At 43.5% G+C, this 1,038,728-nt stretch overlaps 5 protein-coding genes, 1 long non-coding RNA gene, 4 other non-coding genes and 2 pseudogenes across 14 annotated transcripts in view; 5 read left to right on the top strand and 7 right to left on the bottom strand.

Annotated features, from left to right (window-relative positions):
• LOC126426655 (vitellogenin receptor-like) overlaps window positions 1-15,056 on the top strand; it is a 155,988-nt gene extending 140,932 nt beyond the window's left edge. Inside the window, exons 39-43 of the mRNA XM_050088541.1 lie at window positions 1,718-1,955; window positions 3,332-3,509; window positions 11,518-11,636; window positions 12,013-12,230; window positions 14,826-15,056. Coding sequence (XP_049944498.1) covers window positions 1,718-1,955; window positions 3,332-3,509; window positions 11,518-11,636; window positions 12,013-12,230; window positions 14,826-14,967 — 895 coding nt within the window. The 3' untranslated portion in view covers window positions 14,968-15,056. The remainder of the gene's footprint in view (window positions 1-1,717; window positions 1,956-3,331; window positions 3,510-11,517; window positions 11,637-12,012; window positions 12,231-14,825) is intronic.
• A 50,086-nt stretch (window positions 15,057-65,142) lies between these two features.
• LOC126427225 (probable cationic amino acid transporter) lies at window positions 65,143-611,389 on the bottom strand. The gene is made up of 15 exons (XM_050089463.1): window positions 611,267-611,389; window positions 522,629-522,834; window positions 433,841-433,994; window positions 281,182-281,412; window positions 256,554-256,762; window positions 237,549-237,720; window positions 217,257-217,440; window positions 165,911-166,035; window positions 157,198-157,346; window positions 134,110-134,321; window positions 133,035-133,037; window positions 118,966-119,227; window positions 88,924-89,162; window positions 78,668-78,795; window positions 65,143-67,827 (listed from the first exon to the last, which is right to left on the bottom strand). Exons 2-15 carry the CDS (start codon window positions 522,827-522,829, stop codon window positions 67,538-67,540), a joined length of 2,559 nt encoding a protein of 852 aa, XP_049945420.1. The 5' UTR covers window positions 522,830-522,834; window positions 611,267-611,389; the 3' UTR covers window positions 65,143-67,537.
• Window positions 517,831-517,904, bottom strand: Trnat-ugu (transfer RNA threonine (anticodon UGU)). The gene has a single exon. It is a non-coding gene; the product is annotated as a tRNA-Thr (tRNA).
• Trnat-ugu (transfer RNA threonine (anticodon UGU)) lies at window positions 518,268-518,341 on the bottom strand. The gene has a single exon. It is a non-coding gene; the product is annotated as a tRNA-Thr (tRNA).
• On the bottom strand, window positions 518,705-518,778 carry Trnat-ugu (transfer RNA threonine (anticodon UGU)). The gene has a single exon. It is a non-coding gene; the product is annotated as a tRNA-Thr (tRNA).
• Window positions 611,390-643,120: 31,731 nt separating the features above from the next.
• Window positions 643,121-643,238, bottom strand: LOC126427479 (5S ribosomal RNA; annotated as a pseudogene).
• Window positions 643,239-695,706: 52,468 nt separating this feature from the next.
• LOC126427486 (5S ribosomal RNA) lies at window positions 695,707-695,824 on the bottom strand (annotated as a pseudogene).
• A 52,093-nt stretch (window positions 695,825-747,917) lies between these two features.
• LOC126426909 (uncharacterized) lies at window positions 747,918-755,270 on the top strand. The gene is made up of 4 exons (XR_007576457.1): window positions 747,918-748,207; window positions 751,031-751,088; window positions 752,653-752,763; window positions 754,788-755,270. It is a non-coding gene; the product is annotated as an uncharacterized LOC126426909 (long non-coding RNA).
• A 16,116-nt stretch (window positions 755,271-771,386) lies between these two features.
• Window positions 771,387-815,384, bottom strand: LOC126426847 (ankyrin repeat and KH domain-containing protein 1-like). 3 transcript variants are annotated; one of them, XM_050088866.1, is made up of 9 exons: window positions 815,254-815,384; window positions 810,471-810,643; window positions 810,309-810,356; window positions 802,782-803,358; window positions 800,560-800,712; window positions 799,031-799,108; window positions 794,378-794,518; window positions 782,778-782,927; window positions 771,387-772,453 (listed from the first exon to the last, which is right to left on the bottom strand). In XM_050088866.1, the coding sequence occupies exons 2-9, from the start codon at window positions 810,556-810,558 to the stop codon at window positions 771,775-771,777; spliced, it is 1,914 nt and encodes a 637-aa protein (XP_049944823.1). In that variant the 5' UTR covers window positions 810,559-810,643; window positions 815,254-815,384; the 3' UTR covers window positions 771,387-771,774. The 3 variants fall into 3 exon arrangements, with proteins under 3 accessions (XP_049944823.1, XP_049944824.1, XP_049944825.1); XM_050088867.1 differs by lacking the exon at window positions 782,778-782,927; XM_050088868.1 differs by lacking the exon at window positions 800,560-800,712.
• Window positions 815,385-831,830: 16,446 nt separating this feature from the next.
• Window positions 831,831-924,891, top strand: LOC126427143 (ankyrin repeat domain-containing protein 17-like). Of its 2 annotated transcripts, none has more exons than XM_050089369.1 (4): window positions 831,831-831,958; window positions 902,296-902,878; window positions 910,418-910,570; window positions 924,494-924,891. In XM_050089369.1, exons 2-4 carry the CDS (start codon window positions 902,313-902,315, stop codon window positions 924,876-924,878), a joined length of 1,104 nt encoding a protein of 367 aa, XP_049945326.1. In that variant the 5' UTR covers window positions 831,831-831,958; window positions 902,296-902,312; the 3' UTR covers window positions 924,879-924,891. The 2 variants fall into 2 exon arrangements, with proteins under 2 accessions (XP_049945326.1, XP_049945327.1); XM_050089370.1 differs by lacking the exon at window positions 831,831-831,958 and adding an exon at window positions 888,305-888,361.
• On the top strand, window positions 900,049-900,122 carry Trnat-agu (transfer RNA threonine (anticodon AGU)). Its single transcript has one exon. It is a non-coding gene; the product is annotated as a tRNA-Thr (tRNA).
• A 52,230-nt stretch (window positions 924,892-977,121) lies between the features above and the next one.
• LOC126427189 (mucin-17-like) lies at window positions 977,122-1,030,753 on the top strand. 2 transcript variants are annotated; one of them, XM_050089412.1, is made up of 10 exons: window positions 977,122-977,218; window positions 985,032-985,204; window positions 985,319-985,366; window positions 992,363-992,939; window positions 995,012-995,164; window positions 996,616-996,693; window positions 1,001,280-1,001,420; window positions 1,012,498-1,012,647; window positions 1,024,615-1,024,758; window positions 1,030,237-1,030,753. In XM_050089412.1, the coding sequence occupies exons 2-10, from the start codon at window positions 985,117-985,119 to the stop codon at window positions 1,030,712-1,030,714; spliced, it is 1,857 nt and encodes a 618-aa protein (XP_049945369.1). In that variant the 5' UTR covers window positions 977,122-977,218; window positions 985,032-985,116; the 3' UTR covers window positions 1,030,715-1,030,753. The 2 variants fall into 2 exon arrangements, with proteins under 2 accessions (XP_049945369.1, XP_049945370.1); XM_050089413.1 differs by lacking the exon at window positions 995,012-995,164.
• The last annotated feature ends 7,975 nt before the right edge of the window (window positions 1,030,754-1,038,728 follow it).

Genomic DNA, 1,038,728 nt, shown 5'->3' with positions numbered 1-1,038,728 from the left:
AATCTATTTAACACACTGCAGTAAGAGCCTGTTCATTGATGTGATGCAGACCCTTTGACTTGTTCTTAAATTCAGGTAGTTTCTCTCGTGAAGTTGACACACGTTTGTTGAATTTTATGTTCACTGGCTAACAAAGTTATTGCTTTGAATGTATATTGCTGATTTGGGCTTTCTTTGATCTTAGTTTAGACTGACACTTCATTGCTGGATCAAAATGGAAAAACAAATCAGTCACTTATTTCTTTCCAAGAAATTTGGAGCATTTTGCACAATGTTATGTGTCAGTACACATTCTAACAAGCTCCTTTTTGTTAGATGGTATGAATTTTTGGCACAAGTTTTGTGCACATAATTTCCTCTCGGTAAATTGGTTATGTATAATTTTCCCTAAGCATTCTTTGTCAGTTGCTACAGTTCCAGCAATTGATTGAATACTCTACTGATAGTCAGATAAAATGGTATTACCTGCTTTTTGATGTTGAAGGAGATACTGAACACGAGTTCTGTTAAATGCCTTCTGAGCCACATTTGAAACCCTTCAATCATATAAAGGATAGTCTTTGGCATACACTTCTTTTAGTAAGATAGTTTTTAGTGACAATTTTTTCCAAGTTTCATATGGAACTAATGACAATTCATTTATCTTGTATTACACATTTCTATGGCAAAAGAAAACAACAGCTTTTACACAGAAGTCACAAAGATTGGTATAGCCACCACACACAATTTCACTGGGAAGGCATTAAGCTTCAGCTCTTGTTTTTTTTTTTTTGGCACATGTACTCTCTGACAGCCACATCTTGTGTAGATTATATCCTTCCTGGATGGGCACCCAGTAATGTATCATTAGGACACTTTTGAGAAACAAGTCTATTGCAGACATGGATAACTTTGTCGGTAGTTTATTTTTGGCATTTCATTTATAGATAAATCTGCCAATGGACAAACCTTGACTTTGACAAATAACTTCATGAAATAGTACTTGAAAGCAACCTGACAAATGACCTTCAGGCTTAAGAATTGCAGTTGAAACACTTCAAATTGACAGATAGCTATTAACTGAAATAGCAGCCTGGCTTCAATTTTGATGACTGGCCTAACAAAAGCTAAGCAGATCTAGCTGCTCCTAGAGTAGTTTCTAATCAGGGTGCAGCTAGTAATATATATTCATACAATCTTAATTGGTAATAACAAATGCCAAAATGTTTTACATTTACACTTATATACTTTGTTTAGACACAATATTAGGCAGGTACTACTTTTGTCAAACTTCTAATTAGTTAATCTTGTCATGTTAGAATGCTTGACATTAATTACCATGCTACAATGGTGCACACACAATACTCACTGTGACATGGGGCCAGTGCAGTTAATGCAAGTGTGAAATAAATATATATTGCAAACTCTAAGCCTTTATAAGACACTTGTCAAATGTCAAACATCATTTGCCACTAATCTGTAATGTTCAGCTGAGGGTCAACCCATGACACTAAAGATTACCTCAGTAGGCAAAGACTTGTAGCTCAGTCTCTGCCTGGACTCAGTGGGCTCAAAACTTGAACTTGGACTCTTATTCTTAGTGCTAGTGGTATGTGTCAGTAAATTTTGCCTACTGTTGACCAGTGCAGGGTAAAAATATTTCATTGGATAAGGTATTGTGAACCCCTTACAGATGCCACAACAGAGGTATTCAATGTTCCTGTGTTGACTGTTCCAGATTTCTGTTTTGGACTGAAATGAGCGCTTTAGTAGAAAAAGGAGAGGCCGGCAGTATCAGGAGGGCAGACCTCGCCGGAGGCGGCCGGACGGTTCTCGTTCAGTCGGGTCTGGGGTCGCTGAGTGGCCTGGCCTTGGACACAGTTCGGCGCACCGTCTACTGGGCGGACGCCTCCTTCCAGGTCGTAGAATCGGCGACGTACGATGGCGAAGAGAGGACGGCAGTATTCACGTCGGAGGTGAGATTCGGACCTGTTTCTCCAGACACTGGACACTTCTCAAAGTAGTGCCGAGTGTTAAGCACATAAGGGACTGGCAGTAACAGGACAGTACAGCTCGATAGTATTATACAGAGAGTTCCACGTTACCCAGGTTAATGTGGACTAGTCCAAATGGTTAATAAAAAACAGACAATTCATTATAAGTTTCTTCTAGAATCTGTGTGTGAAAATGGAAAATTAACTAGCACTCTTTTACATGGTACATTTCAAAGCCCACTACCAAACTTGTTGCTTGTTGGAAACTTAAAATGTATTCACAATATACACCTAAAGTATTTTACGTCATTGCCTTCAACTCGCTTGTGGAGACTAAATTGTCAAAAACTTAGTGTTTACATGTTCTTTTTGCTGGAACAGCAAATATCTAGCACAAAGATAATGTTCAGGTTGTGTGTGTGTGTGTGTGTGTGTGTGTGTGTGTGTGTGTGTGTGTGTGTGTGTGTGTGTGTGTGTGTGTGTGTGTCCAAACCTTTTATTGTAGGCTATGAGAATGTAAAGCTACCTTTCTACTCTTTTTTGGTAAAGAGATGTCGGCATTGTCTTTCTTTGTGTCAGCTGAAGGGAGAACTCAATGTTTAATGTGGCGGAGCTTGTGCTGTTGCCCATCCCAGCTAAAAAGTGACACTTCAGCTCTAATTTAAAACACAGCATATAAGCACTATGCATTAAGACATGCCACACACGGTTATCATTCAAATGACACGTGCACGGAATTCTTGCTTCTCAGGTACTACCATTAACCTTAATTGACACTATTTGCTCAAATCAAATATCCACATTGTCAGAACTGGGCCTGATTAGCTGGTTGCCGAAGAACTCTTCCTAGTAGATTGTGTATAATTACACACTCAGTTGCCATTACGTGGCAGGTGAGAGATCTGAGAAGTTTTGTTTAAATGACAATCTGAAACAGTGCTCATTCAATAACCATCATAGGTGCTATTCCCAAAAACCTGTGTATCCACATGACTAGCTGCTGCCGTGGACACAGGACCTGGGTTCAGCTCCTGGTACCTTTGAGGTACAGATGTCTGCAACGAGGTCACTCGGCCTTCAGGCCAGATAAGCTGTTAATGCTGCAGCAGCAGTAACATAACTGATTCGTCTGATAGTGACTGGAGGATTAACATGCTGATTACATATCCTGGTCATAGATGCTTTCTTGTTCTGCATTACAGGCAGTAGTCACAGAACAGGCTTAAGGCCTGATCCCTGCGTGGTGGTACTGTTAAAGTACTTACAACACACTTCAGCTACGTGAAATCTTAAATTTCCTAATTCCGTTACTGAAGCATATGCATTCTCCGCTTTTTCAACCCTTCTGTATTTCACAGGTAAAGAGACCCAAAAGACTGGTGCTGTTTGAGGACAAGCTGTACTGGTTGCCAGAGCATTCGGGCTTTCTGATGCAATGCAAGCTGTTCACAAAGGGACAGAGGTGTCGGAGCATCCATATAAATGTCTACGACGGAGACTACCTGACCATAATGCAAGAGTCACGCCAGAGAGCTGGTGAGTACTATGGTGTGTACATGTAGATGTCTGGGACAGGACCTTGGGATATGGAAGAAGTTGGTGTATCTTAATGATGCAAATTGCAGACATAATGTTTACTGTATAAACAATACTGTTTAATGCTATTAACAATGGGGTAAGCTTATGTTGCTACTCACCACATTGAGAAGGTAGTAATAGACAGGTACAGTGAAAAATAAAGTTGGAGATATATGCATTCTGTGAGTAGCAATTATTTTGAAAGTATTTTCATTCCTGACTTGCTATTTGATTCTGTGCAATACTATGTGCTTGTGCCAGATAAATCTAGCAAAGTGAACTACAAAGCAAGCTTTGTATCCTCAAATAGGTTTGGTTTACATTGTTAGTAGCTAAATATCAGGTACCCCAAAATTTTACTTGAAAGGCTTTCACACTATATTCACCAACAGACAGTGTTAATGTACTTCCACTTCAGTGCATCGGAGGTTAAAGTACTGACTTTAACAAAAGTGTGCAGCAGGAGTGCTTGCTAAGGTAACATCTTGTGTAATTTTCACTCATTCTTATTACTCGACACACTCCCTAATGTCACAGGTTTCATGGAAGTTGATTAGCTACAATAGAACCTAAGCCATAATCATGTACTTCCATTTTTAGCAGTTTATTAAACACCCAACTCAATGCAGCTAAAAAATTTGTTAGGAAGAAAGTCAGTGTAGATAGTTTGTCAGTACTACTGAGTCCATGTTTGAAACAGTTTCAACAATGCAATGTGGACTTCCCTTATGCACTTCTCACACAGCCCAACACTTAATGCATGCAGCACTCTCGTATTGTACAAAGTAGTACAAGGCAAAGGGGGCAGATTGTGGCTGTTGTGGCCATAACCAATACTGCCCCACATGCTGCTGAGTTGAAGGTTGTACTGCTGTCACGTGGCCCGTGACACTTCAAAAGAGTGGTATATTCAGCACATCTGTATTGGATTCTCACAAAAGTGCTTTTTCACGGACTTCACTATCCGGGGGTAAGATGAATTTCACTGCACCATGTGATGAGTATGAGAGTCATGGTGGGTACTAGTAACAAATTTAATTCCTCAACTCGTGTAACTTTGTAAAATTGATTTGGGCGTTTCTGAAAACGGTAAAATTTCTACACGCATCATGACGACGTGCATTATGTCACAGTGACATGACATGTTGAGAGAAGCTGCCACTTATCAAATATACAGGCCAGATCTTGCAAAAGTGCAGGTTGGCGCAACTGAGGAATGTGCAGTGAAAACTAGGAAAGCAAGCCCTGCACAGGTTAGTATCACCAACGCAAAAAACTTTACATCAAGAAAACACAGTTATAGAACTTAGTACTTTACAGAGCAACACATAAGATAAAATGTACAGGTTCCACATAGCACTGAACATTGACTGGACAACAGTAATACAGGTTACAGAAAAGGCCGAGCAATCATTTGTGAGCACTCAAGTAATACTGTTTCTTTAGTGGTTCACCAAAGTGCACCAGGGGGCCGACCCATTGGGCTTCTAACTGGCCTGTGAACTGTATGGATGTGTTTTCTGAATTAGTGTCATGGGTGAAGAAACATCTTCAGTACTAGGTGTCTGTTTAAGATGGGCTGTGAAATTTACAGCCACAGAATTTCCGTATATAACATGCTTCTGTATCTGGGATATAGACCATACTGTATATTCCAGTGCAAGAGTTTGTAACAGGTTGCTGGTAGATATTAGGAGGAACTGAAGATTCAGAAACAGTCTTGCTGACACCTGGTTTATTGTAATACTTAAGACATGGTTACATTCTGTAACTGCAGTGTTTATGTGAAGATGGTGTGACTTGGAGAGCTATTACCTCTAACCCAATACTGTTTAGAGGATGTCAAACTACATGTTTCAGCGATCTAGTTTCCAAACTTTTTTGGCTACCAATTTCAGCAATTTACTACAGTGATTTAACTGAAATTGATAGCCAAATAAAATAAGTTTGGAAACTGGACAGCTGAAAGGTGTTGGACGTTGTGTATCGAACAGCAGTCTTGCAACCACATCTGAAAAAATGGACAGTCTGTTTGGAGGGTTAGACAGAAACTCATTAATAAGTGGCAACAGTGGCTTCTTGAAAGTAGTTGTTCTGTCTCCTGATACACTCGAGCAAATATAAATTTTAGAAGCAGTTTTCATTATTTGACTGGGTTAGTACTAATTATTGCATCTTGACTACAACAGAAATATTTGAGTGGTGATATAAAATACAGCTGTTCCTCCTTTGTGTTGTTGTTGTGGTCTTCAGTCCTGAGACTGGTTTGATGCAGCTCTCCATGCTACTCTATCCTGTGCAAGCTTTTTCATCTCCCAGTACCTACTGCAACCTACATCCTTCTGAATCTGCTTAGTGTATTCATCTCTTGGTCTCCCCCTACGATTTTTACCCTCCACGCTGCCCTCCAATACTAAATTGGTGATCCCTTGATGCCTCAGAACATGTCCTACCAACTGATCCCTTCTTACCGATCCCTTCTTCTGGTCAAGTTGCACCACAAACTTCTCTTCTCCCCAATCCTATTCAATACCTCCTCATTAGTTATGTGATCTACCCATCTAATCTTCAGCATTCTTCTGTAGCACCACATTTCGAAAGCTTCTATTCTCTTCTTGTCCAAACTATTTATCGTCCATGTTTCACTTCCATACATGGCTACACTCCATACAAATACTTTCAGAAACGACTTCCTGACATTTAAATCTATACTCGATGTTAAATTTTTCTTCTTCAGAAACGCTTTCCTTGCCATTGCCAGCCTACATTTTATATCCTCTCTACTTCGACCATCATCAGTTATTTTGCTCCCCAAATAGCAAAACTCCTTTACTACTTTAAGTGCCTCATTTCCTAATCTAATTCCCTCAGCATCACCCGATTTAATTTGACTACATTCCATTATCCTTGTTTTGCTTTTGTTGATGTTCATCTTATATCTTCCTTCCAAGACACTGTCCATTCCATTCAACTGCTTTTCCAAGTCCTTTGCTGTCTCTGACAGAATTACAATGTCATCGGCGAACCTCAAAGTTTTTATTTCTTCTCCATGAATTTTAATACCTACTCCGAATTTTTCTTTTGTTTCCTTTACTGCTTGCTCAATTTATTTATTTTTATTTAGCGTATGGCTAATACAGACATATCATGACATTACATATATATATATATGAATATAATGGAAGGAAACATTCCACGTGGGAAAAATTATATATAAAAACAAAGATGAGGTGACTTACCGAACAAAAACGCTGGCAGGTCGATAGACACACAAACATACACACAAAATTCAAGCTTTCGCAACAAATTGTTGCCTCATCAGGAAAGAGGGAAGGAGAGGGGAAGACGAAAGGAAGTGGGTTTTAAAGGAGAGGGTAAGGAGTCATTCCAATCCCGGGAGCGGAAAGACTTACCTTAGGGGGAAAAAAGGACAGGTATACACTCGCACACACGCACATATCCATCCATCCACACATACAGACACAAGCAGACATATTTCAAAATATGTCTGCTTGTGTCTGTATGTGTGGATGGATATGTGCGTGTGTGCGAGTGTATACCTGTCCTTTTTTCCCCCTAAGGTAAGTCTTTCCGCTCCCGGGATTGGAATGACTCCTTACCCTCTCCTTTAAAACCCACTTCCTTTCGTCTTCCCCTCTCCTTCCCTCTTTCCTGATGAGGCAACAATTTGTTGCGAAAGCTTGAATTTTGTGTGTATGTTTGTGTTTGTGTGTCTATCGACCTGCCAGCGTTTTTGTTCGGTAAGTCACCTCATCTTTGTTTTCATATATATATATGTACATATTGGCACACAAGAAACTTAAGTTTGTTTTTACAACTGAATATCCAGTCCTTCAATCCAGCGCACTGCATCTGGAGTTGCTAGCAGGAAGTCCTCTTTGGCGCCGTGATAGGCTCGAATCCTGCATTCACTGACGATGTGGTGAACAGTCTGGTATGGAGCCCCGCAGTCACAAGCTGGATCAGGCAGCTTGTTCCACTTAAAGAGAGCATCCCTGCATCGCCCATGGCTGGTACGGATTCTGTTGAGAGTAGACCACGTCTTGCGTGGTAAGTCGAATCCACTTGGAAGTTTAGCACCTGAGAAGATGTTATGCAGGTGCACATCTGTCACTGCTTGCTCAATATACAGATTGAACAACATCGGGGAGAGGCTACAACCCTGTCTTACTCCCTTCCCAACCACTGCTTCCCTTTCATGTCCCTCGACTCTTATAACTGCCATCTGGTTTCTGTACAAATTGTAAATAGCCTTTCGCTCCCTGTATTTTACCTCTGCCACCTTTAGAATTTGAAAGAGAGTATTCCAGTCAACATTGTCAAAAGCTTTCTGTAAGTCTACAAATGCTAGAAACGTACGTTTGCCTTTCCTTAATCTTTCTTCTAAGATAAGTCGTAAGGTCAGTATTGCCTCACGTGTTCCAGTGTTTCTACGGAATCCAAACTGATCTTCCCCGAGGTTGGCTTCTACTAGTTTTTCCATTCGTCTGTAAAGAATTCGTGTTAGTATTTTGCAGCTGTGACTTATTAAGCTGATAGTTCGGTAATTTTCACATCTGTCAACACCTGCTTTCTTTGGGATTGGAATTATTATATTCTTCGTGAAGTCTGAGGGTATTTCGCCTGTTTCATACATCTTGCTCACCAGATGGTAGAGTTTTGTCAGGACTGGCTCTCCCACGGCCGTCAGTAGTTCCAATGGAATATTGTCTACTGCGGGGGCCTTGTTTCGACTCAGGTCTTTCAGTGCTCTGTCAAACTCTTCACGCAGTATCATATCTCCCATTTCATCTTCATCTACATCCTCTTCCATTTCCATAATATTGTCCTCAAGTACATCGCCCTTGTATAGACCCTCTATATACTCCTTCCACCTTTCTGCTTTCCCTTCTTTGCTTAGAACTGGGTTTCCATCTGAGCTCTTGATATTCATACAAGTCGTTCTCTTATCTCCAAAGGTCTCTTTAATTTTCCTGTAGGCGGTATCTATCTTACCCCTAGTGAGATAGGCCTCTACATCCTTACATTTGTCCTCTAGCCATCCCTGCTTAGCCATTTTGCACTTCCTGTCGATCTCATTTTTGAGATGTTTGTATTCCTTTTTGCCTGTTTCACTTACTGCATTTTTATATTTTCTCCTTTCATCAATTAAATTCAATATTTCTTCTGTTACCCAAGGATTTCTACTAGCCCTCATCTTTTTACCTACTTTCATCCTCTGCTGCCTTCACTACTTCATCCCTCAAAGCTACCCATTCTTCTTCTACTGTATTTATTTCCCCCATTCCTGTCAATTGCTCCCTTATGCTCTCCCTGAATCTCTGTACAACCTCTGGTTCTTTTAGTTTATCCAGGTCCCATCTCCTTAAATTCCCACCTTTTTGCAGTTTCTTCAGTTTTAATCTACAGGTCATAACCAATAGATTGTGGTCAGTCCACATCTGCCCCTGGAAATGTCTTACAATTTAAAACCTGGTTCCTAAATCTCTTACCATTATATAATCTATCTGATAACTTTTAGTATCTCCAGGGTTCTTCCATGTATACAACCTTCTTTCATGATTCTTAAACCAAGTGTTAGTTATGATTATGTTGTGGTCTGTGCAAAATTCGACCAGGCGGCTTCCTCTTTCATTTCTGTCCCCCAATCCATATTCACCTACTATGTTTCCTTCTCTCCCTTTTCCTACACTCGAATTCCAGTCACCCATGACTATTAAATTTTCGTCTCCCTTCACAATCTGAATAATTTCTTTTATTTCATCATACATTTCTTCAATTTCTTCATCATCTGCAGAGCTAGTTGGCATATAAACTTGTACTACTGTAGTAGGCGTGGGCTTCGTATCTATCTTGGCCACAATAATGCGTTCACTATGCTGTTTGTAGTAGCTTACGCGAATTCCTATTTTCCTATTCATTATTAAACCTACTCCTGCATTACCCCTATTTGATTTTGTTTATAACCCTGTAGTCACCTGACCAGAAGTCTTGTTCCTCCTGCCACCAAACTTCACTAATTCCCACTATATCTAACTTCAACCTATCCATTTCCCTTTTTAAATTTTCTAACCTACCTGCCCGATTAAGGGATCTGACATTCCACGCCCCGATCCGTAGAACGCCAGTTTTCTTTCTCCTGATAACGACATCCTCTTGAATAGTCTCCGCCCGGAGATCCGAATGGGGGACTATTTTACCTCCGGAATATTTTACCCAAGAGGACGCCATCATCATGTAATCATACAGTAAAGCTGCATGCCCTCGGGAAAAATTACGGCTGTAGTTTCCCCTTGCTTTCAGCCGTTCGCAGTACCAGCACAGCAAGGCCGTTTTGGTTAATGTTACAAGGCCAGATCAGTCAATCATCCAGACTGTTGCCCTTGCAACTACTGAAAAGGCTGCTGCCCCTCTTCAGGAACCACACGTTTGTCTGGCCTCTCAACAGATACCCCCCCGTTGTGGTTGCACCTACGGTACGGCTATCTGTATCGCTGAGGCACGCAAGCCTCCCCACCAACGGCAAGGTCCTCCTTATGTTCCATATTTTAAGATACACAGAAGGAACAATAGCCTTTCTATAATTTTGTAAATGTTGTTTTTGTTTCATGTGTTCACCATCCTTGGATCTATAGCATAAAAAGTACAGGGTAACAAACTATATGGAAAAAAAGGTGAAGTGCAAACTATGGTTGTGTGTGTGTGTGTGTGTGTGTGTGTGTGTGTGTGTGTGTGCGTGCACACATTTCATTCAACATGTAAACATCACTACAGATACTTGGATTTAGGTCTACCAACGTAGATGGTGATGTGAAGACAGTCGTTCTGCATGACCCACTGAAGTCAGAACACCAATGCTGCCGATGACCTCCTGAATAGCTGTATTCTGCTCAGCAATGGTTTTGGTGTTCAACCTGTCTCCAGCATAGCTCTGTAAAACAAGTCACATGTGTTTAGATCCACAGAGTATAAAGGCCCATGCCAATGGCCTCTTGGTCCCCCACCCCCTTCACCAAGCCAGAATGGTGTCCCCAAGTGCTCCTCCAGGACATCACTCGTGAACTCACATCTTGTTGAAGTCAGGGTCACTTTGGATAATGGGATGAAATCATCCCAAACCTTCATGTACCTTTCAGTAGCCACAGTGCCATCAAGGAATAGTGCACTTATTATTCTGTGGCTTGGCATTGCACACCACACCCATTCAGGATGAAGAAACTTGTCAGTAATGAAATGCAGATTCAGTACCCCCAAATCCATGCAGATGGTGGGATTCATCACTAAACTGTATTAACATTTAAATTGTGTTGGTGAATTCAGTGGACAATAGTGTTAGTGAAATAAAACTGCTGTTCCAAGGCCATGGGGCTTAATGACTAGTACATATGAATTTTGTATGGGAAGAGATGCAGGTCTTCAACAATAATTTCTTGCAATGTCTCCCGATTCCCACCTCTTGTAAAGCTCATCTAATTTCCTGGGGCTGATTAACACAGCATGTCTTCTTGGTCTTTACAGGCATTTTAACCCTTTCTTCAGATGTCCGACATTGCCAACACCGTTGTCACGAACACCCCCTGTTCTCTAACTTGTGACTCAAATTCTTGATAGCATACTTGGACCGGTTGTCTTCGGCTTGAACTCGGGTGCAAACTTCCTTCGAGCTGTAGTTTGGCTGTTACTGCTCGCATAGTAGGCCTTAAAGTGCTATACACAAGGCCTGCCGTACTGTGACCTTTTCACGTGCAAATGGCTGACAACACTTGCACGGGTGCATAATAATTCCCATCATGTCCTGCGGCCAAATGTGCAGTTTGAATGTCTGACACAAACTGTTTAGAAGTTACAAAGATTTTATTTTGTATAGTTTAATTGCCATTCTGTAAATCTAAAATATGTAATGTGCCAATACAAAAATAGAAATAACTGCCATTGTGACTTACAGGTGTAAACCCCTGTGAGCATCACCGCTGCTCCCACATGTGCGCAATAACTCCTCGAGGGGCCAAGTGCTTGTGTGCCGATGGGCAGATCGTAGGTGAAAACATCCACTGCAAGAATGAGGTAAGGTTTCTGCAGCAGGCTCTCTCGAAACACAGTAGTGTCGAGCAATTGGGACTGATGTTTGACAGCACATTGATAATAACTACAGTGCTGAAATAATACATGGAGACAGACCTGCTAGTCCACTATGTAGAATGGTTGATATTGGCAGTACTAGATACAAGCAAAACACAACCATTGCTGGTTCTAGTGTGTCTGCCCTAGGATATATACCAGATTCCCTTCAGTTCTCAGGAACAATTTACTTTCAGCTCTTGATGTTGCCTGGCACTACTGCAAGTATTTAGCTTCTAAATATTTACCATCCTGCTGGTGCCTCGTCTCTTAAATTTATTAGCAGAAATGGGACATCACTGAGAACTTCAAATGCTTGCAGGGTGCGAAGGTCTCGGAGCCAAGATTCTTCCTCCCGGGAATTGTGGACGGTTTGAGAACAGCTACAGTTGCTGACCAGCCGAGCGGTGTGTCTGAGGGGACGAACACCACCTCTGTGGTGATAGCACTCGTGATCGTGCTCGTGGTGGTGTGCCTGGCAGCTGTTGTGTATTACATATACAAGAGGCAGCTGGTCACATTCAGGGACTTGGACTTCAGGTATGTAAAATGTTGGGAGCTTGCTAAACTGTGTGTGTGTGTGTGTGTGTGTGTGTGTGTGTGTGTGTGTGTGTGTGTGTGTGTGTGTGACTAGCAAAACTGTGCTGCTTAAATTTATCCCAGTCCAAACAATACATTGTGCTGTTGAAGTGCTTTTATGTAATTATGTAATCTTTCAAGGTCTTTGATTGCATAGTAGTGATATAAGCATATACGTGTTGCAAAATACACGGGTGGGTAAGGTTTGTTTGTCTTAATACAAAAGCAAGACCTAGACCTGTATTTCAGTCTTAGTGGAGTGCTATCGCCTTGGTAAATCTCAAATCTGTCGTCATCCCTGAGGAAGAGAGAATACGTTTTTCAGTCCAGCAGGCTTAAGTTTCTTCTTGACTTACTGTTTCACTGTAAGATGACCCAAAAGGCAAGATTTCCTCGTATATGGACTAAAAGTTGATTCCTTGGCAACTTTAGCCATTGACTTCTAATGGCATCAATGACTAGTTGCAATTTACACAGCTTGTTTACTTGAGCTCCCTCTGGAGGTAATTCAGTATCGACAAAATGAATGTTTTGTCTGATTGAGGGGAAACTTATCTAGATAGGCACTCCCTCACAGGTGATACGACAGAAGATTTGCCCAATATATCGGTAATATGGGGTCAGGATACACCCCGTTACTAAGTTCATGCCAAAAACTTTAATTCCACGGCAGTGGTGTTTATGGACTTTCCGTCTTCCTTACACATACAAATAAAATTAATCACTAAAGTAAGCAGCCAAATTTATAAATGTCCAAAATTGGTTTAAGGTTTAATCTAAATGGAATTTATGCAGTTAGTTTGGGCATGTTCCGACAGGGAATCATTTGTGACACTAGTTTGAATTGAGGTCTTTTGAAGTATGATGTGGTTTGGATGCAAACTTCTGATTGTGGAACAGAAGCCTCCTGCTTATAGTTGCAACAGGTAATTTGTCTTATCAATCACATGCTTCAGAATCCACTGCCATCCACGACGTTGCACAATAACTGACTTAGCTGAAAATAGTTACTGTTACTGTCACTGGAGAAGATACTTATCTTGGAATCCTCCAAAATACTTCTTAATCAGTTAACCTTAAAGACAAAAGGATTCGTTTGTAGAGTTCAGGGCAAATATCTACTGTACTGAGGTTAGTGTCAAAGCTTGGAATCATTAATGCTGGAGACACAAGATCGTGCTACTCCAATGATAAATGATTAGAAAATCCAACTGGCACTTCACGCACTTCTTTAGACACCATACATAAAGTGAAATTTTCTCAGTCTAAAATGTTACCTTAAATTAATGAAATGGGGGAAAATACATTCTGCTTACCTCGGAGACACACAGCTCCTTCTCGCTGAAGCCTGAAACAATCTGCTGCCCTCTGGTGGTTACATTATGGAACAAAACGGCTACCAAACCCAAGCCAGGAGCCCACAGTTGTTGCAGTGTGGAGGTTGCAGAAAAGTGATGCATTTGAGGCACAGCAAATTTAAAACTGGACCCACACAATTGTGGGCACTAGGGTGGAAAGGGTCACAGATACATGTTAAAACTTAATTTTGGGTTCAATAACTAAAAACTTAAACCTTTTACTTACAAACATGATGCAGACAAAGATAATTTATACCTCAAAGGAATTCTTTAATGTTCGAAGAACTTGTTTGATACCCTTACACAGTAGAACTTGAGCATCACGCATGATGATTTATTACTTCATTCACAACATACTTTCCAGACAGTATCTATATACTCCTGAATGTGCTTGCAGAACTACATAATTATGTTTACAAGTTTTGATGTTAACTTTTGTCTCTAGTTCTTGGGTAAAAGTGAAACTAACAAAAGCAATGTAATTACGACTTGGTTATAAACCATAAACGTTTTACGTGCCTAATGTAAAATATTTCACACATAAACTAGCTTTTAATCCTATTTGAAGCTAATTTATACATGGGCATCCAATTCCTTAAAGAATTAGGAGTGGTGGGTGAGGGTGGTGGGCAGTTTACTGATAAGACTTGAACAGTAAAGATTGCAACACTGACTCTTTGGGACACCACACTTCACCATTGATGGTACTTATTTTAATAAATAATCCTAGCTTATCTGTATCAAATTCGTGTAACCTGAAGCCTCTCTTGTATCACTCTAACATCCTGTTAAGGATACCTCTGATACTGTGTTCCCATTCATTAAGTAGCTAGAGAGAGATTAAAGAAACGTCAAATTTGTGTGTTGTGTGTGTGTGTGTGTGTGTGTGTGTGTGTGTGTGTGTGTGTGTGTGTGTGTGTGTGTGTGTGTCAGATTAGCAAGATAATTTTAAGTAGTCTGCACATGACCTGTCTTTCCTGAATCCTGCCTGGTACAAATCTCTTAAGTGAGCCTTTCTTTTATATTTTGTATGGATATAAATTTCTTCTGTTGACCTCATCCTAAACATGTATAAAAGCAGTTGGGAACTGAGATGACTTTAAACATAACTTAGTTAAAGGTAAATTTTTCATTCGAAAATTATCAGTTGGTGAAGGAACCTTTTTGGTTGATACACATCACTGTAATTCTTTTTCAGGATACGCTTCCAGAAATCTGGATTTACTGCTAGCAGGCAGCCTAAATCTTCAAAAAGTGCCAGAGCTTCTGGTTCTGCTGAACAAGAGTTTGTTAATCTAGTAGAGGAAGAATTCATCTCAAATGGTGCAGGTCAAGAGTGAATGTGTGATATTGCTATTTCAAAGTTAGTTGAAAAAATGTGCATTTAAGTTTCACATGATCTCTAAGTTTGTTTTCTGCTTAGTTAAAACCCTACAGACCTCTGTAAATGAGTATTTGTGAAAATATTGTAACAAAAGCAAAATAAAAAGTTTGCAATAAACAAAAGGGATAAAGATCTAAATTTATTTTCAATAAATACTTTCTTCCCAGTACGAAGACACGATTAATACATACTTCTGAGCTTTTTATTTTTTGGGAAAATAAAATATGAAAATTTGTCAGCTAGAACATTATTACATGAAATTCATAAATTGTCAATACTTGTATGGAAGACTGAAATTTTTTTATTACTTTGAAATTTTCTTCTACAACCCCATCCTAAATGTTCTAAAAATTTCATGACACATTAGTTGGGCATTGTATTTAAAGAATGCACAGAGTAGGCTATACTTGTCAGTACAAAATATAAAGTCTTTTAGGTCAAAAAATCATGGACACTTTAAATATTTAAAGTTGACAGCTAAGTCTAAGAAAATGTGCAAAACTGGTATTTCTGAATCAAAAAAATTACTTCACAACATAAGTGAGTGGGAAAACATTTCATAATTTTGTTCAAAGTATTTTATAAAAGATAAAGAATATTTATACCTGTTTTTCTTTTTATATTATTCACAAATCATAATTGTTTTGTCATAATTTTACTTACTTTCAATTAATTAAAATTGTATCTGCTTCTCAATGAACTTGTATATCTGAGCTTGCACACAAAGATGATCCAACAAGAGCAGTACTTTAAAATGAGAGCTGCACACTGAACTTTTGATTGCTGTTTGAGAGCATTAGCAGGACCATCAACAGCTTCACGCTGGGATTAAATATCGGTGCAAGATTGAGACCACCTCCTGCATCACATGGACTTTCCATGACCTGTTGCTGAAAATTTTAATTTCTTAGTGTACTGCTGTAATAATTTTGGTTATGAGGAGTAGAATTTTGAGAGACTAATTTTAAAATTCAGGTGGTTCTTTTCCACTGAGATGTTTCTTCTCTTATTGATCTTGTCATATATATTTTACCTTTCTAACTTCACCATTTTAGCAGAGATAACATCAGCCTAGTTAAAACTTTGCCTACTGCAGTCTTTGTATTCTAGGTAGGTAATATCCCAGAGCAACAGTTGCCCACAGTAAGAATCTGGGCATGCCCAAATACCTTATTTTAAGAGAATTTTGAATAAAATGTGAGGAAGAGGGTATGTACTTGTCTGCTACTTAGAGTAGCTACCCAGTGTTGTCAGTAGCTGTAGTAACTTTGGCTTCTCAGTATAGGTGGCTGTTGAGAATAGTATTTAGGTTTTGAAACAACAAATCTCATTTCATGCACATGACTGTCTTCAGGCTCTGCACAAAGTGCATCTACGTTACAATCCACAAAGGTTTGAAGATGTTGCTTGTATGAAACTTGTTTAAATTTCTTCCACTTTCCTTCTTACATTGTTTTCTTGTTTCTTACCTTTCCTGGATGTTTAAGGGGGAATATAGTAGGGGCTACAGCAGAAAAACTAACATTCAATGCATCAACTACTTCATACCTAGGAATATAAACATTTGCACTGTCATTTAGTTTTGTGTCCATTATTACATTTATGCAGACATCTTTCCAGGTTTTGTGTAGGCCGTCATAACTGTTGAAATAGTTGCTCTTGAAATATTCAGCAAGTTGGCTGTCATGGTTACTGATCCTCCAGCTAATCAGGTCTCCACAATCTGCCTTCTCTGGAACTCTGTTAGGTCTTTCATTGCACTTTGACCTCAGCCTCTGAACGCAAATACGAAGTCTGCACTACTCGTAAACAACCTGTGCTGATGACTAATCCGTACTGAACATGCACGGTCCAATGCAATATGTGCCTTACCTGCATTGTTGACCAAACACAACCATTCCATTACTACCACTGTTAAAATTATTTTGTCTATCCCTGTACATACCGTGGACACACAAAAATATGAACTTAAGAGCCAGCCTTAGCTCAGTGCAACTTTATTACTCAATCATTTATCTGATTATTTTGAATCTGATAGTACAATTAGCATGGAAACTGTAAATTTGCAAAAATATCTTTAACTGAAACAATCGTGCAGTATGGCTGCATGTTGAAGAGAGCTGAGACACATTTTGGTTTAAGGGCATATACAACTCAATTCTGCAATTTTTCAAGTAATTTCATTTTTGCTGAAACATAGAGGATTTTCTAGAGGTATTAGAGATGTGGAAGTAATGGTAATGGGTGACCTGAATCCACAGTTAGGCAAAGAAAGCCTAGGGAAGGAGATAATTGGCCCATATGGATATGGGAGGAAAAATCAGAGAAACTGGTGGATTTCTGTGAAAGAAATGGGATGTTTGTGGGCAACACGTCGTTCTGTAAAAAGAATAGCAAAAAGATGAGACATGGATGGGGTGATGGACAGGTGAAGTCATCGATTACTTTCTAGTGGAAAAGAAAAATCGGAGACAGTTGACAGATGTAACTGCACTCAAAGGAGAGGCATTTGATGGAGATAGTGGTGGTGATAGGTGAGATTCTATGAATTGAGACATAAAGGTAAAAAAGTGTGAAAAATAAAGGATGGCATGTTACAAGAAAAGTTTGAGTTACTTAAGCCCTAACACCAGAGCATGACAACATGGAAGAGGATTGGGGTAAGTTCAAAGAAGCGTTTTGTAAGCTCTGCTGAGAAGACATGAGGCAGTGTGTCCAGAAGAGTAAAGGAAAAAGACACCGTGGTGGAATGAGAGGGTGAAGCAGGCAGTAAAAGATAAGAAAGCCTGGCATTAATGGAACAGACCGAACAGCTGAAAGTAAAAGGAAATACCAGGATAGTAAAAGTGTAAGAAAATGATAGCAGAAAAATAAGAAAAGCTGGGAAAATTCACCTGAGGGTTGGAAAAGATCTTACTAGTGGTAAGACGATGATATATGGAGTTAGAGTATGAGGAAGGAAAAACTTGCAAAAGCTAAAAGAAGAAAGCGGAGAGCTATTAAGCAATGACTAAATGTGAAGACGGCAATGGAAAGGGAATAGACGTATGGCAGGGGTATGAAAGAGGATATAACGATGTTGGAAGTGGAACTAGCTCTGACAAAAATGAAAACAGTGAAGGCACCTGGGATAGATGAAATTACTGTGGAGATGAAAAGGCAGCTGGATCAGTTGGACTACAGTGACTATACAGACTAATAAGATGTATTTGGATCCAAAAATGTGTACTTGAAGAATGGGAAAGCAAATCACACACACACACACACACACACACACACACACACACACACACACACACACACACACACACACAAGTAGCAAAATAATGGAGAGGATACTGGAAAGAAGAGAGACGAAAAGTGGAAGGGCAGTTCGAAGAGGAGCAGTATGGCTTTCATGGTAGATCAGCAGTGGACTCCCAGTCTTTAGTATGAGACAGTTGATGGTAAGACATTGGGAGCTCACCCCCCCCCCCCCCCCCCCCCCCGGGGGGTGCACAACTCTTTTGTGGATACGTGGGTTGCGAGCACGAGACCTCGAGCTAATGTGGCCCTCCTTTCCGTGCTGCATACCTTCCTTTTCCGCATCCTTCCCTATCCCCCATCTTCGTACCCCCCCCCCTCCCCACACCTCTGGCTCTTTCCCCCCCTCGTCGGCCCCTCACGCCCCCCTCGGCCCCTCACGCCCCCCTCGGCCCCTCACGCCCCCCTCGGCCCCTCACGCCCCCCTCGGCCCCTCACGCCCCCCTCGGCCCCTCACGCCCCCCTCGGCCCCTCACGCCCCCCTCGGCCCCTCACGCCCCCCTCGGCCCCTCACGCCCCCCTCGGCCCCTCACGCCCCCCTCGGCCCCTCACGCCCCCCTCGGCCCCTCACGCCCCCCTCGGCCCCTCACGCCCCCCTCGGCCCCTCACGCCCCCCTCGGCCCCTCACGCCCCCCTCGGCCCCTCACGCCCCCCTCGGCCCCTCACGCCCCCCTCGGCCCCTCACGCCCCCCTCGGCCCCTCACGCCCCCCTCGGCCCCTCACGCCCCCCTCGGCCCCTCACGCCCCCCTCGGCCCCTCACGCCCCCCTCGGCCCCTCACGCCCCCCTCGGCCCCTCACGCCCCCCTCGGCCCCTCACGCCCCCCTCGGCCCCTCACGCCCCCCTCGGCCCCTCACGCCCCCCTCGGCCCCTCACGCCCCCCTCGGCCCCTCACGCCCCCCTCGGCCCCTCACGCCCCCCTCGGCCCCTCACGCCCCCCTCGGCCCCTCACGCCCCCCTCGGCCCCTCACGCCCCCCTCGGCCCCTCACGCCCCCCTCGGCCCCTCACGCCCCCCTCGGCCCCTCACGCCCCCCTCGGCCCCTCACGCCCCCCTCGGCCCCTCACGCCCCCCTCGGCCCCTCACGCCCCCCTCGGCCCCTCACGCCCCCCTCGGCCCCTCACGCCCCCCTCGGCCCCTCACGCCCCCCTCGGCCCCTCACGCCCCCCTCGGCCCCTCACGCCCCCCTCGGCCCCTCACGCCCCCCTCGGCCCCTCACGCCCCCCTCGGCCCCTCACGCCCCCCTCGGCCCCTCACGCCCCCCTCGGCCCCTCACGCCCCCCCCTCGGCCCCTCACGCCCCCCCCTCGGCCCCTCACGCCCCCCCTCGGCCCCTCACGCCCCCCCTCGGCCCCTCACGCCACCCCCTCGGCCCCTCACGCCACCCCCTCGGCCCCTCACGCCACCCCCTCGGCCCCTCACGCCCCCCCCCCCTCGGCCCCTCACGCCCCCCCCCCTCGGCCCCTCACGCCCCCCCCCCCCTCGGCCCCTCACGCCCCCCCCCCTCGGCCCCTCACGCCCCCCCCCCTCGGCCCCTCACGCCCCCCCCCCTCGGCCCCTCACGCCCCCCCCCTCGGCCCCTCACGCCCCCCCCCTCGGCCCCTCACGCCCCCCCCTCGGCCCCTCACGCCCCCCCCCCTCGGCCCCTCACGCCCCCCCCCCTCGGCCCCTCACGCCCCCCCCCCCCTCGGCCCCTCACGCGCCCCCCCCCCTCGGCCCCTCACGCGCCCCCCCCCCCTCGGCCCCTCACGCGCCCCCCCCCCCTCGGCCCCTCACGCCCCCCCCCCCTCGGCCCCTCACGCGCCCCCCTCGGCCCCTCACGCGCCCCCCTCGGCCCCTCACGCGCCCCCCTCGGCCCCTCACGCGCCCCCCTCGGCCCCTCACGCGCCCCCCTCGGCCCCTCACGCGCCCCCCTCGGCCCCTCACGCCCCCCCTCGGCCCCTCACGCCCCCCCCTCGGCCCCTCACGCCCCCCCCCCCCCCTCGGCCCCTCACGCGCCGCCCCCCCCCCCTCGGCCCCTCACGCGCCGCCCCCCCCCCTCGGCCCCTCACGCGCCGCCCCCCCCCCCTCGGCCCCTCACGCGCCGCCCCCCCCCCCTCGGCCCCTCACGCGCCGCCCCCCCCTCGGCCCCTCACGCGCCCCCCCCCCTTCGGCCCCTCACGCGCCTCCCCCCTTCGGCCCCTCACGCCCCCCCCTTCGGCCCCTCACGCCCCCCCCCCCGGCCCCTCACGCCCCCCCCCCCCCTCGGCCCCCCTCAGCCACCCCTCGGCCCTCCTCGGCCCCTCACGCCCCCTGCTCAGGGTAGACAGGTAGGACATGTACGTACCCCCTAGTGACGGCCAGGCCCAGGGAGGGGTGATTACCCGAGCTGTTACCTTCTGATAGTGCCGATTGGTCCCTCAGTCCGTTTCTCTGGAGGTGTGACCTGAGGTGTGAACAATAACCTAAGGCGGGAGTGCCCTCAGAGGGACCCCACAAGGGAGGGGCGCGCCATCGGAGATGCTGGCAATTGTGGGGGATACTTTTGCAATGGTTTTCTCATCTTCCACTATGTCTGTTCACAAGCGCAAGTTCACGGAGTCTCTGTCACAGACAGACTTCCATCGTTGCCACAGTTCCTCGTTGTTTCTCGGTCTGACGAAGGCACGACTTCTCCACGGTCAACCCTTTCATTATTCAGAAAGGTGTCGACGCAATTGCAGGTCCTGTAAAGTCTTGTTCCAGATTACGAAATGGCACCTTGTTGTTTGAAACAGTCAGTGCCCTCCAGCCACAAAAATTGTTGTGTACTTCACTGCTACACACCTTCCCTGCCCGGGTGGAAGTGCACCACACTTTAAATTCCTCACGTGGGGTCGTTTATACACGCTCCCTCGATGGATTGTCTGACAAGGAAATTCAACACTACCTATCAGACCAGGGCGTAACGGCTGTTCATAGTCATGAAAAGGGTTGACACAAACATCATTCCAACCCGTAAAGTCTTCATGACATTTTACAGAGTTCAACTCCCATCAAAAATCAAAGCTGGCTATGAGATAATTTCCATTCGCCCTTACATCCCAAACCCTAAGTGTTGCTATCGGAGTCAGCGGTTCAATCATACCAGCCAGTCCTGTTCCAATCCGGCCAAATGTGTTACGTGTGGCAAGAATGCCCACGAGGGTGCTTGTCCACCTCCATCCCCTCGTTGCATCAACTGTATGGGTGACCACGCTGCTTCCTCTAGAGATTGCCCCATTTTTAATGACGAAAAGCTCATTCAGGAAATCAGAGTGAAGGAAAAGGTGTCGACCTTTGCTGCTCGAAACTTATTCGCCAGTCGAAAGCCCACTGTGCCTAAGACAGGTAAATACAGCACTGTCCTTGCCTCTCCTCGGCCAACAAAGGAGGCGGCCACGCTGACTTGCGACCTCACCTTTAGTGACACGGTAGTCAGATCGGCCAGCGCAAAGATCGCCCGTTCAACCTCCCCACTTTCGCCTGCTCACTCTATGGCTCACCCTTCATCGGGTTCTGCTACATCTTGAGCCCAAAAGTCAGACACCAAGCCTTTGAAAAAAGAGCATACTCGTGAAGATTTTTTACGTACCCCAACTTCACAACCATCGCTTCCTTCTTCTTCTAAACATCATAATTCCAAGAAGGCTAATAAGAAACCCAGTTCCTCTCCTTCTCCGCCACGGCGTGTCTCATCTACAGCACCACCTGGCGGAAATCGCCCTCGGCCGTCTTCTGTGTCACCGAGGCGCACTGCTGGCAGCCGATCGACCGGCCGATCGCTGGTGGGAGGAGCTGCTCCTGAACAACCTATGGATCAGGATCTTCTGCCTTCGGCTGAATGCCATTCCAGGCTGTCGGTCGCAAGCTCTGAGCAGTCGTTGAGTTGACGGCAACCTTGGTCACATTCCTCCATTTTCTTTTCACCCTATGTTCATTATCCACTGGAATAGCAGCGGCATTTGAGCCAATCGGGATGAATTGTCGATCTTCTTACGATCCTACTTGCCAGTCATCTTCTGACTTCAGGAAACAAACCTGCGTCCCCACGACCGCTTTGTTTTTCCCCCATTTTCAGTCCATCCGATTTGATCTTCCCTCTGTTGAAGGCACTCCAGCACATGGAGGACTCATGATTCTTCTCCATAATACTCTCCATTATCACCCAATCCCCTTAAACACTTCCTTCCAAGCTGTCGCTGTCCGTCTTTCCCTTTCTGGATACACCTTCTCTCTTTGTACTGTATACCTTCCATCGTCCACACCAATGGCACGAGCTGATCTCCTTCATCTTCTTGGTCAGCTTCCACCCCCCTATTTGCTGGTTGGGGACTTCAATGCCCACCACCTGCTTTGGGGATCTCCACATCCTTGTCCACATGGCTCACTATTGATATACGTCTTCCACCAAGCGGATCTTGTTTGCCTCAACACTGGGGACCCTACATTTTTGTCTGCCTCCACGACAAATTTTCTCTCATTTAGCTCGGTGCTTCGAATGGTTCGCCCTTGATGATACACACCCGAGTGACCACTTTCCATGTGCGCTTAGACTGCAGCCTCAACTGCCATATATTCGCCTGTGGCGCTGGAAGTTTGCCCACACCGATTGGACACTTTTTTCGTCTCTAGCGACATTCGATGACCGTCACTTTCCTAGCGTCGACGATGAGGTCACACATATTACAGACGTTATTCTTACAGCTGTGGAACGTTCAGTACCACGCACTTCCGAATTGCCCCGGCGCCCCCCAGTTCCTTGATGGAACAAGGCATGCCGTGACGCAATACATGAGCGGTGACGTGCTCTTCGCGTTTTCCGCCACCATCCTACTTTGGCCAACTGTATCCGCTATAAGCAGTTCCGTGCGCGATGCTGTCGCGTCATCCGCGATAGCAAGAAGGCAAGCTGGGACTTCTTTACTAGCTCATTTAACACCTTCACTCCCTCCTCGGAAGTTTGGAGTCGGATTCGACGGTTATCAGGCGCGCCTATTTCTCCCCAGTCTCTGGGCTCACTGTCGTGCATGATACGTTAGGGGACCCCGTCGCAATTCCAAACTCATTGGGTAAACACTTTCCTGAGATTTCGAGCTCTTCAAATTACCCGCCAGCGTTTCTCTGGAAGAAACGTGCAGCGGAAGTGCAACCTCTTGCTTTCTCCTCTCAAAATCGCGAAAGCTATAATACTGTTTTCTCCATGCGGGAACACCAACATGCACTCTCTTCTTCTCGCTCCTCGGCCCCAGGACCGGATGGTATCCACGTCCAAATGCTGTTGCATTTATCAACCCATAGTCTGCGTTACCTCCTTCGCCTTTATAATCGAATTTGGACCGACAGTACTTTTCCCAGACGATGGTGGGAAGCTATCGTCGTTCCTGGTCCGAAACCTGGAAAGGACAAACATCTCCCCTCTAGCTATCGCCCCATTTCTTTCACGAGCAGTGTATGTAAGGTTTTGGATGTTGTTGTTGTTCTTGTTGTTGTTGTTGTGGTCTTCAGTCCTGAGACTGGTTTGATGCAGCTCTCCATGCTACTCTATCCTGTGCAAGCTTCTTCATCTCCCAGTACCTACTGCAACCTACATCCTTCTGAATCTGCTTAGTGTATTCATCTCTTGGTCTCCCTCTACAATTTTTACCCTCCACGCTGCCCTCCAATACTAAATTGGTGATCCCTTGATGCCTCAGAACATGTCCTACCAACCGATCCCTTCTTCTGGTCAAGTTGTGCCACAAACTTCTCTTCTCCCCAATCCTATTCAATACTTCCTCATTAGTTATGTGATCTACCCATCTAATCTTCAGCATTCTTCTGTAGCACCACATTTCAAAAGTTTCTATTCTCTTCTTGTCCAAACTATTTACTGTCCATGTTTCACTTCCATACATGGCTACACTCCATACAAATACTTTCAGAAATAACTTCCTGAAACTTAAACCTATACTCGATGTTAACAAATTTCTCTTCTTCAGAAACGCTTTCCTTGCCATTGCCAGTCTACATTTTATATCCTCTCTACTTCGTCCATCATCAGTTATTTTGCTCCCCAAATAGCAAAACTCCTTTACTACTTTAAGTGTCTCATTTCCTAATCTAATACCCTCAGCATCACCCGACTTAATTTGACTACATTCCATTATCCTCGTTTTGCTTTTGTTGATGTTCATCTTATATCCTCCCTTCAAGACACCATCCATTCCGTTCAACTGCTCTTCCAAGACCTTTGCTGTCTCTGCCAGAATTACAATGTCATCGGCGAACCACAAAGTTTGTATTTCTTCTCCATGGATTTTAATACCTACTCCAAATTTTTCTTTTGTTTCCTTTACTGCTTGCTCAATATTCAGATTGAATAACATCGGGGAGAGGCTACAACCCTGTCTTACTCCCTTCCCAACCACTGCTTCCCTTTCATGTCCCTCAACTCTTATAACTGCTATCTGGTTTCTGTACAAGTTGTAAATAGCCTTTCGCTCCCTGTATTTTACCCCTGCCACCTTCAGAATTTGAAAGAGAGTATTCCAGTCAACATTGTCAAAAGCTTTCTCTAAGTCTACAAATGCTAGAAACGTAGTTTTGCCTTTCCTTAATCTTTCTTCTAAGATAAGTCGTAAGGTCAGTATTGCCTCACGTGTTCCAGTATTTCTACGGAATCCAAACTGATCTTCCCCGAGGTCGGCTTCTACTAGTTTTTCCATTCGTCTGTAAAGAATTCGTGTTAGTACTTTGCAGCTGTGGCTTATTAAACTGTTAGTTCCAGGTTTTGGATCATATGGTGAATTGCCATTTAGCTTGGTGGCTGGAGTCCCACAGTCTTTTAACACCTGCCCAATGCGGTTTCCGAAAGCATTGTTCTGCAGTTGACCATCTTGTTGCTCTCTCCAATTATATCATTAACAATTTTCTCCGGAAACGCCAAACACTAGCAATATTTTTTGATCTGGAGAGAGCATACGATAGCTGTTGGAGGACAGGCATCCTCCGCACACTGTTCTCTTGGGGCTTTCGAGGTTGGCTGCCCTTTTTTCTTCGCCAATTTATGGCAGAGCGCACATTTAGAGTGCGGGTGAACACTACTCGCTGCTGTACTTTCTCCCAAGAAAACGGGGTACCCCAGGGCTCCGTTCTGAGTGTTGTACTGTTTGCCATTGCCATAAATCCAATTATGGATTGTCTCCTTCCCGATGTCTCGGGCTCCCTCTTTGTGGACGATTTTGCGATCTACTACAGCTCTCAACGGACCAGCCTTCTTGAACGACATCTTCAAGGATGTCTCGATCGCCTCACTCTTGGAGCATCGCAACAGGCTTCCGCTTTTCTCCCAGTAAGACTGTTTGTGTTAATTTTTGGCGACGTATGGAGTTTCTTCCACCTTCCTTACATCTAGGACTTGTCAACCTTCCATTTTTGGATGTCACTAAATTCTTGGGTCTTATGTTTGACAGAAAACTCTGCTGGTCGTCCCACGTTTCCTATGTTTCGGCTCGCTGTCGGCGATCCCTCAACACCCTCCGTGTCCTGAATGGTACCTCCTGGGGAGCGGACCGAGTGGTCCTTCTCCGCCTCTTTCGCGCCTTAGTGCGCTCGAAATTGGACTATGGAAGCATAGTTTACTCCTCTGCTCAGTCGTCTATTCTTCGGCGTCTCGACTGTATCCACCACCATGGATTATGTTTAGTGTCTGGAGCTTTCTACACCAGCCCTGTGGAAAGCCTTTATGCTGAGACTGCTGAACCTCCGCTGTCCAACCGGCGAGCAGTCCTGAGTCGTTATGCTAGCCATCTGTCTTCCATGCCTGCTAATCTGGACCATGACTTTTTTTTCAACGCCGCCTTGGATTTAAGGTATGCAGGCTGCCCTTCCTCCCTACTACCTCCGGGAGTCTGCTTCTGTCAACTGCTCCATTCTCTTTCCTTCCGCTTTCTTAAAACTTTTTTGAGAACTTGGGGTACAGCACCGCCTTGGCTCCCTCCCCGGACCTGCCTGCTCCGTGACCTTTGTCAATTTCCCAAGGATGGTACTCCTTCACTTGTTTATCGTTGGGCATTTGCTGCTCTATGTGTACAAATGAAGGAAGCAACATTTATTTACACTGACAGCTCGAAAACATCGTTAGGTGTAGGGAGTGCCTATATTGTTGGCGACACCCCAAATCGATTTCGGCTTCCCGACCAGTGTTCGGTTAATACTGTAGAGCTTTACGTTGTTCTCCAGGCTGTCCACTACATCTGTCGCCATCAGCGGATACAGTATGTTATCTGTTCAGATTCTCTCAGCTCTCTCCTCAGTCTCCAAGCTCTCTACCCTGTCCACCCTCTGGTCCACCGGATTCAGGACTGCCTCCACTTGCTCGACTTGGGGGGCGTCTCTGTGGCGTTCCTCTGGATCCCAGGACACGTTGGTATCTGTGGAAATGAGGCGGCCAATATAGCAGCCAAGGCTGCAGTCTCTCTTCTTTGGCCAGCTATTCGCACGATTCCCTTCGCTGATCTACGGAGTGTTTTATGTCGTCGTGTTACTCTTTTATGGCACGCACATAGGTCGACACTTCCCAATAGTAAATTGTGGGACCTGAAAGCTCTTCCCTGTGCTAGGATCTCTTCCTCCCGAACGCGTCGTCGGGAGGAGGTAATTTTAACTAGACTCCGGATAGGGCACTGTCTTTTTAGCCACCGACATCTTTTAAGTTGCGATCCTCCCCCACTCTTTCCACACTGCTCTCAGCTGTGGACGCTAAGACACCTTTTACTTGAGTGCCCCTATTTTACTCCGTTACGCACCCGTCTACAGCTGTCGCCTGATATATCTTCCATTTTAGCAGATGGCACGCGCTCGGCCGATCGCGTTCTCGAGTTTATTAGTGCCAGTGAGACGACGTCAGTCATTTGAAGCTCCTTTTGGGGACAACCAACCCCCTTCTATAGTGGTTTTTTAAGCTTTCCTTCTATTTTTAGTTTCCCCAATTTTGTGAGTTTCGTTCCCATTTTTGCCTTTTCCTAAGTCACAGACTAGGCACTAATGACCGTAGCAGTTTTGTGCCCTAAAACCATAACAAAAATAAAAGTAATAATTGGGAGTTTGGGAAAGATCTGGTGATGACATTTCTTGACCTAGTGAAAGCATGACAGTGATCCCAGGGAAAAGGTATAGGCAACTTAGAAGAGAAAGGGAATTGGAAAGCAAACACTTGAAGTCATCCAGGCAATGTATGAAAAAAGCTCTAGTTGCGTGCAGACACCAGTTGGAAGAACTGAATGGTTTAAGAATGTTATGGGACTAAGACAAGGAAGTGTGATCTCACCACTACTATTTATAGTGGTGATGGATGAAATAGTCACAGATGAAAGAAGCCCATAGAGGATGGGAGATGAAGCTGTTACTATTTGTGGATGATATTGTGGTGTGGGGAACATGCAGTATGCAAATAGACATCCTAACTGATAACGTTGAGAAATATGGAATGAAATTTAGTGTGGAGAAAAGCAAGACCATGGTGGTAACCAGAGGGGATAGAGAGGGCAAGTGACAAATTCATATTAAGGGGCGGTATATTGAAATAGTGGACAACTTCAAATATTTGGGAAGTTTATTAATGGGGAATGCTTGTTGGGAGACAGAAATTAGCAAAATAATACAACAGAGAAGTACATTTTATCAGTGTGTGATGGGCTTGGTGTGGGGAAGGGAAGTGCCAATGAGGTGATACAAGACTTACTTCACACCCACACTAATTTACGGCTCAGAGACTTGGACTATGACTAGAAGAGAGTAGAATAAAATCCAGTGAAATGAAGTTTCTGAGAAGTATGCTAGGGAAGACGAGGAGAGGCAGAGTGAAAAATGAGATGTTGGGAAGGAAATTGGAGTGGAGAAGTTGACTGGAAAAATTGAAAATAATACACTACTGGCCATTAAAATTGCTACACCATGAAGATGACATGCTACAGACATGAAATTTAACTGACAGGAAGAAGATACTGTGATATGCAAATGATTAGCTTTTCAGAGCTTTCACACAAGGTTGGCGCCGGTGGCGACACCTACAACGTGCTGACAGGAGGAAAGTTTCCAACTGATTTCTCATACACAAACAGCAGTTGACTGGCGTTGCCTGGTGAATCATTGTTGTGGTGCCTCGTGTGAGGAGGAGAAATGCGTACCATCACGTTTCCGACTTTGATAAAGGTCGGATTGTAGCCTATTGCGATTGCCGTTTACCGTATCGCGACATTGCTGCTCGCGTTGGTTGAGATCCAATGACTGTTAGCAGATTGTGGAATCGGTGGGTTCAAGAGGGTAATACAGAATGCTGTGCTGGATCTTAATGGCCTCGTATCACTAGCATTCGCGATGACAGGCATCTTATCCGCACGACTGTAACGGATCGTGCAGCCACGTCTCGATCCCTGAATAAACAGATGGGGATGTTTGCAAGACAACCACCATCGGCACGAACAGTTCGACGACGTTTGCAGCAGCACGGACTCTCAGCTCCCAGACCGTGGCTGCTGTTACCCTTGACGGGGCATCACAGACAGGAGCACCTGCGATGGTATACTCGACGACGAACCTGGGTGCACGAATGGCAAAACGTAATCTTTTTGGATGAATCCGGGTTCTGTTTACAGCATCGTGATGGTCGCATCCATGTTTGGCGACATCGTAGTGAACGCACATTGGAAGTGTGTATTTTTCATCGCTATACTGGTGTATCACCTGGCGTGATGGTATGGGGTGCCATTGGTTACATGTCTCGGTCACCTCTTGTTCGCACTGATGGCACTTTGAACAGTGGATGTTAAATTTCAGATGTGTTATGACCTGTGGCTCTACCCTTCATTAGATTCCTGCGAAACCCTGTATGGGCCTTTCTGAATACAGAAAATGTTCTACTGCTGCCCTGGCCAGCACATTCTCCAGATCTCTCACCAATTGAAAATTTCTGGCCAGTGGTGGCCGAGCAACTGGCTCGTCACAATATGAGTCACTACTCTTGATGAACTGTGGTATCGTGTTGAAGATGGGCAGCTGTACCTGTACACGCCATCCAAGCTCTGTTTGACTCAATGCCCAGATTTATCAAGGTCATTACTACGGCCAGAGTTGGTTGTTCTGGGTACTGATTCCTCAGGATCTATGCACCCAAATTGCATGAAAATGTAATCACATGTCAGTTCTAGTATAATATATTTGTCCAATGAATGCCCGTTTATCATCTGCATTTCTTCTTGGTGTAACAATTTTAATGGCCAACAATGTAGATTAAAATGGTTTGGGCATGTGGAGAAGATGGGAGAGGGAAGAATACCAAGGAGGAGGATGGAGTTCAAGATTGAGGGCAAGAGGCCAAGAGAAAGACCGAGAACAAGATGAATTGATACAATAAAGATGAGTTTACGGAAGAGAGCCTGATATGGTACCAAATTGTGGAAGAAGAAAGGTGGAAAGACCGAGTAAAGTGGTGAAGTACCATTGATACCCCAACCCGACCATATGTTGGATAGAGGGGAAACGAAATGATGATGATCCTGTATTAACTGAATTTAAAATTCAGAGGGGCCTGCCATGGATCATTGAAATTCTGTGGTTACTAATGAGAGATTTCAGATTAAGACTACATACCTTAGTTAGCTTCGTTTTGTGACTATTACAGCGCCATCTATCACAAAGTGAAATAGTGTTCTTGTATATTTCTGTGTTTGTAATGAGCAAAATTTTCTGTAATCCAAAATTCTACTGGTCCTTGTTGTTAATCTAAAACAGTTAAATCCAGTCTACCCATATTTTTAAATCATTATATAATTTGCAAAATGTTTGTTCTTATACTAGTCTTCCAGGAGTCACCCCCCCCCCCCCCCCCCCCAACCTCACATGCTGAGTGAGTCAGTATGCAGTGAGTTCATAACAGTTAAACCTATGTATGTTGGTCTAGAAGATATTAAGATTCTAGCATTACTGTGCTCAGTTGGAATTTCATGTCCGTGAGTTCATCCAATAATTATGTAATAGCTGAAACTGATTAACCTCACACAAATTCACCACAGAAATTAATGACTGAATCAGACTTACACTAACATGTGACAATGTTGAGTGATGAAAATGCAGTCTTGCTTTGCTCTTGTGGTTACTTTTGGCGATTATTCAGTCTGACAAACATTCTGATATGTTAAAATTTGCACAGAATTTACACAGTGATCTGGTTTGACCTATGTTGATTGCTTATTTTCCACATTTCAAAAATTGTGAACTGTTGGTGGGTGGTTACTGCACTTGGACTGCAACTATAGAACTGTTGTCCAGATGTAGTATGTAGCTATTTATTTCTGTATCAGACTGAAGTAAGAGTGACCCGAATGGGCCATGAACAGTAGTTCAGATAAGTGTTATTACAGTGTTCGAGGTTAGTTTTGCTGTGCACTAAATTGAAAATAGCCTACTTGCATCGCAAACTTATCACCTACTTTTCTAAAGTGGTGCTGGCTATGGAGGATGTCTGCACAGGTGGATAGTGTAGGCTACAATGTGTTCAGATTTGACTTTGTTGTTAGCTTTCAATTCTGAACTTGCTGCAGCTGTTAAATAACTTTCGTTGTTGACAATGTTGGTGCAGATACACACTTAACCACTCCTGATGTTCTTCTTCCATGCAAATCTTAAAATTTTAAGAAATTTCAGCTTCCTGTGAAGAAAAACCCACATCTTTAACAGGTGCTTCCACTGTATCTCAATGTACAATCACTTATTGTAGTTGGACATTTAGTAAGAGGGAAACAACAATCGTATGTACAGTTTATCATACATTTGACAAATGATATTTTTAGGCAGCTCTCTGGACTACTACTGTTCTACCATGTCACTCAGCATTGTCATGGTACAAGGAATTTCTCAGTGATGCACTGCACTACTCCAAACTGGGTCACTGGTTAATGGAGGTTATACAAACACAAAACAGATACTGCTGCTTGCGGGGAAAAAACTGCCGCACCTTGAAAAACTTGCAGTGTCCACCTGTATAAGCATTACATGGATCACAGATGTCGAAACCACAGAAAACTTTCTTTCCTGAAGTATTAAGTAGTTTCAGCTATTACAACCATACTCGTCAGCATCTATGAGGCATGTTTTCTTAAGTAAGTACTGTTTTGAAATTAAAAAAAGACGTGCTAAGATACCTCAATAATTTTATTTTTACATGAAATTTTGTACCTTAATCTATGCACTGATGCAATTACAGTCTGATTCTTCCTTGTTTACTTTGTGTACTGAGTGTTTAAGATGCCTCCGATAATCGTGAGTCCCGCCGACTGTGAAGTACGGCCTGTTATAAGATTTTTAGTGCTAAAGGGGTTGATATTTATCATGAGATTTGTATGGTTTATGCAGAAAACATTATGAGTGATGGAATGGTAAGAAAGTGGGTGAGAGCATTTAAAGATGGCCGCACAAATGTGCACGATGAACAATGGAGTGGGCGTCCTACAGTCGTTAATGAAAGTTTGGTGCAGGAAGTGGACAATAAGGTGAGAGAAAACAGACGCTTTATGATTTCCTCCTTGCAGGATGACTTTGCTAATGTTTCTCGTAGTGTTTTGTGTGGCATTATGACCGAGCACTTGAATTACCGAACATTGTGCGCACGTTGGGTACCGAAAATGTTGACGGATATGCACAAAACCAACCGTTTAGACAGTGCATTGACATTCCTTGAGCAATACCACAATGATGGTGATGATTTCTTACGCCAAATTGTTACGGGCGATGAAATGTGAGTGGCTTACGTCACACCAGAATCAAAGCAACAGTCCGTGGAAATTGAGCAAGGGCATCGTTTTGCTGCAAGGCAATGCCCGTCTGCATTTGATGAATCAGACCAAAGATCTCATTACATCTTTTCGATGGGAAACTCTAGATCACCCTCCGTACAGCCCCGATCTTGCACCTAGTGACTACAATCTGTTCCTGCATTTGAAGAAACACCTGAGCGGTCAGTGTCTTCGAGACGATGATGAAGTCAAAACGGTGGTGATGCAGGGTTAACAAGTCAGGTGGCAGACTTCTATGAGGAGCGTATTCAGAAACAGGTACAATGTTATGACATGTGCCTCAATATTGATGAAAATTATGTAGAAAAGTAGATTAAGGTTCAGGATTTCGTGTAAAAATAAAATTATTGGGATATCTTAGCCCATCTTTTTTTTAATTTCAAAACATTACTTACTTAAAAAACATGCCTCATAGTTAGAAGTAGAGCAATGTATCACTCTGCCAAAGTTAAGCCACAGCTTGTACATAGTAGTGGAGATACACATTCGATGCTAAGTGTCTAGGCCATTCTCTCAGGACCCTGTTGGGATGGTACAAAGAGGGGCTTTGGTACGATTGTTCCGCTCCGCAGACACTTATCCTGCTGATACGTGTATCAACTTTTACCTTTTGATGTATCGGAGTCACCGTTTTCAATATTACTCACCATAGTGGACCTGCTACCAGTGCCTCTAGACTGTGACATGTCCAATTGACAATGGACTTCAGATGTAATAGGAGTGGATGCTGAAAGAGATCCCCAGTGTATTCAACCCACTAAAATGGACACATGTGCAATACCTCTTCTGTATTGCAAATACAATCTTTCCACTGTACCCCTGTGTGTGAGCAGATGTCTTTACCTGAAGAATAGATCATACGTATTTACGTACTGATATATTACAGAATGACAGTTCTCCTACATTCAGCTGTTGTGGTATTTACATTATCACACACATCCGCACTCCACACTATGGCATCAAAGGCACCACAGAGCTGTGATGCCGAAGCATAAGCAGTCCTCCAAGGCTGGTGGAAACACCCACTCTGTCCCACCTTATCAGTATTCAGAGTTGACGTTTTTTACACCCAGTCGGCACATACAGGAAAGCAGAGAGCACACAGAGGATCGTTCCACACTTAACTACCTAAATGTTTCTGGATTCTACAAACATTTTTAATTGGCCTTGCAACTTACCAGGCAAATGGCATTCACTAATAAATGATTGTGCCTGTCAAATGCCAATAACTGGAACCAATGCTACTTTCCCACAGAAGGGCAAGTGAACATCCTAAAATTAGCAGATGGCTTGTTTCAGAGTGCATTTATGCTAGGAATGTTGATATTTTTAAAAATATTGGGAATCTGATATATAGATATTTAAAAAATATCATCAGCACTTGATATATAAAAAAAAAGGTATCAGTATATTGGTGGAAAAATTACTGACATGCCTGCCTATAAAAATATCAACTGTGCATTGTAAATATATTGCTAGTTTTAGAACTGTGTATTTAAGTATTGATTTATTATTAGATATTTTGTAAATTGACAAGCTAGCAGCCTGCCTATCCCTCTTAGAGCAACAATTGAAAGGAAAATGATGCACATTCACACTTGATGATAACCACTTTATTAACAGTGGTAACTGCTTGTAAGTGTCAAAATAAAAGGTGTCCGACGGATCTGTCGTTCAGTTTCGTCATGTATCAGATTTGTTCAGAGCAATGTGTCAACTTCCCTGTTTTCTTTTTTTTCCCCTCCACTTCTGCAAACGCCAAAGACCTAGCAGTTATAGTGTCAAAATTGCATGGTGACGCTAAACATTGCAGTTTCTGTCAGTAGTGCAGATTACATCAGCATTTCTCCTCACACGTCTCTGGAAACGGCAATGACCAACCTTGTAATTTAGATTTTTGTTCATCATTTTCAGCAACTGTTTCTTCACATTGGAAATCTAGTTATTTCATTCAGACTGCCACCCCCACTGCGATCAGAGTTCTTCTTTAGTGCCACATATGCTTACTTCGTACAGTCAAAGAGAAAGATTGGACAGAATGAAAGCTCGGAAAGTAGTAAGACTCCTTCACACAGTGATAATAAATAAAATCACGTACTACTACAATTTCAAAAGAACTGCAAATATTTTCTGAAAATTGTGAAAAATATAATATAAAATCAAAATATTGGCCCTCGATATCACCATTTTGATATTGATATTTCGGGTAAAAATATTGCCAATATGTACCAATATTTTTTGGAAAAAAATATCCATATATCGGAATATTGATATTTTATCAACACCCCTTATTTACACCATAATGCATATTATATCAAGTGGCCAATGAATCTGTCCATGAATTATGAAAACGAACACATTAACACTTTACAAAACACTTGATTGAATAACAATTCACAACCAAAGATTCGTCAGTACAATATTATTCCAAGTACAAACTGAATTGCTGATGTTCTGCAAGTGCATGGAAAGCACTTTGCGGACAAATTACATACTTGTGAACCCAAAAATGAAGGACATCACATAGTGCTCAAAAGACAACTGGCTACTGGTATTTCAGTCCTGACCTCAAAACAGACTTCCAGAGTGCCATACTCAGCTCACATATGCGAGCAGCACTTTGCTGCGTAAACAGTCTTACCTGATCAGCTGGATGCTCTCAGTTCAGTAAGTCACATGACCACTACCCTAGTCAAAACTCCATCTGCAGCCAACTACATTTGTTCACGAATGATCACTTATATTTAGCATTTAAATCATATTCACTGAAATTATTTATCACAAAATTTAAACTTTCTTCAGTTCATAATTGTTATAAAATACACACTTTCTTTATTTAAAAAAAAAAAAAAAAAAAAAAAAATCGTCATCTCTGGACTCCACACACACTAGTCTTACTATATTTACACCTTCCATTTCAACACTGCATTATTCAAATGTTATTTTTTCTTTTTAATACTAATGTTTAACTTGTCATTCAAAAGACAGTTAAATCTTATATGGATTAAAGTAGAAATGTTTTGTTTTGGATGGTTTGTCTTGGCACTTATTTTGTTTAAATCATTTTTCTCTCTTGTTGGAAAATTATTGGTGAAATTTCCAACAGTATATATATGTTACAGCAGATGGTGCCACATATATATGTATCACAGTGCAACACTGCCCACTGCCCCCTGTTACCTGACAGCCTGAGAGGTTACAGGTGGAACATGTTACATGAATGTATGCCCTATGTAGCCAATATGCCACGACTGCAATATTTCAGAATGCTACTCAAAAATAAGAGGACCATTACTCTTTTTTGTAAGAAATGCCACAAAGCGTGTTCACTTAAATATTTCATATTCAGTGACTCCCAGAGGGTTCTGCAGTCTCAGTATAAGCACATTATTGTGGTTAACTTTAACTGAGCATGTGGTGTTCCTATCACTAAAACTCCATCACAGTAAAAATCTGTTGGCAATGCTCATTGAGAACATGGAAAACATAAAAAGGTTTCCTTCTATCACCAACGTGAAGAGTGTGCAAGAACTCTAGTGGATAGGGATGGCAAATGAAAGCAAATGTCTAGCAACAAATTTCATGTGAAATGTACCTCATGACTCTTTCATCAATATTGGACACACATTCCTTGGCATTTTATTTAAGGTGTAGCATTTGTTTGGAACAAGCAGGAATGAGTTCCTCCATAATGTAGTGCATATTGTTTAACACTCTCAGTACAGACCCAGTATTAATCCATGTCAGCAGAATCCTGGCAATTTTGGCTGTGTTCAAAAATTTATATCTTGGAAGACATTGAACATATAAATACAAAATTAACACTATTTTAAGTACATGAGGGGAACTTCCCTCCCCCCCCCCCCCCAAAAAAAAAGGAAATTTGCCATAACATCTTTATTTCCTAATATTTTTGCACCAAATTAATTTTGATCACCTTCAAAGTATTCTCCATTGACCACAACACACTTCTTCAAACGATCCTTCCATTGTTCAGAACAGTTTCTAAATTCATTTATTGGGATGTTCTTTGTCTTCCAGCAATTTTTGTTTTACTTCCTCCACAGTGGCATAGCGCTTTCCTTTAATGTCCGTTTTGAGTTTGGGGAACAAAAATAAATCACAAGATGACAGATCCGGTGAGTAGGGTGGGGGATTCAATCGATGTCATGCAATTTTTGGTCAAAAACTACTTTACGGAGAGAGTAGTGTGAGCCAGCCCATTGTCATGATGGAAGAACCAGCCGCCTGTGCACTGAAGATCTGCCATTTTCTTCAGATACTCTCCCTAAGTTTCACGAAACCTCCAGGTATAACTCCTGGTTGACAGTCTGATCCAGGGGAATGAGCTCTGCGTGCACAACACCTCTGCAATCGAAGAAATAAATGAGCATTGTCTTGATGTTTGACTTCACTTGGTGAGCTTTTTTGGGATGAAGAGAGCCAATTGTCTTCCATTGGCTTGTTTGCTGCTTTGTTTTGGGATTGTATCCATTGGACCATGACCCATCACCAGTAATCACCTTGGAGAAAAAAATTCAGGGTCCTCTTTGAGCTGATTTTGAAGCTCAAAAGATGCCTGAAGTCGACATTCCCTTTGCTCATCTGTGAGAAGGCGAGGGACAAATTTAGCTGCAACCATTCTCATGTGCAAATCTCTAGATGAAATCCTCTGAATTGAACTTGATTATATTTCAGACATTTCACAGAGTGGATCAGTGGTTCATCAAAGGTCTTCACGAATGAGCGCATTGATTTTCTTGACATTTTCGTCACTCCTTGGTGCTGAGGGTGTCCTGGATGGGGATGGTCTTCAATTGACATTTCTCCATTTTTAAAACGTGAAAACCACTTTTAAACTCTGGTTTTACTTATGGCAGTGTGCCCATAAGCAGTCTTAAGCTTTACAGTAGTTTTTGTGGCTGATTTTCCCAACAGGAAACAAAATTTCACAGCCACGCGTTGCTCTTGACAATCTGCCATCACATTTTTGCTGAAATGAAAAAAGTTGTTTTACTAAAAAAACTCTCACGGGTGAGACACAACTTTGCACACTGACTCGTGTGGCATGACCGTGATGGATACCTGGTCGAACAATGGTTTCCTCGCTCTCTCCCCCCAACGCAGCCCAATTCCAGTTACTTTTGCGTCCCCACTCATGGACAAATGATATTATACATGACAATGTTTTCTAAAATTAAAAAAGTCATACATTCATATGGGTAGAGTAAATGAATTCACAAATATATAATGATTAGTGCTGAATACTCTATTTGAATACAATAGCACTTTCTAAATGGATTTATACATAATTTTTGCATGAAATATTTTAAAACAGGGTTCCGTACACAAGGCCATACAGCACTGTTTGCACTGATAAAGTGTCCTCTTGTGAGATGCTTTCCCACTTTCTTTGAGTTTGAAGGTGGTAAATGTTGCAGTAAATGCCTTTGTGTCAGTGAGCCTACAGATCCGTTTTGGTTATTTGTAGCTGTTGGCAAGGTTGGTAATGAAATCAGTTATTGTCATTTTCTTGCTCTGGAATGTACTGTGTTACCAAAATGCATTGACTACTCCTAGTAGGAGCAAATGAAAAAAGTTTCCACCACCATTTTTCAGTTCTGTGCCTGACACACACTGTACTGCAGTCACCTTCAAAGACGCTTGTATCACCCAAATCGTCTTCACTATCTAGAGCATTGAAAGGGTCTCCTAAATTTTGCAAATCGGCAATTTCATCATCAGATAAAATGTGACGTGCCATTTCTCTTACACCGAATACTGATAACGTGCTCCATCTGCAGGCAAAAACAGTGACTCATAACGAACAAAATACTGTGAAAATGAGATGTACATTTGTGCCTACTATCTGTGCAACTAATGAATAACAGTATAAGCATTGTATAATTAGTGTCAATGGTGCAAAAACAATGTGAAGTGCTTTTAATTAAAAAAAAAAAAAACGCTGGCAAGTAGAACTTACGGGCTTGGCACTTTCGGAAGGGAGTACATCCAGTGGAATCTGAGGGCTCAGTACTGAAAGAACCTCGACATCTGCAGTGGGCCGGGCAAGGTAGATCCACATGCCTACCTCAACAAATCACTCAATATGATTCTGTAAATGTTTCTGTTGCAACACCTTAACATTGTCACACCTTTAGAGCTATAATCTTACCTGCAGCCATTTGCACTTCACAACTGTGAGGTTGCAACAGTGCCAGCTAGCTGTCAGTGGTCTTGTTATGTCCTCTCAACTGTAGTGCAGGTGTGACTGATTGTTTCTACAGCAGGTGTCATGTGATTATAATTAGAATTGCGGGGTTTGTAGTGCTGCAGTGCAGGCAATATACTTTGCAGAACACTGGAATGTCGTAGGTGCATTGACCAGGAAAAAAAAAGTACCACTTTCTGCCACAAGGCAAAAACTTGATGCTGTAAGCAGTCCAAATGTGGTGCAGATGCAGGGGCAAGGAAAGGTGATACATGATCAAACACATAACAGTGGTTTTGGCAGTTTATTAGGATATGGTCACAAGTTACAATATGTGTTCGATATGGTCTCTCAGCTAACCAGCGTGCTACATCTGTAGCATGGCACGGTTGACAGTTGTTCACAGCACATCTGGTGTAATCGGAGTGATATTTCCACGGGACTGGAAGAAGGCCCAGGTCATAGCAATCTACAAAAAGGGTAGAAAATTGGATACACATAATTACCGGCCAATTTCACTGACATCGATTTGTTGTAGAATCGTGGAACATATTTTGTGTTCAGACATAATGACCTTTCTAGACTCTGAGAAGCTCATCTGCAGAAACCAGCACAGTTTTAGGAAACAGTGGTCATGTGAGACACAGCTGGCCCTCTTTGTGCATGATATACAACAGGCTCTAGATACTGGCTCCCAAGTTGATTCCATATTTCTCGACTTTCGAAAGGCATTTGACTCAGTTCCTCACTGCCGCTTGCTACCAAAAGTGCATGCTTACGGTCTCTGTGATGACATATGTGGTTGGATAGAAAGTTTTCTAACAGACAGGGAGCAGTATGTCATCCTGAACGGGGTGAATTCAACAAACAAGCGTAACTTCAGGTGTGTCCCAGGGCAGCGTAATAGGTCCTCTGCTTTTTACGATTTACATAAACGATCTGGTTGATGGTATTGACAGCAGCATTAGACTGTTTTCTGATGATGCTGTAGTCTACAACAAAGTAGTATCACATGAAAGTTGTGAACAAATCAATGAGGATTTGCAGAAAATAAATGTGTAGTGTGATGACTGGCAGTTGTCTATCAATATTAGTAAGTGTAACCTACTGCATAGAACAAGGCAAAAAATCCCCATTAATGTACAAGTACAAAATAAATTCCCTGTCTTTGGAAGCAGTAACGTCCATCGAGTATCTGGGTGTGACTGTTCGAAATGATCTCAAATGGAATGATCAGATTACACAAGTAACGGGTAAGGCGAACTCTAGATTGTGGTTTATTGGTAGAATCCTGAAGTGATGCAGTCCTTCAACAAAGGAAATAGCTTACAATTTGTTAGTTCGTCCAGTCTTGGAGTCTTGTTCATCTGTATGGGATCCTTACCAGTTGGGTCTGATTCAAGAGATTGGGAAGGTCCAAAGAAGAGCAGCAAGATTCGTGACTGTTACATTTAGCCATAACGAGAGCGTTACAAATCTCATAGAAAGTTTGAAGTGGGACACACTCGCAGATAGATGACGCGCTAAACAGAAGGGGCTGCTCACTAAATTCCAAAATCTGATCTTCACAGAGTGTAGAGCATATATTATTACCACCAACTTTCAATTCACACCATTCAAAGATAAGGGAAATGAGAGCTCGTACTGAGGCATTTAGACAGTTGTTTTTCCCTCACGTGATCCATGAGTGGAACGGAAGGGAGGAAATATGACTTTGGTGTGAATTCTGCCCTCCGCCACACACCGCTTGGTGGCTAGCAGCATATATATGTATATGTAGATGTAGAAATATATCTAAAAACTGCTGGCAGGTCGATAGACACAGGAGAGGGTAAGGAGTCATTCCAATCCCGGGAGCGGAAAGACTTACCTTAGGGGGAAAAAAGGACAAGTATACACTCGCGCGCGCGCGCGAACAAACAAACAAACAAACAAACAAACAAACACACACACACACACACACACACACACACACACACACACACACACAAATACACACACACACAAACACACACACACACACACACACACACACACACGCAGACATTTGTAAACACATTTTTTTCCCACGTGGAATGATTCCCTCTATTATATGTAGATGTAGATGTAGACATGTTATCCTCCAGATTGGGAGTAGCCTGTATACATCCCTGGCAGACACAATCTTTCAAGTTCACAACCAGAAGTCATACAGATTCAGGTCAGGGGATCTGCAAGCCACTCATTATGAAGTTGGCTGGAGATGATACAGTCATTATCTAAGGTTTCTTGAAGCAAATTTGCATGAAAATAGTGGTATTGACACAGTTGCATTCTTGCAAAGCTCAAATTATGTGTTGCAAAATGAGGTCCTCATGAATGCAGATGTCATTGTACACCTAACAGGCCTATGAGATGTCATCTCCTCGAAGAGAAATGGACCGAGAGTCAAGGAGCTTGTGAAACCACTTCACACAGTTATGTAAGCTGAGTGCAGTGTGATGGAGTAGATCCCCACACAGTACAGTTCTGTGCAATCATGACACCGTACAAAGTAAAATTTGCCTAGTTCGTCAAAAGAATATTCCCCAGCCGTGTCATCCATTTCCGTGCCTTTCTTGGGACTTTATTCGGTGCACATTCTGAATTTTGCAGGGATACAAAGGACCTGGAAGAGCAGCTGAACGGAATGGACAGTGTCTTGAAAGGTGGATATAAGATGATCATCAACAAAAGCAAAATGAGGATAATGGAATGTAGTCAAATTAAATAGGGTGATGCTGTGGGAAGCAGATTAGGAAATGAAATGCTTAAAGCAGTAAATGAGTTTTGTTATTTGAGGAGCAAAATAACTGATGATGGTCGAAATAGAGAGGATATAAAATGCAGACTGGCAATGGAAGGGAAAGCGTTTCAGACGAAGAGAAATTTGTTAACATCGAGTATAGAGTTAAGTGTCAGAAAGTCGTTTCTGAAAGTATTTGTATGGGGTGTAGCCATGTATGGAAGTGAAACGAGGACAATAAATAGTTTACACAAGAAGAAAATAGAAGCTTTCGAAATGTGGTGCTACAGAAGCATGCTGAAGATTAGACGGGTAGATCACATAACTAATGAGGAGGTACTGAATAGAATTGGAGAGAAGAGAAATTTGTGGCACAACTTGACTAGAAGAAGGGATCGGTTGGTAGGGCATATTCTGAGGCATCAAGGGATCATCAGTTTAGCACTGGAGGACAGTGTGGAGGGTAAAAATGGTAGAGGGAGACCAAGAGATGAATACACAAAGCAGATTCAGCAGGATGTAGGTTGCAGTAGGTACTGGGAGATGAAGAAGCTTGCACAGGAGAGAGTAGCATAGAGAGCTGCATTAAACCAGTCTCAGGACTGAAGACTACAACAACAACCAGCATGAAATGCACTCCAAAATCTTTATAGAGATGTTGACCAGGATAGAGAGAATTCCTGTGATGTAGCTCAAGTGCTGGCTGCAGGGTTTGAGGCATGTGCTACACAGTCAGCTATAACTACAGCAACTCCTTTGATGACTGCCATGAGAATGGGCCACCATCCTCTTGCTGCTGCATCTCTTAATTCATCTGCTTCTTCAAATTTCTCGATCATATTCTTCAGCAAATTTATTGACATGGAGCCTCTTTGCAGCTATTTGCTGGTGATGCTTGTGCATTGCAGTGCTACTACTGCTGCCACTCTGATAAGACAACTTTACCAGGAGTGCACAGTCTTTCTTCTCAATAGTCATTACGTTTCGTGCAGAAAACATAATTCTTCTTAACATTTCACTCCAAGAGTTACTTCACAAAAGAAATCAAAACCTACATCAGAATACTGATATCAGAATGGGAAACATTTCTCATTCTGACTGCTTACAGCACCATATTTTTACCTGATGGCTGGAAGTGGAACTATTTTTTGGGTGTTCTCTATGAGTGTGCAAATTAATGAACATACGTATGTTGTTTCAGTGCTGTGCGATGTGTACAGCCCACAGTACAGCACTCTATCACTGTCAGTTTAATCGTAACCATCCGGTACCATGAAAATAGTGAGTAGTCACAAAATAGTCAAATGTTTTTGTGTAATAAAATTAATTCTAGCAGTTTAAATTGCCAAACCACCTCACAGTAACATTGTTTTGCTGCAGGTGACAAGCTATATACTAATGTAAACAGTTGTAAGGAATGTAACATGTAGATGACACTTAATAATCACTATTGACAAAAAATGTTGTAGGCCTTATTTCCATTCAAGTAGTTATTATTTGAAACATGTTTGCATTTTAGAGACCTGAATAAAAGTAGCTCTAACAATGGCACAAATGTGTTAAAATATATTTAGGCATTAAAAAAACTAGTCTTTTGTGGAATAACTGCACCTGAATTTGCTTAATTAAACATTTTTTGAAGGCAACGACAAAAAACTGTTATCTGTATTATGAAATGAATGACATGCAGATTTCTATATGTCCTTTATCATCACAATTATAAAGGACAGCATGATATGATGCATTTCATAAAATGCCATAGTTAAACGTACATAATTCCAAGCATCAGAAACAAAAGCAGTTTACAAGGTTGCTCAGTACAGGCGATATTATTACATTGAATCTTTGCCTAAGTTAAGATAATTACAAGGGTAATCCCAAAAGCAAGGTCTGTTATTTTTTTTATAAGTACAGAACTCTATTTGCATGGCAGTTGGTCACACTGTTACGAAGAGTGCTTCACACTCTGTGTGCAAACATGCGCACACTGTGCTGAGGCGCTCAGTCTTGGCTAGGCAGCCATTGAGAATGAAGCTCTCATTGGATGTTACCGCCAAGTGTGAATTGCGTTCTGTTATTCGGTTTTTGAACGCAAAGGGCACTGCGCCGATTGAAATCCGTCGCCAATTGACAGAAGTGTATGGTGAGCTGTGTACGAATATCAAAAACGTTCGTAAGTGATGTAGAGAGTTTGCAGCTGGTCGGACCGAAATTCACGACGAACAAAGGAGCGGGAGACTGTCAATTTCTGTGGAGACAGTGCTGAAGGTTGAGTAAAGCATGCGTGAAGATCAGCGGACCACCCTGGATGATCTCTGCACGTTGCTTCCTGAGGTTTCTCAAAGCACCACTCACATAATTTTAACAGAAACATTGAACTACCAGAAGAGGTGCACAAGATGGGTGCCACGCATGCTGACTGGAGACCACATGCAGCAACGAGTTGATACTTCCCGCACATTTCTTCACTCTTGCAGCTGAGCAGGACAACCTTCTGGACTCAATTGTCACGGGTGACAAGAACATTTGGGCGGAAAGTGGTTCAGCTCCGATGACGAGGTGAAAGAAGAGGTTCATAACTTTCTGAACAGCATGGTGGCGAGCTGGTATGACGTGGGTATACAAAAACTGCCACAGCTTTTACAAAAATGCATCGACAGAAATGGTGATTATGTCAAAAAATAGCTAAATGTTCAAGCTGTAAACTGATGTAAACCATTGTAGAAATAAACAGGTCTGTGTACTTATAAAAAAAAAAATAGGAGACCTTACTTTTGGGATTACTCTTGTAAGTCAATAACACATTAAGTACCAGTAAATTATCACAAATTAGTATCTGGCAACCAGGCTGCTGAATTAGTAGTAGAACTCTCAATCATTTGTCTTAGTCACTTTAATAATGGCAGTGTGCTGTAGCCAGTGCAGCTATAAGTCATTGTGGGTATGTACTATTAATGACTGTGAACTGCTGAATGATAAGTTAATGCCATGACACTTTTGAGTTTATGAAATATTATTAACTATGATTTCCAACTCTTGCACATGCTTTACCAGTGATAATTCTGCATTACATGAAGTAATCAATGTCAGCCATGTTCTGCAAGAGTGACTCCCATACCAGTTCATATCCCTCCTTTTAACTGTTTCAAACTCACTTAAATACAATCGTGCTCTTCGTGCCCACCCCAGACTTGACATATTCCATATTATTGAATCCAACAATACGTTTTTTCCATACTAATTGTGCTGCAGTTCTGAGGGAACCAATGGCAGAAGGAAAGGTACATTGTTCCTGACTAAGATGAATGGTGTTCTTACACTCCACCACTGAAATTATTCAAAGTTTGGAAAATACAAAAAAGAACCTTTTCGAAGCAAAAATGACACCCAAATGCTTAAACTTCAGCAGCTTACACCAATATCAAACTCATTTAAATGACAGTGAAATAATGAGTCACATTTCCCACCATTGATCCTTTTCTAGTCTTAAATTTATAAAGATTTATTTGCAACATACTAACATGTCTATTTCTTTAAGAAGGCATTAATACTTCTGTGATAAAAGTGTTTAAAAGTTGTGTAAAAGGTGGAATGATATGATTAGAATGGTTTATAAAAGTTGCCAAGAAGTAGAAAATGAACTCAAGATCATGTGGAATGGATATTTTGAAGAACTGTGGAACGTAAATGGAGACCTGGACAAGGAAGAAGAAATTGAGTAAAAGAGAGACTGCAAGAGCAAAGAAAAGGACTTTACATAGAGAGAAGATGCACTGAGGAAGATGAAAGGAGGGAAAGCGTCAGATGTAGATAAGCTGAGTACAGAGATTGTGAGAGCAGGAGGAAAGTCGGAGATACAATGACTCTATCAAGTGACAAAAATTCTGTGGAAAAAGAGGAGGACCACAGAACACTCAAAGATTGTCCCAATCTCCAAGAAAAGTAATGGAAAAGAGTGCAAAAATTATCAGAGGATAAGGCTGGTGAGCCATTGTGCCACCTGTCTGCATCTAGTATAAACCATGAATTAGTATGAACGTTTTTCAAATGTCTGTGAGGCATGTAACTGAGGCAGGACGTGGGGACCATCCTGGTGTTCACCTAGTGGGATGTGGAAAACCGCCTAAAAACAACATCCAGGCTGGCCGGCACAGCGGCCCTCATGGTTAATCCACTGGGTGGATTCGATCCGGGGCCGGCACGCCTACCCGAGTTCAGGAAGCAGCGTATTAGCACTCTCGGCTAACCTGGTGGGTAGAGTGCAGATTATTACAGTTTGTGTTAAATAGTAAAACCTCTCAGTAGAACATACTTCCACAACACACACTGTAGCTGTGTGCCATACAGTAAATCGTTGTGACGTAACAGTTAACGAAACCTAATCTGTGTTCTGCTAACTGCTGGAAGCTGCAAACCTGACACAGCCACTTTCAGCTTGAGTGACAGCACTGCTGTATCTGTATTTGATGGGTTAAACATTACGGCGTGCATTAAAATTTACAGAAATATGTTGAAACGTGGTAGAGAAACATGTTGTAAACAATTTGTGCTCAAATTCAACCTTAGTGAAAGAAAGATGAAACAAAACTAGATTGTCACTAACCTTAATTAAATGCCAATAGCTGTCAGGATGTAGTTTGCTTGTTGTCTATTTTCTGTTCCTATTTGGTGCAAGGGAAAATACTGTTTATCTACACGTGTAGTACAGGGTAACAACTGCAGTCATACAAAGATTCTAACTCACAGAGACCAGAGGAAAGTGTAACATCTTGCCAATGAATACAGATACGTTTTGACCAGTTCTCAAGGGAACATTGTAAACACGTGGTGCTGAATACTGTGCAAAAAGGTCATTTCTCACGGCAGCAGATAAAGCTGCACATCTTTGATGGACCAAACTAAATAAACTGGCCAGTAAATGGTTGGAAGCATGCAGTGTGGTCAGAAAAGTCATTGTTTTTAAAATGATGTGAGGTGTCAAGCACACCGATGGTCTAATGAGACATTTTAACATGATTGTGACCCAGTGCAATTCATTTCGGTTTCACATAGTGTCCAGATCCGACTATTGGAGCACCGGAACATAAACAGAGCACTGAGTGGGAACAGCAATGATGCAACTCAAGTAGGCCCATGTGAGGTCATCTGATGCCACAGTCTTTGATTCATTACCAAGAATAAAGTGCAGTTGTGTTGATGGTGTGAATGAAGCGGTCTACTGCCTGTCGAATCTCTCGAACAGATCTGAAGCGAATGTCACAAAGTGGTTCCTTCATCTTTGGAATCAAATCAAAGTCACAAGGACTCAAGTCCGGGGAGTATGGTGGATGGTACAGTACTTCCCAGCACCATCGACCGAACAGAGCAGCCACAGCTTGCGCTGTATGCGCCCCCACATTGTCGTGCAAAATGACGGGTGGGTTCCGCAGAAAGTGTCACCGCTTCTTTCGCAAAGCTGGTCGCAGGTGATGCTCCAAAAACGAACAGTAATACTGTGTATTGACGGTTTGCCGTGGAGGAATGTAATGCATTAGGATAACACCATCACAGTCGTACACAAGAATCACCATAACTTTAAACCGCTCCATTCGCACCGTCAACAGAACAGGCTCTGCTAACGGTATACTACGCCTTCCACCTTGCTGTCAACGGGTTCTACACAATACTGGTGACTACTTTGAACAGTAACAGGTGCAAACATGTAACTCTTTTGTATTGGTTGTGAATAAATAGTTGCCACTATTTAAGTTCCATACCTCGTAAAGATTTAAATGTCCCCACACAAAAGTATCGAGTGTTATGGACTAAAATTAGTGTCTGTTTTTAATGCTATTTTCTGTTTCAGAATTGAGACTTAATAATAAGGCATGCATTCAAAAGAGAATAAAACAGCTATAATCCCAGTGCCATATTTACCCAACTGGTTCATGAGAACTGAATAAATTAAGCTTATGAAATAGTAATAGTTCACAGTGATCCATTAAAGAGACAGAACTTACCTTTAATAATCACTTTCTGCATCAACTCTTCTCAAACAAAATTATGTGGCTAAAAAAGGGAAACTGTCTTTCTTCTCAGCATTGTCTGTTTAATACCCATTACACTATACTCTACTTGCAAATATTTCTAGAGTAGCTGGTCTTTCACCATTGGAAGCAAAGTAATTTTTAAACTGATGGACTGAAGTCTTCGTTCCCTGCCACTTTGACTCAAAATGCATGAGGCAGTCATGCAAAAACCATTAAAAGTAACATGTACTTATATTCCTGCAAAACCAATCTCTGAAACTGAGTGATAACCATTCATAATGATTTGTTTTTGCAGTATCAGGAAGGACAAGACCTTACATGTTACAATAAAACAAGGCATGTTGTCAACTATTACATCCTACCATAAAATGCAAATTAAAACATATATGATCAGTGTTAAGAAATAAAGACATTCTCCCAGAAAATAATATACAGTTACAAAATTGTGTGTGGACAACTAAAAGAGCAGAATATTTTGTACTCTGTAGAAGTTAAGGATTGTAAAAAGAAAATTTCCTTTGGACAGTTAATTGTAGACTCATATTCATGGATGGTACTATTGATATTGTGACATGATGTATTAGTTCTTAATTAGGTATCCATTAAACTGAAATGTTATTTGATGCTGTCATATTTTTATAATATTATTAAAGCAGGAATGTGTAACTATTGTACTGTATCTCCTGGGGTGGTCATGAATTTGAAATTTATAAGTGCCATGTGGTGATAGTTATTGTATGAATAGCTGGTGCTGTGCACCAAAGAGTAATCAAATGCATTGTGTTGCAATATATTCCATGGAATTCAAGATTCTGTGACTGAACATATTTAATTTTTTTTTCTTCTTCTGTTCATGGATTTGAAGAGGAAAGAATGATTGTCTGAGGTTCATCTTGCTGTAACAGTCTATGTAAGTTGTAAACAAAACTAAAGTATAGTTGTTCATGACTTTAATTTTGTGTACAGTACACAATGACTTGTAAACCTAAACCTTGCTTGTCCTGGGTAGACATGGCCTTAACAGAACATTGATCATTGTTAGGTGCCATACTAGGAAATAATTAGTAATTTTCTTGCAGCTCATCTTCGATACATGCCGCCAGTTAGGACACTAAATTTTCTTTCAGATTCCATGAGCTATGTGGCCACTACGAATTATTTAATATATTTCATTTCCGATTTTCTCAAGGTTGCAAGATAACATCCCAGGCAGAAGGGCCTGCTCACAGGATTCTATCTCTAGTATAACATCTCATCTGCAAAATATTACACTTGTTGTCTTATATTGGTATTCGAGATGAAACCACGATCTGAAGTTACGGGTTATATTAGGTCACATTGAACTGACCTATGAAATATTATCTGGTGCCATCAGCACATGAGTTTTAACTATACTTTTGATACATGTTGAGGAATATCTGTGATGATTCAAGAGAGAGACAATTAATTATTCATAACCTCGTAACCACCCTGAGTACTGAGCTAGTTTGCTGCTCCACATTGGGCTAAATTAAACTACATTACACTGTTTATGGCATTATTAGAGTTATTTCTCTTTTGTTTTGACATTACTTTATTAAAAGCTATCAAAGCATATACAGAAATTAAATTAAATTACATTACACTATGTCCACTTGTGTGAACACTCAGCTTGCAAAAGTACTGTTTAAATTGACTAAATTGTGTGAATGTAACCCTTAAAAGTGGTATGCACGTAAAGAAACCCCTTAAAATCACATTTTTCTGTAACTGTTCTGATTCACCAGGGCATGTGTGATTTACTGGTATAATGAATGTAAAGTGAATATCGGTAACTATATGTAAAAAAATAAAACTCCTAAGTTTCTTCACACTAGAAAGGAAACTGCTTCACTATTTAATATTTTACAAAAACCTGACAAGTAATGAGGTAAATTGTACAGTAATGTGATTCCCACCAGAACTCATACTGTTATGATATGAAATGTGCTGAGCTGGAAATTTGCTTTAGAGTTATAATGGAGTATTGACCTTTGCTATATTCTGTCACAGCATATGTTTTGCCTGAGAAGTAGAAAAAAAAGCCCTTTACTGTATGAATCTCTGTTGTCTTGCAAATGAGCAAATAATGTTTGCAAGAAACACTAGCAGTGAAGATGATCGTTTCAGTAACACAACATTACTTTAAAAACCCTATGAAAGTTTTGTAACCTGACAATCTCTTCTGTTATTTACTTTACCTACAATAAAACTGGAAGAGCAATTGAATGGAATGGACAATGTCTTGAAAGGCATGAACATCAACAAAAGCAAAATGAGGATAATGGAATGTAGTCAAATTAAGTCGGGTGATGCTGAGGGAATTAGATTAGGAAATGAGACACGTAAAGGAGTTTTGCTATTTGGGGAGCAAAATAACTGATGATGGTCGAAGGAGAGAGGATATAAAATGTAGACTGGCAATGGCAAGGAAAGCGTTTCTGAAGAAGAGAAATTTGTTAACATCGAGTATAGATCTGAGTGTCAGGAAGTCTTTTCTAAAAGTATTTGTATGGAGTGTAGTCATGTATGGATGTGAAACATGGACGATAAATAGTTTAGACAAGAAGAGAACAGAAGCTTTCGAAATGTGGTGCTACAGAAGAATGCTGATGATTAGATGGTAGATCATGTAACTAATGAGGAGGTATTGAATAGAATCAGGGAGAAGAGGAATCTGTGGCACAACTTGACTAGAAGAAGAGATCGGTTGGTAGGACATATTCTGAGGCATCAACGGATCACCAATTTAGTATTGGAGGACAGCGTGGAGGGTAAAAATCATGGAGGGACACCAAGAGATGAATACACTAAGCAGATTCAGAAGGATGTAGGTTGCAGTAGGTACTGGTAGATGAAGAAGCTTAGGAAATATAACAATAAAAGTTGTAAATATACAAGTGGTCAAACTTTGAAACAATTTTATTGAAGCAACATATTGTTTTTACAACTTCAAACAGAACATTTAAATAACAATAAAAATAACAAATTTGGTGTATCATTCGTAGTCAAATATTAACTTTATCTCGTCTTCCTTCTCTTCTTTCCTCAGCCCAAATTTCCACATACACTTATGTTCAGAAAAAACACAGAAAACCTACAATGACTAGAGATAGGATGTTCATATTCACAGGACACATATATTAGTATGTTCTGCAGAAGTGACTAGCATTTGAGCCATGTCGGCTCGTGTGTTCGAGATCAACATCGATATCACAGCACAACACCAATTACCAGTAAAATGTCCTGTGGCTCTTGTTGTCACTATAAATCGAAGGGAATTGATCAGTGTGACTTGAGGAGATTTGCAGAATGCCTCACAGACATATGCGCGAACTATACCGTCAAGTCAGTGACTTTGAAAGAGGGTGCATTATTGGCATGACAGGACGTGATGCAGCCATCTGGGAAACTGCTGCTCATGAGGGACGAAGTGTTTTTCCAGTGCAACGGGTGTAAACAGAATGGTTGACGGAAGGCCGTAGAACGCTACGAGATGGGTCAGGTGGCACCACCCAGACCATCCCCTGAGAAGATCGACACCTCATCCGAATGGCATTGCAGGACAGATTTGCATCCTCCTTGGCTCTGGCACAACTGTGGAACAGTGAAACAGATCGTACACGTGTGCATCGTCCGCTTCTCTGCCTACCTTTGACATTGATGAGCAGAAATGTACTAGGTGGCATTGATGTATGGAACGATGTCACTGGAGACAGGAATGGAACCAGATAGTGTTTTCAGACAAATTCAGGTTCTGTCCGTTTGAAAATGACGGGCGCATTTTGGTTCGCCACAGCAGGGGGAGCAGCATCACGGTGACTGCATTCACACGAGACGTACAGTGCCAGATTGACAACTTTATCATGTGGGGGTGTTATCAGGTACAACCACAAATCACAGTTGGTGCATGTCCAGGTCCCTGTCACCTATGTGAATGACATCCTGTGACCCACAGCTATACCGTTTCTGCACAATATCCCAGACGCCATTGTTCAGCAAGACTCTGCACAGCTGTATGTTGCTACACAAACACATGCCTTCTCGGTGTCACAGGATGCCTTTTTCCCTGGCCTGCCAAATCACCAGACTTGTCGTCGATGTGTGGGATAGGTGAAACAATGGGCGCAGCCCTATCTTATTGCCAATGATCACAGGTGAACTTTGGAACCAGATGACTATACCATAGGATACCATCTCCACATTATCAGTGCTTTTTTTCTAAAAAAAAGTTTGAGGGTACTCCGACATTGGATATAATGCAGCGAAAATTACTTATAACTGAATGTGGTATCGAACACTTCAGTTTACATCACCTCTAATGAAGCACAGTTTGTTAGTTTTCTGCTCATCCCTCATGCCCAACTTAACTTACAAGTTGCAACAAAAGACAGGACACACTGTAAAACTTTGCACAACCGACAAGAACGGAACAGTAAGCGCAAACAAATAAAGAATAACAAAACAAAGGCAACAATGAATCGCGAAGGATCGTGGTAGTGGGACCGTAGAGATATGTATCGATAGCTTGGTGTTTGAGTGTATGCATATCCGTTTAGCACTACCATCACCCACTATTAGCGGGCGAGGGCACTACACGCTTGTCAAACTGGCTGCCAGCGATTCGGTTGTCGAGAACGGTTGCCGCAGCTTCAAAATGCTTGAAACAGTCAATGACATCGTTTTTACCACGAACAACTGTATCGTTCCGTATTGCAATTACCAACATGAAAAAATGAAATAAAAAATTTACGTCTGTGAAATAAATTTTTTGCACTCTTCCCAAGTTCTCAACATCGCAAAAAAATTACTTTGTAGACGAAAAAGTTTAGGGGCACTCATCCCCCAGAAAAACAGCACTGCACATTATACATGTCAATGCCATCACACACGGAACAAGTTATCAGGAACCACGGAGGACCCTGCACCTAGACAAAAGGATACATGCTGGCCCGAAGTGAGTGATATGCTAGTCATTTTTGCAGAGCATACTAATGTACATTTCCTGTGAATATAAATGTCCTACCTCTAGTCGTTCAAGGTGTGCTGTTTTTTTCTGAACACAACTTTATTTGTATACTCTTACCCTGAGTTCATACACAAGGGGAAGGAGGACCTGAGAACTTCTTAACAGTTCTGCCATTCTGTGCTTCAGTCAATTCTTTGTCTCAATATAATGTAGACTAATAGGAGTTGATGTGCCTGTGAAACTAACATTCACTTTTAAGCACAGTTCAGTGGCCACAGCATACAGTGTATGGACATATGACATTGATTGCTGTTGCAGGAGATAGTCGTCTGAGATACCAGAGAACTTGACACTTTATTTGTCTCAGTTTCCTTTAAAAGATTCAGTGTCAGTTAATTATCTGGCCCCATTTGTATAACTGTTTGACGAAATAATTTTTACTTAGGATCTCATCAGTGCTGATAAGCTGGTTAACTGAAGGTAAGTGGCTTCTGGTGTAATTTCCATGCACGGAGTAGTAATTATGCACATTATGTTAGAACATTAGTCTGTAGTGTTTGTTGACATAAATTTACAAATCAGTCATAAAATCAAAGAAAGTTAAGAAATAAGAGAGACAGTACCACTAATATATAGTATACCTTAGAATGTTAAAGTGTATTTGATCAGCCCTATAGTTTAGATCATTGCATATAAGTTATGCACAGGACAATTTTGTGACACATTTTGATAGTCTCAAGAAGAATATTTGATAACTGTAATCCTGAAATTGGAAAGCTAAAATGAGACAACAAAAATTTATCAAAAGAGAAGACAAATATGAAAATGAATATGATGTAGTCCAGATGCCCATGTGTGTAAGCACTGTATCTTACACTGCAAACTCTCAGTCCTTTTGTTTTTTTTATTTATTGTATGTACTACAGAGATTTTTTGTTAAGAGTTTATGTGTCATGTATGTCACATGAATACTCAGAATGTGCCTACTAGAAACAGTTTCAAATGACACAATCTTAAATGAGACACAATATGTATTGACTTTTAACAATCTTTATGCAACTATAATAAGCATTTAACTTTCAATGAACAGCAAACTGAAAGTAGTCTTTCATTTGAATGGTTTACATTGTGTTGAAAAGTTTTGTGTTTAATTTATATTTATGAATGTAAGTTCTGCCTATATGTAATAGATATTCTATGAATGTAACTTAAGTGTTATGTTGTTTTGACGGTACAATTATAAAGAAAACAGCTTAGTTTTATGTTATGGTAAAATATTTAGACCCGCCATTCCCAATTTTGTAGAGTGGTAGTTTACAGAAAAATTATTGTAATGTGATTTAAAGCTTTTCTGAGAATCACTAAACAATGGATATCAACAAAGTTTAATGGAAGACATCTCTGTATCAAGGACATATCTGTTTGGGCTCATTCAAACAAGAGAGGTGAACTGTTGAAGCAGGATTCTAATTATTTGCACCCTGTTGTTAATAAACTGTCTAAAATTAAAATTTTGGGGAGGAAACGGCACGTCTGGATCATAGTAACATATGAAAGTAAAAGATAGATAGAAGTGGTTCTAATGTAAACAGATTTTGAGTACTTGGCCTAGCAATATATTAGAATATGCAGTTACTTGGACTGATGGAACGCTGTGTCACATTCAGATGTGGAGAAGAGTTAAGATGTTCCTTGAAAATCTGTAGGTGATAAGAGGAATGATAACTGCAACCAATATTATGAGATTTATTTAATTCACTAATTTACCAACAGAGGAAAACATTTCAATGAGAAACTAAGGCCAAAGAATATAACCAAGATTATGAGCCTTCAGTCTCTACTAACTTAATGATTTGATATTAGTAATGCAATTTATCCCCACAATTTTCCCACTCCTACTCACACATTTCCTTTAGCAGTATTCCTCTGTTGTTTGACATTTGAGTAATTCTACCTTAATCACGTTTCCCTTCCTCCTGAATATTTGTTAAGTCTCCTTTTTCTCAAGGAAGAGACCTGTGGTCCCAACAATCTACTGTTTACTATTTATGTGTTTTTCTTACGTGTGCTGTCCTCACCACCATTAAAAATTAAGTTCAGTTTTACATGTGTAGGAAGGGCAGGCATGTTTAAGAAACAACTAATGTTTTACCTACACATTTCAAATTCAAATTGACACTAACTGTGATGTGGTTTTAAGCTTGTAAGAATTCTCGTATTATTGAAGCTATTAGTAGAGTGTTTGTATGGCAATACTTATCTTGTAAAACATTGTGGTTCCACTACAGCAGGAATCCAAAAATGCTATACCTATGTATATAGCAATACATATAAGGAATTTGGTCTCCCTGGACAAGAGACATTAGATCATAATTTGAATCTGTGCCTGATGTAACAGAGACTGTTTATTTGTTACAAAAAACCAGGGCTCTAGTTGAGGCAGCTGAGACTGTGTGCGGAAGAACTAGCACAAAGAGGAGAAGTAAGGAAACCCCATGGTGGAACAACATATGTAAAGAGGCAGTACTTCGAAAGAACAAAGCCTTCAGAGAATGGTTCCAGACCCGAACAGAGGAAACTAGGGTAAAATATAAGGAAAGCAAGAAAGCGGCACAGATCATAGTAAGGGCGGAGAAGAAGAAGTGGATGGAAAAATGGACAAGATTGTTAGAAGAGGACAGTGAAGGGAACAAAAAAGTACTTTACACCGTGGTAAGAAATAAGAGGAACGACAGAAGCGAGTGCCTGAGGATCATGGATACTAATGGAAGAGTTGTGGAGGAAATGCATGAGCTCAAAAAGATTTGGAAGGAGTACTTTGAAGATCTGTTGAATGCAGTCAAGCGGGTAACTAACAGCGATGGAGAGCCTAAGGCAGCAGACTATTATAATAGTGGGGAAATTGGTGATCTAACTTGGAATGAAGTGGAAGAAGCCATAAAGAGGAGGAAAGGGGGCAAGGCACCAGGTTGGGACGAAGTAACAGTGGATATGATACGAGCAGCAGGAGAAGTAGGAACCCAGTGGCTATACAGAGTGCTGAGGGTGGTGTGGAAGGAGAACAGAATTCCTGAGGATTGGAAGAAAGGAATTATAGTCCCGATCTTCAAGAAATGGGATAAAAGGAGATGTGAGAACTACAGAGGAATCACCCTGCTATGCCACTGTGGAAAAATCTATGAAAAGATCCTGGAGAAGAGAATAAGAAGCAGTATTGAAAGTAGACTGGAAGAGGAGCAGTATGGTTTCAGACCGGGAAGATCAACAACGGACCTCATATTTGCGGTAAGGCAACTGCAGGAAAGGCACTATGAGTACGGGAAGGACTTAATCATGGCCTTTTTAGATATTGAGAAGGCGTATGACAGTATCTATAGGGACAAGCTCTGGGATGTGCTGAACGCAAAAGGGATAGATGAAGAGATAACACGAAAAGTCAGAAAAATGTATGAGGGAAGTGAGAGTTGTGTGAAAGTGGGGAGGGAACGTACTGCATGGTTCAAGCTGGAAAATGGGCTGCGACAGGGAAGTGCACTTTCGCCTTTATTGTTTATTATTGTTATGGATGAAATCCTACAGCAAGTATCAGATGCAACTGGAGATCATAAAATAAAAGCAGTGCTTTTTGCCGATGACCTGATGTTATGGGGAAATCGCGAGAAGGAGGTGCAAGAGCAGTTAGATGTATGGGAGGCAACGGCAGCACAATATGGAATGCATTTCTCTGCAAAGAAAAGTGAAATAATTGTCACAACAAGGAAGAAGAATAGGCCAAATGTGGATATAAGTTGTGGAGGGGAAAAGCTACAAGTGGTAGAGAACTTCAAGTACCTGGGAAGCGTGATTGAAAGCAAGGGGGGAAACGCAATGGAAATAAATGAAAGGTGCAGAAAAGCAGGGCAGTTCTTCAAATGCATTAGGGGGCTTATTTGGAGCAAGGAGGTGCCACAGAAATCCAAGGGAATTATATACCGAACCTACTTTGTCCCCATATTGGCATACGGAAGTGAGACATGGGTAATGCACAAAAGCGACAAAAGTAGAATACAAGCTAGTGAAATGAAGTTCCAGAGGAGCAGGTTGAGTGTAACAAGACGAGACACATTGCGAAATGTGTATGTGAGGGAAAGACTAAAGGAGGAACCAGTACAGGACAGGATAGAAAAATCAAGACTGCAGTGGTATGGACACATGAAGAGAATGGATGAGGGAAGAATTCCAAAGATCTGCAACTGGAGGGGAAGAGGCCCAGGGGAAGACCAAGGGATAGATGGGTGAAGGGAGTGAAGGAATGTGTGATGAGAAGAGGAGAGAACTGGACGAAGGTGGAAGAGGGGGAATGGTGGAAAGACAGAACACGATGGAGAGGCTTGTGTTCCCAACAGACCCAGCCAGTGGCTGGAAACTGTCCAAGATGATGATGATGATGATGAAAACCACCTGAAGCAATGTTCATGATTTTCTATGTGTCAACTGATCTTAGTAATTTCAAAAAGTGCAAACAATTAGAATGTCTTTTCAACAAGGATTATATTATAGAACACAATGTCATGTGATATTTAATATTGACAGACTACATATTATGACACTTTACAAAGACTATATCAAACAACATTAGGAGAACACTGTGGATTACCAGTAAGGCAATTTTTTTTATGGACTGATTTTTAAGACATGGAGGCATGCAATATGAAATGTGATGCAGAAGGAAACAGTGGTTCTTGGTTAAGCAATGACAAAGACCAAACTTACACTGACATGTATAGAATTGTGTAGTTCATATTCAATACAGTTAGAGGCTGACAGAGAGAAAATTTGGGGCTGTTCTATGGAACCACAGTAAATGATGCCCTTCAAAGAATGCAGCTGTCATCTAGCTATTTGTCAACAAAGTTAATGAGGAGATTACACAAGATGCTGGTAATTTGGGTATATATAACTCTTTTTACATAAAATTTTGGTAGAACAACAATTAGTAAAATGTGACCCCTTACTATTCAATGCACCAACAATGTTGACAACTGCTTAACTGTCTCCATCCTGATGAAATCTTCAGCTGAAAAACTTGAACATGTAGAAATGTCTCTAGAATGAAATTTTCACTCTACAGCGGAGTGTGCGCTGATATGAAACTTCCTGGCAGATTAAAACTGTGTGCCGGACCGAGACTCGAACTCGGGACCTTTGCCTCTCGCGGGCAAGTGCTCTACCGACTGAGCTACCCAAGCACAAATCACACCCCGTCCTCACAGCTTTACTTCTACCAGTACCTCGTCTCCTACCTTCCAAACTTTACAGAAGCTCTCCTGCGAACCTTGCAGAACTAGCACTCCTGAAAGAAAGGATATTGCAGAGACATGGCTTAGCCACAGCCTGGGGAATGTTTCTAGAATGAAATTTTCACTCTACAGCGGAGTGTGCCCGCGAAAGGCAAAAAAGGTCCCAAGTTCGAGTCTCGGTCTGGCACACAGTTTTAATGTAGAAATGAATCATGATGTGCACATGAAACGGAAATTATATATTCAATCTTTTCTAAGAAAAGAATAAAAGAAATAGCTTTTGAAAGTAATTTGTATATGGATGAAGTTGGCAGTCGTGTGTGTGAGGTGTGCTTGCTTGTGTGTGTGTCTTTTACTAATGAAGGTTGTGGCTAAAAGCTTTATGTTAGGTGTCTTTTAATTCTGCCTGTCACCAAATTGACATGTCTTCTTTAGGATAAGTAGCAATCTGCCTTTTCCTACATTGTCGAATTTGCATGTATGAAATACTTATGAAGATCTGAACATTACTATGACAGCCACATTTACTAGCCCATGAATTATGAAGTAATGTTCCTACCACATCTCAAATCCCCATGAAAGATGATCCTTGTAGAATTTTATCTATCAGTCTAGATACAATAAAGCAACTAGGTTTCTACAGAATGACTCAAGTAGAAGAGAAGTGTGCTGCAATTTACAAATGGCATTTGCATAGTCGAATTGCTTGAATGAGGCAAAGAAGTAAAAATATATTTTAATATTTCACAACATAATAAGAATGTAAGACTGCATGTCAATATTTAAAAGCATTTGTAAAAAAACATAGGCTGGAATTAACCGGTGTATGTTAAAACATTTTCTGTTTAATTTTAGATGTCCAATCAGTAGATGATGCGTTAAAGTACAACAAAAGGTAATAATAGAAAGCAATGGTGCTGCACCATGGTAGTAACAGTATAATTATGTTTATTTACAGCATGGATGAAACAATTATTATCACAGACATTAAAAGTGCATCATTACAAGTAATGTTTCAATGGAAACAAATCTATTTAACATTATTACATATGGCTACATTATACTTTTGACATCAAAATCATTCCTTTCTTTGTTTTGTTCACAAGATTAACCTTTCGCCATGCTTAAGTGATGATAATCAAAGTCACATGTGTTTGGAACTTCTATGCAACATTTTCTGAAAGCCTTCAAAGAACTAAAAATGTTATTTGACTGTAATACAAGTATTTACATACTTGGTGAGAACTAACTGTGATAGGACCAGTCATTCTTGCAAAACTACAGTTTTCTGAAATTTATGTACCTTTTTCTAGTTTCAATTGTGTTACATTGCTCCTCAGTTGAAAGGGAAAAAACTAAGTAAAAATCAAGCATTGAAATTCATAAAACCATTTTCAAATAATATTTTTAAGTTAAAACTAGAATGTTTTCTATGCGGAAGTTAGAGAGGATGAAAATTCAGCATATAGAGATTAAGAGGATGGAATTATTTGTAAAAAAAAGGCAGAGAAACTTGTTACAACATATTATACCTTAAAATGTAGCAATAGCTGTTGCTTTGTAGCTTTTTGTTTTGCACATTGTACACTGAAAATTTACTTTCTGCTTTTTACGCCCTTGAATCCATTATATTATTTCTATAAGTGTGTGGAGCTTGCATCTGTATTTTCATTACCTCTAACACCCTCTGAAAATGGCAATACAGTAATTTGCCATAATATGTTGTTCAATATGCACAGTCATATGATAACTGGAAAACTGAAATAACAATTGCTCAACATTTTATGCTGTTATGTTCCTAGATAAGAAGAAAGCTACACATTTATGTAGCAGGTATTTTGAAACACTAGTAGCATGTGTGTACAGCCTGCTTTTATGCTCTTACTATAGATCATGTTGTTATGTGTGTGCTGTTATTCATTTGAAACAAAGTGACTCTCTCAGGAATACAATTTGTCGAATCATGCTTCTCTGTTCTGTAGACACATTTCATTTATGATGTAGGATGCTTGAAACCAAACAAATGTGTCTTCATCTAATGCCCTTTTACTTCCATTATGTGCAATTCATGAAGGGCAGTTTCTGTGGGATGCTAAACTATGTGTAATAAGTTTTGAGCTGCAACAAGTGAACCATTAAAGTCCTCTCAATTTATTAAGGACTGCTTCATTTTGCAGTTAGAAAGTTAATGCTACAATGTTCCATTTCAAAGGATATGTTCTGGGAGACAAAGCTGGATCTGAATTCATTAGCATCTCTCTCCCTATCACATTGTTTAAACATGAATTTGTCATTCTAAGATAGATAATGCATGAGATTTTAAACACGAATGGTACGCAAAGTATCTGTGTCCATGTTGCATCGAATTTATAACATCATGTACTGATGGCATCATTACAGAAGCAGCTCAATCATGTAATTCATTTCCAAATATTTCTAAAAGACCAGTCAGTTTGCAGTTCTATAAGCCCATCATTTTTCTATGATTTCAGAATCTTTAGAAAAAGCAATGTTGTAAAGAGAATGGGCGTGCACCATAGGATGATTTAATCATGCACTGACCATGTACCATTAGTATATGAGGTACATGTCTCTGTGGCTGTTCATGAATCAGCTCATCAGTCTATTGTCCTTCCAAGGAGAAATATGAGAACAGATACAACTTACACAGATTCAAAAATATCTGTTCTTTGAGAACACAATGCATTAGATAGATTCAGTTTGAAAACAGATATAGATTTCATCATTAGATGCTTCCAAACAAAATCTGTCGATAGAATTCTTCATCCTGTGTACTTGCTTTCTAGGCAAATGCCTATTACAGCACAATAATTTATTAATACACGTATTTCTAGCACAACTACTTCAGAGTACACATGTTAGGTGAAAATATCAACAACAAAAATTATGATTAGTGAAGTATAAAACGATTTAGCAGTATATTGATAGAAATTGGCTAAAGAAAGAGTGTGGTGAACATTTTAGGCAAGTCAAATAGTCCTGGAAGGATAGTTATAAATTAGTTAAATTAAATGCTACTATTAGTGTTTTTAGGGCTGTTATAGGAAGGGAGGAACTCATCTCTCCTACTGACTGTCAAAATTCGAGGGCAAGTTTTTATTTATAGACTCAACCAGTCTGTTATTTTATTAAATATTACTGAGTAGACAAATTTGCATTGATAATACAAACACTGAAATAACATATGTTTAACTTCTTATAGATATAAAGTTAGAAACAAGAACATTTATGAGATTGTTTTTTGTATCAAAGTGCTAAACTTCATGAACCAAGGCATGTCTTCTGTAAGTTGAAATCCATTTGCAGTTCAATCATTGGGACTAGAACTGAGGCCATTTTCATATAGTTTTATAAACCCACCTAAGCATACCATACTTAAACTTGAATCTCAGTGCCCCATACAACAAAATAAACGTAGTACAAAGTAACCCATTTTGTAGCAATGCCACTTACTATAAGATTTGAATATCTTGGTTCCTTTCTGTTAAGCTCAGTGGCATGATCCAATATGAACTCTTGAAGGAAAGCGTTTGGGTAAATGAATAGGCCTTCTCATATTATAATCTCTCTGAAGAAAAGGAAACTCCTCTTCAAGCAAAAAATCTAAGATTCCTCAAAAGTGTAATATACTTTAGCGGAATATAAACATTGTATTTGTTACTTACTAATCAAAATTTTTTGGGGAGCTAACTGCATTTCGAAAGTTGTTCCTCTCCTAATGAAACTGTGGGTATGAATAATGCCAAACTAAACATCGGAAGAGGTAATACGTAGACTAGAATTATAGCAGTGAAGAAATATTAAGAGATCGAGGAAGATAACAGTGAACCAAATTTAACAATTGTCCTCCATGATCTGATTGTAAATTGCTATGATATTAAATGTCTCTCATTGGAGATAATGAAGCTATTATTATCTGTCACACACATCAAAAACATTATTTAGACACACGAAATATTCCACAAAGGCAACATACATATCTTGAACTGCATATTTTCAAGTCTATATACAGTGTAAACAAAAAAATTATGAACATGTTTGCAGTGCAATATAAACCTTGTGTCAATGATATCTGGTATGACTTCAGCACTGGGAATAATTGTTATTATGACTCATGTAACACCAAATCATACTTGGTTTTTGAGTGGCATTTTCGTGTTAATCTTAAGCAAATGGTCACCTTGTTCATAGATACAGTAAATGTGACATGTGACAGCTTTTCAAATTCTTATCAATACTAGTGTTGATATCACTGCCATATACCATGATTTTCCTGCATCTGTCTTTTTCTTGAAGGAGCTATTCATATTTTGTACAACAGTCATATTGTAGGGTTATTAATACTTGTATTACTACTCTCTATACACAATTAACTTCTTAGAGCTGTCTGGTATTAGGAATGGGACAGATCTCTTCACAAAGATAAACTCAGATTTAAGTGATAGTACATGCAAACTATTGCTTAAGGGGAAGCAAACTCTCACAGAAGTCATTAATTATTTGAGAAGAGGAATTGCAAGTAATAGACATGGTACAGAGAGTTTACCTAATCCTTAAAGCAAGATCAGTTAGCTTAGTGTCAAAAGTAAGGTTTTGAATAAATAGTAATTATACACATCTTAATCAGCAAATTGCTCAAGGTCATTTGTGGTCCAAGGGCATAAACCATTTTAGTAGTAAATGAAAACTACAGCAAGTGACACGATACAAAATTTTTTGAATATACACTACAGCCACATTTCTTGTCGGAGTAATATCTGTGTATCTTTAAATAAATGGGTGCGCACACAGGTCAGAACATCATAGAAAAGTTTAGCAATTATGTCTAGTTGATCATAACTGTTAATAATAACTAAGAAAACAGTTTTAAGGTGACAGGCAGCAACTTAGCCACCATGTTTTATATGGGTTACCATCAGTGCCTAGAGCTCTCTAACAATTAAAAAAAAGGATACTTTTACCCTCCAGACTGTGAACTCTTTATGCTGTGCTTATGCAAGCTATTTTCCGTTACTTGACTTTAAGAGGAAGGCTTCTAGGGGTAACAGGAAGAACTTTGGAATCGTCAGTCAGTACACATTACAGCAAGTTGCAGAAGGCTAAAATTACACAGGAGAACAGTTACATTCATGCAGGAAGAAATACAATACAGGAAGGCTGCACAGTGTGATATGGCAATTTGTAATCCAAATTGCACACTGGAGCAGTGCGGTGGGCTTGTCCGTCTGAGTAGCTCAGATTGCTGTCCATCTCACGAGGGGCTTCAGTACATTTTTTTGAAAATATATTGACACACACATAGAATGCAAAAGCCAAGAAAAATAATGGCAAGAAGATTATTATGATCTCATACTTTTCAATTAGTTTTCTAACCCATTCTACAGTCCGAAAATCAGAAAATTCTTTCTTTCTTTAAAATTATGTAGGCCATACGTTTTACTTATAAGTGACATGCACACTTCCTTGACAGCAAAGCAAAGGTATACAAATTGTTTATGTACTGTCAGAGAAGTACTGTCATTTTAACAATTTTTTTGTGCTGTGTCAAACTTGGAAAGCCTGCTGGACTACATTTTTAATTGCTTCTTGTGTTCTAGCATTTGTTTACAGTGAGTTATTTTTAACTGTTATTGTAAATCATAAAGCATCTTCTTACTTTTTGTTCCTGTAGAGTATGAACTTAAAAGATATTTGTCAAAATGTACTCAAACTACATGTACAGTTTGTAGTATTCCATTCATAAAATCTAAATAAACCTGTTGTATCAACAGGTTTTTCAGCTGGTAAGTTGCTCTACAGATATCTTTCTCTTAGTACGTTAACTGAAGTTGCATTTGTAGAGCAAAAAATACAAGCAATACTAGGAATGGACCATCTGTTTCACCCTAATATGCAGTAAATTTATGTACTAAATTGTGAAAGTATAAAAAAGAATTCATTGTTGACGGAAGTCCAGTTTCCAAGTTTGTACATGACTTTTCTTATGCAATAACTGCTATAAATAATAATATATTACAGTTATATTACTTCTTGTTTCAAAATATTACAGGCACTGAACATTGGTTGGCATATTTTCTAACTTTAATTTCACAGATTACTTCACTACTCATATACTCAGTTAAACAAGACAAGGATGCATTCCCACCATTGGACAATATTTACACAACATTTATGATGGGTTTTATAGTGTAACATTTCTTCATCTTGCTTAATAATTCAATGTTTTAAAGAACATTGCGAAATACCTGCCTTAAAACGTGCATTACAGTTTTACGATACTATAACATGAATGTAAGTTCTTTTTTACAACTGAAGTAAACTCTTTATATACTGTTTTTGTTATTGCAATAGATCTGAATCTCATAGTTTTGGTAGTGATGATAATAATAATAATAATATTTATAACATTAACAATAATACTTTTATGGTTATTGCATTTTCTTTTCCATTAATGCATATGTATACAGGTAATATTTCTACATATCACACACTTAGAATTTTGTAAAAATCATTTGTATTTCACTCTCCAAGTGGAATGATGGTAGTATTTCTTAGGGTGACTGGGTGTGGGCTTGGCAAAGGGAGGGGACGTGGATTGTTGTGAGAGGAGGTACGAGTAGTGGATGTGAAGCAAAAGAAGAATAAGCAAATGCAAATCAACTGCATTCTTATCACTTCTTTCTAAACTAGAGAATATAGGGAGAACTGTGCAGTGCTGTTACAAAAGGGTAATAATCCTGTTAAATTTGATCATTTTAAAATGATTTTCTTCTTAGCAAAGGAAGCTACTTCTGTTTCATCTATATTATGAAGTGCTCCTCTGATTTTGGTTTAAAGTGCAGAGTCTTATCTTTGTACAACTTAAGCTTCAGTACAATGTTGCAAAGGATTTTGTGTGACCAGCAAAGAAGTGTTCAACAAAAGAAAAGGAACATGGCGTGTGCCTCAAGTATTTTTTAGGAAAAATGGACTTTGTAAGTTAAGGTTTTTGAATAATGACACTCTTGCTATATAAGGAAACCTACTGACATAAATTATGAAATAAATTCAGTGGTGCTTTGATTTTCGTTGTAACTATCACCCAAAAACCTCAGAATATTTTTCCTCTTTGACATCTATGATATAGTACACTGTGGAACAGAACAATTGGTCAGTGCAAGAAAACTTGTTTACTACATTCCATTTTTCCAAAAAAATATAGTTTCTTGCTTCCTTCGTTCTATGGAAGGTAAATTTAAATTACAAGCTCCATTTACATCAAAACATCAGAGTTTTTCTTTCAGAAGCTCTTTTTTTCAATGTTTTTGCCTCAGTCTTTTGCAAAATACACTACAATAAATATTTTTTCTAATCAAATGAGATTTAAACTCACTTAACTACTAGGAACTAAAGGGCAAGTACTTTACTAAATAAATAAAAAATATTTCTCCATTTGAAGTACCTCTTCTCAAAAAAACTATCATGTCTGCTCTACAGAACAATGATATGGAAAATTCACAGCAATAAATTTATGAGATGTTCTTTTTCTGTTTTTATTCTTTTTTAGTATTCTGTACCAACTAGTAATCTGTAATTTTCTTGCAGTGAGATCTTCAAAAAGTTTCTGAATGGAAGTGTTGTTTACTTATTAAAATCACTGGTTCAATAGAAGACAACACATATAGAATATTTAAGTTGAATTAAAGCTATCATAACACACAAGATAGTTTAATACCAAAAATATATCGTCAATGAATTCACACTTTGTTGAATCTTTGTTGTAGAAGACACTGATAAAGAATAGAAAAAATTACATCAGTGTGTCATGAACACTGACCAGTCACTTTCTTCCTCTAATCAGCAACCAATGATTCATAATGTGACTAACATGATTGAAAAAGATTCTCCATCACTTAAAAAAAAAGGACACATTTCCAGTCATCAAGAGATAGTTAAAAAGTAAGAAGACATGCATTTTTAAGTTTACTTCTAGGAGAAACTAGAAACTTAACTAGGGATTTACAGCTAGTAAACAAGAAAAAATACTCGCTTCTCTCACATAGTCCTCAAAGAAACAAGGTTTCATCAATGCATTGGATATTGTGCCTGCTCAGTATGGGGTGAGCTTTCCCACACATTTTATATTCCAGGATGGAAGGCTAAGTGGGAACTTGAAGCTGCGTTGTGCTCTGTTGGTATACTTTGTTCATCCTCTACAAGATGGAAGCCTTGGCACTTGCCAGTACTACTGCTGAATGAGGCCAGCAAATTACCTACGAGGGCTCTACTGGTACATGAAATTCAGTGCTGGTATAGATCAAGATGCAGTATTATTTTTGATTTGGACAGCTGTGATGCAGATGTAAAGATAGCAAGATGAACACTACCTATACGTCAGTACTTGTCAATACTAATTTTTTACAGTCAGTGACGTTTGCGTGCCAATCCAGGCCATAATCGTCAGCAAGATACAGGGATCCACTACTGTCCCAAAAAGCGACATGTATTAAATGTTATAGATTCCTGCCGAAATAAATCAAAACTAGCTTCATTATCAAAATATACTTTTTACTTTGATTTCCCAGTATTGTGTGTCCAATACTTTTATATGAAAAACTGAAAAATTGGTTTTGTTTCTGCATTAACCATTTTGTGCACATTACAACTACGTACATGGTATCTTCGATATCTTCAGTTACCTTACACTCATTCCTGCATATAAGATAACTTTCATTCATTGTCAGCCATTCAGTCTTGGCAGATGAGGGGCCAGTTTCTGAAAAGACCTATTGTACCCATCAGCTTACCAGTATTTCATAGGTAAAGTACTATGAACAGTATTTTATTTCCTTCTTCTGACAGTTTCAGCTTGTATATTGGTATTCTACACATACGGCCTAAGTGTGATGAGTAGGAGTGAATTACCAGTACTTAGTCAGTGCACAGTTGCACACTGTTATGCGCCACTGAAACATGACGGAGTTTCCTCTACAACAGCAACGGTAATCGGATTTCATAGTTCATACGATGTAAGAATGACATTGTGAACAACTGGCCAAGTAGTGGGAATTACGTGCCATCTTACAAGTTCAGCAGCTAATGCGTGTATGTATTGATTCTCTGTTACTGTCACATTACACTGTGGAATTAGGTGACGCCTGAGGGTTTAGTTGATTAAAGAGGATGGTTATCTTTATTTGTGCACTTCTTCATTGTGAAGTGCAAGTGTTGTGTAACATATATTTGTGTAGGAGACATTGGTGAGATGATATATATATATTACTGTTTTTGTATTGTTGATGGCAGTGAGAGACAATGGGAGAAGTGTCACCTCATCAAGAAAGGCTGTGGAAATGTGATGGTCAGATCACCATCAACACTGTCACATTCCCTCACTCTGAGGTGTTTTGCACGGACAGTTTTGGTGCTGTTACCTCTTTTAACTGTATTACCAAAAAGTTCTGGAAATTAATATTGCTGCAATTATCAGGGCATAACTGAACACCTCTACACAAAACACAGTTGCACAAGCATGTCAGTAGCTTTCATTACGAATGAGTGTAAGGTCTCAACATTTACATCACAGCAAGGTTTGATGACTGAAATCAAGCAGTAAATGCTAGGAAATACTCCAGTTACAACAACCCAAGATGTTCCTCAGAAAAGGAGCTGGACAGTGGAGTCTAGAGCCATCCCCTGACACATCAAAATGGATCCTCTGTGCTACATCACAGCTGTTCATATTGCCTCTATGTCAGCTAAGTAACTGGCGAATCTGCAGTCGTTCGACAGTCAAATTCACTGCCGATCACTGCTTCACACGATGAGACAGTTTTCCAGGCTGCTTCAGCCAGTTTGTCAGCAGACCGAAGACGGGGATGTTCCGTGCACCGTTTGACGTATGCAGACTCCCCAGACACCACACTCCACGCAGTCCATCTCGTCACTGACCCCATACGCGAGCAGGCACCGGGAACCCGGGCACCGGTCATACCGCCCCCACAGTCTCGCCCGCCACAGCTGCCGGTCACCTCACTCGCCATTCACCACTCGCTCGGTCTGTGGCACGTCAGAGCAGGGCCCCGAACCCCAGCTGCTACGGTCCTGCCTCCACGACGGCCACCGCCTCAATCGTCCCACGTCGGAAAATGGGTCGGCGGAACGAACAGATCGGAGGCCCTGCCAGTCGCCGCTACGGGTGCCGAGCCCGCGGTCTGCACTGGCACCTGGGGCGTCTGCCTGGCGGGCGACACGGACATCTCGATGCCGCCCCCGGTGTCGGAGCCTCCGCCGATGCCCCCCTGGATGCCGGACACGGAGCGCTGCTCCTCCTCCTCTTGTTCTTCACGGAGTCTCTGTTGTTCTTCCTCCTCCAGTGTGCTATGTTTGATGCCGTAGTAGAAGTACACACCAAAGCCTGTCGGAATTTTAGGTACGTCAACATAATGTACATATTAAGAATGAAGAGCTTGGACTTTTCAATATAAAATGGCAAGCACAGAACGTACATAAATAAAAGTAAATTTCATATCTACATCTACATCTACATCCGTACTCTGCAAGCCACCGGACAGTGTGTGGCGGAGGGTACCTCGAGTACCTCTATCGGTTCTCCCTTCTATTCCAGTCTCGTATTGTTCGTGGAAAGAAAGATTGTCAGTATGCCTCTGTGTGGGCTCTAATATCTCTCATTTTATCCTCACGGTGTCTTCGTGAGATATACATAGGAGGGAGCAATATACTGCTCGACTCCTCGGTGAAAGTATGTTCGCGAAACTTCGACAAAAGCCCGCACCGAGCTACTGAGCGTCTCTCTTGCAGAGTCTTCCACTGGAGTTCATCTGTCATCTCCGTAACGCTTTCGCGATTACTAAATGATCCTGTAACGAAATGCGCTGCTCTCCGTTGATCTTCTCTATCTCTTCTATCGACCCTATCTGGTACGGATCCCACACTGCTGAGCAGTGGGCGAACAAGCGTACTGTAACCTACTTCCTTTGTTTACGGACTTCGTTTCCTTAGGATTCTTTCAATGAATCTCAGTCTGGCATCTGCTATACCGACGATTAGTTTTATATGGTCATTCCATTTTAAATCAATCGCAATGCATACTCTCGGATAATTTATGGAATTAACTGCTTCCAGTTGCTGACCTCCTGTATTGTAGCTAAATGATAAGGGGTCTATCTTTCTGTGTATTCGCAGCACATTACATTTGTCAACATCGAGATTCAATTGCCATTCCTTGCACCATGCCTCAATTTGTTGCAGATCATCCTGCATTTCAGTACAATTTTCCATTGTTACAGCCTCTCGATATACTACAGCATCATCCGCAAAAAGCCTCAGTGAACTTCCGGTGTTATCCACAAGGTCATTTATATATATTGCGAATAGCAACGGTCCTACGACACTCCCCTGCGGCACACCTGAAATCACTCTTACTTCGGAAGACTTCTCTCCATTGAGAATGACATGCTGTGTTCTGTTATCTAGGAACTCTTCAGTCCAATCACACAATTGGTCTGATAGTCCATATGCTCTTACTTTGTTAATTAAATGACTGTGGGGAACTGTATCAAGCACCTTGCGGAAGTCGAGAAACACGGCACCTACCTGCGAACCCGTGTCTACGGCCCTCTGACCCTCGTAGACGAATAGTGCGAGCTGGGTTTCACACGGTCGTCTTTTTCAAAACCCCGTGCTGATTCCTACAGAGTAGATTTCTAGTCTCCAGAAAAGTCATTATACTCGAACATAATACGTGTTCCAAAATTTTACAATTGATCGACGTTAGAGATATAGGTCTATAGTTTCGCACATCTGTTTGACGTCCCTTCTTGTGTCGCTATATTGTACCGAGCAGAAGAAATATGAAAACGAGACATATGAATCAGTTGTATCTACGTATGTTGGGCAAAAATGTGGAAACACTGCAATGCTTGAACATAAATACAGATGATAGCCAAGCTTGCGTATTGTTCTGTTGTATTTGACCACAAATCACACGTGGGAGGCATTGGAGCTAAGTGAATTTGAATGTGGGCAGATTGTCGGTGATCGTACAGTGGGTGCTTCTGTGCTCGAGCTTTCAAAAGGCACCGTATAGAAGATTTATGTAACACAAACAGGGAAAGCAGGAGAACATTATCTGCTACGTCACAACATGAACGTAAGTCTGTGTCGAGTGATTGTGACAGACGGGGTCATTGAAGAGGATTGTGATGAAAAATACGAGGACGACAGTTGCCAAAGTCACTGCACAACGGAATGTCACACTCTTGCAAGCCCTCTTAGCACTAAAACAACATGGATGGAGCTCTATAAGGTGGGAACTGTGCGGTGAACTTGAATTCTAGAAGCACTCATCAGTGTTGCAAATGACTGTAGCAGGAAAGCATGGCACCAAAGCCATGAAACCTGGACTACGGGGCAATGGAAGAAAGTCATTTGATCGGATGAGTCTTGTTTGACGCTGTTTCCACCTCGTGTCCGAGTTTATGTCCCAAGAGTGAAATATAGCAAAGGTTTGATGAAGATTTGGGCAGTCGTATTGATGTATTCTGTGGGCCACAAGGCTACTTTGCAAGGTCATTACTGCCAAGGATTACAAGGGGCATTTGAAAAGTCCGTGCAGAGTCTGAGGGATGACACCACCAGCGTGTATCGAGGTCATGTTTAGTCAGTAGCATCTTTGAAAGGAACGCACACCAAGTTTCACCACATTGGTCTATTTATTTGTGTCGGGCATTCGTGTGAATCAAGGAAAAAGAATTTCATGTGGTGATTAAACATTACTTTGTGAAAGGCAATACACCTCAGGAGACTAAAGAGAAGCTTAACAAACATTATGGTGACTCCGCACTTTCCATTAGAACAGTTTATAAGTGGTTTGAAAATTTTCAGAGTGGCCATACGGGCACACGTGATGCTGAACGTTCTGGATGCCATGTGGAGTTTACGACTCCAGAAATCATTGATAAAATCCATGTTATGGTTTTGAATGACAAAAGAGTTAAGGTGCGTGAGATTGCTAGTGCAGTAGCCACACCGAATGAATGGGTACATAATATTTTGCATAAACATTTGGACATGAAAACGCTACCCGCAAGATGAGTTCCTTGATTGCTTGCGTTTGACCAAAATTGGAATCATGTAAAGTGTTGCAAGGATGGTTTGCAGCTATTCAGGAAGAATCCGCAGGACTTTAACCGTCATTTCGTCACTGTGGATGAAACATGGCTACATTACTATACTCCTGAGACCAACCTGTAACAATGGGTTACCAAGGGAGAATCTGCACCAAAAAAGGCAAAGACCATTCCTTCGGCCGGAAAGGTTATGGCGACTGTCTTTTGGGATTTGCAAGGGATAATCCTCATCGACTATCTGGAAAAGTGTAAAACTATTATAGGTGCATACTATTCATCATTATTGAACCATTTTAAAACTGAGCTGCAAGAAAAACGGCGGCGAATGGAATGCAAGAAGTCCTTTTCCATCACACACCTCAGCGGTTGTGGTTGCAAAAATAATGGGAATAGGATTCCAACCTGTTTCACGTGCCCCGTATTCTCCAGACTTGGCTCCCTCGGACTACTATTTGTTCCCCAATTTGAAGAAATGGCTGGTGCAACAAAGATTTTATTCAAACGAGGAGATGATTGCAGGAACGAATAGCTGTTTTGCAGACTTAGACTATTCTTATTATTCGGAAGGTATCAACAAATTAGAACAGTGTTGGACGAAGTGTATAAGTCTAAAAGGAGACTATGTCGAAAAATAAAAAAGGTTTACCCCAAACACATACGCAGCTGTTATTTTTGCATGGACTTTTCAAACACCCCACGCATGTGACCATTTTGGCTGATCGCATCCATCCTATGGAGCAAAAAACATTCGTCTCCCATTGGTGATGATGTGTTCCAAGAGGACATGGAGTACTTGTTCACACAGGTTGCATTGTACACGACTTGCTTTATGAGCACAAGGAGGAACTGTCACATCTTCCCTGGCCACGACAGCCGTCAGATTTCATTATTATTGAGACTTTGTGCTCTACTTTGGAGAAAGAGGTGCGTGGCTGCTACCCATTACCTGAACTTGCCACTTTTTTCCCCTGAAAACCATACAGACCTGTTTCTCCATTTTGAAATGACTACAAGCTATTTTGAGTGCCAACAGTATTAGGCATGGTAATGTGTTGTATTTTTGTTGTGTACAAAGACAAGTCACAGAATTCAGAATCAATTTCTTCGAGAAAAGCCCGGAAGTGACAGTGACTTAGTGTATGTCACTGAATGAATTACACCCTGGACAAGGGCCCTTACAAGGTGTTTGCAATGGTGGTTTAACAGAGTCTGTATCCAACATGAAGCGAGAGCACATCTTTAGATCCTAGCATATGAAGAAATCTGTGTCTGTATATCAGGAGCACTGAAAGACCTGAGTCGAAACAAGGCCCTGGGAGTAGACAGCATTCCATTAATTACTGACGGCCTTGGGAGAGCCAGTCCTGACAAAACTCTACCATCTGGTGAGTAAGATGTATAAGACAGGCGAAATACCCTTAGACTTCAAGAAGAATATAATAATTTCAATCCCAAAGAAAGCAGGTGTTGACAGATGTGAAAATTACCGAACTATCAATTTAATAAGTTACAGCTGCAAAATACTAACGCGAATTCTTTACAGACGAATGGAAACACTGGCAGAAGCCAACCTCGGTGAAGATCAGTTTGGATTCTGCAGAAATATTGGAACACGTGAAGCAATACTGACCCTACGTCTTATCTTAGAAAATAGATTAAGGAAAGGCAAACCTACATTTCTAGCATTTTTAGACTTAGAGAAAGCTTTTGACAATGTTGACTGGAATACTCTCTTTCAAATTCTAAAAGTGACAGGAGTAAAATACAGGGAGCGAAAGGCTATTTACAGTTTGTACAGAAACCAGATGGCAGTTATAAGAGTTGAGGGGCATGAAAGGGAAGCAGCAGTTGGGAAGGGAGTGAGACAGGGTTGTAGCCTCTCCCCGATGTTATTAAATCTGTATATTGAGGAAGCAGTAAAGGAAACAAAAGAAAAATTCGGAGTAGGTATTAAAGTCCATGGGGAAGAAATAAAAACGTTGAGGTTCGCCGATGACATTTTAATTCTGTCAGAGACAGCAAAGGACTTGGAAGAGCAGTTGAACGGAATGGACAGTGTCTTGAAAGGAGGATATAAGATGAACATCAACAAAAGCAAAACGAGGATAATGGAATGTGGTCGAATTAAGTCGGAAATGAGACACTTACAGTAGTAAAGGAGTTTTGCTATCTGGGGAGCAAAATTACTGATGATGGTCAAAGTAGAGAGGATATAAAATGTAGACTGGCAACGGCAAGGAAAGCGTTTCTGAAGAAGAGAAATTTGTTAACATCGAGTATAGATGTAAGTGTCAGGAAGTCGTTTCTGAAAGTATTTGTATGGAGTGTAGCCGTGTATGGAAGTGAAACATGGATAATAAATAGTTTGGACAAGAAGAGAATAGAAGCTTTTGAAATGTGGTGCTACAGAAGAATGCTGAAGATTAGATGGGTAGATCACATAACTAATGAGGAGGTATTGAATAGAATTGGGGAGAAGAGGAGTTTGTGGCACAACTTGACAAGAAGAAGGGACCAGTTGATAGGACATGTTCTGAGGCATCAAGGGATCACAAATTTAGCATTGGAGGGCAGCGTGGAGGGTAAAAATCGTAGAAGGAGACCAAGAGATGAATACACTAAGCAGATTCAGAAGGATGTAGGTTGCAGTAAGTACTGGGAGATGAAGAAGCTTGCACAGGATAGAGTAGCAAGGAGAGCTGCATCAAACCAGTCTCAGGACTGAAGACAACAACAACAACATGTCAGGATGCTGGAGACTGGCGAAATTTAGAGATGGAAGTCTTCACTTGAAGCAGGAATGAAAGTTCTCGTGACAAGCGGACATTTCTTTCCTCCAATAATACTCGAGGGAGTGTGAGTGGTTCACCACACGAGTTCTGCTCTAGAAGCTCCACTGTAAGGTTTAATGATTGCACATACTCCTAGTACCACCAGCAGTGGGGCAAAAACTTTCTGTGGTCTATATGTTTTATCAAGCAAATTCAAGTGCCATCTGCAGGCAGGATGAATTGACGCCATGGGCCGGGTCTGGTCCATGGGCCATAGCTTGGCAACGTCTGTACTGTGGGTCCTTTATGAATGATATGGAGATATTTGTATTTTACTTTATTCTATATTGTAATTTTCAAAATTGTGACTATGAAAATCATTTTCTACTGTATTTTACTACGGCTACCTGTTATACCATCTTTGAAGCTGCAGGGTATTTTATGGATGCTATGCAGGTTCAAAAATGGTTCAAATGGCTCTGAGCACTATGGGACTTAACATCTAAGGTCATCAGTTCCCTAGAACATAGAACTACTTAAACCTAACTAACCTAAGGACATCACACACTTCCATGCCCGAGGCAGGATTCGAACCTGCGACCGTAGCAGTCGCGCAGTTCTGGACTGAAGCGCCTAGAACCGCTAGGCCACCACGATGCAGGTACCTGTATAATTTTATAGTCTCAGGCAACTTCATTGGCAGTGTGGATACAGTTGCATGAGACTGTAGTGATGTGTGTGTGAGTTGCGTTTGTGTGAGTGAGTGTGCATGCCTGTGTGTGTGTGTGTGTGTGTGTGTGTGTGTGTGTGTGCGTGTGCGTGCGTATGTTTCTGTTGTCTATTCTTGACGAAGGCCTTAAGGGCTGAAAGCTTTCTTTGTGACAGGCTTTTTATTGTATATTGTAATATTTGAAGTTGTTTCACCCGTTGGCAGTTTTCACTGTATCCTGGCTATGTAACTTCCGAATTATGTCCTTTGTGGCACTATATTTACCACCTGAAGGTGGCAGGGGTAAAATACAGGGAGCGAAGGGCTATTTACAACTTGTACAGAAACCAGATGGCAGTTATAAAGAGTCGAGGGACATGAAAGGGAAGCAGTGGTTGGTAAGGGAGTGAGACAGGGTTGTAGCCTCTCCCCGATGTTATTCAATCTGTATATTGAGGAAGCAGTATAGGAAACCAAAGAAAAATTTGGAGTAGGTATTAAAATCCATGGGGAAGAAATAAAAACTTTGAGGTTCGCCGATGACATTGTAATTCTGTCAGAGACAGCAAAGGACTTGGAAGAGCAGCTGAACGGAATGGACAGTGTCTTGAAAGGAGGATATAAAATGAACATCAACAAAAGCAAAATGTGGATAATGGATCGGGTGATGCTGAGGGAATTAGATTAGGAAATGAGACACTTACAGTAGTAACGGAGTTTTGCTATCTGGGGAGCAAAATAACTGATGATGGTCGAAGTAGAGAGGATATAAAATGTAGACTGGCAATGACAAGGAAAGCGTTTCTGAAGAACAGAAATTTGTTAACATCACGTATAGATTTAAATGTCAGGAAGTCATTTCTGAAAGTATTTGTATGGAGTGTAGCAATGTATGGAAGTGAAACATGGACGATAAATAGTTTGGACAAGAAGAGAATAGAAGCTTTCGAAATGTGGTGCTACAGAAGAATGCTGAAGATTAGATGTGTAGATCATATAACTAATGAGGAGGTATTGAATAGAATTGGGGAGAAGAGAAGTTGTGGCACAACTTGACTAGAAGAAGGGATCGATTGGTAGGACATGTTCTGAGGCATCGAGGGATCACCAATTTAGTACTGGAGGGCAGCGTGGAGGGTAAAAATTGTAGAGGGAGACCAAGAGATGAATACACTAAGCAGATTCAGAAGGATGTAGGTTGCAGTAGGTACTGGGAGATGAAGAAGCTTGCACAGGATAGAGTAGCATGGAGAGCTGCATCAAACCAGTCTCTGGACTGAAGACCACAACAACAACAACATTTACACATGGTCCATTATTGTCTTAATAGAGCTTGAGTCGATTAAGACTAAACAGTGGTTTAATTTATTTTATTTGTCACTGTGCAATTTGTAATGTTATCTTTATGATATAAGAACATTTCTTTAGATAATAAACATTCTGGTCCCTTGTGTGCACTGCAACCAGAGGCCTCTGGTGTTTTTACCTGGCAACTGCCGGTGTATTTGAGCATCAGGTCTCTCTGCACTGTTCAGCGTAGTTTGTTTACTGCATGTTGAACTATCAGGATTGTCTGTTATGGGTATTTCCAAGCATGTATATATGACTGCATTTTTTTTAAATTCTGAGATGGTAAGAAACCTTTCATGTAATTTTTCATACAAGAATCGCTGCTTATATTCATGCCTCATTTTTTATAATCACTGTAATATCTACTGTAACGTTGTTTTTACAGGATGGTTTGAAAACAGACGTAATGTCTGAAACTAGTTACCACCAATAAATAAAGGATACTTCTTAATGCAGCTTACGGAATAATTCCAGTCATTCATTTCACAGATACTGAGGGCACAACAAATTACCAAACTATATAAATCACAGGTGTAGAAAGTCAGCAATAAGAATGTGGACATCCCTACAGTATCACTCCTATTCAGTAAGTAATATTAGGATGATATGTAACAGCACATATGAATATTTTAATTAGTGATTTATAAAATAATTTATGAAACTCTTGGCTGATAAGTACAAGTTTAATTATGATCCATAAATTAGAATTGGCAAGGAAAAGTAAAATCAGTGCCCATGTCTTTAGATTTCAGATATTCCAGAAACATTTATGCTGTCATGTACTACAAGCTACATTGACCATCTGCTGCCGTAAGCATAAAATAAACTTATAAACATATTTTCTCAAAATCTTGTCAGTGTAAACCCATCTTAAGAGTGCTACAGCGTAACTTCCAGTTATAATTACGAACCGTTCAGAAAGTTCTTGCTTGAGAACCATTCCTTCAGCACACTAAAACTAGACTAGTTTGGCCTGTGAGAATTGGACAGAATACAGTGGCTCAGGAACACCCAAACTGGTTAGCAAACTTTCTCTTGAGATAACAATAGTCTGGTCTGCACAAATCTTAAGTGGGCTGACCCGTTTCATTGTCCGTCATTCAGGCGCAGGTGGCAAAGTTGTTAAATGCATCATTTGCCGCATGCAGCCACATTGATATTTCTCCAGTGATGATGTGTCCCAGAGGCTGTTAATTCTACAGAAATATTTAGTTGCCCTAATACACATTTTAGCTGCATTTTTCATGACGTTTTTGAAGGGATAGTTGTTCTTCAGCACAGAAGCTGAGATTTCTGAGAGTGCAAAGCAGATTGACTATTTTCTAGTTACTCATGTAAGTGTCCTGCTGACCACTGTTGAGTGAGTGGTAAGAAAGGTTGTTTATGGGCATTGGTAGGAACAGCTAAAGACTAACAAAATGAAGAATATGAAACCCACACCGCATTAGTTAGCTCCCTCCCTTATCATACTAACGAACATTAGTAACCTTTCCTACGAAGGGGATATTACGTAGTCCTATATGGTTACATATTAACACATTAAGGTCTAGGAAATGGACTAGATTAATAACATTGTCTAGAGAATAGCACTTCATAACAAACTAACTGAGGCAACTGCGATCACGATTCCCATCACTTCGTATTGACAAACAACTTGTCTCTTCTGGATAAGGCAGGTCACATGTTGCTTTTTTAAACTTCAGTTATTCCATAGATCATACTATTATGTACTGAAAGAACAAAGATTGAATACAAAAAACAAAACAAAACAAAAATATTTTGGGACATGCTGTCCAATTACAGGTTTGTTTCTGTACAAAATGACTAATCATTTCTATTCAAGTATTTCTCTACGGCATAGAAGGAGTTGTTATAGACAATCATCTTTAGTCTACATATGAAAACACTTCTGATATCTTTCTGACATTTGTTTCCACTGGTAGATAGTCAAGAAGTTTTATGAAACTTCCTGGCAGATTAAAACTGTGTGCCGGACCGAGTCTCGAACTCTGGACCTTTGCCTTTCGCGGGCAAGTGCTCTAGCAACTGACCTACCCAAGCACGACTCACGCCCCATCCTCACAGCTTTAATTCCGCCAGTACCTCGTCTCCTACCTTCAAAATATTCTGGAGAAGTTTTATAGTTGAATATTTCATCCTTTTCTGTACAAAAGTTAGATTCATTACAGAGTAATGCATATAGTATTTCCATTCCTCTCATACTCAGCTGGATTGTTGACAAGTAGTTTTTTTTAATGAGTAGAAGCATTGTGAGGCTGTGGTTTATATTCTAATGTGGTTAAGGAATTACTTACAAGATGTACCCTAAACATAATTCTAATTACTTTCTTTATATCTAAAAACAAAGATGATATGACTTACCAAACGAAAGCGCTGGCACGTCGATAGACACACAAACAAACACAAACATACACACAAAATTCAAGCTTTCACAACAAACTGTTGCCTGTTGAATTTTGTGTGTATGTTTGTGTTTGTTTGTGTGTCTATCAACGTGCCAGCGCTTTCGTTTGGTAAGTCACATCATCTTTGTTTTCAGATATATTTTTCCCATGTGGAATGTTTCCCTCTATTAATTCATAATTACTTTCTTTTCTGCAGTAAATATTTATTGACAGAATATTATCCCATATGACATCAGTAAAAGAATACCTGTGAAATATGTTAACTTACTGACTTATGTATCCGCAAAGTTGACATTTATTCTTATGGAAAAGTAGCAGGCCTACTATATGATTTTTTTTTTTCAGTTTAAATTTTCCTCAATGTGTACACCTACGGAATTAATACTTTGTACCCTTTTTATCATTTCTTGTTGGTATGGTATGTTGATAGGAGGTGAGATGGTTTTGATGTACAAAACTGGATGAGCAATGTTTCTCCACAGATTAATCTAGCCCATTTGTGCAAAACCAGCCACTAACATTAACAAACATTATTATTTTCTTTGTTGATGCAGCTTTGCTCAGCTTCACAACAATGCAGACAGGATTAATTCTGCCTCCTGGTTCAAATAAAGTGGCATATCATTAACAGAAAGCAAGAACAATAGTGGGCCAATGATCGAATCTTGTGGGAGCCCCATTGTAATTTGTCCCACTGCAGATGATATGGCCCCCTCTTTGCTTTGCTTTACTGGAATAAGTTAGGACAACTTCCTCTGATAAATGGTACTGGTGATTCAAAAGTGTTATACGTGACATCTCGCTACAAGGCCCGGGATAATCGCAGTGGTCAGTTGTGCGACGCACTCACCGATGGCCATCCAGACGGTGAAGCGCACCAGTGTGAGGATGGAGAGCTTGAAGATGAGGTAGATGTTGACAGTGACAGCCACTGCTGGCACGAATGGCAAGCCTGGTGTCATGAAGAGCAACGTCTTCCTGTCGGCAATAAACAAGACACGTAACACTAGTAGGTCAGTGGCGCACCACTGGGACCTGCATCGACTGCTGTTCCAAAATGTGTAAAGAAAGATATTAGGCCTATGTCTTTGAGAACAAGCAATCACATTAGCATTTAGCACCAATGATTAGACAGAAAATTTTAAGCACTTTGTACTGTTTTACGAGGTGCATTCAAGTTCTAAGGCCTCCGATTTTTTTTCTCCGGACTGGAAAGAGATAGAAACATGCGCACTGTTTTAAAATGAGGCCGCGTTCACTGTCAATACGTCCCAGAGACGGCAGCACCGTACGGCAGATGGAATTTTACCGCCAGCGGCGAGAATGAGAACGGTTTTAAATACTTAAAATGACGACATTTTCCTTACTTGAACAGCGTGCAATCATTAGTTTTCTGAATGTGCGTGGTGTGAAACCAATTGAAATTCATCGACAGTTGAAGGAGACATGTGGTGATGGAGTTATGGATGTGTCGAAAGTGCGTTCGTGGGTGCGACAGTTTAATGAAGGCAGAACATCGTGTGACAACAAACCGAAACAACCTCGGGCTCGCGCGAGACGGTCTGACGACACGATCGAGAAAGTGGAGAGAATTGTTTCGGGGGATCGCCGAATGACTGTTGAACAGATCGCCTCCAGAGTTGGCATTTCTGTGGGTTCTGTGCACACAATCCTGCATGACGACCTGAAAATGCGAAAAGTGTCATCCAGGTGGGTGCCACGAATGCTGACGGACGACCACACGGCTGCCCGTGTGGCATGTTGCCGAGCAATGTTGACGCACAACGACAGCACGAATGGGACTTTCTTTTCGTCGGTTGTGACAATGGATGAGACTTGGACGCCATTTTTCAATCCAGAAACAAAGCGGCAGTCAGCTCAATGGAAGCACACAGAATCACCGCGACCAAAAAAATTTCGGGTAACCGCCAGTGCTGAAAAAATGATGGTGTCCGTGTTCTGCGACAGCGAGGGCGTAATCCTTACTCATTGCGTTCCAAAGGGCACTAAGGTAACAGGTGCATCCTACGAAAATGTTTTGAAGAATAAATTCCTTCCTGCACTGCAACAAAAATGTCCGGGAAGGGCTGCGCGTGTGCTGTTTCACCGAGACAACGCACCCGCACATCGAGCTAACATTACGCAACAGTTTCTTCGTGATAACAACTTTGAAGTGATTCCTCATGCTCCCTACTCACCTGACCTGGCTCCTAGTGACTTTTTCCAACAATGAAAGACACTCTCCGTGGCCGCACATTCACCAGCCGTGCTGCTATTGCCTCAGTGATTTTCCAGTGGTCAAAACAGACTCCTAAAGAAGCCTTCGTCGCTGCCATGGAATCATGGCGTCTGCATTGTGAAAAATGTGTACATCTGCAGGGCAATTATGTCGAGAAGTAACGCCAGTTTCATCGATTTCGGGTGAGTAGCTAATTAGAAAAAAAATCGGAGGCCTTAGAACTTGAATGCAGCTCGTACTTTTAAATGAAAACATTTTAATTTATGCTCTACCATGATTGTCAGTAATATTAAGCGAAATTACAACTTTACTGTTACCAGTCACTGGTAAACAGTATACTTTAGTTTCATTTGACAATTTTACATATTTTGCCTATCTTTAGCAGCAGAACAATTTGAAATATACATTAGAAGTATGTCGTTAATCATAGTAAAATGACTACATACACAAACGGATAAAGAAACAAAAATGAATACAAAATGTAACATGCCAAGAATAGTATCTCAGTGTGTGTGGCCAGTAATACAGTTCATCTGCATAAAACTTTCTGACAGCCTTTGGTGGATGTAAAATGGCTTTAGCACTCAGAAATTACACCACAGCTGTGGATCCACACGTGAGACAAAGAATCTGAAAACTTCCAAGAGTGCACTGTATCTGGTAGAAAAGTAGTTCAATTTAGTTAGGTACAGATTCATCTTCTGCTAAGGTTTTTATACAATTGATTTATTGATAATTCACAGTCTAATGATAAAAAAACGTAGTTCCTGTAGTATTTAATGTGCTGGTCAACTTATATGTTAACTAAACAGTCTCACAATCTATTATTAATCTACATTTATTGCCCAGTCTTTAACAAAATGAGGTTTTCAGTTTATTTCAATTGTGCATATTTCATAATATGTTTCGATTAATCACCTTTAGCAAACATAACTTCGAGGATTGGTTTTAAAGCTAGCAAATTGTTTTCCAGAAAAATGCCAATTTTATATTTCAGAAGAAAAACTGTGTTAGTTTATATAAATTTATTGTGGAACTCTAGGTAAGAAACTTTACAGTTCACTATTCAGTTTTGGAGGGAATATCAGATTTAATGCGTTATCTGCAAATATTAAAATTAAATATTCTTAAAGAGACTATAGCATTGTTATAAAACTGTTTTTTACCAAATTACATAAATTACAACTGTTAGAGGAAAATATTTAGTTTTTTGTTGTTTACAAATGGATTGCAAGTTTATGGTGTAATTCGTAAGACAAATCTGTAAACTATGGTATATCAACATTGTTATGTATAAATTTTAGGTTAAAAAGAAAAAGCTAATTCATGATGACATATGTAATCATAATTTACATATAAAAAATTAATGAGCACCTTTCAAATTTGACATTAAAAGTGTAAGTGTAGAAATCATGTATTATCTTGTAATTGCGACATTGTCTAACTGCATCCGAAGTTTTAAAATCTATGATTTATAAATGCTTCATCTGTAACAAATAGTAATGTAGACTATGTAGGCACCAACTTTGCCACAGCACAGACGAGTCTATAAGCAGAAGTCAAGTGTTTGTCAGGCTGTAGTAGTTCAGTTGGTGAAAAAATTATGCTGATGGACTATCAATATTAGAAAATAAGGTTTGTATTCCAAAATAAAAACTCAAAGAAGATGTAACTTACCAAACGAAAGTGTTGGTATGTTGATAGAGACACTAACAAACACAAACACACACACAAAATTCAAGCTTTCGCAACCCATGGTTGCTTTATCAGGAAAGATTGCTTCATCAGGAAATAGGGAAGGAGAGGGAAAGACGAAAGTGTGCAGATGGATATGTGTGTGTGTGTGCGCGCGAGTGTATACCTGTCACTTTTCCCCCCTAAGGTACGGTAAGTCTTTCCGCTCCCGGGATTGGAATTACTCCTTACCCTCTCCCTTAAAACCCACATCCTTTCGTCTTTCCCCCTCCTTCCCTCTTTCCTGACGAAGCAACTGTGGGTTGCGAAAGCTTGAATTTTGTGTGCGGGTTTGTGTTTGTTAGTGTCTCTATCAACATACCAACGCTTTCGTTTGGTAAGTTACATCATCTTTGTTTTTAGATATATTTTTGCCACGTGGAATGCTTCCCTCTATTATATTCAAAATAAAAACTCAGTTAGATTTGAGTATTTGTAGGTATGTGAAATCTATCTCTACTTCTCGTTCTCACACAGTTTTATAATAAGTACAATTAATTTGTGTGTTGTGAAGTAACACATTATGTCAATATAGCAAGAAAGCCGTATGCCATTTTTTGATTGGCAGATTTCTAATCTGAAAGGATATTCTACCTCCACACACAGTGGCACCTTTGGATGTGGTGTGTGAGTTATGTTTTAGTGTACTTGTTAAGTATTGATGATATTAATGGGTGTATGGATAGTTTGGTGTCATGTTTGTGTTGTATGATGATGAAAGAAGGGACAACTTTAAATCTGGTTCTCCAACGGCACCAAGCGGGTCGCTGTGCATAAGGTCCTCATCCAGTGGATGGATTGTAGTCTACAGAGGCACATCAGTGCGCCTTGTGACACAACATACAGATATTGGTAGTTTAATAAAAGACTTTCGTGCAAAGTCTTGCTATGAGGGACACCACTCCAATACTTGCTGGTCAAATACTGCTGGCAAAACTCCATGTTTGAAACCAACTACATCCAATTTCAGCATTGCTTCACAGGCATGCACTAGTGATGTGATAGGTATGGCTAAATCAGACTCTGGTTCCACATTCACCACACAAATGCAATGGCAGAAGTACCTCAGTGCTGGTTTGTGGGTCCAAGTGCCGGCAACTGGTTCCTCTTCGGATGAGGGAGTATGGCGGTCATACCCTTTGCCAATGCATCTTTTCAGTGAGTTTCTCAGATGGTGTGAGTGGCATAACGTACGAGGGTGAGTCAAATGAAAACCTTAAATTTGTAATGACAAATCGAAATTTCGCGCCGTTATCCTGTAAGTTAGTAAGAGTGCTACAAACAGCGTGCAGAATGTCCTGTAGGTGGCAGCATAGTGCAGATGCACACATACCGTCGCAGTATCAGTATAAAGATGGCCGCCCCACTTGCGACTTGCACCAGGGAAGAACAGCGTTCTGTTATTCGGTTTTTGCGTAGTGAATGTGTGAAACCTACTGAAATTCATCGACGAATGAAGGTTCAGTACGGTGATGTATGTTTGTCGCAGCAGCAAGTCTGCGAATGGAGTAGGAAGTTCACAAATGGTGTGACTTCAGTGTAAGATGCTCCTCGTCCAGGTCAGGCACAACGAGTTGTGACTCCACAGAACATTGCAGCAGTTGAAGCCATAGTGAAGGAAAACCGCCGAGTGACACTGAATGACACTGCAGCATGTTTACAGATTAGTCACGGGTCAGCACACCACATTGTGCACGATGTGCTCCAGTTTCACAACGTGTCTGCAAGATGGGTGCCACGGCAGCTGCCTCCTGAAATGAGAGAACGACATGTCGATGCTCGTGAAGAACTTCTTTGGCGCTTTGAACGAGAAGGTGATGGCTGCCTTGCAAAGAATCGTTACTGGGGACGAAGCTTGGGTACACTTCCACCAACTGGAAAAGAAGAGAGCGAGCAAAGAATGGTGCCATTCCCCATCACCAAAATCAAAGAAGTTTCGAACAGAACCATCAGCAGGGAAGGTCACGCTGACTCTCTTTTGGGACGAAAAAGGTGTCATTTTGGAGCATTACGTGCCTAGAGGGACCACTGTGACCAGTGCATCGTACACAGCTCTCCTAAAAAATCATCTGCAGCCTGCAATCAAATCAAAGTGACGTGGATTCCTGTCAGTAGGTGTCCTTTTGCAACATGACAATGCAAGGCCCCACACTGCCTGTACAACAGTTGCAACAATCACAGACCTGCATTTTGAGTGTCTTCCTCATCCACCATACTCACCAGACCCAGCCCCAAGTGATTTCCAAATGTTTGGACCACTCAAAGACACAATGGGAGGAAAAAAGTTCCGTTCTGATGAAGAGGTACACCGCGCGGTGCATAATTGGTTGCACGGACTACTAAAATAAATTTTTTTCTAAAGGAATTTATGCACTTTGTAAGTGCTGGAGGACTTGCATTGAGCATGGGGGAGATTATGTTGAGAAGTGATACAGCTTTGTACCACTTCTGCACAATAAATAATATTTAAAAAAATATTTAAGGTTTTCATTTGACTCACCCTCGTATCAAGCGCTGGTTGGAGGTCATGTAGTTGAGTCGTGCAGCATTAGTGCAAGTGAAAAATAAACTACAAATATTTCATTAAACACAGACTTGAGATACTGGATGGATTAAACAAAAGGTTTCGAATGCTAGGCATCTTTTTTGATTTAAGTAAGGTGTTTGATTATGCTGATCACAAAATGTTGCTCCAGAAGTTTGGACCATTGTGGAATACGGGGAGTAGCTCACAGTTGGTTCACATCTTACTTTAAAAACAGACAGCAAACGGTCATTGTCCACAGTGTTGAGAATAGCTGTGATATGGGTTCTGAGCAGGGCATGGTCAAATGGGGGGTGTCCCCAGAATCAGTGCTGGGGCCACTCCTGTTCCTTATTTGCATAAATGATATGCCTTCTATTGTTACAGATGATTCTAAAATATTTCTGTCAGCTGACGACACTAGTTTTGTTGTAAAGGATGTTGTTTGAAACACTGGCACTGTTACAAATAGAACAGTTCATGATGTAAGTTCATGGCTTGTAGAAAATAAACTAAGGCTAAATCACAGTAAGATTCAGTTTTTGCAGTTTCTTTCACGCAATTCAACAAAACCTGACATTTTAATTTCACGGAATGGGCATATGATTAGTGAAACAGAGCAGTTGAAATTTCTAGGTATTCAGACAGATAGTAAACTGTCATCAAAAGCCCATACTCAGGATCTTGTTCAAAGACTTAAGGCTGCCATTTTTACTACTCAAACGGTATCTGAAGTAAGTGATAGTTTGACATGAAAAGTAGTCTACTTTGCTTATTTTCATTGGCTTATGATGTATGGTATTATATTTTGGGGTATCTCTTCCCACTCTGAAAGAATATTTTTTGCTCAGAAATGTTTGGTTTAGGCAACAAGTGGAATAAGTTTGCGAATCTCTTGTTGACCCCTGTTCATTAGTCTGGATAATCTGACATTCGCCTCACAATATATATTCTTTACTGTCATTTCTTTCAACAGTACCAGTTTATTCCCAAAAATTAGCAACTTTCACAAAGTTAATACTAAGCAGAAACCCAATCTGTATTTGGATCACATTTCCTTGAATCTTGTGCAGAAAGGTGTGCAGTATACTGCTGCATCCATTTTCAACAAGCTACCACAAGAATTCAAAGATCTTAGCAGTAACCTACATGTTTTCAAATCGAAACTGAAGAGTTCCCTCATGGGTCACACCTTCTATTCTGTGGAGGAGTTAAGCTGATTCCTGTGTTACATTGTTGATTGCATCTACATGAACTGATGGCTTGTCTTTTTTCGGGTTCATAAACATTTTCTTTTATTTGTTACTTTTTTGTTGTAATTTAATGTACTCGTATGTTCCATGACCTTGAAGAGTTGCTCCTCCAATTGGTCCTACAGAAGAAGACACATAAAATAAAATAAAATATAGATAAATGTGGATAATTTTGCCATTCTTTCTGAAAACCTAACAAATGCTGGAATACAAATCAATTTCTTAGAAGAAATAGCCAACAAAGTAGGTTTAACAATATCTGTAGAAAAAACAAAATTTATGACAAATATAAAAAATGCTCCGGAATCCCTAGCAACGGATATTGGCCAGATAAAGAGGGTAAACAAATTTAAATATCTGGGAGAAATAATCCAAGAAAATGGATTAGAAAAATTCGCTATAGAAGCAAGAGTACATAAAATGGAGAGAGCTTATGGAATAACTAGGAATGTCTACAACAAAAGGTGTCTGTCTAAAATTTGAAGATACCGCACTACAACGCAGTAGTAAAATCAGAATGCCTTTATGCAAGTGAATGTTTATTACTGAACTACAAAATGGTTCAAATGCTTCTGGGCAGTCCCCTAGAACTTAGAACTACTTAAACATAACTAACCTAAGGACATCACACACATCCATGCCCGAGGCAGGATTCGAACCTGCGACCATAGCGGTCGCGCGGTTCCAGACCGTAATGCCTAGAACTGCTCGGCCACACTGTTACTGAACTACAAATTACACAACTTGAAGTCCTAGAGAGAAAAATCATTCAAAAAAATACTTGGGCCACCAAAAAATACAGAGGTATGGAAATTAAGAAGCAATGAAGAAGTTTATCGCAACATAGAAAACATAAATGAAACACTATGAAAGAGGTGACTACTATTTTTTTGGAAATTTATACAGAATGAACAGCGACAGGTTAACCAAAGAGATTTCTAAATAGCTTTGGGACAAGCCAACAGTAGCCTGGATTCAAGAATTTAGAAAAGATTAGGAAAGAAACAACATAAGTGAAAAAGATGCATCAGAAACAGAGAGTTTCAAGAGGAAAGTGTTAAAAATGGAAGGATTTCAAGGCAAGAGGCAGAAGAAGACAGGGTCAAAATGGTCCGAGGAGAGAAAAATGATATATAGTGAAAATACACTCCTGGAAATGGAAAAAAGAACACATTGACACCGGTGTGTCAGACCCACCATACTTGCTCCGGACACTGCGAGAGGGCTGTACAAGCAATGATCACACGCACGGCACAGCGGACACACCAGGAACCGCGGTGTTGGCCGTCGAATGGCGCTAGCTGCGCAGCATTTGTGCACCGCCGCCGTCAGTGTCAGACAGTTTGCCGTGGCATACGGAGCTCCATCGCAGTCTTTAACACTGGTAGCATGCCGCGACAGCGTGGATGTGAACCGTATGTGCAGTTGACGGACTTTGAGCGAGGGCATATAGTGGGCATGCGGGAGGCCGGGTGGACGTACCGCCGAATTGCTCAACACGTGGTGCGTGAGGTCTCCACAGTACATCGATGTTGTCGCCAGTGGTCGGCGGAAGGTGCACGTGCCCGTCGACCTGGGACCGGACCGCAGCGACGCACGGATGCACGCCAAGACCGTAGGATCCTACGCAGTGCCGTAGGGGACCGCACCGCCACTTCCCAGCAAATTAGGGACACTGTTGCTCCTGGGGTATCGGCGAGGACCATTCGCAACCGTCTCCATGAAGCTGGGCTACGGTCCCGCACACCGTTAGGCCGTCTTCCGCTCACGCCCCAACATAGTGCAGCCCGCCTCCAGTGGTGTCGCGACAGGCGTGAATGGAGGGACGAATGGAGACGTGTCGTCTTCAGCGATGAGAGTCGCTTCTGCCTTGGTGCCAATGATGGTCGTATGCGTGTTTGGCGCCGTGCAGGTGAGCGCCACAATCAGGACTGCATACGACCGAGGCACACAGGGCCAACACCCGGCATCATGGTGTGGGGAGCGATCTCCTACACTGGCCGTACACCACTGGTGATCGTCGAGGGGACACTGAATAGTGCACGGTACATCCAAACCGTCATCGAACCCATCGTTCTACCATTCCTAGACCGGCAAGGGAACTTGCTGTTCCAACAGGACAATGCACGTCCGCATGTATCCCGTGCCACCCAACGTGCTCTAGAAGGTGTAAGTCAACTACCCTGGCCAGCAAGATCTCCGGATCTGTCCCCCATTGAGCATGTTTGGGACTGGATGAAGCGTCGTCTCACGCGGTCTGCACGTCCAGCACGAACGCTGGTCCAACTGAGGCGCCAGGTGGAAATGGCATGGCAAGCCGTTCCACAGGACTACATCCAGCATCTCTACGATCGTCTCCATGGGAGAATAGCAGCCTGCATTGCTGCGAAAGGTGGATATACACTGTACTAGTGCCGACATTGTGCATGCTCTGTTGCCTGTGTCTATGTGCCTGTGGTTCTGTCAGTGTGATCATATGATGTATCTGACCCCAGGAATGTGTCAATAAAGTTTCCCCTTCCTGGGACAATGAATTCACGGTGTTCTTATATCAATTTCCAGGAGTGTATGAAGGAATACTGGAGGAAAAAGAAAGAACAACAAAGAAAGAAGCACTGAAATTGGTGTGTGGTCCTTAGATGACCCAAATGAAGAAAGAAGAAGAAAATACAGATAAATACTACCCCCATACTAACTCCTGTTGTAATTGGAGAAATTCACAATAGAAGTTCCGATATTACTTATATGGACATATCTACATATAACATGATTTTTTAGTAAAAGTAACAGCCAAACGCGGAAAAACTGTCATTTAAAAATACTACCTGACTGAGTTCCGTGCAAGAATCTATTTGGATATTAGAGATTGTAATGATTTACCAATTGAGTTGCAGATGACCATGTCGGTACCTCTCCACATATTTCAACAAAGGGTATAAGAGTTACCTACTATTAATCATTTCAAACAAAACTGTAACACTCAGAAAAAAAGTAAGGCATTAAATAAATGTCTAATAAATTGACTGTAAATGCGATCACAAAAGTAAATTGCAACAGCAAAACCAGCTGTGGAGATAGTACCGACAAATGATAGAAATCTCGAGTGAAGACCGACTTTCGGCTAAGCAATTCGAGTCTTGCTCTAGCACAGCACTACTGTTCAGTCTGTAGAAATGTCCTCGTCAAAGGGTCAGATTTACCAAAATGAGCCACTGGGCTGCAAAATCAAATTCACCGACCGAAGTCCGCGGGGAGACGTAGTGCCAATACATCTATTCAGTGAATGTGGAATCAGAATCTGACACTGACCCACTGCCGAACTCAGTTTGTGCCAGGTCCCGAGTAAAGCTGAGTACCTGTTCTGGGGCTTCCTCGAGATGGCGAGCAGCACGCCGACGATGGCGAGCACGGTGATGGAGAGGGCCGCAGCCAGCCAGGAGCCTCCGCTGCCCCCGGAGGCGGCCACCGTGACGTCCAAGATCAGGATCAGCACGTACAGCACGCCCACCATCTTCATCACGAACATGCCCGACTCCTCGGTGGCCGGGCCCGTATCCACCCAGGGGAAGATGGCCGGGCACAGGTACGTCGCCGCCTGTCGTGGACGAGTGGACGGTGTAGCGCCGGCTTCTTACACTGCCGAATAACTTTTCTGTCAAAACTAAACTAAACTCCTCCCGAACAAGCCACGAAGGCCCGACGGTACCGAACGGCTGCCGTGTCATCCTCGGACAGTAGGCACCACTGGATTCAGATACGGAGGGGCACACCGTCAGCACACCGCTCTCCCGGCCGTATGTCAGTTTCCGAGACTGGAGCCGCTACTTCTCAGTCGAGTAGCTCCTCAGTTTGCCTCACGAGGGCTGAGTGCACCCCGCTTTCCCACAGCCCTCGGCATACCGGACAGTCACCCGTCTGAGGGCTAGCCCGGCCTAAAAGCGCTTAACTTCGGTGACCAGGACGGGAACCTGTGTTACCCCTGTGGCGAGGCTGTTGCCAATTTTTCTGTTAGAAAGTATAAATAATATAGTTCTTCTAGAATTCCTGAGTGTTCGTCTGATTCAAATCGTAAGTTCTCCACAATATTTCACCAAAAAGAATTGTTGGTATTCTTGTGGTTCCTAATGACTGTTGCTCTGCTCCGATTGGTATCCTATACAGGGTGTTACAAAAAGGTACGGCCAAACTTTCGGGAAACATTCCTTACACACAAATAAAGAAAATATGTTATGTGGACACGTGACCGGAAACGCTTAATTTCCACGTTAGAGCTCATTTTAGTTTCGGCAATATGTACTGTACTTCCTCGATTCACCACCATTTGGCCCAATTGAAGGAAGGTAATGTTGACTTCAGTGCTTGTGTTGACACGAGACTCATTGCTCTACAGTACTAGCATCAAGCACATCAGTACGTGATGTTTTGATTGGGACCCATGTTCTTCCACCTACGCTCAATGGAGCACGTTATCATGATTTCATACGGGATACTCTACCTGTGCTGCTAGAACATGTGCCTTTACTAGTACGGAACAACATGTGGTTCGTGCACGATGGAGCTCCTGCACATTTCAGTCGAAGTGTTCGTACACTTCTCAACAACAGATTCGGTGACCGACGGATTGGTAGAGGCGGACCAATTCCGTGGCCTCCATGCTCTCCTGACCTCAACCCTCTTGACTTTCATTTACGGGGGCATTTGAAAGCTCTCATCTACGCAACCCCGGTACCAAATGTAGATACTCTTTGTGCTCGTATTGTGGACGGCTGTGATACAATACGCCATTCTCCAGGGCTGCATCAGCGCATCAGGGATTCCATGCGACGGAGGGTGGGTGGACGTATCCTCGCTAACAGAGGACATTTTGAACATTTCCTGTAACAAAGTGTTTGAAGTCACGCCGGTACGTTCTGTTGCTGTGTGTTTCCATTCCATAACTAATGTGATTTGAAGAGAAGTAATAAAATCAGCTCTAACATGGAAAGTAAGCGTTTCCGGACACATGTCCACATAACATCTTTTCTTTCTTGGTATGTGTTTCCTGAAAGTTTGGCCGTACCTTCTTGTAACACCCTGTATACGATGGTTGTTACCCCCTCCACTATTCTGCTCCTGTTGCTGTACTCATCCCTTTGGAATGTTGTCTCCAACAGCTTCAGGTCAGATGGGAGAGTGACTCGATTGTGGAGGGTTCGCGCCCTGTGAACAAGCGTACATGAAAGAGCTTCAAATCCCACAACTCTCAGAATTAAGGTCTCTTATGGACACTTCTTCACATTGCATGAACTATCTGCAAGCAAGACAGTGTTTCAACTGAGCTAAGACACCTGGAGACAACGCTATGAAGGAACGGATAGAGGTAATAAGCAAGTAAGGCGTATGTTCAGACAGGTTGTTGTTTGACAACAACACGAAGAGAAAGATGAGCACAAATAACTTGCATGCATCCCATTTGTGAGCAATTCCTCCATAAAAGCCAGCAGAATATTGGATCAACAAATTGTCAAATGTGTACTTCTCCCATCCCCTAAGACCTTAACACTGCTAGGTCAGTGAAGGATGATCCAGTCCTTCACAAACCAGTGGTCTAGAAAATCCCCCACCAGTGCAGCATACCATACAGTCTGGATAACGTACACATAATACAAGAGAGGTACCATGACATAGATGCCACACTGAATTACACCACCAAGTCAGCCACGGCCGGCAATGGTATTACTATAAATTACAATGAAACAAAGATACTTAGGCAATCTTCCTCATTCTCACATTGCATGATTAAAGAGGCCATTTAAATTAAGGTCCAAGATGGTCTAAGTAAAACAAATGAAAAAATTAAAGACATTAGTTGGCAGTGGCGACTGATTTATATCAATGGGGAAAGTCGAAAATTTATGGTGTACTGCAATTGGATCCCGAGTCTCCGGCTTACTGGGCACATGCAGTAAGCTCTATGCCATCCAGACACAGTGGTCAACACAACTGCATGGACTACCCAGCACACATCCTGTCAGACCCAAATTCTCAACTTATCCACACACTACTGATGTAGCTCCCCTTGCTCATTATCCTCACTACTCGTAGCATTTTGCCATTTCCCATAAGAGTTTGAGCTTGCTATGCATCTGCACTGAAGTGATCACTGGCCGTCATCACCTCAATTATACAGGGTTATTACAAATGATTGAAGCAATTTCACAGCTCTACAATAACTTTATTATTTGAGATATTTTCACAATGCTTTGCACACACATACAAAAATTCAAAAAGTTTTTTTAGGCATTCACAAATGTTCGATATGTGCCCCTTTAGTGATTCGGCAGACATCAAGCCGATAATCAAGTTCCTCCCACACTTGGCGCAGCATGTCCCCATCAATGAGTTCGAAAGCATCGTTGATGCAAGCTCGCAGTTCTGGCACGTTTCTTGGTAGAGGAGGTTTAAACACTGAATCTTTCACATAACCCCACAGAAAGAAATCGCATGGGGTTAAGTCGGGAGAGCGTGGAGGCCATGACATGAATTGCTGATCGTGATCTCCACCACGACCGATCCATCGGTTTTCCAATCTCCTATTTAAGAAATGCCGAACATCATGATGGAAGTGCGATGGAGCACCATCCTGTTGAAAGATGAAGTCGGCGCTGTCGGTCTCCCGTTGTGGCATGAGCCAATTTTCCAGCATGTCCAGATACACGTGTCCTGTAACGTTTTTTTTGCAGAAGAAAAAGGGGCCGTAAACTTTAAACCGTGAGATTGCACAAAACACGTTAACTTTTCGTGAATTCCGAATTTGCTGCACGAATGCGTGAGGATTCTCTACCGCCCAGATTCGCACATTGTGTCTGTTCACTTCACCATTAAGAAAAAATGTTACTTCATCACTGAAAACAAGTTTCGCACTGAACGCATCCTCTTCCATGAGCTGTTGCAACCGCGCCAAAAATTCAAAGTGTTTGACTCTGGCATCGGGTGTCAGGGCTTGTAACAATTGTAAACGGTAAGGGTTCTGCTTTAGCCTTTTCCATAAGATTTTCCAAACCGTCGGCTGTGGTACGTTTAGCTCCCTGCTTGCTTTATTCGTCGACTTCCGCGGGCTACGCGTGAAACTTGCCCACACGCGTTCAACCGTTTCTTCGCTCACTGCAGGCCGACCCGTTGATTTCCCCTTACAGAGGCATCCAGAAGCTTTAAACTGTGCATACCATCGCCGAATGGAGTTAGCAGTTGGTGGATCTTTGTTGAACTTCGTCCTGAAGTGTCGTGCACTGTTATGACTGACTGATATGAGTGCATTTCAAGCACGACATACGCTTTCTCGGCTCCTGTCACCATTTTGTCTCACTGCGCTCTCGAGCGCTCTGGCGGCAGAAACCTGAAGTGCGGCTTCAGCCGAACAAAACTTTATGAGTTTTTCTACGCATCTGTAGTGTGTCGTGACCATATGTCAATGAATGGAGCTACAGTGAATTTATGAAATCGCTTCAATCATTTGTAATATCCCTGTATATATGTAGTGTCTGTTCTATTGGACACCACATACACTGGGTGGTCCTAAACTATGAGGGTTGGAACGTTAACAGTGGCAACTAGTTATTTACAGCTCGTACAAAACAGATAAGTGTTTCAAAGTTTTACTGACCTTCAAAGTAGTAACAGCGTTGTGTATAATCCATTGCCAGCGATGTGGAAGTCATAGGATACTCTTAGCAGTGCCAGTTGTGTTGACAGTTCGAGCAGCGCGGTCTATTGCCCAACAAATTTGTAGTGTTCTGAAGCAAATGCCGTGAAGTGTTTCCTTCAGAAATTGAGTTGAACTCACTGGGGTTTAAGTCAGGGGAGTGCAATAGGTGGTACAGCACTCAGCAGCCCCATCAGTCAGACAAATCAGTAACAGCTTGCACTGTACGTGCTTCAGCATTGTCCTGCAAAATGATGGTCAGGTCCTGCAGAAAGTGTCCTCACCTCTGTCTCTATGCTGTTCAATTTTGGAACACACGCTACGACCAGCTTAGAGACAGAAGTGATGACACTTTCTGCAGGACCTGACCATCATTTTGCAGGACAATGCTCAAGCACGTGCAGTGCAAGCTGTTACTGATTTGTTTGACTGATAGGGCTGCCTACTGCACTCCCTTGACTTAAGCCCTCCTGAGTTCAACTCGATTTCTAAACTGAAGGAAACACTTCACGGTATTCAATTCAGAGCTGCTACAAATTCGTCAGGTAATAGACCACGCCACTCTAACTGTCTACACAACTGGCACTGCTAAGAGTATCCTACGACTTCCACATTGCTGGCAATGGGTTATACACAATGCTGGTGACTATTTTGAAGGTCAGTAAAAGTTTGAAACACAGATCTATTTTTTACGAGCTGTAAATAAACAGTCGCCACTATTTAAGTTCCAACCCTCCTATATGACAAAAATGTAAAGGCTGATAGGGAGGACATAGATAAGCAGATTTCATATAGGAATGTGTGTGCGGTAGTGACACATTACAGTGCTAGCCTGTACAGTAGTATGAATCAGAGGAAACTGAAAAGACATGTAAAGACAAATGACATCAGAAATTTATTAATAGTTTACAAGAGGCACTTGGAAGAGTGGCCACTGACAGAGATACACATTTCACAGCAACAGCACATTTATCAGCGAACATTAGAAAAGACATCAGGCATGTCAATAATCTGTCCAGCAGCAACAGATACGTGGGCAATGAGATATTCTTCAGGTGTGATAGGGCTCTTGTACACCAAGCTTTTCATATGACACAACAAGAAAAAATTCACAGAGGTTAAATCAGGAGAATGTGGGGCCCAGGGAATGGGACTGCCCCGTCCTATCCACTGCTGGCCGTAGGCAGCATCCAGGTGATTCCTGACGTTTCAACTGAAGTGAGCTGGGGCTCCATCCTGCTGGAACCATATTCATCTATGGACAGCTACAGGAACATTGTCCAGAAGTACAGGTAAGATCTCCTGTAAGCAGATGATGTATGTGTCACTAGGTAGAATGTATGGTCCAACTAAGTTAGTATGCACAATGCCTGCCCAAACATTAATGGAAAAACCTTTGCATCATCCAAGACAGGTTTTGTGAGTGTGAGGATGAATTGTTACTTCCCAGTCCACCACAGCCACCAGATCTCAATACTACCAAGTCTTTGTCGGCTACTTGGGAGAGAAGGGTGTGTGATCACTATCCACTTCCATCATCATTACCTGAATTTGCCACTAATTTTCGGGAAGAATGGTATAAGATTACCTCAAAAACCATACAGGACCTTACATCTTGGGTTGTCGGGTGTTCTGCCGGATATCAGCGTCGTACTTGCACGATATTTCGGTCACGTAGCTCATGGCCTTCATCAGGTGCGACCAGAGACTGCTCCTCGAGTGGACCTGGTCCAGTATTTATGCCTATGGCCTTCCCCCTCCACCAACGGCTGCAGGCGCTTCCTCTGTGGTCCGCGCCCATTCCCTGCGACCTGCTGGAGCGTTGCAGCTCCGTTTTCCGTCCGCTGCGGTTCTAGGTGTTCCCTCTGCGGTCCGCTCCTGGGGGTTTCATCTACGGTCTGGGTTACCAAGCGTTCCCCCTGTGGTCCGTGCCCGCTCACCACGACCTGTTGGAGCGTTTCCGCTCCATTTTTCGTCCACTGCAGCTCTGGATGTTCCCTCTGCGGTCCGCGCACACCAGTCCCACTTCTGGGTGTTCCATCTTCTGTCTGGTGCGCCTGGCAGTCCGTCAGGGGCTCGTTTCCCATCTCCATGTCTCTGGTTCTTCCGTTTGTGGTGTTGCAGCTGGCCCCGTTGCTCCTTTAACAATTCCAGAGCCGGAACCCAGGCTCTGCTTAGCTGGTACCCTGTGTCACGGTTCATAAGATCGTCAGCCATTTTAATTTCTATCGATTCTCTTATAACACTGTCCCAAAATCTGGGTGTTTGTGCTAGAATCTTGGTATCCTCATATTTCATGGCATGATCTAGTTCTAGACAGTGTTCAGCAATGGCTGACTTAGTCACCTGTCATAATCTAGTGTGCCTCTGATGTTCTTTGCACCTAATCTCCACAGTTCTTGTCATTTGGCCAATGTAGGATATGCCACATTGACAAGATATATTGTAAATCCCTGGTTTTCGTAACCCCAGGTCGTCTTTGACATTCCCCAGCAGTCCCCCGATCTTGTTGGATGGACAGAAAACACACTTGATATTGTGTTTACGGAGGATCCTACTGATTCTGGCAGAAATAGAGCCAGCATAGGGCAGATATGCCACCTTCTTTGCTTCATCTTGGTCTTGTTCAGGAACCTGTGGTATAGTGGCTGGTTGGAGTGCCCTCTCAATTTGTCTGTCCGTGTATCCATTCTTGGAGAAAACTGTTTTGAGACGTTCTATCTCCATAGGTAGATTCTCTTGGTCTGACAGGGCACGTGCTCTGTGGACCAAAGTCTTCAGAACCCCATTCTTCTGTGCAGGGTGGTGACAGCTGCTGGCCTGCAGATATAAATCAGTGTGTGTTGGTTTTCAGTACACACTGCGGCCAATTGATCCATCTGCTTTCCTCTGGACTAGTACATCCAGAAATGGCAGCTGGCCATTCTTCTCCAGTTCCATGGTGAACTTGATATTAGGGTGGCATGAGTTAAGATGTTCAAGAAACTCATTGAGCCTGTCCATCCCATGTGGCCAGATCACGAAGGTGTCGTCCACATACCTAAAGAAGCATGTGGGTTTAAATGTGGCTGTCTCCAATGCCCTCTCCTTAAAACTCTCCATAAACATGTTGGCAACCACAGGGGACAGTGGGCTGCCCATAGCTACACCTTCAGTTTGCTCGTAATATTGGTTTCTGTACAGGAAATACGTGGATACCAGTGTATGACTGAACAGGTCCAACAGAGCACCGCCAGATTTCTCTGCAATCAGTTCTAGTGAGTCCCTCAGTGGGACCCTGGTGAACAGCGATACCACATCAAAACTAACCATGATGTCCGAATCTGTGATGTGCAGTTGCTTGAGGCGTTGCAGGAAATCTTCTGAGTTGCGGATGTGGTGAATACATTTCCCCACATATGGAGACAGGAGACCTTTCAAGTACTTGGCTGTTGTGTACATAGGTGCCCCAATATTACTGACAATAGGCCGTAGGGGCACGCCCTCCTGGTTTATTTTAGGTAGACCATACAGTCTAGGCGCTTTTTCCTGTAGTTGTCTGATGATCATATCGGGCATCCCTGTTTCCTGCAAGAGAGCACTAGTCTTCTTGGCCACCTTGTCCGTGGGGTCACACTCCAGAATTCTGTATGCAGGGTCCTCCAGAAGTTGCGTACTTTCTCATTATAATCCACCCGCTGCAAGATGACGGTGGAGTTCCCTTTGTCTGCTGGCAGTACCACAATGCTGTACCTGAAATGGGTACGTTTCTAGGGGTCGTAGCAAAGTTGAGACCCTTGCTGTGGCAGTACCACAATGCTGTTGTCTTCCCACAGTTTCTTGAGTGCAAGCCTTTCCTCGGTTGTGATATTCAATTTCGGCAGCCTGGCCTTGGTGAGGGCCCTGCAGGTCTCTCGGCGGACTTCCTCCGCCACATTAGGTGGAAGTGTGGTTGCAACTTGCTCTACTGCACTGACGAAACCTGAAATGGGTATGTTTCTAGGGGTCGTAGCAAAGTTGAGACCCTTGCTGAGTAATTGTCAGTAATATTGGGGCACCTATGTACACAACAGCCAAGTACTTGAAAGGTCTCCTGTCTCCATATGTGGGGAAATGTATTCACCACATCCGCAACTCAGAAGATTTCCTGCAACGCCTCAAGCAACTGCACATCACAGATTCGGACATCATGGTTAGTTTTGATGTGGTATCGCTGTTCACCAGGGTCCCACTGAAGGACTCACTAGAACTGATTGCAGAGAAATCTGGCGGTGCTCTGTTGGACCTGTTCAGTCATACACTGGCATCCACGTATTTCCTGTACAGAAACCAATATTACGAGCAAACTGAAGGTGTAGCTATGGGCAGCCCACTGTCCCCTGTGGTTGCCAACATGTTTATGGAGAGTTTTAAGGAGAGGGCATTGGAGACAGCCACATTTAAACCCACATGCTTCTTTAGGTATGTGGATGACACCTTCGTGATCTGGCCACATGGGATGGACAGGCTCAATGGGTTTCTTGAACATCTTAACTCATGCCACCCTAATATCAAGTTCACCATGGAACTGGAGAAGAATGGCCAGCTGCCATTTCTGGATGTACTAGTCCAGAGGAAAGCAGATGGATCAATTGGCCACAGTGTGTACCGAAAACCAACACACACTGATTTATATCTGCAGGCCAGCAGCTGTCACCACCCTGCACAGAAGAATGGGGTTCTGAAAACTTTGGTACACAGAGCACGTGCCCTGTCAGACCAAGAGAATCTACCTATAGAGATAGAACGTCTCAAAACAGTTTTCTCCAAGAATGGATACACAGACAGACAAATTGAGAGGGCACTCCAACCAGCCACTATACCACAGGTTCCTGAAGAAGACCAAGATGAAGCAAAGAAGGTGGCATATCTGCCCTACGAAAACCAGGGATTTACAATATACCTTGTCAATGTGGCATGTCCTACATTGGCCAGACGACAAGAACTGTGGAGATCAGGTGCAAAGAACATCAGAGGCACACTAGATTATGACAGGTGACTAAGTAAGCCACTGCTGAACACTGTCTAGAACTCAATCATGCCATCAAGTATGAGGATACCAAGATTCTAGCACAAACACCTAGATTTTGGGACTTGTTTTAAGAGAATCGATAGAAATTAAAATGGCTGACGATCTCATGAACCGTGACACAGGGTACCAGCTAAGCAGAGCCTGGGATCCGGCTCTGGAATTGTTAAAGGAGCAACGGGGCCAGCTGCAACACTACACAAACAGAAGAACCAGAGACATGGAGATGGAAAATGAGCCCCTGATGGACTGCCAGGCGCACCAGACCGAAGATGGAACATCCAGAAGTGGGACTGGTGTGCGCGGACCGCAGAGGGAACATCCAGAGCCGCAGTGGACGAAAAACGGAGTGGCAACGCTCCAACAGGTCGTGGTGAGCGGGCACGGACCGCAGGGGGGACGCTTAGTACCCCAGACCGTAGATGAAACCCCCAGGAGCGGGTTTGGTGGGCGCGGACCGCAGAGGGAACACCTAGAACCGCAGCGGACGGAAAACGGAGCAGCAACGCTCCAGCAGGTCGCAGGGAATGGGCGCGGACCACAGAGGAAGCGCCTGCAGCCGTTGGTGGAGGGGGAAGGCCATAGGCATAAATACTGGACCAGGTCCACTCGAGGAGCAGTTTCAGGTCACACCTGATGAAGGCCACGAGCTACGTGACCGAAATATCGTGCAAGCACGACGCTGATATCCAGCAGAACACCCGACAACCCAAGATGTCATTAGATCGCCAGGAAAGCCTGAAGAGTTACATACAGGACCTGTTCTTGTCCATTCTGAGGTGACTTGAAGCAGTTTCAAAAGCTAGCAGTTTTCCTCCATTGTATTATGCATGGTAATGTGTTGTGCATAAAATAAAATAACATTAAAATTTTTTTGTGCACAGAAAGGATAGAAGAGGTTCGGCATGTGGATAATACTGATACCGAATATTGATATTCACAATATACATAAATGACCTTGTGGATGACATCGGAAGTTCACTGAGGCTTTTTGCGGATGATGCTGTGGTGTATCGAGAGGTTGTAACAATAGAAAATTGTACTGAAATGCAGGAGGATCTGCAGTGAATTGATGCATGGTGCAGGGAATGGCTATTGAATCTCAATGTAGACAAGTGTAATGTGCTACAATATAGCAGGTCAGCAACTGGAAGCCGTTAATTCCATAAATTATCTGGGAGTACGCATTAGGAGTGATTTAAAATGGAATGATCATATAAAGTTGATCGTCGGTAAAGCAGATGCCAGACTGAGATTCATTGGAAGAATCCTAAGGAAATGCAATCCGAAAACAAAGGAAGTAGAAGCATGTTCGCCCACTGCTTAAATACTGCTCAGCAGTGTGGGATCCGTACCAGATACGGTTGATAGAAGAGATGGAGAGGATCCAACGAGAGTGGTGCGCTTCGTTACAGGATCATTTAGTAATCGCGAAAGTGTTACGGAGATGATAGATAAACTCCAGTGGAAGAGTCTGCAGGAGAGACACTCAGTAGCTCAGTATGGGCTTTTGTTAAAGTTTCGAGAACATACCTTCATCGAAGAGTCAAGCAGTATATTGCTCCCTCCTACGTATATCTCGCGAAGAGACCATGAGGATAAAATCAGAGATATTAGAGCCCACACAGAAGCATACCGACAATCCTTCTTTCCACGAACAGTACGAGACTGGAATAGAAGGGAGAACTGATAGAGGTACTCAAGGTGCCCTCCGCCACACACCGTCAGGTGGCTTGCGGAGTGTGGATGTAGCTGTAGATGTAGACAGAGGCATCCTTCGGAAAATGGAAGACTACAGTACATTTGAATTTACGCAAACACTTATCTGCAAGAAACAACCATACCCCATGAATTTCACACAATTTGACTACACATCAAAACTAGGCTCCCACCAGCTGTTGTAAAAAAAAAAAAAAACTGCGGAAATGCAAAATCCAGACATAATAATGGCAATGGAACAAAATAGCAATCACAATCATTTGGCTGTTTCGAGATGAATGGAGACCAATAAAAGTATAGGGTTGTGTTTTTCCCCAAGTTTAATGAACACAACAGATACACATAATAAAGATTTTACTCATCAATAATATATTCTCCTTCACTATTTACACTGCCAATGCTGGGGTGACTTTTTGTTCCCGGGACTAGAGAAACCATGTGGTTTTGTGGCAAAGAACCCATCCAGCCATGTCCAGACAGCATTTTCTTCAGAAAAGAAGTTCCTTGAAGATTGTTCGATACAGAGCAGAAAAGGGTGTGAGATCAGGTTAGCAAAGTGGGTGCCGAATTACTTCCCAACCCAACTCCTGTATGGTGTTTTTTTGTCAGTTTAGCTCTTTTCCTCAACTTCATCAATGAGCTGCCATTCTGTATAACACAAAAAAGCTAACTGCACCCAGTTTGCTGGTGACACAACCCTTATGATTGACAAAACACCCAACTGCAGTCTTGAGAACACTGCAACCACTTTATTCAAAGAAGCTCTAGACTGGTTCCCCTCAAATGGTTTGTTACTCAATGCGAACAAAACTCAATTTACTCAGTTTCAAACAGCAAATAAAAAACAGGAAAATACTGAAGTAAAATGTGGTGACAAAGAAATACTGAGGGCTGTCTTCCAGATTCCTGGGACTACTCATAAAAAACAATCTAAACTGGCCAGTTCACATCAACCACCTACGTAAAAGACTGAAATTTGCCATTCGCTTAATTTCATGTGGTTATGACTTCAAAACAATTAAAGCTGAATACCTAGGATATTCCTATTCACTTATGACATAAGCAGTGTGCGATTTGCAGGGAGGGATGGGGCGGATTTCCCCCCTCTGCATCAGACCATCCCCTCCTCTGGTTTTAGTTTATGCATCCCAACTTGGGATGTTATTTTCCCACGCACTGGAGTAAAACTTTACATATAATTTAAATTTGTGGAGCCGAACACTGAAGATTTTTGATAAGTCTTACTATTAATACTATTAATATGTTTCAGTTTTCTATCATCAGAATAAGTACAGCTTTTCACAAATGTGCCTCTACTTTTCGAATTCCCCTCGTATACCTGTATGTAGATGATTTTGTAAATAAGCTTTACCTATAATGTACTTTTAAAGATGTATCAAGGGATGGCTTTTCTGATAGTGCATACGCGTGAATAGTGAGTTTCGGCATTAACATCTATTTATAAATAACTGTTTAACCATGGGTAACACCATGGTCCAAGCTAGTAACATATGTAATTATAATAACCCCCTAAGACATCCCCCCCACTGTTAAAAGCACAAATCGTACCCCGGACATAAGGCCATATTTTGGGGTAGCCAGTCTCAAGCAAGCAAAGTTTTCATTGCACAGAAAAGTGTCATTAGAATTACGGCTCGAGTGCATCCCAGATGCTCTTGCAGAAACTTATTCAAACAGCTCAGGATCCTCATCAAGCCATTTCAGTACATTTTTTCACTATTGCACTTTGTGAACAATAATCATACAATTTACAAAATAAATAGTGAATATAATGATCATGATACAAGAAGTAGGCTAAATATGATCTTCACAAAGATATAAAAAAATCTCAGCATGGCACAGGGAGTACATAATTCAAGCACAAAAGTATACAATAAACAATCATTTCATGTTAAATCAATCACTGGGGATATGTCTAAATTCAAATAACAGCTGAAACTTTATCTTTGAATAGTTCTTTCTGTTCTTTACAGGGACTTTTTGACAGCGTGTAACAATTAGCTGCAATGTGTTTCATTTTAAGCATTCCTATAAGAACAGACTATGTAGCACTGGCATATCAATCTACGACAGAATGCTTTTTTATAAGTATTAGAATGTTATACTTATAATTTATTTGTGCAATCATTATTACTACTATAATTAGTGTGTTTAAACATTTGAACCCCATGTATCTGTTTATATACGATTTAGTTTGTAAGCCTCGTGACCATTTGGATATGATTATACTGTGTTTCCACAGAAACTGAAAATTTCTAAAGTCTTTCCACAGTTGAAAAAGGGTGATAAGCTTAAAATAAAAAAACTACAGACCTGTCTCACTTCTCCCAACTTTCTCTAAGGTTTGAGAGATACTAATGAAATATAGAGTCACACATTATCTTAATATCCACAATCTGATAAACAGTAATCAGCATGGATTTCAAGCTGGGAGAAGTACCGAAACAGCTGTACTGGAATACACAAAAGAGAGAAAAAGTGTAGTTGGGATAAATCTAGATCTGTCAAAAGCCTTTGACACTGTTGACCACAGCATACTTTTGGAAAAGCTTGAAGCTATAGGTATCAGAGGACCAGTAAAAAAGTGGTTCGAGTCTTATCTGGAAAAGAGGATGCAGGTGGTTGAAGTTACAGCACCAAATATTAATCAAAAAATTAAACTAAGATCAGATCCAACGGAGGTCACAGTAGGTGTACCCCAAGGAAGTGCATTAGGCCCCTTGCTGTTCCTCATTTACATTAATAAATTGAGGTGTCAGAGAGAAAAGCTACAATCATGTTATTTGCTGATGATACTAGTTTAATAGTTAGTGATATGAAGCAGTAATTGTACATTACTGTGGACCATGTCCTACAAGATATACAAAAATGGTTTAGTGCTAACAAGCTAACACTGAATGCAAAAAAAAACAATTATGTGCTATATGGAAAAATAAGTGAACAGGACGACCTAAATCCCACCATCGAGGGCAAACAACTTGAAAGAGTACAGTGTGCAAAATTCCTGGGTATGCACATTGATAAGAAGATTAATTGGAAGGACCATGTGGTGAACTTAGCACTAAAACTAAATTCAGCATGTTTTGTGCTTAGAATAATTTCAAGAGTTTGTAGTAATGACTGTACCAGATTAGTATATTTTGGCTATTTTCAGTCCATTGCATCCTATGGGATAGTATTCTGGGGAAAAACAAATTGTCGTCTAAATGAGATTTACATATTACAAAAACGTGCTATTCGGATAATGAACCAAAGCCCACCTCAAACACATTGTAGGCCCCTTTTTAAAGCATTGAAAATTTTAACAATTCCATCATTATACATTCTGAAATGTCTGTTGGTGATCAAAAGAAATCAGAACAAAATGAAAACCAATACAGACTTCCATAATTATGATACACAGCAATGTAAAGATCTCCACATACAAGCTGTAACAAGGACCCGAAGTCAGAAACATGTATGTAATCAAGGCATCAAGCTTTTTAATGCACTACCAAAACATATCAAAGAGCTGGAAAATGAGGATAAATTTAAAACTGTTATAAAGAATCACGTACTTGACAAATGTTATTACAGTGTAAGCGAATTTTTATGCTCAGCTGTATTAGAATATAAAGAACCACATGCTTGACAAATGTTACTACAACGTAAGTAAATATCTCTGCACAACTGTATAAGAATATATGTTTAAGTTAATGTGACAAATGAAATTACATCAGTGAATATGTCTGTCAAGCACATAAGAAATTATATTATAAAAACACTTATTAGTTGTATTAAACATAAGATAGATTCATATGAATTCAGCAAAGATAAAAATTTTTTTAAGATATTATATAGTTGTTAAAATGTACCCTGGCAAATCCTATATCACAAATGTGATCATTGGGATGATAATAAATAAATAAAAATAATAATCTGGCAAGTTCTACATCCCGGCGATACACTTGCATCAAGGATCTCTGGAACACGAAAACAAACAAAATAAAATAAATACTCTTCGAGAAGATTGATGTACTCAACAGTAGAGTACTAGCGTCTATCCGACTTAATCACCCATATGTGCAAATGACAGGTGTGCAACTTAACGAATCCATGCGGTTCATTAGTTGGTCAGCACAATCTATTTCCATACACTGGTTACGTATCTCATCTCACATCGCACCTCCCGATATTAGACGGAAGAACACGCTATTATGCGAATACCAAAAGGTCTTTCATAGCCGTGGCCTTCCTATATTAAGTGATGTGTTCTCTGTGGAACGAAAATGAATGAGATCGAGACATCCTAGTCTTGTCAGAGCCAGGATTCTTACTGAAAATGAATTCAGTGCCATCGATGAATGGAAATTGTAAACTACATAAACCACCCTGATAGTCACCTATAACTATTTCCATTTGTATTATACAGGGTGTATGAAAAAGAATCATCCGATTTGGCACGTCTATATCTCTGAAACTAATAAACATATGCAATAAATTTTGTTTTTTGATGAACAGGAAACTGAAAAAGTTTTATCTGTACCTTTTCACAGGTGTACAATATGGCCCCCTTGAGATGCACGGCATATGTAAATTAGGTATTCAAATTGTTCCCACATTGCAGTGAGCATGTCTTCAGTTAGTTACAGCTGCTGTTATGCGATGTTCAGTTGATTCATTGTTGTTGGTAACGGAGGCACATAAACAGAGTCTATTATACACATCCACAAGAAATAATCACATACAGTCAGGTCCGGTGACCTTGGAGGCCAATAATGTAAGGCTGAATCATTTGGTCCAGAGCGACCGACCCATCGTTCAGTAACCCTTTATTTAAAAATTCCCGCACTTCAAGATGCCAATGTGGCGGTGCCCCATTCTGTAGGTAAGCGAAGTCGTTCGAATCGGTTTACAACTGTGGGAAAAGAAAATTCTCGAGCATATCGAGATATGTGCTTGCTGTAACAGTGTTCTCGGCGGATGCGTTCCACGTCTGACTCGGGTCGAGCCGGCGATTTGCCTATACGCAAATAACCTGTTTCTCGAAACTGTTCATGCCACTGTCTAGTGCTCTGTGCTGTCGGAGAATCCACACCACACCTAATACGAAAGTCACGCTGAACAGTTATTACTGACCCGGACTACGCAAAACGTAGAACACAAAACGCTTTCTTTCTCCCGACACCATTTTCACTAGAGTAGAACTGAAGTGGGTGCATGCACACTGCTGCTACCTAGCGGAACCCATGTAAAACAGTGTGTTCTTTTTCCAACAGTACATTGTTCAATTAATATTTCAACAAACAACATAACAGTTATCACTTTTTAAAATCGGATGATTGTTTTCGATATATCTTTGGAGAGCTGTGCTGAAGCGTTGATATGAGGCAGTTTAGTAAACTTTGTAAATGTATATTTTGTTTTGTGATTCAAAGACTGTTACTATATGCTGTGCAGTAAATGCAGTAACACCGAAGTAAGGTCTCACTGCCCATATCGACCTAATTTATTGCCTAACGACTTGTTTTTGTAAAGTGGAAACAGCAAAAAATGTGCAGCCACACACCAAATCAGCACCACTGGAAACTGTGACAAGATCTTCAACACGAAAACGCAGACCTCCAGTCCACAGCCAGGATTTTTTATGGGCAAGAACACCAGTAGCTCCCTGCTAGCAGCAAACCAAAGGAAAACAGGTGCTGAGCAAAATTTTCATGAACCAAAACTACAAGAAAACCCGGTGAGTGGTGTCAAAAATCATTCCATTGGAAAACAGTCACTATTATCCTTTAAAATATTACACCATAATGTGCAGTCAATGTTTAATAAGTTACTAGAAATAGATCTCTTCCTAAAAACAAAGCCACACTTAGATGTTCTCTGTATTACTGAACACTGGTTAACAGAAGACAAAATTAAAAAAACCCCACTTGGCGAATTTACTCTAGCTGGTTATTCTTGTCGGAACAAAAGGAAGGGAGGTGGTACAGCAATCTATGTCAAAAAATATTTAAGATACAAAAGCCTCACAAAGTACAATAATATGCAAATAGAAACAGACTTTGAATTCTCCTTAATTATCTTAACAGACTATAACCTATTGATACTGAATATATATAGAGCCCCTGATGGAAACATCCAAACCTTCAAACACTCCCTCGAAGCACTACTCACAAAAATTCACTCACTAAACAAAAATCTATTAATAAGTGGAGACTTTAATATTGACTTCCTCACACCTGGAAAAAACAAAGACGAATTGTTGAATATTACAAATTCATTCAACCTATCCCCAACTGTAAACACACCAACCAGGATCACAAAAAATTCAAGAACAGCTCTAGATCAGATTTTCATAAACACAGACAAACTGCACCACTCAATCGAAGTCATCAGCACAGGTTACAGTGACCATGAAGCCCAAATACTAACAGCGAATTTAAATTACATAGGACAATATCCCACAATAACTAAAATGCAAAGGCAATTTAATGATGATAGTATAAGGCTTTTTAACTATCTGTTAAGGGCTGAAAACTGGGCAGAGGTCTATAAAGAAAATGATGTAAACTACATATTTAATTCCTTCCATGAAACATTTCTCCAACACTTCAATACTGCATTTCCACTGAAATCCAGGAAAATCGGAAACAAACACACAAACTCATGGGTAACAAAAGGGATAAGGATTTCCAGCCAAAAAAAGCGTGACTTAAAAAATCACATGAAACACCATGACGTCGATGATCAGTTTAGGTCATATTGTAAGACCTATTTTGCAATCTATAGGAAAGTTATCCAACAAGCAAAAAAATTATACAATGATAAATTTATAAAGGAATCTAACAATAAAATGAAAGGCTTGTGGACGGTTGTAAAAAATGAAACAAACAGTAAGCAGCATGTTATAAACAAAACATTAAAACTAAACCTAAATGATGAAGTCACATCAGATCCCCAAAAAATAGTAAATGGTTTTAATGACTATTTTAGCAAAATAGCAGAAAACCTGATAAAGAACAACTGCCACAGACCAAATGCTCAACACCAAACACTAATAGAAACCGCACCGGTACAGGCATCAATGTTTCTTCACAAAGTCTCCAATCCTGAAGTACTTACAGTTATAAAAGGACTAAAGAATAAGTACTCCAGTGGTAGTGACAATATTCCTGATTTAATTGTTAAGAAATGTGGAGAATCCATTGTAGAACCCCTAACCCACATAATAAATGCATCCTTTACAAACGGAGTTTTCCCTGACATACTAAAGACTTCTAAAATTACCCCACTTCACAAAAAGGGCTCTAAAAATGATGTAGCCAATTACCGGCCCATAGCACAACTCAGCTCATTCTCAAAAATATTTGAAAAATTATTTTACACCAGATTGGAAGACTTTACTAATAAACTATCCTTATTGACAAAACACCAGCATGGTTTTAGAAAGCAAAAGACAACTACCACAGCTATTTATGAATATCTCAACGAAACCTTAAAAGCACTGGATAATAAGGAAATCACTACTGGTATCTTTTTAGATTTATCCAAAGCGTTTGATGTAATTGACCATACCATACTCCTTAAGAAGTTAGCAAATAAAGGTATAAGAGGAATTGCAAACAAATGGTTAGAATCTTACCTGTCAAACAGATTTCAAAAAGTTGAAATTAATTTTGAAAAAAAGAATACAACCACCCATCAATCTACTGTCCACTCCTCTGACACAATGCCTATTAGATATGGTGTGCCACAAGGCTCAATCCTGGGACCCATACTGTTTCTGCTATACATTGATGATATAAGCACAAAGCTTGCTACAGGACATACCACACTATTTGCCGATGACACAAGTATTCTAATAACGGGTACTGATACAGAGGACCACAACCAAAAAATTAAACCGCTTATGTCGTCACTCAGCAAATGGTTCAACGAGAACAAACTGATTATAAACATACAGAAAACAACCTACATCAACTTCAGACTCTCATCCCAAAAACAAGAAATGCCTGATGTGATTCTAAATAACCAAGAGCTTATGTGTGTGGACTCTGTCAAGTTTCTTGGCATATGGCTTGCAGAAAATCTTAAGTGGGAGACACACACAAATTATATCTCAAAAAAGCTCTCAACTGTGTGTTACATTTTAAGGATACTCAAAAAATCAGTCACAAAATCTGTTCTCATACATGTATATTATGCTTACTTCCATTCTACATTACAGTATGGAATCATATTTTGGGGGAACTCACCTGGAGGTAGATATATTTTCAAAATGCAAAAAATGGCAATACGCATAATATGTAATCTAAGACATAATGAATCATGCAGACAACATTTCAAAACAAATGGCATTATGACACTGCCCTCTGCTTACATTTATAATATCATCTCATTTGTCAAGTCATACCTGTTAAACAATGACTGCACACTAAAATTCAATGGAGATATTCATAACTATGCAACAAGGCAGCAATCTGACCTACATATGATTCAGTCCAGAACTACCTGCTACCAAAAAAGTGTTTTAAATGTTGGGATAAAAATGTATAATAATTTACCCAATGAAATCAAAGCAACAAAGAACCCAAGAGCCTTCACACATAAGTTAAAAAAATATCTCTTGGACCATTGCTTTTATGCAGTTGATCATTTTTTTGAAAGGGGTTAAAAATGTAAAAAATATGATAAATGTTCAATTAGGTCTGAAAATTATATACTGTGCATGTCTATGAAATACACTGGACTACTTTACTATTACATTTGTATTGGCTGTTTGTATTTTACCATAAAACATTTGCATTTACTGTTTTGTTAAAGATAGCTAACTTCCTCATTGCAAAATAATGTAAAAACAATTTATTAAATATTACCTGCAAATATGTTCCCTTGCCCTATCCAATATCGTATGTAAAACCTTACATCTCTTTGATTTGTATTAACTGTTTTGTTGAAGAAAGATAATTTCCTTGCTACAAAATAATGTAAACATCAATTTGTAAAAATTACTGTAATTAGCTCTCTTGACCTATCCAATATCATATGTACAGCTGTACAATACTATGATTGCCTGGATCAATAAAAATACAATACAATACAATACAATGTGTGGACAGGGACTTTCATCACCTCATGAAACTGCTGAATGCTGCCGAAACCGCATTGTTAAGCTAGCAACATCAGAGAGGATACGATGTCTCGAGAATTTGTACAAATTTTAAACTGGAATACTTTGAGAAACAATAAATGACTTTGCTTTTTCATATTGAGCAAACAATTTTTTTTTCTTTTACTAAGACATGGTTCGCAGAAGTTAAAGCATGATAAATGTTCCTTTTTTTCTTTCTTTTTTTGTTACCACGTGCTATGGTTTTTTGTGGTTGTCTATGTTTTTCGTTGCAGTCGTTTTTGTTTCGAAGTTTGTCATTTTTCCCGTAGTCCCATTATGTTAAATGTGAAAACGTGCACTTTTCAGTCTTTCACTGTCACTGTTTAACCCTTCTACTTACACAGTTTTTTTTATTTCACTGACTACCACGGGATACACAGACTCCAAGAAATTTACACATATTGGCAGTATTTTAACGAACTAACATAAAAACGTACATTACACATGTTCAAATTAACAGTCATCATTCCATTTTCATGAATGTTACATTGAAGAAACAAAGGAAGAAATTAAATTGAGATTATATTGACCCCAGTGGTACTAAGTGCAAAAACCATGAATAGCTTTTAATGGATTATAACCTAAAGAAACGAACCAAACACCAGGGGACACAACTGACTCAGAGGGAAAAAGTGGTGTATTTTGAAAATAATAGTCCTGAAAGCAATGAAGATGTGTATTTATTATGCGCTTACGGGGTCATATTGACCGCAGTGGTAATAGAAGCGTTAAAAAGTGACAAACTGCACCTTGTAATCTTTTAGCATCACTGTTTAAACAGCGAAAAATCTGCCGATTTGTAACCTTTCACTCTGATCGTAAAGGGTTAAACTGTGCAGTTTTTCACTGTTTAACGCTCGCAGCAGCACTGCGGTCAATATAATGTCATAAATACATAGGAAATACGTATGTACATCGTTTTCAGAACTACTATTTTGCAAAATATATGACTTTATCCCTCCGAGCCCGTTGTGTCCGCTGATATATGGTTCATATTTTTAAAATTTGTAGCCCACTTTTTCACAGTGAAAGTAATGGCGAAACTAAAAAACTGACAAATTGTGAAACAAAAACAACTGTAATGAAAAACGTAGACAACCAGGAAAACCACACCATGCGGTAACAATGGAATGAAAATAAAAAAAGGTACTCATGATGCAGTAACTTTAGCAAAAATCTATCTAAAATAAGAAAAAAAATCCTGTTTAGTGAAGACGATCTCGGCCAAAAGCATATGTATTTGCAAGCAAACATGGAAAACGACCTTCAATCTTATAAATAAAACCGCCTTTTCTTGTTGCAACTTAATTTATTTTTCGCACACTCGTTTCGCCTTTTTCTTGCTCTAAGGCATCTTCAGTGGAATCTATTACGATACAGTTTTGTTGTTTTTAGATTATCAAACAGTTCACATCTCGTTTTTTTATTTAATTAAGTAATTACTTACAGTTTGCTGTGATGTGCGTTCTGTCTCAAATGGCAAACTGTAAGTAATTACTTAATTACATTATTCTTAGATTGTTGTTGTTGTTGTGGTCTTCAGTCCTGAGACTGGTTTGATGCAGCTCTCCATGCTACTCTGTCCTGTGCAAGCTTTTTCATCTCCCAGTACCTACTGCAACCTACATCCTTCTGAATCTGCTTAGTGTATTCATCTCTTGGTCTCCCTCTACGATTTTTACCCTCCACGCTCCCCTCCAATACTAAATTGGTGATCCCTTGATGCCTCAGAACATGTCCTACCAACCGATCCCTTCTTCTGGTCAAGTTGCGCCACAAACTTCTCTTCTCCCCAATCCTATTCAATACTTCCTCATTAGTTATGTGATCTACCCATCTAATCTTCAGCATTCTTCTGTAGCACCACATTTCGAAAGCTTCTATTCTCTTCTTGTCCAAACTATTTATCGTCCATGTTTCACTTCCATACATGGCTACACTCCATACAAATACTTTCAGAAATGACTTCCTGACACTTAAATCAATACTGGATGTTAACAAATTTCTCTTCTTCAGAAACGCTTTCCTTGCCATTGCCAGCCTACATTTTATATCCTCTCTACTTCGACCATCATCAGTTATTTTGCTCCCCAAATAGCAAAACTCCTTTACTACATTAAGTGCCTCATTTCCTTATCTAATTCCCTCAGCATCACCCGACTTAATTAGACTACATTCCATTATCCTTGTTTTGCTTTTGTTGATGTTCATCTTATATCCTCCTTTCAAGACACTGTCCATTCCATTCAACTGCTCTTCCAAGTCCTTTGCTGTCTCTGACAGAATTACAATGTCATCGGCGTACCTCAAAGTTTTTATTTCTTCTCCATGAATTTTAATACCTACTCCGAATTTTGTTTCCTTTACTGCTTGCTCAATATACAGATTGAACAACATCGGGGAGAGGCTACAACCCTGTCTTACTCCCTTCCCAACCACTGCTTCCCTTTCATGTCCCTCGACTCTTCTAACTGCCATCTGGTTTCTGTAGAAATTGTAAATAGCCTTTCGCTCCCTGTATTTTACCCCTGCCACCTTCAGAATTTGAAAGACAGTATTCCAGTCAACATTGTCAAAAGCTTTCTCTAAGTCTACAAATGCTAGAAACGTAGGTTTGCCTTTCCTTAATCTTTCTTCTAAGATAAGTCGTAAGGTCAGTATTGCCTCACGTGTTCCAGTGTTTCTACGGAATCCAAACTGATCTTCCCCGAGGTTGGCTTCTACTAGTTTTTCCATTCGTCTGAAAAGAATTCGTGTTAGTATTTTGCAGCTGTGACTTATTAAGCTGATAGTTCGGTAATTTTCACATCTGTCAACACCTGCTTTCTTTGGGATTGGAATTATTATATTCTTCTTGAAGTCTGAGGGTATTTCGCCTGTCTCATACATCTTCCTCACCAGATGGTAGAGTTTTGTCAGGACTGGCTCTCCCACGGCCGTCAGTAGTTCCAATGGAATATTGTCTACTCCGGGGGCTTTGTTTCGACTCAGGTCTTTCAGTGCTCTGTCAAACTCTTCACGCAGTATCATATCTCCCATTTCATCTTCATCTACATCCTCTTCCATTTCCATAATATTGTCCTCAAGTACATCGCCCTTGTATAGACCCTCTATATATTCCTTCCACCTTTCTGCTTTCCCTTATTTGCTTAGAACTGGGTTTCCATCTGAGCTCTTGATATTCATACAAGTCGTTCTCTTATCTCCAAAGGTCTCTTTAATTTTCCTGTAGGCGGTATCTATCTTACCCCTAGTGAGATAAGCCTCTACATCCTTACATTTGTCCTCTAGCCATCCCTGCTTAGCCATTTTGCACTTCCTGTCGATCTCATTTTTGAGACGTTTGTATTCCTTTTTGCCTGTTTCACTTACTGCATTTTTATATTTTCTCCTTTCATCAATTAAATTCAATATTTCTTCTGTTACCCAAGGATTTCTACTAGCCCTCGTCTTTTTACCTACTTGATCCTCTGCTGCCTTCACTACTTCATCCCTCAAAGCTCCCATTCTTCTTCTACTGTATTTATTTCCCCCATTCCTGTCAATTGCTCCCTTATGCTCTCCCTGAATCTCTGTACAACCTCTGGTTCTTTTAGTTTATCCAGGTCCCATCTCCTTAAATTCCCACCTTTTTGCAGTTTCTTCAGTTTTAATCTACAGGTCATAACCAATAGATTGTGGTCAGAGTCCACATCTGCCCCTGGAAATGTCTTACAATTTAAAACCTGCTTCCTAAATCTCTGTCTTACCATTATATAATCTATCTGATACCTTTTAGTATCTCCAGGGTTCTTCCATGTATACAACCTTCTTTCATGATGCTTAAACCAAGTGTTAGTTATGATTATGTTGTGCTCTGTGCAAAATTCTACCAGGCGGCTTATCAAACAGTTTTCATTGCGTTTCTTTATGTAATTAAGTACAGTTTGCTGTGATCTGCGTTTACTCTCATCTGGGAAACTGTAACATGACGTGAACTGGAATGAGATTTTCACTCTGCAGCAGTGTGTACGCTGATATGAAACTTCCTGGAAGATTAAAAATTTGTGCCAGACCGAGAGTCGATCACAGGGCAAGTGCTCTACCGACTTTATTTTTGATTTTATTTTGTTCGTTTTCGGTCGCTGCATCTCATCGGTGGGGACGTCGTAAAACACGCTTTTAAGTTCGTTGTTGATCCATTAACTCAGTTTTTTTTATTACAGAGGACAGCGAACCCTCTGACCGAACACGCTGAGATATCGTGCCGGCTCTAGCGCCCCGTGAGTCGTTCGTGGGTAGCTCAATCGACCAGCGAAACGCAAAGGTCCCGAGTTTGAGTCTCGGTGTGGCACACAGTTTTAATCTGCCAAGAAGTTTCGTGAAGTTGACTGTTTGATAATCCAAAAATAACGAAAGTGTATCGTTATAGGTCCCACTGAAGATACCTTACAAGGGGACCTCCCCATCGCACCCTCCTCAGATTTAGTTATAAGCTGGCACAGTGGACAGGCCTTGAAAAACTGAACACAGATCGATCGAGAAAACAGGAAGAAGTTGTGTGGAACTATGAAATAATAAGCAAAATATACAATGTGAGTAGTCCATGTGCAAGATAGGCAACATCAAGGATAGTGTGAGCGCAAGAGCGCCGTGGTCCCGTGGTTAGCGTGAGCAGCTGCGGAACGAGAGGTCATTGGTTCAAGACTTCCCTCGGGTGAGAAGTTTACTTTCTCTACTTTCGCAGTTATGATCTGTCCGTTCGTTCATTGACGTCTCTGTTCACTGTAATAAGTTTAGTGTCTGTGTTTTGCGACCGCACCGCAAAACCGTGCGATTAGTAGACGAAAGGACGTGCCTCTCCAATTGGGACCGAAAACGTTTGATCGCAAGGTCATAGGTCGACCGATTCCTCCACAGGAAAACTCGTCTGATATATTCTATACGACACTGGTGACGGCATGTGCGTCACATGACAGGAATATGTTGTCGACCCACCTAACTTGTACACTTGGTGAATGGGTAAAAAGATTCTTCTATCTTGCCCGATTTTGGTTTTTTGTGGATCTGATAATTACTCCCAAAAAAGTGATGAAAATATAGGAGTTTGTCACATAAACTGTAACAAATGAATGCAACAGTTTCACAGTCACACAGTTTTCCCTGTGCTCTGTCAAAACATATGTTTTTAACGTTTTCAAATTTTTCCCTGTATAGAGCGTCAAATCCTGCATATGTCCAAGCAAATCTGAACATGTCCTGGAATTTTGGAAAGCGAAGTTGGTTTTGTGTGAGTGCGTGAACTTTGGTAATTGTCTGAAAATAAAAAAATTAAAATTTTCACAGGAGGGAAAACTTGAACCGAGGACCTCGCCTCTCGCAGCTGCTCATGCTAACCACGGGACCACAGCGCTCCTGAGCTCACATTATCCTTGATGTTGCCTATCTTGCGCATGGACTACTTAGTTTGTATATTTTGCTTATTTTTTTCATACTTCCACACAACTTCTTCCTGTTTTTCGATCGATCTGTGTTCAGTTTTTCAAGGCCTATCCACTGTGCCAACTTATAACTAAATCTGAGGGGGGGGGGGGGGGGTGCGATGGGGAGGTTCCCTTGTTAGAGCAAGCAAAAGGCGAAAGGCGTCTAGGAAAAAGAAATTAAGTTGCAGCAAGAAAAGGCGGTTTCATCCACAAAACAAGTATTTCTGCGCTTGCTGCGGAGGATGGCCACGCGAACAAACTTGACATTTTTCTTTCGCTGTTGGTGTGAAAACTTTTAAGGGGAGCCGGAGGTGCTCAAATCCAAAAAATTACGATTTTTTTTTTTTTTTTTTTTTTTTTTTTGCTACCGAAAATTAGTTGGAACATTCCTCTTTAATGTAAACTTTGAATTATTGTTCTACTCGCCCTAGAAGTGGAGTTATTACCATTTTCCCCCACGCCTGCAGAGGAAATGGGCGGCCGCTGAATGCATCTAACATCCTCTCGTGACTTCCTGGCGAACTGCTGTGGATTTTCTCGGCCTGTTACGCATACAGCGCCTTTATGTTACGCATACAGCGAGTGTGCAAGGGTTGGCTACGTTGTTTTCTGTGACAAATATTACCCGTATTTCCTTACAGCTTACTCCTATTTTCCTCAGAATTTCGAACATCTTGCTCCATTTAATATTGTCGTACACTTTTGTTCTGGTTACGATGCCACGTTTTAGTAACCGTGTATATAAGAAGAGGAAGAACGTAGGGAAAAGAAAAATAATACTAATACCGAGCTGCGGTAGTACAATGAATGAAATGAAATGTCGTGTGGCTAGGGCCTCCCGTCGAGTAGACCGTTCGCCTGGTGCAGGTCTTTCGATTTGATGCCTCTTCGGCGACCTGCGCGTCGATGGGGATGAAATGATGATGATTAGGACAACACAACACCCACTCCCTGAGCGGAGAAAATCTCCGACCCAGCCGGGAATCGAACCCGGGCCCTTAGGATTGACAGTCTGTCACGCTGACGACTCAGCTACCGGGGGCGGACAGTACAATGAATAAGAGCGCGGAACATCGTCTCTTTGCTGTTTACCGTTTCGAATTAGTTCAGTGTTGCGCCTGTTGTTGCTAGTATTATACTTCTTGTGTAAAGCGGGTAATATGCAGTATGTACAAGAATCAGGAGGGAACAATAAAACCAATTTTTCATGACTTAGCACAGCCAGAATTGTTACACAAATGTCTACACGGGAAGACGCAGAATCCTAATGAGAGCGTAAACAGTTTGACTTGGAAAGTGATTCCTAAAAGGGTGTTTGTAAGCATAAAAACACTGCACTTTGGCATTTATAATGCAATAGCAACCTACAACCAAGGAAACAGTGTGAAGTGTGAAGTTCTAAAGGCATTAGGATTTACAGCTGGGGTGAACACTGTACGAGCACTAAGAAATATTGACAGAGAAAGGATAAGAGGAGCAGAAAGAAGAGAAAGGCATATGAAGCATGATGGAACAACAGGCCAGAAAAGAAGACAGAAGAGGAAGCTTTTGGAGGATAAAGAAGAAGACCCTGATAATCCATCCTATAGTGCAGGAATGTATTGAGAAACTTTGATAGCCATTTCCCGTAAATTAGAATTTTTCGAACATAAGGAACATTTTCTCAAAATCCACTCAAGCTAGAGAGATGAAATTTTTATACAGCACTCCTAGTGGTCAAACTTACAGGGCTATTACAAATGATTGAAGCGATTTCATAAATTCACTGTAGCTCCATTCATTGACATATGGTCACGACACACTACAGATACGTAGAAAAACTCATAAAGTGTTGTTTGGCTGAAGCCGCACTTCAGGTTTCTGCCGCCAGAGCGCTCGAGACTGCAGTGGGACAAAATGGCGACAGGAGCCGAGAAAGCGTATGTCGTGCTTGAAACGCACTCATATCAGTCAGTCATAACAGTGCAACGACACTTCAGGACGAAGTTCAACAAAGATCCACCAACTGCTAACTCCATTCGGCGATGGTATGCGCAGTTTAAAGCTTCTGGATGCCTCTGTAAGGGGAAATCAACGGGTCGACCTGCAGTGAGCGAAGAAACGGTTACAGAACACGTGTATCTGGACATGCTGGAAAATTGGCTCATGCCACAACTGGAAACCGACAGCGCCGACTTCATCTTTCAACAGGATGGTGCTCCACTGCATTTCCATCATGATGATGTTCGGCATTTCTTAAACAAGAGATTGGAAAACCCATTGATCGGTCGTGGTGGAGATCATGATCAGCAATTCATGTCATGGCCTCCATGCTCTCCCGACTTAACCCCATTGATTTCTTTCTGTGGGGTTATGTGAAAGATTCAGTGTTTAAACCTCCTCTACTAGAAATGTGCCAGAACTGCGAGCTTGCATCAACGATGCTTTCGAACTCATTGATGGGGACATGCTGCGCCGAGTGTGGGAGGAACTTGATTATCGGCTTGATGTCTGCCGAATCACTAAAGGGGCACATATCGAACATTTGTAAACGCCCAAAAAAACTTTTTGAGTTTTTGTATGTGTGTGCAAAGCATTGTGAAAATATCTCAAATAATAAAGTTATTGTAGAGCTGTGAAATCGCTTCAATCATTTGTAATAACCCACTACATTGTAACACAGCCATTTGGCAATATGTTCAGTAGTTTCATTTCAGTTTAATTATAAAGCAATTATTTGTAAAAAAAAATTGGGTCATTAATAAAAAAAAAATAATTGGAAGGAAACTAGAAAAGATACTCCAAAATCCCTCTGTCATAACTGCAATAGTAAACCACTCTATATGTACAGGGTGAGGCAGTGAAATGGCACGATTTCGATAGTGGTTGTCGGGCGCGGAGGGGGGTTGCGAGAGTGGGGGAAGTGACCTTGGGCGTCTAGAGTGGTGGAAGTTTCAGTAGCCATGGAGCGTTGCTCGAGTGCGCAACGTGCATATGCCGTAAAGGCATATTACAAAAACGCGGATAGTGTGGTTGGTGCTCAACGCGCCTTTCGTCGTGAATTCAACCTGCCGCCACGGGCTCCCGTGCCATCAAGGAAAGCCGTTCTCCTTTGGGTTAAAACCTTTGAAGCTACTGCTAGCACAACAAAGAAAAGAGGCGGCAGCACAAAAACAATCCGGACACCCGAGGACATTAATCGTGTGCGCGAAGCGTTGGGACGAAGTCCACGAAAATCCGCGAGACGGCACAGTGCAGAACTTGGTCTCGGCAATCGATCAGCAAGACGGATTTTGAAGAGTGACCTTCACTATCATCCATACAAAAATCAGGTAGTGCAAGCCCTTAAACCTAATGACTACAATAACTGTATACGCTTTTGCCAGTCAATGCTTAACGTTATTGAACGAAATGAAGAAAGAGTGCATAACTTATGGATGAGTGATGAAGCCCACTTTCATCTTAGTGGGTACGTAAATAAGCAAAACTTTAGATATTGGTCCTCAGATAACCCGCACGAACTTCATGAAAAACCTCTCCATTCCGAAAAAGTAACAGTCTGGTGCGCAATGTCATCTCGTGGAATCGTGGGGCCCTATTTTTTTGAAGATGAAGATGGCAACACAGTGACGGTAACCTCTGGACGTTATGCTGACATATTGACCATTTTTGGTCTGCCTGGAATTGATCGACATGATCCAGATGCTGAAACACTCTTCCAGCAAGATGGTGCAACAAGCCATACTGCTAATGTCTCAATGGAATTGCTCAGACTTGCATTTCCACGACGTCTAATCAGCAGGAATGGCGATTTCCCCTGGCCTGCCCGTTCACCAGATCTGACGGCACCAGACTTTTTTCTTTGGGGCTACCTCAAGTGCAAAGTCTTCCAGGAAAATCCACAAAGAACAAAAGAAGACCTGAAGGAGCGAATTCGACAGGAAATTAACAACATTCCAGTACAGATGCTACGAAACGTCATGGGACAATTTCATCTCAGGCTTAGGCAATGTGTGCAAAACCAAGGACGACATCTCACTGACACCATGTTTAAAAAATGATTGTTTTTAAGTTAAATCTTTAATTTCCACTCTTGTACTTGAGATCCATGTTCAACTATTATGATTTTACTTGTAAATAAATCTTTGGTGGTTTTACAAAATCGTGCCGTTTCACTGCCTCACCCTGTAAAAAAAAAAAATTCAAATTTTTCTATTTGGCAGTTTATTCATAAATGTTCCTCAAACTTGGTGATTTTAACATGGGCAGCATAGGCAACTCCGGCTCCCCTTCGCACGAGATGCCAGCGAACAGTCAGCGAGTGCGTGGACTTACGTGGAGGCGGCGTCCGATGTAGCCGAGGCCGGGGGCGGAGACGCCCGCCCCCAGGCCGGAGCCGCCGCCGAGCCCGAGCCCCAGGCCGCCCCCGCCGCCCCCGCCGGCGCCGTGCAGCGAGCCGTAGAACTTGTTCTCGCTGCGGTCGGACACCAGGAACTGGTCGTCCCGCATCGACAAATCTTCCTCGGGCTCCTCGCCCGGGTACGTGTCGTCGCTGTCCGGGGAGCTGCAGAACACACAAAGATGGCGCGTCACGTCACTCATCAACCCACAGTCAAAGCAGTCACGTCCGTACTTCAACCCTCCGATCAACTGAAGTAAGCAGTTCTCATAATATGCAAAGATCAGCAAATTCCTCAAACTGGGGAACTATCAAGAATGGGGTTCCACAAGGGTCGCTCTTGGGTCCTTTGTTGTTCTTAATATATATTAATGACTTGCCATTCTATATTCATGAAGAGGCAAAGTTGGTTCTCTTTGCTGATGATACAAATATAGTAATCACACCTGACAAACAAGAATTAACTGATGAAATTGTCAATAAAATCTTTCAGAAAATTACTAAGTGGTTCCTTGTAAACGGACTCTCACTGAATTTTGATAAGACACAATACATACAGTTCCGTACAGTAAATGGTATGACGCCATTAATAAATATAGACCTTAATCAGAAGCATATAGATAAGGTAGAATATTCAAAATTTTTAGGTGTGTCCATTGATCAGAGATTAAATTGGAAGAACATTGATGGTCTGCCGAAATGTTTGAGTTCAGCTACTTATGCAATAAGGGTCATTGCAAATTTTGGTGATAAACATCTTAGTAAATTAGCTTACTACGGCTATTTTCACTCATTCCTTGCATATGGCATCACATTTTGGGGTAATTCATCACTGAGGAATAAAGTATTTATTGCACAAAAGCGTGTAATCAGAATAATAGCTGGAGTCCACCCAAGATCATCCTGCAGACATTTATTTAAGGATCTAGGGATATTCACAGTAGCTTCTCAGTATATATACTCTCTTATGAAATTTGTTATTAACAACCAAACCCAATTCAAAAGTAATAGGAGTGTGCATAACTACAATACTAGGAGAAAGGATGATCTTCACTATTCAAGATTAAATCTAACTTTGGCACAGAAAGGGGTGAATTATACTGCCACTAAAGTCTTTGGTCACTTGCCAAATAGTATCAAAAGTCTGACAGATAACCAACAAGTATTTAAGAAGAAATTAAAAGAATTTCTGAATGAAAGCTGTTTCTACTCCGTAGAGGAATTTTTAGATATAAATTAAGAAAAAAATAAAAAAAAATTATAAAAAAATTAAAAAAATAGAAATAAAAAAGTTGTTATATTAACTTAATTATGTTGTTAAATTAACGTAATTCAAAATGGTTCAAATGGCTCTGAGCACTATGGGACTCAACTGCTGTGGTCATTAGTCCCCTAGAAGTTAGAACTACTTAAACCTAACTAACCTAAGGACATCACACACATCCATGACCGAGGCAGGATTCGAACCTGCGACCGTAGCAGTCGCACTGTTCCGGACTGCGCGCCTAGAACCGCGAGACCACCGCGGCCGGCGAACGTAATTATGTCATGTATTGGAAAATTCGACTCGCTCCTCATAATTACGAAATATCGTATTCATGATCCATGGAACTAGTATTAATCTAATCTAATCTACAGTGAAGGGTCTGTCTACATAGCTGGCCGGCCGGTGTGGACGAGCGCTTCTAGGCGCTTCAGTCTGGAACCGCGCGACCGCTACGGTCGCAGGTTCGAATCCTGCCCCGGGCATGTATGTGTGTCATGCCCTTAGGTTAGTTAGGTTTAAGTAGTTCTAAGTTCTAGGGGGCTGATGACATCAGATGTTAAGTCCCATAGTGCTCAGAGCCATTTGAACCATTTGTCAACTTAGCTGCGTTAGCAACGTGGCTCAGTACTGTGCTGGGGGACCCAGGTTCGATTCCCGGTTCTCAGCCATTGTGAGGTCAACATACGTGGTCTGTTCAAAATATTCCGGAACATTCGTAATTTCCCGCCAATGCTGTATTGGGCCGAAATGTGGTTGGCATCCCTGTACACGCCCGTGTTTAATGTAACAGTAACAGTACAGAGTCTGCCTCCATAGCTGAGTTGTTCAAAAATGTGTGGAATCTTATGGGACTTAACTGCTAAGGTCATCAGTCCCTAATCTTACACACTACACCGAGCGTGGTGGCGCAGTGGTTAGCACACTGGACTCGCATTCGGGAGGACGACGGTTCAATCCCGCGTCCGGCCATCCTGATTTAGGTTTTCGTGATTTCCCTAAATCACTCCAGGCAAATGCCGGGATGGTTCCTTTGAAAGGGCAAGGCCGACTTCCTTCCCCGTCCTTCCTTAATCCGATGAGACCGATGACCTCGCTATTTGGTCTCTTCCTCCCAAACAACCCAATCCTTACACACTACGTAACCTAAATTATCCTAAACACAAACACACACACCAATGCCCGAGGGAGGACTCGAACCTCCGCCGGGACCAGCCGCACAGTCCATGACTGCAGCGCCCTGGACCGCTCGGCTAATCCCGCACGGCGTAGCTGAGTTGGCAACGTGGCTGAGTGCTGTGCTGGGGGGACCCGGGTTCGATTCCCGATACTGTCAGTGATTTTTCCTCGGCGAGAGGATTGGACCAGAGTACTCTCAGCCATTGTGAGACCTACATACGTGGTCTGTTCAAAATATTCCGGAACATTCGTAATTTCCCGCCTATGGTGTGTTGGTGCGAAATGTGGTTGACATCCCTGCACACGCCTGTGTTTAATGTAACAATAACAGTAAAGAGCCTCCTCCATAGCTGAGTTGGCAACGTGGCTGAGTACAGTGCTGGGGGACCCGGGTTCGATTCCCAGTACTGCCAGGGAGTTTTCCTCGGCGAGAGGAGTGGACCAGACTGCTCTCAGCCATTGTGAGACCTACATACGTGGTTTGTTCCAAATATTCCGGAACATTCGTAATTTCGCGCCAATGGTGTGTTGGGGCGAAATGTGGTTGGCATCCCTGCACACGCCCGTGTTTAATGTAACAGTGACAGTAAAGAGTCTGCCTCCATAGCTGAGCTGGCAAAGTGGCTCAGTACTGTGCTGGGGGACCCTGTTTCGATTCCCAGTGCTGCCAGGGATTTTTTTCCTCGGCGAGAGGACTGGACCAGAGTGCTCTCAGCCATTGTGAGACCTACATACGTGGTCTGTTCAAAATATTCCGGAACATTCGTAATTTCGCGCCAATGGTGTCTTGGGGCAAAATGTGGTTGGCATCCCTGCACACACCCGTGTTCAATGTGCTACTGCTGGAAGTTCCATAGTTGTATGTCTGTTAGTTATTGTTCACTGCTGTATGGAGCAGGATACTGTGTGGCACAGTTTGCCAATTTCGGGACGGCACAGTTGAGGAGCAACGCGCCTGCATTAAATTTTGCGTGAAACTCAGGAAAACCTTTACACGCGTGGTTCTAGGCGCTACAGTCTGGAACCGCGCGACCGCTACGGTCGCAGGTTCGAATCCTGCCTCGGGCATGGATGTGAGTGATGTCCTTAGGTTAGTTAGGTTTAAGTAGTTCTAAGTTCTAGGGGACTGATGACCGCAGCAGTTAAGTCCCATAGTGCTCAGAGCCATTTGAACACCTTTACAGAAAATGTTGGGGGAAGCCTACGGTGATGAGTGTTTAAGCCGTACTGGGTGTTACGAATGGTTCACACGGTTTAAAAATGGCCAGAAAGAAGTTAAAGATGATTTGTAAATAATAGATTTCAGCTATAAGTCGTCCTTTGGAATTTTTATTGGCAGATATAGATTTCAGCTAGAGACCAGCCATTCTCAATGCACTATCATTTTTGGTCAAGCATGTAATGCCTTTTGGTCTGGCTTCATCCACAGTTTTCTCTTTAAAACAACAAGGATCAACTCACAGCTGAGGGCCCAATGAACTGTGGATGAAGCCCGACCAACAGGCATTACATGCATTGACCATAAATGATAGTGCATTGAGAATGGCTAGTTTCTAGCTGAAACCTAGATTTGCCAATAAAAAATTCAAAAGGACGACTGATAGCTGAAATCTATTGTTTACAGGTCAAAATAACAGTCGTTGCCTGCAACAGCCTCTGAATGGAGGGTAACTTGACGAAGTTAAAGATGACCTCCATTGAGGACGACAACGCTTATGTCAGGAATGTCAAGGAAATTGTGCGGGCCAGTCCAAGACTGACTGTCCGAGAGATTCCAGAAGAATGCAACATTTCACTTGGATCATGCCATGAAATCCTCACACAGCGTCTTGGAATGCATCGTGTTGCCTCCAAGTTCGTCCCACGGTTCACGAGTCGGGACCAGAAAGACCTTCACCTCGCAATCTGTGAAGAGCTTTTGAATCGCTCAAATGAGAACCATATGTTCCTTAAGAGAATCATGACCGGTGATGAGACGTGAATCTACTGTTATGGTGTTGAGACCAAAGGGCCGGGGAAAGTTCTCCGACACCAGAAATAGCTCGTCAGTGAAATAAAACAATCCTTTTGTTTTACATTCCTGTTTAGAAAGTTCCGTAATTCCAGTGGTATATAATAAGTGATTTCGCGTAATACATTAAATCTCGTAAAATTTAGTATTCCATTTGTTTACTAGTAGGTCGTGCTTGTCCACTATATGTTCGCAACGTTTTGCATTAAGAAAATTTAGATTAGCATTGTTATTTTTCAGTATTTTATGTAATATGATGTATATCCTATGTAAAAGTCTTTGCTATTGTATACGCCAGTTTCAGCATAAAATAAGCAAGGTTTTGTGGATAGTTACTCATAAGAAATTTTAAACTTTTAATTGTTAATTTAATACATTTGCAATGTAGTTTTGTAGACTTGATTGTTAAAGATACGTATAAATAGGAAGAGCACAAGACTCAAGAATGCACAGTTGGAGACAGTTTTGAGACGCAACCACTGTGTCGCACGTCTGTGCAATAATGTAATTGCTGTAGTACAGTATTGTGACTATGTAGCCTGTTATGAGGAGTGGGATCCCACTAAGAAGAAATGGTGCAGCTTGTCATAAATAAACCACTATAAAACGACTTGGTACCTGGATCATTTCATGGAATTCACGTAACTTGATCCAGTTAGCAGAGGAAATGGACCGAGGCAACGACTACTACAGCAGCAGAAGCAGCAGCAGCAAACAGATTACTCCGAGTTACACCGAACTAAGATACGTATAAGAAATCAACTGAACTATATAAGTGTCACTGCAGAACTAATTACTAAAGTGTAATGTTTTGGAAACTGTTCTAGCAGTAAACATTTGCATTTGTCTCAAAGTAATTCTACGGGCAACGGCCTTGTCGCAGTCTATACACCGGTTCCCGTGAGATCACCGAAGTTAAGCGCTATCGGGCGTGGTCGGCACTTGGATGGGTGACCATCCAGGCCGCCATGCGCTGTTGCCATTTTTCGGGGTGCACTCAGACTCGTGATGCCAATTGAGGAGCTACTCGACCGAACAGTAGCGATTTCGATCAAGAATACCACCATAAAGACCAGGAGAGCTGTGTGCTGACCACACGCCCCTCCTATCCGCATCCTCCACTGAGGATGACACGGCGGTCGGATGGTCCCGGTCGGCCACTCGTGGCCTGAAGACGGAGTGCTCAAAGTAATTCAATGAGTGGTGACGGCCAATGTGATCAGTAAGAAACACCCCCCGATCAAACGTATCTTGATGTCAATGGGGCACAAGAGTAACAACAAAGTTTTGAGGTTTTTAGTTAAAATCAAATAATCTCTTTCCGATGTCGAAAATTTTCGGCGCAGCAAAATTTCACTGTCTTCACCATGTATCAAAAGTTTCGTTACATCAGGTCAGGTCAAATGTCAAAGCCATGCTAAAGCCCGGTCCACACGCAACGATCTGTCTGCGCAGACATCGGCGCAAATGTCTGTACATGCAAAAGATCGCTGCAAATGTGGTGTGTTCACACGACACAAACCCCAATCTACTACTCGCCCGCCACCTGTCGGTATAGAAAAGAAATATCAGTGGCAAGCGACTACGCTCCCCTTAAACGTCAAAAATTTAATTCAGTTATTTGGAAATATAGAAATGGAGGAAGTTCTGTTGTGGTCTGTATTCGCAACTTGTGCTGCAAAAAACATCCAGACCAACCGCAAGAAACAGAGAAAGCGGTCAAAATGGTGTAGACATTAGCTGCTAAAGCAAAAGCAGTTTTCTCACGTAAATTTACTGCGAGAGTCGCAGGGCGAACCTAACGACTGGCGAAATTATTTGCGGATGATGTCGAAACTTATAATTATCTCTTAAAGCTTGTAACCCCTCATATTATGAGACAAAATACTTTTATAGAGAAGGGCAATTTCTCCTTATGAACGGCTGGCGGTAACATTAAGATTCCTAGCAACAGGAAGGAGCTCCAAGGATTTGGAATTTTCAACTGCAATATCGAAACAAGAGTTGAGTGAAGTAATATCCGCAATTTTTCAATTAGAGCATTGTATGCTGCTGTCTTTTTGTCTCTGTCACTATATTCTTTACTTTTAATCTTTCACAAACATGGGTGGTTTCTATATATTTCAATGAACTCACTTACAAACTCTCGAGAACACTGACATCAGTCATTTTAATGCCCTGTGCGCACAAATACAAACACTAGACTGAGCAAACAGCTGTTTCGCGCCAGATTTGCGGCGATCTCCTGTCCACACGCTCCAACTTGTCTGCGCAGATGTGGTTTGAACCCACAGATTTGAGAGGTTTCGCTCAAACCTCCAACTCCAACTTCCAGGTTTGCACACGCCTCGGGTTGGTGCAAATCTTCTGTCCACACGCAACGATCTGTCTGCGCAGATGTGATGTGCGCAGACATTTGCGCAGACAAATCGTTGCGTGTGGACGGGCCTTAATGATTATCTTTGACTTTGAAGGGTTGGTTCATCTTGAATTCGTACCACAGGGACAAGCTGTTAGTCGATGGTACTATGGGTCAAATGGTTCAAATGGCTCTGAGCACTATGGGACTCAACTTCTGAGGTCATTAGTCCCCTAGAACTTAGAACTAGTTAAACCTAACTAACCTAAGGACATCACAAACATCCATGCCCGAGGCAGGATTCGAACCTGCGACCGTAGCGGTCTCGCGGTTCCAGACTGCAGCGCCTAGAACCGCACGGCCACTTCGGCCGCCGATGGTACTATCGGAGCGTGTTGCGACGCTGCTACACAATGTGAGAAGGAACCGGCCGTAAATGTGGCGAAACAATTCATGTGTCTTGCATCACTGTAACGCAGCACCCACACTTTCATCCCTGTTGGTGCGAGACTATTGCACAAGAATCGCTATCACTGTGCTACCTCTTCTTCTGTACTCTCCAGATATGGATCCTGCAGACATTTTTTTTTTTTTTTAATTTCCAAAGGCGAAAACCCCGTTGAAAGGGCGAACATTTGCGACGATAGACGAGATAAAAGAAAGTTCGCAGACGGCGCTTCGCGCGTTAGAGAATGAGGCGCACCAAGACTGCTTCCGGAAATGGAAACGAGGGTGGCAGCAGTGCATCAATTGTGAAGAAGAATATTTCGAAGGAGACCATGCACAATAAGTGAAAGGTAAGCACAGAACAGATTTATGGACCAAATTTCGGGATGTTTTGAACAGACGTCGTACTTGACTGACAAGGGGAGGGCGCCAATTGTGAAATTCAGATTCGATTCATACTGCGCATAATAAAAGCTCATGGCCAGAGGTGTAATGTGGCAAAGCACCAAGATGCACTTCTCAGCCGTTGTCGAGAAAATCGACAGTTAAAAGAAACTGTTGCGGTGAAATACTCTCTACGACTAATAATTTTTCACAGCGTCGTGGCGCAGCGGTAAGCGTTCGGGTTTGTAATCCGAAGGTCGCCGGATCGAATTTCGTGCCATGCGATTTTTTTTTATTATTAGTTTTTTGTAATTCAAATATATATATATATATATATATATATATATATATATATATATATATATATATATATATATATAAAGTATTAATGAATTACTTATGCATGCTGGTGAAGGCGGATCGCTCTCCAATTGTACCGCCTCCATTTTCCCGTTTTTTTTTTTTAACAGGGTGTACCAAAGCTCTCCCGTCCCCACTGATTTTCGACGATGTTATAAGTTGCGCTAGGGACCGCATCTACCTTCTTTCGAAGTTAGCAGGCGACTACGCTGTTATGCGGCGGCTCGTTTCGGCCCATTCAACATCTGTCCATCAAGTGTAACGAGCGAGTAACGGAGTTTATATTTCATACCTGCCACGGCGAATTTGTGTTCGTGGGGTCTCTATTCCAATTCGAACGTTTGACTTACGCTATACGTATTCGTTTCGGAATATCGTTTCTACGTCTTCCGTTAACTATACGTGGTTAACATTATAAAGACAATTAATAACATTTGTGAAATACAACTTTGTTTGCGGAAAATATAATGATGTTCGAAGTCGCCAGTTTTTCCACGACAAACGACTTTCAACAACTTATTATATGCATAATTGTTGCAACTGATTGCCGGGAATTATATATATATATATATATATATATATATATATATATATATATATATACATTTGAATTATAAAAAACAAATACTAAAAAAAATTGCATGGTGCGAGATTCGATCCGGCGACCTTCGGATTACAAACCCGAGCGCTTACCGCTCCGCCACGACGCTGTGGGAAATTATTAGTCGTAGAGAGTATTTCACCGCAATGGTTTCTTTTAACTGTCGATTTTCTCGACAACGACTGAGAAGTGCATCTTGGTGCTTTGCCACATTACACCTCTGGCCATGAGCTTTTATTATGCGCAATATGAATCGAATCTGAATTTCACAATTGGCGGCCTCCCCTTGTGAGAGGTAGCGGCTGCGCAACACGTCTGCTGCAGAAATGAATACGGATCCCTACTTACGAAAAAATATCTACATCCATACCCCGAAAACCACGGTACAGTGCGTGTCGGAGGGTGCCTTGTACCACTCCTGGTCTTTCCTTTTCCTGTTCCACTCGCAGACAGAGCGACGGGAAAACGAGTATCTATAAGCCCCCGTATCAATGCTGATTTCTTGTATCTTATCTTTGCTCTCGTCATTCGAAATGTATGTAGGCGGCAGTAGGATCTTTCTGCGGTCAGCTTAAAATGCTATAAATTTTTTTCAGTAGTGTTCCTCGAAAAAAAAAAATAACGTCGCCTTCCCTTCCGGGATTCACATTTGTGTTCGCAAACCATCTCTGTAACACTAGTGTAATGTTCGAAATTACGGGTGACAAATTTAGCAACCCATCTCGGAACTGCTTTGATGTCTTCCTTTAATACAACCAGGTGCAGATCCCAGTGTAGCATTACATGAGTAGGTCCAATATAGTCAGATCTACTTTGCGTCACGTGAGTGTAGGGGAGTCGAAACAAGCAGTGACCATTGACGTCATATCAACTTGAGATTTGTTTTATACATGTAATTCATTTCTAAATTTTATTGATTATTTGCACAGTAAAGAATTTAATTATGTTCAACATTTAATAGATAATGAGTTTTAATTAGACAGATATAAATATATTTTGGCATAGCAAATCACCTTCATTGGATCAGGCGTGATATGTTTTCTCTTTGTAAGAACAAAAACTTCCGTGTTGCTCGAGTCATAGAGTAAATATCTCTGGAGTGAGCATTGCGTTCTGCGCATGTTGTCAACATTAAACCAGGATTGTCACGTGATCTCGGGACTTCGCTGTGCCCGTGTGCTTTCTGCAGCGTTTGAAGTTTTATAATACCAAGAGTTTTTGTTGTGTTTCACCGTTTGTTGATAGTGTCATAGCGATGGTGAATTACGTTATTGCTACGGATGGAAAGAAAAATATGTGAAAGGAGGGATAGTAACTTTTCATGGGTACATTCCATATAGCTCTAATTATAGTTTTCATTTTAGTAAGAGACACTGTATACGTTTAAAAATTTCGAGACGCATTATAATTAAGACTTGATTCTGTAGACCTATTTTTCTACGCTTTTATGACTATATAATAGATATTATGGCTCTTACAAAAGCTTACAAACAATCGCTTCCTCTCGTAAATTTGCCAGTGGAACAGGAAAGGAAAAGCTTAGTTGTTTCAGTAAATACTATCCTCCAGGCATTTATCAGTGACTTGTCAATTATGTATACAGATTACTCCGTCTACTATTTATTTAATGAACTGGGAGCAAGTACTTAAAATGCGTTAAATAAATACCTCAAAGTGCCACCAGTAAGAAAAATTGTGCTTTAGGCCGCAAAAACGAGAAAATAAATACGCAGAAATACAAGAAAAAAGGACGAATTAGCAGGGATATAATCGCTAATGTGTGGCAAATTCGGTGTTTTTCGGACACTTGCAAAAGTACTAGCGTACTGTCAAGTCGTTAGGCAAGACTATCACTGCAAAATTGTACGTCAGGCTCTGTAATACTATAAAGTGCCGTATCATACGGAAAACTACCAAAACTCGAGTGCATCTGAACTGTGACACCTATCGCAAAGAAGCAGAATGCAATATCACTTGCCCTTAAAAGTTACGTAGCTGGTTTATTCCCGGTATCAAGTGGATACTGTTAAAATGTCTTCGCAACATATATAAATAATCCACGACACGTACGAAAAGAATCCGTCTGTACTAGGGATGCAGTGACATTCGAAATATACAGGGCGCTATACGAACAAAGACACGACGTCCCGAGATCACGTGACCAGGCCGGCAATGTATGTTGACAACACAAAATCTGTTCTGCGCATGTGAGTGCCTCTATGGCTCGAGTGCGCGATCACGTAGTGGTCGAGTGCGGATCTGCTGTAACTTTGATGAATGGGCATAGAATTGTTGATTTACAACACGGAGTTGATTTAAAGATTATTCTAGGGAACCACGGCCCGACTTTAGTTCAAACAAATCGCGCGCGAATTGTCAAATATCGGCGCAGAGTTTAAGATACGCGGCTGGATATCGGGCGTTATCGTCGCGTATGTGATTCATTAACATTAACCGCAATTTACGGACATCAGCTTGATAATAACTATCAAAGACGTATAAGAGCGGCATGGTAATCGTCTTGATACTTAAAGCAACAAGACTTCTGGTCAGGTGACTACAGGGTTATAAACACAAAATCAAATAGGGGGAATGCAGGAGTAGGTTTAATAATGAATAGGAAAATAGGAAAGCGGGTAAGCTACTACAAACAGCATAGTGAACGCATTATTGTGGCCAAGATCGACACAAAGCCTATGCCTACTACAGTAGTACAAGTTTATATGCCAACTAGCTCTGCAGATGACGAAGAAATTGAAGAAATGTATGATGAAATAAAAGAAATTATTCAGATTGTGAAGGGAGACGAAAATTTAATAGTCATGGGTGACTGGAATTCGAGTGTAGGAAAAGGGAGAGAAGGAAACATAGTAGGTGAATATGGATTGGGGGACAGAAATGAAAGAGGAAGCCGCCTGGTAGAATTTTGCACAGAGCACAACATAATCATAACTAACACTTGGTTTAAGAATCATGAAAGAAGGTTGTATACATGGAAGAACCCTGGAGATACTAAAAGGTATCAGATAGATTATATAATGGTAAGACAGAGATTTAGGAACCAGGTTTTAAATTGTAAGACATTTCCAGGGGCAGACGTGGACTCTGACCACAATCTATTGGTTATGACCTGTAGATTAAAACTGAAGAAACTGCAAAAAAGTGGGAATTTAAGGAGATGGGACCTGGATAAACTAAAAGAACCAGAGGTTGTACAGAGATTCAGGGAGAGCATAAGGGAGCAATTGACAGGAATGGGGGAAATAAATACAGTAGAAGAAGAATGGGTAGCTTTGAGGGATGAAGTAGTGAAGGCAGCAGAGGATCAAATAGGTAAAAAGACGAGGGCTAGTAGAAATCCTTGGGTAACAGAAGAAATATTGAATTTAATTGATGAAAGGAGAAAATATAAAAATGCAGTAAGTGAAACAGGAAAAAAGGAATACAAACGTCTCAAAAATGAGATCGACAGGAAGTGCAAAATGGCTAAGCAGGGATGGCTAGAGGACAAATGTAAGGATGTAGAGGCCTATCTCACTAGGGGTAAGATAGATACCGCCTACAGGAAAATTAAAGAGACCTTTGGAGATAAGAGAACGACTTGTATGAATATCAAGAGCTCAGATGGAAACCCAGTTCTAAGCAAAGAAGGGAAAGCAGAAAGGTGGAAGGAGTATATAGAGGGTCTATACAAGGGCGATGTACTTGAGGACAATATTATGGAAATGGAAGAGGATGTAGATGAAGATGAAATGGGAGATACGATACTGCGTGAAGAGTTTGACAGAGCACTGAAAGACCTGAGTCGAAACAAGGCCCCCGGAGTAGACAATATTCCATTGGAACTACTGACGGCCGTGGGAGAGCCAGTCCTGACAAAACTCCACCATCTGGTGAGCAAGATGTATGAAACAGGCGAAATACCCTCAGACTTCAAGAAGAATATAATAATTCCAATCCCAAGGAAAGCAGGTGTTGACAGATGTGAAAATTACCGAACTATCAGCTTAATAAGTCACAGCTGCAAAATACTAACACGAATTCTTTACAGGCGAATGGAAAAACTAGTAGAAGCTGACCTCGGGGAAGATCAGTTTGGATTCCGTAGAAACACTGGAACACGTGAGGCAATACTGACCTTACGACTTATCTTAAAAGAAAGATTAAGGAAAGGCAAACCTACGTTTCTAGCATTTGTAGACTTAGAGAAAGCTTTTGACAATGTTGACTGGAATACTCTCTTTCAAATTCTAAAGGTGGCAGGGGTAAAATACAGGGAGCGAGAGGCTATTTACAATTTGTACAGAAACCAGATGGCAGTTATAAGAGTCGAGGGACATGAAAGGGAAGCAGTGGTTGGGAAGGGAGTAAGACAGGGTTGTAGCATCTCCCCGATGTTGTTCAATCTGTATATTGAGCAAGCAGTGAAGGAAACAAAAGAAAAATTCGGAGTAGGTATTAAAATTCATGGAGAAGAAATAAAAACTTTGAGGTTCGCCGATGACATTGTAATTCTGTCAGGGACAGCAAAGGACTTGGACGAGCAGTTGAATGGAATGGACAGTGTCCTGAAAGGAGGATATAAGATGAATATCAACAAAAGCAAAACAAGGATAATGGAATGTAGTCTAATTAAGTCGGGTGATGCTGAGGGAATTAGATTAGGAAATGAGGCACTTAAAGTAGTAAAGGAGTTTTGCTATTTGGGGAGCAAAATAACTGATGATGGTCGAAGTAGAGAGGATATAAAATGTAGGCTGGCATTGGCAAGGAAAGCGTTTCTGAAGAAGAGGAATTTGTTAACATCCAGTATTGATTTAAGTGTCAGGAAGTCATTTCTGAAAGTATTCGTATGGAGTGTAGCCATCTATGGAAGTGAAACATGGACGATAAATAGTTTGGACAAGAAGATAATAGAAGCTTTCGAAATGTGGTGCTACAGAAGAATGCTGAAGATTAGATGGGTAGATCACATAACTAATGAGGAAGTATTGAGTAGGATTGGGGAGAAGAGAAGTTTGTGGCACAACTTGACCAGAAGAAGGGATCGGTTGGTAGGACATGTTCTGAGGCATCAAGGGATCACCAATTTAGTATTGGAGGGCAGCGTGGATGGTAAAAATCGTATAGGGAGACCAAGAGATGAATACACTAAGCAGATTCAGAAGGATGTAGGTTGCAGTAGGTAGTGGGAGATGAAAAAGCTTGCACAGGATAGAGTAGCATGGAGAGCTGCATCAAACCAGTCTCAGGACTGAAGACCACAACAACAACAACAAACTTAAAGCAAGCGAGAAGCGATTTACGGTCGGGATACGACAAATATTAATCATTGCATAGTCAGCTTGTTGATACGTTGCTTAGTAACTGACAAACGGACAGTGATAGAATTATTGAAACGATCTTTTAAGTATTAATGACCACTACACACACATCAGAAACTAATTGCTCTCACTGTCAGTGACTTCTGGATTGGATGAGTTTTTTTTTTAATTTTTGCTAACTGGTATTAATAAACTTTTTTCGAGGTTGAAACTTTGTCAATAGTGTCGTGCTCATTCAGTTTAGTAGAGCTATAGATAGTACTATCTACGCTGCTATTTATAGTTTTAAAAGAAAAGAGAGTACATACCTGTTTTTTTTCTTTTGAGAAATGTTCGCACTTCAGTCGTCAGTGTTCTCAATCCAGAGGCACGAGTGACGCTCCCTCACAGCACTACGATATCGAGAACCACCGCACACGTGTGCCCCCTTCTCACTACATTTCTGCATTGAAAACCCTGAGATATAGCCGCGGTACGAAGAAGGAAGAAAGAAGAGGAAAGATCAGCGAAAGAAACGGAGCAAAGAGAGAAGGGGAGGTCACACCAGGCACTTGAGCAGTACTCAAGAACAGGTGTCACCAGCGTCCTACATCCGGTCTCCTTTACAAATGAATCACGCTTCTCTAAAATTCTCCCAAGAAACTGAATTCGGCCATTCGCCTTACCTACCATAGTTCTCGCACGCTCATTACATTTATGGCGACAATGCTTCTCGCTTTACAGTACCTTTCATCCTAGGCACATTATTAACTCTGTTAAGAAGAAATGTGAATAGCGCTAGTGACATTCTCAGATGGTTGAAATAACATCTCAGATCTTCCAGAGCAATCTGTTTCATCAAGATCGCGGAGCAACTGAAGTGACTGTTTTTTATCGAATCTAGAGCAGAAACATGTCTTTCTTAAGCACAGTGATTTCAAGCAGAGAAGCATTATCTGTGCCGCTACTCGTGGAGCGGCCAAGACATTCCCTGCAGAGACGATTCCAGCACTCGCGAGACGACGAAACCTTGAGTGAACGCTCGTGTCGCCGTGTCTACAGCAGTACACGAAACCAGTTTCACAAAATTGGTTCCATGAAACCAGTTTCGCGAAATAGGTTTCACGAAGCATGTGTCGTGAAACTGGTTCCACAGTACGAGTGTGGCCCACCTGCGGGTGACGCGGCGCACCATGACGCGCTGGTGGTGGGCGCCGTGGTGCGAGAGGGGCGGCTGCCCCACCACGCCGACGCCGCCCATGCCGACGCCGGGCGCCGCCACGCCCACGCCCGTACCCAGCGTCGTGGCTCCGCCGACGCTGCCACCGCTGCCTCCCAGCGCCGCTCGCAGCTGGTCCGGCTGCAGCTGGTTTCCGTACAGCACCTGCCACAGAGACGCACACTCGCCTCGTCATACAGCCAGCGCTACGAGGCAGCAGTTGTAAAGTTTCAGTTACCAGTTACTCTTCTTTGTAAGAATGCTGACTTTGGCGACGATAACACTGAATAAGATGATGACGATGATGATGATGATGATGACTACGACGTCATTCTGAATGGAGAGAAGTCTTCTGAAGTAAGAGTGATTTCAGGTGTTCCTCTGGGGAGTGTCATAGGACCGTTGCTATTCACAATATATACACTCCTGGAAATTGAAATAAGAACACCGTGAATTCATTGTCCCAGGAAGGGGAAACTTTATTGACACATTCCTCGGATCAGATACATCACATGATCACACTGACAGAACCACAGGCACATAGACACAGGCAACAGAGCATGCACAATGTCGGCACTAGTACAGTGTATATCCACCTTTTGCAGCAATGCAGGCTGCTATTCTCCCATGGAGACGATGGTAGAGATGCTGGATGTAGTCCTGTGGAACGACTTGCCATTCCATTTCCACCTGGCGCCTCAGTTGGACCAGCGTTCGTGCTGGACGTGCAGACCGCGTGAGACGACGCTTCATCCAGTCCCAAACATGCTCAATGGGGGACAGATCCGGAGATCTTGCTGGCCAGGGTAGTTGACTTACACCTTCTAGAGCACGTTGGGTGGCACGGGATACATGCGGACGTGCATTGTCCTGTTGGAACAGCAAGTTCCCTTGCCGGTCTAGGAATGGTAGAACGATGGGTTCGATGACGGTTTGGATGTACCGTGCACTATTCAGTGTCCCCTCGACGATCACCAGTGGTGTACGGCCAGTGTAGGAGATCGCTCCCCACACCATTATGCAGGGTGTTGGCCCTGTGTGCCTCGGTCGTATGCAGTCCTGATTGTGGCGCTCACCTGCACGGCGCCAAACACGCATACGACCATCATTGGCACCAAGGCAGAAGCGACTCTCATCGCTGAAGACGACACGTCTCCATTCGTCCCTCCATTCACGCCTGTCGCGACACCACTGGAGGCGGGCTGCACGATGTTGGGGCGTGAGCTGAAGACGGCCTAACGGTGTGCGGGACCGTAGCCCAGCTTCATGGAGACGGTTGCGAATGGTCCTCGCCGATACCCCGGGAGCAACAGTGTCCCTAATTTGCTGCGAAGTGACTGTGCGGTCCCCTACGGCACTGCGTAGGATCCTACGGTCTTGGCGTGCATCCGTGCGTCGCTGCGGTCCGGTCCCAGGCCGACGGGCACGTGCACCTTCCGCCGACCACTGGCGACAACATCGATGTACTGTGGAGACCTCACGCCCCACGTGTTGAGCAATTCGGCGGTACGTCCACCCGGCCTCCCGCATGCCCACTATACGCCCTCGCTCAAAGTCCGTCAACTGCACATACGGTTCACGTCCACGCTGTCGCGGCATGCTACCAGTGTTAAAGACTGCGATGGAGCTCCGTATGCCACGGCAAACTGGCTGACACTGACGGCGGCGGTGCACAAATGCTGCGCAGCTAGCGCCATTCGACGGCCAACACCGCGGTTCCTGGTGTGTCCGCTGTGCCGTGCGTGTGATCATTGCTTGTACAGCCCTCTCGCAGTGTCAGGAGCAAGTATGGTGGGTCTGACACACCGGTGTCAATGTGTTCTTTTTTCCATTTCCAGGAGTGTATAAATGACCTTGTGGATGACATCGGAAGTTCACTGAGGCTTTTTGCAGATGATGTTATGGTGTATTGAGAGGTTGTAACAATGGAAAATTGTACTGAAATGCAGGAGGATCTGCAGCGAATTGACGCATGATGCAGGGAATGGCAATTTAATCTCAATGTAGACAAGTGTAATGTGCTGCGAATACATAGAAAGAAAAATTCTTTATCATTTAGCAACAACATAGCAGGTCAGCAACTGGAAGCAGTTAATTCCATAAATTATCTGGGAGTAGGCATTAGGAGTGATCTAAAGTGGAATGACCATATAAAATTAATCTTCGGTAAAGCAGATGCCAGACTGAGATTCATAGGAAGAATCCTAAGGAAATGCAATCCGAAAACAAAGGAAGTAGGTTACAGTACACTTGTTCGCCCACTGCTTGAATACTGCTCAGCAGTGTGGGATCCATACCAGATAAGGTTGATAGAAGAGATAGACAAGATCCAACGGAGAGCAGCGCGCTTCGTTACAGGATCATTTAGTAATCGCGAAAGCGTTACGGAGATGATAGATAAACTCCAGTGGAAGACTCTGCAGGAGAGACGCTCAGTAGCTCGGTACGGGCTTTTGTTAAAGTTTTGAGAACATACCTTCACCGGGGAGTCAAGCAGTATATTGCTCCCCCCTATGTATATATCACGAAGAGACCATGAGGATAAAATCAGAGAGATTAGAGCCCACACAGAGGCATACCGACAATCCTTCTTTCCACGAACAATACGAGACTGGAATGGAAGGGAGAACCGATGGAGGTACTCAAGGTACCCTCCGCCACATACCGTCAGGTGGCTTGCGGAGTATGGATGTAGATGTAGGCGTTTGGTTTGTGAGGCGCTCAACTGCACAGTCATCAGCACCCATGCAAAGTCCAAATTTTTTTCACAGTCCAACCGAGCGATTGTCACGAAAGATGATGAAATGATGGAGACTAACACCCAGTTCCCAGGCAGAGAAAATCCCCAAACCGGCCGGGAATCGAACCCGGGACCCCGTGATCCAGTGGCAGGAACGCTAGCCACTGGACCACGAACTGTGGACTGAATAAGACGTCCTTGGGCTCTCACTAGCCTTAACTGGTTAAAATGCTTTCGATCAAACACGCTTTGGGCATTGTCTAGTGGAATGGCTGCTGATGTGTTGTTGGTACCAGAGGGGCACACATTCCACTGTCGACCTGCCCATGATTGCCTGTTAGCCAGGCAGGCAAGCCAGCCCACATTATCAGCAGAACGGAAAGGTTGCTTTAATCCCGTCCAAGCCAGGTTCTGCCCAACCCAAGCAGGCTACAGGACTTTTGCTTTCCTGCTCGTCTTCCCACAGTGCTATGCTACGCAGCAGTTTATTGTGTCTGCACCCATTGTACGAGGGGCGTTTGAAAAGTCCATGCAAAAATAAATACTACTTACGTGATGGGGTAAACCTTTTTTATTTTTCGACATAGTCTCCTTTTAAACTTATACACTTCTTCCAACCCTGTTCTAATTTGTTGAATCCTTCCGAATAATAGGAATTGTCCAAGTCTGCAAAATAGCTATTACTTGCTGCAATCACCTCCTATTTTTAATGAAATCTTTGCCCCGCCAGCCATTTCTTCAAATTGGGGAACAAATAGTAGTCCAAGGTAGCCAAGTCTGGAGAATAGGGGGGGGGGGGATGTGAAACGAGTTGGAATCCTATTTTCAATAATTTCGCGACCACAGCTGCTGAGGTGTGTGCTGGTGCATTGTCGTTTTGGAAAATGACTTTTTTGCGGTCCAATCTCCGGCGTTTTTCTTGCAGCTCGGTTTTCAGACGGTCCAATAACTATGAATAATAAGCACCTATAATAGTTTTACCCTTTTCCAGATAGTCGATGATTATCCCTTGCAAAGCCCAAAAGACAATCGCCATATCCTTTCTGGTCGAAGGAATGGTCTTCGCCTTTTTTGGTGCAGATTCTCCCTTGTTAACCCATTGCTTACATTGTTGTTTGGTCTCAGGAGTATAGTAATGTATCCGTGTTTTATCCACAGTGACGAAACGGCGATTAAAGTCCTGTGGCTTCTTCCTGAACAGCTGTAGACCATCTTTGCAACACTTCACACGTTTCCGTTGTTGGTCAAGCGTGAGCAGTCACAGAACCCATCTTGCGGATAGCTTTCTAATGTCCAAATGTTTATGCAAAATTTTATGTACCCGTTCATTCGAGATGCCCACAGCACTAGCAATCTCACGCACCTTAACTCTTCTGTTATCCATCACCACATCATTTTTCAAATGCCCCTCGTAATATTATGAATTGCTTCCGGAAGTTGATGAAAAGTCTTTTTTAAATCCAAGTATCTCAAGACAAGGCTCAGTGTAATATATATTAATTTTGGGTCATTGTAGTCCAGAAAATGGTGGATTTTGTTTGTCCTCTTTTTTCCTTTTCAGTTTACGAGGGTGGTTTGAAAAGCTCTGGGAACAGAATAAAAAAAAAATACTTACATCACTGAAACATTTTCTGTTTTTCAATGTAGTCTCCTTGTAGATTAATGCTCTTAGTTCAACGATGTTCCAGTACCCTGATTCCATCTCGAAAATGAGTTTCCTCCAGGCCTGCAAAATGGTTGTCAACTCAAGCTATCAATTCTTTGTTTGAAGTGAGTCTTCGTCCACCGAGAAAAATTTTCAGTTTTGGGAAGAGATGGAAGTCTGACGGAGCCGTATCACGTGAATAAGCCGGGTGCGGCAACAGTTCATACCTTAGTTCGTGTAATTTTGCCATGGCGACGGCACATGTGTCCGGGCGTGCATTGTCTTGATGGAAGATGACATTCTTCCTTGCTAAACGTGGCCTTTTTTAGCATATCGTTTGTTGCAATTTGTCCAGGAGGTTAGTATAGTATTCTCCAGTAATGGTTTGCCCAGTGGGGAGATAATCTAGAAACAGAATCCCCTTCGCATCCCAGAACACTGATGCCATGACATTTCCCGCCAAAGGAATTGTCTCTGTTTTCTTTGGTGGCGGAGAATCAGTAATGTTTCGACTGCTTTGACTGTTCTTTTGTCTCTGGAGTATAGTACTGCATGCAAGTTTCATCTGTGGTCACAAACCGGCGCAACAAGTCTTGTTTGTTTCTCCTAAAACGGGCCAAATATTGTTCCGATACGTCCATTCTCGTGCATTTTTGATCCAGCGTCAAGAGTTGTGGTACCCATCTTGCAGATAATTTTTTCATTTCTAATTCTTCAGTTAAAATGTGATATACCCTTTGAGATGACATCTGGCAAGCATGAGCAATTTCACGCACTTACGATCGGCGATCGTCCATGACCATTTTGTGCACTTTTGCAACGATTTCTGGAGTAGTGACACATATTGGTCGACCACTGCGCAGATCATCGTCTAAGCTCTCCCGATCAAATTTAAATTCATTGGTCCACTTGGCAACAGTTGAATATGAAGGAGCAGAGTCCCCCAGTGTACTCAGGAAATCGGCACGAATGTCCTTTGCTTTCATACCTTTCTTTACGAAGTATTTAATCACTTGTAAGGTGTCAGGCAAATCCAAAACCTTCCATGAAAACCCTGACATGATAAGCAAATCCAGCAGTATGTCACATAGCTCCGAATAAATCCTGACATTAAATTAACCAAAGTAATACGATCAACGAGTGAGCAAATGGAATACCACAGACTAACACAAGAACGCCTAAATGCATGTCATACCTTCCCACCGTGAGACAGACGCAGTTCCGAGGGAAGAAACGAGAACAGAAGCCGAGAGCAGAACCGTGTTAAGCTAGAAGGCCCTGTGATAACAGACAGACACCCACTTCCTGGCTGACTGACAGGACCACCCCCCAGCGCATGTTAAAAGATAGAGCCCTCCAGAAGAACAGTATAGATCTTCACTAAAAGGGCCACACCAGCTGCAAGTTTTAGCGTGAGACTTTTTCACGTCTCTGTTACATTGCAAACGTTAAAAACATTGCCCCACCACGGCTGATTGGTCAGTTGAAAACACAGCGAGATAGCTTTTTTTAAACCAACTTTGGTAAATTGTAGTAAGGAGAAGTTAGGAGAGAGTTGCTTCCGAGACAGCGAGCTGTTGTGGAGCTGCGCCGCCCGCCACCCCCTGATGCTGCCTAACCAACGACAAGGTAATGAACGCACGCGATGCCACATTTTCACTGAAAACTGCAGAAGTCTCATCTGTTACATCCCCTTTTTACGTAATACTAGTGTCAATCGTCAATTAAATCTCATGGTATTCACATTTGCTACCTGAAGTAAAAATCTGAAACGCGATGATTTTTCTGTTATATAATTATTGAGAAGCCACATCAGCCACTGTAATTTACAACAAGTTAGATAAGTAATTAAAGATAATTGAGGGTCACTGTAGACCATTTTGATAGTTTTCTTTTTTATGAAACTTAACTTAAATCTAGATTATAGATGTGATATGGTATAGGTCATCCTTCGATCCATTGTAGAATTTGGAAATCCATTCAGGGAATATTCGTTCACATTTTTGTTGAACACAGTTGGTTTTTATCATCCTGTATTAAAATATTTCCTTTTATCAATAGTGCAATTTAAAAACAATGTTTTGTGAGTAGAATAAAATTTCCAATGGTAAACGTAACTGCTTTTGCGACGTTATTTTACCAGCTAACTAAACATAGGAAAGCCTTGAACCCCTTCCACTAAATTTAGTTAGTATTAAGATTCTTTTACAGGGAGTGCAGTGGAGCTGACGCTGAAATCATTAAGTATTTGGTTATATCATCGCTAGTCTCACTGAACTCTACATGTCATGTGTGGTCTGGCGTCTCCTTACCAGCAACAGGTCCCAGGTTCATACCAGTCAATTCCCTAAAAAACGCGCACAGAGCGTCTTTGCGCGAAAGTGGTAGGGAGACACGACTTGGAACAAACAGACACCACGCAGAATGTTAGACACTGCTCGAATCTCGATTTTTTTCCATCTTCGCAAATCACTACGCGAGAGCAACAGTCACGTCACCGCCACAGCTCCCTCCCAAGAGCACTGACGCGGCACGTGTTTACAGGCAACAGTCCGTCCAATGAACTTCACGTGGGCAACTCGTAGCGCTACCGCTGACCTCTCGCGGTGATTCCGAGAACTCTTCAAACCACCCTCGTATTTCTGGCTTATTTATTTATTTCGATACGAATGGATTTCTCTGTAACTTCTCTCACTTTCGACAGGTACTACCTATCATAAGGTCACGTGCTTTCTATAATGAGCAAAAAAAAACTTTCAAAGTCGAGATCCTTTGCACCTAAGAATCTGAACATGACTATTATACTGCAATACTTTTAAAGTAAGGTTTTTGAACTCTAATTTCTGTAACCTTCGTGGGTTCCACCCACATACGAGGTGCGACAATAATGAGACTGATCTGAAAAAAATGTTGCTTACCGTTTTAGTCAAGTTTGGTGTTGTCTCCTACAAAGTAGTTCCCTTCTGATTGCACACACTTTTTTCAGAGCTTCTGCCATTGATGGTGACATTTCTGGAACTCATCTTCTATAATATCCTTCAAGACCCTCGTCACAGCTTTTTGGACACCTTGTGTTGTTTGAAAATGGTGTCCCTTGACCGCCGTTTTGACTCTTGGAAATAGAAAAAAGTCGCACGGAGCGATATCTGGTGAATGAGGTGGCTGTGTTAGTACTGAAATTTGTTTTGAGGTTAAAAATTGCTGTACTGACAGAGCAGTATGGGATGGCGCATTATCGTGATGCAGAATCCAATTATCAGCAATGTTGGCACGGACATGAAGAACTCTTTTACGAAATCTTTCTAAAATCTCTTTCTAGTAATATTGGTTAGCTGTTTGTCCAGGAGGCACCCACTATTTATGGACAATTCCGTTGGAATCAAAGAAGCACACAAGCATGCATTTCACTTTTGACTTTCACATGCGAGCTTTTTTTGGTCTGGGTGAACTCTTTGAGCACCATTGCGAACTTTGGCGTTTTGTCTCTGGATCGTACTGAAAAAACGAACTTTCATCGCCAGTGATAACACAGCTCAACAATTCTGGATTGATTTCTGTTCTAACAGATCAGCTGCCACATTTTTTCGTGTTTCTTGCTGTTGTGGTGTGAGATTTTTGGGGACAATTTTTGCACAAATCTTTCTCATACCAAGATCTTCAGTCATTATTAGACAAACCGTTTCTCGAATGATGTTCAGTTCTTCTGCAATTATCTTCACGGATAATCTTCGATCAAATAGAACGAGTTCACACACCCTGGCCAAGTTAACATCAGTGCATGAGGTTGATGGTCGTCGACTGCGATCTTCACATTCAACATTCCTTCTGCCTTCACTAAACATTTTACACCAATGAAAAACTTGAGCTCTTGACATAAACTCCTCCCCAAAAGCCTTCTGAAGCTTACTGTAAGTTATCGTCGCGTTTTCACTCAATGTAACGCAAAAAGAAATGGCACACCTCTTCGCAATACTATGCGGTTCCATTTCCTTGACGAGAGACACAAACACGTGTTAACTTATTACAGCGCAACTCACGATTGAGCAGTTACATCGATGTGCTGCTTGGACTAGAAACAGCTTATAGACCGAGGTCAAAGATATTGTGCCTACGCAAGCCTGCAGGGTTGCCACATCTTGCAAAGAAAGTCAGTCTCATTACTCCATTGTCGCATCTCATATCATTCCAGGTATACCAATTTCAACCAGTTTTTCCAGAATGTGCACTATCTGTTTTCTGAATTGATTCGAAGTTACTAAAATAGTTCATTCTAAACTACCCAATTACATCTTATCAAACAAGAAGTTCATTTTTTCATATTATGCTAATGTAAGAGGTACATATCCGAAAGAAGGAGCTTTTCTTTCATACTAAGATTATGTTGCATTCCCTGAGAATGTCGTTTTTACTGAGCAAACTGTTTTTCCTTTTTCAGTCAATGCCTGCACCAAACTTAGAAAGTCTATGTACTGGTAAATAGCCTTAAGTTATTAGCAAACATTTTCACACACTTGTCAACCATTACAGCCTTGTCCTCTCTCAAAATATTTATAGACTGAGGAAGTTGCTGATCAAATTTACAAACATTTCGTAACATACTCGAGGTTCCCAAAGCATTGCAAGGCAACTATCAAATTATTTGAAACTGTCTCATACAAAATGCGACAACTTTTCCCATGTTCGACTTGGGCTCTGTTTCGTGAATGGTATATATTCCCAAATCCTTAATTTCTCCTCAACCTCCTTTAAGTTTGGTTTCTTAATTTTGCTGCTCCTATTGTTACATACATGGGCTGCAGTGAAACTTCCTGCACAAATATATGGCTAATCTCTACTAACACCGGAGTGACAGCACAACCTGTTGTGTGATTCAGCAGGCGGAACACGTCCCTTGAACCTTTCGTGGCTAGTGGAAACCCAAGTTGGCCTGCTTTAACCACTGTAAAGTAGTTTCCATTCCGGTAGGTTGAGCTGGTTTAATGGTTGTGGCACAGTGATACGGGCAAGCAGGCTGGAAGGGGAATTTGTACGCCTCTGGCTGATATGGCCTTATGTACTTTAACTGCTGGCTGTGATGTCACTGGTACTCACGGCATCGCCACATATGTGCACAGGTTGACTCCCAGACAGACAGTCCACAGCTTGTGGTCTCGCGGTAGCATTCTCGCTTCCCGGGTTCGATTCCCGGCGGGGTCAGGGATTTTCACCTGCCTCGAGATGACTGGGTGTTTATGTTGTCCTCATCATTTCATCATCATTCGTGCAAGTGGAAGAATGGACTGCGAAAAGGTTGGCAATTTGTACAGGTGCTCATAACCGCGCAGTTGTCTGACAGACAGACAGGCAAACAACAAAGTTATTTGATAAGGGTTCCGTTTTACAAGTTGCGGTAGAGAATCCTAAAAATCGCCAACAACACCATCAAAAAAGATGGCGGCCTGCAACTCAGCACGGAGTGGCATTATGCGATCAGGAGGTAGATGTGGCAGCATCAGACATGGAGTCAGCATATATACATAGGGGTGCTGTGAGAATGGGCCTCACAAGAAATAAGGGCTCTGCAACAAAATGGAGACATCACACTAGTGGCCTTGTCTACCATATACAGGGTGTTACAAAAAGGTGCGGCCAAACTTTCAGGAAACAAAGAAAGAAAATATGTTATGTGAACATGTGTCCGGAAACGCTTACTTTCCATGTTAGAGCTCATTTTATTACTTCTCTTCAAATCACATTAATCATAGACTGGAAACACACAGCAACAGAACGTACTTTGTTACAGGAAATGTTCAAAATGTCCTCCGTTAGCGAGGATACGTGCATCCACCATCCGTCGCACGGAATCCCTGATGCGCTGATGCAGCCCTGGAGAATGCCATATTGTATCACAGCCGTCCACAATACGAGCACGAAGATTCTCTACATTTGGTACCAGGGTTGCGTAGACAAGAGCTTTCAAATGCCCCCATAAATGAAAGTCAAGAGGGTTGAGGTCAGGAGAGCGTGGAGGCCACGGAATTGGTCCGCCTCTACCAATCCGTCAGTCACCGAATCTGTTGTTGAGAAGCGTACGAACACTTGGACTGAAATGTGCAGGAGCTCCATCGCGCATGAACTACATGTTGTGTCGTACTTGTAAAGGCACATGTTCTAGCAGCACAGGTAGAGTATCCCGTATGAAATCGTGATAACGTGCTCCATTGAGCGTAGGAGGAAGAACATGGGGCCCAATCGAGACATCACCAACAATGCCTGCCCAAACGTTCACAGAAAATCTGTGTTGATGACGTGATTGCACAATTGCGTGCGGATTCTCGTCAGCCCACACATGTTGATTGTGAAAATTTACAATTTGATCACTTTGGAATGAAGCCTCATCCGTAAAGAGAACACTTGCACCTAACTAACCTAGTGACATCACACACATCCGTGCCCGAGGCAGAATTCGAACCTGCGACCGTAGCGGTCGCGCGGTTCCAGACAGAAGCGCCTAGAATCGCTCAGCCACAAAGGCCGGCGACTACAGGGAACTATGGAGACAAAGAATGGGGCCAGAAAAGGCTACCTAGAACATCCTTAGAATGGTCAGAATCTGGAAGAAGACCAGTTGGAAGACCACAAACAAGATGAAGAGACCAGGTGAAGGACGATATGAACCTAGAGGACTGCAAAGGGAGAAGATGCTAAATGATGGACTGTGAGAGAAAAGAGGCTTGGCTCAGTTTATGACATGCACAAGCAGAAGCGTTTCAGGAAGAAGAAGAGGAAGAATAGCAAATGTTAAATCATACGCATTTATACAGATTTTAATGCAGGTGCATTTAGCAATTAATGTATCAAGAAAATTAAAAATGTTATATATTCTTAATTACCTGTGTAAACAGTGAAACAATTTTCATACCATGACACTTTGATTCGACGAATCATCGTAAGTATTGTCAGAAAACACTCCCATGAACTATGGCGTCTAAGGGATGGCAGTTATCTCCGAAACAAGAGGTTTTCGGTTATGCTGGCTTTTCAGCGCCAGTTTAAATTGACTATTAAAACCGCTCAAAATAACCGGTATCTTAAATAACTGATTTTCAGTTTTCCTGTAATAAACGTAGAAGTTGAACAAAGATGGAAGAATTTTGACTCTCGCAGTTACAAGGTAGATACATTCCAAATATAAAATTAAACACGCAAATAAAACCATTCGCTGCTTTTCTGGAAAAGTGATCAGTGGCTGAACACTACAAAAAAAAAAATCCACAGTATTCTGCTATTGATTCTGCACTCATGCTCATACATTAAGGATAATGCTGATACATGGTGAAACAACGCTCTGGTGGGCGGTTTGCGGGTTTAAATCACCTCGGGGTATGACCGTGCGGTGCATTTGACCTGTGGTCGTCGCACGGTGGCGCTGGCAGCAGTCCACATACGCACAGGTGTGTTGGTGCTGTCAGAGTACGGTGCAGCGAGTAAGTGTGCAGACGTTTTCAGACGTGCTAATGGTGACTGTGTGTTGAAAGCGGCTCAAAGAACACATATTGAGGGGTAAAATACTAGGGCGACTGGAGGCTGGTGAAACACAGCAGGTCGTAGAACGGGCCCTCTGTGAGCCACAAAGTGTGATCTCAAGATTATGGCAACGATTCCAGCAGGCAGGAGACGTGTCCAGGCGCCACAGTACGGGACTTCCACAGTGTACAGCACCACAAGAAGACCTACATCTCACCATCAGTGTCCGCAGACGGCCACGGAGTACTGCAGGTTGCCTCGCTCGGGACCTTACCGCAGCCACTGGAACAGTTGTCTCCAGACACACAGTCTACAGACGACTGAACAGACTGGAGACCTGCAAAGTGCATTCCACTGACTCCTGGTCACAGGAGAGCCCGTAAAGCGTGGTGTCAAGAACACAGTACATGGTCATTAGTACAGTGCTCCCAGGTTATGTTCACGGACGAGTTCAGGTATAGTCTGAACAGTGATTCTCGCCGGGTTTTCATCTGGCTTGAACCAGGAAGCAGATACCAACCACTTAATGTCCTTGAAAGGGACCTGTATGGAGGTCGTGGTTTGATGGTGTTGGGTGGGATTATTATTGGTGCACCTACACCCCTGCATGTCTTTGACAGAGGAACTGTAACAGGCCAGGTGTATCGGGACGTCATTTTGCAGCAGTGTGTCCGCCTTTTCAGGGGTGCAGTGGGTCCCACCTTCCTCCTGGTGGATCATAACACACGGCCCCATCGAGCTGCCATCGTGGAGGAGTACCTTGAAACAGAAGATATCAGGCGAATGGAGTGGCCTGCCTGTTCTGCATACCTAAACCCTATCGAGCACGTCTGGGATGCTCTCGGTCGACGTATCGCTGCACTTCTTCAAACCCCTACGACACTTCAGGAGCTCCGACAGGCACTGGTTCAAGAATGGGAGGCTATGCCCCAGCAGCTGCTCGACCACCTGATCCAGAGTATGCCAACCCTGTGTACGTGTGCATGATGGTCATATCCCATACTGACGTGAGGGCACATGCGCAGGAAACAGTGGCGTTTTGTAGCACACGTGTTTCGGGACGATTTTCTCAACTTATCACCAATACCGCGGACCTACAGGTCTGTGTCGTGTGTGTTCCCTATCTGCCTATGCTATTAGCGCCAGTTGTGTGTAGTGCCACGTTGTGTGGCACCACATTCTGTAATTATCCTTAATTTATGAGCATGAGTGTAATTTTTTTGAAACTCTGTTCAAAAGTCATGTGGTAATCAGAATTCGTACTACTATTTGGCCATTACGAATAGTCAGTGTTAAAGGGTGAAAACTGTGGTTGTAGAATATTTTTCATGGGAATTTCTCCGTTTTCGAGGACTATAAACAGATAAATGCATATTATGTAGGCACAGAGAGCAGATCAGATACTTTCTATTTTTATTGTGTATTATGAATGAATTGTTGTTAAATTTTCAATTTATTACTGTTAACACAATTATCTTCCTCTTTTATCGTTTCATAGAAATCGTAGACAAATCTTTAATCCTTTAAAGTAAATGAAGGATTGTACTTCACTGTTGTGCCACTTCGTAAAAATATTTCGAGACTAGGGTTGGTGCCACTCTGCAATCCAATGGATGTCCGGCGACGAGAGCGCGAAACTGCCGAATGGACCAGGAGGTGGCCATGTGTTGCACACTGCACATATACAGGTGGAAAAAAAAATTGTGTCACGAACTTTGATTTTATCCATACTGGATGAGAGGTTGTGGTTGTGAATGTCAGTGTTAAAAAATATATCGGCTCAACCACTTGTTTATAGTGTAAAACACTAAGATTGACGCGTTTCGGAAGTCAAGCTTCCATCATGAGAATAATAAAAAGTAAAAGAACATGTTAAAACTCGCTAAAATGGAACATGCACCAGGCACAACAAAACTGATAATAAAATTAAAACACCGTGGCTACTTCCCTTGTTGCAGCCGTGTCTTGGCTCTGAGCACTATGGGACTCAACTGCTGAGGTCATTAGTCCCCTAGAACTTAGAACTAGTTAAACCTAACTAACCTAAGGACATCACACACATCCATGCCCGAGGCAGGATTCGAACCTGCGACCGTAGCGGTCTTGCGGTTCCAGACTGCAGCGCCTTTAACCGCACGGCCACTTCGGCCGGCCGGCCGTGTCTTCCAAGGTGCATCTCCACATAGTCGTCAAAATATAAAAAACTCTAAAATGATGTCGCCTATGGTGTTCAACATCTAACCACATGGCTCTCTCCTCTATCGTCGTAAACCGCCCGTGCGTCTTCGTTGATACCACACACCACGTAGCCAAACACGACACTGAAACGCGAGTGAGCTCACGCGCAAGTAAACAAGGAAGTCACAGATGTCTATACAAACAGATACGTATACATGTTCCAAGGACCTCATGAAATGATGGTATCCTGCCAATTGCTAAAAATGTAGTTACTAAAAGAAACCAGTGAAATGTTTGAAAAAATTATTTGTATCACCAGTTAGCTGTCCATTCAGTGTGTTCTGATTATCCATGCTATGTATAGTAATTTCCAGCTGTTGTAGTAGATCCAGCTTTTTGCCTTTGTCCTGTCTATGTAAAATTACGAGATCCTGATCTATTCCCAACATGGGGTGTCCCGTTTCCCAAATATGCGTGGCTACAGCTGACTTTTCGAAATTATTAAACCGGAAAGCATCGCTATGTTTAAAGTACGTTATGTATAGGTTGTCTGTTTGTATAGACATCTCTGTGACTTCCTTGTTTACTTGCGCGTGAGCTCACTCGCGTTTCAGTGTCGTGTTTGGCTACGTGGTGTGTGGTATCGACGAAGACGCACGGGCGGTTTACGACGATAGAGGAGAGAGCCATGTGGTTAGATGTGGAATACCATAGGCGACACCATTTTAGAGTTTTTTATGTTTTGACGACTATGTGGAGATGCACCTTGGAAGACACGGCTGCAACAAGGGAAGTAGCCACGGTGTTTTAATTTTATTATCAGTTTTATTGTGCCTGGTGCATGTTCCATTTTAGCGAGTTTTAACAGGTCCCTTACTTTTTATTATTCTCATAATGGAAACTTGACTTCCGAAACGCGTAAATCTTAGTGTTTTACACTATAAACAAGTGGTTGAGCCGATATATTTTTTAGCATTGTGTCACGAAATGTTAACCCTGGATAGCTGTTGCCAGTAGGAATCAAAATTACGAGGGCAGTTCAATAAGTAATGCAACACATTTTTTTTCTCGGCCAATTTTGGTTGAAAAAACCGGAAATTTCTTGTGGAATATTTTCAAACATTCCCGCTTCGTCTCGTATAGTTTCATTGACTTCCGACAGGTGGCAGCGTTGTACGGAGCTGTTAAAATGGCGTCTGTAACGGATGTGCGTTGCAAACAACGGGCAGTGATAGAGTTTCTTTTGGCGGGAAACCAGGGCATCTCAGATATTCATAGGCGCTTGCAGAATGTCTACGGTGATCTGGCAGTGGACAAAAGCACGGTGAGTCGTTGGGCAAAGCGTGTGTCATCATCGCCGCAAGGTCAAGCAAGACTGTCTGATCTCCCGCGTGTGGGCCGGCCGTGCACAGCTGTGACTCCTGCAATGGCGGAGCGTGCGAACACACTCGTTCGAGATGATCGACGGATCACCATCAAACATCTCAGTGCTCAACTTGGTAGTGCTGTCACAATTGTTCACCAGTTGGGATATTCAAAGGTTTGTTCCCGCTGGGTCCCTCGTTGTCTAACCGAACACCATAAAGAGCAAAGGAGAACCATCTGTGCGGAATTGCTTGCTCGTCATGTGGCTGAGGGTGACAATTTCTTGTCAAAGATTGTTACAGGCGATGAAACATGGGTTTATCACTTCGAACCTGAAACAAAACGGCAATCAATGGAGTGGCGCCACACCCACTCCCCTACCAAGAAAAAGTTTAAAGCCATACCCTCAGCCGGTAAAGTCATTGTTACAGTCTTCTGGGACGCTGAAGGGGTTATTCTGTTCGATGTCCTTCCCCATGGTTAAACGATCAACTCTGAAGTGTATTGTGCTACTCTTCAGAAATTGAAGAAACGACTTCAGCGTGTTCGTAGGCACAAAAATCTGAACGAACTTCTCCTTCTTCATGACAACGCAAGACCTCACACAAGTCTTCGCACCCGAGAGGAGCTCACAAAACTTCAGTGGACTGTTCTTCCTCATGCACCCTACAGCCCCGATCTCGCACCGTCGGATTTCCATATGTTTGGCCCAATGAAGGACGCAATCCGTGGGAGGCACTACGCGGATAATGAACAAGTTATTGATGCAGTACGACGTTGGCTCCGACATCGACCAGTGGAATGGTACCGTGCAGGTATACAGGCCCTCATTTCAAGGTGGCGTAAGGCCGTAGCATTGAATGGAGGTTACGTTGAAAAATAGTGCTGTGTAGCTACAAGATTGGGGAATAACCTGGTGTATTTCAATGCTGAATAAAACAACCCCTGTTTCAGAAAAAAAATGTGTTGCATTACTTATTGAACTGCCCTCGTACTAATGTTGTGTACGTCGACGACACACCATTTTTAAACTACGGAAACTTGGCACCACGCGCTCTGACTGGCTGTGGGATTGCCCTGTTGCCGTTTGTCGGTTGACGGGCAGAGCTATGGTTGACGGTTCACGCACACAAACGTCGCTCGCCCCTCACTGCCCCAATGTATTACACACACGTATAGGTCTTGCTGTTTGTCTCCACCACACGTCAGAGGCATTCACACGTAAGCTTCGCTTCTTCGGAGCACACAAACGTCACCTGCGATTTAGTCACACAGTAAGCATAGCGGCACTGTATTCCTCTGAAGAACAACGAGACATATGGCAACAGGAACATTAATGTCTCAGCAATGCTGTACCAGTTCTTATGGCATCTTTTTGTTGCTCGTTTCTGTCGGCGTTGTTAATAAAATAGCCCATTTTTTATAATAACGCAATATTTCAAACCGACGCAAATTTTACAAATAAAAGTCACTCCCTTTGTGACAAAGTTTGAATTCAAAATGAAAACTTTTAGCATTGTTGCTTTGGCTAATAGATATTTCGGTTTTCTTACTAGGCTGTAAGAGGTCCATGTTTAAGGAATTTGTTGCTAGCGCACTCGAGCACATGCAGTTTCGATGGATTGCTCCATGGAGGTAAGAATAGAGGGAGACGCCGTGACGTCACAGCTGTGAAGAAAACATTGCTGCTGTAAGCTCGCTTTTGGAAGGATTTTGCGCTATTATGGTGACTTGTGTGCTGTTCGGATGTACGAACCGTTCTGATTGTGATGCGAAATCGAAGGGAATAACATTTCATGTATAAGTTGTGTCGTTAAGTGTGATTTTACAACTTCATTGTGAATGAACGTGTGCTACATCGGTACTTGTACTATAGCGTGTTTTTCTCCTGTATGATTTTAGATTTCCTAAAAATGAAAGTCGGAAAGCTCTGTGGGAGAATGCCGTGAGGAGGAAGAATTGGCGTGCGTCTAAATGGAGCACTATATGTTCTCAGCATTTCCGAGAAGAGGACATAGACCGAACTTCCATTTCAACAGTAAGGCTCCGAGAAAATGCTGTACCATCAGTTTTCCCTACACACCCAAAACATTTGCAAAAGGTATGTTAATTCAAAGAATTAAAGTCTTAGTTTTCAGGTTCACGCTTCAGTATAATACGTACGTATCGTCGATAATCGAAGTGTTGAGTAACTCACTTTGTCTTCATCATGTACCAAATTAAAAGCTAACACTACATTAACTGGCGTAAAGTATAGGCCCAAACAGGACACTGTGTAGATTTGCCATTCTATGTACCGTATTTCAGTAAATATTGGTGGTAATGAACAGTGTTCTCCAGCAGTGTAACGTAACTGAAATGTCCCAGTACGTATTACAAACAAGATGTATTTATGGGGCTTTGGAGGGAGGGTATAGCTAACGTAGTTTTCAGTTTGTATTATTTAGTTTGTGATACACGATTATTAGTGAATTAACAAAATTGTATCGTTTACATTGAAGGCTAGCTATTCGTAATATTACATTGAAAACTGTTTTTAATCAGAAGAAAAGCGGAATTTCGCCTTTCAGAGATTTTATTTGAAACAAAAACTTTGAAACAAACAATCTGATGACGTTACATGCGTATATGGTGCAATTAGCGACTGTAATACACGCAGCGCTATAGCACACTGGCAATGTTTTGGTCAGAGTGTCATGGCAGCGAGCCACGCCCCCATGGCTTCAAACGTAGTACGGCTGGGATACGTAGCGCCATCTCCCCTTATTCTTACTTCCATGGATTGCTCACGCGCTGCCTGTGATATGTAAGCTATAAGAGAATCTCAGACCAGAGAGCAGTGTTGGCTGCAGTAGGGACTGTGTGTCAGTAGGAGTAAGTAGTTGGTAGCGAGCAGTCTGGTGTATCGAGTTGGCTGGGCCGGTCGTGGGGAGCGATGGCGGAGCCTGAGCGTTGTAGTATAAGGTAAAAGCAGCCTCGCGCATATGTACTATTGTTATATCAAGTCCCATGTAAATGTTTAAAAAGATCTCTTAATAATAATATTTTTTATAAAAATTAACTTTTGACAATCATTCATCTCAATTTAAAGAATTTAGTAATTCCTCCAATCCATGGTCATCCCGATTATTGTAAAGAAAAATCTGTTGTTTCCTTTTATACATGACAAATCTATCGGCCAGCATCGCACTGGGCTGTGCCAGAAAAATTTCTTATAGGAGCGGATATATACGCGTTATCCGGCGACTTCATTGAGGTAAGAATTTTCATTTTTTATTCAGAATGATTTTTCAGGGCCACGACGCAGCGCTGCAGACGTCCAAAATTTACCAGTTTAAATTCACAGTCAATTATTGAAAGGTTATAAGTGAGTCACATTTTTATTATTCCTAGGTTACGGAACAATAAACTGTTGGAAGGTTACGCTGAATGTGAATGAAATAAATAATTATATTGTTTTTACTGTTGGGAGGTTACGGAATTTTTTTGTGGGGAGGTTATACTGAATGCGAATGATATAATTATTTATTTCATTTTACTGTTGGGAGGTTACAAGGTTATTAGTAAGACATAAATGCCTGCCGCAACAGAGAGCAGATAAATACCCCAAAATACCGGTTATTCAGAACTAAAATACCGCTGTCGGTTTTAACCAGTCGGTTTTTCCCATTCGTACGGCGTCTCCTTGAGGAAGTAGCGGTGGGGCTGCGAATAAAGTACAGTCGGCCGCGTCTTCGTGATCCAAAATTTGGAGCAGACTGTAGTGCAGCCGAGATTTCATACATCGTACACGTAAATAGCAACAGTATTCATTTGGTGTTTAGGTCTGCAAAAGGCCAGATTTGAGAGAAACTCCGTAACAGTTTGGACAGGTTATCTTAACGCCGCTATCGCTAGCTGCGATGGGCAGTTGCATTTCGTAACAGCTAGAGCTGTTACAAATGCATCACACTTTGCCAGAGACGCGATAGTCTCACTGAGTGCGCGGTGGACGGACTGCAGATCGCCTCACGAATTAAGAGGAACCATCCCAGCATTTGCCTGCAGCGATTTAGGGTAATCGCGGGGAACCTAAATGTGGGTGGCCGGAGGGGGTTTCGAACCGTCGTCCTCCCGAATGCGAGTCCAGTGTGCTGACCACTGCGCCACACAGGTCACACCAATATTCAAGATAGGAAACAGGAGTAACCCATTGAATTACATACCCATATCACTGACCTCAATATGTAGTAGGATTTTGGAGACTCTACTCGAACATTATCAATCACCTTGAAGAAAATGACTTATTGATACATAACCAACACGGATTCAGAAAATATCATAGTTAGCTCTTTATTCTCATGAAGTGCTGTCGACAAGGGATCCCAGATCGATTCCATTTTCCTAGATTTCCAGAAGGCTCTTGATACCGTTCCTCACGAGCGACTATTAATCAAATTGCGTGCGTTTGGAGTATCGTCTCAGTTGTGTGACTGGATTCGTGATTTACTCTCAGAGAGGTCACAGTTTGTAGTGATAGACGGTAAATCATCGAGTAGAACAGAAGTGATATCTAGCGTTCCGCAAGGTAGTGTCACAGGCCCTCTGCTGTTCCTGATTTATATAAATGATCTAGGTGATAATCTGAGCAGCCCCCTTAGATTGTTTGCAGATGATGCTGTAATTTACCGTCTAGTAAAATGATCACGCGATCAATTCCAATTACAAAATGATCTAGAGAGAATTTCTGTATGGTGCGAAAAGTGGCAATTGGCACTAAACAAAGAAAAGTGCGAAGTCATGCACATGGGTACTAAAAGAAATGCGATAAATTTTGGGTATACGATACATCGCACAAATCTAAGGGCTGTCAATTCGACTAAATACGTGGGAAATACAATTACGACCAACTTAAATTGGAAAACCACATAGATAATATTGTGGGGAAGGCGAAACAAAGACTGCGCTTTGTTGGCAGAACAGTTAGAAGATGCGACGAACCCACTAAAGAGACAGCCTACATTACACTTGCCCGTCTGCTGGAATATTGCTCCGCGGTGTGGGATCCTTCAAAAAATTGTTAAAATGGCTCTGAGCACTATGGGACTTAACATCTGAGGTCATCAGTCCCCTAGACTTAGGACTACATACACCTAACTAACCTAAGGACATCTCACACATTAATGCCCGAGGCAGGATTCGAACCTGAGACCATAGCAGCAGCGCGGTTCCGGACTGAAGTGCCTAGAACCCCTCGACCACAACGGTCGGCGTGGGATCCTGACCAGGTAGTATTGACGGAGGACATGGAAAAAGTGCAAAGAAGGGCAGCCCGTTTCGTGTTATCACGCAATAGGGGCGAGAGTGTCACTGATACGATACGCGCGCTGGGGTGGCAGTCACTGAAACAAAGGCGGCATTCTTTGCGGCGAGATGTATTTACGAAATTTCAATAACCAACTTTCTCTTCCTAATGCGAAAATATTTTGTTGACACCCACCTTTGTACGGAGAAAAGATCATCATAATAAAATAAGAGAAATCAGAGCTCAAACGGAAAGATTTAGGTGTTCCTTTTTCCCACGCGCCATTCGAGAGTGGAATGGTAGAGAAGTAGTATGAAAATGGTTCGATGAACCCTCTGCCAGGCACTTAAGTGTGAATTGCAGAGTAACCATGTAGATGTAGATGTAGACATCGATCGGTCTTTACTTTGGTAGGGACGAGAGCTGAGTGGTTGTATTGTATGTAAACCGGAGAGGCGCCATCCCCGCCGCAGCCGCACTGGTCTACAACGCCACGACGACTACCGCAGTCCACTTCACCCCTCCGCCGCCCCACACCGAACCCAGGGTTATTGTGCGGTTCGGCCCCCGATGGACCCCCCAGGGAACGTCTCACACACTCTCGGATAGAGTAATGGTGGTGTACGCGTACTGGAGAACTTGTTCGCGCAGCAATCGCCGACATACACTCCTGGAAATGGAAAAAAGAACACATTGACACCGGTGTGTCAGACCCACCATACTTGCTCCGGACACTGCGAGAGGGCTGTACAAGCAATGATCACACGCACGGCACAGCGGACACACCAGGAACCGCGGTGTTGGCCGTCGAATGGCGCTAGCTGCGCAGCATTTGTGCACCGCCGCCGTCAGTGTCAGCCAGTTTGCCGTGGCATACGGAGCTCCATCGCAGTCTTTAACACTGATAGCATGCCGCGACAGCGTGGACGTGTACCGTATGTGCAGTTGACGGACTTTGAGCGAGGGCGTATAGTGGGCATGCGGGAGGCCGGGTGGACGTACCGCCGAATTGCTCAACACGTGGGGCGTGAGGTCTCCACAGTACATCGATGTTGTCGCCAGTGGTCGGCGGAAGGTGCACGTGCCTGTCGACCTGGGACCGGACCGCAGCGACGCACGGATGCACGCCAAGACCGTAGGATCCTACGCAGTGCCGTAGGGGACCGCACCGCCACTTCCCAGCAAATTAGGGACACTGTTGCTCCTGGGGTATCGGCGAGGACCATTCGCAACCGTCTCCATGAAGCTGGGCTACGGTCCCGCACACCGTTAGGCCGTCTTCCGCTCACGCCCCAACATCGTGCAGCCCGCCTCCAGTGGTGTCGCGACAGGCGTGAATGGAGGGACGAATGGAGACGTGTCGTCTTCAGCGATGAGAGTCGCTTCTGCCTTGGTGCCAATGATGGTCGTATGCGTGTTTGGCGCCGTGCAGGTGAGCGCCACAATCGGGACTGCATACAACCGAGGCACACAGGGCCAACACCCGGCATCATGGTGTGGGGAGCGATCTCCTACACTGGCCGTACACCACTGGTGATCGTCGAGGGGACACTGAATAGTGCACGGTACATCCAAACCGTCATCGAACCCATCGTTCTACCATTCCTAGACCGGCAAGGGAACTTGCTGTTCCAACAGGACAATGCACGTCCGCATGTATCCTGTGCCACCCAACGTGCTCTAGAAGGTGTAAGTCAACTACCCTGGCCAGCAAGATCTCCGGATCTGTCCCCCATTGAGCATGTTTGGGACTGGATGAAGCGTCGTCTCACGCGGTCTGCACGTCCAGCACGAACGCTGGTCCAACTGAGGCGCCAGGTGGAAATGGCATGGCAAACCGTTCCACAGGACTACATCCAGCATCTCTACGATCGTCTCCATGGGAGAATAGCAGCCTGCATTGCTGCGAAAGGTGGATATACACTGTACTAGTGCCAAGATTGTGCATGCTCTGTTGCCTGTGTCTATGTGCCTGTGGTTCTGTCAGTGTGATCATGTGATGTATCTGACCCCAGGAATGTGTCAATAAAGTTTCCCCTTCCTGGGACAATGAATTCACGGTGTTCTTATTTCAATTTCCAGGAGTGTAGTGTAGTTGAGGCGGAATAAGGGGAACCAGCCAGCATTCGCCGAGGCAGATGGAAAACCGCCTAAAAACCATCTACAGACTGGCCGCTTCACCGGATCTCGACACAAATCCGCCTGGCGGATTCGTGCCGGGGACCAGGCACTCCTTCCCGCCCGGAAAGCCGTGATTTAGACCCCACGGCCAACTGGGCGGGCATGCTGAGCGGTTAATGAGCGAGGTGTGGGCCGGACTCACCTGTCCGTTGCTGAGGTTCTCCTTGGTGGGCGAGCCGCGGATGGGCGTCCGCAGCGACTGGGGCAGCAGCTCCACCAGGTTGGTGGAGTGCGGCTGGTAGCGCAGGATGAGCACGCACGTCGACACCAGCGTGTACGCCAGCAGCGTCCCTGCCACACACCACAGCAAATCTCGCACTTGCAGCACTGCCAAATCTGTTCATCAGTCCGAGCCGACCCTCCTGCCGTACACTGAAGGGCCAAAGACACTGGTATTCGAGTGCCATACCACGTCATGTTGAGGCACTTCTGCGTGCCTGCGGCGGCCCTACACGGTATTAGGCAGCTCTACCACTTTCTTTGGCTCTCCAGTGTACAGATGCTGTGAGAGCATGCACATTGGATCATCAAGACATTTTTTACCTTTTCAGAATGGATTCACGAAATGTATTCCACTTGTAGGTCTTCAAATGGTTCAAATGGCTCTCAGCACTATGGGACTTAACATCCGAGGTCATCGGTCCCCTAGAACTTAGAACTACTTAAACCTAACCAACCTAATGACATCACACATCCATGCCCAGAGGCAGGATTCGAACCTGCGACCGTAGCAGCAGCTCGGTTCCGGACTGAAGCGCCTAGAACCGCTCGGCCACAGCGGCTGGGTACTTGTAGGTCTATTTTGTGACTTAAGAGAATACGATGTCAAATACACTATGTGATCAATACTATCCGGACGCCTGACTGAAAATGACTTACAAGTTCGTGGCGCACTCCATCAGTAATGCTGGAAATGAATATGGTGTTGGCCCACCCTTAGCCTTGATGACAGCTTCCACTCTAGCAGGCATACGTTCAATCAGGTGCCGGAACGTGTCTTGGGGAATGGCAGCCCATTCTTCACGGAGTGCTGCACTGAGGAGAGGTATCGATGTCGGTCGGTGAGGCCTGGCACGAAGTCGGCGTTCCAAACATACCAAAGGTATTCTACGGGATTCAGGTCAGGACTGTGTGCAAGCCCATCCATTACAGGGATATTATTGTCGTCTAACCACTCCGCCACAGGACGTGCATTTTGAACAGGTGCTCGATCGAGTTGAAAGATGCAATCGCCATCCCCGAATTGCTCTTTAACAGTGGCAAGAAAAAAGCTGCTTAAAACATCAATGTAGGCCTGTGCTGCAAAACAACAAGGGGTTCAAGCCCCCTACATGAAAAACACGACCACACCATAACACCACCGCCTCCGAATTTTACTGTTGGCACTACACACGCTGGCAGATGACGTTCACCCGGCATTCGCCATACCCACACCCTGCCGTCGGATCGCCACATTGTGTACCGTGATTCGTCACTCCACACATTGTTTTTCCACTGCTCAATCTTCAAATGGTTAAGTTCCTTACACCAAGCGAGGCGTCGTTTGGCATTTACTGGCATGATGTATGGCTTATGAGCAGCCGCTCTACCATGAAATCCAAGTTTTCTCACCTCCCGCCTAACTGTGATAGTACTTGCAGTGGATCCTGATGCAGTCTGGAATTCCTGTGTGATGGTCTGGATAGATGTCTGCCTATTACACATTACGACCCTCTTCAACTGTCGGCGGTCTCTGTCAGTCAACAGACGAGGTCGGCCTGTGCGCAGTCGTTCTGTAGGCGTCCCTTCACGTTTCCACTTCGCTATCACATCGGAAACAACGGACCCAGGAATCTTTGGGAGTGTGCGTACAGACGTATGACGCAAGTGACACCCAATCATCTGACCACGTTCGAAGTCCTTGAGTTCCGCGGAGCGCCCCATTCTGCTCTCTCACGATGTCTAATGACTACTGAGGTTGGTGATATGGAGGCAGTAGGTGGCAGCGCAATGCACCTAATACCAAAAACGTATGTTTTTGGGGGTGTCCGGACAGTTTTGATCACGTAGTGTATGTACTTACTGCCAGGCGGAATTACGACTGTCTGGAAGACTTTTTTCTCCTGCAAGGAGCCTGGGACATTTTTACGACCACCCAACTGCAGTAGATACGAAAAATAGAATAAGGCTATTATTTTTAAGTGGCATTACTTTCGGCGGTCCTCTATGTAATGCTTCTTTTTTTGAACCTGAAAAAGGAACATTTGTGACTGTAGCAGTACTCAATTGCTTTTCCGAATGTCTGAAGCTCTGTCAGTGGTTGAAGGGCAGAAAGAAATTGAGGATATACAGCTGACTGCAGAAAATTATGAGAGATCATCAGCATCCGTGGGTTTGCACTGTACCGTGGAGGGATTTCGGTGCCTTGGCGGATAGCTCGTCGGTTCAGGCAGTACGACAGAACATTAGCCACACCTACTGAAGTGCTAATATCTGTTTCACCAGAAAACTCTGTCAGCTGGTTGTGCGTGATTCCTAAGGGAAGTTTACTTGTGCCGTCAGAAGCATGACTTGAGACAGTAAGCGAATTCGATGTGACTTTTGCTCAGCCTCATGGCAGACAATTTGTCTAGAGAAAGGGCCGTCATTACGAACTTGCGTGCAATACTTGCTGAGCTGTTCCTCAATATACACGAAGAGATACTTAGAAGTTACGCTAGAACTCGCACATTTATTCCTTTGTGCTGGCTTTAATTAAAAGACAGAGTAAGCATATCTGAGATACCAGAACGAGATTTTCACTATGCAGCGGATGTGCGCTGATATGAAACTTCCTGGCAGATTAAAACTGTCTGCCGGACCTAGGCTCGAACTCGAGACCTTTGCCTTTCGCGGGCAAGTGCTCTACCGACTGAGCTACCCAAGCAGGACTCACGCCCCGTCCTCACAGCGAACCTTGCAGAACTAGCACTCCTGAAAGAAAGGATATTGCGGAGACATGGCTTAGCCACAGCCTGGGGGATGTTTCCAGAATGAGATTTTCGCTCTGCAGTGGAGTGTGCGCTGATATGAAACTTCCTGGCAGATTGAAACTGTGTGTCTGACCGAGGCTCGAACTCGGGACCTTTGCCTTTCGCGGGCAAGTGCTCACCTCCAACTGCGCAACGCTACGCGCTGTTCACATCCAACTGCCCAACACTACACTGGCGAATATTACAACAATGCCAACCAGCCACAGACTGCACACAGCACAGCCAGTGAGTGATTTTCATACAGAGCGCTAGGTGACGTTACCAACATAAAAACCTAAACAGCCTACTTACACAGTTTTGCATGTCCCAAATCACAGGCAGAAGGAGCCCACTGGCCAACCTAGTGTGTTATGAGTACGTGATGTGAAGTGGGGCCCATGGCTAAACGGAGGCACACAGCAGCATATAAATAGGTGTGGGTTTCTAACGAGATTCATTCAAGTGTGGCAGCTCTCCTGGACGGCGTTGCTTGTCACACCACCAGCTACACGCAGCGTTCCAGTCCACGGCGGGTCGCCAGTTCGACTCTCTGAGGCCGACGTGGGGATGGTAGCAAGCCAGCAGGATGGGAACCAGGTTTTAAATCGTAAGACATTTCCAGGGGCAGATGTGGACTCTGACCACAATCTATTGGATATGAACTGTAGATTAAAACTGAAGAAACTGCAAAAAGGTGGGAATTTAAGGAGATGGGATCTGCATAAACTGACTAAACCAGAGGTTGTACAGAGTTTCAGGGAGAGCGTAAAGGAACAAATGGCAGGAATGGGGGAAAGAAATACAGTAGAAGAAGAATGGGTAACTTTGAAGGATGAAATAGTGAAGGCAGCAGAGGATCAAGTAAGAAAAAAGACGAGGGCTAGTAGAAATCCTTGAGTAACAGAAGAAATATTGAATTTAAATGATGAAAATAGAAAATATAAAAATGCGGTAAATGAAGCAGGCAAAAAGAAATACAAACGTTTCAAAAATGAGATCGACAGGAAGTGCAAAATGGTTAAGCAGGGATGGCTAGAGGACAAATGTAAGGATGTAGAGGCTTATCTCACTAGGGGTAAGATAGATGCTGCCTACAGGAAAATTAAAGCGACCTTTGGAGAAAAGACAACCACTTGCATGAACATCAAGAGCTAAGATGGAAACCCAGTTCTAAGCAAAGAAGGGAAACCAGGAAGGTGGATGGAGTATATAGAGGGTCTATACAAGGGCGATGTACTTGAGGACAATATTATTGAAATGGAAGAGGATGTAGATGAAGATGAAATGGGAGATACGATACTGCGTGAAGAGTTTGACAGAGCACTGAAAGACCTGAGCCGAAACAAGGCCCCCGGAGTAGACAACATTCCATTGGAACTACTGACGGCCTTGGGAGAGCCAGTCCTGACAAAACTCTACCATCTGGTGAGCAAGATGTATGAGACAGGCGAAATACCCTCAGACTTCAAGAAGAATATAATAATTCCAATCCCAAAGAAAGCAGGTGTTGACAGATGTGAAAATTACCGAACTATCAGTTTAATAAGTCACGGCTGCAAAATACTAACACGAATTCTTTACAGACGAATGGAAAAACTAGTAGAAGCCTACCTAGGGGAAGATCAGTTTGGATTCCGTAGAAATATTGGAAGACGTGAGGCAATATAGACCCTACGACTTATCTTAGAAGCTAGATTAAGGAAAGGCGAACCTACGTTTCTAGCATTTGTAGACTTAGAGAAAGCTTTTGACAATGTTGACTGGAATACTCTCTTTCAAATTCTAAAGGTGGCAGGGGTAAAATACAGGGAGCGAAAGGCTATTTACAATATGTACAGAAACCAGATGGCAGTTATAAGAGTCTAGGGGTATGAAAAGGAACAGGTGGTTGAGAAGGGAGTGAGACAGGGTTGGAGCCTGTCTCCGATGGTATTCAATCTGTATATTGAGCAAGCAGTGAAGGAAACAAAAGAAAAATTCGGAGTAGGAATTCAAGTCCATGGAGAAGAAATAAAAACTTTGAGGTTCGCCGATGACATTCTAATTCTGTCAGAGACAGCAACGGACTTGGAAGAGCAGTTGAACGGAATGGACAGTGTCTTGAAAGGAGGGTATAAGATAAACATCAACAAAAGCAAAACGAGGATAATGGAATGTAGTCGAATTAAGTCGGGTGATGCTGAGGGTATTAGATTAGGAAATGAGACACTTAAAGTAGTAAAGGAGTTTTGCTATTTGGGGAGCAAAATAACTGATGATGGTCGAAGTAGAGAGGATATAAAATGTAGACTGGCAATGGCAAGGAAAGCGTTTCTGAAGAAGAGAAATTTGTTAACATCGAGTATAGATTTAAGTGTCAGGAAGTGGTTTCTGAAAGTATTTGTATGGAGTGTAGCCTTGTATGGAAGTGAAACATGGACGAGAAATAGTTTAGACAAGAAGAGAATAGAAGCTTTCGAAATGTGGTGCTACAGAAGAATGCTGAAGATTAGATGGGTAGATCACATAACTAATGAGGAGGTGTTGAGTAGGATTGGGGAGAAGAGAAGTTTGTGGCACAACTTGACTAGAAGAAGGGATCGGTTGGTAGGACATGTTGTGAGGCATCAAGGGATCACCAATTTAGTATTGGAGGGCAGCGTGGAGGGTAAAAATCGTAGAGGGAGACCAAGAGATGAATACACTAAGCAGATTCAGAAGGATGTAGGTTGCAGTAGGTACTGGGAGCAGCTTGCACAGGATAGAGTAGCATGGAGAGCTGCATCAAACCAGTCTCAGGACTGAAGACCACAACAACAACAACAACAACAACAACAGAATTTTCTTTGTTTCTCTGCCAGATCTCTTGTGAGGTGTGACGGTAGTGAGGGTAATTGGCAGTGGTACTACGTCAGTTGTGGCTAAGTTGGAGATTTGAGTAGCTCAGGATATCTGAATGGCCGACGTGGTCAAGGCGACCATTCACGAGATTATAGTCACGAGTGACGATGTAGTCGGCTCAACAAGGAAACGTGTAGGGCGTATGCTGAATGGTGAGCTCCGAAACACTTCTGCCTGCAGCAGCATTTCAGTCTGTGGTCAGGACCGATTCAGATCGCTGCCCAACCAGCCCGCTTAACAGAATGGGCAAGCCTGCAGCCTGCGCGTTCTGTGGCGAGGCTTGGACGCGCAACGCCTCGTCGCCCACTCTGGTTCACTGTCGTCCAGACACTTTCCACGGAGGCTCACGTCAGCAGCTCGACAACGAGCGAGCTTCGCCATTTCCAAGACGCTCGTTGCCAGGCGGCAGTCCATAACAATCTGACCCTCCTCAAAACCGGCCATGTCAGTAGACTTCCCCATTTGTAGTCCCTGTCGTCGATCGATTGCATCTCCGTTCGTCTGTATTCCACTTATATGCGTTCCTTACCGCTTCGTATGCCTACAACACTACCAGGTGGCATTCAAAGCTGTCGTGTAAACTGGCCATAGTTGAGCCGTGGTAAAATTTGCTGTTTTGAAGAGTGCGCCGCAGCGCGTAGTGTGAAGCAGTCGCTCTCCGTTTCTGGCGGTGGCGCCGCTGTGGCAATCGCAGCTTTGGTGTCTTCCTCTGGTGGGAAAGCGCAAAGGTGGCCTGCTCACGTGCTTTTAAGGGGCCCTATGAGCTCGCCAGTTTCCCCCCGAGTCCTTTTGTACTCCCCTCCTCTGCCTTCCCCACTCCCTGGCACGTCTGCTCAGCACCCTCCACCCCTCTTATGGATCCTCCTCTTCCATTGGCTCCTTTCCTCCCCTCCCCCTTCACTTTTCACTTTTCCTCTCCTTCCCCCCCCCCTTTTTCCCATCATCTGACCAGTTTCCCCCTCCACCTGCTCTCGGGTGTGGTATGTCATATTTGTGCCAACTTTTAGTGCAGTGTTTAAGTGAGTGTTCAGCGTTGTGCGTCCTTCCACAGTGTTACGAACAGAAATCATGCTGTCGCTGGGTGTGCTTTTTATATCTCTTGCGAACAGAACCCAGACTGTCGCCGTGTTTTTTTAATTGTCTGTCTATTATTTTTCTGCTTCCTGTGTATTTTTATTAGCATCATCCACCCTGTGTTTTATGTTTTACTCTCCAGAATTTTCTGCCATTTTACCTTTAAGTCACAGATTTTCTCGCCAACTGTTATTATTTTTTATTACCTTCATCTTTTTAAAACAAATTCTGTAGGCTCAAGAGCGGCGTAATAAGCTGCTGCCAGCCCGCCCCCTTTAGTGGGAATCGAAACTCAATAAAGGAAAAAAAAAACTCGCCAGTTGGGGGTGAGTCTGATCAGTTGCTCAGCCGGGTCAGTGTGGGGCAGTCAGTGTCTGTCTGTCGTCCGGAGTGCCAGTATGTGTTAGGCCGTCAGTCTGCTCGCGTTTGTTTAAGCAATGATCATTGGCGTTCGGATCGATCGGTTGGTCGGTCGCGCACTGAGACACGAGATGACTTGTCCGCCTTGAGCGTCGGCGCATGTGAGCTCGCCGCGTGAGTCCAGTGGGCCGCGGCGTATAGCGAGGGGTAGTGGCTTCGCGGCCGACACGAGACCAGCAGGAGTCAACCCACGACATCGGTCTGGCCGGCGCGAGCTGCGACGCCGTGAGACGGGAGATCGGCGCGCCTCCCTGCGTCCGTTGAAGCGGCTGGCAGCGGACGGTTCGGGAGAGCGATTTGGGGGTGCTGCGCGCGGTCTTCGCCATAAATCGATCGCAGCCGCAGTTATTAGAAGTTAAGTGATTCGAGATATCTTGTTTCATTTCACTTGTTTTCTTGGTCGGTCTCTCGTCCCCAGCTTGCTCGTCTGTCTCTCGTCCGCATTTGTAGGCAGTTAGTGTCTGTTGTCGGCCTGCCGTACGTTAATAGCTGGCTCTGTCATGTTTGTCGGATTCGGTGTTAACGAATTTATTGCTTGAAGTGTAACGGCCGAATTCCTGAAATATGTTTTTATCTTGCCTATCATCTTGAGAGGCGGTATATATGTAATGTAGAGCATGTTTGTATATTTTATGTAAGACTGCATTTCATGGGTATAAAGTTGCCACACTTCCACCGTAAGGTTTTTTTTTAAAATCGAGTTGCACCTTCGGTGGCAAGTAATTTTTTTAAAATATTAGTGTTCTGTACCATTTCCATCCCTCCTATGGGGTGCGTAATTTATGTGCTGTTAAAATTTTTAGTTTAAAATAATCTAGTGTGTTCCAGATTCGGACCAGTGTAGTCTTTCAGAGGTCGTCGTGAGCGGTCGTGACTACGGCCGTGTCAAAAGGGAGCGGCAAGGTTCTCAGCCCTAAAGCTCATACTGTCAAAATTTGTTCTTTCTGCCTCTCAATAAATTGTAACTTGATATTTAGAGGGTGCTTTCTGATTATAATTTTAAATCTGTTCAATAAAAAAGGGCTTCTAGGAATAAAATTTCCATTTGTTGAAAGATATTTAATTTGTTTTCATCAATTACCCACTCGCAACTACTTCCACGCCCACATAGTGTGCTTAAATGTGTTAATGTTCTTGATGAATCGCTAGTAAATAAAGTAAATTCTTCAAAAAAGGTTTTGAAAATAAATTCACGGTTCAATAGTGCTTTCGCTCATCAGTGAATCTGAACATACAGACACTATGACCTTAGTAATTGGTTACTAAACCTTCATACTCTAGTCGATATCGGCCAGTACCAAGTAGCATTAGTGAGTAATTCCTCGGTACTTGCAGTTTCGGAAGACGAGTCCTTGCTAGAGCCGAGTGAAGGCAGTCACTGATCTAAAATAGCGAGTCAGGAATTACAGGAACCAGAATTACATCGATAATAGATAACGGGCGTATCGATTTGTTAAGGTTTGAAGCACTGCAGGCGGGGTCAGTACTCACCAATGGACATCATCTCGACCAGCACCTCAAGCTGGATGAGCAGGGCTGCCAACGCAGCGGCTATCCCAGAGCTGAAGGTTGCTATGGCTGGGGTTCCCGTAGCCTGCCACACGCGAGACAGTGTCCTGTAAACAACCACGACACACATTAATTTACAAAACAATTTTCGTCGTTAATTAAGGGTCTGCGTATGGCATAGATCCAGCTCTGGACGTCCGCTGAGTGGCCTTTTAACACGACTCACGTTTTATGCTTTGCCGGATAGATGACGGCTGGCGTGTAAAGCAGAAAACGTCTGTAAGCAAAGAACGAATGAGTGTTTTCGTCTGGGGAATGTTTTCAAAAATGGTTCAAATGGCTCTGAGCACTATGGGACTTAACATCTGAGGTCATCAGTCCCCTAGAACTTAGAACTACTTAAACCTAACTAACCTAAGGACATGACACACATCCATGCCCGAGGCAGCATTCGAACCTGCGACCGTAGCGGTCGCGCGGTTCCAGACTGAAGCGCCACCCCGGCCGGTGGGAATGTTTTCGTGGCATTCCGTGGGTGATCTCGTCATTCTCGAAACCACAATGTACCCACAGAAGTATGCATCTATCCCCGGGGATCATGTCTACATCTACATGGATACTCTGCAAATCACATTCAAGTGCCTGGCAGAGGGTTCATCGAACCACCTTCACAATTCTCTATTATTCCAATCTCGTACAGCACGCGGAAAGAAGGAACACCTATATCTCTGATTTCCCTTATTTTATTGTGGTGATCGTTCCTCCTTATGTAGGTCGGTGTCAACAAAATATTTTCCATTCGGAGGAGAAAGTTGGTGATTGGAAGATTCAGTCGCAACGAAAAACGCCTTTCTTTTAATGATTTCCAGCCCATATCCTGTATCATTTCTGTGACACTGTCTCCCCTATTTCACGGTGATACAAAACGTGCTGCCCTTCTTTGAACTTTTTCGATGTACTCCGTCAGTCCTACCTGGTAAGGATCCCACACCGCGCAGCAGTATTCTAAAAGAGGACGGACAAGCATAGTGTAGGCAGTCTCCTTAGTAGGTCTGCCACATTTTCTAAGTGTCCTGCCAATAAAGCGCAGTCTTTGGTTATCCTTCCCCGCAACATTTTCTGTGTGTTCCTTCCCATTTAAGTTGTTCGTAATTGTAATACCCAGGTATTTAGTCGAATTTACGGCCTTTATATTAGACTAATTTCTCGTGTAACCGTAGTAAACGTGTTCCTTTTAGCACTCATGTGGATGACCTCACAGTTTCCGTTATTTAGGGTCAACTGCCACATTTTCGCACCATTCAGATATCTTTTCTAAAGCGTTTTGCAGTTTGTTTTGATCTTCTGATGACTTTATTAGTCGATAAACGACAGCGTCATCTGCAAACAACCGAAGACGGCTGCTCAGATTGTCTCCAAACTCGTTTATATAGATAAGGAACAGCAAAGGGCCTATAACACTACCTTGGGGAACGCCAGAAATCACTTCTGTTTTACTTGATGACTTTCCGTCAATTACTACGATCTGTGGCCTCTCTGACAGGAAATCACAAATCTAGTCACATAACTGAGACGGTATTCCATAAGCACGCAATTTCAGTACAAGCCGCTTGTGTGGTACAGTGTCAAAAGCCTTCCGGAAATCCAGAAATACGGAATCGATCTGAAATCCCTTGTCAATAGCACTCAACACTTCATGTGAATAAAGAGCTAGTTGTGTTTCACAGGAACGATGTTTTCTAAACCCATGTTGAGTGTGTGTCAATAGACAGTTTTCTTCTAGGTGATTCATAATGTTCGAACACAATATATGTCCTAAAATCCTGCTGCATATCGACGTTAACGATATGGGCCTGTAATTTAGTGGATTACTCCTACTACCTTTCTTGAATATTGATGTGAGCTGTGCAACTTTCTAGTCTTTGGATACGGATCTTTCGTCGAGCGAACGGTTGAATATGATTGTTAAGTATGACGCTAATGCATCAGCATATTCCGAAAGGAACCTAATTGGTATACAGTCTGGACCAGAAGACTTGCTTTTATTAAGTGATTTAAGTTGCTACACTACTCCGAGGATATTTACTTCTACGTTACTCATGTTGGCAGCTGTTTTCGATTCGAATTCTGGAATATTTACTTCGTCTTCTTTTGTGAAGGCATTTCGGGAGGCTGTGTTTAGTAACTCTGCTTTGGCAGCACTGTCTTCGATAGTATCTCCATTGCTATCGCGCAGAGAAGGCATCAATTGTTTCTTGCCGCTAACATACTTCACATACGACCAGAATCTCTTTGGATTTTCTGCCAGGTTTTGGGGGAAAGTTTGTTATGGAAACTGTTATAGGCATCTCGCATTGAAATCCGCGTTAAACTTTGAGCTTCTGTAAAAGATCGCCAATCTTGGGGATTTTGCGTCTCTTTAAACTTGGCAAGTTGTGTCTCGTTGTTTCTGCAACACTGTTGTAACCCGTTTTTTGTACCAAGGACGATCACCTCCGTCTTTTGTTAATTTATTTGGTATAAATCTCTCAATTGCTGCCGATACTATTTCTTTGAATTTAAGCCACATCTGGTATACACTTGTATTATTAATTTGGAATGAATGGAGATTGTCTCTTAGGAAGCCGCCAACTGAATTTTTATGCGCTTTTTTGAATAGGTATGTTTTTCGCTTATTTTCAGAGGATTTGGGGATTATAATATTCAGTCTCGCTACGACAACTCTGTGTTCACTAATCCCTGAATCGGTTTTGATGCTCGTTATTAACTCAGGATTATTTGTTGGTAAGACGACAAGTGTATTTTCACGACCGCTTACTATTCGCGTGGGCTCATGAACTAACTGCTCGAAATAATTTTCAAAGAATGCATTTAGCACAATTTCGGATGATATTTTATGCGTACCTCCGGAATTAAACATGTATTTTCGACAACATATTGAGGGTTAATTGAAGTCACCACCAACTATGAGTCGGGCACGTGTTTGAAATCAAACTCAAGTTTTCTTTGAACCTTTCAGCAACTGTATCATCTGAATTAGGAGGTCGGTAAAAGGATCCGATTATTAATTTAATCAGGTTGCCAACAATGACCTCTGCCCATACTAACTCACAGGAAGTGTTGTTGTTGTTGTGGTCTTCAGTCCTGAGACTGGTTTGATGCAGCTCTCCATGCTACTCTATCCTGTGCAAGCTTTTTCATCTCCCAGTACCTACTGCAACCTACATCCTTCTGAATCTGCTTAGTGTATTCATCTCTTGGTCTCCCTCTACGATTTTTACCCTTCACGCTGCCCTCCAATAGCAAATTGGTGATCCCTTGATGCCTCAGAACATGTCCTACCAACCGATCCCTTCTTCTAGTCAAGCTGTGCCACAAACTTCTCTTCTCCCCAATTCTATTCAATACCTCCTCATTAGCTATATGATCTACCCATCTAATCTTCAGCATTCTTCTGTAGCACCATATTTCGAAAGCTTCTATTCTCTTCTTGTCCAAACTAGTTATCGTCCATGTTTCACTTCCATACAAGGCTACACTCCATACAAATACTTTCAGAAACGACTTCCTGACACTTAAATCTATACTCGATGTTAACAAATTTTTCATCTTCAGAAACGCTTTCCTTGCCATTGCCAGTCTACATTTTATATCCTCTCTACTTCGACCATCATCAGTTATTTTGCTCCCCAAATATCAAAACTCCTTTACTACTTTAAGTGTCTCATTTCCTAATCTAATTCCCTCAGCATCACCCGACTTGATTCGACTACATTCCATTATCCTCGTTTTGCTTTTGTTGATGTTCATCTTATATCCTCCTTTCAAGACACTATCCATTCCGTTCAACTGCTCTTCTAAGCCCTTTGCTGAAGTATCTACTTCAATTTCGCTACAAGATAAACTACTTGTTGCATGCGGTTTGTTCATCTTCGGCATGGTGGCAATCACCAGCAACACAATGGAATGTGTCTGCAGTCTGGAGCCGAGCGACCGCTGCGGTCGCAGGTTCGAATCCTGCCTCGGGCATGGATGTGTATGATGTCCTTAGGTTAGTTAGGTTTAATTATTTCTAAGTTCTAGGTGACGGATGACCTCAGAAGTTAAGTCGCATAGTGCTCAGAGCCATTTGAACAATTTTTTTGAATGTGTCTGCGTGTGTGGTTCAAACAACTCCAGGATGAGTTTGCCATCCTCCCTTGACCACCAGACTCCCCAGATTCAAACACATTCGAGTATCTGTGGGAACACCTCAGCAGGGCTGTTCGCGGCATAGACCCTCAAACGAGAAACGTAGGGGAACTTGCCACGACACTGGAGTCGCCATGAATCCACATCCTCTGAGAACCTTCCAGAACCCCATTGCCTCTCTTCCTGCACGTCTTGCAGCGGTCCGCTACTGCAAAAGTGGTTATTCAGGCTTTTGGCTGGTGGTCACGTAAACGACACTGGACATATGTACACTCATCAAAAAAGTCCCCCCTGCTCTCCATACACACAGACGCATTAAAAAAAGTTAAGCATTAATTCCAATCCCAAAGAAAGTAGGTGATGGCAGATGTGAAAATTACCGAACTCTTAATTTAATAAGCCACGGCTCCAAAATACTAACACGAATTCTTTAAGACAAATGGAAAAACTGGTAGAAGCCGACCTCGGGGAAGATCAGTTTGGATTCCGTAGAAATGTTGGAACACGTGAGGCAATACTGACCCTGCGGCTTATCTTAGAAAATAGTTTAAGGAAAGGCGAACCTACGTTTCTAGCATTTGTAGACTTATAGAAAGCTTTCGACAATGTTGACTGGAATACTCTCTTTCAAATTCTGAAGGTGGCAGGGGTAAAATACAGGGAGCAAAAGGCTATTTACAATTTGTACAGAAACCAGATGGCAGTTATAAGAGTCGAGGGGCATGAAAGGGAAGCATCGGTTGGGAAGGAAGTGAGGCAGGGTTGTAGCCTCTCCCTGATGTTATTCAATCTGTATATTGAGCAAGTAGTAAAGGAAACAAAAGAAAAATTCGCAGTAGGAATTAAACTCCATGGAGGAGAAATAAAAACTTTGAGGTTCGCCGTTGATATTGTAATTCTGTCAGAGACAACAAAGGACTTGCAAGTGCAGTTGAACGGAATGGACAGTGTCTTGAAGGTGTAACGCCGGAAATGCATATTCTCCTATTTCCATCTATTGTACTATAATTTGTTTTCCTTATTTTTGTTACCTGAATATATGACATTTCTGTGTCTACATATTGTAATTGCTTTACTGTTTGGATATATATATATTTATGCACTTATGTCGATGTATAATTGGTTTGTTTCGTAAATATTATTTGTATTTTTACGCTGGGTCTTGCCTAGGGAAAACTGCTATCGAACGATTACATCGATAGGTCGTGTGAAGACTCAAAGTGTGTAGGATCTTTGGGAGTGTTAACTCTGCCGCGTGGAGCGCGGGCAGAGCAGAAGGAGTCTGGCTGGAGTAGCGAGTGGAGCAGGTGTGTTGTGTGACGCTCCCGCGAGTTGCCGCGCTTTCGGGGTTTGGCAGCATGTAATTGCGCTCGACTTGCGATGATAGTTTCTGACATCGTGTCGCGGACGGGAAACATTAACTAGCGCACATCAAGAGCCCGTTTCGCCTGGTGACCGTCTCGAGAAGAAGGCGCGCCAACATCCAGCTTCTGCAACAGCGACGGCCGACAATGAGTGACTGTCGCCACCTCCTCGACCGACGGCTTCAAACCTTCAATCAACCGACAAGGAAGACTGGACGCACGTAAAGTTTTAGAGCTGTATGGCAGACCTCAGCTTTTAATCTTGTTCCATTTTCGTAACTATAATTACAGCAACTTAGCATGAACGTTTGTTGCTCATTGTCCCAATTGCATTATCAAGCAGAGTCCCTTCCTTTTCCGAAATGAACCCGAGTGTCATTGAAATTCAAACGCCAGCATTAAAGTAATATTCTATTTCGCTGCTTTAATTTCAAAGTTCAGTTAAAGTCTCAGAGCTGGCTACAATATTCAGATTACACAAGCACGAATTAAGAGTGCGAGCTTTGTTACCATATTTTAGCTTACCTGTGACTGCAGCTCAGCTTGGTACGTACTACATTTTACTATTGTTAATTGTTCAGAATCATTTAATTCAAGATCAAAGTTAAATCTCTTATTTCTAAATTGCGTAGATTCAAGTAGCTTTTGAAATGATTGTTGAGGTAGTCCAAGACTAACCGTATTTTACTGGATTTCGATGTGCTTCAGAAAGAAAACTCACTATTAACTTCAGTCACTAAATTAACTTTCGATTTTCCGGTTTTATTAATTCTTTTGCTAAATTAAGTCAGAGTGTAGCGAAATTTATTACTTCTGACAAACTTTCAGATTTCACACTACACGTGTCAACCTTCAGTTGCCACGCTTCTAGTGTTAATTATATGTGTAATAACCTTTCTTTTTCAGTTACTATAGTAATTGTCCTTAGGACTGGCGACCGTGATTTCCCCCAAATCTCAAATATCTAATTACCGCTAGTTAATTGTTAACGTAACGGCCGCACATTTACTTTCTTTATTAACTTTGCCCCTTTTCAAAATTAATTTCCACCAGTTTCATTTGCATTTTTCCTTTCATTTAGATGTAATCCTTTCCTCCCTCTTTACCGACAGATTAACTTCGGTGACGATTGCTTTTCCCAAATTTCCATTAGGTACACGCGGTTTAATTTTTCACTGTCATTAAGGTCGATAAGTAAGGGGGGAGGTTACACGTGGCGACCTGGTGACAGGACAATCTTCAGATTTGAGGTTGTTCTGGACACGAATTTTCTTTGGTGCAAATGTCGTAACAAAGTACTGGTTACGTACAGGCCGTTACGTCAGCGAGAATAAGTAGTGGGAGTAATCCTAATTACATTTGAGATTTGTCATTTATATTGAAAATTATTAAAATGAGTGAAGGCAACAATTACCAAAATTTCGTAGACTTGGATACGGAACAATCGGTCGAACAGTGGGAAACGCGCACGGCGGTTCCCATTGTTCAGGGGCAGGCGGCTAGCATGAAAGACGCGACCGCCGAAACGCAACAAAGAGCAGAAATGGAATTCCAAACTTTAGAAAATGTTTCGGAATCGGAAGCGAAAATCAAATCTGTACCCCTTGATGATGAATACGGGGGAACATGTATAGAGGAACCAGCTACGGAAGTAAAACCGGTAGTCTCCGGGAATTTAACTGATTTATTGAATGTTTTGATTAATGAAATCAAGAGTCAATCGGCAGAAATTATAGCTCTGTCTGCCAAGCAAGAAGCTCAGTCTGAAAAGATTGAACGAAAGCTAGACAATCAGAACAAAGCTATTAATGTTGTTAACAACAATGTTGGAGTTGTTAATACAAAAGTTGATAAAATCAAAGAAGATATTGTTGTAATTAATACCGAAATCGGTAATCTTAAACAGGAAATGATAGGCGTTCAGGCGGAAATTGCGAGCATAAATACTCGTTTTGATTCCGAAATTAGCAGAATCGAGAAAAGTGTAGGAGAAGCAGTTGCTCCGATCATCGAGAATAAGGTGACGGAACAAATTCAATTAATGAAAAAAGAGGATCAAAAGAAGGTGGAAACTTTAAAGGCTGTAGTGTCCGAAGTAGACACTAAAGTGAGGGAGCAGGCTAATATCTGCGAAGAGAAAAAGAGGGAAGTGGAAACGCTTGCGACAACCACTTGCCAAGTAATTACGAGGGTGTCGGAATTAGAAAAGAAACTTGACGAAAAACAGAGCTATGTGCCAATCTGTGCACATAGTTCGGAATTGTTGACGAAAGAGGAGCGGTTCGACCCCTTGAAAAAAGGCGGTATACACGCGACGGATTTCATTAAAAATTGTGAAAGAGTTTTACCCAGATCATGGACTAATGAGAGAAAAATTAATGCGGTTATTGATGTGCTGGCTGGTGATGCCAAGCGTTGGGGCTTAAACCTCAACATTACGAACCTGACTTTTGACGAGTTTAAAAATTTGTTTCTGGCTGAATACTGGTCAGAGCAAAAACAGCAAAGTGTCTGGCGCGAATTTGTCGTATCGAGGCCTTTCGATGCGAATTCGAGCGGTTCGATGAGGGAGTTTTGTGAGGGCTGGATCCGCAAGTTGGAATATTTGCGTGATCGCCGCACGGAATCCGAAATAGTCTGGGAACTCTACAAGAAGCTTCCAGATGATACAAAACGCTACGTAGGAAGCAATTATAGGACAGTCAATGATTTCCTGGAAAGAGTTGAGGACGAGGACAATTGGCGCAATAATCGCGACAGTGGTAGAGGCCGTGGTAACAACAACGGGTACCACCCCAACCATAACAACGATAACCATGGGAATAATGCATACCGCAGCAATAACAATAATGGTTCGGGCCGTAATAACAATCGGTACAATGCAAATGATAACAGGAATGACAGAAACCAGTATCATACTAACGTGATACGGGCTTCACAGAATAGTAATAACGCCAGAGGGTGTGATCAGCCGCCTCAGCAGCATCCGGGGAGCGTATCTGCTGGGACGAGACAGGGAAACCATTAGCCGCGCCGGTGAGGGGCCGAGCGGGCGTGGAGAAATTTTGGCGGCCCAATAACAGGAGAAAACCCAGGTATCGTCATTATGAAAATTCCGTGTGGAATAATCAACGGCGGGAGAGTGTGCCAGTGTTAGGAGAAAGGAGTGCGCCCACAAGTAGTAGATCAGCTGTAGACACGGCAGTAGGAAGTACATTCACTGTCAGTGAGAACAATTTAAGTAGTGTTCCGGAAATCGATTATAAAGTGGCAGCTTTAATACCCACAGCGGAACTGGAGATTGAGTTTAAGAATGATTCGCAATTGTTGAGAGAAGATCAGATGTCGGATAACACGTCCGTCATTGAGCGAGGGGATGCAGAGAGGGATGAGGTCTGGTTACGGCAGTTCGGTCGCTTATACGACGAACTAAGAGATTATAGGGGCCTGTACGGGAGAAGTGTTTATAGGGAGCGCGGGCAGGATTTGCCGCGTCTCGTCCCACAGGAGGATAGTAGTTGTGAAGTGATAGAAAGTTCTGGCCCTAACCGGCAGACTTTACTAGAAATAGTTGATGTTAATGGGGAGCACGAGCAAGATGCGTCGTGTTTCGTCCCGCAGGAATTGAATGTTGAAGTAGTAACGGAAAGTTCTGGCCCTAACCGGCAGACTTTACCGAAAGTTGTAGTGGTAGAAGTAGCCGACCCATCCGACGCAAACCTCCAGTTTAAACATTGCGAGAGTATTAAGGAGAAAGATTACGAAAATTTTAGTGATAGCCGGACACGATTGGTAGAAAAGCACATAGATTACAGCGTGTATGAGGTTAGAGCTGACATTATACAGTCAGACGATAGCAGTGTGGGTTGCGCAGATCCAGAGGAAGTAATTTCAGATGCTACTGGGCACATTCCTCCAGGTAGATTGGCAGATGAGATCAATCTGACCAAAGTGGAATCAACGAAGGTGACAATTAGTGAATTGATAGCAAAGCAACACTCACTAGTTGACGAGTTACAGGAAAAGGTTTCGGTATTGGAGGCGAAGCTAGAGACTAAGCCTCAGGACAAACGTGTTGAAATTAAAACTGTATGTGAACAGAGACTGAAAAAGCCGCCAGATAAACCGGATTTAGGATCAAAGCCGGATGGTTTTTTCTGGAATGACCTGGATATAGACGAGGATTTACTGTGGGAAAATAAAGAAACAGTCGAGGACAAGTGTAGACAGATAGTAGTGTCTGTTAATATGCACGACCTACAACTAAACGTGTTGATTGACACCGGTGCAGAATTGAGTGCTCTATCTGGGAAAATATTTGAGTTACTGAAAGACAGACCTGGCATCGTACTTATGCCAGTAATAGGAGTGAAAATTATCGGTGCTACTGGGAAGGCCAGTAAACCGGTCACAAAACAGATTTTTGTCAACTTCGAGATATGTGGGGCACGATTTGAGCAAGAGTTTGTCGTCGTGCCAGACTTAACTACGGAAGTAATAATCGGGTTAGATTGGCTATTAAAGTACCGTGCAGTGATTAACTGCGAAAGCAAAACTTTGACATGTACGTCACAAGACAAAACAATAGTAGTTAGTTTTGACGAGGCAGGAGACGGTGTGCATAGGCAATACCAGCCTATACACATTGTTAACTGGCCGAATGACATTGACGTAGGAATGGGTTTGGACTGCCGTAACATGAGGAATTTCGGCATTGACAAAAGTGTAGAAAGTGAATTGGAAGAGATAATCAAATTCCCTCCACGGATTAACATTAGTATTGGTGTGAAAAAAGATCGTTTGCGAGAAGTAATGAAGCTAAAAGCCGATGCTCGCATACGTCGTCATGACGCTAAAGCGCGTTTTGCTAAGTTTGCAATCGGAGACTTAGTACTTGTAAAAGCTCATGAGAAATCGAGCGAGATAGACCATGAAAACTCTAAATTTAAGTTTGTTTATAATGGACCATATAAAGTCATTGGTATGCCTCACACAAATGCTTACGGAATATTGTAGACTTGAAATTGTACCAACCTAGGATCGATTAATACCACACAATGGGTAATTTATACAGTATGTAAAATAGAGTGTAAGATTTAACGATTTGCTAGATTGCCATGCTTTTGACTGACCAAGGTCATTAAAGAAGTTGTAATTAATAAGTAATTAATTTTGATTAATCAATTTAATTTTAATCAATTTAATCATGATCTAATCAACTGAAAAATCCAAGCTGCTAGTTTAAGTTTTCAGCTGAGTCACAGTAGATTAAGCAATGTAAATATGATTTTGTAACTAGCTGTAAGATTTCATGAATATGTGTTTTACTAGTCATTGCCGATGTACTTAGACGCTGTTTTAAGTTTCAGGCTTGTACATGTGTGATGATGGACAGTGTTGAGTTATCCACTGTGATAGTGTTTATGGACTCCTTGAGATTACTCGGGAGTGAGTTTTTCCGAAAGAATTCAGTGAAACGGACGTTCTGGAAACGCCGTCACAAGGGCGAGTGAGATCAAGCGTGCCGCACACGCGGGCGCAACAATACTGGCGAGGCGAGCCGCTGTCGGCTCTTGTGCCGCTGTTGGCTCTTGGGCCGCTGTCGGCATTCTTTGTACTTGCGAGTACGGAAGGCGGAATCGTTTTTCTTCCTGGACAGCTGAAAGAATTCTATTGTCAATATTTATGTTTTTTTCGATCTGATGTGTATTATTTTCTTGTTTAGCGTTAAGTAGATTCTCGTGACGAGAATATTAATTATGAAAAGGTTATATAAAATGTGTAGTCTATTTAATTATTTATTTGCGTATTTTGATCTACCTGGTTTTATGACCATGCAATCTAATTAATTTTGCAAATAGTATTCCATTCCTCATAGTGTTACGAATTTTAATGATTTTGGAATAGCTAAACCATTTTCTATATTTTCTATGAATTTTAATATGTTGTCAACCTGTTTTATTTTGATCAAGATGACAGAGTGGAATAAGATTAGGAGTGTCTCCACTCAATTATTATGGTCTAAAAAATTGATTTATGGTTAATTAGACGAATGCTAAATTTTGTTGATGTTTTGAGCATATGCATTTCCGCTGTTTCTTTTTTTGGACATTTTCTGAGTCTGTTTACGTTACACGAACATCCTCAGACAATGTGGGGCACGTGTAACGCCGGAAATGCATATCCTCCTATTTCCATCTATTGTACTATAATTTGTTTTCCTTATTTTTGTTACCTGAATATATGACATTTCTGTGTCTACATATTGTAATTGCTTTACTGTTTGGATATATATATATTTATGCACTTATGTCGATGTATAATTGGTTTGTTTCGTAAATATTATTTGTATTTTTACGCTGGGTCTTGCCTAGGGAAAACTGCTATCGAACGATTACATCGATAGGTCGTGTGAAGACTCAAAGTGTGTAGGATCTTTGGGAGTGTTAACTCTGCCGCGTGGAGCGCGGGCAGAGCAGAAGGAGTCTGGCTGGAGTAGCGAGTGGAGCAGGTGTGTTGTGTGACGCTCCCGCGAGTTGCCGCGCTTTCGGGGTTTGGCAGCATGTAATTGCGCTCGACTTGCGATGATAGTTTCTGACATCGTGTCGCGGACGGGAAACATTAACTAGCGCACATCAAGAGCCCGTTTCGCCTGGTGACCGTCTCGAGAAGAAGGCGCGCCAACATCCAGCTTCTGCAACAGCGACGGCCGACAATGAGTGACTGTCGCCACCTCCTCGACCGACGGCTTCAAACCTTCAATCAACCGACAAGGAAGACTGGACGCACGTAAAGTTTTAGAGCTGTATGGCAGACCTCAGCTTTTAATCTTGTTCCATTTTCGTAACTATAATTACAGCAACTTAGCATGAACGTTTGTTGCTCATTGTCCCAATTGCATTATCAAGCAGAGTCCCTTCCTTTTCCGAAATGAACCCGAGTGTCATTGAAATTCAAACGCCAGCATTAAAGTAATATTCTATTTCGCTGCTTTAATTTCAAAGTTCAGTTAAAGTCTCAGAGCTGGCTACAATATTCAGATTACACAAGCACGAATTAAGAGTGCGAGCTTTGTTACCATATTTTAGCTTACCTGTGACTGCAGCTCAGCTTGGTACGTACTACATTTTACTATTGTTAATTGTTCAGAATCATTTAATTCAAGATCAAAGTTAAATCTCTTATTTCTAAATTGCGTAGATTCAAGTAGCTTTTGAAATGATTGTTGAGGTAGTCCAAGACTAACCGTATTTTACTGGATTTCGATGTGCTTCAGAAAGAAAACTCACTATTAACTTCAGTCACTAAATTAACTTTCGATTTTCCGGTTTTATTAATTCTTTTGCTAAATTAAGTCAGAGTGTAGCGAAATTTATTACTTCTGACAAACTTTCAGATTTCACACTACACGTGTCAACCTTCAGTTGCCACGCTTCTAGTGTTAATTATATGTGTAATAACCTTTCTTTTTCAGTTACTATAGTAATTGTCCTTAGGACTGGCGACCGTGATTTCCCCCAAATCTCAAATATCTAATTACCGCTAGTTAATTGTTAACGTAACGGCCGCACATTTACTTTCTTTATTAACTTTGCCCCTTTTCAAAATTAATTTCCACCAGTTTCATTTGCATTTTTCCTTTCATTTAGATGTAATCCTTTCCTCCCTCTTTACCGACAGATTAACTTCGGTGACGATTGCTTTTCCCAAATTTCCATTAGGTACACGCGGTTTAATTTTTCACTGTCATTAAGGTCGATAAGTAAGGGGGGAGGTTACAAAGGGAGGATATAAGATGAACATCAACGAAAGCAAAACGAGGATAATGGAATGTAGTCGAATTAAGTCGGGCGACGCTAAGGAATTAGATTAGGAAATGAGACACAGTAGTAAAGGAGTTTTGCTATTTGGGGAGCAAAATAACTGATGATGGTCGAAGTAGAGAGGATATAAAATGTAGACTGGCAATGACAAGGAAAGCGTTTCTGAAGATGAAAAATTTGTTAACATCGAGTATAGATTTAGGTGTCAGGAAGTCGTTTCTGAATGTATTTGTATGGAGTGTAGCTTTGTATGGAAGTGAAACATGGACAAGAAGAGAATAGAAGCTTTCGAAATGTGGTGCTACAGAAGAATGCTGAAGATTAGATGGGTAGATCAGATAACTAATGAGGAAGTATTGAATAGGATTGGGGAGAAGAGAAGTTTGTGGCAGAACTTGACTAGAAGAAGGGATCGGTTGGTAGAACATGTTCTGAGGCATCAAGGGATCACTAATTTGGTATTGGAGGGCAGCGTGGAGGGTAAAAATCGTAGAGGGAGACCAAGAGATGAATACACTAAACAGATACAGAAGGATGTAGGTTGCAGTAGGTACTGGGAGATGAAGAAGCTTGCACAGGATAGAGTAGCATGGAGAGCTGTATCAAACCAGTCTCTGGACTGAAGATCACAACAGCAACAAGCATGTAATTGGTTCTTCTGTCTTTAAATGAGAGAGATGTCTTCTACTGAATTTTTTGACTATACAGAATACTACACGCAGAGGAAATTACACTGCATTCTCCTTGAACCGGTTATGAAATGACAGAGAACCTTTATTTGAACAAACAAAAAAGATGCAAGTCATACAAATCGAGAAACATGAAATGGTGTGTTCAGTGCACTGTTCAGTAACGTGTAGGTCCTCCACAAATCCTCAGGCACTCTTGAATGTGATGGGGCATGTTCAGTACCAACTCTGGGCTCAAGAGACATATTGTCCTAGTGTTCAATGCGAGCATTCCTGAGAGCTCCAATCGCTAATGGAAGATGCCGATGACTAGACAGCGCTCTTCTGGTCAAGCTCCACACATGCTGTATGCAGTGCATATCCAGTGAGTATGCTGCCCAGCCTGTTCTTCAGATATCATGTCCTGTCAGACACGGACACACAATGTGAGCACGATGAGGTTGGACGTTATCACCCTGCAGAGTGAAACCTTCCTATACAGTCTCTACAAAACAACTGACTATGGGTTGGAGAATTGTTTTCGTACACTCCAGCAGTCATGTTGCCTTCAATTGCAAAGAATGTGTAACACCGAAAATGCAGGATGCATGGCACCTGCTACCGATATATATATACACTACTGGCCATTAAAACTTCTACACCAAGAAGAAATGCAGATGATAAACGGGTATTCATTGGACAAATATATTATACTAGAACTGGCATGTGATTACATTTTCACGCAGTTTGAGTGCATAGATCCTCAGAAATCAGTACCCAGAACAACCACCTCTGGCCGTAATAACGGCCTTGATACCCCTGGGCATTGAGTCAAACAGAGCTTGGATGGCGTGTACAGGTACAGCTGCCCATGCAGCTTCAACACGATACCACAGTTCACTAAGAGTAGTGACTGGCGTATTGTGACGAGCCAGTTGCTCGGCCACCATTGACTAGACGTTTTCAATTGGTGAGAGATCTGGAGAATGTGCTGGCCAGGGCAGCAGTCGAACAATTTCTGTATCCAGAAAGGCCCGTACAGGACCTGCAACATGCGGTCGTGCATTATCCTGTTGAAATGTAGGGTGTCGCAGGGATCGAATGAAGGGTAGAGTCACGGGTCGGAACACATCTGAGATGTAACGTCCACTGTTCAAAGTGTCGTCAATGCGAACAATAGGTGACCGAGACGTGTAACGAATGGCACCACATACCATCACGCCGGGTGATACGCCAGTATGGCGATGACGAATGCACGCTTCCAATGTGCGTTCACCGCGATGTCGCCAAACACGGATGCGACCATCGTAATGCTGTAAACAGAACCTGGATTCATCCGAAAAAATGACGTTTTGCCATTCGTGCACCCAGGTTCGTCGTCGAGTACACCATCGCAGGCGCTCCTGTCTGTGATGCAGCGTCAAGGGTAACCGCAGCCGTGGTCTCCAAGCTGATAGTGCGTGCTGCTGCAAACGTCGTCGAACTGTTCGTGCAGATGATTGTTGTCTTGCAAACGTCCCCATCTGTTGACTCAGGGATCGAGACGTGGCTGTACGATCCGTTACAGCCATGCGGATAAGATGGCTGTCATCTCGACTGCTAGTGATACGAGGCCGTTGGGATCCAGCACGGCGTTCCGTATTACCCTCCTGAACCCACCGATTCCATATTCTGCTAACAGTCATTGGATCTCGACCAAAGAGAGCAGCAATGTCGCGATACGATAAACCGCAATCGCGATAGGCTACAGTCCGACCTTTATCAAAGTCGGAAACGTGATGGTACGCATTTCTCCTCCTTACACGAGGCATCACAACAACGTTTCACCAGGCAACGCCTGTCAACTGCTGTTTGTGTATGAGAAATCGGTTGGATACTTTTCTCATGTCAGCTCGTTGTAGGTGTCGCCACCGGTGCCAACCTTGTGTGAGTGCTCTGAAAAGCTAATCATTTGCATATAACAGCAACTCATTTCTGTCGGTTAAATTTTGCGTCTTTAGCACGTCATCTTCGTGGTGTAGCAGTTTTAATGGCCAGTAGTGTACATTTGCCGACGTAACATATTTGACTGATGAAGATTGCAAGATCAGAGGTTAATGTAGGCACGAGATAAACCATTACGGATGTGAAATGCTGGTGTACTACTAAATGGTGTAATCCCCAGAATGTTGACTTGAAGCATGGAGGTGTTGGATGTCAGTTTGGGCAATATAGTTTCATGCCTGTTCAGCTTGGTCAGTGAATATAGGGGCGGTTAATGCTGTTTGTGAATGATGCTGGATTTGTCATCTGATGATGTTCCATATGTGTTCGAGTGGAGATAGTTCTGGTGATCAAGCAGCCCAAGGTAACACGTCGACACTCTGTAAAGTTACAACAGCGATATGTGGATGAGGATTATCCTGTTGGAAAACACGCCCTGCTGTGCTGTTCACGAGTGGGAGCACAACAGGTCGAATCGCCCGATTGACATACAAATTTGCAGTCGGAGCGCAAGGGATTACCACGAGAGGGATAGAAAAACCAATGAAAATCGCTCAAAAGAGGAAAGGCCGCTGCACCTGATGGGATACCATTTCGATTACACAGAGTACGCGAAGGAACTTGCCCCCATTCTTGCAGCGGTGTACCGTAGGTCTCTACAAGAACGTAGCGTTCCAAAGGATTGGAAAAGGGCACAGGTTATCCCCGTTTTCAAGAAGGGACGTCGAGCAGATGTGCAGAGCTATAGACCTATATCTCTAACGTCGATCAGTTGTAGAATTTTGGAACACGTATTGTGTTCGAGTATAATGACTTTTCTGGAGACTAGAAATCTACTCTGTAGGAATCAGCATCGGTTTCGAAAAAGACGATCGTGTGAAACCCAGCTCGCGCTATTCATCCACGAGACTCAGAGGGCCATAGACACGGGTTCCCAGGTAGATGCCGTGTTTCTTGACTTCCGCAAGGCATTTGATACAGCTCCCCACAGTCGTTTAATGAACAAAGTAAGAGCATATGGACTGTCAGACCAATTGTGTGATTGGATTGAAGAGCTCCTAGATGACAGAACGCAGCTTGTCATTCTCAATGGAGAGAAGTCTTCCGAAGTAAGAGTGATTTCAGGTGTGCCGCAGGGGAGTGTCGTAGGACCGTTGCTATTCACAATATATGTAAATGACCTTGTGGATAACATCGGAAGTTCACTGAGGCTTTTTGCGGATGATGCTGTAGTATATCGAGAGGTTGTAACAATGGAAAACTGTACTGAAATTCAGGAGGATGTGCAACGAATTGACGCATGGTGCAGGGAATGGCGATTGAATCTCAATGTAGACAAGTGTAATGTGCTGCGAATACATAGAAAGAAAGATCTCTTATCATTTAGCTACAATATAGCAGGTCAGCAACTGGAAGCAGTTGATGCCATAAATTATCTGGGAGTACGCATTAGGAGTGATTTAAAATGGAATGACCATACAAAATTAATCGTCGGTAAAGCAGATGCCAGACTGAGATTCATTGGAAGAATCCTAAGGCAATGCAATCCGAAATCAAAGGAAGTAGGTGACAGTACACTTGTTCGCCCACTGCTTGAATACTGCTCAGCAGTGTGGGATCCATACGAGATAGGGTTGATGGAAGAGATAGAGAAGATGCAGTGGAGAGCAGCGCGCTTCTTTACAGGATCATTTAGTAATCGCGAAAGCGTTACGGAGATGATAGATAAACTCCAGTGGAAGACTCTGCAGGAGAGACGCTCAGTAGCTCGGTACGGGCTTTTGTTGAAGTTTCGAGAACATATCTTCACCGAGGCGTCAAGCAGTATATTGCTCCCTCCTACGTATGTCTCGCGAAGAGACCGTGAGGATAAAATCAAAGATATTAGAGCCCACACAGAGGCATACCGACGATCTATCTTTCCACGAACAACACGAGACTGGAATAGAAGGGAGAACTGATAGAGGTACTCAAGGTACTCTCCGCCACACACCGTTAGGTGGCTTGCGGAGTATGGATGTAGATGTAAATGTAGCTGTAGATGTAGATGTAGAGTCGTCTTGCTGCTGTACATAATCACATACCAGACCGTACATAACTCTAGGTGTAAATACAGTGTGTCCATTATAATTATCCGGGCTGTTATGCCGTGGTCGGTTGATGAATTCTGTGTCAATTCCCAACGTTTCGTCCCCGTCTGCGGGAGACATCTTCATGGGGGTCTGTAGCTCCATGGAAGGTCCAACACACCCAGTCAGTAGATGTTTCCCGCAGCCGGGGACGAAACGTTGGGAATTGACACAGAATTCATCAACCGACCACGGCATGACAGCCCGGATAATTATAATGGACATTTCCGGCCGTGAAAGTCTACATTTTAGTATGTACATTGTGTTAAGCAAACAGACAGCTTGGTTGCAGGCCCTGAACTGGTCTCCTTCTAACCAACACACGGCCATCACTGGCACCGGGGCACAACCAGCTTTCATCAGAAAACACAACAGACCTTCCACCGCGCCCTGTAATGACCTCTCGCTTGACATCACTCAAGTCACAAAAGGCGGTGGTCTGGGGTCAGCAGAATGCACGCTACAGGGCGTCTGGCTCGCAGCTGTCCTTTAGGTACCCACATTTGCGAAAACACACTTGACCTCCTAGCCACAAACAATCCAGAGCTAATAGAGAGCATCATGACTGATACAGGGATTAGTGATCACGAGGTCGTTGTAGCTAGGCTCAATACCGTTTCTTCCAAATCCATCAGAAACAAACGCAAAATAATTTTATTTAAAAAAGCGGATAAAGTGTCACTAGTAGCCTTCCTAAGATACAATCTCCATTCCTTCCGATCTGACTATGCAAGTGTAGACGAGATGTGGCTCAAATTCAAAGATATAGTAGCAACAGCAATTGAGAGATTCATACCTCATAAACTGGTAAGAGATGGAACTGATCCCCCATGGTACACAAAACAGCTCCGAACGTTTTTGCAGAGGCAACGGGAAAAGCATGCAAAGTTCAGAAGAACGCGAAATCCCGAAGATTGGCTAAAATTTACAGACGCGCGAAATTTGGCACGGACTTCAATGCGAGATGCCTTTAATAGGTTCCACAACGAAACATTGTCTCGAAATTTGATAGAAAATCCGAAGAAATTCTGGTCGTATGTAAAGTACACAAGCGGCAAGACGCAGTCAATACCTTCGCTGCGCAGTGCCGATGGTACTGTTACCGACGACTGTACCGCTAAAGCGGAGTTATTGAACGCAGTTTTCCGAAATTCCTTCACCAGCGAAGACGAATGGAATATTCCAGAATTTGAAACACGAACAGCTGCTAGCATGAGTTTCTTAGAAGTAGATACCTTAGGGGTTGCGAAGCAACTCAAATCGCTTGATACAGGCAAGTCTTCAGGTCCAGATTGTATACCGATTAGGTTCCTTTCAGATTACGCTGATACAACAGCTCCCTACTTAGCAATCATATACAACCGCTCGCTCACCGACAGATCTGTACCTACAGATTGGAAAATTGCGCAGGTCGCACCAGTGTTTAAGAAGGGTAGTAGGAGTAATCCATCGAACTACGGACCTATATCATTGACGTCGGTTTGCAGTAGGGTTTTGGAGCATATACTGTATTCAAACATTATGAATCACCTCGAAGGGAACGATCTATTGATACGTAATCAGCATGGTTTCAGAAAACATCGTTCTTGTGCAACGCAGCTAGCTCTTTATTCGCACGAAGCAATTGCCGCTATTGACAGGGGATCTCAAGTTGATTCCGTATTTCTAGATTTCCGGGAAGCTTTTGACACCGTTCCTCACGAGCGACTTCTAATCAAGCTGCTGGCCTATGGGGTATCGTCTCAAGTGTCCGACTGGACTCGTGATTTCCTGTCAGGAAGGTCGCAGTTCGTAGTAATAGACGGCAAATCGTCGAGTAAAACTGAAGTGATATCAGGCGATCCCCAGGGAAGCGTCCTGGGACCTCTGCTGTAACTGATCTATAAAAATGACCTGGATGACAATCTGAGCAGTTCTCTTAGGTTGTTCACAGATGATGCTGTAATTTACAGCTTAGTAACGTCATCCGAAGACCAGTATCAGTTGCAAAGCGATTTAGAAAAGATTGCTGTACGGTGTGGCAGGTGGCAGTTGACGATAAATAACGAAAAGTGTGCGGTGATCCACACGAGTTCCAAAAGAAATCCGTTGGAATTCAATTACTCGATAAATAGTACAATTCTCGAAGCTGTCAATTCTACTAAGTACCTGGATGTTAAAATTACGAACAACTTCAGTTGGAAAGACCACATAGATAATATTGTGGGGTAGGCGAGCCAAAGGTTGCGTTTCATTGGCAGGACACTTGGAAGATGCAACAAGTCCACTAAAGAGACAGCTTACACTACTCTCGTTCGTCCTGTGTTAGAATATTGCTGCGCGGTGTGGGATCCTTACCAGGTGGGATTGACGGAGGACATCGAAAGGGTGCAAAAAAGGGCAGCTCGTTTTGTGTTATCACGTAATAGGGGAGAGAGTGTGGCAGATATGATGCGTGAGTTGGGATAGAAGTCATTAAAGCAAAGACGTTTTTCGTCGCGGCGAGATCTATTTACGAAATTTCAGTCACCAACTATCCCTTCCGAATGCGAAAATATTTTGTTGAGTCAAACCTACATAGGTAGGAATGATCATCAAAATAAAATAAAAGAGAGGTCAGAGCTCGAACAGAAAGGTTTAGGTGTTCGTTTTTCCCGCGCACTGTTCGGGAGTGTAATGGTAGAGAGATAGTATGGTTGTGGTTCGATGAACCCTCTGCCAAGCACTTAAATGTGAATTGCAGAGTAATCATGTAGGTGTAGATGTAGGTTCGCTGTGTCACTGTGGTGCCAAGTGCTGTTCAAATTGCTGCCGCAGATGCAATACAATGCGCCAGAGACACATGCATCTCTGCAGTACTACATGGCTTTACTGAGTCTTGTCTTCTTACGAGCGTATATTCTCGTCACCACCACTGCCAGCAATCAGGTACAGTGGTTACATTCCTGCCAAGACTCTTTGTAGTACAGGGTGTCCCAAAAAGAATGAGCCGATTTTAAATAGAATTATTTACTAGAAAGAAGGGCTTAACACCAACAAATTGCATACTAAATTACTCAGAAAAGGCAGAAGTTTATAAAAATCCATCATAAGTGTTCAATATGTCCTCCATTGGCACGGACGACATCTAGCCGATAGCCGAATTCATCCCAAAGTAAGCGTAAGTTGTCTTCTGACACTGAAGCTACAGCAGCTGATATTCTGGTTTTTATCAATGTCACGAGCTAAAGGAGGAACGTAAACACATTCTTTAACATATCCCAACAGGGAGAAATCACATGGAGTTAAGTCAGTGGACCTAGGAGGCCAAGAGTGTAAAGTCTGGTCTCACGGCCCTGTACGTGCTATCCAATGTTGGCATTGAGAAAACTGCACACGTTGTTGTGGCAGTGCAGTGGTGCTCCATCTTGCTGATAGATGAAATTGTCAGAGTCAAGTTGTGAGAGTAACCAGTTCTGTGGCATTGCAAGTTATGATTGTCCTGTTACGGTGTTTTCCTCAAAAAAGTAGGGTCCATAGGCCTTGCTTTGCGAAACGACACAAAAAACGTTCTAGAGCAGGGGCGGGCAGGAATCCTGCACGTGTGCGGTGCACTTGCACGCGTGCAGTTAACAGGTGTTCCGCGTGCACACAGGGGCAAGCTGGCCACCCGCTTCTCTCCCCTCCCCACCATACCCTCTGTCCGCTCCTTCCCCTGTAATGCGTTTTGTTTCCTAGCTTGCTTTATTGAGTGAATGAATAAGGTTAGTAGGAGTGCTTGAAAGAAATCATGGTTTGAAAGAGTACCTATTACCTACGATACGTTTTATTTAATTATCACACGTGGAGTTTACAATACGTTTAATATCTGGAACAAAATTTCTACATACAGACAACCACAAACAGTTACGTAAATTTTCATCACTGATGTTTGCTCTTAACCGAGACTTATTAATTCAGCAAATGGTTTTCCAGCTCTCGCTATATTAAGCGCAGTCTTATAACTTGCACATACCGCTGGGCTATTATTGTTGTCGTCCTGAAAACTTGAAAACAGTGCTCCATAAAATGTTAGATCAGTTAGATGAGAGACATGACGAGAGAAAGTCGCAGATCTCTCGTGACAACAGCAACTACGACAAATTCAAATGGCTCTGAGCACTATGGGACTTAACTGCTGTGGTCATCAGTACCCTAGCACTTAGAACTACTTAAACCTAACTAACCTAAGGACATGACACACATCCATGCCCGAGGCAGGATTCGAACCTGCGATCATAGCGGTGGCGCGTTTCCAGACTGTAGTGCCTAGAACCGCTCGGCCACACCGGCCGGCCAACTACGACAGATTCAAATGGCTCAAATGGCTCTGAGCACTATGGGACTCAACTGCTGTGGTCATCAGTCCCCTAGAACTTAGAACTACTTAAACCTAACTAACCTAAGGACATCACACACATCCATGCCCGAGGCAGGATTCGAACCTGCGACCGTAGCAGTCGCACGGTTCCGGACTGCGCGCCTAGAACCGCGAGACCACCGCGGCCGGCACGACAGATTCATCTGGTATCGTCAGATCGCTCTTCTTAATCTCAATGAATTCCCCATCCGCTCAGAATCCGACAATAAATTGTACTCGTCCTTGTGAAATTTATTATAATGGCCTTCAATACTAAACTTCCGTTGACCAGCGAGAATACTGCCACATATTAAACATTCCGAATTTTCACGTTTTTGCACAAAGAAAAAATGATTCTCCCATTACTTTTTAAAAGATAGCAAATCTCCACTTCTCCGTTTCTTGAAATACAACGTTCCCTACGTAGTGCTCGCTTCGCATCAACGTCCGCAGCTTAGCCTGGCACTACACTGCCGCAACCTGCCGGCTGTCGCCACTGCCCCGGTCGACGCCTGCACGCGAGCAGCACACGTGCAGTGCTGTGCGCTCATGAGCCGCGTGCAACGTTTGCCCGCCCCTGTTCTAGAGCATTTCTTCTGAAACTCAAGACCATGCCGATTACATCTAGCGCTGTTTCAGTTACCTAGTGACATTTGTCTCAATATTATTGCAAGTTAAATGTAAATGTCGTGTGACTAGGTCCTCCCATCAGATAGACCGTTCGCCGGGTGCAAGTCTTTCGGTTTGACGCCACTCCGGCGACTTGCGCGTCGATGGGGATGAAATGATGATGATTACGATAATACAACACCCAATCCCTGAGCGGAGAAAAATCTCTGATCCACCTCGGAATCGAAGCCAGGCCCTTGGCATTGACATTCTGTCGCACTGACCACTCAGCTACCGGGGGCGGACTATTGCAAGTTAAAATCAGCTCATTATTTTTGGGACTCCCTGTATAACAGAAAAAAAGTCCAGCTTCTCGTAGCCCTATCGAGACGACCTTGTTCAAAGTATTTTGTGCCTTAAAGGCATTCTTGACTAACATCTACTCTCCACGGCCAATCCCAATGCTAACTAACGCTAACGACTATTACTACGTGTATTTGAAACAGACCTAATTTGCATCCCCACAGTGCCAATAGTAACGCCACTCTGATGCATCATATTTCAGATATAGAAACACGCATAACCAGCCAGGGTAGCAGGGAGCGCTAATGCGCTGCTTCCAGGACTGGGGTAGGCGCGCCGGCCCTGGATCGAATCCGCCCGGTGCATTTACGACAAAGGACTGGTGCGCCGGCCAGACTGGATGAGCTTTTTAGGCGGTTTTCCACATCCCACTAGGTGAATACCGGGCTGGTCCCCACGTCCCGCCTCACTTAACCCAACTAGCAGAAATCTGAAACACGTTTGCACTATTTCAAGGTTTACACTAGACACAGCCAGCTGGGGTACACTATTTCCGTCCCAGGGGGTACGGGATGGTGACAGGAAGGATATCTGGCCACCCTCTGAAACTAACATTGCCATAGTAGCAACACAGACCCGGCAGCTGAGTACTGCAGTCCCACCAGCGAGGGCGCTGCCGATGGGCGGTGTGATCCTTCTGTCTCCGCGAGTGCAACGCTGTGGCTGTGGCTAAGCCATGTCTCCGCAATATCCTTTCTTTCAGGAGTGCTAGTTCTGCAAGGTTCGCAGGAGAGCTTCTGTAAAGTTTGGAAGGTAGGAGGCGAGGTACTGGCAGAAGTAGATCTGTGAGGACGGGGCGTGAGTCGTGCTTGGGTAGCTCAGTTGGTAGAGCACTTGCCCGCGAAAGGCAAAGGTCCCGAGTTCGAGTCTCGGTCCGGTACACAGTTTTAATCTGCCAGGAAGTTTCATATCAGCTCACACTCCGCTGCAGAGTGAAAATCTCATTCTGAGGAGCTACTTGATTGAGAAGTAGCGGCTCCGGTCTCGGAAATTGACCTACGGCCGGGAGAGCGGTGTGCTGACCACATGTCCCTCCGTATCCGCAACCAGTGCTGCCTGTGGTCTGAGGATGACGCGGCGGCCGGTCGGTACCGTTGGGTCTTCATGACCTGTTCGGGAGGAGTTTAGTTTCTAGTTTCGGAAAAGCGTATACGTGTTGTGAGAAGGTCCTAGAGCACTGCCTTGTGGCACGCCCGGGGTTACAGCTCGTTGAGCACAGTGTTGCTGGGCACATAGGGAATGAGAGGGCGGCAGCGGGAGCCGGCAGGGTAGGTGTGTACGGCGGCGCTCTATCCCTGCGGCAGCCGTCCTTTATGCGGGGGTGGGTGTCGTGCCGGCGGGCTGTAAACCAAACAGCGTGCACTGCTGGCTGGGTCGTGGCGTGTCGCGGAGCCAGATAGCGCCGAATTATGGCCTCCCCAAGGCCGGTCTCCCTCCAGCAGTACACAGCTGTGGCTCACCAGCGCCTGCAGTAACTCACTCGCCACACACGACCCAAGTCGCCCACCCCGGCTGTCAAACCACGTGTGTGCTGCGGGGTCGTTCATTCACAAAGTGCCCCCCCCCCCCCTTCGGATGCTAATGTTCCTATAGTTCAATTCTTTTATCTTGGCGGTTCGCGCATGCGCGCCATAGAGTAAATATCTCTGGAGTGAGTATTCACATGCGCAGAACAGATTTTGTGTTGTCAACATACATTGGCGGCCTGGTCACGTGTTCTCGGGACGTCGTGTGTTTGTCCGTATAGCGCCCTGTATATTTAGAATGTCACTACATCCCTAGTACAGACGGATTTCTTTCGTACGTGTCGTGGATTATTTATATATGTTGCGCAGACATTTTAACAGTACCCATTTGATACTGGGAATAAACCAGCTACGTAACTTTTAAGGGCAAGTGATATTACATCCTGCTTCTTTGCGATAGGTGTCACAGTTCAGATGTACATTTTTGCAGTGATAGGAGAGCTGCATCAAACCAGTCTCAGGACTGAAGACCACAACAACAACAGTCTTGCAAAACGACTTGACAGTACGCTAGTACTTTTGCAAGTGTCCGAAAAACACCGAATTTGCCGCACATTAGCGATTATATCCCTGCTAATTCGTCCTTTTTTCTGCTATTTCTGCGTATTTATTTTCTCGTTTTTGCGACCTAAAGCACCATTTTTCTTACTGGTGACACAATAAAGTATTTATTTAACGCATTTTACGTACTTGCTCCCAGTCTATTAAATAAATAATAGACTGAGTAATCTATAAACATAATCGTCAAGTCACTGATAAATGCATGGAGGATAGTATTTGCTGAAACAACTAACCATTCCCTTTCCTGTTCCACTAGCAAATTTACGAGAGGAAACGATTGTTTGTAAGCTTTTGTACGAGCCGTAACATCTATTATATAGTCATAAAATCGAAGAAAAATAGGTCTACAGAATCAAGCCTTTATTATAATCCGTCTCGAAATTTTTAAACATACACAGTGTCTCTTACTAATATGATAACTATAATTAGAGCTACATGATATGTACCCATGAGAAGTTACTGTCCCTCCTTTCACATATTTTTCTTTGCATCCGTAGCAACAACAGTAATTCACCATCGCTATTACACCATCAACAAACGGCGAAACACAACAAAAACTCTTGATATTATAAACTTCAAACTCTGCAGGAAGCACACACGCACAGCGAATTTCCGAAAACACGTGACAATCCTGGTTAAATGGTGACAACATGCGCAGAACGCAATGCTCACTCCAGAGATATTTGCTCTATCATGCCGGTCCAGACGCGGGAGATTGCTGCGTTGCCAGTTGTACGCGCCAAGAGAAGCAGCGCCACAGTATAGTATAGTTCGCAGACTTACGTTTAGGGGGGAGCGCGGAGTTTATGAAGTAAAGCCACCACGGCCGCATTAACCCTTTCGCTGCTACAGAGACGTGCTCCCCGCATTCCGCGCTGTGCGCGATTTTGTCATCACTGCACTGGTCGCCTGTGCAGACACACGGTGTTCCGACTGCTTTGACACACTTTATCATTCGATTTCACAAAAACTATTTGGCCCAAAAATTTGATTTTTACACATCTTCTTGACTGATACCTTCCCCCCATAAATGACTTAATTTTGTTTCGATGTTCAACGCAGTTATTGTGCAGCATTAGATGTAGTAAACCATTGCACGAAATTTTGAACAGTTTGCAGAGCTAAATTCCACGGGGTATACTTTCCGTGTGGTCGATTTTAGTTGTCACTAGATATTTCAAAAAATTACATTCAAACGACTAAAATTCATGAATTAAGACACTTCGATATTCTTTTTAAATAAAGAAAATATTAGGCACTGGACAGGGTTAGAACTCAGAACCTTTCACTCAGCAGCCAATCACTTTAACTATTACGCTAACGCAACTCATCTTTTAATAGACCTCATAGAGGACTTTAAAATGTCACGCAAAATACCATCAAACATTGTTGGTATGACTATGTATTACGTTTCGATGAAGTACAATAGGAAATAAACAATTACGGCTGTTCTTTATTGCGAAAAAGCGGTTCCTGAGAATGATGCAAACACCTTTCCTTGCTATCGCCTGAATTAGGAGGCTTATTACTTGTTTTTTTTTTTTAGTTAATTGATAGAATATGAAGCAATTGGTATAAAGAAAGCTTTTTCCAAACTTTCTATAAACGAAAGTCTGCTATCAAGACAGTGCTTTTGTTCAATTACTTTATTTATGACTGAATGTTTCTAAAACTGATCACACTCGTCCGTGCTCTGCTCTGCAGTCGAGATCAGGCAACGTCGTTCTCTCTTCATTGGCTGACTGTGTTTTGTGACGTCAGATGCGCAGAACGAACTTAAACTCGGCCGCCGTCATAAATGACGCGCACTTTAGCAGCTACACAGACTCTGGTAGCTCAGGGGCCCTTCGAAAAAGATAAAAGGTTCTGCATCTACATCTACATTTATACTTTGCAAGCTACCCAACGGTGTGTGGCGGAGGGCACTTTACGTGCCACTGTCATTACCTCCCTTTCCTGTTCCAGTCGTGTATGGTTCGCGGAAAGTACGACTGCCGGAAAGCCTCTGGCGCGCTCTAATCTCTCTAATTTTACATTCGTGATCTCCTCGGGAGGGGAAAGCAATATATTCGATACCTCATCCAGAAACGCACCCTCTCGAAACCTTGAGAGCAAGCTACGCAGCAATGCAGAGCGCCTCTCTTGCAGAGTCTGCCACTCGAGTTTGCTAAACATCTCTGTAACAGTATCACGCTTACCAAATAACCCTGTGACGAAACGCACCGCTCTTCTTTGGATCTCCTCTGTCAACTCGACCTGGTACGGATCCCACACTGATACTCAAGTATAGGTTGAACGAGTGTTTTGTAACTCACCTGGAGGTTAGGGCTTAATGTCTCTCTGTCGGCCAGGTTATTGATTCACCCTCACAATACCTACGCACTTTTCCATAACGTGAATTATCAAAAGAAGGGGGAGGGTGCCTTATCACGTTCAGTCCTGATGTATCATATACACTGAAGCGCCAAAGAAAATGGTGTAGGCATGCATGGATATGTAGACAGGCAGAATAGGCTGGTGCGGTCGGGAACGCCTATATAAGACAACAAGTGTCTGGCGCAGTTGTCAAATCGGTTACTGCTTCTACAATAGCAGGTTATCAAGATTTAAATGAGTTTGAACCAGGTGTTATAGTCGGCGTTCAAGCGATGGGATACAGCATCTCCGAGAAGTGGGGATTTTCCCGTACTACCACTTCACGACTGTACTGTCAATATCAGGAATCCGGTAAAACATCAAATCTCCGACATCACTGCGGCCGGAAAAAATCCTGCAAGAACGCGACCAACGACGGCTGAAGAGAATCGTTCGACGTGACAGAAGTGCAACCCTTCCGCAAATTGCTGCAGATTTCAGTGCTTTCCCATCAACAAGTGTCAGCGTGCAAACCATATAACGAAACATCATCGACTTGTGCTATCTAAGCCGTAGGCCCAATCGTGTACCCTTAATGAGTGCACGACACATTGAACTGTTGACGACTGGCAACATGTTGCCTGGTCGGAAGAGTCTCGTTTCAAATTGTATCGAGCGGATGGACTTGTACGGCTATAGAGACAATCTCATGAATCCATGGATCCTGCATGTCAGCAGGGTACTGTTCAAGCTGGTGAAGGTTCCATAATGGTGTGCTGCGTGTGCAGTTTGAGTGCTATAGGAACCCTGATACGTCTAGATACGACTCTGACGGGTGACACGTACATAAGCATCTTATCTGATCATTGGACTTCTACGGCTATAGAAACAATCTCATGAATTCATGGATCCTGCATGTCAGCAGGGGACTGTTCAAGCTGGTGATGGCTCCATAATGGTGTTGGGCGTGTGCAGTTGGAGTGATATGGGGCCCTTGATACGTCTAGATACGACTCTGACGGGTGACACGTACGTAAGCATCTTATCTGAACACTTGCATCAATTCATGTCCATTGTACATCCAGACGGACTTCGGCAATTCCAACAGGACAACGCGACACCCCACACGTCCAGAATTGCTACAGAGTGGCTCCAGTAACACTCTTCTAAGTTTAAATATTTCCGCTGGCCACCAAACTCCCCAGGAATGATCTCTATTGAGCATCTATGGGATGCCTTGGAACATGCTGTTCAGAAGAGATCTCCACCCCCTCGTACTCTTACGGATTAATAGGCAGCTGTGCAGGATTCATGGTGTCAGCTCCCTCCAGCACTACTTCAGACATTAGTCGAGTTCGTCCCACGTCGTGTTGCGGCACTTCTGCATCCTCGCAGGGGCCCTATACAATATTAGGCAGGTGGACCAGTTTCCTTGGCTCTTCAGTATATGATACCTCCAGGTTTTATTTTTTCAGCCGTTTACGCAGCTGCACTTTTCCTGCCCTGTGGTATCGTGTACTGCAGACATCATGCTTGAGATAGCTCACCTCTTCGTCCTTCTGCCGAGTAGGATGAGTTGAAGGCACTGACTGGCAATTTCTGATTCCGCAACTGCGCAGCATGTCTTGCCAAAGTACAGGTAAAGACACATCTTTTTCTAATTATATGTGTTTTCACATGGCTTACTGTCGTATTACAACTATAGAGGTATCCCTCACTTAATAGCGAACTATAACTTAACGTTATAACGTATTTATAAGCTTCAAACTTTTGGGTATCACGTATGACCCCTAGCAGACATCGTGTACGTCAGCTGAAGTGCGATTATATTATATTCTACACTACTGGCCATTAAAATTGCTACACCACGAACATGACGTGCTACAGACGCGAAATTTAACCGACAGGAAGAAAGAAGATGCTGTGATATGCAAATGATTAGCTTTTCAGAGCATTCACACAAGGTTGGCACCGATGGCGACACCTACGACGTGCTGACATGATGAAAGTTTCCAACCGATTTCTCATACACAAACAGCAGTTGACCGGCGTTGCCTGATGAAACGTTGTTGTGATGTCTCGTGTAAGGAGGAGAAATGCGTACCATCACGTTTCCGACTTTGATAAAGGTCGGATTGTAGCCTATCGCAATTGCGGTTTATCGTATCGCGACATTGCTGCTCGCGTTGATCGAGATCCAATGACTGTTAGCAGAATATGGAATCGGTGGGTTCAGGAGGGTAATACGGAACGCCGTGCTGGATCCCAACGGCCTCGTATCACTAGCAGTCGAGACGACAGGCATCTTATCCGCACGGCTGTAACGGATCGTCATGGCCATACTGGCGTATCACCCGGCGTGATGGTATGGGGTGCCATTGGTTACACGTCTCGGTCACCTCTTGCTCGCATTGACGGCACTTTGAACAGTCGACGTTACTTTTCAGATGTGTTACGACCCGTGGCTCTACCCTTAATTCGATCCCTGCGAAACCCTACATTTCAGCAGGATAATGCACGACCGCATATTGCAGGTCCTGTACGGGCCTTTCTGGATACAGAAAATGTTCGACTGCTGCCCTGGCCAGCACATTCTCCAGATCTCTCACCAATTGAAAACGTCTGGTCAATGGCGGCCGAGCAACTGGCTCGTCACAATACGCCAGTCACTTCTCTTGATGAACTGTGGTATCGTGTTGAAGCTGCATGGGCAGCTGTACCTGTACACGCCATCCGAGCTCTGTTTGACTCATGCCCAGGCGTATGAAGACCGTTATTACGGCCAGAGGTGGTTGTTCTGGGTACTGATTTCTCAGGATCTATGCACCCAAATTGCGTAAAAATGTAATCACATGTCAGTTCTAGTATAATATATTTGTCCAATGAATACCCGTTTATCATCTGCGTTTCTTCTTGGTGTAGCAATTTTAATGGCCAGTAGCGTACTTTGAAACGTTTCCTAAACTTTTTTTTCGGTTATATGGTTAACCTCAAATATTTAACATGTTAACTCATTTGTAAAGTAATTTGAAATTCGTAGCTGTTTCGTGTACCGGAGTTGGACTTTTTTAAAGAATCGGGAGTTTACTGGTTACTACCAGGTGGTTATAATAAAAGTGCAGTTACTCACGGGGCTCCCGTGTGAGCTATACTTATCGTGTGGCAGCGAAACTAGGTAAACATGCTAATGTCTTAATGTGGAACCGATTTAAGCTTGAAAAAAATTAGTTCCAATTCTGGCCACCACGTGGAAATCTGGCGCTGTGAACGCAAGATTGACATACAGAAATTTTTACTATTGAAAACAGTCTTGATCACAATTTATTTAGTATGATGACTGGTTTCCACCACTACTGTGGTCATCTCCCGACAAATGAGTAAGGACCTCCTTTTGCTGTAGAGTAGTGATTCTCCAGCAGAAGGAGGTCCTTACTCATTTGTCGGGAGATGACCACAGTAGTGGTGGAAACCGGTCATCGTAATAAATAAATTGTGATCGAGACTGTTTTTAATAGTAAAAATTTGTAACATATTGATCACTGTCACTCCCAGAATGTATTCAAAAGTAACATACAGAATTGTTTCCATATCTAATAGTTTAGTGACGAGACACAGACAGAAACGGTCAAACAAGTGAGAAAGGCATAATACTGATTTTATTATTAACCATGTAGTATGAAAACGGTAGTTACCACACAGATGCGCTCTTCCAAAGCAGGAATCACATGCAGTACAGGGAGGTCTCGATAACGTGTAGAGATCATGGTACACCCGACAGGTTGTCTGGGAGTGTTCTTTTAAAAGAAGAATGGACCGGGAATTAAGGTACTTATGAATCCACACCACACAATCACATATGGGGAGCGCAACGGCTCTTCGTGCACAATACGTGGTTCAACAGTACCCACATGTGCCGGTTCTGTTTATTCACTGCAACCTGTAGTTTAAAATGTGCCTCGTTACTCCATTGAGTATTGCCCAGTCACATGTCACCAACTTCGGTCCCTGCTAAAAACTGAAGAGCAAATTCAGGACGTTGCTGTGGATCGTGAGATTCCAGTTGCTACAAGACCGCATAATTTTGACCATGGGATGGACAATTCTCGTGGCACTCCATGAGCACTGCCGCTAACATAGCCAATAACTTCCGCTGGGATAGGACACCTTCTCCTCCAAATGCCACACCGTACTCACCACATGTTTGCGAGTTTCATTATCATTTTCTTTAAAACATTGGATGAGATCTGGCTTTCCTCAGACTTTTCAGTCGGTGATACTCTCTCAGTGCAGCTCTGTAATTGCTGCAGTTCAAATAAGACGCTTTCACTAACAACACACGATCTCTCTTCTCGATAGCCACACTGTTTGCTACACTAAGGTCATCCGAAGACCAGTATCAGTTGCAAAGCGATTTAGAAAAGATTGCTGTATGGTGTGGCAGGTGGCAGTTGACCCTAAATAACGAAAAGTGTGAGGTGATCCACACGAGTTCCAAAAGAAATCCGTTGGAATTCCGTTACTCGATAAATACTACAATTCTCGAGGCTGTCAATTCAACTAAGTACCTGGATGTAAAAATTACGAACAACGTCAGTTGGAAAGACCACATAGATAATATTGTGGGGAAGGCGAGCCAAAGGTTGCGTTTCATTGGCAGGACACTTGGAAGATGCAACAAGTCCACTAAAGAGACAGCTTACACTACACTACACTCGTTCGTCCTGTTCGAATATTGCTGCGCGGTGTGGGATCCTTACCAGGTGGGATTGACGGAGGACATCGAAAGGGTGCAAAAAAGGGCAGCTCGTTTTGTATTATCACGTAATAGGGGAGAGAGTGTGGCAGATGTGATACGCGAGTTGGGATGGAAGTTATTAAAGCAAAGACGTTTTTCGTCGCGGCGAGATCTATTTACGAAATTTCAGTCACCAACTTTCTCTTCCGAATGGGAAAATATTTTGTTGAGCCCAACCTACATTGGTAGGAATGACCATAAAAATAAAATAAGAGAAATCAGAGCTCAAACAGAAAGGTTTAGGTGTTCGTTTTTCCCGCGCGCTGTTCGGGAGTGGAATGGTAGAGAGATAGTATGATTATGGTTCGATGAACCCTCTGCCAAGCACTTAAATGTCAATTGCAGAGTAATCATGTAGATGTAGATGTAGACATTATGGCTGGTCAAATGGCAGCGTGGATTGTCATACAAACAGTGTACAGCCCCGGATTTGCATGTGGTGGCCACAACTGGGACCAGTTTCCGCCAGATTGGCACCTCGTGGCCTTAACTAATTTGTTTTTCAGCGTAAATCTGTTTCGCAATAATGCATTGCCATGTCTACCAAGTTTTGCTGCCATACGATAATTACAGCCCACACTGGACCTGCACGTAGCTGCATTTTAGATGTAACCACCCTCTGCATAAACCACAATGCTATGCCATTGTGTATTGAACAGGGGACCTAGAAACAATGGAGAGCCTTCGTCCCGCCATAGCCCTCAGTGGCAGTGGTTCACAACCCCACAACAGGCCACAGCAGTCCACCCACCCCTCCGCCGTCCCACACCGAACCCAGGGTTATTGTGCGGTTCGGCCTCCAGTGGACCCTTCCCCCCCCCCCCCCCCCCCTTTCACCCAGGAACGTCTCATACCAGATCAGTGCAACCCCAAATGCCTACGTAGTAGAGGAATGATGGTGTACACATACATGGAGACAGTGTTTGCGCAGAAACTGCCGACACAGTGTAACTGAGGTGGGACAAGGGAACCGGCCCGCATTCGCCGAGGCAGATGGAAAACCGCCTAAAAACCATCCACAGGCTGGCCGGCACACCGGACCTCGACACTAACCCGCCGGGCGGATTCGTGCCGGGGACCGGCACGCCTTCTCGCTCGGGAAGCAGCGTGTTAGACCGCGCGGCTAGCCGGGCGGGATATTCTATGCCGTTGGTCACTCCCTCTTCCCTCATTTACAAAGATGCTGCTTGGGTGCTGACGCTTACGATTGTTAAATGGCTCTGAGCACTATGGGACTTAACATCTGAGGTCATTAGTCCCCTAGAACTTAGAACTACTTAAACCTAACTAACCTAAGGACATCACACACAACCATGCCCGGGGCAGGATTCGAACCTGCGACCGTAACGCTCGCTCGGTTCCAGACTGAAGTGCCTAGAACCGCTCGGTCACTGCGGCCGGCAGACGTATATCTGCAGTAGTTTCACAGAACATCCAGAGAAACAGAGAAACTTGAAACGAGCAACAAAATCTGTTCATACGCGTGCAGCTAAATGCGCTGAACTCGGTGGAGACGTTCTGGACATTTATTGTGAATCTGTTATGAAATTCCCGAATGAGTAGAGCACTTGCCCGTGAAAGGCAAAGGTCCTGAGTTCGAGTCTCGGTCGGGCACACAGTTTTAATCTGCCAGGAAGTTTCTGTTATGAAATTGTATGTGCATTGTACAACTTCCTTGCAGGGATGCCAACCACATTTCGCACCACCACACCATTGGCGCGAAATTACGAATGTTCCGGAATATTGTGAACAGACCACGTATGTAGGTCTCACAATGGCTGAGAATACTCTGGTCCAATTCTGTTGCCGAGGAAAAATCCCTGGCAGTACCGGGAATCGAACCCGGGTCCCCCCAGCACGGTTCTCAGCCACGTGCCAACTGAGCTATGTAGACAAATGGTTCAAATGGCTCTGAGCACTGAAGTCATCAGTCCCCTAGAACTTAGAACTGCTTAAACCTAACTAACCTACGGACATCACACATATCCATGCCCGAGGCAGGATTCGAACCTGCGACACTAGCGGTGACGCGGTTCCAGACTGTAGCGCCTAGAACCGCTCGGCCACCACGGCCGGCTTACGATTGTTGACATATAGTTGTTATGTAATGGAACAACAGACAGATTTAAACAACCCACTGACCAGTACATAGTTTTCTCGTTCAGTCGGATTTTTTCTGTTGAATAAAACAACCATATGAAAATAGTCTATGTCAACAACAGCTATATCAATGTTTTTCACTCATTCTGTCAATTCTGTCAGTTTCATTGGTTTCAGTTCATGTGAGATAACTGGCTGAGATGAATCTCTGACAGTTACGGCAATCGCCAGGTTTGAATGATTTCACCTACATATTTTTTTAAGCCTTCTCAGTTATACATGAACTGTGAGTAGGGCTGACAACGTTCTTAGAGGCAAATAATGTAATTTATTTCAAAGATACATGAGTAAAAAGTAGACAGTCCGCAGCTCGTGGTCGTGCGGTAGCGTTCTCGCTTCCAACGCCCGGGTTCCCGGGTTCGATTCCCGGCGGGGTCAGGGATTTTCTCTGCCTCGTGATGACTGGGTGTTGTGTGATGTCCTTGGGTTAGTTAGGTTTAACTAGTTCTAGGGGACTGATGACCTTAGATGTTAAGTCCCATAGTGCTCAGAGCCATTTGAACCAACCAAAAAGTAGACTATATTTCCAAAAATGATTTTCAAAATTTATGTTTTATTTTACTTAAATACGAATTTTTCATACTACTGACATTGAATATCGGTTTCATTCTAGGTTTTGAAAGTATAATAACTCATGCCACATTACAAATTTATGTGTAAATAAGCGAACAAATAATTTTTTAATTTAAATTCATTGATTGCTATCATGTCAGTTTCCCTTATGCTGTTCATGGAAATGTGAATTAAATTTTAGAAAGTTGCTTCTTACTAACTCATTTTGTAATATGCATTCATACTGCGCAAAAAAAGCACTGAATTAATGTTTACTCATCTTAATGTTACCACTAAACTCTCGTCAGGTGATAAACTAGCTCTCTAATTAGTATTTTGTTTTTGTAATATTTTTCTGGAATAGTCACAAGTAAGATATCGAATGATTTTACAGTCTGATGGAATTACATTTTCCTGTACACATATGAGTCTCAATTTTATCTTCGATAAGGATAGAAGCTGAAGTAATGAATTAAAATTTCTGCTACAGTTGGGACTTGACCCCGGATCTCCTGAGTGGTAAGCAAATGTGCTAGCCATTTTTTTAAAATTTTTTTTTTGTTCGTTCTTGATCGTTGTGTTTGGTCGTTGCGGACATCACATGACATCCATTTTTTCTTTTGGTTGATCCTTCCACTGTAGTTTTTTTATTACACAGGCCAACCGGCTCTCTGACCAAACACGTTGAGCTACCGTGCCGGCGTGCCATTGCCTCACTGTAACACTGCAGCCGCCACCACTGCACGGCCTACACTAGTCCAACGCCCGCCCCAACACAAATTTCAGTTCCTACTTCTTAAATCGACATTATTGCCAGGGCTCTCCTACAGTGGAACAGCACCCGAGCTTTACATAATGGTGAAATCCTGGCTGTACATAAGGCTTCAACCAGGGTGTTAGGGAGGGCGCTGGACTAAAAATCGTGCAGGTATGCTATGGTCGTGTATTGGTTAGCCCACCCGCCAAATAAGCAAGAGGCATGGGTACACGTCCAGGCCCTACCATAAATTTTAATTCATTGCTTCAGCTTCTATCTTTTTTCTGGTCATCAGTCTACTGACTGGTTTGATGCGGCTCGCCACGAATTCCTTTCCTGTGCTAACCTCTTCATCTCAGAGTAGCACTTGCAACCTACGCCCTCAATTATTTGCTTGACGTATTCCAATCTCTGTCTTCCTCTACAGTTTTTGCCCTCTACAGCTCCCTCTAGTACCATGGAAGTCATTCCCTTATGTCTTAGCAGATGTCCTATCATCCTGTCCCTTCTCCTTATCAGTGTTTTCCACATATTCCTTTCCTCTCCGATTCTGCGTAGAACATCCTCATTCCTTACCTTATCTGTCCACCTAATTTTCAACATTCGTCTATAGCACCACATCTCAAATACTTCGATTCTCTTCTGTTCCGGTTTTCCCACAGTCCATGTTTCACTACCATACAATGCTGTACTCCAGACGTACATCCTCAGAAATTTCTTCCTCAAATTAAGGCCGGCATTTGACATTAGTAGACTTCTCTTGCCCAGAAATGCCTTTTTTGCCATAGCGAGTCTGCTTTTGATGTCCTCCTTGCTCCGTCCGTCATTGGTTATTTTGCTGCCTAGGTAGCAGAATTCCTTAACTTCATTGACTTCGTGACCATCAATCCTGATGTTAAGTTTCTCGCTGTTCTCATTTCTACTACTTCTCATTACCTTCGTCTTTCTCCGATTTACTCTCAAACCATACTGTGTACTCATTAGGCTGTTCATTCCGTTCAGCAGATCATTTAATTCTTCTTCACTTTCACTCAGGATAGCAATGTCATCAGCGAATCGTATCATTGATATCCTTTCACCTTGTATTTTAATTCCACTCCTGAACCTTTCTTTTATTTCCATCATTGCTTCCTCGATGTACAGATTGAAGAGTAGGGGCGAAAGGCTACAGCCTTGTCTTACACCCTTCTTAATACGAGCACTTCGTTCTTGATCGTCCACTCTTATTATTCCCTCTTGGTTGTTGTACATATTGTATATGACCCGTCTCTCCCTATAGCTTACCCCTACTTTTTTCAGAATCTCGAACAGCTTGCACCATTTTATATTGTCGAACGCTTTTTCCAGGTCGACAAATCCTATGAAAGCGTCTTGATTTTTCTTTAGCCTTGCTTCCATTATTAGCCGTAACGTCAGAATTGCCTCTCTCGTCCCTCTACTTTTGCTAAAGCCAAACTGATCGTCACCTAGCGCATTCTCAATTTTCTTTTCCATTCTTCTGTATATTATTCTTGTAAGCAGCTTCGATGCATGAGCTGTTAAAGCTGATTGTGCGATAATTCTCGCACTTCTCAGCCCTTGCCGTCTTCGGAATTGTGTGGATGATGCTTTTCCGAAAGTCAGATGGTATATCGCCAGACTCTACACACCAACGTGAATAGTCGATTTGTTGCCACTTCCCCCAATGATTTTAGAAATTCTGATGGAATGTTATCTATCCCTTCTGCCTTATTTGACCGTAAGTCCTCCAGAGCTCTTTTAAATTCCGATTCTAATACTGGATCCCCTATCTCTTCTAAATCGACTCCTGTTCCTTCTTCTATCACATCGGACAAATCTTCGCCCTCATAGAGGCTTTCAATGTATTCTTTCCACCTATCTGCTCTCTCCTCTGCATTTAACAGTGGAATTCCCGCTGCACTCTTAATGTTCCCACCGTTTCTTTTAATGTCACCAAAGGTTGTTTTGACTTTCCTGTATGCTGAGTCTGTCCTTCCGACAATCATATCTTTTTCGATGTCTTCACATTTTTCCTGCAGCCATTTCGTCTTAGCTTCCCTGCACTTCCTATTTATTTCATTCCTCAGCGACTTGTATTTCTGTATTCCTGATTTTCCCGGAACATGTTTGTACTTCCTCCTTTCATCAATCAACTGAAGTATTTCTTCTGTTACCCATGGTTTCTTCGCAGCTACCATCTTTGTACCTATGTTTTCCTTCCCAACTTCTGTGATGGCCCTTTTTAGAGATGTCCATTCCTCTTCAACTGTACTGCGTACTGCGCTAATCCTTATTGCTGTATCTATAGCGTTAGAGAACTTAACGTATCTCGTCATTCCTTAGTACTTCCGTATCCCACTTCTTTGCGTATTGATTCTTCCTGACTAATGTCTTGAACTTCAGCCTACTCTTCATCACTACTATATTGTGATCTGAGTCTATATCTGCTCCTGGGTACGCCTTACAATCCAGTATCTATCTTTATCAAAGATTTTACAGTCATTCGTAAATAACCAAAACATTTGTCTTGAAATTCCGAAGTTGTTTGTACAACTTATTGCGATCACGACGTGCAGTCCTGTCACGATGCCTTGTAGACAGCAAAATGGTAGTTCATGCAACAGTTCATATTTCAAAGAAACATTTTTTTGCCAGAAGCATTTTCTGACTTGGTATTGGAAGAGACTTTTCCATAGCGCAAGCGAGCGGCTGCCATCGATGCTACAATGTTGACACCACGCATCCAAGCGCTCAACACCAGCTAACAAGGGGAGACCGCCAATTGTGAAATTCAGATTCGATTCATACTGCGCATAATAAAAGCTCATGGCCAGAGGTGTAATGCGGCAAAGCACCAAGATGCACGTCTCAGCCGTTGTCGAGAAAATCGACAGTTAAAAGAAACCGTTGCGGTGAAATACTCTCTACGACTAACAATTTTTTACAGCGTCGCGGCACAGCGGTAAGCGCTCGGGTTCGTAATCCGAAAGTCGCCGGATCGAATCTCGCGCCGTGCAATTTTTTTATTATTAGTTTTTTGTAATTCATATATATATATATATATATATATATATATATATATATATATATATATATATATATATATAAAGTATTAATGAATTGCTTATGCATGTTGGTGAAGGCGGATCGCTCTCCAATTGTACCGCCTCCATTTTTCCGTTTGTTTAACAGGGTGTACCAAAGCTCTCACGTCCGCACTGATTATATATACATATATATAATTCCCGGCAATCAGTTTCAACAATTATGCATATAATAAGTTGTTGAAAGTCGTTTGTCGTGGAAAAACTGGCGACTTTGAGCATCAGTATGTTTTCCGCAAACAAAGTTGTATTTCACAAATGTTATTAATTGTCTTCATAATGTTAACCACGTATAGTTAACGGAAGACGTAGAAACGATATTCCGAAACGAATACGTATAGCGTAAGTCAAACGTTCGAATTAGAATAGAGACCCCACGAACACAAATTTGCTGTGGCAGGTATGAAATATAAACTCCGTTACTCGCTCGTTACACTTGAAGGACAGATGTTGAATGGGCCGAAAAGAGCCGCCACATAACAGCGTAGTCGCCTGCCAACTTCGAAAGAAGGTAGATGCGGTGCCTAACATCGTCGAAAATCAGTGCGGACGTAAGAGCTTTGGTACACCCTGTTAAACAAACGGAAAAATGGAGGCGGTACAATTGGAGAGCGATCCGCCTTCACCAACATGCATAAGCAATTCATTAATAGTATATATATATATATATATATATATATTAGAATTACAAAAAGCTAATTATAAAAAAAATGCATTGCGCGAGATTCGATACGGCGACCTTTGGTTTAAAAACCCGAGCGCTTACCGCTGCGCCACGACGCTGGAGAAAATTATCAATCGTAGAGAGTATTTCACCGCAATGGTTTCTTTTAACTGTCGATTTTCTCGACAACGGCTGAGAAGTGCATCTTGGTGCTTTGCCACATTACACCTCTGGCCATGAGCTTTTATTATGCGCAGTATGAATCGAATCTGAATTTCACAATTGGCGGCCTCCCCCTGTAAGTCAAACGGTACCCACACACCTAGGCAGTTGTGTTCCGTGAGGCCGAAGCATTGCGGGACCTCTCGACTCGAGCATTAGACTGGCCTGCTCCGAGTCCTCACCTCGGTCCTGTTGAGGATTTATGGGACATGCTGGACAGACAACTTTTGCACACGTCATGTAGCAGGCATGCAGAGGTCCTTACTGAGGAGTGGGAAAAGATTCCAGTAGAAAATGTTCGCAGGCTTGTCATGAGCATGCCTCAAAGATGTGAGGCAGTAACACGGACACTTAGATGGCCTACTGGTTACTGAAATACACGGTGTTACAAAAAGATACGGCCAAACTTTCAGGAAACATTACTCACACACAAATAAAGAAAAGATGTTATGTGGACATGTGTCCGGAAACGCTTACTTTCCATGTTAGAGCTCATTTTAGTTTCGTCAGTATGTACTGTACCTCCTCGATTCACCGCCACTTGGCCCAATTGAAGGAAGGTAATGTTGACTTCGGTGCTTGTGTTGACATGCGACTCATTGCTCTACAGTACTAGCATCGAGCACATCAGTACGTAGCATCAACAGGTTAGTGTTCATGACGAACGTGGTTTTGCAGTCAGTGCAACGTTTACAAATGCGGAGTTGGCAGATGCCCATTTGATGTACGGATTAGCACGGGGCAATAGCAGTGGCGCGGTACGTTTGTATCGACACAGATTTCCAGAACGAAGGTGTCCCGACAGGAAGACGTTCGAAGCAATTGACCGGCGTCTTAGGGAGCACGGAACATTCCAGCCCATGACTCGCGACTGGGGAAGACCTAGAACGACGAGGACACCTGCAATGGACGAGGCAATTCTTCGTGCAGTTGACGATAACCCTAATGTCAGCGTCAGAGAAGTTGCTGCTGTACAAGGTAACGTTGACCACGTCACTGTATGGAGAGTGCTACGGGAGAACCAGTTGTTTCCGTACCGTGTACAGCGTGTGCAGGCACTATCAGCAGCTGATTGGCCTCCACTGGTACACTTCTGCGAATGGTTCATCCAACAATGTGTCAATCCTCATTTCAGTGCAGATGTTCTCACAATCAACATGTGTGGGCTGACGAGAATCCGCACGCAATTGTGCAATCACGTCATCAATACAGATTTTCTGTGAACGTCTGGGCAGGCATTCTTGGTGATGTCTTGATTGGGCCCCATGTTCTTCCACCTACGCTCAATGGAGAATTTTATCATGATTTCATACGGGATACTCTACCTGTGCTGCTAGAACATGTGCCTTTACAAGTACGACACAACATGTGGTTCATGCACGATGGAGCTCCTGCACATTTCAGTCGAAGTGTTCGTACACTTCTCAACAACAGATTCGGTGACCGATGGATTGGTAGAGGCGGACCAATTTCGTGGCCTCCAAGCTCTCCTGACTTCAACCCTCTTGACTTTCATTTATGGGGGTATTTGAAAGCTCTTGTCTACGCAACCCCGGTACCAAATGTATAGACTCTTTGTGCTCGTATTGCGGACGGCTGTGATACAATACGCCATTCTCCAGGGCTGCATCAGCGCATCGGGGATTCCATGCGACGGAGGGTGGATGCATGTATCTTCGCTAACGGAGCACATTTTGAACATTTCCTGTAACAAAGTGTTTGAAGTCACGCTGGTACGTTCCGTTGCTGTGTGTTTCATTCCATGGTTAATGTGATTTGAAGAGAAGTAATAAAATAAGTACAAACATGGAAAGTAAGCGTTTCCGGACACATGTCCACATAACATATTTTCTTTCTTTGTGTGTGAAGAATGTTTCCTGAAAGTTTGGCCGTACCTTTTTGTAACACCCTGTATATGTTTTGCTGCCCTATGTGATCTAAGTAAAGGGGTATACACATTTCTTACGGCACTCTGCCCAATTTCTGGTCATGTCACAAACATGTGTGATGAGAAGAGAACACGATATCTACATTTCTCTAAAATAAGGGTTACATTTTCCAGAACAAAAGTCTGTTCCACTCGAAACATTCCTGACAAAATAGTGCAGGTACTTAACATATCGCCCCTTTAATTTTTAGGGTGCTGGGCCTCAACAATTAAAAAGAAGCATTATACGATCGCTTTGCTGTCTGTCTCTGTCTGTCTGATTCTTAAGAACACCTTTCCTCTCGAATGGGTACACATGTCAGGTTCAACTTTATGTTACATGTTTCCTTAGCGGTGTAAGAATTCTTCTAAGTGCCGGCCGGGGTGGCCGAGCGGTTCTAGGCGGTACAGTCTGGAACCGCGCGACCGCTACAGTCGCAGGTTCGAATCCTGCCTCGGCCATGGATGTGTGTGCTGTCCTTAGGTTAGTTAGGTTTAAGTAGTTCTAAGTTCTAGGGGCTGATGACTCAGATGTTAAGTCCCATAGTGCTCAGAGCCATTTGAACCATTTGAACCAATTCTTCTAAGTCAAAAAATGGCTGAAATGGCTCTCAGCACTATGGGACTTAGCATCTGAGGTCATCAGTCCCCTAGAACTTAGAACTACTGACACCTAACTCACCTAAGGACATCACACACATCCATGCCCGAGGCAGGATTCGAACCGGCGACCGTAGCAGTCGCGTGGTTCCGGACTAAAGCGCCTAGAACCGCTCGGCCACAGCGGCCGGCTGAAATTTGTCACGAAGCAATGTTTCACAGTACAAATGAACGAAAACTCCGAAAACCGTTAATTTGTAATTTTATAGCACCAAAAAGTTGTTTTTTTTCTTTTGTAAAGAGACCCTTTTTCCCCACAACAGGCTGGCGTATCAAGTTCAAATGTATGTCACATACTAAGGCCTGTTGTCCCTTGGCAGTGCAAAAATTTTAAGCTTCTAAGTCAATTCATTCAAAACAACTGGTTATTCGTGTCACATGTGTTGAGGTGACAAAAGTCACAGCATACTTGTTAACACAGTGTCGGACCTGCTTGCACAGTTCGACGCTACGTGGACTCAACAAGCCGCTGGAGGTACCTGGCAGAAATATTGAGACTCGCTGCCTCTATAGCCGTCCATAATAACGTGTTGCCGGCGCAGAATTTTGTGGACGAACTGACCTCTCCATTGTTGTTGTTGTTGTGGTCTTCAGTCCTGAGACTGGTTTGATGCAGCTCTCCATGCTACTCTATCCTGTGCAAGCTTCTTCATCTCCCAGTACCTACTGCAACCTACATCCTTCTGAATCTGCTTAGTGTATTCATCTCTTGGTCTCCCTCTACGATTTTTACCCTCCACGCTGCCTCCAGTACCAAATTGCTGATCCCTTGATGCCTCAGAACATGTCCTACCAACCGATCCCTTCTTCTGGTCAAGTTGTGCCACAAACTTCTCTTCTCCCCAATCCTATTCAATACTTCCTCATTAATTATGTGATCTACCCACCTAATCTTCAACATTCTTCCGTAGCACCACATTTCGAAAGCTTCTATTCTCTTCTTGTCCATGTTTCACTGCCATACATGGCTACACTCCATACAAATACTTTCAGAAACGACTTCCTGACACTTAAATCTATACTAGATGTTAACAAATTTCTCTTCTTCAGAAATGCTTTCCTTGCCATTGCCAGTCTACATTTTATATCTTCTCTACTTCGACCATCATCAGTTATTTTGCTCCCCAAATAGCAAAACTCCTTTACTACTTTAAGTGTCTCATTTCCTAATCTAATTCGCTCAGCATCACCCGACTTAATTCGACTACATTCCATGATCCTCGTGTTGCTTTTGTTGGTGTTCATCTTATATCCTCCTTTCAAGTCACTGTCCATTCTGTTCAACTGTTCTTCCAAGTCCTTTGCTGTCTCTGACAGAATTACAATGTCATCGGAGAACCTCAAAGTTTTTATTTCTTCTCCATGGATTTTAATACCTACTCCGAATTTTTCTTTGGTTTCCTTTACTGCTTGCTCAATATACAGATTGAACAACATCGGGGAGAGGCTACAACCCTGTCTCACTCCCTTCCCAACCACTGCTTCCCTTTCATGTCCCTCGACTCTTATAACTGCCATCTGGTTTCTGTACAAATTGTAAATAGCCTTTCGCTCCCTGTATTTTACCCCTGCCACCTTTAGAATTTGAAAGAGAGTATTCCAGTCAACATTGTCAAAAGCTTCCTCTAAGTCTACAAATGCTAGAAACGTAGGTTTGCCTTTCCTTAATCTTTCTTCTAAGATAAGTCGCAAGGTCAGTATTGCCTCTCTATTACGTCCCATAAATGTTCAGTGGCATTCCTATTCGGGCAATGTGGGTGATCAAACCATTTGTATGAAACGTCCAGAATATTATTCAAATTAATCGCGAACAGTAGTTGGCCTGTACCATGGTGCACTGCCATCAATAAACATTTCATCGTTGTTTGGGAACATGAAGTCCATGAATGACTGCAAATGGTCTCCAGATAGTCCAATATAAGCATTTCCAGTCAATGATCGGTTCAGTTGGCCCATAGGACCGAGTCTATTGCATGTACACACAGCCCACACCATTATGGAGCCACTACCACCTTGCACAGTGCCTTGTTGACAATCTGGGTCCATGGTTCTGTGGCGTCTGTGCCACAGTGGAACCGTATCATCAGCTCTTACCAACTACAATCAGAGCTCATCTGACCAGGCCGCGGTTTTCCAGTCGCCTAGGGTCAATGATGAAAATAAAAGAAAGGTTCAGGAGTGGAATTAAAATACAAGGTGAAAGGATATCAATGATACGATTCGCTGATGACATTGCTATCCTGAGTGAAAGTGAAAAGGAATTAAATGATCTACTGAAGGGAATGAACAGTCTAATGATTATACAGTATGGTTTGAGAATAAATCGGAGAAAGACGAAGGTAATGAGAAGTAGTAGAAATGAGAACAGCGAGAAACTTAACATCAGCATTGATGGTCACGAAGTCAATGAAGTTAAGGAATTCTGCTACCTAGGCAGTAAAATAACCAATGACGGACGGAGCAAGGAGGACATCAAAAGCAGACCCGCTATGGCAAAAAAGACATTTCTGGCCAAGAGAAGTCTACTAACATCAAATACCGGCCTTAATTTGAGGAAGAAATTTCTGAGGATGTACGTCTGGAGTACAGCATTGTATGGTAGTGAAACATGGACTGTGGGAAAACCGGAACAGAAGAGAATCGAAGCATTTGAGATGTGGTGCTATAGACGAATGTTGAAAATTAGGTGGACTGATAAGGTAACGAATGAGGAGGTTCTACGCAGAATCGGAGAGGAAAGGAATATGTGGAAAACACTGATAAGGAGAAGGGACAGGATGATAGGACATCTGCTAAGACATGAGGGAATGACTTCCATGGTACTAGAGGGAGCTGTAGAGGGCAAAAACTGTAGAGGAAGACAGAGATTGGAATACGTCAAGCAAATAATTGAGGACGTGGGTTGCAAGTGCTACCCTGAGATGAAGAGGTTAGCACAGGAAAGGAATTCGTGGCGGGCCGCATCAAACCAGTCATTAGACTGATGACCAAAAAAAAAAAAAAAAGGGTCCAACCAGGATGGTCACTGCTCAAGGCAAGGTGGTGCAGGCGATGTCGTGCTGTCAGTAAGGGCACTCGCGTCGGTCGTCTGCTGCCATAGCTCACTAACGCCAAATTTCGCTGCACGTGGTAGCCGTCCGGTCTAGGGCACCTCGCCATGCTTCACGCGGCTCTTCCCGTCGGAGGTTCGAGTCCTTCCCCGGGCATGGGTGTTTGTGAGTTAATGTAACTTCAATTAAGTAGTGTGTAAGCCTAGGGACTGACGACCTCAGCAGTTTGCCGCCACAGGAACTTACTACAAATTTCCAATTTTTCCAAATTCCGCCGCACTGTCCAAACTGATATGTTCGTCATACGTCTGACATTGGTTCAAAAATGATTGAAATAGCTCTGAGCACTGTGGGACTTAACATCTGAGGTCGACAGTCCCCTAGAACTTAGAACTACTTAAACCTAACTATCCTAACGACATCACACACATCCATGCCCGAGGCAGGATTCGAACCTGCGATCGTAGCGGTCGCGCGGTTCCAGACTGTAGCGCCTAGAACCGCTCGGCCACACCGGCCGGCGTTTATGAGTTATTTCACGCAGTGTTGCCTGTCTGTTAGCACTGACAGCTCTATGCAAATGCTGTTGTCCTCGGTCGTTAAGTGAAGGCCGTCGGCCACTGCGTCGTCCGTGGTGAGAGGTTATGCCTGGAATGTGGTACTCTCATCACACTATAGACAATGTGGCTCGCGGAATATTTAACTCCTAAATGATGTCCGAAATGGAATGTCCCATCCGTCTAGCTCCAACTACCATTTAGCGGTCAGAGTCTGTTAATTTATGTCGTGTGGCCACAACCACGTCGGAGACCTGTACATATGAATCCCCTGAGTAGAAATGACACCTCCACCAGTTTGGTGTCCTTTTATACCTTTTGTACGGAATATTACCGCCATATGTATACGGGGTGGTCCATTGATAGTGACCGGGCCAAATATCTCACGAAATAAGCGGCAACCGAAAAAACTACAGAGAACGAAACTCGTCTAGCTTGAAAGGGGAAACCAATGACGCTATGGTTGGCCCGCCAGATGGCGCTGCCATGAGTCAAACGGATATCAACTGCGTTTTGTTTAAAACTAGGAACCTCCATTTTTTATTACATAGTAGTATAGTAGGTAAAGAAATACGAATCTTTTAGTTGGACCACTTTTTTCGTTTTGCGATAGATGGTCCTGTACTAGTCACAAACGTATAAGTACGTGGTATCACTTAACACTCCGCCAGTGCGGGCGGTATTTGCTTCGTGATACATTACCCGCGTTGAAATGGACCGTTTACCAATTGCGGAAAAGGTGGATATCGTGTTGATGTATGGCTATTGTAATCAAAATGCACAACGGGCGTGTGCTATGTATGCTGCCCGGTATCCTGGACGACATCATCCAAGTGTCCGGACCGTTCGCCAGACAGTTACGTTATTTAAGGAAACAGGAAGTGTTCAGCCACATGTGAAACGTCAACCACGACCTGCAACAAATCATGACTCCCAAGTAGGCGTTTTAGTTCCTGCCGCGGCTAATCCGCACATCAGTAGCAGACAAATTCCGCGAGAATCGGAAATCTCAAAAACGTTGGTGTTGAGAATGCTACATAAACATCGATTGCACCCGTATCATATTTCTATGCACCAGGAATTGCATGGCGACGACTTTGAACGTCGTGTACAGTTCTGCCACTGGGCACAAGAGAAATTACGGGACGATGACAGATTTTTTGCACGCGTTCTATTTAGCGACGAAGCGTCATTCACCAACAGCGTAACGTAAACGCGCGTAATATGCACTATTGGGCAACGGAAAATCCACGATGGCTGCGACAAGTGGATCATCAGCGACCTTGGCGCGTTAATGTATGGTGCGACATTATGGGAGGAAGGATAATTGGACCCCATTTTATCGATGGCAATCTAAATGGTGCAACGTATGCTGATTTCCTACGTAATGTTCTACCAATGTTACTACAAGATGTTTCACTGCATGACAGAATGGCGATGTACTTCCAACATGATGGATCTCCGGCACATAGCTAGCGTGCGGTTGAAGCGGTACTGAATAGCATATTTCATGACAGGTGGATTGGTCGTCTAAGCACCATACCGTGGCCCGCACGTTCACCGAATCTGACGTCCCCGGATTTACTTCTGTGGGGAAAGTTGAAGGATATTTGCTATCGTGATCCACCGACAACGCCTGACAACATGCGTCAGCGCATTGTCAATGCATGTGCGAACATTACGGAAGGCGAACTACTCGCTGTTGAGAGGAATGTCGTTAGATGTATTGTGAAATGCATTGAGGTTGACGAACATAATTTTGAGCATTTACTGTGGTATTTACAGGTAATCACGCTGTAACAGCATGCGTTCTCATAAATGATAAGTTCACAAAGGTACATGTATCACATTGGAACAACCGAAATAAAATGTTCAAACGTGCCTACGTTGTGTATTTTAATTTAAAAAACCTACCTGTTACCAACTGTTGGTCTAAAATTGTGAGCCATATGTCTGTGACTATTACAACGCCATCTATCACAAAGCGAAAAAAGTGGTCAAACTAAAAGTCATATTTATTTACCTACTACACGAATATGTAATAAAAAATGGGAGTTCCTATTTAAAAAAAACGCAGCTGATATCCGTTTGGCCTATGGCATCGCCATCTAGCGGTCCAACCATAGCGCCATCTGGTTTTCCCCTTCAAGCTAGACGAGTTTCGTTCTTTGTAGTTCTTTCGTTTGACGCTTATTTCGTGAGATATTCGGCTCGGTCACGATCAATGGACCACCCTGTATATGCATATTGGTGAGGTATGACATTCACCGTGAAAGGTCTCTGTTTGATTCCTTTCATGTTAATTTCTTAAATCTGTTGTCATTTACGGCATACATTCCATTTCTGAATTTACTGTGCTGTTTCTGACTCCATCTCGGAGGAGACTGAGTAGTGGAACGTGTTACTTTTACACATAAACAAGAACGATCTGTCACACTACTACACTTCAAAACACAGTTTATATGTAATTCATGTCACACAGTCTCATACGGAACCTACATCTGCTTTCTTTTATATACTGTATATGATAAGATACTGTCATCCCCCTTCCCTTCTGTGTGAAAGGATGAATGAGCAAATGTATTCCTAGTTGCATGCTTGATGGTAGCAGACAAGCCTGTCTGCTAGAGAACAGTAGGACCAACGTCGGAACAGGTAGCTACGCTTTCTAAAAGCAGAGAGGTTTCTATCCTTAGTATGGTCCTGTCCATCCCTTGTCATGTTGGTATAGGAAGCTGCCTCTCTGGTCACTTCCGTTTGTCTTTGTGAGCCACCCTCAGGAAGGGACCACGGCAGTCTGTCCGCAACGAGCGTCTGAAGTGGTAAGATGTCCGGCTAAGCGCGTCTCTACTAAGTCCGTAGGACAATGGATTTCTTAAGTTCAGCCTAACTGAAAATTTAATCACCTTTATTTCAGGTTTAGATCTAAAATATCTAATGTTATCTTAAATTGCAACACTGTAATTTTAGTGTGAAGTTCAAAATAATATCTTCCGGTAGTTGCTTTGTCACTACTTTGTGAGTAAAGTGGAACCACGTGTTGAGGATCCGTAACTCTAACTACCATCATCAATCTTAAATGCGAATGTGCGTGAGATTATAACGTCTCGTCTTGACCATATTTTTCAATATAGCAACTTTTCTTTATGTTCAACCCACGTGGGGTGTACTTTGTGAGACCAGTACCACGTGCTTATACAACTGTTTGACCCGTCAGGTTAATAGTATGACGACAGTAACCAGTTCGAGGTTTTTCTTTTGTAAATTGCGTTTCCATGTAATTTATTTTAATTATCAAAATTATTGTGGAGTTATGCTCGTTGCGTAAACCAAGTTGACCAAATGTAGCATGTGGTGCAATCATCAAAGCAGCCCTCAGCTATTCTTTTCGGGAAGATTTCACAGAGAGTTAGTATGAATTTAGTATACCAGTGTGTGGTAATTTCACGACGTAACTTCTTTGGGTGAAAATTGAATCGGTTGGTTGTGGTTAATTTCCTCTTGCATATGTTTCAACGTTCTTCGTGTATTATTTTATGAATGCAGTGTTATATGCAATCTTGACTCCATATTTGATGTGTTCTGTAAGATTACAAACTCACGTTTTTACAATCCTAAATAAGGCACCAGTTATGAATCAAGTTTAATATGCTGAAAATTTAACGGAACAATGATCAATGTTAAAATAAATTTCCAAATATAAACTGATTTATTTCTTTTTATTTAAATTCTATTTTTATATATATATATATATCGCCGGTTGTCGTAAGATGACTATTTAAAGATTATAATTAACGTTAGTCTGGTTGGCAATTTAGTAAACTAGACTGGATACCTGGTGAAACAGTTGCTCACAAGGGAACCTCCCCATCGCACTTCCGTCAGATTTAGTTATAAGTTGTCACAGTGGATAGGCCTTGAAAAAGTGAACACAGATGAATTGAGAAAACAGGAAGAAATTGTGTGGAACTATGAAAAAAATAAGCAAAATATACAAACTGAGTAGTCCATGGGCAAGATAGGAAACATCAAGGATAACGTGAGTTCAGGAGCGCCTTGGTCCCGTGGTTAGCGTGAGCAGCTGCGGAACGAGAGGTCCTTGGTTCAAGTCTTCCCTCGAGTGAAAAGTTTACTTTCTTTATTTTTGCGTAGTTATTATCTGTCCGTTCGTTCATTGACGTCTCTGTTCGCTGTAATAAGTTTAGTGTCTGTGTTTTGCGACCGCACCGCAAAACCGTGCGATTAGTAGACGAAAGGACGCGCCTCTCCAATGGGAACCGAAAACATTTGATCGCAAGGTCATAGGTCAACCGATTCGTCCACAGGAAAACACGTCTGATATATTCTATACGACACTGGTGACGGCATGTGCGTCACATGACAGGAATATGTTGTCGACACACCTAACTTGTACACTTGGCGAATGGGTAAAAAGATTCTTCTATCTTGACCGATTTAGGTTTTCTTGTGGATGTGATAACCACTCCCAAAAAGTGATGAAAACATAAGAGTTTGTCACATAAACTGAAAATAAAAAATTAAACTTTTCACGCGATGGAAGATTTGAAGCAAGGACCTCTGGCTCTGCAGCTGCTCAGGCTAACCACGGGACCACGGCGCTCCTGAGCTCATATTATCCTTGATGCTGCCTATCTTGCTCATGGACTACTCAGTTTGTATATTTTGCTTATTTTTTCACCGTTCCACACAACTTCTTCCTGTTTTCTCGATTGATCTGTGTTCAGTTTTTCAAGGCCTATCCACTGTGCCAACTTATAACTAAATCTGAGGGGGCTGCGATGGGGAGGTTCCCTCGTCAGTAATGCAAGGTTAACTTCGCCAGATAGCTCACAGCTTTTAAACCGCTTTTATTGTTGAATATCAGCAGCGCTTTCAGAACTACATAAAGCATCAACATTACAAACGTTTCAGGTTTCGGTGAGATACGCACCGGAAGATGAGTCCGTCCTGGGCCATGGCGTAGACGATGCGCGGCATGGGGAACATGGAGCCGAACATGGAGACGGTGAGTCCGGCGAGCGCGCCCACGGCCACGATGCACTTGCACTTGTAGGCGCCCACCTGGCCGAACATCTCGACCAGCGCCGAGTCGGCGTCCACCTTGTTGTACGGCACTGCGGGCACACCAAACAGGCCGCGCTCAGGATGCGCTCCAAGGGGGCTGCAAGACTGGGCCGCTCGCGCCGGTACACAACACAGGGAAACAGGGGCCGTCTGCGCAATGCGCACACCAGCGGTGGAAAAGGAACTCTTAACAAAACAAAAAAAAAAAAAAACTAGAGTTGCTTATTCTTGTGGATTGAATTCTCAGTATAGCTGCAATGTTGGCACTCTTCAGCATTTGAATAAAATACAGGGTGCATCAAACAGAGTGATCCGATTTTAAAAATCGTAACCACAGTCATGCTCATAAATTAAGGATAATGCTGATTGATACATGGTGAAACAACGCTCTGGTGGGCGATTTGCAGGTTTAAATCACCTCGGGGTATGACCGTGCGGTGCATTTGACCTGCGGTCATCGCACGGTGGCGCTGGCAGCAGTCCACATACGCAGAGGTGTGTTGGTGCTGTCAGAGTACGGTGTAGCGAGTAAGTGTGCAGACGTTTTCAGACGTGCTAATGGTGACTGTGTGTTGAAAATGGCCCAAATAACACATATTGATGACGTTATGAGGCGTAGAATACTAGGGCGACTGGAGGCTGGTCAAACGCAGCGGGTCGTAGCACCTCCGTGTGCCACAAAGTGTGATCTCGACATTATGGCAACGATTCCAGCAGACAGGAAACGTGTCCAGGCGCTACAGTACTGGACGTCCGCAGTGTACAGCACCACAAGAAGACCGATATCTCACCATCAGGGCCCGCAGACGGCCACGGAGTACTGCAGGTAGCCTCGCTCGGGACCTTACCGCAGCCACTGGAACAGTTGTGTCCAGACACACAGTCTACAGACGACTGAACAGACACGCTTTATTCGCCTGGAGACCTGCAAGATGCATTCCATTGACCCCTGGTCACAGGAGAGCCCGTAAAGCCTGGTGTCAAGAACACAGTACATGGTCATTGGAACAGTGGTCCCAGGTTATGTTCACAGAAGAGTCCAGGTATAGTCTGAACAGTGATTCTCGCCGGGTTTTCATCTAGAGTGAACCAGAAACCAGATACCAACCTCTTAATGTCCTTGAAAGGGACGTGCATGGAGGTCGTGGTTTGATGGTGTGGAGTCGGATTATGATTGGTGCAGGTACACCGCTGCATGTCTTTGACAGAGGAACTGTAAGAGGTCAGGTGTATCGGGACGTCATTTTGCACCAGTATGTCCGCCTTTTCAGGGGTGCAGTGAGTCCCACCTTGCTCCTGATGGATGACAACGCATGGCCCTACCGAGTGCCATCGTGGAGGAGTACCTTGAAACAGAAGACATCAGGCGAATGGAGTGGCCTGCCTGTTCTCCAGACCTAAACCCCATCGAGCACGTCTGGGATGCTCTCGGTCGACGTATCGCTGCACGTCTTCAAACCCCTACGACACTTCAGGAGCTCCGACAGGCACTGGTGCAAGAATGGGAGGCTGTACCCCAGCAGCTGCTCGACCACCTGATCCAGAGTATGCCAACCCGTTGTGCGGCCTGTGTACGTGTGCACGGTGATCATATCCCATACTGATGTCGGGGTACATGCGCAGGGAACAGGGGCGTTTTGTAGCACACGTGTTTCGGGACGGTTTTCTCAACTTATCATCAATACCGTGGGCTTACAGATCTGTGTCGTGTGTGTTCCCTATGTGCCTAAGCCATTAGCGCCAGTTTTGTGTAGTGTCACGTTCTGTGGCACGACATTCTGCAATTATGTTATTTTAGATGTGTGCTTGAACAACTCACTGTCGGAAACAGCGAACTCTAGAGTTACTCCGGTAGGTAGCAGCAGTGTATGCGGACTTCAGTTCTACTAAAAATGGTGTCGGGAGAACAGAAAGCGCTTTGTGTTCTACTGTTCAGCGTGACTTTCGTATTAGGTACGGTGTAGATCCTCCTACAGCACAGAGCATTAGACGATGGCATGGAACAGTTCCCAGAAACAGGTTGTTTAAAGGCAGATCGCCGGGCCGTCCCCGAGTATCTGACACATACGTAGAACGCATCCACCACAGTTTCACGAGGAGTCCGCAGAAATCCGTTCGCCGTGCAGCTCGACAGCTCAAGGTGCGCCCGAAGTCCGTCTGGCGTGTGTTGCGTCGACGTTTACACACGAAATCGTACACAATTCAGCTACTGCAAAGATCTTCGTGAAGATGACAAACAACAGCGTCTGCAGTTCTGTAAGTCCGTTCTTGGCAACTTGGAGGATGACAGTTTTCTTCCACGCTTAGTGTTCAGTGAAGAGGCAACATTCTATTTAAATGGAAAGGTGACGCGTAGTAATATGAGAATATGGGGTATGGAGCAACATGAGAGGGACTCTCCAAAATTTAATGTCTTGTACAGTTTCATGGGAAAATGCGTACCGTCCGTTTTTCTTTGCCGAGAACACTGTTACAGAAAGCACATATTTCGATGTGCTTCAGAACTTTCTTTCCCCACAGTTGGAGACGGATTCGAACGACTTCATTTACCGACAGGACGGAGCACCGCCGCACTGGCATCTGGATGTGGAGGAATTTTTAAATCCAAGGATTACTGCACTATGAATCGGTCGCACTGGACCAAATGATTCAGCCTTACATTACTGGCCTCCAAGGTCACCGGACCTGACTGTATGTAATTACTTCTTGTGGCGGTTTATAAAAGACTGTTCACGTGCCTTTGTTACCAACAACAATGAATGAACTGAGACGTCGCATAACAGCAGCTGTGGAAGCTATAACTCAAGACATGCTTTCTGCAGTGTGGGAACAATTTGAATACCGCACTGACGTATCCCGTGCATCTAAAGGGGGGCATATTGAACACCTATGAAAAGGTATGAGAAAAAGCTTTTTGAGTTTCCTGTTCATCAAAAAACAAAATTCATTGTATATGTCATAGTTTCTGAAATGTAGACGTGCCAAATCGGATGATTCTGTTTGATACACCCTGTATTTTGATCATACCGTCTGTTTCACAATTCATGTTAAACACTTCTGGAGCTTGTAGAGGGGACTTAGTAGATCAAGTTTAACACAGGAAGCCATGTCCCGAAAAGTCACCAAGCGCTACAGAGCATCAATGTTATAGGCGCCGTTGCCTGTAAATTTATGTATACAGGGTGTTACAGAAAGGTACGGCCAAACTTTCAGCCGGCCGCGGTGGCCGTGCGGTTCTAGGCGCTCCAGTCCGGAGCCGCGCTGCTGCTACGGTCGCAGGTTCGAATCCTGCCTCGGGCATGAGTGTGTGTGATGTCCTTAGGTAAGTTAGGTTTAATTACTTCTAAGTTCTAGGGGACTGATGACCTCAGCAGTTGAGTCCCATAGTGCTCAGAGCCATTTGAGCCAAACTTTAAGGAAACATTCCTCACACACAAATAAAGAAAACATGTTATCTGGACATGTGTCCGGAAACGATTAATTTCCATGTCAGAGCTCATTTTAGTTTCATCAGTATGTACTGTACTTCCTCGATTCACCGCCAGTTGGCCCAATTGAAGGAAGGTAATGTTGACTTCGGTGCTTGTGTTGACATGCGACTCATTGCTCTACAGTACTAGCATCGAGCACATCAGTACGTAGCATCAACAGGTTAGTGTTCATCACGAACGTGGTTTTGCAGTCAGTGCAATGTTTACAAATGCGGAGTTGGCAGATAATTTGATGTATGGATCAGCACGGGGCAATAGCCGTGGCGCGGTACGTTTGTATCGAGACAGATTTCCAGAACGGAAGTGTCCCGAGAGGAAGACGTCCGAACCAATTGATCGGCGTCTTAGGGAGCACGGAACATTCCAGCGTATGACTCGCGACTGGGGAAGACCTAGAACGACGAGGACACCTGCAATGGACGAGGCAATTCTTCGTGCAGTTGACGATAACCCTAATGTCAGCGTCAGAGAAGTTGCTGCTGTACAAGGTAACGTTGACCACGTCACTGTATGGAAAGTGCTACGGGAGAACCAGTTGTTTCCGTACCGTGTACAGCGTGTGCAGGTACTATCAGCATCTGATTGGCCTCCACGGGTACACTTCTGCGAATGGTTCATGCGACAACGTGTCAATCCTCATTTCAGTGCAAATGTTTTCTTTACGGATGAGGCTTAATTCCGACGTGATCAAATTCTAAATTTCCACAATCAAAATGAGTGGACTGACGAGAATCCGCACGCCATTGTGTAATCACGTCATCAACACAGATTTTCTGTGAACGTTTGGGCAGGCATTGTTGGTGATGTCTCGATTGGGCCCCAAGTTCTTCCACCTACGCTCAATGGAGCACGTTATCATGATTTCATACGGGATACTCTACCTGTGCTGCTAGAATGTGTGCCTTTACAAGTACGACACAACATGTGGTTCACGCACGATGGAGCTCCTGCACATTTCAGTCGAAGTGTTCGTACGCTTCTCAACAACAGATTCGGCGGCCTCCACGTTCTCCTGACCTCAACCCTCTTGACTTTCATTTATGGGGGCATTTGAAAGCTCTCGTCTACGCAACCGCGGTATCAAATGTAGAGAATCTTCGTGCTCGTATTGTGGACGGCTGTGATACAATATGGCATTCTCCAGGGCTGCATCAGCGCATCAGGGATTCCGTGCGACGGATGGTGGATGCACGTATTCTCCCTAACGGAGGACATTTTGAACATTTCCTGTAACGAAGTGTTTGAAGTCACGCTGGTACGTTCTGTTCCTGTGTGTTTCCATTGCATGATTAATGTGATTTGAAGAGAAGTAATAAAATGGGCTGTAACATGGAAAGTAAGCGTTTCCGGACACATGTCCACATAACATATTTTCTTTCTTTGTATGTGAGGAATGTTTCCTGAAGGTTTGGCCGTACCTTTTTGTAACACCCTGGATAGGGTGATTCCATGATGATGTTACAAACTTTTCATGCTGATGGAGAAGGACAAATGTATCAATTTGAGGTCAGGCTCCCTGTAACGCAAACGAAGGTCTCGAGAGTTATATACGAAAACCGTTTTGATACCTCTGACAGTGGAATACATATACTATTGTTGCTAAAGTTGTGGCTAGGCAACCTTCAGAGATGATGATAATACGGACAAAAAGAACAAAATATGGGCTCTAAAATGCATACCTGAGGAGATACGACCACTTGGTCATCTTCGCTACTGTGAAACCCATCTCCCCTATTGAACAAGTGGCCACAGCTCTTAATGTAGGCTGTTACGGTCGCAGGTTCGAATCCTGCCTCGGGCATGGATGTGTGTGATGTCCTTAGGTTGGTTAGGTTTAAGTAGTTCCAAGTTCTAGGGGACTGATGACCACAGCAGTTGAGTCCCATAGTGCTCAGAGCCATTTGAACCATTTTTTTCTTAATGTAGGCATGTTAGATCCCGTGTTTACTCGACAGTTATTATTGTTGTGGTCGGTACCACCCCCTCTCAAACTTGCCTACCCTACAATTTTAGCAATAACAGTGCCAACACACGTATTCCACCTTCAGACGTATCGGAACGGTTTTCGCTTGTAAGTTCCGACTCGTTCGTTTCCGATACAGGGACCCTTACCTCAAACTGATACATTTATCCTTCTCCATCTGCCTAGAATGGTTGTACCATCATCACGAAATCATTTGTGTCTACATACATTTACACTGGCCGTCGCCTATAACTTTCACGCTCTGTAGCATAGTTGGGTGACGTTTCCGGACATGGCTTTCTATGTAAAACTTGATACACCAAGCCCCCTCTACAGTCTCTAGAAGTATGTAACACGAATCGTGTAACACCCTTTAAGAAGCAGTGGATTTAAAACGAGACAGATGGAAAAAATGTAACTGAACTCTTTATTATTTCTAAGGTAATCGAGTAACTTTTAAGTTATTTTCAACAATTTGGCTGTTACTTTCGATATAATAAACAGTTTACTTACTTTTTACCATCTGTACCATTTTCATATGACACCCTTTATATGTTGACAAGAATAAGAATAATTATTTGGAGTTCGATGAGATAAGGATATGTATTGATTTGAAACCGTAAATGTGATAGTGCTTTATGTGCTCAGTAACGTTTGCTAGAGAGGGAATTGGGTGCATGGGGGACACTCACAAAAATACGTGTAAGCTGTACGGAAAGATGCAGTTTGTTTGTTAGCTGCATGTGCCATAAATCATTTCAAAAAGTCTTTTATCGAATGATGTGGAATCATTCATTTGACAGGTGAACCTCAGATATGATTACAATCAACATTAATGAAGACATTAGTTTCTAGTCCTACTCATGCCACTACAATTAAAAACTTTTTTTCTTGGAATATGAACAAAGACAGAAAAATAAGAAATAATGACCACGGATAAAGTCATCGCATTAAAAAGGGTGTAAAACGATGAATCAGCCTTTCTCAACTACCGTTGAATCTGTACATCGAAGAAGCAATGATGGAAATAAAACATAGCTTCAGGAGTGGGATTATATTCAGGACGAAAAAATGTCAACTATAGGATCGGTGATTCCTACCATCAGCGGAAGTGTGGAAGAATTACAAGACATACTGCTCGAAATTAACAACACCATACTCCTAGAGTATAAACTGAGAATAATACAAAGAAACACAAAAGTCATGAAACGTAGCAGAAAGCACATCAGTGATGATATCAGCATCAAGAGCGGGCTGACTGAGTAGAATTTCGTTCACCAGGAAGCAAAATAACGCAAGGCGGACGAAGCAACGAGGACATGAAAAGCAGTTTATTACACGAAAAGATAGAATTCCTGCCAACAGAAGTCTACCAGTACCAAACATTGGCGTTAATTTGAGGAAGACATTTCTGAGAATGTATGTCTGCAGCACAACATTCTACATTAGTGAAACATAGACTCTGGGGCAACCAGAACAGAAGAGGATCGAAGCATTTGACATGTGGTGCTATAGAAGGATGCTGAAAATTAGGCTGACTGATAAGATAAGCAAGAGGAGGTTCTCTGGATAATTGCCAAGGGTGCAAATATGTGGAAAACCCTGAAAAGAAGAAGGGACAGAATGATAGGTCGTGTGTTAAAGACATAAGGGAATAACTTACATGATACAGTGGATTCCGGAAACAGCGATCGTGTGAGACCCAACTCGCTTTATTTGCTCATGACACCCAGAAAATATTAGATACAGGCTCCCAGGTAGATGCTATTTTCCTTGACTTCCGGAAGGCGTTCGATACAGTTCGTCCCTGTCGCCTGATAAACAAAGTAAGAGCCTACGGAATATCAGACCAGCTGTGTGGCTGGATTGAAGAGTTTTTAGCAAACAGAACACAGCATGTTCTTCTCAATGGAGAGACGTCTACAGACGTTAAAGTAACTTCTGGCGTACCACAGGGGAGTGTTATGGGACCACAGCTTTTCACAATATATATAAATGACCTAGTAGATGGTGTCGGAAGTTCCGTGCTGCTTTTCGCGGATGATGCTGTAGTATACAGAGGAGTTGCAGCATTAGAAAATTGTAGCGAAATGCAGGAAGCTCTGCAGCGGATAGGCACTTGGTGCAGGGAGTGGCAACTGACCCTTAACATAGACAAATGTAATGTATTGCGAATACATAGAAAGAAGGATCCTTTATTGTATGAATGTATGATAGCGGAACAAACACTGGTAGCAGTTACTTCTGTAAAATATCTGGGAGTATGCGTGCGGAACGAATTGAAGTGGAATGATCATATAAAATTAATTGTTGGTAAGGCGGGTGCCAGGTTGAGATTCATTGGGAGAGTCCTTAGAAAATGTAGTCCATCAACAAAGGAGGTGGCTTACAAAACACTCGTTCGACCTATACTCGAGTATTGCTCATCAGTGTGAGATCCGTACCAGATCGGGTTGACAGAGGAGATAGAGAAGATCCAAAGAAGAGCGGCGCGTTTCGTCACAGGGTTATTTGGTAAGCGTGATAGCGTTACGGAGATGTTTAGCAAACTCGAGTGGCAGACTCTACAAGAGAGGCGCTCTGCATCGCGGTGTAGCTTGCTCGCCAGGTTTCGAGAGGGTGCGTTTCTGGATGAGGTGTCGAATATATTACTTCCCCCTACTTATACCTCCCGAGGAGATCACGAATGTAAAATTAGAGAGATTCGAGCGCGCACGGAGGCTTTCAGACAGCCGTTCTTCCCGCGAACCATACGCGACTGGAACAGAAAAGGGAGGTAATGGCAGTGGCACGTAAAGTCTCCTCCGCCACACACCGTTGGGTGGCTTGCGGAGTATAAATGTAGATGTAGATGTAGATGTAGATACTAGAGGAAGATTGAGAGGGAAAAAACTGTAGGTGATGATACAGATTGGAACAGATCCAGCAAATCACTGAGGACATTGGGTGCATGTGCATGTCTGAGATGAAGAGGTTGGCATGGAAGAGGAAGTTGTCGCAGCCCACATGAAACCAGTCAGATTAGTGGTCACCCAAAGATGGTTCAAATGGGTCAAATGGCTCTAAGCACTATGGGACTTAACATCTGAGGTCATCAGTCCCCTAGAACTTACAACTACTTAAACCTAACTAACCTAAGGACATCACACACACACCCATGCCCGAGGCAGGATTCGAACCTGCGACCGTAGCAGCAGCACGATTCCAAACTGAAGCACCTAGAACCGCTCGGCACAGTGACCGGCACCCAAAGATGAAATGCGGAGGAAGTGCTATGACAAAATGTGAGGAATGGGTATTGGGAAAGGTAAGAAACTGGATACAGGTGGTAGGAAGTGAGTAGTATTGCAGTTATTTGGAAAATGGGTGGGTTGGATCCTCCATCTTAAATGGAATGATGTAATTGTGGCAGTGGAGAAGGCTGGTGAAACTAGCGTGCAGAAGGACTTGGAGGGTATGAATAAGCAAGAGGGTGAGACAGCAGGCCAGGGCTCCAGAGGATGGGAGGAGATGGTGGGGAGGTTGGGAATCCCTGATAAAGGCTTTCCAAATGTTTGTGGAAGTTTGTGAAATTTCTCACATGGTAATTGATATGGGTGCGGGAGGGTAGGCAGACATGGTAACTAAGTTGGAGTAAATGATAAGGGAGAACACGGCTGGACTGGGAAATTTAAAAGGTGTAGTGATACATACAACATGGTGGTGAGATGGATGAAGACCTCGAAGGTATGTATGATAACCTTGGTATTAAGCAACATGTTCAGCCAGTTAGTAATTCTATTACTCTGCTTCTCTTTCCAGTAGTAAGTAAGTATTTCAGTGTTCTAGATTTGGTGAATCATATTGTTGTTGTCTCCTATATAGACGTCTCACAGGTACGAAGTTGAGCTGATTTTCTTCTCTATTTATTGTCTGGGTTTTACAGGACTGATAAAGAGGTACTGGGCTGTTATAATTAAACTTTCCCTGTTTAAGACGTTATAACACGGAAACTACACTACTGGCCATTAAAATTGCTACACCAAGAAGAAATTATTATACTACAACTGACATGTGATTACATTTTCACGCAATTTGGGTGCATAGATCCTGAGAAATCAGTACCCAGCACAACCACCTCTGGCCGTAATAACGGCCTCGATACGCCTGCGCATTGAGTCAAACAGAGCTCGGATGGCGTGTACAGGTACAGCTGCCCATGCAGCTTCAACACGGTACCACAGTTCACCAAGAGTAGTGACTGGCGTATTGTGATGAGCCAGTTGCTCGGCCACCATTGACCAGACGTCTTCAATTGGTGAGAGATGTGGAGAATGTGCTGGCCAGGGCAGCAGTCGAACATTTTCTGTATCCAGAAAGGCCCGTACAGGACGTGCAACATGCGGTCGTGCATTATCCTGCTGAAATGTAGAATTTCGCAGGGATCGAATGCCCAAGGGTAGAGCCACGGTTCGTAACACATCTGAAATGTAACGTCCACTGTTCAAAGTGCCGTCAATGCGAACAAGAGGTGACCAAGACGTGTAACCAATGGTACCCCATGCCATCACGCCGAGTGATACGCCAGTATGGCGATGACGAATACACGCTTGCAATGGTCCTTAACCGCGATGTCGCCAAACACGGACGCGACCATCACGACGCTGTAAACAGAAACTGGCTTCATCCGAAGAAAACACGTTTTGCCATTCTTGCACCCAGGTTCGTCGTCGAGTACACCATCGCAGGCGCTCCTGTCTGTGATGCAGCGTCAAGGGCAACAGCAGTCACGGTCTCCGAGCCGACAGTCCGTGCTGCTGCAAACGTCGTCGAACTGTTCGTGCAAATGGTTGTTGTCTTGCAAACGTCCCCATCTGTTGACTCATGGATCGAGACGTGACTGCACGATCCGTTACAGCCGTGCAGATAAGATGCCTGTCATCTCGACTGCTAGTGATACGAGGCCGTCGGGATCCAGCACGGCGTTCCGTATTGGCCCCCTGAACCCACCGATTCCATATTCTGCCAACAGTCATGGGATCTCGACCAATGCGAGCAGCAATGTTGCGATACGATAAACCGCAATCGCGATAGGCTACAATCCGACCTTTATCAAAGTAGGAAACGTGATGGTACGCATTTCTCCTCCTTACACGAGGCATCACAACAACGTTTCACCAGGCAACGCCGGTCAACTGCAGTTTGTATATGAGAAGTCGGTTGGAACCTTTCCTCATGTCAGCACGTTGTAGGTGTCGCCACAGGCGCCAACCTTGTATGAATCCTCTGAAAAGCTAATCATTTGCATATCACAGCATCTTCTTCCTGTCGGTTAAATTTCGCGTCTGTAGCACGTCATCTTCGTGGTGTAGCAATTTTAATGGCCAATAGTGTAATTACCACACGAGAACCAAACTTGGTAGCTTTAATGTCAAGTACATGGGGAACAGATATACTGCAGAATCGTTTCAGTTGCAATCCTTCTGTTGTGCTGGTACGGTACATCATACCATTATACACTGGTACCCCTACTGCTACAATAGAGGCTCAATTGGCGCCCATGAGTGTCAAGAAGCGCAGGACTGCATTCTGCTCAGCAGAACGAAGCAACACAGGTATAATGGCTACCTCTCTTGATATGCTGCGCTTCAGATCAGAACATGTGTGAGTGTTGCCCTAGCAAACCCCGTGCTTCAGGTAGCCCCACAACCAGATATTGCAGGCAGTGAGATCAGGTGATCGTGCGGGCCAAGCATTTAGAAACGATCGGCTGATATTTCGTGCACCATGTTGCATGAAAACTGTTGAAGCGTCTCTTTCCTGTAGGGCGGGTATGACGTGCTGGCGAAGCATATCACAGTAACGCTGGCCAGTCACACTGAACGTCTTTGGTCCACCTGCGCCAACATGTTCAAAAAATAATGGACCAATGATGAATGCAGTCGTAAAGGCCCACCATACGGTGACGCGTTCAGCATGCAGAGGAACTTCATGCACGGTGACGGTGTGATTTCCACAGTTATTATATGTATTCACCAGAGCTGTCAAAAGAAAATGAGCTTCGTCTGTCCATAGGATGGTCCAGGGCTAGCCCTAATCGACTTCAGTCCTTGCAAGAAAGTGGAGAAAGAAGTCAATACATCACTGTGTGTCCTCCAGTAGAAGGTGCTGTACGATATGGGTCTTGTACAGATACCATTTTAGAATGGTTCGAAGCTCCTTTCGTACAGTGGACGACGGGATGTTCAACTGTCGTGACACAGCACGCGCACTGCCTGATTGCCATAGCAACGGCGATTTCATCAACCAGCTGTGGTACAACCGGCCGTTGGTCTCCTCCCGGAGCGACACCCAGTTATCCAGTTGATTCCGACTTGTTCATCACGCTCCGCACTGCAGGTGGAGAAAGACGACCCTTCCGTAATCCTTTCAGCCGGCGACATTCTCGAAGAGCACCTGCAACATTACTGTTGTTCTGATAACAGAGCTTCACCAATAATTCGCCGCTCCTTTTGTCCAGGCTCATGTTGACACGTCAGGTGTGCGACACTGTGAATCACGATATCTGCTTTTTAAGCATCCGGTCGCCATTGTTGGAACTGGACGGTGGCGCTGTAACACATGGAAATCATGCACCCCATCTACATCTACATCTACATCCATATTCCGCAAGACACCTGATGGTGTGTGGCGGAGGGTACTTTGACTACGTCTATCGGTTCTGACTTCTATTCACGTCACGTATGGTTCGTGGAAAGGAAGATTGTCGGTATGCTTCTCTGTGAGCTCTAATTTCTCTAATTTTACCCTCATGATCTCTTCCCGAGAGATACGTAGGAGGGAGCAATATGCTGCTTGACTCCTCGGTGAAGTTATGTTCTCAAATCTTCAACAAAAGCCCGTACCGAGCTACTGAGCGTCTCTCTTGCAGAGTCTTCCACTGGAGTTTATCTATCATCTCCGTAACACTTTCGCGATTACTAAATGAACCCGTAACGAGGTGCGCTGCTCTCCATTGGATCTCCCCTGTCTCTTCTATCAACCCCATCTGGTACGGATCCCACACTGCTGACCAGTATTCAAGCAGTGGGCGAACAAGCGTACTGTAACCTACTTCCTTTCTTTTCGGATTGCATTTCCTTAGGATTCTTCCAATGGATCTCAGTGTGGCATCTGCTTTACCGACGATTAATTTTGTATGGTCATTCCACTTAAAATCACTCCTGATGCCTACTCCCAGATAATTTATGGAATTAACTGCTTCCAGTTGCTGACCTGCTCTATTGTAGCTAAATGATAAGGGATCTTTCTTTCTATGTATTGGCAGCACGTTACACTTGTCTACATTGAGATTCAATCGCCATTCCCTGCACAATGCGTCAATTCGATGCAGATCCTCCTGCATTTCAGTACAATTATCCATTATTACAACCTCTCGATGTAATCGTTCGCAAAAAGCCGCAGTGAACTTCCGATGTTATCCACAAGGTCATTTTATTTACATTGTCAATAGCAACGGTCCTACGACACTCCCCTGCGGCACACCTGAAATCATTCTTACTTCGGAAGACTTCTCTCCACTGAGAATGACAGGGTGCGTTCTGTTATCTAGGAACTCTTCAATCCAATCACACAATTGGTCTGATAGTCCATATGCTCTTACTTTGTTCATTAGACGACTGTGGGGAACTGTATCGAACACCATGCAGAAGTCAAGAAACACGGTATCTATCTGGGAGCCCGTGTCTATGGCCCTCCGAGTCTCGTGGACGAATAGCGCGAGCTGGGTTTCACACGATCGTCTTTTTCGAAACCCATGCTCATTCCTACAGAGCAGATTTCTAGTCTCCTGAAAGTCATTATACTCGAACATAATACGTGTTCCAAAATTCTACAACTGATCGACGTTAGAGATATAGGTCTATAGTTCTGTACATCTGTTCGACGTCCCTTCTTGAAATCGGGGATGACCTGTGCCCTTTTCCAATCCTTTGGAACGCTACGCTCTTCTAGAGACCTATGGTACACCGCTGCAAGAAGGGGGGCAAGTTCCTTCGCGTACTGTGTGTAAAATCGAACTGGTACCCCATCAGGTCCAGCGGCCTTTCCTCTTTTGAGCGATTTTAATTGTTTCTCTATCCCTCTGTCGTCTATTTCGATATCTACCATTTTGTGATCTGTGCGACAATGTAGAGAAGGAACTACAGTGCAGTTTTCCTCTGTGAAACAGCTTTTGAAAAAGGCATTTAGTATGAGTCTTTTACAGATACCATTTTAGAATGGTTCGAAGCGCCTTTCGTACAGTGGATGAGGGGATGTTCAACTGTCGTGACACTGCCCGCGCACTGCCTGACGATCGGGCATTTGTCGCAGCGTTGTCTGCCGTAGCAACAGCCATTTCATCAATCACCTGTGATGCAACAGCTCGTCGACCTCTTCCCGGAGCGACGCCCAGTTCTCCAGTCGATTCAAACTTCTTCATCACGCTCCACACAGCAGGTGGAGAAAGACGACCCTTCCGTAATCCTTTCAGGCGGCGATATTCTCGATGTGCAGCCGCAACATCACTGTTGTTCTGATAAGAGAGCTTCACCAATAATGCGCTGCTCCTTTTGTCCAAGCTGATGTTGACACGTCAACATGTGCACCTGCGACTGGTCAGGTGTGCGAGACGGTCAATCACGATGACTGATTGCAGCATCCGGCCGCCATTGATAGAACTGGACGGTGGCGCTGTAACGCATGGGAATCATGCACCCCATCTACATCTACATCCATACTCCGCAAGCCACCTGACGGTGTGTGGCGGAGGGTACTTTTAGTACCTCTATCGGTTCTCCCTTCTATTCCATTCTCGTATTCGTGGAAAGAAAGATTGTCGGTATGCCTCTGTGTGGGCTCTAATCTCTCTCATTTTATTCTCATTGCCTCTTCGCGAGATATACGTAGGAGGGAGCAATATACTGCTCGACTCCTCGGTGAAGGTACGTTCTCGAAACTCCAACAAAAGCCCGTACTGAGCTACTGAGCATCTCTCCTGCAGAGTCTTCCACTGGAGTTTATCTGTCATCTCTGTAACGCTTTCGCGATTACTAAATGATCCTGTAACGAAGCGCGCTGCTCTCCGTTGGATCTTCGCTATCTCTTCCATCAACCCTATCTGGTACGGATCCCACATCGATGAGCAGTATTCGAGCAGTGGGCGAGCAAGTGTACTGTAACCTACTCTGGACATTAATGCTGCCAAGTTTGGCAAAGTTCAATTGTAACCACCCAGTACATTTGGTTAGAAGAGGGAGTGACATGATTTGCGTAAAGCTAGAGGGATCTCTCAGACTATTGGAGGCTGAGATGGTTGACAAGTAAAGTGACAGCTTCACAATACTGGAGTATGTAGTGTCCCTTTTGTAATATTCACCATTATCGAGGTGAAACATAAATAAAAATGACTGTATGTGACTCAAAATGAACTGCAAACATCGATTTATCTGCGAAGGCTGATAATACTAACTGTAAAAATATACAATACAGATCAATAGATGCAGAAAAGACATTATTTTTATTGTATGAGATTATAATGTGTAAGTAATTAAAAGAAGTATTATTATCTTTGTGAGAATATAAAAACACAATGCAATGCTCATTCTTCTGCTTAGTCTGTTTTGTTCTGTTCGTTCTGGTGTTAGCTGGAATAAGGTACGCAAGCTATTGTGCTGCGCTAACATTTGTTTCTGTCGTAACGTAATTGCAAATATTTAATGGTCTAAACTGTGTCCTAGTAAGAATATCTTAGTATAAGGTGATCTCCGTGTGTTATTTCAAGAATCTAAGCCACATTTATCTTATGAAAAGAATATTTAACGAAAATTATTTAGCATGTTTCCAGCTGCTGCGGAGCGAGTAGCAGTGATCTCTGACTGTTAACAATTAGCCGCCATTCCGCGGTACAATTAAAAATATTTTTTCACAGCACAATGTCAGATGGCCGGAGCGGAAGAAATTATGTAAAAATATTCAGTGAGATTAATTGAAGGAATCCAGTGAAATAATTTTATTAAAACTTGTCTATTTTCTGTAATAGTATTAATTTCAGACCAGTGAACTGGAGCTGATTAATAGCAGGGGGGCGCAGAAAGCTATGCGCAGAAAGCAACGTGTTTTCTCAGTTGTGCGCATGACGTCACGGTGGAAGCAGCTGTGCCAAACAGTACACAGTTCGAATTGTGTGTGATTGTTTTTCTTGTGTTGTTTTGTGTTTGAAGGAGTATTTTGATTGAGTTCTTTCTTCTGAGGTACTCAGTCAACAGCGGAAACATTCGGAATTCGGGAGTGTTAACGGTTTTTGCTGTAATTGATATTTGATTCGGAACTGAAATACACTCCTGGAAATGGAAAGAAGAACACATTGACACCGGTGTGTCAGACCCACCATACTTGCTCCGGACACTGCGTGAGGGCTGTACAAGCAATGATCACACGCACGGCACAGCGGACACACCAGGAACCGCGGTGTTGGCCGTCGAATGGCGCTAGCTGCGCAGCATTTGTGCACCGCCGCCGTCAGTGTCAGCCAGTTTGCCGTGGCATACGGAGCTCCATCGCAGTCTTTAACACTGGTAGCATGCCGCGACAGCGTGGACGTGAACCGTATGTGCAGTTGACGGACTTTGAGCGAGGGCGTATAGTGGGCATGCGGGAGGCCGGGTGGACGTACCGCCGAATTGCTCAACACGTGGGGCGAGAGGTCTCCACAGTACATCGATGTTGTCGCCAGTGGTCGGCGGAAGGTGCACGTGCCCGTCGACCTGGGACCGGACCGCAGCGACGCACGGATGCACGCCAAGACCGTAGGATCCTACGCAGTGCCGTAGGGGACCGCACCGCCACTTCCCAGCAAATTAGGGACACTGTTGCTCCTGGGGTATCGGCGAGGACCATTCGCAACCGTCTCCATGAAGCTGGGCTACGGTCCCGCACACCGTTAGGCCGTCTTCCGCTCACGCCCCAACATCGTGCAGCCCGCCTCCTGTGGTGTGGCGACAGGCGTGAATGGAGGGACGAATGGAGACGTGTCGTCTTCAGCGATGAGAGTCGCTTCTGCCTTGGTGCCAATGATGGTCGTATGCGTGTTTGGCCCGTGCAGGTGAGCGCCACAATCAGGACTGCATACGACCGAGGCACACAGGGCCAACACCCGGCATCATGGTGTGGGGAGCGATCTCCTACACTGGCCGTACACCACTGGTGATCGTCGAGGGGACACTGAATAGCGCACGGTACATCCAAACCGTCATCGAACCCATCGTTCTACCATTCCTAGACCGGCAAGGGAACTTGCTGTTCCAACAGGACAATGCACGTCCGCATGTATCCCGTGCCACCCAACGTGCTCTAGAAGGTGTAAGTCAACTACCCTGGCCAGCAAGATCTCCGGATCTGTCCCCCATTGAGCATGTTTGGGACTGGATGAAGCGGCGTCTCACGCGGTCTGCACGTCCAGCACGAACGCTGGTCCAACTGAGGCGCCAGGTGGAAATGGCATGGCAAGCCGTTCCACAGGACTACATCCAGCATCTCTACGATCGTCTCCATGGGAGAATAGCAGCCTGCATTGCTGCGAAAGGTGGATATACACTGTACTAGTGCCGACATTGTGCATGCTCTGTTGCCTGTGTCTATGTGCCTGTGGTTCTGTCAGTGTGATCATGTGATGTATCTGACCCCAGGAATGTGTCAATAAAGTTTCCCCTTCCTGGGACAATGAATTCACGGTGTTCTTATTTCAATTTCCAGGAGTGTAGTTAGCGATAGTGGACAGCGGAATTAATTTTTACAATGCCAGGCTGTGCTGTAACGGGCTGTTTTTCCTCCAACTGGAGCACAAAGGGAACTGACGTAATGTATCACAGTTTCCCGCGTAATGAAACATTACAAAAACTATGGTTGTCGAAATGTTGAGGGAAAGACAGTGTAAATGTTGCGCATGCAAGAATACATTCTCGCCATTTCGCAGAAACAGATTACTTAAGGGATTTACAGTCTGAATTGCTTAATTTGCCCCGAAAAAGAATGCTCAAGCCAGATGCAGTTCCTTCGCGCAATTTGCCGTGCAGTAGTGCGACTGTCAATGTGTCACCCGCAACAGAAGACAGAACCAAACGGTATAAGAAACGAGAACTACATAAGAAATCTCTGGAAACTCTGGAAAAGCTGTCACCAAATAAGAAACATCATAATAAGAGCACATGTACAGATGACAGTTTTTTTTGGGCACATAAAGTTACTTTGATGAATACTATAGCGGCTTTAGAAAGAAGGAATGCTATTCTTACAAACAAGTGTGTGCAACTTCGAGCTCTTATGTAAATTCATTTCAATGCGATTAAATGAATAGTTTGTGATTTATTTGAGCCGAGGTTTCGAATTTCAAGTGTGTGTCAGTGTGGTTGTGATCTGACATTTTACCGATGTGTGAGGCATAAGCTGCGAAAGAATATAACTCATCAGCTTTAACTGTAATATTTTAGCAGCAGAAAAGCTGTTTAGACATCTCATTTCTGGTATAAACAAAATCTTCCGCCGAAAACTTGACGTAAACGCGCATGCCGTGTCGTCTGCTTGTGAGCGCTTGCTTCCACGCTGACGTCACTAGGCCAGCCAATGGCAGAGCAGAGCACTTACTGCCCAACCTTATTATTTAGTAACCTTGATTAATAGTACGCTATAGCATTTACAGTAATTTTTAGGGAGCCTAGCGCTCGATAAAACCAGATATAATACGTAATTGGCAAGCTACGAAATTCATTATTTTGCTTATTATATCTCTTTTGTACTTTTTTTTAAAGCTAAACGTAAAAACTAAAATCATCATCATCATCATTTAAGACTGATTATGCCTTTCAGCGTTCAGTCTGGAGCGTAGTCCCCCCTATAAAATTCCTCCATGATCCCCTATTCAGTGCTAACATTGGTGCCTCTTCTGATGTTAAACCTATTACTTCAAAATCATTCTTAACCGAATCCAGGTACCTTCTCCTCGGTCTGCCCCGACTCCTCCTACCCTCTACTGCTGAACCCATGAGTCTCTTGGGTAACCTCGCTTCTCCCATGCGTGTAACATGACCCCACCATCTAAGCCTGTTCGCCCTGACTGCTACATCTATAGAGTTCACTCCCAGTTTTTCTTTGATTTCCTCATTGTGGACACCCTCCTGCCATTGTTCCCATCTACTAGTACCTGCAATCATCCTAGCTACTTTCATATCCGTAACCTCAACCTTGTTGATAAGGTGACCTGAATCCACCCAGCTTTCGCTCCCATACAACAAAGTTGGTCGAAAGATTGAACGGTGCACAGATAACTTGGTCTAGGTACTGACTTCCTTCTTGCAGAAGAGAGTAGATCGTAGCTGAGCGCTCACTGCATTAGCTTTGCTACACCTCGCTTCCAGTTCTTTCACTATGTTGCCATCCTGTGAGAATATGCATCCTAAGTACTTGAAACCGTCCACCTGTTCTAACTTTGTTCCTCCTATTTGGCACTCAATCCGTTTATATTTCTTTCCCACTGACATTACTTTCGTTTTGGAGATGCTAATCTTCATACCATAGTCCTTACATTTGAGATCTGGCTCTGAAATATTACTTTGCAAACTTTCAATCGAATCTGCCATCACAAATAAGTCATCCGCATATGCGAGACTGCTTATTTTGTGTTCACGTATCTTAATCTCACCCAGCCAGTCTATTGTTTTCAACATATGATCCATAAATAATGTGAACAACAGTGGAGACAGGTTGCAGCCTTGTCTCACCCCTGAAACTACTCTGAACCATGAACTCAATTTACTGTCAACTCTAACTGCTGCCTGACTATCCATGTAAAGACCTTTAACTGCTTGCAAAAGTTTGCCTCCTATTCCATAATCTCGTAGAACAGACAATAATTTCCTCCTAGGAACCCGGTCATATGCCTTTTCTAGATCTATAAAGCATAGATACAATTCCCTGTTCCACTTGTAACACTTCTCCATTATTTGCCGTAAGCTAAAGATCTGGTCCTGACAACCTATAAGAGGCCTAAACCCACACTGATTTTCACCCAATTGGTCCTCAACTAATACCCGCACTTTCCTTTGAACAATACCTGAGAAGATTTTACCCACAACGCTGATTAAAGAGATATCTCTATAGTTGTTACAATCTTTTCTGTTTCCATGTTTAAAGATTGGTGTGATTACTGCTTTTGTCCAGTCTGATGGAACCTGTCCCGACTCCCAGGCCATTTCAGTTATCCTGTGTAGCCATTTAAGACCTGACATTCCACTGTATTTGATGAGTTCCGACTTAATTTCATCCACCACAGCTGCTAAAAACTAGCTTCACTAAAAATCAGTAAGAGATCACGATAAATCAAAGGACAAACAAATTTACTAGGAGAGTGTTTCCTCTAAAATATATTAGTTACACTTTTTTTTTTTTTTTTTAAGAGATGTATTACACTGGGGAGACTCAGTTTGGGGCATCAGCTGTAAAGAAGAGATCGTATGGATGCTCGAAGAATGTAGTCGGGAGGGAAATGTGAGAGTGGGTATTGTTAGTTATTACAGTTTGAACAGCTTCGAAATCTCGGAGATGGAGCCGATCGAGCACGGGGAGTCGCAGCGAATGACGCACGGAGCGCAGTAACTGGAGGCAGCGGCTGTCGAGGGAAGGCGCGACTCACCGATGAGCGTGAGCATCATGGAGGAGGTGACGTAGGCGATGAGGATGACGACGAGCGACGCGACGATGGCCAGCGGGATGGAGCGGCGCGGGTTGGTCGCCTCCTCGCCGGTCGTCGCGATGATGTCGAAGCCGATGAAGGCGTAGAAGCAGGTCGCCGCCCCCGTCAGCACCTGCGGCACGACACGTGGCGGATCAGCGGGCAGTCAGCGGTCTCACCAGCCAGCTGCTTCCACAAAGCCAAAATGGTTCAAATGGCTCTCAGCACTATGGGACTTAACTTCTGAGGTCATCAGTCCCCTAGAACTTAGAACCACTTAAACCTAACTAATCTAAGGACATCACACACATCCGTGCCCGAGGCAGGTTCCAGACTGTAGCGCCTAGAACCGGTCGGCCACTCGGGAGAAAGTCAGACAACTAAAACCTACGGTTGGTTGATCGGCTGGTTGATTCGGGGGAGGGGACCAAATAGCGAGGCCGTGAGTGCCGTCAGATTATGGAAGGCTGGGGAAGGAATCATCCCGGCATTTACTCGAAGCGATTTAGGGAAATCACGGAAAACCTCAATCAGGATGGCCGGACGCGGGTTTGAACCATAAAATCTGTGAAACGCTTCAGAAATCACTGCAGCTAAACGTAATTAACAAATCACACAGTACGTGAAAAAAAAACTGCAAAAAAGAATGTTTAACCCTCCGTTACTCGCGCGAAAATTCGTGACATCGTCACTCGCGCGGATGACTGGTGACATCCGCAAAGCAAGCGGTCTTTATGACTGGTTTCATGATTTTTTGTTAAATATAAATATAATACATACTTTGCTGGTTTGCTAGGAATACAGGGTGTTACAAAAAGGTACGGCCAAACTTTCAGGAAACATTCCTCACACACAAATAAAGAAAAGATGTTAGGTGGACATGTGTCCGGAAACGCTTAATTTCCATGTTAGAGCTCATTTTAATTTCGTCAGTATGTACTGTACTTCCTCGATTCACCGCCAGTTGGCCCAATTTTCACAATCAACATATGTGGGCTGACGAGAATCCGCACGCAATTGTGCAATCACGTCATCAACACAGATTTTCTGTGAACGTTTGGACAGGCATTGTTGGTGATGTCTCGATTGGGCCCCAAGTTCTTCCACCTACGCTCAATGGAGCACGTTATCATGATTTCATACGGGATACTCTACCTGTGCTGCTAGAACATGTGCCTTTACGAGTACGACACAACATGTGCTTCATGCACGATGGAGCTCCTGCACATTTCAGTCGACGTGTTCGTACACTTCTCAACAACAGATTCGGTGACCGATGGATTGGTAGAGGCGGACCAATTCCGTGGCCTCCACGCTCTCCTGACCTCAACCCTCTCGACTTTCATTTATGGGGGTATTTGAAAGCTCTCGTCTACGCAACCCCGGTACCAAATGTAGAGACTCTTCGTGCTCGTATTGTGGACGGCTGTGATACAATACGCCATTCTCCAGGGCTGCATCAGCGCATCAGGGATTCCGTGCGACGGAGGGTGGATGCATGTATCCTCGCTAACGGAGGACATTTTGAACATTTCCTGTAACGAAGTGTTTGAAGTCACGCTGGTACGTTCTGTTGCTGTGTGTTTCCATGTCATGATTAATGTGATTTGAAGTAATAAAATGAGCTGTAACATGGAAAGTAAGCGTTTCCGGACACATGTCCACATAACATATTTTCTTTCTTTGTGTGTGAGGAATGTTTCCTGAAAGTTTGTCCGTATCTTTTTGTAACACCCTGTATATTGCCTGAACGGGCAGTTTCCTCTAAATGCCAAAAGCTATTCGTCAACATTAAGATATTCACTAAGTGAAAAATATTTTTGGCAATTGTTCGTGAATAGTTCAAGTACCTCTCTGATAGCTGTGACAGCAGCCAACTTGTCAATCTCTCTGCGAACACCTCTATCACGGATATTATCAAACCTGAGACATCTCAACATAAACCTGAATCGGTTTCCACTTATGCATAAATAACATGATTCAAGTCCGTTTCCCTTTGAGTTATCCCACATTTTCTCTACCGCATCTGTTTCTTTAGTGTCCCTTTCGCTAGAGAAGTTACCACAAACTTCACTGATGAATATATTAGTGCATGTTGCGATAATGCTTATTATGTTTGCATCCAAAAACAAATCCAGAATTTCCATTTCTTTTTTATTCGAGCTTGATTGTTTGGTCCAGGCAAATGCGTAATAAAATTACATGATCTACTTCTAACACTGGTAGGATATTTATTTTTCCTCCGTTTAGTTATTCCATCTTTCCCTAAAAAAATTCATCCTCTTACTTCTTCCTGTAATTCATATTCATCATTATCTGACACTTCTTGTTCTGTCCGCTCCCGGTAGCTGAGTGGTCAGCGCGACAGACTGTCAATCCAAATGGTCCGGGTTCGATTCCCGGCTGGGTCGGAGATTTTCTCCTCTGAGGGACTGGGTGTTGTGTTGCCCTAATCATCATCATCCCATCCCCATCGACGCGCAAGTCGCCGAAGTGGCGTCAAATCGAAAGACTTGCACCAGGCGACCGGTCTACCCGACGGGAGGCCCTCGTCACACGACATTTACATTCACTTCTTGTTCTGTTCCTGAATCATGACCGCTTTCATGAACAGAATCCTGTCTCTGATTCCACGCTATCACTGCGAACATCTTCATCACTCAGCTCACTGAACCGTTCCACCCATACATTAGGATCTCTACTACACTCCGTCCGAGGTTTTTTGCCTTTGACATTTCTTCCACAATTTAAAAATAAAGAGAATACTAGGTAACATGGAAGGTAACTGTTTCAATAAGTCTAAATTTACGCACATGAAAGATCGATTGTATCTAGGAAAGCAATAAAGTAATACAGACTTACTTTGTTTCAGACTGTGGCAGCACAGTTCACGTGGATGACAAGCGTCGTCGAGACTATAATAATGTTTCATAAACAATGTATCTTTCGTAACTGAAAGCCAACAGCGATTGGAGCTAACAGCCGGAGAGTTAACAGAAAGGTACTGAAAACGGCGCGAACTGAATCCAGCCCTGTCAGACAAAATCATAGACTTACTAAATAAAAACTAGACCGCGCATTGGCGCTAGTGTCGCGTCCCCACATTGAACGCGATAGAAGCCGCCATTTGCAGGGAAACAGTGCGTAAACATGGTACGTTCGTGAGCTGCTTTTAATTGTAACAGTAAGAATTGGAGCAAAGACGGAGACGGAAACAATGTTACATTTCACAGGTCGGTCATTTCTGGTTGTTTGTTACTTTCTATTACTTGTATATAATATTTTCATAGAGAAATAATACATCATGAGCGTTTGTTTCTGTTTAGGTTTCCCCTTACAAATGATTTTCTTAATCGGAAATGGATTGTTGCTACTCGGAGAGAGAACTTCCAACAGACAGCAAATCATTTGCTGTGCTCTCTTCATTTTGAAGAGAATTGTTACATGGAAAATTATGTAAATAGACGTCAACTGAAGGACGATGCTATACCGACAATATTTGGATTTCCAACTCATTTGAAAAAGGTGTAGTGTCCTGGAAATCGTGCAATATAGGCCTAGGTTAAATAGTGTGGAAATACTGTCAGTGTGTATAATTTTGAACGTTCCTTTTCAAGGTTACCAAGGCACTCAAATATATATTAATTATGAATCAGAGGAAGGTCGAATAATTGAGTTTAGATACTTAACATGTGTTGTCAGGTGGTGATTATACTTCGTAAATAGTCAAATATTTGATCAAATGTTGCAAACGTAACCACTTTCAGAGATGCTATCAGTGTTAAAAACTAATGTGCGAATGAAATTCCTACGGTATTTAAAGTGATATGGGTTATTACAATTAATCATACCAAAATTCGAGTGTAGACAATACTGTGCTAAACAAAAGTAACTGTGCAAAATGTACACAGTAGTTGGCAGAAAACAAACAGGACCTGACAGGAAAATTACGTGAATTAAATAATAATCGTACTGTCTGCTACTTTAAAAGTTTCATGTAATTATCTAATGCAAATAGCTAGGTGTAAACTCGCTCCACCTTGTCAGGAGAGAGCCTTACATTCTTAAATTTCGCATCTCTATGCAGACGTATTTCGGAAATTAGGAAACTTCATTCATTTAAGTATACTTTTAAAATAGACTCGAATACTCAGTATTTTTTAAACAAACATGTGTTTAATTTGTGCTTCAGTTTGCTCTTGTTGCGTCTCATATACTTCAAATCACAACCCCAGTACTAAGGATTCATCCCTGCAAACGGCGGCTATCAGCTGCTTCAATCGGGGGACAGTTGCCTCGCTTCTCCGCTACGGCGTGGTAGGGGGCTTGGACAAAATTGAGCGGGAAAGTCACGTGGGTGAGGAGTGCATACGCGCGAGCAACGGAGGGTTAAGTGTTTTGTCTAAAAGTAAGAAATGAACAGCATTAGGTAAAATATACGACTGGCTTCTGAATCATGGTCAAAATCGTGATCAGTAAATGAGGCACTGATTGAGAATTTCAACTTCAAAGTTCAACTTAGAATTTTGAAGAACACTAGAGGACATCTGTCTGGTGTAAAATCACTCTATGGCCTCCTTATCTACATCTACGTGGATATTCTGCAAATCACATTCAAGTACCTGGCAGAGGGTTCATCGAACAACCTTCACAAATCTCTATTATTCCAATCTCGTACAGCGCGCGGAAAGAATGAACACCTATATCTCTCAGTACGAGCTCTGATTTCCCATATTTTATCGTGGTGATCGTTCCTCCCTACGTAGGTCGGTGTCAACAAAATATTTTTCGCATTAGGAGGAGAAAGTTGGTGATTCGAATTTGGTGAGAAGATTCCGTCGCAACGAAAAACGCCTTTCTTTTAATGATATTCATCCCAAATCCTGTATAATTTCTGTGACACTCTCTCCCCTATTTCACAGTGATAAAAAACGTGCTCCCCTCCTTTGAACTTTTTCGATGTACTCCGTCAGTCCTGTCTGGTAATGATCCCACACCGTGCAGCAGTATTCTAGAAGAGAACGGACAAGCGTAGTGTAGACAGTCTCCTTAGTAGGTCTGTTGCATTTTCTAAGTGTCCTGCCAATAAAACGCAGTCTCTGGTTATCCTTCCCCGCAACATTTTCTACGTGTTCCTTCCAATTCAAGTTGTTCGTAACTGTAATACCTAGGTATTTAGTTGAATTTACGGCTTTTAGATTAGACTGATTTATCGTGTAACCAAAGTTTAGCGAGTTCCTTTTAGCACTCATGTGGATGACATCACACTTTTCGTTATTTAGGGTCTTCTGCCACTTTTGGCACCATTCCGATATTTCTTCTAAATCGTTTAGCAGTTTGTTTTGATCTTCTGACGACTTTATTAGTCGATAAACAACAGCGTCATCTGCAAACAACCTAAGACGGCTGCTCAGATTGTCTCCAAAATCGTTTATATAGATAAGGAACAGCAAAGGGCCTATAATACTACCTAGGTGAACGCCAGAAATCACTTCTGTTTTACTCGATGACTTTCGGTCAATTACTACGAACTGCGACTTCTCTGACAGGAAATCACATATCCAGTCACATAACTGAAACGATATTCCATAAGCATGCAATTTCACTACGAGCCGCTTGTGTGGTACAGTGTCAAAAGCCTTCCGGAAATCCAGAAATACGGAATCGATCTGAAATCGCTTGTCAATAGCACTCAACACTTCATCTGGATAAAGGAACGATGTTTTCTAAACCCATGTTGACTGTGTGTCAATAGACCGTTTCTTCGAGGTAATTCAAAATGTTCGAACACAATATATGTTCTAAAATCGTGCTACATATCGAGGTTAACGATATGGATCTGTAATTTAGTGGATTACTCCTACTACCCATCTTGAATATTGGTGTGACCTGTGCAACTTTCCAATCTTTGGGTACGGATCTTTCGTCAAGCGAACGGTTGTATATGATTGTTAAGTATGGAGCTAATGCATGACCATACTCCGAAAGAAACCTAATTGGTGTACAGTCTGGAGTAGAAGACTTGCTTTTATTAAGTGATTTAAGTTGCTTCACTACTCCTAGTATATTTACTTTTATGTTGACAGCCGTTCTCGATTTATGTCACTAATGTAGGTCCATCTTACGCTGCTGATTTCGTGCATCAGCCAAAGGTGAAAGAAATAGCTCCACAACCTACTTTATTACTTCAAAAAATATTTGACATTTTTTCAAAATTTTTCTAATTTCCAAGTTTTGTTCAAAAATATATGCAACATCAAGGATAGAATGAACTCGAGAGCACCGTGGTCCCGTGGTCAGCGTGAGCAGCTGCGGAACGAGAGGTCCTTGGTTCAAGTCTTCCCTCGAGTGAAAAGTTTACTTTCTTTATTTTTGCGTAGTTATTATCTGTCCGTTCGTTCATTGACGTCTCTGTTCACTGTAATAAGTTTAGTGTCTGTGTTTTGCGACCGCACCGCAAAACCGTGCGATTAGTAGACGAAAGGACGTGCGTCTCCAATGGGAACCGAAAACATTTGATCGCAAGGTCATAGGTCAACCGATTCCTCCATAGGTAAACACGTTTGATATATTCTACACGACACTGGAGACGGCATGTGCGTCACATGACAGGAATATGTTGTCGACCCACCTAACTTGTACACTTGGCGAATGGGTAAAAAGATTCTTCTACCTTGACCGATTTAGGTTTTCTTGTGGATGTGATAATCACCCCCAAAAAAGTGATGAAAACATAAGAGTTTGTCACATAAACTACAACAAATGTATGCAACAGTTTCACAGTCGCGCAGTTTTCCCTGTACTCTGTCAAAACGTATGTTTTTAACGTTTTGAAATTTTTCCATGTGTAGACCGTCAAATCCTGCATAAGTCCAAGCAAATCTGAACATGTCCAGGAATTTTGGAGAGCGAAGATGATTATGTGTGAGTGCCTGAACCTTGATAATTGTCTGAAAATAAAAAATTAAACTTTTCACTCGGGGGAAGACTTGAACCAAGGACCTCTCGTTCCGCAGCTGCTCACGCTAACCACGAGATCACGGCGTTCCTGAGCTCACATTATCCTTGATGCTGCCTATCTTGCTCATGGACTACTCAGTTTGTATATTTTGCTTATTTTTTTCATAGTTCCACACAACTCCTTCCTGTTTTCTCGATTGATCTGTGTTCAGTTTTTCAAGGCCTATCCACTGTGCCAACTTATAACTAAATCTGATGGGGTTGCGATGGGGAGGTTCCCTTGTTAGTACCAACTTTCCAATACCCTCGTCATAGAAGGCAGCCGACTGCACTTTTCGCCGATTCTCTACGCTGATCTCCATTTCGTTGTCTGTGCCAAAACGTTGACTTCATAGCTGGTGGTTCGTGTCAGCACAGATGAAAATCAGAGGGATCGAAGTCTGTCCTGTGGTCAAACCTCCCTTCGAAAGCGCTGCTGGGACGTGCTCATTGCCCCTGAAGAGTGCGGCCGAGAACTGTCATGAAGAAGGACAAGCACGGCAGGTGTGTCGTGTGGGCTGCATCAAGTCAGGGGAAATCTCTCAGGGGCACTCATACTTGGCGGGCATCCTTACGCGCTCACTGTGAGCTCAGAACTGAAAAGACAGACGTCATGCGATCAACAGGCATACGAGAGACACTGTCCTAAACAACTATGCAAAGCTTTATCGGATTTTCACAACAGTTTCCATTTCGCGACCGATCGGACCTTACTTCTGCGATACGCCTCGTATAATACACACACCAAAAAAAGTTTTGCATCATCCCGGTTCCCAGAACTCCTGAAGATAGATAGTAAGCTGTTGTGGAAAGCCCATGTTCAGGATCTTGTTCAGAAACTATATGCTGCTTTATTTATCATTAGAACAGTATCTGAAATAAGTGACAGTTCAACACGAAAAGTGGTCTACTTCGCATATTTTCATACGCTTATGTCGTACGGTATTATTTTTTGGGGTAATTCTTCTGATTCAAAAAGGGTATTTTTTGGCTCAAAAACGGGCTGTTCGAGCTATGTGTGGTGTAAGTTCAAGAACCTCTTATCGACCCCTATTCAATAGTCTGGGAATTCTGACATTGCCCTCACAGTATATATTTTCTTTAATGTCATTTGTTGTTAGCAATATTAGCCTATTCCCGAGAGTTAGCAGCTTTCACTCGGTTAATACTAGGCAGAAATCCAATCTGCATGTGGAATGCACTTCCTTGACTCTTGTGCAGAAAGGAGTGCAATATTCTGCTGCATCCATTTTCAATAATTACCACAAAACTCAAAAATCTTAGCACTAGCCCAAACACTTTTAAGTCTAAACTGAAGAGTTTCCTCATGGCTCACTCCTTCTATTCTGTCGAAGAGCTCCTGGAAGAGCTGAAAAATTCAGCTAATTCCAGTGTTACATTGTTGATTTTCTTTATTTAAATTTACGAGTGGTCGCCTGCATATGTTTCTTATATTTCATTTTATCTGTTTCTACTATCGTATTATAATTTCATGTATTGACTCGTTCCATGACCATGGGGACTTCTCCTTAATTTGGTCCCACGGAACAATAAGTAAATAAATAAAAAATAAAATAAAATAGACATTGACTGTGGACATTGTATCACAGACACAGTCCGTTTGTTCTGAGATGTTACTAAACCTGTCCAAAGATGTAAACAACCATGTATGAGCAGCGCCTTTAGATGGAGGGGGTCCGACAGCCCATCAGTTCCAGTCATTCCACCAGGAAGGAGGTACACAGCTCGTGTTCTCTGTAATTCAACCATGCCTAGACGGTCAATGCCGCGGTTCGATCGCGTCCGCATTGTTACTTCGTGCGGATTATGGCTCGGAGGAACCCTGACAGCAACGCCGCCATGTTGAATAATGCTTTTCGTGCAGCCACAGGACGTCGTGTTGCGTCTCAAACTGTGCGCAATAGGCTGCATGATGAGCACCTTCACTCCCGACGTCCATGGCGAGGTCCATCTTTGCTACCACGACACCATGCAACGCGGTACAGATCGGCCCAACAACTTGCCGAATGGACCGCTCAGGATTGGCATCACGTTCTCTTCACCTATGAGTGTATCATATACCTTCAACCAGGCCATCGTCTGAGAGGTGTTTGGAGGCAACCCGGTCAGGCTGTACGCCTTAGACACACTGTCCAGCGAGTGCAGCAAGGTGGAGGTTCCCTGCTGTTTGGGGTGGCATTATGTGGGATCGACGTACGCCGCTGGTGGTCACGGAAGGCGCCGTAACGACTGTACGATAAATGAATGCGATCGATAGTGCAACCGTATCGGCAGCATACTGGCGAGGCATTCGTCTTCATGGACGAAAATTCGCGCCCCCATAGTGCACATCTTGTGAATGACTTCCTTCAGAATAACATCGGTTGATTAGAGTGGCCAGCATTTTCTCCAGACATGAATCCTATCGAACATGCCTGAGATAGATTGAAAAGGGCTGTTTACGGACGACGTGACCCACCAACCACTCTGAGTGATGTACGTCGAATCGCCGTTGAGGAGTTGGACAATCTGGACCAACAGTGCCTTGATGAACTTGTGGATAGTATGCCACGACGAATACAGGCAGGCATCAATGCCAGAGGACATACTACCGGGCTTTAGTGGTACCGGTGTGTACAGGAATCTGGACCACCACCTCTGAAGGTCTGGCTGTATGATGGTACATCATGCAATGTGTGGTTTTCATGAGCAATGAAAAGGGCTGAATAGATGGTTATGTTGATCTCTATTCCAATTTTCTGTACAGTTTTCTGGCCTCTCGGAACCGAGGTGACGCAAAACTTTCTTTTAATGTGTGTAAATGCAAATCTTTCAAGTGGCACACGACACGTTGTTGGATCCATTTTCAAATGTACTATATTTTAAAAAGTAAGAAAAATCCCTATAGTAGACTGCTACGACTTCAAAGTCATGTTTTTTATCTGGTGGTCACGTAAATGACGCGCAAATGTACTAGACATAGTCAACGACTCCACACCGGATATAGACAATGTGATTATACGTGAATACGCTTCACTATAATTATTTGTACACATTTCCTGTCATTTTGTTTATTGTAATCATACCATACCTGTTCTACACACAGTGACGAAATAATTTTTAACAGGTACAATGCCTTCTAAAGAAGACAGTTTTAAAACTGTCGAAGCCGTGTTCAAACTTTGTTGTTGTTGTGGTCTTCAGTCCTGAGACTGGTTTGATGCAGCTCTCCATGCTACTCTATCCTGTGCTAGCTTCTTCATCTCCCAGTACCTACTGCAACCTACATCCTTCTGAATCTGCTTAGTGTATTCATCTCTTGGTCTCCCTCTACGATTTTCACCCTCCACGCTGCCCTCCAATACTAAATTGGTGATCCCTTGATGCCTCAGAACATGTCCTACCAACCGATCCCTTCTTCTAGTTAAGTTGTGCCACAAACTCCTCTTCTCCCCAATCCTATTCAATACCTCCTCATTAGTTACGTGATCTACCCACCTTATCTTCAGCATTCTTCTGTAGCACCACATTTCGAAAGCTTCTATTCTCTTCTTGTCCAAACTAGTTATCGTCCATGTTTCACTTCCATACATGGCTACACTCCATATAAATACTTTCAGAAACGACTTCCTGACACTTAAATCTATACTCGATGTTAACAAATTTCTCTTCTTCAGAAACGATTTCCTTGCCATTGCCAGTCTACATTTTATTTCCTCTCTACTTCGACCATCATCAGTTATTTTTCTCCCCAAATAGCAAAACTCCTTTACTACTTTAAGTCTCTCATTTCCTAATCTAATTCCCTCAGCATCACCCGATTTAATTTGACTACATTCCATTATCCTTGTTTTGCTTTTGTTGATGTTCATCTTATATCCTCCTTTCAAGACACTGTTCATTCCGTTCAACTGCTCTTCCAAGTCCTTTGCTGTCTCTGACAGAATTACGATGTCATCGGCGAACCTCAAAGTTTTTACTTCTTCTCCATGAATTTTAATACCTACTCCAAATTTTTCTTTTGTTTCCTTTACTGCTTGCTCAATATACAGATTGAAAAACATCGGGGAGAGGCCACAACCCTGTCTCACTCCTTTCCCAACCACTGCTTCCCTTTCATGCCCCTCGACTCTTATAACTGCCATCTGGTTTCTGTACAAATTGTAAATAGCCTTTCGCTCCCTGTATTTTACCCCTGCCACCTTCAGAATTTGAAAGAGAGTATTCCAGTTAACATTGTCAAAAGCTTTCTCTAAGTCTACAAATGCTAGAAACGTAGGTTCGCCTTTTCTTAATCTTTCTTCTAAGATAAGTCGTAGGGTCTATATTGCCTCACGTCTTCCAACATTTCTACGGAATCCAAACTGATCTTCCCCGAGGTCCGCTTCTATCAGTTTTTCCATTCGTCTGTAAAGAATTCGCGTTAGTATTTTGCAGCTGTGACTTATTAAACTGATAGTTCGGTAATTTTCACATCTGTCAACACCTGCTTTCTTTGGGATTGGAATTATTATATTCTTCTTGAAGTCTGAGGGTATTTCGCCTGTCTCATACATCTTGCTCACCAGATGGTAGAGTTTTGTCATTACTGGCTCTCCCAAGGCCATCAGTTGTTGTAATGGAATGTTGTCTATTCCCGGGGCCTTGTTTCGACTCAGGTCTTTCAGTGCTCTGTCAAACTCTTCACGCAGTATCTTATCTCCCATTTCGTCTTCATCTACATCCTCTTCCATTTCCATAATATTGTCCTCAAGAACATTGCCCTTGTATAAACCCTCTATATACTCCTTCCACCTTTCTGCCTTCCCTTCTTTGCTTAGAACTGGGTTGCCATCTGAGCTCTTGATATTCATACAAATGGTTCTCTTCTCTCCAAAGGTCTCTTTAATTTTCCTGTAGGCAGTACCTATCTTACCCCTAGTGAGACAAGCCTCTACATCCTTACATTTGTCCTCTAGCCATCCCTGCTTAGCCATTTTGCACTTTCTGTCGATCTCATTTTTGAGACGTTTGTATTCCTTTTTTGCCTGCTTCATTTACTGCATTTTTATATTTTCTCCTTTCATCAATTAAATTCAATATTTCTTCTGTTACGCAAGGATTTCTATTAGCCCTCGTCTTTTTACCTACTTGATCCTCTGCTGCCTTCACTACTTTATCCCTCAGAGCTACCCATTCTTCTTCTACTGTATTTCTTTCCCCCATTCCTGTCAATTGTTCCCTTATGCTCTCCCTCAAACTCTCTACAACATCTGGTTCTTTCAGTTTATCCAGGTCCCATCTCCTTAAATTCCCACCTTTTTGCAGTTTCTTCAGTTTCAATCTGCAGTTCATAACCAATAGATTGTGGTCAGAATCCACATCTGCCCCTGGAAATGTCTTACAATTTAAAACCTGGTTCCTAAATCTCTGTCTTACCATTATATAATCTATCTGATACCTTTTAGTATCTCCAGGATTGTTCCAGGTATACAACCTTCTTCCATGCTTGGAAGGTAGGAGACGAGGTACTGGCAGAAGTAAAGCTGTGAGGACGGGGCGTGAGTCGTGCCTGGGTAGCTCATACCGTACTGTAACCGTTGTCACCTTATACAGGGTGTTACAAAAAGGTACGGCCAAATTTTCAACGAACATTCCTCACACACAAAGAAAGGAAATATGTTATGTGGACATGTGTCGGGAAACGCTTACTTTCCATGTTAGAGCTCATTTTATTACTTCTCTTCAAATCACATTAATCATGGAATGGAAACACACAGTAACAGAACGTACCAGCATGACTTCAAACACTTTGTTACAGGAAATGTTCAGAATGTCCTCCGTTAGCGAGGATACATGCATCCACTCTACGTCGCATGGAATCCCTGATGCGTTAATGCAGCCCTGGAGAATGGCCTATTGTGTCACAGCCGTCCACAATACGACCACGAAGAGTCTCTACATTTGGTACCGGGGTTGCGTAGACGAGAGCTTTCAAATGCCCCCATAAATGAAAGTCTAGAGGGTTGAGGTCAGGAGAGCGTGGAGGCCATGGAATTGGTCCGCCTCTACCAATCATCGGTCACCGAATCACTTGTTGAGAAGCGTGCGAACACTTGGACTGAAATATGCAGGAGCTCCATCGTGGATGAACCACATGTTGTGTCGTACTTGTAAAGGCACATGTTCTAGCAGCACAGGTAGAGTATCCCGTATGAAATCATAATCACGTGCTCCATTGAGCGTGGGTGGAAGAACATGAGGCGGAATCGAGACATCACCAACAATGCCTGCCCAAACGTTCACAGAAAATCTGTGTTGATGACGTGATTGCACAATTGCGTGCGGATTCTCGTCAGCCGAAACATGTCGATTGTGAAAATTTACAATTTGATCCCGTTGGAATGAAGCCTCATCCGTAAAGAGAACATTTGCACTTAAATGAGGATTGACACATTATCGGATGAACCATTCGCAGAAGTGTACCCGTGGAGGCCAATCAGCTGCTGATAGTGCCTGCACACGCTGTACACGGTACGGAAACAACTGGTTCTCCCGTAGCACTCTCCATACAGTGACGTGGTCAACGTTACCTTGTACAGCAGCATCTTCTCTGACGCCGACATTAGGGTTATCGTCAACTGCACGAACTGCTTCGTCCATTGCAGGTGTCCTCGTCGTTCTAGGTTTTGCCCAGTCGCGAGTCGTAGGCTGGAATGTTCCGTGCTCCCTAAGATATCGATCAATTGCTTCGAATTTCTTCCTGTCGGGACACCTTCGTTCTGGAACTCTGTCTCGATACAAACGTACCGCGCCACGGCTATTGCCCCGTGCTAATCCGTAAATCAAATGGGCATCTGCCAACTCCGCATTTGTAAACATTGCACTGACTGCAAAACCACGTTCATCTACATCTACATCCATACTCCGCAAGCGACCTGACGGTGTGTGGCGGAGGGTACCCTGAGTACCTCTATCGGTTCTCCCTTCTATTCCAATGTCGTATTGTTCGTGGAAAGAAGGATTGTCTGTGTGGGCTCTAATCTCTCTGATTTTATCCTCATGGTCTCTTCGCGAGATATACGCAGGAGGGAGCAATATACTGCTTGACTCTTCGGTGAAGGTATGTTCTCGAAACTTTGACAAAAGCCCGTACCGAGCTACTGAGCGTCTCTCCTGCAGAGTCTTCCACTGGAGTTTATCTATCATCTCCGTAACGCTTTCGCGATTACTAAATGATCCTGTAACGAAGCGCGCTGCTCTCCGTTGGATCTTCTCTATCTCTTCTATCAACCCTATCTGGTACGGATCCCACACTGCTGAGCGGTATTCAAGCAGTTCGTGATGAACACTAACCTGTCGATGCTACGTACTGATGTGCTTGATGCTAGTACTGTAGAGCAATGAGTCGCATGTCAACACAAGCACCGAAATCAACGTTACCTTCCTTCAATTGAGCCAACTGGCGGTGAATCGAGGAAGTACAGTACATACTGACGAAACTAAAGTGAGCTCTAACATGGAAATTAAGCGTTTCCGGACACATGTCCACATAACATCTTTTCTTTATTTGTGTGTGAGGAATGTTTCCTGATAGTTTGGCTGTACCTTTTTGTAACACCCTGTAGACACATTGGCTCACACCTTCGTTTGTAGAAAGAACATAGCGATATGGAACTGGACGAGGAAAAACTTATCGATTATTAACAGGACGACAGAGAATGCGATGACTGTGGACGATGTGTGTGTTACACACGGACTGGCACTTGTTCCCTGCCGCGAAGAACAATAGTTGTACCTGGCTGCTCGGACAATGTGCGGACTACATTGTCACGCAACAACATGCAGACCTCAAAGCATTCATTTTTTATATTCAGGAAGAACGTCATAATTTGAAAAAAAACATCATAAGTATAAACAGTTGTTCAAAAACTTTCTTACTTGCACTTTACCTCAAAACTGAGAGTCACCCCATATTGTATTAGTTCATGTTCGGAAAAGCAAGCTTGACAAAGGCACATGTACAAACACACCAGTAAAGAAAACTTTAAACAGTTAAAGGAGAAATGTTATGTAATTTATTGGAAAAATCTTTTCTTTGCTTTAAACTGACGGTTAAATATTGCTGCGAAGTAAATTTCATTTTCAAATGGTGAGAAGCTACCACTACAGAAGAAGCAACTTTCCTTCCTTTTCTTTACGTTTATTTGTTGTGGATAGGTTTCATGCGCAACATTCATTTGGATATTAAAAGAAGAAACCTTCTACATAAGTGTGATACCCTCCTCATATTCTGATGCACCCGAACTGGAAGAAACGATCTTTCAGAGCGTGACGCTGAGAGTTCAGAGTAGGTAAACAGAGAAACCCAAACTCGGGAAACCAGAGTGTGGATACAAACCTGACTTGAAACGGAAAAACAAAAAATGGCTCTGAGCACTATGGGACTCAACTGCTGTGGTCATTAGTCCCCTAGAACTTAGAACTAGTTAAACCTAACTAACCTAAGGACATCACACACATCCATGCCCAAGGCAGGATTCGAACCTGCGACCGTAGCAGTCGCACGGTTCCGGACTGCGCGCCTAGAACCGCGAGACCACCGCGGCCGGCCGGAAAACCAAGAAACTATTCTCAGAGAAGACCAACTTGAAGCAGTCACTGAGTTGGGATTTGTCATACGGCGAAGGCGAGCGTATACACTATACGCAGATACAATACCCAGCTGATCGACGGCTGTCCCCCGAGAGAGGAAGCCTTAAGTGGGGTAAGACTTAAAACGGGCCGACTTGGAGCAGGAGAGGTACCACAGGACATTTTAATTTCCACTGTCTATACTTTTACAAAAAAATTCATGAAACTTTAACAGCATGACCAGGAAGGATTCAGGATTCATACTCATAGCAGTGGAAGCTCAAAAACGTAACAAAACACTTTTTTTTTACGTGTGAAATTTCATCTTTTTTTCACTTACTACTGGCTGCATTTGTTGCTATAGGTACACTTTTCTTCCTAAATAAGAGAGATTCTTCGATGACTTTTGCACAGCATACAAACCATAGTTACAGGTGCATGAAACTCCAGAAGTTATTTAATTTATGAAAAAATGAATGAACTGTTACATTTTAAACTTCATGTTTAGAAAAAACTCAACTTTTATAGTTAATTATCTCAATTTTTCCACAGTTTTTTAATAGATTTGGAAAATTCTAGAATTTCATACACCTGTAACTACTGTTTGTATGCTATGAAAAATTCATCGAGGAATCTCTCTTACTTAGGAAGAAAAATGTACCTATAGCAACACATGCAGCCAGCAATAAGTGAAAAAGTGATGAAATTTCACTTGTAAAAAAAAAAAAGGTATTTTGCTACGTTTTTGAACTTCCACTACGATGAGTGTGAGTCCTCAATCCTTCCTGGTCATGGTGACAAAGTTTTATGAATATATTTGTAAAAGTATAGACAGTAGAAATTAATATGTCCTGTGGTGACTCTTCTGCTCCAAGTCGGCCCGTCTGACGTCCTACCCCACTTAAGCTGTGCATCTACTGCAGCGATTACGATCTTACAATGAAATAATGGAATGAATACTGAATGCCATGTACGTCTTTAAAAGTTGGCGGCCCGAGTTCGATTCCCAGCCGATGCAATTTTTTTTAATGAGGTAGAACACTTATCTCAGAAAGGGAAAAGTCCCGAGTTCGAGTCTCGGTCCGGCACACAGTTTTAATCTGGCAGGAAGTTTCAAGAATCAAGGAAGTGTTATAGGCCCTGTATTGTTCCTGATCTACATTAACGACATAAGAGACAATCTGAGTAGCCATCTCAGATTGTCTGCAGATAATGCTGTCATTTACCGTCTTGTAAAGTCATCAGATGACCAAAACGAATTGCAAAATGATTTAGATAAGAAATCTGTATGGTGCGAAAAGTGGCAATTCACCCTGAATACAGAAAAGTGTGAAGTCATTCACACGAGTACTAAAAGAAATCCGCTGAATTTCGATTACGCGATAAGTCAGCCAAATCTGAAGGCTGTAAATTCAACTAAATACTTAGCTATTAGAATTACAAATAACCTGAATTGGAACGATCACATAGATAATATTGTGGGTAGAGCAAACCAAAGACTGCGATTCATTGATAGGACACTAAGAAGGTGCAACAGGTCTACCAAAGAGACTGCTTACACTACACTTGTCCGCCCTATTCTGGGGTATTGCTGTGCGGTGTGGAATCTGCATCAGGTGGGACTGACGGATGACATCGAAAAAGTACAAAGAAGAGCAGCTCGTTTTGTACTATCGCGAAATAAGGGAGATAGTGTCACAGACATGAGACGTGAATTGGAGTGGCAATCATTTTAAAAAAGGCGTTTTTCATTGCGACGGGATCTTCTGATGAAATTTCAATCACCAGTTTTCTCCTCCGATTGCGTAAACATCCTGTTGGCACCCACCTACATAGGGAGAGTGGGTCATCACGATAAAATGAGAGAAATCAGAGCTCGCACAGAAAAATTTAAGTGCTCGTTTTTCCCGCGTGCCGTTCGAGAGTGGAACGGTACAGCTTGCAAGTGTTCCATTAAGACTCGGGTGTGTAGCCGCAAGAAATGTCCTTCTTCTTCTAATATTTCGGGTGTATAACGTTCAGCCATCTTCAGAGTGAGCCGCAAGACTGCCGCTCCAGTGTTTGCTTCGTCCCTTTATACTCGTGTACCACGCGACTGTGTGTACGGCGCCTTCCTGTGTCCGCAGTTGCGCGGTACACGAGTATAAAGGGACGAAGCGAGCACTGGAGTGGCTCCCCTTCCCCCACCTCCTCCTTTTCCTTTAAAGGATAAGGATCCTGTACACCTCCCGCAAACTCGATCCTCCTCATCCGCTTATCTCACCCATCCTCTCCCACCCCTGCCCGCTGCCGCGCCTGTATTCCCACGTCCCACCCGGTCTCTATCTCTCCACCCTCCTTACCCTCTCCCAAGGTGGCTTCCACCAGCTCCCCCTCCCTGATGATGTCCTCCTCCCCTCCATCTACCCCTCCAATCAACTTTGATCCTCCCACTTCCTGTGTCCTTTCCTTTAGGCACCCTCCCTTTCTCTTTCCTTTTCCCCCATCCCCTCCCTCCACCCCTCTTCTCCCGGGCTTCCCATCCCCCTTCCACCTTTCCCCTTCTCTCCCCTGCCCATGGCATCTGCTCTCCCCTCTCCCTCTCCCGCCCCCCACTCCTCCTCTCTTGGCAGGTCCCTGGACTCATACACCGTTAGTGAACATTTGCGCACTGGAGATCAACGCCTCGTGTTCTGTGTGTGCCGTCGTTTGTGCTTAAGTGGTTCAGTGTTATTCGTTTTGTGCTCCTATGCTCACGTGTGACAATTTTCGTCTCTGTCTGTGTCCAAGTGTCTGAACAATTTTATCTTGGACTCTACGCCCGTGAACGGCACCTTGTATTTTAAAAAGTGTTTGTCTCCGTTTATATGTCCGCCATCTTTTTTTCTCTAATTGTCTTCATTTGTGTTTCTCCGCGGCCAAAGAGCGGCGCAGTATGCTGCTGCAGGCCTGCCTGTAAACAGGTTTCAAAATTACAATAAAGAAAAAAAAAAACTGGAGAGGCAGTCTTTGCGGCTCACTCTGAAGATGGCTGAACGTTAAACAGCCGAGATATTAGAAGGAGAAGGAGATGTCTTGCGGCTGCACACCCGAAACTTAATGGAACAGTCTTTGCACCGCCAAAACCTGAAGACTCACAGCTTCAAGATGGTTCACTGACCCCTCTGCCAGGCGCTTTATTGTGAATAGCAGAGTAATGACGTAGGCGTAGATGTACTCCACACTATGTCACAGTAGGCAAACACTTTCTACCACCAGATAGTTGAATTTTACGGTAAAGTGTATCAGAGAGCTAAGAAGGAGTTGAGTTTGCAGCTACGTCTACAAAAGTAAAGGCAGACAGGCGCTGCGCACGAGAGAGCTGAGCGGACTCACCCCGGACCAGCCGAAGGGCAGGAAGCCCTTGTGCTCGGACCAGTTGCGGCCGTCGACGTAGAAGAGGCCGGCCGACATGATGAACACCCAGACGGCCAGGTTGATGGCGTTGAGCACGTTGTTGAAGATGAGCGACTTCTTGACGCCGGCCGCCATCAGCAGCGTCATCAGCAGCGTGATGAGGCACGCCAGGAAGTCCGGCGGCCGACCTGCGGCGCCGTCCACGTCAGCATCAGCGGCGCTCTACACAACACTACCCTGTCGCCGAGGACACTCGCTACTCTGCGCCGTACTGCTAAAATACGGACCCGCGTCAACTCCAAACTAGCAGATTCCTTTTCATGTTCAGAACCGGTGGTAAGGTCCTGTACTCTTTCTCCGCTACTGTTCCACCTACACATTGCAGAAGCAGTCAAGGAAACAAAAGAACAACTCATACGTGTCATTAACAATCAGGGTGAAAGAATGAAACTTCCTGGCAGATTAAGATCGTGTGCCGGACCGAGACTCGAACTCGGGCTCTTTGTCTTCCGCGGGCAAGTGCTCTACCAACTGAGCTACCCAAGCACGACTCACGCCCCGTCCTCACAGCTTTACTTCTGCCAGTATCTCGCCTCCTACCTTCCAAACTTTACAGAAGCTCTCCCGTGAACTTTGCAGAACTAGCACTTATGAGAGAAAGGACGGTAGAGCACTTGCCCGCGAAAGGTACAACCTCCCGAGTTCGAGTCTCGGTACGGCACACAGTTTTAATCTACCAGGAAGTTTCATATCAGCACACACTCCGCTGCAGAGTGAAAATCTCGTTCTGGAAACATCTCCCAGGCTGTGGCTAAGCCATGTCTCTGCAATATCCTTTCTTTCAGGAGTGCTAGTTCTGCAAGGTTCGCAAGAGAGCTTCTGTAAAGTTTGGAAGGTAGGAGACGAGGTACTGGCAGAAGTAAAGCTGTGAGGATGGGGTGTGAGTCGGGTAGCTCAGTTGGTAGAGCACTTGCCCGTGAAAGGCAAAGGTCCCGAGTTCGAGTCTCGGTCTGGCACACAGTTTTAATCTGCGAGGAACTTTCGTATCAGCACACACTCCACTGCAGAGTTAAAATCTCATTCTGGAGACTGTAGTCTTTCTTTGCTACTGTCCAACCTCTACACCAAAGAAGCAATTGAGGAAACAAAAGGAAGATTCCGGTGTGTCATTAATTAGCATGTGTCCTCGGAGTCATTCGCGACGGCATACTTGAATAAAACGTTCTCGGTTTTCCAGCCGCGTCAATTCGAATAAAATCCTCGAGCTTTCGACGGCCATCTCCGCCATCGTCATCAGGAGTTGACTGACTGCCGGGGCTGTTTTTTTTTTCCTTTATTGTATTTCGATTCCCCCCTGGAAGGGGGCAGGCTGGCAGCAGCTTATTACGCTGCTCTACAGCCTAAAGACTTTTTAAAAATGTAAGAAGAAAAGAAACAAGAAAAACACGCAATAAAACGGTGACTTAAATTGTAAAACGGCGGAAAATTGTGGAAAGTTAAAACATAAAGCAAAAGGGGTTGGCAATGTTAATAAAATACACACGAACCAGACAAGTAACATAGTAGACACACAATTAAAAAAACATGGCGACAGTCTGGGTTCTGCTCGCAAGAGATAAAAAATCACACCCAGCGACAGTATGACGGTATGATGGCCGTTCGCAACACTTCCCAAAAGACATACAACACGGAAGACTCACTGTAAAACACTGCACGAAAATGTCGGCACAAAGAAGACACTCCCTAGCCAAGGGCAGATGGGGGGGGGGGGGACCTGGATGAGGGGGAAAACAAGGAGGGCGGAAAGGGGTGGGGAACCAAAGGAGGGAGAGGACTCATAAGAGGGGCAGGGCAGACACAAGAGGGAATGGGAAAAGGCAGAGGAGGGAAGTGCAAAGGGACTCGAGGGAGACAAGGGGGGCAGAGAGAGGGTAGGTAGGGAAAAAAAAGGATGGAAGGGGGGGAGAGGGAGCCCAGGAAAAGGATGGAGGAAAGGAGGGGAGTGAGGATCAGAGTTGATAGGAGGGAAAATGGAGGGAGAGAGGGCATGATCCGGGAGGGGGAGTTGATGGAAGCCACCTTAGGAAAGGAGATGAAGGGTGTAGAGATGGAGGGTAGGGGGGACACAACAGTGAAGACGTGGCGGGTGGTGGGGATGGGAGAGGAGAGGAGCAACCAGGGGGTGAGGGAGATCAAGGCGGCGGAAGGTGTAGAGTATGCCGATATGTTTGAGGGAAAGGAGCAGATGGGGAAAGGAATGAGATCATAGAGGATCCACATGGGGGACGAGAGGCGTATACGGAAGGCGATGCGGAGTGGATGACGCTCGCAGATCTGGAGGGACTTATAGAATTTGGGGGGAGCAGATATCCAGTTGGGACTGGCATAACAGAGGATGGGACGGATTAAGGATTTCTAGGTGTGGAGGACGGTAGAGGAGTGCAACCCCCATGTCCGGCCAGAGAGGAGTTTGAGGAGATGGAGGCGGTTGTGGGCTTTGGATTGGATGGAGCGGAGATGAGGGATCCGGGTGAGGTGGCGGCCAATGGTGAGGCCGAGGTAGGTGAGGGTGGGGGTGATGCGGGCAGGACGGGTGCAGACAGTAAGGGAGAAATCCAGGAGCCGGCGCGTCTGGTACATTTGTTACATTACATATGCACATACTGTATTAAGTAGGTTTTTCTGATTTGCTTTTATCTCTAAAAATACTTTGTTAAGAACTATAGTTGTCAAGGTTAAAATCTTTACCTTATCAAAATTAACATACACAATATAATTACCGTTTTTGTACGATCGCAAACAAAGGGCGATTTCTATATCCACGGCGCTTGTGTAGACTTGTTTTCCTCCGTGGTCTGCTTCCGTGGTTCCCGCTATTTCGGTGCACTCAATCACGAACAATGAACAAAACTTAGACATCCTACATAGAGCTCATAAGGGACCGTTTCTTCACATTTTAGAAGAAGTTGAAATACAGGGCGTTACAAAAAGGTACGGCCAAACTTTAGGAAACATTCCTCACACGCTAAGAAAGAACATATGTTATGTGGACATGTGTCCGGAAACGCTTACTTTCCATGTTAGAGCTCATTTTATTACTTCTCTTCAAATCACATTAATCATGGAATGGAAACACACAGCAACAGAACGTACCAGCGTGACTTCAAACACTTTGTTACAGGAAATGTTCAAAATGTCCTCCGTTAGCGAAGATACATGCATCCACCCTCCGTCACATGGAATCCCTGATGCGCTGATGCAGCCCTGGAGAATGGCGTATTGTGTCAGAGCCGTCCACAATACGAGCACGAAGAGTCTCTACATTTGGTGACGGGGTTGCGTAGGCAAGAGCTTTCAAATAAATGAAAGTCGAGAGGGTTGAGATCAGAGCGTGGAGGCCACGGAATTGGTCCGCCTCTACCAATCCATCGGTCACCGAAACTGTTGTTGAGAAGCGTACGAACACTTCGACTGAAACGTGCAGGAGGTCCATCGTGCATGAACCACATGTTGTGTCGTACTTGTAAAGGCACATGTTCTAGCAGTACAGGTACAGTATCCCGTATGAAATCATGATAACGTGCTCCATTGAGCGTAGGTGGAAGAACAGGGGGCGCAATCGAGACTTCACCAACAATTCCTGCCCAAACGTTCACAGAAACTCTGTGTTGATGACGTGATTGCACAATTGCGTGCGGATTCTCGTCAGCCCACACATGTCGATTGTGAAAATTTACAATTTGATCACGTCGGAATGAAGCCTCATCCGTAAAGAGAACATTTGCACTGAAATGAGGAACCATTCGCAGAAGTGTACCCGTGGAGGCCAATCAGCTGCTGATAGTGCCTGCACACGCTGTACACGGTACGGAAACAACTGGTTCTCCCGTAGCACTCTCCACACAGTGACGTGGTCAACGTTACCTTGTACAGCAGCAACTTCTCTGACGCTCACATTAGGGTTATCGTCAACTGTACGAAGAATTGCCTCGTCCATTGCAGGTGTCCTCGTCGTTCTAGGTCTTGCCCAGTCGGGAGTCGTAGGCTGGAATGTTCCGTGCTCCCTAAGATATCGATCAATTGCTTCGAATTTCTTCCTGTCGGGACACCTTCGTTCTGGAAATCTGTCTCGATGCAAACGTACCGCGCCACGGCTATTGCCCCGTGCTAATCCGTAGATCAAATGGGCATCTGCCAACTCCGCATTTGTAAACATTGCACTGACTGCGAAACCACGTTCGTGATGAACACTAACCTGTTGATGCTACGTACTGATGTGCTCGATGCTAGTACTGTAGAGCAATGAGTCGCATGTCAACACGAGCACCGAAGTCAACATTACCTTCCTTCAATTGGGCCAAGTGGCGGTGAATCGAGGAAGTACAGTACATACTGACGAAACTAAAATGAGCTCTAACATGGAAATTAAGCGTTTGCGGACACATGTCCACATAACATATTTTCTTTCTTTGTGTGTGAGGAATGTTTCCTGAAAGTTTGGCCGTACCTGTTTGTAACACCCTGTATACACGTACAAAAATAAAGATCCGGATTTAATTCTCAACGAGGAACGCGAGTTCAATCACAAAGCCTATTTTGGTCTTTACGACGACTTACTGAGATGGTCATTGTTGCGTATAGAAGTCCAAGCCGAAGGATGAGAGATGGTGCACTGTGAATAAGCTGGAAGATGCGTGCAGCGCGTGGCGTCTTTGACGGGGCACTCCTGCACGGCCCTCTTACCCACGGCGGCGTACGTCAGACGACTGAACGGATCGCGGCTCAACACCGAAATAGCCCGAACCACGGAAGCTGACCATCGAGGAAAACAAGTCTAGACCAGAGCCAAGGATATAGAAATAGCCCTTTGTTTGCGATCGTACAGAAACGAGAATTATATTGTGTATCTTAATTTTGACAAGTACAGATTGCACCTTGACAACTATAGATCTTAACTAACAAGGGGAGGCCGCCAATTGTGAAATTCAGATTCGATTCATACTGCGCATAATAAAAGCTCATGGCCAGAGGTATAATGTGGCAAAGCACCAAGATGCACTTCTCAGCCGTTGTCGAGAAAATCGACAGTTAAAAGAAACCGTTGCGATGAAATACTCTCTACGATTAATAATTTTCTACAGCGTTGTGGTGCAGCGGTAAGCGCTCGGGTTCGAACCTCACACGCCATGCAAATTTTTTTTTTAGTATTTGCTTTTTGTAATTTATATATATATATATATATATATATATATATATATATATAATTCCCGGCAATCAGTTGCAACAATTATGCTTATAATAAGTTGTTGAAAGTCGTTTCTCGTGGAAAAACTGGCGACTTCGAACATCATTATGTTTTCCGCAAACAAAGTTGTATTTCATAAATGTTATTAATTGTCTTCATAATGTTAACCACGTATAGTTAACGGAAGACGTAGAAACGGATACGTATAGCGTAAGTCAAACGTTCGAATTAGAATAGAGACCCCACGAACACAAATTTGCTGCGGCAGGTATGAAATATAAACTCCGTTACTCGCTCGTTACACTTGAAGGACAGATGTTGAATGGGCCGAAACGAGCCGCCGCATAACAGCGTAGTTGCCTGCCAACTTCGAAAGAAGGTAGATGCGGTCCCTAGCGCAGCTTATAACATCGTCGAAAATCAGTGCGGACGGGAGAGCTTTGGTACACCCTGTTAAACAAACGGAAAAATGGAGGCGGTACAATTGGAGAGCGATCCGCCTTCACCAACATGCATAAGCAATTCATATATATACGAGGGTTATTCCAAAAGTAAGGTCCGATTCGCCGTAACTATTGAAATTTGGCGCCAATGACAAAACACGCATGCGCGCCGACTCCCGGCAAGCCTTGCGCGTCAAACGCCGCCATTCGCTTTGTTACTGTTGCTGAGTGTAGTTCACAGTGTCACTTTACAATGTTTAAGACAATTGATCAGCCCGCCGATTGTGAAGTAAGGGCAGTGATACGGTTTTTGTCTGCAAGAAACAGTTCAGCGGCGGAAATCCATCGGCAGATTACTGAAGTGTACGGTCCTAACATAATGAGCGACAGTAAAGTGCGCAAGTGGGTGCGAGCTTTTAATGAAGGACGGGATAATGTGCACGATGAACCACGGTGTGGCCGACCATCAGTGATTTCAGACGATTTGGTCAATGCGGTTGACAAAAAAATTCGTGAAGATCGCCGATTCACTATTACAGACATAGACATGCATTTTCCGAATGTGAGTAGAACAACTTTGTACAGAATTGTGTCTGAACATTTGAAGTTTCACAAATTGTGTGTCCGTTGGGTTCCCAGGCTGCTTACTGAGCCCCAACGAATGAAAAGAATGGCTTTTGCTCTTGATTTTTTGGAGCGATATCATAAGGAAGGTGACAGTCTTTTAGACAGTGTTGTCACAGGGGATGAGACATGGGTTTCTCACATCACTCCAGAGTCTAAACGTCAGTCAATGCAATGGCGTCACACGTCATCGCCAGTCAAGGTCAAGGCAAAGCAGACAATCTCAACACGTAAGGTTATGGCGACTGTGTTCTGGGATAGACGTGGAGTATTGTTAGTCGACTTTATGGAGAGAGGAACAACGATTAATAAAGCCGCCTACTGCGCTACCCTGACTAAACTTCGACGTGCAATCCAGAATAAGCGACGTGGTCTTTTGTCGTCTGGAATCTTGTTGTTGCATGACAATGCCAGACCCCACACTGCAAATGAAACGCAAGCTCTGATCAAGAAATTTGGATGGGAACAGATGGACCATCCTCCTTACAGTCCGGACCTGGCGCCAAGTGATTTCCACCTGTTCCGTTACTTAAAGGAGTTTCTCGGCGGCAAGCGCTTCGACACAGATGATGAAGTGAAAGAAGCAGTTAAGGACTGGTTATCGTCACAGGCGGCCGATTTCTATAACATGGGCATTCAAAAGCTTGTTGAACGATGTGACAAATGTTTAAATAAGTATGGAAGTTATGTAGAAAAATAGATAAAGATGTAAGGAATGTAAATAAAACAATTGTTTTGAAAAAACATTTTAGTTTTGATTTTTTTTTATAACCGGACCTTACTTTTGGAATAACCCTCGTATATATATATATATATATATATATATATATATATATATATATGAATTACAAAAAACTAATAATAAAAAAAAAGTTGCATGGCGCGGGATTCGATCCGGCGACCGTCCGATTACGAATCCGAGCGTTTACCGCTGCGCCAGGACGCTCTGGAAAATTATTAATCGTAGAGTATTTTATCGCAGCGGTTTCTTTGAACTGTCGATTTTCTCGACAACGGCTGAGAAGTGCATCTTGGTGCTTTGCCACATTACTCCTCTGGCCATGAGCTTTTATTATGCGCAGTATGAATCGAATCTGAATTTCACAATTGGCGGCCTCCCCTTGTAAGTATTTTTACAGATAAAAGCAAATTAGAAAAACCTACTTAATACAATATGTCCATATGTAATGTAACAAATGTAACGGACGCCACCTGTCGGTAATAGTTTTATAATTAATATAAATGACGTGCATTCTGCTAACCAATTTAATGTGACGCAGCATGTGAAGGTTGTTGAGTGTGGACGGGTTACTCCTGTAACCGAAATATCAGGTACGTTCTGGTACATTTGATGCTGATCAGATAAGACGAAATAGGCTTCCATTTGTGGAACAGTAAATCAGTATCATTATCATTTCAGGCCTGAAGATGGTTCTAGAGGAACCGAAACCGGTCATGTGAATAAATATTTTGCAATCAACACGGATTATAAGTAAGACTGCCATTACAGGAATGAACAGTCTTGTGAGACTGGCAAGAACACGACAAGTGCCAATACCCGATTTCCCAGAAACTTCGCTGACTGGGAGAGGAATCAAAGTAAGCTACCACGTCCCTCGACTTACCTGTAGGCACTCGACAGGCGGAATTACTGATAGCCTTGGGAGAACCAGGCATGACATAATTCTTCCATCTCGCGTGCAAGATGTATGAGACAGGCGAAATACCACCAGACATCAAAAAGAATTTAATATTTCCAATTCCAAAGAAAGCAGGTACCGAACTGTCGCTGTAATAAGTCACGGTTGTAAAATACTAATCCTTTACAGAAGAATGGAAAAAAACTGGTAGAAGCCGACCTCAGGGAAGATCAGTTTGGATTCCGTAGAAATGGACGAACACGTGAGACAATACTGACCGTACGTCTTATCTCAGAAGATGGGTTAAGGAAAAGCAAACCTACGTTCATAGCGTTTGCAGACTTAGGGAAAGCTTTAGACCAGGGATCCCCAAACTATTTTGGACAAGTGACCCCTTTTCCAAAATGAACTGTTACCTCGGACCCCCATGGCCAAATTACCTACTTTTAAGATCAACCCCCTTATTCATAATGGTTCAAATGGCTCTGAGCTCTATGGGACTTAACATCTGTGGTCATCAGTCCCCTAGAACTTAGAACTACTTAAACCTAACTAACCTAAGGACATCACACACATCAATGCCCGAGGTAGGATACGAACCTGCGACCGTAGCAGTCGCGCGGTTCCGGACTGAGCGCCTAGAACCGCTAGACCACCGCGGCCGGCCTTATTCATAATGGTCCGCTAACTTAAAACAGCTGCTACAGAGTGTTATTTTTCATTCTGACTTAGGACAATAGAAGAAGACAGAGTGAAAATTAGCAATGCTTTAAGTTAGCAGACTATTATGAATAAGAGGGCCTATCTTGAAAGTTTTAAATAAAAACTTGTGTTAATTTAATAAGGGTCGATTTGTAGACCTCGTCGACCCCCAAAATCGGATTTCGTTTATGTCGACCCCTAGGAAACCGATATCGACCCCAAGGGGTCGATATCGACCACTTTGGGAATCCCTGCTTTAGACAATGCTGATTGCCGTACTCTCTCTGAAATTCTGAAGGTAGCAGGGGTAAAAAACAGGGAGCGAAATGTTATTTTCAACTTGTATAGAAACCAGACGGCAGTAATAAGAGTCGAGACACAGGAAGGAAAGCAATGGTTGAGAATGGAGTGAGAGAGATTCCACATTTCTAGATTTCGGGGAAGCATTTGACATGGTGCGCAATTGCAGTCTCTTAAGAGGACCACACCGTGGTTCTGGTCGAAAAAAATCCATTTTCGGTTTTCATCATATTTCGATAGATTAACGTTTTATTACTCTGAAAAGGATTTTCCTGAAAAAAATTTTTTTCGAGCATTTAAAGACCATTTTCCTACCATGTGTGTTTATGTGCCAAGCCCACTTTTCGGTCAGCCACTTTTCTGCATATATTTTAGATCTTTATATCCCCAACATTGCACGTTAGGGACTTTTTTTTATTCCCGAGTGTGCTGCCTATTCTTGGAATGCAACGGTCGGTGTTCTTTTGTTTCTGCTGTTTGCAAACAACACGCTTTCAAACACGCAGTTAGTTTTGTTCAAGTGTGATTGCGATTAATTGTTACAGAAAACTTGCAGGTATACTATGGGCAGGCAATTAGGAGAAATAAAGAAAATCTGGAGGCAGTGAAGACAGATGTTTGGGCGATATTCTTCCATAAGTCGTCTACTCACGATAAGCCATCTCATGGATTGTGTCCCTCAGGAGAAAGTTCGTGGTGCAAATACAATAGGGCTCAGGCAACTGGAGAATCTTATTCTCACTATAATTATCTTCCTGCTGCTGTTATTACAGCAATTAAACCTATTTTCAGAGACTTGGCTCATCCTGACCTTCTAAGGAAATGTCTGCATGGGCAGACACAGAACCCAAATGAATGTTTCGACAGCTGGAACCGCCTTCCTAAAACTGTATTTGTAGGCATGCATACAATGAAACTAGGAGTTCATGATGCTGTTATTACATTCAGTTGTGGTAATATTGGAAAGTGTTGGGTACTGAAAAAGCTGGGAATTAATCCTGGTGAAAATATGATCACTGGGCTGCAACAGTTCGAAAAAATGAAGATAGCCGATGCAGACAGGTCTGCATCTAACACGGCCAAGAAAGCAAGACAAACATCCAGGAAGGCGAAAAAGAAGCTTGGAGACCTGCTAGAGGCCAAAGAAGGGCCATCATATGCAGCAGGACAGTTTTAATTAACTGTAAGTAACAAATTTGAAAAGTTTTTTCTTTTAAAGTCAATTTGCCGCAAATTAAAATTTTCAGTACATATGCCCCGTTGTATCAGAAACTATCATAGACAAATGAATGAAATTTTCAGAGACTCTGCATAACATTAAAAGCCACCTCTGGTACTTGTTGTTGTGGTCTTCAGTCCTGAGACTGGTTTGATGCAGCTCTCCATGCTACTCTATCCTGTGCAAGCTTTTTCATCTCCCAGTACCTATTGCAACCTACATCCTTCTGAATCTGCTTAGTGTATTCATCTCTTGGTCTCCCTCTACGATTTTTACCCTCCACGCTGCCCTCCAATACTAAATTGGTGATCCCTTGATGCCTCAGAACATGTCCTACCAACCGATCCCTTCTTCTGGTCAAGTTGTGCCACAAACTTCTCTTCTCCCCAATCCTATTCAATACTTCCTCATTAGTTATGTGATCTACCCATCTAATCTTCAGCATTCTTCTGTAGCACCACATTTCGAAAGCTTCTATTCTCTTCTTGTCCAAACTATTTATCGTCCATGTTTCACTTCCATACATGGCTACACTCCATACAAATACTTTCAGAAATGACTTCCTGACACTTAAATCAATACTGGATGTTAACAAATTTCTCTTCTTCAGAAACGCTTTCCTTGCCATTGCCAGCCTACATTTTATATCCTCTCTACTTCGACCATCATCAGTTATTTTGCTCCCCAAATAGCAAAACTCCTTTACTACTTTAAGTGCCTCATTTCCTAATCTAATTCCCTCAGCATCACCCGACTTAATTAGACTACATTCCATTATTCTTGTTTTGCTTTTGTTGATGTTCATCTTATATCCTCCTTTCAAGACACTGTCCATTCCATTCAACTGCTCTTCCAAGTCCTTTGCTGTCTCTGACAGAATTACAATGTCATCGGCGAACCTCAAAGTTTTTATTTCTTCTCCATGAATTTTAATACCTACCCCGAATTTTTCTTTTGTTTCCTTTACTGCTTGCTCAATATACAGATTGAACAACATCGGGGAGAGGCTACAACCCTGTCTTACTCCCTTCCCAACCACTGCTTCCCTTTCATGTCCCTCGACTCTTATAACTGCCATCTGGTTTCTGTACAAATTGTAAATAGCCTTTCGCTCCCTGTATTTTACCCCTGCCACCTTTAGAATTTGAAAGAGAGTATTCCAGTCAACATTGTCAAAAGCTTTCTCTAAGTCTACAAATGCTAGAAACGTAGGTTTGCCTTTCCTTAATCTTTCTTCTAAGATAAGTCGTAAGGTCAGTATTGCCTCACGTGTTCCAGTGTTTCTACGGAATCCAAACTGATCTTCCCCGAGGTTGGCTTCTACTAGTTTTTCCATTCGTCTGTAAAGAATTCGTGTTAGTATTTTGCAGCTGTGGCTTATTAAACTGATTGTTCGGTAATTTTCACATCTGTCAACACCTGCTTTCTTTGGGATTGGAATTATTATATTCTTCTTGAAGTCTGAGGGTATTTCGCCTGTTTCATACATCTTGCTCACCAGATGGTAGAGTTTTGTCAGGACTGGCTCTCCCACGGCCGTCAGTAGTTCCAATGGAATATTGTCTACTCCGGGGGCCTTGTTTCGACTCAGGTCTTTCAGTGCTCTGTCAAACTCTTCACGCAGTATCGTATCTCCCATTTCATCTTCATCTACATCCTCTTCCATTTCCATAATATTGTCCTCAAGTACATCGCCCTTGTATAGACCCTCTATATACTCCTTCCACCTTTCTGCTTTCCCTTCTTTGCTTAGAACTGGGTTTCCATCTGAGCTCTTGATATTCATACAAGTCGTTCTCTTATCTCCAAAGGTCTCTTTAATTTTCCTGTAGGCGGTATCTATCTTACCCCTAGTGAGATAGGCCTCTACATCCTTACATTTGTCCTCTAGCCATCCCTGTTTAGCCATTTTGCACTTCCTGTCGATCTCGTTTCTGAGACGTTTGTATTCCTTTTTGCCTGTTTCACTTTCCGCATTTTTATATTTTCTCCTTTCATCAATTAAATTCAATATTTCTTCTGTTACCCAAGGATTTCTACTAGCCCTCGTCTTTTTACCTACTTGATCCTCTGCTGCCTTCACTACTTCATCCCTCAAAGCTACCCATTCTTCTACCTCTGGTACTACATTCATTAATATTCTCCCATTAGGAAGCTCACAAAAATATTTTCTGCAGAAAAAATTAATATTTCTTGTTAATAAATTTAAAAAAGTATTTCTTAAAAACTATAAAATGGAAGAAGTAGATTTTAGTACAGTTGCGTATTAGCATCATGTAACATATAGTAAAAATATTAAGGTCCTGCATCAAATAGTTTTTTTCCGAAATGGGTCAAATACTTGCCTAAATTAACATGGGTTAGATAGGCAGGTGTGGTCCAATTAAGGAAGATAGGAGCATGTGGAATAAGTTAACAAATATATGAGTGGTTCAGACACTTTGTAAGCAATAGAGCCCAGTATGTTGTCCTCGACGGCGAGTGTTCATCAGAGAGAAGGGTATCGTCAGGAGTGCCCCAGGGAAGTGTGATAGGACCGCTGTTGTTATGTATACAGGGAGTTACAAAAAGGTACGGCCAAACTTTCAGGAAACATTCCTCACACACAAAGAAAGAAAATATATTATGTGGACATGTGTCCGCTAACGCTTAATTTCCATGTTGGAGCTCATTTTAGTTTCGTCAGTATCTACCGTACTTCCTCGATTCACCGCCATGATTTCACACGTGATACTCTACCTGAGCTGCTAGAACATGTGCCTTTACAAGTACGACACAACATGTGGTTCATGCACGATGGAGCTCCTGCACATTTCAGTCGAAGTGTTCGTACGCTTCTCAACAACAGATTCGGTGACCGATGGATTGGTAGAGGCGGACCAATTCCGTGGCCTCCACGCTCTCCTGACTTCAACCCTCTCGACTTTCATTTATGGAGGCATTTGAAAGCTCTTGCCTACGCAACCCCGTCACCAAATGTAGAGACTCTTCGTGCTCGTCTTGTGGACGGCTGTGATACAATACGCCATTCTCCAGGGCTGCATCAGCTCATCAGGGATTCCGTGCGACGGAGGGTGAATGCATGTATCCTCGCTAACGGAGGACATTTTGAACATTTCCTGTAACAAAGTGTTTGAAGTCACGCTGGTACGTTCTGTAGCTGTGTGTTTCCATTCCATGATTAATGTGATTTGCAGAGAAGTAATAAAATGAGCTCTAACATGGAAAGTAAGCGTTTCCGGACACATGTCCACATAACATATTTTCCTTCTTTGTGTGCGAGGAATGTTTCCTGAAAGTTTGGCCGTACCTTTTTGTAACACTCTGTATACGTAAATGATCTGGTGGAGAGAGTGGGCAACAATCGGCGGTTGTTTGCTGACGATGTTGTGGTGTACGGTAAGGTGTCGAAGTTGAGTGACTATAAGAAGATACGACTTAGATAAAGCTTCCAGTTGGTGTGATGAGTGACAGCTAGCCCTAAATGTGGAAAATGTAAGTTAATGCAGATGAGTAGGAAGATCAGACCTGTGATGTTCGGATACAGTATCCCCAGTGTCCTTTATGACACAGTCACGTCGTTTAAATATCTGGGCGTAGCGTTGGAAAGGGATACGAAATGTAATCAACATGTGAGAACCGTGGTAGGGAAGGCGAGTGGTGGACTTCGGTTTCTGCGGTGAATTTTTAGGTAGAGTGGTTCACCTGTAAACGTGACTGCATATAGGACGCTGGTGCGACCTGCTCTTGAGTACTGCTCGAGTGTTTGGGTTACGCACCAGGTCGGACTGAAGGAATACATCAAAGCGATTAAGAGGCAGACATATAATTGTGTAGGCTTCCGCAGTCGTAGTCAGTCGACATAAAAGTTTTCTGTGTTTGGTACCGCGTCATAACGTAAAAACTACTGCCGCTGGAGAAAAACCAACGTTTCGGACACGATTGCAGCGGCGTTCTTCTGGGTCTAATCGCTGCAATTGTGGCCGAAACGTTGGTTTTTCTCCAGCGGCAGTAGTTTTTACGTTATGACACGGCACCAAACCCAGAAAACTTTTATGTCAAGAAGCAGACAGTTAGATCTGTTACCGGTAGGTTCGAACAACGCGTAAGAGCTAGGGAGATGCTTCAGGAATCCCTGGAGGAAAGGCGACGTTTTTCTCGAGAAACACTACTGAGAAAATTTATAGAACCGCCGTTTGAAGCAGGCTGCCGAACGATTCTACTGCCGCCCAAAACACACTACTGGCCATTAAAATTGCTACACCAAGAAGAAATGCAGATGATAAACGGGCATTCATTGGACAAATATATTATACTAGAACTGACATGTGATTACATTTTCACGCAGTTTGGGTGCATAGATCCTGAGTCATCAGTACCCAGAACAACCACCTCTGGCCGTAATAACGGCCTTGATACCCCTGGGCATTGAGTCAAACAGAGCTTGGATGGCGTGTACAGGTACAGCTGCCCGTGCAGCTTCAACACGATACCACAGTTCATCAAGAATAGTGACTGGCGTATTGTGACGAGCCAGTTGCCTCGGCCACCATTTACCACACGTTTTCAGTTGGTGAGAGATCTGGAGAATGTGCTGGCCAGGACAGCAGTCGAAGATTTTCTGTATCCAGAAAGGCCCGTACAGGACCTGCAACATGCGGTCGTGCATTATCCTGCTGAAATGTAGGGTTTCGCAGGGATCGAATGAGGGGGAGAGCCGCGGGTCGTAACACATCTGAAATGTAACGTCCACTATTCAAAGTGTCGTCAATGCGAAGAAGAGGTGACCGAGACGTGTAACCAATCATACCATCACGCCGGGTGATACGCCAGTATGGCGATGACTAATACACGCTTCCAATGTGCGTTCACCGCGATGTCACCAAACACGGATGCGACCATCGTGATGCTGTAAACAGAATTTGGATTCATCCGAAAAATGACGTTTTGCTATTCGTGCACCCAAATTCGTCGTCGAGTACACCATCGCAGGCGCTGCTGGCTGTGATGCAGCGTCAAGGGTAACCGCAGCCACGGTCCCCGAGCTGATAGCCCGTGCTGTTGTAAACGTCGTCGAACTGTTGGTGCAGATGGTTGTTGTCTAGCAAACGTCCCCATCTGTTGAGTCAGGGATCGGGACGTGGCTGCACGATCCGTTACAGCCATTCGGATAAGATGCCTGTCATCTCGACTGCTAGTGATACGAGGCTGTTGGGATCCAGCACGGCGTTCCGTATTACCCTCCTGAACCCACCGATTCCATATTCTGCTAACAGTCATTGGATCTCGACCAACGCAAGCAGCAATGTCCCGATACGATAAACCCCAATCGCGTTACGCTACAATCTGACTTTTATGAAAAGTGATGGTACGCATTTCTTGTCTTTACACGAGGCATCACAACAACGTTTCACCAGGCAACGCCGGTGAACTGCTGTTTGTGTATAAGAAATCGATTGTAAACTTCCCTCATGTAAGCACGTCGTACGTGTCGCCACCGGCGCCAACCTTGTGTGATTGCTCTGAAAAGCTAATCATTTGCATATCACAGCATCTTCTTCATGTCGATTAAATTTCGCGTCTCTAGCACGTCATCTTCGTGGTGTAGCAATTTTTGTGGCCATTAGTGTACATTCCCTGTAAGGTTCAAATGGTTCAAATGTCTCTAAGCACTAAGGGACTCAACATCTGAGGTCATCAGTCCCCTAGACGTAGAACTACTTATACCTAACTAACCGAAGGACAGCACACACGTCCATGACCTAGGCAGGATTCGGACCTGCTACCGTAGCAGTTGCGCGGTTCCGGACTGAAGCGCCTAGAACCGCTCGGCCACAGCGGCCGGCTTCCTTGTAAGGAGAAATTAGAGCTGATATGAAGGCATATAGAAAGTCGTTTTTCCCTTGCTTTATTTGCGAGTGGAACAGGAAAGGAAATGGCTAGTAGTGGTAGAGGGTATATTCGCCACGCACCGTACGGTGGCTTGTGGAGTGTGTATGTAGATGTTGCTGTAGACAGGGTTGTAACCTATCGTCAATCTGTACATTGAACAAGCAGTAAAGGCAATCAAAGAAAAATTTGGAGTAGGAATTAAAGTACAGGCAAAACAAATAAAACTTTTGAGGTTTGCCGATGACATTGTAATACTGTCAAAGACAGTAAAGGAGTCGGGAGAACAGTTGAACGAAATGGACAGTAACTTGAAAGAAGGATATAAGATGAAAGTGAACATAACAAAACTAGGATAATGGAATTTAGACGAATTAAATCGGGTGATGCTGAGGGAATTAGATTAGGAAATGAGACACTTAAAGTAGTGAAGGAATTTTGCTATTTAGGGAGTAAAATAACTGATGATGGTCGAAATAGAGAGGATATAAAATGTAGACTGGCAATGGCAAAGATAGCGTTTCTGAAGAAGAGAAATTTGTTAACATCGAGTATAGATTTAAGTGTCAGGAAGTCGTTTCTGAAAGTATTTGTATGGAGTGTAGCCACGTATGGAAGTGAAACATGGACGATAAGCAGTTTGGACAAGAAGAGAATAGAAGCTTTCGAAATGTGGTGCTACAGAAGAATGCTGAAGATAAGGTGGGTAGATCACGTAACTAATGAGGAGGTATTGCATAGGATTGGGGAGAAGAGGAGTTTGTGGCACAACTTGAAAAGAAGAAGGGATCGATTGTTAGGACATGTTCTGAGGCATCAAGGGATCACCAGTTTAGTACTGGAGGGCAGCGTGGAGGGTAAAAATCGTAGAGGGAGACCAAGAGATGAATACACTGAGCAGATTCAGAAGGATGTAGGTTGCAGTAGGTACTGGGAGATGAAAAAGCTTGCACGGGATAGAGTAGCATGGAGAGCTGCATCAAACCAGTCTCAGGAACGAAGACCACAACAACAACTCGACCGTTTCCGAGAAAATGATGGTCAAAGTTTTCGAAGTACTTTTTGTGCCTTTTAGGGAGTAAAGGGTTCAAATGGAGCGCAAGAACGCTGGCTAACGTCGCAGATTCGCAGTTTTGCGCCCTGTGTTCGAAACGGGAATATTACTTTTATTTTTGGTTTTTACTTATCCGCTCAAGTCCGTAGAAGAGTAGTACACGAATGTTTTCCACTGTATGTCGAAATAACGTTGTCCTTCTTTCGTCAACTAATGGTACAATCGGTGAGTAAATTAAAGGAAAGAAAGAAAACAATTAATGAATGGAAAAATTATTTGAAACTGTTCACGATCAGTACCATAGAACAGAATTAACGAAATATTCCTGAAGAATAAACATGACAGTAAAAGAAGGAAGAATTTCTACAGGAGTGTAATACAAGAACATGAGAATTTAAAAAGATTGGAAGATCTTAAAGTACCACAACTCTTGTATATATTATACAATAAATGTATCACACTTATTGTGAAACCGAGTCATAATTTTGGAATTCAGATAACACACTCGTTTCGCCTGACTTGATAATAAACATTCGTGAAAGAGGGGGAGGATGAGATTAGCGTTTAACGTCCCGTCGACAACGAGGTCTTTAGAGATGGAGCACAAGCTCGGATTAGGGAAAGATGGGGAAGGAAGTCGGCCGCGTCCTTTCAAAGGAACCATGCCGCCATTTGCCTGGAGCGATTTAGGGAAATCACGGAAAACCTAAATCAGGATAGCTGGACCCCGGTTTGAACCGTCGTCCTCCCGAATGCGAGTCCAGTGTGCTAACCACTGCGCCACCTCGCTCGTTAACAATCGTTTCACTACTGCGGACAGGGTTTGATAAATGACAAAAATAAAATAAAATAAATAAAAAAATGATAGGGATTTGGATAGGGCATGAAAAAGCGAGAGGCCGCGATATTAGGCTCTGTGTCACGAGCTGTGCTGAGTCTATAGCGCCCTAAAAGGCAAGTACAGTACGCCTAAAATTTTGAAAGTCGACTTCTCAGAAACGTTGACTACGAGGGGCGTTTGAGAAGTCCGTGCAAAAATAAAAACTACCAACTTACGTCTTTGGGGTAGACCTTTTTTATTTTTCTACATAGTCTCCTTTTAGACTTTACACACTGCGTCCAACGCTGTTCTAATTTGTTGATCCCTTCCGAATAATAGGAATTGTCGAAGTCTGCAAAATAGCTATTAGTTGCTGCAATCACCTCCTCGTCTGAACAAAATCTTCGTCCTGCCAGCCATTTCTTCAAATTGCGGAACAAATAGTAGTCCGAGGGAGCCAAGTCTGGAGAATAGGGGGTATGTGAGACGAGTTGGAATCCTATTTCCATTAATTTTGCGACCACAACTGGTGAGGTGTGTGCTGGTGCATTGTCGTGATGGAAAAGGACTTTTTGCGGTCCAATCGCCACCATTTTTATTGCAGCTCGGTTTTCAAACCGCCCAATAACGATGAATAATATGCACCTATAACAGTTTTACCTTTTTTCCAAATAGTCGATGAGGATTATCCCTCGCGAATCCCAAAAGACAGCCGCCATAACCTTTCCGGCCGAAGGAATGGTCTTCGCCTTTTTTGGTGCAGATTCTCCCTTGGTAACCCATTGTTTAGATTGTTGTTTGGTCTCAGGAGTATAGTAAAGTATCCATGTTTCATCCACAGTGACGAAACGACGCTTAAAGTCCTGCGGACTCTTCCTGAACAGCTGCAAACCATCCTTGCAACACTTCACACGATTCCGTTTTTGGTCAAGCGTCAGCAATCTCTGAACCCATCTTGCGGATAGCTTTCTCATGTCCAAATGTTTATGCAAAACATTATGTACCTGTTCATTCGAGATGGCCACAGCACTAGCAATCTGAAGCACCTTAACTCTTCTGTCATCCAGCACCATATCACGGATTTTATCAATGATTTCTGGAGTCGTAACCTCCACAGGGCGTCCAGAACGTTCAGCATCACTTGTGCCCATATGGCCACTCCGAAAATTCTGAAACCACTTATAAACTGTTCTAACCGAAGGTGCAGAGTCACCGTAATGTGTATCAAGCTTCTCTTTAGTCTCTTGAGGCGTATTACCTGTCACAAAGTAATGTTTAATCACTACACGAAATTCTTTTTCGTCCATTTTTTGACAATCACTTGACTTCCGTGATTCACACGAATGCCAAACACAAAGAAAGAGAGCAATATGGCTGAACCTTGGTGTGCGTTGTTTCCAAAGACGCTGCTAACTAAACATGACCTCGATACGCGCCGGTGGTGCCATCTGTCGGACTCTCCAGGGACTTGTCAAACGCCCCTCGTATGTACACACAGGCCAAGGCACGTGTTCGCTTGCTCTGGTACCTCTTCCACTGAGCGAAGTCTCCCGGGTATCTGCGTGTGGCACTTCCCGTGTTCTCCTCGTGAGTGTAAAGCAATGGAAGTGGGAAGTAGTGAGGAGTACTGGAAAGGCTGGCACCGAACTTAACGTAAAAAGTGGGAACCACGTAGTAGACGAAGTGCAGTAATTCTGCTACCTTGCAAGAAAACAAGAAGCTGTTGCACAATGCAAAGAGGCAAAGCGAGGGCGTATTGATGTACACTTCAATTTTTGGTATCGAACATGCTCTGCCATTTGACTCACCATAACAACTGCAAGTTGCAACCCTGTGACGAAACGCGCCGCTCTTCTTTGGATCTTCTCCATCTCCTCCGTCAACCCGACCTGGCACGGATCCCACACTGATGAGCAATACTCGAGTATAGGCCGAACGAGTGTTTTGTAAGCCACCTCCTTTGTTGATGCACTCCATTTTCTAGGGACTCTCCCAATGAATCTCAACCTGGCACCTGCCTTACCAACAATTAACTTTATATGATCATTCCACTTCAAATCGTTCCGTATGCATACTCCCAGATATTTTACAGAAGTGTTTGTTCTGCCATCATATAATCATAAAATAAAGGTTCAGATGGCTCTGAGCACTATGGGACTTAACATCTATGGTCATCAGTCCCCTAGAACTTAGAACTACTTAAACCTAACTAACCTAAGGACAGCACACAACACCCAGTCATCACGAGGCAGAGAACATACAATAAAGGATCCTTCTTTCTATGTATTCGCAATACATTAAATCTGACCCTTAACATAGACAAGTGCAATGTATTGCGAATAGATAGAAAGAAGGATCCTTTATTGTATGATTCTATGATAGCGGAACAAACACTGGTAGCAGTTACTTCTGTAAAATACCTGGGAGTATGCATACGGAACGATTTGAAGTGGAATGATCATATAAAATTAATTGTTGGTAAGGCGGGTACCAGGTTGAGATTCATTGGGAGAGTCCTTAGAAAATGTAGTCCATCAACAAAGGAGGTGGCTTACAAAACACTCGTTCGACCTATACTCGAGTATTGCTCATCAGTGTGGGATCCGTACCAGGTCGGGTTGACGGAGGAGATAGAGAAGATCCAAAGAAGAGCGGCGCGTTTCGTCACAGGGTTATTTGGTAAGCGTGATAGCGTTACGGAGATGTTTAATAAACTCAAGTGGCAGACTCTGCAAGAGAGGCGCTCTGCATCGCGGTGTAGCTTGCTCGCCAGGTTTCGAGAGGGTGCGTTTCTGGATGAGATATCGAATATATTGCTTCCCCCTACTTATACCTCCCGAGGATATCACGAATGTAAAATTAGAGAGATTCGAGCGCGCACGGAGGCTTTCCGGCAGTCGTTCTTCCCGCGAACCGTACGCGACTGGAACAGGAAAGGGAGGTAATGACAGTGGCACGTAAAGTGCCCTCCGCCATACACTGTTGGGTGGCTTGCGGAGTACAAATGTAGATATAGATGTAGATGTAAGTACAGCGTGACAGTTATTGAACTATAGGGGAAAAAAACGTAAATTCGTTACAAACTGGGGGGTGCACACACTTTATTCAACATGTAAACGTCACTACAGATATTCGGATTTAGGTTATGGCATGTTCGACATATATGCCGTCATCGGCCATGATGTGGCGCAGACGAATAGCGAAATCCTGCATGACCCGCTCATGTGTCGGAACATCGATGCTGTCGATGACCTCCTGAATGGCTGGTTTCAGCTCAGCAATGATTTAGGGGTTGTTGCTGTACACCTTGTCTTTAACACAGCCACACAAAAAAGGAGTCGGGTGTGTTCAGACCCGGAGAATATGGCGGCCAATCGAGGCCCAGGGCAGTGGCCCCTGGGTACTCCAGAGCCAGAATGCGGTCCCCAAAGTGCTCCTCCAGGACATCAAACGCTCTCCTGCTCCGATGGGGTCGAGCACGGTCCTGCACGAACCACATCTTGTCGACATCAGGGTCGAATTTTTTTTAAATACTTGATAATCTACCCCCCCCCCCCACCCCTTTAAAATGGTCTCGGCATTTAGAATTCATAATAATAATAATGATACCCTACTGGCTATTAAAATTCCTACACCACGAAGATGACGTGCTATAGACGCGAAATTTAACCGACAGGAACAAGATGCTGTGGTATGCAAATGATTAGCTTTTCAGACCATTCACACAAGGTTGGCGCCGGTGGCGACACCTACAACGTGCTTACATGAAAAAAGGTTCCAACCGATTTCTCATACACAAACAACAGCTGACGGGCGTTGCCTGGTGAAACGTTGTTGTCATGCCTCGTGTAAGGAGCAGAAATGCATGCCATCACGTTTCCGACTATGATAAAGGTCGGATTGTAGCCTATCGCGATTGCGGTTTATCGTATCGCGACATTGCTGCTCGCGTTGGTCGAGATCCAATGACTGTTAGCAGAATATGGAATCGGTGGGTTCAGGAGGGTAATACGGAACGCCGTGCTGGATCCCAACCGCCTCGTATCACTAGCAGTCGAGATGACAGGCATCTTATCCGCACGGTTGTAACGGATCGTGCAGCCACATCTCGATCCCCGAGTCAACAGATGGTGACGTTTGCAAGACAACAACCATCTGCACGAACAGTTCGACGACGTTTGCAGCAGCACGAACTATCAGCTCGGGGACCGTGGCTGCGGTTACCCTTGACGCTGCATCACAGACAGGAGCGCCTGCGATGGTGTACTCGACGACCAACCTGGGTGCACGAATGGCAAAACGTCATTTTTTCGGATCAATCCAGGTTCTGTTTACAGTATCATGATGGTCGCATCCGTGTTTGGCGGCATCGCAGTGAACGCACATTGGAAGCGTGTATTCGTCATCGCCATACTGGCGTATCACCCAGACTTATGGTATGGGGTGCCATAGGTTACACGTCTCGGTCACCTCTTGTTCTCATTGATGGCACTTTGAACAGTGGACGTTACATTTCAGATGTGTTACGACCCGTGGCTCTACCCTTTATTCGATCCCTGCGAAACCCTATATTTCAGCAGGATAATGCACGACTGCATGTTGGAGGTCCTGTACAGGCCTTTCTGCCCTGACCAGCACATTCTCCAGACCTCTCACCAATTGAAAACGTCTGGTCAATGGTGGTCCAGCAACTGGCTCGTCACAATACGCCAGTCACTGCTCTCGATGTACTGTGTTATTGTGTTGAAGGTGCATGGTCAGCTGCACCTGTACACGCCATCCGAGCTCTGTTTGACTCCATGCCCAGGTGTATCGAGGCCATTATTACGGCCAGACGTGGTTATTCTGAGTACTGATTTCTCAGGATCTACGCATCCAAATTGAGTGAAAATGTAATCACATGTCAGTTCTAGTATAATATATTTGTCCAATGAATACCCTTTTATCATCTACATTTCTTCTTGGTGTAGCTATTTTAATTGCCAGTAGTGTAATAAAAACCACTACACAAAAAGGGAGATAAGACCAACCCAGACAACTACAGAGGAATCTCTCTCCTAGATTGCACATACAAAATTCTATCCAAGATCCTATATGAAAGAATCAAGGAGCAATTAGAACAGGAGTTTGGGGAATATCAGGGAGGTTTCAGACCATGGAGAAGCTGTGCAGAGCAGATAATTAGTTTAAAATTGATTATGGCATACTACAAGAAACAGAACAAACACCTGGCAATAACATTTGTAGATTTTAAGAAGGTATATGAGTGTCTCCACAGACCTTCAGTATTAAAAATTTTAAGAAATCTAGGATTCCATGCAAAACTAATTAACATAATACAACTCACTCTAACCAACACCATATCAAAAGTGAAGTTTAGAGGAGAAATTTGGGAACTATTCCTCATAAAAACAGGCATAAGACAAGGTGACTGCCTATCACCATTACTTTTCAACTGTGCACTGGAATACATAATGAGAGAATGGTACAAGGACAATCCAAAGATGATAGGAATTGAAAGTGCAAAAGATGATATTAGCTTAAACTGCTTGGGATTCGCTGATGATCTTGCTCTCCTAGTCAACACCGTTCAAGAAGCCAGGCAACAAGTGAAATCACTACAAGAAATAGCAGAGGAAGTAGGCCTTAGAATATCATTTGAACAAACGGAGATTATGCGATCTGATCCACCACTTGCAAACAAAATTGCAATAGGAGAACAGGAAATCAAAATTGTTGATAATTTTAAATATTTAGGCGAAATAATATCATTCAATCTAAATGAGAAGCCATCATGGCAGAATAGAATAAAAAAACTGAACTACGCAAATTACATTACCAAAATTACATACAACAAAAAAGCCTATCTATAGATGCAAAATTAAAACACTATAAAACAGTTACACAATTAGAAATAAAGTATGCAGCTGAAACTATCTTCAAAACAACTAATACAGCAGAAATTGACAGAATACTAAAAATAGAAAGAAGAATAATTAGCACATGTATAAATGAACAGTATAAAATAAATGGACATTGGAGAATAGTATCAAATGAAACAGTATATAAGAAAATAGAACCAGTCATGAGCACAATCAGGAAGAAACGCATCTCATTCTTTGGACATCTGATGAGAACTCCAGAAAACACAATTAGTAAAAAAATAATACAAAAATTGTGGAATAGCAAGAGCGACATTACATTGATCACAGAATTTAAGGAAGATATAAAAGAACTCCAAATTGCAGTAGATGACCTAAAAAGCAAGACAGAGAAAACTAGAATACTGCAAGACCCGCAAACCAGACTACAAATGAAAATCAATAAAAGGAGTACAGGAAGAGTTGTCTCAGATGAAGGAAGAAAGAAAATATCTGAAAGAATGATGAAATATTGGGCAGACGGAAGAGCAAAACACCTTTCATATAAGAATAGACTCTAATAATTATATTACCTAAATATCATGTTGAGTTATTGTTGAGTCAAATTGTATACCTGTGTAGCAACTTGTTTACAACTTTGTATTTTTGACTAGAGTGGTCCAATGAAGGCCATGAAATAAATAACAATAATAGAAAGCATTGGAGCTGTGGATCCTGCTGTAAAGGAAACACAGAAAATGAAGGCGGGTAGTTTTGGTCTCGGAACTGAGCCTTGTGGTACTGACTTACCGAACATTGTGCCGACGCTGGAGGCGACGCCCCGCGACACGGCGCCGCCGGCGAGGGCGTCCAGGCAGGCGGAGAGCGCGCAGGCGCAGGCCGCCGTGCCGATCAGGTACTCCAGCACCATGTTCCAGCCGATCACGAACGCCACCAGCTCGCCCACCGTCACGTACGAGTACATGTAGGCCGAGCCCGTCGTGTGCGGGACCCGCACGCCGAACTCCGCATAGCACGCGCCTGCGCACACGCAAACACAAACACTGGTCGGTTGGCTGGTCCATTTGGGGGAGGGGACCAAACGTAAAAACTGGTTGGTTGGTCCATTTGGGGAAGGGGACCAAACATAAACACTGGTTGGTTGGTCCATTTGGGAGACAGGACCAAACATAAACACTGGTTGGTTGGTCCATTTGGGAGAGAGGAGCAAACATAAACACTGGTTGGTTGGTTGGTCCATTTGGGGGAGAGGACCAAACATAAACACTGGTCAGTTGGTTGGTCCATTTGGGGGAGAAGACCAAACATAAACACTGGTTGGTTTCTCCATTTGGGGGAGAGGAGCAAACATTAACACTGGTCGGTTGGTTGGACCATTTGGGGGAGGGGACCAAACATAAACACTGGTTGGTTGCTCCATTTGGGGGAGAGGAGCAAACATAAACACTGGTCGGTTGGCTGGTCCATTTGGGGGAGGGGACCAAACATAAACACTGGTTGGTTGGTGCATTTGGGGGAGAGGAGCAAACATAAACACTGGTCAGTTGGCTGGTCCATTTGGGGGAGGGGACCAAACATAAACACTGGTTGGTTGGTCCATTTGGGGGAGAGGAGCAAACAAACACTGGTCAGTTGGCTGGTCCATTTGGGGGACAGGACCAAACATAAACACTGGTTGGTTGATCCATTTGGGGGAGAGGAGCAAACATTAACACTGGTCGGTTGGCTGGTCCATTTGGGGGAGGGGATGAAACAGCGAGGTCATAAGTCCCATCGCATTAGGGAAGGCCGGGGAAGGAAGTCGGTCGTGCCCTTTGTAGCACCTCAGTTCAGTTTACAGTGACAAAAGCTACAGAAAGAATAATTTAAAATTAAGAATATAATTTTTAGAGGGGAAAATAGTGTAGAATCAGAGCTCGGTAATCTCAGATCAAAATTATAGTACCAGGTGATCAAAAAGTCAGTATAAATTTGAAAACTTAATAAACCACGGAATAATGTAGATAGAGAGGTGAAAATTGACACACATGCTTGGAACGACATGGGGTTTTATTAAAACAAAAAAAAAGAAAAAAACAAGGTATTGCTAGGCGTGTGAAAGATCTCTCGCGCGCCTCGTTTGGTGATGATCGTGTGCTCAGCCGCCACTTTCGTCATGCTTGGCCTCCCAGGTCACCAGACCTCAGTCCGTGCGATTATTGGCTTTGGGGTTACCTGAAGTCGCAAGTGTATCGTGATCGACCGACATCTCTAGGGATGCTGAAAGACAACATCCGACGCCAATGCCTCACCGTAACTCCAGACATGCTTTACAGTGCTGTTAACAACATTATTCCTCGACTAGACCTATTCTTGAGGAATGATGGCGGACATATTGAGCATTGCCTGTAAAGAACATCATCTTTGCTTTGTCTTACTTTGTTACGCTAATTATTGCTGTTCTGATCAGACGAAGCGCCATCTGCGTGACATTTTTCGAACTTTTGTATTTTTTCGGTTCTAGTAAAACCCCATGTCATTCCAAGCATGTGTGCCAATTTGTACCTCTCTATCTACATTATTCGATGATTTATTCAGTTTTCAAATTTATACTGACTTTTTGATCACCCGGTATATCAGCAAGTAAGAACCTTCAACATTGCAGCATGTCAGCAATCGTTCGTTAATATATTAAAAAACTAAAATCCCGCCTCGATTGCGAAAAAAGCACCTAGTGTTAACCCAGGTTTCGGCGTAGATAACTACACCTTCTTCAGAACAACAATAAAGCCCACGAGTGCTTAAGAAGACCTTTGTCAACGATTAAAAGAACATGATAGCTACACATTTATAAACGAAAACGAAAAGGAAAACACAAACAGTACATATGTACAAAGTCAAAACCACTACTTAACTTAATAGTGTACGCTCCACCTCACACCGGCCTGTTCGATGGGCCATGACCCGCCATAAACTGCCGCTACAAACGGTCGCTCACTTACAAGCCCGACCCGCTACCTATGCACATGCGCAAGACAAGGGAAGTTACTTGAATACGCATGAGAATACGAATACGAGAAAGTTTATACATGGGTTGGGGCTAAATAGACAATATATTCCCAACCGTGGATCAACGTATATAAAAAACTGGAATGGATAGAATAAGTGACGAGCTAAATAGGAGATGAAACCTAAAAATAACCGCACACGGTTGCTTATGCTAGGAAACAAACATATATGAAGCTACCTATGACAACAGGAGGAACTTTTAAAAACTATTCCTAAAGCCATAAGTTAGCCTGGGGAGGGGGGGGGGGCTGAGGGGACGTAATCTAAAGACGTCGTGGTAATAAAGATATAGGGATAAAACGTGAGGTGTTCAACGGGCTAAAATCACCTTCATCGTAAAGGGAAAATGAGGATAAAAAGAAAGAAGATGAACAGCTTCCTAGCATAAGCAACCACGTGCGTTTATTTTTAGGTTTCATCTCCTATTTAGCTCATCACTTATTCTATCCATTCCATTTTTTTATATACGTTGATCCACGGTTGGGAAAATATTAGCTATTTAGCCCCGACCCATGTATAAACTTTCTCGTATTCGTATTCTCATGCGCATTCAAGTAACTTCTCTTGTCTTGCGCATGTGCATAGGTAGCGGGTCGGGCTTGTAAGTGAGCGACCATTAGTAGCGGCAATTTATGGCGGGTCATGGCCTATCGAACATAGGCCGGTGTGAGGTGGAGCGTACACTATTAAGTTAAGTAGTGTTTTTGACTTTGTACATATGTACTGTTTGTGTTTTCCTTTTCGTTTATAAATGTGTAGCTATCATGTTCTTTTAATCGTTGACAAAGGTCTTCTTAGGCACTCGTGGGTTTTATTGTTGTTCTGAAGAAGGTGTAGTTATCTACGCCGAAACCTGGGGTAACACTTGGTGCTTTTTTCGCAATCGAGGAGGGTTTTTAGTTTTTTAATATATCAGCAAGTAGTTTAACTTCTAAAAAGTCTCTTCGGGTTTGCTGCCGGACCCTAAAATCAACTTGACTCGATATTTCGGCGATCCAACTGGTCGTCATCTTCAGGAGGATGCTGCTTCTGCTGATGAGTCCCGCTGAGAACTGACGCCAGGTTGCAAATCGACGTCCTACAGGGTGTCCAGAAAAGGGCTCCCTGATTTCAAAATTAAATATCTCGAAAACAAAGATCAATAGAGGAGTGCAGTAAACGGTATGTTTATTGTGAAAGCTGTAAGAAGTTTATACAGCAGTTTGAAGTAATAGTTACAAAAGCTGCTAACTGATGGCGCTGTACGCTGTACAGCCCATATCAGCATACATAAGTGAAATAATCGTATGAAAACAATCTTTGCAAACAATCACATCACAATGTTTTCAAAATGTTCACCATTGGCACTACAGAGGTGGCGCAAACGAAGAATGAAATTCGCCATCACATTTCGTAGTGTCTCAACCGAAATAGATTCACATGCCACAGAGATCGCCGATTCGAGCTCGTCCAGCGTGGCGGGATGCTTCGGGTAGACCGTGTCTTTCACTGTGCCCCACAAAAAAAAGTCACAGGGAGTCAAATCCGGTGAATATGGAGGCCAATCCACGCCTGCATCAGTAAATTTGGGATATTCCAAAGCAGTGACTCGATTCCCGAAGTATTCCTCAAGAAAGCGAAACACTTGTTTGGTCCGATGTGGTCGGGCTGCATCTTGCATAAACCATTCAGTACCTGGTCGATCCTCTAACGCTTGCTGTGTGGCGACAAATTGTTCCAAAATTGCAACGTAACGTGCACCAGTGACGGTTTCTCGAATGAAAAAAGGGCCAATAATGCCTCTGCTGCATACTGCAGCCCACACAGTAACTTTAGGAGAATACAGGGGTTTCGCTTCACACTAATATGGCTTTTCGGAACCCCAAAATCGCCTGTTCTGCTTATTCACGTATCCATTCAGGTGGAAGTGTGCTTCATCTGTAAACCAGATGCAGCCAACATCAAATCCTTCACTATCAATCATTGTGAGCAACTGATTAGCAAAGGCAACCCTCTGTTGCACAGCTCGTACGGCTACGGCCTGGTGCGTTTGAATTTTGAATGGAAGCTAGTGTAGGCACTTTCTCAGTATTTTCTGCGTGCTGGAACGCTTCAAACCAGTCTCAGATGCAATTCTACGGACGGATGACATTGGATTTCGCTGAATAATTCCAGAAACTGTGGGATATTTTCAGGCGTAACTGCGGTTTGCTTGCGGCCAACATGCCCCACTAGATCATCAGTTACGCTGCCCGTTCGTTGAAATTTTGCGAAGAGCGTACGAATGGTTTTCGCATCGGGTCCTTTCGGAACATTAAATCGTGCTTGAAAACTTCGCCTTGTTGCCGTAGGACTCTCTTCTAACCTGTGGTACTCTAGCACCAGAAAAACGCGTTGTTCAATGGATAACACGGTTTTAATGTCTTCCTTCGGTACGCTAACCTCCTTTCACGTTTCAATGGTGGCACTGATCGCTCTGGGCTTCGGATCACTATTTATACTAGGCATTGCGTATGGCGATTACAGCGCCATCTGTTAGCAGCATTTGTAACTATTATTTCAAACTGCTGTATAAACTTCTTACAGCTTTCACAATAAACATACCGTTTACTGCATTCCTCTATCGATCTTTGTTTTCGAGATATTTAATTTTGAAGTCAGGGAGTCCTTTTCTGGACACCCTGTATGTAATTGGACCGTTAATGGAATCGTCGTTGTAGCTTTGATATTTCGAGTGGATAATTAAGACTGTGGAGCCTCAAGTGGCAATCAACGCGTCTGAGTAAATGCGGCTGTGGCTGGTGCTGCCAGGCGAAGCGACTGTGGCGCCAGGGGTGGCGAGTTCGGAACTCCCTGGGGCAGCCACGCAGGGGACACGTGTGAGGAAGGGCGCGAGGCGGGCCGCCGCAGGGCTGCCAACGCAAACTCGTTAGCAACTTGGTGCCACGTCGCCGCACTAGGGACGGCGCGAGTTGGGGGAAGTGCCTGGCGGGGCGCAGCGAAGTTGGCAGCGGCGCGGCTCACTCGCGGTTGCCGGCTTCTCTGAACAGTGAAGGTCGGGACTAGTGATGGGCTGAACTGCGATTTTCCGATATCAGTGATTTCTGTGAATGCTACTTTTCAGTATCTGTTATTCTTAACTGTGATTTGTCGCAGTTAAGAGTCGCAGTTAAGGAACCTAGGTCGTGTATCCCTCCGCCACTGCTACGAGGTGCATTCAAGCTCTAAGGCCTCCGATTTTTTTTCTAATTAACTACTCACCACAAATCGATGAAACTGGTGTTACTTCTCGACGTAATCGTCCTGCAGACGTACACATTTTTCACAACGCTGACGCCACGATTCCATGGCAGCGGCGAAGGCTTCTTTAGGAGTCTGTTTTGACCACTGGAAAATCGCTGAGGCAATAGCAGCACGGCTGGTGAATGTGTGGCCACGGAGAGTGTCTTTCATTGTTGGAAAAAGCCAAAAGTCACTAGGAGCCAGGTCAGGTGAGTAGGGAGCATGAGGAATCACTTCAAAGTTGTTATCACGAAGAAACTGTTGCGTAACGTTAGCTCGATGTGCGGGTGCATTGTCTGGGTGAAACAGCACACGCGCAGCCCTTCCCGGACGTTTTTGTTGCAGTGCAGGAAGGAATTTGTTCTTCAAAACATTTTCGTAGGATGCACCTGTTACCGTAGTGCCCTTTGGAACGCAATGGGTAAGGATTACGCCCTCACTGTCCCAGAACATGGACACCATCATTTTGTCAGCACTGGCGGTTACCCGAAATTTTTTTGGTGGCGGTGAATCTGTGTGCTTCCATTGAGCTGACTGGCGCTTTGTTTCTGGATTGAAAAATGGCATCCACGTCTCATCCATTGTCACAACCGACGAAAAGAAAGTCCCATTCGTGCTGTCGTTGCGCGTCAACATTGCTTGGCAACGTGCCACACGGGCAGCCGTGTGGTCGTCCGTCAGCATTCGTGGCACCCATCTGGATGACACTTTTCGCATTTTCAGGTCGTCATGCAGGATTGTGTGCACAGAAACCACATAAATGCCAACTCTGGAGGTGATCTGTTCAACAGTCATTCGGCGATCCCCCAAAACAATTCTCTCCACTTTCTCGATCGTGTCGTCAGACCGGCTCGTGCGAGCCCGAGGTTGTTTCGGTTTGTTGTCACACAATGTTCTGCCTTCATTAAACTGTCGCACCCACGAACGCACTTTCAACACATCCGTAACTCCATCACCACATGTCTCCTTCAACTGTCGATGAATTTCAGTTGGTTTCACACCACTCAAATTCAGAAAACGAATGATTGCATGCTGTTCGAGTAAGGAAAACGTCGCCATTTTAAGTATTTAAACCAGTTCTCATTCTCGCTGCTGGCGGTAAAATTCCATCTGCCGTACAGTGCTGCCATCTCTGGGACATATTGACAATGAATGCGACCTCATTTTAAAACAATGCACATGTTTCTATCTCTTTCCAGTGCGGGGAAAAAAAATCGGAGGCCTTAGAACTTGAATGCACCTCGTATTTCTGCGATTTCTGCTACTTGTGTGATTTCTGCGACTCCTGCGATTTCTGTGACTCCTGCGATTTCTGTGACTTACCACCGTATGAAAAAAGTTACATCTGTCCACACAGAAAATTGCATCTCAACAAACCTGTCATTGGTAAGTATGTTTTAGGTTTGGCTTTACTTTTGTTTTAAAGAAACAATTGTGAAAATATTAATAGTGTATTTAATATGTAAGTAGCCATACAGTACCGTAATAATTCGTGTTTAGAAAATGAATTCTAACATATTGTTATGTTCACAGGTACCCGAACTACATTTCAGTCACTCAGTAAAGTGATAACTCAAAATATCATTGTCAACAGATCTGGAGAAATTGCCACTGCATCTTTAGACCGTTTTCATCAGACGAGATGTTAGTTTCTAATTGTTTTGATGGACTTAATTACTTCAGTGAGATCGTTCTTGCAAATGTGAAATATACCCTATTGAGTGACTTTCATTACAGCAAATATTAGCAAATCTACTCTGTCAATTATATTGCTTGTAATTAATGACAGCAAAAATTGTTTAATAATCCTTGTGATTTTGCAGACACAGTTCTGACTCTGATTACTGGTTGCTGTACGTATCTATCCACATCAAGGCTGTTGAGAGAGACTCGTGAAGATTCAAGACAGCTCTTAGAGGATGTGCAGTTTAAAAGTGACATAATTGTGAAATAAGTGTGCAGATGAGTGATTAAACTGTGTTTTATTGAAGTTGTTGTGCGATTTTAAAGGAATAATAAATGTTAAATACAGTGAGTGAATAATGAAAATCTCATTTTCAACATGTTAAGCCATCCTATACCTGTAATTTTCCGCCACTTATTTATTGGTAAACACTTGTTGGAGAGTGACATGCCCCCCCCCTTTCTCCACAATCTTGGTGTGACACAGACCTGTAACATACCCCGAAGTCTACAATATGCATTTTGAGGCTGTTGATATGAAAGTGGGAAGTACAAATATTCCAGTTAAATCAGGAATAGCTTAAGTGCATTACTTGAAAGTAACACAGGAAAAGCTTACTTATGTAGGTGGTAGTAGTGTTGGCAAAAAGTTCTTGTGCTGGATTTGCCATGTAGAACACCAGGTGTAAAACTTTTCTACCGAGTCTTGAACTGTGTCAGAACAAAAGTGAGGCATTCATATGACTCAATAATACTGTTTTCATTTCACTACGCTTATACAGATGTCTGAGTTCTGCTGTGTTCATATTGCAAAGTCCTGTAGGCATGTGGAGTATTAACCAAAACTGTCATATTGGAAGCAGAATCAAACACATTTGTTACGTTTCTTGATATTTTCAGGAGAAAAAGGCAATGTTGCTTCTTACTAATGTAATACATTCAGAGTCACAGCTGTGTCAGACCAACCATAACTGGTGCTGAATGCGCATGTCGTCATATAATATGAAGGGCTTATTTCAACAGTGGTACAAGTCCATTACCTCCACTTTTCTGTCTATAATGCTTCTGCAATTAATGATCCAACAAACATAAATGAAGCTTCATCTCTAGCAAGAAGCCATATGAAACTTCCTGGCAGATTAAAACTGTGTGCCCGACCGAGACTCAAACTCGGGACCTTTGCCTTTCACGGGAAAGGCTCCCAAGTTCGAGTCTCGGTCGGGCACACAGTTTTAATCTGCCAGGAAGTTTCATATCAGTGCACACTCTGCTGCAGAGTGAAAATCTCATTCTGGAAGAAGCCATTTGCTTGAATATTTCTGGTACCTCAACTGCAGATTTTTCAGCGTTCATTTAACTTTACGACTCTGTATCTCAAAATGAACAAATGGCTCTAAATGGATCTGAGCACTATGGGACTTAACTGCTGAGGTCATCAGTCGCCTAGAACTTAGAACTACTTAAACCTAACCAACCTAAGGACATCACACACATCCATGCCCGAGGCAGGATTCGAACATGCGACCGTAGCGGTCACGCGGTTTCAGACTGAAGCACCTAGAACCGCATGGCCACCTTGGCCGGCCAAAATTAACAAAAATGGACTTTTACCACTACTGAAATAAGCCCTTCATATGCACACACAGCACATCGATCTCGTGAGGCACAAGGCTCTCATAACGAAGTACGTACGTCGGTCAACAGATGGCACTAGGAAAGGAATGTTAACTGCGCTTTTTAGTTGCTACTTGCGACTCTTAGTTGCGATTTGTCACAGAAATCGCAATTTGACAATAGCGTAGTATGAACTTTGCTCAACAGATGGCACTGCTAATTGCACTTTTTAGTTGCTACTTGCGACTTCAAGCCGCGACATGTCACTGAAATCGCAGAAAGCAGTACGGAATTCGGCCAACAGATGGCTCAAGGCGTTGAATGTGAAATGCTACTTGCGACTGCTAACTGTGACTGAAATCGCAGTTAGATTTTGTAAAGTTGTTATTGTGATATCTGTGACTTCTCAACCACTGTGATTTCTAACAGATACGCGATTTCCTGCCCACCACTAGTCGGGACACACACTTCCGGGCCGTGTCAGGGCCGAGCGTGGGACGAGTTACGGCCGTGCTCCGGTCCGTTCCTGCAGGCGCCACACATGACAAAATGGGAGTTTCCAAACTTCACTAGATCTTTAGATGGGAAGCACGTAACAATACAGGCTCCAAACAACTCAGGAAGTCTCTATTGGAATTACAAACAAACATATTCCATTGTGCTTCTTGCTCTGGTTGACCCATGTTATAATTTTATGTGGGAGCGCACGAAAATTCTGGTGGAGGCATTCTAGTAAATTCAAACCTTGGAAAGTCATTGGAAAACAATACGCTTAGCATCCCCAAGAGTAAGACTTTACCCGGAACTGATGTTGAACTTCCAATGGTTTGTAGGCGATGAAGCTTTTCCTCTCAAAGCATACTTGATGCGACCATATCCTGGCAGGAACTTAACAAATGACAAGGTTATGTTTAACTATCGTTTGAGTCGGGCAAGAACAATAGCCGAAAATGCATTCGGTATATTGCAATAGAAGTTTCGAATATTTAGAAGACTCCTTCAGGGAGATCTTAATAACCTTGCAATGATTGCGACGGCTGCGTGTGTGCTGTACAACTTTATTCCAAAAATGGAAGGTTATAGGGTGCCCGAACAGAGGATGGATCAAAAGGAAACTGCTGAGGGATCCGGAAGATCATCAAACCGAAACCTACCTCAAATTCGTGGGAGATCAACAGATGCTGCATTTGCTGTAAGAGAGCAACTCAAAAAATTCCGGAATTCTCCACAAAGGACTGTGGAATGGCAAGAACATGTCGCCTTGGCGATATAACGATGACATAAACCAAACATCTGTTTGTAAAATAAAAAGTAAATAAATATCTTTCGGGTATTAAAAGTTGTATAGTTTTTATCTTACCTTTGGCTTGTAGATCTGTTGCAATTGTCTTCCAAACTCTGTCTTTGTACTCGATATTCCTGTAGTTTTCACTTCCCCTATCGTAAAGAACAGGAAACTTACGAACTTCTTCTATTAGTCGTTCCACATCCGTGTTTTGTACACAGAACAGCCTTGCGCAGTTGCACAGCTCAGAAGACAATTCTACAGTCAGGCCGTGTCCGTCACGTGACAAATTAAACACGGCGAATCGCGCCCGGCCCGTTGACGCTCCCCCGTGCACGGCCCGGTCAAGTGGGGCCCGCTGCGCCACGTTTGTTTTAATGACGTATTCCGTTGTCCGGGGGACGGCCGATAATCGGACGTGTCTCGGCACTGACACGGTCTGGACATGTGTGTCCCGACCTTGAAGCCAGCTGCCTGAGGACGGAGCGTCTTCACACGGTACGTGAAGCCCGACGTGGACGAAGAGCCGGACCGAGTTTTGTCACTTCGCAACCCGGAATTTAACGTCGCGGAACACTCTCGGTTGTGAAGGGCAGGATCTGATGCGTCAGAAGTTCGTTTCACGGAAAGGAAATGGCCATCGAGATGCAAGATGACTTGGTAAGTCACAAACGCTATTAGGAAAAATAAAACTCACATAATACTAGGTATGGAAAGTTTCTTAAAAATCGAAATTGACAGCAGTGACACATCTGGAGGAAATCTAAACAAGGAAAGACCACTGTAAGACGTGTCCATGTGCTTGAGGACAATGTTATCGAAATGGAAGAGGATGTAGATGAAGATGAAATGGGAGATATGATACTGCGTGAAGAGTTTGACAGAGCACTGAGAGACCTGAGTCGAAACAAAGCTCCAGGAGTAGACAACATTCCATTAGAACTACTGACGGCTTTGGGAGAGCCAGTCCTGACAAAACTCTACCATCTGGTGAGCAAGATGTATGAGACAAGAGAAATACCCTCAGGCTTCAAGAAGAATATAATAATTCCAATCCCAAAGAAAGCAGGTGTTGTCAGATGTGAAAATTACCGAACTATCAGTTTAATAAGTCACGGCTGCAACATACTAACGCGAATTCTTCACAGACGAATGGAAAAACTAGTAGAAGCCAACCTCGAGGAAGATCAGTTTGGATTCCGTAGAAATGTTGGAACACGTGAGGCAATACTGACCTTACGACTTATCTTAGAAGAAAGATTAAGGAAAGGCAAACCAACGTTTCTAGCATTTTTAGACATAGAGAAAGCTTTTGACAATGTTGACTGGAATACTCTCTTTCAAATTCTAAAGGTGGCAGGGGTAAAATACAGGGAGCGAAAGGCTATTTACAATTTGTACAGAAACCAGATGGCAGTTATAAGAGTCGAGGGACATGAAAGGTGTGGTGTCACCGCCAGACACCACACTTGCTAGGTGGTAGCCTTTAAATCGGCCGCGGTCCATTAGTATACGCCGGACCCGCGTGTCGCCACTGTCAGTGATAGCAGACCGAGCGCCACCACACGGCAGGACTAGAGAGACGTACTGGCACTCGCCCCAGTTGTACAGCCGACGTTCATAGCAATGGTTCACTGACAAATACGCTCTCATTTGCCGAGACGATAGTTAGCATAGCCTTCAGCTACATTTGCTACGACCTAGCAAGGCGCCGTATTCAATTGATAATTAGTATTATGAAGCATGTACCGTAACGAGAGATGTTCTACAATTGTGGATTAAAGTTAAGTATTCCAGAAGCTACGTACTTTTCTTTATAGCATTCATTACGTATCCTGTTTCAGACCTCACGCTAGCCTGCGCGAGTTTCAGCGCGTGCCTTTCGGCTTCCTCTCATTGTGTCTAGGCTGTCTTGTCTAGACACAACAAAAGGGAAGCAGTGGTTAGGAAGGGAGTGAGACAGGGTTTTAGCCTCTCCCCGATGTTATTCAATCTGTATATTGAGCAAGCAGTAAAGGAAACAAAAGAAAAATTTGGAGCAGGTATTAAAATCCGGGGAGAAGAAATAAAAACTTTGAGGTTCGCCGATGACATTGTAATTCTGTCAGAGACAGCAAAGGACTTGGAAGAGCAGTTGAATGGAATGGACAGTGTCTTGAAAGGAGGATATAAGATGAACACCAACAAAAGCAAAACAAGGATAATGGAATGTAGTCGAATTAAGTCGGGTGATGCTGAGGGAATTAGATTAGGAAATGAGACACTTAAAGTAGTAAAGGAGTTTTGCTATTTGGGGAGCAAAATAACTGATGATGGTCGAATTAGAGAGGATATAAAATGTAGACTGGCAATGGCAAGGACAGCATTTCTGAAGAAGAGAACTTTGTTAACATCGAGTATAGATTTAAGTGTCAGGAAGTCGTTTCTGAAAGTATTTGTATGGAGTGTAGCCATGTATCGAAGTGAAACATGGACAATGAATAGTTTGGACAAGAAGAGTATAGATGCTTTTGAAATGTGGTGCTACAGAAGAATGTTGAAGATTAGGTGGGTAGATCACGTAACTAATGAGGAGGTATTGAATAGGATTGGAGAGAACAGAAGTTTGTGGCACAACTTGACCAGAAGAAGGGATCGGTTGGTAGGACATGTTCTGAGACATCAAGGGATCACCAATTTAGTATTGGAGGGCAGCGTGGAGGGTAAAAATCGTAGAGGGAGACCAAGAGATGAATACACTAAGCAGATTCAGAAGGATGTAGGCTGCAGTAGGTACTGGGAGATGAAGGAGCTTGCACAGGATAGAGTAGCATGGAGAGCTGCATCAAACCAGTCTCAGGACTGAAGACCACAACAACAACAACAACAACATATCAAAAGTACAAAAGAGGTAACTATCAAACGAAAGAGATAAAATAAGATTTATGTACATCATGTCTCTATTAGATGTTAGGGCGGAACACGTTTTCAAACTCACCGAGCAAGTTAACATAAAAAATGGCCATTTTAGAGTCTTGTCCCCTCTTGGATAAATTTCTACAGTCGCTCACGATAACAGGCGACCCATGTTTTTCGTAAGCCAGGTCACAGCCGTGACGCGGAAGAAAAACTTCCGTGAGGTAAGAGGATTTCCTGGTGCAGGTCGGCTTCAGACGGGCGACAGTTCCGAGGTAAAGGAAGGCAGCAAAGCTGTCTGGCTGGGCGACCCGTCGCGAAACAAAAAGAGAGACCGGGAGAAGTCTTTGAGCTCCGCAAAGGGGGCTGGTACAGGCTGCCCAGAAAGTCTGCACTGCCACACCGAGCGCGCATAGCCTGCGTTGCTGTACCGGGTGATCAAAAAGTCAGTATAACTTTGAAAACTGAATAAATCACGGAATAATGTAGATAGAGAGGTACAAATTGGCACACATGCTTGGAGTGACATGGGGTTTTACTAGAACCAAAAAAATACAAAAGTTCAAAAAATGTCCGACAGATGGCGCTTCATCTGATCAGAATAGCAATAATTAGCATAACAAAGTAAGACAAAGCAAAGATGATGTTCTTAACAGGAAATGCTCAATATGTCCACCATCATTCCTCAACAATAGCTGTAGTCGAGGAATAATGTTGTGAACAGCACTGTAAAGCATATCCGGAGTTACGGTGAGGCATTGGCGTCGGATGTTGTCTTTCAGCATCCCTAGAGATGTCGGTCGATCACGATACACTAGCGACTTCAGGTAACCCCAAAGGTAATAATCACACGGACTGAGGTCTGGGGACCTGGGAGGCCAAGCGTGACGAAAGTGGCGGCTGAGCACACGATCATCACCAAACGACGAGCGCAAGAGATCTTTCACGCGTCTAGCAATATGGGGTGGAGCATTGCATTTTTTATTTGGTTCTAATAAAACCCCATATCATTCCAAGCATGCGTGCCAATTTTTACCTTTCTATCTATATTATTCCGTGGTTTATTAAGTTTTCAAATTTATACTGACTTTTTGATCGCCCACTATATAGATGACGAAATGTGGTGTGAGTTACCTGTGACAGATGTTACATTCGGTACCATTCCCGTGGGAAAGACCGCCTGCATAATGCCACTGCTCCGTGACTGGCTGCTGTGTTCGAAGCAAGGGCGCCAAAACTTTAAAGTATAGTTATTATTATTAATTAACCTACTCGTTGGAATGACTTCACTTTTTAATATAAATATCTCTCAACAGGTGACTATCAACCAGTCATTTTAGAATTATTAAAAACAATTTAAATCAAAAACAAAAGACTGACGAAATTGCAGACGAAGCATTTCGGAATCGTTCGGGTGACGCCTTTTCTGGTATGGCGCGCGAAGTGTTTCGGGCTGTTCGTCACTCTGGATTAGGTAGTCGAGAAGAACAGACACGTTGTCTGTCGTAGGATGTGTTTCCAATTTTTATTTAAGTTCCTGTTCGTCACCCTGGATTAGGCGGTCGAGATGTACAGTCATGTTGTCTGTAGCAGGATGTGTTCGTCAGTATTCAGAATTAAAAGATTCACTCCGGTAGTCAAATGCTTGGTTCAAATGGCTCTGAGCACTATGGGACTTAACTTCTGAGGTCATCAGTCCCATATAACTTAGAACTACTTAAACCTAACCAACCTAAGGACATCACACACATCCATGCCCGAGGCAGGATTCGAACCTGCAACCGTAGCGGTCGCGCGGTTCCAGACTGTAGCGCCTAGAACCGCTCGTCCACCCCGGACGGCTCACTCCGGGTGTCATGAGGCACAGACACGTGCCACAAATAGTGTAAAGATACATTTTCGTAAACATTGTGTTTGATCATGTACTTTGCTGTAGCAGAAGGTGTTGTATTAAGACCATGTAGTCTTGTCGTGTGCCTATATTAAAATATGCGAGTGGCATCCCAAAGAAGTGATACATTATTTCAGAACGGAGGATGCTAAGTTCACCGGACTTGGATACGATGTGACGTCATTATGACGTATACACGCTACATCGAAAACGATAGAAACCGTATATCGACTATTCGACTTTTGTGAACTTTCGAGAGGTTGTGAGAAGGTACCGCTGTGCTCTGCGCAATTCGTTTAGATGTGTTTTGCGTTCCTTGCGTTTAAATCGTGTATTGTACTGTGTGTGTGTCCTGTGCGTTGTTTTACGTTGCTCGTCTCTAATTGTGTGTTCAGCATTCGAGAGACTAATGAGAGAAAAGCTGAAAAGAGTTCAGCATCGATGACGACGGGCAATTGCGTGGTTATTGTGAATCTCAAGCAGAAATTGATGTACTTCTGACCCAGCTGAAGTGCGTCGGTTATTCGTACTCGGTGAGAAGAAGCACTCAGCAGCCAAAATCTTTAGATGCGTCGAGACACTAACCTTTCGTTTACATTGAGAAATCCACTTCCCCTCGTATTTCATCTCCGGTCGACGATTTTTCTTCAACACTGCCTCATATTTTTCTTTTTAAGTTCGAACTTCAATCATTCTACACATCAGTCATTACTGGACACTAAGGTACCTGTCTCTGCGGTCCGAGTGTAAAATTACTTGGAATTATGGTTGATAAAAGACTATCTTGGGATGGACATATAAATTACTTAGCTAACAAACTTGCACGAGTTCTGTTTCAGCTATATAAACTAAGAAAAAAAAAAGTCAGCAAGAGTATGCTGCTACAATCTAATATGTACTGATAAGACCAATTGTATGAAACCATAATAAAATTTTGATAATAAATAAATATTACTTTCGGCTTAAGCATTCAATACAACAATCACACAATCTAATCTCGTCGGGACATAAGAAGACTTCACTTTTTTTACGAAACGTGTTGTCCGTGGTGTTTTCAAGGCCACGGTCAGGAATATTTCTATTAATATCCAGCTCTTTTATTTTGACGAAATACATATACGCTGCCACACTGAGCTGTTATCAGAATCGAACGCGTCAAAACAAACCACTAGCTGACGACAGTTTAGAATCTCGAACGTTCGTAAAAGTCGACAGGTGTGTTAATCGACTAAAGCGTATATACGTCATAATGACGTCACATCATATCCAGGTTGGGTGAACTTAGCATCCTCCTTTCAGAACTGAACCTTGCCAAAAGTCAGTTTCAGCCTCAAGATAAGGAACCTACGATCTGCGTGTTGTTTTCTGCGCTGGGGACATCAACTTGAAGACAGAAGGTTAGTGAACTATTACAGAACATTCGTGTTCCACACAGTGCAGTGGAAACAACTAGGCACCTCAGGTGTACTGCATGCACAGAACAAAAGTGCTCGGTGACACGTCACCTGCAGTAATGCAGAGGCGGTAAAGGAGGATGATCGTTATTGACACCAACAATCAATCCAGTCTTCCTTTCCTGCCGTAATTAGCAGCTAATACTTTTCCTGTCATAATTGTTAACACAACACTTTCAAATGAGGCTTATTAAAGCGACCTCGCACTCAAGGTGTTACTTGTTACTGCTAACTGTGCGAAGCTGGGAGGGGTCGTTATTACGGCTGTGGAAAAAAATATTGATATATCGGTACATCGATATTATTAACAAGAAGCACCGACATATGTAGGAGATATTCCTTTTCCCGAAATATCAATGTATTGGTATCGAAATGGCAATATCGAGTGCCGATATTTTTATTTTATATTATATTTTTTCGCAATTTTCGGTAAATATATGAAATTGTACTAGAATATACACTATTGACCATTAAAATTGCTACACCAAGAAGAAATGCAGATGATAGACAGGTGGGTATTCATTGGACAAATATATTATACTAGAACTGACAAGTGATTACATTTTCACGCAATTTGGGTGCACAGATCATGAGAAATTAGAACCCAGAACAACCACCTCTGGCCGTAATAACGGCCTTGATACGCCTGGGCATTGAGTCAAACAGAGCTTGGATGGCGTGTACAGGTACAGCTGCCCATGCAGCTTCAACACGATACCACAGTTCATTGAGAGTAGTGACTGGCGTTTTGTGACGAGCCAGTTGCTCGGCCACCATTAACCAGACGTTTTCAATTGGTGAGCGGTCTGGAGAACGTGCTGGCCAGGGCAGCAGTCGAACATTTTCTGTATCCAGAAAGGCCCATACAGGACTTGCAACATGCAGTCGTGCATTATCCTGCTGAAATGTAGGGTTTCGCAGGGATCGAATGAAGGGTAGAGCCACGGGTCGTAACACATCTGAAATGTAACGTCCACTGTTCAAAGTGCCGTCAATGCGAACAAGAGGAGACCGAGACGTGGCACCCCATACCATCACGCCGGATGATACGCCTGTATGGCGATGACGAATACACGCTTCCAATGTGCGTTCACCGCGATGTCGACAAACATGGATGCGACCATCATGGTGCTGTAAACAGAACCTGGATTCATCCGAAAAAATGACGTTTTGCCATTCGTGCACCCAGGTTCCCCGTCGAGTACACAATCGCAAGATCTCCTGTTTGTGATGCAGCGTCAAGGGTAACCGCAGCCACGGTCTCCGAGCTGATAGTCCGCGCTACTGCAAACGTCGTCGAACTGTTCGTGCAGATGGTTGTTGTCTTGCAAACGTCCCCATCTGTTGACTCATGGATCGAGACGTGGCTGCACGATCCATGACAGCCATGTGGATAAGATGCCTGTCATCTCGACTGCTAGTGATACGAGGCCGTTGCGATCCAGCACGGCGTTCCGTATTAGCCTCCTGAACCCACCGATTCCATATTCTGCTAACAGTCATTGGATCTCGACCAACGCGAGCAACAATGTCGCGATACGATAAACCGCAATCGCAATAGGCTACAATCCGACCTTTATCAAAGTCGGAAACGTGATGGTACGCATTTCTCCTCCTTACACGAGGCATCACAACAACGTTTCACCAGGCATCGCCGGTCAACTGCTGTTTGTGTATGAGAAATCGGTTGGAAACTTCCTCATGTCAGCACGTTGTAGGTGTCGCCACCGGCGCCAACCTTGTGTGAATGCTCTGAAAAGCTAATCATTTGCATATCAGAGCATCTTCTTCCTGTCGGCTAAATTTCGCGTCTGTAGCACGTCATCTTCGTGGTGTAGCAATTTTGATGGCCAGTAGCGTAATTTTACTTTCACTGTATGAAGGAGTCTTCCTGTATTATGAGCTATGATCACTTCCAGTCTTTCTCTTTGACTGTGTGAAGTAGGCACAAAAGAAGAAGTCCGATTTTCATAGGGCGGTGACGGTATGAATGGAAGAACAAGATATCCTAAGTGAAGAAACAGCAGACAAGACACGTTAAAATACAATTTTTAACGCAACTAGTGTGCTATTTCTCCACATCGGGATTCTCCAAAAACAGTTGCTGAAAATGATAAACAAAGATGTAAATGACGAGACTGGTCTTTGCGGTGGATGGAGACGTGTGAGAGGAAATGCTGACGTAATCGGCCCTCGGCGCTACCGACATAAACTGCAACGTTTAACTTCAGCACGTAATTTTGACGTTATAACTAATGGATCTCTAGCGTTCGCAAAAAAAAAAAAAAAAAAAAAAAAAAAAAAAAAAAAAAAAAAAAAAAATCCGATATGTTACAAAACTGAACGACAGGCCCATCGGACACCTTTTGTTGCCCCACTTACACGGAATTACCATGGTTAGCGAAGTGGTTATCGGCAAGCGTGAACGTGCACCGTTTTCCTTTCACTTCTTGCTCTAAGGGTAACAAGCAGGCTGCTAGCTTGTTGATGTATGGAATTTCTAATAATGAATCACTACTTAAATATACTGCTCTACATCCAACAATTTATTTACAGTGTGCAGTCGGTATTTTTATAGGCCAGTACCTCGATATTTTTTCCATTGATACACTGGAAAGCCAAAGAAACTGGTACACCTCCCTAATATCGTGTATTGTCCCCGGAAGCACGCAGATGTGTTGCAACACAAAGTGGCATGGACTCTACTAATGTCTGAAGCAGTGCTAGAGTGAACTGATATCATGAACCCTGCAGCGCTGTTCGTGAATCTGTGAGAGTACGAGGGAGTGGATATCTCTTCTGAACAGCACATTGCAAGGCATCCTAAATATGCTCAATAATTGTTCATACCCAGGGAGTTTGTTAGCCAGTGGAAGAGTATTCCTGCAGCCACTCTGTAGCAATTCAAAAATGGTTCAAATGGCTCTGAGCACTATGGGACCTAACTGCTGTGGTCATCAGTCCCCTAGAACTTAGAACTACTTAAACCTAACTAACCTAAGGACATCACACACATCCATGCCCGAGGCAGGATTCGAACCTGCGACCGTAGCGGTCACGCGGCTCCAGACTGGAGCGCGTAGAACCGCACGGCCACTCTGGCCGGCTCTGTAGCAATTTCGGACGTATTGGGTGTCGCATTGTCCTGCTGGAATTCCCCATGTCCATTGGGATGTACGAGGTGCATTCAAGTTCTAAGGCCTCTGATTTTTTTTCCAATTCACTACTCACCCGAAATCGATGAAACTGGCGTTACTTCTCGACGTAGTCGCCCTGCAGACCTACACATTTTTCACAACGCTGACGCCATGATTCCATGGCAGCGGCGAAGGCTTCTTTAGGAGTCTGTTTCGACCACTCGAAAATCGCTGAGGCAAGAGCAGCACGGTTGGTGAATGTGTGGCCACGGAGAGTGTCTTTCATTGTTGGAAAAAGCCAAACGTCACTAGGAGCCAGGTCAGGTGAGTAGGGAGCATGAGGAATCACTTCAAAGTTGTTATCACGAAGAAACTGTTGCGTAACGTTAGCTTGATGTGCGGGTGCGTTGTCTTGGTGAAATAGCACACACGTAGCCCGTCCTGGACGTTTCTGTTGCAGTGCAGGAACGAATTTGTTCTTCCAAACATTTTCGTAGGATGCACCTGTTACCGTAGTGCCCTTTGGAATGCAATGGGTGAGGATTACGCCCTCGCTGTCCCAGAACATGGACACCATAATTTTTTCAGCACTGGAGGTAACCCGAAATTTTTTTGGTGGTGGTGAATCTGTGTGCTTCAATTGAGCTGACTGGCGCTATGTTTCTGGATTGAAAAATGGCATCCACGTCTCATCCATTGTCACAACCGACGAAAAGAAAGTCCCATTCGTGCTGTCGTTGCGCGTCAACATTGCTTGGCAACGTGCCACACGGGCAGCCGTGTGGTCGTCCGTCAGCATTCGTGGCACCCACCTGGATGACACTTTTCGCAGGTCGTCGTGCAGGATTGTGTGCACAGAAACCACATAAATGCCAACTCTGGAGGTGATCTGTTCAACAGTCATTCGGCGATCCCCCAAAACAATTCTCTCCACTTTCTCCATCGTGTCGTCAGACCCGCTCGTGCGAGCCCTAGGTTGTTTCGGTTTGTTGTCACACGATGTTCTGCCTTCATTAAACTGTCGCACCCACGAATGCACTTTTGACACATCCGTAACTCCGTCACCACATTTCTCCTTCAACTGTCGATGAATTTCAATTGGTTTCACACCACGCAAATTCAGAAAACAAATGATTGCATGCTGTTCAAGTAAGGAGAACGTCGCCATTTTAAGTATTTGAAACAGTTCTCGCCGCTGGCGGTAAAATTCCATCTGCCGTACGGTGCTGCCATCTCTGGGACGTATTGACAATGAACGCGGCCTCATTTAAAAACAATGCGCATGTTTCTATCTCTTTCCAGTCCGGAGAAAAAAAAATCGGAGGCCTTAGAACTTGAATGCACCTCGTACCTGGGTGAAGCCATGGGTTTTACAACAACACGATAAAAGCATTCAACAAAACTTGTTACGTGAGCTTGTATTGGAGGACGTCAAGTCGTAGATCAATTACTTAAGAATGGATGAGCATATGTTTGTGTATGTGCTCAGTGAAGTGTATCCTCATATCACAAAGCACAATACTCACTTAAGAACTGCTACATCTGCAGAAGACAGGCTCACTGTAACACTCCGATTCCTTGCTACAGGAGAGGGTTAGGTTAGGTTAGGTTAGATCAGGTTGGGTTAGGTTATGTTAGGTCAGGTCTCCAATCTTCTTCATCTATTTTTGTACTCAGGGTGCCTCACGCTGTAAAGCGCCTGATCAGCTTCACGCATCTCTATTAATTTTGTACTTGTCGGCACACACCAATTGTATTTACCGGCAATGGTTATAAAAACACTACAGACGACAGAATGCAGCGATGCTAGCGCTCCATGTGGTAACATGTCACATTACAGTGAACAGGAGACAAGCGGCTTCTTTGATCAAATCTACAGCGAGGCCCGAGATTTGATCAATTATTGGACGACATTTGACAAAGTTCCCTATTACACCATCAAATATCTTTGACAAAGATAGTGGACAAAGATATTTGACAAAGAAATTTGATAGTGTAATACCGGCCTAAACATGCGCTCGCCGCGCGCGCTGAGGCGCTCAGTCTTGGCTCGGCAGCCGTTGAGAATGGAGCTCCCGTTGGATGTTACCGCAAAGCACGAATTGCGCGCAGTTATTCGGTTTTTGAACGCAAATGGCACTGCGCCGGTTGAAATCAATCGCGAATTGACGGAAGTGTATGGATGTATATGGATGTCAAAAATGTTAGTAGTGAAGAGAGTTTGCAGCTGGTCGGACCGAAATTCACGACGAACAAGGGAGCGGGAGACAGTCAATTTCCGAGGAGGCAGTGTTGAAGGTTGAGCAAAGCATGCGTGAAGATCGGCGGATCACTCTGGATGTTCTCTGCACGTCGGTTCCTGAGGTTTCCCGAATCACCGCTCACAGAATTTTAACGGAAACATTGAACTACCGGAAGGTGTGCTCAAGATGCGTGCCACGCGTGCTGACTGAGGACCACATGCGGCAACGAGTTGATGCTTCCCGCGCATTTCTTCACCGCCTTGCAGCCGAACAGGACAGCTTTCTGGACTCAGTTGTCAGGGGTGACGAAACCTGGGCATACCGCTTTACACCTGAGACCGAGCAACAGTCACGCCAGTGGCGGCAACCTTCTTCGCCAAAGCCGTGGGAATTCAAACAAACACAGTCTGCCGGTAAAGTCATGAGAACCGTTTTTTTGGATCGGAAAGCGGGTATTGTTGGTCGATTTTATGCCCACTGGGACCACAATTAACGTTGACAGTTACTGTGAGTCTCTGAAAAAACTCAAACAGGCAATTCAGAACCGGAGAAGAGGAATGTTGAGCAAGGGCGTACACATTCTCCATGACAACGCTCGCCCACATATCGCTCATCAAACAGTTGCTCTCCTGCAACAGTTTCGGTGGAACATAATCACCCACACACCCTGTAGTCCAGTGACTACCACCTGTTTCCTAGGTTAAAAGGACATTTGGCCGGAAAGCGATTCAGATCCGACAATGAAGTGAAAGAAGAGGTTCATTAACTTTATGAGCAGCATGGCGGCGAGCTGGTATGACGTGGGCATACAAAAACTGCCACTGCGTCTACAAAAATGCATCGACAGAAATGTTGATTATGTCGAAAAATACCTAAATGTTCAAGCTGTAAACTGATGTAAACCATTGTGGAAATAAACAGGTCTACGTACTTACAAAAAGAAAAAAAATAGGAGACCTTAATTTTGGGATTACCCTCGTAGGCAAACAAGCTAAACCATAGAAAACCAAGAACAGACGAATACCAGTACCAACAACGCAGAATCTCTAGGTCCAAATCCATGGAGCAATCTGATGTTTTGAATTGCCCGGAGTGTGTTGAAGTCTACAAGGATCCTAGTGCACAGGACTGGATTAAGTGTGGCAATTGCTCCCAATGGTGGCACGAAGAATGCACAGGTTATGAAGGACACGGTGAATTTTCTTGTGGTTTGTTAGTACAGAGCAACACAGCTAGCTCTTTATTCCCATGAAGTAATGACTGCTGTCGACAAGCGGTCTCAGATCGATTCCATATTCCTAGATTTCCAGAAGGCTTTCGATACCGTTCCTCACAAGCGACTGTTAATCAAATTGCGTGCATATGAAGTATCGTCTCAGCTGTGTCACTGCATTCGTGATTTCCTCTCAGAGAGGTCACAGTTCGTAGTGATGGACGGTAAATCATCGAGTAGAACAGAAGTAATATCTGGCGTTCCGCAAGGTAGTGTCATAGGTCCTCTGCTGTTCCTGATTTATACAGGGTGTTACAAACAGGTACGGCCAAACTTTCAGGAAACATTCCTCAGACACAAATAAAGAAAAGATGTTATGTGGAGATGTGTCCGGAAACGCTTAATTTCCATGTTAGAGCTCATTTTAGTTTCGTCAGTATGTACTGTACTTCCTCGATTCACCGCCAGTTGGCCCAATTGAAGGAAGGTAATGTTGACTTCGGTGCCTGTGTTGACATGCGACTCATTGCTCTACAGTACTAGCATCGAGCACATCAGTACGTAGCATCAACAGGTTAGTGTTCATCAAGAACGTGGTTTTGCAGTCAGTGCAATGTTTACAAATGCGGAGTTGGCAGATGCCCATTCGATGTACGGATTAGCACGGGGCAATAGCCGTGGCGCGGTACGTATGTATCGAGACAGATTTCCAGAACGAAGGTGTCCCGACAGGAAGTTCGAAGCAATTGATCGGCGTCTTAGGGAGCACGGAACATTCCAGCCTATGACTCGCGACTGGGGAAGACCTAGAACGACGAGGACACCTGCAACGGACGAGGAAATTTTTCGTGCAGTTGACGATAACCCTAATGTCAGCGTCAGAGAAGTTGCTGCTGTACAAGGTAACGTTGACCACGTCACTGTATGGAGAGTGCTACGGGAGAACCAGTTGTTTCCGTACCATGTACAGCGTGTGCAGGCACTATCAGCTGCTGATTGGCCTCCACGGGTACACTTCTGCGAATGGTACATCCGACAATGTGTCAATCCTCATTTCAGTGTAAATGTTCTCTTTACGGATGAGGCTTCATTCCAACGTCATCAAATTGTAAATTTTCACAGTCAACATGTGTGGGCTGACGAGAATCCGCACGCAATTGTGCAATCACGTCATCCACACAGATTTTCTGTGAACGTTTGGGCAGGCATTGTTGGCGATGTGTTGATTGGGCCCCACGTTCTTCCACCTATGCTCAATGGAGCACGTTATCACGATTTCATACGGGATACTCTACCTGTGCTGCTAGAACATGTGCCTTTACAAGTACGACACAACATGTGGTTCATGCACGATGGAGCTCCTGCACATTTCAGTCGAAGTGTTCGTACGCTTCTCAACAACAGATTCGGTGACCGACGGATTGGTAGAGGCGGACCAATTCCATGGCCTCCACGCTCTCCTGACCTCCACCCTCTCGACTTTCATTTATGGGGGCATTTGAAAGCTCTCGTCTACGCAACCCCGGTACCAAATGTAGAGACTCTTCGTGCTCGTATTGTGGACGGCTGTGATACAATACGCCATTCTCCAGGGCTGCATCAGCGCATCAGGGATTCCGTGCGACGGAGGGTGGATGCATGTATTCTCCCTAACGGAGGACATTTTGAACATTTCTTGTAACAAAGTGTTTGAAGTCACGCTGGTACGTTCTGTTGCTGTGTGTTTCCATTCCATGATTAATGTGATTTGAATAGAAGTAATAAAATGAGCTCTAACATGGAAAGTAAGCGTTTCAGGACACATGTCCACATAACATATTTTCTTCCTTTGTGTGTGAGGAATGTTTCCTGAAAGTTTGGCCATACCTTTTTGTTCAAAATGGTTCAAATGGCTCTGAGCACTATGGGACTTAACATCTATGGTCATCAGTCCCCTAGAACTTAGAACTACTTAAACCTAACTAACCTAAGGACAGCACACAACACCCAGTCATCACTACCTGTTTGTAACACCCTGTATAAATGATCTAGGTGATAATCTGAGCAGCCCCCTTAGAGTGTTTGCAGATGACGCTGTAATTTACCGTCTATTAAAATCATCAGACGATCAATGTCAATTACAAAATGATCTAGAGAGAATTTCTGTATGGTGCGAAAAGTGGCAATTGGCACTAACCAAAGGAAAGTGCGAGGTCATCCACATGGGTACTAAAAGAAATTGGATAAATTGTGGGTATACGATAAATCGCACAAATCTAAGGGCTGTCAGTTCGACTAAATACCTAGGAATTACAATTACGAGCAACTAAAATTGGGAAGACCACATAGATAATATTGTGGGGAAGACGAAACAAAGACTGCGCTTTGTTGGCAGAACATTTAGAAGATGCGACAAACCCACTACAGCGACAGCCTACATTCAGTCCTCTGCTGGAATATTGCTGCGCGGCATGGGATCCTTACCAGGTAGGATTGACGGAGGACATCGAAAAAGTGCAAAGAAGGGCAGCTCGTTTCGTGTTATCGGGCAATAGGGGTGAGAGTGTCACTGATATGATACGCGAGTTGGAGTGGCACCTACTGAAACAAAGGCGGTTTTCTTTGCGGCGAGATCTATTTACAAAATTTCAATCACCAACATTCTCTTCCGAATGCGAAAATATTTTGTTGAAACGCACCTACGTAGGGAGAAATGATCATCATAATAACATAAGACAAATCAGAGCTCGAACGGAAAAATTTAGGTCTTCCTTTTTCTTACGCGCCACTCGAGAGTGGAATGGTAGAGAAGTAGTATGAAAATGGTTCGATAAAGTGTCAATTGCAGAGTAACCATGTAGATGTAGATGTATATACTCTTTGACTACACATCCCGTACTCTTGCCATACGATGCCGCTAGGAGTACAAACGACCAGTGTCTTACATATGTTGAAATTTGTGTCAAAAGTTAGGCAGCTTTTAGCTGATATACCCCTGTTGTTCCCAAAGAAACCAGAAATAATCAGTTATAAAAATAACTTTGTTGTAACCTTCTAATCTACTACATATGGGCAGTTACATACTGAGTGCGTACTCGACCTCCCCATACTTATTTTGTCTCCATTTGTCTAGATTATATTTGACTTCTTTTTATACAAACGATCCACGAATACCGGCCGGTGTGGCCGTGCGGTTCTAGGCGCTCCAGTCTGGAACCGCGCGACTGCTACGGTCGCAGGTTCGAATCCTGCCTCGGGCATGGATGTGTGTGATGTCCTTAGGTTAGTTAGGTTTAAGTAGTTCTAAGTTCTAGGGGACTGATGACCACAGCAGTTGAGTCCCATAGTGCTCAGAGCCATTTAACCATTTGATCCACGGAACGTGACACTAAGTCGGATAACGATACAGTAATTTCCTCCGTAGAGCGGTTGACGCAGAAGTTGTGGCCTAATCAGATGATCGCGAACTGTGCTGCATGACACGTTTTTGTTTACGAGTGCGCCGGCTTCTAACTCGGACTCGATAGGTAGACGACGGCATGTGCCATGCCTCCAAAGTCGCCAGACTCAAATCCCACTGATTTCTGTGCTTAGACCAGGGCCGGCCAAACGCTGCACAGTGTGCAGACGTGCGGAAGCGCTGCACATGCGCGCACGTGTGCAACAGCGACATCTGCTATTAGACATGTGTCCTAAATGAACGGCGGCGGCTCCACTTCCCTGTTTATGTGGTACAAGCAAGAGCTTGTTTGTGAAAGATTTTTCTCGGCGATGAAACTGAATAAATCAAGGTTTCGATAAAGCATAAGTGATGAAAATCTCCAGCAATTGCTTGCGTTTGTCAATAAGCCGTGCTTTTGTGCCCGATATTAATTTCTCATGACCAGTGATAAATGTGTTCGGATTTATTCCTTTCGTAATTAAAAATTACTGTTAACTAATTGTGCACTATTGCCTCATTCTGCTCCATGTTACATTATTATAAGGAAAATTGGTCATTAAACCGATTGTTCCAATGTATACTTACATTTAGGGGTTTTTATTAATGTGTGAAGGACTACGCTCAGCTGAAGTCGATAAAACATAACACTCATCTAATTGTCGGTTATTATGCAGATTTCAGACGGAACTGATGAAAGATGTAGCAATAATGGTACTGAAGTAACAGGTCTGCGGTTATCATTCTGTTCAGAGGTCAGTGAGACAGAAATTATGTGGGTGTAAGTCAGGGCACCGAGAATTAGTTACAGGAAACCTTGCATTAGTTTAATGTTATTTGAAATCATGAATAAGTTTCGCTGGAAGTCGCTATTTTTTTTTTTCCTTTATTGAGCTTTATTGTGCCCGACCGAGACTCGAACTCGGGACCTTTGCCCTTCGCGGGCAAGTGCTCTACTATCTGAGCTACCGAAGCACGACTTACGCCCCCTCCTCACAGCTTTACTTCTGCCAGTATCTCGTCTCCTACCTTCCAAACTTTACAGAAGCTCTCCTGCGAACCTTGCAGAACTAGCACTCCTGAAAGAAAGGATATTGCGGAGCCACAGCCTTGGGGATGTTTCCAGAATGAGATTTTCACTCTGCAGCGGAGTGTGCGCTGATATGAAACTTCCTGGCAGATTGAAAATGTGTGCCGCACCGAGACTCGAACTCGGGACCTTTGCCTTTCGCGTGCGAGTGCTCTACCATCTGAGCTACGCAAGGTAGGAGACGAGGTACTGCCTGAAGTATAGCTATGAGGACGGGGCGTGAGTCGTGCTTCGGTAGCTCAGTTGGTAGAGCACTTGCCCGCGAAGGGCAAAGGTCCCCAGTTCGAGTCTCGGTCGGGCACACAGTTTTAATCTGCCAGGAAGTCTCATATCAGCGCACACTCCGCTGCAGAGTGAAAATCTCATTCTTGAAACATCCCCCAGTCTGTGGCTAAGCCATGTCTTTGCAGTATCCTTTCTTTCAGGAGTGCTAGTTCTGCAAGGTTCGCAGGAGAACTTCTGTAAAGTTTGGAAGGTAGGAGACGAGATACTGGCAGAATTAAAGCTGTGAGTACCGGGCGTGAGTCGTGCTTCGGTAGCGCAGATGGTAGAGCACTTGCCTGCGAAAGGCAAAGGGCCCGAGTTCGAGTCTCGGTCGGGCACACAGTTTTAATCTGCCAGGAAGTTTCGTCCAGTTCTGTTTTGATTTGTACTGCAGTCCAACCCTTTAGTAACAGTACGGAAGTCAATCGCAGTCGGCTCATTGACCAATTCAGGCGGCTGTTAACAATGAACTGCATGCTGTATATTGTTGAAATTCCTTATACGCTCCTTGGAACAAGCAAGCTTACCAGCCATGAAGGCGCAACAGAAAGTTCCATTCTTTCATGGAAATTTACAAGAGTTACCCGGACACCCTCATATATGTAGATATTCACTGAAGAGCAAAAAAATCTGGTACACCTCCCTAATATCGTGTAGAGCCCCCACGCACACGCAGAAGTGGCGCAACACGGCTTGGAATTGTCTCGACTAACGTCTGAAGTAGTGCTGGAGGGAACTGTCACCACCAAACCTGCAGGGCTGTCCATAAATCCGTAAGAGTACGAGGAGATGGCATCCCAGATATGCTCAATAATGTTCATGTGTGGGGAGATAGGTGGCCATCGGACTCAAAAGAGTGTCCCTGGAGCCACTCTGTAGCAATTCTGGGCGGGTGGGGTGTCGCATTGTCCTTCTGGAATTGCCAAGTCCATCGGAACGCACAATGCACATAAATGGATACAGGTGATTAGACCGGATGCTTACGTACGTGTAACCTGTCACAGCCGTACCTAAACATATCAGGGGTCCCATATCACTCCCAACTGCAAACGCCCCACACCATTACAGAAGCTCCACCAGCTTGAATAATCCCAAGCTGACATGCAGAGTCCATGCATTCATGAGGTTGTCTCCTTACCCGTACACATCCATCCGTTCGATACAATTTGAAACGAGACTCGTCCGAGCAGGCAACGTGTTTCCAGTCATCAATCCAATGTCGGTGGCGAGGCGTAAAGCTTTGTGTCGTGCAGTCATCAAGGGTACACGAGTGGGCCTTCGGCTCCAGAAGCCCATATCGATGATGTTTCGTTGAATGGTTCTCACACTCACACTTGTTCATGGCCCAGCACTGAAATTTGCAGCAATTTGCGGAAGGGTTGCACTTCTGTCAAATTGAACGGTTCTCTTCAGTCGTCGTTGGTCGCGTTCCTACAGAATATTTTTGCGGCTGCAGCAATGTCAGAGGCTTGTTGTTTTACCGCAGTCCTCATATTCACGGTACACTCGTGAAATGGTCGTACGGGAAAATCTCCATCGCTACTTCGGAGATCCTGCGTCCCATCGCTCGTGTGCCGACTATAACAGCACGTCCAAACTAACTTAAATCTCGATAACTTGTCATCGTAGCAGCAGTAACCGATCTAACAACTGTGCCAGACACTTGTTGTCTTACATAGGCTTTGCTGACTGGAGCGCCTTATTCTGCCTGCTTACACGTCTCTGTATTTGAATACGCATCCCTATACCAGTTACTTTGGCGATTCGTTGTATATGGAGAGAGTTATGGGTGCTGCGAAAAGCTCGGGTTCCCATAGTAAATTAATGTGACAAGTGCACTGGCAACGATTTATGCAACAGAACTGTCGCAAACTCATCCTAGTTACTTTTTTTGTAATTCAGTTTGATTGGATTTTGCTGGAAACAATATTGCCATTGGAATAGAATATCACGGTCAGCGAAGACGATTAAATGTTAACTATGCAGGTATTTTATACATATGTAAAATTACAAATGGCTATCAGGGTGTTCTGAAATTCCTGCTACAAATCTGTAGGAGTTGTAGAGTGGATTGAGTAAAGAATATTTTGAACAGGAACACATGTCCGAAAATGTACCGTTTCGTGCTACAGCCATTCGAAAACATGTCTGCTAGGTAGGTATGCAACAGGGGAGTCATGGGGGAGGGTGGTTACACCCTATCGGCTGATGTCATTTGACGTCTGTCTTACCTCTGTGACCTTATCGAGGCTCATTCACTGTGTCTGTGAGTGTCAGAGCAACATGGCAGGGTACACGTTTGCAGGACATAACAACACTATCCTTTTGAATGGCGAAGCGCATGTTAATGTTCACAGATAATGATGTTTTTATTTATGTATGAGACAGACAGTACCACATAACTGGCATATTGGCATGTCACAAATGTGCGTTTCATGAGGTGCATTCAAGTTCTAAGGCCTCCGATTTTTTTTCTCCAGACTGGAAAGAGATAGAAACATGCGCATTGTTTTAAAATGAGGCCGCGTTCATTGTCAATACGTCCCAGAGATGGCAGCACCGTACGGCAGATGGAATTTTACCGCCAGCGGCGAGAACTGTTTCAAATACTTAAAATGGCGACGTTTTCCTTACTTGAACAATGTGCAATCATTCGTTTTCTGAATTTGCGTGGTGTGAAACCAATTGAAATTCATTGACAGTTGAAGGAGACACGTGGTGATGGAGTTATGGACGTGTCGAAAGTGCGTTCGTGGGTGCGACAGTTTAATGAAGGCAGATCATCGTGTGACAACAAACCAAAACAACCTCAGGCTCGCACAAGCCGGTCTGATGACACGATCGAGAAAGTGGAGAGAATTGTTTTGGGGGATTGCCGAATGACTGTTGAACAGGTCACCTCCAGAGTTGGCATTTCTGTGGGTTCTGTGCACACAATCCTGCATGACGACCTGAAAATGCGAAAAGTGTCATCCAGGTGGGTGCCACGAATGCTGACGGACGACCAAATGGCTGCCCGTGTGGCACGTTGCCGAGCAATGTTGACGCGCAACGACACCACAAATGGGACTTTCTTTTCGTCGGTTGTGACAATGGATGAGACGTGGATGCCATTTTCCAATCCAGAAACAAAGCGCCAGTCAGCTCAATGGAAGCACACAGATTCACCGCCACCAAAAAAATTTCGGGTTAACCGCCAGTGCTGAAAAAATGATGGTGTCCATGTTCTGGGACAGCGAGGGCGTAATCCTTACCCATTGCGTTCCAAAGGGCACTACAGTAACAGGTGCATCCTACTACGAAAATGTTTTGAAGAAAAAATTCCTACCTGCACTGCAACAAAAAGTCCAGGAAGGGCTGCGCGTGTGCTGTTTCGCCAAGACAATGCACCCGCACATCGAGCTAACGTTACGCAACAGTTTCTTTGTGATAACAACTTTGAAGTGATTCCTCATGCTCCCTACTGACTTGGCTCCTAGTTGGATTTTTCCAACAATGAAAGATACTCTCTGTGGCCGCACATTCACCAGCCGTGCTGCTATTGCCTCAGCGATTTTCCAGTGGTCAAAACAGACTCCTAAAGAAGCCTTCGCCGCTGCCATGGAATCATGGCGTCAGCATTGTGAAAGATGTGTATGTCTGCAGGGCGATTACGTCGAGAGGTAACGCCAGTTTCATCGATTTCGGGTGAGTAGTTAATTAGAAAAAAATCGGAGGCCTTAGAACTTGAATGCACGTCGTAATAGAGCTGCTACCTCAATTTTCTTGAACAAACTGTATTGTTTGTGAGCCAGATGAAGGCGACAATTGCCGGTCTAGAGCACTGAAAATGCAAAGTCGCATTGTCCAGATCGTCCCATGTGCCAACGACTCTGTGTCTTGTACCATTGTATAACCTGAATGAAATTTTCACTCTGCAGTGGAATGTGCACTGATATGAATCTTCCTGGCAGGCCAAAACTGTGTGCCAGACGGAGACTCGAACTGGCAGAACTGAGGCTGTGATGATGGGTCGTCAGTTGTGCTTGGGTAGCTCAGATGGCAGAGCACTTGTCTGCGAAAGGCATACTGTTTTGATCTCCCAGGAAGCTGTACGTCCTATCTGCCGACGTTAGCTGCCTCGTCCAGTGTAGCGACAGGTTACGAGCGGTGTTTGTATGTACGTGATTGTTTCTTAGAGACTGTAAAGCAGTGGAGACGCAAGATGTAACAAAGCAGGTGGTAGAAGCCGGGTGCTGTGAAATGTACTGCAGGCGGCCGCTGAAGGAGGAGCGGTGCGGGAGATATTCATTTATTCCGGGCTGCGTCCTGTAACCTGGCGCCACCGGGTGCCTCATTAGCAGCTGGGCCATTCAGGGGCAGAGCGAGCCACTGTGGCGCTGTGTGCGCTCTCTAATTGGGCTAATCAGGGAAGGGATTAAAAGGGGGCCAGCAGTGAGAGAGGAGCAGAGAGGAAGGTCCGGGGCAGGAGGTTTAGCGGTGCGGTACTGCAGTCTGCAGGAAGGAAGGGGAGAACTGAGTGAGAGGTGTAGAGGAAGAAATTGGTGGTGGTAGCGAGCAAGGAAAGGGGAGGGCTGCGCTCGTTAATTGGGATAATCTGGAGAAGGATGGTCGGGCAGTGAGAGAAAGAGTGGAAGGAATGTCTGAGATGTAGTGGCGAAGCGGTGTAGTTGTGCGGGGTGTGTGGAAGGGAGGAAAGAATTGAGAGGTGTAGAGGAAGAAGTTGGAGGTGGCGAGCAAAGAAACGGACGGGCAGGGAAGGATGCCGAGCTGAGGTGGCGGCAGAAAGCTGCGGACGTGACGGTGAGAAGCGGCGCCGGTGAAAGGAGGGGGGAGGGGGGGGAGGAGGCTAGAGGTGGGGGAGGCAGGTTGGGGGAGGGGCGTGGGGTTGGGGTGGAGGGAAGGTGGCGCCGTCTTGTCGTGACCCGAGACGGCAATTCAGACGCGCCGGCTGCTGGCGTGGGGCGCGACGGAGGACGAGAGTTGCGGTCGGGGGAGCAGCGGTGGCTGCGTCGGAACTTTAGGAGCTGTGGGAGGAGGGGGAGGGAACTGGAGCCGGGAATGCGGGGGCGGACATCGATCGCGGCAGACTTCCTTCCACGGCGCGGCGGCGCCAGTCAAAAGCCACTCGGCGAGCGCAAACTCCGGAGCCACCAGCGGCCGCCCCATTCAGCAGAGGGGCTGTGGGCAAACTGGCCTCGCACAAGGCCGGCGTCGCGTCTTCTATTTTAGGCGCGTTTCTACGGCGCAGAAATAACGCACCAGCGCCTCTGCTGCCGTTGTCATCTATCCTGAGGCGGGAAGCTGGAGGGAATATATGTAGAGAAAATTCGAAACTAAAACCAGTTGCTTTCAATTGAAAGAAAATCAGCCCCCGGTCACTATTTTTAACAAATTAACCTGGTTGCGACAGTGCAGGAGTGTCTTCCTCAGAATTTAAATCAAAGAATGCTCTATATTCTATAACATGATCACATAATTATGACTAAAAACACGAACAGCTGATAGCATGAATTTCTTAAAAGTAGATACCTTAGGGGTTGCGAAGCAACTCAAATCGCTTGGTACGGGCAATTCTTCAGGTCCAGATTGTATATTGATTAGGTTCCTTTCAGATTACGCTGATACAATAGCTCCCTGCTTAGCAATCATATACAACCACTCGCTCACCGATAGATCTGTACCTACAGATTGGAAAATTGCGCAGGTCGCACCAGTGTTTAAGAAGGGTAGTAGGAGTAATCCATCGAACTAGAGACCTATATCATTGATGTCGGTTTGCAACAGGGTTTTGCAGCATATACTGTATTCAAACATTATGAATGACCTTGAAGGGAACGGTCTATTGATACGTAATCAGCAGGGCTTCAGAAAACATCGTTCTTGTGCAACGCAGCTAGTTCTTTATTCGCACGAAGTAATGGCTGCTATCGACAGGGGATCTCAAGTTGATTCCGTATTTCTAAATTTCCGGAAAGCTTTTGATACCGTTCCTCACGCCCGCATCTCGTGGTCGTGCGGTAGCGTTCTCGCTTCCCACGCCCGGGTTCCCGGGTTCGATTCCCGGCGGGGTCATGGATTTTCTCTGCCTCGTGATGGCTGGGTGTTGTGTGATGTCCTTCGGTTAGTTAGGATTAAGTAGTTCTAAGTTCTAGGGGACTGATGACCACAGATGTCAAGTCCCATAGTGCTCTGAGCCATTACCGTTCCTCACAAGCGACTTCTAATCGAGCTGCGGGCCTATGGGGTATCGTCTCAGTTGTGCGACTGGATCCGTGATTTCCTGTCAGGAAGGTCGCAGTTCGTAGTAATAGACGGCAAATCCTCGAGTAAAACTGAAGTGATATCAGGTGTTCCCTAGGGAAGGGTCCTCGGACCTCTGCTGTTCCTGATCTATATAAATGAGCTGGATGACAATCTGAGCAGTTCTCTTAGGTTGTTCGCAGATGATGCTGTAATTTACCATGTAGTAAGGTCATCCAAAGACCAGTATCAGTTGCAAAGCGATTTAGAAAAGATTGCTGTATGGTGTGGCAGGTGGCAGTTGACGCTAAATAACGAAAAGTGTGAGGTGATCCACACGAGTTCCAAAAGAAATCCGTCGGAATTCGATTACTAGATAAATAGTACAATTCTCAAGGCTGTCAATTCAACTAAGTACCTGGGTGTTAAAATTACGAACAACTTCAGTTGGGAAGAGCACATAGATAATATTGTGGGGAAGGCGAGCCAAAGGTTGCGTTTCATTGGCAGGACACTTGGAAGATGCAACAAGTCCACTAAAGAGACAGCTTACACTACACTCGTTCGTCCTCTGTTAGAATATTGCTGCGCGGTGTGGGATCCTTAGCGGGTGCGATTGACGGAGGACATCGAAAGGGTGCAAAAAAGGGCAGCTCGTTTTGTATTATCACGTAATAGGGGAGAGAGTGTGGCAGATATGATACGCGATTTGGGATGGAAGTCATTAAAGCAAAGACGTTTTTCGTGACGGCGAGATCTACACTCCTGGAAATTGAAATAAGAACACCGTGAATTCATTGTGCCAGGAAGGGGAAACTTTATTGACACATTCCTGGGGTCAGATACATCACATGATCACACTGACAGAACCACAGGCACATAGACACAGGCAACAGAGCATGCACAATGTCGGCACTAGTACGGTGTATATCGACCTTTCGCAGCAATGCAGGTTGGTATTCTCCCATGGAGACGATGGTAGAGATGCTGGATGTAGTCCTTTGGAACGGCTTGCCATGCCATTTCCACCTGGCGCCTCAGTTGGACCAGCGTTCGTGCTGGACGTGCAGACCGCGTGAGACGACGCTTCATCCAGTCCCAAACATGCTCAATGGGGGACAGATCCGGAGATCTTGCTGGCCAGGGTAGTTGACTTACACCTTCTAGAGCACGTTGGGTGGCACGGGATACATGCGGACGTGCATTGTCCTGTTGGAACAGCAAGTTCCCTTGCCGGTCTAGGAATGGTAGAACGATGGGTTCGATGACGGTTTGGATGTACCGTGCACTATTCAGTGTCCCCTCGACGATCACCAGTGGTGTACGGCCAGTGTAGGAGATCGCTCTCCACACCATGATGCCGGGTGTTGGCCCTGTGTGCCTCGGTCGTATGCAGTCCTGATTGTGGCGCTCACCTGCACGGCGCCAAACACGCATACGACCATCATTGGCACCAAGGCAGAAGCGACTCTCATCGCTGAAGACGACACGTCTCCATTCGTCCCTCCATTCACGCCTGTCGCGACACCACTGGAGGCGGGCTGCACGATGTTGGGGCGTGAGCGGAAGACGGCCTAACGGTGTGCGGGACCGTAGCCCAGCTTCATGGAGACGGTTGCGAATGGTCCTCGCCGATACCCCAGGAGCAACAGTGTCCCTAATTTGCTGGGAAGTGGCGGTGCGGTCCCCTACGGCACTGCGTAGGATCCTACGGTCTTGGCGTGCATCCGTGCGTCGCTGCGGTCCGGTCCCAGGTCGACGGGCACGTGCACCTTCCGCCGACCACTGGCGACAACATCGATGACCTGTGGAGACCTCACGCCCCACGTGTTGAGCAATTCGGCGGTACGTCCACCCGGCCTCCCGCATGCCCACTATACGCCCTCGCTCAAAGTCCGTCAACTGCACATACGGTTCACGTCCACGCTGTCGCGGCATGCTACCAGTGTTAAAGACTGCGATGGAGCTCCGTATGCCACGGCAAACTGGCTGACACTGACGGCGGCGGTGCACAAATGCTGCGCAGCTAGCGCCATTCGACGGCCAACACCGCGGTTCCTGGTGTGTCCGCTGTGCCGTGCGTGTGATCATTGCTTGTACAGCCCTCTCGCAGTGTCCGGAGCAAGTATGGTGGGTCTGACACACCAGTGTCAATGTGTTCTTTTTTCCATTTCCAGGAGTGTATGCCAAAGGGCGTTAGTCAGAAAGATATGTAAGATAAAGAAAAGTGATGGCGAGCCACTAAGGGCTGCTCTTTACTTGCGTGGTGCAGCTTGTAAACGGACTGGGGTGCCCGCGTTAACAAATGCGGCCAGGTGAACACGGCACAGCAGCGAGCGCCCCATCTAGTAGCTGTAGATACAATTAGGCTACTTCACATTGAAATATGGGCAGAAATGATTGTAAATAAACGGTATTTGGCACATAATGGAAAGCAATGTTTGTTTGATAGTAGCATACTACATAACATTTTGTCTACATCAAAGCTTATAACACTAAGGTAAAACATGAAAACATCATTATGAAACTGTAGATAGGACTGAATGACAACTTGTAGAAAGCAATATTGACGTGAAATGCAGTCAAGAAACATTTGATAATTGAAAAACATAGGACTACCTCAGAAGGAAAAGAATATTTCGGCAATCTGCACAAGGAGACCTGATGTCAGATATCGAGTAACGGCTTTATACCGTGTGTGTGTGTGTGTGTGTGAAATCCTATGGGACTTAACTGCTGAGGTCATCAGTCCCTAAGCTTACACACTACTTAACCTAAATTATCCTAAGGACAAAGACACCCACCCATGCCCGAGGGAGGACTCCAACCTCCGCCGGGACCAGCTGCACAGTCCGTGACTGCAGCGCCCTAGACCGCTCGGCTAATCCCTCGCGACACGGCTTTATACCGTTGAAAAAAATTTTGTTACGTAGGTGTAGCTGTTCCTTAACAATGAGGCTATCCTCTCCAGCAAGATGTTTTTAAAATCTCTAATTCTTCTAGAATATCTAGTCTATGCCCTTTCTTTTCTGTGTCAAAATGTTGCTATCGAATGACATGTAGTTAGAAGATGGTCGGCAAAAGACGGATTTTGGGGCTAGTGCCATTTTTCCTTAGCAAGTGTTCTTTATATCTGGTAGTGTACTTATACTCTATCATACATTTTTAGTCATAATTCTGTGATCATGTTATAGAATATAGACCATTATTTGTTTTATATTCTGAGGAAGACACCCCTAGCAGTGTCGAAACCAGGTTAATTTCTTAAAAATAGTGACCGAGGACTGATTTTCTTTCAATGGCAACTATTCACGGTCTCTGGACGTGCAGCCATGTACAAGATTTTCCACTTGCTTTCATCTGAGTAATACCATAGCCAACAGTGAAATGAACACACAGGGAATGTGAAGAAATATGGGCACACCAAAAAATACAGCAAATTATCGTGCGTAATACGGTGTAGGAAAACCACTGGATCTCAAAACAATTTCCAGTTTTCTTGCAATGGATAAACACAGGTCCTATATGGTTTTTAAGGGAATCTTATACCGATCTTCCTGCAAAATAGTGGGAACTTCAGGAAACGGTGATGGTGGTTTATAACGGTCACGCAGCGTTCTGTCCAAAATAGGCCGAAAAGGATCAAAACACTTAGATCTGGTGACGGCAGTGGCTAGGGGAGAAGTGACGCTTCGTCCTCACGTACAGAAAACCAGTTCTGGACGATGTGAGTTCCTCCAATAAGAGCCCTGTCGTCTTCGAATACGGCACACATGTTCACCATTGGGAAACAAACATTGTACCAAGGGAAAGACCTGATCAGCCAAAATAACCATGAATACTTCTTGAGGGTATTTTTGTTCTTAAGGTTTTTAACATGGCTGCCAATCAGCGACTGTTGTATAGTACAAAATTTTGAAAAACACAGCCCTCAAAAAAATTCAAATGGCTCTCAGCACTAAGGGACTTAACTTCTGAGGTCATCAGTCCCCTAGAACTTAGAACTACTTCAACCTAACTAACCTAAGGACAGCACACACATCCATGCCCGAGGCAGGATTCGAACCTGCGACTGTAGCGGTCGCGCGGTTCCAGACTGTAGCGCCTAGAACCGCTCGGCAACAACAGCCGGCACACAGAGTCGCGGACACAATTAATTTGTAACCTAGGTTTCTGTGTCACAAGCCACACCTTCTTCGGACAAAATTAAAACTAAATGTTACAGCATAACCTACCAAAGAATACGGAAGCTGCGGTCATACCTGAGAGCGTCAGATAGTCGGAATTAAAATAAAATGCCACAGAGGTGCAAGCCACTGTGGGCTGCCACGTGTCCTCTGCTACAGTCAACACAGAAGTGAAACATCGTGTGACTTGTGCGCCACGGCAACTTCAAGACTATACCGCCATCTGGTGGCTAATTGGTAAAACAAGCTATTTTGTAAACATCTCTCGTATCTGCAGGGAGGGAAATAAACAAACACCTGAACGATGTTCATGAAGTAATCACAATAGCGGGATGCTGCATGACATAAAATACACCTAATGAATGACTGACTGTAGTACAAAAATTCCAGAATAAATGCACAAAGAAGGCATATACGAAATAATCCATTAATGACATCACTGCTTGCTATAATATACTATTAAGAAGTAGAAAGGAAAGGTATCTCTAAATCTGCAAGAATTAGTTGGTACATCAAAGTGTTAGATCTTGTCAAGAAGCGGCTTTAGACCATTGAAGTAACTTCTTCCGCGCAGCTGCACCTGCTCGTTGAGAAAAAGTCCGTCATTCGAAAGCAAATGCTTGAAAATTTCCAGCTCCTCCAAAATATCAACTTTACGCCCTTTTTTTTCAATATGCAAAAATTTCCAGCTTCTCAAACCGAGCGAGGTGGCGCAGTGGTTAGCACACTGGACTCGCATTCGGAAGGACGACGGTTCAATCCCGTCTCCAGCCATCCTGATTTAGGTTTTCCGTGATTTCCCTAAATCGTTTCAGGCAAATGCCGGGATGGTTCCTTTGAAAGGGCACGGCCGATTTCCTTCCCCATCCTTCCCTCACCCGAGCTTGCGCTCCGTCTCTAATGACCTCGTTGTCGACGGGACGTTAAACACTAACGACCACCCACCACCACCACCAACTTCTCAACCCCTTTAGGGGTTGCGTTGACTGTAGCAGAGGACACATTGGAGCCACTAGTGGCTTGCACCTCTGTTGCATTTTATTTTAATTATCACTACCTGACACTGTAACAGTTAGCTTTAATTTTGTCCGAAGAAGGTGTCCCCAGCTCACAAATTAATTGGGTCCGCGACTGAGGGCTGTGTTTTCACAAAATTTTGTATTTTTGTTCTGTCGTTGCAACTACAAAAATGTGTGATTTTTTTCACCACACGTGTTTCGCTTTATTGAGGTAAAGCATCATCTGTAATTAAGTTATTTGCTTATTTGCTTTTAGATCGACAAACAGTTCGTTAAGAAAAAGTTGATTTGTACTGGGTGGCCCAAAAAGGATGGTCGGATTTGAACTGCGTAGTACCATTGAAAGGTGAGGAGGGGGGACCACTGCCGGCCGTCTGCAAGTCGGCCATTACACCCAGTTTGCCACGAGATGGCGCAGTGGACGGTCGAGCATCGTGTTTTTGCTGTGGAACAGTTTTTCAGAAATGATGAATCGTTTATTACTGTGCAACGATTGTTTCGACAACGTTTTGGTGTAGCGCATGATGGACCCATTCCAGATCGCAGATCCATATCACGTTGGGTGACTGCATTCCGGACAACAGGGTCTGTCAAAAGTGGTAAATCTACAGGGCGTACACGTACGGCAGTTACTCCACAGAACATTGATGATGTTAGAGCATCAGTGCTGCAAAGCCCGCATCGTTCCACTAGGTGTCGTGCTCAAACTTTAGGCCTCAGCCGTAGTTCGTTGCAGCGTATTTTAAGCCGTGAGTTACAGTTTCACCCATACAAAATTATGATCACGCAAAAGCTGTATGATCGTGATTTTGAGCAGCGAAGACGATTTTGTGAATCAATGCTTGACATTTTGTACTCTAATAATGATGTTGTGCTTCTTATGTCAGATGAAGCCCATTTCCATTTAGACGGCTATGTCAATAAACAAAACTGCAGGTATTGGGCAGCAGATAATCCCAGAGAATTGCACCAAAAGCCTCTTCATAGTGCTAAGGTAACAGTCTGGTGTGGAATTTCAAGATTGGGGATTGTTGGTCCTTATTTTTTTGAGGAGAACAACGCTACAGTCACAGTGAACTCGAAACGTTACGTTAACATGCTACGTAGCTTTTTGGTGCCGAAACTGCGAGAGTTACATGTAAATCGAGATCGAATTTGGTTTCAACAGGACGGGGCCACGGCCCACACAGCCAATGACTCCATGTGTGTTTTAAGGCGGATGTTCCCCCACCACATCATCTCGCGTTTTGGAGATGTCCACTGGCCCGCGAGATCAGCTGACCTCTCAGCCTGTGATTTTTTTCTTTGGGGATACCTAAAGTCAAAAGTCTACGTAAAGAAGCCCCGAAACTTAATTGATCTGAAGGAGGCAATCAGTGCGGAAATTATGGCAATTCAAGAAGAAACAGTAGTGAAAGTGATGGAAAATTTCGAGGAAAGACTTGTGGAATGCATCACCGAGGAAGGACACCATCTTCCGGAAGTCATTTTCCGTACATGATTTTTTGTGGTTAGTTCTTTTAATTGGGTGCCTGGGAGCATTTAGTTACGTAATTGAATAAAATTAATTTGTAAAACTGATGGAGTTATAGTTATTTAAAATGTGACCATCCTTTTTGGGCCACCCTGTACTTACGGTGATTATTGGTTGATTTCTCGCTTACATCAGGAAATGCCGTCTGCTAGCACAACGTGGTTTTCCTGCGTCAGGCTCTGATAATTTTGGTATAATTTTTAGATGTTCTGCAGCACTATACATTTCCTGTGTTTTTCACAGCACACATATGCAGACTACTTTGTTCTGTTTGTTTTTGTACTTCAAGTATGTGTTGTCGTTTGCGTTTTGTAGTGGTGCCAACATAACATTTCCACTACTTTTTCTTTAACCTACAACATTAAGCAAGCAAGCAGTAAAGGAAACAAAAGAAAAAATTTGGAGTAGGTATTAAAATCCATGGAGAAGAAATAAAAACTTTCAGGTTCGCCGATGACATTGTAATTCTCTCAGAGACGTCAAAGGACTTGGAAGAGCAGTTGAATGGAATGGACAGTGTCTCGAAAGGAGGATATAAGATGAACATCAACAAAAGCAAAACGAGGATAATGGAATGTAGTCGAATTAAGTCTGGTGATGCTGAGGGGAGAAATGAAATAAATATCCTTTGGTCCCAAAAGGGTAATAGGATGGGGGTTACGTGTTGACTTTGGCAGCCATATCGCGGTATTCCATGGGTCTCAAGGCTACCATGCATTGTCGCGTTACCGTCAAGGAGTATTCATGGAATTCTTCATTTGTGTGGCCGTAGGGTCCATAGTTGCTTAGTGAAGGAAACAAAAGAAAAAATTCGGAGTAGGTATTAAAATCCAAGGAGAATAAACAAAAACTTTGAGGTTTGCCGATGACATTGTTATTCTGTCAGAGACAGCAAAGGACTTGGAAGAGCAGTTGAACGGAATGGATAGTGTCTTGAAAGGAGAATATAAGATGAACATCAACAAAAGCAAAACGAGGATAATGGAATGTAGTCGAATTAAATCGGGTAATGCTGCGGGAATTAGATTAGGAAATGAGACACTTAAAGTAGGAAAGGAGTGTTGCTATTTGGGGAGCAAAATAACTGATGATGGTCGAAGTAGAATTAAATAGAATTGCACACATACAATAATCTAATTTAGAAAATGTTGTTGTTGTTGTTGTTGTCTTCAGTCCTGAGACTGGTTTGATGCAGCTCTCCATGCTACTCTATCCTGTGCAAGCTTCTTCATCTCCCAGTACGTACTGCAACCTACATTCTTCTGAGTCTGCTGAGTGTATTCATCTCTTGGTCTCCCTCTACGATTTTTACCCTCCACGCTGCCCTCCAATACTAAATTGGTGATCCCTTGATGCCTCAGAACATGTCCTACCAACCGATCCCTTCTTCTAGTCAAGTTGTGCCACAAACTCCTCTTCTCCCGAAGTCTATTCAATACCTCCTCATTAGTTATCTGATCTACCGATCTAATCTTCAGCATTCTTCTGTAGCACCACGTTTCGAAAGCTTGTATTCTCTTCTTGTCTAAACTATTTATCGTCCACGTTTCACTTCCATACATGGCTACACTCCATACTAATACTTTGAGAAACGACTTCCTCACACTTAAATCAATACTCTGTGTTAAATTTCTCTTCTTCAGAAATGCTTTCGTTGCCATTGCCAGTCTACATTTTATATCCTCTCTACTTCGACCATCTTCAGTTATTTTGCTCCCCAAATAGCAAAACTCCTTTACTACTTTAAGTATCTCATTTCCTAATCTAATTCCCGCAGCATTACCCGATTTAATTCGACTACATTCCATTATCCTCGTTTTGCTTTTGTTGATGTTCATCTTATATTCTCCTTTCAAGACACTATCCATTCCGTTCAACTGCTATTCCAAGTCCTTTGCTGTCTCTGACAGAATAACAATGTCATCGGCAAACCTCAAAGTTTTTGTTTATTCTCCTTGGATTTTAATACCTACTCCGAATTTTTTCTTTTGTTTCCTTCACTAAGCAACTATGGACCCTACGGCCACACAAATGAAGAATTCCATGAATACTCCTTGACGGTAACGCGACAATGCATGGTAGCCTTGAGACCCATGGAATACCGCGATATGGCTGCCAAAATCAACACGTAACCCCCATCCTGCTACCCTTTTGGGACCAAAGGATATTTATTTCATTTCTCCCCAGTCAAGGTTTTATGGCATCAGCACGTTTTCCTGTTATGGGCGTCTGCATTGTGCATTTTGGAATAGCAGCTCGACGTGCAAATCCCCGCTTATGAACACCCTTCGTGTTGTTTTGCGAGTAGTAATTGACGGAAAGTCATCGAGTGAAACAGAAGTGATTTCTGGCTTTCGCCAAGGTAGTGCTACAGGCCCTCTGCTGTTCCTTACCTACCGGTGTATAAATGGTTCAGAAGACAATCTGAGCAGCCGTCTTACGTTGTTTGCAGATGATGCTATCTTTTATCGTCTAGTAAATTCATGAGAAGATCAAAACAAACTGTAAAACGATCTGGAAAAGCTTTGAACATAGCTGCAAAGGTTCAGTGACCGTGTCAGAATTATATTGTAACAAATAAGCCCTCGGTCGCAAATATTAAGTCAAAATTGACCTGGTTTCGACGCTACTATGAGAGTCGTCTTCAGAATTAGACTAACTATTCTAAAAGATATTAGGTGTGGTTTCACCGTCAGATATAAAGAACATCTTTTGAGAAATAACGGCACCAGTCCCCTAAATTCATCCTTTGCCGATCATCTCTTAATTACTGGACATGTACCTAAAGCCATAGGCGATAACAATATTCTGCATACCGAAAAGAAGGAGCGTAGGTTAGATGTCTTAGAGGAATTGGAGATTTTCAAACATCTCGCTCGTCATGATGGCCTCATTCCCAACGAACAGCTGCAGCTGCGAAATAAAAACTTTTTCGACTGTATAAAGCCGTTGCTTGATCTTTGATTCAGACTTCCTCATGCAGTTTACCAAAATGTTGTTTTCCTGTCACATCTTTGATGTTTTCTTGTATGTCATAAGTAACGTTTTTTACGTTACAAAATGTATCTCTATTTAAAGCAGATAAATATGTACTTCATCCTGTTATTATTAATCCTTACGTTATGCCTGAATCAGCTGCATCACAATTTCATGTGTCTGATTTTGAGTGTACAGTAGCCTAGTTGTTTCTGCGGCTACTAGATGGCGCTCGTAGCAACACCACGTTTACTTGCCCACACTTTCTAGAGTGGGCGCCTCAGTCTCGTTGCAACCCTTGTCCACAGTACGAGCAGCCCTTAGCGGCTCGCCATCTCACAACTGTTCACGACGTCGCCTTTCCGGCTCAGATCTTTTTTAATATGTGACTTGTAAGTACTGCATCTTTTCGAGTCAAATTTTAATTTATTAATGTACTATATACCTAATATGTTTTAGTACAGTTAGTCTAATTCTGAAGACGACGCTCATAGTAGCGTCGAAACCAGGTCAATTTTGACTTAATATTTGTGACCGAGGGCTTATTTGTTACAATATGATTTGGAAAAGATATCTGATTGGTGCGAAAATTGGCAGTTGACCCTAAATAATGAAAAGTGTGAGCTCATCTACATAAGTGCCAAAAGGAATCCGTTAAACTTCTGTTACACGATAGATCAGTCCAATCTAAAGGCCGTAAATTCCAGTAAATACCTAGAAATAAGAATCACAGAAAACTTAAATTGGAGAGAACACATAGCAAATGTGCAGAAGGCTAACAAAGACTACGTTTTTTTGGCAGAACACTTAGAAAATGTAACATGTCTACTATAGAGACTGCCTGCATTACACTTGTCTATCCTCTTTTAGAGTACTGCTGCGCGGTGTGGGATCCTTGCCAAATGGAATTAGCGCAGTACATCGAGAGAATTCAAAGAAGAGTAGCACGTTTTGTATTACCGCCAAATAGGGGATAGAGTGTCACTGATATAATACAGGATTTGGGGTGGACATCAATAGAAGAAAGGCGTTTTTTGCTGCGACGGAATCTTCTCACGAAATTTCTATCAGCAACTTTGTCCTCCGAATGTGAAAATATTTTGTCGACGCCGACCTGCATAGGGAGAAACGATCATCATAATAAAATAAGGGATATCACAGCTCGCACGGAAAGATATAGGTGTTCGTTTTCTCCGAGCGCTGTACGAGATTGGAATACACTACTGGCCATTAAAATTGCTACACCACGAAGATGACGTGCAACAGACGCGAAATTTAATCGACGGGAAGAAGATGCTGTGATATGCAAATGATTGGCTTTTCAGAGCATTCACACAAGGTTGGCGCCGGTGGCGACACCTACAACGCGCTGACATGAGGAAAGTTGCCAACCGATTTCTCCTCATACACAAACAGCAGTTGACCGGCGTTGCGTGGTGAAAAGTTGTTGTGATGCCTCGTGTAAGGAGGAGAAATGCGTACCATCACGTTTCAGACTTTGATAAAGGTTGGATTGTAGCCTATCGCGATTGCGGTTTATCGTATCGCGACATTGCTGCTCGCGTCGGTCGAGATCCAATGACTGTTAGCAGAATATGGAATCGGTGGGTTCAGGAGGGTAATACGGAACGCCGTGCTGGATCCCAACGGCCTCGTATCACTAGCAGTCGAGATGACAGGCATCTTATCCGCACGGCTGTAACGGATCGTGCAGCCACGTCTCGATCCCTGAGCCAACAGATAGGGAGGTTTGCAAGACAACAACCATCTGCACGAACAGTTCGACGACGTTTGCAGCAGCATGGACTATCAGCTCGGAGACTGTGACTGCGGTTACCCTTGACGCTGCATCACAGACTGGAGCATCTGCGATGGTGTAGTCGACGACGAACCTGGGTGCACTAATGGCAAAACGTCATTTTTTCTCATGAATCCAGGTATTGTATTTTTTGGTGTGCCCATATTTCTTCACATTCCCTGTGTGTTCACTTCATGGTTGGCTGTGGTATTACTCAGATGAAAGCAAGTGGAAAATCTTGTACATGGCTGCACGTTCAGAGACCGTGAATAGTTGCCATTGAAAGAAAATCAGCCCTCGGTCACTATTTTTAACAAATTAACCTGGTTGCGGCACTGCTAGGAGTGTCTTCCTCAGGATTTATAACAAAGAATGGTCTATATTCTATAACATGATCACAGAATTATGACTAAAAATGTATGATAGAGTATAAGTACACTACCAGATATAAAGAACACTTGCTAAGGAAAAATGGCACTATCCCCAAAATCCGTCTTTTGCCGACCATGTTCTAACTACATGTCATTCGATAGCAACATTTTGACACAGAAAAGAAAGGGCATAGACTAGATATTCTAGAAGAACGCACTTTGGAAGCGTGTATTCGTCATCCCCATACTGGCGTATCAACCGGCGTGATGGTATGGGATGCCATTGGTTACGCCGCCGCGGGATTACCCGAGAGGTCTAAGGCGTTGCAGTCATGGACTGTGCGGCTGGTCCCGGCGGAGGTTCGAGTACTCCCTCGGGCATGGGCGTGTGTGTTTGTCCTTAGGATAATTTAGGTTAAGTAGTGTGTAAGCTTAGGGACAGACGACCTTAACAGTTAAGTCCCATAAAATTTCACATACATTTGAACATTTTTTGCCATTGGTTACACGTCTCGGTCACCTCTTGTTCGCATTGACGGCACTTTGAACAGTGGACGTTACATTTCAGATTTATTACGACCCGTGGCTCTACCCTTCATTCGATCCCTGCGAAACCATACATTTCAGCAGGATAATGCACGACCGCATGTTGCAGGTCCTGTACCGGCCTTTCTGGATACAGAAAATCTTCAACTGCTGCCCTGGCCAGCATATTCTTCAGATCTGTCACCAACTGAGACCGTCTGGTCAATGGTGGCCGAGCAACTGGCTCCTCACAATACGCCAGTCACTACTCTTGATGAACTGTGGTATCGTGTTGAAGCTGCAGGGGCAGCTGTACCTGTACACGCCATCCAAGCTCTATTTTACTCAATGCCCAGGCGTATCAAGGCCGTTATTACAGCCAGAGGTGGTTGTTGTGGGTACTGATTTCTCAGGATCTATGCACCCAAATTGAGTAAAAAGGTAATCACATGTCAGTTCTAGTATAATATATTTGTCCAATGAATACCCGTTCATCATCTGCATTTCTTCGTGGTGTAGCAAATTTAATGGCCGGTAGTGTATATACGCGTTGTGCTTGGTGTTCTAGGAGTAAAAGGGATGATGTCTCAGAGTGTTCGGACAGATTGCTGTATGCCCTATCAAATAAGAAACACTAGTGAAGTATTCAATGATTAATCTGAAGGGGTAACGCGTGACGTCTTCCCAGACCTAACATAGGAAAAAAACAGCGGTAAAGCGTTTACCTGGAAACCTAGAAGTCGCGGGGTTGAATCTCGGTCAGGCCACGGATTTTTCTGTCTCCGTTTCATTCTAGCCTTCACCTCTCAACGATGTGAGGAGTCGTCAGAAAGAACAGTATTTCGGATTCCATGTTAAACTACAGGCCTCCTTTCCCTGTTTGGATAACCGAGGTAGTTTAGGGACACACAGGTCGCCGAAGTGGCGGCCAATGAATAGACTTGCACCGGGCCACTGAGCCACACGAAATAAAAATAGTAATAATTATTATTATTATTCTTGTACAGAAGCCTAAGAGCACAAGTACGCGTCCAATTTTTTCAAGTCTTAGTAGGTACAGAGGTGATCTATAAACGCAGATAGCAAGACTTCCCACCCTTTACCCTTCCCACTTTGGGTCGCAGACGAGTCTTCCCCACCTGTGTAGAGCGAAGTTGATGAAGCAACAACAGAGAAAATACACTCCTGGAAATTGAAATAAGAACACCGTGAATTCATTGTCCCAGGAAGGGGAAACTTTATTGACACATTCCTGGGGTCAGATACATCACATGATCACACTGACAGAACCACAGGCACATAGACACAGGCAACAGAGCATGCACAATGTCGGCACTAGTGCAGTGTATATCCACCTTTCGCAGCAATGCAGGCTGCTATTCTCCCATGGAGACGATCGTAGAGATGCTGGATGTAGTCCTGTGGAACGGCTTGCCATGCCATTTCCACCTGGCGCCTCAGTTGGACCAGCGTTCGTGCTGGACGTGCAGACCGCGTGAGACGACGCTTCATCCAGTCCCAAACATGCTCAATGGGGGACAGATCCGGAGATCTTGCTGGCCAGGGTAGTTGACTTACACCTTCTAGAGCACGTTGGGTGGCACGGGATACATGCGGACGTGCATTGTCCTGTTGGAACAGCAAGTTCCCTTGCCGGTCTAGGAATGGTAGAACGATGGGTTCGATGACGGTTTGGATGTACCGTGCTCTATTCAGTGTCCCCTCGACGATCACCAGTGGTGTACGGCCAGTGTAGGAGATCGCTCACCACACCATGATGCCGGGTGTTGGCCCTGTGTGCCTCGGTCGTATGCAGTCCTGATTGTGGCGCTCACCTGCACGGCGCCAAACACGCATACGACCATCATTGGCACCAAGGCAGAAGCGACTCTCATCGCTGAAGACGACACGTCTCCATTCGTCCCTCCATTCACGCCTGTCGCGACACCACTGGAGGTGGGCTACACGATGTTTGGGCGTGAGCGGAAGACGGCCTAACGGTGTGCGGGACCGTAGCCCAGCTTCATGGAGACGGTTGCGAATGGTCCTCGCCGATACCCCAGGAGCAACAGTGTCCCTAATTTGCTGGGAAGTGGCGGTGCGGTCCCCTACGGCACTGCGTAGGATCCTGCGGTCTTGGCGTGCATCCGTGCGTCGCTGCGGTCCGGTCCCAGGTCGACGGGCACGTGCACCTTCCGCCGACCACTGGCGACAACATCGATGTACTGTGGAGACCTCACGCCCCACGTGTTGAGCAATTCGGCGGTACGTCCACCCGGCCTCCCGCATGCCCACTATACGCCCTCGCTCAAAGTCCGTCAACTGCACATACGGTTCACGTCCACGCTGTCGCGGCATGCTACCAGTGTTAAAGACTGCGATGGAGCTCCGTATGCCACGGCAAACTGGCTGACACTGACGGCGGCGGTGCACAAATGCTGCGCAGCTAGCGCCATTCGACGGCCAACACCGCGGTTCCTGGTGTGTCCGCTGTGCCGTGCGTGTGATCATTGCTTGTACAGCCCTCTCGCAGTGTCCGGAGCAAGTATGGTGGGTCTGACACACCGGTGTCAATGTGTTCTTTTTTCCATTTCCAGGAGTGTAAATATAATACTGGTACCGGACATATGTCAGCGGCAATTGTCATACAACTAGGAAAAACGCGTTTGCTTCCTTGAGCGGACGTCCGCGGGAAGTAGAGCTGCCCCCCCCCCCTCCCCCCCTTCCTGCCGTCTATAGAGTGTTCTCTCGCGCAAACGGACGACAGGGCGACTGCTCGGGAACTTTGCCAACATGGCGCAGAGCCCACAGCGGACAGATTCAGGTCGGGAGAAGCTGCAGATTCACAGTAGACATACTGGCCCAAAAGCGAAGGGTTTTTGTTCTAAAGCATTCATTAATAGAGTAGAAGATGTCAGGAAAACGTCTATATCACTACACCCCAACCCTGTTCATGGCAACCGGCTCCTCTTAGAGGGTTGCCTACCTAACGGCTACCAGGGGCAACACAAATAGTCATTCAGTATTCCATACAACTATTGCCGTAACTACTCATTAACATGAATTTTCTCTGTGTATATAAGTTAGTGTCCCGAGAACGAGGTGATGCAGTGGTCAGCACACTGTACTCGCATTCGTGAGGACGACGGTTCAAACCCGCGTCCGGTCATTTAATTTAGGATTCCCATGATTTCCCTGAATCACTTGAGGCAAATGCCGGGATAGTTCCTTTGAAACGGCGCGGCTGATTTCATTCCCCATCCTTCCCTAATCCGATGGGACCGATGACCTTGCTGTTTGGTCCCCTTCCCCAAGTCAACAGACCAACCACGCAGCGTCCAGACTGACTTAACTCGCTGACTTGTCATCGCCCAGCCCAACTCGCTAAGGACAGAAACTTGAAATTTTCAGAGAGTGTTGATGTTATACAGTAGGCGTCGTTTCCAAATGGTTCAAATGGCTCTGAGCACTATGGGACTCAACATCTGAGGTCATCAGTCCCCTAGAACTTAGAACTAGTTAAAACTAACTAACCTAACGACATCACACACATCCATGCCCGAGGCAGGATTCGAACCTGCGACCATAGCAGCAGCGCGGTTCCGGACTGAAGCGCTTACAACCACTCGGCCACAGAGGCCGGCAGGCGTCGTTTTGAGAAGGGATTTTTCGGTAGTCCAAGCGGGGTGAAATAAGGAATGAAGGGTTTTTAAAAATATGTCGCGATTAAAGCAATTTTGAAGCTGAAACTACGAAAATTGCTCTTTTGATTCTCGGTCAGAAATAAAGAAATACGTGTTTCAGTACTTTTTGGAAGTTTAATCTCTAGGGGGTAGGAATGAAACAGTAGGTGCAACTTTTTTTTGAAGATGAATAATTATTAGAGAACTACCAAAGTATTTTAGAAGTTACGTCTACGAAAACTGGTATTTCACTTCTTGGCTAGAAATTCAAGAAAATACGTGTTTCAGTGTTTTTGGAAATTCTACACCTAAGGAGGTGTAATATAAGATGCAACGTTTTACGAAAATATTTCATTATGGAAGCATTTTTAAAGCTAAATCTGTGAAAATTTGAATTTGACTTCTTGGTAGGAAATAAAAAAATTGTATTTCTCTGTTTTTGGGAACTCAACCCCTAAGTGGATAAAACAGGGCTATACTGTTTTACTGACTCATCATCGTGCAGCCCAAACCGCTAAGGAGGGAAACTTCGAATTTCGAGAGGGTGTTGATCTTATACTGTAAGCATCGTTTAAGAAGGGATTGTTCGAAATTGTACTCCTAAAGGGATGAAATAGGGGTTGAAAGGCTCTTTGAAAATATGACGCTATTAAGACAATATTGAAGCTAGACCTACGAAAATTGGTATTTGGTTTCTCAGTCAGAAATAAAATAATAGGTGTTTCAGCACTTTAGGAAATTCAGTCACAAAGGGGGTAAAATAGTGAGCGAAAGTTGTTTTCGAAAATAAATCATTCCTAAAGAGATAATGCAGTTTAAAAGCTACATTTACATCTACATGGATACTCTGCAAATCACATTTAAGTGCCTGGCAGAGGGTTTTTCGAACCACCTTCACAATTCTATATTATTCCAATCTCGTATAGCGCACGGAAAGAATGAACATCTATATCTTTCCGTACGAGCTCTGATTTCCCTTATTTGATCATAATGATCGTTCCGCCCTATGTAGGTCGGTGTCAACAAAATATTTTCGCATTGGGAGGAGAAAGTTGGTGATTGGAATTTCGTGAGAAGATTCCCTCGCAACGAAAAACGTCTTTCTTTTAATGATTTCGAGCCCAAATCCTGTATAATTTCTGTGACACTCTCTCCCATATTTCCCGATAATACAAAACGTGCTACCTTTCTTTGAACTTTTTCGATGTTCTCCGTTAGTCCTATCTGGTAAGGATCCCACATCACGCAGCAGTATTCTAAAAGAGGACTGACAAGCGTAGTGTAGGCAGTCTCCTTAGTAGGTCTGTTACATTTTCTAAGTGTCCTGCCAATAAAGCGCAGTCTTTGGTTGGCCTTCCCCGCAAAATTTTCTGTGTGTTCCTTCCGATTTGTGGTCGAGCGGTTCTAGGCGTTACAGTCTGGAACCGTGCGACCGCTACGGTCGCAGGTTCGAATCCTGCCTCGGGCATGGATGTGTGTGCTGTCCTTAGGTTAGTTAGGTTTAAGTAGTTCTAAGTTCTAGGGGACTGATGACCTGAGAAGTTAAGTCCCATAGTGCTCAGAGTCATTTGACTCATTTTTGAAGCTTCCGATTTAATTTGTTCGTATTTGTAATTCGTAGGTATTTAGTTGAACTTACAGTTATTAGATTTGACTGATTTATCGTGTAACCGAAGTTTAACGGATTCCTTTTAGAGCTCAGACAATATTCCATTGGAACTATTGACGGCCGTGGGAGAGCCAGTCCTGACAAAACTCTACCATCTGGTGAGCAAGATGTATGAAACAGGCGAAATACCCTCAGACTTCAAGAAGAATATAATAATTCCAATCCCAAAGAAAGCAGGTGTTGACAGATGTGAAAATTACCGAACTATCAGCTTAATAAGTCACAGCTGCAAAATACTAACACGAATTCTTTACAGACGAATGGAAAAACTAGTAGAAGCCAACCTCGGAGAAGATCAGTTTGGATTCCGTAGAAACACTGGAACACGTGAGGCAATACTGACCTTACGACTTATCTTTGAAGAAAGATTAAGGAAAGGCAAACCTACGTTTCTAGCATTTGTAGACTTAGAGAAAGCTTTTGACAATGTTGACTGGAATACTCTCTTTCAAATTCTAAAGGTGGCAGGGGTAAAATACAGGGAGCGAAAGGCTATTTACAATTTGTACAGAAACCAGATGGCAGTTATAAGAGTCGAGGGACATGAAAGGGAAGCAGTGGTTGGGAAGGGAGTAAGACAGGGTTGTAGCCTCTCCCCGATGTTGTTCAATCTGTATATTGAGCAAGCAGTAAAGGAAACAAAAGAAAAATTCGGAGTAGGTATTAAAATTCATGGAGAAGAAATAAAAACTTTGAGGTTCGCCGATGACATTGTAATTCTGTCAGAGACAGCAAAGGACTTGGAAGAGCAGTTGAATGGAATGGACAGTGTCTTGAAAGGAGGATATAAGATGAACATCAACAAAAGCAAAACAAGGATAATGGAATGTAGTCTAATTAAGTCGGGTGATGCTGAGGGAATTAGATTAGGAAATGAGACACTTAAAGTTGTAAAGGAGTTTTGCTATTTGGGGAGCAAAATAACTGATGATGGTCGAAGTAGAGAGGATATAAAGTGTAGGCTGGCAATGGCAAGGAAAACGTTTCTGAAGAAGAGAAATTTGTTAACATCCAGTATTGATTTAAGTGTCAGGAAGTCATTTCTGAAAGTATTCGTATGGAGTGTAGCCATGTATGGAAGTGAAACATGGACGATAAATAGTTTGGACAAGAAGAGAATGGAGGCTTTCGAAATGTGGTGCTACAGAAGAATGCTGAAGATTAGATGGGTAGATCACATAACTAATGAGGAAGTATTGAATAGGATTGGGGAGAAGAGAAGTTTGTGGCACAACTTGACCAGAAGAAGGGATCGGTTGGTAGGACATGTTCTGAGGCATCAACGGATCACCAATTTAGTATTGGAGGGCAGTGTGGAGGGTAAAAATCGTAGAGGGAGACCAAGAGATGAATACACTAAGCAGATTCAGAAGGATGTAGGTTGCAGTAGGTACTGGGAGATGAAAAAGCTTGCACAGGATAGAGTAGCATGGAGAGCTGCATCAAACCAGTCTCAGGACTGAAGACCACAACAACAACAACAATGGATGACCTCACACTTTTCGTTATTTACGGTCAACTGCCACTTTTCGCAACATTCAGATATCTTTTCTAAATCGTTCTGCAGTTTGTTTTGATCTTCTGATGATTTTATTAGTCGATAAACGACAGCGTCATCTGCAAACAACCTAAGACGGCTGCTCAGATTGTCTCCCAAATCGTTTATAATGATAAGGAACAGCAAAGGGCCTGTAACACTACCTTGGGGAACGCCAGAAATCACTTCTGTTTTTCTCGGTGACTTTCCGTCAATTACTACGAACTGTGACCTCTCTGACAGGAAATCGCAAATCCAGTCACATAACTGAGACGATATTCAATAAGCACGCAATTTCACTGCGAGCCGCTTGTGTGGTACAGTGCCAAAAGCTTTCCGGAAATCAAGGAATACGGAATCGATCTGAAATCCCTTGTCAATAGCACTCGGCACTTCATGTGAATAAAGAGCTAGTTGTGTTTCACAGGAACGATGTTTTCTAAACCCATGTTGACTGTGTGTCAATGGACCGTTTCCTTCGAGGTAATTCATAATGTTCGAACACAATATATGGTCTAAAATCCTGGTGCATATGGACGTTAACGATATGGGCGTGTAATTTAGTGGATTACTCCTAGTACTTTTCTTGAATATTGGTGTGACCTGTGCAACTTTCCAGTCTTTGGGTACGGATCTTTCGATGAGCGAACGGTTGTATATGATTGTTAAGTATGACGCTAATGCATCAGCATACTCCGAAAGGAACCTAATTGGTATATAGTCTGTACCAGAAGACTTGTTTTTATTAAGTGATTTAAGTTGCTTCACTACTCCGAGGATATTTACTCATGTTGGCAGCTGTTCTCGATTCGAATTCTCGAATATTTACTTCGTCTTCTTTTGTGAAGGCATTTCGGAAGGCTGTGTTTAGTAACTCTGCTTTGGCAGCACTGTCTCCGATAGTATCTCCATTGCTATCATGAGAGAAGGCATTGATTGTTGCTTGCCGCTAACATACTTCACATACGACCAGAATATCTTTGGATGTTCTGCCAGGTTTCGAGACAAAGTTTCATTGTGGAAACTTATAGGCGTCTCGCATTGAAGTCCGCTCTAAATTTCGAAATTCTGTAAAGGATCGCCAATCTTCGGGATTTCTCGTCTGTTTAAATTTGGCGTGTTGCTTTCGTTGTTTCTGCAACAGTGTTCTAACCCGTTTTGTGTACCGAGGAGGATCAGCGCCATCGTTTGTTAATTTATTTGGTATAAATCTCTCAATTGCTGCCGATACTATTTCTTTGAATTCGAGTTACATCCGGCCTACACTTATACTGTCAATTTGGAATGAGTGGAGATTGTCTCTCAGGAAGGCGTCAAGTGAATTTTTATCTATGAAAATTGCATATTGACACCCCAGAAAAAAAAGAAAATGTTTCATTGTTTCTGGAAATTCAACCACGTAAGGGAGTAAAATAGGGCATCAAAAGCTTTATGGAGTTATATGTTGTGAAAGTATTTTCAAGGCTAAACCAATGAAAACCTGTATTTGGCTTCTCTGTTAGAAAAAAAATATGTTTCACTGTTTTTGGAAATTCAACCCCCGCATGAGTGAAACAGGGAATGAAAATTTTTAAGGAAATATGTAGTTACATTTGAAAATTTTTAAAGCAGAATCTATGAAAAGTGGTGTTTCACTTCTAGGTTGGACATAAAGAAATACGTGTTAGAAGATGGAAGCTTTTATGGAAAATCACACAAGAACGAAAACGACATAATTGACAAAAACCTCTGACTCCAGCTTTTTGGTCAGAGGTACATTCAGAAAACACCATGGATTTAATAAGCGTGAAAGGTTTAGAAGCTGTTCAAGTCTGTGAACAACATAAAAATTCGAGTAAGGAAAAAAAATATATGCAGACAGCGAGCGTAGCAGCAGGCTCTTAGCTAGTGCTATGTTAAAGATTTTAACACAGTTCTAAGTCACGTATTACAATTAGAAAATGTGTATATTTCTTGAGGCAGAGGAACTCATGGCGTGGAAATTACCCGGATTATAGTCATCCAGTATTTGAGAATGAGACCACTTACAGGCTTGCGAAAGATCTTACACAGGATTTGAAACGTTTCCTAAACTTTTTGCCTGTGACACTCTCCACAAAATGAAGAAAAGAAAAAAAACGTTATCGTTTACTACGGGGTGTTCAAAAAGTCTCTCCACAGTGCCATATGATTGCTAGCCGCGCGTGCCGTATGTCGCAGTGAATATTCCGAAATGAAACTCAGGGAAATACAAGTTATTAATTTATTGAATATTCATTTTTACTTACAAATTTTCACATGTTGGAAGTGTCCCCCCTGTTGTTGAATACACAACTCAAATCATGTTTCCAAACACAAGCTGCAACATTTCTTCTGTAACAGAAGCAGTGAAAGTGGATATTGCAGTTTTCAATTCACCGATGGATTTTGGACGGTTTTTATAGCCAGTTGCTTTCGCTGCACCTCAGAAGAAAAAGTCAGGTGGTGTTGCGTCAGGCGATCGTGGAGGCCAAAGTCCCTGTCAAATAATGCGATCACCAGAAACATCAGCACATTACACAATTGAAGCACCGGAGGATATTAGACGGCGGTTAACTGTGCAGTGGATCGGCAGAGACGGCCCAATTAATTGGCCCGCTATGTCGCCGGATTTGACGTCGCCGCGTGGGGTTATTTGAAAGGTAAGGTGTACCAGCAAGTACCAACAGGCCGTGAAGACACGGTCGACCGCATCAGAAACGCCTGTGCTGACATTCCCGCAGATATCTATCGTGTGTGCGGTCATTTGAAAAGAGGACCGCTAAGTGTATTGAAGTTGGTCGTACTACATTTACTTACTCTAATTGGAAAAGTAGGGTAGCGTTCGCTTCGAGCCGAGGCCTCAGTGGCGCATCAAGTCGACACCTGTTCGATACGTCGGAGGAATACAGCGTTGCGAATGGGGTTTCCAATTAGAAAGTACGAAATACTGGCCTGTCCTGCCCCCGTAACACGGACGTGGGGTTCCACGTGCCACTGAATACTTAACAGCCATTGAGTAGCACGTCGTAAATTACCACAGTGTTCGCATTTCTGTTCCTCCAGTTAGTGTCATCTGTGGCGAAACCGAGAAAATGTCAGACAAAATCTATGCACACTGTGCCGTAGAATGGTAATCTGAAATTTAAAAAAAAAACGGGGTTCCCATGAAGATTTAAAAGTTAGTGTCATCTGTGGCGAAACCAAGAAAATGTCACGCAAAATCTATGCACACTATGCCGTAGAATGGTAATCTGAAATTTACAAAAAACGGGTTCGCATGAAGATTTAAACGTTGCCCCCACCACCCACACCCTGGTTGCGGTAGCGGGTGGCGGGTCAACTGAGGTATGGTTGGATGTCCCCTTCCTCCGAGACAAATTAGAACGATAACTTTTTTCGATCCGATCTGTAGTGTTCGATATATTTCAGTGTCTTCTGTTAAACTGAACACCTCGTATACTGTGATAGGTAATGTCCCTATAACACGCCCATGGTACATCCTTGCAGTCACTTTTACGTGTGAAGACTTCTCCCCGTTCAGAATGACATGCTGTGTTCTGTTTGCTAGAAACCCTTCAATTGAGCCGCAGAGGTGGTCCGATTTTCCGTACGCTCGTATTTTGTTCATTAGGCTCCAGCGCGGAACTGCATCGAATGTCGTCTGCAAGACGAGGAGCACAGATTTGGTTTCACACGCGGCGGCGTTATCAATTACGGCTGGCACTATAAAGAAGCACTACAAAGCACACGTCGGCAGCAGCGATCTGAAAATGGCGAACGTGTCTTCTCCGTGAATAAGAGTAACTCCCGCGTACGCTCGGAACTGCGATCGCACCGCTGCCGCGGATAGAAATAGAAACGGAACTTACTTTGTGGACGACCCTCGTATTAAAATTGTCCAAAAAGCCTACATTTTTTCCCTTAGGAAGAGTTTCCATTCCTCGATAATGAGGCTGCAAATGTGATGACAGATTTTGATTCGTTTAGGACGACCTTTTTCCGATTACGAACCTAAGTCACGTTTATGTGGCAACCTGAGTGCGCCGGCCGGGGTGGCCGAGCGGTTCTAGCCGCTTCAGACCGGAACCGCGCTGCCGCTACGGTCGCAGGTTCGAATCCTGCCTCGGGCATGGATGTGTGCGATGTCCTTAGGTTAGTTAGGTTTAAGTAGTTCTAGGGGACGGATTACAGATGCTAAGTCCCATAGTGCTCAGAGACATTTGAACCATTTTTGAACCTGAGTGCAGAAAATCTGCGAGATTGTCTGCGTCTGACTGCACCCTGGCAGTTTCTTGCACATATGAGTGTTGTTTATGCCAAAAATAATTCAGTAATAGTGGAACTACATTGACCTGAGTAGCTGCATGCCCTCGGGAAAAATTACGGCCGCAGTTTCCCCTTGCTTTCAGCCGTTCGCAGTACCGGCACAGCAAGGCCGTTTTGGTTAGTGTTGTAAGGCCAGATCAGTCAATCATCCAGACTGTTGCCCCTGCAACTACTGAAAAGGCTGCTGCCCCTCTTCAGGAACCACACGTTTGTCTGGCCTCTCAACACATACCCCTCCGTTGTGGTTGCACCTACGGTACGACCATCTGTATCGCTGAGGCACAGTAATAGTGGAACTACATTGACCTGAGTAGCTGCATGCTCTGCACTGTGCTCCACTATTCATGTGGGTAGAACAATGCTGAAGATTAGATGGATAGATCACATAACTAATGAGGAGGTATTGAATAGAATTGGGGGGAAGAGGAATTTGTGGCACAACTTGACTAGAAGAAGCGATCGGTTGGTAGGACATGTTCTGAGTCATCAAGGGATCACAAATTTAGCATTGGAGGGCAGCGTGGAGGGTAAAAATCGTAGAGGGAGACCAAGAGATGAATACATTAAGCAGATTCAGAAGGATGTAGGTTGCAGTAAGTACTGGGAGATGAAGAAGATTGCACAGGACAGAGTAGCATGGAGAGCTGCATCAAACCAGTCTCAGGACTGAAGACAACAACAACAACAACAACAACATTGACCTCGGTGGGAGGCTGCTGCTGTGGTGAGAGATTGAGCGTCGTCTTCTGTAGTACCTCCCATTGGTTGTTGCGGATGTGCTATCGATTCGCGTTGCCTGGCTATGGCACGACGATGTCTGGACGATACCAAAGTAAGATGAAAAAATATTAAAAAACAGTGTTAGGACAAGGAACCTTGATAATATGAAACAAAAACATCATTTCCCTCAAGACTATATTTTTAACCCCAGAAATGCAATAACTCGACTATTACCACTTCATACTAGAAAGCAGAAAGATGGAAGGAGTTTATAGAGGGTCTGTACTTGAGGACAATACTATGGAAATGGAAGAGGATGTAGATGAAGATGAAATGGGTGATACGATACTGCGTGAGGAGTTTGACAGAGCACTGAAAGACCTGAGTCGAAACAAGGCCCTGGGAGTAGACAACACTCCATTAGAACTACTGACGGCCTTGGGAGAGCCAGTCCTGACAAAACTCTACCATCTGGTGAGCAAGGTGTATGAGACAGGCGAAATTCCCTCAGGCTTCAAGAAGAATATAATAATTCCAATACCAAAGAAAGCAGGTGTTGACAGATGTGAAAATTACCCAACTATCAGTTTAATAAGTCACGGCTGCAACATACTAACACGAATTCTTTACAGACGAATGGAAAAACTGGTAGAAGCTGACCTCGGGGAAGATCAGTTTGGATTCCGTAGAAATGTTGGAACACGTGAGGCAATACTGACCTTACGACTTATCTTAGAAGAAAGATTAAGAAAAGGCAAACCTACGCTTCTAGCATTTGTAGACTTAAGAGAAAGCTTTTGACAATGTTAACTGGAATACTCTCTTTCAAATTCTAAAGGTGGCAGGGGTAAACTACAGGGAGCGAAAGGCTATTTACAATTTGTACAGAAACCAGATGGCAGTTATAAGAGTCGAGGGACATGAAAGGGAAGCAGTGGTTGGGAAGGGAGTGAGACAGGGTTGGAGCCTGTCTCCGATGGTATTCAATCTGTATATTGAGCAAGCAGTGAAGGAAACAAAAGAAAAATTCGGGGTAGGTATTAAAGTCCATGGAGAAGAAGTAAAAACATTGTGGTTCGCCGATGACACTGTCAGAGACAGCAAAGGACTTGGAAGAGCAGCTGAACGGAATGGACAGTGTCTTGAAAGGAGGATATAAGATAAACATCAACAAAAGCAAAATGAGGATAATGGAATGTAGTCGAATTAAGTCGGGTGATGCTGAGGGAATTAGATTGGGAAATGAGTCACTTAAAGTAGTAAAGGAGTTTTTCTATTTGGGGAGCAAAATAACTGATGATGGTCGAAGTAGAGAGGATATAAAATGTAGACTGGCAATGGCAAGGAAAGGATTTCTGAAGAAGAGAAATTTAACACAGAGTGTTGATTTAAGTGTGAGGAAGTCGTTTCTCAAAGTATTAGTATGGGGTGTAGCCATGTGTGGAAGTGAAACGTGGACGATAAATAGTTTAGACAAGAAGAGAATAGAAGCTTTCGAAACGTGATGCTACAGAAGAATGCTGAAGATTAGATCGGTAGATCACATAACTAATGAGGAGGTATTGAATAGACTTCGGGAGAAGAGGAGTTTGTGGCACAACTTGACTAGAAGAAGGGATCGGTTGGTAGGACATATTCTGAGGCATCAAGGGATCACCAGTTTAGTATTGGAGGGCAGCGTGGAGGGTAAAACTCGTATAGGGAGACCAAGAGATGAATACACTAAGCAGATTCAGAAGGATGTAGGGTGCAGTAGGTAATGGGAGATAAAGAAGCTTGCACAGAATAGAGTAGCATGGAGAGCTGCATCAAACCAATCTCGGGACTGAAGACCACAACAACAACAACAGGGGATCATGGAGGAATCTTATAAGGGGGACTATGCTCCAGACTGAACGCTGAAAGGCATAATCAGTCTTAAATGATGATGATGATGATGAGTGAAACTGCAAAGCAAACCTATAGTAATTGATTCGGGCCCCGTCCACAATCGTAAGCCACCCTGCCTTCCTTAATTTCCAGGTTTCAGCTGGCCTGGTAGCTTTAACGACCGCAGCGGCTGCAGTTGTCGTGCACCGTAGAGCTAGCATCTTCCGACGCAGGGTCCTGGGCGTCGTGCCATCTCGGCAACGACCCGAGACGGTCATACGTCACCGCCGTGCGGCGAGACAACAGATTTTCTGTCCCCCTGGCAAACGACGCGGAAAATGTGCCGCGAGCAACGATGGATCAACATACAGTATACGCTGCCTCAGAAAAAACGAGAAGCGTACAAAAAGAGTGGAGGAAACGAAGTGAAACTTCACAGTTTAAGAGGTTTGTGACGGTATTTCAGCGATTAGAGAAGCGAGCCATATATGCAGACAGTTGGGCAGTACGACTCCAGTTATCAAATTGACGTTGCACTCTGTTTGGCCCGGATGCGTAGGACGACACAAAGCAGCTGTATCCTTCTGAGGCAAGCTGGGCCTACAACTGTCTAACTGAGATGTTATTTTATTTTATTTCGAAAGGTACCAGTTTCGGCATTCCACCATGCGAGCTTCAGGACCCATATGCATCTCTCCAAATAAGCGATAATGTCATATAGTGCCATAAATCCTAGGATGTCGTGAATTCAGTCGTTTCACTAGTGCTTCATTCGAAGACTTATGGCACTATACGACATTATTGCTTATTTGGAGAGATGCATATGGGGCCTGAAGATGGCATAGTGGAATGCCGAAACTGGTAGCCTTCAAAATCAAATAAAGTAACAAATGGTTCAAATGGCTCTAAGCACTATCGGACTTAACATCTGAGGTCATCAGGCCCCTAGACTTAGAACTACTTAAACCTAACCAACCTAAGGACATCACACACATCTTTGCCCGAGGGAGGATTCGAACCTGCGACCATAGCAGCAGCGCGGTTCCAGACTGAAGCGCCTAAAACCGCTCGGCCACAGCGGCAGGCAATAAAGTAACATCTCAGTTAAATGGCTGTTACAGGGTGTCATTGATATTGACAATTAACCAGCTGATGTCCCCTGTCCATGGTGGATCAGCACAGACTGCTGTAAATGGACACTGACACTGGGATGGGTTGACATCTGAGCTCGCCCCAAACGTTGTTCTATCAGATCTGCGGACCTAGTTGGCCACAGGAGTGCCTCGGTATCACGCAGGCAGTTGACAGAGACACGTGCTGTGTGTGGACGAGCATTGTCTTGTTGAAAAATGGAATCGAGATCTTTTTGCACGAGAGGTAACAGATGTGAATGCTGCATGTCCAAGATGTACCACTGTGACGTCAGAGTTCCTTGGGTCATCAACCAGGCGTGACCTGAAGTCACACCCAATGGCTCCCCACAGCATAAAGCTGATGTCCCCTGTCCATGGTGGATCAGCACAGACTGTTGTAAATGGACACTGACACTGGGATGGGTTGACTTCTGAGCTCACCCCAAACATTGTTCTATCAGATCTGCGGACCTAGTTGGCCACAGGAGTACCTAGGTATCACGCAGACAGTTGACAGAGACACGTGCTGTGTGTGGACGAGCTTTGTCTTGTTGAAAAATGGAACCGAGATCTTTTTGCACGAGAGGTAACAGATGTGAATGCTGCATGTCCGAGATGTACCACTGTGACGTCAAAGTTCCTTGGGTCATCAACCAGGCGTGACCTGAAGTCACACCCAATGGCTACCCACACCATAAAGCCGCGAGTAACACATTGTACCTCAACAAGACATTCGAAGAATGGGACCTCTTTCAAAGTTTCCGTCATACTCGCCAACGATGGTCGTCTGGCGTAGTGCGAAACCCTGATTCAAGTGACACGTTCCATCAGCATTCCATGGTTCCCCACCACAGCAACATTCCATACACAGTGATTTGTGTTGTGGTGTAAAGATCAGCCTACAAATAGGACGGTAACTGCCTACACTGGCTGCTGCTAGCATTTGACCAATGGTGTAGGATTACGCAGAATATTGCAGGGAGTCTATTGTAAGTAGGCTGTTTAGGTTTTTGTGTTGGTAACGCCACGTAGCGCTCTATATGAAAATCACTGACTGTGCTGTGTGACGGCTGTGGTTGGTTGGCATTGTTGGAATATTCGCTACTGTAGTGTTGGGCAGTTGGATGTTAACAGCGCGTAGCGTTGCGCAGTAGGAGGTGAGCCGCCAGCAGTGGTGGATGTGGGGAGAGAGATGGCGGAGTTTTGAGAGCGGACAATCTGGACGTGTGTCCGTCAGAAAGAGTAAATTTGTAAGACTGGATGTCATGAACTGATTATATATATATATATATAGGGCTTGAGCCCTTAAATTATTTGTTGGTGAGTGGCCTTCAGCCGAGTTTTAATATCTCTTAAATTAATGTTCTTCTCTCGCCCTTACGGCGTGCCGTTCGAGAGTGGATCGGTAGAGAGACAGCATGAAGTTGAACCCTCTGCCAGGCACTTTATTGTGCAAGAGTAATCACGTAGACGTAGAAGGCAAACATTGTTATGTTTTGTATGGGGCTTTCAGCCCAATCTGCAAGAAGTGTTTTAAGGTAAGGCGTTCTGCCTTTTGGTTGAAACTCCTCTTATTGCTTAATATGCGACCTCCAGCCTAGTTCCATTAAAATTAAATTGCTAAGGCCTTCAGCCGATTAGATTGAAGATTTAGAAAATATTCTTGGGTGAAACCTCCAGAAGAACCTTGTATTTCAATTTTGTTTAAGCCTTGTGTCTTGGATTTTGAATGTGGCCTTCAGTCGAACTAAAGTTAATCAAAGGAGGTCGATTAAAGTTTTGAGTGTTTTGCATCCTTGTTTTAATGTTGTGTGTTGATAAATAAAGTTTGTATGTTGAATGCAACTGGCAGGAACTGATTTTGGCCCCTTTCCACAACCTAATCCGCTCTCTCCCGCTAGCGCAAGGCGTTTCGGCATTTTATGGTAGTAAAGCATGGTCACTTGTAAGACCGGAGCAGAAGAGGATCGAGGTGTTTGAAAAGTAGTGCTAAAGAAGAATGTTCAAAAGTAGGTGGACTAACAAGGTACGGAATGACGAGGTTCTCTGCAGAATCGACAAAGAAACAAAAATTTGGAAAATACTGCCAAAGAGAAAGCATTATGTCTATTTCTCATAATAGAAGGCAGGTAGGGGACGGAAAACATGTAAGGGGCGCGAGATATGGATGGTTTTAGCTGGAGACTGGAACGCCTCGAGAAGTCAGCGGCAGAGCATTACAGTCGGTATGGATGACTGTGATCTGGTAGTAGGTTCACGTTTTTCCAGCTCTCTTTGTATTTCTCTTCGTCATCAGCAAGCTAATCCAAATTTACGTCCACTGTGGATGACGAACTACGACTGTGATTTAAACTGGCGATTTATCTGGTAATGAATATGCAATCAGTCGCTTTTTTTCGACTTATTCAACCATGAACATGTTTCCGAGTCACTGGAGACTGGTTATCAGATGACTATATTACAAGAACGTTATATTGTGGACCAAGTTTAGCTATATGCAGTGCTTGTACTACTGGCGAAAATGACGGAAATTTAGTAATCGGCGACGAAACGTTTACGAATCCAAAATCTTTTTTATGTTTTAGGTTCAAATGGCTCTGAGCACTATGGGACTTAACTTCTGAGGTCACAGTCGCCTATAACTTAGAACTACTTAAACCTAACTAACCTAAAAACATCACACACATCCATGCCCGAGGCAGGATTCGAACCTGCGACCGTAGCGGTGCGCGGTTCCAGACTGAAGTGACTAGAACCGCTCGACCTATGTTTTAGGTACTAAGTGTACTGCCTTGTGGTGTCCATATCAGATGTCTTCAGCCGGCTGGTGTGGCCGTGCGGTTCTAGGCACTTCAGTCTGGAACTGCGTGACCGCTACGGTCGCAGGTTCGAATCCTGCCTCGGGCATGGATGTGTGTGATGTCCTTAGGTTAGTTAGGTTTAAGTAGTTCTAAGTTCTAGATGACTGATGACCTCAGAAGTTAAGTCGCATAGTGCTCAGAGCCATTTGAACCATATCAAATCTCTTCCTATAATGCACATTATTAAGCTACATACACAAATATACACAGTACTTAGCTGTACTTGATTTTACACTGATTCACAGAAAGTAAACACTATGTGTTTTTACAAAGAATGTTGATATGATGGATATGGCACTTTACTACATCATGGTCTTCGGTAAGAGATACGTTGTATTATAGTACAAATATTACTAATACAGATTTTACATCAGTAAATGTTGCTAGATTCACGAGTGTCTCTACATTGGCAGCAAAATTTTAATATGGGTTAACAGTTATACAGAAGGTAAACAGATAGAGTGGAATATCTAATACATGATTAAAAACTTTTTATAAGTTACAGATTATACGACGTATCTCTTGCCAAAGACCATGAAGTATGTGGTGGTACATAAAAAAATAACACTTTTTTATACGTTTTGTAATTTCCTATTCTGTTGCAGAACTTGATTTAAAGAGAAATGGTCACCATTTGCACTGGGTTCTGACTTCGGCTAGTATGAGACTGTTACGCAAACTCAATATCACTATAAGCATTTTCGCATCTGCTGTGTGTACGTACCAATTTTTGAAACACAGCGCGCGACTCGAAATCTGTGTATGTTGGGCGGAATGCGTAATAAAATAAGTTCTCAGGGGGCCTGATGCCAAATGGTTTAATTATGTACCAACTTAAAAACGACAATTAATATCTGAGATATTTCCGTTTTCATGAAAAGTAATAAATTTCTATGTTTATTTTTCATTACCAAGGAAAGCTAAGGAGATTCTCGTCATCTGTCGTTAAGTGGCCAATCTAAAATTTACCGGACTCAATGCAAAATAAATATTAATGATTGAAGCTTTAATTTTACTGGCTTTAGAATATTGAATGAGAAGAACAGAGAGCTCTCCTGCATTTATATTTACATTTAAGAAGTGAAATAACAGGAATAATTGTTTTGCCGGCGTAATGGCCGACCTATGCTGCAAGAGAAATGGTGGTCCCCTTTGGAGCACATGCTAAAAGAACAGATTTATACAAAATATTGATTCACTCATATGAGAGCTGCCTGCTGTACAAAAAGTAAATGTTATTACATGGAAGTATTATTTATATTCTGAATAGCTTTGCAGAACTTGCACACAATTATATCCAGCGCCTATCATCCACATAAGAATCGAAGACAATAATGTCTCTGGTCTTTTTTCTTTGACAACCATATAAAATAAAGAAGGTTGTAAGGTGGCTATAATTTCACACCTTACAAGCACTCATCCACATATAGGGCTATTACAAATGATTGAAGCGATTTCATAAATTCACTGTAACTCCATTCATTGACATATGGTCACGACACACTACAGATACGTAGAAAAACTCATAAAGTTTTGTTCGGCTGAAGCCGCACTTCAGGTTTCTGCCGCCAGAGAGCTCGAGAGCGCAGTGAGACAAAATGGCGACAGGAGCCGAGAAAGCGTATGTCGTGCTTGAAATGCACTCACATCAGTCAGTCATAACAGTGCAACGACACTTCAGGACGAAGTTCAACAAAGATCCAGCAACTGCTAACTCCATTCGGCGATGGTATGCGCAGTTTAAAGCTTCTGGATGCCTCTGTAAGGGGAAATCAACGGGTCGGCCTGCAGTGAGCGAAGAAACGGTTGAACGCGTGCGGGCAAGTTTCAAGCGTAGCCCGCGGAAGTCGACGAATAAAAGCAAGCAGGGAGCTAAACGTACCACAGCCGACGGTTTGGAAAATCTTACGGAAAAGGCTAAAGCAGAAGCCTTACCGTTTCCAATTGCTACAAGCCTTGACACCCGATGACAAAGTCAAACGGTTTGAATTTTCGGCGCGGTTGCAACAGCTCATGGAAGAGGATGCGTTCCGTGCGAAACTTGTTTTCAGTGATGAAGCAACATTTTTTCTTAATGGTGAAGTGAACAGACACAATGTGCGAATCTGGGCGGTAGAGAATCCTCACGCATTCGTGCAGCAAATTCGCAATTCACCAAAAGTTAACGCGTTTTGTGCAATCTCACGGTTTAATGTTTACGGCCCCTTTTTCTTCTGCGAAAAAAACGTTACAGGACACGTGTATCTGGACATGCTGGAAAATTGGCTCATGCCACAGCTGGAGACCGACAGCCCTGACTTCATCTTTCAACAGGATGGTGCTCCACCGCACTTCCATCATGATGTTCGGCATTTCTTAAACAGGAGATTGGAAAACCGATGGATCGGTCGTGGTGGAGATCACGATCAGCAATTCGTGTCATGGCCTCCACGCTCTCCCGACTTAACCCCATGCGATTTCTTCCTGTGGGGTTACGTGAAAGATTCAGTGTTTAAACCTCCTCTACCAAGAAACGTGCCAGAACTGCGAGCTCGCATCAACGATGCTTTCGAACTCATTGATGGGGACATGCTGCGCCGAGTGTGGGAGGAACTTGATTATCGGCTTGATGTCTGCCGAATCAGTAAAGGGGCACATATCGAACATTTGTGAATGCCTAAGAAAACTTTTTGAGTTTTTGTACGTGTGTGCAAAGTATTGTGAAAATATCTCAAATAATGAAGTTATTGTAGAGCTGTGAAATCGCTTCAGGCATTTGTAATAACCCTGTACTTTGCTGTGATCTACAAACACACGTATGCATCATTTGATAGGTTGTACATCGTATACGTGAATATTTAAAGAGACTGATATTGTCACGTACGCCTTATAAATAATTGTTAACGCTTTTGCATGAAAGGTGATGGAGTGTCTTTATTATCAAAACGGCGTAATGCATTATTGCCTATACGAGGAGAGGCTGGAACGCCAATGGAGGTGAAACAGCTGGCGGAACTCAAGCCCTGGGTGGAAGGCCCACACAGGTGTTGGTCCTGCTTAAACACTGGAAGTAGCCAGACGGACGTCGTGGCACCTGAGTTCTGGAGCACAATAGGGTGACGACCGGCCGGTCTGTAGCCGGACTGGACGGATAATCGGGGACTCTGCAAATCCTGGACGCAGCTGGGACGAACGAGGAAGCGTCACCTCAGAAACCACGCAGGCTGGGTTATTTCCAAGGGTCTTTACTCAGAAGTGTACCATTGTACGAGTATAGGTATTGCCTCGCTAACTTTCCGCGCTGGACGACAAAAGACTAAAATATGGTTGGTCGGTGTTGGGAAGAATCTGTAGAGACGGAGAATATGCCGTGGTTTCGGGAATACGATTAGTTTTCGGAATTACGATGGTGGGGAGCCGAGCCTTGCTGGGAGGCCAGCGGTGGAGGGGCGAGGTCTTCCGTTCTGACAAGGGAACCTCCCCATCGCACCCCCCTCAGATTTAGTTATAAGTTGGCACAGGGATAGGCCTTGAAAAACTGAACACAGACCAATCGAGAAAACAGGAAGAAGTTGTGTGGAACTGTGAAAAAAATAAGCAAAATATACAAACTGACTAGTCCATGCGCAAGATAGGCAACATCAAGGAAAGTCTGAGCTTACGAGCGCCTTGGTCCCGTGGTTAGCGTGAGCAGCTGCAGAGCGAGAGGTCCTTAGTTCAAGTCTTCTCTCCCGTGAAAAGTTTAACTTTTTATTTTCAGACAATTACCAAAGTTCAGGCACTCACACATAATCAACTTCGCTCTCCAAAATTCCAGGACACGTTCACATTTGCTTGGACATATGCAGGATTTGGCAGTCTACACACGGAAACATTTGAAAACGTAAAAAACGACATGTTTTGACAGAGCACAGGGAAAACTGTGCGACTGTGAAACTGTTGCATTCATTTGTTGCAGATTATGTGACAAACTCTTATGTTTTCATCACTTTTTTGGGAGTGATTATCACATCCACAAGAAAACCTAAATCGGACAAGGTAGAAGAATCTTTTTACCCATTCGCCAAGTGTGCAAGCTACATGGGTCGACAACATATTCCTGTCATGTGACGCACATGCCGTCACCAGTGTCGTATAGAATATACCAGACGTGTTTTCCTGTGGAGGAATCGGTTGACCTATGACCTTGCGATCAAATGTTTTCGGTTCCCATTGGAGAGGCACGTCCTTTCGTCTACTAATCGCACGGTTTTGCAGTGCGGTCGCAAAACACAGACACTAAACTTATTACAGTGAACAGAGGTGTCAATGAATGAACGAACAGATCGTAACTTTGCGAAAATAAAGAAAGTAAAATTTTCACTCGAGGGATGACTCGAACCAAGGACCTTTCGTTCCCCAGCTGCTCACTCTAACCACGGGACCACCGCGCTCCTCGGCTCATATTGTCCTTGATGTTGCCTATATTACGCATGGACTACTCACTTTGTATATTTTGCTTATTTTTTTCATAGTTCCACGCAACGTCTTCCTGTTTTCTCGATTGGTCTGTGTTCAGATTTTCAAGGCCTATCCCTGTGCCAACTTATAACTAAATCTGAGAGGGGTGCGATGGGGAGGTTCCCTTGTGAGCGCCCGTGTGTGACGGTCGCTCAGTATCAGCTTCTCCTTGGTACGGACGGAGTTGCTGTCTTTGCTCTCAGGAGAGTTTATAGTTAAAACAGTTAGGAACTGTACTGTTGCGAACATATACGATCTGGACTTCGCCTTCGGGCTGGAAGTCGTGGTTCAGTACGCAGCGTTCAGCAGTTGGGAGCACTTCCGCTTCCAAAACTTTCGTTGAGACGTAATCCGAACTCTGTGACTGGGAGTTGGCGTTTCTCGTCTGTAGAACACAGAGAGGAGAAGACAGTATTAGAGTACAGTAGTCAGAGGACCGCCTTCTGCCGTCCTAGTGCTTGAAAGAGTTTTATTTTGTGGCTGGAGTTCTTCCATTGTTGCAGACGAGTACGAGAACCATCACTTCGACGCACCGAACTGTAATATCGCAAATTACTTCGGCTTATTTGGGCTATAAAGGCAAACAGCTGCGATCACATTAGTTTATTTCCACTGAGGTTCCACACCACCATAGATCATCTTTGAAGTTAGTGTGTTCTAGATTTTGGTACGTGGATGATGTCAGTCATTTAGCGTTAATTATATTCGATTGCGAGGCCATAAAAAGGTGCACAGTTGGGCAACTGATCAGCAATTTTCATAAGGAAACATAGACATTTGCAAGAAAGGGTTGTTTTTATAATCTGCAATAAATGTTTAATAAGAAAGACCGTTTAGAATTTTGTAGCATTAGTTACCTTTATCATTCATTTATGTTTAGGTTGTTAAAGAGCATTAAGAGATCCTAAGATCCGCTTCAGGGGGATAATCATACAGAGGCAAATCATCATTTTAGCGTTCATTATTTTCCGTTGTGCACATTCAGTTTACACCCCACTGGAGTAGCATCTTGGAATGTTCCATAACATTATCTTTACTTCTCTAGATTTTTCTAACAAACGTTAATGTTCTTCGCACAAAACACATCGCACTTTAACACTTCTACAGTCACGTGACGAATTATTCATTAGAATACAAAAACTACATCTGCTTTTTTAAAATAAATGTATGTGGCATTCCGCTACAAGTAGTAAAGTGTAATATCTATCATATGCATATTCTTTGTAAAAACAGCCAGTGTTTACTTTATGTGAATGAGTGCAAAACTAAGTGTAGCTGTGGTGTGCGTGCTGTAAGACCTTCGGTACACACACCATCAGATTATTTGACTTGTCGCTCTAATGAAGTAGGCGAGTGTCAGCAATATGTCTCGTGGTCTTATCGTGGCGTGTTTATCTTCTGCTGTTCGGTCAGACAATACAAATGCCACTTGCACACTTGGAGTAGCAGATTGACGGTGACTAACTTTAAACAGAACTTGATTAATTTTCACAGACGTTTATTAAAATAATAACAAGCATAAAAGTTACTTAACTTGGTTCTGGATGCTATTTATAATTGACAATCTGAAGTGCCTTTGGTATTGGTAAGTTAATCTTATTCTCACATGTATCTCTGATACTTGACAAAAGTGTCTATACATTTATCTTCATGGCTATGTACAGGAATATGGTAATCTTATTAGGCGCAGACTGAAACTTGACTACAGACTAAGGCACACTGACTAATTGGAGGTCTGTACACTCGTTATAATACCTTGAGCATTCAGGTATCACTGCGCGAGTGTGATCCGCGAGGAGAAAAGGTTCTACGTTAGCAGCAATCTCATTGGCTGTGTGACATATTAGTACGCGGACTGGCGGAAGCAGAATTTGGTCCGTCTGTAAGGCAGCGCCATCTCGTAGTGCGGAGACGGACGAGCGCTGCGCCTGCGCTGTTGTGCTTAGCGGGGCGCGCTCTAGTGGGGAAGTTGTGTACGCTCTGACTACGCGGAACTATACACACAACAGTAGCTAAATACTGTGTATATAGCTTAACAATGTACATTGTAGGAAGAGATCTGATATGGATACCAGAAGGTAGTGCACTGAAACTACCTAAAACATAAAAAAACTTTCTGGATCGTAAACGTTTCGTCACCGTTTACTGACTTTCCGTCATTTCCGCCACCAACACCGGCACTGCATCTAGCTACACTTCGTCCGCAGCATAATGTTGTCGTCTCACCATCTGGAGATGAGCCTGCAGTCGCTTCAAAACTCGAAAAGCGAGTGCTTGCATATTTGTTGCCAGATAAGTCGCCAAGCTAACCCCAAGTAGCGGAATCTTCACGAGATGGCCTCCCCCGCGACCGCTTTCCGTGCTGGCAATGAGAAATGAGAAGCGCGCGCCGCCTTTTGAGCCCTTTAGGACGCAGCCGTAGCTCGTCACGCGGACCGCGTTAGCTTCCTGACAGGGCGGGGTCCGCAGTGTGCTTTGTCCGGCTCCGACAAAAGCTGTTGACCGCTGCAGCGCGCCTTTGTTTCTGCGCGGGAGCGCTTCGCTTATTTACGCGGGCTGCGAGCGGGCCGCCTGCAGTATTTACGACCCTCCTCTGCGACCCGAGCAGCGCCGGCGAACCGAGTGTGCGTCGTCCTAGCACAAGGAACTGTGCAGTGGGAGGTCGGCAGCCCCGGTCTCTACGATACTTCCGAACCGGGGAAAAACTTGATAGTGGCGCCCCCAGACCTACCCCCCCCCCCCCCCCCCCCCCCACGTCACCCCCTCGCGTTTGAGATAAGACGTCAAAAATTAAAAAAAATAGATTTTTCAAAAATTGTTCATTTTGTAGCGCACGTCTTTCTCAAGTGTTTCATATATAAAACATATGTTCCGAGGAAATGTAAGACATCTTATTTGCTGTTGTTGTTGCCGGCCGCGGTGGCCGTGCGGTTCTCGGCGCTCCTGTCCGGAGCCGCGCTGCTGCTACGGTCGCAGGATCGAATCCTGTCTCGGGCACGGGTGTATATGATGTCCTTAGGTTAGTTAGGTTTAGTAGTTCTAAGTTCTAGGGGACTAATGACCACAGCAGTTGAGTCCCATAGTGCTCAGAGCCATTTGAACCATTTGCTGTTGTTGTTGTTGTTGTTGTTGTGGTCTTCAGTCCTGAGACTGGTTTGATGCAGCTCTCCATGCTACTCTATCCCGTGCAAGCTTCTTCATCTCCCAGTACCTACTGCAACCTACATCCTTCTGAATCTGCTTAGTGTATTCATCTCTTGGTCTCTACGATTTTTACCATCCACGTTGCCCTCCAATGATAAATTTCTGATCCCTTGAGGCCTCAGAACATGTCCTACCAACCGATCCCTTCTTCTTGTCAAGTTGTGCCACAAACTCCGCTTCTCCCCAATTCTATTCAATACCTCCTCATTAGTTATGTGATCTACCCATCTAATCTGCAGCATTCTTCTGTAGCACCACATTTCGAAAGCTTCTATTCTCTTCTTGTCTAAACTATTTATCGTCCACCTTTCACTTCCATACATGGCTACACTCCATACAAATACTTTCAGAAATGACTTCCTGACACTCAAATCTATACTCGATATTAACAAATTTCTCTTCTTCAGAAACGCTTTCCTTGCCATTGCCAGTCTACATTTTATATCCTCTCTACTTCGACCATCATCAGTTATTTTGCACCCCAAATAGCAAAACTCCTTTACTACTTTAAGTGTCTCATTTCCTAATCTAATGCCCTCAGCATCACCCGACTTAATTCGACTACATTCCATTATCCTCGTTTTGCTTTTGTTCATGTTCATCTTATACCCTCCTTTCAAGACACTGTCCATTCCGTTCAGCTGCTCTTCCAAGTCCTCTGCTGTCTCTGACAGAATTGCGTCATCGGCGAACCTCAAAGTTTTTACTTCTTCTCCATGAATTTTAATACCTACTCTAAGTTTCTCTTTTGTTTCCCTTATTTCTTGCTCAATATACAGATTGAATAACATCGGGAAGAGGCTACAACACTGTCTCACTCCCTGCCCAACCATTGCTTCCCTTTCATGCACCTCGACTCTTATTACTGCCAGCTGCTTTCTATACAAATTATAAATAGCCTTTCGCTCTCTGTATTTTACCCCTGCCACCTTCAGAATTTGAAAGAGTGTATTCCAGTCAACATTGTCAAAAGCTTTCTATAAGTCTACAAATGCTAGAAACGTAGGTTTGCCTTTCCTTAATCTTTCTTCTAAGATAAGTCGTAGGGTCAGTATTGCCTCACATGTTCCAACATTTCTACGGAATCCAAACTGATCTTCCCCGAGGTCGGCTTGTACCAGTTTTTCCATTCGTCTGTAAAGATCCTCGTTAGTGTTTTGCAGCTGTGACTTATTAAACTGATAGTTCGGTAATTGTCACATCTGTCAACACCTGCTTTCTTATTGGAATTATTATATTCTTCTTGAAGTCTGAGGGAATTTTGCCTGTCTCATACGTCTTGCTCACCAGATGGTAGATTTTTGTTAGGACTCGCACTCCCAAGGCTGTCAGTAGTTCTAATGGAATGTTATCTACTCCTTGTTTCGACTTAGATCTTTCAGTGCTCTGTCAAACTGTTCACGCAGTATCGTATCTCCCATTTCATCTTCATCTACCTCCATTTCCATTTCCATAATACTGTCCTCAAGAACATCGACCCCGTATATACCCTCCATATACTCCTTCCTCCTTTCTGCTTTCTCTTCTTTGCTTAGAACTGGGTTTCCATCTGAGCTCTTGATATTCATGCAAGTGGTTCTCTTTTCCCCAAATGTCTCGTTAATTTTCCCGTAGGCAGTATCTATCTTATCCCTCGTGAGATAAGCCTCTACATCCTTACATTTGCCCTCTAGCCATCCCTGCTTAGCCATTTTGCACTTCCTGTCGATCTTATTTTTGAGACGTTTGTATTCCTTTTTGCCTGCTTCACTTACTGCATTTTTGTATTTTCTCCTTTCATCAATTAAATTCAGTATCTCTTCTGTTACCCAAGGAGTTCTACTAGCCCTTGTCTTTTTACCTACTTGATCCTCTGCTGCCTTCATTATTTCATCCCTCAAAGCTACCCATTCTTCTTCTACTGTATTTCTTTCCCCCATTGCTGTCAATTGTTTCCTTATGCTCTCCCTGAAGCTCTGTACAACCTGTGGTTCTTTCAGTTTATCCAGGTCCCATCTCCTTAAATTCCCACCTTTTTGCAGTTTCTTCAGTTTTAATCTACAGTTCATAACCAACAGATTGTGGTCAGAGTCCACATCTACCCCTGGAAATGTCTTACAATTTAAAATCTGGTTCCTAAATCTCTGTCTTAAAATTATATAATCTATCTGAAACCTTCTAGTACCTCCAGGGTTCTTCCATGTATACAACCTTCTTTCATGATTTTTGAACCATGTATTGGCTATGATTAAGTTATGCTCTGAGCAAAATTCTACCAGGCAGCTTCCTCTTTCATTTCATAGCCCCAATCCATATTCACCTACTACGTTTCCTTCTCTTCCTTTTCCTACTGTCGAATTCCAGTCACCAATGACTATTAAATTTTCGTCTCCCTTCACTAACTGAATAATTTCTTTTATCTCATCATACACTTCATCAATTTCTTCTTCATCTTTAGAGCTAGTTGGCATATAATCTTGTACTACTGTAGTAGGCGTGTAAGACACGTTATTTGGTGTTAAGTGTGCTAAAGTGCACTGCCACACCTCTTGACACAGCATTCTTCTATCGAATGTCGCTGGGATTCAAGCGTGTATATTTTGTAACGGAAGCCAGGACGCTGGAAATTTTTCCTGTGGTGTTCCTCCTGCTACTAGTAGGCCGGTTTGACTTCCTAGAAACATGACAAAAAAAACCCTCACAATTAATACTGGGTGGGGTTGTTGGGATTGTTTCTGACTGCGAGAAGAAGAACTATTCAGAAGATTTGCACTCTTTATTGACTATTAGCTACTAACTATCTCTTTTGTGTGACATAAAATTAAATAATAAAACGAGTAAAGACAAGGGACATGCAAGACAGTACACATTTCTTCAGTCCTTAGGTCCCAGCAATTATTTTTTCCTCTAATCATGCTACAGCTTTACACGACGCGCTTTCCTTTCTGCGAAAGAATGTATTACGTCATCAAAGTTCGTCAGACGTTCTGCTACATGAGAAATCAAAATGTCGTTGTCTAAATATTGGAACTGCCGTTAATACGAATAGTATCTAAGGCTCGTGAGGTTTCCCGATTTGATTGCGTCTATTTTGTCACTGTCTGCTAGTTAAAACGAAACAGGCCTTTCTAATATTCCAACAATTGTGACACACGCCAAGTAAATGAGACTGTTTTGACACAAATTGTCATTTTTATGTCCCTTATTTACATGAAGAACAAGACAGAACATAATTCACAAAGTACCAATATCAAATGCCTATTAATCCTACAACAAGCAAAAAGTCTTGTGTTAGGAAATAGTTTCGCATTTTACTCATATGCTCCAGTTTCTCGAGCATCTGACCGAAAAGTAGTAGTAGGATGAAATTTTGATATCAAACTGGAATCGTCATAATCTTCTATATAATTTGTGTGATGCCCCATTTATCCTACTTCTTAGTTCTTTACAAACAATCTTGTCATCACAAATTCTGTACCTATTCCTGCCATTGTCAATACTTATTCTCTGATTAACTTCCCTAACCCGCGAGAATGACACGTACAGTTATCCCGGCTTTATTCTCCAGTTAGGCGTTATTACGTGTTCGTAGAACGCGTTTTCCGCGCTATTCCGAGACAGAACGCAAAGTACCTGCTAACCGGGGACTGTACAACTAGCAGCGTAGCGATCTGGCAAAAAATTTCTGTAAAAATTTCATTTTCTTGCATAAACCAAGATGATAACATGTAATCTTTCTTACCTGTTATTCCCGTTAGTCGATTATTTGCACTCTGGTACTCTGAATCTATGGATTCAGCGATTGCCATTCACCCTTTCGGATTTATTTGGCTCAGCTCGTGTAACACCTTTCCCTTTTGCCAGCGGGAAAGTTTTTTTATTTCTTCATGCCATCGGGATTCCTCTGGCAGAGACATGACGTACACAATGCACGCATTCAAAAATCAACTTATGATTTGAAACTTCCTGGCAGATTAAAACTGTGTGCCGGACCGAGACTCGAACTCGGGACCTTTGCCTTTCGTGGGCAAGTGCTCTACCATCTGAGCTACCCAAACCCGACTCACGCCCGGTACTCACAGCTTCACTTCTGCCAGTACCTCGTCTCCTACCTTCCAAACTTTACAGAAGCTCTCCTGCTAACCTTGCAGAACTAGCACTCCCGAACGAAAGGATACTGCGGAGACATGGCTTAGCCACAGCCTGGGGGATGTTTCGAAATGACATTTTCACTCTGCAGCGGAGTGTGCGCTGATATGAAACTTCCTGGCACATTAAAACTGTGTGCCGGACCCAGACTCGAGCACGGGACCTTTGCCTTTCGCGGGCAAGTGCTCTACCAGTTTGGAAGGTAGGAGACGAGATACTGGCAGAAGTAGAGCTGTGAGGAGTGGGCGTGAGTCGTGCTTGGGTAGCTCAGACGGTAGAGCACTTACCTGCGAAAGGCAAAGGTCCCGAGTTCGAGTCTCGGTCCGGCACACAGTTTTAATCTGCCAGGAAGTTTTATATCAGCGCACACTCCGCTGCAGAGTGAAAATCTCATTCTGCCAACTTATGATTTGTTCAGAAATGAACTTAGAATGTGTTCAAAAATGTGCAGAAACCAACAGGGAGCGTTCCAAAATCATAGGAACAATCGATGTACCAATGTGCGCTGGATGCTAGGTGCTTTGTGAAACAAGGGTTTTTTCTTCAAGAATATACATTTCACGCCCACTGAAATTGCCGCACGGGACAGATACATCGGTTGCCCCTCCCCCAACCCCCTCTCCTTAAATCCAGGCCTGGACCTGCGGTAGTGACCTATCTGCATGTTCCGCAGATCTACATCTACGTGATTACTCTGCTATTCACAATAAAGTGCCTGCTGGCAGAGGGTTCAATGAACCACCTTCAAGCTGTCTCTCTACCGTTCCACTCTCGAACGGCACGCGAGAAAAACGAGCACTTACATTTTTCAGTGCGCGCCCTGATTTCTCTTATTTTATCGTGATGATCATTTATCCCTATGTAGGTGGGTGCCAATAGAATGTTTTCGCAATCGGAGGAGCAAACTGGTGATTGAAATTTCATGAGAAGATCCCGTCGGAACGAAAATCGCCTTTGCTTTCAATGATTGCCACTCCAATTCACGTCTCATGTCTGTGACACTATCTCCCCTATTTCGCGATAATACAAAACGAGCTGCCCTTCTTTGTACTTTTTCGATGTCATCCGTCAGTCCCACCTGATGCGGATCCCACACCGCACAGCAATAGTCCAGAATAGGGCGGACAAGCGTGGTGTAAGCAGTCTCTTTAGCAGACCCGTTGCACCTTCAAAGTGTTCTGCCAGTGAATCACAGTCTTTGGTTTGCTCTACCCACAATATTATCTATGTGATCGTTCCAGTTTAGGTTATTTGTGATTGTAATCCCTAAGTATTTAGTTGAATTTACAGCCCTCACATTTGTATGATTTATCGCGTAATCCAAATTCAGCTGATTCCTTTTAGTACTCATGTGAATAACTTCACATTTTTCTTTATTCAGGGTCAATTGTCAGTTATCGCACCATACAGATATCTTATACAAGTCATTTTGCAAGTCGTTTTGATCATCTGATGACTTTACGAGACGGTAAATGACAGCATCATCTGCAGACAATCTGAGATGGCTACTCAGATTGTCTCCTATGTCGTTAATATAGATCAGGAACAATAGAGGGCCTATACCACTTCCTTTGCGAACACCGGATATTACTTCTGTTTTACTCGATGACTTTCCGTCTATTACTACGAACCTTGCTGACAGGAAATCACGAATCCAGTCGCACAACTGAGGCGATACTCCGTAGGCACGCAGTTTGGTTAGAAGACGCTTGTGAGGAACGGTGTCGAAAGCCTTCTGAAAATCTAAAAATATGGAATCAATTTGACATCCCCTGTCGATAGCACTTACTACTTCATGAGTATAAAGAGCTAGTTGTGTTTCACAAGAACGATAGTTTCTGAAACCGTGCTGCCTATGCCTCAATAAATCGTTTTCTTCGAGGTACTTCATAATGTTCGAATATAGTATATGTTCTAAAACTCTATTGCAAATCGACGTTAGTGATATATGCCTGTAATTATGCGGATTACTCCTACTTCCCTATTTGGGTATTGGTGCGACTTGAGCAAATTTCCAGCCTTTAGGTACGGATCTTTCTACACTCCTGGAAATTGAAATAAGAACACCGTGAATTCATTGTCCCAGGAAGGGGAAACATTATTGACACATTCCTGGGGTCAGATACATCACATGATCACACTGACAGAACCACAGACACATAGACACAGACAACAGAGCATGCACAATGTCGGCACTAGTACAGTGTATATCCACCTTTCGCAGCAATGCAGGCTGCTATTCTCCCATGGAGACGATCGTAGAGATGCTGGATGTAGTCCTGTGGAACGGCTTGCCATGCCATTTCCACCTGGCGCCTCAGTTGGACCAGCGTTCGTGCTGGACGTGCAGACCGCGTGAGACGACGCTTCATCCAGTCCCAAACATGATCAATGGGGGACAGATCCGGAGATCTTGCTGGCCAGGGTAGTTGACGTACACCTTCTAGAGCACGTTGGGTGGCACGGGATACATGCGGACGTGCATTGTCCGGTTGGAACAGCAAGTTCCCTTGCCGGTCTAGGAATGGTAGAACGATGGGTTCGATGACGGTTTGGATGTACCGTGCACTATTCAGTGTCCCCTCGACGATCACCAGTGGTGTACGGCCAGTGTAGGAGATCGCTCCCCACACCATGATGCCGGGTGTTGGCCCTGTGTGCCTCGGTCGTATGCAGTCCTGATTGTGGCGCTCACCTGCACGGCGCCAAACACGCATACGACCATCATTGGCACCAAGGCAGAAGCGACTCTCATCGCTGAAGACGACACGTCTCCATTCGTCCCTCCATTCACGCCTGTCGCGACACCACTGGAGGCGGGCTGCACGATGTTGGGGCGTGAGGGGAAGACGGCCTAACGGTGTGCGGGACCGTAGCCCAGCTTCATGGAGACGGTTGCGAATGGTCCTCGCCGATACCCCAGGAGCAACAGTGTCCCTAATTTGCTGGGAAGTGGCGGTGCGGTCCCATACGGCACTGCGTAGGATCCTACGGTCTTGGCGTGCATCCGTGCGTCGCTGCGGTCCGGTCCCAGGTCGACGGGCACGTGCACCTTCCGCCAACCACTGGCGACAACATCGATGTACTGTGGAGACCTTACGCCCCACGTGTTGAGCAATTCGGCGGTACGTCCACCCGGCCTCCCGCATGCCCACTATACGCCCTCGCTCAAAGTCCGTCAACTGCACATACGGTTCACGTCCGCGCTGTCGCGGCATGCTACCAGTGTTAAAGACTGCGATGGAGCTCCGTATGCCACGGCAAACTGGCTGACACTGACGGCGGCGGTGCACAAATGCTGCGCAGCTAGCGCCATTCGACGGCCAACACCGCGGTTCCTGGTGTGTCCGCTGTGCCGTGCGTGTGATCATTGCTTGTACAGCCCTCTCGCAGTGTCCGGAGCAAGTATGGTGGGTCTGACACACCGGTGTCAATGTGTTCTTTTTTCCATTTCCAGGAGTGTATGAGCGAGTGGTTGTATGTAACTGCTGAATATGGAGCTATTTTATAAGCATACTCTGAGGAGAACATGACTGGTATACAATCTGCACAGAAGGCCTTGCCCGGGGTCAGGGATTTTCTCTGCCTCGTGATGGCTGGGTGTTGTGTGATGTCCTTAGGTTAGTTAGGTTTAAGTAGTTCTAAGTTCTAGGGGACTGATGACCTCAGATGTTAAGTCCCATAGTGCTCAGAGCCATTTGAAGGCCTTGCCTTTATTAAGTGATTGAAGCTGCTTTGTTACACCGAGGATATCTGCTTCTATGTTTCTCATCTTGGCAGTTGTTCTTGATTGGAATTCAGAAATTATTACTTCGTCTACTTTGGTGAAGGAGTTTCGGAAAACCGTGTTTAATAACTCTGCTTTAGTGGCACTGTCATCAGTGACTTCACCGTTGTTATCGCGCATACGCTGCCTGACAAAACACTCTTAACTGCCCAGAAGGGGAGGGTGGAACTAACTGATAGCACACGGACTGAGAGGGCTCCTACTCGGCACCATGAGACCACTGGCCACTGTGACTGATTGCATCCCCTATGGTATGGATATAGGCACTGAAATGGCTGCAAAGGTTACGGCATAGTCCTTGTACCACCACCCAAAACAAACTGGCCCACAGCTATTGTAACTGGTCACAGTCCTTGTATCCCCTCCCAAAACTAACTGGCCCACAGCTATTGTAACTGGTCACCGTCCTTGTACCACCACCCAAAACTAACTGGCCCACAGCTATTGTAACTGGTCACCGTCCTTGGACCCCCTCCCAAACCTAACTGGCCCACAGCTATTGTAACTGGTCACCGTCCTTGGACCCCCTCCCAAACCTAACTGGCCCACAGCTATTGTAACTGGTCACTGTCCTTGGACCCCCTCCCAAACCTAACTGGCCCACAGCTATTGTAACTGGTCACCGTCCTTGTACCCCCTCCCAAAACTAACTGGCCCACAGCTATTGTAACTGGTCACCGTCCTTGTACCCCCTACCAAAACTAACTGGCCCACAGCTATTGTAACTGGTCACCGTCATTGTACCCCCTCCCAAAACTAACTGGCCCACAGCTATTGTAATTGGTCACCATCCTTGCACCCCCTCCCAAACCTAACTGGCCCACAGCTATTGTAACTGGTCACTGTCCTTGTACCCTCTACCAAAACTAACTGGCCCACAGCTATTGTAACTGGTCACCGTCCTTGTACCCCCTCCCAAAAGAAACTGACCCACAGCTATTGTAACTGGTCACCGTACTTGTACCCCCTCTCAAAACTAACTGGTCCACAGCTATTGTAACTGGTCACCGTCCTTGTACCCCCTCCCAAAACTAACTGGCCCACAGCTATTGTAAATGGTCACTGTCCTTGTACCCCCTCCCAAAACTAACTGGCCCACAGCTATTGTAACTGGTCACCGTCCTTGTGCCCCCTCCAAAAACTAACTGGCTCCACAGCTATTGTAACTGGTCACCGTACTTGTACCCCCTCCGAAAACTAACTGGCCCACAGCTATTGTAACTGGTCACCGTCCTTGTACCCCCTCCCAAAACTAACTGGTCCACAGCTATTGTAACTGGTCACCATCCTTGTACCCCCTCCCAAAACTAATTGGCCCACAGCTATTGTAACTGGTCACCGTCCTTGTACCCCCACCCAAAACAAACTGGCGCACAGCTATTGTAACTGGTCACCATCCTTGTACCACCACCCAAAACTAACTGGCCCACAGCTATTGTAACTGGTCACCGTCCTTGTACCCCCTCCCAAAAGAAACTGACCCACAGCTATTGTAACTGGTCACCGTACTTGTACCCCCTCTCAAAACTAACTGGTCCACAGCTATTGTAACTGGTCACCGTCCTTGTACCCCCTCCCAAAACTAACTGGCCCACAGCTATTGTAAATGGTCACTGTCATTGTACCCCCTCCCAAAACTAACTGGCCCACAGCTATTGTAACTGGTCACCGTCCTTGTGCCCCCTCCAAAAACTAACTGGCTCCACAGCTATTGTAACTGGTCACCGTACTTGTACCCCCTCCCAAAACTAACTGACCCACAGCTATTGTAACTGGTCACCGTCCTTGTACCCCCTCCCAAAACTAACTGGTCCACAGCTATTGTAACTGGTCACCATCCTTGTACCCCCTCCCAAAACTAATTGGCCAACAGCTATTGTAACTGGTCACCGTCCTTGTACCCCCACCCAAAACAAACTGGCGCACAGCTATTGTAACTGGTCACCGTCCTTGTACCCCCACCCAAAACAAAGTGGCCCACAGCTATTGTAACTGGTCACCGTCCTTGTACCCCCTAGGAAAACTAACTGGCCCACAGCTATTGTAACTGGTCACCGTCCTTGTGCCCCCTCCGAAAACTAACTGGCTCCACAGCTATTGTAACTGGTCACCGTCCTTGTACCCCCTCCCAAAACAAACTGGCCCACAGCTATTGTAACTGGTCACCGTCCTTGTACCCCCTCCCAAAACTAACTGGCCCACAGCTATTGCAACTGGTCACTGTCTTGTACCCCCTTCCAAAACAAACTGACCCACAGCTATTGTAACTGGTCGCCGAACTGGATACTGCCAATAGAACGGAGTTGATATCTGAGAAGGAAATCTCCCCAGGGGTGCGATCGGCTTTTTGAAACTGTCTATACGACGATGTGGGTTAAGATCTCAGGTATCACGCATTGCAGCCATTCATCATGGTGGGCTCTCGTTTGCAAGTAACTCCTGATAAAAAGAAAAGAGATCGGAATTTTATGTAATAGTCAATAGCGTTACAAAAGTCGAGTTATGGACACTGTTTGCCTCGTGTTGTGGACAGAACAACAGCTTCAGAAGCAGGAGGTTGAAGCTCGAATCTTGACAGTACACAACAAATTTTTGTATTTTTAAATCTTCATCGAAATTACTTCGATCATTATTCTTATTCAGTTAATTGCTCTAAATGTAGTTTTTTACTTGTGTTCCTTTGTCACATCATTTTAGTCATCATACGAGCTTTTTCGTTTTTTTTATATCACTCTTTTTCCAATCCGAAATTTTGTGAATATGAATTTAATTATATTTACCTATTATAGAGGGTGGTCCATTGATTGTGACCGGGCCAAAAATCTCACGAAATAAGCGTCAGCCGGAAAAACTACAAAGAACGAACTCGTCTAGCTTAAAGGGGAAAACCAGATGGCGCTATGGTTGGCCCGCTGTTGGTGAATGACGCTTCGTCGCTAAATAGAACGCGTGCAAAAAATCTGTCATCGTCCCGTAATTTCTCTTGTGGCCAGTGGCAGAACTGTACACGACGTTCAAAGTCGTCGCCATGGAATTCCTGGTGCATAGAAATATGGTACGCGTGCAATCGATGTTGATACAGCATTCTGAAAACCGACGTTTATGAGATTCCCGATTCTCGCGCAATTTGTCTGCTACTGATGTGCGGACATCATGATTTGTTGCAGTTCGTGGTTGACGTTTCACACGTGGCTGAACACTTCCTGTTTCCTTAAATAACGTAACCATCCGGCGAACGGTCCGGATACTTGGATGATGTCGTCCAGGATACCGAGCAGCATACATAGCACACGCCCGTTGAACATTTTGATCACAATAGACATACATCAACACGATATCGACCTTTTCCGCAATTGGTAAACGGTCCATTTTAACACGGGTAATGTATCACGAAGCAAATACCGTCCGCACTGGCGGAATGTTACGTGATACCACGTACTTATACGTTTGTGACTGTTACAGCGCCATCTATCACAAAGCCAAAAAAGTGCTCCAACTAAAACATTGATATTTCCTTACCTACTACACTAATATGTAATAAAAATGGGGGTTCCTATTTTTTTAAAAACGCAGTTGATATCCTATGGCAGCGTCATCTTGCTGGCCAACCATGGCGCCATCTGCTTTCCCCCTTCAAGCTAGACGAGTTTCGTTCTTTGTAGCTTTTTCGTTTGACGCTTATTTCGTGAGATATTTGGCCCGGTCACTATCAATGGACCACCTTGTATATACGGAAACATTTCTACACTCCTGGAAATTGAAATAAGAACACCGTGAATTCATTGTCCCAGGAAGGGGAAAGTTTATTGACACATTCCTGGGTTCAGATAATCACATGATCACACAGACAGAACCACAGGCACATAGACACAGGCAACAGAGCATGCACAATGTCGGCACTAGTACAGTGTATATCCACCTTTCGCAGCAATGCAGGCTGCTATTCTCCCATGGAGACGATCGTAGAGATGCTGGATGTAGTCCTGTGGAACGGCTTGCCATGCCATTTCCACCTGGCGCCTCAGTTGGACCAGCGTTCGTGCTGGACGTGCAGACCGCGTGAGACGACGCTTCATTCAGTCCCAAACATGCTCAATGGGGGACAGATCCGGAGATCTTGCTGGCCAGGGTAGTTGACTTACACCTTCTAGAGCACGTTGGGTGGCACGGGATACATGCGGACGTGCATTGTCCTGCTGGAACAGCAAGTTCCCTTGCCGGTCTAGGAATGGTAGAACGATGGGTTCGATGACGGTTTGGATGTACCGTGCACTATTCAGTGTCCCCTCGACGATCACCGGTGGTGTACGGCCAGTGTAGGAGATCGCTCCCCACACCATGATGCCGGGTGTTGGTCCTGTGTGCCTCGGTCGTATGCAGTCCTGATTGTGGCGCTCACCTGCACGGCGCCAAACACGCATACGACCATCATTGGCACCAAGGCAGAAGCGACTCTCATCGCTGAAGACGACACGTCTCCATTCGTCCCTCCATTCACGCCTGTCGCGACACCACTGGAGGCGGGCTGCACGATGTTGGGGCGTGAGCGGAAGACGGCCTAACGGTGTGCGGGACCGTAGCCCAGCTTCATGGAGACGGTTGCGAATGGTCCTCGCCGATACCCCAGGAGCAACAGTGTCCCTAATTTGCTGGGAAGTGGCGGTGCGGTCCCCTACGGCACTGCGTAGGATCCTACGGTCTTGGCGTGCATCCGTGCGTCGCTGCGGTCCGGTCCCAGGTCGACGGGCACGTGCACCTTCCGCCGACCACTGGCGACAACATCGATGTACTGTGGAGACCTCACGCCCCACGTGTTGAGCAATTCGGCGGTACGTCCACCCGGCCTCCCGCATGCCCACTATACGCCCTCGCTCAAAGTCCGTCTACTGCACATACGGTTCACGTCCACGCTGTCGCGGCATGCTACCAGTGTTAAAGACTGCGATGGAGCTCCGTATGCCACGGCAAACTGGCTGACACTGACGGCGGCGGTGCACAAATGCTGCGCAGCTAGCGCCATTCGACGGCCAACACCGCGGTTCCTGGTGTGTCCGCTGTGCCGTGCGTGTGATCATTGCTTGTACAGCCCTCTCGCAGTGTCCGGAGCAAGTATGGTGTGTCTGACACACCGGTGTCAATGTGTTCTTTTTTCCATTTCCAGGAGTGTATGTTCTCGAAACATCAACAAAAGCCCGTACCGAGCTACTGAGCGTCTCTCCTGCAGAGTCTTCCACTGGAGTTTATCTATCATCTCCGTAACGCTTTCGCGATCACTAAATGATCCTGTAACGAAGCGCGCTGCTCTCCGTTGGATCTTCTCTATCTCTTCTATCAACCCTATCTGGTACGGATCCCACACTGCTGAGCAGTATTCGAGCAGTGGGCGAACAAGCGTACTGTAACCTGCTTCCTTTGTTTTCGGATTGCATTTACTTAGGATTCTTCCAATGAATCTCAGTCTGGCATCTGCTTTACCGACGATCAACTTTGAATGATCATTCCATTTTAAATCACTCCTAATGCGTACTCCCAGATAATTTATGGAATTAACTGCTTCCAGTTGCTGACCTGCTATTTTGTAGCTAAATGATAAGGGATCTTTCATTCTATGTATTCGCAGCACATTACACTTGTCTACATTGAGATTGAATAGCCATTCCCTGCACCATGTATCAATTCGCTGCATATCCTCCTGCATTTCAGTACAATTTTCCATTGTTACAACCTCTCGATATACTACAGCATCATACGCTAAAAGCCACAGTGAACTTCCGATGTTATCCACAAGGTCATTTATACATATTATGAATAGCAACGGTCCTACGACACTCCCCTGCGGCATACCTGAAATCACTCTTACTTCGAACGACTTCTCTCCATTGAGAACGACACGCTGCGTTCTGTTATCTAGGAACTCCTCAATCCAATCACACAATTGGTCTGATAGGCCATATGCTCTTACTTTGTTCATTAAACGACTGCGGGGAATTGTATCAAACACGTTGCGGAAGTCAAGAAACACGGCATCTACCTGGGAACCCGTGTCTATGGCCCTCTGAGTCTCGCGGACGAATAGCGCGAGCTGGGTTTCACACCATCGTCTTTTTCGAAACCCATGCCGTTTCCTACAGAGTAGATTTCTAGTCTCCAGAAAAGTCATTATACTCCAACATAATACGTGATCCAAAAATTCTACAACTGATCGACGTTAGAGATATAGGTCTATAGTTCTGCACATCTGTTCGACGTCCCTTCTTGAAAACGGGGATAACCTGTGCCCTTTTCCAATCCTTTGGAACGCTGCGCTCTTCTAGAGACTTACGGTACACCGCTGCAAGAAGGGGGGAAAGTTCCTTCGTGTACTCTGTGTAAAATCGAACTGGTATCCCATCAGGTCCAGCGGCCTTTCCTCTTTTGAGCTACTGTAATTGTTTTTCTATCCCACTGTCATCTATTTAGATATCTACCATTTTGTCATCTGTGCGACACTCTAGATAAGGAACTACGGTGCAGTCTTCCTCTGTGAAACAGCTTTGGAAAAAGTCATTTAGTATTTCGGCCTTTAGTTTGTCATCTTCCGTATCAGTACCATTTTGGTCACAGAGTGTCTGGACATTTTGTTTTGATCCACTTCAGGCAAATGCCGGGGCGGTTCCTTTGAAAGCCGCGTGGGATTAGCCGAGCGGTCTATTGCCGCTGCAGTCATGGACTGTGCAGCTGGTCCCGGCAGAGGTTCGAGTCCTCCCTCGGGCATGGGTGTGCGTGTTTGTCCTTAGGATAATTTACGTTAAGTAGTGTGTAAGCTTAGGGACTGATGACCTTAGCAGTTAAGTCCCATGAGATTTCGCACACATTCGAACATTTTGTTCCTTTGAAAGGGCGCCGTTGACTTGCTTCCCCATCCTCCCCTAATGCGGTGGGACTGATGAGCTTGCTGTTTGGTCGCTTCCCCCAAATTAAGCAGTCAACCCCCGCATTGTAAAGTTCATGATGTTTCGGCGCACCTGTGTAGTATCGAGAAATATGTTGCAAATTTCGTGTCTGTTTAGAACAGATATTGCCATACTAAGGTGCTCGTCATTTACTACGACGGCAGAGTTTAGGTTCGTTCTGCGCATCTGACGTCACAAAACACAGTCAGCCAATGAACAGAGGACGACGTTGCCAGAGCTCGACTGCAGTGCAGAGCACGGACGAGTCTCTTCAGTTTTAGAAACGTTCAGTCATAAATAGAGTAACTGAAGTAAAGCAAAATCTTGCTAGCAGACTTTCTTTAATATAAAGTTTGGAGAAAGCATACTTTATACCAATCGCTTCATATTCTATTAATTAATTAAACCAAACTAGCAATAAGCCTCCTAATTCAGGCGATAGCAAGGAAAGGTTTTGTATCATTCTCACTAACCGCTTTTTCGCAATAAAGAACAGCGGTAATTGTTTATTTCTTATTGTACTTCGACGAAACGTGAGTAATTCATAGTCATGCCAACAGTGTTTGTCGGTATTTTGCGCGATATTTTTAAGTCTTTCGCCGGGAGAGCTATTGAGTAGCGAGTTAGGTTAGTGTAATGGTTAAAGTGTATGGCTTCTAAGCGAAAGGTTCTGAATTCAATCCTTGTTAGGTGGTTGATATTTTCTTTAATTAAAAACAATATCGAAGTGTCTTACTTCCTGAATTTTATTCGTTTGAATGTAAGTTTTTGAAATTTCTAGTGGCAACTAAAATCGACCATATGGAAAGTATACGCCTTGGGATTTAGCTCTGCAAACTCTTCAAAATTTCGTGCATTGGTTTACTACATCATCGAAACAAAATTAAATCATTTATAGGGGGAAGGTATCAGTCAAGAAGATGTGTAAAAATCAAATTTTTGGGCCAAATAGTTTTTGTGAAATCGAATGACGAAGTGTGTCAAAGCAGTCGAAACACCGTGTGTCTGCACAGGCGAGCAGTGCAGTGATGACAAAATCACGCACAGCGCGGAATGCGGGGAGCACGTCTCTGTAGCAGCGAAAGGGTTAATGCGGCCGTGGTGGCTTTACTTCATAAACTGCGCGCTCCCCCCTAAACGTAAGTTTGCGAACTATGCTATACTATGGCGCTGCTTCTCTTGGCGCGTACAACTGGCAACGCAGAAATCTTCCGCGTCTGGGTGGGCATGCGTGAACCGCAAAGATAAAAGAACTGAACTAAAGACGGTTGCTCTCGGGGTAAAAGCGAGGCTGCTTAAGAATTCTTGGTAACCAGAAGTTGAAAGCTCCTTACTGAGCAGATCTGCGTTTGACGCCCCGCTATACCGCTTTTACTTTTTGAATTCTTTCAGTGCGACGACCTCGGCTCCCACCCTTCGTCGGCGCACAATTTGATGCGAACCTGACGTTTATTTTTGAAAACGCCCCTGGCAACAGCTTAGAGTGAAAGGGGTTGATGCGCAGCATGAATGCGAAGTAGGGGGGAGGATTAATGAACGCCGCAATCAGCTGTCTGTCCAGTGTCTGCGCAAGGGAGTAGTGGAAGGGGCGGGGAAAGTGTGTGGGGGGGGGGGGGGGCGAGTGACGTAGGGGCGTGATCAAAGGGCAGTGAGGGAGAGACCCCTGGCGGTGGCTGGGGGAACTAACTACAGCTCCACCCCCCCCCCCCCCCTCTTACAGCCACAACTGCCCTTTCATTACTCCCCTACCTCGCTCAACTACCTCATTAATTAATTACTTCAGAGCGGAAAGGCTATACCAAAATCCCAGAGCAGACGCGCTTTAAGGGGGATGAGAGATCAGAGTATCGAAATCCGTCCAGAAAAGGCAATCCCAAGGACGGTACGTAGTTTTAGGGGAGTCTCTCACTGGCGGTTTTAGTCGGAGCCGTCAAGTGGGATTACAGCGTTGGGAGGGCGTGCTGAAAACTAATGTCTCCGAATCTTTTATGTGAAAACTCTTTAAGATTTTCAAACGAAGCAAACTTTATTGACATTGACATCCCCAACTTTAGTAGTCCTGTCTTCCTCAGTTGCGTGTAATATTACGGTATATTGATAATTTTTACTTATGGACCGTCTGACAGTCGGCAGCAGAAACCAAAACATTGCACTGAAACAAGCGTTCATAGTGCTGTGGAATGTGGGAAAAAAACCGCAAATTCGCATTCACAAGAAGAAGAACACCAAAAGTGCAACAGGAGCGTAATATGTAAGAAATTGTCCACGCAACCTGCCACTGATGATGTCTTGCAGAAAATAAAGGCGAAACGCGTATGGCACTAAAATTGTGTTTTATTCAGTTGCTGTCAGACGGTCGTTAAGTAAAAATTATCAGTATACCGTTTATTGACATTCTACACCTTTATTCTTCACATCTATACACACCCTAAGAAAAAAAGAAGGAAAAAGAAAAAAAAGAAGGAGTTATCTGAATGGGATGGAAATCGGTAGATGTGATGTATCTGTACTGTCCATTACAATTAGCCGGGCTGTTATGCCGTGGTCAGTTGATGAATTCTGTGTCAATCCCCAACGTTTCGTCCCCGTCTGCGGGAGACATCTTCAAGAGCGCGTGATGGTTGGGTGTTGTGTGCTGTCCTTAGGTTAGTTAGGTTTAAGTAGTTCTAAGTTGTAGGGGACTGATGACCATAGATGTTAAGTCCCATAGTGCTCAGAGCCATTTGAACCATTTTTTCAAGGGCGTCTGTAGCTCGATGGAAGGTCCAACACACCTATCGGGTCGGCCGGTGTGGCTCAGCGGTTCTAGGCGCTTCAGTCTGGAATCACGCGACCGCTAAGGTCGCAGGTTCGAATCCTGCCTCGGGCAAGGATGTGTGTGATGTCCTTAGGTTAGTTAGGTTTAAGTAGTTCTAAGTTCTAGGGGACTGATGACCTCAGAAGTTAAGTCCCATAGTGCTCGGAGCCATTTCAACACCCACTGGCTCGCTACTGACTGCCGCTAAATTCCGTGTCCGCGCGCTCCCGCGCCGAGGCGTGACGTCACGTGTTTTGGAAACGTCAGTGCAATTGGCCGCTGTCTGCTGCCGTCGATCGCCGCTTCCATCACCCAGTAGTGGACGGGTGGTACACGTCTTCTTCAACACCGGCATCCGTATACCGTTTAATTTCACGCCCTCCTCCTTTCGATTGAAATTATTAGGGTGTTTGGCGATTTCGATTGCCTCCCTGTAGAGCCTTTCGTAATGTCCGCTTGTGGTGGTTACCTGGCTGGAAAGCGTGCTCCGCAACAGCTGATCGTGCCGTTTCTCCTCTTCTTTTGTACGTATACTCACGTCTACTGACAAACATACTGCGCAAGTTTCCACTGCTTGTCCTCGCGCTTGCTAAACCCCACTTTCGTCAGTAACGTCGCCGGGTTTCTCCTCAACCGAGAGAATTTGGCACGATATCGCTCAAAGAGGACCTCCAACGACTCTAGCAATCAGTGCAAAGCCCTGCAACTGCTTGCAAAAGGGCCACAGATGGACCAACGCCGCGCGGGATTAGCCGAGCGGTCTGAGGCGCCGCAGTCATGGACTGTGCGGCTGGTCCCGGCGGAGGTTCGAGTCCTCCCTCGGGCATGGGTGTGGGTGTTTGTCCTTAGGATAATTTAGGTTAAGTAGTGTGTCAGCTTAGGCACTGATGAACTTAGCAGTTAAGTCCCATGAGATTTCACACACATTTGAACACATTTGATGGACCAATGCGTCACTGACTGGCTCAGTTTGTGGAACTCTTTCTGTTGAACAGATTATCCAGTTTTTCTGCAACTGTAATCCTTCGTTTATCTGTACATGCACACCAGATCTGCCGATTTTCGTCCCATTCGTAATATTCCTTTTTTTGTGCGCCGACCATGTTTTTTGTCTTTGTGGGTCATGACTGATACAGGGATTGGTGAACACAAGGTCATTGTAGCGAGGCTCAAAACCATATCAACCAAAACCACTAAAAATAATCGCAAAATATACCTATTTAAAACAGCACATAAAAATTCGCTTGATGTCTTCCTAAGAGAGAGTCTCCATTCCTTCCAAGCTAATTATGTACGTGTAGACCAGATATGGCTCAAATTCAAAGATACAGTATCGACAGCAATAGACAAATTCATACTGCATAAGTTAATAAGAGACGGGGATGATCCACCATGGTACACAAAACACGTCAGAACACTGTTGCAGAAGCACCGAAAAAAGCATGCCAATTTCAGACGAACGCAAAATCCCCAAGACTGGCTAAGTTTCACGGAAGCTCGACATTTAGTGCGGGCGTCAATGCGAGATGCTTTTAATACTTTCCACAATGAAACATTGTCTCAAAATACGGTACAAAACCCAAAGAGATTCTGGTCGTATGTAAACTACACCAGTAGCAAAAAAAAAAAAAAAAAGTTAATACCGTCACAGCGCGATAGCGATGGAAATGTTACCGATGATGGTGCCACTAAAGTGGAGTTACTAAATACAGTTTTCCGTAATTCCTTCACGAAAGAAGACGAAGTAAATATTCCAGAATTCGAAACCAGAACAGGTGTTAGCATGAGTGACATAAAAGTAGATATCTTAGGTGTTGCGAAACAAATCACTTCAGAAAGGCAAGTCTTGCGGTCGAGATGGTATACCAATCAGTTTTCTTTCAGAGTATGCGGACACAGTAGCGCCTTTATTAGCAATCATATACAACCGCTCACTTGACGAAAGGTCTGCTCCTAAAGACCGGAAAGTATCACAGGTCACACCAATATTCAAGAAAGGAAATAGGAGTAACCCATTGAATTACAGACCCATATCACTGACCTCAATTTGCAGCAGGATAATGGAGCATATACTGTACTCGAACATTATGAAACACGTTCAAGAAAATGACTTATTGATACATAACCAACACGGATTCTGAAAATATAGTTCTTGTGCAACAAAGCTAGGTCTTTATTCCCTTGAAGTAATGAGTGCTGTCGACAAGGGATCTCAGATCGATTCCATATTCCTAGATTTCCAGAAGGTTTTTGATACCGTTCCTCACAAGCGACTATTATTCAGATTACGTGCACAAGGAGTATCGCCTTAGTTGTGTGACTGGATTCGTGATTTCCTCTCGCAGAGGTCACAGTTCTTAGTGACAGAGGGAAAATCATCGAGTAGAACAGAACAGATATCTGGCGTTCCGCAAGGTAGTGTTCAAAATGGTTCAAATGGCTCTGAGCACTATGGGACTTAACATCTGTGGTCATCAGTCCCCTAGAACTTAGAACTACTTAAACCTAACTAACCTAAGGACATCACACACATCCATGCCCGAGGCAGGATTCGAACCTGCGACCGTAGCAGTCCTGCCGTTCCGGACTGAGCGCCTAGAACCGCTAGACCACCGCGGCCGGCCAAGGTAGTGTCATAGGCCCTCTACTGTTCCTGATTTACATAAATGATCTAGGTGATAATCTGAGCAGCCCCCTTAGATTGTTTGCAGATGACGCTGTAATTGACCGTCTGGTAAAATCATCAGACGATCAATTCTAATTACAAAATGATCTAGAGAGAATTTGTGTAGCGTGCGAAAAGCGGCAATTGGCACTAAACAAAGAAAAGTGCGAGGCCATCCACATGGGTACTAACAGAAATCCGATAAATTTTGGGTATACGATAAATCGCACAAATCTAAGGGCTGTCAATTCGACTAAATACCTAGGAGTTACAATTACGAGCAACTTAAATTGGGAAGAGCACATAGATAATATTGTGGGGAAGGCTAAACAAAGACAGCGCTTTGTTGGCAAAACACTTAGAAGATGCGACAAACCCACTAAAGAGACAGCATACATTACACTTGTCCGTCCTCTGCTGGAATATTGCTGCACGGTGTGGGATCCTTACCAGGTAGGATTGACGGAGGACGTGGAAAAAGTGCAAAGAAGGGCAGCTCGTTTCGTGTTATCGCGCGATAGGAGTGAGAGTGTCACTCATATGATACGCGAGTTGGGGTGGCAGTTACAGAAACAAAGGCGGTTTTCTTTGCGGCGAGATCTATTTACGAAATTTCAATCACCAACTTTCTCTTCCTAATGCGAAAATATTTTGTTGACACCCACCTACGTAGGGAGAAATGATCATCATAATAACATAAGAGAAATCAGAGCTCGAACGGAAAGATTTAGGTGTTCCTTTTTCCCACGAGCCATTCGAGAGTGGAATGGTAGAGAAGTACCTTACTGGCCATTATAATTGCTACGCCACGAAGATGACGTGCTACAGACGCGAAATGTAGCCCACAGGAAGAAAATGTTGTGGTATGCAAATGATTAGCTTTTCAAAGCATTCACACAAGGTTGGCACCGGGGGCGACACCTACAACGTGCTCACACGAGAAAAGTTTGCAACCGATTTCTCATACACAAACAGCAGTTGACCGGCGTTGCCTGGTGAAACGTTGTTGTGATGCCTCGTGTAAGGAGGAGAAATGCGTACCATCACGTTTCCGACTTTGATAGAGGCCGGATTGTAGCCCATCGCGATTCCAGTTTATCGTATCGCGACATTGCTGCTCGCGATGGTCGAGATCCGATGAGTGTTATCAGAATATGGAATCGGTCGGTTCAGGAGGGTAATACGGAACGCCTTGCTGGATCCCAATGGCCTCGTGTCACTAGCAGTCGAGATGACAGGCATCTTATCCGCACGGCTGTAACGGATCGTGCAGCCACGTCTCGATCCCTGAGTCAACAGACGGGGACGTTTGCAAGACAACAACCATCTGCACGAATAGTTCGACGACGTTTGCAGCAGCACGGACTATCAGCTCGGAGACCGTGGCTGCGGTTACCCTTGCGCTGCATTACAGACAGGAGTGCCTCCGATGGTGTACTCGACGACGAACCTGGATGCACGAATGGCAAAATGTCAATTTTTCGGATTAATCCAGGTTCTGTTTACAGCATCATGATGGTCGCATCCGTGTTTGGCGACATCGCGGTAAACGCACACTGAAAGCGTGTATTCGTCATCGCCATACTGGCGTATCACACGGCGTGATGGTATGGGGTGCCATTGGTTACAGGTCTCGGTCACCTCTTGTTCGCATCGACGGCACTTTGAACAGTGGACGTTACATTTCAGATGCGTTACGACCCGTGGCTCTACCCTTCATTCGATCCCTGCGAAACCTTACATTTCAGCAGGATAATGAACGACCGCACGTTGCAGGTCCTGTACGGGCCTTAGAAAATGTTCGACTGCTGCCCTGGCCACCACATTCTCCAGATCTCTCACCAATTGAAAACGTCTAGTCAATGGTGGCTTGGATGGCGTGTACAGGTACAGCTGCCCATGCAGCTTCAACACGATACCACATTTCATCTAGAGTAGTGACTGGCGTATTGTGACGAATCAGTTGCTCGGCCACCATTGACCAGACGTTTTTCAGTTGGTGAGAGATCTGGAGAATGTGGTGGCCAGGGCAGCAGTCGAACATTTTCTGTACCTAGAAAGACACGTACAGGACCTGCAACATGCGGTCGTGCGTTATCCTGCTGGCATGTAGGGTTTCGCAGCGATCGAATGACCTGTAGAGCCACGGGTCGTAACAAATCTGAAATGTAGCGTCCACTGTTCAAAGTGCCGTCAATGCGAACAAGAGGTTACCGAGACGTGTAACCAACAGCACGCCATACCATCACGCCGGGTGATACGCCAGTATGGCGATGACGAATACACACTTCCAACGTGCGTTCACCGCGATGTCACCAAACACGGATGCGACCATTCGTGATGCTGTAAACAGAACCTGGATTCATGCGAGAAAATGGCGTTTTGCCATTCGTGCACCTAGGTTCGCGGTCGAGTACACCATCACAAGCGCTCCTGTCTGTGATGCAGCGTCAAGGGTAACCGCAGCCACGGTCTCCGAGCTGATAGTCTGTGGTGATGCTAACGTCGTCGAACTGTTCGTGCAGATGGTTGTTGTCTTACAAACGTCCCCATCTGTTGATTCAGGGATCGAGACGTGGCTGAACGATCCGTTACAGCCGTGCAGATAAGATGGCTGTCATCTCGACTGCTAGTGATACGAGGCCGTTGGGATCCAGCACGGCGTTCCGTATTACCCTCCTGAACCCACCAATTCCATATTCTGCCAACAGTCATTGGATCTCGACCAACGCGAGCAGCAATGTCGCGATACGATAAACCGCAATCGCGATAGGCTACAATCCGACCTTCATCAAAGTCGAAAACGTGATGGTACGCATTTCTCCTCCCTACACGTGGCATCACAACAACGTTTCACCAGGCAACGCCGGTCAACTGCTGTTTGTGTATGAGAAATCGGTTGGAAACTTTCGTTATGTCAGCACGTTGTAGGTGTCGCCACCGGCGTCAACCTTGTGTGAATGCTCTGAAAAGCTAATCATTTGCATATCACAGCATCTTCTTGCTGTCGGTTAAATTTCGCATCTGTAGCACGTCATCTTCGTGGTGTAGCAATTTTAATGGCCAGTAGTGTAAATAGGTGATCACTTGACGTCTCAGAATGCGTCCTATCAACCGATCGCTTCTTCTTTTGGTCAAGCTGTCCCATACATTTCTTTTTCCCCAATTCTCTTTACTACCTCCGCATTAGTTACCTGATCTTCTCATCCAATCTTCAACATTCTTCTGTATCATCACATTTCGATAGGTTCTATTCTCTGTGTAATCTATTTATCATCCATGTTTCACTTCACTACATGGTTACACTCTATACAAATACTTTCAGAAAAGACTTCCTGTCGCGGGCCGTGGTGGTCTAGCGGCTCTAGGCGCGCAGTCCGGAATCGCGCGACTGCTACGGTCGCAGGTTCGAATCCTGCCTCAGGCATGGATGTGTATGATGTCCTTTGGTTAATTAGGTTTAAGTAGTTCTAAGTCTAGAGGACTGGTGACCTCAGATGTTAAGTCCCATAGTGCTTATAGCCATGTAAACCATTTTTTTTCTACAGCTACAAATGCTACACCATTAAGTTTGCCTTTCCTTAATCTCTCTTCTCACAGAAGTCATAGAGCCAGTATTGCCTCGCGTCTTCCTACATTTCTCCGGAAACCAAATCATTTTGCCCTGAGGTCGGCTTCTACCGGTTTGTCCATTCTTCTGTACAGAATTCCTGTCAGTATTTAGCAACCATGACTTATTAAACTGACAGTTCGGTAATTTTGACAAGCACCTGCTTTGTTTGGAACTGGAATTATTATTTCCTTCCGGAAGTCTGAGGTTATTTCACCTGTCTCATCTAGTTCACTTGATGGAAGAGTTGTGTTATGGCTGGCCCTCTCAAGGCCATCAGTAGTTCTAATGGAATGTTATCTACTCCCGGGGCCTTGTTTCGACTTAGGTCTTTCAGTGCTCTGTCAAATTCTCGCATCTCATCTTCATCTACGTCCCCTCCATTTGTTTAATACTGCCCTCAGGTACATTTCCCTAGTATAGACCCTCTACATACTCCTTCGGCCTTTAAGCTTTCCCTTCTCTGCAAGCAACAATATGATAAAGACAAACATAAAAATTGTCCATGAAAAGAAAGAGGTACAGGGATATAGGTCACTTATTTCTGAAATCAGTACCAAGCGCAGGGAATCTAAGCCGAAATTGATGCATGTAAAATGTAAAGAAAATATTCTTATTTTTAGCCTGTCGTTTACTATTCTGACGTCTAAAAGTTGGCGGATTCAAGCAGTATACCGCGTCCGTCCTAAAAGTGGGTTAGAAAAAAAAAAAAGTGGTTTTAATGCTTCAGATTTTCTACATAGTACTCCCCACTTGAGGACAATACACAGAACGTTGATGAAACCACGTGAGACTGTGAGAAAAGTCCTTCTTTAGCATATTGTTCAATTCGCGCCTCGCACTGACTTTAAGTCGGTTGGGTCGTCAAAGCTTTTACCTTTCGCGAGAGTTTCTGCCCCGTCCGTTTGTGGTCGCTTCGTAATGGTGTCACGAAGTCCCTCTGTTCGTAACGGTTCTTTCCAGAAAAGACTCGTCCGCGTTTTGCATTTCAATTAAGTGGCGGCAGGCAAGCACGCTTCCTGTTTACTTTTGTTCTGGAGGCGAGGTATGGCGAAAAAACTTTGCGCAAACTTTTCTCTTCTTCAAAACATTCTGGAGAATATCCTGCTTCATTTTAACCTGCGACGCAACAGTGCTGACACCCTAAGTTCCACGTCCAAGACTTATCACTGCCCACTCACAATTGGCATCTGTTGTTCACAATCGAGGAGTGTAACCCAAAAACTTCTTTACAACTTATACCGAAAAGATCTACTTCAGGACATTATTCTGGAAATGGAAGAGGATGTAGATGAAGATGAAATGGGACATATGATACGAGGGCTATCCACAAAGTACATTACGTTTTGGAATTAAAAATAAATAAAGTATTGGAAATTTTTTTTATTATATACAGATGAAAGCCACACTTCAATACTACTTTTCTACATAGTTGCCATTTAAATTAAGGCACTTATCTTAGCGATGGACGAGCTCGGAAATTCCTTCGTCGTAAAATTCGGCCGCCTGCGCCTTCAACCACGTAGTTACCTCTTTTTTGAAGATGTGCGTCGTCATCAAAACGCTGCACAGCCAACCACTTCTTCATTGCTGGGAATAAGTGGAAGTCGCTCGGTGCCAGGTCGGGACTGTACGGCGGATGAGGAAACAACTCCCACTTAAGAGATTCGAGAACTTCACGAGTGGCATTTGCCGTGTGGGCCCGGGCGTTGTCGTGAATCGGCAAGATCTTTGAGCCCAACTTTCCCCTGCGCTTGTTTCGTATTGCTCTTCTGAGGTTGTGCAGGGTTTGGCAATACCTTTGAGAGTTTATTGTAGTGCGTCTTTCCAGGAAATTCGCAAAAATCACACCTTTTCTGTCCCAAAAGACAGTCATTACGTGGCTGAAGGCGCAGGCGGCCGAATTTTACGACGAAGGAATTTCCAAGCTCGTCCATCGCTACGATAAGTGCCTTAATTCAAATGGCAACTATGTAGAAAAGTAGTATTTAAGTGTGGCTTTCATCTGTATATAATAAAAAAAATTTCCAATACTTTATTTATTTTTAATTCCAAAACGTAATGTACTTTGTGGATAGCCCTCGTACTTCGTGAAGAGTTTGACAGCGCACTGAAAGACCTAGGTCGAAACAAGGCCCCGGGAGTAGACAACATTCCATTAGAACTACTGACAGCCTTGGGAGAGCCAGTACTAACAAAACTCTACCATCTGGTGAGCAAGATGTATGAGACAGGCGAAATACCCTCAGACTTCAAGAAGAATGTAATAATTCCAATCCCAAAGAAAGTAGGGGTTGACAGATGTGAAAATTACCGAACTATCAGTTTAATAAGTCACAGCTGCAAAATACTAACGCGAAGTCTTTACAGACGAATGGAAAAACTGGTAGAAGCCGACCTCAGGGAAGATCAGTTTGGATTCCGTAGAAATATCCGAACACGTGAGGCAATACTGACCCTACGACTTATCTTAGAAGATAGATTAAGGAAAGGCAAACCTACGTTTCTAGCATTTGTAGATTTAGAGAAAGCTTTTGACAATGTTGATTGGAATACTCACTTTCAAATTCTGAAGGTGGCAGGGGTAAAATACAGAGAGCGAAAGGCTATTTACAATTTGTACAGAAATCAGATGGCAGTTATAAGAGTCGAGGGGCATGAAAGGGAAGCAGTGGTTGGGAAGGGAGTGAGACAGGGTTGTAGCCTCTCCCCGATGTTGTTCAATCTGTATATTGAGCAAGCAGTAATGGAAACAAAAGAAAAGTTCCGAGTAGGTATTAAAATCCATGGAGAAGAAATAAAAACTTTGACGTTCTGCGATGACATTGTAATTCTGTCAGAGACGGCAAAGGACTTGGAAAAGCAGTTGAACGGAATGGACAGTGTCTTGGAAGGAGGATATAAGATGAACATCAACAAAAGCAAAACGAGGATAATGGAATGAAGTCGACTTAAGTCGGGTGATGCTGAGGGAATTAGATTAGGAAATGAGAGACTTAAAGTAGTAAAGGAGTTTTGCTATTTGGGGAGCAAAATAACTAATGATGGTCGGAGTAGAGAGGATATAAAATGAAGACTAGCAATGGCAAGGAAAGCGTTTCTGAAGAAGAGAAATTTCTTAACATCGAATGTAGATTTAAGCGTCAGGAATTTGTTTCTGGAAGTATTTGCATGGAGTGTAGCCATGTATGGAAGTGAAACATGGACGATAAATAGTTTGGACAAAAAGAGAACAGAAGCTTTCGAAATGTGGTGCTACAGAAGAATGCTGAAGATTAGATGGGTAGATCACATAACTAATGACCAGGTAATGAATAGAATTGGGGAGAAGAGGAGTTTGTGGCACAACTTGACTAGAAGAAGGGACAGATTGGTAGGACATGTTCTGAGGCATCAAGGGATCACAAATTTAGTACTGGAGGGCAGCGTGGAGGGTAAAAATCGTAGAGGGAGACCAAGAGATGAATACACTGAGCAGATTCAGAAGGATGTAGGTTGCAGTAGGTACTGGGAGATGAAGAAGCTTGCACAGGATAGAGTAGCATGGAGAGCTGCATCAAACCAGTCTCTGGACTGAAGGCCACAACAACAAACATCCGAAAACGGTATATCACAAGAGCTTTCAGTTTCAATTTCAATATTAAACATAGTGTACAGTAAACGGAAAGACAATTGGAAGCAGACTGGTATATTTAATTAATGATGCTGCGTGCCATATAAGTAGTACGGGTGGTTAAACGCAGAAATACCAGACACAGCTGTGTGTCTATGCTCTTTCATCCAAAAATCAGCTAAATGCCAAAAGCAGTTTCAGTCTTAGTAGCAGTATACTACTTGAAACAAATTCAGATATCAAATATCATAAAATTATCTGAATTTTTTTTATCCAGGTATGGTATCATTGACAACAAGTTTTCTTTTGTTTTTCTTTGCGCTTCAGTTCTGTTGATTGGAAAAATGGAAATGAAGTCCCATGCTTCTTTACAGAGCGTAGGGGAACGATGCGGGAGACCCGCACCGCCTTACTAGGCGAGGTCCTAGTGGATGTGGTTTGCCATTGCCTTCCTCCGACCGTAATGGGGGTGAATGATGAAGACGACACAACAACACCCAGTCATCTCGAGGCAGGAAAAATCCCTGCCCCCGCCGGGAATCAAACGGAGGTGCTCGGGAAGCGAGAACGCTACCGCTAGACCACGGGCAGCGGACGTTCCGTTGAATACTGGTATTATATTTCTGACGTCAGAAACCTACTGTCACTTTTTTCAGAGTATTAACATTTTTTTGAAGTTTCCAGTGCTCTGAATGTATATTTAGCTTCTATGCCTCTGGGACCCCTTACTGCGAAGCGTACCATCCGTACTTTAGACGCCTAAAACTTTTTTGTTGTTGTAAAGGAGTCAGCAGCAGAGCGAATAGTGATGAATTTTTTTTGACTTAAGTCAGTGATTCTAAATTTATATCAATGCATGCTGTCTTGGCTCCCGGCCAAGAGAAGTCTACTAGTATCAAATACAGGCATTAATTTGAGGAAGAAATTTCTGAGAATGTGCGTCTGGAGCACAATATTGTATGGTAGTGAAATATGGACTGTGCCAAAAACCGAAACAGAATAAAAACGAACGATTTGAGATGAGGCACTACAGACGAATGTTGAAAATTAGGTGGAGTGGTAGGATAAGGAATGAGGTGGTTTTGGGCAGGATCGGAGAGGAAAGGAATATGTGGACAACACTGACTGACTGGCGCGACAGGATGATGGAAGATCCGTTAAGACATCAGGGAATGACTTCTTTGGTACTAGAGGAAGCTGTAGAGGGTAAAAACTCTAGATGAAAAGAGAGATTGGAATACATCCAGCACTTAATTGAGGACGTAGGTTGCAAGTGCTACTCGGAGATGAAGAGGTTGGCATAGGAGAGGAATTCGTGGCGGGCCGCATCAAACCACCTAGACTGACGACAAAAAGAAAAAAAAAGGGAAAGTTTTCTACTTTGGAGAGCAAAGTGCGTGATCGCTATATACCCTTGAAAGCCGTACAGGACCTGTATTTTGCCATTCCAAGTCAGCTGCAAAAGCTGTTTCGAATGCCAACGGCCCTCCTACACTGTATTGCTGCATGGCAATATGTTATATTTTTTGTGTTTCCACATTTTTCAATAGGCCACGTATGTCCATTTCACGTTTGGCTAGGATATTACTCACAAGGGGACGCCACGACATTAGAATCACGCATTTACTTCAGACCTTTTACGCCTTTAGTAGGCCATTGAAACAACATGATGTGCAGCAGAAAGGTGTGCTACTCTGGTAATTCCGAGAAAATCGCAAGAGAAGTTTTACGCGGCTGTTATACACTGCTGGCCATTAAAATTGCTACACCAAGAAGAAATGCAAATGATAAACGGGTATCCATTGGACAAATATATTAATCTAGAACTGCCATGTGATTACATTTTCACTCCATTTGGGTGCATAGATCCTGAGAAATCAGTACCCAGAACAACCACCTCTGGCCGTAATAACGGCCTCGATACGCCTGGGCGTTGAGTCAAACAGAGCTCGGATGGCGAGTACAGGTACAGCTGCCCAAGCAGCTTCAACACGATACCACAGCTCGTCAAGAGTAGTGACTGGCGTATTGTGACGAGCCAGTTGCTCGGCCACCATTGACGAGACGTTTTCAATTGGTGAGACATCTGGAGAATGTGCTGGCCAGGGCAGCAGTCGAACATTTTCTAAGGCCCGTACAGGACCTGCAACATGCGGTCGTGCATTATCCTGCTGAAATGTAAGGTTTCGCAGGGATCGAATGAAGGGTAGAGCCACGGGTTGTAACACAGCTGAAATGTAACGTCCACTGTTGAAAGCGCCGTCAATGCGAACAAGAGGTGACCGAGACGTGTAACCAATGGCTCCCCATAACATCACGCCTGGCGATACGCCAGTATGGCGTGTATTCGCTCTGCTGCTGACTCCTTTACAACAACAAAAAAGTTTTAGCAGTCAAAAGTACGGATGGTACGCTTCGCAGTAAGGGGTCCCAGAGACATAGAAGCTAAATATACATTCAGAGCACTGGAAGCTTCAAAAAAATGTTAATATTCTAAAAAAAGTGACAGTAGGTATCTGACGTCAGAAATATAATACCAGCTATTTTAATGGCCAGCATTGTATAACAGCCACGTAAAAGTTCTCTTGCGATTTTCTCGGAATTACCAGAGTAGCACACCTTTCTACTTCCACATCATGTTGAAGCTGCATGGGCAGCTGTACCTGTACACACCACCCAAGCTCTGTTTGACTCAATGCCCAGGCGTATCGAGGCCGTTATTACGGCCAGAGGTGGTTGTTCTGCGTACTGAATTCTCAGGATCATCCGCGTCATTTGCTTAAAACTACACGAGCTTTCGGCCAAGCACTCTTTGCCCATCGTCAAGTGATATGACTGCCAGTGGGCTGTTGTTGCGTTCTTATACACGCCAGCTGCCGGCTGAGACGTCACTGGTGCCCGTCACATGTGCGGATGCGACCATCATGCTGCTGTATACACAACCTGGATTCATCCGAAAAAATGACTTTTTGCCATTCGTGCATCCAGGTTCGTCGTCGAGTACACCATCGCAGGCGTTCCTGTCTGTGATGCGGCGTCTAGGGTAACCGCAACCACGGTCTCCGAGCTGATAGTCCGTGGTGCTGCAAACGTCGTCGAACTGTTAGTGCAGATGGTTGTTGTCTTGCGAACGTCCCCACCTGTTGACTCAGGGATCGAGACGTGGTTGCATGATCCGTTAGAGCCATGCGGATAAGATGTAAGTAGGCTGTTTATGTTTTCTCTATGTAAGTAGGCTGTTTATGTTTTCTCTATGTAAGTAGGCTGTTTATGTTTTCTTATTGGCAACGTTACGTAGCGCTCAATATGAAAATCACTGGCTGTGCTGTGTGCAGTCTGTGGCTGCTTTGCATTGTTGTAATACTCGCCATTGTAGTGTTAGGCAGCTGGCTGTGAACAGCGCGTAGCGTTGAGCAGTTGGAGGTGAGCCGCCAGCAGTGGTGGATGTGGGGAGAGAGATGGCGGAGATTTGTAATTTGTCATGAACTGCTATATTTATATATGATGATATCAAGGTAAATACATTGTTTGTTCTCTATTAATATCTTTCATTTGCTAACTATCCCTATCAGTAGTTAGTGCCTTCCATAGTTTGAATCTTTTATTTAGCTGGCAGTAGTGGCGCTCGCTGTATTGCAGTAGCTTGAGCAGCGAAGATTTTTGTGAGGTAAGTGATTTGTGAAAGGTATAGTTTAATGTTAGTCAGGGCCATTCTTTTGTAGGGAATTTTGAAAGTCAGATTGCGTTGCGCTAACGAAATATTGTGTGTCAGGTTAAGCACAGTCATGTTGAATTGTTCAAAGGGGACGTTACATATGTCGACCCTTAGCCGAGGATACCTCACTGGAATCTTCTGATTTTTCTTGTAGTTTGTGTAATTAGTGTAGATTTTGTTTATTGCTAACGCGTAATTATAGAGAGAATTTCCTTTGTAGTTGCAGTCTTTCATTGTTGTATAGTAAAACAGTTGTGGCATGCATGTAAATTTGCACCAAGTATTTCGCAGCTGCGCTTGAATTAACTAGGTATTATTTTCAGTGCTATGTTAATGTGTTCTCTTATTTTTGATCTTCAAATTGTGTTTTTCTGTGTTGTCGTGTGAAATACTGTGACAATAATGGCGTGTGAAAAACGTAATACTAGGCTCCAAAGTAAACTGAGAAATGACAGTGAAAATGAAAGCAGCATGTTAGCGCCACCGAGTAATGAATTAACTGATGTTCAAAGTAGTAATTTGGTAATCGTGCATAGGGAAATGGAGCGGGCGGCAAACAATGGCACGGACAGTGAAACAATTAGTGAAGAGGGAAGCATTATCGATCGATCGGTCGGCAACATCTCGCCTCAGGAATCCGAAATGACAGGACACAATTTTGCAAATACTGTAGATTCAGGTTTTACGTCCTCACCGTTTTCTCAAATGAGTCAAGACACATTTTCCGCTTGTCAAAATGTAAATGTTTCCGGTGCAAATTCACTGCCGAAAAGCACTGAGGAACATGTTTCAGACACCAGTGCATTGTTATTACAGTTAATGCAACAAATGGGACAAAAGCTACAAAAGTTAGACACAACGCTTGAACAAAATCAGAAACAAATGGGACAAAATCTTCTAAAGTTAGACACAATGGAACAAAATCTTAAAAAGTTAGACTCATTGGAACAAACTCTTGAACAAACACGTGAAGATTTAACTACTGAGTTACATAACATTGAATCGAAATGTCAAAAAGTCTGTAATGACGTAAAAACTCAAATTTGTGAGCATTTTCAACCTATTTTTTCGCGGCATGAAAATGCATTACGGAATCACGAAGCAGCCATAAAAGAACTGCAAACTATTGTTCATGAAAATCATGAGACCTTGCAAGCTAAATTTGACTCAGTTGCATCTACCGATTCGGTTACGCAACTTGCAAAAACTCAGGAAAACTTAAAGGACACAGTAGATACTCTGAAACTTGGTTCAGAAAAACACACTGAGGAAATAAGTACACTATCGGATAAAGTAGCCGAACTTTCAGATCAGTTCACTAACTTATCTACAAAGGTAGATGATGATCTGAATGACACGACACCTGTAGCCTTCACTGACACAGAAGAGTATGAATTAATTAGGAAATTCAAACAAAATCAGAATCAAATTAATACGCAACACCAAAGAGAAATCCGGGAAGTACAAGATCAGCTGACACAGGTAATACAAGAATTACGTATTTCAGAGGACACTCGCGCCCCAATACGGGAAGAGGGACACAGAAACACGGAAAAGCCGCAAAATAATAACACAGGGCATTTCGGAAGTTATGAAAGAAATTGGCAATGTGCACCGAATTTTGAGATGGAACGGCCGACACGACCTAACAATGACCGATATGCGACTCGCCGACATGACGATTTTGACTATAAGCTGTTCATTACTACACGTAAATTCAAAACATTTAAGAATTCTGGCAACGACATTCATCCACAAGCATGGCTCCATCAATTCTCTCATTGTTTTCCTCCCAACTGGTCGTTGGAACACAGATTAGAATTTATGTGTGGCTACTTAGAGAATGAACCAGCTGTAAGAATGCGATCGGTCATTCACGATTGTCACAGTGAAGGAGAGTTTTACCATGCCTTCCTCTCAGCATATTGGTCTCGAGCCACACAAGACCGCGTAAAACATAGCATCATAATGATGAAACATTTCGAACAATGTGAATTTTCCAGTCTTGTCAAATATTTTGAAGACATGTTGCACAAGAATCAGTACCTGTCAAACCCATACAGCCCCTCAGAACTCATCCGCATTTGCTTAATCAAATTACCTGAACATTTACGGCATATCATTTTGGCAGGACGTTGCAAAGACGACATTGAAGCTTTTCAGGGACTGTTACAAGAACTAGAAATTGACACTGATAATCGAGGAACGCGAAACCAGGAACACAACAATTACAGGTCACATCCGTCGCAATTCCGCGATGAAAGAAGTAATAACTTGACACGACAAGGCTATTCTCACAACACAAATCGTGACCAAAACAGACACCACCCATATGACAACCGTTGGCAGAGTAGTAATAACTACAGGGAGAGATCAACTCTCCGTGGTAATGACTATCACAGAGACAATAAGAGAAACAGACAATATGGGAACCAAAATAAATACTATCAAGGGAGACAGAATAACTTTAGACGCAACGGACCAGCGCGCAGTTACGATTCAGGGAGAAATTCTCCACCATGTGACCGACAAGAAAGAAACTATGGCATCTACCGACATGACGACAGACGATATGATCGTAACGACAGACCTGAATTGCATCAGAACTGGCGGGATTCAAACAGAGCAGGGCCCTCTCGTCACGGTGAATTCGTAGAAGTTAGGTCTCCTAATCCCAATAACGACGCGCGCCAACAAAGGGACAGGCAATGACTCGCACCGCAGGCAGCCACCTGCGCCGGCTGGCTCAGAGAAAAATAACATAGACGCTAACATTAAGAAAAATTCCAGTATTCTTTAACGACGTATACCGCATGATAATTGCGTTGAAGTTGAAACGCTGCGCACTAGAAAGGGTAAAAGATTGCAATACATTTCACATGTAAAACCGTTTATTGAAAGATAATCTGCTTTTTAACTTTGTCTTTGCCATAAAACTTTTCACTTCACATTACTAGTATGCTTGTCAGACTTAAGAAACTGTTAACATGCAACAATGTTTGAAGTTAAATATCCAGTCTAGAACCTACGGAACATTTTTAAACAGAAATTACGAATGCATTGTTATAGTGAACAGACGACACAGTGTTGTATTTGTACATTCTTGCTTGTTAATTGCACGATTACGTAACGACTATCAGGCTTACATACTTAGGACACATACTGGTACTGCTAATGAGATTTTAATGCAACATTTTGGTTTACTTGAAAATACATTCTGGGTTTAATGTACTTTCTGTGAGATACCAGACGACAGAGTGATTAGTTTATGTGACAGATACACGATTTTATCACGACGCTACTAATGAGTGACAATTTACAATGTTGCTTTTGCGCTATATCTGTTTTATATCTGCACAGTTTTTCTGAATTATTCTGGAAAGTAAAACAGGTTTTAGTAGTAACTTTTGTGGTATAGCTACAATGAGACTGCCTTTTCCGTAGCACAACAATACGTTACAGCACAGTGCTTTCCTCATCACGGCAATAAGCGTAATAACTAAGACATTTATACGCAAAGCATTTCACTTTTGTGTATTATGAGGTAAGTACATTGACTTCTGCAGAACTTAGCTTTCGGAGGACGATAACTACGACACTTCCACAGAGATTATGTTGCAACAAGACGCACATTTAGCGCTACAGGACACGTATTTGAGTGATTGATTATGTACTTAAAATATTTATTTTTAAAGATATTTGGAGTACAATGATACAAAGGTTTTCTGTGATACATTTCATTCCATTGCTGTAATCTGTAACACCTGAGGGTATAATTACATTAATCCTCAGGGGGGTACACGCTTACTTTGTGTACCATGTGTGTGGCAACCACAAGGAACCCTAGCTAATATGGTATTTGCTTATACAACTTTACACATCGGTACCATATTTCTCTAACACACAAATTACACAGCTATCTGATCATTTAACTGAGAGATAAACATTTTTTTTTACTACATCAGTGACACATGTTTACGCGGTACACGGTTGGGTAACTTCACACTTATGGAACTGTATTTTGTCTGTACTTTGTAAACTGTTCATATTTTTTCGGAATCATTGTGATACTATGAGAGCTTTGAATGATGTATTTGGTATGAGAACATGATTTTTAAAGTACGTTTGAGGCAGCTGACACTTTTGACATGAGCAGAGAATTTTTTTAGGCTTAGAAATTATTGGAGGAAGTTACGACGATTTTGAGATTTGACTGAAGTGTTATGATGTTATTATTACGATGACGATGTGTATCATGTTGTTGAGGAATGTTTATTATGCTACGTATTTCTCATGATGAAATATTGAAGAAGTGTCGACGAATATGTATATGTATAATGAGGCAAGGAATAATGAGTAGTGTTTAGGGACTCTGATTTATGAAAAGGATGTTGGAAACCAAGAAACGTACTTTAAGAGTTATGAAATGTGTGTGTAAATGTGTGAATGTATTACAATGCAGACGAAAATTTTTTTGGACACTATTATATCAATAGCATTTTGTTTCTACAGGTTTGTAACGCAAATTCTTGACCTGTGAAATATTTTTATGTGAGACTGTCACTGTAGCGGAAACTGCTGTCATAAATATTTCCGTAAGAAAGTTAAGTGACCCCCTGCACGTAATGCGTCGCGGGCACCCACCTGGGCGACAGCCGCCCGAAAAAAAAAAAAAAAAACCAAAAAAAAGAACAAGTCATTAGTGAGTGCCTCATCAGAAGCACAGGTAGAAAAAAAAAGAAAGGGAAGGCCATTGTCCGCGCTACTGACATTTGCTTGTTGAAAGCATACTGTGGAGCTCGTAATTTATGATATTTACTGAAATGCCTACTAAAATGACAAGAAATATTTTTACATCTGCACACCTGATTATGACTACTGTCTCTCTAGTTGAGAGATTTTTCTACTAACTTATGAAATGACACATGGCTATTGAACGATGTTCTTATGCTTTGTTGTGTACATAGTTGCTTAATTCATTTGATATCTAGTTTCTAGCTGCACTGCTGCATTGGTTCAAATAAAATTTTATAGATGTGCTAATATACATATTTTCTGTCTACAGATCCTGTAAATAATAGTTTTGTGATATATTTCAAAAAAATGAGGGAGCACAATTAGATATTTCCCTTCACAGGAACTGCATACATAATTTTCTTTACAATATTTGGTAATTTATTTCATAGAGTAAGTTATCGTGATACATCACCTTAGTGTTAAGATGTGACATAGGTATTAGACATGGCCATTTTTACTGTAATATTTTTTTTGCTTGAGCTATGTCATGTTTTGATATAAGTTATTACATTTGCTGCTGCTAGCTTTGCCAATCTGTATTTTTTGTCATTGCTGCTTGTGTTAATTGTTTTGTGCTGCTGCATTGCCTTGTCCCTTAGTTTAGCATCTGAGCTCAGTAGATTTAAGTTAGGTTAAGAGGGGGTAGCCTCTAAGAGAATGAGTTGCGATGAATTGGAAGAAATGCATTGAGAAGTTATACGAAAAAAAGTACAGAAAACAGGTTTAGGTAGAATTTTCTTGGAAATAAATGTTGAGGTAAGAAATGTGTGAACATATAAATACAGAAAGCATGCTTAAATAGAATTTTTTTGGTGGAAACAAAGGATGAAATAAGAGGAAAGATATATGAAATTTTGGGTTGGACTGCAGTACCACATGTTACACTGAAAACGAACCCTGTCATTTCCTATTGGTGTTATCCCACTATGTGTTTGTGTACCCTTGTGTATTTGTTTTCTTCCTGTCTCTGTGTAGTTTCATAGAATTTTTTCTTCTTTTAATATTAAGCTACATTCACTATGATGAGGAATACTGTTATCCTCAAATATAATTTGCATTAATAATATGTTATTTACCTTGTAAATATGCTTAGACATTATTTATTCTGGTTTGTTGCTCACATGTGAAGGTGATGTTTCAAAAGTTCTTGTGATCTTTATGTATTTACTTATGTCATAATTCCTGTAACACTGACGTATATGTCTATTTCTATTCTTTTGTAACGCCTGTTTTACTACAAATGTTATCTGTATTGTTATGTTCTTTAATGATGTATTTTGTACCTTTGTAATTGTATTCTCATGTTATAATATTGTAATTGACACCAGTTCATCAAATTAAGTAACTTGTAAGCATTCCTTTCACTGCACACGTTTCTGTTGGTCATAGTATATGGACAATATGTGAGACGTAGGGACTGTTAGTGTTTGCACGTGTGTTACTAATTCAGCAAGGGACTGGATAACAGCATTGCTGGTTCTAAGGACATTTCAAACAAATTTTTTTGTGAGTGGACATGTGATGGTTTATGGACTTGCCATATTCTCCACAAGACTCTTCGAGGGTTATTGTGCACCTGCACAGTCGCAACAGATGGCTGCTTGCCGTCTCTACCAGGACTACAGTGGGTCTGCACCTTCGATGGCCCACCAATACCGTAATCTCTACAAGGACTACAGTGGGTCTGCACCTCTGGTGGCCCACCAATACCATACTCTCTACCAGGACTACAGTGGGTCTGCTCTGTGATGACCTACCTACCAATATTCTTCCAAACTACGACTGACTCTGCTGTGGGTTTGCTCTGTTGTGGCCCATTATCTGTCAGCATGTCGCTATTCTACTGTTATGTACGATTAGGACTGTCTTTATGGACTGTGAGAAAATTTGAGCTTTTGACCAACGTTGTATCAATAAGTGTGTGCATTTTATATCTTTGTTACTGTAATTGTGAAAAATTTTTGTCAAATCTGTATTGGCCAGTGCCGAACACCATTTGTAAAAATTTTTGTGGGGAGCATGGGGGCTATGTAAGTAGGCTGTTTATGTTTTCTCTATGTAAGTAGGCTGTTTATGTTTTCTCTATGTAAGTAGGCTGTTTATGTTTTCTCTATGTAAGTAGGCTGTTTAGGATTTCTTATTGGTAACGCCACCTCTGTATGAAAATCACTGGCTGTGCTGTGTGCAGTCTGTGGCTGCTTTGCATTGTTGTAATACTCGCCATTGTAGTGTTAGGCAGCTGGATGTGAACAGCGCGCAGCGTTGCGCAGTTGGAGGTGAGCCGCCAGCAGTGGTGGATGTGGGGAGAGAGATGGCGGAGATTTGTAATTTGTCATGAACTGCTATATTTATATATGATGATATCAAGGTAAATACATTGTTTGTTCTCTATTAATATCTTTCATTTGCTAACTATCCCTATCATTAGTTAGTGCCTTCCATAGTTTGAATCTTTTATTTAGCTGGCAGTAGTGGCGCTCGCTGTATTGCAGTAGCTTGAGCAGCGAAGATTTTTGTGAGGTAAGTGATTTGTGAAAGGTATAGTTTAATGTTAGTCAGGGCCATTCTTTTGTAGGGAATTTTGAAAGTCAGATTGCGTTGCGCTAACGAAATATTGTGTGTCAGGTTAAGCACAGTCATGTATAATTCTTCAAAGGGGACGTTTCAAAGATGCCTGTCATCTCGACTGCTGGTGATACGAGGCCGTTGGGATCCAGCTCGGGGTTCGCGATAGACTGCAATCCCACCTTTATCAAAGTCAGAAACGTGATGGTACGCATTTCTCCTCCTTACACGAGGCATCACAACAACGTCTCACCAGGCAACGCTGGTCAACTGCTGTTTGTGTATGAGAAATTGGTTGGAAACTTTCCTCATGTCAGCACGTTGTAGGTGTCGCCACCGGCGCCAACCTTGTGTGAATGCTCTGAAAAGCTAATCATTTGCATATCGCAGCATCTTCTTGCTGTCGGTTAAATTTCGCGTCTATATCACGTCATCTTCGTGGTGTAGCAATTTTAATGGCCAGTAGTGTATAATTGATGTATCTGTCCGTAGGTACTGAATATTGAAGTTCATGGTGGTTTAATGGTTAGCGTTCGAGCTACGTAAGACGAACGTATATGAGGAGACGGTTCGATTCGAACTCAGATCTTCATTTTTGTAGTAAAAGTGTAAATTCCATTCTGTTAAAAACATCTTTACCTACACTATTCGCTCTTGGTACATTAGCAATGTCTCACTACTACGCAGGTTAAATGGGTCAAATGGCTCTGAGCACTATGGGACTTAACATCTGAAGTCATCAGTCCCGTAGACTTAGAAGTACTTAAACCTAACTAACCTAACGAAATCACACACATCCATGCAAGAGGCAGAATTCGAACGCGCGACCATGGCGGTCGCGCGGCTGCGGACTGATGCGCCTAGAATCGCTCGGCCATAGAGGCCGGCGCTACGCAGGTTAACTGCCAAATGGAGCCTGCCTCTGTGTCTGCAGCTCGAAGCGTCGACATGCAAAGCAGTTCCGTGTACCTTACCAGACTGCGTGTCTAAGAGATTCTGCAGATCATGGCAGGCATACATTTTCAGGAAAACTCTATGCATTTCTTCAGTTACTCATCGACAGTTATAAACATGTACGAATGCAGAGTCTCGGGGCGATAACTTTGAATAAAACGTTCTCGGGTTTCCAACCGCCTCAGTTGCTTAAAACTACACGAGCTTTCGGCCAAGCACTCCTTGGCCATTGTCAAGCGTTATGACTGCCAGTGGGCTGTTGGTGCGTCCTTATATAAGCTAGATGCCGGCTGTGACGTCACTGGTGCTCGTGACATTGCCATATATGGACATGTTTTGAGTCGGCGTTCGATGTGCCCTCTTCAACCGCGCGATCGCTGGATGCCGTGCAGCTTTCGATACGTTGGCGACAAGTTCGGCAAGGACGCGAGAAACTAGACGAGTTTTTGGAACACCTCAATTGCATCAACAGTGATATCCAGTTCACCATGGAGGTGGGAAAATGTAACGCATTGCACTTCCTCGACGTCCTTGTCCACCGTAAAGGAAATGGGTGCCTTGGCCACAGCGTCTACAGAAAACCCACCCACAGAGAGCTGTACCTGCACGCCACCAGCACAGAAGCGTACAGTATTATAAACATTGGTGCATCGTGCAGGAGTAATATCAGACGACAATAACCTGCCACACGAATTGAGCCACCTACGCAAGGTTTTCAGGAATAACGGCTACAGCACCCATCAATTGAAAGAAGTGATTTCTGGCAAATATCAGAATAAGACCACCGATGAAGACCAGGAAAATAAACTTGCTTTGTTGCTATTCTGTGGTTCTGCGTCGGGCAAGATAAGCCGCCTGTTGAAAAGACACAAGATCAAATCGATCTTCAGGCCTCCAACGAAAATCCGTCAATTACTGAGACCAGTTAAAGACGCCGTAGGTCTCAGAACACCTGGAGTCTGCGAAATACCTCGTGAGTGTGGCCAGAAGTACATCGGACAAACAGTGCGCACTGTGGAAAGAACATGAGAGGAATTAGCGCCTACGCTATCCAGAGAAATCTGCGTTAGCTGAGCATGCGTTAGAAAACGGTCACCACATAAAATTTGACGATACCTCTGTCGTGGCTAGCACTAACGGCTTCTGGGACAGTTTAATAGAGGAAGCTATTGAAATAAAAATTATCGCCAACACCCTGAATGGAGACGGTGGCTTACAGCTCAGCGCTGCGTGGGATCCAGCGATCGCGCGGTCCAACAGGGCACATCGAACGCCGACTCAAAGCATGCTCATACAGGGTGTCCAGAAAAGGACTCCCTGATTTCAAAATTAAATTTATCGAAAACAAAGATCGATAGAGGAATGCAGTAAACGGTATGTTTATTGTGAAAGCTGTAAGAAGTTTATACAGCAGTTTGAAATAATAGATACAAAAGCTGCTAACAGATGGCGCTGTAATCGCCATACGTAGTGCCTAGTATAAATAGTGATCCGAAGCCCAGAGCGATCAGTTCCACCATTGAAACGTGAAAGGAGGTTAGCGTACCGAAGGAAGACATTAAAACCGTGTTATCCATTGAACAACGCGTTTTTCTGGTGCTAGAGTACCACAGGTTAGACGAGAGTCCTACGGCAACAAGGCGAAGTTTTCGAGCACGATTTAATGTTCCAAAAGGACCCGATGCGAAAACCATTCGTACGCTCTTCGCAAAACTTCAACGAACAGGCGGCGTAACTGATGATCTAGTGGGGCATGTTGGCCGCAAGCAAACCGCAGTTACGCCTGAAAATATCGCCACAGTTTCTGGAATTATTCAGCGAAATCCAATGTCATCCGTCCGTAGAATTGCATCTGAGACTGGTTTGAAGCGTTCCGGCACGCAGAAAATACTGAGAAAGAGCCTACACATGTTTCCATTCAAAATTCAAACGCACCAGGCCATATCCGTACGAGCTGTGCAACAAAGGGTTGCCTTTGCTAATTAGATGCTCACAATGATCGATAGTGAAGGATTTGATGTTGGCTGCATCTGCTTTACAGATGAAGCACACTTCCACCTGAATGGATACGTGAATAAGCAGAACAGGCGATTTTGGGGCTCCGAAAAGCCATATTGGTGTGAAGGGAAACCCCTGTATTCTCCTAAAGTTACTGTGTGGGCTGCAGTATGCAGCAGAGGCATTATTGGCTCTTTTTTCATTCGAGAAACGGTCACTGGTGCACGTTACGTTGCAATTTTGGAACAATTTGTCGCCACACAGCAAGCGTTAGAGGATCGACCAGGTACTGAATGGTTTATGCACGATGGAGCCCGACCACATCGGACCGAACAAGTGTTTCGCTTTCTTGAGGAATACTTCGGGGATCGAGTCATTGCTTTGGAATATCCCAAATTTACTGGTGCGGGCATTGATTGGCCTCCATATTCGCCGGATTTGACTCCCTGTGACTTTTTTTTGTGGGGCACAGTGAAAGACACGGTCTACCCGAAGCATCCCGCCACGCTGGACGAGCTTGAATCGGCGATCTCTGTGGCATGTGAATCCATTTCGGTTGAGACACTACGAAATGTGATGGCGAATTTCATTCTCCGTTTGCGCCTCCTCTGTGGTGCCAATGGTGAACATTTTGAAAACATTGTGATGTGATTGTTTGCAAAGATTGTTTTCATACGATTATTTCACTTATGTATACTGATATGAGCTGTACAGCTTACAGCGCCATCTGTTAGCAGCTTTTGTATCTATTATTTCAAACTGCTGTATAAACTTCTTACAGCTTTCACAATAAACATACCGTTTACTGCATACCTCTATCGATCTTTGTTTTAGAGATATTTAATTTTGAAATCAGGGAGCCCTTTTCTGGACACCCTGTATATGGCGATGTCACGGGCACCAGTGACGTCACAGCCGGCAGCTAGCTTATATAAGGACCCACCAACGGCCCTGCCGCTGGCAGTCATAACGCTTCACAACGGCCAAGGAGTGCTCGGCCGAAAGCTCGTGTAGTTTTAAGCAACTGACGCGGTTGGAAACCCGAGAACATTTCATTCAGTTATAACCATGTTTGTTTTAATGATTAAATTTAATCAAAAATAGTAAGTAGTCAAATAACACGAGATTCACTAAAACTTCATGCAAACAGGCGTGGTTTTTGTTCAAATGTTCAAATGTGTGTGAAATGTTATGGGACTTAACTGCTAAGGTCATCAGTCCCTAAGCTTACACACTACTTAACCTAAATTATCCTAAGGACAAACACACACACACCCATGCCCGAGGGAGGACTCGAACCTCCGCCGGGACCAGCCGCGTGGTTTTTAACCCTTTAATGTATAGTGTAGCAGATCAGCCACAGACTTCATTACTTCGATGTATGCTATACTGAGCAACATCTTGTAAGAAATTCGTTATGTAGCTAAGTGTATACCTTCTACGGTAGCTGCTAAGCTCCTAGTAGTTCAACATATCGATCGTAAATGGCAGGATGAACTGAACCAGTTCGACAATCAGCTGTGTGGATGTTCTGCCGCGCGTGTGTTTTGGCGGAAAGTAGAGACGTTTTTTTGGTGTTTGTGGACTCATTTGTGGATTTGAAAATTACTTTTTTATTTTGAAAACGCAAGTTGATATGCTGTACACAGTTAATTCGAGTGTCTTTACGATAGATTTGAAATTAGGTCTGTTTTTGTGTTTGTAGCGATTGTCAACAATAATTCTTTGTTTTTTACGTAATGTAGGCACTATAAACTAAACGTTGTAATTTTTACAGCTTGAAGTAAAAAATCATGCATTTAAGGGTTAGTTGTACTACCTCTCAAGTGTCGTATAAATTAAATAGTATGACCTGTGATGAAAAAAATATATGTTAAAAAGTTAAGTTTGAGCAGGAATCTAACCGTCGCCTTATACACTTTCGTCTAACGAGGCTCGAACGCTAACAACTTTTTTTTCTTTTTAATCTCATTTTGTTCGTTATTGGTCGTTGTATTTGTTCGGGGCGGACGTCCCATGACGCTTGTTCAAGTTCATCGTTCATCCATTCACTCATTTTTTTTTTTTTTTTGTTAGAGAGGGCCTAAAAAAAAAGCTCAAATGTGCGTGAATTCCTAAGGGACCACACTGCTGAGGTCATCGGTCACTAGACTTACACACTACTTAAACTAACTTATGCTAACAAGGGAACTTCCCATCGCACCCCCCTCAGATTTAGTTATAAGTTGCCACAGTGGATAGGCCTTGATAAACTGAACACAGATCAATCGAGAAAACGGGAAGAAGTTGTGTGGAACTATGAAAAAAATAAGCAAAATATACAAACTGAGTAGTCCATGTGCAACATACGCAATATCTAGGATATTATGAACTCAGGAGAGCCGTGGTCCCGTGGTTAGCGTGAGCAGTTGAGGAACGAGAGGTCCATGGTTCAAGTCTTCCGTCGAGTGAAAAGTTTAATTTTTTATTTTCAGACAATTATTATCTGTCCGTCCGTCCGTCCGTCCGATGCGAGGTAACTGCGCCGTAGTATGGGGACGTTGTATGAAAACGAGAAAAAACATATGTTTTGACAGAGCACTGGGAGAACTGTGCGGCTGTGAAACTGTTGCATTCATTTATTGCTGTTTATGTGACAAACTCTTACGTTTTCATCACTTTTTTGGGAGTGATTATCACATCCACAAGAAAACCTAAATCGGGCAAGGTAGAAGAATCTTTTTACCCATTCGCCAAGTGTACAAGTTAGGTGGGTCGACAACATATTCCTGTCATGTGACGCACATGCCGTCACCAGCGTCGTATAGAATATATCAGACGTGTTTTCCTGTGGAGGAATCGGTTGACCTATGACTTTGCGATCAAATGTTTTCGGTTCCCATTTAAGAGGCACGTCCTTTCGTCTACTAATCGCACGGTTTTACGGTGCGGTTGCAAAACACAGACACTAAACTTATTACAGTGAACAGAGACGTCAATGAACGAACGGACACATCATAACGTTGCGAAAATAAAGAAAGTAAACTTTTCATCCGAGGGAAGACTTGAACCTAGGAGAGCTCGTTGGACAGCTGCTCACGCTAACCACGGGACCACGGCGCTCCTGAGCTCAGATTGTACTTGATGTTGCCTATCTTGCACATGGACTACTCAATTTGTATATTTTGCTTATTTTTTTCATAATTCCACACAACTTGTTCCTGTTTTCTCGATTGATCTGTGTTGAGTTTTTCAAGGCCTATCCACTGTGCCAACTTATAACTAAATCTGAGTGGGGTGCGATGGGGAGGTTCCCTTGTAAGAACAACACACACACACACCCATGCCCGAAGGAGGGGCCGCGCAATCCGTAACATGGCGACTCAAACCGCGCGGCAGTGGGTCTCCCCTTGTCAGATGGAAACCAAATGGATTCACTGATTTTCAGGAAGAACGCTATAAGATTATCTTGAAAACCATTCATAACATGTTATTTGTCGATTCCGAGAGGACTGGAAGCGGTTTTGAATGACGAGTTTTCTACACCGTATTATGCACGCTGTGTGTGGTGCTTGCATATTTTTGTCACCCGCTGTAGATCGACAGTGAGAGTCCTCCATTCAGTAATAATTTTGTAAAAGCAACTGTTATTCTCCAGAATTCTGGAAACATCCCCTAGGCTGTGGCTAAGCCATGTCTCCGCTATATGCTTTCTTTGAGGAGTGCTAGTTCTGCAAGGTTCGCAGGAGAGCTTCTGTAAAGTTTGGAATGTAGGAGACGAGATACTGGCAGAAGTATAGCTGTGAGGACGGGGCGTGAGTCGTGCTTGGGTAGCTCAGTGGGTAGAGCACTTGCCCGCGAAAGGCAAATGTCCCGACTTCGAGTCTCGGTCCGGCACACAGTTTGAATTTGCCAGGAAGTTTCAACTGTTATTCTACTGTGTGGAGATGAGCCAACGGTTCTTCTACGAACTACCAACATTTAAGCTGCAATGCAGTTAGCAATCTCACATACGTGAGCTGAGCCAAACACGCCACTTTCGAGTGCTGTGAGAAATTGTTCTCGGCCGATTGTTGTCCAATATGCGACGGTATCGCTGCAGAAAACAAACATTTCGGGGTGATTAAAAAGCAGCTTCATTCGAACTGCGTTAATAATCTCTCCGAATGGCGGGTAATATACTAGTATTTACCGCTGCGCGGAATGCGTATTTGCACTGCATACGTCATCGCTGCGGAGTTATTTGCACAGTCCCGAGGGAAAAGGCAAACACTTCGATTATTTCCTCGCCTGTACGACAATAACTAATTCTCGAGAATGGTTATTCAGAGTTATGCCGTTACACAACAAGCACGCAAATATTGTGGATGTCAGTAAGCTTTCAGCATCAACACCAGCGATTTCACATCCATTGCTGTAGTGGTGGTCTGCAGATGTACGCGCATCTGCTTGTGTTCCAACCCCACCTTCCAACGCCATCTCGGTATAAATGACCTGCAGATATCGTTTGAAAATAACAGAAGTACGAGGGCGTTTGAAAAGTCCGTGCAAAGTCCGAGAGATGGCACCACCAGCGCGTATCGAGGTCATGTTTAGTTAGTAGCATCTTTGGAAAGAACGCACACCAAGTTTCAGCCATATTGGTCTATTTCTTTGTGTTTGGCATTCGTGTGAATCAAGGAAATCGAGTGATTGTCAAAAACTGGACCAAAAAGAATTTCGTGTGGCGATTAAACATTATTTTATGAAAGGCAAAACGCCTCAGGAGACTAAAGAGAAGCTTGATAGACGTTACAGTGACTCGATTAGAACAGTTTATAAGTGGTTTCAAAATTTTCTGAGTGGCCATATGGGCACAAGTGATGCTGAACGTTCTGGACGCCCTGTGGAGGTTACGACTCCAGAAATCATTGATGAAATCCATGATATGGTGATGGGTGACAGAATACATAAGGTGCATGAGATTGCTAGTCCTGTCTCGAATGAACAGGTACATTATATTTTGCATTACCATTTGGTCATGAGAAAGCTATTTGCAAGATGGGTTCCACGACTGCTCATGCTTGACCATAAACCGAATTGTGTGAAGTATTTCAAGTATAGGAAGAAGACACATACGGATTTATACCTTCATGCACAGAGTTGCCACCACCCAGCACAACGCAACTCAGTACTTAACACACTTGTGCACAGGGCCAAGTCTATCTGCTCTAGGGCAAATTGAAGGCAAACTCGTAATAGGGGGAGACTTCAATGCCAAACACCCTGACTGGAATTCTAGAGTAACCTCCAGAGCAGGCGCCAAACTGCAACAACTAGCGCGCACCCACCAATTCGAAACATGGGGTCCAGTCGAGCCCACACATTTTCCGAAAAACGGAAGCAGGCCCGATGTGTTAGACATAGCTCTCACTAGGAGGATCGCAGGATTTGTGACCGCAAGGACAATCAACAGAATGTCCTCCGACCACAACCCAGTGATTTTAGAAGTCGATGTGGGAGAATGGGTAGCACTCCCACGGTACCAGACTTCTTACAAACGTACAGACTGGGAGCGATACCAAGAAACTGTCGCCTCTGATATCGCTCGCGCTCCGCCACCTACTGCCGAAACAGTAGAACAATCGCTACAAGACCTAACAGGCACCATCTTGCAGGCAGCGGAAGAAGCCACCCCTCCACAAAGGGATGGCCCACCGCCGCAAATACAGCTCCCGGAACACTTGCTAGCTCAAATTCGACATAAGAACAGAGTGGCAAAAGAGTGGAAGATCACCAGAAATCAGGCCACCAGGAGGCTGCTCAATCGTCTACAGAGAGAACTGAAGGTAGCGCTCAATGAGCACAGAAACCAGCAATGGCAAAACCGCCTCGCAGCTCTCAAAGTAGACGATCATACACTTTGGCAAGCAACCAAACAATTCACAAAAAGACGCGCTAGGATGCCGCCACTGCACGGCGAGCGGGCACTGGTCTACAGCAACGCTGAGAAGGCCAACGCCCTCGCCGACTCCTTCGAGAAGCAGTTTCAAACGGCAGAACCCGAGGATGAAGAGCATGAAGAGGTAGTCAGTCGTCAACTGGCCGTCTTCCTCAATGCTGAGGAGGACCCAGAGGACGAACCCATACTTTTTGCCCCCGAGGACGTGGCAAGAGTAATCAGGTCCCTCCCTACAAAAAAGGCGCCAGGGCACGACAGTGTCACAAACCAGTTAGTCAAAAAACTCCCACCCACAGCGATCACACACCTCGCGAACGTCCTCAACGAGATTACTCGATCGCGTGTTTTCCCAGCTTGCTGGAAACATGCGGAAGGGGTCGCGATACACAAACCAGGGAAAGACCCTCTATTCCCGCAGCACTACAGGCCGATTAGCCTCTTGCCAACACTCAGCAAGATCTATGAGCGCCTCCTGCTAAAACCCATACAAGAACACATTACCAGAGAGCAAATTCTGCCGGATTTCCAATTTGGATTCCGGCAGAACCACTCTGCCCCACAACAGGTCATGAGAATGGTTGAAGCAGCCACAGAGGGCTTCAACCACAGAGGCTACTGCGGGATAGTGCTACTAGACGTAGCCAAAGCCTTTGATTCAGTATGGCATAGAGGGCTACTCTACAAGATGTACTCACAAGGGTTTCCAGGGAGCATAGTTCAGCTAATCAAGAGCTACCTCGCGAATAGGACTTTCTCTGTCAAAGTAGAAACTGCCACCTCCACCAGAAGGCGTATTCGTGCTGGGGTGCCACAGGGATCGGTCCTGGGGCCCATATTGTACAGTTTGTACACTGCGGACACTCCAACGGCCCCCCTGGTGCACACCGCGCAGTACACAGACGACACAGCCTTCTACACGAGAAATGCGAACAAGGACCTGGTCATTCGTAGCCTACAAAGGGTTTTAGACGACACAGAAACCTGGGCCCGTCGCTGGCGCATCACCATCAACTCTGAGGAGACACAGGCAATGCTGATTACCCGCAGGCTCGGAAGGTGCGAACCTCCACAACGTCCCCCCCTCCACCTCCACCTAAATGGAATCCAACTCCCCTGGCGCAGAACCGCCAAGTACCTTGGCGTAACCTTGGACTCTCGTCTTACGTGGAAACCCCACATAGACGAGGTCCACAGGAAGGTCTGCGCCAGAATGTCCATCCTATACCCTATCCTGAACACAAACAGCTCCCTTCCCTGCCCAGTAGCAGTAAATGTTTACCAGGCCCTGATCCGGCCAGTAATGGAGTATGCGTGCCCTGTCTGGGGATACGCGGCAAAACAGCACCTGGACAAACTCCAGAGGCTGCAGAACCGCGCCCTCAGGAGGGCACTGCACCTACCTCTTGGATTCCCCACAGACGACTTGCACGCCGCAGCCGAAATCCCACTCCTGAGAGAGCGTTTCCAGGATCTGGCAAGGGCCTTCTATGAAGGTTCTTCCAGATCCGGAAATGCACTGATCCACTCCCTAGGTCGGTATGACATGTCCCGCGATAAACAAAAGCGCCCTATGACGATCTTCGACGATTAAGTCGAAGAGAAAATCCCAATACCCAATCCCTAATCCAGTTCCTTCCCATATATCACCAATCATCTCGCCTACCTCAGGCAAGTACCAGACACACTCACAACAATTCATCATGTATCACAGACACCAAAAATATATAGAAAAATCACACACACATGTACACAGGGGAGTAAAAGCCAAAAGGCTGCAAACTCCCCCTCACACTTCCCCAAAGAGGGGAAAGTATAAGATGAAAGCAGGCAGCATCTCGACACTTCGCTTGAAGATGATGGGTACGAAACCCTTCGAAACGTTGCGAGAAGACGACGCCTTTACTCGGCTGATCACCCGAGAAGATTTCACGAATGGAATACGCCGAGAAAGTCTCAAATCACATTTAACATACCTCTATGGGGAGGATATCCATCGCAGCTACCAGATGCTACAGAAACTACGACTCAAGACGGGCAAGCTGCTTAGCAGACTGGCCTTCTTACAACGGTGTCGAGATAAAGAGGTGTTGCCGAAATTTGCCAACCTGCGACACCCTGTGAGCACGACAAGATCCAGACGCATACTACAACGAGCCGGTGCGGCCCTGGTGCGCGAACACATACGGGTCACCAGGCAGGAGTTAGATAAGAACGCAAGGATGCTGCTTACTCAACACCTTCGACTGGCATCCTATCTCCCACCACACACATGGGAGTGGATCGACGGAAACACATATACAAGCAGTGAGATCCACAAGAGAAAAGCCACGGAAAAACAATGTGGCAAGTTCACCAAACTGTCTGGAGCCCGGCAACATGCCGACCACACAACCAATGCCAAGACTGTCATCAATCTGGCAGGCAAAGAACTGGACGAGACCACAATATCAGTGCTGTCGAGAGGACTTAATTTTGCTCCAGTACCCAGGACACTACCTAAGCGAGACATTATCAGCAGCATTGAGCAAGCCGTGCGCGGCCTCCCTACGGAGGCAGCTGAGGAAGTTAGGAGAGAGACGTGCAGGGTCCTGGAGAAGGCAAAAATGCCCAAGAACAACATAACGTCTGCTGAATGGAAGGCTCTTAAGGCCCTACGTGAGGATGAGGACACTGTCGTTCTAGCTGCTGGCAAAGGCAATGCCACGGTGATACTGAGGAAAGAAGATTATTGGCAGAAGATAAACTCACTGCTACAAGATACTGCCTACAAGCAACTGGACAAGGACACGACAGCTTCCGTGACTCGCAAGACCATCGCCTTGCTCAATGACTCTGGACTGGAAAAGGACGTCATCAGGAAGCTGTACCCCAGAGCACCGGCACCACCACGGCTATATGGGCTCCCTAAGATCCACAAAGACGGAGTTCCATTGCGACCCATAGTGAGCACCATCAACTCACCGACATATGGTTTAGCCAAGTACCTAGCACAACTGCTCAAACCGATCGTGGGTCACTGTGAGCACCATGCCAAGAACTCGGCGGAGTTTGTGAAGGTACTACAAGGCTTTCGCCTGGATAAAGAAGATCATCTTGTCAGCTTTGACGTCACCTCACTCTTCACACGAGTACCGCTGGAAGACTCCCTAGCGCTGCTCGAAACACGCTTTAGTGAGGACACAATAAAGCTGTTCCGGCATGTGTTAACAAACACCTACTTCAAGTGTGGAGGCAAATTTTATGAACAAGTGGATGGTGTAGCCATGGGGTCCCCCTTAGCTCCAGGCATCGCTAATCTTTACATGGAGCACTTTGAAGACATAGCCCTGGACACCGCCCCATTGAAACCTAAAGCCTTCTACAGATATGTGGATGACACTTTTGTCGTGTGGCCACATGGCAGAGAGAACCTGCAAGACTTCCTGCGACATCTCAACAGCACACACAGCAACATACAATTCACCATGGAGGTGGAAGAAAACGGAAGCTTGCCCTTCCTTGACATTCTAATCAAGAGGCACCCTGATGACACCTTGGGTCACGCTGTGTACAGGAAGAAGACACATACGGATTTATACCTTCATGCACAGAGTTGCCACCACCCAGCACAACGCAACTCAGTACTTAACACACTTGTGCACAGGGCCAAGTCTATCTGTGATGATGACAGCCTACCTGCAGAGTTACAACACCTAAGGAAGACCTTCCGCAGCAACGGTTATAATGAGACGCAAATCTCGCGCGCCCTACGCAAGAGCAGGAAGGTAGACACACCAGAAGAAGAAGATGAGACCAGATGCCTGGCATTTCTACCATACGCGGGACCGCCAACAGCCAAGATTGCACGCATTCTGGAGAAACACAACATCAAGACAATTTTTCATGCCCCAAGTAAAATTAAGGACATACTTGGCTCAGTCAAAGACCACCTAGAACTGGAGACTCTGGGCGTATATAGTATTGAATGTGAATGTGGTACGAAATACACTCCTGGAAATGGAAAAAAGAACACATTGACACCGGTGTGTCAGACCCACCATACTTGCTCCGGACACTGCGAGAGGGCTGTACAAGCAATGATCACACGCACGGCACAGCGGACACACCAGGAACCGCGGTGTTGGCCGTCGAATGGCGCTAGCTGCGCAGCATTTGTGCACCGCCGCCGTCAGTGTCAGCCAGTTTGCCGTGGCATACGGAGCTCCATCGCAGTCTTTAACACTGGTAGCATGCCGCGACAGCGTGGACGTGAACCGTATGTGCAGTTGACGGACTTTGAGCGAGGGCGTATAGTGGGCATGCGGGAGGCCGGGTGGACGTACCGCCGAATTGCTCAACACGTGGGGCGTGAGGTCTCCACAGTACATCGATGTTGTCGCCAGTGGTCGGCGGAAGGTGCACGTGCCCGTCGACCTGGGACCGGACCGCAGCGACGCACGGATGCACGCCAAGACCGTAGGATCCTACGCAGTGCCGTAGGGGACCGCACCGCCACTTCCCAGCAAATTAGGGACACTGTTGCTCCTGGGGTATCGGCGAGGACCATTCGCAACCGTCTCCATGAAGCTGGGCTACGGTCCCGCACACCGTTAGGTCGTCTTCCGCTCACGCCCCAACATCGTGCAGCCCGCCTCCAGTGGTGTCGCGACAGGCGTGAATGGAGGGACGAATGGAGACGTGTCGTCTTCAGCGATGAGAGTCGCTTCTGCCTTGGTGCCAATGATGGTCGTATGCGTGTTTGGCGCCGTGCAGGTGAGCGCCACAATCAGGACTGCATACGACCGAGGCACACAGGGCCAACACCCGGCATCATGGTGTGGGGAGCGATCTCCTACACTGGCCGTACACCACTGGTGATCGTCGAGGGGACACTGAATAGTGCACGGTACATCCAAACCGTCATCGAACCCATCGTTCTACCATTCCTAGACCGGCAAGGGAACTTGCTGTTCCAACAGGACAATGCACGTCCGCATGTATCCCGTGCCACCCAACGTGCTCTAGAAGGTGTAAGTCAACTACCCTGGCCAGCAAGATCTCCGGATCTGTCCCCCATTGAGCATGTTTGGGACTGGATGAAGCGTCGTCTCACGCGGTCTGCACGTCCAGCACGAACGCTGGTCCATCTGAGGCGCCAGGTGGAAATGGCATGGCAAGCCGTTCCACAGGACTACATCCAGCATCTCTACGATCGTCTCCATGGGAGAATAGCAGCCTGCATTGCTGCGAAAGGTGGATATACACTGTACTAGTGCCGACATTGTGCATGCTCTGTTGCCTGTGTCTATGTGCCTGTGGTTCTGTCAGTGTGATCATGTGATGTATCTGACCCCAGGAATGTGTCAATAAAGTTTCCCCTTCCTGGGACAATGAATTCACGGTGTTCTTATTTCAATTTCCAGGAGTGTACATCGGACAAACGCAGCGCTGCATCACGCAGAGGCGCTCGGAACACATTAGAAATGTACGCCTTGGTCAGACAGAAAAATCGGCGGTAGCGGAACATAGCCTTAACGAAGGACACACCTTCCTCTTTGAGGGTACGAAGAAGCTGTGTGACGCTAAAGGATTTTGGGATTCAGTTTTCAAAGAGGCTGTAGAAATTCGGTTGAACAGCAACCTGATCAATCGAGACACTGGTTTCCAACTTAGTACAGCTTGGAATCCCGCAATAACTAAAATTAGAAGAGAACGCTCCGGCACGAAGACGGTAGCGGCCACAGACGTATTAGGAACCGGCAGGGACTCGACGCCCGGTCCGCGCCGCGAACCCTCCACCACTGGCGCGGCGGCCGATTCCGCAGGTACCTGATTGGTCGGCGCCCGGAATCAGTCACTGGTCCAGGAGCCTTTATAGGACCGCGCAACACAGCATCTCGACACTTCGCTTGAAGATGATGGGTACGAAACCCTTCGAAACGTTGCGAGAAGACGACGCCTTTACTCGGCTGATCACCCGAGAAGATTTCACGAATGGAATACGCCGAGAAAGTCTCAAATCACATTTATTTCAAGGATGGTTTGCAGCTGTTCAGGTCCGCAGGAATTTAAGCGTCGTTTCGTCACTGTGGATGAAACATGGATACATTACTATACTCCTGAGACCAAACAACAATCTAAACAATGGCTTCTCGAGGCAGAATCTGCACCAAAAAAGGCGATGACCAATTCCTTCAGCCGGAAAAGTTATGGCGACTGTCTTTTGAGACCTGCAAGGGATAATCCTCATCGACTATCTGGAAAAGGGTAAAACTGTTACAGGTGCATATTATTTATCGTTATTGAACCGTCTGAAAACCGAGCTTCAAGAAAAACGCTCGCGATTGGACCGCAAAAAAGTCCTTTTCCATCATGACAATGCACCAGCACACACCTCAGCAGTTGTGGTCGCAAAATAAATGGAAATAGGATTCCAACTCGTTTCACATCCCCCCTATTCTCCAGACTTGGCTCCCTCGGACTACTATTTGTTCCCCAATTTGAAGAAATAGCTGGCAGGACAAAGATTTTATTCAAACGAGGAGGTGAGTGGAGCAACTAATAGCTATTATGCACACTTGGACCATTCCTATTATTCGGAAGGGATCAACAAATTAGAACAGCGTTGGAGGAAGTGTGTAAGTCTAAAAGGAGACTATGGCGAAAAATAAAAAAGGTTTACTCCAAACACGTAAGTAGATTTCACTTTTGCACCGACTTTTGAAACGCCCCTCGTAGTGACTAACATCGTAGACAAAACTCTAGACTCTGAACTGTGGACGCACTGACGGTCCTGTGCAAACTTAATTATCTATAGACAGTTCACTCGTTCCGAGAACCTCAGCAATTTTTGCCTGTTAAAGACGTTGTTCCTTGCTAGATACCGGACCTGGGAATCACAAGACTTTCGAGAATATTTTAATTTTTAACTCGGGTGAAAACAACGAAAGAAATGCTTTTTCGTGAATTACAATGATAAATTAACATATTTCTGATTTTTTCTTCCGTTACTTGTACTACGAAACCCCGCTTCAAGCCAAATTTCATGATTTTAGGTCAATTGGAAGTATCCTATGGGTTGTAATGAGTAAGTCTGCTAGTATCAAATTATGTGACGTGGATGGAAGTAACTTCTGATTACATTGACTTAGCATTTTCACGTTTTTACACCACGAAGGAACCATACATCCAAGTAGGTGATATGAATTTCAACTTAATACGTGCTTCCATTGCTGAGAAATACATGGATCTTAATAGACGTAAAGACAGGCAGTCGGACAGGAAGCAGAAAGAGGAGTATTTGTATAACGGCAAATTCACGTTTTTCGGATTTTTTTCTTTTCTTGTAAAGTGAAACCTTGCTTCTTACCAAATTTCATGATTCTGGTTCAACAAGTATGCTATAAGTATTGAATGAGTTTACGAGTACAAAAATATGTGACATAAATGGCCATACCTTTTTATAGCAGTAACTCAGAAGCTTCCATTTATTACATCACCAAGGGATCGTAGTTGATACGTCTTCCCATTCCTGAGAGAAACAGGTCTAAACAGGCGGACAGACACACAAACAGTCGGATAGCAAATGACGAAAAAAAAATATTTTTCTCTCCATGTAATTACAAATTCACAATTTTCGAATTTATTTCTTTTGGTTTTATTGTGAAACATTCCCTTTCGTCACTTTTTACGATTCTAGTTCAGTGGGAAGTACTCTACAGGCTTTGACAAGAGGCCGGCCGCGGTGGCCGATTGGTTCTAGGCGCTTCAGTCCGGAACAGCGCGACTGCTACGGTCGCAGGTTCGAATGCTGCCTCGGGCATGGTTTAAGTAGTTGAAGTAGTTCTAAGTTCTGGGGGACTAATGACCTCAGATGTTAAGTCCCATAGTGCTCAGAGCCTTTTGAACCATTTGCTTTGACGAGTGTTAATATCAGAATATATATATGATCGTAGATACGTTAAGAGAAGGTAAAGCTACGTATCTAGCATTTGTAGACTTAGAGAAAGCTATTGACAATGTTGACTGGAATACTCTCTTTCAAATTCTGAAGGTGGCAGGGGTAAAATACAGGGAGTGAAAGGCTATTTACAATTTGTACAGAAACCAGATGGCAGTTATAAGAGTCGAGGGGCATGAAAGGGAAGCAATGGTTGGGAAGGGAGTGAGACAGGGTTGTAGCCTATCCCCGATATTATTCAGTCTGTATATTGAGCAAACAGTAAAGGAAGCAAAGGAAAAATTCGGAGTAGGAATTAAAATCCATGGAGAAGAAATAAAAACTTCGAGGTTTGCCGAACGACACTGTAATTTTGTCAGAGACAGCAAAGAACCTGGAACAGCATTTGAACGGATTGGACAGTGTCTTGAAAGGAGGATACAAGATGAACAACAGCAAAAGCAAAACTATAGGATAATGGAATGTAGTCGAATGGAATCAGGTGATGCTGAGGGAATTAGATTAGGAAATGAGACGCTTAAAGTAGTAAATGAGTTTTGCTATTTGGGGAGAAAAATAACTGATGCTGGTCGAAGTAGAGAGGATATAAAATGTAGACTGGCAATGGAAAGGAAAGCGTTTCTGAACAAGAGAACATCGAGTATGGATTTAAGTGTCAGGAAGCCATTTCTGAAAGTATTTGTATGGAGTGCAGCTATGTATGGAAGTGAAACGTGGACGATAAATAGCTTAGACAAGAACAGAATAGAAGCTTTCGAAATGTGGTGCTACAGAATAATGCTGAAGATTAGATGGGTAGATCACATAACTAATGAGGAGGTATTGAACAGAATTGGAGAGAAGAGAAATTTGTGGCACAACTTGACTAGAAGAAGGGATCGGTTGGTAAGACATGTTCTGGGGCATCATGGGATCACCAGTTTAGTATTGGAGGGAAGTGTGGAGTTTAAAATTCGTAGAGGGAGACCAAGAGTTGAATACACTAAGCAGATTCAGAAGGATATAGGTTGCAGTAGGTACTGGGAGATGAAGAAGCTTGCACAGGATAGAGTAGCATGGAGAGCTGTATCAAACCAGTCTCTGGACTGAAAACCGCAACAATAACACATGGTCATACATTTTCATTACATTGAATTAGAAGGTAATGTTTATTCCAACTCCAAGGGACCATGGACTGTGGTGTCTCACATAAATGGTGTTGTTGTATGTCTACCCGTTCCTCAGAAAAATCGGTGTTAACAAACGGACAGACACACAGTCAGGAAGAGGAACAGTAAAGGTGATCCTTTAAGAGTTCTGTTTTAACGACTGAGGTATGGAACCCTAAGACGAACAGGACAAGCGAGAACTTAAGGAACGAATGAATTATCCTGAAGTCAATTTATTACAGTTCGCCCACGATCTATATCAAAAAGTGCGCTTCACAGTATACTAAACGCTATATCACTGTGCAACGGTTCTGAAGGCCAGTAGTGAGGTAGGCAGCTGAAACCCTATTCCTAAATGTAAACAAATGCCTCGCTGAAGAACTGGACAACAAAATAAATAAATAAAATGAAAAATAAAAAAAAGAGAATAGCGCAGAAACACTAGGACAATCATGGGATACAATTACAAGAATGTTATCCGCCAAAATAGAAAAAGAGATGCAACAAGGAAGCCTACATGAGAACAGAAAAAAAATTACAGGCGCAGTCACCAAAAAATGTATGCGAATTCACAGTTCACCTCTAACGAATGGATGGGAACAGGAAGAACTTCCTTTTTATAGGGTTCCATAACTCATCCGGAAAAAACACAACCCTTACGGGATCACTTGATTGTCTGGCTGAATGTGTGTCTGTCCATCTGTTAAAAACCCTTTTTCTCGGCGTAGGTAGACATATCATGCTGAAATTTACATGACATACGAATACCTACCGTCCCTTGAGTGTGTAAAAATTTGCAGCTTCAAAGTGAATGCGATGAGAAAGTAGGGCCGTATATACAGGGTGTTCCATTTATCCGATGGCCGGCTGCCCGGGGTATTGCAGGCCCGCCATGGAAGCCGCACCTGCCGGTCGAATGGGTCCCACGGGAGGGCACTAGCCCCCCCCCCCCCCACTCTGCCTTTTGTGGGTTTTAGCCTGAAGGCCATACAGACATACTTGTCGGCCACCAGTGTCATTGGAGCAGTGTAACAGGCATCACGAGTATAACGCTGAAGTTTGCGAATTCAACAATGGCAACAGTGAATTATTCAGTTCCACAACAAGTGTTCATTTACGATTCGTGTGTGCATACAGAGTCTGCTCGTGCTGTTCAGAGATTGCCTGAACAGAAGTTGTTAGGTCTTCGAGTTCCGAGTCGTGATGCAGTTCGCAAAGTAGTTAGTAAATTTCGTGAAACGGGAAGTGTTCAAAAATGTTCAAATTTGTGTGAATTTCTAAGGGACCAAACTGCATAGGCTATCGATCCCTAGACATACACACTACTTAAACTAACTTATGCTAAGAACAACACACACACCCATGCCCGAGGGAGGACTCGAACCTCTGGTGGGAGCGGCCGTGCAGTCCGTGACATGACGCCTCAAACCACGCGGCCCCTCCGCCTCAAACGGGAAGTGTTCTGAAGACAAGAAGCGTAAACGACGATATACAGTGCTCATTGAAGATCGTCTCGATGACATTGCACACGACCTGGATAATTCCCTAAAAAGTGTCTTAGACATATTTTGAAGCAAACACAAATATCGTGCACCTCTGTACAGAGAGGTGCTAGGCTGCTTGGTCTAGGGCCCTATAAGGTATCAGTAGTACAGGAATTTCGGCCTCGTGATCCTGCGCACAGGGTTAAGTTTTGTCACTGGGTTTTAAAACAAGTGCATGACGATGAAATGGATCCTTACCTCATTGTGTTTTCAGATGAGGCTCAGTTCCGTTTACACAGGTATGTTAATTCATAAAATTGTCGACATTGGAGCTTGTGCTTCATGAGGAACCCCTTCGCGATAGGAGTGCGGCGCGCAGTTTATCACGGTACAGCCCCCCCCCCCCCCCCCAGAACTCATATGAAATGTCCGATACCACCATTTTTTGTATGCATCCGGATAGTTATCGGACAATTCAGTGCTTCCTAAGGCCTTGTATGCGTGTCTTTATATGTATCATTCTGTCCTATTCGATAAAAGACTTGATATTCATTGCAAAGGAATGTGGAATGTTCTAGAAAGACGTGCGTTGTCGTAATTATTGGTGGATTGTTGTCATTGATAAAATTATGTACATACACTAAATTAAGTAACTAATCAAGAAATTGAAGTAACAAGTCCTTAGCAATAAATAACTAGAGACTGCAGGGATGTTAGCAAGGAAAATCAATGCTTCTAATTAACAAAATGGTAATCTAAAAATCCAGTAACAGAAGACCTCACTATCTTGAGAAACAGCTTAAAAGTTATTACCAAGCGATGTATTTTCATTTGTTATTTATTTTTATGTCTTCCTCTGTAATTAATATTCTTTGTAATTAGATTTCTAATTCAGTCTCCAATTGTTTACATCTCACAGTTTTCCAATTTCCTGAATTTGAGGCCATATTTGTGCATTTTATGTATGTAATCGGATAAAGCATGAGCTCTGTACTACCAAATCGAAACTGTAATTAATTACGTACCGTAACTAAAATAATATGAGAGACATTACTCTAATTAAAGTTCAGAATAATTTTCGTATGTAAAACTAAAGATATTACTATAAAATATTGACACAGAATATTGTATTTTATACCTCATTCGGCTGTATCATCAGTTCCTTTACGTTTTGCAAATTTTAATTGTAACATCAAAATTGTACAAAATTAATAATGCATTATTTTGGAAGCTATTGTTAAAATTCTATATAAAGCGATGCTGCAATGCTGCAAGTCGGTCAGTTCTCAAGTTACTTTTCGAAGTCAAAGAGGTCAGTGAAGTCTGTCGGTGTTTTGTTTATATGACAAGTGTGCAGTTCTGATGTCATTAATGTGTACAAATTTTGTGAAGCATGAAAATTTTGCATTAATTCATCAATGCACCAGGCAGAAGAAACTTAAGTAGCATTTAACATGAATCGTTACAAGTTACTGGTGACAGAGTAACAGGCGCATTTTTTTTTAATGACACAGTTACAGGTGAAAGATATTTGCAAAATATTTTGTGACAGGTTTTTAATGAACTGAGTGAAAGAGAACGAGGTTCAGCGTAATGAGATTTTGACTCTGCAGCGGATTGTGCGTTGATATGAAACTTCCTGGCAGATTAAAACTGTGTGCCAGGCCGAGACACGAACTCGGGACCTTTGCCTTTTGCGGGCGAGTGCTCTACCAACTGAGCTACCCAAGCACGACTCACGCCCCGTCCTCACAGCTTTGCGTCTGCCAGTACCTCGTCTCCTGCCTCCCAAACATTACAGAAGCTCTCCTGCGAATCTTGCAGAACTAGCACTGCTGAAAGAAAGGATATTGCTGAGAAATGGCTTAGTCACAGCCTGGGGGATGTTTGCAGAATGAGATTATCCCTCTACAGCGGAGTGTGCGCTGATATAAACTTCCTGGCAGATTAAAACTGTCAGCTGGACCGAGGCTCGAACTCAGGACCTTTGCCTTTCGCGGTCAAGTGCTCTACCAACTGAGCTACCCAAGCACGACTCACGCCCGGTACTCATAGCTTTACTTCTGCCAGTACCTCGTCTCCTACCTTCCAAACTTTACAAAAGCTCTCCTGCGAACCATGTAGAACTAGCACTCCTGAAAGGAAGGATATTGCTGAGAAATGGCTTAGCCACAGCCTGGGGGATGTTTCCAGAATGAGATTTTCACTCTGCAGCGGAGTGTGCGCTGATATGAAGCTCCCTGGCAGATTAAAACTGTGTGCCGGACCGAGACTCGAACTCGGGACCTTTGCCTTTCGCGGTCAAGTGCTCTACCAACTGAGCTACCCAAGCACGATTCACGCCCCATCGTCACAGCTTTACTTCTGCCAGTATCTCGTTTCCTACCTTCCAAACTTTACAGAAGCTCTCCTGCGAACCATGTAGAACTAGCATCCCTGAAAGGAAGGATATTGCTGAGAAATGGCTTAGCCACAGCCTGGGGGATGTTTCCAGAATGAGATTTTCCCTCTGCAACGGACTGTGCGCTGATATGAAGCTCCCTGGCAGATTAAAACTGTCAGCCGGACCGAGGCTCGAACTCGAGACCTTTGCCTTTCGCGGGCAAGTGCTCTACCAACTGAGCTACCCAAGCACGACTCACACCCGGTACTCACAGCTTTACTTCTGCCAGTACCTCGTCTCCTACCTTCCAAACTTTACAGAAGCTCTCCTGCGAACCATGTAGAACTAGCATCCCTGAAAGGAAGGATATTGCTGAGAAATGGCTTAGCCACAGCCTGGGGGATGTTTCCAGAATGAGATTTTCCCTCTGCAGCGGAGTGTGCGCTAATATGAAACTTCCTGGCAGATTTAAACTGTCAGCCGGACCGAGGCTCGAATTCGGGAACTTTGCCTTTAGCGGTCAAGTGCTCTACCAACTGAGCTACCCAAGCACGACTCACGCCCGGTACTCACAGCTTTACTTCTGCCAGTACCTCGTCTCCTACCTTCCAAACTTTACAGAAGCTCTCCTGCGAACCATGTAGAACTAGCATCCCTGAAAGGAAGGATATTGCTGAGAAATGGCTTAGCCACAGCCTGGGGGATGTTTCCAGAATGAGATTTTCCCTCTGCAACGGACTGTGCGCTGATATGAAGCTCCCTGGCAGATTAAAACTGTCAGCCGGACCGAGGCTCGAACTCGAGACTTTTGCCTTTCGCGGTCAAGTGCTCTACCAACTGAGCTACCCAAGCACGACTCACGCCCGCTACTCACAGCTTTACTTCTGCCAGTACCTCGTCTCCTACCTTCCAAACTTTACAGAAGCTCTCCTGCGAACCATGTAGAACTAGCACCCCTGAAAGGAAGGATATTGCTGATAAATGGCTTAGCCACAGCCTGGGGGATGTTTCCAGAATGAGATTTTCCCTCTGCAGCGGAGTGTGCGCTAATATGAAACTTCCTGGCAGATTTAAACTGTCAGCCGGACTGAGGCTCGAATTCGGGAACTTTGCCTTTAGCGGTCAAGTGCTCTACCAACTGAGCTACCCAAGCACGACTCACGCCCGGTACTCACAGCTTTACTTCTGCCAGTACCTCGTCTCCTACCTTCCAAACTGTGAGCTGTGAGGATGGATCGTGAGTTGTGCTCGGGTAGCTCAGTTGGCAGAGCACTTGCCCGCGAAAGCCAAAGGTCCCGAGTTCGAGCCTCGGTCCAGCACATAGTTTTAATCTGCTAGGAACTTTCGAGGTTCAGCATTTTTGTCAATAGGATTCAGCAACAGCTCAAACAGCGTACGGTCCATCAGTAAACACTTCCGGGCTAAGTTGCCGTGGTCGATCTGTAGAACTTCTCCCTGACGTTTAGTTCTCAGCTACGGAGAACATCTTCCGAGGTGAGTCGACGACCAAACTTCCTCGGAAGATGTTCTCCGTAATTGAGAACGAAACGTCAGGGAGAAGAAGTTTTACAGATCGACCACGGCAACTTAGCCCGGAAGTGTTTACTGATGAAGACGCCGGCCGTGAAAGCCTACATAAGTGTGTGTTCCTTTGCACGCAGTTGACGATGTGATCGATGAAAGAGTGATTACTAACGATATCAGGCCCGCTAGAAGTCCTGATTTAACTCTGTGCGATTTTTATTTGTGGGGTACACTGAAGGACAAAGTCTACACAATAAACCCCCACACGATAGAGGAACTCAAGAACAACATCCGAAAATCGATTAATTCAGTATCTCACAGAGAATTACATCGTGCGATTAATAATTTCTTGAACAAATGTCAGAAATGCGTGGAAAATAGTAGTAGGTAGTTCCAGCGTCTGCTTGCGTGACATGGCTGAGTACACAGTTTATTTGCTTATATTTTAAATGTAGTCATGTCGTACTGCAGCAGAAGATGGGCGACATGACGTCTCGTCGCCCAGCAACGGAGCCCTCGCTGCCAGGCACCTACTGCGCCGTACAGGCGCCCATCACGTAAATGGAACATCCTGTACATTGCATATTTTGATACTCACAATCATAAAAAGCTATAGACCTATAATTACACTACTGGCCATTAAAATTGCTACACCACGAAGATGACGTGCTACAGACGCGAAATTTAACCGACAGGAAGAAGATGCTATGACATGCAAAGAATTAGCTTTTCAGAGCATTCACACAAGGTTGGCGCCAGTGGCGACACCTACAACGTACTGACACGTGGAAACTTTCCAACCGATTTCTCATGCACAAACAGCAGTTGACCGGCGTTGCCTGGTGAAACGCTGTTGTGATGTCACGTGTAAGGAGGAGAAATGCGTACCATCACGTTTTCGACTTTGATAAAGATCGGATTGTAGCCTATCACGATTACGGTTTATCGTATCGCGACGTTGCTGCTCGCCTTCGTCGAGATCCAATGACTGTTAGCAGAATATGGAATCGGTGGGTTCAGGAGGGTAATACGGAACGCAGTGCTGGATCCCAAGAGCCTCGTATCACTAGCAGTCGAGATGACAGGCATCGTATTCGCACGGCTGTAACGGATCGTGCAGCCACGTCTCGATCCCTGAGTCAACAGATGGGGACGTTTGCAAGACAACAACCATCTGCACGAACAGTTCGACGACGTTTGCAGCAGCACGGACTATCAGCTCGGAGACCGTGGCTGCGGTTACCCTTGACGCTGCATTACAGACAGGAGTGCCTGCGATGGTGTACTCGACGACGAACCTGGGTGTACGAATGGCAAACCGTAATTTCTTCGGATGAATCCAGGTTCTGCTTACAGCATCATGATGGTCGCATCCGTGTTTGGCGACATCGCGGTGAACGCACGTTGGAAGCGTGTATTCGTCATCGCCATACTGGCGTATCACACGGCGTGATGGTATGGCGTGCCTTTGGTTACATGTCTCTGTCACCTCTTATTCGCACTGACAGCACTTTGAACAGTGGACGTTACATTTCAGATGCGTTACGACCCGTGGCTCTACCCTTCGTTCGATCCCTGCAAAACCCTACGTTTCAGTAGGATAATACACTACCGCATGTTGTAGGACCTCTACGGGCCTTTCTGGATACAGAAAATGTTCAACTGCTGCCTTGTTCAGCACATTCTCCAGATCTCTCACCAATTGAAAACGTCTGGTCAATTGTGGCCGAGCAACTGGCTCGTCACAATACGCCAGTCACTACTCTTGATGAACTGTGGTATCTTGTTGAAGCTGCATGGGCTGCTGTACCTGTACACGCCATCCGAGATCTGTTTGACTCAATGCTCAGACGTATCAAGGCCGTTGTTACGGCCAGAGGTGGTTGTACTGGGTACTGATTTCTCAGGATCTATGCACCCAAATTGCGTGAAAATGTAATCATATGTCAGTTGTAGTATAATATATTTGTCCAATGAACACCCATTTATTATCTGCATTACTTCTTGGTGTTGGAATTTTAATGGGTGCTAGTGTATTTCAGAGTGTGTGTGTGTGTGTGTGTGTGTGTGTGTGCGTGTCTGTGTGGGGACACAGCTGTGAGTACCCCAGCTGGTGGATGAGGTTGTGAGTGCTGCCAGCAGAGAATTTGACTCTGGTCTGCCAATCAACTCGAATGAGAGTGTCCGCACGTTCCACCATTGAATAGTCACAGCTGTGTGTTGCTGGCCGGCCGGCACGCAAGTGATGGGACAGGTTTGCGCGACCTTGTCGTGTTGATGACAGACACCTCGCCCTATGACTCACCGTGCTTTTGTTCACAGCATGGTTTCCATAGGCATTCTTCAATGCCTATAAATATTTGCGATGGTGTATTTTCTGTCAAAAGAAAATCAGTGACAGCTCTGTGCTTGGAACGCACTTCTGTTACAGATACCATTTTGAAGGCTACATATAGTGTGGCTACTTATTTCATCTTCATGTAACTATAGGGGCTGAAGGGTAAGTAATCCACAATGTCCTACAACAAAATTTTGCTTTTTTTTTAACCGAAATTTGTCGAGAAAAAAGGTATGTGTTGCATCACATATTGAAAGCCCCTCGCATGTATCATGTTCCACGCCACTCACAATAACACTTGCATCGTGTGAAAAACAGAAAGCTTTTTGAGTGATTTTCAATGTTTGGTAGCAGGTCAGTGTTAAAGCAGAGAGGACAAGAAATAAATCACCCATAGGAGATGTCACACTAACACCGCCTAACAAAGACTCTAGAATTGATAATGGACTGTATTCAGCGAGGATTGAAGTCCACAAGTTTGTCCAGGGATGTTGTACAGACCTGAAGAGATTCAGTGATGATTATGTCACATACAGGTACTGATGCTGATTGCCCGCTGTTCCAAATGGTCCCAGACATTGGCTAGAGGATTCAGATCGGGTGGTTTGGGAGGCCAGTTGGCGTGCGATAGGTTCGACAAACAGACGGCGTATCCGTGCAGCGCTGTCATCACGGCTGTTGTCTTGGAAAAGTAGAGCGCCTGCGGCACACTCAGCATGGAGGTGTAGAAGGAAGGGCAATGTTTCGTCACCCAGAATGTTGAAATAAACATCGAGGTTAACGTTCACAGTAACCACAGCGAATGGGCCCGGGTCATTGGACTAAAAGTATCCCCAAAACGGCCCAGAGCCCCTTGTGATCTGAACTACAGCTTCCACACGAAGCCGGTTAGACTACTAACTGGGCCGGCCGCGGTGGTCTAGCGGTTCTAGGCGCTCAGTCCGGAGCCACGCGACTGCTACGGTCGCAGGTTCGAATCCTGCCTCGGGCATGGATGTGTGTGATGTCCTTAGGTTAGTTAGGTTTAAGTAGTTCTAAGTTCTAGGGGACTCATGACCATAGATGTTAAGTCCCATAGTGCTCATAGCCCTTTGAACTACTAACTGGGTAGTCACTTCGACTCGACACCTTGCGTCATTTGAGGAGAGGCGAGATGGTGACTCGCTGGACCAGACTACACCTCTCCAGTGAGTCACTGTTCAGGTTCTGTGTTGTTTAGACCTTTGTACAAAAAAAATGGTTCAAATGGCTCTGAGCACTATGGGACTCAACATCTATGGTCATCAGTCCCCTAGAACTTAGAACTACTTAAACCTAACTAACCTAAGGACATCACACAACACCCAGCCATCACGAGGCAGAGAAAATCCCTGACCCCGCCGGGAATCGAACCCGGGAACCCGAGCGTGGGAAGCGAGAACGCTACCGCACGACCACGAGATGCGGGCGACCTTTGTACATTTGCAGCTTGTTGTGTTTCAGAATATTCCTTGGAACACAGACGCCTTATCCCCCATAATGTGAAATGAGAGATTTGAAAACGATACTGTAACGCCGGAAATGCACATCCTCCTATTTCCATCTATCCAAAAAAATGACTCCGAGCGCTATGGGACTTAACTTCTGAGGTCGTCAGTCCCCTAGAACTCATAACTACTTAAACCTAACCAACCTCAGGACATCACACACATCCATGCCTGAGGCAGGATTCGAACCTGCGACCGCAGCGGTCGTGCGGTTCCAGACTGTAGCGCCTAGAACCGCTCGGCCACTTCGGCCGGCTTTCCATCTATTGTTCTATAAATTTATTCCTTATTTTGTTACCTGAAGATATGACATTTCTGCGTCTTTATATACTGTAATTGTTTTATAATTTGTATATATATATATATATATATATGCATTTATGTCGATGTGTAATTCGTTTGTTTTGTAAATATTATTTGTATTTTTACGCTGGGTCTTGCCTAGGGAAAACTATGTTATCAAACGATTACATCGATAAGTCGTGTGGAGAACCAAAGTGTTTAGGATATTTGGTAGTGGAGGAGGAGGGAGGAGGAGATTAGTGTTTAACGTCCCGTCGACAACGAGGTCATTAGAGACGGAGCGTGTAACGCCGGAAATGCATATCGTCCTATTTCCATCTATTGTACTATTATTTTTTTCCTTGTTTTGTTACCTCAAGATATGACATTTCTGTCTCTTTATATATTGTAATTGTTTTACTGTTTGTATATATATATTCATGCATTTATGTCGATGTATACTTGGTTTGTTTCGTAAATATTATTTGTATTTTTACGCTGGGTCTTGCCTAGGGAAAACTGCTATCGAACGATTACATCGATAGGTCGTGTGAAGAATCAAAGTGTGTAGGATCTTTGATAGTGTTAACTCTGCCGCTTGGAGCGCGGGCAGAGCAGAGGGAGTCTGCCTGGAGTAGCGAGTGGAGCAGGTGTGTGGTGTGAAGCTCCCGCGAGTTGCCGCGCTTTCGGGGTTTGGCAGCATGTAATTGCGCTCGACTTGCGGTGATAGTTTCTGACATGGTGTCGCGGATGGGAAGCATTAGCTGGCGCACATCAAGAGCCCGTTACGTCTGGTGACCGTGTCGAGAAGAAGGCGCGCCAACATCCAGCTTCTGCAACAGCGACGGCCGACTGTCGCCACATCCTCGATCGACGGCTTCAAACCTTCAATCAACCAACAAGGAAGACTGGAAGCACGTAACGTTTTAGAACTGTATGGCAGACCTCAGCTTTTCAAACTTTTAAAATTGTTGCATTACAAAATTACAGCTACTTAGCATGAACCTTTGTTGCTCATTGTCCCAAGTGCATTACCAAGCAGGGTCCCTTCCTTTTCCGAAATGAACCCGAGTGTCGTTGAAATTCAAACGCCAGCATAATTCCATTTCACTGCTTTAATTTCAAAGTTCAGTTTAAGTATTCATAGCTGGCTACAATATTTAGATTACTCAAGCACAAATTAAGAGTGCGAGTTTTGTTACCGTATTTTAGCTTACCTGTGACTGCAGCTCAGCTTGGTACGTACTAAATTTTACTATTGTTAATTGTTCGGAATCATTTAATTCAAGTTCAAAGCTAAATCTCTTATTTCTAAATTGCTTAGATTCAAGTAGCTTTTGAAATGATTGTTGAGGTAGTCCAAGACTAACCGTATTTTACTGAATTTCGATGTGCTTAAGAAAGAAAGCTTCTTATTAATTTCAGTCACTAAATTAACTTTCAGTTTTCCGGTTTTATTAATTCTTTTGCTAAATTAAGTCAGAGTGCAGCGAACGTTATTACTTCTGACAAACTTTCAGTTTTCACACTACACGTGTCAACCTTCAGTTGCCACACTTCTAGTGCTAATTATATGTGTAATTACCTTTCTTTTTCAGTTACTATAGTAATTGTCCTTAGGACTGGCGACTGTAATTTCCCCCAAATCTCAAATATCTAATTACCGCTAGTTGATTGTTAACGTAACGGCCGCACATTTACTTTCTTCATTAACTTTACCCCTTTTCAAAATTAATTTCCACCAGTTTCATTTGCATTTTTCCTTTCATTTAGATGTAACCCTTTCCTCCCTCTTTGCCGACAGATTAACTTCGGTGACGATTGCTTTCCCCAAATTTCCATTAGGTACACGCGGTTTAATTTTTCACTGTCATTAAGGTCGATAAGTGAGGGGGAGGTTACACGTGGCGACCTGGTGACAGGACAATCTTCAGTTTTGAGGTTGTTCTGGACACGAATTTTGTATGGTGCAAATCTCGTATCAAAGTATTGGTTACGAACAGGTCGTTACGTCAGCGACATTAAGTAGTGGGAGTAAATCTAATTATATTTGAGATTTGGCATTTATATTGAAAATTATTAAAATGAGTGAAGGCAACAATTGCCAAAATTTGGTAGACTTTGATAAGGAACAATCGGTCGAACAGTGGGAAACGCGCACCGCGGTACCCATTGTTCAGGGGCAGGCGGCTAGCATGAAAGACGCGACCGCCGAAACGCAACAAAGAGCAGAAATGGAATTCCAAACTTTAGAAAATGTTTCGGAATCGGAAGTGAAAATCAAATCTGAATCCCTTGATGACGAATACGGGGGGACAATTAAAGAGGAAGCCGCTACGGAAGTAAAACCGGTAGTTTCCGGGAATTTATTGAATGTTTTGATTAACGAAATCAAGAGTCAATCGGCCAAGCAAGAAGCTCAGGCTGCCAAGCAAGAAGCTCAGGCTGCCAAACAAGAAGCTCAGGCTGCCAAGCAAGAAGCTCGGGCTGCCAAGCAAGAAGCTCAGTCTGAAAAATTTTAATGGATGCTGGACAATCAGAACAAAGCTATTAACGTTGTTATCAACAATGTTGGAGTTGTTAACACATAAGTTGATAAAATCAAAGAAGATATTGTTGTAATTAATACCGAAATCGGTAATCTTAAACAGGAAATGATAGGCGTTCAGGCGGAAATTGAGAGCATAAATACTCATTTTAATTCCGAAATTAGCAGAATCGAGAAAAGTGTAGGAGAATCAGTTGCTCCGATCATCGAGAATAAGGTGACGGAACAAATTCAATTAGTGAAAAAAGAGGATCAAAGGAAGGTGGAAACTTTAAAGGCTTTAGTATCCGAAATAGATACCAAAGTGACGAAGCAGGCTAATACCTGCAAAGAGAAAAAGAGGGAAGTGGAAACGCTTGCGACAACCACTTGCCAAGAAATTACGAGAGTGTCGGAATTAGAAAAGAAACTTGACGAAAAACAGAGCTATGTGCCAATCTATGCACATAGTTCGGAATTGTTGACGAAAGAGGAACGGTTCGACCCCTTGGAAAAAGGCGGTATACACGCGACGGATTTCATTAAGAATTGTGAAAGAGTTTTACCCAGATCATGGACTTTATGAGAGAAAAATTAATGCGATTATTGATGTGTTGGCTGGTGATGCCAAGCGTTGGGGCTTAAACCTCAACATTACGAACCTGACTTTTGACGAATTTAAAAATTTGTTTCTGGCTGAATACTGGTCAGAGCAAAAACAGCAAAGTGTCTGGCGCGAATTTGTCGTATCGAGGCCTTTCGATGCGAATTCGCGCTGTTCGATGAAGGAGTTTTGTGAGGGCTGGATCCGCAAGTTGGAATACTTGCGTGATCGCCGCACGGAATCCGAAATACTCTGGGAACTCTACAAAAAGCTTCCAGATGATACAAAACGCTACGTAGGAAGCAATTACAGGACAATAAATGATTTCGTGGAAAGAGTGGAGGACGAGGACAATTGGCGCAATAATCGCGACAGTGGTAGAGGCCGTGGTAACAACAACAGGTACCACAGCAACCACAACAACGATAACCATGGGAGTAATGCACACTGCAACCATGGCACCAATAACAATAATGGTTCGGACCGTAATAACAATCGGTACAATGCAAATAATAACAGGAATGACGGAAACCAGTATCATACCAACGTGATACGGGCTTCACAGAATAGTAATAACGCCAGAGGGTGTGATCAGCCGCCTCAGCAGCATCCGGGGAGCGTATCTGCTGGGACGAGACAGGGAAACCATTAGCCGCGCCGGTGAGGGGCCGACCGGGCGTGGAGAAATTTTGGCGGCCCAATAACAGGAGAAAACTCAGGTGTCGTCGTTATGAAAATTTCCTATGGAATAATCAACGGCGGGAGAGTGTGCCAGTGTTAAGAGAAAGGAGTGCGCCCACAAGTAGTAGATCAGCTGTAGACACGGCAGTAGAAAATACATTCACTGTCAGTGAGAACAATTTAAGTAGTGTTCCGGAAATCGATTATAAAGTGGCAGCTGTAATACCCACAGCGGAACTGGAGATTGAGTTTAAGAATGATTCGCAAGTGCTGAGAGAAGATCAGATGTCGGATAAAACGTCCGCCATCGAGCGAGGGGATGCAGAGAGGGATGAGGTCTGGTTAAGGCAGTTCGGTCGCTTATACGACGAACTGAGAGATTATAGGGGCCTGTATGGGAGAAGTGTTTATGGGGAGCACGTGCAGGATTTTCAGCGTCTCGTCCCGCAGGAAGATAGTGTTTGTGATATGATAGAAAGTTCTGGCCCAAACCAGCAGACTTTACTAGAAATAGTTGATGTTAATGGGGAGCACGAGCAAGATTCGTCGTGTCTCGTCCCACAAGAGTTGGATGTTGAAGTAGTAACGGAAAGTTCTGGCCCTAACCGGCAGACTTTACCGAAAGTCGTAGTGGTAGAAGTAGCCGACCCATCCGACGCAAACCTCCAGTTTAAACATTGCGAGAGTATTAAGGAGAAAGATTACGAAAATTTTAGTGATAGCCGGACACGATTGGTAGAAAAGCACATAGATTACGGCGTGTATGAGGTTAGAGCTGACGTTATGCGGTCAGACGGTAGCAGTGTGGGTTGCGCAGATCCAGAGGAAGTAATTTCAGATGCGACTGGGCACATTCCTCTAGGTAGATTGGCAGATGAGATCAATCTGGCCAAAGAGGAATCAACAAAGGTGACAATTAGTGAATTGATAGCAAAGCAACACTCACTAGTTGACGAGTTACAGGAAAAGGTTTCGGTATTGGAGGCGAAGCTACAGACTAAGCCTCAGGACAAACGTGTTGAAACTAAAACTGTATGTGAACAGAGGCTGAAAAAGCCGCCAGACAAGCCGAATTTAGGACCAAACCCGGATGGTTTTTTCTGGAATGACCTGGATATAGACGAGGATTTACTGTGGGAAAATAATGAAACAGTCGAGGACAAGTGTAGACAGATAGTAGTGTCTGTTAATATGCACGACCTACAACTAAACGTGTTGATTGACACCAGTGCAGAATTGAGTGCTGTATCTGGGAAAATATTTGAGTTACTGAAAGACAGACGTGGTATCGTAGTTATGCCAGTAACAGGAGTGAAAATTATCGGTGCTACTGGGAGGGCCAGTAAACCGGTCACAAAACAGATTTTTGTCAACTTCGAGATATGTGGGGCACGATTTGAGCAAGAGTTTGTCGTCGTGCCAGACTTAACTACGGAAGTAATAATCGGGTTAGATTGGCTATTAAAGTACCGTGCAGTGATTAATTGCGAAAGCAAAACTTTGACATGTACGTCCCAAGATAAAACAATAGTAGTTAGTTTTGACGAGGCAGGAGACGGTGTGCATAGGCAATACCAGCCTATACACATTGTTAACTGGCCGAATGGTATTGACGTAGGTATGAATTTGAACTACTGTAATGTGAGGAATCTCGGCATTGACAATAGTGTAGAAAGTGAATTGGAAAGTATTGTGGACGGTGTGTCAAACGTAACACACGAACAAAGACGAGGCCTGTATGAAGTAATAATGAGGAATAAGAGTGTGTTTTCAGACAAACCGGGACTTGTGGAAGGATATAAATGCAAGTTGCATGTAATTCCGCACGAACCATTCTTCGTGAGACCGTATGCTATACCGCTGTCCAAAAAGGAAGCAGTGCAACGGGAGATAGATAAGATGATCGAATGGGGAGTGATTGAAAGAAGTACGAGTCCATACAATAACGGTTTGGTCATTGTAGCAAAACGGGATGGTAGTGTGAGTATTGTGATTGACGCACGCACGTTGAATAGGGTCGTTCAACGCGAAACAGACAGACCAGAGAGTATGGAGGAGATTTTGCTACGTTTTCATGACGTTAAGTTCATGACTAGCCTCGATCTGACGGCTAGTTACTGGCAAATAGAACTCGAAGAAGAATCTAGGCCATACACCGCCTTCTTGTTCGCGGGCAGGTGTTATCAGTATAGAGTACTGCCGTTTGGACTTAATATATCTGTGTCCGTATTCATCAGGGCCCTAGATAAAGTGCTAGGACCGGCTTTGAGTTCAAGATTAACTGTATATGTTGACGACCTATTGTTGGCCGATGCCACTTGGCATGACCATTGTGACCTGTTAGATGAAGTTTTTAGAGCATTGCGCCGTGGCGGAATGACTCTAAAGCTAAAGAAATGCGAATTTGTGAAGCAGGAACTGAAATTTTTAGGGCATGTAATTACCACTGCTGGTATTACGAAAGACCCAGAGAAACTAGAGGCAATAAGGAATTGTCCTCCACCCAAGTCTAGGAAACAGTTAAAAAGTTTTCTAGGGCTCACAGGATTTTACCGTAAATTTGTAAAAGGACAAGTGTTTAATGATGAAAATTTGAATAACCTCTTACGCAAAAACGTTCCGTTTGTGTGGACTGACGGGTGTCAGACCGCTTTCGAGAGATTAAAAGACGAGTTGTTAAGATCTAACATACTATTTCATCCTGATTTATCGCTATCCTTCCATCTGGGAACGGATTCGTCGAATTACGGGGTGGGGGTAGAACTGTTCCAAGAAGTTGGTAAAGGAGAGGATAAGGAACACCGGACGATAGCGTTCGCGAGTCGAACTTTATCAAAAAGTGAGCGAAACTGCACGATTTCTGAGAAAGAGTGTCTCGCTATCGTGTGGGGATTCAAGAAGTTCAAGGGTTACCTATGGGACCGTAAGGTGATTGTTCATACGGACCATAAGGCGCTCACTTATCTGAAGGATTGTAAACTACTTCATGAAAGACTGACTAGGTGGTCGTTGTATTTACAGCAATTTAACTATGACATCTGTTACGTAAAATGGACCGACAATTGCGTAGCGGATGCGCTGTCGCGGTTGCCCGAGTCTAATCAAGGTCTATTGAAAGATGAGGCAGATGGAGTGGTCAAATTGTACTATTTTAAAGAAGTTGAGGGACGTAAATTAATAATGAACATCTGTAAGAATCTACGTCGTCATCAGAACGAGGATGGTTGTTTGAATATGGTGAAAACCCGATATGATGAAAAGAGTCCAGAAGGAGAGAAATTAAGGAAGTATTACAAGATATACGATCATATCTTGTACATACGTAAGGGTGAAGATAGTAATATTTGGCGGGTATGCTGGCCCAGCAAATACGTCACGGAAATAATAGACTACTACCATTTGGCGTATGGTCACTGTGGACCAAAGAAATGTGCGGAAAAGCTGAGTGAAGTAGTGCATTTTAACAACATGTTAAAACGCGTTACTGACAGAGTGAAAACTTGCGATTTATGTCAGAAGGTGAAGGTTACCAACTGTACGGGTCGTGGTCCTATGCAAAGTATAAGGCCTAACGACACCTTTGAGTTACTGTGTGTGGACTTGTACGGACCTTTGCCCAAGTCATCAGGAAACTTTGCCTACATTTTAGTAGTGCTAGAAGCTTTTTCCAAGTTCATCAAGCTATACCCGATTAGGAAAGCTACAGCCAAAGCGGCCTATAGCAAGCTTGTGAACGATTATTTTGTTCATATTGGTAAGCCCAAGGCGATTCTATCAGACAATGGGGCACAATTTACTTCTAAGTTGTGGAATGAAGGCATGGAAAGTAATGGGGTCGAGGTGATCCATATTTCAGCTTATTGTCCGGCTGGGAATCCCGCTGAGAGGTATATGCGCGAGCTAGGCCGACTGTGCCGTACCTATTGCCATCACAACCATAGGGCATGGGGCAAATATGTAGCAGTATTTGAGAGAATTATGAACACCTTGAGACATGAATCTACGGGATTTTCTCCAGAGGAAATCCTGTTGGATGACAGAAGTAAAAGTTTAGTGGAAGAGATAATCAAATTCCCTCCACGGATTGACATTAGTATTGGTGTGAAAAAGGATCGTTTGCGAGAAGTAATGAAGCTAAAAGCCGATGCTCGCATACGTCGTCATGACGCTAAAGCGCGTTTTGCTAAGTTTGCAATCGGAGACTTAGTACTTGTAAAAGCTCATGAGAAATCGAGGGAGTTAGACCATGAAATCTCTAAATTTAAGTTTGTTTATAATGGACCTTATAAAGTCATTGGTATACCTCACACAAATGCTTATTGCTTAGAGTATCCAAGCTCTGGAAAACTATTAGGTATACGGAGCATTGTAGACTTGAAATTGTACCAACCTAGGATCGATTAATACCACACAATGGGTAATTTATACAGTATGTAAAATAGAGTGTAAGATTTAACGATTTGCTAGATTGCCATGCTTTTGACTGACCAAGGTCATTAAAGAAGTTGTAATTAATAAGTAATTAATTTTGATTAATCAATTTAATTTTAATCAATTTAATCATGATCTAATCAACTGAAAAATCCAAGCTGCTAGTTTAAGTTTTCAGCTGAGTCACAGTAGATTAAGGAATGTAAATATGATTTTGTAAATAGCTGTAAGATTTCATAAATATGTGATTTACTAGTCATTGGCGATGTACTTAGACGCTGTTTTAAGTTTCAGGCTAGTACATGCGTGTGATGATGGACAGTGTTGAGTTATCCACTGTGATAGTGTTTATGGACTCATTGAGATTACTCGGCAGTGAGTTTTTCCGAAAGAATTCAGTGAAACGGACGTTCTGGAAACGCCGTCACAAGGGCGAGTGAGATCAAGCGTGCCGCACACGCGGGCGCAACAATACTGGCGAGGCGGAGCCGCTGTCGGCTCTTGTGCCGCTGTCGGCATTCTTTGTACTTGCGGGTACGGAAGCAGGAGTTGTTTTTCTTCCCGGACAGCCTATGTGAAAGAATTCTGTTGTCAATATTTATGTTTTTGTCGATCTGCTGTATATTATTTTCTTGTTTAGCGTTAAGTGGACTCTCATGACGAGAATATAAATTATGAAAAGGTTATATAAAATGTGCATTCTATGTAATTAATTATTATTTTGCGTATTTTGATATACATGTTTTCTATGACCATGTACTATGATTAATTTTGTAAATAGTAGTACTTTTCTTGATACTGTTAAGAATTTTGATTTTTTGAATAGCTAAACCATTTTCATTATTTTCTATGAATTTTAATATGTTGTCAACCTGTTTTCTTTTGTGTAAGATGACAGAGTGGAATAAGATTAGGAGTGTCTCCACTCAATTATTATGGTCTAAAAAATTGATTTATGGTCAATTAGACGAATGCTAAATTTTGTTGATGTTTTGAGCATATGCATTTCCGCTGTTTCTTTTTTAGGACATTTTCTGAGTCTGTTTACGTTACACGAACATCCTCAGACAATGTGGGTCACGTGTAACGCCGGAAATGCATATCCTCCTATTTCCATCTATTGTACTATTATTTTTTTTCCTTGTTTTGTTACCTCAAGATATGACATTTCTGTCTCTTTATATATTGTAATTGTTTTACTGTTTGTATATAAATATATTCATGCATTTATGTCGATGTATAATTGGTTTGTTTCGTAAATATTATTTGTATTTTTACGCTGGGTCTTGCCTAGCGAAAACTGCTATCGAACGATTACATCGATAGGTCGTGTGAAGAATCAAAGTGTGTAGGATCTTTGATAGTGTTAACTCTGCCGCTTGGAGCGCGGGCAGAGCAGAGGGAGTCTGCCTGGAGTAGCGAGTGGAGCAGGTGTGTGGTGTGAAGCTCCCGCGAGTTGCCGCGCTTTCGGGGTTTGGCAGCATGTAATTGCGCTCGACTTGCGGTGATAGTTTCTGACATGGTGTCGCGGATGGGAAGCATTAGCTGGCGCACATCAAGAGCCCGTTACGTCTGGTGACCGTGTCGAGAAGAAGGCGCGCCAACATCCAGCTTCTGCAACAGCGACGGCCGACAATGAGTGACTGTCGCCACATCCTCGATCGACGGCTTCAAACCTTCAATCAACCAACAAGGAAGACTGGAAGCACGTAACGTTTTAGAACTGTATGGCAGACCTCAGCTTTTCAAACTTTTAAAATTGTTGCATTACAAAATTACAGCTACTTAGCATGAACCTTTGTTGCTCATTGTCCCAAGTGCATTACCAAGCAGGGTCCCTTCCTTTTCCGAAATGAACCCGAGTGTCGTTGAAATTCAAACGCCAGCATAATTCCATTTCACTGCTTTAATTTCAAAGTTCAGTTTAAGTATTCATAGCTGGCTACAATATTTAGATTACTCAAGCACAAATTAAGAGTGCGAGTTTTGTTACCGTATTTTAGCTTACCTGTGACTGCAGCTCAGCTTGGTACGTACTAAATTTTACTATTGTTAATTGTTCGGAATCATTTAATTCAAGTTCAAAGCTAAATCTCTTATTTCTAAATTGCTTAGATTCAAGTAGCTTTTGAAATGATTGTTGAGGTAGTCCAAGACTAACCGTATTTTACTGAATTTCGATGTGCTTAAGAAAGAAAGCTTCTTATTAATTTCAGTCACTAAATTAACTTTCAGTTTTCCGGTTTTATTAATTCTTTTGCTAAATTAAGTCAGAGTGCAGCGAAAGTTATTACTTCTGACAAACTTTCAGTTTTCACACTACACGTGTCAACCTTCAGTTGCCACACTTCTAGTGCTAATTATATGTGTAATTACCTTTCTTTTTCAGTTACTATAGTAATTGTCCTTAGGACTGGCGACCGTAATTTCCCCCAAATCTCAAAAATCTAATTACCGCTAGTTGATTGTTAACGTAACGGCCGCACATTTACTTTCTTCATTAACTTTACCCCTTTTCAAAATTAATTTCCACCAGTTTCATTTGCATTTTTCCTTTCATTTAGATGTAACCCTATCCTCCCTCTTTACCGACAGATTAACTTCGGTGACGATTGCTTTTCCCAAATTTCCATTAGGTACACGCAGTTTAATTTTTCACTGTCATTAAGGTCGATAAGTGAGGGGGAGGTTACAAGCGCAAGCTCGGATAAGGGAAGGATGGGGAAGGAAGTTGTGGTGTCACCGCCAGACACCACACTTGCTAGGTGGTAGCTTAAATCGGCCGCGGTCCATTTAGTACATGTCGGACCCGCGTGTCGCCACTGTGTAATCGCAGACCTAGCGCCACCACCAAGGCAGGTCTCGTGATACGAGAGAGCACTCGCCCCAGTTGTACGAGAACCTAGCTACCGACCAGATGTACGAAGCCTTTCTCTCTCATTAGCCGAGAGACAGAATAACCTTCAGCTAAGTTAATAGCGACCACCTAGCAAGGCGCCATTTGTATCAGTGCCTATAGCTTACGAGTATTCAAGAGAGATGTATTCCAAGGACTAATTAAAAGATAAGTAATAAGCACCTACATACATTTCTTCTTATTCATTTATAAGTTCTCATGTTCCAGACTTCACGCCCGTCTGCGTTAGTCTAGTGTGCATTTTCAGCCATCTCAACTTCACGGTGTAGGCCCAGCTACCGACACAACAGAAGTCGGCCGTGCTCTTTCAAAGGAACCTTCATGGCATTTGCCTGAAGCGATTTAGGGAAATCACGGAAAACCTAAATCAGGATGGCCGGAGACGAGATTGAACCGTCGATCTTTGGTAGTATTAACTCTGCCGCTTGGAGCACGGGCAGAGCAGAGTCTGGCTGGAGTAGGGCGGTGGAGCAGGTGTGTTGAGTGACGCTCCCACGAGTTGCCGAAGCGCGGTTTGGCAGCATGTAACTATGCGCGACTTACTATGATAGTTTCTGACATGGTGTCGCGGACGGGAAGCATTAGCTGGCCCACATCAAGAGCCCATTTCGCCTGGTGACCGTGTCGAGAGGAAGGCGCCCCAACATCCAGCTTCTGCAACAGCGACGGCCGACAATAACTGATTGTCGCCACGTCCTCGATCGACGACTACAAACCTTCGCCACGCGGGATTAGCTGAGCGGTCTTAGGCGCCACAGTCATGGACTGTGTGGCTGGTCCCGGCGGAGGTTCGAGTCCTCCCTCGGGCATGGGTGTGTGTGTTTGTCCTTAGGATAATTTAGTCTAAGTACTGTGTAAGCTATTTTAGCTTACCTGTAACTGCAGCTCAGCTTGGTATGTACTAAATTTCACCATTGTTAATTGTTCAAAACCATTTAATTCAAGCTCAAAGTTAAATCTCTTATTTCCAAATTGCGTAGATTCAAGTTGCTTTTCAGATGATTGTTGAGGTAGCCCAAGACTAACCTTATTTTATTTTATTTCATAGTGCTTCAGAAACAAAGTTCACTATTAATTTGAGTCACTAAATTAACTTTCAACTTTCTGGTTTTATTAATTCTTTTGCTAAATTAAGTCAGAGCATAGCGAAATTTATTCCTTCTGACAAACATTGAGTTTTCACACAATACGTGTCAACCTTCAGTTGCCACGCCTTTAGTGCTAATTATATGTGCATTAACCTTTCTTTTTCTGTTATTATGGTAGTTGTCCATAGGACTGGCGACCGTAATTTTCCCCAAATCTCAAATATCTAATTAACGCCAGTTAATTGTTAATGTAACGACCACACATTTACTTTCTTTATTAACTTTACACTTTTTTCAAAATTAATTTCCACCAATTTCATTTGCATTTTTCCATTCATTTAGATGTAACCATTCCTTCCTCTTTACTGACAAATTAACTTCGGTGACGATTGCTTTTCCCAAATTTCCTTTATGTGGTGTGCGTACAGTAAGACCTTCGGTACACACACCATCAGATTATTTGACTTGTCGCTCTAACAAAGTAGGCGAGTGTCAGCAATGCGTCTCGTGGTCTTATCGTGGCGTGTTTATCTTCTGCCGTTAGGTCAGATGATAGAAATGCCACTTGCACGCTTAGAGTAGCAGATTGACGGTGACCAACTTTAAACAGAACTTGATTAATTTTCACACACATTTATTAAAATACTAACAATCATAAAATTACTTAACTTGATTCTGGATGCTATTTACAATTGACAATCCGAAGTTCCTTTGGTCTTGATACGTTAATCTTATTCTCACATATCTCTGATACTTGACAAAGTGTCTATACATTTCTCTTCATGGCTATGTACAGGAATATGGTAATCTTATTAGGCGCAGACTGAAACTTGACTACAGACTAATGCAGTCTGACTAATCGGAGGTCTGTACACTCGTTATAATACCTCAAGTGTTCAGGTATTACTGTGCAAATGTGATCCGTGAGGAGAAAAGGTTCTACGTTAGCAGCAATCTCATTGGCTGCGTGACATATTAGTACACGGATTGGCGGAAGCAGAATTTGGTCCGTCTCTAAGGTAGCGCCATCTCGTAGTGCAGAGATGGACAAGCACTGCGCCTGCGCTGTTGTGCTTAGCGGGGCGCGCTCTAGTGGGAAAGTTGTGTACGCACTGACTACGCGGAACTCTGTACACAACACTTTAGGTACACGTGGTTTAATTTTTCACTGTCATGAAGGTCGATAGGTCAGGGGGAGGCTACAATCCAATCTCGAAACTCATTTCTCATCCAAACCGAATATTTCCAGACTAACAAGGAAACCTCCCGATCGCACCCCCCTCAGATTCAGTTATAAGTTGGCACAGTGGATAGGCCTTGAAAAACTGAACACAGATCAATCGAAAAACAGGAAGAAGTTGTGTGGAACTATGGAAAAAATAAGCAAAATATACAAACTGAGTAATCCATGTACAAGATAAGCAACATCAAGAACAATATGAGCCTAGGTGCGCCGTGGTCCCGTGTTTAGCGTGAGTAGTTGCGGAGCAAAATGTCCTTGGTTCAAGTCTTCCCTTGAGTGAAAAGTTTGATTTTTTATTTTCAGTTTATGTGACAAACTCTTACGTTTTCATCACTTTTTTGGGAGTGATTATCACATCCACAAGAAAACCTAAATCGGGCAAGGAAGAAGAATCTTTTTACCCATTCGCCAAGTGTACAAGTTAGGTGGGTCGACAACATATTCCTGTCATGTGACGCACATGCCGTCGCCAGTGTGGTGTAGAATATATCAGACGTGTTTTCCTGTGGAGGAATCGGTTGACCTATGACCTTGCGATCAAATGTTTTCGGTTCCCATTGGAGAGGCACGTCCTTTCGTCTACTAATCGGACGGTTTTGCGGTGCGGTCGGAAAATACAGACATTGAACTTATTACAGTGAACAGAGACGTCAATGAACGAACGGACAGATCATAACGTTGCGAAAATAAAGAAAGTAAAATTTTCATCTGAGGGAAGACTTGAACCTAGGAGCTCTCGTTGTACAGCTGCTCACGCTAACCACGGCACTCCTGAGCTCAGATTATACTTGATGTTGCCTATCTTGCACATGGACTACTCACATTGTATATTTTTCTTATTGTTTTCATAGTTCCACACAACTTGTTCCTGTTTTCTCGATTGATCTGTGTTGAGTTTTTCAAGGCCTCTCCACTGTGCCAACTTATAACTAAATCTGGGGGTGCGATGGGGAGGTTCCCTTGTAAGTCCACTCACAACCCGTAGAAACCAGTAATAGAAATTGTGAAACAGATTTAATAAAAAAAAAAAAGAAGCAACAGACCTAGAACAATACCCTGTGGCACTTCCCACTTCCATGTACCAGTACAAATTCAGATTTACTCCCTCTTTGTTAACACTGAAGAGGACACACCTGCTTTCCACCCTCCAGATATGAAGCTCCAGAGCGGTAAGCACGGGAGCACGGGAGCACGGGACGTGGGCACTGACTATGGTACTCACCAGAGAAGATGGAGGCGATGGCGGCTATGATGAAGGAGAAGATGACCCCGGGCCCGGCCACGGACTTTGCGACCATGCCGGCCACCAGGTACATGCCGGTGCCCACGCAGGACCCCACTCCCAGCGAGGTCAGGTCCAGCGTCGTCAGGCACTTCTGCAACCAGCAACAGGCGGCGCCATTAGTCTCTCCACGTGTTTGTTCACAGGCGTGGTGCAATTTCTGCTCGCTAAAACTATGTAAAACTAAAACACCGTAGGCTCTAAAATTTTTTATTCGTCAACTGGAACAGAGGAAGACTACATCGTAGTTCCTTATCTAGAGTGTCACACAGATGACGAAATCGTAATCGAAATAGATGACAGAAGGATAGAAAACAATTAAAACCGCTCAAATGAGGAAAGGCCGCTGTACCTGATGGGATACCAGTTCGATTTTACACAGAGTACACGAAGGAACTTGCCCCCCTTCTGGCAGCGGTGTACCGTCGGTCTCTAGAGGAGTGTAGCGTTCCAAAGGATTGGAAAAGGGCACAGGTCATCCCCGTTTTCAAGAAGGGACGTCGAACAGATGTGCAGAACTATAGACCTATATCTCCAACGTCGATCAGTTGTACAATTTTGGAACACGTATTATGTTCGAGTATAATGACTTTTCTGGAGACTAGAAATCGACTCTGTAGGAATCAGCATGGGTTTCGAAAAAGACGATCGTGTGAAACCCAGCTCCCGCTATTCGTCCACGAGACTCAAGAGGGCCATAGACACGGGTTCCCAGGTAGATGCCGTGTTTCTTGACTTCCGCAAGGCGTTCGATACAGTTCCCCACAGTCGTTTAATGAACAAAGGAAGAGCATAAGGACTATCAGCCCAATTGTGTGATTGGATTGAAGAGTTTTTACATAACAGAACGCAGCATGTCATTCTCAATGGAGAGAAGTCTTCCGAAGTAAGAGTGATTTCAGGTGTGCTGCAGGGGAGTGTCGTAGGACTGTTGCTATTCACAATATACATAAATGACCTTGTGGATGACATCGGAAGTTCACTGAGGCTTTTTGCGGATGACGCTGTGGTGTATTGAAAGGTTGTAACAATGGAAAACTGTACTGAAATTCAGGAGGATGTGCAACGAATTGACGCATGGTGCAGGGAATGGCAATTGACTCTCAATGTAGGCAAGTGTAATGTGCTGCGAATACATAGAATGAAAGATCCCTTATCATTTAGCTACAATATAGCAGGTCAGCAACTGGAAGCGGTTGACGCCATAAATTATCTGGGAGTACGCATTAGGAGTGATTTAAAATGGAATGATCATATAAAGTTGATCGTCGGTAAAGCAGATGCCAGACTGAGATTCATTGGAAGACTCCTAAGGAAATGCAATCCGAAAACAAAGGAAGTAGGTTACAGTACGCTTGTTCGCCCACTGCTCGAATACTGCTCAGCAGTGTGGGATCCGTACCAGGTAGGGTTGACAGAAGAGATAGAGAAGATCCAACGGAAAGCAGCGCGCTTAGTTACAGGATCATTTAGTAATCGCGAAAGCGTTACGGATATGATAGATAAACTCCAGTGAAAGACTCTGCAGGAGAGACGCTCAGTAGCTCGGTACGGGATTTTGTTAAAGTTTCGAGAACATACCTTCACCGAGGAGTCAAGCAGTATACAGCTCCCTCCTACGTACATCTCGCGAAGGGACCGTGAGGATAAAATCAGAGAGATTAGAGCCCACGCATAAGCATACCGACAATCCTTATTTCCACGAACATTACGAGACTGGAGTAGAAGGGAGAACCGGTAGAGGTACTCAAGCTACCCTCCGCCACACACCGTCAGGTGGCTTGCGGAGTATGGATGTAGATGTAGACATGTAGATTAAAATTTCGTGAGAAGATTCCACCGCAACAAAAAACGCCTTTTTGTAATGATGTCCAGCCCAAGTCCTTTATCATTTCAGTGACACTCTCTCCCCTATTTCGTGATAATACAAAACGTGCTGCCCTTATTTGAACTTTTTCGATGTACTCCGTCAGTCGTATCTGGTAAGGATCCCACACCGCGCAGCAGTATTCTAAAATAGGACGGACAAGCGTAGTGTAGGCAGTCTCCTTAGTAGGTCTGTCACATTTTCCAAGTGTCCTGGCAATAAAGCACAGGATTTGGTTAGCCGTCCTCACATCATTTTCTGTGTCTTCTTTCTAATTTAAATTGGTCGTAATTGTAATTGCTACGTGTTTAGTTCAATTTACGGTCTTTAGATTTGAGTGATTTATCGAGTAACCGATGTTTAACGTGTTCCTTTTAGCACTCATGTGGATGACTTCACACATTTCGTTATTTAGGGTCGACTGCCACTTTTCGCACCATTCAGATATTTTTTCTAAATCGGTTTGCAGTTTGTTTTGATCTTGTGATGACTTTATTAGTCGATAAACGACAGCTTCATCTGCAAACAACCGTAGACGGTGCTCAGATTGTCTCCCAAATCGTCTATGTAGATGAGGAAAAGCAAAGGTTCCTTGGGGAACGCCAGAAATCACTTCTACACTCCTGGAAATTGAAATAAGAACACCGTGAATTCATTGTCCCAGGAAGGGGAAACTTTATTGACACATTCCTGGGGTCAGATACATCACATGATCACACTGACAGAACCACAGGCACATAGACACAGGCAACAGAGCATGCACAATGTCGGCACTAGTACAGTGTATATCCACCTTTCGCAGCAATGCAGGATGCTATTCTCCCATGGAGACGATCGTAGAGATGCTGGATGTAGTCCTGTGGAACGGCTTGCCATGCCATTTCCACCTGGCGCCTCAGTTGGACCAGCGTTCGTGCTGGACGTGCAGACCGCGTGAGACGACGCTTCATCCAGTCCCAAACATGCTCAATGGGGGACAGATCTGGAGATCTTGCTGGCCAGGGTAGTTGACTTACACCTTCTAGAGCACGTTGGGTGGCACGGGATACATGCGGACGTGCATTGTCCTGTTGGAACAGCAAGTTCCCTTGCCGGTCTAGGAATGGTAGAACGATGGGTTCGATGACGGTTTGGATGTACCGTGCACTATTCAGTGTCCCCTCGACGATCACCAGTGGTGTACGGCCAGTGTAGGAGATCGCTCCCCACACCATGATGCCGGGTGTTGGCCCTGTGTGCCTCGGTCGTATGCAGTCCTGATTGTGGCGCTCACCTGCACGGCGCCAAACACGCATACGACCATCATTGGCACCAAGGCAGAAGCGACTCTCATCGCTGAAGACGACACGTCTCCATTCGTCGCTCCATTCACGCCTGTCGCGACACCACTGGAGGCGGGCTGCACGATGTTGGGGCGTGAGCGGAAGACGGCCTAACGGTGTGCGGGACCGTAGCCCAGCTTCATGGAGACGGTTGCGAATGGTCCTCGCCGATACCCCAGGAGCAATAGTGTCCCTAATTTGCTGGGAAGTGGCGGTGCGGTCCCCTACGGCACTGCGTAGGATCCTACGGTCTTGGCGTGCATCCGTGCGTCGCTGCGGTCCGGTCCCAGGTCGACGGGCACGTGCACCTTCCGCCGACCACTGGCGACAACATCGATGTACTGTGGAGACCTCACGCCCCACGTGTTGAGCAATTCGGCGGTACGTCCACCCGGCCTCCCGCATGCCCACTATACGCCCTCGCTCAAAGTCCGTCAACTGCACATACGGTTCACGTCCACGCTGTCGCGGCATGCTACCAGTGCTAAAGACTGCGATGGAGCTCCGTATGCCACGGCAAACTGGCTGACACTGACGGCGGCGGTGCACAAATGCTGCGCAGCTAGCGCCATTCGACGGCCAACACCGCGGTTCCTGGTGTGTCCGTTGTGCCGTGCGTGTGATCATTGCTTGTACAGCCCTCACGCAGTGTCCGGAGCAAGTATGGTGGGTCTGACACACCGGTGTCAATGTGTTCTTTTTTCCATTTCCAGGAGTGTATTTTACTCGATGACTTTCCGTCAGTCACTATGAACTGTGACCTCTCTGACAGGAAATCACGAATTGTAAGGGGTCCGTAGGCTCTTACTATGACTTTGCACTCGGCACCGGTCGATAGGGCGAACAATCGATTGTGACGTGTTGCGAGACCGAGTGTCGAGATGCGCCAGAGTGGTTGGAGGGAATGGTGTGTGTGGAGGCCATTATTGGAATACAGGGTTTTTAACCGAAAAGGGTGTCACCATCGCCGTGGGTAGACCCCTAAATAATAAATGAATACCGGGAAAGTGATGAAGTATCTTTATAAAAGTGATCAGAGACGTTACTAGTGCCGATATAGAGTTTCGCGTCTGCCGCGCCGGCCTAACCTTGGATTGCAGTGTTGGATGCAGTGATGGATTAGCGGGTGACGATAATGGAAAATGAAGAAAGCCTGTGCTGAGATTAGCCGTAATTAGATATGTATGACGAAGGCAGTGGCTGTCTCCTTTTTGTGTTTTGAGAAGAATATAAGTTCGTAATTAGTAAAACTGTGTTGGTGTTCCTTATTACCTGACATTCAGTATTATAGTATTGAACAGGATGAATTGGAAAGTAACAACTTCCGTAGCAGTCAATTCCAGTTACCATCCCCGTTAGGTTCACGGTCATGTTAATAATGCTATTCGATCAGATCAGGTCGGGATAAAAACGGAGGTGTTACAGAATCCAGTCACATAACCGAGGCCGAGCGGTTCTAGGCGCTTCAGTCTGGGACTGCGCTACCGCTACGGTCGCAGGTTCAAATCCTGCCTCGGGCATGGATGTGTGTGGTGTCCTTAGGTTAGTTGGGTTTAAGTAGTTCTAAGTTCTAGGGGACTGATGACCTCAGATGTTAAGTCCCATAGTGCTCAGAGCCATTTGAACCATTTGAACCACATAACTGAGACGATATTCCATAAGCACAGAATTTCACTACGAGCCGCTTGTGTGGTACAGTGTCAAAAGCCCTCTGGAAATCCAAAAATACGGAATCGATCTGAAACCCCTTGTCGAGAGCACTCAACACTTCGTGCATATCGCTTTCCCATGATTTGCCACAGTGCGTGGCGTGGGTATCATAGGACATCACTCCTTATCATGGCTGAAAAGTGACTGCTGAACACTACGTTTCACTCCATCCTCACGTTTTATCTCTCATGCGACGGGGTACGGGTTCGATTCCGGCCGAGTTGGGGATTTTCACTGCCCGGGGACTGGGTGTTTGTGTTGTTCTCATCATTTCATCATCATCATCATCGTCATCGTCATTCGTTGCTTTGGCTAGATTGGACTGTACAGGCGCTGATGACCGCGCAGTTGAGCGCCCCACAAACCAAACATCATCATCATCATCATCGTACTGTCATTTTTCAACAGGATAATGCTGATACAAACATCACGTGTCTGTATGACTTCTCCCCATGATGTAGAGGTACCCTATTGACAACCAAGATCCACAGATCAATCCTCCATAAAGCACGCGTAGAGCTAGCTGGGATGTCGTGTCTGTCCCAATGCCAGGATGCAGGACATCAACGACCAGCTGAAACAGCCTGCCTCGGGATAGCAAACAGGGACTTTAAGACACCCTTCCCAACATCATCAGTGCAGGCTGGATGGGGTGCAACGTCATACTGCTAAATGAGTTCATACAGCCCAAGTTCCTCGTAAATCTCATTCGAATTTATAATAAATGAAATAACATCACATGCCCATCCATCCATTAAGTTTCATTTCTTTCCCTGCTTCCCGTCTTGGTGCTTCTTTTGTCAAGCAGTGCAAAGCTCTGTAAATATGCTAAATTGTGGATAGTGACAGAAGTTTTATACTGGGCAAATAAGGAGATATTACAACGCAAGTTTTAAGAAACATGTCAGAAAAATCCAGCCACATTCGGCACTCTCCTGAAAGAGAAGAGCCTCTCCGTAATAGGTGTGAAGAGCTAATGAAAAGTGATCATCAGCTAAGGAAAACTACGCGAGTATGCGACCCAGGAAGAATTAATAGACGCAAAGTTAGCAATGTAATGTTTATCGAATTTTGTTCTAATACCTATAAATACTTTCTTTTTTTGGTTCCACGGGTGGCCCCACTCTGTTGTTATTTCATGCTGCATGGTAGAACGGTAGCGAGGTTCCTTCCAGGACAGTTATAACATATAAGGACTACTATGGTTTTGTGAATATTAAAGGTTTCTTTTTCTCTTACCTTCCTTAAAAAAATAAAAAAAAGTGGTTAACGCAACTGCCTAATAAGCAGGAAAGATGGTAGACGACTTGCTTGCGAAAGGAAAGACCCGGGTTCGAGTCTCGGTGAGGCACACAGTTTTAATGTGCCAGGAAGTTTCATATGAGCGTACACTCCGCTGCAGAGTGAAAATTTCATTGTCTTGGTTTTTGTTTAAAATCTACATGGAACCTGCTGTCTCCATTCTCAAGGAACAGAGCCACTGAGTTAATGCTATACTACTGGCTATTAAAATTGCTACACCAAGAAGAAATGCAGATGATAAATGGGTATTCATTGGACAAATATATTATACTACAACTGACATGTGATTACATTTTCACGCAGTTTGGGTGCATAGATTCAGAGACATCAGTATCCAGAACAACCATCTCTGGCCGTAATAACGGCCTTGATATGCCTGGACATTGAGTCAAACAGAGCTCGGATGGCATGTACAGGTACAGCTACCCATGCAGCTTCAACACGATACCACAGTTCATCGAGAGTGGTGACTGGCGTATTGTGACGAGCCAGTTGCTCGGCCGCCATTGAGCAGACGTTCTCAGTTGGTGAGAGATCTGGAGAATGTGCTGGCTAGGGCAGCAGTCAAACATTTTCTGTATCCAGAAAGGCCCGTACAGGACCTGCAACATGCGGTCGTGCATTAACCTGCTGAAATGTAGGGTTTCGCAGGGATCGAATGAAGGGTACAGCCACGGGTCGTAACACATCTGAAATGTAATGTCCACTGTTCAAAGTGCCGTCATTGTGAACAAGAGGTGACCGAGACGTGTAACCAGTGGCACCCCATACCATCACGCCGGGTGATTCGCCAGTAAGGCGATGACGAATACACGCTTCCAATGTGCGTTCGCCGTGATGTCGCCAAACATGGATGCGACCATCATGATGCTGTACACAGAACCTCGATTCATCCGAAAAAATGACGTTTTGCCATTTGTGCAACTAGGTTCGTCGTCGAGTCTACCATCGCAGGCACTCCTGTCTGTGATGCAGCATCAAGGGTAACCGCAGCCATTGTCTCCGAGCTGATAGTCCATGGTGCTGCAAAGGTCGTCGAACTGTTCGTGAAGATGGTTGTTGTCTTACAAACGTCCCCATCTGTTGACTCATGGATCGAGACGTGGCTGCACGATTCGTTACAGCCGTGCGGATAAGATGCCTGTCATCTCGACTGCTAGTGATACGAGGCCGTTGGGATCCAGCACGGCGTTCCGTATTACCCTCCTGAACCCACCGATTCCATATTCTGCTAACAGTCATTGGATCTCGACCGACGCGAGCAGCAATGTCGCGATACGATAAACCGCAATCGCGATAGGCTACAATCCGACCTTTATCAAAGTCGGAAACGTGATGGTACGCATTTCTCCTCCTTACACGAGGCATCACAACAACGTTTCACCAGGCAATGCCGGTCAACTGCTGTTTGTGTATGAGAAATTGGTTGGAAATTTTCCACTTGTCAGCACGTTGTAGGTGTCGCCCCCGGTGCCAACCTTGTATGAATGCTCTGAAAAGCTAATCATTTGCACATCACAGCATCTACTTCTTGTCGCTTAAATTTCGCGTCTGTAGCATGTCATCTTCGTGGTGTAGCAATTTTGATGGCCAGTAGTGTACCTCATCTGTTGATTATTAATTTCACTATCGATAACTTCTAACGTCGGTCATCTTTGGTTCGTGATTATGCTAGTGTTTACAGTGTGTGTATGACTGTTGTCTTACCGGAGTATGTCTGAAAAAAAAAGATTCAAATGGGTCTGAGCACTATGGGACTGAACATCAGAGGTCATCAGTCCTCTAGAACTTAGAACTACTTACACCTAACTAACCTAAGGACATCAGACACATGCGCCGGCTGGTGTGGCCGAGCGGTTCTAGACGCTACAGTGTGGAACCGCATACTGCTACAGTCGCAGGTTCGAATGCTGCCTCGGGCATGGCTGTGTGTGATGTCCTTAGGTTAGTTAGGTTTAAGTATTGTTAGTTCTAGGGGATTGATGACCTCAGAGGTTAAGTCCCATAGTGCTCAGAGCCATTTGAACCATTTGAACATCACACACATCCATGGCCAAGGCAGGATTCGAACCTGCGACCGTAGCGGTCACTCGGTTCCAGACTGAACCGCCTAGAACCGCTCTGCAAAACTGGCCTGCTATCTCTGAAAACTGAGGCTCCGAATTCCCTTGCACAGCGCCTACTTGCAGCAGTTTTGCCTGGGATATGGCATGGTGTGCTCGTGTCACAGGCGGTTGTCGACGATGTCAACCGGCTGCATTCCCGTACGTTATCTGAATGTAGATGTAGGATAGTGAGAACGCGTTTGGTCGCGCTTCGCCTCCGGGAAGAGGTGTGAGTTTCAGCAGCGCACGCCAGCCTAATGGAAACCGACACTCTGGCGACGACGCCTGCCGATCGATTGGCGCCGGAAATGACTGGAAACGGAGTTTGCCGGCGGGAAGCGGCGCCGCTATTAGGGTCGCTCCGTTACGCCTGAGCGGCCCAGCTGACGGGCACTGCAGAGTCAGCGGTGGTGCAAGCGTGGGGCCTAACCGACCGCGTGCTAGTCGGCGGCCGGCGCGCCAGCAGCAGCGACGGGGGAAACCCCGCCTGCCGCATTTGACGCCCGTCCAATGGGGCTGAGCCAGCTGCGGCCGTCAAGACCGCACGTGTAGTATAACTGTGTGATCTTAGCTTTCCCGGCGAATTAACTGTTTGCACTGTCCTTGGGTCTCCAGACGGGTGCAGTCGTTTTCAAACCACTATATTTCGACAGCGTTCCTTGCTGTCATCTTCAGGTGATACCTGCAGACTGTCGCTGCTGAATCTCCTCCCCTTTATACTCTCATCGCTCCCCACCCCTTCCCCCGCATCCTGCCGCATGGGGGGGGGGGGAGGGGGGGGAGCGATCACAGTATAAAGGGGAGGAGATTCAGCAGAGACAGTCTGCAGGTATCACCTGAAGATGACGGCACGGAACGCTGTCGAAATATCGTGGTTTGGAAACGACTGCACCCAGCTGGAGACCCAAGGACAGTACAAACATTCATGTAACTGATTCGCATCGATGGGCAATGAATCCACCATCTTCAGCGCAGATGAACAGTCATGTTTGATCTTCTGTGGGAATTTCGAAGGACCGAGTATGGACATGGACTGCGGACAGATGGCGCTAGGTGCGAATGTGGGTCGACCATGGTCACTGTTTCCATCCTTTGTACCGATCGGTGCTGTAGGTTAGCCTCGGTAGTGACGTCATTTTCGGTTCTCTATCTGAAGCTGTTATTCTGTAAGCTTCTGAGACGTGTTACCGATCAGTCCCGCCGCCGATTTTCCGACAATTGTACGAAGAGATTGAGAGTTTCCATGCCCTCTTTTGCATGTCACCTCTCATTTTCATCAATTTTATTATTGTTCTACGTCATTCACGGTGGTAACAGACCGAATAAGGTTATCGTAATGACAGTATTTGTACTGAGAGCTCAAAAATACTTTTCACTTGATTCCTATGCGTGTTGGGTTACTTCCCTGTGTGGCCTGTGCGAGGCGAGCATCGGGGGATGCGGCACACTGCGTTTCCAATTAGGGGCTGCACTTCCCCGAATTCTGAGGGGTTCGCACAATGGGCTTAAGTGCCTGGCTGAACGACTGACGTCGGTCGAGTTTCGCCTATTCTATGCAGGGTGAAGCGACCTGCGAGACGTCTGAGTGTCGCCACAGTTCGTGTGATTACTGTTCCGGCGCGTCCAGAACGAAGATTCCTGGCACCGACTGACTGCATTTTCCTCCTGATTCTGAGAATACTTGTGGACCGTGCCCTGCTGGATGCGACTGTCTGGCCAGTGGTCTAGGCAGGTTGTTTTCGTAGCCACTCAAATGGCAAGTTCAGTGCCCTCAGCTAAATAGCAGAGGCATGATTGGTCAACTTTAAACTGAGGCTAGTTGACGTCATAAAGCCCTGCTCGAAACTGGAGGGGCTAGCCACAGTGGCCGAGCGGTTCTAGGCACTTCAGTCTGGAACCGCGCAACCACTACGGTCGAAGGTTCGAATCCTGCCTCGGGCATGGGTGTGTGTGATGTCCTTAGGTTAGTTAGGTTGAAGTAGTTCTAAGTTCTAGGCGACTGATGACCTCAGAAGTTAAGTCCCACAGTGCTCAGAGCCATTTGAACCATCAGGGAGAGGCTACAACCGTGTCTCACTCCCTTCCCAACCACTGCTTCCCTTTCGTGCCCCTCGACTCTTATAACTGTCATCTAGTTTCTGTACAAATTGTAAATAGCCTTTCGCTCCCTGTATTTTACCCCTGCTATCTTCAGAATTTGAAAGAGAATATTCCACTCAACATTGTCAAAAGATTTCTCTAAGTCTACAAATGCTAGAAATGTATGTTTGCCTTTCCTTAATCTTTCTTCTAAGATAAGTCGTAAGGTCAGTATTGCCTCACGTGTTCCAACATTTCTACGGAATATCAGATGATATATCGCCCACCGCATACGTTCTACACGCCAACGTCAATAGTCATACGTTCTAAAACATAGCAACAAAAATGTAATAAACGGGGGCGGAGATATGGTATAAACGTCACAGTATACTGACACAAGGAAGTTGTGTACGACGTGCCGATCAGCGACGTATTGAAATGATTATGTAGGTAGTTGTGCAAGTCACGGATTGTTCGGTATAAACTGCGGGATAATGATTCACTCTGCAATTTAGTTGATACACTTTCGTATTGCGGGCGGATATGCTGTCAAAAGCGCTGCGCCGTGATCTATTAGTAATGCGTAAATCTGAAAACTATTCTCTAAGAAAAACATTATGACGTCGGGTTACGTCACGCGTTAACGGAAAGCAGCGTGTCTTGGATTCGTCGTAGCACGCAGATAAGGAAATCGGAAATTTCTCTGCAGACATCGATCGTTCGTGTTGTATTCAGCAGATAGCCAAAATCAAGGAGATCAGCAAGATTGTTGGTATGCACGCTCAAGGATCACTGACCAACGACGCGGACGTCGACGACTCGCTAGCAGTATTAGGAAAGTCGAGACATTGGCAAAGAGGCGCTGTGTATTACGTTGTCCTAATCAGTGATGTAAAAAGTCATTATGCACAAGCAACAGTAATTTTTCATGGTTATTAATATTGCGTAATTGTAAATTGTCATGTTGCAATGTTATTTTTATTTCTTTTCAATAACAACATCCAAAATAACACTTATATCTTGGCTTCGTTCATTAAATTGCTTCTTTGCATAATCATAGTAGCTTTGCAAAGCCATTAATTTCCAACACTGTCATTATTGCAAATAATTGCTACCAGCACTAATGAGATAAAAGTTAAACTGTTTTGACTCTCTTCATTCGCTGTTCCATTCCAGTGCTTCTTTATTTATGTAGTTTGCACTGTTTCTCTGCGTTTTCACGTTTTATTGTTTTGCATTTAATATCGTGTAGATTGTTGTGATGTACCGATGGAGTTCGCGCGCCACCTAATTAGTAGCACGGCACTAGATGTTCAGTTTGTTTAGGGGAACATCCGATCAGTAGTAACCTGTTTAATTTGGGCTAATGTTGATTACTCGTTATCTTATAGCTTTTAGGTAATTACTGGCATCCGTGAGTGTAATGTTCAGTTAAACCAAGGAAACAGTATTGTTTGTGTCATTGAGATTAAAATTTCCAGGCACGAGGAATTAGTGGAGACGGATCGTCTTAGGTTCTTTGCTGATGGGGCTACCGTCTATCGTCTAGTAAAGTCATCAGAAGACCAAAACAAATTGCAAAATGATTTAGAAAAGGTAGCTGTATGGTGCCAAAAAATTGGCAATTGACCCCAAACAATGAAAAGTGTGAGGTCATCGACACGAGTGCTAAAAGGAATCCGTTAACTTCGGTCAAATCTAAAGGCCATAACTTCAACTAAATACCTGGGAATTATAATTACGAACAACTTAAACTGCAAAGAACACATAAAAAATGTTGTAGAGGAGGCCAACGAAAGACTGAGTTTTGTTGGCTGAACACTTAGAGAATGTAACAGATCCAATAAAGATACTGCCCACACTACGCTTGTCCATCCTCTTTTTCAATACTGCTCCGCCTCCTGGGATCCTTACCAGATACGATTAACGGAGTATGTCGAGAAAGTTCAAAGAAGAGCAGCACGTTTTGTACTATCGCGAGACAAAGGGAATGACCTATACAGCATTTGGGGTGGACATCATTAAAACAAAGGCGTTTTCGTTACGGCGGAATCTTCTCATGAAATTTCAAGCCAGCCTTATCCTCGACGTGCGAAAATATTTTCATAACGCCGATCTACATTAGGAGAAACGATCATCATAGTAAAATAAGAGAAATCAGAGCTCACACGGAAAGATATAATGTTCGTTTTTTCCGCGCACTGCTCGAGTGTGTAGTAATAGCGAATTATTGTGAAAATGATTCCATGAACACTCTGCCAGGCATTTAAGTGTGATTTGGAGAGTATCCATGTAGATGTAGCTGTGAATGTCTGAGTAGATCAACACAGTCGGTTCTAGCTCAGTGGACGTTCTGGAAGGTACTGTTTCGGATAATATTGCTACATTTTGCCATACCACTGATCCGGTATCTTCACATCTTTATCCATACAGCAAAGAAGCAGAGACGGGAAAAAATAAAGATTCAGGGATGGAATTGAAATTCAGGGTGAACGGATATGAACGATGGGATTCGGTGCTATTTTCAGTGAAACCGAGGAAGTGTTGCAATATTTATTAAACACAGTGAACAGTCAAATGAGCACATCCAATAGACTGTGTGAAAGCTGGAAACGGAAGTGGTGAATTTGTGATAAACTTGACATTGTAACTTCTGACCAAGAACTGAAAGAATTCCGCTACCTTGGAAGCCAAATAACACATAATGGACGAAGCGAGGAGGATATCTACATCTACATCTACATCCATACTCCGCAAGCCACCTGACGGTGTGTGGCGGAGGGTACCTTGAGTACCTCAATCGGTTCTCCCTTCTATTCCAGTCTCGTATTGTTCGTGGAAAGAAAGATTGTCGGTATGCTTCTGTGTGGGCTCTAATCTCTCTGATTTTATCCTCACGGTCTCTTCGCGAGATATACGTAGGAGGGAGCAATATACTGCTTGACTCATCGGTGAAGGTATGTTCTCGAAACTTTAACAAAAGCCCGTACCGAGCTACTGAGCGTCTCTCCTGCAGAGTCTTCCACTGGATTTTATCTATCATCTCCATAACGCTTTCGCAATTACTAAATGATCCTGTAACGAAGCGCGCTCCTCTCCGTTGGATCTTCTCTGTCTCTTCTATCAACCCTATCTGGTACGGATCCCACACTGCTGAGCAGTATTCAAGCAGTGGGCGAACAAGCGTACTGTAACCTACTTCCTTTGTTTTCGGATTGCATTTCCTTAGGATTCTTCCAATGAATCTCAGTCTGGCATCTGCTTTACCAATGATCAACTTTATATGATCATTCCACTTTAAATCACTCCTAATGCATACTCCCAGATGATTTATGGAATTAACTACTTCCAGTTGCTGACCTGCCATTTTGTAGCTGAATGATAAGGTATCTATCTTCCTATGTATTCGCAGCACATTACACTTGTCTACATTGAGATTCAGTTGCCATTCCCTGCACCATGCGTCAATTCGCTGCAGATCCTCCTGCATTTCAGTACAATTTTCCATTGTTACAACCTCTCGATACACCACAGCATCATCTGCAAAAAGCCTCAGTGAACTTCCGATGTTATCCACAAGGTCATTTCTGTATATTGTGAATAGCAACGGTCCTACGACACTCCCCTGCGGCACACCTGAAATCACTCTTACTTCGGAAAACTTCTCTCCATTGAGAAAGACATGCTGCGTTCTGTTATCTAGGAACTCTTCAATCCAATCACACAATTGGTCTGATAGTCCATATGCTCTTACTTTGTTCATTAAACGACTGTGGGGAACTGTATCGGACGCCTTGCGGAAGTCAAGAAACACAGCATCTACCTGGGAATCCGTGTCTATGGCCCTCTGAGTCTCGTGGACGAATAGCGCGAGCTGGGTTTCGCACGCCCGTCTTTTTCGAAACCCATGTTGATTCCTACAGAGTAGATTTCTAGTCTCCAGAAAAGTCATTATACTCGAACATATATAGATGAGACAGAAGCAAAGAGGGCATTTCTGGCCAAGACAAGTCATCCGGTATCAAACATCGGCTTTAATTTGAGGGAGAAATTTATTACAGCATGAATATGGTGTGCAGAACAGTACGGGAGCGAATCATGGGCTGTGAGAGGAGTTGAGAAGATGACTTGAAGCATTTGAGATGAGATGCTATAAAAAAATGCTGAAAACTAGGTGTACTGACGATAAGTGAGAAGGTTCTCCGCAGAATCGGTGAGGATAGAAATATGTGGAAAACGCACACAAGAGGATGGGACAAGATGATAACGACATGTGTTAAGCTGTCAAGGAACATGAAACTTCCTGGCAGATTAAAACTGTGTGCCCGACCGAGACTCGAACTGGGGATCTTTGCCTTTCGCGGGCAAGTGCTCTACCAACTGAGCTACCCAAGCACGACTCACGCCCGGTCATCACAGCTCTACTTCTGCCAGTACCTCGTCTCCTACCTTCCAAACTTTACAGAAGCTCTCCTGCGAACGTTGCACAACTAGCGCTCCTGAAAGAAAGGATACTGCGGAGACATGGCTTAGCCATAGCCTGGGGGATGTTTCCAGAATGAGATTTTCACTCTGCAGCGGAGTGTGCGCTGATATGAAACTTCCTGGCAGATTGAAACTGTGTGCCCGACCGAGACTCGAACTCGGGATCTTTGCCTTTTGCGGGCATGTGCTCTACCAACTGAGCTACCGAAGCACGACTCACGCCCGGTACTCACAGCTTTACTTCTGCCAGTACCTCGTCTCCTACCTTCCAAACTTTACAGAAGCTCTCCTGCGGACCTTGCAGAACTAGCACTCGTGAAAGAAAGGATACTGCGGAGACATGGCTTAGCCACAGTCTGGGGGATGTTTCCAGAATGAGATTTTCACTCTGCAGCGGAGTGTGCGCTGATATGAAACTTCCTGGCAGATTGAAACTGTGTGCCCGACCGAGACTCGAACTCGGGATCTTTGCCTTTTGCGGGCATGTGCTCTACCAACTGAGCTACCGAAGCACGACTCACGCCCGGTCATCACAGCAGTCAAGGAACGTTCTGCGTTGTGCTAGACGGATCCATAGAGGGTAAAAACTGTAGAGGAAGACAGAGACTGGGATACGTCCGGCAAATAACTCAGGACATAGGTTGCTGATCACCAGACTCTGCTTGTCACGGGACTTTTCAGGATTTATGGATTCCCTTAAACCTGAGCTCTCCACTGACTTGCGTTCTCTGTAATTCTGAGCACATTTATAAAACATATAAGAATCCATCTTTCATTATTTTATAATTTTCATCTGAGATGAAGCGGCTGGAAAAGGAGAGTAAGGCTTAGCAGACCGCATCAAACCAGTCAGGAGACTGATGACTAAAAAAAGAATTAACAAACAAAAAATTTAAAAAAATAGAAATACAACGCTGTGTTCGTACGGTTCAGGCCCGCGCCGCAGATTTTTCATGAAAATATCGGGATGAAATCAGTCCAAGTGTTTCGTATTAATATGTAATGGAATTATCACTCTCTTTAATGCAATGATTACAGAAAAGATAAATCACAATTTTGCACTGTTTCTGGGTGCTGTATGGGCGATGGGCCAGCCACGTAATCGCTTTGCACCGCTTTTTTATTTCCATTTCGCTGTTGGCGCAGCTCTGACGTTCGCTTGTCACGGGACATTTCTGAGGCCTTCTGGATTCCTTTCGAAGAGACCTTTCCATCGCCTTGCGTTTTCTATAATTCTGAGCACATTTGTAAAACATGTAACAAGCCATCTTTCATTATTTTGCAATTTTCAATGTAATACCGATTTTCACATTTGTTCTAGCGAATATTTTCCTAATGTTCTTTTGTCTAAAACTGACATGGTGAGACCGTGGCTGTGTACAATTAATATAGGTTGATTCTTACGAAGAAGAAGACAGCAACCAGCCACTATTAATACTGGTATTTATTTAAGTAAATAACGCCGTAACCGGTTTCGAACTGACACGTTCATCATCAGACGGCTGTTCACGAGATTTGCAAAATTTGTAAAACTGAAATCTTTGTGTCTGCTTCACATGCGGCAAATACTTTTTGGTGTGTGTGTATGTGTGTGTGTGTGTGTGTGTGTGTGTGTGTGTGTGTGTGGTGCTTTGCACAATATGGTGCTGCGCAAATCATATAAGTGCTGCATATATTTTGGAATATTTGAAAAATACAATCCTGCAAATTCGCAACAAAATCTCGTGGAATTTTCGATGGCATCAACACACCAAGAATATTTCGCCACAGTGGAAGAACAATAATCGAAAACTGACGATTATGTAAACTGTATCTTGCAAATCTCGTGAACAGCCGTCTGATTATGAACTTGTCAGTTCGAAACCGGTTTCGGCGCTATTTACTTAAATAAATACCAGTATTAATAGTGGCTGGTTGCTGTCTTCTTCTTTGTAAGAATCAACCTACATTAATTGAATATTTTCCTGCCTTTCATTGAGTCGCAGTAGTTATCTACAATGTCTTCACAATGACGTCTGAGTCAATACCCTAGCTAAACGCATTTCCATAGTACACGAATTTATGTCTAACTGAACATGAAGTTTCTTCCTACACAATCGTACGGATGCGCTTACGCTCATGGAATGACAGCATAGGCAAAACACATACTTCGGAACCTACACTTTGAGACATGACCTATCCAATGCGTACACAACCATTCTTTATGTGTTATTAGCCTCATAGATATTAGCGATTCTAATCTATCTTTTGTCACACAACAAAGTTCGACAAATCGGCGAATAAGCGTTTTCACTTCAAAAATAAATAATCTACACTGCTATACAAAGAAAAGCCATTGTTGGGGTTTTACCAAAAATCTCAGAAAATACTAGACCGATTTGCAACAAATGTTTATACGAAGCTCTAATGAACATTCACATGGAAACAGGCTACCATATGTAGCCTCTGCCCATATGAATGTCCTTTAGAACTTCGTATAAAAATTTCAAAGCTGACTGCGAGGAATAAAATGCTCTGCTCTTCTGTGAATACACTGATGGAAAAAACTTCCCAACACCAAGGAATAACTAATGTAGTGTAATGAAATTTCGGGAACACATTTTCCTGTTCTTGTTGTTGTCTTCAGTCCTGAGACTGGTTCGGGCGCTGATAACCTCGCTGTTGTGCGCCCTAAAACACTAATAATCATCATAATAATCATCATAATCTGAGACTGGTTTGATGCAGCTCTCCATGCTACTCTATCCTGTGCAAGCTTCTTCATCTTCCAGTACCTACTGCAACCTACATCCTTCTGAATCTGCTTAGTGTATTCATCTCTTGGTCTCCCTCTACGATTTTTACCCTCCACACTGCCCTCCAATACTAAATTTGTGATCCCTTGATGCCTCACAACATGCCCTACCAACCGATCCCTTCTTCTTGTCAAGTTGTGCCACAAACTCCTCTTCTCCCCAATTCTATTCAGTATCTCCTCATTACTTATGTGACCTACCCATCTAATCTTCAGCATTCTTCTGTAGCACCACATTTCGAAAGCTTCTATTCTCTTCTTGTCCAAACTATTTATCGTCCATGTTTCACTTCCACACATGGCTACACTACATATAAATACTTTCAGAAACGACTTCCTGACACTTAAATCTATACTCGATGTTAACAAATTTCTCTTCTTGAGAAACGCTTTCCTTGCCATTGCCAGCCTACATTTTATATCCTCTCTACTTCGACCATCATCAGTTATTTTGCCCCCCAAATAGCAAAACTCCTTTACTACTGTAAGTGTCTCATTTCCTAATCTAATTCCCTCAGCACACTCGACTCAATTCGACTACATTCCATTATCCTCGTTTGCCTGTGTTGATGTTCATCTTACATCCTCCTTTCAGGACACTGTCCATTCCGTTCAACTGCTATTCCAAGTCCTTTGCTGTCTCTGACAGAATTACGATCTCATCGGCTAACCTCAACGTTTTTATCTCTTCTCCATGGACTTTAAAACCTACTCGGAATTTTTCTTTTGTTTCCTTTACTGCTTGCTCAATATACAGATTGAGTAACATCGGGGACAGGCTACAACCCTGTCTCACTCCCTTCCCAACCACTGCTTCCCTTTCATGTCCCTCGACTCTTATAACTGCCATCTGGTTTCTGTACAAATTGTAAATAGTCTTTCGCTCCCTGTATTTTACCCCTGTCACCTTCAGAATTTGAAAGAGAGTATTCCAGTCAACATTGTCAAAACCTTTCTCTAAGTCTACAAATGCTAGAAATGTAGGTTTGTCTTTCCTTAATCTGTTTTCTAAGATAAGTCGTAGGGTCAGTATTGCTTCACGTGTTCCAACATTTCTGCGGAATCCCAACTGATCTTCACCGAGGTCGGCTTCTACCAGTTTTTCCATTCGTCTGTAAAGAATTCGTGTTAGTATTTTGCAGTTGTGAGTTATTAAACTGATAGTTCGGTAATTTTTACATGTGTCAACACCTGCTTTCTTTGGGATTGGAATTATTATATTCTTCTTGAAGTCTGAGGGTATTTCCCCTGTCTCATACATCTTGCTCACCAGATGGTAGAGTTTTGTCAGGACTGGCTCTCCCAAGGCCGTCAGTAGTTCTAATGGAATGTTGTCTACTCCCGGGGCCTTATTTCGACTCAGGTCTTTCAATGCTCTGTCAAAATCTTCACGCAGTATCGTATCTCTCATTTCATCTTCATCTACATCCTCTTCCATTTCCTTAATATTGTCCTCAAGTACATCGCCCTTGTATAGACCCTCTATATACTCCTTCCACCTTTCTGCCTTCCCTTCTTTGCTTAGAACTGGGTTTCCATCTGAGCTCTTAATATTCATACAAGTGGTTCTCTTATCTCCAAAGGTCTCTTTAATTTTCCTGTAGGCAGTATCTATCTTACCCCTAGTGAGATAAGCCTCTACATCCTTACATTTGTCTTCTAGCCATGCCTGCTTAGCCATTTTGCACTTCCTGTCGATCTCATTTTTGAGACGTTTGTATTCCTTTTTGCCTGCTTCGTTTACTGCGTTTTTATATTTTCTCCTTTCATCAATTAAATTCAATATTTCTTCTGTTACCCAAGGATTTCTACTAGCCCTCGTCTTTTTACCTACTTGATCGTCTGCTGCCTTCACTACTTCATCCCTCAAAGCTACCCATTCTTCTTCTACTGTATTTCTTTGCCCCATTCCTGTCAATTGTTCCCTTTTTAAGTGATTAACGTCGCAAATTCACAGCATAATGCAAGCATGAGAAAATCCAATGCAAATGTGAAAAGCTAGTACATTAGTGATCGACCTAACCCCAAAGGTTAATGCTGTTTGTGGATGACGCTAGAGCTGTCGTAGGCGCAGTTCTAGGCCGCCATGTTGTTAGCTACAGCTAGCCACGAAACCAGTTATGAGAATCTTTGGCTGTGTGACGGTACGTCACATAAACATTGACATTTTTATCGGTTGTAAACATAGAGTAAATATATATGGAGTGAGCATTGCGTTCTGCGCATGTTGTCAACATTAAACCAGGATTGTCACGTGATCTCGGGTCTTCGCTGTGCCTGTGTGCTTTCTGCAGCGTTTGAAGTTTATAATACCAAGAGTTTTTGTTGTGTTTCACCGCTTATTGATAGTGTAATACCGATGGTGAATTACGTTGTTGCTACGGATGGAAAGAAAAATATGTGAAAGGAGGGATAGAAACTTTTCATGGGTACATTCCATATAGCTCTAATTATAATTTTCATTTTAGTAAGAGACACTGTATACGTTTAAAAATTTCGAGACGCATTATAATTAAGAATTGATTCTGTAGACCTATTTTTCTAGGTTTTTATGACTATGTAATAGATATTACGGCTCGTACAAAAGCTTACAAACAATCGCTTCTTCTCGTAAATTTCCTAGTGGAACAGGAAAGGGAAAGGTTAGTTGTTTCAGTAAATACTATCCTCCATGCATTTATCAGTGACTTGTCAATTATGTATACAGATTACTCCGTCTACTATTTATTTAATGAACTGGGAGCAAGTACTTAAAATGCGTTAAATAAATACCTTAAAGTGCCACCAGTAAGAAAAATTGTGCTTTAGATCGCAAAAACGAGAAAATAAATACGCAGAAATACAAGAAAAAAGGACGAATTAGCAGGGATATAATCGCTAATGTGTGGTAAATTCGGTGTTTTTCGGACACTTACGAAAGTACTAACGTACTGTCAAGTCGTTTTGCAGGACTATCACTGCAAAAATGTACTTCAGGCTCTGTAATGCTATAAAGTGCGGTATCATACCAAAAACTTCCAAAAATCGAGTGCATCTGAATGGTGACACCTATCGCAAAGAAGCAGGATGTAATGTCACTTACCCATAAAAGTTACGTAGCTGGTTTATTCCCGGTATCAAATGGATACTGTTAAAATGTCTTCGCAACATATATAAATAATCCACGACACGTACGAAAAGAATCCGTCTGTACTAGGGATGTAGTTACATTCTAAATATACAGGGCGCTATACGAACAAAGACACGACGTCCCGAGATCACGTGACCAGGCCGGCACTGTATGTTGACAACACAAAATCTGTTCTGCGCATGTGAGTGCTCACTCCAGAGATATTTACTCTATGGTTGTAAACCGTAATTAAGTATTTTATGAATATAATTATTGTAAAAGATACAGTTAATGTTCTTGAAACAACTGATATGCAGCGATAATTAAAGAGTAGCATCTTTATTTAATGTCTATGAAAATAAAAAGGGATCAAAAGAAACGCGATTGTACGGCCGAGGAGGAAGGACGTATTTTGTGGTACACACACTGTTTTGTTTCGCTATACGGAAGGCAGCCATTGAGCGGCTACACATATTTTACGTAAGTTATTTGTATTTCTGCTTAAATAAACTTGTTATTATTATTAGAAAATGAATTTCTTTGTAATAGTTGTCACCTCAAATGCTCGCAGTGGCTAATTACTTTTAATAAGCATTTTTAAGTAATATCCGCTGCGAGAAGCTCATCTTCCGATGCAACCTCTGACGGCCATTACGCGCCGAAGTATTAATTTATTTTTCAGTGTTAACAGTAACTGTAAATGCGAGAGATTTCGTTATAAGAACCTTTTTAAAATTGCAGCATATAATTAATTTACGTTAAAATTCATGTTTTTAAATTATACAGATTCCATGAATTCAGTAAGTTTTATCTTGGCGCTCCACGGCAACAAACGAAATTCTCTCGAGCCTTGCTTTGCAATCAATAAATAGGAATTAACAAAATTACATTCAATTCAGTTAACGGCAACTATATTTTAGTTATCACGTTCAAAATCTAAAGTTGGTACATGAATAACTGAGGCCCTTCATATATATATATATATATATATATATATATATATATATATATATATATATATATATACAGGGTGATTCAAAAAGAATACCACAACTTTAAAAATGTGTATTTAATGAAAGAAACATAATATAACCTTCTGTTATACATCATTACAAAGAGTATTTAAAAAGGTTTTTTTTTTCACTCAAAAACAAGTTCAGAGATGTTCAATATGGCCCCCTCCAGACACTTGAGCAGTATCAACCCGATACTCCAACTCGTTCCACACTCTCTGTAGCATATCAAGCATAACAGTTTGGATAGCTGCTGTTATTTCTCGTTTCAAATCATCAATGGTGGCTGGGAGAGGTGGCCGAAACACCATATCCTTACCATACCCCCATAAGAAAAAATCGCAGGGGGTAAGATCAGGGCTTCTTGGAGGCCAGTGATGAAGTGCTCTGTCACGGGCTGCTTGGCGGCCGATCCATCGCCTCGGGTAGTTGACGTTCAGGTTTCATAACTAACCTTTTTCGTAGGACTCTCCATTGTGGAATTCGCAGCTCTCTGCTAGCTCTGCGAGTCGATTTTCCTGGGTTGCGAACAAATGCTTGCTGGATGCGTGCTACATTTTCGTAAGACTGATATTACACTATCATATTTCTTTGTCAAAGCTGATGTATTAAATATTTATGTCAAAGAAATTTGATGGTGTAATAGGGAACTTCGTCAAATCTCGTCTGTCGCCAAATAAATATGATCAAATATAGGGCCTCGCCGTTGATTTGATCACAAAAGTCGTTCGTCTTTTGTTCAGTGCAATGCGAAATGTGTGGTGTCACCGCCAGACACCACACTTGCTAGGTGGTAGCCTTTAAATCGGCCGCGGTCCGTTAGTATACGTCGGACCCGCGTGTCGCCACTATCAGTGATTGCAGACCGAGCGCCGCCACACGGCAGGTCTAGAGAGACTCCCTAGCACTCGCCCCAGTTGTACAGCCGACTTTGCTAGCGATGGTTCACTGTCTACATACGCTCTCATTTGCAGAGACGACAGTTTAGCAAAGCCTTCAGCTACGTCATGTGCTACGACCTAGCAAGGCGCCATATTCAGTTACTACGAATGTATTCCGAACAGATAATATTGTGAATCATGTACCGCCAAGAGCGACGTTCATCATTAATGGATTAAAGTTAAGTATCAAACTAATTATGTCCGCTTTCTGAATTCTCATTCCTTGTCATGTTTCAGACCTCACGTCAGTATAGTCCTTCCCTCCTCACGCCAGCCTGCGTGAGCTAAAACGCGTGCCTTTCGGCCTCCACTAGTAACACGGTGTGGGCTCTTCTGCCAACCACAACAAAATGTAGCCGCTTGGAGCGCCGGCGTCGCTAGAGCTATTTGACGTCTCTCTAGTGCCTTGTAAAGTCAGCAGATGATCAAAACGACTTGCAGATAGATTTAGATAAGATATTTGTGTGGTGCGAAAAGTGGCAGTTGACCCTGAATCGCGAAATAGAGGAGATAAGTGTCACAGACATGATACGTGAATTGGAGTGGCAATCATTCATTAAACCAAAGGCGTCTTTCGTTGCGACGGGATCTTTTCATGAAATTTCGATCACCAGTTTTCTTCTCCGATTGCGAAAACATTCTGTTGGCACCCACCTATATAGGGAGAAATGATCATCACGATACAATAAGAGAAATCAGGGCTTGCACAGAAAAACTTAAGTGCTCGTTTTTACCGCGTGCCGTTAGAGCGTGGAACGGTAGAGAGACAGCATGAAGGTGGTTGATTGAACCCTCTGCCAGGCACTTTATTGTGAATAGCAGAGTAATCACGTTGATATAGATGTTTTCGTAAACATGGCTTCAAAGTTGGTGTGTTCCTTCTACTCTTTTTTTTTTTAATCAACTTTCTTCGACTAGGTTGGGGGAGGGGTTTGGGGTGAAGAACCCTTACAGCGCATGCTGTTAATTGTGTGTTGATGGGCGGGTGGAACATGCTCCAGGTGACATATGTCCACAACCACAACGACAGAGCCATCCACCTATAGGTCTGGAAACATCCAAGCAGCCGGAATAGAGGATGTGTTCACACAACTAACAAATTCTTTCTTAGCTTTCCATCCTACTTTATCTATTTTTGAACTCTGGATGCCACGAGGTAAAAAGCGCTTCATCTGTTTCGTACTTTTTATTAATTTTGTAGTTGTTGAAACACTAATTCCATTAATTAAATTATTCAAAAATAAAAATAGTTATTGTTGCCCATAAAGTGTACCATATACTTATTTACATTTACATATTCTCCCTTCAAAGCTTTATAAATCGCTTCACACTTTTCTGGAATTATTTTGGTTAATGTGCAATGTGAAGAGTTTGACAGAGCACTGAAAGACCTGAGTCGAAACAAGGCCCCCGGAGTAGACAACATTCCATTAGAACTACTGACATCCTTGGGAGAGCCAGTCCTGACAAAACTCTACCATCTGGTGAGCAAGATGTATGAGACAGGCGAAATACCCTCAGACTTCAAGAAGAATATAATAATTCCGATCCCAAAGAAAGCAGCTGTTGACAGATGTGAAAATTACCGAACTATCAGTTTAATAAGCCACAGCTGCAAACTACTTACGCGAATTATTTACAGACGAATGGAAAAACTTGTAGAAGCCGACCTCGGGGAAGATCAGTTGGGATTCCGTAGAAATGCTGGAACACGTGAGGCAATACTTACCCTACGACTTATCTTAGAAGCTAGATTAAGGAAAGGCAAACCTACATTTCTAGCATTTGTGGATTTAGAGAAAGTTTTTGACAATGTTGACTGGAATACTCTCTTTCAAATTCTAAAGGTGGCAGGGGTAAAATACACGGAGCGAAAGGCTATTTACCATTTGAACAGAAACCAGATGGCAGTTGTAAGAGTTGAGGGACATCAACGGAAAGCAGTGTTTGGGAAGGGAGTGACACAGGGTTGTCGCCTCTCCCCGATGTTATTCAATCTGTATATTGAGCAAGCAGTAAAGGAAACAAAAGAAAAGTTAGGAGTAGGTATTAAAATCCATGGAGAAGAAATAAAAGCTTTAAGGTTCGCCGATGACATTGTAATTCTGTCAGAGACAGCAAAGGACTTGGAAGAGCAGTTGAACGGAATGGATAGTGTCTTGAAAGGAGGATATAAGACGAACATCAACAAAAGAAAAACGAGGATAATGGAATCTAGTCGAATTAAGTCGGGTGATGCTGAGGGAATTAGATTAGGAAATGAGACACTTAAAGTAGTAAAGGAGTTTTGCTATTTGGGGAGCAAAATAACTGATGATGGTCGAAGTAGAGAGGATATAAAATGTAGACTGGCAATGGCAAGGAAAGCGTTTCTGAAGAAGAAACATTTGTTATCATCGAGTATAGATTTAAATGTCAGGAAGTCGTTTCTGAAAGTATTTGTATGGAGTGTAGCCATGTATGGAAGTGAAAGGTGGACGATAAATAGTTTAGACAAGAATAGAATAGAAGCTTTCGAAATGTGGTGTTACAGAAGAATGCTGAAGATTAGATGGGTAGATCACATAACTAATGAGGAAGTATTGAATAGGATTGGGGAGAAGAGAAGTTTGTGGCACAACTTGACAAGAAGAAGGGACCGGTTGGTAGGACATGTTATGAGACCTCGAGGGATCACCAATTCAATATTGGAGGGCAGCGTGGAGGGTAAAAATCGTAGAGGGAGACCAAGAGATGAATACACTAAGCAGATTCAGAAGGATGTAGGTTGCAGTAGGTACTGAGAGATGAAGAAGCTTGCACAGGATAGAGTAGCATGGAGAGCTGCATCAAACCAGTCTCAGGATGATATTGCAGTGCTGCGTTGTAAACTAGAATAGTTTTCTCCTGTAGCAAGAGACCCCAGTGCCACAGTTCGCCTCTCCTCTACTTCTACAGGTATAGCAAAAAAAATGGTTCAAATGGCTCTGAGCACTATGGGACTTAACATCTGTGGTCATCAGTCCCCTAGAACTTAGAACTACTTAAACCTAACTAACCTAAGGACATCACACACATCCATGCCCGAGGCAGGATTCGAACCTGCGACCGTAGCAGTCGCGCGGTTCCGGACTGAGCGCCTAAAACCACTAGACCACCGCGGCCGGCAAGGGGGTATAGCATTTTTCAAGAGAGTATTGTGTTTTGTAATATGAGAAGCCATTTTACTTAGCAAATATTTAAATACGCTCGCATCCATTCGCAAGTAATTCATATATAAAACTTGACGTCCTCCACTTGCAGTTCTCGTAACAATTTTTGATGAACGCTTTTATTATCTCGACTTCATCCAAGTATGTTTCCTTTTTTCCCACGGCTTTTCTTCCAAATACACAGAGAATACAACCGTGGTACTTGCAACTGCAAGTTGTTATGTGCCATCTTGAAATTTGACGAAAAATATGACGACAGTGTAATACGCCTTTTTAGCGCGACGTCAGAGATCTTTGTCAAAGAAATTTGGCGAATATTTGACCATATTTCTTTGTCAAAGAAATATGATTGTGTAATACTGCCCTAAGACGCTGCAAAGGTTGCGCGAGATCCTGGTATTTTTCGCACTAGCGTTTTCCTACAAAAGAGACGAATTAAGTTAAACAAAAGAGTATTTACGTTTTACAATACCTGTACGAAGGAAAAGCCTACACTATGCATAACCACGTGGTTTTTATATTTGTGAGCGAAGAAAACATTTCAGACACACCAACAGTCAGAATCGACACTAAATGCCTCAGAGAGTGGCATAATGGTATCAGTGAAACCACCCTTTCCTTGAGGCGTTTATTCCCACACATTTTGCAGTCGGAAACGACAGTTCATAGTGTTATGAGCAACAAGATCATTTCTCGATCAATCTTTGACACTCCTAACACACCACAAACGTTTCAATCCTTCTCTAAGGACATCATGATCCAACAAACCAGTGAACACAGAGATCGCAGTGTGAAGGCGATTTTTCCTGTGGTGTACAGGGAAGAGCCGAATAGACAGTTCAAAACCTTTCGACGTAATTTTAACGCGACCCGAAACGAGAAAGGGTGTTTAGGGTCTTTCAGCTCTCCTGCTTTGCGCCGCACTGCGGAGTGATCACAGATGGATGCGGCATTGAGAAATGCCTCAATAAGATGGCCACATACTGACCGGTACCTGCATAAAGATTCTAACCAGTACCGCAGACAGAACAGAGGGGTAATTAAAATGTGTGGAGATAGGGCACAGAAAATTTATGAACTGACCGACTTACAAGCTTGAACATCTACGGTCAACATTCAAGAAGAATGGTTATTCTAACAAGGAGACAGATAGAAAACTTCAAACTAGAAAGGAATCAGGACCAATGAGGAATGACGGAAAGTTTTCCTTCCATTCATCAGTATGGTTACAGATCGCAGTGGGAAAGTGTTGAGCAAGTATGTTGTGGGAACTACTTTCAGACCCACCATGAAGATAAAAGAATGTTTAAGATTGGCAAAAGATATATGATATCCTTGGTAGTTGTGGACTGGTTTATATTGGTACCATAAAAAGAGAAGTGTTAACGCCCGTCTCATTGAACACAAGAGAAGTTGCCACCTAGGAGATAGGGACAAATCGGCTGTAGCAGAACATCTGAACCAAAAGGGTGATCATGGAATAAAACTCACTGAGGTGAGTGTCGTATCAAAAACATCACATTTTCATTCGTGTATGTTAGAGAGGCCATTGAGGTCTATAAATGCATAATAATTTTAACAGAAAAGAGGAAGACATTAAATTAGACAAAATTTGAATGTCAACATTGCAGCATAAGAAGGACGATCAATTACTTTCAATTCAGAATGTTGGAAATATATACTGTGGTGCCCTCTACACTGCCTGTGTAATAGGTGCTCCCTCAAGTTCTGTTTGCAGTTAGCCATTTTACATATGAAGATATCACCCACAGTCAGAAAGGAAACATTAGAAGAAAGTTTTATACATTGACCACGGCTTAATAGCTCAGAATTTTTAAGTGATGTCAGTACCAGTTGCTAAAGCTTGACTTGTAAAAGAAAACAGTTTGTCAAATTTACTAGGTATGATAAATAATGGATGCTGTATAGCACATGTTTGTGAGAAATTTTGATAGACAGCAGATTTGAAAAGTTAGTGGATATTGTTCGTATTAATGTTTCATTGTGAATATTTAGCGAAAATGAGTTTTATCACAATTTGTCATACTGTGTCATGAGTTTCCATAACTATGGAAACTACAATCAAGGATAAAAAAACAAATGGCACTGTCAGTTACCAAAATGGGAAAGGTGTTTTGTCTTGCCGAGGCTTGCATTACATGGGAAGAGGTTAAGATGAAAATCAATATTCTATGCCCAGTATACATTTGGGATTGTAATAAAATAAAATAAAAAATAGTAGCTCTCTGGTTCCTCCAGTTATAATGTTTATGTTCCCATGTTTTGGTATTTTAATGAACTGCCATGAGAGGAACAACTAAGACAGAATAAGTTTTTGCATACTTGTGCCTACATTTTGAGTGTGAGGGTGAAGTAACTCAGTTATTAAAAATTTAACTGTCCTTTCGGGAAAGTTGATGTAGTCGTCAGGTTCTGAGTATATTATTCCCTGTAGCAGATTTTCATAAGTATATTTCTCTCTCAATTTCAAACAGTTCCTTGAGCAGCACCTCAAATTCTTTTTCATATTCATACAAAGTGCTAAAGCCTTCCCCTCCCCCCCCCCCCCCCCCCTCCCAGTTTGGTCAAAACCTTAGTGCCACCCATCCTCGTTTGTTGAGCACTTTAAAAATTTACCTGCACAAAAAAAAAAAAAAAAAGGAAAACCGTGACGGGAGTCCTATGTCCCTGCAGGTAGGCAACCGCTTGTCACCTTTCCATTCTGGCATGCCTACTAGCAGGCGGTCAGAGTTATAACCAAGGGTTTTCTCTGTACAGGCACATTTTTAAAATGCTGAACAGACGCGGCAGGGCGCACTGTCGGTATTGTCGAACTGCGGTCTTAAGAGTGGCACTTGAAGATAGCAAAGCGAAAGTTTTAAATTACACTTTCAATAAATTGTTCATACAGGAGAATCGTACAAACGTACCGTCATTTGACCATTAGACAGACTCCATGGTCGACAAAATAATAAAGGATACCTGTGTAGAGAAAGAACTGAAAGATTTGAAAGCAAATAAGTCAGCAGATTCGGATGGAATCCAAGTTTGATTTTACGAAGAGTACACCACGACACTGGCCCCTTACCTAGCTGGCATTTACCGTGAATCTGTCGCCGAGCACATAGTCCGAAGCGAATAGGAAAAAGCCTAGGTGACTCCAGTACATAAGGAGGGTAAAAGAACACACCCGCAAAATTACAGACCAATGCCCCTAACTTCTGTTTGCTGCAGGATCCTTGAACATATTCTCAGTTCGAATGTAATAAACGTTCTTGAGCCTGAAAAACTTATGTTTATGAGCCATCACCGTTTTAGAGAGCACTGATCATGCGAAACTGAGCTTGCCCTTTTCTGGTTTTCTGACATGACATACTGTGGATGAAGGACGACAGGCAGATGATTTCTAGATTCCCGGAAGGCGTTTGACACGGTACCCCATTGCAGGCTGTTGAGGACGGTACGAGCATATGCAATAAGTTTACAAATATGTGAGTGGCTCGAAGTCTTCTTACGTACACTTCTGGCCATTAAAATTGCTACACCACGAAGTACACGTGCTACAGACGCGAAATTTAACCGACAGGAAGAAGATGCTGTGCTATGCAAATGATTAGCTTTTCAGAGCATTCACACAAGGTTGGCGACACCTACAACGTACTGACATGATGAAAGTTTCCAACCGATTTCTCATAAACAGCAGTTGACCGGCGTTGCCTGGTGAAACGTTGTTGTGATGCCTCGTGTAAGGAGGAGAAATGCGTACCATCACGTTTCCGATTTTGATAAAGGTCGGATTGTACCCTACCGCGGTTGCGGTTTATCGTATCACGACATTGCTGCTCGCGTTGGTCGAGATCCAATGACTGTTGGCAGGATATGGAATCGGTGGGTTCAGGAGGGTAATACGGAACGCAGTGCTGGATCCCAACGGCCTCGTATCACTAGCAGTCGAGATGACAGGCATCTTGTCCGCACGGCTGTAAGGAATCGTGCAGCCACGTCACGATCCCTGAATCAACAGATGGGGACGTTTGCAAGACAACAACATCTGCATGGACAGTTCGAAGACGTTTGCAGCAGCACGGACTATCAGTTCGGAGACCGTGGCTGCGGTTACCCTTGACGCTGCATCACAGACAGGAGCGCCTGCGATGGTGTGCTCGACGACGAACCTGGGTGCACGAATGGCAAAACGTCATTTTTTCGGACGAATCCAGTTGCTGTTTATAGCATCACGATGGTCGCAACCGTGTTTGGCGACATCGCAGTGAACGCACATTGGAAGCGTGTATTCGTCATCGCCATACTGGCGTATCACCCGGCGTGATGGAATGGGGTGCCACCGGTTACACGTCTCAGTCACGTCTTGTTCGAACTGAAGGCACTTTGAACCTGTGGCTCTACCCTTCGTTCGATCCATGCGAAACCCTACATTTCAGCAGGATAATGCACGACCGCATGTTGCAGGTCCTGTGCGGGCGTTTCTGGATACAGAAAATGTTCGACTGCTGCCCTGGCCAGCACATTCTCCAGATCTCTCACAAACTGAAAACGTCTGGTCAATGGTGGCCCAGCAACTGGCTCATCACAATACGCCAGTCACTACTCTTGATGAACTGTGGTATCGTGTTGAAGACGCATGGTCAGCTGTACCTGTACACGGCATCCGAGCTCTGTTTGATTGAATGCCCAGGCGTATCGAGGCCGTTATTACGGCCAGAGGTGGTTGTTCTGGGTACTGATTTCTCAGGATCTATGCACCCAAACTGCGTGAAAATGTAATCACATGTCAGTTGTAGTATAATATATTTGTTCAATGAATACCCGTTTATCATCTGCATTTCTTCTTGGTGTAGCAATTTTAATGGCCAGTAGTGTAATAGATCCCAGTATGTTGTCCTCGACGCCGAGAATGTTCATCAGAGACGAGGGTATCGTCTGGAGTTCCCCACGGAAGTGTGATAGGAGCGCTGTTGTTCTCTGTACATATGTATGATTTGGCGGACAGGGTGGGCAAGTCTGCGGGTGTCTGCTGATGATGCCATGGTATACGGTAAGGTGTCAAAGTTTACTAGAATAGAAGATGAGTTGGACAAAATTCCAGTTGGTGTGATGAGTGGCAGCTAGCAAGCAACAAATTCCTTAATCATGGACCTCTTACAATGTGGAAAAATGTAAGTTAATAAAGGCAAGGACTCCGGTCCAGATTGTGTACCAGTCACGTTCCTCTCAGAGTATGCTGATAAAATAGCTCCAGATTTAGCAATTACACTCCTGGAAATTGAAACAAGAACACCGTGAATTCATTGTCCCAGGAAGGGGAAACTTTATTGACACATTCCTGGGGTCAGATACATCACATGATCACACTGACAGAACCACAGGCACATAGACACAGGCAACAGAGCATGCACAATGTCGGCACTAGTACAGTGTATATCCACCTTTCGCAGCAATGCAGGCTGCTATTCTCCCATGGAGACGATCGTAGAGATGCTGGATGTAGTCCTGTGGAACGGCTTGCCATGCCATTTCCACCTGGCGCCTCAGTTGGACCAGCGTTCGTGCTGGACGTGCAGACCGCGTGAGACGACGCTTCATCCAGTCCCAAACATGCTCAATGGGGGACAGATCCGGAGATCTTGCTGGCCAGGGTAGTTGACTTACACCTTCTAGAGCACGTTGGGTGGCACGGGATACATGCGGACATGCATTGTCCTGTTGGAACAGCAAGTTCCCTTGCCGGTCTAGGAATGGTAGAACGATGGGTTCGATGACGGTTTGGATATACCGTCCACTATTCAGTGTCCCCTCGACGATCACCAGTGGTGTACGGCCAGTGTAGGAGATCGCTCCCCACACCATGATGCCGGGTGTTGGCCCTGTGTGCCTCGGTCGTATGCAGTCCTGATTGTGGCGCTCACCTGCACGGCGCCAAACACGCATACGACCATCATTGGCACCAAGGCAGAAGCGACTCTCATCGCTGAAGACGACACGTCTCCATTCGTCCCTCCATTCACGCCTGTCGCGACACCACTGGAGGCGGGCTGCACGATGTTGGGGCGTGAGCGGAAGACGGCCTAACGGTGTGTGGGACCGTAGCCCAGCTTCATGGAGACGGTTGCGAATGGTCCTCGCCGATACCCCAGGAGCAACAGTGTCCCTAATTTGCTGGGAAGTGGCGGTGCGGTCCCCTACGGCACTGCGTAGGATCCTACGGTCTTGGCGTGCATCCGTGCGTCGCTGCGGTCCGGTCCCAGGCCGACGGGCACGTGCACCTTCCGCCGACCACTGGCAACAACATCGATGTACTGTGGAGACCTCACGCCCCACGTGTTGAGCAATTCGGCGGTACGTCCACCCGGCCTCCCGCATGCCCACTATACGCCCTCGCTCAAAGTCCGTCAACTGCACATACGGTTCACGTCCACGCTGTCGCGGCATGCTACCAGTGTTAAAGACTGCGATGGAGCTCCGTATGCCACGGCAAACTGGCTGACACTGACGGCGGCGGTGCACAAATGCTGCGCAGCTAGCGCCATTCGACGGCCAACACCGCGGTTCCTGGTGTGTCCGCTGTGCCGTGCGTGTGATCATTGCTTGTACAGCCCTCTCGCAGTCTCCGGAGCAAGTATGGTGGGTCTGACACACCGGTGTCAATGTGTTATTTTTTCCATTTCCAGGAGTGTATGTACAACCACTCTCTCACACAAAAAAAGATCCGTACCTAAAGACTGGAAAATTGCTCAGTAACAACAATACCCAAGAAAAGGGAAGTAGAAGTAATCCGCTGATTTACAGGCCTATATCACTAAAGTCAATTTGCAGTAGGGTTTTGGAACATACGCTGTATTCGAACTTTATGAAGTACCTCGAAGAAAACGATTTATTGACATAGAGTCAGCACGGATTCAGAAAATAGCGTTCTTCTGAAACACATCTATCTCCTTATACTCATGAAGTAATAAGTGATATCGACAGGGGTTGTTAAATCCAATCAAACTGCGTGCCTACGGAGTATCGCCTCAGTTGTGCGACTGGATTCGTGATTTCCTCTTAGAAAGGTCACAGTTCGTAGTAGTAGACACAAATTCATCGGGTAAAACAGAAGTAATACCCGCCGTTCCCCAAGGAAGTGTTATAGGCCCTCTATTGTTCCTGATCTATATTAACGACATCGGAGACAATCTGAGTAGCCGTCTTAGATTGTTTGCAGATGATGCTATAATTTACCGTCTTGTAAAGTCATCAGATCATCAAATCGACTTGCAAAATGATTTAGATAAGATATCTGTATGGTGCGTGTGGTGTCACCGCCAGACACCACACTTGCTAGGTGGTAGTTTAAATCGGCCGCGGTCCATTTAGTACATGTCGGACCCGCGTGTCGCCACTGTGTGATCGCAGACCGAGCGCCACCACAAGGCAGGTCTCGAGATACGGAATAGCTCTCGCCCCAGTTGTACGACGACTTTGCTAGCGACTACACTGACGAAGCCTTTCTCTCATTTGCCGAGAGACAGTTAGAATAGCCTTCAGCTAAGTCCATGGCTACGACCTAGCAAGGCGCCATTAGCCTTACATAGTTTGATAGTTATCGTATGAAATGTCTCATCAAGAATGCTGTATTCACATGAAGGAATAAAAGTTAAGTATTCGAGGAGCTGCATACTTTTCTTATTAGCATTCACTACTTATCCTGTTCCAGAATTCACGCCCGTCTGCGTTAGATAGCGTGCATTTCGGCCTCCTCTATCTACAAGGTGTTGGCACATTTGCCAACACATCAGTGCGAATAGTGGCAATTGGCCCTGAATAAAGAAAAGTGCGAAGTTGTTCACATGAGTACTAAAAGAAATTTCGATTACGCGATAAGTCACACAAATCTGAGGGCTGTAAATTGAACTAAATACTTAGGGTTTACATTTACAAATAACCTAAACTGGAACGATCACATAGATAATATTGTGAGTAGAGCAAACCAAAGACTGCGATTCATTGGCAGAACACTTAGAAGGTGAAATAGGTCTACCAAAGAGACTGCTTACTCTACGCTTGTCCGCCCTATTCCGGAGTATTGCTGTGCGGTGTGGGATCCGCGTCAAATGGGACTGATGGATGACATCGAAAAGGACAAAGAAGGGCATCTCGTTTTGTATTGTCGCGAAATAGGGGAGGTAGCGTCACAGACATGATACGTGAATTGGAGTGGGAATCATTAAAACAAAGACGTTTTTCGTTGCGACGGGATCTTCTCATGAAATTTCAATCACTAGTTTTCTCTTCCAATTGCGAAAACATTCTGTTGGCACCCACCTACATAGGGAGAAATGATCGTCACGATAAAATAAGAGGAATCAGGGCTCGCACGGAAAAATTGAAGTGCTCGTTTTTCCCGTGTGCCGTTCGAGAGTGGAACGGTAGAGAGACAGCTTGTAGGTGGTTCATTGAACGCCCTGCCAGGCATTTTATTGTGAATAGCAGAGTAATCACGTAGGTGTAGATGAGTAGGAAGATCAAACCAGTAATGTTCTGATAAAGTGTGTCCTGCTTGACGCAGGCAACTCGTTTGAATATCTGGGCGTAGAGTTCCAAAGTGATATCAAGTGCAACGATCATGTTAGACCTGTGCTAGGGAAGGCGTCTTGTGGACTTCGGTTTATTGGGAGGATTCTGGGAAAGTATGGTTCACCTGTAAAGGACACCGCATATACGACGCTGGTGCGACCTACTCTTGAGTACTGCTGGAATGTTTGGGATCCGTATCAGGCCATCGAAGCGACTCAGAGGCGGGCTACTAGATTTGTTATCGGCAGCTTTGAACAACGCGTAAGGGTTACGGAGATGCTTCGGCAACACAAGTGGGGATCCTTGGAGGGTAGGAAGCAGCATGGGTTTCGAAAAAGACGGTCGTGTGAAACCCAGCTCGCGCTATTCGTCCACGAGGCTCAGAGGGCCATAGACACGGGTTCACAGGTAGATGCCGTGTTTCTTGACTTCCGCAAGGCGTTCGATACAAAATCAAATGGCTCTGAGCACTATGGGACTTAACACCTATGGTCATCACTCCCCTAGAACTTAGAACTACTTAAACCTAACTAACCTAAGGACAGTACACAACACCCAGTCATCAGGAAGCAGAGAAAATCCCTGACCCCGCCGGGAATCGAACCCTGGAACCCGGGCGTGGGAAGCGAGAACGCTACCGCACGACCACGAGCTGCGGACCGTTCGATACAGTTCCCCACAGTCGTTTAATGAACAAAGTAAGAGCATATGGACTATCAGACCATTTGTGATTGGATTGAAGAGTTCCTAGATAACAGAACGCAGCATGTCATTCTCAATGGAGAGAAGTCTTCCGAAGAAAGAGGAATTTCAGGTGTGCCACAGGGGAGAGTCGTAGGACCGTTGCTATTCACAATGTACACAAATGACCTTGTGGATAACATCGGCAGCTCACTGAGGCTCTTTGCAGATGATGCTCTAGTATATCAAGAGCTTGTAACAATGGAAAATTGTACTGAAATGCAGGAGGATCTCCAATGAATTGACGCATATAGCAGGGAATGGCAATTGAATCTCAATGTAGACAAGTGTAATGCGCTGTGGATACATAGAAAGAAAGATCACTTATCATTTAGCTACAATATAGCAGGTCAGCAACTGGAAGCAGTTAATTCCATAAATCATCTGGGAGTAGGCACTAGGAGTGATTTCAAAATGGTTCAAATGGCTCTGAGCACTATGGGACTCAACTTCTGAGGTCATCAGTCCCCTAGAACTTAGAACTACGTAAACCTAACTAAGGACATTACGTACACCGATGCCCCAGGCAGGATTCGAACCTGCGACCGTAGCGGTCGCGCGGTTCCAGACTGTAGCGCGTAGAACCGCTCGGCCACAGGAGTGATTTAAACTGGAATGACCATATAAAATTAATCGCCGGTAGAGCAGATGCCAGACTGAGATTCATTGGAAGAATCCTAAGGAAATGCAGTCCGAAAACAAAGGAAGTAGGTTACAAAATGGCTCTGAGCACTATGGGACTCAACTGCTGTGGTCATAAGTCCCCTAGAACTTAGAACTACTTAAACCTAACTAACCTAAGGACAGCACACAACACCCAGCCATCACGAGGCAGAGAAAATCCCTGACCCCGCCGGGAATCGAACCCGGGAACCCGGGCGTGGGAAGCGAGAACGCTACCGCACGACCACGAGCTGCGGGCTAGTACGTTACAGTACACTTGTTCGCCCACTGCTCGAATACTGCTCAGCAGTGTGGGATCCGTACCAGATAGGGTTGATAGAAGAGATAGAGAAGATTCAACGGAGAGCAGCGCTCTTCGTTACAGGATCATTTAGTAATCGCGAAAGCGCTGCGGGTATGATAGATAAACTCCAGTGGAAGAGTCTGCAAGAGAGACGCTCAGTAGCTCGGTACGGGCTTTTGTTGAAGTTTCGAGAACGTACCTTCACCGAGGAGTCAAGCAGCATATTGCTCCCTCCTTCGTATATCTCGCGAAGAAATCATGAGGATAAGGTCAGAGAGATTAGAGCCCACACGGAGGCATACCGACAATCCTTCTTTCCACGAACAAGGGAGAACCGATAGAGGTACTGAGGCTACTCTGTGCCACACACTGTCAGGTGGCTTGCGGAGTAGTAGATGTAGACGTTGGTTTCGTCAAAGAGCATTGAGAAAATTTGGAAAACCGGCATTTGAAGAGGACTGCCAAAAGGTTCGACTGCTACCAACATACATTGGGCGTAAGGAGCATGAAGATAAAAGTAGGAGAAATTAGGGCTCATACGGAGGCGTATAAGCCGTGGTTTTCCCCTCGCTCTCTTTGCGATTGGAACAGGAAAGGAAGTGGCAAGTAGTGGTATGGAGTGCCCTCCGCTACACACTGTACACTGTACGGTGACTTGAGGACTATCTATGTAGATGTAGAGGGACCCTCTGCCGATTCATTCACGCATGTGTCAATGTCGTACCCCCCCCCCCCCCCTCCCCTCTCCCGAGCCCGTGATCATGCCAAAGGACGGCGCGAAAGAGAAGGGCTGAAAAAGCGTAAGCACTTTCTCCCGCTCCGCATCGCGTTAAAATTACGTCGAATGCTTTTGGATTGTTCCTAGTGGATCCACACTCTACACCAGAGCAAAAATTGCGGTCGCACTATACTTTAAAGGGGTGCGATTACGTCCAGAGAAGTTGCTGGCCCACAATGTTATTAGGGAAGGGTTGAAGCTTTCGAGAGAAGTCAGCAGCGTGAAAGATTGTCGAGAACGTCTGCCTCTCGCTCACTGCACTGTGAACTAGGACTGTCGATATTTTTAAAAATATGTGGAATTCGATATATCGACATTTATGATATTCATTACTTGCCTCTGACAAATCAAACCGAGTTATCGACATATTTACGGTCGTAATATCGACGTATCGGCCAAAAAGAATATCGGCTGCACGTTGTAAATATACTGCCAATTTTACAGCTGTACAGGGTGGTCGGAAATCTCCGTTACAGACTTCTAGGACTTGTAGAGGGGAGTGAGTACATCGTATTTTGAATAGGAACCCATGTCCGGAAACGTCACCCAACGACACTACAGAGCGTCAAAGTTATAGGCGCGGGCGTGTGCAAAGGTACGTATACACGGGGTGATTCCGTGATTTTGTTGAATGATGGAGAACGATAAATGTATTAATTTGAAGTAAGGATCCTTGTACCGGAAACGAACGAGTCGAAAGTTATAAACGAAAACCTTTCTGACACCTCTGACAGTTGAATACATGTACCGGTTCTTATGTTGGGAAGAGAGTAGGGCTGGTAACTTTCAGTGGTGATAGTGTGGACAAAAACGAGAAAAAATGTCCAATAAACGTGCGCTCTAAATTGCGTACCTGTTTTGACCATTCGTTCATCTTCGCTAATGTGAAACATATCTCCTCTACTGAGCAAGTGTTCATAACTGTTAAGGTACGCACTTTAGAGCGCACGTTTATTGGACATTTTTTCTCGTTTTTGTCCACACTATCACCACTGAAAGTTACCAGCCCTACACTCTTCACAACATAAGAACTGGTACATGTATTCAACTGTCAGAGTTATCAGAACGGTTTTCGTTTGTAACTTTCGACTCGTTCATTTCAGGTACAGGGCACCTTACTTCAAAATTAATACATTTATCGTTCTCCATCATCCTACAAAATCAAGGACTCACCCCGTGTATACGTACATTTACAGACGCCCGCGCCTATAACTTTGACGCCTTGTAGTCTCGCTGGGTGACGTTTCCGGACATGGATTCATATTCAAAATACGATGTACTCACTCCCCTCTACAAGTCCCAGAAATATGTAGCGGGAAGCCGGCCGGGGTGCCCGAGCGGTTCTAGGCGCTACAGTCTGAAACTGCGCGACCGCTACGGTGGCAGGTTCGAATCCTGCCTCGGGCATGGATGTGAGTGATGTCCTTACGTTAGTTATGTTTAAGTAGTTGTAAGTTCTAGGGGACTGATGACCTCAGAAGTTAAGTCCCATAGTGCTCAGAGCCATTTGAACCATTTTTTTGTAAGACAGCACAATTTAACTACAGCAAGAAGAAACACAGAAAACGGGTGAGAGAGACAATGATACTATCATCTCCTTTGCATTCATATAAAAATATCTGAGTGAGATTCGCATTACGATTCTGCGCATGCACTTTTCTGAACAGAGGTTTAAGCAATGCACGAGGTTGTGCGATAGTTATTTAACATACTAACTGCGTCTCCTACTTGCAAACGGCCGAACTAGAGCACGTGGTGCATTCCGAATCAAACTGTTGAGCTGCTTTGTAGAAAGCGCACGCGAGAACAGATACTCTTGCAGAAATTATAGCTCATTAAACGAGAAAACTGTTAAAATAAAGCCAATTGCGGTGCCGTGGTGGGCCAGAAGGGTCATTGATTACCAAACACGTGGCACAAAATCGACACACACAGACAAAAGTAACTTCCCCAAAATATAAGATTAAAAATCATACTCGCTTCGATACAGTACGGTTGAAGTGATCCTAACCAGCTTTTCCTAATCAGATATACCATTTGAAGTTCTATTTCATCGTTGTTCAAAATCAACAAAGTAACTCCCACACTTTTAAATCAAACACCCAAAATTCGCCTATTGAAAGCAATATAATTATGACACATTCGGAAAAATAACTCGCTTCACACGCTTCAGTTAAGCTGATGTTCTTAAGTATTTGAACAGTTAAACACAACGAAGTCCTAACTCAACCTGCTTCCTATCACCTGAACCCCCACCACCACCACCCTTAAGAGCTACGATCCGTACTCATCAAGGGTTCACCGAAGAGTCGAAGAGTGCTGCTTTCTCTTTCGAGATTACCTAGCTCCCCGTGCAGCGGAAGCTACCAGAGGGTCAGCCCTCCGTCACCAACCTCACACACAAAAACAGCCCTCGACTAAGATGGGTAAACCTCTCTGTTCAGGTATTGGAAACCTTGGTTGGTCATCCTGTGCTCTCCTTCGAACGAGAAGAAACATCGTCTGCTCCCAGCCCACTGGACTCGCATTCGGGAGGACGACGGTTCAATCCCGCGTCCGGCCATCCTGATTTAGGTTTTCCGTGATTTCCCTAAATCGCTCCAGGCAAATGCCGGGATGGTTCCTTTGAAAGGGCACGGCCGACTTCCTTCCCCATCCTTCCCTAATCCAATGAGACCGATGACCTCGCAGTTTGGTCTCTTCCCCCAAACAACCCAACCCCAATGGTCCCAGCAAAACCGAAACACCACATTAAAACACACATATAACATTCAATAGGCCTTATTTGAGTGCTCAGTCTTTCTGGAAGAGCTCATGAATTGAGCTGTAATCGGGTTGTTGTTGTTGTGGTCTTCAGTCCTGAGACTGGTTTGATGCAGCTCTCCATGCTACTCTATCCTGTGCAAGCTTCTTCATCTCCCAGTACCTACTGCAACCTACATCCTTCTGAATCTGCTTAGTGTATTCATCTCTTGGTCTCCCTCTACGATTTTTACCCTCCACGCTGCCCTCCAATGCTAAATTTGTGATCCCTTGATGCCTCAAAACATGTCCTACCAACCGATCCCTTCTTCTAGTCAAGTTGTGCCACAAACTTCTCTCCTCCCCAATCCTATTCAATACCTCCTCATTAGTTACGTGATCTACCCACCTTATCTTCAGCATTCTTCTGTAGCACCACATTTCGAAAGCTTCTATTCTTTTCCTGTCCAAACTGGTTATCGTTCATGTTTCAATTCCATACATGGCTACACTCCATACAAATACTTGCACAAACGACTTCCTGACACTTAAATCTATACTCGATGTTAACAAATTTCTCTTCTTCAGAAACGATTTTCTTGCCATTGCCAATCTATATTTTATATCTTCTCTGCTTCGACCATCATCAGTTATTTTGCTCCCCAAATACCAAAACTCCTTTACTACTTTAAGTGCCTCATTTCCTAATCTAATTCCCGCAGCACCACCTGATTTAATTTGACTACATTCCATTATCCTCGTTTTGCTTTTGTTGATGTTCATCTTATATCCTCCTTTCAAGACACTGTCCATTCCGTTCAACTGCTCTTCCAAGTCCTTTGCTGTCTCTGACAGAATTACAATGTCACCGGCGAACCTCAAAGTTTTTACTTCTTCTCCATGAATTTTAATACCTACTCCGAATTTTTCTTTTGTTTCCTTTACTGCTTGCTTAATGTACAGATTGAATAACATTGGGGAGAGGCTACAACCCTGTCTCACTCCTTTCCCAACTACTGCTTCCCTTTCATGCCCCTCGACTCTTATAACTGCCATCTGGTTTCTGTACAAATTGTAAATAGCCTTTCGCTCCCTGTATTTTACCCCTGCCACCTTCAGAATTTGAAAGAGAGTATTCCAGTTAACGTTGTCAAAAGCTTTCTCTAAGTCTACAAATGCTAGAAACGTAGGTTTGCCTTTCCTTAGTCTTTCTTCTAAGATAAGTCGTAAGGTCAGTATTGCCTCACGTGTTCCAGTGTTTCTACGGAATCCAAACTGATCTTCCCCGAGGTCGGCTTGTACCAGTTTTTCCATTCGTCTGTAAAGAATTCGCGTTAGTATTTTGCAGCTGTGACTTATTAAACTGATAGTTCGGTAATTTTCACATCTGTCAACACCTGCTTTCTTTGGAATTGGAATTATTATATTCTTCTTGAAGTCTGTGGGTATATCGCCTGTCTCATACATCTTGCTCACCAGATGGTAGAGTTTTGTCAGGACTGGCTCTCCCAAGGTCGTCAGTAGTTCCAATGGAATGTTGTCTACTCCTGGAGCCTTGTTTCGACTCAGGTCTTTCAGTGCTCTGTCAAACTCTTCACGCAGTATCGTATCTCCCATTTCATCTTCATCTACATCCTCTTCCATTTCCATAATATTGTCCTCAAGTACATCGCCCTTGTATAAACCCTCTATATACTCCTTCCACCTTTCTGCCTTCCCTTCTTTGCTTAGAACTGGGTTGCCATCTGAGCTCTTGATATTCATACAAGTGGTTCTCTTCTGGTAGTAAAGTGAATACGTTGTACCGAATGCGACAAGCGCCTTATGAAACGACTTCACAGAGACGTTTCAAAGTGTTGAAGTTTTTGCGAGGTGTCAGTGGCGTCAAAGATTGCCGAGAACCACTTCCTGCTGTTCACTGCACTGTGAACCGCCACTTTCGCCTATAAAATATGTGGGAAACAACAAGTCAGGGAAAGGGGCGGTGTCGTTGACGCCTTTTATGCCACACCTTAAGGCCTTTTCGTGTCCATTCTGGGCGGCGGTGTGCCTGAAATTCATTCGTGAGTCAAACACAAGAAAACCGCGTGATTCCAACGCCGAGTGCCGCGGTTCTGACCTACATCCCAGAAGTGTCAAAAGAAGGTGTCAGATGTGGGAAAGAGTGTGTGCGACTATCTTCCGTCCTGCGACACGTCCATCGTGCCGTTGGCCAGATTTGTGGTGAAATTCGGTGCCAATCTGACCTCATTAAGGGGAGCCGGAGGTGGTCAAATCCAAAAAATTACGATTTTTTTTTTGCTACCGAAAATTAATTGGAACATTCCTCTTTAATGTAAACTTTGAATTATTGTTCTACTCGCCCTAGAAGTGGAGTTATTACCATTTTCCCCCACGCCTGCAGAGGAAATGGGCGGCCGCTGAATGCATCTAACACCCTCTCGTGACTTCCTGGCGAACTGCTTGGGATTTTCTCAGCCTGTTACGCATACAGCGCCTTATGTTACGCATACAGTGAGTGTGCAAGGGTTGGCTACATTGTTTTCTGTGACAAATGAAGCGCTAATAGCGCGGAACATCGTCTCTTTGCTGTTTACCGTTTCGAATTAGTTCAGTGTTGCGCCTGTTGTTGGTAGTATTATACTTCTTGTGTACAGCGGGTAATATGCAGTATGTACAAGAATCAGGAGGGAACAATAAAACCAATTTTTCATAACTTAGCACAGCCAGAACTGTTACACAAATGTCTACACGGAAAGACGCAGAATCCTAATGAAAGCGTAAACAATTTGATTTGGAAAGTGATTCCTAAAAGGGTGTTTGTAAGCATAAAAACACTGCACTTTGGCATTTATGATGCAATAGCAACCTACAACCAAGGGAACAGTGTGAAGTGTGAAGTTCTGAAGGCATTAGGATTTACAGCTGGGGTGAACACTGTACGAGCACTAAGCAATATTGACAGAGAAAGGATAAGAGGAGCAGAAAGAAGAGAAAGACATATGAAGTATGATGGAACAACAGGCCAGAATAGAAGACAGAAGAGGAAGCTTTTGGAGGATGAAGAAGAAGACCCTGATAATCCATCCTATAGTGCAGGAATGTATTGAGAAACTCTGATAGCCATTTCCCGTAAATTAGAATTTTTCGAATATAAGGAACATTTTCTCAAAATCCACTCAAGCTAGAGAGATGAAATTTTTATACAGCACTCCTAGTGGTCAAACTTACATTGTAACACAGCCATTTGGCAATATATTCAGTACTTTCATTTCAGTTTAATTATAAAGCAATTATTTGTAAAAAAAAATTTGGGTCATTATTAAAAAAATTAATTGGAAGGAAACTAGAAAAGATACTCCAAAATCCCTCTGTCATAACTGCAATACTAAACGACTCTATATGTAAAAAAAAATTCAAATTTTTCTATTTGGTAGTTTATTCATAAATATTCCTCAAACTTAGTGATTTTAACATGGGCAGCATAGGCACCTCGGGCTCCCCTTAACGCACCTTACGTGAGCTTCTGAGTTTCTTCTTCTTTCTTGGCTCTACAGTTCACGATGAGCCTCGGCCTCTTCTACAATTTCCTTCCATCTCTCTCTCCAGTTTCTATTGCCCGTGTTCCTAAGATCTTGGATTACTCCATCTCCCCATCTGGCTCTTGGTCGACCACGTCCTCTCTGCCCTCCTGGCTTTCCTTGTAATACTCTTTTTGGTACTTCTGTATCATTCATGCGAGCTCCATGTCCCGCCCACTTCAGTCTGGATGATTTCACTATCCTTCTGATGGGTTGGTCTTTGTATATGGTATACAACTCGTGCTTGTATCTCTTCCTCCATCTTCCTCTTCCACAGATTGGGCCGATAATTCGTCTAAGTACCTTTCTTTCAAATGCATCCAGCGTTTCAATATCTTTAGCTGTTAACGTCCAGGCTTCAGAGGCATATGTAAGCACTAGTAGTACAAGTGATTTATGCATAGTTAATTTCGTGGGAAGGGAGTGAGACATGGTTGGAGTCTCTCTCCGATGTTATTCAATCTGTATATTGAGCAAGCAATGAAGGAAACAAAAGGAAAATTTGGAGTAGGTATTAAAATCCATGGAGAAGAAATAAATACTTTGAGGTTCGCCGATGACATTGTAATTCTGGCAGAGACAGCAAAGGACCTGGAAGAGCAGTTGAACGGAATGGTCAGTGTCTTGAAAGGAGGATATAAGATGAACATCAACAAAAGCAAAACGAGGATAATGGAATGAGGTCGAATTAAGTCGGGTGATGCTGAGGGAATTAGATTAGGAAATGAGACACTTAAAGTAGTAAAGGAGTTTTGCTATTTGGGGAGCAAAATAACTGATGATGGTCGAAGTAGAGAGGATATAAAATGTAGACTGGCAATGGCAAGGAAAGAGTTCTTGAGGAAGAGAAATTTGTTAACATCGAGTACAGATTTAAGTCTTAGGAAGTCTTTTCTGAAAGTATTTGTATGGAGTGTAGCCATGTATGGAAGTGAAACATGGACGATAAATAGTTTGGACAAGAAGAGAATAGAAGCTTTTGAAATGTGGTGCTACAGAAGAATGCTGAAGATTAGATGGGTAGATCACATAAATAATGAGTAGGTGTTGAATAGGATTGGGGAGAAGAGAAGTTTGTGGCACAACTTGAGTAGAAGAAGGAATCGGTTGGTAGGACATGTTCTGAGGCATCAAGGGATCACCAATTTGGTACTGGAGGGCATCGTGGAGGGTAAAAATCGTAGAGGGAGACCAAGAGATGAATACACTAAGCAGATTCAGAAGGATGTAGGTTGCAGTAAGTACTGGGAGATGAAGAAGCTTGCACAGGATAGAGTAGCATGGAGAGCTGCATCAAACCAGTCTGAGGACTGAAGACCACAACAATTTCGTGGTACAAGTCAGGAGCCTTGAGGATAGAAGTCTTGTTAGGGCAAAATAGGCTCTGTTGGCCAGTATTAATCTCTGCTTGACTTCAAAGGAGGTATCATTTAGATGTGTAACTGTCGAGCCCAGATACTTGAAATGTTCAACTCTCTCAAATGTATAATTGCCCATTGTTATTGCATTTGGCATATTTTCTCTATGTGCTTTTCGAGCTGCCATATATTTTTTTTGTTCATTAATAATTAACCCCATGTTCCTACTGGCCTGTTCAAGAGCTGTAAATGTCTCTTCCATTGCTTTTTGGGTTCTTGCTATTATGTCTATGTCATCTGCGTAGGCCAGTATCAGCACCGATTTATAGAAGATCGTTCCCCTATTCAGAAGGTTTGCGTTTCTCATCACCTTCTCCAGGGCGGCATTAAAGAGAAGGCATGCCAATGCATCCCCTTGTCGCACTCCATATTTAATACTCAATGTATTGGACATCATTCCTCCTATTCTTACACTACCTTGTGTTTCGCTCATTGTCATTCTCACCAGCCTTACCAACTTTCTAGAGACTCCCAGTTCATCTAGAGCTTCATATAACTGCTCTCTATTTATGCTATCATAAGCTGCTTTGAAATCTATAAAGAGGTGATGCGTGCCAACTCCGTTTTTCTTATCCAAGATTTGTCTTAAGGTGAATATTTGATCTATGGTTGACTTCCCAGGAAGGAACCCGCGTTGGTTCGGCCCCATCTCCCTCTGTATGATTGGCAGTATTCTGTCGAATAGTATATTAGAGAGTATTTTATATCCCAAATTAAGTAGTGTGATCCCTCTGTAATTGTCACACTCCATTTATCTCCTTTCTTATACAGGGTGTTACAAAGAGGTACAGCCAAAATTTCAGGAAACATTCCTCACACACAAAGAAAGAAAATATGTTATGTGGACATGTGTCCGGAAACGCTTACTTTCCATGTTAGAGCTCATTTTATTACTTCTCTTCAAATCACATTAATCGTGGAATGGAAACACGCAGCAACAGAACATACCAGCGTGACTTCAAACACTTTGTTAGAGGAAATGTTCAAAATGTCCTCCGTTAGCGAGGATACGTGCATCCACCCTCCGTCGCATGGAATCCCTGATGCGCTGATGCAGCCCTGGAGAACGGCGTATTGTATCGCAGCCGTCCACAATACGAGCACGAAGAGTCTCTGCATTTGGTACCAGGGTTGCACAGACGAGAGCTTTCAAATGCCCCCATGAATGAAAGTCAAGAGGGTTGAGGTCAGGAGAGCGTGGAGGCCACGGAATTGGTCCGCTTCTACCAATCCATCGGTCACCGAATCTGTTGTTGAGAAGCGTACGAACACTTCTACTACATCTACATTTATACTCCCCAAGCCACCCAACGGTGTGTGGCGGAGGGCACTTTACGTGCCACTGTCATTACCTCCCTTTCCTGTTCCAGTCGCGTATGGTTCGCGGGAAGAACGACTGTCTGAAAGCCTCCGTGCGCGCTCTAATCTCTCTAATTTTACATTCGTGATCTCCTCGGGAGGTATAAGTAGGGGGAAGCAATATATTCTATACCTCATCCAGAAACGCACCCTCTCAAAACCTGGCGACCAAGCTACACCGCGATGCAGAGCGCCTCTCTTGCAGAGTCTGCCACTCGAGTTTATTAAACATCTCCGTAACGCTAGCACGGTTACCAAATAACCCTGTGACGAAACGCGCCGCTCTTCTTTGGATCTTCTCTATCTCCTCCGTCAGACCGATCTGGTACGGATCCCACACTGATGAGCAATACTCAAGTATAGGTCGAACGAGTGTTTTGTAAGCCACCTCCTTTGTTGATGGACTACATTTTCTAAGCACTCTCCCAATGAATCTCAACCTGGTACCCGCCTTACCAACAATTAATTTTATATGATCATTCCACTTCGACTGAAATGTGCAGGAGCTCCATCGTGCATGAACCACATGTTGTGTCGTACTTGTAAAGGCACATGTTCTAGCAGGACAGGTATAATACCCGTATGAAATCATGGCGGTGAATCGAGGAAGTACAGTACATACCAACGAAACTAAAATGAGCCCTAACATGGAAATTAAGCGTTTCCGGACACATGTCCACGTAACACCTTTTCTTTATTTGTGTGTGAGGAATGTTTCCTGAAAGTTTGGTTCAAAAATGGCTGTGAGCACTATGGGACTTAACATCTACGGTCATCAGTCCCCTAGAACTTAGAACTACTTAAACCTAACTAACCTAAGGACAGCACACAACACCCAGTCATCACGAGGCAGAGAAAATCCCTAACCCCGCCGGGAATCGAACCCGGGAACCAGGGCGCGGGAAGCGAGAACGCTACAGCACGACCACGAGCTGCGGACCTGAAAGTTTGGCCACACCTTTTTGTAACACCTTGTATATGGGACATATGATACCCTCTTTCCATTGTTGGGGCATTTTCTCCTCTTCCCCATATTCTGGTGACCATTTTCAGAAGGCTTCGTTCCAGCTCTCTGCCTCCTTGCTTAAACAGTTCTGCTGGAATACCATCTGTCCGTGCCGGCTTGTTATTTTTCAATTTCTTCACGGCAGTTTTCACTTCTTCTATGTATGGTGGGGTAGTGTTGTTGTCTGGGTCCTCTTCCCCATTCGTGTCTGTTGGGTTCTCTGGTATAGTTATTCTAGGGTTGAGGAGACTATCAAAATACCTGCGGCATCTTTCGCATATTCCCTTCCCTTCACTTATTATATTTTCTGTCTCATCTTTTATTAAGCTTGTTTTACTACCAAAAGGCTTCCATGAAGCATTCACCTCTATATAGAATTTTCTTATTTCATTTTTGCTTCTCATGAGCTGTGGCGTTTTTATCGCATATGTCGACACCTCGCTGTTTGAAGTGTCGCCGAACCCGAGCCTGATGTCACAGGGAACCATGCGTTTGGACGATTAGAGAAGAAGCTTCGAGACACGTCTGAGCCAAATTTCAAATTGGTAGCAGGTGTTGACAGATGTGAAAATTACCGAACTATCAGTTCAATAAGTCACAGCTGCAAAATACTAACGCGAATTCTTTACAGACGAATGGAAAAACTGATAGAAGCGGACCTCGGGGAAGATCAGTTTGGATTCCGTAGAAATGTTGGAACACGTGAGGCAATACTAACCTTACGACTTATCTTAGAAGAAAGATTAAGAAAAGGCAAACCTACGTTTCTAGCATTTGTAGACTTAGAGAAAACTTTTGACAATGTTAACTGGAATACTCTCTTTCAAATTCTGAAGGTGGCAGGGGTAAAATACATGGAGCGAAAGGCTATTTACAATTTGTACAGAAACCAGATGGCAGTTATAAGAGTCGAGGGGCATGAAAGGGAAGCAGTGGTTGGGAAGAAGAAAAATTTGTTAACATCGAGTATAGATTTGTGTCAGGAAGTCGTTTCTGAAAGTATTTGTATGGAGTGTAGCCATGTATGGAAGTGAAACATGGACGATAACTAGTTTGGACAAGAAGAGAATAGAAGCTTTCGAAATGTGGTGCTACAGAAGAATGCTGAAGATTAGATGGGTAGATCACGTAACTAATGAGGAGGTATTGAATAGGATTGGGGAGAAGAGAAGTTTGTGGCCCAACTTGACTAGAAGAAGGGATCGGTTGGTAGGACATGTTTTGAGGCATCAAGGGATCACAAATTTAGCATTGGAGGGCAGCGTGGAGGGTAAAAATCGTAGAGGGAGACCAAGAGATGAATACACTAAGCAGATTCAGAAGGATGTAGGTTGCAGTAGGTACTGGGAGATGAAGAAGCTTGCACAGGATAGAGTAGCATGGAGAGCTGCATCAAACCAGTCTCAGGACTGAAGACCACAACAACACGTCGAAATGGGAAATAATAACAGGGTTGCGAAACTGTGTTGCAGAGTGCAGTATCCGCGCTATAGAGTAAGCCAGGGGTCCAGTTGAGAGCTAAGTATAGGGTAGAGGCGATTGCAATAGCTGCTGCTTATGAATATTGAGGCGGTGCGTCACGGTTAAGTGGCAGACCGTGTAATTACTGAAGTTGGGGGTGTAGGTGGGAAGGTGCGAATACATTACGCCCAGAGTTTTCCGAGCAGTTACCAACTTTCAACCGTTCATTTGCAAGTTTCCTAATTAAAGCAGATCTCTTCTCACGTCAGGTTTGCCCAGCCCCTGTCTCGAACAGGTGAAAGGAGGCAAGGGCGAGAGATTACATTTTGCTGTTTTTCTCTAGTCTCTTCTTTGATTCCGTTGCTCCATCTGCACTATGAGGAAAATAAAACTGAGCTGCTTAATACACCGCAGGATCAAAAAAAAAAATTGATCCAGTGACGGTGTATACCATCTGGGGAATAGTAGATGTCCTGATGATGGTTTCAGCGTCGTCCACCAACGGTGTAGTGGCATAGCAAGCAGAGTGCCATCTGTGTCTACCCTTCAATAGGGAATACTCAGAGCTAGAAGGATCAGTGTGGAGCAAACGTGTGAAGCAAGGAGGCAACCCTGCCACGGAGAAGCACTCTAACAGCCAACTGAGCGAGTTTGAAAGGAAGCAAATTCTGGCTGTCTGATTGGTCGGATGGTCCTTTTGGAGAATTGGCACTCAAGTTGGACATACTGAGTCAGGCGTGCAACGACGCTGGCATCAGTGTTCACGTGTGCATTCTCACACCTGGACGTCCACCCAGCACAGACGCCCGCCAGCAATCGCCGCATTGTAAGGCAGTGGTGGCAGATCGTACAGCATAGATACGAGGTTCAAAATGGTTCAAGTGGCTCTGAGCACTATGGGACTTAACATCTGATGTTATCAGTCCCCTAGAACTTAGAACTACTTAAACCTAACTAACCTAAGGACCTCACACACATCCATGCCCGAGGCAGGAATCGAATCTGCGACGGTAGCGGTCGCGCGCTTCCAATGGTGAATCGAATTCATGGTTTCCATAGGCTCACTTTCGTGTCTGTTGTGTAAATACATTGCTGGAAAAAAATTAGTACACCCATTTAGAGGTTTCCAATTCAGTGAAGATTTATTGTTGTAACGGTCCAAAAGGAGTACATGAAACGATTACATTTAAAGACTAGTATCACATGCGGTTCAGAGGTACCAGGTATTGATCCTTGCTGAAACACCTCCACAGGCGGCAATGCAGGTGCCGACTCTGGCATTCAGTTGATAGTACAGATGCCGAATAATGTCTTGGGATACGTTATGCCACGCCTGGTCGACCTGTTCATGTGGTTCTGTAAGAGTTGTCGATTAATGTCCCATCATATCCCAGACGTGCTCCATTGGCTACAAGTCCAGAGATCATGCTGGCCAGAGAAGCTGCTGCATCTCTTCCAGAGCACATTGAATGTCACGAGATGTGTGTGGATGAGCAACACATCACCTTCCTGTGGCAATGATGGCAAAAGAACAGGTCTGACAACATGTGGCACGTACCGAGCGCTGGCTGGTGTCCCTTCCAGAAACATCGAAGCTGAGTGAGAGTTGTGGCTCATCGCTCCCCAGGCCGTAGCAGTCGCGCGGTTCCGGACTGAAGCGCCTAGAACCGCTCGGCCAGATAAGAGGGTTGTCAGCGCAGACGTGTCAACGCTAACTGTTACGGACCGGTTATTACTGTGGGACTATGGCCACAGACACCTCTATCCCGTCTTCCACTTACGCCACAGCATCGATGTACACGGCTTGACTCGTGCCGTCAGAGAATCGCTTGGAATGGCACACTGCGGTCTTCAGCGATGAAAGGAGGTCCTGCCTGCATGAAAGTGTTGTTTGTTTTCATATATGACATAGATCTAGTGAAAGATGTCTGTTCTGTCGCTTGTGCCTTTTTCCCGTGGGAGGCAGGGTCGACATGGTTAATCGGATTTGGCAGTGCTCAGTTTTAAGGGCCATCACAGAAGTTGGGAAGGAAAACATAGGTACAAAGAAGGTAGCTGCGAAGAAACCATGGGTAACAGAAGAAATACTTCAGTTGATTGATGAAAGGAGGAAGTACAAACATGTTCCGGGAAAATCAGGAATACAGAAATACAAGTCGCTGAGGAATGAAATAAATAGGAAGTGCGGGGAAGCTAAGACGAAATGGCTGCAGGAAAAATGTGAAGACATCGAAAAAGATATGATTGTCGGAAGGACAGACTCAGCATACAGGAAAGTCAAAACAACCATTGGTGACATTAAAAGCAACGGTGGTAACATTAAGAGTGCAACGGGAATTCCACTGTTAAATGCAGAGGAGAGAGCAGATAGGTGGAAAGAATACATTGAAAGCCTCTGTGAGAGTGAAGATTTGTCTGATGTGATAGAAGAAGAAACAGGAGTCGATTTAGAAGAGATAGGGGATCCACTATTAGAATCGGAATTTAAAAGAGCTTTGGAAGACTTACGGTCAAATAAGGCAGAAGGGATAGATAACATTCCATCAGAATTTCTAAAATCATTGGGGGAAGTGGCAACAAAACGACAATTCACGTTGGTGTGTAGAATATATGAGTCTGGCGATATACCATCTGACTTTAGGAAAAGCATCATCCACACAATTCCGAAGACGGCAAGAGCTGACAAGTGCGAGAATTATCGCACAATCAGCTTAACAGCTCATGCATCGAAGCTGCTTACAAGAATAATATACAGAAGAATGGAAAAGAAAATTGAGAATGCGCTAGGTGACGATCAGTTTGGCTTTAGGAAAAGTAAACAGACGAGAGAGGCAATTCTGACTTTACAGCTAATAATGGAAGCAAGGCTAAAGAAAAATCACGACACTTTCATACGATTTGTCGACCTGGAAAAAGCGTTCGACAATATAAAATGGTGCAAGCTGTTCGAGATTCTGAAAAAAGTAGGGGTAAGCTATAGCGAGAGAAAGGGTCATATACAATATGTACAACAACCAAGAGGGAATAATAAGAGTGGACGATCAAGAACGAAGTGCTCGTATTAAGAAGGGTGTAAGACAAGGCTGTAGCCTTTCGCCCCTACTCTTCAATATGTACATCGAGGAAGCAATGATGGAAATAAAAGAAATGTTCAGGAGTGGAATTAAAATACAAGATGCAAGGATATCAATGATACGATTCGCTGATGACATTGCTATCCTGAGTGAAAGTGAAGAAGAATTAAATGATCTGCTGAACGGAATGAACAGTCTAATGAGTACACAGTATGGTTTGAGAGTAAATCGGAGAAAGACGAAGGTAATGAGAAGTAGTAGAAATGAGAACAGTGAGAAACTTAACATCAGGATTGATGGTCACGAAGTCAATGAATTTAACGAATTCTGCTACCTAGGCAGTAAAATAACCAATGACGGACGGAGCAAGGAGGACATCAAAAGCAGACTCGCTATGGCAAAAAAGGCATTTCTGGGCAAGAGAAGTCTACTAATATCAAATGCCGGCCTTAATTTGAGGAAGAAATTTCTGAGGATGTACGTCTGGAGTACAGCATTGTATGGCAGTGAAACATGGACTGTGGGAAAACCGGAACAGAAGAGAATCGAAGCATTTGAGATGTGGTGCTATAGACGAATGTTGAAAATTAGGTGGACTGATAAGGTAAGGAATGAGGAGGTTCTACGCAGAATCAGAGAGGAAAGGAATACGTGGAAAACACTGATAAGGAGAAGGGACAAGATGATAGGACATCTGCTAAGACATGAGGGAATGACTTCCATGGTACTAGAGGGAGCAGTAGAAGGCAAAAACTGTAGAGGAAGACAGAGATTGGAATATGTCAAGCAAATAATTGAGGACGTAGGTTGCAAGTGCTACTCTGAGATGAAGAGGTTAGCACAGGAAAGGAATTCGTGGCGCGCCGCATCAAACCAGTCAGTAGACTGATGACAAAAAAAAGGGGGTGGACAAATGCCCTTCCTGTGGCCACCTTGTATCCCCCAGGATGGAATCAGTGTACCGCAACTGCCTGCCACTAGTGTGATCCATGGAAAGCTGTGACTGTGCTCAGATGTCTGTGAGCCGTGTAAGTGAGGCGCAACGTGGGGACCAGCCCGGTATTCACCTAGTGGGATGTGGAAAATCGCCTAAAAATCACATCCAGGCTGGCCAGCACACCGACCGACGTCGTTAATCCTCCAGGCGGATTCGATCCACGGCCTACCCGAGTCCAAGAAGCAACGCATTAGTGATCTCGGCTAACCTGGCAGGTGGGTCAGAGCTGTCTTGTAGAGTGAAATCGTCCGAGACACACTGGCCCCACATGAGGCCTTATGGTCTGGGGAGCGATGAGCCACAACTCTCACTCAGCTTCGATGTTTCTGGGAGGGACACCAGCCAGCGCTCGGTACGTGCCACATGTTGTCAGACCTGTTCTTTTGCCGTCATTGCCACAGGAAGGTGATGTGTTGCTCATCCACACACATCACGTGACATTCAATGTGCTCTGGAAGAGATGCAGCAGCTTCTCTGGCCAGCATGATCTCTGGACTTGTAGCCAATGCAGCACGTCTGGGATATGATGGGACATTAATCAACAACTCTTACAGAACCACATGAACAGGTCGACCAGGTGTGGCATAACGTATCCCAAGACATTATTCGGCATCTGTACTATCAACTGAATGCCAGAGTCGGCACCTGCATTGCCGCCTGTGGAGGTGTTTCAACAAGGATCAATACCTGGTACCTCTGAACCGCATGTGATACTAGTCTTTAAATGTAATCGTTTCATGTACTCCTTTTGGACTGTTACAACAATAAATCTTCACTGAATTGGAAACCTCTAAATGGGTGTACTAATTTTTTTCCAGCAATGTGTTTACACAATTGACACGAATTCGATGCACCAATGGAAGCGCGCGACCGCTACGATCGCATGTTCGAATCCTGTCTCGGGCATGGATGTGTATGACGTCCTTAGGTTAGTTAGGTTTAAGTAGTTCTAAGGTCTCGGGGACTGATGACCTCACATGTTAAGTCCCATAGTGCTGAGAGCCATTTGAACCATTTGAAACAAAGGGCTGTGCGGCACGTGTTACAACATGCACTGGAAGAGGAACATCTTCGGAGCGCTGTTGATCTTTGCCTAAGTTAGGATAACCATTCATCAGATACCTAGAATATGTAACGAGTGCAAGCCAACACTTTGTTCAAAATTTGTCTGGTTCATTACTCATATATCGAGTGAAAGAACATCTACACTTGTATGCAAACAAAACTGCTCATCCAAATTGATATTTTCACATCGGGCATAACACTAAAACGAACTGGAAACGAGAGGTTTTTATACACAGGTAGCACATGCAAACCGATCTATCCTTAGTCTTTGGAAACGTGTCTCCTTTTCATCAAATTGTATAAACCGCAACATTTCTGTGAGTTTGTTTACACGTCAGTACATGTCAAAATAACCGATGGCGATCATGGGGAGCTTTGAGTGACACTTTTCAGAAAGGCCCTAAAAGCATAATTTCTTGCAGACGTGAACCTGACAAATACGTATTAAAAATCATAGAAAATGGGAACTGTAGAATAAAGCCTTTGTAAGGAATAAGTCTACTAAAACAGAGTACCAGTGCAATTGGCGGTTTCAGTCCCTCTAGTGTTAGTAATTAACGCCAAAAGCTGACACGGGTGGAAGTGTACGATGATGAAAAGAAACAAAACCTTCCAGCGAACATGAGTCCGCCAACGAGCAGCAAATTGCAATATGTGACGTGCTAAAGCGGTATTGTATTTCTTGTTAAGGCAGGACATCGGTGTAATTTGAGCCTAATTACGCGAGGACTTGGTTTCAAATACATCCACATTAACTTGGGCAGTACGCCATTCCACACTCAGTGACATCACATAACCACACATTTCCATTTCTCTCGCAAACCCCTCATTTTCCGACTCATGCTTACTGAAACGCTCTCGTTTCTATCGTTACAAATATGTTTGGGGAGGCCGCGCGAGCAGATGGCGGTCTAGGGGGGGGGGTCTCTGGGCGCTCACAAGAGAAACCCCCCATCGAACCCCCCCCCCCCCTCCCTCCCTCAGACTTTGTGGTAATAGGGTCCAACGGATAGCTGGTCAAGAACTGAACATAGATCAAGCATGACAACAGGAAGAAGGTGTACAGAATTGTGAAAAAAAGCAAAACAGTGGTCCAAGCTTAACAAGTATTCAAGCTTCGCGGTAGGCTCGTGAAATGGAAATGAGCGTTTGGCGTCATTGGCCGGGAGGCCCCTTCCTGGGCAGGTCCGGCCGCCTTGGTGCAGCTCTTACTACATTCGACGCCACATTGGGCGACCTGCGCGCCGTATGGGGACGAAGTGATCATGAAGACAACACAACACTCAGTCCCTGAGCGGAGAAAATCCCAGACCCGGCCTGGAATCGCACCCGGGCCCCGGGTCACGCTGACCACTCAGCTATCTTTTTCTTTTTTTTTTTGCCATCTCATTTTGTTCGTTGCAGTTTGTTGTATTTGTTCGTGGCGGACGTCCCCTGCTGCCAGTTGAAGTTCATTATTAATCCATTCACTCAGTTTTTTTTATCACAGTCGGCAGCTAACCGTATGACCGAACACGCTAAGCTACCGTGCCGGCCAAAATGATGAGGATTAGGACAACACAACACCCAGTCCCTGAGAAAATCTTCGACCCAGCCGGGAATCGAACCCGGGCCCTTAGGATTGGTATTCTGTCGCGCTGACCACTTTTTTTTTTAATTTTTTCTTTGGGCCGCCCTTCTCCCCTCACAGCCCTTCCAAACGCTCACTTTGTTTTGCTTTCTTCGGCTAGCTTCTATGCTGTTCTCGTTATTATTATTATTATTATTATTATTATTATTAAGAGTCCATCCTTCTACCAACTTTTTTTACTTTTTTATTTTATGTAGTTTTTTTATGTTTTTGAAGCCAAATCCTCATTTTTCTTACTTTTTTGCGAGTGCTCGGCCACCTCTCTTTATATTTTTTAAATTTTTTTTTATTTATTTTCTTTTGTCGGCTTCCTATTTTTTCTGTAAGCCGGATGCCTTAATTACCTTTGCTAACATAAACGAGAATAAATATTTCTTCTTAATATTAATTGAAGGACGTGAATTTTCCTCTTGATAATGGAAAGGCAAGTGTATTAAAAGAAACTGAACATGAAGTCTCTGATCTGTGCCGGCTGGAGTGACCGAGCGGTTCTAGGCGCTACAGTCTGGAACTGCGCTACCGCTACGGACGCAGGTTCGAATCCTGCTTCGGGCATTGATGTGTGTGATGTCCTTAGGTTCGTTAGGTTTAAGTAGTTCTAAGTTCTAGGGGACTGATGACCTCAGCAGCTAAGTCCCACAGTGCTCAGAGCCATTTCTCTCATCTGCATAAGGAAAACATAAAACATTGTATCGCCTTGAAAAACGTTTTTTAGAACTCAAAACTTCTGTGCTTATGGCATAAGATGATTGAAAATAAAATACATAAAATTTGATGTCTAATTTCTTCATGAGGATGTAGTCCGGTGCGTCTTGCCACGGACTTAATTTCTTTTCTGTAGTGTCTCGTGAAATGATCGAAGACATTCCGGTTCCAGTTATCTGTAGTCATGCTTGGCTGACATCTCTGAATTCCGAACCAGTTGTAATCCATTATTGTTCTCTGTATGATTTTATTCCATGATTCTATTTAGGAAGCATGCGTCATTTTTTTGGTAATCTTTTGTCCGCTTGTGTGGATGGTTCTGAGTCGTTAAATGCACGCAGTAATCTTCTTCGCTTTTATTTTCTGCCTTCAAGATACAGTGTGCCCTTTTAGCCAGTTAGCAGCATTTCTTTTCGTTTTAGGATATGGCACTGCGTCTGGAGTCAGAAAATCTGCGGCTGTGAAAACGGTTGGAGATGTTCTGTTACATCTACATCTACATTTATACTACGCAAGCCACCCAACGGTGTGTGGCGGAGGGCTCTTTACGTGCCACTGTCGTTACCTCCCTTTTCTGTTCCAGTCGCGTATGGTTCGCGGGAAGAACGACTGCCGCAAAGCCTCCGTGCGCGCTCCAATCTCTCTGATTTTAGATTCGTGATCTCCTCGGGAGGTATAAGTAGGGGGAAGCAATATATTCGATACCTCATCCAGAAACGCACCCTCTCGAAACCTGGCGAGCAAGCTACACCGCGATGCAGAGCGCCTCTCTTGCAGAGTCTGCCACTCGAGTTTGCTAAACATCTCCGTAACGCTATCACGCTTACCAAATAACCCTGTGACGAAACTCGTCGCTCTTCTTTGGATCTTCTCTATCTCCTCCGTCAACCCGATCTGGTACGGATCCCACACTGATGAGCATTACTCAAGTATAGGTCGAACGAGTCTTTTGTAAGCCACCTCCTTTGTTGATGGACTACATTTTCTAAGGACTCTCCCAATGAATCTCAACCTGGCACCCGCCTACCAACAATTAATTTTATATGATCATTCCACTTCAAATCGTTCCGCACGCATACTCCCAGATATTTTACAGAAGTAACTGCTACCAGTGTTTGTTCCGCTATCATACATTCATACAATAAAGGATCCTTCTTTCTATGTATTCGCAATACATTACATTTGTCTATGTTAAGGGTCAGTTGCCACTCCCTGCACCAAGTGCCTATCCGCTGCAGAGCTTCCTGCATTTCGCTACAATTTTCTAATGCTGCAACTCCTCTGTATACTACAGCATCATCCGCGAAAAGCAGCACGGAACTTCCGACACCATCTACTAGGTCATTTATATATATTGTGAAAAGCTGTGGTCCCATAACACTCCCCTGTGGTACGCCAGAAGTTACTTTAACGTCTGTAGACGTCTCTCCATTGAGAAGAACATGCTGTGTTCTGTTTGCTAAAAACTCTTCAATCCAGCCACACAGCTGGTCTGATATTCCGTAGGCTCTTACTTTGTTCATCAGGAGACAGTGCGGAACTGTATCGAACGCCTTACGGAAGTCAAGGAAAATAGCATTTACCTGGGAGCCTGTATCTAATATTTTCTGGGTCTCGTGAACAAATAAAACGAGTTAGGTCTCACACGATCGCTGTTTCCGGAATCCATGTTGATTCCTACAGAGTAGATTCTGGGTTTCCAAAAACGACATGATCCTCGAGTAAAAAACATGTCCTAAAATTCTGCAACAGATCGACGTCAGAGATATAGGTCTATAGTTTTGCGCATTTGCTCGACGACCTCTTTCAGGATTATTGTGCAGTTCCGCCCCCGGTGGATCGTCTCAAAAAATGGTTCAAATGGCTCTGAGCACTATGGGACTCAACTGCTGTGGTCATCAGTCCCCTAGAACTACTTAAACCTAACCAACCTAAGGACATCACACACACCCATGTCCGAGGCAGGATTCGAACCTGCGACCGTAGCAGCAGCGTGGCTCCGGACTGGAGCGCCTAGAACCGCACGGCCACCACGGCCGGCTGGATCGTCTCAGACCAGACGAGTGTAGCCCCTATGTTTGCGTGGTAGAGTGATGGTGGTGTACGCGTACGTGGAGAACTTGTTTGCGCAGCAATCGCCGACATAGTGTAGCTGAGGCGGAATTAGGGGAACCAGTCCGAATTCGCCGAGGTAGATGGAAAACCACCTAAAAACCATCCACAGACTCGCCGGCTCGCCGCACCTCGACACATGGGACCAGGTGCTCCTTCCCATACAGAAATCCGTGCTTTAGACCGAACGGCTTACTGGGCGATCCTTCTGTGCTATACTGTAGCAGTTCTTTCTATGTATGGTCCGAGTTTCGTTGAGCTAGTCATACACTACTGGACATTAAAATTGCTACACCACTAAGGTGACGTGTTACAGACGCGAAATTTAACCGACAGGAAGATGCTGGGATATGCAAATGATTAGCTTTTCAGAGCATTCACAAAAAGTTGGCGCCGGTGGTGACACCTTCAACGTGTTGACATGAGGAAAGTTTCCAACCGATTTCTCATACACCAACAGCACTTGACCGACGTTGCCTGGTGAAACGTTGTTGTGATGCCTCATGTAAGGAGGGGAAATGCGTACCATCACGTTTCCGGCTTTGATAAAGGTCGGATTGTAGCCTATCGCGATTGCGGTTTATCGTATCGCGACATTGCTGCTCTCGTTGGTCGAGATCCAATGACTGTTAACACAATACGGAATCGGTGGGTTCAGGAGGGTAATACGGAACGCCGTGCTGGATCCCGACGGCCTCGTATCACTAGCAGTCGAGATGACAGGCATCTTATCCGCACGGCTGTAACGGATCGTGCAGCCATGTCTCGATCCGTGAGTCAGCAGATGGGGACGTTTCCAAGACAACAACCATCTGCACGAACAGTTCGACGACGTTTGCAGCAGCATGGACTATCAGCTTGGAGACCGTGGCTGCGGTTACCCTTGACGCCGCATGACAGATAGGAGCGCCTGCGATGGTGTACTCGACGACGAACCTAGGTGCTCGAATGGCAAAACGTCATTTTTTCGGATGAATCCAGGTTCTGTTTACAGCATCACTAAGGTCGCATCCTTGTTTGGCGACATCGCGGAGAACGCACAATGGAAGCGTGTATTCATCATCACCATACTGGCGTAGCACCCGGCGTGATGGTATGGGGAGTCATTGGTTACAAGTCTCGGTCACATCTTGTTCGCATTGACGGTACTTTGAACAGTGGACGTTACATTTCAGATGTCTTACGATCCGTGGCTCTATCCTTCATTCGATCCCTTCTAAACCCTACATTTCAGCAGGACAATGCACGACCGCATGTTGCAGGTCCTGTACGGGCCTTTCTGGATACACAAAATGTTCGACTGCTGCCCTGGCCAGCACATTCTCCAGATCTCTCACCAATTGAAAACGTCTGGTCAATGGTGGCCGAGCAACTGGCTCGTCGCAATACGCCAGTCACTACTCTCGATGAACTGTGGTATCGTGTTGAAGCTGTATGGGCAGCTGTACGTGTACACGCCATCCGAGCTCTGTTTGACTCAATGTCCAAGCGTATCGAGGCCGTTATCAAGGGCAGAGGTGCTTGTTCTGGGTACTGATTTCTCAGGATCTATGCACCCAAATTGCGTGAAAATGTAATCACAAGTCAGTTCTAGCATAATATATTTGTTCAATGAATACCCGTTTATCATCTGCATTTCTTCTTGGTGTAGCAATTGTAATGGCCATTAGTGTATGTAGCTTAACAATTACACATTATGTGCAAGTTTCTTTTGTTCTTACATTTTACAGAACAGTGTATTGTGTTTGTGTGTGTGTGTTTTTGTGTGTGTGGGTGGGTGTATGTATGAGAGAGTGTGTGTGTGCTCGTGCAGTGAGAACACCCACGAGGCAGCATATCCATTCAGCAATTAATCTCGTAGCGGGCTGAAGCACCGCACCGCCGTGTTTCCAGAGCTCTCCCGCCCTGGCTGTAGGCGGAGCACGTAGAGTGCGGAGCGATAAATTTTAATTCCGCATGAAATATTTAGGAGCCGAATTTATCTCCACTGGCCGGTGCTACGAAGCCGGCTCGCCAGTCGGACGAATCACCGGCGCACTGCCTGCTACATCTCTTCAATTAGCTCTGCGTGGAGTTGAATCTCGGCGGGCAATTACATCCCTAACGGAGATTTCACACCACCACATCCACCGTGCGCAACATTTACAAATTACGACGCCTGTACGCTTCGTGGCGACATGAAACATTGCTGACACGTTCTAGCCGTTGTGCTCTTTCCTGCAGTGTATTCATAGTCTTTAGTCTGTGTTTTGTTGCCGTTTTGTGGCGTTACTAGGAGCACAAGTTGTATTACTAACTGGGGGAGGGAATGACATTTGGATCACAGATACACTTCATACTTTTTACACCTTTAGTAGGCTGTAAAAACAACATAGTGTGCAAGTGGTAAGGTGCACTATTGTGGCAGTTCCGAGAAAATCGCAAGAGAAGTTTTACGCGCCTGTTTATGTGTGTTACGTACCGGGTGATCAAAAAGTCAGTATAAATTTGAAAACTGAATAAATCATGGAATAATGTAGATAGAGAGGTACAAATTGACACACATGCTCGGAATGACATGGGGTTTTATTAGAACCAAAAAAATACAAAAGTTCAAAAAATGTCGACAGATGGCTCTTCATCTGATCAGAATAGCAATAATTAGCATAACAAAGTAAGACAAAGCAAAGATGATGTTGTTTACAGTAAATGCTCAATATGCCCACCGTCATTACTCAACAATAGCTGCAGTCGAGGGATAATGTTGTGAACAGCACTGCAAAGCATCTCCGGAGTTATGGTGAGGCATTGGTGTCGGATGTTGTCTTTCAGCATCCCTCGAGATGGTCGATCACGATACACTTGCGACTTCAGGTAACCCCAAAGCCAATAATCGCACGGACTGAGGTCTGGGGACCTGGGAGGCCAAGCATGACGAAAGTGGCGGCTGAGCACACGATCGTCACCAAACGAAGCGCGCAAGAGATCTTTCACGCGTCTAGCAATATAGGGTGGAGCGCCATCCTGCATAAACATGGTACGTTCCAGCAGGTGTTTATCAGCCAGGCTGGGGATGATGCGATTCTGTAAGATATCGGCGTACCTCTCACCCGTCACGGTAGCAGTTACAAAACCAGAATCACGCATTTCCTCGAAGAAAAAAGGCCCGATAACGGTAGATGTGGTAAATCCAACTCATACCGTGACTTTCTCGTCGTGCACGTCAGTTCTACGATTTTCGGTAGTCAAAATTCTGAAGTTGTGGGCGTTGACAGACCCTCGGAGCGTGAAATGAGCTTCGTCGGTCCACAACACGTTACTCATCCAATCGTCATCTTCCGCCATCTTCTGAAACGCCCACACCGCAAATGCCCTCCGCTTCACTAAATCGCCAGGTAACAGTTCACGATGCCGATGGATTTTGTACGGATAGCATCGGAGGGTACGCCTCAGTGCCAACCAAACAGTAGCGTACGAAATGCCGGTGCGACGTGCGACTGCACGAGCGCTGACTCCCTCGTGCATAGACGAACCCGCTACAGTCTCCATTTCTTCCTGAACTGTCTCAGCAGCATTGCGCCTTGTGCTCGGTCGGCCACTACGGGGTCTATCGTCTAAACAACCCGTGGCTTCGAACTTCGAAATCATTCTCGCCGCAGCCGCATTTGTCAACAGACCTTTACCCGTTCGAATCCCCTTCCTATGGCGATAGGATCGCACCGCTGAACTAGCACATTCCCCACTCTGATAATACAGCTTCACTAAAAGCGCCTTCTCAGGTAACGTCAACATGCTGCGACTGCTGGAGAATTTGATTCTCTCTCTTTTTTTTTTCTTTCTTTATTGTATTTCAATTCCCCTTCGGGGCGGGCTGGCAGCAGCATATGCGCTGCTCTTCAGCCGAAAGGCATTCAATAGAAGACAAAAATAACAAAGGAGAGAATATGGTGAACATAGATATAAAAAAGGGGAACATCATGGAAGGCAATAGACAAAAAACGGGGTGACTGTAAAATGGAGATAAAAAACTGTTTAAAAGTAGCACACACAAAAAGCCATGCACTGCGACAATTAAAAGAACACAAGGCACAGTATGACTGGAGCATAAAAGGTATCGACGGATGTCGTAGCACATAACAAACACTGACAGCGAACCTCAAGGCAGTACACAATTAAAATCACACCTCTTGACGCACAGGAGAAACGGCACTAAACACAACACTGATGTGGCACACTGATGATGATCAATACAGAGGATCTGCCAGGCGCTAGGAGATGAGGGAGACCTGAAGAAGGGAGGGAGGGGAAGAGATGGGGGAGGTGAGCGGGGGGTGCGCGGAAGAGGGCCAGGTAGGGAGGGATGTGGGAAGGAGAGAGGCAAGTATGGGGTGTAGGGTCTCAGGGAGGGGAGGAGGAAAATCCGCTCTGGGAGATGGAGGGGAGAGGAAAAAGGGGGCCCTGGGGAGGGGGGGGCAACAAGGCCGGGTTATAGTTCGTCATCTGGGAGGGGGAGGCGCTGGAAATTGCCCTGATGAAGGAGATGGAGGGTGTGGAGGTGGAGGTGGAGAGAGGGAGGGATAGAGCGATAGAGGCGCGGCAACGGGCCGGGGGTGGAGAGGAAGAACCAGAAGGTTGGGGGGGGGGGGGGGTCAAGCCTGCGGACAATGTAAATGACGCGGAGATGTTGGAGGAACAGGAGGAGGTGGGGGAAGGGGATCAGTTCATACAGGAGCCGTGTGGGGGAAGGAAGGCGGATATGGAAGGCAAGGCGGAGCGCATGGCATTTGAGGTCCTTGTAAAAGCGGGTGGGGGCGGAGATCCAGGCTACGCTGGCATAACAGAGGATAGGACGGATGAGGGATTTGTAGGTGTGGAGGATGGTAGAAGGATGCAATCCCCATGTCCGGCCAGACAGGAGTTTCAGAAGGTGGAGGCGGGAATGGGCTTTCTGCTGGACGGTCTGGAGATGAAGGGTCCAGGTGAGGTGTCGGTCGAGGGTGAGGCCAAGGTATTTCAGGGTGGGGGTGAGCTGGATGGGACGACCATAAAGGGCGAGGTAGAAAGCATGGAGGCGAAAGGAGCGAGTGGTGCGGCCTATGATGATTGCCTGGGTTTTGACGGGGGATTCTCTCTCTCATTACAGCTCCTTTTATACACGATTTTCATGCGCAGTCACTGCCGTTTTGCTGTCCAGCGCCATCTGTCGAACATTTTGTGAACTTTTTTTTGTTCTAATAAAGCCCCGTGTCATTCCAAGCATGTATGTCAATTTTCACCTCTCTATCTACATTATACCATGGTTTATTAAGTTTTCAAATTTATACTGACTTTCTGATCACCCAGTATCTGTACGTAGCCGCGAGACGTTAGAGTTGATGGCGGTCAATTAACTATTGTTCGAACTGTGCAAGACGAACGTGTATTAGGCAATGGTTAGACTCGCACTCAAACTTGAGTATTAATCTATTTTTTGGTCACTGGTCATACTATTTAATTTATATAACATTTGAGAGGTAATACAGGGTGTATCAAAAAGAATCATTCAACTTTAAAAAAACCATAACTGTTATGTTATTTGAGATATGTATGTGAACAACATACTGTTGGAAAGAACAAACTCTCGAGTTTTACATGGTTTCCGTTAGGTAGCAGCAGTGTGCGCCCACTTCACTTTTCGTAAAAATGGTGTCGGGACAACAGAAAGCGTTTAATGTTCTACGTTTTGCGCAGTGCGCGTCAGTAATAACTGTTCAGCGTGACTTTCGTACTAGGTATGGTGTGGATCCTCCTCCAGATCAGAGCATCAGATGATGGCATGGAACAATTCCGAGAAACAGGTTGTTTGTGTAAAGGCAAATCGCCGGCCGTCCCCGAATGTCTGACACGGACGTCGAACGCATCCGCCACAGTTTCACGAGGAGTCCGCAGAAATCCGTTCGCCGTGCAGCTCGACAGCTCAACAGCTCAACATGCTCCCAATCTCCGTCTGGCGCGTGTTGCGTCGACGTTTATACGTGAAAGAACACAAAATTCAGCTGCTGCAAGCTCTTCGTGAAGGTGACAAACAGCAATGTGTGGACGGAATGAGATTTTCACTCTGCAGCGGAGTGTGCGCTGATATGAAACTTCCTGGCAGGTAGGAGACGAGGTACTGGCAGAAGTAAAGCTGTGAGGACGGGGCGTGAGTCATGCTTAGGTAGCTCAGATGGTAGAGCACGTGCCCGCGAAAGGCAAAGGTCGCGAGTTCGAAACTGAGTCCGGCAAATAGTTTTAATCTGCCAAGAAGTTTCAGCAGTGTGTGGAGTTCTGTAATTTCGTTCTTGGCAAGATGAACGATGACAGTTCAAATGGTTCAAATGGCTCTGAGCACTATGGGACTTAACATCGATGGTCATCAGTCCCCTAGAACTTAGAACTACTTAAACCTAACTAACCTAAGGACAGCACACAACACCCAGCCATCACGAGGCAGAGAAAATCCCTGACCCCGCCGGGAATCGAACCCGGGAACCCGGGCGTGGGAACGAGAACGCTACCGCACGACCACGAGATGCGGGCGAACGATGACAGTATTTTTCCACGCTTAGTGTTTAGTGACGAGGCAACATTCTATTTAAATGGAAAGGACAACCGTCTTAAAGCGACAATATCGGGTACAGAACAAGCACATGAAGTTGTACAACATGAGAGGGACTCTCCAAAATTTAATGTGTTCAGTGCAGTTTCCACGGGAAACGATGTATGGTCCATTTTTCTTTGCCAAGAACACTGTTACAGAAAGCACATATCTCGATACGCTTGGGAACTTTCTTTTCCCACAGTTGGAGACAGATTCGAATGACTTCATTTACCAGGTTGCGACACCGCCACATTGGCATCTGGAAGAGTGAGAATTTTTAAATCAAAGGATTACTGAACGATGGATCGGTCGCGCTGGACCAAATGATTCAGCGTTACATTACTGGCCTCCAAGGTCACCGGACCTGACTGCTGTGATTATTTCTTGTGGGGGATTTGCAAAAGACTGTTTATTTGGCTCCGTTACCAACGACAATGAATGAAGTGACACATCGCATAACAGCAACCGTGGAAGGCTGGCTCCAATGGTTCAAATGCCTATGACCGAGCGAGATGGCGCAGTGGTCAGCACACTGGACTCGCATTCGGGAGGACGACGGTTCAAACCCGCGTCTGGCCATCCTGATTTAGGTTTTCCGTGACTTCCCTAAATCATTTCAGGCAAACGCGGGGATGGTTCCTTTCACAGGGCACGGCCGACTTCCTTCCCCATCCTTCCCTAATCCCACAAGACCGATGGCCTCACTGTTTGCTCTCTTCCCCCAAACCAGTCCAATCCAATCCAAATCCAAATCCAAATGGCTATGAGCACTATGCGACTTAACATCTGAGGTCATCAGTCCCCTAGAACGTCGAACTACTTAAACCTTACTAGCCTAAGAACATCACACACATCCATGCCCGAGTCAGGATTCGAACCTGCGACCGTAGCAGCAGCGCGGTTCCGGACTGAAGCGCCTAGAACCGCTCGGCCACTGCGGCCGGCAGCTGTGGAAGCTATAACTCAAGACATGCAGTGTGGGAACAGTTTGAATGCCGCATTGAGTTATGCCGTGCATCTCAAGGCGGGCATATTGAACACCTATGAAACGGTATGAAACAAAAACTTCCCGTTCATCAAAAAACAAAATTCGTTGTACATGTTTATTAGTGTCAGAAATATAGACATGCCAAATCGGATTATTCTTTTTGATACACCCTGTGTAATGGAAAAAATCACATGTATTTGCATGAAGTATTTGGATGAAGTTGTTTCAATTTATGATTTCTGTGTCTGCCTGACAACTACCATAATGCAACGTGTGACGTCTAGAGCATATCCGACGAGTAATTCTACGTTACTCTTGTGGTCTGGCACACTGTCATTTGCTATATTACTGATGGTGAATAACGTCATTCGCGTCATTATTTATCTAGGTCTGACTTGGTCTTTCCAAACCAGTCCCTCGTTTTTAAAAATTTAGTTAAAACTAGTAAGAACCTTCAACATCGCAGCGCGTCAGCAATCGTTGGTTAATATATTAAAAAACTAGAAACCCGCCTCGATTGCGGAAAAAAGCACCTAGTGTTAACCTAGGTTTCGGCGTAGATAACTACACCTTCTTCAGAACAATAAAACCCACAAGTTTATAAATGTATAGCTATGGTGTTCTTTTAATCATTGACAAAGGTCGTCTTAGGCACTTGTGGGTTTTATTGTTCTGAAGAAGGTGTAGTTATCTACGCCGAAACCTAGGTTAACACTAGGTGCTTTTTTCCGCAATCGAGGCGGGTTTCTAGTTTTTTAATATAAAACTAGTGAGCCGGCCGGTGTGGCCGTGCGGTGCTAGGCGCTTCAGTCTGGAACCGCGTGACCGCTAAGGTCGCAGGTTCGAATCCTGCCTCGGGCATGGATGTGTGTGTTGTCCTTAGGTTAGTTAGGTTTAAGTAGTTCTAAGTTCTAGGGGACTGATGACAACAGATGCTAAGTCCCATAGTGCTCAGAGCCATTTGAACCATTTTTGAAAACTAGTAAATAGTCAAATATCATATTAAATTCAACTTCATGAAAATTTACGTGTTTTTTTTCCACTGTATTACCTTTCAAATACTGTATTATATAAATTAAACACTGTGACCAGTGATGATAAAAATATAGATTAAAACGCAAGTATTCGCGGGACTCGAACCGTTCTCTCTTCTACAACCGTTTTGCATCGTCGAGACGCTAGCCATTTTTTTTTGTCTGATTTTGTTCTATACTGTTCATTGTATTTGTTCGGGGCGGACGTACCATGACACCAGTTCAGGTTCTTCGCTGACCCGTTCACTCAGTCTTTTATTTCGCACGGTTATAATTTTAAGAAGAACTTGGGTAATTGTTAACAGTAGCGTATTATTTCCTTACTGCTAACTCTACTCGCAACACAACTTGTAACAATATTCACTGTTATATCACTGACTCTGTTCTGTACGACTTCATACACAACGACGAGGAGAGGTGGGTTTCAGAGTGGTGCAACACCTGGCATCGTAGGAACGCTGAACAGGAGCAGAAATTGTACACGACGCGAAGGACACTCAAACAGTTTAAAATCAGATGTGGTACAATAGTCTATATTAAACTGAGTGGAAGTCCAACTCCGCATAAGCTGTTCATTGAGTTTTTCCCTATATGACGACCGTCTTCATATCCTGGAGGTACACTACTGGCCATTAAAATTCCTACACCAAGAAGAAATGCAGATGATATTCGACAAATATATTATACAAGAACTGACATGTGACTACATTTTCACGCAATTTGGGTGCATAGATCCTGAGAAATCAGTACCCAGAACAACCACCTCTGCCCGTAATAACGGCCTTGATACGCCTGGGCATTGAGTCAAACAGAGCTCGAATGGCGTGTACAGGTACAGCTGCCCATGCAGCTTCAACACGATACCACAGTTCATCGAGAGTAGTGACTGGCGTATTGTGACGAGCCAGGTGCTCGGCCACCATTGACCAGACGTATTCAATTGGTGAGAGATCTGGAGAATGTGCTGGCCAGGGCAGCAGTCCAACATTTTCTGTATCCAGAAAGGCCCGTACAGGACCTGCAACATGCGGTCGTGCATTATCCTGCTGAAATGTAGGGTTTGGGCAGGGGTCGAATGTAGAGCCACGGGTCGTAACACATCTGAAATGTAACGTCCACTGTTCAAAGTGCCGTCAATGCGAACAAGAGGTGACCGAGACGTGTAACCAATGGCACCCCATACCATCACGCCGGGTGATACGCCAGTATGGCGATGACGAATACACGCTTCCGATGTGCGTTCACCGCGATATCACCACACACAGATGCGACCATCGTGATGCTGTAAACAGAACCTGGATTCATCCGAAAAAATGACGTTTTGCCATTCGTGCACCCAGGTTCGTCGTCGAGTACACCATCGCAGGATCTCCTATCTGTGATGCGGCATCAAGGGTAACCGCAGCCACGGTCTCCGAGCTGATAGTTCGTGCTGCTGCAAACGCCGTCGAACTGTTCGTGCAGATGGTAGTCGTCTTGCAAACGTTCTCATCTGTTGACTCAGGGATCGAGACGTGGCTGCTTCATCCGTTACAGCCATGCGGATAAGATGCCTGTCATCTCGACTGCTAGTGATACGAAGCCGTTGGCATCCAGCACGGCATTCCGTATTACCCTCCTGAACCCACCGATTCCATATTCTGCTAACAGTCATCGGATCTCGACCAACGAGAGCAGCAATGTCGCGATACGATAGACCGCAATCGCGATAGGCTACAATCCGACCTTTATCAAAGTCGGAAACGTGATGGTACGCATTTCTCCTCCTTACATGAGGCATCACAACAACGTTTCACCAGGCAACGCCGGTCAACTCCTGTTTGTGTATGAGAAATCGGTTGGAAACTTTCCTCATGTCAGCACGTTGTAGGTGTCGCCACCGGCACCAACCTTGTGTGAATGCTTTGGAAAGCTAATCATTTGCATATCACAGCATCTTCTTCCTGTCGGTTAAATTTCGCGTCTGTAGCACATCTTCGTGGTGTAGCAATTTTAATGGCCAGTTGTGTACAATGCTTTTACAGGCTTAACAACAACTTGTTTGTAAAGTAATTAGAGGTTGGTAGCTGTTTTTACACCTTTAAAGACTCGGAGGAGGGCTTTTGCTATTCCATAATTCAACAACAGACCGTCGTGAGTGATATAGACTATAATAACGCATATCTGTTCCACGCCCCTTCTTGAAAACGTAAGCAACTTGCGTTCTTTTTCCAATCGCTTGGTATTGTTCGATGCTCCAGCGAAACGAAAAGGGAGTAAGTTCGTTCACATAACCTCTGTACATCTCATTCGGTAAGAATTCCTTTAAATTCTTGATTGATTTTGGTTTTGCCATTCCGCGATTCCTTACTTCACTACGAATATATATTATTTCGCCGTTCGAGAACGATCGAAAGGAGGTACTGTATTACGATCATCGACAGCTGAACTAGTTGTTAAGGTTGCATCAGATATTTCGGCGTTTCTTTTTTTCGCGCTTCATTGACAATATAGTCACTGAGGGACTGAATAGATTATTTCGTCCCGCTTTCTCGCTTTATCTAAAAACAAAACTACTTAGCGTCTTCGGTCAGATCGACTGGTACCAATTTAATTTCCAATTTCAATTGACTGGGAATAACAGGCAACGAGTCTCAAAATACAGTTTTATTAAAACTTAATCATTGTTCCCACAGTTTCGAAACTGTCTTCTTACGCAAAATTACAGGAAGTGTTTAGAAATAATTGCAGAGGAGCATACTCAAGTGCGTTTTTGTACATACTGCAAAGAGTTTTCTATATTTCCATGAGCTTGAGGACTCTTTAAAACCCATTTAACTTTCGTGTCACACTTTTTAGACCCCCTCCCCTCTCGCTCTTTTCAACTTTTTAGTTAAAATGTCAATCTCGTATTGAATATGTACGTGTTAAATAACACTGACTGTTGACATTGTACCACAGACACAGTCCCTTTGATTGTTCAGAGATGTCACTAAACCAACCCAAAGATGTAAACAACCATGCATGAGCAGCGCCTGTTAGACGGAGGGGGTCCGACAGCCGATCAGTTCCAGAGACTCCATCGGGAAGGAGGTACACGGCTCGTGTTGTCTGTAGCTGAACCGTGCCCAGACGGTCAATACCGCGGTTCGATCGCGTCCGCATTGTTACTCTGTGCCAGAAAGGGCTCTCAACAAGGGAAGTGTCCAGGCGTCTCGGAGTGAACCAAAGCGATGTTGTTCGGAGATGCAGGAGATACAGAGAGAGGCAGGAACTGTCGATGACATGCCTCGCTCAGGCCGCCTGAGGGCCACTACTGCAGTGGATGACCGCTACCTACTGATTATGGCTCGGAGGAACCCTGACAGCAACGCCACCATGTTGAATAATGCTTTCCGTGGAGCCACAGGACGTCGTGTTAGGACTCAAACTCTGCGCAATATTCTGCATGATGCGCAACTTGACTACCGACGTCTATGGCAATGTCCACCTTTGCAACCACGACACCGTGCAGCACGGTACAGATGGGCCCAACAACTTGCCGAATGGACCGCTCCGGATTGGCATCACGTTCTCTCCACCGATGAGTGCTGCATATGCCTTCAACCAGAGAATCGTCGGAGACGTGTCTGGAGGCAACCCGGTCAGGCTGAACGCATTAGACACACTGTCCGGTGACCGATAGTGCAAACATATCGGCAGCATATTGGCGAGGCATCCGTCTTGATGGACGACAATTCGTGCACCAGTTGTGCACATCTTGTGAATGACTTTCTTCAGGATAACGAAATCACTCGAGTAGAGTGGCCAGAATGTTCTCCAGACATGAACCCTATCGGACATGCCAGGGATAGACTGAAAAGGGCTGTTTATGGACGACGTGACCCACCAACCACTCTGAGTGATCTACGTCGAATCGCCGTTGAGGAGTTGGACAATCTGGACCAACAGTGCCTCGATGAACTTGTGGATAGGATGCCACGACGAATACAGGCATGTATCAATGCCAGAGGACATGCTACCGGGCATTAGAGGTACCGGTGTGTACAGGAATCTGGACCACCACCTCTGAAGGTCTGGCTGTACGGTGGTACAATATGCAATGTGTGGTTTTCATGAGCAATGAAAAGGGCTGAATAGATGGTTATGTTGATCTCTATTCCAGTTTTCTGTACAGTTTTCTGGCCTCTCGGAACCGAGGTGACGCAAAACTTTCTTTTAATGTGTGTAAATGCAAATCTTTCAAGTGGCACACGACACGTTGTTGGATCCATTTTCAAATGTACTATATTTTAAAAAGTAAGAAAAATCCCTATAGTAGACTGCTACGACTTCAAAGTCATGTTTTTTATCTGGTGGTCACGTAAATGACGCGCAAATGTACTAGACATAGTCAACGACTCCACACCGGATATAGACAATGTGATTATACGTGAATACGCTTCACTATAATTATTTGTACACATTTCCTGTCATTTTGTTTATTGTAATCATACCATACCTGTTCTACACACAGTGACGTAATAATTTTTAACAGGTACAATGCCTTCTAAAGAAGACAGTTTTAAAACTGTCGAAGCCGTGTTCAAACTTTGTTGTTGTTGTGGTCCTCAGTCCTGAGACTGGTTTGATGCAGCTCTCCATGCTACTCTATCCTGTGCTAGCTTCTTCATCTCCCAGTACCTACTGCAACCTACATCCTTCTGAATCTGCTTAGTGTATTCATCTCTTGGTCTCCCTCTACGATTTTCACCCTCCACGCTGCCCTCCAATACTAAATTGGTGATCCCTTGATGCCTCAGAACATGTCCTACCAACCGATCCCTTCTTCTAGTCAAGTTGTGCCACAAACTCCTCTTCTCCCCAATCCTATTCAATACCTCCTCATTAGTTACGTGATCTACCCACCTTATCTTCAGCATTCTTCTGTAGCACCACATTTCGAAAGCTTCTATTCTCTTCTTGTCCAAACTAGTTATCGTCCATGTTTCACTTCCATACATGGCTACACTCCATACAAATACTTTCAGAAACGACTTCCTTACACTTAAATCTATACTCGATGTTAACAAATTTCTCTTCTTCAGAAACGATTTCCTTGCCATTGCCAGTCTACATTTTATTTCCTCTCTACTTCGACCATCATCAGTTATTTTGCTCCCCAAATAGCAAAACTCCTTTACTACTTTAAGTCTCTCATTTCCTAATCTAATTCCCTCAGCATCACCCGATTTAATTTGACTACATTCCATTATCCTTGTTTTGCTTTTGTTGATGTTCATCTTATATCCTCCTTTCAAGACACTGTTCATTCCGTTCAGGTGCTCTTCCAAGTCCTTTGCTGTCTCTGACAGAATTACAATGTCATCGGCGAACCTCAAAGTTTTTACTTCTTCTCCATGAATTTTAATACCTACTCCAAATTTTTCTTTTGTTTCCTTTACTGCTTGCTCAATATACAGATTGAAAAACATCGGGGAGAGGCCACAACCCTGTCTCACTCCTTTCCCAACCACTGCTTCCCTTTCATGCCCCTCGACTCTTATAACTGCCATCTGGTTTCTGTACAAATTGTAAATAGCCTTTCGCTCCCTGTATTTTACCACTGCCACCTTCAGAATTTGAAAGAGAGTATTCCAATCAACATTGTCAAAAGCTTTCTCTAAGTCTACAAATGCTAGAAACGTAGGTTTGCCTTTTCTTAATCTTTCTTCTAAGATAAGTCTTAAGGTTAGTATTGCCTCACGTGTTCCAACATTTCTACGGAATCCAAACTGATCTTCCCCGAGGTCCGCTTCTATCAGTTTTTCCATTCGTCTGTAAAGAATTCGCGTTAGTATTTTGCAGCTGTGACTTATTAAACTGATAGTTCGGTAATTTTCACATCTGTCAACACCTGCTTTCTTTGGGATTGGAATTATTATATTCTTCTTGAAGTCTGAGGGTATTTCGCCTGTCTCATACATCTTGCTCACCAGATGGTAGAGTTTTGTCATTACTGGCTCTCCCAAGGCCATCAGTTGTTGTAATGGAATGTTGTCTATTCCCGGGGCCTTGTTTCGACTCAGGTCTTTCAGTGCTCTGTCAAACTCTTCACGCAGTATCTTATCTCCCATTTCGTCTTCATCTACATCCTCTTCCATTTCCATAATATTGTCCTCAAGAACATTGCCCTTGTATAAACCCTCTATATACTCCTTCCACCTTTCTGCCTTCCCTTCTTTGCTTAGAACTGGGTTGCCATCTGAGCTCTTGATATTCATACAAGTGGTTCTCTTCTCTCCAAAGGTCTCTTTAATTTTCCTGTAGGCAGTACCTATCTTACCCCTAGTGAGACAAGCCTCTACATCCTTACATTTGACCTCTAGCCATCCCTGCTTAGCCATTTTGCACTTTCTGTCGATCTCATTTTTGAGACGTTTGTATTCCTTTTTTGCCTGCTTCATTTACTGCATTTTTATATTTTCTCCTTTCATCAATTAAATTCAATATTTCTTCTGTTACACAAGGATTTCTATTAGCCCTCGTCTTTTTACCTACTTGATCCTCTGCTGCCTTCACTACTTTATCCCTCAGAGCTACCCATTCTTCTTCTACTGTATTTCTTTCCCCCATTCCTGTCAATTGTTCCCTTATGCTCTCCCTCAAACTCTCTACAACCTCTGGTTCTTTCAGTTTATCCAGGTCCCATCTCCTTAAATTCCCACCTTTTTGCAGTTTCTTCAGTTTCAATCTGCAGTTCATAACCAATAGATTGTGGTCAGAATCCACATCTGCCCCTGGAAATGTCTTACAATTTAAAACCTGGTTCCTAAATCTCTGTCTTACCATTATATAATCTATCTGATACCTTTTAGTATCTCCAGGATTGTTCCAGGTATACAACCTTCTTTTATGATTCTTGAACCAAGTGTTAGCTATGATTAAGTTATGCTCTGTGCAAAATTCTACAAGGCGGCTTCCTCTTTCATTTCTTCCCCCCAATCCATATTCACCTACTATGTTTCCTTCTCTGCCTTTTCCTACTGACGAATTCCAGTGATCCATGACTATTAAATTTTCGTCTCCCTTCACTACCTGAATAATTTCTTTTATCTCGTCATACATTTCATCAATTTCTTCATTATCTGTAGAGCTAGTTGGCATATAAACTTTTACTGCTGTAGTAGGCATGGGCTTTGTGTCTATCTTGGCCACAATAATGCGTTCACTATGCTGTTTGTAGTAACTAACCCGCACTCCTATTTTTTTATTCATTATTAAACCTACTCCTACATTACCCCTATTTGATTTTGTATTTATAACACTGTATTCACCTGACCAAAAGTCTTGTTCCTCCCACCACCGAACTTCACTAATTCCCACTATATCTAACTTTAACCTATCCATTTCCCTTTTTAAATTTTCTAACCTACCTGCCCGATTAAGGGATCTGACATTCCACGCTCCGATCCGTAGAACGCCAGTTTTCTTTCTCCTGATAACGACGTCCTCTTGAGTAGTCCCCGCCAGGAGATCCCAATGGGGGACTATTTTACCTCCGGAATACTTTACCCAAGAGGACGCCATCATCATTTAATCATACAGTAAAGCTGCACGTCCTCGGGAAAAATTATGGCTGTAGTTTCCCCTTGCTTTCAGCCGTTCGCAGTACCAGCACAGCAAGGCCGTTTTGGTTAATGTTACAAGGCCAGATCAGTCAATCATCCAGACTGTTGCCTCTGCAACTTCTGAAAAGGCTGCTGCCCCTCTTCAGGTCAAACTTTATTAAACTTATATTTTGCAACTGGTTGGCTGTTATTTCCAATCCATTGAAGCTCTTACGTCTTCAGATGCTGAAGTGCAGCCACGTTCGAAAATCTTAATCCTTTCGAATTCATCGAATACTTATGGCATTGCTGAGATTAACACTCATTCTGGCTTGTGTGAAGAGAAGGTTTAAGTCTGTGACGAAATTCTCTCTGCTTTCGTAGCAACTCTGACTCTGAAACACGACTGTTGAATTGCAGCCGTACTTCACCCGTCGCCCATAATGTCGGTCGCCAGATGAAGACCCACAGAATATTGCCCAATGCTTTCGAATTTTGTGCTCCAAGTAATCGTCTTCAAAAGATGAATATTTGACATCGGCTGCTCAGATACTGTGCAGTTTGTTTGCTGTCACTCTTACTAAGCAAAACTATTTATACCTCTGCCACACCATTTTCAACCTGTGAGGAAATATATTTTGATCGAATTCTTTACAACAGCTGTTCCAGTCTGGTCTCGTAATATGCCAATGAATTTCTGCCGCATTCAGACGCGTTAATAAAACTAAATGCAACAGGTTTCTGCGCGGGTGGGTGGGGAGGGGGGGGGGCGAGGCACTCAATTCTTCATACAACAAATAAACGTCGATATTCTATAGCTACGTGTGTTTGCCAGTGGTTATTTATACTGCTGAGCCACACTGTTTAATTTAATTTACATGAACTGTAGTTACTAAACTTCATTTATTATAAATTTCTTGTTATTTCAAGTGTTTAGAAATTACACAGATATTTGACATGTTAGTAATGAGCTACATACCAAAACATGGCGCTTATTGTTCTCTCTTACATACTGGAAACAACGAACACAAATACGAGGGTCGTTCACGAAGTACCGAGAGAGGTGGCGCAGTGGTTAGCACACTGGACTCGCATTCAGGAGGACGACGGTTCAATCCCGCGTCCGGCCATTCTGATTTAGGTTTTCCGTGATTTCCCTACATCACTCCAGGCAAATGCTGGGATGGTTCCTTTCCAAGGGCACGGCCGACTTCCTTCCCCATCCTTCCCTAATCCGAGCTTGTGCTCCGTCTCTAATGACCTCGTTGTCGACGGGACGTTAAACACCTATATCCTCCTCCTCCGTTCACATAGTAAGTTCAGTTCCTACTTCTGTCAGCGGCGGCGCTACGATCGCAGTCCCGAGCATGCGCGGCAGCTACTCTGACTCCAGGAGAAGACATGTACGCCATTTTGAGATCGCTGCTGCCGACGTGCGCTTTGTAGTGCTTCTTTATGATGTCAGCCGTAATTGAAAATGCCGCCGCATGTGAAATCAGATCTGTGATTCATTTTCTAAATGTAAAGAAAGTTAAACCAAAGGAATTTCATCGGCAGCTCTTCGAGGTTTACAGACAAAATGCTGTGAGTGATTCAATGGTTAGAAGATGGGTCAGACTGCTCAATGAAGGACGTGATCAAGTGCACGATGAAGAACGAAGTGGATGCCCGTCTGTGGTTACTGACCAACTGGTTCACACGACTGAAGAGAAGATTAAGCACAACCGTAAGTTTACAGTTACTGCTCTTATATGGAAGTTCCGCAAATCTCACGATCACTAATTCACGAAACTGTTACTGAAAAACTGAAATTTTGAAAGCTTTGCTCAAGTTGGGTACGCAAAATTCTTACTGAAAAACGCAAAAAACAACGGATGGGCTGTGCCCTCAGTTTTTGATACGCTGCAGTGAAGTAGGCGATGGTTTTCTTCGTCGGATAGTCGTCGGGCATGAAACTTGGGTATGGTACGACACCCCTGAAACAAAACGGCAATCAGTGGAATGGAGGCACACTTCGTCCTCAACGAAGCTTAAGCCTAAGCAAATCTTGACACCTCGAAAAGTCATGTGCACCGTTTTATGGGACAGAAAAGGCATTTTGCTGATTGATTTCTTACCACAAGGCCAAATAATCAATGCACGCGGTTACTGCGAGACCATTAAGAAATTGCGCCGCGCAATACAGAACAAGAGGCGAGGATTGCTGTCAAAAGGTTTTTTTTTTCCCACGATAACGCCCGACCTCACACGACGAATGTGACCGAACAGCTCTTACGGGAATTTCACTGGGACGCGTTTGATCATTCTCCATACAGCCCGGACCTCGTTCCTAGCGACTTTCATCTCTTCCTACACCTAAAATCTGTCCTTGGTGTGTCCCCAGCTCGTGGTCGTGCGCTAGCGTTCTCGCTTCCCGCGCCCGGGTTCCCGGGTTCGATTCCCGGGGGGTCAGGGATTTTCTCTGCCTGGTGATGACTAGCCTGTTCTGTGATGTCCTTAGGTTAGTTAGGTTTAAGTAGTTCTAAGTTCTAGGGGACTTATGACCATAGATGTTAAGTCCCATAGTGCTCAGAGCCATTTTTTTGTCCTTGGTGGTCACCACTTCAACGGTGATGACGAGCTGAAAGAACGTGTTACCACACGGTTGAATATACAGGCGGTAACCTTTTACGAAGAAGGCATACAAAAACTTATACCACGCTATGACAGGTGCCTAGAAAATTTCGGAAACTATGTACAACAGTAGTTTAACAATTGCAGATTTTTGTACAATAAATATTATTTCTGTATCTGTACACGTTTGTTTTATGTAACCAAACGGAACATACTTCGTCGACCACTCTTGTATAGAGAAATGGTAACCTTTTTGCCTCGACTGTTATTAGACGTATTTATTCAGGACGTTTTCGGTATGTTACGCCATTCTCAAGTGAGGTCCCACTGTAAAGTGTGTGACTGCATGATCACTCCTTTTAAGAGGGAAGTACTGTCAACCATGTATACATACAAATAACTTTATAGCTAGGGCAACCACAGCTAAAAAACATGCACATAATATGAACAGTCAGATGATATAAAACCGGCGGAGATGGTAAAATAGTCTACATCACAACTCAAAGCAAGATCAGATCCGCAACAGCTGTTTACTGTGTTTTTACTATATAACGACCGGTGTCATATAACACTTATACCTCATGTGCAAGCAATAAAGGAAACAAAAGAAAAGTTCGGAGTGGACATTAAAATCCAGGGAGAAGTAATAAAAACTTTGAGGTTCGCCGATGACATTGTAATTCTGTCAGAGACAGCAAAGAACTTGGAAGAGCAGTTGAACAGAATGGACAGAAAGGCGGGTATAAGATGAACATCAACCAAAGCAAAATAAGGATAATGGAATGTAGTCGAATTAAGTCGGGTGATGCTGAGGGAATTAGATTAGGAAATGAGACACTTAAAGTAGTAAAGGCGTTTTGCTATTTGGGGAGCAAAATAACTGATTATGGTCGAAGTAGAGAGGATATAAAATGCAGACTGGCAATGGCAAGGAAAGCGTTTCTGAAGAACAGAAATTTGTTAACGTCGAGTATGGATTTAAGTGTCAGGAAGTCGAAAAATGCCTCTGAGCACTATGGAACTTAACATCTGAGGTCATCAGTCCCCTAGAACTTAGAACTACTTAAACTTAACTAACTTAAGGACATCACACACAACCATGCCCGAGGCAGGATTCGAACCTGCGACCGTAGCGGTCGCGCGGTTCCAGACTGAAGCGCCTAGAACCGCTCGTCCACTTCGGCCGGCTCAGGAAGTCGTTTCTGAAAGTATTTGTATGGAGTGTAGCCATGTATGGAAGTGAAACATGGACGATAAGTAGTTTGGACAAGAAGAGAATAGAAGCTTTCGAAATGTGGTGCTACAGAAGAATGTTGAAGATTAGATGGGTAGATCACGCAACTAATGAGGAGGTATTGAATAGGATTGGGGAGAAGAGAATTTTGTGGCACAACTTGACTAGAAGAAGGGATCGGTTGGTAGGACATTTTCTGAGGCATCGAGGGATCACCAATTTAGCATCGGAGGGCAGTGTGGAGGGTAAAAATCGTAGAGGGAGACCAAGAGATGAATACACTAAGCAGATTCAAAAGGATGTAGGCAGCAGTAGGTACTGGGAGATGAAGCAGCTTGCACAGGATAGAGTAGCATGGAGAGCTGCATCAAACCATTCTCAGGACTGAAGACCACAACAACAACAGCAACCTCATTTGCCACGAATTCCAAGGTTCAAGTGCACGTTAGAACTTGTCACTCCTCGGTAAGACACTGGATGAAAGGGCAGATGGGCATCCGATTCGAATCAAACATCATCCCTAATACACTGAAGAACGAAAGGAACTGGTACACCTGCCTAATATCGTGTAGAGACCCTGCGAGCACACAAAAGTGCCACAACACGACGTGTCTGAAGTAGTGCTGGAGGGAACTGACACTGTGAATCTTGCAGGACTGTCTATCCGTAATAATACGTGGGGTGGAGATCTCTTCAGAACAGCACGTTGCAAGGCATCCCAGATATGCTCACGTTGTACGTACGCTTGTGTTCACCGCTCCTCGCGTGAAACCTTCCTCTACCTGCGGTCCGGCTAATGGCTAATTGCCGAGCGACGCTGCAGAAATCCGTTCCAGAATAGCACAAGCTGCTTTCTCCCTAGAAATGCTAAAGGACCATGCGTGACGAGTGGCTGACGCGTAGCTACATACCATCGGAAGCGAGTCACGAAATAGCTGATGGCTCTACGTTCCCTTTCGACTGATTCGTCATATTGCAGTAATGTACGTGATTACTGTTTCAGTGCTATCCACCCCAGAAGGTGTTATCCATCCACCAAACCTCTTTCTCCAACTCAGATAAGCGATGTCAGTCAATCATTACGTGGTAACCAACAGTGTGCCAGTGGAAGGATGGGATGGAAAACACACCATCGATCTACTCTAATAATAAGCATCACAGTTCCTAGTGTGAACAGTTTTAGCAATTTTACAGTAATTTCAACACCGACCAATGATGTGACAGCATGTTTCCCAATTTCAGTATGATAGCTAAACCACCCCTTCTCCACTTTGCGAATACATAGAAAGAAAGGTCCCTTATCATTTAGCTACAATATAGCAGGTCAGCAACTTGAAGCAGTTAATGCCATAAATTATCTGGGAGTACGCATTAGGAGTGATTTAAAATGGAATGACCATATAAAGCTGATCGTCGGTAAAGCAGATGCCAGACCTAGATTCATTGGGAGAATCCTAAGGAAATGCAATCCGAAAACAAAGGAAGTAGGTTACAGTACGCTTGTTCGCCCACTGCTTGAATACTGCTCAGCAGTGTGGGATCCGTACCAGATAGGGTCGATAGAAGAGGTAGAGAAGATCCAACGGAGAGCAGCGCGCTTCGTTACAGGATCATTTAGTGATCGCGAAAGCGTTACGGAGATGGTAGATAAACTCCAGTGGAAGACTCTGCAGGAGAGACGCTCAGTAGCTCGGTACGGGCTTTTGTTGAAGTTTCGAGAACATACCTTCACCGAAGAGTCAAGCAGTATATTGCTCCCTCCTACGTATATCTCGCGAAGAGACCGTGAGGATAAAATCAGAGAGATTAGAGCCCACAGAGAGGCATACCGACAATCCTTTCCACGAACATTACGAGACTGGAATAGAAGGGAGAACCGATAGAGGTACTCAAGGTACCCTCCGCCACACACCGTCAGGTGGCTTGCGGAGTATGGATGTAGATGTAGATGTAGATATCATTGCGAACGTGGATAGATGACTGCACAGTACGTCCATTCAGTGTTAATTCTCGAACACACACACAATCAAAGCATATCAGACAGAGCTCTACATATTTCTAACGCCTCGAGCATAGTGCTTAATTTACGATCTCTCTGCGTATGAGAGTCACAGAGAATTCTCGTGTCTGAGGGTAAAATTAGAGAGTGAAAGACTCTCATCATACTGTCATTGACCAACCAGCCCTGCAGCACAGTTAGCGAATTAATCTGCAACCGACCAGAAGTAGATCGCTACACTCCATCTCTCTTGAAGGAAGGGAACTTTCCGAGTCCTCACCCATCCAAGTGCACAAGATTTCTCGAGATGCCCCCATGTCGAGAAGGTTAGCACTCCTTGTCGATGTATAGTATCAGATTTCAAAGTGTCGTGATGTAATAGCACATGGTTAAGAAGAACAAGAAACGAATGATTTTTATGCGCAATGGAGCTCCAGTCGGATGGAGTTCGACGCATTATGACGTAAATCAACGAAGCTATCAACTCTAAAGCAATGTTCTAGAGTCTAGGATCGGTACCTGGAAGGTATAGGTAAGGGAGAACATAGACACACGCACTCCTATGGCTACCACGTTCCGCACTTAAAACGGGCTATAATGATAGATCGCCTGCATTTTCAACCTATCAGTCGTGCGGAATTTAGCGCAGTTAATATTCCAATGTAAGAAATACATTAAAATACATTAAAATTGCTACACCAAGAAGAAATGCAGATGATAAACGGGTATTCACTGGAAAAATATATTATACTAGAAGTGAAATGTGATTACATTTTCACGCAGTTTGGTGGCATAGATCCTGAGAAATCAGTACCCAGAACAACCACCTCTGGCCGTAATAACGGCCTTGATTCGCCTGGGCATTCAGTCAAACAGAGCTTGGATAGCGTGTACAGGTACAGCTGCCCATGCAGCTTAAACACGATGCCACAACTTATCAAGAGTAGTGACTGGCGTATTGTGACGAGCCAGTTGCTCGGCCACCGGTGGTGAGAGATTTGGAGAATGTGCTGGCCAGGGCAGTAGTCGAACATTTTCTGTATCCAGAAAGGCCCGTACAGGACCTGCAACATGCGCTCGTGCATTATCCTGCTGAAATGTAGGGTTTCGCAGGGATCGAATGAAGGGTAGAGCCACGCATCGAAACACATCTGAAATGTAACGTCCACTGTTCAGAGTACCGTCAATGCGAACAAGAGGTGACCGAGACGTTTAACCAATGGCACCCCATACCATCACGCCGGGTGATACGCCAGTATGGCGATGACGAATACACACTTCCAGTGTGCGTACACCGCGATGTCGCCAAACACGGATGCGACCATCATGATGCTGTAAATAGAACCTGGATTCATCCGAAAAAATGACGTTTTGCCATTCGTGCACCCAGTTTCGTTGTTGAGTACATCATCGCAGGCGCTTCTGTCTGTGATGCAGTGTCAAGAGTAACCGCAGCCGTCGTCTCTGAGCTGATGGTCCGTGCTGCTGCAAACGTCGTCGAACTGTTCGTGCAGATGGTTGTTGTTTTGCAAACGTCCCCATCTGTTGACTCAGTGATCGAGACGTGGCTGCACGATCCGTCACAACCGTGCGGATAAGATGCCTGTCATCTCGACTGCTAGTGATACGAGACCGTTGGGATCCAGCACGGCGTTCCGTATTACCCTCCTGAACCCACCGATTCCATATTCTGCTAACAGTGATTGGATCTCGACCAACGCGAGCAGAAATGTCGAGATACGATAAACTGCAATTCCGATAGGCTACAATCAATACCTTTATCAAAGTCGGAAACGTGATGGTACGTATTTCTCCTCCATACACGAGGCATAACAACAACGTTTCACCAGGCAACGCCGGTCAACTCCTGTTTGTGTATGAGAAATCGGTTGGAAACTTTCCTCATGTCAGCACGTTGTAGGTGTCGCCACCGTCGCGAACGTTGTGTGAATGCTCTGAAAAGCTAATCATTTGCATATCACAGCATCTTCTTCCTGTCGGTTAAATTTCGCGTATTTAGCACGTCATCTTCGTGGTGTAGCAATTTTAATGGCCAGTAGTGTATATTTCAAGCGGATGACATACATTCTTCTTCCCAGTTTCTCTATGATATACTATGTTATCGAACCGTAAAACGAGAAAACCACTTCCTTAAAACATTGGCTCTATGTGATGTGAGTACAATATAGCTTTCCGGAGATGTATAGCACCCACTGTTCATATCTGATCACGGTTCGGAAATTATACTATGCCTGCACCAGCCCTATATGAAGTGATCGCTAGCAACGGCGAATACCTCTTACAAGGAAACAGATAAACGCATAGCAGCAACGTCCAACATGTGAAAATTACAAGTCACTCCGTCACTAACTCTGTAAACAGCACATCTGTCAGGCAAATGTATACACGGGGATTGCAGTGCCTTGCAAGCACCTACCGCTAACTTAGTGATGAAGGTGAAGTCTTGAATTTACACCCAAGATGCGACAGGGGGATGGAGTACATCACATGAATCATAGTTCGTTTAGAGGAATGTGCCACGTCTCATCACACATGAGATGGAAGTCCTCTGGTGACTGACAGGTTTACTGTTAACGATCACAAGTAGACAGTGCTTTAAACCACATACAGAACACGTGGCTGTATTCGAGTCGAACGCATATTATGTCACGTGACTGATGCATGCTGACAGAACAGTGGAAAAATTGACCTGCAGCAACTTCACACATCTCTAGAATGTATCATCAGTCAACCATTAAATCGTACTTCGTTAGAGCTCCATATCAATCGATCACCCCATCTACTCTCCGTTACCCTTTAACACAGATGCATGTAAGTTTAGAGGCGGATGGTTGTCAAACACAGTAGTCAACTCGTGTGTATCACTGACACCTCAACAGACATACAGTATAAAGCTGCCTCGCAGAAGAAAAAATTGACTGCGTCCCTAATTCGCTTCGCTTCCATGTCGACATTTTCTCGGATTCTCCTTGCTGCCACATACTCGCCCCCCACGTACAAATTGCTCTGCGCGAACCAGAAGATACGCAAGTACTTCCTCAAGTTCCCCGCATTTCGGTGTATATCGGTCAATTTTTAGCTATTCATCCGTTACTTTTCGCAATTCTATCGATTTTTCTATGTCAGTTCTATCCACGCAATCATGACATAACCTCTCGTACTGTTTATATGAAGACAGTAACTGTTCTTGAAAGAACAGTTACTGTTGATGACCGTGCAGCTTTTCCCTGGAATAAATGATGACTAACTGACAACCTCAGCTGCCGACAGGTGTTGTTGACATACCTCGATGTGGACAGCTGAAAATGTGTGCCCCGACCGGGACTCGAACCCGGGATCTCCTGCTTACATGGCAGACGCCCTATCCATCTGACCCACCGTGGACACAGATGAATAGCGCGACTGCAGGGACTTATCCCTTGCACGCTTCCCGTGAGACTCACATTCCCAACTGTCCACAATTCTACATATATATTGTACCTTATAGACATTTGCCCATCCACTCATTACTCGCGCACGCTTTGGCGATTCCCGTAAGAGTTTGGGCAACCTGTGCGCATTCGCACAGACGAAGGTCGATGGCTGGGTAGCATTTAACTATATATATGAAGACAGTAACTATACTTGAAAGAACAGATAATGTTGATGACCGTGCAGCTTTTCCCTGGAATAAGTGATGACTAACTGAAACCCTCAGCTGCCGACAGGTGTTGTTGATATACCTCGATGTGGACAGCTGAAAATGTGTGCCCCGACCGGGACTCGAACCCGGGACCTCCTGCTTACATGGCAGACGCTCTATCCATCTGGGCCACCGAGGACACAGATGAATAGCGCGACTGCAGGGACTTATCCCTTGCACGCTTCCCGTGAGACTCACATTCCCAACTGTCCACAATTCTACATATGTATTGTACCTTATAGACATTTGCCCATCCACTCATTACTCGCGCACGCTTTGGCGATTCCCGTAAGAGTTTGGGCAACCTGTGCGCATTCGCACAGACGAAGGTCAATGGCTGGGTATCATTTAACTATATATATGAAGACAGTAACTATACTTGAAAGAACAGATAATGTTGATGACCGTGCAGCTTTTCCCTGGAATAAGTGATGACTAACTGAAACCCTCAGCTGCCGACAGGTGTTGTTGATATACCTCGATGTGGACAGCTGAAAATGTGTGCCCCGACCGGGACTCGAACCCGGGACCTCCTGCTTACATGGCAGACGCTCTATCCATCTGGGCCACCGAGGACACAGATGAATAGCGCGACTGCAGGGACTTATCCCTTGCACGCTTCCCGTGAGACTCACATTCCCAACTGTCCACAATTCTACATATGTATTGTACCTTATAGACATTTGCCCATCCACTCATTACTCGCGCACGCTTTGGCGATTCCCGTAAGAGTTTGGGCAACCTGTGCGCATTCGCACAGACGAAGGTCAATGGCTGGGTATCATTTAACTATATATATGAAGACAGTAACTATACTTGAAAGAACAGATAATGTTGATGACCGTGCAGCTTTTCCCTGGAATAAGTGATGACTAACTGAAACCCTCAGCTGCCGACAGGTGTTGTTGATATACCTCGATGTGGACAGCTGAAAATGTGTGCCCCGACCGGGACTCGAACCCGGGACCTCCTGCTTACATGGCAGACGCTCTATCCATCTGGGCCACCGAGGACACAGATGAATAGCGCGACTGCAGGGACTTATCCCTTGCACGCTTCCCGACTGTGCTGCCATGTAAGCAGGAGATCCCGGGTTCGAGTCCCGGTCAGGGCACACATTTTCAGCTGTCCACATCGAGGTATATCAACAACACCTGTCGGCAGCTGAGGGTTTCAGTTAGTCATCATTTACTCTCGTTCTGTGTTCTAAAATTGCTTGTAAATGTAGCGCATCTGCCAACACCTAGCCCAAATGCATAGATCGGGAGGTGTAGCACAGCAGTGTAATCGATTGTGTCCAGTCACCTCCACATTTGGAGAGCGTTTGCTTTGTTTTCTGTACGTCTGTGTATATACATATGTCGCAGATGGCTACCAGGATCCGTAGTAGACCCGAGTTAGCGTCCAAAGGTGGATCCGCCACGTGTTATATCTGGACTGATGTTTGGAGGCGGATCCACCACACATCACATCTGTGACAGGGTTCACAGGTAGACCAACCACGCGTTACATCTGGACACGTATTCTATCTTCGAAGTTTGGTCCACCATCAGAGGGGACTGGGTCCTGGGAGCCGTCTGTGACACATACATATACACAGACATAAAGAAAACAGAACAAACGCTCTCCAAATGTGGAGGTGGCTGAACACAATCGATTTATCTGATCTACCCATCTAATCTTCAGCATTTGTCTGTAGCACCACATTTCAAGAGCCTCTATCCTCTTGTTGTCTAAACTGTTTATCGTCCATGTTTGACTTCCATACATGGCTACAATCCATCCAAATACTTAAATCAATCCTCAGTGTTAACAAATTACTCTTCTTCAGAAACGCTGTTCTTGCCATTGGCAGTCTACTGTCATCAGTTATTTTGCTCCCCAAATAGCAAAACTCATTTACTACTTTAAGTGTCTCGTTTCCTAATCTAATTCCCTCAGCATCAGCCGATTTCATTGGATTGCATTCGATTATCCTCGTTTTGCTTTTGTTCATGTTCACCTTATATCCTCTTTTCAAGACACTGTCCATCGATTCAACTGCTCTTCCAAGTCCTTTGCTGTCTCTGACAGAATTACAATGTCATCGGCGAACCTCAAAGTTTTTATTACTTCTCTCTGGACTTTAATTCACACTTCAAATTTTTCTTTTGTTCCCTTTAGTGCTTGCTAAGTATACATATTGAATAATATTGGGGTTGGCAACAGCCTGTCTCACTCCCTTCTCAACCTCTGCCTGCCTTTCGTGCCCCACGACTTTTATAATTGCCGTCTGGTTTCTGTTCAAATTATAAATAGCCTTTCGCTCCCTGGATTTTACCCTTGCCCTCTTAAGAATTTGAAAGAGACTATTCCAGTGAGCATTGTCAAGAGCTTTCTCTAGGCCTACAAATGGTATAAACGTAGGTTTGCGTTTTTGTCTTCTACGAGAAGTCGTAGGATCAGTATTGCCTCAAGTATTGCTACATTTCTCCTGAACCCAAACTGATCTTCCCCGAGGTCAGCTTCTACCAGTTTTTCCAATCTTCTGTAAAAAATTCGTGATAGTATTTTGCAGCCATGGCTTCTTAAACTGATAGTCGGTTATTTTTCACAAATGTCAACACCTGCTTCCTTGAAGTCGGAGGGTATTTCACCCGTCTCATACATCTTGTTCACCAGATTGAAGAGTTTTGTCATGTCTGGCTCTCCAAAAGCTATGAATAATTCCAACGGAATGTTGTCTACTCCTGGCGCCGTGGTCCGACTTAACTCTTTCAGTGCTTTGTCAAATTCTTAACACAGTATCATACTCTGTTCCCATCTTTACCTACTGCGTGGTCCTCTAGTCGTGGCCGGGCCAAATATCTCACGAAATAAGTGTCTAACAGAAAAACTACAGATGGCGCTATGGTTGGCCCGCAAGATGGCGCTGCCATACGTCAAAAGGATATCAACTGCGTTTTTTAAATAGAAACCCCCATTTTGTATTGCATATTCGTGTACTACGTAAAGAAATATGAATGTTTTAGCTGGACCACTTTTTTCGCTTTGTGATAGATGGCGCTGTAATAGTCACAAACATATGGCTCACAAATTTAGACGAACAGTTGGTAACAGGTAGATTTTCTAAATTAAAATACAGAACGTAGGTATGTTCGAACAGTTTATTTCTGTTGTTCCAATGTGATACATGTAGCTTTGTGAACTTATCATTTCTGAGAACGCATGCTGTTACAGCGTGATTACCTGTAAATACCACATTAATGCAATAAATGCTCAAAATGATGTCCGTCAACCTCAACGCATTTGGTAATACGTGTAACGACATTCCTCTCAACAGCGAGTATTTCGCCTTTCGTAATGTTCGCACATGCATTGACAATGCGCTGACGCATGTTGTCAGGCGTTGTTGGTGGATCACGATAGCAAATATCCTTCAACTTTCTCCACAGAAAGAAATCCGGGGACGTCAGATCCGTTGAACGTGCGGGCCACGGTATGGTGCTTCGACGACCAATCCACCTGTCATAAAATATGCTATTCTGTACCGCTTCAACCGCACGCGAGTTATGTGCCGGACATCCATCATGTTGGAAGTACATCGCCATTCTATCATGCAGTGAAACATCTTGTAGTAACATCGGTAAAACTTTACGTAGGAAATCAACACACATTGCACCATTTAGATTGCCATCGATAAAATGGGGGCCAATTATCCTTCCTCCCATAATGCCGCACCATACATTAACCCGCCAAGGTCGCTGATGTTCCACTTGTAGCCATAGTGGATTTTCCGTTGCCCAATAGTGCATATTATGCTGGTTTACGTTACCGCTGTTGCTGAACGACGCTTCGTCGCTAAAATAAACGCGTGCAAAAAATCTGTCATCGTCCCGTAATTTCTCTTGTGCCCAGTGGCGCAACTGTATACGACGTTCAAAGTCATCGCCATGCAATTCATGGTGCATAGAAATACGGTACGGGTGCAATCGTTGTTGATGTAGCATTCTCAACATCGATGTTTTTGAGATTCCCGATTCTGACGCAATGTGCGGATTAGCCGCGACAGCAGCTAAAACACCTACTTGGACATCATCATTTGTTGCTGGTCGTGGTTGACATTTCACATGTGGCTGAACACTTCCTGTTTCCTTAAATAACGTAACTATCCGGCGAACGGTCCGGACACTTGGATGATGTCGTCCAGGATACCGAGCGGCATACATAGCACACGCCTGTTGGGCATTTTGATCACAATAGCCATACACCAACACGATATCGACCTTTTCCGCAATTGGTAAACGGTCCATTTTAACACGGGTAATGTATCACGAAGCGAATACCGTCCGCACTGGCGGAATGTTACGTGATACCACGTACTTGTATGTTTGTGACTATTACAGCGCCGTCTATCACAAACCGAAAAAAGTAGTCCAACTAAAACATTCATATTTCTTTACGTACTACACGAATATGTAATAAAAAATGTGGGTTCATATTTTAAAAAACGCAGTTAATATCCGTTTGTCCTATGGCAGCGCCATCTAGCGGGCCAACCATAGCGCTATCTGGTCCCCCCCTTCAAGCTAGACAAGTTTCGTTCTTTGTAGTTTTTTCGTTAGACGCTTATTTCGTGAGATATTTGGCCCGGTCATTTTGTTGTTTTAATGGCCTGCTGAAGGTTTGTATTACGTTAGAAGCAAATAAGTGACCCCAACGTCGTGGGTACCCCTTGTTGGAAAAGTGCTGTGCATACAGGTGATAAGTTGTCGTGGCTTCCCCTTGTTATAATTTAGCTGTGCATACAGGTGATAAGCTGTCGTGGGGCCCCCCTTGTTAGAAACTTTCATGCATACAGGTGAGAAGCGGCAGCCAGCCTACCTTGAGCTTGAGCTTCTTCTCGGGGTGGTCGGCGTCGGAGCGGGTCGTGACGACGGCGGGGGCGCCCTTGGTGGCCGGCGCCGCGTCGCCCTGCATCGACTCCACATTCTTGGTGCGGATGAGCTTGCTGAACAGCGTCAGCCCGTCACGCTTCAGCTCTGCGCGGTCCACGTTGCCCAGTGCGCCCAAGTTCAGCTTCATCGTGCCTGCACACACAACGCAAACACGTTCAGTATCCACACATGCACTGCACACATACACTGAAACGCCAAAGAAACTGGTATAGGCATGCGTATTGTAACACAAGGATATGTAAACTGGCACAATACGGCGCTGTGGTCGGCAACACCTGTATGAGGTGAGAAACCAATGAAAGATTCGAAAGCAAATAAATCAGCAGCTCCAGATGGAATCCCAATTCGGTTTTACAATGAGTTCTCTATGACGTTGGGCCATTGTATAGGCTACGTTTATCGTGAATCTCTCATCCGGCCCAGAGTCCCTAGTGACTGAAAAAAGTGCAGGTGACTCCAGTACATACGAAGGGTAAAAGAACAGACCTTCAAAATTACAGACCAATATCCCTAACTGGTTTGCTGCAGGACCCTTGAACATATTCTCAGTTCGAATATAGTAAATTTTCTTGACACTGAGAAGTTTATGTCCAAGAACCAGAATGTTTTTAGAAAGCATTCCTTCGGCGAAATTCAACTTGACATTTTATCACATGATATACTGCGAACTATGAATGAAGGGCAACAGGCAGATGCAATATTTCTAGATTCCCAGAAGGCGTTTAAGACGGTGCCCCATTGCAGCCTGTTAAGGAAGGTACGAGCATATGGAATAAGTTCCCATATACGTGAGTGGGTCCAAGAGTTCTTAAACAATAGAACGTAGTATGTTGTACTCGACAGCGAGTGTTCATCAGAGACAAAGGTATCGTCAGAAGTCCCCCAGCGAAGTCTGATAGGACTGCTGTTGTTCTCCGTATACCAAAGGATTTGGCGGCCAATGTGGGCAGCCATCTGTGGTTGTTTGCTGATGAAGCTGTGGCGTATCGTAAGATGTCGAAGTTGAGTGACTTTAGGAAGATACAAGGCGAATTAGACAAAATTTGCAGTTGGTGTGATGAATGGCAGCTACCCCTAAATCTGGAAAAATGTAAGTTAATGCGGGTGAGTAGGAAGAACAAACATGTAATGTTCAGATACAGTATTACTAGTGGCCTACTTGACACAGCCGGCCGCTGTGGCCGAGCGGTCCTAGGCGTTTCAGTCTGGAAACGCACCACTGCTCTGGTGACAAGTTCGAATCCTGCCTCGAACATGGATGTGTGTGCTGTCCTTAGGTTAGTTAGGTTAAAGTAGTTCTAAGTTCTAGGGGACTGATGACCTCAGATGTCAAGTCCCATAGTACTCAGAGCCATTTGCACCATCTACTTGACACAGTCAAATCATTTCAATATCTGGGCGTAACGTTCCAAAGCGACATGAAATGGAACGAGCATTTGAGAACTGTGGTAGGAAAGGTGAGTCGTTGTCTTCGGTTTTCTGGGGAGTGGTTCACCTATAAAGGAGACCGCATATAGAAGGCTGGTGAGACGTGTTCTTGACTACCGCTCGAGTGTTTGTGATCCGCATCAGGTCGGATTGAAGGAAGCCGTCGAAGCAACTCACAAGGGGAGGCCGCCAATTGTGAAATTCAGATTCGATTCATACTGCGCATAATAAAAGCTCATGGCCAGAGGTGTAATGTGGCAAAGCACCAGGATGCACTTCTCAGCCGTTGTCGAGAAAATCGACAGTTAAAAGAAACCGTTGCGGTGAAATACTCTCTACGGTTCAAAATTTTTCTACAGCGTCCTGGCGCAGCGGTAAGCGCTCGGGTTCGTAATCCGAAGGTCACAGGATCGAACCCCGCCGCATGCAACTTTTTTTATTATTAGTTTTTTATAATTCATATATATGAATTATATATATATTGTAATTCAAATATATATTTGAATTACAAAAAACTAATAATAAAAAAAAGTTGCATGCCGCGAATTAATGAATTGCTTATGCATGTTGGTGAAGGCGGATCGCTCTCCAATTGTACCGCCTCCATTTTTCCGTTTGTTTAACAGGGTGTACCAAAGCTCTCCCGTCCGCACTGATTTTCGACGATGTTATAAGTTGCGCTAGGGACCGCATCTACCTTCTTTCGAAGTTAGCAGGCGACTACACTGTTATGCGGCGGCTCGTTTCGGCCCATTCAACATCTGTCCTTCAAGTGGAACGAGCGAGTAACGGAGTTTATATTTCATACCTGCCACAGCAAATTTGTGTTTGTGGGGTCTCTATTCTAATTCGAACGTTTGACTTACACTATACGTATTCGTTTCGGAATATCGTTTCTACGTCTTCCGTTAACTATACGTGGTTAACATTATGAAGACAATTAATAACATTTGTGAAATACAACTTTGCGGAAAACATAATGATGTTCGAAGTCGCCAGTTTTTCCACGACAAACGACTTTCAACAACATATTATATGCATAATTGTTGCAACTGATTGCCGGGAATTATATATATATATATATATATATATATATATATATATATATATATACACATTTAAATTACAAAAAACAAATACTAAAAAAAAAAAGTTGCACGGCGCGAGATTCGATCCGGCGACCTTCGGATTACAAACCCGAGCGTTTACCGCTGCGCCACAACGCTGTGGAGAATTGTAAATCGTAGAGAGTATTTCACCGAACGGTTTCTTTTTAACTGTCGATTTTCTCGATAACGACTGAGAAGTGCATCTTAGTGCTTTGCCACATTACACCTCTGGCCATGAGCTTTTACTATGCGCAGTATGAATCGAATCTGAATTTCACAATTGGCGGCCTCCCCTTGTCAGAGGCGGGTTGTTAGATTTGTTACTGTTAGGTTCGAACAACACATAAGTGCTATTGAGATGCTTCGGGAACTCAAATGGGAATCCCTGGAGGCAAGGCGATGTTCTTTTCGGGAAAACTGTGGGGAAAATTTAGAGTGCCGGCATTAGAAGCTGACTGCCAAACAATGCTACTGGGGCGAACGTACATCGTGCATAAGGATGACGAAGATAAGGTACGATGAATTGGGGCTCATACCGAGGCATATAATTAGTCGTTTTTCCATCGCTCTATTTGCGAGTGGAGCAGGGAAGGAAATAATAGTAATACAGGGTACCCTCCGCCAAGCACCGTTCGGTGGTTTGCATGGTAGCTATGTAGATGTAGAATAAACAACACAAGACACAACAAAAATGTTCGATTCGCTTGTGGAAATTTACCAGACGTATCAAACCATCCTCGTACTAGGCGTGTTTTTTAAGTAAGTACCGTTCTGAAATAAAAAAAAAGACGTGCTAAAATATCTCAATAATTTAATTTTTACATGAAAGCCTGTACCTTAATCTACGCACTGACGCCATTACAGTCTGATTCTTCCTTGTTTACGTTGTGTACCGAGTGTTTAAGATGCCTCCGATAATAGTGAGCCCCACCGACTGTGAAGTAGGGACTGTTCTAATATTTCTTAGTGCTAAAGGCCTAAATGCGGTCGATATTCATCATGAGATCTGTACAGTTTAAAGAGAAAACATTATGAGTGATGGAATGGTAAGAAAGTGGGTGAGAGAATTTAAAGATGGCCGCACAAATGTGCACGACGAACAACGGAGTGGGCTTCCTTCGGGCGTTAATTAAAGTTTGGTGCAGGAAGTGGACAATAAGGTGAGAGAAAACAGACGCTTTACGATTTCCTCCTTGCGGGGAGACTTTCCTAATGTTTCTCGTAGCGTTTTGTATGGCTTTGTGCCCACGTTGGGTACCGAAAATATTGACGGATGTGCACAAAACCAAACGTTTAGGCGATGCATTGACTTTCCTTGAGTGGTACCACAACGACGGCGATGACTTCTTAAGCCAAATTGTTACGGGCGATGAAACATGGGAGGCCTACGTCACACCAGAATCAAAGCAACAGTCCATGGAAGTTGAGCAAGGGCGTCGTTTTGCTGCAAGACAATGTCCGTTCGCATGTGGCGAATCAGACCAAAGATCTCATCACATCTTTTCGATTGGAAACTCTAGATCATCCTCGGTACAGCCCCCAACCTTGCGTCCAGTGACTACCATCTGTTCCTGCACTTGAAGAAACACCTGGGCGGTCAGCGTCTTCGAGACGATGACGAAGTGAAAACAGTGGTGATGCAGTGGTTAACAAGTCAGGCGGCAGACTTCTATGAGGAGGGTATTCAAAAACTGGTACAACGTAATAAGTGCCTCAATATTGACGGAAATTATATAGAAAAGTAGATTAAGGTACAGGTTTTCATGTAAAAATAAAATTATTGAGATATCTTAGCATGTCTTTTTTTTATTTCAAAACGGTGCTTGCTTAAAAAACAGGCCTCGTACATACAGGGAGGAAGGCAACGTTATACACTACTGGCCATTAAAATTGCTAAACCAAGAAGAAATTCAAATGATAAACGGGTATTCATTGGAGAAATATATTATACTAGAACTGACATGTGATTACATTTTCACACAATTTGAGTGCATAGCTCCTGAGAAATCAGTACCCAAAACAACCACCTCTGACCGTAATAACGGCCTCGATACGCCTGGGCATTCACTCAAACAGAGCTCGGATGGCGTGTACAGGTACAGCTGCCCATGCAGCTTAAACACGATACCACAGTTCATCAAGAGTAGTGACTGGCGTATTGTGACGAGCCAGACGTTTTCAATTGGTGAGAGATGTGGGGAATGTGCTGGCCAGGGCAGCAGTGGAACATTGTCTGTATCCAGAAAGGCCCGTAGAGAACCTGAAAGATGAGGTCGTGCATTATCCTGTTGAAATGTAGGGTTTCGCAGGTACCGAATGAAGGGTAGAGCCACGGGTCGTAACACATCTGAAATGTAACGTCCACTGTTCAAAGTGCCGTCAATGCGAACAAGAGGTGACCGAGACGTGTAACCAGTTGGCACCCCATACCATCACGCCGGGTCATACGCCAGTATGGCGATGACGAATACACGCTTCCAATGTGCGTTCACCGCTATGTCGCCAAACACGGATGCGACCATCACGATGCTGTAAACAGAACCTGGATTCATCCGAAAAAATGACGTTTTGCCATTCGTGCACCCAGGTTCGTCGTCGAGAACACCATTGCAGGCGCTCCTGTCTGTGATGCAGCGTGAAGGGTAACCGCAGTCGAAGTCTCCGAGCTGATATTCCGTGCTGCTGCAAACGTCGTCGAACTGTTCGTGCAGATGGTTGTTGTCTTGCAAACGTCCCATTCTGTTGACTCAAGGGTCGAGACGTGACTGCACGATCCGTTACAGCCATGCGGATACGATGCCTGTCATCTCGACTGCTAGTGATACGAGGCCGTTGGGATCCAGCACGGCGTTCCGTATGACACTCCTGAACCCACCGATTCCATATTCTGCTAACAGTCATTGGATCTCGACCAACGCGAGCAGCAACGTCGCGATACGATACACCGCAATTGTGATAGGCTACAATCGGACCTTTATCAAAGTCGGAAACATGATGGTACGCATTTCTCCTCCTTACACGAGGCATCACAACAACGTTTCACCAGGCAACGTCGGTCAGCTGCTGTTTGTGTATGAGAAATCGGTTGGAAACTTTCCTCATGTCAGCACGTTGTAGGTGTCGCCACCGGCGCCAACCTCGTGTGAATGCTCTGAAAAGCCAATCGTTTGCATATCACAGCATCTTCTTCCTGTCGGTTAAATTTCGCGTCCGCAGCACGTCATGTTCGTGGTGTAGCGATTTTAATGGCCAGTAGTGTATGTACCGCTGGTGGCTTAGCCTATGGCGGAGAAAATGTGTTCGACCTGCAGAGAGTTCTCAGCGGCACGGTCGGAACTGGGACGCGAGGACTGGTCTCGGTCTCGCAGTCAGAAGTGAGGCTGCAGTTGACCGCCGGAACAAGAGCGCGCCGGCAAGTGGACGACAGCGCCGGGGGTTCTGCGATTGCCTGTCACGTCCACCGCGCCTGCCCAATTTGACTGCTCTGTCTGCCACCCCAGCTCCGTCCCCAGAGTCCTATCCTCCCCACTCTCCCCTCCGTCCTCCCTCCCCCCCGCCCGCCGTCGGTAGACGCTGCAGCTGCCGCCGCCGTTGTATTGATCGCCCCACGCTCTGCTTTCCTTCCCCCCACGCTTCAAACATCCCCTCCTACACACTACGCCCCCCACGCCACCTTCCCCCGCTCTCGTGGCGGCCGGCAGACGGTATTTCCGCCCCCGCATCGCCACCCCGCCCGCCGGCCGGAATAAGCTGCGGTGACGTCAGGCGGTGCCGCTGCGGCCGTCTACAATTATAGAGCGCCGGGGCCGCGCCACGCACACCCTCCGCCACTCACCGCCGCCACGTGTCGGCGCGCCTACGGCCTGGGCCAGCCTCGCGCCTTCAATTGCGGGGGCGGCTAATCGATTGGACCAGCAAAAGCGGGGGCGGCGTAGGCAGAGGCGGCAGCACCGCGACCCGTGACCTGCCCTCCCGTTCGGCCGCTCTTGCTAGCGTGTAAGTGATCCACCAACGTCACACGGACCGACGGCTCTATACAGGGTGTTACAAAAAGGTACGGCCAAACTTTCAGGAAACATTCCTCACACACAAAGAAAGAAAAGATGTTATGTGGACATGTGTCCGGAAACGCTTAATTTCCGTTTTACAGCTCATTTTATTACTTCTCTTCAAATCGCTTTAATCGTGGAATGGAAACACACAGCAACAGAACGTACCAGCGTGACTTCAAACACTTTGTTAGAGGAAATGTTCAAAATGTCCTCCGTTAGCGAGGATACGTACATCCAACCTCCGTCGCACGGAATCCCTGATGCGCTGATGCAGCCCTGGAGAATGGCGTATTGTATCACAGCCGTCCACAATACGAGCACGAAGAGTCTCTACATTTGGTACCGGGGTTGCGTAGACAAGAGCTTTCAAATACCCCCATAAATGAAAGTCAAGAGGGTTGAGGTCAGGAGAGCGTGGAGGCCACGGAATTGGTCCGCCTCTACCAATCCGTCAGTCACCGAATCTGTTGTTGAGAAGCGTACGAACACTTCGACTGAAATGTGCAGGAGCTCCATCGTGCATGAACCACATGTTGTGTCGTACTTGTAAAGGCACATGTTCTAGCAGCACAGGTAGAGTATCCCGTATGAAATCGTGATAGCATGCTCCATTGAGCGTAGGTGGAAGAACGTGGGGCCCCATCGGGGCATCACCAACAATGCCTGCCCAAACGTTCACAGAAAATCTGTGTTGATGACGTGATTGCACAATTGCGTGCGGATTCTCGTCAGCCCACACATGTCGATTGTGAAAATTTACAATTTGATCACGTTGGAATGAAGCCTCATCCGTAAAGAGAACATTTGCACTGAAATGAGGATTGACACATAGTCGGATGAACCATTCGCAGAAGTGTACCCGTGGAGGCCAATCAGCTGCTGATAGTGCCTGCACACGCTGTACACGGTACGGAAACAACTGGTTCTCCCGTAGCACTCTCCATACAGTGACGTGGTCAACATTACCTTGTACAGCAGCAACTTCTCTGGCGCTGGCATTAGGGTTATCGTCAACTGCACGAAGAATTGCCTCGTCCATTGCAGGTTTCTTCGTCGTTCTAGGTCTTCCCCAGTCGCGAGTCATATGCTGGAATGTTCCGTGCTCCATAAGACGCCGATCAATTGCTTCGAACGTCTTGATGCCGGGACATCTCCGTTCTGGAAATCTGTCTCGATACAAACGTACCGCGTCACGGCTATTGCCCCGTCCTAATCCGTACATCAAATGGGCATCTGCCAACTCCGCATTTGTAAACATTGCACTGACTGCAAAACCACGTTCGTGATGAACACCAACCTGTCGATGCTACGTACTGATGTGCTTGATGCTAGTACTGTAGAGCAATGAGTCGCATGTCAACACAAGCACCGAAGTCAACATTACCTTCCTTCAATTGGGCCAAGTGGCGGTGAATCGAGGAAGTACAGTACATACTGACGAAACTAAAATGAGTTCTAACATGGAAATTAAGCGTTTCCGGACACATGTCCACATAACATATTTTCTTTCTTTGTGTGTGAGGAACGTTTCCTGAAAGTTTGGCCGTACCTCTCTGTAACGCCCTGTATACGCGATCGGCGCGCGCCTAGCGGCGTCAGACGGAAAAAGACAAACAGCTGCCGCGCTCAACATAGGTAACAGTTGTGTGGCAGATATCGTCAGACGATTCGAAACTGAGGACCGTACCGACTGTATACCGCAAAAGGGCCAGCTGCCGAAGCTGCATGCACGTAACGGAAAATAAAGAAGTAGTCCACCCAGATCAGCACGTGAGCTGCTAAACGAGACTGGCTACAAGGTACATCCTTAAACGATTCGAAGAACATTGAATGAAAGTGGCTACTATGGAAGAGTGGCTAGGAAGATACCGCGTGTGAATGAACAGAATCGAAAGAAGACATTGTACTTTGCCAGGGAGTTTATTACGAAGGATGGATACGGTGGCACGACGTGATTTTTGCCGACGAAAGTAAATTTGAAACGCCCCTTTAGAAAAATCAATGAATTACTTTTCTGATAGACCTCTTACATTATTTGATCTTAGTTCAAATGGCTCTGAGCACTATGGAACTTAACATCTGAGGTCATCAGTCCCCTAGAACTTAGAACTACTTAAACCTAACTAACCTAAGGACATCACACACATCCATGCCCGAGGCGGGATTCGAACCTGCGACCGTAGCAGTCGCGCGGTTCCGGATTGAAGTGCCTAGAACCGCTCGGCCACCGCGGCCGGCATTATTTGATCTTCAAACAGCTGAGCAGAACTGAACGTACTCAGACATTTCTCTCTTTACTTTTTCTGATCAACACTAAACCGTCACACAATATTTTTGGCGCAACGCAATCTTACTTTCAATAATCTCTAGAAAAGAATGGCCCTGACTAATAATAACCTATACCTTTCACGAATCACTTACCTCACAAAAATCTTCGTTAGTCGAACTACTGCAATACAGCGAGCGCCACTACTGCCAGCTAAATAAAAGATTCAAACTACTGAAGGCACTAACTACTGATAGGCATAGTTAGCAAATGAAAGATTTTGATAGAGAACAAACAATGTATTTACTTTAATAGTCTTCAAAGGTCATAATATATATATCAGTTCATGACATCCATTCTTACAAATGTACTGTCTCTGATGGACAGACGTCCAGATCGTCCGCTCTCAAGTCTCCGCCATCTCTCTCCCCACATCCACCACTGCTGGCGGCTCACCTCCAACTCGCAACGCTACGCGCTGTTCACATCCAACAGCCCAACACTACAATAGCGAATATTCCAACAACGCCATCCAGCCACAGACTGCACACAGCACAGTCAGTGATTTTCATACAGAGCGCTACGTGGCGTTTCCAACATAAAAACCTGAACAGCCTACTTACAAATTTAACGTTTTTGGGTCGGAGGGACGAAGCATGGTTTGGCGGAAGAAGAGCGAAGAATTTACAGTCGCAAATATTAAACCGACTGTATAGTAAGGACGTGGCAGCGTTCTTGTCTGGGGCTGTATATCAATATTTGGAACGGTCGAATAGGTGTTCATCGACAGTATTAAGGACAAATATGTCTGTTTCAACTTATTAAAGAACAATTTTCGGAAAACTTCTGAAACCATGGGGATATCAAACACGTTCAAGTTTTACCAGGACAATGACCCGAGACATAAGGCTCGCATTGTGCAGGAATATTTGTTGTACAATTGCCCCAAAGTCCTACAACCGCCACCCCAATTCCAGATCTCAACCTCACTGGAAATGTGTGGGGAGAACTGGAGCGACGTATAAGAAAAACACCAGCGTCGTGCAACAAGGAAACTCTGAAGCGTCGAGTAAAAGAAGAATGGGACAGTGCTGCCAAAACAGAGTTACTAAACACAGACTTCCGAAATTCCTTCACCAAAGAAGACGAAGTAAATATTCCACAATACCAATCAAGAACACCTGCCAACATGAGTAACGTAGAAGTAAATATCCTCGGAGTAGTGAAGCAACTCAAATCACTTAATAAAAGCAAATCTTCTGGTACAGACTGTATACCAATTAGGTTCCTTTCAGAGTATGCTGATGCATTAGCTCCATACTTAACAACCATGCACAACCGTTCGCTCGACGAATAATCCGTATCCAAAGAGTGAAAAGTTGCACAGGTCACACAAGTATTCAAGAAAGGTAGCAGGAGTAATCCAGTTAATTACAGGCCCATATCGTTAACGTCGATATGCAGCAGGATTTTAGAACATATATTGTGTCCGAACATTATGAATTACCTCGAAGAAAACGGTCCATTGACACACAGTCAACATGGGTTTAGAAAACATCGTTCCTGTGAAACACAACTAGCTCTTTATTTACATGAAGTGTTGAGTGCTATTGACAAGGGATTTCAGATCGATTCCGTATTCCTGGATTCCCGGAAGGCTTTTGACACTGTACCACACAAGCGACTCTTAGTAAAATTGTGTGCTTATCGGAATATCGTCTCAGTTATGTGACCGGATTTGCTATTTCCTGTCAGAGAGGTCACAGTTCGTAGTAATTGACGGAAAGTCATCGAGTAAAACAGAAGTGATTTCTGGCGTTCCCCAACGTAGTGTTATAGGTCCTTTGTTGTTCCTTATCTATATTAACGATTTTGGAGACAATCTGAGCAGCCGTCTTCAATTGTTTGCAGATGACGCTGTCGTTTATCGACTAAGAAAGTCATCAGAAGATCAAAACAAATTGCAAAACGAATTAGAAAAGATACCCATATGGTGCAAAAATTGGCAATTGACCCTAAACAATGAAAAGTGTGAGGTCATCCACATGAGTGCTAAAGGGAATCCGTTGAAATCCGTTTACACGTTAAATCAGTCAAATTTAAAGGCCGTAAATTGAACTGAATACCTAGGAATTACAGTCACGAACAACTTAAGTTGGAAGGAACACATAGAAAATGTTGTGTGGAATCTAACCAAAGACTGCGTTTTATTGGCAGGACACTTAGAAAATGCAACAGACCTACTAAGCAGACTGCCTACGCCACGCTTGTCCGTCCTCTTTTGGAATACTGCTGCGCGGGGTGGGGTCCTTACCAGATGGGACTGACGGGGTACATCGAAAAAGTTCAAAGAAGGAAATCTCGATAAAGGGGACAGAGTGTGGCTGAAATGATACGGAATTTGGGGTGGACTTCACTAAAACAAAGGCGTTTTTCATTGGGGCGGAATCTTCAATTATCAACTTTGTCCTCCGAATGCGAAAATATTTTGTTGACGCCGACCGACATAGGGAGAAACGATGACGATAATAAAATAAGGAAAATCAGAGCTCTCAGGGAAAGATATAGGTGCTCGTGTTTTTCGCGCGCTATACGGGGTTGGAATAGTATAGAATTGTGATGGTGATTCCATGAACCCTCTGCCACGCACTTAAATGAGATTATCTGACTATCCATGTAGATGTAAATTCTTTCTACCGTAAGGTCGTTGCTTTATATTTCGGGAGGTGGTAGTACGGAGCAAAACAAGAAAAAAATATCTGATAAACGTTGGCTGTAAAATGCATACTCTAAGAGCTATGAGCACTTGTTCATCTTCGCTAGCTTGAAACAAAAAAAAAATGTTCAAATATGTGTGAAATCTTATGGGACTTAACTGCTAAGGTCATCAATCCATAAGCTTACACAGTACTTAACCTGAATTATCCTAAGGACAAACACACACACACCCATGCCCGAGGGAGGACTCGAACCTCCGCCGGGACCAGCCGCACAGTCCATGACTGCAGCGCCCAGACCGCTCGGCTAATCCAGCGTGGCAGCTTGAAACACATCTCTTACATTGAAAATATGCTCATAAGTATGAAGGTGTGCGTTTTTGGAGCCCGCCTATTTACTAGACATTTTTTGTTGTTTTGGTGTAAGGAACCTGACCCTAAAGTTTGTCGGTATGCACAAAAAAAGAAAAAAATGGAAAGAAAAGGACGACGTCGCACAGCGAATGAATTATCCGAATGGGACGAAATCGGTAGATGTGATGTACGTCTACAGACAAAGAGACGCCTGCAGCCGGCCTGTGTGGCCGAGCGGTTCTAGGCGCTACAGTCTGGAACCGCGCGACCGCTACGGTCGCAGGTTCGAATCCTGCCTCGGCCATGGATGTTTGTGATGTTCTTAGGTTAGTTAGGTCGAAGTAGTTCTAAGTTCTAGGGGACTGCTGACCTCAGATAAGTCCCATCGTGCTCAGAGCCATTTGAACCATTTTTAATACATAAGCAGGACCTACTTCCAAGAGCATACACCTGTGTGCTTTGCTACAGCATCTGACCAATCATCGCAATTGTGTTTGTTTAAATCAGGTTTATTCTTATGATGAACGGATTATAGTAGGGGGAGTGACTACGTACTATTTTGAATAGGAGCCTATGTCAGGATTCGTACCGTTCCCGTTCTACGACCATTTTTGAAGATGCGTACAATTTCAGAAAAAAATTTGGATTCCAGAGAAACAACTTCACAAACTGAGCAAGCCAGTAACGCTTTTGTCCACCTCTGGCATTTATGAAAGCATTTACTCGTCATGGTATTGATTTATAGATTGTTTTAGATGTACCCCTTAGGGATATCACACGAAATTCTATTCAACTGGAGCGTTAGATTGTCAAAATCTCGAGGTGGTTGGAGGTCCCTGCCCACAATGGTTCAAAATTTTTCGGCTGGAGAGTGATCCAGCGACCTTGCTGGCCAAGGCTGGGTTTGGTAAGACAGGCAGTAGAAACTCTCTCTGTCTGCAGCGGGGGGGGGGGGGGGGGGGGGGCACTGTCTTGCTGAACTGTAAGCCGAGAATGGCTTGCCACGAAGGACAGCAAAAAGGGGGGGGGGGGTAAATATCGTCGACATATGGATTTGCTGTGAGGGTGTCGCGGGTGACAACCAAAGGGGACCTGCTGTGAAAAGAAATCGCATCCCAAATCATCTCTCCCAGTTGTCGGGACATACGGTTGGCGACAATCAGGCTAGCATTCCACCATTGTCTGGGCCATGTCCAGAGACGTCATCGCTGGGCATCGGGGCCCAGTTCAAAACAGGACTCACCACTGAAGACAATTCCACTCTAGTCAACGTAGCTCTAGGCGGAATATGTCCTCACTAAACAGTCTTGGTGGTGTACAGAGATCAGTGGCAGTCAGTGCAAGGGTCGCTGTGACCTCATCCCCTTACAGTGGGCCACTTGTTAATGGTCCTTGTGGTCACTGAAGCCCCAGTTCCACATTGGATAGGTGCTACCGATGAATCCAGGACTCTGAGTGTCTCTAGGTCTCTAGGCCACTCACTTCATTCTTGACACTGAGCTCGTCCACGGTTCTCCCTTTCCTGCCAACATCGTTGTATAGTCGCATCACGGTTATTCAAATATCGAATTACACAGCCTCTCTCAGATCATCACCTGCGTTCAAGGTGTTTCTGCAAGAGCGTGCAAAAATTTAACAGGACAAAGAGGATGCTCCACTGAACAATTTGAGGGAGGGAACCTGGGGTTAGAGAAGCCAGCTTAAGGAATAATTGTATTGTTGCTGTATATTAAATGGGGGCCTAGAAACGATGGAGAGGTTCCATCCACACCGCAGCCGCAGTGGTCCACAACTCCACGACGACTGCCGCAGTCCACCCCATCGCCGCCTCACACCGAACCCAGGGTTACTGTGCGGTTCGGCCCCCGGTGGACCCCCCCCCCCCCCCCCCCCAGGGAACGTCTCACACCAGACGAGTGTAACCCCTATGTTTGCGTGGTAGACTAATGGTGGTGTACGCGTACGTAGAGAACTTGTTTGCGCAGCAATCGCTGACATAGTGTAGCTGAGGCGGAATAAGGGGAACCAGCCCGCATTCATCGAGGTAGATGGAAAACCGTCTAAAAACCGCCACAGACTGGCCGGCTCACTGGACCTCGACACTAATCCACCGGGTGGATTCGTGCCGGGGTTCGGCATGACTTCTCACTCGCGAAGCAGCGTGTTAGACTGTATCCCCTGTTTACCATCCCTACCAGCTGCCTCGTGAAATTGTGCTACAGCATCACAAATTCATCCAGCAGGTTACAGTTCTGCATTTTCTGTCGATATGCGTATCAATATCGATTTGCGACCAGATAACTGCTTCGTGGTGCATCTTCTTTTTTGTTTTTGTTTTTTTGTTTCTTTTTTTTTACTGTGTATTTTTCAAATAGTATTTGAAGTTTTCTTAGTTGCTTGCCGGAGCACGATTAAAACATCGAAAAAGAAGCACTGTCGAATTTTCTGCAAAACTATGTTTACGTGTGTTTACTCACTGGCTAGCTCTCGTGCCAGGGACGAGGTTCTCTTTCCCGTCCGGAAAGCCGTTCGTTACACCGCGTGGCTAACTGGGCGGGCTCAAGGAGTAATACTAATAAAACCACATTACTGTGTACTTTATTATTTACACTAGTTACACTTAACTGCAAATTCCGTCATTGACACAATAAATGTACCCTTTGTACTGTATCTTACAAAACAACCACAACGCAAGGGTGGCATCACATCACAGACAGCTATTTCTGGCAACTAATTCTACAATTCTGGCGACTAATTCCATCTCCGTATTCGCTGTGGTCTCATACACAGAAAATAATCGAGGGGATTCCGCTCAGGTGACCTCGCTGGTCATGGAATAGTACCCCCCCCCCCCTTCCAATCCAGCTACCAGGAAATACTGCACTGCTCCTGGGTGTGCAGAAATATGTGAGGCCTTGAGTTGTCATGGAGGAAGAGAAGTTATGTGTATTTTCGTCGACCAACACACTGAAGTACACTGGTGATCGTTGCACCGTGACGGAGGACATCAAACAGAATAACCCCTTCAGAGTTCCAGAACACCGTCGCCATGACTTTACCATCTGACGGTGCGGATTTGAACTCGCCTGTGAGAATGTTCAACAAAACATTGTTAAGAACGTCCCCATAACGGAAGCAATTCCTTACAGGTGGTCATTTGCTGTTTTTCGTGGTCTTCTGTTAAGTGGCGGGGAACGCCCCAACTGGTTCAAAAATGGCTCTGAGCACGATGGAACTTAACATCTGAGGTAATCAGTCCCCTAGAACTTAGAACTACTTAAACCTAACTAACCTAAGTACATCACACACATCCATGCCCGAGGCAGGATTCGAACCTACGACCGTAGCGGTCGCGCGGTTCCAGACTGAAGCGGCTAGAACCGCACGGCCACTCCGGCCGGCGCCCCAACTGGTGGGCGAGTGTGTCAGCAGTACCAACAGAGACATGCAGAAGTGCGGCAAGGTGTTTGAGTGTGATCCATCGTTCACTTCGAATGAGAGGGTCCACACGTTCCAACATTGCAAGAGTCACCGACGTGTGTGGCGGGCCGGCATGCGGGAGATGGGACAGGTTTGCGTGACATTGTTTCGATAATAATGGACACCTCGCCCAACCACTGACCGTGCTTCTGTTCGCTGCCATGTCCCCGTAGACATTCTGCAAGCGCTTATGAATATCTGCGATGCTCTGTTTTTCCGCCAGTAGAACTCAGTGACAGCTCTCTGCTTGAAATGCAGCTCCGTAACAGACGCCATTTTTAAGGCTAAGTATAGGGCCGTCACCTATCAAAAATTAATAAAACTATAGGGGTTAAAGCGGGAGTATTCCACGCTGTCCCACGACAAATTCCGTATTTGTTCAAACGAAATTGTTCGAGAAAAAAAGTGAGTTGCCTTACTTGCTGAACGCCATTCGTTCGTCCTTTGTCTTTAAAAAAGTGAGCAACTCTAGTTGTGGATCACGTATAACCGAAAAGAATGGTTCAAATGGCTCTGAGCACTATGTGACTTAACATCTGAGGTCATCAGTCCCCTAGAACTTAGAACTACTGAAACCTAACTAACCTAAGGACATCACACACATCCATGCCCGAGGCAGGATTCGAACCTGCGACCGTAGCGGTCGCTCGGCTCCAGACTGTAGTGCCTAGAACCGCACGGCCACTCAGTCCGGCTCCTCCCACTTCTTTCTTGTTATTAACTATGCACCGAGTCATGTTATCTGGAAAATTTTCAGTCCATCCACTTACCTCCTCCAATATAGCGTAAGTGCGTATTTTGTTGACTAGGGTAAGCAGGCGAGGTAAGCAGGCGAGGTGAACACTTTATACGCAGCCGACAAGAACATCCTACTGACCTCCAGTTGAAGGAGACGGAATGATAAAGTTTTATCGACGAGCAGCCGTTAATTCCATTAAAAGGTTCCCCACTTTGCTCTGATGAGACAGCGAACACGCCATTAATGTATTCCGCTTCGCTGTTTGAAAGCACACACGTCGCGTGTTCCCCAGTTTGGAGAGATACCATCAGCCAACTGGCTGGAGAGCTTGGCATTAGCTTAGCCGAGGCTGTCTACAAACGACGCGTCCCTCATTCCCATGTATCCCACCGCACGTGCTGAGTACTGGCTGAAGCCGAACTCAACCGGTTAGTGAGTGACGCGTTCCACAAATCATTCAAACGATTCTTTTATCCAAATAATGACGAACAAGATAGTTTCCAGTGTATACAGGGTGAGTCACCTAACAGTACCGCTGGATATATTTCGTAAACCACATCAAATACTGACGAACCGATTCCACAGACCGAACGTGAGTAGAGGGGCTAGTGTAATGGGTTAATACAAACCATAAAAAAATGCACGGAAGTATGTTTTTTAACACAAACCTACGTTTTTTTAAATGGAACCCCGTTAGTTTTGTTAGCACATCTGAACGTATAAACAAATACGTAATCAGTGCCGTTTGTTGCATTGTAAAATGTTAATTACATCCGGAGATGTTGTAACCTAAAGTTGACGCTTGAGTACCACTCCTCCGCTGTTCGATCGTGTGTATCGGAGAGCACCGAATTACGTAGGGATCCAAAGCGAACGGTGATGGACCTTAGGTACAGAAGAGACTGGAACAGCACATTACGTCCACATGCTAACACCTTTTTATTGGTCTTTTTCACTCACGCACATGTACATTACCATGAGGGGTGAGGTACACGTTCGACGGGCGTTTCATAGGACGTGGAGGACGCATAAATTGGCCAGCCTGTTCTCCTGATCTTACACCTCTGGACTTCTTTCTGTGGGGGGTACTTAAAGGAGAATGTGTACCGTGATGTGCTTACAACCCCAGAGGATATGAAACAACGTATTGTGGCAGCCTGCGGCGACATTACACCAGATGTACTGCGGCGTGTACGACATTCATTACGCCAGAGATTGCAATTGTGTGCAGCAAATGATGGCCACCACATTGAACATCTATTGGCCTGACATGTCGGGACACACTCTATTCCACTCCGTAATTGAAAACAGAAACCACGTGTGTACGTCTACCTCACCCCTCATGGTAATGTACATGTGCGTCAGTGAAAAAGACCAATAAAAAGGTGTTAGCATGTGGACGTAATGTGCTGTTCCAGTCTCTTCTGTACCTAAGGTCCATCACCGTTCCCTTTGGATCCCTACGCAATTCGGTGCTCTCCAATACACACGATCGAACAGCGGAGGAGTGGTACTCAAGCGTCAACTTTAGGTTACAACATCTCCGGATGTAATTAACATTTTACAATGCAACAAACGGCACTGATTACGTATTTGTTTATACGTTCAGATGTGCTAACAAAACTAACGGGGTTCCATTTAAAAAAACGTAGGTGTGTGTTAAAAAATATACTTCCGTGCATTTTTTTACACTAGCCCCTCTCCTCACGTTCGGTCTGTGAAATCGACTCGTCAGTATTTGATGTGGTTTACGAAATATATCCAGCGGTAACGTTAGGTGACTCACCCTGTATAAACATCATTACTGTTAACATTAACGAACATGTAATTTCTAGTCATACGCAAGCAACTACATATGCCTGCCTCTCTTTCACCGACTTTATACGATTGAATAAAAGATAAAATCTTTGTTGCTGCCTATTGAACTCTTTTTCTGAACCAGTGGCAGCTGAAATAAAGGGCGACGAAGGTCTTTTTCTCTCCAACGTTCTACGTATGGACCACATTGTTCTTTTCAAATTGTGATGAATTATTTATGACACATATGATGAGAAATTACACTGAAGAGCCAAAGAACCTGGTAAACCTCCCTAATGCCGGGCGGTGTGGCCGAGCGGTTCTAGCCGCTTCAGTCTGGAACCGCGCGACCACTACGGTCGCAGGTTCGAATCCTGCCTCGGGCATGGATGTGTGTGATGTCCTTAGGTTAGTTAGGTTTAAGTAGTTCTAAGTTCTAGGGGACTGATGACCACAGATGTTAAGTCCCATAGTGCTCAGAGCCATTTGAACCTCCCTAATATAGTATAGGGACCCAGCGACCACGCAGAAGTGCCGCAATACGACGTGGCATGGAATCGACTAATGTCTGAAGTAGTGCTGGAGGGAAATCACGAATCCTGCACGGCTGTCCATAAATCCGTAAGAGTACGAGCCGTGGAGATCTCTTCGCAACAGCACATTGGAAGGCATCCCAGATATGCTCAGTAATTGTTCGTGCCTGGGGAGTTTGGTGGCCAGCGGAAGTGTTTAAACTCAGAAGAGTGTTCCTGGAGCCACTCTGTAGCAGTTCTGGACGTGTGGGGTGTCGCATTGTCCTGCTGGAACTGCCCAAGTCCGTCGGAATGCAAAATGGACATGAATGGAAGCAGGTGATCAGACAGGATGCTTACAAACGTGTCATTTGTCAGAGTCTACTATGTGATTCTATATCTACGTGATTACTCTGCTATTAACAATAAACTGCCAGTCAGAGGCTTCAGTGAACCACCTTCAAGCTATCTCTCCACCGTTCCACTCTCGAACGGCACTCGGGAAGAACGAGCACTTACATTTTTCCGTGCGAGCCCTGATTTCTCTTATTTTATCGTGATGATCATTTCTCCCTATGTAGGTGGGTGCCAACAGAATGTTTTCGCAAACGGAGGAGAAAACTGGTGATTGAAATTTCATGAGAAGATCCAGTTGCAACGAAAAACGCCTTTGTTTTAATGATTGCCACTCCAATTCACGTATCATGTCTGTGACACTATCTCCCCTATTTCGCTATAATACAAAACGAGTCGCCCTTCTTTGTACTTTTTCGATGTCATCCGTCAGTACCACATGATGGGGATCCCACACCGCACAGCAGTACTCCAGAATAGGGCGGACAAGCGCGGTGTAAGCAGTCTCTTTGGTAGACCTGTTGAACCTTCTAAGTGTTCTGCCAATGAATCGCAGTCTTTAGTTTGCTCTGCGCACAATATTATCTATGTGATCGTTTCAATTTAGGTTGTTTGTAATTGTAATGACTAAGTATTCAGTTGAATTTACAGCCTTCAGATTTGTGTGACTTATCGCGTAATCGAAATTTAGCTGATTTCTTTTAGTACTCATGTGAAAACTTCACACTTTTCTTTATTCAGGGTCATTTGCCACTTTCTCACCTTACAGATATCTTATCTAAATCATTTTGCAAGTCGTTTTGGTCATCTGATGACTTTACAAGACGGTAAATGATAGCATCATCTGCAAACTAAGATGGCTACTCAGATTGTCTCCTATGTCGTTAATATAGATCAGGAACAACAGAGGGCCTATAACACTTCCTTGGGGAACGCCGGATATTACTTCTGTTTTATTCGATGACTTTCCGTCTATTACTACGAACTGTGACCTTTGTGACAGGAAATCACGAATCCAGTCGCACAACTGAGGCGATACTCCGTAGGCACGCAGTTTGGTTAGAAGACGCTTGTGAGGAACGGTGTCAAAAGCCTTCTGGAAATCTAAAAATATGGAATCAATTTGACATCCCCTGTCGATAGCACTTATTACTTCATGAGTATAAAGAGCTAGTTGTGTTTCACAAGAACGATATTTTCTGAATCCGTGCTGACTATGTGTCAATAAATCGTTTTCTTCGAGGTACTTCATAATGTTCGAATACATTATATGTTCCAAAACCCTACTGCAAATCGACGTTAGTGATATAGGCCTGTAATTCAGCGGATTACTCCTACTTCCCTTTCTGGGTATTGCTGTGACTTGAGCAATTTTCCAGTCTTTAGGTACGGATCTTTTTTTGTGTGAGAGAGTGCTTGTATATAATTGTTAAATATGGATCTATTTTATCAGCATACCCTGAGAGGAACCTGACTGGTATACAATCTGGACCGGAGGCCTTGCCTTTATTAAGTGATTTAAGCTGCTTCGTTACAGCGGGGATATCTACTTCTATGTTTCTCATCTCGGCAGTTGTTCTTGACTGGAATTCGGGGATATTTACTTCGTCATCTTTGGTGAAGGAGTTTCGGAGAACCGTGTTTAATAACTCTGCTTCAGTGGCACTGTCGCATCTAAACGTATCAGGGGTCCCATATCAGCCCAACTGGACACGTCCCACACCATTACAGGGTACATTAGTGGACCTTCGGCCCCGAAAGCCCGTATCGATGATGTTTCGTTGAATGGCTCGCACGCGGACACTTGTTGATGTTCCAGCATTGACTATATATGACGGTAGTATCTGTTCCCGAAAGAACAGTTACAGTGCATGACCATGCAGCTTTGCTAGAAATGAAATGATAATTAAATGGACCCCAGCTGCAAACAGGCGTTGATGTACTTCATTGGGGACATGAAATTGTGTGCCCCGACCGAGACTCGAACCCGGGATCTCCTGCTTACATGTCCATTTAATTATCATTTCATTTCTAGCAAAGCTGCATGGTCATCCACGGTAACTGTTCTTTTGGGAACAGATACTACCGTCATATATAGTTCACAGAAGAGCTTCTGTGAAGTTTGGAAGGTAGGAGACGAGGTACTGGCAGAAATGAAGCTGTGAGGACGGGTGGTGAGTCGAGCTTGGGCAGTTCAGTATGTACACTCCTGGAAATGGAAAAAAGAACACATTGACACCGGTGTGTCAGACCCACCATACTTGCTCCGGACACTGCGAGAGGGCTGTACAAGCAATGATCACACGCACGGCACAGCGGACACACCAGGAACCGCGGTGTTGGCCGTCGAATGGCGCTAGCTGCGCAGCATTTGTACACCGCCGCCGTCAGTGTCAGCCAGTTTGCCGTGGCATACGGAGCTCCATCGCAGTCTTTAACACTGGTAGCATGCCGCGACAGCGTGTACGTGAACCGTATGTGCAGTTGACGGACTTTGAGCGAGGGCGTATAGTGGGCATGCGGGAGGCCGGGTGGACGTACCGCCGAATTGCTCAACACGTGGGGCGTGAGGTCTCCACAGTACATCGATGTTGTCGCCAGTGGTCGGCGGAAGGTGCACGTGCCCGTCGACCTGGGACCGGACCGCAGCGACGCACGGATGCACGCCAAGACCGTAGGATCCTACGCAGTGCCGTAGGGGACCGCACCGCCACTTCCCAGCAAATTAGGGACACTGTTGCTCCTGGGGTATCGGCGAGGACCATTCGCAACCGTCTCCATGAAGCTGGGCTACGGTCCCGCACACCGTTAGGCCGTCTTCCGCTCACGCCCCAACATCGTGCAGCCCGCCTCCAGTGGTGTCGCGACAGGCGTGAATGGAGGGACGAATGGAGACGTGTCGTCTTCAGCGATGAGAGTCGCTTCTGCCTTGGTGCCAATGATGGTCGTATGCGTGTTTGGCGCCGTGCAGGTGAGCGCCACAATCAGGACTGCATACGACCGAGGCACACAGGGCCAACACCCGGCATCATGGTGTGGGTAGCGATCTCCTACACTGGCCGTACACCACTGGTGATCGTCGAGGGGACACTGAACAGTGCACGGTACATCCAAACCGTCATCGAACCCATCGTTCTACCATTCCTAGACCGGCAAGGGAACTTGCTGTTCCAACAGGACAATGCACGTCCGCATGTATCCCGTGCCAACCAACGTGCTCTAGAAGGTGTAAGTCAACTACCCTGGCCAGCAAGATCTCCGGATCTGTTCCCCATTGAGCATGTTTGGGACTGGATGAAGCGTCGTCTCACGCGGTCTGCACGTCCAGCACGAACGCTGGTCCAACTGAGGCGCCAGGTGGAAATGGCATGGCAAGCCGTTCCACAGGACTACATCCAGCATCTCTACGATCGTCTCCATGGGAGAATAGCAGCCTGCATTGCTGCGAAAGGTGGATATACACTGTACTAGTGCCGACATTGTGCATGCTCTGTTGCCTGTGTCTATGTGCCTGTGGTTCTGTCAGTGTGATCATGTGATGTATCTGACCCCAGGAATGTGTCAATAAAGTTTCCCCTTCCTGGGACAATGAATTCACGGTGTTCTTATTTCAATTTCCAGGAGGGTAGATCACTTGCGTGCGAAAGGAAAAAGGCCGTAAGTTCGAGTCTCGGTCCGGCACACAGTTTTAATCTGCCCGGAAGCTCCCCGTGCATAAGCAGGAGATCCCGGCTTCGAGTCCCGGTCGGGGCACACATTTTCAACATGTCCCCAATGAAGTACATCAACGCCTGTATGCAGCTAGGGTGTCCATGTAATTATCATTTCATTTCCAGCATTGAAATCAGCAGCAGTTTACGGAAGGGTTGCACTTCTGTGACGTAGAACTATTCTCTTCAGCCGTCGCTGGTCCTGTTTTTGCAGGATATTTCTCCGGCCGCAGCGATGTCGAAGATTTGATGTTATGCAGGATTCCTGATATTCACGGTAAACTCGTGAAATTTTATTACGGGAGAATGCCCACTTCATCGCTACCTCGGAGATGCTGTGTCCCATTACTCGTGCGCCGACTATGACACCACGTCGAAACTCACTTAAATCTTGATATCCTGCCACTGGAGCAGCATTAACCGATCTCACAACTGCGCCAGACACTGCTTTTATACAGGTATTGCCGACCGCACCGTCGTATTCTGCCTCTTTACATATCTCTGTATTTGAATACGCTTGCCGTTATCGGTTTCTTTGACGCTTCAGTGTTCAAAAAAGTGCTTAAATGACAAATGGTTGTTGTGGTATGTTTCCTTTCGAAGTTTTACTTAATAAATGTACTGCATCGCACCTAATTCAATTCCTCAAGCAGAAGTGTCTGAAACAGTCGTAGAACGGGAACTGTATGTATCCTAGCATGGGCTCCTTTTCAAAATATTATGTACTCACTCCCCTTTACAAGTCACAGAAGTTTGTAACGGAAATTTCCGAACACCCTGTACGTTCCAAACCCCATCACAAGTCGACGTCCGTGCTGTGGGTCTGTAATTCAGACCATCAATCCTGTTTATTTTTTTGAGATATGGTATGAGGAGAACAACTTTCCAGTCTTTAGGTACAGATCTTTCGTCGAGCGAACGATTGTATATGATTAATAACAAGGGAACCTCCCCGTCGCACCCCCCTCAGATTTAGTTATAAGTTGGCACAGTAGATAGGCCTTGAAAAACTGAACACAGATCAATCGAGAAAACAGGAAGAAGTTGTGTGGAACTATGAAAAAAATAAGCAAAATATACAAACTGAGTAGTCCATGCGCAAGATAGGAAACATCAAGGATGATGTGAGTTCAGGAGCGCCTTGGTTCTGTGGTTAGCGTGAGCAGCTGCGGAACGAGAGATCCTTGGTTCAAGTTTTCCCTCAAGCGAAGAGTTTAATTTTTTTATTTTCAGACAATTATTATCTGTCTGTCCGTCCATCCGATGCGAGATTACTGCGTAGTATGGGGACGCTACACCTAAACAAACATCGAAACACATATTCCTGTCATGTGACGCACATGCCGTCACCAGTGTCGTATAGAATATATCAGACGTGTTTTCCTGTGGAGGAATCGGTTGACCTATGACCTTGCGATCAAATGTTTTCGGTTCCCTTTGGAGAGGCACATCCTTTCGTCTACTAATCGCACGGTTTTGCGGTGCGGTCGCAAAACACAGACACTAAACTTATTACAGTGGACAGAGACGTCAATGAACGAACGGAAGATCATAACTTTGCGAAAATAAAAAAAGTAAACTTTCCAGTCGAGGGAAGACTTGAACCAAGGACCTCTCGTTCGGCAGCTGCTCACGCTAACCACGGAACCACGGCGCTCCTGAACTCACGTTATCCTTGATGTTGCCTATCTTGCGCATGGACTACTCAGTTTGTATATTTTGCTTATTTTTTTCATAGCTCCACACAACTTCTTCCTGTTTTCTCGATTGATCTGTGTTGAGTTTTTCAAGGGCTATCCACTGTGCCAACTTATAACCAAATCTGAGGGGGATGCGATGGGGAGGTTCCCTTGTAAGTATGGAGCATTGTCTGAAAGTCACGTAACTGGTATACTGTCTGGAATGGAGGACTTGTGTTTATTTAGTGATTTGATGGGAGTTAAAATCTTATACATGTTCGTTATTTACGAAAGACATTCATGTCTTGACCCGAAAGTGATTCCAAAATCGTATTTATAGATATGTATTATTGCAATTTATAGTAAAATAATGTTTCCTGTTTTTTTCTATAAAGATATACCTCTTGTAATCAAAGTCGTAATGACATCGTTTGACCAGCGTCATTTTGCTAAGACAGCCAAATGGAAATTAACAACGTGTAGTGTCGGTAAACAAGCGATGATTATATAAGTCTGTGGCGCTTGTTGGATACCACAAAATATGAGCATCTCCTTCTATGTGCGTCTGTATTAAGTATATGATATTTAATTAAAACGAGCAAGTCGACTTTATTTAGAAAAGCACATCTCATTGATTCCTGTGGTAACAACCATTACTCTGTATGAATATTTGTGTCTTTCTGTTCACAGCCAATAAAGAAAGGATTGTTGACCGGACACGCGGATTCTTTCGTTACTTATTTGAATTTAAGAGATCGAACTGCCGATCATTTCTTTTCATTCCCTGCGTGTATCTTTACGTAACAATAATGTTAAGCTGATCGGTCAATTATCGTCGAACAATGACGTTGGCAGTCGTTTCAGTGGCCTTATTGTCTTCTGCCACACGATATTATTGGACGGCGACGTAAGTGGGTGTTTAATTCACATCTGTTATAGGTAATAATTAATTTTATTTTCTCATATTTTTTGCTTACGTTATCGCCTATGGGCGTTTTCTCTCGGACGTTACGGAAGTGTACAACAATCAATAATTTTCTTTGCTGTGACATACTGGGAAAGTTTGGCTTCATAGAGATCTCCCACAATATTTTCATGCACTATAAATTGATAGAGAGAGAGAGAGAGAGAGAGAGAGAGAGAGAGAGAAATGTTTCAGAATCGGAATCCCCTATCTCGCGAAAGGTCAATTTGCTAACCTTACTATTCTTTCTAAACTATTGTACCTGGAGCATTTAAATTTTGACAGCTATTTTCAGCATGCATTGTTTCTTTGTTATTGATATAATATTTATACAATTTTTATCCTTAAGCAATTTTAATTGAGGAAAATTTCACCTAAAGCACCCTAAATCGAGACGGCCGCTGTGACCGAGCGCTTCAGTCAGAAACCGCGCTGCTGCTACGGTCGCAGGTTCGAATCCTGCTTCGGGCATGGATGTGTTTAGGTTAGTTAGGTTTAAGTAGTTCTAAGTCTAGGGGACTGATGAGCTCAGTCCCATAGTGCTTCGAACCATTTGAAGCAGTTTTTTCCATGATTCAAAGAGTAAGCCAATTCCTCTCAAGATAGTAGCCCGGTGGCAGCTTTCAACTATTTTGTGGCATTTCTGGAAATGTGAACGTTATTCGTATAGTGATTTCTAAGATATAGTTCCGTGCACCGAAAATGTCAAATACTGGAAAATGCGATTAATTTATAATGAAAATTCATAAGTATCCTTTATTTTATTATCAACAGTGTGCAGCAGAGTATTCAGGGTCATCTTCTTCTTCTTCACCTCGTACCTTTCTTCTACTTGCTGCTCTTGCTTTCTTCGTATTACGTTCAGCTGCATGCTGTGCCTTGCTTGGTCGCACTTCGTCCGCAGGCTCAACACGAACGATGTTAAGCCTCTTCATTATCTTTACTCTACCCAGGTTACCATCGCCGAATGGAATAACAGCATCACTGACTTCTTATTTCAGAGGCGGCCGGAGTGGCCGAGCAGTTCTAGGCGCTTCAGTCTGGACGCGTGCGACCGCTACGTCGCTGATTCGTGCCTCGGGCATGGATGTGTGTGATGTCCGTAAGTTAGTTAGGTTTAAGTAGTTCTAAGTTCTAGGGGACTGATGACCTCTGATGTTAAGTCCAATAGTGCTCTGAGCCATTTCAACCATTTGAGATTCTTATTTCAGTTTTATCCCAACAAGTACACACGAGTCCACGTGAGGTTGATTTGGTTCTGGAAGCAAACTAAAGGGCATTTACTGAAATGATCAGGGTGCCCAAAGTCTCTCTATATTGGCTTCATTGCTTCAATAATAACCACTGGTATAGAATTTTTTATAGTGATAAAGAACTCCAGCAGGTTGTCATTATGGAGACGTGGCTATACTGCGAGAGCGATAAGAAATTACACCTGTAGATTCACTTACAATCGGGTGCTTTTTAAATACGAGGTGCATTCAAGTTCTAAGGCCTCCGATTTTTTTCTCCGGACTGGAAAGAGATAGAAACATGCGCATTGTTTTAAAATGAGGCCGCGTTCATTGTCAATACGTCCCAGAGATGCCAGCACCGTACGGCAGATGGAATTTTACCGCCAGCGGCGAGAATGAGAACTGTTTTAAATAAAAATGGCGACGTTTTCCTTACTTGAACAGCGTGCAATCATTCGTTTTCTGAATTTGCGTGGTGTGAAACCAATTGAAATTCATCGACAGTTGAAGGAGACATGTGGTGACGGAGTTATGGATGTGTCGAAAGTGCGTTCGTGGGTGCGACAGTTTAATGAAGGCAGAACATCGTGTGACAACAAACCGAAACAACCTCGGGCTCGCACAAGCCGGTCTCACGACACGATCGAGAAAGTGGAGAGAATTGTTTTGGGGGATCGCCGAATGACTGTTGAACAGATCGCCTCCAGAGTTGGCATTTCTGTGAGTTCTGTGCACACAATCCTGCATGACGACCTCAAAATGCGAAAAGTGTCATCCAGGTGGGTGCCACGAATGCTGACGGACGACCACACGGCTGCCCGTGTGGCACGTTGCCGAGCAATGTTGACGCGCAACGACAGCAGGGATGGGACTTTCTTTTCGTCGGTTGTGACAATGGATGAGAGGTGGATGCCATTTTTCAATCCAGAACCAAAGCGCCAGTCAGCTCATTGGAAGCACACAGATTCACCGCCACCAAAAAAATTTCGGGTAACCGCCAGTGCTGAAAAAATGATGGTGTCCATGTTCTGGGACAGCGAGGGCGTAATCCTTACCCATTGCGTTCCAAAGGGCACTACGGTAACAGGTGCATCCTACGAAAATGTTTTGAAGAAGAAATTCCTTCATGCACTGCAACAAAAACGTCCGGGAAGGGCTGCGCGTGTGCTGTTTTACCAAGACAACGCACCCGCACATCGAGCTAGCGTTACGCAACAGTTTCTTCGTGATAACAACATTGAAGTGATTCCTCATGCTCCCTACTCACCTGACCTGGCTCCTAGTGACTTTTGGCTTTTTCCAACAATGAAAGACACTCTCCGCGGCCGCACATTCACCAGCCGTGCTGCTATTGGCTCAGAGAGTTTCCAGTGGTCAAAACAGACTCCTAAAGAAGCCTTCGCCGCTGCCATGGAATCATGGCGTCAGTGTTGTGAAAAATGTGTACGTCTGCAGGGCGATTACGTCGAGAAGTAACGCCAGTTTCGTCGATTTCGGGTGAGTAGTTAATTAGAAAGAAAATCGGAGGCCTTAGAACTTGAATGCACCTCGTAATTATGCCTCCCAAGAGATCGAAGAAACTACGTCACTCAGTACAATAAGTACGGTTGCTATGGCAATGATACCAACGAAAAGATCAAATTTTGTACAACAGCGGAATCAAATCTACGGCCTTCTATAGGGGATAGGCAAAATAATGTGAACAGTGGTAGTAATTGGATGGTCGTGTTTGACGGTCAACAACGCAGCTAAGGACACGCATCGCTCTGGACTGTGCGTGTTCAGTAGTGACTAGGCATCAGTGCAGCCTGTTCACACATCGTGTTTGCATCCAGAAGCCGAGGTCGACGTCCAATGAAAGACCTAACAGAGTTCCAAAGACAACAGATTGTGGGGGCCCGCTTAGCAGGAGCATCAGTAACCGAGACAGCCAACTTACTGAATATTTCGAGAGCAGCTGTTTCAGTCATGACAGCCTACACAAAACATGGAAAGACACCATCGTGTAAACGTAGTAGTGGGCGAGCTATCAGTTGTAGAATTTTGGAACACGAATTATGTTCGAGTATAATGACTTTTCTGGAGACTAGAAATCTACTCTGTAGCAATCAGCATGGGTTTCGAAAAAGACGATGGTGTGAAACCCAGCTTGCGCTATTCGTCCACGAGACGCAGAGGGCCATAGACACAGGTTCACAGGTCGATTCCGTGTTTCTTGACTTCCGCTAGGCGTTCGATACAGTTCCCCACAGGCGTTTAATGAACAAAATAAGAGCATATGGACTGTCAGACCAATTGTGTGATTGGATTGAAGAGTTTCTAGATAGCAGAACGCAGCATGTCATTCTCAATGGAGAGAAGTCTTCCGAAGTAAGAGTGATTTCAGGTGTGCCACAGGGGAGTGTCGTAGGACCGTTGCTATTCACAATATACATAAATGACCATGTGGATGACATCGGAAGTTCACTGAGGCTTTTTGCGGATGATGCTGTGGTATATCGAGAGGTTTTAACAATGGAAAATTGTGCTGAAATGTAGGAGGATCTGCAGCGAATTGACGCATGGTGCAGGAAATGTCAATTAAGACTCAATATAGACAAGTGTAATGTGCTGCGGATACATAGAAAGAAAGATCCCTTATCATTTAGCTACAATATAGCAGGTCAGCAACTGGAAGCAGTTAATTCCATAAATTATCGGGGAGTACGCATTAGGAGTGATTTAAAATGAAATGATCATATAAAGTTGATCGTCGGTAAAGCAGATGCCAGACTGAGATTCATTGGAACAATCCTAAGGAAATGCAATCAGAAAACAAAGGAAGTAGGTTACAGTACGCTTGTTCGCCCAATGCTCGAATACTGCTCAGCAGTATGGGATCCGTACCAGATAGGGTTGATAGAAGAGATAGAGAAGATCCAACGGAGAGCAGCGCGCTTCGTTACAGGATCATTTAGTAATCGCGAAAGCGTTGCGGAGATGATAGATAAAGTCCAGTGGAAGACTCTGCAGGAGAGACGCTCAGTAGCTCGGTACGGGATTTTGCAGAAGTTTCGAGAACATGCCTTCACCGAGGAGTCAAGCAGTATATTGCTCCCTCCTACGTATATCTCGCGAAGAGACCATGAGGATAAAATCAGAGAGATTAGAGCCCACACAGAGGCATACCGACAATCCTTCTTTCCGCGAACAATACTAGACTGGAATAGAAGGGAGAACCGATAGAGGTATTCAAGGTATCCTCCGCCACACACCGTCAGGTGGCTTGCGGAGTATGGATGTAGATGTAGATGTAGATCGTCGTACGCTGACACGAACTGTGTCAAAACAACACAAAACTACGGCGGCTAAAGTGGCTGCAGAGCACAACAGCCATCTTCGACACCCCGTATCTATCGACACTGTCCACCGAGAACTCCATAAAGCGAATATCAGTGGACGAGCTGCTATACCCAAACCATTACTGACGACAACCAACGCAAAGAAGGGCGAAACAAGGTGCCAGGAGCACAGATCCTGGACGGCTGATCAGTGGAAACACGTTACGTGGTCCGACGAGTCAACGTTTTCGTTATTTCCAACACTGGGCCGGGTTTACGTCTGGAGAACGCCAAAAGAAGACTACAATCCTGGTTGCTTGATTCTAACGGTTAAACATGGAGGTGAAACTGTGATGGGCAGCCATATCATGGTGATTATGTGAACATTTCAAGTTATCAGGTGCTCCCGATGATTCCAATGGTGTTCCCCAACAGTGATGCCGTATTTCAGGACGACAATGCACCCATTCACACAGCCAGGACAGTACAGTTGTGGTATGGGGAGCATGCAACTGAACTGCAGCGCCTGGTCAACACAGTCCCGGACTTGAACATTATGGAATCTTTTTGGGCGGTATTGGAGCGCAAACTCAGGGGCAGATTTCCGCCTCCCTCGTCGCTACAGGAGATAGAAGAGGTTCTGATCGAAGAGTGACATAACATTCCACTGGAGACTATACAATCATTATATGCCAGTATTCCAAGAAGCGTCGGAGATGTATAATGGCCATTAAAATTGCTACACCAAGAAGAAGTGCAGATGATAAACGGGTATTCATTGGACAAATAAATTATACTAGAACTGACATGTGATTACATTTTCACGCAATTTGGGTGCATAGATCATGATAAATCAGTACCCAGAACAACCACCTCTGGCCGTAATAACGGCATTGATACTCCTGGTCATTGAGTCAAACAGAGCTCGGATCGCGTGTACAGGTACAGCTGCCCATGCAGCTTCAACACGATACCACAGTTCACCAAGAGTAGTGACTGGCGTATTGTGACGAGCCAGTTCCTCGGCCACCATTGACAAGACGTTTTCAATTGGTGAGAGGTCTGGAGAATGTGCTGGCCAGGGCAGCAGTCGAACATTTTCTGTATCCAGAAAGGCCCGTACAGGACCTGCAACATGCAGTCGCGCATTATGCTGCCGAAATGTAGGGTTTCGCAGCGATCCAATGAAGGGTAGAGCCACGGGTCGTAACACATCTGAAATGTAACGTCCACTGTTCAAAGTGCCGTTAGTGCGAACAAGAGGTGGTCGAGACGTGTAACCAATGGCACCCCATACCAGCACGCCGGGTGATACGCCAGTATGGCGATGACGAATACACGCTTCCAATGTGCGTTCACTGCGATGTCGCCAAACATGGATGCGACCATCGTGATGCTGTAAACAGAACCTGGATTCATCCGAAAAAATGACGTTTTGCCATTCGTGCACCCAGGTTCGTCATCGAGTACACCATCGCAGGCGCTCCTGTCTGTGATGCAGCATCAAGTGTAACTGCAGCGATGGTCTCCGAGCTGATAGTCCGTGCTGCTGCAAACGTCGTCGAACTGTTCGTGCAGATGGTTGTTGTCTTGCAAACGTCCCCATCTGTTGACTCGGGGATCGAGATGTGGCTGCACGATCCGTCACAGCCGTGTGGATAAGATGCCTGTCATCTCGATTGCTAGTGATACGAGGCAGCAATGTCGCGATAGGATAAACCGCAATCGCGATAGGCTACAATCCGACCTTTATCAAAGTCGGAAACGTGATGGTACGCATTTCTCCTCCTTACACGAGGCATCACAACAACGTTTCACCAGACAACGCCGGTCAACTGCTGTTTGTGTATGAGAAATCGGTTGGAAATTTTCCTCATGTCAGCACGTTGTAGGTGTCGCGACCGGCGCCAGCCTTGTGTGAATGCTCTGAAAAGCTAATCATTTGCATATCACAGCATCTTCTTCCTGTCGGTTAAATTTCGCGTCTGTAGCACGTCATGTTCGTGGTGTAGCAATTTTAATGGCCAGCAGTGCAATAAACAATTCCCATGTAAGTACAGGTATTCACATTATTTTACCTATCCCCTGTATACGAGGTGCGACAATAAAGTAATGAGACTGATGTGAACAAAAAATGTTGTTCACCGTTTCAGTCAAGTTTAGTGTTGTCTCCTTCAAAGTAGTTCCCTACTGATTGCACACACTTTTTCCAGCGCTTCTGCCATTGATGGTAACATTTCTGGAACTCATCTTCCGTAATATTCTCCAAGACCCTCGTCACAGCTTTTTGGACATGTTGTGTTGTTTGAAAATGGTGTCCCTTGACCGCCGTTTTGACTCTTCGAAATAGAAAAAAAGTCGCACGGAGCGATATCTGGTGAATGAGGTGGCTCTGGTAGTACTCAAATTTGTTTAGAGGTTAAAAATTGCTGTACTGACAGAGCAGTATGGGATGGCACATTATCGTGATGCAGAATCCAATTATCAGCAATGTTGGCAAGGACACGAAGAACTCTTTTACGAAGTGTTTCTCAAATTTCTTTGTAGTAATATTGGTTAACTGTTTGTCCAGGACGCACCCACTCTTTATGAACAATTCCCTTGGAATCAAAGAAGCACACAAGCATGCATTTCACTCTTGACTTTGACATGCGAGCTTTTTTTGGTCTGAGTGATCCTTTTGAGCACCATTGCGAACTTTGGCGTTTTGTTTCTGGATCGTACTGAAGAAACCAACTTTCATCACCAGTGATAACACGGCTCAACCATTCCGGATTGATTTCCGTTTGCTCTAACAGATCGGCTGCCACATTTTTCCCTGTTTCTCGCTGTTGTGTAGTGAGATATTTGGGGACCATATTTGCACAAATCTTTCTCATACCAAGATCTTCAGCTAGACGAACCGTTTCTCGATTTATGTTCAGTTCTTCTGCAATCATTTTCACAGATAATGTCCGATCAGATCGTACGAGTTCATGCACCCTGGCCAAGCTGACATCCGTCCGTGAGGTTGATGGTCGTCCACTGCGGTCTTCATCTTAAACATTCGTTCCGCCTTCACTAAACATTTTATGCCAACGAAAAACTTGAGCTCTTGACATAAACTCCTCTCCAAAAGCGTTCTGAAGCTCACCGTAAGTTGTCTTTGCGTTTTCACCCAATTTATCTCAAAAAGAAATGCCACACAGTTGCGCAATTTTATGCGGTTCCATTTCCGTGAAGAGAGACACAAACACGTGTTAACTTATTACAGCACAACTCACGACTGAGCAGTTGCATCGATTGGACCAGAAGGAGCTTATAGACCAAGGTCAAAGATATTGTGCCTATGCAAGCCTGCAGGGTTGCCACATCTTGCAAAGAAAATCAATCTCATTACTTTATTGTCACACCTCGTATGTAATGTTGTAAGATGGCAAGAACTATGCCCCTTACATGAAGTCATTAAAGATCACCGAACTCACGTTGAGTGAACAGTAGGGCTGAACAAAAATGACTGAGAAGGCACAATGCATCTTGCAGAGGGTATAGTATGGACGTATTGGAAAAATTAATGTCGGGTGATGGTTTTAAAGTAATTCACGCGACATGAAAATTTTGTAGACACGCGTCGATTTACTGGAGGCTAGTTTATCCCAGGGAAGTATTCAGAGTTGACCGTGGCCGGCGGGGGAGCAGCGAAGGGAAGCGACAATAGGCAGCTTAGGGCGGCTCAAGCTCTGAGAAAGCGGTAACTGGGCGCCGCCTCCAGCTGCCTTAAGATGAGTGACAGTGTTGGGGTGGTTGACCCCATGCTGGTGTACCGGGAAGCAGACGGAGAACTTGTACGCCTGTTGATAAATGTCCGTCATCCCGTTTTCAGTGAAACATGCGAGAAAGCCGCGCAAAGCTACGGTGGAGCGGTCAACAGAGGCTAAAATATGCGTGTTCATGACTAAAGTTGAGAGGAAGGGAAATTTTGTGGGAATTTGTTCACTTCCCAGAGCAGGCATTGGTCGGCGCTGGGAAGCGGCGCATAATTAACGCGACTTGCGCTGCAATTGACGTAAGTGATTTTGCTGGAGGGGAAACATAGGCGAAAAGTGGACTGGCAGAAGTCTCCGTAAAAGTCTTCCGTTCCCAGCTTGCCTAGTGTGCGGACGTGGCGTTCTTTACTCAGCTTGCCTGAGAGAGATTGAGCATCTCTGCAGCTTAGGACTTAGCAAACGGAACGATCGAACTTGTAATAGAAAGTTTTGGTTCAGCTGTGTACTGAGCAAGATAGCTAGGAGTGAATAGACGAGCGCAGCCTTGCAGCACCACGAGGCCGGCCGACGTTTGCACAACGACACCGCCCCGCCACGCTGAATTCGATGATATCGCACCCCCTCCGGCTTGAATTAGGCCACTGGTTAATTTGTTGGATCACGTCGGCAAAGTTTCCACGAGGGTTTCATGGGCTGTGTGTTGGCGGATTCTTCTCACACTTCGCATTACACCTGAGTCAGTCGATAGGAATTAATTTTGATTTATCGCGCGCTTTACTCCATGTACACGCAATTTATTACCACTGCCTGATAGGAGGGTGATGTAATGTGATGATTGAAGGTCGTGAGTTAAAATAAATCTGTGCTAATCGACTGCATCTGTTTTCAGTCAAGTAGTTGAAATCCCAAGTCACTTTCTTAATTAATATTATGTTCAAAATTTGCATCTGGTGTTCAATAGCTGAGTATAACATCAATGTGCGCCCCTTTTTAATTAAAAGGGATCAATTCTGAATCAATTAATGTCAACACTGCGACCGCAGTTCAATGGTTCAAATGGCTCTGAGCACTATGGGACTTAACTGCTGTGGTCATCAGTCCCCTAGAACTACTTAAACCTAACTAACCTAAGGACACCACACACATCCATGCCCGAGGCAGGATTCGAACCTGCGACCGTAGCGGTCACGCCGTTCGAGACTGTAGCGTCTAATACCGCACGGCCACTCCGGCCGGCCGCAGTTCAATCAGGAGTCACAGGGCCTTATTACTTTCTTTGCGTTATCTGACATTGCGGAAGTTTTGCACTCTCTGTTGATCTGTTAGACAATTACCTGTGGTGAACACACGTCAAAACCAGATAAGTGACGGGTGGAGTGTTCCAATGTTTTCGAAAATGCGAAAGTTTTTGAATACGAGCATCTCACAAGTTGGGTAACGTTCATGAGCAAACATAAAATTTTGAAAAATGAAATTAAAATATTTCTAATTAGAATTTCTTAACAATTATCTCACTAGGGGTAAGATAGATACTGCCTACAGGAAAATTAAAGAGACCTTTGGAGAAAAGAAAGCCACTTGTATGATTATCAAGAGCTCAGATGGAAACCCAGTTCTAAGCAAAGAAGGGAAAGCAGAAAGATGGAAGCAGTATATAGAGGGTCTATACAAGGGCGATGTTCTTGAGGACAATATTATGGAAATCATGTAGATGAAAATGAAATGGGAGATACAATACTGCGTGAAGAGTTTGACAGAGCACTGAGCAACCTGAGTCGAAACAAGGCCCTGGGAGTAGACAACATTCCATTAGAACTACTGACGGCCTTGGGAGAGCCAGTCCTGACAAAACTCTACCATCTGGTGAGCAAGGTGTATGAGACAGGCGAAATACCCTCAGACTTCAAGAAGAATATAATAATTCCAATCCCAAAGAAAGCAGGTGTTGACAGATCTGAAAATTACCAAACTATGAGTTTAATAAGTCACAGCTGCAAAATACTAAAGCGAATTCTTTACAGACGAATGGAAAAACTGGTAGAAGCCGACCTCGGCGAAGATCAGTTTGGATTCCGCAGAAATGTAGGAACACGTGAGGCAATACTGACCCTATGACTTCTCAGAGAAAATAGATTAAGGAAAGGCAAACCTATATTTTTAGAATTTGTAGACTTAGAGAAAGCGTTTGACAATGTTGACTGGAATATTCTCTTTCAAATTCTAAAGGTGGCAGGGGTAAACTACAGGGAGGGAAAGGCTATTTACAATTTGTACAGAAACCAGACGGCAGTTATAAGAGTCGAGGGGCACGAACGGGAAGTTGTGGTTGGGAAGGGAGTGAGACAGGGCTGTAGCCATTCCCCGATGTTATTCAATTTGTAAAGGAAACAAAAGAAAAATTCGGAGTAGGTATTAAAATCCATGGAGAAGAAATAAAAACTTTGAGGTTGTAATTCTGTCAGAGACAGCAAAGGACTTGGAAGAGCAGTTGAACGGAATGGACAGTGTCTTGAAAGGAGGATATAAGATGAACATCAACAAAAGCAAAACGAGGATGATGGAGTGTAGTCGAATTAAATCGGGTGATGCTGAATTAGATTAGGAAATTAGATTAGGGAATTAGATTAGGAAATGAGACACATAAAGTAGTAAAAGAGTTTTGCTATTTGGGGAGCAAAATAACAGATGATGGTCGAAGTAGAGAGGATATAAAATGTAGACTGGCAATGGCAAGGAAAGCGTTTCTGAAGAAGAGAAATTTGTTAACATCGGGTATAGATTTAAGTGTCAGTAAGTCGTTTCTGAAAGTATTTATACGGAGTGTAGCCATGTATGGAAGTGAAACATGGACAATAAATAGTTTGGACAAGAAGAGAATAGAAGCTTTCGAAATGTGGTGCTACAGAAGAATGCTGAAGATTAGATGGGTAGATCTCATAACTTATGAGGAGGTATTGAGTAGGATTGGGGAGAAGAGGAGTTTGTGGCACAACTTGACTAGAAGAAGGGATCGGTTGGTAGGACATTTTCTGAGACATCGAGGGATCACCAATTTAGTATTGGAGGGCAGCGTGGACGGTAAAAATCGTAGACGGAGACCAAGAGATGAATACGCTAAACAGATTCAGAAGGATGTAGGTTGCAGTAGGTACTGGGAGATGAAGCAGCTTGCACAGGATAGAGTAGCATGGAGAGCTGCATCAAACCAGTCTCAGGACTGAAGACCACAAAAAAAAACAAGTTTTCCACCATTTTAAGCAAGAAATTCGATATTATCTTATTTTTTTTCCCATTTTGAGGCATTCGAATTCCCATCGAGTTGCTTCGCTGCAGTGAGCTGCTTAAAAACACAGTGAGAGGGATTTGTACTTTCTGTGGATGACTGATAGTAGTTAGCGATGATATTTATTTCGTGCGGCGAACGCTGACGCTCATTAGCGCGTGAAGCGGCTGCAGGTGTGAAACGGCGCATCGCCAATACAACAAACACGCGCCATATGTCACCGGTGCGGACGTGGCGAATACGTCAACAGGCGGCGGCGCGTGACGTCAGCGCGGCACTAAATCACACTTCCCACAGACCTGCCGGGCGTACGTCACACTTTTCCTTTCATTAGCCGTGAAATATGCCCGAGCGCCGTCGCGCCCGATCACAATATACCGACAGACGTCGAGGGAGCTACGGCCTGTGATTAATGGGTTCTCCGTACATCTGCAGAGGAGATGAACGGGTTCCTGTAAACCACACATGTTTGCGGTGGGAGTCGGTGCAGGTGGTTCCGTTTTCTGAAGGGACGCAACGGCCGACGTCGTTAGCCCTCACACCACTGAAGTGTGAAGGCCCAATGAAACAACACGTTTACTGGTAAACCTTCCGGGATGTAAGGTCGTTGTCCATGAAACTCTTCAGCTCCTAACGTTTCGCCCAGAGCTGCGCTGGACATCTTCAGAGGGGTGTTTCTCCTCCGGTAGGTCTTGCCGACTGACGGGTCGGACTTTTTTTTTTCCTTTATTGAGTTTCGATTCCCCCTAAAGGGGGCGGGCTGGCAGCAGCTTATTACGCCGCTCTTCAGCCTACAGAATGTGTCTTGAAAAGATGAAGATAATAAAAAATAATAACAGTTGGCGATAAAATCGGTTCGATTCCCGGCGGGGTCAGGGATTTTCTCTGCCTTGTGATGGCTGGATGTTGTGTGCTGTCCTTAGGTTAGTTAGGTTTAAGTAGTTCTAAGTTCTAGGGGACTGATGACCGTAGCAGTTAAGTCCCATAGTGCTCAGAGCCATTTGAACCATTTTGATAAAATCGGTGACTTAAAGGTAAAAATGGCAGAAAATTCTGGAGCGTAAAATATAAAACACAGGGTCGATGAAGCTAATAAAAAACACAGGAAGCAGAAAAAATAATAGACAGACAATTAAAAAAAAACACGGCGACAGTCTGGGTTCTGTTCGCAAGAGATATAAAAAGCACACCCAGCGACAGCATGATTTCTGTTCGCAACACTGTGGAAGGACGCACAACACTGAACACTCACCTAAACACTGCGCTAAAAGTTGGCACAAATACGACATACCACACCCGAGATCAGGTGGGGGAAACTGGTCAGACGACGGGAAAAAGGGAGGGGGGTGGGAAGGAGAGGAAAAGTGAAGGGGGAGGGGGGGGAAAGGAGCCAATGGAAGAGGAGGATCCATAAGAGGGGTCGGGGGGGGGGGGGTACGGGTCGGACGTCTGAGAGCGACTTATATATCGTAGAAAGTGGGCGTGGCCAGAGTTACACGTGATATGCACAGATAAAAGATAAACGCGCTCCTCTATCAGCCTGTGGCGTATATAAAATTCCGTGTACGTGTGGTAAAGTTTATATTGGAACAACAAAAAGAACCGTAAATACACGGTTAAAAGAACACAGAAGTCTTTGCCGATTAGGGAAAACAGATAAATCGGCTGTAGCAGAACACGCTTTTCAGTCAGGAAATCATAAAGTGAAGTTTTCCGAAACAAAAATTTTATCTACGACGACGAACTATTACTCACGGCTTTGTAGATAAGCAATTGAAATATATAAACATAAGGATAATTATAATCGGAAAGAAGAGACCATGAAACTTAGTGATATTTGGACAGTAGCACTACAGAATTGCTAGACAGTTTCACCCGTGACGACATTACGATCGATAGTTAAGTTTTATCTCTGACAAAGATTATCTCTGCATATCACGTGTAACTCTGGTCACGCCCACTTTCTACGATATATAAGTCGCTCTCAGACGTCCGACCCGTCAGTCGGCAAGACTCACCGGAGGAGAAACACCACTCTGAAGATGTCCAGCGCAGCTCTGGACGAAACGTTAGGAGCTGAAGAGTTTCATGAACCACGACCTTACATCCCGGAAGGTTTACCAGAAGATATGTCATCCGGTCGTGAAAGCCTTCATACTATGAACACATTCACTGTTGAAACTTCCTGGCAGATTAAAACTGTGTGCCGGACCGAGACTCGAACTCGGAACCTTTGCCTTTCGCGGGCAAGTGCTCTACCAACTGAGCTACCCAAGCACGACTCACGCCCCGTCCTTACAGCTCTACTTCCGCCAGTACCTCGTCTCCTACCTTCCAAACTTTACAGAAGCTCTCCTGCGAACCTGCAGAACTAGCACTCCTGAAAGAAAGGATATTGTGGAGACATGGCTTAGCCACAGCCTGGGGCATGTTTCCAGAATTCTGGCAGAATACTGGCAGAAGTAAAGCTGTGAGGACGGGGCGTGAGTCGTGCTCGGGTAGCTCAGTTGGTAGAGCACTTGCCCGCGAAAGGCAAAGGTCCCGAGTTCGAGTCTCGGTTCGGCACACAGTTTTAATCTGCCAGGAAGTTTCATACCATCGCACACTTCGCTGCAGAGTGAAAATCTCATTCTGTAAGTTTACTGTTACCAGTCACCGTTTTATTTATCTCCACAACGCGTTTCAAAGGTTTAAACCTCCATCATCAGGTGGATTTACATTAGGTGGTAGGACATTTGTGTGTGTGTTGTGTTACGATTTTTTTGGAGGAACTTCTGGCACTGTCTAGTGGAGAAACAAGACACTATTTCAGAACATCGTTCTGGGTTTCTTCTGACAAAAAATTAAACTTATATCTAACGGTAAACATAAAATAAGTAAAATAGAGTACCTCCAGTGGATGAACACCAGATGACAGTATACATTTCTTAGACCTTACCATTAGATACTGCGTGAAGAGTTTGACAGCACTGAAAGACCTGAGTCGAAACAAGGCACCGGGAGTAGACAACATTCCATTGGAACTACTGACGGCCTTGGGAGAGCCAGTCATGACAAGGCTCTACCATCTGGTGAGCAAGATCTATGAGACAGGCGAACTACCCTCAGACTTCATGAAGAATATAATAATACCAATCCCAAAGAAAGCAGGTGTTGACAGATGTGAAAATTACCGAACTATCAGTTTCATAACTCACGGCTGCAAAATAATAACGCAAATTCTTTACAGACGAATGGAAAAACTGGTAGACGTCAACCTCGGGGAAGATCAGTTTGGATTCCGTAGAAATATCGGAACACGTGAGGCAATACTGACCTTACGACTTATCTTAGAAGAAAGATTAAGGAAAGGCAAACCTACGTATCTAGCATTTGTAGACTTAGAGAAAGCTTTTGACAAAGTTGACTGCAACACTCTCTTTCAAATTCTGAAGGTGGCAGGGGTAAAATACAGGGAGCGAAAGGCTATTTACAATTTGTACAGAAACAAGATGGCAGTTATAAGAGTCGAGGGACAGGAGAGGGAAGCAGTGGTTGGGAAGGGAGTGAGACAGGGTTGTAGCCTCTCCCCGATGTTATTCAATCTTTATATTGAGCAAACAGTGAAGGAAACAAAAGAAAAATTCGGTGTAGGTATTAAAATCCATGGAGAAGAAATAAAAACTTTGAGGTTTGCCGATGACATTGTAATTCTGTCAGAGACAGCAAGGGACTTGGAAGAGCAGTTGAACGGAATGGACAGTGTCTTGAAAGGAGGATATACGATGATCATCAACAAAAGCAAAACGAGGATAATGGAATGCAATCACAAAAAATCGGGTGATGCTGAGGGAACTAGATTAGGAAATGAGACACTTAAAGTAGTAAAGGGGTTTTGCTATTTGGGGAGCAAAATAACTGATGATGGTCGAAGTAGAGAGGATATAAAATGTAGGCTGGCAATGGCAAGGAAAGCGTTTCTGATGAAGATAAATTTGTTAACATCGAGTGTAGATTTAAGTGTCAGGAAGCCGTTTCTGAAAGTATTTGTATGGAGTGTAGCCAGGTATGGAAGTGAAACATTGACGATAAATAGTTTGGACAAGAAGAGAATAGAAGCTTTCGAAATGTGGTGCTACAGAAGAATGCTGAAGATTAGATGGGTAGATCACATAACTAATGAGGAAGTATTGAATAGGATTGGAGAGAAGAGAAGTTTGTGGCACAACTTGACTGGAAGAAGGGATCGGTTGGTAGGACATGTTCTGAGGCATCAAGGGATCGCCAGTTTAGTATTGGAGGGCAGCGTGGAGGGTAAAAATCGTAGAGGGAGACCAAGAGATGAATACACTAAGCAGATTCAGAAGGATGTAGGTTGCAGTAGGTACTGGGAGATGAAGAAGCTTGCACAGGATAGAGTAGCACGGGGGGCTGCATCAAACCAGTCTCAGGACTGAAGACCACAACAACAACAAACATTAGAATAAAGAATAACAGACATAAGTTTGAAATTTGTCAGAAGCCTACCACAACACATATTACAATCCACAATTCCTCTTGTCAGCCGGCCATGGTGGCCGAGTGGTTCTAGGCGATACAGTCTGGAACTGCGCGACCACTACGGTCGCAGGTTCGAATCCCGCCTCGGGCATGGATGTGTGTGATGTCCTTAGGTTAGTTAGGTTTAAGTAGTTCTAAGTTCTAGGAGACTGATGACCTCAGCAGTTAAGTCCCATAGTGCTCAGAGCTATTTGAACCACCCTTTTGTCACCCCACAGCACACAAAACGGCAGCATTCCGGTACACGATCAATAGAGCTATCCAACTACCACTCCGAAGACAAATGTGATCGCCAGCCGGAGTGACCGAGTGGTTCTAGGCGCTACAGTCTGGAACCGCGCGGCCGCTATGGTCGCAGGTTCGAATCCTGCCTCGGGCATGGATGTGTGTGATGTCCTTAGGTTAGTTAGGTTTAAGTAGTTCTAAGTTCTAGGGGACTGATGACCTCAGAAGTTAAGTCCCATAGGGCTCAGAGCCATTTGAACCATTTGAAGAAATGTGATCAACAAAATAATAAAACAAACAGCTATTGCAAATGGTTATAACATCTCCATAGTAGACACCCTAAAATAATAATGGTAAAGCAATCACAACACAAAAAACAAAACGAATATAACATCTTCCATTCAATCCCATTTCTAGGTAACATTTCATATCAGATTGCCAATGTCTTCAAACGAAGAGGCATAAGCATATCCTTTACAACAGACAACAAGATTGGACAGATGTTACCCCACAACATCGGCACACGAAACCCACTTCATCACACAGGTGTGTACAAAATTGAATGTTTCGACTGTGACTGCTTCTGCATAGGCCAGACAGGCAGATCATTTGAGGTTAGGTTCAAGGAACACATGGCAGCACTAAAAAACCAAAAATGCCACCAAACAAAAAACCTGAATCCATCTTAAATGACAAAAATGACAATACAGGGTGAGTCACCTAACGTTACCGCTGGATATATTTCGTAAACCACATCAAATACTGACGAACCGATTCCACAGACCGAACGTAAGGAGAGGAGCTAGTGTAATTGGTTAATACAAACCATAAAAAAATGCACGGAAGTATGTTTTTTAACACAAACCTACGTTTTTTTTTTAAATGGAACCACGTTAGTTTTGTTAGCACATCTGAACATATAAACAAATACGTAATCAGTGCCGTTTGTTGCATTGTAAAATGTTAATTACATCCGGAGATATTGTAACCTAAAGTTGACGCTTGAAACATCCGACGTCCAGTTGCGTGTTGTAACAAACACGGGCCACGGTCGGCGAGCAGCATCTGCAGGGACATGTTTACGATGACGACCGTGTTTACGAGTGTGGCTGTAGTGCACTGTTGTGGTTTGGTCTAGCTGTCGCAGTGTCCGCATGTAGCGCTTGCTGCTATTGTTATTCTGCATTCGTCTCCGCACGCAGACCAACTGTAGTACACCGTGTTACCAGACGTCTGTGATAGTGTAGTGTTGTAGGAACTGTGACCATTCGAACTCTGAAAAGGCGGAGATGATACTCATCTACGGCGAGTGTCGACGAAGTGCAGCTGAAACCTGCCGGGTGTATGCAGAACGGTACCCGGACAGAGAGCATCCGACGTGCCGCACATTGCAAAACATCTACCGCCAACTGTATGCAACAGGTATGGTCGTAGCACGCAAACGGGTCCGTAACAGGCCCGTCACAGGAGAAGCGGGTGCAGTTGGTGTGTTAGCTGCTGTTGCCATGAACCCACACACGAGTACACGGGACATTGCGAGAGCCGGTGAACTGAGTCAAAGTAGTGTCATGCGCATACTGCATCGTCACCGCTTTCACCCGTTTCATATGTCGCTACATCAGCAATTACATGGCGATGGCTTTAATCATCGAGTGGAATTCTGTCAATGGGCATTAACAGAGAATGCGTTGCAGTTCTACCTGTTTACCGATGAAGCGGGTTTCACAAACCACGGGGCAGTGAATCTGCGGAATATGCATTACTGGTCCGTGGACAATCCTCGCTGGCTCAGACAGGTAGAGCGACAGCGACCGTGGACTGTAAATGTATGGTGCGGAATCATTGGCGACCACCTCATTGGTCCTCACTTCATTGCAGGGGCCCAAACAGCTGCAACATACATCGCGTTTCTACAGAATGATCTGCCAACGTTGCTCGAAAATGTCCCACTGGAAACGCGTGGACGTATGTGGTATCAGCATGATGGTGCACCTGCACATTCCGCAATTAACACTAGGCTGACCCTTGACAGGATGTTCGACGGGCGTTTCATACGACGTGGAGGACGCATAAATTGGTCAGCCCGTTCCCCTGATCTTACACCTCTGGACTTCTTCAGTGGGGTATGTTCAAGGAGAATGTGTACCGTGATGTGCCTACAACCTCAGAGGATATGAAACAACGTATTGTGGCAGCCTGCGGCGACGTTACACCAGATGTACTGCGGTGTGTACGACATTCATTACGCCAGAGATTGCAATTGTGTGCAGCAAATGATGGCCACCACATTGAACATCTATTGGCCTGACATGTCGGGACACACTCTATTCCACTCCGTAATTGAAAACGGAAACCACGTGCGTACGTGTACCTGACCCCTCATGGTAATGTACATGTGCGTCAGTGAAAAAGACCAATAAAAAGGTGTTAGCATGTGGACGTAATGTGCTGTTCCAGTATCTTCTGTACCTAAGGTCCATCACCGTTCCCTTTGGATTCCTACGTAATTCGTTGCTCTCCGATACACACGATCGAACAGCGGAGGAGTGGTAGTCAAGCGTCAACTTTAGGTTACAATATCTCCGGATGTAATTAACATTTTACAATGCAACAAACGGCACTGATTACGTATTTGTTTATATGTTCAGATGTGCTAGCAAAACTAACGGGGTTCCATTTAAAAAAACGTAGGTTTGTGTTAAAAAACATACTTCCGTGCATTTTTTTATGGTTTGTACTAACCAATTGCACTAGCCCCTCTCCTCACGTTCGGTCTGTGGAATCGATTCGTCAGTATTTGATATGGTTTACGAAATATATCCAGCGGTAACGTTAGTTGACTCACCCTGTATATGCAAGTGTCATCTCTGTTTTCAGCAACTGCCTACATCATTAAAATTGCACACACACACACACACACACACACACACACACACACACACACACACACACACACATACCTTAATATTTACCATAAATATTTAGTCATGCTACCGTGACAGCCGCCAAGAGTACAAGAGATGACCCTTAGCGAAATGATGGGCACCCCATCATAAACCTGACATATGAAGCTACAAGTTAAGCAAAAATGAAGTTTTATTACTGAATAGTTTCTGTAAAATCGTTTGAGAAAGATCGCACAGCGCGCGGCTAGAGTCTGTGATGGCAGCACGTCGCTGACTGGCCAGAAACGGGCAACGTCGGACAGCCCTGCCAAACAAACGAACGAACTCACCTAGCGCTTTGTACGAAAATTTTCTAAATAGCTTGGCCACTGCGGGTTTGAGAGCGCGAGAGGGGGAATACTTCCATTGTTTGCCTTCCAGTTGCGACAACTCACGGGCGTGTGCGACTTGCGTCGATTAGCAGCTACGGCGTAGATCTTGTCATGGAAGCAACATGGATGCGTAAATACGCATTACAGAAATGAACCGCGCGTAATGAGGTACGTATTTGTTGCGAGGAATACAAAATTAAGTTAAGGCTGTTGTAATACAACGCAGTGGGTAGAAGAAAATAGACATCAACAACATTTAGTAAACATTTGAGATCGATTATCGAAATTTTCTCCGGCGGGAAGAGTATTAGATGAGGTTTCGGATGGCGCCGACTTCTTCTCACGATATTTCGGCTGCAAAACCTCTAGACATCGTCAGCCACCTTCAGAATGATTGTCAGCCGAAATATCGTGGCAAGAAGCCGACATCGCCCGCCTGCAATCCCGAAACCTGTCGAACAATTTGTGGTCGTGCATCGTATTGAGTAATGCTTTTAAGGGGAGCCGGAGATGCCTATGCTGCCCATGTTAAAATCACTAAGTTTGAGGAACATTTATGAATAAACTACCAAATAGAAAAATTTGAATTTTTTTTACATATAAAGTGGTTTAGAATTGCAGTTATGACAGAGGGATTTTGGAGTATCTTTTCTAGTTTCCTTCCAATTATTTTTTTTATTAATGACCTAAATTTTTTTTACAAATAATTGCTTTATAATTAAACTGAAATGAAACTACTGAACATATTGCCAAATGGCTGTGTTACAATGTAAGTTTGACCACTAGGAGTGCTGTATAAAAATTTCATCTCTCTAGCTTGAGTGGATTTTGAGAAAATGTTCCTTATATTCGAAACATTCTAATTTACGGGAAATGGCTATCAAAGTTTCTCAATACATTCCTGCACTATAGGATGGATTATGAGGGTCTTCTGCTTCATCCTCCAAAAGCTTCCTCTTCTGTCTTCTTTTCTGGCCTGTTGTTCCATCATACTTCATATGCCTTTCCCTTCTTTCTGCTCCTCTTATCCTTTGCCTGCCAATATTTCTTAGTGCTCGTACAGTGTTCACCCCAGCTGTAAATCCTAATGCCTTCAGAACTTCACACTTCACACTGTTCCCTTGGTTGTAGGTTGCTATTGCATCATAAATGCCGAAGTGCAGTGTTTTTATGCTTACAAACACCCTTTTAGGAATCACTTTCCAAATCAAATTGTTTACGCTCTCATTAGGATTCTGCGTCTTTCCGTGTAGACATTTGTGTAACAATTCTGGCTGTGCTAAGTCATGAAAAATATCACCACTGTCACTAACATATTCACGAAATCTGTCACTTTCACCAGTCAGCTTCTTGCTAGAAGATGTCACAGGGCTATGGCCGGCCATGTGTTGCTTAGCAGAAGAACGCACTGTTTCAGTAATTGTAGTATCGCAACTTGGTATTAGTGTTAATTTTCTTTTCCGTTCGTTCTTCCTCTTCTTATATACACGGTTACTAAAACGTGGCATCGTAACCAGAACAACGCTTTACACAAGAGGTATAATACTACCAACAACAGGTGCAACACTGAACTAATTCGAAACGGTAAACAGCAAAGAGACGATGTTCCGCGCTCTTAGCGCTTCATTTGTCACAGAAAACAATGTAGCCAACCCTTGCACACTCGCTGTATGCGTAACATAAGGCGGTGTATGCGTAACAGGCCGAGAAAATTCCAAGCAGTTCGCCAGGAAGTCACGAGAGGGTGTTAGATGCATTCAGCGGCCGCCCATTTCCTCTGCAGGCGTGGGGGAAAATGGTAATAACTCCACTTCCAGGGCGAGTAGAACAATAATTCAAAGTTAACATTAAAGAGGAATGTTCCAATTAATTTTCGGTAGCAAAAAAAAAATCGTAATTTTTTGGATTTGACCACCTCCGGCTCCCCTTAAGAGGTGTACAGGTTTGCGCGACCTTGTTGCGATGAAGGCAGACGCCTCGCCCAGCGATTCGCCGTGCTTTTGTTCACTGACACATTCTGCAAGCGCCTGTGATTATCTGCTATTCTCTGGTTTTCTGCCAAAATGACAGCTCTCTGCCTGGAATGCACCTCCGCTGGAGCCATTTCGGTGGGTCGTATCTACCGAAAGTTCATGCAACTATCGGGGTTGGTTGGTTGATTTGAGGGCTTGGTCCACGGTCCCATCGGATTAGGAAAGGATGGGGAAATAAGTTGGCCGTGCCTATTCAAAGGAACCATCCCGGCATTTGCCTGAAGCTATTTATGGTATCAAGGAAACCATATGGGGAGGTTCACTATCTTTGGCCCGAAAAAAGCATGTTCTTTGAGAATTTTTTTCTCGGGATGTTTTACAGATATCAATGTCAAATTTGGTCAAATTGTTTACTGATATATCCTCTACTAACTGAAATTTTTTCGACCGCTAATGTCGAGGAGCAAAGGCGGAAGTGCCGTCGGAACGAAACAAAATTTCGATGTGGACCCCCACGCGCGGTATGTCACAGGACAACCGGCTCGTCTGAAATCAAAATTGAGTTGACGTTAGCGAAGTATATATGATTCTTTAGGCGCTGTACCTCGCTTAAGTTATTTGGATAACAGGAAACAAAATGGTGGCCATTTGAAAAAATAGGTTTTCTTATCGATTTTTCGGCTTCGTCGGCCAAGGAAAAATATTTGTAGGTGATGGATCGGAATAAAAGTGGTACAGTTCCTACACAATTTAGTCAGCTTCTTCGGAAACAAAGAACCATGCCAATCGGTTCAGTAGATTTGAAGTTACCATACCGCGCGATTAAAAAAAAAAAAAAAAAAAAAAAAATATTACGAGAAAAACGCGTTTGAAGTTTTGAATACATATAAATGCAATATTATGCAACGTACGTTCAGTCTGCTATTCCGGGTGCATAAACTAGTCCTTCCTCTTCCTCACAGAGGGCGTTCTGCTCGACCTGGGCCATCCTGCGCTGCTCCAGAGCCGCTCGTACGGCCGCTGACAAGCGGTTTTCGGCCGCTCGAATCCGGTGGTCGTCCGAATGCTTGGCGAACTGCGTCGAATAGAGTCCCAGGGAAACGTCCATCGTTGTCACGGTCTTCATAATTGCTGAACACCCTTCGTTGAAGCTGCTCACTGCCAGAAAAGTCGCAATCTCCACAGTCCTCGCACCTGAATGCAAATTCTTGGGGGCTAACTTCGAAACACACGCGTTCAAACTTTCATTCGAATTTTGTGTGTTTCCTCCCAAGCACCGATACAATAACTCCTCCTCCGAAACAAAAAAACTGGTGCGTGAAAAAGGTCGATTTCAGGCAGGTGCATTTTTTTGTTCAACCTGGCCTACTCTGTGCAGCCCCCAAGGATCAAATCGCGTTACATAACTTGTAGGAACATGAAACGTATTGACCTTGATGCTCTAACAGCCGATTGCTCAGAAATCTCATGGCATCAAATAATCAGAAAACCCACAATCGACGGCAAAATTAATGAACTTGGTGATAAGCTCACTGCCCTCTATGACAAACATGCACCTGTGCGCACAATCCGTGTAAGAAAATCTCCTGCTCCATGGCTGACAGCTGAATTACGTCAAATGATGACTAATAGGGATGCTGCCCACAGGCGTTTCAAGGCAGATCCGAAACCCGAGCGTTTCGAAGAATATAGAAAGCTACGGAACAGAGTGAAACAATGCATTCGCAATGCTAAAATCAGGCACGCTCGCTCCCTTGTATGCAGCGATCTGACGCCCACGACTCTATGGAAGAATCTCCGTAGCTTGGAGGTCAGAAAGGCAAAATCGGAAACTACTTTTCATGTGTCTGCTAACGAATTAAATGAATTCTTCTCTGCACCTTTGAATACCAGCACAGCTGATAATTACCGTCCACAAGAATCCCCAAACAGGATAACTAACAACGATACCTTCCATCTAAAACATGTAACAACAAATACGGCAAGAAAAGCAATAATGAGAATCTCTTCTGATGCAATAGGCAACGACAGTATCGGTATAACCATGATTAAGAATGTTGCCGATATCTTAGTACCTGTCTTAACTGACATATTTAATTTTTCCCTCGTGAACGGAATATATCCCACTGCATGGAAAAGAAGCCTAATTCGACCCATCCCTAAGATCGAAAACCCGCAACTGCCTAGTGATTACCGACCAATTAGCATACTGCCTGCTGTTTCCAAAGCGCTTGAGTATATTGTTCATGACCAAATCACTGAACACTTGCATGAATTCAGGCTATATGACAAATTTCAATCCGGTTTCCGTAAACATCACAGCACAAACACTGCTCTAATTAAAGTAACTGATGACCTGAAATATGCCATCGACAATCGAAAGGCAACAATATTGACGCTACTGGACTTCAGCAAAGCTTTTGACACTGTTAACTTTGACATATTGCTCAGAAAAATGCAACAGCTTAATTTCTCTGATAGTGCAATGAGATGGTTTGAAAGCTACTTAAAAGACAGACAGCAATGTGTTGTCTGCATAAATGAAAAATCTTCCTGGAAACATGTTTCCTCGGGAGTGCCACAAGGATCAGTCTTAGGACCACTTTTGTTTTCTTTATATGTCAACGATATTTCGTCGGTTCTGTCCTCCTGTAAATATCATTTCTATGCCGACGACCTCCAGCTCTACCTAAGCGTCAGACCTGAAGATGTAAACACTGCAATCGCTCAGATGAATGATGATCTGTCTTCAGTAGTGAGATGGGCGAAAAACCTGGGGCTTAAACTAAATGCAAAAAAGACGCAAGTAATCTTAATAGCCCATCAGAAATTAATAAGTTCAGATTTCCGCGAACGGCTACCTCCAATTCTGCTCGACGGTACTCCAATACCATACCAGAAAACAGTGAAGAACTTGGGTGTAACTTTGGATGAGCATCTCAACTGGGCGGAGAATACAGTCGCAGTGTGCCGAAAGACGTCTGCTTGTCTCTATGCTCTCAAAAAGTTTCGGAACATATTTCCACAGGACTTGAAACGCCAGCTCGTGCAAGCACTCGTTCTACCGAACCTCCACTATTGTGATGTGATTCAACAAGGCATGAGTAGTGAAAACAAAAGACGGCTAGAGCTAACCATGAATGCCTGTGTGCGTTACACCTGCAACATTCGCCGATATGATCATGTTAGTGCTTCATACTCCGAGCTAGGGTGGCTGCGGCCGGACAAATTGCGTGACTACCACACTCTATGTCTACTTCACCGACTCCTCATCGCGCAAGCACCCCAGTACCTTGCTTCAGAGATTAAAAACCTGTCATGTCATCATAATCGAAACACGAGGTCACTCTTATTTGGTATCCTAACTGTGCCCACTCACAAAACAAAAACTTTTGCAAAGTCCTTCTCAGTTGCCGCTGTCCGCCTCTGGAACAAACTGCCCCTTACCTTGCGCAAAATTCGATCTCCTGCTGCTTTTAAGAAGAAGTTGAAGCATTTCCTACTATCATCCTCACAAAGTTCTCCACAAAATTAATGTACAAGGACAATCCCCTCATCTGTCAAATAGCAAAGCTAGCGTCTCCTATCTTGCTCCTGAGATGCCTTCCTCTTCATCTTTCTCTATTAGCCACGCAATCTTCTTTTCCTTTATATTTCCTTAATTATGTTTCATCATGTCTCTATTCTTCTCCTCCCCTCACCATGAGTCTCCCTCAAACTCCCTGCTGCCGGCACTCCTATCTAAAATCTGTCTCTTCAATAATGTCTAATTATAACAGTACTTGTGACCTAAGAATACAAACTCTATATGTATGTATTTTTCCAGGTGTACCTTTCAAATTGTTTATTTCACTTTTTGTACTAGATGTAGTTTAACATGCCTACTAAAACATATGAATGTAAAATAAGTAGAATGCCTGGTTAGATGTAAGAGAGGGCCTGATGGCCCTAATCTTGCCAGGTTAAATAAATAAATAAATAAATAACAAACATTTCCGTCCCGTGTTCGGAAAAACCGTTTTACGAGTGGATTCTAAACACTTTTATCGAACGAAAAATGCGTTTAAAAAAGAAATCTATTTTTGATCAAAAATAGTAAACCTCCCCTTAAATAGAAGCACAGTAACTGTTATTCACTCAAACGGACAACATAACAACACTTTGTCAGACAGTTAAACTGTCACAACTTTCAGGATGCCGAGGGGGGTATCAATCTGAAAGAGAGGACAGCCGTTAGGGAGTTTTCCGAATACTGCTTCCGACTTATCGGTCAGTACTTAAGGGCCAGCAGCCTACCTCTCGCGCCCTTATTATAGCTAGCACGTTGTTGGTTCATAATTCACCAGATTACGTGGGTCACCAGTTAATTATAAGGCAGACAGACAGTGCTGTCTCATTATTTCAGTGTTGGCTCTTGAGCAAAAATATTTGGCGACCACGGTTCGAGACAAACAGTGCTCTCAGGCCAATCACACAAGTGGTTCATCATATCCCGGAAGCCACCTAATGGTGTGTGGTGGAGAGTACCATTTGTACTGCTGACTGAGCCATCCCACTCTGTTCCACTCGTGAATAGCGTGTAGGAAGAGTGATTGTCGCTAAGCCTCTATATTGTAACGTAGAAGAAGCTGTAATTAGATGAATGACGAACACTAACTTCACTTAACGAAGGTTTATTCAGCTCTTGCACATACAAGAGCGCGGAGCGAACGCTTCCGGCCAGAACACATACAGTATACAGGGTGGTCCATTGATAGTGACCGGACCAAATATCTCACGAAACAGCATCAAACGAAAAAACTACAAAGAACGAAACTCGTCTAGCTTGAAGGGGGAAACCAGATGGCGCTATGGTTGGCCCGCTAGATCGCGTTGCCATAGGTCAAACGGATATCAACTGGGTTTTTTTAAATAGGAACCCCCATTTTTATTACATATTCGTGTAGTACGTAAAGAAATATGAATGTTTCAGTTGGACTACTTTTTTCGGCTTTGTGATAGATGGCGCTGTAATGGTCACAAACGTATAAGTACGTGGTATCACGTAACATTCCGCCAGTGCGGACTCTATTTGCTTCGTGATACATTACCTGTGTTAAAATGGATGGTTTACCAATTGCGGAGAAGGTCGATATCGTGCTGATGTATGGCTATTGTGATCAAAATGCCCAACGGGCGTGTGCTATGTATGCTCCCCGGTATCCTGGACGACATCATGCAAGTGTCCGGACCGTTCGCCGGATAGTTGCGTTGCTTAAGGAAACAGCCACATGTGAAACGTCAACCACGACCTGCAACAAATGATGTGCCCAAGTAGGTGTTTTAGCTGCTGTCGCGGCTAATCCGCACATCAGTAGCAGACAAATTGCACGAGGATCGGGAATCTCAAAAACGTCGGTGTTGAGAATGCTACGTCAACATCGACTGCACCTCTACCATATTTCTATGCACCAGGAATTGCATGGCGACGACTTTGAAAGTCGTGTACAGTTCTGCCACTGGGCACAAGAGAAATTACGGGACGATGACAGATTTTTTGCACGCGTTCTATTTAGCGACGAAGCGTCATTCACCAACAGCGATGACGTAAACCGGCATAATATGCACTATTGGGCATCGGAAAATCCACGATGGCTGCGACAAGTGGAACATCAGCGGCCTTGGCGGGTTAATGTATGGTGCGGCATTATGGGAGGAAGGATAATTGGCCCGCATTTTATCGATGGCAATCTAAATGGTGCAATGTATGCTGATTTCCTACGTAATGTCCTAGCGATGTTACTACAAGATGTTTCACTGCATGACAGAATGGCGATGTACTTCCAACATGATGGATGTCCGGCACAAAGCTCGCGTGCGGTTGAAGCGGTACTGAATAGCATATTTCGTGACAGGTGGATTGGTCGTCGAAGCATGTCCACCGGATTTGACGTCCTCGGATTTCTATCTGTGGGGAAAGTTGAAGGATATTTGCTATCGTGATCCACCGACAACGCCTGACAACATGCGTCAGCGCATTGTCAATGCATGTGCGAACATTGCGGAAGGCGAACGACTCGCTGTTGAGAGGAATGTCGTTACACGTATTGCCTAATGCATTGAGGTTGACGGACATGATTTTGAGCATTTATTGCACTAATGTGGTATTTACAGGTAATCACGCTGTAACAGCATGCTTTCTCAGAAATGATAAGTTTACAAAGGTACATGTATCACACTGGAACAACCAAAATAAAATGTTCAATCGTACCTACATTCTGTATTTTAATTTAAAAAACCTACCTGTTATCAACTGTTGGTCTAAAATTGTGAGCCATATGTTCGTGATTGTTACAGCGCCATCTACCAGAAAGCGAACAATGTGGTCCAACTAAAACATTCATACTTCGTTACGTACTACACGAATATGTAATAAAAAATGGGGGTTCCTATTTTAAAAAATCCAGTAAGTTGATATCAGTTTGATCTATGGCAGCGTCATGTAGCGGCCAACCATAGCATCGTCTGGTTTCCCCCTCCAAGGTAGACGAGTTTCGTTCTTTGTAGTTTTTTAGTTTGTCGTTTATTTCGTGAGATATTTGGCCCAGACACGATCGATAGACCACCCTGTATATACATCTACAGAGGGTTCCAGTACAATGATTCTTGACATTTGTGGATACTTCTAGAATGCACTCGAGACGAATATAGAAATTAAAATTGTACAGTCCAGGTGAGTTTTGAACTCACGGGCCTCCATGCAACAAGTTTAGTATAATAACCACTGCACCATGCTGCTACTCAGCTTCTTCTGCGACAATATTGATTCTAATTTCTCGAATTATCTCCTCGTGATCATTACGCGAGACGTATGTGTGTGTGGGGGGGGGGGGGGAGGGGGGGGGAGGGGGGGGGGGGGAAGTGATATGCTCTCTCAAAACTTTAGTAGTAAATCTCTCAGTGATGCACAACTCCTCGCTTGTTTGGAGTTCGTGGAGCATCTCCGGAACGCTCTAGCGCCGACTAAACGACTCCGTCACGAAACGCGCCGCTCTTTTCGCTGGATTTTCTCTATCAGTCGTACCTGGTAGGGATCCCAGATAGATGAACGGTACTCAAGAATAGGTCGAATAATGAATCTGAGTCTGGCGCCTAATTCTTCCCACTATCTGTTTTATGTGGTCATTCCAGTTAAGGTCGCTCTGGATAGTTAGCCCTGGATATTACACGGTAGATACTGCTACCAGACTGGAATACTCTCTGTCAAATTCTGAAGGTGGCAGGGGTAAAATACAAGGAGCGAAAGTCTATTTATAATTTGTACAGAAACCAGAAAGCACGTATAAGAGTCGAGGGGCATGAAAGGGAAGCAGTGGTTGGGAAGGGGGTGAGACAGGGTTGCAGCCTCCCCCGATGTTATTCAATATGTATATTGAGCAAGCAGTGAAGGAAACAAAAGAAAAATTCGGAGTAGGTATTAAAATCCATGGAGAAGAAATAAAAACTTTGAGGTTCGCCGATGACATTGTAATTCTGTCAGAGACAGCAAAGGACTTACACGAGCAGTTGAACGGAATGGACAGTGTCTTGAAAGGAGGGTATAAGATGAACATCAACAAAAGCAAAACGAGGGTAATGGAATGTAGTCGAATTAAATCGGGTGATTCTGAGGGAATTAGATTAGGGAATGAGACACTTAAAGTAGTAAATGAGTTTTGCTATTTGGGGAGCAAAATAACTGATGATGGTCGAAGTAGAGAGGATATCAAATCTAGTCTGGCAATGGCAAGGAAAGCGTTCCTGAAGAAGAGAAATTTGTTAACATCGAGTATAGATTTAAGTGTCAGGATGTCGTTTCTGAAAGTATTTGTATGGAGCGTAGCCATGTATGGAAGTGAAACATGGACGATAAATAGTTTGGACAGGAAGAGAATAGAAGCTTTCGAAATGTCGTGCTACAGAAGAATGCTGAAGATTAGATGGGTAGATCATACAACTAATGAGGAGGTATTCAATAGAATTGGGGAGAAGAGAAGTTTGTGGCACAACTTGACTAGAAGAAGGGATCGGTTGGTAGGACATGTTCTGAGGCATCAAGGGACAACCAGTTTAGTATTGGAGGGCAGCGTGGAGGGTAAATATCGTATAGGGAGACCAAGAGATTCAGAAGGATGTAGGCTGCAGTAGGTACTGGGAGATGAAGAAGCTTGCACAGGATAGAGTAGCGTGGAGAGCTGCATCAAACCAGCCTCAGGACTGAAGATCACAACAACTGCTACCAGTGGTTTGTCATCAATAGTGCAGCTCTATAGTAGTGTATCTCTTCTTCCTATGTATGCGCAATATGTTACATTTATTTACGTTCAGAGTCAACAGCCAGAGTCTGCACCGTTGTCTGTTGACAGTCTGTCACCACAAGCTCACGAATTTTTTCAGTATTTTCGTCGAATCGGGCAGCTGATGGACGTCAGAAAACGAGGTTTGTCATCAAACGACAGGTCGCCATTTTTAAATCGAGCGAACCGCTCGTATACATGAGTTTTTCCCATAGCGTCATCTTGGTAATCTGTTTTCGACAGTAAAACAGTTTCAGCAGCATTTTTGCCCACTGGAGAACAAAATTTGACAGCTGCAAGTTGTCCACTCAAACTCGGCATCATAAAAAAAAGGAACAGGAACAGAACAGCGCTAGCAAAAACAGTCATAGCAGATGAACGGAAGAAGCCAGATCGACAACACAGGCGTCACTGAACTGGCAATGCGTTGCGCAGTACACACCTAGCGGCAGAAATGCATACTACACAAGCGCTGCCTACAGTAACGTTATTCTACATCTACATCTACATTTATACTCCGCAAGCCACCGAACGGTGTGTGGCGGAGGGCACTTTACGTGCCACTGTCATTATCTCCATTTCCTGTTCCAGTCGCGCCGGCCGCGGTGGTCTGACGGTTCTAGGCGCTCAGTCCGAAACCGCGGGACTGCTACGGTCGCAGGTTCGAATCCTGCCTCGGGCATGGATGTGTGTGATGCCCTTAGGTTAGTTAGGTTTAACTAGTTCTAAGTTCTAGGGGACTGATGACCACAGATGTTAAGTCCCATAGTGCTCAGAGCCATTTTGTTCCAGTCGCGTATGGTTCGCGGGAAGAACGACTGCCGGAAAGCCTCCGTGCGCGCTCGAATCTCTCTAATTTTACATTCGTGATCTCCTCGGGAGGTATAAGTAGGGGGAAGCAATATATTCGATACCTCATCCAGAAACGCACCCTCTCGAAACCTGGCGAGCAAGCTACACCGCGATGCAGAGCGCCTCTCTTGCAGAGTCTGCCACTCGAGTTTTCTAAACATCTCCGTAACGCTATCACGGTTACCAAATAACCCTGTGACGAAACGCGCCGCTCTTCTTTGTATCTTCTCTATCTCCTCCGTCAACCCGATCTGGTACGGATCCCACACTGATGAGCAATACTCGAGTATAGGTCGAACGAGTGTTTTGTAAGCCACCTCCTTTGTTGATGGACTGCATTTCCTAAGGACTCTCCCAATGAACTTCAACCTGGTACCTGCCTTGCCAACAATTAATTTTATATGATCATTCCACTTCAAATCGTTCCGTATGTTCCCAGCTATTTTACAGAAGTAGCTTCTACCAGTGTTTGTTCTGCTATCATATTATTGTACAATAAAGGATCCTTCTTTCTATGTATTCGCAATAAATTACATTTGTCTATGTTAAGGGTCAGTTGCCACTCCCTGCACCAAGTGCCTATCCGCTGCAGATCTTCCTGCATTTCGCTGCAATTTTCTAATGCTGCAACTTCTCGCGAAAAGCCGCAGGGAACTTCCGACACTATCTGCTATGTCATTTATAAATATATTGTGAAAAGCAATGGTCCCATAACACTCCCCTGTGGCACGCCAGAGGTTACTTTAACGTCTGTAGACGTCTCTCCAATGAGAACAACATGCTGTGTTCTGTTTGCTAAAAACTCTTAAATCCAGCCACAAAGCTAGACTGATACTCCGTAGGCTCTTACTCTATTTATCAGGCGACAGTGCGGAACTGTATCGAACGCGTTCCGGAAGTCGAGAAAAATGGCATCTACCTGGGAGCCTGTATCTAATATTTTCTGGGTCTCGTGAACAAATAAAGCGAGTTGGGTCTCACACGATCGCTGTTTCCGGAATCCGTGTTGATTCCTACAGAGTAGATTCTGGGTTTCCACAAACGACATGATACGCGAGCAGAAAACATGTTCTAAAATTCTACAACAGATCGATGTCGGAGATATAGGCCTACAGTTTTGCGCATCTGCTCGTCTCCATCTTTTTTTTTCGGCATTCCTTGAATTGTTGAAGGTACATCGACGGCACGTTAAACCCTGATCTCCCTTTCCTTTACTTGAAGCTATGGGTATCGAATCTCTCCGCCGGCCACCGTGGCAGAGCGGTTCCAGGCGCTTCAAATGGCTCAAATGGCTCTGAGCACTATGGGACTTAACTTCTGAGGTCATCAGTCCCCTAGACTTAGAACTACTTAAACCTAACTAACCTAAGGACATCACACACATCCATGCCCGAGGCAGGATTCGAACCTGCGATCGTAGCGGTCGCGCGGTTCCAGACTGTAGCGCCTAGAACCGCTCGGCCACCCCGGCCAGCTCTAGGCGCTTCAGTACGGGACCGCGCTGCTGCTATGGTCACAGGTTCGAATCCTGCCTGGGGCATGGATGTGTGACATGTCCTTAGGTTAGTTAGGTTTAAGTAGTTCTAACTCTAGGGGACTGATGACTCCAGCTGTTAAGTCGCATAGTGCTCTGAGCCATTTGAATCTCTCCACCAAACCTTAACTGCTCACTCGTGGTGGCCTCCATAACCACCTGGTCTGAGTAGCGTAATTTTGGAAGCCGCCGCTGTATTCGGGCGGCGCTGCTGGTCTGGGCAGAGATGCTGGGAGGGTCCGATCCCCGTAGTTGGGGGAACCCCCGGAGGGCGACACGACTGACACATTAGCGGCGAGAGGGAGGCCAGGCGCGAAATTGGCGGCTGTTATTCTGGCTGCGGTAATTCGGCGCCGATTAGCCGGATATTAGCTCGGTGCCCATCACATCACATCAGATGACATCACACCCCCCACCGCCAGCCATCCCCCCCCCACCCGCGCCAGGCAGACATGTACCCACCCCCCACCACTGCCGGGGACAAATCGATTGGCCTACAGCCCACAGCCGACCGCCAGCATACAAATAGCTGCTTACCGCAGCAGCAGGCAGAGCCGGCGTGGGCGCGAATTAATGGCCCCAGAGTCTACTGCACTGCTCTGGAGGATTTCGCGCCACAGTGCATGTTGATCGCTGATAACCTCCACAACTGGGGTGTCCAACCTTTCAGCTTAACTGGACCACAATGGAAGAACTACTGGCCATTAAAATTGCTACACCACGAAGATGACGTGCTACAGACGCGAAATTTAACCGACAGGAAGAAGATGCTGTGATATGCAAATGATTAGCTTTTCAGAGCATTCACGCAAGGTTGGCGCCAGTGGCGACACCTACAACGTGCTGACATGAGGAAAGTTTCCAACCGATTTCTGATACGCAAACAGCAGTTGACCGGCGTTGCCTGGTGAAACGTTGTTGTAATGCATCGTGTAAGGAGGAGAAATGCGTACAATCACGTTTGCGACTTTGATAAAGGACGGATTGTAGCTATCGCGATTGCGGTTTATGGTATCGCGACATTTCTGCTCGCGTTCGTCGAGATCCAATGACTGTTAGCAGAATATGGAATCGGTGGCTTCAGAAGGGTAATACGGCACGCCCTGCTGGATCCCAAAGGCCTCGTATCACTAGCAGTCGAGATGACAGGCATCTTATCCGCACGGCTGTAACGGATCGTGCAGCCACGTCTCGATCCCTGAGTCAACAGATGGGGACGTTTGCAAGACAACCATGGCTTACCATTATATAATCTATCCGATACCTTTTAGAAGAAGAGAAATTTGTTAACATCGAATATAGAGTTAAGTGTCAGGAAGTCGTTTCTGAAAGTATTTGTATGGAGTGTAGCCATGTATGGAACATGGACGATAAATAGTTTAGACAAGAAGAGAATAGAAGCTTTCGAAATGTGGTGCTACAGAAGAATGCTGAAGATTAGATGGGTAGATCACGTAACTAATGAGGAGGTATTGAATAGCATTGGGGAGAAGAGGAGTTTGTGGCACAACTAGAAGAAGGGATCGGTTGGTAGGACATGTTCTGAGGCATCAAGGGATCACCAATTTAGTATTGGAGGGCAGCGTGGAGAGTAAAAATCGTAGAGGGAGACCAAGAGATGAATACACTGAGCAGATTCAGAAGTATGTAGGTTGCAGTAGGTACTGGGAGATGAATAAGCTTGCATAGGATAGAGTAGCATGGAGAGCTGCATCAAACCAGTCTCAGGACTGAAGACCACAAGAACAACAACCTTTTAGTATCTCCAGGGTTCTTCCATGTATACAACCTTCTTTCATGATTCTTGAACGAAGTGTTAACTATGATTAATTTATGCTCTGTGCAAGATTCTACCAGATGGCTTCCTCTTCCATTTATTACCCCCAATCCATATTCACCTACTATGTTTCCTTGTCTCCCTCTTCCTAGTCTCGCATTCCAGTCACCCATGACTATTAAATTTTCGTCTCTCTTCACTATCTGAATAATTTCTTTTATCTCATCATAAGTTTCTTCAATTTCTTCGTCATCTGCATAGCTAGTTGGCATATAGACTTGTACTACTGTCATAGTCGTGGGCTTCGTGTCTATCTTGGCGACAATGCGTGCACGATGCTGATAGTCCGTGCTGCTGCATACGGTTAGGGAAGAATGGCGAAGGAAGTCGGCCGTGCCTTTCAAAGGAAGCATCCCAGAATTTGCCTGAAGTGATTTAGGGAACTCACGGAGAAACTAAATCAGGATGGTCGGTCGCAGGTTTGAACCTACGAATGCGAGGCCAGTGCGCTAACGCCTGCGGCACCTCGCTCGACTACCGACAGTACTCATAGGTGGCAGTTATAAGTGCCACTTCTGATCAAGCGATTATGCATCGTTGTATATCTTAGACAGCTAGGAAGCGCACAACACTCTTCCCCATTGCAGGCTGTTAACGAACGTACGTATGGAATACGATCCCAGGTACGTGAGTGGCTTGAAGATTTCTTAGGTACTAGAACGTAGTACGTTGTTCTCGACGGCGAGTGTTGATCAAAGACGATCAGGGAAAGCCCAGGGAAGTGTGACGCGGCCGTTATTGTTGTGTCAGAAATGATCTCATGGACAGGGCGAGCGGGAATCTGTGGCTGTTTGCTGATGATGCTGAGGTGCAGGGGAAGGTGTCGAAGTTGAGTGAGTGTACGAGGAGACGAGGTGACAGACAAAATTTCTAGTTGTTGCTAGCGCTGTCGCGGAAGTATCGATATTTCGTGCAATCTATCGTTTCCTGATAATGTCGATGTATATCGGATACATAATCTTCACCGACGTATAGGTATCGAAATGGCAAGATCGAGTGCCAATATTTTTATTTCATATTTTGTTTCTTTCACAACGTTCGGTAAATAATTGAAATTGTTGTTTTGAAATTGCAGTAGAGCAGTGAGTGAAGGAGCCTTACTACTTTTTGAGCTTTCATCAAGTCCAGTGTTTCTCTTTGACTGTGTGAAACAAGTACAGATGGCACGAAGAAGAAGTCCGATTGCAATGGTGTGAATGAAATAACGAGATATTCGATGTGAAGAAACAGCACACCAGTTGCGTTTAAAAAACAATTTAGCGTGCTATTTCTTCTTTAAAAATAGTTGCTGACAATGATGAACAAAAATCTAAGACCCGGGGTCGAGTCCCGGCCGCAGCACAAATTTTAATTCGCTTCTTCAGCTTCCAACCTTATCGTAGAGAAATTAGAGGCTTAAATGTCTCAGGGAAAATTTAATTTAAGATCTATACGATCACATGTAATGCAGCACTTCTCCATTACGCCCAATACTGGAGGTGCTATGCTTATGTCGGAGAGCACTGGTAATAGTGACAATATAAGGGGAGATGTGAATTAGAGTTTGTGTTGGGGAGGGTATTTGACTTGGGTAGTTCTTGCAGCTCTGTTGTCATACTGCTGTAGTGGTGTAATGGTCAGCAAATGCGCCTTAAAAAAAATAAAAAAAAAGAAAGCAAGAAGACCTGGGTTCGAGTCCCGGCCGCAGCACAAATTTTAATTCAATTCTTCAGCTTCCAACGTTATCGTAGAAAAATGTAAATGACAAGATTGGTCTTTGAAGTGGGCGGAGACGTTTGAGGGTGAATCATAACGTAGTCGGCTCTCGGTGCTACCCACAGAAACGGCAGTGTTTAGCTTCACCATACAGTTTTCACACTACAATTGCTTGTTAGCTGGCATTTGCAGAAATGAAAAACAGTCAAGTTGACAAAAAGTGCTCCGCACAAATCTGATAGGTGACGAAACAGAACGGTGGACCCATCGGACGCTTTTCATTGTGCCACTTACATGGAGTTACCGTTTTTATCAAAGCGATTATCGCCAAGCATGAACGATCGTCCCTCTCCTTTCAATTCTTGCTCTAAGGAAGAAAGACAGGCTGCTAGCTTGTTGATGTACAGAATATGTAATAATAAATCAATAATCAAAAGATACAGCTCTAAAACTGCCAGTATATTTACAATGTGCAGCCAATATTTTTATTGACCTGTAAGTCGATATATCGATATTTTTCGGTGTTTCGACGGCCGGCTATAATACTTTTTGATATCGATGTATCGGACCCGATATTTTTAAAAATATTAACAGTCCTAGTTGTTGGGATGAGTTGCAGCTAGCCCTAAATGTAGAAAAATGTCAGCTAATGCAGATAAATAGGAAGAAAAATACGTAATTTTCAAATACAGCATTAGCAGAAGGCTGCTTTACCCAGTCATGTCTATTAAATATCTCCACATAACGTGCGAAACTACGTGAAACGGAACGAGCACGTAAGAACGGTGTTAGCGAAGACGACTGGTCGACTTTGGTTTTTTACAAGAATTTTTAGCATATTGCGGTCCTTCTGTAAGCCACCGCGTCCGGCCATAGCAGCCTCCACCGAAGAAGGTCCCACGACCGACGAGCTGTCTTCTGCGATGGGGACGCGACTTTACAAGACGACAGGTTGGTGGAAAGAACGGTTAGGGACTGTCATTCAATCTCTCCAGCTTCCAGATCTGACCTCCAACACGACAAGGTATAATTTTATAATAGGGAGCCCTAAAAATCACCGCCAGTGTATGTGCTAAGAGTGTGACAATACTCTTTATGCGATTCCTGCGTCTCTCGTGACATCTAGCGGTCAATGTCGCATTACGTCGGAATGTTAGTTTATAAATGTATAAAAGAGCAGCCCCAGTTTTAATTAACTCCTGAAAACAGTGTAAATATTTTTACATATATCAATAAACCTGTGTATTAATTGAAAGAAACGGTGTGCTAATGAAATGATGTATTATTAATATTCAAGAATTATTTTCTAAAGAAGCATCTGTGAGTTAAAATGTGTAAAGAAAACTCTGTGAAACTAAATGTAGTCGGTAAATTCGTTTGTCTAAAGGCGGCAGAACCATAGAGTAAATATCTCTGGAGCGAGCATTGCGTTCTGCGCATGTTGTCAACATTAAACCAGGATTGCCACGTGTTTTCGGGACTTCGCTGTGCGTATGTGCTTTGCTCAGAGTTTGAAGTTTATAATATCAAGAGTTTTTGTTGTGTTTTCACCGTCTGTTGATAGTGTAATAGCGAGTTGTTGCTACGGATGCAAAGAAAAATATGCGAAAGGAGGGATAGTAACTTATCATGGGTACTATGTTTAAAAATTTTGAGACCCATTATAATTAAGGCTTGATTCTGTAGACCTATTTTCCTACGATTTTATGACTATATAATAGATATTACGGCTCGTACAAATGCTTACAAACAATCGCTTCCTCTCGTAAATTTGCTAGTGGAACAGGAAAGGCAATGGTTAGTTGTTTCAGCAAATACTATCCTCCATGCATTTATCAGTGACTTGTCGATTATGTATATAGATTTGAAAGACGGGAGACAGATAAATTCAATAGAATGGGAGTCTGTAATTGTCTTCGTATAATATGTGCGGCCAAACCTTTTGTTTACTATAAAGTTCCAGTAGGAGACCATGTTAAGTGTGTCTAGGACACGGAGAATGATTATGTGTCATTTATATTTTAGTTCCACGAAGGATGAACAATGAGTAAAGACGTGGCTCCAGAAAATAAGGAGGAGTAATTTTGTCCCCACAAAATATTCCAAAGTATGTTCAAAACACTTTGAAGGGTAATGTTTAGAAAGAGAAAAATTTGGACGTGTGCGGCTGAAGGTAGATGCTATACCAACTATTTTTAATTTTCCACAGCACCTACTACCAATTTCTGCATTCTGCTTAAATACATTTTCTGCACAAATCAAATAAAAAACACAATAGTGTAGCTAATCGAAGTACACATTCATCTTCTTTGGTGTATTTTGCCTTCAATTTATTTTCTTCACCATTTGATTAAGAAGCGTAAAACATTAGTGAACATGTCCCCAAACTCTTTCGTTTGTGTAACTTTCCACTTCCCTTAATGGTGTTATATGGGTTGACTGTTACATGACCAACTGTATTTGCTTTACCGTATATTTATTCTCCGATCGCCTTTTCTCCCCATTCTTACTCAGTCTACTATTTATTTGATAATCTGGGAGCAAGTAAGTAAAATACGTTAAATAAACACTTCAAAGTGTCACCAGCAAGAAAAATTGTGCTTTAGGTCGCGAAAACGAGAAAATAAATACGCAGAAATAGCAGAAAAAAGGACGAATTAGCAGGGATATAATCGCTAATCTGTGGCAAAGTCGGTGTTTCTCGGACACTTGCAAAAGTACTAGCGTGCTGTCAAGTCGTTTTGCAAGATTATCACTGCAAAAATGTACGTCAGGCTCTGTAATACTATAAAGTGCGGTATCGTACCGAAAACTACCAAAAATCGAGTGCATCTGAACTGTGACACCTATCGTAAAGAAGCAGAATGCAATATGACTTGCCCTTAAAAGTTACGTAGCTGGTTTATTCCCGGTATTAAATGGATACTGTTAAAATGTCCGCGCAACATATATAAATAATCCACGACACGTACGAAAAGAATCCGTCTGTACTAGGGATGCAGTGACATTCTAAATATACAGGGCGCTATACGGACAAACACACGACGTCCCGAGATCACGTGACCAGGCCGGCAATGTATGTTGACAACACAAAATCTGTTCTGCGCATATGAATGCTCACGCCAGAGATATTTACTCTATGGGCAGAACACGTAACTGCATTCTTGACAAGCACGCTTGCGCATGTGTCCTTGAGCAAGCAAGCATTCACTAATTCCAGGTGCCTACACATGGCTCAGGCATGCTTGTACAAGCATTAGCTTGTTTACCAGAAAATGTCGAGCTCAGACGACGATGCGCTGGTTTGGCAAGCTTTTTGCTTGTGTTATAAAAAGGAAAAAAACAAAAGATGACATGTGATATGTCGAATAAAGAGTGGTAAAAGAAACGAAAACATTGATCCCATGTTAACTATTCGGCGTAGACACGCTATAGAAACTATCTTACATACTGTTGATCTTCTTATCTCTTTTTCTATGTAAATAGTGTGTTCTTTGACTTGACCTACAGTACAGTATAATCTTCGTAAAGACTGTAATTTAAAAGAACCAAATGAAAATTGCATTAAGCCAGATCATTGACAACTGCGCTTGCACAAACCTCCCTGTTCTTGGTACACACGCTCAAGCATACACACGCTTGAACGCTTGCACAAGCACGCATAATCGAAATTCGATCAAGCATCAAGCTGCTTCCAAAGTCCTGATGCTTGCGCAGATTTATCATTCACACTCTCAAGCACGCTTTCGCAAGCGTCTTTGTCAAGCATGCAGTTACGTATGGGGCCGTCTTAACGATATAAAAGAAGGGGAACGCCACTTGTTCTCTCTCTCTCTCTCTCTCTCTCTCTCTCTCCTACCGAGGTAAGTTGTGTGTCACTTGCGTAAATTGTACGCTTTTGTTGAATAATTAAATTCTTTTGACGTTAAGTATCCCTGTTTCACTTCAAAATCCCTTTCCTTGCTACCTATGTTGTAAGTGATTTTATTGTGCCTTTTTTTAAGTCCAGTTTCGGACTGCATCGAAGAGAAGTACTGGCGCATTTTTTGGTGACCAGGGCCGAAAAGTATTGATGGGCCTTTATTCACTATAGTTTTATCCTCTACTCTCAAGAACGTTCTCGTAAATGAGTGGATAGTCAATATATTTAAACCAGTTGTTTTATACACGAACAGGTTTATAAGGATAGGAGGAATGAGTGAGTATTTATAGTATAGTGCTAGAGTTTAGTCGTCCAAGTAAATGCGTGATTAGGCGTTTCAATGATTATGGGACCATTGCTTTTCACAATATATATAAATGACCTAGTAGATAGTGTCGGAAGTTCCATGCGGCTTTTCGCGGATGATGCTGTAGTATACAGAGAAGTTGCAGCATTAGAAAATTGTAGCGAAATGCAGGAAGATCTGCAGCGGATAGGCACTTGGTGCAGGGAGTGGCAACTGACCCTTAACATAGACAAATGTAATGTATTGCGAATACCTAGAAAGAAGGATCCTTTATTGTATGATTATATGATAGCGGAACAAACACTGGTAGCAGTTACTTCTGTAAAATATCTGGGAGTATGCGTGCGGAACGATTTAAAGTGGAATGATCATATAAAATTAATTGTTGGTAAGGCGGATACCAGGTTGAGATTCATTGGGAGAGTCCTTAGAAAATGTAGTCCATCAACAAAGAAGGTGGCTTACAAAACACTCGTTCGACCTATACTCGAGTATTGCTCATCAGTGTGGGATCCGTACCAGATCGGGTTGACGGAGGAGATAGAGAAGATCCAAAGAAGAGCGGCGCGTTTCGTCACAGGGTTATTTGGTAACCGTGATAGCGTTACGGAGATGTTTAACAAACTCAAGTGGCAGACTCTGCAAGAGAGGCGCTCTGCATCGCGGTGTAGCTTGCTCGCCAGGTTTCGGGAGGGTGCGTTTCTGGATGAGGTATCGAATATATTGCTTCCCCCTACTTATACCTCCCGAGGAGATCACGAATGTAAAATTAGAGAGATTAGAGCGCGCACGGAGACTTTCAGACAGTCGTTCTTCCTGCGAACCATACGCGACTGGAACAGGAAAGGGAGGTAATGACAGTGGCACGTAAAGTGCCCTCCGCCACACACCGTTGGGTGGCTTGCGGAGTATAAATGTAGATGTAGATGTTGTTGCCTTGTGTCAACCGTTGACTAGATTACGTAAAACAATACGAGAGCTATACTTTGTATACCTTACTGTGTACTCTTCTTTAGTAATTAGTTATTAGAGGAACTACAGGTATTTTACATATGTGACGAAGTGTTTTGACTGACAACACCCTGCTTACTTCTATTTGTAGCAGTCTTATATACGTGATCGTTCTGTTACTAATGCAGGTCTATTAGAATTAGATTATTTTAGACCTGGGTTACGGCCTTAAATGAGGCACCGACATTGAAATGGTACATTTTGGCGGCGCGTTAGCTTACATTTCTCTTGTTGGGATGAGTAGATTAATGAACTGACTCATAGGTATTTATTTTACACCATTGACTACTTTTTACTATATTAACTGTGTTCCATACCATTCTTACAGTTCCTCCTCACTTGTGTTTCGCATCATTATGAATGATGTTGTTTCTGTAACCTATTTCACTTTGTTACTTTATACTGATGACGATACAGTGTTATGCAAACGTAACTCCTTTCCACCTTTCCAGCCTTTCACTATTTATAAACAATGGAATTTTACCTTACATATGTCTGATTGGCAAATGCATATTTTCCTTCCTGTTAGTTAAATCGTGGGCACAAAGAGGGGCTTAGGATGTTATTATTCGGTTTTAACACAATTTTAGTACTGTTTCTTGCCTATATTATTATCCCTACGAGTAACAGTTTGTCACCTAGACTTATATATACCCCCATGTTTATTCAAATGTCTGGTATTGGTCTATAAAGGAAATAACTGTGCATATATAACCTCATTTCTAATTGTTTGTACCATGTAAATCGCTAATGTCAAGGTAAATTGCATCTTAGTGACAATGAACGAAATGTAACTACTTTTAATGAATTTATCCTTTATACAGGGTGATTCACCTAACGTTACCGCTGGATATATTTCGTAAACAACATCAAATACTGACGAACCGATTCCACAGACCGAACGTGAGGAGAGGGGCTAGTGTAAGTGGTTAATACAAACCATACAAAAATGCACGGAAGTATGTTTTTTAACACAAACCTACGTTTTTTTTAAATGGAACCACGTTAGTTTTGTTAACACATCTGAACATATAAACAAATACGTAATCAGTGCCGTTTGTTGCATTGTAAAATGTTAATTACATCCGGAGGTATTGTAAACTAAAGTTGACACTTGAAACTTCCGACGTTCAGTTGCGTGTTGTAACAAACACGGGCCACGGTCGGCGAGCAACATCTGCAGGGACATGTTTACGATGACGACCGTGTTTACGAGTGTGGCTGTAGTGCACTGTTGTGGTTTGGTCTAGCTGTCGCAGTGTCCGCATGTAGCGCTTGCTGCTATTGTTATTCTGCATTCGTCTCCGAACGCAGACCAACTGTAGTACACCGTGTTAGTGTAGTGTTGTAGGAACTGTGGCCATGGTGTATTCGAACTCTGAAAAGGCGGAGATGATACTCGTCTATGGCGAGTGTCGACGAAATGCAGCTGAAGCCTGCAGGGTGTATGCAGAACGGTACCCGGACAGAGAGCATCCAACGTGCCGCACATTGCAAAACATCTACCGCCAACTGTATGCAACAAGTATGGTCGTAGCACGCAAACGGGTCCGTAACAGGCCCGTCACAGGAGAAGCGGGTGCAGTTGGTGTGTTAGCTGCTGTTGCCATGAACCCACACATGAGTACACGGGACATTGCGAGAGCCGGTGGACTGAGTCACAGTAGTGTCATGCGCATACTGCATCGTCACCGCTTTCACCCGTTTCATGTGTCGCTACATCAGCAATTACATGGTGATGACTTTAATCATCGAGTGCAATTCTGTCCATAGGCATTAACAGAGAATGCGTTGCAGTTCTACCTGTTTACCGATGAAGCGGGTTTCACAAACCACGGGGCAGTGAATCTACGGAACATGCATTACTGGTCCGTGGACAATCCTCGCTGGCTCAGACAGGTAGAGCGACAGCGACCGTGGACTGTAAATGTATGTTGCGGAATCATTGGCGACCACCTCATTGGTCCTCACTTCATTGCAGGGGCCCAAACAGCTGCAACATACATCGCGTTTCTACAGAATGATCTGCCAACGTTGCTCGAAAATGTCCCACTGGAAACGCGTCGACGTATGTGGTATCAGCATGATGGTGCACCTGCACATTCCGCAATTAACACTAGGCTGACCCTTGACAGGATGTTCGACGGGCGTTTCATAGGACGTGGAGGACGCATAAATTGGCCAGCCCGTTCTCCTGATCTTACACCTCTGGACTTCTTCAGTGGGGTATGTTCAAGGAGAATGTGTACCGTGATGTGCCTACAACCTCAGAGGATATGAAACAACGTATTGTGGCAGCCTGCGGCGACATTACACCAGATGTACTGCGGCGTGTACGACATTCGTTACGCCAGAGATTGCAATTGTGTGCAGCAAATGATGGCCACCACATTGAACATCTATTGGCCTGACATGTCGGGACACACTCTATTCCACTCCTTAATTGAAAACGGAAACCACGTGTGTACGAGTACCTCACCCCTCGTGGTAATGTACATGTGCGTAAGTGAAAAAGACCAATAAAAAGGTGTTAGCATGTGGACGTAATGTGCTGTTCCAGTCTCTTCTGTACCTAAGGTCCATCACCGTTCGCTTTGGATCCCTACGTAATTCGGTGCTCTCCGATACACACGATCCAACAGCGGAGGAGTGGTATTCACCCGTCAACTTTAGGTTACAATATCTCCGGACGTAATTAACATTTTACAATGCAACAAACGGCACTGATTACGTATTTGTTTATATGTTCAGATGTGCTAACAAAACTAACGGGGTTCCATTTAAAAAAACGTAGGTTTGTGTTAAAAAACATACTTCCGTGCATTTTTTTATGGTTTGTATTAACCAATTACACTAGCCCCTCTCCTCACGTTCGGTCTGTGGAATCGGTTCGTCAGCATTTGATTTGGTTTACGAAATATATCCAGCGATAATGTTAGGTGACTCACCCTGTATAATATGTTTATAATATATTTATTTTGTACAATAGCTCACGGGCTACTGATGTCTCACATTGTTTTATGCATGGTGTGTTATATAGGTCCTGAAGATGGCGTCGAAGCAACGTCGAAACTAGTAACCAAATAAATATGAAATCTTAAATACAGCTGGAGGAGTTTCATTTTTAATAAAAATTATACCAGCTGATTTCCCACCATCATCCAATTTAAATATGGATGTACAAAGAAAACTATTAGTGTTAATTCGGCGTTTAATCCACCAGATTGTAATTCATACGGCCCTGAGATCGTTTTTACCGATATTTTCCTTTCAAAATCCGAGCAACGTTATTACGCGGACCCCGTAATATTCAGGTCGGTCTTTGGCCTCCAAATAATGTCACCTACAAACGCACACGCCGGTCTGGTGTAATGACGATGGAAGAAGGCAGAGTTCAGCTTAATTAGGGAGTAAAATTTTTGAGTGCCATGTTTTATCATTTCAATAGTATTGGCTCCAACTGAGAAAGAAACGTACATGTAGTGTTCTCAACCAGTACTTACCAATAATTCAATGCTTTCTAAAAAGTCGAGTCATGTTTACAAGCAGAGATAAAATCTATTAACACTCCATTTTAATTAATTAAGAAGCCGACATCGGGGAAGATCAGTTTGGATTCCGTAGAAATACTGGAACACGTGAGGCAATACTGACCTTTCGACTTATCTTAGAAGAAAGATTAAGGAAAGGCAAACCAACGTTTCTAGCATTTGTAGACTTAGAGAAAGCTTTTGACAATGTTGACTGGAATACTCTCTTCCAAATTCTAAAGGTGGCAGGGGTAAAATACAGGGAGCGAAAGGTCCTTTTTACAATTTGTACAGAAACCAGATGGCAGTTATAAGAGTCGAGGGACATGAAAGGGAAGCAGTGGTTGGGAAGGGAGTGAGACAGGGTTTTAGCCTCTCCCCAATGTTATTCAATCTGTATGTTGAGCAAGCAGTAAAGGAAACAAAAGAAAAGTTCGGAGTAGGTATTAAAATCCATGGAGAAGAAATAAAAACTTTGAGGTTCGCCGACGACATTGTAATTCTGTCAGAGACAGCAAAGGACTTGGAAGAGCAGTTGAACGGAATGGACAGTGTCTTGAAACGAGGATATAAGATGAACATCAACAAAAGCAACACGAGGATCATGGAATGTAGTCGAATTAAGTCGGGTGATGCTGAGGGAATTAGATTAGGAAATGAGACACTTAAAGTAGTAAAGGAGTTTTGCTATTTGGGGAGTAAAATAACTGATGATGGTCGAAGTAGAGAAGATATAAAATGTAGACTGGCAATGGCAAGGAAAGCATTTCTGAAGAAGAGAAATTTGTTAACATCGAGTATAGATTTAAGTGTCAGGAAGTCGTTTCTGAAAGTATTTGTATGGAGTGTAGCCATGTATGGCAGTGAGACATGGACGATAAATAGTTTGGACAGGAAGAGAATAGAAGCTTTCGAAATATGGTGCTACAGAAAAATGTTGAAGATTAGGTGCGTAGATCATGTAACTAATGAGGAGGTATTGCATAGGATTGGGGAGAAGAGGAGTTTGTGGCACAACTTGACTAAAAGAAGGGACCGGATGGTAGGACATGTTCTGAGGCATCAAGGGATCACAAATTTAGCATTGGAGGGCAGTGTGGAGGGTAAAAATCACAGAGGAAGACCAAGAGATGAATACACTAAGCATATTCAAAAGGATGTAGGTTGCAGTAGGTACTGGGAGATGAAGAAACTTGCACAGGATAGGGTAGCATGGTGAGCTGCATCAAACCAGTCTCAGGACTGAAGACCACAACAACAACAACTCTCAATAATATCTTTTTTTTTTGTATTGAGAAACACTAGAACGTGTGGATGTCCGTATACTTCTGACGAGACACTGTTACCGACGACTGTGCCGCTAAAGCGGAGTTATTGAAAGCAGTTTTCCGAAATTCCTTCACCAGGGAAGACGAATGGAATATTCCAGAATTTGAAACACGAACAGCTGCTGGCATGAGTTTCTTAGAAGTAGATACCTTACGGGTTTCGAAGCAACTCAAATCGCTTGATACGGGCAAGTCTTCAGGTCCAGATTGTATACCGATTAGGTTCCTTTCAGATTACGCTGATACAACAGCTCCCTACTTAGCAATCATATACAACCGCTCGCTCACCGACAGATCTGTACCTACAGATTGGAAAATTGCGCAGGTCACACCAGTGTTTAAGAAGGGTAGTAGGAGTAATCCATCGAACTACAGACCTATATCATTGACGTCGATTTGCAGTAGGGTTTTGGAGCATATATTGTATTCATACATTATGAATCATCTCGAAGGGAACTATCTATTGATACGTAATCAGCACGGTTTCAGAAAACATCGATCTTGTGCAACGCAGCTGGCTCTTTATTCTCACGAAGTAATGGCCGCTATCGACAGGGGATCTCAAGTTGATTCCGTATTTCTAGATTTCCGGAAAGCTTTTGACACGGTTCCTCACAAGCGACTTCTAATCAAGCTGCGGGCCTACGGGGTATCGTCTCAGTTGTGCGACTGGATTCGTGATTTCCTGTCAGGAAGGTCGCAGTTCGTAGTAATAGACGGCAAATCATCGAGTAAAACTGAAGTGATATCAGGTGTTCCCCGGGAAGCGTCCTGGGACCTCTGCTCTTCCTGATATATATAAATGACCTGGGTGACAATCTGAGCAGTTCTCTTAGGTTGTTCGCAGATGATGCTGTAATTTACCGTCTAGTAAGATCATCCGAAGACCAGTATCAGTTGCAAAGCGATTTAGAAAAGATTGCTGTACGGTGTGGCAGGTGGCAGTTGACGCTAAATAACGAAAAGTGTGAGGTGATCCACACGAGTTCCAAAAGAAATCCGTCGGAATTCGATTACTCGATAAATAGTACAATTCTCGAGGCTGTCAATTCAACTAAGTACCTGAGTGTTAAAATTACGAACAATTTCTGTTGGAAAGACCACATAGATAATATTGTGGGGAAGGTGAGCCAAAGGTTGAGTTTCATTGGCAGGACACTCGGAAGATGCAACAAGTCCACTAAAGAGACAACTTACACTACACTCGTTCGTCCTCTGTTAGAATATTGCTGCGCGGTGTGGGATCCTTACCAGGTGGGATTGACGGAGGACATCGAAAGGGTGCAAAAAAGGGCTGCTCGTTTTGTATTATCATGTAATAGGGGAGAGAGTGTGGCAGATATGATACGCGAGTTGGGATGAAAGTCGTTAAAGAAAAGACGTTATTCGTCGCGGCGAGATCTATTTACGAAATTTCAGTCACCAACTTTCTCTTCCGAATGCGAAAATATTTTGTTGAGCACAACCTACATAGGTAGGAATGATCATCAAAATAAAATAAGAGAAATCAGAGCTCGAACAGAAAGGTTTAGGTGTTCGTTTTTCCCGCGCGCTGTTCGGGAGTGGAATGGTAGAGAGATAGTATGATTATGGTTCGATGAACCCTCTGCCACGCGCTTAAATGTGAATTGCAGAGTAGTCATGTAGATTTAGATGTGTCTCCCCAGCTTGATTCCAGTGCGCTGTCCTCTGTTGCTCCTTAGCTGGCGGTTGATATTTCGCTACTTCTCCGTGACGCCCGGGTGGTGTCTGCGCGAAATACGAATAGAGTTTTAAAAATCCATCCCTGCCGTGCCTTTCCACGCCTCTCCCCTCTCAGCTCTTTCTCCTGCCCTACTTCAACCTCGCCCTTTCTCTCCCTGACTGCCCTCCGCTTCCTTAACGAGTTTGCAACCAAGCGCGCGAATGTAATCTGGCCGCGTGGCGGATCATTAAGGTGCGTTACGTAACGCCCCCACTGCACATGCGCGACTTCACCAGTGTGTGTGTGTGTGTGTGTGTAGCGTGCTGCACGCGCCCCACTACACAGGTGGTTCCTCATTTACCGCAGCGTACCGACTGCCCCATTCAACCCCTCTGTTTTCGTGCTGTGCTCTTTGCTTCCTTCCCGCTTCTCTCTTTTTTCCCTTCTCTGCCGCTCTCTCTCTCTTTTCTTTTTACGTGAATAATGCTGCGTAGAAAGCCACACGCTGGCTTGATTATTCCGCACCGCGCGGATAAATGAGGTACTGTAGGAAGTTGTGCAAAATTTCGTTTTTCCGCTTCAATTTCGACGGCAAAAATCGTTCCGTAAATGAAAGCTCAGTGTTTTCTCGTGTCAGTATAGCGTTCTCAGTTTAAAAACTCAACCACGTTTACGATTTAGGTAATTCATATTTACTTTCGCTGTCGGGAATCAAAGCAGGTGATTTCACTTTCGCAGCTAAGGACTCACATAACGACTGTGGAAATGAAAACCTAGCGACTCCACCTGGCTGCGATACCTCGTAATTCCAGTAAGCAGTAACTCATTTATCAAAGAGAGATTTGAAAGTGAAAGGATTGCTCTAATCTGTCAATAAGTAGGCTTCTACTGTACAGTTATACATGTAGCACCTTTATCTGTCTCACTTTGTATTATTTTTAGGAAACGGTTTTTGCTTCTCCTCTAAAATGTAGCAAAATGGAATTAAAAGGTTTTCATTGCAAACCATCGATAAAAGTTATGTAAAGCTGCCATCAACAAGGCGGTTGGTTTGGTATTACTGTTTGTTCCTTTCCCATAACTTGCCCTCCTAAGCGTCTAAGTCAACTCGTTTAATACGCTTATGTGATATCGTATTATTTTTTGGGGTAATTCTTCTGATTCAAAAAGGGTATTTTTGGCTCAAAAACGGGCTGTTCAAGCTATATGTGGTGTAAGTTCGAGAACCTCTTGTCGACCCTTATTCAATAGTCTGGGAATTCTGACATTGTCCTCACAGTATATATTTTCTTTAATGTCGTTTGTTGTTAGCAATATTAGCTTATTCCCAAGAGTTAGCAGCTGTCACTCAGTTAATACTAGGCAGAAATCAAATCTGCATGTGGAATGCACTTCCTCGACTCTTGTGCAGAAAGGAGTACACTATTCTGCTGCATCCATTTTCAATACGTTACCATAAAAACTCAAAAATCTTAGCAGTAGCCCAAACACTTTTCAGTCTAAACTGAAGAGTTTCCTCATGGCTCAGTCCTATTCTGTCGAGGAGCTCCTGGAAGAGCTGAAAAATTCATCAAATTCCAGTGTTACATTGTTGATTTTCTTTATTTAAACTTACGAATTGTCACCTGAATACGTTTCTTATATTTCATTTTATCTGTTTGTACTATCGCGTTATAATTTATGTATTGACTCGTTCCATGACCATGGAGACTTCTCCTTAATTTGGTCCCACGGAACAATAAATAAATAAATAAAAAACGTCCAATCCACATAACATCCTCTACATCACATCATTTTTTTAAAAAATTCTTAGCTCTAATGGTGCACTATTAGGGACATCAAATTATACAGCACAGCTTAATGCATACGCAAGAAAATTGTATTCAATTAAGAAGAATTTGGAATGAAAATAGCCATCGACACAAGGACTAAAATGAACGTATTAATTTGCTGTATGGCTGAATGCCATTCATTTGTGTCGTTCTGCGTTTATTTGATGGGTGGAGTACCAGTTTCACATCCAGGATGTTGAGTTTCACATTCAGGATATTTACTTTGCGTGTATGCGCTCAAACAAGCGGACAACGAAATAAATGGAAATCATAATGCCACAATAACACGTTAGGTGACAAGTGAAACCTTGCGTTTTGTTACGAAATATAGAGAGATATTACAAATGATTCATCTTCACATTTCTATATTTTCCAAAGTGTTGCACATACACGGTTCAGTCACATTAATGTGACCAGTGCCTATGTTCCACGTCAACGTGGAATAACCAGTCGCAGGTGGCAATACTAACAGTGGAGCGTATAAAAAACGTACCGCTGTGGCCGAGCAGTTCTAGGCGCTTCAGTCCGGAACCGCGCTGCTGCTACGGTCGCAGTTTCGAATCCTGCCTCGGGCGTGGACGTGTGTCATGTCCTTGGGTTAGTTAAGTTTAAGTAGTTCTAAGTTCTAGGGGACTGATGACCTCAGATGTTAAGTCCCATAGTGCTCAGAGCCATTTGAACCATAAAGTTGTGGAAGGTGTGAAGCTGGATTATATGAGGAATTTACTAGTTTTAATGATGCAGTTAAATGTGCTGTCTCTTTAGAGGGTAGCGTTAACTAGAAATGTATAAAAGTTTTAAAAACTTTGAAATGAAATAACGTCAATTTTGAAACCTTGCATAAGCTGGTAGGTTATGTTATGAGTATATCACGAGGTAATGCTCACACCGAGATAGTATTTTCTCTCAGAGGCAAAGAAATTGGTACACCTGCCTAACATTGTGTAGGGGCCCCGCGAAAACCCAGAAATGGCGCAGCACGACGTGGCATGGAGTCGACTGGCGTCTGAGGTAGGGCTGGAGCGGACTGACACCACGAATCCTGCAGGCCTGTCTATTAAACCGCAAGAGTACGACGGGGTGGAGATCTCTTCTGAACAGCACGTTGCAAGGCATCCCAAATCTGCTCAATAATGTTCATGTCTGGGGAGTTTGGCGACCATGGAAGTGTTTAAGGGGCTCCGGAAAGGCTCAAAATCATGCAAACTTCAATTTTTACTTTTTTGCGTTTTCTGAATCTGCAGATTATTACCTTTTAATAGATATATAATTTATTCAATTCCGAAGACTACAACTATTTTTAAATTTTTTTTGAAATGTGTTCTACATGGGCGTGACCCACTGTGGCGCTGTTAAACTGCTGTCAAATGGTGTTATTATTAACGTCCGTGTTCATCAGGTACATTTTAGTGATGTGAGATAAAGTATGTGTTGTGGCTAACCTGTGATGGTTCAATATATATCGCTGGTGTGATTGTCGATTGTTTCATGTTTATTTACTCTGTCGTTATCTCGAAAATATTCGTAATTAATTCTGTTTCTTGAGTCTCTGTGTTGTTGAAGTATAATAATGAGTAAAAGTAAAGTTATTAGAAATCCTCTGAAGGCTTTTAAGAAAAGGAGAAATGTTGGAAAGGCAAAGGTATGTGTTATTACTGTAAACAATAAAGACGATAACCAAGTGAGTGAACCTAACCTCTCAAGTACACCTGCCCATAGCAGCCAAAGTGGGAAAGAAAATACTTCACAGAAGAAGCTTGGTTCAATGAGTGAAAACTATGAATGTTTTATGGGTGAATCGGATGTGAATGAAATATTTGATATGTCGGTTCTGAAAGGAATTTTTTCAAACCGTGTAAGATGTATTCATTGTAGTGAAGTTGGTCTGGAACTCTCCATAATAAAGCACGTAGGACTTGCTAGTGAAATAGAACTCAAATGTGATAAGTGTTCATACATGACCACCTTTTGGAACAGTGTTGCAGTAACTGCAACTGAAGAAAATGGTAGCAAAATCTACGAACACAACAACGAGCGATGCTTGCTTTGGACAAGGAACGCCTTCGGGCTGCAGACAGGGCTGCAAAGAGTCTAGAAATACAAGCAAGAGTAAACAGGAGGAGGAACAAGAGGAAGCTGGAGGAAGAGTTTGCAGAGGATGAAGATAATCCATCCTATGGACCTGGAATGCACTAAAAAGTTAATCCAATCTTTGTCGCTCGATTCCCGAAACTTTTCTCATACTAATTACATGTTTTCTAAGGATCTTCCAAACATATTTGTTTCAAACTTTCAGTAAATGTTACACAGTACCTTCTGCATAATTTAACACAGCCTTTTTCCAAAAAACTGTATATTTTTGAATATGTAAATAAAAAATTGCAAAAAATGTTGTGAATTTTCATTACAATTGAAAAAAAAATCATCTTTAATAACTGAACTAAAATTTTGTAAAATCCCTGTGTTAAGTTGTAGCCCATATTCCAATAAATAATCTGTAAAAAGTTCAACTTCCTACCTCAAATACTTTGTGAGGAAAGATGTAATTTATAAGCGTTATTTTAACATTGCAAGTATAGGGCGTTCCGGAGCCCCTTAAGCTCATAAAAATGTTTCTGGAGCCACTCTGTAGTAATTCTCGACGTGTGGGGTGTCCCATTGTCCTGCTGAAATTGTCCAAGTCCGTCGAACTGCAAAATGGACATGAATGGGTGCAGGTGATCAGACAGGATGCTTACATACGTGTCACCTGTCAGAGACATATCTAGATGTATCAGGGGTCCCATATCACTCCAACTGCACACGCCCAATACCATTGCAGAGCGACCACCACCTTGAACAGTCTCCTGATGATATACAGGGTCAATGGATTCGTGAGGTTGTCTCCATACCCGTACACGTCCGTCCGCTCAATACAATTTGCACGAGGCCAGTACTAACAAAACTCTACCATCTGGTGAGCAAGATGTATGAGACAGGCGAAATACCCTCAGACTTCAAGAAGAATATAATAATTCCAATCCCAAAGAAAGCAGGTGTTGACAGATGTGAAAATTACCGAACTATCAGTTTAATAAGTCACAGCTGCAAAATATTAACACGAATTATTTACAGACGGATGGAAAAACTGGTAGAAGTCGACCTCGGGGAAGATCAGTTTCGATTCCATAGAAATGTTGGAACATGTGAGGCAATATTGACCCTATGACTTATCTTAGAAGAAAGATTAAGGAAAGGCAAACCTACGTTTCTAGCATTTGTGGACTTAGAGAAAGCTTTTGACAATGTTGACTGGAATACTCCCTTTCAAATTCTGAAGGTGGCAGGGGTAAAATACAGGGAGCGAAAGCTATTTACAATTTGTACAGAAACCAGATGGCAGTTATAAGAGTCGAGGGGCATGAAAGGGAAGCAGTGGTTGGGAAGGGAGTGAGACAGGGTTGTAGCCTATCCCCAGTGAGACTGGATGAGAAGATGAGACCATACGAGACTGGAATAGAAGGGAGAACCGATAGAGGTACTGAAAGTACCCTCCGCCACACACCGTCAGGTGGCTTGCGGAGTATGGATGTAGATGTAGATGTACACACTTCGGTAGCTCACTTTTAAAATATGTAGATGACTCTGTTCTAGTTAACATCAGTTTAGCTTCGGTCATGGAGGAGGGGATTATTTCAGGATCATAAAAAATACATATTTCGTTAATTGTTTATTTCGTTAATTGTTTATTAGTAACATACTGTTAAAGAGACACTGTTATGTTCAAAAAATTGTTCAAATGGCTCTGAGCACTATGGGACTTAACTTCTGAGGTCTTCAGCCGCCTAGAACTTAGAACTAATTAAACCTAACTAACCTAAGGACATCACACACATCCATGCCGGAGGCAGGATTCGAATCTGCGACCGTGGCGGTCACGCGGTTCCAGACTGAAGCGCTTAGAAACGCATGGCCACACTGGCCGGCCACTGATATGTAAAATGTGTTCAGAACCTGAAAATATTGTACATGACATTCGTTGTGAAAAGCCACATGTACTAATACTATTCAAATTTTTTGATTAATTTAGCTCAAATGATTTGAAACATACAATCTTCTATAAGAATAAACTGAAAAAATATGTGATTTTCTTTTTCTTTCAAATAGGCGGGCTTAAAGTATACCCCCTTGGGTACTGCTAGGGTTAAAGAATCGGGGATTCTACGCTGATGTTGTAATCAATCGCCCGTAGTTAATGGTTTTGGCCATCTGTAGCCAGAATCTCATTTCCAAAATCAGTGGAGTGTTTACGTGGCCAACGAGAAGTGGTATTGGGAAATCGGTTTACAAAAACCGGATTCGGGAGCTCCAGCTAAACGTGGTAAAAGGGTGTGTGTGTGTGTGTGTGTGTGTGTGTGTGTGTGTGTGTGTGTGTGTGTGAGTCCACTTGTCGAGCCACGTGGTGCCGTAATAGAATTAGAGAGAGAGAGAGGGAGTGAGTGAGTGTGTTGGCCAGACTGCGTGGCCCGTCAGGGCGGCCAGTGGAAGCCGTTTATCCGGGGAAGCCCCGCAGTGGCTGAAGGCGCCGGTGGTGGGGGAGGTTAGCCCCGGGCCGTGCTCCACGCAGGCAGCAGGCAGCCACTTTTAAGCAGCTTGACCCCACTTGCCCCTCTCGCCTGTAGGGCGCCCTGAGTAAGCGCGCAGAGGGCACCACTGTGCGAAGGGGCTAAGGGCTAAGGGCCAGGTGTCTCCACACACCACGCAGCTGCGGTGCCACGCCGCGGACGACCTGTGGCGTACAGCCGAAAAGAGGAGGAATCGTCAGCGCTGGGATTTCACCCGGAACAAGTCCCCCCCCCCACTCGGTTTTCCCGGTCATTGTTCGGCGCCTGGGAATCGTTTCAGATGGCCCACGTGGTATTTAACCATTCACTATATCTATTACGGTCAGGTGAATACAGGGCTATAAATACAAAATTAAATAGGGGTAATGCAGGAGTAGGTTTAATAATGAATAAAAAAATTGGAGTGCGGGTAAGTTACTACAAACAGCATAGTGAACGCATTATTGTCGCCAAGACAGACACGAAGCCCACGCCTACGACAGTAGTACAAGTCTATATGCCAACTAGCTCTGCAGTTGACGAAGAAATTGAAGAAATGTATGATAAGATAAAAGAAATTATTCAGATAGTGAAGGGAGACGAAAATTTAATAGTCATGGGTCACTGGAATTCGACAGTAGGAAAAGGGAGAGAAGGAAACATAGTAGATGAATATGGATCGGGGGTAAGAAATGAAAGAGGAAGCCGTCTGGTAGAATTTTGCACAGAACATAAATTAATCATAGCTAACACTTCGTTCAAGAATCATGAAAGAAGGTTGTATACATGGAAGAACCCTAGAGATATTAAAAGGTTGTTGTTGTTGTGGTCTTCAATCCTGAGACTGGTTTGATGCAGCTCTCCATGCTACTCTATCCTGTGCAAGCTTCTTCATCTCCCAGTACCTACTGCAACCTACATCCTTCTGAATCTGCTTAGTGTATTCATCTCTTGGTCTCCCTCTACGATTTTTACCCTCCACGCTGCCCTCCAATACTGAATTGGTGATCCCTTGATGCCTCAGAACATGTCCTACCAACCGATCCCTTCTTCTGGTCAAGTTATGCCACAAACTCCTCTTCTCCCCAATTCTATTCAATACCTCCCAATTAGTTATGTGATCTACCCATCTAATCTTCAGCATTCTTCTGTAGCACCACATTTCGAAAGCTTCTATTCTCTTCTTGTCTAAACCATTTATCGTCCATGTTTCACTTCCATACATGGCTACACTCCATACAAATACTTTCGGAAACGACTTCCTGACACTTAACTCTATACTCGATGCTAACAAATTTCTCTTCTTCTAAAAGGTATCAGATAGATTATATAATGATAAGACAGAAATTTAGGAACCAGGTTTTAAATTGTAAGACATTTCCAGGGGCAGATGTGGACTCTGAAAACAATCTATTGGTTATGAACTGTAGATTAAAACTGAAGAAACTGTAAAAAGGTGGGAATTTAAGGAGATGAGACCTGGATAAATTGACTAAACCAGAGGTTGTACAGAGTTTCAGGGAGAGTATAGGGGAACGACTGACAAGAATGGAGGAGAGAAATACAGTAGAAGAAGATTGGGTAGCTCTGAGGGATGAAGTAGTGAAGGCAGCAGACGATCAAGTAGGTAAAAAGATGAGGCCTGGTAGAAATCTTTGGGTAACAGAAGAAATATAGAATTTAATTGATGAAAGGAGAAAATATAAAAATGCAGTAAATGAAGCAGGCAAAAAGGAATACAAACGTCTCAAAAATGAGATCGACAGGAAGTGCAAAATGGCTAAGCAGGGATGGCTAGAGGACAAATGTAGGGATGTAGAGGCTTGTCTCACTAGGGGTAAGATAGATACTGCCTACAGAAAAATTAAAGAGACCTTTGGAGAAAAGAGAACCACTTGTATGAATATCAAGAGCTCAGATGGAAACCAAGTTCTAAGCAAAGAAGAGAAAGCAGAAAGGTGGAAGGTGTATATAGGGGGACTATACAAGGGCGATGTATTGAGGGCAATGTTATAGAAAGGGAAGAGGATGTAGATGAAGATGAAATGGGAGATATATTACTGCGTGAGGAGTTTGACAGAGCACTGAAAGACCTAAGTCGAAACCAGGCCCCGGGAGTAGACAACATTCCATTAGAACTACTGAGAGCCTTGGGAGAGCCAGTCCTGACAAAACTCTACCATCTGGTGAGCAAGATGTATGAGACAGGCGAAATACCCTCAGACTTCAAGAAGAATATAATAATTCCAATCCCAAAGAAAGCAGGTGCTGACAGATGTGAACATTACCGAACTATCAGTTTAATAAGTCACGGCTGCAAAATACTATCGCGAATTCTTTAAGGACGAATGGAAAAACTGGTAGAAGCCGACCTCGGGGAAGATCAATTTGGATTCCGGAGAAATGTTGGAACACGTGAGGCAGTACTGACCTTACGTCTTATCTTAGAAGAAAGATTAAGGAAAGGCAAACCTACGTTTCTAGCATTTGTAGACTTAGAGAAAGATTTTGACAATGTTGACTGGAATACTCTCTTTTAAATTCTGAAGGTGGCAGGGGTAAACTACAGGGAGCGAAAGGCTATTTACAATTTGTACAGAAACCAGATGGGAGTTATAGAGTCGAGGGGTAGGAAAGGGAAGCAGTGGTTGGGAAGGGAGTGAGACAGGGCTGTAGCCTTTCTCGATTTTATTCAATCTGTATATTGACCAAGTAGTGAAGGAAACAAGAGAAAAATTCGGAGTTGGTATTAAAAGCCATGGATAAGATATAAAAACTTTGAGGTTCGCCGATAATTCTGTCAGAGACAGCAAAGGACTTGCAAGAGCAGTTGAACGGAATAGACAGTGTCTTGAAAGGAGGATATAAGATGAACATCAACAGAAGCAGAACTAAGATAATGAAATGTAGTCGAATTAAGTCGGGTGATGTTGAGGGAATTAGATTAGGAAATGAGACACTTAAAGTAGTAAATGAGTTTTGCTGTTTGGGGAGCAAAGTAACTCGTCATGGTCTAAATAGAGAGGAAAAAAAATGCAGACTGGCAATGGCAAGGACAGCGTTTCTGAAAAAGAGAAATTTGTTAACATCGAGTATAGACTTAAGTGTCAGGAAGTTGTTTCTGAAAGTATTTGTATGGAGGGTAGCCATGTATGGAAGTGAAATGTGGACGATAACAAGTTTGGACAAGAAGCGAACAGAAGCTTTCGAAATGTGGAGCTACAGAAGAATACTGAAGATTAGATGGGTAGATCATACAACTAATGACGCGGTATTGAACAGGATTGGGGAGAAGAGAAGTTTGTGGCACAGCTTGACCAGAAGAAGCGATCGGTTGGTAGGACGTGTTCTGAGGCATCAAGGGATCACCAATTAAGTATTGTAGGGCAGCGTGGAGGGTAAAAATCGGAGACCAAGAGATGAATACACTAAACAGATTCAGAAGGATGTAGGCTGCAGTAGGTACTGGGAGATGAAGAACCTTTCACAGGATAGAGTAACATGGAGAGCTGCATCAAACCAGTCTCAGGACTGAAGACCACCACAACAACAAGTCCCACCCACTCGACCCCCAGTTTTCCCGGTCTTTGTTCGGCGCCTGTGCATCCTTTTAGTTGGCCCACGTGGTTTACCGCTTTCGGCTTCACTTGGAGTGAGGGTTAAATTAATATCTTGCTAGTTCTTAAATTTGCCACACAGTTAAAAGACACTTTACAAAAAACGTGCACAATTGGTCTGAGCTGTGCCAGGTACTTCCACAGCAAACATAAGAGAAAACGATTTAGCACTGAATTCTTTAAATACGAGAACTCAGTATTCAGATGAATAGCCTATGAAGAAACATACAGGGTGTCCGAAAAGTGTTTCCCTGATTACATAAACTGACAACTCAGGCTAGATGTAAGATACAAATATGAAAAAAATGGTTCAAATGGCTCTGAGCACTATGGGACTTAACATCTGAGGTCATCGGTCCCCTAGAACTTAGAACTACTTAAAACCTAACTAACCTAAGGACATCACACACATCCATGCCCGAGGCAGGATTCGAACCTGAGACCGTAGCAGGAGCGCGGTTCCGGACTGGAGCGCCTAGAACCGCTCGGCCACACTGGCTGGCTACAAATATGAAACTTGTGTCGAATTGTTTACAACTATCAAAGTTTTTTTTCTGTTTTAGGTTCGCAGTACGTAAGAAGTGGATGAGGTGTCCTGTGGTACCACGAGACACGATCACCAACCACAGTGCAGAGACACTTCCAGATAACATTTGGAAGGAATCCACCTGATGTCAAGAGCATTAAAGCCTGGTATGAGAAGTTCAAGAACACAGGACCGGTTGTTGACCTTCCGAGGTCTGGTCGACCGAGAACCTCAGCAGACAGGGTGGAAACTGTAAGGCAGTCTTTTCTGCCGAAGAAATCGGTGCGCAGTGCCTCACGTAAATTACAGATGCCAAAAAGCTCTCTCCGTGACATTTTACACAAACGTTTATTGTTTCGTGCATACAAAGTGCAAATCGTTCAGGCCTTGTTGCCCAATGGCAGTACACGTCGATATGACTTTGCGGTCGAAATGCTATCATGTATTGAGGACGATGATGGCTATCTCAGACGAATTGCCTTTTCCGACGATGCGACCTTTTTTGTCAGTGGAGTAGTGAATCACCATAATGTGGGCATTTAGGGTTCACAACCCCTGGTGAGGTCATGGAGTGCACCAGAGGCAGTCCAAAGGTGAATGTTTGGTGCACGCTATTGCACGATCGAATTATCGGGCCATTCTTCTTTGCTGAGGCTATCGTCACATCTGCAGTGTATCTGGACATGTTGCAACTGTATGCTGTTCCTCAGCTGCTTCAGTATCACCCCGACGGCTTGTTTCAGCAAGACGGTGCAGCGCCTCATTGGGGTTTGGACGTCCGTGCCTATCTCGATATGACCTTTCCTGGGCGATGGATTGGTCGTGATGGGCCAACGGTTTGGCCTCCACGCTCTCCTGACATAACCCCATTAGACTTCTTTTTATGGGGTTGTGTCAAGGACGAGGTCTACCGAACACGTGTACCAGATCTTGAAACCCTGCGGCAACGGATAACCACAGACGTTGAATCGATCCCTCCAGTGATGTTGGCTAATGTGGGGATGGAAATTGAATATCGCCTATATGTGCTACGTGCTGCTGTTGCCAGGACTCGAACCCAGGTCTTCTTGCTTGTTCAGCGGAAACGCTAACCACTGCACCACACAGCACGATTGTCAAGATCCCTGCACGAACTACCTTAGCGCAGTGCCCTCCCCAACACAAACTTCAATTCATTTTCCCTTACATATTGTCACTACTGCCAGCTTAGGTAGTTCGTGTAGCAATGTTGATGGTCGTGCTGTTGTGGTGGAATGGTTAGCATTTATGCCTAACGAGCAAGAAGACCCGAGTTCGAGTCCTGGCTACAGCACAAATTGTAATTAATTTCGTCTGCTTCTAGCATTATTGCAATAGAAAGGTTTCTGTCCTGCTCTGCGGCCATATATAGTAGAGAAAAAAAATTGACCCATCCAGAAGGGTAGGATGAAGTGGGATGAAATTACAAGGATTGAGAAGATATGTGCCTTTATTTCAAGATTACACAATCGAATTAAATTTATAAGAATGATATGAGGCGTCTGTCCATCGACATCATGTAGTCAGGCTTACCCCTTCAAGGAGCTCCAAGATTTCGAAGGAGCAGTAACAATACAGACACTCTAAGACAAAATTTAAAAAAAAGAAAGTACCACGAAGCAATTATCAGAATGGATAGACGTCACGTACATGCCCAGACAAACAATCTTATTGTTTTTTATTCAAGATAAAGAGCTTCACAAACTGAGCAAATGAAAAACGCGTTTGACCACATCCGTTCCTTACGCAAGCGGTTATTCGGCTTCGCAGTGATTGGCAGAGTTGTCGGGTGTCCTTCTGTGGGGATGTACTGCCAAATTCTGTCCAACTGGCGCGATGGATCGCCCTGAGCTGGTTGGAGGGCTGCTGACCAACGTAGGGTTTGGCTAGCAGAATGACAAGCGGTAGACTCTCGCCGTGGACGGGCATTATCTTGCTGAAATGGAAGTCCAGGACGGCTTGCCACGAAGGGCAACAAGACGGACCCGTGCTGTAAGAGAGCTGCAAATAACAACCAAAGGAGTCGTAATACGAAATAAAATGGCACCGGACACCATCACTACTGGTTGTTGTTGTTGTGGTCTTCAGTCCTGAGACTGGTTTGATGCAGCTCTCCATGCTACTCTATCCTGTGCAAGCTTCTTCATCTCTGAGTACTTACTGCAACCTACATCCCTCTGAATCTGCTTAGTGTATTCATCTCTTGGTCTCCCTCTACGATTTTTACCCTCCACGCTGCCCTCCAATACTAAATTGGTGATCCCTTGATGCCTCAGCACATGTCCTACCAACCGATCCCTTCTTCTACTCAAGTTGTGCCACAAACTTCTCTTCTCCCCAATCCTATTGAATACCTCCTCATTAGTTATGTGATCTACCCATCTAATCTTCAGCATTCTTCTGTAGCACCACATTTCAAACGCTTCTATTCTCTTCTTGTCCAAACTATTTATCGTCCATGTTTCACTTCCATACATGGCTACTCTCCATACAAATACTTTCAGAAACGACTTCCTGACACATAAATCTATACTCGATGTTAACAAATTTTTCTTCTTCAGAAACGATTTCCTTGCCATTGCCAGTCTACATTTTATATCTTCTCTACTTCGACCATCATCAGTTACTTTGCTCCCCAAATAGCAAAACTCATTTACTACTTTAAGCGTCTCATTTCCTAATCTAATTCCTGCAGCATCACCCGACTTAATTCGACTACATTCCATTATCCTCGTTTTGATTTTGTTGATGTTCATCTTATATCCTCCTTTCAAGACACTGTCCATTCCATTCAACTGCTCTTCCAAGTCCCTTGCTGTCTGTGACAGAATTACAGTGTCACCGGCGAACCTCAAAGTTTTTATTTCTTCTCCATGGATTTTAATTCCTACTCTGAATTTATCTTTTGTTTCCTATACTGCTTGCTCAATACACAAATTGAATAACATTGGGGAGAGGCTACAACCCTGTCTCACTCTCTTCCCAACCACTGCTTACCTTTCATACCCTTGACTCTTATAACTGCCATCTGGTTTCTGTACAAATTGTAAATAGCCTTTCGTCCCTGTATCTTACCACTGCCACGTTTAGAATTTGATAGAGAGTATTCCAGTCAACATTGTCAAAAGCTTTCTCTAAGTCTACAAATGCTAGAAACGTAGGTTAGCCTTTCCTTGATCTTTCTTCTAAGATAAGTCGTATCGTCAGTATTGCCCCACGTGTTCCAACATTTCTACGGAATCCAAACCGACTTTCCCCGAGGTCGGATTCTACTAGTTTTTCCATTCGTCTGTAAAGAATTCGTGTTAGTATTTTGCAGCCGTGACTTATTAAACTGATTGTTCGAAGACTTAGCCAATATTAAGTGACTTAAGCTGATTCGGTATGTCTTCTAAGTTAGTCATGATGGCAGTTTTTCTAGTAGGGGATTTTAGAGTATTTACCTCGCTTCTTTTGTGAAGAAGTTTCGGGAAACCCTGCCTTCATCATCACTTTGCGAAAAAACCTTACATGATAGGAAGATACCCTCAACATTTCTGAACTTCGGATTTAAAAAGAAAAAAAAAAACATTAGGATCACCTAAAATTATTAAAAAATGATTGCAGAGGATAAATTTGTTGATCTGCGTAGTTCTCGCATTTATCTGCCCTTGCTCCCCTCAAAACTGCAAGTCCGTCGTATTTGGTAATATCAGTTCCAATGGTTCAAATGGCTCTGAGCACTATGGGACTTAACATCTGAGGTCATCAGTCCCCTAGAACTTTGAACTACTTTAACCTAACTAACCTAAGGACATCACACACATCCATGCCCGAGGCAGGATTCGAACCTGCGACGTAGCGGTCGCGCGGTTCCAGATTGAAGCGCGTAGAACCCGCTCGGCCACCGCGGCCGGCGGTAAAATCAGTAAAACGTGGGGTATGCTTGTAACAGGAAAAATGAAATTGTTACGTAATAGCGCCGACTCATCGCCACCGCATGTGTAACTTAAACAAAGGCCGTAATTGTAGTGATAGCAATCACGGTAGGCGCGCATCGCGGCAGTCGGAAATAAAGGCGCGCGAACAATAGACGCAGGATGACACCCGCTCCCTGATTGGCCAGAGCGCTCCAATCAATAACACCCACAGTTCTGTGCGCGGGAGCCACAAAGGTGCGCCCCTGCGGCCAAACCCGTACCTTATTGTTCGCCGGATTCAGAGCGGTCCGTCAGCAGTCGATTGCAATCGGTCTCGTTCAATCGAGGATGTGTGTTATCAGCACTTTGTGTGCTATTCATTTACCAGTCGGAAGAACTCCCATGTCACAGAAGACTCGCTAATTTTATTGAACTTGGCGGTTATTTTATTTTCTTTGCTATTCCAGTTGGAAGTATAACACACGGCACGAAAAGGAAGCGGTTCTTGAGAAAGGAGTGAGGTGGGGTATTTGCCAATTCTCGATTTATGCTATCTTTGCGTTCAACAAGCAGTAAGGAAACCAAAGGAAAATTTGGAAAAAGAATTAGTTGTTGTTAATGTGCTCTTCACTGATAAGACTGAGCTGATGCAGCTATCCACACGAGTATTATGTACCCGTTCATTCGAGATGCCCACAGCACTAGCAATGTCACGCACCTTAACTCTTCTGTCATCCATCACCATATCACGGATTTTATCAATGATTTCTGGAGTCGTAACCTCCACAGGGCGTCCAGAACGTTGAGCACCACTTGTGCCCATATGGCCACTCCGGAAATTTTGAAACCACTTATGAACTGTGCTAATCGAAGGTGCAGAGTCACCGTAATGTTTATCAAGCTTCTCTTTAGTCTCCTGAGGCGTTTCGCCTTTCCTAAAGTAGTGTTTAATCACCACACGAAATTCTTTTTCGTCCGTTTTTTTGACTGAAAGGGTACAGTACCGCCCGACATTGAAAATATGTACAACATACTTCATTATATTTGTCAGAACAACACATTTTTTTGTAAAATAACTCAATTTCAATTAATACAGCGAAGCTGGATACCAGTGTGGGAAAGAATGACAATTTATTTATTTAATTGATCACATGTGCACTCCCACAAAATAAGTCCCTACATCCAGTTTGGTGAGATCTGTGAAATGAATGAATGTATGGTCGTCTGCTAACCGCAGATAGTGAATGTGAATATATGATCATCTTTGAGACGGTACTTGGGTCACCTTTGGTGGGACCAAAGAGATGAAATTTACCTGAGCTTTGAGCGCCTGAAATGTGGCTGACCAATATGGTAGCAAGGTGCTCCCCCACTTCAGCAGAGGTGCGAGAGGACCTGAAGAATGGCCATGTTTCGGCACTCTGCCGCTGGATCTTGTGCTGTTAAGACCTGTCTTAGTTGTGCTCCCTAATGACGAAAGAGTGGAGACATGGTATGCATGCGGAATATTTAAGAGTAGTTTGGAATAATAATTTCTCTATTTCAGGAACTTTTGTGGGGAGAATTAAATGTCAGGCAGGTAGTATTAAGGGGACCGTAGTGATCTTCGGAAGTGACCAACGGTCACAATGAAACCACGTGTAGCAACAAGTTGAAATACTTCCGGGTGCTAAAGTTAAGCTGAATTACTAGCGTGTGTACTACAAGTTGAAATATTTAAGAAATGGCGTGTGCAGGACTTGAAATTAGAGACGAGTACTTCCACGTGATGAGTACTGTGTGAGTCTCAATCTGTGTATGAGACAAAGGATAAAGAGAAGTACTCGTCCATGGTATCAGTTGAGGACTCGCGTGTGTGATGTTCTTAATATTACTTTGCGTGTTATGTTTCCGTGTGACGCTTGATTCAAACTATAATACTCTGAGAGAGAAACAAGGTGAGTCAGCCGTCTATCCAGCAACGCCACTTAGCTTGCATTGCACAGGAAGACGTGCATATATCTCCAGAGTTCATAGCAGGAAAGAAGAATTACGAAGTGGGGCAGTGTCGTGTGAAACTGGGATAAATACTAATTGAAGTGGGAAAGCTGAAAGTGATAGTGTTGTGACTATTTGCTGTGTTGTATTCCATGTCGTAGTGTGGTGTATGTTATGTAATTTGGGCATGTGTGGTTTGCATGGGAGAGTAGCAAGGTAGTTTCAGGGGTAGTGGATTATGCTTGTTCCTTTTGTACCGCTCGGTCTGGAGGAAAGTTTCGTGATGATGATTGTGAGAGTCGAAGTGTGATATATAATAAAAGATCCACTATCCTATCCAGAAAGTGCACTGTAGCGTTAAATAATTACGAGACCATAAGATAGAGAATCACCAATGTAAAGCCATGCCCACTGGGCGGAATTTCTCATGTGTTATTGTTGCAGGTTATAGAATTTGTGTGTTTAGGTTATAGAATTTATCGGAATAAATAAGATAGTGAAAAGAAAAAGGTTGGTGGCCTTTTCCTTCGAATTGTATGTTATCATGATGTCCCGAATTTATAATGTGTGCGCCATTCATATTCAGTGCGATGGCCACGTTTTGATAAAAGCCGTTAAATAAAAGAAAAAAGAAAATGTGGCATTGCCAGTGCGTAGTGAACAGTCAGAGTTCTGTCAATTACTGATAGTCAGATGTGCGTTTCCGTTGCGTATTATTCACATAGGAAGATAATTTGTAACTTAATTGTGAGTACGAGGGTTCATGTTACTCGATAAATAAGAATGAATCCACTCGCTTGGCAGACCACTCATCTTGCAGGCCTGACTGCTTGATGCCACAGTATGAGTCAGGCATGTGGGTGCCTCTCATGACAATCACTCGACTCCCTCGATTCACACGAATGTTTACAGTTAGAAGAGTTAGGCACTGTACTGTTGCGAACCTATACGATTCTGGACTTCACCTCCGGGTTGGAAGTCGTCCTTGAGTCCGCAGCGGTCAGTAATTGAGAGCACTCCCTCTGCCTATACTTAGTTGAGACGTTATCTGAACTCCGTCCTTGTGGCTGGGAGTTTGCGTTTCTCGTCTGTAGAACACAGAGGGGAGAAGACAGTATTAAAGTAGTCAGAGGACCGCCTTCTGCCGTCCTAGTCTTTGAAAGAGTTTTATTTTGTGACTGGAGTTCTTCCATCGTCGCAGACGACTACTAGAACCATCGCTTCGACGCAGTACACACGGTGATATCGTAAATTGCTTCGGCTTATTAGGGCTATAAAAGCTAAACAGCTGTGACCACGTAGGTTATTTCCACTGAGGGTCTACCCCATCGTAGATCATGTTTGGAAGTAGTGTCTTCTACTATTTGGTACGTAGATAACGTCAGTCATTTGGCGTTATTTATGTTATATCGCGTGACTATAAAAAGGGAGCAGAGTTAGGCAAGTGAATAATAATTTTACTAAGGAAATATAAACATTTGTCAGAAAGGGTGTTTTTTAATCTGCAATAAAGGTATAACAAGGAACAACGTGTATCATTTAGTACAGTACTGGCCATTAAAATTGCTACACCAAGAAGGAATGCAGATGATAAACGGATATTCATTGGACAGATATATTATACTACAACTGACATGCGATTACATTTTCACGCAGTTTGGGTGCATAGATCCTGAGAAATCAGTACCCAGAACAACTACCTCTGGCCGTAATAACGGCCTTGATACGCCTGGGCATTGAGTCAAACAGAGCTCGAATGGCGTGTACAGGTACAGCTGCCCATGCAGCTTCAATACGATACCACAGTTCATCAAGAGTAGTGACTGGCGTATTGTGACGAGCCAGTTGCTCGGCCACCATTGACCAGACGTTTTCAATTGGTGAGAGATCTGGAGAATGTGCTGGCCAGGGTAGCAGTCGAACATTTTCTGTATCCAGAAAGGCCCGTAGAGGACCTGCAACATGCGGTCGTGCATTATCCTGCTGAATTCTAGGGTTTTGCAGGGATCGAATGCCCAAGAGTAGAGTCACGGGTCGTAACACATCTGAAATTTAACGTCCACTGTTCAAAGTGCCGTCAATGCGAACAAGAGGTGACCGAGACGTGTAACCATCACGCCGGGCGATAGGCCAGTATGGCGATGACGAATACACGTTTCCAATGTGCGTTCACCGCGATGTCGCCAAACACGGATGCGACCATCACGATGCTGTAAACAGAATCTGGATTCATCCGTAAAAATGGCGTTTTGCGATTCGTGCACCCAGGTTCGTCGTCGAGTACGCCATCGCAGGCGCTCGTGTCTGTCATGCAGCGTCAAGGGTAACCGCAGCCACGGTCTCCGAGCTGATAGTCCGTGCTGCTGCGAACGTCGTCGAATTGTTCGTGCAGATGTTTGTTATCTTGCAAACGTCCCCATCTGTTGACTCGGGGATCGAGACGTGGCTGCACGATTCGTTACAGCCGTGCGGATAAGATGCCTGTCATCTCGACTGCTAGTGATACGAGGCCGTTGGGATCCAGCACGGCGTTCCGTATTACCCTCCTGAACCCACCGATCCCATATTCTCCTAACAGTCATTGGATCTCGACCAGCGCGAGCAGCAATGTCACGATACGATTAACCGTAACCGCGATAGGCTACAATCCGACCTTTATCAAAGTCGGAAACGTGATGGTACGCATTTCTCCTCCTTACACGAGGCATCACAACAACGTTTCACCAGGCAACGCCGGTCAACTGCTGTTTGTGTATGAGAAATCGGTTGGAAACTTTCCTCATGTCAGCAAGTTGTAGGTGTCGCCACCGGCGCCAACCTTGTGTGAATGCTCTGAAAAGCGTCTTTAGCACGTCATCTTCGTGGTGTAGCAATTTTAATGGCCAGTAGTGTAGTATTAGTTGCCTAGATCATTCATATATGTTTAGATTGTAATTTATGGTATCAAAAGATCCTAAGATCTGCTTCAGGTGGTAGTCAGACAGGACCAAATCTTCATTTTAGCGTTTATTATTTTCCGTTGCGCACATTCATTTTACACCCTCCTGGAGTAGCATCTTGGACGGAATGGCCAGTTTGGGTGCTGCCGTTTGAAATGCATTGCAGAATGTTTTGGCGGGACGGGACGTGACTGAGGGTTACATTTTTACCGACTGAGGCACGGAATCCTAAAAGTTTTTAAATCCTCTAAAACATTCTTCCAATCCATACGTGGCATACAGCAAACCAGTTCTTAACAGTATTGGTTAAGGGCCAAATATTTGGCGCCAATCAGGCCTTTTAGCAGTTATGAAATCGATGTTATTAATGTAATCCTGGAGCTCTCTTAATTCTGCCTAAATATGAGCCCTGTTCCCCTCTGATCTTATGTCGTCTTCTTAGCCAAGCCATTAGGTTTTTTGACTCAAATAGGATACTTGCGAGTTTGCCGCTTTAAATGATGACGCATTTTACGCATTTCAATGTAGCTATAAAAAAAGAGGGGGGGGGGGGGGAGTTTACCCGCATAACATCCGTCTTCCACGTTGGTGTGTATTTTTTAAGCCTAATAATTTTAGTTGTATTTTATAAAAAAAGTTTACTTGCTATAAGTTCTAGCTCCGAATGACGCAGTATTGAGTGTTATATGGGTGGCCTCTTTATCTGAAATTACAGTCCTGTGTTTTTAATGTTCTCGTTCTAGTGGTATATGATACGAAAAATCTGTTTATGTACTGCATCTGTGTGTTGTACAGGGTGATTCAAAAAGAATACCACAACTTTAAAAATGTGTATTTAATGAAACATAATATAACCTTCTGTTATAAATCATTACAAAGAGTATTTAAAAAGGTTTTTTTTCACTCAAAAACAAGTTCAGAGATGTTCAATATGGCCCCCTCCAGACACACGAGCAATATCAACCCGATACTCCAACTCGTTTCACACTCTCTGTAGCATATCAGGCGTAACAGTTTGGATAGCTGCTGTTATTTCTCGTTTCAAATCGTCAATGGTGGCTGGGAGAGGTGGCCGAAACACCATATCCTTAACATACCCCATAAGAAAAAATCGCAGGGGGTAAGATCAGGGCTTCTTGGAGGCCAGTGATGAAGTCCACAACTTTTCCCTTTGCACAAACACCCATTCTCTGTAAACTGTTTATACCAACGTTTAATACACCACCTATCAGGAGGTTTAACACCATACTTCGTTCGAAATGCACGCTGAACAACTGTCGTCGATTCACTTCTGCCGTACTCAATAACACAAAAAGCTTCCTGTTGAGCGGTCGCCATCTTAGCATCAACTGACGCTGACGCCTAGTCAACAGCGCCTCAAGCGAACAAATGTACAACTAAATGAAACTTTATAGCTCCCTTAATTCGCCGACAGATAGTGCTTAGCTCTGCCTTTTGTCGTTGCAGAGTTTTAAATTCCTAAAGTTGTGGTATTGTTTTTGAATCACCCTGTATTATACACCTTGTTTTCTCATTTTAAATTTACCGCCTTCATTTATATTTTACTTCGCCAAAATTTTAGGATAAGTTATGCACAGGTGTTGCCCCTAGTAATTCCATCTTATCAATGTTTTATGTCCATTACATTTATAAAGTTTTAGTGGGTATGTATATCCAGTTCACGATATTTCATTCTTATCACTGCTGCGTCGCAGCGCCACATATTGAGGTGATTCTGCATTAGGCTTCAGTACTGGCACACGACGCTGGGGCGCATTATGCTTACTACCTGAGCCCCATCTTACTCTTTTACTCGCTCCTGTGAACTTGAACGGGTTATGCAGATCTTGGTGCCTCTCGCGTCCATCTAGAAAAGGTAATGGGTGGTTCAAATGGCTCTGAGCACTGTGGGACTCAACTTCTGAGGTCATTAGTCCCCTAGAACTTAGAACTAGTTAAACCTAACTAACCTAAGGACATCACACACATCCATGCCCGAGGCAGGATTCGAACCTGCGACCGTAGCGGTCTCGCGGTTCCGGACTGCAGCGCCTAGAACCGCAAGGCCACTTCCGCCGGCGAAAAGGTAACGATTTTACTATTTTATATTTCTATTTTTACTGAGTTTAACGAAGGCGATGTTGGCCTGATATATTTGACGGTGCCCTTTGGCTACACTGCCTAAAGGATCGTTCTACGAAATACCAAATTAAGGTATTTGCTCTTTCAACAGGTGATCTGTTTATACATGCTTATAGGTTATCCAAGTCTGCACAACGCGATCGCGATTCTTAAATAGATGTACCGGGTGCTCAAAAAGTCAGTATAAATTTGAAAACTGAATAAATCACGGACAAATGTAGATAGAGAGGTACAAATTGACACACATGCTTGGAATGACATGGGGTTTTATTAGAACAAAAAAAAACAACAAAAAAACGGAAGTTCGAAAAATGTCCGACAGATGGCGCTTCATTTGATCAGAACAGCAATAATTAGCATAACAAAGTAAGACAAAGCAAAGATGATGTTGTTTACAGTAAATGCTCAATATGTCCACCGTCATTACTCAACAATAGCTGCAGTCGAGGGATAATGTTGTGAACAGCACGGCAAAGCATCTCCGGAGTTATGGTGAGGCATTGGCGTCGGATGTTGTCTTTCAGCATCCCTCGAGATGGTCGATCACGATACACTTGCGACTTCAGGTAACCCCAAAGCCAATAATCGCACGGACTGAGGCCTGGGGACCTGGCAGGCCAAGCATGACGAAAGTGGCGGCTGAGCACACGATCATCACCAAACGACGCGCGCGCAAGAGATCTTTCACGCGTCTATCAATATGGGGTGGAGCGCCATCCAGCATAAACATCGTACGTTCCAGCAGGTGTTTATCAGCCAGGCTGGGGATGATGCGATTCTGTAACATATCGGCGTACCTCTCACCCGTCACGGTAGCAGTTACAAAACCAGAATCACGCATTTCCTCGAAGAAAAAAGGCCCGATAACAGTAGATGTGGTAAATCCAACTCATACCGTGACTTTCTCGTCGTGCACGTCAGTTCTACGATTTTCGGTAGTCAAAATTCTGAAGTTGTGGGCGTTGACAGACCCTCGGAGCGTGAAATGAGCTTCGTCGGTCCACAACACGTTACTCATCCAATCGTCATCTTCCGCCATCTTCTGAAAAGCCCACACCGCAAATGCCATCCGCTTCACTAAATCGCCAGGCAACAGTTCATGATGCCGATGGATTTTGTACGGACAGCATCGGAGGGTACGCCTCAGTGCCAACCAAACAGTAGTATATGGAATGCCGGTGCGACGTGCGACGGCACGAGCGCTGACTTCCCCGTGCATAGACGAACCCGCTACAGTCTCCATTTCTTCCTGAACTGTCTCAGCAGCATTACGCCTTGTGCTCGGTCGGCCACTACGAGGTCTATCGTCTAAACAACCCGTGGCTTCGCACTTCGAAATCATTCTCGCCACAGCTGCATTTGTCAACGGACCTTCACCCGTTCGAATCCCCTTCCTATGGCGATAGGATCGTAATGCTGAACTGGCACATTCCCCATTCTGATAATACAGCTTCACTAAAAGCGCCTTTTCAGGTAACGTCAACATGCTGCGACTGCTGGCGTATCTGATTCTCTCTCTCATTACAGCTCCTTTTATACACGATTGTCGTGCGCAATCATTGACGTTTTGCTGTCCAGCGCCATCTGTCGGACATTTTTTGAACTTTGTTTTTTTTTTTTCTAATAAAACCCCATGTCATTCCAAGCATGTGTGTCAATTTTCACTTCTCTATTTACATTATTCCGTGGTTTATAAAGTTTTCAAATTTATACTGACTGTTTGATCACCAGGTATTTGTTCTGTTTTCTATGTAGATAACCCGAAGATGCCTAAATAGGGCGAAACGCGTCGTTGAAAAATAAAAAAACTGAAATTGCAGCAGCCGGTCTGAATGACCGTGCGGTTCTAGGCGTTACAGCCTGGAACCGAGCGACCGCTACGGTCGCAGGTTCGAATCCTGCCTCGGGCATGGATGTGTGATGTCCTTAGGTTAGTTAGGTTTAATTAGTTCTAAGTTCTAGGCGACTGATGACCTCAGAAGTTAAGTCGCATAGTGCTCAGAGCCATTTGAACCATCTGAAATTGCAACCATGACTGTTTTTAACCAATCCTCTAAACACTATAAATATGTGTATAAGTAAAACTTTGAACATAGCTGCTAAGGTTCAGTGACCGTGTCAGAATCATATTGTAACAAATAAGCCCTCGGTCACAAATATTAAGTCAAAATTGACCTGGTTTCGACTCTACTATGAGCGTCGTCTTCAGAATTAGACTAACTGTACTAAAACATTAGGTATATAGTACATTAATAAATTTAAAGTTTGTACTGACTGGAAAAGATGCAGTACTTACAAGTCACATATTAAAAAAGATCTGAGCCGGAAAGGCGACGTCATGGACAGTTGTGAGATGGCGAGCCGCTAAGGGCTGCTCGTACTGTGGAAAAGGGTTGCAACAAGACTGAGGTGCGTAGGTTAGATGTCTTAGAGGAATTTGAGATTTTCAAACATCTCACTCGTCATGATGGCCTCATTCTCAACGAACAGCTGCAGCTGCGAAATAAAAACTTTTTTGACCGTATAAAGCCGTCGCTTGATCTTTGATTCAGACTTCCTCATGCAGTTTACCGAAATGTTGTTTTCCTGTCACATCTTTGCTGTTTTCTTGTACGTCATAACCAACGTTTTTGTAAGTTACAAAATGTATCTCTATTTAAAGCAGATAAATATATACTTCATCCTGTTATTATTAATGGTTACGTTATGCCTGAATCAGCTGCATCACAATTTCATGTGTCTAATTTTGAATGTACAGTAGCCTAGTTGTTTCTGCGGCTACTAGCTGGCGCTCGTAGCAACACCATGTTTACTTGCCCACACTTTCTAGAGTGGGCGCCTCAGCCTTGTTGCAACCCTTGTCCACAGTACGAGCAGCCCTTAGCGGCTCGCCATCTCACAACTGTTCGAGACGTCACCTTTCCGGCTCAGATCTTTTTTAATATGTGACTTGTAAGTACTGCATCTTTTCCAGTCAGTACAAACTTTACTTTTATTAATGTACTATATACCTAATGTTTTAGAACATTTAGTCTAATTCTGAAGACGACGCTCGTAGTAGCGTCGAAACCAGTTTTTGTGACCGAGGGCTTACTTGTTGCAATATTGTGTATAAGTCGTTTTTTTCGTCGTTTGGTTTCTGTATTTCATCCTCTCCCTCCGGTACATTGGCATGCTCGGAGCAAGAACCTCGCGCTGTACAACGGCGGTATCCGCTCGAAGGCTCTGAGCACTATGGGACTTAAGATCTGTGGTCATCAGTCCCCTAGAACTTACAAGGGAACCTCCCCATCGCACCCCCCTCAGATTTAGTTGTAAGTTGGCACAGTGGATAGGTATTGAAAAACTGAACACAACAGGAACTATGAAAAAATAAGCAAAATATACAAACTGAGTAGTCCATGCGCAAGATAGGCAACATCGAGGAGAGCGTGAGATCAGGAGCGCCGTGGTCCCGTGGTTAGCGTGAGCAGCTGCGGAAAGAGAGGTCCGTGGTTCAAGTCTTCCTTCGAGTGAAAACTTCAATTTTTTGTTTTCGGACAATTATCAGAGTTCAGGCACTCACACATAATCAACTTCGCTCTCCGAAATTCTAGGACATGTTCAGATTTGCTTGGACATATGCAGGATTTGACGGTCTACACACGGAAAAATTTGAAAACGTTAGAAACATATGTTTTGACAGAGCACAGAGAAAACTGTGCGACTGTGAAACTGTTGCATTCATTTGTTGCAGTTTATGTGACACACTCTTATGTTTTCATCACTTTTTTGGAAGGGATTATCACATCCACAAGAAAACCTAAATCGGGCAAGGTAGAAGAATCTTTTTACCCATTCGCCAAGTGTGCAAGTTAGGTGGGTCGACAACATATTCCTGTCATGTGACGCACATGCCGTCACCAGTGTCGTATAGAATATATCAGACGTGTTTTCCTATGGAGGAATCTGTTGACCTATGACCTTGCGAGCAAATATTTTCGGTTCCCATTGGAGAGGCACGTCCTTTCGTCTACTAATCGCACGGTTTTGCAGTGCGGTCGCAAAACACAGACACTGAATTTATTACAGTGAACAGAGACGTCAATGAACGAACGGACAGATCATAACTTTGCGAAAATAAAGTAAGTAAACTTTCCGCTCGAGGGAAGACTTGAACCAACGACCTCTCGTTCGGCAGCTGCTCACGCTAACCACGGGACCATGGCGCTCCTGAACTCACGTTATCCTTGATGTAGCCTATATTGCGCATGGACTACTCAGTTTGTATATTTTGCTTATTTTTTTCATAGTTCCACACAACTTCTTCCTGTTTTCTCGATTGATCTGTGTTCAGTTTTTCAAGGCCTATCCACTGTGCCAACTTATAACTAAATCTGAGTGGGGTGCGATTGGGAGGTTCCCTTGTTAGAACTACTTAAACCTCACTAACCTAAGGACATCACACACACGCATGCCCGAGGCAGGATTCGAACCTGCGACCGTAGCAGTCGCGCGGTTGCAGACTGTAGTGCCTAGAACCGTTCGGCCACACCGGCCGGCTCGGTATCCGCTCGACTGGCGATAAATAAAACAAACGCCCCCCACGCAGCTCCAGCTCGGCACACCGCCGCCCCCGCCGCCGCCCTGTTTACTTTCGCGTCGGCGGCGGAAGAATGACCCGCGGCTGCGGGGGCGGCAGCGCGCGACCTTCAGCTATTTATTTTTTCCGCTCCCCTGCTCGCGCACACCTTCCCCTACCCCTCCCGCTCCGCCGGTTTCCTCCGCTCGACCGGCAGGCGGCTCCACCGTCGCAGGACCGTGACGTCATAGCTGGCGCTGTGCAGTCCGGCCGGCCCTGTGACCTTTGGCTGCAGCCTGTGTGTGTGTGTGTGTGTGTGTGTGTGTGTGCGCCCTTGGGACATCCGTGCAAAGGGAGGGGTGGGGGTGAGGGAGTGACGTGTAGGCGCGCAGCCCGGCCAATCAATGGCCACCCTGCAACATCCCGCGGAAGCGATCTCCGTCGCGTATTTCTTCCTGCCGCCGGCCCCTTTTACGCCCTCTGATCCCCTTTTCCTCGTTCGCCCTTTGTCTGCCGCCTCGCCCGACTGCCTGCTGCTCCCATTCTGTTATCCGGCGCGTGCGCAAGCGGCGCTCCTTATTGGCAGTAGCTGCTGGTCCCGTCCACAGCGGGGCAACGCCGACTGCGCCACTTACGAGGGGCTTTTGAAATGTTCGTGCAAAGTCAGAGAGGTGACTCCACCGGCGCGTATCGAGGTCATGTTTAGTTAGCAGCATCTTTGGAACGAACGCACACCAAGTTCCAGCCATATTTGTCTGTTTCTTTGTGTTTGGCATTCGTGTGAATCAAGGTTATGGCGACTGTCTTTGCGCATTTGCGAGGGATAATCCTCATCGACTGCCTGGAAAAGGGTAAAAATATTACAGTTGGGACCGCAAGAAAAACGCTGGCGATTCGACCGCAAAAAAGTCCTTTTCCATCATGTCAATGCACCAGCATACATCTCAGCAGTTCTGGTCGCAAAAAAACGGACGAAAAAGAATTTCGTGCGGCGATTAAACATTTCTTTATGAAAGGCGAAACGCCTCTGGAGACTAAAGAGAAGTTTCATATTCATTACAGTCACTCTGCACCTTCGATCAGAACACCTTATAAGCGGTTTCAAAATTTTCCGAGTGGCCATATGTCCACAAGTGATGCTGAACGTTCTAGATGCCTTGTGGAGGTTACAACTTCAGAAATCATTGATAAATTCCATTATTTGGTCATGGATGACAGAAGAGTTAAGGTGCGTGAGATTTCTGGTGCTGTGGGCATCTCGAATGAACGGGTGCATTTTGCATAAACATTTGGACATGAGAAAGCTATCCATAAGATGGGTTCCGCGATTGCTCACGCTTGACGAAAAACGGAATCGTGCGTAGTGTTGCAAGGATCGTTTGCAGCTGTTCAGGAAGAATCCGCAGGACTTTAAGCGTCGTTTCGTCACTGTGGATGAAATATGGATACATTACTACACTCCTGACACCAAACAACACTCTAAACAATGGGTTAATAAGGCAGAATCCGCACCAAAAAAGGCGAAGACCATTCCTTCGACCGAAAAGGTTATGGCGACTGTCTTTCGAGATTCGCAAGGGATAATCCTCATCGACTATCTGGAAAAGGGTAAAAATATTACAGGTGGGACCTCAAGAAAAACGCAGGCGATTGGACCGCAAAAAAGTCCTTTTCCATCATGACAATGCACCAGCACACGCCTCAGCAGTTGTGGTCGCAAAATTAATGGAAATAGGATTCCAACTCGTTTCACATGCCCCCTATTCTCCAGACGTGGCTCGCTCGGACTACTACTTGTTCCTCAATTTGAAGAAATGGCTGGCGGGACAAAGATTTTATTCAAACGAGGAGGTGATTGCAGCAACTAATAGCTATTTTGCAGACTTGGACAGTTCCTATTATTCGGAAGGCATCAACAAATTAGAACTGCGTTGGATGAAGTGTATAGGTCTAAAAGGAGACTATGTCGAAAAATAAAAAAGGTTTACCCCAAACACGTAAGTACTTTTTTTTTTTTTTGCACGGACTTCTCGGACGCCCTCATACATCTCGCGACTCACCCTCGGACGGACATTTCTCTTTGTACATCATATCGGTCCGAATACACTGGTGTGCAAAACTTCAGGACCAAAGTAACTTGCCATGGTGTGTCACTGCCAGGAAACGTAATTAATGGACAGTAATGGACTTTGTGTACGTATTTCATTGAAGAGTGAAAGAAACTGGTACACCTGCCTAATATCATGTAGGGCTCCTGCGAGCATGCAGAAGTGCTGCAACACTTTGTGGCATGGAGTCAAATAATGTCTGAAGTAGTGCTGGAGGGAACTGACACCATGAATCCTGAAGGGCTGTTCATAAATCCGTAATAGTACGAGAGGGTGGAGAAATGTACGGTCCCCCTGAATAGGTCAGGCGTGCACTACACGCAGGAAGCGGCTACAAGGGTAGCGGAGTACGTGTGGAGTGCACATGTGGGTATTTTAGGTTAGAGACTTCCCTCCATAGGCACGACAAGACGCCTCCTGAGACGCGGCAAGGTAGGAGTAGGCAAAACGCAACACGGTATGACAATATTAATGTAGTAATAGTAAACTGCAGGAGCGTCTATAGAAAGGTCCCAGAACTGCTCTCATTAATAAACGGTCACAATGTCCACATAGTACTAGGGACGGAAAGTTGGCTGAAACCAGACGTAAACAGTAATGAAATCCTGAACTCAGATTGGAATGTATACCGCAGAGAGAGGCTGGACAGTGAAGGGGGAGGCGTGTTTATAGCGATAAGAAGTGCAATAGTATCGAAGGAAATTGACGGAGATCCGAAATGTGAACTAATTTGGGTGAAGGTCACGGTTAAAGCAGGCTCAGACATGGTAATTGGATGTATCTATAGGCCCCCTGGCAGCAGCTATTGTGGCTGAGCACCTGAAGGAAAATTAGGAAAATATTTCAAATAGATTTCCCGACCATGTTATAGTTCCGGGTGGAGATTTTAATTTGCCGGATATAGACTGGGAGACTCAAACGTTTATAACGGGTGGCAGGGACAAAGAATCCAGTGAAATTTTTTGAAGTGCTGTAACTGAAAACTACCTTGCGCAGTTAAACAGAGAATCGACTCGTGGCGATAACATATTAGACCTTCTGGTGACTAGCAGACCCGAACTATTTGAAACAGTTAACGCAGAACAGGGAATCAGCGATCATAAAGCAGTTACTGCATCCATGATTTCAGCCTTAAATAGAAATATTAAAAAAAGGTAGGGAGATTTTTCTGTTTAGCAAAAGTGACAAAAAGCAGATTTCAGAGTACTTGACGGCTCAACACAAAAGTTTTGTCTCAAGTACAGATAGTGTTGAGGATCAGTGGACAAAGTTCAAAACCATCGTACTATATGCATTAGGTGAGTATGTGCCAAGCAAGATCGTAAGAGATGGAAAAGAGCCACCGTGGTACAACAACCGAGTTAGAAAACTGCTGCTGAAGCAAAGGGAACTTCACAGCAAACATAAACATAGCCAAAGCCTTGCAGACAGACAAAAACTACCTGAAGCGAAATGTAGTGTGAGGAGGGCTATGCGAGAGGCGTTCAACGATTTCGAAAGGAAAGTTCTATGTACTGACTTGGCAGAAAATCCTAAGAAATTTTGGTCTTATATCAAAGCGGTAGGTGGATCAAAACAAAATGTCCAGACACTCTGTGACCAAAATGGTACTGAAACAGAGGATGACACACTAAAGGCTGAAACACTAAATGTCTTTTTCCAAAGCTATTTCACAGAGGAAGACTGCACTGTAGTTCCTTATCTCGATTGTCGCACAGATGACAAAATGGTAGATATCGAAATAGACGACAGAGGGATAGAGAAACAATTAAAATCGCTCAAAAGAGGAAAGGCCGCTGGACCTGATGGGATACCAGTTCGATTTTACACAGAGTACGCGAAGGAACTTGCCCCCCTTCTTGCAGCGGTGTACCGTAGGTCTCTAGAAGAGCGTAGCGTTCCAAAATATTGGAAAAGGGCACAGGTCACCCCCGTTTTCAAGAAGGGACGTCGAACAGATGTGCAGAACTATAGACCTATATCTCTAACGTCGATCAGTTGTAGAATTTTGGAACACGTATTACGTTCGAGTATAATGACTTTCCTGGAGACTAGAAATCTACTCTGTAGGAATCAGCATGGGTTTCGAAAAAGACGGTCGTGTGAAACCTAGCTCGCGCTATTCGCCCACGAGACTGAGAGGGCCTTAGACACGGGTTCCCAGGTAGATGCCGTGTTTCTTGACTTCCGCAAGGCGTTCGATACAGTTCCCCACAGTCGTCTAATGAACAAAGTAAGAGCATATGGACAATCAGACCAATTGTGTGATTGGATTGGAGAGTTCCTAGATAACAGAACGCAGCATGTCATTCTCAATGGAGAGAAGTCATCCGAAGTATGAGTGATTTCAGGTGTGCCGCAGGGGAGTGTCGAAGGACCGTTGCTATTCACAATATACAGATGATGCTGTGGTGTATCGAGAGGTTGTAACAATGGAAAATTGTACTGAAATGCAGGAGGATCTGCAGCGAATTGACGCATGGTGCAGGGAATGGCAATTCAATCTCAATGTAGACAAGTGTAATGTGCTGCGAATACATAGAAAGATAGATCCCTTATCATTTAGCTACAAAATAGCAGGTCAGCAACTGGAAGCATTTAATTCCATAAATTATCTGGGAGTACGCATTAGGAGTGATTTAAAATGGAATGACCATATAAAATTAATCGTCGGTAAAGCAGATGCCAGACTGAGATTCATTGGAAGAATGCTAAGGAAATGCAGTCCGAAAACAAAGGAAGTAGGTTAGTTGTTCGCCCACTGTTCGAATACTGCTCACTGGTGTGGGATCCATACCAGATAGGGTTGATAGAAGAGATAGAGAAGAACCAACGGAGAGCAGCGCGCTTCGTTACAGGATCGTTTAGTAATCGCGAAAGCGTTACGAAGATGATACATAAACTCCAGTGGAAGACTCTGCATGAGAGACGCTCAGTAGCTCGGTACGGGCTTTTGTTGAAGTCTCGAGAAGATACCTTCACCGAGGAGTGAAGCAGTATATTGCTCCGTCCTACGTATATCTCGCGAAGAGACCATGAGGATAAAATCAGAGAGATTAGAGCCCACACAGAGACATACCGACAATCTTTCTTTCGACGAACAATACGAGACTGGAATAAAAGGGAGAACCGATAGAGGTACTCAAAGTACCCTCCGCCACACACCGTCAGGTGGCTTGCGGAGTATGGATGTAGATGTAGATGTAGAGGGTGGAGATCTCTTCTGAACAGCACGTTTCGTGGCATCCAAGATCTGCTCAATAACCTTCATGTCTGGGGAGTTTGGTGGTCAGTGGCTGTGTTTAAACTTTCTGGACGTGTGGGGTGTCGCTTTGTTGTGATGGAATTACCCGTCGGAATGTAGGATGGACATGAATGGATCAGAGAGGGTGCTTCCGACGGGTGTCCGCAGTGTCCGGAGCAAGTATGGTGGGTCTGACACACCGGTGTCAATGTGTTCTTTTTTCCATTTCCAGGAGTGTATTTCTGTATCTGAATACGCATACCTATACCAGTTTCTTTGGCGCTTCACTGTATATTTAAGTGATTAACACTGCAAGATCACGGGTTAATCTGACCTTGAGGTGTAATTGGCAGAATGATGAATGCAAGCATGGAGACGTGCTCGCTTAGCATTGTACAGGAGCTGGTTGTCTGATGGAGTTTCATACCTGTTGCACTTGGTCGGTCAATACAGGGGCGGTTAATGCTGGTTGTGGATCACCCGTGAGTTCTGTCCATTGGAGAGAGATCTTCTGGCTGAGCAGGCCAAGCACAAACAATCCTGTTGGCAGAAGATCTGCAACTGAGCGTTACAGCAGAGGTTGAAAATACCGCTTCAGCTTTAAGTTACTTTGTTTTCACGCGACTGGTTTCGTACTGTTTTTCGCCCATCCTCAGGTGTCGTACTGGAAATAGGAAAAAACTAGAGATAATTTACACTCGCCGCAACACACATAAAAACAAAAACTTTTAAAAAACCTTTCGAAACCGCCGGTCGGGCTAGGTCCTATGAAACCTATGACAACGTGCAAGTGTCTCGAGACAGTACTACGGACAACTGCTTGAGTAATGAATATACAGGGTGTTACAAAAAGGTGTGGCCAAACTTTCAGGAAACATTCCTCACACACAAAGAAAGAAAATATGTTATGTCGACATGTGTCCGGAAACGCTTACTTTCCATGTTAGAGCTCATTTTATTAGTTCTCTTCAAATCACATTAATCGTGGGATGGGAACACACAGCAGCAGAACGTACCAGCGTGACTTCAAACACTTTGTTACAGGAAATGTTCAAAATGTCCTCCGTTAGCGAGGATACGTGCAACCACCCTCCATCGCATGGAATCCCTGATGCGCTGATGCAGCCCTGGAGAATGGCGTATTGTATCACAGCCGTCCACAATACGAGCACGCACAGTCTCTACATTTGGTACCGGGGTTGCGTAGACGAGAGCTTTCAAATGCCCCCATAAATGAAAGTCAAGAGGGTTGAGGTCAGGAGAGCGTGGAGGCCACGGAATTGGTCCGCCTCTACCAATCCGTCAGTCACCGAATCTGTTGTCGAGAAGCGCACGAAGACTTCGACTGAAATGTGCAGGAGCTCCATTGTGTACGAACCACATGTTGTGTCGTACTTGTAAAGGCACGTGTTCTAGCAGCACAGTTAGAGTATCCCGTATGAAATCATGATAACGTGCTCCATTGAGCGTAGGTACAAGAACATGGGGCCCAATCGAGACATCACCAACAATGCGTGCCCAAACGTTCACAGAAAATCTGTGTTGATGACGTGATTGCACAATTGCGTGCGGATTCTCGTCAGTCCACACATGTTGATTGTGAAAAGTTACAATTTCATCACGTTGGAATGAAGCCTCATCCGTAAAAACAACATTTGCATTGAAATGAGGATTGACACATTGTCGGATGAACCATTCGCAGAAGTGTACCCGTGGAGGCCAAACAGCTTCTGATAGTGCCTGCACACGCTGTACACGGTACGGAAACAAGTGGTTCTCCCGTAGCACTCTCCATACAGTGACGTGGTCAACGTTACCTTGTACAGCAGCAACTTCTCTGGCGCTGACATTAGGGTTATCGTCAACTGCACGAAGAATTGCCTCGTCCATTGCAGGTGTCCTCGTCGTTCTAGGTCTTCCCCAGTCGCGAGTCATACGCTGGAATGTTCCGTGCTCCCTAAGACGCCGATCGATTGCTTCGAACGTCTTCCTGTCGGGACACCTCCGTTCTGGAAATCTGTCTCGATACAAACGTACCGCGCCACGGCTATTGCCCCGTGCTGATCCGTACATCAAATGGGCATCTGCCAACTCCGCATTTATAAACATTGCACTGGCTGCAAAACCACGTTCGTGATGAACACTAACCTGTTGATGCTACGTACTGATGTGCTTGATGCTAGTACTGTAGAGCAATGAGTCGCATGTCAACACAAGCACCGAAGTCAACATTACCTTCCTTCAATTGGGACAACTGGCGGTGAATCGAGGAAGTACAGTACATAATGGCGAAACTAAAATGAGCTCTAACATGGAAAGTAAGCGATTCCGCACACATGTCCACATAACATCTTTTCTTTATTTGTGTGTGAGGAATGTTTCCTGAAAGTTTGGCCGTACCTTTTTGTAACACCCTGTATACAAATGATATCCCGACACTTCGGCTGTGCTGCGGTGCCCGAGCGCCGCGTGTACCAGCCGCCGTGTGCTGCCTGTGAGCGCAGAACAGGGAGTAGCGGATGCGAACGAGGAGGCAAAGTGGTACACCAGAGTGGCAAAAGTGCTGCCACCTATCGACGTATTGACAGTATACACTGTAAGGTTTCGCTACTTTCCTTGTTGTCGTCAATGAAGTCGAATGCCCCGCCAATGTGCTGCACCATTGGTCGGAGGATGGCACTGACGTATCGTACAGCCGTTACGGCGCCTTCCGTGACCACCAGCGGCGTACGTCGGCCCCACATAATGCCGCCCCAAAACAGCAGGGAACCTCCACCTTGCTGCACTCGCTGGCAGCCGTACCGGGTTGCCTCGAGACACGTCTCCGACGATTGTCTGGTTGAAGGCATATGCGGTGAAGAGAACGTGATGCCAATCCTGAGCGGTCCGTTCGGCATGTTGTTGGGCCCATCTGTACCGCGCTGCTCGGTGTCGTGGTTGCAAAGATGGACCTCGCCATGGACGTCGGGGGTGAAGTTGCGCATCGTGCAGCCTATTGCACACAGTTTCAGACGCAACACGACGTCCTGTGGCTGCACGAAAAGCATTATTCAACATGGTGGCGTTGCCGTCAGGTTTCCTCCGAGCCATAATCCGTAGGTAGCGGTCATCCACTGCAGTAGTAGCCCTCGGGCGGCTGACCGAGGCCTGTCATCGACAGTTCCTGTCTCTCTGTATCTCCTCTGCGTCCGAACAACACTGTGAGACGCCTGGACACTTGTTGACAGCTCTACCTGGCAGAAAGTAACAATGCGGACACGATCGAACCGCGATATTGACCATATCGGCACGGTTGAACTACAGACAACACGACCCGTACCTCCTTCCTGGTGGAATGACTGGAACTCATCGGCTGTCTAATAGGCGCTGCTCATGCATGGCTGTTTACATCTTTGTGCGAATTTGGCGACACCTCTGAACAGTCAAAGGGGCTGTGTCTGTGATACAATACCCACAGCCGACGTCTATCTTCAGGAGTTCTGGGAACCGGCGTGATGCAAAACATTTTTTGATGTATGTGTATGAGTTGGACAAAAAATTTACAGACGCGCGAAATTTGGCACGGACTTCAATGCGAGATGCCTTTAATAGGTTCCACAACGAAACATAGTCTCGAAATTTGTTAGAAAATCCGAAGAAATTCTGGTCGTATCTAAAGTACACAAGCGGCAAGACGCAGTCAATACCTTCGCTGCGCAGTGCCGATGGTACTGTTACCGGCGACTGTGCCGCTAAAGCGGAGTTATTGAACGCAGTTTTCCGAAATTCCTTCACCGGGGAAGACGAATGGAATATTCCAGAATTTGAAACACGAACAGCTGCTAGCATGAGTTTCTTAGAAGTAGATACCTTAGGGGTTGCGAAGCAACTCAAATCGCTTGATACAGGCAAGTCTTCAGCTCCAGATTGTATACCGATTAGGTTCCTTTCAGATTACGCTGATACAATAGCTCCCTACTTAGCAATCATATACAACCGCTCGCTCACCGACAGATCTGTACCTACAGATTGGATAATTCTGCAGGTCGCACCAGTGTTTAAGAAGGGTAGTAGGAGTAATCCATCGAACTAGAGACCTATATCATTGACGTCGGTTTGCAGTAGGGTTTTGGAGCATATACTGTATTCAAACATTGTGAATCACCTCGAAGGGAACGATCTATTGATACGTAATCAGCATGGTTTCAGAAAACATCGCTCTTGTGCAACGCAGCTAGCTCTTTATTCGCACGAAGTAATGGCCGCTATCGACAGGGGATCTCAAGTTGATTCCGTATTTCTAGATTTCCGGAAAGCTTTTGACACCGTTCCTCACAAGCGACTTCTAATCAAGCTGCAGTCCTACGGGGTATCGTCTCAGTTGTGCGACTGGATTCGTGATTTCCCGTCAGGAAGGTCGCAGTTCGTAGTAATAGACGGCAAATCATCGAGTAAAACTGAAGTGATATCAGGTGTTCCCCAGGGAAGCCTCCTGGGACCTCTGCTGTTCCTGATCTATATAAATGACCTGGGTGACAATCTGAGCAGTTCTCTTAGGTTGTTCGCAGATGATGCTGTAATTTACCGTCTAGTAAGGTCATCCGAAGACCAGTATCAGTTGCAAAGCGATTTAGAAAAGATTGCTGTACGGTGTGGCAGGTGGCAGTTGACGCTAAATAACGAAAAGTGTGAGGTGATCCACACGAGTTCCAAAAGAAATCTGTCGGAATTCGATTACTCGATAAATAGTACAATTCTCGAGGCTGTCAATTCAACTAAGTACCTGGGTGTTAAAATTACGAACAATTTCTGTTCGAAAGATCACATAGATAATATTGTGGGGAAGGTGAGCCAAAGGTTGCGTTTCATTGGCAGGACACTCGGAAGATGCAACAAGTCCACTAAAGAGACAGCTTACACTACACTCGTTCGTCCTCTGTTAGAATATTGCTGCGCGGTGTGGGATCCTTACCAGGTGGGATTGACGGAGGACATCGAAAGGGTGCAAAAAAGGGCTGCTCGTTTTGTATTATCATGTAATAGGGGAGAGAGTGTGGCAGATATGATACGCGAGTTGGGATGAAAGTCGGTAAAGAAAAGACGTTATTCGTCGCGGCGAAATCTATTTACGAAATTTCAGTCACCAACTTTCTCTTCCGAATGCGAAAATATTTTGTTGAGCCCAACCTACAGAGGTAGGAATGATCATCAAAATAAAATAAGAGAAATCAGAGTTCTAACAGAAAGGTTTAGGTGTTCGTTTTTCCTGCGCGATGTTCGGGAGTGGAATGGTAGAGAGATAGAATGATTGTTGTTCGATGAACCCTCTGCCAAGCACTTAAATGTGAATTGCAGAGTAATCATGTAGATGTAGAAAGTATTGAAACACCACGAGACACGCTTTCTTGAACATAAATGCAGGCGCCAGCACAGACTGCAGGTTGCCCTGCTGTATTTGACCACAGACGGCGCCTGAGAACCGTCCTCAAAACGTTGCAAGGATCAGTCGTGTTCAGAACAATGTAGTTGTGAATGTGATATGTCGGAGCTAAATAAATTCGAACGTTGCAAAATTGTTGGCGCTCGTATAGTGAGTGCTTCTGTAACCAAGGTAGTCGCAGTGTTTCAAGATGCACCGTATTTATACCACATACAGGGGAAGTGGGAATACATCATGCAGTAAGTGACACCAAAGACGAAATTGTGTGTTGAGTGATTGTGGCGGACGGTCAGTGAAGAGGATTGTGAGGAAAAGTTAGAGGACAGTGGCAAAAGTCAGTGCAGAACTGAATATCGCGCTCGGGAACACTTTCAGCAACAAAACAATACGAAGGGGGGGGGGGGGGGGGCGGGGGGAATCCCAAAACCACTTATAATGATGCAGACGGCCGTAATACAAAATTTAGTGCTGAATCAACAAAACCTGGACAATGCAGCAACAGAAGCAACTCATTTGGCTGTAAGCGAGTTCTTTCACACTATTTCCAAATTCTGGCCGATTTTACCTCCCAAGAGTGAAACATGGCGGAGCTTAGATGATCATTTCGGTATTTCACAAGTTCTATGGTTAGGAATGAAAACTTTGAAGTTTGCCGATGACATTGTAATTCCGTCAGAGACAGCAAAGGACTTGGAAGAGCAGTTGAACGGAATGGACAGTGTATTGAAAGGAGGGTATAAGATGAACATCAACAAAAGCAAAACGAGGATAATGGAGTGTAGTCGAGTTGCGTCGGGTGATGCGGAGGGAATTAGATTAGGAAATGAGACACTTAAAGTAGTAAAGGAGTTTTGCTATTTGGGGAGCAAAATAACTGATGATGGTCGAAGTAGAGAGGATATAAAATGTAGACTGGCAATGGCAAGGAAATTTGTTAACATCGGATATAGATTTAAGTGTGAGGAAGTCGTTTCTGAAAGTATTTATATGGAGTGTAGCCATGTATGGAAGTGAAACATGGACAATAAATAGTTTAGACAAGAAAGAATAGAAGCTTTCGAAATGTGGTGCTACAGAAGAATGCTGGTGATTAGATGGGTAGATCACATAACTAATGAGGAGGTGTTGAATAGGATTGGAGAGAAGAGGAGTTTGTGGCATAACTTGACTAGAAGAAGGGATCGGTTGGCAGGACATGTTCTGAGGCATCAAGGGATCACCAATTTAGTATTGGAGGGAAGCGTGGAGGGTAAAAATCGTAGAGGGAGACCAAGAGATGAATACACTAAGCAGATTCAGAAGGATGTAGGCTGCAGTAAGTACTGGTAGATGAAGAAGGTTGCACAGGATAGAGTAGCATGCATGGAGAGCTGCATCAAACCACTCTCAGGACTGAAGACCACAACAACAACAACAACATATATAAAATCTTTTTTAGCTGTGTGGGAATGCCAGACTGGTACGACTTTATCTGTAAATGAACCATCGCTGACTTTACAAGGCGGCAGATCGGCTGTTATTACAAGTCGGGTGGGGAGGGGGGGGGGGTTGGGAGCGCAATGGGGAAGTTAAGTCGCAGCGTACCATAGCCGCAACGGAAATAACTCCAGCAGTGAGGGGGAGGGGGGAGGAGGTAAGCAACGATTCTATCGCGTGACTCTGGGGCGTCCGTCAAAAAAGTGGGGGGAGTTCGGGGGCAGAGTGGTGCTGCTGGAGCTGGAACCTGTAATTTCTGTGATTGGCCGCGCGGTTTCGGCACGTGGAGCTTTCATTCCTTTTTTTTCTTTTTTTACTCACTGTAGTCATTCGGCACGGAGTAGGGCGCACAGCCTAGCAACTGAATTACGGTGATTTATGTCCATTCTCTGAAGCGTTATGGCATCATTAAGCACCGACGGCGTGTGCGAAATGGTTGGTTGGTTGGTTTGTGGGATTAAAGGGACCAGACTGCTACGGTCATCGGTCCCTTTGTCCAAGTACTAAAAACACCCACAGAGAATAAAAACGATTAACAGAATAGAGCACAGACGACACAGAACAAGAGAAACTGAGACAAAGACCAGACAAAACGAACTAAAATCACACAGAGTGTGACGGTGGTTGGCCGACCATAGAAATAAAAAAGGAAAAGCCAACCACTTAAAACACGTTAAAAAATCAGTGTAAAACCGGAGGCCAAAGGCTAGAATCAACACAAAACAATAAAATAAAACAGAAACACTTAGGTTAAATGATTGTGCGAAATGCACGCTGCGAAATGGCAGCCACGCATAAGTAATGGTCATTCATGAGCCTCACGGTCGTCAGCTCTGCGTTAGAAATGTTCTAGCAAACTAATATGTAAATGAGGTAACCAGTAAATTTCGCTATGGTAAAAAAAAGAAAGAGCGAATAAAAATTGTGTGCTCAGTTCGGGTGCGTGCCGTAGTTTTCCCGCGTAACCGTCGGGATTAAAATGATAACAAGCATTTCGTACTAATATACGAGGGTAATCCCAAAAGTAAGGTCCCCTATTTCTTTATAAGTACATAGACTTGTTCATTTCTACAATAGCTTACAGCTTGAACATTTATCTATTTTTCGACATAATCAACATTTCTGTCGATGCATTTCTGTGGACGCCGTGGCAGTTTTTCTATGCCCATGTCATACCAGCTCGCCGCCATGCTGTTCAGAAAGTTATGAATCTCTTCTTTCACCTCGTCGTCGGAGCTGAGTCGCTGGGACCACAGTTAACGCTGACAGGTAATGTGAGACTGAAAAAACTCAAAAGGGCAATTCAGAGCCGGAGAAGAGGAATGTTGAGCAAGGGCGTACACATTCTCCATGACAACGCTCGCCCACACATCGCTCGGCAAACCGTTGCTCTCATGCAACAGTTTCAGTGGAACATAATCAGCCACCCACGCTGTATCCTGACTTGGCGCCCAGTGACTGTCACCTGTTCCCTAGGTTAAAAGAACATTTGGCCGGAAAGCGATTCAGCTCCGACGACGAGGTGAGAGAAGAGATTCATTACTTTCTGAACACCACGGCGGAGAGCTGGTATGACATGGGCATACAAAAACTGCCGCAGCGTCTACAAAAATGCACTGACAGAAATGGTGATTATGTCGACAAATAGCTAAATATTCAAGCTGTAAACTGATGTAAACCATTGTAGAAATAAACAGGTCTATGTACTTATAAAAATAGGATACCTTACTTTTGGGAGTACCGCCGCATAATTGACCAGGCTCTGTAATTTACTGGTTACAGAGATTAGTAAGGAAGGAATCCAAATTTCGTCGCCTTGGCACGTTAGGACCCGTATATTTCCTGAAAGGTTACGGAAAAGGCTATATACGAGGGTTGGAACTTACATAGTGGCAGCTATTTACTCACAACCGATACAAAAGAGTTACATTTTTGCACCTGTACACGCCCGGTTCCCGGGTTCGATTCCCGGCGGGGTCAGGGATTTTCTCTGTCTCGTGATGGCTGGGTGTTGTGTGATGTCCTTAGGTTAGTTAGGTTTAAGTAGTTCTAAGTTCTAGGGGACTGATGACCATAGATGTTAAGTCCCATAGTGCTCAGAGCCATTTGAACCATTCTGCACCTGTTACTTTCCATCAAAGTAGTCACCAGCGTTGTGTATAACCCGTTGCCAGCGATGTGAAACGCGTAGTATACCGTTAGCAGAGCCTTTTCTGTTGATGGTGCGAATGGAGCGGTCTACTGCCTGTCGAATTTCTGTAACAGTTCTGAAGCGAATGCCACGAAGTGGTTCCTCCATCTTCAGAATCAAATCAAAGTCACAGGGACTTAAGTTCCGGGAGGAAATGAGGGGTTTAAAGTAGTAAAGGAATTTTGCTTTTTGGGGAGCAAACTAACTGATAATGGTCGAAGTAGAGAGGATATAAAATGTAGACTGGCAATGGCTAGGAAAGTCTCTGAAGAAGAGAAATTTGCTAACATCGAGTATAGATTTAAATGTTAGGAAGTCGTTTCTAAAAGTATTCGTATGGAGTGTAGCCATGTATGGAAGTGAAACGTGGACGATAAATAGTTTAGATAAGAAGAGAATAGAAGCTTTCTAAATGTGGTGCTACAGAAGAATGCTGAAGATTAGATGGGTGGATCACATAACTAATGAGGAGGTACTGAATAGAATCAGGGAGAAGAGGAATCTGTGGCACAACTTGACCAGAAGAAGGGATCGGTTGGTCGGATGTATTCGGAGGCATCAAGGGTTCACCAATTTAGTACTGGAGGGCAGCATGGAAGGTAGAAATCGTAGAGGGAGACCAAGAGATGATTCAGAAGGATGTAGGTTGCAGTAGGTATTGGGAGATGAAGAAGCCTGCACAGGATAGAGTAGCATGGAGAGCTGCATCAAACCAGTCTCAGGACTGAAGACCACAACAACAATACCTCTTGCCAGTCGTGGTGGATGTGCGGTTCTAGGCGCTGCAGTCCGGAATCGCGGGACTGCTACGGTCGCAGGTTCGAATCCTGCCTCGGGCATGGATCTGTGTGATGTCCTTAGGTTAGTTAGGTTTAAGTAGTTCTAAGTTCTAGGGGACTGATGACCTAAGATGTTAAGTCCCATAGTGCTCAGAGCCATTTGGACCATTTTTGAATACCATTTTTGATTGACCTCACATTCGTCGACGACGTGGCCCCGTTTTCCAGCAGTAAGGAAAAACTAATGCCCACAAGGGACAACTTGAAGGCGGCAGTCAGACTGGGTATCCGGCGATGAGCGGGGGTCGCACCTGTTCGAGGGACCCACTTCAGGCATTGGGAGACGGAACCTGATCCTACAACGCGTTCACAGGGTTAAATATCTCGATGACCGCCCCGGATAGCTGAGTGGTCAGCGCGACAGAATGTCAATCCTAAGGGCCCGGGTTCGATTCCCGGCTGGGTCGGAGATTTTCTCCGCTCAGGGACTGGATGTTGTGTTGTCCTAATCATCATTATTTCATCCCCATCGATGTGCAAGTCACCGAAGCGGCGTCAAATCGAAAGACTTGCACCTGGCGAAAGGTCTACCCGACGGGAGGCCTTGGCAACACGACATTTACAATATCTGGATGTGGTCTACATCTGCATCTACGTCCATACTCCGCAAGCCACCTGACGGTGTGTGTGGCGGAGGGTACCTTCAGTACCTCTATCGGTTCTCCCTTCTATTCCAGTCTCGTATTGTTCGTGGAAAGAAGGATTGTCGGTATGCCTCTGTGTGGGCTCTAATCTCTCTGATTTTATCCTCATGGTCTCTTCGCGAGATATACGTAGGAGGGAGCAATATACTACTTGATTCCTCGGTGAAGGTATGTTCTCGAAACTTTAACAAAAGCCCGTACCGAGCTACTGAGCTCCTGCAGAGTCTTCCACTGGAGTTTATCTATCATCTCCGTAACGCTTTCGCGATTACTAAATGATCCAGTAAGGAAGCGCGCTGCTCTCCGTTGGATCTTCTCTATCTCTTCTATCAACCCTATCTGGTATGGATCCCACACTGCTGAGCAGTATTCAAGCAGTGGGCGACAAGCGTACTGTAACCTACATCCTTTGTTTTCGGATTGCATTTCCTTAGGATTCTTCCAATGAATCTCAGTCTGGCATCTGCTTTACCGACGGTCAACTTCATATGGTCATTCCATTTTATATCACTCCTAACGCGTACTCCTAGATAATTTATGGAATTAACTGTTTCCAGTTGCTGACCTGCTATATTATAGCTAAATGATAAAGGATCCTTCTTTCTAACTATTCGCATCACATTACACTTGTCTACATTGAGATTCAATTGCCATTCCCTGCACCATGCGTCAATTCGTTGCAGAGCCTCCTGCATTTCAGTACAATTTCCCATTCTTACAACCTCTCGATATACCACAGCATCATCCACAAAAAGCCTCAGCGAACTTCCGATGTCATACACAAGGTCATTTATGTATATTGTAAATAGCAACGGGCCTACGACACTCCCCTGCGGCACACCTGAAATCACTCTTACTTCGGAAGACTTCTCTCCATTGAGAATGACATGCTGCGTTCTTTGCTGAGGAAGGATAGCCTGACGCGGAGATCAAAGTAGGTATCAAAACCGCAAACCGATCGTGCTTCAGAGTGATTCAGCGTTTTAAATCAAGCAGTCTCTCAAGGAATTTCAGACGACAGCTGTGAAAACACTGATCCAAGCCAGAGGGATATTATGGTTGCGAAACTCGGAGCTTCGAAAAAAAGTCTTAGTTTTTGGAGCCTTAAAGTGTTAAGTAAGATGTATCGTTTGGTAAAAGATTAGATCCCTGGATAATGTGTACCCTGGAAATCCTAAAAACCGTTGTAAAAGGATAACCACAAGTGAACTGTCAATTACGAACAAAACTGTGTCTGTTTATGTGTAAGTGTGCTATCAGTGATGAAATATTATTTTTGAACGAAAAAACTTTCCACCTTTACGGGTTTTGAACATAAAAATATTTAATAATAAATATATTTCTGTGTAAAAGACAAAGACTATGAGTATATCACGTCATGGTGTAACACCCCACCCGTCACTTATCTGGTTTTGGTCTGTGTTCACCCCAGGTAATTGACTAAAAGATCGACAGAGAGTGCAAAACTGCCGAAATGTCGGATAACCCAAAGAAAGTAATAAGGCCATGTGACTCCTGATTGAACTGCGGTGGCAGTGTTGACATTAATTGATTCAGAATTGATTCCTTTTAATTAAAAAGTGGTGCACATTGATGTTATATTCAGCTATTGAACACCAGATGCAAATGTTGAACATAAAATAACTTAAGAAAGTGACTTGGGATTTCAACTACTTGATTGAAAACAGATGCAGTCGATTAGAACAAAATTATTTTAAATAACGACCTTCAATCATCACATTACATCATTCTCCTAACAGGCAGTGGTAATAAATTGCGTTTGTGTGGAGTAAAGCACGATAACTCAAAAGTAATTCCTATCGACTGACCCAGGCGTAATGCGAAGTGTGAGTTCTACAATACACGGCCCACGATACCCTTGTGAAAACTTTGCTGACGTGATCCAACAAATTAATCAGTGGCCGGAGCGGGGGCAATATCACCGAATTCAGCGTGGCGGAACGGTGTCGTTGTGCAAACATCGGCCGGCCTCGTGGTGCTGCAAGGCTGCGCTCGTCTATTCACTCCTAGCTATCTTGCTCAGTACATAGCTGAATGAAAACTTTCTATCTACAAGCTCGATCGTTCCGTTTGTTAAGTCCTAAACTGCAGAGATGCTCACTCTCTCTCAGGCAAGCTGAGTAAAGAACCCCACGTCCGCACACTAGCTGGGAATGGAAGACTTTTACGGAGACTTCTACCAGTCCACTTTTCGCCTAGGTTTCCCCTCCAGCAAAATCACTTACGTCAATTGCAGCACAAGTCGCGTTAATTATGCGTCGCTTCCCAGCCCCGACCAATGCCTGCTCTGGGAAGTGAACAAATTCCCACAAAATTTCCCTTCCTCTCAACTTCTGCTATTTAGCTCCTCCCAGGCCACCCGTCAAGGTTAGCATCCGCACAAACACCAATTTGTCCGGAATTCTGACTCCCAGGAGAGTACTTCAAATTCCTCGGTCCTACGTTCCCATCGGAGGCCGGCGTATTTCATTCTGTCACTCTTCACCTGATTTACTTCAGAATCTGCCGACCGTGAATTCAGCTTGAAGTTGCTATAGTCACGAACACGCATATTTTGGCCTCTGTGGACCGCTCCACCGTAGCTTTGCGCGGCTTTCTCACATGTTTCGCTGAAAACGGGACGACGGACATTTATCAACAGGCGTACAAGTTCTCCGTCTGTTTCCCGGTACACCAGCATGGGGTCAACCACCCACTCACTGTCACTCATCTTAAGGCAGCTGGAGGCCGCACCCCATTACCGCTTTCTCAGAGTTTGAGCCACCCTAAGCTGCCTATTGTCGCTTCCCTTCGCCGCTCCCCTGCCGGCAATTCTGAGTACTTCCCTGGAATAAACTAGCCTCCAGTAAATCCACGCGTTTCCACAAAGTTTTCATGTTGTGTCAATTACTTTAAAACCATCACCCGACATTAATTATTCCAATACGTCGATGCTATACCCTCTACAAGATGCATTGTGCCTTGTCAGTCATTTTTGTTCAGCCCTACTATTCGCTGAATGTGAGTTCGGTGATCTTTAATGACTTCATGTAAGGGGCATAGTTCTTGCCAACTTACAATGGAATTTCTGTATAATTGTGTGTTAAAGATTTGGGCGAATAAAATGATCTCTCTGGTGGCAGCTCTGGAACCTACTGGACCCTTGTGTTCGAGGCTGCGCCTGCACGCACGTTCTTGTTACTAGTACATAAGTTTCATTCAGAATATATCTATTAAAAGTATTTGTCCTTGTAATCTCATTTCTTACCTGTCCCGTCATGTGAGTATGATTCGGTAGAAATAATTATCGCTGGAATTCAAGTTTTATCATTGGCCATCTGCCATTCTTTTGTCACAATGGCGCATTCTCAGCCATTACGTTAAATACAATTAATCACGTGATTTTCGGGTTTCACCCGCAGGACAACAAGAAAAATCCAGAACGAGATTTTCACTCTGCAGCGGAGTGTGCGCTGATATGAAACTTCCTGGCAGATTAAAACTGTTCGCCCGACCGAGACTCGAACCCGAGTTTTAGTCTTGGTCGGGCGCACAGTTTTAATCTGCCAGGAAGTTTCAACAAGAAAAATACTCTAGATATTTTTGCTATCAGGAAAGGAAAATACTTTTTGCAGAAAAGTTTCAAATTGAATATGCACGACGAATGCGAAGATAATAATTAACAATACGAGGCTCAGTCTTGCTTATGTGTAAATCGCTGACTGGTGAAAATCTTGTTTTCACTGGCGCAAATATTATTCAAATCATAATTAATACTATAAAACGTCAGTGTTTAGCAAAGAATTTAGGCAACATTGAGAAGAACAGCGCAGCTAAATGCGTGTGTCTGCAACAATATTTACGAGGGGGGACCCAAAAGAAACCGGACTCCGAGGGCGCTGCCACTCGTAGACGTAGCGCAGAGTTCTCACGCTAGATGGTGTTAGTAGAGACCTTCATGAAACAGCTGTGCAGACGGCGTCATTGTAGAGCTGAACGTGCAAGTGTGGTATTGTGTTTCTGACTGTTGGCGGGTTACCTCTGCGACGTCGCTATGGCAAATTTAAAAGAACAAAGAGTGTGTGTGAAATTTTGTTTCCTGCTTAAAAAACTGCAACGGAGACACAACAAATGCTTCAGAAAGCTTTCCAGGAGGACGCTATGAGCCGCACACAGGTTTTCGAGTGGTTTGGGCGCTTTAAACGTGGTGAGATGTGTGTTGAAGACCGAGCTCGTTCTGGACGCACTTCAACATCGCGAAATGAGGAGAACGTTGGAAAGGTCCGCCGAAATATCAACGAGAATCGTCGCCAAACGATCGACCAAATTTCAGCAGAGACAGGAATCAGTTGGAGCTCGTGCCAGCGGATTTTGAGTGAGGATTTGGACACGAGACGTGTTGCTGCTAAATTTGTTCCGCGCCTTCTCACACAGGAGCAAAAAACCATCCGCACGAATGAGTGTCAGGACTTGAAAACAGAGATTGAGCGTGATCCAAACTTCTTGAACAAAGTCATTACAGGGGATGAGAGTTGATGTTGCGGGTATGACCCAGAAACCGAGCAAGCGGCAAGCCAGTGGAGGACTCCCAACTCTCCCAGACCAAAAAAAGCGAGGCAAGTGAGGTCAAATGTGAAGACGATGATCATTTTTTTTTTATGTTCGTGGAATTGTGCATCGGGAATTCGTACCCCCAGGCCAGACTGTTAACCGGCACTTTTACTTGGATGTTTTAAGGCGTCTGCGAGATGATGTGAGGAGGAAACGCCCGGAACTTTGGCGATCGGGTGACTGGTTTCTGCATCACGACAACGCTCCAGCACACGCGGCCTTACGAGTGACCCACTATTTGGCATGTCAGAGGTGGTCTGTCGCTCCCCATGCTCCACATTCGCCGGACCTAGCCCCGTGCGTCTTTTTCCTATTTCCACGACTGAAAAAAAAAACGCTAAGAGGGAAGCGTAATGACGATGTGAAGGCGGTAAAAACAGCTTCGCAAAGGGCACTGGACAATATCAAACTTGAAGAGTTCCAAACATGCTTGCAATAGTGGGCAAAGACACTTGACAAGTGCATCCCATGTAATGGAGAGTATTTTGAAGGTGACTGAAGTAATTTTGTAAAAAGGTTCGTCAACAATCCGGTTTCTTTTGGGTCCCCCCTCGTATTTATTGGCCAATAACTACTAGACTATTGAACAAACCACGCGTATTTTTGAACTAGTCGTGTGGCTTGATAACAAAAGTAAATTGTCACAACCCAACCTAGTACTTTTACTCAGAATTGTTTGCCTGCGTAGCAATATTGATGGTTGTTAGTGTATATTTTACCTTCTATTTTGGATGTGCGAAATATACGCGACGTCACGACGTACATATACTGACAGCGACGATTACAAACGTAACAAACCGAGAAAAAAGACTCCGTCCGAACAGGCCATGAAGGCGCATTAGTACCGACCGGCCGCCGTGTCATCCTCAGCCCATAGGCGTCACTGGATACGGATATGGAGGATCACGTGGGCAGCACACCCGTCTCCCGGCCGTATTTTAGTTTACGAGCCCGGAGCTGCGGCTTCTCAATCGACTAGCTCCTCAGTTTGCCTCACAAGGACTGAGTGCACCCCGCTTGCCAACAGCGCTCGGCAGACCGGATGGTCACCCATCCAAGTGCTAGTCCAGCCCGACAGCGCTTATCTTCGGTGATCTGACGGGAACCGGTGTTACCACTGCGGCGAGACCGTTGGCGTAACAAACTGATATATATATATATATATATATATATATATATATATATATATATATATATATATATATATATATATATATATATATATATATATATACTCCTGGAAATGGAAAAAAGAACACATTGACACCGGTGTGTCAGACCCACCATACTTGCTCCGGACACTGCGAGAGGGCTGTACAAGCAATGATCACACGCACGGCACAGCGGACACACCAGGAACCGCGGTGTTGGCCGTCGAATGGCGCTAGCTGCGCAGCATTTGTGCACCGCCGCCGTCAGTGTCAGCCAGTTTGCCGTGGCATACGGAGCTCCATCGCAGTCTTTAACACTGGTAGCATGCCGCGACAGCGTGGACGTGAACCGTATGTGCAGTTGACGGACTTTGAGCGAGGGCGTATAGTGGGCATGCGGGAGGCCGGGTGGACGTACCGCCGAATTGCTCAACACGTGGGGCGTGAGGTCTCCACAGTACATCGATGTTGTCGCCAGTGGTCGGCGGAAGGTGCACGTGCCCGTCGACCTGGGACCGGACCGCAGCGACGCACGGATGCACGCCAAGACCGTAGGATCCTACGCAGTGCCGTAGGGGACCGCACCGCCACTTCCCAGCAAATTAGGGACACTGTTGCTCCTGGGGTATCGGCGAGGACCATTCGCAACCGTCTCCATGAAGCTGGGCTACGGTCCCGCGCACCGTTAGGCCGTCTTCCGCTCACGCCCCAACATCGTGCAGCCCGCCTCCAGTGGTGTCGCGACAGGCGTGAATGGAGGGACGAATGGAGACGTGTCGTCTTCAGCGATGAGAGTCGCTTCTGCCTTGGTGCCAATGATGGTCGTATGCGTGTTTGGCGCCGTGCAGGTGAGCGCCACAATCAGGACTGCATACGACCGAGGCACACAGGGCCAACACCCGGCATCATGGTGTGGGGAGCGATCTCCTACACTGGCCGTACACCACTGGTGATCGTCGAGGGGACACTGAATAGTGCACGGTACATCCAAACCGTCATCGAACCCATCGTTCTACCATTCCTAGATCGGCAAGGGAACTTGCTGTTCCAACAGGACAATGCACGTCCGCATGTATCCCGTGCCACCCAACGTGCTCTAGAAGGTGTAAGTCAACTACCCTGGCCAGCAAGATCTCCGGATCTGTCCCCCATTGAGCATGTTTGGGACTGGATGAAGCGTCGTCTCACGCGGTCTGCACGTCCAGCACGAACGCTGGTCCAACTGAGGCGCCAGGTGGAAATGGCATGGCAAGCCGTTCCACAGGACTACATCCAGCATCTCTACGATCGTCTCCATGGGAGAATAGCAGCCTGCATTGCTGCGAAAGGTGGATATACACTGTACTAGTGCCGACATTGTGCATGCTCTGTTGCCTGTGTCTATGTGCCTGTGGTTCTGTCAGTGTGATCATGTGATGTATCTGACCCCAGGAATGTGTCAATAAAGTTTCCCCTTCCTGGGACAATGAATTCACGGTGTTCTTATTTCAATTTTCAGGAGTGTATATATATATATATATATATATATATATATATATCAAACGAAAAAACTACAAAGAACGAAACTCGTCTAGTTTGAAGGGGGAAACCAGATGGCGCTATGGTTGGCCCACTACATGGCGCTGCCATAGGTCAAACGGATTCAACCGCTTTTTTTAAAAATGGGAACCCCCATTTTTTATTAAATATTCGTATAGTACGTAAAGAAATATGAATGTTTTAGTTGGACCACTTTTTTCGCTTTGTGATGGATGGCGCTGCAATAGTCACAAACGTATAAGTACATGGTATCACGTAACATTTGCTTCGTGATACATTACCCGTGTTAAAATGGACCGTTTACCAATTGCGGAAAAGGTCGATATCGTGTTGATGTATGGCTATTGTGATCAAAATGCCCAACGGGCGTGTGCTATGTTTGCTGCTCGGTATCCTGGACGACATCATCCAAGTGTCCGAACCGTTCGCCGGATAGTTACGTTATTTAAGGAAACAGGAAGTGTTCAGCCACATTCGAAACGTCAACCACGACCTGCAACAAATAATGATGCCCAAGTAGGTGTTTTAGCTGCTGTCGTGGCTAATCCGCACATCAGTAGCAGACAAATTGCGCGAGAATCGGGAATCTCAAAAACGTCGGTGTTGAGAATGCTACATCGCCATCGATTGCACCCGCACCATATTTCTATGCACCAGGAATTGCATGGCGACGACTTTGAACGTCGTGTACAGTTCTGCCACTGGGCACAAGAGAAATTACGGGACGATGACAGATTTTTTGCACGCGTTCTATTTAGCGACGAAGCGTCATTCACCAACAGCGATGACGTAAACCGGCATAATATGCACTATTGGGCAACGGAAAATCCACGGTGGCTGCCACAAATAGAACATCAGCGACCTTGGCGGGTTAATGTATGGTGCGCCATTATGGGAGGAAGGATAATTGGCCCCCATTTTACCGATGGCAATCTAAATGGTGCAATGTATGCCGATTTCCTACGTAATGTTCTACCAATGTTACTACAAGACGTTTCACTGCATGACAGAATGGCTATGTACTTCCAACATGATGGATGTCCGGCACATAGCTCGCGTGCGGTTGAAGCGGTAATGAATAGCATATTTTATGACAGGTGGATTGGTCGTCGAAGCACCATACCGTGGCCCGCACGTTCACCGGATCTGACGTCCCCGGATTTCTTTCTGTGGGGAAAGTTGAAAGATATTTGCTATCGTGATCGACCGACAAAGCCTGACATTATGCGTCAGCGCATTGTCAATGCATGTGCGAACATTACGGAAGGCGAACTACTCGCTGTTGAGAGGAATGTCGTTACACGTATTGCGAAAAGCATTGAGACTGGCGGACATCATTTTGAGCATTTATTGCATTAATGTGGTATTTACAGGTAATCACGCTGTAACAGCATGCGTTCTCTGAAATGATAAGTTCGCGAAGGTACATGTATCTCATTGGAACAACCGAAATAAAATGTTCAAAAGTACCTACTTTCTGTATTTTAAGTTAAAAAACCTACCTGTTAGCAACTGTTCGTCTAAAATTGTGAGCCATACGTTTGTGACTATTACAGCGCCATCTATCACAAAGCGAGAAAAATGGTCCAACTAAAACATTCATATTTCTTTACGTACTACACGAATATGTAATAAGAAATTGGGTTCCTATTTTAAAAAAACTCAGTTGATATCCGTTTGATTTATGGCAGCGCCATCTAGCGGTCCAACCATAGCGCCATCTGGTTTCCCCCTTTAAGCTAGACAAGTTTCGCTCTTTGTAGTTTTTTCTTTTGACGCTTATTTCGTCAGATATTTGGCCCGGTCACGATCGAAGGACCATCTTGTATAAAAAAAAGAAAGAGACAGAGAGAGGCGATATAACCGTAGGGTTGGGTTATTTGGGCCGGCCGGTGTGGCCGTGCGGTTCTAGGCGCTTCAGTCTGGAACCGCGTGACCGCTACGGTCGCAGGTTCGAATTCTGCCTCTGGCATGGATGTGTGTGATGTACTTATGTTAGTTTGGTCTAAGTAGTTCTAAGTTCTAGGGGACTGATGACCGTAGATGTTGTCCCATAGTGTTCAGAGCCATTTGAACCATTTTTTTGGTTTTTTTGGAGGGAGAAGACCAAACAACGAGGTCATCGGTCTCATTGCATTAGGGAATGATGGGGAAGGAAGTCGGCCGTGCCCTTTCGAAGGAACCATCCCGGCATTTTCCTGGGGCGATTTAGGGAAATCATGGGAAAGCTAAATGAGGATGGGTGGACGCGGGATTGAAACGCCGTCCTCTCGGATGCAAATCCGGTGTACAAACGTAGGATTCGACGTAATTGTCAGCTGGGTGAGCTCTGCAACAGAGCAAATATTGTAGGCCAAATGAGACCTTACGGCTAGTACGGGCAGCACATGTCGCTTTGATACACCGACAGGCTTTTAAATCCTTGTAGTTTACTCTCTGTGATAGAAGACCACTAACCAGACTGAAGAAAAGTTGGAGAGGTGTAATCTGTGAAGACTTGCTGCAGATCGGCACAGAGAGTGATCGGATACGGCTGCAGCGGCGTCTCCAGAAAACGTCCCACCCACTTTTCGGTGAAGTTTTCTTCTCCTGTAGCACTCACGCCTGCCCCGTTAGAAAACCAATAATGTTTCCCGACTAGACAAGCTGTAGCAGAACCAGCTGTACGAAACGTATCTAAAGTGCATAGCAAATGTTCTCCACTTCCAGGTTTTTACTAGCTGTTCAATGAGAGTAAGAAACTTCTGATATACCGGGTGATCAAAAACTCAGTATAAATTTGAAAACTTAATAAACCACGGAATACTGTAGATAGAGACGTAAAAATTGACACACATGCTTGGAATGACATGGGGTTTTATTAGAACCAAAAAAAAAAAAGTATTGCTAGTATGATCGTGTGCTCAGCCGCCACTTTCGTCATGCTTGGCCTCCCAGACCTCAGTCCGTGCGATTATTGGCTTTGGGGTTACCTGAAGTGGCAAGTGTATCGTGAACGCCAATGCCTCACCATAACTTCGGACATGCTTTACAGTGCTGTTCACAACATTATTCCTCGACTACAGCTATTGTAGAGGAATGAAGGTGGACATATTGAGCATTTCCTGTAAAGAACATCATCTTTGCTTTGTCTTACTTTGTTATGCTAATTATTTCTATTCTGATCAGATGAAGTGCCATCTGTCGGACATTTTTTGAACGTTTGTATTTTTTGGTTCTAATAAAACCCCATGTCATTCCAAGCATGTGTGTCAATTTGTACCTCTCTGTCTACATTATTCCGTGATTGATTCAGTTTTCGAATTTATACTGACTTTTTGATCACCCGGTATTTCCTGCCAAACCCGAATCTAACCATGAGTTACACTTTTTATATTCACATACAGTCACAAACACTCTGACTACCCAGCTTGTGGTGCCCACCTTAAACCTGTCACCGGGATAATTAACAAATGTGTTGTCAGTGACAAAGAATGCTCACTCAGTATTACACAATTCCGATACTTTGAAGTATCAGTTCTCGCCCCCAGTCTGCACAATACGCCACGACGATGTTTCTGATCCAAAAGTTCACAGCTGGCCGCGGTGGCCGAGCGGTTCTAGGCGTTTCAGTCCGGAACCACGCGGCTGCTATGGTCGCAGGTTCGAATCCTGCCTCGGGCACGTATGTGTGAGATGTCCCTAGATTGGTTAGGTTTAAGTAGTTCTGAGTTCTAGGGGACTGATGACCTCAGAAGTTAAGTCCCATAGCGCTTGGAGCCATTTGAACCATCTGAACCAAAAGTTCACAGTTCACACAAAAAGATCTGGAATTCGCACCTCTGTCTTTATCCTTTCCACGTAAACACTTTCCGACATTCGACGATCAATTCTAGACCATAATTTCGCAAAATTAAAGCATCTCTTCAGAGCTCCATGAATACGATCGTGTTGATAGCTGAGCTTTAGATCTCTTCTACAGTCCACAAAGCAATTCTCTTAGCCCGCAAAATGCGCGTAAATGCTCTCTTTAGCAGATCTAATCTTCATTATCCAGCGCCCTCTTTCAACCAATTAGAGCATAGTATCTCTCCAGATTAATTTATAAATAATTTCAGAAAACCCATGAATAACAAAATTATCCCTTTTTTACATAACTAAACTTTCTGAATATTATTTGCCGTTTCTCCAGTAAACAAAGTGGTGAATTACACTTTAGGAACTTCCCACTCACCTTGGCTAGATACAGTTCTCAAGGTACTATACAGGGTGTTACAAAAAGGTACGGTCAAACTTTCAGGAAACATTCATCACGCACAAAGAAAGAAAATATGTTATGTGGACACGTGTCCGGAAACGCTTACTTTCATTGTTAGAGCTCATTTTATTATTTCTCTTCAAATCACATTAATCGTGGAATGGAAACACACAGCAACAGAACGTACCAGCGTGACTTCAAACACTTTGTTACAGGAAATGTTCAAAATGTCCTCCGTTAGCGAGGATACATGCATCCACCCTCCGTCGCACGGAATCCTTGATGCGCTGATGCAGCCCTGGAGAATGGCGTATTGTATCGCAGCCGTCCACAATATGAGCACGAACAGTCTCTACATTTGGTACCGGGGTTGCGTAGACAAGAGCTTTCAAATGCCCCCATAAATGAAAGTCGAGAGGGTTGAGGTCAGAGTGGAGGCCACGGGATTGGTCCGCCTCTACCAATCCATCGGTCACCGAATCTGTTGTTGAGAAGCGTACGAACACTTCGACTGAAATATGCAGGAGCTCCATCGTGCATGAACCACATGTTGTGGCGTACTTGTGAAGGCACATGTTCTAGCAGCACAGGTATCCCGTATGAAATCGTGATAACGTGCTCCATTGAGCGTAGGTACAAGAACATGGGGCCGAATCGAGACATCACCAACAATGTCTGCCCAAACGTTCACAGAAAATCTGTGTCGATGACGTGATTGCACAATTGCGTGCGGGTTCTCGTCAGCCCACACATGTTGATTGTGAAAATTTACAATTTGATCACGTCGGAATGAAGCCTCGTCCGTAAGGAGAATATTTGCACTGAAATGAGGATTGACACATTGTCGGATGAACCATTCGCAGAAGTGTACCCGTGGAGGCCAATCAGCTGCTGATAGTGCCTGCACACGCTGTACACGGTACGGAAACAACTGGTTCTCCCGTAGCACTCTCCATACAGTGACGTGGTCAGCGTTACCTTGTAGAGCAGCAACTTCTCTGACGCTGACATTAGGGTTATCGTCAACTGCACGAAGAATTGCCTCGTCCATTGCAGGTGTCCTCGTCGTTCTAGATCTTCCCCAGTCGCGAGTCATAGGCTGGAATGTTCCGTGCTCCCTAAGACGCCGATCAATTGCTTCGAACGTCTTCCTGTCGGGACGCCTTCGTTCTGGAAATCTGTCTCGATACAAACGTACCGCACCACGGCTATTGCCCCGTGCTGATTCATACATCAAATGGGCATCTGCCAACTCCGCATTTGTAAACATTGCACTGACTGCAAAACCACGTTCGTGATGAACACTAACCTGTTGATGCTACGTACTGATGTGCTCGATGCTAGTACTGTAGAGTAATGAGTCGCATGTCAACACAAGCACCGAAGTCAACATTACCTTCCTTCAATTGGGCCAACTGGCGGTGGATCGAGGAAGTACAGTACATACTGACGAAACTAAAATGAGCTCTAACATGGAAAGTAAGCGTTTCCGCACGCATGTCCACATAACATATTTTCTTTCTTTGTGTGTGAGGAATGTTTCCTGAAAGTTTGGCCATACCTTTTTGTAACACCCTGTATACTCATTTAATATACAGTATTCACGTATCGTATTCGTTCTCATTTACACATTCATGCACTCTACTAAAGGCGCGTTGCAGGCGCGCGGTCTGGGGCGCCTTGGCAGTTTCGGCGCGGCTCCCCCTATCACAGGTTCGAGTCCTCCCTCGGGCATGGGTGTGTGTGTTGTCGCAGTAAGTTAGTTTATGTTAGATTTAGTAGTGTGTAAGCCTAGGGACCGATGATCTCATTAATTTGTCCCATAGAAAATTTCCAAATTATTACCTACGATAATGATCGAAGTTGACGAAATGAATTTAAATTTGTGATCCGGCCGGTACTCGAACCCGGGTCTTCTCGCTTGCTAGGCAGTGGTGGTGTAACGGTTAGTATTTCTGCCTGACAAGGGAGAAGACCCTAGTTCGAGTACCCGTCGCATTAAAAATTTTAATTCATTTCGTCAGCTTCGATCACTATCGTAGATAACAAAAAAATACAGAGCGAGTCAAAAGTCCTTGGACACCTTCATGAGTTGGAAGATTAAAGGGAAAATTGAAATGTGATGATGGGAACATAGATTTGACGTGGGGCCGCAAATTTTGGAGTGAATGCCATTCATGGCCGCCATCTTGAAATCCACCATTTTGGATTCAAGTCATTTTTTGATTTTACCCATTCTGGATGAGAGTTCGTGGTTGTGAATATGAATGTTAAAAAATATATCGGCTCAACCACTTGTTTATAGTGTAAAACACTAAGATTGACGCGCTTCGGAAGTCAGGCTTCCTTCATCAGGATAATAAAAAGTAAAAGAACCTATCAAAACTCGCTAAAATGTAACATGTACCAGGCACAATAAAATTGATAATAAAATTAAAACATCGTGGCTACTTGCATTGTTGTTGTACCTTGGAAGACACGGCCGCAACAAGGAAAGTAGCCACGATGTTTTAATTTTATTATCAATTTTATTGTGCCTGGTGCATGTTCCATTTTAGCGAGTTTTAACAGGTTCTTTTACTTTTTATTATTCTGATGATGGAAGCTTGACTTCCGAAACGCGTCAAATGGTTCAAATGGCTCTCAGCACTACGGGACTTAACATCTGAGGTCATCAGTCCCCTAGAACTTAGAACTACTTAAACCTAACTAACCTAAGGACATCACACAGATCCATGCCCGTGGCAGGATTCGAACCTGCGATCGTAGTGGTCGCGTGGTTCCAAACTGAAGCGCTTAGAACCGCTCGGCCACACTGGCCGGCGAAACGCGTCAATCTTAGTGTTTTACACTATAAAGAAGTGGTTGAGCCGATATATTTTTTTAACATTAAGTCATTTTTTTAATGGGAAGGGAGGTGTATGACACATCAAATAACACTAGCTTGAGCTCTGTAATAGAGTGCTGTAATTCGTCTTTGTCTATCTTGTACAGTTTAGAAGTTATTAATGTTCAAAGTTACCTTGTTACCGACTCATCTCTCACTTTGTTCCAAGTGATCTAAAATGGGTATGAAGGTAATTTCCCAACTTTGAACATTAATAACCTCTAAACTGTACAGTATAGAGAAAAACAAATTACACCACTAAATTCCAGAGCTCAGGCGAGTGTTATTCGATGTGTCATACACCCCCTTCCCATTAAAAAGAAAAAAAAGATTTGAATTCAAAATGGCGGATTTCAAGATGGCGGCCATAAATGACATTCACTCCAAAGTTGCGGCCCCACATCAAACCTATATTGCCCTCATCAGATTTCAATTTTCCCTTTAATCTTCCAACTTATGAAGGTGTCCAAGGACTTTTGACTCGCCCTGTATTTTCCACTCTCTTAATTAAATACATAAAATTAACAGTAATTAACGGAAGACATAATATTCAAAACAGGTAAAATTATTTACGACAAATACATGGTTTTGTCTGCTTATCATCTCATTGCCTGTACAATAGCGACCTCTCTGCCGGAACCGTAATTACTAGCAAATAGCTGTCTTGTCTGAATATCTTTTGTAAAGGAGGTGCGACTCGTCACTCCCTGTATGAAGCTCCTTGATATCGTCAAGACTTCCATAGGAGTTGCGTATGGTGCTACGCCACATGGCGACACAAAACAGGAAATACACTCCTGGAAATGGAAAAAAGAACACATTGACACCGGTGTGTCAGACCCACCATACTTGCTCCGGACACTGCGAGAGGGCTGTACAAGCAATGATCACACGCACGGCACAGCGGACACACCAGGAACCGCGGTGTTGGCCGTCGAATGGCGCTAGCTGCGCAGCATTTGTGCACCGCCGCCGTCAGTGTCAGCCAGTTTGCCGTGGCATACGGAGCTCCATCGCAGTCTTTAACACTGGTAGCATGCCGCGACAGCGTGGACGTAAACCGTATGTGCAGTTGACGGACTTTGAGCGAGGGCGTATAGTCGGCATGCGGGAGGCCGCGTGGACGTACCGCCGAATTGCTCAACACGTGGGGCGTGAGGTCTCCACAGTACATCGATGTTGTCGCCAGTGGTCGGCGGAAGGTGCACGTGCCCGTCGACCTGGGACCGGACCGCAGCGACGCACGGATGCACGCCAAGACCGTAGGATCCTACGCAGTGCCGTAGGGGACCGCACCGCCACTTCCCAGCAAATTAGGGACACTGTTGCTCCTGGGGTATCGGCGAGGACCATTCGCAACCGTCTCCATGAAGCTGGGCTACGGTCCCGCACACCGTTAGGCCGTCTTCCGCTCACGCCCCAACATCGTGCAGCCCGCCTCCAGTGGTGTCGCGACAGGCGTGAATGGAGGGACGAATGGAGACGTGTCGTTTTCAGCGATGAGAGTCGCTTCTGCCTTGGTGCCAATGATGGTCGTATGCGTGTTTGGCGCCGTGCAGGTGAGCGCCACAATCAGGACTGCATACGACCGAGGCACACAGGGCCAACACCCGGCATCATGGTGTGGGGAGCGATCTCCTACACTGGCCGTACACCACTGGTGATCGTCGAGGGGACACTGAATAGTGCACGGTACATCCAAACCGTCATCGAACCCATCGTTCTACCATTCCTAGACCGGCAAGGGAACTTGCTGTTCCAACAGGACAATGCACGTCCGCATGTATCCCGTGCCACCCAACGTACTCTAGAAGGTGTAAGTCAACTACCCTGGCCAGCAAGATCTCCAGATCTGTCCCCCATTGAGCATGTTTGGGACTGGATGAAGCGTCGTCTCACGCGGTCTGCACGTCCAGCACGAACGCTGGTCCAACTGAGGCGCCAGGTGGAAATGGCATGGCATGCCGTTCCACAGGACTACATCCAGCATCTCTACGATCGTCTCCATGGGAGAATAGCAGCCTGCATTGCTGCGAAAGGTGGATATACACTGTACTAGTGCCGACATTGTGCATGCTCTGTTGCCTGTGTCTATGTGCCTGTGGTTCTGTCAGTGTGATCATGTGATGTATCTGACCCCAGGAATGTGTCAATAAAGTTTCCCCTTCCTGGGACAATGAATTCATGGTGTTCTTATTTCAATTTCCAGGAGTGTAGAATCGTGCCAGGGGAAACCTATAGTTGTGTGCAGTGCTCTGGGCCAGCTCGCGTAAAGTAAGTACTATCCATCGATCTAGGATAGTAAGCATTTTACGAGGGGTGTTCAATAAGCAACGCAACACCTTTTTCCCTCGTCTAATTTCTGCTGAAAAAATGCGGAATTTGCTGTGGGACATTGCGGAATATTCCTACTTCAACCCCATCCTGATTTAAGGGGAGGTTTACTATCTTTTGGTTCAAAAAATTGATTTCTTAAATTGAATTTTTGGATCCATAAAAGTGTTTAGAATCCACCCCTGAAACGGTTATTCCGAATACGGAACGGAAATGTTTGTTATTCGCTGTTGAAAAAAAAAATGCACCTGCCTAAATGGCCTTTTTCACGGCCCAGTTTTTTTCTTTCGGAGGACGAGTTACTGGACCCGGGCTTGGGAGGAAACACAAAATTCGAATGAAAGTTTCATCGCGTGTGTTTCGAAGTTATCCTCCAAGCATTTGCATTCTGGTGCGAAAACTGTGGATTGCGACTCTGGCAGTGAGCAGCTTCAGCGAAGGGCATTCAGCAATTCTGAAGACCATGACAACGATGGACGTCACCCCGGGGCTCTATTCGACGCAGTTCGCCGAGCATTCGGACGACCACCGGATTCGAGCGGCCGAGAACCACTTGTCACCGGCCGTACGAGCAGCTCTGGAGCAACGCAGCATGGCCCATATCGAGCAGAACGCCGTCTATGAGGAAGAGGAAGGACTAGTTTATGGACCCGGAATAGCAGATTGAACGTACGTTGCATAGTACTGCATTTATATGTTGTCAAAACTTCAAACACATTTCTCTCGAAATGAGTTTTTTTTATCGCGCGGTATGGTAACTTCAAATCTACTGAGCCGATTGGCATGATTCTTTGTTTCCGACGGAGCTAACTAAATTGTCTAGGAGTTGTACCACTTTTATTCCTAGCCATCAACTATAAATATTTGTACTTGGCTGACGAAGTCAAAAAATCGATGAAAAGAACCCTACTTTTTTTTCAAATGGCCGCCATTTTGTTTCCTATGGCCCAAATAACTTAAGCGAGGTACAACTCCTAAGGAATCTGACATACTTCGCTAACGTCAACTCAATTTTGGTTTCAGACGAGCCGGCTGACGTGTGACATATCGCGTGTGGAGGTCTACATCGAAATTTTGTTTCGTTTCGACGTATTTCCGCCTTTGGTCTTCGACATTTTTCGGTCGAAAAAAATTCCAGTTTATAGAGTAAATATCAATAAACATTTTGACCAAATTTGACAGAAAAAATTCTCAAAGAACATCCTTTTTTCAGGCCAAAGATAGTGAACCTCCTCTTAAGTTTTCCTTGATAGCACAATTAGCTTCAGGCAAATGCCGGGATGGTTATTTTGAATGGGCACGGCCAACTTATTTCCCCATCCTTTCCTAATCCGATGGGACCGTGGACCTCGCCCCCAAATCAACCAACCAACTCCTGTAGTTCCATGAACTTTCGGTAGATACGACCCACCGCAATGGCTCCAACGGAGGTGCGGTCCAGGCAGAGAGCTGTCATTTTGGCAGAAAACCAGAGAATCGCAGATAATCACAGGCGCTTGCAGAATGTGTCAGTGAACAAAAGCACGGCGAGTCGCTGGGCAAGGCGTCTCTCTTCATCGCAACAAGGTCGCTCAAACCTGCACGATATCCCGCATGCCGTTCGGCCGCACACTGCTATGACTCCTACTGTGTTGGAACGTGCGGACACTCTCATTCGAGGTTATCGGCGATCACAGTCAAACACCTCACTGCTCAACTATCAGAGGGATAGAAAAACAATTAAAATCACTCAAAAGAGGAAAGGCCGCAGGACCTGATGGAATACCAGTTCGATTTTACTCAGAGTACGCCAAGGAACTTGCCCCCCTTCTTGCAGTGGTGTGCCGTAGGTCTCTAGAAGAGCGTTGCGTTCCAAAAGATTGGAAAAGGGCACAGGTCATTCCCGTTTTCAAGAAGGGACGTCGAACAGATGTGCAGAACTATAGACCTATTTCTCTAACGTCCATCAGTGGTAGAATTTTGGAACACGTATTATGTTCGAGTATAATGACTTTTCTGGAGACTAGAAATGTACTCTGTAGTAATCAGCATGGGTTTTGAAAAAAACGATCGTGTGAAACCCTGCCCCCGCTATTCGTCCACGAGACTCAGAGGGCCATAGACACGGGTTCCCAGGTAGACGCCATGTTTCTTGACTTCCGCAAGGCGTTCGATACAGTTCCCCACAGTCGTTTAATGAACAAAGTAAGAGCATATGGACTATCGGACCAATTGTGTGATTCGATTGAAGAGTTTTTACATAACAGAACGCAGCATGTCATTCTCAATGGAGAGAAGTCTTCCGAAGTAAGAGTGATTTCAGGTCTGCCGCAGGGGAGTGTCGCAGGACCGCTGCTATTCACAATGTATGTAAATGACCTTGTGGATAACATCGGAAGTTCACTGAGGCTTTTTGCGGATGATGCTGTAGTATATCGAGAGGTTGTAACAATGGAAAATTGTACTGAAATGCAGGAGGATCTGCAGCGAATTGACGCATGGTGCAGGGAATGGCAATCGAATCTCAATGTAGCCAAGTGTAATGTGCTGCGAATACACAGAAAGAAAGATCCTTTATCATGTAGCTACAATATAGCAGGTCAGCAACTGGAAGCAGTTTTCCATAAATTATCTGGGTGTAGGCATTAGGAGTGATTTAAAATTGAATGATCATATGAAGTTGATCGTCGGTAAAGCAGATGCCACACTGAGATTCATTGGACGAATGGTAAGGAAATGCAATGCGAAAACAAAGGAAGTAGGTTACAGTACACTTGTTCGCCCACTGCTCGGATACTGTTCAGCTGTGTGGGATCCGTACCAGATAAGGTTACTACAAGAGATTGAGAAGATCCATCAGAGAGCAGCGCACTTCGTTACAGGATCATTTAGTAATCGCGAAAGCCTTACGGAGATGATAGATAAACTCCAGTGGAAGACTCTGCGATAGAGACGCTCAGTACCTCGGTACGGGCTTTTGTTAAAGTTTCGAGAACATACCTTCACCGGGGAGTCAAGCAGTGTATTGCTGCCTTCTACGTATATCTCGTGAAGGGACCGTGAGAATAAAATCATAGATATTAGAGCCCACACAGAGGCATACCGACAATCCTCCTTTCCACGAACAATACGAGACTGGAATAGAAGGGAGGACCGATGGAGATACTCAAAGTACCCTCCGCCACACACCGTCAGGTGGCTTGCGGACTATGGATGTAGATGTAGACGTGTCTGCTGGCAGTGCTGACACACTCGTCCATCAGTAGGGGTACCCAAAGATGTGTGCAGGATGGGTTCCTAACCGCTTAACAGAAGAGCATAAAGAGCAACAATGGACCATTTGGGCGGAGTTTCTTTCACGTTACGAGGCCGATCGTGACAATCTTTTTCGAACATTGTCGCAGGCGATGGAACATGGGTTCATCACTTCGAACCAGAAACAAAACGGCCGTCCAAGGAGTGGAGCCACAGCACTTCTGCTCGGAAGGAAAAGTTCAAAGCCGCACCCTCGAGCAGTAAAGTTATCACCACGATCTTCTAGAACTCTGAAGGGGTTAATCTGTTTGATGTCCTCCCTCACGGTGCAATCATCAACTCTCAAGTGTATTGCGCTACCCTCAGGGAACTGAAGAAAACAATTCACCCTGTTCGTTGCCAGAACTTGTCTCTCTCCACGGCAACGCAAGGCCTCACAAAGCTTCGTTGGACTCTTCTCCCTCATCCACCCTACAGCCCGGATCTCGCACCTTCCGACTTCAGATGGTTCAAATGGCTCTGAGGTCATCAGTCCCCTAGAACGTAGAACTACTTAAACCTAACTAACCTAAGGACATCACACAGTTTGGGCCCGCGCGACCGCTACGGTCGCAGGTTCGAATCCTGCCTCGGGCATGGATGTGTGTTATGTCCTTAGGTTAGTTAGGTTTAAGTAGTTCTAAGTTCTAGGGGACTGATGCCCTTAGAAGTTAAGTCCCAAAGTGCTCAGAGCCATTGAACCATTTGACATCACACACATCTATGCCCGAGGCAGGATTCGAACCTGCGACCGTAGCTTTTTATTGCTACTCGACGGAAATATTAAGCAGGTTAGGCGGAAAGAGGGCACCCCTGTCTCTCTCCCACGCTGATTTTTTTCGTCCTATCATAAATATCCCGTTCAGTCCTCTTGACTTCTGTACATACTTAAAATTAGTCGCCTGTTCTTCCAGTCGGCTGACTAGACGTGTGACAAACGCGCCCTAAAATTAGAGCGGTCACCGCTATATAGGCTCTACTGCCCCCCCCCCCCCCCCCCCCATCGGCCCATCTTATCCCGTTATTACGGGGTCGCCTGCCCCCGTGCTCCCCGCAGTTGGCTCACAGCCGCTAACGCGCGGGGAAGCCCCCGGGCCGGAGCGGTCGATGCAGCCCGCGTCACGTGACCCCGCCGGCCGGGCTAGCGCGCTGACGTCACGCGGCGGTGCGGTGACGTAGGACAGTGACGTAGGCGGCGGGCCCGGCCGTGACGCGCCGATCAATAGCGGCAGCGGCGACCCCGCAGTGGCCGCCTGACGCGCCGGCAACCCGCGCAGCTGGGGCGCGAGTGTGGCTGCAGCGTGGCGGCGCTTAGGGGCACGCCGAGATGGGAAGTCTTACGCAGCCTTGGAGCTGTCGTAACCAAATTTCCGACAGAAGCTGCGTACGGCGCGAATCAAGTACTCGTGCGGCCCGCGGTTTTCAGTCATGCTTTATAATAATACGCTTCTAGCTATTAACAGCCGAATCAGGAAATGTCAACTAACCTTAAGATCTTCTTAAGACTGTATTTTGCCATAGTATTTAATTTTAATTGACGTTGTTGCATTCGATCGTGAGCTAAGTACGGCTGCTCGCTTACCTGAGGGGTGGCGGGATAAGTAGGACGCATAGAACCGCTCAGGCTCAGCGGCCGGCCCGATCAGCTACTATAGTATAATTTTTGACATGGGGGTAACACGGGGTGACTTCGGGGTTAAAGGGTGTGAGCCAGTGCTGAAAATTCACGGCGCGCACGACTAGTACCGATCAGCCGCTCCAAATAATGGCTCTGAGCACTATGGGACTTAACTTCTGAGGTCTTCAGTCCCCTAGAACTTAGAACTACTTAAACCTAACTAACTTAAGGACATCACACACATCCATGCCCGAGGCAGGATTCGAACCTGCGACCGTAGCGGTCACACGGTTCCGGACTGAAGCGCCTAGAACCGCTCGGACACAGCGGCCGGCCCGATCAGCTACGATAGTATAATTTTTGACATGGAGGTAACACGGGGTTTTGAGTGTGCATTGCAGAGTTGGTTGTTGTCGAATGTGTGAACATATTTGTAGCAAGGAATAGGAAACTAAACTAAGGCTGTTGTACGAGGGTTGTCCAGAAAGTAAGTTACGATCGGTCGCGAAATGGAAACGACTATGAAAATCCGATAAAGGTTTGCAAAGATGTGTTGGGCAGTGTCTCTAGTATGACTCTAGGTAGGATTATGCCGCTCTTTTCATTCCTGAGCTCTTAGTGAGGGCGTAAAGATGTTATAGAAAATAGTGTCTCCCGCCAAGTACGAGGGCCTGGTGAGAATTTACCCCTGAGGCTATGCAACCAACATTACATAAGTGTCGTGCGGTTTCTTCTTCAAGACGATTCTCAGCCTCATTCTGCAGGGGCAATGAAGATGTTCCTGCATCGTTTCAATTGGAAATGTTTGGTTACCCATAATACAGCCCGTAATTGTCTCCCACTGAGTTTCATCTCTGCTCAAACGAACCGCTGGCTATGAAGACAACATTTTGGCGCTGACAACGAGCTTTAGGCCAGCGTAGAGAATTGGCGGAAAGCACTGGCGGCTGCTTCTATAGTGAGGGTATTGGAAAGTTGGTACAACGCTACGACAAATGTCTGAGTCAGAACGGCGACTACGTAGAGAAGTAGCTGAAAGGTGTAGCTGACTGTTACAAATGAAACATTTCTGATTTTCACTGTGATTTTCATTTCGCGATCAATTGTAACTTACTTTCTGGACAGCCCTCGTAATACAGAGTTACGGGAAAAATGACTATCGAAACACTCGGTAAGGATTTTGTTACCGTGTTCCATATTGCATAATGCATTTAAAAATAAATGCAGTTACTGGTTCGGGGTGATTTTTCGGAAGACAGCAGGAGCGCTCTTGTGGTTATCCCACGCACCGTGACTACAATTCTATATGCCAGTCTGGTGATTCGACCTCAAGCGCTGCCATTCGTGAACACCATTCCATGGAGTGATTTCCAACAGGATAACGGTCGCCCACATACCGCTGTTGTAACCCAACATGGTCAGAAGAGAGTCGATACGATGCCTCGGCCTGCTCGATCATCAAATCTGTCTCCAATCGAACATACATCGAACATTATCATTCGATAAGTCCAGCGTCATCCACAAACAGCATTAATCGTCGCTGCATTGACCAACCAGATGCAACAAACATGTAACTCCATCCCACAAACTGACGTCTGGTACCAATACGATACAATGCAGAGACGTTTGCATGTTCGCATTCAACATTTTGGCGGCTACATGAGTTATTAAAGGACCAACATTTCACATTTGCAATGGCTTATCTCGCACTTACGTTAACCCGTGATCTTGCAGTGTTAATTACTTAAAAGGAGACGGCACGACCGTGGGGTCGGGGATTTGTCCGCAATTTTTTGTGGTGAAAGAGGACCCCTAGCACCTCACGTGGTTAAAATATTGGGACACACTACTCGGAAAATCCCGAGAAAAATCGATCCAAAGTTTCTTAGGTGCCTTATGAGCATAGAATGTTAGTCCATTGTCGTGCCGCCGTCTGGCCTACATGGTTAGCGCTCGGACCGTTACGCCAGAGGTCTCGGCTTCGATTCCTCCTCCGGCACCTTTTTTTCTTCTGTTGCTTACAAAATTGCAGCGGATTGTTACAGGAGAATCGTGAAATTAGTTCCCGGGAAGACTGTATAAAAATTCATTGTGTAAGTCACCATCAATTATCGTTACCAATATTGCGAGACATGATTTAATATGCCTGGTTTGCCTCAAAATTGTCAGAAACTCGAAACATTTTCGTAAATGTTAATGGGGCATGTTTTTGTACAGATTTATTGCAAACGCCCTGTGATTGTAAAAAAATCCGCTTTTATATGTTGCGCAAGATGTCGCAAAAATTATTGCTTTGTTTGTTTTTACGATAATTACCACTGCGGTTCTTGTTTATAATTGTTATATGTATAAAAACCGAAATGTTTCCCAATCGACTTTGTTATTCTGATTAAAAAGGCAATGTTTCTCGTCATATACTTTACAATGAAAAATGGAATTGTGTTGTTGGACAAAAAGAAAATAATTTTTATTCAGTAATGGAACTAATTTGTTAAATATAATGTAGGTTTGGGAAACTTTCTGAATAATTGGTGGAATAACCAAAGAAAATGAAACAGAAGAAAAAAGTAAGTGCCGGAGGAGTAATCGAAGCCGAGACCTCTGGCGTAAGGGTCCGAGCGCTAACCATGTGGGCCAGACGGCGGCACGACAATGGACTAACATTCTATGCTCATAAGGCACCTAAGAAACTTTGGATCGATTTTTCTCGGGATTTTCCGAGTAGTGCGTTCCAATATTTTAACCACGTGGGGTGTTAGGGGTCTTCTTTCACCACACAAAATTGCGGACAAATCCCCGACCCCACGGTCGTGCCGTCTCCTTGTTAGACAAATTTATTTCATAAATTTCGTTACTCTCCATTAATTACATTTTGCTCTTGCTATTGTTTTTCCTTCAGTGAGGATAAGCTTATTGACAAACCAAGACTTGTGTATATAATTTATAATTATAATAATGACGAGTGTGGAGCATATGAACTTATCTGTTACATATTCAACTGGGGTTTGAGTGGAAATCTTCCCTATCGGCTGTGAAGGCGGGCGCTCCAGTTGTTGGTTCTACTGTCAGGTGCGTTTGTAGAGTAGGTGTTATCCCTCCCGACTGACGGGCACGGCTGCTACACATCCATGTTGCATTAATTATTTAGTGGGCAGCTGAACACCGAGCTTTAGGCTTCGAAACCGGGCGTGTAATAAATATTTTTTATTCTCTTACAAAGGAAGCTATCTGCTGATCTTGGGGAAAAGCAGAAGAAAAATGTAGGAATACACAAGGCTATGCTAAGCCAGTGATGTACGCTAGACTTAAGAAAAGCGAAACCACATTCTTGCTTCCAGAATGAGATTTTCACTCTGCAGCGGAGTGTGCGCTGATACGAAACTTCCTGGCAGGTTAAAACTGTGTGCCGGACCGTGACTCGAACACGGGACCTTTGCCTTTCGCGGGCAAGTGCTGTAACATCTGAGCTACCCGAGCACGACTCACGCCCCATCCTCACATCTTTGCTTCCGCCAGTTCCTCGTCTCTTAGCTTCCAAACTTTACGGAGTTCGAGTCTCGGTCCGGCACACAGTTTTAACCTGCCAGGAAGTTTCGTATCAGCGCACACTCCGCTGCAGAGTGGATATATCATTCTGAAAACATCCCCCAGGCTGTGGCTAAGCCATATCTCCACAATATCCTTTCTTTCAGGAGTGCTAGTTCTGAAAGGTTCGCAGGAGAGCTTCTGTTAAGTTTCGAAGGTAGGAGACGACGTACTGGCAGAAGTAAAGCTGTGAGGACGGGGCGTGAGTCGTGCTCGGGTACCTCAGTTGGTAGAGCGCTTGCCCGCGAAAGGCAAAGGTCCCGAGTTCGAGTCTCGGTCCTGCACACAGTTTTAATCTGCCAGTGAGTTTCACATTCATACTATTTTAAATTTACAATAGAACTTTCTCAAGGTTGACTGGAGTTGTAGATGTAGCAGACATAAAATCCAGGGAGCGAAAAGTTATTTTTAAACTGAAAAGAAACCAGTCGTCAGGCTTGTCAGACAAGCAATAGTACTGAGAAGCAGTAGTTGAAAAGGGAGTGAGACCAAAAACTGAGTTGAGGCACAGTAAAGCAATTCAAGAAGAAATTGGAGAAAGAAGTTAAAGTTGAGGGTACAGAAATTAAAAAAAAAAAAAAAGTGTGGTACAGCAAAGAACGTGGGCGAACAGTTGAAGGGAATGGATAGTGCCTTCAAATGAGGTTACAAGATGCATGTTGAGAAAAGAAAAACAACAGTAATGCATATCAGCGGTATTAAATCTGACATTGTGATTGAATTATACTGAGATGACAAAAGTCATGGGTCGGCGATGCGCACATATACAGAAGGTAGTACACTACTAACCATTAAAATTGCTACACCAAGAAGAAATGCAGATGATAAACGGGTATTCATTGGACAAATATATTATACTAGAACTGACATGTGATTACATTTTCACGCAGTTTCGGTGCATAGATCCTGAGAAATCAGTACCCAGAACAACCACCTCTGGCCGTAATAACGGCCTTGATACGCCTGGACACTGAGTCAAACAGAGCTTGGATGGCGTGTACAGGTACAGCTGCCCGTGCAGCTTCAACACGATACCACAGTTCATCAAGAGTAGTGACTGGCGTATTGCGACGAGCCAGTTGCTCGGCCACTATTGACCAGACATTTTCTATATCCAGAAAGGCCCATACAGGACCTGCAACATGCGGTCGTGCATTATCCTGCTGAAATGTAGGGTTTCGCAGGGATAGAATGAAGGGAGGAGTCACGGGTCGTAACACATCTGAAATGTAACGTCCACTGTTCAAAGTGCTGTCAATGCGAACAAGAGCTGACCGAGACGTGTAACCAATGGCACACCATACCATCACGCCGGGTGATACGCCAGTATGGGGATGACGAATACACGCTTCCAATGTGCGTTCACTGCGATGTCGGCAAACATGGATGCGACCATCATGATGCTGTAAACAGAACCTGGATTCATCCGAAAAATTGACGTTTTGCCATTCGTGCAGCCAGGTTCGTCGTCGAGTACACCGTCGCAGGCACTCCTGTCTGTGATGCAGCGTCAAGGGTAACCGCAGCCATGGTCTCCGAGCTGATAGTCCATGCTGCTGCAAACGTCGTCGAACTGTTCGTGCAGATGGTTGTCGTCTTGCAAACGTCCCCATCTGTCGACTTAGGGATCGAGACGTGGCTGCACGATGCGTTACAGCTGTGCGGATAAGATGCCTGTCATCTCGACTGATAGTGATACGAGGCCGTTGGGATCCAGCACGGCGTCCCCTATTACCCTCCTGAACCCACCGATTCCATATTCTGCTAACAGTCATTGGATCTCGACCAACGCGAGCAGCAATGTCGCGATACGATAAACCACAATCGCGATAGGCTACAATCCGACCTTTATCAAAGCCGGAAACGTGATGGTTCGCATTTCTCCTCCTTACACGAGGCATCACAACAACGTTTCACCAGGCAATGCCGGTCAACTGCTGTTTGTGTATGGGAAATCGGTTGTACACTTTCCTCATGTCAGCACGTTGTAGGTGTCGCCACCGGCGCCAACCTTGTGTGAATGCTCTGAAAAGCTAATCATTTGCATATCACAGCGTCTTCTTCATGTCGGTTAAATTTCGCGTCTGTAGCACGTCATCTTAGCGGTGTAGCAATTTTAATAGCCAGTAGTGTAGTATCGCGTACACATGGTACAAAGGCCAGTGCTTTAGCTGGAGCTGTCACTTGCACTCAGGTAACTCATGTGGAAAGCTTTCCAACGTGATTGTGGCCGCACGACACGAATTAACAGACTTTGGAAGCGAAATGGTAATTGGGGCTAGACTCATGGGACATTTCATTCCGGAAATTGCTATGAAATTTAATATTCCGAGACGCACAGTGTCAAGAGTGTGCCGAGAAAACAACGTTTCTGACATTACCTGTCACCACGTACAACGCAGTGGCTTACGACCTCCGCTTAACGACCGAGTGCAGCGGCGTTTGCATGGAGTTGTCAGTACTAACAGACAAGTAACAATGCGTCAAATAACCGCAAAAATGAATGTGGGACGAACATACCCTTTAGGACGGTGAAGCAAAATTTTGCATTAATGGACTATGGCAGCAGGGGGCCGTCTCTAACAGCACGACATCCATCGCCTGCAGCGTCATTCTTTTTCTATTTTGTGGATGACAGTGCGCCCCGTCACGGGGGCACAACGGTTCACGAGTGATCTGAGAACATTCTGGACGGTTCTAGCGAACGACTTGGCCACCCAGATCGCTCGACATGAATTCCGTCGAACATTTGTGGCACACACGAGGGGCGTTTGAAAAGTCCGTGCAAAGTCCGGGAGATGGCACCACCGGCGCGTATCGAGGTCCTGTTTAGTTAGTAGCATCTTTGGAAAGAACGCAATCCAAGTTTCAGCCATATTGGTCTATTTATTTGTGTTTGGCATTCGCGTGAATCAAGGAAGTCGAGTGATTGTAAAAAAATGGACGAAGAAGAATTTCGTGTAGTGATTAAATATTACTTTATGAAAGGCAAAACGCCTCAGGAGACTAAAGAGAAGCTCGATAAACATTCAATTAGAACAGTTTATAAGTGGTTTCAGAATTTTCGGAGTGGGAATATGGGCACAAGTGATGCTGAACATTCTGGACGCCCTGTGGAAGTCAAGACTCCAGAAATCATTGATACAATACATGATATGGTGATGGATGACAGAAGAGTTAAGATGTGTTAGATTGCTAATGCTGTGGGCATCTCGAATGAACAGGTACATAATATTTTACATAAAAATTTGGACACGAGAAAGCTATCCGCAAGATGGGTTCCCCGAATGCTCACGCTTGACCAAAAACGGAATCGTGTGAAGTGTTGCAAGGATGGTTTGCAGCTGTTCAGGAAGAATTGGCAGGACTTTAAGCGTCGTTTCGTAACTGTGGATGAAACAAGGATACATTACTATACTCCCGAGACCAAACAATAATCTAAACAATGGGTTACCAAGGGAGAATCTGCACCAAAAAAGGCGAAGAGCATTCCTTCGACCGGAAAGTTTATGGCGGCTGTCTTTTGGGATTCGCAAGGGATAATCCTCATCGACTATCTGTAAAAGGGTAAAACTATTACAGGCGCATATTATTCATCGTTATTGGACCGAGCTGCAAGAAAAACGCGGGTGATTGGACCGCAAAAAAGTTCTTTTCCATCACAACAATGCACCAGCACGCACCTCAGCAGTTGTGGTGGCAAAATTAATGGAAATGGGATTCCAACTCGTTTCACATCCCCCCTATTCTCCAGACTTGGCTCTCTGAGACTACTATTTGCTCCTCAATTTGAAGAAATGGCTGGCGGGCCAAAGATTTTATTCAAACGAGGAGATGATCGCTGCAACTAACAGCTATTTTGCAGACTTGTACAATTGCTATTATTCGGAAGCGATCAACAAATTAGAAGAGCGTTGGAAGAAGTGTGTAAGTCTAAAAGAAGACTATGTCAAAAAATAGAAAAGGTTTACCTCAAACACATAAGTAGTTTTCATTTTTGGACGGACTTTTCAAACGCCCCTCGCAACCGAGAGATCAGTTCGTGCAGAAAATTCTGCACTGGAGACACTTTCGCAATTACGGACGACTATAGAACCATAATGGCTCAGTATTTCTGCAGGGCACTTCCAACGACTTCTTGTCTCCATGTCACGTCAAGTTGTTGCACTGTGCCGGCAAAAGGAGGTCCGACGCTATGTTAGGACGCGTCCCATGACTTTTGTTACCTCAGGATGGAATTGCAAATGAGATATTAATAGTAGTAGGTGGATTTTGATATTTTGGCAGGAAAATAAGTAATGATAGTTGAAATAGAGGGGATATCGGATTCAGACCGACAATACAGAGAAAAACAGCTATAAGCAAGAGAAATTTTATTAATCTACATCTACATGGACATCTATACTCCGCAAGCCACCTGACGGTGTGCGGCGGAGGGTACCTTGAGTACCTGTAACGGTTCTCCCTTCTATTCCAGTCTCGTATTGTTCGTGGAAAGAAAGATGGTCGGTATGCCTCTGTGTGGGCTCTAATCTCTGATTTTATCCTCACGGTCTCTTCGCGAGATATACGTAGGAGGGAGCAATATACTGCTTGACTCCTCGGTGAAGGTGTGATCTCGAAACTTCAACAAAAGCCCGTACCGAGCTACTGAGCGTCTCTCCTGCAGAGTCTTCCACTGGAGTTTATCTATCATCTCAGTAACGCTTTCGCGATTACTAAATGTTCCTGTAACGAAGCGCGCTGCTCTCCGTTGGATCTTCTCTATCTCTTCTATCAACCCTATCTGGTACGGATCCCACACCGGTGAGCAGTATTCGAGCAGTGGGCGAACAAGTGTACAGTAACCTATTTCCTTTGTTTTCGGACTGCATTTCCTTAGGATTCTTCCAGCGAATCTCAGTCTGGCATCAGCTTTACCGGCGATTAATTTTATATGGTCATTCCATTTTAAATCACTCCCAATGCCTACACCCAGATTTTATGGAATTAACTGCTTGCAGTTGCTGACCTGCTATATTCTAACTAAATGATAAAGGATCTTTCTTTCTATGTATTCGCAGCACATTACACTTGTCTACATGGAGATTCAATTGCCATTCCCTGCACCATGCGTCAATTCGTTGCAGATCCTCCTGCATTTCAGTACAATTTTCTGTTGTTACAACCTGTCGATATACTACAGCGTCATCCGAAAAAAGCCTGAGTGAACTTCCGATGTTATCCACGAGGTCATTTATGTATATTGTGAATAGCAACGGTCCTACGACACTCCCCTGTGGCAGACCCGAAATCAGTCTTATTTAGGAACACTTCTCTCCATTGAGAATGACATGCTGCGTTCTGTTACCTAGGAACTCTTCAATCCAATCACACAATTGGTCTGATAGTCCATATGCTCTTACTTTGTTCATTAAACGACCGTGGGGAACTGAATCTAACGCCTTACGGAAGTCAAGAAACACGGCATCTACGTGGGACTGTACCCGTGGTCTAGAGATAGCGTCTTTGATTCATAATCAAAAAGTTTTCGGTCCCGGGTTCGATCCCCGCCACTGCCTAAATTTTGATAAATAATCAGCATTGGCGGCCGAAGACTTCCGGCATAAGAAGTCAGCCTCATTCTGCCAACGACCTTGTCAAAGAGGGCGGAGGAGCGGATAGAGGTTCAGGGCACTCTCTTGTCCTAGGGGTGGGAAATTGCCCCTAAAGGGGGAAGAATCAGCAATGATCAACGACATGAGGATGCAGAAGGCAATGGAAACCACTGCATTAAAGACACGTAACGTGTATCCACAGGACATGTGGCCTGTAATTGAAGAAGTGTCATGATGATCTCTCCATTGGCAAAAGATTCCGGAATAGTCCCCCATTCGCATCTCCGGGAGGGAACTGCCAAGGGGGAGGTTACCGTGAGAAAAAGATTGAATAATCAACGAAAGGATAACGTTCTACGAGTCGGGGCGTGGAATGTCAGAAGCTTGAACGTGGTAGGGAAACTAGAAAATCTGAGAAGGGAAATGCAAAGGCTCAGTCTAGATATAGTAGGGTTCAGTGAAGTGAAGTGGAAGGAAGACAAGGATTTCTGGTCAGATGAGTATCGGCTAATATCAACAGCAGCAGAAAATGGTATAACAGGTGTAGGATTCGTTATGAATTGGAAGGTAGGGCAGAGGGTGTGTTACTGTGAACAGTTCAGTGACCGGGTTGTTCTAATCAGAATCGACAGCAGACCAACACCGACAACGATAGTTCAGGTATACATGCCGACGTCGGAAGCTGAAGATGAACAAATAGAGAAAGTGTATGAGGATATTGAAATGTTAATGCAGTATGTAAAGGGGGACGAAAATCTAATAGTCATGGGCGACTGGAATGCAGTTGTAGGGGAAGGAGTAGAAGAAAAGGTTACAGGAGAATATGGGCTTGGGACAAGGAATGAAAGAGGAGAAAGACTAATTGAGTTCTGTAACAAGTTTCAGCTAGTAATAGCGAATACCCTGTTCAAGAATCACAAGAGGAGGAGGTATACTTGGAAAAGGCTGTAAGATACGGGAAGATTTCAATTAGATTACATCATGGTCAGACAGAGATTCCGAAATCAGATACTGGATTGTAAGGCGTACCCAGGAGCGGATATAGACTCAGATCACAATATAGTAGTGATGAAGAGTAGGCTGAAGTTCAAGACATTAGTCAGGAAGAATCAATACGCAAAGAAGTGGGATACGGAAATACTAAGGAATGACGAGATACGTTTGAAGTTCTCTAACGCTATAGATACAGCAATAAGGAATAGCGCAGTAGGCAGTACAGTTGAAGAGGAATGGGCATCTCTAAAAAGGGCCATCACAGAAGTTGGGAAGGAAAACATAGGTACAAAGAAGGTAGCTGCGAAGAAACCATGGGTAACAGAAGAAATAATTCAGTTGATTGATGAAAGGAGGAAGTACAAACATGTTCCGGGAAAATCAGGAATACAGAAATACAAGTCGCTGAGGAATGAAATAAATAGGAAGTGCAGGGAAGCTAAGACGAAATGGCTGCAGGAAAAATGTGAAGACATCGAAAAAGATATGATTGTCGGAAGGACAGACTCAGCATACAGGAAAGTCAAAACAACCTTTGGTGACATTAAAAGCAACGGTGGTAACATTAAGAGTGCAACGGGAATTCCACTGTTAAATGCAGAGGAGAGAGCAGATAGGTGGAAAGAATACATTGAAAGCCTCTATGAGGGTGAAGATTTGTCTGATGTGATAGAAGAAGAAACAGGAGTCGATTTAGAAGAGATAGGGGATCCAGTATTAGAATCGGAATTTAAAAGAACTTTGGAGGACTTACGGTCGAATAAGGCAGAAGGGATAGATAACATTCCATCAGAATTTCTAAAATCATTGGGGGAAGTGGCAACAAAACGACTATTCACGTTGGTGTGTAGAATATATGATTCTGGCGACATACCATCTGACTTTCGGAAAAGCATCATCCACACAATTCCGAAGACGGCAAGAGCTGACAAGTGCGAGAATTATCGCACAATCAGCTTAACAGCTCATGCATCGAAGCTGCTTACAAGAATAATATACAGAAGAATGGAAAAGAAAATTGAGAATGCGCTAGGTGACGATCAGTTTGGCTTTAGGAAAAGTAAAGGGACGAGAGAGGCAATTCTGACGTTACGGCTAATAATGGAAGCAAGGCTAACGAAAAATCAAGACACTTTCATAGGATTTGTCGACCTGGAAAAAGCGTTCGACAATATAAAATGGTGCAAGCTGTTCGAGTAAGCTATAGGGAGAGACGGGTCATATACAATATGTACAACAACCAAGAGGGAATAATAAGAGTGGACGATCAAGAACGAAGTGCTCGTATTAAGAAGGGTGTAAGACAAGGCTGTAGCCTTTCGTCCCTACTCTTCAATCTGTACATCGAGGAAGCAATGATGGAAATAAAAGAAAGGTTCAGGAGTGGAATTAAAATACAAGGTGAAAGGATATCAATGATACGATTCGCTGATGACATTGCTACCCTGAGTGAAAGTGAAGAAGAATTAAATGATGTGCTGAACGGAATGAACAGTCTAATGAGTACACAGTATGGTTTGAGAGTAAATCGGAGAAAGACGAAGGTAATGAGAAGTAGTAGAAATGAGAACAGCGAGAAACTTAACATCAGGATTGATGGTCACGAAGTCAATGAAGTTAAGGAATTCTGCTACCTAGGCAGTAAAATAACCAATGACGGACGGAGCAAGGACATCAAAAGCAGACTCGCTATGGCAGAAAAGGCATTTCTGGCCAAGAGAAGTCTAATAATATCAAATACCGGCCTTAATTTGAGGAAGAAATTTCTGAGGATGTACGTCTGGAGTACAGCATGGTATGGTAGTGAAACATGGACTGTGGGAAACCGGAACAGAAGAGAATCGAAGCATTTGAGATGTGGTGCTATAGACGAATGTTGAAAATTAGGTGGACTGATAAGGTAAGGAATGAGGAGGTTCTACGCAGAATCAGAGAGGAAAGGAATACGTGGAAAACACTGATAAGGAGAAGGGACAAGATGATAGGACATCTGCTAAGACATGAGGGAATGACTTCCATGGTACTAGAGGGAGCTGTAGAGGGCAAAAACTGTAGAGGAAGAGAGAGATTGGAATACGTCAAGCAAATAATTGAGGACGTAGGTTGCAAGTGCTACTCTGAGATGAAGAGGTTAGCACAGGAAAGGAATTTGTGGCGGGCCGCATCAAACCAGTCAGTAGACTGATGACAAAAAAAAAAAAAAAAAAGAAAAAAAAAGAAAAATACATATATTACCAGTCTTTCACGATAATTCCGTACTTATACTCTATCATACGTTTTTAGTCATAATTCTGTGACTATGTTATAGAATATAGAGCATTCTATGATTTAAATTCTGAGGAAGACACTCCTAGCACTGTCGAAACCCGGTTAATTCGTTAAAAATAGTGACCGAGGGCTGTTTTTCTTTCAATTGTAACTATTCACGGTCTCTGAACGTGCAGCCATGTACAAAATTTTGCGACACTGCTCTGAATTTAAATACTTCCGCTGGCCACCAAACTGCCCAGACGTGAACATTATGGAGCATAGCTGGGATGCCTTGCAACGTGCTGTTCAGAAGAGATCTCCACCCCCTCGTGCTCTTACGGATTTATGGACAGCCCTGCAGAATTGATGGTGTCAGTTCCCTCCGGCGCTACTTCAGACATTAGTCGAGTCCGTGCCGCGTCGTATCGCGTGCTCGCGGGACCCTACATGACATTAGGTGGGTATACCGGTTTCTTTCGCTCTTCAGTGTGTACAGGGTGTTACAAAAAGGTACGGCCAAACTTTCAGGACACATTGCTCACACACTAATAAAGAAAAGATGTTATGGGGACATGTGTCCGAAAACGCTTACTTTCCATGTTAGAGCTCATTTTAGTTTCGTTAGCATCTACTGTACTTCCTCGATTCACCGCCAGTTGGCCCAATTGAAGAAGGTAATGTTGACTTCGGTGCTTGTGTTCACATGCGACTCATTGCTCTACAGTACTAGCATCGAACACATCAGTACGTAGCATCAACAGGTTAGTGTTCATCACGAACGTGGTTTTGCAGTAACCCTAATGTCAGCGTCAGAGAAGTTGCTGCTGTAAAAGGTAACGTTGACCACGTCACTGTATGGAGAGTGCTACGGGAGAAGCAGTTGTTTCCGTACCGTGTACAGCGTGTGCAGGCACTATCAGCAGCTGATTGGCCTCCACGGGTACACTTCTGCGAATGGTTCATCCGACAATGTGTCAATCCTCATTTCAGTGCAAATTTTCACAATCAACATGTGTGGGCTGTCGAGAATCCGCACGCAATTGTGCAATCACGTCATCGGCACAGATTTTCTGTGAACGCTTGGGCAGGCATTGTTGCTGATGTTTCGATTGGGCCCCACGTTCTTCCACCTACGCTCAATGGAGCACGTTATCACGATTTCATACGGGATACTCTACCTGTGCTGCTAGAACGTGTGCCTTTACAAGTACGACACAACATGTGGTTCATGCACGATGGAGCTCCTGCACATTTCAGTCGAAGTGTTCGTACGCTTCTCAACAACAAATTCGGTGACCGACGGATTGGTAGAGGCGGACCAATTCCGTGGCCTCCACGCTCTCCTGACCACAACCCTCTCGACTTTCATTTATGGGGGCATTTGAAAGCTCTCGTCAACGCAACCCCGGTACCAAATGTTGAGACTCTTCGTGCTCGTATTGTGGACGGCTGTGATACAATACGCCATTCTCCAGGGCTGCATCAGCGCATCAGGGATTCCATGCGACGGAGGGTGGATGCACGTATCCTCGTTAACGGAGGACATTTTGAACATTTCCTGTAACAAAGTGTTTGAAGTCACGCTGGTACGTTCTGTTGCTGTGTGTTTCCATTCCATGATTAATGTGATTCAAAGAGAAGTAATAAAATGAGCTCTAGCATGGAAAGTAAGCGTTTCCGGACACATGTCCACATAACATATTTTCTTTCTTTGTGTGTGAGGAATGTGTCCTGAAAGTTTGGCAGTACCTTTTTGTAACACCCTGTATAGCAAAACTGACACATTACTGAACTGTACAGTCAGGGGCCACACAATTGGGGCTGTGCTCACAGCGTCCCTTTCGCCAGTTACCATTGACCTCTGTACACCAATCCGATTGCAGTAGTGTCGGGCACATGCGGCCTGGAGTCTCATCGGCTGGAGTCGAATTGTCTTCGGGGATGTCATTAGAGCGCCAGAGGTGACGCGTGTTGAGACGGCCCGGACAGCAGTGGGGTACAAACGTGATTGTCGCCCACCATCGGCCTGACATTCAGGTGTGGTGACATTGGGCTCCAATTGTTTTGATAGCAGGACCCGTTTGGTTGTCATCCACGACACGCTTACAGCACAGTAGTACGTCGACGATATTCTACGTCCCGTTATATTGCCCTTCGTGGCAAACCACCCTGCGCTTACGTTTCAGCAAGATGAAGGCCGCCCCCAAACTGCGACTTTTTCTAGCGCTATCGTGACAAATAAAAACACCTGCGTGAAGAGTTTGACAGAGCACTGAAAGACCTAAGTCGAAACAAGGCCCCCGGGAGTAGACAACATTCCATTAGAACTACTGACAGCCTTGGGAGAGCCAGTCCTGACAAAACTCTACCATCTCGTGAGCAAGATGTATGAAGACAGGCCAAATTCCCTCAGACTTCAAGAAGAATATAATAATTGCAATCCCAAAGAATGCAGGTGTTGACAGGTGTGAAAATTACCGTGAGACCCACATTCCCAACGTATTGTCCCGCACCATATTTATAGTGCCCCCGCCCATTATACTGATTACTCGCGGCTTTTTGCCGGTTCCCGTAATAGTTCGGGCACTGTTTGTCCACCCGTACAGAAGAAGATGGTCAAATGGCCGGTGAGCCTTATATGTATGGTTGTATATTCGTAAACGGGTTGTTTCAACGACAACCGCCACCCCTAAGCCTAGATAGACTCCCCCTCCCCCCATGCAAATGGAAGAAAGCCGCGGAGCTGAAATAACTAAAGGCAGAGATAGCAAGTTACGGAGAACTTGGGTCTATTTGCTTGTGGCGGCGGAAAGTTACGAACAACGGCTTCGAGTTCGTTTTTACGCAAACTCAGCTTGCTGCGGCGCACAAAGAGAAGTTATTGTCTCCGAGATTCAATTAGGGCGAGGGAAAGCTGAACAAAAAGCAGGAGGGAAGGCTCTGGTGGAAGAAAGTGTCGTAGTTTAGCGCCGTCCACGGTTTCTGATGAAGAAGGACAGAAGATGGCGCTCAATCTCATTCTAGAGCACAGCTTGTTTACTTTAAATGAGGGCAGAACCGTATAGATATAGTAAGAAAAGAACTGTCTAGAATATCCTCTTACAAGGGAACCTCCCCATCGCACCTCCCTCGGATTTAGTTATAACTTGGCACAGTGGATAGGCCTTGATAAACTGAACACAAATCAAGTGAGAAAACAGGAAGAAGTTGTGTGGAACTGTGAAAAAATAAGCAAAATACACAAACTGAGTAGTCCATGGGCTACATAGGTAACATCAAGGAAAACGTGAGCTCAGAAGTGCCGTGGTCCCGTGGAAGCGTGAGGAGCTGCAGAAGGAGAGGTCCTTGGTTCAAGTCTTCCCTCGAGTGAAAATTTTTACTTTCTTTATTTTAGCATAGTTATTATCTGTCCGCTCGTTCATTGACGTCTCTGTTCACTGTAATAAGTTTAGTGTCTGTGTTTTGCGACCGCATCGCAAAACCGTGCGATTAGTAGACGAAAGGACGTGCCTCTCCAATGGGAACCGAAAATATTTGATCGCAAGGTCATAGGTCAACAGATTCCTCCACAGGAAAACACGTCTGATATATTCTATACGACACTGGTGACGGCATGTTCGTCACATGACAGGAATATGTTGTCGACCCACCTAACTTGTACACTTGGCGAATGAGTAAGAAGATTCTTCTACCTTGCCCGATTTAGGTTTTCTTGTGGATGTGATAATCACTCCCAAAAGAGTGATGAAAACATAAGAGTTTGTCACATAAACTGAAAATAAAAAATTAAAGTTTTCACTCGACGGAAGATTTGAACCAAGGACCTTCCGTTCCGCAGCTGTTCACGTTACCACGAGACCACGGCGCTCCTGGGGTCCCTGTGTCCTTGATGTTGCTTATCTATCCATGAACTACTCAGTTTGTATAATTTGCTTATTTTTTCACAGTTCCACACAACTTTTTCCTGTTTTCTCAATTGATCTGTGTTCAGTTTTTGAAGGCCTATCCACTGTGCCAACTTATAACTAAATCTGAGGGGGGTGCGATGGGGAGGTTCCTTTGTTAGAAACAAGGGGAAGGAGCGAGGAATATGAGGTCAACTCTCTGATTTCCTAGCAAACAGAATACAACTTGTCATTCTCAATGGGAAGAAATACTCAGACAGTAAGGTCATGTTTACCCTGGAGAAGTGTTTTATGTCTATTGCTGTGAACAACATAGCCGGTCGAGGTGGCCGAGCTGTTCTAGGGGCTTCAGTCCGGAACCGCGCGACCGCTACGGTCGCGGGTTCGAATCCTGCCTCGGGCACGGATGAGTGTGATGTCCTTAGATTGGTGAGGTTTAAGTAGTTCTAAGTTCTAGGGGAGTGATGACCTCAGAAATTAAGTCGCATATTGCTCAGAGCCATTTGTTAACAACATACACTTATAGCGAAAAAAATGGTATTACGAAAAAATAATAATTGGAGAGTATTGAAATTTTGAGAATACATATCTCTAAGTAACATGAGTAAGTGATTAACATTGCAAGATTACTGGTTAATGTAAGCGCTAGATAAGCCACTGCAAGTGCGAAATGCTAGTACTTTAATAACAGGTATAACCACCAGAATGTTGAATGCTGTAGTGGGACGCGAAATTGAAGCGTCACCCATCCACCAGTGTCAGCCAAGTTTGCAGGTGAATATAAGTTTAATTTAGTTTTGTTTATGCATTTATTTTTTCTTCTAATAATTTCCGGGTATGCAGCCGGATCCCGTCGACATTCTGCCACGATATTTCGGCCCAGAGACGTCCGGCCATCATCAGGTGAGTACACAACTACTGAAGAGCCCAGGTGCAGTCGAGGTATTTATGCCGAATCTCGCGCGAGATTCGGCATAAATACCTCGACTGCACCTGGGCTCTTCAGTAGTTGTGTACTCACCTGATGATGGCCGGACGTCTCTGGGCCGAAATATCGTGGCAGAATGTCGACGGGATCCGACTGCATACCCGGAAATTATTAGAAGAAGAAATACGCCGGGAAAATTTCAGAAGTCATATGCATTTATTGTAATATTTGTAATGGTTGTGAATTGTCTAAAGTTTTTGTATTTATTTTTTATGTTTCATGTACGGAGAGGGCGGTGCAACGAACGGAGACAGCATCTTCGCTGCCGGGACCAGAGAGAAAATTGCTGGCCACTATACGTCGCGGGCCGACAGCCAAAGAGCAACAGAAGATTCTGAAACCGATTTGTTGCGTCGTGCTTCTAAAAATTGAAAATGAATAATTTGTAATGTTTTGTACAACAATGACGTCATAGAGAGTTTAATCTTATTGAAAATGTTAGTCCTATCTTGTCAAGGCTCAGGTTCACGTCTGTATGTAGGAAGATAATAAACTAGTGGATGCTACAAAAGTTGAAATACGTGTTCCGAGGATTTATTTATGAAGAATTATGTGAATGAATTAATAATATATATGACAAGATTATTGAATTTTGACAGCGTTCATCGCGACTTTGGATCTCAAAAGTTTATTCAATGCGGTTCTAATAACGTGTATCAATATAATTTCTGAGGAGAAACAAACGACATCTAAAATTGAAAAAGTTTACGCAAACCAATTGGCCCGAGTGACGTAATTCTGCGCATACGACTCAAATGATGTTTTACAGTTTCGTTCAAGAACCATTCTGAGACAATTTAAAAAGAATATAAATAATTTTGAAGTGGGTTGTAACTGACGTAGGTGACGAAGTCTACACATGGTCATAGGCCAAAAGAAAATCATTTATAAAAAACTTACGTCGTTACACTACAATGCAAGCAAGCAGAAGTGCATGCACTGTATTTTACAATTGTACAGGTGCCGGATGTCACTTTGGGGGATAGAATTCCATGCCTGTTGCACTTGGTCGGTCAATACAGGAACGGTTAATGCTATTTGTGGTTGACACCGCTGTTGTCGTCCAAAGATTTTCCATATGAAATGATAATTAAATCGAAACCCTTAGATGGCGACAGGTGTTGTTGATATACATCAATGTGGACAGCTGAAAATGTGTGCCCCGACCGGGACTCGAACCGGGGATCTCCTGCTTACATGGCAGACGCTGTATCCATCTGAGCCACGGAGGGCACAGAGGACAGCGCAACTGCAGGGACTTATCCCTTGCACGCTCTCCGTGAGACCCACATTCCCAACTGTCCACAGCCTACATTCGTAGTGTTCCTAATAGATATTTGTCCGTTTACTCATTACTCGCGCCTGTCCAGGCTGACGAGTTCCTTATCTTGTATACATAAAGTCAGCGAACATTTTCAATAATACACTACTGGCTATTAAAATTGCTACACCGCTAAGATGACGTGCTACAGACGCGAAATTTAACCGACAGGAAGAAGATGCTGTGATATGCAAATGATTAGCTTTTCAGAGCATTCACACAAGGTTGGCGCCGGTGGCGACACCTACAACGTGCTGACATGAGGAAAGTTTCCAACCGATTTTTCATTCACAAACAGCAGTTGACCGGCGTTGCCTGGTGAAACGTTGTTGTGATGCCTCGTGTAAGGAGGAGGAATGCGTACCATCACGTTTCCGACTTTGATAAAGGTCGCATTGTAGCCTATCGCGATTGCGGTTTATCGTATCGCGACATTGCTGCTCGCGTTGGTCGAGATCCAATGACTGTTAGCAGAATATGGAATCGGTGGGTTCAGGAGGGTAATACGGAACGCCGTGCTGGATCCCAACGGCCTCGTACCACTAGCAGTCGACATGACAGGCATCTTATCCGCATGGCTGTAACGGATCGTACAGCCACGTCTCGATCCCTGAGATGGGGACGTTTGCAACACAACAACCATCTGCACGAACAGTTCGACGACGTTTGCAGCAGCACGGACTATCAGCTCGGAGACCGTGGCTGCGGTTACCCTTGTACAGAACAGGGAATCAGTGATCATAAGGCCGTTGCAGCATCCCTGAATATGGAAGTTAATAGGAATATAAAAAAAGGGAGGAAGGTTTATCTGTTTAGCAAGAGTAATAGAAGGCAGATTTCAGACTACCTAACAGATCAAAACGAAAATTTCTGTTCCGACACTGACAATGTTGAGTGTTTATGGAAAAAGTTCAAGGCAATCGTAAAATGCGTTTTGGACAGGTACGTGCCGAGTAAAACTGTGAGGGACGGGAAAAACCCACCGTGGTACAACAACAAAGTTAGGAAACTACTGCGAAAGCAAAGAGAGCTCCACTCCAAATTTAAATGCAGCCAAAACCTCTCAGACAAACAGAAGCTAAACGATGTCAAAGTTAGCGTAAGGAGGGCTATGCGTGAAGCGTTCATTGAATTCGAAAGTAAAATTCTATGTACCGACTTGACAGAAAATCCTAGGAAGTTCTGGTCTTACGTTAAATCAGTAAGTGGCTCGAAACAGCATATCTAGACACTACGGGATGATGATGGCATTGAAACAGAGGATGACACGCGTAAAGCTGAAATACTAAACACCTTTTTCCAAAGCTGTTTCACAGAGGAAGACCGCACTGCAGTTCCTTCTCTAAATCCTCGCACAAACGAAAAAATGGCTGTCATCGAAATAAGTGTCCAAGGAATAGAAAAGCAACTGGAATCACTCAACAGAGGAAAGTCCACTAGACCTGACGAGATACCAATTCGATTCTACACAGAGTACGCGAAAGAACTTGCCCCCCTTCTAACAGCCGTGTACCGCAAGTCTCTAGAGGAACGGAAGGTTCCAAGTGATTGGAAAAGAGCACAGGTAGTCCCAGTCTTCAAGAAGGGTCGTCGAGCAGATGCGCAAAACTATAGACCTATATCTCTTACGTCGATCTCTTGTAGAATTTTAGAACATGTTTTTTGCTCGCGTATCATGTCATTTCTGGAAACCCATAATCTACTATGTAGGAATCAACATGGATTCCGGAAACAGCGATCGTGTGAGACCCAACTCGCCTTATTTGTTCATGAGACCCAGAAAATATTAGATACAGGCTCCCAGGTAGATGCTATTTTTCTTGACTTCCGGAAGGCGTTCGATACAGTTCCGCACTGTCGCCTGATAAACAAAGTAAGAGCCTACGGAATATCAGACCAGCTGTGTGGCTGGATTGAAGAGCTTTTAGCAGTCAGAACACAGCATGTTGTTATCAATGGAGAGACGTCTACAGACGTTAAAGTAACCTCTGGCGTGCCACAGGGGAGTGTTATGGGACCATTGCTTTTCACAATATATATAAATGACCTAGTAGATAGTGTCGGAAGTTCCATGCGGCTTTTCGCGGATGATGCTGTAGTATACAGAGAAGTTGCTGCATTAGAAAATTGTAGCGAAATACAGGAAGATCTGCAGCGGATAGGCACTTGGTGCAGGGAGTGGCAACTGACCCTTAACATAGACAAATGTAATATATTGCGAATACATAGAAAGAAGGACCCTTTATTGTATGATTATATGATAGCGGTACAAACACTGGTAGCAGTTACTTCTGTAAAATATCTGGGAGTATGCGTACGGAACGATTTGAAGTGGAATGACCATATAAAATTAATTGTTGGTAAGGCGGGTACCAGGTCGAGATTCATTGGGAGAGTGCTTAGAAAATGTAGTCCATCAACAAAGGAGGTGGCTTACAAAACACTCGCTCGACCTATACTTGAGTATTGCTCATCAGTGTGGGATCCGTACCAGGTCGGGTTGACGGAGGAGATAGAGAAGATCCAAAGAAGAGCGGCGCGTTTCGTCACCGGGTTATTTGGTAACCGTGATAGCGTTACGGAGATGTTTAATAAACTCAAGTGGCAGACTCTGCAAGAGAGGCGCTCTGCATCGCGGTGTAGCTTGCTCGCCAGGTTTCGAGAGGGGGCGTTTCTGGATGAGGTATCGAATATATTGCTTCCCCCTACTTATACCTCCCGAGGAGATCACGAATGTAAAATTAGAGAGATTAGAGCGCGCACGGAGGCTTTCAGACAGTCGTTCTTCCCGCGAACCATACGCGACTGGAACAGGAAAGGGAGGTAATGACAGTGGCACGTAAAGTGCCCTCCGCCACACACCGTTGGGTGGCTTGCGGAGTATCAATGTAGATGTAGATGTAGATGTAGATGTAGACGCTGCATCACAGAAAGGAGCGCCTGCGATGGTGTACTCGACGACGAACCTTGGTGCACGAATGGCAAAACGTCATTTTTTAGGATGAATCTAGGTTCTGTTTACAGCATCATGATGGTCCCATCCGTGTTTGGCGACATCGCAGTGAACGCACATTGGAAGCGTGTATTCGTCATCGCCATACTGGCGTATCACCCGGCGTGATGGTATGGGGTGCCATTGGTTACACGTCTCGGTCACCTCTTGTTCGCATTGACGGCACTTTGAACAGTGGACGTTACATTTTGGATGTCTTACGACCCGTGGCTCTACCCTTCATTCGATCCCTTCGAAACCCTACATTTCGGCAGGATAATGCACGACCGCATGTTTAAGGTCCTGTACGGGTCATTCTGGATATAGAAAATGTTCGACTGCTGCCCTAGCCAGCACATTCTCCAGGTCTGTCATCAATTGAAAACGTCTGGTCAATGGTGGCCGAGCAACTGGCTCATCACAATACGACAGTCACTATTCTTGATGAACTGTGGTATCGTGTTGAAGGTGCACGGGCAGCTATAACAGTAGACGCCATTCAAGCTCTGTTTGACTCAATGCCCAGGCGTATCAAGGCCGTTATTACGGCCAGAGGTGGTTGTTCTGGGTACTGATTTCGCAGGAACTATGCACCCAATTTGCGTGAAAATGTAATCACATGTCAGTTGTAGTATATTTGTCCAATGAATACCCGTTTATCATCTGCATTTCTTCATGGTGTAGCAATTTTAATGGCCAGCAATGTATATTGCACAAAAACCAATCACTGTACAGATATCATACATATGTCATTTCGAAGATAAACCGCGAAGGTTTTTTTTTTTTTTTCATGTATACCGCCACAGCGTAGTTTGTTAATTTGCCGATAGTCAGCCCTAGTTGCAAAGATGGCAAGTTCAGGTGCGTAGCGAGTTTTCTATTTGTTGGAGTTCGACAAAAACAAGTATGCTACAGCTGTTCAACGGATGCTGACAATCAAGTACGGTAAGACGCCATCAACAAGGAAGGCCATTTACCACTGGTTCAACAATTTCCTATTTGACACAAGTTATATACAACTCAATTTCTGATATAACTGATTTAATTTGGTAACATTCCATTACCTTTGTTTCACTTTTTTTTAATATTCGTCTCATAACTTGGTTTCAAACGCTATCCACTTCTTTCAACGGTATCTCTAAATATTTCTGTCGGACGCAGAATTGTAAGGGAATTGCCAAAGGTCAACGTTATTATTTCTTCTCTTTGAACTTTAATTTCCTTTCCAAATGTCCTTGGTTGGGCGCTGTTAGCGAGAATACTTTTGAAAAGCATCCATGACCTCACAGTATTGAACTAATGAAACAAAAAGGAAACAAATGCGTCATGAGAGAAAATGTTATAGATAACAGTGCAACAGCTGCTGAACAGACGAGATGTATAGAAATGCAAATATTAGCACAATATTATTACAAAAAGCAAAAATAGAGACAAAATCGTAGAAGCTGAGAGGCAAATAGAAATCAAACAAAAAATACAGTTTTCAGAGGTGTCTGTTGACACATAATGCTCTTATCGAGAACCAGTTCCTTCAAAATTTAGCCCAGAGCTCGCATTTCTTGGTTGTCGAGGAAGAATGGAAACAAATATAACAAGAGACGAGGAACTGTGATCTAGACTTCCGGAGCATCTAGTGACATTTAGCCCATCTGCAAATTAATTGTGCAGAGATCTGTGAAAATGTGATCAGAGTTGTGATATGGACAAGTGGTTCCGTGGGACATAATTTGCTTGGAAAATGATAGGTGACACTGATGTGGCCTTCATGACTAACTTCTAGAAATTTTCAACATTTCCATTCCGAGTAAGACCACCCAATAACTATTTTGTAGTCCTTAATTCGTTCGTGAAACTCACTTGTTATTTATCTCTAGAAAGTTCTAATGTAATGCTATATAAACCAATTATTTAGGTTACCTGGTTGCTGCCCATACAGTTTTCTACGCTGAGCCTAATTGTGAGGTTTTAATTTACTCCAAGCAATACTTCTGCTCTTAAGGCTTTCTAAAAAAAATGAACTACATTGTTAATATGGCCACACCTGGATGTAGTAGCTCGAACTAGGCATTTTAACAACTTCTTGAGAAACGATATTTTAGATTTTTGGATTGTCAGATGATTCTGACGATCTGGATACACTGGTAGCAGAGAGAAAATTTGTCCAATAACACCTCGTTCACAGAAATGCTGCAAACATCGAAAAAGTAAAGGTGAGCTGCTGTGGTTGTGAAACCTACCATCAACAGTTACAGGCAGTGACATATTGAACGAATTTTTCCTCATATCATAAAGAAACTTGAGGGCACTAACCAAGTCAAAAAGCAGGCGCCGGCCGAAGTGGCAGTGTGGTTAAAGGCGCTGCAGTCTGGAACCGCAAGACCGCTACGATCGCAGGTTCGAATCCTGCCTTGGGCATGGATGTTTGTGATGTCCTTAGGTTAGTTAGGTTTAACAAGTTCTAAGTTCTAGGGGACTAATGACCTCAGCAGTTGAGTCCCATAGTGCTCAGAGCCATTTGAACCATTTTGAAAAAGCAGGCGGCTTTCATGAAAACTTCATCAATAAACAATGAAAGCTATTACTGTGCTATTTGCTGTGAAGTCAAAATGGAAATTTTGAGACTGTGGGATTTGCGGAATATGTATGCATGGCCAATGCCTTAGATTTACCAAGGAAGATACTAATCTGTTCATCAATTTCATTGCTCCTTTGCAATTTTTTCTGTATATATTAATTTGGTCCATTTTATGGTATTTTAAATTAATAATAATTTCTTTCCATAATTTGGTTATTTGCTGTTTTGCTTTTCGATAATTTTTAATGAAATGGCACAGTACAGTAGTTATTAAGTGAGACTTCTTATTTAAAAATTTGAAGAACTGGTGTTCATATTACTTTAATATGCTCCTAATAGAAATAAATGTAATTTCTGGAAAAACTATTTATATGATTCTGCTGAAAGTAATTTACTGTTTTACATTTTCCCCATTATAAATAACTTGGAGTATATTTTAAGACAAAATTATTTTAAAATTTCATAAAATGAAATTAAGAAAATATATGAGTCTCTTAATATGGATATATTACTGTTAATTGTCTTACTGGGTGTGTATAGAATAGAATATTAGCAAAATATATCAACGAAATGTAATATCAAAGAAATTCAAAGATAAATGGCAATCCAATAAAAATTAATTTTTTTAGACACTTTGTTTGAGGGAGAACACTGTTTTCAAAAACCAATATATTCAAATTACAGTGCAGGTCTTGCAGTATTTGATAGTGGACGTAAAAGAAAGATATGAATACAAAAAGAGGAGAAGACTTATCATCGATCCTTTTGGAATTCATATTGAAATGTAGATCCTTTGCAAATTAATTGAACAAGTAGATGTATGGAGTTGAAAATATTACTGCACTATGGTTAAAAAATACTTAACGATGTTGAAGAGGTTAAGGTAAAAAAGCAATGAAATAACAAAAAATTTTAGAAGTTTGGTTCAGAGCAGGCCTAACAGTTATTGAGAGGCAATGTGTTCAAAATGTAGCTCAACCTCACGTCATTTTATTGGCAAGGAAGAAAAGAAATATAAGAAGGTATGAAAATCTAAGATCGATTTCAGTGGTAGTATTTACAAAAGTTCAGTTCTTCTGAAGATTAATTGAAGTAGAAGTAGTACAGGGATGACATTATTGACACAATATGGTTACAAAATATATAAAAATTGAAGAAGTTGATAGGCAAACAGCGATGAAACAAAATAGAAAGTTCTCAAGGTTTTAGTTCAAGCAGATTCCTGCTATTGAGAAACTATCTGTTCAGAATGTAGCTTATACCTCTCAAGGAAATAAAAGAAAGGAAAAGGACATATGACGCATTCTCTAAGAAAATCTATAGCAATTTAGCTCCTGTGCACATTAATTAAGGTAGTAGTTGGGGTAGGGATAAAAAATTAATGTAATTTGATTTAAAAAATAGAAAACATTATCAAACAAGTTCAGGGTAAATATAATCTAACAAAACAGAAACCTGTCAGAGGTTTCATTTGACTCGGAACACCGATTTTGTTGACCTATGTATTCAAAATGTATGTCACACCTCGACATATTTGAGTGATGAGGAAGAAAAGAAACAAAGAAAGAGAAGAGGACCTATGATAATTGATACTTTTGGGAAACTGCCGAACAAAAGTATCTCTGGAAATTAATTGAACTAGCAGCTAAGCTGAGTAAAAAGTGCTGACGCACTGTGATTCAATAAATAGAGTATAATATGAAGGAAGTGGACAGGCAAATGGCAATGAAACAAAAACGTTTGAGGCTGTGTGGTACTATGGAGAAACAGTACATCCAAAATGCAGTTCAGCCCTCGCTATATTTGGTCAGTGACAGAAATGAAAAAAAAGGGAACAGGGAATTAATAGACTTTTATTAATAAAACGTGTGCCAGATTGATCAGTGGGCTAATAAGCGCGCCAATTCTCCCCTTAAAATCAAATTTGCCTCAACTGGTGAGCAGAATTGTAGGCGAAAATAAAAAACAGCTTCCTGATTCCAAAAAAAAGACAGAAAAAAGAAAAAAACATCTGCGGCGCCCAGCTGCCAGGGAGATACAGAGCTGCCGATGCGCATTTCATTTGTTCGTTGCGCGCGGCGATGCGCCGTTGTTCCTTTAGCGCGTCGCCAGTCTGTCGTTTGTTTTGCTTTCTGCCGCCGGCGCTGGATCGATGCTCGCACACGCAACAGTTGCGAATCGCGACAAAGGGAAATCTTTCGCTTTTCAATCCTTTTTATTTATTTTTTCCTCTCCTTCTCGCAGTCGTCCTCCCTTACCTTCCCCGCCCACCTTTCTCTCTCTCCCTCTTTCTCTGTCTCTCTTCTCCTGGTAGACTTCCCGGACCCCGACGGTGGCCATTGTGAAGCGCACAGAACGCAGACGGACAAAGGCGATTCCGGTACAATGAGTTTTCCACACAAACGAAGTGCGACCGGCCCTGTTGTGACTTCTGGTGTGCTGCGTTTGAGGTTTTTTGTTCCACGTGTAAACAGGAGTACCCAAACACAACCGATCCACTGCAACTGTAATTCAGCGTCTGCTGGTACAGACCCTACAAGTGCATCCTAATACCATAATATGTTGCGTATCCATTTGTAGTGGACAGAAGTTATATATAATCTATAGGCTAATGTTTTCTCAGTTCAACCACTCCCTTCTGTAACTGGAAGTTCGTTCCATTTCCATCTAGCTGTCACATCTATCTCTTATTGTTGTCTTCCAAATACTTCCTAGGTCATCAATCTTCTCTCCTTCCTAGCATTTTCCTTTCAATAATACACTACTGGCCACTAAAACTGCTACACCAAGGAGAAATGCAGATGATAAACGGGTATTCATTGGACAATATATTACACTACAACTGACATGTGATTACACTTTCACGCAATTTGGGTGCATAGATCCTGAGAACTCAACCCAGAAAAACTACCTCTGGCCGTAATAACGGCCTTGATACGCCTAGGCATTGAGTCAAATAGAGCTTGGATGGCGTGTACTGGTACAGCTGCCCATGCAGCTTCAACAAGATACCACAGTTCATTAAGAGTAGTGACTGGCGTATTGTGACGAGCCAGTTGCTCGGCCACCATTGACCAGACGTTTTAATCGGTGAGAGATCTGGAGAATGTGCTGGCCGGGGCAGCAGTCGAACATTTTCTGTATCCACAAAGGCCCGTACAGGACCTTCAACATGCGGTCGTGTCGTGCATTATCCTGCTGAAATGTAGGGTTTCGCAGGAATCGAATGAAGGGTAGAGCCACGGGTCGTAACACATCTGAAATGTATCACCCACTGTTCAAAGTGCTGTCAATGCGAACAAGAGGTGACCGAGACGTGTAACCAATGGCATCCCATACCATCAAGCCGGGTGATAGGCCGGTATGGCGATGACGAATACACGCTTCCAATGTGCATTCACCGCAATGTCGCCAAACATGGACGTGACCATCATGATGCTGTAAACAGAACCTGGATTCATCCTAAAAAATGACGTTCTGCAATTCGTGCACCAAGGTTCGTCGTCGAGTTCACCAACACAGGCGCTTCTGTCTGTGATGCAGCGTCAAGGGTAACCGCAGTCACAGTCTCCGAGCTGATAGTCCATGCTGCTGCAAACGTCGTCGAACTGTTCGTGCAGATGGTTGGTGTCTTGCAAACGTCCCCATCTGTTGACTCAGGGATCAAGACGTGGTTGCACGATCCGTTACAGCCATGCGGATGAGATGCCTGTCATCTCGACTGCTAAGGATACGAGGCCGTTGGGATCCAGCACGGCGTTTCGATTTACTCTCCTGAATTCACCGATTCGATATTCTGCTAACAGTCATTGGATCTCGACCGACGCGAGCAGCAATGTCGCGATACGATAAACCGCAATCGCGATAGCCTACAATCCGACCTTTATCAAAGTCGGAAACACGATGGTACGCATTTCTCCTCCTTACACGAGGCATCACAACAACGTTTCACCAGACAACGCCGGTTAACTGCTGTTTGTGTAGAAGAAATCGGTTGGAAACTTTCCTCATGTCAGCACGTTGTAGGTGTCGCCACCGGCGCCAACTTTGTGTGAATGCTCTGAAAAGTTAATCATTTGCGCATCACAGCATCTTCTTCCTGTCTGTTAAAACTCGCGTCTGTAGCAATTTTAATGGCCAGTAGTGTATTAACGATGAAAGTGTTGTATCTGATGAGGTATAACTGTATTTTCCTAATAATCTTCTTCCTTTATCAACAATGTCATCGAGGTTAGTTTTTACTTTCGTTCAGATCGTTCTTGTAATTTTCCTGAAGATCTGTATTTCAGTAGCTACAAATATATTCCTTTTCAATTTATCTACAGTCCAACTTTTACTTCGATAAAACGGTGTAGTTCACACAAATGATTTTGCTAAGGCTTTTCAAATATCCACATTCGTATGTTTACAGGTTAAAATGCTTTTCTTCATCATAAATGCCTGTTTTATCAATTCAATGAGTCTCTCAACTCCCATAAGCATCTATTGGTCTACTGATATAATAAATTTATTTCATCTGATCGGCTCTATTGTCATTGATCTTATTTTTTCAATATTTTTTTATACTGCCATTACTTTTGTAGAAATTATATCGTGAGTTCTCATTGATCTGCTGTTTAATATTTTATTAAAAACTTGTGAGGAATGCTTTCATAAGATTTCAATAAATTATTAAGTAGTAATAGATTATGTAATGTCACAGGTAAAGGTCAAATGTACATCTCTACCTACCTTCTAAAGTTTTCTCTTGCACAGACAAAGATGAAGTGTGTTTATTTATACATCTCAAGTCCGCCAGGAGAGAAGGGCGGCAAATGATCTACAATCGCCTCTTTACCGAACAGCACAAGTAAATTGATCTACTTTGAATTCAGTAAGAGTGAGTAAATTAATTTTGAGAAGATCTGAAGCTGAAAAATATTAATAATTTGGTGTCACATACTCAAAAGTTGTTGTGTGTATCTTGGAGAACGATTAAAATGTATATAAAAATTGCTGTCATTATTTTAGAGTGGTAATAATCCCATTTAAAATGTGCTCAATCTTCCTCCAGTCCAAATTATTTTTTTATGTAAACTGTTCCACATTTAATCGCCTTTCCTGAGGCGCTTGATTTGTATGTTATAATATCTCATGCTGGTAAGGACAGATCTTATAATACACTGAACCACCAAAGAAACTGGTATAGGCATGCGTATTTAAATAGAGAGATATGTAAACAGGCAAAATATGATGCTGTGGTGGGCAATGTCTACGCAGGGTGTTACAAAAAGGTACGGCCAAACTTTCAGAAAACATTCCTCACACACAAAGAAAGAAAATATGTTATGTGGACATGTGTCCGGAAACGCTTATTTTCCATGTCAGAGCTCATTTTATTACTTCTCTTCAAATCACATTAATCATGGAATGGAAACACACAGCAGCAGAACGTACCAGCGTGACTTCAAACACTTTGTTACAGGAAATGTTCAAAATGTCCTCCGGTAGCGAGGATACAAGCATCCACCATCCGTCGCACGCAATCCCTGATGCGCTGATGCAGCCCTGGAGAATGGCGTATTGTATCACAGCCGTCCACAAGACGAGCACGAAGAGTCTCTACATTTGGTACCGGGGTTACGTAGACAAGAGCTTTCAAATGCCCCCATAAATGAAAGTCAAGAGGGTTGTGGTCAGGAGAGCGTGGAGGCCACGGAATTGGTCCGCCTCTACCAATCCATCGATCACCGAATCCTTTGTTGAGAAGCGTACGAACACTTCGACTGAAATGTGCAGGAGCTCCATCGTGCATGAACCACATGTTGTGTCGTACTTGTAAAGGCACATGTTCTAGCAGCACAGGTAGAGTATCTCGTATGAAATCATGATAACGTGCTCCATTGAGCGTAGGTGGAAGAACATGGGGACCAAACGAGACATCACCAACAATGCCTGCCCAAACGTTCACAGAAAATCTGTGTTGATGACGTGATTGCACAATTGCGTGCGGATTCTCATCAGCCCACACATGATGATTGTGAAAATTTACGATTTGAGCACGTTCGAATGAACCCTCAGCTGTAAAGAGAACATTTGCACTGAATTGAGGATTGACACATTGTCGGATGAACCATTCGCAGAAGTGTACCCGTGGAGGCCAATCAGCTGCTGATAGTGCCTGCACACGCTGTACACGGTACGGAAACAACTGGTTCTCCCGTAGCACTCTCCATACAATGACGTGGTCAACGTTACCTTGTACAGCAGCAACTTCTCTGACGCTGACATTAAGGTTATCGTCAACTGCACGAAGAATTGCCTCGTCCATTGCAGGTGTCCTCGTCGTTCTAGGTCTTCCCCAGTCGCGAGTCATAGGCTGGAATGTTCCGTGCTCCCTAAGACGCCGATCAATTGCTTCGAACGTCTTCCTGTCGGGACACCTTCGTTCTTTAAATCTGTCTCGATACAAACGTACCGCGCCACGGCTATTGCCCCGTGCTGATCCATACATCAAATGGGCATCTGCCAACTCCGCATTTGTAAACATTGCACTGACTGCAAAACCACGTTCGTGATGAACATTAACCTGTTGATGCTACGTACTGATGTGCTCGATGCTAGTACTGTAGAGCAATGAGTCGCATGTCAACACAAGCACCGAAGTCAACATTACCTTCCTTCAATTGGGCCAACTGGCGGTGAATCGAGGAAGTACAGTACATACTGACGAAACTAAAATGAGCTCTAACATGGAAGTAAGCGTTTCCGGACACATGTCCGCCTAACATCTTTTCTTTATTTGTGTGTGAGGAATGTTTCCTGAAAGTTTGGCCGTACCTTTTTGTAACTCCCTGTATAAGACAAGAAGTGTCTGGCGCACTTGTTAGACCGGTTACTGCTACTGCAATGGCAAGTTATCAAAATTGAAGTGAGTTTGAACGTGGTATTACAATCAGTGCATGAGTGATGGATACAGCATCTGTGAGGTAGTGATGAAGTGGGAATTTTCCTATATGATCATTACACGAGTGTACCGTAAATTGGTGGCCGAGCGGTTTTGGGCGCTTCAGTCTGGAGCCGCGCGACGGCTACGGTCGCAGGTTCGAATCCTGCCTCGGGCATGGATGTGTGTGATGTCCTTAGGTTAGTTAGGTTTAAGTAGTTTTAAGTTCTAGGGGACTGATGACCTCAGATGTTAAGTCCCATAGTGCTTAGAGTCATTTTTTTTTGCACCGTGGATATCAGCAGTCCAGTAAAACATCATATCTCCGACATCGCTGAGGCCGGAAAAAGATGCTGCAAGAATGGGATCAACGATGACTGAAGAGAATTGTTCAAAGTGACAGAAGTGCTACCCTTCCACAGACGGCTGCAGATTTCAATGCTGGACCATCAACAAGCGACAGTGTGTGAACCATTCAACAATAGATCATTGATATGGCTATTGGAGCCGAAGGCCCACTCTTGTACCCTTGATGGCTACACAACACAAAGCTTTTCCCCTCACCTTGGAGCATCAACACCGACAATGGACTGTTGATGACTGGAAACATGTTGCCTGGTCATACGATTCTTGTTTCATATTGTATCGAGCAGATGGATGTGTACAGGTCTGGAGATAACCTCATGAATCCATGGACACTGTATGTGAGCGGGGGACTGTTCAAGCTTATGGAGGCTCTGTAATGGTGTGGGGCATGTGATGTCAGAGTGATATGGAACGCCTGATACATCTAGATATGACTGATGGGTGACATATACGTAAGCCTCCTGCATCCATTCAGTTCATTGTGCATTCCGACAGACTTTGTCAATTCCAGCAGGACAATGTGACACCCCACACGTCCAGAATTGCTACAGAGTGACTCCAGGAACACACTTCTGAGTTCAAACACTTCCGCTTGAGGATATCTGGAATGTCTTGCAAGGTGCTTCGGAAGAGATCTCCATCCCCTTGTACTCTCAGGATTTATGGAGAGCCCTGCAGGATTCAAGGTGTCAATTCCCTCCAGCCCTACTTCAGACATTAGTCGAGTCCATGCCACGTCGTGTTGTGGCGTTTCTGCTTGTTCATGGGGGTGACTACAACTACAAGGAGGACACCGAAACCACCCATTTTCACAGCACACCCCAGCATTTTGTTTCTCACATTCGGTTTTAACAGAAAACCTGTGCATTGTTGTTTGAAAAACATTATCGCTTATGGTCCTAAAATTGTTCATTCCAGTATGGTACGAAAATTTAAAGTAAATCAATAACTTTTCGAAATTTTAGGCATATCACATATGTATTTGTTTATTATATACATTAAAAATATACGAGGTGTGACAATAAAGTAATGAGACTGATTTTCTTTGCGAGACCCGCCAGGGTAGCCGAGAGCACTAATGCACTGCTTCCTGGACTCGGGTAGGTGCCACGGCGGATTAACGACGATGGCTGGTGTGCTGGCCAGCCTGGATGTGGTTTTTAGGCGGTTTTCCACATCCTACTAGGTGAATACTGGGCTGGTCCCCACGTCCTGCCCCAGTTACACGACTCGCAGACATTTGCAACATATTCACACTATTTCACGAGTTACACTAGATGCAGATAGCAGGGGTACAATAATTCCATCCAGGGGGGTATGGGGTGGTGGCAGGAAGGTCACCCGGCCACCCCTTAAAATTAACCATGCCAAATCCATACTTAACCCTGCTGACCCTGCACACAATGCGGGATAAAGGCAGTAGCAAAAGAAAGAAAGAAACAGATTTTCTTTGTGAGATGTGGCAACCCTGCAGACTTGCATAGGCACAATATCTTTAACCTTGGTCTATGAGCTGCTTCTAGTCCAAGCAGCACATCGATGCAACTGGTCATTTGTGAGTTGTGCTGTAATACGTTGACACGAGTTTGTGTCTCTCATCACAGAAATGGAACTGCATAATATTGCACAACGGTAAGCCATTTCTTTTTGTGTTGGGTGCAAACATGACGACAACCTAAGGTAAACTTCAGAAGAGTTATGGAGAGGAGGTTATGTCCAGAGCTCAAGCTTTTCATTGGCATAAAATGTTTAGTGAGGGCAGAACGAATGTTGAAGATGAAGACCCCAGTGGACGACCATGAACCTCATGGATGGATGTCAACTTGGCCAGGGTATATGAACTCGTACGGTCTGATAGAATATTATTCGTGAAAATGATTGCACAAGAACTGAACATCAATCGAGAAACGGTTCAGCTAATAATAACTGAAGATCTTGGTATGAGAAAGATTTGTGCAAAAATGATTCCCAAAAATCTCACTCCACAACAGCGAGAAACACGGAAAAATGTGGCAGCCGATCTGTTAGAGCAAACGGAAATCAAACCAGAATTGTTGAGCCGTGTTATCACTGGTGGTGAAAGTTGGTTTTTTCAGTATGATCCACAGACAGAACGCCAAAGTTCGCAATGGTACTCAAAGGGATCACCCAGACCAATAAAAGCTTGCATGTCAAAGTCAAAAGTGAAATGCATGCTTGTGTGCTTCTTGATTCCAAGGGAATTGTTCATAAATAGTGGGTGCCTCCTGGACAAACACTTAACCAATATTCCTACAAAGAGATTTTAAAAAGACTTCGTAAGAGAGTTCTTCGTGTCAGCGCCAACATTGCTGATAATTAGATTCTGCATCATGAAATGCGCCATCCGATACTGGTCCGTCAGTACAGCCATTTTTAACAATGTAAACAAATTTCAGTACTTCCACAGCCACCTTATTCACCAGATATCGCTCTGTGCGACTTTTTTCTATTTCCAAGAGTCAAAACGGCAGTCAAGGGACGCCATTTTCAAAGGACACAAGATGTCCAAGACGCTGTGACGAGGGTCTTTGAGGATATTACAGAAGATGAGTTCCAGAAATGTTACCATCAATGGTAGAAGCTCTGGAAAAAGTCCAGATGTTCGTTAGGATGTTTTCTAAAAATCTTAATTAAACCGAGGAACTTTTCGAGATTTTTGGAAACAAAGTTTCTCCTTTAAATGTTACATAGGCTATACGATAGTTCACTAGAGTATTGGGTAATAATTTGAAGTAAATCGGTCAAAACCGTTTCGAGATCTTTTTTGTAATAACATTAAGCAACGACTTGTCTTTATGTAATAGTACAGAAGATGATGATGATGATGGTGTTTGGTTTGTGGGGCGCTCAACTGTGGGGTCATCAGCGCCCGTAAAAACGTCCCAGTTTTTATGCAGTCCAATTTTTACTCAACCCAGTCTAGCCACTGTCAAGAATGATGATGACGATGATGATGATAATGAAGGAATGATGAGGACAACACAAATGGCCAGACACCAGGCAGAGAAAATCCCCAACAAGGCTAGGATTCGAACCTGGGACCTAGTGATCCACAGGCAGCAATGGTAGCCACTAGGCCACGAGCTGTGGAGATGGTTCAGAAGATAATACTGGTAGCATTTCATTCCACTTTTGTTCGAGAACATTAGATACATCTATAAGGTGTTTAAAAAAAGAGTCACAGAAAACAGGATTGGTCAAAACTAGAGAAAAAAAATGTTCCTATACCTACATGTCCTGAAACCAACGCCTGTCGAGATGTGGACTAATCCATCCTCTGATTCCCATCTATCTGTAATGAAGAAGTAGACACAATGGGGTGCGCCGCTTGTGGTTGTCACACATCCTTCAGCCTTTCTCAGGGAATTATGCACACTTTCAGGTATACCTACATCTGTTCAGATTATGTCACATGCTTTGGTCACACGACCCGGTAATACCTGCGCATTATCCATGGGTTCAGCAAACAACAGTCTTTTTAATGTCTCCTAAATGCCTCCAGAGGCAGAATTCCAAGGGATTCAGTGAACGGGGCGCTCCTCGACCTATCCTTCAGCCACGGAACGTTACGGTGATGGACTGCTGCTCGACCAGTAGAAAATAAGGTGGTTTCCCATGGTGGGAAAACCACAGTCCTTGTCTTTGTGCAAGGGTAACGTTCTCCCACTTTTTTTTTCTTGTTGAGTCATCAGTCTTCTGACTGGTTTGATGTGACCCACCACGAATCCCTCCCCCATGCCAACCTTTTCATCTAAAAGTATCACCTGCAATCTACATCCCCCATTATTTGACGGATGTATTCCAATCTTGCTGACTGGAATACTCTCTTTCAAATTCTAAAGGTGGCAGGGGTAAACTGCAGGGAGCGAAAGGCTATTTACAATTTGTACAGAAACCAGATGGCAGTTACAAGAGTCGAGGGACACGAAAGGGAAGCAGTTGTTGGGAAGGGAGTAAGACAGGGTTGTAGCCTCTCCCCGATGTTATTAAATCTGTATATTGAGCAAGCAGTAAAGGAAACAAAAGAAAAATTCGGAGTAGGTAAGCAAAGGACTTGGAAGAGCAGTTGAATGGAATGGATAGCGTCTTGAAAGGAGGATATAAGATGAACATCAACAAAAGCAAAACGAGGATAATGGAATGTAGTCGAATTAAGTCGGGTGATGCTGAAGGAATTAGATTAGGAAATGAGACACTTAAAGTAGTAAAGGAGTTTTGCTATTTGGGGAGCAAAGTAACTGATGATGGTCGAAGTAGAGAGGATATAAAATGGAGACTGGCAATGACAAGGAAAGCGTTTCTGAAGAAGAGAAATTTGTTGACATCGAGTATAGATTTAAGTGCAGGAAGTCATTTCTGAAAGTATTTGTATGGAGTGTAGCCATGTATGGAAGAGAAACATGGACGATAAATAGTTTGGACAAGAAGAGAATAGAAGCTTTCGAAATGTGGTGCTACAGAAGAATGCTGAAGAGTAGATGGGTAGATCACATAACTAATGAGGAAGTATTGAATAGGATTGGGGAGAAGAGAAGTTTGTGGCACAACTTGACCAGAAGAAGGGATCGGTTGGTAGGACATGTTTTGAGGCATCAAGGGATCACCAATTTAGTATTGGAGGGCAGCGTGGAGGGTAAAAATCGTAGAGGGAGACCAAGAGATGTATACACCAAGCAGATTCAGAAGGATGTAGGTTGCAGTGGGTACTGGGAGATGAGGAAGCTTGCACAGGATAGAGTAGCATGGAGAGCTGCATCAAACCAGCCTCAGGACTGAAGACCACAACAACAACAACAACAACATTCCAATATCTGTCTTCCGCTACTGTTTCTGCCCTCTACAGCTCCCTCTACAGCTATGAAGGCCAATGGTACAGACCGGCCGCCGCGTTATTCTGAGACCACATGCGTCACTGAATACCGATATGGAGGGGCACGTGGTCAGCACACCGCTCTCCCGGCCGTATGTCAGTTTCTGAGACCGGAGCCGCTACTTCTCAGTCAAGCAGCTCCTCAGTTTGCCTCACGAGGGCTGAGTGCACCCCGTTTGCCAACAGCGCTCGGCAGACCAGATGGTCACCCATCCGAGTGCTAGCCCAGTCCGACATCGCTTAACTTCGGTGATCTGGCGGGAACCGGTGTTACCACTGCGGCAAGGCTGTTGGCCTACAGCTACTTCTAGTACCATGAAAGTCATTCCCTGATGGCTTAATAGATGTCCTATCATTCTGTCCCTTCTCCTTGTCAGTGTTTTCCGCATACTCCTTTCTTTTCCGATTCTGGCCGGCCGCGGTGGTCTAGCGGTTCTAGGCGGTCAGTCCGGAACCGCGCGACTGCTACGGTCGCAGGTTCGAATCCTGCCTCGGGCATGGATGTGTGTGATGTCATTAGGTTAGTTAGGTTTAAGTAGTTCTAAGTTCTAGGGGATTGATGACCTCAGATGTTTAGTCCCATAGTGCTCAGAGCCATTTGAACCATTTTTTTCCGATTCTGTGCAGAACCTCCTCATTCCCTACCTTATCAGCCCACATAATTTTCAGCATTCATCTGTAGCACCACCTCTCAAATGCTTCGAATCTCTTTTTTTGCGGTTTTCCCACAGTTCATGTTGCACTCTCTAACAAACCTACCACAACAAAGGTCAAAATTTAATAATGATTGTGGTGTTACTCACGCTGCTAAATACTGCATTTTCGGGCAACAACAAAGTTATTATGTGGCAGGTGTCATTAGAGCACAGTTAATAAAGTCTTTTCATGAAATAATGGACAAACTAGGCACTCATCTTTTCGTGTTTCCCACGCTGGTCTCGTTGTAAAATCATGGCTCAATCGTCGAAAATCTAGGTGCAGATGATTCCAAGCTCGGATGCAAAGAGGCCTAGGTTTTATTCTGCGATATTCAAAAGTTTTATAAATGTGTTTCACAAACCATTCTTGAAGATGACACTTTTGCAGGACAATGGTGATGTAAAAAAGTAATCAGCACTCCGAATTTAAGTTACACTTCTTTTTTCTTACTTTTCTTGCAATATCGCGTAACACACAAAACATCACTTCACAATATAAAACATACTTGAAAACATCTTTCTCACTGGTAATATTCACATTTTATAAGCTGACTACGTTATGCGTCTTTCCAACATGACGTCCAAGACTTGACTTTTTCAGGGTCCGGCTCTCTAACTAACTAATAATCGCTTACGCGTCCAAAAATCAGAGTTACAAGTACGACAAAGATCATAGTGACAAAAGAAAGAATACACATAAGAATAATATCATTGCAACGTAACCATATCGATGTATCAAAGTATCTCTACATTAATGAAATCAAATCTGAATGTTGTCTCAGAAATATGTTAATTACTTTACAGAAACACAGTAGAATATTGCTTTTATCGAGAGGTTGAGTTGAGGTGCCGTAATGGTTACGTAATTCAAGTACCATTACAACTCCCATACAATGCTGTGCTCCAAACGAACATTCTCAGAAATTTCTTCCTCAAATTGAGGCCTATGTTTTATACTAGTAGACTTCTCTTGGCCAGGAATGCCCTTTTTGCCAGTGCTAGTCTGCTTTTGATGCCGTCTTTGCTCCGTCTACCATTGGTTATTTTGCTGCCTAGCCAGTAGAATTGCTTAACTTCATCTACTTCGTGACCATCAATCCTGAAGTTAAGTTCCTCGTTGTTCTCATTTCTGCTGCTTCTCATTACTTTCGTCTTTCTTCGATTTACTCTCAATCCATATTCTGTACTTATTAGACCGTTCATTCTATTCAGCTGATCATGTAGTTCTTCACTTTCACTCAGGATAGCAATCTCATCAGCGAATCATGTCACTGATATCCTTTCACCTTAAATTTTATTTTCACTCTGGAACCTTACTTTTATTTCCAACGTTGCTTCTTTTTAATCGCAGCACTTCATTCTTGGTCGTCCACTCTTATTATTCCCTCTTTACTCTTGTTACCCACCTCTCCCTATAGCTTTCCCCTATTTTGCCCAGAATTTCGAACATCTTGCACTATTTTACATTGTCGAACGCTTTTTCGAGGTCGACAAATCATATGAGCGCGTCTTTATTTTTCTTTAGTTTTGCTTCCATTATCAGCCGCGACTTGAGAATTGCCTCTTTGGTGCCTTTACCTTTCCTGAAGCCAAACTGAGCATCATGTAGCACATCTTTAATTGTGCTGGTAATTCATCGCGTAGAAATCGGTGACACGCACCACCTGGTAATCTGTATGATAAACACTTATGATAAAGAGTATGGCCCTAACTCAGCTTCATGATAGCGCGAACATTTTCGTAACTCCAGGCGTTCGTGTTGTGGTAATTTACTGTGCCACCTTATGTCAATTGTGTCTCGCCTGTAAATGAAATGTTCGCTGTGAACTACGGATTTTCGACAGTTATTGGTTTCCAGACACATCCTTATATATAAAATTCTCGTGTCACAGTGTTAGTTGCCATACTCCTCCGAAATGGCTCGATCGTTTCTGATGAAATTTTACATGTATATTCGGTACGTCTGAGAATCGGTCGTAATCTATTTTTCATACCCCTAAGTGATAAGGGTGGTCAATCCCAAAATATTTTTCTTATTTTTTGGACAGAACTTTTTATTCTTATTTTTTTATGATGTGTCATTACAAAATACACGCAATCCTAAATTTTCACCCTTCTACCACCAACCCCTATTTTTTAATATCAATTTTAGTAATTTAATAATTTTCAACCCCAGTCGATAACTGATCAATTATCACTTGATCAGTTATCCCCGCCAGGTGTCTACCGGTGATAGTCTTTCACTATTTCGATACATGGGTAATTGAAGAGAACGTACCATAAGCAACGATTCGAATATCCCTCTTTGAATAGACGTAACTAGACCGAGAAGTTTAACTAGGTAGCACGCGTCATTCGCCAAAACGACATTTGGGCCTAGCGCACAAGCACCGATTTTTATCGTACAGAAATATATCGTACGATCAAATTCTTTTAGCGGAACAAAGAAGTTCCTATGCTCTCCCTTGTTCTTCTAAAAGAATTTAATCGTACAATATTTTTACGTACGATAAAAATCGATGCGTGTGCGCTTGGCTTTAATGCTGGCGAACACGTTTCGACACGAAATTGCCGCTATGTTTGTGTGCTCATGGGCGAGCTGTGTATCGGCTGCAGTTGTTAAATCCGCGCGATCTACCGTAGAAACGCCAGAACTGACAGTGGCCGTTACTGCCGGATTTCCCCCTAAGCCTTTTCTCACTCCCTGCACAGTTTTCGGCCATTATTATTGTTTGTATCATGAGCTCCAGCGAACAACGGCTATTGTGTTACACGTATACATTATTCTTATATGGCAAAACAACGTTTGCCGGGTCAGCTATAACATATAAAGATTTTCAGAGGCGGAACGAAGGTCGCCGGGTATAGTTAGTCATACTGTAAAATGATCTTAGAATGTCTAAACAAATAACTATTGTATTCAGTAAATCACTTTTATTCTTGATCGATACCACCTTTACAGTTCTTAGACCATCACCCCTCAGTGCAATCAGAAGTCAGCTAGTACCCTCGCACCCCCCCCCCCCTCCCCTCCCCTGCTATCTGCTGCCGCACCCTCCACAACATTACCCCACCAACTTTAGCACCTTACTAAACCGTATATGAACGACTTTTTTTCGGACCACTGTTATTTTTAAAACGATGAAAGATGAGTGATATTTAGTTTGTGTGTGTGTGTGTGTGTGTGTTATAATGAACGACCAAGAAATTCGTGGTGCCTCGCAAATGCTACCCACAACTCCTTCTCACATAAGAAACCTAGGCTGGCCGGTGTGTCCGAGCGGTTCTAGGCGCTTCAGTCTGGAACCGCGCGACCGCTACAGTCGCAGGTTCGAATCCTACCTCGGGCATGGATGTGTGTGATGTCCTTAGGTTAGTTAGGTTTAAGTAGTTTTAAGTTCTAGGGGACTGATGACCTCAGATGTTATGTCGCATAGTGCTCACAAGGGAACCTCCCCATCGCACCCCCCTCAGATTTAGATATAAGTTGGCACAGTGGATAGGCCTTGAAAAACTGAACACAGATCAATCGAGAAAACAGGAAGAAGTTATATGGAACTATGAAAAACAGAAGCAAAATATACAAACTGAGTAGTCCATGCGCAAGATAGGCAACTGCAAGGATAGGGTAACTATAGGAGCTTCGTGGCCCCATAATGCCGGCACGGTAGCTCAGCGTGTTCGGTCAGAGAGCTGGTTGGCCTCTGTAATAAAAAAAACTAGAGTGGAAGGATCAACAAAACGAACTTGACCGGATGTCATGTGACGTCCGCAACGATTAAACACATCGATCAAAGAAAAAAAAAAAAAAAAAAAGAAGAGGGCTGCGTGCTCTCTGTAATAAAAAAAACTGGGTCAAGGAATCAACGATGAACTTGAACGGATGTTTTGTGACGTCCGCCCAGACCAAACGCAACGAACAATATCGAACAAAATGAATTAAAAAAAAAAAAGGTTAGCTTGAGCAGTTGCGGAAAGAGAGGTCCTTGGTTCAAGTCTTCCCTCAATTGAAAACTTTAATTTTTTATTTTCAGACAGTTATTATCTGTCCATCCGTCCGTGACAAACTCTTTATGTTTTCATCACTTTTTTGGGAGTGATTATCACATCCACAAGAAAACCTAAAGGGGCAAGGTAGAAGAATCTTTTTACCCATTCGCCAAGTGTACAAGTTAGGTGGGTCGACAACATATTCCTGCCATGTGACGCACATGCCGTCACCAGTGTCGTATAGAATATATCAGACGTGTTTTCCTGTGGAGGAATCGGTTGACCTATCACCTTCCGATCAAATGTTTTCGGTTCCCATTGGAGAGGCACGTCCTTTCGTCAACTAATCGCACGGTTTTGCGGTGCGGTCGCAAAACACAGACACTAAACTATTACAGTGAACAGAGACGTCAATGAACGAACGGACAGATCATAACTTTGCAAAAATAAAGAAAGTAAACTTTTCACTCGAGGGAAGACTTGAACCAATGACCTCTCGTTCCGCAGCTGCTCACGCTAACCACGGGACCACGGCGCTCCTGAGCTCAGACTATCCTTGATGTTGCCTATCTTTCTCATGGACTACTCAGTTTGTATACTTTGCTTTTTTTTTCATAGTTCCACACAACTTCTTCCTGTTTTCTCGATTGATCTGTGTTCAGTTTTTCAAGGTCTATTCACTGTGCCAACTTACAACTAAATCTGAGGGGGGTGCGCTGGGGAGGTTCCCTTGTAAGATAAGTAGTAGAGGCGGTATTGGCTCGCGTGTTCCTACATTTCTCCTGAATCCAGTATGATCGCCCACGAGATCGGCTTTTACCAGTTTTTTTCCATTTTTTGCTAAATAATTCGTATCAGTACTTTGCAATGGTGACTTAATAAACTGATAGTTTGTTGATACTCGCATACTCGCACCTGCCAGTACCCGCTTTGTTTGGAAGCGGAATTATTACATTAAGAAAGCTAGCTACCCACAGTGAGGGTTCAGACATTCAAACCACGCTTCCCCTGCATTACTCCTCTCCACTGAGGCGCTTACTTGACCTGCACGCTGCAACCCCATTTAAAAGTTGAGATATGTGCACTGTACTTACCGTTCGTAAATGACTTGATTACTAAACTTCATACTTCTCAACGGGCAGAAATTGGACGACTTCAGGCTGTCAATGTTTTGTGTCTAACCACTCTAACAATAATAATAATAATAAAACTGTATACAGCACTATAGTAGCCCTGATGTAGTTACTGCTGTGTCGTGCTGTCATTTAATTCATTTATCAGTTTCGAAGCGAGTAATCAAGCAATTTCTTGACTGATGCAGGTACTACCTACAACTTTCAGAAAACATTTTGTTGAGGTACTTATCATTTGCTGCGTATATGTCTCACTTTTATCATCAGCGATATACGAGACAAAGAATATGATTGTAGTGGTAATGCTACAAACTGAGAAAAAGTAATTACTGACAACTTATGTAATCAATATTAGAGTCTTACAAAATTGTGATAATATAAGGTGTACAACTTTGCTTCCACCGTTTGCCGATAGGTGGCGACAACTGTAAGCAGTGGTCGAAAGTAACAGATCGCAGACGTCAGGCAGTTAGCTTGCACCTCGGTCAACATAACCGCATTCAAACGTTATTCGATTTCTGTCTGCATCATAAAGTTGTTCTCGATTGAAAATGTCAGTTTACGAGCCTAATTAGCGGGAGGTGTTACGGTTTTGTTTCAGTATGAAGAAAACAGCGGCTGAGTCTCATCGAATGCTCTCAAGTACGTACGGTAAGGACGCTGTTACTGAAGGTGTGGTGTCACCGCCAGACACCACACTTGCTAGGTGGTAGCTTTAAATCGGCCGCGGTCCATTAGTACATGTCGGACCCGCGTGTCGCCACTGTCAGTGATCAGACCGAGCGCCACCACACGGCAGGTCGCGAGAGACAGACTAGCACTCGACCCAGTTGTACGGACGACGTAGCTAGCGATGCACACTGACGAAGCCTCGCTCATTTGCAGAGCAGATAGTTACAATAGCCTTCAGCTAAGTTAATGACTACGACCTAGCAAGGCGCCATTAGTTATTTCATGTATCTACAGAGTCTCATTTGTATCGTCAAGAGCGATGTACAACAATGATGGATTAAAGTTAAGTATCACAGCAGCTACGTACTTTTCTTTATAGCATTCATTATGTATCCTGTTTCAGACCTCTCTCTAGCCTACGTGAGATTAACACGTGCCTTTCGGCTACCTCCGGGTGGCGTAGCTGTCTTGTTACGCCACAACAGAAGGAACGTGTCGTGAGTGGTTTCAACGCTTCAAGAACGGTGATTTTAACGTCGTAGACCGGCATAGTAATTGAAGAGAGAATATTTTCGTAGATGCAGAATTGGAGACATTGCTGAGTGAAGACTCACGTCAAACTCAAGATGAATTGGCACAATTAGTGGGAGTGACACAGCAAGCCATTTCAAAACGTCTCAAGGCTGTGGGCATGATTCAGGAAGAAGGAACTTGGGCCCCGTGCGAGCTGAAACCGAGAGACGTTGAACGGCGTTTGTGTGTTTCTGAACAGTTGCTTCAGAGGCAGAAACGGGAGGGATTTCTGCATCGCATTGTGACCGGGGACGAAAAATGGGTTCATTACGATAACCCTAAATGTAAAAAAACATGGGGATATCCAGGCCATACTTCCACGTCGATGGCCAAACCGGATATTCACGGCTCCAAGATCGTGCTCTGCATTTGGTGGGACCAGCTCGGCATCATGCACTATGAGGTGTTGAAACCGAGTGAACCAATCACAGGTGCTCGTTATCGAACGCAGTTAATGCGTTTGAGCAGAACATTGAAAGACAAACGGCCGCAATACAGCGAGGGGCACGATAAAGTGATTTTCCAGCACGACAACGCTCGACCCCACGTTGCAAAGAAGAGGTCAAAACGTACTTGGAAACGTTAAAATGGAAAGTCCTACCCGACCCGCCCTATTATCCAGACATTACTCCCTCTGACTATCACCTGTTCTACATCTGCATCTACATTTATACTCCGCAAGCCACCCAGCGGTGTGTGGCGGAGGGCACTTTACGTGCCACTGTCATTACCTCCCTTTCCTGTTGCACTCGCGTATGGTTCGCGGGAAGAACGACTGCCGGAAAGCCTCCGTGCGCGCTCGAATCTCTCTAATTTTACATTCGTGATCTCCTCCGGAGGTATAAGCAGGGGGAAGCAATATATTCGATACCTCATCCAGAAATGCACCCTCTCGAAACCTTGACAGCAAGCTACACCGCGATGCAGAGCGCTTCTCTTGCAGAGTCTGCCACTCGAGTTTGCTAAACATCTCCGTAACGCTATCACGCTTACCAAATAACCCTGTGACGAAACGCGCCGCTCTTCTTTGGATCTTCTCTATCTCCTCCGTCAACCCGACCTGGTACGGATCCCACACTGATGAGCAATACTCAAGTATAGGTCGAAAGAGTGTTTTGTAAGCCACGTCCTTTGTTGATGGACTACATTTTCTACTGATTCCCCTAATGAATCCCAACCTGGCACCCGCCTTACCAACAATTAATTTTATATGATCTTTCCACTTCAAATCGTTCCGCACGCATACTCCCAAATATTTTACAGAAGTAACTGCTACCAGTGTTTGTTCCGCTATCATACATTCATACAATAAAGGATCCTTCTTTCTATGTATTCGCAATACATTACATTTGTCTATGTTAAGGGTCAGTTGCCACTCCCTGCACCAAGTGCCTATCCGCTGCAGAGCTTCCTGCATTTCGCTGCAATTTTCTAATGCTGCAACTTCTCTGTATATTACAGCATCATCCGCGAAATGCCGCACGGAACTTCCGACACTATCTACTAGGTCATTTATATATATTGTGAAAAGCAATGGTCCCATAACACTCCCCTGTGGCACGCCAGAGGTTACTTTAACGCCTGTAGACGTCTCTCCATTGATAACAGCATGCTGTGTTCTGTTTGCTAAAAACTCTTTAATCCAGCCACACAGCTGGTCTGATATTCCGTAGGCTCTTACTTTGTTTATCAGGCGACAGTGCGGAACTGTATCGAACGCCTTCCGGAAGTCAAGGAAAATGGCATCAAATGGCTCTGAGCACTATGGGACTTAACTTCTGAGGTCGTCAGTCCCCTAGAACGTAGAACTACATAAACCTAACTAACCTAAGGACACCACACACATCCATGCCCGAGGCAGCATTCGAACCTGCGACTGTAGCGGTCGCGCGGTTCCAGACTGTAGCGCCTAGAACCCCTCGGCCACTCCGGCCGGCGAAAATGGCATCAAACTGGGAGCCTGTATCTAATATTTTCTGGGCCTCATGAACAAATAAAGCGAGTTGGGTCTGACACCACCGTTGTTTCCGGAATCCATGTTGATTCCTACAGAGTAGATTCTGGGTTTCCAGAAATGACATGATACGCGAGCAATGCCGCATTGCCTGGCTGACCAACACTTCCGATCTCATGATGAAGTGACAAATTGGATCGATTCGTTGATCGCTTCAGAAGATTAACAACTTTTTCGCGCGGGATTCGTACACTGCCCGAAAGATGGCAGAAAGTAGTGGCCAGCGATGGAGAATACTTTCAACGATACATGTGTAACCAGTTTGTTTCATCAAAGCCTCAAATGTTGGGGGAAAAAACGGCGGAAGCAAAGTTGTACACGTTATAGTAATGATCTTTCGAAAATAATTTAGTTTCGTGACTGAAACAGAATCGTTTAGTTTTTACCCCTCAGAAAATTTCATTTTACCCTTCAGCGGGTAATTACCCGCAAGTTGGGAACCACTGACCTAGTAGGAGCGAAATACCTGTAGACTGGTGGGCGATCCGCTTAGGTGCAGAGTACAGACGGGTTGTTGACCTCTGCCCTCTGTGCGACCTCGAGCATGAGCAGACGCGGTCGATATCGTCCGCGTCTCAAGGTGGCGTGGGCGAGGGGGGGGGGGGGGGGGGGGGGGGGAGGGAGAGGATGGAACCAAACTTGGTATCTGGCGTTCGCCGCTGTCGCAGGATGTTCTCCGATACAGGCCGTCCGGCAAACTCGTGTTATACACGCCTACAGGACACAAGGGGAACGGAGTAAATGAAAGTTTTACATAGGCAGGGAGGAATTAAGAGAGCTTTGGAGAACTTACGATCAAATAAGGTACATCTACGTGATTACTCTGCTGTTCACAATACAGTGCCTGGCAGAGGGTTCAATGAACCACCTTCAAGCTGTCTCTCTACCGTTCCACTCTCGAAGGGCACGCGGGAAATACGAGCACTTAATTTTTTCTGTGCGGGCCCTAATTTCTCTTATTTTATCGTGATGATCATTTCGCCTTACGTAGGTGGGCGCCAACAGAATGTTTTCGCAATCGCAGGAGAAAACTGGTGATTGAAATTTCGTGAGAAGATCCCGTCGCAACGAAAAACGCCTTTGCTTTAATGATTGCCACTCCAATTCACGTATCATGTCTGTGAGATAAGAGTCCAAGGAATAGAAAAGCAACTGGAATCACTCAACAGAGGAAAGTCCACTGGACCTGAGGGGATACCAATTCGATTCTACACAGAGTACGCGAAAGAACTTGCACCCCCCCCCCCCCCTTCTAACAGCCGTGTACCGCAAGTCTCTAGAGGAACAGAAGGTTCCAAATGATTGGAAAAGAGCACAGGTAGTCCCAGTCTTCAAGAAGGGTCGTCGAGCAGATGCGCAAAACTATAGACCTATATCTCTGACATCGATTTGTTGTAGAATTTTAGAACATGTTTTTTGCTCGCGTATCATGTAGTTTCTGGAAAACCAGAATCTATAGGAATCAACAGGGATTCCGGAAACGGCGATCGTGTGAGACCCAACTCGCTTTATTTGTTCATGAGATCCAGAAAATATTATATACAGGCTCCCAGGTAGATGCTATTTTCCTTGACTTCCGGGAGGCGTTCGATACAGTTCCGCACTGTCGCCTGATGAACAAAGTAAGAGCCTACAGAATATCAGACCAGCTGTGTGGCTGGATTGAAGAGTTTTTAGCAAACAGAACACAGCATGTTGTTATCAATGGAGAGACGTCTACAGACGTTAAAGTAACCTCTGGCGTCCCAGGGGAGTGTTATGGGACCATTGCTTTTCATAATATATATAAATGACCTAGTAGATACTGTCGGAAGTTCCGTGCGGCTTTTCGCTGTAGTATACAGAGAAGTTGCAGCATTAGAAAATTGTAGCGAAATGCAGGAAGATCTGCAGCGGATAGGCACTTGGTGCAAGGAGTGGTAAGTGACCCTTAACATAGACAAATGTAATGTATTGCGAATACATAGAAAGAAGGATCCTTTATTGTATGGTTATATGACAGCGGAACAAACACTAGTAGCAGTTACTTCTGTAAAATATCTGGGAGTATGCGTACGGAATGATTTGAAGTGGAATGACCATATAAAATTAATTGTTGGTTAAGCGGGTGCCAGGTCGAGATTCATTGGGAGAGTCCTTAGAAAATGTACTCCATCAACAAAGGAGGTGGCTTACACAACACTCGTTCGACCTGTACTTGAGTATTGCTCATCAGTGTGGGATCCGTACGTGATCGGGTTGACGGAGGAGATAGAGAAGATCCAAAGAAGAGCGGCGCGTTTCGTCACAGGGTTATTTGGTAACCGTGATAGCGTTACGGAGATGTTTAGCAAACTCAAGTGGCAGACTCTGCAAGAGAGGCGCTCTGCATCGCGGTGTAGCTTGCTGTCCAGGTTTCGAGAGGGTGCGTTTCTGGATGAGGTATCGAATATATTGCTTACCCCTACTTATACCTCCCGAGGAGATCAGGAATGTGAATTTACAGAGATTTGAGCGCGCACGGAGGCTTTCCGGCAGTAGTTCGTCCCGCGAACCATACGCGACTGGAACAGAAAAGGGAGGTGATGACAGTGGCACGTAAAGTGCCCTCCGCCACACACCGTTGGGTGGCTTGTGGAGTATAACTGTAGATGTAGATGTATCTCCCCTACTTCGCGATAAAACAAAACGAGCTGCCCTTCTTTGTACTTTTTCTGATGTCATCCGTCAGTCCCACCTGATGCGGATCCCACACCGCACAGCAGTACTCCAGAATAGGGCGGACAAGCGTGGTGTTAAGCCGTCTCTTTAGTACACCTGTTGCATCTTCTATGTGTTCTGCCAATGAATCGCAGTCTTTGGTTTGCTCTACCCACAATATTATCTATGTGATCGTTCCAGGTTAGGTTATTTGTAATTGTAATCCATAAGTATTTAGTTGAATTTACAGCCTTAAAATTTGGGTGACTTATCGTGTAATCAAAATTTTGCTGATTTCTTTTAGTACTCATGTGAACGACTTCACACTTTTCTTTATTCAGGGTCAATTGGCACCTTTCGCACCATACAGATATCTTATCTACATCATTTTGCAATTCGTTTTGATCATCTGATGACTTTACAAGAAATGACAGCATCAACTGCAAACAGTCTAAGACAGCTACTCAGATTGTCTCCTATGTCGTTAAAATACACTCCTGGAAATTGAAATAAGAACACCGTCAATTCATTGTCCCAGGAAGGGGAAACTTTATTGACACATTCCTGGGGTCAGATACATCACATGATCACACTGACAGAACCACAGGCACATAGACACAGGCAACAGAGCATGCACAATGTCGGCACTAGTACAGTGTATATCCACCTTTCGCAGCAATGCAGGCTGCTATTCTCCCATGGAGACGATCGTAGAGATGCTGGATGTAGTCCTGTGGAACGGCTTGCCATGCCATTTCCACCTGGCGCCTCAGTTGGACCAGCGTTCGTGCTGGACGTGCAGACCGCGTGAGACGACGCTTCATCCAGTCCCAAACATGCTCAATGGGGGACAGATCCGGAGATCTTGCTGGCCAGGGTAGTTGACTTACACCTTCTAGAGCACGTTGGGTGGCACGGGATACATGCGGACGTGCATTGTCCTGTTGGAACAGCAAGTTCCCTTGGCGGTCTAGGAATGGTAGAACGATGGGTTCGATGACGGTTTGGATGTACCGTGCACTATTCAGTGTCCCCTCGACGATCACCAGTGGTGTACGGCCAGTGTAGGAGATCGCTCCCCACACCATGATGCCGGGTGTTGGCCCTGTGTGCCTCGGTCGTATGCAGTCCTGATTGTGGCGCTCACCTGCACGGCACCAAACACGCATACGACCATCATTGGCACCAAGGCAGAAGCGACTCTCATCGCTGAAGACGACACGTCTCCATTCGTCCCTCCATTCACACCTGTCGCGACACCACTGGAGGCGGGCTGCACGATGTTGGGGCGTGAGCGGAAGACGGCCTAACGGTGTGCGGGACCGTAGCCCAGCTTCATGGAGACGGTTGCGAATGGTCCTCGCCGATACCCCAGGAGCAATAGTGTCCCTAATTTGCTGGGAAGTGGCGGTGCGGTCCCCTACGGCACTGCGTAGGATCCTACGGTCTTGGCGTGCATCCGTGCGTCGCTGCGGTCCGGTCCCAGGTCGACGGGCACGTGCACCTTCCGCCGACCACTGGCGACAACATCGATGTACTGTGGAGACCTCACGCCCCACGTGTTGAGCAATTCGGCGGTACGTCCACCTGGCCTCCCGCATGCCCACTATACGCCCTCGCTCAAAGTCCGTCAACTGCACATACGGTTCACGTCCACGCTGTCGCGGCATGCTACCAGTGTTAAAGACTGCGATGGAGCTCCGTATGCCACGGCAAACTGGCTGACACTGACGGCGGCGGTGCACAAATGCTGCACAGCTAGCGCCATTCGACGGCCAACACCGCGGTTCCTGGTGTGTCCGCTGTGCCGTGCGTGTGATCATTGCTTGTACAGCCCTCTCGCAGTGTCCGGAGCAAGTATGGTGGGTCTGACACACCGGTGTCAATGTGTTCTTTTTTCCATTTCCAGGAGTGTAGATCAGGAACAATAGAGGGCCTATAACACTTGCTTGGGGTACACCGGATATTACTTCTGTTTTACTCGATGACTTTTGCGTCTATTACTACGAACTGTGACCTTTCTGACAGGAAATCATGAATCCAGTCGCACAACTGAGGCGATACTCCGTAGGCACGCAGTTTGGTTAGAAGACGCTTGTGAGGAACGGTGTCGAAAGCCTTCTGGAAGTCTAGAAATATGGAATCAATTTGACATCCCCTGTCGATAGCACTTACTACTTCATGTGTATAAAGAGCTAGTTGTTGTTCACAGGAACGATATTTTCTGAAACCGTGCTGACTATGTGTCAATAAATCGTTTTCTTCGAGGTACTTCATAATGTTCGAATACAGTATGTTCCAAAACCCTACTGTAAATAGACGTTAGTGATATAGGCCTGTAATTCAGCGGATTACTCCTACTTCCCTTTTTGGGTATTGCTGTGACTTGAGAAATTTTCCATTCTTTACGTACGGATCTTTCTGTCAGCGAATGGTTGTATATGATTGTTAATTATGGATGATAACGCACGGCCCCACCGAGCTGCCATCGTGGAGGAGTACCTTGAAACAGAAGATATCAGGCGAATGGAGTGGCCTGCCTGTTCTCGAGACCTAAACCCCATCGAGCACGTCTGGGATGCTCTCGGTCGACGTATCGCTGCACGCCTTCAAACCCCTACGACACTTCAGGAGCTCCAACAGGTGCGAGAATGGGAGGCTATACCCCAGCAGCTGCCCGACAACCTGATCCAGAGTATGCCAACCCGTTGTGCGGCCTGTGTACGTGTGCACGGTGACCATATCCCATATTGATGTCGGGCTACATGCACAGGAAACAGTGGCGTTTTGTTGCACATGCGTTTCGGGACGGTTTTCTCAACTTTTCAACAATACGGTGGACTTGCAGATCTGTGTCGTGTGTGTTCCCTATGTGCCTATGCTACGAGGGCAGTTCAATAAGTAATGCAACACATTTTTTTTCTGAAACAGGGGTTGTTTTATTCAGCATTGAAATACACCAGGGTATTCCCCAATCTTTTAGCTACACAACACTATTTTTCAACGTAATCTCCATTCAATGCTACGGCCTTACGCCACCTTGAAATGAGGGCCTGTATGCCTGCACGGTACCATTCCACTGGTCGATGTCGGAGCCAACGTCGTACTGCATCAATAACTTCATCATCCGCGTAGTGCCTCCCACGGATTGCGTCCTTCATTGGGCCAAACATATGGAAATCCGACGGTGCGAGATCGGGGCTGTAGGATGCATGAGGAAGAACAGTCCACTGAAGTTTTGTGAGCTCCTCTCGGGTGCGAAGACTTGTGTGAGGTCTTGCGTTGTCATGAAGAAGGAGAAGTTCGTTCAGATTTTTGTGCCTACGAACACGCTGAAGTCGTTTCTTCAATTTCTGAAGAGTAGCACAATACACTTCAGAGTTGATCGTTTGACCATGGGGAAGGACATCGAACAGAATAACCCCTTCAGCGTCCCAGAAGACTGTAACCATGACTTTACCGGCTGAGGGTATGGCTTTAAACTTTTTCTCGGTAGGGGAGTGGGTGTGGCGCCACTCCATTGATTGCCGTTTTGTTTCAGGTTCGAAGTGATGAACCCATGTTTCATCGCCTGTAACACAATCTTTGACAAGAAATTGTCACCCTCAGCCACATGACGAGCAAGCAATTCCGCACAATTGGTTCTCCTTTGCTCTTTATGGTGTTCGGTTAGACAATGAGGGACCCAGCGGGAACAAACCTTTGAATATCCCAACTGGTGAACAATTGTGACAGCACTACTAACAGAGATGTCAAGTTGAGCACTGAGTTGTTTGATGGTGATCCGTCGATCATCTCGAACGAGTGTGTTCGCACGCTCCGCCATTGCAGGAGTCACAGCTGTGCACGGCCGGCCCGCACGCGGGAGATCAGACAGTCTTGCTTGACCTTGCGGCGATGATGACACACGCTTTGCCCAACGACTCACCGTGCTTTTGTCCACTGCCAGATCACCGTAGACATTCTGCAAGCGCCTATGAATATCTGAGATTCCCTGGTTTTCCGCAAAAAGAAACTCGATCACTGCCCGTTGTTTGCAACGCACATCCGTTACAGACGCCATTTTAACAGCTCCGTACAGCGCTGCCACCTGTCGGAAGTCAATGAAACTATACGAGACGAAGCGGGAATGTTTGAAAATATTCCACAAGAAATTTCCGGTTTTTTCAACCAAAATTGGCCGAGAAAAAAAATGTGTTGCATTACTTATTGAACTGCCCTCGTATTAGCGCCAGTTTTCTGTAGTGCCACGTTGTGTGGCACCACATTCTGCAGTTATCCTTAATTGATGAGCAGGAGTGTAGATTACGTACTCTGCAACCACTTGTACAATTATTCAGCTTCCAGCATTATCGTAGATAAAGACGAGATTTAAGTGTCTCGAGCAAAATTTAATTATAAGATCTATAAGGTCACCTGAGGTACAGGACTTCCCTCCCCATTACGTACAACGCTGGGGTGCTATTCCAGCGCTGGAGAGCCCCAGCAGTAGTGACGATTTAGGGGGAAATGGATTTGGAGTTTGCGTTGGAGAGGGCATTGGACTTGAGTAATCTGTGCAGCACTGTTGACCATAGTGCTGCGCTGATAAAGTGGTCGGCTTTCCTGCATAGTAAACATGAAGACCTGGGTTCGAGGCCCGGTCGTAGCACAAATTCATTTATTCAGCTGCCATCATTATCAACTATACAACATGAGAGCCTTTATATCTTATTCAGTCGGCGAACAGAGTAAAGGTATAATGAATGTCTACATGCTTCTGTACATATCGTAACCTCTATTTACCTTATTCCTATTATCCTTGCGCAGGGTTATGCCACGATGGCAACACAGGTGTTACGAATCCTTCTTCAAATGACGCTTCTCTAAATCTAACCAACAGTGTTTCGAAAGAACAAGTCGCCGAAGTACCCCAAGCACCTCTGGTGCACTTTGGTATATGATCCTGGCAGTACGTCTCTGGATTCTTCCCATGTCTACTCTATCGGCCTACTCGATACTAAGGAGTCCACACACGGGAGCAGTGCTCTAGAATTGGTCGCACCATTGTCTTTCGTGCGGTTTTCTCTACACATGCAACACACTTTCCCAACAAACCTAACAAGCCAACCTTCCGAATTTTGTTACTACTTAAAGGATTTCACATTAGTTTCCTAAAGCAGTACGAGGCAATTATCAAAATACCTTGAATAAATCGCATTTTAGAATTATAACTTTCCCGAACGCTGTTAAGTTGAGTAAGTTTGTGATGTACTGAGCGAATTCGTCGCTACCTCGGAGTGTAGCATAATACGATTGAAATCACAAAATCTCACTACTAACATATTTCCTTTTCCCACTTTATTTAAATTCCGCATTTGTTATGAAATGGAAATGTTAATCAAGAAATATGGAACCAAAAATTTTAATAAATCAATTAATATCCATAAATTATTGTTGTACAAATTAATGTGTATAATTTTATTGTACTATTTTCTTTCTTCATCTTACTGAACTTCCCCTCTAATTGATTCCTTGTATGTAATTAATCACTGTGTATGTGTATTAATGCTATAGCACCATTTTAGTTATTTTAAATGCTGGATGTGTGAAATAAATGAATAAGTAAATAAAAAATCACTCCTTTTTCATTTTTAGCATGAGTACTCACAGTGGTGCAAAACATCAAATACAAAATAAAATACTATGTCATTTCTAAAGCTTAAACAATATTATTCATGTAACTTAAGTTTTTACATTAAAAAAGAATTTCGCATTAATGTATCAAATTTAAATTTATTTTATACTACATGTAATCAAACATAAAAATACTACTTTTTATAAAAAATTATGATTCAGTATTTGTTAATTAACATTTTCACTTGTTAATAATAATGGAATTCAAAAAGAGTAAAACAATAATTCCCAGCAGCGAGATTCAAATAATCAATTTTACGATTTCAATTGCATTAAGCTACACGCCTTTTTTTCAGTAATTCTTTGGTATTTATTTACATTTTAATATTTTTTTAATATAATTATAAAAGCGGTAAGACTTATTAAAGACTCAATTTTCAGAGAAAACACAAAAACTCTGACAAATCTTTGGTAAGATTATTCACGTTATATACATCACTTAAATTATGAAGTAGCTGAGGATACACTCAGTAACAAGGAAGAACGGAAGTAGAAATAAAAACTGGTATCACTCACAGTATGACACAACAGCACCACGAAATTAAATTTCTAAAATTAATGTGGATTATACTTTCCGATCTTTGACACGTCTTTGTAGCTTTGCTAAAGTGCTTATTTTCTAACAAGTCTATCAAAAACTTAATTTTGTTTGTACTTCTTCCGAGTTAGAAACACGGTGAGCTACCGACGAACTCCTTAAGACATTACATATGTTGACTTCTTGGTAGCGCTTGGAATTGCTCTAATTTTCAAACGCGATTTTTTCGAGTTATTTTGGTAATCGTATCGCATTCCTTCAGAAAATTCGTGTCCAGAAGATGACCTTAAAGCCAAGTCAGTACGAAGAAAATCAGAGAGTGTAACTCTGTAAAGTCCCCTTGTAAGTCTTCCACTGATCGTCCCTAATACTGATTTCAGTTCTTAGGATTACAGCTAAATACTTATAAAATATCACATGCCCAAGATGTTCGTCGTTATTCTCGTAATCAGACACTAGCGGTTTCTTTCTCCTTGTTATGCGTATGTAGGGTAGCTCCAGATTTCAAGAGAGATGTCATTCGCTAAACTAACTATATTTTCTAACACTCGGCCACCTTCTTTGTATACAACAGGATGATTAGCTATCTGGTAATTCACTTGCGCGTTTCGAGAACGCTACAGATCCATTTCTCAAAAATAGTAACAAGTTTTACTAAAGTTTTTTGGCTTTGTTTGACACCAATCATACAATGAAGGCTTTCACGACCGGATGGTACTGTTGTTGATAATTCTTCCGGGTTATGTGGCCGTGGTCCATGGAATTCTTCTATTCCTAACGTTTCGTCCAATACTACGTTGGACTTCTTCAGAGGTATGACTGGTCCTGCTGAGTCCTACCTACTGACAAGTCAGGCGTCGCAGAGCGGCTTAAATACCGAGGAAAGTGGGCGTGGTCTAGCTTGCGCATAGTGGCAGAGAGAAAACTAATCAAAGATAAAATGAACTATCGATAATAGTCCATCATAGATAAAAATCACTTATCGATTCTGTAACGCCACTCTCCGTATCCCGCTTAATTTCAAGTCCTCTTCTTTTCTATTAAAATTATCTTCATGTTTATAAATTGCAATAGCCTCCCAATACAGTCGTGGATAATAGTTCGTGGTAGCACTTAAAACTGTAGTTTCAAAAAACTTAACTACATGGTCACCTGACTGAAGTGCATGTTCCGCAACGGCCGAGTTATCTATTTTTCCCAGTCGGCAAAGATTTTTTTGCTCCTTTACCCTCGTATTCACACTTCTTTTCGTAGTACCAATATAGACCTTGCCACAAGTACACGGAATTCTTTATACACCGCTAGATGATAATGGTGGCCTTCTATCTTTAACAGAACGAAGTACTTGTTCTATTTTTCTGGTAGGTTTGAATACCACCTAAAATAACGGCAGTAGCCATTCCTCACTGCGTTTTCAAATACACGTACAAAAAAAAAAAAAAACTTCATACACAATGTTTCAAACTGTTTAAAAGAAATAAAAAGATACACTTGTTTACGAAAAAAATGCCACATGTGTACCGTGTCTCCACTAGGGGTCCTTGGAACTTTTGAAGCTAGACTTGTTCGGAGATGTTGTCCAAACTGCCGCATGATGAATATGGTTTTAGAGACGTTGCTGAAAATGTCGTCATTTACCTTAATTCTACATCTACATCTACATTTATACTCCGCAAGCCACCCAACGGTGTGTGGCGGAGGGCACAACCCGAAGTTTTTGCCCGGACTTTTCAAACGCCCCTCGTATTAGTTAAAGCTCGAAATAGAGTAATACGAAAGGTGCTTGTAAAATTATTTGCAGTCTGTCTCCGGCAAGGGACGTTTTCGCAAAACAGGAACGGTGCCGTAAGAATCATGTTTCACAAGAAAGGAGAGAGACAAGGTACTCAAAACTAAATATAAGTAACGTTACTTTAGGTAATGTGCGAGACACTAAATAAAACAATCAACAAGTACGTTAGAAGAGAAATAGACTGAGGAGACAAAAGTCATGGGATACGTCCTAATATCGTGTTGGGGCTACTTTTGCCCAGCATAGTGCCACAACTCGACGAGGCATGGACTCAGCAAGCTGCTGGAGTCCAGCGCAGAGATATTGAGCTATGCTGGCTCTATAGGCGTCCACAATCGCGGCAATGTCGCCGGGGCAGGATTTTGTGCGCGAACTGACCTCTCTATTACGTCCCATAGACGTCCGATTGGTTCCATATCGCGTGATCGGAGTGGCCATCTCATTCGCTCGAATTGTCCAGTACATTCTCCAAACCAGTCACGAACAATTGGGGTCCGGTGATATACGCTACTGGCCATTAAAATTGCTACAGCAAGAAGAAATGCAGATGATAAACGGGTATTCATTCGACAAATATATTGTACTAGAACTGACATGTAATTACATTTTCACGCAGTTTGGGTGCATAGATCATGAGAAATCAGTACCCAGAACAACCACCTCTGGCCGTAATAACGGCCTCGATACGACTGGGCATTGAGTCAACCAGAGCTTGGATGGCGTGTACAGGTACATCTGCCCATGCAGCTTCAACACGATATCACAGTTCATCAAGAGTATTGTGACGAGCCAGTTGCTCGGCCACCATTGACCAGACGTTTTCAGTTGGTGAGAGTCCTGGAGAATGTGCTGGCCAGGGCAGCAGTCGAACATTTTCTGTATCCCGAAAGGCCCGTACAGGACCTGCAACATGCGGTCGTGCATTATCCTGCTGAAATGTAGAGTTTCGCAGGGATCGAATGAAGGGTAGAGCCACGGGTCGTAACACATCTGAAATGTAACGTCCACTGTTCAAAGTGCCGTCAATGCGAACAAGAGGTGACCGAGGCGTGTAACCGATGGCACCCCATACCATCACGCCAGTATGGCGATGACGAATACACGCTTCCAATGTGCGTTCACCGCGATGACGCCAAACAGGGATGCGACCATCATGATGCTGTAAACAGGACCTGTATTCATCTGAAAAAATGACGTTTTGCCATTCGTTCACCCAGGTTCGTCGTCGAGTACACCATAGCAGGCGCTCCTGTCTGTGATGCAGCATCGCGGGTAACCGCAGCCACGGTCTCCGAGCTGATAGTCCGTGCTGCTGCAAACGTCGTCCAACTGTTCGTGCAGATGGTTGTTGCCTTGCAAACGGACCCATCTGTTGACTCAGGGATCGATACGTGGCTGCACGATCCGTTACAGCCGTGCGGATAAGATGCCTGTCATCTCGACTGCTAGTGATACGAGGCCGTTGGGATCCAGCACGGCGTTCCGTATTACCCTCCTGAACCCACCGATTCCATATTCTGCTAACAGTCATTGGATCTCGACCAATGCGAGCAGCAATGTCGTGATACGATAAACCTCAATCCCGATAGGCTACAATCCGACCTTTATCAAAGTCGCAAATGTGATGGTACAGATTCCTCCTCCTTACACGCGGCATCACAACAACGTTTCACCAGGCAACGCCGGTCAACTGCTGTTTGTGTATGAGAAATCGGTTGGAAACTTTCCTCATGTCAACACGTTGTTGGAGTCGCCACCGGCGCCAGCCTTGTGTGAATGCTCTGAAAAGCTAATGATTTGCATACCACAGCATCTTCTTCCCGACGGTTAAATTTCGCGTCTGTAGCACGTCATATTCGTGGTATAGAAAATTTAATGGCCAGTAGTGTATCTGGGAACATTAACTCCATGAAGGACTGTAGATGGTATCCAAGTAGCCGAACTTAACTATTCCCAATCAGTGATCGGTTCACATGCACGAAAGCACCTTCACCATTCCATGTAAACACAGCCCGCATTATAATGGAGACACCACCAGCTTCCACAGTGCCTTTTAGACATTGTGGGTTGGTGGCTTTGTGGGATCTGCGCCATCTTGTCGCTGTTGTGGTCTTCAATCCTGAGACTGGTTTGATGAAGCTCTCCATGCTACTCTATCCTGTGCAAGCTTCTTCATCTCCCAGTACCTACTGCAGCCTACATCCTTCCGAATCTGCTTAATGTATTCATCTCTTTGTCTCCCTATACGATTTTTACCCTCCACGCTGCCCTCCAATGCTAAATTTGCCATCTCTTGATGTCTCAGAACATGCTGTAACAAACGGTCCCTTCTTCTTGTCAAATTGTGCCACAAACTCCTCTTCTCCCCTATTCTATTCAATACCTTATCATTAGGTACGTGATCTGCCCATCTAATCTTCAGCATTCTTCTGTAGCACCACATTTCGAAATCTTCTATTCTCTTCCTGTCCAAGCTATTTATCGCCCATGTTTCACATCCATACATGGATAAACTCCATACAAATAGTTTCATAAACGACTTCCTGACACTTAAATCTATACTCGATGTTAACAAATTCCTCTTCTCCAGAATCGTTTTCCTCGCCATTGCCAGTCTTCATTTTATATCCTCTCTGCTTCGACCATCATCAGTTATTTTGCTCCCCAAATAGCAAAACTCATTTACTACTTTAAGCGTCTCATTTCCTAATCTAATTCCCTCAGCATCACCCGACTTAATTCGATTACATTCCATTATCCTCGATTTGCTTTTGTTGATGTTCATCTTATACCCTCCTTTCAAGACACTGTCCATTACGTTCAACTGCTGTTCCAAGTCCTTTGCTGTCTCTGACAGAATTACAATGTCATCGGCGAACCTCAAAGTTTTTATTTCTTCTCCATGGATTTTAATACATACCCCGAATTTTTCTTTTGTTTCCTTTACTGCCTGCTCAATATACAGATTGAATAACATTGGGGAGAGGCTACAACCCTGTCTCACTCCCTTCCCAACCACTGCTTCCCTTTCATGCCCCTCGACTCTTATAACTGCCATCTGGTTTCTGTACAAATTGTAAATAGCCTTTCGCTCCCTGTATTTTACCCCTGCCACCTTCAGAATTTGAAAGAAAGTATTCCAGTCAACATTGTCAAAAGCATGCTAGATATGTGGGTTTGCCTTTCCTTAATCTATTTTCTAAGGTAAGTCGTAGCGTCAGTATTGCTCACGTGTTCCAACATTTCTACGGAATCCAAACTGATCTTCCCTGAGGTCGACTTCTACCAGTTTTTCCATTCGTCTATAAAGAATTCGCGTTAGTATTTTGCAGCCGTGGCTTATTAAACTGATAGTTCGGTAATTTTCACATCTGTCAGCACCTGCTTTCTTTGGGATTGGAATTATTATATTTTGCGCCATACTCGAACCGTACCTGCAGCTCTTATCAACTGAGATCCTGACTCCTAGGCCCAGGTCAAGGTTTGCCAGTGTTCAGGGTCCAATCGATATGGTCACGAGCCTGAGAGAGACGATGCTGTGCTGTTAGCAAAGGCACTCGCGTTGATCGTCTGCTGCCACAGCCCATTAACGCCAGATTTGGCAGCACTGTCCGAACGTGCGTCGCTCGTCCCACATTGATTTCTGCAGTTAGACTGCTCTCGGTCGTTAAGTGAAGGCCATCGGCCACTGCGTTGTCCATGGTGAGAGGTAACGCTTGAAATTTGGTATTCTCGGTACACTCATGAGACTGTGAATTTAGGAATATTGAATTCCCTGACGATTTCCGAAATGTAATGTCACATGCGCCTAGCTACATTTACCATTCCGCGTTCAAAGTACGTTAGTCACATCGGAAACCTTTTCCTACAAATGACAGCTCCGCCATGCTCTGCCCTTTTATACACTACTGGCCATTAAAATTGATACACCACGAAGATGGCGTGCTACAGACGCGAGATTTAACCGACTGGAAGAAGATACTGTGATATGCAAACGATCAGCTTCTCAGAGCATTCACACGAGGTTGGCGCCGGTGGCGACACCTACAACGTGCTGACATGAGGAAAGTTTCCAACCGATTTCTCATACACAAACAGCAGCTGACCGACGTTGCCTGGTGAAACGTTGTTCTGATGCCTCGTGCAAGAAGGAGAAATGCGTACCATCACGTTTCCGACTTTGATAATGGTCGGATTGTAGCCTATCGCGATTGCGGTTTATCGTATCGCGACATTGCTGCTCGCGTTGGTCGAGATCCAATGACTGTTAGCAGAATGTGGAATCGGTGGGTTCAGGAGGGTAATACGGAACGCCGTGCTGGATCCCAATGGCCTCGTATCACTAGCAGTCGAGATGACAAGCATCTTATCCATATGGCTGTAACAGACGTTTGCGAGACAACAACTATCTGCACGAACAGTTCGACGACGTTTGCAGCAGCACGGACTATCAGCTCGGAGACCGTGGCTGCGGTTACCCTTGACGCTGCATCACAGACAGGAGCGCCTGCGATGGTGTACTCGACGACGAACCTGGGTGCACGAATGGCAAAACGTCATTTTTTCAGATGAATCCAGGTTGTGTTTACAGCATCATGATGGTCGCATCCCTGTTTGGCGACATCGCGGTGAACGCACATTGCAAGCATGTATTCGTCATCGCCATACTGGCGTGATGGTACGGGGTGTCATTTGTTACACGTCTCGGTCACCTCTTGCTCGCATTGACGGCACTTTGAACAGTGGACGTTACATTTCGGAAGTGTTACGACCCGTGGCTCTACCCTTCATTCGATCCCTGCGAAACCCTACATTTCAGCAGGATACTGCACGACCGCATGTTGCAGGTCCTGTACGGGCCTTTCTGGATACAGAAAATTATTCGACTGTTGCCCTGGCCAGTACATTCTCCAGATCTCTCATAAACTGAAAACGTCTAATTAATGGTGGCCGAGCAACTGGCTCGTCACAATACGCCAGTCACTACTCTTGATGAACTGTGGTATCATATTGAAGCTCCACGGGCAGCTGTACCTGTACGCGCCATCCATGCTCTTTTTGACTCAATCTCCTGTCCTATCGAGGCCGTTATTAAGACCAGAGATGGTTGTTCTGGGTACTAATTTCCCAGGATCTATGCACCCAAATTGCGTGAAAATGTAATCACATGTCAGTTGTAGTATAATATATTTGTCCAATGAATACCCTCCTGTCTATCATCTGCATTTCTTCTTGGTGTAGCAATTTTAATGGCCAGTAATGTAACTTGTCTTCGCATACTACCGCCGTCTGTGTATGTACATGTGGCTGTCCCCTTTTGGGCACCTCAGGGTAAGTAAAGAAGTAATTCGATGTTAATCAATTAAATAAATAAGCTGGATGTAGAAGTGCATGTAGCAGAATGTGACGTTTCCTAATGATTAACGGATTTCATTCAGAGAAGCAATGAGGTTTTAGCAGCTCGTCTACGATCAATATGTTTCACTAAAACTATTTACTCGCTTTCAAGCGAATGTGTTCCAGCAGCCCTGGCGAAGCAAGACTTTGGTACTACCGACGTTAGTATTCCGTGGAATAAATGCATCGGTGCTACACCTTCCGTTATACGGTAATGTTGGCGAAAATGCTTTACCAGTCACAACCGACGGCTTTTTATTTAAAACACGACCAGCTTTAGACTTATGGACATCTTGAGTTGATTATATTCGGTTTGTTGGAGTTCATTAGTGGTCGAGTATCCAAAATTTCCGCGGTACTTGATCAGGACAACGGAAAATTCAGAAATGATACAAGAGGCAGGCGAGGAGATTCTAATTTACCGAAGCTATTTTTAGAAGTTCGACCTTAACTTTTCACATCCCTATAATGAGAAACAGAAGAGAGGATAAGTCTTAATGGAAATTTAAGATAACGGTAAAAGTCGCTTATAATGAGAGAAAGTAATGCAACAGTTAATGATTAACCGAATTTTCCGTCGGTGTCTGGCTCAGCTTGATGATATCAAAGAGCAAACACTTTTTAATGTTCTCCAAAATTGTATTTATTTGGTCATGAAGTGACTTTCGGCTTCAACCAATTATCTATGTATAAACAGAAGTGTTACTGATGGCGCGGAATGCATCTGGAACGCTAAACCCGACATAGAAAACGAAGCTTGTGACATATCTGTAAACGAAAGTTTGCTGTCGACGTATATTAATTACGAACAGTGAGGCAGGACTTTTTATCTCGAAAACCATTCAAAAACTGAAGCAGAAACCTACTCAGGTTCGACAGATTATTTTTTAAACAATAGTATAAGTATAATTATATCTCTATTTTCTGTATCAGTTGCACTGACTATTTGGATTATGGAGACTAGATTCGAAATCTTCCATTCATTATCGAACCATTATCTCTGTTAAAATCAACAGTTTTCTATCACCGTTAAAAGTACAGCAACAGTTTAAATATAAAATAAGTTTTCTGGCACTCTCTATGTTCAAAATCACAGTAGTTCATTAGAATGCTTATAAGGCGCCTGGCTTCTTCTGAAATGATTAATAATAACATTTGTTCATCTATTCATAACTGCTCAACTTCAAACATTAAGGTACAGAATGTTCAAAGCTTTACAGTTATGAACAGATGTACGAATGTTGTTATTAATCATTACAGAAGAAGCCAGGTGTGTTATAACCATTATAATGAACTATTGCTATTTTGAACATACAGAGTGCCAGAAAACTATTTATCTAGTTTAATAAGTGTATGTTACTATACGTTTCGACTTTTTTTGCATGTATATTTTAATATGTGGGTTTTACAATTTGACTAATGACGTATGATACTTTTAACATGATATTTTTAACTTGGGTAGTGGTTCGATAATTACTGGAAAAGTTGGAATCTAGCCACCTTTGACCAGAAATAGCTGTGCAAGTGAGACACAACAATAAAAAAACAGGCTGGATAGAGTTGCGGATCCTTTTACCAATGCAGTCAAACTTGACTCTCATATCAATTAAAAAATCAGTATTTCAATTTTAATATTATAATACTGCAACTATAAGCAAACATGTTTGTTGGACACATGTACAATAGCAAGAGGAATGTAGCAATAATGGCTAATTTTAAGTACATTCAATTTAAATTACTTTCCGACCATATCTCATTAACGAATAAAGTTATCTGAAATTGGTTTTTACAAGCGTCCCAGAGCTCAAAAGCCTACGTCTGGCGACAAGAAATAAAAACGTTTGTGAGTCCTGACTTGAATGACATGAGATATGGAAGAAATCAACTTTCTGAAAATGTCTCCGTTCCAAATAATCACAAATGATAGATAGTTTCGTTCACGTAATGACAATCTTCGAATCTGATTAAGCAAGAATGATGAAAACTATTTTTTTATTTTCTGAAGGGAACATGCTCATGTGCAGTGAAATCGCTACGGCAGATTTGCATCTATAGTGTTATAGTGGTAGTCCTCTTATTTGATGGTTTATGAGTGTGATCTTTCATAAAAAAATTTGGCTTTTCACAACTCGTGATTAATCAGATCTGAAGATGATAATTAAGTGATAGGAACCAGTTACCATCTGGGACAAGCTGCAACTGAGATTGTTGCAATAAATACTTCTACAATATGGAGATGCCTCATCTCTCACAACAATAGTTCATTCATCATCAAAACAGTTCACTTCAAGTTGCCGAAATTGTATTAAAAATTCTGTTAAAAGAAATGTAAGTAGCCCAGTTCAATTAAGGTGATTTGCAACAGGATTTCAAACCTATACTATGTTGGAACATTATGAAATACCTTGAAGAAAACGATCTACACAGCCAACGTGGATTCACGGGATATAATTCTTGTGGAACTCACGTACTCTTTATTCACTGGATGACTGGAGCTAAATGAGAGCTATCGACAAATTGATTCCTTATTTTTAGATTTCTAGAAGCTTTTGACACTGGCTCCTCACAAACGACTTCTAATAAAGTTGCGTGCTGACGAAGTATCGTCTCAGTTGTATAAGTGGATTCGTGATTTGCTATCATAAAGGTCACAGTTCGGAGTAATTGACGGCAAAGCATCGAGTAAAACAGAAGCGATATCTGAAGTTCCCCAAGGAAGTGTTATAGGCCGTCTGCTCTTCCTAATCTATAAAACGATTTAGGAGACAATGTGCCCAGTACTTTTAGAATGTTTGCAAATAATATCTAGTAAACTCGTCTGAATATCAGAATCAATTGCAAAATGTTTCCCACTAGATACTTGCGTCGTGTGAAAAGTGGCAGTTTAACTGGAACAATAAAGAGCATTAGGTCCTCCACACGAATACTAAAAAAATGCGTTAAATTTCGGTTGCATGACAAACGAAACAATGTTTAAGCTTGAAGATAAATTAGAAACCTAGGGAGCACAGTTACAAACAATTTAAATTGTAACCATCACGCCGGTCATTGTGGCCGAGCGGTTCTAGGCGCTTCAGTCTCGAACCGCGCGACCGCTACGGTCGCATGTTCCAATCCTGCCTCGGGCATGGTTCAAATGGTTCAAATGGCTCTGAGCACTATGCGACAACTTCTGAGGTGATCAGTCGCCTAGAACTTAGAACTCATTAAACCTAACTAACCTAAGGACATCACACACATCCATGCCCGAGGCAGGATTCGAACCTTCGACCGTAGCGGTCGCTCAGCTCCAGACTGTAGCGCCTAGAACCGCACGGCCACTCCGGCCGGCCGGGCATGGGTGTGTGTGATGTCGTTAGGTTAGTTAGGTTTAAGTAGTTCTAAGTTCCTAGGGGACTGATGACCTCAGATGTTAAGTCCCATCGTGCTCAGAGCCATTTCAACCATTTCGTAACCATCACAAGGACAAATGTTTCGGTAAGGCGAACCAGAGCCCGCTTTTTATTGGCAAAATGTGTAGTAAATCTACTGAATTGCCTATACTACGCTTGTCCGTCGTTTCCTGGAGTATTGCTGTGTACCAGATTGGATTGACGGAGGGCATTGAAAACGTTCAAAGAACGGCAGCTCGTTCTGTAACACCGCGAAATACGAGAGAGAGTGTGGCGGATATGAGAAGAGAGTTTGGGTGGCAGTCAGTAGAATGAAGACGATTTTCGTTGCTGCGAGATACTTTCACGAAATTTCAATGACTATGTTTGTAAGCCGAGTGCGAAAAATATTTTATTGACTCTCATCTACGTGCGGGGAAACTACCATCGTAATATTGATCAGAAATCAAAGCTCGCACGGAAAGACTTACGTGTTATTACAATGAGATGAATACCCCTAGCTGCATACAGGCGTTGATATAAGTCAAAGGGGACAGTTAAAAATGTGTGCCCGACCGGGACTCGAACCCGGGATCTCCTGCTTGCATGGCAGACGCTCTATCCATCTTTCTTTTTTATTTATTATTTTCTTTTCTCGGTGTTGGTCGTTTCGTTTGGTCTGGGAGAACGTCACATGACACCCGTTCAAGTTGATCGTTGATTCCTTTACTCAGTTTTTTTACTATAGAATCCATCTGAGCCACCGAGGACAGAGGATAGTGCGACTGCAAGGACTTATCTCTGGCACGCCTCCCGTCCGAAAGAACTGATACCATCTTCATTCCTACGCGGTATTCTGCAGTTGAACGGTCGGGAAATAGTCTGAAACTGGTTCTATGAAACCTGTGCCAAGCATTTAATTGCTGGGCAGTCATGAGGGTGCAGCTGTGGAAAAGTCTTTGTGATTTTTCCAAATGAAGTGCCACCCGATATTTGATGCAAGAACGCGAGGGACTGCTGACTCAACTTCATATCACACGTCTACTGAAACATTCATCCAAATAGCACCGTATAAAATAATTACACTCATGCCTTTCACGATTGTAGGGAGGCCCGTACAACGGTACTAAAACAGACTTGGTTTTAAATTTAAAAATTTTTTTTAGTGGTGGACCATAGGCTGCAGTTAATATGCCCTGCAGTGTAATCCGGCACCGAAGTAAGGGTTACTGAGTGTGGGAATTTGAAAGATGCGTGTTAGGGCGTTGTGGGGGAGACAAGAGAACAGAGAATGGTATTAGGGAAGAAGACTGCATCAGAGGTCCTATGATCTTTAGGAGGTCGAGTAGAATGACCTCCTCATTGCCACCCAGTATCGATCCCGAAAACATCTATCATGCGGATATCCAACTCACGCTCACAGGATATGCTGAAAGCTTTGGCTGAAGGCAGCCAGGTATACCCAGTATTTCTAGACCTGAATAGCGTTGAAATCAGTAGCATACGGTCGTGTGCGGTATCAGGTGAAATTTGTGACTGGATTGAGAATTTTTTGGTAGGGACGACGCAGCAAATTACCCTGGATGGACAGTAACTTCTGGTTTTCCCCAAGGAAGAGCTTCGCTCTTGGTGTTGTTAATGACCTACTAGACAATATTAATGGCAGCCTCAAACTTTTCGCAGATGCTGCGGTTATGTATAAATTAAGTAATGCACGAAAAAAGCTTGCTCTGATATTCAGCCGAATATTGAGAAGATTTGAAAATGGTGCTAAGACTCGCAGCTCGCTTTAAATTTGGAACCGGTCAATTCATACAAATACCTGTATGTAACAATTTGCATGTATCACATGGGCTCAGTGACAGGTAAAGCTCATAGCAGACATCAGCTCTTTGGTAAAATACTGGGGAACGGCAGCACGAATATTAAAAGGTTTTTTTTGACCCGTGTGAGAGATGTCGAAAAAACTGAACTCAGGAATGCTTCGAGATAAACGCAAACTAAACGGCGAAAGCATTCTTAGAAAGTTTAAAACCTCAGTTTTTTAAGTGATGAATATAGCAATCTGGGAATATCGGTCACCTACCTATTGCTATTGTACGAGTACGGATCGCGAGGAACAACAGCCTACAAAGAGGCGTTTAAGTAGTAATTATTTTTGTGGATGAACTCCAGGAAGCCCAAATAACTAGTATAATGGAAAGTATCCTCTGCCACGCACCTCAGAGTTCAATGTACATGTAGATGTAGGAATAGAGATGGCCGCGACGAGTAGATAGGAGAAGCGAGGAATTGATGAGAAGAGACGGAGACAACCCGATTGGTGGTGTGTAGGTACGTGTAAGAGTGGCATAGAGGTAGCCTTTCTTCAGCAGTGAACTTTAAAAAGATGATGATGATATCTCGCGCAACGGTCTTGGCGAAAAGAAATTCGGGCTTGCGCAGACTCGTACTCGCATGTACCCACCGCCACACACCGCAGTGTGTCTAGGCGGATTACACTCAGAGAAGTGCGAGAATCTGAAAATGAACAAATAATTTTCTTTCCTTCGCCTTTATTTTTCATAGCGACGTCTGTGACTGAAGAGGAAAAGTGCGTGGTCAGCTTGCGTCGAGCCGTGCCTTACCTGGTGGGAGGGGAGCGCCGGTACTATTGCGGGAATAGTGCGATGCCGCGAGTCTGCTTCGCGGCGTCCGCTCTGCCCATCCGCACTCGGGCACGTTCGGGCAAGCACTGAGCGCCGAGCGCCGAATTCGTCGTCGGCGCCGCTGCAGTTTGCCGCAACGCCGACGCCACTGTCGCCTGCCGGCCGCCAGCGGAACCTCACTGCGCCGCTGCCGCCATCTCCGCGCCCGCTGCAGTAACTAGATGGGGAGGATGCTAAGTTCACCCAATCTGGATATGATGTGACGTCATTATGACGTATATACGCTTTAGTCGATTAACACACCTATCGACTTTTACGAACGTTCGAGATTCTAAACTGTCGTCAGCTAGTTGTTTGTTTTGACACGTGCGATTATGAAAACAGCTCAGTGTGGCAGCGTATGTGTATTTCTCAAAAAAAAAAAAGTAAAAGAGCTGGATATTAATAGAAATATTCCTGGCCATGGCCTTGAAAACACCACGGACAACACGTTTCGTAAAAAAGTGAAGTCTTCTTATGTCCCGACCAGATTAGATTGTGTGATTGTTACGGTATATTGATAATTTTTACTTATGGACCGTCTGACAGCAACTGAATAAAACAATTTTAGTGCCATACGCGTTTCGCCTTTATTTTCTGCAAGGCATCATCAGTGGCCTGGAATATGTACATATGTTAGCTATTTTATTTACATTTTTGTCATTGTGCCTATAGGTTATAAACAGTTCTGGTGGTTGGTATTTCCTATTAAGTAGTAATGTTTTGAACTGTACTTACAGGTTTCGTGGACAATTTCCTACACATTACGCTTCTGTTGCATTTTTGGTGTTGTTCTTCTTCTTATAAACGCCAATTTGCGGTTTTTTCCCCATTCCACAACACTATGCACTGAACGCTTGTTTTAAAGCAATGTTTTGGTTTCTGTTGCCGACTGTCATATGTTTTTGCCAAAGATCGAATGTTATTGCCAAACTTATGAGTGTAACTATTGAAGTATCTGTGGTCTGTTCGTGTATGCATTTGTGTGTGTGTGTGTGTGTGTGTGTGTGTGTGTGTGTGTGTGTGTCCAGATGGTGTGGGGAAGAGTTTTCTTTTCTTATTATTTTTTGTTTTATGTTATTCCCTTTACTAAGTGTAGTAGGGAGCCTGTGTTGATGTGTGTTTGTTCATTTATCACATGTTTGTTTTCTGCTATGGCTTTCTGGATGTGGAAGTTTTCTTGCATTTGTATAAGATATTTGTCATGCTTGCTTATTCTCATTATTTTCATTTCTTGTTCCATGTTTGTAGGATGATGGTTGTAGTGTTTTAAATGCTCTGCAAATGTGGAATGGTTTGTTTCATACTTCCAACATCTGATATGTTCTTTGTATCTTGTTTGAAAATTCCTGCATGTCATGCCTATGTATACTGCATCACAACTTTGACATTCAAGTTTATATATTCCTGATTGTTGGAATTTGTCTCTCTTGGTAGCTGGCTGGCTTAGGTGTGATTGAAGGGTTTGCCCAGGCTTATATGCTATTTTGAAACCCTGTCTCTTTAGGATGTTTGCAACTCTGTGTGTTAGTTTATGTCTGTAGGTCATGGTGTACCATCTGGTTCTTTTCTGTGTGGTGTTGCCATTGTGTGTGTGTGTTCAGTGTGTTTGTAAGTTTTCAGCTTGTGAGTTCTTTTGTATTGTGGAACTGTTGTGTTTGTTTTTTATTTGTGTTTTTATTTTTTGGTTGAGCTTGTGTACCACATATGTGTCATACCCGTTGTTCCTAGCTATTTGTATGATTGTACTCATTTCTTGTTCATAGTTTCTCTTGCTGAGTGGGATTCTGTTTAATCTATGTAACATGTGCCTTAGTGCTGCAAGTTTCTGGCTGTGGGGGTGGTTGGATGTGGAATGTATTGTTGTGTCTGTGGCTGTTGGTTTTCGAAAGATGTTAAATGTATGTTTACCATTTTCTTTTTTAATTTTAATGTCAAGAAAATTTATTTGATTTTCTTTTTCTTTTTCAAGTGTGAATTTTATGTTCTGATGAGCTTTGTTTATTTCTTAATGGAGTTCATCTATTTTTTCACTTGGCTCATCTACCAGACAAATAATGTCATCCATGTATCTGTACCAATATATGAGTTTGAAACTTTCATTCGTGGTTATCTTATCAAATATCTGATTTTCTAGGTGACTGATGAAAATGTTTGCTAGTGTTTCTGATATTGGGGATCCCATGGGCAGTCCATCAGTTTGTAGATAATATTCTTTCTCGAACTGAAAGTAGTTTTGTTCAGTTGTCAGTCTGAGCATATCTGTTATTTCTTTTATTGTGGCTGTGGTGAGGTTGCTGTGAGATGAGAGATTTTGTTCTATGATTTCTATTGTTTCTGTGATAGGGATGGAGGTATACATATTTTCTGTATCGAATGAAATCAGTGATGCTGTGTGTGGTAGCTGTATGTTCTGTATGTTTTCTATTAGGTTTCCTGTGTTTATCACTGTTCTGTTGTTTTCTACTTTATAGTGTTTTGTAACTAACTTTTGGAGGTGTTTGGCTATGCGATATGTTGGGGCTTTCTTGAAGTTGATAGCAGCTCTCATTGGCATTCCATCTTTATGTACTTTCGGTTGACTGTGGAGTGTTGGTGCTTGTGGGTTTTTCTGTGTTAAGTAGTATTTCTGTTTGTCTGTGAGTGTGTGTTCAATGTTTTTCAGTGTTCGTTTCACATTTGCCTGGAATCGTGTAATTGGATCTGACTTCAGTTTTTGTATGGCGTTGGTGTTTATGTATTCCTTGGTTTTTGTGATGTATTGCTCTTTATCCATGATTACTGTTACATTTCCCTTTGTCTGCTCTTGTTATTAATACTTTATTGTCTGTTAACTTTTGCTTTAAACTTTTCGTAGTAACTGCTTCTGTTTGGTTGTTCTTATTGTGTGTCTGCTGTGTTTGTTTTATTATGCCTTTTATTTCTTCTTTTACTAGTTCTCTTGTCACTCCTATGTTTATTTCACAATTATTTTATTGTTCTTCACGTGTAAGGATGTGTTCGGTTTCTACTATGAGATTTTCTATGTATTGATTGTTCACTTTGCTATTGGTGCAGTGTTTCAAACCTTTTCCCAAGAGCATTTTTTCATTTTCGTGTAGTTCTGTCTCTGTTAAGTTTACTAAGCGTGGATGGAATGTGTGTTGGTGTTCATGTGGTTTCACATTTAAAATGTAAATCTGTTTTTGCGTCTTTTTTACTGTTAGTTTCATTATCTTCTGTTTATGTTTGGTTTGTAAATGTTTCATTGCTGTGTATGTGTTGTGTTCAGTTTTTCCTACTAGTGTCATGAAAACTGCGGCGTTTCCTACGTTTTTTGCCATTTCTAGATGAGTCTCATAGAGCATCGTGTTTAGGTGCTGTTTTTTCGAATAGAGCATCTTAATTTCATGTAGTAACCAATGTCGTTATACAAATGATTTCGACTTTTGTGCCACTGTAGAACTGTTTTTAACCTTTACATTAATGTAACTTGGAATTAAATCGTTCTTTTTTGCATGTTTTGTTGAATTTTATATGCTGTATCGTCTTATGGAGTCTCAGATGTATTTTCTTGAACCTGTTGTACACGTTGACAGGGAATGCTTGACATAGCTGTATTGAGATCTTCAACTTTTATAGTCCTGTCTTCCTCAGTTGCGTGTAATATTACGGTATATTGATAATTTTTACTTATGGACCGTCTGACAGCAACTGAATAAAACACAATTTTAGTGCCATACGCGTTTCGCCTTTATTTTCTGCAAGGCATCATCAGTGGCCTGGAATATGTACATATGTTAGCTATTTTATTTACATTTTTGTCATTGTCTCTATAGGTTATAAACAGTTCTGGTGGTTGGTATTTCCTATTTCCCCCCCCCCCCCCCCCCAGTTCAGATCCTGGGTATGCTCTTGTTTGCATCCATTTCCTACGTAATTTCCGAATTATTAGAGTATTTTCTTGCCTCCAAGAGTTTGTGTAGTATCAGAAGGCATCTACGTTTACAAAAATGATTCTAAAATATGTGCAAGTATGGACAAAAACCACGAATAGAGTGGCAAGCTACGCAACAAATTCGTGAAGAAACACTTGTGAAACTGGACAGAATTGCAGCTTACCACGTTGATATCAAAAGAATATAAACACACAGATTCACACGTAAGAAGCACAGACATGTACCTCTACATGCAAAAGCGATCGACAGCTCGTTTATCGTTCTGTAGGCCTACTGTGTTTGTCATTGCAGCCTGTTGCCACAAGTACGACCTTCATCTTTGTATTATTCCAAGTGGGACAAGCAACTGCGAAATAGTGGGAGACATATGCTGAAAACATTATAATGAGCTGATTACGTTACATTTCACGAAAAACCAAATATTTGAATAATTTTCAAACAATCTGTCTGTAGGCACTTTCCTTGTCATGTAATAGTCTCGCTTCTGCACATTCTGACACTTCACACGCTTTTGTAAGACACAAACAGCTGCACTTAATCTAACCACTTAATCGTCAAAGCAGGTCTGTGTTGATGATTCACAGGAATCTGGCACTGATACATGGAGAGTCGAACTGGCTGCTTCTGTGTCATAGGACTGTTTTACAGCTTTAGATTGACTGTCGAATCTTTGTGGCAGTTTCTTCTTCATCGTCAGTTGAGGGGTCTTATTTGGAATGTCAAACAATGTGGGTACTGCATTCCAAACGAGTTCGTTATTGTCTGCGCTCATGAACTGGTTTTGTTCGAAATGTAGCGAACAAAAACTAATATTACTATACAGGTAAACTGGGTCTTTCTTCATAAGGTCTTCTCGTCTGCTATTAAGTAGCCATTTTCTGCTCCTAAACCGAAACATTCATCATTTATACACACATAGTTTGCAAGAGAATCCTGACGATACAGAAACATATCTCCCAGGATCCTTAGGAAACCTAAAAAAAAGACAGCTGTGGTGTCTTCTTCCTGTTGTTGCTGCAATTTATTGCGCTACAAACGCTCCCGATGGTAAAAACCATTGTATAAATCAAAATAAACAGTCACTATTCGCTTTCACGATGGCGCCGAGCTCACAGTTCAACCTACCGGCCGCTTGGGGCGCTGCTGGCGCTGTAGGCAACAAAATCGAGGCGAAGTGTCGCGACTGTTATGTTAGACTGTGATGTTACTGTGGCGTAGCTGACATTTTCGCCCACGTGACGGACGGTGACTGGAAGTTTTTATTCGAAGTCTATGGATATCAGCACAATATTAAATTTAGAACGATAACAGCCATTTCTGTCCCAAGATTTCTGAGACAGCCACGCTAACTAGCTGACCGTGTCAGACATCAATTTTGCTCTGGCATGACATGTCAGTCTGTAGTAACTGAAGCGTATAGTTGAAAGTGCTTAAATATCTGTATCATGTTAAAATTATAAGAATTACAGCTATTTTGGTGCCATGATAAATATAGCACAGTCTGCAAAACAGTTTCCTGATAGTTGCAGTGGGACGGCCACGGTGGCCGTGCGGTTCTAGTCACTGCAGTCCGCAACCACGGGACTGCTACGGTCGCAGGTTCGAATCCTGCCTTGGGCATGGATGTGTGTGCTGTCCTTAGGTTAGTTAGGTTTAAGTAGTTCTAAGTCTAGGCGACTGATGACCTCAGATGTTAAGTCCCATAGTGCTCACAGCCATTTGAACCAGTTGCAGGGGGCTTCGAGCAGCTACTTCACGCATTTGCCTCAACCAACAACGTAACGCGATTTTGTATGAGTTCCGACTATAAAGTAATGAGAATGATGTGAAAAAAGATGTTGCTTACCGTTTTAGTCAAGTTTAGTGTTGTCTCCTGCAAAGTAGTTTCCTTCTGATTGCACACACTTTTTCCAGCGCTTCTGCCATTGATGGTAACATTTTTGGAACTCATCTTCTGTAATATCCTCCAAGACCCTCGTCAGTTTTTTGGACACCTTGTGTTGCTTGAAAATAGTGTCCCTCGACCGCCGTTTTGACTCTTTCAAAATGACGTACGGAGTCATATCTGGTGAATAAGGTGGCTGTGGTAGTACTGAAATTTGTTTAGAGGTCAAAAATTGCTGTACCAACAGAGCAGTATGGGATAGTGCATTATCGTTGTGCAGAATCCAAGTATCAGCAATGTTGGCATGGACACGAAGAACTCTTTTGCAAAGTCTTTCTAGTAATATTGGTTAACTGTTTGTCCAGGAGGCATCCACTCTTTATGAACAATTTCCTGGCCAAGTTGACATTCGTCCGTGAGGTTGATGGTCGTCCACCGCATTCTTCATCTTCAACATTCGTTCTGCCTTCACTAAACATTTTATGCCAACAAAAAACTTCAGCTCTTGACATAACCTCCTCTGCAAAAGCCTTCTGCTGCTTACCCAATTGAACTCAAAAAGAAATGGCATATCATTACGCTGTATTATGTGGTTCCATTTCCATGATGAGAGACACAAACATGTGTTAACTTATTACAGCACAACTCAGGACTGAGCAGTTGCATCGATGTGCCGCTTGGACCAGAAGCACCTTATAGACGAAGGTCAAAGATATTGTGCCTACGCAAGCCTGCAGGGTTGTCACACCTTGAAAAGAAAATCAGTCCCATTACTCTGCTATCGCACCTCGTATATGTCTCAAAGGGAATGCCTCATTCTACACTACTGGCTATTAAAATTGCTACACCAAGAAGAAATGCAGATGATAAACGGGTATATTATACTAGAACTGACATGTGATTATATTTTCACGCAATATGGGTGGATAGATCCTGAGAAATCGGTACCCACAACAACCACCTCTGGTCGAAATAACAGCCTCAATACGCCTGGGCATTGAGTGAAACAGAGCTCGGATGGTGTGTACGGGTACAGCTGGCCATGCAGCGAGATGTTTAACGAATGGCACCCTGTACCATCGCGCCGGGTGATGCGGCAGTATGGCGATGACGAATACACGCTTCCAATGTGCGTTCAAGCGATGACGCCAAACAGGGATGCGACCATCACAATGCTGTAAACAGAACCCGGATTCATCTGAAAAAATTACGTTTTGCCATTTGTGCACCAAGGTTCGTCGTCGAGTACACCATCGCAGGCGCTTCTGTCTGTGATGCAGCGTCAAGGGTAACCGCAGCCACGGTCTCCGAGCTGATAGTCCGTGCTGCTGCAATCGTCGTCCAACTGTTCGTTCAGATGGTTGTTGTCTTGCAAACGTCCCCATCTGTTGACTCAGGGATCGAGACGTGGCTGCACGATCCGTTACAGCCGTGCGGATATAATGCCTGTCATCTCGACTGCTAGTGATACGAGGCCGTTGGGATCCAGCACGGCGTTCCGTATTACCCTCCTGAACCCACCGATTCCATATTCTGCTAACAGTCATTGGATCTGGACCAACGCGAGCAGCAGTGTCGCGATACGATAAACCGCAATAGGCTACAGTCCGCCCTTAATCAAAGTCGGAAACGTGATGGTACGCATTTCTCCTCCTTACACGAGGCATCACAACAACGTTTCACCAGGCAACGCCGGTCAACTGCTGTTTGTGTATGAGAAATCGGTTGGAAACTTTCCTCATGTCAGCACGCTGTAGGTGTCGCAACCGGCGTCAACCTCGTGTGAATGCTCTGAAAAGCTAATCATTTGCATATCACAGCATCTTCTTCGTGTCGGTTAAATTTCGCGTCTGTAGCACGTCATCTTCGTGGTGTAGCAATTTAAATGGCCAGTAGTGCAGTTCTAAGTTCTAGGAGACTGATGACCTCAGATGTTTTAAGTCCCACAGTGCTCAGAGCCGTTCAAACATCTGCCGCTCTGGGTCATTAAGGGAGGGCCACCACGTTGTACATGGCGAGACGAATTGCCTGAAATGCGGTATTACCGGCGCACTGCTGACACTGTGAATCTCGTAATATTGAATTCCCTAACGATTTCGGAAACTGAATGTCCCATACAACTAGCTACAGCTACCATTCTAGTTTCAACCTCCGTCTCGTGCGGACATAATCACGCCGGTAATTTTTTCACACTAATCATCTCAGTACAAATGAGAGTTGCACCAGTGCACTGCCCTCTTATACCTCGTGTACGTTGTACTTCCTCCATCTCGATATGTACACATCGCTATCCAGAGACGTCCATCACCTCAGCACACTGTGCACGCACAGCGAGCAAAATTTCGTCAGTTCGCTATTCTTCATGCTGTTGCAACCCAGCGACCACCTCATTATGTGTGGCAGAGAGCACTTCCCGTACGTCTGCGCCTTTCTCACAAGGGAACCTCCCCATCACACCCCCCTCAGATTTAGTTGTAATTTGGCACAGTGGATAGGCCCTGAGAAACTGAACACAGATCAATCGAGAAAACAGGAAGAAGTTGTGTGGAACTATGAAAAAAATAAGCAAAATATATAAACTGAGTAGTCCATGGACAAGATAGGCAACATCAAGGAGATTGTGAGCTCAAGAGAGCCGTGGTCCCGTGGTTAGCGAGAGCAGCTACGGAACGAGAGGTCCTTGGTTCAAGTCTTCCCTCGAGTAAGAAGTTTAATTTTTTATTTTCCGACAATTATCAAAGATCAGGCAATCACACATAATCAACTTCGCTCTCCAAAATTCCAGGACATGTTCGTATTTGCTTGGACATATACAGGATTTGACGGTCTACACACGGAAAAATATGAAAACGTTAAAAACATGTTTTGACAGAGCACAGGGAAAACTGTGCGACTGTGAAACTGTTGCATTCATTTGTTGCAGTTTATGTGACAAACTTATGTTTTCATTACTTTTTTGGGAGTGATGATCACATCCACAAGAAAACCTAAATCGGGCAAAGTAGAAGAATCTTTCTACTCATTCGCCAAGTGTACAAGTTAGGTGGGTCGACAACATATTCCTGTCATGCCGTCACCAGTGTTGTATAGAAAATACCAGACGGATTTTCCTGTGGAGGAATCGGTTGACCTATAACCTTGCGATCAAATGTTTTCGGTTCCCATTGGAGAGGCACGTCCTTTCGTTTACTAATCGCACGGTTTTGCGGTGCGGTCGCAGAACACAGACACTAAACTTATTGCAGTGAACAGAGACGTCAATGAACGAACGGACAGATCATAACTTTGCGAAAATAAAGAAAGTAAAATTTTAAGTCGAGGGAAGACTTGAACCAAGGACCTCTCGTTCTGCAGTTACTGACGCAAACCACGGGACCACGGCGCTCTTGAGCTCACATTATCCTTGATGTTGCCTATCTTGCGCATGGACTACTCAGTTTGTATATTTTGCTTATTTTTTCCATAGTTCCACACAACTTCTTCCTGTTTTCTCGATTGACCTGTGTTCAGTTTTTCAGGGCCTATCCACTGTGCTAACTTATAACTAAATCTGAGGGGGGTGCGATGGGGAGGTTCCCTTGTCAGTTTTGAGACACGAATGGTGAGGTGTGGAAGAATGGCGGTACTTAAGACTGCTTATGAACCCAAATCTCTCTGAATCAATCTTTGTGGTATATACCGGAGATATGAATGGGTGAGATCAAGGGGTGAATTCAACTTTTGTAGGTGCACACTTTCTCAGAGCAATAGACTACATCGTGATTCAGAATGCCTCTTTTGCAGCGTCTGCCATCGGGGAAGGCTGAGCATCTGTGCAAGGCTGCAGCGCTTACCAAACGTACCTGCCTCCCTCCTTTGGCTCGTACCTACTTCCTCTATCAAACTCTATCCATATTTTTAGGGCTCCATTCCTCAGTCGGTAAAAACAGAGCGCTTATTGATCCCTACGTTTTCTGCTGTCTCTCTGTGCATCTGAGAAGACCCCTTGTTCTTAGGGACAGGTAGACATATAAAGCTCAGATTTGTTGCACGTACTAAGGTGTACTGATCCTTGGCGGTGTACGAAAGTTAAGCTTCTAAGTCAATGCACTTAAGACATGCGAAAAACTTTTTGCTACTCGAAACACACTCATAAAAATCTATAGGGTGTATTGCGTATTTAAACTGGGGACCTAGAAACGACGGAGAGGCTTCGTACTGCCGTAGTCCTCAGTGATTCACAACCCCACAACAGGCCACCCAGCCCACCGCCGCCCCACACCGAACCCAGGGTTATTGTGTGGTTATTGTCTGTATAGACGTGCATCTGTTGTCTTTAAGATCCCTTCACCTTCACACATAAGCCTATACAGTAAAGTAAGGCCCTCCCAGTTCTTGGCTGATCCGTGATAAGACAGGTGAAAAATTAGACTAATTGAGGATTATTAGTATTATCTCTATTTTCATTCGCGCTCTCCCTTTCTCTCCTTTATCTATGTATAGTTTTTAATATAATATTTCATTACTTGATATAATGATAAAAAGAATCAGCCAAATAGAATCTTTGGTGGAGTCCGTCTTGGTAATCAGCGACTGGCTTGCTGTAAGAGACCTTTACATTTATTATTACTGTTAAACACTGCAGTCAGTCGGGAGAATCAATCGTTTGGACAATTTGTTCCTTTTACGAAAGATTGTGAATTCCAGATGTGTACGAAGCCTTTTTGGACGATTTAACACAGACTCAGTGATTGCAGGGTCTCTTCGACACAGCTGAAACTTCCCCACTAATTACAAGGCCAACGTGATCAACAAATGATTCAGAAAAAACTCATTCGTTCATTCACTCCAGAACAAAAAAGTCACAAACCTTATTTATGGAGGAAATCGTGTATCAAATCCATTTCCATTACATGTCCAGATCTCCGGTGATTCCACGCCTTAATTATTTTCCTTTTACAATCTCTTTCTCATCAAAACAAACCGCTAGCGGCACAAATGTTAACTGGCTCGCTTTAGCGAGAAGAAAAGCAGAATATGTATGTCTCAGATACACGTCGATCCCTCAACAGAAACTCCAGAAGCTGTCCTAGTTACCACTCTAACAACCATGGAGAATGCATATATGCATCTATTATTTCAAAGAATAAATGCACTAGAAAATACTTTGGCGTCGACGAGCTGTCGCCGCATATATTACGAGAAAATCAGATCAGATAACTTTTCCAAAGTGAATGAATGTGGATGGTTTGATTGAAAATGATTAATTGGTGCGTGGTAGAGGGTATTTGCTGTGGGGACATTACAACCGAACTAACCTAGGGACATCACACAAATCCATGCCCGAAGCAGGATTCGAACCTGCGACCGTAGCAGCCGCGTAGTTCTGGACTGAAGCGACTGGAACCGACTCGTTCATCCTTGGGAACTAGTCCACTGGTGGTCGCTCTTTTTTGGGAACCGTTCATTTTCACTGTGCTTGGTATATGGTTCTTATGAAAAACTGAAAATTGCTAGCATAGGTGACTGAAGATGGAAGGTGCAAGAGGGGGCACTTGACTCCCCCCTGGCGTACAGCGTGTTTATTCATAACAGAATTCTCACACACTTGTAATTTTCGTGAATTATGCAGAACACCTCGTTTCGGCAGCTGTAGCATTATATGGCTGATCGCAGTGAAATAATAAGAGGTGGGACACGGAAAACCGGTCCCGAGTACAGAGTGCTCGCCAGTTACGCACGATTTGTTGAGCGCTACGAACAGAACAGATAAACACGTAATAATTAGGCAGTGGAGAAATAACAAGAAAGCTAATGCAAACAACTTCGGAACAATAGATGACGACTGGTAAGCAACAATGAGCAGTCTAGTACACGGGGCCGATTTCTCGTGCGCCGCCCTGTGCCACTGAAATAATATTATAGGAGTTATCGTATTCTCTTTACAAAGTGTGACACCATACACTATTACGAAGCGCGGGCTGCATCCGGTTGTAAGTCGGTCTGCCTTCCATAACTATGAACACGCTCTTTCACCTGGGATCAAAAAAAGACGGAAAACGGCCACTCGTGTGTGGCGTGCCGACATCCTTTGCATATGTAATAACAAAAAGATCTTGCCTGTTTATCGAAATAGTGATAAGCTGATACGCCGTTTTGTTACCACGTAATTTAGATGTAATTTACGTAATTATAAAATACATTTTAATTTCCGGTTGTGGACGCTAAATAGAGTACGAAAAGAACCAGAAGTTCAGAGTTCAAGAACGGTTTGAAACAGATCTAGAGTGGGTGTCTGAAGCGAACGAAACGAACAACAACAACAACAACAACTCGGTACTGAACTAAGTAAGAGCAGTCGGCAGTGGAACTGCGACGAGTGACCACGCGAAGGAAGAGTCCGGCCGAACGAGACCGAGGCAGGCGGGAACGAGACCGAGGTTGGAACGAGACCGGCCGACGTGCCGTTCGGGAACGAGATCGACCGTTTCCCGTTCAGGCGACCTATAAGTAGAAAACGGAGACCGAACTGAACTATGAAAGACCGTTCCTTAGAATTCGTTTCTCGCTCGTTCCGTTCATCTCGGTGAACCGTTCCTATGGGCCCGTTAGTTCGTGCAGTCCTGGATGAAACGTCAGGAACGGAAAAGTTTCCGCAGTTGGCAAGACTCAGCGGAGGAGTGCCCCTGAAGATGTGCAGCGCAGTCCTGAACAAAACGTCAGGAACAGAAGAGAGTCTCGGACCACGACCTCACATCCTGAAAGGTTTACCAGTAGTATACAGGAGAAACAAACTTTGCAGTGGCCTCTTCCTTGTTTTACTGTAGACCCAGGAAGAGGCCACTGTGACTACAGCCAAGACATTCGTTTCTCCAATGTACTGTGGTTTTTTTACATTAGGATGTGGTATGGTACTCAGAAAACTTTTATGTCACTAAATGACGACAGGAAGTGCAAAATGCCTAAGCAGGGATGGCTAGAGGACAAATGTAAGGATGTAGAGGCTTATCTCACTAGGGGTAAGATAGATACTGCCTACAGGAAGATTAAAGAGACCTTTGGAGATAACAGAACCACTCACACGAACATCAAGAGCGCAGACGGAAACGCAGTTCTAAGCAAAGAAGGGAAATAAGAAAGGTGGAAGGAGTATATAGAAGGTCTATACAAGGGTGATGTACTTGAGGACAATATTATGGAAATGGAAGAGGATGTAGATGAAGATGAAATGGGAGATACGATACCGCGTGAAGAGTTTGACAGAGCACTGAAAGACCTGAGTCGAAACAAGGCCCCTGGAGTAGACAACATTCCATTGGAACTATTGACGGCCTTGGGAGAGCCAGTCATGACAAAACTCTACCATCTGGTGAGCAAAATGTATGAAACAGGCGAAATACCCTCAGACTTCAAGAAGAATATAATAATTCCAATCTCGAAGAAAGCAGGTAGTGACAGATGTGAAAATTACCGAACTATCAGTTTAATAAGTCACAGCTGCAAAATACTAACGCGAATTCTTTACAGAAGAATGGAAAAACTAGTAGAAGCCGACCTCGGGGAAGATCAGTTTGGATTCCGTAGAAATGTTGGAACACGTGAGGCAATACTGACCCTACGACTCATCTTAGAAGCTAGATTAAGGAAGGGCAAAACTACATTTCTAGCATTTTAGACTTAGAGAAAGCTTTTGACAATGTTGACTGGAATACTCTCTTTCAAATTCTGAAGGTGGCAGGGGTAAAATACAGGGAGCGAAAGGCTATTTACAATTTGTACAGAAACCAGATGGCAGTTATAAGAGTCGAGGGGCATAAAAGGGAAGCAGGGGTTGGGAATGGAGTGAGTCAGGGCTGTAGCCTATCCCCGATGTTATTCAATCTGTATATTGAGCAAGCAGTGATGGAAACAAAAGAAAAATTCGGAGTAGGTATTAAAATCCATGGAGAAGAAATAAAAACTTTGAGGTTTGCCTATGACATTGTAATTCTGTCAGAGACGGCAAAGGACTTGGAAGAGCAGTTGAACGGAATGGACAGTGTGTTGAAAGGAGGATATAAGATGAACATCAACAAAAACCAAAACGAGGATACTGGAATGTAGTCGAATTAAGTCGGGTGATGCTGAGGGAATTAGATTAGAAAATGAGACACTTAAAGTAGTAAAGGAGTTTTGCTATTTGGGGAGCAAAGTAACTGATGATGGTCGAAGTAGAGAAGATATAAAATGTAGACTGGCAATGGCAAGGAAAGCATTTCTGAAGAAGAGAAATTTGTTAACATCGAGTATAGATTTAAGTGTCAGGAAGTCGTTTCTGAAAGTATTTGTATGGAGTGTAGCCATGTATGGCAGTGAGACATGGACGATAAATAGTTTGGACAGGAAGAGAATAGAAGCATTCGAAATGTGGTGCTACAGAAGAATGCTGAAGATTAGATGGGTAGATCACGTAACTAATGAGGAGGTATTGAATAGGATTGGGGAGAAGAGGAGTTTGTGGCACAACTAGAAGAAGGGATCGGTTGGTAGGACATGTTTTTAGGCATCAAGGGATCACAAATTTAGTACTGGAGGGCAGCGTGGAGGGTAGTAAATCGTAGAGGGAGGCCAAGGGATGAATACACTAAGCAGATTCAGAAGGATGTAGGTTGCGGTAGGTACTGGGAGATGAAGAGGCTTGCACAGGATAGAGTAGCATGGAGAGCTGCATCAAACCAGTCTCAGGACTGAAGACCACAACAACAACAACAACAACAACGAAGGAGGACGAATTTTCGAACCCTGCTTTACCTCAATTAGAAATTAAATATATGAATGGTCCTGTTCTATACTACTGTTGTTATTGTGGAAGAGCCCTTCTTCAATAGCCACAATTTCTGAAGAAGTGGGTGTGGAAAAGTTATGCCGTGTTCAGCTTTGCTTTTTCTGACAGACTCAAACATCTTTGTCTCTTATATTACTTGTTTGCTGGTGCTTTGACTCCATTACTGGAAAATAAGGAGCAGCTAATTCTTGTCTGCGGCAGGGCTCTCCTTGTGTGCAGAAATAGTTACACTGTCTTGTTGTATAAGTCGGTCTAATGATGCAGCTTAAAGATGACAGTTTTCTTCACCTACACTACCTGTCATTTCTTTTAACAAATCACATCTGTCCCTTGCTGCAGTTCCGAGTTCTCCTTGTTGGTAACTGATGATGGCTGCAATTCTGCAATCGCTGTTGTCTCCTGCAGGCTCTCTCCCAACTCACACAGTCCTGTGAAACAAACATACCATTCCTGTGTGTGTCAATATGACATAAATACGCTTGCGCATATTGCCTTTACCATGTAATCTGTGCAAGAATATATGTAACTGTGGATGCACTCCTATAAAAAGAAAACTAATTGATTAAAAAACCTTATAAAATAAGTCATGCATATCAATTCACAAATTGTGACACAAAGTGACAGGAATTGAAGCTATATCGGTGAAAATAATTACACATACCCTACACCTAAGACACGACAAAGGACACACAGAACATGAGGTGTCTACAATAGCTGCAGTTCAAGCCATATGGTCTGAAGACGATTACACCTCCCACTTTCCATTGTGAAGAAAACTATGCCCAGGATTTTACTTTGTGAGATTACGGACCGTGTGTTTATACAAAGTCTTACGAAAATAACCCTATTGAGAATGTATCTAATTATATCACCCCTGAAGAGTCCGCCCCCAGTATCTGAGTGGTCAGCATGACAGAATGTCAATCATAAGGGTCCGGGCTCGATTCCCAGTTGGGTCGGAGATCTTCTCTGCTCAGGGACTGGGTGTTGTGTTGTCCTAATCATCATCATTTCATCCCCATCGACGTGCAAGTCGGTGAAGTGGTGTCAAATCGAACGACTTGCAACCGGCGAATGGTCTACCAGATGGGAGGCCCTAGTCACACGACAATTACATTTACCCCAAAAGAACTCTTTTTACTTCCGAATTGTGTGGAACAACACATCATTGAATGAGATAGTCTACTAAACGTGTAAATCCCACATATTTCTTTTAATAATCCCATACACGCTGAAGATTTAGGTTTTACTTTTCTACACTTATGCTGGCCGGAGTGGCCATGCGGTTCTAGGCGCTACAGTCTGGAACCGCGTGACCGCTACAGTCGTAGGTTCGAATCCTGCCTCGGGCATGGATGTGTGTGATGTCCTTAGGTTAGTTAAGTTTAAGTAGTTCTAAGTTCTAGGGGACTGATGACCACAGCAGTAAAGTCCCATAGTGCTAAGAGCCTTTTGAGCCATCTACACTTATCCCCTGTGATCAACAAAACTCGATGTTTCTACTTATCTTAGCGTGGTAAAACGACTGAGTACAATGTAAACATAGCCTGTGCCGTCTGGCAGCTGACACATTCAATTTTACCCTCGCCACAAAGCTTGCACTATTAGTGAATAAGTAGCTTCAATCCTATTGGTCAGTGCCCAGAAACTAATGGCAGAAACCTCAATTTATGTGCACGAGCGTATCGCACAATAAACTATGCCTACTCACTTTTGAATTAATATGACACTCACAATTATAACACTTTCCCCCAAAAGGGCACACAAAAGTACTTGCAAATACAGCAGCGTTAACTTAAAATGAAATAGAGTTTAAATGAAAGAAAACTGCTTATAAATACTGGCAGGTCAACAACACATACAATGAAAGCTAACAGTTCAATGGAAGTAGTTTTATTACCATCGACAAAGTTAAACAAAATTATGGTTTTCAAATGGAAATAATGAATTTACAAGTCCATCCGCTGAATTCCTGTTTAGTTTTTCAACAGGGAGAGCACAAAGCTTTGCTTCTTATCTTTTCAGTACTGACGTGTTCAGATGACGACAGTATGTTGTGAAGTTGAAGATGGTGTCACAGCAGCTCATCAGTACTCTGGTCTCAGCCACAATGCGAACTTACATCGAAGTTCTGAAACTTGCAAAGTGCACGTGATACAGTCAAAGCGAAAGTAGTTCACCTCAAAACCCCTAACTACAATGTCATCCTCACATGGCTGTATTGTCGTAATTACATGACCCAGTTCAGTTGGCGGTTTTACACATTCCAACTTCTCTGTGCACAATAAACATCTTCAGAATCTGGTACAGGAATAACAAAAACATATCACTACTAACGAGTTTTGTTCGCACCGATTTGCAAGAAAACAAACACAGACCCCAAACCATACCTGTTTGCGCACCACCTCCATCCAACACACAGACTCACTCTACACACATTGTTCGACCGTCACTATCGATACTCCCAGATCGCTCTCACTCCATTTATACAGCACCTCAGTATATTTTTAATTGTATGAACTATTTTAACCACAATGAACATTTTCAGCGGATGATAAAGAATCAAAACATTTTATCTACTCAATAAACAAGAAATGTATTTGCTCATGAAAAAAAACATTAATTTCAAAAACACAGGACAAATAAACACTATGCCATATCATCGGAAATATGTATATACATATGAAATAGAAAGAAAGAAAAGAAGAGAAAAAAAGAAAAGAAGAGGAAAAAAGAACAAGTTTTTCCAAGTTATTTCTGAAACCTCCCACCCCCCCCCCCCCCCTTACTGACCCTTCTATGTAGTAGATCCTGAATGCACTCATCGACTCTCCAGTTCACTTTTGATCGAAAATACAAATGCTTCAAAGCACTATGAAAAGCCTCTAAATATATATTAGTATTCAGGCCAAGCTCCAACCTATGGCAGAAACCCACATTTCAACCCTCCCAGCATATTCATATTTAAAATAAACCTCAAAGTTCTTAGTGCCTTGGGCCTCTGCACACCATCTAAGGAAACCTTCCATTAAGTCTGCAAATGTATCTTTGTCTTTCTGTGGTTGAAAGGTTTTAATAGTTTTGAAAATACTTTACTTCAAAACATTCACTTTTACTTTACTTGCATCGTTACGCCTCCCCGACAGGCACATATGCCATGTGCTCAATAATATCCGGTTGCTAGGGCCCATTACTATACACCCAGCATTGTAGTGACTGCTGCAGTCATTTAACATGAAAACCTCCGAAAAACAACATACCGTTAATATTAACAGAACGCATTTGTTAAAAAGTTAAATTGGTGTATTGTAATGTATGTTTGTAAACATATTTATGCATTTCTGCACAACTTAACATGTCATATTTTGTAATGCAATTCTGAAACAAACAAGTACTACACAAGGGAAGACTGAGGTCTCCAGTTTCAACAATAGGCAAATAACAAACTCTGATGAAACACATACAAAATCATCTCATTACCAATGACTTCTTATCTACAGAAGTATTTCCTTCCTGCCTTTCCAGTCGCCGGACTGTGTATTTTGGCGAGGCGATCAAACACGGCTACGCTCGAAAACTTTTTGACACGAATGTCACACATCTCTCTACCAAACTTAAATCTACTTCCATCCAATGGCAACGCTTCATGTGTCTGTTCACAGTCTTCCTGAGCTTAAAAGTCTTACCACCCACTCCACACAGAGCTTTTACGGATTCTGTCATTTCGCAAAACTCTAAACCAAAGAAAACTATCACCACCTGCCACAAGGCACATTAATGAAAACATTTTGTCACAAATGCTACACATCACTTTCCCCAGATTTATATTTACGTCGATGTCGAGGCAGTGCCTCACATGTACGTGTAAATACTTCCTGGCCGAAATAAATCTTACTAGATACTTCACAAAGTGCTTTATCACATTCCATTACGCTTAAATATGCCACACGGCGTTTCACGACTCTAGTTGAGAAACTTTGAACGGGAAAACCAAAGTAGGCCTATATCTTTGAAAGGCTTGCAGCCTTGGTACCTGTCGTGCTGTGCATACAAATAAAGGCATGTAACCTGATGTACTTGCGATACTCTTGGTACTACACAAATTCGACCAGACATCCACGCAGCTGCAAATACTTCGATGGCATCGTTCATGGCGAAATTAAACGCTACCTTCACTTGCAACCACTCACTAGGCCTACTATAAATAACAAAACGGCGGAAACATCTAAATTCAACGCTAGAGAGCGCCTCCATCTACTATACGTGTAATTATGTTTTACATACAGAGGGCTCTCCTCACTATGAACCTGCGGAACGAAAAAACATCTAATCTGACACGCTATTTTCAAACACACCGCTCAGCCAAGACGTCACATAACGAATAAGTCACGATTGAAAGCCAAGATCCCTTACCGTACATACTAGTTGATTCACATCTTGCGTGCTTAAGGCCCGTCCACACGCAACGATCTGTCTGCGCAAATGTCTGCGCACATCACATCTGCGCAGACAGATCGTTGCGTGTAGACAGAAGATTTGCACCAACCTGAGGTGTGTGCAAACCTGGAAGTTGGAGTAGGAGGTTTGAGCGAAACCTCTCAAATCTGTGGGTTCAAACGACATCTGCGCAGACAAGTTGGAGCGTGTGGACAGGAGATCGCCACAGATCTGGCGCGAAACAGCTGTTTGCTCAGTCTAGTGTTTGTATTTCTGCGCACAGAGCATTAAAATGGCTGATACTCGTCAGTGTTCTCGAGAGTTTGTAAGTGAATTCATTGAAATATATGGTAACCACCTATGTTTGTGGAAGACTAAAAGTAAAGAATATAGTGACCGAGACAAAAAGACAGCACCATACAATGCTCTAATAGAAAAATTGCGGGCAGTTGACGCCTAGGCAAACAGAGAAACGGTAATTAAAAATAAAAAAAATTCGTTGCGAACTGGAGAAATTATTTGCGGATGAGTATCGAAACTTATAATTATCTCTTAAAGCTTGTAACCCCTCATATTATGAGAAAAAATACTTGTATGAGAAGGGCAATTTCTCCTCATGAACGGCTGGCGGTAACATTAAGATTCCTAGCAACAGGAAGGAGCTACTAGGATTTGGAATTTTCAACTGCAATATAGAAACAAGCGTTGAGTAAAATAATACCCAACACATGTGAAGGTATTTACGCTGTCCTGAAGGATGAGTTCATGAAGGCAAGTCAAGTAAATTAAGTCTGTCAGCGAACTGTTTGCCGAAAAGAGTTATCCAAAGTTCAGAAATCTAGAAGATATGGTGCAAGAGTAGATCAAGTATACCAGCCTAGGTTATGATATTTTGATCTACTTGGCTTTCTTAGTGATCAAGAAACGCCAAGACCAAGCAGGAGTACAATTGAAGATGAAATTGGAGTGTCAATGTGACAGGAAATGGAACACGAGGTAATGTAAAACAAAACAGGTTCGCCCTGCAACTCTCGCAGTAAATGTACGTGAGAAAACTGCTTTCGCTTTAGCAGCCACTGTCTGCACCATTTTGATCGCTTTCTCTGTTTCCTGCGGTTGGTCTGAATGTTTTTTGCAACACAAGTTGCGAACACAGACCACAACAGAACTTCCTCCATTTCTATATTTCAAAATAACTGAATTAAATTTTTGACGCTTACGGGGAGCGTAGTCGCTTGCCACGGATTTTTCTTTTCTACACCGACAGATGGCGGGCGAGTAGTAGATTGGGGTTTGTGTCGTGTGAACACACCATATTTGCAGCGATATTTTGCATGTACAGACATCTGTGCCAATGTCTGCGCAGACAGATCGTTTGCGTGTGGACCGGGCTTAAGTATAGAATGATTGCCTATCGAAGTGCCGGGATCTAAACGATACATATCGAACGTGCTATTGTCAACCGATCATGCGACTCTAGTGGTCGCTACAGCAACGACAAAAGAAGAGACCTACAAAAATACTTTTAATTGCAAAGGAGACGACTTGCCTTACTCGTCGTCGGTGTTGTTATGTTAAAGTCCATTACGGTGGTCGGGATGGATTATTTTGGAAGAGTCGAACAGTGTATTCTTCCTGATACTCGTTCGTTTTCCGCACTGTCCACAATGAAACTGTAACGGTATTTCAGGATCGAAACTGTTCTTACGGAGTTTTACACACTTCGCACCGCCACAGTCTACACAGCCCCATCTTCCCTCGTCCAGTAGTACTCCACATTTGCAACAAAAAGTGGAACAATTTCCTACGCTGGATAAACATGGAATTAGATTTTCCATGTGAGAGAAACCGCCGAAGAAACGTCAAGTACACCAGACATCCCACTCACTAGCCACATAAATCGTCCGGGATTCCCTAGCAATTCACAAATAATTCGCGGAGGTTTGTAATGTAGAGTAACTAAGGGAACGACGGGAAACAGATAAAAATGACGATCACAAATAACTGATCGCAATGCCCGCCACCAGTGTCGCATGATCGATTTACGATCACACGTTCGATATGTATCCCATAGGGTACTTAACTGATGCATTATGCAACGTGTTTTGAAACCTCGTGAGTTGTGAGGTTAGCAGCATTTGTGGAGAACCGTGGACAACGCAACTAAATTGGAATTTCCATGTGTTCATGACAGTATTGTATTTCAGTAGCCCAATATTCAACTAACACACTTGAAATTGATTTTATTTCGTGTATAAAGGTCAGTGGTTAGATTGTTGGCGACTTTGGTTTGAGATAGTGTGTGAAGTTTTGAGTGTAATTATATTAGGTTTTGTTTATCTCAACAAACCATCAGTGTTCAGTGGGCGTACAAGTCTCGAATGACAACAGCGAGGTAAATAACTTCTTCACGTCTATTTTGATGCATTTTATTTAGGGGTTACCGTACATCAGATTTGAAAAATACCTAGATATTCTGGTACGTATATAGCCACATCCGATGAAATTCGTACATGTATCTTCTCTAACTTCGTGAAAGGAACTGCTAGCATTGTGATGTATTGCCTGAAGTTTTTGGAGCAGATTCTTTATGTTGTGATCAGCAACGAAAGCGAAAGTGATTATTAAATACTTTGTGCATAGCGAAGTCCGCACATTTACAATATTAGTATACGTATGACGTTCGTGGTGTCCATGCTGTATCGAAGTGTTGAGAGTTACCAATTAAAGTGCCTGCAGTTATTACTTAATTTTTGGGATAGTTTATTTAGGAATGAAAGACTATTCATTTGCCCATTGCCATCTCTATTCAGAATGCGTTGAGTATTCATCTAGTTTGTTCTGATCTATAGCTTGCAAATTGTGCTTAGAGAACATCGGGTACGATGTGTCCGATTCCAATGTGTCGTTGTAGCTACGTGTGTTTTGGTATCGTGAGCTGCTGTTGACCTATATAGGTCAAGGGAAGTGTTCGATTCCAGTCTGTCATCCTAGCTGTTCTGGTATCGTGAGTTGCTGATGACCTATATAGGTCAAGGGAAGTGTCCGATTACAATTTTTGTTGTTTTAGGTGTTGGTTTTGTGGTATCGATAGTTGTGGGGTCATTATAATTCCTGGAGTAGTTGGTTTTTATTTTGTGGGATGGTTCCTTTGAAAGGGCACGGCTGACTTCCTTCCCCAGCCTATCCGATGAGACCGATGACTTCGCAGTTTGGTCTCCTCCCCCAAACCAACTATAGTACGTAAGTGTAATTATGACTGATAATGTGCAGCACAGTACAGTTTGTGGACTTCAATAGATCTGAATATTCTTTACTGACTGGAAAAAAATTCCAGCATGTTAGCAGTTGCTGTAAATTTGATACGCAACTATGTGCAGAGTATGTATAAGAAGGTGTTAAAGTATTAAAGAAACAGCTCTGTTGAAAATGCATATTAAATTGTCTGATAAAATGTACTTCAGAAGCAGGTGAATAGTTGTAGGAGTAGCTTTTCATTTTGTGCCTGTCAGCCTGAAACTAAATATTGCAGTGAACAAATCAGAGGGTGATATGTGAGTTTCGAGATCGCACAGTTTCAAGTCTTTCATGTATGATTAAGAAACAAAAATTCTGTTACGTTCTCACCCACATGAATAAACACAGGTTATCAGTGTCTTGGTATATAATATACATTTACAAATTCCGAGAATAAATTTAGAACATTAATTGTGCAGAGGACTGCAAGTTCCACTTGAACACTTTTTTCTTCATCTATCAAATTGAGACTGACTGTAGTAAATGCTTTTTAGCAAATTCACTTTACATGTATTAGTTCCTTTGATCGAGCATAGTGCTGAAGCTAGAATTCGTGCAGAAAAAGCAAGATACATCTCCCATAATGCTCACAGTAGGATTGTATATCATAAGTCAGTGCTACAAAGAAGCAGCAGCAATCAGTAGTCATTTGTCACCATTGGATGTGGTCTGCAAAATTTTGGTATTCTGTTCTTGAGACCATCCATTTTAATGTTTTCCGTCTTTCCCTTAGTTGCTCTAAAGTCGTGGAGGTATGTACCATCTATGCAACTAAATGAGGGCAGGCTGTTTGTTGCCATACGCGTTTCACGGGTCGACAGAAGTGTCCGATCCCACGCGTCGGCTTTGACGTAAGGGTGTTGTCGTGTGTGAAGTCATGTCGGTGCGGAGTTTGGTCTGAGTGTGGCTGTCTCCAGTTCTGTTTTATCTTATTTTATTTACTTTTCTGATCTGTTCGTTCTACCTCGTGAGATTTTTTTTAAATTTAAAAACACTTATTACTTATTTTAATTATCTGTTTCCTCCAATTTCTGTTTTAGTTTATTATATTTATCTTTCTGATCTGTTCGTTCTATCCCGTGAGATTTTTTTAAAAAAAGACAAAAAACACTAATCAGCTACTGAAGCATTTTTATCTTCTGTGGGTTGCAGGGGCTACGACCCCTGGGAAGGTGGGTGGGTATTCATGCATGGCTGTCTTCACTTACACGTTGTAGCTACGCAAGGCGTCTAAATTTGTTTACATTTAGTTTGCCCCCCACCCAAAACACCCCATTTCCCACGCTTGTCCCGTTAGTGTCATTAGGCTTCTTGTGGAAAGTGTGTGTGTTTGTTTTTGTTTCCGCCACATTTGTGATGTCATGGGGTCAAAGCAGATGGGCGGGATCGGACGCTTCCGTATTTCCCGTTTCACTTCATTTATTTTGGAAGCATCATCAGTGGCCTGAAATACATGTTTCTTTTTATACATACAATAAACATATTATGTGATAGATATAACATGCTGATATATTACATTTTGTCATGTTTTTCTCCTGCTTTTGAGGTGAGAAGCAACTTTTGTAGCACAAAATCACAAGTAACACCGAGCGAGACATTCACAATACAGAACTTGTGCTACAAAAGTTGCTTCTGATGATGCTTCCCAAATAAATGAAGCGAAATGCATATGGCAACAAACAGCCTGCCTTCATTTAGTAGCACAGATGGTACATACCTCCACGCATTCATGCTGACTTTCCATAACTCAAGTGTCGTAAATGGTTCTTGTCAGTGGACTTTCTGTTCCTCAGCCTGTGTGAAATATATTTAATATGAAGTAGCTCATGTGCTGCTGCCAGTAGTGGACTGAAAATAGTGGTTTTACCTGTATTTCACAGAAATTAATTATGACTACTTAATTTGAGTTCCTGTTTTTCAGGGGCTGAGAAATGGATGACAAGAAAACTGTTTGGCTGAAAAAAGAAGGAACAAATGGGGTATGTAATACACCATGTTCCTTGTATTTTTTCCCAATTGTTTCATCGATATCTGTGTGTAGTGTGCACTTATGCTGTATAAATAAATGTAATTCATGTCACGTTAGGATTAACTGAACTATTTGATATTGCTTCACCTGCTTTCAATGGAAGTGTCACCTTTCAAACTAACCTAAGCATCAGGCTATGCTACAGGTGAATCTTTCACTACAACCTACATTTCATAAATTAATATAGAAGAAAGATAAATATTGTCTCTGTTACCTTTCTGTTTGTGCACATATGATGTCACTTGATACTATCTTTACCTTATAGGCTGGAGCCAACATTAGTATAGACAGATTCAGTTGACACTGATGTTGCTGGAATCATAAGTATTGCAGTGAAAAAAAAAAAAAAGAACCTAGTGAAATTTCACTGTTGTACAATAGTTGATGACACCATGAATACAATATGGTGCATGTTTGGAATACGTGGGTAGAATTTAAATTTAATATTAAATTAATTCAGAAAAATTCTTAATGCACCACTCAGTGGCATTGATATTGTGTTTATATAAAAAAGGATTTTATCTGATACCATATTTCTTTGAATGCCAACTTTAATGTACAAAATAAGAATGAAGATTACTCCATAGCGCATATTAGTAGTGTAAATAATTTGAAATTAAAAAAAAAAAAATCAGTAAGTATGTACATAGTATGGAACAGGTATTACGATTTCTTTACACCATGTTTCCACTGCAGCTGGAAGCATGTTTGTGTTGAACACATTTCCTCTGCTGTTCACAAAATGTTTTGGTTTTCCTTAGTTTTGGTCTCTGCACTGGTGCCAAAAATTTATTGTAGTGCATTCACATAGTCTAGAATGCTGTATATATTAGAACATTCGCTTAGTTTGCTGCATTATATCTCGTGACAGGGATGATATGCTGATGGGAGATTTGCACTCTTAATATTGAAGATTTTGCTGAGAAAACTATGGTTGTCATTGGTGGACAAAAATGTACTAAAAAAGAATTGGTGAAGATAACCTGCTATGAGAGCTGAGGATGGAGAATGGTGCCGGTTTCTGAGACTTGACTAGCATTCGCTACCATCTAATGTCCTTGACTTCAGTTTGTTATAGAATCTTAAAACATATTCTGAGCTCAAACATAATGAGGTATCTTAAATAGAATGACCTCCTAAATGCCAACCAGCACGGTTTACGAAAACATCGATCATGAGAAAACCAATTCGCAATTTTCTCGGATGACGTACTGAAGGCTTTGGATGAAGGCAACCAGGTACATGCAGTGTTTCTTGATTTCCGAAAAGCATTTCACTCAGTACCACATCCACACTTATTGTGAAAAGTATGATCATATGAGGTATCAATTGAAATTTGTGACTGGATTGAGAACTTCTTGGTACGGAGGACACAGCATGTTATCTTGGACGCAGAGTCATTAGAAGTAACTTTGGGTGTGTCCCAGGGAAGTGACTTGGGACCCTTGCTGTTTATCTTGTATGTGAATGACTTAGCAGACAATATTAGTAGTAAAATCAGGTTTTTGTTGCAGGTGATGCAGTTATCTATAGTGAAGAGCTACCTCGAAGAAGCTGCATGGTGAAGATTTTGGCAACTTCCTCTAAATGTCCAGAAGTGTAAAATTTTGCACTTCACAAAAAAAGTTAGTATCCTATGACTATAATATCAATGAGTCACTGTTGGAATCGGCCAGCTTGTACAAATACCTGGATGTTAGACTCTGTAGGGATATGAAATGGAAAGATCATATAGGTTCAGTTGTGGGTAAAACAGGTGGTAGACTTCAGTTTGCTGGTAGAATACTGGGGAAGTTCAGTCAGTCTACAAAAGAGATTGCTTATAAATCACTCATGCGACCCATCCTAAAATAGTGCACAAATGTGTGGGATCCGTACCAGATAGGATAGCAGAGGGTATTTAACATATACAGAGAAGGGCAGTGTGGATGGTGACAGGTTTATTTAATCACTGGGACAGTGTCACAGAGATACTGAAGGAACTGAACTGGAAGACTCTTGAAGACAAACGTAAACCCTCCCTAGAAAGTCTGTTAACAAAATTTCGAGAACTGGCTTTAAATGGTTACTGTAGGGACATACTACAACCCCCTATGTATCACTCCCACAGGGATTGTGAGGATAAGATTAGGATAGTTACTGCACACACAGAGGCATTCAAACAATCATTCTTCCCATGCTCCATACATGAATGGAACAGTAAGAAACCCTAATAACTGTTACAGTGTGACGTACCCTTTGCCATACACCTCACAGAGGTTTGCAGAATATAGATGTAGATTTAGATGAAGATGTAGATATGTCATATTTGTATCACATTTTGAAGTAATTACTATCTCAAATAGTACTTGGATTATTTACTAAACATTGATGAAAGTCCTGAAAGAATACGTAAAGGTAAAAGAGTTTAATGAACATAATTTCAATATATTCTTTATGGCATTTGCATTATATGTCACCCAGTAATGTGGGGGGGGGGGGGGGGGAGAGCCATTCTTGTAAATTATTACGTCCTCATTCTGGATATGGCCACATCTACACACACTGAAGATTGGAATTTTTTATACAATGCTGGAAAAAAATGCATCACTTCCAAGGACAAGGTCATTTGATTGACAAGTGAGGTGACAGGCAGTTCATCATTATGGGAGTATGTGATTAAAAATTTCGCCCAAATGAAACGCACATCACATTAGAAGGTGCCAAAAAATTACATCAGTGCCCATCTGGTGACAAAAACGGCATGTATACTTGCATGCAAGTGATCATAAAGGTGCTGAATGCATCTTGCAATAGATTGTCCCAAGCATCTTACACCTTTTATTGCAATACAGCATGATTCTTTCAGGGCCTGTTGTGCTGCAGTGTCTGTTTTTCATTAGCTCAAAGTAGCACCAATACCTGGATCAGAACAACAAGGTGATTGACAGCTGGTAGTTTACAGCACAGCTACTATAGCAACAACAAATCTGAGAATGAGCCTGGTCATGCATTCATATTCTCTTCATGTTGTCATATCACATTGCTACTGTAGGTACCAGTTGGCACAGTCAGTTGCAGATGTAGTTTGGGTACGGTTACCTAACTATCGTAATTTGTTTTCATTGTTTCTCTGAGTGCAAACCGAATACTGTGCACTAATGGGCAGTATGTGAATTTATTTGGAATGGAAATGCCCAGTAGTTGCAGCCACAGCCATATATGTACACAGACATACATATACCATCAACATCACACCTCTCCCCCGCTCAAATGTCAATCCCTGTGTTATTTTGATTGTGGTATATTCCAAACCTTTGTGAGAAATTGTATAAATGGAGGCTTAGTGACAAACATAAATTATAAAACATGATTGAAAATTCAGGCTGAAGTGCAGAATACTAGTAAATATTCAATTCTGCTGGCATTAATCATTGACATAATTTCATCTTTACTGTCATTGAAAGTATTCTTACTGACTTCGTCACCCAGAATTTCTCTTTCAGAAAAGAACACTTACTGAGAACAGGCCATAAAATGATCATTTTTATTAAACTATATGTTCTTTCAATATTGAGATGCAGCACAGTTCACCTTACAGTTTGGGAAAGTTTATATGATACATGGAGATCATGGCTGCTTAAATGTAACCATTGCAATTTTGTTTTAGTTTTGTCACAGGTCCAGGTTTACTCATCCAGTGTGCATGTAACAGAAGAATTACAGGATGGTGCGGATCAAGAGGTAATTCTAGAGAGTGAGAGAGAGAGAGAGAGAGAGAGAGAGAGAGAGAGAGAGAGAGAGAGAGAGTCTATAAAATCTGTTATATCAATATACAACTGTGGTGAAAGGATGGTTGCCCATTAGCACAAAGATTTTCAGTGTAATGACAGACAGATATGATATGCCTTTAGCAGAAAGTGAGAGGAAAAGCAGGCAAAATACAGCATCTTTTAACCTCTGTACTACATGAACTGAAACATTATCACTGAACAGTAAAGTGTGTTTAGCATATATTACATGGTGGTATAATTAAACTTTCACTACTTCTGAGAGCCCCCATGAAAAATGAGTGATCCTATGACTGTGAAACACTGTGGAAACATTTGTAAGGACATGCAGAAAAAAATGATGAATAAATCATTGAAACAAACACATTTTAATTTCCACATTTGTTAACTGTAACTTCCTCTACAATTTGTGGTACAATTGGCCGTCACCCTCCCAGGAGCCATTCCTTAACCAATTAATTCCAACTTCTGAGTGTTCATCACTGCTGCAGAAAGAAGACCTCTCCATATTCCTTTAGTGCATCAGCATTCGCAAAGAGCAACAGCTGTATTGTTATTGTAACAAAACAGCTTTATGAGTAAAGCACCGCTCGCATCATCCAGACCCACATTGACTGCCTGCAATTGCAATGCATACTGAATCTTGTTTCAACACTACATTGCTGTACCAATACCAGTGCCTAATGGCAGATTGACACTAACACTACTAACAAAGCAAATCCTGCAGTGTCAGTCTGAGTGTAATTCCTATAAAGTTTGGCACCCTACAGTACATTGTTTCCTCTCTACATTGGTTCAATAGTGAAAGTTTAATTATGATCATCCTCTACTTTTATGGAAACAATCCACAAAAATGGGGGAAATCCAGGTTTAATTTGCCATTGTGGCAAGAATAAATTTTTACCCGATGCAATAATTAGTTTTTGCTACATGGATTAATTTATAACCTCTCATTTTTCTTAGATCCTTACAAGCATTTTGTTATGAAGTGAAAACATGTTTTCTGTAAATGAAGCTGATTACAAAATGATACCTTCAGTTTCCTCAATACACATGTGTGGGGGTAGGAAGATGAAAGGGAGTGGGAGCATAGTAAAGTGTAATTTAGAATAGAATAGAATATTTTTATTAGCCTTCCAGTATTTTTCATACAATTGGCTTCGTCAAAGTTTACAGAGGGTTTTAGTTTCAGTACGATATTCAAATAGTTACAGAATGGGGAGAAAAGGAACTAAAGACCTTTTCTTCAACATTATGAAAAACAATGTTTTATACAATAATTAAATACACACATAAGTAAAGAATCACAGTAAATAACTAGCTTATATAATATCAAAACATTTTCTTCATAACTTAGGTAAAACATTTTTAGTCGTACTGTACGAGCTGAGCATGGCAACTTATTAAAAATTTTATGCTCAAGTACTTACAGTTATTATGGACTACAGCAAGTCTTGTGGAAGGCAAGTCCAGCAGGTGACTGTTTCTTGTACTGTGTGCATGCACATCACATCTCATGTTCAATTTGTTCAGATTTTCTCTGGCATATATTAAACAGTTATATATGTACATGCTTGGCACAGTCATTACGCCAAGAGATTTAAAATAATTTCTGCAGGACTCTCTGGGTGCTAACCCTTCCATGTACCTGATTGCTTTCTTCTGCCATCTGAAAATACATTCAGCCCCTGGGGAGTTACCCCAAAGCAATATTCCATATTGCAGTTGGGAATGAAAAAAAGCATTGTATGAGTGGTGTAGCAATTGCTTGCTCACATTATTTCTTAATTTATACAATAAGAAAAGTACTTGTGCTAGTTTACTACATAGATAATTGGTGTGTCCTTCCCATGAGAGCTTTTGGTCTATAATTAGTCCAAGTAATTTCACTGTTTTGTTTTCATTTTTAGTTACTTTGAGATTAAATATTATTTCTTCTGTTTTTGTTTGATTTATGCACAGCTGGTTAGCCTGACACCAGTAATTAGCCATTTGCATCATTTCTCTATTTTTGTTCAGTACACTCTGTAAGTTCTCTCCTGTATTTATTAATGTCACTTCGTGAGCATATAGTATGTTCTTACATGGTATGTAATTCGAGAAATCATTAACATAGACAATGAACAGAAAAGGTCCAAGAACAGAGCCTTGGGATATTCCTCTTTTCATAGGGAGTATTTCTGACCTCTGCTTATTTGCATAAACAAGTTGTAACCTATTGCTTGGATAAGATTTGAATAGACAGAGTGTATCATCTTCAATGCCATAGTATTTTAACTTTTTTATGAGTGTGTCATGTGACACCGAGTCAGATGCTTTACTTAGGTCAATAAGTGTTCCAGACATTGATACCCTTTTTTCATACCCTTCATAAACATTGCTCACCAAAGCTTCTACTGCTTTTACAGTTGATAAGTGTGACCGGAGGCAAACTGTTGTTCATTTAAAATTTTGTTGGTTTCAAAATACCTGTATATCTGCTTATGCACACAATTTTCTACTAACTTGGATATGATTGATACTATTGAGATGGGTCTGTAGTTATTTGGGAGGTTTCTTTCACCTTTTTTGTACACAGGCAATGTAACTGTGAGCTTAAGACAGTCGGGGAATATTCCTTCATCAAGTACTCTGTTTGATAGTGAGAGAAGTGGCATTTTAATTTCTTTTGGTATACATTTTATGATGAGATTACTGAGTCCATAATAGTCTGCTGTTTTGGAATTACTCAATTTGTTTATTGACTTATGAATATCATTTAATGTGATTCGGGTCCAAGTGAACTTCTCACTTCTTGTCTGTTTTGCACAAGTGAGCAATGCTTCTGCATCAGAGGCAGAATTGATGGGTGGGGTGGTGACGCTATTTACAAAATATTCATTGAGAATATTACAGTCAATAGGGATACTCCTTTCTTTATTGATATTATTAATTTCCCTTTTAATGACAGTCCAGGCAGTTTTACATTTATTTTTAGAATTTAAAATATATTTGTGGATCAAATATAGACACATGATAATAGTAGTTACAAATTTCACCGGGACTATTGAAAAAATCATTTTTGTAAGTTTTATCAATGTATTTGTATTTCAGACTACTATTATTTGAGTACTCCTTATCTCACATCACTACACATACAGATAAACTTATTTTAATTGTAGTCACGACAATTTTTTTTGCTTTTACCACAGCTCCAGGTGTACCCATCCTCTGTGAAAGTTAAAGGAGAATTGCTGGAAAGTGCAGATGGAGAGGCAATTCTTTGTAGAATTTATAACTATATAGAATTAATGGCTACTTGTCATTTGATCATTAGAAGAGAGTATTTTTTATGTTGAGCAGTAGTAGTGCTGGGTCTTTGCTCCTATTTAGTTACATCATTCTCTTCTAAAATACTTTGGGTGCTGCATACATATGTAGTGTGTCATGGATGCTAAATGTAAAAGAATTAATTTACAAACTGCAATATTATCCATAAACAATATAATAACATGTACTTCAGAGGCGCTTTCTGTGTAGTAACCCTTGATGTTCTGGTAATGCATATATTTAATGAAGATTTGGAATTGCAGCTCTATATTCCTGAACCAGCCTTTTGACTATATAATGTTTGGCAATCCCCAATAACAGTCAGTTGAAAAAGCACAGAATATTCATTTGCAGTTTCAAAACATAATCAGATACTCAATATACAATGTTTTAAAGCCAGAATGTGATAATCAGATTCATCTTTGTTACATGTTTTATTCTTTATTCCTGGCCCATTCAACACGTAACCTCTCCTCTACTTGTAATTTAAGACTGATCAACATTCAGGAGGACAACAGTTCAAATCTGAATTTGGCCACCCAGATTTAGATTTTCTATGATTCTCCTGAATCACTCCAGGCAAGTGCTGGGATGCTGCCTTTAAAAGGATATGCCAATTTCCTTTCCCATCCTCAAAGCAATCCGAGCTTGTGTTCCTTCTCTAATGACCTCAATGTTTATGGGATGTTAAACCCTAATCTTTGTTGCTTCAAACTGATCAACCTCGGACTATTTACTGAGCTGTTAAAGTGACCATATATTTGAATCAATTTCTTTTGGAAATGTTTCAAGGGATGTAGGCCTTTGTATTTGTCGTACTCTATGAAGAAAATTGTGATGCTGAAATAATGTGAGTTCTAGGAACAAAACAACTATTTGCTTTGGAATCACGACACAAGTAACTGTATCTGTGTTGCTTTTTCATTTCACGGACTACTGGTTTCCCACTGATCAACAGTACACACACAGTAAAAGGAGTAGCTATCCTCTCTAGAGTGGAGAGTATTGCTTAGTATTGGTCATGTGGTCTGCAGCAGGATTGACTCACTCTGGTTCAATCCTCTTAGCTTTAATGTATGGCAAAGTAGCCGTATGAGTGACTTGCAGAGAAAACAACAAAAATAAAGTTTGAGGAAATTCCTGCATAGCAGAAACTTTAAAGTGATATTACATTTATGAAATCTTTGACCCAGAGCTGACTCATAACACACAAAATGTAAGGTTTTTACTTAATTGAAATATTGATCCATTTCTGGTCATTGATATTTTTGATGATGATTCCCAAACCAAAAATTCGAATACATAGCAAATAAGGATTTTTTTTAGAGACAAGGGAAATACGATTGAAAAAATGAGTGCAGTGGTGTGCTAAATACATTTCAATTTATTTGCTCTCCACAAGCAAAAATTGCTAAAATTTGCATTTTGTATTAGAAAAACTGAACAGAAACTTGCTCACAACTATGGCAGCATAGATCATACAAATGTACTGAGATGAGATGAGATGTACACTCTGTCAAACATTCATTCTTACTTTTGATAGTTGAAGTCTTGGCTAAACCATTCTCAGTGCGAAAGCACTAATTGAAAAATAGTTCTTTTGCATAATTAATATTTGACCCTACGTTTTAACTTCCAAATATAATATGCCCATGACCACTCATCCATCATGGATCTAATGTAGATTTATTCGTATGGTTTCTTTTGTGAAACATTTCAGTGTCTGTCACATAAATGATTCCATAAGTCTGCCTTTCAATAAAATACATGCTTCCCATTCGTACTACCATCTTAATCATCAAGATGTTATACAATATCCAGATGTATGATATTCTAATAATTTCCATGCAGGTATTATCTACCAGTAAAATTACAGGCCTTTGTTCTTTGATTCACATTCCATATTTTCATCCTTGCCTTATAATATCACATACTTCAGAATATTTCATTAATCATGTTATAAAGATATCTGATTCCACTGCAAATTGGTTTTGTCTGCCTTCATTAAATGTGCACACACCCTTTTCTCTTATACCTATGATCTTTTTCATTACCTTTATTGGACACGCAAAATCTGGGAAATCATGGATAGAATAGAAACTGGAATGAGTAAAGATGTCACTAAATGTGTAATTGAGAGGGAGGTGGGGGGGTGGGGTGGAGTAAGTTGAGTGGTACACACAAATGTTAATAAGAATTGGGAAGTGCTAACTCAGCTTAAAAACTTGCATTGTTCTTCAGAGCAGACACACATGCTGGCATTTCTCTTGACAGTAAGATGAAAGGGGGCACTATTAAGTGAGGTGAGTGAGATGAACAAGGGAGGTGCTTAAGGGAATGGTTAGATAAAGAGTGGAGTGAGGGTTAGGAGAGTGACAAACATCTGAAGAAAGAAATGTCAGCATTATGATCTGTATTGCTGCTCTCTCACTCCACTGGTTTAGTTTGTTTTGTGACCCTTTGAGTCTGTGAATTTTAATCCACAGTGTACACTTTGCAGCCTCTCTGTTCTGCTGTGCTACTTGATCGTTTGTCACTATCATCACTTTGTCTCAGTAATTTCTAACTGTACCTGCTTCCTCTGGTGCCTTGTTCTTACCTCTGACTTATACTGAACTTCCCTCATCCACTCCTTGGTGAGTCCTTTGACCTTCTTTTGTTTATCTTCCCTGCTCCATCCAAGTCAGCTAATCATCAGGGTTGTGCCACATTGCCAGTACAATGTAGCTATGTGTATATCTGTGTACTCTGAAAAAGGTCTTATTCTGAGGTACCATTTTGCATTTTTCTTTATCAGTCATACAATGTCTCAACTATGCTATGAGTGGTTCTGTTTATTCATGCCATTATTTCCAAGTGTAGATCTAATTGAGAGAGAACTTGTATTTTAATTTTTTGGTTTGTTATTTGGGGCTCCTCTTGACAATTTTTCACATTTGGGCCATATGTTTCTTTCAAATTGTTATGTCAAATGAAGAAAAGACACCCACTCACCAATAGTTGACTGATATGTGGTGCATAGAGACGCACAGCAGAATGAGTCTTATCATGGCCACTGACATGTACATTTAGATGTCTGCGTGGTTGTGTGTGGCAGTGTGTGCTAGAGAAAGAGCAAGAGCTCAAAAACTACTGTAAATACTTTTTTCGGTGGAGTGTCTCTATGCACCACACACCAGTCAGCTTCAGATCTGTGTGTGTTTGCCTGTCCTTCATTTTGCATATTATTCTATCCAGGAATTTCCATTCTCCCAAACTTTTTAATACTAAGTGAGAGTATTCTCCTCATGTGATTCAGTGCACAAGTGTTTGTGTACATACAATGGCTGTAAATAAAGTATTGGCAACATTGATAGAATACAATATTTAATGGAGTAACAAGTACAATTGCACTATGTTTCGTCAGTGTAGTCACCCACAAAGTCTATTACCTTTTGCCACTGCCGGGAAGCTGTTGGGGACCACTGGCAACGAGTTCTCTGTTGATGATAGCAACAGAGGACTCTACTCTCTAGAGTACAGGTGCCACACCAGGAAATTGGTGATCTTGAAGGGGTTCCTTCAACTTTGGAAACATGTTTAAATAGCAAGGACACATATCTGATAAGTACAAAAGGTGCTCCAAGACATCCCAATGCCACTGTTGCAATAATATCTTGCTATTGTTTGCGATGTGGAAACATGGGTTATCATGGCATGCAACAGTATAATGATCTGACAATAAAAGTGTCTGTTTGCACCACATAGCTGGATACAGAAAATGCTCTAGTAATTGGCCGTAATAGTCACAACACCCATAAGAATAATACCTTCATAGTTGTATGCTAAAATCTGGATAAACTTCTGCCAACTTCGTCTCTGTCAAAATTTCTGCGGACATAGCGAATCAGGGTGATCCCTTTGCTCGATTGATGCTTTAATTCAGGCTTGTAGGCTCTTGTTCACATCAGATCAGTGGTGAAAGTACACTGTAGAAATGCGATATCTGTCCAGATGGTTGCCAGCCAGTTCATACCCGTGCAACTTCTGTACACTGGTGAGTCAATGTTGAACCCAATGGGATGCAATATTCCTCATTTTAATACATTTCTTCAATAGGTGCCAGACGTACTGGTGACTGAAATCAACCTTGTTGGAAATATTCTCTAACAGTCCATCAAAACTGTATGGAAACAAGACTGTTTGTGATGTCAGTCTCATCTTGAGAAGGCAGACTGTGAGGCGAAAATCTGCAGTCTCATTCTGACCCACATGAAATTCCTTGACCCATCGTGTAGCCATCCTGTATGGTAATGCATTCTTGTCACAAACTTCACACAATCATAGACAATATTCTGATGCATTTCTGCCACAAGTACATTTGATTTTAATGCATGACTTTTGATAATTTTTTGAAAATGTGCTTTAGAGTGGTGAAATGTCTGTGACAGCTGTTCTACCTAATTAGGAAGTTTTCTTTCTCACATCTTTTATACATGTGGTATGAAACATTTGATGGCAATGTGTAAGTGTCTTTGCCTCAAGGTGAATTATTTTTTTTAAAAGGCAGCTATATTTGATATAGTCTTGTATTAAATGATTTCACTTTGGTCAGCATACTTCCAGTGACATTGATCCATCCTTGAAGTGAGATTCAGGAAGGTCTGTAAAATACTAATTTTTGGCTACCATGTACACAACACATTTTCTGGCAACAAATGTCTTCTGATGTGTGAAAAATTGAAAATAACGGGATGCCAATTCAAGTTAATTGCTGGATGTTTGTATAGTCTGCAATTCAGACCCTTCACTTTTCCTACTGCAACAGCACCTTAATGGGTATATGCATTGCTTGCATGGAAAATAAAGTATTTTCTTTCACAATCCATCTGCTGTGTAGTAACATTTGTTTCAATGAATTCGTGGAGAAAGCATGTGCGATGTTTTCCAGTTATTGTTTTATCCCATGTAAGGTAATTAATAACCAGAATCCAGTTTGCTAGGAATTTACATACTGCCAAATGGAAGTCACACAGCACCAACATAATTACATTTACTGATATTTTATAAAACTTCATGTTCAAAGTGCATAACTGGAATTGTCGTTTATCATGATGAAGCCATTAATGTATTGATAACATGTGAATATGGCAATAAGGTGCTAAAACTAATAATGTAAACACTGTAGTTTCAGGTGATCATGATGTAATAAATTATTATGTAACCCATTTTGCATCTTGGTAAACACTGTTTGATAACTTTTTTATCACTTGGTTTTGCTCAGCATTGACCAACTGTGACACCTGATAGAAGAATGCTTTCTATAAACTAATTATTGATGTATAACATACCCATCTGTATTATGATATTCCTATCCCATCAGGCATTTAATTGCGGATCATCCAATACCACATGGCATACTGTTTGTGGTTGCTGTTACTTGACATTATTCATCTGGATTACCTTAAAGAATAGTCGTATTTGAATTCTGACAATCTTTTCATAACCATAGAAAATGAAAGGAAAGGACACCTATAACTGTTCATGAATTTTGAGCAAATTTAGATTGATGATAAATCACGCAAGATAATGTTTTTGTTGGTACAGCATTCCAGTTTGTTTGTTTCAGTGCTGCTATCCAAAGACTGTTTTGATGCAGTTCATACTAGTTTATCCTGTGATAGCCTCTTAATCTGTGTAACTACCGCAACCGACATCCATATGAACTTACGTCTCTGTCTACCTACACAGTTTTTTGCCCCCTGCCCCTTCACGCATGTATGCATGTGTAGGGGGCATGTGTGCCCACACAAACAACTCAGAGAGAGAGAGAGAGAGAGAGAGAGAGAGAGAGAGTGTGCAGCTAGGTATTTAGTTTCAGAGTAACTGCTTAGTTTTTCAAGGTCACAGATTTTTTAAAATTCTGAAATAAAATTTATTTAAGAAGGCTCTAACTGTTGCAGAGGGTCCATCTTCATCCTCTCCTCTACACTGTGTAAGGTAACGGAGGTTGCTTTTTTTTTATATGTCTAGTGGGATAGCTAGTTTACACTATATGGGTGGCAAAACTGAATTTATTTACATGTTTTAAATGTAGTGAGCCAGTGTGCTCTTTTTTATCAAATCTTAAAATTTCATGCTGTTTGTTCCGTGTACTAGCAGGAGAAGTTGTCACATGTTAGTTTATATATTCCAGAGCAGCAAAAAGTTGTTGTGAATCTATTGTTTTTTGAATTTTAATGTTTGACTGAACGCTTATTTTGATATTGTATTGTTCATACAACTTTGTGAATCGATATGTTACTGAGAAAAGGTGAGAAACACATTTGATTTCTTTTGCTAATGGGGACTGGTGTATTGATGGTGTTTAGTTTGAATTTTTGTATCATATGTCCTGTCCAAAATTCTCCTTTGCCTCTTTCACTGCTTGATGAATGTCCACATTGAACAACATGGGGGATGGTCTGCAGCCTTTTCTCATTCCCTTCTCAACAACTGCTTCCCCTTTACGTCCTTTGACTCTTATAACTACAGTCGGTTGTAAATAGCCTTTTGCTCCCTTTCTTTTATCTCTGCTACCTTCAGAATTTCTAAGAGTGTGTTCTAGTCAACATTGTCAAAAGCCTTTTCTAAATCTAAAAGTGCCATGAATGTGGTTTTGTCATTCTTCAAACTATGTTTTAAACTAAATTGTAGTCAGTATTGCTTGCTGGGTCCCTGTAGTTATCTAGATCCCAAAGTAGCCTTCTCCCAGATTGGCTTTTAGTGGGTTGGTGACACTTTCTAGACAATTTGGATTAGTATTTTACAACCCTGACTTGTTAAAATAATGATTGTGTTGTATTCTCATGTCACTACTGCCTTCTTTGGTACTTTTATTTTGTTGTTCTTGAAGGCTGGTGGTATTTCAACAGCATCACATATCTTGAGCACCAGATGGAATATTTTGTCCTGACCGTTTTTCGCAAAGAGCTTAATAATTCTAAAGAATGTATTTCAGCTTACATCTTTGAGTGTTCCATCAAGTTTTTCATGCAGTATTGCTTCCTCTGTTTCATTTTATCCATCTCATCTACCCCTTTCTTTTCCATTATACGACTATTCCTTTATACGACTGTTCCATGTGTTCCTCCCACCTTTAACCTTCCTTTCTTTGCTAAGTACTAGCATAAATAAAAATTGCAGTTGGCTATGCTAAGAAGTCAGTTAAATTTAAACTACATAAAGAAAGTTGACTCTTCTCTCATATTATTGCAAAACATGTAATAAGACAACATGGGGATACACTAACCATCACCTTTGCCTGAATTGGAGGACAATCAGCAAGTTAGATGGGTTTCTACAGGAGGCCACTGGCCAGGAAGATTAAGTTACTATGGTCATTAGTATCAGTAATTTTGTTGCATTAGTCAATGTGGCCTTTCTATCTTGGTACTGGAAACATCGCATGTAGCTCTACTGTTGTCTTACTGATAATGGCATCCTTTCAGGTAAAGTATTCCAGAGGTAAGAGAATCCCCCATTCGGATCCCTGGGTGGGAGTTAACTCGGGAGGAGGTCATCATCAGGAAAAGCAAATCTGGTGTTCTATGGTTCCAAGTGTGAAATGTTAGATCCCTTAGGTAGGTTAGGGATTGTGCAAAGGGAAACAATGACTGAAATTACATATTGAGAATTAGTGAAGTGCAATGGCAGAAACAAAGACTTCTGGACAGGTAGGTTTATGATTGTAAATATATAATGAAATAGTGGTAGTGCAGGAGGGGTCTAATAATAAATAACAAAATTAGAATGTGTATAAGCTATTATGAACAAGATAGTGAATGCATTATTACAATAAAGAGGTTGAAGCTATCTATAATGATACAAAAGAAATTCTTAAGAGAGTTGAGGCAAATGAAAATCTGATTGTATAGGGCAAGGGATTGCATTTCAATAGTAGGAGAAGGAAGAGAATATGATGAATATGGACTGGGGGAAAAGAAAGAAAGAGAAACCACCTGGTAGAATTATGCATATAGCGTAATTCCATCATTTCAGGTACTTGGTTTAAGATTCATGAGAGAGAGTTGTGTGTATGGTGGACACCAGGAGACACTGGTATGTCCCAGATTGCTTATAAAATAGTTAGAGATTTTTACAAACCAGAATTTAAACTGACCATTATTTATTGGTTATAAACTTCAGATTAAACTGAAGGAAAAAATGCTGAAAGGTGGGAAATTAAGGAGAGGGTACCTACATCATTTGAAAGAACCAGAGGTAATTAAGAGATCATAGGCAGCCCTTCTGTACCTCCAACTACTCACTATAGATGTGAGTGCTACTCATTACAGTTTTGTGTGTGTGTGTGCGCGTGTACGCGCGTGTTCTCACTCACTTTCCTTCATGTCTCATAAAGGACTTTAATAGTACAATAATATCCAGTTCATACTATTGTTATTCCATTCAGATTTTTAACTGTTTTACAGTACCTGATGAATTTAACAGAGCACAGAGAGATTAAAGTTGAAATGAGTCCCCTACAGTGGACTACATTCCTTCAGAATTATTGAGAGCCTCGGTGGAGCCAGCTTTGACAAAACTAGGCCACCTGGTTTGCAAGAAATAGGAGACAAGCAAAAATACCTCCAGGCTTGGAGAAAGAGGTAACAATTCTAATTCCAAAGAACGCAAGTGCTGAGAAGTACGAATACCACCAGACCATCAGTTTAACAAGTCATGGTTGCAAAATATTGACTCTGTGGAAGAACGGAAAAAGTGGTACTGAGTGACCTTGGAGAAGATCTGTGTTTGCACTCTGGAGAATTGTTGGAATACATAAGGTAATACTAACCCTACGGCACATCTTAAACACACCTTAAGAGCAAACCTATGTTTGTAGATTTAGAAAAAGGTTTTGACTGGAGTACACTCTCTGAAATTCTGAAGAAAGCAGGAATGAAATGCAGAGAGCTAAAATTATTCACATATTGTACAGTATCCAGGTTGCAGTTGTAAGAGTTGAAGGATATGCAAGAAAACCAGTAATTGAAAAGGGAGTGGAACAGATTGTAGCCTACCCCCAATGTTGTTCAGTGTGTAGAGGAAACCAAAGAGAAATCTGTAACAGGAGATGAAGTTCATGGAGAAGAAATAAAAACTGTAAAGTCTGTCGAGGATGTAGTAATTCTGTCAGAGACAGCAATAGGCTTGGATGAACAGTTGAATGCCATGGATAGTGTATTGAAAAGAGGCTAGAAGATGAACACTAGCAAAAGAAAGAGGAGGGTAATGGAATGTAGGTGGTTGAATTAAATAAGAAGGTGCTGAGGGAATGACATTAAGAACTAAGATACTAAAATTAGTATCTGGTTTTGCTATTTGAGCAGCAAAGTAACTGACAGTGGTTGAAATGGAGAGGGTGTAAAATGGAGACTGCTAATAGCAAGGATAATGTTCTGAAAAAGAGAAATAATAAATGTAAATATAAATTTTAGGAATTTTTTTCATCAGGGATTTGTCTGTAGTGAAACCTCGCACAGAAAAGAAATATGGATGATAAGCAGTTCAGACATGAAAGGAACAGGAGTTTTTGAAGAGTTGTGCTATAAGAGAATGCTGAAGATTAAGTGCATACGTCAGATGAGATTGAATTAAATTGAGCAGAAAAGAAATCTATAACATGACTTGACTAAAAGAGGGGATCAGATGACAGTACATGATCTGAGGCATCAAGGAATTGTCAATTTGGTAATTGAGGGAAGATGCAAATTGTAGAGGAAGACCAAGGCTCAAAATGGATGTAAGTTGCAGTAGTTAAGCAATGATGATGGGTCTTTCACAGTATAGACTGTTGTGGAGAACTACTTCAAACCAGTCCTTGAGCCAACAGTAGTGTGTTATAAGCTATTTTAACCTATTCAAGGTAAATGTAATATTACAACATTTACAAGAATGCCACTGAATTGGAGAAGAAAAAACACTGGCTATTCAGCTACATTCACAGCTGCTCATGATCACATTTTTATCTGTCGTGCACAAACAGCTACTGATACATCGTAAGAATGTAGGCCTATTCATAGTGGATATCACCCACTGAGTGAGATGCTTCATTGGTTAGTTCACTATACTTACATTAGGGATTATGGTGATTTTGTAAGTTCCCATGCAGCAGCACAGGTTTAGGAGTTCCATGCTTTTACCAAATTTATTGCTGAAATTAAAGTGTAATAGACACAGATGCTACCTAAAGCGACATATGAAAATTTGTGCCAGATCACAACTTTAGCATGGATTTTCCAATTATTGTCTGTCTGGCACAAATTTTCATGTGTAGTTTTGGATAGTACGTTTATAGCTATTACGTCTAAGTTGATTTTTCAGGTATAAATTTCAGCATGGGAAACTGTAGTTCACCATTTATATATCAGGCTGAGGTGGCTGTGTGTCAAAAATGACAACGATAGTCTATGACTTCACGTTGTCTGTTGTCTTGATTATGAAACCTGACATTTGGATCTGTCTGGGGAATGTGCTCAGATAGCCTAAGTTGAAATTTAACTGCTCATGATACATGGGTAATCAGTGTTAGAGTCCCGGTTTGGCAACAAATTTTCATATGGTGTGTGAGGTAGTACAGCTATAGCTACTAAAGTTAAGTGCAATTCCTGGAGTTAATTTCAATATTTGCAACTTTAGTTCACCATCAAATATAAATGCTTTACTAATTTGCTGAAGGCAAATGACATGTTCGTTCATTTGAAAACAACGTGGCTGATGTCCTTCACTGTCATTTTGCATATGTGAGGATGTGCTCCGTCTGTAATGACCTCGTCGCTCACATGTGCCCCCAGAAATATGTTAGAATTTAAATATGGTTTTGTGATCTACATTACCATTGTATAATCTCTCTGAAATCTTTCAGTAACCCCAGATCTCTTCCACATATACAATCTTCATGATTCGTAAACTAAATATTATGAGTTGTCCCATCGTGATGATCCAAATGAGGGACTATTTTACCTCTGGAATATTTTACCCAGGAGGATGCATCATCATTTAACCATACAGAATAGCTCACTGGAGCCATACTTGCTAATGTTACAAAGCTCAGTCAATCACCCATACTGTTGCCCGTGCAGCTGCTGAAAATGCTGCCTCCCATTTTCATGAACAACATGTTATTTTGGCCTCTCCATAGATACCCCTCCATTGTGGGTGCAACTACCATATGGCTATCTACATCTTTAAAGCACTCAAGCCATTTCAACATGGCAAATTCCAGAGTCTCTGTGGTGATGTAGTATCCTGTGACTTCCATACAATGAGACACAATAGGAATTAATTACTCGTATAAGTACCTGGTTATAACAGTTTTTAGAAATATGAAATGAAGTGATCACGTATGCTCTGTTGTAGATAAAATGGGGCTCAGGCTTCGGTCCATTGGTAGATATCTACAGAAATGTGTGTATTTTTATAAATCTTGTGAAGGATTTTGTCTGAGGTGTGCTTACTTTGAAATGTGCTGTGAAGTGTTCTATTCAGCAACTCTGTGCCTCCTCTATGCAGTGAGTAGCAATCTATCCTGTCATATTGTTATTAAGACTATTACACCCTGCCACACTAGATTCAGCTTGAATTATGTATAATACACTGGGGCATCAAACTGACAACAATTACAGATTCCTTCATGGAATGCATAGTTGGTTCACAATTAGCTTTAAATTCTGTGAAGTAAGTGAATAAAAACTGTCTCCATTACCAGGAAATTATGCCTTTGCTGTGTACAAGTTAGTGTTTCAGAAGAGGGGTTCCGTGTGCTGCATATCTAGAAGCTATAATCTAACTTCATTCAGTATTAAGAGAAGGATAACTTATTTTGTGTACTTTTTATGTATTTTTGTTTTTTCTTCATTATAAATGTAAACCATTAAATTCAAATTGTGAACGGCCAGGCTAGTGGCCCCACATTCTTCTCTCTGTCAATAGATGGCAGCACTTTTGCCACTCTGATGTACCAATTTGCCTCCTCGTTCACATCCACTACTCCCTGTTCTGCGCTCACAGGTAGCACACCGTGCATAGTACATGTCCACCTCGGCACTTTGGGCCACAGCACAGCGTAAGTGTCATGATATTATTTGTATATTTGCCTACCTAGACAGTCGTCCGTAGTTCTGTCTGGTGTCACTTTCGCATTGACATAGGTTTCACAGCACCTAGCCTGACTGACAGTTTCTAAATGTTTTTTAGAAGTTTTTAGAATTTTTTTTTTCCATGCATGTTGCAGTGTGTGAAAATTGTCTCCCATCTTGTGATATTTCCAGTACAACACCAGAATATGGGCTTATAACAGTCTGAAACCAGTCGTATGAAAATAAAGAAATTTACAACTGAAGTGGTATTTTCAACATATAATTCTTAGTTGCGAATGTTCTTCCAGCAGGATTGTTTGTAGTAAAATGCCACACAGGGCAATTGGAGCGTATTACTGATTAATGCAAGAGACTCTGTCTGACATCAGCCACCATTAATTTTAATAAAATGTGTCTAGCATATAACGTGGTCCCCAATTCTATCAGAAGACTGTTCCATAGAATTACTGGTAGCTCACTATGTTACAATTAGCAGCTCATGAAAACTGCTATAATTAAAGAAATTAGACATTTATATTTAAAAAATGTCCTAAATAGGAAAGCCTATGTAATGCACCTTAAATTTTCTAATGAACTGACCCATTTTATTTTCGGCGATGCATATGCACATATTATGTATCTCACTGATTGTCTGAAGGATAATATTATTAGTTCTAATGTCAGGAAGCTGGAGAGATTAGGTGTCAGGTTTGACTCTGCTTCAGAAGTAGCTCCTGAATGTAATTTTAACTTTTACCATACGGGTTAGAACCAAACTAGAATCATTTTTAATCACGAGCAAATGTGTTTTCTAAATAAAGGGCTAGCCCTTAGTCTCAGATCCCTATGTAATCAAAATATGGCCTCCTCGTTGGTGGCTCACACTATGGTTGCCCTGGAGCAGGCTAAATCAGATAACACTGCATAGTAGATCATTAAATATTGACACTGTAAATACTGTTTTCATGTCTAGTCAAAGGTCATGACTATAATAATGAGTCTTCTTCTGTGCAGCAATCACAGTGACTGTGTGAATGCAGGACATGGATACGGGGTGAGAAATGGAGGTCATAGCTGTAGTCTGGTTGTATTTGCAATTGGGAACACATTTCTTGTAAATTCACAGTAGTTTCTCAATGCACCAGACATGTTCCTATCAAGCATCTTTCAGTACTTAGATATAGAGAACTGGTCTTTATCAGTAGCTGGGGCATGTTTCGATTTTTCCGAATTTTCACGAAAGGAAGCGTGCTTCCTGGTGTTTACATTAGTTAGTAGGTATCTCTCATTATTGTTTTTGTTGTGGTGCTAGTAGATTAGATGTAAGCACTATATTAATTTGTGTACAAAGAACAACTGTCAGATTATGTTTTTGTATTCTTTGTTTTAAAAAGAACCAAAATTCACTTGATGAAACTCATCTGGTTTTGGTCTAGATATATCTGACGGACTTCTAGCTTCATCTTAGCATATCTATCAACTTCTGGAGTTTTTTCAGCCTTGCGAGGTCTAGTGATGTGTTCCCATCATTATCTCTGGCCTCCCTGTTAGCCCCTGCCTCGAGCAGCAGTGTCGCCACCTCACTGTGGCCCTGCTGGGCCGCATAGTGCAGCGGCGTCATCCCAAATTTATTCACGGCATTGGGGTTGGCTTTAGACGCCAACAGCAGCCGCACAACAGCTGTGTGGCCTTTCCATGCAGAAATGTGCAGAGCTGTGCTCTGCTTCTCATTCCTGGCATCCACTTCTGCCCTTGCCTCCAGCAACGTATTCACAATTTCTGCATGGCCGTGCTCTGCCGCATAGTGCATTGCTGTACTCTCATACTGATTCTTGGCATTGACGTCGGCATTAGACGCTATGAGTAACTGCACCATAGCTGCGTGGCCTCTCTCTGCAGCCATTTGCAGTGGCGTGCTCTTCCTATCGTTCCTGGCTTCCACTTCTGCCCCAGCCTCCAACAGACGCCTCGCTACCTCCACGTGGCCCTGCTTCGCTGCCCAGTGCAAGGCGGTCTCCATGTTCCCATCCATCGCCTCCACGTCTGCTCCAGCCTTAAGCAGGGCCTGCAGCTCCTCCACTGCCCCTTCCTTAGCTGCGTGTATCAGCCTCCGGCCCTTCTCCTCTCCAGAAATACTCCTGCACAAAAGAAATAAATTCTTAAACTCTTCAGGAAACACACAACTTGATGAAGAACACTATCACAGAAGCAACACTAAGGGCAGCTCTAAACACACATCTGTGTATTGACAACTGATCAGTCTATAATCCACAGTTCTCTCCAATAAAAAACAATGCGAAAGTCTCTGTATGAGAAGGTATAAATTTTCAATGGTACCATCCTCTCAATTGGTGTTCATCCACTGTCCAATTTGGATTGCTACATTCTATCTTTCAGGATGTTCACTTGTTACACTGTCACACTGAATCCTGACAGTGAGCCGCTTTGACCTCAGGATGTTTTTGTTAAGCCTTAATTGCTCTGCAATGAAAGAGTTGCTTCATGCAGCTGATACTGATCTTTCGAATGCAGCAATCCCTTCCCACACTTATACATAGGACACACAGAACAAATCACATCTCCAGATATTTAAAGAAACTTTACTGTCATGGCATAAGAACATCAGTCCACATACTTGCAGCTTTACTGACAGCCTAATCAAACAGAGAATTAGTATGTCTAAGCAGCAATGATGGTAACTAAATTTCCTGGGCTATACACACAAATATGCTGATTACTACATGCACACTGGCAGCGATAAACATCCTTGCATGTATAACCAATACACACTCACACATATGAGAGTAAATTAATGTGTCATGCAACTGTCTCGATTGCCATAGGAAATACTGCTCCAACTAAATCTTGGTTCCCTGAATATCCTGTAGTCAACACACCACGTTATTTGCAAGTAACAGACTCCCTACAAAGATCTTAACGGACAGTACCTCGATACTGATAGAAGAAGATTCATGTTGCAAATGCCCAGCAGCTAGAAATAACGAATTCTTTGTGGAGTAATTATAATCAAGAACAAATTCATTCTGTTTTTCTGCCAAGTGGCATATTACAGCTGATAATTCCAATATCCATCCATCGATCAAGTACTTACTATCTTCTGTAAATGTTATGTGGATATGGAGGTACTAATGTGGCTGTTTCAACTGAAAATTGTACAGTGCATATACAAAAATGAATCTTAGTGTTCTGAAAACTGTGTCAAATGTGTCTTGATCTTTCCTATCTAATGGTGAGACATTAAACATGATTACTGCACTACTGTACAGTGGTTAACAGTCTGGAAGTGGTTTCCACCCCCACAGTTCTTTCCTGGAAGTGACCTCGGTGGAGACAGTGGGTCTTTGCCGGCGTCTACAGAGTGTTCCCCACTTTGAAAACCTGGAGTCCTTTTAATGTATTGTTCAACTGCGTTTAATCTTACTGACAACACACATCCCTGGGGAATCATGCATGTTATCGATAATGGTGTTGTAATATAGCTGTACAACTAATTCTGGATGCCTTGTCTATTGTAATGTTGTAGACTGTGATTTAAGAATTGAGGTGAGATATGAAATATGTCTGTATATTCTGCCAATAAATCTGTCTTGCTGCTAGCTATGGTGATACTGAGTTTTTATGGTACTAATTCGTTTTCAGAAGCAGTTTTAATCTCACATTTACTAGTCATGCCAGAAGTTGTAATCAGCAAATATTATCAATCTACAGTTGTACAGTGATGATCTGGTTTAGTATTTTGTCATGAACACTGCAAGATTGTCAATAAGATCTCTAGGAAATACTAGTTTGGCCAAAAGTTAATTATGTGTGCAGGTAAACTCTGTGCTAACTGCCATCAATAGCTATTCAGTAAATGCAAAGGTATACTATCAATTCTGGCCGCTGTGTCTTTGAAGACGATTTATCTCGCTAATTTCTTGTTTGGTATAAGTATTCACATATAGGGTGGTAGATCGCCTAAAGCATGTTCACTAATTTCATGCTTGGTCTGGCGTTGCATTCTGTCCTTGCTCATTAACTGTTCTTTTGTGGATCCCGATTTCCTTTTTATTCTCTGTGTAATATTCGTACCCTGTGGTTTATATTGAGTGTAATTCTATCCAACACACACTAACTTGTAAATATTAGATGTGCTATATTTATATAATTCTATGCCAGACACACTAACTTGTAAACATTAGAAGTGTTATATTTGTGTAATTCTATCCCACTCACACTAACTTGTAAATATTAGATGTGTTACATTTATTATTACAAACTCTTTCCAGTTAATCATCTCAAAGTTGCTTTTTGTGTTACATCACTTTAGGCACATGCCATGAAGACCCATGTAATGACATTCTGTGGTTTTCTTGATCTATCCTTTGTTTGCTGTGTCACATGTGTGTCACCATTTAACCCTCAAAACACTTGTATAGGAGGGGTGAAACACACTTCTGCCTTGATTTCTTTTTTGTACCAGTGGGTAGTTCCTAATTTGATAATCACATTTATGTCTATGCACACGTTACGCTATTCCCATAAATTATGGGATGATGGTCTAGAGGAGTGGAGATGCCACCTGGTAATGTCCTGGGAGTGTTATATTGTGCTCAGATCAGCCGAATTTCGTGGCCAAGTCATCGACATGAGTTTCCTATCATGCTCATCAAATCTGTATACCATGATTCTGGCCCTATGACTGGCAGTTACCGGAATTCAGTGGACAAGGAATCAATTCGAGTTCACTATCGTGCTCAACTAATCTGTATACCATGATTATGCCCATGTGAAACTAACAGTTATCCGAAACTGGTGGACAGAATATCACTCCCATTTTCCTGAAATCACTGCAGCATGCATCAGTCGTAGTGACAGGGACAATTATCCTCCTGGAAGATGCAATCACTATCAAGAGACACACAAAGAATTCAAGCATGCAGCTGGTGTGCGGTAATGTTCACATAGTTCACAGCTGCCTTGATACCTCTGATTAGGGTTTACAGAACCCAAGCAAACCCACAAGAATGCCACTCACAGTATAATACTTCTCCCAGAGTCCTGCATCTGTGGCACAAGTGTGCAGCCACTCACCTGGATGATGGTGTATCCAGACATGGCCATGGACATGAAGCAACAAGAAACGTCATTCATCTATGAAGGCAGTACCTTCACATTGATACACATCTGTGTTTCTATCTCGATGATAGAAACACAGTCCTATCTCGATTTTCTGTGTAAAGCATAGATAAAAAATGTAATGTATTAGGTTATTTAAGGAATAATGCAATGAAGTAGCTATGAGCTACATTCTATTTCTATTAACAAATTTACAAACATAAGTGTATTTATCATGTAAAGCTAAAATTCATGTGTTCCACGTATCAAATGCCTAGACAGTATTTAATATATATAATACCAGGTGTATGTATCTAAAGTATCACATAAAATATACCCACACACACAAACACATTAAACATACATAAGCACAAACCATTTCAGATGAGAATAGCTCGAGGTTCTCCCGAGACCTTTTCACCAGAAATAGGTAGAAACAGGGCATTACCAACCAACATGCTACATAGGCTTTATTACACATCCAGATAGAGTACATCACTTCCCTCTACATATTGCAAATTATTTTCACCATACTCACTGTATAACTTTTTTTTTTTTACATTTGCATTGTACGAATTATATTCTCATCAACTAGGCAGAGACAAATTATATAGAACCATTTTAACAATTGTTAAGCACTCAATTCGCTGTAACCTTAGAGAGATTTCTATATATTATGTTCTTTATATTATTTAAAAAAGCATTAACAACTGTATACCAATAACATTGTAATAATGAGAAGTGTTTGCTGTTCCATTTATAAACATCCGACCTACCTTACATTTCAAGGCAGTGGGTTGATCTGTACTGTTAATGAAATAAATAAATAAATATCTCGATGTTGTGCTCACTCAAGTTGTAGCTGATGACGTCATTGGGTCAATGGGGAACTCTCAGGGGTGGTGTGTTACAGAGTCCTGTGTTCGATCAATGAGTACTCGAAAATGTGCTTCAAATCGCTGTGCCTACACCAGCACTGAGCTCCATCGTCAGATGTGCCACAAACTGCCGCCTATGCTGATTTACAGAATGGATAAGGCTCCGATATCCATGTTCTCTGACATGAAATATAGGTACCAATACTCGTCCCCTACTCTTGTTTTCACAGTCTGGCAACGACATTCATTGCCTGCTTACAACAGTTGCACATCAACTGTTGAGCCCTTTTCCCCGACGCCAGGCAGTCAGAATTTGCCCTTAGTCAGAGTCTGTTAGATCATTAGATTTCCTCATTTGAGGCCCATACCGTTTCTAGATCTTCCACTCGTCTCTTTTCTGCTTACATACAGTCTTTAGCGGGTCGCATGTCCATAACTGCAACATGTTGCATTTCATATTAAGGTCTCATCAGAATTTATTCTTGTCATGGACTGTCGTGTAAGTATAATGAGGTGCAGTATTGTGGATGTCTGAAGCATTTACCTCTTTCATAAAATTAAAATTTGGCTTCTACACAACTTTATGAACACACAGTTAAAATGTTCCCCTAATGAGAGTGCAGGCGCAAAAAAATATGCACTAACAACAGGTCCTTTGGCCATGCCACTGCATCTTTTCGATTTTTAAGTAATGCTGATGTTTTGCAGTTTACTCCATCACCAAATGGAATTGTTTTCCCATTCTTGTTGCTTAGATTATGTACTGTGTCATCACCAAGTATTTAGTTTTTGTTGGTTTCTACTTCCTGTAAAAAATTGTATATTATTCTACGGTCTAAAAGACAGTTTTTCAGAGTTTGTAATTTTACTTATGACCGTGTACAGTTTATGTTTAAAGTACAGTGTGTTTGAAAAAGAATTTCCTAGTTTAAATGTGTCCTAGAATCTGTACAAAGACATACACCAGTTTGTGCTGTTTGATTCATCAACTCTCCAAGTTTGGCTCCCCTGCAGTTGGCAGGTCTGTTTGATCTTAAGATGGCACCACTGCTATTTTCCCCTCTGTTCCTTCAGTTCAGTCCAGGCGTTCACTGTGACATGTTGACAGAACACGTCTTTCCCAAATGGACTATACTGTGGCGGAAAAGGGGCTTGTGTTTTTCCAAGAAGATGGCGCCCCACCTCATTACAGTAACCGTGTGTGTGCGGCTCTTGGTGCTCGCTATCCAGGAAGGTGGATAGGATAGGTAGGGCTGGCCCAATGCCTTGGGTACCACGAAGCCCGGACTTAACCCCACTGGACCTTTTCTTTTGGAGCAACATAACAAATGTTGTGTACAGTGAAAAGATCAGGGACATCAATCACTTACTGGAAAGAATCGTCAAGGCGGATGGGAGTTACACCTGAAATGTTGGTCAATACGTGGCGAGAAGTGGAACATCGTCTTGACGTGGGTAGGGCAACAAACGTATCCCACGTTGAAGCCTGCTAACATTAGATAAAACTTTATGGAATTCTCTTTCATGATATCTACTTATTGATGTAATTTTTCATTGATTTCCCCATTAAATTTATATTTAAAACTAGGGAGTTCTTTTTCCAACACCATTAATTGTATTTAGCCTTAGTTAGGCACTGATTTTTTTTAATGCAAGTTCTTTTATATGTCCCCACATCAGGCAACTGCATATCAAAGAAGGAAATCTTCATTTTCTTTACCTTGTACGTCGTTTTTCGTATTTATATACCTATATGCTATTTCTAAACAGTTGTCTTGTCTTTACTGACAAATTTTTAGCTTTGTATTTCACATATTGTCCTACTTTGTTTTATTTTCTGCTCTAACACTTTTACTTCTTCCTCTGCTTGTACATTTATCACGTTTTTCAGTTGTTGATAAACTGCTGTGGTTGTCTGCGGCAACATTTTTTCACACTCTACATTGATGTACCTTAAAAAGTTCTTTCCTTCCCATGTCATATTTCTGATTCTATTCCTCTACAGGTTTTTATTTTATATAATGTTCCTTTCTCTGTAAAGGTTCTACTACTTTATATTTTAGTATGTGCTACACAATTTAAACCATTTCCTGGTCACACTCCACTGAACGTTACTCACTCCATTTATGGATATACATGTTGCTGTGTCATCTATCATTGACAGGTTGCCATCTTTTTTAGAAAGTGATCTCCACTTTGATCTGTATGCTTATTCTTCAGTGGCACCGTCTTGTGGCTGGTTGTTAACATGCACATCTTCATGCGTCACATGATTCACATTACTTTTATGCATCAAATGTGGCAAATACTTCTCAGGCTCCTATTCTTGACATAATTTCAGAATAAATGTTGTGTCTTCCATGATTATCTGTCACAGTGAGTAAACTTTTTTTGTCAGCCTATACCATATGAGGGTTTTATTTGTACATTCGACCCAGGGTCATGTCTGACAGTAACTATGTTGGAACACATATTGTGGATTATGTGCTCAAGTTGTGATTATGTCCAAGGTGATAGAGAATTCCACTGAGAATGCTAAGTGTTCCTGATATCGGAGATTGGCACTGGTCACGATGTCATAGTAAACCATTTATAATGCTTATCGTGCTTCCAAGGAACTGGCCTTGTGGATTTTTGTGGAATTGACTACCTTCCAACATTCTCCCTGCAAGTTCTTAACTCAAAATTGTTACAGGTGGCATTTTATTGCAATGTGTTGTTGCCAAGGAGGGCTTTGAGTAAATTTTCTTATCGCCAGCTGGCGATTTTTCATGAAATTCCAGTTTATTCTTAATAATTGGAATATTTTCTTAATTTACGTTTGCGTATTGTATCAGAGCCTGATGTCTGCAAGTCTGTTGTTTAGTGCAGATGAGTTTACTGGTGTTTCTTCTAAAATTATGGGTAACTTTTGTTAATGAATGATTTCAGAGACTATTGTGAGTTGAATTTTTACTAATTTTTGGATTGTCTCTGTTTTTCTTAAATACATGTATATGAAAGGTACAGATCCGCTAACGCTAGATGAGTCGTGCTCTTGACTTCCAGCCTCCTATTACATTTTTGGTAAGTAGTGCATTCTTAAAGTTAAGTAGTGGATTTTAATTAATTTGTATTTTCCACAATGTCTGGTGTTGTCAAGGATCCGGCTTGTCAGAGGCGAGGTGAATTACTTTACGAATTGAAGCGACATGGGCTAGAGTGATGGGGTACGGTACAGAAGTTCACTGAACAAGTATGTCGGCACAGCCATCGTCAGATGGTACATAAAGTTACCACACCTGATGAGATAAGTTTCTCCCTGCTGCCATTTGTGATGCATTGATAGAAATCATAGAAATTATTCAGGATAGTAGCAGAGTGTCAGTATAGGCCCACTTAGATCATTATATTGATAGCCTGAACGACTTGGTCAGTGTTGACGCACAACAGGTGAAGGAAATACAAGATTATATTGTGGCGATTAAAGAATGGTATAAAAAAAAAGATGGAGACGTGGGTGTGAATTCGGAAAGTAATTTAGCCGTCCATGATGGGGACAAGAGCAAAAGATTTATGTGCCTTTGTTGTTCAAATATTTTCACGAATTCCCAGTAGGAGGGCATTTAGGTGTCTACAAGACGCAGGAAAATATCCGACAGTCCTTGTTACCGAAAGTGGATGGGAGGGTAGCCAGCTGTCAGGTATGTGCTATGACCAAGCCAGCTCAGGATAACAGGGTTGGTAAATTCGCATCTAAACCCACAAAGAAAGCTTCCCACGAAATGTATATCGATTTTGCTGGCCCGTTACCAAGGTCTAAGAAGGGGAATAGATACATTTTCGTGTGTACTAGATTTATGTGATTGCTGTCAATCAGAGGTGCGACGACCTGAGCAATTACCCAGAATTTAGTCCAGTATTTTTAGAACTTTCGGGCCGCCACAGTCAGTGGTCACCGATAATGCAATGCTGAGGCGTTTTGATTTGATTTTGACAGGGAAGCCAAAACAACTTTGGTCTAACCCGTCACTACCTGCATCAAATGTCAAAGACATGTCTGCTTGTGTCTGTGTATGTGTGGATGGATATGTGTGTGTGTGTGCGCGAGTGTATACCTGTCCTTTTTTCCCCCTAAGGTAAGTCTTTCCGCTCCCGGGATTGGAATGACTCCTTACCCTCTCCCTTAAAACCCATATCCTTTTGTCTTTCCTTCTCCTTCCCTCTTTCCTGACGAGGCAACCATTGGTTGCGAAAGCTAGAATTTTGTGTGTATGTTTGTGTTTGTTTGTGTGTCTATCGACCTGCCAGCGCTTTTGTTTGGTAAGTTTCATCATCTTTCTTTTTAGAGATATATATATATATATATATATATATATATATATATATATATATATATATATATATATATATATATATATATCCTATGAGATCAAGATGTTGCTGTGTTCGATTATATTGTTTATTACAATGGTCTTCTTTTGGTGTGAGTGCCATCGTCAGGTTATTTGTGGCAAGTGTGTAATTTGGAGTTTGATTAAAAATTTCAAATTTTGGAATGGATAATACAACATATTATAGAATTCTGATTTGCTATGTACATCAGGTGGTCTTGATATCTATAAGAGGTTGATGTCACAGTTTCTGTCATGCTACATTATAAGCTTGCTTGTTTGATGTTGATGGAGCTACTGTAGCTGTTAAACCTTTGCTGGAACAGTTCTATACTGCTCCAGGAAAAGTTAAACGCACACTACAGCTCCATCAATATCGAAGGAGCAAACTTCCATAGTTTGGCAACAGCGAGTGATACATTGATGTCATGCAGATATAAAGGCCACCTGAGGTACATAGCAAATCATAATTCAATAATAAGATGTATTGTCTACTGCAAAATTTGAAATACGCTACCAAATTATGTACTTTCCACACATGACTTGAAGATGGCAGCCACATAAATACTGGCCTATTTTAGTAAACTATATAATCGAACACAACAACATCTTGGTCTCATAGCATAACATTCAACATCCTTTTATGAGATATACGATGCAGTGGACCCACATGAGTACAGCCTGTAGCATATTTCCTATGTATCAGCGTTTATTAAATCATACCCATTCTGATCTGAATGTAATTCACACACCTATTTGAATGTCAAATTTTATGAAGGGAATAAATTTTCCTGGTAACTACACTGAAGCGCCAAAGAAACTGGTGCAGGTATTTTTATTCACATACAGAATTATGTAAGCAGGCAGAATATGGCGCTGCAGTCGCCAATGCCTATGTAGGGCAACAAGTGTCTGGCGCACTTGTTACATCTGTTACTGCTACTACAATGGCAGGTTATCAAGATTTAAGAGGGTTTGAAGGTGGTGTTATAGTCGGCGCACACGCGATGGGACATAGCATCCCTGATGTAGCGATGAAGTGGGGATTTTCCCGTACGACCATTTCACGAGCTTAATGTGAATATCAGGAATCTGGTAAAACGTCAAATCTCCGACATCTCTGGGCCTAGAAGAAGATCCTGCAAGAATGGTACCAACAACAACTGACGAGAATCATTCAACGTGACAGATGTGCAACCGTTCCGCATATTTCTGCAGATTTAAATGGTGGGCCATCAACAAATGTCAATGTGCGAACTATTCAATGAAACATCATTGATATGGGCTTTTGGAGCCTAAGACCCACTCCTGTAACCTTGATGACTGCGCGACAAAGCTTTACGCATTGCCTGGGCCCGTCAACACTGACATTGGACTTATGATGACTGTAAATGTGTTACCTCATCAGATGAGTCTTGTTTAAAATTGTATCAGGTGGATGGACTTGTGAGGGTATGGAGACAACCTTATGACTCCATGGACCCTGCATGTCAGGAGGGAATTGTTCAAGCTGGTGGAGGCTCTGTAATGGTGTGGGGCATGTCCTGTTGGGTTGACGTGGGACCGCTGATACATCTAGATACAGCTCTGACAGGTGTCATTTACTTCTGATCATCTGCATCCCTTCACACCCACTGTGCATCCGATGGACTTGGGAAATTACAGGAGGACAATGTGACACCCGACATGTCCAGAATTGCGACAGAGTGGCTCCAGGAACACTCAGTATAAATTAAACACTTCCACTGGCCACCAAAATCCCCAGGCATGAATATAATTGAGCATATTTTGGATGGCTGGCAACATGCTGTTCAGAAGAGATCTCCACCCCCTCATACTCTTACGGATTTATGCACAGCCCTGTGCGATTCATGATGTCAGTTCCTTCCAGCACTACTTCAGACATAGTCAAGTCCAAGCCACATCATGTTGTGGCAATTATGCGTGCTCGATAATATTGGGCAGGTGTACCAGTTTCTTTGTTTCTTCAGCGTATATATCATTCAAAAAATACAAGACATCTGTCTTTCTGGGCATAACACTTGGTTCAAAACCCACATGAGTTGTTCTATGAATGTCATGACAAAACTCACCTCAGCAGAGTGATGGCGGCGCTATCGGTTGAGGGAGTCGGGCTGGCAGCTGTGGGCATGGTAGCTGAGGCGGAAGTCCGGCTGTGGTCACCATGGTTGCTCTGCAGCTTAGTGGTGGGGGCGACTGAGCTGTCTGTAGTGGCTGGTGTGCTGTGTGGGAGAAGCTACGTGAAAAAGTGCATTCACATGTGGGCGAGAGGGCAGCTTTTTGCAGGCAGTAACTGCTGGGGGACTGTCTACACACAGATAATAGAACACACATAGTCAACAACAGTAATGTGCATACTTACACAAATGACTTACTGTTGACCACATCATTTTACAATTTCGGTCTCCTGAGCCCCTCATACCAGTAGCTTAGCAGACCAAACAACAGTTTGTACGTAATAAAGCACAGCTGGAAGGTACATACAAGTTTCAATAGTTATGCTGGAGGGATTGGACAGTTTAGTTTGAATACATAACAACGAAACTCACACAGAAATTGAAACGGCAATATCCTTTTAACATACGAGGTGCGACAATAAAGTAATGAGATTGATTTTACTTGCAAGATGTGGCAACTCTGCAGTCTTGCGTAGGCCCAATATCTTTGACCTTGGTCTATAAGCTGCTTCTAGTCCAAGTGGCACTTCGATGCAGCTGCTCAGTCGTGAGTTGTTGTAAAAATTTTACACGTGTTTGAGTTTCTCGTCACAGAAATGGAACCGCATAATATTACGGAACGGTATGCCATTTCTTTTTGTGTTAAACTGGGTGAAAACGCGACGACAACTTACGGTAGGCTTCAGAAGGCTTTTGGAGAGGAGGTTATGTCAAGAGCTCAAGTTTTTCGTTGGTATAAAATGTTTGGTGAAGGCAGAACGAATGTTGTAGATGAAGACCGCAGTGGACGGATGTCAACTTGGCCAGGGTGCGTGAACTCGTACGATGTGATCGAAGATTATCCATGAAAATGAAAATATTGCAGAAGGACTGAACATCAATCGAGAAACGGTTCGTCGAATAATAACTGAAGATCTTGGTATGAGAAAGATTTGTGCAAAAATGGTCCCAAAAAATCTCACAACGCCGGCCAGCCTGAGTGGACGAGCGGTTCTAGACGCTACAGTTTGGAACCGCGCGACCGCTCCGGTCGCAGGTTCGAATCCTGCCTCGGGCATGGATGTGTGTTATGTCCTTAGGTTAGTTAGGTTTAAGTAGTTCTAAGTTCTAGGGGACTGATGGCCTCAGAAGTTAAGTCCCATAGTGCTCAGAGCCATGTGACTCAATCTCACATCACAACAGCAAGAAACACGGAAAAACGTGGCAGTCGATCTGTTAGAGGTAACGGAAATCAGTCCAGATTTGTTATCGTGATGAAACTTGGTTTTTTTCAGTACGATACAGTGACAAAACGCCAAAGTTCGCAATGGTGCTCAAAGAGATCACCCAGACCTAAAAAAGCTCGCATGTCAAAGTCAAAAGCAAAATGCATGCTTGTGTGCTTCTTTGATTCGAAAGGAATTGATCATAAAGAGTGGGTGCCTCCTGGACGAACAGTTAAACGATATTACTACAGAGAAATTTTAGAAAGACTTTGTAAAAGAGTTCTTCGTGTCAGTGCCAATATTGCAGATAATTGGTTTCTGCATCACAATAACGTGCCATCCGAGACTGCTCTGTCAGTACAGAAATTTTTAGCTTCAAAACAAATTTCAGTACTACCACAGCCACCTTATTCACCAGATATCGCTCCATGCGACTTTTCTCTATTTCCAAGAGTCAAAACAGCAGTCAAGGGACACCATTTTCGAACTGCACAAGATGTCCATAAAGGTGTGGCGAGGTTTTTGGATGATATTACAGAAGATGAGTTCAAGAAATGTTACCATCAGTGGCAGAAACGTTGGAAAAAGTGTGTGCAATCAGATAGGAACTGCTTTGAAGGAGACAACACTAAACTTGACTAAAACGGTAAGCAACATTTTTTTTTTCACATCAACCTCATTGCTTTATTGTCGCACATGGCGTGGGGCTGCAATTATCTGTGTTTGTAGCTCACATTTCTGGAGTCAGGTTGAAAGAGGAACAGATGGGACACAGAGGTGCTAAAAATCTCTTTGTGTTACTCTGTGTAAACATCTACCTCATTCTCCGCAAGCCACCTAATGGTGCGTGACGGAGGGTACTTTCGGTACCACTCTCTGATCCCTCCAACCCTGTTCCACTTGCGAATAGTGCGTGGGAAGAATGATTATCTGTAAGCCTCTGTATTGGCTATAATTTATCAAATTTTCTCCTCATGGTCAATACGCGAGATGTATGTGGGAGGAAGTAATATGTTGTCAGACTCCTCCTGAAATGTGCTGTCCCTAAATTTCAATAGTAAATATCTCCATGACGCACGACGCCTCTCTTGTAACGTCTGCCAGTGGAGATTGTTTAGCATCTCTGTAACGCTCTGTAGTCAGCTAAACTACCCCGTGACGAAATGCGCCGCTCTTTGTTAGATCTTCTGTCTCTCCTATTAGTCCTATCAGATAGGGATCCCACATAGATGAACAATACTCAAGAATCAGGCTAACAAGCGCCTTGTAAGCCATTTCTTTCGCGGATGAGTTTCATTTCCCTAAGATTCTTCCGATGAATCTGAGTCTGGTGTCTGATTTTTCCACTATCTTCTCTATATGATCATTCAACTTAAGGTCGCTCTGGATAGTTACACCTAGATGTTTTACGGCAGACACTGTCTCCAGCTGTTTGTAATCAATAGTGTAGCTGTACAGTAGTGGATGTCTCTTCCTATGTATGAGCAATATGTTACATATATTTACGTTCAGGGTCAACTGCCAGAACCTGCAACATTCATCATTTCTCTGCAGGTCGTTCTGCAACTTCTTAGTATCTTCTGGCGTTGCTACTTTGATATAAACAACTGTTTCATCTGTGAATAGCCTTAAAGAGCATCGGACACTTTCTACTAGATCATTTACATATACTGTAAACAGCATCAGTCCTAACACTCTTCCCTGTGGCACTCCAGATATTAGCTTTACATTTGTCGATTTAGTTCCGTTAAGAGCGACGTGTTGAGTTCTATCTGCAAGAAAGTCTTGAATTCAATCACAGGTCCGCTCCAATACTCCGTTAGCTTGTATTTTTTTCATTAAATGGCAATGTGGGACGATGTCAAATGCCTTACTGAAATCAAACAACACAGCATCTGGTGGCTAACACACAATAAATCCACCTAGAAAGGAATATGAAGTAAACATAGGAAAGAATAATGTACACTGAGATAAGTCTTGGCATAACGATATGTGTAGGTACGGACGGCGGCAGTATCACGCACACAATGTACAGAAGGGTTGTTCACTGGCAGAGCTGTCGCTTATACTCGGGTAGGACATGTGGAAAGGTTTCTGATGTGATTATGAGTGCGCGACTGGAAATAACAGACTTGGAACACCGAGAGGTAGTTTGAGCTAGATGCGTGGGGCACTCCGTTATGGATACCACAATTCGGACATTACCACTCATCGCAGACAATGCAGTGGCTGACGTGCTTCACTTAACGAATGCGAGCGATAGTGTTTGCGTAGAGTTGTCAATGCTAATGGACAATAAATGGTGTGTCATATAATGGGGTACACACGAGGAACGTATTCGTTTGTAGAGTGATTAAAATTTTGCGGTAATGGGGTATGGCAGCAGATGTCCGACTAGAGTGCCTTTAATAACAACACGACATTGCCTTGTGGGCTTGTGACCGTATCAGTTGGACTCTAGAAACATGGAAAACTGTGGCCTGTTCAGATGAGTCCTGATTCCAGTTAATAAGTTCTGATGGTACGGTTTGAGTGTGTCGTGGTCCCCACGAAACTATGGACCCAGATTGTCTGCAAGACACTGTGCAAGCTGGTGGTGGCTCCAAAATGCTGTGGGATGTGCCTACATGGAATGGACTGGGTCGTCTGTTCCAACCTGAACCTACAATTGACTGGCAGTAGTTACGTTTAGCTACTTGCGACCATTTGTAACCATTCAACCATTTCATGTTCCCAAACAACGTCATATCACCACTTCACAGTTGGTTTGAAGACCATTCTGGACAGTTCGAGCATTTTATTTAGTGAACCCAATCCTCTGACATGAATCGTATCGAAAATTTACTGGACATAATCGAGATGTCGCTTTGTGCACAATATCCTGAATCCTCAACACTTTTGTAATTATGGACAGCTACAGGCAGGATGGCCCAGTGTTTCAGCAGGGGACTTCTAACGACTTGTTGAGTCGGTGCCACGGGCTAAAAGATCTCTGACATGGTATTAGGAAATATCCCAAGACTTTCGTCACCTCAGTGTGGTACCACTGATTCGATGTTTTGAGAGGTTGGCAGAATGTGCGACCTCACTTTCTGCCCCTACTGATGGCCCAAAAAATGGTCAGTGACATCTGTATTCTGTGAGAAAACATGTGTAATGGTACCAATTCTGTCTTGGGATTGGATGGGAAAAACGTGAAACGGCACATGTGCCAGGAATAACGTGCTACAGTGACTGTACGACAAAGAGGCCGGTGCTTACGTAAATGGTGCCACTGGGCGAGGCGCATCTCACAACAAAAAATAGAAGTGACCTCTTTGTCTGCGCGCAACAGAAGCTGCTTGAAAACGCGCCATCACGCCCATTTCGACCAGACTGATGTCAGCCAAGACGTCATTTCCATCTCACCGCTAGCTACTCGCTTTTCAAACAAACAAACTGAGACCCAGTATATACACAATGTCATCAAAAGTATCCGGACACCCGTAAAATCATACTTTTTTTCATATTAGCGGTATTGTGCTGCCACCTACTGCCAGGTACTGCATATCAGCGACCTCAGCCGTCATTAGACATTGTGAGAGAACAGAATGGGGTGCTCTGCGGAACTCACGGACTTCGTACATGGTCAGGTGATTGGGTGTCACTTGTATCATACATCTGTACTTGTATCACACATCCACACTCCAAAGCATCCCTAGGTCCACTGTTTCCCATGTGGTAGTGAAGTGGAAACGTGAAGAGATACATACACCTCAAAAACGTAGAGGCCGACCTCGTCTGTTGACTGATAGAGACTGCTGACTCTTGAAGAAGGTCTTAATGTGTAGTAGGCAGACATCTATCCAGACCATCACACAGAAATTCCAAACTGCATCAGGATCCACTGGAAGTTCTATGACAGTTAGGTGGGTGGTGAGGAAACTTGGATTTCATGGTGGAGCGGCTGCTCATCACATCACGCCAGTAAATGCCAAACGACGCCTCGCTTGGTGTAAGGAGCGTAAACAATGGACGATTGAACAGTGGAAAAACGTTGTGTGGAGTGAAGAATCATGGTACACAATGTGGTGATCCGATGGAAGGGTGTGGGTATGGCAAATACCAGGTGAACGTAATCTGCCTGCGTGTGTAGTGCCAACAGTAAAATTTGGAGGCGGTTGTGTTGGTGTGGTCGTGTTTTCCATGGAGGGGACTTTCACCCATTGTTGTTTTGCATGGCACTATCAGCACAGGCCTACATTGATGTTTTAAGCACCTTCTTGCTTCCCACTGTTGAAGAGCAATTTGGGGTTGGCGATAGCATCTTTCAACATGATTGAGCAACTGTTCATAGTGCACAGCCTGTGGCAGAGTGGTTACTCGACAATAACATCATTGTAATGGACTGGCCTGCACATGGTCCTGACCTAAATCCTATAGCACATCTTTGGGATGTTTTGGAACGCCGACTTCATGCCAGGCCTCACCGACCGATGTTGATACCTCTCCTCAGTGCAGCACTCCGTGAAGAATGGGCTGCCATTCCCCAAGAAACATTCCAGCACCTGAGTGAAGGTATGCATGCGAGAGTGGAAGCTGTCATCAAGGCTAAGGGTGGGCCAACACCATACAGAATTCCAGCATTACCGATGGAGGACGCCACGAAATTGTAAATCATTTTCAGCCATGTGTCTGGATACTTTCGATCACATATACATATCCTACAATATTAGAAATGATTTTTGTGTAATTGAAGTAGATATGTAACATCTAATGCTTAATTTTAATGAGCTGTTATCTGTCTGAGCTGGCCGGAGTGGCCGTGCGGTTCTAGGTGCTACAGTCTGAGGCCGAGCGACCGCTACGGTCACAGGTTCGAATCCTGCCTCGGGCATGGATGTGTGTGATGTCCTTAGGTTAGGTAGGTTTAATTAGTTCTAAGTTCTAGGCGACTGATGACCTCAGAAGTTAAGTCGCATAGTGCTCAGAGCCATTGTTATCTGTCTGAAGTAGTTCAGCTTCCAGGTGTTCCTGAGTGAGTGCTATTCGGCTGTTGTCAAGAAATAGGTGCCCGCTGTAAGTATTTTTCAAATATTCAAATTTTTGTGAATTCCTAAGGGACCAAACTGCTGATATCATCTGTCCCTAGACTGACACACAACTTAAGCTAACTTATGCTAAGAACAATACACACATCCATGCCTGGGGAAGGACTCGAACCTCCGGAGGGAGAGGCCATGCATTCCGTGACTTAGCGCCTCAAACTGCGCAGCCGCTATGTGCGGCAAGTATTTTTCTCCACGAGGAACTGGACATGTAGTGGATAAACATGATCTCTTCAAATCTTGACTTGGATTACAAGTGGTGCTTAACGTATAAGAAATTAATTGATAGTATACTTTTAAAAGTAAAAGTCGCACTAGAATATGGCGGCAGATGTAGCTGTGCATTTGCATCGCGTCGTTTAATGTGCAGAAACATACCGTAATATCAAAAAGTTGTGGGATGTAGAGTTTCTACGAACTGCATTTAGTCATTCTCTTCCTCGTGTTCTAAAGTCCTCCACGTCACGCGTTATTCGTCATGTACACTATGTGATCAATAGCATTCGGACAGCAGGCTGAAAATGACTTACAAGTTTGAGGCACCCTCCATCAGTAATGCTGGAATTCAATACGGTGATGGTCCACCCTTAACCTTGATGAGAGCTTCCACTCTCACAGGCATACGTTCAATCCAGTGCTGGAAGGTTTCTTGGGGAATGACAGCCAATTCTTCACGGAGTGCTGCACTGAGAAGAGGTTCCAAAACATCCCAAAGGTGTTTTATAGGATTTAGGTCAGGACTCTGTGCAGGCCATTCCACTATAGGGATGTTATTGTGTGTAACCACTCCGCCACAGGCCGTGCATTATGAACAGGTGCTCGATCGTGTTGAGAGATGCAGTTGCCATCACTGAATTGCTCTTCAATAGAGGGAAGCAAAAATTTGCTTAAAACATCAATGTAGGCCTGTGGTGGGATAGTGCCACGCAAAACAACAAAGGGTGCAAGCCCCCTCGATGAAAAACACTACCACACCGTAACACCACCACCTCCGAATTTTACTGTTGGCACTACACACTCTGGCAGATGATGTTCACCGGGCATTCGCCATACTCACACCCTGCCATCGGATCACCACATTGTGTACCGTGATTTGTCACTCCACACAAGTTTTTCCACTGATCAATCATCCAGTTTTTACGCTCCTTACACCAAGCGAGGCGTCGTTTGGGATTGCCAGTGTGATTTGTGGTTTATGAGCAGCCGCTCGACCATGAAATCCAAGTTTTCTCACCTCCCGCCTAACTGTCATTGTACTTGCAGTGGATCCTGATGCAGTTCGAAATTCTTGTGTGATGGTCTGGATAGATGTCTGCCTATGACACTTTAAGATCCTCTTCAACTGTCGGCGGTCTCTGTCAGTCAACAGAAGAAGTCAGCCTATAGACTTTTGTGCTGTCCGTGTCCCTTGCCGTTTCCACTTCACTATCACATCGGAAACAGTGGACCTACGGATGTTTAGGAGTGTGGAAATCTCGCGTACAGACGTATGACGCATGTGACGCCCAATCACCTGACCACGTTTGAAGTTCCGCACAGTGCCCCGATCTGCTCTCTCACGATGTCTAATGACTGCTGAGGTCGCTGATAGGGAGTACCTGGCAGTAAGTCTCAGCACAATGCACATACTGTGAAAAACGTATGTTTTTGGAGGTGTCCATGTACTTTTGATTACTTAGAGTATGTTGTGTAATGAAGACTCATAGTTGTGAGCTAAACACATCGAATTAACCTCTAATGATCCAAAGGATTGGTTTACTAAGTTTTACAGTATATTTATGAGTGGCAGTGAGGTGCCCAGAAGTTTCAGTAGTGATTAAATCGTACCTCGAAACACTGGATATGTGTTGTAATCAGATCGACCATTCTTTCAACAGAAATTAGATATTTTCGATTCATGTTAATTGGCAAGAATAGAAGTTTAACACAGTAAGAAATGGAAGCTGACATGTTTCTGAAGTTGTACAGTAGTGACTGCTGGTAATTTTTCTCATGCTAATGAAATCACAGTGAGTGCCAAAGAAGTCTGGTACACAAATCGAACTTCGTCTCGACACACACTAAAAATTTCAAAATCGTGTAGTTCACAGAAATATGACAATGATAAATCCAAGCTCTGACTGTTCTGAACGTAGACTCTGACTATAGATAATCTTTCACTTGCTACTGAATACATAAAATCAGACAATGGGTGCACTAACCTGACGATCTCAAACTGGCAACAACTGAATGGGAAAAGCCCTTAAGATAGTGTTAATTGTCAAGTAGTGTTTACTCTGAATTGATGCAGTGCGTGTAATGGAATTTCTACAAACTTCAAAAAGATAGAGTTTTCAGTATGTGTTGTGCTCACAACTTAAATTTTAAACCAAAGTAATTAATTGAAAAGTGTCCTCCAATTGTGTGTTTTGAACTGAATAGTGAAGTGAGAACTAATTTCTGTTTGGACTGGTTCCAAATAGTGCAGTGATTTGATCGAACTTTGACTGAGCTAATCTCTCAAGTTTCATAATTAAAGTAAATGCAGGAAAGTGTCTTAGGTCAGTGTTTAATCCAAAGGAGTGAGTGTATTCTGTTTAACACTGTGACCAGGAGAAACTTCTTTAATTTTTTTATTTTACACATCTAGTTTCGTAGTACCAAATTAAGGAGCCAGTCTCAAAGGTCAAGGAACGTGTCAGTACATGAAAGTACAACATAAAAGTGATAGCAGACAAAATAAAGTGTTTATGAACCCAAAAAAAGACAAGTCATAAGTTCATGTAAATGCAATCAACAACATAACACAGGGATCAGCTTAATTTTTCAAGGACTTATCGACAGAATAGAAGGAGTGACGCATGAGAAAAAACTTCAGTTTAGATTTGAAAGCTTGTGGATTATTGCTAAGATTTTTGAATTCTTGTGGTAGCTCACTGAAAATGGATGCAGCAGTATACTATACATCTTTCTACAAAAAAGGCATTGCGACCCAAATGGAGATTGGATTTCTGTCTTGTATTAACTGAGTGAAAACTGCTAATTCTTGGGAATAAGGTGATATTGTCAACAAGAAACGTCAGCAAAGTGTTTGTATATTGAGAGGCCAATCATAGAAAACCCAGACTATTGAACAAGGCTCGACAAGAGATTCATGAACTTAGATTTACTTAAAACACACAATTAAGTGGCATTGGACGATTTTGGTGGAGCGAGTGAGATGTGTTAGTTAAATATTTTACCTCAAAGGTGTAACTTAAGTGTTCTCCTTTCGTACTTACTCAAAGACAGTACGTCTTTGGTTAGAGTTCTAACATTAACAACTGACATTGACTGATGTTCAAGATATTCGGCTCCACAGAACGTGGAAGCATTTGTCAGATCTAGAGGATAATGGCTGCACACAACACTGTAGTCACACTCTGCAGGCATCTTCGAAGTGTGGTGTATGCTCTCATCGTTCTCGTCATCTTGAGTAGTACATCTCGACATTTCCTGTTGCAACCACAGCCATTATTGTCCTGCAGTACAGCATAGAGATAAGTACATGAGGCTGAAGCTCTAACTGCAGCTACAAGCTTATGACTAGGCAGGAGCAAGCTAGTGGGTGTACGAGTAAGTGTGAGACTTCAGATGCTGACAAGGGGAACTCTGTTGGTGAATAACAAGGTACGTTATGAGGATATTACCAAATACACACACACAAAAAAAAGTTTTGCACCACCCCAGTGCCCAGAACTCCTGAAGATAGACGTTGACTGTGGATATTGTATCACAGGCACAGTCCCTTTGACTGTTCAGAGATGTCACTAAACCTGCCCAAAGATGTACACAACAATGCATGAGCAGCGCCTATTAGATGGAGGGGGTACGACAGCCCTTCAGTTCCAGTCATCCCACCAGGAAGGAGGTACACGGCTTGTGTTGTCTGTAGTTCAACCACACCTAGAAAAACAATAGCGCGGTTCGATCGCGTCTCTATTATTATTTTGTGCCAGGAAGGGCTCTCAAGAATGGAAGTGTCCAGGTATCTCAGAGAGAACCGAAACGATGTTGTTTGAAAATGGAGGAGATACAGAGAGACATGAAGTGTCGATGATATGCCTCACTCAGGGTGGCCAAGGGCTACTACTGCAGTGGATGACCGCTACTTACGGATTATGGCTCGGAAGAACCCTGACAGCAACGCCACCATGTTGAATAATGCTTTTCGTGCAGCTACAGAACATCTTGTTACGACTCAAACTGTGCACATAAGCTCCATGGCGAGGTCCATCCTTGCAACCATGCCACAATGCAGCGAGGTACAGATGGGCCCAACAGCGTGCCGAATGGACTGCTCAGGATTGGCATTATGTTCTCCTCACCGATGAGTGCTGCATATACCTTCAACCAAACAACTGTCAGAGAAGTGTTTGGAGGCAACCCGGTCAGGCTGAACGTGTTAGACACACTGTCCAGCGAGTGCAGCAAGGCGGAGGTTCCCTTCTGTTTTGGGGTGGCATTATGTGGGGCCGACGTATGCAGCTGGTGCTCATGGATGGCCCCGTAGTGGCTGTACGATACGTGAATGCCATCCTTCGACCAATAGTGCAACCACATTGACAGTGTATTGGCGAGGCATTCGTCTTTGTGGACGACAACTCGCGCCGCCATCTTGCACATCCTGTGAATGGCTTCCTTCAGGATAATGACATCACTCAACTAGAGGGGCCAGCATGTTCTCGAGATGTGAACCCTATCGAGCATACCTGGGATATACTGAAAAGGGCTATTTATGGACGACGTGACCCACTAACCACTCTGATGGATCTACGCCGAATCGCTGGTGAGGAGACAGACAATGTTGATGATCAGTGCGTTGATGAACTTTTGGATAGTATGCGACGACAAGTACAGGCATGCATCAATGCAAGAGGACGTGCTACTGGGTATTAGAGGTATTAGTGTGTACAGTAGTCTGGACCACCATCTCTGAAGGTCTCGCTGTATGGTGGTACAACATGCAATGTGTGGTTTTCATGAGCAATAAAAATGGCGGAAATGGTGCCTATGTTGATTTATATTCTAATTGACTGCACAGATTCTGGAACTCTCGGAACCGAGCTGATGCAAAACTTTTTTTGATGTGTGTACAATAAAACGATATTTGCTTTTCTAACTTATGCCGCTGTACGCTGTACTATGGATGTGGAAAAAGAGCACATGTAGTGATGGAACTCACTGCAGAGTAGAGGCGGTGCTGCCATCAGGCCAGAGTGTGGAGTGCAGAGTCGTGGGTGGTGCAGCTGTGACCGAAGTCCAGCCACGGTTGCTGTGCAGCTCAGTAGCGGGGGTGGTCCTGCCGTCTGCAGTTGCTGGCAGTCTGCACAGAGAGGCAATAGTTAAGATAGAGTTTCACATGGAGGCTGGAGGACAGCTTACCACAGACAGTAGTGCTGAGGAATTGTGCACACACACACACACACACACACACACACACACACACACACACACACACACACACACACACACACACACACACATAATGGGATACACATTGCCGACAAAAACAGTGGTTCAGCTCAGATAGATGACTTACCATTGCTCTAATCAGTTTACACTATGCTTCTCCAGAGTTCCCCACAGCAATAGCCTGGCATCTGAATCGACGGCATGCACCGAAATAAAGCAGAGATGAAAGGTACATACAAGAGTCGACAGTTATGGTGGACTGATGTGATAATGACTGGTTGGCAGATTTAGAATACATAACAACAATCACTCATAAATTTCAAAGGCAACAGCACTTTATGTACTACATATAGTTCAATTATTGCAAATAATGTTTGTGCCTGGGCATCAGCCACTGGTCTGTAGGATACAGAGAACAGTAAATGGGGAGGCTAAAGAGCTCTTTGAGTTATTGCATTCCAGCTGTCTGCAGAAAGAAGGCATGAAAAGAAATCGAACATACAAAAATATGGAAAATACAATTAAAAACGTTAAATGAAACCAGTGATATGATGTGAGAAGGCGTTAACATGTGTGATGTTACTTCCTGGGGATATCAAAAACTAAACTAAACCCCTCCCAAACAGGCCATGTAGACCCAACGGTTCCGACCGGCCGCCGTGTCATCCTCAGCCCATTGGCGTCACTGGATGGGGATATGGAGTGGCATGTGGTCAGCACACCACTCTGCTGATCGTATGACGGTTTCCAAGACCGGAGCCGCTACTCAATCAAGTAGCTCCTCAGTTTGCCTCACAAGGGCTGAGTGTATCCCACTAGCCAACAGCACTCGGCAGACCGGATGGTCACCCATACAAGTGCTAGCCCAAGCCGACAGCGCTTAATTTCGGTGATCTGTTGAGAACTGGTGTTGCCACTGCAGCAACGTAACCGACAGGAGTGTGCCTCGACATCCACAGGGACTCGCGCCAATTGAAACATACGTGCCGTTAGAATATACAAGCGCCAACTGCCTGTACTGTTCTGGGACCAGCATGGCGACAGTTTCAAACATCACGCGCCCTGGATATGCTGCTGCGCTTTCGACACGGGACAAACAGAGTGGCTGTTGTGTGGTTTTTGCCAGTAGGGGAAGCAGATGGCGTGACACAGAAAGCAAGGGTATCTATGTCCGTGTGCTGTGAGAGCTTCTTGAAAGACGCCAACCAAGACATTTCCATTCCGCTGCTCATTACTTGATTTCCAAGACAACTGAGAACAATTTTATGTATCCCACAGTAGAAAATAAGTAGATATATAAGAACCAACAATTAATTTTAATCGGGTTCTGGATGTGTCAAATTTTTAAATTTCCATGAGTTCCCCACCATGACTACTTCCACCGCCATTGTCAAGTAAAAGAGGTGCCGGCTGTAACAATTTTTTTAATATTGCTGTCTTAGTGCCCCACAGAAAAGTGTGTAGGCAGCAGATGGTCACTGTCTCTTGAAAGCAAGATCGGTTTCGAAATTCTGCATTATCTAAAAGAACAGAGGTGATATTATTCTTCTAAATGTAAACATCACAAAAGAATTGACCAGCTATGAAATGTTTAAAGGCAGTATGGACATGTGGTGAGTCGAGAATGATAAGTGTAGAATTGAAGGTATGACATTCAGCCGCCAAAATGAACCCGCTAATGTAAAGGAGGTAGAGATCAACTGAAACAAATAGTTTGCTGGGGTGGATTAAAACTGTTCCAGATCGTGCAATGGGACATCCTCCTCAACATTACCCTTTTTTTATAGAAATAGTCGCTACCATGTATACTTTCGATTCTTGTATAGGTGAACATAATCTCAGCTGTTTAAGTAAATGAATTTCATTTTATTTTGTCTATGAACCATTACATTTCAGGCTAAAATGTATAAAAAAGAAATTAATTTATTACAATCGATATATATGTTCAGTTAAAATTACTCTTCCTTTAGAAATATTTGAAATTACGAAACATCTGGCATACTTAAAATTCATATTATTAATTGCACAATCTAATTCTAATTATTAAATTGGTCTCTGGACGCACTTATAAAAAAATGATATAACTTGATGAAGCTGCTTCTTTTGTCATGAAAGTTTGTATTCTCTTTTGCTTTGTAAACTCTTTGGATTATAGTTAGTACCGCAGAATGTTAGGAATAGTGGGCATGCCTCTGATGGAATCAGACATGTTTTAATTTTGGCATTAACACTGTAATTATTGTTTTTATGGAAGTGGAGATTGTAAAGACGGTGTGACATAAAAGAATGGGAAAAGCAAAGAAAAATGTCACAGAAAGAGAAATTACTTCATCAGTTATCAGATCAACAGGAACCCACTGAGTTAAAGGACTTACAGCCTCAAGAATAATCTCCTAGGCGTGACTGCAGCCAACAACGAGAAAATGAAGTAAGTAAAAAAGGTTTTTTTTATATCTTACGCCTCTCTAAGCTTTTTAAACTAATGAAGAGACTGGAAAATTTAATGTGGGAGGGTAAGATTACAATTGGAACTGTAAACTGGGACTATAGCCTCCCCATTCATGTGCTCTACCAACAGCGCATGTGCTCTACCCGAGCGCGACTTTGGACCCGCCCTCATAGCTTTACATCCTTTAATGCCGTACTTTCCAAACTTCTCAAAAGTTCAGCTGCGAAATTTGCAGAACCAGCATTGCCAGAAAAAAGGAAAAAAAATGTTCAAATGTGTGTGAAATCTTATGGGACTTAACTGCTAAGGTCATCAGTCCCTAAGCTTACGTACTACTCAACCTGAATTATCCTACAAACAAACACACACACACACACACACACACACACCCATGCCCGAGGGAGGACTCGAACCTCCACTGGGACCAGCCGCACAGCTCCCTAGACCGCTTGGCTAAGAAAGGAAACACTCTCACAGGCTGTGGCTAAGCCACTTCTCCACAATAACCTTTCTACCAGGAGAATAATTCTATCAACTATCGCAGGAAAACTTCTGTGTGATTTGGAATTTATGAGATGTACTAGTAAGTATTATGCGGGGGATCATCAGTTGGTAGAGCAGTTGCCTCCAAAAGGTTAAGGTCCCTGGTGCGATTCCTGGTCCAGGCACGATTTACATGTGCCAGGAAGTTTCGTTTGAGTGAACACTCCGTCTGAAAGTGAAAGATTCAATTTGCGAGCAAGTTTGCTGTTAACAGTCTTAACCTCAGCTTTATTGAAAAATCAATTTAAGTGATATTCCATTTTTGGTCCATAACACTTGCTGGATGCCCCAATAAGTGATAATGTGAATGTGGAAAATGTGCACAAAGAAGTTACCGCAGGAGACACACGGTGGCGTTACAAGGTGTGGCAGGGGGATGGAGAGCCGTGGACGGCGCAGCTGCGGCAGGAGCCCAGAGACAGTGGAATGGCTGGGGTGTCCCCACTGTCTCTAGTGGCTTGACTGCCACGCAGAGAGACTGACTGGCAAAGTGTTTTCATGTGGAGGTCAGAGAGCAGATTATTACTTCTGATGGATTGTCCATACACAAATCATATAATACACATAAACAATGATAGTAGTGGGTCCACTAAGATGAATTAATTACCATTGACCTAATCAGTATTCAGTCTTCATGAGAACCCAATACTAGGAGCTTAGTACACCAACACATCGTACAGAAAACGAAAGACTCCAAAGTACGTACAGGAGTGAACAGTAATGCTGGAGTTATGTGGCAAAAATTGGACATCACTCTGAATACATATCGACAACAACGGTACAGAAATTAAAATCGGAAATAGGGTGAAGTCCCTCCACAGTCACACTGGCATGACGCCAAGCACGAAAGGTCTACAGCCGTCTCTGCATATTGGTTGCTTGTCACTAAGTAAGGTCTCGCAGGATGTGGGTACTGCAATGTTTGTGTATGTCTGTTATGATTAATGCGCTCGTCTAGAGAGATGATGATGATGAAGTCCCATTCTCCTTCACAGAGCGTGGGGGATGCTGCAGGAGACCCCCACCACTGTACCAGGCAAGGTCCTAGCGGAGGTGGTTTGCCATTGCCCTCCTCTGACTGTAATGGGGATGAATGATGATGATGAAGACGACACAACAACACCCAGTCATCTCGAGGCAGGTGAAAATCCATGACCCCTCTGGGAATCGAACCCAGGACCCCATGGTAGGGAAAAGAGAACACTACCGCGAGACCACGAGCTGCGGACTCTGGAGAGGGATTAGGTCTAAAGTTGACAGAAGAGTAGCGGTTTGAAGGGAAGTGGGGGAAAGGTCCCCAGGCAAGAGCCTAGGCGAAACACCTCTGCGATAGTTTGGGCGGGTTGTAAGAGCAGTAGCCGTTTTGTTGCTGAGTGTATAGCTCACGCAAGGGTAGACTTTGTTAGTAATGGATATCATACAGGTGCATACCTTTGACGTTGTGCAGTGGTGTTACTCGGCGTCTGCAGTGGGGTGCCAGTGTTGGCTTCTCGGTGAGCGTCAGCATATCTGTAACAGTTAGGTTCATCATCGTTTGGTGTCCAATAGGTCATATATCGTATTCAGAGTGTAGGGTAGAGTTGGCGGTTTGTTTGCGCGTCAGTGTGTGAGCTTGTCAGCTTCCCTGCTCTAGCCTGCTTTAATAGCAGCTGGCATATCCAGTCAGTGTTCCTAATTTGTAGGGGCTTGCTTATGTTTTCGCTTGTGGATGTATGTTAGCTCCTAATAGGGGGCTACGCTCAAGCAATGGCAATAGCCATTAAATTTAGTTCAGGCGTTAGGGATCATGCTGTAGGAGGCACAGTGGTAAGTATGGATGCTAGATAGCTCTCTGTGTTATTCGAAACTGTTGTCTACTAGAAAGACACCAAAATGAATCCAGAATAAGAAGATATGGGAAAATAGAACAGGAAATGTTGAATTAAACCAGAGATATTATGTTGTGACAAGTCATCAGCATGAGTCGTTTCACTTTCTGATAATAATGATGGCCTAGAAAATGGTCAGCATAGCCCATGTAGTGTGAGAAATCATGGGCGCTGGGGCCAGATCTGCTCTGGGACAAGAATGCTAACTGTGTTAAAAGTTGAATGTACTGTGCATCGCATCACGCTGTAGATATAGGATGAAGACATGTACGTCTGTGTGGTTGACACAGACAAGTACGTCTGTGTGGTTGACACTGCTAGGAGAAGTGGATGACGTGACACAAAAGTAAAGGGACATCTATGTCCTTGCACCACAGGCGCTACTGAAAGCGTGTCACTTGACTTGCACGCAGCTGACTGGCACCAGACAAGGCGTCATTTCTTCCTCGCCATGTGTTACTTGCCTTTCAAAAAACTATATACCCAAGTTATGTATCACATTATACAAAGCTGTACCACTGTGCACTAAGAGATTTAAATCCTGACAATTAATTTTAATGAGCTTCCACATGTGTCAACACATTGTTCCTCAATATGTTCTGGATCAAGACCTCTTTGGCTACTGGCAAGTTATACCGTACCTTCCATTGGTACTTTAGTAACCCACGTTGAGGTGTGTAGGTAGCAGATTATCAATGTCTCTTGAAAGCCCAATTGTTTTACAAATGTTGCATAATATAAAACAAATAAGGAGATAATATTCTTTTAAAATTAAACGCAGAAAACATTCACTCAATTGTAAAATGTTTAGGGGCCGTCTGCATACACGGTGAATCTAGAAAAGTATGTGGAGCATCAATGGAATGACGTCCACTCTCGAACCTTAGTGCAATTCTGTACATGATTGCTATGATGGTTGTAGAAATCAACTGAAACAATAAGTTTGCTGTTAACAGTCATAAGCTCTGCTTCATTTAAAACATAAAAATGCAATACTGCTAAATTCAATTTTTTTTCCACGGCGTTTGGTTAGTGCCACCATAAGCAACACTGTGGATGTGGAAGATGTGCGTCTGTAGTGACAGAACTCACCGCAGAAGAGAGAGGGCATTGCCATCAGGTGGAGCAGCTGGGCGTTGAGTGGTGGGTGGTGCGGCTGTGGCAGGGGTCCCGCCGTGGTCGCTGTGTGGCTGAGTGGCGGGGGTGGGAGTGGCCCCGCTGTCACAGTCTCCAACAGCTGGCGCGCTGCACAAAGAGATACTACTCAGGAGAGTGTCTTCACATGGGGGCCAGAGGGCAGTTTCCTGGAGACAGTACTGATGGGAAATTGACAGCACACAAATAACAGTGGTCAACACATTGCCAACAATGGTAGTAGCTCCAGTAAGATGCATAACTTACCACTGATCTAATCACCGTATCCACCACTTCTGCCGAGCTCCCCATACTGGTATGTTACCATACCAAGCAAGTTTGTACAGAAAGAGGCACATGTGAGAGGTATCTAAACGGGCATACAAGGCAACAGCAGACTCCTACATGCTCCATAAATCATCGAACATTCGTCGTCCACTTGCACCAGCGTGCACCAAATGATAGGTAGGTGTGAGGGCAATAAACACTGTGTAAGTGTTGTAATGCTTAGAGCCAATATCTGTTCGATGTCCAAATGATATTTAAGATCTGGTCACAGACACTGCCTGTTATGATATGTCATAGTTCGCTACATGACAACAGTGTCATGTCGAGTAACCCGCTTTTCTATAAGTTGAAGGAATACAATGATGCGAATTGGGTTCCCAATTAGAAGTTATGAAATATTGCCTCCTGTAATCTCACAGCATGGAGGTGGGGATCACAGTTCCATCTTTGGCGGAAGGAAGAAAATGCTTCAGACAAAATGTTTGTAGATTTAGCTGTTGAATCGTAAAAATAAAAAGCGAGGGTTCCCACTGAAGCTTTCTAAGTTGCTTTCCACCATCCACACATGGGATGGGGTGACAGGTTTTGTGTGGTATCGTTGGATTTCTTCCTCTGAACAAACAAATTGGAATTACAACTTTTTTTTAAAATCCTTATATATATAGAAAGAGAGAGAGAGATAGAAATAAATGAGAAGTAGATCAGGCAGGAATTCCAGTGTATCCAATACTGCATAAATATTTAAGCATATAAGAAAGACAAAGGAGATATGTGGGAATTATTAGGCACTACACTTGTAGGGAATACTTGTATTGTGATACAGTATGCAACAAAGGACAGTTGCATCGATAGGCCCCCATCCCATCAGTATTGTCGTTGTTAGAGATGAATTAGTAACAGCAGTAGGTGGGATAGCGAAGGTCTCAGTAAATGGAACCACTGCAGAGTAGACTGGACAGAAATGAGTAACGCTGTAGAGATTTTCAGGCAAGATGGGTGGGCAGAGATTTGACCTGCTCCTCCAAGAAGCAAGTACAGCGTCTTGACTGGTAATGTTCTCTCCTGTGCATGCTATAGACTGGAGTGTTCCAAAGTACAGTACACATTTTGGGGATGAAAGGCCCTGCGTCATGTGCAGCTGACTGAGGCTGCCTTGTTGTTGTGAGGGCTAGTTCTTTTTTGCCTTGTGGCGTGTTCACAGGATCTGCGAGGAGCAAGCAGCTGCAACCTGGTGCACATGTGCTCACGTCACCTGCTATAATAGATGTATTCCACACATGCTCCAACTGAGAACAACACACATCTTCTTGGAGCCTAATTTACTTCTGAAAAGTTATTCCTAACGTCCACGTATTGCTTGGAGGAATAAACTAACGATGCTATGGAATTCGCAGACGTTTTGCACACATGTATCCAGAAAGTGAAAAAGAAATACTAAACTGTAGTACTGATCTGGGAATAGCGATTACTTCAACTGTCTGCTTTATTACAACTAACTTTTCTACAGGTGAGTATTCACAGCACAGTAACACGATAGTCTGGAAATTGTAATACGTTTCTGGCCTTCTTGAACCTTAGTGCAGTGTTGTAAAGAGTTCCTGGTGCAAATAATACGTGACGCACATACTTCTCATCCTTATGTTCCCAATTTACAGCATGTCGCCATTTATAGGTACCTCACTGTCAGCAGCAGCAGAGACAACAAGGCTACTTGCATGAACTAGTTAACACTAGCCTAATGGGACACAAAATAGATGGCCGTTGATGATACACGACAGACACGTCTAAGGAAACTCAGCGTCAAACAATGCTGGTAAATTTACACACACACACACACACACACACACACACACATATGGAAGTGACAGCACAGAAGAGTGGCCTATGCTTACCTGGTTTCCATTGGCGTCTCCAAGAGCAGGCGATACACATCAGCCATGTCTTGAGGCTGGGAGCGCACTGCATCAGCCCAGCCCGGTGTGAAAATCACCTGCACCAAATGAGCCCTTATGAATTTAATGGCCGCCTGCTTGAGGCTGTCAGAGGAGTGCCTGACCGCGAGAGCAGCCGCAGCCGCCGCTGTCTCGACGGAGAGCTGTGCGGCCAGCTGCAGCTCGCACTCTGCCTTCAAGGCCGACACGCCGTACTTATCAGCGGCGGCCAGCAGCTGTGCAGACATGCCGGGCAGCCGGGGGGCCTGGAGTGTATACAGGTAGGCCAGCAGCTGGCGCAGCACTGGGCCCTCCACGTCCTGGACTGCGACCTGACCACTGCTGGCCTCCAGCGGGTCGTGGCGGAACATGGCTTCGAACACAGGGCTCCTGGAAGCCAGGACAGCCCTGTGCGCTGCAAGACGCGTGTCGCCGGCCACCAGGGTCACCACGGCGCCCTCCCCGGCGTCCAGCAGGGCGCTCAGATCCACAGTTGGGGTCTCCTTAGCCTCCGTTTCTGGTTCCACTGCCGACTGTCCTGAAACACACAGCGTCACTAAGAACCTTGTGCCCCCATAGAACACTCTGCTTACTTACTTGAGCCCTATGCAGATTTGCATCAAGAAACTATTGCGAATATTTTACATTTTATGTGGGTCGCAACAATATGCTTTCTCTCTCGAAATAATGAAATAGGTAAACAGCTGCAAATCTCAATCTACATTGAAGAGCGAAAGGAGCAGGTATAGGCACGCATATTCAAATACAGAGATACATAAACAGGCAGAATACAACAGTGTGGTCGGCAACGCCTGCCTAAGACAACAAATGTCCGCCACAGTTGTTAGACCGTTTACCAAGTGAGTTTGAAAGTATTGCTATAGTCGGCGCGCGAGCCATGGGACACAGCATATCCGAGGTAGCGATGAAGTGGGGATTTTCCGGTACGACTATTTCGCGAGTGTACCACGAGTATCAGAAATCCAGTATAAACACCAAATCTCCGACAACACTGCGGCTGGAAGAAGATCCTGCAAGAACAGAACCAATGACAACTCATGACATCATTCAACGTGGCGGAAGACCAACCCTTTAGTAAATAGTAAATTGCTACAGATTTCGATGCTGGGCCATGAAGAAGTGTCTGCGTATGAACGATTCAACGAAACATCATCGATGTGGGCTTTTGGAGCCGAAAGCCCACACGTGTACCCTCGATGACTGCACGAAACAAAGCTTTATACCTCGCCTGGGTCTGCCAACCTTAACATTCTACTGTTGATGACTGGAAACATGTTGCCTGGTCGGACGAGTCTCGTTTCAAACTGTATCGAGCCGATGGATGTGTGCAGGTATGGAGACAACCTCATCAATCTGTGTACCCTGCATGTCAGCAGCGGACTGTCCAAGCTGGTGGAGGCTCTCTAGTCGTGTGGGTGTGTGCACTTGGAGTGATATCTGACCCCTGATATGTCTAGGTACGACTCTGACAGGTGACACGTATGTAATCATCCTGTCTGATCACCAGCATCCATTAATGTCCATTGTGCATTCTCACGGACTAGCGAAATTCCAGCAGGACAATGCGACACCCACATGTCCACAATTGCTACAGAGTGGCTCGAGGAACACTCTTCTGTGTTTGAACACTTCCGCTGGTGACCAAACTCCCCATACATGAACATTATTGAGCATATCTGGAATGCCTTGCAACGTGCTGTTGAGAAGAGCTCGCCACTCCTTCGTATTCTTACGGATTTATGCACAGCCCTGCAGGATTCATGGTGTCAGTTCCCTTCAGCACTACTTCAACCATTAGTCGAGTCCATGACACTTCATGCTGCGACACTTCTGCGTGCTTGCTCGGGCCCTACACAATGTTAGGCTTTCTTTGGCTCTTCAGTGTATGAAGCCAATGACTGAATCACTCACTGACCCATCATCGCCCAGCCCAACCCGCTAAGGATAGAAAGTTGAAATTTGGAGAGCATGTTGATCTTAAATTGTAGGCGTCGTTTAAGAAGGCATTTTTCGAAATTTCACCCCTAAGGCGGTGAAATGGGGGATAAAGCTTTTTTTGAAAATAGGTCACTGGCAACTGCTTAATGCCTGAATAAATTTCTAAATGAAATGTAAAAAACAAAAACTGTGGTGCTTTAGATGTACCTGAAACACTCAGGTTCATGAAGAATCAGCATCTAGCGGCAGTGCTATTAAATAACAGTTAACCTTCCATTTATTAGTAGAGCACTGATATGACGCGAATTCGCGACACTTTACATTAAAGGGTTGTGGCAATTTTGAAGCTAGAACTACGAAAATTGGTTTGTGATTTTTCAGTCAGAAATAAATAATACTTTGAGAATTTTTGGAAACTGAGCCACTAAGGGGCTAAAATAGTGGGTGAAAGTTTATTTGAAAATAAATCATGTTGAAGAACTAATGAAACATAAAAAAAGTACATCTGTGGAAATTGGTATTTGACAAAAAAAAGTGTTTCAGTGTTTCTGGAAGTTCAAGGTCTAGGGGAGTGAGACAGGATGAAAAGTTTAATGGAATTTATTCATCACGAAAGCATACTAAAAGCTAAATGTACAGAAATTTGTATTTGCCTTCTATGTTACAAATATATACATTACGTGTTTCACTTTGTTTGGAAACTGAACCCTCCAGTGGGTGAAATGGGGGATGGAAAATTTCAAGACAATATTTCATCAAAAACTGTAGAGTTAAGCCTATGAAAATGGTATTTCAATTCTCGATTAGATATAAATAAATATGGATTAGAGGATGAAAGTTTCTAAGTAAATATCATCACAAGAACGTAAAACGCATGATTAACAAAAAGACTTGGACTTCAGCTACCAGAATAATCTTTTTGGCAGAAGTATGTTCAGAAAAGACCACGCTTCGGTGGCCTTAATTTGCGTGAAATGTTTAGAACGTGTAGAAATTTGTGAACAATATAAAAATTCGATTAAAGAAAGAAATATCTGTGCACACCCTACAGTCTGCGTGGGAGAAGCAGCGAGTGGTAATGTAGTCTCTAATTAAACCACTTAAACAATTTTCTATTGGTTTCAGCACATTTCGTCTGCAAAACAAGCCACAGATGTGGTGCAAATCTCATATCCTTAATTTCCTTCTACAGTTGTTTGCCAGGAGATCATTCACAAAGTGGCAGTTCTTTATTCAACGAGTTATCATCCTGATTTTCCATTTATTCAAAGAAACAACAATATTGTACTGCAGGAAACTGTATTGCTCTGCTCCTGATACTCCTCTTTGTTGCCAGTTACACAGGATCAACAACGGGCTAATAGTGTGTCGGGTGCGTTTCTAGGAACCATTAACTTGGGGTAGCAGCATAATGAGACATCAACCAGTCTTCAGCTCTTCTTACACATTCCAATACTATAAAATGTGATCAAAAGTATACGGACACCCCCAAAAACATACGTTTTCATATTAGGTGCATTGAGCCACCACCTACTGCCACGTACTCCATATCAGCGACCTCAATAGTCATTAGACATCGTGAGAGAGCAGAATGGGGCGCTCTGCAGAACTCACGGACTTTGAACGTGGTGAGTTTATTGAATATATTGGGTGTCACTTGTGTCTTGCGTCTGTACGCGAGATTTCCACACTCCTAAACATCCCTAGGTCCACTGTTTCTGATGTGATAGTGAAGTGGAAACGTGAAAAAGGACACGTACAGAACGACTGCGTACAGGCCGATCTCGTCTGTTGACTGACAGAGACCGCTGACAGTTGAAGAGGGTCGTAATGCGTGACAGGCAGACATCTATCCAGCCCGTAACACAGGAATTCCAAACTGCATCAGGATCCAGTGCAAGTACTATGACAGTTCGGCAGGAGGTGAGAAAACTGGGATTTCGTGGTCGAGCGGCTGCTCATAAGCCACACATCACTCCAGTAAATACCAAACGACGCCTCGCTTGGTGTAAGGAGCGTAAACATTGGACGATTGAACAGTAGAAGAACGTTGTGTAGAGTGACGAATCACGATACACAATGTGGCGATCCGATGGCGGGGTGTGTGTATGGCGAATCCCCGGTGGACATCATCTGCCAGGGTGTGTAGTGCCAACAGTAAAATTCGGAGTCGGTGGTGTTATGGTGTGGTCGTGTTTTTCATGGAAGGGACTTACACCCATTGTTGTTTTGCGTGGCACTATCACACCACAGGTGTACACTGATGTCCTAAGCATCTTCTTGCTTCCCACTGTTGAAGAGCAATTCGGGTATGGCGATTGCACCTTTCAACACGATCAAGCACCTGTTCATAATGCACGGCCTATGGCGAAGTGGTTACACGACAATAACATCCCTGTAATGGACTGGCTTGCACAGCGTCCTGACCTGAACCCTATCGAACACTTTCGGAATGTTTTGGAACGCCGTCTTTGTGCAAGGCCTTACCGAACATTGTAGATACCTCTGCACAGTGTAGCACTTCAAGAAGAATGGGCTGCCATTCCTCAAGAAATCTTCCAGCACCTGATTGAACGTATGCCTGCGAGAGAAGCAGCAGTCATCACGGCAAAGGGTGGGCCAACACCGTACTGAATTCCAACATTTCCGGTGGAGGGCGGTACGAACTTGTAAGTCATTTTCAGCCAGGTGTCGGGATACTTTTGATCACATAGTGCACCTTTCCTTCCTGATATTATTTTGAGCTGATGTACGCTAAAACAGCGTTTCAGATGACATTAATAATTTGAAAGGTTAAGTTCTCAATTGCAAGATCTAATTTTCGTTCAAAAAATTACCAGTTCCTGTTCATAACCAGTGTCTAGAAAATCCTCTTTAGATGATAAGGGGATACTTTAAATGAGAGGTTAAATTACGTTTTACATATATGCAATGTCCTTCTGTCTACCAGCCCAAGACTTCGTTATATTCATTTTAAAATCAGAATTTGTAGTAGCTCCAAAAAAAACACGAGCAACTAGGTACCCTAGGAATCGACAATATTCTGTCCTAACTTCTCTATGTGGATGGAATGGATATCAAATTCCTGTTATATGCTCTTAACTGTAGCGTACATGAACATGGAAAACTGCCAGTTGATTTTGAGAGAAGCCTTATAATGCCCATCCGCAAAATTAAGAATGTCTTAAAAAGCGAAAATTACCGAAAAGTTCACCACCCAATAAGAACCTCCTTCGTCCTCGAACAGTTGGCGCCACATTCTCAGAAAATCAATTTGGTTCCAAAATAAAATTTAAAATCACTTTAGAGAGCCGTACGAAAGAAATTTAAGAATGTACATAGGTTTTGCAGATATATAGTAGGTGTGTGATAATATGAAAGTAGGAATAAACTTGATAGCTTTGAAAGCATTATAAAAACGAGATAGCACTTACTGGTTGGCATTGTACACAGGTAAAAACTTATATTCGCAAAGGAATCGAAGAAGAAAGTGGCGTGTCAGCAGCTACTTTTACTCCATACAAAGAGAAGACACCTAAACATGTGAGAGAACAGCTAGATATAGGTGTAGTGAAAGTGAACAACGTCTCGAACCCATGATAAATAAAACAGGTAAAGTTACAGGGAGATACTATAACATTAAAGTATATGAGGGCCAAAATCATAGATGAAGGCTTTTTGATAAAGCACGAGAAACCAGTGTTCCAGAGTATCTATGTGACAAGCTACTCATATCTCGAAACGAGTCACCTTTTTCAAATCTATCTGCTGAGGACCCCACACAGCAAAAACTCCAGCAGCTTCGTCTATGTTATGGTCCCAGTCTAAGTCGGACCTGAACGGAAGTCAGAGAGGGCTATATCTGTGACCTTCTGCATCTCGCGGAGAAACAGGACGAGCTGAGTTAATGCGACAGGAGTGCGTTTTGACCACTCAGCGGAAATGGGAGAATGTTGCCGTAACCCCGCCAACCGTGTACAATGTGTAATGTCAGCGCCAAGTGAATCTTTCCCCTGGAGCATGAGGTAGTAGAAACGACAATACGAGCAGTTACGGTTGTTTCTTATCGGGAAAATTAGAAAGACTTAACATCATACAGGTACTCCACTCCACACATAGTGAGCTACCTGGGTAGCAGCTTCTAATGTACAGCTGACCATTTTAGTGGGACCTTGCAGTTCTCAAGCCAATGGTGGAAGTCCTGGAAACTGCAGCCAAGCGTTTCGTAGAACAGGCTTCCTCTAGATTCAGAACCAGGAGGCACTATCAGTTCATCAGACACTGCTGCAGACTGTGAGCTTCGTCAGAACTCCATGAACAAGGCTTGTGTTCTCTATCTTCTCTGCCAGATGCTGGAATGATCCAAGCACGATCTCGGAGCTGCAACGACGGGCATTGTCGTTCCAATGTGTGCCACAATCTGCAGCAGGTGTATCCTGTTCCCTCAGTAGCTCCGAAATAGCCTCTACAACATGTCAAATGAGGAAATCGGGTGTGAAAAATGAGTGAAACTCGTGTTGCTCCCCAACCCTTGTTGCAATTTCTCTAAGTGTTACCATCATTCGCCATTCATTGGAATTGCCGACGATTTGTAGACCTCCAGCATTTTTGCGTTTGGCTAGTCCTCACACGGGACACAGCATGTCTCCAAACATGTGAAGTGAGTCACTTGTTGGTCAGAGGTATGGGTAAAACACCATGATCTCTCTCTGATCACTCTCTCTCCTTTTCATGGCGTCTACTCACTCAGTGTCAAGTGCATCAGTAATGATGAAAACTGTACATCCTGTAGAGGGGACAGAATACGCAGGAGAGGACGATACACGAGGCGTATGCTTGCTGTCTCTGGTACAAGACTGTGGAGAGCCCTCCAAACACACATATTCGCATAGTTTCTAATTGTTTGACCACAGTCAGGGTGAATTCCAGCTATGAACGGATGTCAGCTAACTCATCAGCATTCACTGTGGAGCTGCGTTGTGGTCGCTGCAGCTTTTTATAGAATAGCGAACAAATATCACTAAAATGAGCTAGCGGATTGTCTTTTAATTTTTGGATCAGTTAAGCTAAAGGTATAACTAATTACAGTTGAGAACTAGTATCTATTAACACAGCAGAAAAATCAGGGATAAAAATATATTAATTTTTGTTAAACGTCTTTTGAAGTTACACTAGCTAACAGACTCAAATACAGCTATAATTTGCGATAACATGTGCTTCACTAAGCAATCAACCAAAGTCCATTTACTAAAAAAATTTTTTTAGATGTAGCACTCGTAAATACCGAAAACTCTCCAAAATTTCCGTTTCTTCACGTTGATATACGCTGAAATTTGGGATGAAGGTGAGACAAGTAATAAAATCGTATAAAGTACACGTGTTGATTACAACTGACATTACAGCAGGTAACAGATTTTGCGAGGCAGTTATTAAATCACGGAAGTAGAGAACCACAACGAGATAGATCAGCACCAAATGACGCTATTAGACCTTGAAATACCCTAAGAAATTATGCAAAAGAATATTTACCTGGGTTTTCAGATCTTAATCGTAAAACATTGATTTCCAGATCGGGTCCTGCAAAAGAAATTCATACAAATCTCAATGGAAAAACTTAAAATATATTTTATTACTGACTATGGAATTGTTATTCGTTATCTAGACTTATATCAACAGGAAAAGAAAATTTACCTATAATGGAATCTGAGTCATTGCAATTTGCAGCTATGACTACGGCCACCAAAATGCAGATGAACCAACTAATGCTTCCGCAGAACATGACGCAAGGACTAAGATGTCGGACCCAAGTGTGCAGAACTTTTCCCACGAAATATTTACATCAGATTTACACACTGTTGCACAACCTGTAATTTTATGAACAAATAGAGTTACAAAATTGATATTCCTTTGCAAGCTGTATAGCATATTTATTACTGTAAATTAATGTTTTGATGTAACTTGGATTACGTCGTTCTAAGAGACAGATGTCAATTCGGTCAGCGCATTATATTTCTGTTTACATCTGATTAACTGCCAGAAAGTGCTCTCTAAATGACTTATAGTCTTTTGTCACACCTATACCAGTTGCACAGGTATCGGTATCAACTTAAGTTTCTTTAATGAAGCTGCTGTATAGTAGATAGTGTGCTAATGTTTCACACAGGTGGAGAGAGGGTTGGGGGTGTGTGTTGCCTGCAGCAAAGGCATCAGGTGGCTAAATGAGCCTCAGGCGTGTAAGGACAGGCCAGGGGGAGCTTCCCAGCGAGGTCGGGGGGAGAACTATTGTATTGGGAATATAACGGCGGCTACAGAGCTCTGTGTCGAATATGGCTGTTGCAAGCTTCTAGTCATGCGCTATGATGAACCTAAGACAGTTAAAAGCTGATCGCAGTGAGACGAGTTCAAAGGAACATAGGCCACGATTTTGCGATAGTTATTGTAAAAGCTACGAATTTTTATGATTGTGAAAATTATGATAGGTAGTAGAAAGTAATGACTAAGAACTGCTTTGAGCTTTTGTGGAAAAAGCAGATATTAAATGAATGCTAAGGAAGTCAGTAAATACTACAGAAGTCACATCTCAGTCATTTTATGTGTTCTAAATACTGCAGCAGATTTTAGAACAGTATGATGGTGTAAATGTGCCATTACTCTAAATTTGTGAAGGTTACACGTAATGGTAAAATAGCACGAGTTACGCGCTTCTGTCATCATGAATATTTGAAGTTTGATGATATTTAATCATTGGTGTATTCATTATGTAAATGCGCATTCATAATATTTCTAAATAAAAATTATGTGGTCAACACTGTGACTTTCTTCAGCGTCATATACACCGAAGAGCCAAAGAAACAGTTACACCTGCCTAAAATCGTGTAGTTCCCCAGCGAGCACGCAGATGATTCGCAACACGACATGGCAAGAACTCGACTAATGTCTGAAGTTGTGCTGAAGGGAACTGACACCATGAAACCAGCAGGGCTGTCCGTAAATCCGTGAGAGTGTGAGGGGATGGAAATCTCTTCTGAACAGCACGTTGCAAGCCATCCCAGATATGCTGAATAATGTTTATGTTTGGGAAGTTTGGTGGATAGCGAAACTGTTCAAACTAAGAAGAGTGTTCCTGGAGCCGTTCTGTAGCAATTTTGGACGTTTGGGGTGTGACATTGTCCTGCTGGAACTGCCCAAGTTTGTCGGGATCCGCAATGGACATCAATGGATGCAGGTGATCAGACAGGATGCTTACGTATGTGTCACCTGTCAGTGTCGTATCTGGACATATCAGGGGCCCCATATCACTCCAACTGCACATGCCCCACACCATTACAGAGCCTCCACCACCTTGGACAGTCCCCTGCTGAGATGCAGGGTCCATGGATTCATGAGGTTGTCTCCATACCCATAGACGTCCATCCTCTCGATATAATACGAAACGAGACTCGTTCGACCAGGCAACATGTTTCCAGCCATCAACAGTCCAATATCGGTGTTGACTGGCCCAGGCAAGGTGTAAAGCTTTGCGTCGTGCAATCATCAAGAGTACACGAATGGGTCTTCGGCTCTCAAAGTCCCTAACGATGATGTTTCGTTGAATGGTTCGCATGATCACACTTGTTGATGGCTCAGCATAGAAATCTGCAGCAGTTTGCGGAAGGGTTGCACTTCTGTCACACTGAACGATTCTCTTCAGTCGTCGTTGGTCCCGTTCTTGCAGGATCTTTTTCCGGCAGCAGTGATGTCGTAGATTCTTGTTTTGCCAGATTCCTGCTACTCGCGGAACACTCGTGAAATGGTCGCACAGGAAAATCCCAACTTCATCACCACATCGGAGCTGCTGTGTCCCATTGCTCGTGCGCTGACTATAACACCACGTTCAAACTCACTTAAATCTTGATAACCTGCCATTATAGCAGCAGTAACCGATCTACAAATGCACCAGACACTTGTTGTCTTACGTTGGCGTTGCGGACTGCAGCGCAGTATTCTGCCTTTTTATGTATCACTGTATTTGATCACGAATAGGTATACCAGGTACTTTGGCGCTTCAGTGTATAATAAACAGTGTACTCAATAATATCGTTGAGATGATGTGCAAAATGACAACTACTGGATTCATTACACACGTAATACCGACGTACAAATGTCTTGGACACTTCGCCAAGTACACCAGACGTCACACAGATTTCATTAGATCCAACAAACTGCCAACAAAAGTAACATTCATAGAGGAACTTGATGCACGGGCATGCACCATATAAGAGTAATAGGAACTGCTAGTAGCGCCTTTAGTTGGTTAGGAGTCGTCTGCTAATGCACGTAACTGACACGAACCGATAGAGGAAGACATAGAAGAGCTGTCGCGCTACAAGTCGTGGGAAACAGTTGAGAAAAAAAGAAAATGACTTGGTGCTTTCTTTAGTTTTCCTCGTTTTGATAACAAGCTCTTTTAAGAATGAGTAACGCTGAGAAGTTTACACCCGCGGTTACACCATGGGTAACAGAAGAAATACTTGAATTCATCGATGAAAGGAGGAAGTCCAAAAACGTTGAGGGAATTTCGGCAATACAGAAATACAAGTCGCTGAGGAAAGAGATAAACAGGAAGTGCAAAGAAGCTAAGACGAATTGGCTGCATGAAAATTGTGCAGAAATCGAAAAAGAAACGATTGTCGGAAGGACTGACTCAGCATATAGGAAAATCAAACCAATGTTTGGTGACATTAAAAGCAACGGTGGTAACATTAAGAGTGCAACGGGAATTCCACTGTTGAATGCAGAGGAGAGAGCAGATAGGTGGAAAGAATACATTGAAAGCCTCTATGAGGGTGAAGATTTGTCTGATGTGATAGAAGAAGAAACAGGAGTCGATTTAGAAGAGATAGGGAATCCAGTATTAGAATCACAATTTAAGAGAGCTTTGGTGGACTTAAAATCAAATAAGGCAGAGGGGATGGACCACATTCTATCATAATTTCTAAAATAATAGCGGAAGTGAAAGCAAAATGTCTATTGACGTTGGTGTGTAAAATGTATGAGTCTGGCGACATACCATCTGACTTTCAGAAAAATATCATCCACACAATTCCAAAGGCTGCAAGAGCTGACAAGTGCGAGAATTATCGCGTAATCAGCTTAATAGTTCATGCATCATCGTTGCTGACAGGAATGGAAAAGAAAATCGAGGATGTGTTAGGTGACGATCAGTTTGGCTTTAAGGAAACGTAAAGGCACCAGCGAGGCAATTCTGACGTTCCGGTTGATAATGGAAGCAAGACTAAAGAAAAAGCAAGAAACGTTCATAGGATTTGTCGACATGGAAAAAGCGTTCGACAGTGTAAAATGGTTCAAGATGTTCGAGAATTCTGAAAAAAATAGGGTTAATCTAAAGGGAGAGACGGCTAATATACTATATTTACAAGAGCAAAGAAAGTTATCAGGGAGGATAGGTTAAGAGAGGACGACCAAGAACGAAGTGCTTGGATTAAAAAGACAGGACTGTAGTCTTTCGCCCCTACTGTTCAATCTGCACATCGAAGAAGAAAAGAAAAGGAAAGGTCAGGACTAGAATTAAAATTCAAGGTGAAACGATATCAATGATACGATTTGCTGATGACATTGCTATCCTGATTGAAAGTGTAGAAGAATTACATAATTTGCTGAATCGGATGAACAGTCTAATGAGTGCAGAATATGGATTGTGAGTAAATAGAATAAAGAGGAAATTAATGAGAAGTAATTGAAATGAGAATAGTGAGGGGCCTAACATCAGGACTGATGCTCACGAAGTAGATGTAGTTAAGGGGTTCTACTAGCTAGGCGGCAAATTAACCAATGGTGGGTGGAGCAAAGAGGACATCAAAAGCAAACTAGCACTGGCAAAAAGGAGATTCCTAGTCAAGAGAAGCCTAGTAGTATAAAAATAGGCCTTAATTTGATAAAGAAATTTCTGAGACTGTACGTTTGGAGCGCAGCATTGTGTGGTAGTGAAACGTGGACGGTGGGAAAACTGGAACAGAAGGGAATCGAAGAATTTGAGAGGTAGTGCTGCAGACAAATGTTGAAAATTAGATGGGCTGATAAGGTAGGGATGGGGAGTTTGTGCGCACAATCGGACAGGAAAGGAATATGTGGAAAACACTGACAAGGAGAAGGTACCAGATGATAGGACATCTGTTAAAACATCAGGAAATGACTTCAATGACTTCCATAGCACTAGAGGGAGCTGTAGAGGGCAAAAACGGTAGAGAAAGAGATTGGGGTAAACATTAAAAATAATTGTGGGCGTAGGTTGGATGTGCTGCTCTGAGATGAAAGAGATTGGTACAAGAGAGGAATTGGTGGCGGGTCGCATCAAACCAGTCAGAAAGTCAGAAAAATAAAACAAAAAAGGACAGAGAACAGGATAGTGTCAAAATCCAGAAAGAGATACGTTCAGCACACGGCACGGTGATGGAGAAAACACGTAGAGACTTACCGGACACGTGTTACCCCGTTCCGCGCCGTAGCACCCTGCTCTATGGCGGTCAGCGGTCGCGAGTCGCTCCTTTTATACTTGGGCTGTGCACGGCTGGGCAGGGCTGCCACCTCCCACCCACTCTGTTCTCCGATTTCCCTCTACTCCATACCCCACTCCACATTCCCCTGCCGTTTCGTGCAGTGATAACGCGTGAGCACGTCTGACGTCCGAAGACTTGCTACGCGATGTCTGACAGTAACAAACGCCAAAGACACGTGACTTTTGTGGCGTTCACTAACTTTCAAGGTAAAGTTTGTCCAAACGATATGACCAAAAGTTCTAAAATATTTTGTTCTTACATATGATAAGTAAGTGTATCAAAATTTTGTATGAAACCATTCAGTGACCATACCACGTCTATATTGGGAAATGACAGAACAGGCCGAAATACTGAATTCGTTCTTTCGCAAGAGTTTCACGGCGGAGGATAGTGACATGGTCCCTCTTTTCTAGCATCGTACGAACGCCGAAATGCTAGATACTGGGATAAGCGATCGAGGAACCGAATAGGAACAAACGCTTAGTAGTAGGAGGGCGTGCGGACGAAGTCAGACATTACGCAAAAGAACTTGCTCCCCTACTACAGCAGTTTATCATTGGTCACTACAGAAACGAACAGTGTGTAGTGAAAAGGAAAAAGCGTAGGTCATTCCCATTTCCGCCGGTCGGTGTGGTCGAGCGGTTCTAGGCGCTTCAGTCTGATGACCTCAGATGTTAAGTCCCATAGTGCTCCATTCCCATTTCCACGAAGTGCCGTAGGAGAGATGCACAAAATTACATCCCCACATTGCCGACGTCTGTCTGTTGTGGAATTATGGCACGTGTTCTATGCTCACCTATTAGGTCTGTTCTTGAGAGCAAATAATCTCCTGTATAAAAATGAGCATGGATTCCAGAAATTGGGGTCTGATCGAATTTTCTCGTATTGAGAAGACAGAAGGAGGGATCTGTTATACTTGCTAAAAACAAAGATCGCACAAATATTTCTCTATTTAAAACAACGGGTTTCGACAGTATTTGCTGTCATCTTCATGTGTTAAAAAACCTTTTTTCTTATGAATCGCGTTCATTTTAAGTTGGACCTCTCGCCAAGTTGTCATATGTGACATTAGGAAAGTTTATATACAGGGAGTTACAAAAAGGTACGGCCAAACTTTCAGGAAACATTCCTCACACACAAAAAAAGAAAAGATGTTATGTGGATATGTGCCCGGAAACGCTTAATTTCCATGTTAGAGCTCATTTTAGTTTCGTCAGTATGTACTGTACTTACTCGATTCACCGCCATGATTTCATACGGGATACTCTGCCTGTGCTGCTAGAACATGTGCCTTTACAAGTACGACACAACGTGTGGTTCCTGCACGATGGAGCTCCTGCACACTTCAGTCGAAGTGTTCATACGCTTCTCAACAACAGATTCATTGACCGAGGCGGACCAATTCCGTGGCCTCCACGCTCTCCTGACCGAAACCCTCTTGACTTTCATTTATGGGGGCATTTGAAAGCTCTTGTCTACCCAACCCCGATACCCGGGACTCTTCGTGCTCGTATTGTGGACGGCTGTGATACAATACGCCATTCTCCAGCGCTGCATCAGCGCATCAGGGATTCCGTGCGACTGAGGGTGGATGCGTGTATCCTCGCTAACGGAGGACATTTTGTACATTTCCTGTAACAAAGTGTTTGAAGTCACGCGGGTACGTTCTGTTGCTGTGTGTTTCCATTCCGTGATTAATGTGATTTGAAGAGAAGTAATAAAATGAGCTCTAACATGGAAAGTAAGCGTTTCCGGACACATGTCCACATAACATATTTCCTATCTTTGTGTGTGAGGAATGTTTCCTGAAAGTTTGGCCGTACCTTTTTGTAACACCCTGTATATACCGCTCACAGATGGTTCTAACGTCACAAAAACGCAGCACTCGAAGCACATCTGTTTACATAAGCTGGACATTTTCTGAGATTAACTGGTCACTACTATAAGGTCCACAGCCCCGTAGATACCGCCGCTGCTGCGATGGCCCGGTAATCGACTCCAGAGATGCTCTTCACACAGTACTCCACTGCTGTTTAGCGAGAAGAAAAATAAGAGCCTAGCGCGTCTCGGACCAGATTTGTGACTGGATTCCCGACCTCCTTGCAGACAGAAGACAAAACGTCGCTTCTAATGGAACAGAACCGAAAGATCTGAATGTAATTTCAGGAGTACCCCAATGGAGTGTGACAGGACCGTTACTGTTTACAATATGTACAAAAATGATGTTGTATGTAACGTCGGCAGCTCCATTCGCGGATGATGCTCTTCTGTATAAGAAGGTAACAACTCCGAAAAAATGTCAAATTCTGCTGAATGTAACGCATTATGCATACTTAGGAGAAGAAATCTACTGCTGTGCAATTGGACTGTTGTTGACAAACTGCTGGAAACTGTAATTACCGTAAAGTAGCCGGTAGTAACCATCTAGGCACTTGGTCCACGTACACCATAATTACTCTACCACACTGTCTCCGCTAATTACTCTACCACACAAACATTAGGGTTGCACACGTCTGGTATGAGCCGTTCCGATGGGGGGGGGGGGGGGGGGGGGTCCAGAACCGCACAATTACCCTGGATTCGGTGCGGGGCGGGCGGTGGAGTGGGTGGACTGCTGTAGCCTGTTGTGGGTTTGTGAACCACTGAGGGCTATGGCGGGGACGAAGAGTCTCCGTCGTTTCTAGGTCCGCAGTTAAGTACATACATATATGCATACATACAGTCACCTGGAACGACCTTAAGTGGAGTGACAACATATAGAAAAAATAGTAAGAAAAGCAGATGTCTGACTCACATTCACAAATGTCTTAAAAAACCGTAATTCATCCACGAAATTAGTGCCTTACTGGATACTTCTTGGAGTTATTTTTCAGTATTGTTTATTAGTGTGGGATCCCTACCAAGTCGGATTAACAGAAGAAGTTGACAGGACGCAAACAAGAGCGGCGCGTGACGTCACCCGATCATACTGTTAGACAGCGATCGTTGCAGAGGCATCCAACAACCCCCAGTGGCCGACGCTACAAGAGGGGTGTTGAGGTTTCCTGTTGACATTCCGAGAGAGTTCGTTCCAGGAGGACTCAGATAACGTATCAGTCGCTCCATCATACGTCTAGCGAAATGACAGCAGCGAGAAAATTAGAGAAATTAGAGCAAATATAAAAGTTTATTTTCAACCATTCTTTCCACGCGCTATTCGCGAATGGAAGGGGGAAGAGGCATGAGACAGTTGTAGCTGAAGCACCCTCTGGCGCACACCGTAGATGTAGATGACGTTAATGGGGTAGAAATGCGGGTACTGCAGCCACACCACGTGAAACATTCAGCTGTCAAGTGTGAGTTGCGTAAAACGCAGCCCAGAGTTTTCGCTGCAGAAGCAGGAGGTGACCGTGAACGTATCTGGGACCGTTCAACCCGAGATAACCTCTCGACAGTACGACTTCTTCCTCGACGCGATTCAGCCTCGTATTGGCTGCACACTGCTTCCTGGTCTGTATCCTGCACCGTACTTTGCTAAATGTAATTTTCAGAAGAAGTAAGATTAGGCTTTAGGGTCCCGTCGACTCCGAGCTCATTAGCCACGGAATGCTATCTTGGACAATGTGCAGCATAGGGAAACAAATTGACCGAGCGCTTTCAAAGGGATTGCCGCATACGCTGAAACTTCCCCTATGAATGTAAAGAATGACTGTGCTAGTAAAACTTCTACGTTACTTGATTTTCAAACACCAGAGTGAAAATGAACGTTCTGAGACTGTTTTCTCCTCATCTCCTTATCCACATCATTTCTAAACTGGCGCACAATATTTTAGCGCAACGCAATCTGACTTTTAATAATCCCTACAAAAAAATAGCCCTGACTAACAATAATCTATACCCTTCATGAATCTCTTACCTCACAAAAATCTTCGTTAGTCCAACTACTGCAATACAGCGAGCGCCAGTACTGCCAGCTAAATAAAAGATTCTAACTACTGAAGGCACTAACTACTGATACACATATAGTTAGCAAATGAAAGATTCTGATAGAGAACAGACAATGTATTTACCTTAATAGTGTTCAAAAGTCATAATACAGTACAACCTCGTTAGCGCGAACTCGCATAAGACGAACTCGCGGTTAACGCAAAAAAAATATTGGTCCCGCCAGGAATACATTAGTTCGTATGATATGTTTTATCGGTTAACACGAATTTCGGTTAAGGCGAATTTCGAACTCTGTTTCAGTTCTTAGCGTAATTAAATTTCACTGTAACACGAACTTCCGATATTTGAGTATTCTAAAGCGTATTTTTTTCCGAAATGAATGTAGGAAATGTAGCTACAAAGCTAAATATACTTGTTGTTGACTCGTTTTTAACGTATTGTGGGTCGGTAGCTGCGATTATCATATCAATAATCAGCGTATGCTGTACATTGTAAGATATTCAATAATGTGTGCAGCAGCATTTAAGAATGTACTCAATGCCAGATTTGACAGGTGTTCTGTTAGTCGTAGCCATATCGAGTTGGAATACTGAATAGAAACTACAGGTACAACCAGTACCGTAGCACGCGAAAATGGCAAAGAGGAAACAGACAGCTCTAAATGTACAGTTAAAGCTTAAGATTGTAGACGAAGTGGACCGTGGTACCAAGAAAACAGCAATTGCAGAGCAGTTTGGAATACCTAAATCTACTTTATTTACGATTATTAAGAATCGAGAAAAAATTATTAATGCTGCGGCATCAGGTTCTGGAAACAAATCTAAACGACTTCGTTCCGCCAAGTATGAAGTCATCGAGACGTTACTGCTAGAATGGTTCAATCATATGCGTGCATCTAACATACCTTTAACAGGCCCTGTGATTCAGTCAAAAGCAAATGATATTGCTAAAGATACGGGCATCGAAGACTTTCGTTGTTCTGCTGGTTGGTTGTATCGGTTCCAAAAGAGACATTCAATTTCACCTGTACAAATTTGTGGTGAAGCAAATGAAGTTGGTGAAGAAAGTGCGGACAGCTGGTTGCATGAATTCAACCGAGTGAGGGAAAAGTATGCCTCGTGTGATGTGTTTAACATGGATGAAACTGGATTTTTCTACAATCTTTTTCCAAATCACACCCTAAGGATAAAAGGGTGATAAGTGTCACGGTGGAGAACGAAGCAAACAACGTGTGACTGTTGTACTGTGCTGTAATGCTGACGGCAGTGAGAAGTTTCGTCCCAGGATTATTGGTAAATCCGAGAAACCACGTTGTTTTAAAAACATAAATATGGACACTTTATCTTGCATTACTCTCACCACAAGAAAGCTTGGATCGATGGCACATCGTTTCGCAAGTGGCTTCTTCGTTTCAACAGTCGAATGGTTACTCAAAATAGACATGTTCTTCTTACATTGGACAGATGTACTGCCCATAACATTCATAATCTGGACCTATCCAACATAAAGGGTCAGTTTTTTTTTTCACCCAACGCCACAAGCCGCCTTCAGCCTTTGGACCAAGGCATTATCTCTCTCATAAAGAGAGCTTATCGTAAGCGACTTCTAAGAGCTGCAATTCGTGCTGCTGAAAGCAATAGTGCAACCCCAAATTGGAATCTGCTTGACGCAATAGAAGCCATCGCAGCAGCCTGGAGCTCAGTATCGCCACATCATATAGGGAAGTGCTTTAATAGAGCCTGTAGACATAGTAACACTGAAGATGCCCACGAGTTAGAAGATGCCACTTCACCTGATGAATGGACAGTTCTGAAGGACGTTGCGAACCCTGGGATTAGTTTCTAAAAACTCATTAGTCTAGGCGACTACGTTGCCGTACGTGCTTCTGTGGAATCGGATGTGCCAAAAGCTGTGAAGGAGGTGCAAGAAGGGCCATCAGAAGAAAGTGAAGAGGAAGAGAATGCAGATACCATTCCACCTACCCGTCAGGAGATGTTTACAGCCTTGGACTGTTTAAAACGGTTCGCTTCAACATCCGACGTCACTGCTGGGTTTACGGACGCTATCATTACAGCTGGTTGTGAAATAACAAAATAATAGCGTTCCCATGAACGTCAGCGAACCATGACCGAATTTTTTCCAAGAAAGGAACGTACATAATTTTCGAGTACTTGGATTTTACAATCACTTTATAGTGTTTCAAGTGTACAATAACGCGATTGATAGTGTAGTGTATTACACATTAGTGTACTGCTGTACATGTACACTTATTAAAATCTGTCTTTTTCACTTAACACAATTTTTTTTAACACGAACTCCTGATTTTTCGGTCCCTTCGGATTCGTGTTAAATTCTTGACATCCAGTTTAACAGATTTCCTTTTTCTGACGGACGCACGTCCAGATCGTCCGCTCATATTAACATCTCCAAACTCTGGGATTTCTCCCACCCATCCATCACTCCTGGCGGCTCACCTCCCACTGCCCAACGCTACGCGCTCTTCACATCCAACTGCCCAACTGGCGAATAACTTCCAACAATGAGTCCAGCCAGCCACAGACTGCACACAGCGCAGTCAGTGATTTCAATACCGAGTGCTGCATAGCGCTACCAACATACAAACCTAAACAACCTACTTACAACGCTTATCATTCGTTGCTTGTGGTGCCATCCAGCTCAAGAAGAGAAAAAATCAAATCCGGTGGCATTCTACACGGAATGGGGAGATTATGCATGAAAAGCAAGTACACTATGGCTCCAGAGAAAGCTACAGTGCAGCCCGATAGTAAAACTACACAATGTAAGTATTCACAGAAAGCACGAAATATGATACTTAGGGCTACATACTGCCGATCGACTGACGTTTAACCGAGACTTAAAACATGCAACTGATCAAGCAGGAAATCTTGAAAACTCGCACGCATCAGCAGAATTACAGACTGCGGCTGCAAACTGTACGAATCTACCACTCAGCTTAGTTTGAATCAATAGTCCGAGACTAGTCATATACGTACTGTATACTTTAAAATATTGAAAGAAATATTTATTGCTTTTGATGACTTTTTGTATCAGGTTCTGTATTTTTCACTTTTTTTTGTATTTTTCGGTAGAACGTAACCCAAAAATTTAAGTTTTAATACTAAATGTGGCTTTACGCAATGAATTTGTTTTTCATATTTTGATGTTCAGGATCACTCTTACATAACTATACTGCATATTTTTAAAAAGTATGGTGTCAACAAAAGTGAATGATAGTTAACAAATACCGTATTTTTTTAAAGAAAATTTGTGGTGCTCTCTGTGTACACATTACGAAAAATTTTCAGGTTCTTGGCCGTACCTATATGTCAGAACGTTATTTAAAAATGACGTTGTTGATGAATTTGACAAAAGTTAACGAAATTTGTCCTTCTTGTGGTGGGGATAAAGTACATCCCCTTCGCAGTATGCGATATGGAAAACACGTTGGTATTGCTAGGGTGAAAGCTTTTTAAATAAAACAAACATTGAAACTTCCTGGCAGATTAAAACTGTGTGCTGGACCGAGACTCGAATTCAGGACCTTTGCCTTTCGCGGGCAAGTGCTCTACCAACTGAGCTACCCAAGCACGACTCACGCCCCTTCAGTTTTAATCTGCCGGGATGTTTCATATCAGCGCACACTCCGCTGCAGAGTGAAAATCTCATTCTGGAAACATCCCCAAGGCTGTGGCTATGCCATGTCTCCGCAATATCCTTCCTTTCAGGGGTGCTAGTTCTGCAAGGTTCGCAGGAGAGCTTCTATAAAGTTTGGAAGATAGGAGACGAGATAATGGCAGAAGTAAAGTTGTGAGGACGGGGCGTGAGTCGTGCTTGGGTAGGTCAGTTGGCAGAGTCCTTGCCCGTGAAAGGCAAAGGTCCCGAGTTCGAGTCTCGGTCCGGCACACAGCTTTAATCTGCCAGGAAGTTTCATATCAGCGCACTTTCCGCTGCAGAGTGAAAATCTCATTCTGAAAACAAACACTACTAATAACTTACAGTTTTATTCTTCACGCCTGCATATTCAACTCTCACTATAGTCACCATGGCGACAAACACATTTCTCTCCACAAGAGAACAGTTTGTTGAGATCGTCATTGTAGTATGTCTGACTTTGTTGGTTGTTCCATAACCTCACCTCTGCATCCATCACTTCTTCACTATCAAAGTGAAGTCCTTGAGGGTGCTCTTTAACTTTCGGAAGAAGATAAAAACCCCTTGAGGCCTAGTCGGGACAGAAAGGAGGATGATCGATGACAATGAATCCAAGGCATCAGATTGATGCAGATGTCGTGGTGCTCGTGTGTGGTGTGGCGCTGTGATATTGAAGGAAAAGGTGCTCCACGTGCGGACATCCTCTTAAAATTTGAAACTCGATTACAGCGCTCTGTTCCTGGTGCAACGACCTAGTTATGTTACACACTGTATTGTTAAACGCTGCAATTCGGAACCCTCTATCGCCAGAGGGCTGAAACTACGGAGGCATGAATATAGATGTAGAATGTTAACAACGTTTGTTTTATTTTTTTAAAAATTCAGTGTTTTCACGTGAAAATTTCGGAGTCACTACTTTTCGGACTTTGTCTCACAGCGATCAGAATAGAACAGTTGCTAGGGGAGGGCAAAGGAGGGCCCTGCTCCGACTGTACGGGGCTTTCGGCACGTGTTTTCACCTTTTACAACACGAAGGGTACATGACACTTGCTGTCTCCATCCAAGTTTAAGATTTTAAAGACTAGTGGAAATAATGGAAATTATGTGGGAAGATTTCAGGGACAGCCGCCAACTATAACAGTGGCGACTCAGTGGGTGGCAGTGCAGGTGGGCAGTCAGTGTCAAAGGCCGTACAGTGTTCTCATTTCTCCCCGACATCCGGGAGCGGTTCCAAATAAGCCACGTAGACCCGAGTCGAGGCATAGTGCACTTTTTAACGCGACACGACTTCTACCCAATGCATCCACATCGAATGCTTCTCAGTCAGCGGACTTTGGTCCTGTGGGGAAAATACTGACCATTTATTTCTAAAATGCACAGAGATATGGGGACATAAACACAATTGACACACGACGACATCCGAGAATCCATTAGAGAGCCAGATAAAACGCAAATATCAACAGACAGGCCAACAGTACACAGTCGTTTAATGAACAAAGTAAGAGCATATGGACTATCAGACCAATTGTGTGATTGGATTGAGGAGTTCCTAGATAACAGGACGCAGCATGTCATTCTCAATGGAGAGAAGTCTTCCGAAGAAAGAGTGATTTCAGGTGTGCCGCAGGGGTGTGTCATAGGACCGTTGCTATTCACAATATACATAAATGACCTTGTGGATGATATCGGAAGTTCACTGAGGCTTTTTGCGGATGATGCTGTGGTGTATCGAGAGGTTGTAACAATGGAAAATTGTACTGAAATGCAGGAGGATCTGCAGCGAATTGACGCATGGTGCAGGGAATTGCAATTGAATCTGAATGTAGACAAGTGTAATGTGCTGCGAATACACAGAAAGATAGATCCTTTATCATTTAGCTACAAAATAGCAGGTCAGCAACTGGAAGCAGTTAATACCATAAATTATCTGGGAGTACGCATTAGGAGTGATTTAAAATGGAATGATCATATAATGTTGATCGTCGGTAAAGCAGATGCCAGACTGAGATTCATTGGAAGAATCCTAAGGAAATGCAATCCGAAAACAAAGGAAGTAGGTTACAGTACGCTTGTTCGTCCACTGCTTGAATACCGCTCAGCAGTGTGGGATCCGTACCAGATAGGGTTGATAGAAGATATAGAGAAGATCCAACGGAGAGCAGCGCGCTTCGTTACAGGATCATTTAGTAATCGCAAAAGCGTTACGGAGATGATAGATAAACTCCAGTGGAAGACTCTGCAGGAGAGACGCTCAGTAGCTCGGTACGGGCTTTTGTCAAAGTTTCGAGAACATACCTTCACCGAAGAGTCAAGCAGTATATTGCTCCCTGCTACGTATGTCTCGAGAAGAGACCATGAGGATAAAATCAGAGAGATTAGAGCCCACACAGAGGCATACCGACAATCCTTCTTTCCACGAACAATACGAGACTGGAATAGAAGGGAGAACCGATAGAGGTACTCAAGGTACCCTCCGCCACACACCGTCAGGTGGCTTGCGGAGTATGGATGTAGATGTAGATGTAGATATGCTCAATGCAGAGAAAGGAGAACAAAATGATAACACTCACTCTGACAATGAGAGTGGTTAGTTAATGAGAGATGAAGTGGAATGAAAAAACGAGACACACAACACTCAGCAGGTTGATGGCAATCAGTTCCCAGGAAGTAACATGTGTAAACTAAAACTAGCGATAACCCGGCCAGATTGCGTCCTACATTGTCGCGCTAAACTTGTAGTAGCTACAGCTTAGAAGTAGTAGCACTACACCATTAGATCGTATGTAAGCAAAATACACTAGCCACACAGAACGATAAAAGGACTTGAATGGAATATAGATTAGGACAGATTACCATGGAAGTGGGATTCATGGTAAGGACTCCAGGTTCATGCTGAGATGCTTCGCTACCGTCAGCACTTCACTGGTATCACACATCAGTGTGTCTAACAGAGACAAATTAAGTGTACCATCAACTTCCTCGCATTTGTGATGGCACTAGTGGTGGGCTCTCACACATTCTAACCTGTCCTTTATTTCACCTCTGTAATGAAATAATTTTACCTTAATTCTTCCAGTTTCTAAGTCTAACATTACTTTTTAAAGTTTTTAATTAATTGTAAAATCATAAGTATATACCAAGATAGAATAAAACCATCCTTTGTACGACTTGTAAGAAAACTGAATCACACAAACGATCCATTTTGTTTGCAAGGAAATGAGCTATCAATAAAGATAAATGTACATTCCACGTAGTTTGAGATAAGAACTGTGGAGCTACAAAACTGCGAGGATCTTGTTTGCTACTTTCACTCGCTGTTCAAAATAGTCCCTGACTTTTTTATGGGCGTAAGAACGATTGATTTAGAGGGGCAAGTCTTGATGCTACACTGTACCAAATCAAGAACACAACAGCACAACTATTTGAGAATGGCTGTTGTCATCTTGGAAGATGCGAGTGTCCACAGCATACTCATCGTGATATGTAGAAGAATGGAGAACACCGGAACATCTGGAATGTTGACATGAATCAATGAACTTAACTAACGATACGAAAATCTCTCCCAAAACATCACAGAACCACCTGAAGTCGACTCTGGTGTGTCTCATGTTCGTCTGATGCCAGTTCTACACCGTCGTTGTTGTGGTCTTCAGTCCAAAGTGTGGTTTGATGTGGTTTGATGCTATTCTCCACACTACTGTGTCCAGTGTAAGCCACATCTTATTATGCAACTACAGCAAACTAAGTCCATTTGAACCTGCTTACTGCATTCCAACTTTTGTTTCCCTCTATAAGTTGTACGCTCCACACCTTCTGCCATTACCATACCCAATGTACTCTTTTGCTCAAGTTGTGCCATCTCTTATTCAGAAATGCTCTGTACTTTATGTCTTCTCTATTTTGACCATCACTACGTACTTTGGTACCTTAAAAGCAAAACACAGCTACTACCTCACCTGTTTCATTTTCTAATCTAATTATCTCAGTATCGCCTAATTTAATTCAACTACAGTTAATTGCCCTAGTTTTATTTTCGTTGAATTACATTTTATAATCATGTTTCAAGACTGTTATACATACAGTTACTTTGCTCTGCCAAATCCTTCGTAGTCACTAACAGAATCGCAGTGTCATCGAAAAGATTTAAAGATTTTAATTCTTCTACCTCAACTTTAATTACCTTTCCTAATTTGTCCTTGGTTTCCTTCGAAAATTGCACAGTGTAGTGTCTGAATATCGTTACAAACAATCTAACCACCTGTCACAATCCCTTCTCAAATACAGCTTCTCTTTCTTGTCTTTTGGCTCTTATAACTGAGGTCTGATTTCTGCACAAGTCGTAAATAACATTTCGATTCATGGTTTTTACCCTTGTTACGCTCAAAATTTGAAAGACTGTAGTAAAGTCAACTTTCTGAAAAGCTACCTCTACAATTTCCATAACTGCAGCTTTGCCTTCCTTCAACTTATTTTGTTGACTTTGCAGTAGAACTTGTTTTGCATAGCTTGTTCCATTAGTTTTAGATTCTGATGTAAAAATTTTAAGTCAATGTTTTGCAATCGCAACATGTTAAACTGATGTTTCGATAGTGTTTACATCTGTCAGCACTTGCCTTCTTTGGATTTGAAATTATTACATTCTTCCTGAAGTATGAGGGTTTTTTTTTTTTTTTTTTTGGGTCATCAGTCTACTGACTGGTTTGATGCGGCCCGCAACGAATTCCTTTCCTGTGCTAACCTCTTCATCTCAGAGTAGCACTTGCAACCTACGTCCTCAATTATTTGCTTGACGTATTCCAATCTCTGTCTTCCTCTACAGTTTTTGCCCTCTACAGCTCCCTCTAGTACCAAGGAAGTCATTCCCTCATGTCTTAGCAGATGTCCTATCATCCTGTCCCTTCTCCTTATCAGTGTTTTCCACATATTCCTTTCCTCTCCGATTCTGAGTAGAACCTTCTCATTCCTTACCTTATCAATCCACCTAATTTTCAACATTCGTCTATAGCACCACATCTCAAATGCTTCGATTCTCTTTTGTTCCGGTTTTCCCACAGTCCATGTTTCACTACCATACAATGCTGTACTCCAGACGTACATCCTCAGAAATTTCTTCCTCAAATTAAGGCCGGTATTTGATATTAGTAGACTTCCTTGGCCAGAAATGCCATTTTTGCCATAGCGAGTCTGCTTTTGATGTCCTCCTTGCTCCGTCCGTCATTGGTTATTTTACTGCCTAGGTAGCAGAATTCGTTAACTTCATTGACTTCGTGACCATCAATCCTGATGTTAAGTTTCTCGCTGTTCTCATTTCTACTACTTCTCATTACCTTCGTCTTTCTCCGATTTACTCTCAAACCATACTGTGTACTCATTAGACTGTTCATTCCGTTTGGCAGATCATTTAATTCTTCTTCAATTTCACTCAGGATAGCAATGTCATCAGCGAATCGTATCATTGATATCCTTTCACCTTGTATTTTAATTTCACTCCTGAACCTTTCTTTTATTTCCATCATTGCTTACTCGATGTACAGATTGAAGAGTAGGGGCGGAAGGCTACAGCCTTGTCTTACACCCTTCTTAATACGAGCACTTCGTTCTTGATCGTCCACTCTCATTATTCCCTCTTGGTTGTTGTACATATCGTATATGACCCGTCTCTCCCTATAGCTTTCTCCTACTTTTTTCAGAATCTCGAACAGCTTGCACCATTTTATATTGTCAAACGCTTTTTCCAGGTCGACAAATCCTATGAAAGTATCTTGATTTTTCTTTAGCCTTGCTTCCATTATTAGCCGTAACGTCAGAATTGTCTCTCTCGTCCCTTTACTTTTCCTAAAGCCAAACTGTTCGTCACCTAGCGCATTCTCAAATTTTATAGGGTATTCCACATTTATCATTAAGGCTACAAACCTGTGGAACAATTTTGTCATGTCTGGCTCTCTGGAGGATCTCAATAATTCTGAGGGAATGACTTCCACACAGAATTATTGATGCATCTCGTGTCTCCCGGTTTTCTGTCAACTTCTTCTCGCAGGATGATGTCTTTTTCTAAAACTGACCTGAAGTTCTTTCCCTTATATTCCTTTCGTTATCTACCATCTATTCACTTAGTTACACGTTCGTTCTACCTCCATTGCATACTCCGTACAGTTTTAATGCAGTCTGTTCTCATATACATCTGTTTGGCTTCTGGTGTCTCCCGGTACTTCCCAATCTTCACCACTGCGTTGCCCCATGAAAAAGATTTAGCTTTTTAATGGTTTCCACTTTAAAAAGTCATGTATCGCTGCTATAGTTCATAAGTCATTACATAGCCAGGTTGTTAACTCTCCTTTTTAAACACTCAAATGCTTAGTACTGAAAACCCTATCAGTCTTACCAAAAGTGTGCCACATCGTTGATGTTTGTGTATTTATTAGCAAGCCATCCAATCATTTTCTTCTACATATTACAAAATACGTTTGAATTTTCTCCGTAACTTCGTCGCCAATCTATACTGTCTATTTTTGACGTATTCTTTATAAATTGTTCTATCTAATTACAACTGGTTTTGTAACATTATGTGATTGCACTACCATTTTAAATCATTCACTAACCGAGCAGTCGCTCGCAACAACTACCGTTAACAAATAACGTTGCGAGAATGTAAAAAAACGAACGTCCTGTGACGTGACGTGTTTATTGTGGAAGCGGCGTCAGAGATGCAGTGAGCTATTGACTTTGAAAGCCGCTGCGCGAAAGGCGGACAAAAGAAGAACATTTTTATACATTCTTTTTATGCACGAGATATTTTCGATGAACAGTTACTCGCTCTCCTGTGTTTTGTAATTTCTGTCGGACACGCACGTCTTGCCACTGTATTATTATTGTTTAAAAAAATATGGGTCTAGTGAAGCAGGGGATACAACCCGTCGGCTCTGACGTCATACATTAGTCATAGTAATGTCTTCACTTCGAGGCATAGATAATAAAACAGTTCTGTGCTCCGGATAAGCGCTATCATTGTACATTAAAATAATTATTCGTAATGATGCTGAGGTAATTTGGAGTATTAGTTTGTTATTGGAGAACAATATTTAGTGTCTTATTTTCATTATAGGAATGGATTTGTCTGTTTGTGGGTATGTAATTTTCGTTACTGTCTGTCTACGCGAGCTTCGGTTATTCCTCGATATTTCCGTGTGGTAAGTTCACTTTTCCATTTGCTTCTTTCACTATATTTCACTATTTTGACACATTTCACTGTTTTATTCCACCAATATGTGTATTTTCGTGTTGTGAAGTGCGTAATAGAAATTTCTCACTAGTATCAGTGACACATTTTCGAATGTGTACTTGCTATATTACAGGCGAAACCCCCGACACAACTAAAATTTATATCCCATCCTTCACTTCGCCTTTACACTGACACTATATTTGTCAATTGGCAAGCAAGACAACAAATGTAACGAATGGGATACTATTAGCGTCCAAGGCAACAAGAAAACTGTACCCCATAGTGAAGTACAGGATACAAATTGTACATGTGTCGTCTTCTTGTCCCCGTGTAGTTCAATTGAGGTACAGGCTGCAAATGTAACGTACATCTATTTCCACCTTTTCGTTTCCAGTGTACATATATAGACGTCAACGGAAGTCTGGTATACATATATTACATACGTAGGTCCTTCTGTCATCAGTAGTACTGGTACGTACGTAACAAAAAACTGTTAATAATAGCGGAGACGAAATGAACAACACATCTACAATTTGTACCCCGTTTTCCACTTAGGGTTTGATACATCGTTCAAGTGAAGAACGGGACAGAAATGCTAGTGAAAACGAAGAAATCGACGTACGCTGAACTTGTATCCCGTACTGCACTTAGGCAATACAGTTCGAAAGAGTTTCGAGATACAACTGACACACATGTAACGTGATGTATTCTTTGCTAGTAATATATTTCATTCATTTCCTTCCATTGTGTTTTTCGGAGAAATACTAAGATACAAACACGCGATATCGTTAACGTGAAAATACTACTGGCCCTTATATATGTGAAGTACAGTTTTTCTCTCTTGCGTTCCATTGTTTCTGAACATTCTTCTCAGCTCTTTCATCTTTGTAATACATGCTCTCTGGCCAATTCTGACGTCATTGGTCAAAGCCGACGGGTTGTATCCCCTGCTAAACTAGACCCAAAAATATTATTTTAGTGTAATGTGAAAGTGCCATACTGCACAGCAGTAGATTTATGTGAGAAGCTATATTGTGCGACTTGTATTTGGAAATGTCGAAGGATGTAAGTTATTTATTGATGGTCATAAATTCAAAGTTAAATGGAACTTGTGTATGGACTAATTATTTAGTATAGTAGCTATATCTCCCTACTTCATGACCATACGTATTTAACTTTTTTTTTATGTTTCTGCAAATTTTGATGGTTCACAGTCACAAATTGTTTCCTCGAAATCGGACGGAAATTGCATACGGCGAAATATTTTCTCCGCACCTTATTCTACTGGTAAATGCATGATAAACTTTGGTCCCTTAGGAAATTCATGTTGAGCTATCCAACAAAAAAAATTATATTTTCAATAGTCATTTACCCCTGACCAGTAAAGGTATTCAAAACCACTACAATAACTAGTTATGTCTATTGGCGTAAAATAAATCTATATCATTATGTACCTTTCTCTGCAATTATATTTTCACCGCTGATTATAGCTGTATGTTAACGCACAAAAAGTAAACATATTACTGTAATTGGCGCCTCTGAACAGGGACACGAATTAAAAAAACTCGTGTACCGTTCGAAGGAATAAAAAAATTTTAGTAAGATAAGCATTGTGGAAGTTTTCTTAAAGATTTGTAGCTAATCTTGTGCTTTTGATTTGTTACATGCATCAAACACCATCCAATAAAATTTCCATCGAGCAACAACCGAGATGAGGCAATCAGAGAAATTTAGGGAAAAGAGAGTTTTTGGAACAGAATTTGTGCGAAAATCTTGCTCCATCGCCGAAGGCAGTCATCAGTAACGTAAGTTAATATTTTGTCATTAATTAATTTATGACGATCTTTAGTAGTTGCAGTAGAAAATGTGCTTCAAATCCACTAGTTTGCATTTAGTAGATTGGCCATTTCTTTAACGATTGCTTAAATTCTACTGCTGTGTATTGTATATCAGTTGTTTTTAATGTCCGCTGCCTGTTCACGGAGCTAACTAGTATTAGTTTTCACTTATTTTGACCGGTGTGCAGCCATTCTTTCTTTACGGTCCAGAGTAGTCACTTGTTCTCGTGACGTGCAACTCCCGACATTTCGATCTTGTGACGTAGCAGTGACAACCGACTCGCAACCGATAAATTACATCTCTGTCGACAGCAGACGGCTGTAGCTCAAACGAACCTCATTGACTTACTGTTTGTAAATAAGTGAGCTATGGCAGACGATAAAATGTCATCTCTAGATTCAAATGACAGAATGAAACGAGTGAAGTGTTGCGTTTCTTACGGTCCCGCAGGATAATTAATAGGGCTGAGACACCAATCGAAGCAACTGTACAAAATGAAGTAGGAAATATTATGGACTTTGTTGCCTCACAAAAAAATGGCTCTGAGCACTATGGGACTCAACTGCTGAGGTCATTAGGCCCCTAGAACTTAGAACTAGTTAAACCTAACTAACCTAAGGACATCACAAACATCCATGCCCGAGGCAGGATTCGAACCTGCGACCGTAGCGGTCTTGCGGTTCCAGACTGCAGCGCCTTTAACCGCTCGGCCACTCCGGCCGGCTGTTGCCTCACACCATAATGTTACTGAACTAGACAATGTCAGCACAGTTTCTGTCTCTAGTTCTCGTAGCCATATACCGGTTACAAGTGAGGCAGGTGAAAGTAATCCAAGGGTAGTGACCGACGATGTATTCAGACATCTACTGAATCAAATAAGTCAAATGATGCAGGAAGAAAATCTTCAAATAGTGAATTTCATCAAAAATGATTTAAAAGAAGAAAATCACCAAATGGTGAATTCCATTAAAAATGATTTAAAAGAAGAAAATCGCCAAATGGTGAACTCCATTCAAAAGGATTTGAAAGACGAAAATCGTCAAATGAAAGGAGATTTGATGGAGGAAAATAGACCAATGTTAGGCTCGCTTGAAGATAAACTTTCCACAGTAAGCGAAGAAATAAAAACTGTTAGAGAAGACGTAGCCAACGAAGTAGCAAATCAAGTTAAGGATGCAGTTCCTCAAATGCGAAGTGGAATAATTTCCGAACTGAGTGACACTTTAGCTACCATGCAAAGGGAGACAGCTGACATCCGAGACATAACCATGAATCTTGACTCCTCTGTAACCACGGTTAATGATAGAGTAAACAGAGTAACTATGCAAGTAGAAAAACTAAGCGAGGGAATGTCAAATATGACTCTGGAAACTGAAACAAAAGTTAAAGAGAGGCTAGATACGCATGAGAGAAAATTTAGAGAAAAGTATGAAAACTGGATTTGTGGAAAGGACAAATTTGTCGAAAATAAAATTAACAAAGACCTAGTAGAGACTGTGAAAGTAACCACTCTTAGTATCTTGGCAGCTCCTGGAAGCTCCGGAGATACTGTAATGTCTGAACTCAGTAGTATTAGGCGTACCCTTCAGCAAGAAATACCAAATTGAAAGCAAGAGGTAACGGAACAACTAAATAACTTGAAGGCACAAGTGAGTAGTAGTTCCCTAAAACAGAGACCGAACTATCCTACCTCTTTAGCCTCAGAGGAAGAAGATGAATTATTTCGGCAATTCCGAATACCTGTTGTATCTAATGAACACACTTCAGCACCACATATTTCAGTTAGTCACCGAAACCAGGAATCTGACTCAGTAGTACAAATGATGAAGTAAGAAAGCATGATAAACCATCGTGTTTTTCAAACCTTTAACCCGGAAAGAACGAAATATACACCCAATTCTTTTTCTTCGTGAAATCTCTGGCATTTTTCCAAATTCGTGGACCGATAGACACCGTATCCAAAATTGTTGCCGGATATATAGATGGCTGAATCGCCAATGTGGGGAACCGAAATGGTTGATAAGTGAAGTGTCGAACATATGAGGAGTTTGAGCACAGTTTCCTCAGCAAATTTGGAGCTAAGGTGTTTCTGAAGCGCCTTCCTAAATAAGTTTATAACGCGGACCAATTTGACCCCACGAATAGTAGCCTGAGAAAGTACTTCGAAAAATATCTTGGAAAAATCCGGTATTTGGATATCACTATTAATAGAAAAGATGTAATTATGATCCTCAAGTCTACATTACCCATATCAATTCGTGAGAAGCTGATAACCATACCAGATGATGATCCAGATATACCTTTCTGTCGATATTAGATTCCCCAGACCTGATGTACGAGGACATGGGAGATAACAAACTGCGGAACACTCCACACAACTCTTGGCCACAACATAACGAGAGTAAAGGCTATGAAAACCCAGGGAATGGTTACAAAAATAGTAACGATTGGCAAAACGGAAATAAAGGCAATGAGTATCCGTACAAAATGGATAGACATAATCAACACAACCGATTCAGTCCCGTGCATAACAGGACTGCTAACCAGTACGGCACTCAACCGTACAAGCAGAAGTTTGGAAATGGTTTCAGTCGAAAGGGTTGGCAACAGCAGAGCGGACCGCAGTGGAATGCACCGTAATCGTACAGCCAACATTCAGATTACGGACAGCAACAAACAGCTCATAACGTCCACTCATACCAACACAACTCCGCGTCCAGTAAAAATCAAGCGCAGGGAATGTATAGAAACACACAGTTTAACGGCAAGCCACGGTGTGAAGATGGATTCCACCGTAACAGTTCCGGTAATCATTATGGTAATAAAAAGCATCAGACCCCGCGAAGGCAGTACAATCCCCCTATATTTTCGCGAACGCGGAAGACTGCAACACGTATTGGACACCAGAACAAACGCAACAACACTATGACACGAGGTTTGTACATAGTAGTAATTTTGTTCCTGAGTGTTCTCATAATGTCACATTGGTCGAACTTCCTAATAATGAAGGCCAATCAAAACCCCGAAAGCAGGAAAACTAATTTCAGCATCTGAAAGCTCCCTATGTGATGCTGTGAGACAGAATGGGGGCGACCACTTCGACAAAGAGACTAACCATGACGTACTTGTACTGAGATACAAGGACGGAAATGACATGAGAGGAGAATTATTACAAGGTAAAGGGACGACTGACGGTGACGAACCGATACATGACAAAACTTACTATAGCAAGAATTTTGACGACTGTAATCATAGATACAGGTGCAAAGATTAATGCTATGTCATTATGTTTCTATAAGCAAATTAGTACATTATTTAAAATTCCAACATTACCGGCCCAAGGATGTTCAATAACAGGGGCCATCGGCTCCCAGACACAAAAGGTCAGTATACAAGCTTGGGTACCACTGGAGATTCAATCAGTACCCATCAAATGCATTTTCCTCGTTGTCAAGAATTTGGCAGTGCCATATCTCTTGGGAATGGATTTTCTAAGACGATATAGGGCCCGAATAGACCGTTCTACTGGCATTTGCTCACTGTCAGTACAGCAGACAGAAGTAGCACTGGAGTTAGTGAAAGAAAGACTAAAAAACGTTGGCACCTGTCATAGCATTAGATTACAAAGGGTAGGCAGAAGACCTCCTTGTCGTAATCATCTCAACTTGTTCTGTGGTAACTGTGATACATTTAATGATACAATAACAGTCAGTGACTTATCCTCTCCGCAGGAAACAACCAATAAGATCTCAGAATCAACAGAGTTATCCGAAACTCAGCGATAGGAATTATTCAATTTGTTGCCACAATATATTGAAGAGTTTTCCAAACGACCTGGTATTATAAAGGAGTATGAATATACTATGGAAGTGGTGCCGCACCAAACTTTCTGTAGGACGACGTACCCCATACCGTATGCAAGAAGGGAAGCAGTTCGCAGTGAAATTAAGAAGACGCTGAGCTGGAAAGTCATAGAGTATTCTAATTCACCATATAGTAGCCCCTTGTTGACGATTTTGAAACAGGATAACACAGTACGACTCGTACTTGACGCACGAAACATAAAAATGGCTCTGAGCACTATGGGACTGGTCATCAGTCGCCTAGAACTTAGAACTATTTAAACCTAACTAACCTAAGGACATCACACACTTCCACGCCCGAGGCAGGATTCGAACCTGCGATCGTAGCGGTCGCACGGTTCCAGACTGTAGTGCCTAGAAACGCTCGGTCACCCCGGCCGGCAGGCACGAAACATAAATAAAATTATTGTACCAGACCTGAAGCGATTGAAGAACACCTGCAGAGATTTTATGGAATTAAGTATTTGAGTAGCTTTCATTTGAAGATGTCATATTGGCTAGTGAGACTAAGTTGGTTCAAATGGCTCTGAGCACTATGCGACTTAACTTCTGAGGTCATCAGTCGCCTAGAACTTAGAACTAATTAAACATAACTAACCTAAGGACATCACACACATCCATGCACGAGGCAGGATTCGAACCTGCGACCATAGCGGTCGCTCGGTTCCAGACTGTAGCGCCTAGAACAGCACTGAGACTAAGTCCTAACTAACGAAAGTATACGACATTTATCTTCGCTGGCCGATCTTATCAATTTTGGGTCATGTCTTTTGGATTGAATGTTAGTTCTGGATTGTTCATCTCTGCCCTAGATAATGTTCTCGGTCCAAATCTTCTTGATGAAGTCATTCTCTACGTTGATGATCTTTTAATTGCTACTAAAACCTGGGAAGGCCACGTTGAACTAATACAGAAAGTGTTTCAGCGATTCCTGGAATACCGAGTCACTACCAACTTGCAAAAGTCACACTTTGGCCGAGCTGAAATCAAATTTTTAGGACACTCATTTCATCTGACGGAAAACGTCCTGATCCTGCAAAGCTGAGCGCAATTAAAAATTTTCCTATTCCATCTTCAAGACGCCAACTTAAAGGTTATCTTGGACTCACTTCGTTCTTCAGAAGATTCTTACCAAAGCACGTAATGAACAACCCTCATTTATTGAAACTGTTAAAGCAAAACACTCAGTGGAATTGGACTGACGACTGTCAAAGGGCATTCCTCGATATCAAAGAAGCTTTGTTAAATAGCAATATTCTTCATCATCCAGTTATGGAAAAGGAATTTTGTGTGTCATCTGACGCAAGTTTTCAGGGATTAGGCCGGTGTCTCTTCCAGATCCATGAAGCCAATGGAAAAGCAGAAATCAGAGTAATTAGTTTTGCTAGTAGGGTTCTTACAGAAACTGAACGATCCTACTCTATTACCGAATTGGAAACTCTTGCAGTAGTTTGGGCTTTCAAGAGATTCAATTACTACATCAATGGCAAGAAAATCAAAGTTTATTCTGATCTGACGTGTAAACTCCTACATCCTCAGTTAACGATGTGGTGTCTTTTCTTGCAGGAATATGACTTCGAAATAATCTATATAAAGGGCAAAGATAACATTATTGCAGATGCTGTATCTTGCACGCCTGATGGCTCTTCTGACAGTTCTGAACTTTTGGAACAAATGTCAAATTACAGAATTCTTTTGATGAAGGATCCAATACATCGCAAATATTTTCTCGATCTTTGTAACCAGATTGTCTAAATGCAGGAAACTGATCCAAAATGGAGAGGTGAGAAACAGACCCTCGAAACTAATCCCACCCACCGCATGTGCAAATATTACAAATGACATAATCAAGTTCTTTTCCACCAAACATCATTGTCATCAGAAAATTGGCTAGTATGCACTCCGGAGGAATATGTAGAACACTTACTCTGGTATACACATATTTCATGGGGACACTTTGGTCCAGACAAGTGTAAGCGTAAAACAGTAAAGTGCTGCTACATCCCTAACCTTCATAGCAGAATTCACAAGCTGTTGAAACACTGTCATTTGTCAGAAGGCAAAAACTTTTAATCTTTCGAATATACTGCCTGTCAATCCTATCATTACAGAGAAACCTAGACAAATCCTAGGCATAGAATTGGCAGGACCACTTCCACGGGGTCGTGGAGGACTATGGTATCTTGTAGCTGTCATCGATCTATTTACCGAACATTTGAGATTGTACGCTATGAGATCTGCAAACATTCAACCAATCATCAATCGTTTAGAACGCGACTACTTTCCTAAATTCGGAAGACCTAAATCGATTCTCTCAGACTCTTCCTTGCTCGTCATCAAATTAGGCAAATCCTTATCTCAAAATTTAGGCTCCAGTCGAACCTGACTGATGGAGTCTTCAAGGAGTTTAATCGTTTCATTCGAACGTATGTACCAAATCAGCAGATTCGCTGGGTTGACTTTGTGTCAGCTTTCGAGGAAATTGTAAATAATCACCTGTTTACTGGTTTCACTCCGAGTGAGCTGATGTCTTCAGACCAAGAGAAAAATGAATGGGTCAACTGAATTCCAAAGTGTAACAACACAAGCGCTAGTTTAGACGACAGAATAAGACAAGCTCTAACAACATTGACCACCCAAGCCAATTTACGCAAGAAGGCGTATGACAAACATATTAATAAGGTGTTAACTTATAAAGTAGGCGAAAAGGTCTTGCTAAAAACGCACCTTACGAGATCCTTCGTATGCCTCACACAGGTTCTTATCTGATTTCTGATCCCGCAAATGGAAAAATAAAAGGATTATACCATCACTCTGATCTTAAAAAGTATCATGCTACAAAATAAGTCAAGAGAAAACTTTATAATGGCAAGAGAAGGTTAGCTGCTACTAAGTGAAAACTGATCTGACTTCGTTACAAATGCTTAGGATAAAGTACACGACAGTGAGCCCGTCTTGCTATACTGGAGAGAATTTAAAACATGTTATCTTGAGCCATAATTCATGTACAGAAAAGCTGATGAAATGTTCTTGTTTGATGAAGAAACTGATTGACTCCCAGAACCTTAGTTTTAACATTCAGTTTTAAGCATATAATATTTATGAGATAAAAATGAAATATAAAGCGAAGGATGTACCTAACAAGCCGGCTTCTGCGATATGAAATGGTAAAGAAATGAAAATAAAACGTAATATGTAGGAATTTTCTTAAGTTCAAGGAGCAATGATCGAAAAAGAAAATTTATTTTCGTCAAGGACAAGGGTCGCTTGACAATTAATGGTTCATGATGCCACTAAAAAGGAAAATAAGTAAGTAGTTTCTAAGTCAGCGGAGTCTAGATTGAGTTCTAATGTACACAGAAACCTGGAACAAGTTCATCTCTGCATTAAAATAACGTCATGCTTACGAAGCATGTGAGTTATTTGTAAGTAGGAACATGACGATAGCGCTATCCTTCAGATAGATACAGAGTAGCATTAATTGTAATTGTAATTGCAATACTAAAGTCAGATACATTTAAAGCCATAAGTGAAAATAAAATACCAAGCATAAGAGCGTAAGCGACAGGGAGAAAGCAATGATGACTTAGGGTCATATATAGAGGTCAATGCAGAGCAACGCAAGCAGGCGTCAAAGCGAGAATAAAATGATAATGAAACCGCCAGTAAAACAAAACAGGTAGTTCTTAATTACAGCGCGTACAACGGAAAGAATAATTAATTTCTAAGTGATAAGGGACAAGGATTTCTTTGCTATATTTCTTGTTCTATGTACTATTATATCTATGTCTTTCTTATGAATATGTGTAAATATCCTAACCCGCCTAGACCCGTCCCGTAGACTTGACGTCACAGATTGAGAAATGAGTTTGACGTGGAAGGTTGGTTTGGCACACGATTTTCATAAGGAAACGCGTGTACGAAACCGGAAAAAGCTAGTTTTGAAATGTCTTTACTTTTTCTTTTAAAGTCAATCCCAGAGGCGAACTGCGAGCCGGCCGCTGTGACCGAGCGGTTCTAGGCCGTTCAGTCGGGAACCGCGCTGCTGCTACGGTAGCAGGTTCGAATCCTGCCTCCGGCATGGCTGTGTGTGATGTCCTTAGTTTGGTTAGGTTTAACTAGGTCTAAGTGTAGGTGACTGATGACCGCAGATGTTAAGTCCCATAGTGCTTAGAGCCATTTGGATTTGGGAACTGCGATCGAGATAAGGAATTTGAATATTTTCTTGAATGGTGTTCTGTTCTGATGTGAGAGGGCCATCAAGTGTGACTGATTGATCCTCGCATCTACTAAAAAGGAAATTTTTTGTCGAAATGATAGTGGTAGCTTAAATGAATCTACTGAATAGAAAGAACGATTCAGATGAAACCAAAAAAATAATTGCTAACAAATCGGAGAACCAATGTATTGTGACTGGGAATCGAAAGCTTAAGTAGTCTTAGAGAAAGATGATGAGTAACGTAAAGCGAAATGTTAATGTGGCTACCAACAAAGCAACAGAAATTGAAATGGACATGATAATCGAAGCTCTCAGTTAGCAAGCTTCAAAGTGAGACAAACTATTTGATTATAAACTGTAAAAAATATTTTTGTGTACATAGTAGTGTATAAGTGAAGGCTTAAAATGCTGTGGAAGTCTGCCACAGACATGAAGCAATACGTCGTTGTTATAAATAGGTGATAATTTCATTGACGATGAAAATAGTAAGTCTTAAACTTGTAGATACGCCGACGAACAATGACACTCCGGTTGTGTAACCTAAGTCGGTGATGTGATTAAGTGCAGTGCATTGGAAACCATGTGTGAGTGTTAGCTGCTTTGCGAAGTGCGAGCGCTAGCCTACCTTAAAATCTTCAAAATCGGCTGGAAAATGTGGAGGCAGGGATGGTTTCAGATGAGTCTCTGTCCCTGGCAAGGAAAGCGTTTCTGAATAAGAGAAATTTGTTAACATCCAGTATAGATTTAAGTGTCAGGAAGTCATTTCTGAAAGTATTCGTTTGGAGTGTAGCCATGTATGGAAGTGAAACATGGACGATAAATAGTTTGGACAAGAAGAGAATAGAAGCTTTCGAAATGTGGTGCTACAGAAGAATGCTGAAGATTAGATGGGTAGATCACATAACTAATGAGGAAGTATTGAATAGGATTGGGGAGAAGAGAAGTTTGTGGCACAACTTGACCAGAAGAAGGGATCGGTTGGTAGGACATGTTCTGAGGCATCAAGGGATCACCAATTTAGTATTGGAGGGCAGCGTGGAGGGTAAAAATCGTAGAGGGAGACCAAGAGATGAATACACTAAGCAGATTCAGAAGGATGTAGGTTGCAGTAGGTACTGGGAGATGAAAAAGCTTGCACAGGATAGAGTAGCATGGAGAGCTGCATCAAACCAGTCTCAGGACTGAAGACCACAACAACAACAACTCTGTCCCTGGTAATCGTCGTTCCTCCGCAACCAGCTCAGGAAACCACAAAACCCCACAACACCATCGACGCAACGTGTTCACTGAACCGTGCGCGGGAAGCCTGAAACACCGCGTGGCGGCTAGGGAGCGCCTGGAGTTGCGATTCAGCACTCACAATCAGCCTTTGCCAACGGCCATCCACGCAACAAACGCGTTAAATTTTAAGTGATGTACCAGCACAGCACTCCCGCTGTAGTTGAACGAAACGGACTTTCCATGAAAGACGCTCCCAAAATAAAAGACTCTTACATGGGTCACAACATAAAAAATGTAATCCCGTGAATGAAATGCGAACAGCCAAACCTCACGCGAGTAATGACAAAGTCAGATTCCTATGAATCCCAAGTCCTAAAATTAGATTTAAGCTTTGTAACGTGTGTACCTAACGTACGAGCGAGACTCATCCACCAGAGCTTATGGAAAGTTTTCTTCTCGGAGAACGCAAAGTAGCAATCCAACTTCACAAAGGATAAGCTTCATCTGGAGAAGATCAATTTTAACTTACTTGTCAAATACACAAATAATGAAAATGTAAAAAACATGACAGCTAGTCAGCAATGGAAGATGGACACGTGTAAGAAATTCCATGTGTGAGAATTATATGTGTATAAAAAGACAAAACTCTACCATCTGGTGAGCAAGATGTATGAGACAGGCGAAATTCCCCTTAGACTTCAAGAAGAATATAATAATTCCAATCCCAAAGAAAGCATGTGTTGACAGATGTGAAAATTACCGAACAATCAGTTTAATAAGCCACAGCTGTAAGATACTAACGCGAATTCTTTACAGACGAATGTAAAAACTAGTAGAAGCCGACCTCGGGGAAGATCAGTTTGGATTCCGTAGAAATGTTGGAACACGTGAGGCAATACTGATCCTACGGCTTATCTTAGAAGCTAGATTAAGGAAAGACAAACCTACGTTTCTAGCATTTGTAGACTTAGAGAAAGCTTTTGACAATGTTGACTGGAATACTCTTTTTCAAATTCTGAAGGTGGCAGCGGTAAAATACAGGGAGCGAAAGGCTATTTACAATTTCTACAGAAACCAGATGGCAGTTATAAGAGTCGAGGGACATGAAACGGAAGCAGTGGTTGGGAAGGGAGTGGGACAGGGTTGTAGCCTTTCCCCGATGTTATTCAATCTGTATATTGAGCAAGCAGTGAAGGAAACAAAAGACAAATTCGGAGTAGGTATTAAAATCCATAGAGAAGGAATAAAAACTTTGAGGTTCGCCGATGACATTGTAATTCTATCAGAGACAGCAAAGGACTTGGAAGAGCAGCTCAGCGGAATGGATAGTGTCTTGAAAGGAGGATATAAGATGAACATCAACAAAAGCAAAACAAGGATAATGGAATGTAGTCGAAAAAAGTCGGGTGATGATGAGGGAATTAGATTAGGAAATGAGACTCTTAAAGTAGTAAAGGAGTTTTGCTATTTGGGGAGCAAAATAACTGATGATGGTCGACGTAGAGAGGATATAAAATGTAGACTGGCAATGGCAAGGAAAGCGTTTCTGAAGAAGAGAAATTTGTTAACATCGAGTATAGATTTATGTGTCAGGAAGTCATTTCTGAAAGTATTTGTATGGAGTGTAGCCTTGTATGGAAGTGAAAGATGGACGATAAATAGTTTGGACAAGAAGAGAATAGAAGCTTTCGAAATGTCGTGCTATCAAAGAATGCTGAAATTAGATGGGTTGATCACATAACTAATGAGGAGGTATTGAATAGGACTGGAGGGAAGAGAAGTTTGTGGCACAACTTGACTAGAAGAAGGGATCGGTTGGTAGGACATGTGTTGAGGCATAAAGGGATCACCAATTTAGTATTGGAGGGCAGCGTGGAGGGTAAAAATCGTAGAGGGAGACCAAGAGATGAATACACTAAGCAGATTCAGAAGGATGTAGGTTGCAGTAGGTAGTGGGAGATGAAGAAGCTTGCACAGGATAGAGTAGCATGGAGAGCTGCATCAAACCAGTCTCAGGACTGAAGGCCACAACAACAACAGCAAAAAGATGAATGTCCATGTGTTTTTTTCAGGAGCAAAGAGCCTGTGGGCTCTGGACAACAACTTGAGGTCACAAAGATGGTCCTTATGGACTCTGTAAAACGGAATATAATGAGCATAATGTATAATCTCCATTGTAAACTATGTAGATTTACTGTCTTTAGTTTTTAAATTTTTTCAGTGTATCTTTACCTTAAGAACTGTCTTTTGTCTCAGAATGAGAGATCACCATATTTGTGTAATCCTAATAGTCAAATGATAGAAATACTATGTTTAATCTATGTACAGTCGTTAAGTACTCAATCCCATAATGTTAACGGCGACATGTGAATCTTGGCAATCTCCTTGATTTCCAAGATTCCCGTGAAAGGCAAATAACATTATGTGATTGCCTTACCATTTTAAATCATTCACTAACCGAGCAGTCACTCGGCAACAGCTACAGTTAACAAATAAGGTTGCGAGAATGTAAAAAAACGAACGTCCTGTGACGTGACGTGTTTATTGTGGAAGCGGCGTCAGAGATGCAGTGACCTATTGACTTTGAAAGCCTCTGCGCGAAAGGTGGACCAAAGAAGAACATTTTTACAAATTCTTTTGATGTACGAGATATTCTCGATGAACAGTTACACACTCTTCTGTCTTTTGTAATTATTGTCGGACACGTATGTCTTGCCACGATATTATTATTGTTTAAAAAATATTGTTTTAGTGTAATGTGAAAGTGCAATACCGCATATCAGTAGATTTATGTGAGAAGCTATATTGTGCGAGTGTATTTGGAAATGCCGATGGATGTAAGTTCGTTATTTATTGATAGCCATAAATTCAAAGTCAAATGTCACTTGTATATGGACTAATTATTTAGTATATAACCTATGTCTCACTACTTCATGACCTTACGTATTTAATTTTCTTTTATGTTTCTGCAAATTTTGATGGTTCACAGTCACAAATTGTTTCGTCTAAATCGGGCGGAAGCTCCATACGACGAAATATTTTCTCCGCACCTTATTCTACTGGTAAATGCATGGTAAATTTCGGTCCCTTAGGAAATTCATGTTCAGCTATCCAACAACGATTATATTTTCAATATTCATTTACCCTCTTCTGCAAAGCAACTTCCGACTGATCAGACGATTCAACAAGAAACAGCCGCACACAGTTGGCATAAAATTCCTGACCAGTAAACATATTCAAAAACACTACAATAACTAGTTATGTCTATTGGTCTAAAATACAATATATATCATCATGTGCTTTTCTCTGCAAATATATTTCCACCGCCGATTATAGCTGTATGTTGATGCACAAAAGTAAACATATTGCTATAGGGTACCTAAGCGATTCGAAAAATGCGCGTGTCATTCCTGTCTTCGAGAAGTGTTGTAGGACAGATCCACATACTTATGGCCTATATCGTCCGCGTCGATGTATTGTAGAATTACAGAATTACGGAGTGCGTTGTATGCTGAAGAATTATGATGTTTCTGGATAACGAAAATCTCTTCAGTGGAAATCAACATTGATTCCGAGAACAAATATGTTGCAAAAGCCCGCCGCGGTTGCTGAGCGGTTCTAGGCGCTTCAGTCCGGAACCGCGCGACTGCTACGGTCGCAGGTTCGAATCCTGCCTCAGGCATGGGTGTGTATGATGTCGTTAGGTTAGTTAGGTTTAGCTAGTTCTAAGTTCTAGGGGACTGATGCCCTCAGATGTTAAGTCCCATAGTTCTCAGAGCCATTTGAACCATTTTGAGATCCGTAGCGCTGTAAACAACGGCTCTGAATGCGACAGCGTTTCCTTGACTTCAGAAAGGCATTTGCCACAGTCCCGCACGGCCGTTTAGTAGAAATAATACGAGATTACCGAATTTGCGATTATATTCAAGAGTTCCTTACGGATCGAATTCAAGATGTCACTCTTAATGGAACGAAATCTACAGATGCCAAGGTAATTACCGGAGTATCCCAAGGAAGTGTGATAGAACCGTTACTGTTTGCAATGTATATAAATTGTCTAGTAGAAAATGTCGGAAGTTATTTAAGAGAGTTCGCAGATGATGCAGTTCTGTATAAGAAAGTAGCATCGTTCACCGCGATGACGCCAAACACGGATGCGACCATCATGATGAACCTGGATTCATTCGAAAAAATGACGTTTTGCCATTCGTGCACCCAGGTTCGTCGTTGAGTACACCATCGCAGGCGCTCCTGTCTGTGATAAAGCGTCAAGGGTAACTGCAGCCACGGTCTCCGAGCTGATAGTCCGTGCTGCTGCAGACGTCGTCGAACTGTTCGTGCAGATGGTTGTTGTCTCACAAACGTCCCCATCTGTTGACTCAAGGATCGAGACGTGGCTGCACGATCCGTTACAGCCGTGCCGATAAGATGCCTGTCATCTCGACTGCTAGTGATACGAGGCCGTTGGGATCCAGCACGGCGTTTCGTATTACCCTTCTGAACCCACCGATTCCATATTCTGCTAACAGTCATTGAATATCGACCGACGCGAGCAGCAATGTCTTGATACGATAAACCGCAATCGCGATAGGCTACATCCGGGCTTTATCAAAGTTGGAAACGTGATGGTACGCATTTTTCCTCCTTACACGAGGCATCACAACAACGTTTCACCAGGCAACGCCGGTCAACTGCAGTTTGTGTATGAGAAATCGGTTGGAAGCTTTCCTCACGTCAGCACGTTGTAGGTGTCGCCACCGGCGCCAACCTTGTGTGAATGCTCTGAAAAGCTAATCATTTGCATATCACAGCATCTTCTTCCTGCCGGTTAAATTTCGAGCCTGTAGCACGTCTTCTTCGTGGTGTAGCACTTTTAATGGCCAGTAGTGTATTCTAGGAGTAACTATCCAGAGCGACGTTAAATGGAATGACGACATAATATTAATAACAGGAAAAGTAGACGCCAGACTGAGATTCAAACGAAGAATCTAATGGATACGTAATTGCTGGTCCTGGCGGAGGTTCGAGTCCTCCCTCGGGCATGTGTGTGTGTGTGTTTGTCCTTAGGATAATTTCGGTTAAGTAGTGTGTAAGCTCAGGTACTGATGATCTTAGCAGTTAAGTCCCATAAAATTTCACACACATTCGAACATTTTGATTTTGGATTCGTAACTCATCCACGAAAGAAGTGACCCACAAGGTATTCAGTCGACCGGTTGTTGAGCACTGTTCATCAATTTGGGACCCTTACCATCTAGGACTTATAGGGAAGGTCCAACGAAGAGCGGCGGCGTTTCGTCACGGGATCGTTTAGGTAGCGGGAGAGCGTTACAGATACGTTAGCCCTACAGAAACGTTCAACAGACCCGAGTGGCAGACGTTACAAGAGAGGCGTTGAGCTTCACAGAGAGGTTTACAATTTACAGAAAGAGTCAGACAATATATTACAGCTCGTGAGATGACCACGGTGAAATATTCGAGAAATTAGATGTAATACAGAGTCTTACTGACAATCATTCTTCCCAAGCACCATTAGCGAGCAGCACAGGGAAGGAGGGGTGGGGGGGGGGGGAGGAGGATCAGGTAGTGGTATCAGAAGAACCTTCTGGCGTGGCTTTCGGGGTATTAACGTAGATCTAGGAAGGCTGGCCAACAAAGGACAGCCCACGCAAGTGCTTCCAGGTGAGTGTGTCCGTGTGCCATTCACATTACATGTTGTTTCGCCATTAAAAAGTCTTTCCGGTCCATATATGTCATATTTGCCATATCATGCCTCTCTCCAGTGCCCATCTTGTAATGTGTTTATAGCGTTTTCGTCATTAAAATTTCTCAAACAACGTGTACAATACTGAATCACGTCCTACAGTATAAAAGTTTACCCAAAGACAGTTAACTTAATAATAGTATAAAGGTATTTTTCTATCACATACTGAGGAATTGATAATCATCACCTATTGAGTGGTGGCTGTCACTGGAAGTGGGAGTTGTTTCTCGGTCTTGTTTTGGACAGTCGCAGTTGTAGTCCTATTTTTGGATACGGCTTAGCACCGCTTTGCTTAAGTCGGACTGAGTTCACCGTAGGTTGTGGCATCTCAATCGACTCGTCTTTGTCTCTGCTTCGTCATGCTGCATCGGTTTTGTTGTTGTTGTTGTTTTGGTAGTGGTCTTCAGACTGGTCTTGCTCAGCTCTCTATGCTACTTAACATGTGCAAGTCTCTTCATATCAGCATAGGTACCACAGCCTACACCTTTTCCAACCTGCTTCCTGTGTTCATCTCATCTGTATTCATTTTTACCCTCATTCATCCCTACAGAACTAAATTGGAGATCTACATCTGATATAATTAGATTTTCCTCGAGATACTTGAGTCTCATCTTTATTTGTTTGTTTATGCATTTATTTTACCTGGAAAGATTAGGGACTTCAGGTCCTCTCTTACACCTAACCAGGCATACTCAGATTGAGCGAATTTCACTTTGTACAGAACATTGTGGACATACCACGTGTTATACAGTATTAATGTTAAAGAAAAAAATATAGATTATAACAGTAGTACAAGGATAATTATAACAATCAAAAAATAATTATAACGATCAATAAAAATAATAATAATAACAGTAATAGTAATGCCCATGTATATGAAAGTAAACATATTTTACTTTTATGAATGTCAGTACTATTGCTACTTGGGAATTTTCTCGTTATGTTCTTGCAGCTTGTGAGTTATTCACATCGAGCAGAGACATAAGACGATAGAATGGGATGAAAAAGATATAGAGGAGGTAGCTAGGTTAGGGGAAGAGAAATAGAATGGTAAAATTCGGAGCTTCCATGAATACCATAAGCTGGAGATACCTTGACGTCTCCCAACGTGTACTATCAATTATATTTTAGGCAAATCGTAACACAAATTTCATTTCTCCCTACTTCTGATCAGTATCTCCTCATTAGTTACATGATTTACCAGTCTAATCTTCAACATTCTCCTGTAGCACCACATTTGGAAACCTTCTATTCTCTTCTTGTCTGAACAGCTCATCATCCATGCCTCACTTCCTTACAATACTACACTCCATACAAAATACTTTCAGAAAAGACTTCTTAACATTTAAATAGGTATTCGATGTTAACAAAATTGTCTTCTTCAGAGACGCTTTTCTTGCCACTTCCAGTCTTCTTTTACATTCTCTTACATCGGCAATTATCAGTTATTTTGCTGCCCAAATAGCAAAACTCATCTACTACTTTTAGTGTCTCGTTTCCTAAGCTAATGGCCACGGCGTCATCTGATGTCCTTTGCCTACATTCCATTACCACTGCTTTGCTTTTTTTTATGTTCGTTTCAGTCGTCCTTTCAAGACACTGTCCATTCCATGCAACCGCTCTTCCGAGTCATTTGACGTCCCTTACAGAACTTCAGAGCTTTTATTTCTTCTCCCTGAACTTTAATTCCTTCTCTAAACTGTAACAGTTGTGTTACTAAATGTGACACTTCTGTCATTCAATGTAACTGGGTTTTCTCTTTTGATGCTGTCAATTGTCAGGATGAGCATTCTAAAGCATTCTGAAAATATTAAGCAAATTAACTTTTCTCTCTTAACAACATGTGGGCAGGGTGGGTTCTTCCTTGGCTCGGGTATGAGGTCGAATGAAACATCATTTTTACATAAGATAACTTTTATTGAAGATTTGTACGACTGTATCTTACGGGATGTTCTGGTTCGGAGAGCGGCAGCCGTGTCGTTTGCGTAGCCTTCTGCTGCGGCAGCGGCGGCGGCGGCGGCGGCGGCGGCGGCGTCTGATTACGCGTAGCGGTGTGTATCTCGTGTCGCCGTCTCACCCAGCTGACCGGAGACGCGCAGCGCGAGGTGGCCAGTTTAACTATTGCGAGCGAAGTCGTGCATCGGATGATACCTTGGGTGTGGCGTCCCACTGTTTCTCTTCTCTAAGCGGCCGCGTGTGTTGTGCGTCGACCAGCGGAGCGGCGCGGCGGGGCAAGGCCAGTGTCCCGGACTCGAACCACGGACTCCCGCTTGCCAGTCTTCGGCTGTCAGGTCTTCATCCCAGCTCACAGGTGACTGCTGAGGTGAGGCCGTCTCCTTCCCGTCCTCACGAGTCACCCGGGTACCTAAAAATCAGACTTCAAATACCTTTTAACTTCTGTCTTCTGGCGCCGCGGCTGCTGCTTGCTATTCCATTACAGCGGCGGACTTGGTGCGTCTGTGCATGATGCAGTCTCTTCTTGCATGACGGTCTTCATCACCGAAACTGACTGAAAACTACTGCTACTCTTCTTTTCTTCCTTCGTCTCTCGTCTTCGTCTCCGTCCCCGTCTCCGTCTTCGTCTTCGTCCCCGTCTTCATCTGTCTTCCCACCGCGTCTCGCGTATTTATTCACTTCAGTTCACTGGAGGTGAACGACTTCACGGCCATTGCCTCTTCTGTCACGTTGAAAAGCTTCTCGAAGAATCTTCTTAACGTCGGTCATTGGCTCTTGGAATGTAGGCGAGGGCCTTTGATCACATGTGACGACTGAGAAACACGTGAGCCGGTCATTGCCTCTTCTGTCACGTTGAAAAGCTTCTCGAAGAGTCTTCTTAACGTCGGTCATTGGCTCTTGGGATGTAGGCGAGGGCCTTTGCTCACATACGACAACTGAGAAACACGTGAGCCGGTCGGGCGATGCCCTGACGGCTGAATCGACAGCGCCCGCTTATGTGGAACTTGCTGACTTCACGGTCATTGTCTCTTCTGTTCTGCTGTTCTGCCCGCTGAATGCCAGTATGTAACTCTCTAAACTAAACCAAGTTTTTCATTTATATTCTAATTTCTAGTTCACTTTTATTTCACTAATTTATTTACTTAAGTACCACTCAACAAAACATTTCTTTGGTTATCTGTACCACCTGTTCAGAGTCGAGATTGAATAGCATCGGCGATAGGCTACAACCCTGTATCTCGTCCTTCTCGGCCACTGCTTCCATTTCATTCCCCTCGGCAGTTGCATTTGCCAGTGTCAGTTGCCAGTGTACAAGTTGTACACTGGAGCGCCAAAAAAAGTGATATAGGCATGAGTATTCAAATACAGTGATATGTAAACAGGCAACGCCTATGTAAGACAACAAGTGTCCGGCGCAGTTCTTAGATCAGTTACTGCTGCTACAATGGCAGATTATCAAGATTTAATTGAGTCTGAATGTGTGTTATAGCAACACCGACTCAAAGGAAGGCCTCGGCGCTTGTCGGTGACGTCACGTCAGCTAGGCACGGCTAACGCCAGGTCTGCTGCAGCCAGAAACGCCTGGGCGTGCTTATCACTATAAATCTCTTATTTTTTGACAAAATGTTTGGTATTATTTTGGGTTCTGCAGTTTTATTTAGATGAAAGATTTTCTTACTATCGTAAAGCTACAAATGAAGATCATAGTTCTGTACTACTGAATCCTGTCGGAACAAATGAAGATCAATATGAGAAGATGGTTTGCCCCATTGCAAGCTTCGGAAATTTTACATTCAAGTAATTATATTTACTTGATCCATTTTGTTATCGAAACTTACCCCAACCCCCTTACAATTTATTTATTTATTTATTTATTTTCGTTTCACATCGTCACTGGTAATGTGAACTAATTTACATGTGTAAATGTCCAACTGTTGCCAGTCATTAGATTACAGTCGTTTTTAACGAAAGGAATTCTAAACAGGAACCAAAACAGCTTAATACATCGAAAATACTGCCGAGCTTGAACTTTTTTAAACATGCACATTAGAAAAGATAAATATTCCCCTCTTGCAACTGAAAGGAGAAACTTTATAAGATAAAAAAATTTTATTTGATAAAACAAGTATCTCTCTTTTGCCTCTTCTTCTGTCCCCCACCGCCTCCCACAACGTGTACAATCGCAAGATATTTCATTAACATTCAGTGCTCCTCACCCCATAGTCAACCAAGATACCTAAAGAAGAGCACCAACATGTTCAGATTCTTGTAAAAGCAACCCAGTACAAACGTAACTTCCTCAGATTTACAAATAAGGTAAAGAAGCACAAACTCTGTTGCTGCTGGGCCATGAAGTTGTTTTTGAATGTCAGTCTTTAAAACAGGTGGAAATTTAAGTTCAGGAGTACACTATCTGTTAAGAAGTGTAATGAATTGCACAATTAATTGATTGCAGAAATCTCTCACAACAATGTGTGTTTGGTCAGCTACCGCCAATAGTTTCACATTTTCCTGTGTCAGAGAGGGAGACACCACCATTATGAGTATGCCTGCGACAGACCTGGCGTTCGCCGTGCCTAGCTGACGTGACGTCACGAACAAGCGCCGAGGCCTTCCTTTGAGTCGGTGTTGGTTATGGTCGGCGCACGAGCGATGGTACACAGTATCTCCGAGGTAGCGATGAAGCAGGGATTTTCCCGTACAATCATTTCACGAGTATCAGGAATCCGGTGAAACATCAAATCTCCGACATCACTGTCACTGGAAAAAGATCCTGCGAGAACGGCACCGACGACGACTGAAGAGAATCATTCAACGTGACAGAAGGGCAACCCTTCGCCAAACTGCTGCAGATTTCATTGCTGAGCAATCAACAAGTGTCATCCCGCAAAAAGCACAATCATAGGTTCGAACTGACAGCGTAGCAGCCTCCTCCGAAGAAGATCCCACGACCGACGAGCTGTCTTCTGAGCTGGGGACACAACTTTAGAAGACGACAGGCTGGTGGAAAGAACGGTCAGAGACTCTTATTCAATTCCTCCAGATATCTCGAGCTTCCAGATCCAGGGAAACATAATTTCTACTTTTCTTTCATTAGCAGGGTCCATTGCTTATTGATTTCGAGGAATCTTGCGTCTCCAACAATGGGGAACGGTACTGCGCAACGCTGGATAAATTATACGGCGTGCAGTTAGGTTGAAACGTCGGGAAAACTGCGTCAGGGGATTATGCTGTTTAAGGTTACGGCAGATCAAGTGGCAGACACCCGCCAAATAGTTCTGATCTCACCCCATGCCACTGTCACGCTTTCAGACCCTTCAAAAAGCCCTTGAACGGTCGACGATTCTTGTCGGACGAGGATGTGCAGCAGGCAGTTACGGAGTTCACGCAACAGGACAAGGCGTTTTACTAAACGGATACCTTACCGAATGATTTTACAGAAAATATTCAGTGAAAGTATTTATTTTTGCCTTACTTGTAGCGTTATATGTCAGCTTCGCGGCGAAGTGCCCACAGTCTTACTAATAATCATACTTAATTGTGATGTACAGGTTTTAGTAAGATACTAGCAAATTTCGAAAAGTTTGCAATGAAAAATAGGGGTCGCTATGATTTTTCGTTTGGTGCGTATTACACCATATATTGCTGCGTATGAAATTTAGCTAACATGCTGAATTTTTGTTTAGACTTAGGAAGAGGTCTCTATCTGCCTCCGGTCTCGAGAAAATAGATCCCATGTAGCGCGCTCACTTCCGATCTCACGCCCGCGAGAATGAAATACTCGCAACATCTCATGTCTCCTAAACCGCTAGAGACATCGAAACGAAAGTTTGGCGAATGATAGCACACAAGGAGGAGAGTGTTTTGCCAATTCTTAAACACACGGAACTTTCTTATCTATGGCGATATATCAGTACTTATACTTCCCTTTTTATTTATTTCACTCCAGTGACTGTAATTTTTTAATAGTTATCGACAGTTAGCGAAACAAGAGCTTTCTAGTATGAAAATAAACATGAAATTTCTTCTTTTGTTACTGCAAACCGACACTAGGAGGTTTTTCATAAGCTATTGAGCTGTGTGATTGCCAATTACTTGTTTAATGACGCACTCCGTTTCGGAATTCTGTCACAATAGCTGCTAAGTGAGATGAGTTTGGCAAATTACACTGTGACAAAGGAAATACAATTAAACTAGTCACCAAGTGAAATGTGGCTGTAACTCACAAACGGTGATGCTTCTCCAAATGAGAAAAGATTAACAACTCACACAAAAACAGATTGCCAATTCTGTTGGAATTTTGGTGGAATCCCCGTAACCCATCGTTTTTTTAACAATGAGCGACTGGAATGGAAGCTTACCAAAGGATTTCATTCCTTCTCTTGACCTGAGCAGTATTAAAATAATGACGAGCGTTCCTTCAGGCGGAATGATAGGCACATGCCAGATACTGGTTACTCACCTACGGCTTGCCAAACTGACGATGTCTGATCGCGAATAAAATAGCTGTTATTGAGAAAAATAAACAATTGATCTGTCGCACAACACAATGGTCAGTGTATTGTCAGCAGCGGAGGATAATGCGCGCGACATGAATGCACTAGCTTGCCTTGTGAGCTGGAGTTCGAAAAACATTGTCATGAAGGTAGATCTGCCTTTGTCAGCAGCACATTTCAACAAATTAAGTATATCTAATCATGACACTCTTTTAGGATATTCCTACTTTCGTAATAATGCCGACCATTTTCTTCATTTGTGTAGCCTGTTGTACAATTAGTTTATTAATGCTGATAATGTGCATGCAACAATTGAAATGCTTTTCAATTAAAACATTGTTATTTGTGACTGCTTTTCAACTGTTTCTAGCTTGCAGTGAAAATGTGATGTTCACATGCATGTAGTACATTGTGTTGTATTACATTATTACATCCATATCCAAGTAATCACAGTGAGACTTCTATACTTCAGAACTCGGACGCTTTTTACCAGGAGAACATAGGGATCACACCTGTGGAGACTGTTGTGGTTGTGGTCTCCAGTCCTGAGACTGGTTTGATGCAGCTCTCCATGCTACCCTATCCTGTGCAAGCTTCTTCATCTCCCATTACCTACTGCAACCTACTTCCTTCTGAATCTGTTTAGTGTATTCATCTCTTGGTCTCCCTCTAAGATTTTTACCCTCCACGCTGCCCTCCAATACTAAATTGGTGATCCCTCGATGTCTCAGAACATGTCCTACCAACCGCTCCCTTCTTCTAGTCAAGTTGTGCCACAAGCTCCTCTTCTCCCCAATTCTATTCAATACCTCCTCATTAGTTATGTGATCAGCCCATCTAATCTTTAGCATTCTTCTGTAGTACCACATTTCGAAAGCTTCTATTCTCTTCTTGTCTAAGCTATGTATCGTCCACGTTTCACTTCCATACATGGCTACACACCATACAAATACTTTCACAAACGACTTCCTGAACTTAAATCAATACTCGATGTTAACAAATTTCTCTTCTTAAGAAACGCTTTCCGCCCCATTGCCAGTGTACATTTTATATCCTCTGTACTTCGACAATCATCAGTTATTTTGCTCCCCAAATAGCAAAACTCCTTTACTACTTTAAGTGTCTCATCTCCTAATCTAATTCCCGCAGCATCACCCAACTTAATTCGGCTACATTCCAATATCCTCGCTTTGCTTTTGTTGATGTTCATCTTATATCCTCCTTTCAAGACACTGTCCATTCCGTTCAACTGCTCTTCCAAGTCCTTTGCTGTCTCTGACAGAATTACAATGTCATCGGCGAACCTCAAAGTTTTTATTTCTTCTCCATGGCTTTTAATACCTACTCCGAATTTGTCTTTTGTTTCCTTTACTGCTTGCTCAATATACAGATTGAATAACATCGGGGATAGGCTACAACCCTGTCTCACTCCCTTCCCAACCACTGCTTCCCTTTCATACCCCTCGACTCTTATAACTGCCATCTGGTTTCTGTACAAATTGTAAATAGCCTTTCGCTCTCTGTATTTTATCCCTGCCACCTTCAGAATTTGAAAGAGAGTATTCCAATCAACATTGTCAAAAGCTTTCTCTAAGTCTACAAATGCTAGAAACGTAAGTTTGCCTTTCCTTAATCTTTCTTCTAAGATAAGTCGTAGGGTCAGTATTGCCTCACGTGTTCCAACATTTCTACGGAATCCAAACTAATCTTCCCCGAGGTCGGCTTCTACCAGTTTTTCCATTCGTCTGTAAATAATTCGCGTTAGTATTTTGCAGCTGTGACTTCTTAAACTGATAGTTTGGTCATTTTCACATCTGTCAACACCTGCTTTCTTTGGGATTAGGATTATTGTATTCTTCTTGAAGTCTGAGAGTATTTCGCCTGCCTCATACATCTTGCTTACCAGATGGTAGAGTTTTGTCAGGACTGGCTCTCCCAAGGTTGTCAGTAGTTCTAATGGAATGTTGTTTACTCCAGGGGCCTTGTTTCGAATTAGGTCTTTCAGTGCTCTGTCAAACTCTTCACGCAATATCATATCTCCCATTTCATCTTCATCTACATCCTCTTCCATTTCCATAATATTGTCCTCAAGTACATCGCCCTTGTATAGGCCCTCTATATACTCCTTCCACCTTTCTGCTTTCCCTTCTTTGCTTAGAACTGGGTTTCCATCTAAGCTCTTGATATTTATGCAAGTGGTTCTCCTTTCCCCCAAAGGTCTCTTTAATTTTCCTGTAGGCAGTATCTATCTTACCGCTAGTGAGATAAGCCTCTACATCCTTACATTTGTCCTCTAACCGTCCCTGCTTCGCCATTTTGCACTTCCTGTCAATATCATTTTTGAGACGTTTGTATTCCTTTTTGCCTGCTTCATTTACTGAATTTTTATATTTTCTCCTTTCATCAATTAAATTCAATATTTCTTCTGTTACCCAAGGGTTTCTACTAGCCCTTCTTCTACTGTATTTCTTTCCCCCATTCCTGTCAATTGTTCCCTTATGCTCTCCCTGAAACTCTGTACAATCTCTGGTTCTTTCAGTTTATCCAGGTCCCATCTCCTTAATTTCCGACCTTTTTGCAGATTCTTCAGTTTTAATCTACAGTTCATAACCAATAGATTGTGGTCAGAGTCCACATCTGCCCCTGGAAATGTCTTACAATTTAAAACCTGGTTCCTAAATCTCTGTCTTACCATTATATAATCTATCTGATACCTTTTAGTGTCTCCAGGGTTCTTCCATGTATACAGCCTTCTTTTATGATTCTTGAACCAAGTATTAGCTATGATTAAGTTGTGTTCTGCGCAAAATTCTACCAGGCGGCTTCCTCTTTCATTTCTTAGCCCCAATCCATATTCACCTACTATGTTTCCTTCTCTCCCTTTTCCTACTGATGAATTCCAGTCACCCATGACTATTAAATTTTCGTCTCCCTTCACTACCTGAATAATTTCTTTTATCTCATCATTCATTTCATCAATTTCTTCGTCGTCTGCAGAGCTAGTTGGCATATAAACTTGTACTACTGTAGTAGGCGTGGGCTTCGTATCTATTTTGGCCACAATAATGCGTCCACTATGCTGTTTGTAGTAGCTTACCCGTACACCTATTTTTTATTCATTATTAAACCTGCTCCTGCATTACCCCTATTTGATTTTGTATTTATAACCCTGTATTCACCTGACCAAAAGTCTTGTTCCTCCTGCCACTGAACTTCACTGATTCCCACTATATCTAACTTTAACCTATCCATTTCCCTTTTTAAATTTTCTAACCTACCTGCCCGATTAAGGGATCTGACATTCCACGCTCCGATCCGTAGAACGCCAGTTTTCTTTCTCCTGATAACAACGTCCTCTTGAGTAGTCCCCGCCCGGAGATCCGAATGGGGGACTATTTTACCTCCGGAATATTTTACCCGAGAGGACGCCATCATCATTTAATCACACAGTAAAGCTGCATGCCCTCGGGAAAAATTACGGCTGTAGTTTCCCCTTGCTTTCAGCCGTTAGCAATACCAAAAAAGCAAGGCCATTTTGATTAGTGTTACAAGGCCAGATCAGTCAATCATCCAGACTGTTGCCCTTGCAACTACTGAAAAGGCTGCTGCCCCTCTTCAGGAACCAGACGTTTGTCTGGCCTCTCAACAGATACCCCTCCGTTGTGGTTGCACCTACGGTACGGCTATCTGAATCGCTGAGGCACGCAAGCCTCCCCACCAACGGCAAGGTCCATGGTTCATTTGGGGGGGGGGGGGGCTGTGGAGACTATCCCTTTCTAAATTTTTGTAACAGATCGTACATATACACCAGCATACTAGGCAGCGAGAAGATAACCTTGTTTTACTTCCCTGCCTTGCTTCTTAATCACATGATTTTATAGCATTCCTTGCTTCCTGATTCACTACCCTCTTTCCCTTCTTGCGATCTGAAAACGTCGCGGAGGCGTATGATACAATTCCAGCTGCCAATGGCTCATCAGTTACTGAAGCATGCATTTTTCTTGACAGAAGAAAAACAAAACTATGTAGATATAAATAACAGAAAAGTATAATGTACTAACGAAGAAAGCTGGAGCTATTAAATGGCGAAAAACGAAACACTACCCAAAGGCAATAAAATTCAGTACACAGTAAGGCAAAATTTATCGTATGGGCAATACTACCACCGCTCATATGCACCGGTCCGATGTGAGCACATGGCCGGGCTACTTTTCCGCTCCCCGCCTCAGATTTCCCACGGTGCTAACGAGGCACGCCTCAATCACAACGCCGCGCGACATGGCGCAGGCGCGTGTCGCGGCCCAGTCGCCTCTCCCCGATGTTGTTCAATCTGTATATTGAGCAAGCAGTAAAGGAAACAAAAGACAAATTCGGAGTAGGTATTAAACTTCATGGAGAAGAAATAAAAACTTTGAGGTTCGCCGATGACATTGTAATTCTGTCAGAGACAGCAAAGGACTTGGAAGAGCAGTTGAATGGAATGGACAGTGTCTTGAAAGGAGGATATAAGATGAACATCAACAAAAGCAAAACAAGGATAATGGAATGTAGTCTATTTAAGTCGGGTGATGCTGAGGGAATTAGATTAGGAAATGAGACACTTAAAGTAGTAAAGGAGTTTTGCTATTTGGGGAGCAAAATAACTGATGATGGTCGAAGTAGAGAGGATATAAAATGTAGGCTGGCAATAGCAAGGAAAGCGTTTCTGAAGAAGAGAATTTGTTAACATCGAGCATTGATTTAAGTGTCAGGAAGTCATTTCTGAAAGTATTCGTATGGAGTGTAGCCATGTATGGAAGTGAAACATGGACGATAAATAGTTTGGACAAGAAGAGAATAGAAGCTTTCGAAATGTGGTGCTACAGAAGAATGCTGAAGATTAGATGGGTAGATCACATAACTATTGAGGAAGTATTGAACAGGATTGGGGAGAAGAGAAGTTTGTGGCACAACTTGATCAGAAGAAGGGATCGGTTGGTAGGACATGTTCTGAGACATCAAGGGATCACCAATTTAGTATTGGAGGGCAGCGTGGAGGGTAAAAATCGTAGAGGGAGGCCAAGAGATGAATACACTAAGCAGATTCAGAAGGATGTAGGTTGCAGTAGGTACTGAGAGATGAAAAAGCTTGCACAGGATAGAGTAGCATGGAGAGCTGCATCAAACCAGTCTCAGGACTGAAGACCACAACAACAACAACAATTCAGCTTCGTGGCGAAGTGCACACAGTCTTACTAATAATCATACTTAATTGTGATGTACAGGTTTTAGTAAGATACTAGGCAAATTTCGAAAAGTTTGCAATGAAAAATAGGGGTCGCTATGATTTTCAGTTTGGTGCGTATTACACCATATGAAGCTGCGTATGAAATTTAGCTAACATACTGAATCTTTGTTTAGACTTGAGAGGAGGTGTCTATCTGTCTCCGATCTCGAGAAAATGGACCCGATGTAGTGCGTTCACTCCCGATCTCAGTCCCGCGGGAATAAAACACTCAAAAATTGCCTCATATCTTGTAAACCGCTCGAGACATCGAAACGAGGTTTTGGCGATGATGTAACACAAGGAGGAGAGTCCTTTGCCAGTTCATAAACACATTGAACCTTCTTATCTATGGCGATATGGGAATAAAATAGTTGTTATTGAGAAAAGTAAACAACTGGTACGCGACAAAACACAATGGTCAATGTATCGTCAACAGCTGAGAATAATGCGTGAGACAGGAATATGGAAGCTAGCCAAGTGTGCTTTGTGAGAGGAAGAACTCACGTCGTTCTAAAAACATTGTCATGTAGGTAGGTCTGTTTTTGTCAGCAATACATTTCAACAAAGTAAATATATAATATCACCACACCCTTTCAGGATATTGATACTTTTGGAATAATACCGACCCCTACTTCATTTGTGTAGCCTGTTGTATAATTAGATTATTAATGCTGATAATATGTACGAAACCTGTGAAATGATTTTTCTCGTCAGGATGATGTTTTGATCAAAAACATCGTTATTCGTGAGGGCTTCTCGACCGTATCTAGTTTGCACTGGAAATGTGACGTCCACATGTACATAGTATGATCTCTCTTATTACATCCAAATCCAAATAATGATAGTGAAACTTATGTACATCACATCTTGGACGCTTTTTACGAGGAGCACAAAGGGGTCATAGCTGTGGATATTACGCTTTTTGGACTTTTTGTAGCAGATCGTAGAGAAATGTTCGCATAACGGGCAGTAGGAAGATAACCTTGTTTTACTTTCCTCCCTTGCTCCTAGATCACATGATTTTGTTATATTCTTTATCACATGATGTCGTAATATTCTTTACTTTACCACCCTCACGATGAATCGTCTGTCCCTTCTTACGATCTGAAAACATCGTGGAGGCGGAAGATATAGTTCCAGCAGCTAATGGCTCACCAGTTATTGAACTGTGCATTGTTCTTGACAAAAGAATAAACAAAACAAAAAGTATACAGATATATGTAACTGAAAACTATTGCGTACGAACGAAAAGAGCTGGAGCACTTATACGGTGAAAAACGAAACACCACTCAGTGACAATAAAATTCAGTACAAGTAAAGTCGTATTTTTCGGATGGGTAATGCTTCCATCACCCATATGCGCCATGCCGACGTGAGCATATGGCAGGACTGCCTTCCCGCGAGAAACTGTGCCCCAACCACAACGGCGCGCGACCTGGCGAAGGCGCGTATCGCGTCCCAGTCGCGTAGCGTCGCAATTTACATGGTCCTATTTGAACCTATACGCGTTTCAATTTGCGCCTAGCGTTAAACCTGGTGCGTCGGCGAAATGATTGCCTCAATGCTCACGACCATTTCGCCTTATTGGCATACCGATTCTGAACTGCACTGCCTTCGAACGGAAACTTTTTGGTCGTGTTTCAGGTGGCCATCAATATCTAGATGTTCGCAGCATGTGGTACAGCCAATTATTCCACCCCTACAAGGCGCATGGGTAAGCGCGTGGTACTCATTGATGACGTCACATATTGCCCTGGATGTTGTCCCGGATGTACGACGGTTTTGTTGATACGAAGCCCTGGAATGGGGCTTAATCCCCCTCCCTGCTCCTATGTGTGTCACTGCTACGAACATCGTCTATTTTCATGACTTATGGAGAAAGTCGGAATACGGAAGTTGTGGAAGTACTGGTTCGTATCCATATCAAGAAACAGAAATGAATCAACAAGAACAAAATTTTATTCTAAAGATTTAGCTTGTGCTGCTCTGATAATACTTATTTAAACTATAACGCCATTGGAAAATAAGGAAAGAATCATTATTCTCCCCTATACATGCCAGCCAATTAAGGAAGTTAAATTTTTTGTATACTGTACTTTATGCAAGTCTAAATTTACAAACATGATTAAATGATACATCAAAGAGCGATATGGTAGTGAAGTGGGATTTATCTAAACAGTTTAGTGCACTGAGCAATCTCACATCTGACAGTAAACACTCCAAATAACCGATAAGCTGATATGTGAGTCGTAGTTATCGGAATTCAACACTTGTTAAACCAGCCTATAATTTTTCACATCCTGCGTGCTTTGGAAGAAGTGAGGCACTTTGCACGGCCTGTAGAACCGCGTAGTTTAGAGGTCTGCATTGGGAGGAGGGGCCGGCCGGAGTGGCCGAGCGGTTCTAGGCGCTACAGTTTGGAGCCGAGCGACCGCAACGGTCGCAGGTTCGAATCCTGCCACGGACATGGATGTGTGTGATGTCCTTAGGTTAGTTAGGTTTAAGTAGTTCTAAGTTCTAGGCGACTGATGACCTCAGAAGTTAAGTCGCATAGTGCTCAGAGCCATTTGAACCATTTTTTGGGAGGAGGGCCAGCCTCAACTATGGGTGAGTGCTGAGTGCGTAATCATAGGGTGGGGAAGGGGAGAGTGGAGCAGCGGGAAGGAAAACGAAGTATCGAGGAGCCTCCACTGTCGGCGAAATGTAAGTGCAAATGTATCTCGGGTCCTAGTGGGAAAGGGAGATACAGGTATCCGTACTTATATATAGAACATCACTCGTCTAAGGAGTGAAGAAGGATTTTGACTGTTTGCTGTAATGCGCCGAAACCGCGTGCAGCTGGAAAAAGCGCACTCTTTGTTTTTATTGCCTCAACTTATTATCGACTTTAATGTTTCCAGTGAATGAGGAGTTTGTTATGAGGTTCGTAAAGTTCCCTTATATCTTTTTGTGTTAAAATATTGTCGGTATGCGACACCTAATTGTCAGGAAAGCTGTATCCTGTCGAGTCAGCGAGTTTGCAACGGCCAGCCGACTGCCAAATCGCGGTGTGCGGCAAAGCCAACAACTACCGAACAGCCGGCCACTACGACCGTTTGTCGCCGACTGCTAAGAAGAAACACTCATTGTTAAAGAGAGAACTAGCGTAGTATGTTTGTTGCCAGAGAATGGTTGATGGCTGGTCCTTTTCGAGTTTGGGTTCAATATCCGAGTATTGTTCGAGTGGTGAGCCTCGAGACAGGTCATCTCAAGAGTGTGGTGAGATCGGTTCACACGTACGACACGTGACTTAGTCTGCAACAGGGATAGAACTCGTGTCCAAAGCAGATTTAAATCGTTAGAAAGATAATTTGGGAAGATTGGTGCCAATGGCTCTGAGCACTATGGGACTTAACATCTTAGGTCATCAGTCCACTAGGACTTAGAACTACTTAAACCTAACTAACCTAAGGACATCACACACATCCATGCCCGAGGCAGGATTCGAACCTGCGACCGTAGCAGTCCCGCGGTTCCGGACTACAGCGCCTAGAACCGCACGGCCACCGCGGCCGCCTTGGGAAGATTATCGACTTGTGTAGAAAGTGATTATTTCGCCGATTTAGGAAGAGTGTAGACTCGACAAGTATAAGAAACGCTCTGATTTATTGAAGTGCGAGATTACTTTCTCCGATTTGTGATTAATGGTGCGTTACGTTGATTAATAGCCACGCGTTTGTAGGCGAACTATGTTTCAATAATTGTGGGAGATTTTCCGTTGGATAGTGTATGTTGTTGTTGTGGTCTTCAGTCCTGAGACTGGTTTGATGCAGCTCTCCATGCTACTCTATCCTGTGCAAGCTTCTTCATCTCCCAGTACCCACTGCAATCTACATCCTTCCGAATCTGTTTAGTGTATTCGTCTCTTGGTCTCCCTCTACGATTTTTACCCTCCACGCTGCCCTCCAATACTAAATTGGTGATCCCTTGATGTCTCAGAACATGTCCTACCAAACGATCCCTTCTTCTACTCAAGTTGTGCCACAAAGTTGTCTTCTCTCCAATTCTAACCTTCAGCATTCTTCTGTAGCACCACATTTCGTAAACTTCTATTCTCTTCTTGTCTAAACTATTTATCGTCCACGTTTCACTTCCATACATGGCTACACTCCACACAAATACTTTCAGAAATGACTTCCTGACACTTAAATCTATACTCGATGTTAACAAATTTCTCTTCTTCAGAAACGTTTTCCTTGACATTGCCAGTCTACATTTCATATCCTCTCTACTTCGACCATCGTGAGTTATTTTGCTCCTCAAATACAAAATTCCTTTACTACTTTAAGACTCTCATTTCCTAAAAATGGCTCTGAGCACTATGGGACTGAACATCTATGGTTATCAGTCCCCTAGAACTTAGAACTACTTAAACCTAACTAACCTAAGGACAGCACACAACACTCAGTCATCACGAGGCAGAGAAAATCCCTGACCCCGCCGGGATTTGAACCCGGGAACCCGTGCGTGGGAAGCGAGAACGCTACCGCACGACCACGATCTCATTTCCTAATATAATTCCCGCAGCATCATCCGATTTAATTCGACTGTATTCTATTATCCTCGTTTTGCTTCTGTTGATGTTCATCTTATATCCTCTTCAAGACACTGTCCATTCCGTTCAAATGCTCTTCCAAGTCCTTTGCTGTCTCTGACAGAACTACAATGTCATCGGAGAACCTTAAAGTTTTTATTTCTTCTCAATGGATTTTAATACCTACTCCGAATTTTTCTTTTGTTTTCTTTACTGCTTACTCAGTATACAGATTGAAAAACGTCGTGGATAGGCTACAACCCTGTCTCACTCCCTTCCCAACCACTGCTTCCCTTTCGTGTCCGTCGACTCTTATAACTGCCATCTGGTTTCTGTACAAATTGTAAATAGCCTTTCGCTCCCTGTATTTTACCCCTGCCACCTTTAGAATTTGAAAGGGAGTATTCCAGTCAACATTGTCAAAAGCTTTCTCTAAGTCTACAAATGCTAGAAACGTAAGTTTGCCTTTCCTTAATCTTTCTTCTAAGGTAAGTCGTAAGGTCAGTATTGCCTCACGTGTTCCAGTGTTTCTACGGAATCCAAACTGATCTTCCCCGAGGTTGGCTTCTACTAGTTTTTCCATTCGTCTGTAAAGAATTCGTGTTAGTATTTTGCAGCCGTGGCTTATTACACTGATAGTTCGGTAGTTTTCACATCTGTCAACACCTGCTTTCTTTGGGATTGGAATTATTATATTCTTATTGAAGTCAGAGGGTATTTCGCCTGTCTCATACATCTTGCTTACTAGATGGTAGAGTTTTGTTAGGCCTGGCTCTCCCAAGGCTGTCAGTAGTTCTAATGGATTGTTGGCTACTCCCAGGGACTTGTTTCGACTTAGGTCTTTCAGTGCTCTGTCAAACTCATCTCCCAGTATCGTATCTCCTATTTCATCATCATCCACATTCTCTTCCATTTCTATAATATTGTCCTCAAGAACATCGCCCTTGTATAGACCCTCTATATACTCCTTCCACCTTTCTGCTTTCCCTTCTTTGCTTAGAACTGGGCTTCCACCTGAGCTCTTGATATTCATACAAGTGGTTCTCTTTTCTCCAAAGGTGTCTTTAATTTTCCTGTAGGCAGTATCTACCTTTCCCCTAGTAATATGCGACTCTACATCTTGACATTTGCCCTCTAGCCATCCCTGCTTAGCCATTTTGCACTTCCTGTCGATCTCATTTTTGAGACGTTTGTATTCCTTTTTGCCTGCTTCATTTACTGCATTTTTATATTTTCTCCTTTCACCAATTAAATTCATTATCTCTTCTGTTACCCAAGGATTTCTGTTAGCCCTCGTCTTTTTACCTACTTGGCGCTCTGCTACCTTCACTATTTCATCTCTCAAAGCTACCCTTTCTTCTTCTACTGTATTTCTTTCCCCCATTCCTGTCAATCGTTCGCTAATGCTTCCTCTAAAGCTCTCTGTAACCTCTGGTTCTTTCAGTTTATCCAGGTCCCATCTCTTCAAATTCCCACCTTTCTGCAGTTTCTTCAGTTTTAATCTACAGTTCATAACCAATAGATTGTGGTCAGAGTCCATATCTGCCCCTGGAAATGTTTTACAATTTAAAACCTGGTTCCTGAATATCTGTCTTACCATTATATAATCTACCTGAGACCTTCCAGTATCTCCAGGCTTCTTATATGTATACAACCATCTTTTATGATTCTTGAACCAAGTGTTAGACATAATTAAGTTATGCTCTGTGCAAAATTCTACCAGGCGGCTTCCTCTTTCATTCCTTAATCCCATTGCATATTCACCTACTACGTTTCCTTCTCCTCCTTTTCCTACTATCGAGTTCCAGTCACCCATGACTATTAAATTTTCGTCTCCCTTGACAATCTGAATAAGTTCTTTTATCTCATCATACATTTCATCATTCTCTTAGTCTTCTGCAGAGGCTAGTTAGCATATAAACTTGTACTATTATGGTAGGCATGGGCTTCGTATCTACTTGGCGACAATAGTGCGTTCACTATGCTGTTTGTAGTGGCTTACCCGCATTCCTATTTTCCTATTCATTATTAAACCTACTCGTGCATTACCCCTGTTTGATTTTGCGTTTATAACCCTGGATGGTGTACATGAAAAGAAAAGTTCATGCAAAGTCGTTTAGTTATTTCGTGGTTGATGATAAAAGCATAGTCGCATTGCATTCTATTATCCCTTTTTTTTGAAAATGGTGAATAAAGTTGAATTCTCTGTATACTTGGGCATAGTAGACACTGGGAAAAATTATAAAAAAACTCTTCCATACAAAATGTAGCGGGAAAACAACTAGCACAATCGGAGGGTCAGGTTTTATTTCACCTAAATTATTCTCTGACTTCCTGCTATTTGTTTGATATTATAAGTTACCTGAGGAACAGTTATCAATAAAAGATTATTCTTTCATTACTTTTATTTATTAGATATTGTAAAAAATATTACATAGATTGCAAATCATATTCTGTGGCAAAAAAATTAATAATGATTTTTATTTATTTATTGTGTAACACAAAGTCATGGTTCAGACTGCTTCACTTTTCGTGAAATAATTTGAAACAATCCTTTCCTTTTGCAAGACATAAGTACTGATTGCATTTTATGCACTTTGTCTTTGTTCTGGAACTGCAGCGCTCATACTGACATGTTTGTGGTGACCAAATATTATCCACTGTCGGCCAGTGATCATACCCATCATATCGCTTGTCCAAACCTGGTTTCGGATGGGGTTTGTAAACTTTTTCCTTTGTGGAGGTGCTTAACGTATCGTCTAACGGTGTTTCAAACTCTTCAGCTCTCAATACTGTAGTAGTTAAAGCTACGAGGCAAACTGTGACATCTTCTTCTTACCACAGGCTATTAGTTTTAACCTCTTCAGGTGGTTTCATAGTATCAACAAAGGGCACATTATTCCTGAGCGCAAGGAACCGGTCTCTAGACATAGTGTCACTAATAGCTGATAAAGAAATAGATTTCTTCCAGTACATGGGTAGCCTAGGATACCTCATGCACCCCATCATTAAATTTATCCCAAAAACACCTTCCGTTCATGAGCTGTAGTCCCTAGGGATTTCCCTGTCTTTGCAACACTATACATATTTGTATATTTCCCTGCCTCTTCAGAAACCTTTCACTGAAATATTAACAGAAATATTCAGCAGGAGTTCCAATTGGTGAGTCCGCAGCTCGTGGTCGTGCGGTAGCGTTCTCGCTTCCCACGCCCGGGTTCCCGGGTTCGATTCCCGGCAGGGTCAGGGATTTTCTCTGCCTCGTGATGACTGGATGTTGTGTGATGTCCTTAGGTTAGTTAGGTTTAAGTAGTTCTAGGGGACTGATGACCATAGATGTTAAGTCCCATAGTGCTCAGAGCCATTTGAACCATTTTTTGAACCAATTGGTGAAGGACTCTAGAATTAAAAAGAAGATATTTTAGTAAGAAAATGGGAATGATACACGAAATAGGTAAATCAGATCGCACCTCTTTTTCACTGACCTCAACAACACTGTAATTAATGTTTGGTGGATGAAACTTCTGAACAAAATTTGATCTCCGAAAAAGCATGGTCTGACACCTTCTGTGACACTGTGTGAACTCCTGCACTCTTCAGGAACTTCTTCGGCACTCAAATCAGCATCAGACGAGTCGTCTGCCTGCTGAATATTTGAAGGAGAAGGAACAAACTCGTCGACTTCATCTGACGAAATGCCACTCAAATCCGAATCCTCTAATACAGAACGGGTTTGATTGTCTGATAAACCTGCATACAATAACGGGAATGTGCATAAAAACTTTCCCATTCAAAACTGTATGAAAAGCAGTAATATAGGGAGGCCAATGACACAATCAACAACACCCACTCGAGGATGGAGTTACACAGTCAACTCCTAACCCGCACAATCGTGCTAGTACAAATTTAACGCACAATTACTGTGCAAAGATATGAAGTTACTAATAATTATCAATATCACATCGTTGTACACACTATTACAAATAACCAGACCCAGCAAATCGACGAAACAATTCAATTTAACTTAATTATGAGCTATTAATCAGGCGCCGGCGTAATGCTCACTTCTCGATCAACTTCAACAACATGTGCTGCAATCTGTTGGCGCCGAATTACAACATAAACATGAGAAACGCGTAGCGCACAACCTGCACGATCGTTGCAGGGCGGTTGGAAGCAAGGCAAGAGATTCAGTTTGTCGTAAAAAAATAAAAACCCAGCCCGCACGATCGTGTGGGTTCGGGTGGAAAGGGTTATTGTAGTTCTATAGGTGTACGCTAGCACTATAGAGTAGTGACTTAGCCGTATTTGGTTATGATTTATTGTGTGAGGCGTGAGTGTCGTAACACAGTATATTCCTGAAATCTCGTTGGATGCACTGAATGTGTAGTCTATATTAAAGAGAACAGTCGTCCTATGCAATAGTTATTTATTGAGAAACAGTCGAAAGTTTATTGAGAATTTGATAGCTTTTTCCTTTGCCGCTAAACGACAAATCAAGAACTATTTATTAGAGAACATGCTAATTCTATCTAAAAGAGATCGCCGAATGTTGTGTTTTGAGTTTTAAATATTAATGGGTGCGGAAGTCAACGGCTGAAGTGGTTAAGCTTCGGTTGATTATTTAAAGTTCATATAGTTGAAAAGTGGCGGTGACAGTTTTGTTGTTTAATTTTTTAAATTACGTTTGTGCTTAGTGGGGTTTTGAATAGAGAACTAGCGCTTGTAATGTAAAACGCCGAGTTTTAACTGTAAACGAATTAATTGCACGAAGTAAAGAATTATTTGTTTCAAACTGAAGAAGTTAGTATCGACTTGTCGTTTATCTCTAAAATTTTACAAGAAAAATATTCAAAAGTTTATTTCAAAGCAGACTAATATCTCGATTATATCTTTTCGTATCAAAATAAAACCAAAGGACATATTAGTAGAAGCAAAGTTCAAAGAAATTAAAACCCTAAAGAGAAGTTAGTAGCTTGCAACGAAACGAAAGACAATTAATCTTTATTTAGACGGGGAAAACAAGTTTACTTTTTATTGAAAAATCGTTAATTATAAATGGAAATTTATTCTATTTAATCATGAAAGGTTGAGATTGACGAAATAGTTAATTACGATGACATTTCAATAGAGTTGTCGTAGCAAAGCACCACCGATAGAGGTTATCGTTGATTGACAATGAAAGATAAAAAATATTAAATTCCATCTTTGCATTGTCAGCGTAAAACTTTATAATATTCACACTGATTGCTTGTATATACGATAGCTCTTTAAAGCTTTAAAAGAGGAGACGCTACAAGAGGCAACGGATTTACATGCAGTATTCATCTGTTATATACGAAACTGTAGTTCCCGGTATCTGTGTTGTTGAGAAAGTGTTTAGTTGTGTTGCCAGAGTACACAGAGTAAGCATCGCTATAGGTTGTTGCTATTGGTAAAGTAAACGTATCATTCCTACTCCCCATGGACTCTCGCATTTATTATTTTCCGTTGACTGGTACTAGTTTTTGTGGTAGTTTATCCTTCGAATCTAGTGAATCCTGATAGATGCATTGTTGTAATAAATAACCAGATAGCTACCACTGACCGAATTATACCACGAAAAGTGTTATTGTGTCCATCGTTTTCTACATAGTGATGCCGTAGCGAACTGTAGCGTGTTTTATAGCTTGAGAAGCTGAACATTAAATCCTACGTGACGCCAAAGTGTTAGTACAGATGATTATTTCAAATCACACAGATTACGACGTCGAGTGTAGGCAAGGTATTGTCAGTACAGTAGTATTGTCAGTACAGTAGTATTATGAGAGTGAGCTACGACGGTCACTCCAAAAGAAATGCACACTATTTTTGTAAAAATACGGTTTTCATTCTGCATGTGTGAAAGTTTTACAGTGTGTACATACATCATTTCCACTTGTTTTCAAACTTAGTTCAACCTGTTCCCGTGAGTGGCTCCGTCACAGCACGTCTTCAAGATGGCCGCTACACTTGACGTTCGTCAGAAGCAACGTGCTGTCATAGAATTGCTGTGCTATGAAAACGAGGCAGTGGGAAACATCCACAAGAGGTTGAAAAAGGTGTACGGAGATGCTGTTGTCGATCGCAGTACAGTTAGTCGGTGGGCAAGCAGGTTACGTGATGAAAGCGGGCACGGCAATATTGGGGATTGTCCTCGCAGCGGCAGGCCTCGTACTGCACACACTCCAGACAATGTGCACAGAGTTAAGGAATTGGTGACTGCTGACAGACGAATCACAGTGAACGAATTGGCACGCTACGCTGGGATAGGGGAGGGAAGTGTTTGCAGAATACTGAAAGTGTTGGCGTTAAAAAAGGTCTGTGCCAAGTGGGTTCCCATGATGTAGACAGTGGCTCACAAAGAAACAAGAAAAACGGTATGCACCGAACTTTTGGAACAGTACGAGAATGGTGGAGATGAATTTCACGGAAGAATTGTGGCAGGTGATGAAACATTGCTCCATCATTTTTCACCAGAGACGAAGAGTCAATCAATGAAGTGGCATCGTGCAAATTCACCCAAGAAAAAAAAATTCAAAACCACACCTTCTGCTGAAAAAGTTATGGCTATGGTGTTTTTCGATTCAGAAGGACTCTCTCTTGCTTGTGGACATCGTGCCAAGTGGAACCACCATAAATTCTGATGCATATGTGACGACACTGAAGAAACTTCAAGCTCGACGTACTCGTGTTCGACCACATCGGCAAAAGCAGGATGTTTTGCTGTTGTACGACAATGCACGGCCACATGTCAGTCAAAAAACCTTGGAAGCGATCACAAAACTCGGATGGACAACACAGACACCCGCCTTACAGTCCTGACCTGGCTCCCTGTGACTATCATCTCTTTGGGAAACTGAAAGACTCTCTTCGTGGAACAAGGTTTGAAGATGATGACTCCCTTGTGCACGCTGACAAACAGTGGCTCCAACAGGTTGGTCCAGAATTTTACCGTGCGGGTATACGGTTGCTGGTTCCAAGATGGCGTAAGGCAGTTGAGAGGGATGGAAAGTATGGGGAGAAATATAAATATTGTTCCTAAAGGATGTATCTACACACTGTAAAACTTTCAAACATGTAGAATAAAAGATGGATTTTTAAAAAAAAAATAGTGTGCATTTCTTTCGGAGTGACCCTCGTACATTGTACGATGCTGCTTTTCACCTTTGTATTGAAGTGCTGTTAGAGGCTGTTCATACAGTATACCTCCTACGAGTTACTGGTATTTAAAGGGTGGTGCACTATCCTGTAGACAGTGGGACCATTACAGTTAAGATACTAGCTCCGATTGGGGAGTGATATATCGGTTTTCTTATTTTTGCTGTAGATCTCTGCCATTCCCGTAAATGGATGAATGTTTCTTGTTGAAGGCACCAGAATCTGTAAGAACCAGTGAGATGGGTACAAGTCTTAACTGATCTAGGGAAACCGAGGAAGACCTAAATGTGGATGAACGGACGGGGAGTTTAAACCTACGTCTTCCTAAATACTTGTTCAGTGTTTTACCCGTCCGAATACTCACTGTGTGAAAATTCATTCGCGTGAAACACATTTAATTTCTTTCACAGATTTATCACAAGAACTCCAGACACAATTGAACAGGCAGATACTCTCTTTTTGCATTCTCTAAATGCATTCACGTAGTATCTCTCTTTTAACTACTAATAGGGACATTATTGTAAAGGATAGCTTCAGAGATTTGTCATTATCTCAATTAACACTTAACTGATTGTACCAAGAGCGTTATAATGAATATGAAACGCTCAATATAAACCAAAGTTCCATTGCGTGTGAGACGCGAGAGAGAAAAAAAAGACCGCAATTATCTCAACATGTTTACTATTAAAAACAGTCTTGATCACGATTTATTTATCAAGGTGACCGGTTTCGACCACTACTGTGGTCATCTTCAGACCATTGAGTAGGAACCTCTTTCTGTTGGAGAATCACTACTGATCACTAATGATTCTCCAACAGAAAGAGGTTCCTACTCAATGGTCTGAAGATGACCACAGTAGTGGTCGAAACCGGTCACCTTGATAAATAAATCGTGATCAAGACTGTTTTTAATAGTAAATATTTGTAAGACATTGATCACTGCCTTTCCCGTAATGTATTCAAAGGTATCTCAACATACATCTACGTCTTATAACACAGGATTACTGCGTCCTTCTTTCTCTAGAGGAACGGATTGTTGTTAGCAGATGTAAACGAAACACAGAAAGACTTTCATGCTAATGTGCTTTGTTACACTGAATTAAAACTCTATTTAAATGTCTACTAACGGAACTAAAATGTTAGTAAAGATGAGATAATCTCGTATGTTATCCGATTACAAAATCAGTGTGAACTTTTAAAGCCTTTCACATTGCATTAATACTCGGGTGTAATACTAACAATGGAAACTCCCTATCGCACCCACTCAGATTCACTAATAAAACGACCCTGTGGATAGCCCGTCAAAAACAGATTACGGATCAAGCATGGAAGCAGGACTAAGATGTAATGAAATATGAAAAAAAAGCGAAGTAGAAACAGTGAATGGTCCAAGCTCAAAATATGCAAGATACATCAAATTCCAATAAACATGGCGTCGTGGTTGTGTGACCACGGTGTTGGACTCCATAGCGGAAGATCCGTGTTGAAACCTCCCTGGTGCCTCATTTCTTTCTCATAAAATTATGAACTTTCCATCCGCTCATCGACGTGCCTGTTCTCCTTCTGTAGTCTTGGGGCAGTTGCCATTCTATACAGGGTGTTACAAAAAGGTATGGCCAAACTTTCAGGAAACATTCCTCACACACAAAGAAAAAAATATGTTATGTGGACATGTGTTTGGAAACGCTTACTTTCCACGTTAGAGCCTATTTTATTACTTCTCTTCAAATCACATTAATCATGGAATGGAAACACACAGCAACAGAACGTACCAGCGTGACTTCAAACACTTTGTTACAGGAAATGTTCAAAATGTCCTCCGTTAGCGAGGATACGTGCATCCACCCTCCGTCGCACGGAATCCCTGATGCGCTGATGCAGCCCTGGAGAATGGCGTATTGTATCACAGCCGTCCACAATACGAGCACGAAGAGTCTCTACATTTGGTACTGGGGTTGCGTAGACAAGAGCTTTCAAATGCCCCCATAAATGAAAGTCATGAGGGTTGAGGTCAGGAGAGCGTGGAGGCCATGGAATTGGTCCGCCTCTACCAATCCGTCGGTCACCGAATCTGTTGCTGAGAATCGTACGAACACTTCGAGTGAAATGTGCAGGAGCTCCATCGTGCATCAACCACATGTTGTGTCGTACTTGTAAAGGCACATGTTCTAGCAGCACAGGTACAGTATCCCGTATGAAATCATGGCGGTGAATCGAGGAAGTACAGTACATACTGACGAAACTAAAATGAGCTCTAACATGGAAATTATGCGTTTTCGGACACATGTCCACATAACATCTTTTCTTTATTTGTGTGAGGAATGTTTGCTGAAAGTTTCACCGTACCGTTTTGTAACACCCTGTATATTGGTTGTAGAACATGAGTAATGAGTTTCGTGGCCATCTCCCCATCTTCATTCGGTCCTTTCTTTCCCACCGCCTCTTTTGATATCGGGTTGGTAATGTGCTATCTGATTTGTACATGCAGGAGAATGGTGTTCCTCAGGGAAGCGTTTTAAGTGTTACCCACTTTGCCATCGCCATTAACAGTATCACGTCCACTATCCGGAGTCCGGCCCAGTGCTCCTTGTTTGTGGACGATTTTGTTCTTTTCTGTTCTTCCTCCAGTCTTGTCACTGCTAGTCGGCAGCTGCAGCTTACGACAAAGCGATTAGAGGCATGGACTGCGAAGACGGGTTTTACTTTTTCTGCAGACAAATGTGTGTGTGTTCATTTTAATCGTTCTCGACGTGCTTTTACCTCCCCTGAATTGCGTCTGAGGGACACCATTCTTCCTTTTAGAGACACTGTGAGGTTCCTGGGCCTCACTTTTGATTCCAAGTTGTCGTGGTTGCCGCGCCTTAAAGACCTCAAGTCGCGGGCCCTGAAGACACTGAATATTTTGAAGTGTCTGAGCCATCGGTCCTGGGGAGCAGATCGGGCGCGTCTGCTGCAGTTTTATAGGGCTTTCGTCCGGTCGCGTCTTGACTATGGATGCACCGTGTTTGGGTCAGCGAGGCCTTCGTATCTGAAGATTCTTGACGCAGTACACCATGAGGGTACCAGGCTGGCCACTGGGGCCTTCCATACCAGTCCCATCCCCAGCCTGTGTGCTGAGGCAGGGGAAACTCCTCATGGTGCGACGGCTGTGTCAATTCCTTGCCTGTCCTACCTCCCCTGCGTACCCTACCGTTGCCCGACCGCCTATGGAACGTCTCTTTTCCAGTCGTCCCAGGGCAACGAGACCATTTGGGATTCGTGCCAAGCATTTGCTTGAGTCCCTTGGTGAGGAGCGTGTGGCACCCCAACTCAAGGGTTTTACCCGCCTGCCTCCCTGGTTGCTCCAGAGGCCCAGCGTCATTTTAGACTTGTCAGAGTACCGGAGGAGCTGCACTCCTGCGTTTGTTTTTACCTCCTTATTTTACGATATTTTAAACCAGCATCCCGACCATGTACCAGTATTTACGGATGGCTCTAAACAGGGGGACTCTGTTCGTTGTGCTGTTGTTTTCCCTGATCGAGTCGTCAAGTTACGGCTTCCTGCGGCGTTTACCGTCTTTGATGCCGAATTGTTTGCGATCTTGCGGGCATTGGAGCGGATGAGATGTGTTCCCAGTCTCAAGTTTCTCATCTGTTATGACTCCCTGAGTGCCCTTCAGACCGTGCAACACTTGTACCCAGCGTCCAGAACATCCACAATGCCCTACTCCACCTGCAACGGCAGGGGAAGGAGGTTTCTTTCTGCTGGGTGCCGGGGCACGTGGGTATTAGGGGAAACGAACTGGCGGATGTGGCTGCCAAAGATGCATGTTCCCTACCTCACGTTGTTGACTGTGCCGTCCCCCTCCATGCTGTTACCTCCCTCCTGCGTTTTCGTGTTATGCGTCAATGGGAAGAGGAATGGCTGGCAGTCGGTGAAAATAAGCTGCGTCTGGTCAAGGCCACCACGCGGCCATGGCGTACGTCCTACCAGTCATGCAGGCGGGATGAGGTTCTCCTCACTCGCCTCCGCATCGGGCACAGTCCCTTAACGCACGGTTTTTTACTTCGGCGGGAGGACCCCCTAATCTGCAGTGCTTGTGGCGTCCAGATTACTGTCCGCCACATTTTACTTGACTGTCCTTTATTCTCTGACCAGAGGGCGGTGGTTTCCTTGCCACCGGATTTGCCCTCAATTTTGCAAGACGACGCAACGACTGTGGTTAAGGTCTTACGGTTTTGTGTCCTGTCCAATTTGTTGCCTCGGATTTTAGGGAGAGGATTTTAAAGTGCTGCTGGGTGACTGGCTCACCCAGGTTTTAGGTAAGAGGTCCGCCAGTCACGATTACCTACTTGTTTCACTTCGATTTCTGTTCTCTTTTCCTTATGTTTCCTTTCCTTTTTAGTGGGTTTCTTCTCCTCTTGTTTTGTCTCTGTATGTGAGGATTTGGAACTGCGTCAGGCCTGTGTCTTTTAGCTGTTCTCCTTGTTCACTGTCCATCTTCGTCTCTTCACCGCATGTGTTCCTGTTTCTATGCGTTTGGGCGCTGATGACCACGCTGTTTAGCCCCCGAAAACCTCAAACCACACACACACACCCACATGAGTAATGAGATAAAAATATATTACTGTCGCAAGTAAATGCGATGAATAGTGAAAGCAAGCGAGATGCTGCGTAGACCTCTCACAGAAATAAAACAATAACATAAATGTGTGTGAACTATGTAACAACAAAGGGCGAGCCAAAACTTGCAAAATGGAACAAATGAGTCACAACACGTGATATTTGTGTAGAATAAGTAGGAGATACTTCGCTATTGGAAACGGACGTTACACCACAACACAGATGGAAATTTGAATACGGTGAGCAAACATGTTAATGACCGGACACACAGTTCGTAATTTTGTGAAAAAAAAATGGGGCACGAAGGACATTTGAACACAGACATCCAGCTTCGTATATGAACACGGTGATCAAACAACCACGACGCCGTGATTCCTGCAGCTGATGGTGCACATGTCGAACTTGGACCATTCGCTGTTTCTGTTTTGCTTCTTTTTTCACAGTCCAGTGCACCTTTTTCCTGTTTTTTTACGCTTGATAAGTGTTCAGCTTTTGACGCGCTGTCCACTGGGTCACATTACCAATACACTATCTGATCAGAAGTATCCGGACACTTGGTTGAAAAAGGCTTACAAGTTCGTGGCACCCTCCATCGGTAATGCTGGAATTTAACATGGTGTCGGCCCACCCTTAGTCTTGATGACAGCCTCCACTTACGCAGGCATACGTTCCATCAGGTGCCAGAAGGTTTCTTAGGGAATGACAGCCCATTCTTCACGGAGTGCTGCAGTGGGGAGAGGTATCGCTGTCGGTCGATGAGGCCTGTCACGAAGTCGGCGTTCCAAAACATCCCAGAGGTGTTCTATAGGATACAGGTCAGGACTCTGTGCAGGCCAGTCATTACAGGGATGCTATTGTCGTGTAACCGCACAGGCCGTGCATTATGAACAGGTGCTCGATCATGCTGAAAGATGCAAGCGCCATCCCCGAATTGCTCTTCAACAGTCGGAAGGCAGAAGGTGCTTAATACATTAATGTAGACCTGTGCTGTGATAGTGCCACGCAAAACAACAAGGGGTGCAAGACCCCTCCATGAGAAACACGACTACACCATAACACCACTCCTCCCCCCCCCCCCCCCCATTTTACTGTTGGCACTACACACGCTGGCAATTGACGTTCACCATATATTCGCCATACCCACACCCTGCCATCAGATCGCCACATTGTTTATCGTGATTCCTCAGTTCACACAACGTTTTTCCACTGTTCAATCGTCTAATGTTTACGCTCCTTGCACCAAGCGAGGCGTCGTTTGTCATTTACTGGCGTCATGTGTGGCTTATGAGCAGGCGCTCGACTATGAAATCCAAGTTTTCACACCTGCCGTCTAACTGTTATAGTACTTTCAGTGGATTCTGATGCAGTTTTGAATTCCTTTGTGATGGTCTGGATAGATGTCTGCCTATTACACACTACAACCCTCTTAAACTGTCGGCGGTCTCTGTCAGCCAACAGACGAGGTAGGCCTGTACGCTTTCGTGCTGTACGTGTTCCTTGACGTTTCCACTTCTGTATTACATCAGAAACAGTGGACCTAGGGATGCTTAGGAGTGTGGAAATCTCGCGTACAGACGTATGACCCAAGTGACACCCAATCACCCGATCACGTTCGAAGTGCGTGAGTTCTGCGGAGCACCCCATTCTGCTCTGTCACGATGTCTAATGACTACTGAGGTCGCTGATATGGAGTGCCTGTCAGAAGGTGGCAGGACAATGCACCTAATACGAAAAACGTATGTTTTGGGTGTGTCCACATACTTTCGATCACATATTGTAAATGTGAGGGGGGTGAGACGGGGAGTTTCCCTCGTAAGAAGTGATGTGAGGTTGGCCTAGCGCGTAGAGTTATTCGTAGAGGCGGCCAATGGGGGAGTTAGATGTGATGGGAACGTTCTCGAAAGGTGCTGATTATCTGTTAACGATAACGCCTGCGACACTACTGTGCGACCCATTCTAGAGTACTGCTTCAGCGTTTGGGTCCACATGGTGCAGTCCCGACAGTCTGAAGGCCTTCGGAGACGTGCAGCTGGGGACGTAATACTGTGGTTTAGCTTTTAGCTCTAAGGAAAGCTAAAGGCAGCAGACAGATACCTGACGTTGCACTCGATAATGGAGGCAAACCTTAAGATAAGGTTCAAAATGGTTCAAATGGCTCTGAGCACAATGGGACTTAACTTCTAAGGTCGTCAGTCCCCTAGAACCCAGAACTACTTAAACCTAACTAACCTAAGCACTTCACACACATCCATGCCCGAGGCAGGATTCGAACCTGCGACCGTAGCGGTTGCTCAGTTCCAGACTGTAGCGCCTAGAACCGCACGGCCACTCCGGCCGGCTGAACACATTCCACAAATAAGTACGCTAGAGGCAACACTTCACAAACTTGGATTATTTATGTGTTGAAGTGTAATAGGAGATGTTACAACATGCTGTTTTGTTCTCCTTTATCCTACTCAGTTCATGTAAATACGTGTATAATACATCCTTTCCCCATAGCACACACCTATTTTTCTGGGAGTTCGGCAACGCTGCATTGTGTCACAATCTGAAAAACTTTTTCTTGGCCCAGTAGTACATTGAAAGTACGTTGACTTGTCTTTCAATTTTTCCCATTACCTAACTGAACGTCACAGTTGCCTCCGTGGCGCTTTTTATCTTCTTTTTAGTAACAAATTGCAAGTAAAAATACTTGAAATAAAAAATTTGAAGATGTTTATGCCGCGAATTGCTGACACACGAAAATTTTCCAAAAAACTGACACTTCACTATCTAGTACTGTGCAGCCGCTTCCAGAAAAGCGAAGAGCGCTTCAGCTGTCAGAACTGGGAGTGCTGATATTTTTGAAAATGTAGCGAATCCGATACTTTGCTTTCTTAAGAAATGTATTATTATCGGCTCGCGATATATTGAAAGCAAGTATCGATATATGGATGGAATAGATTTCGACTTGCTGGGCTATAAAAAATCATCTGTAAATTGTAAATATACGGTCGGTTCTAGAGCTCTACATTTAAGTATAGATTCATTATTAGATATTCTGTACGTCAACAAGTCTTGAAAGGAGGATATAAGATGAACATCAACAAAAGCAAAACAAGGATAATGGAATGTAGTCGAATTAAGTCGGGTGATGCTGAGGGAATTAGATTAGGAAATGAGACACTTAAAGTAGTAAAGGAGTTTTGCTGTTTGGGGAGCAAAATAATTGGTGATGGTCGAAGTAGAGAGGATATAAAATGTAGACTGGCAATGGCAAGGAAAGCGTTTCTGAAGAAGAGAAATTTGTTAACATCGAGTATAGATTTAAGTGTCAGGAAGTCCTTTCTGAAAGTATTTGTGTGGAGTGTAGCCATGTATGGAAGTGAAACATGGACAATAAATAGTTTGGACAAGAAGAGAATAGAAGCTTTCGAAATGTGGTGCTACAGAAGAATGTTGAAGATAAGGTGGGTAGATCACGTAACTAATGAGGAGGTATTGAATAGGATTGGGGAGAAGAGAAGTTTGTGGCACAACTTGACTAGAAGAAGGGATCGGTTGGTAGGACATGTGTTGAGGCATAAAGGGATCACCAATTTAGTATTGGAGGGCAGCGTGGAGGGTAAAAATCGTAGAGGGAGACCAAGAGATGAATACACTAAACAGATTCAGAAGGATGTAGGTTACAGTAGGTACTGGGAGATGAAGAAGCTTGCACAGGATAAAGTAGAATGGAGAGCTGCATCAAACCAGTCTCAGGACTGAAGACCACAACAACAACAACAAGCTAGGAGTCTGCTTATCCCCCTTAGGGCAAAAATTGAAAGGAGAACGATGCACGTTCGCGCTTGGCGATAACCACGTTGCTAACAATGGTAACTGCATGTAGGTGGCACAATGGAAGGTGTCCGATGGGTCCGTCGTTGGGTTTCGTCACATATCGGATTTGTCCGGACCACTTCATGTCGACTTCCCTGTTTTTCTCATTTCTGCCAACGACCCAGCAGCTGTAGTGTCAAAATTGCGTGGCGAAGTTAAATGTTGCATTTTCTATCGGTAGCGCTGATTACGCCAGCATTTCTCCCCACACGTCTCCACCCGCCGCAAATAACAGTCTTGTCGTTTAGATTTTTATTCGTCGTTTTCAGCAGTTGTTTTTGAAGAATGCGGATGGGAAGAAATAGCACACTAGATGCGCTAAAAATTGTTTTCTAACGCAACTGGTGTGCTGTTTCTTCGCATCGGAAATCTTATTATTCCATTAACACTTTCACTCCCCCACCCACGCTACAAAGGACTTATTTTTGAGCCACCTATACTTGCTCCACACATTGAAAGAGAAAGATTGGTCGTGACGAAAGCTGAAAAAGTAGTAAGTCTTCTTCACACAGTGAAAGTAAAATTACGTTCTACTACGATTTCGAGAAAATAACTTCAAATATCTACCGAAAATTGCCAAAAAAATATAACACTAAAGAAAAATTTCGGCGCTCGATATTGCCATTTCGATATCGATGTGTTGATCTCGGTGCAGATATTTGCCGATATACAGGGTGTTACAAAATGTACGGCCAAACTTTCAGGAAACATTCCTCACACACATAGAAAGAAAAGATGTTATGTGGACATGTGTCCGGAAACGGTTAATTTCCATGTTAGAGCTCATTTTATTTTCGTCAGTATGTACTGTACTTCCTCGATTCACCGCCAGTTGGCCCAATTGAAGGAAGGTAATGTTGACTTCGGTGCTTGTGTTGACATGCGACTCATTGCTCTACAGTACTAGCATCGAGCATATCAGTACGTAGCATCGACAGGTTAGTGTTCATCACGAACGTGGTTTTGCAGTCAGTGCAATGTTTACAAATGCGGAGTTGGCAGATGACCATTTGATGTACGGATTAGCACGGGGCAATAGCCGTGGCGCGGTACGTTTGTATCGAGACAGATTTCCAGAAGGAAGGTGTCCCGACAGGAAGACGTTCGAAGCAATTGATCGGCGTCTTAGGGAGCACGGAGCATTCCAGCCTATGACTCGCGACTGGTGAAGACCTAGAACGACGAGGACACCTGAAATGGACGAGGCAATTCTTCGTGCAGTTGACGATAACCCTAATGTCAGCGTCAGAGAAGTTGCTGCTGTACAAGGTAACGTTGACCACGTCACTGTATGGAGAGTGCTACGGGAGAACCAGTTGTTTCCGTACCGTGTACAGCGTGTGCAGGCACTATCAGCAGCTGATTGGCATCCACAGGTACAGTTCTGCGAATGGTTCATCCGACAATGTGTCAATCCTCATTTCATTGCAAATGTTCTCTTTACGGATGAGGCTTCATTCCAACGTGATCAAATTGTAAATTTTCACAATCAATATGTGTGGGCTGACGAGAATCCGCACGCAATTGTGCAATCACGTCATCGACACAGATTTTTTGTGAACGTTTGGGCAGGCATTGTCGGTGATATCTCGATTGGGCCCACGTTCTTCCACCTACGCTCAATGGAACACGTTATCATGATTTCATACGGGATACTCTACCTGTGCTGCTAGAACATGTGCCCTTACAAGTACGACACAACATGTGGTTCGTGCACGATGGAGCTCCTGCACATTTCAGTCCAAGTGTTCGTACGCTTCTCAACAACAGATTCGGTGACCGACGGATTGGTAGAGGCGGACCAATTCCGTGGCCTCCACGCTCTCCTGACCTCAACCCTCTTGACTTTCATTTATGGGGGCATTTGAAAGCTCTTGTCTACGCAACCCCGGTACCAAATGTAGAGACTCTTCGTGCTCGTATTGTGGACGACTGTAATACAATACGCCACCCTCCAGGGCTGAATCAGCGCATCAGGGATTCCACGCGACAGAGGGTGGATGCACGTATCCTCGCTAACGGAGGACATTTTGAACATTTCCTGTAACAAAGTGTTTGAAGTCACGCCGGTACGTTCTGTTGCTGTGTGTTTCCATTCCATGATTAAAGTGATTTGAAGAGAAGTAATAAAATGAACTCTAACATGGAAAGTAAGCGTTTCCGGACACATATCCACGTAGCATATTTTCTTTCTTTGTGTGTGAGGAATGTTTCCTGAAAGTTTGGCCGTACCTTTCTGTAACACCCTGTATATAGATATATTATAGGAAAATATATCAGTATATAGATATTTTATCAACAGCCCTAGACAGTACCGTGCATGGTTGAGCAACCCCTCTCTGGCAGCAGACGAGAGGCAGCCACTGGCCTCAGCGAGGCGAGGTGGGGGGAGGGCCGCAGCGTCTGCCTGCACAGTGTTCAACTCCCCCACTCCCCTCTGCGTCAAGGAAAAAGGGCCGCCTCAGATACTGCAGTCCGGGTACCGAGTCAGATCCTGAACAGTATCCTAGAACTGTCCACCATCACTTTCCTGCCCAAGCTACTGCGTCTCCTCGAGAAAGACACGTCTTGAAGCCAGTACTGCAGGATAAAGTCATAGAAGTTTCCTGGTAGATTAAAACTGTGTGCTAACAGAGACTCGAACTCGGGACCTTTGCCTTTCGCGGGCAAGTGCTCTACCGTCTGAGCTACCCAAGCACTACTCACGCCCCGTCCTCACAGCATTACTTCAGTCAGTACCTTGTCTCCTACCTTCCAAATTTCACAGCGAAATTTCCGGCGAAACCGTGCGACTTGACGCAGTGGTTAGTACACTGGACTCGCATTCGGGAGAATGACGGTTCAAACCCGCATCTGGCCGTGCCCATTTAGATTTTCTATGATTTCCCTAAATCGCTTCAGGTAAACACCGGGATGGTTCCTGTGAAAAAGCACGTCCGATTTTCTCCCCCATCCTTCCCTAATCCGATCGGACCGATAAGCTCGTTGTTTGGCCCCTTCCCTCGAATCAACCTACCGACGGATCTCCTGCGAAATTTGGAAGACTGTCACTCCTGGGAGAAAGGATACTGCGGGGACATGGCTTAGCCACATTCTGGTGGATGTTTCCAAAACGAAAATTTTCTCTCTGCAGCGGAGCGTGCACACACTCAGCTCCAGCACCAGAGTTTCTTTCTGTAAATTCCTTATTTTAGACAGAAGAATGACACAGTATCAGTTACTGACATATGAAGTGAGAAAGATTAGAAAACGAGCATACCACAAAAACTGTGTAGTTTCGCCTAATTTAGGTCGCTTATCAGATAAGGGCGTCTTTGGAGAGCGTTTGCACGTAACTTGCATCAGATTGCTGTAGCAAACAAGTCAGTTACCTTTATCAGACAATCCATCAAGCATCTCAAGTACCAGGCACGTTATATTTTATCTTTCGACAATTTCACTTCTATCACAAGGAAAACAGTACGAGTTGAAATTAACTGCAGCTTGCGCAACATGTAAACTCTAAACCTTTGATACCATGTCTGGTTTTATGTTCTTCTTTGTAGTACAAGAGGTTAAAAAGAGTTCACAGAGAGGCAAGTCTGATGCAAAATAAATGAAGAACCGTAATGCCATAAAACTAGACAGTGAATTAAATGCCTGAAGTTTCAATATTGCTACTTTGAAGTTAATGTCACCTGCATGTAGCTGGAGGAATCGTGAATAAGAACAGTAAGGAAAGGCGTGTGTTTTAAAACCCGGGAACCCTCCATGAACCGTATTTCACAAACGGTGCCCTACCAGGTCGACAGAGATGTGGCGTAGTTTTGCGGTATCGGAGCAAAAGTCGGAGCAGGAGGCTGGTCAGTAGTTTTTCTGGAGTGGTATTTACGTAATTACAGCTTCTAAATAATAACAGCAGTATGTAAAATAATCTTACTAATAGTTAGAAAACAAAACTTAGTTTTATTGTAAACTTCTTATGTAATTAACGATTACAGCATACTTTACTGAAAATAAAAAGGAGTGGTGTTCTCTAAACTGATAATATGCCAAGTATAGCATTACACATTGTATTAAGCGTCGAAAGCTGCAATCTTTCACGAACTTTGTAGGAGTCGTTTCACAAATCAGTTTGTCAGTTTCTTTTGATTTAATACATAGCCTGTGCTATTTCTTATTTTTCGTCAAGAATCGTACCAAAGTCATCATTCCTTTGGTTGCTCGTAGCGCGGCTTGATTGGTGGACTGTGAAGTGACACTCATTTCATGTTCTGAGTTTTCTGAATTCTTCATAGCCGGCCGCTGTGGCCGAGCGGTTCTAGGCGCTTCAGTCCGGAACCGAGCTGCCGCTACGGTCGCAGGTTCGAATCCTGCCTAGGGCATGGATTTGTGTGATGTCCTTAGGTTAGTTAGGTTTAAGTAGTTCTAAGTCTAGGGGACTGATGACCTCAGATGTTTAGTCCCGTAGTGCTGATATGGAGGGGCATGTGGTCAGTAAACCGCTCTCCCGTCCGTATTTTAGTTTCCGAGACCGGAGCCGCTACTTCTCGATCAAGTAGCTCCTCAGTTTGCCTGACAAGGACTGAGTGCACCCCGCTTTCTAACAGCGCTCGGCAGACCGGACGGTCACCCATCCAAGTGTTAGCTCAGCGCGACAGCGCTTAACTTCGAATGATGTGACGGCAACCGGTGTTACGACTGCGTCAAGGCTGTTGGCAGAACTACAGACACAGAAATGCTGAAAGAAACGCATATTTCTGTCAAGAGCACACTACATGAAGCTTCGAACGACTACTATAACGGAATACTATCGAAGGATTTTTCGCAAAACTGGATAAAATTCTGGTCATATGTACCTCATGTGGTTCCCGACACTCACGGGTGAGACAGGAAGTGAAATTAAGGTTAGCAAAGCGAAAGTAGGAATGTTGCACTCCATTCCCAAATGTTCCTTTACAAACGAGGCTTTAGACCAGGGCTTCACAACTGGCCGGTTTTGAGCGCGAGTACTCGCGTCTGCTCAGGCACGTGCTCGCGAGCAGGTGCAAGGTCGCGGAGTAGGGAGGGGGGGGAGGGAGGGGAAATGCGCGCGCACGTTTGAATGTGATCTCGCGTTCTTAGCGGGTTTAACTAGCCATCTGAATGCTTTGAACATTTTACTACAAGGTAAAGATCTGCTAATTACTCATTTCATAGGTCGAATACGAGCTTTTAAAATGAAATTGACACTTTGGGTGAGTCAGCTAGAAACAGGAAACCTAGCTCATTTTCCCAAATTATCATCCATGCTAGATGTTCACAAAGAGTGTGAACGTTATTCACATAGTTTAGTTGATCAGCGCTTTCAAGATCTGACAGCTCTAGACAGTGATTTTGATCTCCATACTCATGGTAATGTACATGTGCGTCAGTGAAAAACACCAATAAAAAGGTGTTAGCTTGTGGACGTAATGTGCTGTTCCAGTCTCTTCTGTACCTAAGGTCCATCACCGTTCGCTTTGGATCCCTACGTAATTCGGTGCTCTCTGATACACACGATCGAACAGCGGAGGAGTGGTACTCAAGCGTCAACTTTAGGTTACAATATCTCCGGATGTAATTAACATTTTACAATGCAACAAACGGCCCTGATTACGTATTTGTTTATATGTTCAAATGTGCTAACAAAACCAACGGGGTTCCATTTTAAAAAAACGTAGGTTTGTGTTAAAAAACATACTTCCGTGCATTTTTTTATGGTTTGTATTAACTAATTACACTAACCCCTCTCCTCAGGTTCGGTCTGTGGAACCGATTCATCAGTATTTGATGTGGTTTACGAAATATATCCAGCGGTAACGTTAGGTGACTCACCCTGTATAAAGGAGAAACGTCGGCGCATTCGCATGGTTGTGCAGCATCGTGCAGCCACGTCACGTTGTGTCACGGTTGGACCTGTTTGCAGCACGACTGGTATTAGTATGACAAGCGCGACGACGTCAGCAGCGACAATGATAGCTATCACAGCTAGCGTTGTCGCAGCTGTCGTTGACGAAGCAGCAAAGAGAGTTGCCTAGCCGGCACACGTTATGTTTTCAGACGGATCCCGGTTCTGCACATAACACCACGATGGACGTATCGCTGTCTGGACTCTCTGAGGAAAACAAACATTACCAAGTTAGGTCGTCACCGTCATGCGGACTCGGCACCTGGCGAGCTGACATGGGGTACATTTAGGTAGTACACAACACGATCAGCTCTGGTTCGCATAGCCTGTAAATTGGACAGCAGGTGCCGCATTTGTGAACTTTTGAGATCTGTGTCTGTCCTCAACTTTTGAGCCATCTGTAATGCTATCTTTCAACAAGATAGGGCAATACCAGATGTTGCTAACGCATTTTTCACCTTCCTCAGTACAGAGGGTATTTGGGTACTGCCCTGGACAGTCCGTGTCGAAATTCCTGAACCACTCAAATCATTTGGTCATGGATCGTCGAAAGTCCTGCACGACCAATGATGACTTCTCACGTAGAGTTGAAGCGGGCTGGAATGACACACCCATACATCTCTCGTGTTGGCACATTTTGTTATCCAATCAGGGTAGAGTCAGAGCTGCCAGCGCTGTCTGCTGAATTTCGCAACACGTACAGCCCAAATTCAACTAAAAATCTCATCATATATGCTCTCTACTATACTTTACAATCACAATATGTTCATTTTCCTTATCTTGTGACATTCCTGATGTGGAGTTTTTGGACAAGAGTGTCAAAAAATTTCATTTTATGGAAAAAATATTAAATTATTTAGCAATACATGTCCTATTTTCTCTGTTTCACATCAGACTACTCACTACTCAGTCGAGCCAAACACAACTGACCAACAAATATCTACAATACAGCCTCGTCCATATACGGATAATTCGAAAACACTTTTTTTTTTTTGATCCATCGGTCTTCTGCCTGGTTTGATGCAGCCTATCACAAATTCCTCTTCTCTGCCGACCTCTTCCTATCAAAGTAGCACTCGCAACCTGCGTCCTCGATTATTTGCTGGATGTATTCCAATCTCTCTCTTCCTCTACAGTCTTTGCCCTCTACAGCTCCTTCTAGTACCATAGAATTCATTCTCTGACGTCTTAACAGTTGTCCTATCATCTTGTCGCTTCTCCTCGTCAGTGTTTTCCACATATTCCTTTCCTCTATGATTCTGCACAGAACCTCCTCATTCCTTACCGTATCAGTCCACCTAATTTTCAACATTCGTCTGTAGCTTCACAATTCAAACTTTTCGATTCTCTTCTATTCTCGTTTTCCTACAATCAATGTTTCACCACCATACTATCCTGTGCTCCAAACGTACATTCTCAGAAATTTCTCCCTCAAATTAAGATCTACATTTGATACTAGCAGACTTCTCTTGGCCAGGAATGCCCTTTTTGCCTGCTTTTTACGTCCTCCTTGCTCCATCCGTCTTTGGCTATTTTACTAACTAGGTAGAAGGATTTCCTAACGTCATCTACTTTGTGACCATTAATCCTGATGTTAAGTTTCTCACTGTTTTCATTTCTGCTTCTTCTCATTACTTTCGTCTTTCTTCGATTTACTCTCAATCCATATCCTGTTCTCGTTAGATGGTCTGCACCATTCAGCAGTACCATAATTCTTCTTCACTTTCACTCAGCGAATCGTATCATTCACATCCTTTCACCTTCACTGTATAATATGAGGTGCATTCAAGTTCTAAGGTCTCTGATTTTTTTCTCCGGACTGGAAAGAGATAGAAACATGTGCATTGTTTTAAAATGAGGCCGCGTTCATTGTCAATACGTCCCAGAGATGGCAGCACCGTACGGCAGATGGAATTTTACCGCCAGCGGCGAGAATGAGAACTGTTTTAAATACTTAAAATGGCGACGTTTTCCTTACTTGAACAGTGTGCAATCATTCGTTTTCTGAATTTGCGTGGTGTGAAACCAATTGAAATTCATCGACAGTTGAAGGAGACGTGTGGTGATGGAGTTATGGATGTGTCGAATGTGCGTTCGTGGGTGCGACAGTTTAATGAAGGCAGAACATCGTGTGACAACAAACCGAAACAACCTCGGGCTCGCACAAGCCGGTCTGACGACACGATCGAGAAAGTGGAGAGAATTGTTTTGGGGGATCGCCGAATGACTGCTGAACAGATCGCATCCAGAGTTGGCATTTCTGTGGGTTCTGTGCACACAATCCTGCATGACGACCTGAAAATGCGAAAAGTGTCATCCACGTGGGTGCCACGAATGCTGACGGACGACCACACGGCTGCCTGTGTGGCACGTTGCCGAGCAATGTTGACGCGCGACGACAGCACGAATGGGACTTTCTTTTCGTCGGTTGTGACAATGGATGAGACCTGGATGCCATTTTTCTATCGAGAAACAAAGTGCCAGTCAGCTCCTTGGAAGCACACAGATTCACTGCCACCAAAAAAATTTCGCGTAACCGCCAGGGCTGAAAAAATGATGGTGTCCATGTGCTGGGACAGCGAGGGCGTAATCCTTACCGATTGCGTTCCAAACGGCACTACGGTAACAGGTGCATCCTACGAAAATGTTTTGAAGAACGAATTCCTTCCTGCACTGCAACAAAAACGTCCGGGAAGGGCTGCACGTGTGCTGTTTCACCAAGACAACACACCCGCACATCGAGCTAACGTTACGCAACAGTTTCTTCGTGATAACAACTTTGAAGTGATTCCTCATGCTCCCTACTCACCTGACCTGGCTCCTAGTGACTTTTGGCTTTTTCCAACAATGAAAGACACTCTCCGTGGCCGCACATTCACCAGCCGTGCTGCTATTGCCTCAGCGATTTTCCAGTGGTCAAAACAGACTTCTAAAGAAGCCTTCGCCGCTGCCATGGAATCATGGCGTCAGCGTTGTGAAAAATGTGTACGTCTGCAGGGCGATTACGTCGAGAAGTAACGCCAGTTTCGTCGATTTCGGGTGAGTAGTTAATTAGAAAAAAAATCGGAGGCCTTAGAACTTGAATGCACCTCGTATGATTCAGATTGGGACAGAATGTTCTGTCATGCAGCGCCAAGATAGCATACTGGAGGCCTTATCAAATTTCGGACTCCTGGAAATCAAATATCGGTATGGGAGTCGATAGATGCATTACGCAAGTTGTACTCACGAGGCGCACACGTGATGTCAGACTGTCACACCTGGCGGTAATCAGTACAGATAAGCGGTGAGCAGGCAGGCAACACCTGCTTACCCTCACGCCAGGTGACGTCACGTGGCCGCAGCGTCCTCTGACTTGCGGATATAAGGAGCGGGTGAACGGGCTGCTCCTACCTACACTGGTAGTCCGCCAGCTGACAGAGCGTTCCGTGCCTGACGACAGCCTCCGCTGCTGACTTTTAAGGTGAGTGGATGCTCTGCTAATCCTGTTTAATCTCTCGCGTTTTTTGGTGTGCTGAACACGTGCTATATTTCTCTCTCATTCGTTAATTCCTCTCCCAGTTCTGCACTGAATTAAGTCTGTATGTGGCAGTTCTGTACTTGGCACAGGAACCTTGTGCGATGGCTTCCACCAGACTTCTTCTGTCGTCAGATTCGCAGTCATGGTGTCCAAGTTTTGCTAATGTCTGATGCCTTCCTGACTCATACACATACCACTAACTGCTTCCTGTAGACCATTGGTTTCTACTTCTGAAATCCTCTTGGTACTGTGACCGCTCAGAGTCATTCAATACGATCACGACCACACCCCTCGATCGACTTTATCACTCGTGGTGTCACTCGCCTTCATACGTGGCAGTGGACGTTTGAAAATTCATGACGCTAGCTCAATGGGCGTCAATTGATTTAAATGTTATTCCCGGCTGACTCTTAATTCCATTACAGCCACGGGAGTGAGGAGAAAGAACACATCCTGGTGATACCAGCATTATGCGTATTTAGATGTTCGATTAATCTGAATGGTTTGCAATGTTCCAGCGATTCTATTCGAACTCTGTGCTGATATACCGACAAGGGCCATTTTCGCAGCTAAACATGCAAGTACGTAATGGATGTTCAGTTTCTCAATATAGTTCGTCGCACTCACACATTATACATCCGCTGTAAGGACCATTTCATGCATTTACATTTTTGGCCTCCCACAATATTGGTTGGCTAAATATTATGACGATACGTTGTATACGGCTTCCACAGATATTGTTTGTTGTGTAGTCAAGACTACGTAATGAAGCCAAAATCGTGGATAAAATTGAAATGTAGTTTGTTTGTTAACACATTTCTTTTCACTAACTAAATATGAAATATGAATCGGGATTGGGGGTGATGATCCTATCCTTCTTTTCAGTATTAAAATGGTCGATATCGTGTTTTGAATAACGCGTGTCATATAATGTCCAAATATCGACACGACCAAGGCTATCAATTCGGCACTTAAATACCTATTCTTCGCTCTCGAAATGTTCGATGTGACTGTCTTTCACACGCAGTTTAACGGTGTATGCACTGTTTTTAGTATTTTAGGTCCCCGTTAATTAATATCTGGTAGTTAACAAGCGAACTATTTTTATGCTGGCGCGTTGTTTGTATTAGTTACCCCCGCAACTGTCCAAGGATAAGATTCTCTTAATATTCCGCGCACACGCGTTTCACAATTTTATAAAATGCAGAATTATGTAAACTATAGCTTTCCGTTGCGTACAACTTTCGTGGGTTCCACAACCATAATAGTTTCCCAAGAGTATTTTTCCCAGCTAACACAAAGTTCGAATTATGTTGTCGGAAACATTTTCACTTCACCCAACAATAAACGTCTCTGATCACTTCGTCACACGTAATGTAGTTTAATCGTGCTTGAAGAGTCTTTAAATAATCTCCTTAACGAATTTCGCAGTCGCGTACCACTTTTTCATCGACTAGCCCGATCGCGATAACTGAAGGCAGAGAGCTCAATAATGTGTTACATGCTCTTTTATATGTATTAAAAAACAAACGCACCCCTATATCTTTCTGTCCCGCTTGGTCTTTGCTACTTTGATTTTTATTGCTTTTCATTATATTGCTTCTTACAAGGGAACCTCCCCATCGCACCCCCCTCAGATTTAGTTATAAGTTGACACAGTGGGTAGGCCTTGAAAAACTGAACACAGATCAATCGAGAAAACAGGAAGAAGTTGTGTAGAACTAAGAAAAAAATAAGCAAAATACACAAACTGAGTAGTCCATGCGCAAGATATGCAACATCAAGGATAGTGTGGGCTTAATAGCGCCGTGGTCCCGTGGTCAGCGTGAGCAGCTGCGGAACGAGAGGTCCTTGGTTCAAGTCTTCCCTAGAGTGAAAAGTTTACTTTCTTTATTTTCGCAAAGTTATGATCTGTCCGTTCGCTCATTGACGTCTCTGTTCACTGTAATATGTTTAGTGTCTATGTTTTGCGACCGCACCGCAAAACCGTGCGATTTGTAGACGAAAGGACGTGGGTCTCCAATGGGAACCGAAAACATTTGATCGCAAGGTCATAGGTCAACCGATTCCTCCACAGGAAAACACGTCTGGTACATTCTATACGACACTGGTGACGGCATGTGTGTCACGTGACAGGAATATGTTGTCGCCCCACCTAACTTGTACACTTACCCGATTTAGGTTTTCTTGTGGATCTGATAATGACTCCCAAAAAAGTGATGAAAACATAAGAGTTTGTCACATAAACTGAAACAAATGAATGCAACAGTTTCACAGTCACGCAGTTTTCCCTGTACTCTGTCAAAACATACGTTTTTAACGTTTTAAAATTTTTCCGTGTGTAGATCGTCAAATCCTGCATATGTCCAAGCAAATCTGGACATGTCCCGGAATTTTGGAGAGCGAAGTTGATTATGTGTGAGTGCCTGAACCTTGATAATTGTCTGAAAATAAAAAATTAAACTTTTCACTCGGAGGAAGACTTGAACCAAGGACCTCTCGTTCCGCAGCTGCTCACGCTAACCACGAGACCACGGCGCTCCTGAGCTCAGATTATCCTTGATGTTGCGTATCTTACTCATGGACTACTCATTTTGTGTATTTTGCTTATTTTTTCATAGTTCCACATAACTTTTTCTTGTTTTCTCGATTGATCTGTGTTCAGTTTTTCAAGGCCTATCCACAGTGCCAACTTACATCTACATCTACATCTATACTCCGCGAGCCACCTTACGGTGTGTGGCGGAGGGTACTTATTGTACCACTATCTGATCCCCCCTTCCCTGTTCCATTCACGAATTGTGCGTGGGAAGAACGACTGCTTGTAAGTCTCCGTATTTGCTCTAATTTCTCGGATCTTTTCGTTGTGATCATTACGCGAGATATATGTGGGCGGTAGTAATATGTTGCCCATCTCTTCCCGGAATGTGCTCTCTCGTAATTTCGATAATAAACCTCTCCGTATTGCGTAACGCCTTTCTTGAAGTGTCCGCCACTGGAGCTTGTTCAGCATCTCCGTAACGCTCTCGCGCTGACTAAATGTCCCCATGACGAATCGCGCTGCTTTTCGCTGGATCATGTCTATCTCTTCTATTAATCCAACCTGGTAAGGGTCCCATACTGATGAGCAATACTCAAGAATCGGACGAACAAGCGTTTTGTAAGCTACTTCTTTCGTCGATGAGTCACATTTTCTTAGAATTCTTCCTATGAATCTCAACCTGGCGCCTGCTTTTCCCACTATTTGTTTTATGTGATCATTCCACTTCAGATCGCTCCGGATAGTAACTCCTAAGTATTTTACGGTCGTTACCGCTTCCAATGATTTACCACCTATGGCATAATCGTACTGGAATGGATTTCTGCCCCTATGTATGCGCATTATATTACATTTATCTACGTTTAGGGAAAGCTGCCAGCTGTCGCACCATGCATTAATCCTCTGCAGGTCCTCCTGGAGTACGTACGAGTCTTCTGATGTTGCTACTTTCTTGTAGACAACCGTGTCATCTGCAAATAGCCTCACGGAGCTACCGATGTTGTCAACTAAGTCATTTATGTATATTGTAAACAATAAAGGTCCTATCACGCTTCCCTGCGGTACTCCCGAAATTACCTCTACATCTGCAGATTTTGAACCGTTAAGAATGACATGTTGTGTTCTTTCTTCTAGGAAATCCTGAATCCAATCACAAACCTGGTCCGATATTCCGTAAGCTCGTATTTTTTTCACTAAACGTAAGTGCGGAACCGTATCAAATGCCTTCCTGAAGTCCAGGAATACGGCATCAATCTGCTCGCCAGTGTCTACGGCACTGTGAATTTCTTGGGCAAATAGGGCGAGCTGAGTTTCACATGATCTCTGTTTGCGGAATCCATGTTGGTTATGATGAAGGAGATTTGTATTATCTAAGAACGTCATAATACGAGAACACAAAACATGTTCCATTATTCTACAACAGATTGACGTAAGCGAAATAGGCCTATAATTATTCGCATCTGATTTATGACCCTTCTTGAAAATGGGAACGACCTGCGCTTTCTTCCAGTCGCTAGGTACTTTACGTTCTTCCAGCGATCTACGATAAATTGCTGATAGAAAGGGGGCAAGTTCTTTAGCATAATCACTGTAGAATCTTAAGGGTATCTCGTCTGGTCCGGATGCTTTTCCGCTACTAAGTGATAGCAGTTGTTTTTCAATTCCGATATCGTTTATTTCAATATTTTCCATTTTGGCGTCCGTGCGACGGCTGAAGTCAGGGACCGTGTTACGATTTTCCGCAGTGAAACAGTTTCGGAACACTGAATTCAGTATTTCTGCCTTTCTTCGGTCGTCCTCTGTTTCGGTGCCATCGTGGTCAACGAGTGACTGAATAGGGGATTTAGATCCGCTTACCGATTTTACATATGACCAAAACTTTTTAGGGTTCTTGTTTAGATTGTTTGCCAATGTTTTATGTTCGAATTCGTTGAATGCTTCTCTCATTGCTCTCTTTACGCTCTTTTTCGCTTCGTTCAGCTTTTCCTTATCAGCTATGATTCGACTACTCTTAAACCTATGATGAAGCTTTCTTTGTTTCCGTAGTACCTTTCGTACATGATTGTTATACCACGGTGGATCTTTCCCCTCGCTTTGGGCCTTAGTCGGTACGAACTTATCTAAGGCGTACTGGACGATGTTTCTGAATTTTTTCCATTTTTGTTCCACATCCTCTTCCTCAGAAATGAACGTTTGATGGTGGTCACTCAGATATTCTGCGATTTGTGCCCTATCACTCTTGTTAAGCAAATATATTTTCCTTCCTTTCTTGGCATTTCTTATTACACTTGTAGTCATTGATGCAACCACTGACTTATGATCACTGATACGCTCTTCTACATTCACGGAGTCGAAAAGTTCCGGTCTATTTGTTGCTATGAGGTCTAAAACGTTAGCTTCACGAGTTGGTTCTCTAACTATCTGCTCGAAGTAATTCTCGGACAAGGCAGTCAGGATAATGTCACAAGAGTCTCTGTCCCTGGCTCCAGTTCTGATTGTGTGACTATCCCATTCTATACCTGGTAGATTGAAGTCTCCCCCTATTACAATAGTATGATCACGAAACTTCTTCACGACTTATAACTAAATCTGCGGGGGGTGCGATGGGGAGGTTCCCTTGTTAGTAATACTGTGCAGTTATTAAGGTTTCGTATTACTTTCCCCCTTTTAATTCTTCCAAAATAAAGTCTATTTATTCCCGATTTTAATTAATATGATGCTAATTGACACGCCTTCCCGCAAAGTACCGTTATAGTACCTCTGTTTCCCATGTCCCTTTCACATGCATATCCTCTTCAAATCGCGTCTGGTCGAAGCTGAAAACAAATTCCTTACTGAACGAGGGGATAAATTTGTTTACCTCATCTAATAATTTTCGGGCCGATTCCGCAGTTTCTCATGCATCGTCCTGTTGACACTTCATTTCAAATTTCGTTATCTTATGTCTTCCAATTCTCTAGAACTGTTTGAAGTTATGGACCCATCCACTACTTTCCTTGAGATCACTATAATTTATGTCGCACGCAATTTGATGTGCATATCGTAGCAGATCACTTTCATGCACATCCTGTCAATTGTATTGAGCATCCTTGAAACCCGCAAACACCAGGTTTTGTAACGATTCGGCCTCGTCCTAGCTTGAATATCCATAGTTTCTCTAATGCACTGCACAGTCATATTGCTGCGGACTTATTCGAAATCTGTTCATGATTGTTCTTTACTATGTTGAGGGCGATCTTGCATGTACGTAATAATGTATAATACCCACTCTGGACAATGCTTGTGTTATATAGGGCCTGAAGATGGCGCTGACGCAACGTCGAAACTAGTAGCCAAATAAATATGAAATCTGAAAGCTGGAGGAGTCATTTTTAATGACAATTATACCAGCTGATGTCTTACCATCGTCGAATTTAAATATGGATGTGCGAAGAATATTGTGGTTGGATGGTAGACAATACACTATATGATCAAAAGTGTCTGGACAACTGGCTGAAAATGACTTACAAGTTCATGGCACCCTTCATCGGTAATGCTGGAATTCAATATGGAGTTGGCTCACCCTTAGCCTTGATGACAGCTTCCACTCTCGCAGGCATACGTTCAATCAAGTGCTGGAACGTTTCGTGGGGAATGGAAGCTCATTCTTCACGGAATTCTGCACTGACGAGAGGTATCGATGTTGGTCGGTGAGGCCTGGCACGAAGTTGTAGTTCCAAAACATCCCAAAGGTCTTCTATAGGATTCAGACAGGACTCTGTGCAGGCCAATCCGTTACAGGGATGTTATTGTCGTGTAACCACTCCGCTACAGGTCGTGCATTATGAACAGGTACTCGATCATGTTGAAAGATGCAATCGTCACCCCCGAATTTCTCTTCAACAGTGGGAAGCAAGACGGTGCTTAAAACATGAGTGTAGAGCTGTGCTGTGATAGTGCCACGCAAAACAACAAGGGGTGCAAGCCCCCTCCATGAGAAACACGACCGCACCATAACACCACCGCCTCCGAATTTTACTTGTGGCACTACACACGCTGGCAGATGACATTCACTGGGCATTCGCCATACCCACACCCTGCCATCGGATCGCCACATTGTGTACCGTGATCGTCACTCCACTCAACGTTTCTCCAATGTTCAATCGTCCAATGTTTACGCTCCTTACATCAAGCGAGGTGTCGTTTGGCATTTACCAGCGTGATGTGAGGCTTATGAGCAGCCGCACGACCATGAAATCCAAGTTTTCTCACCTTCCGCGTAACTGTCATAGTACTTGCAGTGGATCCTGATGCAGTTTGGAATTCATGAGTGAGGATCTGGATAGATGTCTGCCTATTACACATTACGACCCTCTTCAACATTCGGAGGTTTCTGTGAATCAAATGGCTTCAAATGGCTCTGAGCACTATGGGACTTAACATCGATGGTCATCAGTCCCCTAGAACTTAGAACTACTTAAACCTAACCAACCTAAGGACAGCACACAACACCCAGCCATCACGAGGCAGAGAAAATCTCTGACCCCGCCGGGAATCGAACCCGGGAACCCGGGCGTGGGAAGCGAGGACGCTACCGCACGACCACGAGATGCGGGCTCTGTGAATCAAAGACGAGGTCTGTGCTGTACGTGTCCCTTCACGTTTCCACTTCACTATCACACCGGAAACAGTGGACCTAGGGACGTTTAGGAGTGTGGAAATCTCGCATACAGACGTATGACACAAGTGACACCCAATCACCTGACCACATTCGAAGTCCGAGATTTCCCCGGAGCGCCCCATTCTGCTCTCCCACAATGTATAGTGACTACTGAGGTGGCTGATATGGAGCACCTGGCAGTAGGTGGTAGCACAATGCACCTAATATGAAAAACTTATGTTTTTGGGGTGTCCGGATACTTTTAATCACATGTTGTATGTGAGGAGCTTACTACCGCAAACATCATTGCCTTTTGCGACCTCGCACTAAAGGGGTTCAGCGTGTAAAAGTTGCTGTGAATACAGAGACAACGTGGAATTTATTTCTTGGACTCTGAATAGTTATTGTTGCAAGGAACTGAATAATTAAGGCTTCAATCTAGGAGCGGCATATTTTCGGCACTGCACATTGGTCTATGTTTGTCCTGACATGCCTTGTATCTGGCTTTCAAAAGCTTGGCGTGGCCGAGTAAATACCAGCCAGTTCATAGTTGCCACAGCGAGTGGACAGAACAGTCTGGCTTCTGTTGTGAAGCAGCGCACATCAAATATCGCATCGGCTGTGCCAGGTTGAAATCACGCATGTGGCAAAATATTAATTGCTGGTAATGACCGAGTGAGAAGGAAAGCTCTAAGCCGAAAGACGGCGTGGGCTACGATAAATAACAGTGTGACTGAAGGTTGAAAATACCGTTACAGTTGTAAGGTTATTTTATTTGGAATACGACCTGTTTCGGGCTCTTATACGCCCATCATCAGGTGTTATAACTTCGTGCTGTTACCCCAGAGCGCCGCGGTGGACGAGTACGGAACGCGGGGGTTTACGAGCAAGCGCAAAGCATGTTTTTCCGCTCGTGATCTAAATAAAAGAACCTTACAACTCCTGCGGTATTTGCGACCTCTGGTATAGTGCTCACTTTCAGATGTTCCGCCGGCAGGATTATATAACAGTGTGACTGTTAGAAACACACAGATCATCACTGTTAAAGTGATATGACTGAAATAATCTGAAATGCTGACATACGATACGTAAAGTTGATACAGGGAATTGAGAGATAAGATACTGCAATATCAGTTACTTAGCTGCTTACTCTAGAGTGTTTGCAAGAACTTTTTCTTGAGTGCTCAGTTCTAAGATGGGTTGGCAGAAGATCTCGTCTTCACGTCTTTCTTCCTTCTTCTTCACTTTCATGTATTATGATCGGTGTGTTTCAGTTGCGTGTTCCTCTATTTTTTTCATTGACATATCCGTTTATGATCTGGTTTTGGATCTCGTCATGTTTCAGTAGGTAACCAACAATCTGATATTTTGAAACTTCCTGGCAGATTAAAACTGTGAGCACGACCGAGACTCGAACTCGAGTTCGAGTCTCGGTCGTGCTCACAGTTTTGATCTGCCAGGAAGTTTCATATCAGCGCACACTCCGCTGCAGAGTGAAAATCTCATTCTGGAATCTGATATTTTGATCTGATGGAACTGCGATTTCTCAACTTTATTCTCGATGGAGAAAGAAGCGGAAGCAGTGAAAGGTGTAATGGCTAGTAATCACGAGACACGGTTTTAAGTCCCAAATTGTATTTCATTCCTTCAGTTTTTATCCTTATAGAATCTGACCTTTGCTTTACAGTAGTATTTCTTACACTCTCCTTATCTCCCACTCTTGTAAGGACTTCATCACTTCTTATCTTATGAGGCTATGTGATTGTCACGACGCACTCGTAACAACAGACCTCAAAAAAATTCAGTCTTCTCCTTTCTTCAGCCCCAAAGTCCAGGCCACACTTTCAGAAAGCTACTAGTCGTTTGAGGCTGTTACTTTCAGACTTGAATATCTTGTTTTTTTATTTTTTTATTTTTTTTATTATTATTGAAACCTGCTTTCTTGAGCAACTCAGCTGCTTGTCTGGCCTTTGCTTCTTCCATACCTCATGACTTAGATATGTAAATAAGTAAATGAGTCACCTTTCTCTACAAGATTGTCACATACATTGTAAGCAACATTCTTTTGTCCTTCTTCGTCACAAATTGTGCTCTGTCATTCCGACTCATTTTTTTTTTTTTTTTTGCAGATAACCTTATTCATTTTGTTTAACATGAATTCAAGATCTTGTTCAGCTTCACTTAAAACACCTGTGACATCATCAAAAACCTGTCCGTAAGAGAGGTAGACAACAGAGGGCATTTGTCACTCTTCTCCCTCTCAGAAATCTGAAATAGAGAGATTTAATTTCTATATTGTGAGCATTACCATCAGTTCATTAAGATATATTACATTTTCATGTCACCTATGAAATTTAGTTTTTGTAGCATGAGATGTCTCTAAAGTGACAAACTCATCATATCAAAAATGGAAATTTTACACTCTTGCCCCACCCTTAATTAATCTCTGTGAACACCTGTGTATCAGCATATATCTCCTATCTATGCAGCGTGCAGCTACCTATGTAGAGTGCAAACCAATAACGTCTGTCTAGTTTTTATAAAGTTTTGTTGGTGTCTGTGCTTCATTTCTACTTTCTTCATGGCACACTACCTCAAGCTGAACTGCTCTGCAAAGCACAAAGTAACATAACAAATTAATACTCCATCGAAATGAATGAAAGTGCAGAGGCGTGTTGCCAGAGGTCCCATGATAATGCATAGAAAGCTGGACATTAACACAGAGTGAGGCCATCGTGACACCAGCAGCCCAAATGGGGATGTTGAAGGAACAGGAATAGACTATGTGTGTCAATTATCTATTGGTTACGGTGCACTGTGGTGGTGGTGGTCATGTTCTTCGTTACAGAATTGACTGGAGGCAATATTTGGATTACCCCACACAGGGAAGCGTTGTCAGAGACGGACCAGAGGGAATGCCTGATTTACTTCACTCAGAGAAGGATAGTTGGGTAACTAGAAAAAGGATAAAGTGTCACGACTGTAGCTCAAGAATTTGGTTCTGTGCACAGCGTTATTTCACGTGCATAGGGAGCATTCCGAACCACAGACATTGCTGTCCGAGAGAGACGAGGTGGCCAACCGTGGTCAACTACCACTTCAGATGACCACTACATTGTGCAACATGCAAGAAGAGACTCAAGGCGAACAGTGAGTGCTGTTGCAAACACACTTAAAAGCACTGCAAGGCACGCAATCCCGCACTCCACAGTATCACAGCAACTTCATGGGGTGGTCTCCTTGACTGACAACCAGTGCATTGTGTTCCGTTGGTACCATTACATTGGCCACACCGTTTCTGATGGTGCCAAGAGCATAAGCACTGGACCCATGAGGAGAGTAGGCATGCGATCTTCTCTGACGACAGTAGATTTAGTCTGCATAGTCCCACTTACATGGCGAGAAGTGTGAACATATAATGCACCCAGAAATATGGTCATGTTCATGGTTCAGACGTTTTGGTGTGGGGAGGGATAACGTTGCTTATATGTACTGACCAGCATATCTTTGAACAGGATACACTGATTGGTCAGTGTTATTGTGTCATTGTTCTCCTTCTCCACGTGTGTCTTTCCAGGGGTGCATTCGGTCCTGCCTTCATTTTATGGATGACAATGCACAACTGCATCAAACAGTGTAGATCGAGGAGCTCTCCGAACGAGAGGATATTCAGCAGATGGACATGTCTGTCCTTTCCCCCAACTTAAATCGCATTGAATACATGTGTGAGGCATTGGAAAGACATATTGTAGCGCAACATGCACCAATGGCCAGCCATCAGTTGTCAGCCACGCTGGTAGAGGAGTGGAATGTCGTACCACAAGCACTCCTCCCACATTATATCAATATGTGGTGTCTGTTCCTTCAGACATGTCCGAAAAATCAGACACCACACATCCATATAATTAATTAACCTCCATGGGCAGTGTATTCACCACATTCAGTGCTGATGCACAGTTACATCCAACCTCCTGTGGGAATCTCAAAGTAGTGATCATGGAGGGTTCTGATGCTGCAATCCAGAACCGCGGGACTGCTACAGTCGCAGGTTCATATCCTGCCTCGGGCATGGGTGTGAGTGATGTCCTTAGGTTAGTTAGGTTTACGTAGTTCTAAGTTCTAGGGGACTTATGACCTAAGATGTTGAGTCCCATAGTGCTCAGAGCCATTTGAACCATTTTTATATAGGTGTAGCAGACCACAGTGCTGTATTCTGGCTGTTTACATATGTCTATACTTGAATACGAATACCTGTACCAGTTTCTTCCGCATCTATACTGGCTCAAGTAGCGAAAGTTTAATTGTAATCACCCTGTACTATTATAGTACCCTCTGGTCTTTTTTTGATCATGGAGGATGCGCACAGACACTGCAGATAGGTGGCGCTAGGTGGGAATGTAGGTCGGCCAAGAAGCGTGACGAGACAGCCTTCACAACTGCGATAAACACTGTGTCTGGATGGCACAGCGGTTAAAGCAACTGCCTAGTAAGCAGGAGGTCCTGGGTTCGAATCCCAGTCTGGCACACATTTTCACTCGTTACCACTGATGTTGCACAAAGTCTTGAGGCAGCTGATATCAGTAGTCTGTTTCATTTCCTCCCTCCCCCTTTCTCCTTTAATTTACATAGCCCCTCCCCAATCTAGTGGCCAGTATGGGAATACGTTGCAGAGTTTATGTTGCCATCTGTGGTGATCACACACCCTATTAAGAACCAAGTCCTCCTTTTTGTAATATCCAAGGCACTGGCATTGTTCCTGGTACCTTCAACGTAACTGTTATCTGTGAATAATAGAAGCACTTTTTTGTATCATTGGGCATTTCTTTGTTACCTTCTCTACTATACTGTTGCAGTTCTTTGTCTACACAGTACCTGTTTCTTCAAGCTATGCTACTTGGCAGTAACGCACAATGTGAAAGTTAATTCGTCCTTAAGTAGATTTTGCCATTGTATTTCATCAAATGCTTTCTGCATATCTACAGTAGTTGTGTACATTTTTAAGTTAATTTCCATACATTCCTCTATAATGTGCAGAATGTCGGAAGTAGTGCTGGAGGGAACTGATGTCATGAATCCTGCAGGGCTCTCCATAAATCTGTAAGACTATGAGGGGTGGAGATCTCTTCTGAACAACACAAGGTATCCCAGGTATGCACAATAATGTTCATGTATGGAGAGTTTGGTGGCCAGCCACAGTGTTTAAACTCACAAGAGAGCTCCTGGAGCCACTCTGTAGCAATTCTGGACGTGTGGGATGTCGCCTTGTTCTGCTGGAATTGCCCAAGTCTGTTGGAATGCACAATTGACATGAATGCATGCAGGAGTTGAGACAGGATGCTTACGTACATGTCACCCATCAGAGTCTTATCTAGACGTATCAGGTTCCATATCATTCCAACTGCACATGCCCAGTACCATTACAGAGACTCCACCAGCTTGAACAATGCCCTGCTGACATGCAGGGTCCATGGATTCGTGCCGTTGTCTCCATACCTGTACACGTCCAGCCGCTCCATACAAATTGAAATGAGACTCATCCAGCCAGGCAACATGTTTTCGATCACCAGTGTTGGTGTTGACGTACCCAGACAGGGTGTAAAGGTGTTGTGAAGTCCATCAGCGGTACACAGGGAGGACTTCGGCCACGAAAGCCCATATCGATGATTGATAATATTTCATTTGGACCCAACATTTTTTGACAGCCTAGCATTGAAATCTGCAGCAGTTTGTGGAGGGGTCGCACTTCCATCACATCGAACGATTCTCTTCAGTCATCACTGGTCCCGTTCATGCAGGATGTTTTTCGGGCAGTAGCGATGTCGGTGATTTGATGTTTCACTGATGTTCACAGTACACTCGTGAAATGTTCATACAAGAAAATCCTACTACATCACTACCTTGGAGATGCTGTGTTCCACCGCTCGTACACCAATTGTAACAACATATTTAAACTCCCTTAAATCTCCATAATCTGTCGTTGTAGCTGCAGTAGCCGATCTAACAACTGCACCAGACACTTGTTTTCTTATATAGGCGGCCAGCCGGGGTGGCCGAGCGGTTCTAGGCGCTACAGTCTGGAACCGCGCGACCGCTACTGTCGCAGGTTCGAATCCTGCCTTAGGCATGGATGTGTGTGATGTCCTTAGGTTACTTAGGTTTAAGTAGTTCTAAGTTCTAGGGGACTGATGACCTCAGAAGTTAAGTCCCATAGTGCTCAGAGCCATTTGAACCATTTTTATATAGGTGTAGCAGACCACAGTGCTGTATTCTGGCTGTTTACATATGTCTATACTTGAATACGAATACCTGTACCAGTTTCTTCCGCATCTATACTGGCTCAAGTAGCGAAAGTTTAATTGTAATCACCCTGTACTATTATAGTACCCTCTGGTCTTATCAGCATTATGGTGGATCTCTGTTTCGAATGACTTCCTGATGAAGTAACAGTGCAGTCCAGAAAGAAATTAGGGAAGTGAGATCTCCATCCCTCCTGGCGATCTTTGAACAAACGATAATCAACAAATAGGACATCCTTTAAATGGTCTTATTAAGGATTTCCACAAGGGTACCCTGGTGTTGCAATTGATATTTTAGGGATGGTTTTTACTAACTGCAGCTCGACACAGGTCTGTGTGTGGATCATACAGTATTGTGGTGGTGTGTAAGGTCAAGGGACTGCTCAGTGACGCCATGTTTCAGAACCACCCAGAATCATCATGGAAGCAGTTAAGGACGTTCAAGAGACCACAGCCATGGACTTGGGTTCCCTGCTGGACGATGGGGACGACGTCACGGTGAAATTGGTGGCTGGCGACACACGGTTACTGGCACACAGGTCTGTCCTGGTAGCCAGGAGCCCTGTGTTCGCTGCCATGTTCAGCCACGATACGGTGGAGGCCAGCAGCGGCAAAATCACCATCCCTGACGTGGAGGGCCCGGTGCTACGGCAGCTGCTGTCGTACCTGTACACCCTACAGCCCCCTAAGCTACCTGGCATGGCCCCCCAGCTGCTCGCTGCCGCCGACAAATACGGAGTGACGGGTCTGAAAGCATCTTGCGAGCAGCAGGTGGCTGCAGGGCTGGGGGTGGAGACGGCAGTGGCCGCAGCTGTGCTCGCGATTAGACACGCCTGCCCCGGCCTCAGGCAGGCTGCCGTTTCCTTCGTGAAGGCCCACACGCAGCAGGTGATGGCGACGCAGGGATGGGCGGACGCTGTGGTCAACCACCCACACGATTTCGTGGAGTTCACTAGACTAATTGCTGAACCATCTGTAGAAAGTAGGTAAGTGCAGACAAGATGTTTACATATTCTCACAGATCTGTGTATTTATCTGCGTCCAGAGCTAGTTTTTGTTAACTGTGATGTTTCTAACAGGGTTTCCTAAGTTGCTCTTGTGCTATGAGGCGAATCTTCTTTGACAAATAAAGAAGCTGCTTGTGGATTGCTCACACACACATCATAAAAGTTTTGCATCACCTCATTTCCGATAGATCCGGAACCTGTGCAGAAAATTGGAATAGAGATCAACATAAACATCATTTCCGCACTTTTTATTGCTCATGAAAACCATACATTGCAAGTTGTATCATCATAGAGCGAGAACTTCATAGGTGGTGGTCCAGACTGCTGTTCACACCAGTACCTCTAGTATACAGCAGCACTACTCTTGCAGTGATGCATGCCTGTATTCGTTGTGGCATACTGTCCTAAAGTTCATCAAGGCACTGTTGGTCCAGATTGTCTCACTCCTCAATGGTGATTCAGCGTAGATGCCTCAGAGTGCTTGGTGGGTCACGTCGTCCATAAACAGACCTTTGCAATCCATCCCAGGCTTGTTTGATAGGGTTCATGTCTGGAGAACATGCTGGCCACTCTAGTCGAGCGATGTTGTTATCCTGAAGGAAGTCATTCACAAGATGTGCACGATGAGGGCGCGAAGTGTCGTCCACGAACACGAATGCTCCGCCAATGTGCTGCCGATATGGTTGCAATATCAGTCGGAGGATGGCATTCACGTATCGTACATCAAATGTATCGGTTTTTAATTCTAAAAACAGACGCACTTGGTATATGTCGATTACACTGCCATCTGCTACAACTGGCAAACAATGGTTTGAATAAATCTTACATAAATTTTTGGTGTGGTATCTGAAGATACAGTAACTATTGGGGGTTCCCTATGAAAATGTAAATTTAACCCCACCCAAGCAGGCGGGGTGGTTAGGAGGCATCCCACTGCAACACAGAGAGATTAACTTTTCACCCAAAACTTTATTTTATTGTATGATGCATGTTGCGAGATATTTAGTTATCTCAAGTTTAAACAAACGCCCCACATACAGGGTGTCTTGAAATTCCTGTTACAAAGTATAAGGACGTTTAGAGAGAAGTTAGTGCATAATATTTTGAATAGAAGCCAACGTTCAGAGACCTCATCCAACGATGCTACATAGCATCAAAATTAAAGGCGCCGGTGCCTTTACATATACACTCCTGGAAATGGAAAAAAGAACACATTGACTCCGGTGTGTCAGACCCACCATACTTGCTCCGGACACTGCGAGAGGGCTGTACAAGCAATGATCACACGCACGGCACAGCGGACACACCAGGAACCGCGGTGTTGGCCGTCGAATGGCGCTAGCTGCGCAGCATTTGTGCACCGCCGCCGTCAGTGTCAGCCAGTTTGCCATGGCATACGGAGCTCCATCGCAGTCTTTAACACTGGTAGCATGCCGCGACAGCGTGGACGTGAACCGTATGTGCAGTTGACGGACTTTGAGCTAGGGCGTATAGTGGGCATGCGGGAGGCCGGCTGGACGTACCGCCGAATTGCTCAACACGTGGGGCGTGAGGTCTCCACAGTACATCGATGTTGTCGCCAGTGGTCGGCGGAAGGTGCACGTGCCCGTCGACCTGGGACCGGACCGCAGCGACGCACGGATGCACGCCAAGACCGTAGGATCCTACGCAGTGCTGTAGGGGACCGCACCACCACTTCCCAGCAAATTAGGGACACTGTTGCTCCTGGGGTATCGGAGAGGACCATTCGCAACCGTCTCCATGAAGCTGGGCTACGGTCCCTCACACCGTTAGGCCGTCTTCCGCTCACGCCCCAACATCGTGCAGCCCGCCTCCAGTGGTGTCGCGACAGGCATGAATGGAGGGACGAATGGAGACGTGTCGTCTTCAGCGATGAGAGTCGCTTCTGCCTTGGTGCCAATGATGGTCGTATGCGTGTTTGGCGCCGTGCAGGTGAGCGCCACAATCAGGACTGCATACGACCGAGGCACACAGGGCCAACACCCGGCATCATGGTGTGGGGAGCGATCTCCTACACTGGCCGTACACCACTGGTGATCGTCGAGGGGACACTGAATAGTGCACGGTACATCCAAACCGTCATCGAATCCATCGTTCTACCATTCCTAGACCGGCAAGGGAACTTGCTGTTCCAACAGGACAATGCACGTCCGCATGTATCCCGTGCCACCCAACGTGCTCTAGAAGGTGTAAGTCAACTACCCTGGCCAGCAAGATCTCCGGATCTGTCCCCCATTGAGCATGTTTGGGACTGGATGAAGCGTTGTCTCACGCGGTCTGCACGTCCAGCACGAACGCTGGTCCAACTGAGGCGCCAGGTGGAAATGGCATGGCAAGCCGTTCTACAGGACTACATCCAGCATCTCTACGATCGTCTCCATGGGAGCATAGCAGCCTGCATTGCTGCGAAAGGTGGATATACACTGTACTAGTGCCGACATTGTGCATGCTCTGTTGCCTGTGTCTATGTGCCTGTGGTTCTGTCAGTGTGATCATGTGATGTATCTGACCCCAGGAATGTGTCAATAAAGTTTCCCCTTCCTGGGACAATGAATTCACGGTGTTATTATTTCAATTTCCAGGAGTGTATGTACGTAGAAGGGTAATTGTATCAAGTTAAGATAGGAGTCCCATAACCAGAAAAGAACTAGTCGATAGTGGAGTACATTTACTGGTACTGAAGATACGAAGATTGTAGAGAAGGGAGCTTTGAGAGATGGTTGTATGGACCAAAGAACGAAAAAAATGTGTAGTGAACATGGCTTATAAAATGCATACAAGCACTGTTTCAATAGAAGCTCATGTCTCCTCAGGCATGCAACTTTGAGCCCATTACTACTGGACACTTTTTTCCTTGTTCTGATCCAGACTACTGCCCCTGAAAGTGGCCTACCCTACAATCTTAGCAGCAACAGTACCAGTGTCAGAGATATCAGCACAGTTTTCCCTTATAACTCTCAACTCTTTCGTTTCTGGTACAGGTACCCTCACCTCAAATAGATACATCTATCTTTTTCCATCATCCTAGAAACTTTGTAACATCATCACGCTATCACCGTGTATACACATATATTTACAGAGGCCAGTGGTTATAACTTTGACGCTCTGTAGATTCATTTTAAGACATTTCTGAACACGCATTCTCATTGAAAATATCATATACTCACTCCCCTCCACATGTCCGAGAAGCTTGTAACTGGAATCTCCGAACACTTTGTATATACAGGGTGAGTCACCTAATGTTACCGATGGATATATTTCGTAAACCACATCAAATACTGACGATCCGATTCCACAGACCGAACGTGAGGAGAGGGGCTAATGTAATCGGTTAATACAAACCATACAAAAATGCACGGAAGTATGTTTTATAACACAAACCTACGTTTTTTTAAATGGAACCCCGTTAGTTTTGTTAGCACATCTGAACATATAAACAAATACGTAATCAGTGCCGTTTGTTGCATTGTAAAATGTTAATTACGTCCGGAGATATTGTAACCTACAGTTGACGCTTGAGTACCACTCCTCCGCTGTTCGATCGTGTGTATCGGAGAGCACCGAATTACGTAGGGATCCAAAGGGAACGGTGATGGACCTTAGGTACAGAAGAGACTGGAACAGCACATTACGTCCGCATGCTAACACCTTTTTATTGGTCTTTTTCACTGACGCACATGTACATTACCATGAGGGGTGAGGTACACGTACACACGTGGTTTCCGTTTTCAATTACGGAGTGGAATAGAGTGTGTCCCGACATGTCAGGCCAATAGATGTTCAATGTGGTGGCCATCGTGTACCGTGTGTACCGTGATGTTCCTACAACCCCAGAGGATATGAAACAACGTATTGTGCCAGCCTGCGGCGACATTACACCAGATGTACTGCGGCGTGTACGATATTCCCTACGCCAGAGACTGCAATTGTGTGCAGCAAATGATGGAAACCACATTGAACATCTATTGGCTTGACACTCTATTCCACTCCGTAATTGGAAACGGAAACCACGTGTGTACGTGTACCTCACACCTCATGGTAATGTACATGTGTGTCAGTGAAAAAGACCAATAAAAAGGTGTTAGCATGTGGACGTAATGTGCTGTTCCAGTCTCTTCTGTACCTAAGGTCCATCACCGTTCCCTTTGGATCCCTACGTAATTCGGTGCTCTCCGATACACACGATCGAACAGCGGAGAAGTGGTACTCAAGCGTCAACTTTAGGTTAAAATATCTCCGGATGTAATTAACATTTTACAATGCAACAAACAGCACTGATTACGTATTTGTTTATATGTTCAGATGTGCTAACAAAACTAACGGGGTTCCATTTAAAAAAACGTAGGTTTGTGTTAAAAAACATATTTCCGTGCATTTTTTTATGTTTTGTATCAACCAGTTACACTAGCCCCTCTCCTCACGTTCGGTCTGTGGAATTGATTCGTCAGTATTTGATGTGGTTTACGAAATATATCCAGCGATAATGTTAGGTGACTCACCCTATATATGTCATCTGGCACATCGATATCACAATCGGTTACTGCAATAAAAGACCACTGCTTTTGTGAGGTATGATGTGGCAGAGTGCTTGAAACAATACTTTCCGTTTTCCAGTTCTACCTATCCATCGTTATTTGCTTCATTGTAAATCTCTATGATTACACCAGATCACTCACACAAATCTTTTTTAGTCACAAGTATATTACAAACGAACCTTGGTTAAGTAGTGCTTGAAGCACAGCCCCCTTATGTTAACGCCAGTCTGATTAAAGTATTTGCCCCTATATCGACTTTAATACAAGCAAACAATAATAAATAACATCTGTGAGCAAAATATGCCTATCTCTGTAACATGCAACAGTTGTATAGCACATGCTGGATGCTGGCAAAGTTTCGCTATCACAGTGTAAATGTATACAGATTGTGTAGAAATGTGTAGAGTGATGTACTAACTGGCCATCAAAATGGAAGCAGAGAGAGGGATGCTAACAGACAAAAGCTGCCCATACTGTCACAGTAAGAATAAAACTAAAATTTTCCATCCATATCGACAGATAAATATTACTCATCATGTTATATTAAACTGTGTTCGTTTTCTATCACAGAGCCAGCATCCAGCATTATGGTAGAAAGAGTGATGTAACTTCCAGAAAACCATCTGAAGATGAAACTGACCAGGTTCAAAAACCGGTCCAAGGAATAATAAATAACTGTTAAAAAAGTGACTGGTAGCAGTTTTATGTATTTACGTTCAATTAACTGTCATGGGTTCTAAAATATCCGTAATGGGTAACCACAATGCCAGACATTAGTCTGTGTGTTCTCCTCAGTGAGAAATTTCATAGCTGACTAACCACTCCATGATCTGACTGATGCTTACAAAGTGTGGGTGCTCATTTTCAAATACCTGGCTATGTATTTACTGACTATAATTTGTATCTAAAATAGTACTTTCAGTAGCAGTTAAATTTCCTCATGTGGTAGCTCCTTTCTATCATGAAGTCCTAGTTTTGAGTTCCCTACACTGTTTGCTCCTGAATGTCCTTCTGTGTTCAATTCAAGACATGCTGTCCTCCTGTTTATTCCCTACACATCCCAAAGTCGAGTCCTTCATGCATGAATTACAAACGCTTTGAATATCGTCTCATGATCATAGTATCAGGTGAAGTGAATATACATTATGTTCCAGCCAGTTTACTTCATTCCTGAGTCCTCTGCAATTGTTGCTGTTGTGATGTACTTGAGCTGCTCCATCCAATAATTCTCTAGTTGAGTTTAGCAAAACAGTCAGCTAGTAGGTACATTCTGTTTGCACTGGATTTTCAAGCCAGCCACAGTGGCTGAGCGGTTCTAGGCGCTACAGTCTGGAACTGTGTGACCGCAACGGTCGCAGGTTCGAATCCTGCCTCGGGCATGGATGTGAGTAATGTCCTTAGGTTAGTTAGGTTTAAGTAGTTCTAAGTTCTAGGGGACTGATGGCCTCAGAAGTTAAGCCCCATAGTGCTCAGAGCCATTTGGATTTTCAACCAACTCTTTGGTGCAGTGCTGCTAAGGGGAACTTGAGAGAATCAACTGAATCTGGTTAGGTCACTGGTAAGTTGTTCATAATGACTGAGAACTATTGGCATTGTGTGTGTGTGTTTTACTTGCTGTATATACTATGTGATCAAAAGTATCCGGACACCCCCAAAAACATTGGTTTTCCGTATTAGTTGCATTGTGCTGCCACCTACTGCCAGGTACTCCGTACCAGCGGCCTCAGCAGTCATTAGACATCATGAGAGAGCAGAATGTGGCACTCTGCAGAAATCACAGACTTCGAACGTGATCAAGTGATTATGTGTCACTTGTGCCATTCGTCTGTACGTAAGATTTCCACACTCCTAAACATCCCTAGGTCCCTGTTTCCGATGTGATAGTAAAGTAGAAACGTGAAAGAACAGCACAAAAGCGTACAGGCCGAACTTGTCTGTTCACTGGCAGAGACCGTCGACGGTTGAAGAGGGTCGTAATGTGTAATAGGCAGACAGCTATCCAGACCATCATGCAGGAATTCCAAAAGTGCATCAGGATCCACTGCAAGTACTATGACAGATAGGCAGGAGAAGAGAGAACTTGGATTTCATGCTCGAGTGGCTACTCATAAGCCACACTTCACGCCAGTAAATGCCAAACGACGCCTCGCTTGGTGTAAGGAGCGTAAACATTGGACGATTCAACGGTGGAAGAACGTTGTGTGGAGTGACGATAAACGATACACAATGTGGCGATCCGATGGCAGGGTGTGGGTATGGTGAATGCCATCTGCCAGTGTGTGTAGTGCCAACAGTAAAATTCGGAGGCGGTGGTGTTATGATGTGGTCGTGTTTTTCATAGAGGAGCCTTGCACCCCTTGTTGTTTTGCGTGGCACTATCACAGCACAGGCCTACATTAATGTTAAGTACTTTCTTCCTTCCCACTGTTGAAGAGAAATTCGAGGATGGCGATTGGGTCTTTTAACAAGATTGATGACCTGTTCATAATGAAGGGCCTGTGGCGGAGTGGTTACATGACAGTCAACCCTGTAATGGACTGGCGTGCGCAAAGTTCTGGCCTGAATCCTGCAGAACACCTTTGGGATGTTTTGGAACGCCAACATTGGGCCAGGCCTCACTGACTCACATCGATACCTCTCCTCAGTGCAGCACTTGGTAAATAATGGGATACCTGATTGAACGTATACCTGAATAATGGGATACCTGATTGAACGTATACCTGTGAGAGTGGAAGCTGTCATCAAGGCCAAGACCGGACCAACACCACATTGAATTTCAGCATAACCAACGGAGGGCGCAACGAACTTGTACGTCATTTTCAGCCAGGTGTCCGGACACTTTTGTTGACATAGTGTATGTGTGGACAACCTCTCAGCCGCGCTGCCTGTAGTGAGCTGCCTCCAGGTCCTCACGTGAACACGCCTGGCCACACTCCAGCTCTGTTCCTCTATGTGTGTGCAGCTCGCCAGCTCCTGCCGACAGCAGGCCCACCACCACCACTGCAGACACCCATCGCAAGCCCCACAGCCAGACTCCTGCTGCAGCTTCGCCGCCCACGGCTGCCCAGCACAGCAGCACTGCACCGCCTGATGACGACGTCGTCTCCCGTCTGCGGTGGGTTCCCTCACTACTCTCACACACAAATTACCTAGAGAATCTAAAAAGTAAATGTATTGTAAATACTAGTAAGCTGCCTCTGCCTTTCAAACTGCCCATGAGTTTTCATTCACGGTTATTGTGAGTAGGCTGTTTAGGTTTTTTTATTGGTAACGCCACCTCTGTATGAAAATCACTGGCTGTGCTGTGTGCAGTCTGTGGCTGCTTTGCATTGTTGTAATACTCGCCATTGTAGTGTTGAGCAGCTGGCTGTGAACAGCGCGTAGCGTTGCGCAGTTGGAGGTGAGCCGCCAGCAGTGGTGGATGTGGGGAGAGAGATGGCGGAGTTTTTAAATTTATAAAACAGGATGTCATGAACTGGTATATATATTATGACTATTAAGGTAAATACATTGTTTGTTCTCTATTAAAATCTTTCATTTGCTAACTATTCCTATCAGTAGTTAGTGCCTTCTGTAGTTTGAATCTTTTATTTAGCTGGCAGTAGTGGTGCTCGCTGTATTGCAGTAGTTCGAGTAACCAAGATTTTTGTGAGGTAAGTGATTTGTGAAACGTATAGGTTAATGTTAGTCAGGGCCATTCTTTTGTAGGGATTTTTGAAAGTCAGATTGCGTTGCGCTAGAAATATTGTATGTCAGTTTAAGCACAGTCGTGTATAAATTGTTTTAAAATGGGGACGTTTCATTATGAACGCAGTTTATGTAAACGCAAGATAAGAAACTTGTTTCCCCGTGAAACCATGTGTAAAGGTTTAAACGTGGCGGCAGATGTTTCCACAGTGAGATTTTCACTCTGCAGCAGAGTGTGCATTGATATGAAAGTTCCTGGCAGATCAAAACTGTGTGGCGCGCCGAGACTCGGGACGTTTGACGTTCACAGGCAAGTGCTCTAACCGGCTGAGCTAACCAAGCACGTCTCACAACCCGTCCTCTCTGCTTCCTAGGTACAGAGTTCGAGTCCTAGTCTGGCACACAGTTTTAATCTGCCAGGAAGTTTCATGGATGCAGATACACATGGTGTAATTGGTAGTTTCAGAAAACAAGGTGTTAGGTAATGAATTTGTGAAGGCAAAACATATCAGGAACCCAATTCAGTTTACAAGCAGATCAAATATACAGTTTCACCATTATGTCTATGAACAAATATAGAGTCGGATTATCTAACATCCCTGCTTAGCTACGTCCCAGAATTAAAAAAAAGGTTATAAATTGCCTGAAAATGTAATTGCGACTGGGGAAAGCTGTTTCTGTCACTTGAACTTACAGCCTCCTAGCACAGAGATAGTTCCTAATCACTACATTTTCTGAAGCAATTCAAAATGAGAACAAAGACCAAGCAATCTGAGTGTGAAATCTACATGTAAAATACAGCAGGAAACAGACACAGTTTTCCCTAATTTGAAAATCATCATACATCCAAAGTATATAGTAATATGAAGTCAACTGAAGTGCTTGTCTCTCGCTGCGGTCTCACTATTACACCAAAGATAGCTGGCTGAAAGCGCTCATATCTCACACAAGACAAACGTCTGAAATACTACTTCCGAAGGCATTCTGATCTAAGCAGAGGTCGAGAAAATGGTGTTTTGTCTTACAAAGCATGATGGAACTGAAATGAACACTTTGGTTGGCTCAGGACAAAGCTTTGGACTCCTGCGTTGAGATAAACGAGGACATCCTTATTTTGGCAAAGGTGAATTCTGCTCATGATCAGAGACGACTCGTGACTGGCGGTCTGTGAATCAACTAGGGGTTAAATGCAGTCATGCACTGCACGAAAAGCTCTTGTATGAAACAGCCGCCTCAGGCTCAATCTAAATGTAGTAGGAATCAGCAAAGCGAAATGGAATGATGATTTAGATATCTGGTCACACAAATGTGGTGTCATATCAACAGCCCCAGAAAATGGTATTATGGAAGAATGGTTTATTGTGAATAGGAGGGTAGGTCAGAGAGTAAGTTATTTTAAACAGCTCAGTGATAGCTTTATCCTCATCATAATCAGCAAATCAATGCCAGCAATAGCTCAGGAACATAATTCAGTGTCACACACAGAAAATGAAGATGTAGGGAGAGTAAGTATACGACAGCACTGAACTGGTAACTAAGTATGTAAAACAAGATGACGACGTAACAATCATGAGGTATGGAAATGCTGTAGTAGGAGAGAATTTAAGGACAGTGTTATGTTACAATGTGGGGTATGTAGTATGAATGAGAGAGCAGAAATAATTCTAGAGCTCTGGTTAAATTGTGGCTGGTAACAAGAAGTACAGTGTTCAAGAAGTAAAACCGAAGAACTCACAGTGGAGAAGGGCTGTTCTGTATGAGCTACTCAGGATGTGGAGTGGCTTGTTCATATCGCCGTAGAATGGGTAAATGAGTTCCAGTAAACATACACATGCAAAGCAAAATCTTATAGATGACGTTTGTGCCTATTTCAATAATAGATTAACAGTTCTGAACTCCCCTTCTGTGCTTCCCAGTTTTGTTTCTTTTTTTCTGTAAAGTGTGGGGATACAGGCTTCTGACAGGTCTGATGTGACTCTCCACAACTTCCTTTCCTGTGACAACCTCTTTACCTCCCAGTAGCACTTGCACCCAAAGTCGTGGGTTATTTCATGCATATATTTCAATCTTTGTCTTCTCCTACAGTTTTTATTCTCTGTAGCTACCTGCGGTATCACGACAGTTCAGTGATTTCTTCATCTATGTCGAACGAAACTGTCTCTAGTACTTGTCAGGATTTTTCTTATACTTCTACCCTCACCGACTCTACAATAAGACCCTCCTTTCTTTTCTTACCATTTCACCTCAATTTCAATATCCTTCTATGACACCTTATTTGGAACACTTCGATTCCCTACTGCTGCTGTTTTCCCACAATCCACGATTCATTTTCGTACAATCCTGTGTTCCATATATACATTATACGATATATCTTCCCCAAATCAAAGCCTATGTTTTACACCAGTACCATCATTTGGCGAGGAATGCCCTCTTTGTCTGTGCTAGTTTGTATTCTTCAACTACTTTGTTTTTTACACCATACACAATTATTTTTCCACTGCAGCAGAATTCCTTCACTTCGCCTACTTTTTACTCCCCTGTCTTGATCATAAGATTATAGCAACTCTTATTTCTGTTACTATGTTCCTTCTTTTGCTTATAAATCTAATTTATGTGCCCATTAGACTGTCCATTCTATTCAGCAGCCCAAAGTTCTTTCTCACTTTCGCTGAGGATAGCAATTTTGTCAAACGCACCTATCAATGAAATCCTTTCAGCCTGAATTTTAATCCTGCTCCTGATCATTACTTTTATCTCCGCCATTGATTCTTTGATATTCAGTTGGAACAGCTGAGGAGGGGACTGCATTCTTGAGTTATACGTTTTTTTAATCTACACAGCTCTTTCTTCTGCTCTTATTGTTACCTTCTGATTATTGTATATGCATTATATCACCTTCCTTTCCCCATGCCTCATACCCAGTTTTTGAGAATTTCAAACAACTTGCACCATTTTTACATTGTCAGATGTTTTTTTAGTGGTAGATAAATTAATTTCTTGATTTTTATTGTACCTTGCTTCCATTATCTACTGCAAATTCAGAAATCCCTCTCTGGTAGCTTCACTTTTTCTAAATCTAAATCTAACAGACCCTCATTTCCCTTCCATTCCTCTGTACATTATTCTTGTCAGCAACTTTGATGCATGAGCTGCTAAGTTGACTGAACCAAAGTTCTCGCACTCACATGCATTTTCTCGCTTCTGGAATATCTGAAGGATATTTTGCTGAAAGTATGATGGTATGTCTGTAGTCTCGTAGAGTCTACATACTATCTTGAATAATCGTTTGGTTGCCACGTCCCCCAATGATTTAAGAAATTCTGAAGGTATATTATCTAACTATTCCACCTGGTTTGTTCACAAGTTTTCCAAATATTGTTGAACTCTGGGTCTAATATTGAATCTTCTATGTTTTTATATTCGAGTTCCATGTCCTAATGTATTATGTACCTAGTGGTTCCTCTCCCTTAGAGGGTTTCAAAGTACTCTTTCCACCCATCGCTTTCTCGTCGGTGTTGAATAGCAGCGTTCTTTCGAACTCTCAATGTTGGTGCTCTAGCAATTAAACTTTTCTGTGTGCTGAAACTGTCCTTCCAATGACCGTTTCCTTTTCGTTTTCTTCTAATTTTTTGTGTAGATATTTTACTTTATGTCCTTGAATTTCCTATTGATTTCACTCCTTAGTGATGTGTAATGCTGTATTCCTATCTTTCTCCAATTTTTTTGTTCTTCCTTCTTTCGTCAATCAATTCAAGTGTTCTTTCCGTTCGCCAATATTTCTTCACAGTTCGTTTTATTCAACTGCCTATTCAACTTCTGTGGCTCGTTTTTTATTTAAGAAATCCACTCATTCTGAAATTAACTGCCTAATGTGTTCTTCGTTATTGCTTTATCTACAATCTCAGATAATTTAAATAGCATGTCATATTCCTTGGCACTTCAGTATCCCACTTATTTACACTTAGATTTCTCCTAATGCTCCTCTTGAACTTTAATGTACTCATCATCATTGCTGAATTGTTCTCTATGTCTATATATGTTTCGGGATATTACATGTTACAATACAATATCTAATTGTGGTGCCTCTATTCATTGTCCTATAATCTAGGTGTAATCTAACCCTGTCTCCAGGCGTTAACTAAGTATACCTCTGCATCTTGTGATTATCGTCTGAACAGTTAAAAATTCCTTAAGCAAAGAAGTGCTTATACGTATGTCCCAGGATACAGAGTGTAGACTTCCAGTAACTTTTCCATCCTAAACATGTGTTGGAATGGGGCAGAGAGTACTTCTACAGGAAGTGGTGTGGAGAGAAACAGTTGCCAATTACCGAGCAGATTCAAGAAAATATGCACTTCAGTGATGAGAGTACATGGTAAACAAAGTGACTAAAACGTCACTGAACCTTACCAGTCCATTCCCGTTACAACAGCTTAAAAGATAGACACATATTGTACATGAAGCAGCTTGGTTCCTCCTTAGTAAAGTCTCGGATTCCACATATCAGGATTTGATTCAGACACACAGTCCTTACAAGTTCTAACTTCTGTCCATTAGGAAATGAAACATCAGCACTGCTAGTATTCCATGTCAGATTGTGGTTCTATGTGAACCAGTCAACACAACAGAAGCAGGCATAGGCCCACCACTTCCACCACGGCCACACTTAGTAAAGCACTGTGGGATTCAAAACAACTTGCAGGCTGTTGAAAACAGTGAAGTTGTTCAAACCTCACGTTTTCTACCTTGCCATTCGATAGCTTTTTGTATAAATTATCAGCATGTTAAGATTATTTTTGAATACCTATATAAAGTGTTTATTAGATCATTAATTTTTCGTCTCTTTGCATGGACTGATTTTAAACTGGAACAGTCGCATTGGCATCTCCATACGCTTCTAATATTCACAGAAAATTGAACTAAGTATATGCAAAAGGAATAGTACGTTTACCAGCTGGAACATCTATCTTGTCAGAATTGGAAAACAATATTTTTTTTTTTTTATTTTTCCTTTGTAGAGAAGTTGCCACATTTTATTATTTAACTCTTGCGGCACACAGTTTGCCAAATGAGAATATGGATATTCTCTGCTAGGATGAGTAAAGAGAGGTTTTCTGACACAAGTTACACTTTCTTATTTCTCTGTATATATATTAGCGCCGTGAGGCAGACAATCTTTTCAGGAATCCAATGTTTGCTTGACAGGAGTATTTCTAATGCTACTATAGAAAGCAGCATGAAATATTAATATACACTCACACTCTACAGCTTGTGTGTGTGTGTGTGTGTTTTCCGTCCTTTTTACTTTAAGTGTGCACATGGAGTTGGGTGTACATTATTATAGGTCTCAGTGCGTTTCGTGCGTATTTGAAAGTATGGATTCACTAAAACATAGCCTACATAAATGATCTGACAAAATCTTTAGTGTGCAACAGAAAATTTTCCTGTTTGGTGCGACTGTGACATGAAATTTTCCAGTATCTGTACTGAACTTGTTTGCTTCTATGTCAGGAAAGTACACTTGAATACCTGAAGATGAACTGAATTCTGTGTGTCGTCTTGGGTAGACTCAGGAAGGACTGCCACACTCAGACAACTGGAATTCTCTGCATGAACCATCTGTTTCAGTGAAGACCAACTATTGGTTGGCAATAACACCTTGGAGTCTCAGGAATTGATTTACAGGAATCAATGTGACAAAATGTGATAACTCATTTCGTTCAGAGATTCAGTAAAAGAACTTATAATGGAAAGTGGATGAAGACCCTGATAACGTGATACACTAACACCTCTGTACATCAGCCCTCCAGCTGCGGCCGACGTGGACTTTTCCTTTCAGCTGTTTCTGGGGAATTTCGCGAGACCCGCGAATATCGCGTCGGACGTAATTTCGGCTCTGTCTGCGCTTTGGAACTGCTATTTTATCGTCTGAAACCGCGGGTGCCTCGGTTTTCACGGTATACAGTCCCGCTCACATACCACACATATACCTTCTTGTGGCAGCAGTTTCATTCCCGAGCTTGTGTGTGGGACCTTGCTTTGAGATATACAAGACTCAGAATATTTATCGGTATGTTTGTTCTGCTTTTATAACGTTGAACGCGACTTTCAGTTTTACCACTATATTTACTCTCAATGTCAGTTAAGAATCAACTAAAAGTAAGTTTTCGCTCTTCTTGTTACATTACTATAATTATAATCATTCTCATTATCTAATAAAATGTTCCACTCTTTTGTATGGAAAAATCGGAAAATCGTGCACAGTTACGGAGTTAATCTACGTAGGGTTCCACAATCTTTTCTATCGTAGATTGGGGAATATATCAGGTTTGTACCTGCATAGTTGTGCTTTAAGAACTGCTTACAGTTCTCTTGAGTAGTGGGACTGCGTATTCTCAGGAACAATGGGTCCATTGTTCTCCCTATGTAAGCAAACTGCTCACTTAGGTTTTGTTTACTTAGGATGTAATTAATGGCACAAAAGATTTTGTATGAGCAATTTTACTGATAGGCATATGTTATTGTGTTACAAAATATAATTTTAACATTGTATGATACGCTCAATGAAAGTTCACAAACACACTTTAGCAGTGTCCGGTAAATGACAGACAGTTCTGCCTACCGGTATTGATTCACAGCTTTCACAACTCGACCAGCAATAAAAGATAGTCTGGATTGCCTTCATTTGAGGCATCATCTGTCATACATTGTTGTCAACGTTCCTGCGCAGCCTACAGAAGCTGGTAGCAAAAGTATTGCACATGTCACCCTCAGAGCAGCTTCTTATATTGACCCAAAAGGATTTTGTGGAGTGGTACCCATGCTTGGAAAGACTCTAATTTTTCTCCCTTGATGGTATGTTACACTTTCTTCTACACAATATCGATCTGGTACAATCATTTCAACATGCCTTAAAATTCCCTTGATGTTGCTGTACAGCCTGCCTGATTAGGACAGCAAACTGCACATTTGAACAGGAGTACATTGTATGTGGGCTACAAAACGTGTTTACTGCACATTTATTGAAACAACCCAAATAATGGAAGCGTCCCAGGCTTTGTAGATGCTGACAAACTACATAAGTGATAGCCTGACATCATCTTACATACCCACAATATTATCAATTTAGTAGGCAGAAAATGCCAAAATCTCCAATGTTACAAAAAAGCGATTTACATAAGCTTTGTGGAAATTGCTGTGCTAAATATGGCAGAATTGTGAATCCTGTCAAAGGAAACAAAAGGAAAGCTCTACACAAAGGAGACAATGTGTTGGAGAAAGCATTGCAAAACCTAAATAACGGACGGGGTCGGGAGTTGTGGAATCAAATGAATGATGGTAAGAGACTCAACATGAGTATTGTGAACAGAAAAGAAGCAACTGAAGTGGTGTAGCCTTTAGGTCTGTGCATGAAAGCATGGGGCATAGCAGGCTGACTTAAGCAAGCTCTGCTAATGCTCACATTCCTCAGTATGTACCACAAATCTGATCTCTGATGTAGGGCAAAGAGCAATGTAGCGTAATAAAGGAAAACCATAAAAAGTAGCTGCAGTATTCAGATCCATAAATTGCGATGTCTTGAGTGTTATTCGGCTATAAATTTGTTTCCACACACTAGTCTAGGTTCGCTAGCTCTTGGAAAAGAGCTGTGTAGTATCTCAGGCTCGTTAAATTCACAAAATAATGTTCATGTTTATTTATTTCACTGAAAATGTACACGTGGCAGGCATCCATATTGAACCAATGATCTATTGGATAGCCACATCAAAAAAGTCAGTATTTGATTTACTATCTCATTACACACTGTGTACACGCTCATAAGTTCTTAAACGCTTAAAATGTTAAGATTAATTCTTCACGAACTCTCCAATGATTGCACCACATATTCTGATGTCACAAGAATACCCAATTAATAATATTAACTGAAACCAGCATCAAATGGATATACATATTTCAAAATATTTATGCTGGCTTCAGGTGTAATTTAGGTGTCACATTTTGCTCTTATGATCATTAGTACTATTTGCATAAGAAAATAACCATCGACAGCTGAAGTAGGGAGGTTATAAAATGTGAAGTGGCAGTAGAAGGAAAAGCATTTCCCAGAAAGAGTAATTTATTAACAAAAAACATAAATTTAAATGTTGACAAGTCTTTTATCAAGATAATTGTCTGGACTTACCTAGTATGGAAGTTCATAGTAAACAGTTCAGACAAGAAAAGAGTAAAATATTTTTTTGCACAATACAACTTTATCATTGCTAAGATTTGGTTTAAAAATAAGGAAACGAGATTCTAAACGTAAAAAACATATGGAGACAGCAGGAGATTTCACATTATGGCATAATGGTAAGTCAAAGATTTTGAAAGCAGTGTATGAACTGGAAATTATTTCCAGGGACAGATATGCAGTTTGAACTTAATTTATAGTTCATGAACTACAGATTAAAAATGGCGTAACTTCAGAAAACTAGGAAATTAATGACCTAAGTCCTGAATTAATTAAAAGGACCGGAGTCTGTTGAAGGTTTCATAAAGATTATTTGGAAATTATTGCCTGAAACGGAAGAAAGGAATAAAATAGAACTGAAATGAGTAGCTTTAAGAAAGGGAACAGTAAAGTCATCTGAGGGTAGACAAAATGACACAGTACAGTCACAATCTTTGGTTAGCAAAAAAAGTAATGGATTTGAAGAAAGAAGCAAACATAAAAATGTAGGGAATTAAAGCGTCTATAGGGAATCAGAAACTTCTAAAACATTAGATTGATGGTAAGTGCAAAACAGCAAAGAACTATTGGTCCCAGGAGAAATTACCTGTCTCGTCATTAAATAGGAAAGACTAAGAAGCATTTTCATAGAAATGACATAACACTGAATCTGACTGGTGTATATGAAAAGAAATATTTTCATTGAAACAGCATCATTAACAGCCCTATTTGTACATTATATTTTCAGAAAAAGTGTATGTGTGTGTGTGTGTGTGTGTGTGTGTGTGAGTGTTTTTGAGTGAGACCGATTGGTGGCTATTAGGTTTATCAGTTGTAATGTCTCACTTGGCAGAATAACAGAATGAATTTGTTCTGTAATGTCTTTAGTTTATAAAAGATTTTGTTACCTTTTACTCTTGAGCAAAAGCTACACACAGTTTGTAGTATCAGAAAGCAGGATTGTCTGCTATGCTCATGCAGTGAGGCTGTCACACACCGGTATAATTGACAAAGTGCATTTCTCAGCACACACATCATCAGCGAGATGTCCACAGTTTGTTCAAGAAGCTAAGATTTAGTCAGAGCAGTAGTCCAAATGGTAATCTAGAGAAGTGTATGAAATACTAATTTTTTGAATGATTTCTAGGACCCTTCAGCTGCCATTTTGTTTATTTACTGTACGACTGTACAATTTCGGCCTTAGGCCATTTTCAAGTATCTAAAAATGAAGTTTCACACATTGGATACATTAGTGACACTTGCGATTTTGATGTAGGAACAAGTCATATCTGTAGATATACTAGGCGCATCATAACTTAGTTATGGAAGATTTTTTAGTAATAGATTATGTCATATACGTCGTTGCTCACATGACATCATGTTATGCTTATAAATTAGTTCGAGGTGTTCACGCTATTTTAGGAGCACGTTAATTTCGAGCAGTTGTTGCACATCTCTTATACATAACGTAATTATCCCTAGGAAGATTATAATTAGTTTACAGAAACTTGCTACTTAACCTGCATATGTTTTTTGTTCTCAGTTATATTTAATTATCGTTCATCATTAGTGTAAATATTACTGTATGTAATTTCTTTAAAATAACTTGCAATTATTTGTTCTGTTATTGTAGGAGCACGTCATTTTTGAACAGTTGGCACAAAGATCTTACATATCGCATTTATCACAGTATTCTAATGAAATAGTACTGAGATCAACGAGGGTCCAGTAAACTGATCGAAATTAACGTGTTCCTAAAATAGAGTGAACACCTCAAACTAATTTATGAGCAAAACATTGTAACGAGCCAACTGGCGGTACTCCAGATTGAACTCACAACGATAACGGATCGTACTGTATCAACGTCGCTATGCCACTGATGTATGGCTTCCTGCCGCGCAAAATTGCTTGAGCGAACCAATCGACCACTACAGCAGACATTTGGTACAGTTCTAATTTTACAGTCGATGTTATGTCTGTGGATCGCTATTAGTTTTCAGAAGATTCTTGTCGTAGAGGAACGCCTGGCAAATACTCGGAGTCTAGCTCATACCGTAGTTGCTCTCTCAAAAGACGAACTGAAGACAGATCAACGCTCGGATAATTAATACTGCAGCAATCATAAACATTGACGAGACGACAGACTCAAATGTTTTAATAATAAACAGCACTTATACTATACACAACGTATCGTACAGTGACACTATTACACCACGAATAGACACGCTAAAACATTCCAATGACACTGACGAGCAATATCGAGCAGCAGTTAAGAGACATGCAGATTTCGATAACAACTTCCGTTATCGTACTATCGGACAAAACAAAACACCAACCACTTTAAATACAATAACTACTTATATTATGTCAAGCTAAATGTTACCTCTAGCTTGCAATTGTTCTCACACACAACAAAACTCTCACAACGCAGCACACTATCTCAGGAAAAGTCTCGTAATCTTTTAATTACTTACAGTATTTACACCCAATATATGGTCGTGTTACGACCAATCGAATTTAAGTTGCTCTCAAAGATATCTATAAGGATTAAGATAATTGAAGCTACCATTAAATCTGTTTCTGTTTAGTCCAATGTTCCTATGTAAATAATACGACGTAACGTATTCCACAGAGTTACCAATCTTTGCTATTAGTATAATCGCTGACTTGTCTATGATAACTTTCGACAACTTCAATTCTAATTGAAATTACTTAGGCTACTCTTTGCGTACATGAAATCATTTTAACTGTTTAGAATATCTATCCTCTGTATATTTAGCGTGGATCAACTCAATTAATGAACTTTTTGATCAGGCAAAACTTACAAATACCATCGTAAAATTGTGTCATGCAAAGCGTTATTAGTATCTCTGAAACTAAATCTTTGCTTTTCTCACAAAATATAGCTACCACAACAGCTACTAATTGACCACACGTAAAGGTTTCTTTTAACCCAAGAAAACTGGTATTTATTGGGTCTTGGTATCTCAATACAATTTAATTCACATAAGTGAGCGAGTGTCAGCAAAGACTAACACACCCCACAAAAACGGAAATTCAATAATAATGAAATAAAATTAAACAAAAATCCTAGGCGCCAGCGCCTCTTTAACCCTAACCTTAAGCAACAATTTAACACAATTCCGAGCCTCTCCAGGCGTTAGCTAAACGCGACCCGCTAAGTTCCCTATATTGAAATAGGCCACATGTCACTTTGACTAACAAAGTTTTCGTTTAGTTGTAGCTTGTAAATGGTTCCTTTTATCCTTGTCGCTTATGAACTCAACTACTGGTGCGATCTATCATATTACATTGAAACAATTCGAATCTGTACGAGCCAATTCTAGGTCTTCTGTATGATTATGGTATTTAAACAACAACAACAAAAATGTGTTCGAGGCTTTCTCTTCTCGACACACACCAGTCACTACCAAACCACTCCAACAAAACAGCTAACAACCCAATTACCTATGGGCGAGCCGCGACCACTAATCGTTCACCACGGACAGGATATCGGTTCCAACGATTCCCAAAAACTCATCAACTGCAAATCTGCTTCTCTCTAACACGGCTCACGCTGTATCCATCATAGCAAACTATTCCTCACTACCGAACTGTTCACAGGACGACAATAAATCGATCGCCATAGCACATAAATTCGCCAAAACCAGTTTCTCATTCGCGACTATTTATAAAATCACACAGTGCCTACATACATTCCATAGTTCAGCTTTGAGAGGAAACTACCGTCACAGCCACGTATATGAACAGGGGCCTAAAATACAAAGTATCCACGCTGCTTCCGTGAACTGCACAAAAATAAGATAAAGGTTCTACCAGCAAAACTTCTTTCCCTCTCCCAAGCCTTAAACGCCAACTGCTGTGCCTCAACACACCATACAATGGGTCGGTATCCTGTCCGACCTAGACGTACCTCGATATATCAACTTAGTCGGTAAGAGGTCTGCTCGGGAACTAACTACCTTCTTACATCATACAATAGGAACCACTTACACGAACAAATACTCAGCGCCACGCCAACTTTTGACAATTAATTAATTATTCGTTGATGCTGTCGCTTGTCTACAACAGCAGCCGGCTGCTGCGCATCGCCCAGGCAGCATCTCTGGACCCAGCGATGGCGAGATGTTGCATCGCTGAAGTCCCGCTTCTAGGTGCTACAGTCTGGAACTGCGCGACCGCTACGGTCGCAGGTTCGAATCCTGCCTCGGACATGGATATGTGTGATGTCCTTAGGTTAGTTAGGTTTAAGTAGTTCTAAGTTCTAGGGGACTGATGATCTCAGAAGTTAAGTCCCATAGTTCTCCGAGCCATTTGAACAATTTTTTTTTTTAAGTCCCATGCGCTCACCACTTGTTGCTTTTTTTCTTTTTTTTCCTTCGTCGGCGCCCTCGGATCACCTATAACATGTTTTGTCCCGCTTAATACATCGTACACATATATTTATAGTAAGGACCAGGTGTTATTAGCCATTTATCGGGTCGGATGCTCATCAGTTGTAAAGGCGAACGTAACCCGTGCGTTTTGACACAGCACAACATGATGTCATAGCAGCAACGACGTATATGACATAATCTATTATTAAAAAAATCATCCATAAAGTAAGATATAATGCGCCTAGTATATCTAAGATATGACTTGCTGCTACATCAAAATCATAAGTGTCAGTAATGTATCCATTGTATGAAACTTCCGGTTTAGATACTTGAAAATGGTTTAAGGCCGAAATTGTACAATCGTACAGGAAATAAATAGGATGGCAGCTGAAGGCTTCGAGAAATCATTCAAAAAATTCATCGCAGCTGTGAACCCTACCGCATTGAAAATTGTAAAATGCTAATTTACTCTTCTAACCTGCAGATTTGTTGTTGCCTTCAGACACATAAAAGAAAGAAATAAGAACGTAAGTTAAAGTGTGTGTGTCGTTGTCTGTGTGTGTGTGTGTGTGTGTGTGTGTGTGTGTGTGTGTGTGTGTGTGCGTGTGTCTGTTATTTCGAGTAAATAATTTCCTTGTAAATAGTATGTTTCTCCATTTTTGGAACTGCTCTTCTTCTATGACAGTTTTCTTCATTAGACGTGTGTATTTGGAGAAATGTGTGAGAACTCCTCGGTATTTTGCAGGGGCCTTACCGCAGAGCAGAAGGGCAGGGAGCTGATTGATGCGGCTAAGGAGGGGGCAATCAGCAGGCTGCGGGCGGTGCTCGCGGCTGGTGCAGATGTGAGAGCGAGGGACATATTCAGGAGGGACACTGCCCTTCATTGGGCAGCACGGAAGGGATGTCTGCAGGCTGTGATATGTCTGCTGCGCAGTGGGGCTGAGGTGGACGCCAGAAACAACTGGCAGAGCACGCCTCTGCTCTTGGCCGCACAGTATGGCCACACAGAGGTGGTGTCTCGGCTGCTGGAGGCAGGGGCCGACAAGGAGGCCCGCGATGGAGATGGGGACACGCCGCTATATGTTGCCAGGGTGTGCGGCCACCAGGAGATTGTAGAGATGCTAACATGAAACTACCAGTACCACAAACTTATCAGCAAAATTAGTAAAGTTTTACTAATTGTTTTTTCATGTTTTTCTTAAATAAAAACAGTACAGAAAATTTAGTCTTGTATTAATTGCATGTACCCCTCTTTGTGCAGTTATAGGATAATTCACGAAGATAGACAAATATTTTAATATGTCACTCTACAAGTAAGAACAGAGAAAAAAGTTCATATAAACATAGGTCCACAAATGTTTAGTTACAGACTTATGGCTAATAAAAGATTTTGCCTAACATTTAGCAACTTCGCTAGTATGAAGCCGTCGCAAAACTGTACGAGGTTAAAGTAAAGCACGATTTCCATTTATCTTGTTGCTGTTGGTCTGATGAATCTAATAAAACGTGTCCCAGACATGTATCTGCAGTGGTATTCCGGAACATCCAGAGAAGCAAAGATTATTATTATACAAGTAAATTTGTTTACTTTCCATTAAGAATGTAGAAACGTTCAAGTCATTGTTGGCAACCTTTAGTGAGTTGTTTCTGTCGTTTTTCTAACCTTGAAACGAGTTAGTCTTCTGTATTGTTCAGTTTGTGAGGACAAAGTCAATACATGTGAGGCATTACTTTGCTCACACTATGAATGCCATGGACGAAATTAAGAACAACCCTGCGAAACTGAAACGAGCAACAAAATCTGTTCATACATGTACAGCTAAATGCATTGAACTCGGTGGAGACATTTTTGAACATTTATTGTAAATGTATTGTGAAATTGTATATCCACCGTACGACTTCCTTAACACTAAGATTTGTTTTTTTCTGGTTTAACATAAATTCACATGTGATATGGTGTTAATAAAAGCAGATTATCTGACACGGTCATACAGTTTCTGCCAACGTTATTACCATCATTTTTCGAAAATTAAATTCTCTACAACTTCTGTTGAAATCATTGTGCAATTGTCTGGAATTTAAAAGACAAATTGGGCCAAGTAGTTAATAAATTAAAAATTTTACGAAATTACATCTTTGCTTCTCTGGAAAACTATTGCAGATACACATTTGCGACATTCATCAGATCACTAACAACAAAATAAATGGAAATCGTGTTTTACTTTAGCCTTATACAGTTTTTCGATGGCTTCATTTTAGCAAAGTTGCTAAATTTCAGGCAAAATCTTTTATTAGCCGTAACTCCATAAGTTAACATTTGCAGACCTATGTTTGAATGAACTTTTCTCTTTAGTTTCACTTGTAGAATAACATACTAAAATATTTGTATATCTTCATGTATCACTCTCTATAGCTTCTGTGGTAACCCGACAACAATAGCTATAAAGGATAGCTATAAATAATAGTTATAAAAAAAGCTCTGTCAACTAATGTAGATAACCACAGACAAGCTTCCATTTGTCACAACTCAAAAAAACTCGACAAATACTGCGTTACTGATAAGTACCAGTTTTTTACAACACTTGGCTGCTGAGAAGTACTTGTTAATGCATGTTTCCCGTGATTTCCAAGCACTGTAAATTTTGTCATACGCAGATTGCTGCTTTAAGTGCAGTGTGGTTAGAATATATCTTCAGCTCGGATATCAGACCGAATTTACTTGTCTGAATCGTGCAGATGCTGCAATAATTTGGGTGTTTAATTACAACGTGACATAACTACCAGTATTCGCAACTCATTAGTTTTGATCACAAGCTGAATTTACTCATTTATCTGCAGCACTAATGATTTGATAGCTAATGCGTATAATTGCAGTTCAATGTTGAGACCAATATTCGCACCATCTTATATGCTTACCATCTGAAATCACATTATTACTTCATTTTTAACTAAAGAGAATCGTAGAACGACTCATTCTCACATTACAGGGCGTCAAAACAATTTCTCCCTCTTTCCACATTTTCGTTCTGTCCGTCTGCACTGCAGTTCCCTCAACCCGGCGTGATTTCAGCAATGTGTCTGCGGGGGTGACATGCAGCGACTCTGGTCGGACAGGCGTCGCCACTGACAACAACGCCCTCCCTGCCACAGCCGGCAGTCTGTCGAACTATGGCCCAAAGGAACTGTGAAATTGATTTAGCAGTTTGTGTACACGATCTGTGTACACATCACACAATACTTGAATGCTACTCCAATTCAAAGGAACAGAAACCAGTGGTGATCATGATATTTTAAATAGTGTCTACGCAGATAGATAGAACTTCGCAGTTTTCCAGAATATGTAACAAATCACTGCAGCCCGCAGTCTCGACTTTCGGAGTTTTGCTTCTGACTACCAATCAGTAGTTACACCCTATATTACAAGCTGCGATATAATGACAATGTAATACACACATCAAAAAAAATTTTGCCTCACCTCGATTCCGAGACTTACGGAACTTGCACAGAAAATTGCAATAGAGATCAACAACATTTCCTCCCTTTTTATTCTACATCTACATCTACATCCATACTCCGCAAGCCACCTGAAGGTGTGTGGCGGAGGGTACCCTGAGTACCTCTATCGGTTCTCCCTCCTATTCCAGTCTCGTATTGTTCGTGGAAAGAAGGATTGTCGGTATGCTTCTGTGTGGGCTCTAATCTCTCTGATTTTATCCTCATGGTCTCTTCGCGAGATATACGTAGGAGGGAGCAATATACTGCTTGACTCTTCGGTGAAGGTATGTTCTCGAAACTTCAACAAAAGCCCGTACCCTGCAGAGTCTTCCACTGGAGTTTATCTGTCATCTCCGTAACGCTTTCGCGATTACTAAATGATCCTGTAACGAAGCGCGCTGCTCTCTGTTGGATCTTCTCTATCTCTTCTATCAACCCTATCTGGTACGGATCCCACACTGCTGAGCAGTATTCAAGCAGTGGGCGAACACTGTAACCTACTTCCTTTGTTTTCGGATTGCATTTCCTTAGGATTCTTCCAATGAATCTCAGTTTGGCATCTGCTTTACCGACGATCAACTTTATATGATCATTCCATTTTAAATCACTCCTAATAAGTACTCCCAGATAATTTATGGAATTACCTGCTTCCAGTTGCTGACCTGCTATTTTGTAGCTAAATGATAAGGGATCTATCTTTCTATGTATTCGCAGCACATTACACTTGTCGACATTGAGATTGAATTGCCATTCCCTGCACCATGCGTCAATTCGCTGCAGATCCTCCTGCATTTCAGTACAATTTTCCATTGTTACAACCTCTCGATACACCACAGCATCATCTGTATATTGTGAATAGCAACGGTCCTTCGACACTCCCCTGCGGCACACCTGAAATCACTCTTACTTCGGATGACTTCTCTCCATTGAGAATGACATGCTGCGTTCTGTTATCTAGGAACTCTCCAATCCAATCACACAATTGGTCTGATAGTCCATATGCTCTTACTTTGTTCATGAAACGACTGTGGGGAACTGTATCGAACGCCTTGCGGAAGTCAAGAAACACGGCATCTACCCGGGAACCCGCGTCTATGGCCCTCTGAGTCTCGTGGACGAATAACGCGAGCTGGGTTTCACACGACCGTCTTTTTCGAAACCCATGCCATGAGCAGAAGCAGAGTAGATTTATAGTCTCCAGAAAAGTCATTATATTCGAACATAACACGTGTTCCAAAATTCTACAACTGATCGACGTTAGAGATATAGGTCTATAGTTCTGCTCATCTGTTCGACGTCCCTTCTTGAAAACGGGGATAACCTGTGCCCTTTTCCAATCCTTTGGAGCGCTACGCTCTTCTAGATACCTACGGTACACCGCTGCAAGAAGGGGGGCAAGTTCCTTCGCGTACTCTGTGTAAAATCGAACTGGTATCCCATCAGGTCCAGCGACCTTTCCTCTTTTGAGCGATTATAATTGTTTCTCTGTCCCTCTATCGTCTATTTCTATATCTACCATTTTGTCATCTGTAGGACAATCTAGAGAAGGAACTACAGTGCAGTCTTCCTCTGTGAAACAGCTTTGGAAAAAGACATTTAGTATTTCGTCCTTTAGTCTGTCATCCTCTGTTTCAGTACCATTTTGGTCACAGAGTGTCTGGACATTTTGTTTTGTTCCACCTACCGCTTTGACATAAGACAAAAATTTCTTAGGATTTTCTGCCAAGTCAGTACATAGAACTTTACTTTCGAATTCATTGAACGCCCCTCGCATAGCCCTCCTCACACTACATTTCGCTTCGCGTAGTTTTTGTTTGTCTGCAAGGCTTTGGCTATGTTTATGTTTGCTGTGAAGTTCCCTTTGCTTCCGCAGCAGTTTTCTAACTCGGTTGTTACACCACGGTGGCTCTTTTCCATCTCTTACGACCTTGCTTGGCACATACTCATCTAACGCATATTGTATGATGGTTTTGAACTTTGTCCACTGATCCTCAACACTATCTGTACTTGAGACAAAACCTTTGTGTTGAGCTGTCAGGAACTCTGTAATCTGCTTTTTGTCACTTTTGCTAAACAGAAAACAGAATCGCTGATTCCCTGTTCTGCGGTAACTGTTTCAAATAGTTCGGGTCTGTTTGTCACCAGAAGGTCTAATATGTTATCGCCACGAGTCGGTTCTCTGTTTAACTGCTCAAGGTAGTTTTCAGCTAAAGCACTTAAAAAAATTTCACAGGATTCTTTGTCCCTGCCACCCGTTATGAACGTTTGAGGCTCCCAGTCTATATCCAGCAAATTAAAATCTCCACCCAGAACTATAACATGGTTGGGAAATCTACTCGAAATATTTTCTAAATTATCCTTCCGGTGCTCAGCCACAACAGCTACTGACCCAGGGGGCCTATAGAGACATCCAATTACCATGTCTGAGCCTGCTTTAACCGTGACCTTCACCCAAATTATTTCACATTTCGGATCTCCGTCAATTTCCTTCGATACTATTGCACTTCTTATCGCTATAAACACGCCTCCCCCTTCACTGTCCAGCCTACCTCTGCGGTATACATTCCAATCTGAGATTAGGATTTCATTACTGTTTACGTCTGGTTTCAGCCAACTTTCTGTCCCTAATACTATATGGGCGTTGTGACCGTGTATTAATGAGAGCAGTTCTGGGACCTTTCTATAGACGCTCCTGCAGTTTACTATTAGCACCTTAATATTGTTATTCCCTGTTGCATTTTGCCTACTCCTACCTTGCCGCGTCTCAGGAGGCGTCTTGTCGGGCCTAGGGAGGGAATTCTCTAACCTAAAAAACCCCCATGCGCACTCCACACGTACTCCGCTACCCTTGTAGCCGCTTCCGGCGTGTAGTGCACGCCTGACCTATTCAGGGGGACCCTACATTTCTCCACCCGATAGCGGAGGTCAAGAAATTTGCACCCAGATCTCCGCAGAATCGTCTGAGCCTCTGGTTTAAGCCTTCCACTCGGCTCCAAACCACAGGACCGCGATCGGTCCTGGGAACGATACTACAAATACACTCCTGGAAATTGAAATAAGAACACCGTGAATCCATTGTCCCAGGAAGGGTAAACTTTATTGACACATTCCTGGGGTCAGATACATCACATGATCACACTGACAGAACCACAGGCACATAGACACAGGCAACAGAGCATGCACAATGTCGGCACTAGTACAGTGTATATCCACCTTTCGCAGCAATGCAGGCTGCTATTCTCCCATGTAGACGATCGTAGAGATGCTGGATGTAGTCCTGTGGAACGGCTTGCCATGCCATTTCCACCTGGCGCCTCAGTTGGACCAGCGTTCGTGCTGGACGTACAGACCGCGTGAGACGACGCTTCATCCAGTCCCAAACATGCTCAATGGGGGACAGATCCGGAGATCTTGCTGGCCAGGGTAGTTGACGTACACCTTCTAGAGCACATTGGGTGGCACAGGATACATGCGGACGTGCATTGTCCTGTTGGAACAGCAAGTTCCCTTGCCGGTCTAGGAATGGTAGAACGATGGGTTCGATGACAGTTTGGATGTACCGTGCACTATTCAGTGTCCCCTCGACGATCACCAGTGGTGTACGGCCAGTGTAGGAGATCGCTCCCCACACCATGATGCCGGGTGTTGGCCCTGTGTGCCTCGGTCGTATGCAGTCCTGATTGTGGCGCTCACCTGCACGGCGCCAAACACGCATACGACCATCATTGGCACCAAGGCAGAAGCGACTCTCATCGCTGAAGACGACACGTCTCCATTCGTCCCTCCATTCACGCCTGTCGCGACACCACTGGAGGCGGGCTGCACGATGTTGGGGCGTGAGCGGAAGACGGCCTAACGGTGTGCGGGACCGTAGCCCAGCTTCATGGAGACGGTTGCGAATGGTCCTCGCCGATACCCCAGGAGCAACAGTGTCCCTAATTTGCTGGGAAGTGGCGGTGCGGTCCCCTACGGCACTGCGTAGGATCCTACGGTCTTGGCGTGCATCCGTGCGTCGCTGCGGTCCGGTCCCAGGTCGACGGGCACGTGCACCTTCCGCCGACCACTGGGGCCAACATCGATGTACTGTGGAGACCTCACGCCCCACGTGTTGAGCAATTCGGCGGTACGTCCACCCGGCCTCCCGCATGCCCACTATACGCCCTTGCTCAAAGTACGTCAACTGCACATACAGTTCATGTCCACGCTGTCGCGGCATGCTACCAGTGTTAAAGACTGCGATGGAGCTCCGTATGCCACGGCAAACTGGCTGACACTGACGGCGGCGGTGCACAAATGCTGCGCAGCTAGCGCCATTCGACGGCCAACACCGCGGTTCCTGGTGTGTCCGCTGTGCCGTGCGTGTGATCATTGCTTGTACAGCCCTCTCGCAGTGTCCGGAGCAAGTATGGTGGGTCTGACACACCGATGTCAATGCGTTCGTTTTTCCATTTCCAGGAGTGTAGTTAGTTCTGATTCCACCCTGCGAGCGAGGCTTTCCGCCTTCACCAATTCCGCCAACCGCCTGTACGAACTGAGGATGACCTCTGAACCCAGACGACAGGAGTAATTGGTGCTGACATGAGCAACAATTTGCAGTCGGGTGCACCCAGTGCTCTCTATCGCCGCCGGCAGGGCCTCCTCCACATCTCGGATGAGACCCCCCGGCAAGCAGACAGAGTGAACACTGGCCTTCTTCCCCAACCTTTCTGCTATTTTCCTAAGGCGCTTCATCACCCACCTAACGTTGGAGCTCCCAACAACTAATAAACCCCTCCCCCCGTGTGCCTGCTCAGACCTTGGTGAAGGAGCAGTCACATGTCCACTCACAGGCAGAGTGGGCGATGCCACAGGGCCAGCCTCCACATTGACCCTCCGCCTCGTGCGCCGCGAACGCCGCTGAACCCGCCACTCCCCTTGGGGAGAGGGTAGCCCAACCGCGCCCTGTACCCGCGAAGATGTCTCGACAGCAGGGACAGTGAGTGAAGCATGTAACACCTGGGGTGTACCATGCGACGCACCAGACTCCCCACTGCCGCTACACTCCGAGGCAGCAGCCTGAAGACGGCTGACCGTGGCCATCAACTCGCTCAGCTGTTCGCGAACAGTGGCCAGCTCCTCCTGCGTCCGTACACAGCAGTCACACATCCTATCCATCCTAAGAAATCAATTTACTGTAGAGAGTTAATCAACTTTTAACTAGACTGCTAATTCACTAAAGGCAGCTGATTGTTGACTAAACTCTGATTGCTAGCCACTTCTTGTAGAAAACAATGAAAATAGCACTACCTGTCTCTGGACTGTATTGAACAAACACTAGCACTACTGGCACTATGGTTGACTAAAGGGACGATCTCTGACTGTATTCAAAACAAACACGAAATCTATGGAACACTATTACTAACACTCGACAATTAAAGCTTCCTAAAAGCAAAAACACACGGAAGAAGAAGTGACAAGTAAGAAAAATACAGTTAATACTTAAATTAAGGTAGCTCGCTGCACAGCAGACGTGAAGCAGACGGCATGAAAACCACATATTGCATCTGCTGAGAATTCTTCGGGTTGTATGGCCATGGTCCATTGAACTCTTCTATCCCTGACGTTTCGTCCTAGGCTTGGCAAGACTCAGCACAATCAGGAGCACTCCAAAATGTCCAACGCAGCCCAGAAGAATTCTCAACATCTGCAACACACGGTCGTGAAAGCCTCCATTGTATGATCACATGTTGCATGTTGTACCACCAACACCAAGACTTTCAGAGGTGGTGGTCCAGATCACTGTACACACCCGAACCTTTAATACCCAGAAGCACATCCTCTTGCATTGTTGCATGCCTGTATTCGTCGTGACGTACTATCCACTAGTTCATTGAGGCACTGTTGGTCCAGATTGTCCCACTCCTCAACGGCGATTCGGCGTAGATCCATGAGTGGTTGGTGGGTAACGTCGTCAATAAACAGCCCTTTTCAATCTATCCCAGGCAGGTCCAATAGGATTCATGTCTGGAGAACATGCTGGACAGTCTAGTCGAGCGATGACGTTATCCTGAAGGAAGTCATTCAAAAGATGTGCGCTATGGAGGTGCGAATCGTCGTCCATGAAGACGAATGCCTCGCCAATATGCTGCCGATATGGTTGCACTATCGGTTGGAGGATGGCATTCACGTATCGTACAGCGCTTACGGCGCCTTCCAAGACCACCAACGGCGTTCGTTGGCCCCACATAATGCCACCCCAAAACAGCAGGGAACCTCCAACTTGCAGCACTCGCTGGACAGTGTGCCTAAGGCGTCCAGCCTCATCGGGTAGCCTCCAAAAACATCTCTGACAATTATCTGGTTGGAGGCATATGCGACACTCATCGGTGAAGAGAACGTGATACCAATCCTGAGTGGTCCATTAAGCATGTTCTTGGGCCCATCTGTACCGCGCTGCTCGGTGTCGTGGTTGCAAAGATGGGCCTCGTCATGGACGTTGGGAGTGAAGTTGCGCTTCATACAGCTTATTGCGTACAGTTTGAGTCCTAACACGACGTCCTGTGGCTGCACGAAAACACGGCGGCGTTGCTGTCAGGGTTGCTCCAAGTCATAATCTGTAGGTAGCGGTCATCCACTGAAGTAGTAGCCCTTGGGCGGCCTGAACGAGGCATGTCATCGACAGTTCCTGTTTCTCTCTAACGCCTCCATGTCAGAACAACATCACTTTGGTTTACTCTGAGATGCCTGGACACTTCCCTTGTTGAGAGCTCTTCCTGGCACAAAGTAACAATGTAGACACGATCGAACCACTGTATGAACCGTCTAGGCATGGTTGAACTACAGTCAAGACGAGCTGTATACCTCCTTCCTGGTGGAATGACTGGAACTGATCAGCTGTCGGACCCCTTGCGTCTAATAGGCGCTGCTTAGGCATTGTTGTTTCCATCTTTGGGAGGGTTTTGTGACATCTCTGAACAGTCAAAGGGAGTGTATTTGTGATACAATATCCACAGTCAACGTCTATCTTCAGGAGTTCTGGGAAAACTTTTTTTTGATTTGTGTATAATCCTGTTTGCAACAAAATGTAAACCAACTGGATTTCAATGAATTTTTCATCCATTTTATTTACAGTAGAAAGGACTGAAGGAGTTAGCAGGTGCAGTACTACAGTCAGAAATTGAGGATAGCACATTCTAACAATGACAACAATTATTTTCCTTCAACTATTGATTGTTTACTTTTCACCATCAAACTACTATCGTCAAAATAATTTAAGGTGTACATTGGGCAGAAGAGGGATTGTCAGTTTTGAACATACAATAACAACATTTGTTCAGAGTGCTGTACAGGAGATGTGACACATCAGTCTGCATGGTACAGTGAGGTGGTAATCAAAATAACAAAAGCACAGGGAATAAAATTGTTCGTTTAGGCCTACAAAACAATTGAATAATTCTAATGAAGCCACTGTTAGCGAAATTGTATATTATCTCCAACGGTAACAGTGAATATATTTGGAAGAATTATTCCGAAGTTTTCTGTACAATGAGCTATATATCTATACAAGAAAAAATAGTTGCACACAATGAACCTTTCATACTTCAGTACATTGATACAGCTGTAAGATTAATGTCCATCACTTAGGGAGCATTTAGGCACAGTTTCAAACTTCTCATTTTTGTTGTGTACTGTGTCAATAGACAGCAAACGTATATCTGACATAGCTTAAAATAGACGGTGAAACAGTATCTCCAAAAGTATGACCTCCTCATCGCCAATCAGAATAGATTTCGGAAATGTAGATCATCCGATATCCATCTCACGCTTTTCTCACATCACGCCTTGAAAGCATTTGATCAAGGCCTCAGGTAGAAGCAGCATTTGTTTATATATATATATATATATATATATATATATATATATATATATATATATGTGTGTGTGTGTGTGTGTGTGTGTGTTTATACATCTATTTAAATAAAATTAAATTAAATTACATCTAATTAAAAAACGTTCTCACAAGGAATGACACATTCACACTTAGCAAAATACACACACACACAAAACAAATGAAAGACATCAAACCACACACAAAACACAATCAAAAGATGAAAGATATACACACAGTGACGGTTGGCAAAACTGAACACTGTAATCATGTACATGTTGATCATGAAATGAAAAGAGCAAGTGAGATGTTGTAACGAATGTGGATGAAAAAACGCCGGATATCGGCCATGCAGACGAATGAGCAGATCTCCAGGACCACATATATGGACTAGCATCACTGAAAATCGTAAGTAACACCAAATGATAATTTAACATTACGAAATTTGTGCCACAAAAGTTGTTTCTAAACTGAAAAAAAAGAGAAAAAGATGACAAAATGTAAGAGAGTAACATATTGTAACTGCCATGTAACACATTTATTATATGTATTATAGGCCACAGAAGATGCTTCATAAACAAAAGAAGCGAACGTATATTGCAAACAACAAATTGCTTTCCATTTAGTGCAAGACGGAATGCACCTCATGAATAATTATAAATTCCGAAGTTACTCTCTATATAGCGTCCCCAGTGCTATATTACGAAAAGATTTAAAAAACAGTATTTATGAAGAAGAGACATTAAAAAATTGAATAATATATTTTTATCATGTAGCCGTAAAATAATAATTTCTCTGTGTAGGTTTAGATTGCAAAGAAATAATTTATGACAAAATGATCTAAAGAGACGACAAGATACGCTCTTTTGTTAATTTTTTAGTCGACTTCACTTCCTCTTTTGTCTTGAGTGTGTATAGACGGACATCTTTCGAGTGCTGACAAATGTAAGCATATTTGTATGAGTTAAGCAGATAATATATTAATTGAATATTATTGTGCACTTTTAATTTGTAAGAGGTGATCCCGATTTCATGTCCGCCTTCCTTGAATTAACCTGCATTCAAGTAATTTACCGTTCAAAAATCGCAGCGGCCGATGCAGCCAACGACGCCATTACGTGGCGATATTAACTTATGAAAAATTTGCGGAAGCGAAACACTCGCCCGCTATTAACACAATATTAATTTTTCTCCACAGCCGCACGAAGTTGCAGAAATACGTAGCTTTAAAATTCTTATTTTCAGTACCGTAGCCGACAGCCAGAGCCAGGACTCCGACTACAATATAATGGTTAACGGAGGTAAGAAAAATACTCTCGCGCGTGTGTGGGCCGCAATTATAATTAATAACTAAAGATCTTTTGCTTTAAAGTGAACTGACTAGCCGAGGAAATTAATATGGAAAGTTTATTACATTGTTCAGCTTGTATGCTCATGTTTTAAGATGCAGCAAGTCTAACATTCATTAACGTAACAAATAATTTGAGATTAATATTGTTAAAAAGGAGAACTTCCGGAAAGCATTTAACCGTAAAATCAAAATTAAATGGAATATCATTTTTATTAAGGCCCACCACGTAAGTTGGCAACAATCAAAAAATAATAATAATAACAATAATAATATGTTAAATTACGACGGCCGACGGACGCGAGAACTAGTGTTGAAATCTCGCTGAGACTGTCAAATCATGCTCCCACCAGTCATCTTTCTCTCCAGTTTCCAGCACAGATCTATTGAACATTGAAGATTCGAAGGGGTGTTGTAAAACCGAAATTTGTTTTGCAAATTCAGTGGAACAGCTCTCATGGAGACTTTCATAATCGTCCACTTCTGGAGAAAAAAGTGAGCAAGGAGTCCTTGCCATGGAAAGGCATTTCCAATCGTTTTTTGCCAATATGAACAAGGTACCAAAACTAGAGAAGGAAGAAAAACATGTGTCAATAGGAAACAAATTTTTACCAGGTATTCCAGTATGAACAGTATCACAAAATAAACATTTTATCTTATGCAGAATGCAAGAAAAACAAGTGCAAAATATAGATTCTGAATGAAATTATGGACATAATAATCAATAAAAATTGACACAGCAGACTCAGTCTTTTGCATGTACTCAGATGAATAAGATACACAAAATCACAGGGCAAAATAACGTAGGCAGTACCTAAAAAGACAGCAAAATGAAGGCAAAATCGCTATACAAAAAATACGTGTAAAAGAGAAATTAAAATGACGTAAGATATGCAAAATGACCAGATGGATTGCAGTGAAAAAGATCAACAAATAAAATTAAGCATAAGCACTATGTAATACCAGGCTTATGAAGAGAACATAAAATCTGCTTTTGTTCATGTTCTGGGAGTGATGGATGTTAAAAACTGCCTTTGAATCACACAATGTCGTTAAATCAGTCAATTAGAATAAACCAATAATTATCAGAATGAGGTTCCTTCACATTAATAGTTAAATTACTTGTCAAGTGGAGACAAGGACATTGAATTATGAAGTAGCGATGTCAAGAAATGAATAAATCAAAGAAATATTTTATCAGTCCTGCTGTCAGGTATGCACACAGAACTTTACATAGAGGAGGGTTTTAATGTCAGTCAATTAATCGTGTGTAGTAAAGTTCGTCAAATACATGAGAAACAATAATACAAAAACAATCACATGAATAGTTTTAAGTTCTGATAAAAAGAGAGCACATGATTCACTCTATTTTCATAGCACTCTGTAATGTTTGACTCACATGCACAAACATGAATGGGATCACCAGATGTGGCTGGACTTCCATGTGGGATACTAGGAGGACAATGGGTCAAATGGTTCAAATGGCTCTGAGCACTATGGGACTTAACATCTGCGGTCATCAGTCCCCTAGAAATTAGAACTACTTAAACCTAACCAACCTATCACACACATCCATGCCTGAGGCAGGATTCGAACCTGCGACCTTAGCGGTCGCGCAATTCCAGACTGAAGGGCCTAGAACTGTTCAGCCACACTGGCCGGCAAGGACACTTGGAAGACTTGATGTGCAATTGTCAGCGACTGTTGTCCATTCATCTGCGATATAAGTGACCTCCTTCACTCTGACTTCTGTCCAACTGTCTTTATGTAGCTCAAGTCGATCCTGCCATGTATTGCGCACAGAGCCAACTGCAGGACATGGTGACAAACACAGACACAGCAGATGGGCGTCGACCACAGGGACAGGATTACAGCAACCCATGTGTCACAGCACCATAGTCTGCCAGTTGGCTAGAGGCACATTGACTCACTCATCTGACATCTTGTAGTGGCGTGGTGTTGCCAGTGAGTAGAATGCTGACAGACACAATGGATGGCAGACCCCCCTTCGTGTACCCCTTCTTCATCTTTTTCCACGTATGTACGAGGTGCATTCAAGTTCTAAGGCCTCCGATTTTTTTTCTCCGGACTGGAAAGAGATAGGAACATGCGCATTGTTTTAAAATGAGGCCGCGTTCATTTCAATACGTCTCAGAGATGACAGCACCGTATGGCAAATGGAATTTTACCGCCAGCGGAGAGAATGAGAACTGTTTTAAATATTTAAAATGGCGACGTTTTCCTTACTTGAACAGTGTGCAATCACTCGTTTTCGGAATTTGCGTGGTGTGAAACCAATTGAAATTCATTGACAGTTGAAGGAGACATGTGGTGATGGAGTTATGGATGTGTCAAAAGTGCGTTCGTGGGTGCGACAGTTTAATGAAGGCAGGACATCGTGTGACAACAAACCGAAACAACCTCGGGCTCGCACAAGCTGGCCTGACGACATGATCGAGAAAGTGGAGAGAATTGTTTTGGGGTATCACCAAATGACTTGAACAGATCGCCTCCAGAGTTGGCATTTCTGTGGGTTCTGTGCACACAATCCTGCATGACGACCTGAAAATGCGAAAAGTGTCATCCACGTGGGTGCCACGAATGCTGACGGACGACCACACGGCTGCCCGTGTGGCATGTTGCCGAGCAATGTTGACGCGCAACAACAGCACGAATGGGACTTTCTTTTCGTCGGTTGTGACAATGGGTGAGACGTGGATACCATTTTTCAATCCAGAAACAAAGCACCAGTCAGCTCAATGGAAGCACACAGATTCACCGCCACCAAAAAAATTTCGGGCAACCACCAGTGCTGAAAAAGTGATGGTATCCATGTTCTGGGACAGCGAGGGCGTAATCCTTACCCATTGCGTTCCAAAGGGCACTACAGTAACTGGTGCATCCTACGAAAATGTTTTGAAGAACAAATTCCTTCCTGCACTGCAACAAAAACGTCCGGGAAGGGCTGCGCGTGTGCTGTTTCACCGAGACAACGCACCCGCACATCGAGCAAACGTTACGCAACAGTTTCTTCGTGATAACAACTTTGAAGTGATTCCTCATGCTCCCTACTCACCTGACCTGGCTCCTAGTGACTTTTGGCTTTTTCCAACAATGAAAGACACTCTCCGTGGCCGCACATTCACCAGCCGTGCTGTTATTGCCTCAGCGATTTTCCAGTGGTCAAAACAGACTCCTAAAGAAGCCTTCGCCGCTGCCACGGAATCATGGCGTCAGCGTTGTGAAAAATGTGTACGTCTGCAGGGCGATTACGTCGAGAAGTAACGCCAGTTTCATCGATTTCGGGTTAGTAGTTAATTAGAAAAAAAATCGTAGGCCTTAGAACTTGAATGCACCTCGTATCTCATGGAGCACCACAATGCCTGACGCCCCGCTGTGAGTCAGATAGGCCCCTTCACATTGGTCACATAGGCCCCTTGATGCAGCTGCAATGCATCCATCATATGGGATGGCGTTGTCAGCGAATGGAACGCTGACAGCCATTCCTGGTATCACATCCCCCTTGGTGTACAGATTCCTCATTTTCTTCCACATGATGGTGCTTCAGTGGCTGGTTGGTTGTATTAGGACAGACAGGAATGTGTTGCAGCCCGTTGTCGCCTGTTTTGACACCTCCTGACGGCTCCCTCAGTGGTCAATAAGCGTGACAGTGTGTCCCTGCCCCCCTCCCCACAGACACGTGTGTACACGAGGTGGCCGACGCTATCAGGTTTGCAGAGCTGCGGCTGGTGCAGATAGCCGCAACCTGACGTCAGGAGAGGCTGGGGAATGGCATTCTTCCTTACACTCTCCCAAGTAACAATTTACCGGGGGGTTAGAACACTTGCACAGATTGACATGAGCATAGAGTGACACTTGCATGGAGCATGGGGCTCTTGCCGGGGTAACCGGATTTCCATAGGCACAGGAACGCCAAGCAGTCTAGCAGTCCAGCACAGCTGCTCTTGTGAACTGGCTCACTCCCACACCACAGCAAACACGATTCGCTTCAGAGTGGATCACTAACGCGTTTCGTAGCAAATTTGTGTTTGATATCTCTTTTAATATTTGGTGATGCAGCTGACGGGGTAGCTAAACAGGAAACCTGATATTTCTTATGACCATTGCGCATTTTGATGACTGCCTTTTTGGATGAAATTTAAACTGACAAATTTGTATTTCGTTACCATTTTATTTCAACATTAAACATAAAAACGCAGAACGTCAATGAATCTTACTTATTTTCCTTTTCAATAGAGGATCAGTGTCTGGCACAACTTTTCGAATAATGCTAATTCGAGGACAAGCTCTTAGGTGGGGTTTCGTTCTCTTCATTGCGTAAAAAAGTAGCCTGTCCATGTAAGACTAAACGACGAGATAAACGCAGCTGTCCACTTGTAAAGTAGTGAAAATTTTCATTAAGGAAAGCCTACGAGACTGACAATGAGTTTGATATGAAACTAATCACGCTAACGTCACCCGATAGGTGTGTAACTTCTAGCTGTAGGCAAGTTTACACACTGTCAACATAACCCAAAAATCAGTGAAACTGCGTAAGCTGAACAGCTGTTGGTAACTTGATCCTACTGCAGATTCAATCGTTGAGTGTTCCTCCTGAAAACAAAAATGAGTTTTCATAGTGAAACTATTGGGAAAATTATTGCGACATAAATTTCTCTGCACCCATATGATGAGTACTTTCTCCAGCCATTCATCTTTTTTTTGTTGTTTTGACATCGGGTTCTTGGCCTTCAAGGGTCCATCATCTTTTGAATGGAATCTATTGCTATACTGTCATAAACTGAATTTTTTCGTTTTGTTCAACGTTCTGAGACACTTTAATACAACGCTAAGCGTATCAAGACACCATCACATACAATAGACATGCAGAATAGACATCCTGCACTGATACGTTGATGTTGATGGTTCCGACCGATTTAAGTCTGTAACCCGACCATCATGCTACCATTCATTCTTTTAAAACAGCTACTCTCCATTTTAAGGACAAACATCAACCGGAAACTTCAGTATTTTTAAAGATATCAATTACTTCACCTCTTGATGATAAATATAATTTTAGGAGAGACACTGAAGACCTTTTCAGTACAATCAACAAGCTCCAAGGAAATTGGCATTTTGTTACAATAAGATATCGCTACCGCTGCACCTCCTCAAGAAGACTGTGAGCAGGTTTTTATTTAGAGAATTCAAGAAAAAGGCTATCCTGATCTTGAAAATTTCTATACTTGTCTTTCTTGGACGATTTTGTACGTCCTTCTATCTTCGATCAACTGAAGAATTTCTTCTGGAACCCAACGTTTCTTCGCAGTTACCTAACTACTAGCGACAGTATCTACAGAATTAGAGAACCTTAGTCGCGTCTCAACTTTCTTAGGTACTTCAGTGTCCCACTTATTTACACATTCATTCTTCCAGACGAACGTCTTAAACTTCAGCCTACTCTTCATTACTAAGCAGTGATCTGAGTCTAAATTTAATCCCAGGTGCATCTTACAATCCAAAATTTCATTTCGTAATCTCAGTCAGACTTTGATGTAAACCATTTGGAATCTTTCCTTGTCTCCAGGTGTTTTCCATGTGTATGTGCTCCTCTTGTGATTTCTGAACAGTAAACTGAAATTTACTACAAAAGTCAGTTAGTCTTTCTCCTCTCTCATTAGTTTTAGCGAACCCATATTTTCCCATAACACTTTCTTCTATTCTTTTCGCTGCTACGGAATCCCTCATGATTATTCTATAATCATGTCGCCTTGTGTACTCAATTACCCGTTCAATATCCTCATGTACTTTCTAAGTCTCTTCCTCTTCTGCATGTGACGCCGCTGTGTATACCCAAACAATTGTTATTCGTGTAAGTTTTCTATTGATTCTGAACAGAACAAACCTACCACTTAACTGTTTACGGTAAATGACTGCTTGTGAATATATTGTATTAGACTGGCTTTTGGTGGTTCCGTAATACTGTCCTTTCCCAGAAATAAATAATTATAAATTTTCTTTCCACACTGTTTATAGAGTAGGTAGTTTGGAGTGGCTGGAGATATATTGTATTTGTCATCCAGGGAAATAATTACAGTACATCCTTACAAAATCAGATTGGGATTATAACGCTACAGATTTTCTTTATTTAGCCCCAAAAGGTACTAGTGTTATGTACTCAGGAACGGTTTCCAAAAGACTGAAAACCTCTGGTAGCACGAAACCCAAACTACGCTTGGAAGATCGCGGCATAGGACGCAGAACGAAGCAAAGGAGCAGCCAATACGAGGCAGAATCGGGTCGAGGCATAGTACGTCCGAGCAGGAGGTTAACTCGGTGTGAACCGTCCCTCATATACTCAGGGTCACCTCCTCCAGCGAGGGAACGTGAATAGTAGGGGAGATTGCTGTACCTAGGAACACTTGTCCGATCTTTGGCTCTAACCTGCCGTGAAAGAGCAGTTTGAAGTTTGATGTATTTTATTCCACTCTTAAATGACGGAATTCGCTTTTGCGTACCAGTTTTGGCGCTTCAGTGCACCATCTTCAGGCCTTAGTTGATGCTGAAGGGGTAATCCACGATCCATATATACGATCAGCTTTCAGACCACAACTGACAGCTGATGGTTGGAAAGACAACATCACGGTTACAGTCTGTGTAAACCAGTTACGTTGGCCACTGATGCATCGCATGTGTGGATCGTGATAACCCCTCCAGTGTCAACTAATGAATGAGGATGGTGCACTGGAACGCCGAAACTGGTAGCTACACAATAAATGACACCTTAAGGAAGGCTGTAGGTGTTTCACTTTCCTACAATACTTTTCAGTTGTCCCCAGTTCCGATGCCTTCTTTGCTGATAGCTTTTTATCTGGTTGTTACTCCATCATTAAAACATATTACGTCATCTGAAAAGCTGACAGACCTAAAGAAACAGTTTTTAGCAAGTGTTTCCAAGAGCAACTATTGAAGCTATCATTCAGATTCACAGGATATTGGGAACTAAAGTGACGGCTGCAAGTCTGTTCAGGGTGGGGATTTGCCACCTGAGGATGAAGGATGGAAAGCTGCAAATGGTGTGGCTGCTCACTCAGTTTTTAAATGGGAGAAGGGCCATCCCACAGGGGGCAGTACTGACCTTTGATAACAATTTGGATGATCTTACTGCTGCTGATAACAGAATTTCATATGTACAGCCTGTCAACTGAATTAGATCGAGCCCTCTCTGGGACAAGACACATTAACTGCTGATGACACTTTTTTTTTCACTAGCTGCTTATATTTTATGACCCACCATCTAATTTCTTATGGTGGGTCGTATGTTGCCACTTAGCCGCTGTGACTGGGTCCGGGGTCCGGAGTGACTGAAAGTAACACCACCCCGGCTCCCGTCCCCACTCACATCGTTGCCCGTGTCCCGCCACATGGAGGCGGGCTCTATTTGTTTAGATCCATTTGATATATTTTTTTTGTGTGCAGCATTAGAAAAACTTATAACTAATACAAAATCAAGTAAGATATTAATAAACAAAACGAAATTAAATATTTAGAAAGAGGGAAGGAAGAGAACTGAATAGAGAAGGGATAGGTATAATATTGCCCATCACCTGGTTGTGGGCGGCGGCCCGGGTCTTGGAATGACCCTCAAGACGCTGGCCGTCGCTCACCATACCTTTAACATCTACCATCCTAAAAACTAACTTAACTAGAAGAGATTAGGGTACGTTAAAGCTAGAAACTAAGACTAAGACCTCCATGTCCAGCCTGCTAAACTACACTCCTGAAAATTGAAATAAGAACACCGTGAATTCATTGTCCCAGGAAGGGGAAACTTTATTGACACATTCCTGGGGTCAGATACATCACATGATCACACTGACAGAACCACAGGCACATAGACACAGGCAACAGAGCATGCACAATGTCGGCACTAGTACAGTGTATATCCACCTTTCGCAGCAATGCAGGCTGCTATTCTCCCATGGAGACGATCGTAGAGATGCTGGATGTAGTCCTGTGGAACGGCTTGCCATGCCATTTCCACCTGGCGCCTCAGTTGGACCAGCGTTCGTGCTGGACGTGCAGACCGCGTGAGACGACGCTTCATCCAGTCCCAAACATGCTCAATTGGGGACAGATCCGGAGATCTTGCTGGCCAGGGTAGTTGACTTACACCTTCTAGAGCACGTTGGGTGGCACGGGATACATGCGGACGTGCATTGTCCTGTTGGAACAGCAAGTTCCCTTGCCGGTCTAGGAAAGGTAGAACGATGGGTTCGATGACGGTTTGGATGTACCGTGCACTATTCAGTGTCCCCTCGATGATCACCAGTGGTGTACGGCCAATGTAGGAGATCGCTCCCCACACCATGATGCCGGGTGTTGGCCCTGTGTGCCTCGGTCGTATGCAATCCTGATTGTGGCGCTCACCTGCACGGCGCCAAACACGCATACGACCATCATTGGCACCAAGGCAGAAGCGACTCTCATCGCTGAAGACGACACGTCTCCATTCGTCCCTCCATTCACGCCTGTCGCGACACCACTGGAGGCGGGCTGCACGATGTTGGGGCGTGAGCGGAAGACGGCCTAACGGTGTGCGGGACCATAGCCCAGCTTCATGGAGACGGTTGCGAATGGTCCTCGCCGATACCCCAGGAGCAACAGTGTCCCTAATTTGCTGGGAAGTGGCGGTGCGGTCCCCTACGGCACTGCGTAGGATCCTACGGTCTTGGCGTGCATCCGTGCGTCGCTGCGGTCCGGTCCCAGGTCGACGGGCACGTGCACCTTCCGCCGACCACTGGCGACAACATCGATGTACTGTGGAGACCTCACGCCCCACGTGTTGAGCAATTCGGCGGTACGTCCACCCGGCCTCCCGCATGCCCACTATACGCCCTCGCTCAAAGTCCGTCAACTGCACATACGGTTCACGTCCACGCTGTCGCGGCATGCTACCAGTGTTAAAGACTGCGATGGAGCTCCGTATGCCACGGCAAACTGGCTGACACTGACGGCGGCGGTGCATAAATGCTGCGCAGCTAGCGCCATTCGACGGCCAACACTGCGGTTCCTGGTGTGTCCGCTGTGCCGTGCGTGTGATCATTGCTTGTACAGCCCTCTCGCAGTGTCCGGAGCAAGTATGGTGGGTCTGACACACCGGTGTCAATGTGTTCTTTTTTCCATTTCCAGGAGTGTATTTACGATATACAATAGAGAGGTAACTGATTTTGTGCTTGGCTCAAAGTTGCTAATGAAAGGGTACTTGTGGTAAAAGTAATAAGGTAATGACGCTAACGGTTTGTGTTGAGCCTACAAGGCTCCGAGTAGGGTACATCAGGCGCAAGCACCTCCCGGCCCCGCCGACAACACGACCTGAACAGTGGTTTTCCCCGATCTACCATAGGTATCCGTCGGGTTGGGCTCAAAAGAGAGGAACCACAATTAAGATCCTTCCATCCAGGACGTGCGCCGCCTCTTACCAGGGGGCGTACGTCCCTCGAAGAGGTGCCTAACTTTAAGCTTCACATCAGAAGTTATTAGTGTAGTGGAGGTTGAGATATAGGCTGTGTAGGTTGGTTGTACAAACAGTTCACGCTGAGCCAATGAGACTTACAATGATACGTGGTGTGGCAGTTAGCACCTTCCGGCCCCGCCAGCAACACAGCCTGAACGGTGGTTTTCTCCGATCTACCATAGGTATCCGTCGGGTTGGGCTCAAAACAGAGGGACCACAATTAAGATCCTTCCATCCAGACTGCGCTGCCTCTTAACGGAAGGCGTAGGTCCCTTGAAGAGGTACCCAGCTTTAAGCTCTTATTAGACATGGAGATGTTGTTAACTATTTACATATAAGGTGCAATCTGTTTTTAGGATTGTGTGTGACTTGTGCACCTCTTGTCGATTGTTCCACTCTGTTCTTTGAATTTGACTTGGTTGACACTATGGATCATCCGCGCCGGACGCTTCAATATCTGTGTTGGTGCCCTGGTCTGTATCTGTTTCTTCTTCATCACTCGTGGTGCTAATCATATCTGTGTCCCCCTGGGCATCGTGACGTCTGTTTGGACCGACTTGCCTTCGGTAGGGTCTGTTGCGCAAGTATTGTATTTGTTGGATTTCGTCCGTTAGTTTGTTGAGTTCAGTCCACCTTGCCGGGTCGCGTATTATGGCATATAGTTCGTTCTGTGTGTTCAGGCGATTTATGTGTACTGTGTGTCTTATGTTCGTGCGTTGTCCGCAGAAGAAGACAGCTGATGACACGACGAGATGGGTGAGAAACCACCTACATGTACCACACTTCTGTGTAACACTGTTGCCACCACAGGCACCTCATCACATAGGATGGCCAATAGGTTGCCACCCAAGTGACCATCGTTGAAGCCTTTTTGCAATTTTATCGCCATTTCTACGAGGGAAGCAACGTGGATGAATGAATGACTGAATATGTTTTACGACATGTAACATGCACCCTAGACAATATGACGACAGCGTCACTGATTGTGTGAATCACGCCAGATGGCGTTGATGCAACAGTCGACAAAGGAGTGGTGAACCATCACCTGGAACATGCTGCCAACATAATTTTAGTGAACTTTGATGTGATGGCGGGTGGATATATACCAAGATTTGATGACCTCCGACTTCAGTGTAAAGCCTATCTTCATCACAGGCATGAGGATCAGCGACTGCTGCTTATCATCTGCATACCGTGTTAAATGCGGACCATAAAATCGATGCTAGACGTCTGGCAACGCTTATGTGGATCTTACTACCACTGATCATATCCCCAGAGCACATGTCGTAAGAAAGAAAAATAAATCAAGAAATGGCCATCGGCGAATCCTGGGACTTCATAGCTGTATCGGCATCTTGTTGCCTTCACACTGCACTCATTACCATCGACTTCAGTAATTCCTTCGACAGAGTGCAACATCAGTTTCTCTTGTCGAGAGTGGGCTGTGTGGGTCTCCTGGTGCCTTTGATCGAAGATTTCTGGTGACTGTTAACTGGTGTGGTCTCAAAGGTGCAAGTCAATGGTAGGGTGCTGGAGATGGTGCCCATTTGGTGCTCCCTACAGCAAGGATGCCCTCTCTCGAATATTTTATATGCAGTTGCCTTGGAACCATTCGCAAGAGGTCTGTTAACTTATCTTTCATTTCTGCTCATATTCTTCACTGTCGACATACACTGGCGACCTTCTCCACTTTGTATGACTGGGTTCCGAGATTCTCATCGCACTCGAGTGGATCATGTGGTATGGGAGTGGCACAGGGAGTCATCTGAACATTGCCAAGTCATCAGTCATGAACACTGGACGTGACCTTCAGCAGGACAGGGAGTTTCCCCTGACTCAGGTTGATAAACTTCGATATTTGTGCATCACCTTTGGGAGCCATGCGCATTCTGTGGTGAAGATGAACTACCACGGATTTTTACATTCAGTTCGAACAGAAAAACTTGCACCATAACACCCCACGCAGCCTGTACCCTCTCCAGTCCATAGAGCTCACCAACATTCACATGGCCTCAAAACTGGTTGATGTAGCAAAAGTCCTTCCTATGCCAGGGGTGCTGGGGCGCCAATTCCAAGTGGTCTTTGGATACTATATCTCTGAAGTATCTATACCAGGGTCTGCTACGACAGCCTCACCCTCTCACCATCAGTCATTAACGTGGACTAGGCCTTGTCAATGTGTGAGCAAGCGGTATGGCCTTATACACGTATTCAATGGTGATACGATGGACTGGACGCCACATGTCCTTCACACACGGTCTCCTCGAAATCCTCGTGCTAGCCTCTACTTCACCACCAGTGACTGTCACACATGTTGCACCCCCTTTTCCTATATCTCTGACTTCATAGTCGTGTCGGACTCCTAAACAAACGACCAACAAGGGCGAAGGATTTTTCCCATATGCTATTATGGCACATTGCCTGCAACGTCATACAAGCCAAACACTCAGAAATTCGATGGCCAACAGTGCGGCAGTCGATCCACATGCCCTTTCTCCCTACCACAGGCAAGGCATTGTGGTATCACCACAAATTTGTAACAAAACGCAGCTCCCTTGGTATTGGTGTAGCCAATTTTCCTTTGCGCTCGAGTTGTCTTCAACAGAACACTGATGAACACCAGATGATGGGTGCAGTGTACCAAAAAGTATGGCAACTGGTGACATTCATTCTTGCGTGCTAAATTCACTCCTCAACCCACAGTTTTTGAACCATGGATGCTTCTCCATCGGATTCTCGCTTCTGACCCATCTTAAATAATGTACCAACATGATTTTAGCACATGTCCTTTAGGTATCTCTTCGAGGATTAGGAGGAAACGAAACTTGGTTACTGGCAATAGATTCAGGACAAACACGGCCCCCTCAAATGTGCACCACATTACCGACCCTATTTCACCGACTACCTGAAAGGGGTTATTTCTGACCCCTTCTCCCCTCCTTCCTCTCAAAGCAGATGATGGTGAGCTCGTTGCGGATCTTAACAGAAGTGACCAACGCTGCAGAAGCGACCCCATTACTGACGAAGTACAACATCCTCTGTGGATAGAAGACATGCATGAGAAAGGGTACCCACTTTTTTTCCCACATTGCAAATGTCTTTTTTCTGGTTATGTTAATAGAACATCTCAGTGGCAAGCACACAGACACGTAGTCCAGTTCTTTAGTTCCACTCTATGACACTACTTTCTCATGCTTTCTTCAAAAAACAAAAATAAATGAATTCATACCGGCACCCCTTACTTTATTCTCATGTATCTGTTTCCTTTCCTAATTGATCAATGCGACTCACTGTGAGTGTGGTGGGACACCACGACAAAGCCTCAGGGTTCTCGACCACTCCCCACCATGTCTCCACACCCCCTGGCGGACAGTTTTGTTCGTCTCTGTTACAAAAAGAAAGAAAAGAAAAGTAAAGGGACACATCTGGGTGGGGAGGAGATAACGTATGTGCGATACCACATGCCGATTTTTTTTATAGTTTTTTTCCGTATCGAAATTGATAGGAACAGGAAACTAAAAAAATAAGTGAAAGAAGGACTATGGTCCCGCTTAGGCTTGCAGGACGTGACGGGGTCATATCTCAGACAATCTCTACTTTTCCTTCTCATGACTGCCATGGTCTTTAAAAAGTAATTGTGCGTCCTCCTTATACATGTGGGTGTAGCGCAGCACCTAAGACTCGTAACTATTACGCTGACGCACAGGTTCAAATCCTGTCTATGTACTTTCTTTTTCTTTTTTCTTTTCATCGTTCATAATATCGTTAAATATTTTATGTCACTCGAGATGGAGATGAAAGTATTAATTTCTAATTTGAAACTCGCTTATGTAATTAACACCGATCAAACCGGCTGCCAATACTAATGGACGCACAGTAGATCCCTTGCGGGACAAGGAGCGAAATGCATCCCTGTTGAGGAAAAAGATTTGAACGTGATCAACCATTCCTTCAGAACATGGTACAGTATACCCGCGTCCTGCAAGATATTCCTTTACGTTTTCTCATCTACTAAAAACATTCCGATAAATTTGCTGGAATTGTTAAAACAACAGTTGACAAGTTCATTCGTAAGTAAAAAAAAAATCCCAAAAATTAATTCAAAATTCTCTCGACTTGCTAAGAATTAACACAGAAATTTCTTCGGCAGAACATTCTAATAAAATAAGTTCTTTAACTCTGCATTAATTTAGTGCATCTGCTTTCGCAGGAATGAACAATTACTCGTGGATCGGATCAAGCTGACTGAAGAGAAAACAGTGTTTTTGAATTTAAACAAACTGTGTTTTCAGGTATCTCTTCTGAGTAACCCCTGCAATCCAGCAGCTTTCATTCGACATGCGTGGTTGTCTACGAATTTATGTTTCTATTGCTTGTATGACAAACACCATCCGGAATTCTGTTCCAGCACAGACAGTGATGTAAATGATATCAAGTAAGACGATCCTGAAATCTATTCTGTTACAAACGAAACACACATTTGAACAAACTATGCTGTAACGATAGATTTATGAATGAAATTGCTATGGCGAAAACGAGTACTTTTGAATAAATTTACATCACGCATACTACACATCAAAAAATTTTTTCATCACCTCGGTTCCGAGAGTTCCAAAAACTGTACAGAAAATTGGAATAGAGGTCAATATAAAGATCATTAAAGCCCTTTATACTGCTCGTCAAAACCCTACATTGCTTGTTGTATCACCATACAGCGAGACCGTCAGAGGTGGTGGTCCAGATTGCTGTACACACCGGTACCTCTAATACCTGGCAGCACGTCCTCTTGCACTGATGCATGCCTGTATTCGTCGTGGCATACTATCCACAAGTTCATCAAGGTACTATACATGACGGTAGTATCTGTTTCCGAAAGAACAGTTACCGTGGATGACCACGCAGCTTTGCTAGAAATGAAATGATAATTAAATGGACACCTTAGCTGCAAACAGGCGTTGATGTACTTCATTGGGGACATGTTGAAAATGTGTGCCCCGACCGAGACTCGAACCCGGGATCTCCTGCTTACATGGCAGACGCTCTATCAATCTGAGCTACCGCGGGCACAGCGGATAGTGCGTCTGCAGGGACTTACCCCTTGCACGCTCCCCGTGAGATCCACATTCCCAACATGTCGACAACACTACATTCGTAGTGCGCCTAATAGATGTTTGCCCATCATACTCATTACTCGTGGCAGATTAATCTACCAAGTCCCGTACGAGTTCGGGCATAGCGTGTGCGTTCGCACAAGAAGGTCAATGGCCGGGAAGCCATATTTTAACTATATATGACGGTAGTATCTGTTCCCGAAAGAACAGTTACCGTGGATGACCATGCAGCTTTGCTAGAAATGAAATGATAATTAAATGGACACCCTAGCTGCAAACAGGCGTTGATGTACTTCATTGGGGACACATTTTCAACATGTCCCCAATGAAGTACATCAACGCCTGTTTGCAGCTAGGGTGTCCATTTAATTATCATTTCATTTCATCAAGGTACTGTTGGTCCGGATTGTCCCACTTCTCAACAGCTATTCGGCGTAGATCCCTCAGAGTGGTTGGTCATGTCGTCTATAAACAGCCCTTTTCATTCTGTCCCAGCCATGTTCGATAGAGTTCATGTCTGGAGAACATGTTGGCCACTCTAGTCGAGCGATGTCGTTATCCTGATGGAAGTCATTCACAAGATGTGCACGATGGAGCACGAATTATGGTCCATGAAGACGAATGCCTTGCCCATATATTGCTGATATGGTTGCACTACCGGCCGGAGGATGGCATTCACGTATCGTACAGCCGCTACGACGCCTTCCGTGACCACCAGCGGCGTACGTCGGCCCCACAAATGCCGCCCCAAAACAGCAGATAACCTCCACCTTGCTGCACTCATTGGACAGTGAATCTAAAGCGTTCAGCCTGACCTGATTGCCTCCAAACACGTCTCTGACGATTGTCTGGTTGGGGGCATACGCGACACTCATTGGAGAAGAGAACGTGTTGCCAATCCTGATCAGTCCCATTCGGCATGTTGTTGGGCCCATCTGTACCGCGGTGCATGGTGTCGTGGTTGCAGAGATGGACCTCGCCATGGACGTCAGAAGAGAAGTTGCGCATCATGCAGCCTATTGCGTACAGTTTGAGTCGTAACACGACGTCCTGTAGCTGCACGAAAAGTATTATTCAACATGGTGGAGTGGCTGTCAGGGTTCCTCCGAGCCATAATCCGTAGGCAGCGGTCGTCCACTGCAGTAGTAGCCCTCGGTCAGCCTGAGCGAGGCATGACATCGACCCTGTTTCTCTGTATCTCCTCCGTACCGAACAACATCGCTTTGGTCCAGTCTGAGACGCCTGGACACTTTCCTTGTTGAGAGCCCTTACTGGCACAAAGTAACAATGCGGACGCGATCGAAACGCGGTATTGATCGTCTAGGCCTGGTTGAACTACAGACAACACGAGCCGTGTACCTCCTTCCTGGTGCAATGACTGGAACTGATCGGCTGTCAGACCCCCTCCGTCTAATAGGCGCTGCTCATGCATGGTTGTTTACATCTTTGGGCAGGTTTAGTGACAGCTCTGAGCAGTCAAAGGGACTGTGTCTGTGATACAGTATCAACATTGAACGTCTATCTTCAGGAGTTCTAGGAACGGGGGTGATGCAAAATTTTTGATGTGAGTACTTAATGATATTCCGTAGGAGGGAACGAATCTGCAAAGATGACATTTGAACCCTTACCGCCTTCACAGTGGCCGTGAATTCAGCCGCTGCGCTCGGCTCACTTACTCGAAGTGTGAGTACGCATACGATTTTTACATCGATTTTCTCCGAAACCAGGAGCCGTCGCATCACAAACTGTGCCCCAGGTATTCAGGACACAACCTTCTACAGCGCACCAAAGACTCATCAAAATCCGTCATTAACAGGTCTGCTGGTCGCCTTGTCAGATTCATTGGTGTGACGTCAGTCGTCGCCGCTTTCATATCTTATCGCTGGTGACCCGGCGCCCTCGAAACGTAAAATCCGGACAGTCGGCGTCTTAGCTTTTCCCTGACAGATAATCACTCGCCAATGAAACTGGCGAATTGGTTCAAACAAATTGCGAAGCTGCGTGAAAGACGTTCGATTACCGTTCTTCCAGGAAATGAGATCCTCAGAAGGGGAAAACAGAAAAAGCACTATATCCGTATGTTTGATGATACATTTATCACACGGCTTTAATTTCACGTCAATCTGTTTCACCGCTGCCATTTTATAAAGTTCTTACCTCTCTTAAAATTTAATTTGTTTGAAACATGTCCTGTATATCATAGTTATTTCACACATCACAAATTTGCAAATGTATACTAATAGTATAACTTTTAGAGCAATCTTAAGATCTACAAGTATAATTTCATATAAATAATGACCATAACAGGATGTAGTCATTTGAATGACTCTATTCAGAAATGTCTTCGAAAGGGCGTAAGAAGATATAAAGAATGTAATCACATTGTGCAAATGCACATACGTGACAAGTCATAAGATTGCGATTTGCACATATACAGATGGCGGTATCATCGCATAGACGAGGTATAAAAGGGTATTACGTTGGCGAAGCTGTCATTTGTACTCAAGTGATTCATGCGAAAAGGTCTACGTCGTCATTATGGCCACACGGCGGGAGTTAACAGACTTTGAACGTGAAATGCTAGTTGAAGCTAAAAGCATGAGATATTCCATTTCGAGAATCGTTGGCGAATTCAGTATTCCGTGACCCATAGTGACAAGAGTCTGCCGATAATACCGTATTTCAGACATTACCTCTCACTGCTGACAATGCAGTGGCCGATGGCCTGCACTTAACGACCGACAACAGCAGCGCTTGCATAGTGTTGTCAGTGATAACAGACAAGCAACACTGCGTGAAAGAATGGCTGAAATCAAAGTGGGATGTACGACGAACGCGTCCGTTAGGAGAAAACAACGATACTTGGCGTTAATGGGCTATGACAGCAGCCAATCCTCGCGACTGCCTTTGCTAACAGCACGACATCCCCTGCAGCACCTCCCGTGACCGTATCGGTTGGACCCTGTACCATTGGAAAAGCATCACCTGGTCAGATGACTCCCGATTTCAATTGGTAAGAGTTACTGGCAGGGTTCGACTGTGGTGCATGGTCCCATGATGTCAACAAGGCATCGTGCAAGCTAGTGGTGGCTCCATAATCATGTGGGTCGTGTTTACATGGAATGGACTGGGTCCTCCGGTCCAACTAAATTGGTCATTGACAGGAAATTATTATGTTCCGTTACCTGGAGGGCATTTCCAGGCATTCTCGTACTTCATGTTCCCAAAGAACGATGGAATTTTTGTGGATGACAATGCGCCATGTCATCGGACCACAATTGTTCCCGATTGGTTTGAAGAACATTCTGGGCTATTCGAGCGAATGATCTGGCCACGTATCGAACACCTATGGGACATAATCGAGAGTTCACTTTGTGTACAAAATCTTGCACCGGCAACACTTTTGCAATTAGGACGCCTATAGAGTCAACATGGCCCAATATATCTTCATGGGTCTTCCAACTTGTTGAGTCCATCGGGTGGTGGGTTTCCCGGTTCCGCTTAATAGGTCAGGAGTCCACTACACACAGGAGGCGGCTACACGGGTAGTGGGGACTGTGTGGAAGGGACTGGGCCGTTTTTTAGGTTAGAGGGTCTCAGGGAACCACAGAAGAGACGTCCGTCTAAAAGTGGGCAGGTAAAACACAGTAAGGTAGTTGTAGAAACGATTGGTATTGTAGTTGTAAATTGTCGTCGCTGTGTTGGGAAACAACCAGAGCTCCAAGCCCTAATAGAAAGCACTGAAACTCAAATAGTTGGAGGTACAGAGAGCTGGCTAAAGCCGGAAATAAGTTCAGCCGAAATTTTTTCATATGATCTAACAGTGTTCAGAAAGGATAGATGAAATACAGTTGGTGGTGGAGTATTTATTGCTGTCAGAGGTAGTTTGCCTTGTAGCGAAACTGAAGTGTTAGTTCGTGTGAAATAGTATGGGTAGAGGTTATACCTCACAATCGGACTAAACTATTAATTGGATCGTTTTACCGACCCCCCCCCCCCCCCCAGACTCAGAAGATATAGTTGCTGAACAGTTCAAACAAACCTGAGTCTCTTTTCAAATAGGTACCCCGCTCATACAATTACAGTCGTTGGTGACTTCAATCTACCCTCGCTATGCTGGAATAATTATGCGTTTAAAGCCGGCGGCAGGCATAAAACGTCATCCGAAATTATACTGAATGCTTTCTCAGAAAATTATTTTGAACGACTAGTTCATGAGCCCACTCTAAGCGTAAATGGTTGGGAAAGCATACTTGACCTTTTAACAACAAATAATCCTGGCCAAATAGTGAGTATTGTGACGAATACAGGGATCAGCGACCAAAGGGCACCTGCTGCTAGGCTGAATACCGTAACACCTACAACCATCAAAAAGAAACGCAATGTGTATCTATTTAAAAAATCTGATAAAAATGCTCTTAATGGCTTTTTAAGAGACAGTCTTCACTCCTTCCGATCTAATCATGTAAGTGTAGAAAAAGTTTGGAATGTTTTCAAAGAGACAGTATCGACAGCCGTTGAGAGAGATATACCACATAAATTAATGCGTGATGGTACTATTCCCCCATGCTACACAAAACGGGTCAGATTGTTGTTGCAGAAGCAACGAAAAAAGCATGCCAAATTTAAGAGAACGCAAAATCCCCAAGATTGGTAAAGTTTTACAGAAGTTCGAAATATGGCTCGTACTTCAATGCGAGATGCTTTTAATAATTTCCGCAACGAGATTCTGTCTCGAAATCTGGCAGAAGACCCAAAGAGATTCTGGTCTTACATAAAGCACACCAGTGACAGGACGCAATCAACACCTTCACTGCGCGATAACAACGGTGAAGACACTGATGACAGTGCCACTAAAGCAGAGTTATTAAACACTGTTTTCTGAAACTCCTTCACCAAAGAAGGCGAAGTAAATATTCCTGAATTCTAATCAAGAACAACTGCCAAGATGAGAAACATAGAAGTGGATATCCTCGGAGTAACGAAGCAGCTTAAATCACTTAATAAAGGCAAGGCCTCCGGTCCCGATTGTATACCAGTTCCTCTCATAGTATGTTTGATAAAATGGCTCCATATTTAGCAATTATATACAACCACTCGCTCACAGAAAGATCCGTACCTAAAGACTGGAAAATTGCTCAAGTCACACCAATACCCAGAAAGGGAAGTAGGAGTAATCCGCTGAATTACAGGCCCATATATCTAACGTCGATTTGAACTAGGGTTTTGGAACACTATGAAGTACCTCGAAGAAAACGATTTATTGACACATAGTCAGCACGGTTTCAGAAAATATCGCTCTTGTGAAACACAACTAGCTCTTTATACTCATGAAGTAATAAGTGCTATCGACAGGGGATGTCAAATTGATTCCATATTTTTAGATTTCCAGAAGGCTTTCGACACCGTTCCTCACAAGCGTCTTCTCACCAAACTGCGTGCCTGCGGAGTATCGCCTCAGTTGTGCGACTGGATTCGTGATTTCCTGTCAGAAAGGTCACAGTTCGTAGTAATAGACGGAAAGTCATCGAGTAAAACAGAAGTAATATCCGGCGTTCCCCAAGGAAGTGTTATAGGCCCTCTATTGTTCCTGATCTATTTTAACGATACAGGAGACATTCTGAGTACCCGTCTTAGACTGTTTGCAGATGATGCTGTCATTTACCGTCTTGTAAAGTCATCAGATGATCAAAACGACTTGCAAAATGATTTAGATAAGATATCTGTATGATGCGAAAAGTGACAATTGACCCTGATTAAGGAAAAGAATGAAGTTTTTCACATGAGTACTAAAAGAAATCAGCTAAATTTCGATTACGCACCAAGTCACACAAATCTGAAGACTGTATATTCAGCTAAATACTTAGGGATTACAATTACAAATAACCTAAATTGGAACGAATGATGACTAACTGAAAACCTCAGCTGCCGACAGGTGTTGTTGATATAGCTCGATGTGGACAACTGAAAATGAGTGCCCTGACCGGGATCTCGTGCTTACATGGCAGACGCTCTATCCATCTGAGCCACCGAGGACACAGATGAATAGCGCGACTGCAGGGACTTATCCCTTGCACGCTTCCCGTGAGACTCACATTCCCAACTGTCCACAATTCTACATATGTAATGTACCTTATAGACATTTGCCCACCCACTCATTACTCGCGCACGCTTTGGCGATTCCCGTAAGAGTTTGGGCAATCTGTGCGCTTTCGCACAGACGAAGGTCAATGGCTGGGTAGCCTTTAACTATATATACGAAGACAGTAACTTGTTCTCGAAAGAACAGTTACTGTTGATGACCGTGCAGCTTTTCCCTGGAATAAATGATGACTAACTGAAAACGTAAGCTGCCGACAGGTGTTGTACACGCGTTACATGTAACAATATATAGTCTGAGAACGCAGCTTAGATCTAATTTTAGGATTTGAGATACATGGGAATCTGACTTTGTCACTACTCACGTGAGGTTTGGCTGTTCGCATTTCATTCACGGGATTACATTTTTTAAGTTGTGAACCCATGTAAGAGTCTTTTATTTTGGGAGCGGCTTTCATGGAAAGTACGTTTCGTTGAACTACAGCGGGGGTGCTGTGCTGGTACATCACTGGTAATTTAACGCGTTTGTTGCGTGGATGGCCGTTGGCACAGGCCGACTGTTAGCGCTGAATCGCAACTCCAGGCGCTCCCTAGCCGCCACGCGGTGTTTCAGCTTTCCCGCGCACGGTTCAGTGAACACGTTGCGTCGATGGTGTTGTGGGGTTTTGTGGTTTCCTGAGCTGGTTGCGGAGGAACGACGATTACCAGGGACAGAGACTCAACTGAAACCATCCCTGCCTCCACATTTTCCAGCCGATTTTGAAGATTTTAAGGTAGGCTAGCGCTCGCACTTCGCAAAGCAGCTAACACTCACACTGTTTCCGATGCACTGCACTTAATCACATCACCGCCTTCGGTTACACAACCGGAGTATCATTGTTCGTCGACGTATCTACAAGTTTAACACTTACTATTTTCATCGTCAATGAAATTATCACTTATTTATAACAACGACGTATTGCTTCATGTCTGTGGCAGACTTCCACAGCATTTTAAGCCTTCACTTATACACTACTATGTACACAAAACTATTTTTTTACAGTTTATAATCAAATAGTTGGTCTCTCTTTGAAGCTTGCTAAATGAGAGCTTCGATTATCATGTCCATTTCAATTTCTGTTGCTTTGTTGGTAGCCACCTTAACATTTCGCTTTACATTATTCATCATCTTTCTCTAAGACTAATTACGCTCTCGATTCACAGTCACAATACATTGCTTCTCCGATTTGTTAGCAGTTATTATTTTTTGCATTCATCTGAATCGTTCTTTCTGTTGGTTAGATTCATTTAAGTTATCACTGTCATTTCGACAAAAATTTCCTTTTTACTAGATGCGAGGATCAATCAGTCACACTTGATCGCCCTCTCACATGAGAACAGAAAATATTCAAATTCCTTATCGCGATCGCAGTTCGCGTCTCGGATTGACTTTAAAAGAAAAAGTAAAGCCATTTCAAAACTAGCTTTTGCCGATTTCGTGCACGCGTTTCCTTTTGAAAATCGTGTGCCACACCAGCCTTCCACGTCAAACGCATTTCTCTATCTGTGACTTCAAGTCTACAGGGCGGGTCTAGGCGGGTTAGGATATTTACACATATTCATAAGAATGACATAGATATAATAGTACATAGAACAAGAAATACAGCAAACAACTCCTTGTCCCTTATTACTTAGAAATTAATTATTCTTTCCGTCGTACGCGCTGTAATTAAGAACTGCCTGCTTTGTTTTACTGGCGGTTTCATCGTCATTTTATTCTCGCTTTGACGCCTGCTTGCGTTGCTCTGCATTGACCTCTATATATGACCCTAAGTCATCATTGCTTTCTCCCTGTCACTTACGCTCTTATGTTTGGTATTTTATTTTCACTTATGGCTTTAAATGTATCTGACTTTAGTATTGCAATTACAATTACAATTAATGCTACTCTGTATCTATCTGAAGGATAGCGCTATCGTCATGTTGCTACTTACAAATAACTCACATGCTTCGTAAGCATGACGTCATTTTAATGCGGAGATGAACTTGTTCCAGATTTATGCGTCCATTAGAACTTAATCTAGACGTTGCTGACTTAGAAACTACTTAGCCTACTTATTTTCCTTTTCAGTGGCATCATGAACCATTAATTGTCAAGCGACCCTTGTCCTTGACGAAAATAAATTTTCTTTTTCGATCATTGCTCCTTGAACTTAAAAAAAAAATTCCTACATGCTACGTTTTATTTTCATTTCTTTACCATTTCATATCGCAGAAGCCAGCTTGTTAGGCACAGCCTTCGCTTTATATTTCATTTTTCTCTAATAAATATTATATACTTGAAACTGAATATTAAAACTAGAGTTTTGGGAGCCAATCACTTTCTCCATTAAACAAGAACACTTCATCAGCTTGTCTGTACATAAATTATGGCTTAAGATAACATGTTTTAAATTCTCTGCAGTACAGCAACACGGGCTCACTGTCGTGTACTTTATCCTAAGCATTTTTTAATGAAGTCATATCAGTTTTCACTTAGTTAAAGCGGGTAACCTTCTCTTGCCATTGTAAAGCTTTCTCTTGACTTATTTTGTAGCATGATACTTTTTAAGATCAGAGTGATGGTATAATCCTTTTATTTTTCCGTTTTCGGGATCAGAAATCAGGTAACAACCCGTGTGCTGTATACGAAGGATCTCGTAAGATCCCTCAAAAAGACTTTGCCATTTTCGATTTTTGCGTGAGACCAACGATGGCTTAAGGTGCGTTTTTAGCAAGACCTTTTCGCCTACTTTATAAGTTAACACCTTATTAATATGTTTGTCATACGCCTTCTTGCGTAAACTGGCTTGGGTGGTCAATGTTGTCAGAGTTTGTCTCATTCTGGCGTCTAAACTAGCGCTTGTGTCTTTGTCTTTGGAATTGAATTGACCCATTCATTTTTCTCTTGGTCTGAAGACATCATCTCACTCGGAGTGAAACCAGTAAACAGGTGAAATTTCCTCGAAAGCTGACACAAAGTCAACCCAGCGAGTCTGCTGATTTGGTACATACGTACGAATGAAACGATTAAACTCCTTTTAAGACTCGAACAGTCAGGTTCGACTGGGGCCTAAATTTTGAGATAAGGATTTGCGTAATTTGATGACGAACAAGGAAGAGTCTCCATCTTTTGCAAACAAAGTTAGACCCATTGTCTGTGAGAATTGATTCAGGTCTTCCGAATCTAGGAAAGTAGTCGCGTTCTAAATGATTGATGATTGGTTGAGTGTTTGCAGATCTCATAGCGTACAATCTCAAATGTTCGGTAAATAGATCGATGACAGCTATAAGGTACCTTAGTCCTCCACGACCTCGTGGAAGTGGTACTGTCAAATCTATGCCTAGGATTTGTCTAGGTTTCTCAGTAATGATAGGATCGACAGGCAGTATATTCGAAAGATTAAAAGTGAGACAGTGTTTCAACAGCTTGTGAATTCTGCTATGAAGGTTAGGGATGTAGCAGTACTTTGCTATTTTACGCTTACACTTTTCTGGACCAAAGTGATCCCATGAAATATGTGTATACCAGAGTAAGTGTTCTACATATTCCTCCGGAGTGCATACTAGCCAATTTTCTGATGACAATGATGTTTGGTGGAAAAGAACTTGATTATGTCATTTGTAATATTTGCACATGCGGTGGGTGGGATTAGTTTCGAGGATCTGTTACACACATCTCCATTTTGGATCAGTTTCCTGCATTTAGACAATCTGGTTACAAAGATCAAGAAAATATTTGTGATGTATTGGATCCTTCATCAAAAGAATTCTGTAATTTAACATTTGTTCCAAAAGTTCAGAACTGTCAGAAGAGCCTTCAGGCATGCAAGAAACGGCATCTGCAATAACGTTATTTTTGCCCTTTTTATAGATTATTTTGAAGTCATATTCCTGCAAGAAAAGACTCCACATCGTTAAGCGAGGATCTAGGAGTTGACACGTCAGAAGATAACTAAGAGCGTGATGATCAGAATAAACTTGGATTTTCTTGCCATTGATGTAGTAATTTAATCTCTTGAAAGCCCAAACTACTGGAAGAGCTTCCAATTCGGTAATACAGTAAGAACGCTCGGTTTCTGTAAGAACCCTACTAGCAAAACTAATTACTTTGATTTCTGATTTTCTATTGGCTTCATGGATCTGGAAGAGACATGGGCCTAATCCCTGAAAACTTGTGTCAGATGACACACAAAATGTATTTTCCATATCTGGATGATGATGAATATTGCTATTTAACAAAGCTTCTTTGATATCGAGGAATGCCCTTTGACAGTCGTCAGTCCAATTCCACTGAGTGTTTTTCTTTAACAGTTTCAATAAATGGGTGTTGTTCATCACTTCCTTTGGTAAGAATATTCTGAAGAACGAAGTGAGTCCGAGATAACCTTTAACTTGGCGTCTTGAAGATGGAATAGGAAAATTTTTAATTGCGCTTAGGTTAGCAGCATCAGGACGCATTCCGTCAGATGAAATGAGTGTCCTAAAAATTTGATTTCAGCTCGGCCAAAGTGTGACTTTTGCAAGTTGGTAGTGACTCGGTATTCCAGCAATAGCTTAAACAGTTTCTGTATTAGTTGAACGTGGCCTTCCCAGGTTTTAGTAGCAATTAAAAGATGATCAACGTAGAGAGTGACTTCATCAAGAAGATTTGGACCAAGAACATGATCTAGGGCAGAGATGAATACTCCAGAACTAACATTTAATCCAAAAGGCATGACCCGAAATTGATAAGATCGGCCAGCGAAGATAAATGTTGTATACTTTCGTTAGTTATGACTTAGTGCGGTTCTAGGCGCTACAGTCTGGAACCGAGCGACGGCTACGGTCACAGGTTCGAATCCTGCCTCGAGCATGGATGTGTGTGATATCCTTAGGTTAGTTATGTTTAATTAGTTCTAAGTTCTAGGCGACTGATGACCTCAGAAGTTAAGTCGCATAGTGCTCAGAGCCATTTGAACCAAGTTAGTCTCACTTGCCAATATGACATCTTCAAATCAAAGCTACTCAAATACTTAATTCCACAAAATCTCTGCAGGTGTTCTTCAATCGCTTCAGGTCTGGTACAATAATTTTATTTATGTTTCGTGCCTGCCGAGCTGTTCTAGGCGCTACAGTCTGCAACCGCGCGACCGCCACGGTCGCAGGTTCGAATCCTGCCTCGGGTGTGGATGTGTGTGATGTTCTTAGGTTAGTTAGGTTTAAGTAGTTCTACGTTCTACTGGACTGGTGACCTCAGAAGGTAAGTCCCATAGTGCTCAGAGCCATTTTTATGTTTCGGACGTCAAGTACGAGTCGTACTGTGTTATCCTGCTTCAAAATCGTCAACAATGGGCTACTATATGGTGAATTAGAATACTCTATGACTTTAAAGCTCAGCATCTTCTTAATTTCACTGTGAACAGCTTCCCTTCTTGCATACGGTATGGGGTACGTCGTTCGACAGAAAGTTTGGTGCGGCGCCACTTCCAGTATATTCATACTCCTTTATAATACCAGGTCGTTTGGAAAACTCTTCGATATATTTTGACAACAAACTGAATAATTCCTGTCGCTGTGGTTCGGATAACTCTGTCGATTCTGACGTCTTATTGGTTGTTTCCTGCGGAGAGGATAAGTCACTGACTGTCATTGTATCATTAAATGTATCACAGTTACCATAGAACAAGTTGAGATGATTACGACAAGGAGGTCTTCTGCCTACCCTTTGTAATCTAATGCTATGACAAGTGCCAACGTTTTTTAGTCTTTCTTTCACTAACTCCAGTGCTACTTCTGTCTGCTGTACTGACAGTGTGCAAATGCCAGTACAACGGTCTATTCGGGCCCTATATCGTCTTAGAAAATCCATTCCCACGAGACATGGCACTGCCAAATTCTTGACAACGAGGAAAATGCATTTGATGGGTACTGATTGAATCTCCAGTGGTACCCAAGCTTGTATACTGACCTTTTGTGTCTGGGAGCCGATGGCCCCTGTTATTGAACATCCTTGGGCCGGTAATGTTGGAATTTTAAATAATGTACTAATTTGCTTATAGAAACATAATGACATAGCATTAATCTTTGCACCTGTATCTATGATTACAGTCGTCAAAATTCTTGCTATAGTAAGTTTTGTCATGTATCGGTTCGTCACCGTCAGTCGTCCCTTTACCTTGTAATAATTCTCCTCTCATGTCATTTCCGTCCTTGTATCTCAGTACAAGTACGTCATGGTTAGTCTCTTTGTCGAAGTGGTCGCCCCCATTCTGTCTCACAGCATCACATAGGGAGCTTTCAGATGCTGAAATTAGTTTTCCTGCTTTCGGGGTTTTGATTGGCCTTCATCATTAGGAAGTTCGACCAATGTGACATTATGAGAACACTCAGGAACAAAATTACTACTATGTACAAACCTCGTGTCATAGTGTTGTTGCGTTTGTTCTGGTGTCCAATACGTGTTGCAGTGTTCCGCGTTCGCGAAAAATACAGGGGGATTTTACTGCCTTCACGGGGTCTGATGATTTTTATTACCATAATGATTACCGGAACTGTTACGGTGGAATCCATCTTCACACCGTGGCTTGCCGTTAAACTGTGTGTTTCTATACATTCCCTGCGCTTGATTGTGACTGGGCGCGGAGTTGTGTTGGTATGAGGGGACGTTATGAGCTGTTTGTTGCTGTCCGTAATCTGAATGTTGGCTGTACGATTACGGTGCATTCCACTGCGATCCGCTCTGCTGTTGCCAACCCTTTGGACTGAAACCATTTCCAAACTTCTGCTTCTACGGTTGAGTGCCGTAGTGGTTACCAGTCCTGTTATACACGGGACTGAATCGGTTGTGGTGAATATGTCTGTTCCTTTTTTACGGATAACCATTACCTTTATTTCCGTTTTGCTAATCGTTACTATTTTTATAACCATTCCCTGGCTTTTCATAGCCGTTACTCTCGTTATGTTGTGGCCAAGAGTTGTGTGGAGTGTTCCGCGGTTTGTTATCTCCCATGTCCTCGTACATCAGGTCTGAGGAATCTAATATCGACAGAAAGGTATATCTGGATCATCGTCTGGTATGGTTATCAGCTTCTCACGAATTGATATGGGTAATGTAGACCTGAGGGTCATAATTACATCTTTACTGCTAATAGGGGTATCCCAATACCGGATTTTGTCAAGATTTTTTCGAAGTATTTTCTCAGGCTACTATTCCTGGGGTCAAATTGTTCCGCGTTATAAACTTCTTTACGAAGGCGCTTCTGAACACCTTCGCTCCAAAATTTGCTGAGAAAACAGTGCACAAACTCCTCATATGATCGACACTTATCAACCATTTCGGTTCCCCATATTGCCGACTCGCCAACTATATATCCGGTAGCAAATTGGATACATTGTCTATCGGTCCACGAATTTGGAAAAATGAAAGAGAAAAAACAATTGGGTGTGTATTTCGTTTTTCGGGGTTAAAGGTTTGAAAAACACGATATTTTATCATGCTTCCTTCCTTCATCATTTGTACTACTGAGTCAGATTACTGTTTTCGGTGACTTACTAAAATATGTGGTGGTGAAGTGTGTTCATTAGATACAACAGGTATTCGGAATTGCCGAAATAATTCATCTTCTTCCTCTGAGGCTAAAGAGGTAGGATAATTTGGTCTCTGTTTTAGGGAACTACTACTCACTTGTGCCTTCAAGTTATTTAGTTGTTCCGTTACCTCTTGCTTTCAATTTGGTATTTCTTGCTGAAGGGTACGCCTAATACTACTGAGTTCAGACATTACAGTATCTCCGGAGCTTCCAGGAGCTGCCAAGATACTAAGACTGGTTACTTTCACAGTCTCTACTAGGTCTTTGTTAATTTTATTTTCGACAAATTTGTCCTTTCCACAAATCCAGTTCTCATACTTTTCTCTAAATTTTCTCTCATGCGTATCTAGCCTCTCTTTAACTTTTGTTTCAGTTTCCAGAGTCAAACTTGACATTCCCTCGCTTAGTTTTTCTACTTGCATAGTTACTCTGTTTAATCTATCATTAACCGTGGTTACAGAGGAGTCAAGATTCATGGTTATATCTCGGATGTCAGCTGTCTCCATTTTCATGGTAGCTAAAGTGTCATTTAGTTCGGAAATTATTCCAATCCGCATTTGAGAAACTTCATCCTTAACTTGATTTGCTACTTTGTTGGCTACGTCTTCTCTAACAGTTTTTGTTTCTTCGCTTGTCCGCAGCTCGTGGTCGTGCGGTAGCGTTCTCGCTTCCCACGCCCGGGTTCCCGGGTTCGATTCCCGGCGGGGTCAGGGATTTTCTCTGCCTCGTGATGACTGGGTGTTGTGTGATGTCCTTAGGTTAGTTAGGTTTAAGTAGTTCTAAGTTCTAGAGAACTGATGACCATAGCTGTTAAGTCCCATAGTGCTCAGAGCCATTTGTTTCTTCGCTTACTGTGGAAAGTTTATCTTCAAGCGAGCGTAACATTTGTCTATTATCCTCCATCAAATCTTCTTTCATTTGATGATTTTCGTCTTTCAAATCATTTTGAATGGAGTTCACCATTTGCCGATTTTCTTGTTTTAAATCATTTTTAATAGAATTCACCATTTGGTGATTATCTTCTTTTAAATCATTTTTAACGGTATTCACTATTTGGAGATTTTCTTTCTGTATCATTTGACTTATTTGATTCAGTAGATGTTTGAATACATCGTTTGTCACTACCCTTGGATTACTTTCACCTGCCTCCCTTGTAACCAGTGTATGGCTATGAGTACTAGTGGCAAAAACTGTGCTGACATTGTCTAGTTCAGCAACATTATGGTGTGAGGCACCAAAGTCCATAATACTTCCTACTTCACTTTCTTCAGTTGTTTTGATTGATGTCTCAGCCCTACTAATTAACCTGCGGGACTGTAAGTGACGCGACACTTCACTCGTTTCATTCTGTTCATTTGAATCTAGAGATGACATTTTATCGTCTGCCATAGCTCACTCATTTTCAAACAGTAAGTCAATGAAGTTCGTTTGAGCTACAGCCGTCTGCTGTCGACAGAGATGTAATGTATTGGTAGCGAGTCAGCTGTCACTGCTACGTCACAAGATCGGAATGTCGGGAGTTGCACGTAACGAGAACAAGTGACTGTTCTGGACCGTAAAAAAAGTATGGCTGCACATGGGTCAAAATAAGTGAAAACTAATACTGGTCAGCTCCGTGAACAGGCAGCGAACATTTATAAACAACTGATATACAATACACAACAATGGAATGTAAGCAATCGTTAAAGAAATGGCCGATCTACTAAATGGAAACTACTGGATTTGAAGCAAATTTTCTACTGTAACTACTAAAGATCGTCACAAATTGATTAATGACGCCTGAAACTAAGGAAGCTTAGCTACGGCTGACAAAATTTTAACTTACGTTACTGATGACTGCCTTCGGCGATGCGTCAAGTTTATCGCACAAATTCTGTTCCAAAAGATCTCTTTTACGTAAATTTCTCTAATTGCCTTATCTCAGTTGTTCGATCGATGGAAATTTTATTGGATGGTGTTTGATGCATGTAACATATCAAAAGCACAACATCAGCTACAATTCTTTATGAAAATTTCCACAACGCGTATCTTAGTAAAATTTTTTTATTCCTTCGAGAAGTACACGAGTTTTTTAATTCGTGTCCTTGTTCAGAGGCGCCAATTATAACAATATGTTTACTTTTGTGCTTTAACATACAGCTATAATCGGCGGTGAAAATATATTTGCAGAGAAAAGCATATGATATATATTGTATTTTAGGACAATAGACGTAACTAGTTATTGTAGTGGTTTTGAATACCTTTACTGGTCAACGGTAAATGACTACTGAAAATATATTTTTTTTTTTTGGCTAGATCAACATGAATTTCCTAAGGGACCGAAGTTTATCATGCATTTACCAGCAGAATAAGGTGCGGAGAAAATATTTCACGGTACCGCTATGCTACCTCCGTCCGATTTCGACAAAACAATTTGTGACTGTGAACCATCCAAATTAGCAGAAACATAAAAGAAAATTAAATACATATGGTCATGAAGTAGTGAGATATAGCTTCTGTACTAAATAATTAGTCCATACGCAAGTTGCATTTGACTTTGAATTTATGGCCATCAATAAATAACGAACTTACATCCTTCGGCATTTCCAAATATACGTCGAACAATATAGCTTCTCACATAAATCTACTGCTATGCAGTATGGCACTTTCACATCACACTAAAATAATGTTTTTTTAAACAATAATAATACAGTGGCAAGATGTGCGTGTCTGACACAAAAAAGGACAGAAGAGTGAGTAACTGTTCATCGAGAATATCTTGTGCATAAAAAGAATTTGTAAAAATGTTGTTCTTTCGTCCACCTTTCGCGAGCGGCTTTCAAAGTCAATAGCTCACTGCATCTCTGACGCCGCTTCCACAATAAACACGTCACGTCACAGGACGTTCGTTTTTCACATGCTCGCAACCTTATTTGCTAACTGTAGCTGTTGCCGAGCGACTGCTCGGTTAGTGAATGATTTAAAACGGTAGGGCAATCACATAATGTTACAAAACTAGTTATAATTAGATAGAATAGTTTATAACGAATACATCGAAAAATAGACAGTATAGATTAGCGAAATTCAAACGTATTTTGTAATAAGTCGAAGAAAATGATTGGATGGAAATTTATACAGCATAATGTAAAACTAATGGAACGAGCAATGCAAAACAAGCCCTTCGGCTAAGTCGACAAAATAAGTTGAAGGAAGGCAAAGCTGCAGTTATGGAGATTGTAGAGGTAGCTTTTGAGAACGTTGACTTTAGTACAGTCTTTCAAATTTTGAGCGTAGCAAGGGTAAAATACATGAATCAAAATGTTATTTCCGACTTGTACAGAAATCAGACTGCAGTTATGAGAGCCAAAAAACAAGAAACGGAAGCTGTATTTGAGAAGGGATTGTGACAGGTTGGTAGAGTATCTGTAATGTTAGTCTGTAACGTTATCCAGTCACCACTCTGCGCAGTTTTCGAAGGAAACCAAGGACAAATTAGGAAAGCCAAAGTTGAGGTAGAAGAAATAATATCTTTGAATCCTTTCGATGACACTGCGATTCTATTAGTGACAGCGAAGGATTTGGAAGAGTAAAGTAACTGTATGTATAACAGCATTGAAACATGATTATAAGATGAACTTCAACGAAAATAAAACTAGGGTAATTAACTGTAGTTGAATTAAATTAGGTGATACTGAGGTAATTAGATTAGAAAATGAAACAGGTAAGGCAGTAGCTGTGTCTTGCTGTTAAGGTACCAAAGTACGGAGTGATGGTCAACATAGAGAAGACATAAAGTGCAGAATGGGAGTAGCCAGAAAAGCATTTCTGAATAAGAGATGGCACAACTTGAGCAAAAGAGGGGATCAATTGACAGGCCACATCCTGAGAAATCCAGGGACGTTCGGTATGGTAATGGCAGAAGGTGTGGAACGTATAACTTATAGAGGGAAACAAAAGCTTGAATGCAGTAAGCAGGTTCAAACGAATGTAGTTGGCTGTAGTTGCATAAATGAGATGCGGCTTACACTGGACACAGTAGTGTGGAGAATAGCATCAAGCCACACTTTGGAGTGAAGACCACGACAACGACGGTGTAGAACTGGCATCAGAGGAACATGTGACGCGCCAGAGTCGATGTCAGGTGGTTCTGTGATGTTTTGGGAGAGATTTTCGTATCGTTAGTTAAGTTCATTGATTCATGTCAACATTCCAGATGTTCCAGTGTTCTGCATTCTTCTACATATCACGATGAGTATGCTGTGGACACTCCCATCTTCCAAGATGACAACAGCCATTCTCAAAGAGTTGTGATGTTGGGTTGTTGATTTGGTACACTGTAGCATCTAGACTTGCCCGTCTAACTCAATCGTTCTTACTCCCTTAGGGACTATTTGGAACAGTGAGTAAAAATGGCAAGCAAGATCCTCGCAATTTTTTTGCTCCACAGTTCTAGTGTGGAATTACATGTAATGTATATTTATCTTTATTGATAGCTCATTTCCTTGCTAACTAAATGGATCGTTTGTGTGATTCGAACTTTTTTTTTACAAGTCGTACAAAGGATGGTTTTATTCTATCTTGGTATATACTTACGATTTTACAATTAATTAAAAACTTTAAAAAGTAACGTTATACTTAGAAACTGGAAGAATTAAGGTAAAAATATTTCATTACAGAGGTGAAACAAAGTATAGGTTAGAATGTGTGAGAACCCACCACGAGTGCCATCACAAATGTGAGGAAATTGATGGTACACTTAATTCGTCTCTGTTAGACACACTCATTTGTGATACCAGTGAACTGCTGACGATAGCGAAGCATCTCAGAATGAACCTGGTGTCCTTACCATGAATCCCTCTTCCATGGTAATCTATCCTAATCTATATTCCATTCAAGTCCTTCCATCGTTCTGTGTGGCTAGTGTATTTTGTTTACATACGATCTAATGGTGTCTTGCTACTACTTCTAAGCTGTAGCTACTACAAGTTTAACGTGACTATGTAGGACGCAATCTGGCAGCGTTATCGCTAGTTATAGTCTACACATGTTACTTCCTGGGAGTGTTGAGTGTCTAGTTGTTATTTCCACATCATCTCTCATTAACTAACCACTGTCATTGTCAGAGTGAGTGTTATCATTCTGTTCTATGTCGGATACTTTCCATGGATCGAGTTCAACTCTGGTAACTGTCTGCCTGGTCCATCTGTACATTCTCTTTTTTATGCATTGAGCATATAATATATGACATGTACTGTCAGCCTTTTATCTGGCTCTCTAATGGATTCTCGGATGTCGTCATGTGTGAATTCTGTTCATCGTGTCCCCATATCTACTGTGCATTTTAGAAATAAATGGTCAGTATTTTCCCCACAGGACCGAAGTCCGCTGAGTGAGAAGCATTCGATGTGGATGCATTGAGTAGGAGTCGTGTCGCGTTAAAAAAGTGCACAATGCCTCGACTCGGGTGTACATGGCTTATTTGGAACCGCTCCCGGATGTCGGGGAGAAATGAGAACACTGGACGGCCTTTGACACTGACTGCCCACCTGCACTGCCACCCACTGAGTCACCACTGATATAGTTGGCGGCTGTCCCTGAAATCTTCCCACATAATTTCCATTATTTCCACTAGTCTTTAAAATCTTAAACTTGGCTGGAGACAGCAAGTGTCATGTACCCTTCGTGTAGTAAAAGGTGAGAACACGTGCTGAAAGCCCCGTACAGACGGAGCAGGGCCCTCCTTTATCCTCCCCTAACAACAGTTCTGTTCTCATCACTGTGAGACAAAGTCCGAAAAGTAGTGATTCCGAAATTTTCACGTGAAAACTCTGAAATTTTTAAAAAATAAAACAAAGGTTGTTAACATTCCATATACCACACCAAACACGAGCACCACGACATCTGCATCAATCTGATGCCTTGATTCATTGTCATCGATCATCCTCCTTTCTGTCCCGACTAGACCGCAAGCGGTTTTTATCTGCTTCCAAAAGTTAAAGAGCACCCTCAAGGACTTCACTTTGATAGTGAAGAAGCGGTGGATGCAAAGGTGAGGTTATGGATCAATCAACGAAGTCAGACATACTACAATGACGATCTCAACAAACGGTTCTCTCGTGGGGAGAAATGTGTTTGTCACCATGGTGACTATAGTGAGAATTGAATATGCAGATGTGAAGAATAAAGCTGTAAGTTATTAGTAATGTTTGTTTTCAGAATGAGATTTTCACCCTGCAGCAGAGTGTGCGCTGACAAGAAACTTCCTCGCAGATTAAAACTGTGTGCCCGACCGAGACTCGATCTCGGGACCTTTGCCTTTCGTGGGCAAGGGCTCTGTCAACTGAGCTACCCAAGCACGACTCACGCCCCGTCCTCACAGCTTTACTTCTGCCAGTATCTCGTCTCCTACCTTCCAAACTTTACAGAAGCTCTCCTGTGAACCATGTAGAACTAGCACTCCTGAAAGAAAGGATATTGTGGAGACATGGCTTAGCCACAGCCTTGGGGATCTTTCCGGAATGAGATTTTCACTCTGCAGCGGAGTGTGCGCTGATATGAAACTTCCTGGCAGATTAAAACTGACGGGGCGTTAGTCGTCCTTGGGTAGCTCAGTTGGCAGAGCACTTGCCCGAGAAAGGCAAAGGTCCCGAGTTCGAGTCTCGGTCCAGCACACAGTTTTAATCTGTCAGGAAGTTTCAATGTCTGTTTTATTTAAAAAGCTTTCACCCTAGCAATACCAATAACGCATACTGCCAAGGGGATGTACTTTATCCCCACCACAAGAAAGACAAATTTCGTTAACTTTTGTCAACTTCATCAACAACGTCATTTTTAAATAACGTTCTGACATATAGGTACGGCCAAGAACCTGAAAATTTTTCGTAATGTGTACACAGAGAGCACCACAATTTTTTTTAAAAAAAATAAGGTATTCGTTAACTATCATTCACTTTTGTTGACACCATACTTTTTAAAAATATGCAGTATAGTTATGTAAGAGTGATCCTGAACATCAAAATATGAAAAACAAATTCATTGCGTAAAGCCACATTTAGTATTAAGACTTAAATTTTTGGGTTACGTTCTACCGAAAAATACAAAATAGTACAGAACCTGATACAAAAATTCATCAAAAGCAATAAATATTTCTTTCAATATTTTAATGTATACAGTAGGTATATGAGTAGATTACAATATTTTTAAAAGGATGGCATGAAGACCACTCGCCCCCCCCCCCCCCAATATTACTAGGGTTACGACTTTTCACATACAAAATCGTTCAGAGACATCACTTTTCAGTATGGCCATGCACTATTGATTCAAACTAAGCTGAGTGGTAGATTCGTACAGTTTGCAGCAGCAGTCTGTAATTCTGCTGATGCGTGCGAGTTTTCAAGATGTCCTGCTTGATCAGTTGCAAGTTTTAAGTGTCGTTTAAACGTCAGTCGATCGTCAGTATGTAGCCCTAAGTATCATATATCGTGCTTTCTCTGAATACTCACATTGTGCAGTTTTACTATTGGGCTCCACTGTAGCTTTCCCTTCAGTGATACGTCTTCTCTGGAGCCACATTGTACTTCCTTTTCATGCATAATCTCCACATTCCGTGAAGAATGCCACCGGATTTGATTTTTTCTCTTCTTGAGCTGGCTGGCACCACAACCAACGAATGATAAGCGTTGTAAGTAGGCTGTTTAGTTTTGTATGTTGGTAGTGCTGTGCAGCGCTCGGTATTAAAATCGCTGACTGCGCTGTGTGCAGTCTGTGGCTGGCTGTACTCATTGTTGGAAGTTATTCGCCAGTGTATTGTTGGGCAGTCGGAGGTGAACAGCGCATAGCATTGGGCAGTTGGAGGTGAACCGCCAGGAGTGACGGATGGGGGGAGAGAAATCCCAGAGTTTTGAGATGTTAATATGAGTGGACGAAGGTAAATACATTGTTTGTTCTCTATCAGAATCTTTCATTTGCTGACTATACGTGTATCAGTAGTTAGTGCCTTCAGTAGTTAGAATCTTTTATTTAGCTGGCAGTACTGGCGCTCGCTGTATTGGAGTAGTTCGAGTAATGAAGATTTTTGTGTAGTAAGTGATTCATAGAGGGTATAGATTATTGTTAGTCAGGGCTATTCTTTTGTAGAGATTGTTCAAAGTCAGATTGCGTTGCGTTTCTTGTAGTATGCCATAATCAATTTTAATCTAATTATCTGCTCTGCACAGCTTCTCCATGGTCTAAAACCTCCCTGATATTCCCCTAACTCCTGTTCTAATTGCTCCTTGATTCTTTCATATAGGATCTTGGATAGAATTTTATATGTGCAATCTAGGAGAGAGATGCCTCTGTAGTTGTCTGGGTTGCTCTTATCTCCCTTTTTGTGTAGTGGGTGGATGATAGCTGTGGTCCAATGTTCGGGAAATTGTTCTGTTACCCAAATTTTTGTTAGAGCCATGTGTAAGGAGGTCTTGACTGTGTCACTTGCATATTTCCACATTTCAACAAAAACCTGATCTTCTCCACATGCCTTATAATTTTTTTGTTCTTTAAGAATTTCTTCTACTTCTTGGAAAGTTGGAGGGTCTAATTTGTTAGGTTTGGTTTTTATTGGGTTATTGATGTTGATTTGTATGGGTTCCTCGCAATTCAGAAGTTTGTAAAATGCTTTTGCCATGATTTGTGCATTTTCCTTGTTACTGTGTGTCATATTACATTACATTACATCAAATTACATATTGTGTGTCAGTTTAGAAATGATCAGAATAAGTAAAGAGAAAACAGTCTCAGAACATACATTTTCACTCTGGTGTTTGAAAATCAAGTAACATAGTTTTACCAGAACAGTCATTCTTTACATTCGGAGGGGAAGTTTCAGCGTATGCGGCAATCCCTTTGAAAGCGCTCGGTCGATTTGTTTCCCTCTCCTGCACACTGTCCGAGATTGCATTCCGTGGCTAATGAGCTCGGAGTCGACGGGACCCTAAACCCTAATCTTCCTTCCTCTGAAAATTACATTTAGCGAACTACGGTGCAGGATACAGGCCAGGAAGCAGTGTGCAGCCAATACGAGGCTGAATCGTGTCGAGGAAGAAGTCGTACTGTCGAGAGGTTATCTCGGGTTGAACGGTCGCAGATACGCTCACGGTCACCTCCTGCTTCTGCAGCGAAAACTCTGGGCTGCGTTTTGCGCAACTCACACTTGACAGCTGAATGTTTCGCGTAGTGTGACTGCAGTTCCTGCATTTCTACCCCATTAACCGGTGACGTCATCTACATCTACATCAACGGTGTGCGCCAGAGGGAGCTTCAGCTACAATTGTCTCATGCCTCTTTCCCCTTCCATTCACGAATAGCGCGTGGATAGAATATTTCACAGTTAACTTTCATATTTGCTCTGATTTTCTCGCTGTTGTCATTTCGTTAGACGTATGATACAGCAACTGATATGTTATCTGACTCCTGGAACGTACTCTCTCGGAATGTCAACAGCAAACCTCAACACTAGGGGTTGTTGGGTACCTGTGTAACGATCGCGTTACAGAGGGGTGACGTCTCGCGCCGCTCATGTTTGGGTCCTGTCAACATCTTCTGTTAATCCAACTTGGTAAGGATCCCACACTAATAAACAATACTGAAAATAAGTCGAAGAAGTATCGTGTAAGGCACTAATTTCGTAGATGAATTGCGTTTTTTCAAGACTCGTGTGAATATGAGTCAGATATCTGCTTTGCCTACTGTTTTTTTTCTATATGTTGCCACTCCACTTAAGGTCGTTCCAGGTAACTGTATGTATGCATGTATGTATGTACTTAACTGCGGACCTAGGAACGACGGATACGCTTCGCCCCCGCCGTAGCCCTCAGTGTTTCACAGCCCCACAACAGGCTACAGCAGTCCACCCACCCCACCGCCGCCCCACACCGAACACAGGGTTATTGTGCGGTTCCAGACACCCCCTCCCCGCCAGCCCCGGGATTGTCTCATACCAGACGTGTGCAACCCCAATGTTTGCGTGGTAGAGTGATTAGCGGAGACAGTGTCCAGATGGTTGCTTACGGTAATAACAGTTTCCAGCAGTTTGTCAACAACAGTCCAGTTGCACAGCAGTAGATTTCTTCTCCTAAGTATGCATAATGCGTTACATTCATCAGAATTTGACATTTTTTCGGAGTTGTTACCTTCTTATACAGACGAGCATCATCCGCGAATGGAGCTGCCGACGTTAAGTACAACATCATTTTTATACATATTGTAAACAGTAACGGTCCTATCGCACTCCATCGGGGTACTCCTGAAATTACCTTTAGATCTTTCGGTTCTGTTCCATTAGAAGCGACGTTTTGTCTTTTGTCTGCAAGGAGGTCGCGAATCCAGTCACAAATCTGGTCCGAGACGCGCTAGGCTCTTATTTTTCTTCTCGCTAAACGGCAGTGGAGTACTGTGTGAAGAGCATCTCTGGAGTCGATTACCGGGCCATCGCAGCAGCGGCGGTATCTACGGGGCTGTGGACCTTATAGTAGCGACAAGTTAATCTCAGAAAATGTCCAGCTTATGTAAACAGATGTGCTTCGAGTGCTGCGTTTTTGTGACATTAGAACCATCTGTGAGCGGTATATACAGGGTCTTACAAAAAGGTACGGCCAAACTTTCAGGAAACATTCCTCACACACAAAGATAGGAAATATGTTATGTGGACATGTGTCCGGAAACGCTTACTTTCCATGTTAGAGCTCATTTTATTACTTCTCTTCAAATCACATTAATCACGGAATGGAAACACACAGCGAGAGAACGTACCCGCGTGACTTCAAACACTTTGTTACAGGAAATGTTCAAAGTGTCCTCCGTTAGCAGGGATACATGCATCCACCCTCCGCCGCATGGAATCCCTGATGCGCTGATGCAGCCCTGGAGAGTGGCGTATTGTTATCACAGCCGTCCACAATACGAGCACGAAGAGTCTCTACATTTGGTACCGGGGTTGCGTAGACGAGAGCTTCCAAACGCCCCCATAAATGAAAGTCGAGAGGGTTGAGGTCAGGAGAGCGTGGAGGCCATGGAATTGGTGCGCCTCTACCAATCCATCGGTCACCGAATCTGTTGTCGAGAAGCGTACGAACACTTGGACTGAAATGTGCAGGAGCTCCATCGTGCATGAACCACGTGTTGTGTCGTACTTGTAAAGGCACATGTTCTGGCAGCACAAGGTAGAGTATCCCCTATGAAATCGTGATAACGTGCTCCATTGAGCGTAGGTGGAAGAACGAAACTAAAATGAGCTCTAACATGGAAATTAAGCGTTTCCAGGCACATGTCCACATAACATCTTTTCTTTATTTGTGTGTGAGGAATGTTTCCTGAAAGTTTGGCAGTACCTTTTTGTAACACCCTGTATATAAACTTTCATAATGTCACATATGACAACTTGGCGAGAGGTCCAACTTAAAATGAACGCTATTCATAGGAAAAAGGTTTTTTTAACACATGAAGATAACAGCAAAGTCTGTCGAAACCCGTTGTTTTAAATAGAGAAATATTTGTGCGATCTTTGTTTTTAACAAGTATAACAGATCCCTCCCTCTGTCATCTCAAAACGAGAAAATTCGATCAGACCTCAATTTCTGGAATCCATGCTCATTTTTATACAGGAGATTATTTGCTATCAAGAACAGACCTAATAGGTGAGCATAGAACACGTGCCATAATTCCACAACAGACAAACGTCGGCAATGTGGGGATGTAATTTTGTGCATCTGTCCTACGGCACTTCGTGGAAATGGGAATGGTTCAAACGGCTCGGAGCACTATGGGACTTAACATCTGAGGTCATCAGACTGAAGCGCCTAGAACCGCTCGACCACACCGGCCGGCGGAAATGGGAATGACCTACGCTTCTTTCTTTTCACTACGCGCTGTTCGTTTCTGTAGCGACCAATGATAAACTGCTGTAGTAGGGGAGCAAGTTCTTTTGCGTAATGTCTGATTTCGTCCGCATGCCCTACTACTACTAAGCGTTTGTACCTATTCGGTTTCTCGATAGCTTACCTCAGTATCTAGCATTTCGGCTAGAAAAGATAGACCACGTCACTATCTTCCGCCGTGAAACTCTTGCGAAAGAACGAATTCAGTATTTCGGCCTGTTCTGTCATTTCCCACTATAGACGTGGTGTGGTCACTGAGTGATTTCATACAAAATTGCGATACACTTACTTATAGAAGTCACGCGTCTTTGGCGTTTGTTGCTGTCAGACATCGCGTAGCAAGACGTCAGACTCGCTCACGCGTTATCATTGCAGGAAAGGGGCAGGGGAAGGTGGAGTGGGGTATGGAGGAGAGGGAAATCGGATAACAGAGTGGGTGGGAGGTGGCAGCCCTGCCCAGCCGTGCACAGCCCAAGTATAAAAGGAGCGACTCGCGACCGCCGACTGCCACAGAGTAGTCTGCTACGGCGCGGAACGGGGTAACACGTGTCCGGTAAGTCTCTACGTGTTTTCTCCATTACTGTGCCGTGTGCTGAACGTATCTCTTTCTGGATTTTGACACTATCCTGTTCTCTGTCCTTTTTTGTTTTATTTTTCTGACTGGTTCGTTGCGACCCGCCACCAATTCCACACCTGTGCCAATCTCTTCGTGTCAGAGCAGCACATGCATATCTACGTGCTCCATTATTTTTTGGGTGTACCCCAATCTCTTTCTATACAGTTTTTGCCCTCTACAGCTCCCTCTAGTGCCATGGAATTCATTCCCTGATGTTGTAACAGGTATCCTATCATATGGTACTTTCTCCTTGTCAGATTGTGGCAGAAACTCCTCATTCCCTGCCTTATCAGCTTCTCTTATTTTCAACATTTGTCTGGCGCACCACCTCTCAAATGCTGCAATTCCCTTCTGTTCTGGTTTTCCCACAGTCCACGTTTCACTACCACACAATGCTGCGCTCCAAACGTACAGTCTCAGAAATTTCTTTCTCAAATTAAGGCCTATTTTTTATACTACTAGGCTTCTCTTGACTAGGAATCTCCTTTTTGCCAGTGCTAGTCTGCTTTTGATGTCCTCTTTGCTCCATCTGTCATTGGTTATTTTGCCGCCTAGGTAGTAGAACCCCTTAACTACATCTTCTTCGTGAGCAACAATTCTGATGTTAGGCCCCTCGCTATTCTCGTTTCTGTTACTTCTCATTAATGTCCACTTTCTTCGATTTACTCACAATCCATATTCTGTACTCATTTCACTGTTCATCCCATTCAGCAAATTATGTAATTCTTCTTCACTTTCACTCAGGATAGCAGTGTCATCAGCAAATCGTATCATTGATATCGTTTCACCTTGAATTTTAATTCCACGCCTGAATTTTTCTTTTCTTTTCTTCTTCGATGTACGGATTGAACAGTAGGGGCGAAAGAGTACAGTCCTGTCTTACACTCTTTTTAATCCGAGCACTTCGTTCTTGGTCGTCCTCTCTTATTATTTCTTCTTGGCTCTTGTACATATTGTATATTACCCGTCTCTCCCTATAGCTTACCACTATTTCTTTCATGATTTCGAACATCTTGTACCATTTCACATTGTCGAACGCTTTTTCCATGTCGACAAATCCTATGAACATTTCTTGCTTTTTCTTTAGTCTTGCTTCCATTATCAACAGGAACGTCAGAATTGCCTCGCTGGTGCCTTTACATTTCGTTGAATCCAAACTGATCGTCATCTAACATATCCTCGATTTTCTTTTCCATTCCTGTCAGCAACGTGGATACATGACCTATTAAGCTGATTGTGCGATAATTGTCGCACTTGTCAGCTCTTGCAGTTTCCGGAAGTCAGATGGTATGTCGCCAGACTCATACATTCTACACACCAACGTAAATAGACGTTTTGTTGGCATTTCCTGCTATGATTTTAGAACTTCTGGTAGAATGTGGTCCATCCCTCTTGCCTTATTTGATTTTAAGTCCTCCAAAGCTCACTTAAATTGTGATTCTAATACTGGATTCCCTATCTCTTCTAAATCGACTACCGTTTCTTCTTCTATCACATCAGTTAAATTTTCCCCCTCATAAAGGCCTATTGTGTACTCTTTCTACACATTCGCTCTCTCCTCTGAATTTAACAGGGAATTCCCGTTGCACTCTTAATGTTACCACCCTTGCCTTTAATTTCACCAAACATTGGTTTGACTTCCTATATGCTGAGTCCCCCCCCCCCCCCCCCATGAACCATGGACCTTGCCGTTGGTGGGGAGGCTTGCGTGCCTCAGCGATACAGATAGCCGTACCGTAGGTGCAACCACAACGGAGGGGTATCTGTTGAGAGGCCAGACAAACGTGTGGTTCCTGAAGAGGGGCAGCAGCCTTTTCAGTAGTTGCAAGGGCAACAGTCTGGATGATTGACTGATCTGGCCTTGTAACAATAACCAAAACGTCCTTGCTGTGCTGGTACTGCGAACGGCTGAAAGCAAGGGGAAACTACAGCCGTAATTTTTCCCGAGGGCATGCAGCTTTACTGTATGATTACATGATGATGACGTCCTCTTGGGTAAAATATTCCGGAGGTAAAATAGTCCCCCATTCGGATCTCCGGGCGGGGACTACTCAAGAGGATGTCGTTATCAGGAGAAAGAAAACTGGCGTTCTACGGATCGGAGCGTGGAATGTCAGATCCCTTAATCGGGCAGGTAGGTTAGAAAATTTAAAAAGGGAAATGGATAGGTTGAAGTTAGATATAGTGGGAATTAGTGAAGTTCGGTGGCAGGAGGAACAAGACTTCTGGTCAGGTGACTACAGGATTATAAACACAAAATCAAATAGGGGTAATGCAGGAGTAGGTTTAATAATGAATAGGAAAATAGGAATGCGGGTAAGCTACTACAAACAGCATAGTGAACGCATTATTGTGGCCAAGATAGATACGAAGCCCACACCTACTACAGTAGTACAAGTTTATATGCCAACTAGCTCTGCAGATGACGAAGAAATTGAAGAAATGTATGATGAAATAAAAGAAATTATTCAGATTGTGAAGGGAGACGAAAATTTAATAGTCATGGGTGACTGGAATTCGAGTGTAGGAAAAGGGAGAGAAGGAAACATAGTAGGTGAATAAGGATTGAGGGACAGAAATGAAAGAGGAAGCCGCCTTGTAGAATTTTGCACAGAGCACAACATAATCATAACTAACACTTGGTTTAAGAATCATGAAAGAAGGTTGTATACATGGAAGAACCCTGGAGACACTAAAAGGTATCAGATAGATTATATAATGGTAAGACAGAGATTTAGGAACCAGGTTTTAAATTGTAAGACATTTCCAGGGGCAGATGTGGACTCTGACCACAATCTATTGGTTATGACCTGTAGATTAAAATTGAAGAAACTGCAAAAAGGTGGGAATTTAAGGAGATGGGACCTGGATAAACTAAAAGAACCAGAGGTTGTACAGAGATTCAGGGAGAGCATAAGGGAGCAATTGACAGGAATGGGGGAAATAAATACAGTAGAAGAAGAAAGGGTAGCTTTGAGGGATGAAGTAGTGAAGGCAGCAGTGGATCAAGTAGGTAAAAAGACGAGGGCTAGTAGAAATCCTTGGGTAACAGAAGAAATATTGAATTTAATTGATGAAAGGAGAAAATATAAAAATGCAGTAAGTGAAGCAGGCAAAAAGGAATACAAACGTCTCAAAAATGAGATCGACAGGAAGTGCAAAATGGCTAAGCAGGGATGGCTAGAGGACAAATGTAAGAATGTAGAGGCCTATCTCACTAGGGGTAAGATAGATACCGCCTACAGGAAAATTAAAGAGACCTTTGGAGATAAGAGAACGACTTGTATGAATATCAAGAGCTCAGATGGAAACCCAGTTCTAAGCAAAGAAGGGAAAGCAGAAAGGTGGAAGGAGTATATAGAGGGTTTATACAAGGGCGATGTACTTGAGGACAATATTATGGAAATGGAAGAGGATGTAGATGAAGATGAAATGGGAGATATGATACTGCGTGAAGAGTTTGACAGAGCACTGAAAGACCTGAGTCGAAACAAGGCCCCCGGAGTAGACAATATTCCATTGGAACTACTGACGGCCGTGGGAGAGCCAGTCCTGACAAAACTCTACCATCTGGTGAGCAAGATGTATGAAACAGGCGAAATACCCTCAGACTTCAAGAAGAATATAATAATTCCAATCCCAAAGAAAGCAGGTGTTGACAGATGTGAAAATTACCGAACTATCAGCTTAATAAGTCACAGCTGCAAAATACTAACACGAATTCTTTACAGACGAATGGAAAAACTAGTAGAAGCCAACCTCGAGGAAGATCAGTTTGGATTCCGTAGAAACACTGGAACACGTGTGGCAATACTGACCTTACGACTTATCTTAGAAGAAAGATTAAGGAAAGGCAAACCTACGTTTCTAGCATTTGTAGACTTAGAGAAAGCTTTTGACAATGTTGACTGGAATACTCTCTTTCAAATTCTAAAGGTGGCAGGGGTAAAATACAGGGAGCGAAAGGCTATTTACAATTTGTACAGAAACCAGATGGCAGTTATAAGAGTCGAGGGACATGAAAGGGAAGCAGTGGTTGGGAAGGGAGTAAGACAGCGTTGTAGCCTCTCCCCGATGTTGTTCAATCTGTATATTGAGCAAGCAGTAAAGGAAACAAAAGAAAAATTAGGAGTAGGTATTAAAATTCATGGAGAAGAAATAAAAACTTTGAGGTTCGCCGATGACATTGTAATTCTGTCGGAGACAGCAAAGGACTTGGAAGAGCAGTTGAATGGAATGGACAGTGTCTTGAAAGGAGGATATAAGATGAACATCAACAAAAGCAAAACAAGGATAATGAAATGTAGTCGAATTAAGTCGGGTGATGCTGAGGGAATTAGATTAGGAAATGAGGCACTTAAAGTAGTAAAGGAGTTTTGCTAGTTGGGGAGCAAAATAACTGATGATGGTCGAAGTAGAGAGGATATAAAATGTAGGCTGGCAATGGCAAGGAAAGCGTTTCTGAAGAAGAGATATTTGTTAACATCCAGTATTGATTTAAGTGTCAGGAAGTCATTTCTGAAAGTATTCGTATGGAGTGTAGCCATGTATGGAAGTGAAACATGGACGATAAATAGTTTGGACAAGAAGAGAATAGAAGCTTTCGAAATGTGGTGCTACAGAAGAATGCTGAAGATTAGATGGGTAGATCACATAACTAATGAGGAAGTATTGAATAGGATTGGGGAGAAGAGAAGTTTGTGGCACAACTTGACCAGAAGAAGGGATCGGTTGGTAGGACATGTTCTGAGGCATCAAGGGATCACCAATTTAGTATTGGAGGGCAGCTAAGCAGATTCAGAAGGATGTAGGTTGCAGTAGGTACTGGGAGATGAAAAAGCTTGCACAGGATAGAGTAGCATGGAGAGCTGCATCAAACCAGTCTCAGGACTGAAGACCACAACAACAACAACATGCTGAGTCAGTCCTTCCGACAATCATTTCTTTTTCGATTTCTGCACAATTTTCATGCAGCCAATTCGTCTTAGCTTCTTTGCATTTCCTGTTTATCTCTTTCCTCAGCGACTTGTATTTCTGTATTGCCGAAATTTCCTCAACGTTTTTGGACTTCCTCCTTTCATCGATGAATTCAAGTATTTCTTTTGTTACCTATGGTTACGGCGGGTGTTACTTCTCTGCGTTACTCATTCTTAAAAGAGGTGACTATGAAAAAGAGGAAAACTAAAGAAAGCACGAAGTCATTTCCTTTTTTTCTCGACTGTTTACCACCACTTGTAGCGCGACAGCTCTTCTGTGTCTTCCTGTATCGGTTCGTGTCAGTTACGTGCATTAGCAGACGACTCCTAACTAAGTAAAGGCGATACTAGCAGTTCCTATTACTCTTATATGGTGCATGCCCGTGCATCAAGTTCCTCTATGAATGTTACTTTTGTTGGCAGTTTGTTGGATCTAATGAAATCTGTGTGACGTCTGGTGTACTTGGCGAAGTGTCCAACACATTTGTACGTCGGTATTACGCGTGTAATGAATCTAGTAGTTGCCATTTTGCACATCATCTCAACGATATTATTGAGTACACTGTTTATTATACACTGAAGCGCCAAAGTAACTGGTATACCTATGCGTGATCAAATACAGTGATACATAAAAAGGCAGAATACTGCGCTGCAGTCGGCAACGCCTGCGTAAGACAACAAGTGTCTGGTGCATTTGTAGATCGGTTACTACTGCTATAATGGCAGGTTATCAAGATTTAAGTGAGTTTGAACGTGGTGTTATAGTCGGCGCACGAGAGATGGGACACAGCAGCTCCGATGTGGCGATGAAGTTGGGATTTTCTTGTGCGACCATTTCAAGACTGTACCGCGAGTAGCAGGAATCTGGCAAAACAAGAATCTACGACATCACTGCTGCCGGAAGAAGATCCTGCAAGAACGGGACCAACGACGACTGAAGAGAATCGTTCAGTGTGACAGAAGTGCAACCCTTCCGCAAACTGCTGCAGATTTCTATACTGAGCCATCAACAAGTATGATCATGCGAACCATTCAACGAAACATCATCGTTAGGGACTTTCAGAGCCAAAGACCCATTCGTGTACTCTTGATGACTGCACGACACAAAGCTTTACACCTTGCCTGGGCCCGCCAACACCGATATTGGACTGTTGATGGCTGGAAACATGTTGCCTGGTCGGACGAGTCTCGTTTCGTATTATATCGAGAGGATGGACGTCTATGGGTATGGAGACAACCTCATGAATCCATGGACCCTGCATCTCAGCAGGGGACTGTCCAAGGTGGTGGAGGCTCTGTAATGGTGTGGGGCATGTGCAGTTGGAGTGATATGGGACCCCTGATACGTCCAGATACGACACTGACAGATGGCACATATATAAGTATCCTACCTGGTCACCTGCATCCGTTGATGTCAATTGTGGATTACGATGGACTTGGGCAATTCCAGCAGGACAATGTCACACCCCAAACGTCCAAAATTGCTACAGAACGGCTCCAGCAACACTCTTCTTAGTTTGAACAGTTTCGCTAGGCACCAAACTCCCCAGACATAAACATTATTCAGCATATCTGGGATGGCTTGCAACGTGCTGTTCAGAACAGATTTCCATCCCCTCACACTCTTACGGATTTATGGACAGCCCTGCTGGATTCATGGTGTCAGTTCCCTTCAGCACAACTTCAGACATTAGTCAAGTTCTTGCCACGTCGTGTTGCGAAACATCTGCGTGCTCGCTAGGGAACTACACGATTTTAGGCAGGTGTAACAGTTTCTTTGGCTCTTCAGTGTATATGACGCTGAAGAAAGTCACAATGTTGACCACATAATTTTTATTCGGAAATATTATGATTGCGCATTTACATAAGGAATACACCAATGATTAAATATCATCAAACTTCAAATATTCATGATGATGTATTATTACGAACAGAAACGCATAACTCATGCTATTTTAACATTACGTGTGACCTTGACAAATTCAGAGTAATGGCACATTTACACCGTCATACTGTTCTAAAATCTGCTGCAGTATTTAGAACACGTAAAATGACCGAAATGTGACTTCTGTAGTATTTACTGACTTGCTTAGCTTTCATTTAATATCTGCTTTTTCCACAATAGCTCAAAGCAGTTCTTAGTCATTACTTTCTACTACCTATCATAATTTTCACAATCATAAAAATTCGTAGCTTTTACAATAACTATCGCAAAATCGTGGCCTATGTTCCTTTGAACTCGTCTCACTGCGATCAGCTTTTAACTGTCTTAGGTTCATCATAGCGCATGATTAGAAGCTTGCAACAGCCATATTCGACACAGAGCTCTGTAGCCGCCGTTATATTCCTAATACAATAGTTTTCTCCACGACCTCGCTGGGAAGCTCCCCCTGGCCTGTCCTTACACGCCTGAGGCTCATTTAGCCACCTGATGCCTTTGCTGCAGGCAACACACACCCCCACCCCTCTCTCCGCCTGTGTGAAACATTGGCACACCATGTACTATACTGCAGCCTCATTAAAGAAACTGAAGTTAATACCGATACCTCTGCAACTGATATAGGTGTGACAAAAGACTATAAGTCATTTAGAGAGCACTTTCCGACAGTTAATCAGATGCAAACAGAAATATAATGCGCTGACCGAAGTGACATCTGTCTCTTAGAACGACGTAATCCAAGTTACATTAAAACATTAATTTACAGTAATTAATATGCTATACTGCTTGCAAAGGAAAATCAATTTTGTAACTCTATTTGTTCATAAAATTACAGGTTGTGCAACAGTGTGTAAATCTGATGTAAATATTTCGTGGGAAAAGTTCTGCACACTTGGGTCCGACATCTTAGTCCTTGCGTCATGTTCTGCAGAAGCATTAGTTGGTTCATCTGCATTTTGGTGGCCGTAGTCATAGCTGCAAATTGCAGTGACTCAGATTCCATTACAGGTAAATTCTCTTTTTCTGTTGTTATAAGTGTAGATAACGAATAACAATTTCATAAGCAGTAATAAAATATATTTTCAGTTTTTCCATTGCGATTTGTATGAATTTCTTTTACAGGACCCGATCTGGAAGTCAATGTTTTACGCTTAAGATCTGGAAACCCAGGTAAATATTCTTTTGCATAATTTCTAAGGACATTTCAAGGTCTAATAGCTTCATTTGGTGCTGACCTATCTCGTTGTGGTTCTCTACTTCCGTGATTTAATAACTGCCACGCAAAATCTGTTACCTGCTGTAATGTCAGTTGTAATCAACACGTGTACTTTATACGATTTTATTACTTGTATCCTCTTCATCCCAAATTTCAGCGTATATCAACGTGAAGAAACGGAAATTTTGGAGATTTTTCGGTATTTACGAGTGCTACATCTAAAAAAATTTTTTGGTAAATGGACTTTGGTTGATCGCTTAGTGATGCACATGTTATCGCAAATTATAGCTGCTTTTGAGTCTGTTAGCTACTGTAACTTCAAAAAAGGTTTAACAAAAATTAATATATTTTTATCCCTCATTTTTCTGCTGTGTTAATAGATACTAGTTCTCAACTGTAATTAGTTATACCTTTAGCTTAACTGATGCAAAAATTAAAAGACAATCCTCTAGCTCATTTTAGTGATATTTGTTTGTTATTCTATAAAAAGCTGCAGCGACCACAACGCAGCTCCACAGTGAATGCTGATGAGTTAGCTGACATCCGTTCATAGCTGGAATCCACCCTGACTGTGGTCAAACAATTAGAAACTGTGCGAATAGGTGCGTTTGGAGGGCTCTCCACAGTCGTGTACCAGAGACAGCAAGCATACGCCTCGTGTATCGTCCTCTCCTGTGTATTCTGTCCCCTCTACAGGATGTACAGTTTTCATCATTACTGATGCACTTGACACTGAGTGAGTAGACGCCATGAAAAGGAGAGAGAGTGATCAGAGAGAGATCATGGTGTTGTACCCATACCTCTGACCAACAAGTGACTCACTTCACATGTTTGGAGACATGCTGTGGACTAGCCAAACGCAAAAATGCTGGAGGTCTATAAATCGTCGGCAATTCCAATGAATGGCGAACGATGGTAACCCTTAGACAAATTGCAACAAGGGTTGGGAAGCAACACGAGTTTCACTCGTTTTGCACACCCGATGTCCTCATTTGACATGCTGTAGAGGCTATTCCGGCAGCTACTGAGGGAACAGGATACACCTGCTGCAGATTGTGGCACACATTGGAACGACAATGCCCGTCGTTGCAGCTCCGAGATCGTGCTTGGATCATTCCAGCATCTGGCAGAGAAGATAGAGAACACAAGCCTTGTTCATGGAGTTCTGACAAAGCTCACAATCTGAAGCAGTGTCTGAAGAACTGATAGTGCCTCCTGGTTCTGAATCTAGAGGAAGCCTGTTCTATGAAACGCTTGGCTGCAGTTTCCAGGACTTCCACCATTGGCTTGAGAACTGCAAGGTCCCACTAAAATGGTCAGGTGTACATTAGAAGCTGCTACACAGGTAGCTCACTATGTGTGGAGTGGAGTACCTGTATGATGTTAACTCTTTCTAATTTTCCCGATAAGAAACAACCGTAACTGCTCGTACTGTCTTTTCTACTACCTCATGCTCCAGGGGAAAGATTCACTTGGCGCTGACATTACACATTGTACACGGTTGGCGGGGTTACGGCAACATTCTCCCATTTCCGCTGAGTGGTCAAAACGCACTCCTGCCGCATTAACTCAGCTCGTCCTGTTTCTCCGCGAGATGCAGAAGGCCACAGATATAGCCCTCTCTGACTTCCGTTCAGGTCCGACTTAGACTGGGACCATAACATAGACGAATCTGCAGGGATGGCAGGCCACAGATTGAGGAGCAGCTACAAGATGCAAAGGGACTGTTTAAAAACAGTGCTGGAGTTTTTGCTGTGTGGGGTCCTTAGCAGATAGATTCGAAAAAGGTGACTCGTTTCGAGACACGAGTTGCTTGTCACATAGATACTCTGGAACACTGGTTTCTCGTGCTTTATCAAAAAGCCTTCACCTATGATTTTGGCCCTTATATACTTTAATGTTATAGTATCTCCCTGTAACTTTACCTGTTTTATTTATCATGGGTTCACTTTCACTACACCTATATCTAGCTGTTCTCTCACACGTTTAGATGTCTTCTCTTTGTATGGAGTAAAAGTAGCTGCTGACACGCTACTTTCTTCTTCGATTCATTTGCGAATATAAATTTTTACCTGTGTACAATGCCGACCAGTAAGTGTTATCTCGTTTTTATAATGCTTTCAAAGATATCAAGTTTATTCCTACTTTTATATTATCACACACCTACTATATATCTGCAAAAGCTATGTACATTCTTAAATTTCTTTCGTACAGCTCTCTAAAGTGATTTTAAATTTTATTTTGGAGCCAAATTGATTTTCTGAGAATGTGGCGCCAACTGTTCGACGACGAAGGAGGTTCTTATTGGGTGGTGAAGTTTTTCGGTAATTTTCGCTTTTAAAGACATTCTTAATTTTGCGTATGGGCATTATAAGGCTTCTCTCAAAATCAGCTGGCAGTTTTCCGTGTTCATGTACGCTACAGTTAAGAGCATATAACAGGACTTTGATATCCATTCCAGCCACATAGAGAAGTTAGGACAGAATATTGTCGATTCCTAGGGTACCTAGTTGCTCATGTTTTTTTGGAGCTACTACAAATTCTGATTTTAAAATGAATATAACGAAGTCTTGGGCTGGTAGACAGAAGGACATTGCATATATGTAAAACGTAATTTAACTTCTCATTTGAAGTATCCCCTTATCATCTAAAGAGGATTTTCTAGACACTGGTTATGAACAGGAACTGGTAATTTATTGAACGAAAATTAGATCTTGCAATTGAGAACTTAACCTTTCAAATTATTAATGTCATCTGAAACGCTGTTTTAGCGTACATCAGCTCAAAATAATATCAGGAAGGAAAGGTGCACTATGTGATCAAAAGTATCCCGACACCTGGCTGAAAATGACAAGTTCGTACTGCCCTCCACCGGTAATGTTGGAATTCAATGTTGTGGCGTTGGCCCACCCTTTGCCGTGATGACAGCTTCTTCTCCCGCAGGCATACGTTCAATCAGGTGCTGTAAGATTTCTTGAGGAATGGCAGCCCATTCTTCACGAAGTGCTACACTGTGCAGAGGTATCTACAATGTTCGGTAAGGCCTTGCACAAAGACGGCGTTCCAAAACATTCCGAAAGTGTTCTATAGGGTTCAGGTCAGGACTCTGTGCAAACCAGTCCATTACAGGGATGTTATTGTCGTGTAACCACTTCGCCATAGGCCGTGCATTATGAACAGGTGCTTGATCGTGTTGAAAGGTGCAATTGCAATCCCCGAATTGCTCTTCAACAGTGGGAAGCAAGAAGATGCTTAAAACATCAATGTAGACCTGTGGTGTGATAGTGCCACGCAAAACGACGATGGGTGTGAGTCCCTTCCATGAAAAACACGGCCACACCATAACACCACCGACTCCGAATTTTACTGTTGGCACTACACACGCTGGCAGATGATGTCCACCGGGAATTCGCCATACACACACCCCGCCATCGGATCGCCACATTGTGTACCGTGATTCGTCACTCCACACAACGTTCTTCCACTGTTCAATCGTCCAATGTTTACGCTCCTCACACCAAGCGAGGCGTCGATTGGCATTTACCGGCGAGATGTGTGGCTTACGAACAGCCTCTCGACCACGAAATCCCAGTTTTCTCACATCTTGCCGAACTGTCATAGTACTTGCAGTGGATCCTGATGCAGTTTGGAATTCCTGTGTTATGGGTTGGATAGATGTCTGCGTATTACACATTACGACCCTTTTCAACTGTCGGCAGTCTCTGTCAGTCAACAGACGACATCAGCCTGTACGCAATCGTTCTGTACGTGTCGTTTTTCACGTTTCCACTTCACTATCACATCAGAAACAGTGGACCTAGGGATGTTTAAGAGTGTGGAAATCTCGCGTACAGACATAAGACACAAGTGACACCCAATATATTCAATAACCTTACCACATTCAAAGCCCATGAGTTCTGCGGAGCGCCACATTCTGCTCTCTCACGATGTGTAATGACTATTGAGGTCGCTGATATGCAGTACCTGGCAGTAGATGGTGGCACAATGCACCTAATATGAAAATGTATGTTTTTGGGGGTGTCCGTATACTTTTGATCACATTTTGTAGTATTGGAATGTGTAAGAAGAGCTGGTTGCAGTCTGATTATGCTGCTACCCCAAGTTAATGGTTCCTAGAAATGCACCCGACGGCCGACACACTATTAGCCCATTGTTGAACCTGTGTAACTGGCAACAAAGAGTATCACGAGCAGAGCAATACAGTTTCCTGCAGTACAATATTGTTTTTTGAATAAATGGAAATATCAGGATGATAACTCGTTGAATAAAGAACTGCCACTTTGTGAATGATCTCCTGGCAAACAACTGTAGAAGGAAATTAAGGATATGAGATTTGCACCACATCTGTGGCTTGTTTTGCAGACGAAATGTGCTGAAACCAATAGAAAATTGTTGAAGTGGTTTAATTAAAGACTAGATTACCACTCGCTGTTTCTCCCACGCAGACTGTATGGTGTGCACAGATATTTCTTTCTTTAATCGAATTTTTATATTGTTCACAAGTTTCTAGACGTTCTAAACATTTCGCGCAAATTAAGGCCACCGAAGCGTGGGTTTTTCTGAACATACTTCTGCCAAAAAGATCATTCTGGTAGCTGAAGTCCAAGTTCTTTTGTTAATCATGCGTTTTACGTTCTTGTGGTGATATTGGCATAGGAACTTTCATTCTGTAATACATATGTATTTATATCTAATCGAGAATTGAAATACCATTTTCATAGACTTGACTCTACAGTTTTTAATGTAATATTTTCTTGAAATTTTCCATCCCCCATTTCACCCCTTGAGGGGTTCAGTTTCCAAACAAAGTGAAACACGTGATGTATATATTTCTGACATAGAAGGCAAATACAAATTTCCATAGATTTAGCTTTTAATATACTTTCGTAATGAAATAATTCCATTAAACTTTTCACCCTGTGTCGCACTCCCCTAGACCTTGAACTTCCAGAAACACTGAAACACTTTTTTTTTAAGTCAAATACCAATTTCCACAGATGTTTTTTTTTTAATGTTTCATTAGTTCTTCAACATGATTTATTTTCAAATAAACTTTCACCCACTGTTTTAGCCCCTTAGTGGCTCAATTTCCAAAAATTCTCAAAGTATTATTTATTTCTGACTTAAAAACCACATACCAATTTTCGTAGTTCTAGCTTCAAAATTGACACAAGCCTTTAATGCCGAGTATCGCAAATTCGCGTCATACCAGTGCTCTACTAATAAATGGAAGGTTAACTGTTATTTAATAGCACTGCCGCTAGATGCTGATTCTTCATGAATCTTACAAGGCTTCTGACATGTGTTGTATTCTTGGCCACATCTAAAGCACCACAGTTTTTGTTTATTACATTTCATTTAGAAAGGTATTAAGGAGTTGCCAATGACCCATTTTCAAAAAACGCTTTATCCCCCATTTCACCGCCTTAGGGGTGGAATTCCGAAAAATACCTTCTTAAACGACGCCTACAATTTAAGACCAACACGCTCTCCAAATTTCAACTTTCTATCCTTAGCGGATTGGACTGGGCGATGATCGGTCAGTGAGTGATTCGGTCATTGGCCTTCATACACTGAAGAGCCAAAGAAAGCCTAACATCGTGTAGGGCCCAAGCAAGCATGCAGAAGTGCCGCAACACGAAGTGGAATGGACTTGAGTAATGGCTGAAGTAGTGCTGAAGGGAACTGACACCATGAATCCTGCAGAGCTGTGCATAAATCACTAAGAATACGAAGGAGTGGCGAGCTCTTCTCAACAGCACGTTGCAAGGCATTCCAGATATGCTCAATAATGTTCATGTATGGGGAGTTTGGTCGCCAGCGGAAGTGTTCAAACACAGAAGAGTGTTCCTCGAGCCACTCTGTAGCAATTGTGGACATGTGGGTGTCGCATTGTCCTGCTGGAATTTCGCTAGTCCGTCAGAATGCACAATGGACATTAATGGATGCTGGTGATCAGACAGGATGATTACATACATGTCACCTGTCAGAGTCGTACCTAGACATATCAGGGGTCAGATATCACTCCAAGTGCACACACCCACACGACTAGAGAGCCTCCACCATCTTGAAGAGTCCGCTGCTGACATGCAGGGTACACAGATTGATGAGGTTGTCTCCATACCTGCACACATCCATTGGCTCGATACAGTTTGAAACGAGACTCGTCCGACCACGCAACATGTTTCCAGTCATCAACAGTAGAATGTTAAGGTTGGCAGGCCCAGGCGAGGTATAAAGCTTTGTTTCGTGCAGTCATCGAGGGTACACGTGTGGGCTTTTGGCTCCAGAAGCCCACATCGATAATGTTTCGTTGAATGGTTCACACGCAGACACTTCTTCATGGCCCAGCATTGAAATCTGTAGCAATTTACTAAAGGGTTGGACTTCCGTCACGTTGAATGATCTCATGAGTTGTCATTGGTTCTGTTCTTGCAGGATGTTCTTCCAGCCGCAGTGTTGTCAGAGATTTGGTGTTTATACCGGATTTCTGATACTTGTGGTACACTCGCGAGATAGTCGTACCGGAAAATCCCCACTTCTTTGCTACCTCGGATATGCTGTGTCCCATGGCTCGTGCGCCGACTATAGCACCACGTTCAAACTCAGTTGGTAAATGGTCTAACAATTGCGGCCGACTCTTGTTCTCTTAGGCAGGCGTTGCCGACCACACCATTGTATTCTGCCTGTTTATATCTCTGTATTTGGATATGCGTGCCTATACCTGCATCTTTCGCTCTTCAATGTACATTGAGATTTGCAGCTGTTCACCTATTTCATTATTTCGAGAGAGAAAGCATATTCTTGCGACCCACATGAAATGTAAAATATTCGCAATAGTTACTTGATGCAAATGTGCATTGGGCTCAAGTAAGTAAACAGAGTGTTCTATGGGGGCAGAAGGATCTTAGTGACACTGTGTGTTTCAGGACAGTCCACAGTGGAACCAGAAACGGAGGCTAAGGAGACCCCAACTGTGGGTCTGAGCGCCTTGCTGGACGCCGGGGAGGGCGCCGTGGTGACCCTGGTGGCCGGCGACACGCGTCTTGCAGCGCACAGGGCCGTCCTGGCTTCCAGGAGCCCTGTGTTCGAAGCCATGTTCCGCCACGAACCGCTGGAGGCCAGCAGTGGTCAGGTCGCAGTCCAGGACGTGGAGGGCCCAGTGCTGCGCCAGCTGCTGGCCTACCTGTATACACTCCAGGCCCCCCGGCTGCCCGGCATGTCTGCACAACTGCTGGCCGCCGCTGATAAGTACGGCGTGTCGGCCTTGAAGGCAGAGTGCGAGCTGCAGCTGGCCGCACAGCTCTCCGTCGAGACAGCGGCGGCTGCGGCTGCTCTCGCGGTCAGGCACTCCTCTGACAGCCTCAAGCAGGCGGCCATTAAATTCATAAGGGCTCACTTGGTGCAGGTGATTTTCACACCGGGCTGGGCTGATGCAGTGCGCTCCCAGCCTCAAGACATGGCTGATGTGTATCGCCTGCTCTTGGAGACGCCAATGGAAACCAGGTAAGCATAGGCCACTCTTCTGTGCTGTCCACTTCCATATGTGTGTGTGTGTGTGTGTAAATTTACCAGCCTACATTGTTTGCCACTGAGTTTCCTTAGATGTGTCTGTCGTGTATCATCAACGGCCATCTATTTTGTGTCCCATTAGGCTAGTGTTAACTAGTTCATGCAAGTAGCCTTGTTGTCTCTGATGCTGCTGACAGTGAGGTACCTATAAATGGCGACATGCTGTAAATTGGGAACATAAAGATGAGAAGCATGTCCGTCACGTATTATTTGCAATGGGAACTCTTTACGATGCTGCACTAAGGTTCAAGAAGGCCAGAAACGTATTATAATTTCCCGACTATCGCGTTACTGTGCTGTGAATACTCACCTGTAGAAAAGTTAGTTGTAACAAAGCAGACAGATGAAGTAATCGCTATTCCCACATCAGTACTACAGCTTCATTTTCACTTTCTAGATACACGTGTGCAATATGTCTGCAAATTCCATAGCATCGTTAGTTTATTCCTCCAAGCAATACGTGGACGTTAGGAATAACTTTTCAGAAGTAAATTAGGCTCCAAGAAGATGTGTGTTGTTCTCAGTTGGAGCATGTGTGGAATACATCTATTATAGCAGGTGACGTGAGCACATGTGCACCAGGTTGCAGCTGCTTGCTCCTCGCAGATCCTGTGAACACCCCACAAGGCAAAAAAAAAAAAAAAAAACTAGCCCTCACAACAACAAGGCAGCTTCAGTCAGCTGCACATGACGCAGGGCCTTTCATCCCCAAAATATGTACTGTACTTTGGAACACTCCAGTCTACAGCATGCACAGGAGAGAACATTACCAGTCAAGACGCTGTACTTGCTTCTTGGAGGAGCAGGTCAAATCTCTGCCCACCCATCTTGCCTGAAAATCTCTACAGTGTTATTCATTTCTGTCCAGTCTACTCTGCAGTGGTTCCATCTACTGAGACCTTCGCTATCCCACCTACTGCTGTTACTAATTCATCTCTAACAACGACAATACTGATGGGATGGGGGCCTATCGATACAACTGTCCTTTGTTGCATACTCTATCACAATACAAGTATTTCCTACAAGTGTAGTGCCTAATAATTCCCACATATCTCCTTTGTCTTTCTTATATGCTTAAATATTTATGCAGTATTGGATACACTGGAATTCCTGCCTGATCTACTTCTCATTTATTTCTATCTCTCTCTCTCTCTCTTTCTTTCTATATATATAAAGATTTTTAAAAAAAGTTGTAATTCCAATTTGTTTGTTCAGAGGAAGAAATCCAACGATACCACACAAAACCTGTCACCCCACCCCATGTGTGGATGGTGGAAAGCAACTTAGAAAGCTTCAGTGGGAACCCTCGCTTTTTATTTTTACGATTCAACAGCTAAATCTACAAACATTTTGTCTGAAGCATTTTCTTCCTTCGGCCAAAGATGGAACTGTGATCCCCACCTCCATGCTGTGAGATTACAGGAGGCAATATTTCATAACTTCTAATTGGGAACCCAATTCGCATCATTGTATTCCTTCAACTTATAGAAAAGCGGGTTACTCGACATGACACTGTGGTCATATAGCGAACTATGACATATCATAACAGGCAGTGTCTGTGACCAGATCTTAAATATCATTTGGACATCGAACAGATATTGGCTCTAAGCATTACAACACTTACACAGTGTTTATTGCCCTCACACCTACGTATCATTTGGTGCACGCTGGTGCAAGTGGACGACGAATGTTCGATGATTTATGGAGCATGTAGGAGTCTGCTGTTGCCTTCTATGCCCGTTTAGATACCTCTCACATGTGCCTCTTTCTGTACAAACTGTTGCTTGGTATGGTAATATACCAGTATGGGGAACTCGGCAAAAGTGGTGGATACGGTGATTAGATCAGTGGTAAGTTATGCATCTTACTGGAGCTACTACCATTGTTGGCAATGTGTTGACCACTGTTATTTGTGTGCTGTCAATTTCCCATCAGTACTGTCTGCAGGAAACTGCCCTCTGGCCCCCATGTGAAGACACTCTCCTGAGCAGTATCTCTTTGTGCAGCGCACCAGCTGTTGGAGACAGTGACAGCGGGGTCACTCCCACCCCCACCACTCAGCCACACAGCGACCACGGCGGGACCCCTGCCACAGCCGCACCACCCACCACTCAACGCCCAGCTGCTCCACCTGATGGCAATGCCCTCTCTCTTCTGCGGTGAGTTCTGTCACTACAGACGCACATCTTCCACATCCACAGTGTTGCTTATGGTGGCACTAACCAAATGCTGTGGAAAAAAATTGAATTTAGCAGTATTGCATTTTTATGTTTTAAATGAAGCAGAGCTTGTGACTGTTAACAGCAAACTTATTGTTTCAGTTGATTTCTACAACCCTCATAGCATACATGTACTGAATTGCACTAAGTTTCGAGAGTGGATGTCATTCCATTGATGCTCCACATACTTTTCTCGATTCACCGTGTATGCAGACTGCCCCTAAACATTTTACAATTGAGTGAATGTTTTCTGTGTTCAATTTTAAAAGAATATTATCTCCTTATTTGTTTTATATTATGCAACATTTGTAAAACAATTGGGCTTTAAAGAGACATTGATAATCTGCTACCTACACACCTCACCGTGGGTTACTAAAGTACCAATGGAAGCTACGGTATTACTTACCAGTAGCCAAAGAGGTCTTGATCCAGAACACATTGAGGAACAATGTGTTGACACATGTGGAAGCTCATTAAAATTAATTGTCAGGATTTAAATCTCTTAGTGCACAGTGGTACAGCTTTGTATAATGTGATACATAACTGGAGTATATAGTTTTTTGAAAGGCAAGTAACACATGGCGAGGCAGAAATGACGCCTTGTCTGGTGCCAGTCAGCTGTGTGCAAGTCAAGTGACATGCTTTCAGTAGCGCCTGTGGTGCAAGGACATAGATGTCCCTTTACTTTTGTGTCACGTCATCCACTTCTCCTAGCAGTGTCAACCACACAGACGTACTTGTCTGTGTCAACCACACAGACGTACATGTCTTCATCCTATATCTACAGCGTGATGCGATGCACAGTACATTCAACTTTTAACACAGTTAGCATTCTTGTCCCAGAGCAGATCTGGCCCCAGCGCCCATGATTTCTCACACTACATGGGCTATGCTGACCATTTTCTAGGCCATCATTATTATCAGAAAGTGAAACGACTCATACTGACGACTTGTCACAACATAATATCTCTGGTTTAATTCAACATTTCCTGTTCTATTTTCCCATATCTTCTTATTCTGGATTCATTTTGGTGTCTTTCTAGTAGACAACAGCTTCGAATGACACAGAGAGCTATCTAGCATCCATACTTACCACTGTGCCTCCAACAGCATGGTCCCTAACACCTGAACTACATTTAATGGCTATTGCCATTAGCTTGGGCGTAGCCCCCTATTAGGAGCTAACATACATCCACAAGCGACAACATAAGCAAGCCCCTACAAATTAGGAACACTGACTAGATATGCCAGCTGCTATTAAAGCAGGCTAGAGCAGGGAAGCTGACAAGCTCACACATTGACGCGCAAACAAACCGCCAACTCTACCCTACACTCTGAATACGATATATAACCTATTGGATACCAAACGATGATGAACCTAACTGTTACAGATATGCTGACGCTCACCGAGAAGCCAACACTGGCACCCCACTGCAGACGCCGAGTAACACCACTGCACAACGTCAAAGGTATGCACCTGTATGATACCCATTACTAACAAAGTCTACCCTTGCGTGAGCTATACAGTCAGCAACAAAACGGCTACTGCTCTTACAACCCACCCCAACTATCACAGTGGTGTTTCGCCTTGGCTCTTGCCTAGGGACCTTTTCCCCACTTCCCCTCAAACCGCTACTCTTCTTTCAACTTTAGACCCAATCCCTCTCCAGAGTCCGCAGCTCGTGGTCTCGCGGTAGTGTTCTCTTTTCCCTACCATGGGGTCCCGGGTTCGATTGCCAGAGGGGTCATGGATTTTCACCTGCCTCGAGATGACTGGGTGTTGTTGTGTCGTCTTCATAATCATCATTCATCCCCATTACCGTCAGAGGAGGGCAATGGCAAACTACCTCCGCTAGGACCTTGCCTGGTACAGTGGTGTGGGTCTCCTGCATCGTCCCCCACGCTCTGTCAAGGAGAATGCGACTTCATCATCATCATCGCCATCTCTCTAGATGAGGGCGTTAATCATAACAGACATACACAGACATCGCAGTACCCACATTCTGCGAGACATCACTTAGTGAAAAGTGACCAATATGCAGAGATGGCAGTAGTCCTTTCGTGTTGGGCATCATGTCAGTGTGGGTGAGGAAGGGCTTCAATCTATTTCTGATTTAAATTTCTGTACGGTTGTTATCGATATGTATTCAGAGTCATGCCCAATATTTGTCACACCACTCCAGCATAACTCTTTACTCCTGTATATAATTTTGAGTCGTGCTTTTTATTTTTTTTTTTTTTTACGAAGTATTGATCAGTGTGCTAAGCTCCTAGTATTGGGTTTTCATGAAGAGCAGTGATAAATTAGGTCAATGGTAATTCATTCATCTTAGAGGACCTATTACTGTCGTTGTTACTGTGTGTTATATGATTTGTGTATGGCCGATCCATCAGAAGTAGTAATCTGCTGTCTGACCTCCACATGAAAACACTTTGCCACGCCAGTCTCTCTGTGGGGGCACGCAAGCCACTGGAGACAGTGGGGAATCCCCAGCCACTCCCCTTCACCACGACCACAGCGACTATTTCTGGACTCTTGCCTCAGCTGCACTGTCCACGGCTCCCCGCCTCTCTCCCACACCTTGTAACGCCACCATGTCTGTCCTGCAGTAAGTTCTCTGCGCACATTTTCTACATTCACATAACAACTTACGGGGGCATTCAGCAAGTGTTATGGACCAAAAATGGAATATCACTTTAATGGATTTTTCAATAAAGCTGAGATTAAGACTGTTGACAGCAAACTTGCTCACAGATGGAATCTTTCACTTTGAGACAGAGTGTACAATCAAATGAAACTTCCTGGCACATGTAAATGGTGCCTGGACCAGGAATCGCACCAGGGACCTTAGCCTTTTGGAGGCAACTGCTCTACCAACTGATGATCCCCCGCATAATACTTCCACTAGCACATCTCATAAATTCCAAATCACACAGAAGTTTTCCTGCGATGGTTGGTAGAATCGTTCTCCTGGTAGAAAGGTTATTGTGGAGAAGTGGCTTAGCCACAGCCTGTGAGTGTGTTTCCTTTCTTAGCCAAGCGGTCTAGGGCGCTGCAGTCATGGACTGTGCGGTTGGTCCCAGTGGAGGTTCGAGTCCTCCCTCGGGCATATATGTGTGTGTGTGTGTGTGTGTGTGTGTGTGTGTGTGTGTGTGTGTGTGTGTGTGTGTGTGATTTTAGGATAATTCAGGTTGAGTAGTACATAAGCTTAGGGACTGATGACCTTAGCAGTTAAGTCCCATAAGATTTCACACACATTTGAACATTTTTTTTCCTTTTTTCTGGCAATGCTGGTTCTGCAAATTTCGCAGCAGAACTTTTGAGAAGTTTGGAAAGTAGGGCATTAAAGGATGTAAAGCTATGAGGGCGGGTCCAAAGTCGCGTTCGGGTAGAGCACATGCGCTGTTGGTAGAGCACATGAATGGGAAGGCTATAGTCCCAGTTTACAGTTCCAATTGTAATCTTACCCTCCCACATTAAATTTTCCAGTCTCTTCATTAGTTTAAAAAGCTTAGAGAGGCGTAAGATATAAAAAAAAAACCTTTTACTTCATTTTCTCGTTGTTGGCTGCAGTCACGCCTAGGAGATTAATCTTGAGGCTGTAAGTCCTTTAACTCAGTGGGTTCCTGTTGATCTGATAACTGATGAAGTAATTTCTCTTTCTGTGACATTTTTCTTTGCTTTTCGCATTCTTTTATGTCACACCGTCTTTACAATTTCCACTTCCATAAAAACAATAATTACGGTGTTAATGCCAAAATTAAAACATGTCTGATTCCATCAGAGGCATGCCCACTATTCCTAACATTCTGTAGTACTAACTATAATCCAAAGAGTTTACAAAGTAAAAGAGAATACAAACTTTCTTGACAAAAGAAGAAGCTTGATCAAGTTATATCATTTTTTTTGTAAGTGAGTCCAGAGACCAATTTAATAATTAGAATTAGATTGTGCAATTAATAATATGAATTTTAAGTGTGCCAGATGTTTCGTAATTTCAAATATTTCTAAAAGAAGAGTAATTTTAACTGAACATATATATCGATTGTAATAAATTAATTTCTTTTTTATACATTTTAGCCTGAAATGTAATGGATCATAGACAAAATAAAATGAAATTCATTTACTTAAACAGCTGAGATAATGTTCACCTATACAAGAATCGAAAGTATACTTGGTATCGACTATTTCTATTAAAAAAGGGTAATGTTGAGGAGGATGTCCCATTGCACGATCCGGAACAGTTTTAATCCACCCCAGCAAACTTTTTGTTTCAGTCGACCTCTACCTCCTTTACATTAGCGAGTTCATTTTGGCGGCTGAATGTCATACCTTCAATTCTACACTTATCATTCTCGACTCACCACATGTCCATACTGCCTTTAAACATTTCATAGCTGGTCAATTCTTTTGTGATGTTTACATTTAGAAGAATAATATCACCTCTGTTCTTTTAGATTATGCAGAATTTCAAAACCGATCTTGCTTTCAAGAGACAGTGACCATCTGCTGCCTACACACTTTTCCGTGGGGCACTAAGACAGCAATATAAAAAAAATTGTTACAGCCAGCACCTCTTTTACTTGACAATGGTGGCGGAAGTAGTCATGGTGGGGAACTCATGGAAATTTAAAAATTTGACACATCCAGAACCCGATTAAAATTAATTGTTGGTTCTTATATATTTACTTATTTTCTACTATAGGATACATAAAATTGTTCTCAGTTGTCTTGGAAATCAAGTAATGAGCAGTGGAATGGAAATGTCTTGGTTGGCGTCTTTCAAGAAGCTCTCACAGCACACGGACATAGATACCCTTGCTTTCTGTGTCACGCCATCTGCTTCCCCTACTGGCAAAAACCACACAACAGCCACTCTGTTTGTCCCGTGTCGAAAGCGCAGCAGCATGTCCAGGGCCCGTGATGTTTGAAATTGTCACCATGCTGGTCCCAGAACAGTACAGGCAGTTGGCGCTTGTGTATTCTAATGGCACATATGTTTCAATTGGCGCGAGTCCCTGTGGATGTCGAGGCACACTCCTGTCGGTTACGGTTTTTAGTGTCACAAATAGCCCCAGCAGCCAATGGCCTTGCTGCAGTGGCAACACCAGTTCTCAACAGATCACCGAAATTAAGCGCTGTCGGGCTGGGCTAGACTTGTATGGGTGACCATCCGGTCTGCCGAGTGCTATTGGCAAGTGGGGTACACTCAGCCCTTGTGAGGCAAACTGAGGAGCTACTTGATTGAGTAGCGGCTCTGGTCTTGGAAACCGTCATACGATCAGCAGAGTGGTGTGCTGACCACATGCCACTCCATATCCCCATCCTGTGACGCCAATGGGCTGAGGATGACACGGCGGCGGGTCGGAACCGTTGGGTCTTCATGGCCTGTTTGGGAGGGGTTTAGTTTAGTTTTTGATAGCCCCAGGAAGTAACATCACACATGTTAACGCCTTCTTACATCATATCACTGGTTTCATTTATCGTTTTTAATTGTATTTTCCATATTTTTGTATGTTCGATTTATTTTCATGCCTTCTTTCTGCAGACAGCTGGAATGGAATAACTCAAAGAGCTCTTTAGCCTCCCCATTTACTGTTCTCTATATCCTACAGACCAGTGGCTGATGCCCAGGCACGATAATTGAACTATATGTAGTACATAAAGTGTTGTTGCCTTTGAAATTTATGAGTGATTGTTGTTATGTATTCTAAATCTGCCTACCAGTCATTGTCACATCAGTCCAGCATAACTGTCGACTCTTGTATGTACCTTTCATCTCTGCTTTATTTCGGTGCACGCGGTCGATTCAGATGCCAGGCTATTGCTGTGGGGAACTCTGGAGAAGCATAGTGTAAACTGATTAGAGCAATGGTAAGTCATGTATCTTAGCTGAACCACTGTTTTTGTCGGCAATGTGTATCCCATTATTTGTGTGTGTGTGTGTGTGTGTGTGTGTGTGTGTGTGCACAATTCCTCAGCACTACTGTCTGTGGTAAGCTGTCCTCCAGCCTCCAGGTGAAATACTATCCTAACCATTGCCTCTCTGTGCAGACCGACAGCAACTGCAGACGGCAGGACCACCCCCGCTACTGAGCTGCACAGCAACCGTGGCTGGACTTCGGTCACAGCTGCACCACCCACGACTCTGCACTCCACACTCTGGCCTGATGGCAGCACCGCCTCTACTCTGCAGTGAGTTCCATCACTACATGTGCTCTTTTTCCACATCCATAGTACAGCTTACAGCGGCATAAGTTAGAAAAGCAAATATCGTTTTATTGTACACACATCAAAAAAAGTTTTGCATCGGCTCGGTTCCGAGATTTCCAGAATCTGTGCAGTCAATTAGAATATAGATCAACATAGGCACCATTTCCGCCCTTTTTATTGCTCATGAAAACCACACATTGCATGTTATACCACCATACAGCGAGACCTTCAGAGATGGTGGTCCAGACTGCTGTACACACCAATACCTCTAATACCCAGTAGCACGTCCTCTTGCATTGATGCATGCCTGTATTCGACTTGACATACTATCCAAAAGTTCATCAACGCACTGATCATCAACATTGTCTGTCTCCTCACCAGCGATTCGGCGTAGATCCATCAGAGTGGTTAGTGGGTCACGTCGTCCATAAATAGTCCTTTTCAGTATATCCCAGGTATGCTCGATTGGGTTCACATCTCGAGAACATGCTGGCCCCTCTAGTTGAGTGATGTCATTATCCTGAAGGAAGCCATTCACAGGATGTGCAAGATGGCGGCGCGAGTTGTCGTCCACAAAGACGAATGCCTCGCCAATACACTGTCAATGTGGTTGCACTATTGATGAAAGGATGACATTCATGTATCGTACAGCCACTACGGGGCCATCCATGAGCACCAGCTGCATACGTCGGCCCCACATAATGCCACCCCAAAACAGAAGGGAACCTCCGCCTTGCTTCACTCGCTGGACAGTGTGTCTAACACGTTCAGCCTGACCGGGTTGCCTCCAAACACTTCTCTGACAGTTGTTTGGTTGAAGGCATATGTAGCACTCATCGTTGAAGAGAACATAATGCCAATCCTGAGCAGTCCATTCGGCACGTTGTTGGGCTCATCTGTACCTCGCTGCATTGTGTCATGGTTGCAAGGATGGACCTCGCCATGGAGCTTATGTGCACAGTTTGAGTCGTAACAAGATGTTCTGTAGCTGCACGAAAAACATTATTCAACATGGTGGCGTTATTGTCAGGGTTCTTCCGAGCCATAATCCGTAAGTAGCGGTCATCCACTGCAGTAGTAGCCCTTGGCCACCCTGAGTGAGGCATATCATCGACACTTCATGTCTCTCTGTATCTCCTCCATTTTCAAACAACATCGTTTCGGTTCTCTCTGAGATACCTGGACACTTCCATTCTTGAGAGCCCTTCCTGGCACAAAGTAATAATAGAGACGCGATCGAACCGCGCTATTGTTTTTCTAGGTGTGGTTGAACTACAGACAACACAAGCCATGTACCTCCTTCCTGGTGGGATGACTGGAATTGAAGGGCTGTCGTACCCCCTCCATCTAATAGGCGCTGCTCATGCATTGTTGTGTACATCTTTGGGCAGGTTTAGTGACATCTCTGAACAGTCAAAGGGACTGTGCCTGTGATACAATATCCACAGTCAACGTCTATCTTCAGGAGTTCTGGGCACTGGGATGGTGCAAAACTTTTTTTTGTGTGTGTATTTGGTAATATCCTCATAACGTACCTTGTTATTCACCAGCAGAGCTCCCCTTGTCTGCATCTGAATCTCACACTTATTCGTACACCCACTAGCTTGCTCCTGCCTAACTATAAACCTGTAGCTGCAGTTAGAGCTTCAGCCTCATGTACTTATCTCTACGCTGCACTGCAAGACAATAATGGCTGTGGTTGCAACAGGAAATGTCGAGATGTACTACTCAAGATGACGAGAACGATGAGAGCATACACCACACTTCGAAGATGCCTGCAGAGTGTGACTATAGTGATGTGCACAGCCATTATCCTCTGTAGATCTGACACGTGCTTCCAAGTTCCGTGGAGCCGAATATCTTGAACATCAGTCAATGTCAGTTGTTAATGTTAGAACTCTAACCAAAGATGTACTGTCTTTGACAAAGTACGAAAGGAGAACACTTAAGTTACACCTCTGAGGTAAAATATTTAACTAACACATCTCACTCGCTCCACCAAAATCGTCCAGAGTTCCATTTAAGTACCATGCTACTTAATTGTGTGTTTTAAGTAAATCTAAGTTCATGAATCTCTTGTCGAGCCTTGTTCAATAGTCTGGGTTTTCTAAGATTGGCCTCTCAATATACAAACACTTTGCTGTCGTTTCTTGTTGACAATATCACCTTATTCCCAAGAATTAGCAGTTTGCACTCAGTTAATACAAGGCAAAATCCAATCTCCATTTGGGTCGCAGTTCCTTAAGTCTTTTGTAGAAAGATGTATAGTATACTGCTGCATCCATTTTCAGTGAGCTACCACAAGAATTCAAAAATCTTAGTAATAATCCACAAGCTTTCAAATCTAAACTGAAGTTTTTTCTCATGCGTCACTCCTTCTATTCTGTCGATAAGTCCTTGAAAAATTAAGCTGATCCCTGTGTTATGTTGTTGATTGCATTTACATGAACTTATGACTTGTCTTTTTTTGGGTTCATAAACACTTTATTTTGTCTGCTATCACTTTTATGTTGTACTTTCATGTACTGACACGTTCCTTGACCTTTGAGACTGGCTCCTTAATTTGGTACTACGAACCTAGATGTGTAAAATAAAAAAATTAAAGAAGTTTCTCCTGGTCACAGTGTTAAACAGAATACACTCACTCCTTTGGATTAAACACTGACCTAAGACACTTTCCTGCATTTACTTTAATTATGAAACTTGAGAGATTAGCTCAGTCAAAGTTCGATCAAATCACTGCACTATTTGGAACCAGTCCAAACAGAAATTAGTTCTCACTTCACTATTCAGTTCAAAACACACAACTGGAGGACACTTTTCAATGAATTACTTTAGTTTAAAATTTAAGTTGTGAGCACAACACATACTGAAAACTCTTTATCTTTTTGAAGTTGGTAGAAATTCCATTATACACACTGCATCAATTCAGAGTAAACACTACTTGACAATTAACACTATCTTAAGGGTTTTTCCCATTCAGTTGTTGCCAGTTTGAGATCGTCAGGTTAGTGCACCCATTGTCTGATTTTATGTATTCAGTAGCAAGTGAAAGTTTATCTATAGTCAGAGTCTACTTTCAGAACAGTCAGAGCTTGGATTTATCATTGTCATTTTCTGTGAACTACACGATTTTGAAATTTTTAGAGTGTGTCGAGACGAAGTTCGATTTGTGTACCAGACTTCTTTGACACTGACTGTGATTTCATTAGCATGAGAAAAATTACCAGCAGTCACTACTGTACAACTTCAGAATCATGTCAGCTTCCATTTCTTACTGTGTTAAACTTCCATTCTTGCCAATTAACACGAATGGAAAATATCTAATTTCTGTTGAAAGAATGGTCGATCTGATTACAACACATATCCAGTGTTTCGAGATACGATTTAATCACTACTGAAACTTCTGGGCACCTCACTGCCACTCATAAATATACTGTAAAACTTAGTAAACCAATCCTTTCGATCATTAGAGGTTAATTCGATGTGTTTAGCTCACAACTATGAGTCTTCATTACACAACATACTCTAAGTAATCAAAAGTACATGAACACCTCCAAAAACATACGTTTTTCACAGTATGTGGATTGTGCTGAGACTTACTGCCAGGTACTCCCTATCCGCGACCTCAGCAGTCATTAGACATCGTGAGAGAGCAGAATGGGGCGCTGTGCGGAACTTCGAACGTGGTCAGGTGATTGGGCGTCACTTGCGTCATACGTCTGTATGCGAGATTTCCACACTCCTAAACATCCGTAGGTCCACTGTTTCCGATGTGATAGTGAAGTGGAAACGGCAAGGGACACGGACAGCACAAAAGTGTATAGGCTGACTTCTTCTGTTGACTGACAGAGAACGCCGACAGTTGAAGAGGATCTTAAAGTGTCATAGGCAGACATCTATCCAGACCATCACACAAGAATTTCGAACTGCATCAGGATCCACCAAGTACTATGACAGTTAGGCGGGAGGTGAGAAAACTTGGATTTCATGGTCGAGCGGCTGCTCATAAACCACAAATCACACTGGCAATCCCAAACGACGCCTCGCTTAGTGTAAGGAGCGTAAAAACTGGATGATTGATCAGTGGAAAAACTTGTGTGGACTGACAAATCACGGTACACAATGTGGTGATCCGATGGCAGGGTGTGAGTATGGCGAATGCCCGGTGAACATCATCTGCCAGCGTGTGTAGTGCCAACAGTAAAATTCGGAGGTGGTGGTGTTACGGTGTGGTCGTGTTTTTCATCGAGGGGGCTTGCACCCTTTGTTTTGCGTGGCACTATCCCACCACAGGCCTACATTGATGTTTTACGCAAATTCTTGATTCCCTCTGTTGAGGAGCAATTTGGGGATGGAAATTGCATCTGTCAACACGATCGAGCACCTGTTCATAATGCACGGCCTGTGGCGGAGTGGTTACACACAATAACATCCCTATAGTGGAATGGCCTGCACAGTCCTGACCTGAATCCTTCAGAACACCTTTGGGATGTTTTCGAACCTCTCCTCAGTGGAGCACTCCGTGAAGAATGGGCTGTCATTCCCCAAGAAACCTTGCAGCACTGGATTGAACGTATGCCTGCTAGAGTGGAAGCTGTCATCAAGGCTAAGGGTGGGCCATCACCAGATTACCGATGGAGGGTGCCTCGAACTTGTAAGTCATTTTCAGACTTGTGTCCGGATGCTATTGATCACATAGTGTACATGACGAATAAGGAGCGACGTGGAGGACTTTCGTTCGCGACGAAGAAAATGACTAAATGCAGTTCGTAGAAATTCTACAGCCCACAGCTTTTTGATATTACAGTATGTTCCTGCGCATTAAACGACTCGACGGAAATGCACAACTACATCTGCCGCCATCTTCTAGTGCGACTTTTACTTTTAAAAGTATACAATCTATAATTTCTTATACGTTAAACACCACTTGTAATCCAAGTCAAGATATGAAGAGATCATGTTTATCCGCTACGTGTCCAGTTTCTCGTGGAGAAAAATATTTGCCGCGCGGTTTGAGGCGCTAAGTCATGGAATGCATGGCGTCTCCCTCCAGAAGTTCGGCGAGTCCTCCCTCGGGCATGGAAGTATATATTGTTCTTGGCATAAGTTAGCTTAAGTTGTGTGTCAGTCTAGGGACAGATGATATCAGCAGTTTGGTCCCTTAGGAATTCACAAAAATTTGAATATTTGAAAAATACTTACAATGGGCACCTATTTCTTGACAACAGCCGAATAGCACTCACTCAGGAACTCGTGGAAGCTGAACTACTTGAGACAAATGGCAGCTCATTAAAATTAAGGTGTTACATATTTACTTCATTACACAAAAGTCATTTGTAATATTGTAGGATATACACTGTGTGATCAAAAGTAATCGGACACATGGCTGAAAATGACTTACAAGTTCGTGGCGCCCTCCATCGGTAATGCTGGAATTCAGTACGGTGTTGGCCTACCTTTAGACTTGATGACAGCTTCAATCAGGTGCTGGAAAGTTTCTTGGGGAATGAAAACCCATTCTTCACGGAGTGCTGCACTGAGGAGAGGAATCGATGTCAGTCAGTGAGCAATGGCACGAAGTAGGCGTTCCAAAACATCCCAAAGGTGTTCAATAGGATTCAGGTCAGGACTCTGAGCAGGCCAGTCCATTACAATGATGTTATTGTCGTGTAACCACTTCGCCACGGGCTATGCACTATGAACAATTGCTCGATCATGTTGAAAGATGCTATCGCCATTCCCAAATTGCTCTTCAAGAGTGGGAAGCAAGAAGGTGCTTAAAATATCAATGTAGGCCTGTGCTGTGATAGTCCCACGCAAAACAATAAGGGGAGAAAGACTCCTCCATGAAAAACACGACCACACCAACACAACCGCCTCCGAATTTTACTGTTGGCACTACACACGCTTGCAGATGACGTTCACCCGGCATTAGCCATACCCACATCCTTCCATCGGATCACCACATCGTGTACCGTGATTCTTCACTCCACACAACGTATTTCCACTGTTCTATCGCCCAGTGTTTACGCTCCTTACACCAAGCGAGGCGTCGTTTGGCATTTACTGGCGTGATGTGTGGCTTATGAGCAGATGCTCGACCATGAAATCCAAGTTCTCTCACCTCCCACCTAACTGTCATAGTACTTGCAGTGGATCCTGATGCAGTTTGGAATTTCTGTGTGATGGTCTGGATAGATGTCTGCCTATTACACATTACAACGCTCTTCAACAGTCGGCAGTCTCTATCAGTCAAAAGACGAGGTCGGCCTGTACGCTTTTGTGGTGTATGTATCTCTTCACGTTTCCACTTCACTACCACATGGGAAACAGTGGACCTACGGATGCTTAGGAGCGTGGAAATCTCGCGTACAAATGTATGATACAAGTGACATCCAATCACCTGACCACGTCGAAGTCCGTGAGTTCCGCTGAGCACCCCATTCTGTTCTCTCACGATGTCTAATGACTGCTGAGACCGCTGATATGCAGTACCTAGCAGTAGGTGGCAGCACAATACAGCTAATATGAAAAAAAGTATGTTTTTGCGGGTGTCCGGATACTTTTGATGACATTGTGTATATACTGAGTCTCAGTTTGTTTGTTTGAAAAGCGAGTAGCTAGCGGTGAGATGGAAATGACGTCTTGGCTGACATCAGTCTGGTCGACATAGGCGTGATGGCGCGTTTTCAAGCAGCTTCTGTTGCGCGCAGACAAAGAGGTCACTTCTATTTTTTGTTGTGAGATCCGCCTCGCCCAGCGGCACCATTTACGTAAGCACCAGCCTCTTTGTCGTACAGTCACTGTAGCACGTTATTCCTGGCACATGTGCCGTTTCATGTTTTTCCCATCCAATCCCAAGACAGAATTTGCACCATTACACATGTTTTCTCACGGAATACAGATGTCACTTGCCATTTTTTGGGCCATCAGTAGGGGCAGAAAGTGAGGTCACACATTCTGGCAACCTCTCAAAACATCGAATCAGTGGTACCACACTCAGGTGACGAAAGTCTTGGGATATTTCCTAATACCATGTCAGAGATCTTTTTGCCCAGCGTAGTGTACCAACTCGACGTGGCACCGACTCAACAAGTCGTTAGAAGTCCCCTGCTGAAACACTGGGCCATGCTGCCTGTAGCTGTCCATAATTGCGAAAGTGTTGCCGATTTAGGATATTGTGCACAAAGCGACATCTCGATTATGTACAGTAAATTTTCGATAGGATTCATGTCAGCTGATTGGGTTCACCAAATAAAATGCTCGAACTGTCCAGAATGGTCTTCAAACCAATTATTGTTTGGGACCATTAAATGCTTGAATGGTTACAAATGGTCGCAAGTAGCTGAACATAACTACTGCCAGTCAATTGTAGGTTCAGGTTGGAGCAGACGACCCAGTCCATTCCATGTAGGCAGATCCCACAGCATTTTTGAGCCACCACCAGCTTGCACAGTGTCTTGCAGACAATCCGGATCCATAGTTTCGTGGGGACCGCGCCACACACTAACCCTACCATCAGACCTTACTAACTCTGAACAGGCCACGGTTTTCCAGGTTTCTACACTCCAACCGATACAGTCACGAGCCCACAAGAGACACTCAGGCAATGTCGTGTTGTTATTAAAGACACTCGCGTCAGACATCTGCCACCATAGCCAATTACCGAGAAATTTCATGGCACTCTCCAAACACGTACGTTCCTCGTGCATGCCCCACTATTTGACACAGTATTTCTTGTCCATTATCATTGAGAACTCTATGCAAAGACTATCGCTCTCATTCGTATAGTGAAGCACGTCAGCCACCGCATTGTCCGCGATGAGCGGTAATGTCTGAATTGTGGTATTCTTGGCACACTCTTGACACTGTTGATCTCACAATATTAAATTCCCTAACGGTATCCATAACGGAGTGTCCCATGCATCTAGCTCCGACTACCTCTCCGCGTTCGAAGTCTTAATTCCAGTCGTGCGGTCATAATCACAACAAAACCTTTCAACATGTCCTACCCAAGTACAAGCGACAGCTCTGGAAGTGAACTATCCTTCTGTACGTTGTGTGCGTGATACTGCCGCCGTCCATACCTACACATATCGTTATGCCAAGACTTATCTCAGTGTACATTATTCTTTCCTATGTTTACTTCATATTCCTTTCTAGGTGGAATTTATTTTGTGCTAGGCACCAGATGCTGTATTATTTGATTTCAGTAAGGCATTTGACACCGTCCCACATTGCCATTTAATGAAAAAAATACAAGCTAACGGAGTATCAGAGCAGACCTGTGATTGGATTCAAGACTTTCTTGCAGATAGAACTCAACACGTCACTCTTAACAGAACTAAATCGACAGATGTAAAGCTAATATCCAGAGTGCCACAGGGAAGAGTGATAGGACCGACGCTGTTTACAGTATATGTAAATGATTTAGTAGAAAGTGTCCGATGCTCTTTAAGGCTATTCGCAGATGAAACAGTTGTTTATATCAAAGTAGCAACGCCAGAAGATAGTAAGAAGTTGCAGAACGACCTGTAGAGAATTGATGAATGGTGCAGGTTCTGGCAGTTGACCCTGAACGTAAATATATGTAACATATTGCGCATACATAGGAAGAGAAATCCACTACTGTACAGCTACACTATTGATTACAAACAGCTGGAGACAGCGTCTGCCGTAAAATATCTGCCTGTAACTATCCAGAGCGTCCTTAAGTTGAATGACCATATAGAAAATATAGTGAGAAAATCAGACACCAGACTCAGATTCATCGGAAGAATCTTAGGGAAATGAAACTCATCCACGAAAGAAATGGCTTAAAAGCCGCTTGTTAGCCTGATTCTTGAGTATTTTTCATCTATGTGGAAACCCTATCAAATAGGACTGATAGAAGATCCAACGAAGAGCGGTGCATTTCGTCACGGGGTCGTTTAGCTGGCGAGAGAGCGTTACAGAGATGCTAAACAATCTCCACTGGCAGACGTTACAAGAGAGGCGCCGTGCATCAACGAGAGATTTACTATTGAAATTTCGGGACAGCACTTTTCAGGACGAGCAGACAACATATTACTTCCCTCCCACATACATCTCGCATACTGACCATGAGGAGAAAATTCGAGAAGTTAGAGCCAATACAGAGGCTTACCGACAATCATTCTTCCCATGCACTATTCGCGAGTGGAACAGGATTCGAGAGATCAGAAACTGGTACCGGAAGTATCCTCCGCCACGCACCATTAGGAGGCTTGCGGAGTATGATGTAGATGTTTACACAGAGTAACACAAAGAGATTTTTAGCACCTCCGTGTCTCATCTGTCCTTCTTTCAACCTGACTCCAGACATGTGAGCTACAAACACTGATAATGGCAGTCCCACGCCATGTACGAGATGCGAAAATAAAGTGATGAGACTGATGTGAAAAAAAATGTTGCTTACCGTTTTAATCAAGTTTAGTGTTGTCTCCTTCAAAGTAGTTCCTATATGATTGCACTCACTTTTGCCAACGTTTCTGCCACTGATTGTAACATTTCTTGAACTCATCTTCCGTAATATCCTCCAAGAACCTCGTCACACCTTTTTGGACATCTTGTTTTGTTTGAAAATGGTGTCACTTGACTGCCGTTTTGACTCTTGGAAATAGAAAAAAAGTTCCACAGAGCGATGTCTGGTGAATAAGGTGGCTGTGGTAGTACTGAAATTTGTTTTGAGGCTAAAAATTGCTGTACTGGCAGAGCAGTATGGGATGCCGCATTATCGTGATGCAGAATCCTATTATCAGCAATATTGGCACAGACATGAAGCACTCTTTTATAAAGTCTTTCTAATATTTTTTTGTAGTAATATCGGTTAACTGTTTGTCCAGGAGGCACCCACTCTTAATAAACAATTCCCTTGGAATCAAAGAAGCAGACAAGCATGCATTTAACTTTTGACTTTGACATGCGAGCTTTTTTTGGTCTGGGTGATCCCTTTGAGCACCATTGCCAACTTTAGCGTTTTGTCTCTGGATCGTACTGAAAAAACCAACTTTCATCACCAGTGGTAACACGGCTCAACAATTCTGGATTGATTTCCGTTTGCTCTAACAGATCGGCTGCCACATTTTTCCGTGTTTCTTGCTGTTGTGATGTGAGATTTTTGGGGACCATTTTTGCACAAATCTTTCTCATACCAAGATCTTCAGTTATTATTAGACGAACCGTTTCTCTAGTGATGTTCAGTTCTTCTGCAATCATTTTCACGGACAATCTTCGATTAGATCGTACGAGTTCACACACCCTGGCCAAGTTGACATCCATCCGTGAGGTTACTGGTCGTCCACTGCGGTCTTCATCTACAACATTCGTTCTGCTTTCACCAAACATTTTTTGCCAATGAAAAACTTGAGCTCTTGACATAACCTCCTCTCCAAAAGCCTTGTGAAGCTTACCGTAAATTGTCGACGCGTTTTCACCCAGTTTTAACGCAAAAAGAAATGGCATACCATTGCGCAATTTTATGCGATTCTATTTCCGTGACGAGAGACACAAACACGTTTTGACTTATTACAACACAACCCACTACTGAGCAGCTGCATCGATGTGCCACTTTGACTAGAATCAGCTTATAGACCAAGGTCAAAGATATTGGGCCTACACAAGCCTGCAGGGTTGCCACATCTTGCAAGTAAAATCAGTCTCATTACTTTATTGTCGCACCTCGTATGTTAAAAGGATATTGCTGTTTCAATTTCTGTGTGATTTTCGTTGTTATGTATTCAAACTAAACTGTCCAATCGTAGCTGTACCACTCCAGCATAACTATTGAAACTTGTATGTACTTTCCAGTCGTGCTTTATTATGTACAAACTGTTGTTTGGTGTGCTAAGCTACTTGTATGAGGGGCTCAGAACGAAATTTTAAAATGATCTGGTCGACAGTAAGTAATTTGTCTAAGTATGCATATTACTGTTGTTGACTATGTGTGTGGACAATCCCCCAGCTGTTAGTGCCTGCAGTAAGCTGCCCTCTGGCCTCCTTGTGAATGCACTTTTTCAAGTAGCTTCTCCCCTCACAGCACTCCAGCCTCTACAGAGAGCTCAGTCACCCCCACCACTCAGCTGCAGAGCAACCAAGGGGACCTCAGCCGGACTTCCGCCTCAGCTGCCACGCCCACAGCTGCCAGCCCGACTCCCTCAACCGATAGCGCCGCCATCACTCTGCTGAGGTGAGTTTTGTCACGACATGTGCCCTTTCTTCACATTCATAGAACAGCGCATGTGGGTTTTGAACCAAGTGTTATGCCCAAAAAGACAGATGTCACATTGTTGTATTTTTTAAATGATGATGTATACACTGAAGAAACAAAGACACTGGTACACCTGCCCAACATCATGTAGAGAACCCATGAGCACGCATAATTGCCGCAGCACGACGTGGCATGGACTCGACTATGTCTGAAGTAGTGCTGGAAGGAACTGACATCATGAATCCCACAGGGCTGTCCATAAATCCGTAAGAGTAACAGTGGGTGGAGGTCTCTTCTGAACAGCACGTTGCCAGGCATCCCAAATATGCTCCATTTTATTCATGCCTGGGGATTTTGGTGGCCAGTGGAAGTGTTTAAATTATACTGAGTGTTCCTGGAGCCACTCTGTCGCAATTCTGGACATGTCAGGTGTCGCATTGTCCTTCTGGAATTGTCGAAGTCCGTCGGATGCACAGTGCGCGTGAATGGATGCGGATGATCAGACGTACATGTCACCTGTCAGATGTATCAGGGGTCCCACGTCAATCCAACAGGACACGCTCCACACCGCAACAGAGCATACACCAGCTTGAACAGCCCCTGCTGACATGCAGGGTCATTGGATTCATAAGGCTGTCTCCATACCCTCATATGTCCATCCACTTGATACAATTTGAAACAAGACTCGTCCAACCAGGTAACATGTTTCCAGCCATCAGTAGTCCGATGTCAGTGTTGACAGGCCCAGGCGATGTGTAAAGCTTTGTGTCGTGCAGTCATCAAGGTTACAGGGGTGGGTCTTGGGTCCAAAAGCCCATATCGTTGATGTTTTGTTGAATGGTTATCACGTTGACACTTGCTGATGGCCCAACATTTAAATCTGCAGCAATTTGTGGAAGAGTTGCACATCTATAATGTTGACCGATTCTCTTCAGTCATTGTTGGTCCCATTCTTGCAGGATCCTTTTCTGGCCGCAGCGATGTCAGAGATTTGATGTTTTACCAGATTCCTGATATTCACGTTACACTCGTGAAGTGGTCGTACGGGAAATCCCCACTGCATCGCTTCCTCGGAGATGCTGTGCCCCACCGCTCGTGCGCCGACTATAACACCCCATTCAAACTCACTTAAATCTTGATAACCTGCCATTGTAGCAGCAGTAACAGATGTAACAAGTGCGCCAGACACTTGTTGCCTTACATAGGCGTTGGCGACCACAGCGCCATATTCTGCCTGCTTAAGTAATTCTGTATGTGAATACACAGACCTGCACCTGTTTCTTTGGCGCTTCAGTGTAGTTATCAGGAAAATTTATTCCCTTCATAAAATTTGACATTGAAATAGGTGTGTGAATTACATTCAGATCAGAACGGATATGTTTCAATAAACGCAGATATTTGGGAAATATGCTGTAATTTGCACTCATGTGGGCCCGCTGCATTGTATATCTCATATAAGGACGTTGAATGTAATGCTATGATACCAAGACGTTGCTGTGTTCCATTATATAGTTCACTGAAGTAGGCATATTTCGGTGTGACTGCCATCGTCAGGTCATGTGTGGAAAGTACATAATTTGGTAGCATATTTCAAATTTTAGAGTAGACAATACAACATATTATACAATTATGATTTGCTATGTACCTCAGGTGGTCTTGATATCTGTATGACATCAATGTCTCACTCGCTCTTGCACAACTACATAAGTTTGCTCCTTTGATACTGATGGAGCTGTAGTGTGCGTTTAACTTTTCGTGGAGCAGTTAAAACTGGAGCAGTATATAACTGTTTCAGCAAAAGTTTAGCAGCCACAGTAGCTCCATCAACATCAAACAAGCAAGCTTATACAGTAGCATGACAGAAACTGCGACATCAACCTCTTATAGATATCAAGACCACCTGGTGTACATAGCAAATAATAATTCTATAATATGTTGTGTTATCCATTCCAAAATTTGAAATTTTTAATCAAACTCCAAATTACATACTTGCCACAGATAACCTGAAGATGGCACTCACACCAAAAGAAGACCATTGAAGACCATATTAATAAACAATATAATCGAACACAGCAACATCTTGATCTCATAGCATTCTATATATATATATATATATATATATATATATATATATATATATATATATATATATATGCGAAAATGTCTGCTTGTGTCTGTGTATGTGCAGATGGATATGTGTGTGTGTGTGTGTATACCTGTCCTTTTTTCCCCCAAGGTAAGTCTTTCTGCTCCCGGGATTGGAATGACTCCTTACCCTCTCCCTTACAACCCACATCCTTTTATCTTTCCCTCTCCTTCCGAAGCAACCATTGGTTGCGAAAGCCTGAATTTTGTGTTTATGTTCGTGTTTGTTTGTGTGTCTATCGACCTGCCAGCACTTTCGTTTGGTAAGTCACATCATCTTCGTTTTTAGATATATTTTTCCCACGTGGAATGTTCCCCTCTATTATATTCATATATATATATATGCGCTACAACTTTTACTAAAATAGTGACTGTATTGTTTTGTTGGATACCATTTCTGGTTTGAGCTATAACAGGTAGCTGGAAGTCGAGGGACAGAACGATTGATTGATATTAGGAACCTTTACTTTTCTTATAAATGCATTTAAAAATCGAAGACACTCCAAAAATTAGTATAATTCAACACGCAATAGACTCTGAAGTCATTTGTTAATAAAAGTTACCCATAAATTTAGAAAAAACTACATTTAACTCATCTATATTAAACAACAGAATTGCAGCCGTCACACTCCTCAATACACGCAAATGTTAAGTAAGAAAATATTGCGACTATTAAGTATGAACTGGTTTTTCATGAAAAGCTGTCAGCTGCCAAAAAGAAAATTTACACAAAGTCCTCCCTGAAATGACTTGGCGACTTCTGTGTAATCACGTGACAGAGGAACAGTTTTCCTATACTAGTGTCACCCACTCTGTATGTCCATTCAATGAGACCATTAGCAACACTACATAAAAGTTAGAAGAGAATTTAATTATCGTGCATTAAAATCAGTTCTTCTAAAAAACAGCATTGAACACAAGAAATCTTCCAAATAGGCATATACAGGGTATACATAAAGTATGGGAACACTTTCAATTATTTATTGCACAAGAACCAAACATTGTACAGATATCATACACATGTCATTTTGAAGAGAAACCGTGAAAGTTTTTTTCATGTCTACCGCCACAGCGTAGTTTGGTAATTTGCCAAGAGTCAGAGCTACTCGCAACGATGGCGAATGCAGGTGCGGAGCGAGCTTTCTGTGTGTTGGAGTTCGACAAAAACAAGTGTGCTACAGCTGTTCAACGGATGTTTAGAACCAAGTATGGTAAGATAGCCACCAACAAGGAAGGACATTTACCACTGGAACAACAAATTCGTTAACACGGCTTGCTTGTGACCAGCAAAGAGAAGCAGACATCGCAGTGTGGGTGAAGTGAATGTGGAGCACGTATGAGAGACATTCGTAAGGAGTCCAGAGAAATCAGTGCGTCGTGCATCGCATGAACTCGAAATGGCTCCAGTGACAGTGTGGAAAGTCCCGCGACAGCAACTGTCTGTGAGATTATTCAAATTGTAACTAGTGCAGAAGCTCAGTGACGAAGACAAAGGCAAGCATTTTGAGTTTTGTTCGCAGTTGCTACAATTGAATGAGGAAGGCATTGTTGATCGTTCAATTTTTAGCGACGAAGCCACTTTTCACACTAATTGGAAACCGAAAAGGCATAATTGTCGAATCTAGGGTACAAAGCATCCACAAAAATGCATTTAATTCGAGCGTGATTCCCCAAAGGTAAATGTTTTTTGTACCTTGCCACGTCGAAAACTACACGGGCCATTCATTTTCGCTGAGAACGCTGTCACTGGATATTCCTACTTGGACCTGTTTCGCAATCGGACTCCCCATTCATCTTTCAGAAGGATGGGGCTCCACCCCATTTTTATCACGAGTTCATGGGTACCTGAACACAGAGCAGCTGCATTGATGGATCGGTGTGCTACAGAAGGGGACAGATGATTCATGAAATGGCCTCCTCGATCACCAGATCTCACGCCATGTGACTTTTTTCTGTGGGGCCACATTAAAGATCTGGTGTATGTAGCGCCTCTACCATGTAGCAGAGCTCCGGGAGAGAGTTCGCATATCGATTGTTTGTAAGAAAATCTTGAGAGTTTCTCTTCAAAATGCAATATGTATCAAATGCGTACAATGTTTAGTTCATGTGCAATAAATAACTGGAAGTGTTCCTGGACTTTATGTACACCCTTTAACAAACTGTATACATCTATTAATGAAATAAAGCATCGTGTTTTCCCTAGTATCAGTGTGTTTCCACTGACTCAAATTCTTCCATGCGACATCAGTCTTTCCTCTTCGTTCTAGCTTCTCCTGCCAATAATAACACTCTGATACACATTTGCTTTAGTGCTTGCAGACCAACACAGTGCAATAAAATGCCACTTGTAGCAAACTCACGTTCATGACATGCAGGGACAATGTTGAAAGGTAGACAGTTCCACAGTAAACCACAAGGACACTTTGTTGGAATCACAATAAGCACTATAAGTAGTTTACTGTGACACAACGACTAATGCCGAACTCCAACATCAAAAACACTTAGCATGCTCGGTGGCATTGAAAATCCCCTTGGACATAATCACAGCTTGGGTACATAATCAACAGTGCATGTTCCATCCCAGTTGCTGTCAAACATGGACAGTTCCGAGATCATCCACAGCGCCATGGTAACTGACCTCAAGTGCACCATCTCACCACCCACATTGCCTCAATGCACACCTCCCATGACACCTCACATGCACCAGCGAGACGCCTGCCAGCAAAATGCCACGTCCGCTGTCAGTGTGGGACACAACCCGATGCCCACCATAGATGGAGTGGCGAGCCATGAGTGGCATGAGTGCCGACGTGTCACAGACTCCCCCTCCCCCCCCCCCCCCCCCCCAATAAAATTCAGCTGGGTCCGAAAATTCTCCTTCCTTAACTCTTGGTATCTGTCTTAATCGGAGATGGACCCTTAGCTCTTGACCAGTGTGCAGTTCTTGTAGCAGCACTGTTATAACTTCGTCCAAACAGGCGTTGGAAGGCCCAATGGTACCGACCGGCCTTCGTGTCATCCTCAGCCCACAGGCGTCACTGGATGTGGATATGGAGGGGCATGTGGTCAGCACACTGCTCTTGTGGCTGTATGTCAGTTTATGAGACTGGAGCCACTACTTCTCAATCGAATAGCTCCTCAGTTTGCCTCACACGGACTGAGTGCACCTTCCTTGCTAACAGTGCTCGGCAGACCAAATGGTTACCCATCCAAGTGCTAGCCCAGCCTGACAGTGCTTAACTTTGGTGGAACTGGTGGTACCACTGCAGCAAGGCCATTGGCAGCAATGTTATAAGGGTAAGATAATCCTACAGTAAGAATGGTCCCCTACACCAGGCCAACAAATTCTTAGTAATACTATCAGCTGACTTAATATATCCTTCAAAATTCTTAACATGAACCTCATATCCAACTTAGTAAGCATTAGACTGGCGTTCCTTATCTAAGTGTATTTCTTCCATTCTATGGCCCCCTGGATATTCTTCCTGGTTGTCCTCTACTGATTCGCAACTTGCTGTGGAGTCTTTCCTTTAGGCAACAGGTCCTCTGATGCCCACAAATTGCGCAGCAGAGTTGCCACCTCATACCCAAGAGGCACTTTGGCCAGTGTTGACTTGTGTGTGTCACAGAATGCCGTATTGAATGCCATCGCCCCAATTATCACAGTGAACGATCCCAGTTGCTCTGGCCCGTGTGATGACAGGCATTCAATCTAGATCTAACATTATGATTGAGGCATTCAGCAAAAGAAGGGTTGGGGTAATGTGAAGTAGTGGAAATATGTTTTTACCCCCATCCCCAAAGAGAACTACACAAACGCCTCAACCGACAGACTGGCCAGGATGGGGGCAATGACTTCATTTATTGGATTGGAACCTGTCCTGACAATCACTAAGGATATGATCAAACTGGAACTATGGAACTGGCTTAGGAAGCAGCATGTAGAATATTGGACCAAGATCCATAAACAAAAATATGGTAAGGTAATGATGTCCAAGCCATGTTTTACAAGAAGCTCTGTAATCTTGGGATTGAACAGGAAAGAGATCAAACCCATGACTGGACTTATGACCGCCCATGTGAATTTCAAAAAACATCTGCACACAGTGGGTATAACGGAAGAAGACCCTAAGTGTAGGATTTTTTATGAGAGTGAAGAAATTGCATCACACCTCATCTTCGAATGCATGGCATTGGAGAGTAAAAGAATCAGAATCTTCGGGACAATTAGACCTGAAGAAATTATGTCGAACAAAACACTGGTAAAGGGGCTCCTTGCACTATTTGAGGGCAGGTGTTTCCATTCCTGTTACCTGTACCATACTGGTATGCATTATGAGCGTCTTTCGCGTTACCACGTCATTCCAGCTCTGCAAGAGCGTGGATGTAGATCATTTTTATGCAAGATGGAGCACCTCCACACATTGCAAATCCAGTTAAGCAGCTGCTGAAGCGCCATTTCGGAAATGCTAGAATTATCAGTCGCCATTTCCCTACAGCCTGGCCATCCCGATCACCTGATATTAATCCATGTGACTTCTGGCTGTGGGGTTACCTGAAGGATGTTGTGTTCAGTGTTCCGATTGCAAACTTAGCTGCATTGAAGGCACGCATTGCACAACACATTCTGAATGTGACCCTGGAAACACTTCTATCAGCTGTGGAACATGCTGTTCCTTGGTTTCAACATGTTGCAGGAAACGGTGGACAGCATATTGAACATGTTTTGCGCCAGTCACACGGAACTTAATGCGGTTTTTGGCATCAGGACAAAACCCAATGCGATTGATGCTTTTCATGCGCTTTTGTCCTCAGGATGATTAACAACCTACGTGATTGATACTTTTTATGCGGTTTTTGGCCTCATGACGGTTGAAAACCGATTTTTTTCCATCCGATATGATATGACACGACATGGCCACGGTGAATAACTGTATTACACCTGTACACCCATACAGACTGATTAGTGCAGTCTGTTTATCGTCAAATATACATCTCAGGCATTGTTGTATGATTCACTTTTTGAGAGGTTGACTTTAATTAGAATCGTTCTGTATATTCCCAAGCCAACAATCTAAGCCTCTGAGTTTCCTTAGATTCGTCTGTGCTGTAAAATACAGCATTTTCTGATAGCTCATAAAGTTGTCGTTGACTTGTCATGAGAGGTACATGGAATCTCTAAATTGAACTATGTCTACTAGCGCACAGACTGGCTAACAAAATTCATGGAAGAGATAAGATTTCGTAGCTTCACAAACTGAGTTTATTTGATGTTATTAGTTCTGTTAAACTGCTTAAGCGAAAAAGCTCTTAATTTGGTTCTGACATCAATCCTCCGAACAAAAGGTTCACTGCCTATGAAGAAAACAGCAGCCATTCTAGTGGTGGACACAGTGATGTGCTGCTCAGAAAAAAAAGCAGAAAGCGGGCTTTATTGTATGTGCTTGTGCGGTTGAGGCCACTGTAAAGATGTTTATGCAGAGCAGCATTTATTGTTTGCTCTCTTTTCTGTTACTAGCAGTGAGCTCTACATAAAGGGAATATATCGGTCTCTCGTTCAATACCTGCACCAAGAACGCTGCAGTATGGTTGAAGGATGGTAGCCACATCATTTTCTAAATGTTGACCTATGCAAACGTTAGCTGTCTTAAGGCCAAAGGTCAGAGTAATTGCAATTCCCACATTAGCACTACTGTTTGATGCGCTATGTATACCTTTTCTCTTTCTAGGTACATGTGTACAATCTCCATAATAGGATCCACTTATTCTCTCCAAACAGTGCAGGGGAATTGGAATTTTTATGGAGTATACTGGTCTTCAAAAATAAGATTTTGGTTCTCCATCAGAGCAGGCATGGAAGACATCTATTACAGAAAGTCTCATAAGTACATGGGCTGGATTGGTTAGCTGGTTACTCCACATACAACACCTGACAAGAAACAAGCCAGACTGCACAAGAGCAGAGCAACTTAGGGTGGTTTCATATGGTGCTGGCCCTTCCATTCACCTTTCTTGTCAGTTGATTCTCATGATATGTACAGGACTTTAGTCCACTCCTTTCTATAACTCAAGCAGGGAGGTATTTCTTGGACAAGGGCGCTGTACTTGCTTCCTAGAAGAGCCACTGTCAAATATCATCTTGGTTGTCTTGCATGTAGCTATCCATAGCGATACTAAATGCTGTCTAGTGAATTCCAGTGCTTCATTCTACCAGGAGTTCACTAGTCCATCCACTGCAGTTACTGATCAGTCTGTAACATCCTCAAAGTTGATATGACCTCCAGATAGAACTGTCCTCAGGTAAATACAGTACAAGTCCTCCTTACACGTCTAGTGCGTAGTATTACTCATAACTTTCCTTTAATTTTCAGCTATTTTTAAATGTTTATACAGCTCTTAACTGACTGCCTGATAAACTAGAATTCCTGCCTTCGAGATAATGTTGTCTGCATTGTCTGACTCATTTCTCATTTAGTTGTATCTTATCTCGCAAACCACTAAAAGCTTCTCTCTCCTGTTCATTGTAATGTAACACGAAAACGAATATTCGAAACAAAATACGTATCACCAACAGTCTTTTCAAGATATCCTATGATAATACATATATTTAAAAGCAATTCTATCTGCAGTACTCAAATGTATATTTCGTAAATGCTCTTGATAACCTAAACTGGATAATGTTCTAATTCCCACCCATTATCTTCTTCATTGCCACATGTTACTATATAGTATATGGTAATTGCATGTTTTCTTATCAAAACATCAACTTCAAAGATAGTTTTTCATTCACATCACCTGTATGTCTACAAAGACCTTTATTTTATGTCAGTGGTAAATTCGTAGACGAGTTTGCTAGATTAAATAACCAGAACACACATTAACACGCAACCACAAGAAAACTGTCGAATCTGGTAATTACAATACATTGAACATAATACTCATTTCACTACATCTCCTCGATCATTGGCTGCATTCGTAAATTTCATGTCTAGTTTCACTCCTACCACAGTTGTTTTCATTTGTCAACACATTACGCACAAATTTCTGTGAAGACACTAACTTTGCTCTGCTCCTTTCTGAAAACATTCCAACTATGTTTCTGGATTGCACTGAGATAATAAATTACTGTCATATATTTCGTAATGTGTTATCCTAAACACAGCAGTAAATTTAAATTACTAACCACAGGTATATAATTATTACACACACACACACACAGTTCAGTTTTCAGACATTTTCTTGTACTGTCTTCTCCTTTCTGGCCAAAATCACATTTTTTAATGAATTTCTATATGCAATCAAAAATTCTTGATTATTTACAAAAAATACATTTTTTCTACTGAATTATGCAGTCTTTTTACTACTATTTTCAATGACTTATCGAAGATTTTATTCTAACAAGAACAATAGTCCCTACAACTTATACAATGAGTTTTGTATTAATTTTTATATTCTAATGAAGCGTGGGAAATGGGCAAATGGGGTCTGGTTTAGCGAAGAAATTGTTCGTTTCCTATGACAATCAGGATAATTAAGTAAACTTTTAAGAGAACTGGGGAAAACTTTATTCTGAATTTTCATAGCCTAGTTTGACCCTGAATAATCTGACAAAGATGGACAATTGGGGTATCAAATATACCACCGTTACATGCAGGTTTGCAAAAAAATATGTAATTACTTAAAGAAAAAAATCAGGACAGTTAAAAAAACTTAATTAATCATTTCAAGGGAAACTGAAATATTTCATTAATAAATGCTACTAGCTATGTAAATAAAGTGTCAAAAGCTTAATCCCTTCAAGTCCTAACATTTTCCACAAATATAGTTGATTGTTGTGCTATTTGACTATTAAAAAGGCTTCCTTCGAATGAAGTTATACATTTAGGTTCTTTCGATAACATCAGAGGCTAGGAACGTAAGTGAGATATCAAAAACTTCATCTATTCAAAGTATAGATATTTCGGGCGTAAAAAGTAGCACTGGTGTAGTATTTAACTAACAAAATGGTTGACTTCTAAGCAAGTATTAAATTGGAGAACCGAAGTCGCTAGGAGAAAGGGGATTCATGTTGAGTGGTCTGGGTGGCCAAATCATTTGCTCAAGTTATCCAGGGTGTTCTTCAAACTAGTCGAGAACAGTTATGACCCAATAACATCATATCATTGATTGGGACCATGAAGTCCAAGTAGCTGAACAGGACCATTTACAGTCAACGTTCAGTTGGACCAGAAAGGCCAGTCCGTTCCATGTAAAACAATCCACACCATTATGAAGCCACCACCAGCTTGCACAGTGACTTGTTGGGAACTTGGCTCCACAGCTCTGTGAGGCCTGTGCCACACTCAAACTTTACTGTGAGCTCTTACCAACTGAAATCGGAACTCATCTGACTGGGGCGCGGTTTTCCGGTCGTCTGGGGTCCAACTGATATGGTAACGAGCCTAGGAAAGACGCTTCAGCTGACATGCTGTTATCAAAGGCACCCGTGTCGGTCGTCTGCTGCCACAGCCCATTAATGCCAGATTTAAAGAGGTTGAAAAAAATCAGCCAACCAGTTGTATTAGCCCTTGACCTAGGTTTCGATGTTTCTAAAAATATCTTTTTCAGAAGGAATGGGTCTTGTTACATCACATGATGGAAGATATTTTTAGAAATATGGGAACCCAGGTAAAAGGCTAACAAATCTTTGTTTTGCAACTGGTTGGCTGATTTTTTTCAACCTGTCCAGATTTTCACAGTTGCCGTTTCAGACCCATGTTAAGATTTTGAAATGTCTCACTTCACCACACTGTCCTGTTGGATACGTTCGTCGTAAATCCAACATTGGTTTCTGCAGCTATTTCAAGCTGTGTTCCTTGCCTGTTAGCACCGACAAATCTACTTAACTGCTGCTGCTTTCGGTCGTTAAGTGAAGGTTGTCAGCCACTGCATAGTCCCTGGTGAGAGACAATACCTGAAATTTGGCATCCAGGGCACACTCTTGACACTGTACATCCCAGAATACTGAATTTCCTAATGATTTCCAGAATGGTATATCTCATGCATGTTGCACCAACTGCCATTTCGCGTTCAATGTATGTTAATTGTCAACAGAGATGTGTTCAAGTTGGTGGAGGCTCTGTACTGGTGTGTAATTGGAGTGATATGGGACCCCTGATACGTCTAGATACGACTAACAGGTGACACATACGTAAACATCCTGTCTGATCATCTGCATCCATTCATGTCCATGTGAATTCCGACGCACTTGAGCAATTCCAGCAGGACAATGTACACCCCACACATCCAGCACTGCTATAGAGTGGCTCCAGGAGTACACTTTTAATGGCCATCAATCTCCCCAGACATGAACATTACTGAGCATATCTGGGTTGCCTTGCAACGTGGTGTTGAGAAGAGATCTCCACTCCCTCGTACTCTTAGGAATTTATGGACATCCCTGCAGGTTTCATGGTGTCAGTTCCCTCCAAAACTACTTCATACATTAGTCGAGTCCGTCCCACATCATGATGGGGCACTTCTGCATGCTCGCCAGGGCCCTATACTATATTAGGCAAGTGCACCAGTTTCTCTCTCTCTCTCTCTCTCTCTCTCTCTCTCTCTCTCTGTGTGTGTGTGTAAGCTGTGTGTAAACTGATTGATTTAGTGACTGGTTGTTCATGTTAGCGAATCCGCTACTTTCTTTGGCAGCGTGTGTTCTGTTGTCGGTGTGTGGACAGACCCTCAGGAATACTGTCCACTGTAAGCTGTCCTCTGGCCTCCATGTGAACACACTTTGCCATGCAGTGTCTCTGTGTGCAGCTCGCCAGCTACTGCAGACAGCCGGACGACCCCCTCCACTCAGCCACTCAGTGACCACAGCTGGAGTCGCGACGCAGCTGCACCGACCACCATGTCTACCCACGACACTCCCCCACCTGACAGCGTTGCCATCGCTCTCCTGAGGTGAGTTGCGTCACTACACATGTGTCTCTTCCACATTCACAACACACGTTATTTGGGATTTCACAAAGTGTTATAGTCATGAAACCGAATGTCACTTTACTGTGTCTCCTGTCTTCATTTTATATTTGTATGTATTTTAAATGTGTATGTTTGTTCTACATCACATTCTAAACTACTGGAGTAATTTCAAGCACATGTAACACATCGTGTCTGGAATGAAACAGTGCGGAGGTAACATACATCTAAATTTCGAAGGGGTGAGGATGAGAAAGTTATATAAACTACTGGCCATTAAAATTGTTTCACCAAGAAGAAATGCAGATGATAAACGGGTATTCATTGGACAAATATATTATACTAGAACTGACATGTGATTACATTTTCACGCAATTTGGGTGCATACATCCTCAGAAATCAGTACCCAGAACAACCACCTCTGGCCATAATAACGGCCTTGATATGCCTGAACATTGAGTCAAACAGAGCTTGGATGGCGTGTTCAGGTACAGCTGCCCATGCAGCTTCAACATGATACCACAGTTCATCAAGAGGAGTGAATGGCGTATTGTGACGAGCCAGTTGCTCGGCCACCATTGACCAGACTTTTCAATTGGTGAGAGATCTGGAGAATGTGCTGGCCAGGGCGGCAGTCGAACATTTTCTGTATCAAGAAAGGCCCATACAGGACCTGCAACATGCGGTCATGGATTATCCTGCTGAAATGTAGGGTTTCACAGGAATCGAATGAAGGGTAGAGCCACAGGTCGTAAACACATCTGAAATGTAACGTCCACTGTTCAAAGTGCCGTCAATGCGAACAAGAGGTGACCGTGACGTGTAACCAATGGCACCCCATACCATCACGCCGGGTTATATGCCAGTATGGCGGTGACGAATACACCCTTCCAATGTGCGCTCACCGTGATGTCGCCAAACACGAATGCGACCATCACGATGCTGTAAACAGAACCTGGATTCATCCGAAAAAAAATGACGTTTTGCCATTCGTGGACCCAAGATCGTCGTCCAGTACAGCATCGCAGGCGCTCCTGTGTGTGATGCAGCATCAAGGGTAACTGCAGCCACGGTCTCCGAGCTGGTCCGTGCTGCTGCTAACGTCGTCGAACTGTTCGTGCAGATGGTTGTTGTCTTGCAAGCGTCACCACCTGTTGACTCAGGGATCGAGACGTGGCTGCAGGATCCATTACAGCCATGCGGATAAGATGCCTGTCATCTCGACTGCTAGTGATACGAGGCTGTTGGGATCCAGCACGACGTTCTGTATTATCCTCCTGAAACCACCGATTCCATATTCTGCTAACAGACATTGGATCTCGACCAACGTGAGCAGCAATTTCGCGATATGATAAACCGCAATCGCGATAGGTTACAATCCCACCTTTATCAAAGTCGGAAACGTGATGGTACGCATTTCTCCTCCTTACACGAGGCATCACAACAACGTTTCGCCAGGCAACGCCGGTCAACTGCTCTTTGTGTATGAGAAATCGGTTGGAAACTTTCCTCATGTCAGCTCGTTGTAGGTGTCGCCACCGGCGCCAACCTTGTGTGAATGCTCTGAAAAGCTAATCATTTGCATATCACAGCATCTTCTTCCTGTCGGTTAAATTTCGCACCTGCAGCACATCTTTGTGGTGTAGCAGTTTTAATGGCCAGTAGTGTAAGTACATCGCTATGTATGTATATACCCAACTTGTATTCACCCAGTATTTGAGACTGAAAGCACTTAGTGGCTCGCAACTGACCCCTACGAAATGATGGAAGGATATTTCAGTGTTATTCCAAATTACGATGTAATGTACCTTGGGACATGCATTCATGTCTGGAAGAATATGACATTGTAATTCGGAATAACGCCATCATTGCAATATCGTATTTATTCCTCGACACCGGGCAAACGACTTTGAAATAAAACGTCTCCCTTTATGGGAATATACATAATGTATGTACAGTTTGTAGGCACATGGAACTTTGTGCCTGGCCATTAGTCGTGCTCAGAGAGCCTAATGGCATGCCGGCACAGTAGCTGAGCGTGTTCGGTCGTAGGGTTAGCTGCCCTCTGTAATAAAAAAACTGAGTAAATGGATCAATGATGAACTTGAACAAGCGACGTGGGACGTCCGCATGGAAGAAAAAGAACGAACAACATGAGATGATGGAAGAAGAAGAAGAAGAAGAAGAAGAAGAAGGAAAAAAGGTGAAGCGACCACTCGTTATATGTGGGGAAATCCGGGTTCAAGTCGCGGTGTGGTACAATTTTTCACTTTCGTCATTCCATTCTACAGCTGATGGTAGTCCATATTCGCAAATGCAAATACATTCCAGGAAGGCAAAAATGTTTTTTGCTTTTTTAAATTTTCGCTCCTCATGCAGAAAAATTACCGTTCAGGCAAAACGTATTCCTTTATTACTTCGTCACTACAAATGCTGTTCCTAACGCATTTTGTACACTGTATCCACACATAACAGAAAACGTGGTTGAAAAATCATATCATTGTACGACACATAGTTCAGGATAGATGTTATAAATACTGGCATAAGCAAAAATCTACCGCTCCCGGCATGACATTTTAATGTTATGTCTTTATTACTCACTCAATTCGCAACACATTTTGAAGACTGTACCCATGCATCAGGTGTGTTCAAAAATTAGTCGAAAATTTTATTTTCGCTTTCTATATACATCCGATTTTCAAAATTTTTTATCATGTTGTACACATTTTTTTCGTCGAAAAAGATGGATCAAAGAATTTGCAATAAATTTTGTTTGAAAGATGGAATAACGTGCAGGGACGCGTTCTACATTTTGATCATGGTCTTTGGCGAATCAGTAAGACAGGAGTTTACGAGTGGTGTAAACGTTTCAAAGAGGGTCGAGAAGATGTTGAAGACGACGACCGCTGAGAAAGCGGTAGCATATCACTTACTGACGGCAATGTCGAAGAAGTATAGGTAACAGTTTTCGAAAATTGTCGAATCACCATCAGAGAGGTTGTTCATGAATTTGCCATGTCCTTTGGCTCATTCCAAGCAATTTTTCAAACGTTTTGGGCATGAAATGTGTAGCAGCAAAGTTTGTTCCAAGATTATGGAACTTCGACCAAAACCGACGCCACGTAGACTTCACCCAGAAACTGCTGAATGAAGTCGACAACGATCCGGAACTTCTAAAAAAGGTTACAAAAGGCGACAAAAAATGAGTGTATGGATACGACGTCAGAACTAATGCCCAGTCGTCCTAATGGTAACTGCCTGAAGAACGAAGACCGAAAAGGTTCGACAAATTCGATCATGTGTGAAGGTTCATCTCAGAGTTTTCCTCTATTACTGTGGGACAGTGCTTCATGAGTTCCTGTCTTATGATCGTGCGCTCACTAAGGTATACTACCTAGAAGTAACGCGCCGTTTGCATGAGGATATCCGAAAAAGAAACGACCAGAATTGTAACAAAACCGCTCGTGGATATCGCATCACGATAATGCTCCCATCACACCTCAATGCTTGATCGTGAGGTTTTGGCAAGAAACAAAGCCATTGTGTTCACGTGGCCAACCTATTCTTCGGACATGGACATCTGCAACTTCTTTCTATTTCCGACGCTGAAGAGAATCATGAGAGGACGTCGTTCTGCCAACACTAATGAGATAAATAGAGGATCGCCGAAGGAGCTGATAACAATAGCGAAAAGTGAGTTCCAGAAGTGCTTCCAAGCTTCTAAAAGGAGGCAGTGACATAGGAGTGCTTTATCTGACGGAGATTACTCTGAAGAGAATAAAGCTGATGTTGATGAATAAATAAAGATCTTCAAGAAAGAGAAAAATTCCCTTGACGTTTTGATGACACCTCGTTTATCAGTGAATGCACCTGCCAAATTATATCACAGTAATACACACATACGTGGAGATATGTTTGTCTCACATGGTCTGAGTGCACCATGCCTGCCAACAATGCGAGGCAGACACAGGTGGTCATCCATCGAGGTGTTAGCCAAGCTCGTCAGTGCCTGACGTCAGTGTTTTGATGGGAACTGGTGTTACCACTGTGGTAAGGCCATTCGATGCCAGGAATGCCACTCACAAAAGTGTCTGGTGAGCTGTGTCCTGTCACTGCTCACCTGAATGTGGGAGGAGGCTGTCCTGTGTTCGCACCTCGGACATACTGCTATGGGTTGACACCCCTGCTGGTCCTATAAGCATACACAGGCAGGCAAAGCAGAAACTCCTCCCACCGTAGAATACGTTTATGGGTGCTTCAAAATCAGATTCGGAGTGCAAAGTTCCCTGTCCTTTAACAGCCTAAACGTTGAGGCATATAAAAGCGCATATAATTGTCAGAACTTACACTTCCAGTATGTGGGCCATCCAGAACACTTGTTACGCGGGAGCAGGAGGTTTGTAGCAGTGGAACATTCCGAAAAATGCACAACAATGGTGACCGTACTTGTTAGTTACAACGCCACTGGTCGTATCAATCCGCATGTGGTTTCCGTTGCAACAGCAGTAGATAGAAAAATGTCTGGACCTGAACCATGTTGACTGCTCTGTGCAAAAGTGCCTGATTCCACAGCTCAGACTTTCACTCACATTTTTAGTATTGTTTGAATCTGTAGATGTGACACTGACCTCTGTCACTGCTCCGTGCATCTCAAAACTAACTAACACCGTTCCTAGTCTTTACTGTGTAATTGTGAGTCCTTGTGAACCAGTGCACACGCCAAAGACAGGCGAAGGCGCCATGTCTCTAACGAGACCACACGTTGGAAAGTAGCATGGGGGTCAAAAGAACTTACAGCCTGTTGGCCACTGTACAGTCGTTCATAATTCACATTTTCCTGTCTCACCTTTCCATAGAAAAGATCAAGAATCGTTTCCCATAGTTATCAGAATTCTAATATCCATTCTTAAAATATGAAATTGATTTTCAGTCGGAAGGGTGACATTAGCAACTCCATGTGCATGTGATATTTATAGAGGAAGAAAGTGAGTACTTAATTGATTGATGGATTTTGGATTAACCAGGAATGATATCACATTTGGCAGGATAATAACATGAAATTGTTCTAAATTGTCCCTAGCTTAAAAATAGTTCGCTACATTTTACTGCTGAACACCGTTTTTAGTATCAGAATTTTGGCGCTATGCTCACTGTAGTGAGGCTGTTAAATGCAAAAGATATGGTGCATTTCTGAGGACACACATCAGTGGCTGGAGTTCTATTGTGTACTCAGGAAGTCAAGATTTACTTGGAGCCAAATTTATCGTGATAAACTAGACAAGTGCATGTGTCATTAATTCACTGTCATATCCTGCAGGTTTCACTGTTGCCTTCAGACACATTGCAGCCACAAGACTTCACGTTCTTTTGTGTGTGTGTGTGTGTGTGTGTGTGTGTGTGTGTGTGTGTGTGTGTGTGTGTGTGTTTGGAAAAAATTATTAGAACATCTGTGGTTTTTTGCAGGACATTATCTGGAGAGGAGAAGGGCAGGAGGCTGATCCAGGCAGCTATTCTGGGCTCAATGGAGGAGTTGCAGGCCCTGCTGGCGGCTGGAGCGAACGTAGGGGCGAGAGACATGAACGAGTGGACCCCCCTGCATTGGGCAGCTGGCAGGGGATACGAGGAGATGGTGAGGCGTCTGCTGGTGGCAGGTGCGGACGTGAGGGCGAGGGACAAGTTCCAGCAGACGCCGCTGCACTTGGCTGCGTGGGGCGGCCGCCCGGCTGTCGTCAGGCTGCTGTCGGCGTCCTCTGCCGACCCAAACGCCAGGGATGTGGACGGGTGGACGCCGTTGCACTCTGCAGCATTCAATGACGAGACAGAAGCAGCGACGGCGCTGCTGGAGGCAGGGGCCGACAGGGGGGCCATAGACAACAATGGGAGAACCCCGCTGGACATCGCCAGACAGTACAACCAGCAGCAGGTGATAGACGTGCTATGATCAACCTGTGGACTAAAATAAATAAACCTTTTTACAGTACTTTTCGTTGTTTTCAGAAAAAAGCATACAAAGAAACCTGTCTTTGTACCCATTCTTACACTGTGAGTAAAACTCCTGTAGTAACACCAGATGGATACCACAACGAAAAAAGCAGAGGTATAATGAAAAGTAAAAAGACTCGAGCTTCCATTCTTGAAAACTAGGTAAAAATAGAGAAATATTCCATTAACAATACACACTAGGTATCTGCAACACATTATGTGATCAGAAGTATTTGGAGACAAGACTGAAAATGACATACATGTTCGTGAAGTCCTCTAGCGGTAATACTGGAATTCAATATGGTGTTGGCCCACCCTTATGATAGCTTCCACTCTCCCAGGCATAAGTTTAATCACGTGCTGGAAGGTTTCTTGGGGAATGGCAGTCCATTTTTGACAGATTGCTGCACTGAGGAGAGATATTGATCTGTGTCAGTGAGGCCTGGCACGAAGTCGCCATTCCACTACAGGGACGTTATTGTCGTGTAACCACTTCGCCACAGGCCGTGCATTACCAGCAGGTGCTCAATCGCTTTGTAAGATGCAATTGGCATCCCCGAATTGCGTTTCAACAGTGAGAAGCGAGAAAGTGCTTAAAACATCAATGTAGGACTGTGCTGTGATAGTGCCCACCCCTCCCCCCCACCTTACGAAAAACACGACCACACCATAACACCACCGCCTCCGAATTTTACTGTTGGCACTACACACGCTGGCATATGACGTTCACCGGGCATTCGCCACACACACACCCTGCCATTGGATCGTCACATTGTGACCGTGATCGTCACTCCACACAACGTTTTTCCACTGTTAAATCGTCCATTGTTTACGCTCCTTACACCAAGCGAGGCGTCGTTTGTCATTTAACGGCGTGATGTGTGGCTTATGAGCAGCTGCTCGACCTTGGAATCCAAGTTATCTCAACTCCCGCCTAACTGTCACAGTACTTGCAGTGGATCCTGATGCAATTTGGAATTCCTGTGTGATGGTCTGGATAGATGTCTGCCTTTTACACATTACGACCCTCTTCAACTGTCGGCAGCCTCTGTCAATCAACAGACGCGGTCGGCCTGTACGCTTTTATGCTGTATGTGTCTCTTCACGTTTCCACTTCACTATCACATCTGAGAAAGTGGACCTAAGGATGTTTAGGAGTGTGGAAATTTCGCAAACAGACGTATGACACAAGTGACACCCAATCACCTGACCACGTTCAAAGTCCGTAAGATCCGTAGACCACCCTATTCTACTCTCTCACGATGTCTAATGACTGCTTAGGTCGCTGATATGGAGTACCTGGCAGTAGGTGGCAGCACAATGCACCTAATATAAAAATGTATGTTTTTGGGGGTGTCCGGATACTTTTGATGTCATATTGTTTCCAATTACTGAAAAATGCTTGATAGAAGCATGTTTGGTACTATCTAAAACCACTGTACATTTATCCATCGACAAATTTTTGCTTTGTATGGTCTGTAATCAAAATGCAATTTCAGTTCCGATCTAAGAATAAATTAACCTCTCTGCTTGCTGTGCAGATAGTGCAAAAACGGGCAACTGTAGTTACAGTCTGACATTTTATAAAAATATTCATACGACTTTAGCTCTGATCTCAGAGTAAATTTACACACGTGTCTGCAGTAACCATAGTTCAGTAGCTACTGTGTTAAGTTACGGTCAGCCGCTGGTACCAATATACACACCACATTATTTGCTTAACATGAGAAGTCATATTATCAGTCTATTGTCAATTATTAAGAATGGTATAACAACCTTCAAACATTTCCACACAGCGATGATGCTGCAGTTACAAGACATGTTACCACGTGTCAGGTAACATGGGTCATCACAGCCACATTACAGGGTGCAGCAGCAAATGTTCCACCTTCCCACATTTCCATTCTGTCCAACTTCAGTGAATTTTTTCCAGCCCAGCGCCATGTCAGCAGAGCACCTGCAGAGGCTGCAACACAACAAGCCGAACCTCAGCTGTTAGTCTGCTGAGCTACGGCTTGTGGTAACTGGAAATGAGAATTGGCGAATCCCGTCAGTACACTTAGCAAGTCACACAGCTCGTAAACTGTACACCACTCCCAATGAATGAAAGGCAATCGTGTTCTTAATATTTCGAAAAATGGATACTTTGCAATTTGTCAGAATACATGATAAATAATTATGGTGATCAATCTCCATTATCAAACAGGTTATTTCCACTGACTACCAGCAAGCAGCAAGTGTATCTTACAAGCCGTGATATAACGAAAATGTAATATAGCACAACAGAGATTCAAAAACCAAGTGCTAATCCATGAAACAAGTATGTATTTTGCTTGTGGCAAAAGAGGCTGAAGCAGCCACCAGACGTCATAACACAGTCACAAATGGTACACAGCACAGGCAAAAAGAACGTTAATGTAATCTTCATATTATTATGCCTACTTTTCGGCATCAGACTTCAATAGTCAAAAGAAATGTAATTGCCCTTCAGGCACAAGACAGATTGTCAACCATCAACGCGACACAGTGAGACATATTGCACAACACTAAGCACGAACTGTGAAATACATCCAGCAGAATGGTATAGTTGAGGTGGTAATTAAAATAACAAATCTACATGAAGTAAAATTCTAGACATTGGCCCATAAATTATATTAGCAATTCTAATTATGTTGCTGTAAATATAAATAACTGAGTTGTTCATATCTCCATTGATGCAAGTTATACAGTTACTCAGACTTCCATTAAACAATAAAACGGAATAATTCTTTTGAATTTTTCTAAAAGTTAAGCTATCTCATGTCGATGAAAGTAACAACAGCTCTAGAAAAAGAGCCTTCCACACTTCAGTACTTCGATGGAACCATACTGTCATTCTCTTAGGGAGTCATCATTCACAGGTTCAAACCTTGATAGTGTTTGGAGCTAATATTTTATAAATGAGTACCATATATTGCTGGTCACTGCATTATTCTAAGACAGACTAAGTCAAAAATTCTCAGTTTAAGAATCTATGTAGCTTCTCCCGTATTTTAGAATGTGTTCAAAGACAATTTTATTTATGCTAGAAAACAAATGACATTTTTGCACTACGTGTTAAACATCTAAAAACTATGAAAACAATGGCAGTGGAATGGGAAACCACAGGGCACTGCTGAATGTAGACCCAGTGCCACATGAAAAAAAAAAAAAAAAATAGATTTTATTGCTGAGTTGAAAGAAAAAATCACTTACTTGATAGTGTGAAGTACATTAGCATATTACAGGGTATTATAAACATATTTCAGTTCAGAGTTACTACTACGAAGAAACAGAAATTTCCCCCATTTCTCAGTCATACTGGCACAGTGGTAAACACCTTCCTTCAAGCAAGCACTGTCACACGTAGTGCAAACATGTGCTGTAACCAGTTTAGTTTACTTCCTGATGCAGAAAAAAAATATAAGACTTGAAGAGGCATACATGATGCACAGGAAATGAGGTGGTTGAAAGATGGTTCAAAGTCGTTCTGATGCAGATTACCACCATTTTGTGCGTGCAACGTATAGCTACTGTGTCGCTAGGACAGCAAACATGACTTTGCAATGGCGTAATATATTCACTGAACGAGTATCTACAAAAGAATAACCTCGTAAATGCCAACCGGCACCGATTTCGCAAACACTGATCACTTGTAATGCATCTCCATTTTCTTCGAATTACAGCCTGAAAGCATTTAATCAAGTGAGATATGTGTGTCCAGCATATCTTGAGTTCCGGAAAGTATCTGAGTAGGTACCTTAAAAACGCTTGTCAGGTAAAGTACCACTTTATGGGGCCCCAACTGAAATTTGCATCCGATGAATGGTTTCTTAGAAGGGTTTTTTTCCTTGCATGAAGAGTAATCGGCATAAATAGAAGTAACTTCAGCTTTTCTTCAGCAAAGTGCATTATAATCCTCGATGTTCATGTTCTACAGGATGAGTCACTATTTCCACAGAGAATAACTCCGAAAATATGATTGGAGCTGAAACGTTTGTGGGACAAAAGGTGCATGGGAAAACGGGAGCCAGAATATGACGTTCGTACTTTGTTGTTAGGTACGGTTGCTTCAGAGATATGAAGGTCAACTTGGTTTTTTTTTTTTTTTTTAATAGGATGCTACAATTTGGTACTTATTTTCTGATACTGGCTATCGAGACGAATACAATAACATGTAAATGTAAGGTCTTTGAAGGTCAACGAAGGTCACAAAGGTGGCACGAACGTTCATTTACAGAATGTGTTTCAAGTGATCACTATTGGTATCAATGTAGTGCTGCAATCTTCTTATCGTGGATTGAGTGGTATTCCTTATCTCATTGGCACTTATCGAAGCACACATAATCTGACAATTGTTTCTCGCATATCTTCCGGTGTATTTGGAACGTGTTTATAAACAATGCCTTTTACGAATCGCCACAATAAAAGATCCAGAGGCGTCAAGTGTGGTGAATGAGCCAGCCACAACACATCTCCTCTGCGTCCAATCCAACGATTTGGGAATTGTCTCTGCAACCAATTTCTAGGCATCAGCGAAAAATGTGCCAGACACCCATTGTGTTGATATCACATTCTGTTCCTTGTTCCCAAAGGTATTTCTTCCCATAACAGACCTAATGTTTCTTGCAGTAATGTGGTGTACTTCCTACCAATGAGATTTGCTTCGATGAAACAGGGGCCTATAATTCTGTCCTCCAAAATCCCACACCATACATTCACTGACCATGGTTTGTGGCGTGCAACTTGCCGCAGCCAACATATTTAAATGTACGACGTGTAGGGTGAGTACGTTGAGGGTATCTTTCAGTGTATAAGTCTCTAGCTCTCAATTAATTTCGTTGGCATTCTCCGTAAATGAGAAGCTTATCGACTTGTTCTTGGAAGGAATGCATCATTCACATTCGTTTGATTCGACGATACAAGTCGCACTGTTCCTGTTAGTGTTGTATTGCGAAACCGTCGAATGGTGTTTACATGACAACGGCACGTTAGATTGATACACCGTATTCGACGACTAGTTACTATTTGCACGATATACGAGAGAACATGTGCTTCGATAAGTGCCGAAGTGATAAGGAATGCCACTCAATCCATGATAAGAAGATTGCAGCACTGCACTGATACCAATGGTCATTACTTGGAACAACTTCTGTAAATGGACTTCATGCCACCTTTGTGACCTTCGCTGACCTTCAAAGACCTTACTCTTACACATAATTGGATTCGTCTTGATCACCGCTATCAGAAAATAGGTACCAAAGTATATCATACCATTTAAAAAAAAGCAAAGTTGACCTTCATATCTCTGAAGCGATACCACCTAGCAACAAAAAATCGACATATTCTTGCTACGGTTATCCCATGCAACTTTTGTCCCACAAACTTTTCAGCTCCTATCATACTTTCGGAGTTATTCTTGGTGGCAATAGTTAGTGACTCACCGTGTATTTTAATGGCCTGCCATGATTGTATTCATTATCTCAGGTCTTGCTATATTATATAAAGAATAAATATTCAGAACTTGCTAACAGTAAAAAAATTGCAAGGATTGGCAACTTGCTTCGAATCATCAGATATATGAAACTGTGGTTTTCAGAAAATACAAAACCAGTATTCCGCGATTTCTATTTCGCTAAGCCAAAACTGGAATCAGCAAACTCATATATTTGAAGGTAATAGTTTGTACGGCTGCAAACATAACGATCGCATGAGTTTAGTTTTAGGTAAAGCAGCTGGCAGGCATTGGTTCTTTTGTAGGCTGCTGGGAAAATGCCGTGTACAAAGGAGATTGTAAACAATGTACAATATATATCTGAAGATTCTTCAGGTATGTTGTACCCACAGAAACTGCAACTAAGATGTCATGTTAAGTGTAGTTATAAAAGGCACCAGATGTATTTGATCAAATCACTGTGTAAGGGTCAGAAGAGATAAGAGCAGACTAATTACCGGAGGTAACTGGAAAGTTATTCTTCCTGTGATCCATACGCGAATGGAACAGGCAGAGTCGCTACTGTGGCAAAGTATGTGGAGTGTGCTCTGCCATTCACTTAAGTGGTTTGCAGACTATGGATGTTGATGTAGAAATGTTCAGAATCCCACCTGCACAGCGTACAGTAAATAGGAGACAGGACTCTGTGATATTATTGATTAATTCCTTAGAAGATTGGGCCAAGGAAAAAGATTTTCTTCAGTACATTCATATGAGGTATAATTTCCCATACATCAGTCCGAAGGTCTCTGCATTGATAAAGAAAGCAACCTGCAGCATCATTCCACATCTTACCTTGAGTGCTAGTTTTCTATGTTTACTGAGTAGCGTTTCATTAAAAAGGTTGTCTTTCTTCGAAAATGTCCCATTTAATTTCCATGATCGTCCGAAGAATCCTTCCCTCTACGGAATGCTGTGCTCTTAAGGTCATTGCAACACACTTTTAAAACTCTTTTGAAGGCTGTCATCACGTCTACCTGATAAGGATTGCCACTACTGCGGCAATGCTATAAAACAGGTTGCTATATTCTGTTGTATGCGAATTACTGCTCAGATGGACCTCACCTCCAGTGAATCATCATAACAAATTAAGTGCCTCATGCTTTGTAGATGCCGACAAACTAGTTAACTGAGAGTCTGACATCAACTTGCAAGCCGACAGCCCTGTGATAATATTGATCACTGATAATATTGATCACATCGAAAGTGTCAAAGCGGGCTTACTTAACCTTTCTCTGCTTGTGCTACAAGGAATGTAACGCAAAATAATATAGAAATACCAACATAAATATTTCTGCCCGAAAACTGCGTAGTGTTGCCTGTTAGTTGCCTGAAATGAAACTTCCTGGCAGGTTAAAAATGTGTGCCGGACTGAGACACGAACTCGGGACCTTTACCTTTCGCAGGCAAGTGCTTTACAATAATTTTTTTTATTATCAGAATGGTACTATCATGACGCTTCAGTAGACCATACTTAAATCACCATGTAATATAAGCTGCGAATGGGAGAACAAATTAATTATGATAACAAAATAATAAATAAAAGGAGAAAGGGAAAAAAACGAGAACGTAGCCGACAAACCACCACCAAGCTCACATGATATGTATCAACAATTATTTTTGTATGGTCTTTTAGTATTTTTTAATTTTATTTTGTGTTTTTTAAACATTTTTATAGTTTGTAATACAATCTAAAAATAGAAGGAAAACGAAAGCAAAGCAAGAAATATCCCAATTTGATTGCAAGGATTGTATACACTCATATGTATCTATACTTCATCGATACGATGCAAATCAGATGGGAACATACATAACAAAGAGAAACACTAATCATCAGAAACATTAAATTAATCAAAACCTTGCCGGCGGAAAACAAGATTTAACATGTTGGCGAAGTGGTCTCGATATCGAGGCATTCGCAAGCACGTCCAATAGGAAGTGACCATGTACTGCATGAAGTTCACGTGATCTTCTCCCTCGCCTTCTACAACATAATGAACGAAGTGTCCCAGCAACCACATAACGGTAATGGGTTTTCGACCGTGGAAAGAAAGAAGAATCTGGGCGCAATATGGTGTTCGTAGTGTATGCAATCTCAGCAGATCGATTAAGGAAGGCCTATTGTGTCCTTATGCAAGACCAGTTTGCCATACAACCTCCACAAGTAAAGCGATGTCGTATCGCATCTTTAGACATACGACGACTACATAAATCCATGTCATGAAGCCCAATACGGAAAAGCCGCTCGTTCGTTGGAATCAAGTTATTTACTACCTTACACCACGACGACGCTACGCGCATCGGCAAAATCTGAAGACTGATATTGAAACAATCTGTCGTCCAGGTTGTTTGCGGCGATTCTCGATCAACGAGGTTCGGGCAAAGGACTGTTTCCCAACGAGTCTTTAGGAATTTCATGGTGAGGACAGGTCTCCATAAGATGTCAGCCCCTAAATAGCTC

Source organism: Schistocerca serialis, chromosome 11 (assembly GCF_023864345.2).
Source record: "Schistocerca serialis cubense isolate TAMUIC-IGC-003099 chromosome 11, iqSchSeri2.2, whole genome shotgun sequence".
NCBI classification, from domain to species: domain Eukaryota; kingdom Metazoa; phylum Arthropoda; class Insecta; order Orthoptera; family Acrididae; genus Schistocerca; species Schistocerca serialis.
Note: the sequence above shows the minus strand (reverse complement) of the source record. Positions and strands in the feature narration are given on the sequence as shown.

Excerpts from the sequence above, each read along its gene's own strand:
- LOC126426847 (XM_050088866.1), bottom strand. The coding sequence starts at position 810,558 with ATGTTCTGCGGAAGCATTAGTTGGTTCATCTGCATTTTGGTGGCCGTA. Across the intron at positions 799,109-800,559 it reads AATGCCCTCTCTCTTCTGCG|ATATGCTGACGCTCACCGAG; the intron begins GTGAGTTCTGTC and ends TAACTGTTACAG. Across the intron at positions 782,928-794,377 it reads AGCACCGCCTCTACTCTGCA|CACACCAGCCACTACAGACA; the intron begins GTGAGTTCCATC and ends TCTCCCACACAG.
- LOC126427189 (XM_050089412.1), top strand. The coding sequence starts at position 985,117 with ATGTTCTGCAGAAGCATTAGTTGGTTCATCTGCATTTTGGTGGCCGTA. Across the intron at positions 985,367-992,362 it reads CTTAAGATCTGGAAACCCAG|GACAGTCCACAGTGGAACCA; the intron begins GTAAATATTCTT and ends TGTGTGTTTCAG. Across the intron at positions 1,024,759-1,030,236 it reads GTTGCCATCGCTCTCCTGAG|GACATTATCTGGAGAGGAGA; the intron begins GTGAGTTGCGTC and ends GGTTTTTTGCAG.
- LOC126427143 (XM_050089369.1), top strand. The coding sequence starts at position 902,313 with ATGGAAGCAGTTAAGGACGTTCAAGAGACCACAGCCATGGACTTGGGT. Across the intron at positions 902,879-910,417 it reads GAACCATCTGTAGAAAGTAG|CTCGCCAGCTCCTGCCGACA; the intron begins GTAAGTGCAGAC and ends ATGTGTGTGCAG. Across the intron at positions 910,571-924,493 it reads GACGTCGTCTCCCGTCTGCG|GGGCCTTACCGCAGAGCAGA; the intron begins GTGGGTTCCCTC and ends GGTATTTTGCAG.
- LOC126427225 (XM_050089463.1), bottom strand. The coding sequence starts at position 522,829 with ATGAAGCTGAACTTGGGCGCACTGGGCAACGTGGACCGCGCAGAGCTG. Across the intron at positions 157,347-165,910 it reads GGTCGAGATGATGTCCATTG|GGACGCTGCTGGCGTACACG; the intron begins GTGAGTACTGAC and ends GGTGTGTGGCAG. Across the intron at positions 89,163-118,965 it reads ACATCGGACGCCGCCTCCAC|GCGGCGACGTACCTGTGCCC; the intron begins GTAAGTCCACGC and ends CGTCCACGACAG.